This window comes from Hyperolius riggenbachi, chromosome 8 (genome assembly GCF_040937935.1).
Source record: "Hyperolius riggenbachi isolate aHypRig1 chromosome 8, aHypRig1.pri, whole genome shotgun sequence".
NCBI lineage: Eukaryota > Metazoa > Chordata > Amphibia > Anura > Hyperoliidae > Hyperolius > Hyperolius riggenbachi.
In genome coordinates, this window is record NC_090653.1 from 251,018,014 (window position 1) to 251,945,513 (window position 927,500).

At 45.0% G+C, this 927,500-nt stretch overlaps 10 protein-coding genes and 1 pseudogene across 30 annotated transcripts in view; 4 read left to right on the top strand and 7 right to left on the bottom strand.

The window, feature by feature from the left end:
- Positions 1-15,535, top strand: part of TBC1D25 (TBC1 domain family member 25) — an 18,918-nt gene extending 3,383 nt beyond the window's left edge. The window contains exons 2-4 of the mRNA XM_068247968.1: positions 1,931-2,052; positions 7,260-7,448; positions 8,745-15,535. Of these exons, the coding sequence (XP_068104069.1) occupies positions 1,931-2,052; positions 7,260-7,448; positions 8,745-10,184 (1,751 nt within the window). The 3' untranslated portion in view covers positions 10,185-15,535. The remainder of the gene's footprint in view (positions 1-1,930; positions 2,053-7,259; positions 7,449-8,744) is intronic.
- Positions 15,536-74,011: 58,476 nt separating this feature from the next.
- LOC137528514 (myosin-1B-like) lies at positions 74,012-94,099 on the bottom strand. The gene is made up of 39 exons (XM_068249821.1): positions 93,899-94,099; positions 93,600-93,743; positions 89,762-89,918; positions 89,652-89,679; positions 89,450-89,564; positions 89,161-89,253; positions 89,016-89,079; positions 88,811-88,909; positions 88,442-88,545; positions 88,222-88,360; positions 87,976-88,094; positions 87,262-87,411; positions 87,012-87,182; positions 86,651-86,935; positions 86,463-86,558; positions 85,562-85,649; positions 85,363-85,480; positions 85,002-85,125; positions 84,791-84,927; positions 82,660-82,915; positions 82,338-82,580; positions 82,085-82,261; positions 81,849-81,994; positions 81,675-81,765; positions 81,203-81,592; positions 81,000-81,126; positions 80,695-80,813; positions 80,135-80,331; positions 79,869-80,052; positions 79,590-79,755; positions 79,342-79,466; positions 78,944-79,252; positions 78,616-78,819; positions 78,388-78,513; positions 78,116-78,286; positions 77,553-77,657; positions 77,315-77,410; positions 77,087-77,218; positions 74,012-74,070 (listed from the first exon to the last, which is right to left on the bottom strand). Exons 1-39 carry the CDS (start codon positions 94,097-94,099, stop codon positions 74,053-74,055), a joined length of 5,814 nt encoding a protein of 1,937 aa, XP_068105922.1. The 3' UTR covers positions 74,012-74,052.
- An 18,306-nt stretch (positions 94,100-112,405) lies between these two features.
- Positions 112,406-134,872, bottom strand: LOC137527453 (myosin-1B-like). Its single transcript, XM_068247969.1, has 40 exons — positions 134,838-134,872; positions 132,121-132,333; positions 129,742-129,885; positions 127,567-127,723; positions 127,457-127,484; positions 127,255-127,369; positions 126,984-127,076; positions 126,839-126,902; positions 126,635-126,733; positions 126,427-126,530; positions 126,207-126,345; positions 125,961-126,079; positions 125,268-125,417; positions 125,018-125,188; positions 124,635-124,941; positions 124,469-124,545; positions 123,580-123,667; positions 123,381-123,498; positions 123,020-123,143; positions 122,319-122,455; positions 121,782-122,037; positions 121,453-121,695; positions 121,201-121,377; positions 120,968-121,113; positions 120,794-120,884; positions 120,322-120,711; positions 120,119-120,245; positions 119,812-119,930; positions 119,252-119,448; positions 118,982-119,165; positions 118,711-118,876; positions 118,463-118,587; positions 118,065-118,373; positions 117,730-117,933; positions 117,512-117,637; positions 117,250-117,420; positions 117,065-117,169; positions 114,114-114,209; positions 113,871-114,002; positions 112,406-112,426 (listed from the first exon to the last, which is right to left on the bottom strand). Exons 2-40 carry the CDS (start codon positions 132,319-132,321, stop codon positions 112,406-112,408), a joined length of 5,820 nt encoding a protein of 1,939 aa, XP_068104070.1. The 5' UTR covers positions 132,322-132,333; positions 134,838-134,872.
- A 21,084-nt stretch (positions 134,873-155,956) lies between these two features.
- On the bottom strand, positions 155,957-170,991 carry LOC137527740 (myosin-1B-like). Its single transcript, XM_068248578.1, has 39 exons — positions 170,791-170,991; positions 170,508-170,651; positions 169,987-170,143; positions 169,874-169,901; positions 169,672-169,786; positions 169,426-169,518; positions 169,281-169,344; positions 169,094-169,192; positions 168,668-168,771; positions 168,448-168,586; positions 168,206-168,324; positions 167,974-168,123; positions 167,724-167,894; positions 167,341-167,644; positions 167,175-167,251; positions 166,969-167,056; positions 166,770-166,887; positions 166,394-166,517; positions 166,182-166,318; positions 165,626-165,881; positions 165,295-165,537; positions 165,034-165,210; positions 164,798-164,943; positions 164,624-164,714; positions 164,152-164,541; positions 163,943-164,069; positions 163,190-163,308; positions 162,594-162,790; positions 162,324-162,507; positions 162,053-162,218; positions 161,819-161,943; positions 160,305-160,613; positions 159,938-160,141; positions 159,725-159,850; positions 159,455-159,625; positions 159,269-159,373; positions 156,907-157,002; positions 156,677-156,808; positions 155,957-155,977 (listed from the first exon to the last, which is right to left on the bottom strand). Exons 1-39 carry the CDS (start codon positions 170,989-170,991, stop codon positions 155,957-155,959), a joined length of 5,817 nt encoding a protein of 1,938 aa, XP_068104679.1.
- A 22,160-nt stretch (positions 170,992-193,151) lies between these two features.
- LOC137528515 (myosin-4-like) lies at positions 193,152-254,349 on the bottom strand (annotated as a pseudogene).
- A 37,775-nt stretch (positions 254,350-292,124) lies between these two features.
- Positions 292,125-321,989, bottom strand: LOC137527741 (myosin-1B-like). The gene is made up of 40 exons (XM_068248579.1): positions 321,947-321,989; positions 317,725-317,937; positions 317,501-317,644; positions 316,450-316,606; positions 316,333-316,360; positions 315,258-315,372; positions 313,620-313,712; positions 313,475-313,538; positions 313,290-313,388; positions 308,291-308,394; positions 308,072-308,210; positions 307,733-307,851; positions 307,501-307,650; positions 307,235-307,405; positions 306,850-307,156; positions 306,693-306,763; positions 304,829-304,916; positions 303,616-303,733; positions 303,186-303,309; positions 302,968-303,104; positions 301,891-302,146; positions 301,559-301,801; positions 299,736-299,912; positions 299,505-299,650; positions 299,329-299,419; positions 298,866-299,255; positions 298,663-298,789; positions 298,366-298,484; positions 297,392-297,588; positions 297,129-297,312; positions 296,852-297,017; positions 296,624-296,748; positions 295,801-296,109; positions 295,405-295,608; positions 295,190-295,315; positions 294,916-295,086; positions 294,728-294,832; positions 294,538-294,633; positions 294,320-294,451; positions 292,125-292,263 (listed from the first exon to the last, which is right to left on the bottom strand). Exons 2-40 carry the CDS (start codon positions 317,923-317,925, stop codon positions 292,243-292,245), a joined length of 5,814 nt encoding a protein of 1,937 aa, XP_068104680.1. The 5' UTR covers positions 317,926-317,937; positions 321,947-321,989; the 3' UTR covers positions 292,125-292,242.
- Positions 321,990-362,206: 40,217 nt separating this feature from the next.
- On the bottom strand, positions 362,207-831,388 carry LOC137527742 (myosin-1B-like). 17 transcript variants are annotated; one of them, XM_068248583.1, is made up of 48 exons: positions 831,224-831,388; positions 808,012-808,052; positions 807,664-807,704; positions 758,296-758,386; positions 578,108-578,209; positions 571,906-571,988; positions 532,563-532,649; positions 522,144-522,332; positions 455,175-455,222; positions 446,056-446,271; positions 445,837-445,980; positions 442,965-443,121; positions 441,254-441,281; positions 437,291-437,405; positions 434,042-434,134; positions 431,497-431,560; positions 424,298-424,396; positions 424,093-424,196; positions 423,875-424,013; positions 413,806-413,924; positions 413,575-413,724; positions 413,314-413,484; positions 412,929-413,235; positions 412,767-412,840; positions 408,075-408,162; positions 399,466-399,583; positions 399,248-399,371; positions 399,027-399,163; positions 396,859-397,114; positions 393,922-394,164; positions 393,656-393,832; positions 393,418-393,563; positions 393,240-393,330; positions 383,452-383,841; positions 383,240-383,366; positions 382,995-383,113; positions 382,324-382,520; positions 382,050-382,233; positions 381,362-381,527; positions 373,651-373,775; positions 373,264-373,572; positions 372,908-373,111; positions 372,691-372,816; positions 372,417-372,587; positions 372,115-372,219; positions 369,918-370,013; positions 367,789-367,923; positions 362,207-362,342 (listed from the first exon to the last, which is right to left on the bottom strand). In XM_068248583.1, exons 10-48 carry the CDS (start codon positions 446,257-446,259, stop codon positions 362,325-362,327), a joined length of 5,820 nt encoding a protein of 1,939 aa, XP_068104684.1. In that variant the 5' UTR covers positions 446,260-446,271; positions 455,175-455,222; positions 522,144-522,332; positions 532,563-532,649; positions 571,906-571,988; positions 578,108-578,209; positions 758,296-758,386; positions 807,664-807,704; positions 808,012-808,052; positions 831,224-831,388; the 3' UTR covers positions 362,207-362,324. The 17 variants fall into 17 exon arrangements, with proteins under 17 accessions (XP_068104684.1, XP_068104685.1, XP_068104682.1 ...); XM_068248584.1 differs by having other exon boundaries at positions 522,144-522,309; positions 831,175-831,388; XM_068248581.1 differs by having other exon boundaries at positions 831,175-831,388.
- On the top strand, positions 577,829-730,673 carry SLC38A5 (solute carrier family 38 member 5). 3 transcript variants are annotated; one of them, XM_068248600.1, is made up of 17 exons: positions 577,829-577,920; positions 659,753-659,912; positions 676,659-676,835; positions 678,233-678,314; positions 686,286-686,401; positions 699,611-699,684; positions 701,152-701,244; positions 704,341-704,422; positions 704,531-704,613; positions 711,148-711,206; positions 715,136-715,267; positions 717,069-717,148; positions 718,899-718,999; positions 719,122-719,246; positions 720,210-720,354; positions 724,167-724,270; positions 729,543-730,673. In XM_068248600.1, exons 3-17 carry the CDS (start codon positions 676,738-676,740, stop codon positions 729,645-729,647), a joined length of 1,479 nt encoding a protein of 492 aa, XP_068104701.1. In that variant the 5' UTR covers positions 577,829-577,920; positions 659,753-659,912; positions 676,659-676,737; the 3' UTR covers positions 729,648-730,673. The 3 variants fall into 3 exon arrangements, with proteins under 3 accessions (XP_068104701.1, XP_068104702.1, XP_068104700.1); XM_068248601.1 differs by lacking the exon at positions 577,829-577,920 and adding an exon at positions 614,790-614,810; XM_068248599.1 differs by lacking the exon at positions 577,829-577,920 and adding an exon at positions 629,503-629,628.
- WAS (WASP actin nucleation promoting factor) lies at positions 743,357-796,177 on the top strand. The gene is made up of 12 exons (XM_068248602.1): positions 743,357-743,520; positions 762,041-762,175; positions 763,493-763,579; positions 769,559-769,655; positions 772,160-772,198; positions 772,279-772,329; positions 779,961-780,144; positions 785,973-786,015; positions 786,914-787,067; positions 789,870-790,270; positions 791,139-791,253; positions 796,017-796,177. Exons 1-12 carry the CDS (start codon positions 743,407-743,409, stop codon positions 796,070-796,072), a joined length of 1,476 nt encoding a protein of 491 aa, XP_068104703.1. The 5' UTR covers positions 743,357-743,406; the 3' UTR covers positions 796,073-796,177.
- An 86-nt stretch (positions 831,389-831,474) lies between the features above and the next one.
- SUV39H1 (SUV39H1 histone lysine methyltransferase) lies at positions 831,475-873,198 on the top strand. Its single transcript, XM_068248603.1, has 6 exons — positions 831,475-831,620; positions 844,317-844,462; positions 849,959-850,648; positions 857,241-857,387; positions 868,740-868,869; positions 871,289-873,198. The coding sequence occupies exons 1-6, from the start codon at positions 831,593-831,595 to the stop codon at positions 871,420-871,422; spliced, it is 1,275 nt and encodes a 424-aa protein (XP_068104704.1). The 5' UTR covers positions 831,475-831,592; the 3' UTR covers positions 871,423-873,198.
- Positions 873,199-898,721: 25,523 nt separating this feature from the next.
- Positions 898,722-927,500, bottom strand: part of WDR13 (WD repeat domain 13) — a 41,788-nt gene continuing 13,009 nt past the window's right edge. For all 3 annotated transcript variants that reach the window (XM_068248607.1, XM_068248606.1, XM_068248604.1), the window contains 9 exons: positions 921,340-921,426; positions 915,544-915,781; positions 913,234-913,343; positions 910,169-910,299; positions 909,052-909,359; positions 905,992-906,172; positions 905,735-905,876; positions 902,005-902,123; positions 898,722-899,020 (listed from right to left, as the gene is read on the bottom strand). In XM_068248607.1, the coding sequence (XP_068104708.1) occupies positions 898,836-899,020; positions 902,005-902,123; positions 905,735-905,876; positions 905,992-906,172; positions 909,052-909,359; positions 910,169-910,299; positions 913,234-913,343; positions 915,544-915,781; positions 921,340-921,380 (1,455 nt within the window). In that variant the 5' untranslated portion in view covers positions 921,381-921,426 and the 3' untranslated portion in view covers positions 898,722-898,835. The remainder of the gene's footprint in view (positions 899,021-902,004; positions 902,124-905,734; positions 905,877-905,991; positions 906,173-909,051; positions 909,360-910,168; positions 910,300-913,233; positions 913,344-915,543; positions 915,782-921,339; positions 921,427-927,500) is intronic.

The following is a 927,500-nucleotide window of genomic DNA, read 5'->3' on the forward strand; positions in this document are numbered from 1 at the left end:
CCCCAGTATATATCTCAGTCGCAGCGAGTTGTGCCCATCCGCGCTCCCGTCGTGGCGTGTGTTCTGCACGTGCGCAACTATTACTGCACATGCACAGAATGGCCCGGGCCATGGGAGCCCGACAGGCTCACGCATGCATCCATGGCGGGCTGCAACTGAGATATATACCAGGAGCCCAGGAGAACGGCGATGGGGCTGGAGGAAGCCACAAGTAAGTAAAAAAGCTGCTTATTTCAACATCTCTTTTTTCCTTTAACCCTTTCCACTCAGTTTTTTCCTAAAGGGAGTCGTTTCTGCTCAGAGTTTTTTTTACAGAAATGCACTCTCCCTCTTACTCTCTCTCCCATTTTAACATGGAACATAACATACTAACATGGTATATCTGATTTTAAAGAACACATTATAACGTTTAATTTAATACCTCATTTGGACAGTTTAGCATCTTCTATTGGCTGGTAGCAGAGAAGAAAGCCAAGGTATGGTAAATTTTACAGCAATTTCCTGGGTGTAATCCTGGCTTGCGTGACCAAGTTTTGCAATAATAGATGGTTTTCTGCCCGCCACCCGGTGTCTTCATGTCACTACACAAGATGTAATCTTTGGTATTTCGATTGGGAATTAGAGCAATGAAATGCTGGCTACTATTTAGACCAGGGTCCCCAAACTTTCAGTCAAGGGCCAGGTCAACATACTTCAGCCTTTCTCAACCTTTTTACCTTGGAGGAACCCTGTAAATAACTTTTGGATCTCAAGGAACCCCATGCAAACTATTTTTTGGTCTCGAGGAACCCCTACATTTATTTTTCAGGAGGCATGGTCTTTAAATAGGTTAGGCTGCTAATTTCACTATCTCCTATTACACTACCACTCATTATACTGTCTCCTGACCCCCCAATTTAATGCTTCTTGTTATAGTACCCCCTATTATAATGTGCTCTATTAAACTTCCCCCACGATGGGGTAAAATGCCAAGGAACCCCTGCAGAGTCCTCAGGGAACCCTGGTTGAGAAAGCCTGCTTCAGACTGTTGGGGGGCCGAAACATACAAAAAAAATTACATTGTATCTAGATATTGATTCCTCCCAATTATGCCTGGAGGAGAACTCCCAGCAGCAGCCATTCAGTCATTCGGCACCCGAAGAATGTCTTTGTGCACCAGACAGTGAAGCATACCCAGGTGACAACCTGCTGTCCAGTTGGACAGCAACGTCACCTGATGCAGAATTGGATTGGAAGCCAGCGAATGACTGCTCACTGGCTTCTACGGTATGTGGATTGGTGGGGCCAGCACTGCTATTCTATATGCGGGCCGCCGATATTTAAAGGTACAGTGGGCCACAACTATAAGATACATTTAGTGTTTAGGGGCCAGTGAAAAAGCCTCAGGGGGGCGCATTCGGCCCGCGGGCCTTAGTTTGAGGGCCACTGATTTAGACGCGCCTCCACGTCCATTGCATCAGATGCCAGTGCTCCTCTATGCAACTTTGCAAGCAATTTGCAAGAAATCTGCAATGGAATCTGCAGAAAGGAATCTGCAAAAAGGAATCAGCAAGTAAAATGCAAGGAAAATTCAATGCATTGGTCACTTCCTGGTAGCACTGCTCGCGCACTTCCGGTTTGGGGCAGTGGGGGTACCACCTGTGCGGGCATGTACTCTTACATGCCCACTATACAAGGGGAGAGAGATCGGACTTTGCGCCCCGCAGATGTACCTGCAAACCACTGCTGAAATTATGTCCCGCATTGCGGGACATACGAGTGCAACGGTAAATTCGTAGTGGAAAGGGTTAAACTTTACGAGCTTTGTGACAGTGGTCCTTAAAGCTCCATATCCAGGAGAGCGCCGCTGTACTGTCAGTCTATACAGATGAGTTATACCGGCTGCCATAAGCATGCACTTATCAGCTAATGGATCCTATCACTGTTACAGGTCCACTGCTGGAGGACTGGGACATCATCAGCCCCAAAGATGTCATCGGAACAGACTTATTCCTTGCAGACAAGCGGTCATTCACAGCAGCGCTTCCGTTCACTCAGTCTCTGCTGTCCCAGGTGAGAGACCGCATGCTAAACTCTGTGGGTGAATCCCAAGACTTTTCTACTGCCCTCCCCCACTGCACAAGGAAAACAGAGCACAGATAGGAAAAAAGAAAGCTATTCATTAATTGTTATTATTCTGTATTTATATAGCACTAACATCTTCTTCTGCAGCACTATACAGAGTACATAGTTATGTCACTGACTGTCCTCAGAAGAGTTAACAATCTAATCCCTACCATAGTTTAACCAGTTCACCCCCAAGGTTTTTTACCCTAACGGACCAGAGCAATTTTCACCTGTCAGTGCTCCTCCATTTATTCATTAAAAACTTTATTACTACTCATCACAAGAAAATGATCTATACCTCGTTTTTTTCACCACCAAGTAGGCATTCTGTGGGTAGTACATTTTGCTAAGAATTATTTTATTCTAAATGCGTTTTAATGGGAAAAATAAGAAAATAATGGTAAAAAATTCATTATTTCTCAGTTTTCGGCCATTATAGTTTTAAAATTAAACGTTCTACTGTGGATAAAACCAACACATTTTATTTGCCCAGGTGGCCCGATTATTAAACCATTTAAATTATGTCCCTATCATAATGTATGGTGACAATATATTATTTTGAAATATAGGTGTTATTTTTCTGGGTTTTTTTGTTTTTTTTTGTCCGGTCCATAATTACAAGCCCCTATGTAGTAAAGTAAAAGTAATTTTCCCTCATAAAATGTAGATTAAAAAAGCTGAGTCCCTAAGGCAACTATTTATGTATTTATTTTTTTTAAAGGGACTCCGAGCAGTGCAGAAACTATGGAAAGATGCATATAATTTTAAAGCTCTCTTTCTCCTCTTTCCGATGATATATAAACCGCTGCCCTACACCTTTTAGTTTTCGCTATTTTCGCGATTGAAATTGCCGCGGTCGCGATTTCAATCGCAAAAATAAAGAAAACTAAAAGGCGTAGGGCAACGATTTAGGTGTCGCCAGAAAGAGGAGAAAGAGAGCTTTAAAATGATATCCATCTTTCCATAGTTTCTGCACTACTCGGAGTCCCTTTAAACTTTTTTTTTTTTTTTTTACAAGTGTTTTTTTTTGGGGGGGGTGTGAGGGGGGGGGGGGTGGCTTTGGTAATGTAAGTTAGTAATTTTATTAGTATTGTGTAAGTACTGTATGTATGTGCCTGTATGTGTATTTTTACTTTTTGGCTACAAGATGGCGCTAGTGAACACTTTTCCCGCTGATCGCAGTCACATCCATTCATTCCAGGCATTGCGATTGGGTAGAGGACCACTCTGTCCTCTTCCCCAATCGATGAACACGGAAACCAGAGGGGAGCGGCACACACTCATGCTGGGCGGCGGGAACGCGCAACGTATTAAAACGTCATGTTGTTGTTAACAGGCTAAAACATGATGTTTTAATACACTAGCATGTCATTAACTGATATCCTACCATATTATTATTATTTATTCATATAGCACTGACCTCTTCTGAAGCCCATTGCAGAGTACATAGTCATGTCACTAACTGTCCTCAGAGGAGCTCACAATCTAATCCTTACCATAGTCATATCCTAAAGTCCTACCATATTATTGTTATTATGTATTCATATAGCACTGACCTCTTCTGCAGCCGATTACAGTGCACATGGTCATGTCACTGACTGGCCTTAGAGGAGCTCACTATCTAATCCCTTTCACAGTCATATGTCCATTATAGTGTAGGCCCTAGACTATAGGGCCAATTTTACGTGAAAGATGAATCTGTATGTTTTTGGGATGTGAGAGGAAACTGTAGAGCCTGGAGGAAATCCATACAGACACAGGGAGAAATCTCCCTGCGCATAGTGCCCTGGCTGGGATTTGAACTGGGGACCCAGTGCTGCCAGGCAAAATGTTCTATTTACTACACCACCAGGCACCGTGCTGTACAGTAGGGTCTCTGCTATCTGGCACAGGCAGAGATATGTGTAATTTCTGGTTGGTTGAGTGTTCATTCAGGTGACTCAATGTAGTACTAAACCCCTCCCACAGAGAGCAAATGCAGAGCAACGCACGGCGGAAATCGCTTAACAGAGTTTCAAGCACCAGTGCTCTTCACTTCCTGCAGCTACCGACTGCATTACAGAATCCTCTGCACGGCGCATTATGCATCAACTGACGCAATGTGGGTCATGTGACACGCAGCGTAAGCCTACAGAGGATGAAGTAGGCAGCTGAAAAAAATTAAGAGGTTCAGCGCCCGAAGCTGTAGAAAATGGTTTCTCATGCATCACGTTGAAAGATACCCGAGGCAATGTTTTGCAATCCAAAAAGATCTCATGCTGCAATTGATTGGGAAAGGGCTCCTGCTTTTTTTTTTTTTTTGTAAGCCAGGGGTGTCAGGCTCAATCACATAAGGGGCCAAAATCAAAAACGTAGTCTAAGTTGCAGGCCACATTGTTTATTAAAACTTAATAAACAATTTATAAACCATAAATGTTAAGACTTATGGCTCGTTTCCATTACAGCGCACAGCCTTGTGGCTGCACGTCACTCCCGGCTGAGGGAGGGGGGTGGGTCTTGCAGTCCCATTCATTGCTGAATGGGATTGTGGGCGGAAGCGCCCAGAAATGCAGGCAACTATGCGCAGCGATTTAGCGCTGAATCGCGGCACATGAATGGAAACAGCAGGCAGTGCAGTCTATGCACTGTCTGCAGTCCCTGTGATTGTGTTTCCATAAGCGCGCTATATGAAAATGAGCCCTTAACATTTATTGAACAGCCTCATACCAATGGATGTAACTATAGCAACAGTGGGGTGCCTTCTCCTCCCCCTTCTGCAGAGTAGCACAGTAGAGCAGTGTAATATTTGCCTGCTCCAGTGCTGTTTCGGGTCTCCTTTGATCTTCCCAGCAGCCACATGCTCTATGCTGCATGCCTCTGGCTCCTGAGACATGTCACGTGATCAGGAGAAGGAGGTATGGAAGCACAGAGCGTGTATCTGCTGGGAAGAATAGAAAAGACACAACGCATCGCTGGAGCATGTAAATATTACACTGGTTTGCAGTGTTACTCTATGTGGGGGAGGTGTAGGTGTGTGTTTTAGTAGCCACCAGGGGGGTTGAGGAGTTTGGACTGCAAAAGGTAGCTCCATACTAATTTCATTAAGGCTGGGGGTTGTCCCGTAGGTTATTGCTGTACCCTGGCTCAAATTGACAGTGTTTCAATCAGAAACACTCCCCTACGTGCTGCTCTGGACATGAAGGCAGTGTGCTAACCTTTTACTGCTTACAATGATCGGGATTTGAAGCTCATGAGGGCCACATAAAATGGCAAGGAGGGCCGCACTTGGCTCACGGGCCTTGAGTTTGACACCTGTGCTGCAAGCCCAAAGGATTTATCAAAAGCACACAGCGGCGTCGCTAGCTCAAAAGGTCCGAAGCACGTGTCACGGACCTTTTGTGGGGTGCCCCGAACGTCCTACGGAAAAATTGCACAGTTACTCCGTGCCCAGCCGCCTGGTTTCTGGAGCCTGCAGACATCTTCTCCTCCAGGCTTCTCCCCCTAGCGTCGGAGAATGAATCAGACACTGGGGGGAGGAGTCCAGAGGGGAAGATGACTGCAGGCTCAAAGTGTGGATGTAGGAGGAAAGTTTTAGAACAGGTGATGTCTCTCTCAGCTAGGTTGATTTAGAATCTGTGCGGGCACAGAGAGGGCAAAAGAGGAGTTTGACAGCCGCTGCCTGTGAGTTACGTTGTGCAGTCTATGTGACAGATACTGTCTGCCTTAGCCAGAGAGGGAGAGATCTGGACTGTGTCTGGAGCCAGGACAGCGTAAAGGGATTGCCAGACCACTGTGCTACTGTGCAATGGCTGGGGAGCCATCAAACATCAAACGTCACTCACTGTGACTGCACACGGAGGAGACAGTGAAAGGTACTAAACACTTGGGCTGGAGTGCAGTCGAACAGGGGACCTGGGACCAGGCTGTCTGAAAAGAGCCTGACAAACTGTCAGTCAAGACACACACTATGATAATGTCCTGAGAGGAGCTCACAATCTAATCCTACCTACTGATAGTCTAATGTCTAATAGTCTAATGTCCTATCGTCTTGATATGTCAGGATTTAGCACTAACATTTTCTGCAGCACATTACATAATATATAGTTATGTTGCTGACTGTCCTCAGAGGAGCTCACAATCTAATCCTACTGTAGTCATAGTGTAATGTCCTACCATATTATTATTATTATGTATTTATATAGCACTGACCTCTTCTGCAGCACATGACAGAGTACATAGTCATGTCACTTACTGTCATCAGAGGAGCTCACAATCTAATCCTACTGTAGTCATAGTCCAATATCCTACCATATTATTATTATGTATTTATATAGCACTGACACCTTCTTCAGCACTTTACAGAGTACTGTCATGTCATTGACTGTCCTCAGAGGAGCTCACAATCTAATCTTACCATAGTCATAGTCTAATGTCCTACCATATTATTATTATGTATTTATATAGCACTGACATCTTCTGCAGCACTTTACAGAGTGCATAGTTATTGGGGTCGCTGTTCATGTAAATTTGGCTCCACCCATGACCACACCCATTTTTCCGTGCACTGCGTACAACGTGCCACTGGAGTGCCCATAAGTGCCCCTGATGTTTTAGGAACCTAGCAACGTCCCTGCTTCTGAGCATTATATAAAGGAAAAAAAGACACATACCAGTGTTAGGATCAGAATTTCAGAATATAACGAAAATCTTTTCTTATAATAGGCTGCTGGATTTTTGAGTATGGCGATCCCTTTCATTTATTTCAAGCCACAGAGAAAGGACAAAATTCCCTTATACTTTCTAAGGCTAGAAATAAGTGAAGAGCAAGAATATCTCAAATTCAGCCAAGTAGCCCCACCTAGGAGGAAAAAGTTAGTACTAGCAAATTGCCGTTTACAGCAGTTGATCCAGTTAACTATGACTGTTCAGTGATTTGCCAGCTTTGACTTCCAAGCTAAAAGCAGAGGTGTGGCTAGGGGGTAGTGACACTACTAGTAGGGGCGTGGCTTTGTGAGCTCGGTTTTGTAGATGCAGTGACTGTACGTACTTGTCGTTCATGAGCATTTAGCCTTTCAATGCCTAAATCAGTGCCTAGATTTTTCTCGTGTTGTTTATAAGCACTTGCTGTGCACAGGAGGAAGGTTTGCTTATACCATCTGTTTATTGTGGTGCAGGTGGGTCGCACTATTTCTCGGATGCAGCAGGCATTAAGCTGGACGTACGGTGAGGACGTGAAGCCTTTCAAGCCTCCGTTGAGCGACGTGGAGTTCCACACCTACCTGACCCATGAGGGGCAGCTGAACCGCCCTGAAGAACTTCGCCTGCGCATATACCATGGAGGTGTAGAGCCTTCACTTAGAAAGGTAATGATTGAGACCCTTGGGGCTATTTATTACTGAAAGTTTTGATCAAATTTCGTGAACGGCATACTTTTATCCAAAGGCCACAATGTACACATCCAAAGGCAAGGTGAAATGTACACATCCAAAGGTAAGGCCACAATGTACACATCCAAAGGCAAGGCCGCAAAGTACACATCCAAAGGCAAGGCAACAATGTGCACAGCCAGAGGCAAGGCCACAATGTACACATCCAAAGGCAAGGTTGCAAAGTACACATCCAAAAGGCAAGACCACAGTTTGCACATCCAAAGGCAAGACCACAGTTTGCACATCCAAAGGCAAGACCACAGTTTGCACATCCAAAGGCAAGACCACAGTTTGCACATCCAAAGGCAAGGCCCCAATGTGCACATCCAAAGGCAAGGCCCCAATGTGCACATCCAAAGGCAAGGCCCCAATGTGCACATCCAAAGGCAAGGCCCCAATGTGCACATCCAAAGGCAAGGCCCCAATGTGCACATCCAAAGGCAAGGCCCCAATGTGCACATCCAAAGGCAAGGCCCCAATGTGCACATCCAAAGGCAAGGCCCCAATGTGCACATCCAAAGGCAAGGCCCCAATGTGCACATCCAAAGGCAAGGCCCCAATGTGCACATCCAAAGGCAAGGCCCCAATGTGCACATCCAAAGGCAAGGCCCCAATGTGCACATCCAAAGGCAAGGCCCCAATGTGCACATCCAAAGGCAAGGCCGCAATGTGCACATCCAAAGGCAAGGCCGCAATGTGCACATCCAAAGGCAAGGCCGCAATGTAAGGTAAAATTCAATTCAAGCACTTTATTGCCATTGTGTAACACAACAAAATTACTTTTCATGAAAACCCAGCTGTGCATATAGGGAACATAGTGATAGTAACAAAGGTAGAAAGAGAAGAAATTATGCAAGTATGCCAGGTATTACAGATAGTTAAACAATTTATACAAAGTGTTAACTATTAAAGGTCCATAAGATGCCCCTGCACCATAGACGCACCTAGGTTTAGTTATATATTTTTTCCTGATTTTTGTACTCAAAACTTGGATGCGTGTTATGATCCAAAGAATTGCAAAAGTAGCTAGGCCTAACAAGATTGTAGCCCTGCCAAGCCTTGACTGATAAGAGCTTCCGAATGTATCGCAATTGCACTGTTTTCTTTTTTTGTTCTTTGAAGCTGAATAATCTTTTTTTCCTTTCTTTTTCTTGTGTTTTCCCACACCTTCATTTAGATCTAAAGTTTCCTCACCCTGCTGTCCCTGTGTTTTCTGTCCTCTCTCTGCAGGTGGTGTGGCGCTACCTATTGAATGTGTATCCGGATGGACTGACGGGTCAGGAACGCATGGATTACATGAAGTGTAAAACACGGGAGTATTATCAGCTGAAGAGCGAGTGGAGGGACAGGTGCAGCCAGGAGGACCTGGAGTTCATCCAGGGTAACGTCATGAAAGATGTTTTGCGTACAGATCGCACTCATCCATATTATTCCGGCTCTGAGGACAACCCTCACTTACAGGCCCTGCATGATTTGCTGACCACCTATGCTGTTACACACCCCCAAGTTTCCTACTGCCAGGGCATGAGTGATATAGCGTCACCCATCTTAGCTGTGATGGACAACGAGGCGCACGCCTTCATCTGTTTCTGCGGCATCATGAAGAGGCTTGAGGGCAATTTCCGTATGGATGGCGAGTGCATGTCCGTCAAGTTCTCCCACCTCAAACTTCTCTTGCGTTACTCTGACCCAGAGTTTAACACTTACCTGATGTCTCGCGGAGCCGATGACCTCTTCTTCTGTTACCGTTGGCTGCTACTGGAGCTCAAGAGGGAGTTTGCTTTTGAAGATGCCTTGAGAATGCTGGAAATCATGTGGAGCTCTTTACCTCCAGATCCTCCTGAGAAGGAGGTGGAGTTGGTGGGACCACCTTGCCCCCCAGGTGAATGTAGGAAGAATACACGGAAAAGGCACATGATGCGGCCGGACCGCGGCCTGAGCCCAGAGGAGGAGGCAAGGGAAGTAGTGGAGAAAGAAGAAACGGAAGTGAAATTGGAAAGTGAAGAATCCTCTGCCCCACAAGTACCAGCAGTGTTGAGATGTCCCTTACCGAAAGACGCTAGTTTTGGTGAATTCAAGTGTTACGGGGAGAGTGAAACTGGGACTAGTTTTGAGAGTGATGACCTATCAGCGTGTCTTGCCCTGAAAGTCAGACACTCCACAGAAGAGGACGAAGATGAAGAACAGCTTTGGGAAGAAGAGCCCCTTATTAAACCCCCTGATTCCTTAAGCATCACCAAATCTCTATCTGCTCCTTCCTTAACCTCTTGCTCCCCCACTTCACAAAGCCCAACCTCGTTCAGTGCTGAAGACCAAGCTGACCAGATCTTGGCTGCTAAGGCTGAAGGAGAGGATGTGCTGGAGGCCGAACAGACTGCGGCCTCTTCTCCAGCCCCCATCAGCCTGCCCCCACCCCAGGAGTTTGGCCGTGGCAATCCTTTCATGCTGTTCTTATGCCTTTCCATCCTGCTGGAGCACCGCGAGCAGATCATGAAACAAAACATGGGTTACGATGAACTGGCCATGCATTTTAACCGACTGGTCAGGAGGCACAACCTGAACCGGGTGCTGCACCGCGCCAAGGCACTCTTTGCTGACTACCTACAGTCTAAGGTGTGGGATTCCGAGGAGGGAGATGAAGCGGCAGCTGAATCTCCTTCCACTTCCTGACCCTCGCCTCAGTCATCTCTCAGCCGTGTTGGCATCTATTTTTTCCAGGCTGGAAACGGTATACCAAGTGGGCAACCATTACAAGAGCTGGGCAGAGTGACCTATAGCAATGAAATTCTAGGCCGTATACCTTGACCATACTCCAAATAATAAAACTTAGCAGGGAAATATTTTGTTCTTTAGGGTTAAAAGGGAGAAGAAGTACCGTATATAACATTTATGTGGAAGCTTAAACTCTTGTTTCCCTTAGTTAAAATGTAACCTTGTAATGTGCTTTAGCTCCTTTGGCCTGATGGAGCCACTATCTGAAAATACTTTGCTCTTTTCCCAAGTTACGTTTTTAGGCTAAGTAAGAGCGGTGCTAAAAAGACATAACCTCAACTATACTCGTTAGCCCTTTGCAATCTCGCAGTCATGCACACAATACCTTTTTATCTCAAAGATGGCAATAAAAGCTACTAATGTTCACAGCTGGAATTTATACAAAAATAAACTGCTACACTTAGCTTTAGCTGGTCAACCACAACAAGGTGTACCCTGCTTTCTGATTCCTACACTTACTTATCACATTGTTCATTAAAGAGTACCTCCGGTAAAAAAGACAGAGCCTGTCTTACCACCCTGGCGTTCTATTGATTGCGCCAGGGTGGCGGCGCAGCAGTATTTTTTGAATTTTTCTTTTTTAAATCATGTAGCTAGCCTAGCGCTAGCTACATGATTCCCCCTCCCTGCGGCATCCCTCCCACCCCTCCGATCGCCGCCGGCAATTAAGCCCATCCGGAAATCCCGTTCTGAACGGGATTTCCTTTAGGGCTTCCCCCGTCACCATGGCGACGAACGGTATGACGTCATCGACATTGTGACATCACAGGGAGTCCCGATCCACCCCTCAGCACTGCCTGGCTCTGATTGGCCAGGCTGCGCACGGGGGGCTGTTACGTGGCGGGTGGCGGCGATCATCCCTAACACGCAGCTAGCAAAAGTGCTAGCTGCGTGTTTTAAAAAAAAATATGAAAATCGTCCCACTAGGGCCTGAGCGGTGCTCTGCGGTGGTTATGGACAAGCTGAGCTCGTCCATACCGCCAAGGAGGTTAAAGGAATTCTGAGAGAAAAAAATTAAAAGCATTTACTGGTATACATACCTGGGGCTTCCTTCAGCCCCCTCTAGACCATTGCCGTCCTCCCGGGCCCCTTTAATCCCCTGCTGGCAGGCCCGGTAAATCCTTCAGTTATGCTCATGCCACCGTGATTGTACTGCGGCTGCGCGGTAGTGCTGTGCAGGTGCAGAACACTCCTGGCGACTGGAGAATAGGGATGAAGTGGTCCAGGAGGACGGCGAGTGAGTTCACGGCCTAAAGCGGGCTGGAGGAAGCCTCAGGTACATTTTAAATACTTTTTTTTTTCTCACGGGTACACATTAATGATGGTGGTTTGGGGGGGTGTCATGGTTAAATACCTGTTCTGACATCATCAGTCCTGGCAGGTAATTGCTCTGCCCCCTCCATATTGCAGCCATGGTGAGTTTTTGGTGAGTTTTATAGTTTTATTCTATAGTGGCCTAATTGGTGGCTGGCGAGCTGGGGGCAGGCTGCTGCAATGCTGGCAAAGGTTTCCAAAGAGCTTCAGCAGACTTTGGAAACATGACTGCTACTGTTTTTCCAAGGAAGGGGGCGGAGCATCACACAGGACCTGATGAATTTGGATCACGTACAAGTAGTTAAAGTAAACCAGAGATGTAAAAGGCTAAAGATTTGATACTTCAAATATTTGATGCTTCATTCAGCCCCATAAGCGCGAACCTCCTGCGCATGCGTCCAGACTGGACCCGACTTTGCAAGTTACCGGGGCGGATCGCGGCTGAACGGCAAACTGAGGGAGGTCAGCGTAGGACTCCGACATGCTTATGGGGCTACAGGAAGCCCCGGGTAAGTATCAATTCTTTAGCCTTTCACGTCTCTAGTACACTTTAAAGTGAACCTCCGGACTAAAAATCTACTCGGCAGCACTGAAAAAGCTTGGTGTTTCTTTAACAGTTTCACAGCTTCAGAACTTTGTTTTTCTTACCTAAGCCTCATTTTTATCTGCACAGAAGAAATCTGCCTGTGCATTTTCCCCTGATGCTGTGCAAAGCATGATGGGATTTCTGATGTTGTTGTTCTCGTTCTGCTGTTTTGGTGCAATTTTTTTTTTTATTTATTTGAGATTTGAAGCCTAGCGCATGCAGCTATGGGCAGCATGGTGGCGTAGTGGTTAGCTCTCTCGCCTTGCAGCGCTGGGTCCCTGGTTCGAATCCCAGCCAGGGCACTATCTGCAAAGAGTTTGTATGTTCTCTCCGTGTCTGCGTGGGTTTCCTCCGGGCACTCCGGTTTCCTCCCACATTCCAAAAACATACGGATAAGTTAATTGGCTCCCTCTAAAATTGGCCCTAGACTACAGTACTTACACTACATAATATAGACATATGGCAATGGTAGGGATTAGATTGTGAGCTCCTTTGACAGTTAGTGACAAGACAATATATATATATATATACACTGTACAGCGCTGCGTAATATGTCGGCGCTATATAAATACTAAATAATAATAATTATGCAGCTGGGAGGAGTTATCAGCACACAGGACAGTTGGAACTGTGTCTCATGCTTCCTGTCATCTCCTTTCAACCAAAAAGATGGCTGCCCCCATGAACAAGATGTCTGCCCCCATGAAATCACAAATACGCCTGTTCTTTTAAAATAGGTTGGGTAAGAGATTATCACTAATTTTAATTAACATAACTACTGTAACTTAATGACAGTATGTTTTGTTTAGGCTGAAGTTCCCCTTTAAGCCTGAGACTCAGCCCCTCCCCCCTTCATCGTCATGGCAGGCTCTGTCTTTTTTACTGGAGGTACTCTAAGATTTTGCTCTTTTAACCAGCCTTAGTAGCACTTCTATTGCTGTCTGTTAGAAAAAAATGTTGTCTAGTGTATGAATTTCAGAGTGCACGGGGTTTAGTACGAGTGTATTTTTTTCAGCCAGTGATATGAATATCCTCTATTTCATTTTCTTATTGGTCAACATCCCAAAAAAAACAGTTGACCTGTTTGAAAGTGTATCATGCAGCCAAGTTTGGCGTGAGATCTGTTTACCTTATTTATGATGTTGTTCATGAGATCTTGCCATGATCAAGCTAATGCAAGAATATTGTTACCTTTACTTTTGTAATTGTGCTAGCCTAATTGTATCAATTTAATATTTTGTTGATAACGCAGCTTTTACACTTATCCCTGCGATTTTTGGCCAACCATTTTCCTACTTGCAATTTTTTTTTCTTTTCCGGTTCTGAATCTTCCTTTGCGCGCGCGTTGCATGCAAATTTTCAGAATGCAAGTTTATCATGCAAACCAATGAAGGTAATTTACATGAAAACACATCTGATTGACTTGCAAATTTGCATGCGTTTTTCGCATTGCTAATGCAAAAATCGGCAATTCCCATTGGCATGCATTGATATGCGAATGGCATGTACATTGCAAAACAAAAAAAGCATACTTTCTAGCTAATTTCTTTCTGCAGAAAAGTTGCATCTCAAAAAGTACAGAACACCAATGACTTTAGGTTTCCTAGCTAGCTGTGATGAAACGGTCAGAAAACTCAAAAGTCAGGCCCTAGCTGTCATTTTTAGGCACTTTTGGCTTCCATGTTTCAGGGATTTTGAAGCCATCACATTGGGTCGGCACAATTAAAATACAAGTGAATATTCCTGTTCTTACATAAGCTCAGTTGTAACTGGATCGCTATAAAAAGCTGCTCAAGTTCACCAATGTTGTCTGCAGGTGGCAGCATTGGCCTCCGGCACAACCTAACCCACAGTGAGAAATGGTATACTCACCTTGGACCCTGAGGCTCTTCCTTGGCCTCGATTTCATAAAAAGCAGTGCGATAAAAAAATCTTGTCAGGAAAATACCGCACTCAGTATTTTCCCGGTCTGTGTGCTAATTCATAAAGATTTCCCCAGCTGCCCTTGGAGGTCGGTAAATTACCGCAGCCCATTGAGCAGTAGAGTAGAGCAGTGTCTCGATTCTCTCTTTGCCCTGCAGAAATGACTCGCACAGACGGCTCTCTCTGGCTCTCTCCACTGATGACTCAGACAGATGAGTCACACAGTCTTTCCCTGCCTGCTCAATTGACTCACACAGACCGCTCTTACCGCTTGTTGAAGGCTTTATGAATTGGCATTTGCTGACAATTTACTGAGGTGTTGGCCGTAACTACAGCCAAGTCGGTAATTTATCTCCCTGGTCGGTAATGTCAGCTTCTCATGCGGTAACAGCCTTTACGAATTGACACTTTGCTAAGTGGTCGGGTAATGCTTTATGAATCGAGGCCTTTGTCCCCATACTGAAGATCATTCTGCTACTCCTCTTCCGCCTCCTCTTTTTGAATAGATTGTGCAACGAGCAGCTTTGTAAAAAGAACGCATAGTTTTAACAAAATAACAAAGAAATGTACACCTTACATCAGTTAAAATTCCTTACTTGTCCTCGTCAGCCCACTATCGCTTGTTCACACCCAATTTGAAGACGAGCCTACCTGCTGACTGATAGCCCATCATGAAAGTCAGTTTCTAGGGGGGAGGGGTGGTGAGCAGGAAATAGGAGGCAGCTAAGGTAGAAATGAGAATCTGTGAATTGGAGTAACAGGTGTTTCCTTTTTCTAAATATTTTTTTTCAAAAAGTGCAATTTTTTTCCCAGAACATTTTTCTGTGCCTGAACTGGGATTGGTGAATCTACCTTTTTGTTACCTGTAGGTTGTGTTTTGCTTTTTAATGTTGACACAGTGCTTTGCCTTCTGCCTTATGGAGAACCCAGTGCTCCTACCAAGGCACCTGACCTCTTTATCTGGGGCTCCAGTAGCCAGTGACACCTGGACTTACTAAGGCAAAGAGCAGTGTGCATACTTCAGTAATCCATTGAAACCAATCACACTTAACGTTTACTTGATCTCCGGGCACCTAATTGTTTATTATTGCTTAGTGAAGTTACCCAAGTTTGGTATGAGGCTTTAGCATTATGTGGCAGACTGATCGCTCTTTCTAGGTTTAAAATACACTGAAATATCTTGGGAGCAGTTTGATAGATGGACACTAGGTGGAGCTGTTGTATAAGATATTAGTTTGGCTTCATAAAGCTCTATGTTAAGCAATGCTTCACCTAATACTATAGTATTTTAATGCATTAAAAAAAGGTTGTGTAACGAAAAAAAATGCAATTTTTGCAAGCTATCTCCTTCAGTAATTTATAGATCCCCAGCAACTATGAAATGCCTGCTCACTCTCGTAACTGGTGCTGCCATAATTTTCTTTGCCCCCCCCCCTCGCCCCCCCCCCCCCCCCCCCCCCCTTTAGTTTACTATCTGTACATTATAAAAAATCCAAGGAATGGGGACCATGATGATTTTTGTCCAGAGTATATATAAAGATAATATATCTTTATATACCGTAAATATTGGAAACTAAACAATAAAATATTTCCAAAACTTGCAGCTAGAGTAATCAAATATATGTTTACTGAGGATTAAAACCAATAAAAAAACAACACTATAGCATGGGGGGGGGGGGGGGGGTGTCAAATCGGCATTATAACACATCACAGTACAAGGGTCATGACTCAGTGTACAAATAAGTAATAAGCCAATATAAAAGCACTCCTGCTTTATAAGCATGTTAAATAAATATCATAAATTTAGCCCCTGGCAATCTATGTCAGTAAATAAGACCTCCTGTATAATTGAGTAATGTCCCTTTATGACTTGCCAAGCCAGCGTATAAATCAAGCAATGGAGTGAAAAAGCACTATTACCTGTAAATAGTTGATAATAATAATAATAATGGCAGTATTTGTATAGCGCCTTTCTCCTGTCGGACTCAAAGCGCTTGCGAGGCAGCCACTAGAGCGCACTCAGTAGGCAGTAGCAGTGTTAGGGAGTCTTGCCCAATGAACTCCTTACTGAATTACTGGCTTACTGAACAGGCAGAGCTGAGATTCGAACCCAGGTCTCCCATGTCAGAGGCAGAGCCCTTAACCAGTACACCATCCAGCCACTGCTGGACCAGGAGACCCCCCGGCCGTGCCGCTCTACGTGTATCGCGGTTACCCGCTTTGTCGAAAGATTTTTGCCCCGAGATCATTTGCACTTAAAACAATCGGCTCAACAATTACCCACTTTCTGCCCAATCATCGTGAAACTATGCCTCATAGTAGCCTATCAGCCAGCAGGGAGGCATGGTCTCTGCTCATGTGACTAAAGGGGGAGTGTGTAAGACTAAGTGGGAGTGAACAGACAGTATGTAGGATAAAATAATTAGCGCAGGAGGTGTTTTTCTTTTTTAAAACCTAGGGGGGAACAAACCTCTGGGTTTAAAAGGCCACTGTAGCTTTTAATTGTCCCAATTGACACTCGCACTTAGCTTTATACTTTGACTGAACCGTCCTGTGGGTGAATCTGTAGTATTAAAAAGGGACAATTCTCAGGGGTTTTTTTATTTGTTTTTGTTTTTTTATTATTATTATATAGGAAATTTGAGAACATAAAAGTATGGAATAACATTTTTGCTTTGCTGGTCTTTTAATTCACTGCTTGCAGACATGCATCTAAATCGATTTCCCCTCCCCCTTTCCTTTCTTGTGTCTTACCAGTCTGCCTTAGCATTTACTTGGCCTGAACCGGTGATTCAGTGACTGCTTTCCCTGCCTGGTTTCTGCACAAGTTTCCCTGCCTATAAAGGAAGGGGCGTGGCCGCGGGCACATAGTTTGTAATTGGAACAAGGGACCGGGCTCATTTTGTTCTCCTGTTGCAACAAAAAATAACCGGTTGTGTTTAAGAACCTTGAACAGATCATTGTAGAAAACCATATCCTGGCTTTTCTTGCTAGACCATAGACATCACCAATAATCTGTAGCCTAATACTTATGGTTTATGGGGAATGCGGGGGGTATATTACCGTATACTAGAATGTATTGGGGCGGTATACAAGGTGCCTCATTGGCCTGAAAATGTGATTTTTCTAGCGTAGACGAGAGGGTGACAAATTATTAGTAGGTAGTGTGAACTGCATACGGTTAATGTATAGATTTTATAATATTGTTCAATACACACATTATTTATAGCGTATGTATCATGAAAGCGTATCGGACCTGAGTATAATAAGCACATAGAACAAATAGCGCTGGCGATTTTTGCTCCCAATTCTGTGCGTTTGGGTGCAGATGTCACCCCCTGCTGTGGACTTCCACGGGGGTAAACATATATAATACAGAACAAATATTTAATGTATGCCTCCATTGTGGACAAGGGTGGGAAAAACTTTGGCGGTATCGTCCTTGAATGAAAGTGGCTACGGCCTACTCTGCATGCTTAGAGCGGCCATTTTGTGCGTGGAACCAATGTTTAGTCTAGGGATTCATGGCTTGTTAACCCTTTAGCAGCTGCTATAGAGTTCTCCAATTTGAGATAAGTGCCCTGCTTTTGACCTCAGTCGGCAGAACTCGTCGTGCTGTAAATTCCTGGAATGCTTTGATGTCTCTCAACTAGCAGAAAATATAGGTACTGAAAGCAGTCCTTTGTTATGGTCTCACACTGCCCCCTAGTGACAAGCGGCTATAAATATGCATTACAGTAGTACTAATTAGAAGCAAGGAAATATTACAAGTAAGAAATAAGACATAAAACAAATGTGCTAAAATAAATAGGCCTGGAGCACTTGCATGCCTGTAAATACATTTTCTGCTGAAGGGATAACATGTTTTACTGTCATCTGAAATTGAAGAGACCCAGTCATAATTATATCTTAGTAATCACTCAAATCTCTATTATGAAATTAAAGGACCATTATCACAAAAAAATGACAGTACATGTGTACACTTATACCAGATTCAAATGCACTACAAATTACTTACAGTGAGCAGAAAAAATCTGACTAGTCCATCCCCTCATGGGGGATTCTCTGGGTTTTCTTCATTTTCCACAGTACTTACTGAACGACAGTTGCTCAATTGTGTAAATGAGTAGGCAGGCTGGCCGGCCTCTTTGCATAGATCCTTTCAAGAGATTGCTTTTGTAAAGAAGAAAGGAGAATCCCCCATAGGGATATGGACCAGTCCAAGATATGTCAGATTTTCATTGGTTTCGGTCAAGGTGGCTACTCTCCCTAGTGAGGCTGATCCGATAAATGCGATCAGTCAAGTCCACTAACTATAAGGGAACACGTACCCAAACGGATTGATTCCATTTTCCAAAGCACTTAGTGAATGTCAGTTGCTCGGGCAATGGCTATCATTCGTAAAGCATTCCCGCATGCGGAAATGCTGAAAACATCCGACTTTACCGAGCACATAGCAAAATGTGTATTCATAAAGGCTGTTTCCGCATGAAAAGCTGACATTCCCGAGCAGAGCGATAAATCACTGCCTTGTGCGGTGACTATCGTAACAAATTTAACAATGTTAATTCATAAAGATTTACGCAAGCGGTATGAGGACGGGAAATACTGCTCCCTTGGATGTGGCGAGAAACATGCTGAGTTAATGGAGACACAGACCTCCCAGGCAGCTGCAGTAGAGTGGAACACGGAGAAATGTATCAACTCGGCAGCTTACTGTGCTTCCGCAAGCCTACCGCCAACCTAGAGCCAGCCTAGTTCGGGAAATCCTCGCACCTGTACACTTTTTTATGAATGACCACACAGAAGTGTAAAATACCGAAAGCAGTGTTTTCCCGCACTGATTTTCATTACCGACCACACTTTTATGAATGATAGCCTAACTGCCAGAAATCTGTGCAAAAAGATGGAGAGCGGCCTGAATCTTTGTATGGATCCTTTCCAGGAAGTATTCTTTCCAGGGAGTGCTTTTGTAAAGCATAAATTAAATTCTGAGAATCTTCCATGAAGAGTTGGACTAGTCAAAAACCTGCCAGTTCTGTCAGATTTCAATTAGCGTTTGTAATTGACAGCAACTTAGGAGAAAAGTCATTTATATATCATTTTACTCTGGTAGAAGTGTACTGTTTATTTGTATGTGTGTACATGTACTTTACATTTTACAATTTTTCGCGATAGTGGTCCTTCAACTGACAACATTGTAGGAGAAAAGTAATAATATATATTAAATGTTAAATTTGGTTCTGAGCACAAAATGGCTGTTCTGGTCGTCATGGAGAGAGGCACACTTGAATAAAGAATTAATCAATACTTGAGAATGGCAGCAACAACAAAGAGGGAATTCAGAGACAGCCATTTGCCTTTCCAGCGCTCGTCACATTTGTGTACGTAAATAAGTTGTCCTTTGTGTTTTCTACATTCATTTACACAAATGTTAAAGCTCTAGGCATAAATGTACAATTGCCTGTAGGTAGAAACGCACCTGCTTGGCTCCCCAGGATCGCTCACTGGTTATGGATCTGCTTCTCTTATTCCACAGGTTTCTACCCGTTCCTTAGCAGAGTGTGGCCTTCACCATGCCTGGTCAGTCTTCATGGAGGTCCACACACCAGTGTGTCTGATCACTGGGACTGTATGGAAGAAAACTGGGTAACAAACCTGTCCATGATAGTTGTTCCACTTACCTTCCCGTAGTGCCGATTACCGGAAGGGGACGTGATGTAGCGTTCATCTTGGAAGACACAGATGGAGGATCGTCATTGCTGCCACAGTTGCACCCCGGGGAGAAAGAAGTTGAGAATCGAGGACCAGTGGGTGTGATCCTGGGAAGCGGGTTGCGTTCGTTCTCTCTACAAGCCAATTTTAGTTCAATGCCCAGTGATTCGGTACATGGTACACCTGTCATTTCATAGCTATGGAGGTTGCCATCTTCATCCCATAGTTGCCTGACTGTTATACTGATCCTCTGAAAGTAATAATACTGTCTAAACCACCTTCCCTGGAGCAAGTATAGAGATTTCCACTTTGTTGGACTCTCCAGATCGCTACTGCTGTATGTGTTTTAGAAGCGGTACCTAGCCATATAGGCGGAACATCAGTATGGTCCAGGAGCTAGCATTCCCCAAAAAGGATGTCAAGATGGCGGCCTCCTCAGTGCTGACAGGGGTGTGCCGGGCTAAGTGTATGGATATTTGAATGACCCATTTCTCTAACAGATTTGGCCATGTCTGGATGTCCAAATCTGAAGAATCCTGTTGCTCAGCACCCTTGCTAAGAACCCTGTATGATATGTTAGGTAGGCAGAGAAATGGCTACTTAAAGGGAATTCGAGGTGAGAGTGATATTATCCAATCATGATCAAAATTAAACTTTCAACCAGATTGAAGGATAATTCACTGGCAATCAAGACTGATTTGATCAATAGTGGGAAGCTACAACCAACCAATCTGTCCCTGTTCACTACTCGTGGGACTAGATATCACTTTAAAGGACAACTGAAGTGAGGGGTATATAGTGGTTGCCATGTTTGTTTCTTTTAAGCAATACCAGTTTCCTGGCAGTCCTGTTCATCCCCTGTCTCTTATACTTTCAGCCTAGATGCTGAACAAGCATGCAGCAGATTGGGTGTTTCTGACATTCTTGTCAGATCTGACAAGATTAGCTACATGCTTTCTGGTGTGATTCAGGCACTACAGCAGCCAAATAGACCAGCAAAGCTGCCAGGCAACTTGTATTGCTTATATAAAAAAAATATGGCAGCCTCCATATATTTTGCTTCAGTTGTCCTTTACAAATCGTACTCCTGCTAAACTAGTGCAGTGCCACTGGTGACCACTAGAGTGGGGAATTCACAAAAGAAACACTAAGCTGATAGTGGTTCCAGTCTGCTGGTTGCACCTGACTGTACTTCTCCTTACTTTTATCTATAGTTATGTTACATGAAATAAGTCCTATGCTTGTGGAAAGACAGTATTCCCTAATATGGCATTTCGGAGGTGTGAGTATTCACTGCTCCGATCTCCTTTCATTTCATTCCAGGCTTTGATTTTGCACACAGGCAATGTGCCTTTTATTTATTTGAACTTTATTCAGTTTTTTTTTCTGTACACTGCTATGTTTATGTATATTGTTGATTTTTATTATGTTTTGTTGGTTTATGCCAAAGAAGTGTTTATAAAGGCATCTAATAATATTTGGGGCAAGACTGCACAATTTAAAACTGTGTTCCAGGAAGATACCTTAGTGGACAGATGAAGTCCAACATCTATAAAATGTCTCAACTTCTAAAAATAGATCTCTAATTCTGCCCAGTCAGTCCTTTGATTTAGCTAGCCCGACATCCAGAGCAGCTTAGCATATCCTTGTGTGAGTCTTCTATTCAGCTGCGGAGCTCCACCCCTCAACTTGGTGATAGGACAGGGCAGGTCAGCTGATAACCAGTGAGTGATTGGAGATGAGAATTTTTGCTGGAGGTTAGTTTCGTACTGGTGTCTAATGTCCGTGTTTCCTGTTGCTAGGTGAGCGATGGGAAACTGTGGCAAAAATGCAGACATGGGAGTTCAGTGGCAGTGTTCACACTAGCTTTTGATGCTGTCACATTCTGCAGATGCCACATGCAGCATCTTTTGATCATGTCACAGTCGTCTCATGGTAATTTCACAATCGGAAATTGCTGTGAAAAGCAAGTAACAGTTATTGCTCCCTTCAAACCTTTACAGCTTTGCTAAATTTACTACGATCATGCATTTATTCCACAGAAAAAAGGGGCACTCCCTTCACAGTAGCAACTGACAGCGATGCTAGGCAGCTTTCCCAGTCAAGCACATGGAGGGGTCCAGAGGGGAGATAAGAGACACTGATATTACAGTGTGAGCATCTAAACTATAAGATAAAATGAAGATATTTTATATTAATGACAACAGGCAATTGGATTTGGACAATACTGTGACTGAAGGTATATTATAGTTGTTTGATTAGGGAAGGTTCAACAATTAAGCAGCTCTTTAAAAGAAAAAAAATCCTGGACAACAGTTTTGAATCTTGACAACACTGCAATGTCAGTGACATAATGATGTGCAGAGTGTTTTATCCTCTAACAGCCAATCAAAATTCCTCACTCAAACAGGTTTGAAGAGAAGCAGAATCTGATTGGCTGTCAGTTGCACAACAACACTAGTGATGGTCAATGAGATGCCTATATTTTAGTCTTGCTTGAAATATATACAATTTAATGCAAATTCTACTCACCTTGAAATCTGGCCAATCAAAATCTGCAGGAAGAGCATTTTGATTGGCTTCCTCCTGAACTGAATACGATTTGCATTACAAGCTGGAATTATTTGCATCTCATTAATCATCTCTGTTTACAATGGCTTATTAAACAAGCCTGTGTTTATATATATATATATATATATATATATATATATATATATATATATATATATATATATCGTTGCTTACATTGCTCAGACATCTGTATGATCTTGAATATTATTATCCAGTTAGCTGCTGAGGGCTTCTGTGCAATCAGAGCACGACTGGAGGAGAGAAGGGAGGATTTGATTGGTTCCTGCAAACTGAAACCTTTGACCAATCAGGCTTTGTGGGACAGTTCGTTGACTGTAGTTTGCAGCTGCTATACATTTTTTTATTATTATTTAAGGTCAAACGGTGCCGGATTTTCTATAAGGCACTGAATGCAGGTGCCTACAGGCGCTGTATGTGGGAAAGAACACCCCTCTTCCTCAGATCACTGACCGCAGGGGGTTACAGTCTAATCCCTGTCTCATATCACTGACTTTAGGAACTTACACCCTTATCCTTGTCTCATGTCACAAAGGATGATATTAGAAAGTGATTAGAATGTTAGATTCTAAGGACAGTTAGTGACTTAAGGCAGGTATTAGAGTTCAGAATATTTTTACTTGTGGGTGTGGCCTTTGTTCAGGGCGTTAGAACGCCTGTGCCTACAGACCTCTGGTTTGTAAATCCGGCACTGACCAATAGCCCCCTGTAGCCCTTCTGGTCACTCACTGTCGATCCAATCCGGATCATTCAACAGCTGTCCCCTCCGAAAGCTGTATGTGCAGCCACCTCGATTATGCTTCCGTGGCCAGGAGCATTCTGTGCTTTTTCACAGTGTCGGACTGAGAGTTGGTAAAGCTGAGGGAATCCAATTGCTGGCCAAGCAGCAGTAATCGGGTGTTTATGCTCACAGTGAAGACTTGCTGCAGGTTTCTATTGGGAGTGATAACACAGGGTTACTGCTGCTTGACCAGTAGGTGGATTTCCTCAGTTTTTCCACCTCCCAGTCTGACACTGCTTGTTCAGGCCATTAAGATTGCAACTGCACATGTGCTGACCGCTCCCAGCTCCACAGAGTTTGTGCTCTCCCAGTAGCCCGCAACTGGCTCAGCCAGCCAACTTTCAGAGAGGCACAGCTGCTGAGTGGATCGGGGCCGATCAAAATCAGCAGTCAGTGCATTTGGCTGGAATAATTTCAAACTGCTTACAAGTTTCTATGATACTTGTGGTAAATCCAAGGTGCCTACCTGAGTGGCTGGATAGTGTACTGGTCAGGGGCACTGCCTTTGACATGGGAGACCAGGATTCGAATCCTGGCCAGGGTCAGTACCTATTCAGTAAGGAGTTCAAGGCAAGGCTTCCTAAAACTGCGGGGTATCCTCTGAAGCGCTTTGAGTCTGACAGGAGAAAAGTGCTGTACAAATGTTTGGATTATTATTATTGTGGTACTAATTTGCAAATGCAAACTTTCCTTTAAATCTAACACTGGACATCCCAAATGCAAGATAGGAATATGATTTATGGCCGCAGTGACCTGTGAACTTTAACATGATGGACTTGGGTGTGGCTAGGTCTAACCTTCCTATGGAAAGTTGTATTTGCAAACTTAGAGCACGTGTGCTTCCGGCCACTCTAGACGGAAGTGATGCGTGCAGGTACATTGATGTGACTAGATGGAAAAAAAAAATGTCATGTATGCAAACGACTGTTAGCCAATCAAATTCCCCTACTGGTTAGCTCAGTATCCAGAGCGTGAGCAGGATGTTTACAGAGATTTTGCTAAGGCTGGAAATAAGTAGCAACTATGAATGGACTGTGAGAACGATAGGTATTGTTTAGCTTATTCAAGGAAATGATACAATTACCCTTTTGCAGCTTGTACTGGAAAGAATCAGAGATGGCCGCTGGTTGCTATTGGGAGATACAACCTCTTACCTTCTTAAAATTCAGCCTTGCTGTTCACTTGCAAAAGCCTCAAATACCCTCAGAGGTATCTGAATACAGACAGTAGTTTTTTGGTTGAGAAAGGTCAGGCATTCCCAGTGTGCAATGAGTCTCTACTTTGTCAGTGCGTAGGGGATATCTACATACTAAGTATTGGGAGACACTGTGGGAAATCTTTACCTCTGAATAATCAAAATGGATTGCCCTGTGCATTTAATAGGGAGATGCACATGGATGGTAAGCTCTGTTTTTTTTCTGATCTTATAATGTAAATAAATTTATTGAAAAATACTGTGTTGCAGTGTCATCTATTACTACAGATTCTCACCTGCTTCATTTGTATAGATAGTGTGGTGGACTGTGCTGTGTGTATGTGTGCCCCCCGCCTGCATTTATACTTTACTTGCCCGCTGTTGGCCACCGTGACCAGAATTGCGTTCCATCCACTACTCTGAAAGTGCCTGCTGCTGCTTGATTGGTTGTGGAGGAGTAACTGGCCACACGTCATTGGAGCAGCATGTCCCGATGACATGTGGGACCAGCTGCTCCCCCGCAACCAATCAGGCGCTGGCAGGCACTTTCAATTGGAGTAGCGGGCAGTACACTACTACATAAGTTCTATATATTGCCGTGTTCACTCTCCATCCCCTGACGACAGCGCTTGCCAACACCTGGTTGAGTGTGGAGACATGGGCAAGCTATTGAGATCTTACTACGCTAAGCACTTTATGTGCATGTTTGTCAATGTGATCCTGTGCCATCTGAGTCTTGTCTGCACGGATCCACAATGTAAGTATCAATTTGTAACGATTGTGATACTGATTATTGAAGATGAGTAAACATGGTGTTATTTTTGTGATTTGATCCACTGCACGTGTTTTATCTAGTGGTGGTCACCAGTCACATTTTAGCCTGAAATTGGTCGCATTGTCGATTGGGCATGATTTCATCCGATCCGTTTATAATAATTTAATCAGATGGTTGATTGGCTGCAAAGTCGCCTGATGTATCGCTATCTTAAGGCCTCTTCCACGGACAGTTGATAGGCAGTGAAATGCCTCTCAAACTCACACAACTGCTTGCTGCTGCCTGATAACTGCTCACTGCAGCCTGGCAACTGCTTGCTGAGCACACAGTTCAACAGTCCGTTGAAAAGAGGCCTAAGGGCCCTTACACATGGGCAGTAAATAGGCAATGAAATGCCCGTGATCCTCTTACAACAGCTTGCTGCTGCGTAGTAAATGTTAGCTGCGTCCTGGCAAGTGCTTGCTGAGCACACAGGTCAACTGCCCGTGTGAAAGGGCCCTAAGGCCTCTTTTCCATGCACTGTTGATAGGCAGTGAAATGCCTCTCAAACTCTCACAGCTGCTAACTGCTCACTGTTGCCTGGTAACTGCTTGCTGAGCACACAGCTCAACAGTTTGTGGAAAAGAGGCTTAAAAGTATTAGGCCTCTTTTCCACGGAGAGTTGAACTGTGTGCTCAGCAGCAGTTGCCAGGCAGCAGCAAGCAGTTGTAAGAGTTTAAATACTTTAGGGCGCTCCTGTGCCGCTGCTGTTAGCCCGGAGATCATTGAATGGGAACGCAGTTCCCATTCATTGATCTAAGTCCCCGTTAGACAGATGGCTTCTATTAGAAGCCGCAATCTTTCTAAAGAAAAAAAAAGTTTCACATCCTCCTATCACTTCCTGTAAGTGAGAGTGCTGGCTTACAGGAAGAAAAAAAAATGACTGAGGCCATCTTTTGGCCAAATAGTAAAACTACATCTACAAAAAAAATAAATTTAAATACACACAATAATTTACATTTAAAATTAACTGTTTACGTCCCACACTCCCCAAAATACTGAAATAAAATTTTTGACTATAAAAAAATAAATTACAATTAAAAAACAAAACAAATAGTTACCTAAGGGTCTGAACTTTTTTTTTTAATATGCATGTCAAGAGGGTATATTACTATTATTTTTAAATTATAAGCTTGTAAATAGTGATGTACACAAAACTGAAAAAATGCACTTTTATTTCCAAATAAAATATTGGCGCCATACATACAATTTAAATGGTGTAATACCCGGGACAAGTGGGCAAATAAAATACACTGGTTTTAATTATGGTAACATGTATTGTTCTAAAGCTATAATGGCCGAAAACTGAGAAATAATGATTTTTTTTTTCTCAATATTCCTGTTAAAATGCATTTAGAAAAAAATAATTCTTACCAAAATGTACTACCTAAAGAAAGCCTAATTGGTGACGGAAAAAACAAGATATAGATCAATTAATTGTGAAAAGTAGTGATAAAGTTATTGGTGAATGAGTGGGAGGTGAAAATTGCTCGAATGCATAAGGTGAAAAAACGACAAGGCTGAACTGGTTAATGTGCCCATACATGGTACAATTTTTTTTCATCCAATCTTACCATTTCTATGGAGTATAACGGTAAATTAAGTGAATATACTGAAAGGATAATTTAGGCAGTTCCCTTATATTACATAGAAATGGTAAGACTGAATTATTATTTATTTATTTTTTACAATGTATGGGCGCCATAAGAGGCATTTCACTGCCTATCAACTGCCTGTGGAAAAGAGGCCTCAGGGCCCTTTCACACGAGCAGTTGAAAGGCAGTGAAAAGCCTGTCGAACTCACAACTGCTTGCTGCTGCCTAGTAACTGTTTGGTGAGCACACAGTGCAACTGCCCATGTGAAAGGGCTCTTAGAGGCAGAGGATCAGCAGGACAGCCAGACAATGAATCTGCTTTGTTTAAAAGGAAATACATATGTCAACCTCCATATCACTCTCACGTCAGTTGTCCTTTAAAAAAACTCCATCCTAAGTTTAGGAAATCCACGTCTAAGGCCTCTTTTCCACAGACAGTTCATAGGCAGTGAAATGCCTCTCAAACTCTCACAACTGCTCACTTCTGCCTGGTAACTGCTTGCTGCTGCCTGGTAACTGCTCGCTACTGCCTGGCAACTGCTTGCTGAGCACAAAGTTCAACTGTCCGTGGAAAAGAGGCCTTGGCAAATTATTATTGCGGTATATAGGAACATCCTCTTCCATAGCACAGCTCAGTTACGATCAGGCTTATAGTCTTTCTCAGAAGGATGTACATTTAAGCAAGATAAGTACATTTGCAGGTGGAGAGAGACAGCCAAACATAACCTAGACCAGCAGAGGATCGGCACATGGGGTGAAGCCATCAGAAGCAGGCTGAAGTGACAGGCTGTGGGGCAGAGGTCAGCCTTGCTAGCTTTGCATGGATCTTATTCCTCCCGACTGTTTTTCTGTTTTTTCAGCACCAGGGTGGCAGCCGCAGTGTGATGATATCTCCGGCACACACAATGACAAATGGCCATCACTGTTTACCTTGTGGACAGAAAAGGGCACCAAAGTGATTAAAAGGACAACTAAAGTGAGAAGACCATGGCGTTTGCCATATTTATTTCCTTTTAAACCATACCAGTTGCCTAGCAGCCCTGCTAATCTCTTTGGCTGCAGCAGTGTCTGAATAACACTAGAAACAAGCATGCAGCTAATCTTGTCAGATCTGACAATGTCAGAAACACTGGATATGTTGCATGCTTGTTCTGGGTCTATGGCTAAAAGTATTATAGGTAGAGGTTCAGCAGGATAGCCAGGCAACTGGTATTGCTTAAAAGGAATAAATATGGCAGCCTCCATATCCCTCTCACTTCAGTTGCCCTTTAAAGGACAACTGTAACAAGAGGAATATGGAGGCTGCCATATTTATTTGATTTTAAACAATGCACATTGCCTGGCTATCTTGCTGTTCCTCTGCCTCTAATACTTTTAGCCATAGACCCTGAACAAGCATGCAACAGGTCAGATGACATTATTGTCAGATCTGACAAGATTAGCTGCATGCTATACAATATATTATTTGGAAATGAAGGTGTATTTTTCAGGGTTTTTTGTGTGTGCTATCAAATGTAAGCCCTTATTTACTAAGATTAAAATACTTAAACAACTTCCAAGGCCCTCTTCCCCAGTTACCAAGCAAACAATTTAAAATAAAAAACAAAGCAATAAAACAACAACAACAACAAAATCCATTAATAGTTGCTTTAGGGACTTATCTTTTTATAATATGTATGTCATGAGGGTATTTACTGTTCGTTTTTTTCTTTTTTTTTTTTATACAAAATCTGTGCAGGGTAATTTCAATTTTCGCCACTAGATGGCGATAAACAATCCTTGGTTTACAAGGCAGTGTTTTAATGAAGTTTAAAAAAAACGTAACATTCCTATGAATGGACATGGCTTCTGATCAGGGTCATGTCCTTTTATCACAGGCATTGTGATTGGTTCAGAGAAGCTTTCTTTCTCTTCCACAATTGCCGACATGGAAAACCGCCGGGGTTTTTCATGTCGGCAATTGTGATGTCTTTTCAAGTCCAGTCTTCTGTGATGTCTTTTCAAGCCCAAGCCTGCCCCCTTGTGGCTCTGCTTTCCTGCTATGTATCCTCTTAGCAGGAAAGCAGAGCCAGGAGGGGGCAGGCTTGGGCTTGAAAAGACATCACAGAAGACATACTCAGCTATAATCATTCCGGGACAAAGCTACACTGAATGCTCAGCCTGGGATTCTTATCAGGGCTTATAACAAGCAGGCTATGCAGTGAAAAATGAAACAAAGAGCAGAGTAGGTGTTTACTGTCATGTTCCCATGGATATCTATGGTAAAATACAGGAGGTTCTTTTGTCTCTGCTTCTCTTTAGGTGGTTAAATACGTAAAGGGTGTTTTTCTTGTGTCCTGTACAAGAGTTCAGGTCCACTTTGACTAGTTACTGCACAGCATGCACCTTTATTTCCAAATAAAATATTGTCACCATGCTTTGTACTAAGGAAATATTTTAAATGTAATAACCGGGACAAATGGGTAAATAAAATGCGTGGGTTTTATCCACAGTAGGCCGTTATATTTTAAAACTGTAATGGCCGAAAACAGAAATAATGATTTTTTTTTCCATTGTTTTCTTATTATTCCCATTAAAATGCACTTGGTATAAAATAATTCTTAGCAAAATGTACCACTCAAAGAAAGCCTAATTGGTGGCGAAAAACAAGATATAGATCATTTAAACACGATATAGATCATTTTGTTGTGATAAGTAGTTATTAAGTTATTGGCAAATGAAAGGGAGGAGCACTAAAAGGTGAAAATTGCTCTAGTCCTTAAAGGAAAAAACCCATAGAGGTTAAAGTGGACCCAAATTAAAAATACAAGATTTCAGAAATAAAACCTATTTTCTAAATTATAATAATAAATAGTAGCCTTTTTTTAGCTGCATGATGACAAATATAAAATATTTTACATTTATTGGAGGAACTCCTCCCTTCTTTTCAAATTGCCGGGATTTTTCCGGCAAACTGGTGGAGTAGATGGTGTCCAGCAATGGAGGAATTGCTAATGGCTGCCCCCAGTATAACCCTAGATATAAAAAGAGAAGGGTGAAAAGCAGGCACTGAAATGATCATAGGTTTGAAGGAGTGTTTATTTATCTTTGTATGTGTCAGAGTGGTGCAACTAAATATTTTTAATAAAAAAAAATGTTTGGTTTGGGTCCGCTTTAACTAGTTAATCTTGGCAGTGCATAGAGCTGAACTTTAACCACTTGAGGACCTACCCTTTACCCCCCCTTAAGGACCAGTGCTGTTTGATGGGATCTGTGCTGGGTGGGCTCTGCAGCCCCCAGCACAGATCAGCGGGCACACAGAGCGATCAGATCGCCCCCCTTTTTTCCCCCCTATGGGGATGATGTGCAGGGGGGGTCTGATCGCTCCTGCTGGTGGCATGTTGCGGGGGGGGGCACCTCAAAGCCCCCCTCCGCGGCGACATTCCCTCCCCCTCCCTCTCCTACCTGTCCCCCCAGTGATCCGGGCTGCACAGGACGCTATCCGTCCTGTGCAGCCAGTGACAGGACGTCCTCTGTCACATGGCGGCGATCCCCGGCCGCTGATTGGCCGGGGATCGCCGATCTGCCTTACAGCGCTGCTGCGCAGCAGCGCCGTACAATGTAAACAAAGCAGATTATTTCCGCTTGTGTTTACATTTAGCCTGCGAGCCGCCATCGGCGGCCCGCAGGCTATTCACGGAGCCCCCCGCCGTGAATTGACAGGAAGCAGCCGTTCGCGCGAGCAGCTGCTTCCTGATTAATCAGCCTGCAGCTGCCACTTTGCCGACGCACGGTATAAGCGTGCGGTCGGCAAGTGGTTAAGAATACCTGTGAGCAAAAGAAAAGTAAAAGTTATAAACTGACGTCAGTAGAGGGAAACCTCTGGATAATCCAGACATTTCCCCAACCCTCCTCAACCCCAACGATCTAGCATGTCGTATATGTTCTCGTGGCCACGTCCCCGTCTGTGCTTGCACAAATATGCTCCACGCCTGCGCAGCAGCATGAAACCACTTGCAGTTGCAGGCGGATTTTTCCTCCATGCACAAGCAGCTGTGTTGGTGCATGCACAGTATGGACATGAAGATGAAGAGAAGACCGGACTACAGCAGTAGGGTCTAGGAGGCCATGGGAAGCCTCTCTGTCATTCCCCGGCTTCCCACTAGGTAACTATCTAAATTATATGTATTTATTTTAATCATAGATTTGCTTTAAAGAGACTCTGTAACAAAATTTTCAGCCTTATTTCTTTTATCCTATAAGTTCCCATACCTGTTCTAATGTGCTCTGGATTACTGCAGCCTTTTCTAATTGCACTGTCTCTGTAATATATCTAATCTTCTTTTCTTTGTCAAGCTTTGTCGACCCAGAGAGGAATGCACTACCTCTGCTGTGATAGGGAGAAGTTATGCACGCCCCCTCCACGTCCCCTGCAGGCTCTGTGTGTGTGCTTTGTTTATTAGTCACAGACAGGTCTCTGCTCTCAATTTCAGCTTGTCTGAGGGGGAAGTGAGCTTACTCATGTCAAACAAGTTTGCTTTCTTAAAACAGAAAGTATTTGCGATAATTCAGGATGGAGTTAGTTCTGAGATGTCTCCCAGTGCTTCACTGCTGAAATATGCAACTCAACCGTTGTCATCCTTAGAAGCTAATCACACCTCCAGATCGGCTGGAATGCAATGATGTATCAGCTGTTAATTGTACAGAGCCACAATAATCCAACATGCATACAGACTGTTTCAGAGTGGTTGGTCTTCATCAGGGCATCGCATTGATAAGGACGACAATGGTTGATTTGGAATGTTTTAGGAAAGCAAACTTTTGTTTTCCATAGCATTTTAGTAAGGGGGCTTTTAGGACCATTGTAGCCCCTTACACACTCCTAGGAGTTCTGGTTCACCATGAGCTTGCTGATTAGTCTCTTACTCATGTCACGACCTATAGTCTATGCAATTCATTAGGCGTTCTATCGCAGCTACGCCCAGGCCCGGATTTCTGCAAAGGCCACAAAGGCCATGGCCTAGAGCGATAAAATCAGATAAGATCAGAAGGGCGGCAGGACTTGGAGAGAGAAGAGGTCATATGTCAAAGTAAATCATCTCTTCTGTTCCCACAGCGCAGCCAGCCAGCGCCCTGCTCTGTACTAATAGATGAATCCCAATCCCTGCACCTCTTACTTCCTGATGTGTTATAACAATCCGGATCAATCATAACTGTCACCTGATGATCCAATTATCTATATGATTGACATACAGTACAAGTGGCTGTGAGAAATACCAGGGATTTACATTGCAAAGCAGATAAAACTAAGTTCCGCTGAGTTCTAATGCAGGCATTCACAAACATTTCTGCTAGTTTCTTCGTCTTCTCTTTTACAGCTGTGACACTGACCCCAGCAGTTGTAAATTATACTTTCTTATTTAGGCCTAATTTATTGATTTTTTTTTCTTCCTAGCCAATGATCTCGTCTCTGCTTCACTTAACTCTTTCCTGACTCATTTTCTATCCTTCAGCTCCGACCATCTATGAGAACTGCTGCAGCCTGGAATAAAAATGCTGTATGCTTCCCTTTGATTGCTAAACTGTCACTGTCACCCGAGCTGTTGCTACCTCTATGCTGGTGTTTATGGTTTGGCATCCTTCTGCTTTCCTGTAGCAGTAGAACATTGTACCATCTTAGCCATCAGCAAAAGCAGAGAGTTTTGAATCAGGATGATACCATTTATTGGCTTAAAAGAAAAAGAGTAATCTTTCTGCTAATAAACCTTCTTCAGACTTTGTTTCTGTATACTGCCAATATGTTAGCGCACGACACCACCATATGTACATTCAGCATTCGAAAGAGATACGTAGATTTTTCAGCAAATATAAATAAATGTCATTCAGATGCTTTAACCACTTGCCGACCGCGCACTCATAACGCGCGTCGGCAAGGTGGCAGCTGCAGGACCAGCGACGCAGACTTGCGTCGCCGGCTGCAGCCTAATTAACGAGCGATCGCGCGGCTGTAGCCGCGCGATCGCTACGTCATACTATTCGGCCCCCATGTGACTTCAGCCCGCCGGCCAATCAGCAGCGCCGGCGGGCTGTAAAAATTCAAAACCACCAATAGAACGCGTATAATACAGTTTGTTTAGGTAACAAACTGTATTATACTGCCTGCCTCCCGCTGGTGGTCACACTTAGCGATCGACCACCAGCGAGGAGTGCAGGCATAGTATCAGCACACACACACACACATTAGGAGCCCCACAGACCCCCCGATCACCCGCAGCACCCATCAGACACCCCCCTGTACCCCCCTGCAGCACGCAGATCAGACCTAACCAACCCCCATATCACCCATCAATCAATCCCTGTCACCACCTGTCACTCCTATTGATCAGATCAGACCCCTAACTACCCCTTAGGGTTATCTGATCACCCCCCACCCCTTCAGATCTCCCCCCCGACCCCCCCCCCCCCCCCCCCTGTATACTGAACCTATCTATCTCCCCTGCATCTGTCTATCTCCCCAGTGATCAGCTGCCAATCACCTATCAGTCACCTGTCAATCATCCCTTGTCACCACCTGTCACTGCCCCCCATTAGATCAGACCCCCCAACTGCCCCTTAGGGGTATCTGATCACCCCCCACCCCTTCAGATCTCCCCCCCCCCCCCCGTATACTGCATCTATCTATCTTCCCTGTAATTGCCCGCTGATCAGCTGTCAATCACCTATCCGTCACCTGTCAATCATCCCTTGTCACCACCTGCCACTGCCCCCCATCAGATCAGACCCCCAACTGCCCATTAGGGGCTTCTGATCACCCACCCACCCTTTCAGATCCCTCCGAGACACCCCCCCTGATCACATCAGCAGTCCATTGTTTACATCTGTTTTTCCCTGTAAACACCCACTTATCACCTGTCAATAACCCATCTATCACCCCCTGTCACCACCTGTCACTCCTATCCATCAGATTAGACCCCCAACTACCCCTTAGGGGTATCTGATCACCCCCCACCCCTTCCGATCCTCCCCACACCGTCCTAGTTCATTGATTGCGTATATTCTCCCCCCTGCCATTGTGTATCTTATCTCCTGTCTGTAAGGCTTGATTGTGCTTTGTTTGGCTACAATTGTCTCAATTGCACTGTGATTGGCATCGATTGTCGTGTGATTGGCTTCGATTGTCACGTAATTGGGCTTCGATTGTCGCGTGATTGGCTTCAATTGCCCGTAATTGGTTTTGATTGTGCCAATTGCCCACTGATTGGCTGTTTTGCCCTGTGATTAGCATCGATTGTCGTGTGATTGGCTTCAATTGTCACGTAATTGGTTTTTGATTGTCACGTTATTGGATTCAATTGGTCCGTGATTGGCTTTGATTGCGCCGATTGCTGTAATTGTGTTGTAATTGTCTCGTGATTGTTTTTGATTATTTGTGATTGCTCTCTGATCCCCAACCCCCCCCCCCCCCCCATCACCATCACTATCACTATCCTAGTGATCTAAAAACTTTTTTAGTATCACTAGTGGTAACAAACAGTTAGGCCAGTTAGCTAAGCAAAAGGGTTGTTAGTGTCAGTTAGTGCTCAGCCCACTGCACCACAGTCACTAATTAGCGTCATCACTGTCGCTAATCAGCATTGGTACTATATAGTATCTGTAAGTGATTATTAGTGATCACAGTCAGATCTATATTAGGGTCTCTAGGATCCACAAAAAAACGCAGTGTTTGCCCGATCAGACCTGATCGTTCGCCTGCACTGCGTTCAGCCCGCCCCACCGCAGTGACAGAAATTTCTTTTTTCTGATCACTGCAAAAAACACTGTACACAAGCTGTGGCACTGTAAACATCAGTTTTGATTTTTTTTATCTAAACTCAGTGACCACAGCTTTCTACCTCTCAAGTACTCCCTTTCGCTAGGTAGGTGCTCTTTTCCTGGGTAGTCTCAGAGGAATACCTCCTAAATTTAGCAGGCCACCATGGCAAAAAAGAGGTTTTCCAATGAAGACATCTACAGGTACATGGACCAGTCGGATGAGGATGATTGGGTCGACTTATTCGACGAATCTTCGGGTTCAGAGTACGATCCTGTAGACAGCAGTGGCTCTCTGACCGATAGTTCCGATGACGAGGTTGAGGTCCCGGCTAGAGCCAGGCGTACCACACCCCATGTCACTGGACTGCAGGTGGCGGAAGATCAGTCTCAAGGGCAGCAGAGTGGCGTTGATCTGATTTTTCTTGGTGAGGCATGCACCAGCAGCGCAGCATCTCCTGGACCTATCAACACCAGTACTTCCGCAGAAGACCCTGATGAAGTGGCGGACACCATCCTGGAAGTAGAAACTGGTTCGGTGGTACGTGAATTAAGATCCGATCCGCAGCCACCAAGTAGACGGGCCCGTACTCCCATTGGTTTTCCAGAGGTGCTGGCAAACCCTGATTGGCATTCCCCTGATCCCGCCGCACCCATACTGCCCCCTTTCACCGCCCAGTCTGGAGTCCAGGTGGAGACAGTTGAACTAGGATCGGCCCTAGACTTTTTTGAACTGTTCCTCACCCAGGATCTCCTTGACTTAATTGTGGCTGAGACCAACCTATATGCCACACAATTTATAACCGCCCATCCGGAAAGCTGCCACGCCCAGCCTTTTCGGTGGAAACCACTCCAAGTTTCCGAACTTAAAATTTTTTTGGGCCTTCTCCTCAACATGGGTATTACTAAAAAAAATGTATTGCGCTCTTATTGGTCTACACGCCAAATACATAACATGCCCGTGTTCTCTGCTGCCATGTCCAGGACGCGATTTGAGATCATCCTGCGCTTCCTGCATTTCAATGACAACGACACCTGTCATGAAAGAGACCACCCAGCTTATGACCGGCTCCACAAAATTCGGCCCCTCATAGACCACCTGTCATCCACATTTGCAGATGCTTATACCCCTGAACAGAACATCTGTGTAGATGAGTCCCTCGTACATTTTACCGGGCGCCTTGGCATCAAACAGTACATCCCAAGCAAGCGCGCCCGGTATGGGGTGAAACTGTATAAGCTCTGTGATAGGGCCACAGGCTATACATCTCGTTTTAGGGTCTATGAGGGAAAAGACTCAAAATTGGAGCCGGTCGGATGTCCTGACTACCTGGGGAGCAGTGGAAAGATTGTGTGGGACTTGGTGTCACCCTTGTTCCAGAAGGGGTACCATCTTTATGTGGACAACTTTTACACAAGTGTGGCCCTCTTTCAGCACTTAAAGTTAGAAGGAATCCGATGCTGTGGCACCGTGCGGCCTAGTCGCCGGGGCTTCCCCCAACAGCTCGTTAACACCAGACTTCAACGGGGGGAGAGGGCCGCCTTGTGTACCGATGACTTGCTCTCGGTGAAATGGAAGGACAAGAGGGACGTTTACCTTCTGTCTACCATTCACACAGACACGACAGTACAAATTACACGGGCAACAGAGGTCATTGAAAAGCCCCTCGCCGTCCACAGCTATAATGCCAACATGGGAGGGGTGGACTTCAATGACCAGATGTTAGGGCCCTATTTAATTTCCCGGAAAACCAGACGCTGGTATAAGAAAGTGTCTGTGTATTTAATTCAATTGGCGATGTACAACAGCTTTGTTCTCTACAGTAAGGCTGGGAGAACTGGATCTTTCCTTCAATTCCAGGAAGACATTGTTTCGGCACTCCTCTATCCAGAAGGTGACAGAGCCCAACCCCCAAATGCAACTAGCCGGCTGCATGGAAGGCATTACGCCTACCCGATTCCCAGTACCCCAACTCAACGCAACCCCAGAAAAAGATGTCGTGTCTGCAGCAAGGCTGGAATAAGGCGTGACACCCCCGTTTACTGTCCCCGCTGTCCTGACCAGCCTGGCCTATGCCTAGGGGAGTGTTATGAGAGGTACCACGAGAAGGCACACTTTTAGAACCTAGGGAACTACAGACACAGCAGTAGGCACACAAGGGTCTCTCAGTGCTATTTCACACTGGCGCGATGCGTTAGGGCAAATTGCCTAGCAAAAGTCACACTTTGCGGTCCCCCCCTACGCCGGAAGTGCTTGACTTAACGCTAGTGCATGCCTACGTTACTGCGTGGCTTCTGCGGCAATTTGGGTCGGCCCGGAAGTCATGTTAGTCTACGGCGACGCAGTTAATTACTAGGCCGAATGCTACTCCCGTGGTATTCCCTGAAGATCTATTTTGGGCGAGACGGTGCGGCGGGCTCGACCGACCGGATAGGCCAGTATGCAGTGTGAACCCAAACATCAGGTTTTGAGAGATCCAAATACACTGGCCTGCCAGAAACCTCTCCTTTCACTTGGGACAGAATGCATAATGTACTTCGCCACATATCTGTGCGATTTGCACTTTGCACATTGACCCATGGGGGAGGAGAAGTTTATCCTCAGCTCGCAGGTAAAAAAAAAACAAAAAAAAAAAAACAGGTAAGCAAAAAAGTTAATATTTGGTTACCAATGTTATTGTTTGGTTTGAACATATTTAATAAAGTTTAAAAAGTTAATGTTATTGAAGTGCTTTGCTGCTTGCTTGCTTTTTTTTTTTTTTTTTTTTTTTTTTTTCTTCTTCTCTCTTTTTTTCCAACCGACCAATCAGCTGCAGCACTGATGATGCATCCTGACAGAAGCATTGCGCTTCTGTCAGGTTACACAAAATCGGTGCATGCAGCGCTGTAGGACGAGATTTCTCCTCCACAGTAAAAAAGATACGTTTGCCGAGGCATATGGGCCAAGGTGTGGTGTTGGGGATTCATATGCTTTGGCAAGCACTTTGTATCAAAAAAGAACTCAAGCAATGATTTCTCCATTCACATCGATCAATGTGGATGAATAAATCAGGATTGCCTGGGCATACGAGCTGGTGGGTTTGGATTTTTGGGGTGGCAGCTCCTATGTCCAGGCGGACGCCTTCCCCTCCTTTTTGTTTTTTTCGTTTTTCTTCTCTCTTTTTTCTATCCAGACCGACCGACCGACCGACCGACCAATCAGCTGCAGCACTGATGGTGCATCCTGACAGAAGCATTGCGCTTCTGTCAGGTTACACAAAATCATTGCATGCAGCGCTGTAGGACGAGATTTCTCCTCCACAGTAAAAAAGATACGTTTGCCGAGGCATATGGGCCAAGGTGTGGTGTTGGGGATTCATATGCTTTGGCAAGCACTTTGTATCAAAAAAGAACTCAAGCAATGATTTCTCCATTCACATCGATCAATGTGGATGAATAAATCAGGATTGCCTGGGCATACGAGCTGGTGGGTTTGGATTTTTGGGGTGGCAGCTCCTATGTCCAGGCGGACGCCTTCCCCTCCTTTTTGTTTTGTTTTTTTCGTTTTTCTTCTCTCTTTTTTCTATCCAGACCGACCGACCGACCAATCAGCTGCAGCACTGATGGTGCATCCTGACAGAAGCATTGCGCTTCTGTCAGGTTACACAAAATCAGTGCATGCAGCGCTGTAGGACGAGATTTCTCCTCCACAGTAAAAAAGATACGTTTGGGCCAAGGTGGGCCAAGGTGTGGTGTTGGGGATTCATATGCTTTGGCAAGCACTTTGTATCAAAAAAGAACTCAAGCAATGATTTCTCCATTCACATCGATCAATGTGGATGAATAAATCAGGATTGCCTGGGCATACGAGCTGGTGGGTTTGGATTTTTGGGGTGGCAGCTCCTATGTCCCTCTTTCTTTTCTTTTTGTTTCACATTTTTTGGCAGATATTTGTTCATCCACATTGATCGATGCGAATGAAGGGATGTTTGCCGTTCATTTTTCCTTTCAGCCCAGAATGCACTACCTGTATGCCCAATATAAGGAGTATAGCAGAAATACTGGCCATACATGTAATGATTGCAGAGGCCCTAAAATGCCAGGACAGACCCCACAAATGACCCCATTTTGGAAAGAGGACACCCCAAAGTATTCCGTGAGGTGCATGGTGAGTTCATAGAAGATTTAGTTTTTTGTCACAAGTTAGCATAAATTGTTGTTTTTTGTTTTTTTTCACAAAGTATCCTTTTCTGCTAACTTGTGACAAAAAAGAATTTTTTTTATAAACTCACCATGCCCCTCATGGAATACTTTGTGGTGTCTTATTTTTAAAATGGGGTCATTTGTGGGGTTTGTTAACTGTCCTGTCATGTGGGGGGGGGGCTAAATTGTGAGCACCCCTGTAAAGCCCAAAGGTAGTCATTGCACGTTGGGCCCCTTAGCGCAGTTAGGCTGCAAAAAAGTGCCACACGTGCTATCGCCGTACCCGGGAGAAGTAGACCAATGTGTTTTAGGGTGTATTTTTACACATACCCATGATGGGTAGAAGAAATCACTCTGTAAATGACAATTTTTTGATTTTTTTTACACACATTTGTCCATTTACAGAGATATTTCTCCCACCCAATATGGGTATGTGTAAAAATACACCCCAAAACACATTGTACTACTTCTCCCGAGTACGGCAATACCACATGTGTGGCACTTTTTTGCACCCTAACTGCGCTAAGGGGCCCAGAGTCCAATGAGTACCTTTAGCATTTCACAGGTCATTTTGAGAAATTTGGTTTCAAGACTACTCCTCACGGTTTAGGGCCCCTAAAATGCCAGAGCAGTATAGGAACCCCACAAATGACCCCATTTTAGAAAGAAGACACCCCAAGGTACTCAATTAGGAGTATGGTGAGTTCATAGAAGATTTTACTTTTTGTCACAATTTAGCGGAAAATGATTGTTATTGGGTTTTTTTACCAAGTGTCATTTTCCGCTAACTTGTGACAAAAAATAAAATCTTCTATGAACTCACCATACTCCTAACGGAATACCTTGGGATGTCCTCTTTGTAAAATGGGGTCATTTGTGGGGTTCCTATACTGCTCTGGCATTTTAGGGGCCCTAAACCGTGAGGAGTAGTCTTGAAACCAAATTTCTCAAAATGACCTGTGAAATGGTAACGGTACTCATTGGACTCTGGGCCCCTTAGCGCAGTTAGGGTGCAAAAAAGTGCCACATATGTGGTATCGCTGTACTCGGGAGAAGTAGTACAATGTGTTTTGGGGTGTATTTTTACACATACCCATATTGGGTGGGAGAAATATCTCTGTAAATGGACAATTGTGTGTAAAGAAATCAAAAAATTGTCATTTACAGAGATATTTCTCCCACCCAATATGGGTATGTGTAAAAATACACCCCAAAACACATTGTACTACTTCTCCCGAGTACGGCGATACCACATGTGTGGCCCTTTTTTGCACCCTAACTGCGCTAAGGGGCCCAGAGTCCAATGAGTACCTTTAGCATTTCACAGGTCATTTTGAAACATTTGGTTTCAAGACTACTCCTCACGGTTTAGGGCCCCTAAAATGCCAGAGCAGTATAGGAACCCCACAAATGACCCCATTTTAGAAAGAAGACACCCCAAGGTACTCAATTAGGAGTATGGTGAGTTCATAGAAGATTTAGCTTTTTGTCACAAGTTAGCGGAAAATGATTTTTATTGGTTTTTTTTTACCAAGTGTCATTTTCCACTAACTTGTGACAAAAAAAAAAAATCTTCTATGAACTCACCATACTCCTAACGGAATACCTTAGGATGTCCTCTTTGTAAAATGGGGTCATTTGTGGGGTTCCTATACCGTCCTGGCATTTTAGGGGCCCTAAACCGTGAGGAGTAGTCTTGAAACCAAATTTCTCAAAATGACCTGTGAAATGCTAACGGTACTCATTGGACTCTGGGCCCCTTAGCGCAGTTAGGGTGCAAAAAAGTGCCACACATGTGGTACCGCCGTACTCAGGAGAAGTAGTATTATGTGTTTTGGGGTGTATTTTTACACATACCCATATTGGGTGGGAGAAATATCTCTGTAAATTGACAATTGTGTGTAAAGAAATCAAAAAATTGTCATTTACAGAGATATTTCTCCCACCCAATATGGGTATGTGTAAAAATACACCCCAAAACACATTGTACTACTTCTCCCGAGTACGGCGATACCACATGTGTGGCCCTTTTTTGCACCCTAACTGCGCTAAGGGGCCCAGAGTCCAATGAGTACCTTTAGCATTTCACAGGTCATTTTGAAACATTTGGTTTCAAGACTACTCCTCACGGTTTAGGGCCCCTAAAATGCCAGAGCAGTATAGGAACCCCACAAATGACCCCATTTTAGAAAGAAGACACCCCAAGGTACTCAATTAGGAGTATGGTGAGTTCATAGAAGATTTAGCTTTTTGTCACAAGTTAGCGGAAAATGATTTTTATTGGTTTTTTTTTACCAAGTGTCATTTTCCACTAACTTGTGACAAAAAAAAAATCTTCTATGAACTCACCATACTCCTAACGGAATACCTTAGGATGTCCTCTTTGTAAAATGGGGTCATTTGTGGGGTTCCTATACTGTCCTGGCATTTTAGGGGCCCTAAACCGTGAGGAGTAGTCTTGAAACCAAATTTCTCAAAATGACCTGTGAAATGCTAACGGTACTCATTGGACTCTGGGCCCCTTAGCGCAGTTAGGATGCAAAAAAGTGCCACACATGTGGTACCGCCGTACTCAGGAGAAGTAGTATTATGTGTTTTGGGGTGTATTTTTACACATACCCATATTGGGTGGGAGAAATATCTCTGTAAATTGACAATTGTGTGTAAAGAAATCAAAAAATTGTCATTTACAGAGATATTTCTCCCACCCAATATGGGTATGTGTAAAAATACACCCCAAAACACATTGTACTACTTCTCCCGAGTACGGCGGTACCACATGTGTGGCACTTTTTTGCATCCTAACTGCGCTAAGGGGCCCAGAGTCCAATGAGTACCGTTAGCATTTCACAGGTCATTTTGAGAAATTTGGTTTCAAGACTACTCCTCACGGTTTAGGGCCCCTAAAATGCCAGAGCAGTATAGGAACCCCACAAATGACCCCATTTTACAAAGAGGACATCCCAAGGTATTCCGTTAGGAGTATGGTGAGTTCATAGAAGATTTTATTTTTTGTCACAAGTTAGCGGAAAATGACACTTGGTAAAAAAACCCAATAACAATCATTTTCCGCTAACTTGTGACAAAAAGTAAAATCTTCTATGAACTCACCATACTCCTAATTGAGTACCTTGGGGTGTCTTCTTTGTAAAATGGGGTCATTTGTGGGGTTCCTATACTGCCCTGGCATTTTAGGGGCCCTAAACCGTGAGGAGTAGTCTTGAAACCAAATTTCTCAAAATGACCTGTGAAATCCTAAAGGTACTCATTGGACTTTGGGCCCCTTAGCGCAGTTAGGGTGCAAAAAAGTGCCACACATGTGGTATCGCCGTACTCAGGAGAAGTAGTACAATGTGTTTTGGGGTGTATTTTTATACATACCCATGCTGAGTGGGAGAAATAACTCTGTAAATGGACAATTGTGTGTAAAAAAAATCAAAAAATTGTCATTTGCAGAGATATTTCTCCCACCCAGCATGGGTATGTGTAAAAATACACCCCAAAACACATTGTACTACTTCTCCCGAGTATGGCGATACCATATGTGTGACACTTTTTTGCAGCCAAACTGCGCTAAGAGGCCCACAGTGCAATGACTACTTTTAGGCTTTACAGGGGTGCTTACAATTCCGCACCCCCCAAAATGCCAGGACAGTAAACACACCCCATAAATTACCCCATTTTGAAAAATAGACACTTCAAGGTATTCATTGAGGGGCATGTTGAGTCCATGGCAGATTTCATTTTTTTTTGTTACAAGTTAGCAGAAATGGAAACCTTTTTTTTTTTTTTTTTTTTGTGACAAACTGTCATTTTCCGCTAACTTGTGACAAAAAATAAAATCTTCTATGAACTCACTATGCCTCTCAGTGAATACTTTGGGATGTCTTCTTTCCAAAATGGGGTTATTTGTGGGGTATTTATACTATCCTGGAATTTTAGCACCTCATGAAACATGACAGGTAGTCAGGAAAGTCAGAGATGCTTAAAAATGGGAAAATTCACTTTTTGCACCATAGTTTGTAAACGCTATAACTTTTACCCAAACCAATAAATATACACTGAATGGGTTTTTTTTCATCAAAAACATGTTTGTCCACATTTTTCGCGCTGCATGTATACAGAAATTTTACTTTATTTGAAAAATGTCAGCACAGAAAGTTAAAAAAATCATTTTTTTGCCAAAATTCATGTCTTTTTTGATGAATATAATAAAAAGTAAAACTCGCAGCAGCAATCAAATAGCATCAAAAGAAAGCTGTATTAGTGAGAAGAAAAGGAGCCAAAATTCATTTAGGTGGTAGGTTGTATGACCGAGCAGTAAACCGTTAAAGCTGCAGTGGTCTGAATGGAAAAAACAGCGCTGGTCCTTAAGGGGGGGTAAAGGCTGAGTCCTCAAGTGGTTAAAGTGGAGCTGAACTCTTGCACAGGACAGAGGGAAACATGCAGAGACATGCACCATTTATGTATTTAGAGAGCCTTTCGAATTCTTCCACATCTGTGTCTAATCACAAGTTGTAATTTGATATCTTCCCTGTGTCACCTGACTGCCACAGCATATAAGCTTATTTTAAAGCACAAGATGTTAACATATTTGCTTCCATGAAAGTAGGAATTAGACACACTGCCGATTTATTGCAGGATTTGTATCAGCTGTAACAACGAAATGTTTTTTTTTAAAGGTTATTATGTTGTTGAGTATCTTTTAGAGCAGAGAGGAAGTTCTGAGTTCAGGTCCGCTCTAATTACAACAGAGCATCCAAAGTGGGTCTTGACAGGATGTTTGCTACTTACCTGTTCTCTGTTTTGGATGGGCTTCTCTCCATTGTACTGCCCTGCCACCTGTTTGTGGCTCCGACTGCAGCCAGTCGCACAGAGGACAAGGAAGCAGTGCATGCTCTGTCCACTTGCGCTCCCTGTAATTTCCCGCTCCTGCCCAGATGTGCACAGCAACCGAGGCCGGTATAGTGTTATGCATTCTTGACAAGTACCGGTCATACATCAGCGTCATTTCTCAAGTATGCATGCCCAGAACACTATCGGCTGCTGTGCACATTCGGGCAGTAGCGCAAATTCCAGGAATCGTGAGAGGACAGAGCATCCACTGATTCTTTGTTCAACGAAGTGCACAGCAGCACAACTGAAATGAGCCCATTCACACCAGTGATCGCTAGTCAGATAGTTGGACAGAATGTTTTTTGGTGGTGGTGGTGATGGTGGCGGGGGGGGGGGGGGGGGGGGCGGCGCTTGGTGACAGCAGGCCTAGGGCACTGGTAAGTACAAATCCGGCCCTGGCTACGCCACTCCCATGCTTACTCCTTCGAACCCGGAAGGAGGAAGCATTGGAGTGACATGGATCGCGAGTGAACATGACGTGAAGCGCATCAGCTTTAGGCGGTGAGATGGGTAAGTTAACCCCCTGGGCCGCGGCCAGCAAGTCCTAATCGAAATTACGATTACGAACGACGAGGCTATTTCTCAGCCCATCACTATTAGCCACTTGTTTCGGGTGTGTGATTCAAACACTAATGATGCATGATACAGAGCTGGCCTTTGGGGGTGGCAAGTGGGGCAATCGCCCCAGGCCCCGTGCCTGAAGGGGCCCCGCACCCTCTGCAGCGATGGGGAGAGCGGGCATAGTAGTTAAAACTCACGTCTTCCTCCGATCCTCACAGCTACCATCTATTTCCTCTCCAAGCATCTGTGTATTGGTAACAGCGCCCCCTATGATGACGTGACCACAAGTCACCACAAGGGGAGCTGTTACCAATACACAGATGCTGGGAGAGGAAATAGATGGTAGCTCTGTGGATCGGAGGAAGACACGTGAGTTTTAACTACTCTCCCCACCGCTGCAGGCTGCAGCCATCTTCATATCTAACCTGTACTGCGGGGCACCTACCTATCTATACTGCAGGCACCTATCTAAGGCCACATACACACATCAGACCATAGTTTTTAGAAAATGAAAGATCACAGACCAATCTTACCACCCTTCATGTAGTATGAGAGCCATACCTACACAGTCTATTCTATGGAGCTGAACTCCACATCAGATAAAATCTTTGCAAGATGCTGCACACACAGATGCTGTACAGACACAAAAGATCAGTATCTGCAAAAGATCTGTTCCTGCCAAAAATCCATTCCTGCAAATTGCAATGATAGTTTATGAGATCTGCAGATCATCATACACACATGATTTAACTGACATTCATCTGCAGATCAGATCCACCAGGATGGATTTTCAGATCTGCAGATGATTGCTTGATCTGCAGATGAATGTCAGTTAAATCATATGTGTATGATGATCTGCAGATATCATAGCCTATCATTGCAATTTGCAGGAATGGATGTTTGGCAGGAACAGATCTTTTGCAGATACTGATCTTTTGTGTCTGTACAGCATCTGTGTGTGCAGCATCTTGCAAAGATTTTTTTCTGATGTGGAGTTCAGCTCCATAGAATAGACTGTGTAGGTATGGCTCTCATACTACATGGAAGGGGGTAAGATTGGTCTGTGATCTTTCATTTTCCAAAGACTATAGTCTGATGTGTGTATGAGCCTTAATCTATACTGCAGACACCTACCTATCTAATCTATACTGCAGACATCTACCTATCTAATCTATACTGCAGGCACCTTCCTATCTAATCTATACTGCAGGCTGGCACCTATCTAATCTATACTGCAGGCTGGCACCTATCTAATCTATACTGCAGGCTGGCACCTACCTATCTAATCTATACTGCAGACTGGCACCTACCTATCTAATCTATACTGCAGGCACCTTCCTCTCTAATCTATACTGCAGACTGGCACCTATCTAATCTATACTGCAGGCTGGCACCTATCTATCTAATTTATACTGCAGGCACCTATCTAATCTATACTGCAGGCACCTACCTATTGAATCTATACTGCAGCAACCTTCCTATCTAATCTATACTGCAGGCACCTATAATCTATACTGCAGGCACCTTCCTATCTAATCTATACTGCAGGCTGGCACCTATCTTATCTAATTTATACTGCAGGCACCTATCTAATCTATACTGCAGCCACCTTCCTATCTAATCTATACTGCAGGCACCTACCTATCTAATCTATGCTGCAGGCTGGCACCTATCTAATCTGTACTGCAGGGCACCTACCTATCTAATCTATAATGCAGGCACCTATCTAATATATACTGCGGGGTACCTACCTAACTAATCTATACTGCAGGCACCTATCTAATCTATACTGCAGGGTACCTACCTACCTATCTAATCTGTACTGCAGGGCACCTACCTGTCTAATCTATACTGCAGGGCACCTACCTACCTATCTAATCTATACTGCAGACACCTATCTAATCTATACTGCAGGGCACCTACCTACCTATCTAATCTATACTGCGGGCACCTACCTATCTAACCTATACTGGAGGCACCTACCTATCTAACCTACAGAGTGTGTGTGTGTGTGTGTGTGTGTGTGTCTGTGTGTCTATGTGTGTGTGTGTTCACAGCATATGTCTCTAGGCCCCGCATATGACACTCGCCCCAGGCCCCGCGTACTCTAAGGCAGGGCCGGATTACCGACCAGGCAACAAAAGCAGTCGCTTGGGGCCCCATTCAGAGTCAAAGGGGCCCCATTAGCACATAAACCAGCCCTTGCCATCCTGTCAGCGGTGGCTAGATGGTATAATGGTTAAAGGGACTCTGAGCAGTGCAGTAACTATGGAAAGATGCATATCATTTTAAAGCTCTCTTTCTCCTCTTTCCAATGATATCCAAACGGCTGCTCTATGCCTTTTAGTTTTCGATATTTTCGCGATTGAAATCGCGGCCACAGGACGACTTTTCTCCAAAGTCAGCGGTGGCTGGATGGTATAATGGTTAAAGGGACTCTGAGCAGTGCAGTAGCTATGGAAACATTCATATCATTTTAAAGCTCTCTTTCTCCTCTTTCCAATGATATATAAACAGCTGCTCTATGCCTTTTAGTTTTCGATATTTTCGCGATTGAAATCGCGGCCACAGGACGACTTTTCTCCAAAGTCAGCGGTGGCTGGATGGTATAATGGTTAAAGGGACTCTGAGCAGTGCAGTAACTATGGAAAGATTCATATCATTTTAAAGCTCTCTTTCTCCTCTTTCCAATGATATATAAACAGCTGCTCTATGCCTTTTAGATTTCGATATTTTCGCGATCGAAATCGCGGCCACAGGACGACTTTTCTCCAAAGTCAGCGGTGGCTGGAAGGTATAATGGTTAAAGGGACTCTGAGCAGTGCAGTAACTATGGAAAGATGCATATCATTTTAAAGCTCTTTTTCTCCTCTTTCCAATGATATATAAATGGCTGCTCTATGCCTTTTAGTTTTTGATATTTTCACGATCGAATTCACGGCCACAGGACGACTTTTCTCCAAAGTTGGCAGCTCGATTCAGCACAATGCAATGAAATATAAGGAACCCAGGGGGATATAATTACAAACATCATGCTGGTAGGTGTGAGGATGTAATGAATTAGTTGTGGGTATGCTTAAAGGCATACCCACAGGCACTGCTTGGAGTCCCTTTAACCACTTCCCGACCGCCCACTACACAGGGGCGGCGGGGAAGTGGAGCCCTTCAGGACGGCCTCACCCACAGAGGCGGCGGTCCATTTAAGGGCATGGGCGGAGCGATCGCGTCATCCGTGACGCGATCCTCCGCCGGCGCCTGTCACCGCTCGCTCGCCGCAACATCCCGCCGGCTATACGGAAGCGCCGGCGGGATGTTAACCCCGCGATCGCCGCATACAAAGTGTATAATACACTTTGTAATGTTTACAAAGTGTATTATACAGGCTGCCTCCTGCCCTGGTGGTCCCAGTGTCCGAGGGACCACCAGGGCAGGCTGCAGCCACCCTAGTCTGCACCCAAGCACACTGATTTCTCCCTCCCCTGCCCCAGATCGCCCACAGCACCCATCAGACCCCCCCCCTGCCCACCCCCCAGACCCCTGTTTGCACCCAATCACCCCCCTAATCACCCATCAATCACTCCCTGTCACTATCTGTCAACGCTATTTTTTTTTTATCCCCCCCCCCTGCTCCCTGCCCCCTCCTGATCACCCCCCACCCCTCAGATTCTCCCCAGACCCCCCCCCCCCCCAGACCACCCCCCCCTGTTTACTGTATGCATCTATCCCCCTGATCACCTGTCAATCACCTGTCAATCACCCGTCAATCACCCGTCAATCACCCGTCAATCACCCGTCAATCACCCCCTGTCACTGCCACCCATCAATCAGCCCCTAACCTGCCCCTTGCGGGCAATCTGATCACCCCCCCACACCAATAGATCGCCCACAGATCCGACATCAGATCACCTCCCAAATCCATTGTTTACATCTATTCTCTCCTCTAAACACCCACTAATTACCCATCAATCACCCATCAATCACCCCCTATCACCACCTGTCACTGTTACCCATCAGATCAGACCCTAATCTGCCCCTTGCGGGCACCCAATCGCCCGCCTACAATCTCAGATTGCCCTCAGACCCCCCCTTATCAATTCGCCAGTGCAATATTTACATCTGTTCTCCCCTGTAATAACCCACTGATTACCTGTCAATCACCTATCAATCACCCATCAATCACCCCCTGTCACTGACACCCATCAATCACCCGCTGTCACTGACACCCATCAATCAGCCCCTAACCTGCCCCTTGCGGGCAAACTGATCACCCACCCACACCAATAGATCGCCCGCAGATCCGACAACAGATCACCACCCAAGCGCAGTGTTTCCATCTATTCTCTACCCTAAACACCCACTAATTACCCATCAATCACCCCCTGTCACTGCTACCTATCAGATTAGACCCCTATCTGCCCCTAGGGCACTCAATCACCCGCCCACACCCTCAGAATGCCCTCAGACCCCAGCCCTGATCACCTCGCCAGTGCATTGCTTGCATCTATTCTCCCCTCTAATCACACCTTGAGACACCCATCAATCACCTCCTGTCACCCCCTAGCACACCTACCCATCAGATCAGGCCCCAATTTGCCCCGTGTGGGCTCCTGATCACTCGGCCAAACCCTCAGACCCCCTTCCGATCACCTCCCCAGTGCATTGATTGCATCTATTTTCCCCTCTAACCACCCCCTGAGACACTCATCAATCACCTCCTGTCACCCCCCTAGCACTCCTATCCATCAGATCAGGCCCAATACAACCTGTCATCTAAAAGGCCACCCTGCTTATGACCGGTTCCACAAAATTCACCCCCTCATAGACCACCTGTCATCAAAATTTGCAGATGCTTATACCCCTGAACAGTCATTTTGAGACATTTGGTTTCCAGACTACTCACGGTTTTGGGCCTGTAAAATGCCAGGGCGGTATAGGAACCCCACAAGTGACCCCATTTTAGAAAAAAAAGACACCCCAAGGTATTATGTTAGGTGTATGACGAGTTCATAGAAGATTTTATTTTTTGTCAAAAGTTAGCGGAAAATAATTTTTATTGGTTTTTTTTCACAAAGTGTCATTTTTCACTAACTTGTGACAAAAAATAAAATCTTCTATGAACTTGCCATACACCTAACGGAATACCTTGGGGTGTCTTCTTTCTAAAATGGGGTCACTTGTGGGGTTCCTATACTGCCCTGGCATTTTAGGGGCCCTAAACCGCGAGGAGTAGTCTAGAAAACAAATGCTTCAAAATGACCTGTGAATAGGACGTTGGGCCCCTTAGCGCACCTAGGCTGCAAAAAAGTGTCACACATGTGGTACCGCCGTACTCAGGAAAAGTAGTATAATGTGTTTTGGGGTGTATTTTTACACATACCCATGCTGGGTGGGAGAAATTTCTATGTAAATGGACAATTGTGTGTAAAAAAAATCAAACAATTGTCATTTACAGAGATATTTCTCCCACTTAGCATGGGTATGTGTAAAAATACACCCCAAAACGCATTATACTACTTCTCCTGAGTACAGCGGTACCACATGTGTGGCACTTTTTTACACCCTAAGTACGCTAAGGGGCCCAAAGTCCAATGAGTACCTTTAGGATTTCACAGGTCATTTTGCGACATTTGGTTTCAAGACTACTCCTCACGGTTTAGGGCCCCTAAAATGCCAGGGCAGTATAGGAACCCCACAAATGACCCCATTCTAGAAAGAAGACACCCAAAGGTATTCCGTACGGAGTATGGTGAGTTCATAGAAGATTTTATTTTTTGTCACAAGTTAGCGGAAAATGACACTTTGTGAAAAAAAACTATTAAAATCAATTTCCGCTAACTTGTGACAAAAAAATAAAAACTTCTATGAACTCACCATACTCCTAACGGAATACCTTGGGGTGTCTTCTTTCTAAAATGGGGTCATTAGTGGGGTTCCTATACTGCCCTGGCATTTTAGGGGCCCTAAACCGTGAGGAGTAGTCTTGAAACAAAAATGACCTGTGAAATCCTAAAGGTACTCATTGGACTTTATGCCCCTTAGTGCAGTTAGGGTGCAAAAAAGTGCCACACATGTGGTATCGCCGTACTCGGGAGAAGTAGTACAATGTGTTTTGGGGTGTATTTTTACACATACCCATGCTGGGTGGGAGAAATACCTCTGTAAATGACAATCTTTTGATTTTTTTACACACAATTGTCCATTTACAGAGGTATTTCTCCCACCCAGCATGGGTATGTGTAACCCTAACTGCGCTAAAGGGCCCAAAGTCCAATGAGTACCTTTAGGATTTCACAGGTCATTTTGAGAAATTTCGTTTCAAGACTACTCCTCACGGTTTAGGGCCCCTAAAATGCCAGGGCAGTATAGGAACCCCACAAATGACCCCATTTTAGAAAGAAGACACCCCAAGGTATTCCGTTAGGAGTATGGTGAGTTCATAGAAGTTTTTATTTTTTGTCAAAAGTTAGCGGAAATTGATTTTAATTGTGTTTTTTCACAAAGTGTCATTTTCCGCTAACTTGTGACAAAAAATAAAATCTTCTATGAACTCGCCATACTACTAACGGAATACCTTGGGGTGTCTTCTTTCTAAAATGGGGTCATTTGTGGGGTTCCTATACTGCCCTGGCATTTTAGGGGCCCTAAACCGTGAGGAGTAGTCTTGAAACGAAATTTCTCAAAATGACCTGTGAAATCCTAAAGGTACTCATTGGACTTTGGGCCCTTTAGCGCAGTTAGGGTGCAAAAAAGTGCCACACATGTGGTATCGCCGTACTCAGGAGAAGTAGTATAATGTGTTTTGTGGTGTATTTTTACACATACCCATGCTGAGTGGGAGAAATATCTCTGTAAATGGACAATTGTGTGTAAAAAAAATTAACAAATTGTCATTTACAGAGATATTTCTCCCACCCAGCATGGGTATGTGTAAAAATACACCCCAAAACACATTATACTACTTCTCCTGAGTATGGCAATACCACATGTGTGGCACTTTTTTGCAGCCTAACTGCGCTAAGGGGTCCAAAGTCCAATGAGCACCTTTAGGCTTTACAGGGGTGCTTACAATTTAGCACCCCCCAAAATGTCAGGACAGTAAACACACCCCACAAATGATCCCATTTTGGAAAGTAGACCCTTGAAGGTATTCAGAGAGGGGCATGGTGAGTCCGTGGCAGATTTCATTTTTTTTTGTCGCAAGTTAGAAGAAATGGAAACTTTTTTTTTTTTTTTTCTCACAAAGTGTCATTTTCCGCTTACTTGTGACAAAAAATAATATCTTCTATGAACTCACTATGCCTCTCAGTGAATACTTTGGGATGTCTTCTTTCCAAAATGGGGTCATTTGGGGGGTATTTATACTATCCTGGAATTCTAGCCCCTCATGAAACATGACAGGGGGTCAGAAAAGTCAGAGATGCTTGAAAATGGGAAAATTCACTTTTTGCACCATAGTTTGTAAACGCTATAACTTTTACCCAAACCAATAAATATACACTGAATGGTTTTTTTTTCATCAAAAACATGTTTGTCCACATTTTTCGCGCTGCATGTATACAGAAATTTTACTTTATTTGAAAAATGTCAGCACAGAAAGTTAAAAAAATCATTTTTTTGCCAAAATTCATGTCTTTTTTGATGAATATAATAAAAAGTAAAAATCGCAGGAGCAATCAAATAGCCCCAAAAGAAAGCTGTATTAGTGACAAGAAAAGGAGCCAAAATTCATTTAGGTGGTAGGTTGTATGAGCGAGCAATAAACCGTGAAAGCTGCAGTGGTCTGAATGGAAAAAAAGTGGCCGGTCCTTAAGGGGTAGAAAGCCCTAGGTCCTCAAGTGGTTAAGGGCTCTGCCGCTGACACAGGAGACCAGGGTTCGAATCTCAGCTCTGCCTGTTCAGTAAGCCAGCACCTATTCAGTAGGAGACCGTAGGCAAGTTTCTCTAACACTGCTACTGCCTATAGGGCGCGTCCTAGTGGCTGCAGCTCTGGCGCTTTGAGTCCACCAGGAGAAAAGCGCGATATAAATGTTATTTGTCTTGTCTTGTCAAATGATTCCGTGCGCTGCTGATTGTCTTCAGAGCCAGGCTCTCCTCCTAGGTCCCCCTCCTGCTACTGTGCGCTCTGCCACTGCCCACTCCTCCCTCCCTTCCCACAGAGAACCACATACTGCAGCAAGAATGATAGCAGCAGATGGCAAACGCTCACTCACCTATCCATGATCCAAGCGATACAGATCCCGTCATCTGAAACCCATCTGTCTCTTCTACAGTGCAGCCGCTCGCTCTGAACTTCCTGATTCTCAGATCAGACATGAAGTAGGAAGTAGTAATAGTAGTAGTAACAGAGCGGCAGCACTCTAGAGAAGACAGATGGGCTCCGGATGACGGGACCTCTATTGCTTGGATCGCAATAGGTGAATGTGATTCATCTGGTGCTGTCATTCTCCCCCACTGCGGCTGCCTTCTCTGCTGGACTATCGTATTCACTGGGATGGAGGCTGCATGGTGGCTGTCTAGTTTGGGAGGAAATTGGTTGTTCGGTGGTGGGAGTGGTTATGTAATTCTGTCTGGGGAACGGCTTCCGGTTTGGCGGTGTCCAGAGCTTTCTGCTATTGCCAGGCTGGAGATGCAGGGGGAAAGTGCTGCTGCTGTGATATCTGGCGCCCTCTTCACAGGGGTGCCCGCAGCCCCTGAGTGCAAATGTCCCAGCCATTCATCTCTCACTCTGCATTTTGCTGCTGCTATTCCCTGCATTGTGCACCCACAGAGGAAAGCGTGCTGTTGCCCATAGCAACCAGTAGCTCGGCTGCCCGGTGTGTGCGACATATTGCTGTGCATCTGCATCTTCTGATTCTATTACGACATGATGGGGGGCCCAAATCAGTTACTTTGCTTAGGGCCCTATTTAGCCTTAATCCGGCTCTGCTCTAAGGCCACCTCTGCATGATAGGTCAGCAGGACGGCCAGGCAACTGGAATTATTTAAAAGGAGATAAACATGGCAGCCTCCACATCCCTTTCACTTCAGGTGTCCTCTAAAGGCTTGTTCACACCTAGGGCGTTTTGCATTTTTTCAAAAACGACCTGAAATCTCTAGTGCAATGAATCCTTATGGGATAGTTTATATCAGCTCGTTGCGTCCGCTTTCCGGTCAGCAAGGCTCTGCATGTACCATTTTCAGGGTGATTTTGCTACAATGGAAGGTATAGGAAATGCGCAAAATGCAAAACAAATCGCTTTATCCGGCAGATGCATTTGCACTGTTATAAATTAAATACATTGTATTTATTCATTTCCGGGTGAAAGAGTTCTCTTCCTGATTGACGTGAGGAAGTGAAACAGAATTGCCCTGCAAAAACGCTTACAAAGCGCTTTGTACAATAGCATAGCGCGCAGTGGAGGGGGGGAAAAATTGTGCAAAATGCAGCTGTCAGCGATTTAGATTTTAGATGTGAACAAAGCCTAAGAGATCTCTTATTCAGGGCTGGTTCAAGTAACAATTGGGTCCTAGAGCAAAATTAGCCTGGGGCCCCCCCAACAGACCCCCCCCCCCAACCAAAAAGCATCATTAGAGGCCCTTTGTTGTAGCCAAATTTCCCTCCTGGACCCATGAGCTGGCTACTGACCCTCCCCCAGTCAACTCCCAACTTAACAGACTCTGCAGAGTGCCTGGAGAGCAACAGTTAAGATGGTAGAGGGTCACCTTGGGGGCCCCTACAGGCTCTGGGGCCCTGGGGCAGTTGCCCATTTTTTCCTATGGTAGCTCCGGCCCTGCTCTTATTTCATTATAAACATTGACATTCACATTAGGATCAGACCCAGCACCTCTTTGCACACTTAGTAATGCCCTCTGACACATTTACACCCTCACATGCGGTTTGGCAGGTACCTGGTGCTGCTGCGGCTTGACCGAGTTCAGCAGCTGAGAAGGAGCAGAGTGAAAATCCATTAGTGAGGCTGTGGAAAAGGGAGACACTTGTTAGTCAGAGGTTATTTATTTGCCCGCGAAATGTAGAGCTGCTATATTACACAGAGATTTACAGACTGCTCGGAACTCTACTTCTTCTGAAGTTCACACATCGGAGAAAAGTCCTTGTGTACAAACAATTCCTAACAAATGAACATCTGTGAAAAATGTGAGGCGCAATTATTCTGTGCACACTGACATGGCCTTTTGCAACACTGTACAGAGAGACGCAGACTGGGGGGGCATGCTGAGAAGTCTTGCATGTAAATTCAGTCTAGTATGAATGATAATCGCTCAATGAGATCTGATCTGGTAACTTATCCCTACTTTCTTGTTGCTCGCTTTTAATCCAATTTGGATGGCTATAGTTGTCCAGATAGAAGCCATGCTAGTCCGTATGTGCGTCCAGTGTAGTTGCGCCTGGTGCGCACGCTCCTGCCGCTCGTTCACGGCAGCACTTACCAATCGATTGGTGAAGGGGAACACGTGTTCCCAAGCTAACTGAAGCCCTTGTGAATGAATCAACATGCCTCAAATCACAAGGCATATTGATTCATAAAAGTGAAAGTACAACTGTAACAAAAAACAAACAAACAAACAAGGATCAAGCATTTCCTGCTAACTTCCAGGATAGTGTAAAGCGCCATCTAATGGCCAAAAAGTAAAATTAAAGTAACAAAAAAAAAACTTTATTAACCTTCCTGGCGATAACCCCGAACGTAGTTCGAGCTATGCCGTGCAGGAGGCTTTCTCAGGCCCTGCTGGTCCGATTTGCATAATTTTTTTTTGCAACACGCAGCTAGCATTTTGCTAGCTGCGTGTGCACTCTGATTGCCGCCGCAACTGGCCGATTGCCCGCCGCTCGCCGTGCCTTCCCCCACCCGGACCCCGTGTGCTGCCTGGCCAATCAGTGCCAGGCAGCGCTGAGGGGGGGATCGGGACTCCCAATGACGTCACGACGTAGGTGACGTCATCCCGCCCGTCGCCATGGCGACGTGGGAAGCCCTCCAGGAAATCCCGTTCTTTGAACGGGATTTCCTGATCGGAGATCGCCGGAGGCGTTCGAAGCGGGTGGGGGGATGCCGTTGCACAGCGGCTATTATGTAGCGAGCCCTGGGCTCGCTACATGATTTAAAAAAAAAAAACTGCTGCACTGCCCCCCTGGCGGTGTTTAATAGACCGCCAGGAGGGTTAACCCACTCCACCATAGCTACCAAACATAAATACATGTTTAAAAAGTGACTGTTTAAAAAACAATACATAAATAGCTACCTTAGGGTCTGAGCTTTTTTAATATGTACGTAATGAGGGTATGTTACTGTTATTTTGGTAAATAGGGGGCTTGTAATTATTTATAGGGTACAAACAGAAAAAGTCTTTTTTCATGTGTTTCCCTATAAAATGCAGAAAAAATAAAATAATTACTTAAAACAAATATCACCCCCCAAAAAGCCTAATTTGTGGCAAAAACAAAATATAGATCATTTAGGTCTGATAAGTAGTGATATTAAGTAGTGATATGAAGTTATTGGCAAATTAATGGGAGGAGTGCTACAGGGGAAAATGGTTTCCGTCCTTAAGGTGAAAACAACCCGCAGTCTGAATTGTTAAAAATCTTTTTGCAAATTGTCATATTTATAATTACTGTATAGTCTTTATTAGTACAAACACCTTTATGTAATAATAAAGACTACCATATTATTTAATATACCTCAGTGAGTGAAGCAGTATTGATTTGGAATCTCCTTTTACTTTTTTTGATTTTTGGTATCAATATTTGTGATCCTTTCTGCACATTCCCATACTTAAAGGATACCCGAGGTGACATGTGACATGATGAGATAGACATGTGTATGTACAGTGCCTAGCACACAAATAACTAAGCTGTGTTCCTTTTTCCTTTTTCTGCCTGAAATAGTTAAACATCAGGTATGTAAGTGGCAGTTCCTGTCTGAGTCAGGACTGGGTCAGACTACAGCATGACCCTCACTGATAAGAAATTACAACTATGAAACACTTTCCTAGCAGAAAATGGCTTCTGAGACTAGGAAAGAGATAAAAAGGGTCAATAGTTCATAGATTTTAGCTCTCACATACATCAATGAATGTGTCATTGAGCAAAAACAATAAAACATTAAAAACTTAAAAAGTAGATTTAAATATAAAATAAACTGTGGAATATCTTAAAAAGTCGTTTTTAGGAGAAGGAGGAAAGATACAATTGTTTGTTTCATTAGTGTATTTTCACCTTGAGTGTCCTTTAATATTTACATGTAATGGTCGTTTGATTGTGCTTGCCCTATCCCAGTGATGGCTAACCTTGGCACTCCAGCTGTGACAAAACTACAAATCCCATCATGCCTCATCCTCCCCGAGTTATGCTTAGAGCTGTCAGAGAATTGCAATGCCTCATGGGGCTTGTAGTTCCACCACAGCTAGAGTGCCAAGGTTAGCCATTACTGCCCTATTCCATTGGTATAATATATTTATAAATATAACACCATACTTATGGAAGGTCAAAGAGATTTCTTTCCCTAGAGGTCAGTGCTTTATATTGCTACACCATAATCACCATAAAGTGGTGACTGGAAGCTCCATTCACTTAAATAGAGTAAAATTTGCCAGTTAGTGACATAACTATGTACTCTGTAAAGTGCTGCAGAAGATGTCAGTGCTATATAAATACATAATAATAATATGGTAGGGCATTAAACTATGACTATGGTAGGAGCTAGGTTGTGAGCTCCTCTGAGGACAGTCGGTGACATGACTATGTACTATGCAAAGTGCTGCAGAACATGTCAGTGGCGCTATATAAATACATAATAATAATATGGTAGGGCATTAGACTATGACTATGGTAGGGATTAGGTTGTGAGCTCCTCTGAGGACAGTCGGTGACATGACTATGTACTATGCAAAGTGCTGCAGAATATGTCTATATGAATATACAATAATAAAAATTGATTTACTATTTTATTTTTACTATCTGCTTTATTGCTATTGGAATTTTCCTTGTCATCTCTTTTATTTGATCATGGTCATATATATTCTGCATATTAAATAACTTGTGCGATCTGTAGCTCTTGGCCGTGCTGAAGGTAATATTTAGGTTTTCTATATACACTTCATTCCTCAAAGCAGAGGCTGGTTGATGTGGACGTGGCTATTAATGTAGCTGTATGTTGAGGGTCGTAAGTCAGTGTTCTTGAAAAGGTTGGAATGGGATCTTGATGGATTGCGTATGTCGGTGAGCCATATAAGTCCCTTTGCTGAAGACACCGGGGATTCTATTTCCCTGACCAGAGAAGATTGCTCCAGCTTCGTTTAAGCTTTTCTCTTCAGAAGCGTTCCCCCAGCTGTCCTGAAACCTAAACCCTCCACTTAAAGCATAGCTCCTCAGACTCCAACCATATGCTTCCTTGCTTAGGCCTCTGTGGGGGGCCTGAGGAGACGTTACGTTATGGTTCCTATGCTAAAAGGGACTCTCCAGTGACAAGGAGGAAACAAACAGGTTCTATTTTGATTTACTGAAACACTGTCAAAGTTTGACAAATCCGAAAATATGTCAGCTTGTCTGAGCCTTCATCACACTGGGCCTTGTTTATCTAAGTGTCTGAGGGGGGAATGGTGTTCAGCAAGACTTGGTAGTAGCCAATCATCCGGGGGAGGAAGATATTGCTTGCTTAGCAGTTGGAAAAATCAGTTATTTCCCACAATGAAACAAGGTTACACAGTAAACTGTCAGGACAATGGTCATGACATCATACTGTGGGGTTTCACCACAATATCAGCCATACATACAGGAAGAGATGCCAGCACTAGGAGAGAGCTAGCACTGAGAAGAGGTGGGACGGTGGGACCTCACTGCGGTGGTGTAGGAGGTGAGTTAATGGCACGCGCGGCTTCCGCTGCAAAACTCTCCATTCGTCCGGCAGCAGGAGGTCTCTGGTGTCACCCCCCTGCCATGGTGACACTCGGAGCGGATCGATCCTGCCGCCAGGGCTTCTGTACTCCACTGGCCACCACTATTCCAGCAGCAGTAACAGTCACTGATAAGCATTTGCCACTGTGCTAGCAGCTGTAACAGCCGCCAAATTAGCAGCCACCACTGTGCCAGTAGCAGTAACAGCCACTGATTTGCAGCTGTCACTGTGCCAGCATCAGTAACAGCTACTAATTAGCAGCCACCACTGTGCCAGCAGCAGTAACAGTCACTGATTAGCAGCCACCACTATGCCAGCAGCAGTAACAGCCACTGATTATAACAGACACTGATTAGCAGCCACCCAGGGCCGGGCCGAGGCATAGGCTGGAGAGGCTCCAGCCTCAGGGCGCAGTGTAGGAGGGGGCGCAAAATTCATTCAGTTGTCATTCCTAATTGTGTATGAAGCAGAAAGAAATAAGAAAAGGGGATACATAGCAGTGACTGCAAGCCAGATAACTAGATATTGAGGTGTTGGGGAGGTTGTGGGCCCTGTGGCCCTCTTAGTCTATTAGCAATCAGTGTGTGACGACTGGGGTGGGAGGGATGGAGGGGCGCACTTTTGTGTCTCAGCCTTGGGTGCTGGAGGACCTTGTCCCAGCTCTGCAGCCACCACTATGCCAGCAGCAGTAAAAGCCACTGATTATCAGCCACTACTGTGCCAGCACCAGTAACATCCACTGATAAGCAGCCACCACTGTGCCAGCAGCAGTAACAGCCACTGTTTAGCAGCCACCACTATGCCAGCAGCAGTAACAGCCACTGATTAGCAGCTGCTACTGTGCCAGCAGCAGTAACAGCCACTGATTAGCAGCCGCCACTACGCCAGCAGCAGTAACAGCCACTGATTAGCAGCCACCACTGTGCCAGCAGCAGTAGCAGCCACTTATTAGCAGCCGCCACTGTGCCAGCAGCAGTAACAGCCACTGATTAGCAGCTGCCACTGTGCCAGTAGCAGTTACAGCCACTGATTAGCAGCCACCACTGTGCCAGCAGCAGTAGCAGCCACTGATTAGCAGCCGCCACTGTGCCAGTAGCAGTTACAGCCACTGATTAGCAGCCACCACTATGCCAGCAACAGTAACAGCCACTGATAAGCAGCTGCCGCTATGCCAGCAGCAGTAAGGCCTCTTTTCCACGAACTGTTGAGCTGTGTGTTCGGCAAGCAGCTACCAGGCAGCAGTGAGCAGTTAACAGTCAGCAACAAGCAGATACCAGGCAGCAGTGAGCAGTTGTGAGAGTTTGAGAGGCATTTCACCGCCTATCAACAGTTCGTGGAAAAGAGGCCTAACAGCCACTGATTAGCAGCTGCCATTGTGCTAACTGCACACACAACAGCCGCCACTGTGCCAGCAGCAGTAACAGCCACTGATTAGCAGCCGTCACTGTGCCAGCAGCAGTAACAGCCACTGATTAGCAGCCACCACTGTGCCAGCAGCAGTGAAAGCCACTGATTAGCAGCCGCCACTGTGCCAGCAGCAGTAACAGCCACTAATTAGCAGCTGCTACTGTGGCAGCAGCATTAACAGCCACTGATTAGCAGCCGCCACTACGCCAGCAGCAGTAACAGCCACTGATTAGCAGCCACCACTGTGCCAGCAGCAGTAGCAGCCACTTATTAGCAGCCGCCACTGTGCCAGCAGCAGTAACAGCCACTGATTAGCAGCTGCCACTGTGCTAACTGCACACGGTGTTTGGGTTATTTCCAGTGGAAATATTTTATTTGATAAAGTGTCACAGGTATAGTGTACCTAATGGCAATCAGCAAAAATGTTGTTTAACAGCCCCCTAGCAGTCTCAAAAACGACGATATAGCCCTTTGTCTAAAAAGTTTAGACAGCCGTGCTTTAAGGCACCCTGTAAGCCTCTCATTCATGTAAATAGTATTACAATGCTAAAAAACTGAAGTTGCACCGCTGACAAAAAAACAAAACTAGGAGACTTGCAGGAGAGCTCCCACCCCTGCCAACAAAGCTAAAACAATATAAAACCAGCCTCCTATGCTGTACACACACTAACATATACGTGTAAAAGACAATAATGATAGGACTACTACTTAAATAAAGCAAACCAGAAGGGAAAATAAAGTATGATATAATGAATTATATGTGTAGTACGGAGAACAAATAGAACATCAGTAGCAAAGAAAATATTTTTATTTTCAGTTACATACAGTAGGTTTTTTTTTTTTACACTGCATCATTCTGTTATATTTGCAGTTTATAAACCACACTCTGTCTTTTAAGCTATAAAACAGAGCTGAGCTAATGACCCTTTGAACTTTCCTGCAGTAAAACCTTATCTCAAGCTGTCTCTCACTGTTTCTTGGCTGTGTAAGTGTTTCAGAATACTGGACTGTATTCCACACAGTCGCCCATATGCAATTCAAAAATTGAAAAAAAAAAAGTTTTCTACTCCCAGGTGGAATACATATTTAACCACCAACAAGCAAGGAAATACTCAAAATCATTTTAAGAGTACTTTTTCACCTACTTTTTGATTCTTTTTTCAATTCCAAAGTACTGAAAAATTATTTTAAATACAAAATGAAAAATTGTCTCCTAGGAGAAAACTCAGCAAAAAAAGGTTAATTGCATATGGCCCCGTGGGTTTAATAGCTCAGAGAAGCTCTTTTTCATAGACAACAACTGAAGTTTTTTAACTCTTCCTGTACTGGAAAACAACATGAGACCTTTTTCTTTGCTACTAATGTTTTATATCATAGCTGTACTACACATACAATTCCTAGAAGTTTATTTTCCCTTCAGGCTTGCTTTTAGGTTTGCTTTAATGTGAACCTTAACCGAAGTAATGGAAAAGAGGTTCACTTACCTGGGGCTTCCACCAGCCCCCCGCAACTGTCCTGTTCCCACCCTTAACGATCCTTTGTTCCCCCACCTGCGTGGCCCTGGCCGCCCGCATCCCGTCACTTTCTCCTTCTGGCTTTAACGAGGAAGTGACGGCAGTGAGGCTTGGAACGCTACTATTAAGACGCATGGACCTATACGGAGCGCGGGGAGGACGTAGATTTATGGGTAAATACCCTTCCAATCCCCACCGCTCAGCTGCTGTAATTATTCCTCATTTGAATCACGAGTAATCACTCATGATTAAGCTCGGAGATCATCCCTGGGTAGAAGCCCCAGATAAGTGAATCTCTTTTTCATTACTTCTGTTAGGATTCACTTTAAAACGACCAGCTAACGCCCATAGGCGTTGGCAGGTCTTAAGTGGTTTCCCATGGAAACGGCCACTCGATCGAGCGGCCTTTCCATGTCAGTTCACGGAGGGTGTCTCCGTGAACAGGCGGAGAGCCGCCGATCGCAGCTCGCCGGCAAAATGTAAACACGCGGGGAGGAAATCCCCGCTGTTTACATCAGACGGCGCTGCTGCGCAGCAGTGCCGTAAGGCAGATCGGCGATCCCCGGCCTCTGATTGGCCGGGGATCGCCGGCATATGATAGGCCGAAGCCTATCCTTCAATGCGCAGGACGGATATCCGTCCTGCGCAGCCCATGGAGGGAGAGGGAGGGACAGGAAGGCAGGGAGCGCCGAAAACGCTGCGGAGGGGGGCTTTGAAGAGCCCCCTCCGCCAAGCGCAGCAAGCCGGCGGCGATCAGACCCCCCCAGCAGGACATCCCCCTAGTGGGGAAAAAAGGGGGTAAGTCTGATCGCCCTGGCTAAATCCTGATCTGTGCTGCGGGCTGGAGAGCCCACGCAGCACAGATCCTGCAAAACACCCCTGGTCCTTAAGTGGTTTTTAAAGTGATCCTCCAGACTAAAAATCTACTCAGCAGCACAGAAAAGGCTTGGTGTTTCTTTAACAGTTTCACAGCATCAGAACTTTGTTTTTCTTACCCAAGCCTCATTTTTAGCTGCACAGAAGAAACCTGCCCGGCATTTTTCCCTGGATGCTGTGCAAAGCATGATGGGATTTCTGATGTTGTTGTTCTCGTTCTGCTGTTTTGGTGCAAATTCGTTTTTTTTTTTTCATTTTGAATTTGAGTTTGAAGCCTAGCGCACACAGCTGGGAGGGGTAATCAGGACACAGGACAGTTGAAACTGTGTCTCATGCTTCCTGTCATCTCCTTTCAACCAAAAACGAGATGGCTGACCGCATGAAAAAGATGGCTGCCCCTATGAAATCACAAACATTTGCCTGTTTAAAACAGGGTGGGTAAGAGATTATATTACCTATCTATTTTAATTAACGAAACTAATGTAACTTAATGACAATATGTTTGTTCAGGCTGTAGTTCCCCTTTAAGGGCAGTAGTCCTACTTGTATTGTATTTTACACTTATATGTTAGGCCCAGTGCACACCAAAAACCGCTAGCAGATACGCAAACCGCTAGAGGTTTTTGAAGCAGATTTCAGAGTGATTCTAGGCATGTTTAGAGACGTATTCTAAACATGCCTAGCTTTTTTTTGAGTGTTTTTGTGTAGCAGATGTCATATATTGTGAAAGTAAAGCTGTTACTGAACAGCTACTGTAACAAAAACGCCTGGAAAACCGCTCTGATCTACTGTTTTTCAGAGCGGTTTTCCACTTTCCTATACTGTAACATTGAGGCAGAAACGGCTTAGACATCTAAAAAATGCTGCAGCCCCCGAGTTTGCGTTTGTGGAAAAAACGAGCCGCTCCGGCTCTGTGCACCAGCCCATTCACTTTCATTAGCCAAGCGGTTTTCCCCCTGCAAGCGTTTGAAAAAACGCTCCATAACCGCTCCGGTGTGCACCAGCCCATAGTATATGTACAGAGCAGGAGTTTGGTTTTATATAGTATAGTATTATAATACTTCTGCACTGCAGCACTGTATATCCTGGGTCTATTTCAGCACAGGAGAAACCTGCTTACGGAGAGGCACTTTATTGGTATCTTGAATCCGGCAAGTAGGTAATTTAATCTACATTTTGACAGAAAGAGTACATATGGCAGAAGCTGTCTCCTATTTCTGTCCATCTTTGGTTTATTAGAGGGCTTTATTGGAGGATTTCAGCTGCCTATATAATAACGAGGCATTCCTTCCATCCCAGATATTCGTGTCGCCCTCTCTCTCCAGTGACTGGATTGAGCAGCAGGTCGAGTTTGGCATTTGGGAGGAATGCTAATGGCCCTGCCTGGTGGCTTAGCTGTGACTCTCTGCGATGCAGCACTTTTATGCAGCCAGCATATAAGAATGTTAGTTAATACTTACAGCCATATTAATAAGGTGCTTTACATTTTTATCATGGATGCTCTTGTGTTTGGAGGGGCTCTTTAGGATTCAGGCTTTCAGCACACACAGGGCTTTTGCACAAAAAAAGCAGACCTGAACTCAGAACTTCCTCTCTGCTCTAAAAGATATGCAACAGCACAACAGTCTTTAAAGAAAAATATTTCTTTGTTACAGCTGATACAAATCCTCCAGTAAATCTGCAGTGTGTCTGTTTCCTGCTTTCATGGAAGCAGATATATTGTTAACGTCCTGTGCTTTTCAATTAGCCTCTGTGCCGATGCAGTCAGCTAACACAACTAAGGTTGTGATTAGTCATGAGGGGGAATTAGACAGGTTAAACTCTCGAAATACATACAGGGTGCATTTTTTATTGCTTTCCTTTTGTCCTGTGCAGGAGTTCAGGTCCACTTTCAGAAGAAATGAGGCCTTATTTTTTGCCACATACGTGAAAATAGAAAGGCACCTGGAAAAATGCGCAGGTGATTGCTGCTAGTAGAATATCGCTGATATTAGTGATATTTCACTGCTGGATTCTGTTAGTAAAATATCGGTAATGTTTACTGATATTTTACTATGGCTAAACCTAACCCTAACCCTCTCACACTGAACCTTCCCTCAACCGATGCCTAACCCTAAGACCCCCATGGTGGTGCCTAATCCTAAAACTCCCCCCAGGTGTTGCCTATCCTGCCTAACCCTAAGCCCCCTTGTTGCCTAACCCTAACCCCCCTGTGTTGCCTAACCCCCAGGTGGTGCCTAGCCCTACCCCCCACACATTTTAACCCATCCACCGCAAAGCTGTAATAATCGACAAAGAAGGTACATTTCGGGCGCCCGTAGGGGCTGACTAGAGGTAAACAAGGTACATTTCGGCACCTGGAGGTGCCCGATAGAATCGCGCTGGGGGCTTGCAGATATGCCGATTGCGGCCATTATAAAAGCCACGACTTGCAGCAAAGAAGGTCAGTTTTGGTGCCCGAAAGTGGGCATTGCAGGCCCAAACTTCCATTCTTTGCCATGAATCGTGGCTTTTATAATAGGCGCCTATGGCGGCACTGTTTTTTCCAGAAGGGCTCCTGCTGCCTTTTTCTCAATTTATTTTTTTTCCACCACTGAGGATCACCTGGCTTTTTTGTTTTATTAAGATTGGGTAGGGGTTAGCATCCACCACATCCCTAGACTCTCTCCAAACCCTAGGCAACTGCCTAGGTTTGCCTTGTGGATAATTGGCTCTGCTCTTGCCAACCTGCTGCCATGAAACGCAAGTACGGAAACTGTGTTTGTATAGTGTGAACGAGCCCAAAGCAAGTTTAATTTAAAAGGGGGTATGCATATGTTTAAAGAGAATCTGTATTGTTAAAATCGCACAAAAGTAAACATACCAGTGCGTTAGGGGACATCTCCTATTACCCTCTGTCACAATTTCGCCGCTCCTCGCCGCATTAAAAGTGGTTAAGAACAGTTTTAAAAAGTTTGTTTATAAACAAACAAAATGGCCACCAAAACAGGAAGTAGGTTGATGTACAGTATGGCCACACATAGAAAATACATCCATACACAAGCAGGCTGTATACAGCCTTCCTTTTGAATCTCGAGAGATCATTTGTGTGTTTCTTTCCCCCTTCTGCTCTCATGCACTGAAGTTTCAGGCCGCTCGTTTCTTCCTGCAAACAACTTTGCCCTTGTCTGTAATTCCTCAGTATGTGAAAGCCCAGCCAGCTCAGAGGACAATTTATCCAGCTTGTAAAAGATAAGAGAGAAGCTGCTCTAATCTAAATAATACACAGGCAGTGTGCATAGAGGGGCCTGGAGGGGGGAGTTCATAGCAGAACCACAACACTGAAGAACTTGGCAGCCTTCCAGACACAGGCCGACAAGTCTGACAGGGGAAAGATACATTGATTTATTACAGAGACAGTGATAGTAGAAAGTGCTGCAGTAAGCCAGAACACATTAGAATAGCTTTTGGAACTTGTAGGATGATAAAAAAACAGGATGCAATTTTTGTTACGGAGTCTCTTTAATCATGTTACACACTTTCAATTATAATGTGCCAATCACTGACCAATTCTACCACCTTCATGTAGTATGAGGTTCAACATATATTGAATACTATGAGCAGATTGTGTAGCTAAACTCTCATACTACATGGAAATGGTAAAAATAGTCAGTGATTGGCCAATCATAATTGAAAGTGTGTACTAGGCTTAAAGGGGTTCTGTGGATCATAAAAAACAAAATCTGACATTTACCTGGTGCTTCTATCGGCCCTCTGCAGCTGTCATGTCCTGCGCCATTCTCCTACGATTCTCCGTTCCCTGCTGCCGACAATTATACGTCTAATTAGACAAATAGTGCTCGCTCCCGCTCGCATCTCTGGGTGCTTACTAGGGAGGTGCAGTATGAGGTTTTCTTGTACTGTGCCTGCGCAGTAAGCTCCTGAAGAAGCAAGTGGGAGCGAGCACATGCATGGCCACGACCCGCGCAGTCGCAGTTATGTCAGAGGAATAATTGGACCGGCGACGAGGAACGGAGGATTGTAGGAGGACGGCGCACCACGTGACAGCTGCAGGGGGCCGATAGAAACCCCAAGTAAGTTTCAGTTTTTGTTTTTTTTAATGATCCACAGAACCCCTTTAAGTGTGTGGACATCCTGTGTATGTGAGATAAGGGTGAGGGATGGAATAGGGAACACCCCTCTTAGTCAGTTTGAGTAAAGCCTGGTAGGCTGGTACACACTTTAAATTAGGATTGGCCAATCACTGACCAATTTTACCACCTCCATGTACTGTAGAGTGTAACTGTCGGGCATACAATCAAAAATCAATGCTTTATTTTTATCTGGTAAACAAGTAATAAGGATGCTAACCAGGCAATCCAAAAGTTAAAATATCTATTACTTTTCTTGTGTATAAATGATCATTTCCCAGTTTACCTGACTCTTATTTGGTACGTTGCCGCACAAAGGAAGTTGCAGGGCATGCTGGGTTGTCTTTTTTTTGCTTCTGTACATTAGTTAAGTCTGAGGGGAAATAAAGAAGCCAAAAAAGACAACCCAGCATGCCCTGCAACTTCCTTTTTGCGGCAACGTACCAAATAAGAGTCAGGTAAACTGGGAAATGATCATTTATCAGCAAGAAAAGTAATAGTGATTTTAGCTTTTGGATTGCCTGGTTAGCATCCTTATTACTTGTTTACCAGATAAAAATAAAGCATTGATTTTTGATTTTATGCCAGACAGTTACACTTTAATACTATGATCAGATAGTGTAGGTAAGCACTCATAATTGGTCAGTGATAAGCCAGACATAATTGAAAGTGTGTACCAGGCTTTAGGGTAATAAGCACATGCAATTTTGATTGGCCGATCCCTGTCCAATTTTACCACCCTCATGCAGTATGAGAGCCAACAAATCTTACATTCTATGAACAGATTGTGGAGGTAAGCTCTCATACTAAAGCCCAATACACGCTAATCAATTTTACCACCTCAAGGTAGTATCAGGATTTACCTACACAATCTGCTCATAGTATTCAATGGCCTTGATTCACTAACCGGCACTAAGCCGGTTAGTGTGCCTTATCACTTAGTGGGCACAAACTACAGCGCTAACCTTATCTGAGGTTAGTGTGCCTTATCTGAACTTATTGAATAAATCTCGCTTCAGAGCTCAAAGTTAGCAGGGGCACGTGTGCCCCTGCTAAACCGCCGCTATCGCGCCGCACAAAGAGGGTCCCTTCACCAGTGGTGCTCACCGCCAGGTCGTGATCACGCTTACGCGTGGATTCACGACCATTTTGACGCATTCCGCCTCGGACACGCTAAGCCGTGAATAGATTTTCAACCACGAAAATCTGCTTTGGCTTCGCGTGAATGCGGACAGAAATCCGCATTCACGCTCGTGAAACCCGGCGCTGAAGTCGTGGTTAGCGGAAATGCGTCAAACTATGCGGAAGTGACACATTGCAGGCCAATCAGAGAGCCCCAGCCAGGCCCTAGCAACCAATCACAGGAGGGGAGCTATGCCCTCCCCTCCTGAATATAAAGCGGCGGCCATGATGGAAAAGCTCTGTCCTTGCTAGACTGTGGTGCTGAGAGGATTATCTCCAGGCCATTGTTGTTTGAGCAAGTGCATTTATTGTGTTAAAAACAAAGCGTTTTTTTTGCTAACACTGCTCTTATACTGTACACAGTTAGCTAGTCAGTGAGTGATTGCTGTAGTTAGTTGTAGTCAGTGTAGTGTAGTGGGAGTGTGGGAGTCTAGTGATTATTTAACTGTGTGTAGTGCAGGCAGGTTCAGTGCTGCAGTGTAGTCAGTGTAGTGGGAGTGGGGATTATCTGTGTGTAGTGCAGGCAGACAGGTTAGTGCAGCTGCAGTGTTCACTTGTATATTCCAGTGACAGTTATACACTTGTACTATTTGCAGGCAGCCAGTCACATCACCGGCGCCGCCACTCTCTGTCAGCGCTGTTCATTCATTCTGTCAGTGACCTTGTGCCGTGCCCAGTGCCCACTGCTCGCTCGCTGGCATATAAGCATCTCATTACACACTTGTATATTATTTTAGTGACAGTTATACACTTCACTTGTACTATTTGCAGGCAGCCAGTCACACCGCCGGCACCGCCACTCTCTGCCAGCGCTGTTCATTCATTCTGTCAGTGACCTTGTGCCGTGCCCAGTGCCCACTGCTCGCTGGCATATAAGCATCTCATTACACAGTGTGACATCCTTGTGTGCCCACTGCATCCTTCAGTGACCTAGTTGTATATCCAGTGCCCACTGCTGTGCCCACTGCATCCTTCAGTGACCTTGTACTGTGCCCACTGCATCCTTCAGTGACCTAGTTGTATATCCAGTGCCCACTGCTGTGCCCACTGCATCCTTTAGTGACCTTGTACTGTGCCCACTGCATCCTTCAGTGACCTAGTTGTATATCCAGTGCCCACTGCTGTGCCCACTGCATCTTCAGTGACCTTGTACTGTGCCCACTGCATCCTTCAGTGACCTAGTTGTATATCCAGTGCCCACTGCTGTGCCCACTGCATCCTTCAGTGACCTTGTACTGTGCCCACTGCATCCTTCAGTGACCTAGTTGTATATCCAGTGCCCACTGCTGTGCCCACTGCATCCTTCAGTGACCTTGTACTGTGCCCACTGCATCCTTCAGTGACCTAGTTGTATATCCAGTGCCCACTGCTGTGCCCACTGCATCCTTCAGTGACCTTGTACTGTGCCCACTGCATCCTTCAGTGCCGTTGTACTGTGCCTGGTGCATCCTTCAGTGACCTTGTACTGTGCCCACTGCATCCAGCACAATTAACAAACTGTCACATCATTGCATTGTGTTTAGGTTACAGGGACAATAAAGGATGATTTGCATATTCAGCAGTGATGCATTGTGGGAGACATCATATGCTCACCCCAATCTGAATAATTGCAAATACCTTCTGTTTTAAAGGGAACCCGAGGTGAGAAGGATATGGAGGCTGCCATATGTACTTCCTTGTAAATAATGCCAGTTGCCTAGCAGTCCTCCTGATCCTGTGTCTCTAATACTTTTAGCCATAGACCCTGAACACGGATCAGTGAATAATGGCGCACAGCGCCTATGCATAAAAATGGCACCGCATTAAAAAGATATGCTTATCGCTATTTATCGTTAGTACTGCATAATAGTGGCACACAGGGGAAAAAGAAGAAAAACGGCACACAGTAACGTTATTTATCAATAGCGCCGTTCATATGCCAAACAGCAGATGTTATTGCGCACAGTAACCTTATTTATCAATAGCGCCCTACATAAGCCAAATTGCAGAAGTTATTTAACTGCAAAACGGTGAATGGATTTAATGTAACACTGTCAAGGTTAGTTAGGCACCACCAGGGGGGTCTTAGGGTTAGGCACCACCAGGGGGGTGTTTAGGGTTAGGCACCACCAGGGGGGTGTTTTTGGGGTTAGGCACCACCAGGGGGGTGGTTAGGGTTAAGCACCACCAGGGGGGGGTTAGGGGTTAGGCACCACCAGGGGGGTCTTAGGGTTAGGCACCACCAGGGGGGTCTTAGGGTTAGGCACCACCAGGGGGGTGTTTAGGGTTAGGCACCACCAGGGGGGTGTTTAGGGTTAGGCACCACCAGGGGGGTGGTTAGGGTTAGGCACCACCAGGGGGGATTTAGGGGTTAGGGATAAGTACAGAGAGGGTTCTGTGTGTTAACGCTAAATAACGATAAGGCTTTAACGCTAAATAACAATAAGGCTTTAACGCTAAATAACGATAAGGCTTTAACGCTAAATAACGATAAGGCATTAACGTTAAATAGCGATAAGCGACAAACGGCTTAGCGGCAACACCGTGTGCCATTATACGCAGGCGCCATTTTCAGATGAATCCCCTGAACAAGCATGCAGCAGATCAGGTACTCTGACTGAGCTTACTCAGGTTTTACTGGATTAGCCATATGCTTGTTCCCGGGTTTTTACTCAACTACTTAAGCCAGAAGATCAACGGGGCTACCAGGCAACTGCCATTGTTTACAAGGTAGTAGATATGGCAGCCTCCATTTCCCTCTCACCTTGGGTTTCCTTTAAGAAGGCAAACTTTTTTTTACAAACATCTTGTCATAGTCCAGTCTCTGTCATAATCTAGCGTCCTTATCATAGAATAAGGTTAAGGCCTCTTGTCATTTGTCAATGCCGGTGGCCATAGCAATGCACATTTATAGTGAAGGTAATCATACTGCATTTGATAGCCTGCATTGTGTAACTGTGCTAAAGCTCAGTGCATAATTGGAAACATCAGATAGAGCAGTCTAGTCTATGCACTTCTTGCATGTTCTTGCATATCGCACACACTTAAAGGGGGCTACCTTAAAGTAAACCTAAAGCCGAGAAAAAAAAGAGATTAACTCACCTGGGACTTCCCTCAGCCCCTGCAGCCGATCGGTGCCCTCCTAGCCCCGCTCCGATGGTCCAGGCCTTGGCCGCAATAGCAGCATAGGGGGCGATATACAGGCTGGGAACGCGAACAATCACTCGCGTTCCCATGCCTGTCGGCCGGAAGTGTTCGCCGGCGGGTCCTGGACCATCGGAGCAGGGCTGCGAGGGCACCAATCGGCTGCAGGGGGCTGAGGGAAGTCCCAGGTGAGTTAATCTCATTTTTTTTTTCTTGGCTTTAGGTTCACTTTAAAGTGGACCCAAATTAGAAAAACAAGATTTCGGAAATAAAATCTATTTTCTAAATTATAATAATAAATAGCAGCTTTTTTCCAGCTGTGTGATGACAAATATAAAATATTTTACATTTATTGGAGGAATCCCTCCCTTCCTTTCATATTGTCAGTGTAGTGACAGAATAGGCAGCCCCGCAGATAGTGCAGCCCCACATGCGCAGTAGGAGCCTGCCTCCCATTAAATTGTGCAGCCACGTAAAACATCCTAAATATCTCCGCTTCCGCACCACGTACACTCCCAAAATTTTCAGGGTAGGGAGAGGACCCCCCGATCTAGCTCTGTGCCGAATTGTAGCCTCGAGCGTGGCTAGTTCCCGCGATAGGTTTGCTGTAATCAGTCTTGGGAACCAGCGGGGCTCGGTGGGCTGTAATTCGGCACAGAGCTAGATCTGGGGGTCCCCTCCCTACCCTGAAAATTTCGGGAGTGTAGGAGGTGTGGAAGCAGAGATATTTCAGGAAAATAATATCTAACTTCCCACTGAGCATGCGTGATACTCAGTGAGGAAGGGAGCTTCCGGGCTGATATTACACCGGGACAGAATCCAGACTGGTGGAGGAGATAAAAAACAAAAACAAAACACAGGCTGCTACTGATGATGTCACAGGGGAGGTGATCTCAGCTTGTGTGAGATATCACATAGACAACGCCTTTGTGAGGGAGGGTAGCTGATGACAAACACACTCAGAATCTAAAACCTCCTACTAAGCCCAGAAGTAATGGCTGCCACCTGTATAATCCTAGTTATGAAAAGAGAAGGGTGAAAAGCATCCACTGAAATGCTCATAGGCTTGAAGGAGTGTTTATTTATTCTTGTATGTGTCAGAGTGGTGCAACTAAATATTTCGAATAAAAAAATGTTTGTTTTGGGTCTGCTTTAAAGCGACCTGAGCTGTGTTTTTTTTTCTTTTTAAAAAACAAACCTCCCAAAAAGGGAGGTTTGTAACCAGGGGCATAACTAGAAATCACCGCCCCCCCCTGCAAAAAAAATCACCGCCCCCCCCCCCCACCCCGAGGCTCGCTCAGGGCTGTTTTGGGGTGCAGGAGGGGTGGCAACATGAGGGGAAAGCATGGCCGCACATTGGGGGGAGGGGGACACTCCCCCCCTCCCTCACTTTGGGCTCTCCTCTCAACACATTCTCTTCTTGCAACTATCAGTGGCAGCGGGCAGCGGCAAGAACACATACCTCCTTCCACCGTGGAGGTCCATGTCTAAGTGCCTCATGCTACTTCCTTTTTAAACAGGAAGTACAGGAAGTAGCGTCAGACACTTAGAGATCGGAACCTTCCGGCGGGTGAAATGCATGGTGGTACATGTTCCTGCCGCCCCACGCTGCCACTGATAATTGCAGGAGGGGAGCGCGCTGGGGGGAGAGCCTGAGGTGAGGGGGGACTGTCCCAGGGCCCCCCCACAGATGCAGGGTCTGCAGCCCCTATTGTTACGCCCCTGTTTGTAAGGGTTTGTTCTGTTGGGGCTGCTCCTGGACTACATCTCCCAGCATGCATCAAGGTGTGCATGCGTGACCCCATTGGGAATTACAATTGCCAGAACAAGCTGGCAACCCATAGGCAAGTAATGGTATCTCCCCTTATGGGGAGGTTCACTTCTTAAAAAGAAAAAAAAACAACACTGCTTATGTCGCTTTAAGTCACCAGTATGGTTTGAGATGTGGGAGAAAAAGAGGGTGCTTAGAGGAAACTCACACAAACACGGGGAGAACATCCAGCTAATAGTGTCGCAGGGCAAGGGCAATAAAGATACAGTACTATGGTATACTTTATGTGCTTGAGTATGACCATTTCTGATATAGTAAACCTCTGGTAAACCACTTTGCCTGGTCCCTTGGAGTTTACTATAATAGCATTCTAGTGTATATACAAAAGGGAAGCTGGTATAGAATGTAGGACGTCTAATAGATAAGTCAAGGAACTTGATTGTGGATGAACAAACTAAGGTTGAGATATTAAATGAATGCTGAATGCTGTGCTTCTACCTTCTCCAAGGAGATATCCTTGTCTCATAATACGGGTGTGGGTTGTTCCCACTCTACATCGTTCATCTTGAATCTCCTAATGCAGGAAGGTGTGCAGGCACATTTAAATAAAATCCAAATACATGAGGCACCTGGCCTAGGTGACATCCACCTCTAGATGTACCTATTACATAGCTGCTGGGAGATTTCGCGACAGGGAAAAGACAATAAATGGCTTACCTTGCTCTTGCACAAGTGCCAGCGGCGTTGATTACTATTCCCCCCTCCAGATCACCATGGATAGTGGGGGAAATACTACTGCTATTGCTTTTTCTGGAGGCCAGAATTAGTGTTTTTGCAGTGATTTGTGCTCCATCTTCTGATGGTGCCCAAATCAATCATGGAGTGCTACTATAACCGTAATTCCTATTACGGCCTATGGTGGCGCCGCCTGCGTCCAAATTTCCTGCGCTATTTTACAGCGCTCCTCCTCTAGGTGTTAAAGGAGTTGAGTTCAATTATCTATAGGCCATGTTACCTTATTTTCTTAGAATAACTTTCAAGTAGGTCAGTTTCTTATAATTAATGTACATGTATATTTTCCTCTTCTTCAAAAAAAGAAAAAAGTCTTTGCTATTAGGTGCCTGCAAAATGAATTCATGCAGGCTACAGTTTCCTGGCTGGACAGGCTGGAAAGTTTTGGTGGCTGGATAGTGTAATGGTTAAGGGTTCTGCCTCTGAGACAGGAGACGTGGGTTCAAATCTCGGCTCTGCCTGTTCAGTAAGCCAGCACCTATTCAGTAGGAGACCTTGGGCTAGTCTCCCTAACACTGCTACTGCCGTCCTAGTGGCCGCAGCTCTGTTGCTTTGAGTCCAACAGGAGAAAAGCATGATATACATATTCAGTGTTTGTTTGTTCCTTATTCACAAGATTGAGGGAAAGGGGCAAAAGGTGCCTAGCCTAGGGGGCCAAAATGGGCAGAAACCGCCCTGAATTCAGTGTTATGAAAATGTTACAGTGAAATAAAGTTTATACAGAAGAGAAAAATAACTTTTTCCAATGGACAAAACAGCTCATGGGAACCAACAGTCATTCCCACGTTCACCGTGAGTGCAAATTCAGAGATACACATTTCCTGTGACCAGACACAAAGGGCAGATATTTCAAACATGAATCTAACAGTGTACATATCTTAAAAAGTAATATTACAAAATTAATTCAGTCTCATCATCATCACTCCGTAACAAATGGACTCAGGTTCGGTAAAATACTTTACTCATGGCTCACGTACTTAATGGCAATGCTAGAAACGAGAGGAAAAATGCACAGACACAATTACTGCAAGTTGAAAACGGGTTTATTTATACAGGAGGGGTTAAGACGGTTTGGGGGTTACAGAAGAAAGAAATTCACATTCTGCAAACTTCATTTTCTGCTGGTGGGGAACACAATATTCATTCTTCAGAGTCTTTCTGTGAAAACAAAAAGTTTTAGAATATAGTCAGACAAATTATTCCCAGAGAGCTAAGGCTTTGATATGTTTGTTAGGGCTTATTATCGAGTCATACTGATTCAGTTATAAACAGTTTTTTAGTATTTATTACTAAACAATATATATATATATATATATACAGTGGTGTGAAAAACTATTTCCCCCCTTCCTGATTTCATATTCTTTTGCATGTTTGTCACACTTAAATGTTTCTGCACATCAAAAACCGTTAACTATTAGTCAAAGATAACATAACTGAACACAAAATGCAGTTTTAAATGATGGTTTTTATTATTTAGTGAGAAAAAAAACTCAAAACCTACATGGCCCTGTGTGAAAAAGAAATTGCCCCCTGAACCTAATAACTAGTTGGGCCACCCTTAATCAAGCGTTTGCGATAACTTGCAACAAGTCTTTTACAGCGCTCTGGAGGAATTTTGGCCCACGCATCTTTGCAGAATTGTTGTAATTCAGCTTTATTTGAGGGTTTTCTAGCATGAACCGCCTTTTTAAGGTCATGCCACACCATCTCAATCGGATTCAGGTCAGGACTTTGACTAGGCCACTTTAACCTCCTTAGCGGTAACCCCGTGTGTGACACGGGGTAAGCCGCCGGAGGGTGCCGCTCAGGCCCTGCTGGGCCGATTTAAATAATTTTTTTTTTGCTGGACGCAGCTAGCACTTTGCTAGCTGCGCCAGCACCCCGATCGCCGCCGCTGCGCGCCCGATCGCCGCTATTCGTTACAGCGCACGCCCCCCCCCCAGACCCCGTGCGCTGCCTGGCCAATCAGTGCCAGGCAGCGCCGAGGGGTGGATCTGGAGTCCCATGGCGACGGGGGAAGCCCTCCAGGAAATCCTGTTCTTTGAACGGGATTTCCTGATCGGAGATCGCCGAAGGTCCCTGGGCTCGCTACATGATTTAAAAAAAAAATTTTTTAAAAAAACTGCTGCGCTGCCCCCTGGCGGAATGTTTCATACTGCCAAGGGGGTTAAAGTCTTTATTTTGTTTTTCTTCAGCCATTCAGAGGTGGATTTGCTGGTGTGTTTTCGGTCATTGTCCTGCTGCAGCACCCAAGACCGCTTCAGCTTGAGTTGACGAACAGATGGCCAGACATTCTCCTTCAGGATTTTTTGGTAGACAGTAGAATTCATGGTTCCATCTATCACAGCAAGCATTCCAGGTCCTGAAGCAGCAAAACAACCCCAGACCATCACACTACCACCACCATATTTTACTGTTGGTATGATGTTCTTTTGCTGAAATGCTGTGTTACTTCTACGCCAGATGTAACGGGGACGCGTACCTTCCAAAAAGTTCAACTTTTGTCTCGTCGGTCCACAAGGTATTTTGCCAAAAGTCTTGGCAATCACTGAGATGTTTTTTTAGCAAAATTGAGACGAGCCTTAATGTTCTTTTTGCTTAAAAGGTGTTTGCGCCTTGGATATCTGCCATGCAGGCTGTTTTTGCCCAGTCTCTTTCTTATGGTGGAGTCGTGAACACTGACCTCAATTGAGGCAAGTGAGGCCTGCAGTTCTTTAGATGTTGTCCTGGGGTCTTTTGTGGCCTCTCGGATGAGTTTTCTCTGCGCTCTTGGAGTAACTTTGGTCGGCCGGCCACTCCTGGGAAGGTTCATCACTGTTCCATGTTTTTGCCATTTGTGGATAATGGCTCTCACTGTGGTTCGCTGGAGTCCCAAAGCTTTAGAAATGGCTTTATAACCTTTACCAGACTGATAGATCTCAATTACAGTACTTTTGTCCTCATTTGTTCCTGAATTTCTTTGGATCTTGGCATGATGTCTAGCTTTTGAGGTGCTTTTGGTCTACTTCTCTGTGTCAGATAGCTCCTATTTAAGTGATTTCTTGATTGAAACAGGTGTGGCAGTAATCAGGCCTGGGGGTGACTACAGAAATTGAACTCAGGTGTGATAAACCACAGTTAAGTTATTTTTTAACAAGGGGGGGCAATTACTTTTTCACACAGGGCCATGTAGATTTGGAGTTTTTTTTTCTCACTAAATAATAAAAACCATCATTTAAAACTGCATTTTGTGTTCAATTATGTTATCTTTGACTAATAGTTAACGGTTTTTGATGAGCAGAGACATTTAATTGTGACAAACATGCAAAAAAATAAGAAATCAGGAAGGGGGCAAATAGTTTTTCACACCACTGTATATATATATATATAATAGAAGTGTTTTTAAAGTTTGGTGCTCAACTCACTAAGACCTCTTCTGATAAATATTAATAGGCTGGTTGGAAAAATATCACATTCAGTATTTTAGCCTTTTTTTCCGAATTTACTAAGATTTTCACACTTCCGGAAATAGTTTGGTAAAATACCCAAAACATGGCTTCAATTCACTAAGACCTGTGCGGTAAAAAATAGACATCTGGCCAGCTGTGGAGTAGCTCTCACCAGCAAGCTGTGTTCTGCTATGGTGATGTTCTTCCACTTCTGGCTAATTGAGATGATTCTTCAGATGATCTGCCTAAAACATGAACCTTCCTTTGCAAGAGCTGCTTGTGAAAGGCTTCCCCAGTGTCCCTTTAGATCTGCATGCATACTACTAGAGGGCCTCTCTTTGTGTATCAGTCTTTTCCTGTGCATATCTAAAGGAATACAGAAAAACCTCTATGAATGTGTCCTGCTCCTGTGTCTCTCTCTTTTTTTTACATTCTAATATCCCATCCGGCAGTACATCGTTACCAATGGAGTAAGGAGTAGAAACGGAGTGGCTCCTCCTATTGGCTGTCGTCTTTGTCCATTTTACCGAATGGCTGATATTTAGTTACCGACAGCTCCAGGCTGGAGGTAAAATATGGAACATCCCATTTGTTTTACTGAATGTTCTAATCTTTGCGAGTTGACATTTATTGAGGATTTGACTGCACAATTCAGCAATTTACCTCACTAGTTGGTCATTTTACTTTTCCATGTGGTAACTCCAACTCTAAAAAATATGTACATATTTTCTAGTGTTCTATAATACCTTGCCAACATCGCGGCTCTTTGCTCTGAGCTTGTTCACTTGGGACTCAGCAATATCAGCTCTCTCCTCGGCTTCCTCCAGCTCATGCTGGACTTTTCTAAAGCGAGACAGGTGGGTATTGGCCTGCTCCTCCTGTAGATGAACATAGGACAACAAAGGTCACGATCTCCGTATTTGAGAGAAGTTTTATCACGCTTTGAAAGTTAATAAATTCTGCTATTAACTTACAGATTCCTCAGCCTGCCTCTTGTAGGCTTTCACTTTCAGCTGCAGTTTGTCCACCAGATCCTGGAGTCTCAGGACGTTCTTTCTGTCCTCCTCAGTCTACAAGAAATCAAAGTTTCAATTTTATTAATTTTCTTTTTATTAGTTTTGAAACAATATGACTAAAATATTTTATCAAACCCCACAGAATGGTCTAAACTTTCTATTAATTCAACACAAAATAAACAAATGACAATCTTACCTGGTAGGTCAGTTCCTTCACTCTTCTCTCATATTTGCGGACTCCCTTGATTGCATCTGCTCCACGCTTCTGTTCATTATCCAGCTCATTCTCTAGTTCACGCACCTGTAAACACAATTTCAATGTGCTTTATAACTATCTTAGAATACTAACAGGGGCGTAACTAAGCCCCACCGGTCCCCCCTGCAGAATTTCAGAACGGGCCCCCCCCCCCACTTCCGGAAGTGACGTAGGCCGCTAGAGCGAGAAGGCTGCAATGGAACGCAAGGAAGAAGTTATGTATCTTGCCGCCTCAGCTGCTGCCCACACACGGTAACTAGCTGAAGGGGAGCGCAGAGGGGAGAGCCCCGAAGTGAGGGAGAGGGGGGGAACTTCCCCTCTCCCCGCCGACTGTGGGCAAGGCTTTCCCCTCATGCTGCCACCCCTCCAGCCCCCACAAAACGGCCCCGAGCGGGCCCCAGGGGGGTGGCCGGGCCCCCCCGCGGGTGCAGGGGCTGCAGGGCTTATTGTTACGCCCCTGAATACTAAGAAGTAAATGTTAACATGTAGATTAGATTGCTCACTCTAGACTCCAGTTTCTGGAGTTGCTTCTTGCCACCCTTCAAGGCCAACTGTTCAGCTTCATCCAAGCGATGCTGCAGGTCCTTCACTGTTTGCTCAAGGTTCTTCTTCATTCTTTCCAAATGAGCGCTGGTGTCCTGCTCCTTCTTCAGTTCTTCTGACATCAGTGCAGCCTGAAGAGGATAGAGAATGATTGAACAAAAGTCAAAGTCAAATTTTCTTACTGAAAAAAGATTGCTGCTAATATTTGAAGTTAAAAAAACTGAATACACACATCAGTGATGGCCTTCTTTGCTTTCTCTTCAGCATTTCTGGCCTCCTGTATTGCTTCCTCAACTTCAGTTTGAAGTTGGCTGATATCATTCTCTAACTTTTTCTTAGAGTTTATGAGGCTTGTGTTCTATGTAAGAAACAGAAATAAAAACAGCCAATTGATTTTTGCCTTTCCAGATTGTTTCAAAAGTTTTGAGCCTGGGTAACATTTCTAAATACACAGTGATACCTGACTGTGCAGAAGCTGGACACGCTCACTTGCATCCAGTAGTTCTTGCTCAGCCACCTTACGAGTTCTCTCTGTCTGTTCCAGAGCTGCCCGGATCTCCTCAATCTCAGCCTGCTGAAGGTTATTCCTGCGTTCTACCACTGCCACCTGTTCCTTCAGGTCTTCCTGGCTTCTCACGGCATCATCAAGATGAAGCTGGGCATCCTTCAGTACAGACAGTAAAACTAGTGTTATAATGCTGAATGCTGTTTTTGGAAAGGCATTGGATAAAAGATTTTAATAAGTGCACTATCTATATTAATCATTTTATAGATGAGCAAAGGAGTACCTTGAATTGTGCTTGCACGTTCCTCAGCTGTTTCTGGGACTCAGCAGCTTGGCGGTTGGCATGGCTCAGCTGGATCTCCAGCTCATTCAGGTCTCCTTCCATCTTCTTCTTCAGTCTCAGGGCATCGTTCCTGCTCCTGATTTCAGAATCTAGGGTGCTCTGCATGGTGTCCACAACTCTCTGGGTATTTCTCTTCAACTGCTCAATCTCCTCATCCTTCTCTGCAATCTTTCTGTCCACTTCAGATTTGACTTGGTTTAGCTCAAGCTGGACACGGAGGATCTTGGCTTCTTCATGCTCCAGAGTTCCCTGTTTTTCAAATAAACACATGAACGAGACTTATAACATTGAAGAGAAAAGAGCGATCACACTTTAAATGTTGGTACATACAACAGTACCTCAGCTTCCTCCAAAGCAGTTTGCAGGTCACTCTTCTCCTGCTCTACATGTTTCCTGCTTTTCTCAAGTTCATTGATGGATTTAGAAGTCTCCCCAATCTGTTCTGTGAGGTCTGAAATCTCCTCTGCAATCAAAATAATGACATTTCATAATCAATTTAAATTCAATATAAATTGCAAATCATTTAAATGTTTTACAGTTATATTTTATTTGTACAACTAAACTAGGGCTTGATGTGAACTCTTACGTTGCAGGTTCTTGTTTTCACGTTTCAGGGTCTCCACTTGTTCTAGAGCTTCCTCGTAAGCATTCTTCATCTTGAAGATCTCAGTGCTCAGTCCCCGAGCTTCCTTCTGGGCTGCCTCCAGCTCTGCCTGGCCCTCTTCATGTTTCTGTTTCCACTCAACGAGGACCTGACCAAAAGCACAGAGAGAATTGTTACAAATTGATATTTTTTAAAACGTGTAATTATATTATTCATTCATGTGAACTATTGTTGATTACATATTTAAACCAACAACAATACCTTATCAAAGTTCCTCTGCTTCTTATCCAGAGATGAGGCTGCACTGTTTGCTCTTTCTACATCAACCATCAAGTCTTCTACTTCAGACTGCAGCCTCTGTTTGGTCTTCTCAAGGGAGGCACATTTGGAGTTCACAGCCTCAACCTGTTCCTCAGCATCCTGGAGACGCTGGGCAAGCTTCTTCCTGTATGGTGAAAATCCCACAGATGTTAAGATACTTCACACACCTCTCTATTGTGCATTTACTTAGTTTTACACAAGCGTACTTTGCCTCTTCAAGTTCCTCTGTGCGCTGGATGGCATCAGTTTCATACTTGGTTCTCCACTGGGCAACCTCACCATTTGCCTTGGACAGTGACCTCTGAAGTTCAGCCTTTGCCTCTTGTTCCTCTTCATATTGCTCACGGAGCAAATCACAGTCATGACGAGCTGATTGCAGGCCATGAGCCAGAGCATTCTTGGCCTGTAAATGAAGGGATGGTTTAGTCTTACCCATTAAAAAAAGAAAAAAAATCAGTATGTGCCAATAAGTAAGAGCTAATATAGTATCCTTTATTAGTGTAGCTGTAGAGCCACAGGCCACACTGTGAGAGAGGTGTAAGCATGGGGTTGTGACAGATGGTTAATGATTACCACCATTAAAAACACTTGTAAAAGTGATTATCAAGTCTAAACTAATGCTCTGGCGATGAAAAAACCCCACATGGATCTTCTGGGGCAGGGGCTCAGGGTGGATTGAAACCTCTATGTCCACTATTGTTACACCACTGATAATATTATTTTGTTGTCAACATCCAAACTACCTTCTGCTGTGTGTTTAACTTACCTTGACTTCCTCTTCAAGCTGCCTCTTAAGTTCCTCAACTTGCTGGGTGAAGCCTTGTTTTCCTCTTGTCAGTTGGGAAATCAGAGATTCCTTTTCCTCTAGTTGTCTAGAGGATTCACCTGTTATGAGTTTACAAAGAAAATCCTGATATGAGGGACAGATTGAATCTCATTTACTATGTTTAAATGCAATACAATGTGTAGGAGATACCATTTAAACATCGACAGAATCCTTTCATAACCTTGCATGATTATTAATAAGATTAAAGGGATGTTTCATGATTCCTGACTGATATGTATAATTACCATTCTCAGTCTGTAAACGGGCTCTTTGAGCTGAGAGGTCATTGATAACACGCAGGTGTTCATCATCTTTGGATTTGGTTTCACTGAGTTGATCCTCCAAAACACGGTTCACTTTCTCAAGGTTTGCCTTGAAAAAGAAATATTTCCAATTTTAAACCTCATACAGTTATTACCTAAAGACTTTCCTTTAGAATTTTAGTTACCTTTGCTTTAGAGACATTCTCCAAATTGCTGGCAAGGTCATCGATTTCCATCTTGAACTCGCTCTTCTCCTTCTCCAGTTTCTGTTTAACTCTCTGGAGATTGTCGATCTGTTCTCCAAGTTCAGCAACACTGTCAGCATGCTTCTTGCGGAGAGCAGAAGCAGTGGCTTCATGCTGAAGGGTGGCTTCTTCTAAGTCACGTCTCACTTTCTGGAACTCAGCTTCACGCTTCTTGCTTAGCTCAATTTGAGCAGAGGTGGCACCACCAGCTTCTTCAAGCCTCTCACTGATCTCCTCAAGTTCTCTGGAGAGGTCAGCTCTCTGCTTCTCAACCTTGGCACGAGCAGCACGCTCAGCTTCTATCTCTTCCTCAAGTTCTTCAATGCGAGCCTAGAAAGTTAAATTCATCTGTTACAGGGTACCACTTTATAGACTGCCTGAATTATGTTTTCTTTAACCTTTAAGGTAGTACCTGAAGTTCCTTGATTTTTTTCTGCAACTGAGACCCCAGGGACTGCTCATCCTCAATCTTTGATTGTAGCTGGCTAATTTCAAATTCTTTCCTGTTATGTAAAGTAGGTAGTTGTTAGGAAGTTATTTTTCAAAACATACAATTTTAACTGTGCTTTAAATAGTCAACACTAACTTTTTGAGTTTTTCTTCAGCTTGCTGTTTCTCATTTTCAAGATCCATGACTGATTCCTGAGACAGCTTCAAGTCACCTTCAAGCTTCCTCTTGGCTCTTTCAAGGTCAAGGCGAAGTTTCTTCTCTTGCTCCAGAGAACCTTCCAGCTGATAGTGTGAATGATCATCATCAGTTAAAAGAATATATTTGCAGATGAGTTATTCTGGACAAATGAAACCAAAAATGAAAGTACTCACATCATCCACTTGTTGTTCCAGCTTAGTTTTAGCTTTAGTGAGGCTGCTGACTTTGTCTTCTTCTGCTTGCAGATCATCAAGAGTTTGCTGATGAGATTCTTGGAGAGCTTTCTTTTCCTTGGTGAGTTTGGAGACATTCTCATCAAATGCAGCAAGTTCTTCTGTAAGATTTTTAACCTGGGGACAAAAGAAGAATGCTAAATATATATTCTATGTGTCTGTACCATTCAAGCAATTCTGTTACATTCCCTACCTTATTTTCTGTGGCATGTTTTTCTTTTTCAACTTTAGCCAGTGTAAGCTCTAAGTCATCAATGTCTTTCTTAAGCTCAGAGCACTCATCTTCCAGTTTTCTTTTCTTGGCTGTCAACTCAGCATTGCTCTCCTCTTCATCCTCAAGCCTTTCATTCAGTTCCTTGAGTTTGGACTCCAGTTGAATCTTGTTTTTAATGAGCCCTTCACACCTCTCCTCTGCATCTGCCAAGCCCTCGCCTTCCTACATGATAATGCAAGTCAAGAATTAAACACTAGGTAAATAATATTTCAAAACAGTGGTTTACTTTTAACCTTCTTACCGACTGCACTTGAAGCAGGAGGTCATTCTTCTCCTGCAGTATGGCAACCATTTTCTCCTCAAGTTCTTTCCTTCTTGCCTCTGACTTAGCCAGGGCTTCTTTGGTCTTCTCAAATTCTTCCTTCATGTTTGCCATCTCCTTCTCAGTTTCAGCACTCTGTAGGAGAGGCTTAATTTTGAAGTATAGCTTCATCCATGGCCAGTGCTTGACATTCATGAATGACCTGATGTTGTACTGGAGGGTAAAGACTGACTCCCTGTAGAAAAGAACACATAAAAATGATAGTACTATACTCCTGTGTCCAGGGTCGGACTGGGCCACAGTAGTACAGTTTTTTCCCTCGGTGGGCCCCCCCCTCCAGGTCTCTGGTGGGCCCCCCTCCTTGTCTGACAGAGCTCCAATTGCTGCCTGCAGCACAAAAATGATCTTCTCAGTTCTGTAATCACTCATGCTGAGAGCAGTGGCGTAGCTAAGGAGCTGTAGGCCTCGATGCAAATTTTACAATGGGGCCCCCCAAGCACTCTATACATACCATTGATACACCAAAACCTGCCAATGGCAACTACAGTGTCAGAGGTGCAAGAAGGGGATGGGAAATAGCTTGTTAATGATTACCACTGTTCAAAGTATCTATTAAAGTGATTATTATGAGAAAAGGTCCAATAGAGAGGTAATACTGTAGTTGAGGGAGGGCCCTTCGGGGCCCCTTTGGCCCAAGGACCCCGATGCGGTCGCAACCTCTGCGGTCGCAACCTCTGCAAAGTAGGACATTACTTTATATTGAAGGAGGGAACTCTATGGAAAGTTGTGCTGGGCAGCAGTGTCTCTGAATTACAATGCTGCTAAGATCATGTACATTTGGCCCTCTCCATAATACATCATGACCACGCCCACCTTCTGGTGCATGGCCACGCCTTTTTTTCACCGCAATCATGGGATGTGTGGGCCCCAGGTTGAAATTTCTTTGGTGGGCCCCCAGTGTCCCATTCCGACCCTGCCTGTGTCAATAGTCTACTTTTGATTTCTATTTTATATTGAAATACATTATTGACCCGAGGCACGTCATTGTGTTGCACACTCTTCCCCGTGCTGCAACTGACCATAGACATAATATTATTATTTCTAAGGCTGCGCAGCAGTGTAATTCTCTGTAGAAAAAAACATAAAAATTATACACTCCTGTGTCAATATTTCATTTAGTCTACTTTTAATTTCTATTTTATATTGAAATGTAATTTTGACCAAGGCTGGTCATTTAATTGCGCGCTCTTACCTGCGCTGCGCCTGGCCTGGTCAACGCCTTAGACATAATGTTATTATGTCTATGGCCATGCAGAAGTGAAATTTGGCTGCCAACGATCGATGGACCCTGAATTACTTCTTTCGCAGAGTTTCAACGACTCTGAAAAGAAATAGTAATTAAAGCCACTGGGTCATTCAGTGGAAGCAGGATGAGCCGTCATTCGGCTCACCCTGTGCCAAAGTGACCAGGCAGCGGAATGCCATGTACACATTTGTGACAATGGGCGATGAAATTTTATATGTTTTCCTCGAGTTTTAAAATGTATTCATGACACACCTGTAATTGTTTGTGTAACTGCACTTGACTATCTTGAAGCTATATCTGCCCAGTTATTTCCAGAACATTTAATCAAATTGAAGTTTTTAAAGGGACCCTGAGCAATAACTTAAATTCAAAAATTTTCCATTACTGGCGACTACCGGGCTGGGTGTCGGGCGACTCTTCCCGGATCCTATTGGATCCTGACGCTCATCGCCCTCACGCCGGCCGCTACGTATCATCATCGTGGCCAGCGTGACAGGCCTGCGCAAGCTCGGTTTTCTAACTCTAAACCACGCATGTGCAGGCCTGTCACGCCGGCCGCAGTGATGAAGAGTAGCGGCCAGCATGATGATGACGAGCAGCAGGATCCAGGAAGAGTCACCGGCGGGAAACGGAGAGGAGCCAGGGGGATGCCGGTGGACCTCGCGGCCTACGGTGGGCCGGAGGAAGCCCCAGGTAAGTGAAATGTTTGAATTTAAGTTACTGCTTAGGGTCCCTTTAAATAAAGCTACTGAAGTCAATTTCCTGGAAGAGACAGCTCTGTATATCTATGTCTGTCATAAGTACCTCCTTTCCATCATCCTCTTGAATTCCACTCTCATCAAGAAGCCTCTGCATAGAGCCTGAGTACGAGTGATCAGCTGGGCAAGCTTCTCATCTCTCATTTCTTCCAGGGTACCCAGGAGACCTGCTTTGAAGAACACCTGTGGGAAATGACATGATGTAAACCCGTCATTAACAACTAGCAGTCTTCTCCTTACAAAAAGTAATGTCTTACCTTAGTGTGCCCAAATTTGTACTGAGTATGATCCACATCAATTGACCCAAGAAGCTTCTCAGCAGCCTTCTTGCTGTCAATAAACTGTCCATCTGGGATTGCGCTGGCATTGAGGACCTTGTATCTGAAAGTACCCATGCAAAATTAAAGCATTAGTTTAATATATGAATTTTATTGACGACTAGAGAAAGTGTATTTCATAATAGATATTGCTGAGTTCATTTTAGATTAAAAAAAATATATCAAATGTTCTAATTACAAACATATACAAAACTTGGGCTTAGGACATAGTATTAGGCTATCTAATGTTCTCTACAAATATAACTGGTTATAATTGTATAAAACAAATAGGAATACATACCGCTGCTTGAAGTCGGCATAGAGGATTCTGCTGGGGAAGCCCTTTCTGCAGATTCTGATACCCTCCAGCACACCGTTACATCTCAGCTGGTGGATAATCAGATGATTCTCCATGATACCTGGTAAGGAATGGTACATTATTAGAATAAATAATTACACATCCAATGTAAGCTTGTAGAATGGTTTTGTAATTATCTTACCAGGAGTCTTTGTCTCGTTGGGGATCAGACAACGCACAAAGTGGGGATGAGTGCTTCTCAAGTTGGTCATTAGCTTGTTCAGATTTTCCTGTAAAGGAAATGCATTTAATCATGGTAGTCTTAAGGTAGCCATACACTGGTTGATAGTCACTGGATCGACCAACAGATAAATCCTCCCTGATCAAATCTGATCAGAGAGGGATCTATTAGCTGCCCAAATACTGCACACAGATTTAGAATCAATTTCAGCATGAAATCGATTCAAAACCTGTGGAGTTACCAGTTGCCTCACCGCCCCCAGGCCACCCCCCCATTTGGGCTCCTGCAGCCAGCAGCAATAAGCTCACCTGTCTGCCAGTGCAGGTCCCCGAGATCCATGCTGTCCCTTCTTCTGGCGTCCTCTTCCATGACTTCTTAACTTCCTGTCCCGTCCTGTGGCACGCCGAAGTTCAAACAGTAGAGGGTGCTCTATTGTTTGAACATTGGCTTGTCACAGGACAAGAAGTGAAGTGAGGGAGTGGAGAAGAAAGCCAGCCGGAAGAAGTGACAGCACGGACCCAGGGGACCTGCGCCAGTCAGACAGGTGACATTATTGCTGCTGCTATGCTGCATTGCTCATCGCCGAATCGAACACTGCTGGTGACGTACTCTGGACCTGTAGGCGATCGAGTGAAATTTTCACAGTGTCAGATGGAAGTTCCAGTGTCAGATGAAAATCGGTCGATTAGTCAACATTTGCGTTAACAGTTTCACAGCAGATTCTATCACAGTGATCGAATCTGTGTATATCAACAGGAATTCAAGCTTCTGTATGGCTACCTTCAAAATGCACCCAGGCTACTGCTGCACAAAAGATCTTTACAAACAAAGTAATGTAATTATGTCCATGTAATTAACTTACTCTGAACAGAGCAGACACAGTCTGGAAAGAGGAACCCTTCTTCTTCTTTCCACCCTTTCCACCACCAGAGTCTCCACCTGACAGGAAGATATTACTCTTAAATAAATTGGATTAAATATATGTGAAATCACAAAAATCAATTTGGTGATAAACTTATCAGAAACCTCACCATCTCCGCCAAGAGTGGCATAGAGGAAGGACAAAAGCTTCACAGAAGACTTCTGGTAAAGGCCAAGAACAGTCTCATTCAGTGGGTCCTTGTTCTTGTCCAGCCAGCCAGAGATGTTGTAATCCACGGTACCAGCATAATGCACCAGAGAGAAGTGGGCTTCAGCTTTGCCTTTGCCAGGTTTGGGCTTCTCAAAGTTTTTGCACTTGCCCAAATGTTGGTCATAGAGCTTGTTCTTGAAGGAAGTGTCAGTAGCCTTGGGGAACATGCACTCCTCTTCCAGGATGGAGAAGATACCCATTGGCTGTGTAGAAGAAATATACAGGTTGCACAACTCAGATCATAATTTTGGCCAAAGAATACCTAGGAAAAGTACCCACCTTCTCAATAAGCTCAATGCAGGCAGCCAGATCCATACCAAAGTCAATAAACTCCCAATCGATTCCTTCTTTCTTATACTCCTCTTGCTCCAGGACGAACATGTGGTGGTTGAAGAATTGTTGCAGCTTCTCATTGGTGAAGTTAATACAAAGCTGCTCCAAACTGTTGTACTATAGACGGTATCATCAATTAATATCTAGTAACTTTCACATAGATAAGACAGATTTTGCTAAAATATTATCCTCTTACATCAAAGATTTCAAATCCAGCGATATCCAGCACACCAATGAAGAACTGTCTTGGTTGTTTGGTGTCCAGCTGTTGGTTGATACGGACAACCATCCACAAGAAGAGCTTCTCATACACAGACTTGGTCAAGGCACCAACAGCATTGTAAACCTAGAGATAATGTTATGCAGTTAATATACACAGGGTCTGTTCTCTCAAGAAGCAAGGTGACACATTTGCATGCAGCGCAGAAATTACAGGGGCAGCATGTTTCTACTGTGTTTACAATTACAGCATGAAGTTAGAGTAGGAGGAGAAGCGAGAGGAGAGCGAGCGAGGTGAAGAGGTCATCATTGGGAAAAGCAGCTTGTTATGCTGTGTGAGGAGTCTAATAGTGAGGAGAAGGGAGGCAGGAGAGCAGCAATGTTTCATTTGACTTGCACAGTGAAAGGGATGAGGTGGCACTGCTTTCCTGACTGAGGAGGAATGGAGTAGCTGAGGGTAAGCAGTTTGTTTGTCCCAGACTCACAGCCAGACAGTGTGCTATAGTGTTGAGCTGCAGCATGTCATGTGAGAACATTAAATGATGCAGAGTAAATTGTGCTGTGCAATCATTCCAAATTAGAAAGGGGGGGGGGCGCATCCTCCCAAGTTTGCCATTTGCCTCAGACAGCAAAAAGTCTTGAACCAGCCCTGAATTTACAGACCATGAGACTTTGCATAGAGGAATACTACCTGCTGGACAGTCTGTCCCTTGGTGACATATTCATTGCCGACTTTGACCCTGGGGTAGCACAGAGCCTTCAGCAGGTCAGCAGAATTCAGACCCATCAAGTAGGCAATTTTATCAGCAACTGCAAAAATAATGTGTAAGTTTTGTTTATGAATGAAGCACTTGTTTAGAGCAATTGCAACATGTCTTCTTTTAGTTCTATGCTTAGTGAGTTATATAAGGATGAATGAACAAGGCTTATTGCTGACCTTCAGTGCCATCAGGCTCAGCCTGCTCCTCTCTCTGTTTCTGCTTGAACTTCATGTTGCCATGGTGCATGGTGGCACCAGTCAGCTTGTAGATGCCAATCTTCTCATCTGGTGAGAAGCCCAGGATGTCAATGGCAGTCTGCAAAGATATACATATGTATTAGACTTCAGCATATCCCTCTCAAATAATCACTAAAGAACATAAAGGCATGTGACATACATCTGTAGCTATCAACTCCTCCACATCATCGATGCTCTTGACTGTAATCTCACCCTGGCTGATGTATTGGTAGTCATATGGGTTTGTGGTGACCAGAAGCATTTCTGAAGAGAAAGATTATGGGTTAATAGACATCTGAAACAAGTCCAAGGCTCAACACACACCATACAATTTGGGTTGTTCAATCTTACCACTTTCATGTAGTATAAGAGCTTATCCAATCAATCATTCAAGGTATTTTCAATCTGTTGGCCCTTATACTACATAGATTTAGTAAATCTGTGCAACCAAGATTGTATGGTGTGTGTTGAGCTACATTATATATTTCAAAGCCAATATCTACCATTTTATAATTTGATTTGAACTTACCAACAACCTCTGGCTTATGGTTGGTCAGGATCTGGTAAAAAATATGGTAGCTCCTTTCAGCTGAAAGTTGGAATGTGACTCTGGATTTCTCCAGCAGGTCTGTAAAGAAGAATTGTTATCTGTTACAGGAGAAACTAATCAAGTTTCAAAAAAAGGTGTTTTGGGTTGTGAGTTATGGGGGTTTGAGTTATGTGAAATATCTTACAAGTCTCAATATCTGCGGAAGACAGTTTTCCTGTGGTTCCAAAGTGGATTCTGATGAATTTACCCTGGAGGTTGTGGAGAAACATGGTCATTGTCAAGTGTAATTTTTATACCTCTAACATGAGCTTCACAGTGAAGTTACTTACAAAACGGGAGGAGTTGTCATTTCTCACAGTTTTGGCATTACCAAAGGCTTCCAGCAGAGGGTTAGCCTGGATGATTTGATCTTCCAGTGTGCCCTGCAAATGTTCAAAGTCAATATTTTACAGAGGTTCTTAGTAGGGACAACATAAGACAGAAAACTTTGAGCTGAAGGCAGTCTGTAGCAACCTTATACTAGTTTCAGCTACACAGATATCTTTGAACCTTTCTTTTCAGTAAGAAGCTCTATAGTCCAATGTGTCCCGCCGCTTATTAAAGGTTCTCAAGGCTCACCTTCAAGCTGTTGGATGGTTCCTTTTTCTTTCCTGAATCACCAATGGCTGCAATTGTTGCAAAGTACTGGATGACACGCTTGGTGTTCACAGTCTTTCCTGCACCAGATTCTCCACTGGTTACCAAAAGAGAAATATCAGCAAAGGGGACAACACAAAAACAAACAAACTTGGTACCGAACACAATGTCAAGTTTTACTTACGTAATCAGGACAGACTGGTTCTCACGATCTGAAGGAAAAAGAGTATTTGTAACAGGAGCTACATAAAGGAACTGGCGGTTGTACTGTCGTACTAATAAAAACTACATTACCAGTTAACATGAACTGATAGGCGTTATCAGAGATGGAGAAGATGTGGGGCGGAGCTTCCATACGCTTCTTCCCTCTGTAGCCGGCAACAACTTCAGGGTTGTACACTGGCAGCCACTTGTAGGGGTTCACAGTGACGCAGAACAGGCCAGAGTAGGTCTGAAAGTTGACAGTGACATTAAATGTTTAGACAACACTAGCAGGCTCTGTTTCACATAGAGCTTTCTCTTTGAGGTCGATTCAGAAAACCTTTCTTGTGAATTACCGTATATACTCGCATACAAGCCGACCAGCATATAAGCTGAGGTATTCACTTTTCCATTGAAAAAATGGAAAAAGTAATTGACTCGTATATAAGCCCCCCTCCCCCAGTATAGCCCCCTCCACGATATAAATAGAAAGGAAGTTCTGAGTTCAGTACCAGTTCAAGCCTTCATATGTTAAAAATGAGGGTCTGGCTAGCAGGATAGGGATAAGGACAACACATCTGGACTGGCAGGCTGGCATGACAGGGACATGGAACACAAGTTCAGACTGGAATGGCAGGCTGAAAGGTTAGGGAGGACAACACATGGACTAGCAGACTGGACTGGTAGGTTGGTATGGCAGGGACAACAATAACAAGAGTGGACTGGAGTTTCTGGCTAGCAGGATAAGAGATAAGGAACAACACATGTCGACTGGACTGACTGACTGACAGGCCAGGACAAGGGGACTGACTTGTGTAAGGGATCGTGCAATGACCCCACACTCATTTGCTGCTCCCCATCTCCCTTATGTCCTTGAACCCCCACAGCAACATAGAGAGTGTAATCCAGCATTACAACTGACCTGTGTGCCCTGGGTTGTAGCAGAGAGAGTGACTTCATCACTGCTCCACTGATGCACAGTTTAAAACAGAGTTTCCATTTCCTCCCGGTATCCCCTCTGTGTTCATGTCCGTGGTGTTAGTCAGAAGCAGTGCATGTATCAGAGTCACGTGCAGCTCTGGGGATTCCCTTGCCTCTCTGTCCCGTTTGCTGCGTCTCATATGACGCCATCTAGTGGCGCCCTGAGAAACAGCGAGCGGGACAGAGAGACAAGGGAATCCCCAGAGCTGCACGTGACTCTGATACACGCACTGCTTCTGACTAACACCACGGAAATGGACACAGCAGGAGCCCTGGAGGAAGTGGCGAATCTGTTTTAAACTGTGCGTCCGTGGAGTAGTGACAAGTCTCTCCCTCTGCTACAACCCAGGGCACACAGGTCAGTTGTAATGCTGGATTACACTCTATGTTGCCGCGGACGGGCAGGGACATACAATGCAGCCGGGGATGCAGCGCATGAGTGTGGGATCATTGCACAATCCATTACACTCCACAGTGACTAATCAGGAGGGCACCTGGGGGACATTGACTCGTATGTAAGCCGAAGGGGGACTTTTGAGCACATTTTCCGTGCTCAAAAATTCGGCATATATGCGAGTATATACGGTACCTTGCTTTGTCTATTTTTTCCCTCATCTACAGAAAACCTTTTAAGCATCAATCACGCAAAAAAAAAGTACTACAAATAAGGTGTGAAAAGTAATAATAAGGGAGGTCAATCAATAACAACTTAATGCACACCTGAACGGAAAGGGATATAGAGGGTGACACATGTATTTCCTTTAAACAATGCAGACTGCCTGGCTATCCTGTTATACCTCTTCCCCCTAAAACGTTTAGCCATAGGCCCTGAACAAGCGTGCAGATTAGGTGTTTCTGACTGGAGTCTGACTGGACTAGCTGCATGGTTGTTTTAGGTATGTGATTAAAGTGAACCAGAGATGAAAATAAACTAATGAGATAAGCAATTGGATCTGTCCTTCTATTCCTTAAGCCCCCTCTACACCCTAGGTTCTCAACGTGTGGTACGCATACCCCAGGGGGTACTTCTGATGGTTCTAGGGGGTGCTCAGGCTTGATATTCTTGACCAAGAAGAACAAATTCAGAGTTTTAGAAAATTATAAATCTTATTTAAACAACACCAAATTAGTATTTTAACTAATTAAAAGTAATAGTCGATAGTCAATGCTTGGAAAATTGTTTAGAACTAATTATCATGTACTACGATTCAATATATATTTGTCAAGAGGTACTTGCGATAATGTTTACTATGCTAGGGGGTGCTTGATGAGTACAGGGTTGTAAAAGGGGTAAATAAAATGTACCAATAAAATGTTGAGAAACACTGCTCTACACCATTAAATACCAGGCGTGATCGATCGACTTCGATTGGATCAAATTCAATTAGATCAATTAAATCCGACATGTCCAATCGGGATTCGATCGATTTTGGCTAGTTTTTAATGAAAATTGATCACACGATCGATCGAATCCTGATCGGACATGTCGGATTTAATCGATCTAATCGAATTCGATCCAATTGAATTTGATTGATCGCGCCTGGAATTGAATGGTGTAGAGGGGGCTTAAGAAATACTCTTATAGATACCTCAAGGTTTTATTTTATGTATAAACATTTACAAAGCAGATGTATTGTTTTTATAGTCTCTGCTCAATTGCAGTATCTCAAGAGTCCCAGAGTGAAAATACATGAACTGTTGACCTTTTCCTATTTTCCCCTCACAATAAAAAGCCCAGGTGAGTCCTGACTTGAGAAAAACTGTAAGTTCCATAGCTAATTATAAACTCTTTCAGGCAAGGAAAAAAGAAAAGGAGAACAGTGTTCTTGCCACTGTATATTGTATATATATGTCTATTTCATCATGTCACATGTCATCTCTGGTACACTTTAAGACACTACTGATGCATGAATGATCAGCAGAACAGCCAGGTAACTGGTATTGTATAAAAGAAAATAAATATGGCATGTTCAATATCCCTTTCCGCTCAGGTGTACTATAAGAAGAGTTGTTTCTTTCTTGAGGAGTGCAGAAGAGATATTTCATAGATAAGGGCCCATATGCAATTCCCTTTCTCCTAAGTTTTCTCCTAGGAGATATATTTTGATCTTCTGTTTAAAATAATGTTTTATCACTCTGCAATGGAAAAAGAACCAAAAAGTAGATGAAAAAAGCACGTCCAAAATTATTCTTACTATTTTCTTGCTTGCTGGTTACTTAAAAAACTCAGGAGAAAAAGCTAATTTCATATTGGCCAAGGGTTCTTATTCCATTCACTTTTTCAGTTTCTCCTTTCTCCCTAGTGCCTCCTCCGCCATCTATACTTTTGTGTCCCTGGTGGCGTGTGGGATGTAAGGCACAAGACAGACACTAGGGGCATTGTGACCACTAGAGGACCCCAGTGTTTATCCCCTGCATTACATGCACAGGTGCCCGGGGAAATGGAAGTGAAGGAGACGGCAAAGCCGGCGGGGAGAAGCAAAGACCGGGCCATTTCGGGGACAGGTGAGAGTACCTTTGTCGGATCAAACGCCTTCTTGACTTGTCACTTCCTAAGACCACATTTACAAAGTAAAACTGTGTAGTTTTCTGTGCATCAAATGTTTGTACTTAAGAGCCTAAAAGAAATTGCTGACATTCTTTTTAATTCCCGCCCATTTGTTTTTTAATAAAAATCCGTAACTGAGCCATGTAGCATGGAGGATAATATCTTAAAATACACATTCATTTGAACTTGTGTATTTTTTATGTTAATATAGATTCCACTCTTTGGTTGTGGAGGGGGGGGGGGTAACAGTGGGTGTCTTGCAGGATCTTCAGTAAGACCATGAATGGTCTTGCTGCTCCGTGCTTTAGTCTATGTGAGGGTAATAAAGCTTTAGTTGTCTTTGAACATCCTAGAATGCTTACATCAGTATAAGTGTGGAAACAAGAGATAAATCAATCTTACGTAGATCATCCAGGCTGCGTAACGTTCTTTGAGGTTATACAGCACAGAGGCCTCGTTCAGGTGGGTCATCATCGCCATGTCCTCAATCTTATCGTACTTGGGAGGATTCTGGGGGTACACTTGGCTGTCTTTGACAGTCACTTCCTGCAAACAACACAAAACTTGGTTGAATGGTAGAAGTAATGACTTTGTTAATTTAGTAAATTAAATACTACATCTTCGGCTTTCCATCACGTGGTAGCTGATTTTTGCATGAAATATTGGCATTGCTAATATAGGAATGAAAGAAGACAGCTCACCCTTCCGTCGTCGGTCTTGACAGTGACTTTGTCTCCATCGCGAGCGGTGACTAAGCCTTTCACGTACAGCTCTTTGGCATCATCCACAAAGCAGGTGTTCTTGGCATCGAATGGTTTATTCTGAGCCTCCAGTCGTTCCTTATCTGACTTCCTCAAAAATTGAGCGGCTGCTCCAAACACCGCCATTTCCCCATCCCCCATGGCTGAGGCTGTCTGTGTAGCAGAGAGAAAAGCAGTGTTAGTTTTCTGAAGTATCTTTTTTATCTAGATACGGTAAGTGATGTCCAACTTCATAGGCAAGGCGTGTGTCTAGCACCGGAATTTTTTGGCTGTAGGGAACAGAGCACCAATGTCCTGGCTCCAGAAAGTGGAACCAAGCACAAACAAAAGGGGGGCCTGACACAAAAAATAGTCTGGGTATGTGAGTGCTGCCCACGGGCCACCAGTTGGACAGCCCTGACCTAGATCGTTCAAAGTACATTTTTAAATGGAGAAGAGACTGGAGATTATGGCAAAAAACAGCAAAAGAATGGGAAAATATTTTGATCTCAAAGTGCTAAGGAGATTGCGTAAATATAATGGGGAAAATCTCAGTAAAATCCAATTGCTATACTATGTACAGAATAACAAATACTTGTCTCCTATACATTGAATAATACAAATGTATATTTTTTTCCTTCCTCCAGTACCCTAACCGAGTAGTAGAGTGACAGGGAGAGACTGGGCGCTTTTTTAACACCATGCACCTAAACACTTTTGTTTGTCTTACCCTAATAGAGTTGATAAGATAAAGCAGGAAAGGTTATTTTTGGAATGGTGAAGAGGCTAATGAAATTTGTGTAGCTGCCAAAATGCAGCATATGTTTTTTGTTGTTGTTTGGGTTTTTCTTTTGGGGTGGGGGGGGGGGGCAGGGAACCTTCAGAAATATGACTTGTTTCAGAAATCAGAAATTGATTTAGGGAAAGGCCGAGGGTCATTTTAAGATGCATCCTTTCACTTGTGAATAGTAGGACCTCCAGTCAACTATGTGTATATGTAATCTAACAGCCTAGTATACTTGGGACCATTGTAGCTCAAAATCGTGGTTCATTTAAGCTTGGTTCACATGCCCAGAGTCAGCCTTGATAAAAGTGTTGACAGAGGGTCCTGTAGGTGGCGCTGCTACCGCTGCATCTTTATACTGCTCAGACTGCAGGAGGGTGGGGCTCAGACATAGATACTTGAAAAACTTGCAGCTGAAAGCTCTGGAGGTCTATGCTGCAGGAAATGGCTGGAGAGGGGGCTCCTGATCAAGAACTTTGTTATTGTACTCTGTAGAGATATGTGTCTTCCAGATCTTACTATCTGTAGCTTTCAGCAAGTGTGCTGGCCGGCTACATCACAACATTCCCTGTATAAAGATGGTTTTCTGATTTGGAGACTCACCTTCTAGTGCTGGTCCTGATGAAGAAATCTTTGGCACACCTGTGATAAAATGCAGAGAGGTAGAGTTAGAGGTGAGTATAGCGGAGTGACACCTTATCTCTGCCAGGCAGTGTGGGGCAGAGCAGCCGGGAGCAGCAGAGGAGGACAACACTCACCAGGAAGCTACAAGGGAGGGATGGGCTGCACCTCTTATATAGAGACCACTCTGCTTTCTCAGCAATACTGCTCTCCCGCTAAGGAATGACAGGATTACCCTAACTGTCCATAGAAACCCAACACTTTCACTTCTTAAAAATAACTGCACAATTCTGCAGCAATAAACTGCCTTCCCGTGTAATCTATTCCAGCAGGACGATTTTACTGTCACTGCGTTCTCATTCTCTGCATGACATGGTCACAGGACAGGTGCCTGCTGGGTCTATACGGAAAGCAATGGGTGTCCTCTTCTTCTTGATAAACTGTATGTGAAATCCCATCTATAGCTATCTCTCTATCTGTTTTTTTTTCTATCTATCAATAGTTTTTGTTATTTATCTATCTCTGTCTTTCTATTCATTCATCCATCCATCCATTATCTATCTATCTATCTATCTATCTATCTATCTATGTTATCTATTTTGTTCTATCTCTCTATACATCTGTCATTTGTGTATCTATCTATTCACCTATCATCTATCAATCGTCTATAGCTCTCTATCAATCTATCATCTATTGATCCATCTAGTATCTGTCTTTCTATCCATCCATCTCTCCATTAATCAATAATCTATCTATCTATCTATCTGTTTGTTTTTCTATCCTTCACTCTGTCTATCAGTCTGTCATCTATCCATCCATCCATCCATTATGTGTCTATGTTTTTTTCTACCTATCTATTCATCAATTCATCATCTATTTATCTTTATGTCTATCTATTATTTGTCTGTCTTCCCATCTGTCTGTCTATTATCCATCCATCCATCCATATTTTATTTATCTATCTATCTATCTATCTATCTATCTATCTATCTATCCATCCACCTAGTTTCTGTCTTTTGATTCATCAATCCATCTCTCTCTTCATCAATCATCTATGTATCCGCCTGTCTTTCTATCTTTGTATCTGTCTTTCAGACAGTCTGTCATATCTCTATCTATCTATCTATCTATCTATCTATCTATCTATCTATCCATCTATATATCTATCCATTATCTCTCTAGGTTTTACCTACCTATCTATTCATCAATCCATCATCTATTTATCTTTATGTCTATTATTTGTCTGTCTGCCCATCTGTCTGTCTATTATCTATCTATCTATCTATCTATCTATCTATCTATCTATCTTTACATCAATTTAGTATCTGTCTTTTTATCCATCTATCTCTCTCTACCTCTCTATAAATCATCTATCTGCCCATCTGTCTATCTATCTGTCTGTTGGTCTGTCATTCAACTTTCCATCCATCCATCTATTATCTGTCTTTTTATTAATCCGTCATCTATCTGTCTATGTTGTTATCTACCTATGTACTCATGAATCAGTCATATTTATTTTTATGTCTAGCCATCCATCATTTATCTATCAGTTTATTTATCTACCTATCTATTCATCCATTATCTAGACTATCTATCTATCTATCTATCTATCTATCTATCTATCTATCTATCTATCTATCTATCCATCCATATGTTATCCATGGGCCTGATACATTTCAATTTTTCTCCTAGGTGATATATTTACATCTTATCAATAAAATATCCTTTAAGCCAGGGCTTTTCAACCTGTGGTGCACGCACCACCAGTGGTACTCTGCTGTTGGCCAGGTGGTACGCAACAGGTTTGCCTGCCACTTGTCCTGGTCCCATCTCCCCAAAGTTTGCTCTTCTTTACTTGCTCCTTTGTGTGCTGCCCTGAATACTTGAGACCTCAGATCAGCCAGGTGAACGGTGCACATTGATGGCACATATACTTCAAACACAGGACGTGACATCCAGGGCCGGCCCGCTCATGAGGCGGGGTGAAACTTTTGCCTCAGGTGGCAAATTTCCAGGGGCGGCACCCGCCCGTCCGTGGGTGCGGCGAGCCGGCCCGTCGAGCTGGAGGGGTAGCTGGCAGGACGGGGGTATTGGGCCAGCGGCGGGGAGGGGGGTCGGACCCCCCCCTCCCTCGCCTGGGTCCCCCGTCCTCCGCTCCCCTCCAGCCTAAATAGAAGCAGCCGTATGTGTAAGAGGCACGGGCGGGGAGACACTCACCTCCTCCTCGCTCCAGCGTGCGCTCCACTGACATCACTTCCTGCAGGACGCTGCAGGAAGTGACGTCAGTGGAGCGCACGCTGGGAAGAGGTGAGTGTCCTCCCCGCCCGTGCCTCTTACACATACGGCTGCTTCTATTTAGGCTGGAGGGGAGCGGAGGACGGGGGACCCAGGCGAGGGAGGGGGGGTCCGACCCCCCTCCCCGCCGCTGGCCCAATACCCCCGTCCTGCCAGCTACCCCTCCAGCTCGGCGGCCCCCCGGGGGGGAGGGGCGGCGGTGACAATTTTTTAAAAATTTGCCTCAGGCAGCAAAAAGTCTATGGCCGGCCCTGGTGACATCACTGCTCACTTGTATTTGAAGTATACGCGCCATCACTGTGCACAGTTCCCCTGGCTGTCTCTTCACTGCTGCCAGGTTACCGCTGATCTAAGTGTACCTCAGATCAGCGGTAACCCGGCAGCTGTACCTGTAAGAAAAGCTGTAAGTGTACCTGTAAATTAAAAAAAAAAAAAAACACGCCCTTGGGGGTTATTTAGCTCTGGAGGGGGAAGCCTCTGGATCCTCAAGAGGCTTTCACCTTCCTTCTTAGTAGAGGGAATCCAGTGCTAGGATCCCCAAAAAATCTCCTTGTCAGGGCTTGTAGGCATTGGCGCATGCGCAGTAGCAGCTCTCTGCTCGGGCTCCGGCAGATGCAACCGAGCCAGATCGGGTTCACTCAACTGCGCAGGCACACTGGTGGTACTTGAAAATTTTCAGGGGAAAGAAGTGGTACAATTAGTGAAACGGTTGAAAAGCCCTGCTTTAAGCCACCCAGGGCCGGCGCTACCATAGCGGCAAAGGAGGCAGCTGCCCCAGGGCCCCAGAGCTTGTAGGGGCCCCCAGTGGCTACAAGAGGAAAAAAAATTTCAAATCGGCCTTATAGTTTTTGAGAAAATCGATTTTAAAGTTTCAAAGGGAAAAAAAAACATTTAAAAACCTGCCGACTTTAATGGTTAATAGCAAATCCACCTTAAATTCTAGAAACCCTAAATTTGCAGGATATGTTAAGGAGATCATTAGGAATAAGAGGAAAAAACAATTTTTCAAAAAGACCTTATAGTTTTTGAGAAAATCGATTTTAAAGTTTTGAAGGGAAAAAAGTATACTTTTAAATGCGGTAAATGTCACTTTTTTAGCAAACCTAACGGTAGTGTAATGTTACATGCATCAAATGAAAGCGCAATACATTTCCTGACTGGGTTTCCAGGGGTCCATACGCAGCTGCAGCGCTTTAGCCAGGGATCGCTATACAGCCGCAATATGGCTGTATGAAGATCCCTGGCATTTTTTCCTATTTTCCCAATATTTTTTTTTTTATGTTTAGAGTGTGGGAATTTTTTTTTTTTTTTTAATTATGTGGGGTCCTCCCTCCTGAAACTTTTTAACCCCTTGTCCCCCATGCAGGCTGGGATAGCCAGAATGTGGAGCTCTGACCGATTGGGACTTCACATCCTGACTATACCAGCCGCAAAAAAGATCCCCTAATGCCGATTTTTTTTCCGGGGTATATGTTGGGGGGGGGCCCCCAGGTTTATATTGCCCTGGGGCCCAATTGTTGCTTAAACCGGCCCTGAAGCCACCAGCAAGCAAGACAATACTCTGAGAAATTTTGGCAGTACTTTCTCACCTGCTTTTCGGTACTTTTTCAACTGCAGAGTGCTGAAAAGTTATTTTAAATAGAAGATGAAAAATGATCTCCTAGGAGAAAACTTAATGTTCAGGGCCCATGTCTCTCTATCCAACACTCACATTCTTCTCATCTCTGCTATTTCATCACATCTCTCTGTGTTTAAACCAGCCAATTAAACAATTGCAGTGAAGGAGGAGCACTCATGTAACATCAAAGGTAGTGTGCCACGACCCCTACACCAGTATCACAAGGGGCACCCTCAAGCTTGGTGTAACAATCAGGTCGGCACCACTCAGAAATGTAATAAGGAAGTTCTTTTATTGATCCAGAAGAACAGCAGCACTGCCGTTGCTTCAAGTTATAAAACCCTTTTTCAAATTGCATTCGTTTTAATACAACAAGCACACTAAACATTGAACTGTGGCCTCCCCTAAGTGCCAAACCAGTCGGCACCATCATGGGCAGAGTTTACAGCAGACCTAATGGGGAGCTACTAAGATAACGTTAAAGAGACACTGAAGCGAAAAAAAAATTATGATATAATGAATTGGTTGTGTAGTATGGATAATTACTAGAAGATTAGTAGCAAAGAAAATATTCTCATATTTTTATTTTCAGTTATATAGTGTTTTTTGTTTATAACATTGCATCGTTCTTTAATATTTGCAGTTTACACACTACTCAGCATTGTAAATGATTTTACAGAGCAGCCCAGTGAACTACTGACCTGTCCTCTGGAGAGAAAAAGAAAATGCAGTGACTGACAGTTGAGATAACAAGCTTCAGAAGACAGAGCTCTCTGCGACTTTGAAAGAGGTGGAGCTCAGTGTCTCTTTTGCATAGATAGCAACTGGAGTTTCTTAACTCTTCCTGTACTGGAAACAATATTAGATGAATGTATCTGCTCCTAATGTTTTATTTCTTAGCTGTACTACACATACAAATCATTATATCTTATTTAATTTTTTTTGCGTCAGTGTCTCTTTAATCATGCTCTTTATATGCAAACAAGAAAACACCTAAAAAATAAACACACTAATTTCGGGGGAGTGTTTTCCTGCTTGCTTATTAACCTTCCTGGCGGTAAGCCCGAGGCTATGCCGCACAGGAGGATTTCTCAGGCCGATTTGCAAAATTGTTTTTTTATTACACGCAGCTAGCACTTTGCTAGCTGCATGTACTGGCCGATCGCCGCCGCTCTGTGCCGATTCGCCGCTACCCGCCGCGCCACCCCCCCAGGCCCCATGCGCAGCCTGGCCAATCAGTGCCAGGCAGCGCTGAGGGGTGGATCGGGACTCCCTTTGACGTCACAACGTCGATGACATCGGTGATGTCATCCCTCCCGTCGCCATGGCGAAGGGGGAAGCCCTAATGGAAATCCCGTTCAGAACGGGATTTCCGGACGGGCTTGATCGCCGGAGGCGATCGAAGAGGGTAGGAGGATGCCGCTGCACAGCGGCTGTCATGTAGCTAGCGCTAGGCTAGCTACTTGATTGAAAAAAAAATAGTGCTGCGCTGCCCCCTGGCGGTTTTAATTGACCGTCAGAAGGGTTAAGAGCTTGATTAACATATTATCTTAGAATTTCCCTATAAGGTCCACCGTAAACTCTGCCCACGTTGGTACCAACTGGTTTGGCACTTAGTGGAGGGCACATTTAAAGTTTTCTTTTGTTATTGTTGCCTTAGAGCTAATGCAATTTGAAAAAGGGTTTGATAAGCCAAAGCAGCGGTCTACCACTACTGGCATTTTATGGATCAATAAAAGAGCTGCTTTATTATTACACCTCTGAATGGTGCTGACCCGATAGTTTGACCAAACCGGTCAAATAAACTACATCAATAAGCCACTTCTTAACCCAACTAGTTTCCCTTACATATGTAAGGGAAACCAGTTGGGGTGAGAGCGGGCATACCTACCTACTGTAAACCAACTTTGTGCCACCGCGAGTAGTATTTCACTTTTTGGGTCTTTGAGTTTAGGACCCTAAACATGAATACCAGGAGTCTTATGGTTTATGTGGACTTTTTTTATTAAATAAATTGGATATTGCCATTGATCTGTCTTTGTTTCATTTTACACTCCTTGGAGTGTTGAACAGCAGGTGAAGAGGACACAGGATATCGAGGCAATTGATTGTGGAGGTGACCAGGAGTGAACCAGTGCTACTGATTTATGCAAAGTAGCTGGAAAACATGGCCTGTTGGTGGAAACTGAGGACAACCCTGATAAATACCTTCTCTAAGAGTCTATCTAAAATGAGTTAAAGCACATTTGTCAAACTAGCATCCACTTATCAACTTAAAGAGGAACTTTAACCTAAACAAACATATCAGGGGCGTAACTAGACATCACTGGGCCCCCCTGAAAAACTTTGGATGGGGCCCCTCCCCCCTTGCTTTCTGCACAGGTAAACCAGTAAACTGAGAATCAATGTTCTTCAATAGGCTACAGACAACAGTGGAGCACTGCTTGTATTCTCTCTATCAATTACAGTAGCTTCTGTGATAAAGCATGTATGTTTTCACACATACAGATACACATGGTGTGCAGAAAACGCATACAGAAAAACGCAGGCAGAAAACTGACTGTCCAGTGTGCTCCCAGTCCCAGCTTCTTATTTCACTCACTCTGTCCTCCTCTGATGGAGCAGAACTGGCTCTGCAGACTCCTCCAGCATCACTACAGTACACAGCACTTGGGGAGGGTGTGGAGAGGTTGGGGGCGGGGCACTGTACACAAGACCCTTCTGCACACTGAATAGGGACTGTCTACAAATCTTTGTCTGCAAAACTTTGATTCCTTATCAGTGGCTGAGCAGATGCTATCATTAGAACAATTGTGCAGAGAGCAGAAAGCTTTTTCTTTCTGTGTCCTTAGTTGTCAGTCTTTCAGGACAGGGAAAATAATCTATTCCCTCCATGGGGCCCCCTGCTGCTTCTGGGCCCCCCTGCAGCTGCATCCCTTACAGGGTCTATTGTTACGGCCCTGTTGTCATTAAGTTACATTAGTTATGTTAATTAAAATAGATAGGTAATATAATCTCTTACCCACCCTGTTTTAAAAGTACAGGCAAATGTTTGATTTCATGAGTGCAGCCATCTTTTTGGTTGAAAGGAGGTGACAGGGAGCATGATACACAGTTCCAACTGTCCTGTGTGCTGATCACCCAGCTTTTGTGCAGCTGAAAATAAGACTTAGGTAAGAAAAACAAAGTTCTGATGCTGTGAAACTATTAAAGAAACACCAAGCCTTTTCAGTGCTGTTAAGTAGATTTTAGTCTGGAGGTTCACTTTAACCACAAGCACTCTTCTTATAGAACCTTCGGGTGTATGCTACAGAGGATTTTACCTATAGATTTGCCTACAGTGAATTTCTAAACGTAGACTTGAGGAAAAGAGACGACCGAGACATAATAAAAAGCAGTCCATATATTCAGCCTCTCGCAGATTCAGTATAGATAAATAGGCAAAGGGAGTTATTTTTGACACCCTACCAATTTAGAATATAAAAAATGCTCCCCCCCCAACCACTCTCGCCAGGGGACTACCCGTCGCTCCTTCCTTGCCCTCTGTGAGCACACACCACACATCTTTTTCTACCATAGACGGTTCTCTGGCACTATACTATTCAGGGAGTCCTAACAAAGCATCTTGGAGCATCCCCTTGGGGCCCCTCATTGGTCCACGGTTTGAACCAATTAGAACCCTCTCTGAGGAGGATTTTAATTGGTCCGTTTAGTGGACTAATAAAAATCCTCTTTTGGTAGGATTCTCATTGGTTTAAAGCCTAGACCAATAGGGAGCCCTTGCAGAAGGCTCAAAAATACCTTGTTGGGGCTCCCTCAATAGTATAGCACAAGAGAGCTGGAAAAAAGAAGCGGTCCAGCATGTGCTTCTGGCAGGTAGCGTTAGAGTGAAGGTTGGTCACAAGAGTGGCATTAGTGATTGACATTGGCGGGGCTTGGTGGTGGGGAGAACTCTGCAATTAATGTTGAAAAGAGAAAGAAGGTAATGAAAAACAAAACAATACAGAAGGTTTCTTTTATTACTAAATAAAGTAAAAATTGTTTAAAGAGGAACTCCAGTGAAAATAATGTAATAAAAAAAGTGCTTCATTTTTACAATAATTATGTATACATGATTTAGTCAGTGTTTGCTCATTGTAAAATCTTTCCTCTCCCAGATTCACATTCTGACTTGTATTACATGGTGACATTGTTACTGTGGGCAGATTATGGAGCTGTTTCTAGCTGGTCTGGCTTTAACAGACAGCTATTTCCTGTCTGAACATTGTTACATTGTGACAGTTTGCCCAGAGTACCGTACGGTACCAGAGCCTCTTGTGGGAGGGGTTTCAGCACAAAATCAGTCATACAGCGCCCCCTGATGGTCTGTTTGTGAAAATCATTATTTTTCTCATGTAAAAGTGGGTATCAGCTACTGATTGGGATAAAGTTCAATTCTTGGTCGGAGTTTCTCTTTAAGACTAAATAAGTGTAGGGTTAAAATTGAACTTCTTTACCAAGGGTTCCCCAACCCCTGCTGGGGTGTAGGCCGTGCTGAGCAGGGTCACTCAACTCTGCAGGATGCCAGAGAGAAGCAGAGTGATCTGCAGCCATTCTTACTGCTGCCACCTAGTGTCTGTACTTTGTAAACAGCATGCTTTCTGTCTCTATGGACACCAGGTGGCAGCAGTGAGGATAACTGGGATGCTTTGGTCTCTGGCCAGCTACAAAGTTTCATCTCTGCACGGAGGTAAGGTGAGACTTGTGGTATAAGGATAGCTGTGAGCATACAGATGAATCCAATTACCAGTGAAAGCTGGTCAACTGTTAACCTAACTATACGGGATTTACATTGACACATAAGTAATGTAAGTGGCGTAACGTCCCATAAATTACATAAAAAATTTAAACCTGTTACATGTTTACTGCACTTCCCCTTACCTCATTTCCTGTTTTGTTTTGTTTTCTAATGCTAGGTACACACCATTCAATTTTCTGGCAGTTTTACCTGCCAAATTGATTATTTCCAACATGTCCGATCTGAATTTCGATTTTCCAATCCTTTTTCCGATCTATTTTCTGAACGATTTCCACAGAATTGAGCGGAAATCATTTGAAAAATCGATCGGAAAAATGTAAAATCGATCGAAATTCAGATCGGTCATGTTGGGAATAATCAATCTGGCAGGTAAATCTGTCAGATAATGGTATGGTGTGTACCTAGCATAAGGCTGGGTACACACCATACAATTATCATGTCAGATCAGCTGGTCTGCTTCCAATTGGGAAAGAGATCGATATTGAGATCAGTACTACACAAAATTGATCCCTTTCTTGATCAGAAGAAAATCGGTCATGCTGGAAATGATCAAATGGCAAGAAATTTCCTGTCGATCTTGCAGGAAAATTGCATGGCGTGTACCAAGCATAATATATGTCTTCCACAAAAAAAGAGGTTTGCCCCCCCCCCCCATTAGCCCTGCCCCTTTGACTCCCCTTCACATCCGATCGCTACAGGCGGTAGTTGTTAAAAGTTTATAAACAGGTCTAGGTATTATGGGGGTTAGCAATGGGTTAATAGGCTAGACTGGGGCTAAATATTAACTGGGGATTAAAAAAAACAAAAAACACTTTTTATTTTATTGGGACCATGTCACTTTTTTTCAAACTTTTTTTTTTGCCTAACTTTATTGAATGATTATTGCTATTTGCTAGCAGCAATCATTCACAGGACCGTGCACGTGTGGCAGCGAGCAGTGGGTTTTAATGCAGGACGTAGATTCTGCATCTTAAAACCTACAGCTGCCTTAATTAGGACGCAGAATATATGTCCTGAAACAATAAGTAGTTAAATACAGGAGCTGCGCCCCCATAGCTCCTGCCCCCCCCCCCCCCTGCAACAGCAGGGGTGATGAGGGCCATTGTTACACCCCTTGTCCAGCCTATTATATGTCTGTATTGGGATAGTGAGGCAGACTGAAGATTAATATTCACAATTTACCGTATCTGTATGTATCTCCTTTTTGCTATAATCCTTTAAAGCAGGGGTCCCCAACCTTTTCCGGCCCGGGGACTACTTTCTGACCAAAGTTTTTCCCAGGGACCGCGGGGGGCGGGGGGGGGGGGGTATGGGAAGGGGGGCAGGGGGGGTCGATCAGGGGACGCGTCCTAGTGGACAGTGTCATGCGCAGCAGGTTACGGGGGAGGGGGGTTAAGTGCGGCGGCATAGCTGGCATAGTTGTCCCAGTATGGCTAGTATAGTTACCCCAGTATAGCTAGCATAGTGCCCCAGTATAGCTAGTATAGTGTCCCAGTATAGCTAGCATAGTGGCCAGTATAGCTAGAATAGTCCCAGTATGGGTAGGTAGTGCCCCAGTATAGCTAATATAGTGCCCAGTATGGGTAGGTAGCGCCCCAATATAGCTAGTAAAGTGCCCAGTATGGCTAGTATAGTGCCCAGTATTGGTATTTGGCTAGTATAGTGCCCAGTATAGTTAGTGTAGTGCCCAGTATGGCTAGTATAGTGCCTAGTATGGATAGTATAGTGCCCAGTATGGGTAGTGTAGTGCCCAGTATGGCTAGTATAGTGCCCAGTACAGCTAGTATAGCCCCAGTATAGCTAGTCTAGTGCCCAGTATAACTAGTATAGTGCCCAGTATGGCTAGTATAGTGCCCAGTATAGCCAGTATAGTGCCCAGTATAGCTAGTATAGCGGCCAGTATAGCTAGTATAGTGCCCAGTATAGCGCCCTAGTATGGTTAGTACAGTGCACCCCCCCCCCCCCCCCCGCGCGCAGTCGCCGCTGCTGTTACCTTAGCCGGCGGCTGCTTGTATTCCCCTCTCATGCCGTGTAGTGATTCCCAGCAGCGCACAACGCGGCTGCTGTGTGATGTGGCAGGAAGCAGGGCAGCGGCTTCCTGTAGTGCCCATGTGTATCGCCGTTACTATGGGAACCGCTCTCCTGCTTCTTTCCAGCTAAGGTAACAGAAGCGGCGGCCACGGGAGGGGGGGGGGGTCAAGAGGACAGTCCCGCGGGGACCCCTGCTTTAAAGGATACCCGAGGTGACATGTGACATGATGAGATAGACATGGGTATGTACAGTGCCTAGCACACAAATAACTAGGCTGTGTTCCTTTTTTTTCTGTCTGATAGAGTTAAACATCAGGTATGTAAGTGGCAGTTTCTGTCTGAGTCAGGACTGGGTCAGACTACAGTGTGACCCTCACTAATAAGAAATTAAAACCATAAAACACCTTCCTAGCAGAAAATGGCTTCCAAGAGCAGGAAAGAGATAAAAAGGGTCAATAGTTCATAGATTTTAGCTCTGGCATACTTCAATGAATGTGGCATTGAGCAAAAACAATAATACAGTAAAAACTTAAAAAGTAGATATAAAATAAAACTGGAATATCTGAAAAGTCGTTTTTAGGTGAAGGAGGATAGATAGATAGAGAGAGAGAGAGAGAGAGAGAGAGAGAGAGAATGAGAGAGAGAGAGAGATATTTTTGTGTTTTCCGGAAAATTTCCACGGAATTCCGTTTGAGAGGTGTAGCAATTCCGTTCCGACTGCCGGAATTGGAATTGACCTAATTCCGTCCGGAATCACGGAATTAACAAAAATCCAGCGAGCATCAAACCAATCAAGGACAACCACAGGGTCAGAGGTACAAGAGGGGGATGGGAAACTGTGTGTTAATGATGATCATTACTATTCAAATCAACCATAGAAGTAAATATTATCAGTACAGGACCAATAAAGAGCTAATACTATGTTTGAGGGGTGGGCCCCTTGGGGCCCCTCTAGCCCAAGGGCCCAGATGCTACGCCACTGAATGCATATTCCCTGTCTGTCCTGCTGATCCTCTGCCTCTAATATCTATAGCCATAGGCTCTAAACAAGCATGCAGATCAGATGCTCTGACTGAAGTCTGACTGGATTTGCCAGATGCGTGTTTCAGGTGTGAGATACAGACACTATTGATTCATGAAAGGTCAGCAGGACAGCCAAGCAATCTGCATTGTTTAAAGGAAAACAAATATAGCAGCCACCTTACCCCTCTCAGTTCAGGTGTGCATTAAGGCACCTCCGAGCAACTAGTGCATACATTTCCTGCATTCGGAACACATCACACCACCCTTACCCCCCTTACAATTAGGGCACACACAACCCACCGAAAATGAGGGCACATATTACACTTCCACAATGAAGGTACATATTCAACTTCAAATGAGAAGATGATCAGCAAAGATTTTTGTCTGTAAGTAGGCATGTAGAAGAGGGTTAGAGGAATGGCCTCTAGGTCTGTCTTTGGCCGGATTTTGAATCTACGATTAAAGGACCCCCGGGGTCCAAGGTATGTAAGCTGGCTTTTGAAAAACTGCAATTCCCTACAAGAGGTTGGATGGAGGAGAGAGAGAGAGAGATTTTTAAAATTTCCAACGGAATCCGGAATTCAGCGGAATTTAATACAAATCCGGCGGAATTTTCATAGCGACGGAATTTAACACTGATGGAATCCGTGAATTCCGGCGGAACGGAATTTGCTGGTTCCGATCATCCCTAGCGTGTTGTAGCAATGGTTATCTATAGCAGTGCTGTCCAACTTCATGGGCATGGAGGGCCATTTTTTTTTCTGACCCCATGGTGGAGGGCCGAAGGTTCTTGCTGGAGCCGCAGCCCCCCCCCCCGCAGTAATAAAAATGCAATTAAAGGACAATTAGATTGGCAGCACTTTCCACAAAATGCAATGCAATTGGAAGCAGATCCCCACAAAATGCAATTCAAGAGGTCATTGAAGTTGCACGCGCTGAAAAACAAGGGTTCCGTTCTGCGTAGAGCGGCGCGCATAGCCGAAAAATGGGTGTGGCCATGGACCAGAATGTGGGTGTGGCCATGGGTGGAGACAAATTTACATGAAGTTAGCAATGTGGGTCATTAGATTAGGACAGTGGTGGTGAACCTTTTGGAGGCAGAGTGCCCAAACTGCAACCCAAAAGTCACTTTATCGCAAAGTGGCAACAGCAATTTAAACTACATACAAACATTTTAACTCATACATGAACATTATGGAAAATCCAAGTTGAAAATAAACTGTGAAGATAAACAATTTCATCCATCCTACTCCTGAAAAAATGTATTTTTTTTTTAGAACCTCCCAGTTTTATTTTCCATTTTAAAAAGCTAAAAAAGTAGGTTAAATGCTATTGTCTCATATGATGATGATTCAGCTTTTCCCATAGTCTCGCAGTTAGCAATCATGAGGCCCCCAACAAATCATGAGGACCCCAACAAGATACATTCAGCAATCATGATGCCCCCAACAAGACAAATTTAGCAATCATGAGGCCCCCAACAAATCATGAGGCTCCCAACAAGACACATTCAGCAATCTTGAGGCCCCCAACAAGACAAATTAAGCAATCATGATGCCCCCAACAAATCATGAGGCACCCAAGAAGACAAATTCAGCAATCATGAGGCACATAAATAGACAGCATTTCACATAAATAGGCAGAATGCCCCCTTAATATGGTTGACACCTCTCACCTGGCTTTTAAATTCTCCTCTACTGGCTGCTGTGCCTGGCTATACTGTTTTTGGCTGGATTGGGGATGATGTGTGGGCTGAAAGGCCTTGCGGTGATGCTGTGGCCGGGCTGGCGGTGATGCTGTGGTGTGGCCAGCTGAGGTAGTGACAGGTGCCCCCCGGTTAGATAGTGACAGGTGTCCCGCCAGCTGAGGTAGTGACAGGTGCCTCCCAGTTAGATAGTGACAGGTGTCCCCCCAGCTGAGGTAGTGACAGGTGCCCCCCAGTTAGATAGTGACAGGTACCCCCCAAGTTAGAGACAGGTGCCCCCCAAGTTAGATAGTGACAGGTGCCCCCCAGCTAGATAGTGACATATGCCCCCCAAGTTAGATAGTGACAGGTGCCCCCCAGCTAGATAGTGACATGTGCCCCCCAAGTTAGATAGTGACATGTGACCCCAAGTTAGAGACATGTGCCCCCCATGTTAGATAGAGACAGGTGCCCCCCAAGTTAGATAGTGACAGGTGCCCCCCAAGTTAGATAGTGACAGGTGCCCCCCAGATAGTGACATGTGCCCCCCAAGTTAGATAGTGACATGTGCCCCCAAGTTAGAGACATGTGCCCCCCATGTTAGATAGAGACAGGTGCCCCCCAAGTTAGATAGTGACAGGTGCCCCCCAAGTTAGATAGTGACAGGTGCCTCCCAGCTAGATAGTGACATGTGCCCCCAAGTTAGATAGTGACATGTGCCCCCCATGTTAGATAGAGACAGGTGCCCCCCAAGTTAGATAACGAGGTGTCCAGTCCCCGTTACCTTTTATCAGCGCTGTCCTCTCCCGTGTCCCCGCTGGCCTGCATCAGCGCTGTCCTCTCCCGTGTCCCCGCTGGCCTGCATCAGCGCTGTCCTCTCCCGTGTCCCCGCTGGCCTACATCAGCGCTGTCCTCTCCCGTGTCCCCGCTGGCCTGCATCAGCGCTGTCCTCTCCCGTGTCCCCGCTGGCCTGCATCAGTCGTGTCCTCTCCCGTGTCCCCGCTGGCCTGCATCAGCGCTGTCCTCTCCGTGTCCCCGCTGGCCTGCATCAGCGCTGTCCTCTCCGTGTCCCCGCTGGTGCTGCCTCAGCTCAGACCTCACAGATCGCGGCGACTGAAGAGAGCAGAGTGCGCATAGCACCCGCGCGGAGGAACTTCACATGCGGAAGTGACTAATGATGTCACGTCCGCATGTGAAGTACTCCGTGTATGCGGGTACTACACATGCGCACTCTGCTCTCTTCAGTCGCCGCGATCTGTGAGGTCTGAGCTAAGGCAGCGCCAGCGGGGACACAGGAAAGTGCGCGGTTTGAGATTGCAGGCATGGCGCCTATAGCGGAAGCCATGCCTGCAACTCAGGGAGACGAGCGGGCCGCAGCTGGAGGCCTGGCGGGCCGGATGCGGCCCGCGGGCCGCCAGTTGGACAGCACTGATCTATAGCATGCTTGGGGGGACTCCAATGCTAAACTTGCACTGGGGCCCATGACTTCTTAGCTAAACCACTGTATGCATTGTTTAAAATGATATCCCTCTCAGTTCAGGTATGCTTTAATTGCGTTGAGCAGTGAACTCTGAACCTCCTTGGTGGTAACTCCGAGTCAGGTTTGGGGTCGGCAAGAGAAGCCAGGTACAGAAATCCCGAGCCGGACTCAGGGTAGCCCCCAGGAGGTATGCAGAGACAGTGTCAGTGTGGCGGCGTTTCAGCTCACCTGCCCCGGGATCCAGATGCTGGCAGACATTTTTCATTCGGACCTCAGAGGCTCTGGATCCCTCGGGAGAGATTGCTGCTTGTCGTCATGGTGACCGATGACTATCTCCAGTGGCGTAGCAATAGGGGATGCAGAGTTTGCGACTACCCCAGGGCTCTTCAGTCAGAGGGGCCTACCTTCATCTTATTACCTTTTTATTGTTGCTATGCCTCTATATGTGCATTGTATATTGGTAAGCCTTAACATGTTGTTTATTCTGATTACACCTTTCTGACACTGCAGCTGTCCTTGGTATGATTTGGGGCCCCATATCAGTGGAGTGCTTGGGGCCTGAGGAACAACTAGGACAGTGCCACCCGGTGGACAGAGGGAGAATTGCTGCGCTAGATCCAGGGGAGGTGAGTCTGTGCAGGGGCTGCCGCACATCTCACTGCATTATGATGTTTGCTGCTTTTAGGGTATAAAAGCTCATTAAAAAAATGCACTGCTTTTGGACCCTAAAATCCAGAAATAGTCATACTGCCAGGGAGGTTAATTGCCATGCCTAAATTGCAGGATACTAACTAAACTTGACATGTGACCTGATTGAGGGAGTGGGGAAGTATTGACTATGAGGCTTGGATTGGGGAACTACATACATGGAGGTAGTGTAACATTACTACTAGGGATAACAGACCATTTGCTACATTGACAATAGAAGATAACTAGTACAAAAGAATACACAATGAGAATTTCAGGGGTAAAGAAACACTGGATACAGAGGGCAATTCAGTTATTCGACTAAGGAGCACTGAGTAGTAGTACGTGGTAGAGAGAAGACCTGGGTGTTGGGGCCGTATTTTAAAAAGTGGAAGGAAGTTGAAGAGGTGGCTGAAGGAAAGGCAATTGATGTATATCGTTACATAGTTATTACTGGGTGAAAATTGCAAACCCTAAACACCATGTAGATAATGTTTTCCAGGTGAGGGTTCAAGGCCCTTAGCATCTAGTAGATTAGGTTTCCCCCAGTGAGGATTGCAAAGCCTTACCACCTTGTAGAGAATGTTTTCCCAGGTGAGGAGTGCAGACCCTTACCACCTAGTAGTTGTTATCCTGGATGAGGAGTGCTGCAGACCACATAGTAGATGTTTTCCCAGGTGAGGAGTGCAGACCCTTACCACCTAGTAGACGTTCTTCTGGCTGAGGACAGCAGACCACATAGTAGATGTTTTCCCAGGTGAGGAGTGCAGACCCTTACCACCTAGTAGACGTTATCCTGGATGAGGAGTGCAGACCACATAGTAGATGTTTTCCCAGGTGAGGAGTGCAGACCCTTACCACCTAGTAGTTGTTATCCTGGATGAGGAGTGCAGACCACATAGTAGATGTTTTCCCAGGTGAGTAGTGCAGACCCTTACCACCTAGTAGATGTTCTTCTGGCTGAGGACAGAAGACCACATAGTAGATGTTTTCCCAGGTGAGGAGTGCAGACCCTTACCACCTAGTAGACGTTATCCTGGATGAGGAATGCAGACCAGGAGTGCATAATGTTTTCCCTGGTGAGGGTTGCACCTCTTGATAACGTTTTTTTGAGTGAGAAATGCAGAAGTTTACCAGCTTTTAGAATAGGTAATGTATTCACAAGTGGGTAGTGCAGACCTTCACCACCTAGTAGATCATGTTTTCCTGAGAGAGTATTGCAGAACCTTACCACCTTGTAGGTAATGTTTAATAATTTCAGGCTAATTCTAATGTTTACTTAAAAAAATCCAATAAAGATAGAACAAGAATACACTGGAAAACACAGTTGTTACTAGCTGAAAAGGGGTTTATTTGTGCACATAGAGGGAAGACGATGAATTAAGAGAAGAAAGAAATTCACATTCTGCAAACTCCCTAATCTTCTGTTGGTGGTGGCGAGAGTCATTTACTCTTCGCTATCTTTTTTCTGAAACAAAAAAAACAGAGTTTCGAATATTATCAGAGAAAGTCCATCACTCTACAAAATGAAATAGGTCACTGTTGCTATCTTATGAGTTAAAATACAATCATGGAGAAGTTTATTTTTACTGTTTCCAATCAGCCATTTAATAAATGTTAGATCATATAGCCAAAGAACGCAGAGTCACTGGAAAGCTGTCTTTAAAGCACTTCTCAAAACAAGTTCATAAGTCAAATCCTCCTACCTAATAAAATCTGCGTCCACCTGCACCCGTGTGTGCCACCTGCCATACTGCTCATGGGGGCCATGGACATGTGGGCACACGGGGAGATGTGCGTGCATGGGGCCAAATCAAACCTAGCGCCCGTTAATTAACAACTTCGCATTAAGTCGTTTTCACTTTATGCATCCGAGCAATTTTCACCCTCCATTCATTAGCCTATAACTTTATCACTGCTTATCACAATGAACTGATCTATATCTTGTTTTTTCCACCACCAATTAGGCTTTCTTTGGGGGGTACATTTTGCTAAGAGCCACTTTACTGTAAACGCATTTTAACAGGAAGAATGAGAAAAAAACAGAAAAAATGTATTATTTCTCAGTTTTCGGCCATTATAGTTTTAAAATAATACATGCCTCCATAATTAAAACCCATGTATTGTATTTGTCTATTTGTCCCGGTTATTACACCGTTTAAATTATGTCCCTATCACAATGTATGGCGACAATATTTTATTTGGAAATAAAAGTGCATTTTCTTCCATTCGAATTAGCTGACAATTAATGCTACAACTATTCGCATAACATTACATCTGTCCGACACGGGCGCCTCCTACCCTACCCTATTTTTTTCCATTTTGCATTTATCCCTATTTACAAGCTTATAATTTAAAAAAAAAAAGATTTCATCTTTACATTGATATTTAAAAAGTTTAGACCCTTAGGTAAATATTTACGTGTTTTTTTTTTATTGTATTATTTTTTTTTTTTTAATTAAACATTTCATGTGGGTATTTTTGTGAGGGTGGGATGTAAATTGTCGTTTTTAAATGTAACTATATGATTATTTTTAATTTTTTTTTACTTTTAGGTGTAGTTTTACTTTTTGGCCACAGGATAGCAGCCATGAGTTTGTTTACGTGACGTCACTCTAAGGTAACGTACGCTTAGAGGGACGCTAGAGCAAGAAAAAGCGAAGCTTCCGAGAGAAGCTGTCGCTTTTTCTGCAGGGGAGAGGAATCAGTGATCGGGCACCATAGCCCGATTCACTGATTGCCTGGCTAACAAACAGCGGGCCGGGAGCACGTGTGCACGCGCGCGATCGGCTGCGGGAGCTTGCGGGAGCGCACATGGCCTCCTGGACGTAACTTTTACATCCAGGAAGGTTAATTGGATAACAAACGGGCCTAATGGCTAGTCATAAATATTTAGTAACATTTTATTGTACCTTGCCAAGATCACGGCTCTTTGTTCTGAGCTTGTTGACTTGAGACTCTGCAATATCAGCTCTTTCCTCAGCTTCCTCCAATTCATGCTGGGCCTTTCTGAAGCGGGATAGATGGCCATTGGCCTGCTCTTCCTGTAAAAGAAATTAAGTCAATTATAAGTCACAATATTTCTTTATAAAGCCCGTTTTAAAACTTTTGATAAAAAATTTGAAAAAGAGCTTCACTGAAGTCATATTACTTACAGATTCCTCGGCCTGTCTCTTGTAGGCTTTCACCTTCAGCTGCAGTTTGTCCACCAGATCCTGGAGTCTCAGGACATTCTTCTTGTCCTCCTCAGTCTAGAAGAATCAAAGTTCTTATTAGAATTTGTCCATGTCTATTTGCCATGCCCAAACAGAAGAGCTAGCCTACTAAGCTCTCTACAACATCTTCTCCAGAGGTCAGGAGGCTGATTCACAAAGCTGTACTGTTGAATTATCTCGCCACACTTATTAACCTTACTAGCAGTAACCCCGAGCCACGCAGGAGGTATTCTCAGGCCCTGCTGGGCCGAATTGCACAATTTTTTTTTGCTGCACGCAGCTAGCACTGTGAGCACACCGATCGCTGCCGCCCCGCACCGATTTGCCGCTATCCGCCACGCCGTGCCCCCCCCCCTAGACCCCTTGCGCAGCCTGGCCTATCAGCGCCAGGCAGCGCTGAGGGGTGGATCGGGACTCCCGATGACGTCATGACGTCATCCCGCCCCGTCGCCATGGCAACGGGGGAAGCTCTCCAGGAAATCCCGTTCTTTGAACGGGATTTCCTGATCGCCGATTGCCGGAGGCGATCGAAGAGGGTAGGGGTGTAACGATTGCGGAATTATCTCCGTGGTCAGCGCACAAGATGTGCACTGACACTGCAGGAATTCCTCCACAAACATCTGAATAACAGAACCCAGCTTTGGTGCAAGGCACCTGTAGAGGGGAATTCCCACCGGCAGATGGAGCTGTGGAGTGCAGAGGAATAAACCCTCTGCACTGCCACAGATGCCAAATAGGAATTGTACGGGGGGAAGCAATACAGGGCAAGATAGCCCCTAGTGAGAGAGAGTGAGCACAGAGACAAAATATATGTATGTCCACCAATCTAGTCGCCACTCGGCGACGGTGAACACACACCAGTGAAGACCAAGTGGGAAAGCAATCGCACGAATGGCGACACAAGACTGAGTAAAGACAGAGCATAGGTGTAGTAAGAAAGACACAGCAAACCATAACCATCAGAACGCCAAGGAAAATAACAAACGCACTAGCTAAACGCGGTCGCCGCACGAGAAGCGACAGCGACAAAACACGTTAATAGCACGGTCTCCGCACGAGAAGCGCAACAGAGACAAAACACGCCAACCCTGACTAACAATAGAACCTAACAAAGACGACAGACAAATAACGCGAACGCTTGCTAATCGGTTGTCTCCCACCAGACAACAGCAAGCGTTAGTGCTGGACAAGACAGACTAAAGGAGTAACCAGTAGCAACCACAGCTAAGGTTATACTCCAAGACAGACAAAGGAGATCCACCGCCACTAACGCCAGGGCGAATGAGATCTAGGAACGGGACCAAACAATTTACTGCCAACCGCCGCAGGCGACAGTACAATCGCAGGGGCCAGACAAAAACAGCACAGGAATAAACAGTACAAATAACACAAAGCCTGACTGCGCTATAGAGAGTGCAAGACGCACTCCCCAATAATAAACTACACTAGAATCTTTGCCAACAATCAGCAGAGGGGCTGAAACTTCAGGAAAGTTAGCAGGAACAAACCTTCATGACCAGCAGGGAATTCTGGGAGGAAATGGTATTTATACTGCAAGCCATCAAAGGAAGCAGCTAAGCAATTCGCATGACACGTGGATGCAAATTCCTCACCAGCAGAGCAACTCTGAAACTTGCAGAGTGAAGACAGGTCTCTTTTCCAGGGACCTGCAGCACTCAGACCTAAAAAATGGTCAAAAAGCTGTCTGCCTATGCAGACAGCAGAGCAGATCATTACAAGGGGGATGCCGCTGCACAGCGGCTATCATGTAGTGAGCCCTAGGCTCGCTACATGATTTTAAAAAAAAATTACAAAAAAATGGCTGCGCTGCCCCCTGGCGGTTTTTAATAGACCGCCAGGGAGGTTAACTCACAATTTATTTCTCCTTAAATGACTTAACTCATGAATTATCTCTCATTATTTAATTATCTCATGCATTAGCGCTCCTTACAGTTCAGGAGAACCACAAGTAAGCTTTGTGAAGCAACCCCCTTTTCACTATTTCCATAAGTTCCAGATACTTATGCCAGTTGTTCAGTGCACACTTCAATTAGCATAACATGCATTATGCTAAAAACACATGTGTTACCTAGATAAAGCAGGTTGCACTATTTGTGCAATGTGTGCTGCATAACAAGCGTAAGTAATGTTAAAATTGCCAGGTGCTATCCGGTCTATTTGCCACTGCCAGTTTGACATTTGTGTTTTTTACCTCCTGTGTCTTATTCATATATTTTTACTTACAGCTCCACACACAGCATATAATGATGCTATTTCAATCAATACCTCTCCTCCCGCTCCTCTGAGGCAGCCCCTCTCTGCCAATCTTTCCATTAGTTACCAATTACCCAAAGGACCCAGTTTAAACCACTCAGGAGACCCTTCTGTCCTATAGCTTTGTCACCTCCTCTAACTCCCACATCCAGGACTTCTCAAGAGTATCTCCTCTCCTTTGGAATTCTCTCCCACAAACCTATCCATCATGCTCTGAGCCTGGAAACCTTAAAACCTACTTTCAAAACACACCTTTCAAGCCTATAATTTACTGTAGGGAGCAATGGAGACTCACTGTCCACTAACTCCCACTACCCTCTGGATTGTAGACTAGCAAGGGCAGGTTACCTCCTCCTATTGTTTTTAATTTTTCTGTAATTTGACATATGAGTGTTTACCAATTTTAGCAATGTCAACTATGTATATACTGTGTATTGTACTTGTATTGTCCTGATTGTACAGTGTTTTGGATCTTTCATGTATCTATGATTCCCAATATTTGTTTTGTACTATGTACAAAAAAAAGATGTTGGTGCTATATAAATTAATAATAATAATAATAATAATAATAATAATATGTTACAATAGCAATGCAGGCAATGCAAAAGCTACTTCACCTGGTAGCTCAGTTCCTTCACTCTCCTCTCGTATTTGCGGACACCTTTGATTGCATCTGATCCACGTTTCTGCTCATTGTCAAGCTCGTTTTCCAGTTCCCGCACCTATAAACACCCTTTCAATTAAATGTAAAATAATTTTTTAACACAACTGAAAAATATAGTGTAAAGATCATTTTACCCACCCTAGACTCCAGTTTCTGGAGCTGCTTCTTGCCACCCTTCAAGGCCAACTGCTCAGCTTCATCCAAGCGAAGTTGAAGGTCCTTTACTGTTTGCTCAAGGTTCTTCTTCATTCTTTCCAAGTGAGCGCTGGTGTCCTGCTCCTTCTTCAACTCTTCTGCCATCAGTGCAGCCTTTGGATATAAGATAAAATAATAACATCTGATTGCTTCATAAAAAAACAGATCGTAGCTCGCATCCAATTAGATAAAGCTTAATACATACATCAGTGATGGCCTTCTTGGCTTTTTCTTCAGCATTTCTGGCCTCCTGAACTGCTTCCTCAACCTCAGTTTGAAGTTGACTGATGTCATTTTCTAACTTCTTTTTGGAGTTAAGGAGGCTTGTGTTCTGCAAAAAAAAAATGTCTATTATTGCTTTTTGTTTTTTTCTAGAAAATTGCATGTTTTTTCTGGGTTACATTTCTTAATACACAGTGGTACCTGAGTGTGCAGGAGCTGAACACGCTCGCTTGCATCCAGAAGTTCTTGCTCAGCCACCTTACGAGTTCTCTCTGTCTGTTCCAGAGCTGCCCGGATCTCCTCAATCTCAGCCTGCTGTAGGTTATTTCTACGTTCCACCACAGCCACCTGTTCCTTCAGGTCTTCCTGGCTTCTCACAGCATCATCAAGATGAAGCTGGGCATCCTTCAGTACAAACAGACAGTAAAACCTATGTTAAAATGCTAAATGCTGTTTTTGGAAAGGCTTAGGTAGGACAAAAGTTTTTATTGGAAAGACCGTTATTTTAATGATTTTATAGATGAGCAAAGGAGTACCTTGAATTGTGCTTGCACGTTCCTCAGTTGTTTCTGGGACTCAGCAGCTTGGCGGTTGGCATGGCTCAGCTGGATCTCCAGCTCATTCAGGTCTCCTTCCATCTTCTTCTTCAGTCTCAGGGCATCATTCCTGCTCCTGATTTCAGAATCTAGGGTGCTCTGCATGGTGTCTACAACTCTCTGGCTGTTCCTCTTCAACTGCTCAATCTCCTCATCCTTCTCTGCAATCTTCCTGTCCACCTCAGATTTTACCTGGTTCAGCTCAAGTTGGACACGAAGGATTTTGGCTTCTTCGTGCTCCAGAGTTCCCTGTTTTTCAAATAAAGACATGAGAGAGACTTATCAAGTTAAAGACAAAAGAAAGATCCCACTTAAAATGTTGGTACATGTAACAGTACCTCAGCTTCCTCCAAAGCACTTTGCAGGTCACTCTTCTCCTGCTCTACATGTTTCCTGCTTTTCTCAAGCTCATTGATGGATTTAGATGTCTCGCCAATCTGTTCTGTGAGGTCTGAAATCTCCTCTGTAGTCAAAATAATGACATTTCATTATCAATTTAAATTCAATATAACTGTCATATCACTTGTATGTTTTACACTTATATTTTATTTGTACAACTACACAAGGGCTTGATGGGAACTCTTACGTTGCAGGTTCTTGTTTTCACGTTTCAGGGTCTCCACTTGTTCTAGAGCTTCCTCATAAGCATTCTTCATCTTGAAGATCTCAGTGCTCAGTCCCCGAGCTTCCTTCTGGGCTGCTTCCAGCTCTGCCTGGCCCTCTTCATGTTTCTGTTTCCACTCAACGAGGACCTGATGAAAAGCACAGAGAGAACTGTTATAAATTGATATTTCTTAAAATGTGTTATTATTTGCACATGCGAAGCATTGTGGATTATATATGTAAGCTGAAAATACCTTATCAAAGTTCCTTTGCTTCTTATCCAGAGATGCAGCTGCACTGTTTGCTCTTTCTACATCAACCATCAGGTCTTCTACTTCAGACTGCAGCCTCTGTTTGGTCTTCTCAAGAGAGGCACATTTGGAGTTCACAGCCTCAACTTGTTCCTCAGCTTCCTGGAGACGCTGGGCAAGCTTCTTCCTATACAATCAAAATCACACCGATTTTTAGATATGTCACCTACGTCTCTACCATGTATTTACTTAGTTAGTTTTGCACAAGCATACTTGGCCTCTTCAAGTTCCTCTGTGCGCTGGATGGCGTCAGTTTCATACTTGGTTCTCCACTGGGCAACCTCACCATTTGCCTTGGACAGTGACCTCTGAAGTTCAGCCTTTGCCTCTTGTTCCTCTTCATATTGCTCGCGGAGCAAATCACAGTCATGACGAGCTGATTGCAGGCCATGAGCCAGGGCATTCTTGGCCTGTAAATGATAGTGATGGCTAAGTCACACATTATAAAAAGAAGAAAACCAGTGTGTGCCAATAAATAAGAGCACATTTTAGTATTGTTCATTAGTGTAGCTGTAGATCCTCAGGCCACACAGTGAGAGAGGTGTAAGCATGGGGTTGTGACAGATGGTTCATGATTACCACCATTAAAAACACTTGTAAATGTGATTATCAAGTCTAAACTAATGCTCTGACGATGAAAAAAAAAACACATGGATCTTCTGGGGCAGGGGCCCGGGGGGGATTGAAACCTCTCTGTCCACTATTGTTACACCACTGATAATATTGTTTTGTTGTCAAAATACAAACTACCTTCTGCTGTGTGTTTAACTTACCTTGACTTCCTCTTCAAGCTGCCTCTTAAGTTCCTCAACTTGCTGGGTGAAGCCTTGTTTTCCTCTGGTCAGTTGGGAAACCAGAGATTCCTTTTCCTCTAGTTGTCTAGAGGATTCACCTGTTATGAGTTTACAAAGAAAGTCCTGATATGAAGGACAGCTTAAATAACTAATTTACTATGTTTAAATGCAATACGATGTGTAGGAGATACCATTTAAACATCAAGAGAATCCTTTCATAACCTTGCATGATTATTATTAAGATTAAAGGAATGTGTTATAATTCCTGACTGAGAAGTATAATTACCATTCTCAGTCTGTAGACGGGCTCTTTGAGCTGAGAGGTCATTGATAACACGCAGGTGTTCATCATCTTTGGATTTGGTTTCACTGAGTTGGTCCTCCAAAACACGGTTCACTTTCTCAAGGTTTGCCTTGAAAAAGAAATATTTCCAATTTTAAACCTTATACAGTTATTACCTAAAGACTTTCCTTTAGAATTTTAGTTACCTTTGCTTTAGAGACATTCTCCAAATTGCTGGCAAGGTCATCGATTTCCATCTTGAACTCGCTCTTCTCCTTCTCCAGTTTCTGTTTAACTCTCTGGAGATTGTCGATCTGTTCTCCAAGTTCAGCAACACTGTCAGCATGCTTCTTGCGGAGTGCAGAAGCAGTGGATTCATGCTGAAGGGTGGCTTCTTCCAGGTCACGTCTCACTTTCTGGAACTCAGCTTCACGCTTCTTGTTAAGCTCAATCTGAGCAGAGGTGGCACCACCAGCTTCTTCAAGCCTCTCACTGATCTCCTCAAGTTCTCTGGAGAGGTCAGCTCTCTGCTTCTCAACCTTGGCACGAGCAGCACGCTCAGCTTCTATCTCTTCCTCAAGTTCTTCAATGCGAGCCTAGAAAGGAACATTCATCTGTTACAGGGTACCACTTTATGGACTGCCTGAATTATGTTTTCTTTAACCTTTACGGTAGTACCTGAAGTTCCTTGATTTTTTTCTGCAACTGAGACCCCAGGGACTGCTCATCCTCAATCTTTGATTGTAGCTGGCTAATTTCAAATTCTTTCCTGTTATGTAAAGTAGGTAGTTGTTAGGAATTTATTTTTCAAAACATGCAATCTTAACTGTGCTTCAAATGGCCAACACTAACTTCTTGAGTTTTTCATCAGCTTGCTGTTTCTCATTTTCAAGATCCATGACTGATTCCTGAGACAACTTTAAGTCACCTTCAAGCTTTCTCTTGGCTCTCTCAAGGTCAAGACGAAGTTTCTTCTCTTGCTCTAGAGAGCCTTCCAGCTGATTGGGTAAATGATCATCAGTTAAAATACTATATTTGCAGATGAGTTATTGTGGACAAAGGAAACCAAAAATGAAAGTACTCACATCATCCACTTGTTGTTCCAGCTTAGTTTTAGCTTTAGTGAGGCTGCTGACTTTGTCTTCTTCTGCTTGCAAATCATCAAGAGTTTGCTGATGAGATTCTTGGAGAGCTTTCTTTTCCTTGGTGAGCTTGGAGACGTTCTCATCAAATGCAGCAAGTTCTTCTGTAAGATTTTTAACCTAGGGACAAAAAAGAATGTTAAACATATCTTCAGTATGTCTGTAGCATTCAAGAAATTCTATTACAATCCCTACCTTATTTTCTGTGGCATGTTTTTCTTTTTCAACTTTAGCCAGTGTTAGCTCTAAGTCATCAATGTCTTTCTTAAGCTCAGAGCACTCATCTTCCAGTTTTCTTTTCTTGGCTGTCAACTCAGCGTTGCTCTCCTCTTCATCCTCAAGCCTTTCATTCAGTTCCTTGAGTTTGGATTCCAGTTGAATCTTGTTCTTAATGAGGCCTTCACATCTCTCTTCTGCATCTGCCAAGCCCTCGCTTTCCTACGTGATAATGCAAGTCAAGACTTCAACACTAGTTAAATAATGGTAAATATTTCAAAACAGTGGTTTACTTTTAACCTACTTACCGACTGCACTTGAAGCAGGAGGTCATTCTTCTCTTGCAGTATGGCAACCATTTTCTCCTCAAGTTCTTTCCTTCTTGCCTCTGACTTAGCCAGGGCTTCTTTGGTCTTCTCAAATTCTTCCTTCATGTTTGCCATCTCCTTCTCAGTCTCAGCACTCTGTAGGAGAGGCTTAATCTTGAAATATAGCTTCATCCATGGCCAGTGCTTGACATTCATGAATGACCTGATGTTGTACTGGAGGGTAAAGACTGACTCTCTGTAGAAAAGAACATAAAATGATAGTCCTATACTCCTGCGTCAATATTTTATTGAGTCTACTTTTGATTTCTATTTTATATTGAAATACATTTTTCCTCAAGTTTTAAAATGTATTCATGAGACACCTGTAATTGTTTGTGTAACTGCACTTGACTATCTTGAAGCTATATCTTCCCAGTTATTTCCAGAACATTTAATCAAATGGAAGTTTTAAATAAAGCTACTAAAGTTGATTTACTGGAAGAGGTGGCTCCGAATATCTATATCTGTCATAAGTACCTCCTTTCCGTCATCCTCTTGAATTCCACTCTCATCAAGAAGCCTCTGCATAGAGCCTGAGTACGAGTGATCAGCTGGGCAAGCTTCTCATCTCTCATTTCTTCCAGGGTACCCAGAAGACCAGCTTTGAAGAACACCTGTGGAAAAGGATACGTTATAAGACTGTCATTGACAACCAGCAGTTACATAGTTACATAATTATTTAGGTTGAAAAAAGACATATGTCCATCGAGTTCATCCAGTACAAAGTACAACACCAGCCTGCTCCCTCACATATCCCTGTTGATCAAGAGGAAGGCGAAAAAACCCTTACAAGGCATGGTCCAATTAGCCCCAAAAGGGAAAAAAAATCCTTCCTGACTCCAGATGGCAATCAGATAAAATCCCTGGATCAACATCATTAGGCATTACCTAGTAATTGTAGCCATGGATGTTTTCAACGTAAGGAAAGCATCTAAGCCCCCTTTACCCCGCGACTTATCAGTCACCAGAACAAATGGTATCATGTTGTGATCACTATTTCTCAAATTTTCTTGAACCTGCACATTTGATACATTATCTGGTCTATTAGAAATGATCAGATCCAGTAACACATTCCCCCTAGTTGGTTCCATTACCATTTGAGTCAAGTAATTGTCCTGTAGTGATAGTAATTGTCCTGTAGTGAAGCAGTTATCTTCTTACAAAAGGTAATGTCCTACCTTAGTGTGCCCAAATTTGTACTGAGTATGATCCACATCAATTGACCCAAGAAGCTTCTCAGCAGCCTTCTTGCTGTCAATAAACTGCCCATCTGGGATTGCGCTGGCATTGAGGACCTTGTATCTGAAATTACCCATGCAGGTATAGTTTAGTATATTAATTTTAATGACGACCAGAGAAAGTTTATTTCATAATACATATTGCTGAGTTCATTTTAGATTTTAAAAAATCGTATAACAAGTTCTAATTATGAACATATACAAAACTTGATTTAGAATATAGTATTAGGCTATCTAATGTTCTCTACAAATATAACTGGTTATAATATTAGAATCATATAAAACAAATAGGAATATATACCGCTGCTTGAAGTCGGCGTAGAGGATTCTGCTTGGGAAGCCCTTTCTGCAGATTCTGATACCCTCCAGCACACCGTTACATCTCAGCTGGTGGATAATCAGATGATTCTCCATGATACCTGGTGAGGAGTGGTACATTATTAGAATAAATAATCACACATTAAATGTAAAATTGTAGAATGGTTTTGTAATTATCTTACCAGGAGTCTTTGTCTCGTTGGGGATCAGACAACGCACAAAGTGGGGATGAGTGCTTCTCAAGTTGGTCATTAGCTTGTTCAGATTTTCCTGTAGAGGAAAAGCATTTAATCAGGGCAGTTTTAAGGTCAATAACACCGGTCAATAGCTAGCAGATTGACCAACAGATAGATTCTCTCTGATCGAATCTGATCAGAGAGGGATCTATTGGCTGCCAACATACTGCACTCAAACTTTGAATCAATTTCAGCATGAAATCAATTCAATACCTGTGGAGTCACTGTTTGCCTCACCGCCCCCAGGCCTCACCCCCATTTGGGCTCCTGTGGCCAGCAGCAATTATCTCACCTGTCTGCCAGTGCAGGTCCCCGAGATCCATGCTGTCACTTCTTCTGGCGTCCTCTTCCATGTCTTCTTAACTTCCTGTCCTATCCTGTGGCAAGCCGAAGTTCATACAGTAGAGGTCGCTCTATTTTTGAACATCGACTTGTCACAGGACAGGTACTGAAGAGGAAATGGAGAAGAAATCCAGCTAGAAGAAGTGACAGCACGGACCTCGGGGACCTGTGCCAGTCGGACAGGTGACATTATTGCTGCTGCTATGCTGCATTTGTCATCGCCAAATCGAACACTGCTTGCGATGCACTCTGCACCTGTCGGCAATAGAGTGAAATTTTCACAGTGTCAGATGGAAGTTCCAGTGTCAGATGGAAATCGGTCAACATTTGCGTTAACAATTTCACAACAGATTCTATCACAGTGATCAAATCTGTGTATATCGACAGAAAATCAAGCTACTGTATGGCTACCTTAAGAAAGCATCCAGGCTACTGCTGCACAAAAGATCTTTACACACAAAGTAATGTAATTATGTCCATGTAATTGACTTACTCTGAACAGAGCAGACACAGTCTGGAAAGAGGAACCTTTCTTCTTCTTTCCACCCTTTCCACCACCAGAGTCTCCACCTGACAGAAAGATATTACTCTTAATTAAATTGGATTAAATATATTTGAAATCACAAAAAATGTGGTGATAAACTTATCAAAAACCTCACCATCTCCTCCAGCAACAGTGGCGTAGAGGAAGGACAAAAGCTTCACAGAAGACTTCCCGTAAAGGCCAAGCACAGTCTCATTCAGTGGGTCCTTGTTCTTGTCCAGCCAGCCAGAGATGTTGTAATCCACGGTACCAGCATAATGCACCAGAGAGAAGTGGGCTTCAGCCTTGCCTTTGCCAGGTTTGGGCTTCTCAAAGTTTTTGCACTTGCCCAAATGTTGGTCATAGAGTTTGTTCTTGAAGGAAGTGTCAGTAGCCTTGGGGAACATGCACTCCTCTTCTAGGATGGAGAAGATACCCATTGGCTGTGTAGGAAAAATATACAGGTTGTACAACTCAGATCATAATTTTGGCCAAACAATAACTAGGAAAAGTACCCACCTTCTCAATAAGCTCAATGCAGGCAGCCAGATCCATACCAAAGTCAATAAACTCCCAATCGATTCCTTCTTTCTTATACTCCTCTTGCTCAAGGACAAACATGTGGTGGTTGAAGAATTGTTGCAGCTTCTCATTGGTGAAGTTAATGCAAAGCTGCTCCAAACTGTTAAACTATAGAAGGTATCATCAATTAGTATCTAGTAACTTTCACATAAATAAGAAATATTTTGGTAAAATATTATCCTCTTACATCAAAGATTTCAAATCCAGCGATATCCAGTACACCAATGAAGAACTGTCTTGGTTGTTTGGTGTCCAGCTGTTGGTTGATACGGACAACCATCCACAAGAAAAGCTTCTCATACACAGACTTGGTCAAGGCACCAACAGCATTGTAAACCTAGAGATAATGGTTTGAAGTTAATTTACTCAGGGTCGGTTCTTTCATGAAGCAAGGTGAAACATTTGCATGCAGCGCAGAGATTACAGGGGCGGCATGTTTCTACTGTGCTTACACCAACAGCATGCAGTCAGAGTAGGAGAAGAAGCGAGAGGAGAACGAGGTGAAGAGGTCATCATTGGGAAAAGCAGCTTGTTGTGCTGTGTGAGGAGTCTGACACTGAGAAGATGGGAAGAGGTGGCACTGCTTTCCTGACTGAGGAGGAATGGAGTAGCTGAGGGTAAGCAGTTTGTTTGTCCCAGACTCACAGCCAGCAATAGTGTTGAGTTGCAGCATGTCATGTGAGAACATTAAATGTAGCAGAGTAAATTGTGCTGTGCAATCATTCCAAATAGGAAAATTCCAAATTGGAAAGGGGGGGGGGGGGGGGGGGGCATCCTCACAAGTTTGCCTCAGGCAGCAAAATGTCTAGAACCGGTCCTGAATTTACACCCAATTAACATTTACTAACAGTCTGTGAGACTTTGCATTTAGGAATACTACCTGCTGGACAGTCTGTCCCTTGGTGACATATTCATTGCCGACTTTGACCCTGGGGTAGCACAGAGCCTTCAGCAGGTCAGCAGAATTCAGACCCATCAAGTAGGCAATTTTATCAGCAACTGCAAAAATAATGTGTAACTTTTTTTTATGAATGAAGCACTTGTTTAGACCAATTGCAACATGTCTTCTTTTAGTTCTATGCTTAGTGAGTTATATAAGGATGAATGAACAAGGCTTATTACTGACCTTCAGTGCCATCAGGCTCAGCCTGCTCCTCTCTCTGTTTCTGCTTGAACTTCATGTTGCCATGGTGCATGGTGGCACCAGTCAGCTTGTAGATGCCAATCTTTTCATCTGGTGAGAAGCCCAGGATGTCAATGGCAGTCTGCAAAGATATATATATGAATTAGACTTCAGCAAATCCCACTCAAATAAACACTAAAGAACATAAAGGCATGTGACCTACATCTGTAGCTATCAACTCTTCCACATCATCGATGCTCTTGACTGTAATCTCACCCTGGCTGATGTATTGGTAGTCATATGGGTTTGTGGTGACCAGAAGCATTTCTGAAGAGAAAGATTATGGGTTAATAGACATCTGAAACAAGTCCTTCTCACATTATATATTTCAAAGCCAATATCTACACTTTTATAATCTGATTTGAACTTACCAACAACCTCTGGCTTATGGTTGGTCAGGATCTGGTAAAAAATATGGTAACTCCTCTCAGCTGAAAGTTGGAATGTGACTCTGGATTTTTCCAGCAGGTCTGTAAAGGAGAAGTGTTATCTGTTACAGGAGAAACTAATCAAGTTTTAAAATAGGTATTTTGGGTTGTGAGTTATGGGGGTTTGAGTTATGAGAAAAATCTTACAAGTCTCAATATCTGCGGAAGACAGTTTTCCTGTGGTTCCAAAGTGGATTCTGATGAATTTACCCTGGAGGTTGTGGAGAAACATGGTCATTGTCAAGTGTAATTTTTATACCTCTAACATGAGCTTCACAGTGAAGTTACTTACAAAACGGGAGGAGTTGTCATTCCTCACGGTTTTGGCATTACCAAAGGCTTCCAGCAAAGGGTTAGCCTGGATGATTTGATCTTCCAGTGTGCCCTGCAAATGTTCAAAGTCAATATTTTACAGAGGTTATTAGTAGGAACAACATCAGACAGAAAACTTTGAGCTGAAGGCAGTCTGTAGCAACCTTATACAATTTTTGAACCTTTCTTTTCAGTAAGAAGGTCTATAGTCCAATGTGTCCCACTGCTTATTAAAAGTTCTCAAGGCTCACCTTCAAGCTGTTGGATGGCTCCTTCTTCTTTCCTGAATCACCAATGGCTGCAATTGTTGCAAAGTACTGGATGACACGCTTGGTGTTCACAGTCTTTCCTGCACCAGATTCTCCACTGGTTACCAACAGAGAAATATCAGCAAAGGGATCAACACAGAAACAAACAAACGTGGTACCGAACACAATGTCAGGTTTTACTTACGTAATCAGGACAGACTGGTTCTCACGATCTGAAGGAAAAAGAGTATTTGTAAGAGGAGCTACAGAAAGGAACTGGTGGTTGTACTGTCGTACTAATAAAAGCTACTTTACCAGTTAACATGAACTGATAGGCGTTATCAGAGATGGAGAAGATGTGGGGCGGAGCTTCCATACGCTTCTTCCCTCTGTAGCCGGCAACAACCTCAGGGTTGTACACTGGCAGCCACTTGTAGGGGTTCACAGTGACGCAGAACAGGCCAGAGTAGGTCTGAAAGTTGACAGTGACATTAAATGTTTAGACGACGCTAGCAGGCTCCCTCTGTTTCACATAGAGCTTTCTCTATGAGGTCAATTCAGAAAACGTTTCTTTTGAATTACATTGCTTTGTCTATTTTTTCCCTCATCTACAGAAACCTTTTAAGCATTAATCACGCAAAAAAAGTATTACAAATAAGTTGTTAAAAGTAATAATAAGGGAAGTTATTCAATAACAACTTAATGCACACGTGAACTGAAAGGGATATGGAGGGTGACACATGTATTTCCTTTAAACAATGCAGACTGCCTGGCTATCCTGTTTTGCCTCTACCCCTAAAACTTTCAGCCATAGGCCCTGAACAAGCGTGTAGATTAGGTGTTTCTGACTGGAGTCTGACTGGAGTAGCTGCATGGTTGTTTTAGGTGTGTGATTAAAGTGAATCAGAGATGAAACTATTACTATTACTACTAATGAGATAAACAATTGGATCTGTCCTTCTACTCCTAAAGCCCCCTCTACACACCATTCAATTCCAGGCGCGATCGATCAAATTCGATTGGATCGAATTCGATTAGATCGATTAAATCCGACATGTCCGATCAGGATTCTATCAATCCTGTGATCGATTTTGGCTAGTTTTCAATGCAAATTGATCACACGATCGATCGCATCCTGACCGGACATGTTGGATTTAATCGATCTAATCGAATTCGATCCTATTGAATTCGATTGATCGCGCCTGGAATTGAATGGTGTAGAGGGGGCTTAAAAAATACTCTTTTGGATACCTCAAGGTTTTATTTTATGTGTAAACATTTACAAAGCAGATGTAATGTTTTATAGTCTCTGCTCAATTTCAGTGTCTCAAGAGTCCCAGAGTGAAAATACATGAACTGTTGACCTTTTTATATTTTCCCCTCACAGTAAAAATCCCAGATATCTGCTTTGGAAAGTGTTTTATAGCTGTAATTTGTTATCAGTGAGCCGACTACACTTTCATGTATCAGTGAGACACTACTGATGCATGAAAGATCAGCAGGACAGCCAGGTAACTGGTATTGTATAAAAGAAAATAAATATGGCAGGTTCAATATCCCTTTCCGCTCAGGTGTACTATAAGAAGCGTTGTTTTTCTTTCTTGAGGAGTGCAGAAGAGATATTTCATAGATAAGGGCCCATATGCAATTCCCTTTCTCCTAAGTATTCTTCTAGGAGATATATTTTAATCTTCTGTTTAAAATAATATTTTATCACTCTGCAATTGAAAAAGTACCAAAAAGTAGATTAAAAAGTACTTCCAAAATTCAGGAAAAAACGGTAATTTCATATTGGCCAAGGGCTCTCTTATTCCATGCACTTTTTCAGTTTCTCCTTTCTCCCCAGTGGCTCCTCCATCTTCTACACTTTCGTGTCCTTGTGGGATGTGATGCAGAAGACAGACACTAGGGGCACTGTGTCCACTAGAGCCTTCTAGTATCTATCCCCTGCATTATGTTACACAGGCACATGGGGACCCGGAAGTGAAGAAGACGGAGCAACCAGCGGGGAGAAGCAAAGCCCGGGCAATTCGGGGACAGGTGCGAGTACCTTTGTCGGATCAAACGCCACTAGCGACCTGATGTATGACCTTCTTGACTTGTCACTTCCAAAGACCACATTTACAAAGTAAAACTGTGTAGTTTTCTGTGCATCAAATGTTTGTACTTAAGAGCCTATAAGGAACTGCTAACATACTTTTCGATACCCGCCCATTTGTTTTCTGATAAAGATCAGTAACTGAGCAGCGTAGCATGGAGAATAATATCATTTGACATAGCGTATTGTTATGGTAATATAGATGCCACTCCTTGATAAGGTGGGGAGGGGTTGACAGTGGGAGTCTTGCAATGATCTTCAATACGACCATGAATGGTCTTGCTGATCAGTTCTTAAGTGTATGTGGGGGTAATAAAGCTTTAGTTGTCTTTGAACATCCTAGAATGCTTACATCAGTATAAGTGTGGAAACAAGAGATAAACCAATCTTACGTAGATCATCCAGGCTGCGTAACGTTCTTTGAGGTTATACAGCACAGAGGCCTCGTTCAGGTGGGTCATCATCGCCATGTCTTCAATCTTATCGTACTTGGGAGGATTCTGGGGGTACACTTGGCTGTCTTTGACAGTCACTTCCTGCAAACAACACAAAGCATGGTTGAATGGTAGAAGTCAATTAAATACTACATCTCCGGCTTCTATCATAGTTACATAGTTACATAGTTATTTGGGTTGAAAAAAGACATACGTCCATCAAGTTCAACCAGAAAACAAAGTACAACACCAGCTTGCTCCCTCACATATCCCTGTTGATCCAGAGGAAGGGGAAAAACCCTTACAAGGCATGGTCCAATTAGCCCCTAAAGGGAAAAATTCCTTCCCGACTGCAGATGGCAATCAGATAAAATCCCTGAATCAACACCACTGGGCATTACCTAGTAATTGTAGCCATGGATTTCTTTCAACGCAAGGAAAGCATCTAAGCCCCCTTTAAATGCAGATATAGAATTTGCCATAACTACTTCCTGTGGCAATGCATTCCACATCTTATTTACTCTTACTGTAAAGAACCCTTTCCTAAATAAATGGCTAAAACGTTTTTCCTCCAAGCACAGATAATGTCCTCTAGTCCTTTGTGAAGGCCTAGGGACAAAAAGCTCATCCGCCAACCTTTTATTTTGCCCTCTGATATATTTATACAGTTTAACCACTTCCCAACTGAGGGGTTTTACCCCTTGACCACCAGAGCAATTTTCACCTTTCAGCGCTCCTTCCATTCATTCGTCTATAATTTTATCATTACTTATCGCAATGAAATGAACTATATCTTGTTTTTTTCGCCACCAATTAGGCTTTCTTTAGGTGTGACATTATGCCAAGAATAATTTTATTCTAAATGTGTTTAATGGGAAAATAGGAAAAAATGTGGGAAAAAATGTATTATTTTTCAGTTTTCGCCCTTTATAGTTTTTAAATAATGCATGCTACTGTAATTAAAACCCATTAAATGTATATGCCTATTTATCCCGGTTATAAAACCGTTTAAATTATGTCCCTATCACAATGTTTGCCGCCAATATTTTAGTTGGAAATAAAGGTGCATTTTTTTCAGTTTTGCGTCCATCCCTAATTATAAGCCCATAGTTTATAAAGTAACAGTGTTATACCCTCTTGACATAAATATTTAAAAAGTTCAGTCCCTAAGGTAACTATTTATGTTGTTTTTTTTATTGTAAATTTTTTATTTTTTTTTTAATTACAAAAAAAAAAATAATTGGGGAGTGTGGGAGGTAAGGAGTTAATTTCTTGTGTAAAACAAGTTTATTTGTGTGTAGAAAATGGTTAGGGTGTAGTTTTACTATTTGGCCACAAGATGGCAACATTACCAATTTGTTTCATGCTACCTGCAAGCGTCCTTCTGGACTCTTGCAGGAAGTGGAAAGAGGCTGGGACTTTGTTATTTTTTCACAATGATCGCGCTGCTCAGCCGAGCGGCAGCAGGTCATTGCGGGGCTGAGATCAACGAACGGGAATGGATTTTCCCGTTCATTGATCTCTGGGCGAGCGGGCGGCGGCGTGTTTACTAGCGGCGGGCGGCGTGTTTACGAGCGGGAACGCGGACAGCGGCGGGAGTGCGCAAAGTACGGATTTCTCCGTCCCTGGGGGTGAAAGGATGGAAAAAGGGGCGGAGAAATCCGTACGCGCGGGGGTAAAGTGGTTAATTAGATCCCCTAAGGCGTAATTTCTCTATACTAAATAAACCCAGTTTATCTAACCGGATCAAGGTAATTGAGACCTCCATCCTTCGTATCAATTTTGTAGCTCGTCTCTGCACCTGCTCTAAAACTGAAATATCTTTCCTGTAATGTGGTGCCCAGAACTGAATTCCATATTCCAGATGTGGTGGCCTTACTGAGAGTTAAACAGGGGCAATATTATGCTAGCATCTTAAATTATTTATTTTCCTTTCAATGCATCCTAAAATTTTATAAGCTTTAGCTGCAGCGGCTTGGCATTGAGTGCGATTATTTAACTAAGTCCTTCTCCAAGTTTGATGTCCCCAACTGTATCCCATTTATTTTGTATGGTGCTAAACCATTAGTACGTCCAAAATGCATGACTTTACATTTTTTAACATTGAATTTCATCTGCCATTTATGTGCCCATATAGCCATCCTATCCAGATCCTGTTGCAATATGTCACTATCTTCCTGAGAGTTGATGATTCTGCACAATTTTGTATCATCTGCAAAAATAGCAACATTGCTTTCTACTGCATCTACTAGGTCATTAATAAATAAATCACGTGGTGTCTGATTCTAGCAGGAAATATTGGCATAGTTAATATATGAATGAAAGAAGACAGCTTACCCTTCCATCATCGGTCTTGACGGTGATTTTGTCTCCATCGCGAGCGGTTACTAAGCCTTTCACGTACAGCTCTTTGGCGTCATCTACAAAGCAGGTGTTCTTGGCATCGAATGGTTTGTTCTGAGCCTCCAGTCGTTCCTTATCTGACTTCCTCAAAAATTGAGCGGCTGTTCCAAACACGGCCATTTCCCCGTCCCCCATGGCTGAGGCTGTCTGTGTAGCAGAAAGAAAAGCGGTGTTCGTTTTCTGAATTATCATTGTTATCTAGATCATTTTAGGTACATTTTTAAATGGGCAAGAGAGTTGAGATTATGGAAAAGAACAGCAGAAGAACTTAAAAATTTGGTCTTACAATATGCTAAGAAGATTGCTTAAATATAATGTGGAAAATCGCCTTTAAATTTATTGCTATACTATATACAGAATAGCCAACATCTGTCTCCTGTACAGGATACACGAGGTGACATGTGACATGATGAGATGTCAGGCACACAAATAACTATGTTGTGTTCGTTTTTTCTTTCTCTGCCTGAAAGAGTTAAACATCAGGTATACAAATGACAGTTTATGTCCAAGTTGGGACTGGGTCAGACTATAGTGTAACCCGCACTAATAAGGAATTACAGTCATAAAACACTTTCCTGGCAGTAAATGGCTTCTGAGAATAGGAAAGAGATAAAAAGGGTCAACAGTCCATAGATTTTTAGCTCTGGCATACTTCGATGAATTTGTGCAATGGAATGAGCAGAGACAATGAAACAGTAAGAACTTTTAAAGTAGACTTAAATATAAAATAAAACTTTGGGATATCTTAAAAAATGTCATTTTTAGGAGCAAGAGGATAGATACAATTATTTACCTCATCAGTTTATTTCCACCTCGTGTTTCCTTTATAAAATAAAAATGTATCTTTGCTCTCTTTATCCAATATCCTAATAAACGGAGTAACAGAGTGACAGCCAGAGACTGGATGATTTCTTGACTCTGGGCACCTGAACACTTTTGTTTGCCTTACCTTAATAGCGTTAACAAGAAAAACAAGGATGTATTTATTTATTTATTTTTTGGGGGGGATGGTTAAGAAGCTAATAAAATTTGTGTAGCTGTCAAAATGCAGCATAGTTGTTTTTGTTGTTGTTGTTGTTGTTGTTGTTGTTTTTTTAGGGGGGGGGGGGGGCAGGAAGCCTACGGAAATATGCCTTGTTGGTATTGTCGCCATAAAAATCAAATTTCAACAGCAACTGGTCTGAGTGTATTAAGTGATAAAGATGCTAATCCTGCATTCAAAGCTTTGAAAACTTTTTTCTGCTGTTATGCTTTGTAGTTATCAAATACTTTAGGAGCACTGGCCCTAGTGCCAAACAGTGCCAAAGAGTTGAATGCTGGGAGTTCTTTTTATCTATAATATATTCCTCCTCTTCCATTTATTTCCCTTCCTAGCTGCTTATCACAAACACCCTCTGATTACTTGTGTTTACAAGCAAGGCTGAGGTGAATCAGCGATTGGAGGATGAGAAAGTGTAGTTCCTAGTATACACCTCAGTGGGAGTGTCTGAAGACTCTGGGAGGAGGGCAGCTAATGAATACACAATGAGCAAGAGAAGGGAGGGGGGAAAACAAGAGTCAGGGAGGATATGATGTCAGCATTAGCTTGGCAAGAGGGCCACTGCCTAGAAAAGGATTTTCTGCTTTTCCTTTATAGAATTCACAGAAATCATTACGTGGATAGCACAATACATCTGTTATGTAAGTAGAAGTATACTTATACATGTGTTTTTTTATTTCTAGGCTAGCATGGGTGTCGCTTGTTCTTTAAGAATTCAGAATTTGATTTAGGGGAAGGTCCAGGGTCATGACTTGATGACGGTGTTGACAGCAGGTCCAGTAGGTGGCGCTGCTGCTGCATCTTTATACTGCTCAGACTAAGGGGGGGGGGGGGGGGGGGGAGGCACAGACACAGCTACTTCAAAAATGTGCAGCTGGCAGCTCTGAAGGTCTATGCTGCAGGAAATGGCTGGTGAAGGGGCTCTTAACCAGCCTGGCATTCTATTAAGATCACCAGGCTGGCGACCGGACGTTTTTTTTTTAATTAAAAGAAAACTATTGGCTGCATGAAAGCCCACTAGAGGGCGCTCCTAATGCGTACTTCTGATCGCCTCCGGGGATCAGAAGTAACAAGAAAGGCCACGATGAGCGGCCCTTCTTGTTTTGCTTTCCTGACGTCAGCTGATGTCAGCTGACGTCAGCTGCCTCCGATCCAGCCCTTAGCGCTAGCCGGAACTGTTTGGTCCGGCTGCACTGGGCTCGGGCGGCTGGGGGGACCCTCTTTCGCCGCTGCACGCGGCGCATCGCCGCGCTGAGGTGGCAATCAGGTAGCACACGCGGCTGGCAAAGTGCCGGCTGCGTGTGCTCCTTTTTATTTGAAGAGAATCGGCCCAGCAGGGCCTGAGCGGCAGCCTCCGGCGGTAATGGATGAGCTGAGCTCATCCATACCGCCAGGCTGGTTAATCAAGCACTTTTAAATGATTTGTTTTGAGCGCTGCACAAGACTAGGAGAGAAATTTTGCCTGGAGTTTGTTGAATTTTCTCGGTTGGTTATTGTACTCTGTAGAGATGTGTCTTCCAGATCTTACTATCTGTAGCTTTCAGCAAGTGTGCTGGCCGGCTACATCACAACATTCCCTGTATAAAGATGATTTTCTGATTTGGAGACTCACCTTCTAGTGCTGGTCCTGATGAAGAAATCTTTGGCACACCTGTGATAAAATGCAGAGAGGTAGAGTTAGAGGTGAGTATAGCGGAGTGACACCTTATCTCTGCCAGGCAGTGTGGGGCAGAGCAGCCGGGAGCAGCAGAGGAGGACAACACTCACCAGGAAGCTACAAGGGAGGGATGGGCTGCACCTCTTATATAGAGACCACTCTGCTTTCTCAGCAATACTGCTCTCCCGCTAAGGAATGACAGGATTACCCTGTCCTTAGAAACCCAACACTTTCACTTCTTAAAAATAACTGCACAATTCTGCAGCAATAAACTGCCTTCCCGTGTAATCCATTCCAGCAGGACGATTTTACTGTCACTGCGTTCTCATTCTCTGCATGACATGGTCACAGGACAGGTGGCTGCTGGGTCTATACGGAAAGCAATGGGTGTCCTCTTCTTCAAACTGTATGTGATTGACCAAATGCCACCTATCTTTTTCTATCTCTCTATACATCTGTCATCTATCTGTCTATCTATGTATCCATCCATCAACTATCAATCTGTCATCTGTCTATCTATCTATCATCATATATCTGTCTATGTATGTATCTGCCTATCTATTTATCAATCCATCATCTATTTATCTTTATGTCTATTATTTGTCTGTCTAGTGTCTACTATCTATCTATCTATCTATCTATCTATCTATCTATCTACCTACCTACCTAGACTATCTATAAGTCTATTATCTATCTATATTTACATCCATCTAGTATCTGTCTTTCTATCCATCCATCTATCTATCTGCCTCTCAATCATTCATCTATCTGCCCATCTCACTATCTATCTTTCTGTCTGTTGGTCTGCCATCCATATTTCCACCTATTATCTGTCTTTCTATCCATCCTTCTATTATCTGTCTTTCTAATAATCCATTATCTATCTATCTATCTATCTATCTATCTATCTATCTATCTATCTATCTATCTATCTATCTATCTATCTATCTATTTATGTTTTTATCTACATCAATCAGTCATTTATTTATCTTCATGTCTATCCATCCATCTATTATCTGTCTATCAGTCTATCTACCTATCTTTTCATCAATTATCTATCTATCTATCTATCTATCTATCTATCTATCTATCTTCCCATCCATATGTTATCTATGGGTCTGATCTATTTCACTTTTTCTCTCGGGTGATATTTGCATATCATAACCTTTAAGCCACCAAAAAGCAAGAAAATACTTTGCATACGAAATACTTTTGGCAGTACTTTCTCCACTACTTTTTGGTACTTGTTTCAATTGCAGAGTGCTGAAAAGTAATTTTAAACAGAAGATGAAAAATGATCTCCTAGGAGAAAACTTGAACTGGATCAGGACCCATGTCTCTCTATCCAACACTCTGTTCTTCTCATCTCAGCTGTTTCTTCACATTTCTCTGTGTTTTGGAAATTTCCTTCAGAATCCACACTTTCTTTGCTGATGAAGCAGATAGGAGCTGTGGATGTGATAAGACTTTCCTTCTACAAGGCCTGTAAAACATCACTTTTTGCACGAGCCACCACTAATATAATATATATGTAACAGAGCAAAATTCACCAGATTTATAAACCAATACTGACTTTCAACAACACAATGACTGCTTCCAGATGGTTTAACCAGTTCACCTCCAAGGGTTTTTCCCTTTAACCTTTCAGCGCTCCTTCCATTCATTCACCTATAACTTTATTACTACTTATCGCAACAAAACCATCTATACATTGGGTTTTTTTTGCCACCAATGAAGCTTTCTTTGGTTGGTACTTTTTGCTAAGAATTATTTTATTCTAGCTGCATTTTAACCACTTCACCACTGAGGGGTTTTACCCCTTGAACACCAGAGCAATTTTCACCTTTCAGCGTTCCTTCCATTCATTTGTTTATAACTTTATTATTACTTATCGCAATGAAATGAACTATATCTTGTTTTTTTCGCCACCGATTAGGCTTTCTTTAGGTGGGACATTATGCCAAGAATTATTTTATTCTAGATGTGTTTTAATGGGAAAATAGGAAAAAATGTGGGAAAAAATTATTATTTTTCAGTTTTCGGCCATTATAGTTTTTGAATAATGCATGCTACTGTAATTAAAACCCATGAAATGGATTTGCCCATTTGCCACTGTTATAAAACCGTTTAAATGATGTCCCTATCACAATGTTTGGCGCCAATATTTTATTTGGAAATAAAGGTGCATTTTTTTCAGTTTTGCATCCATCCCTAATTACAAGCCCGTAGTTTATAAAGTAACAGTGTTATACCCTCTTGACATAAATATTTAAAAAGTTCAGTCCCTAAGGTAACTATTTATCGTTTTTTTATATTGTATTTTTTTTTTAAATTACAAAAAAAAAAAATTGGGGAGTGTGGGAGGTAATGAGTTAATTTATTGTGTAAAACTAATGTATTTGTATATGTAAAATGCTTTAGGGTGTAGTTTTACTATTTGAGTTTGTTGTCATGTGACCTGTAAGCATCCGGAAGGACGCTTACAGGAAACAGTAAGAGGCTGGGAAAATCACAATGATCGCGCTGTTTCTAATAGAAGCAGCAGATCATTGCGGGTGCTTAGATCAATGAACAGGAATGGATTTTCCCGTTTATTGATCTCCGGGCGAGCGGGCAGCAGCATGCACGAGCGGCGGGAGCGCGCGCACGAGCGGCGGGAGCGCGGACAGCGGTGGGAGCGCGGGAGGTACAGATTTCACCATCCCTTGGTTTTTTAGGGGGGGGAAAGGGACGGAGAAATTCGTACCGCGGGGGGTAAAGTGGATAATGGGAATAATAAGAAAAAATGGAAAAAATCATTATTTCTCAGTTTTCGGCCATAAAAGTTTTAAAATAAAAAGTTTTAGTTTGGATAAAACCCACATATTTTATTTGCCCATTTGTCCCGGTTATTGCAACATTTAAAATATTTTCCTAGTACAATGTATGGCACTAATATTTGTTTTTGGAAATAAAGGTGCATTTTTTTTAGTTTTGCGTCCATCACTAATTACAAGCCCATAATTTAAAAAGTAACATTATTACACCCTCTTGAGATACATATTTAAAAAAAATTTGGTCCCTAAAGGTAACTATTTATGTATTTATTTTTATTGTCTTTTTTATGCAAAAAATGTGTTACTACGTACTATGGGAGAGTGTGGGAGGGAAATAGTTAATTTTATATGTAAGTGTGAGTCTTTTTATTAAAATAAATGTATGTAGGTGTAATTTTACTATTTGGCCACAAGATTTCCTTGCACAGTTCCCATTCATTCTAATCCTTGTGTCAATTATCACCAGCATCAATCAGATGCCCGCATTCATTTTAACTACCGAAGTAACACAACCACGCATTACCTCCTATTCGCATACTTATAGTACGCAAATAGGAAGTAATGTGTGGCTGTGTTACTTTTGGTAGTTACAATGAATGCAGGCATCTCGTTGATGCTGGTGATAATTGACACAAGGACTTAGATGAATGAATGGGAACTGTGTTCCCATTCAATTATCTCCCATCTAGTGAACGGTGGCCAGAATGAGCACAGGAGCGTGTGCAGGAGTGAGCAGGAGCATGCAGCGGCAAGGGACAAGTATCTACATACCTGCAAGGTAAAGTGGTGTATTGCAGGGACGTAGTTACTCACCCTGGGGGAGGGGAAGTCATTAAGCCAGTCAAATGAAAAATTGCAATGATGGAGGAGTGCTTGTGCAGTTTGTTAAAATCGGTTTAGGACCATAAACGTGAGTACCAGGATTCTTATGGTTTATGCGGACCATTTGTATTAACGGGGTTCTTTCGCGAAAAAAGTAGGCAGTTAAAAAATGTGACAGATGACAGGTTTTGGGCCAGTCCATCTTTTTAAGGGGGATTCTCAGGGCTTTCTTTGTTTTCAACAGCATTTCCTGAACAACAGTTGCAAAATCTAACTGACATAATAGTGTGCAAGTGATTGTGGAGGCCGGCTGGTACATTGCTATTTTGGCAGTTAAACTGCTGTTCAGGAAATGCTGTTGAAAACAAAGAAAGCCCTCAGAATCCCCCTTAAAAAGATGGACTGGCCCAAAACCTGTCATCTGTCACATTTTTAACTGCCTACTTTTTTCGCGAAAGAACCCCTTTAAAGAGGAACTCCAGTGAAAATAATGTAATAAAAAAAGTGCTTCATTTTTACCATAATTGTGTATAAATGATTTAGTCAGTGTTTGCTCATTGTAAAATCTTTCCTCTCCCAGATTCACATTCTGACATGTATTACATGGTGACATTGTTACTGTGGGCAGGTTATGTAGCTGCTTCTAGCTGTTCTGGCTAGAGACAGCAGCCATTTCCTGTCTGTGAACATTGTTACATTGTGGCAGTTTGCCCAGAGTACCGCGGTATTCAGAGCCTCTAGTGGGAGTGGTTTCAGCACAAAATCAGTCACACAGCGCCCCCTGATGGTCTGTTTGTGAAAATCATTCTATTTCTCATGTAAAAGGGGGTATCAGCTACTGATTGGGATAAAGTTCAATTCTAGATTGGAGTTTCTCTTTAAATAAATTGGATATTGCCATTGACTTGTCCTTATTTCATGTTACACTCCTTGGAGTGTTGAACAGCAGGTGAAGAGGACACAGGATATCGAGGCAATTGATTGAGGATGTGACCAGAAGTGAACCAGTGCTACTGATTTATGCAAAGTAGCTGGAAAACCTGGCCTGTTTAAGGAGACTGAGGAGAGCACTAATAAATACCTTCTCACTGAGTCTATATTTACATAGCAGATGAGCATGCACATTTGTCAAGCTAGTCCAGCAGTACAGCAAAGTACATTGTACTGTATAAAATATGCTTTACTTCAAATAAAAGTGTTTCAAGCCTTCTTAGACCATCCATGCTTTTCAATCCAGGAATCCTTCTTCAACATTTTAACCAGTTTTCATCACCAGCATCCACTAATCCACTTAACCACAAACTTTCTTCTTATAGAGCCTTCTGGTATATGCTACAGAGGATTTTACCTAAAGAGCTGTCCGCAGTGAATTTCTGGGGTGTAGGATGTGCAACTGTGGATTTGAGGAAAAAAGCCAATCATAACTTAATATTAAATGGCAGGGAGAGCTTCCCCAAGTCCAAGTGGTGTTCACCACTGGCGTAACAATAGGGGGATGCGACCCCTGCCGCCATGTAGGGCCCACTCAGGGACTTTTGTGGGGCAGGAGAGGTCGCAGCATAAGAGGAGAGCGTGGCCGCAGATCGGTGGGGAGGGGGGACATTCCCCCCCCCCTCACCTCGGGCTCTCCTCTCAGCACTTTCCCTCCTGTAATCATTGGTGGCAGCGGGCGGCAGCAGGCAGGCTGAGCACATACCTCATTCTCGCCGGAGATCTTCCGATCCCTAAGAGCTTCATGCTACTTCCTGCTTACACAGAAAGTTACATGAAGCACTTAGTAATCGGAAGACCTCCAGCGAGAAGGAGGTATGTGCTCAGCCTGCCTGCCGCCGCCCGCTGCCACCAATGATTGCAGGAGGAGAGCGCTGAGAGGAGAGCCCGAGGCGAGGGAGGGAGGGGAATGTCCCCCCTCCCCGCTGATGTGTGGCCACACTCTCCTCTTATGCTGCGACCTCTCCTGCCCCACAAAAGTCCCTGAGCGGGCCCTTGGGAGGTGGGGGGGTGGGTGGGGTGGGGGATGTGGGCCCGGATTTTTTTTTTTGCAGGGGGGCCCGGGGGATTTCTAGGTACGCCCCTGGTGTTCAGTCTTATGATGGCTGGAGTACTCACTACTTTATGAATATTCACAGATTTGTGTCCATTGGTGGCCCCGACCCACAAATAACTTGACGCTTGGGGTCACAAAAACCTGAGCAGCACCCCTGCCTACCAATTCACAGTAAAAAAGTGAAAACAAAAAAAACAAAAACAAAAAAAAATCTCTCTCACCACCATCTGCCGGGACCACCCGTCGCTCCATCTTTTCCCACCATGAGCACACATCTTTTTATAGCCGGTTCCCAGCACAATACTATTCAGGAAATCCAAGCAAAACATCTTGAAGCCTCCTGTTGGGGCTCCTCATTGGTCAAGGATTTTAAACAATGAAAAACCTCTCTGAGAAGGATTATAATTGGTCAGTTTATTGGACCAATAAAAATCCTCCTCAAGTAGGATTCTCATTGGTTTAAAGCCCGGACCAATGGGGAGCCGGGCTGCAGGCTTTGCTAAGCAGAGTCACGCACTAATACTCCACAGTGCTGCACATGCTGAGAGTAGCATCACTCAACACTGCTGGATGCAGGAGACAAGCAGAGCCATCTGCGGCCATTCTTACTCCTGCCACCTACCTAGTGTCTTTCTGTCTGCCCCCTTCCCCCCCCCCCCCCTCCGGGAATCACTGTGCCCTCCCTGGTCAGTAACATACAGTCAATTGTTTCCAGGCTCCTGCAGCGTACAGTGAACAGGATAGGGTCTGTAAAAAAACTCTCCATGTCAGCCTGAGGTCAGGTCAGGTAGTAATGATTGTAATCAGCTAATTAAGATTACGCAAAATTTCGCTTAAGTTTTCGCAATTACACCTATACGTAATTATAATTTGTAAATTCAAGTGATTTCATATACACATTCATAATCTTGCATAAAATGTTCCTGTCATTTTGTGCCAAATTTAGCAGTGGATTGCAAAGTCCCCATACATGCTATTGAAATAAGAATTACTACGTAAGTTAGAAGAAAACTGGGAACAAGTAAAAAAAAAAAAAAGAATTTTTCAAAAAGACCTTGTAATTTTTGAGAAAATCAATTTGAAAAATGCAAGGAAAAATGGTTTTTAAACTCAGAAAAAGGACAGTTTAAAAACCATGTTTCCTTTGTATTTTTAAAATCGATTTTCTCAAAAACTGCAAGGTCTTTTTGAAAAAAAAAAGTTTTTGACTTGTTCCCAGTATTCCCCTTAACATACACAGCAATTGTGGTGATGGTAGCATGTATGGGGGCTTTGCTATTAGCTGGCAAGAAATGACACAAAATTATGGATGGATAACATTAACATTTATTATACATTTTCCCAAACTTTCGCATTAAAATTTTGCTTCATAATTGTGAATTACAAACAATTGCAAAATTATGACCATGAGAAATTTGTGCTCAGCACTGTATGCAGGGTCTTATCTATTTGCCATAAATACATCACAATCCTCACAAGATCTCTTGTTATTAAAGCGGAATATAACCCTGCATTTCAACTTTGCTCTAAAACATTATTTACAGCATATTATATGCAACCAGCATTTTTTTTCACTAGACCAGCATTGGAAGAGTTACACACAGAGTTTTAAAGTTCCGTGGATAGAAATGCAGATAGATGCATCCGAAGTTTAGATAGATAGATTTAAGTAAACACAATGTAACAAGTGTGGAATGTGACTCACTCTCTCTGACTGTGCAGGAGCTGGAGGACAGCCAGAGTGTGTGTAACATTCACCACTTGTTACATTGTGTTTACTTAAATGTATCTATCTAAACTTCGGCTGCTGCAGCATTTCTCTCCATGGAACTTTAAAGCTCTGTGTGTAACTCTTCCAATGCTGGTCTAGTAAAAAAAAATCCTGGTTGCATATAATATGCTGTAAATAATGTTTTAGAGCAAAGTTGAAATGCAGGGTTATATTCCGCTTTAATGTATCCGGATGACACTTAGAAATAACAGGAATACAGTCAGAAAAAAGGCTTACAAGCTGAAAGTTTACTGTTTTTCTCTTAAATTAGCCAATAAACTAGGGCTTATATTTTATAGATAGGAAGTCTTCAGTCAGAATAATAATCCTGATTCAAAAATTCTTGTCTGTATGTTTAAATTGGTTTCCTATCATTACTGAACTAGTTAGCCTTAATTTTATCACCTGAGTTGGGCAAAAAATATCCAAACCCGCCATACAAACATCGATTTTGAACACCCATAAGGGACCCACCAGACAGTCATCATGTCCCCTTTGTGGCCCCTCTACAGACACCGGGTGCCAGCAGTGAGGATGATTAGGATGCTCAGGTCTCTTGCCAGCCATACAGATGAATCCAATTATCAGTGAAAGCTGGTCAACTGTTTACCTAACTATGTGGGATTTACTTACACATGAGCAATATAAGTGACATAACTTTGCCCATTCTATACAGTACATAAAAATGTGTAAAACCTGTTATATGCTTACCTCACTTCCCAAAACCTCAAACCATGTTTTCTTTAAAGAGACTATGTATCGAAAAAAAGGGCCTCTGGGAGTACTCACCTTGGGGGGGAGGGTAAGCCTCTGAATACAATTGAGACTTCCCCCATCCACCTCCGTCCCACGGTGGTCTCGCTGGGCCCCTCCAAAACCACAGCCAACAATTTGCCAGGCAGTAGCGCCTGCAATATTTATCTTCCCCCTCTCCAGCGCAGGCGCAGTAGCAGCTGACTGTCAACTCAGATCAGGGGAAATAGCCGATCCCAGTCGGGTCCAATCTACTGCACAGGTGCCAGAGCTGGGAAGGTAAAGATTTACATAGCCGCTGTTCATAGCGGCCCAACGATACCACTGTGGGACAGAGGAGGATGGGGGAGCCTCAATCGGATCCAGAGGCTTCCCCCTCCTGAGGTAAGTACTCCACAGGGGCCATTTTTCGATACAGGTTTTCTTTAACGATTCATTTGCCAATAACTTTATCACTACATATCACAATTCATTGATCTATATCTTGTTTTTTTTCCACCACCAATTAGGCTTTCTTTGGGTGGTACATTTTGCTAAGAATTATTTTTTCCTAAATGCATTCTAACAGGAATATTAAGAAAAAAATTGAAAATATTCATTACTTCTCAGTTTTAGGCCATTATAGCTTTAAAATAATACATGCTACCATAATTAAAACCCACACATTGTATTTGCTCATTTGTACCAGTTATCACACCATTTAAATTATGTCCCTATCACAATGTATGGTGCCAAAATTTTATTTGGAAATAAAGGTGCATTTTTTTCAGTTTTGCGTCCATCACTATTTACAAGCTTAAAATTTAAAAAATATTAGTAATGTACCCTCTTGACATGCATATTTAAAAAGTTCAGACCCTTAGGTAACTATGTTTTTTTTTATTGTATTTTTTTTTTTTATTTAAAAATGTTATTTGGGTATTTTTTGGGCGTCTGAGGTAAACAGTTAATTTTAAATGTAATTTATTGTGTTATCTGTGAAAAAAAATGTATGTGCATGTAGTTTTACTATTTGGGCACAAGATGGCCACAGTGATCTTTTTGTTTTTCTATCCTGTGAGCAAGCACGCTCGCTTACAGGAACTACAAGGAGGACGGGATTTTTTTTTTCAGAAAGACTGCGGCCTCTGAAAAGAAGGCGTCGGTTTTTCTACCGGGGGCTCAGATCAATGTATGGGAACAATGTTCCCATTCACTGATCTCCTGGCTACCGAAGGGTGCGGCATGGGAGCGCACCGGCAATTGCACAATCGCACGTGGGAGCGCGCAGACACGAGCAGCAGCCTTTTGGACGTGAAAGTCATATCCAAAAGGCGAAAACAAAATTCAAAAAGAAGAAAAAAGTAGCCCTGAATTTTTTATTTTTTCTTCTTTTTTCTTCTTTTTGAATTCTGTTAGTTTATGCGTTCCCTGCACACCTAGCGTGTTTAAATTATTTTTAATTATTCAGTGGTGCTAGTTCCAATCCTTTTTTCATCAAAAGGCGAAAATGGTTAAGGCTGGGTATACACCATACAATTTTCATGTCAGATCGACTGGAAATTTCCCATCGTTCCATTAATTCCAGAATGTCCAATTGCTTCTGAGTGAGAAAGGGATCAATTTTGAGATCAGTACTGCACAAAATTGATCCACGACAAGAGCATCTTCAGGGCTCCTGCCTTGGCTCCCCATTGATCCAATAGAATCTGGACCAATGAAAATATTCCTGATTCTTATTGAACTAATGAGAATCAAGATGACTGTCATTTCGAACACTCCCTTGGGGAGATACACAGATTGCAACTTTTACACCAGAGCTCGCTGCTGGATGCAGACTTAGCTGCACTCACCGCTGAACGAGAAAAACTTAAAGCGCTACTGTTCTTTAAAGCACGTTATGCAGCCTCTAGATGTCAGCGTCATTACTATGAGTTTGGCAATAAGTGTGGGCGTCTCCTGGCGCGTGCGCTCCGCATCCAGCAGGCGACGAATTATATACCGCATATTAATGATGCTAGTTCAAGGAAGAATCATAAATCCCAATCAATAGCGCGAATATTTAAATGCTTCTATGAAAAACTATATGACATCCATGACCGCGCCCATAAACAAGCAGATTCCTCCTTACCTCAGCGCATACGGGAATATATTCGCAAATCGGGGATGCCCACTATCCCTGAGACTGAATTAGAGGAGCTGGGGGAGCCCATTTCCCTGACTGAACTACAGTTGGCTTTCTCACAGATCCCCTCAGGAAAGGCCCCAGGGCCCGACGGTTATGCGCTGGAATATTATAAGTTGTATTTGCCCATACTACAATCCCCCTACTAAAAGCATTGAACTCCCTAACTGACCCGGACATCCCCACAACATTCCCAGATGATATGCTGTTCTCACACATAACAGTAATCCACAAAACCGGTAAGGACCCCGCCTCTTGCGCAAATTATAGGCCCATCTCGCTGCTGAACATCGATCTTAAGGTTTATGCTAAGGTTCTAGCGAACCATTTGTCCCCCTTTATATCCCAATTGGTGCACTATGACCAAGTGGGATTTATTCCAACGAGATAAGCTAGGGATAATACCCTGAGGACCATGTCGGCAATCCATTGGGCACGATCGAGGGCCTCACCAATGATGCTACTGTCTACAAATGCAGAGAAGGCCTTCGATCGTGTCCGATGGGAGTTCATAGAGGGAACTTTGAGCCATATTTGACTCCCACAGTGCATGATAACACACATTGGCCTGAATTCACTAAGCTTATCTCCTGTCTTTAATAACTCTTCTAAAGTTGTTACCATGGTGATGAGGCATGTAGTATTCAGGAAACATTTTACCTCAGGCAAACCTAAAGTTAACTCTTCTGTCTTTAAGTTAACTCTTCAGTCCTCCAGAGTTGAAGACAGGCTGTTTATTAACTGCATGTGAAAATAACTACAGAGGAGGTAAAATAACTACAGAGGAGGTAACTTAAGGAATGAAGAGATAAGATAACTCTCTCTTATGTGGAGGTAAGTTTTCTCTTGCCTTATTATCTCCAGCATGATCTTAGTGAATTGAGGCCATTATGGCCCTATATAAGGTCCCATCTGCTAGGATAAAGCTATCAGAACCCTTACGTATTTATAATGGAACGTGACAGGGGTGCCCCCTGTCCCCTTTTATTTTCACCCTCTCCCTGGAACCATTACTCTGCACCATTCGAGCTAATCCTGATATCACAGGCCTACAGTTCCCCACTTACAATGAAAGAAGTAGTACAGTGTGGCACTCCCGTTATTCCATTGAAATGTACCTGTGGGTAGATACTGCTTACGAGTCAATAAACACTCACCGCTGCCAAAGCCTTGTTGAAGAGGTGTAAAGGAATCCCTGGACATGTGCTCCGCATAAAGATTTGTGAAGGAAGCAAAAACAACAAGTATAAGGATAAGAAGAAGCATACTTGTTGTTTTTTGCTTCCTACAGTTCCCCACTTCCCAGCATAAGGTGGCAGCATATGCCGACGACCTTCTCTTTTTCATCACCAACCCCCATATCACTGTCCCCAACCTGGTCCAGGAATTCTCAGTATACAGCAACCTGGCAAACCTCAGGATTAACTATGAAAAATGTGAAGCGTTAAACGTAGGTCTCAGCCCCCTTCAACAATCACAATTAGAGAATAACTTTGCCTTCAAATGGGCCCCTAAGGCTATCACATATTTAGGCACCGAAATTTCAAACAACCCCTCTGAACTTTTCTCTCTCAATTACACCCCCTTACTAACTAAAATCAAACTAGACCTTAAGAGATGGGACGTGGACAAATTTACCTGGTTTGACAGGGCAAATATTATTAAGATGAATGTGCTCCCCCAGCTCCTCTATATCTTTCAGACATTGCCAGTTCAGACTCCTTCTTCCTTTTTTAAGGAAATCAGAAGGTTTATCTGGCGAGGCAAACCACCTAGGCTCAAGCACGCACTGGTTACACAACCAAAGAGCATGGGTGGCATGGCAGTGCCGGATATGGAACTCTATTACGCTGCTGCGGTCCTTTTACGCTTAGTCGATTTGCACCGACATGGCTCATTTAAGAGATGGGTCGAGATGGAGAGAGACATAGCGGGGTCACAATTACAACACTTGCCATGGACAGGAAAAACTGTCCCCACTTTGAGAGCTTCTTACCCACTAATAAATTACACAGTGAGACTCTTCCACAGGCTTAATGGCTCCCTCCATCTCTCCCCATGGCCTTCCCCTATGATCCCACTACTGGATAACCCTGTATTCCCCCTGGGCACACTCAATAAAGCGTACAGACATTGGAGGGAGCTCCCCCGACTACGGGTACACCATTTACTGGACAATGGTGAGTGGTTGGACATCTCCAGCTTACACACCCGTCTGCATGCCCCATCACTCGACCACTGGTCATACCTTTAATTCAAGCATTATCTTCTTGGCCTGGCCCCCAGAAGATCTTTAGCTCGGAACCTCACTCAGTTTGAAAAACTATGCAATGGCGAGGGCTTTGTAAGCGGGGGGATATCACAGTTATACTCCCTACTTGTTACTAAACCAGGCTTAGCCAATACCTTGAGGCTGAGATGGGAACAGGCGTTAAGTAAAACTTTCTCTGATGACCAGTGGCGTAAAATACTTATCCTTTCGCAGAAATCATCTATCTCAGCCAAATTGCAGGAATCTGGTTACAAGCTACTGACACACTGGTACTATACGCCTGATAGGTTGCAAAGAATGTTTCCCTCTTCAAGCCCTCAATGCTGGCATTGCCTGACACATAGGGGTACTATACTCCACATCTTCTGAGATTGCCCAAAATTGATCCCGTTTTGGGATATGGTAAAATCAATTATCTCAAAGGTCACGGGGGTAGACTCCTCTGATGATCCCTCATACTATTTGCTGCATAATACTCCAAGACGGCTTGGTAAATAAAAAAACTCTCTCTAAACACATGATAAATGCGGCAAGATTGATTATCGCTCGTCATTGGAAATCGACACAGACCCCTCCAGTGACGGAGTGGATCAGAGTGATCCAACACATCAAGCTAATGGAAAACCTTATGCAAACAATGCACAAACGCGACGAGCAATTTAGTCGTACTTGGGCACCCTGGCATGAGTATGAGGAATCTGATGAATTCAAACACTTAATGGCCTAGACCCCCTCATTTGAACTATGTAAGGATCTTCCCCTCTGATGGGAGTGTTAAAAAGGCATAACAAATAGCACCATGGGGGAGACTTCTGTCCCCCCCATGCATTGGTAGTTCTCATGTCCACCCTCCTTCTTTTGAACACCGTTCTCTAGACTACTACTCCTTTCCTGTTCTCTTTCTCTACTCTCTCTTTTCTTCTAACTATGTTCCTCTTTCCTACTCTCTATACCCCCTCTGGGTATAGGTTTCTATCTGAGGTATCTAGGGTGCCTATGGTGTCTCGGACCTACCACAGATGTAGGACGGTACGTATGCCATTAGACTGTATCATAGAAACTTCACAGGGTCATGACTCAGGGAAATGATCCCACCGGGCCCTGAGTCCCCCCTCTCATCATTATTGTTAAGATCTTCAGTCTGGCCATTAGCAAAATGGCTCAAGAATTTATATGTTCAATACAATAGCCTTCCATGCTTACCTAACCTGATGCAAAAAAAAACCTTTCCATGGCCATTGCCATGGAAAAACTCATAGTCTTGGTGGCCCAGGGACACCGTTCGCCTTCCCTCTAATATTTGGCTTCCGTCTTCCAACAGCACTGGTCGGCCGTGTAAATTGTGCTACCTCTTGGCTTCTACATAAGACGTTTGTATTGTATTCTATAGATACTGTGTATAGCTGTGATTTTCTGTTACTCTTTCAAAAATTGTTATAAAAATAAAGAATCTTTAAAAAAAAAGATGACTGTCATTGGTTCACCTGGTGGACAGATGATGATCACCGGTGGAATCTATGAATATGCTTTATTCAGTGTCAGCAGAAGGAGCAGAGAGCAATGGCAGCAGTCTCAACTGGTCAATTGGGTCAATGCAGAGTGATGTGGTGCAATGGTGCCAGGAGAGCCTGGCATGCAGTGGCTGGCTCTAGCACTAGATTACAGGTGACAGCAACAGGTGCATGCACATCTCCCGGAGGAGTGAGGTAGCAATGTCATGGTACGCGCATCTCCTGGAGGAGTGAGGTAGCAGTGCCATGGTGCGCGCATCTATCAGAGGAGTAAGGTAGCAGTGTCATGGTGCGCACATCTCCCAGAGGAATGAAATAGCAGTAACATGGGGTGTGCATCTCCCATATGAGTGAGGTAGCAGTGTTATGGTGCGCACATCTCCCAGAGGAGTGAAGTAGCAGTACCATGGTGTGTGCATCTCCCGGAAAAGTGAGGTAGCAGTGCCATGGTGTGCGCATCTATCAGAGGAGTAAGGTAGCAGTGCCATGGTGCGAACATCTCCCGGAGGAGTGAAGTAGCAGTACCATGGTGTGTGCATCTCCCGTACGAGTGAGGTAGCAGTGCCATGGTGCACACATCTCCCTGAGGGGTGAAGTAGCAGTACTATGGTGTGTGCATCTCCCGGAAAAGTGAGGTAGCAGTTCCGTGGGGCCTGCATCTCCCAGAGGAGTGAAGTAGCAGTACCATAGTGTGTGCATCTCCCGGAAAAGTGAGGTAGCAGTGCCATGGTGCAGGCATCTCCCGGAAAAGTGAGGTAGCAGTGCTGTGGGGCCTGCATCTCCTGGAGGAGTGAGGTAGCAGTGCCATGATGTGCACATCTCCCGGAGGAGTGAAGTAGCAGTGCCATGGTGCATGCAACTCCCAGAGGAGTAAGGTAGCAGTGCTATGGTGCGCGCATCTCCCGGAGAAGTGAGGTAGCAGTGCAGTGGTGCCTGTATCTCCCGGAGAAGTGAGGTAGCAGTGCCATGGTGCATGCATCTCTCGGAGGAGTAAGGTAGCAGTGCTATGGTGCTGAAGGACAGATCCACAGCACAAATATCTCACTCTTAGGGCCATTTCTAGCCTTTTTGTGACTCCAGGCAATTCCTGTGTCACCCTTCCCCCCCCCCCCCCCCCCCCCCCCCAAGAAAACAACATGCACACAATAAAGAATATATGAGCCATGTGGTGTAATATCCCGACAGCCAATGACCTGACCTCTAGCCAAGAATTAATTTATAACGTACAGGAATACATTAATAGTACCCCACTCCACGTCTTGGGCCAGGGCTCCTCAAAACAGCCTAGATACTCAGTTCACTGAGGAAGAACGAATCAATGTAATCAAATCTATGCCTAATGGAACGGTTATACGGTCCAGTTTTATAAAAAAATTCTTAATGAGTTTGGCGCCCTTTTACCTGAAGGTCTGTAATTCCATCTCACCCACATGTTAATTCCGGAAACAATCCCTGGATGCCCATATCTCAGTCATTTATAAGAAGGGGAAGGAATCGGAATTGACCAATGGCCAATTTCTCTGATCAATGTGGACATTAAGACTTTTTCGAAGATGTTATCAAACAGGCTCAGAATCCACATGCCCGACCCGATTCATGGAGATCAGGTCGGTTTTATACCGCACAGGGAAGCCAAGATCAATACCAACAGGACAATTAATCTCATTGCCTACAGTCACAGAAAACATATCCCATTATGCCTTTTGTCCTGTGATGCCAAAAAGGCATTTGGCAGAGTGGACTGGACCTTCCTGCGTCTGTCCCTCCTTCAAATCAGCCTTGGTCCTAACTTTGTGTCCAAAGTAATGGCCCTGTACTCAGACCCATTAGCTCGGGTCAGAGTGAATGGCCTACTATCAGATCCCTTTACTATATGAAACGGCACTCGCCAAGGCTGTCCGCTGTCCCCCCTTCTCTACACCCTGGTCATGGAACACTTGGCGATTGCGCTCTTCAATAAACCTTTAATTACCGTTATACAGACCATCTTCACAAATCACAAACTCACATTTTACGTGGATAATTTGCTCTTATATATCACTAATCCAATGGTAACAATCCCACAGGTTCTAAAGGAATGTAACTCCTATGGAGCTGTGAGCAACTTTAAACTCAATATCAGTAAGACTGAGGGGCTCATTATATCGCTCTCTCAAAAGGAGGATGGTGTGAATCAAAACTCTTTCCCGTTCAAGTGGCAAATATCCTCTATAACCTACCTAATAATCGCTATCCCTAGAGATCTTACAAAACTATTCTCATGAAACCACTTGACCCTGTTAGGTAAAATCCCACACAATTTACATAACTGACTAAAACTTCCACCTACATGGCTGGGACGGGTGAATTTTCTTAAGTTGGTTGTGCTTTCCAAGATACTATACATTTTTCAGACTGTTCCAATCGAAGTGCTTTTTTCATTTTTGCATAAGCTCAGATCCTCAATAACATCCTTTATTTGGAAACATAGCCACCCTAGAATCAGATATACTACTCTAACCCGTGACAGAGAGAAGGGAGGACTAGGTGCCTCAGGCTTCTGGCTTTACCACAGAGCAGCACTCCTCTCCAGAATGGTTGACAATATGTACTATAACCCCCTCATAACAGAGACTTATCATGATGACTCCAACTCACCCATTAGTTGTAGAGGCCCACCTCCTCCTGAATGACAACAAACAATTCCCCCCAGGTATAGACAACAATGTTTTTCTTTTCTGGAAAAAGGAGAACTGGCCAGAATTTCGTAATCTCTTCCTTTCTGTTACCAGAGTGCATGACTTTCTCGGGTGGGAATTGGTTATTGAGGTATCAAGCCCTTGCATTGTTACGCAATATCCAAAATTAAAGAGACTGTGCAAGAAAAACTCCTTTTGAGGAATATTGTATCCTACCCCACAAACATGATCATTTAATTTCGTCCCTATATGGTCTGCTTAAAGATCTACTCCATTGTGGTAGAGCCTCATTCTGTACCACATGGGAATAGGCAGCCATTGTTTACAGACTAAAAATCGGCAAAAGCTTTCACGCTCTTCCATAAACTCTCTATCTCCCCGTGGTTACAGGGGAGGAATTATAAAATTATTTTTTATTGGTATCTATGCCCGGCGACATTGGCAAAAATATATTCAGATGCCTCTAATCTCAGTTGGAGGTGCGGAGCTGCCCCAGGGAATCAGGAATACATCTGGTGGGGTTGTGAAGACCTTCAACCCTTTTGGAAAAACATTACATATTGTTATCGGAGAATGTCTCTCTCTTCATATGAGATCACTCCCGAAGCTGCCCTCCTCTCAATGCTTCCTGGCCCAATTTCTAAGATCATGAAGTCCCTGTTACGACACGTTATCGCTGCGGCACGTATGGCCATAGCCAGGCTATGGAAATCTAGCACGTCACCACAAATCTCCAACTGGACGATAGCCCTTAACAAAATTATGCATATGGAGCAGCTGATCGCTTCTGATAACAATACATTTGATGATTTTACAACCACTTGGGTGATTTGGACAGACTTTAGAGAGTCGGACACATTTCTAGAGTTTAAAAACTAGCACTGATAAACCTGAAAATTGCATCTCAACTTTGCTTTTGACAGATGTCTTTGAATCAAAGTCGAAGCATATAGATTTTATATCCAGTAGAGGCAAAATACCCCATTTTATATATATATGACAATTGCAGAACTACACTATGCTAAACTTTCTGGGATCCATAACGTTAATGGCACCTTTACCTCCTTCTTTCCATTATCGATACTGGAAATCTTGGGGAAAACAGGCCCTTGATTTTTAATATGGTTATTTATTTTTTCTTTTCTTTGTATGTTCATTTGCTGGTTGCTAAAGGTTAGTATGTAAGGCATGTCATGGCTCAACGAAAATGTCCCACCAAATCATTATATGTTCACTTTACATCCTTTCCTCGTTTCTACCATGGAAATCAGACGGAGAGCATTCCACTCTCCTTTCTCCTTCAAAACTAATCTCATCTACTTGTAATCCATCATAACCTACCCTAAGCACCTGGCTCGCTGCTCTTTGTCATAGTTGGACATTTAAGGATGCTAAGCTCAATGACTACCTGACCATACATCTGAGGTATACTGTTTTGTTTCTCCTCATACTACTACATGCCCACAGCAAAATTACCTACATATTTTTTGTTTGATACTTTTCTAGTTTATCACTTCTGTTACCTGTATCTGTAACTTGTTACTTTTTTCAATTTTTTTGATCAATAAACTTGATTAAACAAGACCCATGTGGCGTATCAGGTGGATGCTTAATACAGGGTGTCCCTGAGATGCAAACAACCCACCGATCCTTGTCTTTTTTTTTTTTGCACACACCCTTCCTGCATTCCCTCAGCTTAGTGGGTAAATGCAGAGTATAGCACAGCAGAAGCTGTGCGCTCAACCAGTGCTGTGCTTACGCCTGGAACAGAAGGAGCCTAAGCACAGTGGGACAAAGGGATGCACAGGGGCGCAGAGGTTGCACAAGGGGATAGCAGGAGACACAAGATTGAAAGAAGAACATAGGGCCAGAAAGAGTCACACAGGGGGACAGAAGGGGACACACAGGGGGACAGAAGGAGACCGAAGGGGACAGAAGGAGGCACAGGGAGACAGAAGGAGGCACAAAGGGGGACAGAAGGAGGCATAGGGGGAGAGAAGGAGGCACAGGGGGACTGAAGGATGCACAGGGAGATAGAATGAGGCAGAGGGGGACAGAAGGAGGCACAGAGGGACAGAAGCAGGCAAAGGGAGACAGAAACAGGCACAAAAGAGGACAGAAGGATGCACAGGGAGATGGAAGGAGGCAGATGGGGACTGAAGGAGACAGAGGGAGACAGAAGAAGGCATAAAGGGGGACAAAAGGCAGCACAAAGGTGGACAGAAGGAGGCAGAGGGGGACAGAATGAGGTACAAAGGGGCACAGAAGAAGGCATAGGGGGACAGAGGGTGGCACAGGGGAACTGAAAGGAGGCATATTGAGATAGAAGGATGCACGGGGGACAGAAGGAGGCACATGGAAACAGAAGGAGGCACATGGGGCAGAGGTATGAAGGGGGTAGAAGGAGGCACAAATGGGGACAGAAGGATGCTCTCCAGAGATCAGTGTTGCTACTGCTACTCAGGAAACAGAACTTCCTGCTGCTGCACACCCGTTGGGGTGGGGCTTGGTCCAAGGGAAGGACTTAATCCAGGTGCATGGCACCACCTAGGACCATGGCCTGGAATGCCTATGTCTAAAAAATGCCCCTGTTCAGGTCCCATTGCCTGGCACACAGGAGCATCACTCAGGTGAAGAGTTATGCTCTTCTTCATAAGTAGAAAGAAGTTGAACTGGTGGCTGAAGGGAAGTCAATGGATGTACAAACCAGCCCCTTTTAAATGAATGTATAGAATTTGACATAAGTACTTCCTGTGGTAAGATATTCCACACAAGATGCTATTATTTAAATGGTAATACAGCAACCTTTTCTGCAATCCTCTTTACTGTATGATATAGCCTCGGCAAGAGTTGCAAACATCTGTCATATAACCTTAACAAATCACTCATGTTCTCCAACTTTCTGCAGCTTCCAAACCACGGAACCCAAGCCAGGCTTGCTTTGCTTTAGTCAAATATTTTTCCACTGTGGGCTTTTAAACACAGTTGCAATCGCACAACTTCTAATTCACTACCCCCATACTAGGGGCTGACCTTACGAAGCAGGTTAGGAGTGCAGACCCATACCACCTTGTAGATAATGTTTTCCCAGGTGAGGGTTGCAAGCCCTTACCACTTTTTAGAAAATGTTTTCCCAGGTGAGGAGAGCAGACCCTTACCACCTAGTAGATAATCTGTTCCTGAGAGGGTATTGCAGAACCTTACCACCTAGTAGATAATGTGTTCCTGAGAGGGTATTGCAGACCCTTACCACCTAGTAGATAATATGTTCCTGAGAGGGTATTGCAGACCATTACCACCTAGTAGATAATCTGTTCCTGAGAGGGTATTTCAGACCATTACCACCTAGTAGATAATATGTTCCTGAGAGGGTATTGCAGACCCTTACCACCTAGTAGATAATATGTTCCTGAGAGGGTATTGCAGACCCTTATAACCTAGTAGATAATATGTTCCTGAGAGGGTATTGCAGACCCTTACCACCTAGTAGATAATATGTTCCTGAGAGGGTATTGCAGACCCTTACCACCTAGTAGATAATATGTTCCTGAGAGGGTATTGCAGAACCTTACCACCTAGTAGATAATATGTTCCTGAGAGGGTATTGCAGACCCTTACCACCTAGTAGATAATATGTTCCTTAGAGGGTATTGCAGACCCTTACCACCTAGTAGATAATATGTTCCTGAGAGGGTATTGCAGACCCTTACCACCTAGTAGATAATGCTTAATTATTCTAGGCCAATTCTAATGTTTACTTAAAGTGAATCTTAAGCCTGCAATTAAAATCCAGCAGCCTTCCTGTAAAAGACAGTTATACATACCTGCGCTGCCTTCTCCCTCTAAGCCATCGCGAAGACCCCAAATCACCCGACTTCAGGTGCGTGGCCCCGCCAAGATGTTTAGTAAACATCTTGCCATTTTTCTCCAGGTAGGGTGAGGAGGTGAGGCCACACACCAGAAGTTGGGTTATTCGGGGTCTTCAGGGCAGCTTCGAGGGGGAAGGCAACGCAGGTAAGTATAACTTAATTTTACAGGAAGGCTGCTGGTTTTTAATTGAAGGCTGAAGATCTGCTTTCATAAGACCTAATAAAGAACAAGAATACACTGGAAAACACAGTTGTTACAAGCTGAAAAGGGGTTTATTTGTGCACATAAAGGTAAGACGATGAATTTAGAGAAGAAAGAAATTCACATTCTGCAAACTTCCTAATCTTCTGTTGGTGGTTGTAAGAATTATTTACTCTTCGCTATCTCCTTTCTGAAACAAAAAACAGAGTTTACAATATTATCAACTCTACAAAATGAAAGGTCGCTGTTACTATCTTATGAGTAAAAATACAATCATGGAGAAGTTTGTTTTTACTGTGTCCAATCAGCCATTTACTAAATGTTAGATCATATAGCCAAAGAATATAGGGCCTCAACTCAATTCACCTTTTCTCCTAAATTTTATCCTAGGAGATAATTTTTTATCTTCTGTTTAAAATAACTTTTCAACACTGTAATGAAAAAAAGTACCAATAAGTACTGGTAGGTGTAAAGTACTGTTAAATTATTCTCAGTATTTTCTTGCTTGCTGGTGGCTTAAAAGGCATTTTATTGATAAGGTGTAAAAATATCACTTAGGAGAAAACTTAGAAGAAAAAGTGAATTGGATCAGGCCCATAAAGTCACTGGAAAGCTGTATTTTTAATACTTCTTAAAATAAGATCATAAGTCAGATAATCCTACCTCATACAATTGCAGGTGTCTGCATCCACCTGCATCAGTATGTGTCGCCGCCGCCGGCCGTACTACGCAGACACCAGGCTGCGCACCATGCATGTGGGGGCCATGGGCATGTGAGCATATTCACAGCTCCATGCACATGCGTGGGGCTGCGACCCAACATAGCACCTGTTAATTAACAAACAGGCCTAATGCCTAGTCATAAATATTTAGTAACATTCTATTGTACCTTGCCAAGGTCACGACTTTTTGATCTGAGCTTGTTGACTTGAGACTCTGCAATATCAGCTCTTTCCTCGGCTTCTTCCAACTCATGCTGGACCTTTCTGAAGCGGGACAGATGGGCATTAGCCTGCTCCTCCTGTGAAAAAAATTAAGTCAATCAAAAGTCACAATCTTTCTTTATAAGAAGTGTTTTAATTTGTATCGAGCTTCACTGAAGTCGTATTATTAACTTACAGATTCCTCAGCCTGCCTCTTGTAGGCTTTCACCTTCAGCTGCAGTTTGTCCACCAGATCCTGAAGTCTCAGGACATTCTTCTTGTCCTCCTCAGTCTAGAAGAATCAAAGTTCTTATTAGAATGTGTCCATACTGCCATGCACAAACCGAAGAGCTAGCCTACTAAGTTCTCTACAACATCTTCTCTAGAGGTAGGTCAGGAGGCTGATTCACAAAGCTGACTTGTCTCACCACACTTATTAACTTACAATGTATATCTCCTTAAATGACTTAACTCATGAATTATCTCTCCTCATTTAATTATCTCATGCATTAGTTCTCCTTACAGTTAAGGCGAACAATAAGTACTGTATTTTTTGGACTATAAGACTCACTTTTTCTCCCCCAAAAGCGGGGGGAAAAAGTTACTGCGTCTTATAGTCCAAATGCAGGGAGTACCTGACTTTTGAACGCCTGCCAATACGAACCTCCAACCCTCCACAATGTTGGGGACTCCGTGTACTGTGCCCATGCAAAGAAGGACACAGAGGTACACATAGGAGCATAGAGGAGGACAGAGGTGGACATATTGGGGGACAGAGGAGGCTACAGGGAGACACAAGAGGTACAAGGGGGCATAATCCACAAGATGCCCCTTCACCATGGATGCACCAGGTTTAGTATATATTTTTCCCCTGGTTCTTGTCCTCTAAACCTAGGTGTGTCTTATGATCAGGAGCGTCTTATAGTTCGAAAAATATGGTAAGCTTTGTGTATCAACCCCCCTCACTAGTTCCAGATATTGGCCTAATCTCAACATCTCACCCTTCACTCTACACACAACCATCTTCTTTCCTTCACTAAATTCACATTCACATATACAGGACTTCATATGAGCATCTCCCCTCCTCTGGAATTCCCCAAACAGTTTTTTTTAGTCACTGTGGCCCTTATGCTATAAACTTTATCTCCTAAGATATAAATCTTCATCTTCTACTTAAGATAACTTTTCATCATTCTGTAATTGAATACGTGCTAAAAAGTAGTTGCAAAGGTACTATCAAAATTATTTTGAGCATTTTCTTGCTTGTTGTTAGTTTTAGGGGCATTTTGTTTGAAAAGTTTGACCATATGGAAAACTGATGAAAAAAAGGGTATCAATAAAATTCCTTTGAAACCCAAGCAAGCAAAAAAAATTCAAAATAATTTTGATAGTACTTTTGCACCTAGTTGTTGATACTTTTTCAACTGCAAATTGCTGAAAAGTCATTTTAAAGAGAAGATGAAAAACGATCTCCTAGGAGAAAAAAGTGAATAAGGGCCATTCTGTGTAGTCACTGAGGGGCACATTCATTTAACAGCATTAACATTACCATGCTCAGGTTTCACACTGCAATTTTACAGTTACTTATGATGTGTTACTAACAGATGTGTTAACTAGATAATGCAGGTTGCACTATTTGTACAACAAGTGCAACATAAGTGGTGCATGTAATGTTAAAATTTTCATGTGCTGTGTGCTATTTACTGAATTTGCTAGTATGACATTTGTTTTTTTACCACCTGTGCATTATTCATACTTTTTTTTTGTTTCTTACAGCTCCACAGAATATAATGATGCTATGTCAACCAATACCTCGCCTCCCGCTCCTCCGATGCAGCCGCTCTCTGCTAATATCTTCTCCACTGGTTTCCAATTACCCCAAAGATCCAGTTTACACTCCTCACACTATCATATAAAGCTCTACATAAGTTGTCACCTACTTATATTTCCTCATTAACCTCCAGAAACTGTCCCACCCAGAACCTTCTCTCCTCTAAGGAGACCCCCTGTCCTCTAACTTGGTCACCTCCTGTCACTCCCACATCCAGGACTTCTCAAGAGCATCCCCTCTCCTTAGGAATTCTCTCCCACAGCCTGCCTGGCATCGTCTGAGCCTGGAAACCTTCAAACCTTCAAACTTACTTTTAAAAATAAGCCAATCATTTACTGTTGATTGCAGTGGAGGCTCACTGTCTCATCTGCTAACTCCTGTGTTTTCTTCCCTATTGTTTCTACCCCACTACCCTCTAGATTGCAAGCTTGCAAGGGCAGTGACCTGTTCCTATTTTTTTTCTTTTTGATGTAATAAATTATCGTATGAACCTTTATCAATTTTAGCGATGTCTCAAACCACACATCAACTACGTATATATTTGTATTTGTATTTGTATTGCTGGATGTTCTGATTGTACACTGTTTTAGACTTCTCATGTATCTATGCTCCACAATATTTGTTTTCTACTATTTTCAAAAAGGATGTTGACACTATATTAATTAGAAATAATAATAATCAATAATATGTTATAATAGCATTTCCGACAATGTAAAAGCTACTTTACCTGGTAGCTCAGTTCCTTCACTCTCCTCTCGTATTTGCGGACACCCTTGACTGCATCTGCTCCACGTTTCTGCTCATTGTCAAGCTCGTTTTCCAGTTCCCGCACCTGTAAACACCATTTTAATTCAGATTAAAATCATTTTTGAATGAAATTAAAAAATAAAAGTGTAAAGATCATTTTGCATACCCTAGACTCCAGTTTCTGGAGCTGTTTCTTGCCACCCTTCAAGGCCAACTGTTCAGCTTCATCCAGGCGATGTTGAAGGTCCTTCACTGTTTGTTCAAGGTTCTTCTTCATTCTTTCCAAGTGAGCGCTGGTGTCCTGCTCCTTCTTCAACTCTTCTGCCATCAGTGCAGCCTTTGAATAGAAGATGAAATAATACAATCTGATTTCTATTTTCTACATAAAAGAAAGAGATCGTAGCTCACATCTGAATAGATAAAGCTTAATACATACATCAGTGATGGCCTTCTTGGCTTTTTCTTCAGCATTTCTGGCCTCCTGAACAGCTTCCTCAACTTCAGTTTGAATTTGGCTGATATCATTCTCTAACTTCTTTTTGGAGTTTAGGAGGCTTGTGTTCTGCAAAAATTAGCCTATTATTGCTTTTTGTTTTTCCAGAAAAGTTCATGTTATTTCTGGGTTACATTTCTTAATACACAGTGGTACCTGAGTGTGCAGAAGCTGAACACGCTCACTTGCATCCAGAAGTTCTTGCTCAGCCACCTTACGCGTTCTCTCTGTCTGTTCCAGAGCTGCCCGGATCTCCTCAATCTCAGCCTGCTGTAGGTTATTTCTACGCTCCACCACAGCCACCTGTTCCTTCAGGTCTTCCTGGCTTCTCAAGGCATCATCAAGATGAAGCTGGGAATCCTTCAGTACAGACAGTGAAACTTGTGTTATAATGCTGAATGCTTTTTTTGGAAAAGCATAGATAAAATAATTCAATGAATGAAAGAGGAAATGCATAGATAAAATAATTTAATGAATGAAAGAAATTTTATTTTAATCATTTTATAAATGAGCAAAGGAGTACCTTGAGTTGTGCTTGCACGTTCCTCAGTTGTTTCTGGGACTCAGCAGCTTGGCGGTTGGCATGGCTCAGCTGGATCTCCAGCTCATTCAGGTCTCCTTCCATCTTCTTCTTCAGTCTGAGGGCATCATTCCTGCTCCTGATTTCGGAATCTAGGGTGCTCTGCATGGTGTCAATAACCCTCTGGCTGTTCCTCTTCAACTGCTCAATCTCTTCGTCCTTCTCTGCAATCTTTCTGTCCACCTCAGATTTTACCTGGTTTAGCTCAAGTTGGACACGGAGGATCTTGGCTTCTTCATGCTCCAGAGATCCCTGATTTGTAAAGAAACACATGAGAAAAACTTTTCAATGTATTTATTTTTTTCATATTTAAGGTTTTATTAGAAACAATATCAATACAAGTACAAGTATAAACATGGCACTTTAGCAGATAAATCAGTTGCATAGTAACAGTGTTATAGCAAACACTGGTATATTGTTAAGACATTAAATCATATAAATCATATAATTGTTGAAACATAATAACATTCTGTAGGCTTAAAGGGAATCCAAGGTGAAAATAAACTTATGATATAATCATGTGTATGTGTAGCACAGCTAAGAACTGATTTTGTGTGATCCATTCATAATTTTGCAACATTTTCGCATCATTTTTGTATAATTTCTTGCAGAATTTAGAGGTTAACTGCAAAGCCCTCATACATGCTATTGTCACCAACATTGTTATGCATATTAAGAAGGGTGAAAACAAAGAAAAATAATAATTTTTCAAAAAGACCTTATAGTTTTTTGGTTTTGTTTAGAAAATCTTATTTATAAATGCAAAGGAAAAATGTTTTTTTAAACTCCAAAAATGACAGTTTAAAAAACATTTTTCCTTTGCATTTTTAAAAGCAATTTTCTCAAAAACTACAAGGTCTTTTTAAGAAATGCTTTCTTTTTTTGGCCTTGTTCCCACTATTCTTCTTAACAAACATAGCTATTTTGGTGATGATAGCATATATGGGGGCTTTGCTATTAACCACTAAAGTTGGCAAGAAATTACACCAAAAATATGTGTAATCATGAAATTACAGTTCCTGATTACTTTTGCAAATTAAATTAATTAAATTTTTACCCGAAATTTTGCATTACCGTTGCACATCATCATTGCGAATTACAATGCAAAATTACGATTATGCGAAATTTGTGATCATCACTATTTGTTAACTCTGGCCCAACATTGGGTGATAGTCGGTGGGTCTGGCTGCCTCCACAAAAAGGGGATCGTAGCCCTTGCAGCATTCACCAAGTGCACCAATATGGATTTCTTATAGACTTCCACAAAAAAGAGGTACACAATGCAAAAGGAAACATGTAGGTAGCAAGGCAACCTTTATATTCAAAATGTTCTCCATCCCGTCATGTACATACATCCAGAACTCACTCAGCCATGGACAGTGCCCAAAAATATGCAGAGACTTATTACGTTGAAGGGAAAAAAATCACGGTTTAAATGTAGAAACATACAACAGTACCTCAGCTTCCTCCAAAGCAGCTTGCAGGTCGCTCTTCTCCTGCTCTACAAGTTTCCTGCTTTTTTCAAGCTCATTGATGGATTTAGAAGTCTCACCAATCTGTTCAGAGAGGTCTGAAATCTCCTCTGTAATTAAAATCATGAGATTTCATTTAATACCGAAATAAACAGCATTTTACTTACATGACACTTATATTTTAGTATATGTGCACAAGAACTTGATGTGAACTCTTACGTTGCAGGTTCTTGTTTTCACGTTTCAGGGTCTCCACTTGTTCTAGAGCTTCCTCATAAGCATTCTTCATCTTGAAGATCTCAGTGCTCAGTCCCCGAGCTTCCTTCTGGGCTGCCTCCAGCTCTGCCTGGCCCTCTTCATGTTTCTGTTTCCACTCAACAAGGACCTGACCAAAATCACAGAGAGGATTGTTACAAATTGACATTTCTTAAAATGTGTTATTATTTACACATGTGAACTATTGTTTATTACATATTCAAGCTGACAATACCTTATCAAAGTTCCTCTGCTTCTTATCCAGAGATGCAGCTGCACTGTTTGCTCTTTCTACATCAACCATCAGGTCTTCTACTTCAGACTGCAGCCTCTGTTTGGTCTTCTCAAGGGAGCCACATTTGGAGTTCACAGCCTCAACTTGTTCCTCAGCTTCCTGGAGACGCTGGGCAAGCTTCTTCCTGTATGGTAAAAATCACACAGATTTTTAGATACTTTACACACCTCTCTACCATGTATTTACTTAGTTAATTTTGCACAAGCGTACTTGGCCTCTTCAAGTTCCTCTGTGCGCTGGATGGCATCAGTTTCGTACTTGGTTCTCCACTGGGCAACCTCACCATTTGCCTTGGACAGTGACCTCTGAAGTTCAGCCTTTGCCTCTTGTTCCTCTTCATATTGCTCACGAAGCAAATCACAGTCATGGCGGGATGATTGAAGGCCATGAGCCAGGGCATTCTTGGCCTGTAAATGATAGTGATGGATGTCTTATTCATAAAAAGAAGAAAACCAGCATGTGCCAATACATAAGTGCTAATATAGTAATGTTCATTAGTATAGCTGCAGAAGCAAAGGCCACAATGTGAGAGAGGTGTAAGTATGGGGTTGCGAACAGATGGTTAATGATTACCAACAATCATAACACAGGTGGAAGTGATCATTAAGTCTATAGATGCAGTGAAAAGCTAATGTGGGCCCCACATGGATCTTCTGCTGCAGGGGCCTAGATGAAATTGAAACCTCTGTGTCCCTATTGTTATGCCATTGATAATAATGAATATATGTGCCTGCTTAGATTACAATTCTGATTTCCTTTGTTTGCTGTCAACATCCAAACTACCTTCTGCTGTGTGTTTAACTTACCTTGACTTCCTCTTCAAGCTGCCTCTTAAGTTCCTCAACTTGCTGGGTGAAGCCTTGTTTTCCTCTGGTCAGCTGGGAAATCAGAGATTCCTTTTCCTCTAGTTGTCTAGAGAATTCACCTGTTATGAGTTTACAAAAAAAAAAGCCTGATATGAAGGACAGCTTGTCTATTTACTGTGTTTAAATGCAATCCCAAGCGAAGGAGATCAAAGCAGGTCCAGGGCCCTGTTAACAATGGCGCCGATATACACGGCAATGCTAAAATATGCAATTAGCAGCTAGAAATGGTAATTTGGGATCCTGGAGGTGTCTGGTAAAATAGCGGGTGTTAGCCAATAGATGCTATTTACCGTTTATAGCTGTTGATCCGGGTTAAACATATTGTTGGAGTGGGGTTAAGAGACAGGGCATTTAGTGTTAGGAGTGTGTGTGTGGAGGGGGGTGTTCTTAGGGGTTAAGGTTAGGCACAGTGGGGAAGGGTGGGTGGGTGGGGGTGGAGGAGTTAGGTTAGGTCACACTAAAATATGGGTAAAGAATACAGGTATTTTATTATAGGAATTAAGTAGAATAGCTGTAAATTCAACCAGTATGCTACCAGCAGCTATCTTCAATGCCCTTTTCAAAGGGCACATTTTTACATGTACACTGGAGATAACATTTAAACACCCAGAGAACCTTTCATAACTTAGCATGATCCTGTTTGATTGCAATTTAAGGAACGTTTCATGATTCCCGAATGATAAGCATAATTACCATTCTCAGTCTGTAAGCGGGCTCTTTGAGCTGAGAGGTCATTAATAACACGCAGGTGTTCATCATCTTTGGTTTTGGTTTCACTGAGTTGGTCCTCCAAAATACGGTTCACTTTCTCAAGGTTGGCCTGAAAGAAGAAATATTTCCAACTTTTAACCTCATATACAGTAGTTATTACCTAAAAAACTTTTCTTCAGAATTTCACTTACCTTTGCTTTAGAGACATTCTCCAAATTGCTGGCAAGGTCATCGATTTCCATCTTGAGTTCGCTCTTCTCCTTCTCCAGTTTCTGCTTGACTCTTTGGAGATTGTCAATCTGTTCTCCAAGTTCAGCAACGCTGTCAGCATGCTTCTTGCGGAGAGCAGAAGCAGTGGCTTCATGCTGTAGGGTGGCTTCTTCCAAATCACGTCTCACTTTCTGAAACTCAGCTTCACGCTTCTTGTTTAGCTCAATCTGAGCAGAGGTGGCACCACCAGCTTCTTCAAGCCTCTCGCTGATCTCCTCAAGTTCTCTGGAGAGATCAGCTCTCTGTTTCTCAACCTTAGCACGAGCAGCACGCTCAGCTTCTATCTCCTCTTCAACTTCTTCAATGCGAGCCTAGAAAGGAACATTCATCTGTTACAAGGTACAACTTTATGGACTGCCGGAATTAGTTTTTCTTTAACCTCTGAGGTAGTACCTGGAGTTCCTTGATTTTTTTCTGCAACTGAGACCCCAGGGACTGCTCATCCTCAATCTTTGCTTGCAGCTGGCTAATTTCAAAGTCTTTCCTGTGTTTGTAAAAAAGGTAGATATTAGCAAAATATTTTATCAAAATACAATTTTAACTGTGCTTTAAATGGTCAACACTAACTTCTTGAGTTTTTCTTCAGCTTGCTGTTTCTCATTTTCAAGATCCATGACTGATTCCTGAGACAGCTTCAAGTCCCCTTCAAGCTTCCTCTTGGCTCTTTCAAGGTCAAGGCGAAGTTTCTTCTCTTGCTCCAGAGAGCCTTCCAGCTGATTGTGTGAATGATTATCATCAGTTAAAATAATATATTTGCAGGTCAGTTATTCTAGACAAATGAAACAAAAAATGAGAGTACTCACATCATCCACTTGTTGTTCAAGCTTAGTTTTAGCTTTAGTGAGGCTGCTGACTTTGTCTTCTTCTGCTTGTAGATCATCAAGAGTTTGCTGGTGAGCCTCTTGGAGAGCTTTCTTTTCCTTGGTGAGCTTGGAGACGTTCTCATCCAGTCCAGCCAATTCTTCTGTAAGGTTTTTAACCTGTGAAGAGGAGATAAAGGATAAATGTCTTGTATTTTGCAACTTACAAAGATGTCACTAAAGAAATATTGCAGTATGGCCAACCTTATTTTCTGTGGCGTGCTTCTCCTTCTCAACTTTGGCCAGCGTCAGCTCCAAGTCATCAATGTCTTTTTTGAGTTCAGAACACTCATCTTCTAGTTTTCTTTTCTTGGCTGTCAACTCAGCATTGCTCTCCTCTTCATCCTCAAGCCTTTCATTCAGTTCTTTAAGTTTGGACTCCAGCTGAATCTTGTTCTTAATGAGGCCTTCACACCTCTCCTCTGCATCTGCCAAGCCCTCGCTTTCCTACGTGATAGTGCAAGTCAAGAATTCAACAGAAGCTTAATAATGGTAAAGAATAATTAAAATAATTGTTAACTTTTAACCTTCTTACCGACTGCACTTGAAGCAGGAGGTCATTTTTGTCCTGCAGTATGGCAACCATTTTCTCCTCAAGTTCTTTCCTCCTTGCCTCTGACTTAGCCAGGGCTTCTTTGGTCTTCTCAAATTCTTCCTTCATGTTTGCCATCTCCTTCTCAGTCTCAGCACTCTGTAGGAGAGGCTTAATCTTGAAGTACAGCTTCATCCATGGCCAGTGCTTGACATTCATGAATGATCTGATGTTGTACTGGAGGATAAAGACTGCCTCCCTGTAGAAAAATCATACTCCTTTTTCAATATTTCATTGAGTCTACTTTGATTTCTATTTTATATTGAAATATTGAAATACATTTGTAACTATGGGCAATAAAATACTACACATTCCGCTAAAGTTTTAAAAGTTATTCATGGGACACTTGTAATTCTTTGTGTAACTGCACATGACTATCTTTGTCTATATTTGCCCAGTTATATCCAACATATTCAATCAGATGGACGTTTTAATTAAAGCTACCCAGGTTGGTTTACTGGAAGACTTGGCTTTGTATGTCTGTATCGGCCATAAGTACCTCCTTTCCATCATTTTCTTGAATTCCACTCTCATCAAGAAGCCTCTGCATAGAGCCTGAGTACGAGTGATCAGCTGGGCAAGCTTGTCATCTCTCATTTCTTCCAGGGTACCCAGAAGACCAGCTTTGAAGAACACCTGTAAAAAAATGACATGATGTAAGACTGTCATTAACAACTAGCAGTCTTCAGCTTACAAAAGGTAATGTCTTACCTTAGTGTGCCCAAATTTGTACTGAGTATGATCCACATCAATTGACCCAAGAAGTTTCTCAGCAGCCTTCTTGCTGTCAATAAACTGCCCATCTGGGATTGCGCTGGCATTGAGGACCTTGTATCTGAAAGTACCCATGCAAGTTTAAAACAATAGTTTAGTATAGTCATTTTTAGTGACAACCAGAGAAAGTGTATTTGAAAATGGATACTGCCGAGTTCATTTTAGATGAAAAAAAAAAAAAAAGTATAAAAAGTTCTAATTATGAACATATACAAAACTTGGGCTTAGGACATAGTATTAGGCTATCTAATGTTCTCTACAAATATTACTGGTTATAATATTAGAATCATATAAAACAAATAGGAATATATACCGCTGCTTGAAGTCGGCGTAGAGGATTCTGCTGGGGAAGCCCTTTCTGCAGATTCTGATACCCTCCAGCACACCGTTACATCTCAGCTGGTGGATAATCAGATGATTCTCCATGATACCTGGTAAGGAATGGTACATTATTGGAATAAATATTCACACATTTAATCTAAGCTTGCAGTGTAGTTTTTGAATTATCTTACCAGGAGTCTTTGTCTCATTGGGGATCAGGCAACGCACAAAGTGGGGATGAGTGCTTCTCAAGTTGGTCATTAGCTTGTTCAGATTTTCCTGTAGGGGAGAAGCATTTAATCAGTGTAGTGTTAGAATGACTCCAGTCTTAGTCTACTGCTGTACAAAACATCTTCACAAACAATGTAATGTAGTTATATTTATATCATTGACTTACTCTGAACAGAGCAGACACAGTCTGGAAAGAGGCGCCCTTCTTCTTCTTTCCACCCTTTCCACCACCAGAGTCTCCACCTGACAGGAAGATATTACTATTCAATAAATTGGATGAAATTGATGGAAATCACACAAAAATTCAGTGATAAACTTATTATAAACCTCACCGTCTCCAGAATAACTGGAGTAGAGGAAGGACAAAAGCTTCACAGAAGACTTCTGGTACAGACCGACAACAGTCTCATTCAGTGGGTCCTTGTTTTTGTCCAGCCAGCCAGAGATGTTGTAATCCACGGTACCAGCATAATGCACCAAAGAGAAATGGGCTTCAGCCTTGCCTTTGCCGGGTTTGGGCTTCTCAAAGTTTTTACACTTGCCCAGATGTTGGTCATAGAGTTTGTTCTTGAAGGATGTGTCAGTAGCCTTAGGGAACATACACTCCTCTTCCAGGATGGAGAAGATACCCATTGGCTGTGTAGAAAAAATTTACAGGTTGCACAAATCAGATCTTAATAATTATGGTCAAAAAATAGCTAAGAACTGCACCGACCTTCTCAATAAGCTCAATGCAGGCAGCCAGATCCATACCAAAGTCAATAAACTCCCAATCGATTCCTTCTTTCTTATACTCCTCTTGCTCAAGGACAAACATGTGGTGGTTGAAGAATTGTTGCAGCTTCTCATTGGTGAAGTTAATGCAAAGCTGCTCCAAGCTGTTGTACTATAGAAGGTATCATCAATTAGTATTTAGTAACTGTTACATAAATAAGACACATTTTGCTAAAATATTATTCTCTTACATCAAAGATTTCAAATCCAGCGATATCCAGCACACCAATGAAGAACTGTCTTGGTTGTTTGGTGTCCAGCTGTTGGTTGATACGGACAACCATCCACAAGAAGAGCTTCTCATACACAGACTTGGTCAAGGCACCAACAGAATTGTAAACCTAGAGATAATGGGATGCTGTTAGATTACATCCTATTAAAATTTACTAACAGACCGTAGGACTTTGCATTTAGGAATTCTACCTGCTGGACAGTCTGTCCCTTGGTGACATATTCATTGCCGACTTTGACCCTGGGGTAGCACAGAGCCTTCAGCAAGTCAGCAGAATTCAGACCCATCAAGTAGGCTATTTTATCAGCAACTGCAAAAATAACGTGTAACCTTTTTTATGACTGAAGAACTTGCTTCGAGCATTTAAACAATGTATTGTTTTGTTCTATGCTTAGTGAGTTGTAAGACTGAATGAACAAGGCTTATTACTGACCTTCAGTGCCATCAGGCTCAGCCTGCTCCTCTCTCTGTTTCTGCTTGAACTTCATGTTGCCATGGTGCATGACAGCACCAGTCAGTTTGTAGATGCCAATCTTTTCATCTGGTGAGAAGCCCAGGATGTCAATGGCAGTCTGCAAAGATATACATATGTATTAGACTTCAGCATATCCCTCTCAAATAATCACTAAAGAGCATAAAGGCATGTGACATACATCTGTAGCTATCAACTCCTCCACATCATCGATGCTCTTGACTGTAATCTCACCCTGGCTAATGTAGTGGTAGTCATATGGGTTTGTGGTGACCAGAAGCATTTCTGAAGAGAAAGATTATGGGTTAATAGAAATCTGAAACAAGTCCTCCTTGTGGTGCTCATACATGGTACAATAAACATGTTTTATTTTCCCATTTAGTTGACCAAAATGATTTTGATTTAAAAAAAATGATTATCCGGGTTTTTTTTTTATTAAAAAAGCGATCAGACACATTGGAAAAATCTTTATATTTGATCTAATGAAATAATAATCAAATAAAATTATCTAATAAAAAAAATGAAAAAATGGTACCATATACTGGCACCATTACACTATGTATTTTAAAGCCAATATCCACCGTGTTATAATCTGATTTGAACTTACCAACAACGTCTGGCTTATGGTTGGTCAGGATCTGGTAGAAAATGTGGTAGCTCCTTTCAGCTGAAAGTTGGAATGTGACTCTAGATTTCTCCAGCAGGTCTGTAGAGGACAAGTGTTATCTGTTACACGAGAAACTAATTAAGTTTCAAAAAAGGTGTTTTGGGTGGAGTAACGAGATCAATCTTACAAGTCTCAATATCTGCTGAAGACAGTTTTCCTGTGGTACCAAAGTGGATTCTGATGAATTTACCCTGGAGGTTGTGGAGAAACATGGTCATTGTCAATTATCATTTTTAAACCTCGAACACGAGCTTCGCAGTGAAGTTACTTACAAAACGGGAGGAGTTGTCATTCCTCACGGTTTTGGCATTACCAAAGGCTTCCAGCAGAGGGTTAGCCTGGATGATTTGATCTTCCAGTGTGCCCTGCAAATGTTCAAAGTCAATATTTTATAGGAACAACAGTTCAAGGCAGTGTGCATTAACCTTATACTAGTTTCAGCTACACAGTTATTTCTGATCCTAAGACACTCTATAGTCCAATGTGTCCCACCATTATTAAAGGTTCTCAAGGCTCACCTTCAAGCTGTTGGATGGCTCCTTCTTTTTTCCTGAATCACCGATGGCTGCAATTGTTGCAAAGTACTGGATGACACGCTTGGTGTTCACAGTCTTTCCTGCACCAGATTCTCCACTGGTTACCAACAGAGAAATATCAGCAAAGAGGACAACACAAAAACAAACAAACTTGGTACCGAACACAATGTCAAGTTTTACTTACGTAATCAGGACAGACTGGTTCTCACGATCTGAAGGAAAAAGAGTATTTGTAAGAGGAGCTACAGAAAAGAATCAGTGGTTGTACTGTTTTTGTACTTATGAAAACTACATTACCAGTTAACATGGCCTGATAGGCGTTATCAGAGATGGAGAAGATGTGGGGTGGGGCTTCCATACGCTTCTTCCCTCTGTAGCCAGCAACAACTTCGGGGTTGTACACTGGCAGCCACTTGTAGGGGTTCACAGTGACACAGAACAGGCCAGAGTAGGTCTGAAAATGTATGGTGACAAATTCAATGGTTAGCCAACTGCATGGAAATAAAAAATCAAGCTAAAAAACAATCACTGAGAAATCTGTAGTTTGTCAGTGTAGCTTAGTGTAGCTTAGTGAAGTTTATGTTGAAACATGTTTTAACTGGAGATTGTTTGCGTTTGATTTCTTATGGCAATGTAGATGGCAATATTTCATAATGGGGGTAACAGTGGGCGTCGTGCTTGAATTTCCCATATGGCCATAAATCACCTTCCTGCTCAGTTCTTTAAATCTAGGTGTGGCTTATAAGATTCAGTTGGCATTGAAATCCTAGAATTCTTACATCACTATTAGAGGGGAACACGAGATAAACCAAGCTTACATAGATCATCCAGGCTGCGTAACGTTCTTTGAGGTTATACAGCACAGAGGCCTCATTCAGGTGGGTCATCATCGCCATGTCCTCAATTTTATCAAACTTGGGAGGATTCTGGGGGTACACCTGGCTGGTTTTGACAGTCACATCCTGTAAACAATATAAGACATGCTTGAAGTAATGAAATGCAGTGAAATGCACAATTCATCTAATCCTTCTATCACGTGCTGGCTGATTTTTGCAGGAAATGTTGGTATTGTTAATTTATGAATGAAAGATGACAGCTTACCCTTCCATCATCGGTCTTGACGGTGACTTTGTCCCCATCGCGAGCGGTGATTATGCCTTTCACGTACAGCTCTTTGGCATCATCCACAAAGCAGGTGTTCTTGGCATCGAATGGCTTGTTCTGAGCCTCCAGTCGCTCCTTCTCTGACTTTCTCAAAAATTGAGCGGCGTCTCCAAACACCGCCATTTCTCCGTCCCCCATGGCTGAGGCTGTCTGTAAGAAAGTAAAGCTTTGTTGTTGTTTTTTTTCTGAATAATCGTTTTCATCTAGATCACTCTAGGTACATTGCTTGACTTCTGTGGTCTTGCCCATATATATATATATATAAGTAAAATGTACCTTTTTTATATACTTGTTGCATCAATAAATTAGATTATTTTTTTGTTCTTAAAAAAACAAAACTGTTGCTATGGAAATAGCTTTTTTTTCATATACTTTTATTGAAGAAAAGATAATGCCTTCATGTACAAAAAATCTACAATTCCCACCATAGCACACATTACTCCTCCCCCCTTTCTTCCATATTTTAACGTAAAAAAGAAAACACAAAAACAAACACTAAGACACTCCCCTCCTTCCTCTCCCTCCAGACCCATAAATCCAGATCCTCATAAAAAAGAAAAACAAACCAGACCACAAAAGAACTACCTGTCCTACAAATTACAATGTATTCCTAATCCCAATAACACATCACAATTCCCACCTCAAGAGACTCCTTCTCTACATCTCCACCATGTTCTCATATTCTACTGAATCCTGAAACTCCGACCATTACTCCCACTTATCATTAAAGGCCCCAACAGTGGTGTAGCTAAGAAGCCATGGGCCCCAGTGCAAGTTTAGCTTTGCCCCCCCCCCCCCATCCCCAAGCATGCTATAGATAACAATTGATACAACACACTAAAACCAATCAAGGACAACCACAGTGTCAGAGGTGCAAGCAGGGGATGGGGAACAGTGTGTTAATGATCACTACTATTCAAAACAACTATAGAGGTGAATATTATCAGCACAGGACCAATAAAGAGATAATACTGTGTTTGAGGGGTGGGCCCCTCAGGGCCCAATAGCCCAAGGGCCCCGATGCGGTTGCTACTTCTGCACCCCCTATTGCTATGCCACTGGTGCCAACTTTTCCTGCTGAAGAGCAATCTGATTCTCAACATCCTTCAATACATTAACTTTATCAATCCTCTCTCTAAGGGTACTAGGAGGATCCTGACATCTCCACTTAACTGGAATCTGGAAACTTTTAGCAGCTATCAACAATTGGGGAAATTGATCTCTTATAACTACTAATATACTTCAACATATCATGCAGCAACAATTGGGATGGTTCCCAATTGATTAACTCCCCCTTAACCTGCCAGTACAATCTAATACATATTCCCAAAGCCTTGAAATTACAGGACACTCCCACACCAAATGTATTAAAGTGCCTTTCGCCCCACAACCTCTCCAACATCTATCACTTACCTCTCAGACTTCATATCTCAAACAAATGTGCCATTTCTGAGATTTAGAGTCATGTCCTGATATAACTTTATGGACATATGGGTAGCATATTAACATGGATGGATAGCACTCTTGCTGTATCTTGGTTCACATGTTGGTTATTAACGGCATACTATGGCAATCCAATCAATTCCTTCCCGATTACAAATCCAGCCTCAATGCACACTCAAGTGAGGGGTTTGGATGTGGCACAGCTCCCCAGGTAGCTGGGTGCATAACCAGGGTGTCAAGCATCACCCATCCAATAAGGCAAGTTCTAAATTGGTTTGCTTAGTAGGTTGTAAGTTTAGTAGACGTTTACTGCTTCATTTCATAAGTAAACACGAGAATATTGACAACTGTTTTGTGGCCATGGCTGGATCCCTTCATTACAGCAAATGCCTTCGAATGCAGGTCTGTTCTGCACTTTTTTCTGATGAAGGGGACCCACCGTGGCCACGAAATGACACATTAGGCTATCTATCATGTTGTTTTTATTGTTCACTGTCACATTTAGGAAAAATGTGGTATGAAAAAAAGAAAATAGTATTTCTGCTGGTTTTCATCTTTACTGTTCCTCTGTGATGCCAACATCACTGTGTAAACTCTTCAAAAAAGGGGAGGGAATCCAATTGCCCTCTGTTTGTAGTGTTCTTTTATCTTATCCGATATAGGAAGCTTTCTATTATTTGCATGCTGATATAAGCTTCTTTCTGCAGCTTAAAATAAAAAAAATGTCCATAATTCCACTGGCACTGCACAGTTCTGTAGTTAGGCAAAAGCACCCGGACCAGGTAAAAAGAAGAAGAAAAAATGGGAGCCACACAGACATACAAAAAAGAGTTTACAAAATTTTGGGGGCACTAACAATTTTTTGCCAATTTTTTTATTTTTCGGTGTTACAACCCCCTTTAAGAGATCAGGGAACTTTCATAAGGTTAAAAGCAAATGCTGCACAGGACTAGGAGACTATTTCTGTTCCAATTTGTTTGGACTTTTGCAGTTTGGTTTCTATGCTCTGTACAGTTTACATTTGGCTTGGGGTAAAATTTAGATTAACTATGTTTTTTTTGTTTGTCTTCTAAATCTTACTATCTGTCGCTTTCATCAAGTGTGCTGGTCGGCTACATCACAATGGGCTCTATTTACAATGAGTATGAGGTAATTTAAGTAGTGATAAATATTGACCAAAATATCTCCCTTTTGAAATTCACCATTTTTTTCTCCCTAAATTACCTCATGCGGTAAAAGTGAGGTAAAAGTGTGGTAATTACCTCACAATTTATCTCCAATTTGAGATTCTCAATTGAATAGTTGGTGTTAAATAAGGATTTTTTTTTATCACCTACAAATGGTAGGTGATAATTTTCACTTCTCTGCTGTTGGCCTTCAGGATGGAGCCTTTTGAGCTTTGTTTGCTCGAGTTTATGTCAATTTTACACAGAAGACAGAGAAGACAGACCTCGTACAGTCTTTTAGATGATTTAATAGATGCCGAGGAGGAAATTTCTCTCTGCTCTAAAAGATAAGCAACGGCATAATAACTTTTAAACAAAAACATTTCTTTGTTACAGCTGAAACAAATCCAGCAAAAAAAAAAAAATCTCCAGTGTATGTACTTCCTGCTTTCATGGAAGCAGACATAGGGTTAACATCCTGTGTTTACAAATTAACTGCTCTGCTGAGGCAGCCAGCTGGCACAGCTGAGAGCTCAAATTACAGTTGTAATTATTCACAGATGAGGGGGAATTAGACAGGCTAAATTATATACATACAGGGTGCATTTCTATGTTTTTCTTCTGTTCTGTGCAAGAGTTTAGGGCCCGCTGTAAATGTGACAGGCTTTCCTGGGTCGTATCTGTGTAATGGGTGGTAAGTATATGGGCTGCCCTACAGTGGTCAAAAAAAGCTTTATTTCCGTACATATTACTGACTGGTTTATCACCTGTTTTACCGCACTTTTATCAAACATTTATCACACTTGGTACATTTTTAGTGAATACTCAAAAAAATCGGTAATTATCACTGGAGGTCATTTTTCACCCAAAAAAGAGTTACCACACATGTTATTGTGAATAGAGCCCAATGTCCCCCGTATAAAGATGGTTTTCTGATTTGGAGACTCACCTTCTAGTGCTGGTCCTGATGAAGAAATCTTTGGCACACCTGTGATAAAATGCAGAGAGGTAGAGTTAGAGGTGAGTATAGCGGAGTGACACCTTATCTCTGCCAGGCCAGTGTGGGGCAGAGCAGCCGGGAGCAGCAGAGGAGGACAACACTCACCAGGAAGCTACAAGGGAGGGATGGGCTGCACCTCTTATATAGAGACCACTCTGCTTTCTCAGCAATACTGCTCTCCCGCTAAGGAATGACATGATTACCCTGTCCTTAGAAACCCAACACTTCCAATTCTATAGCAAGTAAAAATAACTGCACAATTCTGTGGCATTATCCTGCCCACCAGTGTCATGTATTCCAGCGGGACAATTTTACTGTCTCTGCATTCTCTCTCATTCTTTGCATGACAGTAAAAGGACAAGTGGCTGCTGGGTCTATACGGGAAGCAATGGGTTTCCTCTTGTAAAACTGTATGTCATTCTCTGATCTATCTATCTATCTATCTATCTATCTATCTATCTATCTATCTAACCTTCTTATTCTCCAATTCTCTTACTTTCTCTATTCTCTCCCTTCCTACACCCTCTCATCTGTCCATCCATCCATACATCCATTCATGGATCAAACTATCTATCTGATATCTATCTATCTATCTATCTATCTATCTATCTATCTATCTATCCATCTATCCATCTGATATATATCTACCTATTTATTTCTATCTTCTATCATCTATCTATCTATGTATCTAGTGTATCTATACACTATCTATATGTTTAGCTATCTATCCATCTGATGTATATCTACCAATCTATCTACTTATCTTTCTATCTCTATCTTCTATCTATCTATCTATCTATCTATCTAGTGTATATATATACATATGCTATCTATCCATCTGATGTCTATTTATCCATCCATCCATCCAGAGTTGTATAACCCCATATCTATCTATCTATCTATCTATCTATCTATCTACCTATATATCTATCTATCTATCTGCCTATCCATCCATCCTGAGTTTTCTAATTCTCTATCTATCTATCTATCTATCTATCTATCTATCTATCTATCCATCCATCTGATGCCTATATATCTCTTATCTTTATCATCTATCCTTCTTCTATGTACCTATCTTCTATCTATACACTATCTATCTATCTATCTATCTGTCTATCTATCTATCTATCTATCTATCTATCCATCCATCCATCCATCCATCCATCCATCCAGCTATCTATCTATCTATCTATCTATCTATCTATCTATCTATCTATCTATCTATCTATCTATTTATTTGTAATCATTATCATCTATCCATCTTCTATGTATGTATATTCTACCTATCTATCTATCTATCTATCTATCTATCTATCTATCTATCTATCTATCTATCTATCTATCTATCTATCTATCTATCTATCTATCTATCTATCTATCTATCTATCTATCCATCCATCCATCCATCCATCCATCCATCCAGCTATCTATCTATCTATCTATCTATCTATCTATCTATCTATCTATCTATTTATTTGTAATCATTATCATCTATCCATCTTCTATGTATGTATATTCTACCTATCTATCTATCTATCTATCTATCTATCTATCTATCTATCTATCTATCTATCTATTTGTAATCATTATCATCTATCCATCTTCTATGTATGTATATTCTACCTATATACTATCTATCTATCTATCTATCTATCTATCTATCTATCTATCTATCTATCTATCTATCTATCCATCCATCTGATGCCTATATATCTCTTATCTTTATCATCTATCCTTCTTCTATCTATGTACCTATCTTCTATCTATACACTATCTATCTATCTATCTATCTATCTATCTATCTATCTATCTATCTATCTATCTATCTATCTATCTATCCATCCATCCATCCATCCATCCATCCATCCATCCATCCATCCATCCAGCTATCTATCTATCTATCTATCTATCTATCTATCTATCTATCTATCTATCTATCTATTTGTAATCATTATCATCTATCCATCTTCTATGTATGTATATTCTACCTATATACTATCTATCTATCTATCTATCTGTCTGTAATCTGTATCATCTATCCATCTTCTATGTATGTATGTATGTATCTATCTATCTATCTATCTGTCTATCTATCTATCCATCTATCTATCTATCTATCTATCTATCTATCTATCTATCTATCTATCTATCTATACATCTGATGTCTATCTTCTATCTATCTACCTATCCTGAGTATTCTAAAATCAGATGTTTTACACCTTATCATTAATGCCCTCAGCAAGCACAACAAATACTCAAAATGCATACTTTTCAACTCACATTGTAGTACTATTTCAGTTGCTTGGTACTGAAAAGTAATTTTGTAGATAAGATGAAAAATTATCTCAGGAGTAATGTTAATTGAATAAGGACCACTCTATCTATCTATCTATCTATCTATCTATCTATCTATCTATCTATCTACCTACTTCCATCTCTTTTTCAATGCATCTCTCTGTTTTTTCTATTTATCGCCTCTGTTTCTGCCTTTTAGACTCTACTTAAAAGGAACCTGGAGTGTGAGACCTATGGAAGCTGCCATGTTTATTTCCTTTTAAACAATACCAGTTGCCTGGCAGCCCTGCTGATCTTTCTGGTCAATAGGGTCTAAATCACACACCTGAAACAAGCATGTAGCCAATCTCGCCAGATTTGTCATAGACATCTGATCTGCATGCTTGTTCAGGGTCTATGTCTAAACGTATTCGAGGCAGAGGATCAGCATGACAGCCAGTCAATGTGCATTGATTAAAAGGAAATAAACATGCCAACCTCCATACCCCTCTCTATCTTTTGGTTCCCTTTTAGGTAGCCACACATTTATAAATTTTCCTGACAGATTTAATCATGCTGCAACATGTCAGATCAATTACTTTTTCTATCTTTTTTTTTTTTTTTTACTGAAAATCAATCACACCAGACTGGGGAGGTGGCAGGAGTAGCGAAAGATTGACAGCCCATAGTGTTGCATAGCCATTTCATTCTAAAATCTATTGAAAATCTATATGCAATGAAAAGAATCGATCCCTCTGTGATCGGATTGCAACCAGAGAGGGATCTATCTTTTTTTGTTACATCAGGTGGCAGTCAGATAGTGTGTGGCTACCCACTACCTGTTATCCATCTAATTTTCTCTCTGGCCACACAGATTTCCAAACTCACTTTTACAGTGAGATCTTTGGAGTGAGATCAGTACCGTTTCATGGTAAATAATACAAGCTTTTCTCCAAAGTTTTCAGCTTTTTTGGCATCCCACCTGGTTTTATATTCCGTTGCTACAGACTTTGAAAAGATTGCTTGTAGCGGGCGCTATGATCAGTGATTGGAAGGGATGGGATATCCCACCTAATCAGTGATCACTATTATTATTTAGTATTTATAGAGTGCCAACATATTACGCAGCGCTGTACAGTATATTGTCTTGTCACTAACTGTCCCTCGGAGGATCTCACACTCTAATCCCCACCATAGTCATGTATCTATGTATATATCATGTAGTATATGTATTGTAGTCTAGGGCCAATCTGGGGAGAAGCCAATTAAAGAGACTCTGAAGTCTCCAAAAATACAGCTTTTTATTGCAAAAAGCTGTTCAACATTATTGCCCTAACTAAAACGCAGCATCCCCGCGGCTGAAATCTAACTAAATCCCCCCAAACTTCCCGGGGCACACTGCAGGGAGCGCATCTGTGAGAGGCAGAGCTTTCAGCTGCAGCTCTGCCTCTCCACGCGTCTATCAGCACGTATCTCCGCCTGAGTTTTCCTTCACTGAGAGGGGCGGGCGGAGGCGGAGATACGCGCTGATAGACGCGTGGAGAGGCAGAGCTGCAGCTGAAAGCTCTGCCTCTCATGGAAGCACTCCCTGCAGTGTGCCCTGGGGAGTTTGGGGGGATTTAATTAGATTTCAGCCGCGGGGATGCTGCGTTTTAGTTAGGGCAATAATGTTGAACAGCTTTTTGCAATAAAAAGCTGTATTTTATGAGACTTCAGTGTTTCTTTAACTTATCTGTATGTCTTGGGATGTAGGAGGAAACTGGAGTGCCCGGAGGAAACCCACACAGACACGGGTAGAACATACAAACTCTGTCCAGATAGTTTCCCAGCTGGGGTTCGAACCAGGAACCAGTGCTGCAAGGCAAGGGTGCTATCTACTACGCCAGTGATAGGCAAACTTGGCTCTCCAGCTGTTAAGGACCTGCAAGTCCCACAATGCATTTGCCTTTGACTGTGGCTGTCAGACTCCTGCAATGCATTGTGGGATTTTTAGTTCCTTAACAGCTGGAGAGCCAAGTTTGCCTATCACTGCACTATGCCACCGTGCTGCCCATACCCCACCTTGCTGCCCATATCTGCTCTTGCCAGTTCTGATAGTTTTTCATTCTTTTCTCGCACGTTGGTTGGTGCACTTTTCAGCTGTTTTGACAGAATGAACAAACATGATTGTTCTGAAAACCTCTTTTATATATTTATTTATTGTTTTAATGCCAATAAAAGATCACTCTGATAAAGTAGTGGCATCACTAGGTCAGTTGGTTCGCTGCCATGCCCCAAACCAGTGCTGGTATGCCCCTGACCTCTGCTTCTGCCCTTGCTCATCACAGTCTTCAACCAGCTGCTATTTGGAGGCTGCCTGCCCATCTGTGTGGCGAGCAGAGAGAACGGAGCAGTGATGGACACATAACTCACTTCAGCAATCCATCAGAGGGTCTCATAAATACACAAGTTTTTTCAGCTGCTGAGAGTGGAGGTGTCCTGGCTGCCGGCAGACTGCTTGTATAAGGAGCTGGTCACACTTCATGCACGTTGTACAGGACTGCAATGTTTTTACGTGGCATTGCATCTGACCTGTGTTTTTCTTACTTTACATGCGTTGTTGATTTTTTTCAGCATTTTTAAATGGTATATTCCAAATTCTCAGCGCTGGCAATCTCCAACTAGAAACTCCAAGTCTATGGCAGCAAACAAAAAGAAAACTCAAAGGCTTACCAGCTGATGACAACCCCACATTATTAGGTTGTTGTGTATTGGGCGTATGTGTTGGCATCTGCAGCAAATCTCCAGTTCCCCTCTTGTAGATTGCGATAAGAATCACTTTCTCTGTAGGCTTACAGGGTTAACCCCTGAGGATGCCAAAGTGTGAAACAGGTAGGGTAGGAGTTTGCATGGTACCCTGAGATACACCATCTGGGATATTTTTTTGAAAAGCACTTTCTTAAACCGAGGTACCCTGTGATTTGCGTCCTCGTCTGTAAGTTGATTTTAACTGATTTTTATGAATCTTCCTTGTACAGCTACTATTTGAATAAACATCTACACTTAGATTGTTTTATTCCCTTATTTGCCACACTTTTATCACCCTTGCTGCTGAGGATATGCTGTATTCAAGCCTACAGAAGAGTGGGATTCTTATCGCATTCTACAAGATTTGGATTGGAGATTTGCCGCAGATGCCAACACATACGCCCAATACACAACCTTATAAGGTGGGGTTGTCATCAGCTGGTAAGCCTTTGAATTTTCTTTTTGTCTGCTGCCATAGACTTGGAGATTCCGGTTGGAGATTGCCAGCGCTGAGAATTTGGAATACACTTTGCTACGGACATTTGGGATTTTTCAGCTGTGTCTTTTTTATATACTTTTAGATTACTATCATTATTGATTTATAAAGCGCCAACATATTCCGTGTTGCTGTACAAACTAAGAAACAAACATGGGGTACATAATAATACAGACAATGATGTACACCAATATAAAAGTTACATAATTAGAGACAAAATACAAAAAATATACAAGACACAGAATACAAAATATAGAATTGGTAATTACAGTGATAAAAGTAACATGATCAATAAAATGTATAATGATTTTCAAGACACAAAAGGGGGAGAGAGCCCTGCCCTTATAATAGTTTAGACTGTGGCGCTGATTTATAACATCTGTTTTTAAATCATGCTGGTTTTCTACTTGTACAATGTGCAATTTGTATTTAATGTAAGTCAGTGGAACGCAGAAAAAATTGCATTTGTTTTGTGAAAACAGCATTCCATTTTGAAATTAATTTGATACATCTAGATTGAAATGATTTTGTTACATATAGATTGTAAGCATGCAAGGACAGGGACCTCCTCCTGTTGTTTCTTATTTTGCTGTAATTTACCATATGAACGTGTACCAATTTCAGTGATATCTCAATGCACACATTAAGGCTACTTACACACCAGGACGTTACAGGCGCACGTTAGTGCAGCCTGTAACGCAGCCCACCGCAGAGCACTACAAAGTCAATGAGGCTGTTCACACTGCCCACGTTGCGTTACACAGTAACGCTGCACGTTCGGGCAAAGTGCAGCGTACTGTGCGTTCTGAGCGGCTTAAGCCGCGTTAGACTGTTTGCACATGCTCAGTGTGGGGCAAGAGGAGGCGGGGAGATGCCGCTACAGTAGCCGTGCACATGGCTATTTAATATGCACTGCACTGGTGGCTGCTGATTGGTCGGCGGGACCACGTGATGCGGAGTGTCTCACTCCGCATCACGAGGTCCCACCGGCCAATCAGCGCCACTCTGGTAGACCTTATGCGGATAGAGCCGCCTAACGCGGCTCACTCTAACGTCCCCTCCCGCACCACCATACGTTGCGTTAGGTGCACGTTATGCAACCTTAACGTAGCACCTAACGCAACGTCTTAGTGTGTAAGTAGCCTAACTATTTATGTACTTGTACTTGTATTGCTGGATGTTTTGACTGTTCAGTGTCTTGAATTTCTCATGTATATATGCTCCCCAATTTATTTATTTAAACATTTATATAGTGCTGACATATTACACAGCGCTGTACAGAGTATATTGTCTTGTCACTAACTGTCCATCAGAGGAGCTCACAATCTAGTCCCTACCATAGTCATATGTCTATGTATGTATCATGTAGTGTGTGTATCGTACTCTAGGGCCAATTTAGGGGGAAGCCAATTAACTTATCTGTATGTTTTTGGGATGTGGGAGGAAACAGGACTGCCCAGAGGAAACTCAAACAGAACCGGGGACCCAGCACTGCAAGGCGAGAGCACTAACCACTACGCCACCGTGCTGCCCAATATATGTTTTGTATTATGTGCAGTACTATGGAAGATGTTGACACTATATAAATAGATAATAATAATACATACTCATGTAAATAAAGTTCAAAGAACTGCAATCTGGAAGATCACATAAAAAAGTGAAATCGCAGAGGACAGAACCAAAGGACAAAACTGAAAAAAAGTGCAAGCCTCACAATCGGAGGTGCGGGAAAAATGCAGGAAATCGCACGTGGAATTTGCATGTATAGGTGGAAGCGTAAAGCTGAATACCCACCACAAGACCGCGGAAGATGGATCGGGGATACGCGGCGAAGAAAGAGGCAACAAACGAAAATTCCATCTTCTGTAATCGCACAGCGTGGGAGCTAACGACGGGCATGAATGCGACATTGAACGATCATGGTAATTAGCAAAGGGGTCAATGGGGATCAGTATGACCGTCCACGACGGGATTCATCATGACAGTCGTTCAGCGTGAACGAATATCGCGTGTAATCTGTGGCCATTGAACATTGTTTAACAAACTTTCATTAAACGCTGTCACGCTTTCGTCGTTAACGATCCAACGCGGAAATCTTCTATTGGGTATGAGCCTTTATGGACAGGCAGAAAGGGTAGAGAGCCTTTGATCTGATCTCTTAAGGAGCCGCAGAGAATATCCCTCTGACCAGCTGTGGCCTCCGGAGCCACATTAACCACTTGAAAACCAGTGAATTTCTGTCTGATCTGTGCTGCGTGGGCTCTCCAGCCCGCAGCACAGATCAGGATTTAGCCAGGGCGATCAGACTTACCCCCTTTTTTCCCCACTAGGGGGATGTCCTGCTGGGTGGGTTTGATCGCCGCCGGCTCTCTGCGCTTTGCGGGGGGCTCTTCAAAGCCCCCCTCCGCAGCGTTTTCAGCGCTCCGTCCCTCTCCCTCCCTCTCCCTTCCCCTCTGAGCTGCGCAGGACGGATATCCGTCCTGCGCATTGTAGGATAGGCTTCAGCCTATCAAATGACTGCGATCCCCGGCCAATCAGAGACCGGGGATCGCCGATCTGCCTTACGGTGCTGCTGCACAGCAGCGCCGTATGATGTAAACAGTGGGGATTTCTTCCCCGCGTGTGTACATTTTGCCGGCGAGCCGCGATCAGCGTCTCTCCGGCTGTTCACGGAGACAGCCTCCGTGAACGGACATGGAAAGGCCGCTCCCATGGAAACTTGCAGACGACCAGTTTACGCCAATCGGCGTTAGCTGGTCGTCAAGAGGTTAAACATAAGTCATCTCTCCTCCTGCCATTTATCTTCTTCTTCTTTCCTTCTCTTTTAACCCTTAAGAGGCATACACTAGCTGAGCCTCTTTAAACACAGAGGGACAGTCAGGAAGTCCTCTCAGAGCTTGCTGAGACTTGCAGTTCCCCAAAGTACAGCAGAGCCGAGATAAGGTCCTCCAGCACCCAGGGCTGAGACACCAAAGTGCGCCCCTTCATCCCTCCCACCCCAGCCGTCACACACTGATTGCCATTAGACTAAGAGGGGACCTAGGGCCCCAAACACTTTAATCTCTAGTTATATGGCTTGCAGTCATTGCCATGTATCCCCTTTTCTTATTTCTCTCTGCCTCAAACACAAAAGTGAGTTGTGCGCCCTGAGGCTGGAGCCTCTCAAGCCTCTGCCTTGCCCTGAAGAACAGTTTATATTAAAAATTAAATGAGCTGCAGTTCGTCAGGATGATCTGACAGGACATCCTGGGTCTTGTGATTCCACTGAAACTACCACTGAAATGATTAACCTGTGTTATTTACTGTAGAAAGCAAGGTAAGGCTCTCAGCAATGCTAAATTGATGCCTATCTCTAACCTCCCACTAAATCAATTTCCTGATACCTAACTGCTATGGAAAACAAAAGTGTGCCTTCTTAAAACAGAAGGTATTTGCGATAATTCAGGTTGGAGTGAGGACATGATGTCTAGGGTTGAGCTCAGGATGAAATCTGAATGAGTTTCATTCGGATTTCATCCTCCTATTTAGTGCAGCTGAGGGTGTGTGTGCGGGGGAATTAAACTTACCCAGCAGCCTTCTTCTTTAACTCGACCCACAGCCCCTCCCAATCTGCATTCCAAGCCGTGGCCACGTGGCTACAAACACTTCCTCCTTCTGGGTTGAAGGAGGAAGAGTGGTAGTCATGTGACGCGGCTTGGAACACACCATGGGACACGCTGTGGGACGAGTTGAAGACGAAGGCTGCTGGGTAAGTTTAACCCCCCTGCACACACACCCTCAGCTGCACTAAGTAGGAGGATGAAATCTCAATGAAACTCGTTCGAATTTCATCCGAATTTGATCCGGAGATCATCACTAATGATGTCTCCCACAAAGCATCACTGCTAAATATGCAAATCATCCCACCGAACCACATTAACCCATGCCATGCACTGATGGGGATCAACCAATCCGAAACAGTTTGTATGCGTGTTGGATTAGTTTGGCTCTGTAATATTGACAAGCTGACACATCATTGCATTCCAGCCAGGGCCGGATTTACCATAAGGCACTGTAGGCAGTTGCCTACAGGCGCCTGATGATGGAAAGGCAGCAAACGCCCCTCCCCAAGTGCCTCTCTCCCTCCTTCTCTATGCGGAGTCCTGATGAGAGTGTAAATGGAAGGGTTACTCAACCTGCTCTTGGCATTCCACTGAGTAGATCTTCCTTCAGTCAGGGGCACCTCTAGCTACTTATTAATGAGGTTCTTCTAGCTACCTAATACTGGGGTCACCTTTAGCCACCTATGACAGGCAAGGGAAGTAAGGGAGGAGTGACAGCTGGGACAGCCAGCACACTTGTGGTGCGGTTCGGTGGGGGTTTATAGGTTTGTGGAGGGTGAAGTCTTGTGTGCCAGGACATCTACGCCTATAGGCTCCTGTGAGGTAAATCCGGACCTGATTCCAGCAGTTCTGGAGGTGTGGCTAGCCTACAGGGACAACAAGGGATAATTTGCATATTTCAGCAGTGATGCACTGGTAGACATCATATGCTCACTCCAACCTGAATTATCTGAATTACCTTAATTAAGGCAAACTTTTGTTTTCCATAGCATTTTAGCAGGATGTTTTTTTTGGCCCATTGTAGCCCCTTACATACGCCAATGAGTTCTGGTTCACCATGAGCTTGCTGGGTAGTTTGTAACTCTGATACTTCACCATAACCTACTCCACAAAGCTGACCCACCTCTCTGATAGGGATGGTCGGAAACAGTGGCGTACCTAAGCCATTTGACACCCGGTGCTCATTATTTATAGACACCCCCCACCCCACCCAAAAAAACCCAATATTTGTTGACGGTTTGGGTGTGCCAAGCGTGTCGCTGAAAATTTTGGGATTTTTGGTGAAAAGGAGTCATCAAGATGTGGACAGAGCTATCCATTATGAAAGTCTGTACTCTATACAGTGGTGCAGAAGATGTCAGTGCGATATAAATACATAATAATAATATGGTAGGACATTAGACTATGACTATGGTACAATTGGATTGTGAGCTCCTATGATGACACTCAGAAAAGGGGGACATACGAAAGAGGGTGGTGCATAGGAGTGGGGGGGGGATAAAGAGGTAGAGGCACAAGACAGAGAGCCTGGTGGGAGAGGAGAAATGGCAGGAAGGCCTCTCACCAGGACTGCAGACATCACCAATGCTGTATGGCAGGGACATGCTGTTACAAGAAGCCACTAAAATCTGAAAATAGGAAAGGGTCATGGGGAAGACAACAGGATGGGAGGGGGAGCTGGAAAAAGAGATAAGATTACCTGCAATCAAGCTAATCTAAATTGCCTGCTCACTACAGAAGTTGGCTCTAAGCACCTGTATCACTATCTTCTGCAAAAGAAGACTCCCCTGCATTATTGATTAATTACTCTGATCAAGATAAATAATCAATAATCCAGGACACTCTTGTATTACTGCAGCCAGTGTACATGGCTACTAATGACAGGCAACTTCTGAAGCACTATCCTACCAGCTCTCCCTGCTAATGTCCCATCTGTAGCACAGCAAACATTCTCTCTACTCACCCTGCTGCTCTGTACATTCACTCACTGCAGGCTGTGTGTAGCTAGCAAGGAGACACATTGCCCATGGGACAGGAAGGGGGAGGGGTGCTACATCTAGTGCAGAAAATAGTACAGTCCCCTGCACTGCCTGCTGCTATTTTCCCAAAAGTCGCCCAAACCATGAAAAAAAGGTCCCAGGTGGAAGAACACAGTGACTGAGCACCACAGCGGCACCCTTAGCCATGGCTACACCCAGTGCTGTGAACACCTGCAGCCCTATGGTAGGTACGCCACTGGTCAGAAATGCCTTATTTCCGATTCTGCAGAAATTCTGATTTCTGCTTATGTCAAATTCCATTTTTACGATTTCAAATTTTTCGTTTCTACGATTTCTCTTTTTTCCAATTTTCATTTTCCCGATCTCCAATTTTCCATTTTTTATTTCGGATTTTCCAACCTTAGCACAAATCCGGCCCAGTGTGTCATGCCAGGGCAGGTCTGGGCAAGCTTTGCATGGCCCGGGTTGCCTGCTGTGGACCGCGGATCGCATTCCTAAAGTTCTTCCCCTTCTCCTCCTTCCCCGCAGAGGGAGGGAGCAGAAGACTCCAGCCCACCGGGCTGTAGTTTGCCCAGCACTGTGTTAGGCCATGGAAAGGGGGTGCGATATAGGCGGAGGTCACCTTGACATGGGTGGAACCTGTACCTTCTAAGAGTGATGGTCTCTACAAGCCCACAATGCCATTTAAACCAGCTTATTATATACTGGCTACCCTAGGACTAGAGGAGCGCAACATCGTTTACAACATTTATTATATACTGGCCTTCATTATTATTATTATTATTAAGTATTTATATAGCGCCGACATATTACGCAGCGCTGTACAGTGTATATATATATATCTTGTCACTAACTGTCCCTCAAAGGAGCTCACAATCTAATCCCTACCATTGCCATATGTGTATATTATGTAGTGTAAGTACTGTAGTGTAGGGCCAATTTTTAGGGGGAGCCAATTAACTTATCCGTATGTTTTTGGAATGTGGGAGGAAACCGGAGTGCCCGGAGGAAACCCACGCAGACACGGAGAGAACATACAAACTCTTTGCAGATAGTGCCCTGGCTGGGATTCGAACCAGGGACCCAGCGCTGCAAGGCGAGAGAGCTAACCACTACGCCACCGTGCTGCCCTTCATGGAGTCAGAAGGTGCATTGATACAATGAACCTGGTAATCTAGGGAAGTACCAGACACTGCCCCATGGTGACTTCCAGCATGCAGTGATAAGTGAACTGATAAGGTATCCAGTTAGCCATTTACATTTTCACTGAGCCAATTGCACACAAGGAAGGATTCACACCCAGCTATAGGAATGATCAATGAGTTACAAATACTTACAAAATTATGCAAATTTTTATGCAAATATATGCAGCTTGAGGCTGGGTGCACACATAGCAAAAACGCTAGCGTTGCGTAAAACACTGCGTTTTTGCTGCTAATGGAAGTCTATGGGCCGCTGGAAAAACGCATATCAAAAACATATATGAGTTTTCTATGCGTTTTCAAACCTGTGTTTTTAAAAATGCTGGTTTGGTTGCATATTATGCAGGAAAGCTGCCAAAACGCACATAATTAAAGTCAATGGGAACGCAATGGTATGAGTTTTTCATGCTTTTTCCATGCGTTTTTATATGCGTTTTGTTGTTTTTTGGTTCACCATAAGCTTGCTGGTTAGTCTGTACCTCTCGGTGTTACAAGCCCTACTCCATAGAGCCAAATTAATCCATGCCATGCACTGATGAGGATCAAACAATCAGAAACAGTCTGTATGCATGTTGGATTATTATGGCTCTGTACAAATGAACAAGCTGACACATCATTGCATTCCAGCGGTTCTGGAGGTGTGTTTAGCTTCTCAGGGTAACAATGGTTAATTTGCATATATTCAGCAGTGATGCACTGGGAGACATCTCGAGCTCACTCTAACCTGAATTATCGCAAATACTTTCTGTTTTAAGAAAGCAAACTTTTGTTTTTCTTAGCATTTTAGTAAGGGGGCTTTTAGGACCATTGTAGCCCCTCACACACTCCAATGAGTTCTGGTTCACCATGAGCTAACTGGTTAGTCTGTACCTCACAGACTTTCTGACAAGTGGAAACAGGCCCATTGATTTATATTGGTTATGCGAATCTGCATGCAGAAAACACATACAGATTCGCTCTAGTGGAAATGGGCTCTTACTGAATAGGTGCAGCTTACTGAACAGGAAGAACTGAGATTCGAACCCCTGTGTTATGCCGGGAATACACGGTGCGTTACCGCGGCTCGATCAAGCCATTAGATGGCTCGATTGATAATTTCCGACGTGTCCGATCACCCGCCGGATCGATTCTGTGCTCGATATGGCGGGCGGGACAATAGAAAAAGATAAGGAAAATGAGCAGAAGATAAGAGAATCACCCGCGGGGACGAGCGGGAATCGATCCGGCGGAATAATTGAGCCACGGAAACGTCCCGTGTATTCCCAGCATTAGAGGCAGAGCCGTTAATGATTACACTACCCAGCCACATGTAAAGCAGTCACTGTACGACTTGTATAGCAGTGTAAATTTGCCGTCCCATCAAAATAACTCAATACACAGCCATTCATGTCTAAAACTACTGGCAACAAAAGTGAGTACACCCCTAATTAAAGAATATCAAAATTCTGCCCAATTTTCCCTCCCCGTGGTCATGTTACTTGGTAATGCTACCAGGTCTCAGGTGTGAAGTGGAGCAGGTTTGTTAACTTTGTTAACTTTGGTGTTATCACTTTCACATTCTCTCATACTGGTCAATGGATATTAACCACTTCAGGATTCGGCGTACGCTTAACTACGCCCCTGAATCCTGAAGTGGATTGCATGGAAACGGCCGCTCGTATGAGCGGCCGTTCCATGTCAGTTCACGGAGGGTGTCTCCGTGAACACCCTGCGAGCCTCCGATTGTGGCTCGCAGGGTAAATGTAAACACACGGGGAAGATCTTCCCCGGTGTTTACATGTATACGGTGCTGCTGCGCAGCAGCGCCGTGGCGGAGATCGGCGATCCCCGGCCTCTGATTGGCCGGGGACCCCCCCGCAAGCGCAAGCAGCCGGCGGCGATCAGACCCCCCCAGCAGGACATCCCCCTAGTGGGGAAAAAAGGGGGGAAGTCTGATCGGCCTGGCTGCTAGCTGATCGGTGCTGCGGGCTGGAGAGCCCACGCAGCACCGATCAGCAAAACCCCCCGGTATCCGGAAGTGGTTAAACATGGCTCCTCATGGCAGAGAACTCTTTTAGGATCTGAGCCACTTCAGCTGCCTGGGTTTTTCCCCCTTAAGGTTCCTAACAATTTTGGCATATCAACTGTCACTTTTGATAAAGCAATAACTTATTACCTATTCCATCGAAGTGATACATTTTTTTTTTCAGGACAAACTAAGCTTTCTTTGGGTAATATTTTTTTTCAAGTATTACTTCATTTCACAGGCAATTAATTATTATTATTATTTATTGTATTTATAAAGCACCAACATATTACGCAGCGCTGCACAATAGATAAAAGGGTTAACATACAAGGTACGACATACAGGAAACTCACAAAAAAAACAAGATCATGCAAATGATTTGATAATACAGTGTCATAGGTCAAAATAGAGATTGTTCTAGTCCACAAAAGGGGTGATTGTCAGTAAGATTGCATAATCAAGCTGGAAACACTATGGGAGAGGGCCCTGCCAGAGGCTTACAATCTAAAGGGTGGGGTGGAGACAATAAGTGTATCTGTTGAGAGGGTGTCTAACAGAACATATTATGGTGCTTAATCAAGGAAAATTAGGTGTAAATGCAAAAATTACAGATTTGTTCATGTTTTCCCCTTCCCAACTTAAGTGCCACAGTTTTAAAACACCTCAAAATAATTATTTTGCTTATCCCTGGTTAAAACCATACCATATATTTTATCACTAGTTGGACATGTAGCTTACCATTATCACCAGCCTGTGCGTCTGAAGCAATTGCATGTGTCCATATATTAATCCCCCCAAATTTTTTGCTGAACTAAACTCCTTAATATCTACATTTATATGGGGTAAGGGCAGGGCCAGGGTCCAACTTCAGTCCCTAAAAGCGCCTAAACAGTCTGCAGGTTTAGCACTTCTAAATGTCTACCTCTACTACTTAGCAGGACAACTTCGTTACTTAAACACTTGGGTATATGGGCATCTTGAACGTCCCATTTCTGAACAATTTTTAACTAAATATGTTAAAGCAGTAGGATCATCCATACTATGCCAGGGAAAAAAAACACATATATAAGTAGATAAATACTTGATCTACTTACATAACACATGTATTATACTGTCCACGTTTTGATTTCAGTGAATGTTATATAGTAAATGACGAGAATTCTTTTAGTGGTGGGGGCCAAGTCTTTTGCCCACAGTTAAGGCTAACTCGTGATGTAATTTCTGCCCTTTACTTTTTTTCTTGTCTCCTCCAATCGCTGAGTCGCCTCAGCCTTGCTTGTAAACACAAGTGAGTAGGGGATTAGGTTTCAGATAAGCAGCTGGCAGGGAAATAAAGGAAAGAGGAGGAATACATTATAGATAAAAAGAACCCCCAGCATGCAATTCTTTGGCACGACTACTAAAGGGTCAGTGCTCCTTAAAGTGAACCTCCGGACTAAAAATTGACTCAGCAGCACTGAAAAGGCTTTGTGTTTCTTTAACAGTTTCACAGCATCAGAACTTTGTTTCTCTTATACAAGCCTCATTTTTAGCGGCACAGAAGAAAACTGCCCGGGCTTTTTTCCCCTGATGCTGTGCAAAGCATGATGGGATTTCTGATTTTGTTGTTCTCGTTCTGCTGTTTTGGTGCAATTTTTTTTTTTTTACATTTTGAATTTGACATTTGAAGCCTAGCATGTGCAGCTGGGAGGGGTAATCAGGACACAGGATAGTTGGAACTATGTCTCCTGCTCCTTGTCACCTCCTTTCAACCAAAAAGATGGTTGCCCCCATGACAAAGATGGCAGCCCCCATGAATCACAAACATTTGCCTGTTCTTTTAAAAAAGGGTGGGTAAAAGATTATATTACCTATCTATTTTAATTAACATAACTAATGTAACTTAATGACAGTATGTTTGTTTAGGCTGAAGTTCCCCTTTAAGTATGTGATAACTCCAAATCATAACAGCAGAAAAAGTTTTGAAAGTTTTGAATGCAGGATTAGCATCTTTATCACTTAATACACTCAGACCAGTTGCTGTTGAAATTTGATTTTTATGGTGACGATACCGCTTTAAGGGTGGCAATCTGATGGCATATTTAGAGGCTCCTAAAACTCAACTAATTGGTCATGGTACTTCAATCCATAGGTTGGCGGTCAAGGTTTGGTCTGAAGCCAAACGTATCCATGGTATAGTTAATCTGCTTGACGATACCCCTCTATGGTTTCATACTAAGTTCCCCCATTTAGATTCATTTCATGGTGCCTTGGAATGGCAGCAGGTTGGTGTCACTCTATTTAAGCATGTAGTAGATCAAGGTATTTTTAGATCATTTGATCAACTTAAAACTACTCACAATCTTACAAACACCTTTTTCAATAAATATTTGCAATTGCACCATTGTTGGCATTCCCTATTTGGCAACACCACCATCACATTTTCAGAATTCCCCATAATAGGTATCCTCCGCACACAAGGGATGGGTGGCCTTATTTCTATGTTATACACTTCCCTTATTGCAGCAATGACAGACAAGGATACTGACACGCTCAGATCTAAGTGGGACTGCTTCCTCACTGATGTGGATGATGAGGAATGGGAGGATATTCTTGAGTCACATGTTCATGCCTCTATATCCGCAAATGGCAAACTAATTCAGTTCTACCCTATTAGTCAAGCCTATCTTACTCCCATGAGATTATCTAAAATCAAAGCCCAACTATTCCCCGACAAGGCCCCAAGTGTATATCTCCATCAGCTAATCTTTGGCATATGATATCGGAATGACCCTCATATGTGTAAATTACACAGCAGGGTGCTGCTTTCTTACAGCACATGGGTTGAGTCCATCCATATATGGTGCAGAAGAATTAGGATGCTTCTGGGAACTGTCTGTTACCTGGCTATGTGCAATTTGGGCACGAAGATGTTCATTTGACATGTCAGCTCTGCTTTTTGGATAGGAGTGCACTCCTGGTGGAACTGTGGGGTTCCCTATTAGATCCATGGCCAGGATCTTTATTTGTGTTTAAAGGGAACCTGTACTGAGTAAAATTATTTAAAATAAACACATAAGGTAATTTCAAATGAACATTACATAGTTACCTTGCCATCAGTTCCTCTCAGAAGCTCACCATTTTCTGCTGACAGTGATCCCTTTCAGTTCTGACAACATTTTGTCAGAACTGAAATATATCGGTTGCTGTCAGTTATATATCAGTTGCTGTCAGTTACAGCTGAGAGGAGAACTGATGTGTCCATGTTTCCCTATGGCTCAAGTGGGCGATGTTACAGTTTAACTGTGTGCTGACCAGAAAGCTGTTATGGTGTAATGGCCATTTTCAAAATGGAGGACGGAGAATTCCATTGTTCACAGTGGTCAAACAGGACGCAGGAGAGGAAAAATAGATTGAAGAGTAGACTACATGGGAGGTAAGTGTGACTTGTGTATGTTTATTTTGACTTTGTATTTTCAATTCAGGTTTTCTTCAAGGGGGATTGTATGATTGTGTGATCACTTGTTGTAGCTTTTTCTAAATACATTTTGTATTAATTTTTATACAGTTACTTGCTGAAATATTAGAAAAACAGATAACCCTTTTGCCCCAAGATTTGCCTTTTTGGTATACTCCCACAACACCAATATACTAAGGATGTTGGATCTCTACACAAGTGCCTTCAATCACTGAATTGGTTATTCAAGTTAATAAAATCTTACCTTACATTAAACTAGTGTATCAACATAGGAATTGCCCTGGCAAATTTGTGCACGTGTGGGGTAAATGGACCTTGTCACCACTTACGGTCACCATGTAAATGATCTGATTATGTTGCAGTTTATTTAGGTACGCCGTTTCTATATATTTGTCCTTATATAATGTCAGCCTAGTTATATATAAGTTTATATGTCATGTTGACATATGTTGTTATTTTATGCTGGCTACTCATTTGGCAAAGGTACTAATAATCCTCAGTCATCCTGATATGCTATCTTTCTCCTGTATTTGCAACCGGCTTTGTACTTTTTACATTTGCTACCTTGTTATTTTTGATATGTACATTTTGCAAGTTTTCTTAATAAAACTGTGTTTAAAAAAAATAGAGCATGAGTACCCCTCTCCTATATCGTAAAGGACCACTATAGCTAAAAATGTTAATCATTAAAATGCACATGAAGCTGTTCACCACTATCTCTATAAGGGAAGCAACAAATGCACAAGTAGAGTTTTTTAATGCTGAACACAATTTATTTATAAACAGAAAGGTAAGACGGGCATTACAGAAGAAGGGAATTTACATTCTGCAATTTCCAAATCCTCTGATGATGGGGTGAGATGTCTTCACTCTTCACTGTCTCCTTTCTGTAAAGAAAAAGTCAAGTTTTACAATCTGTTTACATAAAGTCCATTATGCTACAAACATATGTAGCATTTTTGTTTCAAAATTTATATCAGAGGGTCAAGGAAGATGAAATGTAAAGTCATGCACCTTGGACATACCAGTGGTAGATCATCATATAAAATAAATGGCATACAGTTGGAAACTTCAGACTTGAAGAAGGACTTAAAAATACTGATTGATAACAAATTGGGGAATTGCATACAATGCCAAAAAGCAGTAGCTAAAGCTAATAACATTCTGGGATGCATAAAACAGGAAATAATATCTCGAGATGCTAGTATAGTGCCCCCTCTGTAATAAATCACTTGTGAGACCACATCTGGAGTATGGGATACAGTTTGGGGCACCACACTATAGAAAGGACATTCACCTTCTAAAATGGGCACGATAATGGGCAACTAAACATCTTACTTACCAGGAAAGGTTGCACAAACTGGGCTTATTGCGAATGGAAAAAAGGTGAGTGAGAGGTGACCGGAATAAGATGGATAAATACATCAGAGGGCAATATAAAAGCTTGGCAGATGAGCTTTCTGTCCCTAGGGTTGTACAACGGACAAGGAGTCATGATCTTCGTATTAAGCAAAAATGTTTTTGCCATCTATTTAGAAAGGGGTCCTTCACAGTGAGAGTGCCTTCCTTGCATTGAAGGGCATACAGCTATAATTGCTAGGTAATTCCTGTGAGAATTATTCCAGGGGTTTACCTGACTGCCATCTGGAGTCAGGAAAGAATTTTTCCCTTTTAAGACTATTGGCCCAGGCCTTGTAAGGTTTTTCACATTCTCATGGATCAAGCGGGATATGATTGGGTTCAGGATGGTGTTTTTTTCTGGTTGAACTTGATGGATGGATGTCTTTTTTCAACCAAACTAACTATGTAACTATGAAAACATATGTAAAAAGTGTCCATCTCAAAACCATGTATATGTTTCTACTAGTGTTCTATAATACCTTGCCAATATCACGGCTCTTTGCTCGGAGCTTGTTGACTTGGGACTCTGCAATATCAGCTCTTTCCTCAGCTTCCTCCAACTCATGCTGGGCCTTTCTGAAGCGGGACAAGTGGGTATTGGCCTGCTCCTCCTGTAGACAATAACAAGCCAATTGTAAATCAAGATATTCATTCATGAAACATCCTTAACCCATGTGCTGAACATTTGTGATGTTCAATTATCAACTTACAGATTCCTCAGCCTGCCTCTTGTAGGCCTTCACCTTCAGTTGCAGTTTGTCCACAAGATCTTGAAGTCTCAGAACGTTCTTCCTGTCCTCCTCAGTCTAAACAGATTTTAAAAAAAATCAAAGTCCTTATTAGATTTCACCCAGGTTAACAGGCACAAACAGATGTTGACAATAGGAGGGCTACTTCACCTGGTAGGTCAGTTCCTTTACTCTCCTCTCGTATTTGCGGACACCCTTAATTGCATCTGCTCCACGCTTCTGCTCATTGTCCAGTTCATTCTCCAATTCACGCACCTATAAACATCATATTGTCATATTTAACAAAACTGTTCTCAGGACATTCATTTGGAAAATGTAAGTTAATGGATTAAATTGCTCACCCTAGATTCCAGTTTCTGGATCTGCTTCTTACCGCCCTTTAGGGCCAACTGCTCTGCTTCATCCAAGCGATGCTGCAGGTCCTTCACTGTCTGTTCAATGTTCTTCTTCATTCTTTCCAAGTGGGCACTGGTGTCTTGCTCCTTCTTCAGCTCTTCTGCCATGAGTGCAGCCTTTGGATAGAAAAGTATAAAGATCTGCTTCCTGTAGGGTTTCCTTGGGTTTTCATAGCTTCAGTTTAAGCCCGTCTTGCTGTCGCTTCAGCCCCCGATTGTGTTTCTTGTTCTAAAGATACTTTGCTGGTTTTGCATCATATATTGGTTCATTGCCAATATATATGCATACCAGCACGTTTATTATTTTCCTTGTATTCGTGTTACGTTGATACATCAGTGTCGCTGATATATACGTACACGAACTGTTTATTTCCTGTGTTCAGTTACTCAGTTTTCCAGCACGTTTTGGTAGTTTGCGCGTACCGTGAGCACCCGTGCTGAGCTAGTTATCCTGTTCCTGGTCCTGTTTGTGGATTGCGTTCATCTCTGCGAAGAGATAACGAATCCTCAGAGCCGGGACAAGGTCCTCCAGCACCCAAGGCTGAGACACCAAAGTGCGCCCCCCATCCCTCCCACCCCAGCCATCACACACTGATTGCTATTAGACTAAGAGGCGCCACAGGGCCCACAACCTCCCCAACACCTTAATATCTAGTTATCTGGCTTGCAGTCACTGCCATGTATCCCCTTTTCTTATTTCTTTCTGCTTCAAACACAATTAGGAATGACAGCTGAATGAATTCTGCGCCCCCACCTACACTGCGCCCTGAAGCTGGAGCCTCTCCAGCCTATGCCTCGGCCCGGCCCTGCGAATCCTTCTGAATCCTGTTCTGTTACTGTTTGTGGATTGCGTTCATCTCTGCGAAGAGATAGCGAATCCTTCTGAGTCCTGTTCCCTGTATTACTCCAGTCCTGGTCAGCGTTCCTGCTTATGTCATATATCGGTTCATTGCCGATATATACATATGTTAGTCAGACGTTACAAATAGTTTCATTGATAGCTGTAATTGTAATACGCTAGGAAAACATACTTATTGTATATTTATCTGTGTTACGTTCATCTATCTCGATCCTGCTATTTCCTGACTATCCTGTCCTGTCTTTGTGAGGCACGCCATCACCGCAACGCATTGGCTGCCTCATTCCAGTCTGTCTGGTTTTGGACGCTTGCTGTCGCTAAGTAGCCGCTAGCTAGCAAGCGTTCATTCTGTCTACCTGTCCTGATCTCCTCAGTTCTGGTTTGTGCGCTCAGCGCTACTTTGCGCTGAGACGTTATAACGAAAGCATTGTTTGTGGCTGTCAGATCTGCACCGGCTCTGTGCGCCACAATCTCCTATTGGAATCAGTCCTCCCCTCCACTATACTAGGGATAGCCTGTTTCTTTGTGCTAGTGTGTGTACCTCCTCCACGTCAGCTCATGCGTTGCATGCTGACTGTGGAGAATACACCACCAAGCCTTACATTATGAAAACCCCATTACCAATCCCTATTGTGGGGGGAATTTCCAGAAATTATGACACTGTTTGTCAGGGGTCCTGCTCCTTTAAAAAATTTGAAAAGCTTGGTCCTGAAGTTACAGACAAATTTATATCAGAATTGGTTAAAGTTCTGGCCAATCCCGACTTTCGGGCTTCTGCAATTTCTACCTGGTCTGATTGGATCGTTTGTGCTCTTTTTAAGGGCAAACTTTTTGATTGGGCAATCGATGTCTTAGATCACACTCAGTTTAGACAAAGTCCTTTGCAATTTATAGCTTTTGTAATTCACAATTGGTTGCGCATAGATCCATTGCCTTTTCCTCTTAATGAACTCCTGGCAGCAGGCCAATCAGCTGCTCCTTCAATTGCTTGCAAGAATGAGCAGCAAGCAGAAAGTGTTACTGATAATTTTCCTGCAGCTTTGAATAAATCATCAAAAACAGCAAGGTCAAAGGCAAAACGCAAACGTTCTAAGAAACGTGTCCAAACTGCAGAGTCGTTATCCTTAGCGACTGAGACCTATAATGAGATTCTGCCATTAACAGATAATGAAATGCAATTGTCTTTCAGGAGAGTTAAATGGACTTATGAAACTACTAATGAACTTTCATCACTGGCTAGGGAAAATAAAGATTTTTGTTTAAAAGAATTATCTGAGTATGATTATGAGGAGATATTACAGAGTATTGAACAAATCAACTTATTTGTGAAGCAAGGAAAGTTTGCATACACTACAGTTAAACACTTGCTACAGGTATTGGAGATTCTTAAGAATAAGGAATCTGCCAATCACCTGCTAATTAACCCAATATATGTCCCTGCCACAATCATATCTGCAAACTGTGATCTGCCTGTTAAGTATGCTTGGAATCCTCCATTTGAGAAAGGAGAGATGGAAGCTCTGGTCAATGAATGGAAGAATGATTCAAGTTCATTTTGTCAATTTTACAGTGCAAAAAGTGAATTAGTATTGAATGCATGCATTAAGTCTGCCTATAACCTAATAAAAACTGGTGTGTGTGGGTATGACTTTGTGGCTCCATTGATCGATGTGTGGAAAATGATTTTGGATGATTTTTATGTGATTCAATCAGTTGATACCAGGGAAGACACACTGTCAATTGGAGACTGTCCCACTTCTCCAGTTACTGAGTCCCTGCCATGTCTTGTGAATGTTCCTGTAACTCCACCCTGTACCATGGATAACTCAGTGTTACTTCCCAGTAAAACAGAAGCCACTGATACTTTCTTAACTTTGCCCTGCACAAATTTCTCAGCAGAGAATCCAGAGGTCCTGCTGACTTCTGAGTCCAGCCTAGCCAGTACTCATGAGTCTTTGTTCAGTGAAAGACACCAGAAAAATCTTGCCTGTCTCTGCAAACACTTCTGCAGAAATTACCCGTGTTAATAAAGTTCAACTCCTGTCTGATCCAGCAGATGCCAATAGATGCACTACATCAGTTTCCGAGTCCCAGCAATCCTGTCCAGAAACCTCAGAACCCCAGCATCTGAATTTTCCAATTTTACAATTGAATGGTGATTCAGATGCCCAAACATTGTGTCTTGATCTTCCTGTTTCTACACCTCGCTCTAGTTTCGTGAATAGCTCAGAGCATCTGCTCTGTGAACCTGAAATCGCAGAATTATTACCTTGTTCAGAAAATGTTCCAATAAATTTGCCCTGTACCATGAATTGTGCAGTAGATCTCTCCAATGAAACTCAGGTCACAGAATCATTATGCTGTCCAGCAGGTGCTTCCATGGTTTTGCCCTGCAATATGGACTGTTCAGTGATCCTGTCCAGTGAAGCTGTGGTCGCAGAGTCTTATGCTTCACCCAGTACTTTGGATATTTCAAACCCTCTAGCAGAAGGGTCTGAGGCACTGCTTACCTCAGTTGGTGTTGCAGTAATATTCACTTGTCTAGCAGCTGTTTTGGAATTACAGTCTGCTCTAATAAAACTTGGTGAATTTCTGCCCAGCAAAGCAGAAGCCATTGAAATATTGTCCTCGTCAGCAATTGTGTTAGATACCTTGCCCTGTACACAGTTTGATTTAACCAATGTTGAGTCCCTCTCCAGTGTTGTAACAGCCGAGGGACTCCAGCCCTGTCCTCTGAATGTTTCAGAAGTCTTGCCCTGTAACATGGATAATTCTGATTCTCTGGTCAAAATAATAGAAATCTCAGAATTTCAGTCCGGTCTGATGAGTGTTCCTGAAACCCAGCCCTGTATCCTGAAAGATTCTGGTTCTCTGGCCGCTGTGGCAGAGGTTCCAGAGTCCCCTTCCTGTCCAGGGAATTCCTCAGTTTTGCCTAGTCCAGTGGGGGCTGCTGCAATACTGACTTGTTATGCAGCGCCTCATGAGCTCCAATCCAGTGAGTCTCTGTCCAGTCCAGAGGTAGTTGTGGAGTCCCTATCTGGTTCAGTGCATACATCAGAAGATTTGTCCTGTCTTGTTAGTGCCCCTGAATCTGATTTGTTACTGACTTTGCTGGAATCAGCGACATCTAAGTCTGATCCAGCATTCTCGTGTAAAAGTCCAGTAGTTGCGAAGTTTAGTCATGATGATTTTTTTTTGGCCAGTCCTGGTTTTGGTCCTGTCTTGGCTGACCCTGAGGCTCACAGTTCCTTGACATGCCCAGAGGTTTCTCTTGTGCCGGTGTGCCCAGATGTTCTTTGTGTGCCAGAATGCCCAAGTGTGTCTAAGGTGTTAGCGTGCTCTGATGCTTCCTTAGTGGGAACACGTTCTGATGTTGCCAGTCTGCCTGCATGCCCAGAGATGGTTCTGGTCCCTGAAAGCCCTGATATTGATGTTTGTCCTTGTGGCCCTGACTCGGGAATTGCCCTAGGTTCCATAGGGGTTCTTGATAGTTCTCCATGTGAGCCTAAGGGGCATTCTGACCTATGGGGATCTCTTTGGAGCTTCAAGGTGTTCTGGGAGGTCTCTGAGAAAACTTGTCCTGGTGCCTTGGACTGGTTCAACAGTGGGTTTTGTGTTGGTAAAGACAGTACCGGTGGGCATTGCAAAGGCTTTGGCGTTTCTGAACGGTTCCTGGAAGGCGGTGGGTATCGCTCAGGGAATTTCGGAGGGCTTTCTTCTGGAAATCATGGTTCTGATGGGTGTCACATTGGGGCTTGTAGTACTGATGGGCATGGTTCTGTAGGTTCTGGTTCTGATGGGTCCAGTCTTGTGGGGACTGATTCTGGAATTCGGTCTTGCCGGGCTGTCCCGGTCATCATGAATTATCAGTCGGACTGTTTTGTTGGGAATTTCAGTTTTGAAAAGCGTCTGGAATCCGCTTTTAAGGGCGGGGGTACTGTGATGATCGCTGCTGCAGCAGCTGTTGCTGGAAGTAGTAGTGCTGCAGCTCAGGCAGTTCTGATCTATTTCCATGCAAACTGCATAGCTTTGTCTGTCTTTCCCTGCTGTCAGCTTGTGACTGATTATCATTCACCTGTGTGGGAATCTGCATGTCTGCTCCCATTGGATGACCTCAGTATAAAGATCTGCTTCCTGTAGGGTTTCCTTGGGTTTTCATAGCTTCAGTTTAAGCCCGTCTTGCTGTCGCTTCAGCCCCCGATCGTGTTTCTTGTTCTAAAGATACTTTGCTGGTTTTGCATCATATATTGGTTCATTGCCAATATATATGCATACCAGCACGTTTATTATTTTCCTTGTATTCGTGTTACGTTGATACATCAGTGTCGCTGATATATACGTACACGAACTGTTTATTTCCTGTGTTCAGTTAGTCAGTTTTCCAGCACGTTTTGGTAGTTTGCGCGTACCGTGAGCACCCGTGCTGAGCTAGTTATCCTGTTCCTGGTCCTGTTTGTGGATTGCGTTCATCTCTGCGAAGAGATAACGAATCCTTCTGAATCCTGTTCTGTTACTGTTTGTGGATTGCGTTCATCTCTGCGAAGAGATAGCGAATCCTTCTGAGTCCTGTTCCCTGTATTACTCCAGTCCTAGTCAGCGTTCCTGCTTATGTCATATATCGGTTCATTGCCGATATATACATATGTTAGTCAGACGTTACAAATAGTTTCATTGATAGCTGTAATTGTAATACGCTAGGAAAACATACTTATTGTATATTTATCTGTGTTACGTTCATCTATCTCGATCCTGCTATTTCCTTACTATCCTGTCCTGTCTTTGTGAGGCACGCCATCACCGCAACGCATTGGCTGCCTCATTCCAGTCTGTCTGGTTTTGGACGCTTGCTGTCGCTAAGTAGCCGCTAGCTAGCAAGCGTTCATTCTGTCTACCTGTCCTGATCTCCTCAGTTCTGGTTTATGCGCTCAGCGCTACTTTGCGCTGAGACGTTATAACGAAAGCATTGTTTGTGGCTGTCAGATCTGCACCTGCTCTGTGCGCCACAATCTCCTATTGGAATCAGTCCTCCCCTCCACTATACTAGGGATAGCCTGTTTCTTTGTGCTAGTGTGTGTACCTCCTCCACGTCAGCTCATGCATTGCATGCTGACTGTGGAGAATACACCACCAAGCCTTACAACCCCACTCACATTTCCGCAATAAAGTAAAATGCTGCTAAGATTTGCATGGCATTGGTTGGATACATACATCAGTGATGGCTTTCTTGGCTTTCTCCTCAGCATTCCTGGCTTCCTGTACAGCTTCCTCAACTTCACTTTGGAGCTGGGTGATGTCACTCTCTAACTTATTCTTGGAATTGAGAAGACTTGTGTTCTAAAGAGAAAATGTGCATGTGATAGTTCTTTGTGTTTCTACAAGATTTTGTTAAGTGGATGTCACTCTTGCAAATAGAATGTAGTTACCTGGGAGTGCAGAAGCTGAACACGCTCACTTGCATCTAGAAGTTCCTGCTCAGCCACCTTACGAGTTCTCTCTGTTTGTTCCAGTGCTGTACGGATCTCCTCAATCTCAGCCTGCTGTAGGTTATTCCTGCGTTCTATTACAGCCACCTGTTCCTTTAGGTCTTCCTTGCTCCTCACAGCATCATCAAGGTGAAGCTGGGCATCCTGAAAGATAGTTGGTTGGTGGAATCTCTTAAAGTATGTAAACATTTGAATTGCTATAGAGCAAAACATAATAGCTAACACAATAAAGCTACCATAAATATAAACTGATGATATGCAATTACAAATCTTAAAATCTGATGAAGTGTTACTAGTAAGGAAAGAAGTACCTTGAGTTGTGCTTGCACATTCCTTAGCTGTTTCTGGGACTCAGCAGCTTGGCGGTTGGCGTGGCTCAGCTGGATCTCCATTTCATTTAGGTCTCCTTCCATCTTCTTCTTCAGTCTCAAGGCATCATTCCTGCTCCTGATTTCAGAATCTAGGGTGCTCTACATGGTCTCAATAACCCTTTGACTGTTTCTCTTCAGTTGTTCAATTTCCTCATCCTTCTCTGCAATCTTCCTGTCTATTTCAGATTTCACCTGGTTCAACTCGAGTTGGACACGGAGGATTTTGGCTTCTTCATGCTCCAGAGATCCCTGTTTAACAATGAAAAATAGTATGGGGCTTGTAAAGTAAAAAAAAAAAAAAAAAAAAAAAGTTCTTTACATGTTTAAGATCGAAAACTGCTACCGTACCTCAGCCTCCTCCAAAGCAGACTGCAGGTCACTCTTCTCTTGTTCTACTTGTTTCCTGGCCTTCTCAAGCTCATTTATGGATTTAGAAGTCTCCCCAATCTGTTCTGTGAGGTCTGAAATCTCCTCTGCAATTAGAATTTATAGATTGGTAATAATCGTTTTTAGAAAAAGGTCAGTAATGGCAGTCCCTCTCATTGCATGTTTTTATTCAGTTAAAGAACTTACGTTGCAGGTTCTTGTTTTCACGTTTCAGGGTCTCCACTTGTTCTAGAGCTTCCTCGTAAGCATTCTTCATCTTGAAGATCTCAGTGCTCAGTCCCCGAGCTTCCTTCTGGGCTGCCTCCAGCTCTGCCTGGCCCTCTTCATATTTCTGCTTCCACTCAACAAGTACCTGACCATAAGGAAAAAGGAAAGTATTACAAAGCCATACTTGATAACCAAGTGGACAGTTTTAATAATACCATTGTATTGTTTTTTTGTATATTTATGCTGACTTACTTTGTCAAAGTTCCTCTGCTTCTTATCCAGTGCTGCAGCTGCACTGTTTGCTCTCTCCACATCAACCATCAGATGTCGGGCGTTTTGTCAATGTTTGTATAACTTGTTTAAAAATAAATATAAAATCAAAAATGTAAATGTAATGCTCCTGGGAAAATAGGAGGAGCTAAAATACAAACATACGCCTAACTGTGTGAGCTTGTTTTCCGAGGTTTTACAGTACTGGTTTAAACATGCAAATAAATGTGGACCAATTTATAAAAATATCAATTTAATATCGAATAAATATTACAATATCAAAACAATATAATATTGCGCTTTTGATATAAAACAAAACTCATAAGGTCATTCTTATAATAAGCAATGAGCTGGATAATAATTTCAGTAAAACATCAAAATGTTATTATACTTATTCACCAATACAAAAGGCTTAAACCAATTAGCAGTCAACTCAAATACAGTGCAGAGATATGACTCATCAAATGTGGCCGTCGGCCCTGTTACTCAATTTACCACAGGGTCTCTGGAGACAAAATGGATGAATTGAACGACAACAAAATGGCTGTTATCAAAATCAAAATGGCTGCTATCAAAAACAAAATGGTGGCTATCAAAAACAAAATGGTGGCTATCAAAAATCAAAATTGCGCAGTCCAAAATCAAAAATGCGCTATCCAAAATAAACTGGCTGATGTCAGCTATACCATTCAATATAACAAATTTAGGATGACTCAGTGGATCTGACGACTGGGCGTTGCCCCACAATTTCTATGCAATCAACTATAAATGACAGGAATTTTCCCACTGTCTATACTTTAACCTCCGCTGGCCTGTGATACTACACAGAGCAAGCGGGTAAAATACATATAATTTTGGAATAAGATATCTATTGAGTCGTCCTAAATTTGGCTAGGTGTGGCTTGCACATGCTGCGGCAAAGTATCAAAATATCTAGAGGAGGTATCTTAAAGTATCTAGCGCTTTTATCCAAAACTGAGTTAAACAGCCAGTTATCAATGAACATATGGTAGAACTTAGGTGAGTTGTTTCCAACTTGCAACTTTGGAAAAGCTCACCCCTTTTTAAAATATCAACCAATGAAATTCAATCAATACATCATATGTTCAGATATTCTGCGCTGTAATAAGCCGTCTAACTAACAAGAAAATCAGAACTGGGTTCAAGTATAGTCACCAAGATGGCCTCTGGGCGTGTTCCTCTTAGGCGTGGCTGTGTTCAGATGGCATGAATCCTCTATGTCCTGGTCTGCTCAGATCTCCTGATGGTCTGATCCTCTCATTGAATGACCCCTCTCATCTTATTCCCCTCACTCCCTATGGTCCTGCCCAGGAGATTAAATCTTCTAGCCTATCACTGGGCAGTGGGAGTGACCAATGGGAGCTTTCTGTGACTAATCTTTAACCCAAGTGTAATACTGGCTTTCACCCTTTGTAGGTGCTGTTGGCTAACTAATCACAGACTTACTGGGATATTTGGCAAACTAAAAACAAAAATCATGTTTTATTATAACCCAACAGTGAATAAATCAATGTTATAATTCCTCTATGGATAGCTGACTTTGCTGGAATCACTGGTTATTATTCAGGATACAGTGACCTTTTTCTACCATATTTCGGATAGATTGGATTTGATCCAAAATCATAGTGACATATTGAAAACCACCATGGACCTCTCCTTTATAACATATTGTGCTTGTTAGCAGAGTTTTATACCATTAACATTATTGTTTAACATGCAACACTGGTAAACATATAGCATATCCATATTATTATTGAATTGATTGTAACTAATGTATAAGACTTAATCATATAGTATCTGTATTACTCTTTGTATGATACATTTCTACTCATAAGGTATACATATGAGTGAGTCATGTGTTATTCTCTGAGTCGTGTCCTTAGATGGGGAATTGTTTAACTCAGCCTGTGTTTGCTATGTCACCAAGTTTCTTGGCTTGCAACAATGGTTAATTTCTAAAATATACAAGCCTTAGAGATTGTATTCAGAGGTTCCTCTATTCAGCAAATATATTTGCCTCTTGAGAGGTCTCTTCCATTGTTACTCAACTTCTCTTGTTTGGCAATTGTTTGGCCAAGCAAGGTAACTATGTTAACTATTAGTCATACTGTGGTCTCCTTTCTATTCACAAACACTCCTGAATGGCTAACTACTTGCTAACTAGCATCTGATCTTCCTTGAGACACACAGACTGGACAATTCAGCATCGCTTGGCAATATTAAAATATGCTATACATGTCTATATAATCAATGCACCTATATTAACCTATAATCCCCGTATATTAAAAAGTCTTTGTCTTCTGTACCTTAGGGGAAGGAAATTAATTAGGTTTTATTTGTATTTGATCATGTACAGTTCAGTTTATCGGAAAAACGATATTCCGCCATATGGAAATCTCGACACATCCCCCTTTTCTTTTGGAATGTTCCAGTGTGTGATCATTTCAAAAGAACAACAAGGATTATTAAACGTTTTTCGTTGCTTCATTCCCGTGGGAACGCGTTGTGAATAACCTTTGTTTTGTATTGGTAATCCAAGTATGAAAGGGAAAAATGGACTTTAACCACTTAACGACCGCCCCCAGCCGATGGGCGGCGGCAAAGACCGGTCCCAAACGACCGCAATACGCCCATCGGCGGGGGCGGCTGCGGGAGTGGCTATGCGGCGATCGCGTCATTCGTGACGCGATCAGCCGCCGGGGACTGGCTCCGCCCCCCGTTCGCCGTAACCCGCCGGCCGTTCGGAAGCGCCGGCGGGTTACTGGCATCCGGATCGCCGCTGCAACAGTGTATAATAGGCTTTGTAATGTATACAAAGCCTATTATACTGGCTGCCTCCTGCCCTGGTGGTCCCAGTGTCCGAGGGACCACCAGGGCAGGCTGCAGCCACCCTAGTCTGCACCCAAGCACACTGATTTCCCCCCCCCCTGCCCCCTGATCGCCCACAGCACCCCTCAGACCCCCCCCTGCCCACCCCCCAGACCACTGTTTGCACCCAGTCACCCCCCTAATCACCCATCAATCACTCCCTGTCACTATCTGTCAACGCTATTTTTTTTTTAAGTCCCTAATCTGCCCCCTACTCCCTCCTGATCACCCCCCCACCCCTCAGATTCTCCCCAGCCCCCCCCCAGACCCCCCCCCGTGTACTGTATGCATCTATCCCCCCTGATCACCTGTCAATCACCTGTCAATCACCTGTCAATCACCTGTCAATCACCCGTCAATCACCCCCTGTCACTGCCACCCATCAATCAGCCCCTGATCTGCCCCTTGCGGGCAATCTGATCACCCCCCCACACCAATAGATCGCCCGCAGATCCGACATCAGATCACCTCCCAAATCCATTGTTTACATCTATTCTCTCCTCTAAACACCCACTAATTACCCATCAATCACCCCCTATCACCACCTGTCACTGTTACCCATCAGATTAGACCCTAATCTGCCCCTTGCGGGCACCCAATCACCTGCCCACACGCTCAGATTGCCCTCAGACCCCCCCCCCTTATCAATTCGCCCGTGCAATATTTACATCTGTTCTCCCCTGTAATAACCCACTGATTACCTGTCAATCACCCATCAATCACCCCCTGTCACTGCCACCCATCAATCACCCCCTGTCACTGCCACCCATCAATCAGCCCCTAACCTGCCCCTTGCGGGCAATCTGATCACCCACCCACACCAATAGATCGCCCGCAGATCCGACATCAGATCACCTCCCAAATCCATTGTTTACATCTATTCTCTCCTCTAAACACCCACTAATTACCCATCAATCACCCCCTATCACCACCTGTCACTGTTACCCATCAGATTAGACCCTAATCTGCCCCTTGCGGGCACCCAATCACCCGCCCACACCTCAGAACGCCCTCAGACCCCAGCCCTGATCACCTCGCCAGTGCATTGCTTGCATCTATTTCCCCCCTCTAATCACACCTTGAGACACCCATCAATCACCTCCTGTCACCCCCTAGCACACCTACCCATCAGATCAGGCCCTAATTTGCCCCGTGTGGGCTCCTGATCACTCGGCCAAACCCTCAGATCCCCCTCAGACCCCCTTCCGATCACCTCCCCAGTGCATTGATTGCATCTATTTTCCCCTCTAACCGCCCCCTGAGACACCCATCAATCACCTCCTGTCACCCCCCTAGCACTCCTATCCATCAGATCAGGCCCAATACATCCTGTCATCTAAGAGGCCACCCTGCTTATGACCGATTCCACAAAATTTGCCCCCTCATAGACCACCTGTCATCAAAATTTGCAGATGCTTATACCCCTGAACAGTCATTTTGAGAAATTTGGTTTCCAGACTACTCACAGTTTTGGGCCCGTAAAATGCCAGGGCAGTATAGGAACCCCACAAGTGACCCCATTTTAGAAAGAAGACACCCCAAGGTATTCTGTTAGGTGTATGATGAGTTCATAGAATATTTTATTTTTTGTCAAAAGTTAGCGGAAATTGGATTGTTATTGTTTTTTTCACAAAGTGTCATTTTTCACTAACTTGTGAGAAAAAATAAAATCTTCTATGAACTCACCATACCCCTAACGGAATACCTTGGGGTGTCTTCTTTCTAAAATGGGGTCACTTGTGGGGTTCCTATACTGCCCTGGCATTTTAGGGGCCCTAAACCGTGAGGAGTAGTCTAGAAAACAAATGCCTCAAAATGACCTGTGAATAGGACGTTGGGCCCCTTAGCGCACCTAGGCTGCAAAAAAGTGTCACACATGTGGTATCGCCATACTCAGGAGAAGTAGTATAATGTGTTTTGTGGTGTATTTTTACACATACCCATGCTGGGTGGGAGAAATCTCTCTGTAAATGGACAATTGTGTGTAAAACAAATAAAAAAATGTGTCATTTACAGAGATATTTCTCCCACCCAGCATGGTTATATGTAAAAATACACCACAAAACACATTATACTACTTCTTCTGAGTACGGCGATACCACATGTGTGACACTTTTTTGCAGCCTAACTGTGCTAAGGGGCCCAAAGTCCAATGAGTACCTTTAGGATTTCACAGGTCATTTTGAGACATTTGGGTTCAAGACTACTCCTCACGGTTTAGGGCCCCTAAAATGCCAGGGCAGTATAGGAACCCCACAAGTGACCCCATTTTAGAAAGAAGACACCCCAAGGTATTCTTTTAGGTGTATGATGAGTTCATAGAAGATTTTATTTTTTGTCACAAGTTAGCGGAAATTGATATGTATTGTTTTTTTTTTCACAAAGTGTCATTTTCCGCTAACTTGTGACAAAAAAAAAATCTTCTATGAACTCACCATACTCCTAACAGAATACCTTGGGGTGTCTTCTTTCTAAAATGGGGTCACTTGTGGGGTTCCTATACTGCCCTGGCATTTTAGGGGCCCTAAACCGTGAGGAGTAGTCTAGAATCCAAATGCCTCAAAATGACCTGTGAATAGGACGTTAGGCCCCTTAGCGCACCTAGGTTGCAAAAAAGTGTCACACATGTGGTATCGCCGTACTCAGAAGAAGTAGTATAATGTGTTTTGGGGTGTATTTTTATACATACCCATGCTGGGTGGGAGAAATCTCTCTGTAAATGGACAATTGTGTGTAAAAAAAATCAAATAATTGTCATTTACAGAGATATTTCTCCCACCCAGCATGGGTATGTGTAAAAATACACCCCAAAACACATTATACTACTTCTCCTGAGTACGGCGGTACCACATGTGTGGCACTTTTTTGCACCCTAAGTGCGCTAAGGGGCCCAAAGTCCAATGAGTACCTTTAGGATTTCACAGGTCATTTTGCTACATTTGGTTTCAAGACTACTCCTCACGGTTTAGGGCCCCTAAAATGCCAGGGCAGTATAGGAACCCCACAAATGACTCCATTTTAGAAAGAAGACACCCCAAGGTATTCCGTTAGGAGAATGGCGAGTTCATAGAAGATTTTATTTTTTGTCACAAGTTAGCGGAAAATGACACTTTGTGAAAAAAAACAATTAAAATCAATTTCCGCTAACTTGTGACAAAAAAAAAAAATCTTCTATGAACTCACCATACATCTAACGGAATACCTTGGGGTGTCTTCTTTCTAAAATGGGGTAATTTGTGGGGTTCCTATACTGTCCTGGCATTTTAGGGGCCCTAAACCGTGAGGAGTAGTCTTGAAACGAAATTTCTCAAAATGACCTGTGAAATCCTAAAGGTACTCATTGGACTTTGGGCCCCTTAGCGCAGTTAGGGTGCAAAAAAGTGCCACACATGTGGTATCGCCGTACTCAGGAGAAGTAGTATAATGTGTTTTGGGGTGTATTTTTCCACATACCCATGCTGAGTGGGAGAAATATCTCTATAAATAGACAATTGTGTGTAAAAAAAATAAAAAAATTGTCATTTACGGAGATATTTCTCCCACCCAGCATGTGTATGTGTAAAAATACACCCCAAAACACATTATACTACTTTTCCTGAGTACGGCAATACCACATGTGTGGCACTTTTTTGCGGCCTAACTGCGCTAAGGGGCCCAAAGTCCAATGAGCATCTTTAGGCTTTACAGGGGTGCTTACAATTAGGCACCCCCCAAATGCCAGGACAGTAAACACACCCCACAAATGACCCCATTCTGGAAAGTAGACACTTCAAGGTATTCAGAGAGGAGCATAGTGAGTCCGTGGCAGATTTCATTTTTTTTTGTCGCAAGTTAGAAGAAATGGAAACTTTTTTTTTTTTTTTTTTTTTGTCACAAACTGTCATTTTCCGCTAACTTGTGACAAAAAATAAAATCTTCTATGAACTCACCATGCCTCTCACTGAATACTTTGGGATGTCTTCTTTCCAAAATGGGGTCATTTGGGGGGTATTTGTACTATCCTGGAATTTTAGCCCCTCATGAAACATGACAGGTGCGCAGAAAAGTCAGAGATGCTTGAAAATGGGAAAATTCACTTTTGGCACCATAGTTTGTAAACGCTATAACTTTTACCCAATCCAATAAATATACACTGAATGTTTTTTTTTTTATCAAAGACATGTAGCAGAATAACTTTCGCGCTCAAATGTATAGGAAATTTTACTTTATTTGAAAAATGTCAGCACAGAAAGTTAAAAAAGTCATTTTTTTGACAAAATTCATGTCTTTTTTGATGAATATAATAAAAAGTAAAACTCGCAGCAGCAATCAAATAGCATCAAAAGAAAGCTGTATTAGTGACAAGAAAAGGAGGTAAAATTCATTTAGGTGGTAGGTTGTATGACCGAGCAATAAACCGTGAAAGCTGCAGTGGTCTGAATGGAGAAAAAGGCTCTGGTCCTTAAGGGGCGAAAAGACTGTGGTCCCGAAGTGGTTAAAACATCGTCTTCATCACATTGAAGTTCATGTTTCACGCTTCAAGAAAAATAAACTTGGCAAATGATACTCCGGATGTAAACAAACAGGTTTCCTCTTGCTGCAAAGGTAGCAAACAGCAACTGTAACAGCGATGAACTGCTTTGGCCTTTGGTTCAAATAAAAGGATTTTCCGGATCTGCTTCAAGATTTGAATAACTCACTCCTGTGAGTATCTGGTGTGGAACAGGTATCAGACTTGCATCTCCATCAAATGGACCTCGGATACATCAGCTCGTCATTTAACGACACATCGCGGGTTTAGGCTCATCTGGACCCTCTAGGATAGGAACATCTATTTGGTCATGATGAACTCCGCGGTATCCGGTAACATCACGGATGCTGAATCTGGCATCACTCGTGGCTCGGCACTCTTCCCCAAAGATTAGGACTGCGTGAAGGATGGCAATCGTCAGGTGGGGCATCTTTGCGCCGGATTGGAATCTTTGTGTCCATATGGATTCTAGTAGAGATTAACACATCATTAGGTATACCTGTCAGGAGAAAAATAATTTGTTAGCACACATTTCCAGATTGCTCAATTCTCCGCAACTGTGAGCTAGGGTGACAAATACGCAGTTGATTAATATGTACCCATTTTTCAACAAAGTCATCCCCCTTAGGGATTTTAACCTTATAAACCACAGGAGACAATTTATCAGTGATTGGATATGGACCTTTCCATGAAGGGAGGAATTTCTTTTCCTTTACCTGGTCTCTGGCAAAATTATACAGATAAACCTTATCGTCAACCTGATACTCCTTTTGCGTAGTTTTGAGGTCATAGTACATTTTCGTACTGACTGCGGCTTTTTCGATGTTTCTTTGAGCAAATGCAAAGGCATGCTGGAGGTGCTTTCGTAAGTTCTCCACATATTGATGTGCAGTAGTTGCATTCATCAAGTTATGATCTGAGGTTTTGTAAAGCAAATGCTGGGGTAACACCATCTTTCTACCAGTGAGCATCTCAAATGGGGAAAGTTTGGTTGCTGCGCTTGGAGTAGCTCTAATAGCCATAAGAACTAGTGGCAGCTTGACATCCCAGTCTTTACCTGATTCGCTAACAAATTTTTTCAGGATATTTACAATAGATTGATTGTAACGCTCCACTCCACCACTAGAGGCTGGTCGGTAAGCTATGTGTAGCTTCCGTTTTACCCCTAGGATTTCCCACATTTTGGTCATTACTTCACTGGTGAAGTGACTTCCGCGATCGGATTCGATGCGCTGTGGAAGACCAAATCGGGAAAATATGTGGTTAATGAGCAGTGATGCGCACACACTGGAACTGCATGTTTTACTTGGTAGACATTCTACCCATTTAGTGAACAGGCATGTTACGGTTAACATGTATCGATTTCCCTTTGAGGACGTTGTTACTGGTCCAATGAAATCGATCTGGATGTCTGACCATGGCATAGCTATGCCTCTTTTCATCAGCGGTGCCCTGTGAATGGGACCTTGTGGCTGGAATTGAGGGCATACCAAGCACCCTTGACAATATGTCCTGACATCCTGTAACATGTGTGGCCAGTAAGCGTAGTCTCTTAATAACTCATACGTTATTTTCTCTCCTCGATGACCAGCTGTCGGGGCATCATGAGCATGTTGCAACATCAAACCCCGATATGCTGCGGGTACTACCCACTGCGTAATACCATTTTTCGAGGTTCGTATCAGCAATCCATCCTGTAATGAAAATTGTGACACACCTTTCATCAGAATACGTAATTCTTCGTTGTCACTGCAGTCTTCCACGGTGATGGGATAATCATGTGGACTTCCAATATGTTTATAAAACAAACCAATAATGGGATCCCCCTTTTGGCTCGCAATGAGATCCTCATTAGGAGAATCTTGACTCCACATTGCTACACTGGGTTGAGACTCCTTTTGGGCCTGCCCCCTAGTGGTGACATTTACTTCGATAGTTCCCATGAGGTCATTGATATCGAAGATTTCACCATCAATGGCTGCTTTCTTAGCGAGGGAATCTGCTAGATCGTTCCCATCTTTATCAGCGCCAGGGTGTTTCGAATGACCCCTTACCTTTTTCCAATAAATGGTAAGGTCGTGGGTATTAACCAGTTCATCAATTTTACAAAACAATTTACCATGTTTGACTGGCTTTTTGTTACTCCTTGTCATGCTAGTCCTTTTCCAACTGGGAAAATATTCCACAAAACTGTTCCGAACATACTCAGAATCTGTTATCAAAACAAATTCCTTAAGGTCATGTTCGATAGCCATTTGTATAGCTTTATACACGGCAGCGAGTTCTGCGACCTGGCTACTTTTGGGACCAATTTTGTATCCCGCAGATATCTCTGGAAATATGTTATTCCATACGATACCGATACCTGCAACCAGCATCTTTTCATCTCCTTCTGTGTGAAAAGAACAGCCGTCAACATATGCACATGGTAGTGATTTGCAGTACTCCTCTTCATAGGATTTATATGGAGATAGAGATTGCTCTTCCAGAAAATCGTTTTCTGGTGGCTCATCTTTATGTTCCACATGAGAGCAATCATGGAGTTCAGCTAATCCTTGAGCAACTGGATTTTTAGTATCCTGTTTATATTTGATTTCCAGTGGCCATCCCATTAGGGACATTGTCCATGCCGTTATCCTACTGTTTGACAGGTTACCTTCTTTTATTTGGTTACTTTGCAAATATTGTAGTGATTGGTGTGCAGTTTCTACAATGATCTTTTCCCCTTGAATAAAACTTCTGAAATATTGCAAAGCCCACACAGTTGCTAATAATGCCTTCTTACAATTATTAAATTTGATTTCAACTGGTGATAGTGATTTACTGGCATAAGCAATTATTTTATTCAGTCTTTCTTGCTTTTGGAAAAGAACTGCACTTACACTCTTGTCGGTAAAACCTGTTTCAACATAGAAGGGTTTACCACCTTCTGGATAAGCAAGGCATGGGGCCTGTATGAGTTTTGTTTTAAGCTCAGATACAGCTTGTTCATGGCACTCATTCCATTCCCATTGTACTCCTTTCTTTAGCAGCTGCAATAGCGGCTTTGTAATCTCAGCATAGTTATCTATGAACTTGCGAGAATAATTCATCATCCCCAGGAATGATCTCAGTTCCTTGAGATTTGTGGGGGACTTCGTATTTTTGATTGCTTCCACTTTCTTTTTCTGTGGATTAATTCCTTCTGCAGTAATTTCATGTCCTAGGAAATTTACTTTAGATCGGCACCATTGAGCTTTCTGTAGGGAAAGTTTAACACCTGCTTCTCTTAGTTGATTCAATACATATCTCAACTCTGAAATATGTTCCTCAAAGATTGTACTTTTGATAAGGATATCATCGACATAAGTTAGGGTACCTCGTTCAGCTGCATCAGGCATTGCTTTGTGCATGAACACAGCAAATTCGTGGCCTGCGTTGATGTATCCGAAAGGCGTACGGGTCCACGCAAATTGTCTGTTACCGAATGTGAAGGCTAGTTTGTATTGATCCCTTTCATCCACTTTAATTGTCCAATATCCTTGTGCGCAGTCAAGGGCTGTGAATATTTTAGACCCTTGGATTTGCGCCAAGCATTGGTCAATGTATGGTACAGGCCAACCCGACATGTAGACACGTTTGTTTAACTGTCTCAAGTCTGAGCATAGACGGAACTGACCATTCGGTTTGAGGACTCCGAGTACTGGATGATTGAAGGAACTGTGTACTGGTCGGATAATACCTTTCTTTTCCAGGTTCTTAACTATTTCCGATAGTGACTCGTAGGCTGCTAGCGGAAGTCGATATTGTTTGATAAACACAGGGGGTGCATCTGGATCAGTCAGGATTCTCGTAACATGCAGGTTAGTCTCCCCACAGTCATAAGAGTCCTTGGCAAACATCTCCTGGAAATCCCAGAATAGTTGCCTTAGCTGCTGTCGTTCTGATTCATTAGAACATCCATCAGCTATAGAGAGTTGTTCTTCTACCCGTTCCTGAAATTCTGGGAAAATTTCAGGTTGACCTACCTCATAAGCTTCTTCAAGCCTATTAGTTAGGTCGTTTGGGGTGTAACATGCTTGATCCTTACCCTGCTGGAGTGTTTGATACTCACTTTCATTGATCTCATGGTTAAAAATCAATGATGTTCCCTCGACATGACATGTACCTTCCTCAGGACTGAAAGGATAAACAGAGTGTATGCTGAACAATCCTTCAGGTGTTGAGAAATATTGTTGGTCCACTATTTGTTCTTCTGTCAAATATTCATCAGGTATTAATCCAATGACTTCATTTTGGAATCCAAAAGTGTAATATTCTGAGTCAATGGCTAAGCCAATCATTGTATCCTCCTGTAGCGTGATACTATGAGGGCTCATGTTTTGCATGACCATGTATAATGGTTCCTGATGAATATTTATTAGGGGAATTGGTTTTACCTTCAATCCCAATCGTTGCATCCGATTGGATAAACAAATCAATGCATCTGCATTTCTCATCTTTTGCCCCTTCCTTACTCGAATGGGTAAGAGAAATGATTTGCAACCTTCAGGGATTTTTACTTTTTCAGCGACAATGATATCCACTGCATATGGTATCCGCTGTCCCCATCTCAGTGCTTGTTCTCTATCCTGGAATTCCTCTGGGTTTCCGGATAATTTGGACCACAGAACATCATTAACCAGATCAACCTGTATGGCAAATCGGTGAATAATGTTGTTTCCTAAGTACATTTGGTACTGTGGTTCCTTTAACACACTGAAGACATGTTTTGCAGATTTGTTTCCTAGAGACACAGATAAAATGCATTTTGCAATTACATTATGACTCTGGTTATCGTTATCCAGATCGTGGATCCATTCCTGTGTAGAGATAAATTTGATTACCTGAGGGTCGGTAACCTGCTTCAACAGTCCTAGGCTTATGTAGCTGGCCTCAGATTTGAGGTCCAACTTGGCATATTTTACCCGAGCAATATCATCTACCTGCACGGGAACCAGCACAGTATCATTGATTTTCTCGATTTCAACCAATGCCTGTGTATGCTTGGTTATGCCTGCCACTTCCTGGTTTCCCCCTTTAAAGGAAATAGTTAACACATCCTCTTCAAGGACTATCTTTTCAATCTTATCCTTTCGGATATTTATGATGTGAAAAGCAGTGTTAGCATTTTCCTCGGGTTTACCGTTTTTCAGGATCGTGACTTCTGGTATCTGACTGTTCCGGAAATGGATTTCAACAGAGTTAGGCCTTTCCTCAATCGTATGGCAGCTGCGTTGCGATTGTGCATTGCTGGAGCGCTCAAAAGCAATTGGAGCATTGACTTGAGCCCATATTGCTTCATTTATGAAGTCAATTATGGAATTTAGTCGTTTGAGTAAATCGATTCCAATGATCAATCTATCATATGGAAGATCAACAATCAAAGTTGGATGTTTAATGATCTTTTTACCGATCTTATATGTCAGCCAGGATGTGCCTTTTACTTGTAAACTATTACCACCAACGCTTATTAGCGCACCGTCAAAGGCTTTTAATCTTGGCTTCCTTTGTGATGAATCCAAGATCTGCTGGTAATAGTTAAAAGACAGAATAGTAACCTGGGAACCGGTATCCAGTAAACCTGGGATCGGTCCGATACATCCATCTTGTAGATGGGTATCGATAAAATACCGGCCATCTACCTGTTCAAGATTGCAAAGAAAATTGGAATGTTTTTCCATTTGTTGCTTCAGAGAATGATCTCTCTGTAGCGTCAGGGTATTAGGAACTTGTTCCTCCTGATTCTGCCTGCAAGGCATTTGGGTTCCCATGGATTCTACCAATGGGACAATCTGAACAGAGGGTACTTCACGCTCTGGCTCAAATGACATAATATCACCCATTTGTGGTGAAATATCAAGAACATTAGACTTCCCTTCCTCGACCTGGGGTAGGTCGGTACATTGCACATCATTTTCATTAACCGTATTGAGTACTGCCATATCCATCTCCGTGCAGTGATTTATCTCGGTTTCCTTTAGTTGGCAGAGCTGGGCCCTGCCTTCCCAGCTAAAAAATCCTCATGCTGTCTTGCTACAGATCCCTGAGCCAACTTACCCATCATGTCACTGAGTTTGTTCACTTGATCGACAAGCTGATCAAACCTATTAGGTCGGCGAGGGTTCTGGTTCCGGGGATCATATCTGTTCCCTGCGGGTGATCCACTCCTAGGTGAGTTAGGTGGTGATCTACCCCTAGGTGAATTAGGTGGGTGCTGTCTCCTTTCCCACTGCTGCCTGGGTCGGTTATCCCATTGTCTATATCTTTGGGGACGTCTGTACCCCTGGGGTTCTCTATATCCCTGGTAACCTCTATACCTTTGACTACCCTGGTTTCCTTGGTAACCCTGGTATCCTTGATACCTGCGATTGAACCGAGGACGGTAGACCTGGTTCTCAGAACCTGAGCTATCCCTATCTGACCCTTTAGGATTTTGTGGTCTGTTTTGATTAGGGTTTTGTTGCTGTCTTTGGCCCTGCTGGATAGGTACTTTTGCAGGAGGTATTTTCTTCTGCTGGGATTCAAGGTTTAGGTCCGCTTTTACTTTGGTTTCTTCTACTCTGCGCTCTGGGTACTTTTTGTTGTTTCTCCCACTTACATTGGAACTCCCACTGATGTTGAACAGCAGTGTCGCTGAGGTAACCATTTTCTCTAGGGAGTTTCCGAAGTCTAACTCATTGGCCATGCTTAACTTTATTTGGGTAGGCAATGCATCGTAATATGCCTGTTTAAAATCAAGAGACTCCCAGTTAGGATTCCGATATGCTAAACTGTAAGAGTTTTTTAGCACGGAAAGGAATTCTCGGGGGCTCTGATCGGGTCGACAAGTAAGTCGATACACATCTCGTTTTGCTTCTGAGATAGTGCGATACGGCCCAAACTCAAGCTTCACTTCGTGTGAAACTGCTTGCCATCTAATGATACCCCGCTCCTTAAATGAAGTGAAATAGTGGCGGTATCTGTCATCAAAAACCCATGGGAGAAATCTGATTTTGTCTGCTTCAGACAGATTTAAAGAATCCATAGTGGATTCATATAACTCCAAGTGGGATGCGATTTGTGCTGAACCCTTTTTAGTGAATTTTGGCACAGCGGTGTTTAAGAATTTTATGATGCTGGCCGAGCTCTGCTTTTCCTGGGAGTACTGATTATTTCCCCTGCTTGAAACCCCTTTATACGTACCTTTCCCCCTTCTTGGGATAGGGCTGGATTTCCGCTTTCTTTCATCAGCCTCAAATTCATCTGAATCGATATCAGCAAGGGAGTCGTGACCTTTATGGGAATCATCATACCTAGGGGCCCTCATTTGCATATCTCTCTCTGGAGAGGAATCCAAATGTTGATCTTTAGGGACCCTTGTACTGTCATCGATTATGGTATTCATAGTCTTACATACCGTCTCCATACGATCCAACATGCCTTGCCATTTTAGGTCATATGGAGTGAGTACTGGCGGGCAAGGGCTGGATGATCTATCGAGTCTACCTGCCTGTTGGATTTTGAAGTACTGCTGTTGTAGTTCTTCAAAATCCTGTTTAAGTCTGCGATGCGCTTCACGATTCCGTTCGGCGTCTCTTTCCAGACTTTTGATCGCTACCTCCCTGTCTGAAATATCAATCATTAATTGGTCTCTATCAGCCCTTATAATTTGAAGATCTGATTCCACATCCCGTAACTGGGAGTTCAATGATTGGACGTTTCCCTCTGTTCCTTGCAATTGGGATCTCAACTGTACAATCTCTTTTTTCCTAGATTGTGCAAGAATATCTACCTCTAATAACCCATATAACACAGAGGGTAGGGCGCCTAACAACCTCTTCTTCAGTTCGGAATCCGAGGTTATTGTGATCATACATGAAAGATAGTGATCCACCATACCTTTAGATTGAAATATACAATCAGCTTCCTGTTTTACACTTTTCCTCATTCTGCCTATCCATTCATCTACTTCCTCATTATATTTTAGTTGTATAAATATAAATTCCACAATTTTTCGGAACGTCTGTTCCAAATGCAGTTCTGAATCACTACCTGTAGCACTCATGATTCAATAGCCAATGCAATAAAACCAGCTCAATAAAACGTTTTTACACTGTTTAAACCAGTAATGGAAAGTAAACGGATCTCGCTGGGGCCTCCAATCTTATGTCGGGCGTTTTGTCAATGTTTGTATAACTTGTTTAAAAATAAATATAAAATCAAAAATGTAAATGTAATGCTCCTGGGAAAATAGGAGGAGCTAAAATACAAACATACGCCTAACTGTGTGAGCTTGTTTTCCGAGGTTTTACAGTACTGGTTTAAACATGCAAATAAATGTGGACCAATTTATAAAAATATCAATTTAATATCGAATAAATATTACAATATCAAAACAATATAATATTGCGCTTTTGATATAAAACAAAACTCATAAGGTCATTCTTATAATAAGCAATGAGCTGGATAATAATTTCAGTAAAACATCAAAATGTTATTATACTTATTCACCAATACAAAAGGCTTAAACCAATTAGCAGTCAACTCAAATACAGTGCAGAGATATGACTCATCAAATGTGGCCGTCGGCCCTGTTACTCAATTTACCACAGGGTCTCTGGAGACAAAATGGATGAATTGAACGACAACAAAATGGCTGTTATCAAAATCAAAATGGCTGCTATCAAAAACAAAATGGTGGCTATCAAAAACAAAATGGTGGCTATCAAAAATCAAAATTGCGCAGTCCAAAATCAAAAATGCGCTATCCAAAATAAACTGGCTGATGTCAGCTATACCATTCAATATAACAAATTTAGGATGACTCAGTGGATCTGACGACTGGGCGTTGCCCCACAATTTCTATGCAATCAACTATAAATGACAGGAATTTTCCCACTGTCTATACTTTAACCTCCGCTGGCCTGTGATACTACACAGAGCAAGCGGGTAAAATACATATAATTTTGGAATAAGATATCTATTGAGTCGTCCTAAATTTGGCTAGGTGTGGCTTGCACATGCTGCGGCAAAGTATCAAAATATCTAGAGGAGGTAGCTTAAAGTATCTAGCGCTTTTATCCAAAACTGAGTTAAACAGCCAGTTATCAATGAACATATGGTAGAACTTAGGTGAGTTGTTTCCAACTTGCAACTTTGGAAAAGCTCACCCCTTTTTAAAATATCAACCAATGAAATTCAATCAATACATCATATGTTCAGATATTCTGCGCTGTAATAAGCCGTCTAACTAACAAGAAAATCAGAACTGGGTTCAAGTATAGTCACCAAGATGGCCTCTGGGCGTGTTCCTCTTAGGCGTGGCTGTGTTCAGATGGCATGAATCCTCTATGTCCTGGTCTGCTCAGATCTCCTGATGGTCTGATCCTCTCATTGAATGACCCCTCTCATCTTATTCCCCTCACTCCCTATGGTCCTGCCCAGGAGATTAAATCTTCTAGCCTATCACTGGGCAGTGGGAGTGACCAATGGGAGCTTTCTGTGACTAATCTTTAACCCAAGTGTAATACTGGCTTTCACCCTTTGTAGGTGCTGTTGGCTAACTAATCACAGACTTACTGGGATATTTGGCAAACTAAAAACAAAAATCATGTTTTATTATAACCCAACAGTGAATAAATCAATGTTATAATTCCTCTATGGATAGCTGACTTTGCTGGAATCACTGGTTATTATTCAGGATACAGTGACCTTTTTCTACCATATTTCGGATAGATTGGATTTGATCCAAAATCATAGTGACATATTGAAAACCACCATGGACCTCTCCTTTATAACATATTGTGCTTGTTAGCAGAGTTTTATACCATTAACATTATTGTTTAACATGCAACACTGGTAAACATATAGCATATCCATATTATTATTGAATTGATTGTAACTAATGTATAAGACTTAATCATATAGTATCTGTATTACTCTTTGTATGATACATTTCTACTCATAAGGTATACATATGAGTGAGTCATGTGTTATTCTCTGAGTCGTGTCCTTAGATGGGGAATTGTTTAACTCAGCCTGTGTTTGCTATGTCACCAAGTTTCTTGGCTTGCAACAATGGTTAATTTCTAAAATATACAAGCCTTAGAGATTGTATTCAGAGGTTCCTCTACTCAGCAAATATATTTGCCTCTTGAGAGGTCTCTTCCATTGTTACTCAACTTCTCTTGTTTGGCAATTGTTTGGCCAAGCAAGGTAACTATGTTAACTATTAGTCATACTGTGGTCTCCTTTCTATTCACAAACACTCCTGAATGGCTAACTACTTGCTAACTAGCATCTGATCTTCCTTGAGACACACAGACTGGACAATTCAGCATCGCTTGGCAATATTAAAATATGCTATACATGTCTATATAATCAATGCACCTATATTAACCTATAATCCCCGTATATTAAAAAGTCTTTGTCTTCTGTACCTTAGGGGAAGGAAATTAATTAGGTTTTATTTGTATTTGATCATGTACAGTTCAGTTTATCGGAAAAACGATATTCCGCCATATGGAAATCTCGACAATCAGATCTTCTACTTCAGACTGAAGTCTCTGTTTGGTCTTTTCTAGGGAGGCACATTTGGAGTTCACTGCTTCCACTTGTTCCTCAGCATCCTGGAGACGCTGGGCAAGTTTCTTCCTGTTTGGTAAGAATCACAAAGCTTGTTAGATATTCCATACACATCCCTACTTGGCGTATAATAAGTATATCTTGCACAAGCATACTTTGCCTCTTCCAGTTCTTCTGTGCGCTGGATGGCATCAGTTTCATATTTGGTTCTCCACTGGGCAACTTCACCATTAGCCTTGGACAATGATCTCTGAAGCTCGGCCTTTGCCTCCTGTTCCTCTTCATATTGCTCACGAAGTAAGTCACAGTCATGGCGAGCTGACTGCAAGCCATGAGCAAGGGCATTCTTAGCCTGTAAAGAAATAATGAGCAACAATACTTTAAGGTAAACATTATAAGATTAAAAAATCTTAGATAATAAAATCATTTACTAAGACAGGATGGTGCTGCTTGGATAGCATCAGTGATTTCATTTTTATGTCACCCACGCTGCACCTTTCTCTGTCTTTTACAAATTTCACAAACCTTCACTTCCTCTTCAAGCTGTCTCTTCAACTCCTCCACTTGTTGAGTGAAACCTTGCTTCCCTCTGGTCAGTTGAGAAATGAGTGAATCTTTTTCCTCTAATTGACGGGAGAATTCCCCTAATATGAGATATCATGCACTTATTGTATGTTATGTATTAGCATAGTTGGAAGTTTATTTTTGCACTTTCTACTGTCAACATAAAACAAGTATTTCCTAAAACATCAAAGCAAACTTTCACCAGAAAGTTACATCATTGTATTTTTTACTGTTTAATACAGTATATTAAAAGGTTTTAAGACTCATGACCCATAAATAAATGTACCATTTTCAGTCTGGAAACGGGCTCTTTGAGCTGAGAGGTCATTGATAATAGTGGTGCTCAAATACCCCTTTTTAAAATTCGAGTTTGGTCGAATTCGAATAGTAAATTATTCGAGGTCAGTCGAATATTCGAGTCGAATAAATTTTACTATTCGATTCGACCTCGGACTTCGAGCTCACTATTCGAGTCGGTATTCGAGCTCATTATTCGAGCTGACTATTCGAATTGGCCTTAAATAGCTTCCCAACACTTGTTTTGAGGGTTAATGATGCAAGAAACATATTTTTTTCCAAGTGACAACAGCAAGTGATTATGTGGGGATGTTCCTTTAAAAAAAAAAAAAGGTGAAAAGAGAAGTTGTGTCCAGAATTTTGTTCAGTACTGTATATACTTCTTCTTCTTCTTCTTCTTTATCTTCTATATCTTCTTCTTCTTCTTCTATATCTTCTTCTTCTTCTTCATCTTCTTCTTCTTCTTCTTCATCTTCTTCATCTTCATCTTCTTCATCTTCATCTTCTTCATCTTCTTCATCTTCATCTTCTTCATCTTCTTCTTCATCTTCTTCATCTTCTTCATCTTCTTCATCTTCATCTTCTTCATCTTCTTCTTCATCTTCTTCATCTTCATCTTCTTCATCTTCTTCTTCTTCTTCTTCTTCTTCATCTTCTTCTTCATCTTCTTCATCTTCTTCTTCATCTTCTTCATCTTCATCTTCTTCATCTTCTTCTTCATCTTCTTCATCTTCTTCTTCTTCTTCTTATTCATCTTCTTCATCTTCTTCTTCTTCTTCTTCATCTTCTTCATCTTCATCTTCTTCTATATCGTCTTCTTCGTCACTTATTTCTCTTTTCATTTTTTTTTTTTTAAAGAAATGCAGCTATTTTTGAGCGTAACAACAAATAGCTGGTGGCGCACGCATGTTGGAAGCGCCATTGTATGTGCTCCCTGGCAGTGGAAACACACAGACAGCAGGAGGTAAATTTAGCAGCAGGAGGAGGAGGAGGAGTGTGTGGCAGCATGCAGTCAATGAGGCAGGCAGCGTGACATAATAGCCCTGGTACCTAGCGGTGATACCATGGCTGTAAATAAACACAACAGGAGGTCCCAGACAGCGGTCGTGCAGCCCACATTGTGTCCAATACACAACTGGGACAACACAGTTTTCAACCCGGGCACCTCAGAAAAATTAAACCTTTTTTTGTAATGGTTTTGTAGTTTTGGTTTTACAACCAATTACACAGATATATAGCTATTTTTTGACGTAATAGCTGGTGGCAGAGTGGCAGCAGAAGGTAAATCTGTGTACCCTGGCGGTGGGAAACACAGACAGACAGCAGCAGCAGCAGGAGGAGGAATGGAGGAGAGTAATTATGTGAGCAGCTATTGTTTGACGTAATAGCTGGTGGCAGTGTGGCAGCAGAAGGTAATTCTGTGTACCCTGGCAGTGGGAAACACAGACAGACAGCAGCAGCAGGAGGAATGGAGGAGTAGTGTGAGTGTGGCAGCAGGTAGGCAGCGTGACATAATAGCCCTGGTACCTAGCGGTGATACCAGGGCCGTAAATAAACACAACAGGAGGTCCCAGACAGCGGTCGTGCAGCCCACATTGTGTCCAATACACAACTGGGACAACACAGTTTTCAACCCGGGCACCTCAGAAAAATTAAACCTTTTTTTGTAATGGTTTTGTAGTTTTGGTTTTACAACCAATTACACAGATATATAGCTATTTTTTGACGTAATAGCTGGTGGCAGAGTGGCAGCAGAAGGTAAATCTGTGTACCCTGGCGGTGGGAAACACAGACAGACAGCAGCAGCAGCAGGAGGAGGAATGGAGGAGAGTAATTATGTGAGCAGCTATTGTTTGACGTAATAGCTGGTGGCAGTGTGGCAGCAGAAGGTAATTCTGTGTACCCTGGCAGTGGGAAACACAGACAGACAGCAGCAGCAGGAGGAATGGAGGAGTAGTGTGAGTGTGGCAGCAGGTAGGCAGCGTGACATAATAGCCCTGGTACCTAGCGGTGATACCAGGGCCGTAAATAAACACAACAGGAGGTCCCAGACAGCGGTCGTGCAGCCCACATTGTGTCCAATACACAACTGGGACAACACAGTTTTCAACCCGGGCACCTCAGAAAAATTAAACCTTTTTTTGTAATGGTTTTGTAGTTTTGGTTTTACAACCAATTACACAGATATATAGCTATTTTTTGACGTAATAGCTGGTGGCAGAGTGGCAGCAGAAGGTAAATCTGTGTACCCTGGCGGTGGGAAACACAGACAGACAGCAGCAGCAGCAGGAGGAGGAATGGAGGAGAGTAATTATGTGAGCAGCTATTGTTTGACGTAATAGCTGGTGGCAGTGTGGCAGCAGAAGGTAATTCTGTGTACCCTGGCAGTGGGAAACACAGACAGACAGCAGCAGCAGGAGGAATGGAGGAGTAGTGTGAGTGTGGCAGCAGGTAGGCAGCGTGACATAATAGCCCTGGTACCTAGCGGTGATACCAGGGCCGTAAATAAACACAACAGGAGGTCCCAGACAGCGGTCGTGCAGCCCACATTGTGTCCAATACACAACTGGAACAACACAGTTTTCAACCCGGGCACCTCAGAAAAATTAAACCTTTTTTTTTTTTTAATGGTTTGTTTGGTTTCGGTTTTGCAACCAATATAGCTATTGTTTGACGTAATAGCTGGTGGCAGAGTGGCAGCAGAAGAAGGTCATTCTGTGTACCCTGGCAGTGGGAAACACAGACAGACAGCAGAAGGGCAGTACACAGCAGCCCACTGTAGGTGTAAAATGTGTGGCTGCAGGCGACGTAATAGTCAAAGTGAACCAGGCTGGCTTAGTGAGCAGGAGCCAGGAGGTGGTAAAGGGTGGTAAGGCACATTAACGATGGTTCCGGCAGCCAGTTCATGTCCCCCTCTCGCCGACAACAGGGGCCAGGAACTCGCCTTCCACCCACGCCTGGTTCATCTTGAGAAACGTCAGTCTGTCCACAGACTTGTGAGACAGACGTGAGCGTTTCTCGGTGACCACGCCACCAGCTGCACTGAAGCAGCGCTCGGACAGCACGCTGGAAGGGGGGCAGGACAGCACTTCCAGGGCGTACTGCGCTAGCTCGCTCCAGATCTCCATGCGCTTGACCCAATACTCCATGGGATCAACAGGGGCATCGCTGTCAAGCCCGCTGTACGACCCCATGTAGTCAGCCACCATGCGGGTCAGGCGCTGGCTGTGACCGGAGGAGGATGCTGCTGCATGCATCTCCTCTCTAGTCACTGCTGCCGGAGCCTCTACAGTCCTGTAGAGCTCGTGGCTGAGAGACAGCAGGTCTGTGGGGCGCTTGCTGCTGCTGGATGCAGGCACCTGCTGCTGCCTCTGTGCTGGCTGCTGGACAGTGGGGGTGGAAGGCTGGGGGAAGGCTTCCTCCAAGCGCTCAACAAGGGCCTGCTGCAAGCTCCTTATTTGTTGCGCTGGGTCTCCTCCTGCAGGCGGCAGGAACTGGCTCAACTTCCCCTTGAGGCGTGGGTCCAACATCATGCTGATCCAGATGTCCTCCCTCTGCTTCATCTGGATCACCCTGGGGTCCCTGCGCAGGCACGCCAGCATGTGCGCTGCCATTGGGAAGAGGCGGGCCACGTCTGCTGGCACATCGACGTCAGTGCTGTCCTCATCCTCCTCCTCTGCCGCCTCATCCTCTCTCCACCCCCGCACCAACTCAGCTGCGCTGTGCTGATCCCCCTCATCAGCAGCCAGGTCAGGGACCTCCACCAAGTCCTCCTCCTCCTCCCCCTCAGAGGTGGACTGCGCAGCTGGTTGCCGCTCCTGCTGGTCCAAGGCTGCCGCTCCCTGTTCCAGCAAACCATCGAGGGCCCTGTTCAGCAGAGAAACCAGGGGCACCCACTCGCAGACCATAGCATGGTCCCTGCTCACCATGCTTGTGGCCTGCAGGAAGGGAGCCAGCACAAAGCACACCTGCTGCATGTGCCTCCAGTCATCATCGGGGACGATGGACGGGATGTTGCTGGTCTTGTCCCTTCTCCGAGCTGCGGAAACAGTGGCCAGGGCAAGGTACTGGTTGACAGCGTGCCTCTGTTCAACCAGACGCTCCAACATCGCCAGGGTGGAGTTCCAGCGAGTCGGAACGTCAATGATCAGCCGATGGCGTGGCAGATCCAGCTCCTTTTGCACGTCTTCCAGGCTCGCACAGGCTGCAGCCGAGCGCCGGAAGTGACGCACAACATTCCTTGCCGTTTCCAGCAGTTCGCCCATCCCCTGGTAGGTGCGCAGGAACTTCTGCACCACCAGGTTCAGCACGTGGGCAAGACAGAGGATGTGGGTCAGGTTTCCCCTGTCTATGGCAGCAACCAGATTGGCCCCATTGTCGGACACCACCTCTCCGACTCTGAGGCCTCTGGGGGTCAGCCAAATCCTCTCCTGCTCCTGGAGTTTGGCCAACACGTGGGCTGCCGTCAGCTTGGTCTTGCCAAGGCTGACCAAGTGCAGCAGCGCTTGGCAGTGGCGGGCCTTCACGCTGCTGCTGAGGCGGGGGGTTTGGCCAGGTGTGGCGGAGGATGGCAGAGGATCGGAGGAACCCGCTGCAGTTCCCCTGACCCTGCGGGGTGGCACCACCCACTGTGTTGCTGCTGCTGCTGCTGCTGTGCCCGCTGCTGCTCTCCCATCCTCACCCCCTTCCACCAAGCTGACCCAGTGGACAGTGAAGGACAGGTAGCGGCCTGTCCCGAAGCGGCTGCTCCAGGAGTCCATGGTGACGTGGACCCTTTCACCAACCGCGTGCTCCAGCCCTCGCTCCACATTGGCCATCACAAAGCGGTGCAGTGCTGGAATGGCCTTGCGGGAGAAAAAGTGTCTGCTGGGGAGCTGCCAGTCTGGGGCTGCACAAGCAAGCAGCGCCCGCATGTCGCTCCCCTCCTGCACGAGCGTGTACGGCAGGAGTTGGGAGCACATGGCCCGTGCCAGCAAGCCGTTCAGCTGCCGCACGCGACGGCTGCTGGGAGGCAGAGCCCTAACCACCCCCTGGAAGGACTCGCTCAAAAGGCTCTGGCGTGGCCTTTTGCTGACACGGGAATCACCAGACACAGCGGAGGAGGCCACTGAGGACTGGCTGCCAGAACAGGCCTCAGTGTCGGCGGCAGGAGTTGCAGAGGGGGGAGGAGCAGTGCGTTTCCGCACTCCTGCTGGTGCTGCTGGAGGAGCAGGAGGGCGGGTGGCTGCTGTTGCTGCTGCTGAAGGCTGTGCAGTGATGGGTGTGGTGCCACTGCCAGCACCAGATGCCTTCAGCCTCTGGAACTCCTCATGCTGGTGGAAATGTTTAGCCGCAAGGTGGTTGATCAGCGAGCTGGTGCTGAACTTTAAGGGGTCTGCACCTCTGCTCAACTTCCGCTGACAGTGGTTGCAAGTGGCGTACTTGCTGTACACAGTGGGCATGGTGAAAAAGCGCCAGATTGGTGACAGAAACATCCCCCTACGGCATGGAAGCGCTGCTGCCTGTCTCCCTGTGGTGGTTGGGGGGGGGGCTTGGGTGCGGCTGGTGGTGGTACTGGCTGATGCTGCTGCTGCTGCTGCTGAGCCTGAGACACCAGCAGGCTGTGGGTCGCTGCCAATGCTTGCAATGATGCGCCTCCTTGCAAGGCCCACAAGCGCATCCTCCTCCTCCTCCGAGCTGCTGAGGACGACATCCCCTGGAGGTGGTGGCACCCAGTCTCTGTCTGTCACCGGGTCATCAACATCATCCTCCCCCTCCTGAAACATGTCCTGCTGGGATGATGACCCCCCAAACTCCTCTCCTGATGCATGGATGGGCTGCTTGACTGTCGCCACAGTCTTGCTGTCCAATCCCTCATCCCCCAAAGTGCCCATCAGCATCTCCTCCTCAAAATCGCCAACAACAGCAGACAATTGACTCATCATGCCTGGGGTCAAAAGAGTGCTGAATGAGAGGTCGGCGACTGACGGTGAACTGGCCTCCTCCCCAGACCCTGCTGGGCGGCTGCTGCGAACAGGGGTGGTGGTGGTGGTGGTGGTGAGGGTGGAGGCCTCGGATGCAGAGCTGATGGCGGGCTGCTCATCCTCCGTCATGAGTTGCACCACAGTGTCTGCATCCTTTTCCTCAATGGGACGTTTCCGACCCGGCTGGAGGAAAATCGGAGCAGGTGCTACACGCTGCTGCTGCTGTGTCTCTGCAGCGTGAGTTGCAGATGCTCCTGCTGGGCGGCGCCCAAGGCGTCCACGGCCAGTGGCTATGGGAGGAATGTTAGCCACTGACGCTGCTGCTGCGGAACTGTGCATGGTGGCGCGCTCGCGGCCGCGGCTTGCCACAATGCTGCTCCCTCTCCTCCTGATTCCCTTGCTGCCCTTCCCCTTGCCCAAACCGCGCTGGCTGCCACTTCCAGACATCTTCAATGTTTTGGGCATATAGACAAAAGTTTTTTAAAAGGGCGGGTGAAAAGTGGGGTACTTTAATGGAGTGGGTTGGTTGGTGAGGTGACTGAGTGAGTGTCCCCTAGTACAGTAAGTAAGTAGTAACAGTCAGGAAGTACAACTAGCAGTTACAATAATCAGTAGTAATCACAAGTAAATTTAGTGTGTGTACACTCAGACAGTGAGTGCACGCAGGCAGGAGCTAGTAGCCTATGAACACAGTGACTGAGTGTCCTAGACTCCTAGTACAGTAAGAGTAAGTAGTAGCAGTAAGAAGAACTAACTAATTACAATAATCAATCAGCGATCAGAAGGAAATGGAGTGTGGGTGTGTGTACACTCAGACACTGAGTGCACGCACGCAGGAGCTAGTAGCCTATGAACACAGTGACTGAGTGTCCTAGACTCCTAGTACAGTAAGAGTAAGTAATAACAGTAAGTAGAACTAACTAATTACAATAATCAATCAGCGATCAGAAGGAAATGGAGTGTGGGTGTGTGTACACTCAGACAGTGAGTGCACGCACGCAGGAGCTAGTAGCCTATGAACACAGTGACTGAGTGTCCTAGACTCCTAGTACAGTAAGAGTAAGTAGTAACAGTAAGAAGAACTAACTAATTACAATAATCAATCAGCGATCAGAAGGAAATGGAGTGTGGGTGTGTGTACACTCAGACACTGAGTGCACGCACGCAGGAGCTAGTAGCCTATGAACACAGTGACTGAGTGTCCTAGACTCCTAGTACAGTAAGAGTAAGTAATAACAGTAAGTAGAACTAACTAATTACAATAATCAATCAGCGATCAGAAGGAAATGGAGTGTGGGTGTGTGTACACTCAGACAGTGAGTGCACGCACGCAGGAGCTAGTAGCCTATGAACACAGTGACTGAGTGTCCTAGACTCCTAGTACAGTAAGAGTAAGTAATAACAGTAAGTAGAACTAACTAATTACAATAATCAATCAGCGATCAGAAGGAAATGGAGTGTGGGTGTGTGTACACTCAGACAGTGAGTGCACGCACGCAGGAGCTAGTAGCCTATGAACACAGTGACTGAGTGTCCTAGACTCCTAGTACAGTAGGAGTAAGTAATAACAGTAAGTAGAACTAAATAATTACAATAATCAATCAGCGATCAGAAGGAAATGGAGTGTGGGTGTGTGTACACTCAGACAGTGAGTGCACGCACGCAGGAGCTAGTAGCCTATGAACACAGTGACTGAGTGTCCTAGACTCCTAGTACAGTAAGAGTAAGTAATAACAGTAAGTAGAACTAACTAATTACAATAATCAATCAGCGATCAGAAGGAAATGGAGTGTGGGTGTGTGTACACTCAGACAGTGAGTGCACGCACGCAGGAGCTAGTAGCCTATGAACACAGTGACTGAGTGTCCTAGACTCCTAGTACAGTAAGAGTAAGTAATAACAGTAAGTAGAACTAAATAATTACAATAATCAATCAGCGATCAGAAGGAAATGGAGTGTGGGTGTGTGTACACTCAGACAGTGAGTGCACGCACGCAGGAGCTAGTAGCCTATGAACACAGTGACTGAGTGTCCTAGACTCCTAGTACAGTAAGAGTAAGTAGTAACAGTAAGAAGAACTAACTAATTACAATAATCAATTAGCGATCAGAAGGAAATGGAGTGTGGGTGTGTGTACACTCAGACAGTGAGTGCACGCACGCAGCAGCTAGTAGCCTATGAACACAGTGACTGAGTGTCCTAGACTCCTAGTACAGTAAGAGTAAGTAATAACAGTAAGTAGAACTAACTAATTACAATAATCAATCAGCGATCAGAAGGAAATGGAGTGTGGGTGTGTGTACACTCAGACAGTGAGTGCACGCACGCAGGAGCTAGTAGCCTATGAACACAGTGACTGAGTGTCCTAGACTCCTAGTACAGTAAGAGTAAGTAGTAACAGTAAGAAGAACTAACTAATTACAATAATCAATCAGCGATCAGAAGGAAATGGAGTGTGGGTGTGTGAACACTCAGACAGTGAGTGCACGCAGGCAGGAGCTAGTAGCCTATGAACACAGTGACTGAGTGTCCTAGACTCCTAGTACAGTAAGAGTAAGTAGTAACACCAGTAAGTAGAACTAACTAATTACAATAATCAATCAGCGATCAGAAGGAAATGGAGTGTGGGTGTGTGTACACTCAGACAGTGAGTGCACGCAGGCAGGAGCTAGTAGCCTATGAACACAGTGACTCAGTGTCCTAGACTCCTAGTACAGTAAGAGTGAGTAAGTACAAGTAGTAACAGTAAGTAGAACTAACTAATTACAATAATCAATCAGCGATCAGAAGGAAATAGAGTGTGTGTTGTGTGTGTACACTCAGACAGTGAGTGCGCACACGCAGGAGGTAGTAGTAGCCTATATGAACAGTGACAGTGAGTGTCCCTACGGGTACAGTAAGAGTAAGTAGTAAGTAAGTACAACTAACAATAATCAAACAGTAATGAGAAGGAAATAGAGTGTGTGTACACACAGACAGTGAGTGAGTGCACACACGCAGGAGCTAGCTAGTAGCCTATAAACAGTGACAGTCAGTGAGTGTCCTACTCCTAGTACAGTATAACTACAATACTATTAGTAAAGGACAGCAGAAATACTGGTATAGAATATGAGAGAAATAAACAGAGGACAGCTGCCCACAGAGGCAAGGCCCCCCTGAGGCCTAAACCTGTAAGCTTGCAGCAGCTGCCTGTCTCTAATGTAACACACAAGCTACTAACTAAAATACAATGTCTATCTAACTAACAACAATATAGGTGTATATGGCAGGTGTAGGTGAGCAAAAACGCTAGGTAAATGACCACAATAGAGCACTTGCTAAGCCAAAGCACAAAGGAGCAACTCTCTCTCTGTACAAGTCTCAGGCAAGCATGGAGAAACGGAACATGGCGGCCGCTATTTATAGGGTAGGGGCTGGCCAGGGTCCCCCTCTGTGATTGGCTGCCGTCAGAGGGCCTGGGAGCCCTCTGATTGGCTCTAAGGACATCAATCTGGGCTATGACGCTATTCGAGCTCGGTACCGAGCTCGAATAGCGCCGGGTGGCTCGAATAGCTCGAATAGTGAATGGGCTATTCGAGTGTACTCGGATAGCCCATTCGAATAGCTCCAGCTATTCGGAGCTCGAATACCGAGCTCGAATAGCTGAAAAAGAGCTCGAATATTCGAACTACTCGAATATTCGAGCTCTGCTGAGCACCACTGATTGATAACACGCAAATGTTCATCATCCTTAGACTTGATTTCACTGAGCTGATCCTCAAGTACACGGTTTACTTTTTCAAGGTTGGCCTGAAATACAGAATCAATACTCATAATTTTGAGTCATTTACAACTGTCCCAATGCTTTTCCCTCTTCTTGATTTTAACTTACCTTTGCTTTAGAGACGTTCTCTAGGTTACTGGCAAGGTCATCAATTTCCATTTTAAATTCACTCTTCTCCTTCTCCAATTTCTGCTTAACTCTCTGGAGATTGTCGATCTGCTCTCCGAGTTCAGCAACACTGTCAGCATGCTTCTTGCGAAGTGCGGAAGCAGTGGCTTCATGCTGAAGAGTGGCTTCTTCCAGGTCACGTCTCAGTTTCTGGAACTCAGCTTCACGCTTCTTATTTAGCTCAATCTGAGCAGAGGTGGCACCTCCAGCTTCTTCAAGCCTCTCACTGATCTCCTCAAGTTCTCTGGAGAGGTCAGCCCTCTGTTTCTCAACCTTGGCACGAGCAGCACGCTCGGCTTCTATCTCTTCCTCAAGTTCTTCAATGCGAGCCTAGAAAGGAATATTCAGTTTTTAGAGGGTACAACTTAATGGATCACTTAAACTGATTTTTCTTTTATCTGTGGATTTTTACCTGGAGTTCCTTGATCTTTTTCTGCAACTGAGATCCCAAAGATTGCTCATCTTCAATCTTACTTTGCAGCTGGCTTATTTCAAACTCTTTCCTGTGTTTGAAAAATATGTCGTTTTCAGTAAATATTTTTTTTTTTTAATTTAATATTGCTTTATATGTTCAACACTAACTTCTTGAGTCTTTCTTCAGTTTGTTGTTTCTCATTTTCAAGATTCATGACTGATTCCTGAGACAACTTCAAGTCACCCTCAAGCTTCCTCTTGGATCTTTCAAGATCAAGACGAAGCTTCTTCTCTTGCTCCAGGGAGCCTTCCAGCTAATTGGGTGGATAGTCATAAACAGATTAAATAAATTGTATGTTGGTTAGGTAATCCATAAGCATGAAACAATGAGAATACTCACATCATCCACTTGTTGTTCAAGCTTAGTTTTGGCTTTAGTGAGGCTGCTGACTTTGTCTTCCTCTGCTTGAAGATCATCAAGAGTTTGCTGGTGAGCCTCTTGGAGAGCTTTCTTTTCTTTGGCGAGTTTAGAGACATTCTCATCCAGTCCAGCCAATTCTTCTGTAAGGTTTTTAACCTAAGAAGAGGAGACAAAAGCTAAATGACTTGTATTTTGCAACTTACAAATATGTCACTGAATAAGCATTGCTCTATGTCCAACCTTATTTTCCGTAGCGTGCTTCTCCTTCTCAACTTTGGCCAGTGTGAGCTCCAAGTCATCAATGTCTTTCTTCAGCTCAGTGCACTCATCTTCCAGTTTTCTCTTTTTGGCCGTCAACTCAGCATTGCTCTCCTCTTCATCCTCGAGCCTTTCATTCAGTTCTTTGAGTTTGGACTCCAGCTGAATCTTGCTCTTAATGAGGCCTTCACATCTCTCCTCTGCATCTGCCAGACTCTCACTTTCCTACGTAATAATGAAAGTCAGTGGTCACTGAATAGCTGGAAATTATATTTTTGTATAACTGTTTTTCTTTGAACCATCTTACCGACTGCACTTGAAGCAGAAGGTCATTCTTCTCCTGCAGCATGGCAACCATTTTCTCCTCAAGTTCTTTCCTTCTTGCCTCTGACTTAGCCAAAGCTTCTTTAAGCTTCCCAAACTCCTCCTTCATGTTTGCCATCTCCTTCTCAGTCTCAGCACTCTTCAGTAGAGGCTTAATCTTGAAGTACAGCTTCATCCATGGCCAGTGCTTGACATTCATGAATGACCTGATGTTGTAATGGAGGGTATAGATAGACTCCCTGTAAAAAAAAGCATATAAATTATAATCCAGTGTCGATATTTCAATGAGACTATTTTTGATTTACAGTTAATATTGAAATACAGATGTGACAATGGGCATTTAAGTATCTCTTCAGATTTTCTCTGTCTATGGAGTAAGTTTAGTATTCTCTTTTGTACATGTAAATTTGTGTATAGGTGAAGACGGATATCGTTAAAGGGACTCTGAGCTCTAAATAAAAACAAAATTGCTACTCACCTGGGGCTTTCTGCAGCCCAGTGTAGGTCGGGAGGTCCCACGGCGATGTCCTGGCCCTTCTCCTAGGCCCCGCTCAGAAATGGCTGCCCGGCGGCTCCCAGCGACACTGGGCCCGAGTGTCGGGCTTTCTTCCTCATACATCACGGCTTTTGTCACCATGCCGGCTGCCTCGCGTCATTACGGCGGCCGGCGTGACAGTGTGGCGCATGCGCGATTGAAACGCGCATGCACAGTACTGTCACGCCGGCCGGCGTGATGACGAGAGGTGGCCGGTGTGGTGATGACACCCGTAACGTATGAGGAAGAAAGCCCAACACTCGGGCCCAGTGTCGCCAGGAGCCGCCGGTCAGCTATTTCTGAGTGGGGCCTAGGAGCAGAGCCGGATTAAGGCTAAATGGGGCCCTAAGCAAAGTAACTGATTTGGGCCCCCTATCATGTCATAATAGAATCAGAAGATGCAGCTGCACAGCAACATGCCGCACACACCGGGGCAGCCAAGCTATTGGTTGCTATGGGCAACAGCCCGCTTTCCTCTGTGGGTGCACAATGCAGGGAATAGCAGCGGCAAAATGCAGAGTTAGAGATGAATGGATGGGACATTTGCACTCAGGGTCAGGGGCACCCCTGTGAAGAGGGCGCCAGATATCACAGCAGCAGCACTTTCCCCCTGCATCTCCAGCCTGGCAATAGCAGAAAGCTCTGGACACCGCCAAACCGGAAGCCATTCCCCAGACAGAATTACATAACCACCCCCACCACCGAACAACCGATTTCCTCCCAAACTAGACAGCCACCATGCAGCCTCCATCCCAGTGAATACGATAGTCCAGCAGAGAAGGCAGCCGCAGCGGGGGAGAATGTCAGCACCAGATGAGTCACATTCACCTATTGCGATCCAAGCAATAGAGGTCCCGTCATCCGGAGCCCATCTGTCTCCTCTAGAGTGCTGCCACTCTGTTTCTACTGCTATTACTACTTCCTACTTCCTGTCTGATCTGAGAATCAGGAAGTTCAGAGCGAGCGGCTGCACTGTAGAAGAGACAGATGGGTTTCAGATGACGGGATCTCTATCGCTTGGATCATGGTTGGTGAGTGAGCGTTTGCCATCTGCTGCTATCATTCTTGCAGCAGCTGTGGTTCTCTGTGGGAAGGGAGGGAGGAGTGGGCAGTGGCAGAGCGCACAGTAGCAGGAGGGGGACCTAGGAGGAGAGCCTGGCTCTGAAGACAATCAGCAGCGCACGGCATCATTTGACAAGACAAGACAAATAACATTTATATTGCACTTTTCTCCTGGCGGACTCAAAGCGCCAGAGCTGCAGCCACTAGGACGCGCCCTATAGGCAGTAGCAGTGTTAGAGAGACTTGCCTAAGGTCTCCTACTGAATAGGTGCTGGCTTACTGAACAGGCAGAGCCGAGATTCAAACCCTGGTCTCCTGTGTCAGAGGCAGAGCCCTTAAAGGGACTCCGAGCAATGCCTGTGGGTATGCTTTTAAGCATACCCACAACTAATTAATTACATCCTCACACCTACCAGCATGATGTTTGTAATTATATCTCCCTGGGTTCCTTATATTTCATTGTATTGTGCTGAATCGAGCTGCCAAGCTGGACATGCACAATGACTTTTAGTACGCCAATGCAGCGGATCTCTCTTCCTTCCTACAGTATTCATGGGGCTTGGCTGCCCATGGTCCTGCTCCTGGTCGGTTTAGTGGGGTGGTGAGCAGTGCTCATCTTTCTCTACAATATTTGATTGAAAGAAGTTGAAAATAAAATTGTGGTTTAATTCTTTGACAAGAGAGTCAATGTTCTGTTAACATCAAATTATATTGTAAATACCTTCTTTCCATCATCCTTGTGAACTCCACTCTCATCAAGAAGCCTCTGCATAGAGCCTGAGTACGAGTGATCAGCTGGGCAAGCTTCTCATCTCTCATTTCTTCCAGGGTACCCAGGAGACCTGCTTTGAAGAACACCTATGGGAAATAAAGATAAGTAAAAGTGCCTGCAAAGTCACCAGTCTTTGAACCTAATTAGGAGTGGAATATACATACCTTAGTATGTCCAAACTTGTACTGGGTGTGATCCACATCAATTGACCCAAGGAGTTTCTCACAAGCCTTCTTGCTGTCAATGAATTGTCCATCAGGGATTGCACTAGCATTGAGGATCTTGTATCTGGAGTGTACCAGGAAAAATTAAAACGTTACTTTAAAATACACCTTTGCATAAGGAAGAAAATAAATCAGAGGGTATTTCAGCTTAATTTGTGAAAGAACCCTGCTTTTTGTTAGAACAGACTGGTACAGACGTAGGAGAATGTATTAAATGCTTTAGGCTCCTTCATACAGGAAGCAGTATTTCTCCACTAAGCCCTGCTTCCTTGTCTTAATGGCACACCACCTGGGATTTCAAGGCTCAGCACCCATTTGTACCATGAAGGAGATGTAAGTATCAACTGTAGAAGTTGAAAATAACACCCATTCATATAGACCCTGATATATTTCACTCTTACGTTTCAATTGCACCACCATGGACTTCCTAAAAATCTGATTGTCCTGGTGGATCCAGCTGATCGTCAGACTGTGATATGTTTGAACCACTCATCTGATAAAGTTTTTTAACCTTTTTGAAACACTCCTAATCTGCATATGTGTTTCAGATGAATAAATGAGAAAGTCTATTTGCCAGAGGGACAGAATTCTAGCAGGCAACTAGCATTTCAAATACAATTACCGTAGGTCAGCAAAAGGCTGCCTTGATGCTTCTTTGCTGGGCTGTCAGCTCACTGACAGGTACACTTCAATATGTATGGAGTTTGGGTTCAAATGATGTACTTAAGCAGTGTTTTCTCAATAACATTATATCATGTACCCCCTTATTAACCTATTTTGGTTTCTGGACGTAGAAACTACGTCCAGAAACCATGTGCGCTACCGCGCGCCCCCGCGGCCGATCGCGCGCGTGCATGCGCACTCCCGGCCGCGGATTCGGTAGTCAGGGAATCAATGTATCGGACTATAAAGTCCGATCACTGATTCCTCTCCCCCGCTGAAAAAGCGACAGCTTCTCTCGGAAGCTGCGCCTTTTCTGGCCATTCACTGCCTGACGCGCCACTCTAAGCGTGTGTTACGCTTAGAGTGACGTCATGTAAACAAACTCATGGCCGCCATCTTGTGGCCAAAAAGTAATACTACACCTGAAAATAAAAATGAATTAAAATCAACACACATTTACATTATAAATCTATTGTTTACCCCCCACCCTCCCAAAACTACCCAAATAAAATGTTTACTATAAATAAAAAAAAACATTACAATAAAAAAAAAAAAAACATGTAAATATTTACCTAAGGGTCTAAACTTTTTAAATATCAATGTAAAGATGAAATATTTCTATATTTTTTTTTATTTTAAACTTGTTAATAGTGATGGATGCAAAATGGAAAAAATGCACCTTTATTTCCAAATAAAATATTGTCGCCATACATTGTGATAGGGACATAATTTTAACGGTGTAATAACCGGGACATATGGGCATATACAATACGTGAGTTTTAATTATGGAGGCATGTATTATTTTAAAACTATAATGGCTGAAAACTGAGAAATAATGAATTTTTCCATGTTTTTCTTATTCTTCCTGTTAAAATGCGTTTACAGTAAAGTGGCTCTTAGCAAAATGTACCCCCCAAAGAAAGCCTAATTGGTGGCGGAAAAAACAAGATATAGATCAGTTCATTGTGATAAGTAGTGATAAAGTTATAGGCTAATGAATGGGAGGTGAACATTTCTCTCGTGAAAACCACGGAACCTGAATGGGTTAATAACTGTGTAATTCAAGTTCACCTTACGTTGGGTAACATCATCTCAGATTCTCCATTGATGCATATAAACTAAGGAGTACTCTACAATAAAGTATGTTTATATATGATTTACCAAAATGTTAATTTTATAACTAAGTACAATGGATTGACTATGATAATTGTAAGTATCCCCTGCCCTGAGCCCTATTATAGTACCCACTTGTGGAACATGATTCTTGTGTTAAGAAAATAGGCACTAAAGAGGGATAATAAATAAAGTTTAAGCAATATATTTGCAAATAACTAGAATGCTTTCAGATAAAATGAAATACTGTTAGTGGTGGGCCGAAATTTCGCATGTGCGAAATTTTGCATCGAAATTCACAATTATGCATCGTAATTGTAATGCGAAATTTCAGAGATTCATTTTGTATGTAAAAGTAGTATTCGCGTCATTTTTCACGTAATTTTTGTGAAATTTTGCATAATTTTGTGCCGACTTTAGTGGTTAATAGCTAAGCCTCCATACTTGCTATTGCTACCAAAATTGCTACATGTGTTAAGCAGAATAGAGGGTATAAGTAACAAAAATAATTTATGAAAAAAAGAGCTTGTAGTTTTTGAGAAACTCGATTTTAAAAATGCCAAGAAAAATGGTTTTTAAACTAATTTTTCTACCTTTAAAAACCATTTTTTACTTCCATTTTTAAAATCGAGTTTCTCAAAAAGTACAAGGTCTTTTTGCAAAATTATTTTTGTGACTTGTACCCACTTGTATCCTTAACATATGTAGCAATTTTGTTGTCAATAGCAGGTATGGGGGCTTTGCTATTCACTGCTAAAGTCGCCAAGAAATTACGCAAAATTTCACTACATTTTATGCGAAATTACGCATGACTACATAAAATCAATTGAATTTGCACATCGTAATTGCATATAAATGTAATTGTCAAAATGTACGTGAAGTTTAGCGAAATCATAATTTGTTGATTACGACCATCACTAAATACTGTATCAGGCATCTAAACACAAATTATGGCCCCAGTAAAAGGTTTATGATACACTATCATGTTCATCGCTATAGTAACCCCAACGACCAAGGGACCACACTGCCACGAATCATATAAAAAGAGTGGCCACTATGACTCTTCCACCTATAAGAATAGCATCTGCTCTGGAGGAGGCTCTCTGTATTATGAGGAGGGTGGGTAAGAGGTTTGGGCCCAACATCCCTGGGTCCCTCTGTAACTGCAGGCAGAACAGGATTATCCACCTGGCAACCTAGGCAGGTGCCTGGGGCCTAGTGAGTGTCAAGGGGCCCACTTCCCACCTTCTCTGACCTCTTAAAAAAAGGACCACAAGGCAACGTTGAGTCTACTACCTTGCCTAGGGCCCCATTACATCTTAAAGGAATACTATTGATACCCAAGTGTTCTAAAATGACAATGTACAAATAATGTCTAAGTAGCTATGTAAACATTTTCCTACTTTTCATGTTAAATATCAGAAGCAAAAACTGTAATTTATTAAGAGGTAGGATTTAGCTATATTGGGACAAATCAATTGCAGAAGGGGTGTTTGCTTCAATGCACAGCCAGAGTTGCATATCAGACTACAGAAAGCAAATATCAAACATATCAAACTCTGAAAACAAAAACAGTATGAAAAGCTGTGAGAATTAGTTACATTTCCTCTGCTCTCTTCAGACACGTCAGTCAGAAACACAGGACACAGGATCTGCAGCTGTTGGGAGCTCACTTCTCTGTCGCACACAGAGCTACACATAGAGTTAACTGATCAAGTGTGAGGGGAGTTTCCCCTCTCCTCATGGCTCAGTCAGCCGTCAGTTTTGGCGTCAGTAAAGTTTGAAAGTATTTTGCTAACAGTAAACAAAGAAATTGCTACTAAAATGTATACACCAGTACTTAGCAGCACTTCTCAAACAATTCCTGTGTCAATTGAAAAAAAATATGTGAATCGATAGTATTCCTTTAATCCATCTCTGAGTGCAGGGGAAGCCCTCTCTATGGTTACACTTCTGCTGGGTGGGGAATATTTGTATTCTCTAAATAACATCTTGGGAGAGTAGATAATGGAACAAATAAAATGAACAAAATATATACCGCTGTTTGAAGTCACCATAGAGGATTCTGCTAGGGAAGCCCTTTCTGCAGATTCTGATACCCTCCAGCACACCGTTACATCTCAGCTGGTGGATGATCAGATGATTCTCCATGATACCTGGGAAAGAGTGATGCATATTGTTGGGGAAAAAATTATTTAAAGCATATGAAAAAAAACTAGATACTTACCTAAAAGGAAGGAAGCCTCTGGATTCTACAGATGCTTCCCACATCCTCTTGGCCCCCACCACTGCCACACAGATCCCCCCCAAAAAAATCTAACAAGAGCTTGTCAGATTTTGGATCACTACCGCACTCATCTTCATGCATGTGCTACTGTGCGTACTCGCCGGGTGCAGCACGGCCACTTTCCTACATGAAGAGTAGCACACTCACAATCTTCAGGAGGGTCCTTGACAGTGGTGATAAGGGCAAGGAGGACATAGAACCCTCTGGAGAGTATTCCCTCTACCTAGGTTTCTGTTTTTTTTTACCAAAGTATGGCTTACTTTAAGCCTAGTTTGTTAGTAAGTCTAGAATATGCTTACCAGGAGTCTTTGTCTCATTGGGGATCAGACAACGCACAAAGTGGGGATGAGTGCTTCTCAGGTTAGTCATTAGCTTGTTCAGATTTTCCTGTAGGGTAGAAGCATTTAGTCAGGGTAGTGTAAAAGTGCCTTCGGGCTACTGCTGTACAAAACGTGTTGTCTATATGGTCTTATAATTTACTTACTCTGAACAGAGCAGACACAGTCTGGAAAGAGGCACCCTTCTTCTTCTTTCCACCCTTTCCACCACCAGAGTCTCCACCTGACCGGAAGATATTACTCTACAATAAATTGAATGCAATTTATAGAAATAACAAAAAAAATTCAATGATAAATGTATCAGAAACCTCACCGTCTCCAGAATAACTAGAGTAGAGGAAGGACAGAAGCTTCACAGAAGACTTCTGGTAAAGGCCGACAACAGTCTCATTCAGTGGGTCCTTGTTCTTGTCCAGCCAGCCGGAGATGTTGTAATCCACAGTACCAGCATAATGCACCAGAGAGAAGTGGGCCTCAGCTTTGCCTTTGCCGGGTTTGGGCTTCTCAAAGTTCTTGCACTTGCCCAGATGCTGGTCATAGAGCTTGTTCTTGAAGGAAGTGTCAGTAGCCTTGGGGAACATGCACTCCTCTTCCAGGATGGAGAAGATACCCATTGGCTGTGTAGGAAAAGTACACAGGTTGCACAACTCAGATCTTTATCATTTTGCCCAAACGATATCTAAGACCAGCACCCACCTTCTCAATAAGCTCAATGCAGGCAGCCAGATCCATACCAAAGTCAATAAACTCCCAATCGATTCCTTCTTTTTTATACTCCTCTTGCTCAAGGACAAACATGTGGTGGTTGAAGAACTGTTGCAGCTTCTCATTAGTGAAGTTAATGCAAAGTTGCTCCAAGCTGTTGAACTAGAGAAGGTGCCAAAGATGCCATAAGTATTGAGATACTGATTCATCTTGCAAAGATATCAAAATATTTATAAAGAAATGTTATCTTTCTGCTTACATCAAAGATTTCAAATCCAGCGATATCCAGCACACCAATGAAGAATTGTCTTGGCTGTTTGGTGTCCAGCTGTTGGTTAATACGGATGACCATCCACAAGAAGAGTTTCTCATACACAGACTTGGTCAGAGCACCAACGGAATTGTGAACCTACAGATAATGGCAAGTGGTTAGATTAACACCATCAAAATTTGTCAAAAGGGTCTTCAAATTTTACATCTAGCCATATTACCTGTTGGACAGTCTGTCCTTTGGTGACAAATTCATTGCCAACTTTAACCCTGGGGTAGCACAGAGCCTTCAGCAGGTCCGCAGAGTTCAGACCCATCAAGTAGGCTATTTTATCAGCAACTGCAAAATTAATGTGCAACTTTATTTTTTGACTGAAGAACACATCTAGAACATTTAAAACTGTTATTTCATTTTCTGTTCTTACGGGAATTTTCAAATTTCTTAAGACAAAGCGGATTACTGACCTTCAGTACCATCAGGTTCTGCCTGCTCCTCTCTTTGTTTTTGCTTAAACTTCATGTTGCCATGGTGCATGACAGCACCAGTCAGCTTGTAGATGCCAGCCTTTTCTTCTGGTATAAAGCCCAAGATGTCAATGGCAGTCTGAAAAGGTACATATATTACAACTCAGCAGTTCCACTTAAATAATCTCTAAAGAACACAAAGATATGTGACATACATCTGTAGCTATCAACTCTTCCACATCATCGATGCTCTTGACTGAAATCTCACCCTGGCTGATATAAGGGTAGTCATATGGGTTTGTAGTGACCAGAAGCATTTCTGAAGAGAAAGATTGCAGATGAATAGACATATGAAAAAAGATCTCCTCACAGCATATATTTAAAAGCCAAAATCGGTTATGAACTTACCAACAAGCTCTGGCTTATGGTTGGTCAGGATCTGATAGAAGATGTGGTAGCTCCTCTCAGCTGAAAGCTGGAATGTTACTCTGGATTTCTCCAGCAGGTCTATAAAAGAGAAGAGTAAGCTGTTACAGGAGGAACCATATGGAGCTTCAAAAGTTATTGATGTCATTCAAATCTTACAGGTCTCAATATCTGCTGAAGACAGTTTTCCTGTGGTTCCAAAGTGGATTCTGATGAATTTGCCCTGGGGAGTTTGAAAAAACATGCTCAATACCTGGCAAGTATTTCACAAAGAGCATTAGGAACACTGTCAGAAAATCACTTACAAAACGAGAGGAGTTGTCATTCCTCACGGTTTTGGCATTGCCAAAGGCTTCCAGCAGAGGGTTAGCCTGGATGATTTGATCCTCCAATTGATAAGACAAAACATATAACAGTTACGTCATGCTTTTCTCATGGTGGACTTGAAGCACTTCAGACTAGAGACTTCAGCATATAGTTGTAGACAATTAGCGCACTTCACTTCACGAGTGACCAGGAGCATTAGAAAGCCTTGCCAAAGACTACTTACTGCTTTATGAACTGGCTTGAGCTAGGATTCAAATCCTGGTCAAAGCCTTCTGTTCTTTTTACCACTGTATGTTGCTGTATGCTATTGTACCACCACCGACCCTGTAGTGCCAAAACCAATTCTGAGTACAACCCCAGTTGTACTTGGCAAAATCAATTTTGATTCTTATTCTGCATCAAAGGCAACACCCTTAACCAGTACGCTATTCAGCTGGTAGAAGTAACTATTGCATTTTGCAATGACATCAGAGAAAACATTTCAAAAGACAAAAAGATTTTCTTTTATTTCCCTACAAACACAATTAGTACTAGACACTTCTCATCAGCAGGCATGGGCTCGCGAGTAGTTACGAGTCCCTAAGGACTCAAATTCATGATTTAAATGAGGCTTAATTGCCTCAGGTGTGTGGCTGAATGAGAAGGGGTTAGTTACCCATAATCCTATTGGATGCGTTGCAAGCCTCTCCGCCGCGCACTTCCTCCTTCCGGCTTGAAGGAGGAGATGCGCATAGAGAGGCTTGCAATGCGTCCAACAGAATGCATGCATGCTGTTTGAAGTGCAGGAAGGATGACGGACTTATGGGTAACTAACCCCTTCTCATCCAGCTGCAGGACCTGAGGCAATTAAGCCTCATTTAAATCACGAATTCAAGTCCTTAGGGACTCATAACTTCTCGTGAGCCCATGCCTGCTCATCAGTAGAGTGGTCTATTCATCTGGTTCCTTTAAGTTATAAAAAGCCCATCTGCCTCACCTTCAAGCTATTGGATGGTTCCTTCTTCTTTCCTGCGTCACCGATGGCTGCAATTGTTGCAAAGTACTGGATGACACGCTTGGTGTTCACAGTCTTTCCTGCACCAGATTCTCCACTGGTTGCCAACAAAGCAAAGTCAGCAAGAAAACAAAGAGAAGAAAACTATTGCTACTACAATGATTAAGGGCAATCTCCCGTTTTACTTACGTAATCAGGACAGACTGGTTCTCACGATCTGAAAGAAGGAAATAGTCATGTAAAATATGCTTCAGAGGTTTCAACAGCTGGATTAATAAGACAAGATTAAATTGTGGAAAAAATACATTACCAGTTAACATGAACTGATAGGCGTTATCAGAGATTGAGAAGATGTGGGGCGGGGCTTCCATACGCTTCTTCCCTCTGTAGCCGGCAACAACTTCGGGGTTGTACACTGGCAGCCACTTATAGGGGTTCACAGTGACGCAGAACAGGCCGGAGTAGGTCTGAAAGTTTTCAGGGAATGGGAAGAATATAAAGCTACAGCAGATTGATTGATAGCATGCTTTTTTTTTAAATTCGGTTTCACAATATCTAATGTAGAAGTTAAAGCTCTAGTTCAGGCTTGTGATTTTCTTTATTATTTTGCGGCGTATGCCATAATTTGCAATCTGCAGAGCTGTATTCATTGCACTTAGCCTATTTTTGCTTCATTTGTTTTTAACCGCTTGCCGACCGCGTCACGCCAATGGGCGTGGCCGCGGCGGCAGCCCCAGGACCGGCTAACGCCGATTGGCGTACAGTCCTGGGGCAGCAGTTTGCAGGAGATCGCGCGCAGGATGCGCGTGCATCTCCCGCTTGGTGGGCGGAGCTCCAGTCTCCGAGCGGCGATCGCCGCTCGGAAGACTGTTACACAGTGAATCCGCCGTGTATTTACATGTACAGCGCTGCGATCAGCAGCAGCGCTGTACTGGGGACAGCCGTGTGACATGGCTGTCCCCCTGGGAGACAAGAGACCGATCGGCTCTCATAGGCAGAAGCCTATGACAGCCGATCGCCATGATTGGCCGGCCGGGGGGAGGGAGGGAGGGGGAGGGGGCCGGAATTTAAAGGAGCAGGTATTTTTATTACAAAAAAATAACAAAAATATTTGTAGAAAAAAAAATAAACATGGGGGGAGTGATCAGACCCCACCAACAAAGAGCTCTGTTGGTGGGGGGAAAAGGGAGGGGGATCATTTGTGTGCTGTGTTATGCGGCCCTGCAGCTTGACCTTAAAGCTGCAGTGGCCTATTTTACTGAAAATGGCCTGGTCACTAGGGGGTTTAGCACTGCGGTCCTCAAGAGGTTATAGACCTGGGTGGCTGGGTTTATAATGCTGACTTCCTATATACAATCAGATTTTGCTTTGCTGGACTGAACAGCAGTCTATAAACTGTCCAAACTCCTCCCTAGCGTAATCAGCAAAATTATGATTTCGCTAAATTTCATGTACATTTTCACAATTATGCCTATACGTAATTACAATTTGCAACCTAAATTGATTTCATAGTCATTCATAATTTCGCATAAAAATTCACGTAGTTTTCGCAAAATTTCACTTAATTTTGTTCCAACTTTGGAGGTTAATAGCAAAGCCCTCATACATGCTATTGACACCAAAATTGCTACCTATGTTAAAGGGAATAGTGGGTACAAGGGAAATCATTTTTGTTTCAAAAAGACCATATAGTTTTTGAGAAAATCAATTTTAAAAATGCAAAGAAAAATGTTTTTTTTGGAAAATGGCAATTTAAAAATCATTGTTCTTTGCATGTTTAAAATTGATTTTCTCAAAAAATACAATGTCTTTTTGAAAAATTATTTTTCTGCCTTGTACCTAATATTCTCCTTAACATACAGTGATGTGAAAAACTATTTGCCCCTTCCTGATTTCTTATTATTTTGCATGTTTGTCACACTTAAATGTTTCTGCTCATCAAAAACCGTTAACTATTAGTCAAAGATAACATAATTGAACACAAAATGCAGTTTTAAATGATGGTTTTTATTATTTAGTGAGAAAAATAACTCAAAACCTACATGGCCCTTTGTGAAAAAGTGATTGCCCCCCTTGTTAAAAAATAACTTAACTGTGGTTTATCACACCTGAGTTCAATTTCTGTAGTCACCCCCAGGCCTGATTACTGCCACACCTGTTTCAATCAAGAAATCAGTTAAATAGGAGCTATCTGACACAAAAAAGTAGACCAAAAGCTAGACATCATGCCAAGATCCAAAGAAATTCAGGAACAAATGAGAACAAAAGTACTGTAATTGAGATCTATCAGTCTGGTAAAGGTTATAAAGCCATTTCTAAAGCTTTGGGACTCCAGTGAATCACAGTGAGAGCCATTATCCACAAATTGCAAAAACATGGAACAGTGATGAACCTTTCCAGGAGTGGCCGGCTGACCAAAATTACCCCAAGAGCGCCGAGAAAACTTATCGGAGAGGCCACAAAAGACCCCAGGACAACATCTAAAGAACTGCAGGCCTCACTTGCCTCAATTAAGGTCAGTGTTCACAACTCCACCATAAGAAAGAGACTGGGCAAAAACAGCCTGCATGGCAGATATCCAAGGCGCAAACCACTTTTAAGCAAAAAGAACATTAAGGCTCATCTCAATTTTGCTAAAAAACATCTCAATGATTGCCAAGACTTTTGGGAAAATACCGTGTGGACCGACGAGACACAAGTTGAACTTTTTGGAAGGTGCGTGTCCCGTTACATCTGGCATAGAAGTAACACAGCATTTTAGCAAAAGAACATCATACCAACAGTAAAATATGGTAGTGGTAGTGTGATGGTCTGGGGTTGTTTTTCTGCTTCAGGACCTGGAAGGCTTGCTGTGATAGATGGAACCATGAATTCTACTGTCTACCAAAAAATCCTGAAGGAGAATGTCCAGCCATCTGTTCGTCAACTCAAGCTGAAGTGATCTTGGGTGCTGCAGCAGGACAATGACCCAAAACACACCAGCAAATCCACCTGTGAATGGCTGAAGAAAAACAAAAAGAAGACTTTGGAGTGGCCTAGTCAAAGTCCTGACCTGGATCTTATTGAGATGTTGTGGCATGACCTTAAAAAGGCGGTTCATGCTAGAAAACCCTCAAATAAAGCTGAATTACAACAATTCTGCAAAGATGAGTGGGCCAAAATTCCTCCAGAGCGCTGTAAAAGACTTGCTGCAAGTTATCGCAAACGCTTGATTGCAGTTATTGCTGCTAAGGGTGGCCCAACCAGTTATCAGGTTCAGGGGGAAATTTCTTTTTCACACAGGGCCATGTAGGTTTTGAGTTTTTTTCTCACTTATTAATAAAAACCATTATTTAACACTGCATTTTGTGTTCAATTATGTTATCTTTGACTAATAGTTAACAGTTTTTGATGAGCAGAAACATTTAAGTGTGACAAACATGCAAAAGAATAAGAAATCAGGAAGGGGGCAAATAGTTTTTCACACCACTGTATGTACTAATTTTGGTAGCAATAGCATGTATGGGGGCTTTGCTATTAACCGCTAAATTTGGCACAAAATTTCGCAAAATTGTGCAAAAATTATGCAAAAAATTATGTGAAATGATGAAATACTACTATTACATACGAAACCAATTATGACTTTCCCTGAAATTTTGCATTACGATTATGATGCGTCCTCCCCCTTTACCATCATCACTGATAGGAGGTAGTCGGGGAAGAGTCGGAAGAGGGCACCAGCAGGGCTGGGTTTAGGTGAAAAAAAGGCCCTCAGCAAAAATTAACATTGGATTCCTACATGATACATGATGACACTATTATCGGTAGGTGGTCCTTGTGCCCACTCCTCCATCCTCTAGATAGATGTATCTTATGTTTGCACAGTGGGAGACATGGCAGCGCTTTCAAACAACCTCATACCTGAAGGATTTAACTGCAATGGTGAGCAGAGCTCCAGAAACTGGACTAAATTACACACCCAGCATACACTGCAGGCAAAGAGAGGGAGGGGGAATTAGTGATTAAGCTGCATCAGTGGGCAGAGCTCCAGAGACTGGACTATATTACACACCCTGCATCACTATAGACCAAGGGGGGGTGTTAGCTTCAGTGATAATTAGTGCACAAATTATTACCTAATAGACTTCCCCACGGCGGTGACGTACCCCCTTGGGGAAGACCTACCTCTAACCTAGCAATAAAAACATAATTCCTCGTGCTGCTATACCTACCTCTAACCTAGCAATAAAAACATAATTCCTCGTGCTGCTATTCATAAATGGTATACACATTTCATAAGACAAACAAAACAGACAAATGATAAGCGCTCAAGGATGCACCTGAATTGTAAGCCATCAGCGGCAATGCAGAGCCCCCTAGGGCTGAATACATGCCTCTAATGCAAAACAGATGCAAAATTATGTGCTAACTCTAATCTAAAAATTTGAGAGTGAATTTAAAACAGTGAAGGCAGCTAGCCAATAGTATACTTACATTTAAGTTTGCACAGTGGGAGACATGGCAGCGCTTTCAAACAACCTCATACCTGAAGGATTTAACTGCAATGGTGAGCAGAGCTCCAGAAACTGGACTAAATTACACACCCAGCATACACTGCAGGCAAAGAGAGGGAGGGGGAATTAGTGATTAAGCTGCATCAGTGGGCAGAGCTCCAGAGACTGGACTATATTACACACCCTGCATCACTATAGACCAAGGGGGGGTGTTAGCTTCAGTGATAATTAGTGCACAAATTATGACCTAATAGACTTCCCCACGGCGGTGACGTACCCCCTTGGGGAAGACCTACCTCTAACCTAGCAATAAAAACATAATTCCTCGTGCTGCTATACCTACCTCTAACCTAGCAATAAAAACATAATTCCTCGTGCTGCTATTCATAAATGGTATACACATTTCATAAGACAAACAAAACAGACAAATGATAAGCGCTCAAGGATGCACCTGAATTGTAAGCCATCAGCGGCAATGCAGAGCCCCCTAGGGCTGAATACATGCCTCTAATGCAAAACAGATGCAAAATTATGTGCTAACTCTAATCTAAAAATTTGAGAGTGAATTTAAAACAGTGAAGGCAGCTAGCCAATAGTATACTTACATTTAAGTTTGCACAGTGGGAGACATGGCAGCGCTTTCAAACAACCTCATACCTGAAGGATTTAACTGCAATGGTGAGCAGAGCTCCAGAAACTGGACTAAATTACACACCCAGCATACACTGCAGGCAAAGAGAGGGAGGGGGAATTAGTGATTAAGCTGCATCAGTGGGCAGAGCTCCAGAGACTGGACTATATTACACACCCTGCATCACTATAGACCAAGGGGGGGTGTTAGCTTCAGTGATAATTAGTGCACAAATTATGACCTAATAGACTTCCCCACGGCGGTGACGTACCCCCTTGGGGAAGACCTACCTCTAACCTAGCAATAAAAACATAATTCCTCGTGCTGCTATACCTACCTCTAACCTAGCAATAAAAACATAATTCCTCGTGCTGCTATTCATAAATGGTATACACATTTCATAAGACAAACAAAACAGACAAATGATAAGCGCTCAAGGATGCACCTGAATTGTAAGCCATCAGCGGCAATGCAGAGCCCCCTAGGGCTGAATACATGCCTCTAATGCAAAACAGATGCAAAATTATGTGCTAACTCTAATCTAAAAATTTGAGAGTGAATTTAAAACAGTGAAGGCAGCTAGCCAATAGTATACTTACATTTAAGTTTGCACAGTGGGAGACATGGCAGCGCTTTCAAACAACCTCATACCTGAAGGATTTAACTGCAATGGTGAGCAGAGCTCCAGAAACTGGACTAAATTACACACCCAGCATACACTGCAGGCAAAGAGAGGGAGGGGGAATTAGTGATTAAGCTGCATCAGTGGGCAGAGCTCCAGAGACTGGACTATATTACACACCCTGCATCACTATAGACCAAGGGGGGGTGTTAGCTTCAGTGATAATTAGTGCACAAATTATGACCTAATAGACTTCCCCACGGCGGTGACGTACCCCCTTGGGGAAGACCTACCTCTAACCTAGCAATAAAAACATAATTCCTCGTGCTGCTATACCTACCTCTAACCTAGCAATAAAAACATAATTCCTCGTGCTGCTATTCATAAATGGTATACACATTTCATAAGACAAACAAAACAGACAAATGAGGTTGTTTGAAAGCGCTGCCATGTCTCCCACTGTGCAAACTTAAATGTAAGTATACTATTGGCTAGCTGCCTTCACTGTTTTAAATTCACTCTCAAATTTTTAGATTAGAGTTAGCACATAATTTTGCATCTGTTTTGCATTAGAGGCATGTATTCAGCCCTAGGGGGCTCTGCATTGCCGCTGATGGCTTACAATTCAGGTGCATCCTTGAGCGCTTATCATTTGTCTGTTTTGTTTGTCTTATGAAATGTGTATACCATTTATGAATAGCAGCACGAGGAATTATGTTTTTATTGCTAGGTTAGAGGTAGGTATAGCAGCACGAGGAATTATGTTTTTATTGCTAGGTTAGAGGTAGGTCTTCCCCAAGGGGGTACGTCACCGCCGTGGGGAAGTCTATTAGGTCATAATTTGTGCACTAATTATCACTGAAGCTAACACCCCCCCTTGGTCTATAGTGATGCAGGGTGTGTAATATAGTCCAGTCTCTGGAGCTCTGCCCACTGATGCAGCTTAATCACTAATTCCCCCTCCCTCTCTTTGCCTGCAGTGTATGCTGGGTGTGTAATTTAGTCCAGTTTCTGGAGCTCTGCTCACCATTGCAGTTAAATCCTTCAGGTATGAGGTTGTTTGAAAGCGCTGCCATGTCTCCCACTGTGCAAACTTAAATGTAAGTATACTATTGGCTAGCTGCCTTCACTGTTTTAAATTCACTCTCAAATTTTTAGATTAGAGTTAGCACATAATTTTGCATCTGTTTTGCATTAGAGGCATGTATTCAGCCCTAGGGGGCTCTGCATTGCCGCTGATGGCTTACAATTCAGGTGCATCCTTGAGCGCTTATCATTTGTCTGTTTTGTTTGTCTTATGAAATGTGTATACCATTTATGAATAGCAGCACGAGGAATTATGTTTTTATTGCTAGGTTAGAGGTAGGTATAGCAGCACGAGGAATTATGTTTTTATTGCTAGGTTAGAGGTAGGTCTTCCCCAAGGGGGTACGTCACCGCCGTGGGGAAGTCTATTAGGTCATAATTTGTGCACTAATTATCACTGAAGCTAACACCCCCCCTTGGTCTATAGTGATGCAGGGTGTGTAATATAGTCCAGTCTCTGGAGCTCTGCCCACTGATGCAGCTTAATCACTAATTCCCCCTCCCTCTCTTTGCCTGCAGTGTATGCTGGGTGTGTAATTTAGTCCAGTTTCTGGAGCTCTGCTCACCATTGCAGTTAAATCCTTCAGGTATGAGGTTGTTTGAAAGCGCTGCCATGTCTCCCACTGTGCAAACTTAAATGTAAGTATACTATTGGCTAGCTGCCTTCACTGTTTTAAATTCACTCTCAAATTTTTAGATTAGAGTTAGCACATAATTTTGCATCTGTTTTGCATTAGAGGCATGTATTCAGCCCTAGGGGGCTCTGCATTGCCGCTGATGGCTTACAATTCAGGTGCATCCTTGAGCGCTTATCATTTGTCTGTTTTGTTTGTCTTATGAAATGTGTATACCATTTATGAATAGCAGCACGAGGAATTATGTTTTTATTGCTAGGTTAGAGGTAGGTATAGTAGCACGAGGAATTATGTTTTTATTGCTAGGTTAGAGGTAGGTCTTCCCCAAGGGGGTACGTCACCGCCGTGGGGAAGTCTATTAGGTCATAATTTGTGCACTAATTATCACTGAAGCTAACACCCCCCCTTGGTCTATAGTGATGCAGGGTGTGTAATATAGTCCAGTCTCTGGAGCTCTGCCCACTGATGCAGCTTAATCACTAATTCCCCCTCCCTCTCTTTGCCTGCAGTGTATGCTGGGTGTGTAATTTAGTCCAGTTTCTGGAGCTCTGCTCACCATTGCAGTTAAATCCTTCAGGTATGAGGTTGTTTGAAAGCGCTGCCATGTCTCCCACTGTGCAAACTTAAATGTAAGTATACTATTGGCTAGCTGCCTTCACTGTTTTAAATTCACTCTCAAATTTTTAGATTAGAGTTAGCACATAATTTTGCATCTGTTTTGCATTAGAGGCATGTATTCAGCCCTAGGGGGTTCTGCATTGCCGCTGATGGCTTACAATTCAGGTGCATCCTTGAGCGCTTATCATTTGTCTGTTTTGTTTGTCTTATGAAATGTGTATACCATTTATGAATAGCAGCACGAGGAATTATGTTTTTATTGCTAGGTTAGAGGTAGGTATAGCAGCACGAGGAATTATGTTTTTATTGCTAGGTTAGAGGTAGGTCTTCCCCAAGGGGGTACGTCACCGCCGTGGGGAAGTCTATTAGGTCATAATTTGTGCACTAATTATCACTGAAGCTAACACCCCCCCTTGGTCTATAGTGATGCAGGGTGTGTAATATAGTCCAGTCTCTGGAGCTCTGCCCACTGATGCAGCTTAATCACTAATTCCCCCTCCCTCTCTTTGCCTGCAGTGTATGCTGGGTGTGTAATTTAGTCCAGTTTCTGGAGCTCTGCTCACCATTGCAGTTAAATCCTTCAGGTATGAGGTTGTTTGAAAGCGCTGCCATGTCTCCCACTGTGCAAACTTAAATGTAAGTATACTATTGGCTAGCTGCCTTCACTGTTTTAAATTCACTCTCAAATTTTTAGATTAGAGTTAGCACATAATTTTGCATCTGTTTTGCATTAGAGGCATGTATTCAGCCCTAGGGGGCTCTGCATTGCCGCTGATGGCTTACAATTCAGGTGCATCCTTGAGCGCTTATCATTTGTCTGTTTTGTTTGTCTTATGAAATGTGTATACCATTTATGAATAGCAGCACGAGGAATTATGTTTTTATTGCTAGGTTGGAGGTAGGTATAGCAGCACGAGGAATTATGTTTTTATTGCTAGGTTAGAGGTAGGTCTTCCCCAAGGGGGTACGTCACCGCCGTGGGGAAGTCTATTAGGTCATAATTTGTGCACTAATTATCACTGAAGCTAACACCCCCCCTTGGTCTATAGTGATGCAGGGTGTGTAATATAGTCCAGTCTCTGGAGCTCTGCCCACTGATGCAGCTTAATCACTAATTCCCCCTCCCTCTCTTTGCCTGCAGTGTATGCTGGGTGTGTAATTTAGTCCAGTTTCTGGAGCTCTGCTCACCATTGCAGTTAAATCCTTCAGGTATGAGGTTGTTTGAAAGCGCTGCCATGTCTCCCACTGTGCAAACTTAAATGTAAGTATACTATTGGCTAGCTGCCTTCACTGTTTTAAATTCACTCTCAAATTTTTAGATTAGAGTTAGCACATAATTTTGCATCTGTTTTGCATTAGAGGCATGTATTCAGCCCTAGGGGGCTCTGCATTGCCGCTGATGGCTTACAATTCAGGTGCATCCTTGAGCGCTTATCATTTGTCTGTTTTGTTTGTCTTATGAAATGTGTATACCATTTATGAATAGCAGCACGAGGAATTATGTTTTTATTGCTAGGTTGGAGGTAGGTATAGCAGCACGAGGAATTATGTTTTTATTGCTAGGTTAGAGGTAGGTCTTCCCCAAGGGGGTACGTCACCGCCGTGGGGAAGTCTATTAGGTCATAATTTGTGCACTAATTATCACTGAAGCTAACACCCCCCCTTGGTCTATAGTGATGCAGGGTGTGTAATATAGTCCAGTCTCTGGAGCTCTGCCCACTGATGCAGCTTAATCACTAATTCCCCCTCCCTCTCTTTGCCTGCAGTGTATGCTGGGTGTGTAATTTAGTCCAGTTTCTGGAGCTCTGCTCACCATTGCAGTTAAATCCTTCAGGTATGAGGTTGTTTGAAAGCGCTGCCATGTCTCCCACTGTGCAAACTTAAATGTAAGTATACTATTGGCTAGCTGCCTTCACTGTTTTAAATTCACTCTCAAATTTTTAGATTAGAGTTAGCACATAATTTTGCATCTGTTTTGCATTAGAGGCATGTATTCAGCCCTAGGGGGCTCTGCATTGCCGCTGATGGCTTACAATTCAGGTGCATCCTTGAGCGCTTATCATTTGTCTGTTTTTTTTTTTTTTTGTTTTTTTTTTTTGTTTTTTTTTTTAGATGTATCTTATGCCCATTGCCGCCCCCCCCCCCTCCCACCCCCCTTCATCCCCAGATAGTAATATTAGGTGGCCTTTGCCTCACCTCCAAAAATCCAGAGATAGCAGAGCATAATATCTCACCTGGCCTGTTACGGCCAGGCAGGTTAGATAGTACTGCACCACCACCATAGTGACGCTGAAAATTGGAAGCCTTGGGGGCCCTATGGGTTCTGGGGCCCTGGGAAATAACCCAGATTGTCATAATGGAAGAATCATCCCTGGGCACCAGCCAGCCTTTTCATATGAACACAGAGGTGTTCCCACCCACCTCTTCCCTGTACTGCTCAGGAAGGAGCAGTTGAAGGAGGTGGGTGGAGTCAGGTGATGGTTGCGTGCGGAGGAAGCAATTCCCATTCTCCAGCCAGCTTCATGATTTGTGCACAGATCTCTGGATCATGTGACTTGTGGGTCCAGAGGTAATCTCTCAGGAATAGCTAATCTCTCAGGAATAGCTGCATGAAATATGAAATTCGTATGTTGGTCCCTATGTTCACCTGTGCGAACAATGATAAATCTGGGTGGCTCAACCAGGGCTTCAATGACTAGCTTGTTTTGGCTTTCTGTAAATGAGAAACCAATCTTACGTAGATCATCCAGGCCGCGTAACGCTCTTTGAGGTTATACAGCACAGAGGCCTCATTCAGGTGGGTCATCATCGCCATGTCTTCAATCTTATCGTACTTGGGGGGATTCTGGGGGTACACTTGGCTGTCTTTGACAGTCACTTCCTGCAAACAACACAAAGCTTGGTTGAGGTAATGATAATGATTATTCTCTTACAAATGGTACAGCTCATTCAACCACCATTGATCTTGGTTGTGACAAGCCTTGCTTGAGGCCAGTGGCGTAGCTAAGGAGCTATGGGCCCCAGTGCAAGTTTGACGTTGGCCACCACCGAAGCATTCTACACATAACAATTGACACGGCACACCAAGACCTGACAAGGACATCAACAGTGTCAGAGCAAGAAGGAGATGGGGAACAGTTTGTTAATAATTACTACTATCCAAAGCATTTATAGAAGTGATCATTACCAGAACTGGACCAATAAAGGGCTAATACTGCAGTTAAGGGACTAATCCTAGTCAAGTCACACCCTCTGTACCCCCATAGCTACGCCACTGCTTGAGGCATTAAAAATGCTGATTTACGAATAGTACGGCTTACCCTTCCGTCATCGGTTTTGACAGTGACTTTGTCCCCATCGCGAGCGGTGACTAAGCCTTTCACGTACAGCTCTTTGGCATCATCCACAAAGCAGGTGTTCTTGGCATCGAACGGTTTGTTCTGAGCCTCCAGTCGTTCCTTCTCTGACTTCCTCAGAAAGGGCGCAGCAGCTCCAAAAATCGACATTTCCCCGTCCCCCATGGCTGAGGCGGTCTGCATAAGACAGAATGAAGCAGATTTGCATTTAGCCTCCTAGAATCCATTACACGTATATCTGTTATCTCTCTATCCTATACTAAGGTGATAATGATAGGTATTTTTTTTATATGTGCCTGTATATTATAGCGTACTGTACAATAAATATCCCTGCCCAATCCCAATTGCAATCTATTATTCTGTCAATCTACATTCACTATAAGGTCTGCATACCATGAGCAGTTGCGTTCTTAAAGTTTTTATTTTATCATAAAAATGCAGTGTTTCAGAGAGGAAAAAAAATGAATCAAGGCTCAACTAATCTAATTCAGGATGATAAACCCAAATGTAGAAGGTACCATAAAGGAATGTGTCTGTCTATCTATAGATGTCTACCTATTAATGAAATTTTTTTTTATTTATTTTTCTATCTCTGTCCATAAGCTATCTATCTATCTATCTATCTATCTATCTATCTATCTATCTATCTATCTATCTATCTACTACATGACAAATGCGCCCTCCTGCTAACCGTATAGAGAGAGCAATAGGTCATATGGCTGGTCTATCCATCCATCTCTTATTCATTTACCTGTCTACCAATCTATCTATCTGCATACCCTATATCACCACCTAAAAATGGGCCAAATGCTGTGCCCAGCTGATAAGCCTACACCCCACTGTGGCACCCTAACCCCATGTGCAGGTGGAAGCATACATAGCTCTGCTTTCTCTGGCTTGCTTCCTCACATCATGCCGCGTGACTGCAGTGAGCATGGGGATTTACAGAAAGTGCACAATAATTGTTAAAATAAAAGTAGGCAGGTGTATAAATTTGGGCACTGTTGTCATTTTATTGATTACACAACCTTTATAACTGATTATTGGAAATTGGCTTGGTAAGCGCAGTGACCCCTGATCTACATACACAGGTGAATCCAATTATGAGAAAGAGTATTTAAGGGGGTCAATTGTAAATTTCCCTCCTCTTTTAATTTTTGCTCTGAAGAGTAGCAACAGGGGGTCTCAAAATAACTCTTAAATTACCTGAAGACAAAGATTTTTCACATCATGGTTTAGGGGAAGGATACAGAAAGCTGTCTCAGAGATTTCAGCTGTCTGTTTCCACAGTTAGGAACATATTGAGGAAATGGGAGACCACAGGCTCAGTTCAAGTTAAGGCCTGAAAGTGGCAGACCAAGAAAAATCTCAGATAGACAGAAGCAACGAATGGTGAGAACAGTCAGAGTCAACCCACAGACCAGCCCAAAAGACCTACATCATCATCTTGCTGCAGATGGAGTCACTGTGCATCGTCCAACCATTCGCGCACACTTTACACAAGGAGATGCTATATGCGAGAGTGATGGGAGGAAGCCTTTTCTGCACCGTGGCCCCCACAGGAGGTTAAGGGGCTGGGTCCTGGGGTGAACTGTGAACTGTGTTGTCTTCACTTCCTCTCGCACGTCTAGGTGATTGGCTGCATAGTGGCTACACTGAAGAGGACCTGTCCACCGCTGGAACGAGATACAGTATTAAGCTCCGCTGCCACACTACTCTTCAAAATCTTGGGGGAGGGGGGGGGGGATTTCATGGGGTAGTACACACAAAATTCCATGATGGGGGGAGCTAGCCTGACGAAATTTGCAAGGGGCCGGGTTAGTCATGTTATGCCCCTTTAAAGGAAACCCAAGGTGAAGTAAGCTGATGAGATAAACAATTGTTTATATCCTTCTAATCCTAAAAAGGACTATTCGAGGTATCCCACAGTTTTATTTTATTTATTTTTACTGTTTCATTGTTTCTGCTGAATGACATATTCTTTGATGTATGCCAGAGGGAAAATCCATGAACCATTGACCCTTTTTATCTCTATCCTGCTCTCAAAAGCCATTTTCTGGTAGGAAAGTGTTTTATGGTTGTAATTCCCTATCAGTGAGGGTTTTATTATAGTCTGACCAGTTTCCTACCAGGTCTCAACCCAGGACAGAAACTGTTTTTTTTTTAACTCTTTCAGGCCGAGAAATAAAAAAAGGATCATAGCCTGGTTATTTTTGTGCTTGGCACTGTACATACACATGTTGATCTTATCATGTCACATGTATCCTTCAAGCACCACCTCCTCAGTTCTAATGAGTTAAGGTAATACAATAAACAAGGTCGGTATTCGTACAGGAAAAATGAATCATGCAACACGGGAGTCAAGATCTGACTCAAGGTTCCTAAAAATGTACTCGAGTGGTGTCGTAGTTCACGCCACCTTGTTGTCACAGGTCTACTGAAAGACCACTACATCCTTTATTTACAATACTCATAGGTTTTAAAATATATGTTGGTGCATAGATTGCAGACCAAAGCGGGTGTCTTTGCCTATCCCCCCACAGTGCACTGTCAGATTGTGCGAACAGTTAACTGGTCTGAGCGCACAAGCTGTGGGGTGTGGCTAGCCCTGAAGACTTTGGTTGCACAGCACTATTATTTCTTTGATATAATCAAGACAGTATTGTGTGGGGTGTGCAGTAGGACTACCCTGCCACAGCTTATACAAGTGCAATAGATATGCAATAAAGCTGTCCAGAATGCTCAAATATGGCAGCTCTTTGCATCTAAAGAGTCGCTGCAGGTCTCCCTCACACAATTACTGAAAACAAGCCAGGGGAATAGTACAAGGATTAGGGAGTGCAATACATATATACAGTGCTAACAGTGCTCGACATGTTTCATCTTAAACAGATTTTGTCAGGAACAAGATAAAGTGCAAAAATAATAAATAGAGAACCCCCAACCACCACCACAGTATCCCCCAGCATCAAACGGCTCTGACTTGAAATCTGCACTTGTATAAGCCGCTGCAGGGTAGTCCAATTGCACACCCCACACAATACTGTCTTGATTTTATCAAAGAAATAATAGTGCTGTGCAACCAAAGTCTTTCAGGGCTAACCACACCCCACAACTTGTGCACTCAGACCAGCTAACTGTTCGCACAATCTGACAGTGCACTGTGGGGGGATAGGCAAAGACAACCTCTTTGGTCTGCAATCTATGCACCAACATATATTTAAAACCTATAAGTATTGTAAATAAAGCACTGGCGTATTCAGACGGGGGTTCTGGATGTATGGAATCCCCCTGAGTTTCCTGTACCTTTAAAAAAAAAATCCCTGAAATCGCTGAAGCGGGCAAGCTGGTAAATATACAAAGGCTTGCCTCCTGCAGGGTCTGTGTGAAAAACTCAGCTCTCTCACTGAGAACATAGTAGCTATGTCCCTGCAAGGGGAAGAGGGAATTTGCAGGGCTGTAGTTACTCGCCCCGGGGCAGGGGAAGTGGGTAAAAAGGACCTGGAATCTTGCACAGGACAGAAGAAAAACAGAGAAAAATGCATCCTACATGTATTTAGAGAGTTTTGCCCGACTAATTCCCCTTCATCTGTGGCTAATCACAACTGTAATTTGAGTTCTCAGCTGTGCCAGCTGGCTGCCTCAGCAGAGGAGCTAATTTGTAAACACAGGATGTTAACCCTATGTCTGCTTCCATGAAAGCAGGAAATAGATACACTGCAGATTTATTGCAGGATTTGTATCGGCTGTAACAAAGAAATATTTGTTTTCTTTAAAAGTTATTATGCTGTTACTTATCTTTTAGAGCAGAGAGGAAGTTCTGAGTTGAGGTCCACTTTAATATTTGGTGGTCTGCAGTGAAAAATCATGATTATTATTTCCTTTCTGGTATAACTTTGTAATCTTTTACCCTGTTATGTAGAAGGATTGCTCACAATCGTTTTGGAGAGACTTCATATACACAGGACCGGTTGTCGTCTTTTTGCTACCTGAGGCAAACTTGTGAGGATGCGATCACCGGAAATGATCACAAACAAACTATAGCAAGGATAGATAGCTTTACTGCACAGCAAAAACCTACACAGAATTGCAAAGCTATGTATCCATACAAGATTTTGTGCGTGATCATTTTGGGTGATAATCTACTACATGTACAGGTGGTATTGGCAGGTTCCTCTTCACAGGACAAGATAAATAATATTTATACTGCGCTTTTCTCCTGGCAGACTCAAAGCAGCAGAGCTGCAGCCACTAGGGTGCACTCTGTAGGCAGTAGCAGAGTTTGGGAGACTTGCCCAAGGTGTCCTGCTGAGTTGGAAAATCCTTGATGGACCTTATTATTATTATTATTATTATTTAGTATTTATATAGCGCCGACATATTACGCATCGCTGTACAGTGTATATATATATATTGTCTTGTCACTAACTGTCCCTCAGAGGAGCTCACAATCTAATCCCTACCATTGCCATATGTCTATATTATGTAGTGTAAGTACTGTAGTCTAGGGCCAATTTTTAGGGGGAGCCAATTAACTTATCTGTATGTTTTTGGACCTTAAAGGAATACTATCGATATCCAAGTGTTCTAAAATGACAGTGTGCAAATAATGTCTAAGTAGCTGTGTAAACATTTTCCTACTTTTCATGTTAAATATCAGAGGCAAAAACTGTAATTTATTGAGGGTAGGATTTAGCTATATTGGGACAAATCAATTGCAGAAGGGGTGTCTGCTTCAATGCACAGCCAGAGTTGCATATCAGACTACAGAAAGCAAATATCAAACATATCAAACTCTGAAAGCAAAAACAGTATGAAAAGCTGTGACAATTAGTTACATTTCCTCTGCTCTCTTCAGACACCTCAGTCAGAAACACAGGACACAGGAACTGCAGCTGTTGGGAGCTCTCTCTCTGTCACACACAGAGTTACACATATAGAGTTAACTGATCAAGTGTGAGGGGAATTTCCCCTCTCCTCATGGCTCAGTCAGCCGTCAGTTTTGGCATCAGTAAAGTTTGAAAGTATTTTGCTAACAGTAAACAAAGAAGTTGCTACTAAAATGTATACACCAGTACTTAGCACTTCCCAAACAATTCCTGTGTCAATTAAAAAAAATATGTGAAGTATAGTATTCCTTTAACTGTAGTTAGTGTAACGCCAGATGCACTGCTTGATCTCCCTCTTTCCTCTCTATAGGACAGAACACGTGAGGACCAAACTACTGCACTGCAGAAGAAGGTAACTCTGGCCCAACTGGCTTCCACTTTAAGGGTGCCCATACACTACTCATATTGCGGCATCAATTGCCTGCAGATTCGATCATAATGATCGAATATGGCAGAGACCGATGCAACAACATGGCCGCCCCGATCAATCATTTCAGTTACTGGCTAGTTCGATTAAAAAAACATTGATCCAGCATGCTGGAAAGATCTTACTCGAAAGGGCTTGGGTGCAAGGTGGTGATGAAGTGCAATATTTCGATTATGAGCCTCCTCTATCTTTTTGTCTACATTGCCACCTGGGCACCTTTACCCCATGACCCTGTCTCATGTACCGACATCACATACATAAGATGGGTTCCCAGGGTACAGGTGCCCCCGGCAATGGAGAGAAGACACTACAGGAGGTGTGCCATGCATAGGGGAGCTGCTTCCACGCTCACCATGGGCCTGAGAGGGGGGGCACATTATATGGGGGGGTGGCAGGCAGAGTTGGTGGCACTAGCAGGGGCGTTACTAGAGGGGAGCAGCCCCTATGATCGCAGGAGGGCCCAGAGCTGTGGGGGGCCCGACTACTGACCTTTCCTTCCTCCGATACAGGAGACTATACTTCAGATCAGGTGTTTTGTGGCTGCACTTGTTATGGGTGTGAAGATCCTGATGGCCACTCTTGCTTTATGACCCTTGTGAGATGGGACTCAAGGCTGTGAAGGGCACCAAGGGGAGGAAAGGGAAAGGGTGTGGAGATTGGGGGGCCACACCAAACTTTCTCTGTGGCTCCCCATGAATTGTAGTTACACCACTGGGCACTAGGTAGATTCCATGCTAAAATGTACTGGAAATCATTGTGCAGTGTGGGGGCACGCAGTAGACCCCTCTCTGATCAGATTTGACCAGAGAGGGATCTATCAGATGTTCAGTCTGGATAGCATGGAGTAATGTATGGTCAGCTTAAGGACTAATGTAAGAGTGTTCAACAAGAAAAATGCCTTTCCAAAAATATCACTGCTTGAAGCAAAGTAAGGCAAGCCTCTCAGTACATCATCCGTCTTTTCAGCCCTTTGTGGATATACTTGAGATTCCTACTGCTTCTGTCTTCCCAACACATCTCCGAACTGGAGATCAACAGAGACAAAAATCATGCTGAAAAACAACCCAGAGCTAATTTTAAAATGAACTTTAAAGCAAACCAATGATCAAAAATATGACCATTCCCTAAAAATTGGGCACCTTGGCCCATATGCAATTAACTTTTTCTCCTAAGTTTTCTCCTTGGGGATATTTTTTACAACTTATCAATACAAATCCCTTTAAGCCACCAGCAAACAAGAAATAATTTTGCAACAAAAAGAAAGAATGACTAGCACATCAGCATTCTATGAATGACCCGGGTAATCAGCAAAATCCATTGGTAAACATACACCGTGCAGCCTGCCAAAGCACAACATTTCATCCAAGGAACAAGAAAGAGGGCGGGCACTGGTGCTCGTATCACCATAAAAGCATTTATTGGCGGCAGATGGTAAAACCAGAGGAGGCCCCCGATGGAGAGCGCTCCCCCCTACCTAGGTCTCCATTGGGGGCCTCCTCTGGTTTTACCATCTGCCGCCAATAAATGCTTTTATGGTGATACGAGCACCAGTTCCCGCCCTCTTTCTTGTTCCTTGGAAGAAATTATTTTGTTGGTACTTTTCACCTACTTTTGGGTAGCGTGCTGAAAATGTATTATAGACAGAAGCTGAAAAATTATCTCCTAGGAGATAACTTAAGAGAAAAAGTGAATTGAATAAGGTTACTTGGCCCATATAAATAAATGCAATAAACTTTTTTTTTCCTGAATTCTCTAGGAGATAATTTTTCAGCTTCTCTTTATAATACTTCCACAAACAATGACAACTGCCGTCTCTACATGTGCAAATGTAAATAAATTTATTTTTATAGTTGTTCAGGGTTGTTTATTGTTGTTCAGGGTACTAAAGTCTCTCCTCTTTTGAGTGGTGCATGTAATTAAGCGTTGGCCATCAGATCAATTATTGGTTTTGTTGTCTCTTTATAATACCTTTTGCAATTGAAAAAAGTATCAAAAAGTAGGTGAAAAAATGCTATCAAAATCACAAGTATTGTCTTGCTTTCTGATGGTTTAAAATCAATTCAGAATCAGAATCGGAATCAGGTCTATTATTTCGCCAAGTACAGTGGGATAGTAAATAGAATTTTTTTGGACACAGATGGTTCTGGAGGTGTGGATAGCTTACAGGTGTGGATAACACAGGATGATTTGCATATACAGCAGTGATGCATCTTGGGAGACTTCATATGCTCACTCCAATCTGAATAATCGCAAATACCTTCTAAGAAGGCAAACTTCTGTTTTGCATAACATTTTAGTAAGAGGGCTTTTTGGTCCTTTGTAGCCCCTTACACACTCAATCAGTTCTGGTTCACCATGAGCTCGCTGGGTAATCTGTAACAGTACAAGATGAAGACATACAGTTGTAATATAAAAGGAGACAGTAATAGTGAAAAAGGTCAAAGGCGGCGTATACAGTGAATGGCGTAATGGGCGCCAATGTAGGAGGTGGCACTAGATTGGTAGTTTTTTTTATTGATAAAGTGTGAAAAAATCACCTAGTAGAAAACTCAGGAGAAAAAGTTAATTGCATACGGGCCCTTTAGGCCTCTTTCTCAGTGGGACATTGCGTTTGATGTGATGTTAAAGTCGCACAACGTGCCCCTAACGCAGCGCATGTAGGTTATGAAATTGGACGTTATTTTGCACTATGTTATGTGTCTCTTGGTGCGCCGTTTTTGTTGCATACTGATGGTACGAAAACGGCGCATGCGTTACATTTTTTTTTTAAAAAGATGACTGAGCATGTGCAACACACAACGCAGGAGATACCTTGCTAAACGCACAGCATGCAGCACATGTTAATAACACTACACGTTACACATTAACGCAACGTGTGCACTGTGAATGTCGCACAGACTTTATATTGCTGTGCGTTACTCTGCGTTTAAGTATTTTATAACGTGCGACTTTAACGTCGCACTGTGAAAGAGGCCTAAGTCTTAGATCACACACTGCTGGATTTGTAGCGCATCCATACAGTGTGCATATGTTGTACCACTCAGGTGGTCCATGTCGGTGTCTGCCCACTGCAAGATCCCCAGCCGAGAGTCCCATAAAGGAACAGGCTCCCCGATTTGCCCATTTTTAACATTTGGCAGTTTATATGATCTATTCTCGGCCACAGTAAAAAGACTTCAGCTGTGTTTGTGGCAATCAGGGAGATGGAATTTCCAGAGGGGCCGCCTTCTCTGTCTGCTATTACTTCAAAGTACAATTCTACCCACAATAGATCTGGAGATCAGGTGTGTTGAGACCCTCCTTCTAAAGTTATATTCTAAAAGGAAAGAAAATTATATTATGTATCACTGCTGCACAAGTCATTTGGCATTGATGTTGTTAAAGCTCTAGATCAGTCTTTCCATTTAAATATTGTGACGGATTGCGGAGAAACCGCCGCGCCTTCTGACAGTGAGGCGGCGGGGTCCGCGCGCAGAGCGGTGGTTTCCCCACAGCAACATGCGTCTAGTTTGGCTGGACCCAGTAGTGCACACAGATGGAGAGCTACGCGCGCGCGCGCCGCAAGACAGGCTCTTTATACCAATAGGAGAAGGGTCATCTGATCGGAGCGGTCAGCTGATCCCAGCTCAGTTGTTGATTGGTTAATGGGAGCTGGGTGGCGCTGGAGAGCGCTTCACTATATATATCTCTTGCTGTTCAGTTGCTGGTTGTCTGGCGTTGCGAATGCCTAAGTGTTAGCACTCAGACCTAGTCAGATCTTTCAGTGTGGTGGAAACAGGTGGACCTGGGAATCCACACTTAGCCAGTTTACTGTGTATCTTCTGTGTTATTCCTTAGACCAGTTCCAGGGTGTAGAGACCACGGACCTCACACCCCAGACTAGGAATACTGTGTATCATCTGTGTTATTCCTTAGACCAGTTCCAGGGTGTAGAGACCACGGACCTCACACCCAGACTAGGGAACTTGTGTTATCATTCTGTTATACATCAGACTAGTTCCAGGGTGTAGAGACCACGGACCTCACACCCAGACTAGGGAACTTGTGTTATCATTCTGTTATACATCAGACTAGTTCCAGGGTGTAGAGACCACGGACCTCACACCTAGACTAGGCATTGTTTGATATCTTTTATGACTTATTGCTTTCCTGACCACTCCTCTGATCTCTGATTCGGTACCTTGCACTTCTGATATTCCGTTGCCAAACCCTGCTTGCCTTGGATACCGAATCAGCTTCCTGTTTTTGTACCTTATCTGTCAGTGTGTTGCCGACCCGGCCTGCCCGACCTTTCTGGCTGTCACCCACTCCTTGGGTGCTCAGTCCTCCTGCAGGGGCCCTCCGCCTTCCAGAGGGGGCACTGCTGCAAAACCAGTCAGGGTCTCCTTCTCCTGGAGTCCTTGACTGCAGTAGAGTCTGTCTCTACTTATTGGACCACCTGCTACACCGGTGGTCCAATTCTCACTGTTACACCAAACACTTACACGCTTCAGGTGTCTAGAGGTTAGCAATATATCTGTATTATCGGTGATTCTGCAGATCATCAATAATCAGGTATACAGTATATCTGTATTTTTGGTGATACTGCAGATCACCAATAATCAGATACTCTCTGCGTGCTGACACCAATCGTTACAGAACGCCAGACCAAACCAATATGGACGCACTTAGCAGTCGTCTTGACACACTCACCACCTCGGTGGAAAATCTCATCAGAGTGATGGACGGTCAGCAGGCCCAGATCTCTGCTATATCTGGGTCACTACAAGTCCTTCAGACGACTGTAAATTCAGTGCGATCCCCTCCGGTTACAGACTTGAGAATGTCTGTACCAGAAAAGTTTTCTGGCCATAGATCTGACTTTCAGAATTTTAAGAATCGTGTGATGTCATATTTTGAACTGAGGCCTAACTTGTCAGGAACAGAGGCACAGAGAATTGTATTTATTAAAACCTTACTCTCAGGAGATGCTCAAACCTGGGCGTATAACTTAGAGTCAGGGCATGAAGCACTCAGGTCAGTTGAGGAGTTTTTTAAGTCCATGGCCATAATCTATGATGATCTAGACATTTCCTCTACCGCGGAGCGGAAGTTGAAAACCTTACGCCAGGGCAAGGATCATGTGGAGGTTTATGCAGCAGAGTTCAGGAAGTGGTCGGTATCGGCCAGGTGGGGGGCTTTTGCATTGCTGGATTGATTCCTGTCAGGGTTATCAGACGCAGTCTCTGGTTTGATGTTGGGATATCCTGAACCTAATACCATTGAGGAAGCAATCTCTTTGGCAGTGCGGGTTGATCATAGGTTACGATATCAAAGACAAACCCGTGGTAAGGACCGAATCAGATATGTCTCCCATACCACTTCTCCACCAGCCTCACCGCCACCTGAGCCAATGCAAATTGGTCAGTCCAAATTAACGCGGGCAGAGCGCAATCACAGAAAAACGGAGCAGCTTTGTTTGTACTGTGCAGAGGAGGGTCATAGAGTGCAGAATTGCCCCAGGAAGTCGGGAAACGCTGCCGCCTAGGAGTAGTCAGGGGTAATACCCTAGGCGTGCAGTCTTTACCTCTACATGACAATCGTCTGCTACTTCCCTGTTCTGTCACATGGGAGGGTCAGACTGTTTCCACTGAAGCTTTCATTGATTCCAGTTCAGCGGCTAATTTTATTGATTACGATTTTGCTAAAAAATTGAGAATACCCATGCTCCCTTTGGATCAACCGATCCGGGTCACTGCTGTGGATGACTCTCCTCTGCAGAGAAGGCACCCTTTATCTCGTACTCCAAGTTTGCAACTCACGGTGGGGGTTTTACATGGGGAAAGTCTGCAATTTATGGTTCTGCATATGGCAACCTCTACCATCATTCTTGTCATGCCCTGGTTACAAATTCACTCGCCTCAGATCGACTGGGTTTCAGGTCAGCTAACGAGCTGGTCATCCCATTGTTATCATCATTGTTTAGCGAAAGTAACCATGGGTAATACCAACATTCAGGTTGAAGGTGTGCCAAAACAATACGCAGAATTTGCCGACGTCTTCTGTCCTAAGTCAGCGGACAAACTTCCCCCCCCACCGTACCTTCGATTGTCCCATTGATCTGAGATCTGGTTGTATGCCGCCCAGGGGTCATCTTTATAACCTATCTGGGCCAGAGAAGCTAGCTATGCAGGAATACATCAGGGAAAACTTGGCGAAAGGGTTCATCCGTCCCTCTCGCTCACCAGCAGGGGCAGGTTTCTTTTTTGTAAAGAAAAAAGACGGAGGCCTCCGTCCTTGTATTGATTATCAACGCCTGAATAAGATCACAGTGAAAAACCGCTACCCTTTGCCATTGATTGACGATTTGTTCACGCGGGTGACCAATGCCAAGATTTTTTTCAAGCTAGATCTCAGGGGCGCATACAATCTAGTCCGTATCAGAGATGGTGACGAATGGAAGACGGCCTTCAACATGCCCAACGGGCATTACGAGTACTTGGTGATGCCCTTCAGGTTGTGCAACGCACCGGCCATCTTCCAGGAGTTAATCAATGAGGTGTTCAGGGAGGTGTTGAGGAAGTTTGTTCTGGTTTACTTGGACGATATACTGATCTTTTTGTCCAGTCTCTCTGAACATCGCCAGCATGTCAGATGGGTTTTGAAGAAGTTAAGACAGAATCGACTTTATGCCAAACTGGAGAAATGCCTCTTCGAGGTAGAGTCAGTAGCCTTCTTGGGGTACATTATCTCCACTTCTGGTCTCTCGATGGACCCAGGGAAAGTTTCTGCTGTTCTGGAGTGGCCTCAGCCTGTGGGGCTGAAGGCACTTCAGAGATTCCTGGAGTTTGCTAATTACTACAGAAGGTTGATTAAGGGATACTCAACCATCATCTCCCCTCTCACCAGTCTCACCAGGAAAGGGGCTGACACTAACCACTGGTCACCAGAAGCTCATGTGGCCTTTTCGACTCTAAAGAAACTGTTTTGTTCTGCCCCGATACTGAGGCATGTTGATGTCGCCTTTCCTTTCATTGTAGAGGTTGATGCCTCAGAGGTGGGGGTGGGAGTTGTGTTGTCTCAGAGGTCAGGGTTGCCGGGCAAGTTGCACCCATGTGCCTACTTTTTTCGCAGATTTTCACCCGTCGAGAAAAACTATGACATCGGCAACCGGGAGCTCCTGGCCATCAAATTGGCGTTTGAGGAATGGCGACACTGGTTAGAGGGTGCAGAACATATTATCACAGTTTATACAGATCACAAGAATTTGGAGTATATTGAGGGAGCTAAGAGACTTAGCCCTCGCCAGGCCCGATGGTCCCTGTTTTTTGCCAGATTCAGATTTGTAATCGCGTATACTCCCGGAAGCAAGCATGTTAAGGCTGATGCTCTTTCCAGGTGTTTTGAGCCCGAGTCAGTGCAGCCCGCAGCCCCTGAAACCATCCTACCCTCAAAGGTAGTTCTGGCAGCCACTGAGACATGGACAGATTGGACAGCCACTTTGAGTCCCTACCAACAGGATGTTCCAGAGGGAAAACCTGAGGGGGTCATGTTTGTGCCACTGCCTTTCCGCTTACAAATCCTGCAATTATTTCATTCTCACAAGAATGCTGGTCATCCTGGAGCCACCAGAACCCAGGATCTAGTAGCTAGATGTGCCTGGTGGCCTACCTTGGTTACAGATTGCAAGGAATTTGTAAGAGAGTGTGCGGTATGTGTGAAGAGCAAACCCTCTCGTCAGGCCCCCGTTGGCACTTTACAGTCCTTGCTAGTTCCCAATGAACCCTGGACACATATTTCCATGGATTTTGTGGGTGAACTCCCTCGGTCTGAAGGCAAGTCAGTCATTTGGGTGGTAGTGGACCGTTTTAGTAAGATGGCACACTTTGTCCCTCTGAAAGGACTCCCCTCGGCCCAGGAATTGGCTGATCTCTTCATCCTGCACATCTTCCGGCTGCATGGCATTCCGGAAAATGTAGTGTCAGATCGGGGAGTCCAATTTGTTTCAAAATTTTGGAGGGCCTTTTGCCATCAATTAGACATGGAGCTCGCATTCTCATCAGGCTATCACCCACAGACCAATGGTCAGACCGAGAGAGTTAACCAATCGCTGGAACAATTCCTCAGGTGTTATGTTGCTGATGCGCAGCCGCAAACTGATTGGGTAAAGTTTTTGCCATTCGCAGAGTTTGCGCACAACAACCTGAAGAGCTCTTCTTCTGGGTTCTCTCCATTCCAGGTGGTGTCAGGGAGGTCACCTAAGTTTACTCCTTTGCCGGTCGCATCTACTCCTTTCCCAGCTTTGGAGGACTGGCAAAGGGCTCTGAAGGAAATTTGGGGAATGGTTAAGAGGAATCTAGGGAAAGCTTTCCAAACCCAGAAGAAGCAGAGTGGCGATTCTCCCCCTAGGAGATTTGGTGTGGGTGTCCACTCGTCACTTGGCCTTAAAGCAATTGTCACCCAAGCTGGGTCCTAAGTTTATAGGACCTTTTCCAGTGGCCAAGAAAATCAATAAAGTCACGTATGCCAATGATCTTCCACCCAGTATGAAAGGTGTGAGATCATTCCATGTGTCTCTGTTGAAGCCAGCAGTACAGGTGGACTCCTCTACCCCCCCCCCCCCCCCCTGTGTTGGTGGATGACCAACCAGAGTATGAGATTGAAAAGATTCTGGATTCTCGCCTGGTGCAGAATTCTGTGCAGTATCTGGTCCACTGGAAGGGATATGGCATAGAGGAGAGATCTTGGGTGCCAGATTGCCGCATGCATGCGGAAGAATTAAAGAAAGAGTTCCATGACTTACATCCTGGGAAGCCTGGTAGAAAGTGTCCGAAGTCCACTCCTCGGGGGGGGGGGTACTGTGACGGATTGTGGAGAAACCGCCGCGCCGTCTGACAGTGAGGCGGCGGTGTCCGCACACAGAGCGGCGGTTTCCCCGCAGCAACATGTGTCTAGTTTGGCTGGACCCAGTAGTGCACACAGATGGAGAGCTACGCGCGCGCACGCCGCAAGACAGGCTCTTTATACCAATAGGAGAAGGGTCAGCTGATCGGAGCGGTTAGCTGATCCCAGCTCAGTTGTTGATTGGTTAATGGGAGCTGGGTGGCACTGGAGAGCGCTTCACTTTATATATCTATTGCTGTTCAGTTGCTGGTTGTCTGGCGTTGCGAATGCCTATGTGTTAGCACTCAGACCTAGTCAGATCTTTCAGTGTGGTGGAAACAGGTGGACCTGGGAATCCACACTTAGCCAGTTTACTGTGTATCTTCTGTGTTATTCCTTAGACCAGTTCCAGGGTGTAGAGACCACGGACCTCACACCCCAGACTAGGAATACTGTGTATCATCTGTGTTATTCCTTAGACCAGTTCCAGGGTGTAGAGACCACGGACCTTACACCCAGACTAGGGAACTTGTGTTATCATTCTGTTATACATCAGACTAGTTCCAGGGTGTAGAGACCACGGACCTCACACCCAGACTAGGGAACTTGTGTTATCATTCTGTTATACATCAGACTAGTTCCAGGGTGTAGAGACCACGGACCTCACACCTAGACTAGGCATTGTTTGATATCTGTTATGACGTATTGCTTTCCTGACCACTCCTCTGATCTCTGATTCGGTACCTTGCACTTCTGATATTCCGTTGCCAAACCCTGCTTGCCTTGGATACCGAATCAGCTTCCTGTTTTTGTACCTTATCTGTCAGTGTGTTGCCGACCCGGCCTGCCCGACCTTTCTGGCTGTCACCCACTCCTTGGGTGCTCAGTCCTCCTGCAGGGGCCCTCCGCCTTCCAGAGGGGGCACTGCTGCAAAACCAGTCAGGGTCTCCTTCTCCTGGAGTCCTTGACTGCAGTAGAGTCTGTCTCTACTTATTGGACCACCTGCTACCCCGGTGGTCCAATTCTCACTGTTACACCAAACACATGCCTTGGTGATTCTGCAGATCATCAATAATCAGGTATATATCTGTATTTTTGGTGATACTGCAGAACACCAATAATCAGATACTGTCTGCGTGCTGACATCAATCGTTACAAATATATAAGAAAGACAATTTAACCCTCTGGGCGATAATCCAGAGCTGAGCTCGGGGTAAGCCGTCGCAGAGGATTTCTCAGGCCCAGGTGGGCCGATTTGCATTTTTTTTTGTTGCACGCAGCTAGCACTTTGCCCACTAGAGGGCGCTCCTGATGCATACTTCTGATCACCTCCGGCGATCAGAATTAACAAGAAAGGCCGCGACGAGCGGCCTTTCTTGTTTCGCTGGCGACGAGCGGAGTGACGTCATGGACGTCAGCCGACGTCCTGACGTCAGCCTGACGTCAGCCGCCTCCGATCCAGCCCTTAGCGCTGGCCGGAACTGTTTGGTCCGGCTGCGCTGGGCTCGGGCGGCTGGGGGGACCCTCTTGCACCGCTGCATGCTGCGGATCGCCGCGCTGCGGCGGCGATTAGGTAGCACACGCGGCTGGCAAAGTGCCGGCTGCGTGTGCTCCTTTTTATTTGACGAAAATCGGCCCAGCAGGGCCTGAGCGGCAGCCTTCGGCGGTAATGGACGAGCTGAGCTCGTTCATACCACCAGGCTGGTTAATCATCATCTTACCACTAGAGGACGTCTCCTCTACAAGAGCTCATTCTTTACTGCCACTTTGCTCCACCCCTATCCTGACTTCTTCAAAAATATACTGTACATATTATTATTTTTACTTACAGCAAATCCTCCAGCCCTTCCCACTCACTCTCCTGCTTTCTTTCCCACATGGGCCTCGTTTATCCAGTAGGCTGAAGGCCTGACAGCTACTGTGCATTGGCTGGGCATCTGGGCACAGACAGTTAAGAGATGCATCTGTGAGGGGCCGCAGCTGTGCTCAGATACAACATGCTAAGATTTTTTTTCTGCCGGATAACCGCACCTTGTGTCAACTGCTGACACGCCTGGTGTTACAAATGCTGCCATTTGGGTGTGTTACAGAATACCTTAGCATTTAAAATATCTGGAAAATGATGCCTACTGTGTGTGTGGGGAGTTGTGCAGGTGCTCACCGCACCTCCCGTGACCTGGTGTCACCCTACGTTTTCCGGTAATTGGTCCCAATTTTTACATGCTGGTTGGCATGGTCAGTGCCCTCTGACCCAGACATACTACGCTGCGCATGTGCAACGTGTGTTCTTGGGCTCTTTGTGGCCACACTTCCCTACGACCTCATGTGATGTACAGGCTCACTCCCATCAGAACAAGCAGACATACTGCGCATGCGCAATGTAGTATGTCTGAGTCACAGGGCACTGAGGGCACTGATCACACTGAGCAGGATGTGAAGAACAGGACCAATTACCAGAGAATGGAAGGTGACACCGGGGCATGGGAGGTGTGGTAAGCATCTGCACAACTCCCCACTAGAGTTGCTTACATACCCCTGATCACGAATACAAGTGATCACAAGCAAGACTCCGCCCACTTCCGAATTGACTCTTGAAAGGGATAGCCGACTTGAGTGCGGTTTGAGTTGAACAACCGCATGTATCCACGAGTCGGTATTCGTGATTTAAAACCCGCCAACTATAGTGGTTAATAGCAAAGCCCCCTTACATGCTAGAAACACCACATTTGCAGAGTATCTTAACCACTTCGGGACCACAGTGCTAAACCTCCCTAAAGACCAGGCTATGTTTTGTTTAATTGGCCACTGCAGCTTTAAGGCCAAGCTGCAGGGCCGCACAACACAGCACACAAGTCACCAAACCCTCCTTTTCTCCCCACCAACAGAGCTCTCTGTTGGTGGGGTCTGATGCCCCCCACCCCTCCCTGTGTTTATTAATTCTTTTATAAATATTTATGTTCGTTTTTTTTTTTTTATTAAAATTACCTATTTATGTTGTGTCCCTTTTACCTCCCTCCCTCCCTCCCTGCAGGCAGCCAATCCTGACGATCGACTGACATAGGCTTCTGCCTATGAGAGCCAATCACTCTCTTGTCGGGACAGCGTGTCACAGGATCGGCTGATCGCAGCGCTGTACTACATGTAAAGATGTCTAACAGTCTACCGAGTGGCGATTGTACTACATGTTTCACCGTCTAATAGTCTACCGAGCAGCGATTGACGCTCGGAGACTGAAGTCGGGGCGGAGCTCCGCCCCCCCCCCCCCCCCCCCCCGAGCAGGAGATGTCAGTGCGCGATCTCCTGCAAAATGCAGCCCCAGGACTTGGGGCTGCCGCCGCGGCCACGCCCACCGCCATGGAGCGGTTTTGAGGTATTTAAAGAGACACTGAAGCGAAAAAAAATTCTGATATAATGAATTGGTTGTGTAGTACGGATAATTACTAGAACATTAGTAGCAAAAAAAAAAATATTATATTTTTATTTTCAGTTATACAGCTTTTTTTTATAACATTGCATCATTCTCTAATATTTGCAGTTTACACACTACTCAGCATTCTAAATAAATATTTGCAGTTTACACATTACTCGGCATTCTAAATGTTTTTCACAGAACAGGCAGTGAACTTTTGACCTGACCTGAACTGTTTTCTGCAAAAGAAAAAAACAATAGTTAAGATAACAGCCTTCAGAACACAGAGCTCTCTATGACTTTGAAAGTGGCAGAGCTCAATGGCAATTTGCATAGATAACAACTGGAGTTTCTTAACTCTTCCTGTACTGGAAACAAATATTAAGCCCCATCTACACAATACGATTCTTTGTGCGATTAGATTATGATTCAATTTACGATCCGATTAAATCTGACATGTCCGATCGGGATTTGAATCTATTCAATTCGATTTGCCATTGTTTTGCAATGGCAAATCGAATTTAATCGAATCCCGATCGGACATGTCGTATTTAATCGGATCGTAAATAGAATCGTAATCGAATCGCACAAAGAATCATATCGTGTAGATTGGGCTTAAGACTTATGTCTCTGCTCCAAATGCTTTATTTCTTAGCTGTATTACACATACAAATCATTATATCATAATTTTTTTTTCCGCTTCAGTGTCTCTTTAAAGGAGTTATCAGGCAATATGAAGAAAATAAGTGCTACTTACCCAGGGCTTCGTCCAGCCCCAAGCTCCCAGCATGTCCCTCGCCGCAGCTCTGCCCACAGCCGTTCGCAGCCTCTTCTTTCCGGTCCACGGTGATGACATCAGGCCGACCTAGAGGTCAGCTTGTACTGCGCCTGCGCGAGCGGCGCTGTCAATTACCACAACGTGGACCGTAGCGTACTGCGCAGGTGCAGTAGTTCTGTGATTGACAGCGCCGCTAGCGCAGGTGCAGTACAGGCCGACCTCTACGTCGGCCTGACGTCATCACCGCGGACTGGGATGCAGAGACGGCGAACGGCTGCGGGCAGAGCTGTGGTGAGGGACATGCTGGGAGCTTGGGGCTGGATGAAGCCCCGGGTAAGTAGCACTTATTTTCTTCACATTGCCTGATAACTCCTTTAAGAAGAACCGTGGGAGCAAGAGGAACATTTTTCAAAAAGACCTTAAAGTTTTTGAGAAGATCGATTTTAAAGTTTCAAAGCAAAAAAGTAAACATTTAAATGCGGTAGATAACAGTTAATGTAGCAAACGTAACAGTAGTGTAAACTTACATATATATAAAAAAAGAGCAAAGAATTTCATGACGGGGTTTCCAGGGGGTCCGGAAACCCCGGACCCCCTGGAAAGCTGTGCAGGTCCCCGCGCAGCTCTAGCTATATTAAGTATAGCTAGAGCCCAAGCATCTTTGAATTTCCGTCCAAGGTTCCCCATTGGTGTATTAACAGACCAATGGGGAGCCTTGGAGCCAAATTCAAAGATGCTTTAGCTCTGCTATATTAAGTATAGCTAGAGCTCTCTGTCCTCCCAACTCCCGCCTCCGCTCTCCTCCCCGCCCACCACATCTATAGCGCCCACCTATGCTGTCACACTGGAGCACCCATAGCACGCCGTGTGTGGCGGCGGTTGCACGTGTCATCTTCAATCAAGGTCGCAAGATAGAGGATATTGGCGTGGAACATTAATTTACCGAGGATATTGGCATGGAACATTAATTTACCGAGGATACTGTCGTGGAAATTTTTTTTAAAGGTACAAATAAGTATTTCTGGTTAATTTAAAACAATAAATGACTTTTCTCGTCGTCGTGTTTTTATTTCATTTAACCCTTTATGGAAATGGGTAAGGGGTACCCCTATACTTATTTCTTCTGGGAGGGGGGTGGGCATCTGGGGGTCCCATTCTTAAAGGGGACCCCCAGATACCACCATGAACCCCCCCCCCCCCTTGGAGTTAGCAACCCCCACCTCCTCCTGGGGCACCAGAGGTGGGGAAGAGCCCCTTGTCCATGGATTGGACAAAAGTGTTGCTGCTCTGGAGAGGTTTCCAGGGGGTCCATATGCACACTGTACGGACCCCCTGGAAACACCAGCATAAACCATTTACCTACTGTACCTTTGGGGGGCTGCTTTCTAGCCCCCTGTCTATATGCTGGCCTCCCTCTTCCTTTCTTTGTGCAGAAGATGAAGCAGCTCAAATTGGTCACAGTGATGTTTTGTGTCTCCAGCCACTGCAATGCATGGCAGGAAATGTAGTCCTTCATCATATCACACAACCTTCAATCAATTTCACTCTAGAGCCAATCAACCCTCATCACAGGGAATATAAGGATAAACCTCACTTCCTTTCTGCTCGAGCAGGAAGCAGGAAGTGAAGGCACAACACTGAGGTGGCGAGCTGTAGTCCGCGGTACAGCCACAAACCCGGACAGTGTTGAATGCCAGTCTTTGTACTAATAAAGGACTTGCTTTTACATGTGTGCACTTAAAGCCTGCATATGAGTATCACCAGAGCCAGATTAACAGTAAAGCACTGAAGGCGCGGGCCTACAAGAGTCTTATGATGGAAATGGCGGCTCACTCCCCTCCCCAAGTGCCTCCCTCCTGCTTTACCTATGCAGAGTCCAGAGCAGAGTGTAAATGAGAGGTTGCTTACCCTGGTTCTGGCCTTCCACTGACCTGATCTCCCTTCAGTCGGAGGCACCTCTAGTTCCTTAATACTGAGGATAGCTCTGGCTACTTAATACTAGGGGGCACCTGTAGGTACATATGGCGGGCATGGGAAGTAAGGGAGAAGTGACAGCTGGGACGGCCAGCGCACTTGCGGTCAGGGCTGGCCTTAGGGTTCACTGTACCCTGAGCGAAACCGGATTTTGGTGCCCCCCCATCCTCTTTGCGCACGTACACACATACGCATGCACACACACAGGCCCATATATAGCACCAACAATTTGCAACGCCCATTATAGCTGTGGTGCGTCCCTCCCCAGTATAGGTAGTATAGTTGCCCTACTATAGGTAGCTAGTATAGTTGCCCCCAGTGTAAGTAGCATAGTTGTCTCCATATAGGTAGCATAGTTGCCCCCAGTGTAGGTAGTATAGTTGCCCCAGTGTAGGTAGTATGCCCCCAGCGTAGGTAGTATGCCCCTAGCGTAGTAGCATAGCTGCCCCCAGTGTAGGTAGTATGCCCCCAGTGTTAGTAGTATGCCCTCAGTGTAGTAGCATAGCTGCCCCCAGTGTAGTAGCATAGCTGCTCCCAGTGTAATAGCATAGCTGCCCCCAGTGTAGGTAGTATGCCCCCTGTGTAGTAGCATAGCTGCCCCAGTGTAGTAGCATAGCTGCCCCAGTGTAGTAGCATAGCTGCCCCCAGTGTAGGTAATATGCCCCAGTGTAGGTGGTATGCCCCCAGTGTAGGTGGTATGCCCCTAGTGTAGGTGGTATGCCCCCAGTGTAGGTAGTATGCCCCAGTGTAGATGGTATGCTCCAGGGGCGTAACTAGGCCCCGCCATTTCATTGCGCCCCCCCCCCCTCCCTGGGGCCCGCTCGGGGCCATTTTGTGGGGGCTGGAGGGGTGGCAGCATGAGAGGAAAGCCTTGGCCACAGTCGGCGGGGAGAGGGGAAGTTACCCCCCTCTCCCTCACCTCGGGGCTCTACCCTCTGCGCTCCCCTCCAGCTAGTTACAGTTTGGGCAGTGGGCAGCGGGCAGCGGCGGCAAGATACATACCTTCTTCTGTGCGATCCACCGCATACTCCTCGCTCTAGCGGCTGACGTCACTTCCGGGAGTGATGTCACTTTCGGAAGTGATGTCAGCCACTAGAGCGAGGAGTATGCGGTGGAACGCAAGGAAGAAGGTATGTATCTTGCCGCCGCTGCCCGCTGCCCACTGCCCAAACTGTAACTAGCTGGAGGGGAGCGCAGAGGGTAGAGCCCCGAGGTGAGGGAGAGGGGGGGAACTTCCCCTCTCCCCGCCGACTGTGGCCAAGGCTTTCCCCTCATGCTGCCACCCCGCAGGAGCAAGGGCTGCAGGGCCTATTGTTACGCCCATGGTATGCCCCAATGTAGGTAGTATGCCCCAGTGTAGGTAGTCATCGGCGACCATGTTCTTGTAGTCCTGCTCTAATTACAGACAGAGAGGACGCAGGGAGAGACAGCGGGGCGGCAAGGGGCGACAGGGCGCATGCGCCCTTGAGAGCTGGCACCCTGAGCAACCACTCCGGTCACTCATATCAAAGGCTGGCCCTTCTTGCGGTGCGGTTCAGAAGAGGTTTATAGGCTCATGGAGGGCGAAGTCTAGGGTGCCAGGACTTCTGTGCCTATAGGATCCTGTGATGTAAATCTGGGCCTGAGTATTACAAAGGAGCTAGGATCCGGGAAGAATGATGCCAGAGGGCTTTGTGCATATGCGATATTGCAAACAGCCTTTTGGTGAGTCAATCCACAAAGAGGGGAGAGCTTGTTGCGATTCCCTGGGGGCTGGCACATCCTGGTGAATGATTGAATGCTGTGTGCAGTATTACTTGTACAGACAATACTTAGCACTATGTCTGATTTTTATTTTGGTTTCATGGTTTATGCTCATATATACAGTGGGTTGCAAAAGTATTCGGCCCCCTTGAAGTTTTCCACATTTTGTCATATTACTGCCACAAACATGAATCAATGTTAATGGAATTCCACGTGAAAGACCAATACAAAGTGGTGTACACGTGAGAAAAGGAACGAAAATCATACATGATTCCAAACATGTGTGGTGTGTGCGTAATTATTCGGCTGCCTTTGATCTGAGTGCAGTCAGTTGCCTATAGACATTGTCTGATGAGTGCTAATGACTGAATAGAGTGCACCTGTATGTAATCTAATGTCAGTACAAATACAGCTGCTCTGTGAGGGCCTCAGAGGTTGTCTAAGAGAATATTGGGAGCAACAACATCGTGAAGTCCAAAGAACACACAAGACAGGTCCAAGACAGGTCAGGGATTAGAGTTGGGCCGAACGGTTTGCCTGCGAACGGTTCCATGCGAACTTCCGTGGTTCGCGTTCGCGTCCCGCAGGCGAACGTTTGCGGAAGTTCGGTTCGCCCCATAATGCACCATGGAGGGTCAACTTTGACCCTCTACATCACAGTCAGCAGGCCCAGTGTAGCCAATTAGGCTACACTAGCCCCTGGAGCCCCACCCCCCTTATATAAGGCAGGCAGCGGCAGCCATTACGGTCACTCGTGTGCCTGCATTAGTGAGAGTAGGGCGAGCTGCTGCAGACTGTCTCTCATAGGGAAAGATTAGTTAGGCTTGGCTTGTTCCTGGCTGCATACCTGTTCTGTTCAGTGAGCCCACTGCATACCTGTTCAGTGAACCTGCCACTGCATACCTGTTCTGTGAACCCACCACTGCATACCTGTACTGTGAACCCACCACTGCATACCTGTTCAGTGAACCCACCACTGCATACCTGTTCAGTGAACCCACCACTGCATACCTGTTCAGTGAACCTGCCACTGCATACCTGTTCTGTGAACCCACCACTGCATACCTGTTCTGTGAACCCACCACTGCATACCTGTTCTGTGAACCCACCACTGCATACCTGTTGTGTTCAGTGAACCCGCCACTGCATACCTGTTCTGTTCAGTGGACCCGCCACTGTATACCTGTTCAGTGAACCCGCCACTGCATACCTGTTGTGTTCAGTGAACCCGCCACTGTATACCTGTTCTGTTCAGTGAACCCGCCACTGCATACCTGTTGTGTTCAGTGAACCCGCCACTGTATACCTGTTCTGTTCAGTGAACCCGCCACTGTATACCTGTTCAGTGAACCCGCCACTGCATACCTGTTGTGTTCAGTGAACCCGCCACTGTATACCTGTTTTGTTCAGTGAACCCGCCACTGCATACCTGTTGTGTTCAGTGAACCCGCCACTGTATACCTGTACTGTTCAGTGAACCCGCCACTGCATACCTGTTCTGTTCAGTGAACCTGCCACTGTATACCTGTTCTGTTCAGTGAACCCGCCACTGTATACCTGTTCAGTGAACCCGCCACTGCATACCTGTTGTGTTCAGTGAACCTGCCACTGTATACCTGTTCTGCTCAGTGAACCCGCCACTGTATACCTGTTCAGTGAACCCGCCACTGCATACCTGTTGTGTTCAGTGAACCCGCCACTGTATACCTGTTCTGTTCAGTGAACCCGCCACTGTATACCTGTTCAGTGAACCCGCCACTGCATACCTGTTGTGTTCAGTGAACCCGCCACTGTATACCTGTACTGTTCAGTGAACCCGCCACTGCATACCTGTTCTGTTCAGTGAACCTGCCACTGTATACCTGTTCTGTTCAGTGAACCCGCCACTGTATACCTGTTCAGTGAACCCGCCACTGCATACCTGTTGTGTTCAGTGAACCCGCCACTGTATACCTGTTCTGTTCAGTGAACCCGCCACTGTATACCTGTTCAGTGAACCCGCCACTGCATACCTGTTGTGTTCAGTGAACCCGCCACTGTATACCTGTTCTGTTCAGTGAACCCGCCACTGCATACCTGTTGTGTTCAGTGAACCCGCCACTGTTTACCTGTACTGTTCAGTGAACCCGCCACTGCATACCTGTTCTGTTCAGTGAACCCACCGCATCAGTGCGCATACCTGTGCAGTTAAGTGAACCCACCTACCTACGTGAGTGCACGCAGTGTGATATACCACTCCGTGCATACCCGATATGGACAAAACAGGTAGAGGAAGAGGTAGTGCCAGAGCCAGAGCCAGAGGAAGGCCACCCGGCAGGTCTGCGCGAGGTCGTGTAAATGTAATTTCGTGTGGACCTGGCCCACAGTACAGTGCTCGGAAGAAGGCACGTCCCATCACCTCCCAAGATTGTCAGGACGTGGTTGAGTATTTAGCGACACAGAACACCTCATCTTGCTCAGCCACCAGCGCTACTACTAGCACCACTTCCGCTGCATTTGACACTTTGCAAGAATTATTTAGTGTTGAAATCACTGATGCACAGCCATTGTTGTTACAGCCAGATGAATTTTCACCAGCTCATATGTCTGAGTTACGCGGCAACACTATGGATGTAACGTGTAAGGAGGATGAAGGACCTACTGATGGTGCATGTTTGGATTTTTCTGAGGCAAGCGAAGCTGGGCAGGATGATTACGATGATGACGATGATAGGGATCCTCTGTATGTTCCCAATAGAGGAGATGAAGAGAGGGACAGTTCAGAGGGGGAGTCAGAGAGTAGTAGGAGGAGAGAAGTTGCTGAAAGAAGCTGGGGCAGCTCTTCGTCAGAAACAGCTGGTGGCAGTGTCCGGCACCATGTATCGCCACCTATGTACAGCCAGCCAACATGCCCTTCAGCATCAGCTGCTGAGGTCCCCATAGTGCCCACATCCCAGGGTGGCTCAGCGGTGTGGAAATTTTTTAATGTGTGTGCCTCAGATCGGAGCAAAGCCATCTGTTCGCTCTGCCAACAAAAATTGAGCCGTGGAAAGGCCAACACTCACGTAGGGACAAGTGCCTTATGAAGGCACCTGGAGAAAAGGCACAAACAGCAATGGGATGGCCACCTGAGCAAAAGCAGCAGCAGCACACAAAAGAAAAGTCACCCTCCTTCTCCTCTTCCTCCTTCAGGTGCATCATCTGCTTCTGCCGCTTTCTCCCTTCCACCTTCACAGGCACCCTCCTCCACTCTGCCTCTGCCTTTGAGCGCTTCCTGCTCCTCTGCCCACAGCAGCAGTCAGGTGTCCGTGAAGGAAATGTTTGAGCGGAAGAAGCCAATTTCGGCCAGTCACCCCCTTGCCCGGCGTCTGACAGCTGGCGTGGCGGAACTGTTAGCTCGCCAGCTGTTACCATACCGGCTGGTGGACTCTGAGGCCTTCCGTAAATTTGTGGCCATCGGAACACCGCAGTGGAAGATGCCAGGCCGCACTTATTTTTTGAGAAAGGCCATACCCCAACTGCACCGTGAAGTTGAGAGGCAAGTGGTGTCATCTCTTGCGAAGAGCGTTGGGTCAAGGGTCCACCTGACCACGGATGCCTGGTCTGCCAAGCACGGGCAGGGCCGCTACATTATGTACACAGCCCATTGGGTCAACCTGGTGGTGAACGATGGCAAGCAGGGCGCAGCGGACCAAATTGTGACACCTCCACGGCTTGCAGGCAGGCCTCCTGCCACCTCCTCTCCTCCTGCTACATGCTCTTCGCTGTCCTCCTCCTCCTTGGCTGAGTGGCAGTTCTCCTCTCCAGCTACACAGCCCCAGCTCCGCAGGGCCTATGCTGCATGCCAGGTACGACGGTGTCACGCCATCTTAGACATGTCTTGTCTCAAAGCGGAGAGTCACACTGGAGCAGCTCTCCTGGCTGCTCTTAAGAAACAGGTGGATGAGTGGCTGACCCCGCACCACCTGGAGATAGGCAACGTGGTGTGCGACAACGGCAGCAATCTGCTTGCCGCTTTGCATATGGGGAAGCTGACACACATACCCTGCATGGCACATGTCATGAATCTAGTTGTTCAAAGATTTGTGGCAAAGTACCCTGGCTTAGCGGCTGTCCAGGAAGTTCTGTGGGCATTTGAGGCGGTCTTACACAGCCATGGCACGCTTTGCGGAAATTCAGCGGAAAAACAACATGCCGGTGAGACGCCTGATTTGCGATAGCCTGACTCGCTGGAATTCGACCCTGCTCATGTTCTCCCGCCTGCTAGAACAGAAGAAAGCCGTCACCCACTACCTCTACAACTACAGTAGAATGAAACAGTCTGGGAAGATGGGGATGTTCTGGCCCGACAACTGGACACTGATGAAAAATGCATGCAGGCTCATGCGGCCATTTGAGGAGGTGACGAACCTGGTGAGCTGCAGTGAAGGCACCATCAGCAACTTAATTCCCTACGCTTACTTCTTGGAGCGTGCTGTGCGTAGAGTGGCGGATGAAGCTGGGAATGAGCGTGACCAGGAACCGTTACGGCAGGAACAGGCATGGGACCGATTTTCATCAGACCCAGCTGTTTCCTCAACACCTGCGGCAGCACAGAGGGGGGAGGAGGAGGAAGAAGAGAAGTCGTGTGCAGAAGACGAGTCAGACTCAGAGGATGATGAGCAAGGTGTTTCTTTGGGGGAGGAGGAGGAGGAGGGGACGGCGGCAGGAGAACAACCGCAGCAGGCGTCGCAGGGGGCTTGAGCTGCTCAACCTTCCCGTGGTATTGTTTGCGGCTGGGGGGAGGAGGTTGACTTACGTGACGTCACTGAGGAAGAGCTAGAGGAGATGGAGGGTACTGGATCCGACTTTGTGCAGATGTCGTCTTTTATGCTGTCCTGCCTGTTGAGGGACCCCCGTATAAAAAACCTCAAGGGGAATGAGCTGTACTGGGTGGCCACACTACTAGACCCTCAGTACAGGCACAAAGTGGCGGACCTGTTACCAACTCACCGGAAGGTGGAAAGGATGCAGCACATGCAGAACCAGCTGTCAACTATGCTTTACAATGCCTTTAAGGGTGATGTGACAGCACAACGCCAGCAAGGTACCACTGCCACTAATCCTCCTCTCGTGTCCATGCAGTCAAAGACAGGACGCTCCAGCGATCTCATGGTGATGTCGGACATGCAGACGTTCTTTAGTCCAACGCCTCGCCGTAGCCCTTCCGGATCCACCCTCCACCAATGCCTGGAACGGCAGGTAGCCGACTACCTGGCCTTAAGTGTGGATGTAGACACTGCTGTGAACAGCGATGAGGAACCCTTGAACTACTGGGTGCGCAGGCTTGACCTGTGGCCAGAGCTGTCCCAATTTGCCATCCAACTTCTCTCCTGCCCTGCCGCAAGTGTCCTGTCAGAAAGGACCTTCAGCGCAGCTGGAGGCATTGTCACTGAGAAGAGAAGTCGCCTAAGTCACAAAAGTGTTAAGTACCTCACCTTTATCAAAATGAATGAGGCATGGATCCCGGAGGGCTGCTGCCCGCCCCAAGACTAAGTCAGTCCCCGCACACACAGCATCTCTGCCTGCACGCCGTGTGACTGGCTGCCTGGCCTGCCCCAAGAAGACTAAGTTGCTTCCAGTCCCTCCACACAGCATGTCTGCCTGCAGGCCGCTTGACTACCTTCTCCGCCACCACCAACAGGGTCCGGGACTCCAGGCGGATTGCTGAATTTTTTAGGCTGTAATAATTTTTCTGGTGCGTGTACATGACTGCCTAATTTTTCTGGCTGCACTGCGGGCAGCTGCAACAACAAAAGAAAAGGCATGTACATGCGCCCATTCCCCTTCGTGATCATTACCTTGCCGTGGTGAAGGGGCTTGCGTATCACAATGAAGCAATGACCGGCGCCTAGATGAGTGTCTCGGGGGGCATACAAAAGATAATAAGGTCGTTGCTTCATTGTGGTCAGACCAAATTTGATCAGCTGGACAGTCACTGTTCTGTCATTCAGCTACATCAGCCAGGCGACCATATGGGCTCTAAAGCCACCAAAACCTGCACTCTCGCCATGGTGCGCACCAGTCCAGCACGGCCGTCACTACACAAACAGCTGTTTGTGGTGCGTTACACGGTGAGTTTGGTGTGTGAGTGTGAAGCAGTACCTTAATTACACTACCTGATTGATGTATACACATGCAAGATGTTTTAAAGCACTTTAGGCCTGTCATTTAGCATTCAATGTGATTTCTGCCCTTAAAACGCTGCTTTGCGTCAAATCCAGATTTTTCCCGGGGACTTTTGGCGTGTATCCCACTCCGCCATGCCCCCCTCCAGGTGTTAGACCCCTTGAAACATCTTTTCCATCACTTTTGTGGCCAGCAGATTTTTTTTTCCAAAGTTCGCCTCCCCATTGAAGTCTATTGCGGTTCGCGAACTTTTCCGTGAACCGAACGTTTCGCGGAAGTTCGCGAACCCGGTTCGCGAACCTAAAATCAGAGGTTCGGCCCAACTCTATCAGGGATCAAGTTACTGAGAAATTTAAAGCAGGCTTAGGCTACAAAAGCCTTTCCAAAGCCTTGAACATCCCAAGGAGCACTGTTCAAGCGATCATTCAGAAATGGAAGGAGTATGGCACAACTGTAAACCTACCAAGACAAGGCCATCCACCTAAACTCACAGGCCGAACAAGGAGAGCGTTGATCAGAAATGCAGTCAAGAGGCCCATGGTGACTCTGGACGAGCTGCAGAGATCTACAGCTCAGGTAGGAGACTCTGTCCATAGGACAACTATTAGTTATGCACTGTACAAAGTTGGCCTTTATGGAAGAGTGGCAAGAAGAAAGGCATTCTTAACAGAAAGCATAAGAAGTCGCGTTTGCAGTTTGCCACAAGCCATGTAGGGGACACAGCAAACATGTGGAAGAAGGTGCTCTGGTCAGGTGAGACCAAAATGGAACTTTTTGGCCAAAATGGAAAACGCTATGTGTGGCAGAAAACTAACACTGCACACCACTCTGAACACACCATCACCACTGTCAAATATGGTGGTGGCAGCATCTTGCTCGGGGGTGCTTCTCTTCAGCAGGGACAGGGAAGCTGGTCAGAGTTGATGGGAAGATGGATGGAGCCAAATACAGGGCAAACTTGGAAGAAAACCTCTTGGAGCCTGCAAAAGACTTGAGACTGGGGCGGAGGTTCACCTTCCAGCAGGACAATGACCCTAAACATAAAGCCAGGGCAACAATGGAATGGTTTAAAACAAAACATATCCATGTGTTAGAATGGCCCAGTCAAAGTCCAGATCTAAATCCAATTGAGAATCTGTGGCAAGATCTGAAAACTGCTGTTCACAAACGCTGTCCATCTAATCTGACTGAGCTGGAGCTGTTTTGCACAGAACAATGGGCAAGGATTTCAGTCTCTAGATGTGCAAAGCTGGTAGAGACATACCCTAAAAGACTGGCAGCTGTAATTGCAGCAAAAGGTGGTTCTACAAAGTATTAACTCAGGGGGCCAAATTATTATGCACACCCCACTTTGCAGTTATTGATTTGTAAAAAATGTTTGGAATGATGTATGATTTTCAATCCACTTCTCACATGTACACCACTTTGTGTTGGTCTTTCATGTGGAATTCCAATAAAATTGATGCATGTTTGTGGCAGTAATGAGACAAAATGTGTAAAACTTCAAGGGGGCCGAATACTTTTGCAACCCACTGAATTCCTCTGTGATGCGGTTGATTGGAACTAGAGTGCAGCTGATTGAAGGTTGTCGGTTATAAATGGAAGTAAGGATTGGATGACTTTGCCAGACACTGCGAACACCTTTGTATATATATAAATGTTTTATAATTTTCATATATTTTTTATATACTTTATTGAGTGTTTTATTTTGGATCTAATGGTGCACAGTGTTTATTTTTGATCTACTGGAGCACAGACTCTTGATTTCAATATGAGTACATCTCCCGTAGGGGAGCTGGAGGCTTGCACATAGACCGGGGAGTAGGGAACAGCCCCCCGAACATAAGTAAACGCTCACTGCTGCCCCCCCCCCCCCCCCCCCGAACATAAGTAAATGCTCACTGCTGCCCGCTGCCCCCCCCCCTTTCCCAAAAGCTTACATGATTTACAAACCTCTCTTAAAGGGAAGTGAAAATAAATTTATGAGATAGTGATATGTATGTGTAGTACAGCTAAGAAATAGAACATTTGTAGCACAGGTATGAGTCTGATATTGATTCCAGTACAGGAAGAGCTAAGAAACTGCATTTGTTATCTATACAAAAGAGCTTCTCTGAGCTCTCCGACCAAACTTCATTGGCTACAGTGCTGTTTTCTGAAGCACTTATCTCAACCTGTCTCTCACTGTTTCTTGTTTGTTTAAGGTTTTTCTACCAGGAAGTTCAAAGGGTTATTAGCTCTGTTCTGCTTCATAGTTTAAAATACAGAGTGTAGTTTGTAAACGGCAAATATTATTGAATGCTATAAAAAAAAACTAAAACTGAAAATAAAAATATGAGACTCTTTTCTTTGCTTCTAATATTCTATGAATTATCGGTACTACACATACAGTTCATTATATCGTGTTTTTTTTCCGCTTCAGTGTCACTTGCTGCAGAGAATGGGCTTACCATCTTTTAGGTGGTGAATGCTAATTATGTTTATGGGGCCATGCGGATGCCTAGGAACGCAAGCCTCTCCTACTTAGGGGGCTGACCTTCAGTCAACCCCTGGCTGTCTTTTCCTTCTGGGATGTTTATAAATAGTTACTAAGTATTACTTACTTATTATCTGTGACGCGAATCCCATATCTGTGATCGGCTATTTTGCATTCCAAGACGGATCTAATCATAGACGGGAAGTATGTTAATTGCAGGGAGCGCTGTTCAGGCTGATGAGCAGAGGTCACAGATATGGGATTTACTGTATAGCATAGAACGATAGGGGCCCTCACTCAACCACAGTATTAGCTCTTTATTGGTCCTGTGCTGGTAATGATCACTTCTATAGATGGGTTGAATAGTAGTAATCATTAATAAACTACTCCCCATCCCCTGCTTGCACCTCTGACACTGTACTTGTCCTTGGCAGGTTTTGGTGCGCCAAATCAATTGTTATGTATAGAGTGCATGGGGGGGGCAGTGTAAATCTTTCACTGCGGCCCATAGCTCCTTAGCTATGCCACTGGCTATTCAGTGCTGTTAACAAAAGGAAGCCAGGAGGTCCTCTAGTTTTTTCATAAGTAGACACTTTAGGGTTTATTCTGCTTAACCTCCTTGGTGCCACCAGTGGCAGCATGGTGGCATAGTGGTTAGCGCTCTCACCTTGTATCGTTGGGTATCCGGTTCGAATCCCGGCTAGGTCTCCCCTTGTCTGTGTGTGTTTCCTCCGGGCACTCCGGTTTCCTCCCACATCCCAAAAACATACAGATAAGTGAATAAGCTTCCCCTTAAAAATTGTCCCTAGACTACATACACTACACAATACATACATAGACATATGACTATGGAAGGGACTAGATTGTGAGCTCCTCCGAGGGACAGTTAGTGACAAGACTATATGTACTCTGTACAGCGATGCGGAAGATGTCTGCGCTATATAAATACTAATAATAATCCCAAGCCTGACTCTGGGTAGCCGCCGGGAAGTATTCAGAGAAAACACAGCGTGGTGGCATTTCAACTCACCTCTTCAGGGATCCAGATGCTGGCAGCCATTCTTCTTCTGGTCCTCAGAGGCTCTGGATTCCTCCGATAAGATTGCCATTTGTCGTCGTGATGATAAATGGCAATCTCACTATAGGGTTACAGTGCCACCCAGGGATGGAGGGAGAATTGCAGCGCTAGATCCAGGGGAGGTGAGTAATGTGCATTGCTGCTGTGTGATTTTTTTCCTGGTTTGAGGGTCTAAAAGCTTGTGAATCAATTACACCACTTTAGACCCTAAAATCTGGAAATAATCATACTGCCTGGGGAGTTAAGTATATTTTTGGTTAACTTCTCTACTAAACATTTGTTGTGACTAACTTCCATCCCACAATGCCCAACATGACCCTGAAGTCAGCTGGCCAGTTGCATTCTTGAATCTGCATCTCCCAGTCCCAACAAGAACACAGGTTTGCGACTGCGGTCACTGCGGTTAACTCCATCTCTATTGCACTAAATGTAGTTATTCACTTATCCTTCTACAGGTGCCCACTAAGGATACAATCTTTGTTGTACAATCTTACTAAATTTGTATAGTAGAAGGGTAAACAGAGTGAATATACTTTATATGGATACTTTAGGTAGTCCCTCATATCTTAGTAGTAAGGTTGCACCTTAAGGGACATTAATATGATAAAAGGTGTCCATTAATGATGCAATCTTGATTGTACAATTTTACCAAATCTATAAAGTAGAAGGGTAACATGTGTAAATATACTGTGAATAGATACTGTAGATAGTCCCTCTTGTTACATAGAACTGGTAAGATTGTACAATCAATATTAAATAATTAGTGGGCACCTTACAATGCCCATTAGAAGGACTGGACAACTTTATACCTTGATTGCTATAGCCCATAGTTCCCCAACCCTGTCCTCAAGGCCCACTAACAGTGCATGTTTTGGGGAAATCCACAGATGTGATTAATCAGCTATGCTGAGACACTAACCACTTCAGCCCACAGTGTTGTTCACCTTACGCATCTGAGCAACTTTCACCTCCCATTCATTCGCCAATAACTTTATCACTACTTATCACACTGAAATGATCTATATCTTGTTTTTTCCACCACCATTCTTTGGGTGGTACATTTTGCTAAGAATTATTTTATCCTAAAACCATTTTAACAGGAAGATTAAGAAATAAATGGCAAAAAATAATTATTTCTAATTTTTTTTGGCCATTATAGTTTGAAATTAATACATGCTACCATAATTAAAACCCATGTATTTTATTTTCCCATTTGTCCCGGTTATTACACCATTTAAATTATGTCCCTATCACAATTTATGGCGCCAATATTATATTTGGAACTAAAGGAGCATTTTTTCAATTTGCTTCCATCATTATTTACAAGCTTATAATTTAAAAAATGTAACAAGTGTTCACAATATATCTGATAAGAGGCCGTCGGTTTTTCTGCCGGGCTCATAGATCAATGAATGGGAACTATATTCCCATCTGTTGTTCTCGGGGCTAAGAGCAGGCGACGGGAGCGCTCGCACGGCACCGCTGCAGCAGCACAGTCTATCTGGACGAATATATCCGTCCAGATAGGATTAAGTGGTTAATTACCTCACCTGTGAATGTTTGTGGTTTCCTGCAAAACATGTACTGTTGGTGGGCCTTAAGGATAGGGTTGGGGAACTCTGAAACAGCCCATTAGCATCTTTCAAATTATTCATTTGAAAGCTGCTGGTGCACTGTAAACCTCTGTCGGCAAATCTCGTTTGACTGTCTAGTGCAGCCAAACGAGTGGGTGGCAGGGATCGGTTATATTTACCTGTTTCGGTCGGCTTCTTCTCTTCCTTCACGGGCAGCTCTGAACTTCCGACATGTCTTCTGGATCCTGATCACATGATACAACATGTGATCTGGGATCCAGGAGACCATGTTAGCATTACAGTGCCACCCGGTGGTGGAAGAGGGGTGATGTAAGAGATGGAAGCGTTTCCTCCATCTACCCTCTTCCACCACCGGGTGGCGCTGTAATGCTGACATTGTCTCCTGGATCCGATCACGTCATATCATGTGATCAGAACACAGAAAACATGTCGGGGTTATATCGCGGCTGCAGTGGATGAAGAAGAAGCCGATCCAGCCTCTGGACAAGTATATATGAAATCTCCCTGCCGTCCGCTCTGCATACCCAGCCAGGCTGGGAAAGGCACACTTCTCCAGCAGCAGAAACGTTTGAGGCTGCAGTCAAATAAAGTTTTACTTTATTTGGCTGCTAAAGGGTTAAAGGGAATTGCCAATTTGCATTTAAAATTGACTTGAGGATAGAGTGGCATCCTTGTAATGTAATACTGCTAAATATTACTTTTCCTTTTCTAATCGCGGCCAGCTGTGAAAATCCAATGAGAGCCTGAGTTGGGCTCATAAAATAAAAAATAAAAAGTAGGCTACCTGATCTGGGGGGGGGGGGGGCTGAGCAGATCAGATAGCCACAAAAACAGCCGCTCCCCGCCGCTCCTGTGGGCCGCACTGGCCCCTTTTCACTTTCGTGGCCTCTGGGTCACAACGCTTTAATGATAGTCTGTCCCTCATTTACAGCATGCAGGGTGGCGGGGGAGTGGCAGGGGGCATGGCCAGGGAGAGAGAGCTGCCCAATGACAGCCTGCACCCGGCAGGAACACCCCTGGTCGGCGTTTTGAACAGGGAATCCCTTCTCCCTGTGTTTACCTCCGAGATGGCAACAAATAATGTCGCCAATCTCGAGGGACTATAGTGCAATGGTGGGGAGGGCAGAGAGTGGCGGTGTGGGGACACAGAGGCATGTCATGAGGCAGAGAACATGCCTCTGTGTCCCATCTGCCCCCCCAAGAACCACCTCGGGTTCTCTTTAAAGGTGGCCACTAACAACACAACTTGGCAAAAGATCGTTTACCAATGATTATTCATATGAACAATCGGAAATTATCATTTGGGACCACTAATGGACTGAAATCTCCTAACCAATTTGATCAGATTAAAGAAATGGATCCGATTTGCAGATTGATTAAATGACTTAGGAGATGTTTGTCCGTTAATGGTCGCAATTGATTATTTCCGATCATTCCTACTAATAATCGTTCGTAAACAATCTTTCTGCAAATTGTATTGTTAGTGGCCACCTCTACTTGAATTTCTTAGCAACCAAGGTGGCATTACTCTGTTTGCAGTACAGATTTCCCATAAATTCCTACCTTGCTGTATGAATAGGAGCCACTGAGAGCAAAGTGACATTATTATTTTTAATCTCAAGACAGGTATAACAGAGTCGCCAAACAAGAGTAAAATAATTAAAATCCATTTAAAAAGGGGGAAATTGGTGGACTCAAATATACTACTAAAATAGCAGTGACAATTTATTAGGAAGCATACTTGGAGCTTCCTAATAAATTGTTACTGCTATTTTAGTAACGGCCCTTTGTCTGGTTTTCTCTACCTGAGGGAGGTGAGTCCACCAAATTCCCCCTTTTTAAACAGATTTTAATTAATTTACTCTTGTTTGGAGCCTCTGTTATACCTGTCTTGAGGTTTATCTAGTCCACCCTAAGTGGAGGGGTGTACCCCTGTTTTTTTGTCTACAGAGAGCAATTTTTTATCACCTGAGTGGGGTCAGGTTAGAATTCTCCCCACTTGCCTTTCCAGTGGTTGCCTTTGCAGTGACCTATGCTTGTGAGTATAATACCACACTTTCTTACATTGCACCAACAACTGAAATACTACACCATATTTGGCTCTCAGTTTCTCCTCTGTCTTTTTCAAGCCTTTATTATTTTCCAGTTTGGAGAGCAGAACTTAATATACTGTATTTTGTGTTGATTTTTTTTTTTAAAGGCCAGGTTCAGGCATAGTTTTATCAATGCATTTAAACACAATGTTAAATTAATTATGCATAAAAAGTATAGTAGGAATATGGTACTTTGTGCTAAATAGAGAGGAACATTCCTGCGTCACTAGTCAATAGATCTTCAGGGAATGAAAGCTGCCTGTTTACAACTAGCTAGTCTGAAACACTCCACCTTTAGTCACATGTGCATGTAGGAGAAGATTGATTTGCTCTGTAAGTGAAGCCACGCCTCCCAGTTGACTGATAGCCAGTTAAGACTGTCAGGCACTAGTAGGGAGGCGTGGCTTCAAAATGGCCGGCTGACCAAGCAACAGGTAGCTTCTGAGAAGAGGATGAGTATCTATGAACTGATGAACTGATGCTCAGGTTTCTTCCTCTTTTTTTATTTTGCAAAACCTATTTATGCATAATAATTTAAAATACTGCTATATTAAATGTAAAAAACAAAACAAAACAAAAACTAGCCTGAACTTGGGCTGCAGCATATAAGAGAATATAGACCATATGCAATTAACTTTTTCTTCTAAGTTACCGTATATACTCGAGTAAGTCTAGAAATGTAGGTCTGATTCACTTTAAAAAATATATATGGGTCGATTTATACACGAGTCATTGGCAACACTGAGAACACTGGGTAATGTATGTACTAACAGTGACATTCCCATTTGCAGCAATTTACCCTGTGGTAAGTGATACTTTGAGGACAAGAAATGCCAGGAAAACACAGGTCTGAAAGTCCTGGCCACAATTAACAAGGAAAGGGGCAGGGGGGGGGGGGGGAATACTGGGCTGCATAAAGGAGAGTGAATAATTGCAGCACTTGGGGTCCTGGAGGAGGTATTGGCTGCTTTTAAGGGACAGGAGGGGTTAATGGCTGCAATACTGTATGCAGTGCAGTCATTAACCCCTCCTGAGCCCAAAGTGCAACCATTAACTTTGCTGGGTAGACTTATACTTGAGTCAATAAAAAAATCCAGCTTAAGAGGATTGAATATTAGAGTCAATTTATACATGAGGTCGACTTGCATGGTGTCTCCTAGGAGATCATTTTTTAAAGAGAATCTGTATTGTTAAAATCGCACAAAAGTAAACATACCAGTGCGTTAGGGGACATCTCCTATTCCCCTCTGTCACAATTTTGCCACTCCCCACCACATTAAAAGTAGTCAAAAAGTGTTTTAAGAAGTTTGTTTATAAACAAACAAAATGGCCACCAAAACAGAAAGTAGGTTGATGTACAGTATGTCCACACATAGAAAATACATCCATACACAAGCAGGCTGTATACAGCTTTCCTTTTGAATCTCAAGAGATCATTTGTGTGTTTCTTTCCCCCTGCAGCTCTCACCCACTGAAGAGTTACAGGCTGATTGTTTCTTCCTGCAGAAAGCTCTGCCCGTGTCTGTAATTCCTCAGCATGTGACTCCTTTCACAACAGAGGATTTATCCAGCTTGTAAAAGATAAGAGAGCAGAGAAAAGCTGGCTAATGTAAATAACACACACACAGGGAAGTGTGCATAGAGGGGTCTGGAGGGGGCGTGCATAGCAGATCAACACTGAAGAGTTGGCAGCCTTTCAGACACAGGGCGACAAGTCCGACAGGGGAAAGATACATTGATTTATTACAGAGACGGTGATAGTAGAAAGTGCTGCAGTAAGCCAGAGCACATTAGAATAGATTTAGGAACTTGTAGGATGGTAGAAAACAGGATGACATTTTTGTTACAGAGTCTCTTTAATCTTCTTTTTAAACTGACTTTTCCGTACTTTGCAATTAAGAAAGTACCAAAAAGTAGGTGAAAAAGTACTATAAGAATTATTTTGAATATGTTCATGTTTGCTGGTGGCTTAAAAGTCATTGTATTAACAAGCTGTGAAAATATTACCTAGAAGACAATGCAGGAGGAAAAAATAAATTGCATATGGGTATATGTCTGCGTTGGTTTCCTCTGGTCACCCCAACTTCCTCCCACATCCCAAAAACATACAGATAAGTTAATTGGCACCCTAAATTAGTCCTAGACTATGATGTATACACTACATGATACACACATAGACATATGACTATGGTAGGGATTAGATTGTGAGCCCCTCTGAGGGACAGTCAAGTACAGCGCTGCAGAAGATAATAATAATAATAATAACGATAATAATAATGCTCAAAGTAATTTTGATACTACTTTTTTCAAATACTTTTTGATACTTATTCAATTGCAGTCCTGAAAAGTTATTTTAAAGAGAAGATGAAAAATCATCTCCTAGGAGAAAACAAGGGAGAAAAGGTTAATTGCATAAGGGCACTATGATTTACATACTAAAAGGCAAAGGGAAGAATTCACAAACACAGATTTTAGAAGTTGCAAAAAGGGTTTATTTATACACAGGGAGGAAAGACGAGGGGTTTGCAGAAGAAAGAAATTCACATTTTGCAAATTTCAAAATCTTCTGTTGGTTGGTGCAGGACTTTCACTCTTCAGTGTCTCCTTTCTGTAAATAAAAGAATAGTTAAAAACAGAGTTGAAGAAGTCTAACACTCTACAGAACTTAAGTCAATTTAAATATCTCAAACAATCTCAAATCAACAGGATCTAATAACTTGACCACCCTCAGAGCTCATCTCAAAACCTTTGGAGCTAGAGCCTTCTGTCATGTCTCCCCTACCCTTTGGAACGCCTTGACACACCTGATTAAGATAGCTCAAACCCTGAAGGTGTTTAAAGAGACTCTGAAGCGTTGCTAAAATCATGTTTTTATTTTAAATACCTCTTTAGCATGATTGCAGCACATAAAACACCGCATCCCTGTGGCTGAAAACTCAATTAATCACCCCAAGCTCCCTGGGGCACATTGTAGTGAGCGCTTCCGTGAAGAAGCAGAGCTTTGGGATGTAGCATTGCCTCTACACGCATCCATCTGTGCGGATCTCCGCCTCTCCCCACCCCTCTGAGTCTTCTTTCACTGAGAGGGGCGGCAGAGAGGCGGAGATACGCGCAGATTGACAAACATGGAGGCAGAGCTACAGCCCAAAGCTCTGCCTTCCTGGGCAGCAAAATCCACGACCAAGAAAGTGGAGTGATTAATTTAGTTTTCAGCCACGGGATGCAGCGTTTTAGGTGGTGCAAACATGCTTAAGAGGTTTTTAAAATAAAAATATGATTTTAGCGAGGCTTCAGAGTCTCTTTAAATCAAAGCAGAAAGGAATTTTCTAGAGAGTGGAAGCCTTTTGAAAAGATGTGTCTTGGGGTGGGACAAGATAGAGGTTCCATTTCAGAAATTTACAACCTTTTGAACACGGGGACGGACTTAACAGGGAAGTGGCGGGAGAAGTGGCAGAGGGACATACAAAAGGAGTATACAGATATTGAATGGAAGAAGATATTATATTTCGCCCATAAAAGTTCGATGTCCACAAGAATTCAGGAATCAGGAGTCAAAATAGTAAGTAGGTGGTATCTTACTCCGGATAGATTAAATAAGATATTTGGAGGAGTAGACGCAGGCTGCTGGAGATGCCGGACTAAAAGGGGGACGTTATTCCATTTATTTTGGGAGTGCCGGGAGATCCAGCTGTTTTGGGCAGAGATTAAAAAATACTTAGGGAAGATTACTGGGTTAGTTCCTCCGGAGGACCCAGATTTCTACCTCTTACACGCAAATTCCTTCAGTGTTAAAGAATATAAGAACTCCATTGTGAAACACCTAATAAATGCAGCAAGAATACTTATAGCTAGATACTGGAAATTGGTGGATATTCCATCAGTAGGGGAATGGTTGAGGGAGGTGACTTATATCTCCCAGATGGAGAAATTGGTACAGGAAAACAGGGAAGGAGAACAACTAACAGAGAGGATTTGGGAAAGATGGAACGTATTTGTGGATACTGAGGAATATGCTTCTTTGATGAGTAGGGAATGAGAGAAACTGGAGATGGGCATTCACTAGGGGTAAGGAAAGGAAAAAGAGAGAAATGTTTTGGCTCCCTGCAGTTTCGGGGGCTCTTCTCTCCCCCCCCCTCCCCCTTTGTCTCCCCGTGGGTGTTTTTGGTTGGAAGCTGACTGACTGAAGGGATGTGATGTCTGTAGGAGTGAAGGATTGGTGGAATGTTAGTGGTAAGTAGAAAGTATGAGGGATTTTCAGTGAGAGGGATGGAGGTGAATTGGCAACACAATAAGGTGACTTAAGGCTAACCCCTCCTTATTAATAAGATGCCCACTAGAAGTATCAATTTTTGGTAGAAAGGTGCCCCTATGAAAAGGGGACCAGAATGATGCAACTGGTGGACACCAAGATATATGATTTGTATTGATATGTATTATTGATGGTTTTTGTAAAAAAAATTTTGATATAAATAAAGATTCTAAAAAAAAAAAAAACAAAGCTGAAAGGCCACCTGTTTAGATTGGCAGTGATGACCACACAACTTTTTCCCCTGTGATACATTACAAACTACAACTATGTACTGATCTGAGATAAGCCTATGTGCTTTGGAGTGAAAGATGGTTTATAAATGTTCTGGTAAATAAGGAATAACATTTTATAATACCTTGCCAATATCACGGCTCTTTGCCCTGAGCTTATTCACTTGGGACTCTGCAATATCAGCTCTCTCCTCAGCTTCCTCCAGCTCATGCTGGACCTTTCTGAAGCGGGACAGGTGGACATTGGCCTGCTCCTCCTGTAGAAGAAAATAAGTCACTTGTAAGTCAAGACCATATCATATGGGACATCCTGGTAATCAGCAAGGTTCTGCTATTCACTTACAGATTCCTCAGCCTGCCTCTTGTAGGCTTTCACTTTCATCTGCAGTTTGTCCACCAGATCTTGAAGTCTCACAACGTTCTTCCTGTCCTCCTCAGTCTAGAAGAAGTTAAAGAACATTTTTTTTCATTCATTAGCATTTACTGGAATGATAGAAGACAAGCCGATGTAGACAATATGATGGCTACTTCACCTGGTAGCTCAGTTCCTTCACTCTCCTCTCATATTTGCGGACACCCTTGATTGCATCTGCTCCACGCTTCTGTTCATTGTCCAGCTCGTTTTCCAACTCACGCACCTGTAATCACCATTTATACTTAATGAATAACTATTTCTGCAACACAATAATAGAGGTGAAAGCTTAAAGATTAATTGACTCACCCTAGCCTCCAGTTTCTGGAGCTGCTTCTTGCCACCTTTTAGTGCCAGCTGCTCGGCTTCATCCAAGCGATGCTGCAGGTCCTTCACTGTCTGTTCAAGGTTCTTCTTCATTCTTTCCAAGTGGGCGCTGGTGTCCTGCTCCTTCTTCAGTTCTTCTGCCATTAGTGCAGCCTTTGTGTATTAGATAGAACACCGGTCACCGTTTTTCAATAAAATGGAAAGCTGCTAACATTTACAAAGCAAATGTTAGAATTATTATTATTAATATACGTACATCAGTGATGGCTTTCTTGGCTTTTTCCTCAGCATTTCTGGCTTCCTGTACAGCTTCCTCAACTTCATTCTGAAGTTGGTTGACATCATTTTCTAGCTTCTTCTTTGTATTGATGAGACTTGTGTTCTACAAACAAAGTAATGCATTAGAACTTTGTCTTCCTCAGAGGAACTCATAGTGTACTCATGATATGTTTCCAACTGATGCAATGTTACCTGGGTGTGCAGAAGCTGAACACGCTCACTTGCATCCAGAAGTTCCTGCTCAGCCACCTTACGGGTTCTCTCTGTCTGTTCCAGAGCTGCCCGGATCTCCTCAATCTCAGCCTGCTGAAGGTTATTCCTGCGTTCCACCACAGCCACCTGTTCCTTCAGGTCTTCCTGGCTCCTCACAGCATCATCAAGGTGGAGCTGAGTTTCCTTTAAGGCAGAGAGACAGAAGATTATATCACATAAAACAAATTAAACCATTGTTGTGGTGCCTAACATTTTCATAATAAAGATATGATAACCTCGTTGACATAAACATTTTTGCGCTTAGAGGTATGGTGAAATAAGAAAAAAGAAATATCAATACATCCACATACAGTTTTATCAAGACAACAAGAGTACCTTGAGTTGTGCTTGCACATTCCTCAGCTGTTTCTGGGCCTCAGTGGCTTGGCGGTTGGCATGGCTCAGCTGGATCTCCAGCTCATTTAGATCTCCTTCCATCTTCTTCTTCAGTCTCAGGGCATCGTTCCTGCTCCTGATTTCAGAATCCAGCGTGCTCTGCATGGTGTCAATAACCCTCTGGCTGTTCCTTTTCAATTGTTCAATTTCCTCGTCCTTCTCTGCAATCTTCCTGTCTACTTCAGATTTCAACTGGTTCAACTCAAGCTGGACACGGAGGATTTTGGCTTCTTCATGCTCCAGAGATCCCTGTTTCGCAAAACAAAAAAAGGGTGTTTATTGCAGTTTGTTACTTTGAACAAAGGTAATTTTCCTACTTTCGACCATAAAAAATGCAACAGTATAACAGTACCTCTAGCACAGTTAAGTATATAAATGAGTGCATTGCACATGTTCAGAGAGTTCGTTTGGTAGCTAGGTGAAGGGTGAGGTGTTTTTAATTTCCTTTTTTTCCATCTAGTTGACATTTGAGGGTTTTTGGTTTAGTTCCCACTAGACTGCTTATAAAAACTGGCATTTTGCATGGTAGAGTAGGACTCACCAGATTGGGGACACTTTGGCGCAGTTGGTGAGCTTAAGCGCGTTAAAGCGTAACCAAGAGCCCCTGTCACTGTTTTCCTGTTGTGTGCTGCAGCCCCTCTGTACTTATATATTTCTTATGGAGTCTGGGGACCTCCAGCGCTGCGTGCATGCTTTGCATAGAGTTGCATAAAAAAAATTGGTTTGTGCTGCTCACCCCTTGGTAATTTATTTATAACAGTACCTCAGCTTCTTCCAACGCAGCCTGTAGGTCAGTCTTCTCCTGTTCCACTTGTTTTCTAGACTTCTCAAGCTCATTGATTGATTTAGCTGACTCTCCAATTTGTTCAGTGAGGTCTGAAATCTCCTCTGTAGTGATATAAACAGATTATAACATCATATAATTTCAAAATTATTTGGAATATCTATTTATCGTTGTATGTCAATGTTAAATATTAACTGCATTCCTTACGTTGCAGGTTCTTGTTTTCCCGTTTCAGGGTCTCCACTTGTTCTAGAGCTTCCTCATAAGCATTCTTCATCTTGAAGATCTCAGTGCTCAGTCCCCGAGCTTCCTTCTGGGCTGCCTCCAGCTCTGCCTGGCCCTCTTCATATTTCTGCTTCCATTCAACAAGGACCTGACCAAGAAAAAAAAAAAAAAATATTAATAAATCCACCTGGAATGAAAATGTTAGGAAAACATTGGTTTAATTTAGTTTTTGATTATAAAATATCGAAGTTCACATTACCTTATCGAAGTTCCTCTGCTTCTTATCCAGAGCTGCAGCTGCACTGTTTGCTCTCTCCACATCAACCATCAGGTCTTCTACTTCAGCCTGCAACCTCTGTTTGGTCTTCTCTAGGGAGCCACATTTGGAATTAACAGCCTCAACTTGTTCCTCAGCTTCCTGGAGACGCTGGGCAAGCTTCTTCCTATAAAGTAATAAAAGGTTGTTAGATATTCGCAGCTTCTCGACTTTATGTAAACTTTGTCTCTTTGACAAGAGCATACTTGGCCTCTTCCAGTTCTTCTGTGCGTTGAATGGCATCAGTTTCATATTTGGTTCTCCACTGGGCAACTTCACCATTTGCTTTGGAGAGTGATCTTTGAAGCTCAGCCTTTGCCTCCTGTTCCTCTTCATATTGCTCACGGAGCAAGTCACAGTCATGGCGAGATGATTGGAGGCCATGGGCCAGGGCATTCTTGGCCTGCAAGTAATAACAAAAACACTCAGGCCTGGTTCACATTAGCGTTGTTTTATGGAACCATACATACGGATCAGGCCAGCTGGATCCGGTGAAAACGCTCCGTTTTACAGCCAGTGTGTTGTAAAACGTCCGTTTTCATTGGTTCCTATATGCTGCAAAACCTTCCGGTTCCGTTCCACTGAGCGAAACGCTCCGGAAAATTGGATTCTGCAGCATTTTTTTGTCCATTCAGCGGAATGGACCACGGATCCGTACGGCCGGTTCCGTTGGCATACGCTAATGTGAACCGGGCCTCACAGGGTACCCTAATTGACATGTGGCATGATTAGATGAACGTGATTGTACAGTACCAAGCCTACATAGAACTAAGCTGTTTTTCTTTTTCTCTCACACTATGGGTTAAAAGTTCAAGTATGTAAATTACACTTACTCTGCAGGTGGTCTTGAGTTGGACTGTACCATAATTCTCACTTATAACTAATTAATAGCCAGAAAACTCTTGCACTGCAGTGAAACACTTCTGAGTGCAGGGACTATATAAAAAGGTGAATAGTTTAAGGCATGAGCTGTAAAACAGTCAGTCAAAGACTGTGTCATTCAGCTGAGACAGTAAAAATATAAATGTATGGTTTTATCCTTAAACTCAAAATAAGACTATGGGTTTCTAGGGAAATCCTATTTAGGAGTGGGGCTATAGATACAATTTTTTTTTAATCTCATCAGTTTTTTCATGTTATTATGTTATTAATGATTCCACATTGCGTTTTACTTCTATACCTTAACTTCCTCATCAAGCTGCCTCTTAAGCTCTTCAACTTGTTGGGTGAAGCCCTGTTTTCCTCTGGTCAGTTGAGATACGAGGGACTCTTTTTCCTCCAGCTGGCGAGCAAATTCACCTAAGATGAAAGGTTATATAGTTAGTACAAACTATACAAGGAGCAACACGAGCCTTTTGCTCCTTAATTTAAACCATCAAACCAAAGTATCACTGGAATATCCAAAGAACCTTTTCATCAGTACTTTAAATGATAGTACTTTAAATTCGGAAAATTTTCATAAGATGAAGTAGCTTACCGTTCTCAGTCTGTAGGCGGGCTTTTTGAGTAGAAAGTTCATTGATAACACGCAGGTGTTCATCATCTTTAGTCTTGATTTCACTGAGCTGATCCTCAAGGACACGGTTCACTTTCTCAAGATTGGCCTAAAAAAACAAAATATTATGAATTTCCAATTGTTAATAGCTTCAATCTTTTTTTTCTTCTTGATATCTATTTTACCTTTGATTTTGAGACATTCTCCAGGTTGCTGGCAAGGTCATCGATTTCCATCTTGAGCTCACTCTTCTCCTTCTCCAGTTTCTGTTTAACCCTCTGGAGATTGTCAATTTGTTCTCCAAGTTCAGCAACACTGTCAGCATGCTTCTTGCGCAGGGCAGCCGCGGTGGCTTCATGCTGAAGGGTGGCCTCTTCTAGGTCGCGTCTCAGTTTCTGGAACTCGGCCTCACGCTTCTTGTTCAGCTCAATCTGGGCTGAGGTGGCACCACCAGCTTCTTCAAGCCTCTCACTGATCTCCTCAAGTTCTCTGGAGAGGTCAGCCCTCTGTTTCTCAATCCTGGCACGAGCAGTGCGCTCAGCTTCTATCTCCTCTTCAACTTCTTCAATACGGGCCTAGTATAGACAATAAGTCACTACAACCTGTCATTTGCCAATCATAAAAGATAATGAATCATGATAAGTTTACCTGGAGCTCCTTGATCTTTTTCTGCAGCTGAGCTCCCAAGGATTGTTCATCTTCAACCTTTGCTTGTAGCTGGCTGAATTCAAATTCTTTCCTGTGTTTGTAAAGTTGATATTTGTTACGGAATGCTTTTACAAATACAACAATAATAGCTATATTGTTACTGAATTATCACTAACTTCTTGATTTTTTCCTCAGATTGCTGCTTCTCATTTTCAAGATCCATGACTGTTTCCTGAGACAGTTTCAAATCACCCTCAAGCTTCCTCTTGGCCCTTTCAAGGTCAAGACGAAGTTTCTTTTCTTGCTCCAAGGAACCTTCCAGCTGATTGGGTATATAATCATGATCAGTTGATGGAATAAGCCTGCTTGTCATTTATTCTATGAAATGTAAAGATGGAAGTACTCACATCATCCACTTGTTGTTCAAGCTTAGCTTTGGCTTTAGTGAGGCTGCTGACTTTGTCCTCCTCGGCTTGCAGATCATCAAGAGTTTGCTGGTGAGCCTCTTGGAGGGCTTTCTTCTCTTTTGTAAGCTTAGAAATGGTCTCATCCAGTGCAGCTAGTTCTTCAGTAAGATTTTTAACCTAAAGGCAGATGAAGCATACTAAAGATCTTCCACACTGTACATCAGAAATTAGCACTGAATTCATGCTGTAAAGCAAGGCCGTTTTTTTGGCATAGGCAAAAGAGGCAGATCCCTATGATGACATCTTCAGGAGGGGGCACCACAAAGCTATTCTTAGGACAGTGGATATTGAAATTATTATACACAAATGCTAGTTTCATTAAGAAAGGGGAGAATGATAATTTAAACACCTACCTGAGCACTGGTGGCAAGCATAACAAAGGAGGGCTAAATAGCATAACAATGGTATGGCAGTGCAAATAATGTACTAATTAAGTTGTAATTGTATTAGATTTGGTCTGTATTGATTGTTGCAAATCTTCTGGATTTCCACACAAAAAAATCCAACCTGTTAAGACCCAGGCTATACTTAAACAGTATCCACACACTATAGATGCCTGGAGAGCGCGTCCAACAGGTCAGACAAACCTGTAACTAAAGCCGGTGCCTTGTCCCAGCCGGATTAAACAGTATACCTGTCTACACACCACCTCAAAAAAAAAAAACTTATAACAAGAGTTTGTTAAAGTGAACCTCCGGACTAAAAATCGACTCAGCAGAACTGAAAAGGCTTGGTGTTTCTTTAACCTTCCTGGCGGTAAGCCACGCAGGAGGTTTTCTCAGGCCCTGCTGGGCCGATTTGCACAATTTTTTTGTTTGCTGCACGCAGCTAGCACTTTGCTAGCTGCGTGAGCACACCGATCGCCGTCGCCCCGTGCCGATTTGCCCCCCCCCCCCTCTAGACCCCTTGCGCAGCCTGGCCTATCAGCGCCAGGCAGCGCTGAAGGCTGGATCGGGACTCCAGATGACGTCAATGACGTCGGTGACCTCCAGGAAATCCCGTTGTTTGAACGGGATTTCCTGATCGCCGGAGGCGATCGAAGAGGCTAGGAGGATGCCGCTGCACATTTAAAAAAAAAATTACAAAAAACCCGCTGCGCTGCCCCCTGGCAGTTTTTAATAGACCGCCAGGAGGGTTAACAGTTTCACAGCATCAGAACTTTGTTTTTCTTACCAAAGCATCATTTTTAGCTGCATTTTTAGCTAAGCTCCACCCATCAAAAAAAAACTGCCCGGGCTTTTTTCCCCTGATTCTGTGCAAAGCATGATGGGATTTCCTATGTTGTTATTCACGTTGCCTAGCAACTGGAAGGGGTGATCAGGACACAGGACAGTTGGAACTGTGTCTCATGCTCCCTGTCACCTCCTTTCAACCAAAAAGATGGCTGCCCCCATGAAATCAAACATTTGCCTGTTTTTTTAAAACAGGGTGGGTAAGAGAGATTATATTACCTATCTATTTTAATTAACATAACTAATGTAACTTAATGACAGTATGTTTGTTTAGGCTGAAGTTCCTCTTTAAATGGGCTCAGTGAGTTTGGGCCAGTGATGCATATCTGTCTTGTTAATAATATGTGTATCCTGTATTGACTTATTTTGAGAAATAGCATAATTTCTGTTTACTTATTAATGTGTTATTTGTGTTGGCAAAACTAGTTAATGCAGGCTATGGTCTTCATATTCACATGATTGGGGAGTCAAAAGGTTGCTTGCTTGGGGCACCAAAAGGACCAGAAACTGCCTTTTTGTAAATTGTTTCACCTTGTTTTCTGTTGCATGTTTCTCCTTTTCAACCTTGGCCAGTGTCAGCTCTAAGTCATCAATGTCTTTCTTCAGCTCAGAGCATTCATCTTCCAGTTTCCTCTTCTTGGCCGTCAGTTCAGCATTGCTCTCCTCTTCATCCTCGAGCCTTTCATTCAGTTCCTTAAGCTTAGCTTCCAGCTGTATCTTGCTCTTAATGAGACCTTCACATCTCTCCTCTGCATCGGCCAAATTTTCACCTTCCTATTTGAAAGTCAAATGTTAAGCAATAGTAATAGTACTGGAAAAATAAAATCTTCAGGTTTTCAGTTGTTAAACGTGCACTATCTTACCGACTGCACTTGAAGCTGGAGGTCATTTTTCTCCTGCAGCATGCTGACCATTTTCTCCTCAAGTTCTTTCCTTCTTGCTTCTGACTTAGTCAGGGATTCTTTGGTCTTTTCAAACTCCTCCTTCATGTTTGCCATCTCCTTCTCAGTCTCAGCACTCTTCAGTAGAGGCTTAATCTTGAAGTACAGCTTCATCCATGGCCAGTGCTTGACATTCATGAATGACCTGATGTTGTACTGGAGGGTAAAGAGTGCGTCCCTGTAACAAAGAAACCATAAATAGTCGACATGTGCAGAAGGTTTAGTCAACATGCCTTTAAGTTCTAAACTCCCCAAAACAAAAACAATAGAAGATAATAATGTATCTGTCCATGTGTGACCTGACATCAGAATTAGTGATAAGCTTTTGATTTCCACAGAATTCCAGTTTCCGAGTTTCCAATCAAAAATTGGCTTTCCGTGGCGGATATCGTAGTTACGTGGAAATACCACATTAGTGAGACTCGGAAATTTTATCACAAGACTTAGAAGTATTGTGGCCAATTAGAGAATTAGTATTGTGCCACGGAAATCAGATTAATGTGTAATTTTTAAGCCTTGGTAGTCTTGGAAGTATAAGCCACTCAGAGAATGCAGAAGTTTACCGTGGTTGTGATCAGAAATGTGGATTACACATAATAGCATACTTCCACAAGAAATAGCAGATTCCACAAAAAATATTTTTGTTTCTTTACAATTAACTTTATCTTTATTTACAAAAATAACAAAAAACTCAGCAGAAATCAGAAAGTCGGAAATAAGAAATTCATTTTTTTCCACACATTTCTGGAGAATTCCATGGACATTGGAAAGACACTTGTCGGAATGCGGAATTCCTTCAGGATCAGAAATCGTTATTTTCAACCATCACTAATCATAATAAAGTAGGTAAATATTATACATGTGGATGAACATTGCTGAATGACCACACATGTACTTCTACCTTTTTTTCTAGTTTAGCACATAGGTAGATGTATTATAATTTAGGGTTGAAGAACTCTTTGAAAGTCTAGCTGGAGTGGTTTGGTCTTTCAGAAATACCTTCTTTCCACCATCTTCTGGAACTCCACTCTCATCAAGAAACCTCTGCAAAGAGCCTGAGTGCGAGTAATGAGTTGGGCCAATTTATCATCTCTCATTTCTTCCAGGGTACCCAGGAGACCAGCTTTGAAGAACACCTTTGGAAAAATGAAACCTTGTAAACCTACGTATATTATCAATTGTACCTGAACATTTTTCGGAGCAGGGTATTCATATACCTTAGTGTGCCCAAACTTGTACTGCGTGTGATCCACGTCAATCGAACCAAGAAGCTTTTCAGAAGCCTTCTTGCTGTCAATGAATTGTCCCTCAGGAATGGCACTAGCATTGAGGACCTTGTAACTGAAATTATAAAGGGAATTTTAAAATATTAGTTTGGCCAATACTTTTGAATGACAACACAGAGAAATTGAGAGTGATCAGTTTAACATTCGGAATTTGTAGATGTGTTTGCCTCGTGAGGTTGAGTTAATTTTAATCTTCAAAATATAGCATGAAAATTGCAAATGTCTTACATAAAACAAATATGGGTTCACAGAAAACTGCTGTGTATTGCTTACTTTACAAAATGTTTGGAATGAATTTCATGGGTAAATTGTAGTAAACAGGGAAAGTTAAAGGCTAAGGAAAATAAGTTTTTATAGGTACCGCTGCTTGAAGTCACCATAGAGGATTCTGCTGGGGAAGCCCTTTCTGCAGATTCTGATACCCTCCAGCACACCGTTACATCTCAGCTGGTGGATAATCAGATGATTCTCCATGGTACCTGGGGAAAAGTAATACTCACTGTTAAAGATAATATTTGTTATTTTAGTGTTCCAAATATACTTTACTGATAGAAAAGAGATCATCAATTGGGTATTTGGACATACAATGGAAAAAGAACATATGTCTAAGGCATAGACGTTACAGTCAACAGCAAATGAAAGGCATGGGGGTAATCATATATATAAGACAGTCGTACAAAGCATTTATACAGTAGAGTATTGTTCATAGCCATCTATTGAACAATTGGTAGTAAGGCAAACATGCGAGGTTGGTTGTTGATGGCCTAGTCCCAGGCAAAACAAATACGGTGATATCAGTTTGGTGCTTATAGCCATTTAGGATATCAAACATTGATGCACCCCCTTTGTAGTCTATCCAGGGCCTCCACACCCTTTCATAGTAATGCACGGTGTCCATGACCCTTGTGTTAATATGCTCATATGTCATCTTTTAACCAATTCTGTAAGTACATAATCATAATGTAGATCTTTTTGCTTCCACTGAGAGGCAATGTATACTTTGGTGGAGGAGAAAATGTGCTGAATCAATTTGTGGGTGGCATGCTTCACGGAGTCAGGCTTATTTCATTGTTTTATTTCTTTTATTTACTTCAGGCCCAGTAGCATGATGGGATCCTTGGTAAAAGGACCAAGGGTAACATTGGCTATTAGGGTGGCCCTGGTCCATAGTCTAAAAACCTTTGGGTGTTCCCACCATATATAGTATAACAAGCCTGCTGCAGAGCAGCCCCAGAAGCAATCTGGTGAGAGTGAGGGGTACATTTTTGCTAGTTTAAGTGGAACTAGATAGGTCCGATGGAGGAGTCAGGTAGGGAGGGACCTCCATGGCCATGGCCTGCATGCTTTGGTGAGTATCTCAAAGGACTGCTGCTATGCCTCAGCACCCAGTGAGGCTCCATTATCTGCCTCTCAATTTTTCAAGAGGAGAATTAGGTCTCCCCTGATGGTACTTTGAGGGCAGAATATACAAAATAACCCAACCCTTTTTGGATATGGTCAGTTTGACAATATAACTCAAAAGTGATATTTGTTATTTTAGATCACGTTTCCTGTATAGCTTAGATTTTGCTTACCTGGGGTTTTTGTCTCATTGGGGATCAGGCAGCGCACAAAGTGAGGGTGAGTGCTCCTCAGGTTAGTCATTAGCTTGTTCAAATTTTCCTACGGAAGAGGACATTTAACAGTTACGAGTCTAAACACATGTACACCTTCAATGGAAAAAGTATTTCTAAATGGCATAATGTACAGCAGCATTCAAGGCTATTTGTAGGTCCCATGCTTGCACTACCTCCCCCATAACAGTGTCCCCAAGACCCCCTTATCCCCCCCCCCAACCAGTGACAGTATCCCTCCTTTGCAGACTAGCTGAAAGTGCTCCACACTTAAAGAGAACCTGAACCAAGAAGTATATGGAGGCTGACATATTTATTTCCTTTTAAACAATACCAGTTTCCTGGTAGCCCTGCTGGTGTTTTTGGCTGTGGTTGCATCTGAATAACACCAGAAACAAGCATGCAGCTAATCTTGTCAGAATTGACAAAAATTTCAGAAACACCTGACCTGCTGCATGCTTGTTCAGGGTCTCTGGCTAACAGTATTAGAGTCAGAGGATCAGCAGCACAGCCAGGCAACTGGTATTGCTTTAAAGAAAATAAATATCATAGCCTCCATATCCCTCGCACGTCAGCTGTCTTTTAACCATCCTGGCGGTAAGCCCGAGCTGAGCTCGGGCTATGCCGCGCAGGAGGATTTCTCAGGCCCTGCTGGGCCGATTTGCATAATTTTTTTTGGTACACGCAGCTAGCACTTTGCTAGCTGCGTGTACTGCCCGATCGCCGCCGCCACCCGCCGATTAGCCGCCGATCGCCGCGCCGCACCGCCCCCCCCAGACCAGGCAGCGCTGAGGGGGGAAGCCCTTCAGGAAATCCCGTTCTTTGAACGGGATTTCCTGATCAAAGATCGCTGGAGGCGATCGAAGCGGGCGGGGGGGGGGGGGGGGGGATGCCGCTGTACAGCGGCTATCATGTAGCGAGCCCTAGGCTCTCTACATGATTTAAAAATAAATAAATTAAAAAACAGTGCTGCGCTGCCCCCTGGCAGATTCCAATAGACTGCCATGAGGGTTAAAACAAGAAAGGACCGGGAGATATATGTGTGGCAAGAGCACAGGAGAAACTCCCAGTGGCACAAGCAGGTAATTATATTTGATCCTGTGTGATCTCTACACTACTCTGCATGAAGGACATCCAGTACATCACTTATTAAAAGGGGTGGGGCATCAAGGTTTCAAATAGATATAAATACAGCAATGTCCCCAGTATCTGGCAGTGGCAGGAATCGCCTGATGCCAGGTACATGTGCTTGCTGGTTGCTTGAGCGGCAACCAGCTGAAAACCCACAAATCTGTCAATCCCCCACCGCCACACACACACACAGCATAAAATACTTACCGAGCTTCCAGCGCCATCTTCTAAACTTCCTGTAGCTCCTAGTGGCTATCCAGTGTCCTCCGTGCACGGCTGCCAGCATGTCACCTGATCCATGTCGGGTCAAGTGACACACTCGAAGCTGTGCATAAATGCCAGAAAACCCCGAAAGCACAGTCCCCGTTGTCCCCTCTGGTTTTCTGAGTTTCGTATAACGGGGCTTTGCTGTATATGTTGATGGAGGACAGCATTTTTTATGCATGTGGTATGATGGCTGAACAATATGAGATGCACATGAGGCTGTGATTGTTTTATGGGGTGCATGTGGCTCCACTTGTTCTATGTGGCACAAGGTTGCACTTACTCTATTCTGAAAAGGGGCTGCATGGCATTGCATTTATTACCTAACGTACATGAAGGTCCACTTTTTATAGGGGTTATGATGCGACAAGCAAGGTTTGAGGGAGGCATATTTTATGGGATCACATGACTTTTCACTTAAATCACTTACTCTGAACAGGGCAGACACAGTCTGGAAGGAGGAACCCTTCTTTTTCTTTCCACCCTTTCCACCATCACCAGCTAAAAAGGTACATGTGAGAATGATTGACATCATAATGTAAAAGTCACAAATGGTTGTCTTACAGATTTAGCAGAGTAATACTTACCGTCAGATCCAGAATAACTGGAGTAGAGGAAGGACAGTAACTTCACAGGAGACTTTTGGTAAAGGCCAACAACCGTTTCGTTCAGTGGGTCCTTGTTCTTGTCCAGCCAGCCAGTGATGTTGTAATCCACGGTACCAGCATAATGCACCAGAGCGAAGTGGGCTTCAGCCTTGCCTTTGCCAGGTTTGGGCTTCTCAAAGTTCTTGCACTTGCCCAGATGTTGGTCATAGAGCTTGTTCTTGAAGGAAGTGTCTGTAGCCTTGGGGAACATACACTCCTCTTCCAGGATGGAGAAGATACCCATTGGCTGTATACAGAAGTCAATTACTAAAACTCAAGGCTTTATAAGATTTTGATCATGGAATTGAGTAATTTCGACACCCACCTTCTCAATAAGCTCAATGCAGGCAGCCAAGTCCATACCGAAATCAATGAACTCCCAATCAATTCCCTCCTTCTTGTACTCCTCCTGCTCCAGGACGAACATGTGGTGGTTGAAGAACTGTTGCAGCTTCTCATTGGTGAAGTTAATACAAAGTTGCTCCAAGCTGTTGTACTAGAAAAAAAGGCACAGATTACTACCGTATTTACATGATGGCATTCACAGTACAGTTATCATGGCCTTTGCTAAAAATGTATCTTTCTACATACGTCAAAGATCTCAAATCCAGCGATATCCAGCACACCAATGAAGAACTGCCTTGGCAACTTGGTGTCCAGCTGTTGGTTAATACGGATGACCATCCACAAGAAGAGCTTCTCATAGACAGACTTGGTCAGAGCACCAACGGAATTGTAGACCTACAGATAATGGCAAGTGGTTAGATTAACACCATCAAAATTTCTCAAAACGGTCTTAGAATTTTACATTTAGCTACATTACCTGTTGGACAGTCTGTCCCTTGGTGACATATTCATTACCGACTTTGACCCTGGGGTAGCACAGAGCCTTCAGCAGGTCAGCAGAATTCAGACCCATCAAGTAGGCAACTTTATCAGCAACTGCAGAGTGCATGTAAGACGGGGATTAGCACTTTTTGAGGATAGACTTTAGGCGTATTTGCTACATATTTCATTCTTGTCTTGTTTGACATTCTAACACGGACGTCCATCTACAATAAAATCTTCTCAAAGGCACTTACCTGGACCCCCAGATTTTTTTCTTTTGCATATTTCCATTCTATAATTTCCGAACAGTCCACAGTTGGAACTTAATACTCACCTTCAGTACCGTCAGGCTCAGCCTGCTCCTCTCTCTGCTTCTGCTTAAACCTCATGTTGCCATGGTGCATGCCAGCACCAGTCAGCTTGTAGATGCCAACCTTTTCTTCTTGTATAAAGCCCAAGATGTCAATGGCAGTCTGCAGTTAAAAGTAGATCTGTTAGGTTGTGAGACAATAGGCTACTTCATATCAAAACAGCATTAAGTCGGGTTACGTACATCTGTGGCTATCAGCTCTTCCTCATCATCAATACTCTTGACAGATATCTCACCCTGACTGATGGCAGGGTAGTCATATGGGTTGGTGGTGAGCAGAAGCATTTCTGTAGACAGAAAAATTATTAATAAAACCACATCTAAAAAAAAAATATGACTGCCGTTGCCAAATAAACCTATATAGTTTAGAAGACACCTTATATAAGCATGTACTTAAAGTGGACCTGAACTCTTGTACTGGACAGAAGAAAACATAGAGAAATGCACCCTGTATGTATTTAGAGAGCTTAGCCTGTCTAATTCGCCCTCATCTGTGACTAATCACCAGTGTAATTTGATGTCTCAGCTCAACCACAACTCATTGGAGTGTGCAAGGGGCTACAATGGACCAAAAAGCCCACTGGGCCAAATGAGGTCTGGTTCACCATGAGCTTGCTGAGTAGTCTGTAACTCTCGGTGTTGCAAGTCCTGCTCCATAGAGCCACATTAATCCATGCCATGCACTGATGAGGATCAGTCAAACCTGAAACAGTCTGTATGCATGTTGGATTAGTGTGGCTCTGTAATATTAACAGTATTAGTATCTGACACATCCTTGCATTTCAGCAGATCTGGAGGTGTGGCTAGCTCGCAGGGACAACAATGGGTAATTTGCATATTTCAGCAGTGATGCACTGGGGGAATCTCGGAGTTAACTCCAACCTGTTTTATTTCAAATTTTTTAAAGCAAATTTTTGTTTTCCTGAACTTGGTGAACATACCTGTTTTCAACCTGGATACCTATATAACTATGAGCTGATAAACAAAACTTCTTTACTGCTTTTAACACCTGTTTAATCACACCTAATACTGATAGTAGAATATCAGTAATTATACCAATATTCTACTATCCCTGATAGCAAATTATCTGTATAATTACCAATATTCCGCTATCACCCTCAGTACCCTAATTTAACATTAACCCTCCTTTATGCATAACATTAATCTCCCCCTACCTACATCTAACATTTACACTAAGTCCAGTAATTACTATATTTTTCGGACTATAAGACGCTCCTGACCATAAGATGCACTTAGATTTAGAGTACAAAAACCAGGTGAAAAAATGTATACTAAGCCTGGTGCATCCGTGACATCTTGTGGATTATGCCTCCTTGTACCTCTTGTGTCTTCCGGTGTCCTCCTCTGCCCCCCTTGTGTCCTCCTATGTGCCCCCATGTGTCCGCCTATGTCCTCCTTGTGTCCTCCTCTGTGCCCCTTTGTGTCCCCCTTGTGTCCTCCTCTATGCCCCTTTGTGTCTCGCTGTGTCCTCCTCTATGTCCCTTTGTGTTCCCCTGTGTCCTACATTTGTCCCCCTGTGTCCTCCTCTGCATGGACACAGTACAGACAGTCCCCGACATTGTGGCAGGTTGGAGGTTAGTATTTGCAGGCGTTTACAATTCAGGAACACCCTGCATTTGGATTGTAAGACGAAGTGACTTTTTTCCACCACCTTTGGGGTAAAAAGAGTCTTATAGTCTAAAAAAATACAGTAATTCTCCTGCGGCCAGCCTAATGATTAAAGAGCCCAGTGCACCCAAATTTTCCGGTGGACTACTGCTCCTAGCGAGCAGCTATATAGCAACTCGAAACCACACAACCGCCGCCATCCCTGGAGAGTTCCGCTACACAATATATAGCGTGGAAGAACCTTCCTTGCTTAAACTATACAAGCCCACCTCCCAGACATAGAGGGTGGTACTAAGTAAAGGCAAGAGAGAAAGACACACAAGCATACTGGTTTCTCTCAATCCTTAGTTATCAGTGACCCTATGTGTGTCAGGAGGGGCAGGTTGCCATGCAAAGAAGTGGGAAATTCCCTACACCACAGAGAAGGTGGGCCTAAAAGCCCCTTAGACAACTCCAGGCCCAATGGGTTGTCTGTAGTAGTGTAGACGTTGTGGCTTATTAACGTGGGTGGGGTTATCTAAATTTTCTAGCATCAAGGCAGCTGGGGACAGCAAGCAGGATGGCAAGATACTTCAAGCAAAGAAGAAGACTGCCAGCAACTACAGAAGACTTCTAACAACATTGAGGTGGATGATCAAGAGGGCGACTTGGAAGAAGAATACTAATGATGTCTGTCTAGGCATGTTACTACAGGGAAGCAGCCCCTGCAACTGCAAGGGGGAGGGGGAGCAGAGCTGTAAGGGGTCCAACTTCTACTTCACTCTCTCTGATAAAGGGGTCCATCCTTCAGAACAGGTGTTTTTGTGGCTATACTTGTTATGGGTATAAAGATTATGATGGCCACACTTGTTTTATGACCCTTGTAAGGTGGACCCTAAGCAGGGGGAGCAACAATAGACCCTGTAAGGGATGCAGCTGCAGGGGGGCCCAGAAGCCCCAAGGGGCCCCGTGGGAGGAGAAGTTTCTTTTTTCCTGTCCTGAGAGACTGACAAATAAGGGCACTGAGATAAAAAAAACGTTCCGCTCGCTGAGGCTGGGGTGCTTGTCTGTCGGTTTTCTGTATGTATTTTCTGCCCACCGTGTGTGTCTATATGTGTGAAAAAATGCACATTTTATCACAGAAGCTAATGTAATTGATAGAGAAAATGCCTGCACAGTGCTTCACTGCTTTCTGGTTTTATCTGCATGGGGAAAACACATTCAAGTGTGCACAAGCTAAATGAATAACATTGCTTCTCAGTTTACCTGTGCAGAAATTGAGGGGAGGGGCAGGGACCCCATCCAAAGTTTTGCAGGGGGGCCCAGTGAATTCTAGTTAAGCCCCTGGCCCCAAGGGTGTGAGGGTCACCGAGGGGTGGCAAAAAAGGGTGTGATTATTGGGGGGGGGGGGCTAATCAAAGATTTGCTGGAGACCCCATGATTCGTAGTTATGCCCGTCTCTAAAAAAAATCCTTTTTATACATGAATGAGTAAGGGATCTACTGCCAGACTCCTGAACTCATTAGACAAGACGGGGAAGGGTGGTTTATATGTTGTTGTTTGTTTGTTTGTTTGTTTGTCTTTCGTGAACATGTTCAGTACCCAGCAGGGCCGGATTTACCATAAGGCACTGTAGGCACGTGCCTACAGGCGCCTGATGATGGAAAGGCGGCTCATTCCCCTCTACTACTACCTCCCGATCTCTTTCCCTATGCAGATTCCCGAGCAGAGCATAAATGAAAGGTTACATTCCACTGACAAGATCTCCCTTTAGCCCCACTAGATACCGAGGGTACCTCTAGCTGCCTAATGCTAAGTGGCACCTGTAGCTACCTATGACGGGCAAAGGAAATAAGGGAAAAGTGACAGCTGGGCCAGCCAGCACACTTGTGGTGCAGTTCGGTGAAAGTTTGTTGGTTCATGGAGGGTGAAGTCTAGGGCGCCAGGGCATCTGTGCCTATAGGCTCCTCTGATGTAAATCCGGGCCTGGTACCCAGGAAAATTCCACATAAAATTGGGCCAAAGGGCTCAGACAGCCCTGAGCGGTCTTATGTGTTATCGCACCATCTTTCACATGAAATAAATCCCAGGTTAACATAGTCCGGCATTCAGTAAAATGCAATAGCCTAAAGTTGATTATGCTCTATTAACCACCCTGGCGTTCTATTGATTGCGGCGCAGCAGTATATTTTGAATTTTTTTTTAAAATCATGTAGCTAGCCTAGCGCTAGCTGCATGATTCCCCCCTCCCACCCCTCCGATCGCCGCCGGCGATCAAGCCCATCCGGAAATCCCGTTCGGAACGGGATTTCCTTTAGGGCTTCCCCCGTCGCCATGGCGATGAACGGAATGAGGTCATCAATGTCATCGACGTCACAGGGAGTCCCGATTCACCCCTCAGCGCTGCCTGGCACTGATTGGCCAGGCTGTGCAGTGGGTCTCGGGGGGGGGGGGGCTGTTACGCGGCGGCAATCGCGTACAACACGCAGCTAGCAAAGTGCTAGCTGCGTGTTTTAAAAAAAAATTGTGCAAATTGGCCCAGTAGGGCCGGAGCAGTGCACAGCGGCGGTCAAGGGGCGAGCTGAGCTCGTCCATACCGCCAAGAAGGTTAATAGCAACCTTGCTGAACGTAAGGCCCCTTTCACACTGCCACATTTTCATTGCGTTGCACTACCTACTTTTACCGCAGGGTGACGCTAAAGCAATGAAAGTCTATGGGGCATTTCATATCTGATGCGATGTGCCAGAAGTAGCCGATTTAACGTTAGGGCAACAGCCTGTTATGAGCCAGCATTTGCGGTGATGAACGAAAGTCATGTAAGTCAATGGTAACGCAAATAATTTAAACTGTTTTGCGTTAGCGTTGTGGTGCGCATGCATGGCTGCCAATTTTTTTCAGGACACTTGCTTGCAATACGTATTTCCACCACAGAAAGTGAGCAGTAGAGAGCCTCATTTATGGTGTGTTTTGGAGCCAGGAATTACATTAACTCTAAGGAACGCTTAAGCCAGGAATAAAAAAATCTGTTTTACTTTACTGGGGCTTCTACCAGTCCCCTCCAGCCATCCCGTGCCCTCGCCGTCACTCATGGAGCCTCCGGTTCCCCACCACAAGCTAGTTTTGTTTTTGCTCACAGGCCTGGCCATGTGTATTTTTCTTCGCATTCCCATTCTCAATAGCATCCTGCGCCTGTCTAGGACGCTACTGAGGACGGCTACATGAAGAAGGATATGCGTAGCTAGGCTTGCGCAGGCGCAGAAAGCCCGCCTACTCCCTGTCAGTGAAAGCGAAACTAGCCGGGCGCGGGGGACAGGAGGCTCCGTGAGTGACTGCGAAGGGCACGGGACGGCTGGAGGGGGCTGGTAAAAGCTTCCCTTTAACGCAGGTGTCTACAAAGCTTGTTTTTAGCCGTGCGCTGCGATGCGATCATCTGATTGCACAGCAATGAAAACGCTGGTTGCGAACGTGAAACCGGCCTAAATGTCATTTCACTAGTTGTCTATTATTTTGAAGGCAGCAGCTATCAGTATCTTTAGCTTCCAGATGATTTTTTTGATGTTCGTTTAAACCTACCGACAACCTCTGGCTTCTTGTTGGTCAGGATCTGGTAGAAGATGTGGTAGCTCCTCTCAGCTGAAAGCTGGAATGTGACTCTGGATTTCTCCAGCAGGTCTGTCGAGGAGAAAGAGTTATTGGTTCTGGTGGAATAAAAAGGAGCAGGATAAAACCTACATACGAAGTTGCTAAACAAATCTTACAGGTCTCAATATCTGCTGAAGACAGTTTTCCTGTGGTCCCGAAGTGGATCCTGATGAATTTGCCCTGGAGATGTTCAACAGTCATGGTCAACCTCAAGTATCTTGTTTGCAATGCTCATATGGACATATTAGGAAGCTTACTTACAAAACGGGAAGAGTTGTCATTCCTCACGGTTTTGGCGTTACCGAAGGCCTCCAACAGAGGGTTAGCCTGGATAATTTGATCCTCCAGTGTGCCCTATTAACAATTAGAAGTAATGAATTAGAGGGAGTGTATTTGCATTGGCAACAGATGGAACAGTTTTGTGAATTTGGAGCTGTGTACATGGATAAGTCAGTCCTGCTCATAATGATCGTGGCTCGATCATTAGTGCTATGCTGCTGCCGCTAGCGTGTGCACAAAGTTTTAAGGAGCAAACACACATACAATGGTTATCCCCAAAAGGAATTGGGACTTGATCCCTCAGGTGATCCCTCAGGTCAAGTTCAAGGGCCTACGTTCAACAAGGGCACCCAAGGATTTGGGTGCTGGGTAATGCTGATAGAAGAATATCTGTAATTGTTATTCTACTGTTATCTTTACTAACCTAATTCTCCCAATAAGCTTTCCCTTACCTAATCCTAACACTTACTTACCCTAACCTACTTCTAACACAAACCTACCCCCTACCTACTCCTAACACAAACCTCCTCCCTACCTAACAATAACTTACATTGAAGTGGGGTTTAGCTACATAATAGCAGTGGTGTTAGCAGTAGTGTTTGAAAGAAGGCGCCTGGCTGTACTGACACAAAATAGTCAAATCCGGGGCAACTGGTAACTTACCCATACCGCTGCCTCAACTGATATTTTCGGTGCCTAAATTAAGCACCTGGCTCTTGGCTACAGTATAGCGGATTGCTCATTTCCGTAAATCTGCTGCTAAGACCGCCATTACCATAGCCAGAGCTCTGCTATACAATAGCTAAATTCCGGCTTAAGCCAGTGCCATATTCCCCACCACTAGTTTTAGTTTGCCTATGTAAAAGCTGAACTCTGGCTGAACTCTAGCCCTTTAGCAGCCAATGTATTTAGATGCTTGCAAGTGCTCCAAGCCAATTTATTTAAGCACATTTTTGTGCTTCTTATTTTTTACAAAGTGGATGGTGTGTGTGAGCAGTGCACCCTGGAGCAAAATATACACATAAATACTCACTATTTATGTGTAACTATTTAGGAGTCTCGATTGTTGTGTTTATAGGCACTTTTATTGGCCCGAAGAAGCAGGCTCAGACCCGTGAAATGCGTTGCCTGTGCTTTGCTATTAAAAATTCTTTGTCTAAGAATTTTGTCTCTGAGGTAAGCCACCTCACTTGTTCCTTTTTTGTTGTTTTAAAGTATTTTATACTACTAGGGCACCTCTTTATCCCCTATATGTTCTTATTTGTTACATTTCCTTGCTAATAAATAATACTGTTGTAAGGTGTATTTTTGGCCACTTGTCAATAAAGGGCAGCGTGAGACAATAACAGAGGACTTCTACTTTCAGTTTCTATATTTTCTGCTGGCAGAGAGACATCAAAGCATTCGAAGAATTTACTGCACAAGTAGTTCTGCTGACTGAGGTCAAAAACAGTACACTCTCTCAAACAAGATAATTCCTTTGAAGCTGCTAATGGGTTAAATATCCAGCACTCAGGGCTGACAGCCAACTGTATGCATTTTTAGTATTTAGCCACTCTCAGCACTTACTCAGTTGTGTACTTTGAGCTCCATCAGCTAAAGCAGTTCCACCTGTCTCACCTTGTTGCTGGCAGCTGCTTCCTTCTTCTTTCCTGAGTCACCGATGGCTGCAATTGTTGCAAAGTACTGGATGACACGCTTGGTGTTCACAGTCTTTCCAGCACCAGATTCTCCACTGGTTATAAACAGAGTTATATAAGTTAAATGAAATAGAAAATAAACAGTTTGGTGACCCATCTTAGGGAAAGGACTATCAAACAACAAAGTGGAAACTCAGTCCCTGAGCTTGTGAGAAGAAAGACACAGAATCCAAGCTCATTTCCTCAAGTAACTAAGGACACTTACGTAAGTTAAAATGGAGGTGCTAAAGTGGATGTGGCTAATCAAACAGCAAAATTAATCAACCCGTTGCACACACTCGTGCAACAGCTCACCATCCAGAAACCACTGTTTTCACTATAACAGTAGGGAAAGCAGTTGTTTCGTTAGGGTCTGGTCTGATTTTGCTGTTTGATTGGCCGAACTCCCTTTAGCACCTCCATTTTACCTTAGTTAAGTGTTCTCACTTGAGGAGGACACTTGTAAATTAAAAAGCCTGGGGCTAGGCTTAAATCCAATGATCAAGGTGGTATCAACACTACGACCTACAGAAAATCTACTGCAAAAAAATGCATCATTACATTGGTCGAGCCACCATCCCATAGCCTTACATTCTGGTATTCCTATTGGACAATTTCTCAGGGATCAAGAAATTGTTACAAAAATAAGGCAAGAGAGTACTAAAAATAAATTTTCCCTCCATATAATTAATTGAACAAGCACATAATGGTGCAAAATTGTCACCACTAGAGAGACTATTGAATGAAAACAGAGAGACCGATCAGAAGAAAAGAGAAGTGATTGATTGGCACATGTACGACCTATTTACACGCCTTACTTAGGATCTTGGGCAAATGTTATATGTTGGAGGCCCATAACTTTAGAATTAGGTGGTTGTAGATTATACATTTCCAGGTTGATCATTATTATCCATATTATTATATACATATACTGTATATTTATGTAGATAAAATGCATCAAACAAGAAGAAGATGTTATACTGCAATGACAGAGTGTAATCTCATATTGTACTTACGTAATCAGGATAGACTGATTTTCACGGTCTGAAAAACAAAATAACACATCAGAGATGTTCCAGGAAACTAATTACAACTTGGAGAAAGAAGAGAGCTATTTCTGAAAGGCCCATTACCAGTTAACATGGACTGATAGGCGTTATCAGAGATGGAGAAGATGTGAGGTGGTGCCTCCTGACGCTTCTTCCCTCTGTAGCCGGCAACAACTTCGGGATTGTACACTGGCAGCCACTTGTAGGGGTTCACAGTGACGCAGAACAGGCCGGAGTAGGTCTGAAAGTTTTCAGTGACATTAAATGTTTAGACAGCTTCTAGAAATCTTTTAAGATGACCATAGCAAAGTGAGGTTGAGTCATCAAGATGATGCTAAGGAGATTGGAACAAATCCAAACAACTGCTTAGAGCATACATGTAAAACTCAGGCCCACAGAGCCATCAACCTTGGCCCATAAGTGGTTTCCCCACAGTGCATTATGTTTGGCCCCCTCTAGGCAACCACGGAGGCAATATTGGAGGCAAAGCCCTCAATCTCCAGCGAAGCTATATGAGGTAGGAAGGGGAAAGCACTAGACACCAGGAACTGTGTAGGGTAAGGGGATCACTAGACACAAGAGAATTGTTGAGAATTGTTTAGGGGTGGTAGGAGGACCACTATACACCAGGGAACTGTATACTAGACTCCAAAGAACTGTATAGGTGAGAAAGTGAGCCCCCCTGGACACCAGGGATATGTATTTGGGAAGGGGGGGTCGCTAGACACAAGGGACCTGGTTAGGGGAGAGAATGAGGCCACTGGACACAAGGGAACTGTATAGAGGGGACCACTAGACAGTAGACACCAGGGAATGGTATAGGGGAGGGAGGGAGCCACTAGACACGAAGGAACTCTATAGGGGAGTTTAAACCCCCTCACTTACTTTACCAATCATATTATAAGACATAAGACAAGGACAATGATTGGTCATTCTACATATATTGTTTTTATTTTATTTTTTTGCTTAGGTCCTGATAAACCAGCCCTAGAGAGTTAATGGTTTTTTGTTTGTTTGTTTGTTTGTTTGTTTTTTTCTAAAATTTGTTTAAATCACTGGATTTAGTGATAGTACTAACAAGGTCTGGAAAAATCTGACTTTCTTATGATTGTGTGTTAAAAAAAAAATCACTTACGTAGATCATCCAGGCTGCGTAACGCTCTTTGAGGTTATACAGCACAGAAGCCTCGTTCAGGTGGGTCATCATCGCCATGTCCTCAATCTTATCAAACTTGGGAGGATTCTGGGGGTACACCTGGCTGTCTTTGACAGTCACATCCTGTAAACATTACCAGACTCATTGGAATTGTTTGGTAATAATTGACATTGTTAACTTTTAAAATCAATCTCACAGCTTACCCTTCCATCATCGGTCTTGACGGTGACCTTGCCAGCGTCACGAGCAGTGATTAGGCCTTTCACGTACAGCTCTTTGACATCATCCACAAAGCAGGTGTTCTTGGCATCGAATGGTTTGTTCTGAGCCTCCAGTCGCTCCTTCTCTGACTTCCTCAAAAATTGAGCGGCGTCTCCAAACACCGCCATTTCTCCGTCCCCCATGGCTGAGGCTGTCTGTATATATATATGGAGCAAATACTATCATTATTTCCTGGACTGCTTAATTTTCCATCCATCCCTCCATCTGATTCATTAACCACTTCCCCTCCCCGGTACGAGTAACTACATCCCTGCAAATTCCCTCTTCGTAGCTACTATGCCCCTTGCCGTTGTGCACTCCTGCTCGCCCCGCGTGCTCCCACGCTTGTTATTGCTGATTCTTATTCAATTAATCTCTGTCCTCGTATGAATGGTTGCAGGCATCAAAGAGATGCCGCGATCATTTGTTTACTTCCAAGGGAACACGTCGACGTATTACTTCTTATTACTACTACATACTATATATACGCAAAAGGAAGTAATGCATGAGGACATCTGGATAAAAGAGATGTTTTACTATCTGCACTGCACATGCTGTATTGGGGGCATAATATTTGCACATGCTGTATTGGGGGCATAATATTTGCAAATGCTGTGTTGGGGGCATAATATCTGCTTTGGTTAAATGGGAACAAAAGGGCTGCACGTGTTAACAGGTAATAGTTTACACTGCCAAGGTTCAATGTATTGTTTTCTACATCATATTATGTATACTCCAACGCCCCATTAGTTTGAAGTATGTTGACCCGGCCCTTGACCAAAAACGTTTGGGCACCCTGACCTAGACAATAGGCTCAGGACTGGTTCACATAGGCAGTAACAGCAGTGGCTGGAGAGTGTACTGGTTAAGGGCCCATTCGCACTAGAGCGATTAGCGGGTGATTCCTGCTAATCTCTGAAGCACTGGCACAATATTAACCCTATGGCAGTGATCTCACTGCCGCCAATGTCGGCATTTTGCTGCGATTGAGTAGCGATCGCAATACAGTGTTTAACAAAGAGCTGATTGTGGCTGGATAGTGTAATGGTTAAGGGCTCTGCTCTGATATGGGAGACCTGGGTTCGAATCTCGGCTCTGCCTGTTCAGTAAGCCAGCACCTATTCAGCAGGAGACCTTAGGCAAGTCTCCCTAACCCTGTTACTGCCTATAGAGCGCGTCCTAGTGGCTGCAGCTCTGGCGCTTTGAGTCCGCCAGGAGAAAAGCGCTATATAAGTGTTTGTCTTTGTCTTTTGTCTTTTGATCATGATCACTCAATGAACGTGAATTTGTACAATTATTTTACTGTGATAATCGCGGTAAAATCATCCACTCGAATCGCTAGTGCTAAGCGCTAGTGTTTTGCTTCTTCAAGTGTGAATGGGCCCTAAAGGCTCTGCCTCTGACACAGGAGACTGGGGTTCAAATCTCCGCTCTTCCTGTTCAGTAAGCCAGCACCTATTCAGTAGGAGACCTTGGGCAACACTCCCTAACACTGCTGCTGCCTATAGAACGCGCCCTAGTGGCTGCAGCTCTGGCGCTTTGAGTAAGTCAGGATAAAGCATGATATAAATGTTCTGTGTCTTGTCTTGTTAATAATTTGTGAAAGCAGCATTTTAAGTGTGATCATCCCCTGTTCCATGGAATAGAAGTGGTCTTTAAATGACAGCGATGACAATCCGCATCGTTCGTGTAAACTTTGCGGTAGATCCCGCTGTCTCCCGTTGTTCTGGACATTACATGGAGCATCCAGTGTTGGCTGTGTTCGCATGGTTCCATGTCCCCTTCTGGGCTCCAAACGTGAGGTCGAAATGCCGGGAACCGATGCAAAACGCTTTTCTGTTTGGTAGCAGAAAATAGTTTAGCATTGGCTAAAAAAGCCACCACCGGTTTCTGCAGATGCCCATCTGAACAAGCCCTTACTGTAGGGAGATGGGTCATCAGGCTATCTATACAGAAGAAGGTCACATTGCTTCTTATACTAGAGGGAAGGGGGGAGGGGTCATCAGACTACTTTTACTGGAGGGAAAGAGGGGGGGGGGGTTATCAGGCTATCTAAACTGGAGGTAGGGGGTTTATCTGGCTACCAATACTGGAGGTGGGGAGAGGGTCATCAGGCTACCTATACTAGAGGGGGGCAGCTGCTGACAGTGGCCTTGGGTAGTAAAGAATACAAATCCGGCCCTACCTTCTGGCCATAGTGTCCTTATCTTATCTGAAATAGGAAGCTGTTGTTTGCATACTGAGATAAGCTTGCTACTGGAACTGCACAGTTCCTGCAGTTAGGCATAGCCAGCCAGACCAAGTAACAAGAAAAAAAATGGGGAACATATAGGGTTACAGATATTTTCTGGGCACTAACTATTGTTTGCCATTTTTTTATTTTTGTATTATAAGGTGTTTAAATGCATCTTGAGATACCTAAATGCCGCTAGGTCACAATTTATAATTATCTTAGTGAGAAATTTTAAAAACCATTACGTTTTTGGGTCATGTGGACCCTGGTTGCCACTTCCTGTATAGATTTAGCTGCTGTGTAGTTGGTGCTCAGGGATAAGTTGGTACAGTAAGTGGGCGGGTCAGAAACCCAGATTATTGCACCCTAACTGTGCAGTTCACATGTGGGGTTCCCAAACAGGAAGTAAAGGATAAAATAGCCCATTACCAGCCACAGGTTTCCTAATTTAGAAAAGTCGTGGTGGTCTAAAAAAACACCTCCTGGACTAAAACATGTGTAAAACTTGTACAGGAGAGATGTTTTAATGTTTGTTTGTTTTTGTTTTTTAAAGAGAACCTGTGAGGGAAAAAAGGCCTTTTATGTACTTACCTGGGTAGAGGGAAGCCTCTGGATCCACAAGCATCCCCTGTCCCTCTTCACCTCACTGTTCCAGCTCTGGGACCCCCCAAAGCTTGTGGTCGCGCTCCCATACAAGTATGAGCACCAGCGATGAGCAAAAATGCTAATATTCTTTTCGCATTAATTTTCCCGAAAATATTGTTAACTACCTGAAGACTGCTCCACGCCCGTGGGCATGGCTGCAGCGGCAGCCCCAGGACTGGCTAACGCCAATTGGCCTCAAGTCCTGGGGCTGCAGTTTGCAGGAGATTGCGCGCAGGCTGCACCCGCATCTCCTGCTTGGGAGGCGGAGCTCCGCCCCGCCTTGTCTCCGAGCGGTGCTGTAATGGGGACAGCCGTGTGACACGGCTTTCCCCCTGAGGCACAAGTGAGCGATCGGCAGTGATAGGCTGGCTGGGGAGGGAGGGAGGTAGGGAAATAGAGAAAAAAACACCTTTATTTATTTAAAAAAAAAAAGACAATATATATTTGTTAAAAAAAATAAACAACTGGGGGGCAATCAGACCCCACCAACAGAGAGCTCTGTTGGTGGGGAGAAAAGGGGGGGAATCACTTGTGTGATGTGCTGTGCGTCTCTGCCGCTTGTCCTTAAAGCTGCAGTGGCCAATTAAACATAAAAAAGCCTGGTCTTTAGGAGGGTTTAGCACTGTGGTCCTGAAGTGGTTAAATTCGATTTTCGAGCGAAAATGCCACAGAAAATAAGTTGTGCTATTTTTGTTGCTTTTTTTCGCAAATTTTCATGGTAAAAATAGATTTTCTTTTTTGCGGTTACATTTTTCGCAGTAAAATATCATTTGTCTGTTTTTTTGCGCTTTTCACAGTAAAATAAAGATTTTGTTTTGCATTTTCGTGAATAACCTGAAAATCCAAAAATGCAAGTTAGTTTTGTGACCATTTTCTCAAAATTGAAAATAGCATTTTCGCTGTGAAAATGACGTTTGCGAAAATTTGCAAGCAACACTAATGAGCACGGTCACACTGCTCAAGTCAAAGGCATGCCTCACACCTGCGCAGTAGCCAGGAGCCACTGCTTGGTCTTGGCGGGAAACACTAAGCCCGTTTGACTCTGTGCTAGTGCATAGGCGCGAGGCGTCTGCGCCTGGGCGAGGGTTTCAGCACTGGTATGGTGAGGAGGGGGAAGACAAGGAAAGCTTCTAGATAACTCAGACGGCTTCCTGTTACCTAGGTAAGTATCCATTTGGGGCATTTTTTTTTCACTAGAGGTTTCCTTTAAAAAAATAAGTTCTAAAAGTGCTTTATGCTAATGGACTAATCTAGCAAAAAATGTTTATTATTATTTGAAAACTCACCTTCTAGTGCTGTTCTTGATGGAAAAATAAAGATCTTCTTTACTCCTTTAGTAAAAAGAAAAGAGAGTAGAGTAAGAGGTGAACGTTGTCCAGCTGTGCAATCCCAGTCCTGGCAATCACAAGATCAAACTTACCAAGAGGCTACGAAGGAGGGATAGAGAGATCACATCTTATATAGAAGACCAATCTGCCCGTCAGCAGAAGGGCTTGCCAATTAAGGAAAGACTTTAATTCCTTCACTGTCTGAAGAAACCCAACCCTTACTGTTCTTTGCAAGTAAAAATAACTGAACAATCATGTGTCATTAATGTGACCTTCTGCGTTTTCTGGGGCTGACAGGTTTAGCTGCCAGTGTCTTCCCAAGAATACCAGACCAAAAGAACAAGTGGCTGCTGAGTTTATAGAGGACACAGCTGGCTCCTTGGCTGTACGTATCTATCTATCTATCTATCTATCTATCTATCTATCTATCTATCTATCTATCTATTTATGTGATATCTATCCAATCCATTTGATATCTATCTAACTACTCATCTATCTGTCTACCTGTCCATCAATCTGATAACAATCTATTTATCTATCCATCCATCCATCCATCTGATGTCTATCTAACTACTTATCTATCTGGCTATCTGTCCACCAGTCTGATATCAGTCTATCTATCCATCCATCTAATATCTCTCTAACTACTCATCTGTCTACCTGTCCACCATTCTGATATAAATCTATCTATCTATCTATCCATCCATCCATCTGATATCTATCTAACTACTCATATATCTGTCTACCTGTCCACCAATGTGATATCAATCTATCTATCTATCCGTCCATTCATCTTATATCTCTCTAACTACTTATCTGTCTACCTGTCCACCATTCTGATATAAATCTATCTATCTATCTATCTATCTATCTATCTATCTATCTATCCATCCATCAATCTGATATCTATCTAACTACTCATATATCTGTCTACCTGTCCACCAATCTGATATCAATCTATCTATTTATCTATCCATCCATCCATCTGATATCTATCTAACTAGTTATCTATCTATCTATCTATCTATCTATCTATCTATCTATCTATCTACCTGTCCACCAATCTGATATCAATCTATTTATTTATCTATCCATCCACCTGATATCTATCTTTCTATCTATCTATCTATCTATCTATCTATCTATCTATCTATCTATCTATCTATCTACCTGTCCACCATTCTGATATTAATCTATTTATTTATTTATCTATCCATTAATCTGATATCTATCTACTTTGTATCTAACTACCTGTCCATCCACCTGATATCAGTCTATCTATTTATCTATCAATCCATCCATCTATCTGATATCTATGCATTTATTCAATATCTATCTTTCCATTCATCTATATATAGGTTACCAATTATGGTACAAGTTTTCCTTCAGATTTGATATTTCAACACGATTTTTACGATCGAGTTGCATAGAAAACTGCGCCGTGTGTGTTGCAAAGAGATGTGAAATGCTTGTTTGGTTGATTGGAAAAGGAAGAAATATGAATCCAAAAGTTGGAGTTTATGATCGAATCGGAATGGTAAATCTTCTTAAATGATTCCGTTCATGGGAACGATCAATAATCGCCTTCCAATTAATTTCGATCATTCAAATCGCTCTTAAAGAATGTGAAGGAAAATTTGTACTATTAATGTGCACCTTATCAAATATCTGTCTCTACTTATCTATATATCCATCCATTTGATATATATCTATCCATTTATCTATCTACCTGATAACTATCTGTTTGTTTATCCATTCATTCATTTATTTGATATCTATCTGTCTATCCATCTTTCTACCAGTCTTTCTATCTATAGATCATACTACATATCTGATATCTATTTACTTATCTATCTGCCTACCTATCTACTGTCTATTTATCCATCCATCTGATATTTATTTATCCATCCAGCTATATATCTAATATCTATCCATCCATCCAGCCTTCAATCTGATATTTATCTATCCATCCATCTTTATATCTGATATCTAGCTATAAAGCTATCCATTAATTCATATTCTATATACCAGATATCTGCTTATCTATTTGTTTAGCTAACCATCCATCTGATATCTATGTATCTATCTATCCATCCACCTATTTATTTGATATCTATCCATGCATCTATATATCTGATTTCTATTTATTTACCCATTATCTGATATCTATCCTTCTGATATATATCCATTAATTTATCCACCCATCCATTTGATCTATCTATCTATCTATCTATCTATCTATCTATCTATCTATCTATCTATCTATCTATCTATCTATCTATACTATATAATACTATTGTTATTATTTAGTATTTATATAGCTCTGACATCTTCAGCAGCGCTGTACAGAGTATATTGTCTTGTCACCAACTTTCCCTCAGAGAGGCTCAAAATCTAATCCCTACCTAAATGTTACGTAAATACCATACTTTGTATAATCACGCTACACTATACAGTATATGCTAACTACACACCTACTGTATATGCTAATATATATATATATATATATATATATATATATATATATATATATATATATATATATATATATATATATATATAGAGTGTAATTGCCTTCTTAAAACAGAAGGAAAAAAATTTGCAATAATTCAGTTATAAGTGAACATTTGTGGTTACCCACAATGCACCACCACTAAATATGCAAATTATTAATTTGCATATTTAGTGGTGGTGCATTGTGGGTAACCACAAATGTTTACTTATAACTGAATTATTGCAAAATTCCTTCTGTTTTAAGAAGGCAATTACACCAAGCTTTGCTTTTTTAGTAGGAGGGCTTTTTGGTTCCTTTTATCCCCCTATACATTCCTAGTAGTTTGGGTCACCCTGAGCTGCTTGGTTACTCTGATATATATGTAATATATTATATACTACCTACAAACTATGTATAATACGTGTGTAAGTACCGTTATATACTATATATAAACACTAGTTGACCTAAGCCCGTTTAAAAACGGGCTCTAGGTCTTTTCACGCCACCGCCTCCGTGCATGGAAGCTGGTGTGTCACCTGACCCGCGTGGGATCCAATCGTGGACGGTTCTGATCGCCATTGACCCCCACATTAATTACCATGTTTTGTTCAACGATGTGTTCACACTCATCGTTTGTTCCTATGTTCCCGATTGCAGAGGATGTCGGATCGTTCATCGCCGCGTATCTCCTGATCCATCTTCCGTGGTGAATATGTAGCTCTACAGAGAAATCCTATTGCAATTTTCTACTAGGAAAGATAAAAGTCAATTACTGCTGCTTGACCACAGGTGGCTACAGGGATTGCTGGCAAACAGCCAGGCCTGGGTTCACATCACAGGATTCCAGGCCGCCCATGAGGCATTATGAGGCAGGTTCCTCAGGCGGCGGAAGTGTGGGGGGGCGTCACCCACCTGGCCGTGGCTGGAGGGTGTAGCAGCCAGGAAGGGGGAGAAGCGGACTCCCCAAATGCGCTTTCCCTCCAGCTATTTTGCCCGCATTTAAGTAATCAACGCAGTGAGCAGGCCGGGAAAGGGTTCCACCGCTCGCGTCACTTCTGGCAATGCCGCCCACTGACTAGTGGATGGAATTGCAGGAATTGACAAGTGGAATGCAACGCTGGAACAGAAGAAGGAAGGTGTGTCATCGCTTCCCCGGCGCGCTCGCTGCGCTGATTGCTTCAATGCAGGCAAAGTAGCTGGAGGGGGAGCGCGGTTGGGGGGGCCTCTGGTGAGGGGGGGGGTGTGCCCGCTGCTCCCCCTTCCTGGCTGCTACCCCCTCCAGGCTACCTGTACTGGGTCACTGTTACTATCTATGGGGGGGGGGGGGGGCGGCATCCTCTCAAGTTTGCCTCAGGTGGCAAAAAGTCTAGAACTGGCCCTGCAGGAGCCTATTGGCACAGATGCACTGGCGTCCTAGATTTTGCCATCCACGAACCCAAAAACCCCTCCCGAACTGCACTGCAAGTGTGCTGGCTGGCCCAGCTGTCACCTCCTACTTCACTGTATTTTTATATATTAGGAGACCAAAAACATATCTTTAATGGTGCACCACTACACCAACAAATCGCCAGTATGGCGGACCAGGGCAGGATGCCTGTGTGCGGGGTTGTTTTTACATTGAAAGTGGCGATTCCTGGCATGGTTGTTGTCTAGATGTTGCTCAATCTGTTGCTTCCTATATAGTGCAGATGTACACAATTGTTTGTGAAGGTCTGAAGAAGGGTCTACCCGAAACAAGTCGACGTTGTCACCTTATTAAACAATTGATCTTGTGTGATTTTTTTGCACCTATTTTATAGGATGTTTCTAAAGATGAATCTCTTTGAAGATCTGTGAACCAATTTTTGCACATTCTTGATATATTACATATTTAAGCTTACCTTTACAAAACAAATGTTGTTGTCTCTTCAAATGATTTATTTATGCCAATATCCTTGTATCCATACTGACCTCCCCCAACTTCCCCTGGTAGCACAAGTGCCCTTAGAATGCCAGAGGAACCCTCAATATTAAAGTGAATGTTTACCGGTCCTAATGAGCCTTCCCTCTCCTCTCCCGGTGCCCGGTCCCGCGCAGGATCCCCCGTGGCAGTATTCGACCAGTTCGGTCAAATACTGCCACTTCCGCAGGGAGCTTTCGGAAGCCTTCGGGAGCACTCGGGATCCCGAGGACGCGGCCACTCCATACTACGCATGCGCGAGCGCCCTCTATGACGCGCTCGCGCCTACATAGTATGGAGCGGCCCGTCTTTGGAAGCCCGAGTGCTCCCGAAGACCTCCGAAGTCCCTGTGGCGGCGGACGCGAACGGGGGAGCCAGCGCAGCACCGAGGGCACCGGGACCGAGCCTTCCCTCTCCTTAGGTGAGTATCTGACTTTTTTTTTTATTAGCGGTACCCATTGGCTTTAAGTAGCTACAGGTGTCCCCAAGTATTAGGTAGCTAAAGGAACCTCATTATTAAGTAACTACAGGTACCCCTTAGTATTAGGTAGCTAGAGGAACCTCAGTATTAAGTAGCTAGTGGTGCCCCCAAGCATTGGGTAGCTAGAGGTGCCTCCAGGCTGAAGGGAGATGTTGTCAGTGGCATGCCAAGAGTTGGGTGAGTAATTGCTCATTTTCACTCTGCTTGAGACTTTACATAGGGAAGAAGGGAGGGAGGCACTTGGGTAGGGTAGTGACCCGCCTTTCCATCATCAGGCGCCTGTAGGCATGTGCCTGCAGTGCCTTATGGAAAATCCGTCCTTGCAAACAGCTATTTGTAACGCTTCTGAAACCTGGACTTCGCAAGGGAAAATGTTTATAAATTGCCCCTGCAACTTCAAAAAGTGTCATATTGTTTTTAAATATTTGTTTTTATCCCCAAAATTAGGTGTACTTTTGAGGTAAACCAGGTTCAAATTTCGTAGTGCCTTTTGTAGTCCTTGTTACTGTATCCAATTCCATCCCACACGATGTTCAGAGCCAAAATTACCAAAAGGTAAAGGAGTTTGGTCCTGGACACCATTTTTGGACATGGGTCACTTTGTGCCTAATTTACTCTGACCCCGGTGGTGAAAACTTGAGAAACCGCTAAAAACGTAACTTTGTAAGTTGGACCATTCTCTGTGTTGGGCTTTCCGGGAGTATAGTTTGAGGTTCTCTAAAATCTCCAAAGCAGTTTGGGTAATGTTTTGGGTATTTCCAGTAAATATTTTCAGAGAAATACTGAACCCAAAGGGAAGAAACTTTGGAAACTGCGGGGTAAATCAGAAAACCTACTTTTATGTTGTGTTCATCGGCTTCCTGATTTTTTTGTTTGTTTGTTTAACCACTTCAGTACCAGCAGTCTCTGGCCCCTTAAAGTGACACTTAAGTAAAAAAAAAATGACTTTTACTCACCTGGGGCTTCCACTAGCCCCCTGCAGCTGTCCGGTGCCCTCGCCGTGTCCCTCCGATCCTCGTGTCCCCGCCGGCAGCCACTTCTGGTTTCGCCGTCAGGAGCCGACAAGCTGGGAACGCGAGTGATTCTTTGCGTTCCCAACCACAATATCTCCCCCTATGCTGCTATTGCAGCAAGGAAGGCCACAATAGCAGCATAGGGGGAGTTATTGTGGCTCAGAATGCGAAGGATCACTCGCGTTCCCAGCCTGTTGGCTCCTGACGGCAAAACCAGAAGTGGCTGCTGGCGGGGACACGAGGATCGGAGGGACACGGCGAGGGCACCGGACAGCTGCAGGGGTCTATTGGAAGCCCCAGGTGAGTAAAAGTGTCTTTTTTTTTTTTACTTAAGGTTACCTTTAGGGACCAGAGACCGCTAGCACCAAAAACCCCTCCCTTTCATTTAGCATAGGTAGATATGTGCTGTCCTCTGGACCCCCTTTAGTTTAGGAAGCCATGTGCCACCCTACCTTTAGAATAGGTAGCCATGTGCCATCCCCCCTTCCCCTTTAGTATAGGTAGTCATGTACTGTTCTTCTGCCCCCCTCCTTTAGTGTAGGTAGCCATGCACAGCCCCCCCTTTAGTATATGTAGCCATGCGCTGTCTCCTCCCTTAGTATAGGCAGCTATGTGCCACCGCCCCAGTATAGGTAGCTATGTGCCATCCCCCTTAGTATAAGTAGCTCTAGTTGCCCCAACCCCTTTAGTATAGGTAGCCATGCCCCCCCCCCCCACACACACACACACCACCACCTTACCATGCTGCAGTTAGCTAGATGCCTTCCTATGTATGGAGAATTCCGCATAGCTAATCAGCCTTGGCTGTGACAATGCTGGAAGGGTGGGGCTACATACCAGCATACAGCAATGTATATATAAAAATATAAAATGTATTATAGGAAACTTACTATAAAAGTGGGTATCCTGAATAATTTACTACATGTCATTACAGGGCCTCTTTAATGGAAAAGGTTGAAATGTGAGGAATTTATCTAGGCCAGGTTTTAAGGATAACTCATGCTCTCCAGAGACAGAGGTGCCGAGTGTTGTTTGTTTTGCTAGATGCTGTAACTCCTTTTTCTATTGCCTGAGGAAGCGGGCACTGACCCGTGAAACGCGTTGCTTTGTTTTATCTGGAGTTCGTTAATAAATAGACTGAATGTACAGTCGTGTTGTGTCTGCTTGGAGGAGGTAAGTCCACCACTGCCTCCTCTAATTACCAAATATTTGGCTTTTAAGCTCCTTTAAAACCCCTTTTATCCTTTTGGCGCCTCTGTTCTCTCCTATATAACATTCTACTATATGTCACTACAGGGCCACTTTAATGGAAAAGGTTGAAATGTGAGGAATGTATCTAGGCCAGGTTTTAAGGATAACTCATGCTCTCCAGTGAGGGAATAGCTTAGTCAATTAAAGACCCACAACTTCAAACAACTTTCACACGACCTGCGACCAGCAGCCGCAGTAACAAGAGTCAAAGCTCTGCTCCACTTGTGACATTACCATCTGCTCTCAGTCACTGGAAACCAGCGTGTAATTGTAGCTAAAACAGCCCCTGAGACGGCTAAGTAAACCTGTCATGAAAGAATTATGGATGCCATTACCGCTGACCTCCCAAGACAAACTGTCACAGCATTCTAAGGCAAACAGTAAAAACAAAATATTTTCACTTTCTTGTGATGATTAGAGGAGTACAAACATCATCCTGGAAGAAAAGGAAGTTCAATTTCCCAACTGTCATTCTGATGCCCTGAATGGATCTCTGATATGCTCACCTAAACCAAGTATGCAAGTCAGGTGCTTTGTCTCTCCTGATCTTTCTGTTGATAGTGTTGGTCCAATAGCTCTGTGTTCGATTCGCTGGCTATTCCATCAAATAAATCAAGATTTTTCAATGATCACATTGCACTGAAGTCATGGGGCTGACATTTGCGGTTAAAGGATACATCCAGGCTTTAAGAAAAAAAAAAAAAAGATCTACTTACCTGGGGCTTCCTCCATCCCGTGGCAACCGTCCTGTGCCATCGCCGCAGCTCCGGTGGCTCCCGGTCTTCAAGATGACAGATGACAGTCATTTTTTTTAACTAGATTTCATTACCACACATCTTATTGTGAATGTAGGCCAAACTGTTCACAGTATCCAATATCTGTTGACCGTCATACCACATGGAGGTGATAAAATTGGGCAAAAAGTGGTCAATCAAAATTGGATGTGTGTCTACACAAGGCAGGAGTCACAGTTAGCTAAATCGCATTCAAAAACATCAATACCTGTAATAGATTTCTGTGGGCCTTTCTGCAATTTCAGGAAGCATCTGTAATTCATTCAGCAATGTAATATTTTTTTTTAGTATTGTAAAACCGACAACAGGCACTACTTTCTCACATGCTGGATGTGATTTTTCATTGACAAGGATGGCTACTTTAAAAAAATGGCTGCATTTATAATGTAGACAAACATACTATAGATTGAAAAATCGCAAGTAAGATATTGTTTGCATTTCCTGATGACACAAGTGTGGTCCCTCCGTAACACTCTGTGTGATGCTGGGAACACACTTGTCTGTTTTTTGCATGTTTTCTGCATAGGAATATGTATGTTTTAGCATGCAGGAAAAAAAACTGTACAGTATTGAGGGCTTGTTCACACTATGAGCTTTTTTTTTTTTTAAATCGCTAGCGTTTTTAAAAGCGCTCGAACGGCGCTTGTGTAACGAAATCCCATGGGAGTGTTCTCACATGAGCGACAAGCTTTCTTTCCAATCGCAAACGTATGTCCAGCACCATTTTCTGAGCATTCTGCATCAATACAAGGTATAAGAAAATTGCATTAAAAGCACTTGGAACAGCGATTTTGTGAGCGTTTTTAAAGAAAGATTTCCAATTTTTTTCCACAACTATAAGGTTATTATGAGAAAAAAAGGTCTTCTTGTTCCCACTGGCCTCCTTAACATACTCTGCAAATTTGGCGTTTCTAGCGCATTCCGGGGCTTTAATATTAACCTCTAAAGTCGACGGCTGTTCGCCTGCCATTTAAGTCTATGGAGCCTGCTGCAAACAGCGGGTTTGCGAACATTTGCGGTAAATTTGCTTTCGTGAACACAAAATTTGCTGTTCGCTACATCATTACTTGTTAGTGATGGACGCAAAACGTATATTATATTATAATATATAATAAACGTATATAAATATAGAAAAGGTGGTCACTGTAGGGATACCACGGTCTCTCCTGTATGACAAGGAGCCAAATGGTGCAGTATTGTGGTGGGGTATTAGATGTTAGATTGTAGTACAAGAGTATTTATACTCACAAAGGTGGGTTGTAGTCCCTGCAACCACTGTATATCGCCAACGGGGAAATAACCGTCCCCGCTCGGTATATTCCAGGTCTTATTGGAACTAGATGGTCGTACTTCTGGTTGGTTCTTCTTGGTTGTAGAAAACACCACACCCGTAAGGTGAGCACCTCTAAAGGAGATGTAATGTATAGTACTGGGGGGGGGGTTGGAGGCGCCCAAAGATAGGTATTGTAATGAAACAAAAATATGGTGGAGGGAGGGTGTCTTTACCACTCAAGATGGAAGAACTCAAACCACGGATTCAATTATTTATTCAGCACGATTAAAAGGACAATGCGTTTCACTGGTCTCAGCCCGCTTTTTAAAGTCAATACAAGTGCCTTTCAAATATAGTCACAAGCATGGATGCCAGAAATCTGTATATACACCTTATTTCCAAATAAAATATTGTGACCATATATTGTGCTAGGGACATATTTTAACTGCAATTTTTTTCAATTTTTTACTTATTTTTCCTGTTAAAAAGCATTTAGAATAAAATAATTCTTAGCGAAATGTACCACACAAAGAAAGTCTAATTGGTTGTAAAATAAACAAGATATACAGTAGATCGTTTTTCTGTGATAAGTAGTGATAAAGTTACAGGCGAATGAATGGGAGGAGCGGTGACAGGTGAAAATTGCTCCGGTCCATAAGGGGAAAAACCACTCAGTAGTGAAGTGGTTAAAGGAAGCCTGAAGTTTAGTGATGGCCTGAACAGTTCGCCGGTGCATTTCCATCTTCTCCTGATCGATAAAAGGATCGATTTTGTGCAGTAGTGATGGAAAAATCAATCCTCTTATCGATGAAAAGCAGATTGGACGTGAAGAATTATCTTTTCGGTCCATCAATCTGATGGGAATTTGTATTGTGTGTACCTAGCATAATACACTGGATACAATTTTGACATCAGACTGATCTATCAATCATTTCCAGCATGTGCAATTAGCTTCTGATGGAGAAAGATACATTTTGAGCAATTTTGTGCAGTACTGATCTTAAAATCAATCTTTCTTGATTTGAAGCAGATGACAATTGCGGAAATTATTGATGTATAAGTTGATCTGATGTTAAAATTGCATTATATGTGTAAGCCTTTTATTAGTGTCAGACACAATACAGTAAAAAAAAAAAAAAAAAAACCTGAGGCTCAAGCTGGGACTTTAGATCTCCTTTTCGAATGGCTTTAGCCCGTTTAAGGTTTACTTAAAGGGAACTCAAAGTGAGAGGTATATGGAAGCTGCCATATTTATTTCCTTTTAAGAAATACCAGTTGCCTGGCTGTCCTGCTGATCCTCACCTCTAATACTTTTGGCCATAGACTCTGAACAAGCATGCAGCAGATCAGGTGTTTCTGGCATTATTGTCAGATTGACAAGATTAGCTGAATGCTTGTTTCTGGTGTGATTCACACACTACTGAAGCCAAATAGATCAGCAGGACAGCCAGGCAACTAGTATTGCTTAAAGGGATACTGTAGGGGGGTCGGGGGAAAATGAGCTGAACTTACCCGGGGCTTCTAATGGTCCTCCGCAGACATCCTGTGTTGGCGCAGCCACTTCCCAATGCTCCGGCCCCGCCTCCAGTTCACTTCTGGAATTTCTGACTTTAAAGTCAGAAAACCACTGCACCTGCGTTGCCGTGTCCTCGCTTCCGCTGATGTCACCAGGAGTGTACTGTGCAGACACAGACCATACTGGGCCTGCGCTGTGCGCTTTTGATGACATCAGCGGGATCGAGGACACTGCAACGCAGGCGCAGTGGTTTTCTGACTTTAAAGTCAGAAATTCCAGAAGTGAACCGGAGGCGGGGCCGGAGCATCGGTGAGCGGCTGCGCGGGCACAGGATGTCTGCGGGGGACCATTAGAAGCCCCGGGTAAGTTCAGCTCATTTTCCCCCGACCCCCCTACAGTATCCCTTTAAAAGAAAATAAATATGGTAGCCTCCATGTACTTCTTGCTTCAGGTTCCCTTTAAAGGGGTTCTGTGGAGGGTTGTAAAAATAAAAAAATGACACTTACTTGGGGTTTCTATCGGCCCCCTGTAGCTGTCAAGTCCCGTGCTGTCCTCCTACGACCATCCATCCCCGCCGCCGGTCCCGGTCTAGTTAATCATCTAATACTACTGCGGCCGGGGCTAGTTAGATGAATAATTAGACCGGGACCGGCAGCGGAGAACGAAGAATCGTAGGAGGATGGCGCGGGACATGACAGCTGCAAGGGGCCGCTAGAAGCATCAGGAAAGTGTCAGTTTTTTGTTTTTACAATCCTCCACAGAACCTCTTTAAGCCAGAGGAACTCGGACGGACGTCGTGGGCACAGGATGAATCCAAGGGGCTGCAAAAAGCCCCAACTGATTTTTTTTAATTTTCTCTTCCTTTAGGAAGATTTCCTTTAGGCCTCTTGCACACTACATGTGATTCTGATTTCAATTTTTAATTGATTTTCACATCGGAATCGCAAATCGGAATTGCAAATTGCAGTGTGCAGGGAGCCTGAATGCGTATACCATCAGATTTCCCATTAAATTGGCTGTTGTATTGAAATTCCACCCTGTGGGTATCTGATTGGTCCATGTTCAAGCTGCATATATTTTCAGCCTGTGGTCTTATGGGCAGCAAGTTTACTTTCAGCCCAGTATGTAGTGAAAGTGCAGTTCCAACTATGCCAGCAGCTGTCAAAGTGTAATCACTTTGGTTCCTGTCCAGCAAAGGGTCAAAGTGCAGCCAGCACATGACAGTGGTCAAAGCACAATGATTGCATTCCCAGCCCAGCAAGTGGTCAAAGAGCAGCTCCAAACAAGCCATTGGTCGGAATGCACCCTGTGTGGTCCCAGCCCAGAAAGTAAAGTCTAAATAGTAGTCATTTTGTGACATGTCTAATAAGTGGTCAAAAGCATGGTTTTATCCTGCCTCAAGCCAAAGTGTTGTAATTGCAGGGCCAGCCATGCCAGTGGTTGAATGCAGACACTGTGGTCCCGGCCCAAAAAGTGTCCAGAGTGATGCTAGAGCCCTACCAGTAGTCAACATTTGTGTCCATTACCCTGCCCCTGGTCAGAGTGTAGCCACAGTGCCATCTCTATCAGTGGTTACAGTGTTTTCACTCTCTATCAGTGGTCACAGTGCTTCCAGTCTCTATCAGTGGTCACAGTTCAGTCAGAATCTCTGACAGTAGCCATTGTCGAGTCCCATTTTCTGTCACTTTTATGCTCCCATGGCTGCAGCAGGTGTGCTAGAAGAGGAACTTGAGTGTCCACGAGTGGCAACGGGGGAATGGAGGGCAGTGAGGGAAGCCTTATTTGGATCCAGAGGCCTCCCTCACCATAGCTAAATATCTGTTTCTAAACCCAAGCTTTGGCTAGGGTTCTCTTATTAAAGGACTTGAGAAATCTAGTTTTACTTACCCGGAGCTTCTTCCAGCCCCTAGAAGTCATTTGGGTCCCTCGCCACAGCTCCAGTTTTCTTCGGGGTCCTGCTGACAGCTTTTAAGGATCCTCGACCCCGATGGGTCAGCGACTTCTAAGCAAGCACCTAAAACCAAGCAAAAACGCACCCATGTACGCTCCCTGAGGGAGTGACCACATTTGCTCACATGCACAGAAAATGTCAACCCATCAGGGGCCGGCAATACTTAGAGGTTGCCAATGGAACACTGGAGAAGAACGGAGCTGTGGCGAGGGACCTAAATGATTTCTAGGGGCTAGAAGAAGCTCCAGGTAAGTAAAACTAGATTTACTTTCTCGCCGCAGAAGAAGTTCTTTAAAGAACACATGTTGGTTGGAGTGTACTCGCAAATTCCTTATTGGGCACTACTAATCCGTCTAATCCTATCTAGTGATATCAAGCACTATGAAGCCTAATAGTGCATACACACAGGGCACAACTGTCGCCACAAACACGTGGCACGCGCATGTTGCCGCGACAGGTCCCCCGTGTGTATGACGCGTGCACCACGAACCGTCGCTAGTCAGAGCTGTCGCCAGGCGATTGGCGTGGCCAATCGCTGGCAACAGCTGTCGCCGCAACTGTCGCTAGTCCGCCCCGCATACTGCGTGTGTATGCGGACTATCGACAGCAGCCTATACACAATGCACGGAGCTTCCGGCGAGGGGAGGAACCTTCAGCGACAGCTTCTGCCGCATCTCTGTCCCCCTGTGCGCCGTGTGTATGGCTGCTGCACAGAGGGACCTGGCGACGAGCTGTCGCTGCTTTTTTTTTTTTTTTTTGTCTGTTGCCAGACTTCTGTGCCTCGTGTGTATGAGGCTTAAGTGTAAAGTCAAATGACAACGTCCCTCAGGGTGTCTGAGCTCTCAACACTTGTACATCATGTTGACACTGCTCTTGACTCGAAAGCTCCTCTTACAAATTGGGTGTCAAAGTTCTGGTGAGAGTCATTTTTCTTCTAGTTTCTTTACATAGTCTCACCATGCTAAGTGCCCTACGCAGAGGCTGCTGGAAAGGAGGTTATATTAGACCCACAAGAAGAAACATCAGCGGCCTGAACTCTGAACGCTCTAAGAAACCACAGTGCAATATGTGGCTAGATTCCACAAATCTGGAGCATTGGGAGGGGGGGTGGGATGCTTCCTATGAATGATTTTGAAAAAAGTTGTACGGCATTCTGTCTGGGGAACTGTGAAACCTGTCCCTGGACAAAAAGACCTCAGACCTTACATTTTCCAGCTCCTTGTTAGGCCGGCTATCAGCACAATTAGGGCTGGTTCACACTTGTTTTAAAAACGTATCAATGGGATACGTTTTTAAAGCTCCACAGAAACGCTGGAAGCAGATCCTATGTTGAAAATAGGATCTGCTCCCATTCCTGCAAAAACGCAGATCGCACACGGATCCGTGTTGAGCGGTAAGAAAACGCCACGGAGAGTCCGGATTTGACACTTTTTCCCGGCATGGACAGGAAAATGTGTCCAATGCAAGCCTATGAGAAGGGACACTGTCCACTCTAACTAGTCTAGTCGTCACATCCGCGTCGCCCGTTTCGCCTGGATCCTGTCACCATTGTGACGTCATACTCACAAGTCCCGCCGTCCATCACTACTGACCCTCATTGTCTCCAGGAGGCAGGTGGAGAAAATGAACCCGAACTCCATTCGTAGTGTCCCAAGCTGGTACTGGTTGCAGTCGCTCTTCTTTGAAAAAACACACTACCGACTACAATGTAATCCATTTTTTTTTTAATCATGTAGCGAGCCCAAGGCTCGCTACATGATAGCCGCTGAGCGGCGGCATCCCCCCACCCACTCCGATCGCCTTCGGCGATCAGAGTAAGCAGGAAATCCCGTTCAGAACGGGATTTCCTGCAGGGCTTCCCCGGTCGACCATGGCGACGGGGCGGGATGACGTCACCGACGTCATGGACGTCACAGGGAATCCCGATCCGCCCCTCAGCGCTGCCTGGTACTGATTGGCCAGGCTGCGCAGGGGACTGGGGCGGGGGTGGGGGGCGGCTCAGCGCAGCGGGTAGCGGCGAATCGGCGTCGACGATCGCGTACTACACGCAGCTAGCAAAGTGCTAGCTGCGTGTAGGAAAAAAAAATGCAAATCGGCCCAGCAGGGCCTGAGAAATCCTCCTGCGCAGGTTACTCCGAGCTGAGCTCGGGATAACCGGCAAGGAGGTTAAGTTCAGCAGCAGCCGCCGCTATTAGTAAGAGGCAGTGGGCGGGGATGACTCACCTCTTCTGCGCTCCAGTGTGCGTTCCACTGTCGTCACTTCCTGCAATGCTGTCCACTTACAATACAGTGGGCTGCATTGCAGGAAGTGAGGACAATGGAACGCACGCTGGAGCGCGGAAGAGGTGAGTCATCCCCGCCCGCTGCCTCTTACTAATAGCGGCGGCGGCTGCTGCTGAGCTTAAGCTGGGGGGGGGGGGGGGGCGCAGATGGGGGACCCAAGTGAGGGAAGGGGGTCTGACCCCCCTCCCCGCCGCTGTGCCGAAGAGGTGAGTCATCCCCGCCTGCTGCCTCTTACTAATAGCGGTGGTGGCTGCTGCAGAACTTAAGTAGAGTTGGGCCGAACCTCCGATTTTAGGTTCGCGAACCGGGTTCGCGAACTTTCGCGGAAGGTTCGGTTCGCGTTAAAGTTCGCGAACCGCAATAGACTTCAATGGGGATGCGAACTTTGAAAAAAAAAAAAAATTATGCTGGCCACAAAAGTGATGGAAAAGATGTTTCAAGGGGTCTAACACCTGGAGGGGGGCATAGCGGAGTGGGATAGATGCCAAAAGTCCCCGGGAAAAATCTGGATTTGATGCAAAGCAGCGTTTTAAGGGCAGAAATCACATTGAATGCTAAATGACAGGCCTAAACTGCTTTAAAACATCTTGCATGTGTATACATCAATCAGGTAGTGTAATTAAGGTACTGCTTCACACTGACACACCAAACTGTTCACTGAACAGAACAGGTATGCAGTGGCGGGTTCACTGAACAGGTATGCAGTGGCAGGATCAATGAACAGGTATGCAGTGGCAGGATCACTGAACAGGTACGCAGTGGCAGGATCACTGAACAGGTATGCAGTGGCAGGATCACTGAACAGGTATGCAGTGGCAGGATCAATGAACAGGTATGCAGTGGCAGGATCAATGAACAGGTATGCAGTGGCAGGATCAATGAACAGGTATGCACTGGCAGGATCACTGAACAGGTATGCAGTGGCAGGATCAATGAACAGGTATGCAGTGGCAGGATCAATGAACAGGTATGCACTGGCAGGATCACTGAACAGGTATGCAGTGGCTGGATCAATGAACAGGTATGCAGTGGCAGGATCACAGTACAGGTATGCAGTGGGCTGAGGGCTCACTGAACAGAACAGGTGTGCAGCCAGGAAGAAGTTAAGCCTAACTAATCTTTCCCTATGAGAGACTGCAGCAGCTCGCCCTACTCTCACTAATGCAGGCACACGAGTGGCCATAACGGCCGCCGCTGCCTGCCTTATATAAGGGGGGGTGGGGCTCCAGGGGCTAGTGTAGCCTAATTGGCTACACTGGGCCTGCTGACTGTGATGTAGAGGGTCAAAGTTGACCCTCAGGTGCATTATGGGGCGAACCGATTTTTTGCGAACTTTTGCCGCAAAACGTTCGCGTGCGACACCCGCACGCGAACCACCTAAGTTCGCGCGAACCACGTTCGCCGGCGAACCGTTCGGCCCAACTCTAAACTTAAGCTGGAGGGGGAGCGCAGATGGGGGACCATACAAAATGCCTTGATATCATAGGGCAGTGATCTGCAAACTTGGCTCTCGAGCTGTTAAGGAACTACAAGTCCCACAATTCATTTGCCTTTATGAACCATGACTGTGGCTGTCAGACTCCTAAAATGCATTGTGGGACTTGTAGTTCCTTAAGAGAGCCAAGTTTGCAGATCACTGCCCTATGCTATCAAGGCATTTTGTATGGACCTGAGGAAGCAGGCCATGACCCGTGAAACGTGTTGTCAGATTGCTTTTTGCATAAAAACTTTTTTCCAGTTGAACTGGTATCTATATCTTCTGGAGAGATAAGCAATTACCTCTCTTTTTATTTTATAACTTTTTATTTGTATTTCAAAATACTAAAATAGAACGCACATTGGGCGCCTCCATCCTACCCACTACCTGCATATGCTTGTTCAGGGTCTATGGCTAAAAGTATGAGAGGCAGAGGATCAGCAGGACAGCCACGCAATTGGTATTGCTTAAAAGGAAATAAATATGGCAGCCTCCATAGCCCTCTCGCTTCAGTTGTCCTTTAAGAGCTCAGCCACACTATCAGTGCTTTTCTGAGCGCTTTGTGATTGATAATCGCTTTCTGAGTGCTTTTTAAAAATTGCTCCCATTCACTTTCATTAAAATCGCAGTAAAATTCACAGCGATTGCGTAAGTGAAAAATTGCAGCGATTTTTACATGATCTTACCACAATTTTATTAAGAGTGAATGGAAGAGTGAAGTGCTCAGAAAGCGCTAATCAATCACAAGCGCTCAGAAAAGCGCTTATAGTGTAGCTGAGCCCTAAGGCTACTTTCCCACCAGGACGTTGCGTTTAGGGGACGTTATAGGGCGCATAACGTGCCCCTAATCCAACACCTGGTGGTATTGGAGCAGGACGCTACCAAGAGCCATGTTAAAAGAAGCTCTTGGTGCGCCTGCTCTGTCGGATGCGCTGCGGAGACCACGTGAGCAGAGCTCTCCGCATCACGTGGTCCCGCCAGCCAATCAGCGGCCGCTGCTGGAAGTAAACACTGCAAAGGCAGTGAATATAAAGTAGCCATGTGCCTGGCTCTCCCCGCCTCCTCTCCGCCCACAAAATAAAAAAAACACCCATACTGAGCATGTGCAAACAGTTAGAAGGCACAGTATGCTGTACTTCAAATGAACGTGCAGCGTTACTATGTAACGCAACGTGGGCACTGTGATCAGCCCATTGATTTTTCATTGCTGTGCGCCTGTAACGTCCCACTGTGAAAGCAGCCTTAGTGTTACTTGTTTAATCTTAGTTTAATAAGCTCTAATTCCTCTAACCCTGGTCCACCTAAAGGTGGCCACATACTATACAATAAAATGATCCAATCTTATGGCAATTTTATAAAAACGATCAGTTGTACAGTAAAATGGAAAGCTTTTTATTTTTTAACTTGTTCCTGAAATCTGATCGAATTGGCCGTCTTTTTCAATATAATTTGAATGGGAGCGGTGGATTTTTCTGATACATTTTTATAAATATTGAACGGTGTAGGGTAGATTAACAATTTCTTAATGTACAGATTCAAGCAATTTTTTTCAGTTTTCAATCATTTTTTTTCATAATTGGGGAAACAGTGCATACACGGGTGTGTGTGGTACATTGGTCAGATTTTTCAAATGTTACAATCAATCACAAAACTTGATTTTAATTCTTGAATTGAAAAGGAATTTTTAAAAAAAATTGTACAGTGTATGGCCACCTTTACCCTAATTATTCTAATCTTCCTTAAAGGGCCACTAGAAGAATAAACCGTTTAGACCCAATTCAACTGCTGTGATTCCCATCTGCTGATTTTCCGCATGCAAATTTGGATGCAATATTTTATGCTATTGAAGTCAAATTCACATGTGGGGAAAAATTTCAGCCAATTGAAGTCAAATTTACATGTGGGGAAAAAATGGACTGCACACAGCATAAAATCATCTGAAACTCATAGCCGTACATGGCAAGGATAGTGGGATTCTAATGCGATCTCGCATCACAGCAAGTACCCGCATCGCATCTCGCAAGACCAAGAGTGCCCTAGTTTTTAACAGATTCTCCTACTGCTCATGCTGATCCTAATTCTTCTATTCCCCATTCTCCTGACCCCTAAAATTTTAATTGTCCCCATTTACCTAACCCTCTTTTTCCAGTTCCTTGCTTTCTTAATTGTAACCTTAAACACTTTATTCAAATGTGTGTATATATGTCCAGTGTAGTTGTGGCTGGTGCACCACCAGTTTGTTATTAAATGAGGCACATGTCCCTACATCTGCTTCTAGATTGTAAGCCTTTGGGCAGGGTCCTCCTCCTTGTGTCTCCTACCTGATCATGCTCCTCCATTACTGTGCACCTATGCTATGCATTTGAGTGAAATCAACTTGCCTAATCTCCATGCTTCCATCCAGTGACAGACTAAGCATTACCTTGTACTCATACTGTGCTGCGTGATCTGTTTTTTTCTTGTTTTCCTGTATTGTCGTATTGCGGTATGTCCCCCTATATATTTTCTGTAGCCTTAACTAATGTCCAGCGCTGCGTAATATGTTGGCACTTTATAAATACAATAAATAAATAAATAATAAATCTTAACCGTGACAAGTTGTAGGATTCATTTTGGTGTGTTTTAAAGCTCGGACCCACGTCACATGAAAAATAGGTAGGGACAAACTCAATACAATAAAAAAAAACCTCAAACTCAACAGCGATGCGTAAGATGTCAGTGCTCTATAAATACTAAATAATAATAATATTACAACACAAAAAGTCATTTTCAAAGTTATGATAAAACTTGGAACTACACAAGACATTTGTGGTAATATTTTAACCATGGTAAGTAGTAGAATAGATTTTAGAGTGTTTTAGGGTTGAGGCCTATGTCTTGTGTATTCTTTTTATTGACAAACTAAACCAAAAGCAGTACAATTTTTGTATATTCCTTACCAAAATAAAAGATTTGTGTAATGATCGGTGTCAGCACACAGAGAGAATCTGATTATTAGTGATCTGCAGTATCACCAAGAATACAGATATACCTGATTATTGATGATCTGCAGAATCACCAATAATACAGATATAGTACTAACCTCTGGACACCTGTATATAACGTGAGTGTTTGGTGCAACTGTATGTACTTTGAGTAATCCACCTGATGAGCAGGTGGTCCTTGACAGTATGGACAATACTGCTCTTTAGAGAAGCACGAGAACCCTCCAGCAGCCTGAGATCTCCCAAGGGGTGGAGTCTCCGGCTGAGGTAGGAAGGGCCAGAGACTGAGTGACACCTGAAGGTGGATGTCACTAACTGATCTGGAGACTATCTCCTAAAGAGGAGAGATAGCTCTCGAGGTCGGGAAAGCCGGGTCGGCAACACACGGACAAATAAAGTACAAAGACAGAAGGCTGGTTCGGTATCCAAGACAGGCAGGGTTGGCAACAGATAATCAGATATGCGTGGTACCGAATCAGCGAGCGTAGGGATAGTCAGGAAAGCAATAGGTCATAACAGATATCAAACAATGCCTAGTCTTAGGTGTGAGGTCCGTGGTCTCTACACCCTGGAACTAGTCTGATGAATAACAGAATGATAACACAAGTTCCCGAATCTTGGGTGTGAGGTCCGTGGTCTCTACACCCTGGAACTAGTCTGAAGTATAACAGAATGATAACACAAGTTCCCTAGTCTTGGGTGTGAGGTCTGTGGTCTCTACACCCTGGAACTAGTCTGAAGTATAACAGAATGATAACACAAGTTCCCTAGTCTTGGATGTGAGGTCCGTGGTCTCTACACCTTGGAACTAGTCTGAATAATTATACAGTAGTAATCTGGCTCAGTGTGAATTCCCAGGTCCTCCTGGTTCAAACACACTGTTGGATCTGACTAAGGTCTGAGTGCTTACATGCAGTGTTCGCAACGGCAGACAACTTGTAAGTGTCCAGCCGTAACTATATATAGAGTAGCGCTCTCTGGTGCCACCCCTATGTGATAGACCAATAGCCACTAGCTCTGAGGTCAGCTGACCAGCCTGGTCAGCTGATCCCCCCTTGGCCATCATAAAAGTTCAGCCTCTCAGCGCGCGCGCGCGTATTCCTGAATCTGTGTGAATTAACAGACCCAGCCACACCAGCCGCATGCTGCTGTGTGCAAACTGCCGCACTGGACGCGGAACCAGCCGCCCCGCTATCAGTACACACGGCGGCTTTTCCGCGTTTTCTCACAATTTGTAAAATGAAAACAAAGTGACAGAATATGAAAAAAAATTACATACATTATTATCTTAGGAACTTGGCTTTTAAAATATGTATGCCATGAGGGTATATTACTTTTATTTTTGAAAATAAGGTCTTGTAATCCTCGATAGTGTACAATGAGAACGCAAAAAAACAGGAATCCAATCTAAATGTTGTAATAACCAGGATGGATAAGCAAATAACATTTGTGGGTTTAACTTATAGTTAGCACTGTTTATTATTAAGCTATAATGGATATAAATGGAGAAATGTGGTGTTTTTTCAAAAATTTTTCTTATTTTCCCTTAAAAATGCATAGAAAATAAGGTAATTACTAAACAAAAATACCACCCACTAAAAGCCTAATTTGTCCAGAAAAAAAATATATAGAGATCATTTAGGTGTGATAAGTAGTAATAAAGTTATTGGCAAATGAGAGGGAGCAGCACTGAAATGTGAAAATTGCTCGGTGGCACATGCATAAATTTTTCCTGTTGATTAATTGCAGATTTGATCACTCTGCTTGACTCTGCTGGAAATCTATTGTATGACGGGTATCACAGATATTTGCTGAAAATTATTGATTGGACCGGACTGAGGCTATCGATCAGGGGTGCAGGAGCACCAAATCAAAGGCCCATAGCGTTGAACTGCATCGAACAGTGCACAGCTGTGGTTCTACAGATATTCAATAAATGTCATGCCTCTTTGTTCAAATTTAGATCAGGGAGGGATCGATCTGTTTGCACCATTGGGTGGCAATTTATGTACTGTATGTATAGGCACTTTTAGGAGCTACGGAAGTCAACAGATCAATATGACAGAAAGGCATGAGGCCAGCAATCCTAGCTTTCATTATACATAGCCACTTCTGGAACCAAGTGGTATAAGAAGTCAGCTGTGGCACTGATAGGCTTAAGGCATACACGTCAAACGGCCAAATATGGCCATCAGAGTAATTAAATTTGGCCCTCAAGTGGTTTCCCCACTTTGCATTATGTTTGGCCCAATCTAGACAACCAGGGAAGCTATATTGGAGGTGAAGCTCTAGAACAGTGTTCCTCAACATTTTATTGGTATGTACCCCTTTTAAAGCCCAGTACTTTCCAAGTACCCCCTGGCATAGTAAACATTATCACAAGTACCCCTTGACAAATATATATTTAATTGTAGTACTTGATAATTGGTTCTAAACTATTTCCAAGCATTTACTATTGCTTTTAATCAGCTAAAATACTAATTTGGTGTTGTTTAAATAAGATTTATCATTTTCTAACACTCTAAAGATGTTATTCTCGGTTAAGTATATGAAGCCCGAGTACCCCCTGGAACCATCAGAAGTACCCCCTGGGGTACGCGTACCACACGTTGAGAACCTAGGCTCTAGAACACTAGGGAAGCCATATAGGAAGGTAGGGGGAAAGCACTAAAAACAGGGAACTGTATTGGGGCGGGTGGGGGCCTCTAGACACCTGGGAACTTTATAGGGAAGGGAGGAGGACAACTAGACACCAGGGTACTGTATATGGGTTGAAAGGGGGGCCATTAGACACCTGGAAACTTTATAAGGGAGGAAGGTGGCCAGTAGACATTGAGGGCAGCCCGGGACTTGGTCCCAGTGCACAATTTCGGCCCACTTTGTATTTGAGTTTGACATCCCTGCCTTAAAGTACTTACGAGGCGAAAATCCCCCAAAAAGTTAAATACCTATTATTTTTTTCTATCCTTAGGGGACGCCATCTGTGCCCCTTCCCCCGTTCATTCCATCGTGTCTCTATTGTGCAGTTCTCATAGCGTAGCTCTATGTCCTCCTCCAGCTCTGATCTCGTTCCCGGCTGTCTCGCGTGCTTTATGTACATGAGACAGCCGGGAACGAGGTCAGAGTTGGAGGAGGACTTAGAGCTGCGCAGCTATGAGAACTGCGCAGCCGCGGCAGGACCCAGCGGCCATCTTAATTGGGGCTGCTGAAGACTACCTGAGGGATCGGGTCAGGACTCCGCAGGAGCCTGGGACTTACAATAAAGACATGGTGGAATGAACGGGGGGGGGGGGGGGGTGGAAGGTATTTAACTTTTTGGGGGAATTTTTGCCTCATAAGTCCTTTAAGGGGACCACACTTGTGTACTATTTGCATCTGATTTCCCCCCATTTCCCCACCATGCCGAGTTTGAAAGCAAAGAATAATGAATAGTGAGTCTAGTATATTTACCTGCTCTTTGTCCTCCCTGGAGCTTCAGTTGTCACCTTTGTCTTATCTTGGCATTCGTCATGTGACATTACTTGACAATCACCAAGAGCGTAATGGACGAGGGCTGAAGTGCAGAAGAGGACCCACTGAAACAGTAGGTAAGTATACCTTATTCACTACACTTCACTTTTTTTTTTTTTTTTATAGGGAGGACCTCACCATGCTTGTTTGGGGGGGGGGGGGGGGGGCTGTATTTGTTATCCAGAGACATGGTTGCACATGCTTGTATTGTAGACCTGGCTATACATCTTATAGTGGGGTCAAAGTGGCTTGGGGGAGGAGGGGGTTGGCATGTCAATTTCCCTCATTATAGAGGAGTCACAATGATGGCTTTTGTTAAGGGGGGGGGGGGGCATGGTGGCTCTTGTTATGGTATGTGGACATTATGGCTGTAAAAAACCAACACTTGTATCCTGCGCTCTACTACACTGCATTGGCTGTGCATACGGCATTTTCTCCTTGGCACTGCTCCACAAACTGGGTGGTGCCAGTATACTGTGTAAAACAAAAAGAAGAGAAAGGAGCGCTACAATGGTGTGTTACCCTTTTAATAAATACATTTTGCACATTAAGTTGCACTTACATCAATTGTAGTTTAAAAAGGTCCCGATGAAAGCGTGGTTAACACCGAAACATGTAGTGATGTCAGACGGCCCGCAGGTGACCAGGCTCTGCCCACCGCTGGTCCCTCCACGTGAATGTCACTCCTAGTGCTCTGGCCAAGCTCAGGAGCAGAGAGAGGACCCGCTGGCGGCTTGATACGCGCTTTTAAACTACAGTTGATGTAAGTGCAAGTTTTCTCTTCTTGACATTATGGCTGTACCTGTTACATGGGGGCATAGCTGCGCTTGGTATTGTGGGACATAACAAAGACATTGTTGCTCCTGTTATAATGGGGAAAGGAGGAGGTGCATGGCATCTTATGTTACTGGGATGACATAATGAATAAAATTGTTGAAGGGGGGACATGACAGAGGTATGGCAGTTCTAGTCATGGGGGGGACATCATGACTCTGCTTGTTATGGGAGGGGTAATATGGCTGCAATTGCAATTGTGGGGAGGGTAGCATATATCAAACAGATATTTTCCGGCGAGCTCCACACCTTAACACTACAACCTCTAAAAATCTGTGGGTATGCTGCAAAGTCACAACATGTAAAAATATTGAATTTGAAAAGACCTTGCGCTGCCTCACAGTCCACTACTATAGAGTTCCCAACTATGCAACCTGCGAGGTCCACTCTGCTTCAATCTTCACATCCGGCGAACCTCAGAGGGGAGACAAAACAGAGAAAACGATCCTCATCGCATAGACTGTAAAATGAGTTCGTCTTTCACCAACTCTAGCCCGTGTAGTTTCCTATTCAGTATCACCACTTTGTTGTGCTCCACCACCTATAGGGACTGCTCTCACCTTTTTCAATTGCTGCCTTGACCCCACAGACAGCTTATATTGCATAAGGTTCTAAACAACAGCTTCTCCAATCCTCTGTATTCTCCAGTATTGCTCACAGTAGAAACCAATCAGTTTAAAAAGACAAAAAATGAATAAAAAATCATTGCACAGGCTGCTACTTCTCTGTGTGTGTGTGTGTGGGGGGGGGGGGGGGCACTGCCAAGGAATATCACCGTGCTTTATTGTAGGGGTCACCCAAAAACACACAAATGTCCCCAAACACCTATCAGGACCGTGCTCACCTGAAATCACGGCTGCCCAAATCACAGATAGCTCCAAAGCATATGATTGCACAATCCCTTCACTTCCCTTGTATTAGCGTTTCCTCCACACCCCACACAGCACAGCCCACTGCAACTAAGAAGGCTAATATAGTGTAAAAAAACTTGAATTAAGATCATAAACGTCGCTACTCACAAACATAAAATCATCTCAAGCATATCAGATAAGAACGAAGGACGTCTCCCTCAAGCACTGCTGCCATCCTGCCCGATAAGCCACGCTTTCTACTGTGAGCAATACTGGAGAATACAGAGGATTGGAGAAGCTGTTGTTTTGAATCTTATGCAATATAAGCTGTCTGTGGGGTCAAGGCAGCAATTGAAAAAGGTGAGAGCAGTCTCTATAGGTGGTGGAGCACAACAAAGTGGTGATACTGAATAGGAAACTACACGGGCTAGAGTTGGTGATAGACAAACTCATTTTACAGTCTATGCGATGAGGATCGTTTTCTCTGTTTTGTCTCCTCTCTGAGGTTCGCTGGATGTGAAGATTGAAGCAGAGTGGACCTCGCAGGTTGCATAGTTGGGAACTCTATAGTAGTGGACTGTGAGGCAGCGCAAGGTCATTTCAAATTCATTTGTGGGGAGGGGCCATGATGGCTACATTTGCTACATGGGGCACATGTTATCGGGAGGGTATGATGGCAGCAAATGCACATTGCTTTGGTAATATTACTGCACCTGAAAAATGACAGGTAAGTGGTAGGAAGCAGCAGGGAGGGGACTGCGGGTTTCTTGCTTGTGTCAGTTTAGAGTGAAGTTGTTGCCAGTGCCTTGGAGTCAATCACCTGACCTCAAGATCAGTTTTAGTCAATACCCATAAATAGCTTTTTCCTTGAAGAAGATGGGTGAGGCCTGAGCTGTGTCTACTTTCAGGAGATCCATTTATTAATAAGTGGTGACAGCTGTGTGAAGAGGAGAGGCCCGTCAGGCCCATTATATGCTGGGAGGGGGGGGGGTGTGACTGAGTGTGGTGTCAACAGGCCGGGCAGTAACCTCCTTCTCATATAGCCGGGGAGGTGGGACGCTGGGCCCCATCCTGTCAGTAGTGGTGAAATATTTCTTGCCGGGGAATGCAGCTGTTTTTTTAGTTATGTTTTGTTTAGTTTTTTTTCTCCCAGAAGGAGATGTGAAATGTACATTCTTGGTAAACGGACATGAAACCGTAGAATTCATCCGTTAGGCCTCGTTCAGGCTATACACGCTGCCGTGCGCATTTTGGCAGCGCGTATAGTGTGCGACGCGCAAGAACGGTAGAAGGGCATAGACAGCCCTTCTACCGTTCCCATCATATGCGCTGCGTGGCATTTTTGGCAATCGCAGCGCAGGTCCCATTCATTGTAATGAATGGGATCTGCAGCGCAGCGCATAGTAGCGCAGATGGCGTGCGATCGGACGCGTTGCGTTCCGATCGCACATCCACCTGTGCTAAATGATGTGAACGAGGCCTTAAACAGTTATGAGTTTGACTGAGGAAGAGAACAGCGGTTACATGATGAAGCTGTTTATGTAAGAAAGACATTGTGCTGAACAATTTATAAGATCGGGTGATTCGGTAGTGCACCTCTTATAATACAATCTCACAATGCACAATCAATGAAAATAGGTACACAGTCCGTGCTTTAAGGACCACTATCGTGAAAATCTTGACATTTAAAATATGTAACTAAGTATGCAGTGACTCCCCTTTCTTGTGCAGTAGCACCCCTCCCATTCCATGTGCAGCCCCCTCTTCCATGTGTATCATCCATGCACAGCAGCCCCTCCCATTCCATGTGCAGCCCCCTCTTTCATGTGTATCATCCATGTACAGCAGCCCCTCCCATTCCATGTGTAGCCCCCTCTTCCATGTGTATCATCCAGGTACAGCAGCCTCTCCCATTCCATGTGCAGCCCCTTCTTCTATGTGTATTATTTATGTACAGCAGCCCCTCCCATTCCATGTGCAGCCTCCTCTTCCATGTGTATTATCCATGTACAGCAGCCTCTCCCATTCCATGTGCCGCCCCCTCTTCCATGTGTATCATCCAGGTACAGCAGCCCCTCCCATTCCATGCGTAGCCCCCTCTTCCATGTGTATCATCCAGGTACAGCAGCCCCTCCCATTCCATGTGCAGCCCCCTTTTCCATGTGTATTATTTATGTACAGCAGCCCCTCCCATTCCATGTGCAACCCCCTCTTCCATGTGTATTATTTCTGTACAGCAGCCCCTCCCATTCCATGTGCAGCCTCCTCTTCAATGTGTATTATCCATGTACAGCAGCCCCTCCCATTCCATGTGCAGCCCTCTCTTCCATGCGTATCATCCATGCACAGCAGCCCCTCCCATTCCATGTGCAGCCCCCTCTTCCATGTGTATCATCCCTGTGCACCAGCCCCTCCCATTTCATGTACAGCCTCCTCTTCCAAGTGTATCATTCCTGTGCAGTGCACCAGCCCCTCCCATTCCATGTGCAGCCCCCTCTTCCATGTGTATCATCCAGGTACAGCAGCCCCCTCCCATTCCATGTGCAGCCCCCTCTACTATGTGTATCCTGCATGTACTGCAGCCCCTCCGATTCCATGTGCCGCCCCCTCTTCCATGTGTATCATCCATGTACATCAGCCCCTCCCATTCCATGTGCAGCCCTCTCTTCCATGTGTATCATCCAGGTACAGCAGCCCCCTCCCATTCCATGTGCAGCCCCCTCTTCTATGTGTATCCTGCATGTACTGCAGCCCCTCCAATTCCATGTGCAGCCCCCTCTTCCATGTGTATCATCCATGTACAGCAGCCCCTCCCATTCCATGTGCAGCCCCCTCTTCCATGTGTATCATCCATGTACAGCAGCCCCTCCCATTCCATGTGCAGCCCCCTCTTCCATGTGTATCATCCATGTACAACAGTCCCTTTTTCTTTTTACTTTCAAAAGTTTTTATTGTTATTAATTTTCCATATAAACGTTTGTACAGTATATAGTATTAAAGTTATAATCAAGCGTGTGACAAACTAAACATCATACATTCCCTTTAGATGGTACAGGAAATAGGTATTAGCATAGGGTATCTAATGTACAGATTATTTTCTTTTAGACAGATCTAATAAGAAGGAGAAATAGACATAAGACATAGAGCTTGGGATATCAGCAGGTTAGGATACTCTTTTAAGATAACATAATTTGCATAAATTGCATATATTGCTTGAAGGATACACAAGGGGAAGTAGGAGAAAAGTCTGCAGAGCGATAGTCCGACCGCTTACGAGTTGTAATGTTCCGGTTCTTTATTTAGCGCTTCTTTACGCTGTTGGAGTCCCCATAAAGTCCTTCTACAATTAGTGTTGGTTCAGTGTACCTTTAATGTGGGTTCCATAAGGTGATGACAACCAAGAAGACCAAATGGAAGAAAACTTTGAAGTGTCCTCGTTTGTTAGAGCCATTATATATTCGTTCAAACAGATATAATTTACTTTTTGTACTACCTTTTCCCAACTCAGATCCTTAGAGAGCCACATTTGTGCTATATGTGATCTAGTGGCTACTAGTATCTTTGTGAATAGAGTGTTTTCTGGACGAGATAAATTAGGTAAACCTGTATTCAGCAAGGCTGGCAAGGGGTTTAAGGTGGAAGGTTTGCCCCAGAATTTTTTTGTTAAGTAGAAGATCTTGGACCAGAGTGCCTGTACTACTGGGCAGCTCCACCAGGTGTGGAAGAGATCTCCCAAGGCCTGGCAGCCTCTGAAACATGTATTAGGCCTCTGTGTGTTATATTTGTTTATCCTTGACGGAGTTAGGTAAGTACGAAATAAAAGCCTAATAGACGTTTCAGCTAGGGAAATATTATTTGAGCATTTAGCAGTATTCTTCCATATTGATGTCCACTGTGCTTCTGTAATTTCGTAGCCCAAATCTTTTTCCCAGTGTTTTTGGTATGGGTTCTTCTGATTGTTCAGTGGTGTAATAAGTATTTAGTATATTAATGAGATTGAAATAGGCAAGTCTTTCTCCTTGCTTATTATTCCTTCTATTAAGGTTAGTGGTGGGACATGATTGCCCCTCCAATGTTGAGATATATAGTGTTGTAATTGTAGGGAGTGGAATACCTCGGATACAGGGGGGGATATTGTGTCACGGATACTACCTTCCCCCTCCTTGAGTATGTCATAAAAGGTCCAGAAGTTATTTGAGGACCACCAGTGGAAGTTTTTGGGATCCAGGCCGGGGGGAAATTCAGGGTTTCTAATTATAGGAGCCATAGGGGAGACCTCAGACAGTAGTCTGTATTTAAATCTCAGAATGTTCCATAGTTTGAAGGAGAATGCAATAAAGGGATTTTTTGAGTTTAGTATGTCTTTAGGAATGTCCTTTACCCAGATCATATCTTGTATTCGGTATGGTGAGGTAACACAATTTTCAATATCTCTCCATTGTGAGGTATGGTTTTTGGGGCAAGTGCTCAGTAATTGAGAGGTTCTGGCGGCATAAAAGAATTTTGTTATGTCTGGGACTCCCAGTCCTCCCTCCATTCTGTGTCTAATCATAATAGATGATGCTATTCGGGATTTTCTTTTGCCCCAGATAAATCGAAATATTTCTTTTGGGAATTTTTTGAGTTGTGTTAGAGGGATTTCTATAGGGAGGGATCTAAAGAGATAGAGTAGTTTGGGTAAGATAATCATTTTTGTAGAAGTGATTCTGCCTATCCAGGAAAGGTTCAGTCTGCTCCAAAAGTTTAGTTTAAGAGAAAGGGCTTTAAACAAGGGTGGATAATTTTGTTCATAAAGGGTTTTGGAGGAACTGGAAATTTGAATGCCCAGGTGCTTTAAGCTTTTGTCTTTCCATATAAATTGGAAATTTTCCCTGATTTGTGTCTCAATTTTGGTAGGGAAATTTATACAGAGGGCTTCAGTTTTTTCTTGGTTCCCTTTTAGGCCTGAGGCTAAGCCAAAGGCTTTTAAGATTTTAAGAGTGTTGGGTAATGAAACGATTGGTTCTGTGATTGTCAATAAGAGGTCATCAGCGAATGCATTACATTTGTATGACTTTGACCCCACTTGGAAGCCTTTTATGGAAATGTTTGATCTTATGGCTTCTAATAGGGTTTCAAATGCTAGAATGAATAGTGCCGGGGAAAGGGGGCATCCCTGCCTGGTTCCTCTTTTGATAAAAAAGGAATCTGAGAAGCTTCCCGCGGATAATATAGAGGCGGAGGGATTAGAGTATAAAGTTTTAAGAATTTGAATGAAGGGGCCGTTAAATCCAAACTTATTTAAGACTGCATAGAGGAATTCCCAGTTCAGTGAGTCAAAGGCCTTCTCTATGTCAACTGCCAGCAGTAACATAGGAAGGCCTTTGTGGTTGGCTAGGTGAATTAGGTTGCAGATCTTTCTTATATTGTCCGTACCCTGTCTAGATTTGACGAATCCAACCTGGTCGGAATTTACTAGTTGAGGTATATAGGTGTTTAGTCTATCTGCTAAGAGCTGTGTGTTTAAATTTTGTGATCAATATTTATAAGCGAGATAGGTCTGTAATTCTTGCAGAGTGTGTTATCTCTGCCTTCTTTTGGTATTACTGTGATTGTTGCATTATTTGATGATTGGGAAATAGGGTGTCCATCTCTGATTGCCGATAGGTATGATAGTAAGTGGGGGGCTATAATTTCTTGGAAGGTTTTATAATATTGGCCTGTTAGGCCGTCAGGGCCTGGGGCTTTTGAAATTTTTAGTTTTTTGATGATTTGATGGATTTCCGTTAAGGAAAAGGGTTGATTAATGCAGTCCATTTGTTGTTGAGTTAATTGGGGAAGATTAATCTGGCTCAGAAAATCCCGTGTAGCATCTGGTGTAGAGGACTTATTGTTTGTATATAGTTTTTCATAGAATTCTCTAAATAATTCTGTTATTTTATCTGGGTTATGTGTTACCCCCCCTCTAGGTAGTTTGATTGGGGAAAATCTGGAAGCCCTCTTTATACCCGCCAATCTTTTAGCTAGTTTCGAGTTAGCTTTGTTGGCTAAGTGGTAGTTTTTGCTGCCCAACCAGCGGAATGATTTCGCTACCTCTTCTGTGCGGATTGTATCCAGCTGTTCTTTTACTATATTGATTTGTTTTAAGAGAGATATTGATTTAGAAGTGTGGTACCTGTCCCACAGAATCTGTAGTTCCTTTTCCAGGGCCATCTTATTAGCCTCTCTGTCTTTTTTTGCAGATGTCGTAAGGCTGATAAGATGGCCCCTTATGAAGGCCTTGTGGGCGTCCCACCAATTACTAACGTTTGTATCTTCCAGTTTGTTAAATTGAAAATACTCTCTCAATAGTTGTGAGAGTCTATCTACCCATTTAGGGTTGTTTAATATGAAGGGTGGAGTTCTCCACTTTCGTGAATTAGTAGATGTGCCTTGGGAAGTGAAAGTTGTACATATAATTGAGTGATCTGACAGAGATGTGTGTATAATTGTTGAGCTTTTTATCCTGGTAGTGTATATCTTGGAGGTAAAAATATAATCTAGTCTCGAGGAGCTATGGTGAGGGTTGGAGAAGAAGGAGAAATCTATTTTTTTGGGATGTGTTTCTCTCCATGTATCTGTTAGGTTATATTCCTTCAGTATTTTTATAAATGATTTAGGAGGAGTCGGTCTGTTAGAGGAGTGGAAAGTGGCTTGGTGATCTAGCTTAGGGTTGATAACTAGATTCATGTCTTCCCCTATGATCATATGGGTTGTAGTACATTTTTGGATGGTCTCTATTAAATCTGCAAAAAAAGCTCCATTTTTGATTGAGGGTGCATATACATTGATGAATAGAGTTGGGGTTCCTGATAGTTCCCCTTCTAGAATTATGTAGCGACCTTCTCTGTCGGTTATTTTCGTTTTAAGTGTAAAAGGAGTATTTTTATGGAAAAGGATAGCAACTCCGCCTCTTTTATCCGTGGTGTGGCTGGAAAGATAGAAATCAGGATAGTTCTTGTGGAAGAACTTTGGGTATGAAGTCTTGGTAAAATGGGTTTCTTGAAGCATAATTATTGAGGGGTTCCTGGAGACATAGTCACGCAAACATTTTGCTCTTTTAATTGGGCTGTTAATGCCCTGAACATTATGGGATATTATTTTCATGTATTAAGGTAACTGAGGGGTACGGTTGCTATACTTTCCCATTTATGAGAGCTTTGGAGCAGTTCCTGAATATATATAATTATATAATACTGACTGGTCTCTTGGTTTATTATTTTTGGTTTTAGAGAGTGCGAACCTTCAGGCCAATCAAGCATTCCTTTCTGCTGTTTAGAATGGGCATCTATTAGATGAAAGCTAATATGTCTGTTTAGATGTAGGTAACCTATGCTAATCAGTAACAGTGAAATCTCACATATATAGTTAAATACTTGCGAACACATTCTTAGTAAACCGGGAAATTTTGGAGCTACACTTAACATAGCAGGACCTATAACGTAGATTTATTAAAACATTCTATACTACCTAACCACAGACTACAACAGGCAGTTCTTAAAGAATTTACGGAAAGCTATAGGGACAGATCTCCTGCTTACCACTTGGGTCTCCATTTAACGTTTCTTGTTAGACAATAGTGAGAGAGACCCTTTGGATCTTTTATGTCCCCTCAGTCGTTATCATTGCTGGATCTAGGTGCTCTCGGTATCTTGGAGGGAGTCAGGTGTCTATCTTTACTTCTTTTGTATTTTGATTGCTGGACCTCACTCCAATCTCTGGTAAGCCTTTTGGTTTTGCCGGAGGAATCCATGGGTGTCTCGGCTGCTACCTCTTGTACTCCATTTTCTTTAAGGGCTCTCAGGTCTTCTTCAAGGGAGTGAACCTGGTACTTCTTCGGGCCAAAGTTGAATGCCAGTGCGAAGGGGAATCTCCACCTGTATTGGACTGCTCTCTGCTGTAAAGCTGAAGTTATTGGTTTTAGGGCTTTACGCTTTGCCAGGGTTATTGGTGACAGATCCGGGTAAATCTGCACTTTATGTTCTCCAATTCCTCCTGGTCCCATGTCTCGAGCGGCTCTTATAATATCCTCCTTAGTTTCGGAATAGTGCATTTTTAAGATAATGTCCCTTGGCCAGTCCGGATTTTTTGGTGCTTTCAGAGCCCTATGGATTCTATCGAATCTAAACATTTCATCCGGGTGGTTTGGTAGAAGGGCCTTGAATAGGGCAGTAACATAGCTTTTAAAATCTTCCACAGACTCAGGTACTGATCGGATTCTCAGATTTTCCCTCCTACCTCTATTATCTAGGTCCTCTAGCTTGTTTTCCGTGCTGAGCTGTCTGTCCTCCTGGGCTGCATTCTGGTTCTGAAGGCCTGTGATGATGTCGGCTGTTTCATCCATCTTGTATTCCAGCCTGCTGGTTCTGTCTCCCAAGTCCTCCAGCTGAGCGGATAGTGTGGAGACCGCGGCTCTTATTTCATTAGTGAAGGAAGCTTTGAGATCTGATAAGAGATCTGTAATGTCTTTTAGGGTGAAATCAGTCCGGTGCACTGATTCACCTTCCCTACCAGTGAGAGCGCGAGTCTCCTGTGTTTTCTCGGCGGCCATCTTGGCTGCTGTTGCCCCGCGCGGCTTGAAGAAATCCAGCGATCTGGGAGCTAATTCCTTAGCTTTGCTCTGGGAAGAAGGCATACGATATACGGTGCAGGTTGTCCGCTATAGCTCTATACCGGTGCTGTCTAGTTTGGGTCCGTAGATCACGAGTTATGCCATTTGAGGTCCTTGCTATGGTCGGAGCTCACGGAGTTAGCATCCTTCTCTCTCCGCGCCGCGCATGCGCCCCAACAGTCCCTTTTTCTATAAACAGCTCTCTTGAGCATTACTTTCACCTTTTCATGTGTTGCTCCCCATTTTCACCCTCCTCTTTCATATATAGCAGCCCCTATTTCATGTCCAGGTGCCCCCCTAGGCTGCAACCATCCAAGGCCCGGGCCTTCGGGGCCTTTCCAGAAACACCTACAAATAACTTTCTTCCAGAGCCATACATTACTTTTATTCTATGTTGCTGTCACCTACAGGAAGTAGTAGAAATCTGACAGAACCAACAGGTTTAGAACTAGCCCATCTCATCATGAGGGGTTCTCAGGGTTTTCTTCATTTTCAAAAGCACTTAGTGTATGGCTGTTGCTCCGTCCAACTGCCAAAGAAGTGTGCAGTGAAGAAGGAGGCTGGCCAGCATTTTTGTATACATCCTTTTCAGGGAGAGTCTTTATAGAGAATAAAGGCCATGCTGAGAATCCCCCGTAAAGAGATGGACTAGTCCAAAACCTGTCAGTAATGTGAGAATTCTACTACCTACCTTAAGTGACAGCAACACAGGGGAAAAGTAATTTGTAGCTTATTTTACTCTGGAAGAAACTTACTTATTTGTATATGTTTACCGTATATCCTCGCCTATAAGTCGAGAAATTTAGGACTGACTCAAAGTATAAAAGTGGGGGGAGGGGTCGCCTTATACTTGAGTAATCCTAAACTTCAAAACTTATAGCCGGGAATTGGGGGATGCCTCTTTCACTCTCTCCTTCCCCAGTGCTTTAAGCAGGTAGCTTTCCACAAAGCCTCCCTCCCTCCCACCACCACACAAAGGGGGGATGCTTCTCGCTCTCTCCCCCCTGTGTCATCTAATGCGGCAGCACCAGCGCTGAAGCGGAAGCCATAACTCACTGATTACACAGCGCGACATCCTCCCTTGCCCCTCTGCTCACGCTGGTCTGTTTATAATTCCACAGCTACGGCTCCGATGTCACATGACACATGAAGTCACATGACATCGGAGCCGTAGTGGTGGTATTGTAAACAGACCAGCGTGAGCAGAGGGGCAAGGGAGGATGTCGCGCTGTGTAATCAGTGAGTTACGGTTTCTGCTTCAGCGCTGATGGTGCATTAGATCAGGGCTTTTCAACCTTTTCAGAAATTGTACCACTTTTATCGCATGAAAATTTTCAAGTACCACCAGTGATTTTGTAAGATGTCAACAACTCAATAAGTGAAAAAAAGGATAAAGTATGTACTATTATTATTAATTATTATTATTTATTGTATTTTTAAGGCGCCAACATATTACGCAGGGCTGGCCAATAATTAAGGATACATACAGTGTTAACCAATATTACATTTGTGCCCGTGCTTACTGATAGAATCAAGTCAGAATACATCTGAAGACAGTTCCTTTCTTTAGTTTTTATACATGTCAATGAAGAAAATGCCTTCTCACACAAGTATGTGGAACCAAATGGCAGTAAAGCTACAATAGCTCCCCCCCCCCCCCCCCCCCCACACACACACACTTCCGGGTGCAGATCTCTCTCTAATCAGATTCGATTAGAGATAAATTTCTCTTTGGCGAATCTGCCCATAATCTTCTGATGTATGGCTACCTTAAGAAGTTCACCATTCAGTGAATATCTAAATAGAGCTGCCCGCCCCCAGCATAATGTTCAAAGCAGGACACAGGGCAGAGGCAGAGCGCTTCTAATCTTGTTGCTTGCTGTGCAGAGCAGTCGCCCATCAGTGACTCTACTCCTAGCACTGCATATGTAAGATCTGAATGAGGGAGGGCTGGTGCACACCAAGAGTGCTTCTGAGCGTCTTTCAAATCGCCAGTGATTTGAAAAGCGCTTGGCTAATATCACCGTATGAGGATGTTCCAACAGCAGAGTTGTGATTTATTTCAATATCGCAAACACGCTGCATGTAGCATTTTTTTGAGAGATTCATAAAAAAAAAATCGCTCTGAAAATCACTTCACAAAATTGCATTCCCAAATTGCTTTGGGATTTTGCCGTGCACTAGCCCAGAGAGAGGAGGAGTGGAGTGAGACTGAGAATAGCCCGAGATGGAGCAGAGAGCTTATCTGTATTGCAGTCCCACATCAGACAGGCTACATGCCTGTAATAGGACTCCTGTCCCTGCCAGTCTCACACAATTCAGAAAGCAGCCCCCCTGGAGTCTAGGGACTGTCAAAAACTTTTCAACCTGTTCAACACCTTATCCACACATGCAGTCATTATAACAATAGAGAGAGACCAGCCAGATTTTTTCCTATGGACCCTCCAGGCAAGCTCTGCATCATGCTGTGTGTATATTTACCAGCTTGCCCACCCTCTAATTGCTCTGTAATTGTGCTTTTATCAGCTAGCCTAGTGCTTCACATTGTTATACATAAACAAACCTGAAAACACCAGGCACTGGACCAGCCCTAAATCACTTTTCCCTTTGATCTCCCTGCAGCCCACAGACACTTCCTTTTCATCTCCCCAGAGCATACCACCTGGCCAGAGTTATGGCCTGTACTCACGGGCTGCAGAAGTGGCCTGTCGCCAGCACACGTGAGCGTGTGGGCGACAGGCCGGCGACAGCTCCTCGTCAGGTCCCTCTGCGTACACACGCGGAAGAGGGACCAGCGGCGAGACGGAAGCTGTCGCCGACGTTCCTCCTCCCCCCGCCGGAAGCTCCATTTACCACAATGGAGGTTGCTGTCGCTAGTCCGCGTACTCACGCGGACTAGCGACAGGTGCGGCGGCGACTGTCGCCATGCGATTGAAACTTTCAATCGCATGGCGACATGAGCGACGGGCGACAGTTCGGGGTGCGCGCGCGTGACGGCCCATACTCACGGGCGACCTGTCGCCGCAACACGCGCGCGCCGCGTGTTGAGGCGACAAAAGTCCCTCGTGAGTATGGGCCATAAAAGTACCATTGATGGTACGCATACCATGGGTTGAAAAGCACTGCATTAGATGACACCGATAGGGGAAAGAGTGAGAAGCATCCCCCCTTTGCGTGGTGGTGGGAGGGAGACTTTGCTGAAAGCTGTGGGGAGGGGGAGGCCCTTTTCCATGGTGGGGGTAGGGAGGGGGTCATTTTGGCAACCTGCTGGGGAGAGGGAGGGAGGACAGGGCCCTTTCCAAGGTGGTGGGAGGGAGGGGGGCATTGCAGCAAGCTTCATGCTGTAGCACTGTCTGGAAGGGGAGACAGATGCTGGCTGCTGCAGCTCATACTTCCAATGTGACACAGGGGACACATAGCCAAGGGGACACAGTAGCCACACAGCTAGAGGGGCCACACAGCAAGGGGGACATGGGCCACACAGGCAGCTAGAGGGGCCACACAGCCAGGGGGACATGGGCCACACAGCTAGAGGGGTCATACAGCCAGAGGGACACAGGGACACACAGCTAGAGGGGCTACACAGCCAGGGGGACACAGGGGGCACATAGCCAAGGGGACACAGTAGCCACAAAGTTAGAGGGGCCACACAGCAAGGGGTACATGGGCCACACAGCTAGAGGGGCCACACAGCCAGGGGGACATGGGCCACACAGCTAGAGGGGTCATACAGCCAGAGGGACACAGGGCCACACAGCTAGAGGGGCTACACAGCCAGGGGGACACAGGGGGCACATAGCCAAGGGGACACAGGGGGCACATAGCTAGAGGGGCCACACAGCAAGGGAGACATGGGCCACACAGCTAGAGGGGCCACACAGCCAGGGGGACATGGGCCACACAGCTAGAGGGGTCATACAGCCAGAGGGACACACGGCCACACAGCTAGAGGGGCTACACAGCCAGGGGGACACAGGGGACACACAGCTAGAGGGGCCACAGTGACCACACTGCAAGGTGACATCCTGGTCCCCAAGTGCAGTCCTTAACTTTCCTAGGTAGACTTATACCTGAGACAATAAAAAATTCCAGCTTAAGAGGGTCAAATATTAGGGTCGACTTATACACGAGGTCGACTTGTATCCGAGTATATATGGTACATATATTTTAACAATGTCAAATTTTTATAGACAAATGTATACAACTGCCTATTTGGCTGTACTGTTTATTTTCTTTTTAAAAAAAAAACAATAAAAACTATTTAAACATACATATATTTTAAATGTTATGATTTTTCATGCTCGTGTTCCTTTAATAACGAGACCAGGTGTATAGTGCATACTTCCTCTACACCATGCAGTACAAGTCCCACTGTAAACACTTCATACACCTTGGTGAACACACAGAGGCTTCCAGGCAGTGGATCTCTTCGACTTGTAATAAAACCTCCACCACACCCTTTCCATGGAGACCTCACCATTAGTTGGTGACCTTAAAGAGAAACCGTAACCAAGAATTGAACTTCATCCCAATCAGTAGCTGATACCCCCTTTCCTATGAGAAATCTTTTCCCTTTCACAAACGGATCATCAGGGGGGTCTGTATGGCTGATATTGTGGTGAAACCCCTCCCACAGGAAACTGTGAGGACCATGGTCCTGGCTGTTTCCTGTCTGTGAACTTCGTTGCATTGTGGGAAATAGCTGTTAACAGCTGTTTCCAACTGTCAAAAAAGCAAGCAGTAGCTACTTCTAGTGACATCACCTGCAAGCGGGTAAAAATGTCACCATGTGATAAATGTCAGAATGTAAATCAGGGAGAGGAAAGATTTTACAATGGGCAAACACTGACTAAATCATTTATACATAATTAATGTAAGAATGAAGCTCTTTTTTTATTACATTATTTTCACTGCAGTTCCTCTTTAAAGTTTAAATGGGTCTGAAGCATTTTAGGCCTTCCCTTTGCCTTACACGGACTCTCTGGATTACCTCCTCCATCTCGCAGAAATTATAGCAGCGGCCAATCCCCTCAAGGATTAGCTCCGTGCGGCGAAACCGACTAGCTCATTGGATCTTTAAGATCTCCGACGACTCAGCACAAAGTACCGCACTCGTCTGACTTCCCGTTCGCCCCCCTGCCGTGTGACATTGCTCAAACCCGCCAGCAGGAAGATGGATTGGGAAATGGTCAACGAGGGAAGTCGCTGGATCCATCTTCCTGCATCACTATGGTAAGTATTCAGCTTAAAGGACACCCAAGGTGAAAATAAACTATTGAAATAAACAATTGAATCTATCTTCCTTCTTGTAAAAATGACTTTTTAAGAAGTTTTATTTTATGTTTAAATCTACTTTTAAGTTTTAACTGTTTTACTGTGTTTGCTCAATGACACATTCTTTGAAGTATGCAAGAGCTAAAATCTATGAACTATTGCCCCTTTTTATATCTTTCCTGCTCTCAGAAGCCATTTTCTGCTAGTAAAGTGTGTTTTATAGTTGGAATATCTTATCAGTGAGGGTCACACTAGTCACTTCCTGACTGATTCAGGACTGAGTCAGCCACTTACATACCTGATATTTAACTCTGTCAGGCAGAGAAAGAAAAAAAACGAACACAGCAGTTATTTGTGTGCTTGGCACTGTACATACCCATGTCTATCTCATCATGTTACATGACACCTCGGGTGTCCTTTAAGTGTATAAGCATGACACCTGACCCCCCCTCCCCCCAGTGTTTAAGCTTCACCTCTCTGCCGTCACAACTCCAGGCTTCCTCCGGTGTTCAGCATCACTGTGAGCGCCTGTACCATGTGACTCGGCACATGTTGACATGTGGAACAAGTGATTGCGGTGATGCTGAATGTCAGCTGAGAAGGGTGGCTTTAACACTGCACATGGGCACTGGGGGGATGCTTATTCACTTGGGGGGACACCAGCAGGGGCTCCGTCCACATCCGTGCCTGTCATCACTCTGATTACAGAGTGGCTATTACAGGGCAGTCAGGTGTGCTACAGAGGAGGCGGACATGGGAGATTAGTTCAGTGCGGGCTGCGGGCGGAGCAACAAAAGAGTAAGTTGGCAGGTACACAGGCACAAAACAATATGTGGCAGGCGGGCGGCAATGAGAGCATACAGTAACGCGCCCTCACGTGGCTGCGCTCAGAGGCTGCAGCCTGTCCAGTCTCTGTCTCGGCCCGCCCCTGGCTGTCTGTTGTTGCGATTTTGAACGCCGTTCCTGCTGTGCACCCGAATTGAGCCCTTGCCTTACCAGCATTCCCGATTGATCCTTTCGAAAGATCGATCAGACAGCCATTTTGTGGCACTGATTCTCCCCCAATTCGATAAAATTATGGAATCAGAAGGTCGATCGGTCTGTAAAAAATGAGTGATGTGTAGGCACCATTAACCTCCCTGGCGGTACGCAGTTTCAGTGGCTGCGTCCGCGGGAGGAATTTTTTTAATTAAATGTTTTTTTTGTAAGTTAGCTAGCGCTAGGCTAGCTAACTATGTGGCCCAAGTCCCCCGACACCTCTCTGGCACCATCACCCAAACCCCCTTCAACCCCCCCCCCCCCGATTGCCGCCGGCTATATTTATTCGTCCGCGATCCCGCAAGACGTCATGCGCAGTTCCGATCTTCCCCATAGCGAAGTCGGGTGCTGATTGGGAGGCTGCGCCATCGCGGGATCCCTGGGGGGTACATATACCGGGGGCGATCTGAGGGACTTGGGCTACATAGTTAGCTAACCAAGCTTAACAATATGTAACAAATTTTATTTTAAAAATACTGTGTCGAGCTTAGCGCCAGGGAGGTCAAGGGAAGGTCATAAACTTCAATGCAATGTAGATTATTGTTATTCCACATTAGCACTACTATTTGTGCCATCATTTAACATACAAATGAGACCTGCGGAATCACAGAGATAGGCAAGGAGCGTTTTCATTTTACGTATGCAGTTTATTCTTACACAGACAGACACTGACAGGTTGATGGCGTGCGCAGGAAGGAACTTGCATTTTGCGTCTCTCCCGAACACTGGAGTCTTAGGATGGAATCACTCACTTTCTCCGCTCTGTAAGGAAACATTTGATTACTTTTACCCATGATAAAGTGATGAATAAAATAGCACACAGGCAGACGCTGCAGGATACAGACCAGGACCAGACAAATCTCAAAACATCAGAAAAATTGATCAGGACTGGACCAATAAAATACAAATTTTTCTGACTGGCATGCAAATTGAATGCAGATTGTATGCTGTCTGCAACTGGCAGGCCCAAATTTAGGTCACAGGAGCCTATAGGCCCAGATGTCCTGGCACCCTACACTTCCTCCTCCATAAACCTGCAAACCCCCTCCAGTATGCTGGCGGACCCAGCTGTGACTTCTCCCTAACCAGTAGGGTACATAGGTAGTTACAGGTGTAGCTTAACATTAGGTAGCCAGCTAGTGGTGCACCGACTGAAGGGAGATCTGGTCAGTAGAATGCTGAGAGCCAAGTGACTAAACTCTCATTTAAGCTCTGCTCAGGATTCTGCATAGGGAAGGAGGGAGGTGCTAGCGGAGGGGAGTGAGCCGCCCCTCCATCATCAGGAGCCTGTAGGCGCATGCCTACAGTGCCTTATGGTAAATCCGGCCTTGGCAGCTGGTCAAATCAAGATCACTTCCTGCCCATTTAAATGGGTCCAATCCCAAGCTGCATACAATTTTCATTCAATTTGCATGCATTTCAGAAAAAATAGCATCTCATTGACCATTTCTGGGAGGAGAGGGGCAGAGGAGGAGAACCAGTAGGTAAGTAACATCACATTCTATTATTAACCTCCGTTATGGGGAGGTTGATTTTATATATTTTCATATTTAAGAATTGAGTTGCCTTCAAAGAGGAACTGTAACAAAGGATTGCATTTTATCCCAATTAGTAGCTGACACCTCATTTCCCATGAGAAATCTTTACTTGGGTCTTGTGTGGCTGATATTGTGTTGAAACCCCTCCCACAGTGTGATCTCGTGACCTAGGTCCTGATAGTTTCATGTCTGTAAACCACGTTGCATTGTGGGAAATAACTGCTGTTTCCAACTGCCAAGCAACCAGTATCTCCCTCTGTGCATATGTATATCGTTAAAGTGGATCCGAGATAAACTTTTACCCATTGCATAATTGTGTTCCTCTCATATAGTTTATAGGGCATTCCTCAAGCCAAATACTTTTTTGTTTTAATACTCTAATTCCCTATAAACTAAACAAGCCTCGCCCACAGCTTTTCAGAGTGCCTTGGCATTTTCAGACAGTAGCAAGGGCTTATGGGAGCTCTGTCTGGGCAGGAGGAGGGGGAGGTGTTACTTACTAGCCAGAGATTTCAGAGGCAGAGGGGAGGAGGGAGGGAGGAGCGGGAATTAGGCTTTTACAGGCTGAGGACTGGAGATGCAGATCAGATTGCCTCTGTGTAATGTTTACAAAAAGAACATGGCCGCTGTCATTGTATCACAGGAAAAAATAATCATAAACTGCTGAAACTGTTTGTAGCTAGATTTGCTGTGTAAACTGTCTAAACTTTAGATAAGATATATAGACAAGTTACTTGTTATAGATAGTTTTTCATCTCGGATCCGCTTCATGCTAACTGGACATACATATATGTCCAGTGTAGTTGTGGAGAGTACAACACCAGTTTGTTACTAAATGAGGCACATGTGGTATATAAGTTGTAGAAAATATTTGGTGTGTCTTAGGCCTAGTTCACATTATATATTGCGCTTTTGTGAGCACTTTTCAAAGTTATTTTCCAGGCGATTTTTAAGCGATTAGCGATTCTCTTAAAGGGACACTGAGGTCAACTTAAAAATGAAAATAATACTCACCCGGGGCTTTCTCCAGCCCAGTGCTGGTCGGGAGGTCTCACGACGGTGTCCTGGCTCCTCTCCTAGTCCCCGCCCCGGAATGGCTGACCGGCGGCAGCCCGGCGACACTCGGCCGAGTGTCGGGCTCCTTCTTCCGCGTATGACGCGGCTGACGTCACCACGCCGGCCGCCTCGCGTCATCACGGCGGCCGGCGTGAAAGAAGAAGGAGCCGACACTTGGCCGAGTGTCGCCAGGCTACCGCCGGGCAGCCATTCCGGAGAAAGCCCGGCGGTAGCCATTTTCCTTTTTAAGTTGACCTCGGAGTCCCTTTAAGCGCTTTTGTAAGCGCTTTTGTTTGGATATTAGCATTTTTCCCTGCAGCCAATCAGGAAGTGAACTCTTTGACCTGGAACTGAATCTATTTAATGTTATTTTTTTCAAAGGCACTCACAAAATCACTTTTTCAAGTGCTTAGCAATTTTCCTATACCTTGCATTAAAGCGCAAACACTCAGGAAATGGTGCAGGACCCGCGTTTGCGATTGGAAAGAAAGCGCATTGGTCATGTGACAACACTCACATTTACAATCATTGCACAAACGCAGAAAACCCTGAGAACCCCCCATGAGAAGATGAGCTAGTCCAAAATCTGTCTGTAATGTCAGATTTCTATGTAAGATTTCTACTACTTACTGTAAGTTACAGCAACATAGGAGAAAAGTAATTTATGGCTCATTTAACTCTGGAAGTAACGTACTTCTTGTTTGTATATGTTTACATGTATTTTAAATCTTAAGATTTTCTTGACAGAGGTCCTTTAACTCATTGTTTAGCTCTCCTTATCTAACTTAACTCTCGATTTAGTTCTCCTGAAAGATAAACTATTAGCAAAAATATGCCCCCCCCCCCCAAAAAAAAGAAACCCCACATATATAAGTAAATAAATACTTGCTCTACTTACATAACAGATGTACTGTAGTGTACAGGTTTTGCTCAGGGGCCATCTTGTGTTCTCCGGCTGGATTCCCCCCCCCTGCACCCCCCTCCTCCCCGCACTGATTATGTGCACAGTGGGGAGGAATAAATGCAGCAGGCACAGACTCACCTAATATTGAATCCAAGCGCTGCTGTTCCCATCTATTCTCTGCACTACCACCGGAGGCAGTGCAGAGAGAATAGAAGGGAACTGCAGAGCCTGGAACCAATATTAGGTGAGACTGTGTGCGCCACTTTTATCCTTCCCCAATCTGCAGCACGGGAAAGAGGGGGAATGCGGTGACGGCAGATGATCGGAGACAGGAGGACATGACACTGGAGGAGGGGGGCCGAGGCCAGTGACAGGAGAAAGCCGCAGGGCCCCCCTCCCTGCGCCCTAGCTGCCACTGCGATCACACAGATGAGGTGAGAACAGGCGGCCAATGAGAGAGAAGAGAGGTGAGCGACAGAGGCTGATCCAGCATACATGTCACTTCTCTTTTGCGTCCTGCGTACGCTGTTAGAGCCTGGGGGCATGGGGAGAGAAAAGCTCATGTGGATAAAAAGTAAGATTGGTTTCAAACTTTTGAATTGCCTGGTTAGCATCCTTTTTATTAATTTAATAGCCTGCAGTAGAGAATTAATTTAGTATTTTATGCCTAACAATTACTCTTTAACCTCCTTGCCGGTTATCCTGAGCTCAGCTCGGGGTAACCTGCGCAGGAGGATTTCTCAGGCCCCGCTGGGCCAATTTGCATAATTTTATTTTTATTGCACGCAGCTAGCACTTTGCTAGCAGCGTGCATATTTTGATTGCCGCCGCTCGCCGCCGGTTCGCCGCCACCCGCTGCGCCACGCCGCCCCCCCCCCCTCCAGATCCCTTGCGCAGCCTGGCCAATTAGTGCCAGGCAGCGCTGAGGGGTGGATCGGGATTCCCTCTGACGTCCCGACATCCATGACGTCTGTGACGTCATCCCACCCCGTCGCCATGGCGGGGGAAGCCCAGCAGGAAATCCCGTTCTGAACGGGATTTCCTGCTTTCAGAGAGCGCCGGCGGCGATCGGTTTAGGTAGGGGGATGCCGCTTGTCAGCAGCTATCATGTAGCTAGCGCTAGGCTAGCTACAGGAGTTAAAAAAAAAAAATTGAAAAAAAAGTGCTGCGCCACCCCCTTGCCGACACAATTGGAACGGCAAGGGGGTTAACTGTCTTAACATATGGTTTAGCTCTCTATAACTGACTTAACAAATCATTGTTCAGCGTTCCTTATCTATTCATCTCATTAATTATCTCTCCATGTTTGTTTATCTCATGCATTAGCACTCCTTACAGTTAAAGTGAACCTCCGGACTAAAAATCGACTCAGCAGCACTGAAGAGGCTTGGTGTTTCTTTAACAGTTTCACAGCATCAGAACTTTGTTTGTCTTATACAAGTCTCATTTGTAGCTGCACAGAAGGAAACTGCCCGGGCTTTTTTCCCCTGATGCTGTGCAAAGCATGATGGGATTTCTGATTTTGTTCTCGTTCGGCTGTTTTGGTGCAATTTTTTTTTTTTTTTACATTTTGAATTTGACATTTGAAGCCTAGCGTGTGCAGCTGGGAGGGGTTATCAGGACACAGGATAGTTGGAACTGTGTCTCCTGCTCCTTGTCAACTCCTTTCCACCAAAAAGATGGCAGCCCCCATGAATCACAAACATTTGCCTGTTCTTTTAAAACGGGGTGGGTAAGAGATTATATTACCTATCTATTCTAATTAACATAACTAATGTAACTTAATGACAGTATGTTTGTTTAGGCTGACGTTCCCCTTTAAGGTGAAAAATAAGTAACCTTTGTGGATCAACCCCATATATTTTATTAGGAACATAATGTAAATGTTGTAATAACCAGGATGGATAAGCATATAAAATGTGTGGGTTTATTTATAGTTAGCCCTGCTAATTGTAAAGCTATAATGGATGTAAATGGAGAAAATGTGTTTTTTCTATATTTTTCATTATTTTCCCTTTAAAATGCATAGAAATTAAGGTAATTACTAAACAAAAATATCACCCGCTAGAAGCCTAATTTGTCCTAAATCAATATACAGTAAAGATCATTTAGGTGTGATAAGAAGTGATTAAATTATTGGTGAATGAATGGGAGCAGCACTGATATGTGAAAATTGCTTTCGATTGAAGTGTTAAAAAGCAACCTTTTAGGGCCTGAGCCCACTGACGCAGTTGTGTCTGCTTTTCAAATACACTTCAATGTTAGAGATGCTTAAAAGCGGATAGAAACGGATACAACTGCATCAGTGGGCTCAGGCCCTTATGCTGCATACACACGGTGCGTTCCCGCACTCGATGCGCCGCTCGGTTCCTGGCCGCTCGACTATTACCGAGCATTTCTGAGCGCATTTTGATGATTGTTAGGTCGATTCTCATGTAAAGTATGCCAAATCGACCTAACGATCCATCGAAACGCAAATAAGACATGTCGTCTGCTTCTCATTTTGCAATGTATGGATTTATTTTCTTCCTCTTTTCACTGCAGTTCCTCTTAAAATATAAATGTGGCTTTTAAAACTGAAGGTATTTCCAATTATTCACCTTTATTTGGGCAACAAAGAACTCCTATAATGCACCACTTCTGCTCAATGAGTTAATATGCAAATCACATCTATAACTCTGGAAAACGTGCTGCTACAAAGAGATCTTACCTTTCCAGCTATGTCACGGCCCTTTGCTCTGAGCTTATTGACTTGGGACTCTGCAACATCAGCTCTCTCCGCGGCTTCTTCCAGCTCATGCTGGGCCTTTCTGTAGCGGGACAGGTGGGTATTGGCCTGCTCCTCCTTCAAATAGTTAAAAGAGGTTAAAGATACATAACATTTACAGTGATACTCCCATACATCTCCTTTTTAGGCTCTAGATACCAACCCAACTGTAATCTCCACTCTGCAAATTAACTTTTTCTGTCATCCTCTGGAATCATCTCCTTACATTCAAAGATACAAGATTTCTCACGAGCCTCACCCTTCCTCTGGAATCTCCTTCCAAAACACATCTGTCACTTTGCAACCTTTGAAAACCTTAGGCGCTTCCTCAAAACTCACTTTTTCTGACAAGGCTTTGCTCTAATTTTAGCCATTCCCCGTCAACATCTGGCTAAGTTGTATTCCTTACCAAATACAACCGAAAAACACACTGCATCTAAGTATATTGTATACTACCCCCACCTCTTGCTTCCTCCCTCTTCTTTTACATTGTAAGCTGACAAGTGTAGGGCTCTCACCCTTGTGTCTTTAGAATTTGCAATGCATTTGGATCATCATGTTACATTTGTCACTGTAATTAACCATTTAAGCCGCCTGGACGTGATTGTCATGTCCAGGCGGCTGCTTTTGCACTGCTGCACGTTCCCGCGCACGCCCGCGTGCGCACGTGTTGCCCTCCTGTTAGTCCATAGATGTATGAATGGGAACATAGTTCCCATTTATTGATCCAAGTCCCCGGTAGAAAGACCTACGGCTTCTTATCAGAAGCCGCCGTCTTTCTGATACAAAGTTTCCCGTCCTCCTTATGCTTCGTGGAAGTGAAAGTGCTCGCTTCCAGGACTAAAAAAAATATTTTTGACTGTAGCCATCTTCTGGCCGAATAGTAAAACTACATCTACATACATTTCTAATGAAATAAACACACATTATTACATTTAAAATTAACTGTTTAACTCCCACACCAAAAATTATCCAAATAACATTTTTAATCAAAAAAAAAATACTATTAAAAAAAACGTAGTTACCTAAGGGTCTGAACTTTTTTAATATGCATGTGAAGAGGGTATATTACGAAAAAAAATTAAATTATAAGCTTGTAAATAGTGATGGACGCAAAACTGAAAAAAATGCACCTTTATTTCCAAATAAAATATTGGCGCCATACATTGTGATAAAGACATAATATAAATTGTGTATTAACTGGGACAAATGGGCAAATAAAATACATAGGTTTTAATCATGGTAGCATGTACTATTTTAAAGTTATAACGGCTGAAACCTGAGAAAAAATGATTTTTTTCAATTTTTTCTTAATATTCCAGTGAAAATGCATTTAGAAAAAAATAATTCTTAGCAAAATGTACCACCCAAAGAAAGCCTAATTGGTGGCGACAAAAACAAACTATAGATCAATTCATTGTGATAATTAGTGATAAAGTTATTGGCAAATGAATGGGAGGTGAAAATTTCTCGGATGAATAATGTGAAAAATACCCGGCTAGTATGTCTACTCATTCTGTATTATGTACCAATGTCGATATTTTGTACATACCATTGTCTGTATTGTTATGTACCCCATGTTTGTTTGTTTCTCTATACAGCGCCACAGAATATGTTGGCACTTTATAAATCAATAATAATTCCCAGTTTGTATGCAGCACTTACATATACTGCAACACGTTATTCACTGACCCTCTGATGCCTGTACTACAGTCTATGGACAATTATAGGGAAACCAATTATATTGTCTACAGTACATGCTCTAGGGACATAGAAGGAATTCCACACAAATACAGGGAGCATATACAGTATAAACTCAAGAATGCTAACCATTTTGCCATTATGGTGCCTCTAACAGAACTTTTGTTTTTTGCTACATGACTCTTGAATGCCATTTCTAGGCATTCAGGACATATTCAGAGATATGGATGTTCTGTATTTTCCAAAATTAAAATCATTAAGTTGGAAAGTACTGGATGCCTTGGAGAGTCTAATGCCACATGTGCCAAACACTTGTCATAAGGCATTCCAAAGAATGCAAGCGACAGATGATTGCCGCCTGATCAACTTACAGATTCCTCAGACTGCCTCTTGTAGGCTTTGACCTTCAGCTGCAGTTTATCCACCAGATCCTGAAGTCTCACATTGTTCTTCCTATCTTCTTCAGTCTAAGGAAATAATTACAAGAATGTTGTTTTATGGGCGTTCTTCCACATTAGGCTATACATATATCTCATAGAGGTCTGCCTTTACAGAAATTAACTTTTAGACCATACATGTCAAACTCTGGCCCGCAGGTCAAATCTGGCCTGCAGAGTCATCAAATTTGGCCCACTCTAGACCACCAGGGAAGCTATATTGGAGGTGAAGCCCTAGATCCCCAGGGAAGCAATATGGGGGAGGGGTGGGTTAAAGCACTACACACCAGGGGCGTAACAATAGACCCTGCAAGGGATGCCTCCGCAGGGGGGCCCAGAAGCCACAGGGGGCCCCGTGGGGGAAAAAATTTGAAAGACTGACTACTAAGGGCATGGAGAGCAAACCTATTCTACTCTCATACCATTGTTATGTTGACTGCATGTGTCTACCAGACAGATACGGCATCATACACACTTTGGAATTTGTACACTGTCCCTGCTCCCTAGGGTTCGTAAAAAACATCTGTCTCACACTGCAGCAGAGTTCTTATGACTTCATGTACAACTTTACAAACAAAGCAGTCACAGTTGAAAAACAGTTGTAGACCTTCCCTCAGAAGAGATTCCTAGATTCTTATCACACACACATGCTAGTGTCTTTATGGTGTCTGATTACTGGACAAAGTGGAATGGGTAAGATTGATGTCTGACTGTCACTGCCTCATTAAGAGCTTGTGCCTCATACTGAGTCCAAGATCCCGTAATATGAGTATCAATCAGTGACATGTTTTGCCAAAGTTACAGTGAATACTATATCTTATGTTCAGCATGTCTTTATTGTTCCTCCATGTAGCATGTGCTCTCATGTAGTAAAATAATACGGCTGTGTGTGTATGTATGTACTGGGAGCAGAGCTGCAACGAGGGACTTGTCGGCTGCAAGGGGCTGGAGGAAGCCCCGGGTAAGTAGATCTGGGGGTAGCATAGATTGCCTGACGTTTCCTTTAAGTCTAAGTGTATTTATCTGCATGGGGAAAACACATTGGTTCTCAGTTTTCCTGTGCAGAAAGCGAGGGGGGTGGGGGGCCCTTCTAAAGTTTCACAGGGGGGCCCAGTGATGTCTAGTTACGCCCCTACTACACACCAGCAAACTGTATAGTGGAGAGAGGGGGTCACTAAACACCAAGGAATTGTTTAGGGATGGTGGTGCACTAGACACGGGGTAACCGTCAGAGATGTGGCGAACGTTTCCCGAACCGTTCGCCGGCGAACATCTCCAAATCCCTGGGGCTCTTACTACTTCCGGGTCGCACTGACCCGGAGTAGTACGCCTGCGCTGCCCGGCGGAACGCGTCCTAGATCGCGCTCCTGTTGCCGGGCACTTTCTGCGCGTGTGCGTGACGTCATGAATGACGTCACGCTCACGCGCAGAGAGTGCCCGGCAACAGGAGCGCGATCTAGGACGCGCTCAGCCGGGCAGCGCAGGCGTACTACTCCGGTTCAGTGCGACCCGGAAGTAGTAAGAGCTCCAGAGATGTTCGCCGGGCGAACAGTTCGCCACATCTCTAGTAACCGTTTAGGGGTGTAAGGGGGCCACTAGATACCAGGGAACTGTATAGGGGATGACAGGGGGACACTAAACAACAGGGAACTGTATAGGGGAGGGGGGGGGCACTAGAAAACAGGAAACTGTATTGAGGAGGGGGGTCACTAGACAAAAGGGAACTGTAGGGGCGGGGACTAGATACCTCTAGAACTTTAGAACTTTATAAAGGTGGTAGGTGGCCAGTAGACATTGAGGTTGTATTTGAGTTTGACACCCCTGTTTTAGACCATCCAAATGCTTTTTTGTTGACATAACAAATGTTTCCAAGATTCAGTGCACCTCCCAGCTTTATTATGGATCTCTGGTTTATCTAGTGGTCTGTGTCTCTCTCACCCCCTACCAATAAAGTTGACCATTTTAAAAAAAAATTCTGTACATTTCCTCTTCCAGGTGAAGGTCTGATTGCAGCTGTTCATGATCCATAAAAAAATATATTGTCAGACAACATTATACAATGATCTTTTCTCACACACCGCCAACTCTAAACCTCCAGATAAAGCTAGGTCCCGCAAAACTGGAACGATACCTGATAAGATAACTCCTTCACTCTTCTCTCGTACTTGCGAACTCCCTTGATGGCTTCTGATCCACGTTTCTGCTCAGCCTCCAGCTCATTCTCCAGCTCACGCACCTATCAAATACAGAATATTCATCTAGATCTTATAAATAATCCAGTACAGATTTAGAGAATCACCAATAAACTGGAGTACTGCTGCTACACCCATGAAGAACTGGATTTATATCTTGAAAATTTTATGCAAATACTGTAAAATGGATTTCATGGTTTGTGGTTCTGTTTTGAAGTTGTAATATTTGGTGTCTACTCACCCTAGTCTCCAGTTTCATGAGCTGCTTCTTGCCACCCTTCAGGGCCAACTGCTCTGCTTCGTCCAAGCGATGCTGCAGGTCCTTCACTGTCTGTTCAAGGTTCTTCTTCATTCTTTCCAAGTGGGCGCTGGTGTCCTGCTCCTTCTTCAGTTCTTCTGCCATCATAGCAGCCTTAGGTACACATTCGTAAATTAACATTCATACATCTACCAGAGGTGTTAATATAATGAATGAAAGAATACAAGAGTTAACATGGAGAGATTCCAGGACTTACATCAGTGATGGCCTTCTTGGCTTTCTCATCAGCATTCCTGGCCTCTAGCACAGCTTCCTCAACTTCACTCTGAAGTTGGCTTAAATCATTCTCCAACTTTTTTTTCGTGTTAATGAGACTAGTGTTCTAGGCAGCAAGAGTAATGGTCAGTATTCAGTAGTTCTGCGTCTGAACTGAATGTTTCATATGGGCAACATTTTTTATAAAACATTCTTACCTGACTGTGTAAAAGCTGAACGCGTTCACTTGTATCTATAAGTTCCTGTTCAGCCACTTTGCGAGATCTGTCTGTTTGTTCCAGGGCAGACCTGATCTCCTCCATTTCGGTCTGCTGCAGGTTGCTCCTGCGTTCCACCACAGCCAGTTGCTCTTTCAGGTCTTCCTGGCTTCTCAGGGAGTCATCTAGCTGCACCTGGCTGTCCTAGAATTTACAATGTGAAAGCCTTGTAAGTAATATGCGCCTAGGGCTGAAATTCATCAGATTTGTTTACACTATACTGATATATTGGAAAGTATAACAACGTAATTAAATGATTCAAATTTCTAGAATTATTTGGCCATATTGATTCTTACCTTAACTTGAGCTTGCACGTTTCTCAGCTGTTTCAGGGCCTCAGAGGCTTGGCGGTTGGCATGGCCCAGCTGGATCTCCAGCTCATTCAGGTCCCCTTCCATTTTTTTCTTTAGTCTCAGGGCATCGTTCCTGCTCCTGATTTCAGAGTCCAGCGTGCTCTGCATGGTGTCAATAGACCTCTGGCTGTTCCTTTTCAACTGGTCAATCTCCTCATCTTTCTCTGCAATCTTCCTGTCTATCTCAGATTTGATTTGGTTTAGTTCAAGTTGGATACGAAGAATCTTGGATTCTTCATGCTCCAGAGATCCCTATGGAAGCATAGTGTGTAAAAAATAATATCAAAGACCATGGATTATGGTTGCTTGCTCTGTAGCATGCCTCCATACCTCAGCTTCTTCCAAAGCTGTTTGCAAATCGTTCTTCTCTTGTTCTACCACCTTCTTGGCCTTTTCTAACTCATGTATGGTTTTCCCAGTCTCTCCGATCTGTTCTGTAAGTTCTGAGATCTCTTCTGTTCAAGAATAAATAATGCTTTTAATTTCAACAGGTTTCATTATCTAGAACCACACTTGTATAGAAATGCTCATTTTACAATCCTTTTCGTCAATGTTTCAACTCCAAATTTCAAAAAGCCAAGTTTCAGGTGCCGTAGGTTAGGGAAAGTAGGTTTCTGCATCACCTTGTTCTTACATAATATTTTTGAGAAGAGACACTTGCCCAAATAGTTTATGGCCCTATTTATACTTACTGGGGTTGAGTTGCGTTGCATTGCATTCCATTTGGGAGGCATTCGTAACACAACTCAACGCATTAAGTGTAAATAAGGCCTTAATGGGACACTATGGCGGAAAAACTGTAACATATTCATGTAGTACATTTGTCCCAGGGTAAATGCGCAATAAATGTTATACTTCCTTGCAGTTGCCATTTACAGTCGGTATTATAGTCTACCAAGTCTGACCCTTTTACCAACAGGTTTTGGACTAGTTTATCTCCTCTAGTGGCAATCTCATTATTTTTTTGTTTTTAATTTTCAAAGACACTCCTTGAATGACCATAGCACAGTCCAGCTGCCAGAATAGTGGCACACAAGTAGGCAGGCTGGGTGACATGTTTGTATACATCCTTTTCAGGATTTTTTTTTTTAAAGGACAATTGAGAAGTATATGGAGGCTGCCATATTTGTTTCCTTTTAAAGAGATTCTGTAACGAAAAAAAGTTCCCCTGGGGGGTACTCACCTCAGGTGGGGGAAGCCTCCGGATCCTAATGAGGCTTCCCCCGTCCTCCTGTGTCCCACGGTGGCGGCGATAAAGCTCCCCGAACAGCGGGGATGTAAATATTTACCTTCCCGGGTCCAGTGCAGGCGCAGTATCGGCTCTCCGCTCGGAGATAGGCGGAAATAGCTGATCGATGTCGGGCCGCTCTACTGCGCAGGCGCAAGTCTCCTGCACCTGCGCAGTAGAACGGACCCGACGGAGATTGGTTATTTTCGCCTATCTCCTTGGGAAGAGCCGCAACAGCGCCACCCGCTGGAGCCTAGAAAGGTAAATACTGAACAGGCTGTCGGATTTGTCGCCTGTGCGTTCCGTGGGCTGCAGCGAGACCGCCTTGGGACACAGGAGGACAAGGGAAGCCTCAATAGGGTCCAGAGGCTTCCCCCTACTGAGGTGAGTACCCCACAAAGGAACTTTTTTCCGTTACAGAATCTCTTTAAGCAATACCAGTTGCCTGGCAGACCTGCTGTTCTGTTTGGCTGCAGTATTGTGTGAATCTAACCAGAAACAAGCATGCAGCTAATTTTGTCAGATCTGACAATAATGCCAGAAGCACCTGATCTGCTGCATGCTTGTTCAGGGTCTATGGCTAAAAGTATTAGGACAGAGAATCGGCAGGATAGCCAGGCAGATGGTATTGCTTAAAAGGAAATAAATATGGCAGCCTCCATATCCCTCTCACTACAGTTGCCCTTTAAAATATAAATAGACTTTGAGAATCCCCCATGACAAGATGGTCTAGTCCAAAATCTGTGTGTAAGAGGTTTAACATTGAAAGATTATAATACCTATTGTAAATGACACCTCTACAGGAAGTACAAAAATGTATGGGGCACTTACTATAGGATAAGTGTTTGTACAGTATGTGTGCATTTTTTTTTTCATTTTCCAGTTTTTCTGCCATAATGCCCCTTTCATCCTCAAAAAACCCAATTTACTCAGAGGAATACAAAAACAGCTCCAAATGGTGATCAAATACCTTCATAAATCCACATGGCAATCAGATAAATTCCCAATATTTGTTAGCTATTAGAAATAATGACAGCCCCTTATAGTCTGTTCTTTTAAGAATGCATATTACTAACCCTTTTTAAAGGGAATCTGAACTGAAAATAAACTTATGAGATAGTGATTTGTATATGTAGTAGAGCTAAGAAATAGAACTTTAGTAGCACAGATATGAGTCTCATATTGTTTCCAGTACAGGAAGAGTTAAGAAACGTCAGTTGTTATGTGTACAAAATAGCTTCTCTGAGCTCTCCAACTAACTTAGTCAGAGAGCAATGCTAATTTCTGTAGTTCTTATCTCAACCTGTCTCTCACTGTTTCTTGTTTAAAGAGGAACTAAACTCAGAATATGAAAACAGAGCATTGCAATCCATGTTAAAAATTGTAGGCAAAAACAGTACACTATATGTACAAAAATATGTGAATAAACTATAATATACAATTATATTGATAAGCCACACCCTCTGTGACTTGCTCTGCTGTGGCAAGGCTCCCAGAGATCAATGGGAGACTTTCTCCTGCTTATGCAAATCCCCTGCAGCTTTGTTTGTTGACACAGTGAGTCATCAGGAGGCACTGTGAAAAGAGAATCCTGACAGCCAGCTTAGGGACTGTAGAAACTTAACTTTGTTGTAAGGCAATGGCTGATAAAAGTGCAATTAGAGGGCAGCATGATGCAGAGTTGTGCATGGAGGGTCCATGGGCAAAAATCTGTCTGGTCTCTCCCCATTGTTATAATGACTGCATGTTTGGATAAGGTGTTAAACAAATTGAAAAGTTTTTGACAGTCCCTAGACTCCAGGAGGGCTGCTTTCTGACTTGTATGAGAGACTGGCAGAGACAGGAATCCTATTACAGGCAAGTAGCCTCTGTGTGATGTGGGTCTGCAATACAGATAAGATCTCTGCTCCATCTCAGGCTATTCTCAATGTCTCCCTATACCTCTTCTTTCTGGACTAGAGCACGCCAAAATCACAATAGCAATCGCTAGCAATTTGTGAGTGCGATTTTTAGAGCGATTTTGAATGAATTGCTCCAAAAAATGCTACATGCAGTGTGTTTGCGTTTTTGAAAAAATCACTACACTGCTGTGAGAACACAGTCATAGGGTAACATTAGCCAAGCGCTTTTCAAATCACTGTCGATTTGAAAAACGCTCAGAAGTACTCTTGGTTTAAAAACGGGCTCTAGGTCTGTTTTTCGCTGCGCGTGTCCGCCGCCCGCTTACCTGGCCACGCGCGTCTGTCGCCCGCTCACACGGCTGCCCGCTCACCCGCCGCACATCCGGCCGGCCGCTCGGCTCCCTGGCCCTGCCCTTCTGTCTCTGTGAGGCTGCGTCCGTGCTGCGCACATGCGCAGTAGCAAAAAGCACGGACCCAGCTGCACAGAGACAACTGTCCCTGCTGTACGCAGGGACAGTTGCCTATTATTATATAAGATTTATATAGCGCCATCTTTCGCAGTGCTGTACAGAGCATATTGTCTTGTCACTTAACTATCTTTTTCCTTCTCTTTCAGCTTTCTCTCCTCACCATTTCTCCCCTTCTCTGCATAAGGGTTCAGACACACTATAAGCGCTTTTCTGAGCGATTTTACTGCGATCGCGATTTTAATGTAAGTCAATGGGAGCCTTGATGGCTAAAAAGTGCTCATAAAAGCGCTTATAGTGCTTCACAGTGTAAAAAGGACTGAACAAGTTTTTTCCTGAAAAAACATGAATATATATATATGCTTCACTGTTAATGCTTCACTCTGTATAAAACTAAACAAATGTCTACTAAAAACATATAACAGTCCTTCTTACACTGTGAAGCACCAAACCTCTCTTAGTATGTATGTGAACTGATAACGAGAGGGGGACATTGGGCTTGATTCACAAAGCCATGCTAAACAGTTAGCACGTGAAGTGCTGCAATCGCGGACATTTGCGTGCGATAACGCGGACTTTTGCACGTGCAAAAGTCCACGTTATCGTGTGCAAATGTCTACGGTCGCACGATCGGGGCACTTTGCACACGCAAAATCCGCGAGCGGCACTTTACGTGCTAACTGTTTAGCACGCCCGTGCTAAACAGTTAGCACGGCTTTGTGAATCAAGCCTATTGTGTATCTAAAAGGGTTGCTTTTTGGCAAAAAAAAGTTTTTTTCTGAAATTAGCAAGAGTGAAGTAATATCAGTGAAGCGCTTCACAGTGTAAAAAGGACTGAACAAGTTTTTCCCAGAAAAAACATGAATGAATATATATGCTTCACTGTTAATGCTTCACGCTATATAAAAATAAACAAATATCCAATAAAAAAATATAACAGTCCTTTTTACACTGTGAAGCGCCAAACCTCTATTAGTGTGTATGTGAACTGATAGCAAGAGGGGGAGATTGTGGGTTGCTTTTTGGCAAAAAAATAAAACTTATTTTCCTGAAATTAACAAGAGTGAAGTAATAAAGGGGAGAGCTGCATGACTACAGGACATGATATGGGCTCTGGCACAAAACGAATGGGGAGAGGTACAGGATGACAAGCAGACGATCTCACACTGCAGGAGGCATAGTTAGAGAAAAAAATAATACTTTATCAAGGCATGTGCCAGTACAGTGCAGGGCAGCAGCAGAAGCCACAGCTGTCACTTTCCTGTAACAGGGCGACTGATGATGACCTCATGACACTGGGCTGCAAATCTCATTCTGTGGGCGTGAATGGGCATGTCTAACTCCAACTGTAACACCGCCCACAGAATCAGACTCTGCACCTCCCATGGAGTGAGAGCTGCAAAATGGAGGGAGAGCGTTGCAAGACGGAGCCTGCCATTCTCTTTTATTCATAGTTGTATTGCACAAATATGTCTACTTTTATATTGCCCTTCTCAAGTGTTTTGTGTCTAATCATTCATTTCAAAGGGACGAGGAGGCTCAATTTAGTGACTTTTTTTGGGTTCAGTTCCTCTTTAAGGTTTTTCTACTAGGAGGTTCAAAGGGTTATTGGCTGTGCTCTGTTTCCCATTTTAAAATACAGTGTGGTTTGTAAATTGCAAATATTAGAGAATTATGCAATGTTATAGAAAAACAGCTATATAACTTTGTTTTGCTTTGGCAATGCGAAATGTATTTGGTCCTGCCAATAAAGCTTTTTTTTTTTATTGGATTGGATTGGATATAACTGAAAATAAAAATATAAGATTTTTTTTTTTTTGCCACTAATGCTCTATTAATTATCAGTAATACACATACAATTCATTATATCATGAGTTTTTTTTTTTTTTACCGATTCAGTGTCACTTAAGGCTGCTTTCACAGTGCGGCGTTACAGGCTCACGTTAGAGCAGCCTGTAACGCACCCCAACGCACAGCAATGAAAAATCAATGGGCTGTTCACAGTGCCCACGTTGCGTTACGTTGCGTTACATTGTAACGCAGCACGTCTACATAACGTACTGCATGCAGTACTTTAGGTTTTTTTTTTCATTTTATGGGCGGAGAGGAGGCGGGGAGAGGGCGCTACGTAGCCAGGCACATGGCTACTTATTATTCAATGCACTTGCAGTGTTTACATCCTGGAGCGGCCGCGGATTGGCTGGCGGGACCACGTGATGCGGAGAGCTCCGCTCACGTGGTCTCCGCAGTGCCTCCGACAGAGCAGGCGCACCAAGAGCTGCTTGTAACGCGGCTCTTGGTAGCGTCCTGCTCCAACACCACCAGGCGTTGCGTTAGGGGCACGTTATGCGACCATAACGTCCCCTAAAACGCAACGTCCCACTGTGAAACCAGCCTTAAAGTTGTACAGTGTGTAGGATAGTACCAGTTTTGATGGAAGACTATTCCGCATTATCTTAGCCTTCAAAGTGAGCCCTGCAAATTATTAGTTTTTCCTTAACCACTTCAGCCTACAGTGTCGAAAATGGTATGCATCCGAGCAAAGTTCACCTCCAATTCATTCGCCAATAACTTTATTGCTACTGATCACAATTAATTGATCTATATCTTGTTTTTTCCGCCACTAATTAAGCTTTCTTTGGGTGGTACATTTTGCTAAGAATTATTTTTTTCTAAATCCATTTTAACAGGAAGATTAAGAAAGAAGTTGAAAAAAATCATTATTTCTCAGTTTTTGGCCATAATAGTTTAAAATTAATACATGTTACCGTAATTAAAACTGATGTATTTTATTTGCCCATTGGTCCTGGTTATTACACCGTTTAAATTATGTCCCTATCACAATTTATGGCACCGATATTTTATTTAGAAATAAAGGTGCATTTTTTTCAATTTGCGTCCATCACTATTTACAAGTTTATAATTTTAAAAAATATAATAAGATACTCTCTTGACATGTATATTTAAAAAGTTCAGACCCTTAGGTAACTATTTATGTTGTTGTTGTTTTTTTATTGTAATTTTTTTTTTTTATTAAAAAATGTATTTGGGTAATTTTTGGTGTGGGAGGGAAACAGATAATTTTTAATGTAAAATAATGTATTGTAATGTAAAAAATGTATGTGGGTGTAGTTTACTATTTGGCCACAAGATGGCCACAGTCAAAAATGTCCTGGAGCGTACGATCACGCTACCAGGAACTATAAGGAGGCTGTAATTTATTTATTTATTGCAGAAATACAGCACTCTCTGATTAGAAAGCGTCAGTTTTTCTGCGGGGAACTTAGATCAGTGAATGGGAATTAAATTCCCATTCACTGATCAGGGGGGTAACGGCAGACAGCTGGAGCGCGCACGGGAGCAGTGGCAGCTGCACAGTCTATCTGAATGGATATATCCGTCCAGATAGACTTAAGGGGTGAAAGTAAGTAACTTTTCTGTGATGTGTGGGTCATTTACATATGAAATCAAGATGATTAAAGTAATGTATATCCTGTACTCTTTCTTTGTAACTGTAGTTCTCCATGCTTTTTACTAGCTTTGCGAGTTCTTCCACACCCATAAACATAATTGTATTTTCAAGGTGTGGTTCTATACATGCTTTCTCCAAAGGCAAAATTATCTCTCCCTTGTACCTAGGTTTCTCAGTAAACTTGCTAGCTTTAGGAGCTGCATATTGGCATTGCATGCTGTCATTGAAGCTACAATCAAACAGACTTCCAGATCCTTTCGACCATAGAAATTTTGGTTCTAGAAGGATATTTGGCCACCTCCAAACCTGATGAATAACCAAATTTCCTATGGGCGCCTATAGAAGAAACCCCAAAAGTTTTATTTTTTTGCAGCAAATTAAATTTTTGTTTTTTGCTGCTGATCTTAAGGTTAGGCATGGGGGAGTGGTTTAAGGTTAGGTGTGTGTGTGTGTGTGTGGGGGGGGGGGGGGGTTGGTTTAAGGCTAGGCATCAAGAAGCAGGGTTTTAAGGTTAGGCATTAGGGGTTTATTTAAAGTTAGGCATCAGGCTGTTGGGTTTTATGGTGTGGTGTGAGGGAGGGTTATAGGGTTGATTATCGGCAGGGGGTTGGTTAGGGTTAAGTATAGGCGGGGGAATGGTTAGGGTAAGGCATTAGAGAGTGGAGGATTCTGTGTGAGAGTAGGGTAAGTTTTGGCTGTAGTAAAATTATGGTAACATTTCCTGTTCTTTTACTATCAAAATTACCTCTGTAAAATGGTAGAATATCTGTAAATGTTACTGATATTATACTATCGCCTATTCCTGGGCACCCAAATTTTATGGCGTATGCCCGCATTACATGCAGCATGGCTTGACATTTATCTTGGCTGTATCCCATTTACATTGCAGTCACAGTTTGCCTGTTTTGTGTATCACTGCGCATTAGCTTTTGTGGTACAAAGTAGAGAAAGCTGTAATTTTTACAGTTCTTACGTTGTAAGTTTTTGTTCTCTCGTTTCAGAGTTTCAAGGTGGTCTAGAGCTTCCTCATAAGTGTTCTTCATCTTAAAGATCTCCGTGCTCAGCGTGCGGGCATCCTTCTGAGCTGATTCCAACTCAGATTGGCCTTCTGTATATTTCTGTTTCCACTCTGCCAACACCTGTTGAAGAGAAACCATAACCAAGAATTGAACTTCATCCCAATCAGTAGCTGATATCCCCTTTCCCATGAAAAAGTTTTTCCTTTTCACAAACGGATCATCAGGGGGCTCTATGTGGCTGATATTGTGGTGAACTCCCTCCCACAGTGTAATGTGAGGACCATGGTTTTGACATCACACTGTGGGAGCCTTGTTGCATTGTGGGAAATAATGACAGCTGTTTACAGCTGTTTCCAACTGCCAAAAAAGCAAGCAGCATCTCCTTCCACTGACATCATCACTTGCCAGCAGTAAAAATGTCACCATGTGGTAAATGTCAGAATGTAAATTAGGGAGAGGAAATATTTTACAATGGGCAAACACTGACTAAATCATTTATACATAATTATTGTAAAAATGAAGCACTTTTTTATTACATTATTTTTTACTGGAGTTCCTCTTTAAGATGCAGATCCATATTTAGAAAGAATATGAAGGTTATGTACAAATATAAAATCTATCCTACTTTATATTCTTTTTTACCTTATCGAAGTTCCTCTGCTTCTTATCCAGAGTGGCAGCTGCACTATTTGCTCTCTCTATATCAATCATCAGATCCTCTACTTCAGCCTGCAACCTCTGTTTGGTCTTTTCTAGGGAGGAACATTTGGAGTTCACAGCCTCAACTTGTTCTTCAGCTTCCTGGAGACGCTGTGCAAGCTTCTTCCTGTATGCGCAAAGTCAGAAAGTGTGTTTAGTTTCCCTCCCCCCATGTATTCATTTATGTTTGAAGTGACTCAATTTGACAACAGCATACTTGGCCTCCTCCAGTTCTTCTGTGCGCTGGATGGCATCAGTCTCATACTTGGTTCTCCACTGGGCAACCTCACCATTTGCCTTGGACAGAGCTCTTTGAAGCTCAGCCTTTGCCTCTTGTTCCTCTTCATATTGCTCACGGAGCAAGTCACAGTCATGGCGGGATGATTGCAGGGCATGGGCAAGAGCATTTTTGGCCTGGAAATACAGTAGAAACCCAGTTATCCAGAACTTAAATAACCAGCAAACAACTAGCACAAATCGCCGGCAGTACTCACAGTGGTGAAGACCAAATTCTTAGGCTGTTTGCGGGTTCTACTGTGCTTCAAAACTGGGTTCCACGGCTCTCCCAAGGTTAATATGCTATCAATTCTGTATTTTAACATTCAATACAGAGTACATGGTATGTATATATAGAGTGGGGTATAATAATGTATTAGCTAAGCTTATTTTTAACATTGAGACTTGTGCAACCAGAAAGCACACTTATCAAGCATCAGCCGATAGTCATCGGTGCCTCATAACTGAGACTCTACTGCATAATCAATATTAATACAATTCTGAAATGATTTCTTTTTTTTCAGTTTCAGGTATGAAATATTAAGAACAACATGGAGATTCTTATTTAATAAATTTATGAAACCACTTTCAAGTACTTCATCTTTGCCCTACCTTGGTTTCCTCCTCCAGTTGTCTCCTTAGTTCTTCAGTTTGCTGGGTGAAATTTTGCTTCCCTCTGCTTAGTTGGGAGATCAGAGATTCCTTCTCTTCAAGCTGACGGGACAATTCACCTGAAAGAATACATCATAACTTCGGTCTTTTTTTCATCTGTATACTTTTACCTTTATTATATGTACTATACATTTATCTGCAATGAGCAGTTTTAGTAGCTGATAATGTAAATTAGCACTTTGTACCCGTTTCAGTCTGCAGACGGGTCCTTTGAGTTGAGAGGTCACTGATGCTACGTTGGTGCTGATCTTCTTTGGCCTTAATTTCACTCAGCTGATCTTCAAGTACACGGCTTACCTTTTCAAGGTTGGCCTTTGGGGTAAAAGACATATTAGAAATGCTAATGAATGAATAAATTAGAAAATCACCCTTGCTTTTTCTTTGACCGTCATCACACCTTTGCTTTGGAGATATTCTCCAGGTTGCTGGCAAGGTCATCGATTTCCATCTTGAGCTCACTCTTCTCCTTCTCCAGCTTCTGCTTGACTCTCTGGAGATTGTCAATCTGTTCTCCAAGTTCAGCAACACTGTCAGCATGCTTCTTGCGCAGGGCAGCCGCGGTGGCTTCATGCTGAAGTGTGGCCTCTTCCAGGTCGCGTCTCAGTTTCTGGAACTCGGCCTCACGCTTCTTGTTCAGCTCAATCTGAGCTGAGCTGGCACCACCAGCTTCTTCAAGCCTCTCACTGATCTCCTCAAGTTCTCTGGAGAGGTCAGCCCTCTGCTTCTCAATCCTGGCACGAGCAGTGCGCTCAGCTTCTATCTCCTCTTCAACTTCTTCAATACGGGCCTATATAGGAACATGCAGGGATTACAGGTTGTTATTATTTGCTGATTAATAGAAATACTGGATCTGTTTGGCTCATCAAGATTTGAGAATAGTTGTGAACCTAAGTTATGCAGCAAACCTGGGTGGCTTAGATTTATTATTAATTCTATGTTTTTAGGTGGAAAACATTGGCATCCCTCAACTGGGTCATATAACGCCATAAATAAGTTACTGGAATAGCAGCCATACAATTGTATTCCTGTACACACACCAGCAGAGAGAATGTTTTATTATAAATCTAAATCATCCTAGATGTATTAATTCTCAATTCAGGTCCATAAGGCTGCAAAAACACTTCATTTTCCCTAACTTTTGAATGACCCTAGCTACTGTCTACTATTACTCAGGCAATATTGCAAGCAGTTGCAAGCCTTTTTAACCAAACAGTGGACACTTATCAATAAATCTAACCCAGGTTAGCTAGATTTCCCCTACAGGGCCATTTTTAGGCATAGACAAACCAGGCAGATGCCTAAGGTGACAGCTGCTTTAGGGGACACCAGGTAGTTATTCTTTGCAGACTATGGTTTATGGAATTATTATATGCATCTGATAGTTCCATTAAGACGCAGATTACATTGTAATTTTAAGACCTAAATGGGCACTACAGATTAACATAACAAAGGTTGCCTTGAAAGCATAAGAATAAATGGCAGGTACTGTACATTGAGTTAATTAAGCTGTAATTGTTTTGATTTCTTCTGTAATGATTGCTGCAACTATTCTGGATTTCCAGTACAATATTCCAGCCTTTAAAGGGAACCTGAAGCGAGCAAAATTATTTAAAATAAACACATGTCGTAGCTGCAAATGAATATTACATACTTACCTTACCGTCAGTTCCTCTCAGAAGCTCACCATCTTCTTCTTACAGTGATCTCTTCCAGTTCTGACAATATTTTGTCAGAACTGAAATATACCAGTTGCTGTCAGTTATATATCAGCAGCTGTCAGTTACAACTGAATGTGCAAGGTAACATCCATGTTTCCCTATGGGTCAATTGGATGATATTACAGTGTGCTGACCAGGACGCTGTCATTTTTAAAATGGAGGACAGAGAATTCTATTGATCACAGTGGACAAATGGGACGCAAGAGAGGAGAAAGAAATTGAGGAGTAGACTACACAGGAGGTAAGTATGACCTGTGTATGGTTATTTTGACTTTTTATTTTCAGTTCAGGTTCTCTTTAAGAACCGAGGCTCCACACAAACAGTATTTTTTTCAGGGGCCTTGCTAGCCCCAAAGATCAGTGGCACGTGCCCCAGATGTCAGCTGGCGGACATGCTTGGAGCTGTGGTGCATCAATCGGGGGTGTGCTTGGTGCTTCTATGTGGGCATACTGGGCGCTGTGACGCCTTTATGGGGGCATGCAAGGAGCTGTGGTTATTCTATGGGGGCATGCTGGGAGTTGTGGTGCTTCAATGAGAGGTCCATGGGAGCATGGGAGGGGGTCCACTAGAAGGTCAGGGAATGCTATGGGGGAACTGCCAGATAACCTGGCAGCAGGCCAGCCCACCCAGAGGAAAGCCAGACCAGCCAGCACAGAAGCCAGGTATCTCTGCCCTTTAAAGTGACTCTGTAACAAAAATTACAACGTTTTTTTCTACCATCCTACAAGTTCCTAAACCTATTCTAATGTGTTCTGGCTTACTGCAGCTCTTTCTACTATAACCATCTCTGTAATAAATCAATGTATCTTTCCCCTGTCAGACTTGTCGGCCTGTGTCTGGAAGGCTGCCAAGTTCTTCAGTGTTGAACTGTTCCTCTATGCACACCCCAGTGTGTGTTTTATTTACATAAGCCAGCATCTTCTCTGCTATCTTATCAGTGATAGAAGAGAGCTGGATAAAAATCCTCCTCTGGAGGCTGTGAAAGGAGCTGGTCTGTTACATACTGAGGAATTAACGACATAGGCAGAGCTGTCTGCAGGAAGCCTGTAATGTTCAGTGCATGAGAGAAGCTGGGGACAGAAGGTAAACACACACAAGTGATCTCTTGAGATTCAGAAGTAAGGCTGTATACAGCCTGCTTGTGTATGGATGTATTTTCTATGTGTGGACATGCTGTACATCAACCTACTTCCTGTTTTGGTGGCCATTTTGTTTGTTTATAAACAAACTTTTTAAAACTGTTTTTGACTACTTTTAATGCGGCGGGGAGCGGTGAAATTGTGACAGAGGGTAATAGGAGATGTCCCCTAACACACTGGTATGTTTACTTTTGTGCGATTTTAACAATACAGAATCTCTTTAATGATTAACCACTTGAGGACCTAGGGCTTTCTACCCCTTAAGGACCGGCCACTTTTTTTCCATTCAGACCACTGCAGCTTTCACGGTTTATTGCTCGCTCATACAACCTACCACCTAAATGAATTTTGGCTCCTTTTCTTGTCACTAATAAAGCTTTCTTTTGGTGCTATTTGATTGCTCCTGCGATTTTTACTTTTTATTATATTCATCAAAAAAGACATGAATTTTGGCAAAAAAATTATTTTTTTAACTTTCTGTGCTGACATTTTTCAAATAAAGTAAAATTTCTGTATACATGCAGCGCGAAAAATGTGGACAAACATGTTTTTGATAAAAAAAAAACCCATTCAGTGTATATTTATTGGTTTGGGTAAAAGTTATAGCGTTTACAAACTATGGTGCAAAAAGTGAATTTTCCCATTTTTTTTCTGACCCCCTGTCATGTTTCATGAGGGGCTAGAATTCCAGGATAGTATAAATACCCCCCAAATGACCCCATTTTGGAAAGAAGACATCCCAAAGTATTCACTGAGAGGCATAGTGAGTTCATAGAAGATATTATTTTTTGTCACAAGTAAGCGGAAAATGACACTTTGTGAGAAAAAAAAAAAAAATTTCCATTTCTTCTAACTTGCGACAAAAAAAAATGAAATCTGCCACGGACTCACCATGCCCCTCTCTGAATACCTTGAAGGGTCTACTTTCCAAAATGGGGTCATTTGTGGGGTGTGTTTACTGTCCTGACATTTTGGGGGGTGCTAAATTGTAAGCACCCCTGTAAAGCCTAAAGGTGCTCATTGGACTTTGGACCCCTTAGCGCAGTTAGGCTGCAAAAAAGTGCCACACATGTGGTATTGCCGTACTCAGGAGAAGTAGTATAATGTGTTTTGGGGTGTATTTTTACACATACCCATGCTGGGTGGGAGAAATATCTCTGTAAATGACAATTTGTTAATTTTTTTTACACACAATTGTCCATTTACAGAGATCTTTCTCCCACTCAGCATGGGTATGTGTAAAAATACACCACAAAACACATTATACTACTTCTCCTGAGTACGGCGATACCATATGTGTGGCACTTTTTTGCACCCTAACTGCGCTAAAGGGCCCAAAGTCCAATGAGTACCTTTAGGATTTCACAGGTCATTTTGAGAAATTTCGTTTCAAGACTACTCCTCACGGTTTAGGGCCCCTAAAATGCCAGGGCAGTATAGGAACCCCACAAATGACCCCATTTTAGAAAGAAGACACCCCAAGGTATTCCGTTAGGAGTATGGTGAGTTCATAGAAGATTTTATTTTTTGTCAAAAGTTAGTGGAAAATGACACTTTGTGAAAAAACACAATTAAAATCAATTTCCGCTAACTTGTGACAAAAAATAAAATCTTCTATGAACTCGCCATACTACTAACGGAATACCTTGGGGTGTCTTCTTTCTAAAATGGGGTCATTTGTGGGGTTCCTATACTGCCCTGGCATTTAAGGGGCCCTAAACCGTGAGGAGTAGTCTTGAAACGAAATTTCTCAAAATGACCTGTGAAATCCTAAAGGTACTCATTGGACTTTGGGCCCTTTAGCACAGTTAGGGTGCAAAAAAGTGCCACATATGTGGTATCGCCGTACTCGGGAGAAGTAGTACAATGTGTTTTGGGGTGTATTTTTACACATACCCATGCTGGGTGGGAGAAATAACTCTGTAAATGGACAATTGTGTGTAAAAAAATCAAAAGATTGTCATTTACAGAGGTATTTCTCCCACCCAGCATGGGTATGTGTAAAAATACACCCCAAAACACATTATACTACTTCTCCCGAGTAGGGCAATACCACATGTGTGGCACTTTTTTGCACCCTAACTGCGCTAAAGGGCCCAAAGTCCAATGAGTACCTTTAGGATTTCACAGGTCATTTTTGTTTCAAGACTACTCCTCACGGTTTAGGGCCCCTAAAATGCCAGGGCAGTATAGGAACCCCACTAATGACCCCATTTTACAAAGAAGACACCCCAAGGTATTCCGTTAGGAGTATGGTGAGTTCATAGAAGATTTTATTTTTTGCCACAAGTTAGCGGAAATTGATTTGAATTGTTTTTCTTCACAAAGTGTCATATTCCGCTAACTTGTGACAAAAAATAAAATCTTCTATGAACTCACCATACTCCTAACGGAATACCTTTGGGTGTCTCCTTTCTAGAATGGGGTCATTTGTGGGGTTCCTATACTGCCCTGGCATTTTAGGGGCCCTAAACCGCAAAGAGTAGTCTTGAAACTAAATGTCGCAAAATGACCTGTGAAATCCTAAAGGTACTCATTGGACTTTGGGCCCCTTAGCGCACTTAGGGTGTAAAAAAGTGCCACACATGTGGTACCGCCGTACTCAGGAGAAGTAGTATAATGTGTTTTGTGGTGTATTTTTACACATACCCATGCTGGGTGGTAGAAATATCTCTGTACATGACAATTGTTTGATTTTTTTTACACACAATTGTCCATTTACAGAGAGATTTCTCCCACCCAGCATGGGTATGTGTAAAAATACACCCCAAAATACATTATACTACTTCTCCTGAGTACGGCGATACCACATGTGTGACACTTTTTTTGCAGCCTAACTGCGCTAAAGGGCCCAAAGTCCAATGAGTACCTTTAGGATTTCACAGGTCATTTTTGTTTCAAGACTACTCCTCGCGGTTTAGGGCCCCTAAAATGCCAGGGCAGTATAGGAACCCCACTAATGACCCCATTTTACAAAGAAGACACCCCAAGGTATTCCGTTAGGAGTATGGTGAGTTCATAGAAGATTTTATTTTTTGCCACAAGTTAGCGGAAATTGATTTGAATTGTTTTTCTTCACAAAGTGTCATATTCCGCTAACTTGTGACAAAAAATAAAATCTTCTATGAACTCACCATACTCCTAACGGAATACCTTTGGGTGTCTCCTTTCTAGAATGGGGTCATTTGTGGGGTTCCTATACTGCCCTGGCATTTTAGGGGCCCTAAACCGCAAAGAGTAGTCTTGAAACTAAATGTCGCAAAATGACCTGTGAAATCCTAAAGGTACTCATTGGACTTTGGGCCCCTTAGCGCACTTAGGGTGTAAAAAAGTGCCACACATGTGGTACCGCCGTACTCAGGAGAAGTAGTATAATGTGTTTTGTGGTGTATTTTTACACATACCCATGCTGGGTGGTAGAAATATCTCTGTACATGACAATTGTTTGATTTTTTTTACACACAATTGTCCATTTACAGAGAGATTTCTCCCACCCAGCATGGGTATGTGTAAAAATACACCCCAAAATACATTATACTACTTCTCCTGAGTACGGCGATACCACATGTGTGACACTTTTTTTGCAGCCTAGGTGCGCTAAGGGGCCCAATGTCCTATTCACAGGTCATTTTGAGGCATTTGTTTTCTAGACTACTCCTCACGGTTTAGGGCCCCTAAAATGCCAGGGCAGTATAGGAACCCCACAAGTGACCCCATTTTAGAAAGAAGACACCCCAAGGTATTCCGTTAGGTGTATGGCGAGGTCATCGAAGATTTTATTTTTAGTCACAAGTTAGTGAAAAATGACACTTTGTGAAAAAAACCCAATAAAAATCAATTTACGCTAACTTTTGACAAAAAATAAAATCTTCTATGAACTCGTCATACACCTAACAGAATACCTTGGGGTGTCTTTTTTCTAAAATGGGGTCACTTGTGGGGTTCCTATACCGCCCTGGCATTTTACGGGCCCAAAACCGTGAGTAGTCTGGAAACCAAATGTCTCAAAATGACTGTTCAGGGGTATAAGCATCTGCAAATTTTGATGACAGGTGGTCTATGAGGGGCCGAGTTTTGTGGAACCGGTCATAAGCAGGGTGGCCTTTTAGATGACAGGTTGTATTGGGCCTGATCTGATGGATAGGAGTGCTAGGGGGGTGACAGGAGGTGATTGATGGGTGTCTCAGGGGGTGATTAGAGGGGAAAATAGATGCACTCAATGCACTGGGGAGGTGATCAGAAGGGGGTCTGAGGGGGATCTGAGGGTTTGGCCGAGTGATCAGGAGCCCACACGGGGCAAATTAGGGCCTGATCTGATGGGTAGGTGTGCTAGGGGGTGACAGGTAGTGACAGGAGGTGATTGATGGGTGTCTCAAGGTGTGATTAGTGGGGGGAATAGATGCAAGTAATGCAATGGCGAGGTGATCAGGGCTGGGGTCTGAGGGTGTGGGCGGGTGATTGGGTGCCCTAGGGGCAGATGGGGGTCTAATCTGATGGGTAGCAGTGACAGGGGGTGATTGATGGGTAATTAGTGGGTGTTTAGAGGAGAGAACAGATGCAATGCACTTGGGAGGTGATCTGACTGCGGGTCTGCAGGCGATCGGATGGTGTGGGTGGGTGATCAGATTGCCCGCAAGGGGCAGGTTAGGGGCTGATTGATGGGTGGCAGTGACAGGGGGTGACAGGGGGTGATTGATGGGTGATAGGTGATTGGCAGGTGATTGACAGGTGATCAGTGGGTTATTACAGGGAAGAACAGATGTAATTAATGCACTGGCAAATTGATAAGGGGGGGTCAGAGGGCAATCTGAGCGTGTTGGCGGGTGATTGGGTGCCCGCAAGGGGCAGATTAGGGTCTGATCTGATAGGTAAAAGTGACAGGTGGTGATAGGGGGTGATTGATGGGTAATTAGTGGGTGTTTAGAGGAGAGAATAGATGTAAACAATGGATTTGGGAGGTGATCTGATGTCGGATCTGCGGGCGATCTATTGGTGTGGGTGGGTGATCAAATTGCCCGCAAGGGGCAGGTTAGGGGCTGATTGATGGGTGGCAGTGACAGGGGGTGACAGGGGGTGATTGATGGGTGATAGGTGATTGGCAGGTGATTGACAGGTGATCAGTGGATTATTACAGGGAAGACCAGATGTAATTAATGCACTGGCGAATTGATAAGGGGGGAGGGGGGGTCTGAGGGCAATCTGAGCGTGTGGGCGGGTGATTGGGTGCCCGCAAGGGGCAGATTAGGGTCTGATCTGATAGGTAACAGTGACAGGTGGTGATAGGGGGTGATTGATGGGTAATTAGTGGGTGTTTAGAGGAGAGAATAGATGTAAACAATGGATTTGGGAGGTGATCTGATGTCGGATCTGCGGGCGATCTATTGGTGTGGGTGGGTGATCAGATTGCCCGCAAGGGGCAGGTTAGGGGCTGATTGATGGGTGGCAGTGACAGGGGGTGACAGGGGGTGATTGATGGGTGATAAGTGATTGGCAGGTGATTGACAGGTGATCAGTGGGTTATTACAGGGAAGAACAGATGTAATTAATGCACTGGCGAATTGATAAGGGGGGGTCAGAGGGCAATCTGAGCGTGTTGGCGGGTGATTGGGTGCCCGCAAGGGGCAGATTAGGGTCTGATCTGATAGGTAAAAGTGACAGGTGGTGATAGGGGGTGATTGATGGGTAATTAGTGGGTGTTTAGAGGAGAGAATAGATGTAAACAATGGATTTGGGAGGTGATCTGATGTCGGATCTGCGGGCGATCTATTGGTGTGGGTGGGTGATCAGATTGCCCGCAAGGGGCAGGTTAGGGGCTGATTGTTGGGTGGCAGTGACAGGGGGTGATTGATGGGTGATTGATGGGTGATTGACAGGTTATCAGGGGGGATAGATGCATACAGTACACAAGGGGGGGGTGTCGGGGGGGGGGGGGTCCTGGGGAGAATCTGAGGGGTGGAGGGGTGATCAGGAGGGGGCAGGGGGCAGGGGGGGAGATAAAAAAAAAAATAGCGTTGATAGTGACAGGGAGTGATTGATGGGTTATTAGGGGGGTGATTGGGTGCAAACAGGGGTCTGGGGGGTGGGCAGGGGGGGGTCTGAGGGGTGCTGTGGGCGATCAGTGGGCGGGGGGGGCAGATCAGTGTGTTTGGGTGCAGACTAGGGTGGCTGCAGCCTGCCCTGGTGGTCCCTCCGACACTGGGACCACCAGGGCAGGAGGCAGCCTGTATAATACACTTTGTATACATTACAAAGTGTATTATACACTTTGTAGCGGCGATCGCGGGGTTAACATCCCGCCGGCGCTTCCGTATGGCCGGCGGGATGTTACGGCGGGTGGGCGGAGCCAGTTGCCGGGGGAAGCGCGCGTCATCAATGACGCGATCGCTCCCCCGGCATAGGAAAAGGACGCAACGCCCTAAGGCGTATTGCGGTCCTTAAGGCATCCACTTTGCCGCCGCCCATGGGCTGTGGGCGGTCGGCAAGTGGTTAAGTGACTCTGCCTATTTATGTCATATGCTGCATTTTTGTTGTTGTATTAATGGAGACGGGGCTTCATCCCACATTTTGCTGAGCAGGCCTACTTAGACCGCTGCTAAGTTCATGTAAATTTGCCTCCACCCATGACCACACCCACATTCGGGTGCGTGGCCACAACCATTTTACAGCTGGAGTGTCCAAGAGTGCCCCGGGTCTCTTAGGAACCTAGCAACACCCCTGATTTTTTTGTTTTCATAAAGTAACTACGGAGCTCACTTAATATTTATAGGAAGGATTTGTTATGTAGGTTGAGTGAGTTTGAGCCAGTGAGGTGTATCTTGCCAGGTTATAATATGTATGTCCTTTTACACACTTTTGAGAAGCAACATTTTTGGATCTAACCTATCAATTCATCATTGCTGTCTGCAAAGCCAACTAATGTAGGCTACAGACTTCCTATTCATAAGGTTAGATGATGTGGGGAAGGCAAAAGCTGCCTTGCCTTGGGCATCAAAATGGACCGAAATGACCCTACTCCACAGTTCTCTAGAAACTAAATAATGTTACTATATCAGACACATTGGGCCATTATCCAATTATTTATCTCTCCTTAATTTTCTCCTAGGAGATATTTTTTTTATCTTATCAAACAATAACTTTTCAGTACTTAGCGGTGGAAAATGTATTAAAAAATAGGTCAATATATATCAAACTTATCTGGAGTATTTTATTACATAGTGGAAGCATTCAAGTTATTTTATTGTCACAGTTTAAAAATATCTCCTTGGAGAAAACTCAGGAGAAAAGTTAGTCAGATATAAGCCATTATATTTTACCACTTAAAATTTACCTGAAGTTCCTTGATCTTTTTCTGCAGTTGTGATCCCAGAGACTGTTCGTCTTCAATCTTTCCTAGCAGTTGGCTTAATTCAAAGTCCTTCCTGTATTTAGGTAACATTATTAACAAAGTGATAGTTTACACAAACAACACAAGTGAAAAAAAAATGAAAAAAAGTAAGAACACCAACTTCTTTATTCTTTCATCGGCTTGCTGTTTCTCATTTTCAAGATCCATGACTGTTTCCTGAGACAGCTTCAAGTCACCCTCAAGCTTTCTCTTGGCTCTTTCAAGGTCAAGACGCATTTTCTTCTCTTGCTCCAGGGAACCTTCCAGCTGAATGGATTGAATATAAGGTGCCAATGAGCAAAAGGGTTATATCATTTATTTACCACGATTTAAAAGATGTACTCTTTAAATGCACTCACATCATCCACTTGTTGTTCAAGCTTAGTTTTAGCTTTAGTGAGGCTACTGACTTTGTCCTCCTCTGCCTGCAGATCATCAAGAGTTTGCTGATGAGCCTCTTGGAGAGCTTTCTTCTCCTTTGAAATCTTTACAATGTTTTCTTCCAGGGCAGCCATTTCCTCAGTAAGGTTTTTGACCTAGACAACAACAAAAAGATGGCGAACTAAGTACATTGTCTGAATTACGGTTTTGGTCAGGAAGTATTTGCATTTCTCCTTTCTCCTACCTTATTTTCTGTGGCATGCTTCTCCTTCTCAACTTTGGCCAGTGTCAGCTCTAAGTCATCCATGTCTTTCTTGAGTTCAGAGCACTCATCTTCCAGTTTCCTCTTCTTGGCCGTCAGCTCAGCATTGCTCTCCTCTTCATCTTCCAGTCTTTCATTCAGTTCTTTGATCTTGGCCTCTAATTGTATCTTGCTCTTAATGAGGCCATCACATCTCTCCTCTGCATCCGCCGAGCTCTCAAGTTCCTACAGGACAATGAAAGTGAAGTATTATTTTGAATAAGATTGTAAGAAGTTGCTAGGTTTTTGCAATGCAAAGCCCATAGCCGGTTTCGCACTGCAGATTAGTGGCACTGCACCGCCAAAAACAGGCCTTCGGGGATTACGGCGTTAGTACGCGGTAATCCCCATCTCGCAGCCGTCAGAGCAGGAAGTGATCATGTGCACAGAAGCGTATTGCTAAAAATATGCTTCTGCGCATGTGCTGTGGCTGGTTTTCACACTCACACGCATCGCCATAGACTTACATGACTTCCAGTCTGCCGCACGTCGCCGCAGGTTGCTGCAGAACCGCACAGTTACATAGATCGACTTTGCGTTGGGGATGCGGTGAAAACATCACTTCCGTCGCATCACACCACACCGTGTCGGTATGAACGGCCCCACAGACTTTCATTGGGCTGTGGTGGAGTTCGTTAAAATTACTTCACCCCACCACCCCAGTGTGAAAGCACCCTTAGTTACTTAAAGAACCACTGTTTCAGCAGAAGACTATATTCAGAGTTCTCCCTTAAAACATGGAGAAACATAGAGTAAACTAGACTACTACTAGAGAAACATAATTCTGATCATTTTATTGGTACATCATGCTTTGTGGAAGGCCATTAAGTTTTATCTGTTCAAATTTACAGAGAGCCAGGCACTGTCAGGGACTAGAAGGGTAAACAATCATAGCATGAAAATCAGAATCAGAATCAATTTTATTTCGCCAAGCATGACTGGGTCAGGCCCGGAATTGGGTTTGGCACAATGGAGCAGTACATAGAAAGAAAGGCAGGAAAAGGGTTAGAATGATACAATCATACTAAAATATAAGCATACACGAATATACAATTCAACAATTAGATATACACAGCCGAAGTCTGCCGCTCCTATGCGGGTGGTAGGTCGCTGATAGGGGATGGTAGCATGTTAAGGGAGTTCAGGAGGCTAACGGCCATTGGGAAGAAAGAGTTCTTGTGTCTGGTGGTCTTGGTGGGGATGGCCCGAAGTCTCCGACCCAGTGGAAGTGGGGTGAAAAAACAATGGCCTGGGTGAGAGAGGTCACTTGCAATCCTCAGTGCCCTGGCTCGCAGTCTAGTGTTATACAGGTGGTCTAGTGGGGGCAGAGGTCTCCCAATGATCCTCTCCGCCGACCTAATGATCCTCTGTAACTTGTGCCTGTCACTGGCGGTGGCTCCCGAATGCCAGACCAAGATGGCGGAGCAGAGGATCGATTCAATGGTGGCAGTGTAAAAGCATGTTAGAATCTCCTGAGCCATGCCGAACTTTCGCAATTGGCGGAGGAAAAAGAGTCGCTGCTGGGCTTTCCGTTGGGTTGACGTGATATTGACTCTCCAGCTGAGATCGCTGGAGATGGTGGTGCCCAGCAGGCGAGCGCAGGGCACTCTGGTCACCTCGGTGCCATCGATGTAGATGGGAGGTGGGGTAGGTGCCGACTTCCTAAAGTCAATTATAAGTTCGACGGTTTGGGCCGTGTTGAGCACCAGGCTGTTCTCCTTACACCAGTGGCATAGTCTTTCCACCTGCTGCTGGTACTCCCGGATGTTGTCCTTGGTGACGAGGCCAACAATGGTGGTGTCATCCGCAAATTTAATGACTTTGACGGAGTCTGCCGTGGATCTGCACTCATTTGTGTAAAGGGAGAAGAGCAGCGGGGACAGGACGCAGCCCTGGGGTGCCCCTGTGTTTGTTAATGCTTCTCGTGAGTAGATGTCCCCCAGCCTGACAACTTGGGATCTGTTAGAGAGAAAGTCAGTGATCCATAGCCGTAGGGTGGAGTGGACCCCGAGTGTGGTCAGGACATTCTGGAGGGTGCGTGGGCATATAGTGTTAAATGCAGAGCTGAAGTCTAGTAGCAGTACTCTGGCATATGCATCCCTCCTGTCTAGATGGTTGTAGATGTATTCCAAACAGATGTTTAGAGCGTCGTCAGTGGACCTATTTGCCCTATAGGCGAACTGGAGTGGGTCTAGTAGGGGCAAGGTGGATAGCTTTAGCGTGGATAAGACCACTTTCTCTAGGGACTTCATGACGACGGACGTCAGGGCTACAGGCCTGTAGTTGTTGAGGTCAGAGATGCCTTGTTTCTTAGGAACAGGAATGAAGTGTCCCCGAAATCCGGAAGAACAAAATTATGGCTCAGAGTTCATGGACCTGTGGAGTGGGAATGCTGTTCATCACATTCTTATGGAAGCCAATAGAAAGCTACTAGTGTGATGAAAAGCTGGCCCACAGGCCACCTATAGTAGGGTGTGCGTACTTAACATTTGTTAAGCTGGAGTTTTCTATGTATAGGATGTAGCGTAGTTTATATGTAGGAAATGGTATTCACTTGACTTCGCTTTTTAGAGCTTATGTACATTCTGCGTTTTCCTGATACTCCCAATCAAGACTGCAGTATCCTTGCTGCTTTTGTAACCAAGGCTGAACATCGTGTATGGCAGTCTCATGCAAGAAACCTTTAATTGACTGGGAGCATCTGTGATCTGTGTAACAAGCTGCAGCTGTGCGTGTCAAGCTGTCTGATACAACACTAAGTGCAGTCAGTGGATTGCTGGTGCCGAACGGTGGTTATCAAGGGCAACCACTAAATCAGATATTAACAAAGATTATATCTCTAAATTGTATTCTTGCATTTGTTCTTATTAACTCTCTTACCGACTGCACTTGAAGCAGCAGGTCATTTTTTTCCTGTAAGAGGGTAACCATCTTCTCCTCAACTTGTTTTCTTCTAGCTTCTGACTTAGTCAGGGCTTCTTTGGTCTTTTCAAACTCCTCCTTCATGTTTGCCATCTCCTTCTCAGTTTCAGCGCTCTTCAGCAGAGGTTTGATCTTGAAGTACAGCTTCATCCATGGCCAGTGCTTGACATTCATGAATGACCTGGTGTTGTACTGGATAACGATTATAGCATCTCTGTTTTAATGAAAAATGGGACACAGACATATTACAATTTAATGTATCAGGATTTTGCTGAACAGTATAAGGACACCAAGATTTTCAGGACAAGAGGAAACAGAAAGTTAATGCATAACCAATGTCATGCACGAATACCATTAAACTATGTCCAGAGCAGTTTATTTTATGGGTATGGTTTACTTAAAGTGAACCTAAAGTGAAAATAAAACCTTAAGTGAAAGTAAACTGATGAAATAAATAATTGTATATATCCCCCTACTCCACTGGCGTAACAATAGGCCCTGCAGCCCCTGCTCCCGCTCGGGGCCGTTTTGTGGGGGCTGGAGGGGTAGCAGCATGAGGGGAAAGCCTTGGCCACAGTCAGCGGGAAGAGGGGAAGTTCCCAGTTTCTCTCCCTCACCTCGGGGCTTTCCCCTCTGCGCTCCCCTCCAGCTTAAGTTACACTGTGGGCAGTGGCGAGCAGATACATACCTTCCGTGCGTTCCACCGCATACTTCTCGCTCTAGCGTCCGTTGTCACTTCCGGAAGTGATGTCAGCCGCTAGAGAAAGGAGTATGCGGTGGAACGCACGGAAGGTATGTATCTGCCCGCCGCTGCCCACACTGTAACTAGTTGGAGGGGAGCGCAGAGGGGAGAGCCCCGGGGTGAGGGAGAGGGGGGGAACTTCCCCCCCTCCCCGCTGACTGTGGCCAAGGCTTTCCCCTCATGCTGCCACCCCTCCAGCCCCCACAAAACGGCACCGAGCGGGCCCCAGGGGGGGGGGGGGCCGCTCTGCAATTCTGCAGGGGGGCCCGGTGGGGACTAGTTATGCCCCTGCCCTACTCCTAAAAATAACTATCCTACTATTGACCTTTTTTTATCTATCCTCTGCTCTCAGAAGCCCAGTTTTCTCTCATGAAAGTGTTTTATGGCTGAAATTCCTTATCGGTGATGGACTATATTCTGGCTGAGTCGCGACTGGAGAGAAACTGTCATTTGCATAGCTAAATTTTAAAGTGGACCCAAACCAAACTTTTTTTTAATTCAAAATATTTAGTTGCACCACTCTGACACATACAAAGATCAATAAACACCCCTTCAAGCCTATGAACATTTCAGTGCATGCTTTTCCCCTTCTCTTTTCATAACTTGGGTTATACAGGTGGCAGCCATTAGCAATTCCTCCTTTGCCGGACACCTCCTACTCCACCAGTTTGCCGGATTCTGTCCCAGCAATATGAAAGGAAGGGAGGGGTTCCTCCAATAATTGTAAAATATTTTATATTTGTCATCATGCAGCTGAAAAAGGCTGCTATTTATTATTAAAATTTAGAAAATAGATTTAATTTCTGAAATCTTGTATTTTTAATTTGGGTCCACTTTAACTCTTTCAGACAGAGAAAGAAGAAAAAGAACACAGTATAGGTATTTGTATGCTTGGGACTATACATACACATGTCTATCTCATCATGTCACTTTATGTTCCCTTTAAGGATACAGGAAAAAAAAAGCAGAAGCAGATTGGATCTACTACAAATAAGAATATAGGTGGAAAAAGAAGCAGAGAATTAAAAATACAGTGAATTAAAAAACAGGACATGGGAAAACCAACAATATTTTCTATAGCGCTTTTCTCCCATAGGACTCAAAGCGCTTAGGCTCTCTCAGGTTCAGTAATTGGTAGTAGGATGAAGTGTTAACACAACAAAATTATACTTCTGCAAATGCCAAACTGAACAGGTGGGTTTTTAGTCTGGATTTAAAAACGTCCAGAGATGGAGCTGTCCTGATCTGCTGAGGTAAGGAGTTCCATAATGTAGGAGCGGCATGACAGAAGGCTCTGAGACCAAACCAGGTAGCATATACAAGTTGGGTGCAATACTATCATTTTTTTTTTTGTCTACTAAAAACCTTTTGCCATCACTCTTACCTCCTTTCTACCATCTTCTTGAATTCTAGTCTCATCAGGAAGCCTCTGCACAAAGCCTGCGTACTTGTTATAATCGCGGCCAGCTTATCGTCTCTCATTTCTTCCAGAGTTCCTAAAAGACCCGCTTTGAAAAACACCTACATGGATGTAAAATTCACCATTTTAATTACTCTTCGGGGCACCAGGGTCCTCCATCCACATGCAGCAACTACTATACTTACCTTTGTGTGGCCAAATCTGTACTGGGTGTGGTCAACATCAATGGAGCCCAAAAGCATTTCAGAGGCCTTCTTGCTGTCAATGAATTCCTTACCAGGGATGGCACTGGCATTCAGGATCTTGTAACTGTATCGAGAAAGAAGAATCCAACAACTAATGTCATCTTCATTTCTATTTCAAAAGTCCTTTTAGCTTGCAGGGCAGTTAAGCAACTACATACCGTTGCTTGAAGTCAGCATAGAGGATTCTGCTGGGGAAGCCCTTTCTGCAGATTCTGATACCCTCCAGCACACCGTTACATCTCAACTGGTGGATAATCAGATGATTCTCCATGATTCCTAGTAAAAACCATGATAACCATAAACCATTAATCCCAGTCTTTGCATAATTTGCCAAAGTTAGGTCAGACCATGTCTGTATTAAAGAGGAACAGTAAGGAGAAAAAAATGTTTTTTTATAATGTGAGAGATTTATGTGTAATTGAATCATAAATAAGAAGTGAAAATAAATCTACTTACTCTGACAGCGAGGTGCTGTACAATTGTCAAATGCAGAATGGGTGGATTCATTTTTACTACTGGCGCAAATAGCAAGTTTTTTTTCCCTTTATTCCGGCAGTTGAAAACACGCCCACAGAGTGTAGGTTGTAACGGACTCTTTCCCCTTATCTCTCTAACTGACGCCATTTGAAGAAGCCAAGGAAGTGAAATAAGCATGTGTATAGAGATAATACACATTCGCTTTTGTACACAAGTAATATCGTCTGTGTACAGTTTATCAGCTGCCATTGTACTGTTTTCATCTACATATCTGCCATCTAATATACATATATATATATATATATATATATATATATATATATATATATATATATATATATATATATATATAATGTGTGTATGTGCCGGGATCACGCAAAAATGCCTTGACCGATTTGAACGAAACTTGGTACACAGATCCCTTACTACCTGGGATTATATGTTCTGGGGGTCTTGTGTCCCCCCCTGCACACCTGGGCGGAGCTACAAACAGCAAATCAGATTCCACCCATTCAAGTCAATGGAAAAAATGTAAAAGGCTGCCATTCTCACAGTAATCAAGCCAGAGTCCCCACACTTGGCACAGTTGGTCACTTGGTGACCAAGGTTACAAATCCAGGAAAAGTGGGCGGAGCATAGAACAGCCAATCAAATTTCAGCTATTAATTTTAGATGGGAAAATGTAAACTGCAGCCATTCTTAGACTGTTAATCGCAGGGTTCTCAAACTTGGCACACTTGGTCACTGGGTGAATAAGATTAAGATTCAGGAAAGTGGGTGGAGCAAACAGCCAATCAAAATTCACCTATTGATTTTCAAGGGGAATATTTAACCTCCCTGGCAGTCTGATTCCCACGGCCGCAGGTAGGGTTCTTTTTTTGCAATTTTTTTATCCTATCATGTAGCTAGCCTAGCGCTAGCTCCATGATGCCCCCCTCCATGCGGCGTCCCTCCCACCCCTCCGATCGCCGCCGGCCCGCTTGCCCATAAGGAAATCCCGTTCTGAACGGGATTTCCTTTAGGGCTTCCCCCGTTGCCATGGCGACGATCGCGATGACGTCACTGACGTCCTCGACGTCGTGACATCAGAGGGAGTCCCGATCCACCCCTCAGCGCTGCCTGCCACTGATTGGCCAGGCTGCGCACGGGGTCTGCTGGGGCTCTAACGCGGCGGGTATCGGCGAATCGGTGGCGATCGCGGAATACGCGCAGCTAGCAAAGTGCTAGCTGCGTGTAATATAAAAAAACTACGCAAATCGGCCCAGCAGGGCCTGAGAAATCGTCCTGCGCAGCATAGCCCGTGCTCAGCTCGGGCTTACCGCCAGGAAGGTTACACTGCTGCCATTCTTACACTGTTAATGGCAGAGGCTTTAAACTTGGTACAGTCGGTCATTACGTGACTGGGGTTCAGATTCACTTAAGGGGGTGGAGCCACAAATGGCCAATCAGATCACTTTGATGGATAAACTGCTTACATTCCCGCAATTTTTGTATACAGTGTGTGTATAGTGTTTGTACAATGTGTATAGTGTGTGTGTATAGTGTGTGTGTACAGTGTGTATAGTGTGTGTGTACAGTGTGTATAGTGTGTGGGTATACAGTGTGTGCGTGTGTGTGTATAGTGTTTGTACAGTGTGTGTATAGTGATTGTACAGTGTGTGTGTATAGTGTTTGTACAGTGTGTGTGTATACAGTGTGTATAGTGTGTGCATAGTGTTTGTACAGTGTGTGTGTATACAGTGTGTATAGTGTGTGTGTATAGTGTTTGTACAGTGTGTGTGTGTGTGTGTGTGTGTGTGTGTGTGTGTGTGTGTGTGTGTGTGTGTGTGTGTGTGTGTGTGTAGTGTGTATATATTGTGTGCATGTGTGTATAGTGTTTGTACAGTGTGTGTGTGTATACAGTCATTATAGTGTGTGTATAGTGTTTGTACAGTGTGTGTGTATACAGTGTGTATAGTGTGTGTGTATAGTGTTTGTACAGTGTGTGTGTGTGTGTGTGTGTGTATGTGTTTATATACAGTGTGTGTGTGTGTGTGTGTGTGTGTGTGTGTGTGTGTGTGTGTGTGTGTGTGTGTGTGTGTATATACAGAGTGTGTGTGTATACAGTGTGTGTGTGTGTGTGTATAGTGTGTGCGTGTGTATACAGTGTGTATAGTGTGTGTGTGTGTATGTGTTTATATACAGTGTGTGTATATACAGTGTGTGTGTGTGCATGTGTGTATAGTGTTTGTACAGTGTGTGTGTGTGTTTACAGTGTGTATAGTGTGTGTGAATACAGTGTGTGTGTGTATGTGTGTATATACAGTGTGTGTATATGTACAGTGTATGTTGATCCAAAGTTTCAAGTTGCCAGTGTGCAGTGGTTGTGAAAATCCTGGCTGTAAACTCACGGATGTAAAAATGAGCTGCGAGTGCTTTACTGTTTTCGGTCTGAGCTTTAGCAGGGCAGTTCAGATACCAGTTACTAACCCGTGGAAGGCTGAAAAATATGAGAAGCCGAGCCGAGGCATAGGCTGGAGAGGCTCCAGCCTCAGGGTGCAGTGTAGGAGGGGCGCACAATTCATTCAGCTGTCATTCCTAATTGTGTTTGAAGCACAAAGAAATAAGAAAAGGAGATACATGGAAGTGACTACAAGCCAGATAACTAGAGATTAAGGTGTTGGGGGCCCTGGGGTGCCTCTTAGTCTAATAGCAATCAGTATGTGACGGCTGGGGTGGGAGGGTCTCACTTTGGTGTCTCAGCCTTGGGTGCTGGAGGACCTTGTCCCGGCTCTGATGAGAGGTCTTCCTGCGACCTTTAAGGCTCATACACACGGGGTACGGCCGTCAACGCAACCACGTGGCACGCGCGTGTTGCGGCGACGGTTCGCCCGTGTGTATGACGCGCGCGCCCCGAACCGTCGCCCGTCGGAGCTGTCGCCAGGCGATTGACATGTTCAATCGCCGGCTACAGCCGTCGCCGCAACCTCGCCGGAACTGTCGCTAGCCCCGCATGTGTATGCGGGCTAGCGACAGCTACCCACACACAGTACACGGAGCATCCGGCGGGGGGGAGGAACCTCGGCGACAGCTTCCGCCGCATCGCTAATCCCTCTGCTGCCGTGTGTATGCAGAGGGACTTGGCGACGAGCTGTCGCCGAACTGTCGCGCACACGCTCCCGTGTGCAGCGACAGCTACAATTGTCCCCCCGTGAGTACTTAGCTTTACACTCCATCAGCAGATAGCAGCTAAGCCTCGTGAAGGCAATCGTCTAATGAATGAGCAGCATTGAAGAGGGGAAAGGGATGGAGCTGGCCACAACTAGATGACATAAAAAAAGCTTTAATTTATAGCACTGTGTACTCCTCTGCTAACGCAGTGCTACCGAGTCCCGACAGCTTCTCCTCACAGCGTCTCTGAATACAGACAGACAGCTCAGCTGCCTTGGTAACAGGGAGAGACGCAGCTTTTCATTTTTTTAACTGCAAAGAGAGCTTCTTGTGACGTTTTTGCATGTTACCCAGAAGGCTGCGCAGCAGGATAATTACTATACACCCGCGGACCTACCCGTGAAGTGGGCGGGGCTTCCACCTTAAAGCTGAAAAAGCAGCAAAATTATGGATTTAATATATGAAATTACCAGGTTTTCCCCTATAAACTGGACACAGGCTATCTGCTGGCAGTGAGTAATGTTTCAGCTTACAGTTCCTCTTTAAGTCTGGACACTGCTCAAAAGGAATTCTTCAAATTTAGAAGAACGTCTGGACAGAGACTTCCAAAGGGAATACTACAGGAGTAAAATATGGTCAAACTATAACCTGGTAGCTGTCATGTGATAAAGAAAATCCTTGTAAGAATATACTCACTTGCCTGACAGCTATCTAGCCACTGGAATGAGCATTGTGACATAGATATCAGGATGTGTAAGCTACTCTGGGTTGTAGTGGCCATTTTGGAAAATACCATATTTATAAAAACTTCTCAATCGGACTTCCATCGCCAGAAGCGCTCTGCACATGTTCAGTTCATATCATAAAGCTTGCAACTGCACATGCACACAACAAGCCTGGCCAAAGGACAATCATAGTTACATAGTTATTTGGGTTGAAAAAAGACATACGTCCATCGAGTTCAAACAGAAAATAAAGTACACCACCAGCCTGCTCCCTCCCATATCCCTGTTGATCCTGAGGAAGGTGAAAAACCCCTACAAGGCATGGTCCAACCAGCCCCCAAAGGGAAAAAAATCCCATCCCGACTCCAGATGGCAATCAGATAAAATCCCTGGAACAACATCATTAGGCATGTCCTCTAGTCCTTTGTGAAAGCCTACGGACAAAAAGCTCATCTTCCAAGCTTCTATATTGCCCTCTGACGTATTTATACATGTTAAATACATGTTAAATAAACACAGTTTATCTAACCTTTCTTGGTAAGTAGAGACCTTTCTTCCCTCATATCAATTTTGTTGCTTGTCTCCGCACCTGCTCTAAAACGGCAATATCTTTCCTGTAATGTGGTGCCCAGAGCTGAATTCCATATTCCAGATGTGGCCTTACTAGAGAGTTAAAAAGGGGCAATATTATGCTAGTAATTCGAGTTTTTATTTCCCTTTTAATGCATCCCAACATTTTATTAGCTTTAGCTGCAGTAGCTTGGCATTGAATACAATAATTTAACTTGTTGTCGATGAGTACTCCTAAGTCCTTCTCCAAGTTCAAGGAGGCATGTGGCCGAGGCATGCATGCTCACTTTTGTTGAAGGGACAGAGGCACAACAAAAGACCCCAGGAGGACATGGATGGACTTCAGATACTACTGGGGCTGAGTAAAACTCAGCTTTTTTGCCTCACTTAAGCTCTCCGACTAAGTTAGTCGTGGAGAGGGCTGTTATCTGACTTTTATTATCTCAACTGTAATTGAACTGTTTACTTTTCCTCTGCCAGAGGAGAGTTCATTACTTCACAGACTGCTCTGAAAGACTCATTTTGAATGCTGAGTGTTGTGTAATCTGCACATATTATAGAATGATGCAATGTTAGAAAAAACACTATATACCTGAAAATAAAAGTATGAGAATATTTTCTTTGCTGCTAATCTTCTAGTAATTATTCATAGTACACAACCAATTCATTATATCATATATTTTTTTTCGCTTCAGTGTCTCTTTAACAGTCATGTTAAGCATGAAGCAGGGAAAATGCAGTTATTAGGTGAAGATGGTGGCTCTGAGTAGAGATGGCCCAAAACTCGAACTTCCACAAAAGGTTCGGTTCGCGCGAACTTCCGCGAACCGCAATAGACTTCAATGGGGAATTGGGGATGCGAACTTTGAAAAATAGACACATTTATGCTGGCCACAAAAGTGATGGAAAAGATGTTTCAAGAGGTGTAACACCTGGAGGCATAGGTAGGAGTCCCAGTATAGGTAGGTAGGCATAGGTAGGTGTTCCAGTATAGGTAGATAGGCATAGGTAGGTGCCCCAGTAGTTAGCTAGGCATAGGTAGGAGTCCCAGCATAGGTAGGTGTCCCAGTATAGGTAGATAGGCATAGGTAGGTGCCCCAGTAGTTAGCTAGGCATAGGTAGGAGTCACAGTATAGGTAGGTAGGCATAGGTAGGTGCCCTAGTATAGGTAGGTAGGCATAGGTAGGTGCCCCAGTAGTTAGCTAGGCATAGGCAGGAGTCCCAGTATAGGTAGGTAGGCTTAGGTAGGTGTCCCAGTATAGGTAGATAGGCATAGGTAGGTGCCCCAGTAGTTAGCTAGGCATAGGTAGGAGACCCAGTATAGGTAGGTAGGCATAGGTAGGTGTCCCCGTATAGGTAAGTAGGTGCCCCCGTAGTTAGGTAGGCATAGGTAGGTGTCCTAGTATAGATAGTTAGGCAGGGCCTGGCTGGCACAGTAATAGCAATTACCAAAATCCAGCTGCAACAGATAGGGCTGTATAATGTCAGTGTCAGTGGGCAACACAAAAAAAAACACATCAGGAGAACATTAGCTCTCAAAAGAGCTGTTGAGGGGTGCTATTTTAGCAATCACCTTGGACTCTTGGACTTTAGCAGTCACCTTGGACTCTGACCTCTCCTTCATCCCACACATCCAAAACATCACCAGAGCCTGCAATTTCCACCTCCGTAATATCTCCAAGATCCGCCCCTTCTTAACCCCAGACACGACCAAACTGCATATCCATGCCCTAATCATCTCCCGCCTTGATTACTGTAACTCCCTCCTTTCTGGCCTCCCCCTGAAACGCACTGCCCCCCTTCAATCAGTGATGAACGCGGCTGCAAGACTCATCCATTCCTCGCACCGCTCCGCATCCTCATCTCCCCTTTGTGAATCCCTGCACTAGCTCCCTATCCGTTTCAGGATAACTTTCAAGATTCTATGCCTGGCGTATAAATCTGTGCACAAAACCTGCCCTACCTACATCTCGGAGCTTGTTCACAGGTATACACCAGGTCGCCCCCTCCGATCCTCCAACGACCTTCGCCTCACCACCCCACGCATTTCACACTCCCATGCCCGCCTGCAGGATTTCTCAAGGGCTGCCCCCACCCTCTGGAATGCCCTTCCACCACCCATCAGACTTGCTCCCTCTTTCAACACATTCAAGCAAGCCCTTAAAACCTACCTCTTTAGGATGGCCTACCCACCTCCTACCGCACAGTAACTCTCTAATGAGTATTTAACAGCCCCACCTAGTGTTTCCACCCCACCCTTTAGATTGTAAGCCTCTGGCAGAGTCCTCCACTCCCTAGTGTAATCTACAGGATTGTGTGCTCCTGTCCTATGACAGCCTGTACTTGTATTACTGGGCCTACCTAACCAGCCCATATCACACGATCATGTATTTTGAACAATTTGCATGTTTAACTTTGTTCTATGTTGTATAACCTTATGTCTGTCATCCTTCTATCATTGTATATATTTATTGTCCAGCGCTGCGTAATATGTTGGCGCTTTATAAATTCAATAAATAATAATAATAATAACAATCAGCCAGGAGCAAGCTAACAAGCCTACAAGAGCCTAACTAATCTTTCCCTATGAGAGTCTGCCAGCAGCTGTCCCTTCACTAAGTAATGCAAGCACACGAGTGAGTGTAAAGCCCGGTGCTGCCTGCCTTTTATAAGGGGGGAGTGGCTCCAGGAGAGAGTGTAGCCTAATTGGCTACAATGTGCCTGCTGACTGTGATGTAGAGGGTCAAAGATGACCCTAATGGCTTACTATGGGGGGCGAATCGAACTTCCGCAAAGTTCGCGTGGAACCGTTCGCATGCAAACCATTCAGGCCATCTCTAGCTCTGAGTTCCAGGAAAACTAACGCTACTTTTCCCGAGCTGAGTGCAGCTAAAACACTTTTGGAGTTGGATCTATGGCTGGCCACCAGATTCCTATAACTTTTAATGGAACCCTAGGATGAGCGTGCTGAAACGACCTTGGCAATGCAACTAAAGCAAAAATACACCATGCTTGTTCGATTGGTGCCTTGGTGATCTCTGTGGTGGAGATTTTTAAGTTGGACTTCTTCATTAGGTGAGTATTTTGGAGCTGTATTACTTGTGGGGTTGGTGTGATTGAGGAGGCACCAGCGTAACTATAGCTGGATGGGGGGGGGGGCTAGGTAGCTGTGTGGGGGGGGGGTGATCTGGTCCCGTACCTATCTAATGCAGAGTGGTGGAGCATTATACATACCTGCTCCAGATGCGATACAGGTCTCCTCCACTTCCTGGTGAATCTGCAAGTGCTGTGCAGCCAGCAAATCACCATGTGGCCTCAGTCCCCGCATGATGGTTGGATGACTGCACGGCAGTTCTAAAATCAACAGGAAGCGGAGAGGACCTGCATCACACCAAGAGCAGGCATGTATAACGTCCCTTTGCCGCTCTGCATTAGATAGGTTCAGGAACGGGCCCCCCTTCCTGGCTTCCGGCCCATCCCTCGCCCCCCCCCCCCCCCCCCCCATAGGTCAAGCTGATGTTTTATCAAACATTTATAGAATACTTTTATAAAATCAATCGGTAATCCATTGAACAAAAGAAAAGGCTCATTCATGTGTTCTACACTATTTCTTTATGTTGCGGGAATGAATGAAAGCCTTTGCTGACATCAATACTGCACTGCAGCTCAGCAGAAACTAATGTCACTGAGTTGTTACAGCCAAATCTACAGGTGCACAATGCACAAGCTGTCATGAACATCTAGTGCCTGGCGGGCGATTCATAACATACTTGTTACCTTATAACTAAAGTTTGGATAACAATGACTTAATTTACACAATCTCATGTTTAAAGCTATATCTTTACCCGGAGTCTTTGTCTCGTTGGGGATCAGGCAGCGCACAAAATGAGGGTGAGTGCTCCTCAAGTTGGTCATCAGCTTACCCAGATTTTCCTGTAAGGTACCATACAAAACAAAGTATTTTTATTGTCAGCTTCAGCGCACCTCCAACAAACAAATCCTCATTTCTGGACAGCAGAATTAGACAGAGCCACGCAATTCACTCCTTTACTCCTGTACTCCAAACTGTCCATTCAGAGCTGCTGGTATTGAAAACAAATACAGCCTTAGGGCTGGTTCACACCATGGGCTTGATTCACTAAACCGTGATAAGACAAATATCACACCTTATCAAAGTTATCACACGTTATCACAAATTATCCAAGTTATCACACGTTATCACACGTTATCAAAAGTTATCACACATTATCCAAGTTATCATACGTTATCAAAAGTTATCACACATTATCCAAGTTATCACACGTTATCAAACGTTATCACACGTTATCAAAAGTTATCACACATTATCCAAGTTATCACACGTTATCAAAAGTTATCACACATTATCCAAGTTATCACACGTTATCAAACGTTATCAAAAGTTATCACACATTATCCAAGTTATCACACGTTATCAAACGTTATCACACGTTATCAAAAGTTATAACACATTATCCAAGTTATCACACGTTATCAAAAGTTATCACACATTATCCAAGTTATCACACATTATCAAACGTTATCAAAAGTTATCACACATTATCCAAGTTATCATACGTTATCACACATTATCAAAAGTTATCACACATTATCCAAGTTATCACAGGTTATCAAAAGTTATCACACATTATCAAACGTTATCAAAGTTATCACACGTTATCAAAAGTTATCACACGTTATCTAAGTTATCACACGTTATCAAAAGTTATCACACGTCATCAAGGTGAACACACCTTATCAGAGCAGCATAGTGAGCGCTACAAACCCGCAGGGGCTCAGGGCAGGATGCGTGCCATTGCCAATTAGCAGGCACACATTCGTATCGCTCGCTATGCTACTCTGATAAGGCATGTTAACTTTGATAACGTGTGATAACTTTTGACAACTTGTGATATCTTTGATAACGTGTGATAACTTTTGATAGCGTGTGATAACTTTGATAACGTGTGATATCTTTGATAACATGTGATAACTTTGATAACATGTGATATCTTTTGATAACGTGTGATTTCTTTGATAAGGTGTGATAACTTTTGATAATGTGTGATAACTTTGATAACGTGTGATATCTTTGATAACGTGTGATAACTTTTGATAACATGTGATAACTTTGATAACATGTGATATCTTTATAACATGTGATAACTTTTGATAATGTGTGATAACTTTGATAACGTGTGATAACTTTTGATAACGTTTGATAACTTTGATAACAAGTGATAACTTTTGATAACGTTTGATAACTTTTGATAACATGTGATAACTTTTGACAACATGTGATATCGTTGATAAGGTGTGATAACTTTTGATAATGTGTGATATCTTTGATAACGTGTGATAACTTTTGATAACGTTTGATAACTTTGATAACAAGTGATAACTTTTGATAACATGTGATATCTTTGATAAGGTGTGATATTTATCTTATCACGGTTTAGTGAATCAAGCCCAATAAGCATTTTGAGTCTTTTTTAATCGCTAGCATTTCTAAAAGCTCTATAAAAGCACTTGTGTAATGAAATCCTATGTGAGTGTTTTCATACGAGCTACAAGCTTTCTTCCCAATTGCAAATGCAGGTCCTGCACCATTTTCTGGGTTATTGCAATGCAAGGTATAGGAAAAATTGCACATCGCTTTAAAAGCGCTTTGAACATAAATTTTGTGAGTGTTTTCAAGCAAATTTGCTTTAAAATACATTCAGTTCGGGGTCAGAGTGTACATCCTGTTTGTCTGCACACACATAATTGCAAAATGAAAACGCATACAAAATTGCTTGCACAAAAAATGGAAATCGCTCTAAAAACGCCACACAAAAGCACTTAGCGCTTGAGATAGCGCTTGCAAATTCTAGTGTGAACTAGGCCTTAAAGAGGCACTTAAGTAAAAAAAAAATGAGTTTTACTCAAGGGAGGCCGCAATAGCAGTATAGGTGGCGATATTGTGGTTGGGAACGCAGAGAATCACTCGCGTTCCCAGCCTGTCGGGTCCTGACGGCGAAACCGGAAGTAGCCGCCAATGGGGATGGGAGGATCGGAGAGACACGGCGAGGGCACCGATCAGCTGCAGGGGGCTGAGGGAAGCCCCAGGTGAGTAAAACTCATTTTTTTAAGACTTAAGGTTCACTTTAAATAGTACAGATATAGTATAAACAATATGCTTGGATAGCTAGTCTGCACCTCAGCAGACTTACCCTCTTCCCCCCAAATTCCCTAAGGGCCCACTTCCACTTGTGCGGTGCAAATTCGTCACGGAAATTTTACCGCAAATTCGCTTATGTTTTCGTATATGTTAGTAAGTATGCAAATTTAACCATTTCAGTGCATGTGTGTTTACATTGATTTTATGCAAAAACATACGCAAATTTGCGGTAAAATTCGCATAGCAAATTTCCTATTAAATACATTGTATGTGAATCACACACCAGCTTGCGGTGCACAAATTCTGATGGCTCTGCCGTGCGGATTTTTCCTGCACACAAAACCGCACAGAAATTCTGACAAGTGGAAACAGGCCCATCCACTTGTATTGGTTATACGAATCTGCATGCAGAAAACGCATGCAAATTCGCGATAGTGGAAACGGCCCATAGACGATAACCAGGGACAGCACGGAAAACAATGAATCTGTGCACAAGACCCGCCCAGACGCCCTTCCAGCCACACCCCCACCACACCTCTGTTAATGCATACATTTTTTATTTTTTAAATCAGTAATCCCCTGCTCTATCCCTAATAATAACAGTCAAAAAAAAAGGACAGTACTTCAAGGGAACCTAAATTGAAAGGGTTAAGGATGTTTCCTTTTAAACAATACCAGTTGCCTGGCAGTCTTGCTGATCTCTTTGGCTGCAGTAGTGGATGAATCACTGTGGCTGAAAGCATTAGAGTCACAGGATCAGCAGGAGAGGCAGGCAACCGGTATTTTCTTTTAAAAGGAAAAATCCATATCCTTCTCAATTTAGGTTCCCTTTCAGAGCTTCCACGTAAAGTTCTGCACAATATAAAGCTCAAAAGACCAAGTTGGGCGCTATATAAAGGATAACACTAGGAGGCGCCCAATGTATAATGAAATGGTTAAAGTCTGTATAAGACAAGACAAGACAAATAACATTTATATTGCGCTTTTCTCCTTGCGGACTCAAAGCGCCAGAGCAGAGCAGCAGACACTAGGGCGCGCTCTATTGGCAATAGCAGTGTAAGGGAGACTTGCCAAAGGTCTCCTACTGAGTTAGTGCTGGCTTACTGAACAGGCAGAGCCGAGATTCGAACCCTGGTCTCCTGTGTCAGAGGCAGAGCCCTTAACCGTTACACCATCAGCCAACTGCTGATAAGAACAGCATCAATAGGAATAAAGCTGTCAAGATGGAACAGAAACCTGAAGCTCCCTGGAAGGGCAAGGGGGGCAACCCTGATGTCCCACAACATCAACCAGTGTGGAAAATGTGCAATGGGGAAGCATGGTATGGTAAAAACTTCAGGTAGTGCTATAGGGCCTATGAGTACAGGAGGCCTGATTGATGTTCCCACATCCTGTGGCCACAAGACACAAAACTTAAACTGTATGGTGGTTGGGGGGGAGGATTACTATATGGATATACCGGAGCTGATCAAGGCAGTACTAATATTTTTAGAGTCTATGAAAATCTTATGTTAATTATTGTTATGCTTCAAAAGGTCCCAGCGCTGGAATGGCAAAGTGAAGGGGGACAGGGAAAGCCTTTGGAGGATCCACAGGCATCCCGATACCGAGGTAAGGACCCATTTTTCTTTTTTTCAGGTACACTTTAAGAGGACCGGCGTGATGACGCAGAGCGTCACCGTTCAGGAAGCGTTGGGCCGACACTCGGCCTGGGTGTCGCCGGTAATGAAGTCACCAGCGGGACCAGCAGAGGAGCCAGGAGGACGCCGGGGGACCACGCGGCCACGGTGGGCTGGAGGAAGCACCGGGTAAGTACCGATTTCATTATTATCTATTGCTCAGGGCCCCTTTAAAGGGCAAGCAGTAATAATCGAGATAGAAGGGGAGAAAATCAAGGCCACACCACTAAGCAGACATTACAAACAGACAGGGGGCGGACCAATGTGATGATGTAAACAGTGTGCTCATTTTATGCAACCTGAAAACAAATCAAATGTTGCACTGCCTGCATTCAATTGGTCAATTTTCAATCTGCATACATTTGCATAAAATTTGCATCAGCTTTGAATTGTTTGCATCATGTTGTCCATCCCGTCAAATGGAATGAGCTCCAATGGGTAGGTAAACACTCACATGAAAATGGAAGGACCTAGAATAACCAGCCCAAGTCAATAGCTTCACCTCCCTCCTTCCCCAAATTGATAGCCCAAGGTGAGGACCACCCAAAGTGGAGATTAACTGAACCCACTGCTCAGTGACGCAGAATCTTTGTCAAAATAAAGTAAAAAAAAATCCTAGTCAGACTGTTCTGGACCTACATGAGAGTAGGGCAGGTTTCCTCCACAATAAGAACACTTACTCTAAACAGGGCAGACACTGTCTGGAAAGACGAGCCCTTCTTCTTCTTCCCCCCACCCTTTCCAGCGTCAGGAGCTGAAATGATAATAGTATCATGTTAGATGGTCTTTCAGGATTTTGAGAATTCCAGCGAAGCTGCATCCACTGTTTTTGGAAGACTTACCGTCAGTTCCAGAATAACTGGAGTAGAGCATGGACAGTAACTTTACAGAAGACTTTTGGTAAAGGCCGATAACCGTTTCGTTCAGTGGGTCCTTGTTCTTGTCCAGCCAGCCAGTGATGTTGTATTCCACGGTACCAGCATAATGCACCAGAGCGAAGTGGGCTTCAGCTTTGCCTTTGCTGGGTTTGGGCTTCTCAAAGTTTTTGCACTTGCCCAAATGTTGGTCATAGAGCTTGCTCTTGAAGGAAGTGTCTGTAGCCTTGGGGAACATGCACTCCTCTTCCAGGATGGAGAAGATACCCATTGGCTGTATACAGAAGTCAATTACTAAAACTCAGGGCTTTATAAGATTTTGATCATGGAATTGAGTAATTTCGACACCCACCTTCTCAATAAGCTCAATGCAGGCAGCCAAGTCCATACCGAAATCAATGAATTCCCAATCAATTCCCTCCTTCTTGTACTCCTCCTGCTCCAGGACGAACATGTGGTGGTTGAAGAACTGTTGCAGCTTCTCATTGGTGAAGTTAATACAAAGTTGCTCCAAGCTGTTGTACTAGAGAAGAAGTCACAGATTACTATTTACATGTTGGCATTCACAGTACAGTTATCATGGCCTTTGCTAGCATTTTATCTTTCTACATACATCAAAGATCTCAAATCCAGCGATATCCAGCACACCAATGAAGAACTGCCTTGGTAATTTGGTGTCCAGCTGTTGGTTAATACGGATGACCATCCACAAGAAGAGCTTCTCATAGACAGATTTGGTGATAGCGCCAACGGCATTGTAAACCTATGGATGATCCCAGTAAGTCACTTCTTCTAAACATTACATTGTAACAAACCAAAACTTTTCAACACCTAGCCATATTACCTGCTGGACAGTCTGTCCCTTGGTGACATATTCATTGCCGACTTTGACCCTGGGGTAGCACAGAGCCTTCAGCAGGTCAGCAGAGTTCAGACCCATCAAATAGGAGATTTTATCAGCAACTGCAGAGTTAGAATAGAATAGAAAATCAGAGTTCACACAAAACAGGGTTTATGGCTTTTTGAGAAGACACTTTAGACATATTTGCAATGTATTTAATTCCCAAATTCGTACATAATGTGTATGATTTCATTGACTCACAGTCAAGGTTTGTGTGTGCTGTTGTATTATACTGTAACATATGGCCAGGTCTGGGCCAAGGCACAGGCAAGAGAGGCAGCAACCTAGAATACAGTGGGGAGGGATGTTGGCAAGGTTGCTCAAGGCATGCACGTAATTAAGGCGCCAGGAAATTTGGGCACTGGGCAAAGCCAAAAAAAACCTCCATGCCACTGTGGACTTAGGGTGAAGACGTAATTTGGCTGCCAGCTATTGCTGGTGGCCGAATTACGCTGTTTTATAGTAATTTGGGCTCCATCTTTTGACGGCAGCCATATTACTGTCTGAGAATTAATATAGCCGTAATTCACATTGGCCTCAATTTGGGTGCCGTCAGACTGTCCCTAGACTACCCCTATAGGGCCGGCATGTACAAGGCCTGAGGAAGCGGCTTACCCCGAGAAACGCGTTGTCATTGTGCACTATATGTTTTTGTTTTAAATAAATTGGAAATCTATTTTTTACTAATACTAACTCTGTTGAGTTATTTTATGCAAATTTACCAATCTATCACAAATTTCGGGGCGCCTCCTGTATCAGTCTACCTCTAGCACATCAATTCATAAAGGGCTGTGCGATAAAAAAAATCAGGTCATTGAAATACCACATTCTGTATTTTAGACTTTTGTTTGGTAATTCATAAAAATGTTTACAGATGCGGTAGAAGTTTGGTAACTTACCAAAAAAGTGGGCTTCTATTGAAAAAAACCTGTTCGGTGACAGCAGAGCAGTGTGGAGTTGTCTCCGTTTTGTTACATGCTGTTCCGTGCAGTGATGGCATTACAATAGTAAAAGGCATCCCCGACATCCCTCTGGAATATACATGTTTGTTATACTGCCTCTGCTCCCTCTGAATCTGTCCATAAGTCTTTCTTCACATTTTATTTTATTGTCAGAGCTTACATAAACGCCAAGAAACTTTAAACATGCCATGCTTAAGAGATTTCCCCACTGGCTCCTCCCCATCTTCAAACATGAACCTAAAGGTTTAAATGTCTGAAGGCTTACAGGGGAAACTTCTTTTGTTCCACTCTCTCTTCTCCCCCCCCCCCCCCCGAGAAGGCATCGCATCCTATTAACATCTGATCAGCAAGACTTGCAGGAGACAGGGGCTGTTTCTATTGGCTTTTTGCTCCTGTCTGTCATGGTTTATACCTCTCTGCTTCTGTGAGTCACGGCTCCGCACAGTCTCCATACTGTTTCCATACTGTTTCTGACACACCTGAGCTGCCGGTAATGTGTCTGGGCTTTACCGCATGCTCTAGTCTTTATGAATTGACATTTACTGACATTTTGAGGTATTTATCGCACAAGTCGGTTTGCGTGAACTTTCGCGAACCGCAAAAAGTGATGGCCTCAAAAGTGATGGAAAAGATGTTTCAAGGGGTCTAACACCTGGAGGGGGCATGGCGGAGTGGGATACATGCCAAAAGTCCCGGGGAAAATTCTGGATGTGACGCAAAGCAGCGGTTTATAGGCAGAAATCACATTGAATGCTAAATTGCAGGCCTCTTGCATGTGTATACATCAATCAGGGAGTGTAATTAGAGTACTGCTTCACACTGACACACCAAACTCACTGTGTAACGCACCGCAAACAGCTGTTTGTGTATTGACGGCCGTGCTGGACTACTGCGCGCACCATGGCCAGAGTGCAGGTGATGGTGGCTTTCCAGCCCATATGGTCGCCGGGCTGAGTTAGCTGAATGACAGAACTGTGACTATCCAGCTGATCAAATTTGGTCTGACCACAATGAAGCAACGACCTTATTATCTTTGGTGTGCCAACCCCCGAGACACTCATATAGCTGGCGGTCATTGCTTCATTGTGATACGCAAGCTCCTTCACCACGGCAAGGTAATGATCATAAAGGGGAATTTGGCACATGTACATGCCTTTTGTTTTGTTGTTGCAGCTGCAGTGCAGGCAGAAAAATGAGGCAGGCATGTACACGCACCAGAAAAATTAGTATAGCGGACGCTGCTAGCAGCTGCCTTAAAAATTCAGGAATCCACCTGGAGTCCTGGACCCTGTTGGTGGTGGCGAAGAAGGCAGTGAAGTGGCCTGCGGGCAGAGATGCTGTGTGGGGAGCGACTTAGTCTTGGGGCAGGCAGTCAGTCACACGGCCTGCAGGCAGAGATGCTGTGTGTGGGGACTGACTTAGTCTTGGGGCGAGCAGTAGCCCTCCGGGATCCATGCCTCATTCATTTTGATAAAGGTGAGGTACTGAACACTTTTGTGACTTAGGCGACGTCTCTTCTCAGTGACAATGCCTCCAGCTGCGCTGAAGGTCCTTTCTGACAGGACGCTTGCGGCAGGGCAAGACAGAAGTTGGATGGCAAATTGGGACAGCTCTGGCCACAGGTCAAGCCTGCACACCCAGTAGTCCAAGGGTTCATCGCTGCTCACAGTGTCTACATCCACACTCAAGGCCAGGTAGTTGGCTACCTGCCGGTCCAGGTGTTGGTGGAGGGTGGATCCAGAATGGCTAAGGCAAGGCGTTGTATTAAAGAATGTCGGCATGTCCGACATCACCATGAGATCGCTGGAACGTCCTGTCCTTGCCTGCGTGGACATGGGAGGAGGATTACTGGCAGTTGTACCTTTGCGTTGTGGTGTGATATCACCCTTAAACACATTGTAAAGCATAGTTGCCAGCTTGTTCTGCATGTGCTGCATCCTTTCTGCCTTCTGGTGAGTTGGTAACATGTCCGCCACTTTGTGCCTATACCGAGGATCTAGTATCGTGGCCACCCAGTACAGCTCATTCCCCTTGAGTTTTTTTATACGGGGGTCCCTCAACAGGCTGGACAGCATGAAAGACACCATCTGCACAAAGTTGGATCCAGACGTACTATCCATCTCCTCTTGCTCTTCCTCAGTGACGTCATGTAAGTCCTCTTCCTCCCCCCAGCCACGAACAATACCACGGGATATAATAGCACAAGCCCCCTGCGATGCCTGCTGCGGTTGTTCTTTTGCCGCCGCCTCTTCCTCCTCCACAGAAACACCTTCCTCATCATCCGAGTCTGACTCCTCTTCTTCCCCACAAGACTCTTCTTCCTCCTCCTCCCCCCTCTGTGCTGCCACAGGTGTTGAGGAAACATCTGGTTCTGATGTGAATTGATCCCACAATGCTTCCTGCCGTAACTGTTCCTCTTCACGCTCCTCCACAGCTTGATCCACCACTCTATGCACGGCACGCTCCAGGAAGTAAGCGTAGGGGATCAAGTCGCTGATGGTGCCTTCACTGCGACTCACCAGGTTGGTCCCCTCCTCAAAAGGTTGCATGAGCCTGCATGCATTTCGCACCAGTGTCCAGTTCGGTGGCCAGAACATCTCCATCTCCCTAGATTGTGTCCATCTACTGTAAATGTACAGGTACTGGGTGACGGATTTCTCCTGTTCCAGCAGGCGAGAGAACATGAGCAGGGTCGAATTCCAGTGAGTTGGGCTATCACATATCAAGCATCTCACCGGCAAGTTGGTTCTCCGCTGAATGTCCGCAAAGCGTGCCATGGCCGTGTAAGACCGCCTGAAATGCCCACACAACTTCCTGGCCTGCTTCAGGACATCTGCTAAGCCAGGGTACTTTGACACAAATCTTTGAATGACTAGATTCAGCACATGTGCCATGCAGGGTACATGTGTCAGTTTTCCCAAATTCAAAGCGGAAAGGAGATTGCTGCCGTTGTCACACACCACGTTGCCGAACTACACCTGGTGCGGGGTCAGCCACTGATCCACCTGTTTGTTAAGAGCAGCCATTAGAGCTGCTCCAGTGTGACTCTCCGCTTTGAGGCAAGACATGCCTAAGATGGCGTCACACCGTCGTACCTGGCATGCAGCATAGGCTCTGGGGAGATGGGGCTGTGTAGCTGGAGAGGAGATCGCAGCACCAGTAGAGTTGAACTGCCACTCAGCCAAGGAGGAGGAGGAGGATGACAGCGAAGAGGATGTAGCGGAAGGAGAGGAGGTGGCAGGAGGCCTGCCTGCAAACCGTGGAGGTGTCACAAGGTGGTCCGCTGCACAGCCACCTACTCCCTGCTTGCCATCGATTACCAGGTTGACCCAATGGGCTGTGTAAGTAATGTAGCGGCCCTGACCGTGCTTGGTAGACCAGGCATCTGTGGTCAGGTGGACCGCGGACCCAACGCTGTGTGCCAGAGATGACACCACTTGCCTCTCTACTTCACGGTACAGTTTGGGTATCGCCTTTTTAGAGAAATAATTGCGGCCTGGCATCTTCCACTGTGGTGTCCCAATGGCCACAGATTTACAGAAAACCTCAGAGTCCACAAGCTTTTATGGTAACAGCTGGCGAGCTAACAGTTCCGCCGCAGTAGCTGTCAGACGCCGGGCAAGGGGGTGACTGGCAGAAATTGGCTTCTTCCGCTCAAAGATTTCCTTCACGGACACCTGGCTGCTGTGGGCAGAGGAGCAGGAACCGCTAAAAGGCAGAGGCGGAGTGGAGGAGGGTGGCTGTGAAGATGCAAGGGAGAAAGCGGCTGAAGATGCTGCACCTGAAGGAGGAAGAGGAGAAGGAGGGTGGCTTTTCTTTTGTGCGCTGCTTTTGCTCAAGTGCTCTTCCCATTGCAGTTTGTGCCTTTTCTCCATGTGCCTTCGTAAGGCACTTGTCCCTACGTGAATGTTGGCCTTTCCACGGCTCAATTTTTGGAGACAGAGAGAACAGATGGCTTTACTCCGATCTAAGGCAAACACATCAAAAACTTTCCACACCACTGAGCCACCCTGGGGTGTGGGCACTATGGTGGCCTCAGCAGCTGATGTTGAAGGGCGTGTTGGCTGGCTGCCCATAGGTGGCGATACATGGCGCCGGACACTGCCACCAGCTGTTTCTGACAACGAGCTCCCCCTGCTTCTTTCAGCAACTTGTCTCCTCCTACTCCTCTCTGACTGTCCCCTTGGTCATCTTGTCTCTTAGGAACCCATGTGAGATCCGTATCATCATAATCATCCTTCCCAGCTTCGCTTGCCTCAGACAACTCCAAAACTGTACCAACAGCAGGCACTTCATCATCCTCCTTCTCACACGTTAAGTCCATAGTGTCGCCACCTAACTCAGACATACATATTGTAGCAGTAGTGGCTGTGAATCTGTGGTTTCACCACCAAATAACTCCCGCGAATTGTCAAATGCAGTGGATGTGGTACTTGTAGTAGCGCTGGTGGCTGCGGAAGATGAGGTGTTCTGTGTTAAATAGTCAACCACGTCCTGACAATCTTGGGAGGTGATGGGAGGTGCCTTCTTCTGAGCACTGTACTTTGGGCCAGGTCCGCATGAAATCACATCAACACTACCTCACACAGACCTGCTGGTGTCGGGTGGCCTTCCTCTGGGTCTGCCTCTACCTCTTCCGCTACCTGTTTTGTGCATTTCCATATCGGGAGGGGGGGGGGGGGGATGAAGTGAAAGGTATGCACTGATTTGACTAATATAAAGTGCAGTCACACAGGTGCAGCAGTTAACAGGTATGCACGGAGTGGTATATCACATTGCGTGCACTCACGAAGGTAGGTGGGTTCACTGAACACAGCAGCTAGGTATATGCAGTGATGAGGTGGGTTCACTCAACACAACAGCTAGGTATATGCAGTGATGAGGTGGGTTCACTTAACACAAAAGCTAGGTAGCTAGGTATATGCAGTGATGAGGTGGGTTCACTTAACACAAAAGCTAGGTAGCTAGGTATATGCAGTGATGAGGTGGGTTCACTCAACAAAACAGCTAGGTATATGCAGTGATGAGGTGGGTTCACTCAACACAAAAGGTAGGTATATGTAGTGATGAGGTGGGTTCACTCACCACAAAAGGTAGGTATATGCAGTGATGAGGTGGATTCACTTAACACAACAGCTAGGTATATGCTGTGATGAGGTGGATTAACTTAACACAAAAGCTAGGTATATGCAGTGATGAGATGGGTTCACTCAACAAAACAGCTAGGTATATGCAGTGATGGGGTGGGTTCACTCAACACAAAAGGTAGGTATATGCATTGATGAGGTGGGTTCACTCAACACAAAAGGTAGGTAAGTATACGCAGTGTTGAGGTGGGTTCACCGAACACAACAGCTTGGTATATGCAGTTATGGGTATTACAATGTGCAGCTGCCTATCACACACACAGGTAGTCACTGAATGTGCTGGACCTGGCTGGCAGTCTCACACACACAGTATAAATTACAAAAGCTGTCTATGCAACACAAGTGTTAGATCAGTGGGACACACAGAAAAAAAATAGATCATAAGAACAAGATTAGCTCTCAAAAGAGCTGTTGTGGGGTGCTATTATAGCAATAAGAATCAGCCAGGAGCAAGCTAACAAGCCAAGAGCCTAACTAATCTTTCCCTAGGTGAAACAGTCTGCAGCAGCTTTCCCTTCTCTCACTATAGCAGGCACACGAGTGAGTGTAATGGCTGGCGGAGCCTGCCTTATATAAGGGGGGAGTGGCTCCAGGAGTTAGTGCAGCCTGATTGGCCGGCGAGGGTGAACCACCCAAAGTTTGCCTGGAACCGTTCGGGCCATGTCTAGTAACAACCTTTATGAATTGACATTTTGCTAAGTGCTCGGTAAAGTCTGCTGTTTACTGCATTACCTCGTTCAGTAATGCTGTAAGAATCAAGGCCATTATGGCCGGAAGCTGGAAGTGCACGGTAGTGAGTCTTGCAACGCGTCCCAAAGGACGCGTGCAAGACACTTGGAACGCAGAGAAGACAACGGACTTATGGGTAACTAACCCCCTCTCTACCAGCCGCACAGCTGAGGCAATTAAGCCTCATTTGAATCACAAATTCGAGTTGCTAGACACCTGCATACTTACCTGCAATAAATCTACTTTCTGCATAGGTACTGCCTCCTTCTCTTCTTATAGCTGCTACAACTGAAATAACCAGACCAGGAGTCAGGGCCGGATTTGTACTCTCCAGTGCCCTAGGCCTGCTGTCACCAACCCCCCTCCCCCTCCCGACCACCACCACCAATAAACATTCTGTCCAACACTGACTAGCGATCACTGGTTTGAATGGGCTCATTTCAGTTGTGCTGCTCTGCCCCCATTCAACAAATAATTCCTGTAATTTGCGCTCCTGCCAGAATATGCACAGCAGCCGATAGTGTTCTGGGCATGCATACTTGAGAAATGACGCTGATGTATGACCGGTACTTGTCAAGAATGCATAACACTGTACGAGCCTCGGTTGCTATGCACATCTGGGCAGGAGTGAGAAATTACAGGGAGCGCAAGTGGCCAGAGCATGTGCTGCTTCTTTGTCCTCTGTGTGCAACTGGCTGCAGTCAGAGCCACAAACAGGTGGCAGGGCAGTGCAATAGAGAGAAGCCCATCCAAAACAGAGAACAGAGAACAGGTAAGTAACAAACATCCTGTCAAGACCTACTTTGGATGTTCTGTTGTAAGCAGAGTGGACCTGAAGTCAAAACTTCCTCTCTGCTCTAAAAGATATGCAACAACATAATCTTTAAAGAAAAACATTTCTTTGTTACAGCTGATACAAATCCTTCAATAAATCTGCAGTGTGTCTACTTCCTGCTTTCATGGAAGCAGACATATTGTTAACATCCTGTGCTTTCAAATGAGCTTAGATGTTGTAGCAGTCAGGTGACACAGGGTAGAGATCAAATTACAACTTGTGATTAGACACAGATGAAGGGGAATTAGACAGGCTCTCTAAATCTCCTGCTAGCCCCATAGACAGCCGTTCATGCCAATTGGCGTGGAGCTGTCCAGGGGCTGCCGCACTGCTCACGCCAATTGGCGTGGAGCAGTCGGGAAATAGTTAAAGCATCTGAATGATGCTGAAAAATCTATGTATCTCTTTTGAGTGTTGAATGTACATATGGTGGTATGCTCTTACATATTGACAGTATACAGGAACAAAGTCTGAAGAAGGCTTTTCTTTTAAACCAATAAATGGCATCATCCTGATTCAAAACTATCTGCTTTTACTGATGGCTAAGATGGTACAATGCTCTACTGCCAAACCATACACACTAGCATAGAGGTAGTAACAGCTCAGGTGTCCTTTAAAGTGACAGTTTAGCAATGAAAGGGAAGCAAACAGCATTTTTATTCTTGCAGTTATCATAGATGGTAGGAGCTGAAGGACAGAAAATGAGTCAGGAAAGAGTTAACTGAAGCAGACAATAGATCAGTGCTGGCTAGGAAGAAAAAAACAAAAGACAAACAGTCATAAATTAAGCTTACTAAAGAGTGTAATTAACAGCTGCTAGGGTCAGTGTCACGGCTGTAAAATAGAGAAGGGAAAGAAACTAGCAGAGCTCACTGATGTCTGTGAATGCCTGTATTAAAACTTAGCAGAACTTAGTTCTATCTGCTTTGTAATGTAAATCCCTGGTATTTCTCACATCAACTTGAATGTCCATCATACAGAGGAATGGATCATCAGGTGACAGCGGATGTGGATTGTCATAACACATCAGGAAGTGAGAGAGAGAGAGAGAGAGAGAGAGATGCAGGGATTGTGGAACTCTAATAGTGCAGAGTAGGGCACTGCTGTCTGGCTGCGCTGCGGGACCAGAAGAGATGATTTACTTTGACATATGACCTCTTCTCTTTCTCCAAGTCCTGCCGCCCTTCTGATCTTATTTGATTTTATCGCCCTAGGCCTTTGTGGCATTCCCAGAAATCCGGCCCTGCCAGGAGTGCCACTTGGCCCATTGACTCCCCTATGTGACTGTACTTCAGGACCATCTCTTGCTCCCATGTGACTTTGGCCATATGCTCTATATTGGAGCAGAAGCACAGACAGAAATGGCTAACAGCCATTCCCCTTTGTGCCACATATGATGATGTCAACAAAGCTGTGCACTCACTTACACAGGAGATATACCGGGTTTGTGGGGTGGCCAAATTGAGGGGTCTATTTAAATACTCAACTAGCAAATTTGGCTTTCACAGCTTTGTTCAGTTTATATTTATGGCAAGCTGTCAGTGTATCAACAACAAGCTATGACCTCCATTCATCCGAATGGGGTGTTCCTGAGACGGAAATAACGAGGCAATTGGGTTCTCAAGATGAGCTTCTACCCTTAGACCGCTAACCCGGTAGTAGAAGCAAGGGAGAACAGTATGGCTGCCCAGATGCAGTAGAGTATGTTTTGCGACTCTATCGCATGAGTTGTAATTTAGATTACCAATATTTTACTTTGCACTACACCCGTTCTTACTTTAACCCTCTGCTGTAGCTGCCTAACCCGCCACCTAATGCCTAACCCTAGCTTCCCTGCGGGTGCCGAACCCTGACTCCCCCACCTAATGCTTAACCCACCCTGACCCCCCCCCCCCCCCCAAGTGCCTAAAACTATCCTCATAATGTCCGCACCCAAAAAAATGACATGTGCAGCCAATTGGCTATCATTAGTTTCAAAGATAAATTACTATATAGTAGCTAATCGGCTACTAGCCACATAAGGCGGCCAAATCAATGCTTGGGTGATCGATTACCAATAAATAACACAGGCGTGTATTAGATGCCTACCGATTGTGGTGCCCAATTGACCGGATTCACACCTCCTTACTGTACCCACAGGAAGCCACGCCGTCATGCACCATGCCGTCAACCATGCCTCTTCTAACGAAAAGTTCATGCCGCTTAGATATACCCAAGCGGCGTGTCTGTACAGTGCTCAGTCCCCATAGTGTTGGCCGCAGGGTTGAGCTCGATCCGCACTACCGACATTAATTATACATGTCTATACATAGCTAAGTAAAGTGTAAAATGCCAATCACCTTCTGTGCCATCTGGCTCAGCCTGTTCCTCTCTTTGCTTCTGCTTGAATTTCATGTTGCCCTTGTGCATGACGGCACCAGTCATTTTGTAGATGCCATTTTTTTCGTCTGGCGTGAAGCCCAAAATGTCAATGGCGCCCTGCAAAACCCACAAACACGTTACTACTGCATGTTTAATCTCACAGCAGGTCCTAAGACAAGCTATCGGCATTACGTACGTCGGTAGCCATCAGCTCCTCCTCGTCATCGATACTCTTTACGGTAATCTCTCCTTGGCTGATGGAGGCATAATCATACGGGTTTGTTGTCAAGAGCAGCATTTCTGCAGACAGAAGCCATGTTTGTTAGAAGGTTGAGCTCCCTGCAGCACAGTCAGTCACCGAGAATGTTGCATTTGATGTGTATATGGTTAAATTAACTTACCGACAACCTCTGGCCTCTTGTTGGTCAGGATCTGGTAAAAGATGTGGTAGCTCCTTTCGGCGGAGAGCTGGAATGTGACTCTAGATTTCTCCAGCAGGTCTAAAGTGGAAGATCAGATAACAAAGAAAAAATGAAAAATGTGTTACATAGTTACATATAGTTATTTGAGTTGAAAAAAAGACATACGTCCATCGAGTTCAACCAGAGAACAAAGTACAACACCAGCCTGCTCCCTCACATATCCCTGTTGATCCAGAGGAAGGCTAAAAACCCTTACAAGGCTTGGTCCAATTAGCCCCAAAAGGGAACAAATACCTTCCCGACTCCAGATGGCAATCAGATAAAATCCCTGGATCAACACTGTTGGGCAATACCTAGTAATTATAGCCTTGGATGTCTTTCAACGCAAGGAAAGGTAGGGTGAGCTAAGGGTTTAAAGAAAACCTGAGGTGGATTGTAACATAAAAAATAGATAATTATAATAATAATAATAATAATATTCCGGCGTATAAGGGACTGGGTGTATAAGACGACCCCCCACCACCACCACCACCTTTTCCAGTTAAAATATAGAGTTTGGGATATACTCGCCGTATAAGACACAGACACGCACACCAAATAAAAATGTTAAAAATCATATACTAGTGCTATATATGAACAGATACTGGTGCTGTACTGTATGTGGTACCCAATATTTAACACTGTACAGGGAATTAACTGGTTGGATTGGTAAACTCTCCCTCTCCCTAAGTGGATTGGTAAGCTCTCCCTGTTTATCAGAGCGGTATGGAAGAATAGATCATGCTGTGCCCATAAAACACGCCTCTTTCACCAGTCTGGCCCGCCCTCATATCCTATTTACCTCCTTCTCTGCTTCTCAGATCTCGCACATGTGCGCCTGTGCTGCTTCACTACAGTCCTCAGCAGTGAGATCTAAGATAGGGCATATCACCCGGCATCAATGACACCCAGCGTATAAGACGACCCCTGACTTTTCAGAAGATTTTCAAGGGTTAAAAAGTAGTCTTATACCTAGGAAGAGAGAAACCTCTGGATCCTCAAGAGACTTCACATGTCTTCCTCCAGACCCCCACTGCCTTGGACTCTATTGAAGTTTGCGTCAGTGCTCCTCTTTATGCAGAATCACGGCCATGCTGCACTTGCAAAGGACCGCCCCAGCACAGTAGCACAGAACCGCGCATGGCCATACCCAAGCAAGTGCAGTACAGCCATGCTTGTACACAGCAGGGAGCGCCACAACGAAAACATATCAGATTTGTTTCAGGGGTCATCGCTTGGCAACGGTGAGGACAAGGACGACAGGAGAAGGCTCTGGGGGATCTAGAGGCTTTCCTCTTGGTAGGTAAGTATCTGTTTTTTTGGGTCACAATCCGCCTCAAATACACTTTAGCCAAGGATTGAAATTCTTTCTAGTCAGTAGATTACATCGCCTTTCCCACAAGAAATCTTTACATTTTCTCTAATAGTGCATCAGGGGGTCTGTGTGGCCAATAATGTGCTGAAACCCCTCCCACAATGTGATGCCATGGCTCTGACAGTTCCCTCTCTGTGATCGTCATTGCATTGTGGGAAGTAATGTCTGTTTCCAACTGCCACGCAGTCTTTCGGGGCATAAATCTCTATAAACAAAGATCTTTTAGCCTATCACATTCTTAGTGTGTGTAGTTATAGATAACGACAGTTGGTGTTGTATAGTTTTTTTTCCTTGTCTGCCAGTAGTAAAGATGCTGTCCTGCAAGCTCATTGTGGACCAAAAAACATGAACAAATTACATGGCTAATATCAATCATTTCTTGTTCTCTCTTCTGTTTTTTAACTTCTCACTTTGCAGTGTATTGATTTACTTTTTCCCCATACTACTATTTTTCAGTAAAGTTCCTGTTTAACAAACATGGCTATAGGGTTAGCTTTTGGAAGTCCTCCCATGGATGAATCATATGAACCAGTGATACATGATTAAAAAACATGAACCTCCGAATGAAAAGAAGCCATTCTACCAGGAACTCCGTAGGAAAGAATGTCACAGTGGTGAAGGCCATGAAGATATTTAACAGGGTTTTAAAACCTCCCTGGCATTATGATTATTTCCAGATTTATTGTCTAAAAGCCGTGCAATTTTTGCACAAGCTTTTAGACCCTAAAATCAAGAAAAAAAAAACATACCACCGAGTGATCTGCAGCAGCTCCTGCATATAACTCACTGAGGCACAGGATTACCGCTCTGAGCTGCGGATTTCTGTCCCGAGCCTGACTCGGGATTACCGCTAAAGAGATGAAAAAAAAACACAGAACAATAGTGAGTCGATGTTTCCGTTGATTAGGTTTATCTTTCTAAAATTACGTTTTGAAATATATATTTTTTGATTGGGAAAAATGATGGCTGACACTGGCAGGGGTGTAACTAGCCTTAATAGGGCCCCCCTGCAAAATGATAGCATGGGGCCCCCTTTGTCCTCAAACCCCACGGGATTGGGAGCCAGCGAATGGCAACAGAGAGTGTTCTGCTGTGAAGCTGTCTTTGGAAGCAGCAAAAAAAATGACACACGTTCCTGCACATGGTTTTCGTGAGTGAATGGGGGGGGGGGGTTGCCAATTGTCTGCACTTGAGTACGGGAGAGGGAGGTGGAATGGCCCCCAAAGCGTCTGGGCCCCCCTGCCATGGCAAGGGTCGCAGGGGTGATTGCTACGCCCATGGCTGACAGTACAGCAACATTTTTTCTCTCTGGTCTTTTATAGTGTGTCTATGCAGATTCATTCTCTCCAGTAGTTTCAGCAAGGTTTCTCCAGTGTATCCTCCCATATGTCACATGTTACAATGTATGATATACTCTTTCCCCCTCCATAGGGGCGAGCCACACATCTGTACAGCACTCAGTCCCAAACTGTGTCTGGCGGCACAGAATCACGATCCCTGCAGAAGACAGTAATTGTCCGTCTCTACGCACCCTTATATAGTTGATGTGGGAAAGAAGTAAGATTAGATCATTCAAGAAAAAAGCTTTATTAACCACTTGCCGACCGCGCACTCATACCGCGCGTCGGCAAAGTGGCAGCTGCAGGACCAGCGACGCAGTATTGCGTCGCCAGCTGCAGGCTGATTAATCAGGAAGCAGCCGCTCGCGCGAGCGGCTGCTTCCTGTCAATTCACGGCGGGGGGCTCCGTGAATAGCCTGCGGGCCGCCGATGGGGCTCGCAGGCTAAATGTAAACACAAGCGGAAATAATCCGCTTTGTTTACATTGTATGCCGCTGCTGCGCAGCAGCGCCGTAAGGCAGATCGGCGATCATCCCCCTAGTGGGGAAAAAAGGGGGGTGATCTGATCTCTCTGCCTGCTACATGATCTGTGCTGGGGGCTGCAGAGCCCACCCAGCACAGATCACTCAACACAGCGCTGGTCCTTAAGGGGGGGGTAAAGGGTGGGTCCTCAAGTGGTTAATCAACTCCTATGCTTCCATTGCAATTTGCAGTCAGCTACGAATTTCTAAAACTGACAGCACGTTCAACCACTCCCAGATTCCACGGCAAAATCTTTGGATCCCGAGCCTTCTGTCATGCTGCCCCTACCCTCTGCAACACATTGCCACACCCAATCAAGACAGCTCTAACCCTGGAGGCTTTTAAATAAAAAATGAAAAGCCACCTGTTTCCTTTGGCATTATGATAATATATTTTTTCCCTTATAACACATTTAACCACTTGACACCTGAGGCATTTTTCCTCTTGTGGACCAGAGCAATTTTCACCTGTCAGCGCTCCTCCCTTTCTTTTTCCAATAACTTAATCACTACTAATCACAGCGTAATGATCTATATCTTGTTTTTCTTGCCACCAATTAGGCTTTCTTTGGGAAGTACAGTATGCCAAGAATTATTTTATCCTAAATGCATTTTAACATGAATAATAAGAAAAAAAAATTATAAAATGCATTATTTTTCAGTTTTTGACCATTATAGTGTTAAAATAAAACACTCTACTGTGGATAAAAGCCACACATTTTATGTGCCCCTTTGTCCCGGTTATTGCAACGTTCAAAAAATGTCCCTAGTACAATGTATGGCGCCAATATTTAATTTGGAAATAAAGGTGCATTTTTTCAGTTTTGCGTCCATCACTAATTACAAGCCCATAAATTAAAAATTAATAGTAATATACCGCCTTGACATACATTTTTAAAAAGTTCAGTCCCTAAGGTAACTACTTATATATATTTTTTTTATGTAATTTTTTACCCCCTTTTATAAATAAAAAAAAAGTTTGGGTATTATGGGAGGGTGTGGGAGGGAAATAGTTAATTATATCAGTCAGTGTGGGGATTTTTATTAAATAAAAAGCAATTTTGGTGCAATATACTATTTGGCCACAAGATGTCCTCAGTCGTCATTTCCGATTCACGTACGTAAGCACGTGAATCGGAAGTAATCCGTGGCTGTGTAACACAGGAAGATACAATGAATGCCGGCGTCTCGTAGACGCTGGTTTTCATTGAATCGGGGACTTAGATTTATGAATGGGACCTGCGGTCCCATTCATTAACTTCCCCTCTAAGCGGCGGTAACGGCGGTGCGCGAGCACGCGCGAACGGGAGCGAGCGGCGGCTGCATGCCGCTGCAGACTTGTTTTCACGGCCCTGCTGCATCCTGTCTTTTTCCCAGGGCCGTGAATATACTGCACGGCATGCAGCAAGTAGTTGGCCACCTCCCTCCCTTATAAAGTTCCCAGATGTCTAGTGGGCCCCCTCCCTCCCCTATGCAGTTCCCTGGTGTTTAGAGGCCCCCACCCTCCTCAATACAGTTCCCTGGTGTTTAGTGCTTACTCCCTACCTCCCTCATATGGCTTATCCTGGTGATCTAGGGCTTCACCTCCAATATATGTTCCCTGGAGGTCGAGAGTGGGCCAAACCTAATACAAAGTGGGGAAACCACTTAAGTGTCAAACTTAATGGCTCTGAGGGCCAGATTTGACCAGTGGCTGGAGTTTGATATGCATGACTTGGATATTTAAGGTCTTACTGGACAAGGCCCAAAAATGTACAGTTTAAAGCATGGTAACTTTATTAGTAAAAACAATATCCATTAGATACAATGGTAATCATTCTACAGTAACACACGGTATGGGTAGACCAGTTGTCGATGAGGCCCAGAGGGGGTTCTTGTTTATCGCCCACAACTACTGAGCAGATGCCCAGTGTGTGGTGTAACCATCCCACCAGGTCACTACACACTGTTGCTGACACGCTGTGGTTGTAAATACTTTATAGCAGGGGCATAACTAGAAATCAATGGGCCCCCCCCTGCAAAAATTTAGATGCCCCCCCCCCCGGGGGCCTGCTCAGGGCCGTTTTGGGGGAGCAGGAGAGGACGCAGCATAAGGGGAGAGCATTGGCCCCCACATCAGCGGGGAGAGGGGCCACTCCCCCCTCCCTCACCTCAGCGCTCCCCCTCCTGCAATCAATAGGTGGCAGCAGCAGCAGTAGGAACTCAGGCATACCTCTGTGTTCCACCGCTGAGGTCCGATTTCTAAGCCTCTGATGCTACTTCCTGTTTAAACAGGAAGTAGCATGTGGCACTAAGAGATCGGCCCCCCTCCCCGCCGATGTGGAGGCCAATGCTCTCCCCTCATGCAGCAACCCCTCCTGCCCCCCCCCCAAAACGGCCCGTGGGTGCAGTGGCTGCAGCCCCCATTGTTACACCACTGCTTTGGAGGGAATAAATGGTGTAGCTTCAGCAAATAAATGGGTAGAAAAGCTGAGCTGAACCACCCGTAAGCGCCCTCACAGTTCACCATAAGAGTGTCAACAAACTGGAGTTGCCAGTGTGATCTGGAAGATTAAGGAGTGCTCATATTGTATACAGTGTCACAATCACCCCAGTGCTCAGAGTTGTGTTACTGCAGAACATTCTGCAACTACCATTGAATGTACTGGATATTGCTTTTACTAAAAAAGTTACCATACTTTTAAAGAGGAGCTGTCAGCCATGCTATTTCAGAAAAAAAAAAAACACATATATATATATAAGTAGATAAATACTTGCTCTACTTACATAACATATGTATGGCATTGTCCACGTTTTGATTTTAGTGATTTTTCTACAGTAAAAAAAGAGAAAATCCTTCTTAGCTTTTTCCATTTTAACTGTGGCTATTTTGAAGCCAATCCTGGTGTCATTTCCTTCCTTACTCTCCTCTGCCTGATTTGCCCGCCCTTCACTATAGAAAGTGCATTGTCTCAGCATGAGAAATATTGGCCAATCAGAGAGGAACAGAGGTGTGGGAGGGGAAAACAGGAGGGAAAGAGGCTTCAACCAATCAGGCTGCATTAGTTAGGTCTGAGGGGGAAGTAGATAAGCAAAAAAGGACAACCCAGCATGCCCTGCAACTTCCTTTTTGCATACCAAATTTTGTGTGTACCAAATAAAGAGTCAGGTAAACTGGGAAATGATTGTTTATCAACAAGAAAAGTAATAGTTATTTTAACTTTTGGATTGCCCGGTTAACATCCTCATTACTTGTTTACCAGATAAAAATAAAGAAATGATTTTTGATTTTATGCCTGACAGTTACACTTTAAATGTACATTTTGCGCCTTGTCTATTAAAACCTTTAGTATTTAGTATTGTTGATTCCCCAGTACCCTATTCGAAAGATTGCAGTCAACATCTACACTAACCCAGTAGCTCTCAGAAAACATTATTGTCACTCCTGGCTATCGCTTCTGTGCAATGCCTGTGCTCTATTTGCACACAAAGCAAAGTAAGCAAGCTGGAATATCTCTGTTAGTGAATAACTGCAAAGCACACAGGCCTGAACAAAATGAATTTCCCTTTAAAGGGACTCCGAGCAGTGCCTGTGGGTATGCCTTTAAGTATACCCACAACTAATTAATCATATCCTCACACCTACCAGCATGATGTTTGTCATTTTATCCCCCTGGGTTCCCTGTATTTCATTGCATTGTGCTGAATGGAGCTGCCGACACTGGGGAAAGTGTTGTCGTGTGTAATACAAACGAAAGCGAAAACTAAAAGGCATAGGGCAGCGGTGTATATATCATTGGAAAGAGGAGAAAGAGAGCTTCAAAATGATATGCATCTTTCCATAGTTACTGCACTGCTCGGAGACCCTTTAAACATTTCCGATTGCATCTAAAACAATAACAAATGGCATTAAACAATTCTCACAGGTCTCGATATCAGCAGAAGATAGTTTTCCCGTCGTCCCGAAATGGATTCTGATGAATTTACCCTGGAGGTTGAAGGAAATTATGGTCAGAAGAAAACAGGCAATGATATCACCTCTTTCTCAGAATAATCAGAGTACATTTTCCAAAAGTCCTTAATTTTATTCAAGGCATCTCTTGGGATCCCTGAGTATCCCCAGCAGTCCTGAACTGGGTTCATTAAAACCTGTAGGCTGCTGAGTGGGTAGGCTTTACCACCCTTTCTTGAGTCATATCAGATCACAGTCATGATCTAATCCTACCATGTTCATAGCCTAGTGTCCTACCATATTATTATGATGTTTTTATATAGGCCTGAGTCTTCTGCAGTACTTTACAAAGTACACAGTCGTGTCACTGACTGTCCTCAGAGGAGCTCACAATCTAATCCCTGCCATAGTGATAGCCTAATGTCCTACCATATTATTATTATGTATTTATATACATAATAATTGGTTGAAAGGGGTTGAAACTGAATGCTAACAAAACTGAGGTCATTGTTGTCCAAAGCCAGCGCTTGCCATCAAAACGGCTCTATCCTAAATCAACACCAATCAGGTTTGGGCATTCAGACATAAACAGCTCCGACCTTGAGCACAGCCTTGGTGTGCTAATTGATGGGGAATTGAGCTTCAGAAACCAAATCTTGGCTGTAGTCAAATCTTCCTACTTTCATCTGAAGAACATTGCAAAAACGAAACATCTCATTCCCCCAGAGGATCCCTCAACCCTAGTTCACGCCTTCATCACATCATGGCTGGACTACTGCCATGCCCTCTACGCAGGCCTCCCAAACAAGGAACTGTACCGCCTGCAATTAGTACAGAACGCTGCTGCCAGACTGCTAACAAACCAGCCTCCTCACTGTCACATTACATCCAGGGGAGTAACTAGAAGTCTACGGGCCCTCCTGCAAGAATTTGAGCCCCGGGCCGCTCATGGCCGTTTTAGGGGGGCAGGAGGGGTCGCAGCATGAGCGGAGAGCTTGGTAGCACGTCGGCGGGGCAGTCCCCCCCCCCCCCCCCCTCACCTAAGGCTCTCCCCTCTGCGCTCCCCTCCTGCCTCTATGTAATCGTCAGCAGCAGCAGCTATAATTACCTCCATTCAACACCGGAGGTCGCCGATCTGCAAGGGCTTCACATTACTTCCTGTTTTAACAGGAAGCAATGTGAAGCCCTTGCAGATCAGCAACCTCTGTGGTGGATGGAGGTAATTATAGCTGCCGCCGCTGCTGCTGACGATTACATAGAGTCAGGAGGGTAGCGCAGAGGGGAGAGCCCGAGGTGAGGGGGGAGGACGTGCTACCAAGCTCTCCCCTCATGCTGCGACCCCTCCTGCCCCCCCAAAACAACCATGAGCCCCCCCCCCCCCCCCCACGGGGGCAGGGGCTGCTTCCCCTATTGTTACGCCAGTGATTACACCGATTCCATGATCACTGCACTGGCTACCAGTAAAATGGAGAATACTCTTCAAGATTGGACTGTTGACATTCAAATCCCTACACAGCATGGGCCCTGGATACATGAAGGACTTGCTGAAACTGCATCACACCTCTCACACCCTCAGATCAGCAAGTTCTATAAACTTGGTCACTCCCACAGTGCACCTCAAAAGCTTTCTGTCATGCTTCCCCTACCCTTTGGAACTCCCTGCCACACCCAGTAAGACATCCCCTTCCCTGGAGTTATTCAAATCCAGACCGGCACGCCACCTGTTTAGCTTGGCATTTCCGGACTAGAGTTCATCCTCTGTAGCACAATTTACCAATCAACCAATTACTGGTCTGAGCCATTCTTATGCACTTTGAGTGCTATGGGAGAAAAGCACTTTACAAATGTTATTTGTTGTTGCTAAATAGCGCTGACATCTTCTGAAGCACTATACAGAGCAGTGCATAGTCATGTCACTGACTCCTCAGAGAAGCTCACAATCCAGTTCTACTATAGTCATGGTCTAATGTCCTAACATATTATTATTATGTATTTATATAGCACTGACATCTTCTGCAGCACTTTACAGAGTACATAGTCATGTCACTGGCTGCCCTCCTAGGAGCTCACACTCTAATCCTACCATAGTCATAGTCTAATGTCCTACCATATTATTATGTATTTATATAGCACTGACATCTTCTGCAGCACTTTACAGAGTACATAGTCATGTCACTGGCTACCCTCCTAGGAGCTCACAATCTAATACTACCATAGTCATAGTCTAATGTCCTACCATATTATGATTATGATGTATTTATATAGCGCTGGCAACTCCATGTAGATGGTGTCTTGGCCCACATTTGAATTGGGGACCCAGTGCTGCAAGGTAAGGTCAGTGTATTAATGGCTGTGTTCCATTATGACCCAGCCCAGGGTTCCAGTCTTTTACTCTCCAATTGCAGACAGTTTGCAAAAAAACTAGAGTCCAAGGACTGCTGGATGTGAAAAAAATCACTATTGGTTCTCAGAAATCCCTGTGGAGGAATGAATCAGTCAGATACAGTAACTACTTACAAAGCGGGAGGAGTTGTCATTCCTCAAGGTTTTGGCGTTGCCAAAGGCTTCCAGCAGAGGATTAGCCTGGATGATTTGATCCTCCAGTGTGCCCTGCCATCGAGAAAACACAAGTTCTAGCTTCTATATCAAATCAAGTCAAAGATAGCTTTATTGGCATGACCAAGATTCATACAGGCATTGCCAAAGCACAGGGAAAAGGGGGACATGGGAGGGGGTCACAACAGCAGATTCATCAACCATTAGATTTTAAAGTGGAGCTGAACTCTTGCACAGGACAGAAGGAAAACATAGAGAAATGCACCCTGTATGTATTTAGAGAGTTTAGCCTGTCTAATTCTCCCTCATCTGTGACTAATCACCACCTTAATTTGATCTCTCAGTTGTGTCAGCTCACGAATCTCCTCTGCCTCAGCAGAACAGCAAATTTGTGAACGCAGGATGTTAACCCTATGTCTGCTTGCATGAAAGCAAGAAGTAGATATACTGCAGATGTATTGCAGGATTTGCATCAGCTGTAACAAAGAAATGCTTTTTCTCTAAAGGTTATTATGCTGTTGTGTATCTTTTAGAGCAGAGAGGAAGTTCTAAGTTGAGGTCCACTTTAACCTTCTTGGCGGTAACCCCGAACGTAGTCCGGGGTAAGTCGCGCAGGAGGTTTTCTCAGGCCCTGCTGGGCCGATTTGCTTAATTTTTTTTCGCTACACGCAGCTAGCACTTTGCTAGCTGCGTCAGCACACCGACCGCCGCCGCCCAGCGCTCGATCACCGCTATCCGTCGCGACGCGATGCCCCCCCCCCCCTCGCAGACCCCGTGCGCTGCCTGGCCAATCAGTGCCAGGCAGCACTGAGGGGTGGATCGGGACTCCCAATGACGTCTGTGACATCATCTCGCCCCGTCGCCATGGCGACGGGGGAAGCCCATCCCGTTCTTTGAACGGGATTTCCTAATCAGAGATCGCCGAAGGCGATCGAAGCGGGCGGGGGGATGCCCTGGGCTCGCTACATGATTTAAAGAAAAAAAAACAAAAACTGCTGCGCTGCCTCCTGGCAGAATTTATTAGACCGCCAGGAGGGTTAATGCAAATATCAACTGTTAAAAAATCGTTGATCGCCAGAAAAATCACTGTGAAAATCGTGTAGTGGGTATGGATCTTAAAGTAAACCAGAGATGAAAATAAACAAATGAGGTAAACAATTGGATCTGTCCTTCTACTCCTAAAATGACTCTTTTAGATATCTCAAGGTTCAATTTTATGTATAAACATTTACAAAGCAGATTTAATGTTTCCTCGTCCCTGCTCAATTGCAGTGTCTCAAGATTCCCAGAGTGAAAATACATGAACTGTTGACTTTTTTATCTTTTCCTCTCACAGTAAAAAGCCCAGGTATCTGCTTAGGAAAGTATTTTATAGCTGTAATTTGCTGTCAGTGAGCCGACTGGAGAAAAACTGTCAGTTCCATAACACAGCATAAGTGTCTGTATGCTTGCCACTGTTTATTGTATATGCACCTGTCTGTCTCAATATGTCACATGTCATCTCTGGTACACTTTAAGGGTGAGAGGAAGTGATGTTTATACGGGAGGAAGGGGAATTATGTTGGCCACACATGCTATTGGGGAAGGGGAATGGTGGTGGCATGTGCTGTAGGTGAGGAAGGAGGGGGTGGGGTAGAGAAAAGGGGGGGGGGGGGGTGTCCACTATTCACATTTCCCTGGGCTCAACAGCCACCATTTTCACTGGCGACTGCCTGGATGGTTGTCCTCTATTTGTTGGGGGCCTCCTATCAATATTGATTAGCCTTTACATTTGAATTTGGAGGGTGGGTCAGAGGCCTGATGAAGAGACGTTGACAAGAAACAAGTTGGCGGAATTGCCTACAAATAATTGCAGCTCATCACGCTACTCATGGCCTTCTATTTGTCTTGCCATTTTTAGGCCTTCTATAGAAACACATACAATCCTTTTAATGATTTTTTTGGGTAGAGCTTTGCAAGCGATATTGGCAGCGATTTCCCTGCTCCTATAGATCACATTAGAATGGAAACGCTGCCAAAATGCTGCATGTCCTGCCTAATCGCAATCGCTCTAGTGGAATCTCTCCCATTTATTTACATTGACAAAGTGTTTAGGGAAATCGCTAACAATTTAAAGACTCTGTATTCAAAAAAAAGTCCCCTGGGGAGTACTTACCTCTGGAGGCGGAAGCTTTAGGGTCCCAATGAGGTCTCCCCCATCCCTGTAGCTGCAGGCAATACAGCGCTGGCTCCCCCGAAATCTTCCCTCGACAAGCCTGACAAGGCTTGATATATTTACCATCCCTGGCTCCAGCGGGGGCGCTGTTGCGGCTCTCAGCACGGAGATAGGCGGAAATAGCCGATCTCAGTCGGGCCCACTCTACTATGCAAGTGCAGGAGACTTGTGCCTGCGCAGTAGTGCAAACCAACAGCGATCGGCTATTTCCGCCTATCTCAGAACGGAGAGCCGATACTGCGCCTGCGCTGGAGCCGGGAAGGGAAATATTTACATCCCTGCTGTTCAGAGGGGCACAGCGAGACCGCCGTGGGACGCGGGTGGACGGGGGAAGCCTCGATAGGATCCGGAGGCTTCCCCCACCCGTGGTGAGTACCCCCTAGGGCAGGCATGGGCAAACTTGGCCCTCCAGCTGTTAAGGAACTACAAGTCCCACAATGCATTGCAGGAGTCTGACAGCCATAGTCATGACTCCTAAAGGCAAATGCATTGTGGGACTTGTAGTTCTGTAACAGCTGGAGGGCCGAGTTTGCCCATGCCAGCCCTAGGGGAACTTCTTTTAGTTACAGGTTTTCTTTAATGCAATCCCTAAATGCTCAAAATCACTGCAAAACCAATTTTGCAGTCCGTTCAGCAGAATGGAGTAAACAGAGCAATGTAAACCGATCCTTTTGATTAACATAGGATCCATTCACCTCTGTTAGGCCTCTTGCACACTACATGCGATTACGATTTTCTATACGTCCGATTTTTGATTCGGATTAAAAAAAGTCCTGCATGCTGCTACGATTTTTAATCGGAATCATAAAATCGGATGTATAAAAAAATTTAGCCTTAGGGTCCGTTCCATTCTGTTAAACGGACCGTTTTCGTTTTTTTTTGTCCAGTGTGAACCGGGTCTTATAGTTACACTGCCACTGGATTTGACTACTGGGTCCCTACAAGGTGCACAGGGTACTTGCCCATTACTGGCTGAGCTTGTAGAATCTTTTTACCTGCAGTTTGTTACTTGACTCTTTTTTCTTCTGTGGGTCTCCAACAGCTGCAATTGTTGCAAAGTACTGGATGACACGCTTGGTGTTCACAGTCTTTCCTGCACCAGATTCTCCGCTAGTCAGAAGGAGAGAAACAAAAAATCAAGTAGAAAGAGTTGTAGTCTACTGTTCATGTCTGTAGATTGGGCCTTAAAGGGAACCTGATGTGACAGGTTCATGGAGGCTGCCATATTTATTTCCTTTTAAGAAATACCAGTTGCCTGGCTATCCTGCTGATCCTCCACCTCTAATACTTTTAACCCCTACATTACGTACATATTGTACATGCGCCAGGGAGTTGGGCGCAGGGCAGTTCTCACCGGCAGCGTTAAATACTATTCCCCTCCCAGTTGTAGCAACTCGGAGAGAGATGTAATTCTGTGTCTGGCAGGGCCGCCGGCAGGGCATCACAGGGGGGACTGCAGTATGGGGCCCTAGTGAATCTGGGGCCCAGCATACAGGCGTACGGGAGAGGAATCGACGCGGGAGACTTGGGCGCAGGATACAGCCGGTATATGGCTGATCCTGCTGCTGCACAAGTCCCGACCGTGTTCATTACTATTCCCCCTCCAGGCTGGTGGAGAATGAAATAACTCGGCTTCCAGCAATTGCTGGAGGCCGAATGATTGTGTTTTAAAAGTAACTTCAGCTCCGTCTTCTGACGGCGACGAAGTTACTCCCTGTGCGCCCAAGTCTCCTGCGCTGGATTCACTGTGTTCGGCATACAGTTCAACACATGGGCTGCCCATTAATGTGATGAGAGGTGCCAGGAGGCTCATCCTCAAATTACCTTAGTCAGTTAGTGATTAAAATAAACCTGCGAATGGGAGAAAAGGATTTTTACTTAGCTGGGGCTCCTTCCAGCCCCTGTAGCCCATCAGCTCTCTCAGTACCCTTCTGGTCTATTCCGTTGTGCTCTTATGATGTCCACACAATCCAGCTAGGTTGCGGGGCACTGCACATGCACTGTTACAGGTCGCGTGCCTCTTCCATCGTGCTCACATAGCTGGGAGCGCTTTGTGCAAGCGCAGTCACAGTCTTAATGAACTGAGTATATGCAGAACCCTCCCAGGCATGGGAGCCCATGGAAAGCAGACACATGGATGTTAGAGTGTTCAGGCTTTCAAAGATTGGTATTTGCCATGTGGGGGAAGAGGGGAGTGAGGGGGGCCCAGTAGGTTTGTCCAGTATGGGGCCCAAAAAGTTCTGATGGCGGCCCTGGGGTGTGCTATTTGCTGGAGCCCCAAACTACTCTTGTGTGGGGCGCACATCATAGCACCAGTGCTCTGACAGCACTCAGCTTCACTGCTCGGCGCTGAGCACCGTGCGCCAAAGTAACCTGCTTCGCTGAGAGCTCCCCCCAATCCATCCAACCTCGTTGAGGTAGAGACTGTTATTACAGGCTATGTCATTTCTTACCTTAGGTAGTCTTTCACCACTAGCCACGCCCGCAGCAGTATATCTACACCCCGCTGGAAGACTGTTCTCGTCCCCATCCCAAAGGCATAGATATATATCTCCTGCTGCCGCTCACTACCGCGCAATCTCGCTACTGATCAGAGGGGAGATGAATGAATGGGAATGCAGTTCCCATTCCCATTCATTGATCTAAGTCCCTGTGTCAATGATCACCAGCATCAATGAGATGCCTGCTGTCATTGTAACAAAATTAATTACACAGGCACACATTACTTCCTTTTCTCATACTATTACTACACGGCAGGAAGAAAATGGGCTTGATTCACAAAGCGGTGCTAACTGTTAGTACGCTTGTGAAAAGCCCCTTATCATGCCTAAAGAAACTTGGCACGCGCTAATTAGCGCTCACGCGCAAAGTACCGCGAGGCGCGCAAAACGTTGCACCGGGTGCGACGAAAACTAAGGTCACATTGGATGCGCCCTAAACGTCGCATGGGTGCAACATTTAGGGCGCATCCAATGCGACCTTATAGGCGCATAGGGTCCGCTGTTTTCGTTTCACGCGCACCGGCTTTGTGTGCGCAAAGATTTGCGTGTGGTACTTTGCACGCGATCTTATTCAGCTTGGTGCGTGCTAACTACTTAGCCCCCTAGTTAGCACGCCCAAAGCCTTTAGACGTGCTAACTAGGTTATCACCAAATAGTGAATCAGGCCCATATTGTGAGTAGTAGTAACAGTAAAATTACACATACAGTGCTGCTCATAATTATTCATAATTATTCATACCCCTGGCAATTTTTCACTTAAAGCTACTTTTATTCAACCAGCAAGTAATTTTTTGATGGGAAATGACATAGGCCTCTCCCAAAAGATAATAAGACGATGTACAAGATCTACAAATGTACAAAAGTATCCAGTCCTAAATGATTCATATCCTTCTCAATAATCAATAGAAAAGCCTTTATTGGCTATTACAGTAATCAAACGCTTCCTACAATTGCAGACCGGCTTTTTGCATGTCTCCACAGGTATTTTTGCCTATTCATCTTTAGCAATGAGCCCCAAATCTTTCAGGAGGGAGGGTCTTCTTGCCATCGCCCAGATCTTTAGCCTCCTCCAAAGATTCTCAATTGGATTCAAGTGAGGACTCTGACTGGGCCACTCCAAAACCTTAATGTTGTTGTCTGTGATATATGGTAAAATACACGAGGGTCGTCTCTGGTTCACTTTAAAGTTAAAATTTGCCAGGGGTATGAATAATTATGGGCAGCACTGTACATACAATTGTTTCAATAAACAGACCTACACAAAATATAAAATTAACTCCTTACCTCCCACACTCTCCAATAAACACCCAAATAAAAGTTTTGCATTACATTTTTTTTTAAATCACAATTTAAAAAAATACATACGGTAAATAGATACCTTAGGGACTGAACTTTTTTAAAATGTATGCCAAAAGGGTATATTACTGTTATTCTTGAAAATATGGGTTGTAAATAGTGGAGGCAGAGTAACCAAGCTGCTCAGGGTGACCCAAACCACTAGGAATGTATAGGGGGATAAAAGAGACCGAAAAGCCCTCCTATTAATAAGCCCTATCCCATACAGCCATATCAATCCCTGCCATGTACTGATGTGTGTCAAAAGCCCAAAACAGTCTACATGTGGGGTTGGTGTGGCTGTGTAATATTTGAAAGCTATAGGCTAAAGCCAGCGGTTCTGGATGCTTGCCTTGCTTACAAGGGCGAAAAGGGATCATTTGCATATTCAGTAGTGGTGTATTGTGGGTAACCACAAATGTTCACTTGTAGCTGAATTATTGCAAATTTCCTTCTGTTTTAAGAAGGCAATTTTCACCAAATAGTGGAGGCAAAGCTGAATAAAATGTACCTTTATTTCCAAATAAAATAGTGGCGCCATACATTGTGATAGGGACATAATTTAAACAGTGTAATAACCGGGATCAATGGGCAAATAAAATATGTGAGTTTAAATTATGGTAGCACGTATTATTTTAAAACTATAATGGCCTGAAGACGGAGAAATAATGATTTTTTTCCATTTTTTTTTCTTATTATTCCCAGTAAAATGCATTTAGAATAAAATAATTCTTAGCAAAATGTACCACCCAAACAAGATATAGATCATTTTGCTGTGATGAGTAGTGATAAAGTTATTGGCATATGAATGGAAGGAGCGGTGAAAGGTGAAAATTGCTCTGGTCCATAAGGGGAAAACCCCCTCAGTGGTTAAGTTACTCTGTTTAAATACTTGCATGGTGCAGCAGATCTGGTGAAAGATTTTTGGAAATGGAGGGAAATGGAGGGCAATGGGGCAGTAGATCTCTGTCCCTAGACAGGTGAGGGTTGCTGCCTTCTTAGTAGAGGATATCAATAAATCCAGTCTCGGTTTGTAGAGCATTCATGTTCTCTAATAATGTCCACCCACAGGGAAAGTTACTAAATCGGCTCAAATATCTCATGTAAATATCCAGTACTCACGTAATCAGGACAGACTGGTTCTCCCGATCTGAAAGGAAACAGAAGTTGCTATGAGGGATTCTGCACTGGGAGGGCAAAACAGATCATATTTTGCCAGAAAAGGATTACAATGAAATGGGCCCTAGGCAAGATAGCAGTTTGTGCCCACTGCTGATGGTCACCTAGCTTTTTAGCAAGATTTGAATGGGGGCCACATGAGCTGTGTACTCGTTGCATTGAAGATGGGGAAACTATGTATGGAAGAGGAGTTTACAAATGGAAGAGTTCCAGAGGGTTTGTGCTACTCGATGAACATGGATGGGGGCCTGGGAGTAATCTTTGACTTTAATGCTGGAGATTGTTCAGATGGTCCCAGCACAGAAGCGGAGGGGCTTAGACAGACCGGGAAGCCTCTGGACTATTCAGAGGCTTTACCCTACTAAGGTCTAAATTAAAAAAAAAAATTTACAAGTATGCTTTAAGTATTTTCAATTGTCATTACGATCTATATTACGATCAAAACCATGAACAGCAATGTTGTCGTTTAGTGAGTTGATTGTAATGTTGATCATAATTTTTCTCCCCTGATGACGCAAGACTGTGAAACCAGTCGGGAAGGTAACAGGCGGCACGATTGTCTATTGATCTATGATTGACCATTACATGCGCGCTAATCTTCCAGGGTTCCCTGTTTATGGGCCCCGTATGTGAGTTATTGTTTTTATATCTACTGTCTTTTAAAGAAATTTTATCGAAATAAACGGGTTACGCTTACATATTGCCGTTTTTGTTTTCCTATATAAGTTCCTGAAACTTTACCTCCATACGGACGTCCACTGGATCTTCACGACGTCTGATGTTCCCTGGACGTTATCTGTGACCTGAGACATTTTACAACCTTATAATGTGGGTTGTTGGGAGCTGGTAAGCCTTTTCTAGGTTTGATGTTTGGCAGATACCTACCTGTGAGAATTTGATATATTGTGGTGAAGAATTTATCATTCCCTACATACAATGACTTTCTAAACCTGCGCTGACCTTTGATGTAATGTTGTTGTTTAGTGAGTTGATCGTAATGTTGTTCATAATATCGATCATAATTACAATCGTCATTATGAACAAAAAGCTGAATTTTATAGTGAATGGCCAGCTTTACACTTGTAGGATGGCTACACAGTGGTGGGAAAAGGGCTGCTTCCAGGGGAGTAATTAAAAGGGAACAGCCCTCACATTCACATGGGGGCCCAGAGCTGTGGGGGCCCAAAACTAATAACCTTCCCTTCCGCCAATGCAGGGGACTCTACTTCACATCAGGTATTTTTGGGGCTACACTTGTTATGGGCGTGAAGATCCTAATGGCCACACTTGTTTATGACCCTTGTGAGTTGGGCCCCCGGGCCATGAAGGGTACCAGTGGGAGGCAACGGAAGGGGTGCGAACATTGGGGGGGCACACCAATGTTTTGCTGGGGGCACCATGAGTTGTTAGTTACACCACTGGCTGGTTCAGACAAAAGGGGCATCGGATGCCGTACATATGGAAGGGAGACTGAACATGGAAGGGGTGAGCACAAGAACGTCTAGAAAAATGAGAAATCTGGCTTGGAACTTGGAAAAGCTGCATTTGGAATTAAAGCTGGGAGGGGCAAGGTAGAAGACATCTACCCTATGAGGACAATAAGAATAAATCAAACCTAATAGGAAGTTGATCAGAAACACATACAAGAACTTACCAGTTAACATAAACTGATAGGCGTTATCAGAGATGGAGAAGATGTGGGGCGGGGCTTCCATACGCTTCTTCCCTCTGTAGCCGTTGACAACGATGGGATCGTACACTGGCAGCCACTTGTAGGGGTTGACAGTGACACAAAACAGGCCCGAGTAGGTCTGGAATACAGATTTGGATTAAAAATATTGACATTCAGTCAGGGCCGGATTTGGGGGCTGGCCCCATAGGCTGAGGACTAGGGCGGAGCCTAGGGAGGGGTGGGTTAACAGTGTCCTAACAGCCGCCCATGAGATCCCCCACAATAATGGCCACGTTTGTCGGCAGCTGCCCCTCGCGTATCTCTGCACACAGAAGCATGTCTGTGTGTGCAGCAGCAGCGGAGCCGACAAACCAGGACAGAGCGGGCAGCTTTCCCAACGTGCCAGGAGCAGTGTCTGCATCCTTGCAGCCCTGCCTGCTGTCACTTAAAAGTTCCTACCGAAATGTGACCAGTAGCAATAGTACTTTGTATCCCCGCCCTCCTCCTTGCTCCTGTCAAATCGGAAATTTGGAGGGGCGGGGATACAGGAGATGGTTCAAGCACTGTTTTAGCCTCCGGAGCTGGTGAGAAATGAAAGTAGGAAAGAAGTATGCACTGTCTTTGTAGATGCACATTCTCCTCTTGTAACGTATTGCTGTACTCCCTGGCTGCTTCTGTGTGTAATCATGCTGTCTCTCTCCTCCCGTTAACACTGGCATGTGCTGCTGTAACATAGCTCCCAACTGTCCCTCTTTTGGAGGAACAGTCCCACTTTGGGAGCCTTGTCCCTCTTTCCTCCTCATTTGTCCCTCTTTCAGGACTTTGGAGTGCCATAATGGCTAGAAACGCCCCTGAAAATATATAAACTCTTTTGGTTTGGGTAGGAGGGGAGAATGATAGGACAGCACAGTGCTTGTAAGAAGTTTTGTGGCTGTCATAAGCTTTAGTAAAAGTGTTCCCAAGCCTGTCTTTTACATATAAAAAAAATGTTTACTCCACACTAGTCCCTCATCACTACTAAATAACGTTACACTGCCCAGGTTTTTTTCAGTGTCATTCTGAACCATACACATAAATACCTCCCAACTTTTTGAGATAAGAAAGAGGGACACTTAAGGTCCACCTCTGCCACACCCCTAATCACCCCCTGACACACCCCTAGTCACGCATACCATAAAGATTTCACAAGAAAAATATGTTGTTTTGTAATTCAAACCACTCTGGTCTTTTCTATCCTGGGTCATTTTCCTTCATATTAACATGTGAAAATAACAAATATATCCATTTAAAGGATGGAAATAAAGTTTTGAGTCAATGAAACACGTTTTTCAGTAGATAATATACATATATTTACATAAATCTGTACATGAGTCCTGAAAGAGGACAAATGAGGGAGAAAGAGGGACAGAGGCACAGGGTCCCCAAAAGAGGGACTGTCCCTCCAAAAGAGGGACAGTTGGGAGCTATGCACATAACATGCACCTGGTGCAAATGCGTTTGCAAACCAGCATGTGACACCCTCCATAGTCCACCACTGACACCCTCTCCCTAGATTTAGTGTGTAGCACAGTGGAGCACGGAATTCTATTTACTCCAGTGGCAGGTCATATCTGAAGTCCTATTCTGCATTGCAGCAAGGCACTTTATGCTGCATACTTCTGTACAGCTTCTAGATGTTCTTCCATGTCATGTGACGTGTCAGGTGCCATATAGAGATATGCTGCAGCAGAGCACCCCACTGCAGTGAAGGGGATTGTAAACCTGACCCACCTCTCAATAACATGTTCTGCTGTGCTGCTCTGCTATTTTATCTACGGGGCTGCACTGAAGGAGGGCCCCTTGGGATGTGGGAGAAAGGTGCCCCCCTTCCTCACAGAGGCTATGCCCTGTGATCTACCCAAAAGTTGGACGGAGCAGAAGGAAGTTGTGCAAAACAGGTAAAATGTAGCTATAGACAATAGTGATGAAGACTTATCTATATATTTGGCTGGAGCCCACTACAAAAAGTAAGTTGGGGGGGGGGGGGGGTGGTTAGGGACGGATCGGGTTACTCTGCTGGCGTAATACCGGTAGCGTTGCTGTACACACCTTAAAAATTGACAAAATTTGGCAGCTGCTGTATTTGTATAAAATCAGAATAACATTCACATTAACTCAGAATTACTGGCATCTTAATGACTGTCCCTAGTTTTATCATTTAAAACCTGTTTCTCCTGTGTCTGGCATGCATTACTGCCATACTCTATGGTACAAATAAGCATACATGAACAATGGCGCCTGGAAAAAAGGGAATAGGGGATTGCTGCTGGTAAGATACCGCTACAATTAGCGATATTTTAATACTGCATTTGGATAGTAAAATATTGGTAATATTTACCAATATTTTACTGTGGCTAAACCTAACCTTACTCTCAGACAGAACCCCTCCCTGTTGGTACCTAACCCCTACCCCCCCCCCCCCCCCACGGTGCCTAACACTAAGACCACCCCTGGTGATGCCTAAGACCTCCCCCAGCTGTGCCTAAACCCAATCCCCCCCCCCCCCCCCCCTGTGACGCTTAACCCTAAATCCCCCTCCTAAAGCCGCGATATGAGACTATGAAGGTAAATTTTCACGCTCGATTAGCAGCAAGAGGGGGCAATTTAGGCGGACAGGCTTGCAGGGAAAAAAAAATTGGTTTGCGGATAACTAAATTGCAGCATTGCATAGCGGGCTCTCCCTGCTAGCATCCAAATTTCCCTATCATGCCGCAAAATGCACCTTTAATTATAGGGGCCATTTTTTCCGCATGGGCTCCTGCACCCTTTTTTTACTCCTTCAACAAATACTTAGTTTGAAGAAATGCTGACTTACGTAGATCATCCAGGCTGCGTAACGCTCTTTGAGGTTATACAGCACAGACGCCTCGTTTAGGTGGGTCATCATCGCCATGTCCTCAATCTTATCGTACTTGGGAGGGTTTTGTGGAGAGACCTGATCTTCTTTAACTGTTACAGTCTGAAAAGAGAATATAGAGTATTCAGTGTTTCTGTTTGCTGTTTTATAGCCAATAAGCGTACTTGAAGCTCTTACCTTGCCGTCATCGGTGTCGACGGTGACTTTGCCTCCATCACGTCCTGTGATAAACCCCTTCACGTAAAGCTCCATGGAGTCTTCCACAAAGCATGCATTTTTGGAATCAAAGGGCTTGTTCTGAGCCTCCAGTCTTTCCTTCTCTGATTTTCGCAGGAATTGGGCGGCCGGCCCAAAGATCGACATTTCACCGTCCGAAGCCATGATGGCAGGTCACTTATGGGAACAACAGCAGAAGAGTTTATTCATCAAGACAACTGCTGATAGCGCAGGTAAGGTTTAGCGTGAGCTACACAAGTTGCGTAACGTGCGTTGGGCAAATGGCACAATCGCGTTCTGCTTATGACGTTTGTGCTGCCCATATTGGCCTCTATTCAATTACGTTTTTCTCCTGAGTTTTCTCTTAGGTGATATTTCCACATCTTTCAATAATATGCGTTTTAAGCCACCAGCAAACAAGAAAATAATTTTCACCAACAGTATATTATGTTAATTGAATAGTGCAGAAAAGTTGTTCTGAATAGTAGAGGAAAAATTATTTCCAAGGAGAAAACTCAGGAGAAAAAGATAAAGCGGATCAGAGATGAAAAACTAACTATAACAAGTAACTTGTCTATATATCTTATGCAAACAGCTTCAATAGAATATGTGTAATGATCTGCTCAGCTGTCTGCACGGGCAGACAGCTGCTTGTCCATTCTTTAGGTCTGAGTGCTACAGGTTTTTGGAAAAGAGACCTGTCTTCGCTTTGCAAGTTTCAGAGTTGCTCTGCTGGTGAGGAATTTGCATATACTTGTCATGCAAATTGCTTAGCTGCTTCTTCTGATGGCTTGCAGTATAAAAGCCATTTCTTCCCAGAATTCCTTGCTGGTCATGATGGTTTGTTCCTGCTAACTCTCCTGGAAGTATCATCCTTGCTATTCTTTGCTAAGATTATCATAGAGTAATTCCTTGGGACTGCACTAGGCATCCCTTCTAGTGCAGTCAGGTTGTATTATCTGTTTTGCCTTGTACTGTCTCTCTGTTGCAATTGTCTTGTCACCAGCGGCGGTCGACAGGAAATCGTTGTCTGTCTGGCAGTGTAGGCCAGAGCTGCGGTTGCTACTGGCTGCTCCGTCTGTCTGTCTGTCTGGATCGCATCCGCTCTAGCGTTAGCAGCGGTGGTTCCTTCTGTGCTCTGTCTGGGAGTGTAGGCCAGAGCTTCTGATGCTGCTGGCTACTCCTTCTCTTTGTCTTGACTGTTACGAACGCTTGCTGTAGGCTCGCTGAGGTAACCGTTTAGCAAGCGTTCGCGTTCTCTTTTCATGTTTGTGTTGCTTGGGTAGTTAGGGTGGCACGCTTATCACTGGGCGCCTATTGCGCAGTGATCGTGTCTTAAACGCGTTAGCTGTTGTGAATAAGTGTGGGGTTCGTGTTTAGTTAGCGTATGTTATTTTCCTTGATGTTCTCGTTGTTATTTGCTCTGTCTTTCTTGCTACACTTGTGCTCCGTCTGATTCAGTCTTGTGTCACTATTGGCAATCGCCACTCTTGCGATTGCGTTCCCACTTCCTTTCCGCTGTTGTGTGTTCACCGTCGCTGGGTGGCGACTAGATTGGTGGACACACATACATTGGCAATCGCCACTCTTGCGATTGCGTTCCCACTTCGTTTCCGCTGTTGTGTGTTCACCGTCGCTGGGTGGCGACTAGATTGGTGGACACACATAAATTCTGTCTCTGTGCTCTCTCTCTTTAAGGGCTATCTTGCCCTGCATTGCTTCAACTCGTACAATTCCCATCTGGCATCTGTGGCAGTGCAGAGGCTGTGTTCCTCTGCACTCCACAGCTCCATCTGCCGGTGGGAATCTCCCTCTACAGGTGCATTGCACCCAAGCTGGGTTCTATCAAATTATACGCTTGTGGAGGATTTCCGCAGTGTCAGCCCGCATCTTGGGCGCTGACCACGGGAATAATCCTGCATTCGTTACAATATGATTATTTCTTCCTGTGATACAATGACAGCAGCCATGTTGCTTGTAAACTCAGCCTGTGCACTCAGCCTGTGAAAAAAACCTAATCCCCCTCCTCCTCCCCTCTGCTTCTTAAATCTCTGGCTAGTAATACCTCCCCCTCCTCCTGCCCAGACTGAGGTCCCATGAGCCCTTGCTACTGTCTGAAAATGCCTTGGCTCTCTGAAAACCTGTGGGCGAGGCTTGTTTAGTTTATAGGGAATAAGAGTATTAAAACAAAAACAAAAAAGTATTTGGCTTGAGGAATGCCCTATAAACAATAGGAAATGAACACAATTATGCAATGAGTAAAAGTTCATCTCGGATCCACTTTAACTAACCACTTTGAATCCAGACCTGGTTTCCCACTTATGGACCAGAGCAGTTTTGACAGTTTAGCTATGTCCTTATTTAATCAGAAACAACTTTATCCCTACTTATGACACAGAAATGAAATATATATATTGGTTTTTTTTCAAGACAAACTAGGTTTTCATTGTATGCCATTTTTTCCCTCCAACAATTTTGTTTCCTATGAATTTTAATGGGAAAACAAGGAAAAAAAAGAGAAAAAACACATTATTTCTCAGTTTTACTAATTCCAGTTTAAAAATAAAAAGTGCTACTGTAGATAAAAAAACACACATTTTGTTTGGCTATTCTTACAGCGTATCAAAAAACTTAGAGTATGTTCCTGTCACAATTTATGGTTAAGATATTTGATTCTGAAATAATGCTACACAGTGTATTTTTCACTATGAACCGAGAAAATAAAAGTATTTTTAATGGTAAACATCAATCTCATTAGCTCAGGAAACATATATTCCCATTCACCAATTAGAGCTGCATCAGATAGTGCCAGAAATGTGCACAGGAGCAAGCCCAATCCTGCACAGCACTACTTCTGCTACAAGACTTATATCTACTGACTCGTGGCTTAGATGAAGTCACAGAGGACGTAGACATACTGCAGTGGTGTGTAAAGCGGTTAAATAGAGGTCCATAGTGTGCCACGCAAAATTTTGCAAATCAACCCCAATGTGTCGTTATCCAATCCCAAGGACTGTGACAGGTTAATGTTAATGAGTTGAGCGACTGGAACAAGAAAGGGTGAAATCCAATAGCCTAATATTGAAAAAAAATTCAAAAAATTGTAATCCTCATAGTGCTGAGAAAGTGTTCTCTCTCTACCGCGTGACTGACACCAATTTGTCACATAGTTACATAGTTAGTTTGGTTGAAAAAAGACATCTGTCCATCAAGTCCAACCAGAAAGTAAGAAAAAAAAAGAAAACAACAACCTGAACCTGCACATATCCCTGTTGATCCAGGGGAAAACAAAAAACGTTACAAGACCTCGGCCAATTAGCCCTAAAGAGAATCTGTATTGTTAAAATCGCACAAAAGTAAACATACCAGTGCGTTAGGGGACATCTCCTCTTACCCTCTGTCACAATTTCGCCGCTCCTCGCCGCATTAAAAGTGGTTAAAAACAGTTTTAAAAAGTTTGTTTATAAACAAACAAAATGGCCACCAAAACAGGAAGTAGGTTGATGTACAGTATGTCCACACATAGAAAATACATCCATACACAAGCAGGCTGTATACACCCTTCCTTTTGAATCTCAAGAGATCATTTGTGTGTTTCTTTACCCCTGCAGCTATCTTCCACTGAAGTGTCAGGCTGTTTCTTCCTGCAGAGTGCAGACAGCTCTGCCTTTATGTAATTCCTCAGTATGTGAAAGCCCAGCCAGCTCAGAGGAGGATTTATCCAGCTTGTAAAAGATAAGAGAGAAGAGAGAAGCTGCCCTAATCTAAATAATACACAGGCAGTGTGCAGAGAGGGGCCTGGAGGGGGGAGATGCATCACAGAACCACAACACTGAAGAACTTGGCAGCCTTCCAGACACAGGCTGACAAGTCTGACGAGAGAGATAAGTTGATTTATTACAGAGATGGTGATAGTAGAACCTGCTGCAGTAAGCCAGAACACATTAGAATAGCTTTTGGAACTTGTAGGATGATAAAAAACAGAATGCAATTTTTGCTACGGAGTCTCTTTAAAAGAGAAAAATTCCTTCCCAACTCCAGATGGCAGTCAGATAAATCCCTTGATCAACTCTCCTGGGTACTACTTAGTAATTATAGCCGTGGATGCCCCTTAATGCAAGGAAAGCATCCAAGCCCTCTTTAAAGGGAACCTAAACTGAGAAGAAAATGGATTTTTCCTTTTAAAATAATACCAGTTGCCTGACTCTCCTGCTGAACATCTGTCTCTAATACTTTCCGCCACAGCCCCTCAACAAGCATGCAGATTTCACCTGTGAAACCGCTTGTCTAATGTATTTCTATGAGATGGTGCACACCAGCGGTTTGAGGTTTTTCGCAAACCACAAACGTGCCTCCTGCTGCACGTTTGCGGTTTGTAGAAGCGTTTCTGCCTCAATGTAAAGTATAGGAAAAACGCAAACTGCTCTGGCTACATCAGAGCGGTTTTCCAGGCGTTTTTGTTATGGAAGCTGTTCAGTAACAGCTTTTACTGTAACAATATTTGTAATCTGCTACACAAAAACGCTCCCAAAAACGCTAGGCTTGTTTAGAAAACGTCTCTAAACATGCCTAAAATCGCTCTAAAAATTTGCTCCAAAAACCTCTAGCGTTTTGCAGATCTGCTAGAGGTTTTGGTGTGCACTGGGCCATAGAGTTTGCCATAACTACTTCCTGAGGTAAGATATTCCAGATATTAAACACTCTCACTGTGAAGCCTTGTTCACATTGCGTTTGGCTCGCGTGTCCGTGTGCGGTGGCCTTTTATTTTGAGGCTTTTTTTTTTTATTCCCGGCGCTTGCGTGGGTCGATTTTTTTGGGGGGGGTTAACGGTTTCCAAAGCGTTTTTCCCGAGCGTTTTGGTAATTCACTCCCTGACGCAAGTCAGGAAGTGAACTTTTTGATCCGGAAAAGAATAAATACAATATATTTATTCTTAAAAACAAAGCGGTTTTGTGAGCGTTTTGCGTTTTTCATATACCTCCCATTATAGCAAAAATGCCCTAAAATGGCTCAAGCACCGCTTTTGAAAACTGACAGCGCACTGAACGCTCTAGTCTGAACTACACCATAGCACAACATGGTGTAAGCTCTTTCAGAGCGTTTTCGAAAAAACATCCACGCTTAGATTTTCCCAAAAACGCCTCTAATGTGAAGAAGGCCTCAAGGACCTCTTTCTAAATAGATGGCAAAAACTTTTTTCCTCCACACACAAATCATGTCCCCTTGTCCGTCATACAACCCTAGGGACAAAAAGCTCATCTGCCAAGCTTTTGTATTGCCCTCTGATGTATTTATACATGTATAAATATTATAAATAAGCCCAGTTTGTCAAACTTTCTTGGTAAATGAGATCTTCCATCCCTCTGATTAATTTAGTGGCCAGTCTTTGTACCTGTTCCAAAAGGTCAATGTCCTTTCTATATTGTGGTGCATAAAACTGTTACTAGATTTTTTTAACTATGTCATGTCATCTACTGACCCCTTATAAGGGGTTGACTCCACGCATAAAGGTCCCCTGGTAAAATTGGCGCAGATCACAGGTAACTTTTTTTTTTTTTAACAATAAATATTTTATTTAAAGTGTTCTGAAAATCTACATTTCTACTTTGCTCTAAAAGATTCCTCACAGCTTTAGGGCTGGTGCACACCAAAACCCGCTAGCAGATCCGCAAAACGCTAGCAGATTTTTAAACGCTTTTTTTTATTTTTATGAGGCGTTTTGCTAGCGTTTTGCGGATTGCTGCTGCGGTTTTCAGTATAGTAGATTTCATATATTGTTACAGTAAAGCTGTTACTGAACACCTTCTGTAACAAAAACGCCTGCAAAACCGCTCTGAACAGGCGTTTTTCAGAGCGGTTTGCGTTTTTCCTATACTTAACATTGAGGCAGAAACGCATCCGAAATCCAAAAAATGCCTCACCCAGGCATTTTTCGTTTCTGCAAAACGTCTGCCGCTCTGGTGTGCACCAACCCATTGAGATACATTGACCAAGCAGATCCGCAGCCGCAAGCGGATCTGAAAACGCCCAAAAAGCCGCTCGGTGTGCACCAGCCCTGTAAGCTACTATCCCAGACATTTTTTCTAGCAGAACATCACTGAAATGGTTAAACAAAACACTTTGTCCTGCTATTCAGCTTCAAATCCGCATCCAAACTGGAGATAACAGTATCTTTGTTTGCATTCTAATGTTGATACATTTGTCTGTAACAAGTAAAAAACACTCTCTGAGAAGCTGTCTCTGCTTCAGGCACACAGACAGTTCAGAACAACTCATTAGAAGATTTTAATATATAATAAAAAGCAGTTGAAATAAAATGCAATGACAGCTTTCAGGGCAAGAAGAACTACACTTTTGGAAACTTGTAATTTGTAGACAGACAATATTACTTGTGCACAAAAGCAAATATTATAACTGTATGAATATTACAAAGTATTAAAACACATTTTTATTGAATGTTATGTCAAAGTTTCAGACCAGTTTAAGGTACTGTATTTCTTGGACTATAACAATCTCTTTTTCTCCCCCAAAAGCGGGGGGGGGGGGGGGGGGGGGGCTGATCAATGCATCTTATAGTCCAAATGCAGGGAGTTACTGACTTGTGAATGCCTGCCAATACGAACCTCCAACTCGCCGCAATGTCGGGGAATCCTTGTACTGTGCCCATGCAGAGGAGGACACGGGGACAAACGGTGGACCCAGGGGGAAGCAAGGGTGCATAGAGATGGACACAAAGGAGGAGGACAGAAGGAGAACAGAGGTGGACACAAGGAAGACACAAGAGATACAAGGGGGCATGTGGTACGAAGGGGGCATAATCCACAAATGCCCCTTTACCATGGATGCACCAGGTTTAGTATATATTTTTCCCCCTGGTTTTTGTCTTCTAAACCTAGGTGCGTCTTATGGTCAGGGGCATCTTATAGTCCGAAAAATATGGTATTACCTGAAACAACATTTGTTGGTTAGATGTCGACATGTCTGTGGATTTTGATGAGTGCAGAAAGAGGGTATAAACCTTTTTTGTTTTAATGCTGTCTATATCAACAACTGTGAAATGGTTCTCCACTTATTGACCGTGGGTCCTTCATGAGCATCCGTGCCTAACCCTAACCCCCCTCCCCCCACCTCCCGGCGGTGCCTAACACTAAAGAGTCCCCTGGGTGCTGCCTAACTCTAAAATCAGATGATGCTGCCTACCGTTACACCCCCCCCCCCCCACCCTAAAAAACCCCAAAAACTTAGATTCCCCACCTGCCAGTACCTAAGACACTCCCCCAACCCTTCCCATCGATATTTTCAGGGACAATGTTAATAGTTGTGTTTAGTTATTAATGGTAATTTTGACGTCGAACTTCCAACCAAGATGGATAAGAAAAGGGATCTGTTTCAAACCAATATCTTATCTAGAAAGGGCTAAGGGAAAAAATGGCTTTCTAAAAATATTTGAATGGAAAACAACACACTTTTCTTTTAAATTGCTTTTTTTTTTTTTAAATCATTCATATGTCCTGGCATTGAGCCTCGTCACTCACGTCAAAAAGCCAGGCCTGAAATTCTTAATCTGCGGTCTTCTACTTTAAAAGCCATGGCTCATAATTATTATTGTTATTAAATAAAACTTTATTTATAAAACATAAAATATTATGCAGCACTCTCACTGACAAATAACAGAAGCCCTGGTGGGTGGCAATTTCAAAGAAGGTGCTGAGGTCCCTCCTTAGTCTCTAGACCAGGCATGGGCAAACTCGGCCCTCCAGCTGTTACAGAACTACAAGTCCCACAATGCATTTGCCATTATGAGACATGACTGTGGCTGTCAGACTCCTGCATTGCATTGTGGGACTTGTAGTTTCTTAACAGCTGGAGGGCCAAGTTTGCCCATGCCTGCTCTAGACTGATGGTGATCCCCAGCAGGAAATTAACACATGGCAGCGGTGGGTTCCCATAATTAGTGGTGGGAGTGTAATGAGAATAGACCAGGCAATCAGAAGAACAAATATTAAAGTGGGCCAAAACTCCGACATAACATTCAATAAAAATGTGTTTTCCTACTTTTTATTACTCATACAGTTATCATGTTTACTTTTGTGCATAAGTAATATTGTCTGTTTACAAATTACAAGTTTCCAAAGTGTAGTTTATCTTGCCCTGAAACCTGCCATTGCATTTTATTCAAACTGCTTTTTATTATATATTAACATCTTCTAATTGGCTGCTCTGAGCTGTTTGTGTGCTTGAAGCACAGAGAGCTTCACAGAGAGCCCCCTTTCCCTTGTTACACTGTGTTTACACACATGCATCAACATTGGAATGCAAACAAATATACTGTTATCTCTAGTTTGGATGCAGATTTGAAGCTGAATAGCAGGACAAAGTGCTTTGTTTAACCATTTCAGTGATGTTCTGCTAAAAAAAATTTGGGGGATAGTAGAAATGCTGACTTTCAAACCAATTTAAGAAGAGAAATATAAATATTAACCGATTCAGGGTCGCAGTAAGTAGAATCTACTCTGCATCTGTGGCTCTCTAACTCTTATGCTGAGGAGTTTTCAGTGCCGCAGTTTACCATGGCCCGAGCCGGTAGCTGCTCCCTGGAGGAAGTGAACTCGGCTATCATGTGACAGACAAGCTTCTTCCTATTGGTCAGGAGCCGTTTTCAATGGCTCCTGACCTCCTGATCACTGTGAGCCAATTACAGTGATCGGGAAGTGAAAGCATGAAAAAAAAGCCTCTGGTTCTTAAAGGGACCAGAGGCACCCATCCCAAAGGAGTTAACAATCTGAAAAACGGTTCAGAATCAGACCACAAAATGCTGCCAGTGGAAAGGGGCCCTAAGGGTGCCTTTGCTCATCGGTTTTAGGGCTGTCCTAACTTTTATAAACATGATGAAAATGGAAGCAAAGAATTTACTGACATAAATGATTACCTTCGAACCGGAAGGAGAATTTGTCGCCTTATAAGTAATGCCGCTAATACTATGTTAACTAATAGAAATAATATTTTCTCAACAGGGTCAATTTTCACATCCCGAATAGGAGGATGATCACAGCAAGTTAGTGATACAGCTGGTGTTGTACCTGGTTACGATGGTCTCACTCTTCAGCCAATGGAGTTCCAGGAAGAAGCTAGGAGAAAATAGCAGAAAGTCAAACTTCCGGGTATACTTTGTACATGTAGAACTGAAGTGTGTGTGTGTGTGTGTGTGTGTCGCTGATCGCCGCTGGGAGGCTGATGACGTCATTAAAGCGAGGATGCGCTGCTGCAATCTCCGCCCCCAGGACTTTACCACTGAGCGGTCCTGGGGCTGCCGCCACGTTCATGCCAATTGGCGTGGAGCGGTCGGCAAGAAGTTAAACAATGCTGATTGCTTGGCTACCCTGCGGATCCTCTTCCTCTAATAGGTTTAGCCATAGCCCCTAAACAAGCATGCCACTCCATTGTTTGACAAAAATTTGACTGGATTAGCTGCATGCTTGTTCCGGGTCCGATTTCAGACATTACTGATGCATGAAAGATTAGCAGCATAGCCAGGCAACTGGTATCGTTTAAAAGGAAATAAATATGGCAGCCACCACATCCCTCAGTTCAGGTCGGCTTTGAAGTTAGTATTTGGCATATTTTTTTTGCTTTAGTATCTTAGCGCCAAAGCACAGCCTACGGATTCCTTTTAGGACTGGTTCACACGGACGGTTGTAAATCGCTCTCACCAACCAGCAACGTAAGCACCGGTTGCGAAAGTTAAATCCACTATGGCGATTCACAAATGATTTTGGGCAGATCAAAAACACCTAATGGAGCAGCGTTTGTTAGGCTATCAATCTGTTACATTTAAAAAAAAAGAACATTCTACAACCCCCCATGATAACCAACCCTTACCGACACGCAGCGTGTTCGTTCCGATGGGCAGCGATTGAAGTATAATAACATCTGCAGTGCAGCGCATCTGCTGAGAACTGACCCTGAGAATGAATGTATCAGCTTTCCCTCCTCGAGAAATCATTTTCAATCTAGGTAATAATCCCAGAAAAGCTGCACAGCAGATCCGCCATGCGAAAGGACTTACCCAGAGATGGACCACCGTGCAGGGTGTCCTGAGAAGGCAGCCTCTTTTTATATATAATCCCGGCTGGTCCCCCTGGCAGGTGTTCTGCTATGTAAGGGAAGACTAGGCGGACGGTGGCGCATTAGGATACCAGCAGAACGTTATTCTTCATTAATATGATTGCTATTAATACCCTGACTCTTCTTTATTGGTGTGACCAATAAATCGGGACAGCTCAGGCAGGTTCTTGGCAGAGCCGGTGCGTCCGTCTTGGATGGCTGGAGTAATTTATGGGCATCTGAAGAAGATCTGGCGACATGACATGACCCCAAGGCTGCCCGGGCCACATACGCTTGAAGATACACCACATTTGTATGAAATGTGCCGCAACATAAACACAGGTGAGGAATACAGCGGCCAAAGGTTCTGTAATTTCCCTGCATGCATTAAAGGGATCCTGAGGTGAGAGACATATGGAGGCTGACATATTTGCTTCCTTTTAAACAATGCAGATTGCCTGGCCGTGCTGCTGATCCTCTGCCTCTAAAGGTGCATACACATACAATCCAATCTGGACTCGACTCTTCTGTAGTAGGTTTCAATTTTTTATTTGCTTTTCAACAGCGGTTATACAGCAACAAGAAAGCACAGCGATTCGGGCTCCCTGCCCTTTCTCAAGTGCTCACTAGTCTGAACACCAAGTCCTACTCATATAGATAATATCTGCCTCTAAAGGTGGCCATACGCCCCTGGAGCAGTTCATAATAAATCTCACCTATCCAGCTGCCGCAACTCCCGGTCTTCTCCACTATCTCCCCGGAGCACCACCAGGTGTGTGTTTGACGTCCTACAGGCTCACGTGGTATACACGTCACCGCATGATGGCGCTTGGTGTGACGGCGGTGCTCGGGGAAAACAGTGGCACAGTGGAAGCGACCAGGAGGACATCAACCTGCACGTGATTATGACGTGCAGGCGGCTGCTGTTGCGCGCACCCCAGTGTTGCCCCCCGTTAGCCCGGAGATCAATGAATGGAAACATAATTTCCCCACATTGATCTAAGTCCCCGGTAGAAAGACCGACGGCTTCTTATCAGAAGCTGCCATCTTTCTGATTAAAAAAAAAGTTTCCCGTCCGCCTTCCAGGACTAAAAATGTTTTTATGACTGTGGCCATCTTGTGCCAAATAGTAAAACTACATCTACATACATTTTTTTATGAAATAAACACATATTATTACATTTAAAATTAACTGTTTACCTACCACACCAAAAATTACCCAAATAAATTTTTTCATGAAAAATAAAAATTACAATAAAAAAAAACCCTACATAGTTACCTAAGGGTCTGAACTTTTTTAATGTGCACGTGAAGCTGGTATATTACAAACAGTTTTTAAATTATAAGCATGTAAGTAGTGCAGAAGTGCACCGGAGGCGGGGCCAGAGCATCGGTGAGTGGCTGCACGGGCACAGGATGTCTGCGTGGGGCCATTAGAAGCCCAAGGTAAGTTTAACTCTTTTTCCCCTACCCCCCTACAGTACTCCTTTAAAGAGAACCCGAGGTGTGTTTAAAGAATGTTATCTGCATACAGAGGCTGGATTTGCCTATACAGCCCAGCCTCTGTTGCTATCCCAAACCCCACTAAGGTCCCGCTGCACTCTGCAATCCCTCATAAATCACAGCCATGTTGTGAGGCTGTGTTTACATCTGTAGTGTCAGTCTCAGCTGCTCCCCCACCTCCTGCATAGCTCCGGTCCCTGCCCCCGTCCCTTCCCTCCAATCAGCAGGGAGGGAAGGGATGCAGGCGGGAACTGGAGTTCTGCAGGAGGCGGGGAGAGCAGCAGACTGACACTATAGAGATAAACACAGCCAGCTCTGACAAGCTGTTTGTCAGCAGCGTGGCTGTGATTTATGAGGGATTGCAGAGTGCAAGGGGACCTTAGGGGGGTTTGGGATAGCAACCAAGGCTGGGCTGTATAGGCAGATCCAGCCTCTGTATGCAGATAATATTCTTCAAACCCACCTCAGGTTCTCTTTAAAGAAAACCTGTAACAAAAAAAAAGTTCCCCTGGGGGGTACTCACCTCGGGTGGGGGAAGCCTCCGGATCCTAATGAGGCTTCCCCCGTCCTCCTCGGTCCCACGGCGGTCTTGCTGTGCCCCTCCAAACAGCGGGGATGTAAATATTTACCTTCCTGGCTCCAGCGCAGTATCATCTCTCCGCTCAGAGAATGGCGGAAATAGCCGATCGCTGCCGGCCCGCTCTACTGTGCACAAGTCTCCCGCGCCTGCATAGTAGAGCGGACCGACAGAGATCGGCTATTTCTGAGCAGAAAGCCGCAAGAGCGCCCCCGCTAAAGCCAGGAGTGGTAAATATTGCACAGCCTGACAAATTGTCGGCTGTGCGTTCCGTGGGCTGCAGCGAGACCCCCGTGGGACACAGGAGGACGGGGGAAGCCTCATTAGGATCCGGAAGCTTCCCCCACCCGAGGTGAGTACCCCCCGGGGGAACTTTTTTTTGGTTACAGAGTCTCTTTAAGCGATCAGATAAATGCATTGGAATTAGCAGAAAATAAACCTTGTTGATGTCCCAAATCGAGTCTAAAGTTTAGGGTTTGACGACATTTTAGTTTATCAGAAAAATGTTTTGTTTTAGATCAGTTGTTATGGATAGGAAATACATATTGATGGTGAAATAATCAATATACAGTATTATGGCATTTTATTTCTGATCACATTTACCTGATCAATAGGTCGATTCCTTGCTGAAAAATGTGCTGTTAGTGATCACCTTAAATTTGTACATATCCACAGAAGATGCTATGTACTATAAATCAATAATAATGACAATAACAGATGTTTTTCTTGTTTTTATTTCTTCCCCTTCTTGGATCTTGCAGCTACCATCAGTGTATTTGACTTCTTTTTTCCAAAGCAAATAAAATGTGCTTATTAAAATCTACCTTGCGTTGTGTCTTTTATGTCCCTTTTAGGGTTGGGGCTCACAATGGGAGCTTTGCGTTATCGTAAATCATCCACAATTTTCTAACTTGTTGAATTGCCACAATTTCCCAGAGCATTCCCAATTTGGCTACTGTAGCCACTGTTGCCATTGCTTCAGGATTGCTCACAAAATGCTGCAAGCAGCGTTTTGGGATTGTTCTGTGATCACGGAGCTGCTAGTGGGACCACCCTCATAGGGACCCACTGGCGCAGTACTTTGCTAATCTCCAACAATGTGCAAGCGCTGCCAAAGCAGTCTTAAAGGGTCCCAGCCCCCCACTGTAGCTGTTGCTTTCAGCTATAACTGAAAGGACAACTGATGTGCATCCCAGGTGAAGGTAATGTCCATGTTTCCCTATGGCCTCTTTCACACTGTACACTGAAAAACTGAAAGCTTTTTCACAGTGCACCGCTATGGAACAATTAATCGGTTTAAACACACCTGGGTACAGTGTAAAAAAGGCCTTAGGGGCGTACACACATCCAATTTTGATTGGTCAGTGACTGTCCAATTTTACCACTTTCATGTAGTACAAGAGATTTGCCATTATTTTTTATCACCGGTAAAGTAATTTCCGTGATGTTTGTTTGTGGGGACTTTTGTACACCGTGTGTATGGACCTTTAGCCCCCACTAACAGTCTAGCTATTTGTTTTAATTGTAATTAGTCATTCAAGGTTGATACGTCACTTAGCACTCCGTGTATCAGAGGTAAAAAAGCTTTATTGTGAAGGCTTTCATTCAATCAATAAAATGCAGTCAGTTGTCAATAGCATACATGTATAGCACGTAGACATACCTTTCCTGGCTCGAGGGGCGGCCTGGTAGAGGATCGTTTCGTTTGTTAAAGCGTCTTCAGAGGCAGTGTAGCAAAACGATCGCAGCGCCTCCCATTCCATGTGCAGCCCCCTCTTCCATGTGTATCATCCATATACAGCAGCCCCTCCCATTCCATGTGCAGCCCCTCTTCCATGTGTATCATCCATGTACAGCAGCCCCTCCCATTCCATGTGCTGCCTCCTCTTCCATGTGTATCATCCAAGTACAGCAGCGCCTCCCATTCCATGTGCAGCCCCTCTCTTCCATGTGTATCATCCATGTACAGCAGCCCCCCTCCCATTCCATGTGCAGCCCCCTCTTCCATGTGTATCATTCATCTACTGCAGCCCCTTCCATTCCATGTGCAGCCCCCTCTTCCATGTGTTTCATCCATGTACAGCAGGTCCTCCCCTTCCATGTGCAGCCCCCCCTTTCTATGTGTATCATCCATGTACAGCAGCCCCTCCCATTCCATGTGCAGCCCCCTCTTCCATGTGTATCATCCATGTACAGCAGCCCCTCCTATTCCATGTGAAGCCTCCTCTTCCATGTGTATCATCCAAGTACAGCAGCGCCTCCCATTCCATGTGCAGCCTCCTCTTCCATGTGTATCATCCAAGTACAGCAGCGCCTCCCATTCCATGTGTAGCCCCCTCTTCCATGTGTATCATCCATGTACAGAAGCTCCTCCCAGTCCATGTGCAGCCTCCTCTTCCATGTGTATCATCCAAGTACAGCAGCACTCTCCCATTCCATGTGCAGCCCCCTCTTCCATGTGCATCATCCAAGTACAGCAGCGCCTCCCATTCCATGTGCAGCCCCCTCTTCCATGTGCATTATCCATGTAAAGCAGCCCCCCCTCCCATTCCATGTGCAGTCTCCTCTTCCATGTGCATCATCCAAGTACAGCAGCCCTCTCCCATTCCATGTGCAGCCCCCTCTTCCATGTGTATCATTCATGTACAGCAGCGCCTCCCATTCCATGTGCAGCCCCCTCTTCCATGTGTATCATCCATGTACAGCAGCGCCTCCCATTCCATGTGTAGCCCCCTCTTCCATGTGTATCATCCATGTACAGAAGCTCCTCCCAGTCCATGTGCAGCCTCCTCTTCTATGTGTATGATCCAAGTACAGCAGCCCTCTCCCATTCCATGTGCAGCCCCCTCTTCCATGTGCATCATCCATGTACAGCAGCCCCTCCCATTCCATGTGCAGCCCCCTCTTGCATGTGTATCATCCATGTACAGCAGCTCCTCCCATTCTATGTGCAGCCCCCTCTTCCATGTGCGATATCCATGTACAGCAGCCCCACCCATTCCATGTGCAGCCTCCTCTTCCATGTATATCATCCATGTACAGCAGCCCCTCCCATTCCATGTGCAGCCCCCTCTTTCATGTATATCATCCATGCAAAGCAGCCCCTCCCATTCCATGTGCCGCCCCCTCTTCCATGTATATCATCCATGTACAGCAGCCCATCCCATGTGCAGCCCCCTCTTCCATGTATATCATCCATGTAAAACAGCCCCTCCCATTCCATGTGCCTCCCCCTCTTCCATGTGCATCATCCATGTACAGAAGCTCCTCCCATTCCATGTGCAGCCCCCTCTTCCTTGTATATATATATGCATATACTTTATGTATCCCCTCTTTCATGAGCAGCTCCCTCGAGCATGAGTTTCCTTTTTTTCATTTGCTGCTCCCCATTTTCATTTCATCTGTAGCAACCTCACTTTTATGTCCGATGCCCCCTTGAGCTGCAGCATCCCAAGGCCTGGGCCTCTGTGGCCTTTCCAGAAATCCGGCCCTGACTATCACCTGGGTGAATGTGAACCGTCACAGAGGACCGCAGTGCGGTGGAAAGCAGGTGAAGCACTGCAGGTGGAAAGCACGTTCTTTACCATCAGCTTTCCATTGTGTTTGGAACTGCCCATCCACATCACTGCAGCTCTGCCTCTTACAGCGCAAGAAAAACCGACAGAAGCGCTGGATTTCATAATGCTGGGTACACACCATTCAAATTTCCGGCACATCGATGAGTCGATAAGATTCATTCTGACCAATGTAAAATTACAGTAGCTCCTCATTGATAACAGGATCGATTTTGTGCAGTAGTTATCAAAAATTGATTCTGTTATTGGTCGGGTTCTGATTGGAAGTGTCAGAAATAATCGTTTTGACTCAATCTGCCAGGAAATTGAATGGTGTATGTCTAGCATAAGGATTCAAGTTAAAGCATCACTGCCACTTAAATAGGAACTTAAAGGAGTCATCAGGGCATCAGGGCCCACGTGGCCGTGATTGACAGCGCCGATCGCGCAGGCGCAGTACTCCTCCAGGTCGCTCTGACGTCATCGCTGGGGACCGGGTCGGAGCTCCGGCGAACGGCTGCGGGCAGAGCTGTGGCGAGGGAGGTCCTGGGAGCTTGGGGCTGGAGGAAGCCCCCGGTAAGTACCACTCATTTTACTATATTTGCCCTGATGACTCCTTTAAGCCAAAAGGGGGAAAAATCAATACTGTACATTGCAAAGTGAGAAGTAAAAAAAATAGAAGAGAGATCAAGAAATGATTGATACTCGCCATGCAATTTGTTCATGTTGTTTGATTTATAGTGAGCCTCCAGGTCACCATCTTTACTACTGGCAGACATGACAGCACCAACTGCCATTATCTATAACCACACCCCCTAACAATGCAATAAGCCAAAAGGTGTTTTTTTTCTTTATAGATATACAAATGCAGAGAGGAAGATACTGGTTGCTTGGCAGTTGGAAACAGCTGTTATTTCCCACAATGCAAAAAGGTTCCTAGACAGTAAACTGTCAGGACCATGGCCGTGGTGACATTACACTGTGGGGGGTGTTTCAGCATAATATCAGCTATACAGACCCCTTGATGATCTGTAAAAGAGGCGCACTAAAAGCAAATAAAATGGAAAAAAGTGAGGTGGCTTACCTCAATAACGAGAACTTTGTGAACACTTTGTGGACACAAAGGATATTTATTAAGCACAGACAACGCGTTCCTCAGGCCTATAGCGCCAATAGAATCAAAGCTGTCCAATATAGGGAGCCTCCTTGTGCTTAGTATACCCCCCAACAAAGGCTGTTGGAGTGGTCAAGACAGACCTCTAGAGGTCTTTGCCCCACTAGTCGTCTGTCACTGTTTTCAAGGAGAGCGACCGCATTCAAGGTCCAGTTGGGCCACCCTGAGTGAGGTCGGGTTCATGGTCTCCACCGCTTCTTGTGGTTGGTTGCTCCTCTGCAACCTACTTTTCTGAGTAGAAAATCTATTTACATTAAACCCTGCATCTTTACATATTGCACTATTGGGCTCTTGTGTTTGCTTCCTCTATTTTCCTTAATGCTAGGTACGCACCAAACAATTTTCTGTTAGATTTTCTGTTAGATTTACCTGCCAGATACATTTTTTCCAACATGTTGAAAAAAAAAATCTACCTGGCAGGAAAGTCTAACAGAAAATTGTATGATGTGTACCTAGCAGCCTTTGATGAATTGATGCCACATTATACAAATTTCTGTTAGATTTACCTGCCAGATAGATTTTTTTCCAACATGTTGGAAAAAATCTATCTGGCAGGTAAATCTAACAGAAAATTGTATGGTGTGTACCTAGCATTAGGGTGTCTAGACACCCCTACTACTCTACCCTTGATGATCTATTCCAGAAAAGGTTAAGATTTCTCGTGGGAAAGGGGGTATCGGCTATTGATTGGACTGAAGTTCAATCCTTGGTTACAGTCCCTCTTTAAGATTTAGGAATGACATTTTATGGCAAAGGATTTGGTTAGGCAGACAAAGAGAGGCTGATATACTGAATGATTAGTACAGGATTTTATTGATACCCTACATAATAGTTTTTTCTCACATCAACTTTACCAGAATACTTAATCCTACGTTCCCCTGAAGTTTGCTGTGTAAGAGGCCTTGGTTGATGGATTCCGGTGACAGTTACATTATATAGCAGCCATCGATCTAGTCCCAGCTATCTGTCCCCGTCTTCAGACAAGAGCATGCCGTTCTGAATTCCATTACCCAGTGATGCCTGTACCGGGTTCTTCCTGTACTCAGTTCCCACTGTACCAAGTATTCATCACAGGTGGCTCCAACTGGCAGGGGGGACAGATTTCAGAGCGGTACATTGTGCTCTGCAGCGAGTATGTCTGAGGCAGGGTCTGTGACCGGTACATTGATAAAGATTTTCTTCCTGCTGTCCTATGAAGTCTGGTTCCTTTAAAGGGAAGAGACTGCCTTATTTATTTCCTTTAAAACAATACCAGTTGCCTGGCCGCCCTGCTGATCTATTGGCTGCAGTAGTGTCCGAATAACACCAGAAACATGCATGCAGCTAATCCTGCGCACATAATACATGCCACGTCACCCCTGCCTCTTCCTTCACCACGCACATTCACGCGACACCAGTCTCTCCCACCCGCTCCCGCCCACTTTATTCCCATTGGTCACAGACGTCCAGCTGCCCTATCACCGCCCCCCGCTGACGTCACTTACCTCCTCCCCTCGTTCTTTCTTATACTCCGCACTCCAATACAGCCGGCACAGAGGTGCCAAGCAACTCATCGAGTACATGTTGGTAAGTGACTTCTCCGCATTTTGCGCCCCTGGTTCACCTTTTTGCCTCTTATTTACCTGCACCCCCATTGATTAGTCCCAGGCACTATCAATACCACCCTGCCTCTTATCTTTATATCACTCCTTCTCACACCCTTATGTGAAATCAGACTGTTACATTGTTTACATAGAGTAACCTCCACAGGTGCTGATTCCCATAGGGACACTAGGTCCATTTTAAATTGGTACTGTCTACTACATTGTACAATAGAATACCCTTATTTTGATATGGGATATCCACATGTGAATTATCTTTAAGCACATTATGTGATACAACTACAACACACCTAGTATTCTGATGGTTGTCAATTGTCTCTGTCGTTTTTTCAGTGTATTGCTCCTGTCTTTTATTGCCTGAAGAAGCGGGTTCTCGCCCGTGAAACGCGTTGCGACTGTCATTAGGAGCAAACGAATAAATTGTATATTATTGATATTATTACAAGTACATGTGCCTATCTTTGGTTGGCTAGTCCACCACCACAACCGAAGCAATTTTAAACTTTTTATTGACTTTTATCCTACCGGCGCCTCTGTACACCTCCGCGCAGCTAATCCTGTCAGATGTGACAATAATGTCAGAAACACCTGATCTGCTGCATGCTATGGCCAAACAAATTAAAGGCAGAGGATCAGCAGGACCGTTACAGTAAAAAAAGGGTGCATGCGTCAAGTGGACTATTTGGGCTCCGCCATATGCACCAATGTTAAATATCTATATTTCTGCATCCCCCTTCACTTTAAATCCCCAGACTAGAAAGGGGGGGCACCTATACCTGGCTAACCTATACTGGGGCACCGATACCTAGCTATCCTATACTGGGGTACCTATGCCTAGCTATCTGGGGCACCTGTACTTGGCTAACCTTTACTGGGGCAGCTATACCTGGCTAACCTATACTGGGGGCACCTATACTTTGCTACCTATACTGGGGGCACCAATACCTGGATACCTATACTGGAGACTCTTCTACCTGGCTATCTATACTGGGGATACTTATACCTGGCTACCTATACCTGACTACCTACATTGGGGGCATCCATCCCTAGCTATTTATACTGGGGGCACCAATACCTGGCAACCTATACTGGGGCTGCCTATACGTCGCTACCTATATTGAGGGCACCTATACCTGGATACCTATACTGGGGGGGGGGGGGGGGCTAAATGCCACATCGCAAATAACATTCTTGAGCCTACATGGGAGGGGGAACACAATTTTTACACCCTTGTCCTGGGAGCAATTTACCCTAGAAACTATCCTATACCTATACAGAGAGAAGGCACATCCGCTATCTATACTCAGGGGGCTACCTAATAATGGAGTGCTGGGGGCACATCTGGCTACCAATACTGTAGGGTTACATAATTTTGCAGGCACATCTGGCTACGTTTACTGGGAAGGCCTGCCTAGTACCAACTTTTTGAGATAAGAAAGAGGGACATTTAAGCCAAGCCCCTCCTATACCCCTTTCTATCCTGGTTAATTTTCCTTCATACAGTATTAACATTTAAAAATAAGAAATATATAAATTAAAAGGATTGGAATAAAATTTAGAGTCGATTAACCATTTCAGCATGCAGGTATTTTTCACCTTATGGAAGAGAGGAATTTTCACCTGTCAGCGCTTCTCCCTTTCATTCCCCAATAACTTTATCAGTACTTATCACAACAAAATGATCTATACCTTGTTTTTTTGCCACTAATTAGGCTTTCTTTGGGTGGTACATTATGCTAAGAATTATTTTATTCTAAATGCATTATAAAGGGAATAATAAGAAAAAAATGAAGAAAATCATAATTTTTCAGTTTTCAGCCATTACAGTTTTAAAATAATTCATGCTACCATAATTAAAATCTACACATTTTATTTGGCCATTTGTCCCGGTTATTGCAATGTTAAGACAAGACAAGACAAATAACATTTATATTGCGCTTTTCTCCTGGCGGACTCAAAGTGCCAGAGCTGCAGCCACTAGGGCGTGCTCTATAGGCAGTAGCAGTGTTAAGGAAACTTGCCTAAGGTCTCCTACTGAATAAGTGCTGGCTTACTGAACAGGCAGAGCCAAGATTCGAACCCTGGTCGCCTGCGTCAGAGGCAGAGCCCTTAAACATTACACCTCCAGCCACACCAGTACGCTAAATAGGATACAATGTATTGCTACATTGTAAGAGGGAAGTGACGTAGGCTTCCATTGGAAGCCTGCGATCACAGTGCGAGCGGGGAGATTCCTATTCATAAATTTAACGATCGGGCAGCGGAAACCGGCAAAAATCAGCTCCATTTACAGAATAAACACTGTTTTTGAACAAAAACAGTGTTTATTCTAGGCAGACATGTATGGATTTGGCACAGGGGACTTTTGTCCCCTGCAGCCAATCCCCTCTGCCAGCGGCAGCAGCGCGATCGTGGGCATCTGCCGGCAGGATCGCCCGCAGGCCACCCAAACTGCAGGAATGTGACTAGCGCGTGACTAGAGGCTCACGTCCGGGTGGCCAAAACACATTTTTCAGTAGATAACATAAATATATTTACACAGATCTTTACATGAGTCCTGAAAGTGGAACAAATGATGAAGAAAGCGGGACAGAATGATTTGGTTCCCAAATTGGAATGTCTCTCCAAAAGACGAACAGTTGGGAGAACACCTGACTATCTAAAGCTGGCCACTAATGGTCCAATTTCTAGCGAAAAATCGTTTGAGCGATCAGAAATTCTGATCAGAAGTGAAATATTGTAATACATCGTTCACTACACCATCAACGAACCAATCTTTGCTTCCTATCTATTACAACTAACAAGAAAATCCAAATTTTGGTTCGCCGAAAATTCATTCGGACGACATTTTTTTCACTCGTTCATAATCGTTCATAAACCAATGGAGATTATTTACAACCAATACGATTAGAATTTCTGATCGCTCTAACGATTTTTCGCTACAAATTGGACCGTTAGTGGCCACCTTAAAGGTGGCCACTAACGGTCTAACTTCTAGTGCAAAATCGTTCGAGCCACCAGAAATTCTGATTGGAAGAAAAATAGTTCATTATACCATCAACGAACCAATCTTTGCTTCCTATCTATCACAACCATCAAGAAAATCCAAATTTTGGTTTGACAAAAATCTAATCAACTGAGATTATTTTCAACCCATCCGATCAGAATTTCTGATCACTCGAATAATTTTTCGCTAGAAATTGGACTGTTAGTGGCCACCTTAACACTTGCCACTGCCAAGAGCGCAGTGTTCTTGATAGCAGCATTTCGATTTTTGTGGGCAAAGGATAGTTGAAATCTGTGGGAGGTGAAAGGGGGGCACAAAAACCTAGTTGCCCTCAGGGCTTTGTGAAACTTAAAGAGAAACTCTGACCAAAACTTAACTTTATCCTAATCAGTAGCTGATACCCCCTTTTACATAAGAAATCTATTCCTTTTCACATACAGACCATCAGGGGGCACTGTATGGCTGATATTAACCTCCCTGGCGTTCTGGGTAATGCGTACATAAGTACGCATTACTGTTTTTATAAAAAAAAAAATTCCTCGCTGTAGCTAGCGTATTGCTAGCTACAGCAGTATGCCATGCCGTCCGCGTACGCATCCACCCTCCCAATCCTCGCCGGCCATACTTACGCATCCGAGATCCCGCAAGAAGCGTGACTTCCTATCGTCACTTCTCCTGTCGCCATGGTGATGATCGGACATGACGTCATGACATCATGGGGAGCTCCGATCCTTCCCATTGCGCAGCCTGGCGGTGATTTGCCAGGCTGCGCTTGGCGTTTCGGGGGGGGGGACACAGCCCCTTTCAGCGGGGCATCGCGGCAGATCGGCGGGTAGCGTCGGCGATTGGACAGAACATGTAGCTAGCAAAGTAAAAATACCCTCCAGGGGCTGAGCCAGGGGCGTAGCAATAGGGGGTGCAGAGGTAGCGACTGCATCGGGGCCCTTGGGCCAGAGTTAGCTCTCTATTGGTCCTATGCTCATAATAATGACTTCTGTAGATACTTTGAATAGTAATAATCATTAACACACTGTTCCCCATCCCCTTCTTGCACCGCTGACACTGTAGTTGCCATTGGCAGATTTTGGTGCACCGTATAAATTGTTATGTATAGAGTGCTTGGGGGGCCCCATTGTAAAACTTGCATCGGGGCCCACAGCTCCTTAGCTACGCCACTGGGCTGAGCAATCCTCCTTGGCGTACATGGACGAGCTGAGCTCGTCCATACCGCCAATGAGGTTAAGGTGAAACCCCTCCCACAAAGAAATTCTGAGTATGTACTCTTGGCAGTTTCCTGTCTGTGAACCTTGTTGCATTGTGGGAAATAGCTGTTTACAGCTGTTTCCAATTTCAATAATTTTTATTGGAATTTTGTTTACAGCTGTTTCCAACTGCCAAAACAGCAAGCAGCAGCTATATCACTTGCCAGCAGTAAAAATGGCACCATGTGATAAATGGCAGAATATAAATCATTGATTTAAAATATTTTACAATGGGCAAACACTGACTAAATCGTTTATACATAATTATTGTAAAAATGATGCACCTTTTTTATTACATTATTTTCACTGGAGTTCCTCTTTAAAGCCAGCTCTGCACACCTGAAAAGAAAAGAGGGATAAGGGAAGAAGAGGTGGTGCTCCCAGCGTAGAAGCATCATTTTGCTTTTACCAGGGGTTGCCTCTAGCCATTTTATCACTTCAGGCAAGAAAACCTGTGCTTCTAACCCCCAACCTGGTGGTGTTCCCCATGAAAATAATTGTAATGCGCCAGTGTTTCACCAGAAAATAATCGTAATGCGGCAATGTTTCACCAGAAAATAATCGTAATGTGTGTAGCATTTCACCAGAAAATAATCGTAATGTGTGCAGCATTTCACCAGAAATCAATCGTGATGTGTGCAGCGTTTAACCAGAAAATAATCGTGATGTGTGCAGCATTTCACCAGAAAATAATCGCAATGTGTGCAGCATTTCACCAGAAAATAATCACGTGTGCAGCATTTCACCAGAAAATAATCGTAATGCAGCAATATTTCACCAGAAAATAATCGTAATACAGAAATGTTTCACCAGAAAATAATCCTAATGCAGCAATGTTTCACCTCACCAGAAAATAAGCATAATGCAGCAATGTTTCACCAGAAAATAATCCTAATGCGGCAATGCTTCACCAGAAAATAAACCTAATTCAGCAATGTTTTACCAGAAAATAATCCTAATGCAGCAATGTTTCACCAGAAAATAATCCTAATACAGCAATGTTGCACCAGAAAATAAAACTAATGCGGCAATATTTCACCAGTAAATAATCATAATGCGACAATGTTTCACCAGAAAATAATTGTAATGCAGCAATCTTTGACCAGAAAATAAACGTAATGCGGCACTGTTAGCCAGAAAATAATCATAATGCAGCAATGTCTAACCAGAAAATAATCGTAACGCAGCAATGTTTAACTAGAAAATAATTGTAATGCAGCAGTTTCACTGGAAAATAATCGTAATGTGTGCAGTCAGTGTTTCACCAGAAAATATTACTAAAAACAATTACTCATCTGCAGATGACTCCTCTCCTGGCGCGCAGCTCCCCTGATCTTCATAACTCCCATGCTGACACTACAGAGCAGGGCTATGTGAACATGGCGCCGGAAGCCCTGTACTGGAGACACAAATAGTCTCCACTGCAGGGCATCGAACTCCATCTTCCTGTAGCCGTGTGTAATGTGTGCAGCGTTTCACCAGAAAATAATCATAATGCAGCAATGTTTCACCAGAAAATAGTCGTAACGCAGCAATGTTTCACTAGAAAATAATTGTAATGCAGCAGTTTCACTGGAAAATAATCGTAATGTGTACAGCGTTTCACAAGAAAATATTACTCCAAAAAATTACTCATCTGCAGAAGACTCCTCTCCTGGCGCGCAGCTCCCCAGATCTTCTTCATAACTCCCACGCTGACACTACAGAGCAAGGATGTGTGAAGATGGCACCTGATGCCCTGTCCTGGAGACACAAATAGTCTCCACTGCAGGGCTTCGGACGCCATCTTACTGTAGCCATGTGTAAATGTGTGCAGTATTTTACCAGAAAATAATCATAATGCAGCAATTTTTCACCAGAAAATAATCGTAATGCGGCAATGTTTCACCAGAAAATGAGCGTAATGTAGCAATGTTTCACCAGAAAAGAATCATAATGCAGCAATGTTTCACCAGAAAATAATCATAATGCAGCAATTTTTCACCAGAAAATAATAGTAATGTGGCAATGTTTCACCAAAAAATAATCATAATGCAGCAATGTTTCACCAGAAAATAATCGTAATGCGGCAATGTTTCACCAGAAAAGAATCCTAATGCGGCAATGTTTCACCAGAAAATAATCATAATGCGGCAATGTTTCACCAGAAAAGAATCATGATGCAGCAATCTATCACCAGAAAATAATCGTAATGCAACAGCGTTTCACCAGAAAATAATCATAATGTAGCAATGTTTCACCAGAAAATAATCGTAATTTGTGCAGCGTTTCACCAGAAAATAATCGTAGTGCAGAAATGTTTCACCAGAAAACTATCGTAATACAGAAATGTTTCACCAGAAAATAATCGTAATGCAGCAATGTTTCACCAGAAAATAGTCGTAATGCGGCAATGTTTCACTAGAAAATAATCCTATTGCAGCAATGTTTCCCCAGAAAATAAGCGTAATTCGGCAATGTTTCACCAGAAAATAATGCTAATGCAGCAATGTTTCACCAGAAAATGAGCGTAATGTAGCAATGTTTCACCAGAAAATAATCCTAATGCAGCAATGTTTCACTAGAAAATAATCATAATGCGGCAATGTTTCACCAGAAAATAATCATAATGCGACAATGTTTCACCAGAAAAGAATCGTCATACAGCAATGTTTACCAGAAAAAAATCCTAATGCAGCAATCTTTCACCAGAAAATAATCGTAATGCAGCAATGTTTCAGCAGAAAATAATCGTAATGCAACAATGTTTCAGCAGAAAATAAACGTAATGCAGCAATGTTTCACCAGAAAATAACCGTAATGCGGCAATGTTTCACTAGAAAATAATCCTAATGCAGCAATGTTTCCCCAGAAAATAAGAGTAATGCGGCAATGTTTCACCAGAAAATAATCCTAATGCAACAATGTTTCACCGGAAAATAATCTTAATGCAATTTTTCTCGCCATCCTCCGCCGCCTCCTGAATCTTCCGCAATCAGGCATGGTAAGTCATTCAGTCGAGGCCAGCGCAGCACGCCCCAGATGGGAGGACTTACCAGGGCTGATTGTGTAAGATCCAGGAGGCGGCGAAGGTCGGCGAGGGAGCGATCAACTTGCAGGGGGCTGGAGGAAACCCCAGGTATGTACACATTTTTTCTCCTGCTCCATCTCAGGTTTCCTTTAACTTTTCGCTTGAGTTTTCTCCTAGGTGATATTTCAAACTTGTCAATAAAAGCCTTTTAAACCCCCAGCAAGCAAGAACATACTAAAACTTTTGCTAGTACATTTTCACCTACTTTTTGCTACTATTTTTGCAATTGCAAAGAGCTTAAAGTGAACTTCATGACTGAAAATCTACTCAGCAGCGCTGAAAAGGCTTGGTGTTTCTTTAAGGGCCCGTTTCCATTAGAGCGAATCTGCATGCGTTTTCTGCATGCAGATTCGCATACCAATACAAGTGGATGGGGCTGTTTCCACTTGTCAGGAATTCTGTGCGGTCTGCTGTGCAGAAAATATCTGCACGGCAGAGCCGTCAGAATTTGCATGCTGCACACCCGCACGTGAATCGCCGGTAATGTAATTAATAGGAAAACCGCAAGCGTTTTCGTCTTGCGGTTTTCCATGCATTTTCGCGTGCGTTATCGCTTAAAAACCCATGTCAATGCCTCCCGTATTGAAAATCGCATAGCGCAAACCGCGAGCGATTCTGTGTGAAAATCCGCATGGAGACGCAAACGAATCTGCACCCACATGCGGATTTGTTGACGCGTTTTCCGCAACAGATTCCCAACACACAAGTGGAAACGGGCTCTAACAATTTCACAGCATCAGAAATTTGTTTTTCTTACCCAAGCCTCATTTTTAGTTGCAAAAAAGCTAAGCTCCGCCCCTTCAAAGAAATCTGCCCGGGCATTTTTCCCTTGATGCTGTGCAAAGCATGATGGGATTTCTGATGTTGTTGTTCTCATTGCCTAGCGCGCACAGCTGGGAGGAGTGATCAGGACACAGGACAGTTGGAACTGTGGCTCATGCTCCCTGTCACCTCCTTTCAACTAAAAAGATGGCTGCCCCCATGAATTCACAAAATGTGCCTGTTCTTTTAAAACAGGGTGGGTAAGAGATTAAATTATCTGTTTTAATTAACATAACTAATGTAACTTAATGACAATATGTTTGTTTAGGCTGAAGTTCCTATTTAAAAGGTATTATAAAGAGAAGTTGATAAATTATCTCCTAGTAGAAAACTCAGGATAAAAGGTGAATTGCATATGGGCCCAGAGGATCAACAGGACTGCCAGGCAACCTGCATTTTTTTAAATTAAATAAATATGTCAGCCCCTATATCCCTCTCACTTCAGGGTCCCAGCATCTCAATGAGCATCTGTGAGATGGATTATTGTTGAACAATGGGAATGCATTGTGTGTGGCTGGCAATGATCAGGTGTCATCTGCATCTTTGTGGATGGATTTACAGCAATGTCTTTCTGCTGTATCCAGCCAGCTGCAAGGACCATGTAGATACATCTGAGAGATGCCAGGCAGAAATAAGAGCACCTGCGCTCTGTGCAAGTTCAGAGTGGCAGAAGTTACATTGAATCCCACAGTTCAGGCAAAACTTTTATATCCATTTAGCACAGTAACTTATTTTAAATCGAGTAACCTATTTTAAACTGATTATGCATTACCTCTTTTTTCTCTTAAAGAAAACCTGAACTGAAAATTAAAAGTCAAAATAACCATACACAAGTCATACTTACTTCTCATACATACACTGTTAAACTGTAACATCGCCCACTTGAGCCATAGGGAAACCTGGACTTTACCTGGTACATCAGTTTTCCTCTCAGCTATAACTGACAGCAACAGCAACTGATATATTTCAGAACTGGAAGGGATCATTGTCAGAAGAAAATGGTGAGCTTCTGAGAGGAACTGATAGCAAGGTAACTATGTAATGTTCATTTGAAGTTACCTCATGTGTTTATTTTAAATAATTTTACTCAATACAGGTTCCCTTTAAAGTGTTGATTAAAAAACAGGAAATTACCGAACCTGCTCCTCCAGTTCATAGATCCAGTGGCATAGCTAGAGATTATGGGGCCACATAGCGAAACTTTCATGGGGCCCTCAGATGTAGTAACTCTTCAGCAATGCCACCTGCCCCTACCCTGTGGATATGAGTTTATTGGCAATTTACATTTTCGTGCAATCTACACTGCATATAGTCCATGGGCACTGAGAGGGTAGAGGAACACAAAAAAATTAATAGTGAATACATCAAGTACCACCTGGGCCCCTCTGCTCCAGTGGCCCATAGCAGTTGCTGTGGCTGCTATAGCTATTGCTACGCCCCTGCATAGATCCTTAGCAAGTAAAAGCTGCCTCAACACACCAAGAACCAAGCTCATTTTTTTTCCTGGGGGTCGGGGGGGGGGGGGGGGGGGAGGAGTCTAGAAAGAGGTGTATTACTGTAGCTCATAGCCTGGACTACAATAGAGGTCAACCAGGGCCGGGCCGAGGCAGAGGCAAGAGAGGCTCCAGCCTCAGGGCGCAGTGTAGGAGGGGCGCACAACTCACTCACCTATCATTCTCCTATTGTTTGAAGCAGAGAGAAATAATAAAAAGGGATACATGGCAGTGACTGCAAGCCAGATAACTGGAAATTAAGGTGTTGGGGGCCCTGGGGCGCCTCTTAGTCTCACAGCAATCAGTGTGTGATGACTGGGGTGGGAGGGGTGGAGGGGCACAATTTAGTGTCTCAGCCTTGGGTGCTGGAGGACCTTGTCCCGGTTCTGAGGTCAATAGATCACTTAAAGAGGAACTGTCATCAGAATAACATATTAAATAAAATATCTTTTTTTTTTTTACAATATTCATTTATAAATGATTCAGTCCCATTTTAAAATCTTTACTCTCCCTGATTTACTTTTCTTTTGGCAGATGATCTCTGCATAATGTTCATTTACTGAAAGTTCTAAAGCCAGTAGAAAAGATCTTGGGTCTCCCAGAATGCTCTGGGAGGAAGAATTCCGCATATTAAACAGCCAAGGCTAAGGCCACATACACACATCAGACCATAGTCTTTTGAAAATGAAAGATCACAGACCAATCTTACCACCCTTCATGTAGTATGAGAGCCATACCTTCCCAGTCTATTCTATGGAGCTGAACTCCCCATCAGACAGAAATCTTTGCAAGATGCTGCACACAAAGATGCTGTACACATGCAACAGATCAGTATCTGCAAAAGATCTGTTCCTGCCAAAGATCCGTTCCTGCAAAATGCATTCATAGTCTATGAGATCTGCAGATCATCATACACACCTTGTTTAACTGACATTCATCTGCAGATCAGACAATCATCTGCAGATCTGAAAATCCCAGTGGTGCTCAGCAGAGCTCGAATATTCGAGTAGCTCGAATATTCGAGCTCTTTTTCAGCTATTCGAGCTCGGTATTCGAGCTCCGAATAGCTGCAGCTATTCGAATGGGCTATTCGAGTAAACGCGAATAGCCCATTCACTATTCGAGCTATTCGAGCAAACGGCGCTATTCGAGCTCGAATACCGAGCTCGAATAGCGTCATAGCCCAGATTGATGTCCTTAGAGCCAATCAGAGGGCTCCAAGGCCCTCTGACAGCAGCCAATCACAGAGGGGGACCCTGGCCAGCCCCTACCCTATAAATAGCGGCCGCCATGTTCCGTTTCTCCGTCCTTGCCTGAGACTTGCATAGAGAGAGAGTTGCTCCTTTGTGCTTTGGCTTAGCAAGAGCTCTATTGTGGTCATTTACCTAGCGTTTTTGCTCACATACACCTCCTATACACACCTATATTGTTGTTAGTTAGATAGACATTGTATTTTAGTCAGTAGCTTTTGTGTTACATAGAGAGAGACTCAGACAGCTGCTGCAGGCTTACAGCTTTAGGCCTCAGGGCCTTGCCTGTGTGGGCAGCTGTCCTCCTGTCCTCTGTTAGTTTATTTCTCATTAGTATTTAGACAGTATTAGACAGTATTTCTGCTGTCCTTTACTACTTAGTGATTGTATTTTGTATTGTAGTTATATACTGTAACTGTACTAGGACACTCACTGACTGTCACTGTTCATAGGCTAGCTCCTGCGTGTGCTTGCACTCACTGTCTGTGTACACACACTCTATTTCCTTCTGAATAGTTATATACTGTAACTGTACTAGGACACTCACTGTCACTGTTCATAGGCTACTAGCTCCTGCGTGTGTGTGTGCACTCACTGTCTGTGTACTGTACACACACTCTATTTCCTTCTGAATAGTTATATACTGTAACTGTACTAGGACACTCACTGACTGTCACTGTTCATAGGCTAGCTCCTGCGTGTGCTTGCACTCACTGTCTGTGTACACACACTCTATTTCCTTCTGAATAGTTATATACTGTAACTGTACTAGGACACTCACTGTCACTGTTCATAGGCTACTAGCTCCTGCGTGTGTGTGTGCACTCACTGTCTGTGTACTGTACACACACTCTATTTCCTTCTGAATAGTTATATACTGTAACTGTACTAGGACACTCACTGACTGTCACTGTTCATAGGCTAGCTCCTGCGTGTGCTTGCACTCACTGTCTGTGTACACACACTCTATTTCCTTCTGAATAGTTATATACTGTAACTGTACTAGGACACTCACTGACTGTCACTGTTCATAGGCTAGCTCCTGCGTGTGCTTGCACTCACTGTCTGTGTACACACACTCTATTTCCTTCTGAATAGTTATATACTGTAACTGTACTAGGACACTCACTGTCACTGTTCATAGGCTACTAGCTCCTGCGTGTGTGTGTGCACTCACTGTCTGTGTACTGTACACACACTCTATTTCCTTCTGAATAGTTATATACTGTAACTGTACTAGGACACTCACTGACTGTCACTGTTCATAGGCTAGCTTCTGCGTGTGCGTGCACTCACTGTCTGTGTACTGTACACACACTCTATTTCCTTCTGAATAGTTATATACTGTAACTGTACTAGGACACTCACTGTCACTGTTCATAGGCTACTAGCTCCTGCGTGTGTGTGTGCACTCACTGTCTGTGTACTGTACACACACTCTATTTCCTTCTGATTACTGATTAATTATTGTAAATTCTACTTCCTGACAGTTACTACTTACTTACTGTAGTAGGGACACTCACTCAGTCACTGTTCATAGGCTAGCTCCTGCACGTGTGTGCGCGTGCGTGCACTCACTGTCTGTAGTGTACACACACTCTATTTCCTTGTGATTACTACTGATTATTGTAACTTCTAGTTGTACTTCCTGACTGTTACTACTTACTTACTGTACTAGGGACACTCACTCACTCTCTGTTCATAGGCCAGCTCCTGCGCGTGTTTGCGCGTGCGTGCACTCACTGTCTGTAGTGTACACACACTCTATTTCATTGTGATTACTACTGATTATTGTAACTGCTAGTTGTACTTCCTGACTGTTACTACTTACTTACTGTACTAGGGAGTCGGGACACTCACTCAGTCACCTCACCCACCAACCCACTCCATTAAAGTACCCCACTTTTCACCCGCCCTTTTCAAAAACGTTTGTGTTTATGCCCAAAACATCGAAGATGTCTGGAAGTGGCAGCCAGCGCGGTTTGGGCAAGGGGAAGGGCAGCAAGGGAATCAGGAGGAGAGGGAGCAGCATTGTGGCAAGCCGCGGGCGCGGCCGCGCCACCATGCACAGTTCCGCAGCAGCAGCAGCAGCGTCAGTGGCTAACATTCCTCCCATAGCCACTGGCCGTGGACGCCTTGGGCGCCGCCCAGCAGGAGCATCTGCAACTCACGCTGCAGAGACACAGCAGCAGCAGCAGCGTGTAGCACCTGCTCCGATTTTCCTCCAGCCGGGTCGGAAACGTCCCATTGAGGAAAAGGATGCAGACACTGTGGTGCAACTGATGATGGAGGATGAGCAGCCCGCCATCAGCTCTGCATCCGAGGCCTCCACCCTCACCACCACCACCACCACCCCTGTTCGCAGCAGCCGCCCAGCAGGGCCTGGGGAGGAGGCCAGTTCACCGTCAGTCGCCGACCTGTCACTCAGCACTCTTTTGAGCCCAGGCATGATGCGTCAATTGTCTGCTGTTGTTGGCGATTTGGAGGAGGAGATGCTGATGGGCACTTTGGGGGATGAGGGATTGGACAGCAAGACTGTGGCGACAGTCAAGCAGCCCATCCATGCATCAGGAGAGGAGTTTGGGGGGTCATCATCCCAGCAGGACATGTTTCAGGAGGGGGAGGCTGATGATGACACGGTGACAGACAGAGACTGGGTGCCACCACCTCCAGGGGATGTCGTCCTCAGCAGCTCTGAGGAGGAGGAGGAGGATGCGCTTGTGGGCCTTGCAAGGAGGCGCATCATTGCAAGCATTGGCAGCAGTAGGCAGGTCCCACAGCCTGCTGGTGTCTCAGGCTCAGCAGCAGCAGCAGTAGCATCTGCCAGTACCACCACCAGCCGCACCCAAGCCCCCCCCCCCCCAGCCACCACAGGGAGACAGGCAGCAGCGGTTCCATGCCGTAGGGGGTCGTTTTTGTCACCAATCTGGCGTTTTTTCACCATGCCCACAGTGTACAGCAAGTACGCCACTTGCAACCACTGTCAGCGGAAGTTGAGCAGAGGTGCAGACCCCTTAAAGTTCAGCACCAGCTCGCTCATCAACCACCTTGCTGCGAAACATTTCCACCAGCATGAGGAGTTCCAGAGGCTGAAGGCATCTGGTGCTGGCAGTGGCACCACACCCATCACTGCACAGCCTTCAGCAGCAGCAGCAGCAGCAACAGCAGCCACCCGCCCTCCTGCTCCTCCAGCAGCACCAGCAGGAGTGCGGAAACGCACTGCTCCTCCCCCCTCTGCAACTCCTGCCGCTGACACTGAGGCCTGTTCTGGCAGCCAGTCCTCAGTGGCCTCCTCTGCTGTGTCTGCTGATTCCCGTGCCAGCAAAAGGCCACGCCAGAGCCTTTTGAGCGAGTCCTTCCAGGGGGTGGTTAGGGCTCTGCCTCCCAGCAGCCGTCGCGTGCAGCAGCTGAACGGCTTGCTGGCACGGGCCATGTGCTCCCAACTCCTGCCGTACACGCTTGTGCAGGAGGGGAGCGACATGCGTGCGCTGCTTGCTTGCGCAGCCCCAGACTGGCAGCTCCCCAGCAGACACTTCTTCGCCCGCAAGGCCATTCCTGCACTGCACCGCTTTGTGATGGCCAATGTGGAGCGAGGGCTGGAGCACGCGGTTGGTGAAAGGGTCCACGTCACCATGGACTCCTGGAGCAGCCGCTTCGGGACAGGCCGCTACCTGTCTTTCACTGTCCACTGGGTCAGCTTGGTGGAAGGGGGTGAGGATGGGAGAGCAGCAGCGGGCACAGCAGCAGCAACACAGTGGGTGGTGCCCCCCCGCAGGGTCAGGGGAACTGCAGCAGGTTCCTCCGATCCTCTGCCATCCTCCGGCACACCTGGCCAAACCCCCCGCCTCAGCAGCAGCGTGAAGGCCCGCCACTGCCAAGCGCTGCTGCACTTGGTCAGCCTTGGGAAGACCAAGCTGACGGCAACCCATGTGTTGGCCAAACTCCAGGAGCAGGAGAGGATTTGGCTGACCCCCAGAGGCCTCAGAGTCGGAGAGGTGGTGGCCGACAATGGGGCCAATCTGGTTGCCGCAATAGACAGGGGAAACCTGACCCACATCCCCTGTCTTGCCCACGTGCTGAACCTGGTGGTGCAAAAGTTCTTGCGCACCTACCAGGGGATGGGCGAACTGCTGGTAACGGCAAGGAACGTTGTGCGTCACTTCCGGCGCTCGGCTGCAGCCTGTGCGAGCCTGAAAGACGTGCAAAAGGAGCTGGAGCTGCCACGCCATCGGCTGATCCTTGACGTTCCGACTCGCTGGAACTCCACCCTGGCGATGTTGGAGCGTCTGGTTGAACAGAAGCACGCTGTCAACCAGTACCTTGCCCTGGCCACTGTTTCCGCCGCTCGGAGAAGGGACAAGACCAGCAACATCCCGTCCATCGTCCCCGATGATGACTGGAGGCACATGCAGCAGGTGTGCTTAGTGCTGGCTCCCTTTCTGCAGGCCACTAACATGGTGAGCAGGGACCATGCTATGGTCTGCGAGTGGGTGCCCCTGGTTTGTCTGCTGAACAGGGCCCTCGATGCTTTGCTGGAACAGGGAGCGGCAGCCTTGGACCAGCAGGAGCGGCAAGCAGCTGCACAGTCCACCTCTGAGGGGGAGGAGGAGGAGGACTTGGTGGAGGTCCCTGACCTTGCTGCTGATGAGGGGGATCAGCACAGCGCAGCTGAGTTGGTGCGGGGGTGGAGAGAGGATGAGGCGGCAGAGGAGGAGGATGAGGAGGACAGCACTGCCGTCGATGTGCCAGCACACGTGGCCCGCCTCTTCCCAATGGCAGCGCACATGCTGGCGTGCCTGCGCAAGGACCCCAGGGTGATCCAGATGAAGCAGAGGGAGGACATCTGGATCAGCATGATGTTGGACCCACGCCTCAAGGGGAAGTTGAGCCAGTTCCTGCCGCCTGCAGGAGGAGACCCAGCGCAACAAATAAGGAGCTTGCAGCAGGCCCTTGTTGAGCGCTTGGAGGAAGCCTTCCCCCAGCCTTCCACCCCCACTGTCCAGCAGCCAGCACAGAGGCAGCAGCAGGTGCCTGCATCCAGCAGCAAGCGCCCCACAGACCTGCTGTCTCTCAGCCACGAGCTCTACAGGACTGTAGAGGCTCCGGCAGCAGTGACTAGAGAGGAGGTGCATGATGCAGCAGCATCCTCCTCCGGTCACAGCCAGCGCCTGACCCGCATGGTGGCTGACTACATGGGGTCCTACAGCGGGCTTGACAGCGATGTCCCTGTTGATCCCATGGAGTATTGGGTCAAGCGCCTGGAGATCTGGAGCGAGCTGGCGCAGTACGCCCTGGAAGTGCTGTCCTGCCCCCCTTCCAGCGTGCTGTCCGAGCGCTGCTTCAGTGCAGCTGGTGGCGTGGTCACCGAGAAACGCTCACGGCTGTCTCACAAGTCTGTGGACAGACTGACGTTTCTCAAGATGAACCAGGCGTGGGTGGAAGGCGAGTTCCTGGCCCCTGTTGTCGGCGAGAGGGGGACATGAACTGGCTAAGAACCATCGTTAATGTGCCTTACCACCCTTTACCACCTCCTGGCTCCTGCTCACTAAGCCAGCCTGGTTCAGTTTGACTATTACGTCGCCTGCAGCCACACATTTTACACCTACAGTGGGCTGCTGTGTACTGCCCTTCTGCTGTCTGTCTGTGTTTCCCACTGCCAGGGTACACAGAATTACATTCTGCTGCCACTCTGCCACCAGCTATTACGTCAAACAATAGCTATATATCTGTGTAATTGGTTGTACAAACAAAACCAAAAAACCATTAAAAAAAAAAAAAGGTTTAATTTTTCTGAGGTGCCCGGGTTGAAAACTGTGTTGCCCCAGTTGTGTATTGGACACGATGTGGGCTGCACGACCGCTGTCTGGGACCTCCTGTTGTGTTTATTTACAGCCCTGGTATCACCGCTAGGTACCAGGGCTATTATGTCACGCTGCCTGCCTGCTGCCACACTCACACTACTCCTCCATTGCTCCTGCTGCTGCTGTCTGTCTGTGTTTCCCACTGCCAGGGTACACAGAATTACCTTCTGCTGCCACACTGCCACCAGCTATTACGTCAAACAATAGCTGCTCACATTACTCCTCCATTCCTCCTGCTGCTGCTGCTGCTGTCTGTCTGTGTTTCCCACTGCCAGGGTACACAGAATTACATTCTGCTGCCACTCTGCCACCAGCTATTACGTCAAACAATAGCTATATATCTGTGTAATTGGTTGTACAAACAAAACCAACAAACCATTAAAAAAAAAAAAAAAGGTTTAATTTTTCTGAGGTGCCCGGGTTGAAAACTGTGTTGTCCCAGTTGTGTATTGGACACGATGTGGGCTGCACGACCGCTGTCTGGGACCTCCTGCCTGCTGTGTTTATTTACAGCCCTGTTATCACCGCTAGGTACCAGGGCTATTATGTCACGCTGCCTGCCTGCTGCCACACTCACACTACTCCTCCATTCCTCCTGCTGCTGCTGTCTGTCTGTGTTTCCCACTGCCAGGGTACACAGAATTACCTTCTGCTGCCACACTGCCACCAGCTATTACGTCAAACAATAGCTGCTCACATTACTCCTCCATTCCTCCTGCTGCTGCTGCTGTCTGTCTGTGTTTCCCACTGCCAGGGTACACAGAATTACATTCTGCTGCCACTCTGCCACCAGCTATTACGTCAAACAATAGCTATATATCTGTGTAATTGGTTGTACAAACAAAACCAAAAAACCATTAAAAAAAAAAAAAAAAAGGTTTAATTTTTCTGAGGTGCCCGGGTTGAAAACTGTGTTGTCCCAGCTGTGTATTGGACACGATGTGGGCTGCACGACCGCTGTCTGGGACCTCCTGTTGTGTTTATTTACAGCCCTGGTATCACCGCTAGGTACCAGGGCTATTATGTCACGCTGCCTGCCTGCTGCCACACTCACACTACTCCTCCATTCCTCCTGCTGCTGCTGTCTGTCTGTGTTTCCCACTGCCAGGGTACACAGAATTACCTTCTGCTGCCACACTGCCACCAGCTATTACGTCAAACAATAGCTGCTCACATTACTCCTCCATTCCTCCTGCTACTGCTGCTGTCGGTCTGTGTTTCCCACTGCCAGGGTACACAGAATTACATTCTGCTGCCACTCTGCCACCAGCTATTATGTCAAACAATAGCTCTATATCTGTGTAATTGGTTGTACAAACAAAACCAAAAAACCATTAAAAAAAAAAAAAAAAAGGTTTAATTTTTCTGAGGTGCCCGGGTTGAAAACTGTGTTGTCCCAGCTGTGTATTGGACACGATGTGGGCTGCACGACCGCTGTCTGGGACCTCCTGTTGTGTTTATTTACAGCCCTGGTATCACCGCTAGGTACCAGGGCTATTATGTCACGCTGCCTGCCTGCTGCCACACTCACACTACTCCTTCATTCCTCCTGCTGCTGCTGTCTGTCTGTGTTTCCCACTGCCAGGGTACACAGAATTACCTTCTGCTGCCACACTGCCACCAGCTATTACGTCAAACAATAGCTGCTCACATTACTCCTCCATTCCTCCTGCTACTGCTGCTGTCGGTCTGTGTTTCCCACTGCCAGGGTACACAGAATTACATTCTGCTGCCACTCTGCCACCAGCTATTATGTCAAACAATAGCTCTATATCTGTGTAATTGGTTGTACAAACAAAACCAAAAAACCATTAAAAAAAAAAAAGGTTTAATTTTTCTGAGGTGCCCGGGTTGAAAACTGTGTTGTCCCAGTTGTGTATTGGACACGATGTGGGCTGCACGACCGCTGTCTGGGACCTCCTGTTGTGTTTATTTACAGCCCTGGTATCACCGCTAGGTACCAGGGCTATTATGTCACGCTGCCTGCCTGCTGCCACACTCACACTACTCCTCCATTCCTCCTGCTGCTGCTGTCTGTCTGTGTTTCCCACTGCCAGGGTACACAGAAATACCTTCTGCTGCCACACTGCCACCAGCTATTACGTCAAACAATAGCTGCTCACATTACTCCTCCATTCCTCCTGCTACTGCTGCTGTCGGTCTGTGTTTCCCACTGCCAGGGTACACAGAATTACATTCTGCTGCCACTCTGCCACCAGCTATTACGTCAAACAATAGCTATATATCTGTGTAATTGGTTGTACAAACAAAACCAAAAAACCATTAAAAAAAAAAAAAAAAGGTTTAATTTTTCTGAGGTGCCCGGTTTGAAAACTGTGTTGTCCCAGTTGTGTATTGGACACGATGTGGGCTGCACGACCGCTGTCTGGGACCTCCTGCCTGCTGTGTTTATTTACAGCCCTGGTATCACCGCTAGGTACCAGGGCTATTATGTCACGCTGCCTGCCTCATTGACTGCCTGCTGCCACACACTCATCCTCCTCCTCCTGCTGCTGAATTTACCTCCTGCTGTCTGTGTGTTTCCACTGCCAGGGAGCACATACAATGGCGCTTCCAACATGCGTGCGCCACCAGCTATTTGTTACGCTCAAAAATAGCTGCATTTCTTTAAAAAAAAAATTGAAAAGAGAAATAAGTGAAGAAGAAGACGATATAGAAGAAGATGAAGAAGATGAAGAAGAAGAAGATGAAGAAGAAGAAGATGAAGAAGAAGAAGAAAATGAAGAAGAAGATGAAGAAGATGAAGAAGAAGAAGAAGAAGGAGAAGAAGAAGAAGATGAAGAAGAAGAAGAAGAAGATGAAGAAGATGAAGAAGGAGAAGAAGAAGAAGAAGAAGATGAAGAAGATGAAGAAGAAGAAGAAGATGAAGAAGAAGAAGATGAAGAAGAAGATGAAGAAGAAGAAGATGAAGAAGATGAAGAAGAAGAAGATGAAGAAGAAGAAGAAGAAGAAGAAGAAGAAGAAGAAGAAGAAGAAGATGATGATGAAGAAGATGAAGAAGATGAAGAAGATGAAGAAGAAGAAGAAGACAATATAGAAGAAGAAGAAGATATAGAAGAAGATATAGAAGAAGAAGATATAGAAGAAGAAGATATAGAAGAAGAAGAAGATAGAAGATAAAGAAGAAGAAGAAGAAGTATATACAGTACTGAACAAAATTCTGGACACAACTTCTCTTTTCACCTTTTTTTTTTTTAAAGGAACATCCCCACAATATCACTTGCTGTTGTTACTTGGAAAAAAAGATGTTTCTTGCATCATTCACCCTCAAAACAAGTGTTGGAAGCTATTTAAGGCCAATTCGAATAGTCAGCTCGAATAATGAGCTCGAATACCGACTCGAATAGTGAGCTCGAAGTCCGAGGTCGAATCGAATAGTAAAAATTATTCAACTCGAATATTCGACTGACCTCGAATAATTTACTATTCGAATTCGACCAAACTCGAATTTTAAAAAGGGGTATTTGAGCACCACTGGAAAATCCATCCTGGTGGATCTGATCTGCAGATGAATGTCTGTTAAACAAGGTGTGTATGATGACCAGCAGATCTCAGACTATGAATGCAATTTGCAGGAACGGATCTTTGGCAGGAACGGATCTTTTGCAGATACTGAGCTTCTGTGTCTGTACAGCATCTTTGCAAAGATTTCTGTCTGATGGGGAGTTCAGCTCCATAGAATAGACTGTGAAGGTATGGCTCTCATACTACATGGAAGGGGGTAAAATTGGTCTGTGATCTTTCATTTTCCAAATACTTTTTTCTCAAGTGTGTATGTAGCATAAGTCTCAGTGGGAGGGCCGGGCTACATGCCAATAAACAGCAATACATATAGTTCTGATGCGGAAACCAGGAAAAATACCGTAAAAGTGGGCATCCTGAATAATTTACCGCTTTCTACTATATGTCACTACAGGGTCTCTTTAGGTGGAAAGGTGCCAATGCAATTTCTAATGAACGATCATATTTTTGATCAGATTGTATTGTATGTAGAGAGAGAAGCTGGTGGGCCCAATCGATCCTGAATAATCACATTATACATTTTTTTCCTTCAAGAGAAGGGCCAAGCTTTTTTGAAAAAAAGAAACCTACCTGGGGTTTCCTCCAGCCCCTAGTGCAAATATGTTGTTTTATAATTCAAATCACACTGGTCCTCTTTTCTTTCCTGGTTAATTTTCCTTCATATTAACATGTGAAATTAAAAAATATATATAAATTTAACTGGTTCCGGACCGACACAGACGGCAGAGCTCTGTAAGCAGGTCAGGAGCTGCTTTCCTTGGCTCCTGACCACGTGATCACGGAGAGCCAATCACATTGGCTCCCATTGATAGACAGCGTCAGGAGCCAATGAAAGCAGCTCCTGACCGGCCGTTAGCACTCTGCCCTCTCAATGAGAGGAGCCAGCGGTGATGGGGCAGTGTAGTGACTGGCGAGAGCAGCGGGTATGTACGGTGATTCGTCAGGCGGCGTTTTACCGTGCCAGCAGTCTCTGGTCCGTAAGGGGGCAGAGACTGCTGGCACGGAAGTGGTTAAAGGGTGGGAGAAAAGTTTAGAATGAATTAAACACATTTTCAGTAGAAAAACATATATATTTACAGAGATCTGTACATCAGTCCTGAAAGAGGGACAAATGAGGAAGAAAGAGGGACAAAAGGACTAGGTTCCCAAAAAGGAAGTGTCGGGACCTATCCCCCCCCCCCCTTCCTAAGGATCCAACTCCTTGACATTCTGATTAGTTCTGCTCCTTTCACTCTCCTGACCCTGGCAGTGTCTGCGAGTTTCTACACAGCTTGTTTTCTCATTACGGGGTCAGAGACAGAGACACTGGTGCTTGTACTCTGTCAACACTCTGCCATCAGAGCTCGTGGGAAACCCTGCAGTAAGGCAAGCTCATTACCCCCCTCTTCTTCTTCTTCTGAGTGTCAGACGCCAATTCCGCTTATGTTAACAAAATCCCAATCTACGCAGCTCAGTTCTACACATTGCAAGGGCTAAGGGTTAGTTCCGACGAGCATCTGGACCAGCAGCGTGGCGTTTCTCTCACATACTTTCTGCAAGTGAGCAGAAAAGCAATTGGCAACTTTCAATGGCCCTTCCTGTCGTTTGATCGATGTGTTTTCGAAAACAAAGAACACACTGAGAATCCCCCATGAGGAGATGGACTACTCCAAAACCTGTCGGCTCTGTCAGATTTTAACTGCTTACTTTTTTTGCTGGAGTAGTCCATTAACCACGTTGCCGCCTCTTGCACGCTGTGCACTGTCCCTCCGACTTCCGGCTGCAAAGGCAGATGATGGAGAGCAGAGTGCATTGAAGCGGTGACAGGCAGCAACATGGGAAGTTAAGCCTGGGCTGCAGCTGAAAGGGTTATCGAACGCTACATATAATTTCACATTTCACTGAACTTTAGGCATATAAACCATCTGCACTGCAGTCCCATAAAAATGGCAGCTCCTGCTGTGCGCAACGAATTAGTTATGCAGTCCGTCCTGTCTGCACGTCAAACATCGGAGTAAATTCATTTAAAGTGACACTGAAGCGGAAAAAAAAACTCATGATACAATGAATTGGTTGTGTAATACGGATAATTAATAGAACATTAGTAGCAAAGAAAATAGTGTCATATTTTTATTTTGAGGTATATGGCTTTTTTTATAATATTGGATCATTCTCTTATAATTGCAGTTTCCACAGTACACTCAGCATTTTAAATGATTTCACCGAGCAGGCTAATGACCCTTTGAACATTTCTCTGCAGAAAAAAAAACATAAACAAAGAAGAAACAATGAGAATAATTGTTGAGATAAGTGAGAGAAATAGTTGAGATAAGTGCTTCAAATGACAGTGCTGTCAACCACTTTATAAAGTCGCAGAGCTCACAGAAGCTCCTTTGCATAGATAACAACTGAAGTTTAACTCTTCATGTACTGGAAACAATATTAGACTCTTATCTCTGCTGCTAATGTTTTATTTCTTAGCAGTACTACACATACAAATCATTATATCATAAGTTTATTTTCACTTCAGATTCCCTTTAAGAGCAATAATCCCAACGCGCTGCTTCCTCCAATCTCGGCTGTCTTTTTGAATTTCCCCCACGTGGCCCTGTACCACATCTGGCAGTGCCATGGAGCTCTTCCAAAAGATGCCGGACATCGTAGGAAGTTAGGAGTTGTGCCAGCGTGGCAGGTGAGCCTGCAACACTCACCTCAGGTCCATTGGATATATGTTCTCTTGGGGGGATCGTACGGGAACCGAACACCAATGTCGCCACGCACCCAATTCAACCCTTACGACCAACATTTTTCCAGCTTACTGGATGGATCATATCAATTAATTTGATCAGAAATTGATCGCAACGATCAATAAAGCATCACACACTACCAGATTCGATCATTATGATCAAATCTGCCGGTTACCAATACCAAAAAAGCTGTGTTTTTCTATGTTTAGAATTGTTAGGCGAACTTGGTGCAGTGTTGCTGATAGAGCGAACTGTTGGACACATTCCTGACTCAAACCCGGGTTTGCCACACTGAACCATGTTGCTGGCTGTCAAACTGGTCTTTCCCCATATCCCGACTTACTATCTGGTCGACACGTCTTCCTGCACTGTGCTAACGTCCCCGAACCATAGAGAGAGGGATTGGTGGCGGGCTGGATCGGCAGTCCCATTTAGTTCGCCATCCAGATTTCTATTGTCCGGGACCTATGCCATCACTGCAGCACCGTAAGAGATGATGGTGGATTAGTCGGTGGAAACGGGGACATACAGAATGGTAAACCAGAGGAAGAGGTGACCTTAGGGAATCGTGATGTTGAATGGCGGGAACATCATGCAGTATGGTTAGGTGGACAAACCTAACCATACTGCATGATGATAAACAAACCTATTGTTTTGTTCACTATGTAAACTATGATGTAAGCACTGGCCCAGGGACCAGGAGATTTGCTATGAAGTCATGCTTTCCAAGCCCTGGGTAATGCATGTTGACCAATACATGCTGACTGATGTTTGCAATAAAAAAACCTGAAAATGTGCACTGCGATAATTGAATCAAACTGCTGCCAGTGAAAAAGGGCCCTGACAGTAGGTTCTGCCTGGTTGCACCCACTACACCTCTTAGCCAGAAGCCATGTGATCTTTTGCCGAGGTAGCAGGTTATATAAGGGAAGTTGAATGAGGCAGCTTCAGTTCATTGAAGACAGTTACTACAACATTAGGTGAGGTGTGAGGTGTACAAGTGTAAATAAAAAGGTGTGTAATTGGTGTTAGCATTTTTTTATTTATGTTGATTTTATATAGCACTAACATATTCCACAGCACTTTGCAGAGTACATAGCCATGTCACTGAGTGTCCTCAGAGGAGCTCACAATCTAGTCCCTACCATAGTCATAGTCTAATGTCCTTCCATATTATTATTATTATTATTATGTATTTATATAGTGCTGACATCTGCAGCACATTACAGAGTACCTAGTCAAGTCACTGACTGTCCTCAGAGAAGCTCACAGTCTAATCTCTACCATAGTCCTAGTCTAATGTCCTACCACATTATTAAGCATTTATATAGCAGTCAGTGTTGCTCGGATACCTCATTATCCTATTCGAGTTTGGTCGAATTCGGATAGTAAACTATCCGAATTCACTCGAAGTTCAATATCCGATTTAATCGAATATCCGATTCGACCTCGGATATCCGACGTCACTATCCGAGTCTGTATTCGAGTAAAATATTCGAGCTGGCCTTAAATAGCTTGTAAAACTTGTATTGGAGGTCAATGATGCATGAAACCACCTTTTTTTATGAAGAAAAACATCAAGTGATTATGTGGTGATGTAGTAGTTATAAAAAAGGTATCAAAAAAAGTAAATTAACTTCATGAAAAGTGTTTGCATGAGAAGGTGTGACCAAAATGGTTGTAAGTTGTAAGTCTTCATTTACGTCGTCTTCATCTTCTTCTTCTATATCTTCTTCTTCTATATCTTCTTCTACTCGAATCTTCTTCATCTTCTACTTCTTGTATGGTCTTCAATTATCTTTTTCTTCTTCTATATCTTCTTCTTCTTCCTCTTCTTCTATATCTTCTTCTTCTTCTATATCTTCTTCTATATCTTCTTCTTCTATATCTTCTTCTTCTTCGTCTTCTATATCTTCTTCTTCTTCGTCTTCTTCTTCTATATCTTCTTCATCTTCTTCTTCTATATCTTCTTCTTCTATAACTTCTTCTTCTTCTCTATAATTATATTATGTGTCTTGGTTTTCCTTTCTTTTGTAATATTTTTTTTTACTTCATTTGTGGAAATATTTTATTTTAATAACAACACCATAGTTATATCTGTGTTGATGGCATAATAGGTAGTGGCACATTGCAAGCCACAGCGCCTTTTTCTGTGTACCTTGGCGGTGGTAAAACACAGACATCAGCAGGAGGAGGAAGTAGTTGCAAGTTGTAGTGTGGTAAATTTAATAGCTGGTAGGAGAGTGGGTGGCAGCAGAAAAAATAGTTCTTCTTCTGTTCTCCCTGGCAGTGGTAGCAGCACACAGACAGCAGAAGCTCAATGCAGCTACAGGAGGAGGAGTAGTGTGTGTCAGGCAGTGTGATGTGACTGACATAATAGGCCCTGGTTCCGAGCGCTGGTATAAGGGCCGTAAATAAACAGCATGAGGTTCCAGACAGCGGTCGTGAAGCCCACATTGTGTCCAATGCACAATTGGGACAGCACAGTTTTCAACCCGGAAACCCCTAAATGAATTACAATTTTTTTTTTCAAATTGATGCAGCTATTTTTGAGCGTAATAGCTGGTGGCGAATGGGCAGCAGCACCTTGTAATGTGTTCCCTGGCAGTGGAGACACAGACAGCAGGAGGAAATACAACAACAGGCAGCGTGAGGTTGAGTGTGTGGCAGACTGGCAGCAGGCAGGAGGGCAGGCAGCGAGACATAATAGGCCCTGGTTCCTAGCGGTGGTTCCAGGGCCGTAAATAAACAGCATGAGGTTCCAGACAGCAGTCGTGAAGCCCACATTGTGTCCAATACACAATTGGGACAGCACAGTTTTCAACCCGGACACCTCTAAAATAATTTAAATTTGTTTTTTCCAAAATAAATAATGCAGGGCAGGCAGTTATTTTTGAGCGTAATAGCTGGTGGCGCATGGGCAGCAGCACCTTGTAATGTGTTCCCTGGCAGTGGAGACACAGACAGCAGGAAGAAATACAGCAGCAGGTGTAATGTGTGTGCGCACCTTCATGTCCCCCTCTCGCCGACAACAGGGGCCAGGAATTCGCCTTCCACCCAACCCTGGTTCATTTTGAGAAATGTCAGTCTGTCCACAGACTTGTGAGACAGACGAGATCGCTTCTCAGTGACGACTCCACCGGCTGCACTGAAGCAACGCTCTGACAGTACGCTGGAAGGGGGGCAGGAGAGCACTTCCAGGGCGTACTGCGCAAGCTCGCTCCAGATCGGCAGGTGCTTGACCCAATACTCCATGGGATCAACAGAGGCCACACTGTCAAGCCCGCTGAAGGACCCCATGTAGTCAGCCACCATGCTGGTCAAGCGCTGCCTTTGACTGGAGAAGGATGCTGCTGCAGGCACCTCCTGTCTAGTCATTGGCAGCTCTACACTCATGTAGAGCTCGTTGGTCAGAGACACCAGGTCTGTGGTGCGCGTGCGCTTGCTGCTGGTGGATGCAGGCACCTGCTGCTGCCTCTGTGCTGGCTGGACAGTGGGAGTGGATGGCTGAGGGAAGGCTTCCTCCAAGCGCTCAACAAGGGACAGCTGCAAATCCCTCATTTGTTGCACACGGTCTCCTACTGCAGGCAGGAACTGGCTAAGCTTCCCCTTCAGACGTGGGTCCAGCATCATGCAGATCCAGATGTCCTCCCTCTGCTTCATCTGGATCACCCTTGGGTCCTTGCGCAGGCACCTCAGCATGTGCGCTGCCATTGGGAAGAGTCTGGCCACGTCTGCTGGTACATCATCGGCAGCCCCAGAGCCGACAGTGCTGTCCTCCTCTTCCTCTACCTCCTCCACCTCATCCTCTCTCCACCCCCGCCCCAGTCCAGCTGCGCTCTGCTGCTCCCCCTCATCAGCAGCAAGGTCAGGGACCTCCACCAACTCCAAGCCCTCCTCCTCAGAGGTGGCCTGTGAAGCTGCCTGCAGCTCCTGCTGGTCCAAGGCTGCCGATCCCTCTTCCAACAGTGCATACAGGGCCCTGTCCAGCACACACACCAAGGGGACCCACTCGCACACCATTGCATGGTCCCTGCTTACCATGTTGGTGGCCTGCAGGAAGGGTGCCAGGACTGAGCACACCTGCTGCATGTGCCCCCAGTCCTCCGTGGAGATGATGGACGGGAGGTTGGTGGCGGCACACCCAGTTGCAGTGATGGAGGCAACTGTTTCTCGTGCAAGGTACTGGCTGACAGCCTGCCTCTTTAACCAGACGCTCCAACATCGCCAGGGTGGAGTTCCAGCGAGTTGGAACATTGATCATGAGCCGCTGCTGTGGCAGGTGCAGCTCCTTCTGCACCTCTTCCAGGCTCGCTACGGCTGCAGGCGAGCGCCGGAAATGACGCACAACCTTCCTTGCCGCCTCAAGGAGTCGGTCCATCCCCTGGTAGGTCCGCAGGAACTTTTGGACTACCAGGTTCAGGACGTGCGCCAGGCAGGGGATGTGGGTCAGGTCTCCCCTGCTGATTGCAGCAACCAGGTTTGCCCCATTGTCGGACACCACCTCTTCGACTCTGAGGGTCAGCCAATTCCTCTCCTGCTCTCGGAGTTTGGCCAGGACATGGTTCGCCAGCAGTTTGGTCTTCCCCAGGCTGACCAATTCCAGTAGCGCTTGGCAGTGGCGGGGCTTCACGCTGCTGCTGAGGCGGGGGGTTTGGGCTGGTGTGCCGGAGGATGGAAGCGGATCAGAGCAACCTGCTGCAATTCCGCTGACCCTGCATGGTGGCACCACCCACTGCGTTGTTGGTGCTGCTGCTGCTCTGACAGTGCCCAATGCTGCTCCCCCATCCTCACCCCCTTCCACCAAGCTGACCCAATGCGCGGTGAAGGACAGATAGCGGCCTGTCCCAAACCGGCTGCTCCACGAGTCCATGGTGACGTGGACCCGTTGACCCACCGCCTGCTCCAGCCCTCTCCTGACATTGGCCATCACAGAGCGGTGAAGTGCAGTGATGGCCGTGCGTGCGAAATAATGTCGGCTGGGGATTGGCCAATCGGGGGCTGCACACATCAGGAGCGCACGCATGTTGCTCCCCTCCAGCACAAGGGAATAAGGCAGGAGTTGGGAGCACATGGCACGTGCCAGCAAGCCGTTCAGCTGACGCACGCGACGGCTGCTGGGAGGCAGAACCCTGACCACCCCCTGGAAGGTGTCGCTGAGCAGGGTCTGGCGACGCCTTTTGCTGGCACGGGAATCAGTGGAGGGAGCAGAGGAGGCCACTGAGGACTGGCTGTCAGAACAGGCCTCAGTGTCGGCGGCAGGAGTTGCAGAGGGAGAAGGAGCAGTGCGTTTCTGACGCACTTCTGCTGGTGCTGCTGGAGGAGGGCGGGTGGCTGCTGCCGGCGGCTTCGCAGTGGTGGCGGGTCTGCCACTGCCACTGCCAGCTTCCTTCAACTTCATGAACTCCTCATGCTCATGAAAGTGTTTCCCTGCAAGATGGTTGACCAGAGAGGTGGTGCCAAACGCAGAGGGCTCCTTCCCTCTGCTGAGCTGCTGGCGGCACTGGTTGCAGGTGGCATACTTGCACTCCACATATGGCAGGGTGAAAAAATTCCAAATTGGGGAGGTGAAGTTGCCCCTTCGGCTGGAAGGTGCTGCTGCCGCTGGTCTCCCTGTGGTGGTTGGAGGGGGGGGGGGGGGGGGGGTTCTTAGTGCGGCTGGTGGTGGCACTGGCAGAACTCGTCTCCGGATCAGCACGCTGTGTGGCCTGCATACCACGCCCACTTGTGATCCTGCCCATGCCTGCGATGCTGATCCTTCTAGCAAGGCCCACAGACGCATCCTCCTCCTCAGAGCTGATGACATCCCCACTCCCAGGACCTGGCACCCAGTCTCTGTCCTTCACCCTGTCATCATCATCCTCCCCCTCCGCAAACATGTCCTGCTGGGATCCCACAAACTCCCCTTCTGCATGCATGGGCGGATGGACAGTCACCACTGTCTGACTGTCCAAAGCATCATCCCCAAAGTGCCCATGAGCATTCCTTCCTCCTTCAATTCTGCCGCAACAGCACTCCATAACCCCGCTGTGCTTGGGGATAAGAAGGTGCTGAGTGACAGGGTGCTGGTGTCGCCCGCTGGGGCTGGAGAACTGCACTCCTCCTCCTCCTCCCCAGGAGTGGTGGCGGGGGTGGAGGACTCGGTTCCAGAGCTACTGGTGGCCTGCTCATCCACCATCAGTTCCACCACAGAGTCTGCGTCCTTCTCCTCAATAGGACGGCTACGACCTGGCGGTGGGAGGAGCATCTGCGCCACACGCTGCTGCTGTGTCTCTGCAGCGTGACTCCCAGCTGTTGGGCGGCCAAGGCGTCCACGGCCAGTGGCTAATGGCGGAATAGCCACTGGTGCAGACGCAGAACTGCGCATGGTGGTGGTGGTGGCGCGGCTGCCACGCCCACGACCTCCTCTCTTGGCGATGCCCTTGCTGCCCCTGCCCAAACCGCGGCTGCCAGTGCCAGACATCATATATTTTTAATATCATACAAATGAAAAAAAAAAAACGTATGTATGTAAAGGCGGTTGGGACAAGTGGGGTACTTTAATGGGGTGGGACTGGTGGTGGTGGGTGTGTGAGGTGACGGACAGGTGTACTCTACAGCAGAGATCGGTGTAGCGCTAACGAGAGAGTGCGCAGTGTGCACACAAAGACCCTAGCTGATGCTGACTGACGGTGTCCCTAATTACAGACTACAGTACAATTCAGCGAATACACAATACAAGCAATATAAACAATAGGACGGGTGTAGCACTAATGAGAGGGTGCGGACAGCGCAGACCTGCACTGCGCACACAAAGACCCTAGGTAACGCGGTGACGGACGGTCCCTATACACAGACTAGAGTACACTACAGTACTACTAACTAAACAATAGAAGAATCTAGCTAAATAATAGAACAGGTGTGACTAGATTACAGAAAGCAGATACAGGACAGGTATAGCAGTAAAGCTGGGCCTTGCTAACTACAAAATAGTACAAATCTATCTAACACAGAAGTAGTAGTACAGTAGAGAGCACAGGTAACTAGAGACTAGAGCACAGAGCAGGGCAGGCTTCCTTGCCTAGGCCCAGGGCCTAGCTGCTGGCTGCAGCTGCAGCAGTAACAGTCTCCCTCCCTAGTCCCTAATCACACAAACTAAACTGCCTAAAATACAATCTATCTACAATACAAAGCAATACAGTTGAATTTCAAGTGTTGGAGTGTAAAAACGCTTGGTTTAGAACAATATAAATGCACTTGCACACAGACAAAAAGCACTGGAGCAATCTCTCAGTACAATCAGTCAGTAAGTCGCAAGCAGGACGAGTGAGGCAAGATGGTGTCTGCTATTTATAGAGGGGGGCTTGGCCAGGCTCCCCCTCTGTGATTGGCTTCAGTCAGAGGGCTGGGAGCCCTCTGATTCGCTTGTGAGGACTCGAGGTGACGTCAGACGTGACGCTATCCGAGCTGGTGACGCTATCCGAGCTCGGATAGCAAGGATATCTCCGGATAGCTGCTTGCTATCCGAGTGCGCTCGGATAGCACAGCCCGGATAGCTAATACTATTCGAGCTTGGTATTCGAGCTCGAATAGTGAAAAAAGAGCTAGGATATCCGAGTATCTCGGATATCCTAGCTCTGATGAGCACCACTGATAGCAGTGACATCTCCTTCAGCACTTTATAGAGTACATGGTCATGTCACCTACTGTCCTCCTAGGAGCTCACAATCTCATCTTACCATGGTCATAATATAATGTCCTACCATATCATTATTATGTATTTATATACCACTGCCATCTTCTGTAGCACTTTACAGAGTACATAGGGGAAGAGGCCGAGAGCCCAGTATAGTTTAGTATGTACTGTAAATTGGGTATGGAAGGTAAGTATAGGTAGGTTATAGTCACAAATAAGGCTTACCGTCCAGGCAACCACTATGCAGGCAGGTGAGGAGATTAGACCTGTCCCCACTCAGGATTAAGAAGTCGCTCTCTGTTGATCGGGAAAAAGGAAGAATTCCCCTCCACCAGGGGTGGAAACAACTGCAATAGTAGTACAGAGGCGCCAACAGGGTAAAAACAGTATTTCTTTAACCACTTCGCCATATCTGGACGCATATATCCGTCCAGATAGGCAGTGGTGCTGCAGCTGTGTGGTGCGCGCGATCGGGCGCGCGCCCGCGCCCGCTGCCTCCCCGATCAGTGAATGGGAATATAATTCCCATTCACCGATCTAAATCCCCGGCAGAAATACCGACGCTTTCTCATCAGAGAGCGTGGTATTTCTGCCCCCAGGAAACTTCTTCTCTTCTTTTTAGTTCCTAGATGCGACATCGTTCGCATCTAGGAATTTTTTGAATGTGGCCATCTTGTGGCCAAATAGTAAACTGCACCCACATACCTGTACTGAATAAAAAAATACATTACATTACATCTAAAATTGGCTATTTACCTCCCAAACTAAAATTACCCAAATACAGTTTTGTATTAAAAAAAAAAATAAAAAAAATTACAATTAAAAAAAAAAAAAAACTACATAAATAGTTACCTAAGGGTCTGAACTTTTTAAATATACATGTCAAGAGAGTATCTTATTAATTTTTTTAAAATTATAAGCTTGTAAATAGTGATGGACGCAAATTGAAAAAATGCACCTTTATTTCTAAATAAAATATCGGCGCCATAAATTGTGATAGGGACGTAATTTAAATGGTGTAATAAGCGGGACAAATGGGCACATAAAATGCATGGGTTTTAATTACTGTAGCATGTATTAATTTTAAACTATAATGGCCAAAAACTGAGAAATAATGATTTTTTTCCATTTCTATCTTAATCTTCCTGTTAAAATGTATTTACAGTAAAGTGGCTCTTAGCAAAATGTACTACCTAAAGAAAGCCTAATTAGTGGCGGAAAAAACGAGATATAGATCAATTAATTTTGATAAGTAGCGATAAAGTTATTAGCGAATGAATGGGAGGTGAACATTGCTCGGATGCATAAGATTTTCGAAGCTGTAGGCTGAAGTGGTTAAAATGGATAAAATGAGTAGGTAGCGGTGGACTTACCCCTCCAAAACAGACACACAAAATTGCTGTTTTAAGCAAAAATTAGTTTATTTACATACTCCGAACAAGGTGCAATGCGTCTCGCGGGTATATCCCACTTCCTCAGGCAATAAATAGGAGCATATCACCAATGCGGTCCGGTACGTAGCCTGGCGCCTCTGTTATGCTCCTATTTGTTGCCTGAGGAAGTGGGATATACCCGCTGTTATGACTTCAGGGTAGATCTTCAGTCTCTGTTGACCTTTCCATGAAGGAAGAGGTGTTGCCCACTAGTGGAGTCTAAGTGACCACGGGTCTTCACCCACACCCCCTTGAGGGGAGTGCAGGACCACACCCCCTTGAGGGGGGTGCAGAACTTCGCTGCCTACTGCCCACCAGGTCACTACTGGGATTGCTTCAGCAAGTGGTCAGGAGAACAGTGACACTAGTTGTGGAGTAGACTTGGTCAGACGGTAGCCAAAGGTCCAGGGCAGGCGGCGTTCTACGGAAGTCGGGGTCACAAGCCAGAGGTCAGGCCAGGCGGCAATCAATGGTAGTCCAGGAAACAGAGCCAAAGGTCGGGGCAGGTGGAGATCAGCGGTAGTCGGGGTCACAGGCCAAGGTCACAACAGGAGATCAAATCAGAATTTCAACAGGACAGGAATAACGGTTCACCAAACAGGTTAACCAAGCTGTCAGAACGAGCAGCACTGCAGTTGAGGGCAGTGCTGCTTTTATACTGAGCATTGGCGCAGAAATTAGCGCTTTGTGCACGGGCAGAGCACGCGTAACACTTTGCGCAGGTGCGCTTAACACTTTACGTGCGCATGCGTAGCCATATGCCGAGCCGGAAGTGAGCAGAGAAGACCCAGAAAGCCCCCGCGTGTGCGCACAAGAAAGTGCGCCCGGAAACCCCGTGGGAGACCAATGCGGTAAGTCAGGGAATCTTTGGTGAAACTGTCTGACCAGTCTAGGAGCGTGTACATTACAGGCAGGTTCCCAGGAATTTTCTTCCACTCCAAACCCTTTCCATTTAATTAGATACTGGAGAGACCTTCTAATTCTCCTACTGTCCAGAATCTTTTCCACCTCAATCTCTTCCAGGCCCTCAATAAGAACTGGTTGAGGGGGATCAGAAGAACGGCCAGGGAAGTTGTTTGGAATCACTTTCTTCAGACAAGAGATATGGAAAACGGGATGAACACAGAGGGAAGCAGGAAGAGACAATTTAAATGCCACTGGATTGATCTGTTTCAATTCAGGAAAAGTGCCAATAAATCTGGGAGCAAGATTTTTGGAAGGACAGTGAAGCTTGAGATTAGAAGTGAAAAGCCCATCGAGATCTCCTGGAGTTAAAACTGGACTCTCCTTTCGGAGCCTGTCTGCAAACTTTTTTCCCCTTTCATGAGCTTGCTTTAAAGCGCTATGAACAGTATTGAAGTTGTTCTTCATGGCTGAAATTCTCTCCTGCACTCCAGGACAGACGGAGGAGAAGTCGAAACCAGGTAAAAATGAAGGATGAAAACCATAATTAATGAAAAAAGGATATTGCTGAGTAGAATTGTTGTAGGCAAACTCTGCGGTAGCCAACAGAGTATACCAGTCGTTTTGAGAGGCCGAGGTAAAAGATCTAATATATTGCTCCAGAGTCTGATTCATTCTCTCTGTTTGTCCATTAGAATGGGGATGGTATCCGGAAGAGAGAGATACTTTAATTCCAAGGCCCCTACAGAGTTCCTGCCAGAACCTAGAAGTGAACTGAATTCCACGGTCGGACACAATATAGGAAGGTAATCCGTGAGGTCGGACAATCTCCTGGATAAAGGTTTGAGCAGTCTCTGCTGCAGAAGGAATGCGCTTGAAAGGCATGAAATGGGCCATCTTGGAAAATCGGTCTACAATTACCAGGATGGTAGTGAACCCTTCAGAGGGAGACAAGTTCACCACAAAGTCCATAGCGATATCTTTACATGGTTGAGTTGGAACAGGGAGAGTATTCAGAAGACCCCAAGATCGGGCATGAACATTCTTAGAATGGGCACAAGTCTCACATGAGGCCACATAAGATCTACAGTCCTTGGACAACTCTGGCCACCAGAAGTTCCTCTGCACTAGTTCCCGAGTCTTGTTAACCCCAAAGTGTCCAGCCAGTCTACTGTCATAGCAGGCTTGAAGTACCGATAGGTGAGTCTCTGTGGGAGCAAAGATTTTATCTTGAAAGTAATAAAAACCTTCCTTGACTGGCAGATTGGGGAGCTTACTCAGACTAGATGAAGCTTGTTCAACCAATTCAAGAAGACTTGACTGCAAGAGCAGGAAGTGTTGAGAAGACAAGATGTTCTCTGAGGCTGGATCAGAAATGGATTCTGACTGGAACATATGGGATAAAGCGTCCAGTTTGGTGTTCTTAGATCCAGGACGATAGGTCAGATGAAAATTAAAACTGGAAAAGAAGACCACCAAGCCTGGTGTAGCCTCAACCTCTTGGCAGTTAGGAGATACTCTCAGTTCTTATGGTCAGTGAGTATCAGTATAGGTTGTTCAGCGCCTTCTAGTAGGTAGCGCCACTCCTCAAGAGCCACCTTAATAGCCAGAAGCTCCCAATCAGCCACGTCATAGTTTCTCTCTGAGGTGTTTAGTTTTCTACAAAAGAAGGCAACCGGGGGAAGAATGGCTTTAGGACTAAAGCGCTGAGAAAGGATTGCTCCAATAGCTACTTCAGAAGCATCTACCTCTAGGACAAATGCTTGAGATGGATCAGGATGCTTCAGGATGGGTGCAGAGGTAAAACAGGATTTAAGATTTTCAAAAGCTGACTGAGCTTCAGGAGTCTAATGGAAAGACTGATGAGTACTAGCCAATTGGGTAATGGGAGCCACAATTTGCAAAAAGTTCTTCAAGAATTTTCTGTAGAAATTAGCGAAGCCAATGAAGCGCTGTATTGCTTTTCGGTCAACCGGTACTGGCCAATCAAGAATAGCCGAGACCTTCTGAGGGTCCATCTCCACACCTCCAGGGGAAATCTTCAAGCCTAAAAAATTGTATCTTATCGAATACACATTTTTCGGGCTTAGAGTATAGTCCGTGGATACGGAGGCGGGCCAGGACCTTTTTTACATGATTACGATGTTCCTCTTGAGAAGAAGAGAAAATAAGTATGTCGTCAAGGTAGACTACAATGAAGTTATCAATGTAGTCTCTAAAGCTGTCATTGACGAAGTGTTGGAACGTAGCCGGGGCGTTACATAAGCCGAAGGGCATCACCAGGTACTTGAAGTGCCCAAAACGGGAATGGAAAACCATCTTCCACTCATCCCCTTGCAAATTCTGATCAGGTTGTAAGCTCCTCTCAGGTCGAGCTTAGAAAAGATACGGGCAGAACGGAGTCTCTGGAATAAATCAGGCATGAGAGGTAGTGGATAACGATTTTTGATGGTAATTTTATTGAGATCCCGATAATCAATGCAGGGACAAAGAGAACCATCCTTCTTCTCTACAAAGAAGATCCCTGCTCCAGCAGGAGACATGAAAGGCCAAATGAATCCTTTATTGAGATTCTCCTCTATGTATTCCTTAAGGATCTGAGTCTCAGGTTCCGAGAGAGTGTAGGTCCTTCCAAAAGGGATGGGAGCTCCTGGTTGGAGGTCGATAGGACAGTCGTATGGACCATGAGGTGGTAGAACGTCCACCTTGGATTTGTCAAAGACATCCAGGAAGTCATGATAGGCCACCGGAATCATGTCCTTCTTTGGTGAGTTCAGACAGAACAAGGACCCCGCTCCTGGGAAGCAGGAGCGTAGACAATAGTTCAAATTAAAGTATACCTCTCGAGAGACCCAACTGATGACAGGATTATGAGTCCTCAACCATGGCATTCCCAAGATGACAGGAAACAACGGGGAAGGCAGTAGATCAAAGCTTAAGTATAGGGAGCAGAAGTTGTGCTAACTGGACATCCAAGAAACAAGAACAGGCTCCCGAATCCACGATGGCCTCAATCGTGACGGTCCTTCCGTGCAGCCCCTGTAACAAGAGGGTGAGCGGAACATGGCAAGCGGTAAAACAGGTGAACCACTTGCACACACCACAAACTCAGGCTCACCGGAAGGTCTGACTGGGCAGTTGTTACGGAAGTGTCCAGAGGCCCCGCAGTACATACATAAGTAGAACGATCTCCAGCGTTGTCTCTCTTCTTGTAAGATAGTTGGTCGGGCAAGACCTATTTGCATAGGATCAGGTTCATCTAACACTGAGGGAGCAGGAGATACAGGAACAGACAAAGGTTTTGAGTTGGGCAGATTCCAGGCCGGTCTAGCAGATCCGGATCTTTCAGAACGTCTCTCACTCAGTTGCCTGTCAATCTGTATGGAGAGGCGGATAAGATCCTTTAGAAAATATGGAACCCCAACCCTGGCCAGTTCATCCATGAGAGTTTCAGAGAGGCCCTGGTGGAATTGGAAACTCAAAGCAGAATCATTCCAGGTGACATCCGCCTCCCAGCGGCAAAACTTCATCACATAGTCCTCTACGAGTCTCCTTCCTTGTCGAAGGGACTGGAGAGCGTTTTCAGCAGATGCCGCCCTTCCAGGGTCATCGAAGACCTCTGCCATGGTTTTGAAGAAGGTAATAAGATCTCGTAGGGTCAGATGGCATTGTTCCACTAAGCAAAAGGACCATGCCTGGGGTTCCCCTTGCAGAAGAGAGATGACTGCTCCCACCTTAATCTCTTCATTTGCATAAGTCCGAGGCAGTAAAGAAAAGTGGAGACGGCAGGCACTTTGAAATCATCGGAACTTAGATAGATCTCCTGAGAATCGCTCTGGCAATGGCAATCTGGGCTCAGGTGGAAGGTAAGTAGCTCCCTCTAGATGAGCTGGAACTGGCTCGTCATTGGTCAGAGAGGAAGCCAGGGGAGCGGAGGCTGAAGCAGGAGCAGGATTCCCAACAGGTGTAGAAATAGGGCCACGGAGCTTGTCCCGAATCTCTTGATAGCCCCTCTGGACTTCGTCCACAGAAACCTGCAGTTGAGTAACCAGATTGTAGAGAATCTCCATCAGAGAATGCGCTCCACTAGCGTCCATCCTGGCTGCTCGTTACTGTTATGACTTCAGGGTAGACCTTCAGTCTCTATTGACCTTTCCACGAAGGAAGAGGTGTTGCCCAGTAGTGGAGTCTAAGTGACCACGAGTCTTCACCCACACCCCCTTGAGGGGAGTGCAGGACCACACCCCCTTGAGGGGGGTGCAGAACTTCGCTGCCTAGTGCCCACCAGGTCACTACTTGTATTACCTCAGCAAGTGGTCAGGAGAACAGTGACACTAGTTGTGGAGTAGACTTGGTCAGACGGTAGCCAAAGGACCAGGGCAGGCGAGTTCTACGGAAGTCAGGGTCACAAACCAGAGGTCGGGGCAGGCGGCAATCAACGGTAGTCCAGGAAACAGAGTCAAAGGTCGGGGCAGGCGGAGATCAGCGGTAGTCGGGGTCACAGGCCAAGGTCACAACAGGAGATCAAATCAGAATTTCAACAGGAAAGAAACAACGGTTCACCAAACAGGTAAGCCAAGCTGTCAGAACGAGCAGCACTGCACTTGAGGGCAGTGCTGCTTTTATACTGAACATTGGCGCAGAAATTAGCGCTCTGCGCACGGGCAGAGCGCGCATAACACTTTGCGCGTGCACGCATAATACTTTGCGCACGCGTACGCATAGCGCCTTGCGCGCGTTACCACTTGTGCGCGTAACAGTCTGCACGCATGCGCATCGCGCAATGCACCTTGTTCGGAGAAATGCAATGCACCTTGTTCGGAGTGTGTAAATAAACTGATTTTTGCTTTAACCCTCCTGGCGGTATGAAAAATTCAGGAGGCAGCGCGGCAGTTTTTTTTTTGTTTTTGTTAAATCATGTAGCGAGCCCAGGGCTCGCTACATGATAGCCGCTGCTCAGTGGCATCCCCCCGCCCGCTTCGATCAGGAAATCCCGTTCTTTGAACGGGATTTCCTGATCGGAGAGCGATCTCCGATCAGGAAATCCCGTTCTTTGAACGGGATTTCCTGATCGAAGCGGGCGGAGCCCTGGGCTCGCTACATGATTTAACAAAAAAAAAAAAAAAAAAAACCTGCCGCGCTGCCTCCTGGCGGAATTTTTCATACCGCCAGGAGGAAAATCAGTTTATTTACACACTCCGAACAAGGTGCATTGCATTTCGAGGGTGTCACACTTACCACGTCGGTCTCCCGCGGGGTTCCCGGGTGCGCTCTCTTGTGCACACGTGCGGGGGCTCTCTGGGTCTTCTCTGCGCACTTCCAGCTCGGTGTATGGCGTAATGCGCGATGCGCGTGCGTGCAGACTGTTACGCGCACAAGTGGTAACGCGCACAAAGCGCTATGTGTACGCGTGCGCAAAGTGTTATGCGTGCATGCGCAAAGTGTTATGCGCGCTCTGCCCATGCGCAGAGCGCTGATTTCTGGCTTCCCCCGTCGCCATGACGGGGCGGGATGACGTCACCGACGTCAGCGACATCGTGACGTCATTGGGAGTCCCGATCCACCCCTCGGCGCTGCCTGCCACTGATTGGCCAGGCAGCGCTCGGGGTCTTGGGGGGGGGGCGGAGAAAACCTCCTGCGCGGCTTACCCCGAACTACGTTCGGGGTTACCGCCAGGTAGGTTAAACAGCAATTTTTTGTGTCTGTTTTGGTGGGGTAAGTCCACCGCTACCTACTTCCTTTTATCCATTTTAAAGAAATATTGTTTTTAGCATGTTGGCACCTCTGTACTACTATTATAGTCATGTCACTGACTGTTCTCAGATGAGCTCACTCATATAGCCAATTTTGCAGGAAGCTAATTAACTTATACATACATTTTTGGAATGTGGAAGGAAACCCTCGCAAACACGAGGAGAACATACAAACTATCACTGCAACCCGAAAGTGCTATCCACTCCACCGCCACGTTAGCTATGCCCAGAAAATCAGCAATTGATTCCCTGGCGTCCAGAACCACCGTAATGGTGTTTCTAAGCACTGCTCGCCTATCGCTGTCTACCCACGTCAGTCACGGTAAATGCTCAGAGCTTTGCTGTGATTAAATGTTTAACAACCCTACCAGTCTCATCATTAACTGGTATTTGTCAAGTCGTATTCCGCCAATCCCTGGGAACGTGGCAGTTCTGGAAAGCCGCCATGCTGTGTGTGTTCCCGCCTCCGGGCAGCACGGCTCCACTTAATAACGTGATGATGAGCACATGAGTGGCCAATCCGGCTCTTCTCAGGAGGCTAAACACATCCTGCTATGATGACTTTGCCCTTGTACTTGAAGGCGACTACACCAGTTTTAGCTCTCCTTGAAATTCAGTATGGAACGTGCGGTTTCTCCCCCTTCTCCCTGCCGTGATCCTAAGTAAATGCAAACAATCTTGAGCAGACATCCGATACTTCGCCGCCCACCAGTGACATCTGGCCGCTATTCCTGGCCTGGCATGCCTCGGTTAGCATGGAGGAAAAAATGTAGCAGCAATCTATCCCCTTCTGATTTTATTAAGCACCATCTTAAAATTAATCACATGTGAAATTAATGGTGTTACTTTATATGTGGCGAGAGCTCCCGGAACAGATCGGAACCTTCTCTAGTTCTCTTCTTCTCTGTTGACAGCCTCCTGAGATACAGGCAACATCTACTACGTTCAGTGGGCCAGATCAGACAATTTATTGCAGCTAATTTGGGCTTCAAGCAAACGTGAAACAGAAAAAAACCCTTATGATATAATGAATTGTATGTGTAGTATGGATAATGAATAGAATATTAGTAGCAAAGAGATATATAGCTTTTTTTTAACAAAAAATAAATAAATTGCATAATTCTATTGTATTTGCAGTTAAGAAAGCACACTCTGTCTTATCAGTTATAAAGCAAAGCAGTTATAAAGCAAAGCAGAAACAATGACTTTTAACTTATAAAGCAGTTACAAAGCAAAGCAGTTATAAAGCAAAGCAGAAACAATGACTTTTAACTTTCCTGCTGTAAAACATTATCTCAAGCTGGCTATCACAGTTTCTTGGCTTTTTAAGTGCTTCAGAAAACAGGACTGTATTTGACCCAGTGGGTTGAATAGCTCAGAGAAGCTCTTTTGCATAGATAACAACTGAAGTTTTTTTTTAACTCTTCCTGTACTGGAAATCAATTTGAGACATTTTTGTTGCTACTAATGTTCTATTTCTTAGCTGTGCTACACATACAATTCATTATCTCATAAGTTTATTGTCACTTCAGGTTTGCTTTCACCTTTTCAGCCTACAGGGTTGAGAATTTTTTACATCTGAGCAACTTTCACCTCCCAATTATTAGCCTATAACTTTATCACTATTCATCACAATGAATTGATCTATATCTTGTTTTTTCCGCCACCAATTAGGGTTTCTTGGGTGGTACATTTTGCTAAGAGCCACTTTACTGTAAATCCATTTTAACAGGAAGAATAAGAAAAAAAACTGAAGAAATTGATTATTTCTCAGTTTTCAGCCATTATAGTTTTAAAATAATGCATGCCTCCATAATTAAAATTCACGTATTGTATTTGCCCTATGTCCCGGTTATTACACCGTTAAAATTATGTCCCTATCACAATGTATGGCGACAATATTTTATTTGGAAATAAAGGTGCATTTTTTCAATTTGCGTCCATCACTATTTAGAAGCCCATAATTTAGTAAATCATTTTGATATACTCCTTTGACATGAATAGTTAAAACGTTTAGACCCTTAGGTAACTATTTATGTTTTGTTTGTTTTTTTATTATTGTAATTTTTTTTATTTTATTTTTTATTAAAACTTGTATGTGGGTATTTTCTGGTGTGGGAGGTAAACGGGATTTTACATGGGCAAAAATGTATTTATTGAATGTAAAGTGATTTTTGGTGTAGTTTGCTATTTGGCCACAAGATGGCTACAGTCAAAAAGTCCTGGGAGCGATCGATCTCGCTCCCAGGAAGAAGATAGAAGCAGGGGAACTTTTTGATCTCAGAAAAGCCGCAGTGTCTGAAGAGACGCTGTCGGCTTTTCTCCGGGGGGGGGGGGGGGGGGGGGGGGGGGTCCGATCAGTGAAAGGGATTTATAATCCCTTTCATTGATCGCTGGGCTAACGGCCCCCAGCGGGAGTGCACACGGGGGGGCCCGCGGGAAAATTTTCGTCCAGTTAGGCTGAAGTGGTTAAAGGAACACTATCGTGAAAAATTTTAAAAATTTATTAAAATACATGTGTATGCATTTAATAAAATGTACATTTCTCCCAGAGTAAAATGCACCACAAATCACCGGTGTCCTATATTGCTGTCACCTACATTAGGTAGTAAAATAATTGACAGATCTAACAGATTTTGGACTAGTCCATATCCTTAGGGGGGATTCTCAGGGTTTTTCTGTTTTCAAGAGCACTTACCGAATGGCAGTTGCTTAGTTCAACTGCCAAAATAATGTGCAGGCGACCAGGGAGTGCATTTGTAAAGAATAAAGGAGATACAGATAATCCCCCATGAGGTGATGGAGCAATCCAAAACCTGTCAGATCGCTCAGTATTTTAAATACTACACTATATAGGACACTGGGATCTCCTGTGCTTTTGTTTTTCTTGTTTTTCTGGAAAGGCCTGGGGACTTCTCCAGGCACCTCTCTAAACTTTTTTAACCTCCTTAGCGGTGTGATTCTTTCCAGATTTTAGTTTCTAAAAGTGGTACGTTTTCTCCGGAAATAATCAGACCGCTATGTATAAGCAGACAGAGAGCCCCCCAGTTTAGGCAGCCAGAGAGTGACCCCCTGGTGTAGGTAGCCAGAGTGTACCCCCCTAGTTTACATAGCCAGAGTGTGACTCCGCTATAGGTAGCCAGAATGTGCCCCCTCCCCAGTACAGATAGCCAGAGAGGTCCCCAAAAGTAGGTAGGCAGACAGTGTAGCTTCAGGTGGGTTTTAAAAAGGTTAATTACATTTTCAGCAACCACCAGTCCGCCACTGTGATCTGATTTGGCCCAGGTAAGGGTTGCAAATGTCTGCCACTTACAGGCAAGGTTTAATGAATCCAAGCCGTGCTTGTACTCCGAGGATAGCAAATCAGGCCTATTGTCTACATGGGGGATATGTAGAGAGTCTAACAATGCCTTGAGACTCCTCTCTGCCATCCTGCAGAGATTTTACCAGGAAGCACAGCTGGACAGAGAAGCATGCTGCAGTGAGGACAGGTCAGCCGGTCACACAGTCACTATATTGTTTACATCACACATTTCCTCTTCCGATTTGTCCCGCCCTCATAACATCACAATTTCAAAGCAGTTGAGAGAAGTGAAGTTTTTTTTTTTCTCCAAGAATGCCAGGAATGCCAGATAATGTAAAGGTTTCCAGTATCCCATTTTGGAGGGACAATGACTATTTTGGAAACAAATCCACCTCGGTCCTCAATTCCTCCTTACTCATCCCTTTCTTAGCTTCTGTATATACTGTGCATCTGTATAAATACATGTGCTATTTAAAGTGTCAAAACTATGTTTCTTTCCTTTTCTAGAAATGTCTGCTCATTAAAAACCGGGCGCTAGGGCTCCGCTCAGTGTTTGCCCATTATAATCTTTCCTCACTCTGATTTGAATTTGTAAATTTATCACAAGTAGTGATATCTCTACTGCTGGCAGGGCGCATCACTGCGAAATATTTGTTATGCATTCCGAAGTGAGCAGAAACAACACCTGGTCTCTCAGATTGTGCTGCGGTAAAAGCCTGTATGACATCATAGCCTAGGCTAAACTTCATTGGGAGGTAGGGTTTACATACCAATATACAGTAATATATAGATATAGGAATTCTGAAACCAGGATACTAAATGTACAGTACAGACCAAGGTTTGGACACACCTTCTCATTCAAAGAGTTTTCTTTATTTTCATGACTATGATCATTATAGATTCACACTGAAGGCATTCAAACTATGAATTAACACATGTAGAAGTATAGTACATAACCAAAAAGTGTGAAACAACTGAAAATATGTCATATTCCAGGTTCTTCAAAGTAGCCACCTTTTGCTTTTGATTACTGCTTTGCACACTCTTGGCATTCTCTTGATGAGCTTCAAGAGGTAGTCACCTGAAATGGTCTTCCAACCAGGGCCGGATTTCTGGCAAGGCCACAGAGGCCATGGCCTAGGGCGGCAGAAATTAAGCTCTTCTTGGGGTGGCTGAGTGGCAGATAAGTGTGTGCAGGCAGTCAGGGAGTGTTGACATTGGTGGCCGTCCGCTTCTATTTATTTATACCCGCCCGCGGCACTCCTGGACGCGAGTTTCAGCCTGCTCTCTCTCCCTGATTACTGTCTGCTCCACTGAGTCACCTTTCCCCCCTCCCTCCTCATACACGCACTTCGGGCAAAGTCTGTTCCGTCCGCGGCCGCCCTGCATTAACATAAGGTATTAGCTAGCAGCAGGCGGCCGCGGGCAGGTACCTGGCTAATCTTATGTCCCCGACTATTACACTGCAGCAGCTCTCCTCCGGCATCGCAAGTGGCAGAGAAGAGCAGAGCAGCCAATCCGCTGTGCTCAGATGCTGAGAGGTGCCCAGGCAACCAATAGCGCGGCTCGGGGGGAGTGGCTTGGGCAGCACTATGATTTTCATTGGCCGGTGGTGGCTAGTGACTTACGGCGGCAAGAGGGAAACTTTGTTGTGTTTACAAGCATGATGCCGGCTAGGTGGGCTGAGGAGGGGGGAGACCACCGTGCACAGAGAGGCCAGACTCAGGCGCAGCTTATCAGTGATCATTGCTGGTAAGCAAATAACATTGAATAGAACCCGGGTGCCCATTGTTCAGTGTCAGGGAGCTGTGTGAGGTTTCACACATTATGCTGAGACAAGTAAACGAACAGCTGCAACACACAGTACATATCTCACTTGGAAGCTGCAGCTGAATGCTTTTATCTCAGCCTGGCTGATTTATTGCCTATTCCTGGTCACTGTCACCTTTCCTCCTCCACTTTTCTTTACACTCTGCCTCTATCTTGTGCTCTCTGTCTCATTTCCTTCCTCTTAATCTCTATTATGTCCTTCTCTTTTTGCTCTTCTTCATTCCTTCCTCTGTCTCTCCTTTCTCATTTTTTTCTTTGGGGTAGAAAGAAAAATTGAAGCAAAGGCTGGGAAACTGGACTGATATCTTCTTCCACTCTGTCTTTCGCCCCCACCACCTTGTCTCTACCACTCTCTATCCCTCTCTCTCTCCTCATTCTTTCCCTCTCTCACTCTCCCTCCCTTTGCTACCATATTTTTCACTATGGTTGTCCCCTCTCTGGTACTTTTCCTAATCCTCCTTTCTCTGGTTCTCTCATCCCTGTCTTCCCCTATATCGCCCTTGACCACATGTTCTCCACTCTTTGGTTCTCCTCTTATCTCTCCTCACTCCTGTCTTACCCACTTCCTCTCTCTAAATTATTTAGAGCAAACTTATGTGGCTTGCGTGGAGCACATTTGGATACTTTCATCTTAAAGAGGCTTACCTTGTCCTCCATTGCCAGGCCACTCCAGCGCTGAGACCCTCGAAGTGCAGCCCCAGTGCGTCTGCGCAGTACCAAAACCACTCAGACAGCGGCAGAAAAACATGAGCCTGACCGTGTTTATGCTACTGCACAGGTGCAGACAGCTCGCACTGACATGTAATATAGAATAATGCCATTGACTCTATTCAGAGGAGATCACAATCTAATCCTTTCATAGTCTAATGCCCTACCATATTATTATGTATTTATATAGCACTGACATCTCCTGCAGCACATTACAGAGTACATAGTCATGTCACTGACTGTCCTCAGAGGAGATCACACTCTAATCCTACCATAGTCATAGTCTAATGCCCTCCCATATTATTATTATGTATTTATATAGCACTGACATATTCTGCAGCACTTTACAGAGTACATAGCCATGTCACTGACTGTCCTCAGAGGAGCTCACAATCTAATCCTACCATAGTCATAGTCTAATATTAATAATAATAATCTGAACATTTATATAGCGCTTTTCTCCTGTCGGACTCAAAGCGCTCACGAGCTGCAGCCACTGGGACGCGCCCAGGAGGCCACCCTGCAGTGTTTGGAAGTCTTGCCTTGAACTACTTACTGAATAGGTACTGACCCTAGCCAGGATTCAAACCCTGGTCTCCCATGTCAAAGGCAGAGCCCTTAACCAGTACTCCATTCAGCCACTGCTAATGTCCTACCATATTATTATTATGTATTTATATAGCACTGACATCTTCTGCAGCACATTACAGAGTACATAGTCCTGTCACTGACTGTCCTCAGAGGAGCTCACAATCTAATCCTACCATATTCATAGTGTAATGTCCTACCATATTATTATTATGTATTTATATAGCACTGACATCTTCTGCAGCACTTTACAGAGTACATAGTCATGTCACTGACTGTCCTCAGAGGAGCTCACAGTCCAATACTTATCGCAGTCTGATGGCTGGTTCACAGGATGCAACTCTCCATCAGATCGATGGGTTGAATCCATTATTTCTGATACAATCTGCTTCCTATTGATAACCGGATCGATTTTGTGCAGTAATTATCTGAAAATGTATTGCAATATCAATCTGGAGCAGATCAGATGTGTTGGAAATTATCAGTTTCTACCCATCGATCTGATGGGAAGTTGCATTGTATGTACCAGCCATAATGTCCTACCATATTAGCAGATTGACTTGTTTGGGGTGCCATACAATCTGAAGTGGGCTTGCCAGCAGGCAGCAGCCGTGCAGTTTGAAGCCCACCCTGCTGTCACTCCAAAAGGTTAACTCTTTCCCCCCATGCTCCTCATGCAGAGTGGGAGGACCTGTCTGAAAGCCAGGAGAGATCCAAATATGCCAGATTACCATCACAGGCCTGGGCAGCAAGTATGGGCTTATAATATTTTGCGTGCATATGTAGGGCGGGGGGAAGGGGGGGGGGTTGGGGCGGTTATTGACTGTTGGCCTAGGGCACTAAAAGATACAAATCCGGCCCTGCTTCCAACAGTCTTGAAGGAGTTCCCAGAGATGCTTAGCACTTGTTGGCCCTTTTGCCTTCACTCTTCGGTCCAGCTCACCCCAAACCATCTCGATTGGGTTCAGGTCTGGTGACTGTGGAGGCCAGGTCATCTGGCGCAGCACCCCATCACTCTCCTTCCTGGTCAAATAGCCCTTACACAGCCTGGAGGTGTGTTTGGGGTTATTGTCCTGTTGAAAAATCAATGATGGTCCAACTAAACGCAAACCGGATGGAACAGCATGCCGCTGCAAGATGCTGTGGTAGCCATGCTGGTTCAGTATGCCTACAGTGGCGGGTGAGCGGTGTACCACTATTCCCAGCAGACACAGAGTGGCAGTAAACAGAATGCTATATAGTGTGGCTGAGCGAGGTACACAGAGTGGCAGTAAACAGAATGCTATATAGTGTGGCTGAGCGAGCGGTGTACTACTATTCCCAGCAGACACAGAACAGTAAACAGAATGCTATATAGTGTGGCTGAGCGGTGTACCACTATTCCCAGCAGCGACACAGAGCACAATGCTATACAGTGGCGGGTGAGCGGTGTACCACTATTCCCAGCAGCGACACAGAGCACAATGCTATACAGTGGCGGGTGAGCGGTGTACCACTATTCCCAGCAGACACAGAGTGGCAGTAAACAGAATGCTATATAGTGTGGCTGAGCGAGGTACACAGAGTGGCAGTAAACAGAATGCTATATAGTGTGGCTGAGCGAGCGGTGTACTACTATTCCCAGCAGACACAGAACAGTAAACAGAATGCTATATAGTGTGGCTGAGCGGTGTACCACTATTCCCAGCAGCGACACAGAGCACAATGCTATACAGTGGCGGGTGAGCGGTGTACCACTATTCCCAGCAGCGACACAGAGCACAATGCTATACAGTGGCGGGTGATCGGTGTACTACTATTCCCAGCAGACACAGAGTGGCAGTAAACAGAATGCTATATAGTGTGGCTGAGCGAGGTACACAGAGTGGCAGTAAACAGAATGCTATATATTGTGGCTGAGCGAGCGGTGTACTACTATTCCCAGCAGACACAGAGTGGCAGTAAACAGAATGCTATATAGTGTGGCTGAGCGAGGTACACAGAGTGGCAGTAAACAGAATGCTATATAGTGTGGCTGAGCGAGCGGTGTACTACTATTCCCAGCAGCGACACAATGACTGGGGGGACCCTGGCTAGCGTGGCTGGAGCGCGAACTACCCTGCCTGCCTACCCAAAGCTAAACCCACAGACAAATGGCGGAGATATGACGTAGTTCGGGTATTTATTTACCCGAACCACGTGACAGTTCGGCCAATCAGAGCGCGTTCGAGTCCGAACCACGTGACCCGTTCGGCCAATCACAGCGCTAGCCGGACGTTCGGGGAACGTACGGCCATGCGCTCTTAGTTCGGCCATGTGGCCGAACGGTTTGGCCGAACACCATCAGGTGTTCGGCCGAACTCGAACATCACCCGAACAGGGTGATGTTCTGCATAACCCGAACAGTGGCGAACACTGTTCGCCCAACACTACCCCACACCATCACACCTCCTCCATGTTTCACGGTGGAAACCAGGCATGTAGAGTCCATCCGTTCACCTTTTCTGCGTCGCACAAAGACACGGTGGTTGGAACCAAAGTTCCTGTGCTCTCTGTGTTTCTTTTGTCTTTCTGGAAGGGCCTTCAGAATACTCTAGCCATCCTCCTAGTGGGTCCATCTAAAAATGGCGCAGGGAAAAAAATGGCGCACCGTTCTGCCGATAAATGTATCATAAAATGTTTTTTACCGTTTTAATGTAAATACATTAAAACGGTAAATAGCGTTTTATGATACATTTATTACGGAACGGTGCGCCATTAAAAAATGCAGGGGGCTAGTATAGGCAGCAGGGGTTGGGGGGAGAGAGACAGCGGGACACTGGAGGGAATAGGCATAGGTGGAGGATATGTGCAATATGCATATATTACCTTGTCCCGGCCGGCAATCGCTCCTTCCCTCCGCTCCCTCACTTCTCCCATTAGTTTGCTTGTAGTCCTGCAGCCAGCCAATCACCATGCAGGGACTGAAACCCACATGGTGATTGGCTGGCTGGCTGCAGGACTACAGCAAACTAACTGAAGGAGTGAAGGAGCGGAGGGAAGGAGCGATCGCCGGCCCGGGACAAGGTAATGTAGGCATATTCCACACAATCACCACCTATGCCTGTTCCCTCCAGTGTCCCGCTGCCTCTCTCCCCCCCCCCCCCCAACCCCCACTGCCTACACTAGCCCCCTGCATTTTTTAAGACTTATAACGCTATTTAGCGTTATAAGTGTAAGGCTCATTGCCTGTGCCTTTTTTTAACACTTATAACTCTAAATGGCGTTATATAATTAAAGTCAATCCGGTGCCATTTTCATTCCCATGGCGCTGTGTGCCATTTTTATCTGTCACACTCCTAGTAGCCTAAACACCAGGGGCGTAGCAATAGCCATAGCAGATGCTATGGGGCCCTGGAGTAGAGGGGACCCAGGTGGTACATGATGTATTCACTATTAAAAGATACCCGAACTGACATGTGACATGATGAGATAGACATGGGTATGTACAGTGCCTAGCACACAAATAACTATGCTGTGTTCCTTTTTTTCTTTTTCTGTCTCAAAGAGTTAAATATCAGGTATGTAAGTGGCTGGCTCAGTCCTGACTCAGACAGGAAGTGACTACAGTGTGACCCTCACTGATAAGAAATTCCAACTATAAAACACTTTCCTAGCAGAAAATGGCTTCTGAGAGCAAGAAAGAGATAAAAAGGGAAATTTCTTATCAGTGAGGGTCACACTGTAGTCACTTCCTGTCTGAGTCAGGACTGAGTCAGCCACTTACATAACTGATATTTTACTCTTTCAGGCAAAGAAAGAAAAAAAGGAACACAGCATAGTTATTTGTGTGCTAGGCACTGTACATACACATGTCTATCTCATCATGTCACATGTCACCTCGGGTATCCTTTAACTTTCTAGTGTTCCTCCACCATCTGTCGGTGCCCATAGACTTTATACAGTAAAATTGCATGAGAATGTAAATTGCCAATTAACTCATAGTGGGGGCAGAGGACATAGCTAAAAAGTGCCTACACCTAAGAGGCCCACGAAAGTTTTGCTATGGGGACTAATAATCTCGAGCTACGCCACTGCTATACACACTTGCAAACAGTGCCCAAATTGATCTCAAACAATCTAATTTTGGAAAACCTCAATTTCAAGTGTGTATGGAACTAATATTCCACCAAAAATAAATTGAAAAAGCTCAAATGCTTAGGTAGATACATTTATCCAAATGCATTGTTGGAATTCTTGTTCTTCCCGTCCTGGGAGATCACTCTCTACTACACAACCACTTTGGATGTCACCATTATGCTGGGAATACACGATTCGTTTCTGCCACAGATAGATGGTTTGACATGTCCAATCTCCCGTTCGATCATTTTGCCACTCGATTTCTGATAGAGGTGAATGGAAAAAGATAAGAAGAACAAGCGGAAGATAAGAGAATTGAGTGCAGAATTGAGCGGCAAAAACGATCGAACGGGGAATCGAGCGGCAGAAGCGCATTGTGTATTCCTAGCATAATGCACCTATACCGATCAAGCTATTGGAAATAGATTGGGGTCTCTGGAAGGGTTTTTGGCATGTGTTCTTTCACTCAAGAGCTAAAAGTTTCCTGAAGAAGTAAAGGGTGTTTCCCAAAGTCTACAGGAATGGCAGGGCGGCTGCTGGGGTCACATGTCTCACAAGCAAGTCTCCAAGTTCTGTGACAGATTTCACATTCTGTTTTCTTAAGTTCTTGACTGGTGGAGAAAGGGTCAGGACAACAGGCGTCTACATCTGAGGAATCCCATGCTAGATTCAACCTCACAGGCCAAGTTTTTCTTAATGTGTAGGGAGTGCGTAGCAAGCAGCAGGTCGTGAGTTATGGCCGACTTTCCTGACAGATCTCACCATGCATTATTTCTTACTACAGACCAAATTTTCTGAACCAGTGCTGGCCACTCACATAAACATATGGTAGGCTGATAGATTTATCTTTTTTGAACTAAAATAATGGTATATTTAAAGGACACCTTTCTTGAGGCAAAGATACGTAAGATAAGCAAAGAGGTATGTTCATGAACAGTGTCGAAGGCCTTTGCAAAGTCCAAGTATATCACATCTACAGCATTCCCAATATCCATATTAGCATTCACTACCTCATAAAAGCTGAGCATGTTAGTCAAACAGGACCTGTCTTTAGTAAACCCATGTTAATGCTGAGAAATAAGATTATTTTCTACTATGAAGTCATGTATAGTATCTCTTAGTAACCCCTCAAATAGTTTGCATACAACTGATGTTAAGCTTACAGGTCTATAATTTCCTGGATCTGATTTTTTGCCCTTCTTAAATAATGGGAAAATGTGGGCTGTACACCAATCCACTGGGACTCTGCCAGTTGAAAGAGAGTCACAAAAAGGTAAGATAAAGGGGTTTATCTATAACTGAACTTAATTCCCTTAGGACCCGAGGATGCATGCCATCTGGGCCAGGTGCCTTGTCTATTTTTAATTTATTTAGTCTTGCCTTCACTTCTTCCTGCGTTAAGTATTTAATATTACAGTTAGAAGATTGAGACTCTTCTGCCTCTGTAATTTGCAACAGTGCTGTTTCCTTTGTGAAGACAGAAGCAAAGAAAGCATTTAATTCCCACCCTCATCCTTTAGGAGTCCTATACAGTCAACCTTTCTTTTTTTAGAGTTGATGTACTTGTAAAACTTTTTGGGGTTAGATTTGATATCCCTAGCGATTTGATTTTCAGCTTCTATCTTTGCGATATAGGGGAATGATGAGGCAGAGAAGAGGAGGGAATGGTAGGTTGATGGGAGGGAACATCATGGCAAGCCTGCCTCTTCCTATCTGCAAATTTTACTTTAGCCAAAAGTCAAATTTTTCAAGGAGGGTAGAAGAGTGGGATGTCTTGACACTCTGAGGAATAAAGACACAGAGACAATGGAAACTCAAAAATCAAAGTTAGTAGGTAATGGATAGTGTATAAAATAAAAAACAATCTACTCACAAAGGTTGGTTGCAATTGGGGAAACCAACCACTTGAGGCAGGTGGAGACATTCTCCACTCGGGGTGTCACAACGGGACTAAATACGGTCACTCTTTTAGGTCAAAAACAACTGGTTGTCACAATGGCATCCACTTTGCAGGGCCTGGCAGAGGCAAGAGAGGCTCCAGCCTCAGGGTGCAGTGTAGGAGGGGGCGCACAACTCACTTAGCTATCATTCTCTATTGCGTTTGAAGCAGAGAGAAATAAGAAAAGAGGATACATGGCAGTGACTGCAAGCCAGATAACTAGAGATTAAGGTGGTGGTGGTGGTGTGTGTGTGTGTGGGGGGGGGGGGAGGGGTTAGGGCACCTGTTAGTCTAATAGCAATCAGTGTGTGACGGCTGGGGTGGGAGGGATGGAGGGGCACACTTTGCCATCTCAGCCTTGGGTGCTGGAGAACCTTGTCCCAGCTCTGCCACCATGATGTAATACCCCCCCCCTCCCCCCCCATTTTTTTTTTTTCAAGGAACATTTGTGTACATGTTTGCAATCTTTTATATGCGCTCATGCATGTGTCATTTCGCATAGCAACTTTTCCGCGAATACCGTGAAGTTCATTTGCGTGAAAATCCACGTCAAAATGGTATGCAAATTTTCATGTAAAAATGTGCAAATTTTCTATTGACTTGCATTAACATTAACACAGATCTATTGTCTGGATTTTAAATGTAGAAAATTTACAAACGTAATTTTGTACAGACTTGCTAGTGCAATACAAGCGTTGGGATGCAAGACACCTTACAGCAAGCGTGTTTTCGCAGCCCTGCAAATCACATGCGAATATTAATGAGTGTAACCCCTGCCTTAATCATTTTGATTAAAGTTGGTAGTAAGCTATCGACCAACAAAACTGTTTTGTAAGCATCAGTTGGATTTTGGATAGTTTAGGGCAGAGATGGTCATCCACCAATCCATGCATCTGGACCATCCAGGGTTGCATGGCACTTATCAGTAAACAAGACTTTGAAAATAATTTGTGTAGTTCTGGGTCCACAGCAGCCGTTTCTGCTTTGTGAGCATTGGTTAGGGATGGCTGAATAACTGCAATGCTCTGGAGGATCCAGCACCTTGAAGTTCACAGGACTCCGGAGGTACCAGCAGCTTCAAATGCCTGTTTGCTGCTTTGTAATGGCATTTTAGCAGCTGCTCTCTTAATCGAATGAATTGGTCTGGCAGAAAACCGTCTTAATTTTGCCTTTATCTGTGTATGTGCTGAGTCAAACACAAATATTTTAACAGTACGATTATGCTTAAAGAGAACCAGAGATGAAGCAACCTCATGTATTTTACCTTATAAATCAGTGGGAACATGACAGTAAACACCTAATCTGCTCTTTGTTACATTGTTCTCTGTTTAATTTGCCTGTTATCACCTCTAAGATAAGAATCCCGACTAAGCAGTCGGTCTGGCTTTGCTACAGAATAATTATAGCTGAGACTGTGTTCTTTGCTGTCTTCAAGTCCAAGCCTGCCCCCTGCTGGCTTTGCTCAGGAATCATTATAGCTGAGTCATTATAGCAAAGCCAGAATCAATGCTCAGTCCGGGATTCTTATCTCAGCTAGATAACAGACACTTTTAGCAGTGAGGATGGAACAGAGAGCATGGTAAATGTTTTCTCTAATGTTCCCACTGATTTCTATGGTAAAATACACAAGGGTGCTTCGTCTCTGGTTCACTTTAAGTTTTCATGAAATATCTAAGGCATTCAACTATTTCACACTTTTTTCTGCAGCAGAGAGATCCTTTTGTCTTTCCCAAATTTCTTGAAAATGGTGGTCTGCTTTATAATTTGGAATGTTTTCTTAAAGAGACTCTGAAGTTTCCCAAAATTTCACTAGCACTTAAGCAGTATAACCCAAGCTAAAACGCTTCATCCCCGCGGCAGATCGCTGTGTTTAACCCCCCAAATACCGGGGGAAAAATTCACGACTTTCAAAGCGTGGATTTTGCTTCCTGGGGAGGCAGAGCTTTGAGCTGCAACTCTGCCACCATGCGCATCAATCCGCGTGTATCTCCGCCCCTCCCCCACCCCTCTCAGTGAAAGAACACTGAAAGGGGCAAGGAGAGGCAGCGATCAGTGGGATTGACATGCATGGAGGCAAAGCTCTGCCTCTATCAGGAAGCCCCCCCCCCCCCCCGATTTCAGCCCCAGGGATTTTGAGGGTATAAGACCCTTGTTCTGCTGCTGGGATGCGGTGTTTTAGCTTGGGTTATACTGTTTAAGAGAATTCTGAGTCCCTTTAAGTAGTTTTTCCTTTAATTTGGTTTCCCTGGCAAACTAATTATCAGAGGTGTCCGAGATTGATTTCGGTGAGCAAATGAGCCCTGAGACACAATACCATCCATGAGTTTAACTGAATAACAAAACACTAAGGGCTCATTCTCAATTAAAAGCGCAAAACTCTATCGATTTGCACGGTAAAATCACTGTACACTCTCACGATTTTTGAGCGATCGCAATTATCGCTTTTTAACCACTGTACCGCGATTGCTCTAAAATCACAGAAAAAAGCCGCAGGCACCCCAGTTTTGCAATTGCCGCTAATTGTGAATCTCCCGCCGCAGCAATCGCGTCAGTGAAATCACTGCCATTAGTTAGTATTGCACTAGCGCTTTAAAAAGCGCTGGTGCTTCGGTGATTAGCAGGAATCACCCACTAATTGTCTCAGCGAGAACGGGCCCTTAGGCCTTGTTCACATTAGGCAACACAGATGGCCGTCCATTTGGAAAGCAAGCGCACACGATCGCACGCCATCTGCGTTGCTGGGCGTTGTGCTGCTGATCCCATTCATTTAAATCTTCGGGATCCCGAGTGTGCCTGAAGACAGAACACTCCGTACTGCGCATGGGCAGTATGGAGCGGCCAATCTTTGGGAGCACTCGGGATCCTGAAGACTTCCGAAGCCTCCAGCAGTGGCAGAGAGCAATCTCTAACCCATCGGTTGGAGACGGCTAACAGGGAGCCAGCACTGGAATGAGAGGACCAGGAGAGAAGAGGGAAGGATCTATAGGACCCAGAGCCTTCCCTCTTTTTAGGTGAGTATCTGTTTAACTACTTACAGTGGCTTGCAAAAGTATTCGGCCCCCTTGAAGTTTTCCACATTTTGTCACATTGCTGCCACAAACATGAATCAATTTTATTGGAATTTGACATGAAAGACCAATACAAAGCGGTGTACACATGAGAAGTGGAACGAAAATCATACATGATTCCAAACATTTTTTACAAATCAATAACTGCAAAGTGGGGTGTGCATAATTATTCATCCCCCTTTGGTCTGAGTGCAGTCAGTTGCCCATAGACATTGCCTGATGAGTGCTAATGACTAAATAGAGTGCACCTGTGTGTAATCTAATGTCAGTACAAATACAGCTGCTCTGTGACGGCCTCAGAGGTTGTCTAAGAGAATATTGGGAGCAACAACACCATGAAGTCCAAAGAACACACCAGACAGGTCAGGGATAAAGTTATTGAGAAATTTAAAGCAGGCTTAGGCTACAAAAATATTTCCAAAGCCTTGAACATCCCACGGAGCACTGTTCAAGCGATCATTCAGAAATGAAAGGCATATGGCACAACTGTAAACCTATCAAGACAAGGCCATCCACCTAAACTCACAGGCCTAACAAGGAGAGCGCTGATCAGAAATGCAGTCAAGAGGCCCATGGTGACTCTGGATGAGCTGCAGATATCTACAGCTCAGGTGGGGGAATCTGTCCATAAGACAACTATTAGTTGTGCACTGCACAAAGTTGGCCTTTATGGAAGAGTGGCAAGAAGAAAGCCATTGCTAACCGAAAAGCATAAGAAGTCCCGTTTGCAGTTTGCCACAAGCCATGTGGGGGACACAATAAACATGTGGAAGAAGGTGCTCTGGTCAGATGAGTCCAAAATGGAACTTTTTGGCCAAAATGCAAAACGCTATGTGTGGTGGAAAATTAACACTGCACATCACTCTGAACACACCATCCCCACTGTCAAATATGGTGGTGCCAGCATCATGCTCTGGGGTGCTTCTCTTCAGCAGGGACAGGGAAGCTGGTCAGAGTTGATGGGAAAATGGATGGAGCCAAATACAGGGCAAACTTGGAAGAAAACCTCTTGGAGCCTGCAAAAGACTTGAGACTGGGGCGGAGGTTCACCTTCCAGCAGGACAACGACCCTAAACATAAAGCCAGGGCAACAATGGAATGGTTTACAACAAAACATATCCATGTGTTAGAATGGCCCAGAATATAAATCCAATCGAGAATCTGTGGCAAGATCTGAAAACTGCTGTTCACAAACGCTGTCCATCTAATCTGACTGAGCTGGAGCTGTTTTGCAGCGAAGAATGGGCAGGGATTTTAGTCTCTAGATGTGCAAAGCTGGTATAGACATGCCCTAAAAGACTAGCAGCTGTAATTGCAGCAAAAGGTGGTTCTACAAAGTATTGACTCAGGGGGCCAAATAATTACGCACACCCCACTTTGCAGTTATTGATTTGTAAAAAATGTTTGGAATCATGTATGATTTTCGTTCCACTTCTCCCATGTACACCACTTTGTATTGGTCTTTCATGTGGCATTCCAATAAAATTGATTCATGTTTGTGGCAGTAATGTGACAAAATGTGGAAAACTTCAAGGGGGCCGAATACAAGCAACTGTACGTACTAGTGGCCTCTGCCCCCTTAAAGGGGTTCTTCCGCGAATGAGGAAAAAAAATCAAAATGGTTTATGCATAATCTATTAAAAATCCTTCTAAAATAGTGTGAAAAGTTTTTTTAAAAAATGAATGGTTTCACCAATACAACATGTAATGTATACAGTGACGGCTGAGGTGACTGTGAGGCTAATCCATTTGTTAGGGGTGGTTTTTTTGTTACTGTCATTTCACAAGCTGCTCCCTACCTAGTTTTCATTGCTGTAATGCAGGGCTATGATGAAGTGCTGTGCAATGGCAGTTACAGCTGAATAACGGCTGTGCTGCTCTGTAGTTTCTGCTTGTACTTCCTTACAGAGCTGACCCCCCTCCCCCCCCTCTCTGTACTGTACTGTACTGAACTGTAGCTCAGGCAGCTAACTTGCCGTGCAATGGATAGGAAGTCCTCTGCACAGACGCTGAAGTCTGGTTGCCCGGCAACGAGGTAAACACGTGATTTGCTCCGAAGAGCTGCCCGACCTCTGCCTACAGGGAGAGGCGGGGGGAGGGGGGTCAGCTCTGTGAGGAAGTACAAGCAGAAACTACAGAGCAGCACAGCCGTTATTTTAATAGCTGTAACTGCCATTGCACAGCACTTCATCATAGCCCTGCATTACAGCAATGAAAACTAGGTAGGGAGCAGCTTATGAAGTGAAAGTAACAAAAAAAACACCCCTAACAAATGGATTAGCCTCACAGTCCCGTCAGCCGTCACTGTATACATTACATGTTGTATTGGTGAAACCATTCATTTTTTTGAAAAAATTTTCACACTATTTTAGAAGGATTTTTAATAGAACATGCATAAACCATTTTGATTTTTTTTCCTCATTCGCGGAAGAACCCCTTTAAGGACCAAAGACCGCTGGCACAGAAGCGGTGGAATCCCGTCGAATTGCCGCCCATATCCGTCACAACCGCCATTACCTCCGCACGTCGGGATCCTGGGCCACACACTCTGCCTGTCTCTATGACGGCAGAGTTCCTGTGAGCCGGTAAGGAGCCGCTTTCATTGGCTCCTGACCCTGTCTTTCAATGTAAGCCAATGGGAGTGGCTTACATTGAAAGACAGGGCCAGGAGCCAATGAAATCAGCTCCTGACCCGCTCACAGGGCTCTGCCATCATAGAGACAGGCAGAGCCAGTGAGCTGCGGCAACAGACGGCGGGGATTAAGCAACAAGATAGGCGGGAGCGACGGAAACGGCAGATGCGTGCAGCAGCGGCTAATTGAAGTCTACGCCCTGCCAGCCAGATGACCACCAAAACAGGAAGTAGATTTCAATTAGCTCAGTCCTTAAGTAGTTAAAAAAGAAAAAAAATTGCTTCATACTCCCTTTAAACACAATCTGCATAATAATTTGGGGCGCAGCGTAAAGACACTATTCCTATACAATGCCCAATCCAATGAAAGTTCAAAGAGCTCATTTGCATTGCTCTCTTTTATACATATACCTACAATAAAGACAGAAAGAAGGCTGGAATGCCGCTTTGAAGGCCACCTGCCACTGACAGATATATGTGTGTGTGTGTATACAGTATATATAGGTCAGTGTGTGTTTGTGTGGGCATGTCAATCTGCGATGAGTTATAACAGTTGCTTCTCATTACACACCATTCCTCAGCCAGTCCCCAAACTGGCCACCTTCGTAGAGACACGGTGTCACATACTGCCAGCCCAGCCTGACCCGGAAGACACAACGTTGACCCCTAGGGGAGGCAGGCTGTAAATACGTTTGCCAGATGTCTGCAGTGATTTCTAGGGATTCTGCAAGTGTTTCCTGAAGGTAGACACAAAGAGGACCTGTCGTGAAAACAAAAATAAGCAAACAAAATAGCTTTTTTTTTTATAATAGTCTGTGTTTGCCCATTGTGAAATCTTTCCTCACCCTGATTTACAATCTGAAATTAATCACAGGTGGCAACATCTTTAGTCCTGTCAGGCGCAGTTCTGGGGAATGTTTGTTTCTGAGAATTTCAAAGCCAGTAAAAAAAATGTCTGGTCTCCCAGAATGCCCTGGGAGGAGAATACACATACCGTATCTAATTGGCCAAGACTAAGCATCCCCGGGAGGGCGGGTTGCATACCAATAAACAGCAATTTCTAGATACAGTAAGTGTTTCTGATGCTGAAACCAAGATAATTACCATAAAAGTGAGTATACTGAATAATTTACTGTAGTCTACTCTATATCACTACAGGGCCTCTTTAACCACTTCAGCCTTTAGTGTTTTTTCACCTCATGCATCCGAGCAATTTTCACCTCCCATTCATTTGCCAATAACTTTATCACTACTAATCACAATGAAATGATCTATATCTTGTTCTTTCCGCCACCAATCAGGCTTTCCTTGGGTGGTACATTTTTCTAAGATCTATTTTATTCTAAATGCATTTTAATGGGAATATTAAGAAAAAAATTAAAAAAATGCATTATTTGTCAGTTTTCGGCCATTATAGCCTTAAAATAATACCTGCTACCATGATTAAAACCCACGTATTTTATTTGCCCATTTGTCCCGGTTATTACACCATTTAAAGGGACTCCGAGCTCATAAAAAAATGAAAGTTGTACTCACGTGGGGCTTTCTCCAGCCCAGTGCTGGTCGGGAGGTCCCACGACGGCGTCCTGGCTCTTCTCCTTCTCCCCGCTCCAGAATGGCTGACAGGCCGCAGCCCGGGCGACACTCTACCGAGTGTCGGGCTGCTCCTTCCGCGTATGACGCGGATTACGTCACACGCCGGCCGCCTCGCGTCATCACGGCGGTCGGCGTGGCAGTACGGCGCATGCGCGCTTTAATGGCGCATGCGCAGTACTTTCACGCCGGCCGCCGTGATGACGCGAGGCGGCCGGCGTGTGACGTAATCCGCGTCATACGCGGAAGGAGCAGCCCGACACTCAGCAGAGTGTCGCCCGGGCTGCGGCCTGTCAGCCATTCCGGAGCGGGGAGAAGGAGAAGAGCCAGGACGCCGTCGTGGGACCTCCCGACCAGCACTGGGCTGGAGAAAGCCCCAGGTGAGTACAACTTTCATTTTTTTATGAGCTCGGAGTTCCTTTAAATTATGTCCCTATCACAATGTATGGCACAAATATTTTATTTGGAAATAAAGGTGCATTTTTTCAGTTTTGCGTCCATCACTATTTACAAGCTTATGAGTAAAAAAATATTAGTAATATAACCTCTTGACATGCATATTAAAAAAGTTCAGACCCTTAGGTAACTATTTATGTTTTTTTTTTAATTGTATTTTTTTTTATTAAAAATTGTATTGAAATATTTTTGGGTGTGTGAGAGGTAAACATTTAATTTTAAATGTAAAAATGTCTATTCATTTAAAAAAAAAGTATGTAGATGTAGTTTTACTATTTGGCCACAAGATGGCCACAGACAATTTTTTGTTTTGGGCTTCCTGTAAGCGTACTTACAGGAAGTGAAGAGGTGATTTGTAACAGAACGATCTTGGCTTCTCCACAGAAGCCAGCGATCGTTGTAACGGGGACTTAGATCAATGAATGGGATCTGCATTCCCATTCATTGATCTCTGGGCTAAAGGGCGGCCCGCGCACCCTGTCGGTTCCGGTCCTGCCAATCCCGCGGCTCCGTTTTTTCATGGACGTACCTCCTACATCCAGCATGCATATTTGGACCTAGGAGCTACGTCCTAAATGCTAAAGTGGTTAAGAACTAAAATCGGTCAAAAGATTCATCTGAAATGTTGGTCTTTAGTTGGGCCATTGTTAAATTGATGGTAATATCTTCATAATATCAAAATCAAGTGATAATTGGATCATGTATGGGCAGCTCAGGGGTGCGTACACACATCCAATTTTGATTAGGTAGATTGACTGGGGAAAGCTCATTCGTCGTGGGGCATCGCTGTGAGGTTCCCCAATCCATCTTCCGATGTCTTCAGGTGAGTATTCAGCATTAGACAAACACATCACCTGGCTACAGCCATGCAATGTGTACTGTTTCTATAGTGAGAGGGGAGGGGGGAAGACATGATAGAGCGGCTTCCTGTAGGCGAGTTAGAGAGGGAAACAATGTGCTCATTTGTCACTGTTAACGATCCACAGTTGGATCTTTAACATTACAGGGCAGCTATACACACGATAGAGTCTGGGCCAAGATGGCCTGAAACACGCAAATTCCTCCAGATGACATTCATTGTGTATTTGATAATTGCTAGGACAGGAAGAGGGAGGCTTGCCACAACATTCCCTCATTCACCCTCCCTATCCTAGCCCCTTTTACTCCCCTTAGGGGGGCGGGGAACAGCAGGGACTATCACGGCAATCTTGCCTATTCCTGTCTGAAAATATTTTTCAGTGAGGAGTGATTGTGGGGACCAAGGAGAGGAACAGACTCCGCACAAAGATATGTGGATCCACGCTCCGGAATATAAGACGCACCCAGGTTTAGAGGGCAAAAACTAGGGGGAAAAATATATACTAAACCTGGTGCGTCCATGTTCCAGGAGCCTCTTGTACATATTCTCCCCAAATGATGTCCTTCTGTGCCCCCCATGTGTCCTCCTGTGTCCCCATGCCTACGTACTCGTAGCTACCATCACTACTGAGCATGACTGCAGACGTGGGGTTTTCTTCTCCCAGGTAACAACACCAGTATCACACGATGACATGCATGGTGTTACAGACCCTGAATTGCACTCGTGGCTGGGAGGCCGGCAGGGTCCTATGTAAAGGGTGGCCTTAGTATGAAATCTATAGAGGGATCATCAAATGAATTTTAGAGAGTTCTCTCTAAGGGCTCATTCACACTACAAGAGCTTTTCTGAGAGCTTTGTGATTTGAAAAGCTCTTGCTAATGTAATGCTATGGGTGTGATCCCACTTGAGCGATGTGATTTTGTAAAAATCCCCCATAGCATTGCATTAGCAAGAGCTTTTATTATCTCTAGCGCTTAAAGAGAGTCTGAAGCTAAAATAAATCATACTTTTTACCTGCTATTTAGCTTAAAGGGATACTGTAGGGGGTCGGGGAAAATGAGTTGAACTTACCCGTGGCTTCTAATGGTCCCCCGCAGACATCCTGTGCCCGCACAGCCACTCACCGATGCTCCGGCCCCGCCTCCGGTTCACTTCTGGAATTTCAGACTTTAAAGTCTGAAAACCACTGCGCCTGCGTTGCTGTGTCCTCGCTCCCGCTGATGTCACCAGGAGTGTATTGTGCAGGCCCAGTATGGCCTGTGTCTGCGCAGTACGCTCCTGGTGACATCAGCGGGAGCGAGGACACAGCAACGCAGGCGCAGTAGTATTCCTTTAAGGAGTATGAGGAGAAGAGAAACACTGCATTCCCACGGCTAAACGTGGGCTTTATTACCCCCAAATCCCAGGGGCAAAATGCAGGGAGCGCTTCCTGTAAGAGGCAGAGATTTGCACTGTAGCTCTGTCTCTACTGGAGGCAATCTCCGCTGATCGCTGCCTCTCCCCGCCCCTCTCAGTCTTCCTTCACAGAGAGGGGTGGGGAGAGGCGGAGATCCACGCGCAGATTGACTTCAGTAGAGGCAGAGCTACAGCACTTAGCTCTGCCTCCCCGGGCAGCAAAATCCCCGACTTTGAAAGTCGTGGATGTTTGCTCTGGGATTTGGGGGTATAAAGCCCTCGTTTGGCCGCTGGAATGCAGCGTTTCACCTCTGCTCATATTCCTTAAAGGAAAACCAGAGATGATCGCTTTGGCACAAAATAAACATATCCCCCAATAGATTTGACAAAATAAATACTATACCTGGTATTTTAGCCACTCTGGTGCGCCATTTTTTGTGTTTTTTTTAACTAAAACTCCATGCAAAACTCAGTTCATCGTAAAAGCATATTATTTAGTGGGCTGTGTGCAAAATGAAATCACCATTTCTAAAAACCTCCTATGACTAACAAATTAAAAAAAAACGGTTTTCAATATACCCTAACATTAGCAGCTCCTCCCATCTCATCACAGCTTTCTGTGATGCTGCAAATATACAGAACAGGAAAGCAGAGCCAGAAGAGGGCAGGCTTGGGCTTGAAAAGACATCAGAGAAGACAGACTCGGCTATAATGATTCCTGAGCAAAGCCAGACTGAATGTTCGGTCGGGGATTTCAGGGCTGGTTAGAAGCAGGCTGAGCAGTGAATAATGAAACGGAGAGCAGGGTAGGTGTTTTCTCGAATGCTCCCACTGATATATATGGTAAAATACTTGAGGGTGCTTCGTCTCTGGTTCACTTTAAGCTAAATAGCAGGTAAAAAGAAGAATTTATATTCGCTTCAGACTCTCTTTAAAAAGCTTTTGTAGTGTGAACCAGCACTAAGTGCATGTAAACATCAGACTTCAACTGTATATGAGGACTGCATTCCGCGATCTTAGACTGACATCAGTGGTGCGTTTTTCTACGAATTGGAGCGGCCCTGATTTCTGTATAATTAATTGCCCATTGTGAATGGAGGCCTTTATTGAAGTTTTCTCTTCCGAGTAAGCGCCATTTCCTGCCCTCGGAGATCCAGGGCCCAGGTGTGTAACCCCAGGTGGGGTCATAAAATCTAATTTTGGGCTCACCTCAGTGGCAGCTAGGCATCCTGTCGGAAGCAATCTCTTTTAAGCTTGCTGGAACAGTGGCACGGTGACAGCTGGGGTCCCCTCTCTGATAACGCAGCCTGCATTATGTGCTGAAGGGCCGCACACTGTGCACATCCAGGAGGCGGGAGGGGGGAAAAAACAATGGAAATACCGGGAAGCCGTGCTTTAAATCTGATTTTGTTTGCCTGCAGGACTCTGCTAAATATAGCGGCGTGTATATTGCCTGCTGGGGTCTGGCAGCAAGTTGGAAATAACAATCTATGTTCTTATCTGCAGGGCACACCTCGCAAGTCAGGAACATATTCCCTGCTAATGATAGCCGGCCTTTCATATCTCCCGAGACACAGGGAAAAGAATATTACATCTCATCCGCACAAACGCAATCTGCTAAATTGCTGCTTACAAGATTTCAGATCCTTAAAGAACAGCCAGAAGCATGTATATTATCTATACATTCTATCTATCTATCTATCTATCTATCTATCTATCAAGCATGAGTTGTTGTTATTATTATTTATATGGCGCCGTCATCTCCCGTAGTGATGTACAGAGTATATCGTCTTGTCATTAACTGTCCCTCAGAGGAGCTCAAAATCTAATCCTTACCATAGTCATAGGTGTGTGTATGTATCGTGTAGTGTAGGTATCGTCTAGGGCCAATTTAGAGGGAAGCCAATTAACTTATCTGTATGTTTTTTAGGCTATGGGAGGAAACCAGAGTACCCGGAGAAAACCCACACAGATACAGGGAGAATATACAAACTCTATGCAGATAGTACCCTGGCTGAGATTTGAACCAGGGACCCAGCGTTGCAAGGCGAGAGCGCTAACTGCTACGCCACTGTGCTTCTGTGTGCTCTCTCTCTCTCTCTCTCTATGGGCTTGATTCACAAAAGAGTGCTAACTGTTAGCACGGGCGTTTTCGCGCAAATTTTCGCATTGCACGCGATCGCGAAGTTTCGTGCGCAAACGTGAATTTTCCAGCAAAATCGATATCGTTTTCGCGCGCAAAATGTTATCGTTTCACACGAAAATTCGTGATCGTGTGCAATGCGAAAATTCGCGCGAAAACGCCCGTGCTAACAGTTAGCACTCTTTTATGAATCAAGCCCTATCTCTAAAAAAATTAACAATTTAAATATATGGCCCAAAAACCTGTTTCTGCTGCAGATCATAAACGCACTGCGTTGCGACTGATTTTTGCCAGTCCTAACTTACTTTTTTGTGCTTTTCTTTTTCCTGTGGGATATAAATTTGGCATTGCATTCACAATTTGATTGGCAGTAAAAAAAATTACATTAAATCTTAAAAAAAATCGCATAGCACTGTGACCACGTTTGGTATGCGCTCCCATTGAACATTACACAAACGTATATGCTCAAAAACTAAAGCAGGCAGTGCGTTTGTGTAGAAAAAACACATCAGTTTAGTAGAAACCCTGCACCACAACTGGCAACGCCGCAAAACAATTTATATTGTACTACTGGCGTTGTTGTGATCAGAAAACCGCACACATTCTGATAATCAAATGGAAACACACACAGTGGAAACAGGTCCTTGGACTAATGGTGAGCGCACGCCACATCCTGACTGAGGCAGTAGCTGTGGTACAGACATGCATGCCTGACTTGGCTGTGGGGAAGGAGACCCCCCATGGTGAAGGACTGCAATGACACCTAGCCGAAGAATATTCATCACAGCCGACTGCTATTCCCTGCAGATGAGCTGAGTGTAGCGTACCAGCAAACAGCACACAGACAAGAAATCATTGTCTGATTTGACCTCAAAGACCCCTTTCTACAAGCAGCTAAAGGTGGCTAGCGCTCGGCATGGTGGTCAGGTGGTCGCCCCCATAGAGTTTCATCTGAGGAAGGCGGTTATGTCCTCAGACACAGCGTGAGACGATTTGAATGCAACCGTGTGTCAAATGTGACATGCACAGCGCAAATGCTGTCATCTGATTGTTTAATTGCAGTTGAAAAGAGGCCTTAACCTCCTGAGCCATGGAAAAGAGGCCTTAACCTCCTGAGCGATAATCCCGAGCTGAGCTCGGGGTATATCGCGCAGGAGGATTTCTCAGGCCCTGGTGGGCCGATTTGCATAATTTTTTTTTTGTTACACGCAGCTAGCACTTTGCTAGCTGCGTGTAACTTCCGATCGCCGCCGCCCGCCGCCGCTCGCCGTGCAGTCCCCCCCCTCTCCGACCCCTTGCGCAGCCTGGCCAATCAGTGCCAGGCAGCGCTGAGGGGTGGATCTGGACTCCCTCCGACGTCACGACGTCCATGACGTCGGTGCCGTCATCCCGCCCCGTCGCCATGGCGACCGGGGAAGCCCAGCAGGAAATCCCATTCTGAACGGGATTTCCTGCTTACTCTGATTGCCGAAGGCGATCGGAGTGGGTGGGGGGATGCCGCTGCGCTGCGGCTATCATGTAGCGAGCCCTGGGCTCGCTACATGATTTAAAAAATAAAAAATTTAAAAAAATAGTGCTGCGCCACCTCCTGGGCGATATAATTGTATCGCTCAGAGGGTTAAGTTGTGTTTCCACAAGGATATGGAAGCTCACATGCATTTTTCAAAATGCAATTTTTTTAATGCAAATTTTCGCATAATTGACAATCATTATATGGGAAACTGATTTTTTTTTTTGGGATCGCAACGGACTACAGGACATGCATTCAATGGAAACTATTCCTTTAATTTGCATTGCTTCTAGTGCTGGAATAAAGTCTACGGACTTCTTGTTAACAAAAGTAAAATTACATCTATATACATTTAATTAAATATCACATTCGTTTTTAATCCCTTATCTACCCACCACCAGGTAACTTTTTATAACTATTTATACTTAAAAACATAAGGTATTTTTTTTTAATTTTGAGGGAATATTACTGTTATCTTTGCAAATAAGGGCTTGTAACTAGTGATATATAAAGAAGCACAAAACAAAACAACACACCTTTATTTCCAAATAAAGTATTGTCCCCATACATTGTACTAGAGATGTAATTTAAACTTTGTAATAATCGGGACAAATAAAATGCGTGGGTTTAATCTACAGTCCCACGTTTTATTTTAAATCTATAATGGCTGAAGACTGAAAAAAAATTAATTTTTCAATGTTCTTATTATTATTTTCATTGAAATGCATATAGAATAAAATAATTCTTAGCAAAAAGTACCACCCAAAGGAAGCCTAAACCCAATGTATAGATCATTTTGGTGTGATAAGCAGTGATAAAGTTATTGATGAATGAGTAGGAGGAGCTCTGAAATGTGAAAATTGCTCTGGTCCATAAGGGTAACACAACCTGCAGTGGTCAGGTGGTTTTAATTTGTTAACTTATTTAACCTCTAAAATATTCTGGTTATAAAGTCTTCCTTCACTCAATAAAGTAATATAATACTGTATAAGGATCATATAATAAAAATATATTTAAATGTCCAAGGCCTCTACACCATATAAAAACACTAGAAACTAGCTGATGGCCCGGCGTTGTCCAGGTATGTAATTGGCTGGTGTCGGCTCCGTCCACATTTTCTAACCCTAACACACAATTATTAATTTACTTAATGACTTAGTTTGTGAGTTTTGTGGTCTTTGGCATCAATAACTTGCATTCAAAAAAAACAAAATCTGATTGACTGTGGCTCCACCCCCTTTTCTGAATTTGAACCCCAGTCGCCCAATGACTAACTGTACCAGGATTGAGGCTTGTGCCATCAATAGAGCAATAATGGCAGCAATGAAATCTGCCCCTTGAAAATCAATAGATGAAATTTGATTGGCTTTTGTAAGCTCCACCCACTTTTCTGAAGAGTAATCCCAGTCACCCAGTGACCAACTGTGCAAAGTTTGAGAACCCTCCCATTAAAGAGAACCCGAGGTGTGTTTAAAGAATGTTATCTGCATACAGAGGCTGGATCTGCCTATACAGCCCAGCCTCTGTTGCTATCCCAAACCTCACTAAGGTCCCCCTGCACTCTGCAATCTCTCATAAATCACAGCTGTGCTGTGAGGCTGTGTTTACGTCTGTAGTGTCAGTCTCAGCTGCTCCCCCGCCTCCTGCATAGCTCCGGTCCCTGCCCCCATCCCTTCCCTCCAATCAGCAGGGAGGGAAGGGATGCAGGCGGGGACTGGAGTTCTGCAGGAGGCGGGGAGAGCAGCAGACTGACACTATAGAGATAAACACAGCCAGCTCTGACAAGCTGTTTGTCAGCAGCGTGGCTGTGATTTATGAGGGATTGCAGAGTGCAGGGGGACCTTAGGGGGGTTTGGGATAGCAACAGAGGCTGGGCTGTATAGGCAGATCCAGCCTCTGTATGCAGATAATATTCTTCAAACCCACCTCGGGTTCTCTTTAACAGTGTAAGAATGGCTGGAGTTTACATTTTCCCAGTAAAATTTGTATTTGTCTCCGCCCCCTTTTTGGTTATGGGGATAAAAAGTATCCTATACTTTATTCCAGGTAATGTACTATGTGTGTGCCAAATGTCATTCAAATCCGTTCAGCCATTGTTGCGTGGTTGAGTAACAAACATCCAAACTTTCGCATTTACAATATTAGTGAGATATATAAGTTACTCTAAATTGGGTATTTTCTTTATGTCATAGTTTTCCGAAAACAGGATTATTTGATAACCTTGATCTAACATGCCATTCTAAGGTCATATTATTTTTAGTTATGTTAATTAAGTCACTTAAAGGTGGAATTTCTTCAGATTTCCAATTAGAAGCGATAAGCTGTCTTGCGGCACATACAAGATGGGTTATAAAAGGTCTATAATTTAAAGGAAGAATGGCACCTTTGAGATTAAAGATGAAAGAGACTCCCAGAAGCAAGACAGTTTACGGAAGCTCAGATCTCCAAATCTAATTAAAGGGGAAAAACTGTAAAATGTAAAATATGTGCAAACATATACAAATAAGAAGTACATTTTTTCCAGAGTAAAATGAGCCATAAATTACTTTTCTCCTATGTTGCTGACACTTACAGTAGGCAGTAGAAATCTGACGGAAGTGACAGGGTTTGAACTAGTCCATCTCTTCATAGGGGATTCTCAGCAAGGCTTTTATTCTTTATAAAGATATTCCCGAAAAAGGATTTCAACAATGATGCTGGGCAGCTTCCCTGCTCGCTACACAGTTTTTTGGCAGTTGGACAGAGCAGCTGCCAATTACTAAGTGCTTTTGAAAATAAATATATCCCTGAGAATCCCCGATAAAGAGATGGACTAGTCCAAAACCTGTCACTTCTGTCAGATTTCTATTACCTACTGTAAGTGACAGCAACATAGGAGAAAAGTAATGTATTGCTAATTTTACTCTGGAAAAAAATGTACTTATTTGTATATGTTTGCACAAATTTTAAATTTTACAGTTTTTCGCTGTAGTGCCCCTTTAAGTCCAATAGGGCATTGGCAGTTCCAAACGACAATAGATTAGATGAAACTCACCAAGTTTATCAAATCCTAGTGGTTATAGACAGGCAGTGCAATAGGCAGATGAAGCTGTGTTAAAGAACAAGTTACACCCATGCTAACCTAGAAATAAAAACACATATATAAGTAGATAAATACTTGTTCTACTTACATAACAGATGTATTGCACTGTCCACATACATTATGATTCCTGTGAATTTTATAAAGGGAAAGCAGAGAATCCTATTCTAGGCACTTTCCATCTTGGTTACCTTTGACCTCCTGACATCATTTCCTCCCTCATTTTTTTTCCTCCTCTTGCTAATTGTGTATTCGTTACGCGCCCTCCTCCCAGAGTCTTCAGTCACTCCCACCGAGGTCTATACTTGGAAGTGCACTGTCTTATGTCATTAGAAGGAGGGGGAAATAAAGGGAAGATGAGGAATATATTATAGATAAAAAGACCCCCAGCATGCAACTGTTTGGCAATGGCGATTAAAGGGCCAGTGTTCCTAAGGTATGTGATAACTCCAAACCATAACAGCAGAAAAAGTTTTGAAAGTTTGAATGCAGGATTAGCATCTTTATCACTTAATACACTCAGACCAGTTGCTGTTGAAATTAGATTTTTATGGCGACAATCCCACAAACTCGACCCAAAGATCAAGTACAAAAATCATATACTTACCTAAGAAGAGGGAAGCCTCTGGATCCTAATGGGGCTTCCCACGCCATCCTTTGGTCTCCCATTGCCACTCACGGACCTTCCAAAGATTACCAACAAGGGTTTGTGAGTAATCTGATCAGGCCAGCACTTATCTTCAAGCTTGTGTGTGGCTGTATGGTGGAAGCCGCTCTTGTGTCAGAAGAGGAGCATGGCCTTAATCAGCTGGAGGGTCCTGAGCAGCATCGGATGACCAAAAGACAGTGTGGGAAGCCACTGAAGCAGGCGATCTCAACCAGGGCCCCTGGAACCCTTCAAGGTAAGTTGCCTCAGCTGGCAGGTTGAGAAAGTTTCAAAAGTACGTCCCTAGCTTCTCAATGTCCTCTTCACTCATTTTCTCCCCATCCTGAATTCTAGCTTCCCTATTTGTTCATCACTGGTGCAATGGCCATGTGACTGTTATGACACATTACATTGGTGATGAATAAACAAAAAGAATGCCAGAACTAATAATCGGAATCATTTATTGCGTCAAATACAAATGGGGCTGGAAATGGTTTTGGCTTATACAGGTTCTGGAAGGATGGGGGGATAATGTCCGAAGGTCAAGAGCCGAGGCTGCCATACTATGTCGCCACCAGTCGCACTTGGCAATCATCTGTCGAATAACTAAGGCTATGTATACAGCAGAGGAAGAGAAAGAGACAGAAAACTCTAACAGAGGGCGTCTATAATGGGGAGCGCAGTGATGGAGGGCATGAAAAGATGGGTATTCTAAAAAGGAGAAACGTGAAATGGGGACTTTTGCAACAGTAAAAAGTGGTAAGCCTCACTATCACCCATTTTTGAAGCAAAATCATACCAAAAAATAAATCCCTTCTCCTCCGCTAATGCAGGGCTTTCCAAATCCAAAAATTATTTGAAGGGTTCCTCCAGAGTAAAAAGGCTGCTCCGGAGGATCCATCGCCTTCCCTCTTCTTAGGTAAAGTATTTGTTTCCGATGCTTGGGTTCTCTTTAAAGCAAGTTTGAAGTGATAAGTAAAATAAAAAACAGGTACTTACCTAGGGAGACCTCACTGTGTCCTCATTCCCACACAGGCTCCTCCGTTTGAATGTTTCGCTGCGGGAGACTTTGGCAGTCTTCAGAAGCACTCTGGCTCCCGAAGACCGGTGGCGCTGTACTGCGCTCGCGTGTGCGCAGTACAGAGTGAGCGCAGTACAGAGTTGCCTGTCTACGAAAGCCAGAGTGCTTCTGAAGCCTCCCCAACCCGGAAGAGAGCAGTCTATGACCGAACGGTCATGGACTGCTAACGGGGGAGCATGCCAGGGAGCGCCAAGACCAGCAGGAGAACGGGAAGACTCTATAGGACCCAGAGCCTTCCCTCTCCTTAGGTGAGTATCTGTTTTTTATTTCCATTCTCACTTTAGACTCCCTTTAATTTAATTACTCAGCTACTACAGTATATACACGTTGTTGCAGAGCCCCTGTAGCTGTGAATTACGCTAGAACTCGCCTGTGCTCATTAACCCACCTCCCCCTAACTACACTAACCAAAAGGTCTGATCCCCCCAGCCCCCACCTGATCCCCTGCAATGAAGTCCTCCCCCATTGCTGCAATCAGGCAGCATGGAGGATTAGTCAATAAGGATCTCTCACCTGTCCTCATTTCCAATGGCAATTGGGCTCCCCTCCATATACTACTGCTGCCAGCCAATTGAATTGGGTCTCAGCTTGATGACATGATAATCAAATTAACTTATTAATATGAATTTGTCTTCATTGAGGTAAGCCACCTCATTTTATTCATCTTTTATTTTGTTTATAACTTAGTTTTTTCATACCCCTGGGCACCTCTTTTCCTCCCTTTGCCCTTAGATTGGCCAACAGAACATATTATCAGCTTCCTGTCCTAGTAGAACCCGAGTCCAGAGAGAGCTTTACACCAGGCCGGGATTTCAACACGGAATCTTCACACATTATCTTGCAATGAGCGGAATATCGGTCCCCCCACCTTTCTGCACATCTGACACCTCTCTAGCATCTTCTTAGCAAGTTCCCACCACAGATAGGAGCCTGTTACTTTTTATAACTATCTAGTAAAGTGGGACTGTCTATATTGAGGGAGAGTGAGGCAATGCTTGTGCAGCAGCATGGTTAAGGTCGTTATCGCCTGCTATGTCACTGGCAATAGTGAGGTCACATGCTCACTGTCCGCACAGGCATAACCACATCTATACAACAGGGTTGTCCAATTCCCCTATTATTCCTCGTCCATTCTTTACTCAAATAGCAACTGTAGTGAAAATACTGGAACATAATGAATACAATTTTTTATTTTTTTTTACACAATATTCATTTATTAATTATTTAGTCAGGGTTTGCCCAATGTAAAATCTTCCCTCCTGATTGATCACTGTAGGCGACATCTTGTTTCACAATGTTTGTTTACTTCAAATTACTAAGTCAGTACAAAATATACCTGGTCTCCCAGAATTCTCTGGGGATGAGAATTCCTCATAGCTAAACAGCCAAGGTTAAGCATCACTGGTGGGGCTTTATAGCAATATATAGCTCTAGGAAGGGTTTCTGATGGTGAAACCAGTAAAATTACGGCGGTGGGAGGACACCTGTCTACCTGTAGTGGGCATAGAGGGGGCAGCGGGAGGATATCTGACTACCTATACTGGGCTGGGGGGGATAGCATAGCAGGGGGAGGACATCTAACTACCTACACTGGGCGGGGGGCATCTGACTACCTATACTGGACTGGGGTGGTGGGGGAAGGACATCCGTCTACCTATACTGGGCTAGGGGGGTAGATGGGAGGACACCTGTCTACCTATACTAGGCTGGTAGGGGACATCTCTCTACCTGGGCTAAAGGGGGGGGGCAGGCGGGAGGACATCTGTCTACCTATACTGGGCTGGGAGGTGACATCTCTCTACCTATACGGTGCTGGTGGGTCGGGGGAGGACATCTTACTACCTACACTGGGCTGGGGGGAACATCTGACTACCTTATGCTGGGCTGGGGGCATCTGTCTACTATACTGGGCTGGTGGGTGGGGGGAAGACATCTGTCTAGCTACACTGGGCTGGGGGGGAACATCTGAATACCTATACTGGGCTGGGGGGGGGCATTTGTCTACCTATACTGGGCTGGGAAGGACACCTGTCTACCTATACTGGGCTGGGGGCATCTGTCTACCTATACTGGGCTGGTGGGTGGGGGAGGACATCTGTCTACCTATACTGGGCTGGGGGGGGGGGGACATCTGTCTACATATACTGGGCTGGGGAGGACATCTGTCTACCTATACTGGGCTGGGGGGGACATCTGTCTACCTATACTGGGCTGGGGAGGACATCTGTCTACCTATACTGGGCTGGGGAGGGGGGCATCTGTCTACATATACTGGGCTGGGGAGGACATCTGTCTACCTATACTGGGCTCGGGGGGGGGGGGGACATCTGTCTACCTATACTGGGCTGGTGGGTGGGGGGAGGACATCTGTCTACCTACTACCTATACTGGGCTGGTGGGTGGGGGGAGGACATCTGTCTACCTATACTGGGCTGGTGGGTGGGGGGAGGACATCTGTCTACCTACTACCTATACTGGGCTGGTGGGTGGGGGGAGGACTTCTGGCTACCTATACTGGGCTGGTGGGTGGGAGAGGACATCTGTCTACCTATACTGGGCTGGTGGGTGGGGGGAGGACATCTGTCTACCTATACTGGGCTGGTGGGTGGGGGAGGACATCTGTCTACCTATACTGGGCTGGGGACATCTGTCTACATATACTGGGCTGGGGAGGACATCTGTCTACCTATACTGGGCTGGGGCATCTGTCTACCTATACTGGGCTGGGGAGGACATCTGTCTACCTATACTGGGCTCGGGGGGGGGGGGGGGGACATCTGTCTACCTATACTGGGCTGGTGGGTGGGGGAGGACATCTGTCTACCTATACTGGGCTGGGGCATCTGTCTACCTATACTGGGCTGGGGAGGACATCTGTCTACCTATACTGGGCTGGGGCATCTGTCTACCTATACTGGGCTGGGGAGGACATCTGTCTACCTATACTGGGCTGGGGCATCTGTCTACCTATACTGGGCTGGGGAGGACATCTGTCTACCTATACTGGGCTGGGGGGGGGGGGGACATCTGTCTACCTATACTGGGATGGAGGGAGATCTCTGGCTACCTATACTGTGCTTGGGAAGGGAGGGGGGGGGGGGCAGGGAAATCTGACTACCTTTACTGGGCTAGGGGGAAACATCTGACTTCCTACACTGGGCTGGGGGGAGGACATCTGCTTACATATATTGAACTGTGGGCTCCCACATCATGCCATGGCTATGCCCATTGTTCACCTTGGGGGCACAAATTATGTGCCGCTTGCAAGGGCCACAATAACCTTAGCACAACACTCCTGCTAAGAAGACCCATAGCCACTTAGAACCAGCATCCCGGCCCACGCCTACCACTGGTGTCGGGGTCAACAGGGATTACCGAATAATTTATACGTCACAAATGCAAACTGTCCACATGAATACAGAAATTATTACATCTACATGGTAAATAGGAGCAGAGACATCAACAGACATATTTAGTGTGAATGTACATGGTACATAAGGAGGGCTATATAAAGAAGGAGCCCTTGGAGGACTGCAGGAAGGTCAGGAGTCTATGTTGAGCGCAGCTGTCTAGGTTTATGGGAACGCTTTGAGCAGATGACGACTGTGGCATGCCGAGACGTCTCAGAAAAGAATCTTAGTGCCCTTATCGCTCTTCATGTCACCTGTGTCCGGCGGAGCACATGACCATTAGACGAGAGCCGTGTATATCACTGGGGAAAACACTGCATATACATGGCAAGCTGCTAAAATTAGGGAGGACCCTGTGCTGCTAAACTCATTGGTGATGACAGACATAGAAGTATATCCATACAAAGGAAGGTTTTACAATGCCTGGCACTGGGCGGCTCAGGGGTGGCAGAGATACAGGTGGTGGGGCTTCAGTACAGGAGAAGCTGGCAGGGAGAGAGCAGCAATAGGCAGGCAGGTGACGATCTATACATCTTCCCTAATGACATCCTTCATCACTCCCTCTATGTAATCTATCTGCCATCTATCTATCTATCTATCTATCTATCTATCTATCTATCTATCTATCTATCTATCTATCTATCTATCAATCTGCCTTTTCTATGTATCTAGTCTATATATTATCCATTTGTGTAGATATATATCAGTTGTATATCTATTATCTATCTATCTGTCTTATTTCTATATATCTTTCTTATCTATATATCATCTATCTAGATATCTATCAACCGCATATCTATATATCATCAATTATCTATCTCTCTGTCTATCAATTTATTATCTCTCTAGATATCCACCAACATTATATCTACCTATCATCAATTATTTATCTATTTAATCTATAATCCTTAATTTAATCTATAATCCTTAATTGATTACATGTCTATCTATCAATCTATCTATCTACCTACCTTTCTTGTCTATATGTCATCTATCTACCTTCTATCTACTTATGTACCTAATATCTATCTACCATCTCTATACCTTACTATCTATCTACCCAATATTTATCTATACACTATCTTTATGGTCCTCTGCCTATCTATGTATCTATGTATGTATCTATGTATGTATGTATGTATGTATGTATGTATGTATGTATCTATCTATCTATTGAATCTATCTATCGAATCTATCTATCGAATCTATCTATCTATCTATCTATCTATCTATCTATCAAATATCGAATCTATCTATCTATCTATCTGTCTGTCTGTCTGTCTATCTATCTGCCTATCATCTATTTATTTATCTTTCCATCTTTCAGGGCCCTTTCACACCGGTGGCGTTCTGCTTGGTTTTTGAAAAGGCTTGCGATTTTCCAAACGCAAGTACAGTAAAGTTAGAATTGGAATTGTGGGAGTGCGTTCATACTGAATGCGTTTCCAATTTTCTAAAAAGGCAATCCGTTTCCTGCTGCATTTTTCCTGTGCTTTAAATGAGGCCAAGGTGAATATCGCAAAACGCTTTTGGGTTTTGCGATTGCATTTTGCGATTTTTGGTTTGAAAGAGCCCATAACCTATCGTACAATCAGTTTCTCTGTCTATCTATCTATCTATCTATCTATCTATCTATCTATCTATCTCTCTATCTTTGTTCCCACCCCCCTGTGGCTGAGATGGCAGCATGTATGGTGGGTAATATTCAGTGAAAACTTCCCCCTACATAATGTGGCACAGAGGGATTGACAAGAATATAAGTAAATCATGCAGAGAACACGTGGAATGGAATACAGTGTCACTATAGCCGGTGCTGAGCTGCTTCCAGCTGGCTGATGAGAATAGCGGCATGCTTTCTGGGGAGGGCAATGTCACACAGATGCATTGCTCTTCCCTACAATTGAATTGGCCCTGAAATGAGAGCAATATTTTATGTATGGAAATTAGAGCAGTAATTCTGCTTTGGCCCCCCGGGAACAGTCAGTACCTCCCTGCCTACAGAGGGAGGCCCATCGCTCAGATACCCCCCCCCCCCCCCCCCATAATCTCATTTCTCCAGCCGCTAATGTAATCAGGTGACACCAGTCCCCCCCCCCCCCCCCCACCACCACCAGGATTGCTGCAGTTCTGAATACATTATTTCAGGGATCAGGACTGTCTCTATACTCTGATCCGGGGGCGGCCCTGATAGCTGTGTCACCCTATATTACATTATAGTAGGATGATGAAAGGGAATCCGCTCTCTCTGTTATCATCTCTGCTTTGTAAGGCTTCTTTGTAAAAGCCACCTCTTCACCTGGGAATGCTGATGGATGTGAGGAAATCTGATTGCAAGTCTCTGCTGAAAGATGTCTTCTCTTCAGGCACAAAAGGAGAAAAGAGGTGCCCAAAAAACAAATAAATAATTTAAGAACTATAAAATAGATATAGTAGAGGTGGCTTACCTCAAGGAAGGCACTATGTGTGTTCATAACAGAAATACATTTGATTACACAATGGTTTTTAGTGACACGTTTCGTGGAGTGAAACCCACTTCATCAGGCCAAAATTGAGGTAAGCCACCTCTTCAATTTCTATTTTGCAGTTTTTTAATTATTTTATTCTTATTTTAGACATCTCTTTTCCCCATTTTGTTTCCCACTCTCCTTTGGAGGTAATCTGTCATGGCTCTAATACGGTTTCCATGTGGGTGGGGGCGGCAATACAAAAATTCTCAAAATGAAATGACTAAACAGTAAGAACTTTCTGGGGCCCCCGAGTGGAGGCCGGACTTCTCCACATGCCTAACGGCTGGTTGCTCTCATGGGCTTTTTTTTCCTTATAGGTTTTTTTTCCCTTATGGTTTTTTTTTTCCTTATAAGGTGCAGCATCACCTTATCCCTCCTAGTGACTACATTCTCTTCAAACAAGGCAATGCTGCACTAGTAAAACGCAATGGGCCTAATGTAATCCATTTCTCCCAGGCTGGAGAGCCAGAGGTTTTCTGTATCCTCGTAGAGCCCACTGTTCCAGCATCTTCTGGCCGTGCTCTCAGCCGTGGAAGAACGCATCCGGACTGGGCGAGTAAGGTCTGCACATGCTCAGAAGAATGAAGCCATCTGTGCATGGCTTTCATCCTCTGTGCACAAGTACTTCATTCTACTGGGCATACATGGGGGTTGATTCACTATAACAAATAGCGTGCCTTATCAGAGTTAATATGCCTTATCAGAGTTAACATGCCTTATCAGAGTAGCATAGCGAGCGCTACAAACTTATGCCTGCTAATTGGTAATGACAAGAGCTCCACTCGTCCTGCCCTGAGTCTCTCACTTTAAAGGACATTATCCCCGCACTTTGATTGGCCCAACAGGCAGCCTATTGGGCCAATCAAAGTGCAGGGATAATGTCCTTTAAAGTGATTGGACCAGCAGGGGCTCAGGGCAGGACGAGTGGAGCTCTCGCCATTGCCAATTAGCAGACATGTTTGTAGCGCTCGATATGCTACTTCTGATAAGGCACACTAACTCTGATAAGGCACATCAACGCAGATAATACGTGTTAACTCTGATAAGGCACACTATTTGTTATAGTGAATCAACCCCTTGGAGATTACTCACGCATCAGAATCGATTTAATCACTAAGTACGGCAGGGTCATGCCCCAAATTAGTTTTGACACACAAAGGGAACGTACAAGACTTAGGCCCGGTTCACATTTGCGCTTTCAGCCAAACGGATCCAGTGAGCGGATCCGGTCTCCGCTTCACCAGATCCGGATGGCTCGTCCGTGACCTTGTTCACATTACTGAAAACGGATCTGATCAATGATTGATCGGATCCTTTTCACTCGGCAATACATACCTTATCTTCATAGGCAGCCAGCGGTAGAGGCTTCCGTCTTCTTCCGCTGTGACTACACAGCGCATCATGTGACTAGTCACATGACGCGGAAGAAGACGGAAGCCTCTACCGCCGGCTGCCTATTAAGATAATGTATGTATTAAGCCTCCCTAGCCCACCCGCCCGGCTGCTGCACCCTCCCCTCACCCTCCTGTCGCTCAGGATCGCGTCGGCCCATGCCCCCATCCCCCATGGAACAGTCCGTTTCTTCACTACGGTGAAGAAATGTTCCGATTCCCATTGCCCCAATGCTGCAGTATTTTTGTCCGGACCCGTTCTGTCTGGAAAATTAGGGCCTGCAGCATTTTTTGGATCCGGGGGCCGGAGCGTACGGAACGTATCCGTACCAACGGATGCATGTGAATGGATCTATAGGTTAACATTGGATCCATTAACATCCGTTCCGTTTGTACACTATACGTTACAGTTATGTTCCGGAAAAAATGCTAATGTGAACCGGGCCTTAAAGTGAACCTGAACCAAGTAACATTTAAAATAAACACATGATGTACCTGCAAATGAATATTACATACTTACCTCTATTTGCCTCCATTTACCGCTTGCTTCAGTTGTCCTTTAAAGTGAAAATCCCCCTTTGTTGTAGCTGTACAAACCTATAGGATTTAGCTAAACGTTATATCGAACGGAGTATGCTGATAGGATACACGAGTGTATTCATATGTGCCTACTAATATTTACCAGCATGTCTGATCGGTTTCCAACCAAGAAAACCATTTTTTATCAGTCATTTCCAGTCAGTCTGCAACAGAATTCACTTCCAGAGAGCAGAAAATCTATACATTTTGATCATATTTATTCAGTTATGTATCAGGTGGGGATTATGCAGAGCATCAGCAGAAATAATGCCAGGTCTCCCAGAATGCCCCGGGAGGCGAATTCCGCAGAGTTAAACAGCCTAGGCTAAAAATCACTGGGAGGGCGGGGCTTCATACAAATATACACAAACACATATACACGCAGGAAATGTTCCTGATGCTGAATGCAGGATAATTACCATAAAAGTGGGTGTCCTGAATAATTTACTGCATTCTACTATATGTCATTACAGGGCCTCTTTGAGTGTACAGCACATGTGTAAGTGTACAACATGTAGGCAAGCATACTTTTGGGTTGCACGATGTGGGTGTACAGCACAAGGTTCTGTGCACAGCATGCGTGTATGGGTACAATACATATGTGTACATGGGTATGGGTACAATACATATGTGTACATGGGTATGGGTACAATACATATGTGTACATGGGTATGGGTACAATACATATTTGTACACTCGTATGTGTACAGCATGCGGGTATATGGGTTATGAGAGTACAGCATGCCGGTGTAATGTGAGTGAGTAAGTGTACAGCATGGTTAACTATGCAGCACCTTTGTACATGACAAAGTAAAGCAGGCTGGAAACTAGTGTTGTCCGGATCATGAACGATTCGGATCTTTGATCCGAATCTATTTTGTGAGTCGAATCATCCGAATCATCAAAATGAGTGATTCGGATCGCAAAAGGGGCGGGGCCAGGAGCGACACGCCCCCTCTCAGCGGGTAGCAGCGGGGTCCTGGAAGCAGAGCAGAGATGGATCGCTCTGTTGGAGGGGACTCAGGGGAGGCAGCCTTGCACAGGGACAGGTAGAGGGGACATGGGTGCCACTGCCACATATGTGTAGAGCACACATACTGGCTGCAATGTGCTGCCCATTATAGGCTGTCTGTTCTGTAGTGCTGCACAGTGATCACATGGGAAGCTTTTGGCTCAGCTCAGCATAGCTCAGTAACTTTGCAGGCACTGTGATTGCAGCAACGGCAATATGATCCTCCTGCACTCGGCACTAAACAGCTGCACTTATCTTTGGGGAATGCTTTCTTTCACTGTGCGACGTTTCCATTCAAGGTATACAGATGAACATGTAGGTGAAATATATGTAAAGCATATGATTGCAGCATGTGGGTATTGTGTGCAAGCAAACATTTCTGCTCTCTGCTCGTCCCTCCTCCCTTCTCTGTCCACTCCCTGCCCTCTGTCTATCTTCTCCCCTTCTCTGTGTGTCCTCCCCCCAACCCTTCTCCTGCCCTGCTAGTCATTTCAACCCCCGAATGCTTCGGTAGTAAAATGATCCGAGTTTCGGATCTAAGATCCGGATCTTTTCAATGATCCGATTCGAATCATCCGGATCATTGAAAAGATCCGAACTTCCCATCTCTACTGGTAACGGTACAAAAGATGCAGCATGACATGTGACCACTAGATGGCAATGTGGAAACACACAATGATAATAAAGTCTTCGCATTGTGCCAGGGTTGTGTTCTGAGTATTGTATTTTCCATAACTAAAGCGGAACTGAATACTGTTAAAAAAAAAGTGTTTCACTTACCTGTGGCTTCTGCCAGCCACTTGCAGCCTTCCTGTCCTCCAAGATCCTCCGTTCTCCCGCCGCCAGCTACTTTCGTTACTGTCACTGTGCCTGTGCGCCCCAAGCCACACGTATCTTTCTTCGCATTCCAGCCTGCAAAAGCGCCCTGCACTAATAGCACAGGACGCTATAGCTGGCAGGATTGTGATGAAAGATACGCATGGCCCGGGCGCTGTGTCGATGGTAGCGATAGTAGCTGGCGGCGGGAGAACCAAGGACGCAGAGAACCGGCGCAGGACAGGAAGGCTGCAAGGGGCAGCAGCCACAGGTAAGGCAGAATCAGAATCAAGTTTAATGGCCAAGTACAGGGGTTTGTACCTGGAATTATTTTTGGCACAGTCAGGCTCGAGTAGTACACTAGACAAATTATACAGATATACAGTATCGTAGACACAAGACAAATTATACGGATATACAGTATCATGGACAAGCAGGTATACAATAAGTAGTACAGGAGGGCAGTAGAGTAATTAAGTAGCTCTAGACTAGTTGGGGTGATGTAACATGGGTGGGCTACTACCCGGATATAAGCGCTGGGGCAAGGGAGTGCGACTGGGAGGGTGCGTTGAGGATATCAATGGCTTGGGGAAAGAAGGTGTTTCTGTGTCTAGTGGTCCTGGTGGGAAGGGACCTGTAGCGGCGGCCTAAGAGGAGAAGACTGAAATAGCCGTTGCCAGGGTGGGTGGGGTCTCCTGCTATCCTAGCGGCCCTTGAGCGCAGTCTGGACGAGTGAAACACTTTGTTTTTACAGTATTCAGTTCCGCTTTAGAGGATACTCCAGGTGAAATCGCCTGTAGAAATGTAGGCTCTGGGCGTGTATGGGCAAAGTCCTCATGCCATCCGCCCCTCCTGTTCATGGCCGTCCTCCTCCTTTCCTGTGTAAAAGGCTTCATTGTCAATACATGCACTGCTGCCAATACATGCCTGGGGCCTCAATTTGTACAGGCGAGTTCACCTCGGGTATCCTCTAAGCCTGGTACACACATGCAATTTTGATTGGCCATGTAGTATAAGAGCTTACCTACACAATCTTCTAGTACTCAAAGTGTGTTGGCCCTCATACTCATACTACGTGGAGTTGGTAAAATTGGTAATTGATTGGTCAATCAAAATTGGATGTGTGTATGCGCCTTTAGGCTATTGCACCATGTACACTCAATTAAGAATGATTGTGTCTGCCAAGTAGCCCCTATAGTGGCATTCCATTATCTCAGGTAGCCCTTATTTTTTGTATAAATGCTTTCCAAACATTCCTTTTTACTATACTGAAATGAAAAAAAAACGTAGGGCCCGTTTCCACTATCGCTAATCTGCATGCATTTTCTGCACGCAGATTCGCACAACCAATACAACTTAATTAGCCTGTTTCCACTTGTCAGGAAGATGGAACGTTTTTCTGTGCAGGAAAAATCTGCACAGCAGAGCCATCAGAATTCGCACACCGCCTCGCATACAATGTGATTAATAGGAAATTTGCATGCGTTTTTGCTATGCGAAATTTCCATGCAAATTCGCGTACGTTTTCGTCTAAAAAACAATTTAAAAACACACAGGCACTGACATGGTTAAATTCGCATACTTACAAAAACGTACGCGAATTTGCGGTAAAATTTGCATCCGCATGCGAATCCGTTTTCGCGTTTTCTGCAACGAATTCGCACCGCACAAGTGGAAACGGGCCCTTACTCAGGATTGTTTGTATAATTTATAATCTTTTTTTTATCCTCACAGCTTGATCAGGTAATGGTGATCGTTTAACAAACCTTGCACCAAGGAATTTCAATCAAGCTTGGAGAATCAATGAAGGAGAAATCCCTTCGGGAATTGATCTTCTGACTTCGTTCACTACCTACCGTATATACCAATATTTGCCATACACATTTTCCTGGCTGTCGACAGGGCCGGTTCTAGACTTTGCTGCCTGAGGCAATCTTGTAATGATGTGCCCAACCCGATTTGCAATGATCGCACAGCGCCCGACAATTTACTCTGCTTCATTTAATGCTCTCACATGACATGCTGCAGCTCAACACAATAGCACACTGGCTGGCTACAAGTCTGTGACAAACAAACTGCTCACCCTCAGCCACTCCATTCCTCCTCTGGAAGGTACACACAGTACATAAATGCTGCCCCTGAAATCTCTGCGCCTGATGCAAATGTTTCACCCTTCTTCATGAGAGAACCGGCCCTGGCGATCTCTTGGCAATGCTCTCATACAGGGGCACCGCCAAGGTAAAAGCAAGGCGAGCCCTGCTTGTGATTATGTAGATGTAATATAAGCGCAGTGTATTGATATAATCAATCAGCAGCCAGAGGTTTTCCAATCCACCAGGGAACAGAATGTCAAAGATAAGCAATAGTCCTCAGCACTCTCTAATGCACTCTCGCACACTGTGCAGCCTGCAGACACCTTGTGCTCAATATTCCACCACTGTCACCCAAAAAAAACATATGCAGGAGTCACAGAAGGGTACAATTTGTTACAACAACTCACAATCATTAAAAAAAATAATAATCCCAAACTCACATGGTGGGTCAATGCACACTGGACCCTTTTGCTTTAAAACGCATCAATACACTATTGCACAATAACCAGTAAAGTGCCAAGCACTGAGAAAGTCACCAGACTGTAGTTCAGAAAAATTGTGTTTGTTGCAGTTAGCATTCAGTTTAGAGGTGGTGGGGGTGAGTTCCCTGGAGGTGAGAGGTCCAGGGCTTGCCCACACTTCCCTCTAGGTATCGCATGGTGGTTTGGGGGACCCAGCCAGTGAGAGAGACCTGGGACCCCCGGCTGTCATGCGGACCAGTGTTTGTAGTTCAGAGAATGACCGTTCTCCTTCCTGACCAGGTTTCGGCCTTCTTCCATCATCAGACGAGCACAAGGTGTCTGCAGGTGTCATAGTTACATAGTTATTTTGGTTGAAAAAAGACATACGTCCATCGAGTTCAGCCAGAGAAAGTACAACACCAGCCTGCTCCCTCACATATCCCTGTTGATCCAGAGGAAGGCGAAAAAACCCTTACAAGGCATGGTCCAATTAGCGTACCTCTCATGACGTCAGAGGCGCCAGCCAGAGGTAGCCATGGTGACTGGAGCCATGTGAGCGCATGCGCAGTAGAGCCCGGAGGACGTCCGATGACGTCAGAGCGCCGGCGTGGGACGCAGAAGTTCCGGGCCTTGGAGCGCAGAAGAGCCCGACCTGGCAGCCGGCCTGGCCAGGTCGGGCGCGCCACCGGAGACCACCGGGAGCCTGCGGAGCGGCGGCGAGGGCACCTCCTGCCTGCCACGGGCTGGAGGAAGCCCCAGGTAAGTGGAATTTGATTTTTATTTTTTTCCCACCCTCCCTGAACCTTCCCTTTAACATACTGTTCCCCATCCCTTTCTTGCAACTCAGACACTGTGGTTGTCCTTGGCTGGTTTTGGTGCACCGTATCAATTGTTATGTATAGGGTGTTTGGGGGGGCCCCATGTAAAATTTGCACCGGGCCCATAGATCCTTAGCTACGCCACTGTATCCAAATCTAAAAAGGTAGCATCATTTAAACAACTTTTTTGATCACATATCCCTGGATGCTTCCAAGGGGTTTAGGGGGGGCCTTGTCGCAATTAATTAAGGTCCCACCCTGGGCCTTTAAATGGTTAACTATGCTACTGATTAGAGGGTGGGTGTAGGGTTGCAACCTCATCCCTCTAAATATCAGCACATATGAATAATACATGCCTTGTGGCTAGTTAGATGCAGTTCAGGCACTGATTATGTGTGTGTAGCCCCAGAACCTGTATAATTCATGTGCCGGTATTTAATGATGAGGGGCACACTGATTACCATGGGTGGCCAGTGCCCCAGCTGGCCTCAGTGTAGTACCGCCACTGAACACACCACCTGGTGGTCCGGCTCATAAACCCTTAACATGCTGCACAGCCATGGCGGGAGTAGGGGGGGAGGGGCGGCCACAGCGGTGGGAGTAGGGTGGGCTTGGGCAGGAAACCCCCCGATTGCCCAGTAAAGGGAGTATAGTTACCGCAGTATAGCTAGTATAGTTGCCCCAGTATAGGTAGTATAGTTACCCCAGTATAGCTAGTATATTTTCCCTAGAATAGGTAGGGTAGGTAGGTAGGTAGTAGTATAGTTGGCCCGGTATAGATACTTGTCCCTGTATAGTTAGCATAGGTGCCCCCAGTATAGCAAGTACAGTTGCCCCTGTATAGTTAGCATAGTTGCTCCCAGTATAGCTAGCATAGTTGCCCCTGCATAGTTAGCATGGTTGCCCCCAGTATAACTAGCATAGTTGCCCCCAGTATAGCTAGCATAGTTTCACCAGTATAGCTAGAATAGGTGTCCCCAGTATAGCTAGCATAGTTGACCCTGTATAGAAAGTATAGGTGCCCCCCAATATAGCTAGCATAGTTGCCCCTGTATAGAAAGTATAGGTGCCCCCAGTATAGCTAGCAGTTTCCCCTGTAAAGAACGTATAGGTGCCCCCCAGTGTAGCTAGCATAGTTGCCCCTGTACAGAAAGCATAGGTGCCCCCAGTATAGCTAGCATAGTTGCCCCTGTATAGAAAGCATATGTGCCCCCAGTATAGCTGCCCGTGTATAGAAAGTATAGGTGCCCCCCAGTATAGCTAGCATAGTTTCCCCTGTATATAAAGTATAGGTGCCCCCAGTATAGCTATCATAGTTGCCCATGTATAGAAAGTATAGGTACCCCCAGTATAGCTAGCATAGTTGCCCCTGTATAGAAAGTATAGGTGCCCCACAGTATTGCTAGCATAGTTGCCCCAATGCGTGCTCTCCCCTCCACCCCGCGGCCGCCCGTTCCTGTTACCATATGAGCTGACAGCCGCTTCCTCCATAGTTCCCGCCGCCCCTCTCCTCCGTGAGTCATAATCTCACAGCAGCGCATCTCGCAGCTGCTGTGTAGAGTTAGGAAGCAGGAGAGCGGCTCCCTGTAGCGGTGATGTATTTCACCGTTACCATGGGAACCGCTGCCCTGCTTTCTGACTCTACACAACAGCCGTGAGATGCACCCGCGCTGCTGTGAGAGGAGTTCTGCTCTGCCCAGCGTAAAACGTCTCGCAGCCCGGTATTGGGCCGCAGATCGGGGGTTGGGGACCCCTGGATTAAAGGACACCCGAGGTGAAAATAAACTGATAAGATAAACAATTGCATCTATCCTCCTCCTAGAAATGACTTTTTTTTTAGATATCCCACAGTTGTATTTTATATTTAAATCTACTTTTTAAGTTTTTATTGTTTCATTGTTTCTGCTCAATGACACCTTCATTGAAGTATGCCAGAGCTAGTGCTATATTAATACCCAATAATAATATGGTAAGACACTAGCCTATGACTATGGTAGGGATTAGTTTGTGAGCTCCTCTGAGGACAGTCAGTGACATGGCTATGTACTCTGTAATGTGCTGCAGAGGATGTCAGTGCTATATAAATCCATAATAATAATAATATTAATAATAATATGGTAGGACATTAGACTATGGTAGGATTAGATTGTGAGCTCCTCTGAGGGCAGTCAGTGACATGACTATGTACTCTGTAAAGTGCTGCAGAAGATTTCAGTTCTATATTAACCACTTAATGACCGCCTAACGCCGATAGGCGCCGGCTGGTCGTAAGTGGAATTACATGGAAACTTTCCATGTCAGTTCACGGAGGGTGTCTCCGTGAACAGCCTGCGATCGCGGCTCGCAGGCTAATTGTAAACACGCAAGGAAGAAATCCCTGGTGTTTACATCATACGGCGCTGCTGCGCAGCAGCGGCGTAAAGGAGATTGGCGATCCCCGGCCTCTGATTGGCCGGGGATCGCCGGCATCTGATAGGCTGCAGCCTATCAGAGGTCGGCGCAGGACGGATTTAGGTCCTGCGCCGCCCAGGGGAAGGAGGGGAAGGAGGGAGAGGGAGCGAGGCCTGAAATCGCTGCGGAGGGGGGCTTTGAGGAGCCCCCCGCTAAACGCAGGTAGCCGGGGGGCGATCAGACCCCCCCAGCAGGACATCCCCTAGTGGGGAAAAAAGGGGGGAAGTTTGGTCGCCCTGGCTATTACATGATCTGTGCTGTGGGCTGAACCCAGCACAGATCTTCCCAAAATAGCCTGGTCCTTAAGTGGTTAATCCATAATAATAATATGGTAACACATTAGACTATGGCTATAATATTATGGTAGGGCATTAGACTATGACTATGGTAGGGCTAGATGGGGAACGCCACTGAGGTCTGTCAGTGACATGACTATGTACTCTGTAAAGTGCTGCAGAAGATGTCAGTGCTATATAAATAAAAAATAAATAAATAACGATATGGATGATTTATATTCCCGTGTGCAGGGTTGGCCACCCAGGATGTCTGTACAGATATTAGATTGTTACTTGATCTGATCATAAACTGTTTTCTTTTTGGAAACAGCAGGCTTGTGTCTCTGCAAGCTTTTGGGACTTACAACACAATTTATGCTCATTGATTCACTTAGGTTAGAACACTTGTGACTCATCTGTCTGTGATGTGTAGCACACAAATGCGATCTGGAACATTGGGCGTGAATGGCTGACCTACATTCGCTGCAGACTATTTATAGACACCACTAGGTGGCAGTAAGACACTTGTACAGATTCTCCACGCACACACCACTGTGGAGGATGGGGATCCACCGCATAATTCCACCAGGTTTGGAATATAAGTATTAAAGCATACCTGATATGGAGGATGACATATTTATTTTCTTTTAAACAATGTACATTGCCTGGCTGTCCTACTGATCCTCTGCCTCTAATACTTTAAGCTATAGCCCCTGAACAAGCATACAGATCAGATGTGTGACTGAAGTCTGACTACTGGTAGATTAGCGGCATGCTTGTTCCAGGTGTGTGATTCAGACACTGCTGCTGACAGAAAGAATGGCAGGACCGAATCAGGGAAAAAAAAGGGCACCACCATAAGCGCCGATCATAAAAGCCATTATTTGCGGCAAAGAGGAAAAATTTGGCCGCACCGCGAGCCCGCTATCAGGTGCCTCCGATGCCGAAATTTACCCTTTGCCACAAGTCACAGCTTTTATAATGGATGCAATTTGCAGCAAAGAAGATACATTTCGGCACCTAGAGGCGCTTGATAGAATTGCAGGCACCAAGGCATGCAGAATTGCAAATTACACCCACTACGCAATTTGCATATCCGCATACCTCGGCACCTGTGAATCTATCAGGTGCCGAAATTTACCTTCTTTGCCGCCAATTGCAGCTTTGCCCTTCGGGCGCACTCATATTTCTTTTATTTGCCGCTCTACGGCGGCAAGGGGGGGGGGGGGGTAGAGGGGGTTAGGGTTAGGCACCACTGGTGACAGTACAGACACAGTACAGTCATGGTGGACTATCTCCAGTCATACCAACTGACCAGTAACAGGAAAAGGGTTGGTTTGTCAAAGCTATTGTTCATTCCTCAAAACGGACCTGAACTCAGAACGTCCTCTCTGCTCTAAAAGATACACAACAGCATGATAACCTTTAAACAAAAAACAATTCTTTGTTACAGCTGATACAAATACTGAAATACATTTGCACTGTTTCTACTTCCTGCTTTCACGGAAGCAGCCATATTGTTAAAGTAAACTAGAGACGTCGCTAGCTACAGATTTGAGACTTACCTCCAGTAGCATAAACACATGAGTCCCTCGCCGCCCTGCCGTGGTCTGCTGTTCAGCTGCGATCAGCCCCGGTAACTTGCTCAGTGGGGTCCAGTCTAGGTCCAGCACTAGACCCGGACTGACGCGACTGAGCAAGTTACCAGGGCTGATCGTGGCTCAACAGCAGACCGCGTGGGACTCAGACGTGTTTATGGGGTGGGAGGAAGCCCCGGGTAAGTATCAAATCTATAGCTAGCGACGTCTCTGGTACACTTTAACATCCTGTGCTTTCAAAATGAGCTTATCTGCCATCTCTGCCGTTGTGGTCAGGTGACACAGGGGAGAGATCAAATTAAAGTTGTAATTAACCTTTTCAGGACCACGTGCATTAGATCCTACGCCGCACTTGTGGCTGTTCTAGCCTGATGCGGCGTAGGATCTACACCGGCCCGCCGTTTCCGCTCCAGACACGATCGTGTGCCCCCCAGAGGGGGATATTAAGCTGTCATATGACAGCTGACATCTCCCCCGAGTGATCAGCAGCCATCGCATATGGCTGCTGATGCTGATCACGTGATCACTACGATCGCTGTCGGATCGTAGTGATCACTTTGACAGCGGCGGCGGCAGGGAGGAAAAGAAGAGGATCCACTCACCTCCCTGCTGTTCCAGCGCCGATCGGTGCCCCCCTCTGCTCTGGCCGGCATCTCCGCTTCTAATGCCGCTCATCTCCGGGTCCCGGCTTGATGACGTCATCAAGCCGCGACCCGGAACTGAGCGGCATTAGAAGCGGAGATGCCGATCGGAGAAGAGGGAGCTACTGCGGCTCATCGCTGGAGCCTGGAAGGTGAGTAATGGCTGCTGGCAAAAGGGGGGACACCTGCCACCATGGGGGGACACACTGCACAGCCAACCACAGGGGGGATCCGGCCGCCTGATCCCCCGAAACGCGCACCCTCCCTTCCCCACCGCCAAATGCCTGGTCCTTAAAGGAGGTTAGGCGTCCGGTCCCGAAAAGGTTAAAGAACAAGCGACACCCATGCTAACCTAGAAATAAAAAACATATATATATATAAGTAGATAAATACTACTTCTACTTACATAACAGATGTATTGTACTATCCATGTAATGATTCCTGTGAATTTTATAAAAGAAAAGCAGAAAATCCTATTCTAGGCAGTGGCCATCTTGCCAAGCTAATGCTGACATCATATCCTCCCTGACTCGTTTTCCCCCCTCCCTTCTCATGCTCATTGTGTATTCATTACCCGGCCTACTCCCAGAGTCTTTAGACACTCCCACTGAGGTGTATACAAACAACTGCACTGTCTTTTTTTTTAAATTTACACATCCAATCACTGAGTCACCTCAGCCTGGCTTGTAAATAAAAGTAATCAGAGGGTGTTTCTGATAAGGAGCTAGGCAGGGAAATAAATGGAAGAGGAGGAATATATTATAGATAAAAAGAACTCCCAGCATTCAACTCTGTTTGGAACTAGGGCCAGTGCTCCTAAAGTAGGTGATAACTACAAACCATAACAGCAGAAAACATTTTGCAAGTTTTTAATGCAGGATTAGCATTTTTATCACTTAACCTTCCTGGCGGTAACCCCGAACGTAGTTCGGGGTAAGCCGCGCAGGAGGTTTTCTCGGCCCTGCTCGGCCGATTTTCTTAATTTTTTTTTTGCTGGACGCAGCTAGCACTTTGCTAGCTGCGCCAGCACACTGATCGCCGCCGCCCCGCGCCCGATCGCCGCTATCAGTTGCGGCGCGCGGGCCCCCCTGCCCCAGACCCCGTGAGCTGCCTGGCCAATCAATGCCAGGCAGCGCCGAGGGGTGGATCGTGACTCCCAATGACGTCACGACGTCGGTGACGTCATCCCGCTCCGTCGCTATGGCAACGGGGGAAGCCTCCAGGAAATCCCGTTCTTTGAACGGGATTTCCTGATCGAAGCGGGCGGGGAGATGGCGCTGAGCAGCGGCTACATGATTTCAAAAAAAAAAACTGCCGCGCTGCCTCCTGGCGGAATTTTTCATACCGCCAGGAGGGTTAATACACTCAGACCAGTTGCTGTTGAAATTTGATTTTTATGGTGACAATACCGCTTTAAACATAGATGAGGGAGAGTTAGACAGGCTAAACTCTCTAAATACATACAGTGTGCATTTCTCTGTTTTCCTTCTGTCCTGTGTTAAAGTTCAGGTTCATTTTAAAGCTAATAGGAATCCATATTTAAATAAAAAAAAGTCAGATACTCACCTAAGGAGAGGGAAGGCTCGGTCCTAATGAGCCTTCTCTCTCCTCTTCCAATGCCCTCCGTGCTGCGCTGGCTCCCTCGTTCGCATCCGCCGCCGCGGGGACTTTGGAAGTCTTCCGGAGCCGAGTCCTCCGGAAGACAGGCGGCTCCATACTGCGCACGTGCGTGTGCGTTATAGAGGGCACTCGCACGTGCGCAGTGTAGAGCGGCCCGCCTTCGGGAGCACTCGGACTCCGGAAGCATTTCCAAAGCCTCCCTTCGGCGGGGAAATGGTCGAATACCGCTACGGGGGAGCCAGGACAACAGCGGGGACCGGGTGAGGAGAGGGGATGCTCTATGGCATGGGTCCCCAACCTGGGGGCCGCGGCCCCCTGGGGGTCCTTGGGCAGATTTCTGGGGGGCCGCGGCTTCTCCCCCTCCCCCGCGGCCGCCGCTCCTGTTACCTTATGAGCGGGCGGCCTCTTCCTTCCTTATATTCTCCAGCCGCGGCTCTCCTCTTCGCAGCATGTCGTATTACAGCAGCGCTTCCTGCGCGGCTGCTGTAAGGGGTAACTATACTACCTAACTAACTATACTGAGGCAACTATTGTCCTTGTACAGGGGCAACTGTGTTAGCTACTTATACTGGGGGCAATACCTACTTACCTATATACTACACTCAAAATCAGGGAAAAGAGGGGGGGCTGCCACCGCCACTAACCACGCCCCCCCCCCCCCCCGGGGGCCCCCAGAGAAAAGTTTGGTTGGGATAGTGGGCCCCGGGCTTAAAAAGGTTGGGGACCCCTGCTCTATGGGACCTAGAGCCTCCCTCTCCTTAGGTGAGTATCTGACTTTTTTTTATTTAAATTTCGGTTCCCATTAGCTTTAAAGGATAACTGAAGTGAGAGGTATAAAGAGGCCTTTTAAATAATACCAGTTGCCTGGCAGCCCTGCGGATCTATTTGGTTGCAGTAGTGTCTGAATAACACCAGAAACAAACATGCAGATAATCTTTTCAGATCTGACAATAAAGTCAGAAACACCTGCTCTGCTGCATGCTTGTTCAGGGTCTATTGCTAAAAGTATTAGAGGCAGAAGATTAGCAGAATAGCCAGGCAACTGTTATTGCTTAAAAGGAAATAAATATGGCAGCCTTCACATACCTCTCTTTACAGTTGCTCTTTGAAGCAAGCATGTGACCAGAGGGAGATTTGACCATTTTCACGTCATGGGGCTCCGTCTTGTGGCAAGGTGGAGAGCAGAGCAGCGGGAGCACCTTGCTTTACCACCATCCAGCGAAATGACATGTCCTCACTACTCTGAAGCCGCCATACAGCCTATTTCCTTGTGACTCTTGATGCAGGTCACGTGACATGCAGAGGTGGAAGCCGCAGGGAAATAGACTGTACAGTGACCACAGTGAAGAGAGGACTGAGAACCCGTCGCTATACTGGATGAGGGTAAAGTATGCCGCTGCACTGCTTTATAATACAGGGAGAGTGGACACACGTAAGCATCAGCCACAAGAGCACATTCAGCAAGTTCTAACCAAATATGATCACAAGGTCCCAGCGCTGGAACGGAGGGCTCGAGAATCAGGGGAAGCTATCGGAGACAACCTAGTGGGCTTCCTATTTATCAAGGTAAGTATCTCGTTTTTATTTTATACTACATGTACTCTACTTTTTTTACTTCATGTACTCTTTAAAGCATCCTTGTACCTAAAGAGACTGTTCAGTGTTAAATAACCGTTACATAGCCCCGCCCTGCATAGCCCCACCTCCTAAATGCTGTGGCACCTCCCTGGCACTCTCTATCTTGTCATAGTCATGGCACTCTTCTCATAGGAGGCGGGGCTATGTGGCGGCACACACAGGGCTCTGGAATGCGTTAGAGGAAACAGACCCGGCAAGTAATAATAACTTTCCCTGAGAAGAGATCGGTAGAAGGTTTATTTTACACTGATTAGTCTCTATAAGGTTTGGTTCACACATAAATCTGTACATTTCCGGTCCAATCCTGTCAGTTTTCCATTCGTTTTCTATCAGTTTTACCTGACAGGATTGGAACATTACACCTCTTCTGTGTTAAAGAGAAACTCCAACCAAGAATTGAACTTTATCCCAATCAGTAGCTGATACCCCCTTTTACATGAGAAATAGAATGCTTTTCACAAACAGACCATCAGGGGGCGCTGTGTGACTAATTTTGTGCTGAAACCCTTCCCACAAGAGGCTCTGAATACCGCGGTACTCTGGGCAAACTGCCACAATGTAACAATGTTCACAGACAGGAAATGGCTGTTTAAAGCTGTCTGTAACAGCCAGAGCAGCTAGAAACAGCTACATAACTTGCCCACAGTAACAATGTCACCATGTAATACATGTCAGAATGTGAATCTGGGAGAGGAAAGATTTTACAATGAGCAAACACTGACTAAATCATTTATACATAATTATTGTAAAAATCAAGCACTTTTTTTTACTACATTATTTTCACTGGAGTTCCTCTTTAACACACCCATAGAAACACATACAAACTGACAGGACTAAAACGGAAATGTAAAGATTCATGTGGGAACAAAGCCATAGAAAACTCATACAAAACTGATGCAAACTGTCAAAACCAGACAGGACAGAACGAGAATGGAACTTTACACCTTTTATGTGTGAACCAAGCCATAGAATATTGATGCAAACTGTCAAAAAGTGACAGGACTGGAACAGACCTGTACACCTTTTATGTGTTAAACCAACTTTAAGGTGGCCACTGATGGTCCAATATCTAGCAAAAAAATCATTCTGATTGAATTGGTTGTAAATAATCTCCATTGATGGGCACAATCTATTACGAACGATCATAAAAATAGTCGTCCGATTGGATTTTCGTCTAACCAAAATTTGGATTTTCTCGTGGGTTGTGATAGATAGGAAGCACAGATTGGTTGGTTGATGGTGTAGTGAACGATTTCACTTCCGATCAGAATTATCTGATTGCTCAAACGATCTTTCGCTAGAAATTGGATCTTTAGTGGCCAGCTTAAAAGAGCGTTTCCACCTTCAGTGGTAAAGTCAATTGCGTGGCCTACTGAGTACCAAAGAACCTGTCTAGGTACTCTGTACTTCTGAGTGTCTGTGCTGAGTTTACCATAGTGTGTCAGTACAGCCAAACCGCCCCCCCCCACGCACACACACACACAGATTTATACGCATACTCCCATCTGTATAGCTGAAGTGATCTTTTCGCAGGTCACCGGATACTCTGCACACTTTACAATTTAATCTATCTAAACACAGGCAAACGAGGTAAGCTTTTTTCAACCCTTCTACAGCATCAAAGGTGGAGATACCATTTAAAGAAAAATTCCAAACATTTCCACACCCATTTCTTGCCTCACTTGTAATCTGTGTAATATGCTTTGTAAAGATAACCTTCCCATGCGTTTTTACCTCTGAAAAGTTAGGCCTCTCAGGTGGGAGGCTGAAGGTGGTAATCCTATGTCTATCAGCTGCTCCAGTGCACTGGCACCATGCACTCAGCACGGGTAGTGGAGAGGCAGTCACTGCACTGCGATGCACTGAGACAATGCTTTCTTGTCTCTTGCCGGATAACCACACTGCATGTCAAACGCTGACACACATCGAACCTACAAACGCTGCCATTCGGCTGCATTAAAGAGGCACTATAGTGACACATAGTAGAAGCACCCCTGCTGACAGCCCCCGTTCCTTATTGGAGTGAGGCAGGCAGATGAAACCGGACTATTTTCCACTTGCCTCCGCATCGCGCATCGATCTGTCCGACAATTAAATTGCAGTTCTGGCAAAGGAAAAAGGACAGCAAGGGTGCTGGGACTTGACTCCGCCCCCTTCACATTGCCAGACGTGGCTCCGCCCCTTCATCCAATTTCATTTCTCTGCATACTCTGCCTGCTGTGGCTCAGCCCCCTACTCTGCGACAGTACTGTCAGCAGAGCACTGGAGCATAGCTTCCAACTGTCCCTCTTTTGGAGGGACAGTCCCGCTTTGGGAGCCCTGTCCCTCTTTCCTCCTCATTTGTCCCTCTTTCAGGACTTTGCCCCTCTTTCTATGTAAATATGTATATATTTATCTACTAAAAATGTGTTTGATTGACTCTAAACTTTATTCCCATCCTTTAAATTGATATATTACTAATTTTAAAATGTTACTATGAAGGAAAATGAACCGGGATAGAAAGGACCAGTGTGGTTTGATTTATAAAACATGGTTTACATGCCTCTTTCTCATCTCAAAAAGTTGGGAGGTATGCTGGAGGGGATACAGAGACAGAAGAAGCCCCGCCCATGGTATAGAAGCCCCGCCCTTGCCAACAGAAGCCCCGCCTCCACCTTACACCAGGAATCCTGAATGGGGCTAAGGTGAAGAAATGTGGGAGCAGGTAGGATAATGTCTCCCAACTTACTAGTAACAGTAGCACCCAATGAACACTCCCCAGTCCCCACCCTCCCTCAGGAGCCCCCAGGGACCTCTCCCCAGTCCCCTCTCTCCCTCTGGAGCCCCAACAGACTTCTCCCCAGTCCCTCCCCCCCCCCCCCCCTCAGCTCCAGTGACCTCTCCCAGTACCACCCTCCCTCAGGGTGGTAAAGGTAAAAGGTACTGCACCACTAGGCTCCTGGTTTCCCCTCATCTATAGGCACCAGGATTCCTAGTATAGGATTAATAGTGACCGCAACTCCATATACAGTAAATTATTCAAGATGGAGGTTTAGAAATGTTATTTATTTAGACAGCAAAGACTAGCAGAGTCGGTACAAAAATAATCCGACTCCAACTCCGACTTCTCAGTATTTGAAACCACTGACTCAGACTTTAACTTTGACTACAGGTACCCAAAATAGCTCTGACTCCTCGACTCCGACTCCATAGTCCAATACTTATCAGGGCTGTGGATTTGGTACAAAAATCATCCGACTCCAACTCCCAACTCCGACTCCTCAGTTTGTAAAAGCTCAGACTCCAACTCTGACTTCAGGTACCCAAAATTGCTCCGACTTAAAGGGATACTGTAGGGGGGTCAGGGGAAAATGAGCTGAACTTACCCGGGGCTTCTAATGGTTCCCCGCAGACATCCTGTGTTGGCGCAGCCACTCACCGATGCTCCGGCCCCGCCTCCAGTTCACTTCTGGAATTTCTGACTTTAAAGTCAGAAAACCACTGCGCCTGCACGCCCGTGTCCTCGCTCCCGCTGATGTCACCAGGAGTGTACTGCACAGACACAGACCATACTGGGCCTGCGCTGTGCGCTCTTGATGACATCAGCGGGATCGAGGACACGGCAACGCAGGCGCAGTGGTTTTCAGACTTTAAAGTCTGAAATTCCAGAAGTGAACCGGAGGCGGGGCCGGAGCATCGGTGAGTGGCTGCGCCAACACAGGATGTCTGCGGTTGACCGTTAGAAGCCCCGGGTAAGTTCAACTCATTTTCCCCTGACCCCCCTACAGTATCCCTTTAACGACTCCAACTCCAACTCCACAGCCCTGAAAACTAGTCACCTGTTTTTGGTGTCTAAATAAATGTTTGTGAACTTCCCTCTTGAGGTGAGAATGTTCATTATCATTGTACGACCACATGTACGTTCACGCATATTTTTGGGCCTCCTCCTCCCACCCAGTATAATACTGTTTGTATGATCTCTAGTTTTAAAGAGAACCCGAGGTGGGTTCTAAGAATACTAATAGCAGACAGAGGCTGGGTCTGCATATAATGCCCAGCCTCTGTTGCTATACAGCGTCCCTACAGGGGGGCCCCCCTGCGCTCTGCCCTGCCCCCCATAAATCACATGCTGCGGTTTACCTCTGCCTATCAATCTCGCCGCTCCCCCGCCTCCTCTAGGTCGCTGTTTCCCGCCCGCTTCCCTTCCTTCCAATCAGCGGCGAGGGAAGGGACGCAGGCGGGGAGCGGTGACCTACTGTAGAGGAGGCGGGGGAGCAGCGAGATTGATAGGCAGAGGTAAACAGCGGCATGTGATTTATGGGGGGCAGGGCAGAGCGCAGGGGGGCCCTGGAGGGACGCTGTATAGCAACAGAGGCTAGGCAGTATACGCAGACCCAGCCTCTGTCTGCTATTAGGATTCTTAGAACCCACCTCGGGTTCTCTTTAATTACACCGTGTTCCAAATTATCATGCAAATCATATTTTTCTCTGATTTCCCTAAATAGTGGATGCAAGTGGCAGTCAGCATAATTTTTAAGCCATCAGACTTTTGAGTATAATTCGAATTTTACTGAACAAATCTCCTAATATTAACTATGATTTTAAAAAATAAAAAAAACTTAAAATGCACTGTTCCAAATGATTACACACGACAGAGGTTCAAATCATTTTATTTGTTGAATTTGCAGCATTAGTAGGTCATATTTACTGAAATCAAACGCTATTTCAATTAAAAACATCTTAACAGGTCAAGTTACATATGAACATAGGACCCCTTATTTGATAGTAGCTTTACAATTCTTGCATCCATTGAACTTGTGAGTTTTGGGATAAATTTTGCTTGAATTTCTTTTCAGGATGTCAGATTAGCCTCCCAAAGCTGCTGTTTGGATATAAACTGCCTCCCAGTCTCATCAATCTTTTGCTTGAGGTTGCTCCAAAGGTTCTCAATAGGATTTAAATCAGGGGAGGATGGGGGCCACACCATTAGTTTCTCTCTTTTGATGCCAATAGCAACCAATGGCGCAAATGTAATCCTTGTAGCATGATATGGTGCATTGTCATGCATGAAGATAGTTTTATCATGGAAAAACAGTTCTTCTTTTTGTACCATGGCAGAAAGTGGTCAGTCAGAGACTCCACATACTTTTCAGAGGTCATTTTCACACCTTCAGGGACCCTAAATGGGCTCTGAACAGCTCTCTTCCCATGATTCCAGCCCAAAACATTACTCCACCACTTCCTTGCCGACATTGCAGCCTTGTTGGGATGTGGTGGCTGTTAACCAACCAACCACCAGTCCATCTATCTGGACCATGAAGAGAGGCACATGGCACTTATCAGTAAACAAGATGGTTTGAACATTAGGATCCACTGCAGCTGTTTCTGCTTGTGAGCTTAGAATAGGGGTGGGTGAATAGAAGGTTTATGCACTGAAATTCTCTGAAGAATCCTTCACTTGGCTGTTCGTGGGACTCCGGAGGCCCCAGAAGCTTCAAATATGTGTTTGCTGCTTTGTAATGGCATTTTAGCAGCTGTTCTCTTAATCTTATGTATTTGTTTGGCAGAACTCTTCCTCATTTTGCTTTTATCTGCACAAGACGGTGCGTGCTCTGAGTCACCCACAAATCTTTTAACAGTACGATGATCATGCGCAAAGGGAGTCTGAAGCCCCCCCACAAAAAAAAACTAAAAAAAAAACCAGATACTTACCTGAGAAGGGGGAAGGCTCTGGGTCCTATTGAGCCTTTCCATTCCTCTCATCTCGTCGTTCCTGGGCTGACCCGTTAGCAGTCTACGACCCATGAGTCAGAAACTGCTCTCTACCGCTGTGGGTGGGCTTCAGAAGTTTTCAGGGGTACTTGGGCTCTCGAATATAGGCCGCTCCAAACTGTGCATGTATGAGCGCCCTCTCTTGAGCACTCACAGTACAGAGTCGTCCGTCTTTGGGAGCATTTGAGCTCCAGAAAACAGCTGAAAGCCTCCCGCGGCGGGAAATTTAAACGGAGGCACCTGCGGGGGAACGAGGGGATGAGGAGAAGAGTAGGAAGGCTGTATAGGACCCAAAGCCTTCCCTCTCCTTAGGTAAGTATCTGCGGGAGGAGGACAGCGTGGCAAGAGATCCCGGACTGTGCAGCCGTCACACGCTGGGACAGGTGAGTAATTACTGCTGCTGCATTACACGCAAGGGATCCGGGAGCAGTGCGAGTAAGGGGAGCTCTTGCAGGGGTTGGGGGCCCTGGGGCAATTGCCACCTTTGCCTCTATGGCAGCGCTGGCCCTGCCTGAGTGAATTGGTGGTCTGCCCCTGCACTTCATGGGGGGGCAGATACTGGTTGCACTCCTATTACCTGAGGGGTGGGGAAGGGACAGATACTGGCCGCACTTATTACTGGTGGGGTGGGGAGATACTGGTCCCACTTTTAATCTTAGAAGCCCTTCTCTAAAAAGGGGGCACACATCCATTTTTCCTCGCTCTACAGATGCTGCAATGCTACCTCAGGAATGCTAGAGGAACACACTGCCTTACAGACAGCAATGCAGTGCTTCTGAGGCTGCATGTACAGTATAACCACGTGGCAATGTTAACCAATTAACGCCTATATAGAGAGATCTCTAGGCAAAACCTGAACACACCTCCCAACTTTTTGAGATGAGAAAGAGGGACACTTAAGCCACACCCCTGACCATGCCCCCTGTCACACCCCTAGTCACGCATACCATAAAGATTTCATAAGAAAAATATGGTGTTTTATAATTCAATCCACACTGGTCCTTTCTATACTGGTTCATTTTCCTTCAAGCTGGGTTCACAGTGGAACGTTACAGGCGCACGTTAGAGCAGCAATGAAAAATCAATGGGCTGTTCACAGTACCCACGTTGCGCTACGTTGTAACGCAGCACGTCTACATAACGTACTGCATACAGTACTTTACACGCGGCTAAGCCGCGTTAGACGGTTTGCACATGCTCAGTAGGGGTTGTTTTTTTCATTTTATAGGCGGAGAGGAGGCGGGGAGAGGCCGCTACGTAGCCAGGCACATGGCTACTTATTATTCACTGCACTTGCAGTGTTTACATCCTGGAGCGGCCGCGGATTGGCTGGCGGGACCACGTGATGCGGAGAGCTCCGCTCACGTGGTCTCCGCAGTGCCTCCGACAGAGCAGGCGCACCAAGAGCTGCTTGTAACGCGGCTCTTGGTAGCGTCCTGCTCCAACACCACCAGGCGTTGCGTTAGGAGCACGTTATGCGACCATAACGTCCCCTAAAACGCAACGTCCCACTGTGAAACCAGCCTCATAGTAACATTTTAAAATTAGTAATATATCAATTTAAAGGATCGGAATAAAGTTTACAGACAATTAAACACATTTTTAGTAGAGAAATATATATATTTACATAGAAAGAGGGACAAAGTCCTGAAAGAGGGACAAATGAGGGTGAAAGAGGGACAGAGGAACAGGGCTCCAAAAGAGGGACAGTTGGGAGCTATGCCTGAAAGCAGGAAAAATCAGGATCAAAGTGGAGCAAAACAGGGACGATTGGTGTAGCTGCAGTACACTATGATATACAGTACATGCATGCACCTCCACACATGTCACAAAGGTCCTCGGCATGCGGCATCCATCGCGTGCCTCCTCTGGCATTCCGTGTATTATATGAGATGACAGGAAGGGTACTCTTTGATTAACCTGAACTATACCGTAAGGAGCCTTCCTGGAAAGAATCAATGAAAGTTCAGAAATATCCCTGGAAATGCCGGTGCCGTGTAGAGCGGATGCACAATGGAAATGCCACAAGCTGCTGGGGACCCGTGTGACACTCACAGCAGATCTATATATAAAAGTACAAGGAGGGATGCTGAGATGTGACCCCAGCGAGGACACCTGACTGTACCGAGCATTGTTCCCAATCGCTTTACTCCGCTGCCAAGTCCTGAGATGGGAAGAGGCAGGACTGTGGGGGGTGTCGCCTCTACCCTGCAGGAGGGGGATAAGGAGCAGTGCTGTATTATATACAGCATGGCTAACGCGGTCTCCTCTTGTAATACAGGGAATGGCCAGCGCTCTGACACAATATTACACAGCCTGCAACATGGAGTAATATTATGTGACTGAATATGTGTAAGATGTGAACCCAGGGCCCATCCTGACCTCACCCAATAAACTGATGAGATAAATCACTTTAACTTTAGGAGTGATCCTATAAAGAACTTTCCTGAGGTCACATATTCTTATTTCAGATTTGAAGTGTAGCTGAGATGCAAAAGGTTTCAGGTTTGATACTTACCTGGGACTTCCTTAACCCTTTGGGGAACAGCTGTCCAACCCCCCGTAAGGACCAAGCTATTTTACATGCGGGGGGAGGGGGCATTTGGGGGGTCAGGCAGCCAGATCCCCAGTCTAGCTAGCTGGGCATGGTATCCTTCTTGTAGCCAGGTGTCCCCCGTATAGCCTGCAGCCTTTACTCACCTTCCAGGCTCTAGCAATGAGGAGCTGTGGACCCCTCCGCTCTGGCTGGCATCTCCGCTCGTACTGCCATTAAGTTCTGGGTCACAGCTTGATGACGTCATCAAGCCGGGACCCAACACTTAACGCAGAGCGAGCAGGTATGCCGGCCAGAGCAGAGGGGAGCACCGATCACCAGGGGAACGTCAGGAAGGTGAGTGGTAGGGATGCACGATTTTGGGTAAAAATTTAAATTGCGATTTTTCTGTCAAAAATTGTGATTTCGATTTTTTTTCACGATTTTTTCCAAAACAAGCTGTAGCACTAAATTCACAATGTACCCCTGAGCTTAAACAATAGTGTGTGGACTGTGGGGTCCGACAGGGGTCCCCAGGGGTGTCTCGGGGGGATGGGTGGCGTCCTAGTGTAGTGCACAGTGTCGTGCACAGCAGGTTTTTTTTTTTGGGGGGGGGCTTGGGTGTGGCGGCATAGCTAGCATAGTTGCCCCAGTATAGGAAATTTAGTTGCCCCAGTATGGCTAGTATAGTTACCCCAGTATAGCTAGTATAGTGCCCCAGTATAGCTAGCATGGTGCCCCAGTATAGCTAGTATAGTGTCCCAGTATAGCTAGTATAGTGCCCCAGTATAGCTAGCATGTTGCCCCAGTATAGCTAGCATGGTGCCCCAGTATAGCTAGTATAGTGTCCCACTATAGCTAGTATAGTGCCCCAGTATAGCTAGCATGGTGCCCCAGTATAGCTAGTATAGTGTCCCAGTATAGCTAGTATAGTGTCCCAGTATAGCTAGCATGGTGCCCCAGTATAGCTAGTATAGTGTCCCAGTATAGCTAGTATAGTGCCCCAGTATAGCTAGTATAGTGCCCCAGTATAACTAGTATAGTGCCCCAGTATAGTTAGTATAGTGCCCCAGTATAGCTAGTATAGTGCCCCAGTATAGCTAGTATAGTGTCCCAGTATAGCTAGTATAGTGCCCCAGTATAGCTGGTATAGTGCCCCAGTATAACTAGTATAGTGCCCCAGTATAGCTAGTATAGTGCCCCAGTATAGCTAGTATAGTGCCCCAGTATAGCTAGTATAGTGCCCCAGTATAGCTAGTATAGTGCCCCAGTATAGCTAGTATAGTGCCCCAGTATAGCTAGTATCGTGCCCAGTATAGCTAGTATCGTGCCCAGTATGGGTAGGTAGTGTCCCACTATAGTGCCCAGTATGGGTAGGTAGTGCCCCAGTATAGCTAGTAAAGTGCCCAGTATAGCTAGTATAGTGCCCAGTATGGGTAGGTAGTGCCCCAGTACAGCTAGTAAAGTGCCCAGTATAGCTAGTATAGTGCCCAGTATGAATAGGTAGTCCCCCAGTATAGCTAGTATAGTGCCCAGTATAGGTAGGTAGGTACGTCGTACGGGAATCGGGGGGGGGGGGGGGGGCGGATCCAGTGGCAGAAGCAGTGCATATTTATGATACTAATGAGCCAGGCAGCGGGGAGACGAGTCCAGTCCGGAGCGGCGCTTCACACACAGCTTCTCCAATCGCTGGATAGCAATGGTATGACGGAGGCGGTAGGCGGAGCTGTACTAGAGCGTACAGCTCCGCCTACCGCTTCCGTCATTCCATTGCTATCCAGCGATTGGAGAAGCTGTGTGTGAAGCGTCGCTCCGGACTGGACTCGCCTCCCCCGCTCATTAACATCTGAAAATATGCACGGCTTCTGTGGCTCGGCGCAGTAGTAGGCAGACCATGGCCATGCGGCCAAGCGTGGGCACTAAAAACCGAAAACCGCCGGATACATCCCCAGATAGTCTTCACAGGAACCACGGTTTCGGTTTAAAACCGAGAAATAGTGCAGCCCTAGTGAGTGGATCCTCTTCTTCCCCTCCTACCGCCGCTGCCTATAGTGATCACTACGATCCGCCGGCGATCATAGTGATTACGTGATCAGGAGTCAAGCGCGATGGCTCCTGATCACTGAGGGGAGATGTCAGCTGTCATATGACAGCTTAATCTCCATTCTCAGGTGCGCATGATCGCGTCGGCAGTGGAACCGCCAGGCGGCATAAATCCTACGCCGCATCAGGCTTAGACAACCACAAGTGCGGCGTATGATTTACCTACAGCGGTCCAGAAAAGTTTAAAGGGAATGTCCAGGCAAGCGGAAAAAAAAAAATCTGCTTACACGGGACTACCTTGCAGCCGACATATCCCACGCCGTAGCCCCGCTCTCAGCCACCTCGTGAGGCCGTCCTCTATTGCGCCTGCGCGAGTGCCGCTGTCAATCAAGTCCACATTGTCCGGTGTGTACTGCGCATGCGTTGTAAACTCCGGACAATGTGGACTTGATTGACAGCGGCACTCACGCAGGCGCAATAGAGGACGACCTCATGAGGAGGCTGTGGCATGGGATATGTCGGCTGCAAGGGGCTCTGTCATTTACACTACATGCATGCCACGATACAATGCGCTCTGTCGTTTACACTACATGCATTGCTCATAGACTTACATTACCCCGAGCACCGCGGGTTAAGCACTGTACTTGTGGTAATGTGCTGTTGCCCTTGTGTCGGCTCAGATACTTCCAGCAGCAGACTGAGGACGGGGGCGTGGCAGCGATCCGTGGCTATGGGGCTGGAGCCAGTGGCGTAGCTAAGGAGCTGTGGGCCCCGATGCAAGTTTTACAATGGGGCCCCCCCAAGCACTCTATACATAACAATTGATACGGTGCACCAAAACCTGCCAAGGACAACCACAGTGTCAGAGGAGCAAGAAGGGGATGGGGAACAGCTTGTTAGTGATCACTACTATTCAAAGTATCTATAGAAGTGATTATTACCAGCACAGGACCAATAGAGAGCTCATACTGTAGTTGGAGGGCCCTTCGGGGCCCCTCTGGCCCAAGGGCCCCGATGCGGTGGCTACCTCTGCACCCCCTATTGCTACGCCTCTGGCTGGAGGAAGCCCTAGGTGTGTATAAAAAGTTTTATTTAACGCAGCACTGATACACCTCCAGGCTGATCGGTCCTTTGCTGTCTTCCTGCTCTTTCTGGATCCTAAGCATTTTGCCTTGGAACGTCATCCAGTCGGCGCAGGCAAAGTCCAGCCGCGCACACTGCCGTCAAGCTCCCGTTGCTGCAGAACATTCCTGCCGACGGGAGCGTGACGGGGGCTGCCCCAGACCGGAGGACTTTCCAGTGCGAATTGTGGAGGATCCAAATGATTGCACAGCGCCCAACAATTTACCCTGCTATATTTAATGTTCTCACATGACATGCTGCAGCTCAACACAATAACACACTAGCCGGCTGTGAGTCTGTAACAAACAAACCGCTCACCCTCGGCCACTCCATTCCTCCTCAGTCAAGACAGCAGTGCCACCTCCTCCTCCCTGCTGTGCAATTCGAATGATCACTGCTGCTCTCCTGCCTCCCCCCTCCTCACTCACTGTCAGACTCCTCACACAGCACAACAAGCTACTTTTCCCCAATGATGACCTCTTCACCTTGCTCTCCTTTTGCTTTTCCTCCTATTCTGACTGCATTCTGTAAGGGCCTGTTTCAACTAGAAGCGGTGTGATGCGGCTACATAGCCGCATCGCACCGCGGGTGTGCTGAAACACATGCACAGCAATGGAAGAGTTTCCACTGCGTGCATGTTGTGCGGAGCGATCCGATAATCTGCAGCATGCTTCAGATTCGATTCTCGCATGTCCGCATCCGCCCGCAGCCGTGTCTTATCTCTGCAATTGACTTCCGCATCGGGAGATACGGAAGTGACGTGGGTGCTGGGGAAAGTGATGCGTAGCTGCATCACATCACTTTCGCCAATGGAAAAGGGCCCTAAGCGTAAACACATTACAAACATGCTGCCCCTGTAATCTCTGCGCCTGATGCAAATGTTTCACCTTGCTTCATGAGAGAACCGGCCCTGTGTGCAAGGATTACTTGTACGCACTTGGCTGTGTAACCTCAGCTTTTACCTTCCCAGCACAGGCCTATCTTCTGCTCAGCTGCTGAGATTGGTTGAAAGCTATCTAATAATGTGACTTTGCTGGGGGCGTCGCGAACTATAGTTACGCCCATGACACAGGATTGGAACTTGACTAATGATTATTTGGACTTCATTAGTCCAGTCTCTTGTTTAATTAGAAGTTATTTTCTTCCCTGAAGCAAAATAGCCAACACTTGCTTGTATGTCATAAATATAACTGAAGGGCCCATCCAGCAGTGTATGGTCCCTTTGCATTGCGCCTATAGGCCTGTTATTTTGTTGCTAATGTTCGCAGATAGACAGAGTTTCAAAATTTCCCTGGCAATCTTCAGTAGAGTTGTCTCAGTTCCTCCTGCAGGAGGATGGAGCTATTGGCCCGTCATGGCTGCTGCACTCTTTATTTGTGTGTTTCTGTACACAGCATGCTAGAGCTGGGCTGCCTCAAGTCACACGACCCCAGATGGCACCGCTGGACTCGGCACGGCATGCCCTCCACTGTGCCCGGCCGTCAGACATATGTCACAGCGTCCTAGTCAATCACGGCAGATCCTGTCAGCTTTGTCCGCAGAGCCTGCCTTGTCAGAGTCAATGTACTCCCAGCGTCACTCAGCAATGACAATCGGGCGAACAAACCGGTTTGCGGGGACAACTCCCTCCACAACGTACACAAAGGCGTGACTCGCTGACCCTCCACACAGCTGTCCTACGGCAAATCTATGGCAGCGCTCTAAACAGAATGTCTGAGTATATCCTGGCAGATTTGCCTGTTATAATAGAACATATAAAAAGTCTCATTCAGCTGTATTTCTAGATCTGTGTAGCACTCAGTGGAAGAGCTTGTCATTGTTTCCCTATAAGTCATGTTTGATGTTAAATAAATCACTTAAAATACCTGACCAGGAGCCCAGACTACCTGCACTAAGGACTGTTCTTGCTAACGACTGTAATCTGCTCACACAGATTTAGTCTGTGCCTTCCTCCTTGCAGCCTAAATAGTGTGGATGATGCAATCTGAGCAGCAGCAGAAGCCACACCTGCAGAGCCTGAAAACTGATTATACTCTCCTACTTCTGGTTATTATTTATACTTCTGGTCATGTGATCACCATTTGAAAACAGAATTTTTAGCTGCAGAAACCTCATTTACCATTAATATCTGAGGACTCTAAACACTTAAAGTGAATGTTTACCACTTTAAAAATCAAAAAGTCAGATACTCACCTAAGGAGAGGGAAGGCTTGGTCGTAATGAGCCTTCCCTCTCCTCTCCCGGTGCCCGGTCCCGTGCAGGACCCCCGTAGCAGTATTCGACCAGTTCGGTCAAATACTGCCACTTCCGCAGCCGAAGGGAGCTTTCGGAAGCCTTCGGAAACACTCGGGCTCCCGAAGACGGGCCGCTCCATACTACGCATGCGCGAGCATCCTCTATGACGCATTCGCGCGTGCGTAGTATGGAGCGGCCCGTCTTCGGAAGCCCGAGTGCTCCCTGCGGCGGCGGACGCGAACGGGGAAGCCAGCGCAGCACCGAGGGCATCGGGAGAGGAGAGGGAAGGCTCATTAGGACCAAGCCTTCCCTCTCCTTAGGTGAATATCTGACTTTTTGATTTTTAAAGTGGTAACCATTGACTTTAAAGAGGAATGCAGTATATTATTCAAGATGCCCACTTTTACATTAAATATCCAGGTTTCAGCAGCAGAAACACTTCCTATAGCTATATATTGCTGTATATTGGTAGGCAGCCCGCCCTCTCAGTGATGCTTAGCCTTGGCTGTTTATTATGCAGAGTTCTCCTTCCCTCCCTCCCAAAGCATTCTGGGAGACCAGTTATACTTTGTACTGGGTTTGGAGCTATCAGTAAACAAACATTCCACAGAGCTGCACCTGACAGGACTAAAGATTTCACCACCTGTGATAAATGAAACAATGTAAATCTGGGTGAGGAAAGATTTTACAATGGGCAAACACTGAGTACCGTAAATATCATTTATAGATGACTGAAAGGTGGCCACACATGTTACAATAAAATGATCCCATTTGATGGCTATTCCATAAAAACTATTGATTGTAAAGAACACTTAAAAGCTTTTTTTGTATTCATTCAAGAAATCTGATGGAATTTTACTTTTTTTTTTTTCCATAAAAGAAGATATAAAGTAGTAGATTCTTCTGATCATGTGACGGTGAAGGATAGATTGTCAATCACTTGATTTATAGAGCCAAACAATTTTTTCAGCGTGTGATAGTAGCAAAAAGTTTCTGAACCGTGTTAGCCAAACAAATTTTTTGTAAAAAACAATACCTTTTTAATGGCTAACTAATAGAGTTAAATGATGCAAGCTTTCAGGGATCTAGTCCCCTTCTTCAGGCATACTTCCAGATGTTAGCTGAAGTAAAACACTGATGCAGATAAATGGTAAACATGAAGATGACAGTTGTGCTGGTTACTGTTATTCAGCGTGTGATACGTTGGTCAAATTTTTGAAATATTTAGTTGGCCATTAACGATATAATCCTGCAAATTGTTTCGGTCGGTCATGCCCACTAATGGGCAAAACTCGCTAGCCAATCCAATCAGACTGATGGGATCAATCCAAAAAACTGATGGATTCCATTAATCTGATCTAACGGGTGTTCGGCCGATAGCGGGCACAACGGATCTCCGGTGATCGGCACAGTGCTAGTGCTGTGATCAGTAAAAGCACTGCATGTAGCATCTAGAGAACAACAGCGCTGTGATTCCCAGAATGAGAATCACAAACTCAATTACTGGAAAATTGACACACAAAATCATCAAAAATCATCTTTCATTGTGAAAAGGGCTCGTTTCCGCTGGCTGCACTCCGATTCCATTGTTGTAGTGCTCGCGCTTTGCTGATCGCAAGAACACCGTGTTTAACATGTTAATTGCACTGTCTCTTTTCCACTGGTGCATTTCTTTTTTTAATACCAGCCACAAATAACAGCTAAAAATAGAGCTACTTTTAAATGGAGAAAAATGTGATTGTGATGCTGATCATGATTTTCCATCCCGGCTTGTGGCTCCGTTATGGTACGACTTCGGCCTAAAGTCATCAGGCCCGCTTCGCGCTTTGCCGATCCGCGTCATCACGGCGGCTGGCTACGCGTCGTCACGCCAGCCGGTGTGGGAGTCCTGAGCATGCACGGATCTCTGATATTGAACTGCGCATGCGCAGGATTCTCACACCAGCCGGTGTGATGACGTGTAGCTGGCTGCCGAGGCGACACGGATCGGCAAAGCGGGAAGAAGGACTAATGACTTCATCCTGAAGTCATACCATAACGGAGCTGCCAGACCGGCAGAGGAGCCAGGAGGACCCCGGGGGGACCTTGCGGCCTACGGTGGGCTGGAGGAGGCCACAGGTAAGTTAAACTTTCATTTTTAATGAGTGCTCAGGGCCCCTTTAAGTCTTGTGCACACCAGATAGTTCTTGGCCGAGGTGACCAGTCAGGGATCCTGCCGGATCATCTCGGCTGAGGGCGGAGCAGTGCTTTTCAGCGCTGCTAGATTTGGGCGCAGCCGGCTCCTCCATAGACTTCAATAGGAATCACTCCCATTGAAGCGCTCAGTGAGTAACGTCGGCTCCATCAGAAGACGGAGCCGAGGTTGCTTAAAAACATAATAATTTGGCCTCCAGCAATCGCTGGAAGCCGAATTATTTCATTCCCCCACTATCCATGGCGGCCTGGAGGGGGAATAGTAATTAAATCGGTCCGGACTTGTGCAGAAGCAGGATCAGCTATATACCGCTGTATCCTGCGCCCAAATCTACCGGCGCCGATTTCAAATGTACTCGCTAAGGGTACTATTATCCTACTCACCACGTCCACTCCATCATGTTCCGCCTTCCCCCTTCTCCATAGCAACAGAATGTTTTGGTAGCTGTACAGCATCAGGCCGATCCCTGTGGGCAACAGAAATTGAATGTGTGTATGCACCTTTAGCTCATGTTGAGGAAGACAATGCAACTGAGTAACAGGACACTGAAAGTCAAAAAACTACAACTGCCTGCTGCTGACTCTGCTTCTCTCAAAGTATAAAGATTCATTTTTCCCTTGCCACATGGTCTCATATAAATGTTTGCTATCGGTCACACAAATGTCTTGTTTAATCGCGTAGATAAACCGTATCAGTGCCCTGTACGGGTGAACTTTGCAGAGCACACTATAAATTGATTACGGCTGACCTAAAAATGTAACCCAAAAAGTTAAAGGAGAAGTCTAAAAAGTTAAAAATAATAGTTGGGGGAGATAAAAGTTGTATCATTGCTCCTACCTCTGAAACTGGTTTACACTTTGTCTTTGTTTTGCGTTAAAGGCAATGTCCAAGCAAATTAAAAAAAAATCTACTTACCCAGGGCTTCCTCCTGCCCCAGCCGACATGTCCCATGCTGCAGCTCCACTCTCAGCCGCTGGCCCGGGGTCCCCTCCGCTGCAGAGGCCGACCTCGTAAGGCCGTTCTCTACTGCGCATGCGCGACCGGCGCTGTCAATCAAGTCCACGTTGTCCGGAGTGTACTGCGCAGGTGCAGAACTATTGTGCCTGAGCAGTACACTCCGGACAACGCGGACTTGATTGACAGCGGCGCTCGCACAGGCGCTCTGCACCGACGGGGACCCTGGGTCGGCGGCTGAGAGCGGAGCTGCGGCGTGGGACATGTCGGCTGCAAGTGGATGGAGGAAGCCCAAGGTAAGTACATTTTTTTTTTTTTATTTGCTCGGATATTTCCTTTAACCACTTCAGCCTTCAGTCGTTTTCTCACCTTATGAATCAGAGCAACGTTCACCTCCCATTCATTCGCCAATAACTTTATCACTAATTATCACAATTTATTGATCTATATCTTGTTTTTTTCGCCACCAATTAGGCTTTCTTTGGATGGTACATTTTGCTAAGAATTATTTTTTTCTAAATGCATTTTAACAGGAATATTAGGAAAAAAATGGAAAACATTCATTATTTCTAAGTTTTCGGCCATTATAGCTTTATAATAATAATGCTACCATAATTAAAACCCACACATTTCATTTGCCCATTGTCCTGGTTATTACACCATTTAAATTATGTCCCTATCACAATGTATGGTGCCAATATTTTATTTGGAAATAAATGTGCATTTTTTCAGTTTTGCGTCCATCACTATTTACAAGCTTATAATTTAATAAATATTAGTAATATACCCTCTTGACATGCATATCTAAAAAGTTCAGACCCTTAGGTAACTATTTATGGAGTTTTTTAATTGTAATTTTTTTTTCTAGTTAACATTTTTATTTGGGTATTTTTTGGGTGTGGGGGGTAAACAGTTAATTTTAAATGAAATTAATTGTGTTATGTGTGAAGAAAAATGTATGTGCATGTAGTTTTACTATGTGGCCACAAGATGGCCACATTGATTTTGTTTACTTCCCATCCTGTAAGCGAGAAGCACAAGGAGGATGTCATTTTTTGTTCAGAAAGACCACTGCCTCTGAAAAGAAGCCGTCGGTTTTTCTACCGGGGACTTAGATCAATGAATGGGGACGGGGGCGAGCATGGGAGCAGCAGCCCAGCAGCAGCCTTTTGGACATGAAAGTCATGTCCAAAAGGTGAAAATGGTTAAAGGGGTTCTGTGGGGGTTTCTAAAGAGAAAAACTGCCACTTACCTTGGGCTTCTATGAGCCCCATGCAGCGGTAATGTCCCACGACGCCCTGCTCCCATCCGCCGTTCCCCGCAGCCGGCACCGGGCTATTATTCGTCTGACATACAGACGAATAATGCGCGTTGCCGTGCCTCCGCTCGCGTCATCTGAGGCTTACTGCGCAGGCGCAGTACAACGGAGCATTGTACTGCGCTTGCGCAGTAAGCTTCCGATGACGCAGGCGGAAGCGAGCGGGTGCGAGGCCACTCTAGCGCAGCCGCAGTTGGATCCCATACCGCTTAGACCGGCGGCTGGCGGCGGAGAACCGCAGATGGGAGGAGGACGGCGTGGGACATTACCGCTGCACCGGGCTGATAGAAGCCCAAGGTAAGTGTCCGCTTTTCTCTTCCACAACCCCCCACAGAACCCCTTTAAAGAACACCTGAAGTGAGAGGGATATAGAGGCTGCCATATTTATTTCCTTTTGAACAATACCAGTTGCCTGGAAATCCTACTGATCTCTTTGCCACCAGAAGGGCCTGAATCACACACCTGATACAAGCATGGAACTAATCTAGTGAGAAACATCTGATCTGCAGTATGGTGGCGAAGTGGGATTGGGCAGCGGCCTTGCAGCGATGGGTCCCTGGTTCAAATCCCATCCAGGGCATTATCTGTAAGGAGTTTGTATGTTCTCCATGTGTTTGCATAAGTTTCCTCCAAGCACACCAGTTTCCTCCCACATCCCAAAAACATACAGATCAGTTAATTGGCTTCCCCATAAATTGGCCCTAGACTATGATATATACACTTCACGATACATACATAGATATATGACTATGGGTGGGACTAGATTGTGAGGCCCTCTGAGGGACAGTTAATGACAAGACAATATACTCTGTACAGCGCTGCAGAAGATGTCGGCGCTATATAAATACTAAATAATCTGCATTGTTCAGGGTCTATGACTAAAAGTATTAAAGGCGAAGCATCAATAGGACTACCAGGCAATTTACATAGTATAAAAGGAAATAAATAGGGCAGCCTTTAAATCCCTCTCAGTTCAGGTGTGATTTAACTGGTACAGCCCCGCTGTGTCCGGGATCTACGCCCCTGTAAACTTCACTACAGCAGCGAGGGCATAGATACACATATGGGGCTTGAGTCACTAAGAAAAATAGCATGCCTTGTTAAAGTTAACATGCCTTATCAGAGTAGCATAGCTAACTTATGCCTGCTAATTGGCAATGAAGAGAGCTCCACTCATCCTGCCCTGAGCCCCTGCAAGTTCGTAGCGCTCACTATGCTACTCTGATAAGGCGTGCTATTTGTCTTATTAAATCAAGTCCATGGTGTTGTCTGAACTTTGCACATTTCCCAGTATGAAGTGAAAGCCTCTAGATTGTAAGGGCAGGGACCTCCTCCTAGTGTTTCTCATACCGCTGTAATTTTAACATATGCACATGTACCAACTACACATCAACTATGTATGTATTTGTATTTATTCTATTAAATGTCATGACTGTACAGTGTCTTGTATTTCTTCTTATGTATATTTGTTCCCCATAATTTGTTTGTACAATGTACAGCGCTACGGAAGATGTTGGCGCTATATAAATAAAAAAAATAAAATAATAATAATAAAAAGCATATGAGTACAGAAGTGTCCGTTTTCACTAGGCTAGTTTCCGTGTCTGCTTCGTCCGATTCGATCACCACTGTGATGTATACTCATGTGACTCCATGCTGCCAACTCCTCCGCTCAGTCCCGGGACACAGATCGGGGCTGGGCAGAAGCATCAGGATCCCAATTGGGTTACAAAAGACCAATGGGAATTCTCAGCAACAGGGAGGATTCTCATTGGTTCATGGAGAACTAATGAAAATTCTTCCTGTTGCTAGTGAGAATTGGTCTCCTATGGGGAACCCCATGAACCTACCAGCCTCCGGGCTGTGTACTGAGGGACTGAGTGGTGGTGGCACACATGACTGGCCATGTATAAGGGTGGATGTGATTGACGCAGGACACGTGATCGAAGCGGATGGGGGGAGGTAGAGCAGACAGTGAAATTACTGCAAGCAGATGCAAAGTGGACGGAGCGCATACCGTGCCCGATTTGCATCTACTCTAGTGTGAACTGGCCATTTCTCAGTTCTCATTGTCACAAAGTTCTGTTTAAAGAAACGTAACAAATCCGAACAGATGTGAACGAATGCAAAGCAATAGGATCTGTTCACATCAGTCCGTTCGGTACGTATCTATTAGTTGCGCTCTAATGAATGGAATGCAAGTTTGGGTAGCCTGCGATGATTCTGGATTAAACGGACAAAGCGGATACCAACGGGTATACCGAGCGGGTGGCAAAGGGTTACGGAACGCATGGATGAAAAAAATGATACCCAAAACAACACACTGATCCTTTGAAATGGGAAACGGATCAGTTTTTACAGGATCATTGTTTGATCTGTGCTGTGTGAACCGAGCCTTAAAGGACAACTGTAAGGAGGCTGCTATGTTTTTTTTCCTTTTGTGCAATACCAGTTGCCTGGCAGCCCTGCTAATCCTCTGCCCCTAATACTTTCAGCCATAGACCCTGAACAAGCATGCAGCAGGTCAGGTGTTTCTCACATTCTTGTCAGATCTGACAAGATTAGTGCCTGCTTGTTTCTGGTGTTATTCAGACACTGCTGCATCCAAATGAATCAGCAGGGCTGCCAGGCAACTGGTATTGCCTAAAGGGATACTTAAGTAAAATACAAAAAATTAGTTTTACTCACCTGGGGCTTCCCTCAGCCCCCTGCAGCTGTCCGGTGCCCTCGCAGCATCGCTCCGATCCTCCTGTCCCCGCTGGCGGCTCCTTCCGGTTTCGGCGACAGCTGCCGACAGGCTGGGAACGCGAGTGATTCTGCGCATTCCCAGCCACAATAGCGCCCTCTATGCTGTTATTGCGGGCCGCAATAACAGCATAGAGGGCGCTATTGTGGCTGGGAACGAGAAGAATCACTCGCGTTCCCAGCCTGTTGGCGGCTGTCGCCGAAACCGGAAGGAGCCGCCAGCGGGGACAGGAGGATCGGAGCTATGCTGCGAGGGCACCGGACAGCTGCAGGGGGCTGAGGGAAGCCCCAGGTGAGTAAAACTATTTTTTTTTAATTTGACTTAAGTATCCCTTTAAGGGGGGATAAATATGGCAGCCTCTATATACCTCTCGCTACAGTTGTCCTTTAAGGTCTAAACCTACTACGTGATTTTTCCGATGGCCGGCGATTACTTGAGCAATAAGCGATCCTTTCTCTCAATGTGGGTACAGGTGTGCGATTACGCAAACAACACTAAAGCTGCTTACTCGCCACCCAACGTGTCCTGTGCCCTTGACGACGGTCAACAGTGATGCCTCTTCCTGCCGGTGGGTGTGCACGACATCGGGGATCTAAGCGATCTACCGTGACAGTCGTTGCTGCAGCACGGCACTAAGCGACGTTCGCGTGGTTGTGCGCCTGTACCCACATCGTGATATCGCGGAAATGACAGCTGGGCACTCAAAAAATCTTCAGTCATTGGAAAAACCGCATTGTGGGTGCATAGCTTTAGCGAAACGTGGCAATAATGACCTTCACAGCAGATTGGATCTTTTAAGATCCCTGACGACTCCCACACAAAGCACCGCAATCGCTTAAACTGTCGTTCATGCCCGTCGTGTACCATCACGTATACCTGCCGCCAGGAAGGTGGAGTGCTCGTCATCGTGGGACGTCACTTGGATCCATCTTCCTGAGTCGGGAGGTGAATATTTAGCTTTACACACCTTCTACATGCGTACATGTAAGCAAGCTGAAATATTGTGTGACACTACTCCCTACAAATGTACAGAGCTGAACTGGAGGGATTGCCTTTTTCTCAGCATCGGTTTGCTGGGGTCTTAGTTACCTGTCGAGCTCCCACAGGCACACATGGGACGGTAGCAACTGCGCTGGGCTACAGTCAATTTGTCTTCGCCCACTCCCACCAGCCATTCACAAGTCAGGAGAAAGCCCCTCCCAGCACTTTGTAAGGGCTGCAGGGTCCATCAGCAGACACATGTGAAAATTCAGAGGACTGTAATAATCCTGCCATACAGCAGCCACAGCTAAATACTTTCAGCTGCCTCTCTGGATATTGGCACTACCAGTATGAGAATTTCTCCCGGGATCTGAGACGACTGTGGGATACAAGCAGGAGGTATGCAGGGCACTTCCAAACTTTCTTTGTCTTCTATTCTCTATTCTTTTTTGGGTGAACTTTACCTTTCTGTGAAGTCATAGTATGCTGCACAGCTGTTGCTGATGCAGGAGTTCACATGTAGGGACAGATGACGTATCCTTGGGCATGCTTGGCTTTATAGTTCTACCCAAGCTACTATACTTACCGATTCTCTGAAGCATGTAATCTGATGATTGATAATTTGACTGTATTAAATGGGTTCTTTGAACTTTTTTGATGCGCTGACTAGGGCAGGCTTGATATAACCCTAATAAAAAAAAAGGAAATTGGTATTAAGGTTGATAGCTTTGATTGGCTAGCGAAATATATTTTTCGATGCAAGGTTTTAGGGATATACAGTTGCCTTCCTCAGGCATAATGCTATTGCACCAAATGTGTCCTTAAAAGCTTGAATTTGAATATATATAGTATCTAAAGCCTATTTAGTATCTATTTAGCATCTAAAGTCTGGTACACACTTTCAATTTTGATTGGCCAATCACTGACCAATTTCACCACCTTTATGTAGTATGAGTGATTATCTACACAATCTGCTCATAGTATTCAAAGTCTGTTGACATGGAGGTGATGAACTTGACTAATCATTGGCCAATCAAAGTTGAAGGTGTGTACCAAAGTTAACGGTATTGCATGGATCACCAACTGTTTCTATCTGTTCCAAAAGGAAGATATCACAGGCAAATCCCTTAATTGCAAGACTAAAGCCTGCTACACACATCCAATTTTGATTGACACGATTGGCCAATTTTACTACTTCCATGTAGTATGAGAGCTTACCTACACAATCTGTTCATAGTATTCAGTATCTGTTGACCCTAATACTCCATGGAGCTGGTAAAATTGGCCAATCATCAACCAATCAAAATTGGATGTGTGCATGCACCCTTAAGCCTGGTACACACTTTTAATTATAAACGATGAGGAGTGGGAAACCAGGCATTGGCACTGCTGTGTACTTGAAGAGGGTTGCAGTTCTACCACTCGGAGTGGGCTGGTCAGCCAAAAGACCAAGCTAGCGTGCGCGGACCACAAGATACAATGCAGTGGTGGAAGACAAGGCAATGGAGGTCGGCACTGCAAGCAATCCGGGTTATTTAATATATGAATAGACATGTAAAAGTGCTGTCCAGCGCAACAAGAAAAGTAAGGTGCACATACTGTTCCCGGTGGGCAGTCAGTGGAAGGTGGGTGCTGGGCACAGCTGCCTGACTGCCGTTTCGCACAAAAATGCACTTCTACGGAGGCTCCTTCCACTGACTGCCCACAGGGACCGGTATGTGCACCTTTTCTTGTTGCACTGGACAGCACTTTTATATGTCGCTGATTGCTACTTATACAGTATATTGAATAACCCGGATTGCTTGCAGGGCCGACCTCCATTGCCTTGTCTTCCACTACTACTACTACTTCCACTTAATTATGATTGGTCAATCACTGACCAATTTTACCACCTCCGTGCAGTATGAAAGCTTACCTACACAATCTGCTCCTAGCATTCAACATCTGTTGGCATTCACACTACATGGAGGTGGTAAAATTGATCATTATAATTGAAAGTGTGTAGCAGACCTATTTATAATGAGTAGCGCCTTTGTTTAATGTCACATTTGTAAAGGAGAGTGCAGGTTTTGTTGTTTTTTTTTTCAAATTTTTGCTGTGTATCACACATACCTTAAAGTGGAGGAAGGGCAGGGCCTGAACTTCCACAGGGGTATGCTGGGCAACTGCCTAGGGCTCCAGGCACCTAAGAGGCCATAGAGCCAGGGATAGAGGAGGTTACAACAATGGTCAAGAACTGAAACGTTCACTTTTGCCTAGGGTGCCATGTTACCTAAAACCATCCATTAGTAACAGAGCTCCACTGAAATGAATTGAAGATGTAAAGCGGTGAGAACATTTGGGAAGTATTGCTAAAGTGTGGCAATTTGATAAACATCTGGATTTGTTTATCTCTACTTTTCATAAGCTGATGATCAGTTCTCTTATGACGCCACATTTATAAGCGTGCTAACAGGTGTTCCTTCTTTGGAGACCTGCACTTGATCAGTGGAGAATTGCAGTACCCTGTATATCCTGAAGTGGGCATCACAAGCCACATTTACCAGCACTGGAAAAAAGAACTGTTGTATCATTAGCTCTGTATCGGTGTTCCGACTGGTTGTAAAGTTCCACATGTCACTCCTTTACTTCCCCTTCACACACTGTTATTTTATATGTGCCGATAAATGGTAAAAATGGCGTGTGGAGTCTAAAACTTGGGCCAGTGGTTTCAAGTATTTCCTATGGTGTTTGCCCCACCACAGTGGTAAATACAATGCAGTTTCTAGGCTAAATTGCCCCCAGAGTGAGGGTGTAAAAACTGCGCCCCCCCCCTCCCCCTGTGGACTCGCAAACCCTTACTCTTTAGGGACAGTCACACAGTCACAGGTCACAAGTAGATCTGCCTACTTACTAGTGACCAGCAACTCATCCAGGAGGAAACAGTACCGCTACAGGCCACCAGGTGTCATCACGCGGTGGTGACGTGAAGATGACTTGACGTCTGACGCAGGCAGCCCAGGAGGAGTCAAGGAAGGTGATTGCACTAGTGATCTTCTTTCTTCTTCCATTTGGCTGCACCGGGCATTACTGGCTCCCTACCGCCTAGCGGTTATGTTATGAAGACGTGTCTGACACTTACGCTGCCCGGAGGGTCAACTGTATACACATCCCCATAGCAATAGGGACGTGAGCCCTCTGCTGCGCATGCGCACTGTCCCAGTTTGCAACATATTGTACGGCTCTCACGGAATTACATTTTAAAATATGTGGCGTTTATGGCTCTCTTTGCGAAAAAGGTTCCTGACCCCTGCTCTGGATCCTAACGAGACTTCTCCCATCCTCCAGTGTTTCGGCAATCTCCTGCTGCAGCCCCCCGAAGTGTGGAGATGTAAATATTTACCTCCCGCGATCCTGCACAGGCACACTAGCCGCTCTTCTGTCGGGTTAAGGCGGAAATTGCCCAACCCGATTGATCTGCGCAGTAGAGCGGATACGATCGGGCTTGGCTATTTCCGCCTAGCACGAACAAAGAACCGCTACTGCGCCTGCACTGGATCCCGGAGAGGTAAATAAATCAAGCCTTGTCAAGCTTGTTGGGGGAGGATTTTGGGAGGATTCGGGGGGAGCCAGCGCTGGACTGCCTGCAGCTACAGTGACGGGGAAGCCTCATTGGGACCCTGAGGCTTCCCCCTCCCGAAGTACCCCCCCAGGAGAAATTTGTTTTTAATACAGAGTCTCTATAGTGGGTACAAGTTAATTTTATTTTTTTCAAAAAGACCTTATAGTTTTTGAGAAAATCGATTTTAAAAATGCAAAGGAAATGTTTTTTAAACTGTCATTTTTTTGGAGTTGAAGGCTACACAGTGGGACGTTGCGTTTGATGCGACGTTAAGGTCCTAATGCAACGCATTGAAAGACTATAACTTGGACGTTATAGTACATTCTTTAGCCCTGCGTTTGGTGCACCGTTTTCGTCGCAGAGTAATGGAAGGAAAACGGAGCATGCGTTACATTTAAAAAAAAAACAAAACCTTACTGAGCATGTGCAACACACACAACGCAGCAGATTTATTGCTAAACGCACAGCATGCAGCACTTTCTAAATATTGCTACACGTTACACACAACGCAATACGTGCACTGCGACTGTCGCACAGACTTTGTATTGCTGTGCGTTAGCCTGCGTTATAAAATTTTCTAACGTGTGACTTTAACGTCGCACTGTGAAAGAGGCGTTAAAACCATTTTTCTTTGCATTTTTAAAATCTATTTTTTTCAAAAAACTACAAGGTTTTTTTTTTAAAAAATGCACAAAATATGCAGCAACTTTGGTGGCAATAGCATGTATGCGGGGCTTTGCTATTCACAGCAGCATTAGTCAGAACATATTCCGGTGCAGCAGCAGAACATATTTCACAAGCTCTTGTTAAAGTTTACAGAGACGAAGACTCTTCAAAGTTTTATACATACCTGGGGCTTCCTCCAGCCCCATCCGCATGGATCGCTCCCACACTGCCATCCTCAGTCTTCTGTACTGGGTCCCATAAGTTTGGCCAGCCGCAGACAGTCTGAGCAAGCGCAGTGCACTCTCTCCATCTCTGCCGGAGAATAGTACTGTGGCTGGATAGTGTAGTGGTTAAAGGGAACCTAAACTGAGAAGGATATAGATTTTTTTCTTTCAAAATACTAGTTGCCTGACTCTCCTGCTGATCCTGTTTCTCTAATACTTTTAGCCACAGCCCCTCAACAAGCATGCAGATCAGGTGCTCTGACTCAAGTTAGACTGGATTAGCTGCATGCTTGTTTCAGGTGTGTGATTCAGCCACTACTGCAGCCAAATAGATCAGCAGGACTGCCAGGCAACTGGTATTGTTTAAAAGGAAACATCCATATCCCTCTCAGTTAAGGTTCCCTTTAAAGTGTACCTGTGGCGACATGTGACACGATGAGATAAACATGTGTATATACAGTACAAAACATAATAATAACCAGGCTGCTGTACATGTTGTATTTTGCTGTCTGAAAGCGTTAATCTCTAGGCATGGAAGTGACAGCTCCTGTCTTGTCTGTAGCTTGTCGGGAATATAGTAACCATCACTGATAAGCAGATTACAGGCATAAAAGTTTTCCTAGCAGAATACAACTTCTGAGGGCAGGGAGAGATAAAATACATGAACTATTTTCTAACTCTGGGACACTTAATAGGCTGCCACTGATTAGAGACAGTAAAACATTCAACCTACTTTGTAAATGTTTAAATATTAAAGGAAACCCTGGGGTACTTAAAAAAAGGTAATTTTTAGGAGGATAAATATAATTGTTCATCTCATTAGTTTATTTTCACCTCAGGTTCACTTTAAGAGAACTGCCTTTGACATGGGACACCAGGGTTCGAATCCTGGCTAGGGCCAGTACCTATTCAGTAAGGAGTTCAAGGCAAGACTCCCTAACACTGCAGGGTGGCCTCCTGAGCGCATCCCAGTGGCTGCAGCTCTTGGGTGCTTTGAGTCCGACAGGAGAAAAGCGCTATACAAATGTTCAGATTATTATTTTGAAAACTGCTGTATGATTTTCAAAAATGTATGTAAAACGCACAGTGCAGAAAAACGTGGTTTTCTGCATCACCTAGTTGCTTCCAGCCTTTAGCCACTTGAGCCCTCAGTCGTTTTCACTTTATGCATCCGTGCAATGTTCACCTCCCATTCATTAGCCTATAACTTTATCACTACTTATCACAATGAACTGATCTATATCTTGTTTTTTCCGCCACCAATTAGGCTTTCTTTGGGGGGTACATTTTGCTAAGAGCTACCTTACTGTAAATGCATTTTAAAAGTAAGAATAAGAAAAAAACAGAAAAAATTAATTATTTCTCAGTTTTCGGCCATAATAGTTTTAAAATAATACATGCCTCCATAATTAAAACCCACGTATTGTATTTGCCTATTTGTCCCGGTTATTACACCGTTTAAATGATGTCCCTATCACAATGTATGGCGACAATATTTTATTTGGAAATAAAAGAGCATTTTTTCCGTTTTGCATCCATCACTATTTACAAGCTTATAATAAATAAAATAAAAAAATATTTCATCTTTACATAGATATTTAAAAAGTTTAGACCCTTTGGTAAATATTTATGTGTTTTTTTTTATTGTAGTTTTTTTTGTTTTTTTATTATTAAACATTTTATTTGGGTATTTTTGGGAGGGTGGGATGTAAACAGTAATTTTTTTAACCTCCCTGGTGGTAAGCCCGAGCTGAGCTCGGGCTATGCCGCGCAGGGGGAGATCTCAGCCCCTGGTGGGGCGATTTGTGTCCTGTAAATTGCTGTGCGCGCAGCCAGCACTTTGCTAGCCGCGCGCACAGCTTGATCGCCGCCGCTCTGCGGCGATCGGCCGCATGCAGCGGCTGAAGAGGGCCCCCCCGCCAGAGCCCTGCGCTGCCCGGATCAATGAGTTCCGGGCAGCGCTATGGGCTGGATCGGGTGTGCCTGACGTCAGGACGTCGGCTGACGTCCATGACGTCATCCCGATCGTCGCCATGGCGACAGGAGAAGCCAAACAGGGGAACGCGTTATATACGCGTTCCCCTGTTTGCTATAGATGCCGGCGACGATCGGACTAGAGGGCCACATGCGCCCTCTAGTGGTGTTTCATGTAGCTACCACTCTGGTAGCTTTACATGAAACAAAAAAAAAAAAAAATTAACCGCCAAGGAGGTTAATGTAAATATATGTTTATATTTTTTTTTATGTAGATGTAGTTTTACTTTGTGGCCACAAGATGGCAACCTTAGGTTTGTTTACATGACGTCACTCTAAGCGTAACATGTACTAAGCGTAGTACGCTTAGAGGGACATAGGGGGGACGTAGGAGGCAGAAAAAGTTAGGCTTTCGAGAGAAGCTGTCGCTTTTTCTGTGGGGGAGAGGAATCAGTGATCGGGCATCATGGCCTGATTCATTGATTCCTGGGCTAACGATCCGCAGCCGGGTGCACGCGCGCGATCGGCCGCGGGTGCGCACATGGCCTCCTGGACATAGCTCTACGTCCAGGAGGAGAAAGTGGTTAGAGAGAAATACATAGAGGGCGCACTTCTCTCTCAGACTGGCCTCGACTGGCTGAAGTTGCAGGACCCTGTACCGGAGCAGGAGAAAGCTGAGGACGGCAGTGTGGGAGCGATCTGTGCTTATGGGGCTGGAGGAAGCCCCAGGTATATATACAACTTATGCTCTATGGTCTCAGGTACACTTTAAGCTCTAATATGTTTATGACATTTTTATAGGAAGGCTGTACTTTCTCTTTAGTTTTTTACTAGAGGTATGTGAATTTGTGCCAGAAAATGCATGTATTCACATGAATATGTGAATTTGCATGCACATATGTCCATTTTTTCATGCAAATTTGCATGCGTATTCACGTTTTTCAGTTTTCACTTTTTAGTTTTTCAAATGTAGTTTTTACACTCTCATCTCCATTGATGTTAATAGAAAACACACGTGAAAATGGACAACAAAACGCACACTTACAAGTCACAGGATTACCCATTGCCCTGCATGCAGTGCAGAAACTGACAACACTGCTGTGCAGATTTTTTCTGCATACAGATTCTGGATACAAATGTACATTTTTGTGCAGAAAATTTACACAAATTTGCATGTAGTGGAAACGGGCCCTTATAAGCTAAGGAGAGCTGGGACCACAGACTATCAATAATGACACATGAAGCTTTTATTAGGGCTGTCTGAGGCTACAGTCTAACCATTGGGTCAGATTCCTGAATTAACTTGTGCTGCCATATCTCGTTCTCTAGTTCCAAGTCTTCATATTCCCTGCTCAGAATCGTCTCCATGGCTGACATGGGACTACATATTAAAGAAGTACCATAAGGGGGGAGAGAAAAAGAGTTGAACTTACCTGGGGCCAGGCATGGGCTCACAAGTAGTTACGAGTCTCTAAGGACTCAAATTCATGATTTAAATGAGGCTTAAAGGATACCACAGTCGAAAAAAAAGTTTGCAGCAGTGTGTGGGGGGTTAAAATTACATACCGTTAGCCAGTCCTGCCCCCTCCGTCTGCCACCGTTATACTCCTATAAGTCCCGGTGTCCGGCGACTTGATTGACCCCCCACCCGGACATACTGCGCCCTGTGCACGCAGTATGTCCTCCCCTCTTCACTTCTGGCCGGCGCATAGCGATCGGCTCAGAAGCACGTTCATTCCTCTGCCTCCTCTGCGCTGCGTGTGCGCTCCATTACACTTAGCATTACATGCTAATCATGTGACGCTAAGTGTAATGGAGCGCACGCACATCGCAGGGGAGGCAGAGGAATGAACATGCTTCTGAGCCGATCGCTATGCGTCGGCCAGAAGTGAAAAGGGGAGGACATACTGCGTGCACAGGGCGCAGGATGTCCGGGTGGGGGGTCAATCAAATCGCAGGACACCGGGACTTATAAGAGACTAACGGCGGCAGACGGAGGGGGCAGGACTGGCTAACGGTATGTAAGTTTAACCCCCCACACACTGCTGCAAACTTTTTTTCGACTGTGGTATCCTTTAATTGCCTCAGATGTGCGGCTGGATGAGAAGGGGTTCATTACCCATAAGTCTGTCGTCCTCCCTGCGCTCCAAACAGCTTGCACACGTCCTATTGGATGTGTTGCAAGCCTCACCACCGCGCACTTCCTCCTTCCGGCTTGAAGGAGGAAGTGTGCGGTGGTGAGGCTTGCAATGCATCCAATAGGATGCGTGCAAGCTGTTTGGAAGGCAGAGAAAGGCTTGCAACGCATCCAATAGGACGCGTGCAAGCTGTTTGGAACGCAGGGAGGACGACGGACTTATGGGTAACTAACCCTTTCTCATCCAGCCGCACATCTGAAACAAAGTAAGCCTCATTTAAATCATGAATTTGAGTCCTTAGAGACTCGTAACTACTCGCAAGCCTATGCCTGCCTGGGGCTTCTAGAGGCCCACGCTGGGACAAAATGATCCTACGGTCCCTGCCGCGGCTCACTTCCTGTGTTTTTGAGATTTTAATGTCGCAGGCCACTGCACCTGCGCAGCCCTAGCCTTGCGCATCCTCGCTCCCGCTGACGTCACCGGGAGCTTCCTGTGCAGACGCAGTACATGCTCTAACTCACTGCATGCAGGCTTTGCATTAAAGTCTATGTCCAGTCTGCATTGCGGTTCACACTTAAGGTGCGTACACACATGCGACTATAGTCGTTTGTAACAATCGTTCCCCGATCTTTACCAACGACGATCGTTACAAAAAACTAACCACCGACTGTTAAGGCAAACGACGAACGAGCCAAATCGCTACAAAAGAAAGTTCTGTCTCGGCGGATTTTAACCAACGACGATCGTTTGCAAAAGTAGTACATCGTTGGAAACGGTCGTTCGTACTAGGCTTGACATGCGCATTTCACAATTTCTCCGTGAAACTTCTCATTTTTATGCGCAGGCGCAATAGTTGCTTTACGTGATGTAACGTTCGTTCTAACGATCAGATCATTACACACCTTTTAAAACTAACTTTACTTAGGTCGTTCTTTCATCAATTAAAAGTTCTTTCGTCGTTCTCAACGAACGATCGTTGTCGCATGTGTGTACGTAGCATTATAACGCATGCATTATACAACTGACCACAGTGAACCTAGCCTCAGTTCTATAGAGCAGGGCTTTTCACTCACTAATTGTACCACTTTTATCACCTGAAAATTTAGAAGTACCACCCGTGGGCCTGCGCAGTAGAGCGGACCCGATCAGGCTCGGCTGTTTCCACCAAAATCAAATCGGAGAGCTGCTACGGCGTATGCTGACAAGGAGATCTTTGGGCGTCCTTTTGCTGGATCCCCTCTACTGTGGAGGAAGGTGGAAGCCTCTTTAGCCCCCGAGGTCCTCGCTGTGCTGCCCTGCAGAATAGTTCAGACCTCAGATCAGCAGTAGCCCAACTGTCACTGTGCACCAATTGCCTGGCTGTCTCTTCACCACTGATCTGAGGTCTGAAGTATACTGCAGGGCAGCACAGCGGGGAGCTGAACTTTGTGGAGGCAAGATGGGAGGATGACAAGTGGCAGACAAAACCTGGCGTGTACCACCTGGCCAACAGCAAAGTACCACTGGTGGTATGCGTACCACAGGTTGAAAAGCCCTGCTATAGAGGGATGGAGATACTCAGGGCCTGATCCAATTCCCTTTTTCTCTTAAGTTTTCTCCTAGGAGATACTTTTCTTCATCTTCTATTAAAATAACTTTTCAGCACTCTTGAATCTGCAATTGAAAAAGTACCAAAAACTAGGTGAAGAAGTACTACCAAAATCATTCTGAGCATTTTCTTGCTTGCTGGTGGCTTCAAAGGTATTATATTGATAAAGTGTGAAAATATCACCTAGGAGAAAACTAGACACTTATAACTTCACTTATAATATCACTCACTTACTCCAGCATGGTTGACGGTGTGTATTGCCTTTACAGTGTCAAGATGCGGATGCTGAAACAGCATTATGGGCCCTTTTCCACCAGCGCGTTTGCGTTGGCTGAATCGCAAAGACGCAAACCGCTAGTGATTTTACAATCGCTACGGTTTGCTTTTTAACATTCGTTTTGCGGGAACGCGAACGCGCGGCGGAGCGATATTTGCCGCGATTTTGCTATGCAGTGCATAGCATAGCAAAATTGCGTCCGCAAACGTCGGGGAATCGCCGGTAATTGCGATTCAGCAATCACTAGCGTTCAGCGTGAACGCTAGCGACTGCTGGTGGAAAAGGTCCCTAAATGTTAAAGATAAATGGCATTGAAGGCTCCCCCTGTTGTTTAACCACTTCAGCCTTCAGCCGTTTTTCATCTTATGCATCCGAGCAATTTTCACCTCCCACTCATTTGTCAATAACTTTATCACTGCTTATCACAATGAATTGATCTATATCTTGTTTTTTTCTGCCACCAATTAGCCTTTCTTTAGGTGGTTCATTTTGCTAAGAATTATTTTTTTCTAAATGTATTTTAATGGGAATATTAAGAAAAAAATGGAAAAATAATTATTATTTCTCAGTTTTCGGCCATTATAGCTTTAAAATAATACATGCTACCATAATTAAAACTCGCACATTTTATTTGCCCATTAGTCCGGTTATTAAACCATTTAAATGATGTCCCTATCACAATGTATGGCGACAAAATTTTATTTGGAAATAAAGGTGCATTTTTTTTCAGTTTTGCATCCATCACGATTTACAAGCTTTTAATTTAATCTAGTAATATAATCTCTTGACATGCATATTAAAAAAGTTCAGACCCTTAGGTAACTATTTATGTTTGTTTTTTTTATTGTAAATTTTTTTTAAATTAAACATTTTATTTGGGTGTTTTTTTGGAGAGTATGGGAGGTAAACAGTTAACTTTAAATGTAATTGTATGTCTGTTTATGAAAAAATAATGTCTGTAGATGTATTTACTATTTGGCCACAAGATGGCCTCATGCATTTTTTTTATGTGTCCTGTAAGCATAACATGTACGCTTACAGGAAATGAAGAGGGAACATAGAACTTCTCACAGAAGCCATCTGTCTTTCTAACGGGGACTTAGATCAATGAACGGAAAATGTGATTGATCTCCGGGCTAACGGGCGGCACGGAAGCGCACGCTTGCAGCCGTGTGAGCGCACAGCAGCCTTTTGGACGTAGCAGCTATGTCCAAAAGGCTTAAAGGACTTCCGAGGCCAAATGTCAAAAAAAGTTAAATACCTGCATCACTTTTGTAGGCACGGAGGACGACGTCCGCGCCCTCCCGCTGTGTCCCCGCCGCTCAATAGCCCCCCGGGCCGGCTCCCGACCTCACGGCCCGGGCTCTCTTGCTTGTACTAACATGGCTGTATGAGCTGGCCGTGGCTGCGCAATCTGTATAGCCGCGAGTGCGGATGCGCAGTTCTAGGGCCTACCCCCCGATCCACGCTACAGGCTGTTTCCTGTTGCGTGGATCAGGGGGTTGCCCCTAGAGCTGCACAGCCACATTCGCGGCTATGCGGACTGTGCAGCCGCACTCGCGGGTATGCGGACCGCGCAGCCGCGGCCAGCTCATGCAGCCATGTTAGTGCAGGCAAGAGAGCCCGACCCGGGCAGTGAGGTCGGGAGCTGGCTCAGGGGGCTATTGAGTGGCGGGGACCCAGCGGAACGGCACAGAGGGCGTCCTCCTTGCCTACGAAAGTGATGCAGGTATTTAACTTTTTTTGAAATTTGGCCTCGGAAGTCCTTTAAATGGTTAAAGGACACATCCGGAGAGGAAAAAAAAAAGATCTACTTACCTGGGGCTTCCTCCAGTCCCTGAAAGCCTATCTGTCCTTCGCTGCAGCTCCGGTGTCCCCTCTGTTGCATGTGCCAACCTCACCAGGTCAACATGCTCTGCTCCTGTGCCTCTGAGTACTTCCAGGTCTCTGAGTACTTCCGAAGGCAAGTGGCTCCACACTGAACACACACAAGTCCGCATTTGTGCATGCGTGTTATGGAGCCGTTCGTCCTCGAGTACTTCCAAGGAAACCAGAAGCCTTCAACAATGAAGGGAACCTGAAGTGAGAGGGATCTGGAGGCTGACATATGTATTTCCTTTTGAACAATGCACAATCCCTCTCACTTCAAATGTCCTTTAACTCATTAGCGGCTTCAATAGAGTGAAGCCGCTCAGAACTCGTTGTGCTATAAATTCTTGGAATGCTTTGATGTCTCTCTGCTAGCAGAAAATATAGAAACTGTAAGCAGAAGTCCTCTGTTATTGTGTCACACTGCCCCCTAGTGACAAGTGGCCATAAATACACATGACAGCAGTACTAGTTAAGGAAATGTAACAAGTAAGAAATAAAAAAATGTGCTAAAATAAATTGGCCTGGAGCACTTGCATGCCTCTAAATAAATTGGCTGCTAAGTGGTTAAAGGCCAACTGACATGAGAGGGATATAGAAGCAGCCATATTTATTTCCTTTTAAACAATGCACATTGCCTGTCTGTCCTGCTGATCCTCTACCTCTAATACTTTCAGCTATAGAGCCTGAACAAGCAAGTCTGGATTATCTGTATGTTTGTTTCAAAGGTGTGATCCAGACACTACTGCAGCCAAAGAGATCAGCAGGGCTACCAGGCAACTGGCATTGTTTAAAAGGAAATAAATATGGCAGCCTCCATATTCCTCTCACTTTCAGGCTTCCCTTTAAAGTCAGAGATTTAAACGGAAGCCCGGAGGTGGAACAAGGGGGGAGCAGAGAGGAACGGGAAGGTTTTAAAAAATCCACAGCCTTCCTTCCTCTTAGGCCTCGTTCACATCTGCTGTGCTGAGAAACGTGTGAAAGCGCATGGTAAAAAACGCACGCGCTTGTGTGCACTTTAGTGCACGTTTCTGGGCGTTGCACTTCTTTAAAGCACGTTTTGCTTATTGTAGCAGCAGCAGTTGTCAAGAAAGCTTTGTTTTTATATGTAAAAGTATTTTTTTTCTAATTAGGGGTAAAAAAACGCACCCGTTCACATGCATTGATGTGCGCTTTACAGCTCTATGCACCGAAATGCATGCAACACTACGTTTTTGTAACTCAGCGCAGCGCATAGATATAAGCCAGTTATATTTAATTACAGGGGAAAATCAATACCTTGCTGAACGCACAGGACAAAGCGCTGTGAAAAGCGCACAGAAACGTCCCTGATGTGAACGAGGCCTACAGTGATGTGTTTTCTGTGACGTCACATTTATGATTCTTATCGTAAAGCTTGTCTAAAAATAAACATCAGTTCATTCATCTTAACATTCTTTTTGTTATAGTTGTACCATATGAAACTATTTCCTGTGTAGCATGTTACACCCTCTTTTTTTACTGGTGACGTCCTTATGTGACAAGTCAGGAATGTCAACTGTTACCCACCGTGCAAATAACGATGCATTCCTGGCTTTCTCTGTCACTTAGAGAGAATTCCCCACTTCCTGTGTCAGCAGGAAGTAATGGAAATTTTCACTGATTGGGAAACGACAACAATAAAAATCAGATTTAAAAAAATGGGATTATACAGTAGATCCCATTCATTGATCGAAGCCCCCCGCAGAAAAACCGACAGTCTCTTATCAGAGGCTGCGTTTTTTCTGAGTTGCAAAGTTTCCTGTCCTCCTAATGCTTCCTGGAAGCGTGAACGTACGCTTCCAGGACTCTTTGACTACACCCACATCCATTTTTTATAAAACTTTTTTATAAACATAAATAGTTACCTAAGGGTCTGAACTTTTTAAATATACATGTCAAAGGAGTATATTAACCCCTTCACCACTGAGGGGTTTTACCCCTTGAACACCAGAGCAATTTTCACCTTTCAACGCTCCATCCATTCATTCGTCTATAACTTTATTATTACTTATCGCAATAAAATGAACTATATCTTGTTTTTTTCGACACCAATTAGGCTTTCTTTAGGTGGGACATTATGCCAAGAATTATTTTATTCTAAATGTGTTTTAATGGGAAAATAGGAAAAAATGTAGAAAAAAAATATTATTTTTCAGTTTTCGGCCATTATAGTTTTTACATAATGCATGCTACTGTAATTAAAACCCATGAAATGTATTTGCCCATTTGTCCCGGTTATAAAACTGTTTAAATTATATCCCTATCACAATGTTTGGCGCCAATATTTTATTTGGAAATAAAGGTGCATTTTTTTCAGTTTTGCGTCCATCCCTAATTACAAGCCCATAGTTTATAAAGTAACAGTGTTATACCCTCTTGACATAAATATTTAAAAAGTTCAGTCCCTAAGGTAACTATTTATGTTTTTTTTTTATTGTATTTTTGTTTTGTTTTTTTAAATTACAAAAAAAAATAAATTGGGGAGTGTGGGAGGTAATAAGTTAATTTATTGTGTAATCCAAATTATTTGTATGTGTAAAATGCTTTTAGGGTGTAGTTTACTATTTGAGTCTGTTTACATGCAACCTGTAAGCGTCCAGAAGGACGCTTACAGGAAGCAGTAGGAGGCTGGGAGAATCACAATGATCGCGCTGTTTCTAATAGAAGCAGCGGATCATTGCGGGGCTTAGATCAACGAACGGGAATGGATTTTCCCGTTCATTGATCTCCGGGCGAGCGGGCGGCGGTGTGCACGAGCGGCGGTATCGTGGAAGGTACGGATTTCTCCGTCCCTGGGGGTGAAAGGATGGAAAAAGGGACGGAGAAATTCGTACCGCCGGGGGTAAAGTGGTTAATATAATTTTTTAAATTATGGGATTGTAGATAGTGATGGACGCAAATTGAAAAAATGCACCTTTATTTCCAAATAAAATATCGGCGCCATACATTGTGATAGGGACATTATTAAAAGAGAACCTAAACTGAGAGGACTATGGATGTTTCCTTTAAAACAATACCAGTTACCTGGCAGTCCTGCTGATCTCTTTGGCTGCAGTAATGGCTGAATCCCACACCTGAAACAAGCATACGGCTAATCCAGTCTGACTTCAGTCAGAGCACCTGATCTGCATGCTTGTTCAGGGGCTGTGGCTGAAAGTATTAGGCTATTTTCTCACCAAGACGTTGCGTTTTAGGGGACGTTATGGTCGCATAACGTGCACATGGTGGTGTTGAAGTTGGACGTCAGATTGAGCTGCGTTATGCAGCCACTTTAGGTTAGTGATAGGAAGCTCGGATCTTTTTAAAGATTCGGATCATTTGAATCGGATCATTGAAAACAATCCGGATCTTTGAACCGAATCATTTTACTAGGGAAGCAGACTGGGTGAAATGACTAGCAGGACAGGACTTTCCCTGCACTGTACATTCTGTATGTTCCTGTTTCTTCTAGACCGACATCCACTGTGAACCGAATCTTTCATTGTGATGATCCGGATGATTCGACTCACAAAAAAGATCTGGATCAAATGAACGATTCGTTCATGATCCGGACAACACTACAGTCCCACCACGAGTCACCCCAGTGCAGTGAATATTAATTAGCCATGTGGCTGGCCGCAGATACTATACGCAATAATACCAGTTGCCTGACTCTCCTGCTGATCCGGTGTCTCTAAGGCCTCTTGCACACTTCAAGCAATTCCGATTCAGATTCCGCTTTTTAATCAGTGTTTACATCCGATTCAGATTCCGATTTGCAGTGTGCAGGGATCTGAATCGGATGTAAAAACTGATTAAAAAGCGGAATCTGAATCGGAATCGCTTGCAGTGTGCAAGAGGCCTTAGGCTGGTTTCACAGTGGGACATTAAAGTCCCACGTTACAGCAGCCAGTAACGCAGCCTAACTCACAGCACTGTAAAATCAATGTGCTGTTCACAGTGCACACTTTGCGTTACATAGTAATGCAGCACGTTTAAACAAAGTGCTGCATGCTGTACTCTATACTGGGCTAAGTCACGTTACACTGTTTGCACATGCTCAGTAATGTTGGAGGAGGAGGTCTTCCTCCTCCAACATTACTGAGCATGTGCAAACAGTCTAACAGCCCACTTGTGAACAGCCCACTTGTGTTACATTGCTGTGCATTGGGGGAGCGTTACAGGCGCACTAACGTGCGCCTGTAACGTCTTAGTGTGTAAGCAGCCTTAATGTCCCACTGTGAAACCAGCCTTAGAGACACCGGATCAGCAGGAGAGTCAGGCAACTGGTATTATTTTAAAAGGAAAAATCCATATCCTTCTCAGTTTAGGTTCCCTTTAAATGGTGTAATAAGCGGGACAAATGGGCAAATAAAATACATGGGTTTTAATTACGGTAGCATGTATTCATTTCAAACTATAATGGGCCAAAAACTGAGAAATAATGATTTTTTTCCATTTCTTTCTTAATATTCCTGTTAAAATGGATTTAGAATAAATTAATTCTTAGCAAAATGTATCACCCAAAGAAAGCCTCATTGGTGGCGGAAAAAACAAGATATAGATCAATTCATTGTGATGAGTAGTGATAAAAGTTATTGGCAAATTAATGGGAGGTGAAAGTTGCTCAGGTGCAAAAAATGTTATCTGCACATTGTATCTGCCCATTTGTTCTGGTTATCGCAAGATTTTAATTATGTCCCTAGTACAAAGTATGGTGACAATATATTATTTGTAAATAAAGGTGTATTTTTTCTATGGTGTTTTTTTCCCCTCACTAATCTCACGCACACAGCAGCAGTAGCAGCAGCAGCACCGTTTGACTTATAAAAATGTCCTGGAGGCGTTAAGCTGGCCACTAACGGTCCAATTTCTAGCGAAAAATCGTTCGAGCGATCAGAAATTTTGATCGGACGAAAAATCGTTCACTACACCATCAACTAACCAATCTTTGCTTCCTATCTATCACGACCACCAAGAAAATCCAAATTTTCGTTCGACGAAAATTCATTCGGGCGACATTTTTTTCATTCGTTCTTAATCGATTGTGTCCACCAATGGAGATTATTTACAACCAATCCGATCAGAATTTCTGATCGCTCAAACGATTTTTCGCTAGAAATTGGACCGTTAGTGGCCAGCTTTAGGAGGCTCTAGCAGGACGTTGTTATAAGTCTGGTTGCCATTAAGTTATTAAATTGCAGTTTGCAGAAAAGTTGCATGCTGCAATTGAATAACTATCAAAAAGTAGATGAAAAATAACTGTCAAAATTATTCAGAGCATTTTTTTTGCTTGCTGATGCCTTGAAAGGCATTTAATTGATAAAGCGTGAAAATATCACCTAGGAAAAAACTTAGGAGAAAAAAATCCCGTTCCAATTCACTTTTTCTCCTAAGCTTTTTCCTAGGAGGTCATTTTTAATCTTCTGGCCCATATGCAATTTCCTTTCTTCTCTGGAGTTTTCTCCTCGGTGATACTTTCTCAACTTGTCAATAAAAATGCCTTTTAAGACACCAACAAGCAAGAAAATACTATCATTTTGACAGTACTTTTCCACCTACTTTTTGGTACTGAAAAACACAACAGGGGTAAGAGGCGCCTAGAAGGATATCAAATAGAGTTAAAACCAACACAAATAACAAAAAAAAGAGGTGGCTTACCTCAATACAACCTCACGCCAACTATAGTGCCACAAGAATCTGTTAGGCCTCGTTCACACTTCACGCGCTGTTGTGCGCTTTTCAACAACGCGTGGGGTATGCGTTTAGTAAAGGTACATAAAAATCAATGATTTTCTACGTGCCTCGTTCACATAGCTGCGTTTTAAACGTACGCGTTTGAAACGCATAGCTGCATGCATTTCTGTGCGTTGCGTGCACAAACGCATGCTAATGCAAGTCAATGTACGTGCAGTAAAAACGCATGACATGCGTTTTTCCTGCGTTTTGGGAATCGCGTTTCTCAACGGAAGTGTAGTGAATTTCCGGCGTGACAAAAGAAAAAACAAAAAGAAAAAAACAAAACAAACACCTTTATTAACAATCGGTCCAGGTATGGACAAAACGCATGAGGACCAAAAACGCACAGAAACGCATTACAGAAACGTGTACAAACGCATGCAAATGCATGCGTTTTTCATATGCGTTTTCTCCCTGCGTTCTATGCGTTTTCAACACAGGCGCACAATGTAAACGAGGCCTTAAGCCAAACAATGAGCGCCTCACTGAGTGATTAAAAGTTACTTTAAACAAAAGAAGAAAAATTCTCTTCTAGGAGAACATTTTGAAGAAAAAGAGAGTTGAACAAGGGTCTCTATTTCAGATACATTTTCAACACTCTGCAATTGAAAAAAAGTGGCAAAAAGAAGATGAAAGTACTGTCAAAATTATTATGTTTGCTTGCTGGTGACTTAAGGCTACTTACACACTAAGACGTTGCGTTAGGTGCTACATTAACCTTTTCGGGACCATGTGCATGAGATCCTACGCCGCACTTGTGGCTGTTCTAGCCTGATGCGGCGTAGGATCTACGCCGGCCCGAAATTTCCGCTCCCGACGCGATCGTGCGCACCCGGAGGGGGAGATCAAGCTGTCATATGACAGCCGACATCTCCCCCGAGTGATCAGCAGCCATCGCGTATGGCTGCTGATCACACGATCACTACGATCGCCGTCGGATCGTAGTGATCTGTTTGACAGCTGCGGCGGCAGGGGGGGAAAGAAGAGGATCCACTCACCTCCCTGCCGTTCCAGCGACGATCGGCGCCCCCCTCCGCTCTGGCCGGCATCTCCGCTTCATCTGACGTCAGCGCCGGGTCCCGGCTTGATGACGTCATCAAGCCGCGACCCGGAACTGCTCGTCAGATGAAGCGGAGATGCCGGCCGGAGAAGAGGGTCCCGTGCGGCTCATCGCTGGAGCCTGGAAGGTAAGTGAAGGCTGCTGGCAGAAGGGGGGGCCCAGGCCACCAAGGGGGGACACAATGCCCGGCAGCCACACACGGGATCCGGCCGCCTGACCCCCCCAAACGCGCGCACCCCCTTCCCGCCAAAAATGCCTGGTCCTTAAGGGGGGGTAGGTGGCCGGTCCCGAAAAGGTTAAAGAGAATCTGTATTGTTAAAATTGCACAAAAGTAAACCTACCAGTGCGTTAGGGGACATCTCCGATTCCCCTCTGTCACAATTTCGCCGCTCCTCGCCGCATTAAAAGTGGTTAAAAACAGTTTTTAAAAGTTTGTTTATAAACAAACAAAATGGCCACCAAAACAGGAAGTAGGTTGATGTACAGTATGTCCACACATAGAAAATACATCCATACACAAGCAGGCTGTATACACCGTTCCTTTTGAATCTCAAGAGATCATTTGTGTGTTTCTTTCCCCCTGCAGTTCTCATGCACTGAAGTTTCAGGCTGTTTCTTCCTGCAAACAGCTTTGCCCTTGTCTGTAATTCTTCAGTATGTGAAAGCCCAGCCAGCTCAGAGGACGATTTATCCAGCTTGTAAAAGATAAGAGAGAAGCTGCTCTAATCTAAATAATACACAGGCAGTGTGCATAGAGGGGCCTGGAAGGGGGAGTTCATAGCAGAACCACAACACTGAAGAACTTGGCAGCCTTCCAGACACAGGCCGACAAGTCTGACAGGGGAAAGATACATTGATTTATTACAGAGACTGTGATAGTAGAAAGTGCTGCAGTAAGCCAGAACACATTAGAATAGCTTTTGGAACTTGTAGGATGATAAAAAACAGGATGCAATTTTTGTTACGGAGTCTCTTTAAGGTCGCATAACGTGCACCTAACGGTGGTGGTGGCACCTAAAGCTGGTGGTAGCAGAGGACGTTAGCAAAGAGCCGTGTTAAGCGGCTTTTTTGATGCGTCCGTGATGCGTACTATAGTACGCATGCGCTGGTGGAGACCACGTGAGCGGAACACTCCGCATCTCGTGGTCCCGCCAGTGACGTCAGCACAGTGCAGTGAATATTAATTAGCCATGTGGCTAATCACTGCGCCTGTGCAAGCAGGCTAACGTGGCAAAGCCGCTCTAACGCCGTAGCAGTGACTTACCTGGGGCTTCCTTCAGCCCACCTTAGGCTGCAAGGTCCCCCGGCGTCCTCCTAGCTCCTCTTCCATTCCCGGCTTGTCGGCTCCGTTATGGGACGACTTCTGCATGAAGTCGTCAGGACTGCTTCCCGCTTCCCCAATTCGTGACATCACGCCGGCCGACTACGTGTCATCACGCCGACCAACGTGGGAGTCCTGCGCATGCACGGTCAGGTAGAGTTCGTCCCATAACGGAGCCGACATGCCGGGACCAGGAGAGGAGCCAGGAGGACTCTGGGGGACCTTGCGGCCTACAGTGGGTTGGAGGAAGCCCCAGGTAAGTCATTATTTCATTTTTAGTGAGTGCTCAGAGTCCCTTTAAGCTGTTCTTTATCTTTTAGAGCAGAGAGGAAGTTCTGAGTTCAGGTACGCTTTAAATAAGGGTCCATATGCAATTAACTTTTTCTCCTGCGTTTACTCCTAGGTGATATGTTCATGTCCTGTAAATAAAATGCCTTTTAAGACACCAGCAAGCAAGGAAAAGCTCACAATTATTTTTATATTACTTTTTCACATACATTTTGCTGCTTTTTAAATTACAAAGTGCTAAAAAAAAGTTTTAAAGCGAAAATGAAAAATTATCTCCTAGGGAAAGCTCGGGAGAAAAAAGTAATTGAATAAGGGCCCTGGAATGCTGCCCATGATTACAACTGACAATTTTACTACCACTGTAATAAAACCCAGAGGACTGATTAGTTTGGTCACTTAATAGTAGACATTGGCCCACATTCCATTAACTTTTTTTCCTGAGTTTTCCCCAGGGAGATATTTTTAAACCGTGCCAGTAAAATACCTTTAACCACTTCACCTCCAAGGATTTTTCCCCTTAAAAAACCAGAGTAATTTTCCCCTGTCAGCGTTCCTTCCATTCATTCGCCTATAACTTAATTACTACTTATCACAACAAAACAATCTATATCTTGTTTTTTTCGCCACCAACTAGGCTTTCTTTGGGGGTAATTTTTGCTACAAATTATTTTATTCTAACTGTGTCTTAACAGGAAAAATAAGAAAGAATTGAAAAAAAATCATTATTTCTCAATCTTAGGCCATTACAGTTTCCAAAATAATACACGCTACCTTAATTAAAACCCACACATTTTATTTTCCTATTTGTCCCGGTTATTGCAACGTTTAACATTTTTCTCTAGTACAATGTATGGCGCCAATATTTTATTAGGAAATAAAGGTGCATTTTTTCAGTTTTGGGTCCATCACTAATTACAAGCCCATAATTTACAAAGTAATAGTAATATTACCTTTTGACATACATATTAACCTTCCTGGCGGTAACCCTGAACGTAGTTCGGGGTGAGCCGCGCAGGAGGATTTCTCAGGCCCTGCTGGGCCGATTTGCATATTTTTTTTTAAAAACACGCAGCAAGCACTTTGCTTGCTGCGTGTTTTCTAACGATCGCCGCCGATGCGCTGCTACCCACCGCGTAACACCCCCCCCCCTCCGAGACCCCTGCGCAGCCTGGCCATACAGTGCCAGGCAGCTCTGAGGGGTGGATCGGGACTCCCGATGATGTCACGACGTCGATGACATCCCCCGCCTGGGGGAAGCCCTCCAGGAAATCCCGAAGCGGGTGGGGGGATGCCGCTACACAGCGGCTATCATGTAGCGAGCCCTAGGCTCGCTACATGATTTAAAATTTTTAAATTTTTTAAATTGTGTGTGTGTGTGTGTATATATATATATATATATATATATATATATATATATATATATATACCAAGCGAGGCAAAGTGCACATGTGCGGCAATGTCGCGCACCCCATCATGCTACTATCGCTGGAAGTGTTCTGCTCTTGCACAGTACTACTGCGCAGGCGCAGAATGCTCCCAGCCGAGGGACAGTGATGGGGCAACACGCATGGCCAGACTGCACCTGCACCGGCTTTCCCGACTGGGCGAATTACCGGGACCCATAGCGGACAATCCAGGTGGCGGAGGGAACGGAGAGGGGGTTGGAGGAAACCCCAGTTATGTATAATTTTTTTGATCCATCTCAGGTACACTTTAAAGCTCCCACCATGTAAAAAGATACTCATATTAAGTTTAACCACTTCCCTACTGAGGGTTTTTCCCCTACTGTACCACAGCAATTTTCACCTTTCAGCGCTTCTTCCATTCATTCACCTATAACTTTATCACTACATATCACAACAAGACAATCTGTATCTTGTTTCTTTCGTCACCACATAGGCTTTCTTTGGGGGGTACATTTTGCTAAGAAGTATTTTATACTAAATGCAATTTAATAGGAAAAATAAGAAAAAAATGAAAAAATGCTTATTTCTCAGTTTTTGCCCATTATAGCTTTAAAATAAAACGTTCTACTGTGAATAAGACCCACACATTCTATTTGTTCATTTGTCCCGGTTATTGCAACGTTTAAATTGTGTCCCTAGTACAATGTATGGCGATAAAATTTTATTTGGAAATAACGCTGTATTTTTTTCATATACAGTAGTGTTTTTTATACTATAACAATAATTACAAGCCTTTATTTACAAAAGCAACAGTAATATACCCTCATGACATATATACAATGGTTTGCAAAAGTATTCGGCCCCCTTGAAGTTTTCCACATTTTGTCATATTACTGCCACAAATATGAATCAATTTTATTGGAATTCCACGTGAAAGAACAATACAAAGTGTACAGATGAGAAGTGGAACAAAAATCATACATGATTCCAAACATTAAAAAAAAAATAACTGCAAAGTGGGGTGTGCGTAAGTATTCGGCCCCCTGAGTCAATACTTTGTAGAACCACTTTTTGCTGCAATTACAGCTGCCAGTCTTTTAGGGTATGTCTCTACCAGCTTTGCACATCTAGAGATTGAAATTCTTGCCCACTCTTCTTTGCAAAACAGCTCCAGCTCGGTCAGATTAGATAGACAGCATTTGTGAACGGCAGTTTTCAGATCTTGCCACATATTCTCGATTGGATTTAGATCTGGACTTTGATTGGGCCATTCTAACACATGGGTACGTTTTGTTTTAAACCATTCCATTGTTGCCCTGGCTTTATGTTTAGGGTCGTTGTCCTGCTGGAAGGTGAACCTCCGCCCCAGTCTCAATTCTTTTGCAGACTCCAAGAGGTTTTCTTCCAAGATTGCCCTGTATTTGGCTCCATCCATCTTCCCATCAACTCTGACCAGCTTCCCTGTCCCTGCTGAAGAGAAGCACCCCAAGAGCATGATGCTGCCACCACCATATTTGACAGTGGGGATGGTGTGTTCAGAGTGATGTGCAGTGTTAGTTTTCCGCCACACATAGCATTTTGCATTTTGGCCAAAAAGTTCCATTTTGGTCTCATCTGACCAGAGTGCCTTCTTCCACATGTTTGCTGTTTCCCCCCACATGGCTTGCGGCAAACTACAAACGGGACTTCTTATGCTTTTCTGTTAACAATGGCTTTCTTCTTGCCACTCTTCCATAAAGACCAACTTTGTGCAGTGCACGACTAATAGTTGTCCTATGGACAGATTCCCCCACCTGAGCTGTAGATCTCTGCACAGCTCATCCAGAGTCACCATGGGCCTCTTGACTGCATTGCTGATCAGCGCTCTCCTTGTTCGGCCTGAGTTTAGGTGGACGGCCTTGCCTTGGTATGTTTACAGTTGTGCCATACTCCTTCCATTTCTGAATGATTGCTTGAACAGCGCTCCATGGGATGTTCAAGGCTTTGGAAATCTTTTTGTAGCCTAAGCCTGCTTTAAATTTCTCAATAACTTTATCCCTGAGGTGTCTGGTGTGTTCTTTGGACTTCATGGTGTTGTTGCTCCCAATATTCTCTTAGACAACCTCTGAGGCCGTCACAGGGCAACTATATTTGTACTGACATTAGATTACACACAGGTGCACTCTATTTAGTCATTAGCACTCATCAGGCAATGTCTATGGGCAACTGACTGCACTCAGACCAAAGGGGGCTGAATAATTATGCACACCCCACTTTGCAGTTATTTATTTGTAAAAAATGTTTGGAATGTACGATTTTCGTTCCACTGCTCATGTGTACACCACTTTGTATTGGTCTTTCACATGGAATTCCAATAAAATTGATTCATGTTTGTGGCAGACAAAATGTGGAAAACTTCAAGGGGGGCGAATACTTTTGCAAACCACTGTATTAAAAAAAAGTCCCTAAGGTAACTTTGTATGTATTTTTTTTTTATGTTATAATTTTTTATTTAACAAGTGTTTTATTTTGGTAGCTATGGGGTTAGGGTGGAAAGAGTTAGAAAAATAACTAAAATGTATAATTTTTCCATGTAAAAGTGTATAATTTAATATTAGGGTGTATTTTTACTTTTTGGCCTAAAGATGGTGCTACACTAACTTCCATGTTCCATAAATAGAAGACAGAACCAAGTGTTTACATTGTGTTAACCTGAGGTTTTTTTTAAATATCAGAGCCAGCACTGCTGCTGGAGGCTCTGATTCATTACAAGCACGTGATCAGGGCTGGAAACAGCTGTTTACTACTCCCCGATCACAGAAGGGCAGGATTGCGGCAAATGTGAATGGGAGAGACGCGACGATCGTGAGTGGCAACGGTAAGTAAACAGACGCATATCTACGCCCCTGTGCCTGATGTGAAGTTCACAGGGACCTAGATATGCGTGGTAAGGGTACAGAAGTGGTTAAGATGACTTTTTACCTACTTTTTTTAACTTTTCAATTGCTACCGCATATAAGATGCTATAAGACGCACCCAACATGATCAGCAGAAGCCGACACTAGGAGATCAGTGCGGGAGAGGTGAGGTCTGTGATCGCCGCTGGAGCTGATGGATTAGGTGAGCTGTGCTGCCACTGCTCGTAACTAATACACGGGGAGTGGAGGGGACACAAGGGGGAGTGGATAAGGACATATGGGGATAATATTTGGAGTCCCCGACATTGCGGCGGGACGTATCGGCGTGCGTTCGTAAGTCTGGCACTCGCCACTCCCTGTATTTGGCATATAAGGGGTATTCTCTTCATGCAGACTAGGGCTGGATGCAGGAAAGTGTTAAGATATTCTATGACAGTCCAGGGCCATGATGAAGTGACACTGTGTAAAAATACATTTTTTTTTTTTTTATATGAAATCCTCTGGGCCCTGCATTTCCCGAAATACTGAGATATTAATAGCGGAGAGCTGGAGGTCAGGGTAGACTGCGCTCCCTGTGTACAATTCCGTACAAGTTACAGGGCTATTATTTCTGGCCACGCCACGCTGGCTCTGTGTGTTTTACTCTCATCGCCGACTCTTCAAACATTCATAAAAGGCTTTCTGTTCCCAGGTAACGCTGAAGAAGCTGCCTATATAACACTCCACTGACTACAGCCCGAGCCATAGACACGGCCAGAGACCAGGCCAGACCACCAGAGCTCATCAACTGGCCTGCACAGTCCAATCCAACTGATCACTTTATTAATACCATTACAAATTCAAAATGTATCTTTATCGACAATGAACAATCTGTTAAAGTGAATGTCAACTGACAATAGAAAAAAACAGATACTGACCTATGGAGACGGAAGGCTCTGGGTCCTATAGAGCCTTCCCATTCTTCTCACGGTCCATCGCTGTCACCCCCGTTAGAAGTATTCGACGGATTGGTCAAATACCGCTCTGTGCCGCTACGGGAGACATCAGACGTCTTCAGGAGCCAGAGTGCTCCCACAGACAGACGGCTCCATACTGCACCTGCGCACTCTCTCACGCACTAGCGCATGCGCAGTAATTAGCTGCCCATCTTCAGGAGCACTCGGGCTCCCGAAGCATCCTGGGGTGGCAGATTGGAATGCGACAGCGCTGGAATGCGGGACCGTGAGAGGAACGGGAAGGCTCTATAGGAACCAGAGCCTTCCCTCTCCTTAGGTGAAGCTCCACCAGGGTTCAATTCTCGGCTCTTCCTGTTCAGTTATCTAGCACCCTTCAGTAAGGAGTCCTTGGGTAAGACTTCCTAACTACTGAGCGCACCCTAGTGGAGCATTGGTGCTTTGAGTCTGCCAGGAGAAAAATGCAATATAAATGTTATTTGTCTTGTCTTATCTCGTTCAATTTATGCAACCTTGTGCAGTAAACTTTTCTTATTCCTATATGGCAGTTCAGGCATGCTGGGTGTTGTAGTTATTGGTTTCTTCCTGTACTGTATAGTGGTTCAGGCATGCTGGGTCTTGTAGTTATTGGTTTCTTCCTGTACTGTATAGTGGTTCAGGCATGCTGGGTGTTGTAGTTATTGGTTTCTTCCTGTACTGTATAGTGGTTCAGGCATGCTGGGTCTTGTAGTTATTGGTTTCTTCCTGTATAGAGGTTCAGGCATGCTGGGTCTTGTAGTTATTGGTTTCTTCCTGTATAGAGAGGTTCAGGCATGCTGAGTCTTGTAGTTATTGATTTCTTCCTGTATAGAGAGGTTCAGGCATGCTGGGTCTTGTAGTTATTGTTTTCTTCCTGTATAGAGTGGTTCAGGCATGCTGGGTCGTGTAGTTATTAGCGTCTCCTTGTATAGAGGTTCAGGCATGCTGGGTCTTGTAGTTTCTTGTCTCTTCCTGTATAGAGGTTCAGGCATGCTGGGTCGTGTAGTTATTAGCGTCTCCTTGTATAGAGGTTCAGGCATGCTGGGTCTTGTAGTTTTTGGTTTCTTCCAGTATAGCCGTTCAAGCATGCTGGGTCTTGTAGTTATTGATGTCTTCCTGTATAGAGGTTCAGGCATGCTGGGTCTTGTAGTTGCTTGTCTCTTCCTGTATAGAGGTTCAGGCATGCTGGGTCTTGTAGTTTCTTGTCTCTTCCTGTATAGAGGTTCAGGCATGCTGGGTCTTGTAGTTTCTTGTCTCTTCCTGTATAGAGAGGTTCAGGCATGCTGGGTCTTGTAGTTATTGGTTTCTTCCTGTATAGTGGTTCAGGCATGCTGGGTCGTGTAGTTATTGGTTTCTTCCTGTATAGAGTGGTTCAGGCATGCTGGGTCTTGTAGTTATTGGTTTCTTCCTGTATAGAGAGGTTCATGCATGCTGGGTCTTGTAGTTATTAGCTTCTTCCTGTATAGAGGTTCAGGCATGCTGGGTCTTGTAGTTATTGGTTTCTTCCTGTATAGAGTGGTTCAGGCATGCTGGGTCTTGTAGTTATTAGCTTCTTCCTGTATAGAGGCTCAGGCATGCTGGGTCTTGTAGTTGCTTGTTTCTTCCTGTATAAAGAGGTTCAGGCATGCTGGGTCTTGTAGTTATTGGTTTCTTCCTGTATAGAGAGGTTCAGGCATGCTGGGTCTTGTAGTTATTGGTTTCTTCCTGTATAGAGTGGTTCAGGCATGCTGGGTCTTGTAGTTATTAGCTTCTTCCTGTATAGAGAGGTTCAGGCATGCTGGGTCTTGTAGTTATTGGTTTCTTCCTGTATAGAGTGGTTCAGGCATGCTGGGTCGTGTAGTTATTAGCTTCTTCCTGTATAGAGATTTTCAGGCATGCTGGGTCTTGTAGTTATTGGTTTCTTCCTGTACTGTATAGTGGTTCAGGCATGCTGGGTCTTGTAGTTATTGGTTTCTTCCTGTATAGAGAGGTTCAGGCATGCTGGGTCTTGTAGTTATTGGTTTCTTCCTGTATAGAGTGGTTCAGGCATGCTGGGTCTTGTAGTTATTAGCTTCTTCCTGTATAGAGAGGTTCAGGCATGCTGGGTCTTGTAGTTATTGGTTTCTTCCTGTATAGAGTGGTTCAGGCATGCTGGGTCGTGTAGTTATTAGCTTCTTCCTGTATAGAGATTTTCAGGCATGCTGGGTCTTGTAGTTATTGGTTTCTTCCTGTACTGTATAGTGGTTCAGGCATGCTGGGTCTTGTAGTTATTGGTTTCTTCCTGTACTGTATAGTGGTTCAGGCATGCTGGGTCTTGTAGTTATTGGTTTCTTCCTGTATAGAGAGGTTCAGGCATGCTGGGTCTTGTAGTTATTGGTTTCTTCCTGTATAGAGTGGTTCAGGCATGCTGGGTCTTGTAGTTATTAGCTTCTTCCTGTATAGAGAGGTTCAGGCATGCTGGGTCTTGTAGTTATTGGTTTCTTCCTGTATAGAGTGGTTCAGGCATGCTGGGTCGTGTAGTTATTAGCTTCTTCCTGTATAGAGATTTTCAGGCATGCTGGGTCTTGTAGTTATTGGTTTCTTCCTGTACTGTATAGTGGTTCAGGCATGCTGGGTCGTGTAGTTATTGGTTTCTTCCTGTATAGAGAGGTTCAGGCATGCTGGGTCTTGTAGTTATTGGTTTCTTCCTGTATAGAGTGGTTCAGGCATGCTGGGTCTTGTAGTTATTAGCTTCTTCCTGTATAGAGAGGTTCAGGCATGCTGGGTCTTGTAGTTATTGGTTTCTTCCTGTATAGAGTGGTTCAGGCATGCTGGGTCGTGTAGTTATTAGCTTCTTCCTGTATAGAGATTTTCAGGCATGCTGGGTCTTGTAGTTATTGGTTTCTTCCTGTACTGTATAGTGGTTCAGGCATGCTGGGTCTTGTAGTTATTGGTTTCTTCCTGTACTGTATAGTGGTTCAGGCATGCTGGGTCTTGTAGTTATTGGTTTCTTCCTGTATAGTGGTTCAGGCATGCTGGGTCTTGTAGTTATTGGTTTCTTCCTGTATAGAGGTTCTGGCATGCTGGGTATTGTAGTTATTGGTTTCTTCCTGTATTGAAGGTCAGGCATGCTGGGTCTTGTAGTTATTGGTTTCTTACTGTATAGAGGTTCAGGCATGCTGGGTCGTGTAGTTATTAGCTTCTTCCTGTATAGAAATTTTCAGGCATGCTGGGTCTTGTCGTTATTGGTTTCTTCCTGTATGGAGGTTATAGTGTCTTGTAGTTGCTTGTCTCTTCCTGTATAGAGGTTCAGGCATGCTGGGTCTTGTGGTTTTCTGTTTCTTCCTGTATAGAGGTTCAGGCATGCTGGGTCTTGTAGTTATTGTTTTTTTCCTGTATAGAGGCTTAGGCATGCTGGGTCTTGTAGTTATTGGTTTCTTCCTGTATAGTGGTTCAGGCATGCTGGGTCTTGTAGTTATTGTTTTTTTTCCTGTATAGAGGCTTAGACATGCTGGGTCTTGTAGTTATTGGTTTCTTCCTGAATAGTGGTTTAGGCATGCTGGGCCTTGTAGACTAGTTGCTAGTTTTTTCCTGTATAGAGGTTCAGGCATGCTGGGTCTTGTAGTTGCTTGACGGCTGCAGGTGTGCTCAGTCCTCCCCAGCTGACATGCTTTGTCTTGACAGAAGTACACCGTCGCCACGGGCGTTAGATCCTCCAGTGACTCCCCCACATTGCCTGAGGCACTTCCTGCAGGCAGACCTATAGGAAAGCAACACGCCTTCCCTCAGATGGGGCTGCATTAATACTCTTATCACACAGACATTTCACTGATAAGAGTGACAAGGACGTTGCTGTTTGCAAGCAGAGAGCGGCAGCAGCAGCAGAGCGCACGCTTCCGCCAACTGCGGCTAAACCAAATATTGACCACTGTGAAAACTCCAAGATGTGTTTTGAAAAGTAACATTTCTCTGGCGGTAATGTGAGAGGACAGTGGCAGCCGGCGCTGGCAGGTTCTGAAAACTATTGTGACAACAAGCATTCTTGTTTCTGCTGAGTGTACTAACTGGAGCCCAGCTGCAGGCGCTGCTGTAAATCCATCATGCGACCATTTAAAGTAGGACTCTGACAGGTGTCATTGGGTTGGCCATTGTAATTTATACATTTTAACCTATTTCTATCCTTCAGATATTATCAACATACTCTCTCTAGCCAGCCGAGTCAGGACAAGACAAGACAAATAACATTTATATTGCGCTTTTCTCCTGGCGGTCCCAAAGTGCCAGAGCTGCAGCCACTAGGACGCGCCCTATAGGCAGTAGCAGTGTTAGGGAGACTGGCCCAAGGTCAGGGGATAAGAAGAGAAATGGTTTATCTGTCTCAGGCCCAGTGCACACCAAAACCGCTAGTAGATCCTCAAAGCACTAGAGTTTTTGAAGCAGATTTCAGAGCGATTCTAGGGCTAGGCATGTTTAGAGAGGGTTTCTAAACATGCCTAGTGTTTTTTGGAGTGTTTTTGTGTAGCAGATTACACATATTGTTACAGTAAAGCTGTTACTGAACAGCTATTGTAACAAAAACACATGGAAAATTACTCTGATGTAGCGTTTTTCCCAGCGGTTTGAGCTTTTCCTATACTTTACATTGAGGCAGAAACGCTTCCGCATACCTCAAAAATGCTGCAGGAGCCACGTTTGCTAAAAACCTCAAACCGCTGGTGTGCGCCAGCCCATTGAAATACATTAGCCAAGCTTTTTCACAGGCGGAAGCGGTTTTGGTTTGCGAAACGCTTCAAAAACCACGTGCACCAGGCCTTATAGCTTTAACTTCCCTGGCGGTCAATTGATTTGCGGCCGCGGACGGGTTTTTTTTTTGCCTATTTTTTTTTTTCCATGTAGCTAGCCTAGCGCTAGCTACATGATTCCCCCCTCCCTGCTCCTTCCCTCCCACCCTTCTGATCGCCGCCGGCGATCAAGCCCATCAGGAAATCCCGTTCTGAACGGGATTTGCTGTAGGGCTTTCCTCGTCGCCATGGCGACGATCGGGATGACGCCATCGACGTCATGATGTCAGGGGGAGTCCCGATCCACTCCATAGCGCAGCCTGGCAGTGATTGGCCATGCTGCGCAAGGGGTCTGCGGGGGGGCGCTTTTGCGGCGGGTAGCGCCGGATCGGCGGCGATCAGGTACTACACGCAGCTAGCAAAGTGCTAGATGCGTGTAGCAAAAAAAAAAAGAAAAGAAAATCGGCCGACCAGGGCCTGAGAAATCCTCCGCATCGGCTTACCCCGAGCTCAGCTTCGGATTACTGCCAAGGAGGTTAAAGTGGACATGAACGCTTGCACAGGACAGAAGGAAAACAGAGAAATGCACCCTGAATGTGTTTAGAGGGTTTAGCTGTCTAAGGCCTGGTGCACACCAGAGGAGTTTTTCTGAGCGTTTTGAGTTTTTAAATCTGCTGCTAATGTTATCCTATGTGTCTGTGCACACTGGAGCAATGAGGTTTTGTAAAAAAAAAAACCATAGCATTACATTAGGAAGAGCTTTTAGAGGTTTCAGAAGCTCTTCCCAATGTAATGCTATGGGTTTTTTTTACAAAACCTCATTGCTCCAGTGTGCACAGACACATAGGATAACATTAGCAGCAGATTTAAAAACTCAAAACGCTCAGAAAAACTCCTCTGGTGTGCACCAGGCCTAATTCCTCCTCATCTGCCACTAATCACAACTGTAATTTGATCTCTCAGCTGTGTCAGCTGGCTGCCTCGGCAATGCACCTAATTTGTAAACACGAGATGTTAACCCCTATGTCTGCTTCAATGAAAGCAGGAAGTAGATACTCTGAAGATTTATTGCAAGATTTGTATCAGCTATAACAAAGAAATTATTTTCTTTAACCATTTCAGCCCGCGGGGATTTTTCACCTTATGCATCAGAGCAATTTTCACCTCCCATTCATTCGCTAATAACTTTATCACTACTTATCACAATTTATTGATCTATATCTTGTTTTTTCCGCCACTAATTGGGCTTTCTTTGGGTGGTACATTTTGCTAAGAATTATTTATTTATCAATGCATTTTAACAGGATTAATAAGAAAAAAAATGGAAAAAATTCATTATTTCTCAGTTTTCTGCCATTATAGCTTTAAAATAATCCACGCTACCATACTTAAAACCTATTTATTTTATTTGCCCATATGTCTCGGTTATTATTCCATTTAAATTTTGTCCCTCTCACACTGTAAGGCGCCAATATTTTATTTGAAAATAAAGGTGTATTGTTTCCGTTTTGCGTCCATCACTATTTACAAGGTCACAATTTAAAAAATGTTTGTAGTATACCCCCTTCAAATGCAGGTAACTATTTATGGCTTTTTTTTTTATTGTATTTATTTATTTTTTTACCATTAAAAATTTTATTTGGGTAATATTTTGGTGTGGGACATAAAACAGTTAATTTTTAATGTTGTTAAATGTGTAGAGTGTAATGTAAAAAATATGTAGATGTAGTTTTACTATTTGGCCACAAGATGGCCACCTTCGTTTTTGTTTTCCCTCCTTGTACTTCTCGCTAAGCGGAAGTACAAGGGGGATGCAAAAAATTTTCCGGGCAGAAGAACTGAAGCCTCACGCGTGAGCGCATTGGTTTTTCTGCGGGGGGGGGGGGAAGGGATCGGTGATCGGGAACCATGTTTCCTTTCACTAATCCCAAGGCTAGCGGCGAGGGGGTGGTTGTGGGTGAGCAGCCGCCACGTCTGGGCGGCTGAAATAGTTAAAGGTAATTATGCTGTTGCTTATCATTTAGAGCAGAGAGAAGGTTCAGGAGTTCAGGTCCACAAGTCGAGGAGAGAAGCATGTAGAGGTTGCCACATTTTTTCCCTTTTAACCAATACCAGTTGCCTGGCAGTCTTGCTGATCTCTTTGGCCTGAGTAGTATCTGAATCACACACCAGAAACAAGCATGCAGCTTATCTTGTGAAATTTTTGTCATATATACAGTGGAGGAAATAATTATTTGACCCCTCACTGATTTTGTAAGTTTGTCCAATGACAAAGAAATGAAAAGTCTCAGAACAGTATCATTTCAATGGTAGGTTTATCTTAACAGTGGCAGATAGCACATCAAAAGGAAAATCGAAAAAATAACCTTAAATAAAAGATAGCAACTGATTTGCATTTCATTGAGTGAAATAAGTTTTTGAACCCTCTAACAATAAAATACTTAATACTTAGTGGAAAAACCCTTGTTTGCAAGCACAGAGGTCAAACGTTTCTTGTAATTGATGACCAAGTTTGCACACATTTTAGGAGGAATGTTGGTCCACTCCTCTTTGCAGATCATCTCTAAATCCCTAAGGTTTCGAGGCTGTCTCTGTGCAACTCTGAGCTTGAGCTCCCTCCATAGCTTTTCTATTGGATTAAGGTCCGGAGACTGACTAGGCCACTCCATGACCTTAATGTGCTTCTTCTTGAGCCACTCCTTTGTTGCCTTTGCTGTAGGTTTTGGGTCATTGTCGTGCTGGAACACCCATCCACGACCCATTTTCAGTTTCCTGGCAGAGGGAAGGAGGTTGTCGTTCAGGATTTCACGATACATGGCTCCGTCCATTTTCCCGTTAATGCAATTAAGTTGTCCTATGCCCTTAGCAGAAAAACACCCCCAAAGCAAAATGTTTCCACCCCCATGCTTGACGGTGGGGACGGTGTTTTGGGGGTCATAGGCAGCATTTTTCTTCCTCCAAACACAGCGAGTTGAGTTAATGCCAAAGAGCTCTATTTTGGTCTCATCAGACCACAGCACCTTCTCCCAGTCACTCACAGAATCATTCAGGTGTTCATTGGCGAACTTCAGACGGGCCTGCACATGTGCCTTCTTGAGCAGGGGGACCTTGCGAGCCCTGCAGGATTTTAATCCATTGCGGTGTAACGTGTTTCCAATGGTTTTCTTGGTGACTGTGGTCCCTGCTAATTTGAGGTCATTCACTAACTCCTCCCGTGTAGTTCTAGGATGCTTTTTCACCTTTCTCAGAACCATTGACACCCCACGAGGTGAGATCTTGAGTGGAGCCCCAGAGCGAGGACGATTGATGGTCATTTTGTGCTCCTTCCATTTTCGAACAATCGCACCAACAGTTGTCACCTTCTCTCCCAGCTTCTTGCTAATGGTTTTGTAGCCCATTCCAGCCTTGTGCAGGTCTACAATTTTGTCTTTGACATCCTTGGACAGCTCTTTGGTCTTTCCCATGTTGGAGAGTTTGGAGTCTGCTTGATTGATTGATTCTGTGGACAGGTGTCTTTTATACAGGTGACTAGTTAAGACAGGTGTCCTTAATGAGGGTGACTAATTAAGTAGAAGTGTCTAACCACTCTGTGGGAGCCAGAACTCTTAATGGTTGGTAGGGGTTCAAAAACTTATTTCACTCAATGAAATGCAAATCAGTTGCTATCTTTTATTTAAGGTTATTTTTTCAATTTTCCTTTTGATGTGCTATCTGCCACTGTTAAAATAAACCTACCATTGAAATTATACTGTTCTGAGACTTTTCATTTCTTTGTCATTGGACAAACTTACAAAATCAGTGAGGGGTCAAATAATTATTTCCTCCACTGTGTATATATATATATATATATATATATATATATATATATATATATATATATATATATATATATATATATATATTTCTTTCTTGTTGAATTTCTCTGCTTCTAATTAGTACTGTCGTGTTGTCTAGTTGTCACTAGGGGGCAGTGTGCGACCATAACATAGGCATTCTGCTTTCAGTTTCTTTACTTTCTGCTAGCAAAGAGGGAGAGCAAAGCATCCAAAGAATTTACAGAACGTGTTCTGCTGACTGAGGTCAAAAGCAGTGCACTTCTCTCGAACCAGCTAACTCTATTGAAGCTGCTACCAGATTAAAGGACACCTAAAGTGAGGCGGATATAGAGGCTGCCATATTTATTTCCTTTTCAACAATACCAGTCCTGCTGATCTTTGGCTGCAATAGTGTCAGAGACACACACCTTAAACAAGCATGCAGCTAATAGTCAGACTCCATCCAGACACACCGGATCTGCATGCTTGTTCAGGGTCTATGGCTGAAACTATAAGGCAACTTTTACACTTACTGTGTTGTGTTGCATCCACCTAGCACACCTCATTGTAATGGTCATAAAAGTCAATGAAATATGTTACACTTCCTGCGATGTGATGCACCATAAGTGCAGTGCGCTATAGCGCAGATTTTCAGATGAAGTGCTTCCTGTTTAGCAGTATACACGTGACTAAAGGATGAGACTTTTTGAAGGCAGGTTGCCTCAATTTCCCTGTCAATGCAGTCTGCCACCTATACTAAAGTGTGTCTAATGGTGCGGTGCGGCAGCCATTTTGCCACGCGCCAATCGCATCGCAGCAAGTGTAAAAGGACCCTTAGAGGCAGTGGATCAGCAGGAGAGCCACGCAACGTGCATTATTTAAAAGAAAATAAATGTCAGCTTCCATACCCCACTAAGATTCCCTTTTGGATGGTTTCACACTTGCAACCAGCGTTAATATAAAAATAATCTTTGGAGATTACTGCAGCAATGTGTGGTAATCTCACTTCTGGTGCAAGCCAAGCTACAAGTGAGGCTCTGCTCACTTCCTGTGGCGGAAATATGAAGTGCATGCAAGTGTATTGACAAAATACGCTTCATGCGAGATGCGAACGCCAGTTTAAAATATCTGTGGCACCAATGACTTTCACTCAGGTGTTTGGCGATAACATGCTGTTGTTGCTGCATCAAATCAGATACTTCTGGAGCATCGCACTGCAGCAGGTATGAAATGCCACATAAATTGTCATTGCTTTAGCATTACCCTGCAGTAAACAAGGGTAAAGCAACGCAATGAAACCATCCCCGTGTGAAAGGGGCCTTAAAGGACTTCCGAGGCAAGATATTAAAGGAGTTCTTTGGTGGTAAAAAAAAAAGACAATTACCTGGGACTTCTATCAGCCCCCTGCAGCTATCATGCTCGCACCGTCCTCCTACAATTCTCCGTTCCCCGCCTCCGGCACGATCTAAATAGGCGGCTGATTAGACTGCCGTAGCCGCATGCATGCTCGCTCCCGTGTCATCGGGAGCTTACTGCGCAGGCGCAGTACAAGAAAACTTCGTACTACGCCTGCGCAGTAAGCTCCTGATAACGCGCATGGGAGCGAACACTATTCTTCTACGTAGACGAATATTAGACCAGGACCGGGCAGCGGGGAACTGAGGAACCATAGGAGGACAGCGCGGGACATGACAGCTGCAGGGGGCTGATAGAAGCCCCAGGTAAGTGTTGGTATTTGTTTTTTTTACCACCAAAGAACCCCTTTAAATCCATTTTTACTTACCTTTTTTTCCAGCCTCTAAAAGTCATTTGGGTCTCTCTCCACAGCTCTGGTCTTCTCCAGGGTCCTGCTTACCACCTTTTAAATATTGCTGACCCCTGATGGGTCTGCATCTTCTGCACATGTGCGAGCGTGCGCCCGCCCCCCACCTATGCACACTTACAACCTAGGATGCCTACGTGAGGCGGCTTCCACCAAATGGTACAATATTAGAGTGAGGGTGAACTTATTTGTTACAATGACATTTTTGCAAAGTCAATTTTTTATTCAGTTATAGTTATTTTACGTACTGGCCGGATAAAAATAAAATACTGACCTGTCCTCATATGTTTTAAAAAATGACACGGTGTATATTTACCTTTTTTTTCAACTGTTTAGTCTTCATCTTTAACCTTGGGATATTTCTATTTTAAGAGGTTGTTGGGGAAATTTGTTGCCATTCTCTAGCATTCAATAAAAGCAGTTATCCTCACCGTAGGCCATTCAGAGTCTTATAATGGAATCCAGATGTCAGACCCCCCAAAGAATATAAATTCATTCTTCCAGAAGCATTTGTGCCGTAATAATCTGCTGAGAACCAGGCAGGGAATAATATCTCCCCTACAGAGGGTTAAAAGGACATCTCATGACACCGCAGAGACCTGTGAGCGGATAAAGGGGAAGAAAGGGCCTACAGGTACAGTTCTCTACTCTCAGGAGCAGAAATTCCAGAGTGAAGGTTGCAAGTAGAATCAGGGCGGCCTCCTGAATTCATTGTGTGATTTCCATAAGTTATGGTAATTGTGGGAAATGCTGCTGAACCGGACACGTCAGAGAGAGGAACAGGATGAAGCCGCCAAGCAGATGCAGCTGTTAAGGATACCATGAAGGTGCAGGAGTCTATTCATGAATCAGAGTTAGGAGAAGATGCTGGCAGGTCTGTGGTTGGATATCAGGGTAGGTTGTAGCTCTGCAGGTTGGGATAGTGACTACGGTCGGATTTATAGTTCCTCAGGAACTCTCGTCAGCTTATTGAGTATTGTAGAAGTTTTGGCTCTTCAGTTTTTGGAATCAGAACATTGGGTATGCTGGAATATGTAGTTTTCTAAAAGTTGGAGTTAGCATCATCAATAGCAGATGTCAAGGTGGCAACACTAAATATAGTAGGGGGAAGCGAGATCATGGTAGCCACATTTATTATATGACCCTGATAGATGGGCCTTTAAGCAATGGGGGTCACCATGGGGTTTGTGAATGTTAAGGGGACCCACTGACGGTTCATGGGAGGGCCTATGATCAGTATTTACATCCCTGGTTGTATACGTAGAGTACTTATGAATATCAGTTGAATGAATTTGCACTTGTTTTTAGGCGTCTGCCTGTTGAATTGACCTGAGGAATCAGGCAGAGACCTGCAAAATGCATTGTCTATGTATTAATCGTGCTTGAAAAAAAAAATATTTTTCCTACCCCGTGTTCATCCTTCTAAGGAGGTAAGACACCTCTTTTTTACCTGTAGAAGTATAATATATATATGAGATATCTATATTGGACGCCTCCTTACAGTACACTTCCCTGACAGGTGGTATTTCCTACCTCGTGTACTTTACCTACAGATAGGAAAGATCCAAGAAGAGCGACCACCCAGGTCTTGGAAGATCTGGGATGGTTATTTCCTTGTAGGTGCATATGGTTTTTGCGGGACCTGCAGCCCATCATTGTGAGTATATACACCCACATTTCTGTCCTACCGCATAACCTTATGGTACTCCACCAGCGGGCTCCTGGTCTCTACTTCATTTATAGGCACCAAGATTGCCAATCTGGGTATCTCAGTGACAGAAATTCCAGATATATTGGGGGCTACCTACACTGGAGGGCACATCTGGCTACCCATACTTGGGGCCACCCATATGGAGGTACTACTAGCTAACTATACCCTGGCTATACAGGGGGGCTACCTAATACTGGGGGGTACCTCTAGCTACCTATACTGGAGTCTAGCTGGGGCACAAAGATACCTTATAATTTATTTTTTTTTGGGGGGGGGGGGGGGGGGAGGGGGATTTAAAATTTTGCTATGGGCCCAATAAACTCTAGCTATGGCATGCTTCAATTATGTATTTGTACGTGTGTCGCTGGATGTCCTGATTGTACAGCGCGTTGAACTGACCTTGTATCTATGCTCCTTATAATTGTATGTTTTTATATTATGTACAGCACTGCAGAAGATGTAGGCTCTATATAAATACAAAATAATAATAAAGCTCAAGGGTAGCTGAATGATGGCTATACTGATCTTGTGGTTCATCCCCAACTGGAGAGAAGGCTGCTAGGAAGGCTGGGAGTTGTAGTTCCTCGGCCTATCGTCTGCTGCACGTAGCAAGGTCTTGTCCTTCCACACATGGAAGACTCATTGACTGAGGCCTCCTACTGCTCTGTTATGTGATGCCTCTAGCTGGTGACATCACCCTGAGGAAATTCCTGGCGCACGTCACCAGCGACTCTTTAGCATAACTGCTTTCTAAAACTCTCTAACAACATGCAGACGCTATAATCTACCCATCAGCATTCTGCTGCAATGTACAGTTCCCAGCAGTTATTTTAACCAGTCCTGCCTGAGTAGACAACCTACCACCTTGTCTATGCATCTAAATGACATCATAATTAAAAAAAAAAAGATTTGAAGGAGTGGGAGGAGCGGGAAATATTTTCCAACTGACTGACTTCGTTTCAAGTCATGACCCACAAGAAAAGAAAGGAGCAACTGTCATTTAACTACCTCCCTACCTATAAAGCCATGAGATTGACAGCAAATATGTTTATCTTACTGTTTCATATACGAATTCGCTTTTGACAGCTTGGCGTTATTGGTTTCAGTGCTCTGCACTCAATCCCTCGAGCGACAGTAAGGAACAGAGTTCTGTATAGACGTTTTACTAGCCTAAGGGTTAAAACAAATGTGTAGCAATTCTTAAAAAAAAGAAAAAAGGTCTATACTCACCTATGGAGAAGGAAGGCTCAGGATCCTATAGAGCAGGGGTCCCCAAACATCTTGGGTCGAGGGCCGGGTCAACATACTTCAGACTGCTGAGAGGCCGGAGTATACATTAAATGATGTAGAAGTCTTTGCGGCCAGACAGTGAAGCATACCCAGGTGACCACATGCAGTGCACAGCAGTGTCGCTTGATGTGGAATTTGATTGGAAACCAGCGAATTTCTGCTTTCTGGCTTCCATGTGGATGGGTGGTGCCAGCACTGTTATTCTATATGCAGCATCCAATATTTAAAGATGTAGCTGACCGCATCTATAAGTGATACAATTTGTGTGTGGGGGGCCGGTAAAAAAGTCTCAGGGGGCCACATTCGGCCCGCGGGCCTTAGTTTGAGGACCACTGCTATAGAGCCTTCCAAGTTCTTGGTGTCTTGGTTCCAGTGCTGCCCAGTTTTATATTTGCCACCTCTAGGAGCCCTTGGATGGCTTAGGAAACATTCATAACCACAAGTGCTTCTGAAGATGAGTAGCTTTGTACAGGTGTCTGTGGTCACACATGCACAGCACGGTGTTGCCCGTCTTCAGAAGCACTCGGGGTCACGAGTGCTTTCAAAGCCTTTTGAGGGTCTCAAAGGCGTATTCGACCAGTTGGTTGGATACCTGCAATGGGGGTGACAGCGTTGGAACGAGGGGACGCAGAGAGGCCTGCATAGGATACAGAGCCGTCCTTCTCCATAGGTATCAAACTTTTTTTTTTTTTTTTTTTTTTTAGAGAAAACCTGTAATGAGAAAAAGTTCCCCTGGGGGTACTCACCTCGGGTGGGGAAAGCCTCCGGATCCTATCGAGGATACCCCACCCTCCTCGGTCCCACAGCGGCGGCAAAAAAGCTCCCGGAACGGTGAGATGTAAATATTTACCTTCCCGGCTCCAGCGCAGGCGCAGTATCGGCTCTCCGCTCGGAGATAGGCGGAAATAGTCTCCTGCACCTGCATAGTAGAGCGGACCCGACTGAGATCGGCTATTTCCGCCTATCTCTGCGCTGAGTGTCTCAACAGTGCCTCTGCTGGAGCCAGGTAAATATAGTAAGCCTTGTCAGGCTTGTTGAGCCCGGATTTCAGGACATTTCGGGGGAGCCAGTGCTGGATTGCCTGCAGCTAGAGCGGAAGTTGGAAGCCTCATTGGGACCCTGAGGCTTCTCCCTTCCGAGGCGAGTACCCCCAAGGGGAGGTTTTTTTTGTTACAGGTTCTCTTTATAAACCGCTTGAAATTCACTTTAACGAAAGGCTGTGTTTCTAATAGGGCTGTGGAGTCGGTACAAAATCATTCCACTCCGACTCCTCAGTTTATGAAACCGCCAATTCTGACTCCAGGTACCCAAAATTGCTCCAACTTTGACTCCTTAGTCTAATACTTACCAGGGTTGTGGAGTTGGTACAAAAATCCTCTGACTCCAACTCCTCAGTTTATGAAACCAATGAGTCCGACTCTAGGTACCCAAAATTGCTCTGACTCCACAGCCTTGGGTGCTAAGGAGGGGTATGGCGTGATGCACAACAGAGTGGCCTTGAGTGGGAATGATAGGGTGGAGAACGATGGACTTGGCCGAGACAATCTGACGCCCTGGATCTCTTGGCACCGCCTCAGATCTGCTGTACACATGCTAGATTCTTCCCAGAGGCGGCCCTGACTACCCGTCTCAGCTGAGAACCCTCAAGTGTGTGTATGAAGTGTGTGTATGAAGTTTTTAAATGTCAGCAAAGGTCAACAATTAGATATGGCCTATGAGATGCTAATTTGTCTGACCTGCAGGCTAATTCTCTGCAGATTGTGTGTGGCTTGGAATTGGGCCAATTAGATTTGGCAGGAAGTGCATTTAATTGGCCCAGTTAGAAGCCGTATGGAGTTTGCAGTACTTTATGGATAGCACCCTCAGCTTCCGGTGTCAGATTTCCAGATTAGTTTTCTGGCTAGGACACAATCTTCATGGGTTTCCTACAGGCAAACCAGTTTCCATACACACTACAAAAAACATGCTGGTAAGTTAAATGGTCCCCCACTTCTCCTGAAGTGGTCTTACACTATGATAAAGGGATTAGTCTCTGACTGTGATAAGGTTTAAATTGTAAGCCCCTCTGAGGTACAGTTTAAAGGGACACCTAAAGTGAGAGGGATATGGCGGCTGCTATATTTATTTCCTTTTAGGCTACTTACACACCAAGACGTTGCATTTTAGGGGACGTTAGGATCGCATAATGTGCCCCTAACGCAACGTATGGTGGAGTTGAAGTTGGACGTCAGATTGAGCTGCGTTATGCAGCTCTCAAAGCAGCCTCTCCAGGTTAGTGATAGGAAGTCCGGATCTTTTTAAGGATTCGGATCATTTGAATCGGATCATTGAAAAGATCCGGATCTTTGAACCAAATCATTTGAATCATTTTACTAGAGAAGCAGACTGGATGAAATGACTAGATGGACAGGACTTTCCCTGCACTGTACATTCTGTATGTTCCTGTTTCTTCCAGACAGACATTCACTGTGAACCGAATCTTTCATTGTGATGATCCGGATGATTTGACTCACAAAAAAGATCCGGATCAAATGAACGATTCGTTCATGATCCGGACAACACTACAGTCCTACCAGGAGTCTCTGCAGTGCAGTGAATATTAATAAGCCATGTGGCTGGCAGCTGAGGAGGAGGGGATACCTCCTACTCCAACATTACTGAACATGTGCAAGCAGTCTAACGCTGCTTAGCCCAGTATAACGTAGAGCATGCAGAACTTTGTTTAAACGTGCTGCGTTACTATGTAACGCAACGTGGGCACTGTGAACAGCACAATTGATTTTACAGTGCTGTGAGTTAAGGTCCGTACACACGCCAGACTGGAGGCAACGACGGGTCCGTCGTCACCTCCCGCTGGGTGGGCGTTCCAACGACAGTCCGGCGTGTGTACGCACTGTCGGTGAACTGATACGGCTGTTTCTGAGCGATCCGCCCGGATCGCTCTGAAACAGCCGTATCAGTTCGCCGACAGTGCGTACACACGCCGGACTGTCGTTGGAACGCCCACCCAGCGGGAGGTGACGACGGACCCGTCGTTGCCTCCAGTCCGGCGTGTGTACGGACCTTTAGGCTGTGTTACTGGCTGCTGTAACGTGGGACTTTAACCTCCCACTGTGAAACCAGCCTTAAACAATATCAGTTGCACAGGAAACAAGCAGCTAATCCAGTCAGACTTCAGTCACAAACTTCTGATCTGCATGAGGGGAATCTACAATTTTTTTCTATTACCATTGTACTAGTGCACATACACCCTAGTAGTCTCTTTCACACTTCATTGTACTCTGTTAAGTAGATTTATAATGTCCTCTTCTACAGGCTGGTTTCCTTGTGTACCTGACTCCCTCTCCATTTGCAGCCTCTCATTCCATGTTTAGCAGCAGCCTCCTCTTGCATGTATAGTTACCCATATGCAGTACCCTCTCCCATTTCATGTGCAGCCCCCTCCATGTGTGGCCACCCTATCTTCCATTAAGAGCAGCCCATCTTTTTATTACTGTCCCCCTTGGAATTCCACTTTTTTTTCCCTACATTAACTCACCATAAAAATTAAATTTCAACAGCAACTGGTCTAAATGTATTAAGTGATACAGATGCTAATCCTGCATTCTAAACTTTCAAAACTTTTTCTGCTGTTATGGTTTGTAGTTATCACATACCTTAGGAGCACTGGCTCTTTAATTACCACCGGCTGGCAAAACAGTTGCATGCTGGGAGGTCTTTTTATCTATAATATATTCCTCCTTTTCCCTTTATTTCCCCCTCCTTCTAATGACATAAGACAGTGCACTTCCTAGTATAGACCTCAGTGGGAGTGTCTGAAGACTCTGGGAGGACGGCGGGTAACGAATACACAATTAGCAAGAGGAGAAAAAACAGTGAGGGAAGGAAATGATGTCAGGATTAGCTTCATTCAAAGGCAACCAAGATGGAAACTGTCTAGAATAGGATTCTCTGCTTTTCCTTTATAAAATTCACAGGATTCATAACATGGACAGTGCAATACATCTGTTTTGTAAATAGAACTAGTATTTATCTACTTATATATGTGTTTTTTACTTCTAGGTTAGCATGGGTGTCACTTGTTCTTTAACTACCCTGGGACCCCCCAAGTCCTGGTGCTGCAGTTTCCCAGGGAACGGCCGCACGCATGCGCGATCATTCCCTGCCGATCGCGGCTAGCAGGCTGTTTGTAAACGAAAGGGGAAAGAAATCCCCTTTGTTTATATCCATACAGCGCTGCAGTCCCCGGCAGTGCTGTACGAGATCGGTGATCCCCGGCCTCTGATTGGCCGGGGAGCGCCGTTCTCTCAAAGGCTGATGCCTATGAGAAGCGGAACAGGATGGATCGTCGTCCTGTTCCAATTCTGAGCACCGAGGGGATGAGGGAAGGGGATGGAGGAGGGAGGGAGGAGGAAGAAACAGCCTCAGAGGCTGAAAAAAAACAAAAAACACTGCCACAGCAATCTGACACCTCTGCCGGCATGTCGGCAAAAAAATGAGGTGAGTCCGATCACTGGGCTCCATAGCTGGGCTGTGCAGGAGGCTGAAAAGCCTGCACAGCCCAGCTTAGCAATGAACAGCCTGGTCGTTAGGAGGGGGGGTTTAATACTGCGGTCGTCAAGTGGTTAAAATATAATCTTCTGGCATATGATGTGTCCTAGGCAGGGCAGGTTTAGACTTCTTGCTGCCTGAAGAAAACTTGTGAGGATGCCCCCCGCCCCTCTCCCCCCATCCGAGGCACAATGGTGTGTGTGTGTGTGTGTGTAGTGTGTGTGTGTGTGTAGTGTGTGTGTGTGTGTGTGTGTGTGTGTGTGTGTGTGTGTGTGTGCGTGCGTGTGTGTAGTGTGTGTGTGTGCGTGCGTGCGTGTGTGTGTGTGTGTAGTGTGTGTGTGTGTGTGTGTGTGTGTGTGTGTGTGTGTGTAGTGTGTGTGTGTGTGCGTGCGTGTGTGTGTGTGTAGTGTGTGTGTGTGTGCGTGCGTGCGTGTGTGTGTGTGTGTAGTGTGTGTGTGTGTGTGTGTGTGTGCGTGCGTGCGTGTGTTTCCTGTCAAGCCAAGGATTTCACCATGCCCTGTGGAGACTGTAATGGTCCGTACCCAGTATGCGATTTTCCCAAAGATTTTTCCAATGACTGGTCATTTTTTGAGCGTGGCGAGATTGTTTCCGCGATCTTGCGACATGGTTAAAGGCGTGCAATCACACATACGACATTTAAGTGTGCAAAGCGATTACGACCGTCACATCGGATTGAATCTTTAAGATCCCCCACAACTCAGCGCATCAATTGACTTCCTGTTCGCGCCCGTCGTGTCCCGTCGCATGTACCCGCTGGCTGGAAAATGGATCGTAGAACGCTCGTTGTTAGGGGAACGTCGCCGGATCCATCTTCCTCCATCGGGCTGTGAGTAGAGCGGATGCAAAATGGACACGGTGAGCACATCTGCCAGGTGGATGTGCTCTATTCGTTTTGCATCCGCGCCACATCCGCCCGCAGTCTGAAGCGGTCGCTGCTCACCTATCCCACCGTTGATCGTCGCCACTCGGTCCATCTATGAAAATAGCCTGGAGGTCAGCAGAAGCATGGGGCTCTCCATAGGCTGCATTAGGCCAATTCTCCCTAGCATCAGGGAGGATTTTCATTGGTTCATCATGAACCATTGACAATTCTCACTGTTGCTGACGATTCCTATTGGTCTTTTGCAGCCCAATGGGGATCCCCATGCTTCTTTCCGGTATGCAAAGACTGAGCAGATTTGGTAGCCGGGGCAAATGCAGATGCATCCGCCTGTCCAGGATTATCGCGGACTGCACAGAAGTGTGGACCGCTTACTGCCATGGATGCCGCAGATCCGTTGCAACATAACAAGTGCGAATGGCTCCTATGTATAACATATTAGCTGTTCACTGTCCACTCTGCAATAAGCAGAGAATGGAGAAAAAAATCTCAGTTCTCCACTGTAGTGAAAACAGAGCCTCATACAGGTTGCATTTCACTGAAGCTCTCACCACCTCTGTGTGTTTAGTGTCCTGTAAGCCTGGCCTCCCTAATCAGGCAATTCAGAGGATCAGATAAGGAATGTATCTCCTGAGAGGAGAGTAGTGAGTCAAGGGACACTCAAAAACTTTTCAACCTCTGTATAATACCTTATCTAGCTGGGCACATGCAGTGATATTTTCTATGGACCCTGCAGGTAAGTCTCTGCTCTGCAGCATGCTGTGCACATTTGCCAGCTTGCCCACCATCTAATTGCTCTGTAATGGCCGCCTGAAGCATGTGGTTCACAATGCTGCATACAAGAACCAGCCCTGCTCCCAGTCTCTCTCTATACATGTATCTACAGTACATTTGCGTCCTTCTTGTATTGGTTCTCACAGGCCCTCCTGCCTCCTTTGTTTCCACCTCTCTCTGTAGATTGTAAGCTTGCAGGGGAAGGCCTCTCCCCCCTGCTGTTTCTTGTGTTTGATGTAGTGTTCCTGCCTTGATCTGTACCTGCATTGTTAGCTGTTGTTATTATCCTTTGCATTATTTATGCATCTATTTATATACTTGTACTTTAGGATGTCCCTACTGTAGCAGGTATAATAACGTGTTAAAGCCCAAGTTAATGCGTTTAATAAAACGTTGCTTTCTAGGAATTCTGCATATAAAAGCTCATTACAATTCAATATTGAACTTTTATTAATTCTGCTTCGTTACCAGTGACTCTATGGGAGGAAGTTATATCAGATATTATATTAATAAAGCGACACTGAGCACAGAGGAAATAATCACAGCCGTTAATTTCTGCCATCTAATGAATAAAAATTGTGTGTTACCCAGAGCAGTGCTGACTGTTCTCTATCACACACCCACACGTAGCGCTATATAAATGCACAACTACTCCCAAGGAACTACAACAGGCAGAAGAAAGCACAAAAACATACAGATAAGTTAATTGGCTTCCCCCTAAAATTGGCCCTAGACTACGATACATACACTACAGGATACATACATAATATGACTATGGCAGGGGTTAGATTGTGAACCCCTCTAAGGGATAGTTAGTGACAAGACAATTTACTCTGTACAGCCCTGCGGAAGATGTTGGTGCTCTATAAATACTAAATAATAATGATGTCACAGGCATGATTTGCTTTTAGTGATGTCACAGCCATGATTTGCTTTTGGTGGCATCACAGTCATTATTCGCTTTTGGTAATGTCACAGGTGTTAAAGGACAACTGAAGCGAGAAGACTATTGAGGCTGCCATGTTTATTTCCTGTTAAACAATACCAGTTACCTGGCAGCCCTGCTGGTCTGTTTGGCAGCAGAAGTGTCTAAATAACACCAGAAACAAACATGCAGCCAATCTGTCAGATCAGACAATAATGTCAGAAACACTTGATCTGCTGCATGCTTGTTCAAGGTCTGTAATGCGGTGATGCGGTGGGGGTCGATCCGGCGGCTAATCGAGCCGCCGGTCGACCCATGTATTAGAGGCAGAGGACCAGCAGGGCTGTCAGGCAACTGGTATTGCTTAAAAGGAAATAAACATGGCAGCCTCCATATCCCTCTTTCTTCAGTGTCCTTTAACTACCTGCGGACCGAGCGAGTATAAATCTACGGCGGGCAGGGGGCGCTGCGGTCCTGACCGGACGTAAGCTCTACGTCCCATTGACCGCGCCCCCGCCTGTCGCTCGGTCGGCTCTGCCCTCGCCGCAATGTGATGCCCTGCCGCCTCTATGACGGCAGAGCACTGTGAGCCGGGCAGGAGCTGTTTTTATTGGCTCCTGGCCCTGTCATTCATGTAAGCCATTCCCATTGGCTTACATGGAATGACAAGGTCAGGAGCCAATGAAAGCGGCTCCTGACCGGCGCACAGCGCTCTGCCGTCATAGCGACGGCAGAGAGAGCAGCCTGCGACGGGGACAGAGCGGCGTGTCCGGCGGGAGCGACGGTAACTTGCGGCGATTCGCTGGACCAGCACCCTCTGGTCCTTAAGGGGGCAGAGGGTGCTGGTCCAGAAAGGGTTAAACATGTATGAATGGTAGGAGAAGATATTATTGACATTATGAACTATTTTTGATGTTTGTGTCCAGTATAACATTAACATTTACTCTGGTGGCTGACTTGTTTCCACATAGTGTTATGATGGTTTAGGTATTGGTCACGGGAAAAACTGACACCCTACAGCATTAAATATTATTAATCGAAAGCAAAACTTTATCTGAAGTGGTTAAAGTGTAACTTAAGTCTTGAGACCTAAACAGCTGAGCAGATCTGAAAAGTTTGTTTTGCAGGAAAGGTAAACAGACTTACTTTGACTGTGGATCTATACTGTACATTCTCTGTGTACATGGCATGTATGGGAGTACAGTATTGGTACTGACTCTGTAAGGGGGCTGGGAAGGAAACAACAAACTTTTAATTTAAAAACACATACCTGCCAGAATCGCCTTCATTCCAGTTCATTTGGCTGTCCATGTGTCCCTATACCCCTGTTCCCTATCACTCGCTCACATTGACTGAGGGCCACCTGGCCCAGCCCATGTGATCACGCCACTTCCCTTGTATCTGGTAACTCGAGGCGCCCAGAAATATATATAAAATAATTAAAAACTGTTTAAAAAGGAAGATAGGAGTTGGCTTACCTTCAATGATATACCATATTTTACGGAATATAAGACACTCCAGACTATAAGACACACCTAGGTTTACAGGACAAAAATCAGTGAAATAAAAAATATACTAAACTTCGTGCGTCAATGGTGCAGGGGCATCTTGTGGATGATCTCTCCCTTATACTTCTTGTGTCCCTATTTTACTTATTGTGTCCCCCTGTGTCCTCCTCTGCCCCCCTTGTGTCATCCTGTGTCCCCTATTTGTCTGCCTCTGTCCCCCTTGTGTACTCCTCCATGCCTCTTTGTGCCTTTATTGTCCCCCTCATGTCCTTCTCCTTGCCCCTTTTTGTCCCCGTGTCCTCATTTGTCCCCCAGTGCCCTCTTTTTGTCCTCCTGTCTGTTCCCTGTGTTCTCCTTTCTGTCTTCCTGTGTCCTAGTTTGTCCCCCTGTGTCCTCCTTTTTGTCCCCCTGTGCCCTGGTTTGCCCCCATGTCCTCCTTTTTGGCCCTGTGATCTTGTTTGTCACCCTGTGCCCATGTTTTTTTGTCCCGGTGACCATGTTTTTTTTTTTGGGGGGGGGGGTCATTTTATGGGGAAGAGATGTGTTGAGATGTGGAGAAAAAATCAAAGTGATAAGACAAAACAAAAAAACCCGAGGAGAACATACAAACCCCATGCATATAGTGTCCTGGCATGGATTCAAACTGCATTACAAGGCAGCAGCCCTATATATTACACCTGTCGCAAATTTGTCCCTATTCATAAAACATACTTTCACGCAGGAGATATTTACTATTCAAAGACTTCATCAGAGACTAAAGGTGGCCACACACCATACAATTTTTTTATTTTCATTTGATTTGAGCATTCTGATCCAATTGACTATACTGTAGTAGTCAATGTAATGTAATGACTACAACCAGTTTTTCTGGTTGAATTCTCTGGATGTATGTGTTTTTTCAACCCAAATAACTATGTAATTTACTGATTGATCAGAATCTTCGAAGTACCACACACAATTTTCAAAATTGACGCAATTTTCGGGATAAAAGGTTGTAAACTCAAAGAGAAAAAGGTGAATAAATAAAGTTTGGTATGTACTGAATAGTTACATACATGTTAAATAAAATTTCACAATCAGACACCATACAATTCTTGATAAAATTGGTCTGAATTTTCCAACAATCTAAAAAAAAACCCCAAACAAACGAACAAAAAAAACAGGAAATTTTTATGTTTTCTCAAAAACAAAAGCTTTTGAGTTTTCGGGGCAACCGATGGTATTTATTGCTTTGGTGTAAAATTGGATCTTTTAATTGTATAGTGTGTGGCCACCTTAATTCACATTTAAGGTGGCCACACAGGATCAATCACTTTGATTCCAATTTACCAGTATTCTACTGACCCCTACAATATTCAGATTTATTATGGAGAGTTTATAGTCAAAGGCTTGATCAGTTGTGCCCTTAATTTTTCTCCATGTGTGGGGGAGGGGAGGGTAGCAAAGAATTGACATTACATTCCCAGCCATGGGCATTGAGCAGTACTAAACTAGCGGGTTGAGGAGTTCTGTTGATTTATAATCCGTTTTTTACTGAAATTTGGTTAAGATTGAGTGGTGCAAGGTTGTAAATCGACTGCTACTCCTCAAGCGATTTCAGATCACCATTCCTCCTGTCCATTAATTGATTTCTGATCAGGGAGTAAGCAATAGTTTTCCATATCAGGTCATGTATGTCTATGTTTAGCACCACAAATGTATTTCAGATCCATCTGATACCTTCAGTCTCTTCTTTACCAGTAATCCACCGATTCTTTCCAAGAATCAAAGCCCTCCCTCCACCGAGCTGCTGCACGCTCCCGTATTCGCCGCACATGACCGCCACGTGTGTGCGCACTCCTTCCCCTCTTCTTCACTGCGGCAAAGCAGCTTGTGCTTTACATAGCATGGACTCGCGCAGCTGTGTCCATCCTGTGCATTACAACTGCCAGGTTAGGTATCCTGTGCAGATGACTTGTGTCTTCTGGCTTTACTAATACAGACGTTTCCCTGGTTACAAACAGGTTCTGTTCCGGGAGTTTGTTTGTAAGTTGAATTTGTTTGTAAGTTGAGTCCTGTGTTGAACATGGTGAAACGTGGATAAATTATTTACTTTCTGATAACTCTGAATTTGGACATATAGTATAAACATGTTTTTTTTCTGATTATTTTCAACATGCTTTTAAAGTGGTTTAAAGAGAATCTGTAAGAAAGAAAAGTGCTCGTATGGGGAATTACCTTACCAGCGCTGTCATCCACCGAAAATCCGCCGACAAGCCTGCTGAGCTCCAGGATCATAACAATCCTGTGTGAGCCTCGCACAGGCGCAGTAGCGGCTTTGCTTTGCGCTCAGGCAAAAATAGCCGAGCCCAATCAGATCCGCTCTACTGCGCAGGCAAGGGCTTTCTGCCCCTGCGCAGTAGAGCGGATCTGATAGCGCTAGACTATTTCCGCCTGACGGCCGACAGCGCTGGGAACGGAGGAGGACAAGCCTCATTAGGATGCAGAGGCTTCCCCCTCCCTAGTTAAGTATCCCATAGGGGCACATATTTTTCTTACTGATTCTCTTTAACCAATTGGGGACTGGCATTAAAAAACCCCTTCAGGACCAGAGCAGTTTGCCTGGTTTAGGTGTCCCCAGTGTATATAGGCAGACATAGGTATTCCCGATATAGATAGTCAGGCATGGGTGTCCCCAATATAGATAGGTGCCCCGAGCCTGCATTACTCACCTCCCCAGCACCAGCGATGAGCAGCTCTCCCCGCTTCCTCTCTCACTGCCATCCAGCCTTGCACTGCCGCTAAGTCCCAGCTTGATGACATCATCAAGCCGGGACCTGACACTAGAGGCAGAACGAGTCTGGATGCCGGGGAGAGTGGATGGGGAACGACAATCACCGGAGAAACGTCAGAAGAGGCGAGTGGATCCTCTTCAGCCGCTGCTTCAGTGATCACTACAATCCGTGGCGATCGTAGTGATCACGTGATCAGGAGCCAATCGCCATGGCTCCTGATCAGTGATGGGAGATGTCAGCTGTCATATGACAGCTGAATCTTCCCTCTTGGGTGCGTACGATTGCATCGGGACTTGACAGTTATGTCCAATCAGCCACAGACAACCACAGAGAGGACGTAACCGTGACGTCTTTAGTCCAAAAGGGGTTAAACTACTTATAACAGTTCATACAATGCTGCAACATTTCACACCAAGAATATGTAATAAAAAAAACAGTTTTGAACATTTTGTACATGAATACAATTTTGTATCTCCGAATTGTTGTAAGTCAAGTTGTTTGTAAGCATTGGCTCTGTATTGGCGATACTACGGACCAAATGCAGAGGAGTCTAGACAGACAGACAGACAGTCTAGCTCTGCCTCTGACACAGGAGACCTGGGTTCAAATCTTGGCTCTGCCTGTTCAGTAAGCCAGCACCTATTCAGTAAGGAGTTTCTTGGGCAAGTTTCCTTAACACTGCTACTGCCTACTGAGTGCGCTCTAGTGGCTGCCTCGCAAGCGCTTTGAGTCCGACAGGAGAAAGGCGCTATACAAATACTGCTATTATTACCTGTTCCAATACATAATTAATCCAGCAGTAATGACCCCCAACACTTTAAATTTCTGCAGATTTCTGTCATCTCATCCCGCTCGATAGCAACGTGGTCTTGCTTCGCAGGCAACAAGAGTTGCTTTTCAAAATCCCAAATTTTTCCAAGAAAGTTTTGGTTCAGTTGGGGATTCTGTCACCTATCAATGAACAGTGTGAGCGAGAGTGGGTGTATGGGGGAAAGGAGTATAGTGTGTCCTTATTCGCTTGTCCCCACCCACCATGCACCAGAACTAGGAACGAGAAAAGCTGTGAGTAAGTGTCTCTGTCTGTATAAGTTTGCTGTGGCTGTAATGAGACATGGGGCGGGCTTTTCTAGCTTAGGAGGCTGTGATTGGCCAAGATCCTTTCTGTATTGTGTGTGCACGAGTGACAGTCTGGATTCTCTGTCCCCCTTCGTTCCCTGCTGCCAAAACTTAAAGGAACGAGCCCCCAGAAAGAAGCACCCCTTCCCTGAGATGTGTGGGGTGAGTGTTGGGGTGAGGAGGGGTGGGGATGAGGCGGGGCAGGGGGAGCTGTGGTGGGGAGGCTGCAGAAGGAGGCTGAAGCACACTTGGTGTAACTCCATGCTTCTGTTGCATCAGCTACAAGCTTCAGTTTCGAGTGGGGCACCTCCCCACTACCTATAGGAGTGGGGTGGGGGGAGGTGATAGGAAATGGGGTCCCTGGCAAACAGAGGAGTGAAGATTAGCTGGGAGGTGCTATTAGATATAAAGGCAGAAGTCTTTTTGTTCTGTGTGGTCAGTGCACCATGTGGCACCTAAATGCCCACAGACAGCTTGCTCTGGACTCTTCTGCTCGGATCTCAGCACGTTTCTCAGCACTCAGCACAAGCGACTGCTGCTGCGGAACTACAAGTTCTAGCAGGCAAAAGAGCATGCCTGTGCCTGTGGGACTCCAGATTACATTGGGCTACTCTATGATTAGCCATTCTCAAAGCTATAGAACTTGCAGAAATAAACTTTTTTCCATTTTTTTTCCATGCTTAAAACATTTTGTCCTTTTCTGCTGGTGAATATCCAGAAAGACTGCCACATCAGGAGACAGTGTAACATTTCTCTCACATTTTTTTTTGTAAAAAAAAGCTTACACTTTACTGTCAATTTTTTGCAGTTTACTGTCAAATTTTAATTATGATAACTTTCTTTTTTCAATCTTATCTTTTTTTCAAAGTTTTTATCAGTAAGACATACATAGCAGTGTATATTTATTATTTATAATTATTCATAATATTTTTTTCACCATACTTTTTAACTCTGTCAGCCAGAGAGTTTTTGTTTGGGGGGGGGGGGGGGGATGATTGTGTAAATTTTTATTTTTTTCTGTTATTATCATCATTACTGCATGCAGTGGCCAAGTCTTGGCAGTTGGGCTGTTTTATTGCAGTTTACAAAGATGGATGAAAGTATTTAGTGTGTTTTTGATTTGTATTGCTCTTGTTTGTCCACGAAACTTGTTTGCACAAAATAAATTACAAATATTTTTGGTTATTTTGCAAAATGATAGTCACGTAGCTTGACTTAAATTTAAATGTTAATAATATATAAAATTATATTATTATAAAATAAAAATGTAGAATTTCATATGTAGTAAAGAAAGAAAAATATTGATCACGTTTCGAAGTAATGGGAAATTAATCATAATTTAGATTTTTTTTTAAAGGATAATAAAAACAAAACCAACTCCGAATTTATTGAATAAAAATGGATGTAAAAGTTCATAAGAAAGGAAAGAATTATATTGATCAAATGGCAAAGCAGCGGGAAATTAATCGTAATTTTGATCAGTTAAAAAAAAAAAAAAACAAAAAAAGTGGAATTTGATAAGTCCGGTAAAAAAAAAAAATAAAAAAAAATTATATATATATATATATATATATATATATATATATATATATATATATATTTGTCTCCCATTAATTCAGCTGATTAAAAACAAAGTGAAGTAAAATTAATAAAACGACCAGCTGATACCCTCCTTTAGACAGCAAGCAGTAAGGGTATTTTTTTTTAAATGTCAAGATACTTTTATACTATGCCAACCACTTTTTGGTGCTGTTTATATACTGTATATCAGGGTGATCAATGACAAACTAATAAGGATAAGTTGATGTAAATTTTATGTAGAATTTATGCAGCTTGAAAATGGAAAAATGCAGTGGCTGCCTCAATAAGTTGTATAATTTTAGAGTTATATATTTCTGGTGCCTCCGTGGCAGCACACCTGGGTTGAGTTCTTAATTTTTTCAGTGCTCTATCTCTAAGCATCCAGATAAACCTCAGTTGGAGTATCCGGAGGCCCCTCCACTGGGAAGAGGGGTGATGTAAGAAACCAGTTAGTTATGAGGGGACATGGGAAGGTTAGTATTAGGTGTGGAGAGGGGAAGGTTAGTGTGAGGAGTGGAGAGGGAGGAGGTTAGTGTGAGGAGTGGAGAGGGGGAAGGTTAATGTGAAGAGTGTAGAGGGGAAGGTTAGTGTTAGTTGTGGAGAGGGGGAAGGTTAGTGTGAGGAGTGGAGATGGGGGAGGTTAGTGTGGGGAGTGAAGAGGGGGAAGGTTAATGTGAGGAGTAGAGAGGGAGGAGGTTAGTGTGAGGAGTGGAGAGGGAGGAGGTTAGTGTCAGGAGTGAAAAGGGGGAAGGTTAGTGTGAGGAGTGGAGAGGGGAAGGTTAGTGTGAGGAGTGGAGAGGGGAAGGAGGTTAGTGTGAGAAGTGAAAAGAGGGAAGGTTAGTGTGAGAAGTGGAAAGGGAGGAGGTTAATGTTAGGAGTGGAGAGGGGGAAGGTTAGTGTGAGGAGTGGAGTGGGGAAGGTTAGTGTGAGGAGTGGAGAGGGGAAGGTTAGTGTGAGGAGTGGAGAGGAAGGAGGTTAGTGTGAGGAGTGAAAAGGGGGAATGTTAATGTGAGGAGTGGAGAGGGGAAGGTTAGTGTGAGGAGTGGAGAGGGGAAGGTTAGTGTGAGGAGTGGAGAGGGGAAGGTTAGTGTAAGGAGTGGAGAGGGGAAGGTTAGTGTGAGGAGTGGAGAGGGGGAAGGTTAGTGTGAGGAGTGGAGAGGGGAAGGTTAGTGTGAGGAGTGGAGAGGGGAAGGTTAGTGTGAGGAGTGGAGAGGGGAAGGTTAGTGTGAGGAGTGGAGAGGGGAAGGTTAGTGTGAGGAGTGGAGAGGGGAAGGTTAGTGTGAGGAGTGGAGAGGGGAAGGTTAGTGTGAGGAGTGGAGAGGAAGGAGGTTATTGTGAGGAGTGAAAAGAGGGAAGGTTAGTGTGAGAAGTGGAGAGGGAGGAGGTTAATGTTAGGAGTGGAGAGGGGGAAGGTTAGTGTGAGGAGTGGACAGGGGTAGGTTAGTGTGAGGAGTGGAGAGGGGGAAGGTTAGTGTGAGGAGTGGAGAGGGGAAGGTTAGTGTAAGGAGTGGAGAGGGGAAGGTTAGTGTGAGGAGTGGAGAGGGGGAAGGTTAGTGTGAGGAGTGGACAGGGGTAGGTTAGTGTGAGGAGTGGAGAGGGGAAGGTTAGTGTAAGGAGTGGAGAGGGGAAGGTTAGTGTGAGGAGTGGAGAGGAAGGAGGTTAGTGTGAGGAGTGAAAAGGGGGAATGTTAGTGTGAGGAGTGGAGAGGGGAAGGTTAGTGTGAGGAGTGGAGAGGGGAAGGTTAGTGTGAGGAGTGGAGAGGGGAAGGTTAGTGTAAGGAGTGGAGAGGGGAAGGTTAGTGTGAGGAGTGGAGAGGGGGAAGGTTAGTGTGAGGAGTGGAGAGGGGAAGGTTAGTGTGAGGAGTGGAGAGGGGAAGGTTAGTGTGAGGAGTGGAGAGGGGAAGGTTAGTGTGAGGAGTGGAGAGGGGAAGGTTAGTGTGAGGAGTGGAGAGGGGAAGGTTAGTGTGAGGAGTGGAGAGGGGAAGGTTAGTGTGAGGAGTGGAGAGGGGAAGGTTAGTGTGAGGAGTGGAGAGGAAGGAGGTTATTGTGAGGAGTGAAAAGAGGGAAGGTTAGTGTGAGAAGTGGAGAGGGAGGAGGTTAATGTTAGGAGTGGAGAGGGGGAAGGTTAGTGTGAGGAGTGGACAGGGGTAGGTTAGTGTGAGGAGTGGAGAGGGGGAAGGTTAGTGTGAGGAGTGAAGAAGGGGAAGGTTAGTGTAAGGAGTGGAGAGGGGAAGGTTAGTGTTAGGTGTGAAGAGGGGGAAGGTTAGTGTTAGGTGTGGAGACGGGAAGGTTAGTGTTAGGCTTGGAGAGTAAGGTTAGTGTGGGGAGTGAAGAGGGGGAAGGTTAAAGAGACTCTGTAACAAAATTTTCAGCCTTAGTTCTTCTATCCTATAAGTTCCTTTGCCTGTTCTAATGTGCTCTGGCTTACTGCAGCCTTTACTAATTGCACAGTGGCTGTGTTATCTCTGTTATATGATCTAATCTGTTTTCTTCTGTCGGCACAGTCGGGCTAAGGCTGGAATGTGTGGAATGTGCAGGGCTGCTTGTGATTGGTAGAAGCTATACACACACCCTCCAGGCCCCCTGCAGGCTCTGTATGACTCACACACTCTGCTTATGTGAGCCTATCACAAGCTGGTTAGTTTGTTTGTAAACACTGCCTAAAACTGGCAATTACAAGCCAGGTTTGCAGCAGAGAGTGGCAGAAACAGCACAAAGGGGCCCAGGAGAACATAATGAATAGAATAGTATGCTTTTTGCTGGAAAAATTTTAGAGTACAGATTCTCTTTAATGTGAGGTGTGGAGATGGGAAGGTTAGTGTGAGGTGCGGAGATGGGAAGGTTAATGTGAGGTGTGGAGATGGGAAGGTTAGTGTGAGGAGTGGAGAGGGAGGAGGTTAGTGTGAGGAGTGAAGAGGGGGGAGGTTAGTGTGAGGAGTGGAGAGGGGAAGGTTAGTGTGAGGAGTGGAGAGGGGAAGGTTAGTGTGAGGAGTGGAGAGGGGAAGGTTAGTGTGAGGAGTGGAGAGGGGGAAGGCCAGTGTGAGGAGTGGAGAGGGGGAAGGTTAGTGTGAGGAGTAGAAAGGGGGAAGGTTAGTGTGAGGAATGGTGAGGGGAAGGTTAGTGTGAGGAGTGGAGAGGGGAAGGTTAGTATGAGGAGTGGAGAGGGGAAGGTTAGTGTGAAAAGTGGAGAGGGGGAAGGTTAGTGTGAGAAGTGGAAAGGGGGAAGGTTATTGTGAAGAATGGAGAGGGGAAGGTTACTGTTAGGCTTGTAGATTAAGGTTAGTCTTAGGCCTAGATGGGGGAGGTTAGTGTTAGAATAGGAGAGGGTAGTCATTGGAGCTAAAACCAATATTATGGGTAATATCATGAGCCAAAAATAATTGTAACAATAACAAAATGTAAGCCCCTCCCTCTCTTCAATACCAAATGGAGAGGGCATCCTCAATCTCTATCAGTGCATGTAGGGGGGGGGGGGGGGGGTGGCATTATGACATTGTTGGATTGCCACCGTGCAGTGGCGTAGCAATAGAGGTTGCAGAGGTAGCGACCGCATCGGGCCCTTGGGTCAGAGGGGCCCCTAGGAGCCCTCCCTCAAGCACATTATTAGCTCTCTATTGGCCCTGTGTTGGTATTAATCACTTCTGTAGATGCTTTAAATAGTAGTAATCGTTAACAAACTGTTTCCCATCCCCTTCTTGCACCTCTGACACTGTGGAAATCCTTGGCAGGTTTTGGTGCGCCGTAACAATTGTTATGTATACAGTGCTTGGGGGGGCCCACGTAAAACTTGCACCGGGGCCCACAGCTCCTTAGCTCCGCCACTGCCTTTTCTGATATGCATTACAGCAGTTGTGAGATGGGGTGGCATTACAATAACATAATAAGATCCAAAGTGGCCCCAGGAGGATTGTAGATTTTAGGGTTACATATGTTGCCCCCAGAGTTGAGAATCCCCACCATGATAAATGAAGGGAGTTTTGAAGAGGCTGAGTATGTATTGTGAGGTTATGTAAAAGGTGAGAGATAGCTACGGTAGGTTAGATTAAAACAAATGTGAATTGGGGCTTTCAAATCCCCAGGAACATGTGCATATGACCCTTGGAACACTGATGTAAAGACATGTATGTAGCTATTTGCTTTGAATTTAAAAAGTAAATAGGCCTAAAATTTACATAATGTGACTATATTTACTAATGTCCTTAAAGGCTCTTTGCGAGCTTGAACTTCACACCAAAGCCAGCAATTGTCTATCAGCTACAGGCCTGCGAGAAAGATTACAGGCAGTTTCTTAATATGACTATTAGAAAGAATGTTTTTCACTGAAGAAGATCAGCGTAGGCATCTGTAAGGGCACGTACCCATAACGCGTTTTTCCCATGACCAGCGTGTATTTTTTTTTGCGAGAGATTGTTTCAGCAATTTTGCGACATGTGTACATGTGCGTGATTAAACAATGTTTTGCAGCAATTATGGCTGTCATGGTGGATTGGATCTTTAAGATCCCCAACGACCCCCACGGTTGAACTCTCGTTTGCGCCCATAGTGTGCTGTGGCGTTTTCCTGCGGTAGGAAGATGGGTCGAAGAAGGCTCGTATGTTGGGTTGCATTGCCGTAGGCTCCCCGATCCATCTTCCGGTGACTATGTTTGTCTGCTGCTCACATCACAGTACGTTCAGCCGCTGACAAAGCGGGTAATTATGGAGCAAGGGGTATTCGGAAGATGCTGTGCCACTACACATCACAATGAAACTTATGGCTATAGCTGTCCATAGTGAGTCATTTTGGAATCAAGGAGGGCAGGGATGGCCAAGCTTCAGCTTACCGGCTGCTTTAAATTGGGCCCCAGGTTCGAACAATCCAAACACTGGACAGCAGAGGGGGTCACTAAGCAGTGTCAAGGGCCTGTTCTCTCATGAAGTAGGGTGAAACATTTGCCTCAGGCGCAGAGATTTCAGGGGCAGTATTTATGTACTGTGTGTACCTTCCTGAGGAGGAATGGAATGGCTGAGAGTGAGCAGTTTGTTTGTCACAGACTCACAACGAGCCAGTGTGCTATTGTGTTCAGCTGCAGCTTGTCATCTGAGAACATTCCATCATCATTCGGGGGAGGAGTGGGGGGGGGCACGGGCCTCAGGCAGCAAAAAGTCCAGAACCGGCCCTGAGCAGTGTATCAGTGTATGAAATTTGGCTACTGCATTGCTGAATTTCAGATAATGGTAGAGAGCTGTGACGGGGGTCACTAAACTTCAGATAGCACCAGAGATTGAGGCAAATATGCCCCCCCCCCCTACCCAGCAAAATATTGAAGGGGGCCCCCTTAATGTTCACAACCCTTCCCTACTTCTCCTTGGTGACCCTCAGACCATCTGGGTTTATCATATAAGGGTCATAAGACAAGTGTGGCCATCAGGATCTTCAGACCCATAACAAGTGTAGCCACAAAAACACGTGATCTGGAGTAGCGGAGAAAGGGAAGGTTAGTAGCCTCCTCCACCCCCTCCCCCCCACAGCTCTGGGCCTCCCTGCAGTCACAGAGGCTGCTCCCCCTTAGGTACACCCTTAGGGTGAGTAAGCAGCATTCAATTGGCTATGATGCGCCGTTGGTGTTAGGAGGAACAAAATAGGAGTTTAGTGGGTGATGGAGGGGTTACTGCTAGGCGGAGGGAGAAGAGAGGATAGAGGTAGCCATGGAGGGAGGAGTTAGTGTTAGGGACATTTTACACTATAAATGTCCTCATTGGTTTAGTTGACTGACTCTTTGTGACTATATGTACTTTTGCACACCAGATTTTTCTGTCAATCACAGCTTCTTTCAGCTGTTGCATGGGCATGTTCATAGCTTCACATAGGCTGTCTATCCGTCTTAATCTCTGCCGTCCTCATCTTCTTTTGCCCTCAATTTTTCCAAGAATTCTCCAATGATCTTGCCACATATCCTCGATTGGATTTAGATCTGGACTTTGACTGGGCCATTCTAACACATGGATATATTTTGTTTTAAACCATTCCATTGTTGCCCTGGCTTTATGTTTAGGGTTGTTGTGCTGCTGGAAGGTAAACCTCCTGCCCCAGTCTCAAATCTTTTGCAGACTCCAAGAGGTTTTCTTCCAAGTTTGCCCTGTATTTGGCTCCATCCATCTTCCCATCAACTCTGACCAGCTTCCCTGTCCCTGCTGAAGAGAAGCACGCCCAGAGCATGATGCTGCCACCACCATATTTGACAGTGGGGATGGTGTGTTTAGAGTGGTGTATAGTGTTAGTTTTCCACCACACATCGCGTTTTGCATTTTGGCCAAAAAGTTCCATTTTGGTCTCATCTGACCAGAGCACCTTCTTCCACATGTTTACTGTGTCCCCCACATGGCTTGTGGCAAACTGCAAATGGGACTTCTTGCTTTTCCGTTAACAATGGCTTTCTTCTTGCCACTCTTCCATAAAGGCCAACTTTGTGCAGTGCACGACTAATAGTTGTCCTATGGACAGATTCCCCCACCTGAGCTGTAGATCTCTGCAGCTCGTCCAGAGTCACCATGGGCCTCTTGACTGCATTTCTGATCTGCGCTCTTGTTTGGCCTGTGAGTTTAGGTGGATGGCCTTGTCTTGGTAGGTTTACAGTTGTGCCATACTCCTTCCATTTCTGAATGATCGTTTGAACAGTGCTCCGTGGGATGTTCAAGGCTTTGGAAATCTTTTTGTAGCCTAAGCCTGCTTTCAATTTCTCAATAACTTTATCCCTGACCTGTCTGGTGTGTTCTTTGGACTTCATGGTGTTGTTGCTCCCAGTCCCAATATTCTCTTAGACAACCTCTGAGGCCCTCACAGAGCAGCTGTATTTGTACTGACATTAGATTACACACAGGTGCACTCTATTTAGTCATTAGCACTCATCAGGCAATGTCTATGGGCAACTGACTGCACTCAGACGAAAGGGGGCTGAATAATTATGCACACCCCACTTTGCAGTTATTGATTTGTAAAAAATGTTTGGAATCACGTATGATTTTCGTTCCACTTCTCACGTGTACACCACTTTGTATTGGTCTTTCACGTGGAATTCCAATAAAATTGATTCATGTTTGTGGCAGTAATGTGACAAAATTTGGAAAACTTCAAAGGGGCCGAATACTTTTGCAAACCACTGTATAAACAAAAAAACAACCTGTTAGCCTATTGCAATGTTGGGGGGGGGGGGGGGGGGTTATAAGTAATGGCAGTTGGAGCTTAGTAAATATGATGACGTGCAGGCTTATGTGGAGCAAACAACATGAACAAATTACATGACAAATACCGTATCAATCTTTTCTTGATCTCTCTTCTATTTTTTAACTTCTCACTTTGCAATGTATTATTTTTTTACCTTTTTTTGCTAAATTTCCTCTTTAACATGCTTAAAATAATTTTCTTGAGAAAGTCTACTGTGATAAGGATAACTTTATGATTATTGTACACAATGATCTCACTTCCTTGAAATGGAACCATATAGAATTGCAAAATAGGGCATGTGTAGAAATAGTCAAGCTAGGCAGTTGCCCCACATGCTGGAAATGGCAGGAATAAGTCACGCCCACTTATGGCTGTCATGTTGAAAGGGGTGGGGTAGAACTGTGGGGTATGTATGGGAGATGTGTACCCGGTAAGCTATGGCAGTGTTTCTCAACATTTTATTGGTATGTACCCCTTTTAAAACCCTGTACTCACCAAGTACCCCCTAGCATAGTAAACATTATCACACGTACCCCTTGACAAATATATATTTAATCGTAGTACATTATAATTGGTTCTAAACCATTTCCAAGCATTAACTATTGCTTTTAATTAGCTAAAATACTCATTTGGTGCTGTTTAAATTAGATTTATCATTTTCTAAAACTCTAAATTTGTTAATTTTGGTTAAGTATAATCAAGCCCGAGTACCCCCTAGAACCCTCAGAAGTACCCCCTGGGGTACGCGTACCACACGTTGAGAACCTATGTGCTATGGCATCTAGCTAGTTCAGTAATGAGTTAATACCTAAACTCAGATTCTTGATGATCATAAAATTATTCTAATGGGCTACATAGCTTCACCCAAGTGGTGGAAGCTGGTATTGGGTATACTAGGCTATTGGTGCCCCCAGTATAGGTTAGTCAGGTATGTGCCTCCAGTACTGGTAGCCAGTATAGTTGCCCCCAGGATAGGCTAGGAAGGTATGTGCCTCCAGTACTGGTAGCCAGTATAGTTGCCCCCAGGATAGGCTAGGAAGGTAGGTGCCTCCAGTATAGGTAGCCAGTATAGTTTCCCCCAGGATAGGCTAGGAAGGTAGGTGCCTCCAGTATAGGTAGCCAGTATAGTTGCCCCTAGTATAGTTATAGGTTCCCCCAGAATAGGTATATGTGCCTGCAGTGTAGGTAGCTAGTATAGTTACCTCCATTATAGGTATAAATCAGAATCAGAATCAATTTTATTTTGCCAAGTAAGTTTGCACCTACAAGGAATTTGTCTTGGCAGTTGCTTAACAAACACAAACAAAAACAATACAAGGACAGACAGTGTGTATATTACAAGTCAAGGACATTATGCAAGTATAGTGGCAGTAAGCAATGTGAGAATGGTTCATTTACAGTTCTGTGCTGATTACTATCAAGTCCTAGCAGCTCTAACGTGGTTCAGCATTAAGTATGGCTACCGCCTGAGGAAAAAAGCTGTTCCTGTGTCTAGAGGTTTTAGTTGCGATTGACTGGAATCTAACTCCTGAAGGCATGCGCTGGAAGATGGAGTGAGCTGGGTGAGAGGGGTCAGAGGCAATTTTGGTTGCTCTCTTTCTGCACCTGCTAGTGTAAAGATCCTGCAGGGAAGGTAAGCTACAGCCAATTATCCTTTCCGCTGTTCGGAGGATGCGCTGCAGCCTCCCCTTTTCTAATGCTGAGCAGGAGCTGAACCATACAGTCATAGATGATGTTATGGTGGATTCAATAATTGCAGTGTAGAACTGCACCATTAGATTTTGAGGTAGGCCAAACTTTTTCAGCTGCCGTAGATGGTACATCCTCTGTTGCGATTTCTTGACAATAGTGGCAGTGTTGTTGTCCCATTTTAGGTTGTGTGAGATCGTGGACCCAAGAAACTTGAATGACTCTACCTGGGTTATTGTGGATCCATTTATGGTTGAGGGGAGGTGCTGGGGGGGGGGGGGGAGATCTCCTAAAGTCTATTATCATCTCCATGGTTTTGAGAGCATTTAAGTGCCTGCAGTGTAGGTAGTTAGTATAGTTGCCCCCAGTATAGGTATAGGTGCCTTCAGTGTAGGTAGCTGGTATAGTTAACCCAGTATAAGCATAGGTGCCTCCAGTGTAGGTAGCTAGTATAGTTGCCTACAGTGCAGCGGCAGGGAAAAACAGGCAGAACCTACTCACCTTCCATCAGCCAGCCACACGCAGCGTCTATCTTGTTTCTCCCATTTAATAACAGCGCCTCCCCACCTGTTATGACCTGCGGCTACGTCATCACTGGGGTGCTGTTACCAACGCGACAACGCCTGGAAGGAAGTAGATTGTAGCCGCAGAAAGGTGAGTAGTTTCTGCCTGCTCTCCCCATCGATGCACCCGTTCTTCTCCCGTCGATGCCGCCATTCTCCCCCAGCCGATGCGCCGCTCTCGCCCCGCAAAACTGGTAAACCGGGATTGTGCATGGTATGATTACCATGCACAATGAAACCGTGGTATTCCACCATACCGCGGCAACTCTACTTGTATCACTAGATTCGAATCTAGGCCAATACACTATCTGCATGGCATTTGTATGTTTTCCCCATGTTTGTGGGGGAGAACATAAAAATGTAATTTTTCCCACAACTTTTTCTCTTTCACACCAAAAATTGAAAACCGCGACCGCAAAACGCGTTTTGCAATCTAAGTTGTGCAGTGGACTCCCGGCCGCGGATGCGTGATGTAGGATGCGCCCAGCCACGTCAGCACCTGCGCACTACTGCCCGACCTGGAAGAGGGTACGGGGGGGGGGGGGGCATTAAGGTAGGAAAGGAGGGGGTCAGAGAAGAACGGGGGTAATGGTGGGCAGCAGTACAGCTTCCCATACTTGCCTGCTCCCTCTGTTTCTCCCACTATCTTCAGCTCTGGTATCCTTTGAAAGGCATTTTATTAATAAGGTGTGAAAATATCACCTAGGAGACAAGTCAATTGAATAAGGGCCGGCCGTAATGTTTTGCAAACTTTTGCTTAATAGCCTAGAATAAATCCTGCTTAAGCAGAACTGAAGATTGTAAAAAAAAAAAAAAAAAAAAACAGTTTTACTTTCTCCCTGCAGCTGCCCTGTGTCCGCGCCATTTCCAAGCGTACTTCCGTCCCCCGCAGCTCACTTTTCTTCATGCCGTGGAAACCGACTTCTAAGTTGACGTCCACTGTGCCTCCACAGGCCCTGGCTGTGCATATCCTCGTCCGCCTTCCCGTGGCCAGGAGCATCTTGCGCAGACACAGTACGAGAAAATCTCTACTGCACCTGCACAGTATGCTCCCGGCAACAGGAACGGGAATGAGAAAGCATGCGGACAGGGCCGCGCAGGCGTAGTGGACACAGACTGCAAGAAGTGAAAGTGAGCCGCAGCAGGGGAACGGAGGATCGTTTGGTAACTTAGCAGGCACAGGGCGGCTGCAGGGGGCAGGCAGAAGCCCCAGGTAAGTGAAACTTTTTTTTTTTCCCCAATCTTCAATTCCGCTTTAAAGTGGACCTGAATTCTTGCACAGGACAGAAGGAAACATAAAGACATGCACCCTGTATGTATGTAAAGAGTTTAGCCAGTCTAATCCCCCCCTCATCTGTGACTAAGCACAAGTTTTAATTTGATCTCTCAACTGTGTCAGCTGACTGCCACGGCAGAGTGCTAATTGGTAAACACAGGATGTTAACAATATGTCTGCATCCATGAAAGCAGGAAGTAGACACACTGCAGATTTATTGCAGAATTTCTAATCAGCTGTAACAAAGACATTTTTTCTTTAAGCGTTTTTATGATGCTGCTTATCTTTTAGAGCAAGGAGAGGAATTTGGGAGTTCAAGTCCGCTTTAACCTTCTATCCCTGCCCATTAGTTTTATGACAAATGGTAATTTAGAAAGGACAAGCACATTATTATTTTTTACGAGCGTACATAGCAGTAATTGTTTTTGGGGAAGGGGAGGGATGGTGAGAGTAGGTATCTCGCCCAGGGCAACAAAATGGCAGGTGTAAATATTATTGTGACAAACCCTCAAATCTTCAGTGTAAACGTAACTGCTGACACTGAGCTGTAGGTGAGAGAACCTGTGCGACCTGTATGTGTGGTTATACCGGATGATATCCTGGAAGCTGAACTCCTTTGTGAAGGGAGCCACCTTTGTCTCCAGTTGGCACAGCGCTGAGCGCGCTGCACTGACTCTGTTGTTGTGAATGGAGGCACGTGCTGTCTGTCTAAAGAGAGCCTGTCATTAAGATATCTCCACAACAGAAGGCAGAGCAAGTTGTCACTTGTCAGTACATAACTGTAACTTAAAAAAGTAAAAAAAACTTCACTTAAAAAAGGACCTGAACTCTTGCACAGGACACAGGGAAAACACCCTTGTATGTATTTAGAGAGTTTAGGCTGTCTGTAATTTTGCCAGCTCAGGAATCTCAGCAGTCCTCGTCAAAGCAGCTAATTTGTAAGCACAGGATGTTAACCCTATGTCTGCTTCCACGAAAGCAGGAAGTAGACACACTGCATATTTGCTTATCTTATCTTTTAGAGCAGACAGGAGGTTTGGCTAGAAACACACTTAGCCGGAATGCCAGCTTAGCGGAAAATGCTGCGTTTTTGCCTGCAATGGTAGTGAATAGGTTGCATCAAAAAACGCATATGCGTTTTGTATGCGTTTTTAAATGTTGTTGTTGCATCATTTTCAAAAACGCATCAGAAACGCACATAATGAAAGTCAATGGTAACACAATGTAATGAGTTTTGTAGACGTTTTTCATGCGTCTTTATATGCGGGGGGGGGGGGGGGGTTATTGTTCTCTGATGTATTTCCGCTTCCTGTTCTTCCTGTATCTTCATAGTGATTTGCATAAAACGCAATAGAAAACCGCATGTATATTGTATATGCATATGCATGTTTTAATGCGCAGTTTTCCATTTTGTGTGCATTTTAAATGATAGCATTAAAATACAATTGTTTTTGAGATGCTTGCCACGTGTGGAAAAAAGCAGTTTTTATCCTAGAACACAAACGTGAAAAGGGAAATGAACACAAGAAAATCTGCCCTGCGAGCGGCCCATAGGTATACACCGTAGGCGCTCTGAGTATGACGCTAGAGGGCTAAATGGCTGCTATGTGCCGTAGTGTTTGCCCAGCAGATTATATTGTTATTGGTGGCGTTTTAAATAAATCCCAATGGTTGTCTTTATTACTTGTTAATCTGTGTATATAGTCAGCAGTTTTACAATGTTTGTTTACATTTTTTCTGGAGTAAAGTTAAATGTACCAATCCTCGTACTTCCCACTTGATCCACTGCCTTCTGGTGCTTATGCCATTGAGAATGACTGAGCTTAGCTGATGTACATACTGCAGGAAACACATTGCCATACAGGGTATACACCGCCTCCTTATGTGTTTTTTTACAGAGAATATGAAGACTAACTATATTGTTTGGTCTGATATATGGCCTAATTATGTTGTTTGGTGTGACATGCTGTCTAATTATGTTGTTTGGTGGGACATGCTGTCTAATTATGTTGTTTGGTGGGACATGCTGTCTAATTATGATGTTTGGGAGAATATTCTTCCTCACCATGTTGTCTGATCGGACATGTCTAATTACGTGTTTTCAGAGCTGTGCTGCCCAAATATGTTGTTTGGTAGGGGCACATTGTCTAACTATGTTGTTTGGTGGGAAACGTTGACTAATTAAGTTGTTTTGTGGGCTATGCCTTCTTAAATATGACAGAAAATATTAGAAGTGGCTATGGTAGAAACAGCGCATAGACTACCAATTTTATTAGGTTTCATATGGCATTTGTATAGCAGTTAAAGTGTACCAGAGATCAAAATAACTAAAGATTTGATACTTACCCGGGGCTTCCTCCAGCCCCATAAGCTCATCTGAGTCCCGCAGCGTCCTCCCGCAGACTGCTGTTCAGCCGCGAGTAGCCCTGGTAACAGCTCAGTTGCGTCCAGTCTGGTTCTTCTGCGCATGCGCGGATCTTCCACACATGCTCAGAAGACCCAGAATGGACGCGACTGAGCTGATAGCGAGGCTGATCAGCAGACCGCAGGAGGACGGCACGGGACGAGCTTATGGGGCTGGAGGAAGACCGAGTAAGTATCATATCTTTACTTCTTTTGATCTCTGGTACACTTTAAGGTCTCGTTTTGTATCTTAGGAGAGGGGTATTTGTCCATAGCTTTCTTGCAGGAAGGGGGCTGCCACACATTTTTAGCAACACTCATGATTCTCATACATCATTTGGCTGCAATCACACATTTTCTTGACAGCACTCTTTTTTGCTGCGACACTCATTGCTTCTACACTGGCACTGAGAGATGTCCCAGATCTTTGCAGGGAGGGGTCCAATCCATTTTAGTTACGCCTCTGGTGATGTAAGCCTCTTTTCACTCTCCAGTTATTTCAGATCAGATGGCTTTTCTTTACTTTTGTTGTACAAGGAACTCCCCATTTATGGGTTAATTGACCACTAGGGATAGTGATGTTTAGGAGAACTCATGGAGAAGCATGTGATCAGTTTGATCAGCTGATAGATTTGTGATGTTCTGATTTCCTGTAATGACTTCCTCGTTTAACTCATTATCATGACCAGTAAATCAGAGCATTGCCATCCCAACTGACTGCACAGTAGTCACTGATGTAATTATGAGCAAAAAAATTATCCTAACATCACCATGCTGAACCAGGAAGGGGATTACATTTAGCCAATGAAAGCCAGTAGCTGCTGATAGTAGATGAATATGGAGTGGGATGATTCGGGAACTGGGATAAACTTTCAACTACACCATCATCTTAGGTAATGTGGCAGTAGTTCCAGTGCCAGCATTCGGGAGTGATCGGTGACTAAGGTCATAATAGGCAATGAAAAGTGAATATTGGTTATAGATAGACAAGATAAGACAGAGAACATTTATATCGCGCTTTTCTCCTGGTGGACTCAAAGCGCCAGAGCTGCAGCCCCTAGGGTGCGCTCTGTAGGCAGTAGCAGAGTTAGGGAATCCTGCCAAAGGTCTCTTTACTGAATAGGTGCTAGCTTACTGAACAGGAAGAGCCGAAATTCACATCTGCTGCAATATTATACCACAACAGCATAGAGCCACCTGTTGGGCAGGCAGTGGAAGTCCCTAGAGCCATCTGCTAGGAAATATCAGAAGTCCAGCACAGTCCAAGTCCATGTTGCCACAAGCAGGCAGGAAGTGGTGCCTAACAATATCTATGGTGTTATGGCAATACATTCAATTTTCTTTTTCCAGTTCATCATATAGCTGAACTCTGGATACCAGTGGAAATGACAATGGGGTAAATAAGCAGTGCTTGAGGCTCCTTAGGTTTGGCTATTATGTAGTTGAACCCTGGATTAGCTGCGTTGCGACACTACTTACAGTGGTATTTAATTACAATAATCTACATTTTTAAAACCATTGTAATGTATTTACTAAACTTACATTTATACGACCCTGCTTTAAAATACTCTTATTTATAGGAATACAAGTAGTATAAGTTATATACTATACCTCGGTCCCATGGCTCTTAATCTTGCCATTGCTGGCAACAGAGCAAGAAGCTGACAGTTGCTGGTGTGAGGTAGCTGATAAGATAAGCGGCTGCTGCTGAAACCTGTATCTGTATAGCTTAGAAATGCCTGTTCCCAAACACAGCTTGCCTGTGCAGGGATCTCATTGAGAGTGTCTGTGAACTGTGGGAGGAGGGCAGGCAAATGTACACAAATGTTGATATTGAGGAGCAAAAAGAGTAATGGCCCGTACACAGGTGAGATTGATGTCGCCTGACGGGAATAAGGAGCTGATCCCAGCTGACGACACGTTCTGTTGTAATGCAGGGAGGCAGAAGGCCAACAAAGTGGTGCAGACATGACATCACATTTGGGGGCCGGGTGAGAGGCGGAGGGCTAACAGGGCAGTGCAGACATGACATCACGTGGTGGGTCAGGCGAGAGGCAGAGAGCCAACAGAGTGGTGCACACATGACGTCACGTGGTGGGCTGGGCGAGAGGCTGAGGGCCAACAGAGCGGTGCAGACATGACGTCACGTAGTGGGCCAGGCAAGAGGCAGAGGGCCAACAGAGCGGTGCAGACATGACGTCACGTGGTGGGCAGTGCGAGAGGCAGAGGGCCAACAGAGCGGTGCAGGCATGACGTCACATGGTGGGCCAGGCGAGTGGCAGAGGGCCAACAGAGCAGTGCAAGCATGACGTCACATGGTGAGCTGGGTGAGAGGCAGAGGGCCAACAGAGCAGTGCAGGCATGAAGTCACATGGTGGGCCAGGCGAGAGGCAGAGGGCCAACAGAGCGGTGCAAGCATGATGTCACGTGGTGGGCCGGGTGAGAGGCAGAGGGCCAACAGAGCGGTGCAGACATGACGTCGCGTGGTGGGCAGTGGGAGAGGCAGAGGGCCAACAGAGCGGTGCAGACAAGACGTCACGTGATGGGCCGGGTGAGAGGCAGAGGGCCAACAGAGCGGTGCAGACAAGACGTCACGTGATGGGCCAGGTGAGAGGCAGAGGGCCAACAGAGCGGTGCAGACATGACGTCACGTGGTGGGCAGTGCGAGAGGCAGAGGGCCAACAGAGCGGTGCAGGCATAACGTCACATGGTGGGCCAGACGAGAGGCAGAGGGCCAACAGAGCGGTGCAGACAAGACGTCGCATGGTGGGCCGGGCGAGAGGCAGAGGGCCAAGAGAGCGGTGCAAGCATGATATCACGTGGTGGGCCAGGCGAGAGGCAGAGGGCCAACAGAGCGGTGCAGACATGACGTCACGTGGTGGGCTGGGCGAGAGGCTGAGGGTCAACAGAGCGGTGCAGACAAGACGTCAGGTGATGGGCCGGGTGAGAGGCAGAGGGCCAACAGAGCAGTGCAGACATGACGTCACGTGGTGGGCAGTGCGAGAGGCAGAGGGCCAACAGAGCAGTGCAGACAAGATGTCACGTGATGGGCCGGGTGAGAGGCAGAGGGCCAACAGAGCAGTGCAGACATGACATCACGTGGTGGGCAGTGCGAGAGGCAGAGGGCCAACAGAGCGGTGCAGACAAGACATCACGTGATGGGCCGGGTGAGGAACAGAGGGCCAACAAAGCGGTGCAGACATGACGTCACATGATGGGCCGGGTGAGAGGCAGAGGGCCAACAGAGAGGTGCAAACATGACGTCACGTGGTGGGCAGTGCGAGAGGCAGAGGGCCAACAGAGAGGTGCAGACATGACGTCACATGGTGGGCCAGGCGAGTGGCAGAGGGCCAACAGAGCGGTGCAAGCATGACGTCACATGGTGAGCTGGGTGAGAGGCTGAGGGCCAACAGAGCAGTGCAGACAAGATGTCACGTGGTGGGCAGTGCGAGAGGCAGAGGGCCAACAGAGCAGTGCAGACAAGATGTCACGTGGTGGGCCGGGCGAGAGATAGAGGGCCAACAGAGCGATGCAGACAAGACGTCACATGATGAGCCGGGTGAGAAACAGAGGGCCAACAGAGCGGTGCAGACATGACGTCACGTGGTGAGCTGGGTGAGAGGCAGAGGGCCAACAGAGCGGTGCAGGCATGACGTCACATGGTGGGCCAGGCTAGAGGCAGAGGGCCAACAGAGCGGTGTAGACAAGACGTCACAAGGTGGGCCGGGCGAGAGGCAGAGGGCCAACAGAGCGGTGCAAGCATGACGTCACGTGGTGGGCCAGGCGAGAGGCGGAGGGCCCACAGAGCGGTGCAGGCATGACGTCACATGATGGGCCAGGCGAGTGGCAGAGGGCCAACAGAGCAGTGCAAGCATGACGTCACGTGGTGGGCCGGGCGAGAGGCAGAGGGCCAACAGAGCGGTGCAGACAAGATGTCACATAATGGGCCGGGCGAGAGGCAGAGGGCCAACAGAGCGGTGCAAGCATGACGTCACGTGGTGGGTCGGGCGAGAGGCAGAGGGCCAACAGAGCGGTGCAGGCATGACGTCACATGGTGGGCCAGGCAAGTGGCAGAGGGCCAACAGAGCGGTGCAAGCATGACGTCACGTGGTGGGCTGGGCGAGAGGCAGAGGGCCAACAGAGCAGTGCAGACAAGACGTCACATGGTGGGCCGGGCGAGAGGCAGAGGGCCAAGAGAGCGGTGCAAGCATGATATCACGTGGTGGGCCAGGCGAGAGGCTGAGGGTCAACAGAGCGGTGCAGACATGACGTCACGTGATGGGCCGGGTGAGAGGCAGAGGGCCAACAGAGCAGTGCAGACATGACGTCACGTGGTGGGCAGTGCGAGAGGCAGAGGGCCAACAGAGCAGTGCAGACAAGATGTCACGTGGTGGGCAGTGCGAGAGGCAGAGGGCCAACAGAGCGGTGCAGACAAGACATCACGTGATGGGCCGGGTGAGGAACAGAGGGCCAACAAAGCGGTGCAGACATGACATCACATGATGGGCCGGGTGAGAGGCAGAGGGCCAACAGAGCGGTGCAAACATGACGTCACGTGGTGGGCAGTGCGAGAGGCAGAGGGCCAACAGAGAGGTGCAGACATGACGTCACATGGTGGGCCAGGCGAGTGGCAGAGGGCCAACAGAGCGGTGCAAGCATGACGTCACATGGTGAGCTGGGTGAGAGGCTGAGGGCCAACAGAGCAGTGCAGACAAGATGTCACGTGGTGGGCAGTGCGAGAGGCAGAGGGCCAACAGCGCAGTGCAGACAAGATGTCACGTGGTGGGCCGGGCGAGAGATAGAGGGCCAACAGAGCGTTGCAGACAAGACGTCACATGATGGGCCGGGTGAGAAACAGAGGGCCAACAGAGCGGTGCAGACATGACGTCACGTGGTGAGCTGGGTGAGAGGCAGAGGGCCAACAGAGCGGTGCAGGCATGACGTCACATGGTGGGCCAGGCTAGAGGCAGAGGGCCAACAGAGCGGTGTAGACAAGACGTCACATGGTGGGCCGGGCGAGAGGCAGAGGGCCAAGAGAGCGGTGCAAGCATGATATCACGTGGTGGGCCAGGCGAGAGGCAGAGGGCCAACAGAGCGGTGCAGACATGACGTCACGTGGTGGGCTGGGCGAGAGGCTGAGGGTCAACAGAGCGGTGCAGACAAGACGTCAGGTGATGGGCCGGGTGAGAGGCAGAGGGCCAACAGAGCAGTGCAGACATGACGTCACGTGGTGGGCAGTGCGAGAGGCAGAGGGCCAACAGAGCAGTGCAGACAAGATGTCACGTGGTGGGCAGTGCGAGAGGCAGAGGGCCAACAGAGCGGTGCAGACAAGACATCACGTGATGGGCCGGGTGAGGAACAGAGGGCCAACAAAGCGGTGCAGACATGACGTCACATGATGGGCCGGGTGAGAGGCAGAGGGCCAACAGAGCGGTGCAAACATGACGTCACGTGGTGGGCAGTGCGAGAGGCAGAGGGCCAACAGAGAGGTGCAGACATGACGTCACATGGTGGGCCAGGCGAGTGGCAGAGGGCCAACAGAGCGGTGCAAGCATGACGTCACATGGTGAGCTGGGTGAGAGGCTGAGGGCCAACAGAGCAGTGCAGACAAGATGTCACGTGGTGGGCAGTGCGAGAGGCAGAGGGCCAACAGCGCAGTGCAGACAAGATGTCACGTGGTGGGCCGGGCGAGAGATAGAGGGCCAACAGAGCGTTGCAGACAAGACGTCACATGATGGGCCGGGTGAGAAACAGAGGGCCAACAGAGCGGTGCAGACATGACGTCACGTGGTGAGCTGGGTGAGAGGCAGAGGGCCAACAGAGCGGTGCAGGCATGACGTCACATGGTGGGCCAGGCTAGAGGCAGAGGGCCAACAGAGCGGTGTAGACAAGACGTCACATGGTGGGCCGGGCGAGAGGCAGAGGGCCAACAGAGCGGTGCAGGCATGACGTCACATGATGGGCCAGGCGAGTGGCAGAGGGCCAACAGAGCAGTGCAAGCATGACGTCACGTGGTGGGCCGGGCGAGAGGCAGAGGGCCAACAGAGCGGTGCAGACAAGACGTCACATAATGGGCCGGGCGAGAGGCAGAGGGCCAACAGAGCGGTGCAAGCATGACGTCACGTGGTGCGTCGGGCGAGAGGCAGAGGGCCAACAGAGCGGTGCAGGCATGACGTCACATGGTGGGCCAGGCAAGTGGCAGAGGGCCAACAGAGCGGTGCAAGCATGACGTCACGTGGTGGGCTGGGCGAGAGGCAGAGGGCCAACAGAGCAGTGCAGACAAGACGTCACATGGTGGGCCGGGTTAAAGGCAGAGGGCCAACAGAGCGGTGCAGGCATGACGTCACATGGTGGGCCAGGCGAGAGGCAGAGGGCCAACAGAGCAGTGCAGACAAGATGTTACGTGGTAGGCCAGGTTAAAGGCAGAGGGCCAACAGAGCAGTGCAGACAAGACGTCACATGGTGGGCCGGGTTAAAGGCAGAGGGCCAACAGAGCAGTGTAGACATAACATCACATGGTGAGCGGAGAGTTTACGGTTAGGCATAGGTGGGGGGGGGGGTAGTGTTAGGTGTAAGTTGTGGGGAGGCTAGTTCTAGGCATAGGTAAAAAAGGCTTAGTGTGAAGTATAGGTTACAGGAGCCGATTGTAGAATATCGGTAACATTATTGATATTCTGACAACGTGGTAGTAGGAGGCATCTGGAATACTTAATAAATCAGTAGTCATTGGTTAGAAAAAAGGAATATTTAGTGCCTACTATAGATGATCTCCAGTCTCGGGCACGATAATACACCAGATTGGGCACCCGATATCCTTTTGTTTCTTTTTGTCTTCTCTACAAGCTTCATTATTGATATTCTGGCTATTGATAGTCTGACTATCTGCAATAGTTAACTGCTGGATCCAGTGCCCAAATCACCAGCTGCCCCCTTTCCATGTAGGCACTGCAGCGAGGCGGTAAATAATCAATATCAGACAGACATCAAGCGTTTACCCCGTCTAGCTGGTGTATGCCTAGCAAAAGTCAATTTCCAGAGGTGGAAGAGATCTCATGCCTGCGAGTACAAGCTGTGCTCTCTGCCTGACAGCACAGCTAGGGAAAGGAATACAAAGACGCTAAGTAAATAGCAAAACAAATGCTGAGGAGTTGACAGTGTTCCTTCCGCTACAATAATAGAGGATTAAAGGGCTCACAATAGCACACAGGGACTTTTTAACAGTTACTGTCGGCACTGCCCGAAACCACAGCGAGAAGTCAATTCCTGCAGCAAGACTAAAATAAAAACAACTGGTGGCTTCTGGTTCCTGTTTATAGCCTCACTATGTGCCCATAAACCTGCCTGAATCCCACTGCTGCCACCACCAATGCCAAGTTACAAGAGAAATGACACAATGCAGCAGACTGCTGGCCTATTGCAAGAGACTGGTGAGGACCACAGACATATTACAAAAGACTGCGGAGGACTGCTACCCTATTACAAAAGACCGGAGTCACAATACAGATGATTACTGGGGGGCTGCAGACCTTTAACGAGACTGCAGAGGACTGCTGATATATTACACAATACTGCAGACACAATACAAGAGACTGCAAAGGACTGTTGATATATTACAAAAGACTGTAGACACAATACAGAAGATTACTCGGGACTGCATGCTTATAACGAGACTGCAGAGGACTGCTGAAATATTACAGAACACTGCAGACACACTACAAGAGACTGCAGAGGACTGCTAATATATTACACAAGGCTGCAGACACACTACAAGAGACTGTAGAGGACTGATATTATATTACACAAGACTGCATACACACTACAAGAGACTGTAGAGGGCTGCTAATATTGTATATTACACAAGACTGCAGACACACAACAAGAGACTACAGAGGACTGCTGATATATTACACGAGACTGCAGACACACTACAAGAGACTGCAGAAGACTGCAGACACATTACAAAAGATTAAAGACACAATACAAGAGACTGCAAAGGACTGTTTATATATTACAAGACTGCAGACACAATGCAGAAGATTACTCGGGACTGCAGGCTTATAACGAGACTGCAGAGGACTGCTGAAATATTACACAACACTGCATACACACTACAAGAGACTGTAGAGGACTGCTGATATATTACACGTGACTGCAGACACACTACAAGAGACTGCAGAAGACTGCTGATATATTATACAATACTGCAGACACACTACAAGAGACTGTAGAGGACTGCTGATATATTACACGTGACTGCAGACACACTACAAGAGACTGCAGAAGACTGCTGATATATTATACAATACTGCAGACACACTACAAGAGACTGCAGAGGACTGCTGATATATTACACAAGAGTGCAGACATACTACACGAGACTGCAGATGACTGCTGATATATTACACAAGACTGCAGATACACTACAAGAGCCTTTTGAAGACTGCAGACACATTACAAAATATTAGAGACACAATACAAGAAACTCCTATTGCTCTGCACACACGCATCATCGATCACCATCGTTGTAAAACAAGCGATTCCTGGCAGATTGCGACAAACAAACAACCACATCATACCTTTGAATTTGGATTGTTAGCAGAAGCGCTGAGGACTTGGAAGTGTGTAACTAGCCACACATCAGTTTTTTTTTAATGGAACAATTGTTTGATATGGACGAATAGCACCAATGACTGTTTAAACCGATCTGCCAGGACGGATCGGTCTATGTGGACGATAATCTCTGTCCTTTACCGAAGTAGTACCATTTTTTGTAAGCGATTCAAGGCCGTCCCGTCAATCTGCAATCGTTTTGGCCAACAGCGGTTGAAAGTGTCTACAGAGCATTAACCACTTAAGTCTATCTGGACAGATATATCCATCCAGATAGCTTGCCCTGTTGCCGCTGAGCCGGACGCGCGATCCCGCCGCCTTCGGGGGGAAGGCTATATCAATGAATGGGAACACAGTTCCTATTCATTGATCTAAGTCCCCATATGAAAGACCGACACTGTCAGCGAGACGGCTCCATCTTTCATAAATCCCCTTCTGCCCCATCCACGCTTTACTTCGGCTTGCGTAGTAATACTACGCATGCAGAAGGGAAGCTCAGAGGGCATCTTTTGGCCAAATAGTAAAATTCCATCTGGAAATAAAAATTTCCAGATAATTACATATTTTTTACTGTTAAAATTAGTCCCTTACCTCCCACACTCCCCAAAAGCTACACAAAATTTTTTTTGTAAAAAAAAATAAAATACAATAAAAAAAATACAATAAATCGTTACCTTAAGGACTAATCTTTTCTAATATGTATGTAGTAAGGTAAATTACTGTTATTTTTAAAATTGTAATAAGTGATGGATGCAAAACTGAAAAAAAAAAATGCACCTTTATTTCCAGATAAAATATCGGTGCCATACATTGTGATAGGGACATAATTGAAACGGTGTAATAACCAGGACATATAAAATACATGGGATTTAATTATGGTAACATGTATTAATTTCAAACTATAATGGCCAAAAACTGAGAAATAATGATTTTTTTTCCACTTCTTTCTTAATCTTCCTGTTAAAATGGATTTAGAATAAAATAATTTTTAGCAAAATGTACCACCTAAAGAAAACCTAAATGGTGGCGGAAAAAAACAAGCAATAGATCATTTCAGTGTGATAATGTGATGATCCGCTCGGCTGCCTGCGCAGGCAGGCAGCCTTTTGACCACTGTTCAGGTCTGCATGCTGGAGGTTTCTGGAAAAGAGACCTTTTGTCAGTTTTGCAGCTTGCTGCTGCTGGGGAATTTGCATACGTTGGTCATGCAAATTTCCTAGCCACATCCTCTGGAGGTTTGTACTATAAATACCATGTGATATCACAGACTTTGGCTGGTCATAACGGTTTGTCCTGTGAAACACTCCTGGAAACACTCCCGGAGTGTCAGCCATGCTTATTGTTAGAAGATTAGCTTAGAGTAATTCCTGGGACTGCACTAGGCATCCTTGCTAGAGAAGTCAGGATTGTATTATTTGTATTGCCTGTTCTGTCTGTCTGTCGTGCTTGGATCACACTAGCCTCTAGCAGTAGCGGCTGTGGATCCTTCTGATCTACAACTCTCTTGCTGTACTTGGATCGCACTTGCTCTGGCGGAAAGAGCAGTGGATCCAGCTCGCTGTTTCTATACTTGGATCACACTCGCTCTGGCGGAAAGAGCAGTGGATCCTGCTAAGCTCTCTTGCTATACTGGGATCGCACTTGCTCTGACGGAAAGAGCAGTGGATCCTGCTAGCCCTGTTGCCTTACTTGGATCGCACTTGCTCTGGCGGAAAGAGCAGTGGATCCAGCTCGCTCTGTTTCTATACTTGGATCGCACTTGCTCTGACGGAAAAAGCAGTGGATCCTGCTAGCCCTGTTCCCTTACTTGGGTCGCACTCGCTCTGGCGGAAAGAGCAGTGGATCGTATCTCTCACTTATTCCTGTTTTCGTGTATCTGTCTTGTCTGATACGAACGCTTGCTGGAGGCTCGGTGAGGTAACTGTTAAGCAAGCGCTCACTTCCTCTGTTTCATGTTTGTCTGTCGGTGGTTAGTTAGGCGTGCTTGTCTCTGTTGTGCTTAACACGTGGAGACCGCGCAGTAAATGCGTTCGCTGTTGCGAATGAGTGCGGTGTTCGCGTTTAGTTAGCGTTTGTTATTTTCCTTATCTTCTCATTGTATGATTACTGTGCCTTTGCTACTCTCATGCCCTGTCTTGCTTAAGCCTTGTGTCATCTCTGGCAATCACCGCTCTCGCGATTGCGTTTCTACTTCGTTTCTGCTGTTGTGTGTGCACCATCGCGGGTTGGCGACTAGATTGGGGCACATACATACATTCTGTCCCTGTGCTAATTCTCTTTCGCAATCGCTTCTCTTGCAATTGCGTTTTCACTTGGTTTCCTTTGTTGTGTGTCCACTGTCGCAGGTTGGCGGCTAGATTGGTGGACATACATATATTCCTCATCTGTGCTTATTCGGTCTTGTGTCGCTGTTAGCAATCGCCATCTCTGGCGATTGCCTTCTCACCTGGTCTTCATGGTTGTGTGTTCATCGTCGCAGGGTGGCGACTAGATTGGTGGACACACATACCCTCTGTCGCTTTGATCTCTCTCTTTCAGGGCTATCTTGCCCTGCGTTTCTTCCCTTCGTACAATTCCTGTCTGGCGTCTGTGGCAGGGCAGAGGAGCTGTTCCTCTGCACTCCACAGCTCCACCTGCCGACAGGAATTTCCCTCTACAGGTGCGTTGCACCTTTTGCTGGGTTCCCTCAAATGATACGCTTGTGGAGGATTTCCGCAGTGTCAGCGCACGTCCTGTGCGCTGATCACGGAGAGAATTCCATGATCGTTACAGATAAGTAGTGATAAAGTTATTGGCAAATGGCTAGGAGGTGAAAGTTGCTCGGATGCATAAGGTGAAACAACACTGTAGGCTGAAGTGGTTAAAAGTGTTAGACATTTTTCTGACTTTGTATAAGAGACTAGAGCCACAATACAAGAGGGTTGCAGACATGTTACAGGACATTTCTGAAGACTGCTAAAATATTTCAAGAGACTGCAAAGTCCCTGCAAAAGACTTTTGAGAACACAGACGTTACATGAGGCTGCAGACACATTGCCAGAGACTGCTGAAGACTTGTGCTCTAACATACTACATGAGGCTGCAGACACATTGCCAGAGACTGCTGAAGACTTGTGCTCAACTGTTCATCTCCTATCTATTACTTTTGTTTATGCTGTATATGTGCCAAACCCAAATCCGGGCATGACCCAGTTGTGCTTGGCAAATAGTATTATTCCGATTCTGATAAGGGCATAGCCTATTGCTTCCTTTACTTAACCAATTTCCACAATAATGGATAAACAAAAAACAGAAGACACAGGACTGCTTGTTAGCGTTGGAAATAAAAGGCCAAAGCAGCCCTTCTTCTTTATTTAACCAAATATAATTTAACAATTACAGTACAAATCTTTCAAAAGGGGGAACAGATTCAGAGGCATAAACACAGAAATTCAGCATGTAGCCAATGAACCCACCTCCAGTCGCGGCCCAGGGAAAGCTGCATGCCACCAACACATTCACTTTACTCCTTGAAGACTGTTGACTTTCATTCGAGGTATTAGCACCCAGGCGAAACCTCACCACCCATATATTGAACACCTCTGGATACCTTACCCCTCCGCACTAAGCAGGTAAGACACTTCAAGCTCATTAGGCTCACCATAACATCAGGGCCCTCTGTATCCCCTCACTTGGTGCCAAGTCCATAGATCTGTCCCTATGACATTCAAATGAACCCCATCCATCCTCAAAAACCATGCAGTGTCTACTTCCAAGTCCACATGATGCCCCCGTTCCTCACCACAAAGCGAGACAACTCCCTGTTGAGATTCTTTCTGGCTCTATTCACCCTCTCAACTGATCTAGCTTGCCTCCAGCACAATCTATACCACCACTTCGGACCACTCAAATATGTGCGGGAAGCTTGCAAAAAAATCAAATTTGACATCTCTCACAATCTGCCTCATAGGACGGAGTGGCCACATGCATGTAAGACCAGGACATCGGGAATGCGATCCAACCACACAAAGCGGTTGACCTCGGCTACCACTCGCACCCATTAGATACCCAGCACCCCGATCGCATGCAGGCCTGTGCCCTCGACAGGCTCAGCTGCCGGCCCTCAGGCCGCACTCTTGTTCGCTGACCACCCCAGACAACGTACGAATGACGAGGATCCATACCAGGCAGAGACAATTGTCTAAAATACACAATGAACAACAAGATAAAAACAATATAACTACCAAACCATAACCAACCCTATGCTGAACTACCTGCAAGTCTTTAACAAATGAGGTCTGACGTAGGACAGAAACCGGGAAGATTCCCACCAACCAATTCGCTTCAGGAATTACTAAGTCCCCACCTAGTGGCTTCCATGGCCGTCCCCGATCTGGAAGGAATGGTAAGCAAAGCTCATGGGGGCATAACTCAACAACTCAATCACCATTCTGAAAACGGTGACAAACTGGAATATGATCTTTAAGATCCCCGACAATTTCCATGCAAAGAACCGCAATCGCTTGAAGACTTGTTCGCACCCAATGTGTAACTTCGGCAGAACGAGGTGCCGCTGAACGTCCGTCGTCAAGGGGACGTCGTTCGACCCGTCGGGTGGCGAATACGGAGCTTTACTGCTGCATGCTCAGCCACTCTCTGTACATCAGCCCAACTTATTACACCTTGTGACTCAATAAAGCCTCCGCTGTGTTTTACTTTCCACTCGCTGACCAATAACTTGTGTTTTTCTCATTCCGCGAACTACTGTTAAACAAATACTGCTTAACTACTTCATGCCACAGAGTGTTTTACCCTTACTGCTAAGAGTAATTATCCTCTTTCAGCGCTGCTCCCAATCATATGGCAATAACTTTATCACTATCCGAGACAAAACAAAACAAAACAGGCGCACTCCCTGTGCAGGTGAGTGAGATATGCAACAAAGTATTCAGGAATAATCCTCACCGGATCTGGCAGCTCATAGAGTCATAAGACTCCAGAACAGCTTACGGGATCGGTTGAAAAGGGCGCCCGAGCTGCCTGTATGAAAAGGGCGCCGCCATAGACATCAATGTTATTTCTGGAAATATGGGCTACAAGGTGTAGAAAAGGGCGCCCGAGTTTTGATATAGGCTACAAGCGGGCTCCCCTTTGTAGCCCATGTTTTTTCGGCTACAAGGTTTTCGGCTACAAGCGGGCTCCCCTTTGTAGCCCATATTTTTTCGGCTACAAGGTTTTCAGCTACAAGCGGGCTCCCCCTTTGTAGTCCGTATTTTTTTCGGCTACAGTAGGGCGCCCCTTTGTAGCCCATATTATTGCATTTTTTGTAGCCTATGTTTTTATATGGGCTACAAGCACTGTAAGCCGAATTATTTCATTCCCCCACTATCCATGGCGGCCTGGAGGGGGAATAGTAATTTACACATCCTGGAGTTGTTTTGTAGCCGAAGTTTATATGGGCTACACCAGGCGCCTTTTTTGTAGCCGAAGTTTTTATATGGGCTACACCAGGTGCCTTTTTTGTAGCCGAAGTTTATATGGGCTACACCAGGCGCCTTTTTTGTAGCCGAAGTTAGTATATATATGGGCTCCACCAGGCGCCCTTTTTTACCGGCGCCCTTTTCATGTAGACCCCAGCTTACAAGGCTTCAGACCGATTTGTCTATGTGGATAGATCCCCATTGACCTCGGCTGGTGCTAGGCGGCTAGATAATCGGAGGTCAGAGGTCAATCCCCATGGTTGTCTGCGTATACCCAAAAGATTAAATAGATGTAGTGGCAGACAGTGGCGTAACTACAATTCACGGGCCCCCCAGCAAAACTTTGATGGAACCCCCCCAATGTTTACACCTCTTTCCTTGCCTTCCCTTGATGCCCTTCACGGCCTTAGGGCCCATCTCACAAGGGTCATAAAGCAAGTGTGGCCATCATGATCTTCACACCCATAACCACTGTTGTGTGCAGCCACAAAAACGCCAGATCTGAAGTATAGTCCCCTGTATCGGAGGAAGGGAAGGTTAGTAGTTGCTCCCCCCCCCCAGCTCTAGGCCCTCCTGTGATGGCAGGGGCTACTCCCCTCAAGCTACTCTCCTTGTGGCAGAAGACTGCTGGGTTAAAAGAACAATAAATCTTGTCCACATAGAAACGGTCAATAAATATAAAATGTTTTTTTATTTATTAAACTAATAAGTTACACTTGTATATACCTCATGCTGGGCGTGGTGAGGGTAACAATCCCCACTTAGATCTTGGAAGAAAAGGGCTTGTGATGGAATCTGGGAGTCTCTTTTAATAAAAAGGGGAACCCCCAAATGTCTGTCCCAATTTCCAATGAAGTAGGTAAAGGGGGTGATTTTGACCACCCATCCATTAAGAAGAAAGTAGTCAAATGTAAACTTTATTAACTATTGTCGTAGGTAATTACTTTTGTATTTCAATTCAACATGACTGATTTCCAAGTTAGAATCCAGAATTGCGTGAAATCTGTGTACCATCATTCCTACTCTTTATATCTGCTAGAACAAGTTCTGATGGTTCTTGTGGGCGGTTCTTGGGGATGGTGGATTGTCCCACACTTTCCAAGCCCTCACAGAGAAGAACTCTTCCCTCAGGAAAATACTGCAGGCATAAAACGCTATAAAAGCAGGCTTGGATCTCCCACAGGAACGGATAGGAATTCACAAACAGATGAGCTGTAACATGGACATCGTTGGCAGGAGTCTGCTGCGAGCACAGAGTGAGGAGATGGAATTCTGGGCAAGCAGCGGCAGACAAAGGGCGATTGATGCGTTGCTCTGCTCTCCACGAGGCTCCCAGTGCATACCATGAAATCTAATATGTCCATGACACCCAGAGTCAGGGGGTGACCGGCAGCCATGTGACATTGGTGTGTTATATGTGCAAACATTCAGGCTGAGGATGAGGATTTTGGATGTAAAGTGCTAATGGCGGAGTCACCCATTTCTTTTCTTTGTGTCTTGCAGGTTAAGATGGACAGAGTCTCCAGCTGCTGCACCGGATTCTAACAACTGGCTTCCCATCCAGGCCACCAATCATCCCATCCAGGCCTCCAATCATCCCATCCAGGCCACCAAATCATCCCATCCAGGCCACCAAATCATCCCATCCAGGCCACCAAATCAGGTGATTTACTGACTGCATGTTTGTAGATGGGAATGCTTTTCCTGAAAACTTTCCTTATAGAAGAGCACTAGTGCCTAAAACCATTATAACAAGAATACTGCAGTTGCCAAAACAATTGTATTAAGAACAGCAACATTTTCCCAACCTTTTATAATTGGTATTGGCAACTACTATTGTGCCTTTAATATTGTTATTATTATTTATATATAGCACTGACATTTTCTGCAGTACTTTACACAGTCATGTCACAGAGGAGCTCACAATCTAATGCCTACCATAGTCATAGTCTAATGTCCTACCATATAATATGCATTTATATAGCAGTGCCCATACCTCCCAACTTGTTGAGATGAGAAAGAGGGACACTTAAGCCATGCCCCTGCCACACCCCGTATCACGCCCTGGCATACCCCTAGTCAGGCATACCATAAATATTTCATAAGAAAAATATGTTTTATTATAATTTAACCACTTGTGGACCACAGTCTTTCTACCCCTTAAGGACCAGAGCCTTTTTTTCCCATTCAGACCACTGCAGCTTTCACGGTTTATTGCTCGGTCATACAACCTACCACCTAAATGAATTTTACCTCCTTTTCTTGTCACTAATACAGCTTTCTTTTGGTGCTATTTGATTGCTGCTGCAAGTTTTACTTTTTACTATATTCATGAAAAAAGACATGAATTTTGTCAAAAAAATGATTTTTTTAACTTTCTGTGCTGACATTTTTCAAATAAAGTAAAATTGCTGTATACATTTTTGTCCAAATTTATTGTGCTACATGTCTTAGATAAAAAAAACCAACAACATTCAGTGTATATTTATTGGTTTGGGTAAAAGTTATAGCGTTTACAAACTATGGTGCCAAAAGTGAATTTTCCCATTTTGAAGCATCTCCGACTTTTCTGACTACCTGTCATGTTTCATGAGGTGCTAAAATTCCAGGATAGTATAAATACCCCCCAAATGACCTCATTTTAGAGAGAAGACATCCCAAAGTATTCACTGAGAGGCATGGTGAGTTCATAGAAGATTTTATTTTTTGTCACAAGTTAGCGGAAAATGACACTTTGAGACAAAAAAAAAATTTCCATTTCTGCTAACTTGTGACAAAAAAAAAAATGAAATCTGCCACGGGCTCACCATGCCCCTCTCTGAATACCTTGAAGTGTCTACTTTCCAAAATGGGGTCATTTGTGGGGTGTGTTTACTGTCCTGGCATTTTGGGGGGTGCTAAATTGTAAGCACCCCTGTAAAGCCTAAAAGTGCTCATTGGACTTTGGGCCCCTTAGCGCACCTAGGCTGCAAAAAAGTGTCACACATGTGGTATTGCCGTACTCAGGAGAAGTAGTATAATGTGTTTTGGGGTGTATTTGTACACATACCCATGCTGGGTGGGAGAAATATCTCTGTAAATGACAATGTTTTGATTTTTTTTACACACAATTGTTCATTTACAGAGAGATTTCTCCCACCCAGCATGGGTATGTGTAAACATACACCCCAAAACACATTATACTACTTCTCCTGAGTACAGCGATACCACATGTGTGGCACTTTTTTGCACCCTAACTGCGCTAAGGGGTCCAAAGTCCAATGAGTACCTTTAGGATTTCACAGGTCGTTTTGAGACATTTGGTTTCAAGACTACGCCTCACGGTTTAGGGCATCTAAAATGCCAGGGCAGTTTAGGAACCCCACAAGTGACCCCATTTTAGAAAGACAACACCACAAGGTATTCTGTTAGGAGTATGGTGAGTTCATAGAAGATGATTTTTTTTGTCACAAGTTAGCGAAAATTGACACTTTGTGAAAAATGACCAATAAAAATCAATTTCCGCTAACTTGTGACAAAAAATAAAATCTTCTATGAACTCACTATACCCCTAATGGAATACCTTGGGGTGTCTTCTTTCTAAACTGGGGTCACTTGTGGGGTTCCTATACTGCCCTGGCATTTTAGGGGCCCTAAACCGCGAGGAGTAGTCTTGAAACCAAATTTCTCAAAATGACCTGTGAAATCCTAAAGGTACTCATTGGACTTTGGGCCCCTTAGCGCAGTTAGGGTGCAAAAAAGTGCCACACATGTGGTACCGCCGTACTCAGGAGAAGTAGTAGAATGTGTTTTGTGGTGTATTTTTACATATACCCATGCTGGGTGGGAGAAATATCTCTGTAAATGACAATTTTTTGATTTTTACACACACAATTGTCTATTTACAGAGATATTTCTCCCACTCAGCATGGGTATGTGTAAAAATACACCCCAAAACACATTATCCTACTTCTCCTGAGTACGGCGATACCATGTGTGACACTTTTTTGCAGCCTAGGTGCGCTAACGGGCCCAACGTCCTATTCACGGGTCATTTTGAGGCATTTGGTTTCTAGACTACTCACGGTTTAGGGCCCCTAAAATGCCAGGGCAGTATAGGAACTCCACAAGTGACCCCATTTTAGAAAGCAGACACCCCAAGGTATTCCGTTAGGTGTATGGTGAGTTCATAGAAGATTTTATGTTTTGTCACAAGTTAGTGGAAAATGACACTTTGTGAAAAAAACAATAAAAATCAATTTCCGCTAACTTTTGACAAAAAATAAAATCTTCTATGAACTCATCATACACCTAACAGAATACCTTGGGGTGTCTTTTTTTTTCTAAAATGGGGTCACTTGTGGGGTTCCTATACTGCCCTGGCATTTTAGGGGCCCAAAAACCGTGAGGAGTAGTCTGGAAACCAAATGCCTCAAAATGACTGTTCAGGGGTATAAGCATCTGCAAATTTTGATGACAGGTGGTCTATGAAGGGGCAAATTTTGTGGAACTGGTCATAAGCAGGGTGGCCTCTTAGATGACAGGTTGTATTGGGCCTGATCTGATGGATAGGAGTGTTAGGGGGGTGACAGGAGGTGATTTATGGGTGTCTCAGGGGGTGATTAGAGGGGAAAATAGATGCAATCAATGCACTGGGGAGGTGATCGGAAGGGGGTCTGAGGGGGATCTGAGTGTTTGGTCGAGTGATCATGAGCCCACACGGGGCAAATTAGGGCTTGATCTGATGAGTAGGTGTGCTAGGGGGTGATAGGTGGTGACAGGAGGTGATTGATGGGTGTCTCAGGGTGTGATTAGAGGGGGGAATAGATGCAAGCAATTCACTGGCAAGGTGATCAGGGCTTGGGTCTGAGGGCGTTCTGAGGGTAGGGGCGAGTTTTTGGGTGCCCTAGGGGCAGATAGGGGTCTGATCTGATGGGTAGCAGTGACAGGTGGTGACAGGGGGTGATTGATGGGTAATTAGTGGGTGTTTAGAGGAGAGGACAGATGTAAACAATGCACTTGGGAGGTGATCTGAAGGCGGGTTTGCGGGCGATCTGATGGTGTGGGTGGGTGATCAGATTGCCCGCAAGGGGCAGGTTAGGGGCTGATTGATTGATGGGTGGCAGTGACAGGGGGTGATTGATGGGTGATTGACAGGTGGTCAGCGGGTTATTACAGGGAAGAACAGATGTAAATGCACTGGTGAATTGATAAGGGGGGGGGGGGGGGGTCTGTGGGCAATCTGAGCATGTAGGCGGTTGATTGGGTGCCCGCAAGGGGCAGATTAGATGATTGCAGAGAGTGCAGAGAGCCTCTGAGGACGCTCAGTGAGCGAAACGGTCGCCAGGCCCCACACCGCTCCCACTATACCCCACAGCGCTTAAAGGAACTGGTAGGAACTTTTTTTACATGATATTTATTTGTGCACATGTTTAAGAGAAATTCTGAAGCCGCAAGAATAAAGCTTTTTTAAGTGGAATGCAAGTGCCAAACTGCTCCTTCCTTTTTTCTTTTTTGTAAGGGGCAGATTAGGGTCTAATTTGATGGGTAACAGTGACAGGTGGTGATAGGGGGTGATTGATGGGTAATTAGTGGGTGTTTAGAGGAGAGAACAGATGTAAACAATGCACTTGGGAGGTGATCTGACGGCAGGTTTGCGGGCGATCTGATGGTGTGGGTGGGTGATCAGACTGCCCGCTAGGGGCAGGTTAGGGGCTGATTGATGGGTGGCAGTGACAGGGGGTGATTGATGGATGATTGACAGGTGATCAGTGGGTTATTACAGGGGGGATAGATACATACAGTACACAGGGGGCGGGTCTGGGGGAGGGGGGTCTGGGGAGAATCTGAGGGGTGTGGGGGTGATCAGGAGTCCCCAGGGGGCAGTTAGGACCTAAAATAGAAAAATAGTGTTGACAGATAGTGACAGGGAGTGATTGATTGGTGATTAGGGGAGTGATTGGGTGCAAACAGTGGTCTGAGGGAGGGGGGCAGGGGGAGTCTGAAAGGTGCTGTGGGCGATCAGAGGGAAGCAGGATCAGTGTGTTTGGTGCAGACTAGGGTGGCTGCAGCCTGCCCTGGTGGTCCCTCGGACACTGGGACCACCAGGGCAGGAGGCAGCCTGTATAATACACTTTTTATGCGGTGATCGTGGGGTTAACAACCCGCCGGCGCTTCCGAACGGCCGGCGGGATGTTGTCGCGGGTGGGCGGAGCCAGTTGCCAGGGGAAGTGCGCGTCACTAGTGACGCGATCGCTCCCCGGGCATGCCGAAAGGACGCAACGCCCAAGGGTGTATTGCGGTCCTTTCGGCGTCCACTTTGCTGCCGCCCATCGGCTGTGGGCGGTCGTCAAGTGGTTAAACCACACTGGTCCTTTCTATCATGGGTCATTTTCCTTCATATTAACATTTTAAAACTAGTAATATATCAATTTAAGGGATGGGAATAAAGTTTAGAGTCAATCAAACATAATTGTAGTAGAGAAATATATATATTTACATAGAAAGAGGGTCAAAGTCCTGAAAGAGGGACAAATGAGGAGGAAAGGGGGACAGAGGGACATGGCTCCCAAAGAGGGACTGTCCTTCTTTTGGCAGTGACATCTTCTGCAGCACTTTACAAAGTACATAGTCATATATAATATGATAGGGCTGGAGCTATGCAGTGCACAGTCCACCTCCCCCAGCAGGAGTATCTACATCCCTGTATTCACACAAATATAAACAAATAATAAACACTTGGTTCTGTTTTTAGAACACACTAACTCTGTATCTCTTGTGGCCAAAATGTAAAACCACATCCAAATACCCTATTATACACCTTCCCATCGAAAAATGAAATACATTTTCATTATTTTTAAAAACCCTTCGAGGTGAAGTGGTTAAAAGATGGCAAAGAGTCCCAATCTTTATCTGGATAGTCCTGATGCACTCAAGTGATCTCCACACCACAGCAACCAGAGGGAAATACCACCACCACCTCCAATGTGGTTCCCTACTCTCAATTCCACATCTACACTCCTCCGTGGGCTCACGATCTAACCCCTTCTGCTCCTCAATCGGCTAGTTGACTCAAGACTCTTCATGATCATATATACATTTGGACACCAGAGGTGTCCGTCAATCACTGCTTATTTCAGTTGTTGCATAGGCATGTTCATAGCTTCACATATGCTGTCTATCCATCTTAGTCTTTGTTGTCCGTCCTCTTCCTCTTTTGCCCTCAATTTATCCAAGCGTCAAGGATTTCTTCAAAGAATACAAATTTCTCGTTATGTGAGCAAAGTATCTGAGTTTTCATAGTAGTATTGTATAGTAGTAGAGTCAGCACTCTGGCCTTATTTATCTAAGTATTGACTCATTAGATCTTCTAGCAGAATCTAATCCCTACCGTAGTCGTACTGTGACTATGACGTTGAAACAGAGGCGTCAATCAGGATAAAACAATGTTAAAATGAATAAAAATAGGGGAAGTAGTATTCACATTGCCTTGCTCCAATCTTTAACCTTTTTCGGGACCGCTTGTAGTAAATCGTACGCGGCACTTGTGGCTGCCTAAGCCTGATGCAGCGTAGAATTTACGCCACCTGCCAATTCCGCTCCCGACGCAATCGTGCGCACCCGAGAGGAGAGATTAAGCTGTCATATGACAGCTAACAACTCCCCTCAGTGATCAGGAGCCAACGCGATTGGCTCCTGATCACGTGATCACTACGATCGCCGGCGGTTCGAAGTGATCATTGTCGGCAGCGGCGGTCTGAGGGGAAGAAGAGGATGGGAACTCACCTTCCTCACGTTCCCCTGGCAATCGTCGCCCCCCTGTTTTTGTTAAAATCGCTTTTCTAAGCACTTTTCTAGAGCAGTTTTTAAATTCACTCCCTGGCATAAGTCAGGAAGTGAACTCTTTGACCCGGCAAAGAATAAATACAATGTATTTATTCTTAAAAATGCGAAACGCAATCATTGTATAAAGCAATTTTGTGAGCATTTTGCATTTTTCCTATACCTTCCATTGAGGCAAAATCACCTCAAAAATGGTACAGGCAGCGCTTTGCTAAGCGGATCGGAAAACGAACCGCTCAGATGTGAACTCTCTCATAGGGAATCATTGCACAAGCGCTTTTAGGGCGATTTTGAAAATCTCCTGCGCTTGAAAAAAGGGCAAAAATGCCCCTAGTGTGAACGAGCCCTGAAAGCAAGAAGTTTTGAATCAGGTATTGGAAAACTCCTAGGTGGATGCATCAATGTACCACAGTGATGCGCCTGTGAAGAGGATAAGTCCATCAAAACGTGGGTGACCCGATGATCCAGATGGTCGCTCTCCAGAGAAATAGAAAACACGACCAAATAGATACTATAGAACTAGTTGATATGGTACTGTCCCCTCGTGGAGGTAGGAGCGTAGAGGGGAGGGATTACGATAAAGAAAAAAAAATCTTATCACTCCTGCTCTGGTGTCAGGCGTCTGAGAACACCTGTACATAGGAAGAGACCTCAACGAAGTAAACCAACAACAACAAGGCTAAAAATAACATTATCTTTAGCCTTTTTGCTGTTGGTTTACTTGAAACGAGCAACCGTTGCCAATTTAAAGGTGAACTGAAGAGAGAGGTTTATGGAGGCTGCCATGTTTATTTCCTTTTAAGCAATGCCAGTTGCCTGGCAGCCCTGCTGATCCTCTGCCTAATACTCTTAGCCATAGCCCCTGAACAAGCATGCAGCAGATCAGGTGTTTCAGACTTTAAAGTCAGATCTGACAAGACTAGCTGCATGCTTGTTTCTGGTGTTATTCAGATACTACTGCAGAGAAATAGACCAGCAGGGCTGCCAGGCAACTGGTATTGATTAAAAGGAAATAAATATGGCAGCCTCCGTATACCACTTACTTCATTTCCCCTTTAAACTGTTTTTAGAATTATTTTTTTTTTGTATAATCGGGGGAGGGGGGACGACTTCCCACCACCGCTCTAAAGGTGGCCACTAACGGTCCAATTTCTAGCGAAAAATAGTTAAAAAACATATCCGTATAAAAACAGTCGTCCAATTAGATTTCTTGTTGGTTGTAATAGATAGGAAGCAAAGATTGGTTCGTTGATGGTGTAATGAACGATTTCACTTCCGATCAGAATTTCTGATCGCTCAAACGATTTTTTTGCTAGAAATTGGATTGTTAGTGGCCACCCTAAGTATGTATAGGTGTCCTCCAATGCCTGCAATAGGGCTTTAACTATCGTACGTGCTGGAAATTCATGCCCATTCGCCACTGTTATGTATTGCTGCGGGTGTCAGGAACTCATCCTGCCTTACCCCCGAGCTGAACATGTTGCTTAGCCAAGGGGAATTGCAGTATGCCTGGTACACTCTATACTATTTGCCATCAGATTGGTAGGTCGAATCAATAATTTCCAACAGGTCTGATCAGGTTTACGATCAATTTTGTACAGAGGTGATTTGGAAAATCGATCAGAAAAACAATCGTAAATCAGATGGAAGTGTCAGAAATTATCGTTTCAACCCATCTATCTGCCAGCAAATTGCATGGTGTGTACCAGGCATTACAGTTTGTCTACACAGTTATCGTTCCAACATGGCTGCCTGAATTAGTCGGTAAAGATTGCTTCAGGCGACAACAGTTTAAAGTGTACACACACAACGTTATCAAAGTTGCACTGTTGTTTGTGGGTTGAACTGAGTTATTTGAAAGACTGTTGTAATCGATCGTTTAGATGATCACTCAAACATTGTCACTTTCATCCAATGAGCTGAGCTCTGCAAGTAATCAATACTTTGTGCAAACAAACAGAGAAAACCAGCTTACAGCCTGGTAGCAGCTGCAATTCCCATAGATAGCATTGTGGACTGCGTGGGATTTCATGTCAGACGAATTACAAAGAGATGTCACAACACACACTGTGCTGGAATTAAACTATTTCTCTTTATTGAGACATCCAGAAGACAGCTAAAGAGCATTTCTGTCCAGCTCGGGTTCTTATTACCTATATGATGATTGAGGATTGATTGCAATGCTCAAGGCAAGCTAGACAGCAATTTTACATACACCACTTTTCTTTAAAGGACTGCTACAGCAAAAAAAAAATAAGCAGTTAAAATCTGACAGAACCGGCAGGCTTTGAACTAGTCCATCTCCTCAACTGCTGGTCAGGAAACGCTTTTGAAAACAAAGAAAACCCAGAGAATCCAACGTGAGGAGATGGCCTTGTCCAAAACCTTTCAGATTTTAACTGCTTATTGTTTTCGCTATAGTGATCCTTTAAAGAATGAACACCTGCCTCCCACATGTTACAGACCTGTGTCTAATAATTATGCACATTCTATTTAGCACTTGGCTACTGCATGAAAGAGCTGCTTCCCATGGCACGTTCCCATGGCTTCTCTACAGAGGTGTTGCCTGGCACTTCCAATGGTAGCCAGAGGTGCCCCCAGATAGCCCCTCCTCCAACTGTTAGGTAGGCAGAAGCCCCTCCCCCAATATTAGGTTGCCACAGGTGCCCCCAGGATAAGTTAAGCTAACTCTCCCAAGTACTGTGTAGCCAGAGGTGCCCCCCAATATTAGATAGCTCCCCCCCAGGTATTAGGTACCCAGAGGTGCCTCTAGTATTAGATCCCCCCTTACCCCAGTATTAGGTAGCCAGATGGATCTCACCAATTATGAGGTAGCCAAATGAGCCCACCACCTCCTCCCAGTATTAGACAGCCCCCTCCTCCCAGTATTAGACAGTCAGATGGGCCCCCTAGTATTTAGAAGGCAGATGAGCCCCAAGTATTAGGTAAGCAGATGTGTCACTGCAATAGGTAACCAAATACCTCCCAACGCCCCCCACACACAGAAAAGCACACTATACGGTAGCCCCTCCCACCTGTTATTTCATGGGGGACAGTTACCCTCCAGTGCCAGTGGTTATAAAACACCAGACCTCTGCCCATGTCAAGTGTGGCTCAACGATTCCTGCTCGTCAGAGCTGCCCACTGTACTGTAGATACAAAAAACACTGAGCCCCACTCCACCATGGCCGTGAACTCCCCACCCTGTGAGTGCGGTGACTGCCCCCCCCCCCAGTAGTTAAAGTACACCTGAACTGAGAGGGACATATGAACAGAGAGGCTGCCATATTTATTTTCTTTGAAACAATTCAGGACCACAGGCTTACACCCCTCTAGTGACCAGGCTATTGTTTACAATTTAGGCCACTGCAGCTTTAAGGCCAAGCTGCAGGGCCGCACAACTCAGCACACAAGTAATCCCCCCCCACTTTTCTGCCCACCAACAGAGCTTTTTGTTGGTGGGCTGTGATCACTGCTGGGATGTTTGTTTATTTTTTTCTTATTTCTTTATTTTTTTAAAATAAATTTGCCCTTTTTTCTTATTTTTATTCCCCTCCCTCCCCCCGCCAGTCAATCACAGCGATAGGCATGAGCCTATGTCAGCCGATCGCTCCTGAGCCTCCCAGGGGGACTGCTGTGTGCCGTAGATCGCAGCGCTGTACAATGTAAATAGACAGCAATTTCACCGTCTAACAGTCTCCTAGCGGCGATCGCTGCTAGGGGACTGATGACGGAGTGGAGCGCCATAATTTAAGCTGAGATGCGCGCGCAGTGGCGAACACGATCTCCTGCAAAACCCCGCTCCAGCACGCCAATTGCCGTTGAGCTGTCCTGGGGCTGCCGCCGCGTCCACGACAATCGGCGTGGAGCGGTCTTAAAGTGGTTACAGGACAACTAAAGCCAGAGGTATATGGAGGCTGCCATATTTATTTCCTTTTAAGCAATACCAGTTTCCTCTAATACTCTTAGCCATAGACCCTGAACAAGCATGCGGCAGATCAGATGTTTCTGACATTATTTATTATTTACAAGATTAGCTGCATGCTTGTTCTTGGTGTGAATCAGACAGGACTGCAGCCAAATAGATCAGCAGGGCTGCCAGGCAACTGGTATTGTTTAAAAGGAAATAAACATGGCAGCCTCCATATTCTTCTCACTACAGTTTTCCTTTAAACAATGCACATTGCCTGGCTGTCCTGCTGATCCTCTGCCTCTAATACTTTTAGCCATAGCCCCTAAACAAGCATATGCAGATCAGATGTTTCTGACTGACGTCTGATTGCATTAGCCACATCCTTGTTTCAGGTGTGTCATTCAGACACTTCTGCAGCCAAAGAGATCAGCAGGGCTGCCAGGCCATGCAACTGGTATTGTTTAAAAGCAAATACATATGGCAGCCTTCGTATCTCTCTCACTTCAGGTGTCCTCTAAGTTTCTGCCCTCACAGTAAATATACAGCAAGCTTACTTTGTAAGACAAATCGTGCAGTTTGTATTGGGCCTGTGTGTGAGTAATGTGAGGATAATTATACATGTAGCAGTGAGTTTCTCATGTCCGTACATGGGTGTGATCAGCACTTTTGCTTGCTCAACGACTTTCACATGGCAGGTAAGTATTTCTCCTCAGGTCCAACACACAGGTGTGTGACTCATCTGTCACGGCTGCTGTGCTGGGTTCTCAGGAATGGTGCGTGGTTTAGGGGTGGCTGCATAGCCTGCAGGAGGTACCGCCGCTCTCTCCAGCACTCTGCAGTGACTGGTGGGAAAGAATGCTAACAGACGAATGATTCAATGAGGAAACTATGTGAATGGGTCGTGGATCAGGGCTGTGATGGCTTTACAGGCATACAGGTTTCCCATCTGCAAACGGATGAGGATGAATTCTTAATTTTTTGCTCAACAGGAAGTGAGAATTAAATTTGTAGGGCCCGAAACGTTTCATGGAGCTAATCAGATTTGAAATGCTAGTGATTGATTATTTCACAGATGGTTAAAGGGGTACTTAAAGGACCACTCCAGCTAAAAAGGAAGCAGTTAAAGAAAAACCGTAACCAAGAATTGAACTTCATCCCAATCAGTAGCTGATACCCCCTTTCCCATAAGAAATCTATTCCTTTTTGCAAGCGGATCATCAGGGGGAGGTCTGTATGGCTGATTTTGTGGTGAAATCCCTCCCACAGTGTGATGACAGGACCATGGTCCTGACAGTTTCCTGTCTGTGAACCTTGTTGCATTGTGGGAAATAGCTGTTTACAGCTGTTTCCAACTGCCAAAAAAGCAAGCAGCATCTCCTTCCACTGACATCACGTGCCAGCAGTAAAAATGTCACCATGTGATGTCAGAACGTAAATCAGGGAGAGGAAAGATTTTACAACAGGCAAACACTTGTTCACACTACAATAGCTTTTTAAGCACTAGTGATTTTGAAAAGCTCTTGCTATTGCAATGCTATGGGGGGGATTTTTACAAAATCACATCATTACAGTGAGAACACTCACATAGGATAACATTAGCAGGAGCTTTTAAAATCACAAAGCGCTTAGAAAGGCTCTTGAAGTGTGAACAAGCCCTTAGGGAGGTTGGCTGGTATCTTACTATATTGGCAGTTAGACTTCGCAACTGCCGTTCAGGAAATGCATTTGAAATAAAATTTAAAAAAATATCCCATGAGGAGGTGGACTAGTCCAAAACCTGTCAGTTCTGTCAGATTTTAACTGCTTACTTTTTTCACTGGAGTGGTCCTTTAAGGCAAAACAAAAAAAACAGTTTAAAGGGAACCCAAGGTGAGAGGGATACAGAGGCTGCCATATTAATTTCCTTGTAAACAATGCCAGTTGCCTGGCAGCCCTGCTGATCTTTGGGCATAAGAAGTGTCTGCTGATTCAAAATCCTGGAACAAGCATATGGCTAATCTAGTAAAAGCTGAGTCAGAGTACCTGATCTGCTGCATGCTTGTTCAGGGTCTATGGCTAAAAGTATTAGAGACAGAAGATCAGCAGGGCTGCCAGGCAACTGGTATTGTTTAAAGAACAACTGAAGTGATAAAAATATGGAGGCTGCCATATGTATTTCCTTTTACACAATACCAGTTGCCTGGCAGCCATGCTGATCTGTTTGGCTGCAGTAGTGTCTGAATTACACCAGAAACAAGCATGCAGCTAATCTTGCTAGATCTGACAATAATGTCAGAAACACCTGATCTGCTGCATGCTTGTTCAGGGGCTATGGCTGAAAGTATTAGAGGCAGAAGACCAACAGGATAGCCAGGCAACGGGTATTGCTTAAAAGGAAATAAATATGGCAGCCTCCATATCCCTCTCACCTCGGGTTCCCTGAAGCTTCTTGCAGCCCCCCTGGAGACCCTCCACCGAGCAGTAGCGACCCCCTCAAAGCCATAGCGTTTGATTGGGCTAGTACCACACTACATACAATTCATATGAAATCTTCATGCAAGTCAGAAAAATTAGCATCTGATTAACCATCTATAGTACAAAATATGGTTCATTTAAGCAGGTGAGGGACCCATCACAAAGAAATGTCCTCTTATCATTCCCCCAGCCTCCCCCCCCCCTCCTCTACTCATGTCACTGCTTGGTGGTAATGTTTTGGAAGTTGCGGAGATGCATCCAGCCCGGTCTATATTTGTCTTCTCTTAGTACTCTCATTAGTGTTCCGCTTCCCGCAGGAATATGAACAGCGTCTCTTCTCTGTTCTGCTGAAATTGGGACATTTGCGAGATAAGGCCGTGGATCAGAAGTGGGTCTCCCTCCCCCCACAGTAACTTGTGACAGCTGAGCAGGAGGCAGACACACCACGCTTTCATTATTAAGAAAAATGGTGCATGTCAAATCGACTTGCCATGAGTGTTGATGACTTCCAGATCTCAGCTCAGCGTAGGAGAGCAAAGGTGGCCATAAGATTGTCAGTCTACATATACACTAGGATTTTGTATCCATTGTGTATTTATAAAGCACTGACATCTTCTTCAGCATACGTAGCTCTTACCTCGTCACCTGGCTCCGCATGTGTGGGCCAACGGGAATCTTAGTGACATACTTCCTGTCAGGGTGTACATCACTGAACGGGGGTGGGCCTATGCATATGACTATGTCAGCGCACTCTGCCACAGGGTCATTTAAATACTGATTTGTGCTGTGCAGTGATCCAATGGCAGGCTGCCGTGCCATGGGATCGAAGCACCATACAAGTGTGAAAGCAGCCTAATAGGAACCTGACGTGAGAGGGATATGGAGGCTGCCATATTTTTTTCTTGTTAAACAATACCAGTTGCCTGACTGTCCTGCTGATCCTCTGCCTCTAATACTTTTAGCCATAGACCCTGAACAAGCCTGCAGCAAATCGGGTGTTTCTGACATTCTTGTCAAATCAGACAAGATTAGCTGCATGCTTGTTTCTGGTGTTAGTCAGATACTACTGCAGCCACATAGATCAGCAGGGCAGCCAGGCAACTGGTATTGCTTGAAAGGAAATAAATATGGCAGCCTCCATATTCCTTTTCACTTCAATTGCCCTTTAATTATGGTGAAGAGCTCTGTCGCCGGTTGCTGTAAGACTGACACAGGAAGGTGCAATGCTATAAATCCTACCATAGGCCATTCCAGAGCCTCGAATCGTTTGCAGGCCCAGCGTGACGTCAAGCCCACATGAAATTTTTATAAAGTTGGGCTTAGAGGATTATGTGAATAGTTGTGACAGGTTTGCTTTGGGCGGTTGTGGCTCCATGCCTGGCCTTTCTGTGAAAACTGGGGCGGTGTGCGCAGAGACCTGCAGGGGAGGAAGAGAGGTTCGCTGTATGGGACGCGGCTAAAATTCTACCTCTACAACAGCCTTTCAGTATTTTCATCCAGTTGCTGTCAGCCGTTTGGTAGGAACAAGATGGTGAACTGCCCTGAGCACAAACCGTCACCCCTGCACTGTCCTATACATAGTACACAACAGCACAACACCTATTACAGGGTTTATAAATAGGGCTGTTACTCTACCGAACAATAATATGAAGCTTTCACCACAGCCTGTCAGCCGAATATATCTGTAAAGAATGGGGAGGGGGGATCGTACACTTGTTCTGACATTTCGTTGCTATTCCGGTGGTAGAAGGGGAGGGGGGTGGGAGAGAAACCCCTATAGCAACACAGCTCAGGCTTATTTTTAGCACTGAGTAACACAAGCCGGGTCCTCTGTGACACCTGAACACAATGTGCAGCACCCGCCAAATCTCAAAGGGAGTTTAGACAGAGAGACGCACACAGCGGCCCGGGGCCAAACTGTCACAATACTTAAAGCAGAACTACAATCCAAAACAAAAAGTGTCAAAAATTGTGTCAGAGCTGCAGTTCCAAAACAATTCAAAAAGCGCCCATTAAATTTAAATGCTAACGTTGCTGCATATAGTGGGGCCCTAATTATTTACCAATTCTGAGGACTTTGCTCTTTTGATGTTTAATACCCTTTGCCCTGTAATTGCATGGGCATGTTCACACCTCCCCACTGCAGGGCAATTTTATTCTATGGGGGTTACTGCGTCCTAACGCGGTGATCCCCGAAGGCCTGCTCTTGTTGGTGCGACTCCCAGGCCACACTGCAACGCTACCGCCAATCCGCAGTCTGAAACAGACCTCAAGGTGGCCATACATCAGACGATGTACGGGCAAATCGACCAAGAGTCAGATCTCTCTCTGATTGAATAAGAACGGAGAGAGATCTGTTGCGTAAACCACAGGCCTTGTGCGGCTAGCTTGAGATAGGTTCATGTCAGATCCAATCTGACAGAGATCTATGTGGTGATATATTGAGGTGCTGATGATATTAGGGAATACAGGAACATATTTCTGTCATTTTTCTGTCTGCTATATCTCACATGTGTATTCTGCTTTGAAGCGATGGTCATCTGGCTGTACTACATTTGCATCTAAAGGGACTTCAGTGAATAGAGCTGGGGTGTTAGCCTCCAGCAAAGACATTGGTTAATTAGACAATGGCAGAAGTGAAGGGTTTTGTTCTACCTTCTCTGGAGTGGAAGCTTGGAAGCCATTGACAACTGAAACATTTACCACTTCTGTTGATGAAGGCTGTTAAAGCATTGTGAAGAACTCTAGACTAGCCGAGAAGAGCCTCCTGTGTGTTAAACACTATTTCGTTGTGAGGAAATAAAATTATTGGTGGAGGTGCAAACTATATCCTTATCTTTGATCAGCTAGGAAATACTGTCAACAATGGGGTTGTCACCTGTAACTTGGACTAAGGAAGTCTTTTCATGTATGTACTAAAGTACACTTTCCACATGTGGATGTTAGATTCTGGAAATGGAATTGCTTTGAAATCTGTAAGTGTAAACAGGGTACTTGCTGTTCTCAGGATACAATCTTACCTGTGAAATCTGCAACCTTCAAAAAGCTGAAACAGGAACCCTTTGAAGTTCGCATATCACAGGAAGATTATGACAAGCGTTCGGTGATGTCACAAACGGGGAAATGGGATTAGTTCCTGGGGGCTGGGCATTAAATGCCCCAGGGGACACTTCAGACTATTTAAGCTGGTCCAGAACAGTCACAGGTATCTTCTCTCGAGAGTAGCTCATTGCTAGAGATGATCCCGAGGAAATCGGTAAATCCGCGTCTCTCCACGGTTGGGCATTTGCGATGGTAAAAGTTCACTTTAGTTTATTCCATTTTTATTTTCGGCAACTTGTCTTGTGTGTATTTTTTGTAACTTGTATCTTTGTAGACTCTTAATTTTGTAACTTTTTATTTTGTTTTTTTGTAATCTCTTGTATATATTCTGTTCTGCATTGTTCCACTTTTTTCCCTGGAATATTAAATTATTATTGAATAAGCTTGACTTCTGGTGTACTAAACTAACACTCATAGCCTAGAAGAGATTGAAGTGTGTATAAGTCCGTGCCTGATTGTATGATTGAGCGACACTACCGTATAAGATTGTAATTGTCTTGTGTGTGGGGCGTTTGTCATACGTTGGCCTAAAGCGCGCAGCTGACCCAACGTACGAAAACGCCAGTGCGAGTAGCTCAACAGCTGAGTGGCTAACAGTATCGTTCGGAACGACTGTCAGTGGTTTTGCTTCACTACAGTGTAAGATTGCAACTGTGTGTGTGTGTGGGTGCGTGGCGTTCCCGTATTCGGCCTAAGCGCAAAGCTGACCCGAATACGAAAACGCGGATGGCGCGCTGAGGACTCGACAGCAGAGTGGAAGTGTCTAGCGAACCGCTAGTGGTGGCAGTGAGAGGTGTTCTGAGGAGTCCCAGCCTTGTTTTAGCTCGAATAAGGCTGCTACCCGCTTGATCTGGTCAAGCCCGCAGTCGGGAACCGTATACGCAGGCGTGCCGCGGGTCGGTTCCTGACAATCTATCTGCTCTGTGCCACACACTAGAAACAGATTTTAATAGACTAAATAACTTATAAATGAATATTGTAAAAAGTAAGCAACTCTATTCATTGTTATTTTCACTACAGTTCCTCTTTAACGCTAAACACTATAAATGATAATAAATACACTGTAACAAAATGCAATGTACTCTCTTACGCTTACATGCTATTGAATCTCTTTTCCAGCTGTAACTCTGAATTACCCAACACAACCTGTTCTTCACCAACAAACAACCCACACATACAGCCGTGTCTGGTGCCCGTTATGGAGATGGACAACCTGGGAGATGCAGAAGAAGCCCATATGCTGAACGGGAGTGTGTCTGAGAGCCTGAACACTGACAGGGCCACCCTGGATGATGGGTGAGTGTGTGTGTGTGGGTGGGGATCTGATGAGATTAGCTGCAAGCTTGTTTCAGCTGTGTAATTTAGACCCTACTGACCAGAAAGATGCACAGGATAGCCAAAGAACTGGAATTGTTTAAAATAAATATGGAAATAAGTATGTCAGCTTCCATAGGTCTCACACTTCGGATTCCTTTTAAAGGTCATTGCAAAGTTCTCAGTGTAAACTGACCCTCAGCCAATTGGTCATTGGTGGAATAATATCACACTTTTACCCTGTAGGGGCCCTTTTGTGTGCCTGGAGTTACCCTTTATGCCAATGTCCCGTCTGGTTTTGGTAAAGACCGTCAGATGAGTCCAGCTATTACCTGGAGTACAGGGCGGTGTAACGGGATCCACACCTGGACAATGAATCTGTGGAGATGATAGTAGACTTCCCTCTAATCCTAAACTGATCCACAGTGACCCGAGTAGTCATTCACATTTCTTGGGTCCACAATCCCCAACAACTTAAAATCGAATAATCGGATGTAGCTTACCTTCCCTGCAGGACCTTAAGGGGTCGTTCCCACTTGAGTAGGAATCGCACGATTCCCGCTCAGCGCAAAATGCTAGCAGTTTTTAAAAACCACTAGCCCATGTAAGCCTATGGAAGTGTTCTCACTGCCGCGTTTGCGATTAGCGTTCACCACGTAAGCGTGACATTCAGCGTTTTGCCAGTGATTCGTGATTAGCAGTTGCGATTAGCAGTGCTATGCATGCTAATTGTGAATCGTAGCAAAACGCTGCATGTCACGTGTATGCGGTTAACACTAACCGCAAACGCGGCAGTGTAAACACCTCCATAGGCTTACAGGGGCTAAAAACGCTGCAGTGTCCAGTGATTTTTCCTCGTCAATGCGGAAAAATCACTCCCGAAATTACCGCCGGCGTTTTGTGGATTTAGGTGTGAATGGGTCCTTATGCTAGCAGGTGCAGAAAGAGAGCAGCTAAGATTGCCTCTGACTCCTCTCACTCTGCCCACTCCATCTTCCAGCTTATTCTCTCAGCTGTGAGATACTGGTCAGTCGCAACTAAAACTTCCAGGCACAGGAACAGATTCTTCCCTCAGGCGGTAGCCATACTTAATGCAGAACCACGCTAGATCTGCTAGTACTGGAAAGCATTACAGCACAGAACTGAAAATGAACATGTCTCACCCTGTTTACTACCGCTATAACTTACATATTGTCTTAGACTTGTAATATATGCTGACTGTCTTTGTATTGTTTTGTTTGGATCTGCTATCAACTGCAAGTCAAATTCCTTGTAATTGCAAACTTATTAGGCCATATAAAATTGATTCGGATTCCGATTAGGCACAGGGTGACACGTTTTGCAGGTGACACTGATCAACTGTCTGTTGTGTATTGCAGATATGAAGCAGAAGAGCCGGCCAGCCAGGAGCAGGAGGGGTTCCTGCAACACGTCTCCAGCCAGAAAACCCACTTCACTGACGTAAGCGACCCATTACCCCTGACCGCTGTACACTGGCTCAGCTATTCCCGCTGTGCATGGGCTCAGCTATTCCTGCTGCACACGGGCTTAGCTATTCCCGCTGTACACGGGCTCAGCTATTCCCGCTGTACACTGGCTCAGCTATTCCCGCTGTACACGGGCTCAGCTATTCCTGCTGCACACGGGCTCAGCTATTCCCGCTGTACACGGGCTCAGCTATTCCCGCTGTACACTGGCTCAGCTATTCCCGCTGTACACGGGCTCAGCTATTCCCGCTGTACACTGGCTCAGCTATTCCCGCTGTACACGGGCTGAGCTATTCCAGCTGTACACTGGCTCAGCTATTCCCGCTGTACACTGGCTCAGCTATCCCCGCTGTACACGGGCTTAGCTATTCCCGCTGTACACGGGCTCAGCTATCCCCGCTGTACACGGGCTTAGCTATTCCCGCTGTACACGGGCTCAGCTATTCCCGCTGTACACTGGCTCAGCTATTCCCGCTGTACACGGGCTGAGCTATTCCAGCTGTACACTGGCTCAGCTATTCCCGCTGTACACTGGCTCAGCTATTCCCGCTGTACACGGGCTCAGCTATTCCCGCTGTACACGGGCTCAGCTATTCCCGCTGTACACCGGCTCAGCTATTCCCGCTGTACACCGGCTCAGCTATTCCCGCTGTACACGGGCTCAGCTATTCCCGCTGTACACGGGCTCAGCTATTCCCGCTGTACACGGGCTCAGCTATTCCCGCTGTACACGGGCTCAGCTATTCCCGCTGTACACGGGCTCAGCTATTCCCGCTGTACACGGGCTCAGCTATTCCCGCTGTACACGGGCTCAGCTATTCCCGCTGTACACGGGCTCAGCTATTCCCGCTGTACACGGGCTCAGCTATTCCCGCTGTACACGGGCTCAGCTATTCCCGCGGTACACGGGCTCAGCTATTTCCGCTGTACACGGGCTCAGCTATTCCCGCTGTACACCGGCTCAGGTATTCCCGCTGTACACCGGCTCAGCTATTCCCGCTGTACACCGGCTCAGCTATTCCCGCTGTACACCGGCTCAGCTATTCCCGCTGTACACGGGCTCAGCTATTCCCGCTGTACACGGGCTCAGCTATTCCCGCTGTACACTGGCTCAGCTATTCCCGCTGTACACTGGCTCAGCTATTCCCGCTGTACACGGGCTCAGCTATTCCCGCTGTACACGGGCTCAGCTATTCCCGCTGTACACGGGGTCAGCTATTCCCGCTGTACACGGGCTCAGCTATTCCCGCTGTACACGGGCGCAGCTATTCCCGCTGTACACGGGCTCAGCTATTTCCGCTGTACACGGGCTCAGCTATTCCCGCTGTACACGGGCTCAGCTATTCCCGCTGTACACGGGCTCAGCTATTCCCGCTGTACACGGGCTCAGCTAGTCCCGCTGTACACGGGCTCAGCTATTCCCGCTGTACACGGGCTCAGCTATTTCCGCTGTACACGGGCTCAGCTATTCCCGCTGTACACTGGCTCAGCTATTCCCGCTGTACACGGGCTCAGCTATTCCTGCTGCACACGGGCTTAGCTATTCCCGCTGTACACGGGCTCAGCTATTCCCGCTGTACACTGGCTCAGCTATTCCCGCTGTACACGGGCTCAGCTATTCCCGCTGTACACTGGCTCAGCTATTCCCGCTGTACACGGGCTGAGCTATTCCAGCTGTACACTGGCTCAGCTATTCCCGCTGTACACTGGCTCAGCTATTCCCGCTGTACACGGGCTGAGCTATTCCAGCTGTACACTGGCTCAGCTATTCCCGCTGTACACTGGCTCAGCTATCCCCGCTGTACACGGGCTCAGCTATTCCCGCTGTACACGGGCTCAGCTATCCCCGCTGTACACGGGCTCAGCTATCCCCGCTGTACACGGGCTTAGCTATTCCCGCTGTACACGGGCTCAGCTATTCCCGCTGTACACTGGCTCAGCTATTCCCGCTGTACACGGGCTGAGCTATTCCAGCTGTACACTGGCTCAGCTATTCCCGCTGTACACTGGCTCAGCTATTCCCGCTGTACACGGGCTCAGCTATTCCCGCTGTACACCGGCTCAGCTATTCCCGCTGTACACCGGCTCAGCTATTCCCGCTGTACACCGGCTCAGCTATTCCCGCTGTACACCGGCTCAGCTATTCCCGCTGTACACGGGCTCAGCTATTCCCGCTGTACACGGGCTCAGCTATTCCCGCTGTACACGGGCTCAGCTATTCCCGCTGTACACGGGCTCAGCTATTCCCGCTGTACACGGGCTCAGCTATTCCCGCTGTACACGGGCTCAGCTATTCCCGCTGTACACGGGCTCAGCTATTCCCGCTGTACACGGGCTCAGCTATTCCCGCTGTACACGGGCTCAGCTATTCCCGCGGTACACGGGCTCAGCTATTTCCGCTGTACACGGGCTCAGCTATTCCCGCTGTACACCGGCTCAGTTATTCCCGCTGTACACCGGCTCAGCTATTCCCGCTGTACACCGGCTCAGCTATTCCCGCTGTACACGGGCTCAGCTATTCCCGCTGTACACGGGCTCAGCTATTCCCGCTGTACACGGGCTCAGCTATTCCCGCTGTACACTGGCTCAGCTATTCCCGCTGTACACTGGCTCAGCTATTCCCGCTGTACACGGGCTCAGCTATTCCCGCTGTACACGGGCTCAGCTATTCCCGCTGTACACGGGGTCAGCTATTCCCGCTGTACACGGGCTCAGCTATTCCCGCTGTACACGGGCGCAGCTATTCCCGCTGTACACGGGCTCAGCTATTTCCGCTGTACACGGGCTCAGCTATTCCCGCTGTACACGGGCTCAGCTATTCCCGCTGTACACGGGCTCAGCTAGTCCCGCTGTACACGGGCTCAGCTATTCCCGCTGTACACGGGCTCAGCTATTCCCGCTGTACACGGGCTTAGCTATTCCCGCTGTACACGGGCTTAGCTATTCCCGCTGTACACGGGCTCAGCTATTCCCGCTGTACACTGGCTCAGCTATTCCCGCTGTACACGGGCTCAGCTATTCCCGCTGTACACGGGCTCAGCTATTCCCGCTGTACACGGGCTCAGCTATTCCCGCTGTACACGGGCTCAGCTATTCCCGCTGTACACTGGCTCAGCTATTCCCGCTGTACATGGGCTCAGCTATTCCCGCTGTACACTGGCTCAGCTATTCCCGCTGTACATGGGCTCAGCTATTCCCGCTGTACATGGGCTCAGCTATTCCCGCTGTACATGGGCTCAGCTATTCTCGCTGCAGAAGTTTTTTTTAAACTGCAGGTTTAATTTAAAGACGAAGTTTAACCAAGAATTGAACTTCATTCCAATCAGTAACTGACAACCCCTTTCCCACAAGAAATCTTTACCTTTTTTCAAACAGATCATCAGGGGGGTCTGTATGGCTGATATTTTGGTGAAAACTCCTCCCACAGTGTGATGTCTTGACCATAGTCATGATAGTTTGCTGTCTGTGAACCTCTTTGCATTGTGGGAAATAACAGCTTTTTCCAACTGCCAACCAAGCACTATCTCCCTCTGTGCATAGAACTCTCAGTAACAAACATTCCGTATATATCACCTGACAGCACTAAAAATGTCACCACCAGTGATATATTTCACAATGTAAATCAGGGAGAGGAAAGATTTTACAATGGGCAAACACATTGTTATTTTCACTATAGTTCCTCTTTAACATAGGAAATAATGAAAGGAGCACAGGTAAGAGGAGGCGTCGCAGTGGAAACCTACCCAATACAATATGTACAAGACACCATACTGTCACCTTTTTTTGAGAAACTACGTCAGCTACAGAAAATGCAGCAACGAGATTATGCTGAACAACGGCCCCATTATACAGTATTTACAGCAGGTCTGTACAGAGAGGGGAGCGTGCACTACAGCGAAACAAGCAAGTAAATAAGTCTCAGCTACAAGAGCGGCCTTGTGCGCTACCAGCATTGCGCACGTACTGCAAATTAGACCTCAATTTCTTCTTCTCCCGCTGGGACTCTCAGCATGCCTCATTCTACCTCTGTAAGAACACAAACAGGTATTATATAACGTTGTTGTCGTTCCGCTCTGCCGGTCTCTGGGCAGCTGTGGAAAGAGCCATCGCTCTCCGCAGCCTTTTTCTGCTCTGCTGACCGCTTAGAGGTGACAGAAATAAACCAAGGTGACGCATGAAGGAGGAGGTACTGCGAGGCACATTTCCACAACATAAAGGCTTCAAGTGGCGCTTTTACACCTGTTTTTTCCATGTAAAGCTCATGTACACGCACTATAAGCCCATGTGTCACCCAGCATTCATGGCTGTTTAAGGTGGCCAACCATTCATCAAATGATAAGAGCTGGATACCAGGTCTGGCGCTGCAGGTGTAGGTACACTTGCTGTGACTTTAAAGCAAAGTTGAACTGAAAAGTCAAAATAAACATACACTGGTCATACTTACCTCCCATGTAGTCTACTCATCAATCTCTTTCCCCTCTCCTACATCATTTGTCCACTGTGATCAATGGAATTCTCTGTCCTATATTTTTAAAATGGCAATGACCCTAAAACAGCTTTCGGCCAGGTCAGCAGACTGTTAAACTGCATTATCGCCCACTTGAGCCATAGGGAAACATGGGCATTACCTTGCACATCAGTTGTCTTTTCAGTTATAACGACACCAACTGATATATTTCAGTTCTGACAAAATCTAGTCAGAACTGTAAAGAATCATTTTTAGAAGCAAATGGTGAGCTTCTGAAAGGAACTGACAGCGAGCTAAGTATGTAATATTCATTTGCAGGTACATCATGAGTTTATTTTAAATAAATTTACTTGGTACACCAAACTGATCTACGTTATGTCTTGAGTTTTACTTTACCACCAATTAGGCTTTCTTTGGGTGGTACTTTTTGCTAAGATTTATTTTATTCGGGAATAATACAAACAAAATGGAAAAAAAACATTTTTCCATTTTCAGCCATTTATGTTTTTAAATAAAGCATGCTACTGTGGATAAAACCCGCATATTTTATTTGCCCATTTGGCCCAGATATTGCAATACTTAAATTATGCCCCTAGTACAACGCATGGCAACAATATTTTATTTGGAAATAAAGGTGCATTTTTTCAGTTTTGTGCTCATTTATACTATATCAGTAATTACAAGCAAGTATTTGCCAAAATAACAGTAATATACCCTCATGATATATATATTTAAACAAAAGTTGAGTCCCTAAGATAAATATTTTTTTTTATTTGTTAGTTTAAATGTCACTGTCTAACAAGTGTTTTATTTGAGCAACTTTTTTTTTTTGGGGGGGGGGGGGGAAGTTGCGTGTGTGTGCAATGGCGTAGCTAAGGAATTCCGTATTTCTGAAATCCATATTTGCGATCTTAGAAGCAATGGACCAATCAGATAATGCAGAATAAACTCGGAAGTATTTGGCCAATCGAAAAATGATAAAAAATACTACTCGGAAATATGCGGAATCGGTAATCGTCATTGGCGGAAATCGGAATTAATGGGAGATTTTATTTATTTTTATTGAATTTAATGTAGGCAGGTGTATTTTTACTATTTGGCCACTAGATTTCCCCCCACTTTATTCCTGTGTATGCTGGTGATCACTGATAACAGACACTTTAATCGGCTTTGGGAACACCTGTTCCCATTCACAGATCATGTAGTGACATGAACGAATGCGGGAGCGTGCGCACGTGGCGGGCAATCGCAGCGGAGTATGTATATCTACGCCCCTGAGGCTAAGATGACATCTATGTAAAAAATAAATTAAAACAAGATGTCACCCACCGATATACTGCACTGTGAATGTTGCATGGGCGGTACATTGCAGTGCAGCAGGCCACGTTGCAGAGTGGCCATTGTGCCGCACCACTGTGAACATAGCCTTAAGCCCATTCGTGGAGGAGTGTTGCGGTGCGGGGGCTGCTCTGTGGTACAGCTTACCCCACTGCAATGCGCCACCTATTGGGACATAGCCTCAGACTCCACAGGGGCGTTGCGGTATAAAGGCATGTGGCATATCAGTGTTGGCCCTTGATTTGGTCTAAGTTTTTAATTTCGCCCCGGTCTATTTGGGTTTGACACCCCTGCACTAGAGCCAGATCTCTAGCAGACAGCAGGAGGGGACAGTGTCCCCTCGGATGGTCCTTTGTGGTCCAGTGGAGTGCGGAGCAGATGCATTTCCACCATAGGATTCTATGGGAAATGCATCTGCTGTCCATTAACTATCGCGCAGGTTCCAATTTTGCGTTCTACTTTAGGCAACGAATCCAATGAAACATCCGATGAAAACGTATGCAGGAAACCACTGCAATTAAGCTGCAGTGGAAACCTTCCACTAAAATGTGCCATTTCTGTGCCAGTCAGTATTTCTGAATTGTTTGGAAACAACATGATAGCAGAACTTCATGAAGAACTAGCAAGACAGTCCTTGGTGTTTAGCCTCCACCTTATCTCCTATCTTCTACCAGCAATTACCCTGAAAGCTCCTTATCAGCAGAGGTAATTACTACTTCCCATTCACAGCATGCAGTAGACAGATTCCACCAGCAGTATCTAGACAGCGGAGGTGTGGCCTTCTCTTGTCCAAGAATGCCACAGAAAACTGCTCTATCCATACCCTATTGTTGTTATTGTAATTATCTGACAATATTATACAGAGTTCTGGAGATAAAATAGCACATGCAGTCTACACCAGATACTGAGTAAAATGAGTAATATTTCAAGAGAATATCTGCAATCCAACGCCTGGCAACCCTCTAACTGTGGAAAATTCCTATAACCACATTCCATTGCTGCCTATCCACTCACTAGAGACCAGTGACATCACTGAGCATGCAGCCTATCCACTCACTAGAGACCAGTGACATCACTGAGCATGCAGCCTATCCACTCACTAGAGACCAGTGACATCACTGAGAATGCAGCCTATTCACTCACTACAGACCAGTGACTTCACTGAGCATGCAGCCTATCCACTCACTAGAGACCAGTGACATCACTGAGCATGCAGCCTATCCACTCACTAGAGACCAGTGACATCACTGAGCATGCAGCCTATCCACTCACTAGAGACCAGTGACATCACTGAGAATGCAGCCTATTCACTCACTACAGACCAGTGACTTCACTGAGCATGCAGCCTATCCACTCACTAGAGACCAGTGACATCACTGAGCATGCAGCCTATCCATTCACTAGAGACCAGTGACATCACTGAGCATGCAGCCTATCCACTCACTAGAGACCAGTGACATCACTGAGCATGCAGCCTATCCACTCACTAGAGACCAGTGGCATCACTGAGCATGCAGCCTATCCACTCACTAGAGACCAGTGACATCACTGAGCATGCAGCCTATCCATTCACTACAGACCAGTGACATCACTGAGCATGCAGCCTATCCATTCACTAGATACCACTGACATCACTGAGAATGCAGCCTATTCATTCACTAGATACCAGTGACATCACTGAGAATGCAGCCTATCCACTCACTAGAGACCAGTGACATCACTGAGAATGCAGCCTATCCACTCACTAGAGACCAGTGACATCACTGAGCATGCAGCCTATTCACTCACTAGAGACCAGTGACATCACTGAGAATGCAGCCTATCCACTCACTAGAGACCAGTGACATCACTGAGAATGCAGCCTATCCACTCACTAGAGACCAGTGACATCACTGAGCATGCAGCCTATCCACTCACTACAGACCAGTGACATCACTGAGAATGCAGCCTATCCACTCACTACGGACCAGTAACATCAAAAAAATGCAGCCTATCCATTCACTACAGACCAGTGACATCACTGAGAATGCACATTTTTTTCCACCTAATAGTCAATTTCAATAGATACTTTCCAAGTTTATAGTATAAGCCTGCCTATGTGTTTGTCTCTGGTTAACCCCTACGCTGTTCCTTCCACAGTTTGAAGGCAAGACGTCGTTCGGCATGTCGGTGTTTAACCTGAGCAACGCCATCATGGGCAGCGGGATCCTGGGCCTGGCCTATGCGATGTCTAACACAGGAATCATTCTGTTTGTGTGAGTATGGCGTCCCTCCCCTCTGCTCTTTCCTGGCACACTTCCAACTTCCTATCAGTTTGGGAAAGTCCTTTCCATGAACAGCTTCTGCAAGAGTAATAAAGTTAAACAGCTGCTGCTGGGGAGATTGCAGTCTCCGATTCCCACACTGGCTGCACACAGAGTCTCCACACAGTATACAGACACGGTATATATTATATACACACAGATACATAGCAGTGTTTAGGTTGCCCTACATCTACCGATTTTGCAGCTCAATTGAACATCCAATTAGATAATTATATCGAATTGGATGAAAATCTGTGCTGCAACAAGCATGTCCGATCGATGATTTGACCAATCTCAGTCTGATTCAGACCATCGGATTCAGTCCAAGTTGGATAGTTGATCAGGCCGCAAAATCGATATATGAATCGAGTATGCTGGAAAATATCAGGTTGACGTGGTCGATTAGGTGTGTGGTGGTCACGGCGTGTGATATCGCCACTAACACGACATAACCGCTGCCCCCCAATTGTAAATGTCCCCCCCCCCCCCACAGTAACTGTGGATTTGCATGTCACCTGCTCCAGCTGCCGCCACTGTCCAGCTGCTTCCGGTCTCATCCGCTGCTTCTCTGCCGCTAGTGTTTGACGCCACTAGCTTCATGTGCTACATGTGGCTAACACATGGTTGTTACATGTGCAGTGGTGGTCATAGGAAAGCAGAGGACAAGACCAGGAGCAGCTGAACAGTCTCGGTGGCTGGAGCAGGTGAGAGATTTGAATGCAAAGGCTGATGCTGATCTGGCAGCCTAGATCCAAGCACTGATGCATTGTGGGAGGAGGGGGGCACTGTACACATGCTAGATTCTCACCAGGGGCGGCATCAAAATATTAGAACCATCTAAGGTCAAAGACTGTATTGCTTTCCATTAAAGGGAGTCCTAAGGAAAGGGAAGGCTCTGGGTCCTATAGAGCCTCTCACGTCCCCCTTGTTCCAGCCCTGGCTACCCTGTTCAAATCTCTCAAAGGGAGGCTTCGGAAGTCTTCAGGAGCATGAGTGCGCCCGGTGACGGGCAGCTCCGTACTGCATATGCGAGAGAGAGCACGCTCGCGCAGTATGGATCGGCCTGTCTTCTGGAGCATTCGGTCTCCTGAAGACTTCCGAAGCCCCCCTGCAGAAGCAAAGAGCAGTCTCCAACCCATCGATGGGAGACTGCTAACACTGGAGACTGCCAACGGGGGAGCCAGCGCTAGAATGCGGGGACCTCTGTAGGACCAAGAGTGATCCCTCTCCATAGGTCAGTATCTGTTTTTTTAACTTTTAGCTTCAGAGTCACTTTAAAATGTACCCGAGGCGCTTCTGCACACAACAAATGGGACTGAGAGGCATGTTCCCAGCTAAAGGACGTGCCTCAGTGTCTCCTCTGCTCTGCTCTAGCACCCCCCCAAAAAAAATCTACCGACAAGCACCGAAACTCCCCTTCCCTGCCTCTCACCATCTCACTGGTTCTCCTCTGACCCCTTTCCCTCATCTCTTTGCTCTCGGAGACTGCTGGCACGGTAAAACGGAGCTTACCGACAAAACCGCAATTATCCATCACCGTCCCCGGTCGCGCCGTTCTGTTCCCACCGCAGGTCGCTCTCTCTGCCGTCCCTATGACAGTAGAACGCTGTGCGCCGGTCAGGAGCCGCTTTCATTGGCTCCTGACGCTGTCAATCAATGTAAGCCAATAGGATTGGCCTACAGTGATGACAGGGTCAGGAGCCAATGAAATTGGCTCCTGACTGGCTCACACAGTTCTGCCATCATATAGACAGCAAAGCGAGTGATCTGCGGCTGGGAGACAGCAGCAAGATTGGTGGGAGCAGCGGAACCGCACGGCGGCGATCGTTGAAATCTACGTCCTGCTGTCAGATCCGCGCAGCCACATGGAGGACATAGATTTCAACTGCGTCGGTCGGGAACCAGTTAAAGGTATCACCTAAACAACTTTTGTTGTTGTCTTCAGATTCTCTTCTTGACTAATGCCAGACCACACGCAACTAACTACTGATACAAAAGCCTACGCAAAGGCATTTCTCATTGCTCCACTTGTGACTGGGCTGAAATCAAACAGCCTATTAGTAATATTATTCTCATAAACTGTTTTCGTTCCGTCCTGAAATTTTGCTGCATATATTGCTGTAAGAATGACCTCATGCCCATTGCCTGACCCAGAATCTTGTTACTCCCAGCCTCCTTGCAGATTGTATCAGGAATTGATGTTAGATTTACCTCTTGTGCCTAATTGATGCTGTTTACTTCTTACCCTGTTTGAGATATCCTTATGTGCAATTAACTCATAAACAACGTGAAAGGAATAGTGAATTGGAGAGGGAGCTTCAGCAACTCCCAAAATCAGTTGAGCTTAGTTGTGTTGATAATTGGCTCACCTAACAGACTGGCCTGAGCTTGCTGGGTAATATGTAACTCTCAGTGTAACAAATCTTACCCCATAGAGCCACATAAATCCATGCCATGCACTGATGAGGATCAACCAATCTGAAACAGTCTGTATGCATGTTGGATTATTATGGCTCTGTACAATTAACAAGCTGACACATCATTGCGTTCCAGTAGTTCTGGAGGTGTGGCTAGCTTACAGGGACAATAAAGGATGATTTACATATTCAGCAGTAATGCATTGTGGGAGACATCATATTCTCACTACAATCTGAATAATTGTAAATTTCTTCTGTTTTAAAAGGGAAGGTCCGAGCACCATAAAAATAAAAAATCCACTTACCTTGGGCTTCCTCCAACACCCTGCATCCATCCTGTGCCCTCGCCGCAGCTCCGGTGCCTTCCGGTCCCCTCCGGTGCAGATATCGACCTCGCCAGTTCGGGGGTTGGCTTCTCCTGTGCTCCAGCATGCAGCTCACGTGGTCGTGCTGACGTCATCCAGGCTGCACTGCGCTGGCGCAGAACTACTGTGGCGGTGAGCGGAGCTTCGCAAGGGCACAGGAAGAATGGCAGGGGCTGGAGGAAGCTCCAGGTATTTGGATTTTTTTTATTTATAGCGCACTCTGATGTGTCCTTTAAGAAGGCGAACTTCTGTCTTGCATGGCATTTTAATAAGGAGGATTTTTGGTCCATTGTAGCCCCTTACACACTCCTAGGAGTTCTGGTTCACCATAAGCTTGCTGGGTAATTCTGGGTGTTTCAAGTCCAACCCCATAGAGCCACATTAATCCATGCCATGCACTGATGAGGATCAACCAATTCAAAACAGTCTGTATGCATGTTGGATTATTATGGCTCAGTAATATTAACTACCTGCGGACCGGCGTAGTTGAACTCTACGGCTGGTAGGGGGCGCTGCGGTTCTGACTGGACGTAAACTCTACGTCCCATTCACTGCGCGCCCCCGCCCGTCTGCCGGTCTGTCACCGCCGCATTCAGCTGCCCTGCCCCCTCTATGACGGCAGAGCACTGTGAGCCGGGCAGGAGTCGTTTTCATTGGCTCCTGGCCCTGTCATTCATGTAAGCCGTTCCCATTGGCTTACATGGAGTGACAGGGTCAGGAGCCAATGAAAGCGGCTCCTGACCGGCGCACAGCGCTCTGCCGTCATAGCGACGGCAGAGAGATCAGCCCGCGGCGGGGACAGAGCGAAGTGAGCGGCGGATTTTAGCGGCAAATCGTCAGGAAGCGGCGGTTTACTGTACCAGCACCCTCTGGTCCTTAAGGGGGCAGAGGGTGCTGGTACTCAAGTGGTTAACAAGTGCATTCCAGCGGATCTGGAGGTGTGGTTAGCTTACAAAGACAACACATGAGGATTTGCATATTCAGCGGTGATGCATTGTAGGAGATCATATGCTCACTCTAACCTGGATAATTTCAAATAGCTTCTGTTTTAACCACTTGCCGACCGCCTACTTCATATTGGCGGCGGCAAAGTGGCAGCCCCAGGACCACGTAACGCAGGATAGCGTCAGGTCCTGGGGCACTCTTTGGCCGGGGATCGCACGCTGGGATGCGCGCGCATCCGCCGGCAATAGGCTCCGCCCACCCGTGACGTCAACCCGCCGGCCAATCGGAAGCGCCGGTGGGTTGTTAACCCGACGATAGGAAGCGTATAATACGCTTTGTAATGTTTACAAAGTGTATTATACAGGCTGCCTCCTGCCCTGGTGGTCCCAGTGTCCGAGGGACCACCAGGGCAGGCTGCAGCCACCCTAGTCTGCACCCAAACACACTGATCTGCCCCCCCCTGCCCCCTGATCGCCCACAGTACCCCTCAGACCCCCCCCCCTGCCCACCCCCCAGACCACCGTTTGCACACAATCACCCCCCTAATCACCCATCAATCACTCCCTGTCACTATCTGTCAACGCTATTTTTTTTTTTAGTCCCTAAACTGCCCCCTGCTCCCTCCTGATCACCCCCCCACCCCTCAGATTCTCCCCAGACCCCCCCCCCCCCTGTGTACTGTATGCATCTATCCCCCCTGATCACCTGTCAATCACCTGTCAATCACCCGTCAATCACCCCTGTCACTGCCACCCATCAATCAGCCCCCAACCCGCCCCTTGCGGGCAATCTGATCACCCACCCACACCAATAGATCGCCCGCAGATCCGACATCAGATCACCTCCCAAATCCATCGTTTACATCTATTCTCTCCTCTAAACACCCACTAATTACCCATCAATCACCCATCAATCACCCCCTATCACCACCTGTCACTGTTACCCATCAGATGAGACCCTTGCGGGCACCCAATCACCCGCCCACACGCTCAGATTGCCCTCAAACCCCCCCTTATCGATTCGCCAGTGCATTATTTACATCCGTTCTTCCCTGTAATAACCCACTGATCACCTGTCAATCACCCCCTGTCACTGCCACCCATCAATCACCCCCTGTCACTGCCACCCATCAATCAGCCCCTAACCTGCCCCTTGCGGGCAATTTGATCACCCACCCACACCAATAGATCGCCCGCAGATCCGACATCAGATCACCTCCCAAGCGCAGTGTTTACATCTATTCTCTCCTCTAAACACCCACTAATTACCCATCAATCACCCCCTATCACCACCTGTCACTGTTACCCATCAGATTAGACCCTAATCTGCCCCTTGCGGGCACCCAATCACCCGCCCACACACTCAGATTGCCCTCAGACCCCCCCTTATCAATTCGCCAGTGCAATATTTACATCTGTTATTCCCTGTAATAACCCACTGATCACCTGTCAATCACCCATCAATCACCCCCTGTCACTGCCACCCATCAATCACCCCCTGTCACTGCCACCCATCAATCAGCCCCTAACCTGCCCCTTGCGGGCAATCTGATCACCCACCCACACCAATAGATCGCCCGCAGATCCGACATCAGATCACCTCCCAAGTGCAGTGTTTACATCTCTTCTCTCCTCTAAACACCCACTAATTACCCATCAATCACCCCCTATCACCACCTGTCACTGTTACCCATCAGATTAGACCCTAATCTGCCCCTTGCGGGCACCCAATCACCCGCCCACACCTCAGAACGCCCTCAGACCCCAGCCCTGATCACCTCGCTAGTGCATTGCTTGCATCTATTTCCCCCCTCTAATCACACCTTGAGACACCCATAAATCACCTCCTGTCACCCCCTAGCACACCTACCCATCAGTTCAGGCCCTAATTTGCCCCGTGTGGGCTCCTGATCACTCGGCCAAACCCTCAGATCCCCCTCAGACCCCCTTCCAATCACCTCCCCAGTGCATTGATTGCATCTATTTTCCCCTCTAACCGACCCCTGAGACACCCATCAATCACCTCCTGTCACCCCCCTAGCACTCCTATCCATCAGATCAGGCCCAATACATCCTGTCATCTAAGAGGCCACCCTGCTTATGACCGTTTCCACAAAATTTGCCCCCTCATAGACCACCTGTCATCAAAATTTGCAGATACTTATACCCCTGAACAGTCATTTTGAGAAATTTGGTTTCCAGACTACTCACAGTTTTGGGCCCGTAAAATGCCAGGGCAGTATAGGAACCCCACAAGTGACCCCATTTTAGAAAGAAGACACCCCAAGGTATTCTGTTAGGTGTATGATGAGTTCATAGAAGATTTTATTTTTTGTCAAAAGTTAGCGGAAATTGGATTTTTATTGTTTTTTTCACAAAGTGTCATTTTTCACTAACTTGTGACAAAAAATAAAATGTTCTATGAACTCATCATACCCCTAACGGAATACCTTGGGGTGTCTTCTTTCTAAAATGGGGTCACTTGTGGGGTTCCTATACTGCCCTGGCATTTTAGGGGCCCTAAACCGTGGGGAGTAGTCTAGAAAACAAATGCCTCAAAATGACCTGTGAATAGGACGTTGGGCCCCTTAGCGCACCTAGGCTGCAAAAAAGGGTCACACATGTAGTATCGCCATACTCAGGAGATGTAGTATAATGTGTTTTGTGGTGTATTTTTACACATACCCATGCTGGGTGGGAGAAATCTCTCTGTAAATGGACAATTGTGTGTAAAAAAAAATCAAAAATGTGTCATTTACAGAGATATTTCTCCCACCCAGCATGGTTATATGTAAAAATACACCACAAAACACATTATACTACTTCTTCTGAGTACGGCGATACCACATGTGTGACACTTTTTTGCAGCCTAACTGTGCTAAGGGGCCCAAAGTCCAATGAGTACCTTTAGGATTTCACAGGTCATTTTGAGACATTTGAGTTCAAGACTACTCCTCACGGTTTAGGGCCCCTAAAATGCCATGGCAGTATAGGAACCCCACAAGTGACCCCATTCTAGAAAGAAGACACCCCAAGGTATTCCGTTAGGAGTATGGTGAGTTCATAGAAGATTTTATTTTTTGTCACAAGTTAGCGGAAATTGATATGTATTGGTTTTTTTTTTCACAAAGTGTCATTTTCCGCTAACTTGTGACAAAAAAAAAATCTTCTATGAACTCACCATACTCCTAACGGAATACCTTGGGGTGTCTTCTTTCTAAAATGGGGTCACTTGTGGGGTTCCTATACTGCCCTGGCATTTTAGGGGCCCTAAACCGTGAGGAGTAGTCTAGAATCCAAATGCCTCAAAATGACCTGTGAATAGGACGTTAGGCCCCTTAGCGCACCTAGGTTGCAAAAAAGTGTCACACATGTGGTATCGCCGTACTCAGAAGAAGTAGTATAATGTGTTTTGTGGTGTATTTTTATACATACCCATGCTGGGTGGGAGAAATCTCTCTGTAAATGGACAATTGTGTGTAAAAAAAATCAATTGTCATTTACAGAGATATTTCTCCCACCTAGCATCTGTATGTGTAAAAATACACCCCAAAACACATTATACTACTTCTCCTGAGTACGGCGGTACCACATGTGTGGCACTTTTTTGCACCCTAAGTGCGCTAAGGGGCCCAAAGTCCAATGAGTACCTTTAGGATTTCACAGGTCATTTTGCGACATTTTGGTTTCAAGACTACTCCTCACGGTTTAGGGCCCCTAAAATGCCAGGGCAGTATAGGAACCCCACAAATGACCCCATTTTAGAAAGAAGACACCCCAAGGTATTCCGTTAGGAGTATGGTGAGTTCATAGAAGATTTTATTTTTGTCACAAGTTAGCGGAAAATGACACTTTGTGAAAAAAAACTATTAAAATCAATTTCCGCTAACTTGTGACAAAAAAAAAAAATCTTCTATGAACTCACCATACTCCTAACGGAATACCTTGGGGTGTCTTCTTTCTAAAATGGGGTAATTTGTGGGATTCCTATACTGTCCTGGCATTTTAGGGGCCCTAAACCGTGAGGAGCAGTCTTGAAACGAAATTTCTCAAAATGACCTGTGAAATCCTAAAGGTACTCATTGGACTTTGGGCCCCTTAGCGCAGTTAGGGTGCAAAAAAGTGCCACACATGTGGTATCGCCGTACTCAGGAGAAGTAGTATAATGTGTTTTGGGGTGTATTTTTCCACATACCCATGCTGAGTGGGAGAAATATCTCTATAAATTGACAATTGTGTGTAAAAAAAATAAAAAAATTGTCATTTACGGAGATATTTCTCCCACCCAGCATGGGTATGTGTAAAAATACACCCCAAAACACATTATACTACTTCTCCGGAGTACGGCAATACCACATGTGTGGCACTTTTTTGCAGCCTAACTGCGCTAAGGGGCCCAAAGTCCAATGAGCATCTTTAGGCTTTACAGGGGTGCTTACAATTAGGCACCCCCCAAAATGCTAGGACAGTGAACACACCCCACAAATGACCCCATTTTGGAAAGTAGACACTTCAAGGTATTCAGAGAGGAGCATAGTGAGTCCGTGGCAGATTTCATTTTTTTTTGTCGCAAGTTAGAAGAAATGGAAACTTTTTTTTTTTTTTTGTTTTGTTACAAAGTGTCATTTTCCGCTAACTTGTGACAAAAAATAAAATCTTCTATGAACTCACCATGCCTCTCACTGAATACTTTGGGATGTCTTCTTTCCAAAATGGGGTCATTTGGGGGGGTATTTGTACTATCCTGGAATTTTAGCCCCTCATGAAACCTGACAGGTGCGCAGAAAAGTCAGAGATGCTTGAAAATGGGAAAATTCACTTTTGGCACCATAGTTTGTAAACGCTATAACTTTTACCCAATCCAATAAATATACACTCAATGTTTTTTTTTTATCAAAGACATGTAGCAGAATAACTTTCGCGCTCAAATGTATAGGAAATTTTACTTTATTTGAAAAATGTCAGCACAGAAAGTTAAAAAGGTCATTTTTTTGACAAAATTCATGTCTTTTTTGATGAATATAATAAAAAGTAAAACTCGCAGCAGCAATCAAATAGCACCGAAAGAAAGCTGTATTAGTGACAAGAAAAGGAGGTAAAATTCATTTAGGTGGTAGGTTGTATGACTGAGCAATAAACCGTGAAAGCTGCAGTGGTCCGAATGGAAAAAAAGGCTCTGGTCCTTAAGGGGTTTTATGACTGCAGTCCTTAAGTGGTTAAGATGGTAAACTTTTGAAGTTCTTCACCAGGTATGAGAATGGAAAGGGATGGTCACTGCACATATAAATACACGAGGCATCAGCTAGTGAAGTAATCTCTTTGTTTTGTTTGATGAAATTATTAGTAAACATTTGCATATCTGTGTCACATTACAGGGAAAGGAAACATACCTGTGCACTCAGTGGGAAATCTATAATTTCCCTTTTATACCAACATGTAACAAAGCTCATTAAAGCTTAAAGGTCCGAGCTATTAAAAAAAATCTACTTACCCGGGACTTCCTCCAGCCCCTAGCAGCTGATCTGTCCCACGCCCCAGCTCCACTCTCAGCCGTTGTCTCCCGGTGCTGAGGACGACCTTGCGAGGTTGTCCTCTACTGCGCCTGCGCGAGTGCTTCTGTTAATCATATCCACGTGGTCGGGGTGTACTGCGCAGGCGTAGAGGATGGCCTGGCAAGGCGCTGTCGAGTCCAAGAGACAGTGGCAGAAAGTGAAGGTGCGGCGTGGGACAGATCAACTGCTTGGGGCTGGAGGAAGCCCCGGGGAAGTAGATTTCATTTTTTTTAATAGCTCGGATGTGTCCTTTAAGGTGGCCATACTCACCCATTTTTTCCCATCAATATCCTACCGTTTCAATCACCCCATTAAAATCTGCTAGAAATGTATGCTGTGGTTGGCGCTAGAACTAATTCAAATAGATTTCATGCTGAAAAATCTATTGGCAATCTTCCTGCAGTGTTTGGCCAGCAGTAGATCCCTCTCTGATCAGATTCGGTTAGGAGAGGAATCTATTTGATGGTTGATCTGGTCACCATTGACTAATGTATGTCCACCTTTATACTCCAAGCACATTTTTCGCTAAATGTAAGTATCACTTAGTGGCAGGACTTTGTTTTTGTCTGTGTAAAACTAGAAGCTGTTTGTTAAGCCAATTTAAAGTACCCAATCAGGACCACAGTGGCCACTTCCTTCACCGCAGACTATCACAGCAGTGGCGTCACTAGGGGGGTGCGGTAGGTGCAGACCACACCAGGTGTCACCAGCAGAGGGGTGACACTAAGCTCCAGGCTAAGGAAGAGTGCAGTAGGCTATGGAAATACAGACCAGAATAGTGCGTGATGCACTTCTCCCTCCTGCTCTTCTCCCTTCTGGCTGCTCCGTATTGAGCTGGTAACAGAGTTCAGAGGCCATCATCCTAACATCCCCCTATAACTAGCAACCTTACTACCTGTTGAGGTTGGAGGTTCATGGGGTAAGAGGGGGTGACCACATGAGTTCCGCACCAGGTGACACCAACCCTGGTGACACCTCTGTATTACAGTTATACGCTACATTCATCCCGGATAGCTCAGTCTGGGCCCGCCCACTTGCAGTCTGAATAGCAGGATGATGCCATCCAAGCAGTAGAAGCAACCAAAGATGGGCTTCCGAGTAATTCCGAGTAGCAAGCTACTCGGACTTAAAATGCTAATGAATCGCTGATTAATCAGCTGTGACTGCGGGTGACGGGGGGTTAACTTTCCCAGTCTGCACAATAGTCTGCACTCCACTCGCATCATAGGAGAACGGTGAGCCGCATTCCACGGCTCACTATCGCGCTGCCTCCTTCTGGCTTGAAGGGGGAAGCGAGTCATGCAACGCGACTCACTGTTCTCCTATGATGCGCAATGGAGCGCAGACTATCGCACAGACTTCTGGGAAAGTTAACACCCCCCCCCCCCCCTCGTTCACAGCTGATTAATCAGTGATTCATTACCATTTAAATTCTGAGTAATTTGCTACTCGAAATTACTCGGAAGCCCATCTCTTGAAGCAACATCTCCGGCAGGACCTGTTGTATATGTACTCCCTTAGCTCTGATGCTTCAGGCCATGTGATCAGATTTGTATGAGGGCTCTTTCACATCAGAGCTCGCGTTGGAAAACGCTCAAAGCATACGTTTTGTTGTATGCGTTTTAATGCGTTTTGATATGCATTGCACTGCAGTGAGTGTGCGTTTTTAATCCGTTTTCAATGCGTTACAGCACATAGGAAAACGCAGGTAATTTTTTTTTCTTTAGTTTTCAACTTTCTACATTGTTCCTCTGTTGCATTCTGGGACTGATTGCCTGCGTTAACGGATTAAAAACGCACATAGTGTGCGTTTTACATTGACTAACATTGTAACGCATAAAGCTAGCGTCGGCCGAAAAACTGCGCCTGGGTGCAGTGTAACGCAACGCACAAAAAGGCTGCGTTATATGTGAAAGCTAAAATGAAAGTCTATGGACTTTCATTTCACCTTGGGTAACGCAAACTTTACCCGTTGCGTTGAAACGCAAAAAATCTGCCCTAATGTGAAAGAGCCCTGAGAGGACTGTACTTGCAGAAGCAGCATTTTACAGTAAACATGATGAAGTCGCTGTGAGATGGTATGTAGAGATCTCTGCCTGGAGATTGTAGATTTTGTGTTTTCTCGTGTTGGAATAAAAGTGAAGTTTCACATTCCCACTGCGCGTAAGCATCAACTTCCTCTCCTTAAAATTAAATGGAATTTATTTTTAAAGAGAGTCTGAAGCCTTTCAAAATGCCTGTTTTTATGCTGCAGGCCTCTTCATCATTATAACCCAAGCTGATGCCCCACGAGGGATGTGGCAGAACAAGGTCTTAATCCCCCCAAAATCTCCAGGGCAAGATTAGCGGCTCCTTCCGGGTCGATGCAGAGCTTTGTGCAGTAGCTCTGCCTCTACTCGTGTCAATCTCCACTGATCTCCGCCTCTTCCCCGCCCCTCTCAGTCTTCTTTCACTGAGAGGGGCATGGAGAGGCGGCGATCGGTGCAGATTGACTGTACTGGAGGCAGAGCTACAGAGCAAAGCTCTGCCTCCCCCGGGCAGCAAAATCCATGACCTAGAAAGTCCTGGAATTATTTCCCGGGGATGAAGATCTCGTTCTTCTGCATCCCCGCAGCGAATCAGCTTGGGTTATAATGATGAAGAGGCCTGCAGCATAAAAACAGGTATTTTGAAAGACTTCAGTCTCTCTTTAAAACTAAAGGGGAATTCTAGGCCACTCCTATCAGTTCTGCAAAATATACTGGATACTAATCACCTTAAAGGTTACCTGACCCGAGGCAAAGCTACCTAAGATAAGCACAGAGATATGATCATGCTGGAGCCATATATCTCAGTGCAATATCCATTCCTCTCCTTGTTCCCGCAGTCTCCATAATCACTTTGTGAAAAATGTTACTTCAGGCCAGGGCCGGAGCTACCATAGGAAAAAATGGGCAATTGCCCCAGAGCCTGTAGGGGCCCCCAAGTTGTCCCTCCCCATCTTAACGGTTGCTCCCCAGGGACTCTGCAGAGTCTGTTAAGTTGGGAGGTGACTGGGGGAGGGTCAGCAGCCAGCTCAGGGGCCCAGGAGGGAAATAAATTTGGCTGCAACAAAGGGCCTCTAACGATGCTTTTTGGTTCGGGGGGGGGGGGTGTCTGTTGGGGGGCCCCCAGGCAAATTTTGCCCTAGGGCCCAATTGTTACTTGAACCAGCCCTGCTTCAGGCTAAAGCTAAATTATCAGACAGGAAGAGGCAGGCTTTCCGCATTGTTCCCTCCTACCACTCTTAAAGTGAACCTTAAAGAGAGGAAACTTACTTCAGGTTTGATACTTCCCTAAGGAGAGGGAAGGCTCTGTATACTATAGAGCCTTCCCGTTCCACTGTGCTGCCCGATGTTCCTGCACTGTGCTCAGCTACACCTTCACAATCAGCTAACCTCCGGTCAGCCTCTGAAAGACTAGATTATCCGTATCGCACACGTGTGAGTCCGGGCTCGCGCCTGCGCAGTACGGATGCACCGCCTGCGCAGTACGGATGCACTTATCCTCGGATGTACTCAGGACGTGAGTGTTTCCAAAGACTGCCCTAAAACTACGGAAGCGCTAGCTGATCTGAAAAAGGGGACGGTGGGATTAATTAGATAACATTTATTTATGGAGTTAGGTTTTTAAATCCCAAACAATCTGCATATATTTACCTCCCCACCATATAGCAGAATTTTTTTTTTATTTCCAGCTCAGGTTGGCTGAATCCCTAATGTTCCCCAGTGTATACATCCACATCTCCATGTTTTACGTTCACCACAAGCTGATTAGGGTATACTGGGACTTGTAGTTTCCCCGTGAGTGCAGGTTGCAAATGTCTTTTTTACACATTAAAGTGTGTCTTTGGTCTCCTCTGTAGGATCCTTTTAATATGCATTGCTCTCTTGTCTGCTTACTCCATCCACCTTCTCCTCAAGTGTTCAGGTGTTGTGGGTAAGTGTTCCAATAATTTATTTCTGTATATCTTCTGTACCCCTTCCACTCACTCACTCACACCTACCTCTACCTCTTCTCACGCTCATCACTGCTACAGCATGCTGACTGACACCGCTAAAGGTGGCCACTAACTGTCCAATTTCTAGTGACAAATCGTTTGAGCGATCAGAAATTCTGATCGGAAGTGAAATCGTTCACTACACCATCAACAAACCAATGTTTGCTTCCCATCTATCACAACCAACAAGAAAATCAAAATTTTGGTTTGATGAAAAATCCAATCAGACAACTATTTTTATAATGGTTTGTAAAAGATTGTGCCCATCAACAGAGATTATCTACAACCAATCCGATCAGAATTTCTGATCGCTCTAATGATTTTTCGCTAGAAATTAGATGTTTAGTGGCCACCTTAAGCCTCCACGGTGTCACAGGAAATTTTTTTTCCCCATTCAAAGTATGAGATTGACTCAAAACAAAATAAACAGTAATGCAGGTTACCCCTTCTGCATGTTAAAAAAAAGCAAGGCCCACAATGCATGACATCAGCATGGTAGGTGTGACCATGCAAATCATTAGCTCCACCCCCTATCACAAAGCAATCCATTATTTGTTCCAGTTTTGATAACCGGACTGGACGCTTTCTGCATGGGGTTTCTCCTTCTGTTTGCGTGGGTTTCCTCCAAGTGCACCAATTTCCTCTTACCTCTCAAAAACATACTCATAGATTAACGGGCTCACCCCAGAACGAGTGCACCATCCAGCAAGGAGTACGTCACGCATTGCGTGCGGTGCTATACATATGACCCTGTCAGTGCACACTGCTGCATTGTAATACAAATGCTTTCGGCGGGGTGGTGTGATGGGTGGGTGGAGCCTGAGAGGAAGGCTGGACTGCCCAGGGAGGGGGAACGGCATATGGAAGATACCATATTTTGGGGCATATAAGATGCTCCAGAATATAAGACGCTCTTAGGTTTAGAGGGCAAAAGCCAGGGGAAATAAATATATATACTAAATCTGGTGCGTTCATAGAAAAAGAGCATCTTGTAGATGTTCTCCCCCCAATTGTGTCCCCTTCTGTCCCCAGTGTGTCCCCTTCTGTTCCCAGTGCGTCCCCTTCTGTTCCCAGTGTGTCTCCTTCTGTCCCTGTTTGTCCTCCTCTCCCCCTTCCACCCGCTGTGTGTCTCCTTTATATGACGAAAAATACGGTAATTGGTGGAGGCGACATTTGCTGTTGAAAATGGTGGGCTGCACATGGATGGGGACAGCGCAAGAGGGTTGCTGTAGGGAGCATAAAGCACTGATCCAGCCCTTGATTTCTCTTCTGGCATGCATTCCCCTCCTAGAACCCTCCCTTGCTTCCTCTTGTCACCCCCTTTACTCTCTCTACTTTCTAGTTACACTCCCCCACTTTCTCACTCCAGCTGACCCTGTCTCCCTCTGTTCCTCTGTCCTGCTCAGGTATACGCGCCTACGAACAGCTTGGCATGAGAGCGTTTGGGCCGGCGGGGAAGATCCTGGCAGCGCTCATCATAACCATCCACAACGTGGGCGGTGAGCAATATTTTCCTTTCTCTGTGCCGAGTTATTCTGTTTAACTGCTTATTGTAAAAAGGTGTTTAGCTTTCACTGGCTCCTCCTCATTTGCAGAGTCTGGTAGGCCAGGGTGGAAAACGAAAAGTCATAAAAACCTGCGAAGCCAGTCAGTTCATCCTTTGATCTTGTTTTAAAGAGAACTAGTCACAAATGATGTACAGATTCCGTGAAAGCATTCCCCAAATAAAGCGGATATGTTAAAGGGATACTGTAGGGGGGTTGGGGGAAAATGAGTTGAACTTACCCGGGGCTTCTAACGGTCCCCCGCAGACATCCTGTGCCCGCACAGCCACTCCCCGATGCTCCGGCCCCGCCTCTGGTTCACTTCTGGAATTTCAGACTTTAAAGTCTGAAAACCACTGCGCCTGCATTGCATGTCCTCAATCCCACTGATGTCACCAGGAGTGTACTGCGCAGACACAGACCATACTGGGCCTGCGCAGTATGCTCCTGGTGACATCAGCGGGATTGAGGACACAGCGACGCAGGCGGAGTCGTTTTCAGACTTTAAAGTCTGAAATTCCAGAAGTGAACCGTAGGCGGTACCGGAACATCGGTGAGTGGCTGTGCGGGCACAGGATGTCTGCGGGGGGGCCATTAGAAGCCCCGGGTAAGTTCAACTCATTTTCCCCCGACCCCCCCCTACAGTATCCCTTTAAGGCTAGAGATAGAGAACAGTGAGTGCAGAGGAATATCTAGAGGGGTGCAGGCATGGCTCCTGCCATGGGCGCCACAGCACCATAGGTGTCATGCCTGCTCCTCTGCCACACCTACATGCCTGCCCCATGACTTCCCGTCACTCAGACCTCAGATCAGATTAGTTCTGTGATCAAGGGACATGGCGACTTAATGTACAGTGTGCATGTAGGGCGCACTTGGCTTAGTGTTAGAAAAGAGGACAGAGAGGGAATAAGTAGAGATATTTTCAAAACAGTAACTTTGGCAATATCCCGAGCCAAAAAACACAGGCAACCACAACGTATGTGAGAAAGGATGCTGTTATAAAGGGGGGGGGGGTGGAAGAAGCAATTTCAGTATTTTCCATAGGCTCTATATTATCCAGATCCAAATGAAGGCATATCCATGGGGAGAGCAGCCTCTGTAATTGCAGGGGGTGGGGCTGATGGCTATGGGGTGGGTAGGGGTGGCGACCTTCTCCCTTCCACCCTCTGACGCATGGCGTGCCCCACCAGAGCAGGTGCACTGTTATGGGGATGAGTCAGGCCTCGTTCACATTGCGTTCTGCTAGAGTTGGCCGTTTTTGAAGGAGTTTTTTCTTCTCCTCCCGGCACTTGGGTGGTGATTCGTTTTTGTGCAAAGCGCATTTCTACGCACTTTTCCCGAGCGTTTTTTTTTATTCACTCCGACGCAAGTCAGGAAGTGAACTCTTTGACTCGGAAAAGAATAAATACAATGTATTTATGCTTAAAAACGCAAACGCAATCACTGCACAAAGCGATTTTGTGAGTATTTTACCTTTTTCCTATACCTTCCATTGAGGCGGAATCGCCCCGAAAATGGTCCGAACACCGCTTTGCTGTCCACTCAGTGGACGACCCGCACTGATCTGGACCTTATCATAAACATTCATTGCACAAGTATTCGGGGGGATTTTTAAAAAGGACCAGAGGGGGCTGGAGGGTGCTGGTCCCGTAAACCGCCGCTTCCCGACGAATCGCCGCTAAAATCCGCCGCTCCTGACGAACACGCCGCTCTGTCCCCGCCGCAGGCTGCTCTCTCTGCCGTCGGTATGACGGCAGAGCGCTGTGCGCCGGTCAGGAGCAGCTTTCATTGGCTCCTGACCCTGTCACTCCATGTAAGCCAATGGGAACGGCTCCTGCCCGGCTCACAGTGCTCTGCCGTCATAGAGGCGGCAGGGCAGCACATTTCCGCGCAGACCGAGCGGGGACAGCGGCTGAGACGGGCAGGGGCGCGCGGTCAATGGGACGTAAAGTTTACATCCGGTTAGAACTGCAGCGCCCCTGCCCGCCGTAGATCTGTACTGCGGCGATCCGCAATAGGTTAAGGCCTCTTTCACAGTGTGACGTTAAAGTCGCACGTTAGAAAATGTTCCAACGCAGACTAACGCACAGCAATGCAAAGCCTGTGCGACATTCACAGTGCACACGTTGCGTTGTGTGTAACGTGTAGCAATATTTAGAAAGCGCTGCATGCTGTGCGTTTAGCAATACGTTTGCTGCATTATGTGTGTTGCACATGCTCAGTAATGTTTTTTTTTAAATGTAACGCATGCGCTATTTTCGTTCCATCAGTATGCAACGAAAACGGCGCAACAAGAGACAACGCAGTGCAAAATAACGTCCAATTTCATAACCTACATGCGCTGCGTTAGGGGCATGCTGTGCGGCCTTAAAGTCGCATCAAACGCAACGTCTTAGTGTGAAAGAGCCCTAAAAGGAAACATCCATATCCTTCTCAGTTTAGGAGTTCCTGGGCAAGACTCCCTAATAATGCTACGGCCTACAGAATGTGTTCTAGTGGCTGCCTTACAAGCACTATGAGTCAGACAGGAGAAAAGCGCTATAAAAATATAGGAAGAATTATTATTATTTAGACAAAGACAAGCTGTAAGAGATGCGAATGGCTCCAATGTTACACAATGGATCCGTTCACATTGGTCCGTTTGAACAGATCTTATCCGCACGATTCGCTGGACAGACAGCAAGTTTGGTGCTGAAGCAATTTTTCCGGACCGCGGAGCCCAGTGGAACAGATGCTGAAGCCCTGCTTTAGGGGCCGTGAGAAACGGATCCTGTGGTACACACTGGCTATAAAATGGACCGTTATAGCCAGCAAAATCTACTCTGGTGATGGGGGTCTGGGGAGGAGATGGGGAAACGGAACTGAACCAACTGAAGGGAACGTAAACTGCTCCATTTGAACGGAAATCGGTTAGCAGATAAGTGCCTGTGTGAACCGGTCCCAACAGCGGTGTGTATCTCACTCTCTCCAGCATTAGAGATCAGAAGTCAGTCTATTGTCATCTCTAGAATGACAGATGATCATATAACTCTTCTGTGCCTTCTGTTCCAGCCATGTCCAGCTATTTATACATCATCAAATATGAGTTGCCGCTTGTCATCCAGACGTTCCTGGGCCTGACCGAGAAAACCGGGTAAGATTACCAGGGGCCCGTGTGCCTGCTGTGTGAAGTGTGTTCACCCACATACAAAGCAACACGCCATTGCACGTTCCCAGTGCCTGAGTGTCTTCTCCTCCACAGGGATTGGTATTTAAACGGTAACGTGCTCATCATCATAGTCACAATCCTCATCATCCTGCCCCTCGCTCTCATGAAACATCTGGGTAAGACCCCCGATCCAATGACTGCATCCAGACTTGTGTAATAATAACGCAATCACAGCCAGTCAACAACGGGCCTTGTTTATCAGACTGATGGAAGGACGCACGAGGCCGGTAGTCTCCAGGGTCCGTAGGCAATTCACTTTTTCTCCTGAGTTTTCTCCTAGGTGATATTTCCACAACGTGTCAATAAAATGCCTTTTCCATCTACTTTTTTTTTAAACAATTCTTTATTGAAGGGCAAAAGCTTTACAGCATCTTGGTTATCACAATCCACAACAGAATATACATATTCAATGCTAAAAAAAAAGGTTGTATCCTCATGACATTCTTATCGCAAAGTCAATAGCCAATGTATCTTTATGACAACCACTATCAGAGTCAGTGAGAACAGCCCAACTCATTTTTCCCAAACCTTCCCCCCACCCCTAAAGAACAATCCCCCAATTCCCCTTTAAACGTCAGTGGATAGGCAGCAAGGAGATAAGATTCCCTATTTAGGCAATAACAATTGAAAGTATTCATCCTATCTTCACCAGCCATATTTTGAGATGACAAAGAACTGTCCCCCACACCAGTTTTCAGTTAAGTAGGAGAACATTCCAATTTCCCCAACGTGCCACGCAGCTGCTCCCAGGCCAGGATTTACATCACAGGAGCCTATAGGCACAGATGTCCTGGCACCCTACACCTCACCCTCCAGAAACCCCCACTGAACCGCACCACAAGTGTGCTGGCTGACCCAGCTTTGACTTCTCCCTAGCTATTGATGTCCCTTAGCATTAGGTAGCCAGCTAGTGGTGCCCCTACTGAAGAAGAGAGATCTGGTCAGTGGAATGCCGAGAGTAGGGTGACTAACCTCTCATTTATGCTCTGCTCCGGACTCTGCATAGGGAAGGCACAAGGGAGGCACTAGGGGAGGAGAGTGAGCCACCCCTCTATCATCAGGCGCCTGTAGGCGTGTGCCTACAGTGCTTTATGGTAAATCTGGCCCTGGCTGCTCCACACAGTACCACTCCGTGTATATAAACGGTTCCATGATTATATCAATCTCCTGTTTGGTGTAGTAATATGTAATGCATTTCCTCCATCTAGAGAAAAAGCGCCTAGTAAATTTGGTTTTATGTGCCAATGTTGCAAATTTTTCTCTCTCAAAAAGAAATCTCAGTTCTTTCTTCAATTCACCAGTTTGTGGAATTGTTGGATAAATCCACCTATTAAATTATTTTCCACATATTCCTTTTGGGACTTTTTCTATTGCAGAGTGCTGAAAAGTTATTCAAAATAGAACATGAAAAATGATCTCCTAGGAGAAAACTCAGGAGAAAAAAGTGAATTGCACATGCGCCCAGGTGTCATTATTCTGGAACAGATGACTGAATTGTAAAAAATGATTCTTATTGGTTCTAGTGGCTGGAGAGTGTACTGGTTAAAGTGAACCAGAGGTGAAAATAAGCTGATAGGATAAACAATTATAAATTACCTATTCCAGGCAGCAAAATAAAACAAGTACAACAGCCTGGTTATTAATATGTTTTGTACTGTACATACATGTTTATCTCATGTTACATATCACCCCCGGGTACACTTTAAAGAGACACTGAAGTGGATTTTTTTTTATATATATAATGAATTGGTTGTGTAGTACGGATAATTACTAGAACATTAGTAGCAAAGAAAATATTCTCATACTTTTATTTTCAGTTATATAGTGTGTTTTTATAACATTGCATCCTTCTCTAATATTTGCAGTTTACACAACACTCACCATTCTAAATGCTTTTACAGAACATTGTCCTCTGGAGTGAAAAAGAAAATATAGTGACTGACAGTTGAGGAAGAGTTAAGAAACTCCAGTTGTTATCTATGAAAAAGAGCCATTGAGCTCCACAACTTTCAAAGTGGCAGAGAGCTCTGTCTTCTGAAGCTTGTTATAAGCTTCAGAAGACAGAGCTCTCTGCCACTTTGAAAGTTGTGGAGCTCAATGGCTCTTTTTTATAGATAACAACTGGAGTTTCTTAACTCTTCCTGTACTGGAAGCAATATTAGACTTATGTCTCTGCTGCTAATGTTTTACTTCTTATCTGTACTACACATATACATCATTATACAGTGGCTTGCAAAAGTATTCGGCCTTCTTGAAGTTTTCCACATTTTGTCACATTACTGCTACAAACATGCATCAATTTTATTGGAATTCCACGTGAAAGACCAATACAAAGTGGTGTACACATGAGAAGTGGAACGAAAATCATACATGATTCCAAACATTTTTTACAAATAAATAACTGCAAAGTGGTGTGTGCGTAATTATTCAGCCCCCTGAGTCAATACTTTGTAGAACCACCTTTTGCTGCAATTACAGCTGCCAGTCTTTTAGGGTATGTCTCTACCAGCTTTGCACATCTAGAGACTGAACTCCTTGCCCATTCTTCTTTGCAAAACAGCTCCAGCTCAGTCAGATTAGATGGACAGCGTTTGTGAACAGCAGTTTTCAGATCTTGACACAGATTCTCGATTGGATTTAGATCTGGACTTTGACTGGGCCATTCTAACACATAGATATGTTTTGTTTTAAACCATTCCATTGTTGCCCTGGCTTTATGTTTAGGAACATTGTCCTTCTGGAAGGTGAAACTCTGCCCCAGTCTCAAGTCTTTTGCAGTCTCCAAGAGGTTTTCTTCCAAGTTTGCCCTGTATTTGGCTCCATCCATCTTCCCATCAACTCTGACCAGCTTCCCTGTCCCTGCTGAAGAGATGCACCCCCGGAGCATGCTGCCACCACCACCATATTTGACAGTGGGGATGGTGTGTTCAGAGTGATGTGCAGTGTTAGTTTTACGCCACACATAGCGTTTTGCATTTTGGTCTCATCTGACCATAGCACCTTCTTCCACATGTTTGCTGTGTCCCCCACATGGCTTTTGGCAAACTGCAAACGGGACTTCGTATGCTTTCTGTTAACAATGCCTTTCTTCTTGCCACTCTTCCATAAAGGCCAACTTTGTACAGTGCATGACTAATAGTTGTCCTATGGACAGAGTCTCCCACCTGAGCTGTAGATCTCTGCAGCTCGTCCAGAGTCACCATGGGCCTCTTGACTGCATTTCTGATCAGCGCTCTCCTTGTTCGGCCTGTGAGTTTAGGTGGATGGCCTCGTCTTGGTAGGTTTACAGTTGTGCCATACTCCTTCCTTTTCTGAATGATCGCTTGAACAGTGCTCCGTGGGATGTTCAAGGCTTTGGAAATCTTTTTTGTAGCCTAAGCCTGCTTTAAATTTCTCAATAACTTTATCCCTGACCTGTCTTGTGTGTTCTTTGGACTTCACAGTGTTGTTGCTCCCAATATTCTCTTAGACAACCTCTGAGGCCCTCACAGAGCAGCTGTATTTGTACTGACATTAGATTACACACAGGTGCACTCTATTTAGTCATTAGCACTCATCAGACAATGTCTATAGGCAAGTGACTGCACTCAGATCAAAGGGGGCCGAATAATTATGCACACCCCACTTTGCAGTTATTTATTTGTAAAAAATGTTTGGAATCATGTATGATTTTTGTTCCACTTCTCACGTGTACACCACTTTGTGTTGGTCTTTCATGTGAAATTCCAATAAAATTGATTCATGTTTGTGGCAGTAATATGACAAAATGTGGAAAACTTCAAGGGGGCCGAATACTTTTGCAAGCCACTGTATCATATTTTTTTTTTTTCGCTTCAGTGTCTCTTTAAGGGCTCTGCCTCTGACACAGGAGACCAGGGTTGGAATCTCTGCTCTTCCTGTAAAGGAAGCCATCACCTATTCAGTAGGAGACCTTAGGCAAGACTTCCTAACACCGCTACTGCCTATAGAGCACGTCCAAGTGGCTGCAGCGCTGGCGCTTTGAGCGCACCAGGAGAGAAGTGCAGTATACCATAAATGTTCTGTGTCTTGTGTAGAGTGATGAGTCACAGCAAGTTCTTCCTTCAAGAACCTTTATAAACAAGGCCCTGTGTTTCCATGCTGTGTGTAAATATGCTGCTGATCGTTAGCCTGTATATTATTTTAATATATATTGGTTATATCCTGGGGAGTCTGTCCTGTGTGTTGTATCTGGTGTATAGTCTGTGAGTGCGAATGTGGTGTTCCTGACTCCAGCCTGTAGGTGTCACTGTTACATTTTTAACATTGTATACAAATCTTTTTAGTCTTGTCTTGTTGTTCATCCTGCTAATGGCTGCCTGTGCAACCTTGACTAAACCACTGTTGGTAACTTGGCTTTCTAACTACAAGACACAAGCTATATCTGGTGCACAGGGTGTGCTCGGTGCTATTTCTGGTGCACAGCCTGTGCTATATGTAAATCTGGTGTTCTTGGCTCCAGCCTGTAGGTGTCACTGTGACATTTTGTACTATGCACTGTATCCGGATCTTTTTAGTTTTGTTTTGTTGTTCATCCTAGTGTCATCTGCAAATGGCTGCTTGCTAATCCTTGTCCGATAACCACTGTTCACAACTTGGCTTCCTAACTACAATACACAAGCTATGTGGACTTTTTTAGGTGTACAGTTTTTTGTGCTTTACTTAGTGTACAATCTGTGATTAGTGTTATATAACTCGTCCTCACTTGAGTCATATCAGACCTTAGCATTGGTAGCATGGTTACTGAAGGGTTAGTGAATACATGATTGCACAGCAAAAACGTAAAAAAATAAATAAATTGTAAAAATATCCTTGCCATTTAAAGTGTACTTGAGATGAATGGGAGGAAAGGACTTTAAGTGGCTGGATAGTGTACTGCTTAAAGAGACCCCCCCCCCCCCCAATAAACATAGGGGAAAGGAATTCCTTGTTTAACCACTTAAGGACCGGGCTCACTTTCAGCTTTCTGTGCTGAGTGGACTCTACAGCCCACAGCACAGATCGTAATTGAGCCAGGGCGACCAGACTTCCCCCCTTTTTTCCCCACTAGGGGGATGTCCTGCAGGGGGGGTCTGATCTCCGCCGGCTATTATGGTTCAGCGGGGGGGGGGGGGGGGCTCCTCAAAGCCCCCCTCCGCAGCGATTTCCGCCCTCCCTCTACTTCCCTACCTCTCCCGTGGCTTGTGGGCTGCGCAGGACGGATATCCGTCCTGCGCCGTGTAGTATAGGCTTCAGCCTATCAGAATGCGGCGATCCCCGGCCAATCAGAGGCCGGGGATCGCCGACCTCCTTTACGGCGCTGCTGCGCAGCAGCGCCGTATGATGTAAACAGCGGGGATTTCTTCCCCGCGTGTTTACATTACGCGTGCGAGCCGCGATCGGCGGCTCGCACACTGTTCACGGAGACACCCTCCGTGAACTAGCATGGAAAGGCCGCTCCATCGAGCGGCCGTTTCCATGGGAAACCACTAACGACCCGCCGACGCCTATCGGCGTTAGGCGGTCGTTAAGTGGTTAAAGCACCCACCAAGGACGTTCCTACAGGATTCCCTGAGCTGCCGTTGGGTCACGCAAGTGAAAGTGGGCCATTGCGGCCCACAGGAGTGGTGGGGAGCTGCGTTTTTGCGGCTACCTGATCCGTTCAGCCCTGCGGAACAGGTAGCCTACTTTTTTTTTTTGAGCCCACCTCGGGCTCTCTTTAAGGCCTCTGCCTCTGACACAGGAGGCCAGGGTTTGAATCTCGGCTTTTCCTGTAAAGTAAGCCAGCATCTATTCTGTGAGGAGACCTTGGGCAAGACTCCATAACACTACTGCTGCCACCTACTGAATGCGCCCTAGTGGCTGCAGCACTTTGAGTCCACCAGTAGAAAAGCGTGATGTAAATGTTATGTGTCTTGTCTACGTACCTGGGGCTTCCTCCAGCCCCCTGTGGTTTGTTAGCTCCCACGCTGACCCACCCGGTCCCCTCGGTTTTGGTGCTGCTGTCACCCCGTGAAGTCTGTGACTTAGTTGCATCATGGAGTACTGAGCATGTGCGGTCCCAGCTGTGTGCTATTCACCCCTCCCCCAGATTGCACTCTGCAGCTGGGAGAGTTCCATGCACTGTCTATGTTGTAACTGAGCTTACACAGACCACTCACTGCTATGGGAGCGCAGTAAGGGAGGCACAGAAGGGTGCATGTGCAGTGGCCGGCAACCCAGCTGGATCGTGGACTTTACAGGGGCACAACGGAGGGGACCATAAGGACATTGAGGGAGCAGATGCACTGCAGGGGGGCTGGAGGAAGCCAAAGGTAAGTAAAACTCCTTTGCTTCAATTTATCTCAGGTGTACTTTAAAAAAAAGTATTTATTACTACTTGTGTGTGCACAACTAATATCACACAACTGACAATTAACTGACCTTTTACTAATCCTTCCTATGGTCTAATATGATCCAGGTGCCAGTAACAACTTTTTGCAACCTAATAAGAATTTCTGTTGAATCCAGGCTGGATTTGTTTGGTCCCTTCTGTACTTCAATGACCTGAAACTTTGGTAAACCACATTGGATGAGGCTGTTTGTGTTTGAAGAAAGGGGACTGTAGGGAGAGAAGTCAGATGTTGATATAACTCCTTTTCTTTTATTATCAGGTTATCTGGGTTATACGAGTGGCTTTTCCCTCACCTGCATGGTTTTCTTCTTATGTGCGGTAAGCTGAAACCTTTCATCGTGATCACACTGCAACTTATTGCTTCATTGCAATGTGTGCCTGGTATTTTTAGAGTTGGTTTACAACCCCAAGCCAATGAAGTTAGCACACTTTATATCTGCTGCATCTCTTTATAGCCATTACCTCTCCTGCCCTTCCTCTGTAGAATTCAGGAGCCAGTCAGGCCAATCTAGGTTGCAGCTGACACTTTTACTTTCATTTAAAAAAAAAAAAAATGGGTTCACACTCATCATTTTTAGTGACCCTGTAAGGCTGTGGTGGTTAATGCTGCCAGGTCTTCTGCAGGAGCAGGGTGAGACTTTTTTTGCTTTGCCCTAGGCCCAAATTTCCTGGCACCTTAATTACATGTATGCCTCTAGTGCTACCCACTGACATCACCAGAAGGTCTCTTATTATACGTCTATCTGCCTACTAGCTGTCCTAAATGTGTGATCTAGTCAAGATTCTTGCAACCTCCAATAAGTAGCACCTTCATTATTTACAGGCTTTAAGCCCCTAGGTTTGCACTGCTCTGGTCATTGTTTAGAGCCCTAGTTCAGCCATTTTTTTTAATACTCATTGGCAGTAAATTTGTGTTGATTAACCACTTCACCACTGAGGGGGTTTTCCTCTTATGGACCAGAGCAACTGTCACATTTCATCGCTCCTCCTTTTCATTCCCAAATAACTTTATCACTACACAACAAACTGATCTACCGGTATATCTTGTTTTTTTTTTAGCCACCGATTAGGCTTTCTTTGGGTGGTACATTTTTTTTAAGAATTATTTTATTCTAAATGCATTTTAAGGGGAGTAATAAGAGAAAAAAAAATTACAAAAATTCATTATTTCTCAATTTTCGGCCATTTTAGTTTTAAAAAAAAAATGTGCTGTTGTGGATAAAACCCATGCATTTTACTTTCACATTTGTCCCGATTATTACAACGTTTAAACTACGTCCCTAGTACAATGTATCTTATTTGGAAATAAAGGTGTATTTTTACCGTTTTGCATCCATCACAAAGTACAAGCCCTTATTTTCAAAAATAACAGTAAAATATCCTCATGAAATACCTATTAAAAAAGTTGAATCCCTAAGGTAATTTTTTTGCTTCAAATGTCACTTAAAAAAAAAAAATCTATACAAGTGTTTTAATTAGGTATCTATGGGAGGGGTGATAAGGGGTTAATTTATGGAGTATTTGATGTATTTTTATTAAATGTTATGTATTACGGTGTATTTTTACTATTTAGCCACTAGATGCCCCCCCCACTTTATCTTCCTGTGCGTACTGTTAGCAATGCGTGTATGTATTTAAATAATGTGTGTATTTTTTCTTTCATTTTGTCAATGACCACGGCATCTCATTGATGCCGGTGATCATTAATCACAGGCACTTAGATCGGAGAATGGGAACTGAGTTCCTTTTCACTGATCTGTCTACTAACGGGTGGCATGAGAACCTGCGCAGGAGCAAGCAGGAGCTCGCACAGCGGAGGGAGACATATATATCTATATATATACATCTACGTCCCTGGAGTGGGAACAGATATACTGTCGATTTTTATATAAGTGGTTAACAATGCACTTTTTTCTTTGTATTGCACATCTATAGATTTGGTAGTAAACATATTTAAAATACTTGATGGCTGGCTCATGAAGTTACTTCTCGCCAGCAGAGTGGGAGTTCTTTCTCCAGCACAGAACAGATCGTGTGACCTTGCCTACTTCCTCCCTCTGCTGAAAGAAATTAACGCTCTGTGACTAGGGATGATCGCTGGATTGCGCGGAATTCTAAATTCCGCGAGTCCGGCCAGAATTGGGCCAATTCTGATTCCGGCGGTCGGAACGGAATTGCTATAGCTCTAAAACGGAATTCCGCAGAATTTTAGGGAATTCAAATTTATTTCCTCACCTATTTTCTCCCTTCCTCCCTCCCTCCCTCCTCCGTTTCTCCCTATTCCCTCCACCCAGAGGGAGGAGGGTCTCATCTTCCAGGGATTGTAGTATTTCAAAAGCCAGCTTACATACTGTGGCTGGGAATTGAACCCAGGCTGGGCTGGGAATTGAACCCAGGTCTCAGTGTGTGGTAGGTAACCACTATACCACCAACACTACATGCTGAAGCCAGCCTAGCATGTACCATTATGATCAATCCAAGAGAAAAATTAGCTTGCTTAAGGATTTGTAGCATGTCAAAAGCCAACTCACATTGGCTGGGAATTGAACCCAGGCTGGGCTGGGAATTTAACCCAGGTCTCAGTGTGTGGTAGGTAACTCACTTAACCACTATACCATCAACACTACATGCTGAAGCCAGCCTAGCATGTACCATTATGATCAATCCAAGGGAGGAAGGGAGGAGGGGCGGAAGGGAGGAGGGGAGGAATGAGAAAAGGACTAAGGGAATAGTTAATAGGGACTATGGACCACCATATAGGATAAACAAGGTTACTTTAGTGAGTTTTTTCAATTTTTCCAACTGAATCCAGAATTCCACGGAATTTCGTACAAATCCGGCGGAATTTTGATAGCGACGGAACTTAACATTGACGGAATCCATGATTTCCGGCGGAACGGAATTTGCTCTTTCCGATCATCCCTATCTGTGACCAGCACTGCAGCTGTCATTCCTCCCTGTTCAGTGTGTAATATAGAATGTAACCCTTCCCATCCCTTCTCCACTGAGCTTATAAAAGCTACCAGTACCTCTCCTTATCTTGATTTCACTGCTATAAGAAATCAGTTTTCTCTGATTTTCATTTGACTCTTTTATAAGATGCTGGGGGAGGGTGCTAGCTGCCGGAGAGGATCACATTGCCCCGGGAGGATTGTTTTTAATAAAATGTGACTTCAACGCTTAAGCTAGCACTTGGCGAGCTAACTATGCCCCCAAGTCCCTCCGCTCTCCCCCAATCCCCCCCCCCCGATCGTCCGCCTTAATACGTACCCCCCAGGGATGCCGCGATGGCACAGCCTCTCAATCAGCTCCCAGCTTCGCTATGGGGAGGATCGGGACTGCGCATGACGTTGATGACGTCAGACGTCATGTCCGATCGTCGCCGAGTGAAGCTGAATGGAGAAGCTGCGGCTCTCTCGGGATCGCGGAGGGGTAAATATTGCCGACGGTGATCGGGGGGATCAGAGAGGTGCGGCAGGGCTTGGGGCACATTGTTAGCTAGCGCAGTGCTAGCTAAAGCATATAAATTACATTTTATTTTAAAAAATCCTCCCGCGGACGCAGCCTCTGAAACTGCATAACGCCAGGGAGGTTGAGGAAGGATTCTGATGACATTCAGTTATTAGGGCTGGAACCCACAGGAGCGCTTTTGGCAGCGTTTTGGCAGCACTGCGATACGCTAGCAGTTTGCCAAAACGCTGGGCTAATGTTAATGGATGGGGCAACTTCCACAGGAGCGTTTGCGTTTCCCAGAAACGCAAACGCAGGACCTGCAGCATTTTGGGAGCGTTAGCGCTTCAATGTAAAGTATTGAAACGCTAGCAGAAACGCTCAGCAAAACCTAAACTGAGCGGTTTTGCTAGCGTTTTGCGGTTCAGCACACTGTAACAAAATAAAAAATAATTCACAGGACCAATCAGGATAAAAACGCAAAACGCAAAACGCTACGCACCCGCTGGGCAAAAAAATACAATGTTGCAAAACACGACCAAAAACGCGCATGAATCCGCTTGCAAACCGCTCAGACAAAACGCTAGCGGTTGCGTTTTGCGTTTGCTGATTTCAGTGGGTTCCAGGCCTTACAGCTGGAGCTGAACACAAAGTACGAAAATAATCAGCACTAAATAAGTTGTTGTATTTAGTATACAGCTCTGCTCTGTGTCCCTTCTAGCTGGCTATAGACCTGCCTGAGCACAGCGAGCAGCTTTCTTTCTGCTTAATACTGAACATTATTATCTACTCTGCAGGTTATTTACAAGAAGTCTGTGATCCCCTGTCCCCTGAACAACTCGACCAGCACAGAGCATTTCACGTACACCAACGGCTACAACGCCACAGAGGAGCAGTGTAAGCCTAAGCTCTTCACTGTCAACACTGAGGTGTGTCTCCACTCTCCTATATTTAATGTTCCACTGCTGTTTTCCACTGCTACCTCATACTGAACACATACAGGCTCATAATAAACCACTTCAGAGAGCCTTGGTAGTTTACCCACTGTGGTGACGCTCAGCAACCAACCGGATTTCAGGGTACTGCGGTCACACCTCTCAAAAGAGGAACTGTGATTGGTGCGTTTGAGTTTATTGCACCGTGTACATTATGACTAAAGCGTATGGGCAGTTTTCAATGTCATAACCCACCCCCACATGCATAAGTCAGGTGACCAAGACCCTTTTTGTAAGTTGGTTGATGGTAAAATGCTGGTCACATGGCCTGTGGATCAGGTTCCAAACGTCCCTTAGATCAACTCACTGGAAATATCCTTTATGCTAAGTACGCACCCCCCTTTTCGTTAGATAGATGGGTCGATAGATAATTTCCGACATGTCCGATATTATTTTCCATCGTTTTTCTGGTCAATTTCTCATAGAAGTGAATGGAAACAGATAAGAAAAGATAAGAGAATCGAGCAGGAAATTGAATTAAAAGTCGATTGAACGGAAAATCGACCGAAAAAACGCATCGTGTGTACCTAGCATAAAGGGTGCCTGAAGCAAAAGGGGTATGGCGGCTGCCATATTTACTTCCTTTTAAACAATGCACATTGCCTGGCTGTCCTGCTGATCATCTGCCTCTGATACTTTTAGCCACAGACCCTGAACAAGCATGCAGCAGATCAGATTTTTCTGCCTGAAGTCTTACTATATTAGCTGCATTCTTGTTTCCAGTGTTATTCAGACACTACTGAGACCAAAGAAACAGACCGGTATACAAGACAATGGGTATTTTTTTAAAGGAATTAAACATGGCAGCCTCCATATCCCTCTCACTTTAGGTGTTCTTTAAATCCAAACTAAACCCATTCTTATAACAATTAGGGTCAATTATTAATATTACCTTTGTTTTCTCACCTCCCTCCTCTCTAGCCTGGCTCTGTACCTTCCCCCCCAATACTCAACTCTGAAGCTGAATACTCACAACCTGATGGGGCCACAGCAACATTTTCTTGTGGTCAAGCATTCAGCAGCACCATCCCCCCCCCCCCCCCCCCCCCCCCCCTGGTTTCAGCGTCAGAATAACTCCCTTTTATAACGAATATTTATTGCTGTATGTTGGCATGTAGCCCCGCCCTCCCAGCGATGATTACCCTTGGCAGATATGTGGAACCCCCCCCCCCCCTGAAAAAGTAAATAGCATTCTGGGAGACCAGGTATAATTTGTACTGGCTTTTGAGCTCTCAGAAAGAAACATTCCCTAGAGCTGCACCTGCCACTAAAGATGTTGTCACCTGTAAAAAAATTCCACAAAGTAGATCGGGGAGATGAAAGCTTTTTGAAAGGTTTTAGTATGGGCAAACACTGACTAAATTTATAAATGAATATTGTAAAAACAAACAAAAAAAAGGAAATTTTATTCATTTATTTTTACTACAGTCCCTCTTTAAAGTGTACCTGAGACATTGTAATAGAAGCATTTATACTTCCGTAAGGCTTCCTCCAGCCGCTGACTGGCTCAGTGAGTTTGCTAGTCGTCCCCAGTTGCAATTAGCTGCGCATGTGTAGCCCGGCCAAAGCAACTGTTGATTTCACCGGGCTACCCAGGGGAGGAGCGGGGAGGCAAAGGAGACCACGGCGTACATGGGGCTGGGGGAAGCCCCATGTAAGTACCGTATAAATGCTTCCAATTAAAATGTCTCAGGTTTCCTTTAAATAAGCCTATTTGTCTATGTTTTCTTTACAGTCGGCCTATTCCATCCCCATCGTGGCTTTTGCTTTCGTGTGCCACCCAGAGGTGCTGCCTATCTACACTGAGCTGCGCAGGTAGGAATGTGTAATCAGTAGGAAATCACTGTGATGTGACATGCACGGTGCAATATGTCACGCTCCTGTAGCGCCCCTTCACACTAAGGCAATGCGCCTGTACTTGGAAAGAGATCTATGAGAATGTGCTGACTTTACCTTCACAAATACGGGTGTTTTTTTTTTTTCTATTCACAAAAGTGTAGCCGCGTGATGTCACTCCTGTGCCTGCACTAGGTCTCTTCCATGCATCACAGCTGCACACTCTCTGCTGCCTTTCTCTGGCTCCTGATCACATGACCAATGCAAGTCATGTGATCACGTGACCAATTTGAGGCATGTGATCATGTGACCACTGCAAGTCGTGATCGGGAGCCGGCAAATAGCAGCAGAGAGTGTGGAGCTGTGATACATGAAAGAGCCCCCCAGTGCTAGGGCAGGTAAACATTACTCCACTCCCAGCGCTGTGTGTGGGGGGAGAAAGGGGGGGGGGAGTAAGCAGGGAAGACTCTGGATCCAAGGGGGTCCCATGGCAATTTCCCCTGGGTTGTTCCTGTCCATAATTCAGCATGTGTATATAATTTTGTGCTAATAGTCTCTGGTTAAAAGTTATAAATATCCTTAGTGCCCTCTGCTGGACAGTGTCCTTATAACTGATGCAGTAGCATGATTTGCAGTTGAGCTGAGAGAATTTGAAGATCATTCAGGATACCTTTTCCAGGTGAGTATAGGTGTCCTCTGATAGCCACTGACTGCTCACTGGTGACCAGGCAAGCTGGAAAAACATGCCCAGTCGCCTGCTGATACATAACGCAGGAAGCACCAGCTTGTGCTCATTCTTACTCCTCCCCTCATCATAGAGCAAAAAAGCAGGCAGTGAAATTTTAATTGTACGAGGAAAGGGAATTTCAAATAATAAAGAACAATTGTTTTGGCTAGGAGTGCACTGTGCATGACATCACAACTACATGTAGAGCGCTCCCAGCTGCAGGCGCACCGCAGGATGCGTGCAGCAGGCCGGTGCCTGCGAACTAATGCCCAACTCCGGCAAGCAGAAAGAGGCTGCAGAGGGGCATTTTGTTAGGAACGGAGGAGCAGAGAGGAGAACGGGGGGAGCAGTGGGCATCAGCCTGCTGCCAGTACATGCCTGCCCCCCCCCCCCCCCCAATTTGGCTCTGGTATCCTTTAAACACATTTTCAGCATTTTGCAACTGAAAAGGTACCACAAAATATGTAGAGAAAATACTATCAACATTTCTTTGAGCATTTCCTGCTTGCTGGTGGTTTTAAAGATAGTTATGTGGGTTATAAGACACAGAGGCATGTTCTCTGCCCAATGACATGCATCTGTGTCCTTCTGGTGCCGCTAGCCTGCTTTTCCACCTTCCAGCCATCAATCACCTGCTCCCCCGCCTCCTCCATTGCCTCCGTCACCTCGCTACCCGCCTTTGCTGGCATCCTCCAATCAGCAAACAAAGCCGTGACCCAGGAAGTACTTCTGGCTCACGGCCATCTTGGATTTCCTCCTCCGGTCATAGGACATTACAACGGCTCTGGAGGATCGGGGCCACAGAGAGCAGCGTGGAGCGGCGCAGATGCATCCGGTAGGCAGCGTGGAGCAGGTAGTATGTTTATCTTTTTTCATGTTGCCTCAGGTTCTCTTTAAAGGCATTTAAGGTGTGAAAATATCTCTTAGGAGAAATGTTAATTGTATACAGGCCTAGATCCTAATATACACATGTCCCTGTGCTTCTTCCTTATGCTGATCAAGAGCCACCAAGCAGCGGATGCAGAATGTGGCCAACCTGTCCATCCTCGCCATGTTCATCATGTACCTGCTAACCGCAATATTTGGCTATTTAACCTTCTATGGTAAGTCCCCGGTGTGTGTGTGTATGATTATATATATTCCTGTTGGTTGTTATTGGTTGCCTACAATTTGCATGAAATTAGCATGCAAGCCAGAATTATCTGCATTTAATTTCCTCTGTTAGGGCGCGTGGAGTCGGAGATGTTACACACGTACATGCTGGTGGACCCTCTGGATACGCTGATGCTGTGTGTTCGCCTTGCTGTTCTGGTGGCCGTAACCCTCACCGTACCTGTTGTCTTGTTCCCGGTAAGAACATTTTCCACTCTGTATGCCTGTCGTCCACATTAAAGGACACCCGAGGTGAAAATAAACTAATGAAATAAACAATTGTATCTATCCTCCTCCTCCGAAAAATGACTTTTTAGCTGATATTCCACAGTTTTATTTTATACTTAAATCTACTTTTTAAGTTTTTACTGTTTTATTGTTTTATTGTTTTTGCTCAATGACACATTTATTGAAGTATGCCAGAGCTAAAATCTATGAACTATGTGTTTTATTATTGTAATTGCTTATCAGTGACGATCACACCGTAGTCTGACCCAGTCCTGACAGGAACTGCCACTTACATACCTGATATTTAACTCTTTCAGGCAAGAAAGAAAAAAAGGAACACAGCCTAGTTATTTGTGTGCCTGGCACTGTACATACACAAGTCTATCTCATCATGTCACATGTCCCCTCGGGTATCCAGTAAGCTGCAGGAATGGCTAAATTCTGCCCCCAATCTATACTCGATGAAACATACAAATTCAGGGGGTCACAACAACTGGTGCATCTCACTGCGTCTTGTATTCAGAGTGTAATCCCAACACAGATCTTACTGCAATCTATCAAATCCAGCCCCGTTCCCTCCATCTGCTCTATGACATTTTTTTATGTTTGTACAACAACAACAAAACATTTGTAAAGCGCTTTTCTCCCTGAGGACCCAAAGCGCAGAAGCTTGTCTCAGATCAGTACAAACTGTGTACAGGTGGAAAAGTTATGTGATCATAAACACCAGACTAAACAGTTGGCTTTTCAGTTTTGATTTAAACGTGTCCAGAGTTGGAGCTTTTTGGCAAGGTATTCCACAGGGTAAGTGCAGCATGACAGAATGTTTGTATGCAGGCTTACCTTCATTTTCCACGAATCGATTGAGAATATGGTATATATAGTCACTTATATTTATGCTGTCCCTCTCCCCCCCCCCCCCCCCACTCTTAGATCCGCAGAGCCATCCAGCAGCTTCTCTGCCCAGGACAGGACTTCCGCTGGTGGCGACACATCCTTATCGCCATTTGTCTGCTTTTTGCGGTTAATCTACTGGTCATCTTTATCCCAAACATCAAGGATATTTTTGGCGTCATCGGTAAGAAAGACTCACTCGTTCTACATGGGCCTGTTTATAGACTACTGCTGCAGACATTTGTGTAACACACAGTGTGACTACAAGCAGAAATCTACATAATTTTTCGTTCCTGGACACAGAGGGAATGGCAAATTGTGCAAGTATTAATCCAGCCATCATAACCAGAAGAAAACTTTGGTGCAAAGTGGCAAACAGAATGCAGTAGTGTACAGCGAGCACGTCACACTATCTTGCTGTTTACATCACAAGAGGATTATGGGAATTGAGGCTGAATGAGCAGCTGTGATGTTTCATCTGCTTTGTCTAGTCGTAGAACTGAACTACAGTATAGCAACATCTTCACGTTTACAATAAGAGGGGGTTATGGAAAGGCAGAAGGTGGCAGCCATAATGGTATAGGCAGGGCCAGACCAAGATTCTCCAGCACCAGAGGCGGAGATTCCAAAGTGTGCCCCTCCCCTTCCTGAATTGCGCCCGCCCCTAGTGTAGGTATTAGATGTGGTCCCAGTACTAAGTAGGTTGCCTCCCAGTATACAGTAGATAGCCAGATGCACCCCCATTATTAGTTAGGTACACAAACCCAGTTTAGGTAGCCATAGCGGTATCTTTGTAGACTGTTGAGGCAATAAATCTGTAAAGCTAGTAGCTTTAGAAACTCTGATGGTGTGCTGACCTGCCTTTCTACTACTTTTGCAGTTTAGGTAGCCAGATGCGCCCCAGTTTTAGGCCTGGAACCCACTAGGAGCAATTTTCTGAGCACTTTGTGATTTGAAAAGCTCTTGCTAATGTAATGCTATGGGTGTGATCCCACTTGAGTCATGTGATTTTATGAAAATCACCCATAGCATTGCATTAGCAGAGCTTTTTCTAATCACTAGCGCTCAGAAAAGGCTGCTAGTGGGTTCGAGCCCTTAGGTAGGTTACCCCCTTGTATAGGTAGCCAAATGTGCCCTCAGTGTTAGGTGGCCCCCTCCCCAAGTAACATAGCCAGATGACCACCCCCATATTCCTAGATTACAAGGCCAAACTGTTACTCTTCCACACTGCCCTCTCCGAGGCTAAACAAAGGTACTTTGCAGCACTGATTGTAACCCAAGCTTCCAACCCTCGACAGCTTTTTGCTACCTTCAATTCCCTCCTCAACCCCACTCCTCCCCCTCCCAGCTCCTCCCTCTCAGCCAATGACCTTGCCAACCACTTCACCACTAAAATTGCAACAATACGCAATGAAATTTCCCTCCTCCATCCCTCCCTTACCAATGCGTCTCAGGTTGTCCCCTTGCCTTCCCTCCCAGCGGCTCCCTTGTCTCATCCACCCCTCGCCTCTTTTGCTCCTGCCACCATTGATGAAGTCAGCCTGCTGCTAGTGGCTTCCCCCCCCACATCCTCTCCCTGTGATCCGGTACCCGCGAATACTCTTCGTCCCCACTTCTCTGATCTGGCCCCAGTCCTCACCTCCTTGTTCAATCTCTCCCTTTCCACAGGCATCTTCCCCAAAGCATTCAAACAGGCCACTGTGCTTCCCCTGCTGAAAAAACCCTCACTTGACCCATCCCTACCCTCAAACTACCGCCCAATCTCCCTCCTTCCCTATGCTTCTAAACTCCTCGAACGCCTAGTCCACCAGCGCATTACCCAATACATCAACACCAATGCCCTACTTGACCCCCTACAGTCTGGATTCCGACCTGCGCACTCAACTGAAACAGCCCTCGCCAAGGTGGTCAACGACCTTACCCTTGCCAAGGCCAAAGGCAGTTATTCCATCCTGCTCCTCCTTGACCTCTCTGCAGCATTTGACACTGTTGACCACTCCCTCCTCCTCCAATCACTACAGTCCATGGGCATCCATGGGCTTGCCTTGGCCTGGATCTCCTCCTACCTATCCAATCGCTCCTTCACCACTTCCTTCAATGGCTCCTCCTCAACTCCTGCCCCCCTTTCAGTTGGGGTCCCCCAGGGCTCTGTTCTAGGCCCCCTTCTTTTCTCCATATACACTTCCTCAATTGGCAAGCTTATCTCCTCCCTGGGCTTCAATTACCACCTTTATGCAGATGACACTCAGATTTACCTCCATACCCCCGATCTCTCAGCCACCACCATAAACAAGGTCTCCTCGTGTCTCTCAGCAATTTCCTCCTGGATGTCAGCTAGGTTCCTAAAGCTTAACCTAGACAAAACTGAGCTCCTGATCCTTCCACCCCATGCTGCTGCACCCATCGCAGGTTTCCACCTCACAATCGACAACACAACCATTCTCCCTACCTCCCAGGCCCGCTGCCTGGGTGTCACCTTGGACTCTGACCTCTCCTTCATCCCACACATCCAAAACATCACAAGAGCCTGCAATTTCCACCTCCGTAATATCTCCAAGATCCGCCCATTCTTAACCCCGGACACGACCAAACTGCTCATCCATGCCCTCATCATCTCCCGCCTTGATTACTGTAACTCATTCCTTTCTGGCCTCCCCCTGAAACGCACTGCCCCCCTTCAATCAGTGATGAACGCGGCTGCAAGACTCATCCATTCTTCGCGCCGCTCTGCATCCACATCTCCCCTTTGTGAATCCCTGCACTGGCTCCCTATCCGTCTCAGGATAAGTTTCAAGATTCTATGCCTGGCGTATAAATCTGTGCACAAAACATGCCCTACCTACATCTCGCATCTTGTTCACGAGTATACACCAGGTCGCCCCCTCCGTTCCTCCAACGACCTTCGCCTCACCACCCCGCGCATTTCACACTCCCATGCCCGCCTGCAGGATTTCTCAAGAGCTGCCCCCACCCTCTGGAATGCCCTTCCACCACCCATCAGACTTGCTCCCTCTTTCAACACATTCAAGCAAGCCCTCAAAACCCACCTCTTTATGATGGCCTACCCACCTCCTACCACACAGTAACTCTCTAAGGAATATTTAACATCCCCCCCCCTAGTGTTTCCACCCCTCCCTTTAGATTGTAAGCCTCTGGCAGGGTCCTCCACTCCCTGGTGTAATCTACAGGATCATGTGCTCCTGTCCTATGACAGCCTGTACTTGTATTACTGGGCCTACCTAACCAGCCCATATTGCATGATCATGTATTTTGTACAATTTGTATGTATAACTTTGTTCTATGTGTATAACCCTATGTATGTCATCCTTGTATCATTGTATATATTTATTGTCCAGCGCTGCGTAATATGTTGGCGCTTTATAAATACAATAAATAATAATAATAATAATAATATTAGGCAGCCCCCTCCCCAAGTAACACAGCCAGATGAGCCCCCAGTATTAGGCAGCACCCTCCCCAAGTAAAATAACCAAATGAGCCCCCAGTGTTAGGTGCCCCCCTCCCCAAGTAACATAGCCAGATGACCACCCCCATATTAGGCAGCCCCCTCCCCAAGTAACACAGCCAGATGAGCCCCCAGTATTAGACAGCCCCTGCCCAAGTAACATAGCTAGATGACCCCCAGTATTAGACAGCCCCTCCCCAAGTAACATAACCAGATGAGCCCCCAGTGTTAGGTGGCCCCTCCCCAAGTAACATAACCAGATGAGCCCCCAGTGTTAGCTGGCCCCCTCCCCAAGTAACATAGCCAGATGAGCCCCCAGTATTACGCAGCCCCCTCCCCAAGTAACATAGCCAGATGAGCCTCCAGTTTTAAGTAGCCCCCTTCTCATTTGTTACAGATTTTCTTTAACCTAATTGAAGACAATTTTTAATAAATCTGATCTAAGATTGCAGGATACGTTTGCCATAGAGGAGCTACAATTTACAATCTATGTATTGCGGTGTAACTTATGCTGCCTTTCCTTACTGCAGGAGCCACTTCAGCCCCAAGCCTGATATTCATTCTCCCGAGCATTTTCTACTTACGAATTGTTCCTACAGAGAAGGAGCCTCTGTTTTCTCGTCCAAAGATCCAGGTCTGTATAGTCATGTGATGTGTCTGCCCTGATCTGTACGCTTTCCTTCTCAATTACCTGACCAAGCCCCTCCCCCCCACTTTTAGCGGTCACAAAAACCAGGGCTGTGGCATCGGAGTTGGAGTCGGGCAATTTTGGGCACCCGGAGTCAAAGTTGGAGTCGGAGTCGTTGATTTCATAAACTGAGGAGTCGGAGTCGGATAATTTTTGTACAAAATCCACAGCCCTGTTAAGTATTAGACTAAGGAGTCAGAGTCAAGGAGTCGGAGCCATTTTGGGTACCCGGAGTCGGAGTTGGAGTCGTGGTTTCATAAACCGAGGAGTCGGAGTCAGAGTCGGAAGATTTTTGGACCGACTCCACAGCCCTGACAAAAACATCCATTCTAGAGATACTTTTTCCAACTTGCAGCCACTGCCTCTATGATTGGTCCATTTTCAAGCAGTGCGAATTTGCCTAAAATCACAATTAAATCTTCATCAACTTGAATGATTTGCATCTCACTGATAATCTGTAATTAGCAGTAAACTCTGGGAGCCCTATGTGCTAGTTTGTGTTAATAACACTGTGGAATGACTGTGTTTTTTTTTTTTGCATGCACCTGACAGCAAAGTAAGGCTCTTCAACTTTGAACCCCAAGTGGGCATTTTTGTCTCCCCCAAAAGGCAACCTCATGGGGGGGGGGGGGGGGGGGGGGTATGTAGCCGAATCAGGTAGCCATAATTCCTGTCGCTCCTGTGGCTAGATATCAGCCATTTTCACGTTTACTGACCCCTGGGTCATGATGATGCAAGCTCTGCCCAATGACAGCAGGGGAAGGGGCATTAGGAACGCTTCCAGTGGGCATTTTGCAGGCGAGCCTCTCCTGCACGGGACGCTCCTTCCCCTGGACACTGCTGCCAAGCTATGTTGGCAATTTTGGGGGGTGACAGTGGGGCAGAGAGCAGTGCATAGGGTACACAACACCCCCTCCACCTCAGGTACACTTTAAAGGGGCACTGTAGTAACATATAGTAGAATGCAGTAAATTATTCAGCATACCCACTTTTACTCTAATTTTTCTGGTTTCAGCTTCAGAAACACTTCACAAAAACACAGAAGAAACACACCAGGCAGCGCTAAGGGGTGGATCGGGACTCCCTCCGACGCCATGACGTGGATGACGTCATCCCATCGTCGACATGGCGAACAGGAAATCCCATTCTGAACAGGATTTCCTGTTTGCTCTGATTGCCGGAGGCGATTGGAAGGGGAGGGGGGATGCCGCTGCACAGCGACTATCATGTAGCTAGCGCTAGGCTAGCTACATGATTTAAAAAAAAATTAAAGTGCTGCGCTGCCCCCTGGCGGTTTTAATAGACCGCCAGGGAGGTTAACCACATCGCATCCAGACCTTGTTTCTCCCTTATGGACCAGAGCAGTTTTGACATTTCAGCTATGTCCCTATATATTCAGCAATAACTTTATCCCTACTTATAAAACCTAAATTATACATTTATTGTTTTTCCCTCAAACAATTCTGTTTTCTATGCATTTCAATAGGAAATAGATTTTAAAAAAGGCTACAATGTGTATTTTTCACTATGAACTAAGAGAAAAAAAAGTATTTATAATGGTAAAAATCGATCTTATTGGCTCAGGGAACATATATTCCCATTCGCAATTAGTACTGCATCAGATAGTGCCGGAAGTGTACACAGAAGCAATACCTAATCGTATATATCTACGTCCTCGTGGCTTAGATGAAGTCACAGAGGACGTAGGTACAGTAGTTTCAAGAGTTTTCTTTATTGTCATGACTATGAACATTGTAGATTCACACTGAAGGCATCCAAACTATGAATTAACTTCCTTAGCGGTATGGACGAGCTCAGCTCGTCCATTATCGCCGGAGGGTGCCGCTCAGGCCCTGCTGGGCCGATTTAGACCAAATAAAAAGGAGCACACGCAGCCGGCACTTTGCCAGCCGCGTGTGCTACCTGATCGCCGCTGCAGCACGGCGATCCGCCGCGTGCAGTGGCGAAAGAGGGTCCCCCCAGCCGCCCGAGCCCAGCGTAGCCGGAACAAACAGTTCTGGCCAGCGCTAAGGGCTGGATCGGAGACGGCTGACGTCCATGACGTCACTCCGCTCGTCGCTATGGCGATGAGGTAAGCAAAACAAGGAAGGCCGCTCATTGCGGCCTTCCTTGTTAATTCTGATCGCCGGAGGCGATCAGAGTTACGCTTTCGGAGTGCCCTCTAGTGGGCTTTCATGCAGCCAACTTTGAGTTGGCTGCATGGACTAGTTTTTTTTTTATTTAAAAAAAACCCTCCCGCAGCCCCCCTGGCAATCTTAATAGAACGCCAGGGTGGTTAACACATGTGGAAGTATAGTACATAACAAAAAAGTGTGAAACACCTGAAAATATGTCATATTCTAGGTTGTACTCCACAACGCAACTGATGGTCCCAACCCCATTTATAAGGCAAGAAATCCCACTTATTAAACCTGACAGGGCACGGCTGTAAAGTGAAAACCATTTCAGGTGACTACCTCTTGAAGCTCATCAAGAGAATGCCAAGAGTGTGCAAAGCAGTAATCAAAAGCAAAAGGTGGCTACTTTGAAGAACCTAGAATATGACATATTTTCAGTTGTTTCACACATTTTGGTTATGTACTATACTTCCACATGTGTTAATTCATAGTTTGGATGCGCTCAGTGTGAATCTACAATGTTGATAGTCATGCAAATAAAGAAAACTCTTTGAATGAGAAGGTGTGTCCACACTTTTGGTCTGTACTGTATACTGTAGTGGTGGATAAAGTGGCTAATGCTATAGTAGTGCTGGGAAGTAAACGCTGTAATTCAGGTTCAAGCAATACCGGACCCCGAATTACGCCAGCAGGCGGGAGGCTAGGCTATCAGTAGGAGAATACATTTGTTATATTCTCCTACTTTGCCGATAACAGGGAGAACTATCTCTCAGCTTCTCCCCGCGCCCAGATCAATGATGCGGAGATACTTTTCTGGGAGACTATGAGCTTGATTCACTAAGACAAATAGCATGCCTTATCAAAGATAACACGCCTTATCAGAGTGGCATATAGAGTGCTACGAACCTGCAGGGGCTCAGGGCAGGATGAGTGGAGCTCTCGTCATTGCCAATTAGCAAGCATAAGTTCGTAGTGCTCGTTATTATACTCTGATAAGTCGTGTTATCTCTGATAAGTCGTGTTAACTTGGACAAGGCATGCTATTTATCTTAGAGAATCACGCCCTAGGTGTTGTTTTCTGCTCACTTCAGAATACACATTAAGCCTGGAACCCACTAGGAGCGCTTTCCTGAGCGCTTTGTGATCTGAAAAGCTCTTGCTAATGTAATGCTATAGGTGTGATCCCACTTGAGCGATATGATTTTATAAAAATCCCCCATAGCATTGCATCAGCAAGAGCTTTTCAAATCACTAGCGCTTAGAAAAGGCTTCTAGTGGGTTTGAGCCCTTAAACAAATATTCCACAGAGAAGCACCTGCCGGCAGTAAAGATGTCGCCACCTGTGATACATTCAAGCATGTAAATCGGGGAAAGGAAAGATTTTACAATAGGAAAACATTTACTGAATAATTTATAGTGTAATATACCGTATTATTCGGTATATAAGACGCACTTTTCTCCCAAAAAAAGACAGGGAGCCCCTGACTTACGATCGCCCGCCGATGCAAACCGCCAACCCTTCGCATCATTGGGGACACCCTGTATCGGCCCCCTGTGTAGTCCTCCGGGCCCCCCGCTGGTCTCCTCCACTCCCCGTGTGTGAAAACAATTAGCAGCAGTGGCGATTGCAGACCTCCTCTCTCCTGCAGGACTCCCCCTAGTGATGGCTTCTGCTGATGACGCGATCAGCTGAAACCGGCACTAGAGGAGCAGCGCCGAAGATGTATGCACTCGCCGTGGGAGCCACTGAATGAGGTGAGACATGCTGCCACTAATTGTTTTTACACACAGGGAGTGGAGTAGACCAGCGGGGGGACCGGAGGACCACACGGGGACAGGAGGGGAACACACAGTGGGACCAGAGCACAACACAGGGCAACAGAAGGGGACACAGGGGGACCAAAGGACAACACAGGGGAACAGAAAAGGACTTAAGGGGACACACAGGGGAACCAGAAGACAACACAGGGGAGCAGAAAGGGACACAGGGGGACACACAGGGGATCACACAAGGGGAAGAGAAGGGGACATATGGAGCACAGGAGTACACAGGGGGACATAAGGGGGCAAAGGAGGACACAGTGAGACACACAGGAGGACACAAGGAGCAAAGGAGGACACAGTGAGACACACAGGGGGACAGAAGGAGACAGACAGGTGGCAAAGGAGGACACAGTGAGGATGACACGGGGATAGAAGGAGACACACAGGGGGAGCGAAAGGGACACATGGTAGACTGAAGGGGACACAGGAGGACAATGACTGGGGGAGAACATGCACAAGACGCGCCTGGAACATGGTTTAGTATTTATATATTTTTTTTATTTTTTTTCCCTGGTCTTGCCATCTAAACCTTGGTGTGTCTTATATTTTGGAGCGTCTTATATGCACAAAAAAAATAAGGTAGTTCAAAATAAGCAATTTTATTCAGTAAAGTTCCTCTTTAAAATAATGGTTCTCAATAATCCTTGCAAAGTACAGAGCTGAGTTTTTCTAAACAGAAATGGAATTCCACTTTAAATGAAGCAAAGGTTCTAATTGGGTGATCCGCCTGTAGTTTTCCTTGAGGGCTCTTTCACACTGGCACAGTGCGTCCCAGCAATTTACCGCACTGCTACCGCAGGGCAATGAAAGTCTATGGGTGCTTTCATATTACCCGCGGTGCACCCGAAGTGCTCAATCTGACGCGCTTCTAAAACTATGTTAGCGCACGTATCTGCGTCGACCTGCGGTGGACTGAACTCATGTAAGTCTATGGCGACGCAGGGTTTTTTCAAATGTTGGTGGCGACGGTGCAGCAACGTTGCGATGTGAATCCGCGGAAGCGTATGTTTACGTTTCCGTGCACTTCCGTATTTTCAAAACAGAAAGTGATCGCAAGCAAGCATCACTTCCTGTTTGGCCGGATGCCAGAAGGGGAATACCGCATAGTAACGTAGTATTCCCTGAAGGCTTGTTTTTGGCAGTGTGGCGGGCGAGCCGCACTGCTAACACCAATCCGCAGTGTAAAGCCGGCCTGAGTCATTCTTTGTAAGCCACGCCCCAGGATATCAGGTGACTTTGTTGTGTTCTTTCCGCAGGCTGCCATCTTTGCCTCCCTGGGCTTCGTCTTCATGATCATGAGTCTGAGTTTCATCATTGTGGACTGGGTGACGATAGGGAAAAGTAACGTCGGAGGACACTAACCCCGTCTTGGCCCCCTCTCCCACTGGATAAGGACATTAGGCCGGTTCTCCTGAGACCTGTTTAGACACGCCGGACAGGTCCGCTAACCACATCCAAGCTACAACGATTGCTCAACAATGCAAGTGGATGACGACTCAGGAGACGCCGCCTGACGGGAGAGAGGGGCTTCCAATTACTTCCGGACAAGACAATCTAAGCCAAATGTGCCCCCAAACCAAAAACCACCTGCCAGCTGCTGCACGAGGTCACTACAAAACCTGTTTGTGTTGCTTCCTTCTTGTTTTGTGTGTCGGTTATTTCACAACCTTCGATGTTTGTTTATTGACCAACAAGGAACACAAGTTTCCCCTGAGAATCCATGCATGCCAGGTCTTTCATCCCCTGAACTCTAACAAAACCAATGAATCACAGAGTATCTACCTCACGAGCCCTGTGAATCAGGGGTGTCTGTATCCGTCGCACTCAAGGGGTGGGATCATCTCGCTAAGAGAGGCCACAACCCAAGCAGAGCATTAATCCATGCTACACAGCATCGCTTAGCGATAGAGAGTATTTCCTTGAGTCCAAAAAACTGCCTTCATCGTCGTCCTTCACAGTTGTACAACCCGAAGCCGAATCACTACATTGCCCCTTCATGGGCTGTGAAATTTCTCCTTGAATTTATGGTTCCGGATGCCATATGCTGTAGGTTTTTGTTTTGTTTGTTTTGTTCAAGTGCCATGATCATGTGAAGGACGCGACGCCATCGTCAAAGCTTTGGTTGCAATATTTTTTGCCCGTTCCTAATGCAGCTCTTCTCATCTGTAAGAAGAATGGTGCTCTCTTGCTTGACAATCATCACGCCCTCCGTCTTGATCACTGTGAATACCTTCGGGACGGTTCTCCTGCGTAACACACTCCGGAACAGTTAAGTGTTACGAGAGCAGCTTTGGTTTACAGCATGGAGTGGAAAAGAGTATTTTAATAAAGTTTGGTTTACAACATGGATTGGAAAAAAGAGTATTTTAATAAAGATTAAACATGTGCTTGGTGGCTCTTTGTATGTTACTTGAAATGATGAATGGGTGCTTTTGGGCAAGGTTACCAGTGTCGGTTTTGTTATGATACCCTTAGGCCCGGTTAACACTGGCATCAAAAAACGGTTTATTCGCGGATCAGAAAGGAATGGATTCAATGTTAACCTATGGATCTGTTCACATCTGTCCTTTCGAACGGATCTGTTCCGCACGATACGCTGAACGGACCGCAACTTTCCTTCTGTAGCAATTTTTCCAGATCGCTGAGCCCAGCGGAACGGAGAATAAAGCTGAAGCCCTGCATTGGGGGCAATGAGAAAATGGAATGTTTCTTCACACAAGTGAAGAAACGGACCGTTCTAAACAGAAAGATATACTTTGGGGGTGAGGGTCCGGGGGGGGATGTGGGAAACAGAACAGAAGCAGCTGAACGGCAACGGAGTGATAACGGATCCGATCGACCGATGATCAGATCCGTTTTCACTGATCCGTTTGCCACATAATTGTGTGAACCAGGCCTTTCTACCCTCTCGTGTACCTTGTTTGGTGGTGATTTGGAGTTGAAAGTACTCACCAGACAGACTAGAGTTGGCCAGTTAAGCCGCAGGTAAAGGTCCGTACACACGCTAGGTAAAAGTTGGCACGCCCAATCAAGCAACATTCCTGGCATAAAGAAACTACAAGTAGTTTAAACAAAGTTGTCCACACATCGATATATCTCACATGACATGCGCATGCTCGGGAACAATGTCCTTCAAATGACTTTACGCACACCAGCTGACTTCACGATATCTGGCCAACAGTCTTCTGAGTTGGACCGGGCAGAATACCTGATATCGGTCGCTCATTGTTGTATAGTTGATTTTTTAACACGATTGTGGTCTGTTATGACAAAATCTGTTTGTCATAATTTTCAAATGACTTTTGTATGGCAAGTGTACAAGTCTTAAAGTGTACCTGTAACAAAAAAAATGCCCCTATGGGTACTCGTCTTTGAAGTGGGAAGCTTCTGGACCCTAAAGAGGCTTCCCCATCCTCCTCCGACCCAGTACTGGGACCACTAAAATTCCAATTATCAGCGCCTTGGGCAGGCGCAGTAGCTCCATCCCGCTTGGCTTTCTTTAGAAAAAGCCGGTCTGGATCCGGTCTGCACCACTGCTCAGGTGCGAGCCGTCTGTGCATACGCAGTAGCACAGACCCGATCGGGCTCGGCTATTTCCGCCACAGCCTGAGTGGGATGGAGCTAGCGGAGGGAGGTCGCACGTCAGGGTTCCCAGAGCAGAATCAAGAGGATGAAGAGGACGGAGGAAGCATCTTTAGGGTCCAGAGGCTTCCAGCTCCCGAGGTTAAGTACCCACTAAAGGAGATTTTTTGTTTTTACAGGTTAACTTTATTTCTCATTTACACACAGCTTGGAATTGGGCAGTCAAACTTCTTGTCAATTTTGACTTGGCCGTTTCCGAGACATGTAAATTTTACACTGAATTTGCATGCGAGCCGGAAATGATTAGCATCCCAATGACCCTGTTAGATTACACTAAACAAGAGCAATTCTATGATGTCACAGCACAGTATACTATGCAAATTACAATGCTATGATCAAACAATGGTGAAGAGGCACCCAGGATAAATAAAACTGCATTAAGAACACAATAAAAAAAAAGAAAAAAAAAGGGAGGTGCCTTACCTCTCCAATGACGCTAACAAGGACAAACAACAATAAAGATTTTTATTTTGCACAGGAAACGGGTTTCGTAGGGGCTCACCCACTTCCTCAGGCCCGTGAAAGTGCCTAAAAAAGTGAGAGGCTCTCAGACAATCACTCCACCCCCTGCATGCTCATGTGACCAAAGAGAGATTAATTTACACAGACAGTATATAAACAGGCAGTAGGTGGTTGGTGTGGACCCATGTGCTAATAAAACAGGTAGTTTAATGCTAAACTAATAGTGTTCTTTTAAATGCATGTACAAAGTACATTGGAGCAAGGGCTTTAGACTCCAAGCAAAGATAAATATAAAGATATAGCTCCCAGCTGTCCCTCTTTTGGCGAGACAGTCCCTCTTTGGGAACCAAATCCCTCTGTCCCTCTTTCCTCCCTTTGTCCCTCTTTCAGCACTAATACAGATCAGTACAGATCGACATATGTAAATATATGTGTTTGACTATAAACTTTATTCCCATCAATTAACCACTTGCCGACCGCCTTAAGCTGATGGGCGGCGGCAAGGGCTGGGCCCAAACGACCGCAATACGCCCATCGGTGGCGGGCGTGGTTATGCGGCGATCGCGTCATTCGAGACGCGATCAGCCGCAGGCGACAGGCTCTGTCCCCCTCGCGCAGTAACCCGCCGGCCATTCGGAAGCGCCGGCGTGTTACTAGCTACCGGATCGCCGCCATACAAGCGTATAATACGCTTTGTAATGTATACAAAGCGTATTATACTGGCTGCCTCCTGCCCTGGTGGTCCCAGTGATCGAGGGACCACCAGGGCAGACTGCAGCCACGCAGGTAAGCACCCAAGCACACAAGCACACTGATCTCCCCCCCCCCCCTTCCCTCTGATCGCCCACGGCATCCTCAGACCCCCCCCCCCCCCCGCCCACCCCTCAGACCCCTGTTTGCACCCAATCACCCCCCTAATCACCCATCAATCACTCCCTGTCACTATCTGTCAGCGCTATTTTTTTAACTAGTCCCTAAACTGCCCCCTGGGGGCTCCTGATCACCCCCCCCCCCACACACACTCTCAGATCCTCCCCAGACCCCCCCTCCTGTGTACTGTATACATCTATCCTCCCCTGTAATCACCTGTCAATCACCTGTCATTCTCCCGTCAATCACCCGTCAATCACCACCTGTCACTGCCACTTATCAGATCAGACCCTAACCTGCCTCTTACGGGCATCTGATCACCCTCCCACACCATCAGATCGCCCGCAGACCTACCCTCAGATCACCTCCAAAGTGCATTGTTTACATCTGTTCTGCCATCTAATCACCCACTGATCACCCATCAATCACCCCCTGTCACTGCTACCCATCAGATCAGACCCCTATCTGCCCCTAGGGCACCCAATCACCCGCCCACACCCTCAGAACGACCTCAGACCCCCCCCCCCAGAACTCCCCACCCCTGTGTACTGTATACATATATTCTCCCCTGTAATCACCTGTCAATCACCCGCCAATCACCCCGTCACCGCCTGTCACTGCCTCCCATCAGATCAGAACCTAACCTGCCGCTTACGGGCATTTGATCACCCTCCCACACCATCAGATCACCCGCATACCTACCCTCAGATCACCTCCAAAGTGCATTGTTTACATCTGTTCTGCCATCTAATCACCCACTGATCACCCATAAATCATCCCCTGTCACTGCTACCCATCAGATCAGACCCTAATCTGCCCCTTGGGCACCCAATCACCCGCCCACACCCTGAGATCGCCCTCAGCCCTGATCACCCGCTAGTGCATTGCTTGCATTTATTCCCCCCTCTAATCACACCTTGAGACACCCATCAATCATCTCCTGTCACCCCCTAGCACACCTACCCATCAGATCAGGCCCAAATTTGCCCCGTGTGGGCTCCTGATCACTCGGCCAAACCCTCAGATCCCCCTCAGACCCAATTCCTATCACCTCCCCAGTGCATTGATTGCATCTATTTTCCTCTCTAGCCACCCCCAGAGACACCCATCAATCACCTCCTGTCACCCCCCCCCCCCCAGCACTCCTATCCATCAGATCAGGCCCAATACAACCTGTCATCTACGAGGCCACCCTGCTTATGACCGGTTCCACAAAATTCACCCCCTCATAGACCACCTGTCATCAAAATTTGCAGATGCTTATACCCCTGAACAGTCATTTTGAGACATTTGGTTTCCAGACTACTCACGGTTTTGGGCCGTAAAATGTCAGGGCAGTATAGGAACCGCACAAGTACCCCATTTTAGAAAAAAGACACCCCAAGGTATTCCGTTAGGTGTATGGTGAGTTCATAGAAGATTTTATTTTTTGTATCAGTTAGCAGAAATTGATTTTTATTGTTTTTTTTTCACAAAGTGTCATTCTCCGCTAACTTGTGACAAAAAATAAAATCTTCTATGAACTCACCATACTCCTAACGGAATACCTTGGGGTGTCTTCTTTCTAAAATGGGGTCATTTGTGGGGTTCCTATACTGCCCTGGCATTTTAGGGACCCTAAACCATGAGGAGTAGTCTTGAAACCAAATGTCTCAAAATGATCTGTGAAATCCTAAAGGTACTCATTGGACTTTGGGCCCCTTAGCGCAGTTAGGGTGCAAAAAAGTGCCACACGTGGTATCGCTGTACTCAGGAGAAGTAGAATAATGTGTTTTGGGGTATATTTTTACACATACCCATGCTGTGGACTATGGACAAAACATACCAATAGACAATTGTGTGTAAAAAAAAATCAAAACATTGTCATTTACAGAGATATTTCTCCCACCCAGCATGGGTATGTGTAAAAATACACCCCAAAACACATTATACTACTTCTCCTGAGTACGGCAATACCACACGTGTGGCACTTTTTTGCAGCCTAACTGCGCTAAGGGGCCCAAAGTCCAATGAGCACCTTTAGGCTTACAATTTAGCACCCCCCTAAATGCCAGGACAGTAAACAAACCCCACAAATGACCCCATTTTGGAAAGTAGACACTTCAAGGTATTCAGAGAGGGGCATGGTGAGTCCGTGGCAGATTTCATTTTTTTTTTGTCACAAGTTAGCAGAAATGGAAACTTTTTTTTTTGTCTCAAAGTGTCATTTTCCGCTAACTTGTGGCAAAAAATATAATCTTCTATGAACTCACCATGCCTCTCAGTGAATACTTTGGGATGTCTTCTTTCCAAAATGGGGTCATTTGGGGGGTCTTTATACTATTCTGGAATTTTAGCACCTCATGAAACCTGACAGGTGCTCAGAAAAGTCAGAGATGCTTCAAAATGGGAAAATTCACTTTTGGCACCATAGTTTGTAAACGCTATAACTTTTACCCAAACCAATAAATATACACTGAATGGATTTTTTTTATGAAAGACATGTAGCACAATACATTTGGACAAAAATGTATACAGAAATTTTACTTTATTTGAAAAATGTCAGCACAGAAAGTAAAAAAAAAATCATTTTTTTGACAAAATTCATGTCTTTTTTGATGAATATAATAAAAACAAAAACTCGCAGCAGCAATCAAATAGTACCAAAAGAAAGCTGTATTAGTGACAAGAAAAGGAGGTAAAATTCATTTAGATAGTAGGTTGTATGACCGGGCAATAAACCGTGAAAGCTGCAGTGGTCTGAATGGAGAAAAAGAGAACCAGAGATGAAGCACCCTCTTGTATTTTACCTTAGGGCTCTTTCACATTAGGGCAGACTTTGTGCGTTAACGCAAACGGAAGCCGTTTGCGTTAACCAAGGTAAGATAAAAGTCCATAGACTTTCATTTTACCTTTCACACTCGACGCTGCGTTTCGATGCGTTGCGGTTCCGACGCACCCGGCCGCAGTTTTTCCTCCAACGCACCCGCGAGCCGGCGTTTTCCATCGGGTTTAATTACCAGCTACCGCTGCTGATTGCGTCGCACCGCAGATACCTGACAACACGCCGCAGGCAGACAACGCGTGCAGGAGAACGGCTCCTGTTCGCGTTGTCTGATGTGAAAGAGCCCTTATAAATCAGTGGGAACATGACAGTAAATACCTAATCTGCTCTTTTTTTCATTGTTCTCTGTTTAATCTGACTGTTATCACCTCTGATAAGAATCCCAGACTGAGCACTCAGTCTAGCTTTGCTACGGAAACATTATAGCTGAGTCTGTCTTCTCTGGTGTCTTTTCAAGCCCAAGCCTGCCCCCTTGTGGCTCTGCTATAATGACTCAGGTAAAATTATTCCCTGCAAAGCCAGACTGAATGCTCAGTCCAGGATTCTTATTACAGCTGATAACAGACACTTTTAGCAGTGAGAATAAAACAGAGAGCATGGTAAGTGTTTTCTCTAATGTTCTTACTGATATATATGGTAAAATACACAAGGGTGCTTCGTCTCTGGTTCCCTTTAAGGGGCGAAAAGTCTGGGGTCCTGAGGTGGTTACATTTACTGTATTTTTTGTACTATAAGACACCATGGATATACAAAACCCGATGCGTCTATGGTCCAGGGGAATCTTGTAGATGTTCTCCCCCAATTATTGTGACCTTCTCCTGTCCCCCAATTATTGTGACCTCCTCCTGTCACCCTCCGTATCTGCCTCTTGTCCCCCTCGTTGTCCGCCTCCTTCGTGTCCCCGTTGTCCTGCACTCCTCCTGTGTAATAGTAGTGGGTAGTGGGTGTGAAGACACCTTCTAAAAAGAGACACAGGAGACAAAAAACGGGAGCCCAATGGTGTAGTATGTAGAAACAGGTTGGTAGATGTATAAGAAAAATGTCTACTCACAAAGGTGGGTTGCAGAAGGGCAACCGACCACAGGAAGCAGGTGGAGACAATTAACCCGACTCCACTCGGGGTGGTCACTGGGGACCTGGTGTGGTCGCACTCCTTAGGAAAAGAAAAGGGGACAGATATCCACCGCGGTGTTTAACCGCGTGTGTTCTGTCACCACCCCTCACACAGGGAATGTGTAGGGGTTGAGATGCACTATATGGTTGAAAGAGGCGCCCAGGTTGTAGATAAAAGCGTTTAAAAGCAGTTTAAAACCGGAAAAAGGTTTGAGGTTGCTTACCTCAATGATGACAAATCTTTGCATAAAGATTTGTCATCATTGGCTCCCTTAGCTCACTATCCTATTTGGCTTGGCACTGCTATAGGCCTGAGGAAGCGGGCTTAGACCCGCGAAACGCGTCACCAACTGTGCTACCAATAAAATCTTTTGTTTATGCAAAGATTTCTCATCATTGCAACCTCAAACCTTTTTCCAGTTTTAAACTGCTTTTAAACGCTTTTATCTACAACCTGGGCGCCTCTTTCAACCATATAGTGCCTCCTTTGTAATGTAATTAGCGGCGGTAGCCACAGGTATCACTCACCTCATCCTGGGTGCACGCGGCGATCAGCTGCTGTCCCCCTCCATGTCCCTGGTGTCATCCTCCATGGCCTCGGACTCCTGCTCCGCTCCCACTCTGCAAATGTAATTAGTGGCAGGAGTTGCGGGCATCACTCACCTCATTCTGTGAGCCTGCGTTGATCGGCTGCTTCTCACTCCTCCCCCCCTAGTGTCGACACTTCCTGGTCGCGTCATGACACACGCAACTGGCACTGGAGGAAGGAGTGACATCCAGAAGCAGCTGATCACAGCATAACACTAACCTTAACCCCCTTACACCCAGGGCCGGTTCAAGTAACAATTGGGCCCTAGGGCAAAATTAGCCTGGGGGCCCCCCCAACAGACACCCCCGACCAAAAAGCGTCACTAAGGGCCCTTTGTTGCAGCCAAATTTCCCTCCTGGGCCTCTGAGCTGGCTGCTGACCCTCCCCCAATCACCTCCTAACTTAACTGTGCTCCCTAGGACCTCTGCAGTGTCTATGTCAGTGTAGTGTCTCACCTGCCCGCCAGCACAGATGAAACGCTACTCTGCCAAAGACTCTGCAGAGTCCCTGGGGAGCAGTGGTTACGTTGGGGGAGGGACACCTTGGGGGCCCCTACAGGCTCTGGGGCCCTGGGGCAATTGCCCATTTTTTCCTTTGGTAGCTCCGGCCCTGCTTACACCTAACCCTTAACTCTATCGCAACGCCTAACTCTTTAAGTGTACCTGAGACAAAAAGCGCCTCAGGTACCATACATACCTGGGGCTTCCTTAAAGTGAACCTAAAGTGAACCAAAAAAAATGAGATCAACTCACCTCGGGCTTCCCTCAGCCCCCTGCAGACGATCGGTGCCCTCGCAGCCCCGCTCAGATGCTTCTGCACCCGCTGGCGACGACTTCCGGTTTCGCCGTCACCGGCCGCTCAGATGCTATTGCACCCGCCGGCAAACACTTCCGGTTTGGCCGTCACCGGCCGACAGGCATGGGAACGCGAGTGATTGTTCGCGTTCCCAGCCTGTATAGCGCCCCCTATGCTGCTATTGCGACCTCCTGGCCACAATAGCAGCATAGGGGGCGATATACAGGCTGGGAACGCGAAGAATCACTCGCGTTCCCATGCCTGTCGGCCGGTGACGGCCAAACCGGAAGTGTTTGCCGGCGGGTGCAATAGCATCTGAGCGGGGCTGCGAGGGCACCGATCGTCTGCAGGGGGCTGAGGGAAGCCCCAGGTGAGTTAATCTCATTTTTTTTTGGTTCACTTTAGGTTCACTTTAAGCCCCCTTGAGGCCACTTGTCCCTCACTGGCTTCCCGGACGGCTCCTGTCCCCCACAATTCGGCCCGAAAACTTGGCTCGAGTTGTCCATCGTGCATGCGCAGCTCGGCCACAGAAGCACACTAGTCACGCTTGCATGTCCGTGAGCATTCTGCATATGTGCAGTACTACTGCGCAAGTGCAGAACACTCCCAGCCACGGGGGCAGGATGGGGGAGCGCATGCGTGGTGAAGCAGGACTCGGTCAAGCTTTCGGGCTGAATTACGGGGTCAGGAGCTACCCGGAGAGACGGCGAGGGACTGAGCGGCATCAAGGGGGCTTAAGGAAGCCCCAGGTAAGTATGTAACCTGAGACGCTTCTCATCTCAGGATCTCTTTAAGGCCCCCACACGCCTAACCCTCAAAACTCCCACACACCTAACCCTTAAAGAGACACTGTAACGAGTAATTTAACGGAGGTAAATTTTTACATCGCCGCCGCTCCGGGAGAGTTTTCGCCGCCACCGTGGGACCGAGGAGGATGGGGGAAGCCTCAATAGGATCTGGAGGCTTCCCCCACCCGAGGTGAGTACCCTCCAGGGGACGTTTTTTCGTTACAGATTTTCTTTAAGTCCCCCGACACACACACCTAACCTTTGAGATTCCCGCCCACGCCTAACCCAAGACTCCCTCCCCGCACACCTAAACCTTAAAATGCCCCCACACACACACATACCTAACCCTTAAGAAACCCCCCAAGTCTTACGCAGTGAGGAGTAAGCACCCGCTATCTGTCAGGCACCTACATTTCCCCCTCAATGCCGATATTTTAATGGCTGCGTGCTCATATCCGGTGCACTGCGTCCAAATGTAACCGTATGCGCCACCATGCTAAATTACATTAGCGGCATACCAGTGCTCAAATTTTATCGCAACTTAATTGCCGTGACCAGCTGGATCCACATACCCGTGCGTTGTCCATACCATTCCTCATTCCCCCTCAGATCTCCATAATCACGCCTTGGAAATGTTGGGCTAAAGACCATATTTCAAAAGTTCCTTTGGAGGTCTGATCGGTGGCCATTATTGTTTCCTAATTCCAAACTATCTGAACATTGAAAGTATCACAACCAAGACATACAAAATGACTACAATGAAACATACAAATATCCCTTCATTGAGTCCCTACTGTCTTGTCCTCTCTTATATAAGATGCACTATTTATAACAAAAAATTTAAAAACAACGTAAAATAAGTACGTACCAGTTATACTCGACTACAAAGCCCCTGTTGGGCAATGCCAATTTCCTACCCCACCTTTTTCCTTGTTATCCCTGTTCTTAAATTTAATTAGTATTTATCAGACTCATATGTTTATAGATTTGGGTTATTTCAAGAATCCCCTAAGTTATCTATACATAATAAACATGCCAAGAAGTAAACTACTGAATAGCTCTACATATATAGCTTTATAGTTGTGTTTTTTTGTTTTTGTTTTTTTCAGTGAGTTAGTTCTATACATTAGTATTGTATTTTGGATGTGAATGCTGGGTACTTAGCAGGGCGTCCCCCAGTATCCCAGCAGGTCCTGCTCCACACTCAACATAACAATTGAACCAACTAACTCTGATCCTTATGTTAAAATACAACAGCTATTGGGTATTTACTTAACAAATATGTACAATTGCAACTGATTATATCAATATTCATGAGAAGATGTAATATGTCTGTAATATTTCTGTTATTATTCTTGTAGACCTATTGTTACATAGACCTGTCTAAATCTGTCATAAAATGTAATAATTTATGATACATGCTGATGATGCCTTATGTTGGCAATGTTATTTTTGTTGAAAAATCCAATAAAAATTACCTTGACTAAAGACCATATTTCAGACAGGAAGAGGCGGTCTTGCTGCAATGTTTCCTCCCATCACCATCCCATTTCCCTCCTCTTTACAGCCCCATTCACTCCCCTTAGGACTTCCAAAGGCTCCCAGGGCTGGATCGGTGGTCCTCAAGAAGGACGGGAAGCATCTGGAGGATCCAGAGCCTTCCCTTTACCAAGGTTAGTATCTGACTTTTTTTAAACTTACAGGTTTACGTTAAAGGACAACTGAAGTGAGAGGGCTATGAAGGCTGTCCTATTTTTGTCCTTTTAAAGAGAGCATGTGGTGGGCTCATAAAATGTATGCTACCTGATCCGATGGGCTGAGCGGATCAGGTAGCCACCAAAACCGCTGCTCTACGCTGCTCCTGTGGCGTGACCTTTCATAACCTCTGGGTCACGACGCTGAAAGGAGAGATTGATTCTCTCTCACAGCATGAGGGGAGGTGGGGGAGCGGCAAGGGGCACGGCCAGGGAGAGAAAGCTGCCCAATGGCAGCTCTGGAAACCCTGCAGGAACGCCCCTAGGCTCCCAGGGCTGGATCGGTGGTCCTCAAGAAGGACGGGAAGCATCTGGAGGATCCAGAGCCTTCCCTTTACCAAGGTTAGTATCTGACTTTTTTTAAACTTACAGGTTTACGTTAAAGGACAACTGAAGTGAGAGGGCTATGAAGGCTGTCCTATTTTTGTCCTTTTAAAGAGAGCATGTGGTGGGCTCATAAAATGTATGCTACCTGATCCGATGGGCTGAGCGGATCAGGTAGCCACCAAAACCGCTGCTCTACGCTGCTCCTGTGGCGTGACCTTTCATAACCTCTGGGTCACGACGCTGAAAGGAGAGATTGATTCTCTCTCACAGCATGAGGGGAGGTGGGGGAGCGGCAAGGGGCACGGCCAGGGAGAGAAAGCTGCCCAATGGCAGCTCTGGAAACCCTGCAGGAACGCCCCTAGGCTCCCAGGGCTGGATCGGTGGTCCTCAAGAAGGACGGGAAGCATCTGGAGGATCCAGAGCCTTCCCTTTACCAAGGTTAGTATCTGACTTTTTTTAAACTTACAGGTTTACGTTAAAGGACAACTGAAGTGAGAGGGCTATGAAGGCTGTCCTATTTTTGTCCTTTTAAAGAGAGCATGTGGTGGGCTCATAAAATGTATGCTACCTGATCCGATGGGCTGAGCGGATCAGGTAGCCACCAAAACCGCTGCTCTACGCTGCTCCTGTGGCGTGACCTTTCATAACCTCTGGGTCACGACGCTGAAAGGAGAGATTGATTCTCTCTCACAGCATGAGGGGAGGTGAGGGAGCGGCAAGGGGCACGGCCAGGGAGAGAAAGCTGCCCAATGGCAGCTCTGGAAACCCTGCAGGAACGCCCCTAGCGGGTATTTTGAACAGGGAATTCCTCTCCTCTGTTTACCTCCGAGATATCGACAAATATTGTCGCTAATTTCGGGGGGCTATAGCACGGCAGTGGGGGGGGGGGGGAGGCAGGGAGCAGTGGTGTGGGGATACAGAGGCATGTCATGAGGCAGAGAACATGCCTCTGTGTCCCATCTGCCCCCCAAGGTACCGCCACGGGTTCTCTTTAACCCTCCTGGCGGTCTATTAAAAACCGCCAGAGGGCAGCGCAGCAGTTTTTTTTTTTTTAATCATGTAGCGAGCCTAGGGCCTGTGCAGCGGCATCCCCCCACCCGCTTCGATCGCCTCCGGCGATCTGCGATCAGGAAATACCGTTCAAAGAACGGGATTTACTGGAGGGCTTTCCCCATCATCATCGACGTCATGACATCATCGGGAGTCTGATAGGCGAGGCTGCGCAAGGGGTCTGGGGTCTGGGCGCGGCGGATAGCGGCGAATCAGCGCGGAGCGGCGGCAATCGGTGTGCTCACGCAGCTAGCTAAGTGCTAGCTGCATGCAGCAAAAAATAAAATTATGCAAATTGGCCCAGCAGGGCCTGAGAAATCCTCCTGCGCGGCTTACCCCAAACGTACCGCCAGGAAGGTTAAGCAATATCAGTTGCCTGGCAGCCCTGCTGATCCTCTGCCTCTAATACTTTTATCCATTGACCCTGAACAAGCATGCAGCAGATCAGGTGCTTTTGACATTATTGTCACATCTGACAAGATTAGCTGCATGCTTATTTCTGGTGTGATTCAGACACTACTGCAGCCAAATAGACCAGCAGGGCTGCCAGGCAACTGGTATTGTTTAAAAGAAAATAAATATGGCAGCCACCATATGCCACTCACGTCAATTGTCCTTTAAGCAAAGATTGGTCTATATTCACTACCAAATATCACTGCTGGTACTGTGCTATGTAAGAGCCTCCAATGTTGCAGGATTGGGGTATTGCACATAGCAGATCCCGCAACACATAGGTGGGCATATAAAAAGTAAATACAGGAGTACAAGTTCCCTCCCCTCCCCCAACACAGTCTTCGTACTCTGGACTGCTGGTGGTTTTCAGCTTCCGTTCTGCTTCTATCTGTTCTATGAGGAAGTTCTCTTTTTCTGACTTTGCACTTACAGCAAGAGACACAGAGCTCAGCCATGAGCAGAGGGGCAGCCAAGGCTGCAGGCCGCACCCAGGACAATGTCCCCTCCGTGCTTCTCCTGCCACCGGAGAACCAGAAGGTGTTCCAGCTGCTGGGGAGGAAGTGTACGGTAAGATGCGCGGCGGGTGGCTGAGCGTTCCAAGCTGGCAGACTGGCAGTGCTATAGACAAACTAATAAGAGGAAGGTGTCCAATCAGGCCTAGTCAACAACAGATGCAACTAAAGACCTCCGAGCAGCTCCTGCGGGGACATCATAAGTGGCCCAACAAACCTGGACCCCTATGCAATTCACTTTTTCTCCTGAGTTTCCTCCAAGGAGATCATTTTTCATCTTCTCTTTAAAATAACCTTTCAGCTCTTTGAATAATGTTGATAGTATTTTTTTAACTACTTTTTAGTACTTTTTCAGTTGCAGAGTATTTTCTTGCTTGCTGGTGGCTTAACTACTTAACGTCCGCTCCACGCCGACTGGCGTGAGCGGAGTGGCAGCCCCAGGACCACTCCACGGCAATTGGCATGGAGTCCTAGGGGCGGGGATTGCAGGCGATCGCACTCCGTCATCAGCCTCCTGCCGCTAGGAGACTGTTAGACGGCGAAATCGTCTATTTACGTGGTACAGTGCTGCGATCTACGGCGGCGCTATACTGGGGACAGCTGTGTGAAGCTGAAACCTATGACAGCAAATCGTGCTGGGGAGGGAGAGAGGGAGGGAGAGAGGGATTAAAAAAAGATAGGCAAATTTATTTAAAAAATAAAGAAATAAATATTTATTTAAAAAAAAAATAAACATCCTGGAAGCAATCATAACCCACCAACAGAAAGCTCTGTTGGTGGGCAGAAAAGGGGGAGGGGGGAATCACTTGTGTGCTTAGTTGTGCAGCCCTGCAGCGAGCCCTTAAAACTGCAGTGGCCTAATTGTAAAAAATAGCATGGTCACTAGGGGGAGAGGGGTGGGGGGTTAAGACCATGGTCCTTAACCACCCTGGCGTTCTATTAAGATCGCCAGGGCGGCTGCGGGAGGGTTTTTTTTAAATAAAAAAAAAACGATTTCATGCAGCCAACTGAAAGTTGGCTGCATGAAAGCCCACTAGAGGGCGCTCCGGAGGCGTTCTTCCGATTGCCTCCGGCAGCCAGAAGTAACACGGAAGGCCGCAATGAGCGGCCTTCCGTGTTTTGCTTACTTCGTCGCCATGGCGACGAGCGGAGTGACGTCATGGACGTCAGCCGACGTCCTGACGTCAGCCGCCTCCGATCCAGCCCTTAGCGCTGGCCGGAACTATTTGTTCCGGCTGCGCAGGGCTCAGGCGGCTGGGGGGACCCTCTTTCGCCGCTGCTCGCGGCGGATCGCCGCAGAGCGGCGGCGATCGGGCAGCACACGCGGCTGGCAAAGTGCCAGCTGCGTGTGCTGCTTTTTATTTGAACAAAATCGGCCCAGCAGGGCCTGAGCGGCAGCCATCGGCGGTGATGGACGAGCTGAGCTCGTCCATACCGCTAAGATGGTTAAAGAGACTTTGAAGTCTACTAAAATCTCACTTTTATCCAACATTTATCTTCAACACTATCAGCCCTGCTAAAACGCTGCATCCGCGTGGCAGAAAGCCGTTTACAAACCCCCCAAATCCCTGTGGGAAAATGCGGGGAGTGCTTCCTCATAGAGGCAGAGCTTAGGGCTGTAGCTCTGCCTCCATGCGTGTCAATCCCCGCCTCTCCCCACCCCTCTCAGTCTTCTTTCACTGAGAGGGGTGGGGGAGAGGACTCAGAGATCCGCGAGGATTGACACTTAAAGAGGCAGAGCTGCAGCTCAAAGCTCTGCCTCCCCAGGGAGCAAAATCCACGACCAAGAAAGTCGTGGATATTAGCCCCGGCATTTGGGGGTTTTGTAAACAGCTTTCTGCCGCTGGGATGCGGTGTTTTAGCAGGGCTGATAGTGTTGAAGATAAATGTTGAATAAAAAGTGGGATTTGAAGAGGCTTCAGTGTCTCTTTAAGTGGCATTTTACTGACAAGCTGTAAAAATACTGCTACCACCTAGGAGAAAACTCAGGAGGAAAAGTGAAAAGCACATCGGCCCTGGGCCTATATTTCATTAACTTTTTCTCCTGAGTTTTCTCCTAGTTGAGAATTTGTAATCTTCTCTTTAAAGTGGATCCAAGATGAATAACTAACTATAACAAGTAACTTGTCTATATATCTTATCTAGAGTTTAGATAGTTTGCACAGCATATCTAGCTGCAAACAGCTTCAACAGTTTATTTATTTCTGTGATACAATGAGGGCAGCCATGTTCTGTTTGTCACATTACACAGGCAAGCTGAGCTGTATCTCCTGCCCTCAGCCTGTGAAAACTTCACTCCCCTCTCCTCCTCCTCTCTGCCTCTGAAATCTCTGGCTAGTAACCTCCTCCTGCTGCCCAGACCGAGCTCCCATAAGCCCTTGCTACTAAGGCTGAGAGTGCCAAGGCTCTCTGGAGAAGCTTTGGGCGAGACTTGTTTAGTATATAGGGAATAAGAGTATTAAAACAAAACAAAAAAAAGTACCGTATTTGGCTTGAAGAATGTCCTATAAACTATATGAAAGGAACACAATTATGCAATGAGTAAAAGTTTATTCTCGGATCCACTTTAAAATAACTTTTCAGCCCTTTGCAACTGAAAAAGTACTAAAAAGTAGGTGAAAAAGTACTGACAAAATGATTTTCAGTTTTGTCTTGCTTGCTGATGATTTTATTGGCAAGTTGTGAAAATGTCACCCAGGGGAAAACTCAGGAGAAAAAGTTAAATTGCAAATGGGACACGGTCTCAACTATTAGCAGGTAAAGGATTGCTGCACTCCTCTGGGTCATATAATAAAATAGTGCAGGTGGCTTGAATGACAGTAAATTACCAGCTGTGTGATTGCAGACTCATGCAGGTGTCGCAGTGAAGACTTTACTATACATCCTAGATTTATTTATTTTTTCAAACCTCTTGGCGTGGAAACTGCATGGAACGGCAATCGCATGCCCACTAATTCACATAGATTTCAGAGGCCATCACTATGATCTGATATGATCCAGGCAAGGGGTGCAAATCCTCAGTGTTTAATTGCAGATCATCAGACTCAGAATCAATTTATTTGGCCAAGTAAGTTTAACGTGTTTAACGTGTACCTGAGACATTGCTATCAGAGGAATGTATACTTACCTGTGGCTTCCTCCAGCCCCCTGTAGTCCTTGGGCTCCCTCTGTGTCCGCCCGTTCTACATATATCCAGGCACATCGCCTCTAGTTAGGACATTAAATAAGTTATTAAGGAAAGGGAGGTGCTGAAGGGGGTGTGGCCAGAAAACAGCAAAAATCTATTAACCCTTCGCACTCTCGCATGCAAATGTTCAAACAAATGCATTCACAGATTCACTCATCCGGGCACCACTGTTATCCCTACAGCTAAGTTAAAAGCCGGGGTCTTAGTTCACAGAAGAATGCATTCTTATACCGCTGACAGCCCCGGAAACATTCCCATCAAATCTTTAAGCACCACTATAGTGAAAAAAGTAAGTAGTTACAATCTGACAGGTTTTGGACTAGTTCATCTCATCATGGGGGGTTCTCAGTATTTATTTTTTTCTTTTCAAAAGCATTCCCTGAACGGCAGTTGCTAAGTCTAAATGCCAAAATAATATGCAAGCGAGTAAGGAGGCTGGCTGATCTCAACAGCAACTGCTGTTAAGGAAATGCTTTTGAAAACAAATAAAACCCTGAGAATCTCCCGTGAGGAGATGGACGCGTCCAAAACCTGTCGTTTCTGTCAGATTTTAACTGCTTACTTTTTTCGCTACAGTGGTCCTTTTACTAACTGAGCAGGTGCAGAACACTCCGAGACACGAGGGCGTGAGAGGCAGTGTGAGCGTGAGAAGCACAGATTGAGCAGCAGGTAAGTATAAATCCTTTTAATTGCGGTGTTTAAGGTTTATTTTAATCAACTCAATCCAGGTTTGTTGAATCATTTATGATCTGGTGATATTTGGAGATCTTGTGATAACAATCGTTCGTAAACACCAATTAACGATTGCTCGTCCGACAATTGCATAAAGTTCTTTCTGTCGCGATCAGAAGCGATCGTTAAGGAGAGCGAGGAAAGTGCAATCATTGCACGAACGAACAAGTTGGATCCTATCGTGCAGCAATCAGCAATCGTGCGAGAACGATCGTTACAGAATGTAGTGCGCATTTGTGCATATAGCTGGAACCTACGAATTTCCGGTGAATTGTGTTTGGTAACGATCGTTCTGTGAGAATTTTGAAAAAAAAACACAAAAAACATCAATCTTGCTGTTAATCCAAATGTTTTGTAAAACATTAATTACATCATATCCGTGTGCGCACGCAACCATTCTTCACTGATCGTTCGTTTCTGCAATAACAATCGCTGCGCTACATTCTCAGTTGCCTAATTTGCATTTACTGCTCTGCTCGTCCAACTATGGTTCGTCGCTGAACTATCGTTCCTAACGAATGATCGTTATCGCAGGTGTGTACGTACCATTAAAAAAGAATGCCCTTAAACTACGTAGAGCCAATGCTCAATTTGTAAAGTAGTAGCAGTAGGGTATTGTACCGTGTTGGCCATCAGTAAAAGCAAGACGTTTTGAATCAGGATGATACCATTTATTGGCTAACTTAAAAGAATAAGAATAAGCAAGCTTGTCTTTGTAAAGTAGGCATCACTTTCTGAAGGCCAGTGTTCAGCAAACATGTGCAGTAAGGGTCTGAGCATACCTGTGCATTTCTGAGCATTTTGCAGCAATCAGTATCAGTCTGAAACATTAACCACTTCACAACTGAGGGGTTTTACCCCTTCAGCATCCGAGCAATTTTCACCTTTTAGCTCTTCTTCCATTCATTTGGCAATAACTTTATCTCTACTTATCACAATGAAATGAACTTTATCTTGTTTTTTTCATCACTAATTAGGCTTTCTTTGTGTGGTACATTATGCCCTGAATTACCGTATTTTTCAGAATATAAGACGCACCTAGATTTAAAGGGCAAAAATCAGGAAAAAATAAATAAACTAAACCTAGGTGCGTCTATGGTGCAGGGGCTTCTTATGGACCTCTAACTCCCCCAAAACTGTCTTTATCTAAGCTACACTGCCCATCTATACTAACACCTGCTACACTACACTTCCCTTACCCCTGCTGCCCCCACCAACTACACATTACTTCACTAGCCCCTACTACAACTACACTACACTACACTACACTACAGTATACTACACTTCCCTCACTAATACCTGCAGCCAACCCAAACTACACTACACTTCACTAACTAACCCCTCCAGCCAACCCAAACTACACTACACTTCACTAAGTAACCCCTCCAGCCAACCCAAACTACACTACACTACACCCCTGTTGCATCTCACCTGATCCTGTCGCCACAATCCTCCCCTCCTCCATCTGCCTGCCATCACCCGAGAGTCGCAGCAGCCGTCATCTGAGGGTCCCATTAGGTGTCATCAGAGGGTCCCATCTAGTATCCCTGCTCTTTAAGTGTCCAGGTTGCCGGCTCCTCTTCGCTGCAGTCATGCTTGTATGCAGCCTCGTGGTGATCACGCGGTGATTACGCGCTGCCGGGGCCGACTTCCTCCATAGTTACTAAATGCAGAAGGGAAGCAGCACCGATATGCCAACAGTTGGAGCGTGCCTGGTCCAAAAGCACCCCAGTGCCTCCTGGGGAGTACTCAGTATGTTCACAAGAAGGAGGACCGGCACCGCTCAAATGTATTATGCTCTTTATTGAAAGATAAAAGGCAGCAGGACAGACTGCTGTTTCGGGATAAACCCTTCTTCAACTGCTAAGTGCCATATAAACATGTGATCCCATACACCCTTAAATAGCCCGGAGACGGACCTGATGGAAAACTACTAGTCTAATATGCAAAACAGACGTGAGGTAAAATACACAGACTCACCATATTAATGCAAAAAGACACGCTCCATGTGTATCAAACAAAGCACGTATCCTCACCCGGAAGTCACCCCATCCACACCCGCAGCCAATCTCCAAGTGTCAGGAAGTGACGTCACCAATGGCGTCACCGCGTCACTTCCTCCACATGAGCCGTCAACAAGCGGCGATAAAGACGCCGCAGAGATATGCAAGCGTAATCAAACGGGTACAAAAACGCCAAGAAAAAGTCCAAACGCCTGCAACACAAACGTACAAGCGTAAACTCACGCGTGAAAACCGCGGCAAAAACAGACGTACAGGCGTAAACCAACGCGTGAAAACCGCCGCAAAAAGGTCGTCCAAACGCCTACATGGACAACACGAGGAGGAAGATTGACGCGTGACACACGCCACATAAACGCCACAAAATGACGTTCAAGGCGTATTGGATGTCTATCTTCCATATGGTAATGCTACCGCCGCCTGACGCATATCCGACGTCACAAAAACGTGACAAAAATGTAAACATGAAAATAAAGATGCCAGCATCGCCATAAACATATGGCGAGGCTGCATATACCATAACGCCGGTAAGGTGTGTTGTGCAACATGTTCACATGTCGATGCCAACTCACCTGCCCAAATCCAGAGAAAATGACATATGAGATCAGCTGAAGGGTGATGACAGAATCTCCCCCGATGGGAATCACCATGTGCTCCATGAAGCAAGGTAAAGTCTGCAAAAAAACATAGAAGAATGAAAGAAAAGTACAGGCAAAAGTGTATCCATCAGATCCCTCCCTAGGTAAACATTAAAAGTATACATATAAAAGAGACATATGAATTTATATGAAAATACAACATGTTACACTCCAGATCCCTGGCCAAAACTCAGATACAAAAACTAAGATCATAATCTCTGTTCAACCCTCCAGCTCCCAAAGTCCCCAACCTTCTGATCCAAAAGGCCTCCTTCCAAGTTCCAGTCAGCCCGCATTCCCTTTGTTTCCACTTATAGTGCATATAGTGATTCCATCTCACGATCCATTCGTAGACATTGGCACATATTGAGAAATGGCCTTCCATCAGTTCCTGAGTTCCGTTACCCCCCCCCCCCCTCATGTCCTTCAAGAGGGCACCCACCATTAGAGATAAAATTAGTGGGGGGAGGAGGGTCACGCATGAGGATAGGGGATGTGGCATGTTTCCTTGCCTCTCCTGCCACATGTGTGGCCATGTGATTAAGGGCAGTACCTTTTTTCATCCATCATTGGGGACACCGTTTAAAATTAGAGGGAGATTTAGCTGTGACTCTAAGTTTGTTGTTTATATGCTTAAATGCCCTTGTGGCTTGGCGTATATTGGTAAGACCACACAAAAACTTAAGGATAGGTTTTCCTCCCATAAATCTAATATACGTAATCCCAATTGTGAGTTGACAGTAGCTGACCATTTCCATAAATGTAGGCATTCTGTGTCTCAGTTAAGGGTGACTGCCATCGATGGGGTACCAGTGACGTGGAGGGGGGGCAGTAGAGATCAGGCCCTCTCTCGGAAGGAGGCCTTTTGGATCAGAAGGTTGGGGACTTTGGGAGCTGGAGGGTTGAACAGAGATTATGATCTTAGTTTTTGTATCTGAGTTTTGGCCAGGGATCTGGAGTGTAACATGTTGTATTTTCATATAAATTCATATGTCTCTTTTATATGTATACTTTTAATGTTTACCTAGGGAGGGATCTGATGGATACACTTTTGCCTGTACTTTTCTTTCATTCTTCTATGTTTTTTTGCAGACTTTACCTTGCTTCATGGAGCACATGGTGATTCCCATCGGGGGAGATTCTGTCATCACCCTTCAGCTGATCTCATATGTCATTTTCTCTGGATTTGGGCAGGTGAGTTGGCATCGACATGTGAACATGTTGCACAACACACCTTACCGGCGTTATGGTATATGCAGCCTCGCCATATGTTTATGGCGATGCTGGCATCTTTATTTTCATGTTTACATTTTTGTCACGTTTTTGTGACGTCGGATATGCGTCAGGCGGCGGTAGCATTACCATATGGAAGATAGACATCCAATACGCCTTGAACGTCATTTTGTGGCGTTTATGTGGCGTGTGTCACGCGTCAATCTTCCTCCTCGTGTTGTCCATGTAGGCGTTTGGACGACCTTTTTGCGGCGGTTTTCACGCGTTGGTTTACGCCTGTACGTCTGTTTTTGCCGCGGTTTTCACGCGTGAGTTTACGCTTGTACGTTTGTGTTGCAGGCGTTTGGACTTTTTCTTGGCGTTTTTGTACCCGTTTGATTACGCTTGCATATCTCTGCGGCGTCTTTATCGCCGCTTGTTGACGGCTCATGTGGAGGAAGTGACGCGGTGACGCCATTGGTGACGTCACTTCCTGACACTTGGAGATTGGCTGCGGGTGTGGATGGGGTGACTTCCGGGTGAGGATACGTGCTTTGTTTGATACACATGGAGCGTGTCTTTTTGCATTAATATGGTGAGTCTGTGTATTTTACCTCACGTCTGTTTTGCATATTAGACTAGTAGTTTTCCATCAGGTCCGTCTCCGGGCTATTTAAGGGTGTATGGGATCACATGTTTATATGGCACTTAGCAGTTGAAGAAGGGTTTATCCCGAAACAGCAGTCTGTCCTGCTGCCTTTTATCTTTCAATAAAGAGCATAATACATTTGAGCGGTGCCGGTCCTCCTTCTTGTGAACATTCCTCCATAGTTACGGCGTCCTCTTCTTAGTTACAGTGCCCCCCTTCTGCGTGACGAGCGGCGCACGTGCGCCTGACGTCATGCGTGACCCCGGCGCACATGCGCCGCTCGTCACACAGAAGAGGGCACTGTATCTAAGAAGAGGACGCCGTAACTATGGAGGAAGGTGGCCCCGGCAGCGCGTAATCACTGCGTGATCACAGCGAGCCTGCATACAAGCATGACTGCAGTGAAGAGGAGCCGGCGACTTGGACAATTCCAGCTCACGGCAAACCGCTAGCGGTTCTGCAAGAACCGCTACACAATGTAGCGAGTGGCAGTGTTCTCACTGCTGCGGTTGCGGTTAGCGATAACCGCAACCGCGCTGCATGCAGCGGTTTGCCGGCGACGAGCGTTCCGCGATTTGCGATCGTGATTAGCGTGCATAGCACGCTAATCGCGATCGCTCCAAACCCGCCGCAGTGTCCAGTGATTTTCCCGCGCTGATCACGGGAAAATCACTCTCGCAGAACGCCGGCAGTAATCGCCGGCGTTCTGTGGTTTGAAGTGTGAACGGGCCCTTAAAGAGCGGGGATACTGGATGGGATTGCTGGACCCTCTGATGACGGCTGCTGCGACATTGGATGACGGCGGACAGACAAAGGAGGCGAGGATCGCGGAGGCAGGATCCGGTAAGTATGTTATGGGGCGAAAATACCGTACCTTTGGAATATAAGACGCACCCACTTTTTCCCCCCAGTTTTGGGGAAGAAAAAGTGCGTCTTATATTCCGAAAAATACGGTATTTTATTCTAAATGTTTTTTAATAGGAAAAAAAGAAAAAAATTGGAAAAAAATCCTTATTATTCAGTTTTTAGCCATTATAGTTTTTAAATAATGCATGCTACGGTCATTAAAATCCACGTAATTTATTTGCCTATTTGTACTGGTTATTACACCGTTTAAATTATGTCCCACAATGTCTGACGCCAATATTTTATTTGGAAATAAAGATGCATTTTTTTTTCAGTTTTGCGTCCATCACGAATAACAAGCCCATCATTTATAAAGTAACAGTAATATACCCTCTTGACATACATATTAAAAAAGTTCAGTCCCTAAGAAAACTATTTATGTATTTTATTTTTTTTAATTGTAATTTTTTTTATTTTTTTTTTTTTTTTTACAAAAAACAAACGTTGGTAACTATTGGGGAGTGTGGGAGGTAAGGGGACTAATTTGAAATGTAAAAATAGGTCTTTTCGTTAAAAAAATGCTTTTAGATGTAGTTTTACTATTTGGCCACAGGATGGCCTTAGTCATTTTTTTAATGGGTCCTGTGGGCGAAATATGTACGCTTACAGGAAGTGTACTGAGGATGAGAAACTTTTACTTATCAAAATGATTGCGCAGCTCCTCATAGAAGCCGACGATCATTGCTACGGGGACTTAAGATTAATGAATGGGAATTGCTTTCCCATTCATTGATCTCCTGGCAAGCGGACGGCACTGCGAACGAGCACACAAGTGAGCGGGAGCGTGGACAGCGGTGGTGGCAGCGGGGGTACGTATATTTACTCCCCTGGGCGTTTAAATGAAGTCTAAAGGAGAGTAGATATACTGTACAGAAGCTGTGAAGTGGTTTTAATGTGCTGCTGAGAATGGTGTACTCAGGCCCTTCGTCAATAAGGCTGGCTTTACACTTGGCCTATGCGTTTGGAGCGTTATGTTACACCCCCATTGCACCGCAATGCACAAAACGACATTCATATGACCCTGTGGCAGAGTGCATGCATGCCGCACCACTGCCACCAACATATTTAAAATTTCTGTGTCACCCATTGACTTCCGTTACTTTCACTGCCGCTGCGTCGCCACAGAAGTCTGACGGTAACGTGCTGTTGACTTTGCGTGGGCTTGGCAGCCGATCGGGCATTTCCAGTGCAATGTGTAGTGGTAAGTGCATTAGGCCCCATTTTCTTGCATTGTCAAGCGGTAAAATACAGTAACGCAGTGCATACTTGCAAGGCAAGTGTAAAAGCGGCCTTAAAGAAAATCTGTAGTGAAAAAACCTCCCCTGGGAGGTACTCACCTCAGGTGGGGGAAGCCTCCGGATACTATTGAGGCTTCCCCTGTCCTCCTCGGTCCCACGTCGGCGGAGAAAATCCTCCTGGAGCAGCGGCATTGTAAATATTTACCTTTTGGCTCCAGCGCAGGCACAGTATCCGCTCTTCCCACGGAGATAGGCGAAAATAGCCAATCTCCATCGGGCCGCTCTACTGTGCAGGCGCAAGTCGCCTGCGCAGTAGAGCGGACCCGACGGAGATCGGCTAATTTTGCCTATCTCCGTCAGAAGAGCCACAACAGCGCCCCCGCTGGAGCCCTAAAAGGTAAATATTGCACAGGCTGTCAGATTTGTCGCCTGTGCGTTCCGGGGGCTGCAGCGAGACCGCCATGAGACACAGGTGGACAGGGGAAGCCTTGATAGGGTCCAGAAGCTTCCCCCTACTGAGGTGAATACCCCCCAGGTGAACTTTTTTCAGTACAGGTTTTCTTTAAACGTATGAACAACATCCTTTCATGCTTTGACATCCACAACTAATGACATCTCACAAACATCCTGTGTATGTTTCTATGTATGATTATTAGTAATAAGGGCTTGTTTCCACTACAAACTTACTGCGATTGTAATTCTTGCCAATTTTAACTTGCTGGGGTTTTTTGGCAAATTTTTATGATTGATTTTTTTTCTGAATTCTTCTATTTCAGGGAAACTATCAGTCAGGAGATGCCAATGTCTCTTGAATATTATACCTATCTGATCACTTTCGATGTTGTATCGGGTGACTTAAAACAGTTTTAAACTCTAACAAAATAGTCAACAAAAATGTGTTTTCCTACTTTTTATACCCCATACAATTATCATATTTGCTTTTGTGCACAAGTATTATTATTAATTTAGAAATTATAAGTTCCCAAAGTTCAGTTTAATTACTTTGAAAGCTGCTGGTGCATTTTATTCATAACTGTTGTATTTCTATTGTAAATGCACCCAGTAATGATTTCTGAGCAGTGTTTCAGTTCAGGATTCATTAGCAGAAGTTTCTGCACAGTCAGAGAATGTTTACTTAATTGTATCAAGTGAAGAATGTAAACACAAGATAAGGTTATCACCAGTTCGGATGTGGCAGCCCCTGCGGGAGAAAAAGTCAGTCCTGTGATTTAACCCTTTAAATGCTGTTTTACAAAAAAAATGTACTGGGTTTCATTCCACTTTAAAGAACAACTATAAAAGAAACTGTTTTTCTGTAAATCCCGCATACCTATAAAGCTTTTAGCCAGCAATACTAGAAAGCTTTTCTGAGGTCTCTCATCACAGTGTGTGTGAACAAAATAGCTTTGTTTATCAGCTGTTTTGTAACCTATTAGAACATAAGGTGACATGTAACAAAGGTTTATCTGAGGTGCCGCATGGCTTGAGAAAGGAGTACTTCACTCTGAAATGTTGCTTTACGTGCTGTACTTGTTATAATATGAAATAAAAGAGCTTTGAAATTACTTCACTGGATGGTGCCGATAGCTATCTATACATCAAATACTGATTCCTACTCATTTACTTTAAGACAATGACCATTGCCTGGCTGTCCTGCTGATCCTCTGTCTCTAATACTTTTAGCCATAGATCCTGAACAAGCATGCAGATCAGGAGTTTCTGACAAAAATCTGACAAGATTAGCTGTGCGATTCAGACACTACTGCATCCAGAATTATCAGCAGGACAGCCAGGCAACTGAAATTGTTTAAGGCTGGATTCACAGTGGCCAGTTGCATAATGCACCTGTTATAATGTGGGCGAATTGAAATGGAGACTAGACATAGACTTTAATACAAAGCCTGTATGCAGCGTGTTAGAATAATGTGTACTGTAAACAGCCCTTACTGAATTGTATGGGCAGTGAGTTGACATGCAGAATTATTTTGCAACGCAACTGAGCACTGTGAAAACCTTAAAGGGGCACTATGGCGAAAAATTGTATTTTAAATTGTATTGTATTTTAAATATGTGCAAACATATACAAATAAGAAGTACATTTTTCCAGAGTAAAATGAGCCATAAATGACATTTCTCCTATGTTGCTGTCACTTACAGTAGGTAGTAGAAATCTGATAGAAACGACAGGTTTCGGTCTAGTTCATCTCTTCATAGGGGATTCTCAGGGATTTATTTTTTATTTTCAAAAGCACTTAGTGAATGGCAGTTGTTCTGTCCAACTGCCAAAAAACTGTGTAGCGAGCAGGGAATCTGGCCAGCATCATTGTTTAAAGAGGAACTCCAGTAAAAATAATGTAATAAAAAAATTGCTTCATTTTTACAATAATTATGTATAAATGATTTAGTCAGCGTTTGCCCATTGTAAAATCTTTCAAATCCCTGATTTACATTCTGACATTTATTACATGGTGACATTTTTACTGTTGGCAGGTGATGTAGCTGCTGCATGCTTTTTTAGCAGTTGGAAACAGCTGTAAACAGCTATTTCCCACAATGTAACAAGGTTTACAGGCAGGAAACTGCCAGGAGTACCACGGTCCTCAGAGTTTCTTGTGGGAGGGGTTTCACCACAATATCAGTCATACAGCGCCCCCTGATGGTCTGTTTGTGAAAAGAAATAGATTTCTCATGTAAAAGGGGGTATCAGCTACTGATGGGATAAAGTTCAATTCTTGGTCGGAGTTTCTCTTTAAAGAGACTCTGAAGCGAATAAAACTCGCTTTTTCCCTTATATTCAGCAGGGGTATGTTTGCCCCTGCTAAAACGCCTCTATCCCGCGGCAGAACGGGGGTTCTTTACCCCCCAAATCCCCCCTGCAAAATCCACGACTAACTTGGTCGTAGATTTTGCTGCTCATGGAGGCAGAGCTATGAGCTGTAGCTCTGCCCCATGCACGTCTATCAGCGGTGGATCTCCGCCTCCTCCCCGCCCCTCTCAGTGAAGAAAGACTGAGAGGGGCGGGCAGAGGAGGCGATCAGCGCTGATAGACGCGCTGAGAGGCAGGGCCGCTAGCCCTGCCTCAAGCCAGAAGCACTCCCCGCACAACACGGAGGGGATTTGGGGGGTAAAGGACCCCCATTCTGCAGTGGGATAGCTGCGTTTTAGCAGGGGCAAACATGCCCCTGCTGAATATAAGGGAAAAAGTGAGTTTTATTGCCGCTTCAGACTCTCTTTAAATCTTTTTAGGGAATATCTTTGTAAAGAATAAAAGCCCTGCTGAGAATCCCCTTTGAAGAGATGGACTAGTCCAAAACCTGTCGTTTCTGTCAGATTTCTACTACCTACTGTAAGTGACAGCAACATAGGAGAAAAGTCATTTATGGCTCATTTTACTCTGGAAAAAAATATACTTCTTATTTGTATATGTTTGCACATATTTTAAATTTAAAGTGCCCCTTTAAAGGAAATAAATATGGCAGCCTCAATATGTCTCTCACCTTGGGTTCCTTTTAACGACAATTCATGCTGGCTTTCTTGCTGGACAGATTTCCAGAGTGGGCAGCAGCAGACTAAAGGTGACCATACATCAGACGATGTATGGGCAGATCGACCAAGAGACAGGTCTCTCTCTGATCAAATCTGATTGGAGAGAGTTGTTGTCTGTCCATATACCGCAGGCCAAGTGACGTTGCGTCTGGGTCCCCGTGCTGTCCCACCTGTAAAATGTGCCCCCCGGTGTTCCGTGCAGTACACTTTACGTGTTGGCGTCAGCTGCTAGCTCCATGCTCTGTCCACATATTTGCACCTCATGTGGTCACACAGGCACCAATGTCAATGTATACGCTGGCAAATAAGTGGGGCACATGTATGTGGACGGAGGACAAAGCATGGAGCTAGCGGCTGACAACAACACGTAAAGTATACTACACGGGGCACGTTTTACACTAAGACGGACAGCGCCGGGGGTTTCGTTGCTCTTCCCAATATCGCACGCCTGATTGAGCATGTCAACCCTACATCTTGCAGCATATCCAATATATACATGCAACCAATTTTGGCACAATATTGGTTGTATCGTTGATCGGGGATTCTCTTGGCTGCACCGATTTTTATCCGATCGAATCAAGAATCAGATGTTGATTGGCTGCCAAGTTGCCGGATGTATAGAAGGTAATAGTGATAACAAGAGGCGTCCTAGTGGTGTGGGTGCTTATAATGTGCTTGTTAAAAATCAGGAGGTCACTTACTTTCAAACCAAAGGATGGAACAAATAAGGGAAAGGTGTTGAAGACTTTATCAGGTTTTGACAGACAACCGAAGGCTTCATTAGATAAAACTCTGCAAAGTAGGAACATTCGTGTTTTATAAAACAACGTCGATCAGAGAAGTTTGTACAATGATACAATTTCACAGAAATCAAAATATTCAATATTAATGTCAATATAAAAACAGCTGACATATATAGTACTGTATAACACTAGCAGCTTTGGCTTTAGTTGGACTATTTAATTGAACTATTTAGCTGTACCGTCATGTGGTCTAATTTCCCAACAAAAGGTGATTTTGCTAAGATAAAAAAATGGAATTGTCCATTTCCTTTATTCAGTACAACAAAGCATGTACAGTATATGCTTTGGTCCACTTTAAGGCGTCAATAAGCCCACTTTGGGCTCTATTCACAAAACTTTTCATAAATGACTTATTTATCACCCAATTGATAAAAATAACCTATCAGCACATTTACAAGCAAAATAATCACTCAAAGTACCGTAAGTTGTTCCTGATTAACCTCATTTCAATATTACTTTTCTTACCTTAATCATATTATATTTTTGCTCTTCGGGAGCTTAAAAATGTAACATAAATAAGGAGAAAACAGAGGAAAACCGGTAAAAAAGCTTTGTGAGGAAAACCGGTGAAAAAGCTTTGTGAATGGGCCTTCATTAACCAATTCAGGACTGCGCGAGGTGAAATCTACAGTATGTCTGACAGGACGTGGATTTAATTTCTTTGCATCAGTACTCTCCTGCTGTGCGCCAGTCAGGAGCCAATTTCATGGGCTTCCAATCCTGTGATCACTGTGAGCCACTCACTGTGATCAAAAAGTAAAAATAGAAAAAAAAAGGCTTTACGGGAACCCGAGGTGAGAGGAATATGGAGGCTTCAATATATATTTCCTTTTGAAGAGACTCTGTAACAAAATTTTCAGCCTTATTTCTTCTATCCTATAAGTTCCTATACCTGTTCTAATGTGGTCTGGCTTACTGCAGCCTTTTCTTTTTGCACTGTCTCTGTAATATATCTAATCTTTTCTTATCAAGCTTTGCCGACCCAGGGAGGAAGGGGCTGCCTCTGCTGTGATAGGGAGAAGTTATGCACGGCCCCTGCATGCCCCCTTCAGGTTGTGTGCTTTGTTTACTCCTCACAGACAGCGCTCTCTGTGGGGGAAGGAAGCTGCCTGTCACATGCTGAGAACTGTGAGAAATCCAGACTGGAGTACAGATAATTCACTATGTAATAAAAACTTGTAGTATACTATAACATGATATATATATATACTACTGTCTATACACTATATATATATATATATATATATATGTATATATAAAATGTAAAAACAAAAAAAAGGATGCTAAATATAGATATATATACAGATTTCAGCTTTAGTCACACCAAAAGAAGAGCTATACATTCTCAGTCCTGTGGATCGAAATATATTTTAACACCAGCTGTAGCCGCCTGATGGATGCACATCATATCTATGAGTGCGAAGAGGGGCAGAAAGTCCCCACCTAACCTTCAAGGTTTACCCTGAAGTGGCAGACAGATTGTTGCCTAGAGCAACGTGTGCCTTTATAAATGGGCCTTGCAAGACTCCGAAACCTTGGCTTATTTGTAAGAAAACAATAAAGATAATTCTTGGATGTGCTAGCTTCTTCATATACAGTGATGTGAAAAACTATTTGCCCCCTTCCTTATTTCTTATTCTTTTGCATGTTTGTCACACTTAAATGTTTCTGCTCATCTAAAACCGTTAACTATTAGTCAAAAATAACATAAATGAACACAAAATGCAGTTTTAAATGATGGTTTTTATTATTTAGTAAAAACTCAAAACCTACATGGCCCTGAACCTAATAAATGGTTGGGCCACCCTTAGCAGCAATAACTGCAATCAAGCGTTTGCGATAACTTGCAACGAGTCTTTTAAGCGCTCTGGAGGAATTTTGGCCCACTCATCTTTGCAGAATTGTTGTAATTCAGCTTTATTTGAGGATTTTCTAGCATGAACCGCCTTTTTAAGGTCATGCCACAACATCTCAATAGGATTCAGGTCAGGACTTTGACTAGCCCACTCCAAAACAAAGTCTTCATTTTGTTTTTCTTCAGCCATTCAGAGGTGGATTTGCTGGTGTGTTTTGGGTCATTGTCCTGCTGCAGCACCCAAGATCGCTTCAGCTTGAGTTGACAAACAGATGGCCGGACATTCTCCTTCAGGATTTTTTGGTAGACAGTAGAATTCATGGTTCCATCTATCACAGCAAGTCTTCCAGGTCCTGAAGCAGCAAAACAACCCCAGACCATCACACTACCACCACCATATTTTACTGGTGGTATGATGTTCTTTTGCTGAAATGCTGTGTTACTTCTACACCAGATGTAACGGGACACACACCTTCCAAAAGGTTCAACTTTTGTCTCGTCGGTCCACAAGGTATTTTCTCAAAAGTCTTGGAAATCATTGAGATGTTTTTTAGCAAAATTGAGACGAGCCTTAATGTTCTTTTTGCTTAAAAGTGGTTTGCACCTTGGATATCTGCCATGCAGGCCGTTTTTGCCCAGTCTCTTTCTTTTGGTGGAGTCGTGAACAATGACCTTAATTGAGGCAAGTGAGGCCTGCAGTTCTTTAGATGTGGTCCTGGGGTCTTTTGTAGCCTCTCGGATGAGTTTTCTCTGCGCTCTTGGGGTCATTTTAGTCGGCCGGCCACTCCTGGGAAGGTTCATCACTGTTCCATGTTTTTGCCATTTGTGGATAATGGCTCTCACTGTGGTTCGCTGGAGTCCCAAAGCTTTAGAAATGTCTTTATATCCTTTACCAGACTAATAGATCTCAATTACAGTACTTTGTTCTCATTTGTTCCTGAATTTCTTTGTATCTTGGCATGAGGTCTAGCTTTTGAGGTGCTTTTTAGTCTACTTCTCTGTGTCAGATAGCTCCTATTTAAGTGATTTCTTGATAATAAAAAACATCATTTAAAACTGCATTTTGTGTTCAATTATGTTATCTTTCACTAATAGTTAACGGTTTTTGATGAGCAGAAACATTTAAGTGTGACAAACATGCAAAAGAATAAGAAATCAGGAATGGGGGCAAATAGTTTTTCACATCACTGTACATATGTTCAACAAGGGCATCATCCCCTTTTTCAGCTTCAGCTCTCCCTGTATGAACTTAAAGGGGTTCTGTTGACGTTTTCAAAAACAAAAACTGACACTTACCTGGGGCTTCTATCGGCCCCCTGCAGCTGGAATGTCCCGCACCGTCCTCTTCCAATGCGCTGTTCCCTGCCGCCGGCATCGCTGTAATTATTTGTCTAACTAGACGAATAGAAGTGCGGCTGCGCGGCCGTGCACACGTCATCGGGGGCTTACTGCGCAGGCGCAGTACAGGACAACTTCGTACTGCGTGTGCGCAGTTAGCTCCAGCTGACGCGCACGGAAGCAAGCATGCACGCGGCCATGGCCGCACAGCCGCTCTTCTATTCGTATAGTTAAACTAATAATTACACAGATGCCAGCGGCAAGGAACGGCGCATTGGAAGAGGATGGCGCGGGACATTCCAGCTGCAGGGGGCCGATAGAAGCCCCAGGTAAGTGGCAGTTTTTGTTTTTGAAAACGTCAACAGAACCCCTTTGAGTGGAATCCTTTAGTGTTTGCGAGACAAAAACTTTGTATATTGTATATTTTAACACCAATATGTTTTCTCCTAGACACTTGCAACGACTGTGGTGCAACTGCTGCAGGCCCCAAACAGCGACCACTGGGTGAAGAAATGCTGCGGAGTTGTGTGTCTGGTGAAGGACAACCCAAAACGTTCCTACTTCATCCGGCTGTACGATATCACGGTATGTTATTATGAAACTTTATATAAAGCACTAACATATTACGTAGCGCTGTACAACAGATAGCAGAGGCATTACAACAATAAACCATGTTAGCCAGGGGCATTACAACCATAAACAACGGCAAGCAAAATAGTGATGTAACGAGAGGCCACTGTCGAGTAATATTGCAGACTATGTTCTATCCACACACAAAAGCAAGCCTTTACAGCTCTTGTAGCCAATGCTCGTAAAATAAGGGTATTGAAGTGGAATCAAGGATCGCCACCTAGGAAAAACGACTGAGTAGCCTATGTTCACAAGGAACTGGCTTTAAAGTGTACCTGAGATGAATGTAAAGCAAAAATGTATACATACCTGGGGCTTCCTCCAGCCTCCTTTGGCCTGATTGCTCCTACGCCGACCTCTGCCGCCTCTTCCTGGTTCGTCCACAATCCTCAAAGTAACTTTGGCCAGTCAGGGCCAGTCAGCACAGGTGCAGTGCGCCCGTGTGTGCTCTCCCTTCGCTCTCCCGCAGCCAGGTGCATTTTACAAATAAATATATAAAAAAAAAAAAATTGTAAAGTAACAGTAAACAATTGTACATAGATTGCAATGTAGGGATAAATAAAGCAAAGCAGACGAGATACTAAGTCCATATGGTGGCAGAGAAGAGCACATGGGGAAGAGGTCCCTGCCAAATAGGCTTACAATATAAGGGGTGGGGTGGGAAGGGGGGGTTAAGTCAAAGGGGGCCGAGGACAGAGCACTGGAAGATGCAAACAGTGGGGGGGAGGGGGCCGTTAAAAAGGTCTGGAAGCAAAGGTCAAAGAGGTAGAAAGAGAGCCAGGTCAGGGCTGAGTCATGGATACCAATACTGAAGTGTAGGGTTTGGAGGAGGGGGTCACTGATGAAGTCAAAGGCAGAGGAGAATTCCAGGAGAAGAACGATGTTGTTTGATTTGGCCAGGATGAGGTCGCTGGTGACCTTAGTAATCTGATAATAATAATAATTGAAACATTTATATAGCGCTTTTCCCCTGACGGACTCAAAGCGCTCAAGAGCTGCAGCCACTGGGACGCTCTCAGGAAGCCACCCTGCAGTGTTAGAGAGTCTTGCCTTGAACTCCTTACTGAATAGGTACTATCCCTAGCCCGGATTCGAACCCTGGTCTCCCATGTCACTGGCAGAGCCCTTAACCAGTACTCTATTCAGCCACTGCAAGTAAGTGGCAGAATCCAGATTGAAGGTCGAATAAGGCGTTTGAGATGTTACAGTGTTATATTTCCTACACAGTGTACTGAGGCTACTACTGGTGACATTATCTTTTATTCTTTTCAGGAAGAGAAGCTGGTTTGGGAACAGGAACTCTACCAGCAGCTCATGTACCACGCTCCCTGTCCGTATTTTCACACCTTCCCTGCAGATGTGAGTGTTGTGGCATTTTCTGTAACCAATCTGTGTCTAGTGTGAATCTGTGGGATGTAAGGGAGGGTCGGTGTACAATCTGGTGTTTAAGCATTTATGATCATACCTACCAACATTTGAAAATGAGAGAAAAAGAGCAAATATGGAGACAAGAGGTGAGCGTACAGTAGAGTGGTTAAAAGTGAGTGCAGCAAAGAACACAAAAATACTACTTCCTACAACCGGCAATAGCAAAGCATTTAAAGAGAAACTCAAGTGAAATATAGAACTACAGTGGTATGTAAAAGTATTCGGCCCCCTTGAAGTTTTCCGCATTTTGTCACATTACTGCCACAAACATGAATCAATTTTATTGGAATTCCACATGAAAGACCAAGACACAGTGGTGTAAACGTGAGAAGTGGAACGAAAATCATACATGATTCCAAACATTTTTTACAAATAATTAACTGCAAAGTGGGGTGTGCGTAATTATTCAGCCCCCTGAGTCAATACTTTGTAGAATCACCTTTTGCTGCAATTACAGCTGCCAGTCTTTTAGGGTATGTCTCTACCAGCCTTGCACATCTAGAGACTGAATTCCTTGCCCATTCTTCTTTGCAAAACAGCTCCAGCTCAGGCAGATTAGATGGACAGCGTTTGTGAACAGCAGTTTTTAGATCTTGCCACAGATTCTCGATTAGATTTAGATCTGGACTTTGACTGGGTCATTCTAACACATGGATATGTTTTATTTTAAACCATTCCATTGTTGCCCTGGCTTTATGTTTAGGGTTGTTGTCCTGCTGGAAGATGAACCTCTGCCCCAGTCTCAAGTCTTTTGCAGACTCCAAGAGGTTTTCTTCCAAGATTGCCCTGTATTTGGCTCCATCCATCTTCCCATCAACTCTGACCAGCTTCCATGTCCCTGCTGAAGAGAAGCACCCCCAGAGCATGATGCTGCCACCACCATATTTGACAGTGGGCATGGTGTGTTCAGAGTGATGTGCAGTATTAGTTTTCCACCACACATAGCGTTTTGCATTTTGGCCAAAAAGTTCAATTTTGGTCTCATCTGACCAGAGAGCCTTCTTCCACATGTTTGCTGTGTCCCCCACATGGCTTGTGGCAAACTGCAAACGGGACTTCTTATGCTTTTCTGTTAACAATGGCTTTCTTCTTGCCACTCTTCCATAAGAGCCAACTTTGTGCAGTGCACAACTAATAGTTGTCCTATGGACAGATTCCCCCACCTAAGCTGTAGATCTCTGCAGCTCGTCCAGAGTCACCATGGGCCTCTTGACTGCATTTCTGATCAGCGCTCTCCTTGTTTGGCCTGTGAGTTTAGGTGGACGGCCTTGTCTTGGTAGGTTTACAGTTGTGCCATACTCCTTCCATTTCTGAACGATCGCTTGAACAGTGCTCCGTGGGATGTTCAAGGCTTTGGAAATCTTTATGTAGCCTAAGCCTGCTTTAAATTTCTCAATAACTTTCTCCCTGACCTGTCTGGTGTGTTCTTTGGACTTCATGGTGTTGTTGCTCCCAATATTCTCTTAGACAACCTCTGAGGCCCTCACAGAGCAGCTGTATTTGTACTGACATTGATTACACACAGGTGCACTCTATTTAGTCATTAGCACTCATCAGGCAATGTCTATGGGCAACTGACAGTACTCAGACCAAAGGGGGCTGAATAATTACGCACACCCCACTTTGCAGTTATTGATTTGTAAAAAAATGCTTGGAATCATGTATGATTTTCGTTCCACTTCTCATGTGTACACCACTTTGTGTTGGTCTTTCATGTGGAATTCCAATAAAATTAATTCATGTTTGTGGCAGTAATGTGACAAAATGTGGAAAACTTCAAGGGGGCCGAATACCTCTGCAAGCTACTGTAGTTGACCCAAGCCCATTTAAAAACGGGCTCTAGGTCTGTTATTGCGTAGTGCGCGTGCACCCACTGCTCTTGTGCGCACCGGTCCACGCACATGCCGCCCCGGCTCCCTGGCCCCGTTCTGTCTCAACAGCTGTCTTAGTCCGTGCTGCGCACATGCGCAGTGGCAAGAAGCACGGACCCAGCTACACAGAGACAGCACACGCAGGGACACAGGGATTTTATTATAGGGGATGCAGTAAGTTATTCATGATTCCCACTTTTATGTTAGTGTTCCGGGTCTCAGCATCAGAAGCTCTTCCTGTATCTCTATATTGTATGTAGCCCTGCCTTTCCACTGATGTTTAGCCTAGGCTGTTTATTATGCAGACTTCTCCTACCAGAGCATTCTAGGAGACCAAGTGTTATTTCTGCTTACTTTAAAACCTGCTACAAATATTCCACAGAGTTGCACCTGCCAGCATTAAAGAGGTCGCTGCCCCCCCCCCCCCCCCTGAGACCTCTATGTGATGGATCGGGACTCCCTCCGACGCCATGACGTCGCCATGGCTACAGGGGAAGCCAAACAGGAAATCCCGTTCTGATCGGGATTTCCTGCTTGCTCTGATCGCTGGAGGCTTGGAATCGGAAGGGGTGGGGGGATGCCGCTGCACAGCGGCTATCATGTAGCTAGCGCTAGGATAGCTACTGGATTTAAAAAAAAAAATGATAAAAAAAGTGCGGAGCCGCCACCCTGGCGATTTTAATAGAACGCCAGGGTGATTTTAATGATGTATAAATGAAAATTGTAAAATATAAGCAATTTTTATTAATTACGTTATAAGTTCCTCTTTGATCCCTGTACAATCTGTGTACCCCATACTAGTTATAAAGCCTCCCCCCCCATTGTGATGGCCCTCAACACTGCCTGCCTAATTAGAATGTCGCTGTTTAATGCACCCTTATTATAATGCTCCTTGTTACTGTCTACCCCATTATATTGCCCCTTATAATTCTCCAATCATTATTATGTCCCTCATTATTATTATGTCCCTCGTTACTGCTCCCCATGCTATACTGCCCCTCGTTAATGCCCCTCTCATTATTATACCTTCATTAGAGCTCCCTTGATTGCAGGGCCCCTATTACTGTCCCCCTCATTGTAATGTCACTGACTAATGATCCCTCTCGTTATAATGTCCCTTATTAATGTCCCAATACTAAGAAAGAAAAGACTATCCACTAATAAAAGTCAAAATCGTAATTATAAATCCCAAAGTTTATTTAAGGGATATGCCCCACAACAAAATAAAACCCATGCAAGTGAGGGGGGCAGCGGGGACTGTTAATTAATTTATTTTTTTTTAATACAAATACATATACGAATATACCGTATATGTACAGTAAATATTTGGTAAGGTATGCAAGTGTTCCACAGTCAAGTCACTATGGATACCATAAAGTTAGGTGAACAATCAATTTAAATTATCTTATAAACGGCAAGTGCTATTGTGCTGAGTCTGTCCCTTTAACATGAAACCTAATCACCTAAAAATCGAATAAAATGTGAAAATGTGGAGACTATGGAGTGGCTCACCAAATCATGGAAGTAAAGTAACCACCGTGGGCCTGAGAGGAGCTGTAATGAACAGCCATGCAGAAATGAACAAGCAACATCCCTTCACCTAATTGGTATTGCGGCCCCTGCTGCTTCGCCGGAGGCCTTATTAATGTCCCCTCTTATTTTAGCATTTGTTATTACCCCCCTCGTTACAGTAGCCCCGTCATAGTGCCCCTGTCGCTATAGTGACCCTGAATGGTCCCACCTCATTATAGTACTTATAGTCATTATAATGACTCCTAGTGCTGCCTTATGTTAGTGCTTCTTGTCAGTTCCCCACATTATGGCCCCCCATCAGTGTCCTTTCATCATAAGGATCCTCTGTGGTTACCCATACGTACCCAACATAGAAGTACCCTGTGACAAGGCCCTTTATTGATCCTTATTGAAACACTCTTTGGCCCATATGCAATTAACTTTTTCTCTTGAATTATCTCCTAGGGGATAATTGTCATCTTCTCTTTAAACTAAACATTTTACAGTTGAGAAAGTACCCAAAAGTTGGTAAAAAAGTACTATCAAATTTATTTTGAGTATTTTCTTGCTTGCTGTTGGCTTAAAGTGACCCAGAGACGAAGCACCCTCATGTATTTTACCATATATATCAGTGGGAACATTAGAAAAGACACCTACCCTGCTCTCTGTTTTATCCTTCACTGCTCAGCCTGCTAGTTATCAGCCTAGATAAAATCCCAGACTGAGCATTCAGTCTGGCTTTATTCAGGAATCTTTATAGCGGAGTCTGTCTTCTGTGCTGTCTTTTCAAGTCCAAGCCTGCCCCCTTGTGGCTCTGCTCAGGAATCATTATAGCTGAGTCATTATAGCAAAGTTAGACTGAATGCTCAGTCTGGGATTTTATCAGGGCTGGTAACAAGCAGGCTGAGCATTGAAGAATGAAACAGAGAGCAGGGTAGGTGTTTTCTGTAATGTTCCCACTGATCTATATGGTAAAATACATGAGGGTGCTTCGTCTCTGGTTCACTTTAAAAGGCATTTTATGACAAATTATAGGAGAAAACAAAGGAGAAAATGTAAATTGCATATGGGCCTTTGTCAGTTTTCCCTTATTATGCCCCATCAGGGCACCCTCATTAAAAGGCTCCCTGTGATTGCCCATTATTACCCTGTATAATAGTACTCTAGCAGTAGCAATCCTCCACCCTCTAAGGCAGGGGCACCCTCATTATAAGGCCCCCTGTGATTGCCCATTATGCCCCGTTATGCAGATGACACACAACTGTATCTGTCCTTCAAGCCTGGCACAAAAGACCCATCAGCATCCATAAGTGCATGTCTAGTGGATTTACAAAATTGCATGAACACCAGCTGGCTGAGGCTGAACTGAGCTGGAGACCTACCTGCCCTGGTTCATGCATTTGTATCCTCCCGCCTAGACTACTGCAACGCCCTGTTAATCGGATCTACAGATAAGGTTCTGCGCCCCTTACAGCTGGTACAGAATGCTGCAGCCAGACTCCTAGCCAATGCCCCCCGCAGCTCACACATCACCCCAGTACTGCAAACTCTTCACTGGTTGCCAGTAAAATGGAGAATCAATTTTAAGATCTGCCTGCTGATATTCAAGGATCTACACCACATGGGTCCCAAATACATAGCAGATCTATTGGAACTTTATGCCCCTCCACGCACCCTCCGCTCTGCCAACAAGATGAAGCTGGTTATTCCCAGGATACACTCAACATTTGGTGCACGGGCCTTTTCCTATGCAGCCCCTACTCTATGGAACTCACTTCCACAATCAGTACGAGAGGCTCCTTCTCTGGACAGCTTTAAAAAAAAGGCTAAAAACTCACCTCTTTTCCCGAGCCTTTGAGACTGCATAATGCAGGGTCACAGCGCTTTGAGTCCCCAGGGAGAAAAGCGCTATATAAATATTATTGTTATTATTACCCTGTATAATAGTACTCCAGCAGTAGCAATCCTCCACCCTTTAAGGCAGAGGTCCCCAACCCCCGGTCCGCGGCCCACTGCCGGTCAGTGGGCTGTCCCTCCTAGGCCGCGGGTCTGGCTTCTCGTTAAGGGAGAAGTGAAGGCTGGCACATTGCCTTTGGTCACATTTCATCTTGATCCTTTTCTGCCAAAGCAGCACTGGAGCAGGTAAATCTTAAACTGCTCCACTGCGCTACTCTGCAGGAGGGGGAGGAGCTGGCCCCCATGTTTGCTATGGTTACACCACTTAGTTTCAGACTGTTCAATAAATGTTACATCTTAATAAACAGTTTGGCCCGTGACTTAGACTATGATTTCGATTTTGGCCCCTTTAGTCATTGAGTTTGACACCCCTGGTCTAGAAGGAGATTACCTTATGAAGACGAGGAAGCTGCAGTACATGAGTGAGCTGGAAGCTTAGCATTTTATCTATTTATTTTTCATCTGAATGTCAGTGATTTGGGGGTTGCATACCATGCTAGTGTGTAGAGTGGACATGGGAAAGTTTGCTTCACTTCTTACTGGACCGACCATATATCATCTGTGTCACCAGGACTGCCAGGCTGGTCTGAACTTTGCAAATGAAGAAGAAGCTGAGGCCTTTCATTCCATCGTGGAAGAGAAGCTTCTAAAAAAGCAGCACAGACAAGGTACGGAGTCACACAAGCCACCTGTAAAGAGGCTAACTGGCCAATGAGCATTTCTTTACTACAGTTGCTATGTGTGGAGCAGGACCTCATGAGGAAGCATGTGATCATTCTGATCAGGTGATAGTTTTGCAAGCCTATGACTTGCTGAGATCCCTTCTTGTTTTATGCTGGTAACACACGGGTCGATTCTGGCGCTTGATTCTGCGCCCGATCGTTTTGCCTGCTCGATTTTCTTATCTTCTGCTCCTTTTTCTTATCTTTCTTCAATTCGCTTCAATGAGAAATCAAGCAGCAAAACGATCGAACGGTGATCAGACCAGAGATTATCTATCGGCCAATCTTATCAGCTAACAACCGTGTATTCCCAGCATTAGACTACACAGAAAACAGAAGTGATGCATTATTGTGGCCAGCAAGTCAGAAACTTACTAATCTATCACCTGATCAAACTGATCACATGATTGTCCATGAGTTCTGCTATCTGTGAGCAGTATCAGGGATGTAACTACAGGGGAGCAGCCCTTGCAACTTCAGTGGGGCCCAGAGCTGTAAAGGGGCCCCAACTATTACTTCATACCTCCAATAAAGGGTTCCATCCTTCAGATACGGTGCTTTTTTATGGTTACGATTGTTATGGGTGTGAAGATTATGATGTACACACTTGTCATATGACCCTTGCAAGATGGACCCCCAGGCTGTGAGGGTCTCCAGGGGTAGGCAAGGGAAGCGGTGTAAACATTGGGGGGGGGGGGGGGGACATCAAAGTTTATGCTTCCTGTCTATGCTTAAAGGACTCTTAACTGAGTCGGATACGGAAGCTGCTATATTTATTTCCTTTAAAACAATACCAGTTGTCTGGCTCTCCTGCTGATATCTTTGGCTGCAGTAGTGCCCGAATCGCACACCTGAAACAAGCATGCAGCTAATCTAATCAGACTTCAATCAGAGGACCTCATCTGTATGCTTGTTCCGGGTCTATGGCTAAAAATATTAGACTAGGTTCTCACTTACAGCCAGACCAAAAATGACCAGCGGGAGCAGTCAGTGTAGTGTCTGCTCCAATAAGTTGTTTTGGTGTGGCTGAAGCCGGGGCGGATGCATTTCAACCATTGGCTATATGAGAAAAGCATCCATCAGCCCGGGAAAATCACATACAGAACTGAAGTGAGGTCCCCTTACTGCATCTGAACAGATCTATTGCAGACTGACAAGCGATGCAGTAAAACGCACAAAAAATTCAGTATTCTGCTCAAGTGGTTATACAGCCTGAGAGGCAGAGGATCAGCAGGGCAGCCGGAGGAGATAAATATGGCAGCCTCCTTATCTCTCTCACTTCAGGTGTTCTTTAAAGCTTTGTAACCATGCACAATAACTGTCACCTATAGACATCTAGATCTGTATTGTTAGGGCAACAGTTTGAGGCAGTCTATGCCAAGTTTAAAGGGATACTGTAGGGGGGGTCAGGGGAAAATGAGCTGAACTTACCCGGGCTTCTAATGGTCCCCCGCAGACATCCTGTGTTGGCGCAGCCACTCACCGATGCTCCGGCCCCGCCTCCGGTTCACTTCTGGAATTTCAGACTTTAAAGTCTGAAAACCACTGCGCCTGCGTTGCTGTGTCCTCGATCCTGCTGATGTCATCAAGAGCGCACAGCGCAGGCCCAGTATGGTCTGTGTCTGCGCAGTACACTCCTGGTGACATCAGCGGGAGCGAGGACACGGGCGTGCAGGCGCAGTGGTTTTCTGACTTTAAAGTCAGAAATTCCAGAAGTGAACTGGAGGCGGGGCCGGAGCATCGGTGAGTGGCTGCGCCAACACAGGATGTCTGTGGGGGACCATTAGAAGCCCCGGGTAAGTTCAGCTCATTTTCCCCCGACCCCCCTACAGTATCCCTTTAATCTACTGTAGTGTATAAATGTGGCTTAAAAGGAACTTTAACCCTGGATTGAACTTCATCCCAGTCAGTAGCGGATATCCCCTTTCCCACAAGAAATCTTTACCTTTTCTCAAATAGATCATTAGGGGGTATTGTGGTGAAACCCCTCCCACAGTGTGATGTCATGACCATGGTCCTGACAGTTCCTGTCTGTGAACCTCATTGCATTGTGGGAAATAACGACTGCCTCCCAACTGCCAAGCAAGCAGAATCTCCCTTTGCGGAATGTTCATTTGCTGAGTGTTCCATGCAGACATCACCTGTCAGAATTACAAATGTCACCACCAGTGATACATTTCAGCATGTAAATCAGGGAGAGGAAAGATTTTACAGTGAGCAAACACTGACTTAATAATATATTTAAAAAATTGTAAAAAAAAATAAGCAACTGTATTCATTACGTTATTTTCACTACAGTTCCTCTTAAATCAAACCTGATATATGGATTGCTGATAACGGTAAAAAAAAGCAATTGTATCAGTTTCAGCATAAGAAGAGTTCATGTGAATGTGACATCAAACTATGGCGAGACTCTGGATAAATGATCATGCTGCCCCTTCTCTTTGCAGACAGGCATCATACTCTGCCACCCCCTCCTCCAGCAGATGGTAAGTTTACGCATTGCTATTTGTCTGTTGGACCCAAAAGTTTGGATCGCAACTTGGTTACTCCTGTCTGTTGTTACTAGAGAGAAGAAGCACGTTACCTCTACCACCAACCCCGGGACTGATGTCTAATGGTATGTGCCCTACACACCCACACACAATACACTAACTGAGCTAAGTATATCATGATTACATGGCCATGCAGTATTCATTCTCCCTGCATTGCACACCAACTAATGACCCCAATTCCCCAACTATGGGCAGCTCAGTGGGGTAGTGGTTAGCGCTCGCGCTTTACAGTGCTGGGTCCCTAGGTTCAAATCTCAGCCAGGGCACTATCTGCATGGAGTTTGTATGTTCTGCCCATATCTGTGTGGGTTTCCTCCGGGCGCTCCGGTTCCCTACAACACCATTAATATATACAGATAAGTTAATTGGCTTCCCCCTAATATTGGCAGTAGACTACAATACATTCTATGACTATGGTAGGGATTAGATTGTGAGCCCCTGTGAGGGACAGTTAAGTGACAAAAGTGAGTGCTATATACATTTTAAGTAATAATAATAAATAACTAATGCCTGTCAACCCCCAATCATACTGAAGCGAAAAAAAACTTATGATATAATGAACTGTATGTGTGGTATGGATAATTAATAGTACATTAGCAGCACAGAAAAGAGACTCGTATTCTTATTTTCAGTTATGGCTTTTTTATAACATGCATCATTCTTTAATATTTGCAGTTTATAAATTACACTCTGTATTTTAAATGATGAAACAGAGCAGAGCTAATGACCCTTTGAACTTCCTGTCAGTAAAACCCTAAACAAACAAGAAACAGCGAGAGACAGGTTGAGATAAGTCCTTCAGAAAACAGCACTATAGCTGACCAAGCTTGGTTGGAGAGCTTGGAGAAGCTCTATTGCATAGATAACAAGTGCTGTATAGTGGCTACAGTTCACGGTTTCAATGCTTGCAGTTGCTCTACATCACTATGATGCACTTGTTGGAGTTTTCTGTGTGGGATATTTAAATTGTGTCATTCCAACATAAGATTATAGTTGTCACCTGTTAATTCATACACCGTTCACCTGATTTGGATGTAAATACTCTCAAATTAAAGCTGGTGGTCTGCAGTTAAACCAAATTGTGTTTGTTTCCTTTCAAATCCATTTTGGTTGTGTATAAAGCCAAAAATGTTAGAATTTTGTCGATGTCCCAATATTTATGGACCGGACTATATGGTTTTAGACAGATTATCTACATCCTGCAGGACTTCAGTTCACCTTCCCAGGGACGTAGATAATGGTCTATTGCAGCGGACAGCCGCCACCCGTTAGAGGGGAGATCAATGAATAGAAACGCGGTTCCCATTCATTATACTAAGTCCCTGTTTCATTGATCGCCAACATCAATGAGATGCCTGTGGTCATTGTAACTAAGGAAATAACACATCCACACATTATTTCCTGTTTGCGTACTGATAGTACACTAACAGGAAGTAATGCGCAAGGACATCTTGTGGGCAAATATTAAAATGACACCTATATACAGTTTTTAAATATAAATAGACAAATATACCATTAAAATTAACCCCTTACCCCCCCCCCCCACACTCTCCCATAATTACCCCCAAAAAACTGCATTAAAAAATGACAATTAAAAAAAAACATAAATTGTTACCTTAGGGACTGAACTTTTTTTTAAAGAGACTCTGTAAAGAAAAAAAACCCTCTGGGGGATACTTACCTCAGGAGGGGGAAGCCTCAGGGTCCCAATGAGGCTTCCCAGACCTCTGAAGACAGCAGGAATCCTGCGATGGCTCCCCTGAATCCTCCCCCGTCAAGCTTGATAAGCAACGATTTATTTACCTCTCGGCGATCCTGCGCAGGCGCAGTAGCGGCTCTTCGTTCGGGCTAGGCGGAAATAGCGGAGCCCGATCGCATCCGCTCTACTGCACAGTCACAAAGGACTCGTGCATTAGAGCAGATAGGTCAGGTTCAGCTATTTCCGCCTAGCCTGAACGAAGAGCCGCTACTGCGCCTGTGCAAGATCGTGGTAGGTAAATATTTACCTCGCCGCACTTTGGGGGACACAGCGCTGGATTGCCAGGACACTGGAGGACAGGGGAAGCCTCATTAGGATCCAGAGGCTTCCCCCTACAGAGGTAAGTATCTTCCAGAGGTTTTTTTTTTCATTACAGATCCTCTTTAACCACTTCAGCCTACAGCTTCGAAAATCTTATGCATCCGAGCAATGTTCACCTCCCATTCATTCGCTAATAACTTTATCGCTACTTATCAAAATTAATTGATCTATATCTCGTTTTTTCCGCCACTAATTAGGCTTTCTTTAGGTAGTACATTTTGCTAAGAGCCACTTTACTGTAAATACATTTTAACAGGAAGATTAAGATAGAAATGGAAAAAAATCATTATTTCTCAGTTTTTGGCCATTATAGTTTAAAATTAATACATGCTACAGTAATTAAAACCCATGCATTTTATGTGCCCATTTGTCCCGCTTATTACACCATTTAAATTACATCCCTATCACAATTTATGGCGCCGATATTTTATTTAGAAATAAAGGTGCATTTTTTTCAATTTGCGTCCATCACTATTTACAAGCTTATAATTTTAAAAAAAATTTAATAAGATACTCTCTTGACATGTATATTTAAAAAGTTCAGACCCTTAGGTAACTATTTATGTAGTTTTTTTTTTTTAATTGTAATTTTTTTTATTTTTTTTTTAATACAAAACTGTATTTGGGTAATTTTAGTTTGGGAGGTAAATAGCCAATTTTAGATGTAATGTAATGTATTTTTTTATTCAGTACAGGTATGTGGGTGCAGTTTACTATTTGGCCACATGATGGCCACATTCAAAAAATTCCTAGATGCGAACGATGTCGCATCTAGGAACTAAAAAGAAGAGAAGAAGTTTCCTGGGGGCAGAAATACCACGCTCTCTGATGAGAAAGCGTCGGTATTTCTGCCGGGGATTTAGATCGGTGAATGGGAATTATATTCCCATTCACTGATCGGGGGGGCAGCGGGTGGCAGCGGGAGCACGCGCGGGCGCGCGCCCGATCGCGCGCACCACACGGCTGCAGCACCACTGCCTATCTGGACGGATATATGCGTCCAGATATGGCGAAGTGGTTAATATGTATGTCAAGAGGGTATATTACAGTTAATTTTGAAAATATGGGCTTCTAATTAGTGAAGGACGCTAAACTGTTAAACTGCACCTTCATTTCCAAATAAAATATTGTCACCATACATTGTACTAAAGAAATATTTTAAACGTTTCAATAACCGGGACAAATGGGCAAACAAAATGTGTGGGTTTTAATTATGGTGGCATGTATTATTTTAAAACTATAATGACCGAAAACTGAGAAATAATGATTTTCCATTTATTTTTTATTTTTCCCATTAGAATGCATTTAGAATAAAATAATTCTTAGAAAAATGTACTACCCAAAGAAAGCCCAATTGGTGGCAAAAAAACAACCACCAAGAAATAGATCGTTTCATTGTGATAAGTAGTAATAAAGTTGTAGATGAATGAATGGGAGGAGTACTGAAAGGTAAAAATTGCTCTGGTACAGAAGGGGAAAAAACACTCAGTAGTGAAGTGGTTAAACTTTAACCCAGGCTTTCTCAACCAGGGTTCCTTGGACCCTGGGGTTCCTTGAGCACTCTGCACGGATTCCTTGGCATTTTCCCCCATCGTGGGGGAAGTATAATAGAGCACATTATAATACAGGGTACTGTAAAAAGAAGCACTGACCCTGCGGCAAGCTGTGGCGACCCCCGCAATTCTGGCTGGTTGCCGCCGCTTGGCGGCACTGGGCATGTGTGGCCCTGAGCCGCATGCTCCCTGATCGCGCTCCTGCTGCTTCGCAGAACGCTCCTGGCGTTGAGAGCGTAGGGAGGAGGCACATGGCTAGCCATCTTTGCGGGGGGGGCGCTGCTGGCCAGAAGGACTCGGACAGACGTCGTGGGCACAGGATGACTCCGGGGGCTGCAAGAAGCCCATAGGTAAGTTAAACTGATTTTTTTTATTTCACTTTAGATTTCCTATGAGATAAAAGTGTGGGGAAAATAGGAAAATCAAAGTAGACAGTCTGTCACTAGAAACAGAAAGTATTCTGGTGACAGACAAGGATAAATGCACAGGTATGCAATTATGGGAGGAGCAGGACCACTGCATAGTATAAATATGGAAACGTAGATTCAGGTGGGGCTGCTAAATGCAGAAAATCAAATGAGAGAGATAGAAGATCAGAGGGGCTAGTAATGTACTAATATATTTTTATTAATGTCATTTTGACAACCAATACTTTTCTAATGTACCTCAATATTTTTATTTGAATGTTGATTATAAGCCTTGTCCTTGCAATTTTTGTATATTCTGCGTATGTAACTACAGGAATGTATTTTTACATAAAAAGGATTCTGGTCTAAGTGTTATTTCAATGAGGGGGTAACCGTTACAAATCTATATAGTGGCCAACAGTGGTCTTGTTACCTGCAAGCTCTGGTGGATGCAACGCTTAGTTAGTTATCTTATATTGTATAGGAGCTATCACAACCAATATACAACAATTGCAATTTATTCCTTAGGATATTTACTTTTCACACTACCATGTGAAAATGTTCCGATTCACTGAATGGACCATAATGGACATGTCGTCACTCAGACCCTAAGTTAAGCAAAGGATCCGTTCAGACATGTCCATTCCAGTGAATATGCCATGATAAACACTTAAGTCATCTACAAAATTTTAGTGCTGCTATTAAAGGGAAGGTTCAGGGAGGGTGGGTAAAAAATAAAAATCAATTTCCACTTACCTGGGGCTTCCTCCAGCCCGTGGGACGGCGTGGGACGCAGAAGTTCCGGGCCTTGGAGCGCAGAAGAGCCCGACCTGGCAGCCGGCTTGGCCAGGTCGGGTCGGCCACCGGAGACCACCGGGAGCCTGCGGAGCGGCGGCGAGGGCACCTCCTGCCTGCCACGGGCTGGAGGAAGCCCCAGGTAAGTGGAAATTGATTTTTATTTTTTACCCACCCTCCCTGAACCTTCCCTTTAATGTAATAAGCGCATCTTTAGTACACTGTAGTATGAAATAAATCTGCACTAAGTGGCATAAAGTGCATAGATAGAACTTACATACCTGGGGCTTCCTCCAGCCCCCTTAAGCCTAATGGGTCCCTTGCCGCCCTCCTTCACCTCCTGGATCTTCCGCTACAGGTCCTGGTGGAGGAAGCCCCCAGTATGTATATTTTTTCTTTATCTCAGGTTTACCTTAAAGCAAGGTACTGATAACAAGCATACGCTTTTTTTAAAATAAATAATAGTTTTAGTTTCATACTGTAAGCACTTTTCAGAGATTTTCTGAAGAAAAAGTGCTTTAACTATTTAATCCTGAAGTTTTGAATCAGGATGATACCATTTATTGGCTAACTTAGAGATGGATAAACAGTGAGCTTTCGACTTATAAAAAGCCTTCGTCGGACTGGTTCCTGACCAAAACTGAAAAACACAGCTTATATACACTGACATACAGAGGAGAAACATTCTTTAGCAAACATAAATGTAATTAGATGCCTTAACTGTTACTGAGGAGGCTTTCCCAGGCATCCTATCTAAACTGATAAGATCAATAGAATCCTCAACATGACATAAAGCAGACTCTAGTGATGAAGAGACATCGTAAATTCCAAATTCAAATGGTAACTGGGATGGTTACATGCACCATTAATTCTAAGCTTAAAGCCCCATCTACACGATACGATTCTTTGTACGATTCAATTACGATTCTATTTACGATCCGATTAAATCCGATATGTCCGATCATGATTCGATTCAATTCGCCATTGTTTTGCAAAGGCAAATCGAATTGAATCGAATAGAATCATGATCAGACATGTCGGATTTAATCGGATCGTAAATAGAATCGTAATTGAATCATACAAAGAATCGTATCGTGTAGATGGGGCTTAGGGCTCGTTTCCACTAGTGCGGTGCGGAATCGCCTGCATTCCACCGTGAACGAAATCGCATGCGGGTGCGATTCCGCATGCGTTTTTGCCGCGATTTCGCATGCGATTCCGCATAGGTAAGGTATATGCGAATTTAACCATGTCACTGCCTGTGTAAATTAACATCAATACCTATGCGAAATCGCATGCGATTTCGCGGCAAAAAACGCATGGTCACCCCGCATGCGATTTCCCTATTAGATACATTAGCGGCGATTCGCGCACATTCCTTCTGCACGCGAAATCTGACGGCTCTGCCGCCCCAAAAAACGCTCCCGCAGCCGCACAAGTGGAAACGGCCCCATCCACTTACATTGCCTATGCGAATTCGCGTGCAGTGCCCGCATGCGGATTCGCTATAGTGGAAACGAGCCCTTAAAGAGAACCAGAGATGAAGCACCCTCATGTATTTTATTACATTTATCAGTGGGAACATGACAGTAAACACCTACCCTGCTTTTAGTTTCATTGTTATCTGCTTAATTAGTCTATTAGCAACTGTGATAAGAATCCACCGACTATTCAGTCGAGGTTTGACCTGGAATCATTATAGCTGAGTCACTCTTCTGTGGAGTCCTTTCAAGCCCAAGCCTTCCCCCTCCTGGCTTAGATCTTCTGCTTTGCATACTGAGAGCTGTTATGACTGGGAGGGGCTGCTGCTCCTGAGAGAGAAGCTCTGTGGCTGTAATATGATCCCTGTGTGCTCTGTGTGCACTAGATTCTCATAGGAATGAAACTGCAGTTATTATCAGTGACAGTTCCTACAGGCAGATCATACCAATATGAAAGCACATAGATGAAAGTCTGCATTTAGCCTAGATAGCAGCCTAGTCTCATATAGCCAAGACAGCACATCCAGAACAACTCATATAACCCGGAAGGAGAAGGGATATGAGCCGGCGGCCATATTTGATTTTTCCTGGAGTAATAATGGATAAAAAAACACTAAAAAAGGCACACCAGAGCGGCAAAATTATCAGGTAGAGCATTTATTCTTTACAAGCTATCAACTGATATGTTTATTTTGTGTGAAACGTTCATCTCTGGTTCCCTTTAAGAGAATTGTGGCATTTAAAGCCAGCACCTGAAAGCAATTAAAATGAATAGTGACAGTGAATTCCATCTTACACAGCATATGGCACAAAAATGAATGAAAAGATAGAAAAATTTAAATTAAAAGAATTGTGGCATTTAAAACCCATCGTACCAGCACAAGAAGTTAGAGTCCTTGTTTAAACCATCTTCTACAGTTTTGAACCAATGTATAAACTTAGTTTCTTGTGTTAGTCTCATGTTTCCCGATTTGAAGCCACCCATTAATACAGTGATGCGAAAACTATTTAATCCTATAAGAGTTTTCACACTGGAGCAATTTGTTTTTCTCTCCATTGCAAGAGCACTGCAAGTACTGCAAGTTTTTACAGGAATTGCATTAAAATATAGAAACCCTGGAAGAGCAAAATCACTAACTATAAAAATTGCTTATCGATTGTGATTTTCAGTGTGATTTGTAGTTATGCCCCTGGATGGTAAGGAATTTTGTGCAGAAGGGGACAGGTAGTGTTAGGCAATTTAAGGGGTACTAAGTGACTTGACATATTAGTGCTCTGCTGTAGCTAATATTCAGCGCATAACATTTGTTTCCTGGACTTCTAATGTGTGGGCATCTTTACACTTTTCACATCACTACGATATGTCCCTGTTCACTGCAGGTCCTCCCAGCCCACAGCACCAGATCCCTTCTCCTAGCCTCAGCATGCCTGCAGTCAGCATCCAAAATCCAGACATCACATCGGCCAGGTATCGAGCCTTACCCACACCCAGCGACAAGTCCAAGAGCAAGAAGGGAAAGAAGAAATTCTCTAAAGCCGATATTGGAGCACCCAGTGGTTTCAAGTAAGCAAACATGAGGCAGCTGGGCAAACATGAGGCAGCTGGGGTTAATTTTACAGGGAGGTCTTCCACTGTCTCAGAATAGGACATACCGTAAACATGAAGACTAACGATGGTAAATAATATGTTAATAATTCCAAACTGATGCAAAATGCTATTCAAATGCTGTATTTCATTGATCCATATGCAAGTTGAATATATTTACAGGAAGTTTGTATCAACTCAGAATTAGTAGCATCTCATTCAGGGCCGTGGAGTCGGTACAAAAATCATCCAACCATGACTCCACAGTTTATGAAACCTCCAACTCCAGGTACCCAAAACTGTTCTGATTTCGAAACTCCGGCTCCTTAACCATTTCAGCCGCATGGACGTGAGAATCAGGGAGGTGAGCCGCAGGGAGATGAGACTTATCTCCGTGGACTTTGTGGGGCTGCGCGCGATTGTGCAGGCGGAAGCGCATGTTTGTGATGGTAACAGAGATAGAGGGGATTGGTGGCAGGGGACAGAAGTCCTCTGAGCCAATCCATGCTTGTGCAGTGAGAATGATCACTGTTTTTGTTCACAAACAGTAATCATTCTCAGTAGAAGGAGCGATGCCTGCCTGAGATGCCTGTGTCACTTCCGAAATAACACGTCCATGCATTACTTCCTATTTGCGTATTTATAGTACGCTAATAGAAAATAATGTGCAAGGACATCTTGTGGCCAAATAGTAAAATTACATCTACATACATTAGGGACTAAACTTTTTTAATATGTATGTCAAGGGGGTATATTACTGTTATTTTTTAAATTATGGGCTTGTAATTAGTGATGGGTGTAAAACTGAAAAAATGCACCTTTATTTCCAAATAAAATATTGGTGCCATACATTGTACTAGGGATATAATTTAAACATTGCAATAACTGGGACAAATGGGCAAATTAAATGTGTGGCTTTTAGCCGTGGTAGAACGTTTTATTTTGAAACTATAATGGCCGCAAAACTGAGAAATAATGCATTTTTTCCATTTTGCTTTCCTAGTTTTTCTATTACAATGCATTTAGGATAAAATAATTATTAGCAAAAAGGACCACCCCAAAAAAGCCAAAAAAACAAGGTATAGCTCATTTAGTTGTGAGAAGTAGTGATAAAGTTATTGGGGAATGAAAGGGAGATGCGCTGAAATGTGAAAATTCCTCTCGTCCATAGGGTGAAAACAACTTGCGGGCTGAAATGGTTAATACTTATCAGGACTCCAATCCACAGAAAAAGTTGCGATCACAATCCTGACCACTCAGCGTGGTATAGGATTTCCCTGTAAAAACATCAGAATATAGTGCAATATTGCTTGTCATGAACCACCCAGTGATTCACTTCATACAGTTGTGTTAGAGATAGCCTCCACCCAGATACAGAGGAAACATGGGGGGATACTGTTCACCCCCTTAGTGAGTCTCACTCACCAGATTGCTTCTTGTATTTCAAGCATATAAGCCCTCCATCCTGGGCAACAACAGTTCAGGACCTTCAAATATAAAAGCGGGACTCGCATAGCATAAAAAACTTTTTTCATTTATTGCTAAAACACTGCATAAAACATGCGTACCGGATTTCAATTCATAAGCGCTTATCTGTGTGTATCAGCACCGCCGCAGTCGGATCTCCGCTGCACGCCACAGTCCCCGCTTAGATTGCTTCCTCCTTCCGTCCCACATGACTCCTTAGCTCCGCCCTACGCGTTTCGTCATTTTGTATATACATAGATTCTTATCAAGTGCTGTGGAGCGCAGTCCTTTCTTGCCTCTTGGGGCATTATTCATTCCATTACTTATCAGGACTGTGGAGTTCATCCGACTCCTCAGTTTAAGAAACCTCTGGCTCCGACTCCAGGTACCCAAAATTGCCCCGACTCCATAACCTTGATCTCATTGACCATCCCTAGTGGCGATCTTTTCAGCTGAACACCACTTTTATAAATGTAGAAAATGATAAAAACTAACAGCACTTCTTTTTTTCTATCCTTCATTTATCAAGTGGTAACATATTGCCCAGTGCTGAGCAATACAAAGAGGTGCAAATAACCAAACTAGCATGCAGGAGGCAGGAGAATACAGGTGAAGTTTGAAAAATTAGAATATCGTGCAAAAGTTCATTTATTTCAGCAATTCAACTTAAATGGTGAAACTAATATATGAAATAGACTCCTTACATGCAAAGCAATATATTTCAAGCCTTTATTTGTTATAATTTTGATAATTATGGCTTACAGCTTGTGAGTAGGGTTACAACGGTATGAAATTCCACGGTATGATAACCGTATAAATAAATACCACGGTATGACGTTATCACGATATATGGTTTTAACCTGCTTAGCGGTAACCCCAAGCTGAGCTCAGGGTAAGCCGCCACGGAGGATAGGCAAAGGCCTGGATCGGATGCGTCTGATGTCAGGATGTCGGCTGGCGTCATTCCGATCGTAGCCATGGCCACTCAGGTAGCTACATGAAACAAAACAAAATTTTTTTTTAAAAAAGTGCAATGCAGCCTCCTTGGCAGAAAATATGAACCGCCAAGGAGGTTAAACAATTATGTGGACCCGGGCCCCCCACTTACATTAAATAATGTGCCCCCCCCCACCCCAGTGTGGGTTGCCCCACTTCCTAAAAAGGCTCACCCTGCTCCTGCAAAAGTCCTGGTGGCGTTAAGGATAGGTGTAGCCAGTAATAGGTGGCCGCAGCATAAGTAGGCAGGACGGGTGCAGCCAGTAATAGGTGGCCGCAGCATAGGTATCCAAGATGGGAACAGCCAGTAATAGGTGGCCAGGGATAGGCATAGCCAGTAATAGGTGGCCACAGCATAGGTAGCCAGGGATAGGTGTAGCCAGTAATAGGTGGCCACAGCATAGGTAGCTAGTGATAGGTGTAGCCAGTAATAGGTGGCCACAGCATAGGTATCCAGGATAGGTGCAGCCAGTAATAGGTGGCCAGGGATAGGTGTAGCCAGTAATAGGTGGCCGCAGCATAGGTAGCCAGGGATAGGTGTAGCCAGTAATAGGTGGCCACAGCATAGGTATCCAGGATAGGTGCAGCCAGTAATAGGTGGCCAGGGATAGGTGTAGCCAGTAATAGGTGGCCGCAGCATAGGTAGCCAGGGATAGGTGTAGCCAGTAATAGGTGGCCGCAGCATAGGTATCCAGGATGGGTGCAGCCAGTAATAGGTGGCCGCAGCATAGGTATCCAGGATGGGTGCAGCCAGTAATAGGTGGCCAGGGATAGTTGTAGCCAGTAATAGGTGGCCACAGCATAGGTATCCAGAATGGGTGCAGCCAGTAATAGGTGGCCAGGGATAGGTGTAGCCAGTAATAGGTGGCCACAGCATAGGTAGCTAGTGATAGGTGTAGCCAGTAATAGGTGGCCACAGCATAGGTATCCAGGATAGGTGCAGCCAGTAATAGGTGGCCAGGGATAGGTGTAGCCAGTAATAGGTGGCCGCAGCATAGGTAGCCAGGGATAGGTGTAGCCAGTAATAGGTGGCCACAGCATAGGTATCCAGAATGGGTGCAGCCAGTAATAGGTGGCCAGGGATAGGTGTAGCCAGTAATAGGTGGCCACAGCATAGGTAGCTAGGGATAGGTGAAGCCAGTAATAGGTGGCCACAGCATACAGTAGGTAGCCAGGGATAGGTGTAGCCAGTAATAGGTGGCCGCAGTATAGGTAGCCAGGGATAGGTGTAGCCAGTAGTAGGTGGCCAGAGCATAGGTAGCCAGGGATAGGTGTAGCCAGTAGTAGGTGGCCAGAGCATAGGTAGCCAGGGATAGGTGTAGCCAGTAATAGGTGGCCGCAGCATAGGTAGCCAGGGATAGGTGTAGCCAGTAATGGGTGGTCGCAGTATAGGTAGCCAGGGATAAGTGTAGCTAGGATAGGTGGCCACAGCATAGGTAGCTAGGGATAGGTGTAGGCGGGTTAGGTGTAAGCAGGATAGGTGGCCGCAGCATAGGTAGCCAGAGATAGGTGTAGGCAAGATAGATGCCCGCAGTATAGAGAGTCGGGGGGGAGGGAGGGGGGAACGCAGCGGCAGGGGTACAAATACTCACTTGCCGGCGGATCCTGCAAGCTGTACTGGCTTCATTCTTCTTCCTATTCTTGCGTTCCATCCCCTTGTAACAGCGCATAGGGGGCGCTGTTACAGGAAGGTGGGGCGCAAGAACAGGAAGGAGAAAGAAGCCAGTATACGCATGCAGGACCCTGCAGTAAGTATTTATTTATCTACGTCATTGTTCGTGCGCCCACCGCTGCATCGCATCCCCGCCGCTATGTCGCCCCGCCCCCGAAAACCGGTAAAACGTGACTGTGCATGGTATGATTACCATGCACAATCAAACCATGGTATACCGTCATACCGGTATACCACGGCAACCCTACTTATGAGAACACCCGAAAGCACTATCTCAGACCATTAGAATGTTGTGAAAATGTTCAATATTCTAGGCTCACAGGTCCAGATTTATCAAAGCATTACTGACAGTTTTTCTTCTAAAACTGTTATAACCAGCAGAGGAGCTGCTCTGCATGATAGTAAGAAACGTCTCAAATCCTACGTAATAGCGGCAGTTTAGCATGGATTTCTAGAGCTGCACTACAGTTAAAGGGAACCAGAGGCCCCAGAAAAAAGATTTTATACATGCCTGGGGCTTCCTCCAGCCCCATACGCACGGATCGCTCCCACGCCGCCGTCCTCTGCTGCCTGGATCCGCCGGTACCGGGTCCCGTCATGGCCGCCAGTCGGCCGGCTAACGCGGCCAATAGTCCGCATCACACCGAGCTCCCTCCATGTATGTACGCGTGAGGCTGCCTACTGCGCAGCCTCATGCGTACGGGTAAGGAGGGAGCCGCTGTAATGCGGACAATTGGCCGCATCCGCCGGAAGTGACGGGACCCGGTACCGCCGATCCAGGAAGCGGAGGATGGTGGCGTGGGAGCGATCCAGGCTTATGGTGCTGGCAGAAGCCCCAGGTATGTATAAAAGCTTCTTCTTTTTTTTTTTATCACGTTCCTCTCTGGTTCCCTTTAAAAAAAGTGCAAATCCATCTTTAAACTGCTGCAGATTAAGAAGTGCTTCATAGCAGTTCTCCAGGTAGTGCAGCAGTGCAGGTTCGGCATGATTTGTGAATGGCTCCTCCCTCCTCACTCAGAGCCTGCTGACAGCAGATATATTAGTTACCTCAGCAACAGCAATTCCCTTCACACACTGCACTGCTCGAGAGACCTTCCTAGCTCCTTCTATTCCTAACAGTTTAAGAAGGAATCTGCACTATCTAGTGATTTCTTAGGATGTCTGAGACAATTCTGCATGGATTTCTAAAAACCTACTAATATTTTGTCTTAGACACTCTTGATAAATGCCCCCAAAGTGTCAAGGTAGGAACACACTAAGCAGAATTGCATATGCGTTTTCCCTAGCACATAGTGGAAAACGCGTATGCGATATGCCTAGTATGTTCCTACCCTCAGACCCCAATCAGCTATTTAATCTGAAACACCTGCAAAGGGTTCCTATTTCATATATTAGTTTCACCTTTTAAGTTGATTTACTAAAATAATTGGACTTTGCACAATATTCAAATGTTTTGAGTTTTACCTGTAAGAGGATTCTGGCCATTTAGGCTCACTGTCTCAGATGAAGGAGAACATAGCATACAATAGTAAGGGGAAATAAAACTGTGGGTAAGCAGAGATATTTAGGTGATAGAAGAAGACGGGTAGAAGAGTTTGAAGAGGTGAATTTTAAGGGGTTATTATTCGCGTGTGTCTTGGGCATATCACCTGAATCTGGTTGTCATTCACAGGCACGTGGGCCACATCGGCTGGGATCCCAACAGCGGCTTTGATGTAAGTAAATAGCGTAATACAGACTAGTCCAGTTATAAATACAGTTGTGTCATTTTTCTTCTTTGTGGGGGTTGGGGGGAGTTAAAATATTTTGGGAGGGCACCAGAACACCTGCAAGAAGCCACTACCAACTATGAAGCACATATGGACTTCCATGTAGATAATGGTCTGCTTGGTATTTTTACCCGCAGTAATGTAGAAATCCTCAGTGCTACAAACACCAGATCTGCAATACCAGGGAGTCAACCACGAAGCAGGTGGTTTCAGTGCTCAGCGCCGAAGCTGGACGCCACCATAGCAGTAATGTTATACTGTACGGGGCACGTAAGGGTAATTCGGGGTAATTACTTCTCCCTACAAGTTGAGACGACTTGGAGGGTGAATAGTATTTAACGCTGCCGGGATTTGAGCCGTCATTTGGCTCACCCTGCGCCCAGCTCACCGGCGGCGTACTAATACGTATGCGTCAACCAGCCCACACCAGGATCCACCAAAGGGTCTCCACCTGGATTTGGGCCCAGTTTATTCAGTGAGTGCTACAGTGAAAAGCACAACATTTTGGTATATTCGACCGTTATCAACTGCAATTGATGAAGGCCAAACAGACTGAAACATTTTGCTTTTCACTGTTACACTCTCTGAATAAATTGGCCTAATCAGGCCCAAATCCAGGTAGAGACCCAGTGGCATCTTTTGTTTACTATTTGATCCTATAATTCCAGAGCTGAAAGTCATGAGTGCTAACCACTGCGTCTCCACAATAAAACATATCAGTTGGCATACAATTGTCCCATTTCTCTGTGCAAATCTATCTCTTTTTCCAATAGTGCCCCTTAGGAAGCCCACAGCTCTGAGGCCCTGCCCATGAGGTGCTATAAACATTTCTCCTTCTAATCAGGTGAACGCTTTGGACCCGGAACTGCGCAATCTCTTCTCTAAAGCAGGCATCAGTGATGCACAGCTGAAGGATGCCGAGACGTCCAAACTCATCTATGACTTCATAGAGCAGCATGGAGGAGTCGAAGCTGTGAAACAGGAAATGAGGATGGGAGGTGAGAAATAAATGCCTTTTGCTGGCAGGAAGTGGCACAGAGGTAAGGAGAGGGCACTGTGACTTCTCTCAGCCTCATCCTGCACTGAGACGTCTGAGCTCACTGGGCAATAATCTAAGCACCAGGAGGAGGATGGTAACCATCACTTAACAGTAAGGGGACCCACACATTACTCAATTTTCGGCATCGATATCCGGCGGATTAAATCATAATGATGGAATCTGCCAGAGATCGATGCCGCAACATGACCATCCAATCGATCATTTGGATTAATTTCAGTCCAAAACGTGTTCTAAAGGGGCGCATGGTGGTAAAGGCGCTATATTTTCCGGCCGGTATCCTCCCAAGTGTATGTGAACTCCCCCAACACATGGTGAGTGTTGCAGGGTTACCAGTCGCACTGGCGCGCCTCCTCATGTGATCGGAGTCTTTTTGAATTGCCACCAGCAGTACAACATGATCCCACAGCATGTACTGACATCACAACATGTGGTGGGGTCACATGCTACAGGGGCTCGCGGAGGCAATTCAAAGATGCCGGACACGGGAGGAGGCATGGATGTGCGCCCGTGTGACTACCTGCAACACTCACCGGGGGCCCTTGGGGGGGGCGGGGTGACAATACATTACCTGGGGGAGCGGCCCAATAGGTAAAGACGCTAGGGTGATATCCATTAGAATTCATGCAGAAATCAACTGAAAATCTGTCTGCAGTGTGTGGACAGGCAACAGATTCCTCTCTGATCAGATTTGATCAGAGAGGGATCTAGCTGTTGGCAGATCATGAGATGTATGTGTTTTAGTGAAACCAAGTACAGTTTAGTGAAACCAAGTACAGTTCTAGGAGTCACTGCTGCGATTCTGAGTTCAGTTATTTCTATTTAGCGCACTCAGAGGTTCACCATAATACTTTGTATATACAGTGGGTTGCAAAAGTATTTGGCCCCCTTGAAGTTTTCCACATTTTGTCACATTACTGCCACAAACATGCATCAATTTTATTGGAATTCCATGTGAAAGACCAATACAAAGTGGTGTAAACGTTAGAAGTGGATCGAAAATCATACGATTCCAAACATTTTTTACAAATAAATAACTGCAAAGTGGGGTGTGCGTAATTTTTCGGCACCCTGAGTCAATACTTTGTAGAACCACCTTTTGCTGCAATTACAGCTGACAGTCTTTTAGGGTATGTCTCTATCAGCTTTGCACATCTAGAGACTGAAATCCTTGCCCATTCTTCTTTGCAAAACAGCTCCAGTTCAGTCAGATTAGATGGACAGCGTTTGTGAACAGCATTTTTCAGATCTTGCCACAGATTCTCGATTGGATTTAGATCTGGACTTTGAATGGGCCATTCTAACACATAGATATGTTTTGTTTTAAACCATTCCATTGTTGCCCTGGCTTTATCTTTAGGGTCGTTGTCCTGCTGGAAGGTGAACTTCCGCCCCAGTCTCAAGTCTTTTGCAGTCACCAAGAGGTTTTCTTCCAAGTTTGCCCTGTATTTGGCTCCATCCATCTTCCGATCAACTCTGACCAGCTTCCCTGTCCCTGCTAAAGAGATGCATCTACCGAGCATGATGCTGCCACCACCATATTGGACAGTGGAGATGGTGTGTTCAGAGTGATGTGCAGTATTAGTTTTCTGCCACACATAGCGTTTTGCATTTTGGCCTTCTTCCACATGGTTGCTGTGTCCCCCACAGCACCTTCTTCCACATGGTTGCTGTGTCCCCCACATGGCTTGTGACAAACGGGACTTCTTATGCTTTCTGTTAACAATGCCTTTCTTCTTGCCACTCTTCCATAAAGGCCAACTTTGTACAGTGCATGACTAGTAGTTGTCCTATGGGCAGAGACTCCCACCTGAGCTGTAGATCTCTGCAGCTCGTCCAGAGTCACCATGGGCCTCTTGACTGCATTTCTGATCAGCGCTCTCCTTGTTCGGCCTGTCAGTTTAGGTGGATGGCCTTGTCTTGGTAGGTTTACAGTTGTGCTATACTCCTTCCATTTCTGAATGATCGCTTGAACAGTGCTCCTTGGGATGTTCAAGGCTTTGGAAATCTTTTTGTAGCATAAGCCTGCTTTAAATTTCTCAATAACTTGATCCCTGACCTGTCTTGGACCTATCTTATGTGTTCTTTGGACTTCACGGTATTGTTGCTCCCAATATTCTCTGAGACAACCTCTGAGGCCCTCACAGAGCAGCTGTATTTGTACTGACATTAGATTACACACAGGTGCACTCTATTTAGTCATTAGCACTCATCAGGCAATGTCTATAGGCAACTGACTGCACTCAGATCAAAGGGGGCCGAATAATTATGCACGCCCCACTTTGCAGTTATTTATTTGTACAAAATGTTTGGAATCATGTATGATTTTCGTTCCACTTCTCATGTGTACAGCACTTTGTGTTGGTCTTTCATGTGGAATTCCAATAAAATTGATTCATGTTTGTGGCAGTAATACGACAAAATGTGGAAAACTTTAAGGGGGCCGAATTCTTTTGCAACCCACTGTAGCACTAAATAATAATGGTCACTTCGCTGGCCGTCGGGTCACTGGACATTTGCATGCTATGATATCTTTGTTTAGCCATAATGTTGATGATCCTTATAAATGGAAAGGGTAGCAGAGACAATAATTCTTTTAACTAGTGAAAGATAGAAAGCTAGAAAGAATTTTCATACTTTAATCCTGTCAATGCTGAGTAAAGAATTGATAAACAATTGTGTATATATACAGGTTTTACAACAAATAGCAGAACATTTATGACCACATTTTTTCTCTATACAGATTCCTTTCCCCCGCCTCCTCCCCCCTCCCGCAGTGCCCCGCTGCCACCTCCGCCATCTCAAGGAAGGGGTAGAAGTGGACCATTACCTCCTCCACCAGGCAGAGGCTCTAGTGGTCCTCCACCTCCTCCTCCATCACGTACTACACCTCCTCCTCCCCCTCCATCTGGAGGTCCACCACGAACACCTCCACCACCAAGGGGAGGCGGCGGTGGTGGTCCACCTCCTCCCCCACCTCCTCCTCCACCTGCTCCAATGCCACCCCCACCAATTGGACCATCTGGTGGAGGTCCTCCACCTCCTCCACCACCTGGCATAGGAAGCCCTGTTACACAGCCTTCTGCTCCCTCTGGACGAGGAGCTCTTCTTGACCAGATAAGACAAGGGATGAAGCTTAATAAGGTAAGTCAAGATTTCCAACTCATCTCCAACTAAAAAAAAAAAACTATACTGACCAATGGACATTATAAAAAAAATGATGTTCCAATTTATACATAGAAAAGCACACCGCTACATGACCTGACCATTGATATATTTATACAATTGTTACTCTGTGTACATAAAAGTATTGCAACTATAACAGCCACCAAACCTCTGGACATGATTGTTCTACGATTTTTTTAAAGTGAACCCGAGCCGAACCTTCGGTCAAAAAGGAAATACTTACCTAAGAAGAGGGAAGATTCTAGATCCTGTAGAGCAACCCTGTCCTCATGGCCCACCAACAGTACGTTTTGCAGAAAACCACAAAAATGCACAGGTGAGGTAATTAGTGTCTCAGCAGAGCTGATTAACTACCTCTGTGGATTTCCACAAAACATGCACTGTTGGTGGGCCTTGAGGACAGGGTTGGTGAACACTGCAGAGGCTTCCCAGGTCCTCCTCACTCCTTTCACAACTCGCTGCGACCAGCGATTGGGCTCATGCTCCTCTTTAATGCAAACCTAAATTGAAAAAAAAATGCCCATTTACTTACCTGTATAGGTACAGGAGAAGACTAAACTAAACCCTTTGACCTGATGTCAGTCAGTTCTATACATAGAGCACTACACCTCTACGTGACCCGTCCAGTGCACATGACCAAAGTCCAGTGCACAAAGTGGTGTGACCCACTACACGTAGAACACACGACTTGACCAATGAACACGACCACAGTAAAATCCATTTTCACTCTTCACATAAACATTTTTTTAAACTAGCGTTTTCTTTCAAATGCTGCTCTATAGTTTGATAAAACAGGTCTTCTCTAAATTATCCTGTACACACCCAGGTGACGGAACCAATGGAAGCACCATCCTCTCCACTCGCACAACCAAGTTCTGAGGGTCTAGTTGGGGCTCTTATGCACGTCATGCAGAAAAGGAGCAAAGCCATTCATTCCTCAGGTGAGTTTTGGACATACCATAAAAGCCCTTCTCTGTGGACTATTGTGGCAGCTATTTTGTTGAAGAGGTATTCATGAGAATGGAACTGAGGACCCTCTCAGGTAACCTATCAATCTCTTTCGTGTGAGGTACATTGCGAATTTGCTAAGGTTAGGTGGAACTGTGAAGAAATGAACAAGTTTACAATACAATACAATACAATAACATTTGTAAAGCGCTTTTCTCCCATAGGACTCAAAGCGCATAGCTGTGTCTCAGATTAATACAGGGTTTCAGGCTGGGTTGTGTTACAGAGGAGATAGTCAGATGTTCATGAATGCCAGACTGAAAAGGTAGGTTTTCAGTTTAGACTTAAATGCTTCCAGGGATGGGGCTGTCCTGATTGGGTGTGGCAGGGAGTTCCAAAGTGTAGGGGCAGCATGACAAAAGGCTCTGTCTCCAAAGGTTTTGAGGTGGACTCTGGGGGTGACCAAGGTGTTACGTCCTTTTGATCTAAGATTGTGGGGGGTGTGATGTAGTTGCAACAAGTCCTTCAGGTATCCAGGGCCCAGATTGTGCAAGGATTTGAATGTCAGTAAGCCAATCTTAAACAGAATTCTCCATTTTATCGGTAGCCAGTGGAGTGAGCTCAGGGTTGGTGTTATGTGGCAATGGCGGGGTTGGCTCGTTAACAGCCTTGCGGCGGTATTCTGTACTAATTGCAGGCGGCGTAAGTCTTTCTTATGCAGGCCTATGTAGAGGACGTTGCAGTAGTCTAACCTTGATGTGACGAAGGCATGAACTAGGGTTGGAAGATCCTCTGAAGGAATTAGGTGTTTAATCCTTGCAATATTCCTTAGGTGAAAGAAGGAATGTTTCACAACAGCTGAGATTTGATTCCTGAAGCTTAATTTCCCATCAATCAGTACTCCCAGGCTGCGCACACAGTCTGAGTTGTTCAGGTCTGAGCTCCCTATCCTTAGCGGTGTTGGTTGAGACTGGAGCTGCTTTGCTGTTGAGCCCTGGCCCTCGATAACAAGAACCTCAGTTTTGTCAGCATTAAGTTTTAGCCAATTATTATTCATCCACTCCTGAAGCTCAGCTAAGCATGCGTTTATTTGTGGAGTAGGGTCTGTGACATCAGGTTTGAATGACAAATATAGCTGGGTGTCATCAGCATAGCAATGATATGTCAGGCCATGTTTTTGTATGATTTCTCCAAGTGGCAGCATGTATATGGTGAACAGTAAAGGGGAAAGTTTAGGTAGAACTGTAGAGAAATGTAAACACTTGTGAGGTTCCACAAGATCTAGTTTATAAAAATAAGTTGAGGCTGCATGACCTGGTGCCACGAGTGCAGAGCTCTTGAGGCAGGGCTGGTTTTGATCTATTTGGTGCATAACAACCTGTCATTACCCCCCCCCCCCTACACATTCTATGAAGAAGGAAGGGGAACAGATGAGTGGGTACCAGCCAAGCACCGCTAAAGTTGGAATACACTGTGCTATGTACTGTTCACTGCCTCAGATTTTCTTGAATATAAAGTGTGCAGTATTGTACCTTGCACACTAGAGGGCATGCTATGCCATTGCCTTGACAGTCTATGCTTAGAAACAGCCATGCCTGAAGGTAAAAGAAGCCAGAGGGTCGCAACTACGATTTGCCATGCTAGTCTGGGAAAAAAATAGCTGTTGCTATTACACATCTTTAGAAATGTTCTGTAGCTTTCATGTGATAAGAAAAAAAATAAAGTTGTATAATCACTTATACTGCGTCCTATTTCCTCAGTTTTTATTTTTCTCAAGAATTTTAGAGAATAAAGGCAAATATTTCACAAAGCAAAGTATCTTCTGTGATTGTTGCAATGATGGGAAGGGTCTGTGTGCCAGAAATTGACCTTTGAGAGGCTCATTCTTCAACAAGTACTTAAAGTGAACCTGAAGTGAAAATAAAGCAAAGGGATAAATATCTAGTCTAATAATAATAATCTAGAGTCCTAATCCTAAACAAGACTTTCCTGGAATCCAATAGCCCTATTTTGCATTTAAAAAGTTAAAATCTACCTTTAAACTTTTGGCTGTTTTGGGTGAATGAGGTTTCTGACCGCAGGTTTCCATGGTTTTTGTTTTTCTTGAAATTAGTGATTCTGCTTTTTGCAATTTTTAGGTTCCCAATACTCTTTTTTTTGTGCGTATTTTGAATTAAATTTTCCACGCATACCAAAGAAGTTAATGTACATGAAACCACATGCGATTTTTCGCATTTTGAATGCAATTTTGTGTTCCATTGCCTTACAATACAGTACATGCGATTTATGCATGATACGGAAAAAATGCAGCCCTGCCGGCAGTTTTTAAAATGCAGAAAAATTGCAAAATGCAAATAAGAAAAAAACGCAAATGTGATGTCACAGAAATACATTAGATGTGCGGCAACTGTTTAAAAAAAAAATATCCTGCATAGTGCACGCAAATTCTGTGAGACAAGAGCTTGGCAGTGAAAAAAAAAAAAAAAAAAGAATTAAAAACCAGCCTAGTTCTATGCAGGATTGGAACTTAAAGTGGAAAAAAACCCAGAAATGCATCTCTGTTCTAAACGATTTCCCATGGCATTAAAACCGTAATGGGGGAGGAAAAAAAAATCTTCATTACAATTTATGGAAATCCTAAAAATACCTGTATGTTTAACTTGATTTCACTTTTGCAGGCAACATTCAAAGGGTTAAGCCTCAGTGTTTAGGGCCCATTCTCACTGGGGTGATTACGGCTAATCGTTGGCGAACGCTAGCGCTTTTCAAAGTGCTATCGCAATATTAAGTATATGGCAATGATCTCAATGCCGCGATTGCCACCGCCGATCTGCAATCAGCGGCAATGGCAAAACGCATTACATGCAGCATCTTTCTGCGATTTTAGAGTGATAGCAATTAGAATGCTACAACGCGCTAATCGCAATAGCTTAAAAAGCGGGAGGGGGTACAGTGATTTTACCGCGTTAATCGCAGTTAAATCACCAGCGCAAAATGCTATCATTTTGCAATTACAAATGAGAACGGGACCTTACTGTGTGAGGAGACAGTTGTGGCAGAGCTCTCCTGCAGTCTGTCCACAGTTGCTAATGAGAACAACTGATTAGACACTCTGATCTGGCTAAACACAGAACACAGAGCAGTGAATTTCTTCACTGTGTGATGTGCAAGAGTTTGGGTTCGCTTTAACATATACATTTATCTTATCATGTCGCATGCAACTTCAGGTACTCTTTAAAGGAAACCTGCAGGGAAAGCAAGTGCCCAATTTGGGTACTTACCTCAATAGAGGGAAGCCTCTGGACCTTCAGAAGCTTCCCCTAGCCCCTACACTTGGCCATTCTAGCACTGTACCCCCCGAAAGACGGTCAACAAGGTGTTGTCAATGGCTTGCTCACGTGCAGTAGCACAGACCCGATCGGGCTCAAGGAGTATACACTCACCTAAAGGATTATTAGGAGTACCATACCAATACGGTGTTTGACCCCCTTTCGCCTTCAGAACTGCCTTAATTCTACGTGGCATTGATTCAACAAGGTGTTGAAAGCATTATTTAGAAATGTTGGCCCATATTGATAGGATAGCATCTTGCAGTTGATGGAGATTTGAGAGATACACATCCAGGGCATAAAGCTCCCGTTCCATCACATCCCAAAGATGCTCTATTGGGTTGAGATCTGGCGACTGTGGGGGCCATTTTAGTACAGCGAACTCATTGTCATGTTCAAGAAACCAATTTGAAATGATTCAAGCTTTGTGACATGGTGCATTATCCTGCTGGAAGTGGCCATCAGAGGATAGGTACATGGTGGTCATAAAGGGATGGACATGGTCAGAAAAAATGCTCAGGTAGGCCCTGGTACTTAAACGATGCCCAATTGGCACTAAGGGCCTAAAAGAAAACATCCCCCACACCATTACAACACCACCACCAGCCTGCACAGTAGTAACAAGGCATGATGGATCCATGTTCTCATTCTGTTTACGCCAAATTCTAACTCTATCGAGACTCATCAGACCAGGCAGCATTTTTTCCAGTCTTCAACTGTCCAATTTTGGTGAGCTTGTGCAAATTGTAGCCTCTTATTCCTATTTGTAGAGGAGATGAGTGGTACCCGGTGGGGTCTTCTGCTGTTATAGCCTATCCACCTCAAGGTTGTGCGTGTTGTGGCTTCACAAATGCTTTGCTGCATTCCTCGGTTGTAACAAGTGGTTATTTCAGTCAACGTTACTCTTCTATCAGATTGAATCAGTCGGCCCATTCTCCTCTGACCTCTAGCATCAACAAGGCACTTTCACCCACAGGACTGCCGCATACTGGGTGTTTTTCCCTTTTCACACCATTCTTTGTAAACCCTAGAAATGGTTGTGCGTGAAAATCTCAGTAGCTGAGCAGATTGTGAAATACTCAGACCGACCCATCTGGCACCAACAACCATGCCACGCTCAGAATTGCTTAAATCATCTTTCTTTCCCATTCTGACATTCAGTTTGGAGTTCAGGAGATTGACTTGGCCAGGACCACACCCCTAAATGCATTGAAGCAACTGCCATGTGATTGGTTGATTAGATAATTGCATTAATGAGAAATTAAACAGGTGTTCCTAATAATCCTTTAGGTGAGTGTATAGACAGAAAGAATCTCTGCAACTGACTCCTGCACAGGAACAGAAAATCATGTGTCAGCATTTGTGTTTTTCTTTCTGTTTTAATCTGTCCTGTGTCACAATGCTCACTTTCCTCTCTGTGTCTGCAGATGACGAGGATGAGGAGGGTGGAGATGATGACGACGATGATGAATGGGACGATTAAGCCGGAGTTATCCCTTCAAGAACCTGGCTGTGTTATATCAATGCTGCAATGCTCCACATCGAGTCCAGAATCTCTTCTTTATATGGCAATAAATATTCATATTAAGTGTTGGCGTTCCGTGGAGTCATTCACTTCTACTCATGCCGATGAATCAGGAGGAAATTCAATTATTTGTTTTGTAGAGATGTTTTATGTTGTCTAACAGAAGGTCTTATGTATCAATATGTACCATACTCACTAAGCGCTTTATTAGGGACATTATTGTTAGTATTGATTTATAAAGCATCAGCATATTCCGTGGCGCTGTACTGAGTAAGAAACGAGCATGGGGTACATAATTATGTAGACAATGGTGTACACAAAATATAGACATTAGTACATAATATAGAATTAGAAGACAGAGCTAATATATGAGATAAATAAGAAAAGACAATTGGTGAGATAAACAGATAAGGGGGTTGATTTACAAAAGGCGGGTAACATTGCACTCCGGGCGGCAATGTTACCGGGCTGTACTGACAATAATAATGCTCATGATGGGATGCATTTTGGCTTCCTTATAAGGGCACTCTGGCTACCTTACATTGAGGGCACTCTGGCTACTGCATTGCAATAGTGTGCATGAATCTACAGCAGGCGGGAGGCGGGGGGGGGGGGGGGGGTGCAATTTATACACCCTTGCCCTGTGAGCTCTGTAGCCTTAGCCTAGAAACTGTCCCAGGGTTCACCAAGTGGGAAGGTGTGAACGCAGAGAAGGCAAATCGAAGTTTAACTGGGAAGCCCCAAGATTTTTGCTTACTACGTTTAAAGGTGTAGGGACTCTATCTGCCCTCAGGACAGCCTCTGTCCCTTGTGGCACAGGTTCCACAAGCTGTTGGAAATATTCCTTCGAGATTCTGCTCTATGCTGACATGGTGACATTTCACAAATTCTGCACATTTTTTCAGCTGCAAATTAATGCTACGAATCTCCTGCTCTACCACCTCAAGCTTGGAACGCTGACACACCACAGGATTCCATAAATTCATGCTGCTGTCTAGCCTGTTTTATGCACTGCACTGATGCCATATGATCGGCTGATTAGATAAGTACACAAATAATCAGGTGTACAGAGGTACTTAACCACTTAAGGATCAGGCTGTTAGCTGATCTGTGCTGCGTGGGCTCTCCAGCTCACAGCACAGATCAGCAGTGTGGCAGGGCAATCAGACTTCCCCCACCCCCTTTTTCTCCCCATTAGGGGAGATGACCTGCTGGGGGGGTCTGATCGCTGCCGCTCCATGTGGCCGAGTGGGGGGGCTCCTCAAACCCCCCCTCCGCAGCGCGATTCCTCCCTCCCTCTCCTTCCCTCCCCCCTTCACTCCATGGGCGGCACAGGACGGCGATCCGTCCTGTACCGCCTCCAATAGGCTTTAGCCTATCACACGGCGGTGATCCCCGGCCAATCAGATGCAGCAGCGCCGTATTGATGTATGTGGATTTCGACCCCGCGTGTTTACAATTAGCCTGCGAGCCATGATCGGAGGCTGGCAGGCTGTTCACGGAGACACCTTCCGTGAACTGACATGGACCGGCCTCTCGAACGAGCGGCCGTTTCCATGTAAAACCACAAACGACCAGCCACCGCCTATCGGCGTTAGGCGGTCGTTATGTGGTTAAAGGACCTCTGTCGCGAAAATCTTAAAGAGACTCTGTAACAAAAATTTCATCTTTTTTCTACTATCCTACAAGTTTCTAAACTTATTTTAATGTGCTCTGGCTTACTGCAGCACTTTCTACTATCACCATCTCTGTAACAAATCAACTTATCTTTCCCCTGTGGGATTTGTTGCCCTGTGTCTGGAAGGCTGCCAACTTTTCAGTGTTGTTGATCTGTTATCCACGCCCCCCTCCAGGCCCCCTCTATGCACACTCCCGTGTGTGTTATTTAGATTAGGCAGCCTCTCTGCTCTAGTCAGTGAGAGAAGAGAGCTTTACAAGCTGGATAAATCATCCTCTGTTAGGCTGTGAAAGGAGCTAGGCTGTCACATGCTGAGGAATTACAGACATAGAACTGTCTGCAGGAAGACACAATCAGCCTGTCACTCTTCAGTGGATGATAGCTGCAGGGAGAAGAAAGTAAACACACAAATGATCTCTTGAGATTCAGAAGTAAGGCTGTATACAGCCTGCTTGTGTATGGATGTATTTTCTATGTGTGGACATACTGTACATCAACCTACTTCCTGTTTTGGTGGCCATTTTGTTTGTTTATAAACAAACTTTTGTTTTTAGACTACTTTTAATGCGCTGGGGAGCGGCAAAATTGTGACAGAGGGGAATAGGAGATGTCCCCTAACGCACTGGTATGTTTACTTTTGTGCGATTTTAACAATACAGATTCTCTTTAAAATGTAAAATATATGTAAACATATACAATTAAGAAGTAGGTTTCTTCCAGAGTAAAATGAGCCATAAATTACTTTTCTCCTATGTTGCTGTCACTTACAGTAGGTAGTAGAAATCTGAAAGAACCGACACGTTTTGGACTAGCCCATCTCCTTATGGGGGGTTCACAGGGATTTCTTTATTTTCAAAATGTACTTAGTGAATGGCAGTTGCTCCGTCCAACTGCCAAAAAAGTGTACGGTGAGCAGGGAGGCTGGCCAGCATCTTTCTATAAATCTTTTTCAGGCATTTTCTTTATAAAGAATAAAGGCCATGCTGAGAATCCCCTATGAAGAGATGGACTAGCCCAAAACCTGTCAGTAATGTCAGATTTCTACTACCTGCTGTAAATGCCAGCAACATAGGAGAGAAGTAATTTATGGCTCATTTTACTCAGAAAGAAACGTACTTCTTATTTGTATGAGCTTTAAATTTTAAGATTTTCATGACAGTTCCTCTTTAACTACTTTCGGACCGAGCTAATTGAAATCTATACCCTGTTTTGATGAGCTCCTGGCTGGCAATGTGTAGATTTGAATTAGCCTCCGCTGCGCACATCCGCCGTTTCCGTCGCTTCCCAGCAATCAAATCTGACGTCTCTCGCCACAGCTCACTGGCTCTGCCTGTCTCTATGACGGCAGAACCATGTGAGTCATTCAGGAGCCGATTTCATTGGCTCCTGGCCCTCTCTTTCAATGTATGCCGCTCCCATTGGCTTACATTGATAGGCAGGGTCAGGAGGCAATGAAAGCAGCTCCTAACCGGCTCACAGGAAATCTGCCATCAAAGAGACGGCAGAGTGCGTGGCCCAGGTTCCCGACATGCGTCATGTACTGCGATTGCGGTGGTAAGTGCGGTGATTCGTCAGTATTTCTCGGGTTTCCGCCGTTGCTGGTACCAGCGGTCTCTGGTTCTTAAAGGGAGAGAGACCACTGGTACTTAAAGGAGTTATCAGGCTAAATTTAGTAAAATGAGCTTTCCTCACCTGGGGCCTGCGCAGTTTGTCGCGGCCCACGTGGCCATGATTGACAGCGATGCTTAGCGCAGCCGCAGTAAGGCCGACCCCGCGGTCGGCCTGAATACCAATCACGGAACCCGGGAGAGTGGCGGGGAGTGGAGCGGTTGGTGTGGGACAGTCGGTTGCAAAGGGCTGGAGAAAGCCCCAGGTGAGTAAAGCAAGTGGTTAATAAAGCATGCAGCAAGTAAATTCAAAGAAATGGTATAGGGTACCCAAAAACATGACATGCTACCCAATCTTTTGGCTTTAATCTGAACTAGGTGATAACCTTATGTCTGTGGGCTCTCAGAATACGTTACCAGGTACATCAAGTTGGGGAAGTGGATGGCAATATAAGTTGGAGTAGGGGATCAAAAATGTCTATAGTTTTGCTCTCAACAATGCACAGCATCTATGGTTTGTTGCAAGGGTCATGAGATGCAATGCGCCAATAAAAAGCATCTAGTGTAAACAAAGCGTTAAAAAGGAACTCCAGTGAAAATAACGTAATGAAAAAAAAGTGCTTAATTTTTACAATAATTATGTATAAATGATTTAGTCAGTGTTTGCCTATTGTAAAATATTTCCTCTCCCTGATTTACATTCGGACATTGAACACATGGTGACATTTTTACTGCTGGCAGGTGATGTCAGTGGAAGAAGATGCTGCTTGCTTTTTTGGCAGTTGGAAACAGCTGTTATTTCCCACAATGCAATCAGGCTCCCACAGTGTGATGTCAGCACCATGGTCCTGACACCACACTGTGGGAGGGGTTTCACCAGCCATACAGAGCCCTCTGATGATCCGTTTGAGAAAAGGTAAAGATTTCTCATGGGAAAGGGGGTATCAGCTACTGATTGGGATGAAGTTCAATCCTTGGTCATGATTTTCTTTAAGGCCTGAATACCTGCTTGACTGATGTCACCCGATGGGGATCAGAACCTGATCCCTCGGTTAATATCGTTGGACCGAGGCTGTACAGAAGCAGAGTCAGCTGTAGAGTTTACAACATGTTCTGTTGCATTGCAGAGGGCCGATGGTGCAGTGCCAATATGATGTCACATTGTGGGCGGGGCAAGCGACACCAATAAAAGTATGGGCCATTGATCAGTTGAGTTGATTCACCTGGCCAATAGCTGGCTGAGCGGTGGTTGCTGGTTGGGGGCTGCTGTACACATGCCGGATTATTGGCAGAGGCGGTAGTTATCAGCCGCCTCAGCTGACTGTAATCTAGTGTGTGTACTGAGGTAAGATAGCAGCCTGATTCTACAAACAACAAATTACTCACTGATTGGAAATCTATTGGGGAATTGCTGATCAATGTACCATATTTCACCATTTGGTTTTAGAAAAGATTATAACAGAAATAATCAAAAATGAAAAAAGAAAAAAAAAAAAAAAAGGAGTAAAAACCACCATGGCAGCAAACATCTTTTTCCTTGTTGTATGTACCACATACAGTGGGATGCGAAAGTTTGGGCAACCTTGTTAATCGTCATGATTTTCCTGTATAAATCGTTGGTTGTTACGATAAAAAATGTCAGTTAAATATATCATATAGGAGACTCGCACAGTGATATTTGAGAAGTGAAATGAAGTTTATTGGATTTACAGAAAGTGTGCAATAATTGTTTAAACAAAATTAGGCAGGTGCATACATTCGGGCACAACAAAAAAGAAATTAAATCAATATTTAGCAGATCCTCCTTTTGCAGAAATTACAGCCTCTAAATGCTTCCTGTAGGTTCTAATGAGAGTCTGGATTCTGGTTGAAGGTATTTTGGGCCATTCCTCTTTAAAGAGAACCCGAGGTGTGTTTAAAGAATGTTATCTGCATACAGAGGCTGGTTCTGCCTATACAGCCCAGCCTCTGTTGCTATCCCAAACCCCTCTAAGGTCCCCCTGCACTCTGCAATCCTCCATAAATCACAGCCGTGCTGTGAGGCTGTGTTTACATCTGTAGTGTCAGTCTCGGCTGCTCCCCCGCCTCCTGCATAGCTCCGGTCCCTGCCCCCGTCCCTTCCCTCCAATCAGCAGGGAGGGAAGGGATGCAGGCGGGGACTGGAGTTCTGCAGGAGGCGGGGAGAGCAGCAGACTGACACTATAGAGATAAACACAGCCAGCTCTGACAAGCTGTTTGTCAGCAGCGTGGCTGTGATTTATGAGGGATTGCAGGGTGCAGGGGGACCTTAGGGGGGTTTGGGATAGCAACAGAGGCTGGGCTGTATAGGCAGATCCAGCCTCTGTATGCAGATAATATTCTTCAAACCCACCTCGGTTTCTCTTTAAGAAAACATCTCTAGTTCATTCAGGTTTGATGGCCTCTGAGCATGGACAGCTCTCTTTAACTGACACCACAGATTTTCAATTACATCCAGGTCTGGGGACTGAGATGGCCATTCCAGAACGTTGTACTTGTTCCTCTGCATGTATGCCTTAGTGGATTTTGAGCAATGTTTAGGGTTGTTGTCTTGTTGAAAGTTCCAGCTGTGCCGCAGCTTCATCTTTGTCACTGATTCCTGGACATTAGTCTCCAGAATCTGCTGATATTGAGTAGAATCCATGCGTCCCTCAACTTTGACAAGATTCCCAGTCCCTGCACTGGCCACACAGCTCCACAGCATCATGGAACCACCACCATATTTTACTGCAGGTAGTAGGTGTTTTTCTTGAAATGCTGTGTTGTTTTTCCTCCATGCATAACGCCCCTTGTTATGCCCAAATAGCTCATTAGTCCACAGCACCTTATTCCAAAATGAAGCTGGCTTGTCCAAATGTGCTTTAGCATACCTCAAGAAGCTCTGTTTGTGCTGTGGGCGGAGAAAAGGCTTCCTCTGCATCACTCTTGCATACAGCATCTCCTTGTGTTAGGGCTCGTTTCCACAAGTGCGGTGCGAATCACCGGGATTCCACCGCTGACGAAATCGCACGCGGATGCGATTCCGCGTGCGTTTTTTGCCGCGATTTCACATGCGATTTCGCATAGGCAGGGTATATGCGAATTTAACCATGTCACTGCCTGGTTCAATTTAGATTACTTTTGGTGCGAATTTGCACGCGAAATCGCGGCAAAAAACGCATGTGCGATTTCCCCTAATATATTGCCTGCGAATCGCCTGCATTCCACACGCAGACGAATTCTGCAGGCTCTACCGTGCAGAAAAATCCTGCACAGAAAACGCACCAAAAAACTGACGAGTGGAAACATGGCCATCCACTTGTATTGGTTATGCGAATCAGCATGCAGACAAAGCATGCGGATTCGCTCTAGTGGAAACGGGCCCTAAAGTGCGCCGAATGGTTAAACAATGCACAGCGACTCCATCTGCAGCAAGATGATGTTGTAGGTCTTTGGTGCTAGTCTGTGGGTTGACTCTGACTGTTCTCAACATTCGTCGCTTCTGTTTATCCGAGATTTTTCTTGGTCTGCCACTTCGAACCTTAACTTGAACTGAGCCTGTGGTCTTCCAGTTCCTCAATATGTTCCTAACTGTAGAAACAGACAGCTGAGACAGCTTTCTGTATCCATCCCCTAAACCAGGATGTTGAACAATCTTTGTCTTCAGGTCATTTGAGAATTGTTTTGAGACCCCCATGTTGCTACTCTTCAGTGAAATTTAAGAGAGGAGGGAAACTTACAAATTGACCCCCTTAAATACTCTTTATTACCGTATATCTGGAATCCCCGTGTATGTAAGTCAGGGGTCACTGAGCTTACCAAGCCAATTTGAGTTCCAATAATTAGTTCTAAAAGTTTTGGAATCAATAAAATGACAAATTTATGTAAATAGTGTGCAAATTTATGCACCTGCCTAGTTTTATTTAAACAATTATTGCGCACTTTCTGTAAATCCTATAAACTTAATTTCACTTCTCAAATATCACTGTGTGTGTCTACTATATGATATATTTACCTGACATTTTTATTGTAACAACCAATGATTTATACAGGAAAATCATGACGATTAACAACGTTGCCCAAACTTTCGCATCCCACTGTAGATTAGTTGATTAGCTAACATTCTACCACCAAAAATATTGGATACTTCTTTTACTTTTTTCCAATGATGTATTGGAAGCATGTGTGGGGTTGCAGAGTCTGTGTGGGAAGTATGCCTGTAAGTTATAGCTACCTCTCTGGGACCAGTAGCTGTCCTTGAAAGTTACCTGTACAGACAGTCAGGCAGAACATTTATATTGCGCTTTTCTCCTGGTGGACTGAAAGTGCCAGAGGCTGCCATTAGGATGCGATCTATAGGCAGTAGCAGTGTTAGGGAGTCTTGCCCAAGATCTCCTACTGAATAGGTGCTGGTTTACTGAACAGGAAGAGACGAGATTTGAACCCAGGTCTCCTGTGTCAGAGGCAGAGCCCTTAACCTGTACACTATCCAGCCACTCCTATAGCTTCCGATGCGCTCTGGGACCATAACTGTGGGAATGTGACTGTGTGTCCAGAAGCCCATTGGGTATCAGATGCTGGAGGACAGCTTTCGGGACCCAAAAGAGGTAGCAATGACTTACAGCTACACTGTGAGGCCTGTCAGGATTCCCACCCTTGTATCAGTTTCAATGCCCCAATCTGACACCGCAGTCTTCACTTTATGTGGCGCGTCCCGCTTGAATGGGAGACTGGAAACGTCAGCCCGACTTCGGTTTCACCCAGGTCTTATTTCGCAAGGTATGGAGACTGATAGGTGAAGGCAGTAAAACCAACAGTAAATACCCACTAAAGATAAATATGGGGCAATACACAGCAGATCTGACAAAGGGGCAACCCAAATCATAGTCAAAACAAGCAAGGGGTTGGGCCAGACAGCAAAGCCTGTTGGTCAGTAAACAGGCAAAAGGTCCATCCAGGCAGCAAACACGGTTGGTGAGTAACAGGGAAAAGGTCAGTTCATGCAGCAAAACACAGTTGGTCAGTAACAGGGAAAAGGTCGGTCCAGGCAGCAAACAAGACAAGACAAGACAAATAACATTTATATTGCGCTTTTCTCCTTGCGGACTCAAAGCGCCAGAGCAGAGCAGCAGCCACTAGGGCGCGCTCTATTGGCAGTAGCAGTGTAAGGGAGACTTGCCAAAGGTCTCCTACTGAATTAGTGCTGGCTTACTGAACAGGCAGAGCCGAGATTCGAACCCTGGTCTCCTGTGTCAGAGGCAGAGCCCTTAACCATTACATCATCAGCCAACTGCTACACAAGGGTAATCCAGGTACAGGCAAAAGGTCAAATCCAAGCAATCAGTCCACAGGAATAACACTACTGACGAGCACCCAGCAACTAGCCAAACACTATCACGGCAATGAACAAGTGCACAACCCAGACTTAAATATGATGGAGCAACCAATCAGTTGCCAGCCACACAATCACATCAACCTGCCTGAGTGTCAGCTGGCTAATCTGACAGCTGACACCAACAATAGCTAATCCTACCTATGTGTCAGCTGACACTAACTCAGTAAGCCTACCCAAGTGTCAGCTGACTAGGGATGTCAGCTAACACTACCTAAGTTGCCGTCTGAGAGAGTACGGTGGGTGAGAGGAGCGATGCGTCCGCCCCCCTTTGGCTGTCACGCGCACGTTGGAGAGAACGGCTGCCGCCACCCGGAAGTGCGGGGAAGATCGACTGGATGAATACTCTCATGTGTTAGGTGAATGGATAGGAGCATCTCCCTCACTTGTTTGTATTGACATCAATACATGGGGAAGGATGATTAGTGGATATATAGAATTAGTAAAAGTCCACTTTTACAGTTTTTTAGAGAATAGACATGAGTAAGTCTGTTTTTTATTCTTTTATTTTTCTAGTTTTGAACTGTGACCTATGACCCCAGTAAGATGGTGGGCGGAATAAATGAGGAATATATATATATGTAAGGAGTATGCACAATACAGGCTCCAGATAACCTCAAGCAAATTCTCCTGAAGAAGGCCCACGCTATTGGGCTGAAACGCGTTGAGACGCAAGGGTTAATTGTAAAAGAAAGGCAGAGATCGCGGACTCAAGGTGGATCGCTGTAGCGCGCAACGGCAGCCTGCAAACGAAGGTCACCCATAGCCGAGTGTGAACAGCCAGCTGGGCGGAAGTGCGGCGAGCGGACCCGTGCATCTGACATACGGAAGTGACGTATGTCGCATTGAACCACTAGCGTGTACAGCAACGCCGAGACTGTTTTCTACCAGATATTCTACGGTGGTAAGAACTATCATATCAGCGGAGCTGTGAGCTCTTTCAAGACGGACCTGTAAGTGCATATATATACCCCTGTTTTCCTTTGAGACACATTCCAAGTTTTAAAATTACGAAACAGATGACAGTAAAGCTATCATTTAATCAGGGGACGTAACGGAAACGCTTCCTGGCAGATCTAAATGAACTTTATACCTCAAATTGGAATTGTTGGAATTTTTTATCCATTTTTTACTTTTTTCTGTGCACATCTTTATAATCAAAGTATAGACGGGCCCTTCTATTGTAGGTGTGTGTGAAGGACTGTGAGAGTGATTGATTGGACCAAGAGTGTGACCTCATTTGATTGGTTTATCTGACCTTTTAATCCTTTAATAAAAGTACTATTGAGCTTTTAGCGCGTGTTGGGTCAATTTATCGATCTTTTATTACCTAAGTTGCCGTCTGAGAGTGTACATGTAACGATCGGTGTCAGCACACAGAGAGAATCTGATTATTGGTGATCTGCAGTATCACCAAGAATACAGATATATACCTGATTATTGATGATCTGCAGAATCACCAATAATACAGATATAGTACTAACCTCTGGACACCTGTATAGAACGTGAGTGTTTGGTGCAACTGTATGTACTTTGAGTAATCCACCTGATGAGCAGGTGGTCCTTGACAGTATGGACAATACTGCTCTTTAGAGAAGCACGAAAACCCTCCAGCAGCCTGAGATCTCCCAAGGGATGTAGTCTCTGGCTGAAGTAGGAAGGGCCAGAGAGTGAGCGACACCTGAAGGTGGATGTCACTAACTGATCTGGAGACTATCTCCTAAAGAGGAGAGATAGCTCTCGAGGTCGGGCAAGCCGGGTCGGCAACACATGGACAAATAAAGTACAAAGACAGAAGGCTGGTTCGGTATCCAAGACAGGCAGGGTTGGTAACAGATAATCAGATATGCGTGGTACCGAATCAGCGAGCGTAGGGATAGTCAGGAAAGCAATAGGTCATAACAGATATAAAACAATGCCTAGTCTTAGGTGTGAGGTCCGTGGTCTCTACACCCTGGAACTAGTCTGATGAATAACAGAATGATAACACAAGTTCCCTAGTCTTGGGTGTGAGGTCCGTGGTCTCTACACCCTGGAACTAGTCTGAAGTATAACACAATAATACAGTAGTCATCTGGCTCAGTGTGAATTCCCAGGTCCTCCTGGTTCAAACAAACTGTCGGACCTGACTAAGGTCTGAGTGCTTCCACGTAGTGTTCGCAACGGCAGACAACTTGTGAGTGTCCAGCCGTAACTATATATAGAGTAGCGCTCTCTGGCGCCACCCCTCAGTGATAGACCAATAGCCACTAGCTCTGAGGTCAGCAGACCAGCCTGGTCAGCTGATCCCCCCTTGGCCATCATAAAAGTTCTGCCTCTCAGCGCGCGCGAGTATTCCTGAATCTGTGTGAACTAACAGACCCAGCCACACCAGCCGCATGCTGCTGCGTGCAAACCGCCGCACTGGACGCGGAACCAGCCGCCCCGCTTTCAGTACATGCGGCGGCTTTTCCGCGTTCACTCCCAGTACCAGACGCATGCCTCTGTGTGCAAACCGTCGCGCTGGACACGGAATTAGCCGCCTTGCTGTCAGCACACGCGGCGGCTTTTCCGCGTTTTCTCACAGTACGGTGGGTGAGAGGAGCGATGCGTCCGCCCCCCTTTGGCGGTCACGTGCACGTTGGAGAGAACGGCTGCCGCCACCCGGAAGTACGGGGAAGATCGGGGGCACAGACGGAAGGTGAGTTCATCACATACAAGTATAACATTGAAATCATCAAACACAAAAAACTGTTAAAAATCACCAAAAAGCACCTATGAAAAAAAATATACCAACAAAAACCATAGATACTGTAACGCTTATAGTAATGGTTTAAGTACCTAAGGTTATTATCATCATTTTTGCTTTGGGACTTCCGAGTCAATGGTTCCTTACCTGGTTGCACAGTGACATCCATAACTGCAGCAATAAGACACCTGGAAGAGAGATGGGTTTGGTCAGATAAGAATAACATTTTTATATAACAATTTCCCCATAAAGAGTACCCGAGGCGGATTAAATGGAGATTATAGTCTGGTGCTGCTGCCGGTCCCCCCGAGCTCTGCTGCCCCCCACCTAAACTAGCAACAGGCTAGCGACAATCTAATACCTCCAAAAAGCACCTATGAAAAAAAATATACCAACAAAAACCATAGATACTGTAACGCTTATAGTAATGGTTTAAATACCTAAGGTTATTATCATCATTTTTGCTTTGGGACTTCCGAGTCAATGGTTCCTTACCTGGTTGCACAGTGACATCCATAACTGCAGCAATAAGACACCTGGAAGAGAGATGGGTTTGGTCAGATAAGAATAACATTTTTATATAACAATTTCCCCATAAAGAGTACCCGAGGCGGATTAAATGGAGATTATAGTCTGGTGCTGCTGCCGGTCCCCCCGAGCTCTGCTGCCCCCCACCTAAACTAGCAACAGGCTAGCGACAATCTAATAGTCGCTAGCCTCCTTTTCCCCCTTCCAGCCATCAATCACCTGCTCCCCCACCTCCTCCCTGCCTCTGCAGGCTTCCTCCAATCGACATCTAAGCCATGACCCAGGAAGTACTTCTGGGTCACGGCCATCTTGGATTTCCTTCGCCGGTGAATGGAGGATGAATAGGGCAATCGAGTGCGGCGTGGAACGGCGCAGATGGATCCGGGAGGTGGCATGGAGCAGATAGTATGTTTTTTTTTTCTTTTTCTAAGCCGCCCCAGGCTCTCTTTAAGGTACCCATACATCTAGCGATTGTGGCGGGTGATCGACCAATAGATTGATCTCTGATGAAAACTGACTGGAGAGAGATCTGTTGGCCGCCATAAGCCGTAGGCCGATTCTTGACCAATTTCAGCATGAAAGTGCCGACTGCTTACCTGGTAGCAGTGTTCCGGCGAGTCCTCCAGGACGGCCCTAATGAGATTGTGTAAGTCTCCCCTCCCAAGTCGGAAACACCTGACAAGAATTAAAATAATAATTAGTATAAATCCCACCTCCCCACAATCTCCTCCAGTTTAATGAAGAGAACCGAGTCCACCAACCGCTATCATACCAATAATAATATAATATAATAGGGCCGGGAACTTAGGCGGCCGTCCTGGAGGACTCGCCGGAACGCTGCTACCAGGTAAGCAGCCGGCACTTCCTCCCTACGCCCTCCAGGATGGGCCTCCTGAGATTTAGCGAGAAATTTACCTTAGGGTGGGATAACCGCTTGAAGAACCTTGCGGCCAAAGGCCTGGTCCTGACTGGAAAGCACTTCCACTCTGTAATGCTTGATGAATGTCGAGTGGCTGGACCACGTTGCGGCTCGGCATATCTGATCCAGGGAGGCTCCCGACCTCTCTGCCCAGGACGTTGAAAGTGATCTGGTAGAGTGTGCTGTAATGTGGTCAGGTACCTGCAACTGAGCCTCTGAGTAAGCAAGGGATATCAGCTGTCTAATCTATCTAGATACTGTCATCCTAGACAACTGAGATCCCCTCTTTGACCCCCCAAATGCAACTAATAGATTAGTGGAAGTCCTCCACTCCCTAGTTCTATCTAAATAAATCAAAACCGCTCTCCTGACATCCAGAGTGCCTAACCTCCTTTCCTTATCGTTCTGCGGAGTAGCCAAGAAAGAGGGAAGTATAATATCCTGGGTCCTATGAAAGGATGTAGATACCTTAGGTAAATAAGAGGGATCAAGTCTAAAGACGATCCTATCAGCATGAACTACCATGTATGGATCTTTTATTGACAGGGCCTGGATATCCCCCACTCTGCGAGCCGAGGTAATAGCCACTAAGAAAGCCACCTTCAGTGTAAGAAATTTTAATGGAACTGAGTCCAATGGTTCAAACTTGTCAGAGGTTAAAAATCCAGCACCAATGACAAATCCCAAGGAGGGATCAATTTTTGAGGAATCGGTTGAGAACATTCCACCGATCTCAAGAAATTCTTAACATAAACATCCGCGGATAACCGCCTGGAAAGAAAAATGGAGAGAGCTGACACCTGCGCTCTAAGGGTACTAACAGTCAATCCTAACCGAACCCCCTCCTGCAAAAATTCCAAAACTGAAGATATATTATCCGACCTGGAAACATTCTTCTGTTTCCAAGCCGAGAAAGTGTACCAAACCTTATTGTATTTCTTTCTAGTAGCTGGTTTTCTACAGGCTAACAGTGTCCTAACTACATCCCTGGAGAATCCTTGACTCCTCAACATCTGCTCCTCAGGATCCATGCAGTGAGGTTCAGGAACCTTGGATTCGGATGGACCTGCCCGTTCTGCAACAATATGTCCGGTCTGTACTGAAGATGCCAAGGACCCCGGAATATTAAGGACTGAAGGAGAGGGAACCAGGCTCTCCTTGGCCACCAAGGAGCCACCAGTATTACCTCTGCCTTTTCTGACTGGATCTTCCTGAGGACTCTCGGTATCAACTTGAATGGAGGAAACGCGTAAAGCAGACCCTCCGGCCAAGGAATCGACAGGCCGTCTATTCTGCTTGTTGAAGCAGAAGGATCCAGGGTACAGAAATCTTCCACCTTTGCATTCTCTGGGTTTGCAAACAGGTCGCGAGTCGGAACCCCCCAACGCTCTGTGATCTCTCGGAATGTATCTGGATTGAGTTCCCATTCCGAATCTTCCACTAGGTGCCTGCTTAGGGAATCTGCACGTCTGTTGTGGACACCGCGAATGTGGACTGCCGATAAGGACTCCAGATTCTTTTCTGACCACGACATTATTTGAGATGTCAGATCCTGAAGGTCCGGCACCCTCGTGCCCCCTTGCTTCCTGACATAGCAAACCGAGACGAAATTGTCCGAGAATATCAGAACCTCCGTGTTGGAGATTATTGGAAGAAGGGCCTGTAACCCTAATAGAATCGCCTTGAGTTCTCTGTAATTTGATGAGATGTGGGACATCTGCTGGTCCCACAACCCCTGGGCCTGGTGACCTAGGCAGTGAGCCCCCCAGCCCCAAGCACTGGCATCCGTGTATAACTTTAACGGAACCTCCTGGGTCCATCTGCGACCCTGATTCAAATTGGCCAGGTGACTCCACCAGAGAAGGGAATCTGTTACCTCTTCTGGCACCCTCACCGTCACGTCCAGTGATCGATGATCCCTGTCCCAGTTTGTCAATACCCAGGTCTGAAGTCTCCGAGAATGGCCCTGGGCCCATTCCACTGCCGGAATGGCAGATGACATCAGACCTAGGATCGAAACCAATTTGCGCAGGGAAACCTGAGGATTCAACCTCAATTCCCGAGCTTCTGACATCAACCTGTCTACCTTCGGTTCTGGCAGAAAGACACGTCTGACCGTCGTGTCCCATCTGAGACCTAAAAAAATTAGACTTTGAACCGGATTCAAGTGAGACTTCTCCGAGCTCACTATCCATCCCAGTTTTCGTAAGAGCTGCAGAGAAAAACCTAGCTCCTTCTGCAAGGCTTCTCGCGTCTGCCATAAAAAGAAAGTCGTCTAAATAAGGAAGAACCCTTACATTGTGGAGATGTAGATAGCCCATTACCTCCGCCACCACCTTCGTAAATATCCTTGGGGCCGACGATATCCCGAATGGGAGAGCCCGATATTGAAAATGGCATATCGACTCTCCCATCCGAATCGCGAACCTCAAAAACTTCTGAAAGAGAGGGTGAATGGGGATGTGGAGGTAAGCATCCTCCAGATCTACCGTAGCAAGAAAGGCTCCTGGAGACATAAGGTTGCGGACCGATGCAATGCTCTCCATCCTGAATCTCTTCTCCACAATGTAAGGGTTCAGGGGTTTCAAATTCAAAATCATTCGGAACTTCCCCGACTGCTTTTGAATTAAAAATACTGTTGAGTAGAAACCCCTCCCCCGATCTAATATCGGTACTGGCTGAATAACGTTCTTCTGAAGAAGAGAAGAGACGGACTCCATCAGAGCTGCCGCTCTGATCTGATCCCTGGGGATCGACGTGATTACAAACCGGGAGGGAGGAGGAGATACAAACTCTATCCTGTATCCCTGCTGAATTAAGTTCAGAATAAACTCGCTCTTTGAAACTTCTCGCCAAGCCGGCGCAAAGTAGCGAAGTCTCCTCCCCACCGGAATCTGTCCGTCCTTTTGCGGATTTTGCAGCGGCGGAGGCTGGTTGAGGCCTATTAAACAAGAATGGCCTGCCTCTGCCTGCGTTATAGGTCCATCTTCTATTCTGTCTCTGCCCTTCTGACCGCCTATGTTCCTGCCTGAAGAAGGGCTTCTTGTTTTGAAAGGGCCGCTTCTCCCTCTTCTTCTTTTTTTCCGGAAACTTCCTGGCCCTGTTGGAGGATCTTTCTAAGACAGAATCTAAATCACTTCCAAATAACAGGTTACCGTGAAACGCCATTCCACAAAGTTTCTGCTTGGAAGTAACATCCCCCTCCCAAGTATTTAACCAAACGGCTCTGCGAGCCGAGTTGATTAATGCCGCCGTCTTAGCTGCTGCCCTGAGACTCTCAGTGGCCGCATCTGCTAAGAATGCTACTGATTAAATTATAACTGGTAAACTTTCCAAAATCGTTGCATGAGGTGTGCCATCCTCCAAACGTTCCTGAAGTCCCCGAATCCATTTATCAAGATTACGGGCCACACACACGGAGAAAATGGCAGGCTTGAAGGAGAAAGATGTTGCGTCCCATGCCCTCTTGAGAAGGGCCTCTGCCTTTCTGTCCATCGGGTCCTTCAAGGCTCCCATATCCTCAAAAGATAAATCCGTATCTTTTGAGCACTGGGAGAGAGGAGCATCCAATCGTGGACATTTAAACAATGATTCATGCTCCTCTACATTGAAAGGAAATCGTCGTTTGAAGGACCTCGGCACAAACAGCCTTCCCTCAGGATCCTTCCACTGGGCAGAAATAACACTTTTAATTGCTCTATGAACTGGGAAAACAAGACACCCCCCCCCCCCCCCCCCCCCCCCCCCGATCCTCTAAACCTCTATAAATGTCATTCTGAGGAGTAGAGGTCGACCTAGGCTCTTCAATCTGCTCGGAATCATATACTGCCTTAAGAAGCTCTGAAGTGTCCTCCGCCTCAAATAGATACCTAGGTATCTTGGTCCCCTCCAGGACCCCCGAATGGTCTGACTCGACCAGCTCCCCTTCCTCAGACTCATCAGATATCTCCTCCAAAGACAAGGAAGAGGAATCTCTGACCCTTCCCGTCTGTGAAGCTCCCACCCCGACTGGAATCTCCGGAAGTACAGGTAAAGGAGGAGTCTGAACTATGGGGATGGAACTAGTCTGGGGAACCTGTGCCTGAGAAGTAACCACCGTTGGCTGAGCAGTGGGCACTGGAGGCAAAGCAGCAGGTGTTTGTGAAAACGGAATCATCTGTACCGGGCAAGGAGGCAGAGCAGCTCTAAATGCTGAAAACGTAGTAGCTAGCTCCTGCTTCATTGATTTCATTAAGTCTAATAATGCCACAGTAGTGCTCTCAGGCCTAGGGGTATGAGATTTTGATTTACTGTAACATTCTGCACACAGAGCTTTGGTAGTCCCCTCAGGTAGTCTGCAACCACATTTAGCACACTTAATTGACTTTGCTGAACTCTTAAGTGGTTTCTGCAAAACAAAATAGACAAACAAGGGACCCACAAAGGGTACTTAGCTACCGAGCCAACAGGAGTACATATCAAAACCTGCAAGTACTGTTATTGCATCTTACCGGCTGCTGTCCCGCCTCCCCCGTGACAGCCGAAGATGTCTGCTGCGCCTCTGGGGCGGGCTCTGCTGACTGCTCCATAGCCCCAGCAGAGTGACACTGCCTCCGTGCAGTGTTTCAGGCGTGCTGGGTGGTCTGTTGCGTCCGCCGCAGTCGGTGTCAGATTATGCCGGCGTGGTCCCTCCTGCTCAGCGTGCCTGAGCTGAGCCAAGTCGGAAAGGAAAAAGCCGATACGCGCACTCGGGGACCGCCCCTAAATACACACGACCAAACTTCCACCTGACGGCATGCGTCGCGTCATCTCCGCGTCACTTCCAGCATCCTCTCCAATCCCAATTTCCGGAATTTCAGACGCGGAAGAGCCGTCCAGCGTCCACCCAGCCGCCATTGAATAGAACGAGCGGTGGCCATGAAAAAATCCTCCGATTTCCTCACTCCAACAAGTGAATAGAGGTATGGCTGCCCCTTCATCCACCAGCTAGATCGCGCCCAGCGCTGACCTAAACCGCTCCTCCATTCCATAGTCATTGTTCATAAGCCTGGCTTCACAAGTAGGTGCCAACAGGCTCCCCTACCACCAGGAACAACTTCATAGGTGCTTCCGTGACGAGTCCAGGAAACAAACAAAAAACTGGAGGAGATTGTGGGGAGGTGGGATTTATACTAATTATTATTTTAATTCTTGTCAGGTGTTTCCGACTTGGGAGGGGAGACTTACACAATCTCAGGAGGGCCGTCCTGGAGGACGTAGGGAGGAAGCTTTTGGCAATCAGACTTGTCATGCCACCTTGTCACCCCCCTAGTGTACATGTACCCCCTGGTGCCCCTGCATTAATATCCGGACTCCTCTTCTATGTCTGCACTGCACAAGTTTGCCGGCACATTGTACGCGGGGCATGTGACATCACACACGTACCTCTTATGCAATGCACCGGAAACTACATGAGGCACGAACCCAAAAAAGGAGTCCGGACACAGAACACAGCAGTGGCAGACAGGTAAAGTATTAATGCAGGGCATGGGGGGGGAGGGGGTTTAGACAGAGGTCGGGCGTTTCCATTGCGTTCGGCCCGAATTGGTCGCATCGCCAATCGGGCATGCTTTTGGCGGCTCCGATTTTAATCTGACTCAATGATAATTATAGAATTGAATGGTCAAACAGCCACCAAATCTACAGATGTATGGCCACGTTTTGTGTCAGGCACATTACTGAGGACTTTTAAAAAGTGATCAATAAACAAAACACTAATTAGTCTGCTCTCAAGTGCCTGGAATCTTAACCACTTCAGCCTACAGTTTTGCTTCACCTTATGCATCCGAGCAACTTTCACCTCCCATTCATTCGCCAATAACTTTATCACTACTTACTGTGATGCCGTCGATATGACATATCGAATGCGTCATGGAGTCACAAACGCAAGTTTCTTTGCAAACCAACCAAAATGACATTTGTTGGCTTAAAATCACTTTGTTTCTCTCCTTCCTGGCTCTTCTAGCAAGCCCTGGCAGTTTTGTGTGAAATTTGTCACCTAGCGTTTCTGGGAAGTTATATAGCCCCATCCATCACAGATAAGCCTGGCATAAATCGTAAAGCCCAAGTTTCTGGGAGAATGGTGTCTCTAGCTTTCACACCTTCACAAAGAACTAGCAAATGCCCAGATCTTATCAGTTTCTCTCTGGAAGCAGCTGACCTACTGTGACCTCAGAAATCCCAATATCCATATTTCCTTCACATTTTCTTCATAATTCGTGGCATAGCAAATCTCTATGCCCATCAAATCTGCACAGGTTGTGGGATTCCGCAGGACGCTGGCTCTGAGAGGTTTACGGACCAATCGGACTCCCAGATCTAGCGTAAGACTGTTTTAAAATAACCCTCTAATACACCAGGGGTCTGATCCCCCAAGTTTGGTATCAACGTTTTTGATAAATTCTGACAAACCTAAAAATGTTACTAGATTTTACATAACCTTATGGTTTACAGATTAGCACACCTATCATGATTCAGGTATATTCCTGTGTCCATGAGAGGGGCGGGCATATCTCCTGTTCCAAAAAGGTGTGTGATCCACGTCCCCTAACCCCACCTGCTGGAGTGGGGGCTATAACTAGGCTATAACTACAGAGAGCCCAGAAAGCTCTGGGTCCAAGTCCATCATCTGGAATCTTTGTCTATAACATCTGACAAGCCAGCTGGACACTGGCAAAATCTCCATCTTGGATTATTCCTATCACGGCCTCTGGCCACATGGCAATCGCCATCTTGGACTTTTCAACAAAGACTTGCGATTGCCGCATGGACTACCAATAACGGTATTTGAACTGTATATTAAGACATTCTGTTTCTTTTCATCGCTACTCTCTTTCTATCAAACCAAACTGTTCTAAAGTAAGCTCTGTGTGTATGTAGTTTTAGAATAAAACTAACGATTTTTATTGTTCAGTCTTGTGCCTGTTCTGGTCATCTGATTGCTGCTATAACGAATCTGTCCTCTGAAGAGTCAGTCATACTACCACATTGTTTTATTATTTGCTTATAAATTGTTGATTTGCTAGCTAGGTTGTAAATAACCGTTTCTTCCTTCTTCTTAGCTAGTACCCCGATTTCCTGTGCGAAAACAATAACTTTAGTTTCTCGGTGGGATACAATCGAGATTGCATCATATATGGACCCAGCAACCTTTCTTTAACATCACATTGCTCACAGTCTTTAAGCCATCGGAAGTGACTATACCCGAATGGTGACTGGAGCATGTTGAACGTGATTGGGCTGGCTACCGTATTATGCTAGCGAGAGTCTCTTTCCCCCTACTGAACTGGAAGAGTGGTGGCAGTGTATTTACCCGATTTCCAGCGCGAAATCGATATTTTTAGTTTATCGATTGTATATACAATCAGGATTGTACATGTATGGGCACCTCCAACCAATCTTAACCGTTTACTACACACGCAGTGAATTTGCCTCCAGCAGTCTCTAGTGCATGAGACCTGCATGGCAACAGTGGCCTAGTAATATGGGATTGGTGAATGCTTGTCCCATTACATATTGTCGGCAGCTGCGTGATCAATCCTCATTGTCAGTCTGTTCACCGTACTTCCTGCGTATGCTAACGGGAGCAGATTAGACGGGATTGGCACGCTCTGTCGCATTAATCTTTCTCCCTCTGACGATCCAGCAACCGGTCTTCGTTGTCCGTCTGTACCCGTACTTCCTGCGTACGCTAACGGGAGCAGATCTCGACGGGATCGCGGGGCTGGATTGTCACTACTTACCACACTGAAATTAACTATATCTTGTTTTTTTCCGCCACCATTTAGGCTTTCTTTGGGTGGTACATTTTGCTAAGAATTTATTTTATTCTAAATCCATTTTAGCAGGAAGATTAAGAAAGAAATGGAAAAAAATCATTATTTCTCAGTTTTTGGCCATTATAGTTTGAAATTAATACATGCTACCGTGATTAAAACCCATGTATTTTATTTGCCCATTTGGCGCAGTTATTACACCGTTTAAATTATGTCCCTATCATAACGTATGGCACTGATATTTTATTTGGAAATAAAGGTGCATTTTTTCAGTTTTGCATCCATCACTTATTACAAGCCCATAATTTAAAAAATAACAATAATATACCTTACTACATACATATTAGAAAAGTTTAGTCCCTAAGGTAACTATTTATGTATTTTTTTTTTATTTACTTTTTTTTTTTAATTGTGTAGCTATTGGGGAGTGTGGGAGGTAAGGGACTAATTTTAATAGTTAAAAAAATGTCATTATCTGGAATTTTTTATTTCCAGATGTAATTTTACTATTTGGCCAAAATATGCCCTTGGAGCTTACATCCTGCATGCGTAGTATTAGTACGCAACCGAAAGTAAAGCGTAGATGGGGCAGAAGGAGATTTATGAAAGACTGAGCCGTCTCGCTGACGGTGTCAGTCTTTCATACGGGGACTTAGATCAATAAATGGGAACTGTGTTTCCATTCATTGATCCCTGGGATAACAGAAGGCACCAGGAGCATGCGCAATCGTGGCAGCAGGGCAGGTTATCTGGATGGTCCAGATAGACCTAAGTGGTTAAAGGTAGCCATACGTCAGGCCACTTGGTGCCCGATCGACCATCCGATTTGATTATTATAATCAAATCAGATGAATATTGGTGCCGTCCAGTGTTTGCCCCACCAACAATGCAACCCAATTTGGGCCGAAATTGTGTATCGGTAGCAGAAAGATCTCTCTCTAATCAGATATGATTAGAGAGAGATTTGTCTCTTGGTCTAATCTGCCCATCATTTCTAGATGTATGGCTACCCTAAAGGTGCCCATAGACCTGACGATTATGAGCAGATTCGACAAAGAGACAAATTTATCTCTAATCGAATCTGATTAGATATAAAGTTGTCTCTTCTTAAAGCTGCCCATATACTACAGGCCGACTTCCATCTGATTTCAGCATGAAATCTTCAGGGAATCGGATGAGCCCGCCGCGTCCACACCGTCGCTGCCCACAATGTATAAATGTGCGCCCCCAGTGTGTGCACTTATACATTACCTGTCCTGTAGTAGCATCCACGCGGTGTCCATCTATCTCACCGGGTTCTAAGAGCTGCATACACCCTAGCGGCGCATAGCGACTGACATTAGACGCTATGCGCTGCTAGCGTGCATACGTAATCCGGCGAGATGGACGGACACCGCGTGGAGGGTGACACCGGACAGGTAATGTATAGATGCACACGGGAGGGCACATTTATACATTTCGGGGCGGCTCGTTCCGAAATCGTCAGCCGCACAGCCGACCAACTTCGGCCCAACATCTTGCAGCATGCGCAATTGACCATGCAACCAATTTCCGTCCCAAAATTGGTTGCTTTATCTGTCTGGCATGCACTCGGCGGCACAGATTTTCATCCAATTTGATTATAATAATGGTCGATCAGCCACCAAGTCGCCTGATGTATGGCCACCTTAACGCTCTCAAGGATGAAATCAAACAATGCGCTAAACTTTCCCAGTATTTTGCAGTATAAAAGAGTACAGGTGCCTTCACACTTATCCCTAATGCATTTACACAGATTGTTATATTCATTTGGACTGCATATACATGTGATCACATGCATTTGTACAATGAAAGACTCCAAAAGTGGTGTGTGTGTGTGTGTGGGGGGGTGGGGATACACAAGCAGGGCAGGAAATACGTCACTGGGATTCCCATTAGTCCTCGTATGCGCGTCACGTTGCACCGTGTTCTGTTGTGCACACTTAGGGCTCAGCCACACTATGGGCTCAGCTGATTGCGCAATTTTTACCATTTGAGGACCGCAGTGTTAAACCCCCTTAAAGACCATGCCATTTTTCTGTTAATAGGCCACTGCAGCTTTAAGGCCTCGCTGCAGGGCCGCACAACTAGGCACATAAGTGATTACACCCCCCGCCTCTTTTCTCTAAAACAGAGCTCTCTGTTGGTGGGCTTTGATCGCTCCCCCAATGTTTGTTTGTTTTTTTTTTAAATATATTTCAGTGTATTTTTGTAATAAATTTCTTTCTTTTATTTACAAATCCCTCCCTCCCCTAGCCAGCCTATGACAGCGATCGGCTGTCATAGGCTTCAGCCAATGAGAGCTGATTGGTCTCTTGTCACCCAGGATTGCTCTCTTGCCTCCCCAGTACAGCGCTGCTTTAGATCGCAGCGCTGCACAGCCTAATTAGAGGGCGGTGTCACCGCCTAACAGTCTCCGAGCGGAGATGCGGGTGCATCAGCGCGGGTGATCTCCTGCTAACCCGATAGAAGGCCGTTCATGCCAAATGGCATGGAGCGGTAGGCTAGAGGTTAATGAAAGTGAATGGGAGCGATTTTTAAAAAGCGCTCAGAAAGCGCTAATCAATCACAAGTGCTCAAAAAAAGCAGTTAGAGGGTGGCTAAACCCCATGGGAGTCGGAGCTTGCGCATGTGCAGTATGGATCAGGGCTGTGGAGTCGGTACAAAAATCCACCGACTCTGACTCCTCAGTTCAGGATTCCATCGACTCCGACTCCTCTAATTTGCATATTACAATCTTGTTGATTGAAAGTATGTAACATGAAATGCATCTCTTAACTGCTAACGCTTAGGAATATTAAAATACAACTGAACTGAGAAGGATATGTAGACTGCCATACTTATTCCCTTTAGTCATAGATTAAAACTAGTCCTTGGTAAGAGCACTTGTAAAAAGGTACAGGCCGGAACAAAGAACATCTATCAGGCCCTAGGCAATGTAACTGTGGGTACATGTAAGAGTGATGTGCAGGTACTCTGCAGGGGAATGAGAGTATTCTTCCTCCATTACACATTCTTCATGTACAATCTGAACCAGGTTTATGGGTGACAGACAACACCTCTGTGTTCAATGAATTTTTGCTTCAGATACATATTTTTGCTTCAATAAAGTTTGGAGTCAAACACATTTTTTCAGTAGAAAAGTACATAAACTGTATTTACATTAGCCGTGAAAGAAGGACAAATGAGGGAGAAAGAGGGACAGAGAGATTTGGTTCCCAAAGAGGGACTGTCCCTCCGAAAAAAGGGACAGTTGGAAGCTATGACAGGTTTATTACAAATAGAATTTACAGTATTGCAATTGTATAGGAATCAATTTGTGTACAAAATACAGCTTCCAAGCAAATGATCGGATGCTGCGTGCTTAAGGTGGCCATAAATTTAACGATTTGGCAGCCGACCGACCATCCAATTCGACATTATGAAATCAGTTGAAAACAAGCATGCCCAATGAATGATTCGACCAAATTCGGGCCAATATTTGTGAAATGTATCGATCGGATATGCTGGGAAATCTTGGGCCAGCACGGCTGATCACATGTACGGCAGTAAAGGGGTTCAAAATCACAAGAAACAAACCCCCTAGCCGATGTCCTTAAATGTTAAATGTAACCACTCCCCCCCCCCCCATTGCCCATGCATTAGAGCGTACCCGAACTCTGTTGGTCTCTCGTAACCCCTGGGTGAGCTCTCCCTCCTTCAGCAACCCTCCCAGAGCAGCTCCTCCTCACCTCTCGTACATTACTCCTCTCATGCCGACCCTGCCCTCCTCCACTCCTCCTGCACCCCTTCTCCCCCCAGCTCATGCCGACCCTGCCCTCCTCCCGCACTCTGCACCCCCTCTCGCCCCAGCCCTCCTCCCGCACTCCGCACCCCCTCTCCCCCCAGCTCATGCCGACCCTGCCCTCCTCCCGCACCCCCTCTCGCCCCAGCCCTCCTCCACTCCTCCCGCACTCTGCACCCCTCTCGCCCCAGCCCTCCTCCACTCCACCCGCACTCTGCACCCCCTCTCCCCACACACAGCCCTTTCCGGGACACTCACCACACACTGCATTTAAATTCTCCGCCATGTTGCGCGGGCCAGTTTCAGCGCTCCCGCAAGCAGTCTTTATTCTGCCTGGTTAGAGTTCCCCAGCACGGGGAGCATGGCTGGCCGCTGATTGGTTGCTAGTGGCGCATCGTCGCCAGGGAAGTGGGAGCCACAGCTCGGGTATAAAATTAGATACTTACCTAAAGAGAGGGTGTGGTCATGCAACAGAATGTGTTATACACGATTTAGTAGAGAATATTAGGCCCCGTTCACACTGCACGCGTTTGTGTCCGTTTTTAAGGTACGCGTTTTGTGTGCGTTTTGCGAGGGCCAGAAAAATCAATGCAAAGGTATGGCCCTCGTTCACATATACGCGTGGCAAACGTATGCGTGGCAGAAACGCATAGTTGGATGCATTTCTGTGCGTCGCGCACAGAAACGCATTATAATGAAAGTCAATGGGCGCGCACTAAAAACGCATGGCATGTGTTTTTGTATGCGTATTCGGAGGTGCGTTTCTCGTCGGAAGTGTAGCTGACTCTTCCAGGTATGATCAAAAACGCATAAGGAAAAAACGCATACAAACGCATTACAAAAACGCGTACAAACGCGTACAAACGCATGCGTTTTTCCAGTGCGTTTACTACATGCGTTCTGCACGTTTTCCACACGCACATAATATGAACAGGGCCTTAGTGTTGTCCGGATCATGAACAATTCGGATCTTTGATCCAAATCTCTTTTGTGAGTCGAATCATCCGGATCATCAAAATGAACAGATTCGGATCAAAAGGGGTGGAGCCAGGAGCAGCACGCCCCCTCTCTCAGCGGGCACCGGGGTCCTGGAAGCAGAGCGGAGATGGATCGCTCAGTTGGAGGGGAGCCAGCCAGCCTTGCAGGGACAGGTAGTTGGGAGAGGGGACATGGGTGCCACTGCCAGATATGTGTGGAGCACACTACTGGCTGCAATGTGCTGCTGATTATAGGCTGGCTGTTGTAGTTGTGAAAAAATGGGAAACTTTTGGCTGAGAAGCACAGCTCAGTAACTCTGCAGACAGCTTGGAACACAGGCACTGTGATTGCTGTGCAATATGATCCTCCTGCACTCTGCTCTAAACAGCTGCCCTTATCTTCTCCCTAAATGTATGATGTGTTGGAGGTGAGAAAAGGGGAATGCTTTCTTTCACTGTGAGACGTTTGCATTCAGAGTATACAGATGAACATATAGGTGAAATATATGTAAAGCATATGATTGCAATTGGGTATTGTGTGCAAAAAAACATTTCTGCTCTCTGCTCACCCCTCTTCGTTCACCTCCTCCCTTCTGTTCACTCCCTGCCCGTCTCTGTCCACCCCCCTCCCCTTCTCTGTCCGTCCGTCCATCCTCACCTTCTCTGTCTGTCCACCCCCCTCCCCTTCTCTGTCTGTCCACTGCAGGGAAAGTCCTGTCCTGCTAGTCATTTCCAGTATATGTAGGCAGGGGTATATGTGCCCAGTATATGTAGGCAGGTGTATATGTCCCCAGTATATGTAGGCAGGTGTATATGTCCCCAGAATAGGTAGCCAGGTGTGTCCCCAGCAGGAAGGAAACAGCGCAGAGAAGAGGGAGAGTTGTGGGATCAGCGGGGAAGGGGGCCATCTCCTCCAGTATATGTAGGCAGGGGTATATGTCCCCAGTATATGTAGCCAGGGGTATATGTCCCCAGTATATTTAGTCAGGGCTATATGTGCCCAGTATATGTAGACAGGGGTATATGTGCCTGTATATGTAGCCAGGGGTATATGTGCCTGTATATGTAGCCAGGGGTATATGTCCACAGTATATGTAGCCGGGGGTATATGTGCCCAGTATATGTAGTCGGGGGTATATGTGCCCAGTATATGTAGTCGAGGGTATATGTGCCCAGTATATGTAGTCGGGGGTATATGTCCCCAGTATATGTAGGCAGGGGTATATGTCCCCAGTATATGTAGGCAGGGGTATATGTGCCCAGTATATGTAGGCAGGGGTATATGTGCCCAGTATATGTAGGCAGGGGTATATGTGCCCAGTATATGTAGGCAGGTGTATATGTCCCCAGAATAGGTAGCCAGGTGTATATGTAGGCAGGTGTATATGTCCCCAGAATAGGTAGCCAGGTGTGCCCCCAGCAGGAGGGAAGCAGCGCAGAGAAGAGGGAGAGTTGTGGGATCAGCGGGGAAAGTCCTGTCCTGCTAGTCATTTCAAACCCCCCCCCCCCAAAGCCTTCCCTAGTAAAATGATCCGAGATTCGGATCAAAGATCCGGATCTTTTCAATGATCCGATTTGAATCATTGAAAAGATCCGAACTTCGCATCTCTAGTGAATATACATGATTTTAGTAGTGCTGTAAAAGGTCTGCTGGGGAAGTTTGAGCTCCGCCATAGTTTCCCCCCCTTCCCCCAAAATACATGTAATCTTACAGCATTTCACCAAAAATTCACGTAAAAATACAGATAATATGGCAGTGGTTCCCTAAAAATACATGTAATCAGGCAGCATTGATTCCCCCAAAATATGCATAATCTGGCAGTAGTTCCCCAAAATACACTTAATCTGACAGCAGTGGTTCCCCAAAAATAGGTAGCCCCAGGTCTATAGGTGTCCCCAGAAGAGGTGGCCAGAGGTACAGATGTCCCCAGAACAGGTAGCCAGGGGTAGTGATAGCCCCAGAACAGGTAGCCAGTGGTATATGTCCCCAGTATATGTAGGCAGGGGTATATGTGCCCAGTATATGTAGGCAGCTGTATATGTGCCCAGTATATGTAGGCAGGGGTATATGTGCCCAGTATATGTAGGCAGGGGTATATGTGCCCAGTATATGTAGGCAGGGGTATATGTGCCCAGTATATGTAGGCAGGGGTATATGTCCCCAGTATATGTAGGCAGGGGTATATCTGCCCAGTATATGTAGGCAGGTGTATATGTCCCCAGTATATGTAGGCAGGGGTGTATGTGCCCAGTATATGTAGGCAGGGGTGTATGTGCCCAGTATATGTAGCCAAGGGTATATGTGCCCAGTATATGTAGCCAGGGGTATATGTGCCCAGTATATGTAGCCAGGGGTATATGTGCCCAGTATATGTAGCCAGGGGTACATGTGCCCAGTATATGTAGTCGGGGGTATATGTCCCCAGTATATGTAGGCAGGGGTATATGTCCCCAGTATATGTAGGCAGGGGTATATGTCCCAAGTATATGTATGCAGGGGTATATGTGCCCAGTATATGTAGCCAGAGGTATATGTCCCCAGTATATGTATGCAGGGGTATATGTCCCCAGTATATGTAGGCAGGGGTATATGTCCCCAGTATATGTAGGCAGGGGTATATGTGCCCAGTATATGTAGGCAGGGGTATATGTGCCCAGTATATGAGGCAGGGGTATATGTCCCCAGTATATGTAGGCAAGGGTATATGTGCCCAGTATATGTAGGCAGGGGTATATGTGCCCAGTATATGTAGGCAGGGGTATATGTGCCCAGTATATGAGGCAGGGGTATATGTCCCCAGTATATGTAGGCAGGGGTATATGTGCCCAGTATATGTAGGCAGGGGTATATGTGCCCAGTATATGTAGGCAGGGGTATATGTCCCCAGTATATGTAGGCAGGTGTATATGTCCCCAGAATAGGTAGCCAGGTGTGCCCCCAGCAGGAAGGAAGCAGCGCAGAGAAGAGGGAGAGTTGTGGGATCAGCGGGGAAGGGGGCCATCTCCTCCAGTATATGTAGGCAGGGGTATATGTCCCCAGTATATGTAGCCAGGGGTATATGTGCCCAGTATATGTAGCCAGGGGTATATGTGCCCAGTATATGTAGCCAGGGGTATATGTGCCCGTATATGTAGCCGGGGGTATATGTCCCCAGTATATGTAGTCGGGGGTATATGTCCCCAGTATATGTAGGCAGGGGTATATGTCCCCAGTATATGTAGGCAGGGGTATATGTGCCCAGTATATGTAGGCAGGGGTATATGTGCCCAGTATATGTAGGCAGGGGTATATGTGCCCAGTATATGTAGGCAGGGGTATATGTGCCCAGTATATGTAGGCAGGTGTATATGTCCCCAGAATAGGTAGCCAGGTGTATATGTAGGCAGGTGTATATGTCCCCAGAATAGGTAGCCAGGTGTGCCCCCAGCAGGAGGGAAGCAGCGCAGAGAAGAGGGAGAGTTGTGGGATCAGCGGGGAAAGTCCTGTCCTGCTAGTCATTTCAAACACCCCCCCCCCCCCCCCCAAAGCCTTCCTTAGTAAAATGATCCGAGATTCGGATCAAAGATCCGGATCTTTTCAATGATCCGATTTGAATCATTGAAAAGATCCGAACTTCGCATCTCTAGTGAATATACATGATTTTAGTAGTGCTGTAAAAGGTCTGCTGGGGAAGTTTGAGCTCCGCCATAGTTTCCCCCCCTTCCCCCAAAATACATGTAATCTTACAGCATTTCACCAAAAATTCACGTAAAAATACAGATAATATGGCAGTGGTTCCCTAAAAATACATGTAATCAGGCAGCATTGATTCCCCCAAAATATGCATAATCTGGCAGTAGTTCCCCAAAATACACTTAATCTGACAGCAGTGGTTCCCCAAAAATAGGTAGCCCCAGGTCTATAGGTGTCCCCAGAAGAGGTGGCCAGAGGTACAGATGTCCCCAGAACAGGTAGCCAGGGGTAGTGATAGCCCCAGAACAGGTAGCCAGTGGTATATGTCCCCAGTATATGTAGGCAGGGGTATATGTGCCCAGTATATGTAGGCAGCTGTATATGTGCCCAGTATATGTAGGCAGGGGTATATGTGCCCAGTATATGTAGGCAGGGGTATATGTGTCCAGTATATGTAGGCAGGGGTATATGTCCCCAGTATATGTAGGCAGGGGTATATCTGCCCAGTATATGTAGGCAGGTGTATATGTCCCCAGTATATGTAGGCAGGGGTGTATGTGCCCAGTATATGTAGGCAGGGGTGTATGTGCCCAGTATATGTAGCCAAGGGTATATGTGCCCAGTATATGTAGCCAGGGGTATATGTGCCCAGTATATGTAGCCAGGGGTATATGTGCCCAGTATATGTAGCCAGGGGTACATGTGCCCAGTATATGTAGTCGGGGGTATATGTCCCCAGTATATGTAGGCAGGGGTATATGTCCCCAGTATATGTAGGCAGGGGTATATGTCCCCAGTATATGTATGCAGGGGTATAGGTGCCCAGTATATGTAGCCAGAGGTATATGTCCCCAGTATATGTATGCAGGGGTATATGTCCCCAGTATATGTAGGCAGGGGTATATGTCCCCAGTATATGTAGGCAGGGGTATATGTGCCCAGTATATGTAGGCAGGGGTATATGTGCCCAGTATATGAGGCAGGGGTATATGTCCCCAGTATATGTAGGCAAGGGTATATGTGCCCAGTATATGTAGGCAGGGGTATATGTGCCCAGTATATGTAGGCAGGGGTATATGTGCCCAGTATATGTAGGCAGGGGTATATGTGCCCAGTATATGAGGCAGGGGTATATGTCCCCAGTATATGTAGGCAGGGGTATATGTGCCCAGTATATGTAGGCAGGGGTATATGTGCCCAGTATATGTAGGCAGGGGTATATGTCCCCAGTATATGTAGGCAGGTGTATATGTCCCCAGAATAGGTAGCCAGGTGTGCCCCCAGCAGGAAGGAAGCAGCGCAGAGAAGAGGGAGAGTTGTGGGATCAGCGGGGAAGGGGGCCATCTCCTCCAGTATATGTAGGCAGGGGTATATGTCCCCAGTATATGTAGCCAGGGGTATATGTGCCCAGTATATGTAGCCAGGGGTATATGTGCCCAGTATATGTAGCCAGGGGTATATGTGCCCGTATATGTAGCCAGGGGTATATGTCCCCAGTATATGTAGTCGGGGGTATATGTCCCCAGTATATGTAGGCAGGGGTATATGTCCCCAGTATATGTAGGCAGGGGTATATGTGCCCAGTATATGTAGGCAGGGGTATATGTGCCCAGTATATGTAGGCAGGGGTATATGTGCCCAGTATACGTAGGCAGGGGTATATGTGCCCAGTATATGTAGGCAGGTGTATATGTCCCCAGTATATGTAGGCAGGTGTATATGTCCCCAGTATATGTAGGCAGGTGTATATGTCCGCAGTATATGTAGGCAGGTGTATATGTCCCCAGAATAGGTAGCCAGGTGTGCCCTTCAGCAGGAGGGAAGCAGCGCAGAGAAGAGGGAGAGTTGTGGGATCAGCGGGGAAGGGGGCCATCTCCCCCCCCCCTTCCCTCACCTTAGGGCTCTCCCTCCCTCGCTCGCTTTCCCCTCCAGAAAGAAGTGTGGTGCGGCGGCTGGCAGAACTTACCTCCGTCTCGTTGCAGGCGCGGGATGGATTTGCTGCTAGTCTGCGGCACCAGAACTTCCGGCGCTTGGAGCGAGACGAAGGTAAGTCTTACTTCTGGAGGGGAGAGCGAGGTAGGGGGAGCCCTAAGGTGAGGGAAGAGGGGGGGGGGATGGCCCCCCTTCCCTGCTGATCCCACAGCTCTCCGTCTTCTCTGCTGGAACCCACTACAAATCGCTATCGTAATCACTAGCATTTTGTATGAGCGGTTTGTAAGCGATTTCATGAGCGATTGCGGTAGCGTTTTTAAAAAGTGTCAGCTTTTTACCAGCAATTGTGTAGCGATTTTAATTCTGATTGGTCCTTTCAATTCATTTAAATTTTTTTACAGTGTGTAGTAATGTCAAAACACTAGCAAAATCGCTCTGTGTAGGTTTTGACGAGCGATTATGCCAGCGTTTATATACTTTACATTGAAGAAAAGCTAATCGCTAAAAATGCTGCATGTCCTGCGTTTGCGATTATGGTAATCTCAGTCGCTCCAGTGGAATTTGGCCCATTCATTAACATTAGCTGAGCGTTTAGGGCAGCCTTTCTCAACCCTTCTACTCTGGAGGAACCCTGCAAATAGCTTTTGGATCTCAAGAAACCCCTGCAAACAATTTTTGGATCTCGAGGAACTCCTCCATTTATTTTGCTGGAAGCATGGTCTTTAAAAGTATGTGTGGCTGTTTATTTCACTACCCCTATTACACTGCCACTCATTATCAGGGCTGTGGAGTCGGTCCAAAAATCCACCGACTCCGACTCCTCAGTTTAGGATTCCACCGACTCCGACTCCTCTTAATTTGCATATTACAATTTTGTTGATTAAAAGTATGTAACATGAAATTCGTCTCTTAACTGCCAACGCTTAGGAATTTTACAAGACAACTGAAGTGAGAAGGATATGTAGACTACTATATTTATTCCCTTTAGACTAAAACTAGTCCTTGGTAAGAGTACTTGTAAAAGGTACAAACCGGAACAAAGAACATCTATCAGGCCCTAGGCAATGTAAGTGTGGGTACATGTAAGAATGATGTGCAGGTGCTCTGCAGGGGAATAAGGGGATTCTTCCTCTATTACACTTCATGTACAATCTGAACAAGGTTTATGGGTGACAGACAACACCTCTGTGTTCAATGTGCACAGCATTCTCAGTGGATTCCCTGCAGCTCTGTGGGGAGAGCATATGTATAGTGCTAATGTGTAACAAAGTAAACCTGAGACAGATGAAATTAAAGTTTTATACAGACCTGGGGCTTCCTCCAGCCGCCTTCAGGATAATCAGTCCCTCATTGTCCTCCTCCACCACCTGGAATCTTCTGCTATGAGTCCAGGTACTTGAGCCAGTCGGGCGTAGTGCGCATGCACACACTCCGCCGCCAGGTACATACTACACCTGTGCAGCACTATTGCGCAGGTGCAGAATGTTCCTGGCTGTGGGAGCGGCATGCGACCGGACAGCGCTGACTGGCTGAATTACCAGGACTCATAGCAGAAGATCCGGGTGGTGGAGGACAGCGAGGGACTGATTAGTCTGAAGGGGGCTGGAGGAAGCCCCAGGTATGTATAAAACTTTACTTTTCATCCTTCTCAGTTACCCTTTAATTTGTAGTTACCAAACCAAATTTTAATAACATATCAAATTATTTGATTTCATCAGCAAAGGGAGTGCATACATTTGCATAAATCAGCATCAATGCAGAATTATTTCCATCTCGTTGACCATCTCTATTAGTGACACAGCTACACATCAGGCTTTATTCTTACAGCATAGATGTTATTTAGTATATATAAGAGATTCCTGTGTACACATCATATATACAGTCACAATCAGATATGTATATCTGACCTTAAAAATACGGGGACTGCTTTATTGAAGCAGCACAAGTAACTAATTTTGATTGGTTTATTTCATTTTTGTGGACTAAGCACAGCTATTACTGTATATATACATTATTTTTAATGACTATTATCTGAGAAATTGAACATTTTATCATATTTTCTATTTTAATTACAGTTACAAATTCAGTAGGAGTCGGAGTCGGTGCATTTTTTCCCGACTCCGACTCCAGGCACCCAAAATTGCCCGACTCCGCGACTCCGACTCCACAGCCCTGCTCATTATACTGTCTCCTGACCCCCCCCCCCCCCAATTTAGTGCTTCTTGTTACAGTACCACCTATTATAGTGAGCTCCATTATACATCCCCACGATGGGGGAAAATGCCAAGGAACCCCTGCAGAGTACTCAAGGAACCCTGGGGTTCCAGGGAACCCTGGTTGAGAAAGCCTGGTTTAGGGAAATCGCTAGCGATTTGAATCGCTCCCTAAACGCTCACAAAATTGATCTAGTGGGCTCTAGCTCTCTCTATGATCAGCGAGAGATCTGTCTCTTTGTTGATTCTGCTAGAGCAGGGACAAGGTTCTTAAAGTGAACCTAAAGTCCCCAAAAAAAAACGAGATGAACTCACCTGGGGCTTCCCTCAGCCCCCAGCAGACGATCGGTGCCCTCGCAGCTCCGCTCCGATGCCTCTGGACCCGCCGGCGAGCACTTCCGGTTTGGCCGTCACCGGCCGACAGGCATGGGAACGCGAGTGATTGTTCGCGTTCCCAGCCTGTATATCGCCCCCTATGCTGCTATTGCGACCTCCTGGCCGCAATAGCAGCATAGGGGGCGATATACAGGCTGGGAACGCGAACAATCACTCGCGTTCCCATGCCTGTCGGCCGGTGACGGCCAAACCGGAAGTGCTCGCCGGCGGGTCCAGAGGCATCGGAGCGGAGCTGCGAGGGCACCGATCGTCTGCTGGGGGCTGAGGGAAGCCCCAGGTGAGTTCATCTCGTTTTTTTTTTGGGGACTTTAGGTTCACTTTAAGCACCCAAGGCTGAGGCACCAAAGTGAGTCCTTCATCCCTCCCAACCACCCCAGCCTTCACACACTGATTGCTATTAGAGTAAGAGGCACCCCAGGAAACCCCTCCCCAACACTTTAATCTCTAGTTAACTGGCTTGCAATCACAGTAATTTATCCCGTTTTCTTATTTCTCACTGCTTCAAACACGGGAATGATAGCTGAGTGAGTTGTGCACCCCCCTCCTACACTGCGCCCTAAAGGGGCGTACACGCGCACTACAAATGGCAACAACGACAGCAGCGCGTGTGTCGGCTAAAAGACTGCGCGTGTCAACTAAAAGCAGATCATTCAGAAACAGCCTTATCAGTCTGCCGACAGCGCGTACACACGCGCTACTGTTGGCTAAAAGACCGCTCAGCGGGAGGGTCCGACGGACCCGTCGTTGCCTTTTGTAGTATGTGTCTACGCACCATAAGGCTGGAGGCTCTCTCACCTCTGCTTCAGCCCTGGATTCTGCATAGATGCATGGGCACCTTTAGATGTGCTAAGTAATGCCAAATTCTGACTACTAAATGTAGGCCCCTTTTACACAAGTGGCTGAGCTGTGCAGTCAGGGAGCAGTCACCAAGCAGCAGTGAGCAGTTACCATGCAGCAGTGATCAGTTACCAAGCAGCAGTCAGCAGTTACCAAGCAGCAGCGATCAGTTACAAAGCAGCAGTGGGCAGTTACCAAGCAGCAGTGGGCAGTTACCAAGCAGCAGTGGGCAGTTACCAGGCAGCAGCAGTAAGCAGTTACCAGACAGCAGCAGTGAGCAGTTACCAAGCAGCAGTGGGCAGTTACCAAGCAGCAGTGGGCAGTTACCAAGCAGCAGTGGCCAGTTGCCAAGCAGCAGTGGCCAGTTGCCAAGCAGCAGTAAGCATTTACCAGGCAGCAGCAGTGAGCAGTTACCAGGCAGCAGTGGCCAGTTGCCAAGCAGCAGTAAGCAGTTACCAGGCAGCAGCAGTGAGCAGTTGTGAAGGTATGAGAGTTCGACAGTTTTTTCGGTGTCTATCAACTCCTTGTAAAAAGGCCCCTTAGAAAACTAATTTCTCACTATTGACATCAGGTAATAATAATACACACCTATCACGCCTAACAGCAGCAAAACATTTGTCAGAGCTCTCTGCTTCACCTTTCCGAAAGTAGCGGTACTCATATAAGAATGTGTCCCCGGAGTTTGAAGCGGCCGCCATGATGTCGGAGCGCAAGCGGCATTCTGTGGGGTGGAGCTGGCTCAGGCTATATGGCCGCCATAGCGGAGACAAGAATGCGCCTCGGCCTCTCGCGGCCGCCTGCCTCAGAGCCCCGCCGTGAGTGACAGCTCAGTCCCCGCCCCTTTCTCGCGCTGTGTGAAATGGCGCCCAATTTCAAGCTACCGCCTCCCTGGCGACGTCGCGCCACTAGCAACCAATCACCGGCCAGCCATGCTCCCCGCGCCGGGGAACTCTAACCAGTCAGAATAAAGACTGCTCGCGGGAGCGCTGAGACTGTCCCGCGCAACATGGCGGAGAATTTAAACGCAGTGCGTGGTGAGTGTCCCGGAGAGGGCTGTGCGGGGAGAGGGGGTGCAGAGTGCGGGAGGAGTAGAGGAGGGCAGGGTCGGCATGAGAGGAATAATGTACCAGGGATGAGGAGTAGCTGCTCTGGGAGGGTTACTGAAGGAGGGAGAGCTCGCCCAGGGCTATGAGGGACCACCGGAGCTGAGGAAGGGGAAGCTCGGCTCGCTTAGTGGTTGTTATTAGGGCTTGTTATTAGGGGTATGGAGTTGAGGGTTGGAGAGATTCTTTAGGCTTGCTTATTGGATGCTGATAATGGAAGAGTTCGTAAAGAGATTATCATGGGAGGTCTGAGACTGAGCTCAGGGAGGAGAGAAAGCACCCATTGGGCTTATTAAGGGGAGAGTTCCTTATTGGGGTATTTAACTGGGGGGAGATGGGGGCATAAGGAACTGAGGGAGGGGAGTTCCTTATGGGGGCTTACGGAACTGAGGGAGGGGGAGAGTTCCTTATGGGGGCATAAGGAACTGAGGGAGGGGGAGAGTTCCTTATGGGGGCATAAGGAACTGAGGGAGGGGGAGAGTTCCTTATGGGGGCATAAGGAACTGAGGGAGGGGGAGAGTTCCTTATGGGGGCATAAGGAACTGAGGGAGGGGGAGAGTTCCTTATGGGGGCATAAGGAACTGAGGGAGGGGGAGAGTTCCTTATGGGGGCATAAGGAACTGAGGGAGGGGGAGAGTTCCTTATGGGGGCATAAGGAACTGAGGGAGGGGGAGAGTTCCTTATGGGGGCATAAGGAACTGAGGGAGGGGGAGAGTTCCTTATGGGGGCATAAGGAACTGAGGGAGGGGGAGAGTTCCTTATGGGGGCATAAGGAACTGAGGGAGGGGGAGAGTTCCTTATGGGGGCATATGGAACTGAGGGAGGGGGAGAGTTCCTTATGGGGGCATATGGAACTGGGGGGGGGGTCCTTATGGGGGCATATGGAACTGGGGGGGTTCCTTATGGGGGCATATGGAACTGGGGAGGGAGAGTTCCTTATGGGGGCATGTGGAACTGGGGGGGGAGGGAGAGTTCCTTATGGGGGCATGTGGAACTGGGGGGGAGGGAGAGTTCCTTATGGGGGCATGTGGAACTGGGGGGGAGGGAGAGTTCCTTATGGGGGCATGTGGAACTGGGGGGGAGGGAGAGTTCCTTATGGGGGCATGTGGAACTGGGGGGGAGGGAGAGTTCCTTATGGGGGCATGTGGAACTGGGGGGGAGGGAGAGTTCCTTATGGGGGCATGTGGAACTGGGGGGGAGGGAGAGTTCCTTATGGGGGCATGTGGAACTGGGGGGGAGGGAGAGTTCCTTATGGGGGCATGTGGAACTGGGGGGGAGGGGAGAGTTCCTTATGGGGGCATGTGGAACTGGGGGGGGAGGGAGAGTTCCTTATGGGGGCATGTGGAACTGGGGGGGGAGGGAGAGTTCCTTATGGGGGCATGTGGAACTGGGGGGGGAGGGAGAGTTCCTTATGGGGGCATGTGGAACTGGGGGGGGAGGGAGAGTTCCTTATGGGGGCATGTGGAACTGGGGGGGGGAGGGAGAGTTCCTTATGGGGGCATGTGGAACTGGGTGGAGAGCTGCTTACTGGGCGTGTGGAACTGGGTGGAGAGCTGCTTACTGGGCGTGTGGAACTGGGGGGAGAGCTGCTTACTGGGCGTGTGGAACTGGGGGGAGAGCTGCTTACTGGGCGTGTGGAACTGGGGGGAGAGCTGCTTACTGGGCGTGTGGAACTGGGGGGAGAGCTGCTTACTGGGCGTGTGGAACTGGGGGGAGAGCTGCTTACTGGGCGTGTGGAACTGGGGGGAGAGCTGCTTACTGGGCGTGTGGAACTGGGGGGAGAGCTGCTTACTGGGCGTGTGGAACTGGGGGGAGAGCTGCTTACTGGGCGTGTGGAACTGGGGGGAGAGCTGCTTACTGGGCGTGTGGAACTGAGATGGGAAGAACTTTGGGGGGGGAGGAAGAGTTGGGGCTGAGGGAGAGCTCCTTATGGGAGTATGGGGCCGTGGGAGAGCTCCCTGTGGGTGTATGAGAAGCTGAGGGAGAGATTGCTTTGGGCTTATGGAGGTCTGGAACTGATGGGGGTGTGCTCTTTATGGTGCTCAGAAAGGGAGAGCTCCCTCTGAGATAATGGAGGAAGGGATTTTCTGGGGACGGGAAAGGAGTTTATCTAGAGGCTTGTGTGGCGATATAAGGGCTAAACTAAGAAGTATTTTTGTTTTTGGGGGGTGCTGAATGGAATTGGTTCGCTCAGTGCTTTAAATGGGGATCCAGGAATCTAACCTGATTAGGGTATCTTTTTTTTTTTTTTTTTTTTTTTCCTTTCTGAAGAGGTGTCTAACCTTAAAGGTGGCCATACAGTTCTAGATATGCAGCAGATTTGACCATCAGATTTCTGTCAAATTGAATCTGACAGGAATCTATCTTATGGTGGCCATACATGATACAATTTTTTCATCCAATCTTACCATTTCTATGTAATATAAGGGAACTGCCTAAATTATCATTTCAATGTATTCACTTGGCTTACCCTTATACTACATAGAAATGGTAAGATTGGATGAAAAAATTGTACCATGTATGGCCACCATTATGTGTGCCAAACACTAGGAACAGATTTCTGAAATCTATTGGAATTCGATCAAAATGTATTATTGGACCATTAGATCCAATGCAACTCTATGCGCCATCGATCTGCTTCCAGCAGCAGATCGATCTAGATTTTCCATCCTGTCAGATGAAATCACCCGCAGATCGATAGATTTGATAGAATCTCTTTCCAATCGATTCCATTGAATCGATCGATGGCTGAAATCGACCAGTGTATGGGCCTCTTTGCACTCTTCGTGGTGACTAACCCTAATCTTCCTATCTTATATCTAATCTAACGTTAACCTTGTCTCCCTTTGTGGTAGCCAGCATTTACCTTTCTGTAACATATGGGTAAGAGAACAGGGTGGTTGAGTTGGCTTCTCTGATGTGGGGATCAATTCTTGCAGATGTCTGTCAGGAAATAAAATGAGCAAACAAGATTATAACGTACTAAAATGAAAGCTTTCTCATTGGAAAAGCCACTATTCATGTGTGTATTATGTAATAAAATTTAACTATTTAACTTCGCATGTTGCCTTGTTTGTGTGCTGTGACCTTTGTATGAATTAAAAAAGACTAATGTACACTAACCACAGTTCCGATGACCTTCTCTGAGCCTCCAATTAAACTTCTTGCTCTCCCTGGATCTTTCCCTTGTTTAACCACCCTAATATTATAATTTATATAGCGTTGTCCTCTTACAGTGCTTTACAGAATATGTAGTCATGTCGCCAACTACCTCAGAGGACCTCACATAGCTACATTAGTCATTTGTCCCTACCATAGTCTTAAGCCCCATCTACACCATACAATTTTTGTTTGTGCGCTTCGATTCATTGTGATTCAATCCGACATGTCCGATCGGGATTCAATCGGTAGTGTGATCGATTTGCCATTGTTTTGCAATGACAATCGACCACACAATCGAATCCTGATCCGACATTTTGGATTGAATTGAATCAAATCGCACAAAAAAATTGTATGGTGTAGATGGGGCTTTAAGGCAAATTATGGAGAGGACCAATTAACTTTTTTTTTTTTTTTTTATTGTGTATGGAAATTCAATAGAGTGCCTAGAGGAGACCCACACAAACACATTCCCATATGTGCAGTGATGTGGGTAATATTTGAAATTTTATTTTGTAGCACTGGAAGGTGACAGTGCTATACTTTGTGCTACCTCCCTATTTTACACCAGGATCTACACAGTTTTCATGGTACAGCTTTCTATTCATCTGTTGTATTTTGACCATTTGTGTTTAGCTTTCATTCACTTAGGTTACTCCTCCTACCATTTTGCTTCCTGTTGGTGTTCCCCTTACACTTCCCTGGGCAAATGTATTTCCTCTCACCCCCTAAAGTTCTTTATGCAAATGCATCCTTGTAAGTTGGTCTCTTATTACCTGTCTACTAGTCAATCATGGATTTCCCATAAGTGCCATAAAACTTGGCTAAACCCCGAAATCTGAACTTATCCCAATCACATGATTGATGGATCTTCTTTGTTTTGTTCTGTTTTTGTTTTTTCTTTTGACATTGCTTTTTTTTTAATATTATTATTATTATTAACCACTTCATCCTACAGGGTTGAGATTTTTTTTTTTTTACATCTGAGCAACTTTCACCTCCCATTCATTTGCCAATAACTTTATCACTACTCATCACAATGAATTGATCTATATCTTGTTTTTTCCGCCACCAATTAGGCTTTCTGTGGTTGATACACTTTGCTGAGAATTTATTCTAAATTAAAACCCATGAAATGTATTTGCCCATTTGTCCCGGTTATAAAACCATTTAAATTGTGTCCCTATCACAATGTTTGGCGCCAATATTTTATTTGGAAATAAAGGTGCATCTTTTTCAGTTTTGAGTCCATCCCTAATTACAAGCCCGTAGTTTATAAAGTAAGTGTTATACCCTCTTGACATAAATATTTGAGAAGTTCAGTCCCTAAGGTAAGTTTTTTTTTTTTTTTTTTTTTTTTTTTTTTTTATTACAAAAAAAAAAAAAAATTGGGGAGGATGGGAGGTAGTGAGTTAATTTATTGTATAAAATGCTTTAGGGTGTAGTCTACTATTTGGACACAAAATGACCACAGTAAGTCTGTTTAAGCAGTAGGAAGCTGGGAGAATCACAATGATCGCGCTGTTTCTCAAAGAAGCAGCAGAGCATTGCGGGGGCTTAGATCAACGAACGGGAATGGATTTTCCTTTCATTGATCTCCGGGCGACGGCGCGCACGAGCGGAGGGAGCGCGGAAGGTACAGATTTATTCGTCCCTGTCTTTTTTTAGGGGGGAAAAAAGGGACAGAGAAATTCGTACCGCCGGGGGTAAAGTGATTAAATTATGTCCCTATCACAATGTAAGGCGCCGATATTTAATTTGGAGATAAAGGTGCATTTTTTTTCAATTTGCATCCATCACTATTTAGAAGCCCATAATTTAATAAATCATATTGATATACTCCTTTGACATGAATATTTAAAAAGTTCAGACCCTTAGGTAAATTATTATTTTTTTGTTTTAATTAAAACTTTTATGTGGGTATTTTTTGGTGTGGGAGGTAAACGGGATTTTAAATGTTTAAACATGTATTTATTTAATAAAATGTGGTTTGGGGTGTAGGTTACTATTTGGCCACAGTCAAAAAGTTCTGGGAGCGATCAATCTCGCTCCCAGGAAGAAGAAAGAAGGCCAGGAACTTTTTTTAGCTCAGAAAAGTCGCAGCGTCTGAAGAGACGCTGTCGGCTTTTCTCCAGGGGGGTCCGATCAATGAAAGGCATCTATAATCCCTTTACTTGATCGCTGGGCTAACGGCCGGTGGCGGGAGCGCGCACGGGGGAGGGGGGTCTGCGGGAGCCTGCGCAGCCTAACTGGACAAAAATTTTTGTCCAGATAGGCTCAAGTGGTTAAAGACCCAGTTCAGGCTTGTGTTTTTTTTTATCCATATTGTGGGAAAATATACTGTAACTTGCAATTCAGAATGTTTTGTGCATTGCACATAAACCATTTTTTTATTATTTTATTTAAATATAGTACCTGGCTGGGTTTGCAGTGCTATCTTGCTGATATCATGACCGATACTGCTCGGGTTGGCTGAATAGCAGTCAGTAAGCAGTCCATAATTCTTCAAACGGACAAGTAGTAAATCTGCGGTAACAGATCCATAGCACAATGAATGCTGCTGAATAAAGACCTGTCCCATGAGTAACAGATCGGGATAAAGATCTGTCAGGATATTCTTCATACATTTTGAGTTTCTAATCTGAATGGTGACCAACACCAAATACAGAGAAATGGGGAAGCTTACCAGCCCATAAGAACTTGCGTCATAAGGTTGTAATGAAGCGGGATATTGTAATGAATAGCGAATGCCACGCTGGCTCCAGTCCCAGAACAGGATGTGCAGCTGATGTCAAAGATGAATCCCCAACACTCGATGATTCAAGATGACAGGTAACCATTACCCAGCCAATCCTACCCAAGATTTGGCGAAGAGGATATCATGGATGCGTAAATAAGCAAGGGGATCTAGGTTCAGACTGTTAACTATGCCAACAGGGCAGAACTCTGAGTATAATAAGATAAATTACTCATGGGGTCCCATATGATCGGGTACCCCATGATAACAACGCGCTCCATGTAAAATCTCCAAAGGGGAAAAGATGCCACTTGTCTCCAACCCGACCAGTTTCACACACTGCCCCCTTTATTTATTTATGCATATATGATGAAATATCCCCTTCTCTGGATCTTGGTGTAGTCAGTTGGGAGAACGTTACTTGTGTTGGGCATTAGTCTTTGATATCTGTTGCACATCCCATTCCTGGAGTGTAGTTTGCTACTCGTTTGGATATCATACTTTATTACAGCATAATGTGGGTTGTTATGGGCTGGTAAGTCTTGCCTTTCCTTTGTATTTTATGTTGGTCACCGTTGACACTGAGGTGATTTGTATGAAGAATATCCTGACAGATCTGCGTTGAATCTTTTTATTCTGATCAGTCCATAATTTTACCCATCCCATCATCTTCACCCAGAGGAGGAGCTTAGGAGTAGCCAAAAACCAGTCTTTTTTTTTTTTTTTTTTTTTTTTTTTTTTTTCTATGACCACCGAGCTCCAACCCACAGGAGGGATTAGAGAGGGATGCTGACAGCCAGGTGCTGGCTTTGTGCTCAAGAATCGTTCGGTCTCAACCCTTCCAATTTGCCTGATTTTTGCATTTACACTTCAGTGCTTTAGAATTTATCTTGATTGAAATGTGAAGTGATATAAAATTAGCTTTTTTAGAAATGGTTCCCAGTGTGTGACTGTTCTAAAAAGTTCTTACTTGTTCATGTATGTATTTTAATACAGAGTTTGTTGTAATAAAATGCTAATATTTGTGTGGCACCTTTACCCCAATGGACATAAGGGTAGTTTTAACAAAAGCAAACCAGCTCTCCTGTCAAACGTCCACTTATATTCTAGACACAATATAAAACCAGGGAAGATGTATACAGAGGTTGTGGGGCAGCTGAGATGGTGCAGAAACTCTCAAACAAAAATGGCACCTCTGAGGGGGTGATACTTTATTAAAAAGATATGCTTGAACCAGAAGAGAAAAGGTAGAGTAGTTGCACTTCCATTATTGCTGCTGGCCATATTGTGCTGTTTGATTCCCGAGAGGGCTTATTTCCAGTTGGGTGCCACGGGTCTCTTCCGATTCAGCTGCCGCTCCCATTCTGCTGCATAGCCGCATCCCGAATCACAGTCATGCCATACGCGGCTATGGGGATTCGGTTGCGTTCTTCTGTCCAGATATGCATAGAGTTGTGATCTGGTCAGCAAGCCACTGAAAAGATTGGCAGTGTTTCCCTCTGCAGCTCACCGCTACCACCAATCTCTCCCTCGTTACAGGCCCTCCGCTCTGCCGTACCTATGACTGCTGAGCTCTGTAAGCCAGTCAGGAGCTGATTTAATTGGCTTCTGACCCTGGGATCACTGAGTTAATCTGTTCTCCCAAGGCTCTTTTAGCCGGATGCTTCACCCGGCTAGTTTTGATGAAAACCCAGCTGTCATCGGCTCACCTCCTAACCTGTAAGCAGTTGTGCAGAGAAGTGACGGCCTTGCATTCTCTCATCTTTTCCCACCCGGCTCCTTTTTCATGCCACCTAGCTAGAAAAAAATTCTAGGGAGAACACTGCAATCTCATTGGCTCCTGACCCGGTCCATCAGTGTAAGCAAATGAGATTTGCTCACAGGATCAGGAGCCAATGAGATTGGCTCTCAGTGATCACAATCTCATTGGCTTCTGACCCTGTGGTCACTGTGAGCCAATCCCATTTGGTTGGGAGCCAGTGAAAGCGATCCTGACTGTCTCTCAGAGCTCTGCCGTTGTAGTACAGCGGTGGGTATGTGCAGCAGACAAATCACAAATGTTATCTGCATGCGACTTTGGATGCATAATCGCAGCCTATTGAAATAGATGGGCTTCATCTGAATCGCATGTAACAAAACAAGTGTCGGCTGCAGTATAGACCTTATCCGAATACCAATAGCCATCCATGGCAAGGATATAGCGGTTTCTGATCAATTTTATACAAAATAGATTAGAAAAATGGTTGGAAATCGATCATGGTTGGATTCGACCATCAATCTGACGGAAAATTGGTATGTGTGTGCCAGGCATAATGCTGGGAATACACCATGAGATCTTTAGATAGATGATTCGATCCGATTTTCGATCGTTTTTCTGATTGATTTCTCATAGAAGTGAATGGAAATCGATCAGAAAAGCAATTGGACAGTAAATCTGCTGAAAAATATCTCTGTGTATTCCTAGCATAAGAGGAAGCGTTATAAAGCCTGTATTAGCACGGGCTGTGCAAGTATCTGTCCTGCTGCTAAACTGCTTCTGTGGTGACAGCCAGCTAGCTGTCACTGATGACACACTGGATTATCTACTCAGCTGAAATCTGCTTGTTTACATTAGTACTATTCTCAGCACTGATAGAAAAGTCCTGATGATTGACAAGTACTAATGTGAGTGAACAAACCAGCCCAGTGAGGCAATGAGGATTCTGGTCTCTTATCTAATATGACTTTGAACCTGCACCTGATGAGGGAAAACAAATTATCAGTTAAAATCTTCATAGAAATTATATATTCCTAAAGGATGTTTAAAACTATGCAATTCACTTTTTCACCTAAGTTTTTTTTTCTCCTAGAAGATTATTTTTAATCTTGAATTTAAAATAACTTTTTAGCACTTTCCAACGGAAAAAAGTACCAAAAAGTAGGTAAAACGTTGCTGTAAAAATATTGTGAGTATTTGTTTGCCGGCTGGTGGCTTAACCTGCCTGGCGTTCTATTAACCACTTCAGGATCACAGGTTTTCTTCCCTTAAAACCAAAACAACTTTTACATTTCAGCGCTCCTCCCATTCATTCACTGATAACTTTATTGCTATTCATCACATGTGAATGATCTATAGCTTGTTTTTTTCGCCACAAATTAGGCTTTTCAAGGGTGATATTTTATTTTAGTAATAATGTTATTCTCTATGCATTTTAAAAAGAAAAAAGAGAAAAAAATGAAAAGATACACTATTTCTATATTTCCAACCATAAAAAAAAAGCAAGGGAGGCTAGGATTAGATCAGGGTTGATCAGGGTTGATCAGGGTTGATCAGGGGTATATAGTCCTGGTATATTTATTTATCAGTCCTGGTATATTTATAAAATCCTCTAGGTGGCAGTCAGAATACAAGAAAAGAAGATCCAGTTACCTTGTAATCCTCTCAGGAGTGATTACAAGGTAACTGTATCTTCTCAAGTGCTGGCAACATTGTTTGTAAACCTCACAAATGAATGAGCACTGCTATTGGCTTATAGCAGTGCTCATTCATGGTTACAGGCATCTGATTGGTGATGGGAGTAATTACTCCCATTCATCAATCCCACCCAGAAATAAATGAAGCTGGTGCACGTGCACGTGCACGCACGGGGGCGCGCACCCGCGGGCGGGAGCGGGGGCGCGCGGGAGCGCGCGCGTGCACGCGCGCGATCGCGCCCGCACAGCACAATAGCGGCAGGGGCGTTTATAAACGCCCCTGATCCGCTAATTAAGTCAATAGGGGCGTAGTTAAGCGTCTGGGAAATCCGAAAGTGGTTAAGATCGCCAGGGAGGCTGCGGGAGGGTTTTTTTTTTTTTTAATAAAAAAAATAACTATTTCATGCCAACTGAAAGTTGGCTGCATGAAAGCCCACTAGAGGGCGCTCCGGAGGCGTTCTTCCGATCGCCTCCGGCGCCCAGAATAAACAAGGAAGGCCGCAATGAGCAGCCTTCCTTGTTTTGCTTACATCGTCGCCATAGCGACGAGCGGAGTGACGTCATCGACGTCAGCCGCCTCCGATCCAGCCCTTAGCGCTGGCCGGAACTTTGTTCCGGCTACGCTGGGCTCAGGCGGCTGGGGGGACCCTCTTTCGCCGCTGCTCGCGGCGGCGATCAGGCAGCACACGCGGCTGGCAAAGTGCCGGCTGCGTGTGCTGCTTTTTATTTGAGCCAAATCGGCCCAGCAGGGCCTGAGCGGCAGGCTCCGGCGGTACTGGACGAGCTGAGCTCGTCCAGACCGCCCAGCAGGTTAAAAAGCATTTTATTTAAAGTTGTAAAAAATATCACCTTGGAGAAAACAGAGGTGAAAAAGTGAATAGCATATGGCCCCATGTTTCCACTTGAGCTGAGAAGGGATATTTTATTCATACAGTATTTTATATATAGGAGCCGTTCACATTTGTCACTCTGCAATGGATCAGTTGCAGTAAGCGGATTGCACTTGCCTCCTTCCCCCCCCCCCCCCCCCCCCCCAAAAAAAAATTAGCCTATGGTGGTAACGCATCCGCCTCGGGCTCCAGCTAGACCACAGTGGACACGCAAAGTGGACACTATACTGGACACACGTGATCTCGTGCAAGTGGGAACCAAGCATTACGCTAGTTTCACTCATGGTGCAGTGTGATTTGCGGGTGGCAGGAAGCAGTAGATGCCTGGAAGCAGTAGATTTGGGCGCACAAGTGGACAAAAAGGGCGCCCCATTCACTCCCATTATAAATATCGTGTAATGGGCGCCGAACAGGGAAAAAAAGGCGCTGGAGATTAACGTTTTAACAAACGGCGCCCGGAGATTTTTAAGGATTTATAACGTTTATAAAGATACTAAATCACTATTTCTAAAACCTTTCTAAAACATTATTATCCACCCAAAACAATTATTTACATTTTTTTATTTACCTTTTTTTTATTAATGTCTGTAAAACATTATTATCCATAAGGGGGTCTTAGGTTTAGGCACCACCAGGGGGGTCTTAGGTTTAGGCACCAACTGGGGGGGGGGGGGTCTTAGGTTTAGGCACCAACTGGGGGGTCTTAGGTTTAGGCACCAACTGGGGGGTCTTAGGTTTAGGCACCAACTGGGGGGTCTTAGGTTTAGGCACCAACTGGGGGGTCTTAGGTTTAGGCACCAACTGGGGGGTCTTAGGTTTAGGCACCAACTGGGGGGTCTTAGGTTTAGGCCCCAATAGGGGGGTCTTAGGTTTAGGCCCCAATAGGGGGGTCTTAGGTTTAGGCACCAACTGGGGGGTCTTAGGTTTAGGCACCAACAGGGGGTCTAAGGGTTAGGGATAGGTACAGGGAGGGTTTTTAACAAACGTAAATATAAGTTTCAGTTTACAAACAGGGAAGATTAACGTTTTAAGAATTGCCGATCTCATACACATTATTTAGTGATTTATAAATTCTTAAAACACTATTTGTAAACGAAATTCTACACAATATTTCTATAAACGATAATACTGTTTATCGTTTACACCACTTGCCCTTTTTTCCCGACGCCCTTTTTGATGTACGCGGAGAGCCTACAGCATGCAATGGCGCCTGCCACAGGGAATGTGTATGCAAGTGACGTCAGATGTCACACCTGTCCCCTAAGTCCTAGGTTCTCAACGTGTGGTATGCGTACCCCAGGGGGTACCTCTGATGGTTCTAGTTCTCAGGCTTGATATACTTAACCAAGAATAACAAATTTAGAGTTTTAGAAAATGATAAATCTTATTTAACAGGAAATTAGTATTTTAGCTAATTAACAGCAATAGTAAATGCTTGGGTATTGTTTAGAACCAATTATCATGAACTACGATTAAATATATATTTGTCAAGGTGTACTTGTAGTAATGTTTACTATGCTAGGGGGTACTTGGTGAGTACCGGGTTTTAAAAGGGGTACATGCAAATAAAATGTTGAGAAACACTGCCCTAAGTCACGTACACACAGGAAGTGCATGACGTGACTTCGCTGGTATGGGTATAGATTGTTGCGGGGCTGTTGACTACAGTGCAGTGGTGCGCTGAGTGGCAACGCTCTGCATTTTGCATCACCAGAAGCATTTCTGTTGCGTTGCACTGGGGCATGTCACATTGACTTTAATGGCCACTGCGTTGGGGGAGAGTACCGGAAAGCCCTAGTGTGAAAGGAGCCTCGGTGGCCACACACCCCATACAATTATTTTTTTTCTGATTGATTAGAATTTAAAAGAATCTGATCAATGTATCACACGTGTGCACTTTTCCCTCAATTGTGAAAAAAAATGGTTTAAATTGACTGTTTCTTGGTTTCTAGAACCAAGCAATTTTTCTACCCTACACTATTCAATTTCAATAAAAATTGATCAAAAAAATCCTGCAATCCTTATATCAAAAGGGGGTGGGGGGGAGGGGAATTTTAGGCTATATTGATGATGCTATTCTACATGTAAGAATTTGCTAAATTACACTTTTTTCACATAATTATTTTGTTTTGGATTTGACTTGGTACTGTGAATGCAGTGGTGATAAATTTCCCTTCCCCTTTTAGGCCTCTTTTTCCATGGACTGTTGGAGCTGTGTGCTCAGCAAGCAGTTGCCAGGCTGCAGTGAGCAGTTGTGAGAGTTTGATAGGCATTTGACTGCCTATCAACCGTCCATGGAAAAGAGGCCTCAGGTTGTCCAATTGAGTTGGTTTTGGTTTTGACCTGGTATCATGAATGTAGTACTGATATATTTCCTTTCACATTTAGGTTGTTCGGTTGAGTGCCTGTCCACAGAGTCTCACCTGCAGGAATTGTGTCGACTCAAGTATGTAACTTGCTCCCCTCTTGGAGTGAATAAAAAAAATATCTCCAATTTCGAGGTGGAATATTTGTGTGACTATAAAAGGGTTCAGGTAAGTATCCTATGATGCCCTTTGGGTTTCTTTATTGATGTGGTCTTGTCTTGTTTAGATGGTAGTTTATTTATTCCCCCCCCCCCCCACCTCCGAAAGATAAAAATGATGAATATTAGGGTTGATCAATGAGATACAAATATATTTCCAAGTTAATGCAGGATTATGCAAATCTGGATGCAAATTTATGGATATTAAAAATGGACCAATCAATTCAAACCTTGGTGGGACTTGACTGGACCATATTCATGCTGCATAAATTTGCATAATCCTGCATCCACTCAGAATTATTTGATCCTATTGATCATCCCTGCTGAATTTGCAGAGGCTTTGTTCACATTGCACTCCATCCGCGTTGGCCGGTTTTTGAAGTATTTATTTTTTTTCGGTTTCTCTGCGTTGGACGGTTTTCTTAAGCGCTTTTCTAAGCGTTTTTGCAAAGCTATTGCGTTTTTTCACTTCCTGACATTAGTCATGAAGTGAACGCTTTCAGCCGGAAATTTATTTATTCTTAAAGAGAACCCGAGGTCGGTTTGAAGAATGTGATCTGCATACAGAGGCTCGATCTGCCTATACAGCCCAGCCTCTGTTGCTATCCCAAACCCTCCTAAGGTCCCCCTGCACTCTGCAATCCCTCTTAAATCACAGCCTCGCTGTCGACACACAGCGTGTGGCAGCGGGCTGTGTTTTTCTCTATAGTGTCAGTCTGCTGCTCTCCCCACCTCCTGCAGAACTCTGGTCCCCTCCTGCCTCCCTTCCCTCCCCGCTGATTAGTGGGAAGGGAGGCAGGGACCGGAGCTCTGCAGGAGGCGGGGGGAGCAGCCGAGACACTGACGCTACAGATGCAAACACAGCCAGCACAGCACGGCTGTGATTTATGTCTGATTGCAGAGTGCAGGGGGACCTTAGGGGGGTTTGGGAGACCAACAGAGGCTGGGCTGTATAGGCAGATCCAGCCTCAGTATGCAGATAACATTCTTCAAACCCACCTCGGGTTCTCTTTAAAGAAAATCTGTAATGAAAAAACTCCCCTGGGGGGTACTCACCTCGGGTGGTGGAAGCCTCTGGATCCTATTGAGGCTTCCCCCGTCGTCCTCGGTTCCACGGTGGTGGAGAAAATCCTCCCGGAGCGGCGGCGATGTAAATATTTACCTTCTTGGCTCCGGCGCAGTATCCGCTCTTCCCACGGAGATAGGCGAAAAAAGCCGATCTTAGTCGGGCCGCTCTGCTGCGCCTGCCCAGTAGAGCGGACCCGACGGAGATCGGCTATTTACGTCTATCTCTGTGGGAAGAGCTGCAACAGCGCCACCCGCTGGAGCCTGGAAAGGTAAATATTGCACAGGCTGTCGGATTTGTCGCCTGTGCGTTCCGTGGGCTGCAGCGAGACCGCCATGGGACACAGGAGGACGGGGGAAGCCTCAATAGGGTCCAGAGGCTTCCCCCTACTGAGGTGAGTACCCCCCAGGGGAACTTTTTTCAGTACCGGTTTTCTTTAAAAACGCAATCGCTGCACAAAGCTAATTTGTGAGCGTTTTTGAGTTTTCCTACACCTTCCATTGAGGCAGAATCGCTTCAAAAATGGCCCAAGCACCGCTTATCTGAGCGGATCGGAAACTAATCGCTCAGATGTGAATTCTCTCATAGGGAATCATGGCACAAGCGCTTTCAGGGTGATTTTGAAAATCGCCTGTGCTTACAAATTGGCAAAAGCGCCCCTAGTGTGAACGAGCCCTCAAAGCATGTTCTGCAATTTTTGTTATTCTTCATATTTGTCTGCACAGGTTGGTGAATAAATGAATATGGCCACACTTTCTTTATTGGGACGCAATGGTGTGTGTATACAGCTGCATTAAGCAGAATCGCGTTCACACTGCATTGCGTCCTACTCTACTCATTGTGTGTAAGAGTTTTGGCACGTACAGGTGAAACTCGAAAAAATCTGAATATTGTACAAAAGTTCATTTATTTCAGTAATTCAACTTAAAAGGTGAAACTAATATATGAAATAGGAACCCTTTGCAGGTGTTTTGGATGAATTAGCTGATTAGTCTGACACTTTGAGCCTAGAATATTGAACATTTTCACAATATTCTAATGGGCTGGGATTTTGGGGTTTTCATAAACTGTAAACAAAGGCTTGAAATATCTCGCTTTGCATGTAATGAGTATTTCCTATATTAGTTTCACCTTTTTATTATGCTTATCACAATTCATTGCATACACCCCAGTGGGACATGTATTTATTCTAGTAATTCCACTTTCACCCAATAGCAGAAATGCAGAAACCAGCCATTGGCAATTTATATTGTTAGCTGGGCATTAGCAGTCACCACTAGAGATCATGGGAAATGTAGTTTTGTGAACAGTTGGCACAGAAGATAGCATTAACGCCTATGGATGGCTAGTGCAGTGGGGCTAGAATGATCTCGTCAGGATATTTAGAACTATTGGAAGCTATCTGCAAGCTTTCTTTTTTAAAGTAAACCTTAAAACGAGCCCGAAGTTAATGAGGTGGAGGCTGCCATGTTTGCTTGACCCCTTTGGCTGCAGTAGTGTCTGAAGTACGCCAGAAACAAGCATGTGGCTAATCTTGGCAGTTCTGACAATGTCAAACACATGATCTGCTGCATGCTTGTTCAGGGTCTATGGCTAAAAGCATTAGAGGCAGAGGATCAGCAGGATAACCCGGCAACTGGTATTGCTTAAAAGGAAATAAATGTGACAGCCTTTATATAACTCTTACTTTGGTTTCACTTTAACCGCTTGCCGCCCGCGTCACGCCAGTAGGCGTGGCCGCGGCGGCAGCCCCAGGACCAGCTAACGCCAATTGGCGGAAAGTCCTGGGGCAGCAGTTTACAGGAGATCGCGCGCATCTCCCGCTTGGTGGGCGGAGCTGAGCTCCGCCTTCAGTCTCCGAGCGGCGATTGCCGCTCGGGAGACTGTTACACGGCGAAACAGCCGTGTATTTACATGTGCAGCGCTGCGATCAGCAGCAGCGCTGCACTGGGGACAGCCGTGTGACACGGCTGTCCCCATGGGGGACAAGAGAGCGATCGGCTCTCATAGGCAGAAGCCTATGACAGCCGATCGCCGTGATTGGCCGGCTGGGGGGAGGGAGGGGATTTAGAAAAAAAAAAAAGAAAATGTCAAAAAATATTAAAAAAACAAACATTTATAAAAAAAAATAAACACGGGGGGGCGATCAGACCTCACCAACAGAGAGCTCTGTTGGTGGGGAGAAAAGGGGGGGGAGATCACTTGTGTGCAGAGGTATACGGTAGGCCTGAACGATTTTAGGAAAAAATTGAATTGAGTGATTTCTGTTTGAAATTGCGATTTCAATTTGATTTACGATTTCCTTCAAATCAAGCTTTGTTCCCCCTCTGTGCCTGTTTGTTACCCCTCTGTCCCCCATCTCTCTTTGTGCCCCCTTTGCCTCTTTATGCCTCCTCTGCGTCTCCCTCTTTCCCCCTTTGTGTCTCTGTGCCCGCTCTATTTCTCTCTGTGTGTCTCTTTGTGCCCGCTCTGTCTCTGTGTCTCTCTGTGCCTCCTCTGTCCCCCAAGCTGCATCACTTCTGGACATAGCTACAAGCACGAGTCCAGCGATGGCCGTCTATCCACTTCGCGTCCTGTAGGCTCTAATGCACGGAATACTTCCTGTGTGTCATGTGACATACAGGAACCCAGAGTTTTGCCAAGCAGAAGAGCCAGCAGATGGCGATAGAGGACGGACAGCATTGGACTCATGCGGAAGGTATGTCCAACGCTGCGGGCCGCACGCTCCGGGAAGTTTAAAATACTTCTTCAAATTTCCCCCATGTGAAAATGACGTTATCGCGATAATTGCCGTTTTGACGATTCCGAAATTGTGATCTTGGTGATCACGATTTCGGGTTTAAATTCGATTTATCTTTCAGGCCTAGTATACGGCCCTGCAGCTTCGCCTTAAAGCTGCAGTGGCCAATTAATGTAAAATTAGGCTGGTCACTAGGGGGGTTTACCACCATGGTCCTCAAGAGGTTAAGGTTGGATTAAACTCTGATACAATATTTAATAAAACGTGTTTTCTTACTTTTTATTGTACAGTTATAATTTTGATTTTGTGCACAAGTATTATTGTCCATTTGCATATTACAGGTCCCCAAGAACAGTTTACCTGCTCTGAAAGCTGTCATTGCATTTCATTGCACAGCTGCTGTATTTAGATAATTTAAAGAGACACTGTAACATCAAAAAGATCCCCTGGGGGGTACTCACCTCGGGTGAGGGAAGCCTCGGGATCCCAATGAGGCTTCCCCCGCCGTCCTCTGTCCCACGGGGGTCTCGCTGCAGCCCTCCGAACAGCCGGCGACAGACCCGACTGTCCTATTCAATATTTAGCTTTGCTGGCTCCAGCGGGGGTGCTGTGGCTGCTTTCTGCTCCGAACTACACGGAAATACCCGATCTCAGTCGGGTCCGCTCTACTGCGCAGGCGCCGGAAACTTGTGCCTGCGCAGTAGAGCAGACCCGACGGCGATCGGGTATTTCTGCCTACTTCAGAGCCACCAGCAGCCACAGCGCCTGCGCAGGAGCTGGGAAGGTAAATATTTACGTCGCCGCTGTACGGAGGGCTGCAGCGAGACCCCCGAAGGATGGAGGACGGCGTGGGAAGCCTCATTAGGATACGGAGGCTTCCCCCACCCGAGGTGAGTACCCCCCAGGGGACATTTTGATGTTACAGATTCTCTTTAAAGTAAACCTGTAATGAAAAAAGTGCCCCTGGGGTAGTTGCCGCAGGAGGGGGAAGCCTCTGGATCCTAATGAGGCTTATATTTGCCATTTTCAGCTGTTCAAAGCAGCCAGCGCTGGATCGGTGCTGCACAGGAGGAAGGGGGAAGCCTCATTAGGACCCCAGGGGGCACGTTTCTTTCTCACAGGCTCTCTTTAAATGCTTTAGGGTAGGAACACACTAGGCATAATGCGGTTTCCAAAGCACATAGTGGAAAACGCATATACGATTCTGCCTAGTGTGTTCCTGCCTTTATAGTTACCCTAATCAGAGCTGTGTGTGTGTACATATACATTCTGGGGATTTTCTTCTGAGTCTTCTATTCCACTTGCTGCATGTTTCCACATACTCTGTGTTTGTTAGACTGAAAATGTTTTTGACTTAAAGGGAACCTAAACTGAGAAGTATATATTTTTTTCTTTTTAAAATAATACCAGTTGCCTGACTCCTCTGCTGATCCTGTGTTTCCAATGCTTTCAGCCACAGCCCATCAACAGGCATGCAGATCAGTTGCTCTGACTGGAGTCAGACTGGATTAGCTGCATGCTTGTTTCAGGTGTGTGATTCAGCCATTACTTTAGCCAAAGAGATCAGGACTGCCAGGCAACTGGTATTGATTAAAAGGAAACATCCATAACACTGTAATTTTAGGTTCCCTTTAACAGATTAGGTAGTGTGCTCTCTGGATGTTTGGTTCACACCTCAGTCTGCTGTTTTTGTTGTACAGGAAGAGGAGCTGTACCTCGTGAAGTGGAAAGGCTACCCAGACACCGACTGTTCATGGGAACCGCGCCGCAACCTCAGATGCTTCAACCTCCTACGGCAGTTTCACCGGGACCTGGAGAGAGAGCTGTTACGACGGGCAAGGGGTGCTGGGAATTCTACCAACAGAAAGGTGGTGGTCCGCTGCCCCCGCAGACTTGACTCCAGCCTATCACACTACGTGGTTCTCAAGGCAAAGCAGAGGCAGCGGCTTCGTCTATGGGAGCAGCAGCTGAACTCCAAACGGGCCCACCCCGGCATTATATCTGTGGAAAACGAGGTGGATCTGGAAGGTCCTCCCAAGGACTTTGTGTACATCAATGAGTACAAGGTGGGTGAAGGGGTAACAATCACTCATTCAGCTGTTGGGTGCAAATGCCGGGACTGTTTCTCAAATGAGCATGGCTGCTGCCCTGGTGGTTTCCAGCACAAGTTTGCTTACAATGAAGAAGGACAAGTGAAGATCAAGCCGGGATTTCCAATTTACGAATGCAATTCTCTCTGCCGATGTGGACCGTCCTGTCTAAATCGAGTGGTGCAGAATGGAATACAGTACAAACTGTGTATTTTTAGGACCGCTGATGGAAGGGGATGGGGTGTCCGGACACTGGAGAAGATCCGCAAAAACAGTTTTGTGATGGAGTACGTTGGAGAGGTAAGATGGTGCCCTTTTACCCTCTTGTACAGTCTCTTTCTTGACCCCTTTACCCCTGTAAAACCTTTTTTAAAGTTAATGGGAACACCCTCCAAAAAAAAAAAGTGACACTTAAGGCAACCTAAAAAAATAGTTTTACTCACCTGGGGCTTCTACCAGCCCCCTGCAGCTGTCCGGTGCCCAAGCAGTCTCGTTCCGATGCTCCTGTTCCCCGCCGGCAGCCCTTTTCGGCGACAGGCCTGGGAAGACGAGTGATTCTTCGCATTCCTGGCCGCAATAGCAGTATAGAGGGCGCTATTGCGGCCAGGAACGCTAAAAATCATTTGTTTCTTAGGCCTGTCGACGAAAACGGAAGTGGCTGCCTGCTAGGCCAAGAGGATCCGAGCGACACTGCGTGGGCATCGGACAGCTGAAGGGGGCTGGTAGAAGCCCCAGGTGAATAAAACAATTTTTTTTTAGGTTGCCTTAAGTGTCCCTTTTTAAGTAGAGGGAAGGCTTTGGGTCCTATAGAGTCTTCCCCGCTCCTCTCTCTGTTCCAGGGCTGGCTCCCCGGTAGCAGTATTCGACCAATTGGTCAAATACTGCTCTCTCCGCCAGGAAGGGGGCTTTGGAAGTCTTCAGGAACCACAGTGCTCCTGAAGTTGGGCAGCTCCATACTGCGCACACACAAGCGCCCTCTCTCGCGTACTCACATGTGCGCAGTACAGAGCCGCCCTTCTTTGGGAGCACTCAGGCTTCCGACGTCTTTTGCGGAGGACTCGAAGGCAACCGTGAGAGGAGCGGGAAGGCTCTATAGCACCCAGAGCCTTCCCTCTCCTTAGATAAGTATCTGTTTTTTATTTTATTTTTTTATGATTCCCATTAGCTTTACATTATTGGTTTTAGGCATCACATGTTCTATCCTACTCCAATGGGTAGGAAAAATTCACAAAATATTGGTGGCCATGCGAGTAATGATTTTGTTCATCTATATCCATCCTATTTGATCTTTTGGGGATGTGATGGGGAGACCTGGCAGGTGCATACAGGTTTCAAAGATTTCATCTGAGTCCAGCAGATAGGTCCCTCTCTGATCAAATGATTGCAGAGGGATCTATCTGTTGGCCATATTGACCAGTGTATGGTCACATTAAGCTTAGTTAGCCCAGCATAGAAGCTGCAACATTTACCCTGTATGACTAGATGTTTATGCTTATTTACCATTGCCGACTATACTTGGATTTTCTCCCAGCATGCATCTTGATTGCTAGCTTCCTGTTGGCATAATAATGTGTCAGCAGCCAAGGGAAAGGCTTTTTAGTTTCAAAACAAAAATAACTTTTGCAATGCTTTGTGTTTTCTGCTCCATCAAATACAGGTTTCTCATTTCAGTCACAGTATGTGGCGATTATTGTTCTGCTGTAAAAGTGCTTTTATATAAAAATAGCACACATAGAAACTTGTCAGACCTTCGTTTATTTGCATAAACTTTGAAATGAAAAGGCATAAATTCTATTCTGCAATCAGTTTCTAAATGAGTTGCTGTGCAGGTCAATAAAACTAATAAAAGTTTTATTCTGCTTTGTTTGCTAACCTCCTTGGTTTGCAATAAATGTATAAATGTAATGTCTTTGTTTGGATTCTGTGTCTCCTGAAGTGGGAAGCAATTCACAAGTTTGTTTTTTTTTTTTTGGCCGGTTTTACACCTGGCCATTGCATTTGTCGTGCGATGCCCCGCCCCATCTCACCACAACATATAAAATGTTGTTTACGGTATATGATGCTGCAGAAGTGTTTGCCAACATGCTCACATGCATAGCGCTGCTCCTCACCGCTTCAGGTACTTCCTGCTGGCCAGGAAGTAAGTCGCTGGGATCTTAAATATGCCTTGTCAACATATTTAAAATTTCGGTGGCACCCATTGACTTTCGTTACCTCTGTTGCGTCGCTGCGCAAGTCCGATGGTAACGCACTGTTGACTTTGCAGCAGCTCATCGGGCACTTCCGATGCAATGCGGTAAGTGTACCCCATTGCCTTTGTTGTTGTGTTCCCCTATGATAAAATAGGGTAATGCAATACAAGTGTAAAAGGGTCCTAAATATTTTTAATTATTTCAAATGAGTTTGATGTCCAGAGGCTCATGTTGACAATGTAAATGATAAAGAGCCTATTATTCATCCTATGTAATAAATGTGGAATGTAATCTTATGCCTAAACCAGCTCTACTTTTAAATATACTATACGTATAGTGCTTTCTGTGATTATGACGCTTACAGCACAGCCAGACACCAGTTGTAGCAGATAATCTCCCTCTGTTGCACCACTGCCTCACGCCCCCCCATGATTTCACTGTGCAAATATTGAAACTTCAAGTGCAGCTGTAACATAAAAAGGGGGGGTATATACCAGGGCAGTGGAGTCTACAAAAATCCTCAGTTTATGAAACCTCCGACTCTAGGTACCCAAAATGACTTTGACTCCTTGGTCTAAGAGTAGGTTTACACTTGTTATAAAAACTTCCCTGTGGCCAGGGCTGTGGAGTCGGTACAAAAATCTTCCAACTCCGACGACTCAGTTTATGAAACCACGACTCCGGGTGCCCAAAATTGCTCCGACGACTCGACTCCACAGCCCTGCCCAGGGCTGTGGAGTCGGAGTCGTGGAGTCAGGCAATTTTGGGTGCCTGGAGTCGAGTCGGGAAAAAATGCACCGACTCCGACTCCTAATGCATTTGTAACTGTAATTAAAATAGAAAATATGATAAAATGTTCTATTTCTCAGATAAGTCATTAAAAATAATGTATATATACAGTAATAGCTCTGCTTTGTCCACAAAAATGAAATAAACCAATCAAAATTAGTTACTTGTGCTGCTTCAATAAAGCAGTCCCCGTATTTTTAAGGTCAGATATACATATCTGATTGTGACTGTATATATGATGTGTACACAGGAATCTCTTATATATACTAAATAACATCTATGCTGTAAGAATAAAGCCTGATGTGTAGCTGTGTCACTAATAGAGATGGTCAACGAGATGGAAATAATTCCGCATTGATGCTGATTTATGCAAATGTATGCACTCCCTTTGCTGATGAAATCAAATAATTTGATATGTTATTAAAATTTGGTTTGGTGACTACAAATTAAAGGGTAACTGAGATGGATGAAAAGTAAAGTTTTATTCATACCTGGGGCTTCCTCCAGCCCCCTTCAGACTAATCAGTCCCTCGCTGTCCTCCACCCGAATCTTCTGCTATGAGTCCTGGTAATTCAGCCAGTCAGCGCAGTCCGGCCGCATGCCGCTCCCACAGCCAGGAACATTCTGCACCTGCGCAATAGTGCTGCACAGGTGTAGTATGCTCCTGGCGGCGGAGTGTGTGCATGCGCACTACGCCCGACTGGCTCAAGTACCTGGACTCATAGCAGAAGATCCAGGTGGTGGAGGAGTACAACGAGGGACTGATTATCCTGAAGGCGGCTGGAGGAAGCCCCAGGTGTGTATAAAACTTTAATTTCATCTGTCTCAGGTTTACTTTGTTACACAGTAGTACTATACTCTACATATGCACTCCCCACAGAGCTGCAGGGAATCCACTGAGAATGTTGTGCACATTGAACACAGAGGTGTTGTCTATCGCCCATAAACCTTGTTCAGATTGTGCATGAAGAATGTGTAATGGAGGAAGAATCTCCTCATTCCCCTGCAGAGTACCTGCACATCATTCTTACATGTACCCACACTTACATTGCCTAGGTCCTGATAGATGTTCTTTGTTCCAGTCTGTACCTTTCACAAGTACTCTTACCAAGGACTAGTTTTAGTCTAAAGGGAATAAATATAGTAGTCTACATATCCTTCTCACTTCAGTTGCCTTGTAAAATTCCTAAGCGTTGGCAGTTAAGAGACGAATTTCATGTTACATACTTTTAATCAACAAAATTGTAATATGCAAATTAGAGGAGTCGGAGTCGTGGAGTCGGTGGAATCCTAAACTGAGGAGTCGGAGTCGGTGGATTTTTGGACCGACTCCACAGCCCTGGCCCTGCCCGTGGCGTTTTTTTTTTTTTTTTTTTTGGCCCGGGTCAAAAACAGATACCAAGGTTAGAAATAGCAGCCATCTTCACTTAAAAACAAATCTGTCTGCGTTCAGGGGATCCGTTTTGAAAACCTGAATGGGCAGTCCGAATTTGCAGCATTTTCCTGAACCGTGATCGGAGCCACATACACTGAGGGGTAGTGAAGGGCAATGTAAAAAAACGTATCCCCTCTACACAGGCAGTTTTGGACACAAACGGAACAATTTTTGTGTCTCAGCCTGTGGGTGGGGAGAGGGCCGCCATGCTGGAGGGGAAGCAGCCAGGGTGGGGGTGACAGCGGTCGGCGGGGAGGGGGGTGCTCCCCCTCCAGCTATTTGTGCAAAATTTGTTAAAATGTAAAGTATGCAGGGAGCTTACCTGCTCTCCACTTCCCCACCCCCCAAGCAGGAGATGCGCGCATAGCCTGCGTGCGATCTCCTGCAAACTGCAGCCCAAGTACTTGACGCCAATTGGCGTTAGGCAGTCCTGGGGCTTCTGCCACGTGGTGAGGTCTTCAGGTAGTTAAAGGAGCAGTGGGCCACATCTATAAATTATACATTTTGTGTTTGGAGGCTAGTGAAAAAGCCTCAGGGGGCCGCATTCGGCCCACGGGTGTAGTTTGAGGACCACTGATCTAGAGGCTACTCCCCAAGTATCTGACTTTTTTTTTTTTTTTTCTTAAAGCTACAGGTGTTTTTTTTTTAAATGAGACCGTAAGCCTGTCTGACACAATACAAGCTATTATGTGAAATAATGAGAGCTTAACCATCCACTAAGCTGAGCACCTAACCTGTCTATTTAATCCACTAGGAGCCGTGGCTGTTTCCGATTTGGTTGTGGCTCCCGTTGTGCTGCAAAGACGCAGCCTGAATCGCTAAGCCGTGGCAAGCAGGGCTATAGGGACTGGGCTACATGCTGCATAAATCCACAGTGCGATCTGGGCTGCAAAGCCATTGACAAGATAGGCACCGGTTTCCTGTCTTTCTTGCCTGTGAGGAAACGCTGCAGATTCGTGCCAAATTCAACCCTAATGGAAACAGGCCCAAATAGTAACTCTGAGTTCAGTGGACTTCCTCTTTAACTACTAGCCGACCATGTCACGCCGATGGGCGGGAATTTTTAGGCGATCCCGCTTGGATGACGGAGCTCTGCTCCATCATCAGGCGATCGCCGCTAGGAGAGACTGTTAGACGTCATTTACTGTGTACAGCAATGCGATCTACGGCAGCACTGTACAGGAGTCAGCCATGTGACACGTCTGTCCCCAGGCGGCAGGGAAGCGATCTGCTGATATAGGCTGAAGCCTGACAGCCGATCGCACTGATTGGCTAGCAGGTAGGGTAAAAAAAAAAATACACATTTATTATAAAAATAATGAAATATTTACTAAACAAACAAACATCCTGGGAGCGATCCTCGGCCATCCACAATAAAGCTCTGCTGAGTTGTACAGCCCTGCAGCGAAGCCTTAAAACTGCAGTGGCCTATTTGGTAAAAAATGGCCTGGCCACTAGGGGCGTTTAAGCCCGTGGTCCTTAGGTGGTTAAAAAGCCCAGCCAAAATCTGCAGTTTCTGGCAACTCACTGCTGTGAGGAAAGATCTTTCCTTATCAAAATTTACATAAAAATTCTAACTAAACACCTGGTCCACCGGGTTGGATTCTTTCAGGGGAGCGTTAAATATTCATGGCACCCTGCCAATTGAAAGTATACCATTTAAAACAAGGGGCTGTTTGAACAGATATTGGCCCTTATTCAATCTACTTTTTCTCCTGAGTTTTTTCACCTAGGTGATATCTTCACACCTGATCCATAAAATGCCTTTTATCTTTTATGCCACCAGCAAGCAAGGAAATACTCAAAATAATTTTTTCATTTTTATGTACTCCTCTTTTTTTTTTTTTTTTTTTTTTTTTTTTTTGTACTTTTTTAATTGCAGAGCACTGAAAAGTTATTTCACAGAATAGATGAAAATCGATGTAAGTTGCAGGATTTATGGAAGAGTCCACTGATGATAAACTGCATATAGCTGCTTGCTGGCTAAACTTTCAGGGCTGCTTCACACTTGAGCGCTTTTCAGCACTTTGCTGATCGGCAGCGATGAGCAAAGCGCTGCTGCTAATGTATCCCTATGGGATCATTCTCACTGCAGCGTTTGCGATTTGTATAAATATCAAACGTGCTTCATACAGTGCTTTGGGAGCGATTGCGTTTGTGAATCTAGCAAATCGGGGCAAAATCAGTTTATATTGGGATTTGCATATTGAGTGTGAACCGGCCCTCAGGCCTATTGCTGTGAACCTTCCAGACCCTGTCCGCTTGTTTGGTGCTGAACAGAGGCATTCGGGAGTATTTAGGTGTTGCGATTCTGCTATGCTAAACTTGAAACACCACCACTACTGATCAGACCCGTTTTACGATGCAGGATTTGCTCAAGCATGCTCAGCATTGCCCAAGTTTTATGTCTTGTTTTCGAATGCACTGCAGTGATGACTGTTCTGGTGCAGATGTCTCATAGTGTCACTTTTTCAGATCATCACATCGGACGAGGCAGAACGCCGAGGACAGATCTACGACAGACAAGGAGCTACTTACCTGTTCGATCTGGATTATGTGGAAGATGTTTACACTGTAGATGCTGCTCATCATGGGAATATATCGCACTTTGTCAACCACAGTGTAAGTATGCAGGACAGAGACAGCCAGCAGAGTTCAGAGTACAGGAAGGGCTTGCTCTACGAAAGGAGATTGAAATAACTCTGTATTGCGTGCAAATTGTTTGCAGCTTGGAATTGGGGCAAGTGCATTCGATTTGTCCCATTTCCAAGACAGAATTATTTGTGTCTCATTGACCATGCCTAGAAATCACCTATGGATACCCACTTTTGTGATCACTGCAGTGTTCCTTTTAAAGTGGACCTGAACTCAGAACTACCTCTCTGCTCTAAATGATAAACAGCATAATACACTTTAAAAAACTGAAGTGAGAGGTATATAGAGGCTGCCATATTTATTTCCTTTTAAAGAGAACCCGAGGTGTGTTTAAAGAATGTTATCTGCATACAGAGGCTGAATCTGCCTATACAGCCCAGCCTCTGTTGCTATCCCAAACCCCACTAAGGTCCCCCTGCACCCTGCAATCCCTCATAAATCACAGCCGTGCTGTGAGGCTGTGTTTACATCTGTAGTGTCAGTCTCAGCTGCTCCCCTGCCTCCTGCATAGCTCCGGTCCCTGCCCCCGTCCCTTCCCTCCAATCAGCAGGGAGGGAAGGGATGCAGGCGGGGACCGGAGTTCTGCAGGAGGCGGGGAGAGCAGCAGACTGACACTATAGAGATAAACACAGCCAGCTCTGACAAGCTGTTTGTCAGCAGCTTGGCTGTGATTTATGAGGGATTGCAGAGTGCAGGAGGACCTTAGGGGGGTTTGGGATAGCAGCAGAGGCTGGGCTGTATAGGCCGATCCAGCCTCTGTATCCAGATAATAATCTTCAAACCCACCTTGGGTTCTCTTTAAGCAATACCAGTTGCCTGGAAGCCCTGCTGATCTATTTGGCTGCAGGACTGTCTGAATTGCACCAGAAACAAGCATGCAGCTAATGTCAGATATGACAATGTCAGAAACTCCTGATCTGCTGCATGCTTGTTCAGGGGCTATGGCTAAAAGCATTAGAGGCAGAAGATCAGCAGGGCAGCCAGGCAACACAGTTCCCATTTATTGATCTAAGTCCCCGTGTGAATGATTGCCAGCATCCATGAAATGCCACGTCATTCACAAAAGCCAATACTTACACGTCCACGCATTACTTCCTGTTAGCTTACTAATAGTACACACAGGGAAATAATGCGTAAGGAAATCTTGTGGCCAAATAGTAAAATAACACCTACAAACAGACTTGTATTTACGTTTAAGATTAACCTCCCACACTCCCCAATAGTTTCCCAAATAACATTTTTGTAAAATATCAGGGCTGTGGAGTCAGTACAAAAATCTTCAGACTCAGACTCCTCAGTTTATGAAATCTCTGAGGCTCCCTGCACACTGCATGCGATTCCACTTTTTTAATCGTTTTTTACATCCGATTCCAATTTTTAATCTTTACTGCATGCTGCATTTTTTTGATCCATTTTTCTGTTGAATGTATTCAGGGAAAATCGGAATTGAAAATCTGATTCGGAAAACTGATTTGCAGTGTACAGGGAGCCTCACTCCAGGTACCCAAAATGGCTCAGACTCCGACCCTCCGACTCCTTAGTCTAAGGCCGGGAATACACTGGTCGACCGGCGGCTCGATCCCAGGCCCGGACCCCGCGGATCGATTTCCCGCTCGCCCCCGCCGGCGCTTCCTTATCACCGCTCGATTCCCTGCCATTGTCCGCAGGCGGGAATCGAGCAGACGGGGGTCGAGCGGCTTGATTGACGTTTGAGAACCCTGCCATTAACAGTGTAAGAAAAGCTGCAGTTTACATTTCCCCATGTAAAAAGTTTAGTTGTTTTTGGCTCCGCCCACTATTTCTAATCTTGACATACAGTCACTTAATGACCAAGTTTATGAGCTTTGGGGTCCTTGGCATCAATAAGTTGCATTTTACCATTGAAATTAAACAAATCTGAATGGCTGTTTTTGGCCCGCTGCCTTCAGAATTTAGAGTCTGAAGCGATAATAAATCTCGCTTCAGACCTCATAGTTAGCAGGGGCATGTGTGCCCCTGCTAAAACGCCGCTATCCCGCGGCTTAACTGGGTCCCTTCACCCCCAAATCCCCTCCGTACATCGCGGAATCTCTTCTGCATTGGGGCAGGGCTAACCGCCGCAGCCCTGCCTCCTGCGCGTCTATCAGGCGCGTACCTCCGCCTCTCCCCCGCCCCTCTCAGTCTTCACTTACTGAGAGGGGAGAGGCAGCGATGCGCATCTGATAGACGCGCTGAGAGGCAGGGCTGCAGCCGTTAGCCCTGCCTCCAGGAAGAGCAAAATTTACGACCAATTTGGTCGTTGATTTTGCAGTGGGGGGGGGAAGTTGGGGGAGAAGGGACCCCCGTTTAGCCGCGGGATAGCTGCGTTTTAGCAGGGGCACATGTGCCCCTGCTAACTATGAGCTCTGAAGCGAGAATTATTCTCGCTTCAATGTCTCTTTAAACCCCAGTGACTGACTGTACCAGATTTGAGGCCTCTGCCATTAAGAGTGTGAGAATGGCAGCAATGTAAATATTCCCCTTGAAAATCAAAAGGTGAATTTTGAATGGCTGCTGTAGGCTCCACCCACTTTTCTGAATATTAGTCCCAGTGGCCAACTGTGTCACGTTTGAAAACCCTGCCAATAACAGAATAGCTGAAATCAAGCTAACAAATCTGATTGGCTGTTTGTGGCTCCACCCCTTTAGTGAATTTGGACCCCAGTCACCCAATGACTGACTGTATCAGGCAAAAAGGAGGATGAAGGCACTGAGCTGCAAAAGATATATCTTTAATCCACGGTGGGAAGACACATCAGGGTATACAGTGGGGGTGAGGGAGAACCCTGCCATTAACGGTGTAAGAATGGCTGCAGTTTATATTTTCCCAGTAAAAGTTGTAACCTTGACACACAGTCACTCAATGACCAAGTTTGTGAGCTTTCAGGTTCCTGGCATAAAAAAGTGTGAATGGAAGCAGTTTATCCACCAAGGAAATCTGATTGGCTGTATGTGCCCCCGCCCCTTTAGTGAATTTGGAGCCCAGTCACCCAATGACCGACTGTAGCAAGTTTGAAGCCTCTGCCATTAACAGTGTAAGAATAGCAGCAGTTTAAATATTCCCCTTGAAAATCAATAGGTGAATTTTTGATTGGCTGTTGTAGGCTCCACCCATTTTCTTGAATCTTAATCGCATTCACCCAGTGACCAAGTGTGGCAAGTTTGAGACCCCTGCGATTAACCACCTTGGCGTTCTATTAAGATCGCCAGGGCGGCTGCGGGAGGGTTTTTTTTAAATAAAAAAAAAAACTATTTCATGCAGCCAACTGAAAGTTGGCTGCATGAAAGCCCACTAGAGGGCGCTCCGGAGGCGTTCTTCCGATCGCCTCCGGCGCCCAGAATAAACCAGAAAGGCCGCAATGAGCGGCCTTCCTTGTTTTGCTTACATCGTCGCCATAGCGACGAGCGGAGTGACGTCATGGACGTCAGCCGACGTCCTGACGTCAACCGCCTCCGATCCAGCCCTTAGCGCTGGCCGGAACTTTTTGTTCCGGCTACGCTGGGCTCAGGCGGCTGGGGGGACCCTCTTTCGCCGCTGCTCGCGGCGGATCGCCGCAGAGCGGCGGCGATCAGGCAGCACACGCGGCTGGCAAAGTGCCGGCTGCGTGTGCTGCTCTTTATTTGAAGAAAATCGGCGCAGCAGGGCCTGAGCGGCAGCCTCCGGCGGTGATGGACGAGCTGAGCTCGTCCATACCGCCCAGCTGGTTAACAGTCTAAAGGGGCATACAGACATGCGACTAAAGTCGTTGGTAACGAACGACTAACGATCGTTTATAACGACGATCGTTACAAAATAACCGCTAACGATCGTTAAGGGTAACGATCAGCGACTGAAGTCGTTGCAAACTGGAAATCCGTCCTGGCGGATTTTTTGTAACGACGATCGTTAGCAAAAGTACGTGTGTATGCTGATCGTTACAAAAACGATCGTTCGTTAAGTACCGTACATGCGCAGACAGAGAGAGAGAGACAGAGAGATGTATATAGAGATATATATATATATATAGATATATAGATATATAGATATATATATATATATATATATATAGATAGATAGATAGATAGATAGATAGATAGATAGATAGATAGATAGATAGATAGATAGATAGATAGATAGATAGATAGATAGATAGATAGATAGATAGATAGATAGATAGATAGATAGATAGATAGATAGATAGATAGATAGATAGATATATAGATATATAGATATATAGATATATAGATATATATAGATATATAGAGATATATAGATATAGAGATATAGATATATAGATATGTAGATATAGATGTAGATATAGATGTAGATATAGATGTAGATATAGATGTAGATATAGATGTAGATATAGATGTAGATATAGATGTAGATATAGATGTAGATATAGATGTAGATATAGATGTAGATATAGATGTAGATATAGATGTAGATATAGATGTAGATATAGATGTAGATATAGATGTAGATATAGATGTAGATATAGATGTAGATATAGATGTAGATGTAGATGTAGATGTAGATGTAGATGTAGATGTAGATGTAGATGTAGATGTAGATGTAGATGTAGATGTAGATGTAGATGTAGATGTAGATGTAGATGTAGATGTAGATGTAGATGTAGATGTAGATGTAGATATATGTTGACATAGATAGAGATATATCTATCTATATCTCTCTCTCCCTGTGTGTGTATATATATATATATATATATATATATAATATATGTACGCAACTTCCTCTTTCCTACTGGCCATTAACAATGACGTTCGTTCCGGGTTCATTGATCTGAATAACGTTTAGCATACTAGATGCGCTGTATCATACGTTCGTCACTTCCGCATCGTTCGTTCGGAAACGATCTGATCGTTTCCCACTTTCAACACCTCTTTACTAACGACCTTTTCATTTCTCTCCTTAATTGATCGTTCGTCGTTGCTTACGAACGATCGTTATCGCATGTCTGTACGTAGCTTTAGAATGGCTGCAGTTTAAATTTTCACATTTTAAAATGAACGGCTGAAATTTGATTAGCTTTTTTATGCTCCGCCCACTTTTCCTGGATTTGTAACCTCGGTCACCCTGCACACCTGGGCGGAGCTACAAACAGCCAATCAGATTTCACCCATTCATGTCAATGGAAAAAATGTAAAGGGCTGCCATTCTCACAGTAATCAAGCCAGAGTCCCCACACTTAGCATAGTTGATCACTTGGTGACTGAGGTTACAAATCCAGGAAAAGTGGGCAGAGCATAAAACAGCAAATCAAATTTCAGGCATTCATTTTTAATGGGAAAATTTAAACTGCAGCCATTCTTAGACTGTTAATCGCAGGGTTCTCAAACTTGCCACAGTTGGTCACTGGGTGAATGCGATTAAGATTCAGGAAAGTGGGTGGAGCCTACAACAGCCAATCAAAATTTACCTATAGATTGCTACCATTCTTACACTGTTAGTGGCAGAGGAAGTCAGTCATTGGGTGACTGGGGTCTAAATTCACTGAAGGGGGTGGGGCCACAAACAGCCAGTGAGATTTGTTAGATTGATTTCAGCCATTCTGTTATTGGCAGGGTTTTCAAACTTGTTACAGTTGGTCACTGACCTGACTGGGATTAATATTCAGGAAAGTGGGTGGAGTCTACAACAGCCAATCAATATTCACCTATTGATTTTCAAGGGGAATCTTTACATTGCTACCATTCTTACACTCTTAATGGCAAATGCCTCAAATCTGGTACAGTCAGTCACTGGGAGACTGGGCCAGGGCTGTGGAGTTGGAGTCAGAGCAATTTTAGGTGCCTGGAGTCGGAGTCAGGGAAAAAATGCACTGACTCAGACTCCTAATGAATTTAAACTAATTAAAATAGAAAATATGATAAAATGTTCTATTTCTCAGATTATAGTCATCATCAATATATACAGAGCTGTGCTCATTCCACAAAAATGAAATAAACCAATCAAAATGAGTTACTTGTGTTGCTTTAATAAAGCAGTCCCCGTATTTTTAAAGTCAGATATACTCATCTGATTGTGACTGTATATATGATGTGTACACAGGAATCTCTTATATATACTAAATAATATCTATGCTGTAAGAGTAAAGCCTGATGTGTAGCCGTGTCACTAATAGAGATGGTCAATGAGATGGAAATAATTCTGCGTTGATGCTGATTTATGCAAATGTATGCACTCTCTTTGCTCATGAAATCAAATCATTTAATATGTTAAAATTTGATTTGGTGACTATGGATGAAATTAAAGTTTTATACATACCTGTTGCTTCCTCCAGCTCCCTTCAGGCCAATCAGTCTCTCGCTGTCCTCCTCTGCCACCTGGATCTTCTGCTACGAGTCCTGGTAATTCAGCCAGTCAGCGCAATCTGGCCGCGTGCTGCTCCTACAGCCAGAAGCATTCTGCACCTGCGCAATAGTGCTGCGCAGGTGTAGTACCTCCCGGCGGCAGAGTGTGTGCATGCGCACTACGCCAGACTGGCTCAAGTACCTGGACTCATAGCAGAAGATCCAGGTGGTGGAGGAGGACAGCGAGGGACTGATTAGCCTGAAAGGGGCTGGAGGAAGCCCCATGTACGTATAAAACTTTATTTCACCTGTCTCAGGTTTATTTTGTTACACAGTAGTACTATATTCTACATATGCACTCCCCACAGAGATGCAGAGAATCCACTGAGAATGTTGTGCACATTGAACACAGAGGTGTTGTCCATCACCCATAAACCTGGTTCAGATTGTACATGTCGAATGTGTAATAGAGAGAGAATCTCCTCACTCCCCTGCAGAGTACCTGCACATCATTCTTACTTGTATCCACAGTTACATTGCCTAGGGCCTGATGGATGTTCTTTGTTCCGGTCTGTACCTTTTTCAAGTACTCTTACCAAGGACTAGTTTTAGTCCGACCAAAGGGAATAAATATGGCGGTCTCCATATCCTCCTCACTTCAGTTGTCTTTTTAAAATTCCTAAGCTTGGCAGTTAAAGAGAACCCGAGCTGTTGAGGAAAAAAATGTTATACATACCTGGGGCTTTTTCCTGCCCCATAAGCCTGGATCGCTCCCACGCCGCCATCCTCCGCTTCCTCTATCCGCCGGTACCAAGTCCCGTACTTTCGTCCAGTCGGGCCAGTCGACGTAAGCGTAGTGCGTCACTGCCGGCGGACGCGGCCAATTTTCCACATCACAGGGGCTCCCTCCATATACTTGCGCATGCGCCTCTATACTACGCAGCCGCATGCGTAAGGGTATGGAGGGAGCCCCTGCTAATGCGGAAAATTGGCCGCGTCTGCCGGAAGTGACGGGGACCCAGTACCAGCGAGTGAGGCAGCGGAGGACGGCGGCGTAGGAGCGATCCAGGCTTATGGGGCTGGAGGAAGCCCCAGGTATGTATAAAAGCTTATCCTTTTTTTTTTCAATGTAGTTCGTCTCTGGTTCCCTTTAAGAGACGAATTTCATGTTACATACTTTCAATCAACAAGATTGTAATATGCAAATTAGAGGAGTCTGAGTCGGTGGATTTTTGTACCGACTCCACAGGCCTGGTTTCAATTCTGAAAAGGGGGCTGGCTACAAACAGCCAATCAGATTTGTTTAATTTCAATGGAAAAATGCGACTTATTAATGCCAAGGACGCCAAAGCTCATAAAATTGCTCTTTGAGTGATTGTATGTCAAGGTTAGAAACAGTGGGTGGAGCCAAAAACTAACTTTTTAAATGGGAAAATGTAAACTGCAGTCATTCTTACACTGTTAATGGCAGGGTTCTCAAACTTGACACAGTTGGTCACTGGGTGCATTGTGCATGGGGTTAATATTCAGAAAAGTAGGTGGAGCTACAACTGCCAATCAAAATGCACCTATTGATTTTCATGAGGAATATGGAAACTGCTGCCATTCTTACACTGTTAATGGCAGAGGCCTCAAACCTGCTACAGTCGGTCATTAAGTGACTGGGGTTTAAGTTCACTAAAGGGGCAGAGGCACAAACAGCCAATCAGATTTGCTGGATAAACCGCTTCCATTCACACAATTTTGATGCCAGGAACCCAAAAGCTCACTAACTTGGTCATTGAGTGACTGTGTGTCAAGGTTACAAACACTGGGTGGAGTCAAAAACCGATTTCCCTGGGAAAATGTAAACTGCAGCCCTTCTTCACTGTTAATGGCAGGGTTCTCAAACTTTGTACAGTTGGTGACTGGGATGAATATTCAGAAAAGTGGGTGGAGCTGAGAAAAGCCAATCAATATTCACCTGTTGATTTTCAAGGTAATATTAAAATTGCTGCCATTCTTGCACTGTTAATGGCACAAGCCTCAAACCTGGTAGTTGGTCATTGGGTCACTGAGGTTCAAATTAATAAAAGGAGTGGAGCCACAAACAGCCAATCAGATTTGTTTTTATTGAAGCCAATGACCTGAAAGCTCACAAACTTGGTCATTGTCCAGGTTAGAAAAAGTGGGCAGAGCCAAATCCAAATTTCACTGGAAAAATATAAACTGCAGGCCTTCTTACACTGGCAGGGTTCTCAAACTTTGCCCAAATAGTCACTGGGTGACTGGGATTAGTATTCACAAAGTGGGTGGGGCCTATAATTGCCAATCAAAATTCACCTGTTGATTTTCAAGGGGAATATTTAAATTGCTGCCACTATTAATAGAAGATGCCTTGAATAATGCTGCAGTTAGCCATTGGGTGCCTTGGGTTCAAATGCTGGAGAGAGGTGGAGTCACAAACAGCCAATCTAATTTGCTAATTTGTTTAATTTCTATGGGAATATACAAATTATTGATGCCAAAGCTCACAAACTTGGTCATTCAAGCTGGTTTGTTACAGCAGCCAATAATCAGCCTAACTCACAGCACTGTAAAATCAATATGCTGTTCACAGTGCACACGTTGCGTTACACAGTAACGCAGCACGTTTAAACAAAGTGCTGCATGCTGTACGTTATACTCGGCTAAGTCACGTTAGACTGTTTGCACATGCTCCGTAATGTTGGAGGAGGAGGTCCCCCCCCCTCCGCGGCCAGCCACATGGCTAATTAATATTCACTGCACTGTGGTGACTCCTGGTAGGACTGTAGTGTTGTCCGGATCATGAACGAATCGTTCATTTGATCCCGGATCTTTTTTGTGAGTCGAATCTTCCGGATCATCACAATGAAAGATTCTGTTCACAGTGGATGTCTGTCTAAAAGAAACTGGAACATACAGAATGTACAGTGCAGGGAAAGTCCTGTCCTGCTAGTCATTTCGCCCAGTCTGCTTCCCTAGTAAAATGATTCAAACGATTCGGTTCAAAGATCCGGATCTTTTCAATTATCCGATTCAAATGATCCGAAATCCTTAAAAAGATCCGGACTTCCTATCACTAACCTGGAGCGGCTACTTTGAGAGCTGCATAACGCAGCTCAATCTGACGTCCAACTTCAACACCACCATGAGTTGCGACCATAACGTCCCCTAAAACGCAATGTCCTGGTGGGAAAGTAGCCTAAGTGTTTAGGTGTTAGGGTTAGAAAAAGTGGGTGGAGCCGACGTGTGTGCGCGTGCACACTCGGCTCCACCCACTTTTTCTAACCCTAACACATAAACATTAAATTACCAAGTTTGTGAGCTTTGGCATCAATAATTTGTATATTCCCATAGAAATTAAACAAATTGGCAAATTATAGGAAAGGAGGGGGGAAATGCTGCGCATCCCTAAACACATGTTGCAATTGAATGGTTAATCGCACAGGCATACACCGCCTCTGCCAGACTGAAAAAATGCATGCCCTGCATCCAAGACAAATGCTAACATTTATTAAACTAGGAGGAACTTTAGTATAATATACTTTGCATGCAAACCATATTGGAAGCTAGACACTTGCGCCACGGTGAGGCAAACCTCTGGGCAAGTGACCTAACCTAAATTTAAAACCTTGGGAGCAGCTAAGCAAAAAAATGTGTAACTTACATTTTTGGTTGAACAGCGAGGAGAACGCCAGCGCATACCACTAAGGCTACATCTAAAATACCCACCAGCTCAGTGTGCAGCACCTAAATAGATTTCCTGCACACTTCGCATTCAATTCAGATGCAAATCTGGCTGTTCAACCAAATGTAAGTTACACATTTTTTTTGCTTAGCTGCTCCCAAGGGTTTAAATTTAGGTTAGGTCACTTGCTCCTAGAGAGACTGAACTTTTTTTAATATGTAGTTAGAGGGTATATTTCAGTTTTTTAAATTATGGGCCTGTAATTAGTGATGGACGCAAAACTGAAAAAATGCTCAATGTCCAAATAAAATATTGGCACCATACATTGTACTAAGAAAATATTTTAAACGTTGCAAAAACCGGGACAAATTTTTTTTACCTTAATTCTATTATATTTTTGTGCTTTAGGAGCTTAAAAAAGTAACCTAGATAAAGTGAAAACGGGGGGAAAAGCTTTTGTGAATCATGCCCAATGTGTTCAGAATGGATCCGATGGGTTTGTTCTGATACGTGGAACACAACTTTGGGTCCTGCATGACTTATGATGATGATGATGATGATGATGATGATAATAATCATAATCATAATAATAATCATAATAATCATCATCATCACATTTGTATAGCGCTTTTCTCCTGTCGGACTCAAAGCGCTCAAGCGCTGCAGCCACTGGGACACGCTCAAGAGGCCACCCTGCAGTGTTAGAGAGTCTTGCCTTGAACTCCTTACTGAATAGGTACTTGTCTTAGCCAGGATTCGAACCCTGGTCTCCCATGGCAAAGGCAGAGCCCTTAACCATTACACTTTCCAGCCACTGATTGATGAAGGCCAATGAATCGGTGCTAGCCTATTATTCAGTTGCTCGATCTGTATGTTTCGCAAAATAATTGCCTGCTGCAGTCCAAGTCCTTGCACGGTAGAAATGCTGGTCTACCGATCCAAGAGCCCCATCAGAAGAATAAGGCTACAAGTGGTTTGCAATAGACCAATAGGATTCGTCCTTCCCCCAGGGAGGATTTCTCATTGGTTCACTGAGTAGTGGAGATCAATGAAAATTCTCCCTGTTGCTGAAGGAGGATTGCCATTGGTCTTTTGCAAGACAGTGGAGCCTGATGGGGCTCTGGGATTGGTATACCGGCATTTCTAGCATGCATGGCGGAAGTAGGCCATGCACAAAAATAAGATATAGTCATGCAAATGTTCTACATGTATACGGTATCCTTTTTAATTTGGGGGGAGTTTTACCAGCATGGTGGGTTGTGATAAGTGTGTATGCACTGTACTTCAGATTCTTATGCATTCTCCCTTTCCTTCAGTGTAAACCAAACCTTCAAGTGTATAACGTCTTTATTGATAATCAAGACGAGCGGCTCCCCCGGATTGCATTTTTTTCTACACGCACCATCCGGACTGGAGAAGAACTGACCTTTGACTACAGAATGCAAGGTGAGTTGCTGATATATAGATATAGAGAGATAGATATAGATATATATATATATATATATATATATATATATATATATATATATATATATATATATATATATATATATATATATATATATATATATATATATATATATATATATATATATATATATATATATATATATATATATATATATATATATATATATATATATATATATATATATATATATATATATATATTATATTATAGTGTGTGTGTGTATACACACGCCCACACCCCCCACACCCAAGAGTCAACTAAATGGGGAAGAAAGGTAATTAAAAACACCTTACCTTTCACTAGCTACTAAATGAACTCTCTGAACATGTGCAATGCACTTATTTATATGCTTTACTGTGCTAGAGGTGCATGCATGAGGTGCATGCATGCATGCATGCATGCATGCATACATACATACATACATACATACATACATACATACATACATACATACATACATACATACATACATACATGTAGATAAAAAAACACAAATTTTGTTTGGCTATCTCTACCGTTTGTCACAAAACTTAGATTATGTTCCTGTCACAATTTATGGTGAAGATATTGGATTCTGAAACCATGCTACAGTGTATATTTTTCACTAGGAACTGGTAAAACAAGTGTTTTTAATGGTCAAAATCAGTCTTATTGGTTCGGGCAACATATATTCCCTTTCGCCAATTAGTGTGGCATCAGATAGTGCCAGAAGTGTGCATAGGAACAAGCCCAATCCCGCACAGCACTGATTCTGCTACAAGACTTGTATCTACGTCCTTATGGCTTAGATGAAGTCACAGAGGATATATATATATATATATATATATATATATATATATATATATATATATATATATATATATATATATATATATATATATATATATATATATATATATATATATATATATATATATTATATACTCTGTAGTGGTGGAGAAAGTGGTTAATAGCATGAAAATGACCCAGTGGTGAGAGGAAAAAATAGACTGACGTTTTTACCATTTTAGGCTCGGTTCACATTTGAGCGGATGCAGAACGGAATTGGAACGTGCATCAGGCAGCAAATTCCCCGCTGTACAACGTCACGTTGCAGATGTGATGACTAGCCTAGTGAGAACAGACAGTGTCTGTTCTGATAGACTTTCATTGGACATGTTTTCTTATCAAATCTGGACTCTGCGTTCCGCAACACATGGATTGCACACGGATCCGTGTATGTATTAAGTGGAAGCGGATCCTATTTAAAAAAAAAAATAAATAAAAATTCATAGAATGCGTTTCCTGTGTTTTCACGGAACTTTAAAAACGTATCTCACGAAATGCTTTTTTAAAGGGACTCCGAGGAGTGCCCGAATTTAAAAGCATACACTTACCTGGGGCTTCTTCCAGCTCAACGTAGGCGACAAAGTCCTGCGGCGTCGTCCTGGCTCTTCTCGTTCAACCTCCGCCGGCCCCCTGTTATCCGCGTCACCCGGGCCTGGTGTCGGACGGCTCTTCCTGGTTATTGACGCAATGCGTCATCACGGTGGCCAGCGTGACAGGTCTGCGCATGTGTGAGTTTTCTGCCCATGCGCAGACCTGTCGTGCCGGCCGCCGTGATGACGCATTGCGTCAATAACCAGGAAGAGCCGGCCGACACCAGGCCTGGGTGTCGCCAGGTGACGTGGATAACGGGGGGCCGGTGGAGGCTGAACGAGAAGAGCCAGGAGGACGCCGCGGGACCTCATTGCCTACGGTGAGCTGGAAGAAGCCCCAGGTAAGTGTATTCTTTTAAATTCGGGCACTCCTCGGAGTCACTTTAAGTGTGAACCGTCCCTAACCTTTACAGCTAATCTATTAAGAGGCTTGCAAGTGCTGCAAGCCAATGCTCCTGCTGGCGTCCGGCCGTGAATGAGCGACGGTTATTAGCGGAAGAACTGAAGGAGCACGTGAGTGGCAGATGGAGGCAAAATGGACGGAGCTACCGTGCCTGTTTTGCATCTGCACAAATGGGAACCGGCCCTAAGCTTTCGGCTAATAAGACTTCTTCGGACTCTTTCTGTATACTGACAAGATGGTAGAACACACAGCTTATATACTGTGCATTTTGAACATAAGAAAGCAGAGTGTTCTAACTTATCAACCGAAAGCTTACACTTTACTTTAGAGCGTTTGCTTCCCATTGTCCTCCTGCGGGGAATCGAGCGCTTCGCTGGTCGGACCTGTTGCAAATTATCATAAACTATCTTACCGTGTTTTCCCAGCATAACAATGTGTTATAACGATTTGCCTTTAAAAGATGTGATCCTTTCCTTTGTGCCTGGAAATTGTGAGTGGCTTTGTGCTTAGTTAAGTGCCATGAGGATGTCAAAATGTGGAGATAAAGGGCCTTTTTTTTGTCTTGTTTTACAGTTGACCCAGTGGATGTGGAAAGTACGAAGATGGATACTAACTTTGGCTTAGCTCTACTTGCCGGTTCTCCAAAAAAGCGCATACGGGTGGAATGCAAGTGTGGGGTGGAGAGCTGCCGCAAATACCTCTTTTAAAAGCAAAAAACCGTTATCTGCGGACAGGAACTCAGGACTGCTTCCCCCCTCTCTCATCACTCCGTGAGATCGGTTACTTGTGAAACGTTGGGAGTTTACAACCCCTGCGGGGCCTCTTCACTTTCTCTATCTTCTCTCTGATACGTTGGTGCTAAAGATCCTGCGTCTTTCTTCGAGGCAGATCGTCTCATAGGGTCCCTTGTGCCCTTTGGTGAGACTCTTGAAATAACCAGAGACTTTGGGCCTAATTTGCTGAAATAGGGACACTGAAGAACAGTGACTCATGTAGGTGATCCAGCAAGCCTAGACTGCATCTTTTTTATTTTTTTATTTCTCCAGACAAAAATGTGGGCTTGCCCACCTGGGACATATCGGACCACAGTGAGGATTGTTAATAGATTAGTGAGTTGTCTGATTTACAGTGGGCTTACACCGAACTGCAGTGAGAATATTTCTGTAATCTGTTCAGCAACACCCAGCATTTATTGGAAATGATTTGCAGTGAGGGGATGATTTCACTCACTCGTTGGCAACCCTCAGGGAAGCAGTTTAATTTTGGCACAATTCTTAACTTCTTGCGGAATGGACGGCTCTGGCCGCTTTAAGACCAGAGCCGTCCGTGCCCTTTTAAGCGGTGTGATTGCTGCGATTGGCTCACAGCAATCACAGGTTCTGCTGTCAGCGTGACAGCAGAGCAAATGGGTGAACAGCGGCAGGGCTGATTGAAATCTACGCCCGGGCAGGAATAACCGCTCCCAACCAGGACATGGACTTCAATCGCAAAGGTCCGAAAGTGGTTAAATGAGATGCCATTTGGTACAGGCATTGGCATGAATTTTAATATGGTGTTGCGAGGGTTAGGTTTCAAGGAAAGGGGAAGGGAGAGAATAGTTTTATTGGAATTTTATTGCATGTTTTAGATTAGGCCCTATATGAAGGGTTAGGTTATTGAGGGGAGGAGATGTTGGCGCTATATAAACACTAAAAAATAACCTCAAAGCCAAAGAGGTCTTGTGCCAGAATTGCATTCACTATGGTCCGGTTTGACCCATGAGGGGGTTGCCGCCTAATGGTTAAAGGGTACTTGTAACCATTTTTAATAAAAAAAAAAAATTTACTTACCTCAGTAGGGAGAAGCCTCTGGATGGTCCAGAGGCTTCCCTGGTCTCCCTACGCCTCTCCTGTGCTGGGACATTCTCAACAATCTTCGACTTCAAAGCTTACGGCTGCAATCCCCTCCGTATACAAGCGCAGCTGCTAAGTACCGCCCACGTCTGCACAGTAGCACTTGTCGCTCATGCACGGTTTTGTTCTCTGTGCACGAGCGGCTCCGTGCTACTATGCAGGCGTGAACCCCCTGGCGCCTGCCCAGTGGAAGATAAGGATCCTGGCAGCAAAGGGGGCGCAGAGGATCGGACGTAAGTTTATAAAACTTTACAGATTTACTTTTTAAAACAATATGTCTAGGTCAGGTTTGCAGGTTCTCTTAGGTTCCTCTCCATGATCCATCATGGTAAATCAGACCTCTATCTTCAGAGCTATTATACTTTTTTTATGTATTTTACTTGAATTTTGCCATTTGGCCTTTTAACATCTCTTTCGGATGGGCTGCAATCACGCACCACCGGGCTCTAGTATTATGAACTGAAGCCAGATTAGCAGCGTTCCTGTCCTATCTTAACGAACAATTGAAATGAATTTTAATAGATGTACTATTGTATGAAATTTTACATATTAACGTTTTTTTCAGTCTGACCGTTTTATTGTTAATACAACACTGAGTAATCTGAAGATGTTGCTACTCCTGGTTTTATCTTTGCGTAACGTGTGCTCCTATTTGATGAATGATCCTAGTAGGTCACATTGCATCTTCTCTTTGGCTTGCCAGCTCTTCAGTTTTGGCTCCTCTTCTAAAATTAGCCACCCTGGCGTTCTATTTCCCCAGGATTTCCGTGCAAAAAGTGGTTCAATTAATTTCCCATAATTTTCAACCAATTTTTTTTTGCAATCTTTTTTTTTGTATTGAATTCAATACAGGTTATTGTATTGAATTAAATTTAAAAAAAAAAGTGTTTGCTGCGAGATTTTGATGATGCTGTGTGACACTGGTTCCATCAACGCCGATCGACGGGGGACATGTGATCTCCAAGGGAGAAGCAAAATCCGCCAAGGGACATGGAAGAAGGCACCGGGGAAGCTATCAGAGGTACGCGACGAGGGATCAGCATGCCAATGGTGAGTATAAGACCCAGATGTATAGCCAGATGTATAGCCAGATGTATAGCCAGATGTATAGCCAGATGTATAGCCAGATGTATAGCCAGATGTATAGCCAGATGTATAGTTAGCCAGATGTGCAGCCAGGTGTAGTTAGCCAGATGTATAGCCAGGTATAGTTAGCCAGATGTATAGTTAGCCAGATGTGCAGCCAGGTGTAGTTAGCCAGATGTATTAGCCAGGAATAGTTTAGCCAGATGTTTTGCCAGGTATATAGGGAGACAGATGTGCAGCCAGGTGTATAGGAGACAGATGTGCAGCCAGGTGTATAGGAGACAGATGTGCAGCCAGGTGTATAGGAGACAGATGTGCAGCCAGGTGTAGGGAGTCATATGTATAGGGAGCCAGGTTTGCGGGTGCCTCTGCCCCCCCCCCCCCCCCATTGCCCCCGATGCCCCCTGACTCTGGCCGGGTGTCCCTTCTGTGGGGGGGCTCCCCTTCTGTGCTGGCTGGTAGTGGCCGGTGGGGATCCCCTCTGTGGGGGGGGGGATCCCCATACTGTGCGTGCAGGTGGCTGGGTGGCCCTTCTGTGTGTGTGGGGGATATCCCCTTCTATGGGGGCTAGTCATGGTCTGTCGGGGACACCCCCTTCTGTTGTGGGGGGAGGTGGGTGTCCCCATCTATGAGGGCTGTGGGTGGCCTCTCCCTCCTCTTCCCCCCCCATCCCTTCCGATCCCCCGTGCCCCCCCCCCCCCCCCCAATCCCGTGTCTCCCCCGTCAGAAGCCCTGATCTACTCACCTGAGGGCTTGCTCCTGCGGCGGAAGCGGCGCACTTCCTCCTCCATCGCGAAGTCTCGTGTTCTCTGTAATTACTGTACGCGGCTTGGTGACGTCACCAAGCCGCGTACTGTAATTACAGAGACCGGGACTTCGGCGATGGAGATGGAGGGTGTGCATCTCGGCCAGCGCAGGAGAAAGCCCTCAGGTGAGTAAAGCAGGGCTTTTGACTGACGGGGGAGACACGGGATGGGGGGGGACACAGGATCGGGGGTGAGGAGGGCACGGGGGACAGAGAGGGAGGAGGGAAAGGCCACCCACAGCTCTCATAGAAGGGGACACCCACCTCCCCCCCCCCCCCCCCGCACAGAAGGGGGTGTCCCCGACCGGCCAAGACTCGCCCCATAGGGGGGATACCCGCCCCCCCACACACACACACTACAGGGTCACCCGCACGCACATTACGGGGATGCCCCCTCCCCCCCCCCCCTCCCCACAGAGAGGATCCCCGCCGGTACCGGCCACTACCAGCCAGCACAGAAGGGGACACCCGATCCCCGCACCAGCCACCCGCAGCACAGCAGGGGACACCCCCCGCCCCCCCCCCCCCCCACAGAGGGGATCCCCGCACCAGCCACCCGCAGCACAGAAGGGGAATCCCGCATGCTGCTGAGCACATTTTCTGCTCCGATGGCTGCACAGGGATTCCCCAGGGTGGCTGGATGCTAGTTCTGCACGCTGTGGGTAGCACAGATCGCTACCCACAGCGTGCTGACAGGCATCCAGCCATCCTGTGGAATCCCTCTGATGAGGGAAAAGTGCAGCCGGCGGGGCAGAGAAACAATAAATCTCCCTGGCAGTATTGACGAGCTCAGCTCGTCAATACCGCTTTCAGCAAGTTTTTCCTGGACGAGCTGAGCTTGTCAATACCATCAGGGTGGTTAAAGAAGGGGTTCAGTGGTTCTTGTAGAGGGACCAAGAGCACCTAAACAAGAAGTAGAGCCCGGGAGCCCAATGGTGTAGTATTGTTGGGTATAGGGGGACAAAAAGATATGACTATATACTCAACGGAGGGTTGCAGGTCCTGCGGGGAATTCACCATCCCCGCTCGGTGCTCCAGTTCCTACCGGATACTGGACAGTCGCTCTTCTGTCGGTCAATACACTTTCCTGAAAACTGTAAGGTCGCATTCACAGTGGCACGTTGCGGAGCTGCGTTACAAAGTCTTATAATGCAGCTTACCGCACTGCAGTGATAATCCTATGGGCCGTTCAAAGTGCGACGTTAACGTCGCGTTGAAAAACTGTTGCATTGTGGTAACTCACTGCTTGCCTCTAAACGCAGACACGTTATAAATTTATACGTCGCATAAAAACTCCCACTGTGAATATGCCCTAAAGCTATTATCTCCAGGGGAGGTCTGACTGAAGAGTGGGGTGGAGGCACCCAAAATATATGGGGGTTAAAACTTAAAAACATAATGTGTAAATCCATGGTAATCACTTTACCTCTCCAGAATATACTGGAAAAATATTTTTTTTTTTAAAATTGGCAGCGCGTTTTGAGGGTCATGGCCCGCTTCCTAATACAAAAAAATGCCTTACCAGCTTAAAGCAGAATATAACCCTGCATTTCAACTTTGCTCTAAAACATTATTTACAGCATATTATATGCAACCAGCATTTTTTTTTTTTACTAGACCAGCATTGGAAGGGTTACACACAGAGGTTTAAAGTTCTGTGGAGAGATATGCAGACGCATCAGAAGTTCAGATAGATACATTTAACTAAATAGAATGTAACAAGTGAGAAATGTTACACACTCTTTGGCTGTCCTCCAGCTCCTGCACAGTCAGAGAGAGTGAGTCACATTCCACACTTAGATACATTTAAGTAAACAAAATGTATCTATGTAAGCTTCAGATGCGTCTGCATTTCTCTCCAGGAACTTTAAAGCTTTGTGTGTAACCCTTCCAATGCTGGTCTAGTAAAAAAAAAAATGCTGGTTGCATATAATATACTGTAAATAATGTTTTAGAGCAAAGTTGAAATGCAGGGTTATATTCCGCTTTTACGGAGTAGAATGTAGGCACCTCTATTCTATACCAGCATCTACACTCTACTCCTTATGCTGCTAAGGCATTTTGACCTGAGGAAGCAGGCCATGACCTTTGAAACAGGTTGCCAATTTTTTTTTTCCAGTTGAACTTGTGTCTATCTTCTGGAGAGGTAAGCAATTACCTCACATTTACACGTTTTAAAATTTTACACCCATATATTTTAGGCGCCTCCACCCCCACCCTTCTATTTGCTAAATTGACTTTGTATTCTCCATGAGATGCCTGCAACCCAAACTTGGTGATCCTGTAACAGGTCATTGTGGACTTGTCTGGTAGTACAGCTACACGCTGTGTAGCCACAGTGCATCAACCGCGCTGGGTGTGGTTATGTCGCAAACTGCATTTGTTCCTGAGCACTGGTGACTTTCTACAGATGGAGCGGCAGAATTTCGACCATTTCCAAATCGTGCCTTCCCTATTGACCAATGCATTCCACCTGCATTGTGCTGCTAATTCCCTTCTGTACATTTTACTAATGATGGTGAATTAGATGGTCGGGTAGGGAGAGAGTTGGGAAACAAGTTGTGCTTTGATGCAAAAATTTGCAACGTTGATATTGACATAGTCCGATGCAACAGCTGCATTCACATCAAGTTGCAATAGACTTAACACAACCCTTGATGTTGCCTTTTGTGTGCTGCCCTACATGGTGTGTTTCATCTCTCAATACTTCCTCCTTCACAGAAGGAAGGAGGAAGTAACTGGAACACACACCATGGAGTGCAGCGCACAGAGGCGGTGTTGTGGGTGAGAGCTTGAAATATGTGTTCTGTTTCGAATCAGTCAGAACTGTACAGCAGCCTTGCCACTAGTGTTTGAATTCGGCATAATGAATTCAGAAGACCTGAATACTGTCGGACACCACAGTACAGTACTGAACAATCGGATGGGTTAAGGGAAGTTCACTGCTTGTGCTTCACATGGCTCTGATGCTGCCTTCTTTCGGCTTTAGAGTGCAGGTAGTGAACTCTCCCTAACCTGGTCTGCTTGTTTGGTACTGAAATGGTACTTGCAGGCTGACTGGTAGATGAGCTGGATTTGGCCTCAGGCTTTGTGTTTTGATACCTGTGCTTTACTACATGGCATAAAAAATATCAAATAATCCCATTTTCTGCCATAATGAAAGTGGGTAATGGGTGTCAGGACACCTTCTGGAGAAAGACACAGGGGACAAAAACGGGGAGCCCAATGGGCAGTACGTCAATAATTGGATAATTGTAGAAAATAAAAATCTACTCAAAGGTGAGCTGCAGGGGGGGCAACTGACAGTAGAAAGCAGGTGGAGACAATGAACCCGACTCTACTCGGGGAGGTCACAAAGGACCTGGATGCGGTCTCTCTCCTTGGGAAAAGAAAGGGGACAGATGTCCACCGTGGTGTATACCACGTGTGGTCTGTCTCCACCCCTCAAACGGGAAACGTGTGGGGGGTACAAAATGCACTAGACGATTGTGCCTGGTGGTTGATGAAAGCATTTAAAACAGTTTAAAATCAATCCTTTTGTCAATTTTAAACTGTTTTTAAATGCGTTTATCAACCACCAGGGTGCCTCTTTACAATAGTCTTCTGCCATAACGAATACTAGAAGAAAGAAGCAGCTAAAGCACCAGTGGCCAAAGTTGCTGGTGATTTGACATGTATCATGATGTATGTTAAAGATATAAATGAGAAACACAGAGAGCCCAATATAGTGCAGTATGTATTGGAAACAGTTGAATAATAGTGTGAGATGAAGATACTAACATACATGGGTTACCTCTCAGGCAACCACTGTAAATTCAGGTGAGGAGATTAAACCTGCCCTAACTCAGGATTAAGATGTTGCTCTCTGTAGATCATAAAGGTAGGGGTGGTGTCATAGACTGCACGGGCTGGTCCTTGATCGGGTCAATCGCTCAGTCAGAAACTCGCTGGATTTGCAATCTATGAACCGACTAGCTGAGAGGAGCGTCCTGACTCCAAAGGATTCACCACGCACGCACAATTCAAATGCTTGCCACCACATGTGAGTCAGCACATGACTGACTAAATATATTAGCACACTGTGAACACTGTAAGTTAACTCTTACCTGTATGCAAGGATCGGCGCCAGATCGGTCTATCTGTGCCTGATTCAAGCATATGGGTTGTAAATACAAGATGCCATGGAAAAAGGATCCGCAAACCAGACTTGGCTTAGTGAAAAAATGTCTGTTCTTTATTAGAAAAATCCACATGACAAAAAGTGGTGCAATAAAATCACAGGATCGACGAACGCGTGTCGGGCCTACAATCTGCCCTTAGTCCTAGTCAGCTGACTGCTTCTAGTAGTAGTGTTTGGCAGGAGTAGTGTACCTGCCTGGCGGAACAGGCATGGCTCTCCTGTTACATGACTGCGTTTTCCGCATACGTAGCACTGTTAAATACCACCCATGCTATGAGCTATACCAATTACCAATATTACTCATAGCGAAATATGTCGATTTAATTTTTTGATTAAGATTTGTATTTTACTGATGTTTAAAAGAAAACATCCATAGCCCTCTTAGCTGAGGTTCCCTTTAAACAATACCAGTTGCTTGGCAGTGGCAGTCCTGCTAATTTCTGGCTGCAGTAGTGGCTGAATCACACACCTGAAAGAGAACCCGAGGCAGGGGTTCTTCCATCGCAATCCATATACAGAGGCTGGGTCTGCCTATAGAGCCCAGCCTCTGTTGCTAGTTAGTTTCATTCAAAGCCCCCCCCCCCCCCCCCCCCTCGCTCTGTCAGACCCCATAAAACAGCCACGCTGGCGACACGCAGTGTGTCGCAGCCGGCTGTGTTTATCTCACTAATGTCAGTCTCGCTGCTCCCCCGCCTCCTGAATTGCTCTGGTCCCCACCCACGTCCCTTCCCTCGCTGCTGATTGGAGGGAAGGGATGCGGGCAGGGACCGGAGCGATTTCAGGAGGCGGGGGAGCAGCCGAGACTGACAGTAGTGAGGTAAACACAGCCGCGTAGCGCGGCTGTGTTTTATGGGATCTGACAGTGTGCAGGGGGGGGGGGGGGGGGGCCTTTGGAGGGAACTAACTAGCAACAGAGGCCAGGCTCTATAGACAGACCCAGCCTCTGTATATGGATTGGGATGGAAGAACCCTGCCTCGGGTTCTCTTGAAACAAGCATGCAGCTATTCCAGTCTGATTTCAGTCAGGGCACCTGATCTGCATGCTTGTTGAGGGGCTGTAGCTAAAATTATTAGAGATGCAGGATCAGCAGGCGAGTTGGGCAACATTCGCCTTGCAGTGCTGGCTTCCTGGTTTGAATCCCAGCCAGGTCAACATCTGCAAGGAAAGAAATGTACATAAGTGCTCACAGGAGATGGAAATTGCAAAGTAAAAACACCAAATCAGTCTTAAGAGCCTTATTAACACCAATCCAGAAACGGTGGAGCGCTGCCTAACTATTTGTGAGATAGCTTTTTAAAATAAAAGTGAAAAATGGATAAGCGCTCAAAAGGAAAGTCTCTGCTGTAGTCTTTAAGTGTATTCAATGAATGCTGTCATCAATAACACATGCCTAGGACACGCCTATTTTGTTACTGAACAGCGGGGATCGTAGGTTTACGAGGTGGGGAGACGCCGGGTCGGCCGAGGATCTAGCGTTATCAGCTGTTGCTGTCCCCCACTCCTGCGCAGCCGCTAGTTTAACATTGTACAGGCTGTGCCTGTTGCTGGTTTTAACTTTTTACCAATAAAACTGGGACAATTCCCTTTAGCACTTTTACGCTATGTGAGGTTTCTCTTTTTGCATGGAGGTGGTAACAACCTAACTTGCCAAGCGAGGTGGAAGCGGAGAGTGCTGCAATCCGGTGGTTGCCAGAGAGGCTGAGGGGTGGCCTATACCCCTGAGGCGATATCAGGCCCATTGAGGCCATAAAGTCTGGTGAGTCTCTTCACGCTGGGGGGGGGGGGAATATGTCCCTATGATGTGTTATTGATGACAGCATTCATTGAATACACAGACTACAGCAGAGACTTTCGTTTTGAGCGCTTATCCATTTTTCTCTTGTATTTTAAAAAACATCTGCAAGGAGTTTGTATATTCTACCCGTGTCTGGGTGGATTTATTCCGGGCACTCCGGTTTCCTCCCACATCCCAAGAACGTACAGATAAGTCAATTGGTTTCCCCTAAATTGGCCCTAGACTACGATACCTACTGTACACTACACAATACATACATAGACATATATGACTATGGTAGGGATTAGTTTGTGAGTCTTCCTGAGGGACAGTTATTGAAAAAGACAGTATACTCTGTACAGTGCTGCTTAATATGTCGGCACTATAAATAGATAGAGACTTGGTTGTAAGCTTAGAGTTATAGAAGTAGACTCTCCCAGGCTTGATGTCAGGGAAGGGGGGGGGCGCTTCTAAAACTCAAAATTAAGTCTTTTAAATGTGAGTGCAATTTTTGAATATATACAGTATGTGTTTTATTGGATGTATGAGCAGTATTAATAATCTGAGGAAAAACTGGCACAGCTGAATACCAGGGGGCTTGCTTGTCTTAGTTTTCTGCACACCATGTGTTTGTAAGCACGGACAATGTGCAGCAGTATCCTGCAAGGTATTAGTTTTTTCTGCGCATGTGAAAAATGCATTAAAGAAACTCTAACAAAAAACAGTTCCCCTGAGGCGTACTCCCCTCGGGAGGGGAAGCCTCAGGGCCCCAATGAGGCTTCCCTCTCCGCTGTAGCTGCAGGCAGTCCCTGGCTCTCTCGAAGTGTCCCGGAATCTTATCTCGACAAGCCTGACATAAGCGCCGATTTATTTACCTTCCCTGGCTCCAGCGGGAGCGCTGTTGCGGCTCTCAGCACGGAGATAGGCAGAAATAGCCGATCTCTGTCAAGTCCGCTCTACTATCCTCGATAGGATCCAGAGGCTTCCCCCACCCGAGGTAAATATTCCCCAGGGGAACTTTTTTTTTTTTACTTACAGGATTTCTTTAAGTGTCAACTAGCCCATTGATTAACATGAGTTTATCTGTGCATAAAAATACTCAAGTGTGTCCCCTGCCTGAAGAAGACCGCACACAGGAGAGGTTGCTAGGGTGAGGGGAGCCATTAATTTCTCACATGTCTATTGGGCTACTGCGACCCTTAGTCCACCTGGCCTAGTGAGTTGTCTTCCATCTGGTGTTTTTGGTGAAGGAATAGCCAGAGATTTTAAGGAAAAGGATTTCTTGAACTATTTAACTCACTCTAATCACATTGCATCCACAGCTGAACTGGGGCCAATTGCATTTGCAACTTATTTACATGTTTGTCCAACATTGTTACCAAAATCAGTTTATTATACATTGCTGCGTATAGTTGATGCACTGTAATCTTATAGTGTTGTGTGCTTTTAATAGCATGGGAGCTGCCATGTTGCTGGTGATATCAGAAATCTGCACAAAACTAGGAGAGTTCACAGCATTGTTCTCAAAGTGCTGAATGTCACCTCTGCTTGTCATCTGAAAGCATGAAACGCCCAATTAGAAATGGTTATGTACTGGCAGTTGTGCACGGCAAGGTTTTCTTGTAATGATCTGTTGTAGTGTAAACATGAAGTGGTCATAAATCTTGACTGGTGCAGTGGCTTCCCGGATCCTTGTAGAGCACATTATTTCAGTGCAGGGGGACCTCTTTATCTTCTGTCTCCAGTCCCAGCTGTGGATGAGTGCAATCCGGACTGGGCATGTGTAAGGTCTGTGTATGCCTGATAACACATAGTTGCTTGTGCCAGCCTAGTTCTATCAGCTGGGGTTAGGCACTACATTAGAATGGGCTCTTTCCATAGGAAGACTGAAGAAGTGCCTCTTTCATCCAAGATAGTGGTAGCTAATCCAGGAACAACAATTGTAGCGTTTTGCTGGTAAGTCACTATTGAGAGTTTTGAATCAAGATGATACTTTCTATTGGTTAAGTAGTGCTGAATCAAATATAAAAAAAAAAGTTTGATACCTGTGGAGAGGAAATTCTCTGGATACTATAGAGCAAGGTCGAACTCGATTATGTAAGGGGCTGAAATCTAAAACTTCAGGCTAAATTGTTTAAAGAGAACCTGAACTGAATATAAAAAGTCAAAATAACCAAACACAGGTCATGCTTACCTCCTGTGTAGTCTACTCCTCAATCTCTTTCTCCTCTCCTGCGCCCAGGGCCGGATTTGTACTTCTTACCGCCCAAGGCCGACTATTACAGCCGCCCCAATCGAAACCGTATCCTACCACCTCTCTCCACACACACACCCAAACATTTTTGGGCCGCTGGTGTCCTCTATTGCGGCTAGTGCCGAGGTCTCCATGGCAATATGAAGTGTATCAATCACGTCTCACGGGGAACTGGTTAATCAAGCGATCTACAGGTGATGGGCGTGGTGGGAGCCACCCACCACACACACATTGTCAAAAGTGGCTCACAATTGGACATTGGGTGGGGTCAGCAACACGTAAAAGTGAGTCCTGTACCCACTGCTGTTTTCAGGGTAACAGCGCTGGCCAATCAATAATTAAGAAATGGGTACTGTGAGAGGCTGCCTTCTGTATTCTGTAATATTTGCTGGTGCTGCCCTTGGTCCTTTCATCCCCCACGCCAAGTGCGTGAGGACCCGGCCTTCTGTAACTGCCTGCAGCTGCTGCTATGTCATTGGACAAGGCCTGGCTTTTTGCTAGTCACACACTGTTCACAAACGTTTGGTTAACGGAGCGCAGCTGCTTGTAGCACAGCACAGGCAGATGCCAGCTGGTACTAATAGTGCAGTTATCCTGACCCCTTTCATTTGTTTGGACACTTGCAAATAATGCCCTGCAAATAATGCCTACTGTCTGCAGGCCGCCCCTTGTTTATCTGGTGCCCTAGGCCATGGCCTATGTGGCCTTGCCAGAAATCTGGCCATGCCTGCGCCCCATTTGTCCACTGATCAATGGAATTCTCTGTCCTCCATTTTAAAAATGGCCATTGCCCCATAGCAGCTTCCTGGTCAGCACACTATTAAACTGTAACCGCCCACTTGAGTCATAGGGAAACATGGACATTACCTTGCACATTCATTTGTAACTGACAGCTGTTGATATATTACTGACAGCAACTGGTATGTTTCAGTTCTGACAAAATATTGTCAGAATTGGAAGGGATCACTGTGAGAAGAAAATGGTGAGCTTCTGAGAGCAACTAACGGTAAAGTTAGTAAGTTATATTTATTTGCAGCGTACATCATGTGTTAATTTTAAATAATTTTACTCATCTTCAGGTTCCCTTTAAGAATTAACATTTCTTGACTCAAACTAAGTGACTTCTAGCGCCTGCATGGGGCTGGCTCCTCCCCCTTCTGCAGAGTAGCAGTTTAACCACTTGATGACCCACCCTTTACCCCCCCCTTAAGGACCAGCGTGGTTATTAGTGATCTGTGCTGGGTGGGCTCTACAGCCCCACAGCACAGATCAGGGTGCAGGCAGAGAGATCAGATTGCCCCCCTTTTTTCCCCCCTATGGGGATGATGTGCAGGGGGGGTCTGATCTCTTCTGCCTGCGTGTGGCTGGCGGGGGGGGGGGGCACCTCAAAGCCCCCCCTCTGCGGCGAAATTCCCCCCTCCCTCTCCTACCTGTCCCCTCCCCGGTGATCCGGGCTGCACAGGACGCTATCCGTACTGTGCAGCCAGTGACAGGACGTCCCCTGTCACATGGCGGCGATCCCCGGCGCTGATTGGCCGGGGATCGCCGATCTGCCTTACGGCGCTGCTGCGCAGCAGCGCCGTACAAATGTAAACAAAGCGGATTATTTCCGCTTGTGTTTACATTTAGCCTGCGAGCCGCCATCGGCGGCCCGCAGGCTATTCACGGAGCCCCCCGCCGTGATTTGACAGGAAGCAGCCGCTCGCGCGAGCGGCTGCCTCCTGATTAATCAGCCTGCAGCTGGCGACGCAGTACTGCGTCGCTGGTCCTGCAGCTGCCACTTTTGCCGACGCACGGTATAAGCGTGCGGGTCGGCAAGTGGTTAAAGAAAACCTGAACTGAAAATTAAAAGTCAAAATAAGCATACACAAGTCATACTTGCCTTCCATATAGTCTACTTCTCAGTGTCTTTCTCTTTTCCCGTGTCCTGTTTGTCCACTATGATCAATGGAATTCTCCATCCTCCATTTTGAAAATGGCCATTACCCCATAACAGCTTTCTGGTCAGCACACTGTTAAACTGTAACATAGCCCACTTGAGCCATAGGGAAACATGGACATTACCTGGCACATCAGTTTTCCTCTCCGCTATAACTGACAGCAACTGATAGATTTCAGTTCTGACAAAATGTTGTGAGAACTAGAAGGGATCATTGTCAGACGAAAATGGTGAGCTTCTGATAGGAACAGATGGCAAGGTAACATTGGCCTCAATTCACTAAGCTTATCTCCTGTCTTTAATAACGTTTCTAGAGTTGTTACCATGGTGATAAGGCGTGTAGTATTCAGGAAACATTTTACCTCAGGCAAGCCTAATGTTAACTCTTCTGTAAGTTAACTCTCCAATCCTTAACCACTTGCCGACCGCGCACTCATAACGCGCGTCGGCAAGGTGGCAGCTGCAGGACCAGCGACGCAGACTTGCGTCGCCGGCTGCAGCCTAATTAACGAGCGATCGCGCGGCTGTAGCCGCGCGATCGCTACGTCATACTATTCGGCCCCCATGTGACTTCAGCCCGCCGGCCAATCAGCAGCGCCGGCGGGCTGTAAAAATTCAAAACCACCAATAGAACGCGTATAATACAGTTTGTTTAGGTAACAAACTGTATTATACTGCCTGCCTCCCGCTGGTGGTCACACTTAGCGATCGACCACCAGCGAGGAGTGCAGGCATAGTATCAGCACACACACACACACACATTAGGAGCCCCACAGACCCCCCGATCACCCGCAGCACCCATCAGACACCCCCCTGTACCCCCCTGCAGCACGCAGATCAGACCTAACCAACCCCCCATATCACCCATCAATCAATCCCTGTCACACACTGTCACTCCTATTGATCAGATCAGACCCCTAACTACCCCTTAGGGTTATCTGATCACCCCCCCACCCCTTCAGATCTCCCCCCCCGACCCCCCCCCCACCCTGTATACTGAACCTACCTATCTCCCCTGCATCTGTCTATCTCCCCAGTGATCAGCTGCCAATCACCTATCAGTCACCTGTCAATCATCCCTTGTCACCACCTGTCACTGCCCCCCATTAGATCAGACCCCCCAACTGCCCCTTAGGGGTATCTGATCTCACCCCCACCCCCTTCAGATCTCCCCCCCCCCCCCCCGTATACTGCATCTATCTATCTTCCCTGTAATTGCCCGCTGATCAGCTGTCAATCACCTATCCGTCACCTGTCAATCATCCCTTGTCACCACCTGCCACTGCCCCCCATCAGATCAGACCCCCCAACTGCCCATTAGGGGCTTCTGATCACCCACCCACCCTTTCAGATCCCTCCGAGACACCCCCCTGATCACATCAGCAGTCCATTGTTTACATCTGTTTTTCTCCCTGTAAACACCCACTTATCACCTGTCAATAACACCATCTATCACCCCCTGTCACCACTGTCACTCCTATCCATCAGATTAGACCCCCAACTACCCCTTAGGGGTATCTGATCACCCCCCCACCCCTTCTCGATCCTCCCCACCACCGTCCTAGTTCATTGATTGCGTATATTCTCCCCCCTGCCATTGTGAATCTTATCTCCTGTCTGTAAGGCTTGATTGTGCTTTGTTTGGCTACAATTGTCTCAATTGCACTGTGATTGGCATCGATTGTCGTGTGATTGGCTTCGATTGTCACGTAAATTGGGCTTCGATTGTCGCGTGATTGGCTTCAATTGCCCGTAATTGGTTTTGATTGTGCCAATTGCCCACTGATTGGCTGTTTTGCCCTGTGATTAGCATCGATTGTCGTGTGATCTGGCTTCAATTGTCACGTAATTGGTTTTTGATTGTCACGTTATTGGATTAAATTGGTCCGTGATTGGCTTTGATTGCGCCGATTGCTGTAATTGTGTTGTAATTGTCTCGTGATTGTTTTTGATTATTTGTGATTGCTCTCTGATCCCCAACCCCCCCCCCCACCCCCCCCCTCACCATCACTATCACTATCCTAGTGATCTAAAAACTTTTTTTAGTATCACTAGTGGTAACAAACAGTTAGGCCAGTTAGCTAAGCAAAAGGGTTGTTAGTGTCAGTTAGTGCTCAGCCCACTGCACCACAGTCACTAATTAGCGTCATCACTGTCGCTAATCAGCATTGGGTACTATATAGTATCTGTATGTGATTATTAGTGATCACAGTCAGATCTATATTAGGGTCTCTAGGATCCACAAAAAAACGCAGTGTTTGCCCGATCAGACCTGATCGTTCGCCTGCACTGCGTTCAAGCCCGCACCCACCGCAGTGACAGAAATTTCTTTTTTCTGATTCACTGCAAAAAACACTGTACACAAGCTGTGGCACTGTAAACATCAGTTTTGATTTTTTTTTATCTAAACTCAGTGACCACAGCTTTCTACCTCTCAAGTACTCCCTTTCGCTAGGTAGGTGCTCTTTTCCTGGGTAGTCTCAGAGGAATACCTCTAAATTTAGCAGGCCACCATGGCAAAAGAGGTTTTCCAATGAAGACATTTACAGGTACATGGATCAGTCGGATGAGGATGATTGGGTCGACTTATTAGACGAATCTTCGGGTTCAGAGTACGATCTGTAGACAGCAGTGGCTCTCTGACCGATAGTTCGATGACGAGGTTGAGGTCCCGGCTAGAGCCAGGCGTACCACACCCCATGTCACTGGACTGCAGGTGGCGGACAGATCAGTCTCAATGGGCAGCAGAGTGGCGTTGATCTGATTTTTCTTGGTGAGGCATGCACCAGCAGCGCAGCCATCTCCTGACCTATCAAACACAGTACTTCCGCAGAAGACCCTGATGAAGTGGCGGACACCATCCTGGAAGTAGAAACTGGTTCGGTGGTACGTGAATTAAGACTCCGATCCGCAGCCACCAAGTAGACGGGCCCCGTACTCCATTGGTTTTCCAGAGGTGCTGGCAAACCCTGATTGGCATTCCCCTGATCCCGCCGCACCCATACTGCCCCCTTTCACGCCCAGTCTGGAGTCAGGTGGAGACAGTTGAACTAGGATCGGCCCTAGACTTTTTTGAACTGTTCCTCACCCAGGATCTCACTTGACTTAATTGTGGCTGAGACCAACCTATATGCCACACAATTTATAACCGCCATCCGGAAAGCTGCCACGCCCACAGCCTTTTCGGTGGAAAACCACTCCAAGTTTTCGAACTTAAATTTTTTTGGGCCTTCTCCTCAACATGGGTATTACTAAAAAAATGTATTGCGCTCTTATTGGTCTACACGCCAAATACATAACATGCCCGTGTTCTCTGCTGCCATGTCCAGGACGCGATTTGAGATCATCCTGCGCTTCCTGCATTTCAATGACACACGACACCTGTCATGAAAGAGACCACCAGCTTATGACCGGCTCCACAAAATTCGGCCCCTCATAGACCACCTGTCATCCACATTTGCAGATGCTTATACCCCTGAACAGAACATCTGTGTAGATGAGTCCCTCGTACATTTTTACGGGCGCCTTGGCATCAAACAGTACATCCCAAGCAAGCGCGCCCGGTATGGGGTGAAACTGTATAAGCTCTGTGATAGGGCCACAGGCTATACATCTCGTTTTTAGGGTCTATGAGGGAAAAGACTCAAATTGGAGCCGGTCGGATGTCCTGACTACCTGGGGAGCAGTGGAAAGATTGTGTGGGACTTGGTGTCACCCTTGTTCCAGAAGGGGTACCATCTTTATGTGGACAACTTTTACACAAGTGTGGCCCTCTTTCAGCACTTAAAGTTAGAAGGAATCCGATGCTGTGGCACCGTGCGGCCTAGTCGCCGGGGCTTCCCCCAACAGCTCGTTAACACCAGACTTCAACGGGGGGAGAGGGCCGCCTTGTGTACCGATGACTTGCTCTCGGTGAAATGGAAGGACAAGAGGGACGTTTACCTTCTGTCTACCATTCACACAGACACGACAGTACAAATTACACGGGCAACAGAGGTCATTGAAAAGCCCCTCGCCGTCCACAGCTATAATGCCAACATGGGAGGGGTGGACTTCAATGACCAGATGTTAGGGCCCTATTTAATTTCCCGGAAAACCAGACGCTGGTATAAGAAAGTGTCTGTGTATTTAATTCAATTGGCGATGTACAACAGCTTTGTTCTCTACAGTAAGGCTGGGAGAACTGGATCTTTCCTTCAATTCCAGGAAGACATTGTTTCGGCACTCCTCTATCCAGAAGGTGACAGAGCCCAACCCCCAAATGCAACTAGCCGGCTGCATGGAAGGCATTACGCCTACCCGATTCCCAGTACCCCAACTCAACGCAACCCCAGAAAAAGATGTCGTGTCTGCAGCAAGGCTGGAATAAGGCGTGACACCCCCGTTTACTGTCCCCGCTGTCCTGACCAGCCTGGCCTATGCCTAGGGGAGTGTTATGAGAGGTACCACGAGAAGGCACACTTTTAGAACCTAGGGAACTACAGACACAGCAGTAGGCACACAAGGGTCTCTCAGTGCTATTTCACACTGGCGCGATGCGTTAGGGCAAATTGCCTAGCAAAAGTCACACTTTGCGGTCCCCCCCTACGCCGGAAGTGCTTGACTTAACGCTAGTGCATGCCTACGTTACTGCGTGGCTTCTGCGGCAATTTGGGTCGGCCCGGAAGTCATGTTAGTCTACGGCGACGCAGTTAATTACTAGGCCGAATGCTACTCTTGTGGTATTCCCTGAAGATCTATTTTGGGCGAGACGGTGCGGCGGGCTCGACCGACCGGATAGGCCAGTATGCAGTGTGAACCCAAACATCAGGTTTTGAGAGATCCAAATACACTGGCCTGCCAGAAACCTCTCCTTTCACTTGGGACAGAATGCATAATGTACTTCGCCACATATCTGTGCGATTTGCACTTTGCACATTGACCCATGGGGGAGGAGAAGTTTATCCTCAGCTCGCAGGTAAAAAAAAAAAAAAAACAGGTAAGCAAAAAAGTTAATATTTGGTTACCAATGTTATTGTTTGGTTTGAACATATTTAATAAAGTTTAAAAAGTTAATGTTATTGAAGTGCTTTGCTGCTTGCTTGCTTTTTTTTTTTTTTTCTTTCTTCTCTCTTTTTTTCCAACCGACCAATCAGCTGCAGCACTGATGATGCATCCTGACAGAAGCATTGCGCTTCTGTCAGGTTACACAAAATCGGTGCATGCAGCGCTGTAGGACGAGATTTCTCCTCCACAGTAAAAAAGATACGTTTGCCGAGGCATATGGGCCAAGGTGTGGTGTTGGGGATTCATATGCTTTGGCAAGCACTTTGTATCAAAAAAGAACTCAAGCAATGATTTCTCCATTCACATCGATCAATGTGGATGAATAAATCAGGATTGCCTGGGCATACGAGCTGGTGGGTTTGGATTTTTGGGGTGGCAGCTCCTATGTCCAGGCGGACGCCTTCCCCTCCTTTTTTCTTCTCTCTTTTTTCTATCCAGACCGACCGACCGACCGACCGACCAATCAGCTGCAGCACTGATGGTGCATCCTGACAGAAGCATTGCGCTTCTGTCAGGTTACACAAAATCAGTGCATGCAGCGCTGTAGGACGAGATTTCTCCTCCACAGTAAAAAAGATACGTTTGCCGAGGCATATGGGCCAAGGTGTGGTGTTGGGGATTCATATGCTTTGGCAAGCACTTTGTATCAAAAAAGAACTCAAGCAATGATTTCTCCATTCACATCGATCAATGTGGATGAATAAATCATGATTGCCTGGGCATACGAGCTGGTGGGTTTGGATTTTTGGGGTGGCAGCTCCTATGTCCAGGCGGACGCCTTCCCCTCCTTTTTGTTTTTTTCGTTTTTCTTCTCTCTTTTTTCTATCCAGACCGACCGACCGACCAATCAGCTGCAGCACTGATGGTGCATCCTGACAGAAGCATTGCGCTTCTGTCAGGTTACACAAAATCAGTGCATGCAGCGCTGTAGGACGAGATTTCTCCTCCACAGTAAAAAAGATACGTTTGCCGAGGCATATGGGCCAAGGTGTGGTGTTGGGGATTCATATGCTTTGGCAAGCACTTTGTATCAAAAAAGAACTCAAGCAATGATTTCTCCATTCACATCGATCAATGTGGATGAATAAATCAGGATTGCCTGGGCATACGAGCTGGTGGGTTTGGATTTTTGGGGTGGCAGCTCCTATGTCCAGGCGGACGCCTTCCCCTCCTTTTTGTTTTGTTTTTTTCGTTTTTCTTCTCTCTTTTTTCTATCCAGACCGACCGACCGACCGACCAATCAGCTGCAGCACTGATGGTGCATCCTGACAGAAGCATTGCGCTTCTGTCAGGTTACACAAAATCAGTGCATGCAGCGCTGTAGGACGAGATTTCTCCTCCACAGTAAAAAAGATACGTTTGCCGAGGCATATGGGCCAAGGTGTGGTGTTGGGGATTCATATGCTTTGGCAAGCACTTTGTATCAAAAAAGAACTCAAGCAATGATTTCTCCATTCACATCGATCAATGTGGATGAATAAATCAGGATTGCCTGGGCATACGAGCTGGTGGGTTTGGATTTTTGGGGTGGCAGCTCCTATGTCCCTCTTTCTTTTCTTTTTGTTTCACATTTTTTGGCAGATATTTGTTCATCCACATTGATCGATGCGAATGAAGGGATGTTTGCCGTTCATTTTTCCTTTCAGCCCAGAATGCACTACCTGTATGCCCAATATAAGGAGTATAGCAGAAATACTGGCCATACATGTAATGATTGCAGAGGCCCTAAAATGCCAGGACAGACCCCACAAATGACCCCATTTTGGAAAGAGGACACCCCAAAGTATTCCGTGAGGTGCATGGTGAGTTCATAGAAGATTTAGTTTTTTGTCACAAGTTAGCATAAATTGTTGTTTTTTGTTTTTTTTCACAAAGTATCCTTTTCTGCTAACTTGTGACAAAAAAGAATTTTTTTTATAAACTCACCATGCCCCTCATGGAATACTTTGTGGTGTCTTATTTTTAAAATGGGGTCATTTGTGGGGTTTGTTAACTGTCCTGTCATGTGGGGGGGGGGGGCTAAATTGTGAGCACCCCTGTAAAGCCCAAAGGTAGTCATTGCACGTTGGGCCCCTTAGCGCAGTTAGGCTGCAAAAAAAGTGCCACACGTGCTATCGCCGTACCCGGGAGAAGTAGACCAATGTGTTTTAGGGTGTATTTTTACACATACCCATGATGGGTAGAAGAAATCACTCTGTAAATGACAATTTTTTGATTTTTTTTACACACATTTGTCCATTTACAGAGATATTTCTCCCACCCAATATGGGTATGTGTAAAAATACACCCCAAAACACATTGTACTACTTCTCCCGAGTACGGCGATACCACATGTGTGGCACTTTTTTGCACCCTAACTGCGCTAAGGGGCCCAGAGTCCAATGAGTACCTTTAGCATTTCACAGGTCATTTTGAAACATTTGGTTTCAAGACTACTCCTCACGGTTTAGGGCCCCTAAAATGCCAGAGCAGTATAGGAACCCCACAAATGACCCCATTTTAGAAAGAAGACACCCCAAGGTACTCAATTAGGAGTATGGTGAGTTCATAGAAGATTTTACTTTTTGTCACAAGTTAGCGGAAAATGATTGTTATTGGGTTTTTTCACCAAGTGTCATTTTCCGCTAACTTGTGACAAAAAATAAAATCTTCTATGAACTCACCATACTCCTAACGGAATACCTTGGGATGTCCTCTTTGTAAAATGGGGTCATTTGTGGGGTTCCTATACTGCTCTGGCATTTTAGGGGCCCTAAACCATGAGGAGTAGTCTTGAAACCAAATTTCTCAAAATGACCTGTGAAATGGTAACGGTACTCATTGGACTCTGGGCCCCTTAGCGCAGTTAGGGTGCAAAAAAGTGCCACATATGTGGTATCGCTGTACTCGGGAGAAGTAGTACAATGTGTTTTGGGGTGTATTTTTACACATACCCATATTGGGTGGGAGAAATATCTCTGTAAATGGACAATTGTGTGTAAAGAAATCAAAAAATTGTCATTTACAGAGATATTTCTCCCACCCAATATGGGTATGTGTAAAAATACACCCCAAAACACATTGTACTACTTCTCCCGAGTACGGCGATACCACATGTGTGGCCCTTTTTTGCACCCTAACTGCGCTAAGGGGCCCAGAGTCCAATGAGTACCTTTAGCATTTCACAGGTCATTTTGAAACATTTGGTTTCAAGACTACTCCTCACGGTTTAGGGCCCCTAAAATGCCAGAGCAGTATAGGAACCCCACAAATGACCCCATTTTAGAAAGAAGACACCCCAAGGTACTCAATTAGGAGTATGGTGAGTTCATAGAAGATTTAGCTTTTTGTCACAAGTTAGCGGAAAATGATTTTTATTGGGTTTTTTTTACCAAGTGTCATTTTCCACTAACTTGTGACAAAAAAAAAATCTTCTATGAACTCACCATACTCCTAATGGAATACCTTAGGATGTCCTCTTTGTAAAATGGGGTCATTTGTGGGGTTCCTATACTGTCCTGGCATTTTAGGGGCCCTAAACCGTGAGGAGTAGTCTTGAAACCAAATTTCTCAAAATGACCTGTGAAATGCTAACGGTACTCATTGGACTCTGGGCCCCTTAGCGCAGTTAGGATGCAAAAAAGTGCCACACATGTGGTACCGCCGTACTCAGGAGAAGTAGTATTATGTGTTTTGGGGTGTATTTTTACACATACCCATATTGGGTGGGAGAAATATCTCTGTAAATTGACAATTGTGTGTAAAGAAATCAAAAAATTGTCATTTACAGAGATATTTCTCCCACCCAATATGGGTATGTGTAAAAATACACCCCAAAACACATTGTACTACTTCTCCCGAGTACGGCGATACCACATGTGTGGCCCTTTTTTGCACCCTAACTGCGCGAAGGGGCCCAGAGTCCAATGAGTACCTTTAGCATTTCACAGGTCATTTTGAAACATTTGGTTTCAAGACTACTCCTCACGGTTTAGGGCCCCTAAAATGCCAGAGCAGTATAGGAACCCCACAAATGACCCCATTTTAGAAAGAAGACACCCCAAGGTACTCAATTAGGAGTATGGTGAGTTCATAGAAGATTTAGCTTTTTGTCACAAGTTAGCGGAAAATGATTTTTATTGGGTTTTTTTTACCAAGTGTCATTTTCCACTAACTTGTGACAAAAAAAAAATCTTCTATGAACTCACCATACTCCTAACGGAATACCTTAGGATGTCCTCTTTGTAAAATGGGGTCATTTGTGGGGTTCCTATACTGTCCTGGCATTTTAGGGGCCCTAAACCGTGAGGAGTAGTCTTGAAACCAAATTTCTCAAAATGACCTGTGAAATGCTAACAGTACTCATTGGACTCTGGGCCCCTTAGCGCAGTTAGGATGCAAAAAAGTGCCACACATGTGGTACCGCCGTACTCAGGAGAAGTAGTATTATGTGTTTTGGGGTGTATTTTTACACATACCCATATTGGGTGGGAGAAATATCTCTGTAAATTGACAATTGTGTGTAAAGAAATCAAAAAATTGTCATTTACAGAGATATTTCTCCCACCCAATATGGGTATGTGTAAAAATACACCCCAAAACACATTGTACTACTTCTCCCGAGTACGGCGATACCACATGTGTGGCACTTTTTTGCACCCTAACTGCGCTAAGGGGCCCAGAGTCCAATGAGTACCGTTAGCATTTCACAGGTCATTTTGAGAAATTTGGTTTCAAGACTACTCCTCACGGTTTAGGGCCCCTAAAATGCCAGAGCAGTATAGGAACCCCACAAATGACCCCATTTTACAAAGAGGACATCCCAAGGTATTCCGTTAGGAGTATGGTGAGTTCATAGAAGATTTTATTTTTTGTCACAAGTTAGCGGAAAATGACACTTGGTAAAAAAAACCCAATAACAATCATTTTCCGCTAACTTGTGACAAAAAGTAAAATCTTCTATGAACTCACCATACTCCTAATTGAGTACCTTGGGGTGTCTTCTTTGTAAAATGGGGTCATTTGTGGGGTTCCTATACTGCCCTGGCATTTTAGGGGCCCTAAACCGTGAGGAGTAGTCTTGAAACGAAATTTCTCAAAATGACCTGTGAAATCCTAAAGGTACTCATTGGACTTTGGGCCCCATAGCGCAGTTAGGGTGCAAAAAAGTGCCACACATGTGGTATCGCCGTACTCAGGAGAAGTAGTACAATGTGTTTTGGGGTGTATTTTTATACATACCCATGCTGAGTGGGAGAAATAACTCTGTAAATGGACAATTGTGTGTAAAAAAAATCAAAAAATTGTCATTTGCAGAGATATTTCTCCCACCCAGCATGGGTATGTGTAAAAATACACCCCAAAACACATTGTACTACTTCTCCCGAGTATGGCGATACCATATGTGTGACACTTTTTTGCAGCCAAACTGCGCTAAGAGGCCCACAGTGCAATGACTACTTTTAGGCTTTACAGGGGTGCTTACAATTCCGCACCCCCCAAAATGCCAGGACAGTAAACACACCCCATAAATGACCCCATTTTGAAAAATAGACACTTCAAGGTATTCATTGAGGGGCATGTTGAGTCCATGGCAGATTTCATTTTTTTTTGTTACAAGTTAGCAGAAATGGAAACCTTTTTTTTTTTTTTTTTTTGTGACAAACTGTCATTTTCCGCTAACTTGTGACAAAAAATAAAATCTTCTATGAACTCGCTATGCCTCTCAGTGAATACTTTGGGATGTCTTCTTTCCAAAATGGGGTTATTTGTGGGGTATTTATACTATCCTGGAATTTTAGCACCTCATGAAACATGACAGGTAGTCAGGAAAGTCAGAGATGCTTAAAAATGGGAAAATTCACTTTTTGCACCATAGTTTGTAAACGCTATAACTTTTACCCAAACCAATAAATATACACTGAATGGGTTTTTTTTCATCAAAAACATGTTTGTCCACATTTTTCGCGCTGCATGTATACAGAAATTTTACTTTATTTGAAAAATGTCAGCACAGAAAGTTAAAAAAATCATTTTTTTGCCAAAATTCATGTCTTTTTTGATGAATATAATAAAAAGTAAAACTCGCAGCAGCAATCAAATAGCATCAAAAGAAAGCTGTATTAGTGAGAAGAAAAGGAGCCAAAATTCATTTAGGTGGTAGGTTGTATGACCGAGCAGTAAACCGTTAAAGCTGCAGTGGTCTGAATGGAAAAAACAGCGCTGGTCCTTAAGGGGGGGTAAAGGCTGAGTCCTCAAGTGGTTAAAATAACTCCAGAGTTAAAGATAGGCTGTAAATTAACTGCGTGTGAAAATAACTACAGAGGAGGTAACTTAAAGAAAACCTGAACTGAAAATTAAAAGTCAAAATAAGCATACACAAGTCATACTTACCTTCCATGTAATCTACTCCTCAGTGTCTTTCTCCTGTCCCGCGTGCTGTTTGTTCACTGTGATCAAGGGAATTTTCCGTCCTCCATTTTGAAAATGGCCATTACCCCATAGCAGCTTTCTGGTCAGCACACAGTTAAACTGTAACATTGCCCACTTGAGCCATAGGGAAACATGGACATTACCTGGTACATCAGTTTTCCTCTCAGCTATAACTGACAGCAACTGATATTTTACTGACAGCAACTGATATTTCAGATCTGACAAAATATTGTCAGAACTGGAAGGGATTATTGTCAGAAGAAAATGGTGAGCTTCCGAGAGGAACTGATGACAAGGTAACTATGTAATGTTCATTTGAAGTTACCTCATGTGTTTATTTTAATTATTTTTACTCAGTACAGGTTCTCTTTAAGGAATGAAGAGATAAGATAACTCTCACTGTGTGGAGGTAAGTTTTCTCTTGCCTTATCTCCAGCATAATCTTTTTTGAATTGAGGCCTATATAATGTTCATTTGACCTCCTGGAAATCCCGTTCAGAACAGGATTTCTGGACGGGTGATTGCGCCGGCAGCGATCGGAGGGGTGGGAGGGACGCTGCAGGGAGGGGGGAATCATGTAGCTAGTGCTAGGCTAGCTACATGATAAATTTAAAAACATTTTTGCAATAAACGTTCCCGTGGCAGTAGGGCCGCGGGAATCAGAACGCCAGGCAGGTTAATATTTACTTGCTCCAGGGCTGCTTTGGGACTTCTCTGATCATCCTGACAGCCACACGTTCTATGCTGCATGCCTTTATCTGTGGCATAAAATGAATAGTATTGCAACCTGCCGTAATAGTCCCAGGACTCTGGTCACATAATCATGCCTCCAGAAAATGCAGGCTGAGTGTGCTTGTCTAATACTGGATATCTTTCCCAGCATGCATTGGAGTTAGCCGCTTCCAGTACGCATAATCAGGTGATCAGTGTTCAGGTAAGAGAAATGAGAAATACATTCTCTGCTCTACTGCATGCACCGTTTATTTTGACAATAATAATTATTCACTTCGATCAGTGGTATTATCTTCAATATTTTTGGTCCCTACGTGATGCTGACTCTGGATATAGTAAAAAGTGGCCGGTGCGTGCATCATGTCAGTGTGAAACCCTTCGGCTGCTCTCTTCAGGCTGGTGCTTCAAGACCCGACCACGCCACTCGCAGGAAGCTATGCAGTGATGGCTGCAATTTTTAAGGAGCCCTGGATACTGAACCAGCAATTTGTCCAGCCTGGCTTTGCAGCCTTACGGTATACTTAAAGAGAACCCAAGGTGGGTTTGAAGAATGCAATTAGGACACAGACGCTAGTTCTGCATACCATCACCAGCCTCTGTGTCTGTACCGTCTGCACCTACATACGGTAGGTGGAATGTCCTATGGTGGGAGGAGTCACCACGTGGGCAGGAATGAGCAGCAGAGGCGCAGCAGTCTGCAGATGAGTCGGTGGAGTCAAGTTAAAGCACAGCTGAACTGAGAGTGATGGAGAGGCTGCCATATTGATTCCCTGTTAAACAATGCCAGTTACCTGGCTGTCCTGCTGATCCTCTGCCTCTAAAGCTGGGTCTAGACGTAGCGATCCGGCGGCTCGATTAACCGCCGGATCGCCTCTTCCGCGTCTCCGTTCGCTCGCGCGTCGGATTCGAACCCCCCTCGTCCCCGCCGGCCAAAGAGATCAGTAGGATGCCAGGCAACTGGTATTGTTTAAAAGGAAATAAACATTGCAGCCTCCATATACCTCTTACTGCAGGTTTCCATTTGATGGTATAAATATTACTTAATTGTAGGGCTATTTCTTGCATATCTAGTGCTCCAAGCACAAACTCTAACCCCACCACACACACTAAAGGGGGGGGGGGGGGAGTGTAAGGATAAGAAAGCTATCAGCAGCCACATATTACACTGTAGGAGGTACTGCAAAACTGGAATTTACTGTTCTGTGCACCACAAACTGACAAACAGAATTTATACAAAGGGTGCAGTACTACACCTTGTACACAAGAGGGTGCTTAGGCATTTGCCTGGATGTCCTGTGCCTAGAAACGACCCTGTCCCGCATTTCCACCTCAGTGCCCTGTTCTAGAATGAAACCTTCAGTGTGAGCCACACTTGTTCAATTCCACTTCCAGCAGAATTATAAAGTGAAATTGCTTAAAGCGGACTATCCTCATGTATTTTACCATATATATCAGTGGGAACATTAGAGAAAACACCTACCCTGCTCTCTGTTTCATCCTTCACTGCTCAGCCTGCTTGTTATCAGCTCTGATAAAATCCAGACAGCATTCAGTCTGGCTTTGCTATAATGACTCAGCTATAATAATTCCTGAGCAGAGCCAGCAGGGGGCAGGCTTGGGCTTGAAAAGACATGAGAGAACACAGACTGAGCTATAAAAATTCCTGAACCAAAGCCAGACTGAATGCTGTCGGGATTTTATCAGGGCTGCTAAGAAGCAATCTGATTCTGAACAGTAAATAATGAAACAGAGAGCAAAGTAGGCGTTTTCTCTAATGTTCTCACTGATATATATGGTAAAATACATGAGTGCTTCGTCTCTGGTTCCCTTTAAGCGACATTCCATAGTTGGCTAGCATATAGAGTGATCTGTATTCCAGGCATAACTGGGGATTTAGGAGTTTATTTGCATGAATAAATAAAAAGTTGATAAAAGGAAGGAATGGGAGGAAGGGAAGTGGAAAACCGATGTAACAACATTCTGTAGGCTGTAGGGGTTTATTACTTCTGCTCCCGTCTCCAGATAATCACCATCCCCTTAGCATCACTGGAGGCCAGCAGGCTCTCGTCACAGTTGAAGCTGACCCCCAGCACGGCTGCGCTGTGTCCCTGAAGTTTATTTACAATGGCCTTGGTTGCTCGTTCCACATCGAAGAAATACACACACATATCTTCACTGCCAGTGACTGGAGAGAAGGAGAAACAGGGAGGGGGGGTAGAGTCAGATGTTCACAGGTAATTCCATCCTCTACAAATGTATAACTAGCCTTCATTTTTTTATTTTACAGTTTGTGAACTGGTACTATTGCTAATCTATGCAGCTCTGAACTGGATCGACTGGAAAAACCAGAAAAGATGATTGGAGTGAGATTGGAGACCATTAAAGAGTACCTAAAGTGATAATAGACATAGCCTGTAATGAAAGGCTCTGTCTGCATAATGGAGTATTGGGGGGCGAAATACTCACATGTCCTGATGTCATCCATCCAGGCAGGTTATTGTTCCGCCTCCTAGTGGGAACGGCCCAAGGCAATTCTTTTTTTGAAATCACTGGCTGTGCTATGTGCACGCCCACCTGCATGTCCAGACACCAATCAGGACACGGCAGCCGTATCCTGATTGGGGCTGGGGGCGCGCCACGCAGGCGGAGGTTTTTGAAGACCTTCGGCAGTCTTCAGAAACATGGCTGCCGTATTTCCGAGGAGAGGGGTGGAGCAGCTCTCTCTGCCTGCAGACTTCAGGACATGTAACATATACAGGATCTTTTCAAAAAATTTGCATATTGTGATAAAGTTCATTATTTTCTGTAATGTACTGATAAACATTAGACTTTCATATATTTTAGATTCATTACACACAACTGAAGTAGTTCAAGCCTTTTATTGTTTTAATATTAATGATTTTGGCATACAGCTCATGAAAACCCAAATTTCCTCTCTCAAAAAATTAGCATATTTCATCCGAGTCAAGTCTTTTTAAGACAAAAAAAGTCAACCTTCAAATAATTATGTTCAGTTATGCACTCAATACTTAGTCTGAAATCCTTTTGCAGAAATGACTACTTCAATGCGGCGTGGCATGGAGGCAATCAGCCTGTGGCACTGCTCAGGTATTGTGGAGGCCCAGGATGCTTCGATAGCGGCCTTAAGCTCATCCAGAGTGTTGGGTATTGAGTCTTTTAACTTTCTCTTCACAATATCCCACAGATTCTCTATGGGGTTCAGGTCAGGAGAGTTGGCAGGCCAATTGAGCACAGTAATACCATGGTCAGTAAACCATTTACCAGTGGTTTTGGCACTGTGAGCAGGTGCCAGGTCGTGCTGAAAAATGAAATCTTCATCTCCATAAAGCTTTTCAGCAGATGGAAGCATGAAGTTCTCCAAAATCTCCTGATAGCTAGCTGCATTGACCCTGCCCTTAATAAAACACAGTGGACCAACACAAGCAGCTGACATGACACCCCAGACCATCACTGACTGTGGGTACTTGACACTGGACTTCAGGCATTTTAGCATTTCCCTCTCCCCAGTCTTCCTCCAGACTCTGGCACCTTGATTTCCGAATAACATGTAAAAGTTGTTTTCATCCGAAAAAAGTACTTTCGACCACTGAGCATCAGTCCAGTGCTGCTTCTCTGTAGCCCAGGTCAGGCGCTTCTGCCGCTGTTTCTGGTTCAAAAGTGGGTTCATGCTTCCATCTGCTGAAATTCTTTATGGAGATGAAGATTTCATTTTTCAGCACGACCTGGCACCTGCTCACAGTGCCAAAACCACTGGTAAATGGTTTACTGACCATGGTATTACTGTGCTCAATTGGCCTGCCAACTCTCCTGACCTGAACCCCATAGAGAATCTGTGGGATATTGTGAAGAGAAAGTTGAGAGACGCAAGACCCAACACTCTGGATGAGCTTAAGGCCGCTATCGAAGCATCCTGGGCCTCCATAACACCTGAGCAGTGCCACAGGCTGATTGCCTCCATGCCACGCCGCACTGAAGCAGTCATTTCTGAAAAAGGATTCCTGACCAATTATTGAGTGCATAACTGAACATAATTATTTGAAGGTTGACTTTTTTTTTGTTTTAAAAACACTTTTCTTTTATTGGTCGGAAGAAATATGCTAATTTTTTGAGATAGGAAATTTGGGTTTTCATGAGCTGTATGCCAAACTCATCAATAAGAAATACAATAAAAGGCTTGAACTACTTCAGTTGTGTGTAATGAATCTAAAATATATGAAAGTCTAATGTTTATCAGTACATTACAGAAAATAATGAACTTTATCACAATATGCTAATTTTTTGAGAAGATCCTGTATATCCTCTGTCCTGAAGTGGAAGTACTCTTTAATAAACAGCAGCTGTTGTATTTCACCAGTCCATTTTCAAGTTCCATACAATTAAAGAGACTATATACGGTGTACACGAAACATTGCACAGATCCTATACCAAGAGAAAGTTATATTTACCACAGTTTCCTGTAACTCACTCGAGTCCCCATGTGCATCGGCTACCAGCGATTAGCCTCACCCCCTTTCAGATGCGTGCCAAGGCGCTGTCTATACAAGATAAAGCGCCGAAACATCTCTTTGAAAGGGGGCAGGGCTAAGCTCCATAAACCGGCACATACTGGGACTCAAAGAATGAGTGAGTAAACGGACACGGGAAGCATTTATAACTTTCTCTGGGAAGAGGATCTGTACAATGTTTAGATTACAACGTATAGCCTCTTTAACTCCTTCAGTACCAGCAGTCTCTGTCCCCTTAAGGTCCAAAACCACCGCATACCGCCAAATCGCCGTTACCTCCATCCACGCCACACACCTGCTCTGCCGTCTCTATGACAGCAGAGCTCTATGAGCCGGTGAGGAGTCGCTTTCATTGGCTCCTGACCCTGTGATCAATGTAAGCCAATGGGATTTGATCACAAAGTTCTGCTGTCATACCGACAGCAGGGCGAGTGAGCTGCAGAGAGCGACGCGATTGGCGGGAGCGATAAGAGCGTACGCGGTGACGGTGAAATCTATGCCATGGCAGTAATAACAGTCTCTAAACAGGGCGTAGATTTCAATCACCGCTGTATGGAAGCGGTTAATATAAAAGTAAACTGATTTATTAGCATGTGGTTGACCAGTCCCTGACAGATGGAGATGTGGCCTATAAGGTACATACCAACACAGGCACCTTGTCTGAAGGACATGAGAGGGCAGAAGATACTCCTGATGGCGTTACTGGTCTGTTGTATCTGGAAGGTCCGCTTTAACTGTAGTGTTCCCTCATTATCCACGACCCTGGAGGAAGACACAACAAATCCAGCTTGTACCATGTTCTTTATACAAAACACATCTTCCACCTTGTAAGGTATTCACAATGAGTCGCAGGCAAAACGGCCCATTCGGAGTGTACAGTGCAGTGTCTACTCAGATTGATTTTCAGGTCTGGTTCATTTTTTTTATTAGGTAGGATAAACGGAGTAACGCTATGTAAGGGTTTTTGAGCCTAGTGATTGAGAACTGCTTCCTGTGAGAAGACAGAGGAGAGACATCTGATCCAGACATCTATGGCTGATCTGTGGTCGGTCTGCCAGTTTATCTGGTGAGCGGTTCATTTGTATATTGGTGATTGGGATCACAAGTGGTGTATAGTAGTTTTCCCCCATAGGTCTACGCATCTGGAAATATACAGCAGGTCAGAACCTGCGTTGCAGTCCAATTTCTTTTTCGAATAACCATGTGAATGGATCCTTTTAATAACTGGATCTTTGTACCGTCCGTTTTCGCGTGCCGCTGTGATCTGGCAAAACAGGCTGTTTTTCCTTGCAGTGTGAACCAAGTTTTATAGATTTCCCTTATAAACAATTGATACAGTTCAGTTCCTTGTTATGACATAAACCCTTCAAAAGTTACAAGTCGCTTACTACAACTATCATACTCACCAGTCCAGGGGTCCGGTTGCGGTGGAGCGTAAGCGTTCCAAGGAGCACAAGTGCACCTCTTCCACTCAATTGTTGGTGGGACTACAGAACTGGCGTGAAGGCCAGGTATTTAAACCCTGGCCAATCGCCACTTCGTGCTGTTCCATCTGAGCAGCCCTAGTCACTTCAGCCGAAAAGGAGGTGGGCAGAGTGAAGATACATGCCTCAGACAGCTTCAGCTGGCAATGATTACATTTGATAATCAGCAAGCTTCCACTTTGTGCATTGAAAAAAAAAAAAGTTTTTTATCCCCACAGGGAATGCTTTCAAATGTTCTTTTACGTAACTAAGTTTAGTTACTGAAATGTTAGTTTTGGGAGTGTAATCCCACTTTAACTACCGAATGACTGCGTCATGCCGATAGGCTTGAACGCGGCGGCTCCCCCAAGACCGTGTAACGCCAATTGGCATTAAGTCCTGGGGGCGTGGTTTGCAGGGTATCATGCACGCATCCCTGCTTGAATCTCCGCTCCGCTATCAGTCTACCAGTTGCGATCGCCGCTAGCAGCCTATTTACATTGTACAGCACTGCGATCTACGGAAGTGCTGTACTGGGACCCCTGTCCCATTCTCATCCCCCCCCCATCCTCTTTGCACGCGATCACACATATGCACGCACACACACGGGCCCATATATAGCACCAACAATTTGCAACGCTCGTTATAGCTGTGGTGCGTCCCTCCCCAAAAAATGGCCTCAGACTCAGCATAGGTAGGTAGCCAGGCATAGGTACCCTCAGAATAGGATCTCATGTGTAGGTACCCTCAGTGTAGGTAGCCAAGCATAGGCAGTATAGTTGCCCTCAGTATAGGTAGTATAGTTGCCCCAGTATAGGTAGCTAGTATAGTTGCCCCCAATGTAAGTAGCATAGTTGTCCCCATATAGGTAGTATAGTTGCCCCATATAGGTAGCATAGCTGCCCCCAGTGTAGGTAGTATAGTTGCCCCCAGTGTAGTAGCATAGCTGCCCACAGCGTAGGTAGCGTGCCCCCAGTCATTCCCCCCCCCCCCCCCCCCCCCCACCTTCTGTGGCAGCGCGCCGGGCCAGGCAGAGACTGACTCACCTGACTTCCACGCTCCAGCGAAGACGTTTCTCTTCTCTCCCCGCCTCCGCTCCATCTGTAGTTAGAGCAAGTCTACAAGAAAATGGCCGCCGATTGTCCGCATTTGCGGACATCGACGACCATGTTCTTGTAGTCCTGCTCTAATTACACACGGAGAGGATGCAGGGAGAGACAGCGGGGCGGCAAGTGGCGACAGACCGCTCCAGTCGCTCATAGCAAAGGCCGGCCCTGTGTTGGAAACATTCATATCCCTCTGAGTTAAGGTTCCCTTTAAAGCTGCAGCAGCATGAATTGTAACAAATAGCCTGGTCACTAGGGGGGTGTAAGCCCACGGTCTTCAAGTGGTTAAAGTAATCATGTAAGGGAAAAAGTGCCCCTGGAGGGTACTTGTCTTGGAAGGAGGAAGCCTCTGGATCCTAATGAGGCTTCCCCCATGCTCTTCAGCCAGGGGAACCAGTGCTGGCAGCCCCCCGAACAGCGTGCAGCAATATTTACCAAGCCTCGCTCCTGCACAGGCGCGGTGTGCACGCTTCTCAGTAGAGCAGACCGGATGGGGCTCGGCCATGTCCGCTGGTGCCCGAGGGGAAGCTTGTAGAGTTGGTAAGTATTGCCGTCCGATTTTCAGGGGCTGCGAGCACTGGATCCCCGAGGCTAAAGAGGACAGGGGAAGTCTCATTAGGATCCAGAGGCTTCCCCCTCTCGAGGCAAGTGCCCCCGAGGAGCTCTTTTTTCCTTACATGTTTACTTTAAGATATTTTAAGCAAACATCAGCTAAATCTACATACAGACCTGCTACCTGCGCCGGTGGGTTCTAAGAATCCAATTAGCATACAGAGGCTGGTTCTGCATACAATGACCAGCCTCTGTTGCTATACTGTTTCCCCCCAGGCACCCCTCTGTGCTCTTCTGTCCCCATAAATCAATCGCCATGCTGGCGACACACAGCGTGTCGCCAGCCGGCTGTTCACGTGTGAAGTGTCAGTCTGCTGCTCCCCCACCTCCTCCATATCGCCGGTCCTCACCCTCGTCCCTTCTCTCCAATCAGCGGAGAGGGAAGGGATGCGGGCGGGGAGCGGCAGACTGACACTTCACATGTAAACAGCACGGCAATTGATTTATGGGGCATAGCAAAGCGCAGGGGGGGGGAGACGTTATAGCAACAGAGGCTGGGTATTCTATGCAGACCCAGCCTCTGTATGCTAATTGGATTCTTAGAACCCACCTCGGGTTGTCTTTAAAACATCCGCCGATCTCCTCATGATCTCAACTGCTTGTCCTGAGGGACGGAGCGTGTAGGGCGGAGCTTAGGACGGAGTGTGCAGGACACTGGCAGCCACCCGGGAACTTTGTTTTTACATGCGCATGTGATCTTATTGAATGTGAGTGCACTTTTATAATGTTTTATATTGACTTTAGCACGTTTAAAAACGACCTAGGTCTGTCACCGCTCATCCACCGCGCACGCACGCCGCCCCTCCTGACCCCCACCACGTCATTCCCCCAGCTCTCCTCAGTGTCTCTGCGTCCCTCCCTGCACATGCGCACAACAAAAACACACACACAGGGACATGGGACGCAGAGACACTTGCGCTTTATTAGGTAGGATAAACCGAGTAACACTATGTAAGGGTTTTTGAGCCTAGGGATTGAGAACTGATTCCTGTGAGAAGACAGAGGAGAGACATCTGATCCAGACATCTATTGCTGATCTGTGGTCGGTCAGCCAGTTTATTGTGTAACATTAGGAAGCAGCACAATTATACTGAATACATAAATCTACATATACACTTGTATTACACATACCATCTTATCTTAGTCTGTTCAGAGGTTGGTCATTAGTGGCAGTCATGTCCCGCTGACTCACCTGTAGAGCAGCAGTTTGTTGATGCACGCATTGACCAGCAGGGAAGGGTCCCGGGCCTCACGGCTGATCCAAGATCGCGCAGAAATGCTGCTGATGGCACTGCCTTCCGAAACCACCAGGCGTTTAGCTTTAGTCAATTTACCTGCAAAGTACGAGAACGATGGAACATCTGATGTTTTGCAGCAAGCTAAATTATAGACAGGCGACGACGGTTGAGGGGAGGTAAACACTCTGCTAGCCCTTAGGCTGCCACTCACCTGTGGCCATGTCAAACAGGAAGGAGTATATACTTCCACGGTCGTCGCCTGCCCATAGGATCCGCCCCGCAGAGTCAAAGGACAGAGACAGAACTCGGCCGGTCAGCTTACTGCTTCCTCCTTTCACCTTCTTACCGGTGGATATGTTCACGACATGGACGTTGTGTTTCCCGTTCCCTACCTGAGAGGGAAGACAGGAGGTTTATCAATGTCTCCACTGTATTACACACAAACTTCTAGGAGGATTTTTTTACTGGGCATTTAGTATTGTGATCCAAAGATCTGTGATGGATTACTAAGGGAAGGGTGCATACACACATGCAATTTTGATTGGCCAAAATTAAACACTGGGTTCAATGTCTAGTAGCTACCTACCTCCCTTATAAAAGTCTCCTAGTGGCTAGTGACCCCCTTCCTTCCCCCTATACAGTTCAGAGGTATCTAGTGCCCCGATCCCCTCCCTCTCCTATACAGTTTCCTGCTGTCTAGTGGCCCCACTCCCTCTCCTACACAGTTTCCTGCTGTCTAGTGGCCCCACTCCCTCTCCTATACAGTTTCCTGCTGTCTAGTGGCCCCACTCCCTCTCCTATACAGTTTCCTGCTGTCTAGTGGCCCCACTCCCTCTCCTATACAGTTTCCTGCTGTCTAGTGGCCCCACTCCCTCTCCTATACAGTTTCCTGCTGTCTAGTGGCCCCACTCCCTCTCCTATACAGTTTCCTGCTGTCTAGTGGCCCCACTCCCTCTCCTATACAGTTTCCTGCTGTCTAGTGGCCCCACTCCCTCTCCTATACAGTTTCCTGCTGTCTAGTGGCCCCACTCCCTCTCCTATACAGTTTCCTGCTGTCTAGTGGCCCCACTCCCTCTCCTATACAGTTTCCTGCTGTCTAGTGTCCTCTACCTCCTTTACACTGTTCCCTGGTCTGTAGTGTTCCCCCTTTGCACCCCTAAAAAGTTCCCTGGTGTCCAGTGATCCCCTCCTTTCCCTATACAGTTCCCTGGTGTCTAGTGCTTTCCTCCTCCTTCTCCCATATGGCTTTCCTCGTGATCTAGGGCATTACCTCCAATATAGCTTACCTGGGAGTCTACAGTGGGCCAAACATAATGCAAAGTGGGGACACCACTTGAGGGTCAAATTTGATGGCTCTGTGGACCAGATTTGGCCCGCAGGCCAGCGTTTTACATCTATAAAATAGGGTCTTGAGAGGATGTTAGCTGATTTATGACAAATAGATAAGACCCTTTGTTTACTCACTCTTCACATAACTGAGACTGGTGTGGAGGCATTGTAAATTCCCATTCAAGAATTAGCTACAAGCAGAATGGATGCAATATTTGTCTAGGCTAAAAAATAATTATGGCAAGTTAGCCAATAAGTGGCATCATCCTGATTTAAAACTTGTTGCTTGTACTGATGGCTTACATGGTACAACACTCTACAGCTACTACTGAGCCCAGGAGATGTTTCCATAGAGCTATGATGTACAAATCTTTCCTGGTAGTGCTATGCACACTGCAGGGTTATTGGATGACCTGAGCAGAGCTGAATAGTCTTGGTGAGGCTGTTTACCTTTAGGCCTCATTCACACTAGAAACTGAATTACTACACATTTTTGCTTTCACACAGGTTTTACGGACGGTGGTTTCAAATGCTAACAATGCATTTTTATAGGAAAGGCAACCAAAAAAGTGCAGAATGTAAAGCATGCAGGATTGTATCCATGCAGGAACGCAATGATCATGTGACTAGATCAATACAGGTTATGTAGCATGCCTTATTAACACCTGAAATATGTGGCAGTAGATTCAGGGCTTGTTAAGCTGCAGAGAAAACTTTGTCTTACTTGTGTACACTTAAAGAAGCGCTTTCAGCCATACTACTTCAGAAAAAACACATATATAAGTAGATAAATACTTGCTCTACTTACATAAAATATGTATTGCACTGTCCACGTTTTGATTTTTGTGATTTTTCTACAGTATAAAAAGAGAAAATCCTTCTTAGCATGTCCCATTTTAACTGTGGCTATTTAGAAGCCAATTCTGATGTCATTTCCTCCCTTAATCTCCTCTGCTTGATTTGCTTGCCCTTCACTATAGACAGTGCATTGTCTCAGCATGAGAAATATTGGCCAATCAGAGAGGAACAGAGGTGTGGGAGGGGAAAACAGGAGGAAAAGAGGCTTCCGCCAATCAGGCTGCATTAGTTAAGTCTGAGGGGGAGTACAGAAGCAAAAAAGGACAACCCAGCATGCCTTGCAACTTCCTTTTTGTGTGCCAAGTTTTGTGTGTACCAAATAAGTCAGGTAAACTGGGGAATGATCATTTATCAACAAGTAATAGTGATTTTAACTTTTGGATTGCCTGGTTAGCATCCTTATTACTTGTTTACTAGATAAAAATATTGATTTTTGATTTTATGCCCGACAGTTACTCTTTAAGGTGCCCATACATCTCTCGACTTGGAGGCCGATCGACCATGCGATTTCTATTATTATTATTGAATGAAAATCAGTGCCGTGACAAATATCGATCGAACATGTTGCAAGATGTCAGGCCATCAAGGACGATCGGGTGTGCGCCGATCGAAAAACCCCAGCACTGTTCTCCATGTGTATAAATGTAACCCCCTCCCGTGTGTGCATTTATACATTACCTATCCTGTGACATAACACATACATCGCGTGCTTTGCGCCTGCGGCGTGTATACCGCTAATGGAAGAGGGGTTCTGAAGATAGATAGGCACCGCGCAGTGGGCGACACAGAACAGGTAATGTATTAATGCACACACAATGCATCTATACACTGGGGGGGGGGGGGGGGGGGGCACGGCAGAAGCGGCCAATTCCAGAGAGATTTCATGCTGAAATTGAGCAGGAATCGGCCTGCAGTGTATGAGCAGCTGACAGATCTCTCTCTAATCAGATTCCATAAGAGAGCGATTTGTTTCTTGGTTGAATCTGCCCATCATTGCTAGATGTATGGCTACCTCAAGAGTTTAAATTATTTCTTTCTCTTTGTACACATAAAAAGAGGAGCTGGAAAGAGACCTTCTACTCACCACTGTGAGGTTATTGTTGATTGGTTGGAAGGTGCAGCAGAGCATCTGTGCCGAATCTGGGTCGGGGATCTCCCGGATGCAGCGTCCATCTTGAGTGTTCCAGATGCGCATGGTGGTGTCCAGAGAGGTGGACACGATGATGTCATTGGAGAGAGACCAGGCGAAGTCACTAACGGCTGCGGTGTGTCCTCGCAGGGTCTGCAGCACTGCGGGGGGCGTCGGCACTAGCTGGCACACAGATATTGTGCCATCCAGAGAGCAGCAGGCCAGGAGGTGCTTGTCGTCATTGGCAAACTGAACCTTAGGGACTAAAAATGCAAATAAGACATTACAACTTAAAGTGAACCTCCAGACTAAAAAAATCTACTCAGCAGCACTGAAAAGGTTTGGTGTTCTTTAACAGTTTCACAGCAACAGAACTTTGTTTTTCTTACCCAAGCCTCATTTTTAGCTGCACAGAAGCTAAGCTCCGCCCCAGCAAAGAAATCTGCCCAGGCATTTTTCCTTTGATGCTGTGCAAAGCATGATGGGATTACTGATGATGATGTTCTCAGCTGGGAGGGGTGATCAGGGCACAGGACAGAACTATGTCTCATGCTTCCTGACCCTGTCACCTCCTTTCAACCAAAAAGATGGCTGCCCTCATGAAAACAGCCTCAGAACTTTGTTTTTCTTACCAAAGCTGCATTTTAAGCTGAACAGAAGCTAAGCTCCACCCCATCAAAGAAAACTGCCTTGGCATTTCCACCCTGATGCTGTGCAAAGCACGATGGGATTTCTGATGATGTTGTTCTTGTTGCTTAGCAACTGGGAGGGGTGATCAGGACACAGGACAGTTGGAACTGTGTCTCATGCTCCCTGTCACCTCCTTTCAACCAAAAAGATGGCTGCCCACATGAAAAAGATGGCAGCCCCCATAAAAACACAAACATTTGCCTGTTCTTTTAAAACTGGATGGGTAAGAGATTAGATTACCTATATATTTTAATTAACACAACTAATGTAATTTAATGACAGTATGCTTGTTTAGGCTGAAGTTCCTCTTTAAGCAGTCTTCAAGCTGTGCTCCTGGATGCATTAGTAACCAACCTATAAAATCGCTCCTAGAACTACTAACCTGCCTGGTCCACGTGTTGGTCGAATATGTGGTACATGCCAGCAAAGGCGTAATTCTCGCTCAGGGTGGTGTCTCCAGCCATGGCCCTGCTTGCCTCAGCCAGAGGTGTGGGCACCAGGCTGCCGGGAGTCCTGGGGAGGCAGAAGAGGCATAGGATGAGGAACAGTCAATACAGGGGTTCCCTTAGCACAAAAAAACGGACCTGGAAGTAGCCCAGAGCTGGATCTGACCATGGCATTAACTTTAATGGAGCAATGCAGACAGCTTTATTGCAACAAACTCGTTCCTGTTTGATGATATTAATTGTCAGATTAAATCTGTCAGACAGAGGCGCTTGGCCACGTTACAGACCTGTTACTGCTATCTCCAATTTATTGCCTGAGGAAGCGGGATTGTTACCTGTGAAACGCATTGCACATTTGGAGTTTCTAATAAATGTAAATAAATTCTAGTAACGTCTCACAGTCTTTTTTTTTCTACAAGGGAGGTGAGTCCACCAAACTATCCCCTTTTAAACGGTTTTTAGATGGTTTTATTCTTATTGTCGCCTCTGTTCACATATCTGCAAATAGATAAATACTTGTTCTACTTAAATAACATATGTATTGTATTGATTTCAGTGAATTTTATATAGTAAATAAAGAGAAAACTGTTCCAGGCATTTTCCATCTTTACTGCCTCTGACTGAAGCCAATCCTGATGTCATTTCCTCTTTTACTCTTTCTTTTTCTCCTGCCTGAAATGGTGTATACATTGCCAGCCCTCCTCCCCACTGAGCTCTGTAGGAACTGCACTGTCATATCTAGCTTGCTTTGTAAACGCATGTGAGCTCAGCATAGATCGTACTTCAGCGGCTTCTTCAGATGGGTGAGGTGTATTTCCGTTCTCATCCTTGTGTCACACTGAACTGCCCTCAGCCAATCAGTGAGGAGCAGGAACGTGGGAGGGGAAATAACAAGCTTCCCACTGCCCCACAACGTATCAGAATAGACCCAGGCTGATTGAGATAAGATTAATTACAGCAGACACATTTATGATTATGTTGGGATGCTTGCAATGCAGACTGTATGTAGACTACATAATAAACATGAATCAGTGGGTAAATTGTCATTTTATTTTATGGCTGACATTCCTTTAGGTGGATGTTTGAAAGTGTCAGGAACAGAGCAGTACCAGTGTGTGCCTGGATTGTGGTGGACTTATGCTGCCCACTGACAGGTGGCCTTTTGCAGCCTATGAAGAGACGTCTAACTCCCTGTGTCACCTGTGGGTGGTATCAGGAGCACAAATTACCTGGAACTCCACCAGCAGTTGTTCCTTATTAGATTGTGCAATTAATTATTCAGAACGCCAGTGGACGGTGTATGTACATATGCATGTTTGTGCAAACATGAAGAGGAACAGTAACAGCAGTAGTAGTAGTAGCAGTAGTAGTAGTAAAACTAAAGGGGCCCATACACTTAGCCGATTTTCTGGCCGACTGATCAAAATCAATCGATCAATTGCAAATCGGTTGGCCAATCAACCGATCGACGGCCGATTTCGATGGATTTCCATCGAACTGGCAGGGTGGAAAATCTAGGTCGATCTGATGAGATTGCTTATCATTTTGCATTGGCCCTAATGGAAATCTGATGGCAAAAAAATGCCATCAGATTTCAAACTGAAATCTATTGGAATTCTATCCTAGTGAAAAATGTTCTAAAAACACATCAGATAGATAAGAAATTCATCTGATGATCTATCTGCTGCTAATCTGACGAGTGTATGGGCACCTTAATTGTAGGTTCTTCCTAAAGCCTCATACACACGAGGCACCGTTGTAGCTATTGCTAGCACACAGGAGACGTGTGCGCAACAGCTCGGCGAGGCAATAGGCAGAGACGCGGCGGAAGCTGTCGCCGAAAGTTTCGTCCCCCCGCCGGAAGCTCCTTTCTGGCTGTGGGTAGCCGTCGCTAGTCCGCACATACACACGCAGTACGCATGGTGGACTAGCGATGGTTGCTGCGACAGCTATAGCCGGCGATCGGCCAAGTCAATCGCCTGGCGACAGCTCTGAGTAGCGACAGTTCGTGGCGCGCGCCCCATACACACGGAGGACCTTACCCCGCAACATGCGCTTGTCACGTGTTTGTGGTGACAGTTGTAGCCCATGTGTATGAGCCTTAAGAATACACTACATTCGCTTCAATTCACCAAGACACGTTTGGTAAAAAAAAAAAAAAAAAAAAGGGTCGGTAATGACCCTCTGTCATAGACATCTGCTTTGCTGAATGCTTGTTCAGGGTCTATGGCTATAAATATAAGAGGCAAAAGTCAGCAGGGTTGCCAGGCAATGTGCATTGTTTAAAAGGAAATACACATGTCAGCCTCCATATTTCTCTCACCTCGGGTTCCCTTTAAGGTGCCAATACATCTAGCGACGATGGGCAGATCTACCAAGAGACAGATCAAATCTGATCAGAGAGGGATCTGTTCGACCCATACACTGCAGACTGATTCCTGACTGATTTCAGCATTCTTGTCTTGTGTACTGGCCTTGTGACGCTTATGCCACCTGCCACTGTCCCCCAAATGTAAATGTGAATTGAAGCCATTGAGCTGACAGCTTCTCTGCTGAACAGTGAAGCCACAATGGTATACAGAAGAAACAGAGGCACCAATCAGATTCAAATATCTTTTATTGTGTACTCTAAAAATTGTGACGTGTTTCGTGAAACTATGCCTACTTCCTCAGGCAATAAAACAGGAGCAGCTGCTGTGCAATCGTAGCAAGCCACAACTACAGCGCGCCCTCAGGACCCCTCCCCGCCTGCTGCTGCACCAATTACCAGTCTTCATTTTAGCTGTACATATTTTTAGCTCAAAGACACTGTCTAAAATGGCTACCGGGGTGCAGAACATAAAACAAAACCTCTCGCCACAAGTAGGATTATATCAAATAATCTGATACGGGTTGTTGGTATTTATTTTCCCGAACATCACATCCATATTCTTTGCTGAATCTTTTGTTTTTATCTGTAGTTATCCTATAATAATTCTCTATCTCCGTTGTTGCGTCTCACCTTTCCTCTTGAGCCACTCGATTCATCTGTGCCTGCAGCTGGTAGGATCCGCGGCTGACCGACCGTCTGTGACCTCTTGACCCCTGAGACCTGGGGTCTTCCTCCAGATCCTGGAAGGGACACAGAGATCAACAGGCTCACAATCAAAAGTACAGGCACTCAAAGGCTTAAAGTGAAACAATTGTATCTATCATTCTACTCCTAAAAATGACTTTTAGATATTCCACAGCTTTATGTTATGCTTAAAGTGAACCCGAGGTGAGATAAACAATTATATTTATCCTCCTACTCCTAAAAATGACATTTTTAAGTACCCCAGGGTTTTCTCTTATATTTAAACATTTACAAAGTAGGCTAAATGTTTTACTGTCTTTAATCATAGGCAGCCTATTAAGAGTTAGAAAAAGGTCAATAGTTCATGTATTTTATATCTCCCTGCCTTTAGAAGTTGTATTCTTCCAGGAAAACTTTTATGCCTGTAATTTGCTTATCAGTGATGTTTACTATATTGCCAACAAGCTACCGACAAGACAGAAGCTGTCACTTCCATGCCTAGACATTAACTCTTTTAAACTTAATGGGAACCTGAAATTAAGTTAAAAAAAAAAAAAAGTTTCACTTACCTGGGGGCTGCAAGTCGACGGCCACTGCGCCTGTGCTGCCCTGACCGTGCTCATCCTCGTTTGTGCTCCCGCTCCCAGGAGCGTCCTGCGCAGGCGCAGTATGAGAAACTCTCTACTGCGCCTGCGCATGGCGCTCACAGCCGCGGGAGCACAAACAAGGATGCACATGGCAAGGGCCACGCATACGCAGTGGCCATCGACTACTAGAACCAAAAGTGAGCCACGCCGGGAAACCAGAGGATCCTTCAATACTGCACAGGGCTGCTGCAGGGGGCTGGCAGAAGCCCCAGGTAAGTGAAACTTTTTTTTTTTTTTTTTATTATTTCAGGTTCCCTGAAAAAAGTTAATTTATTATATTGTCTCAGCTCAATGAAACGTCCTGTGTCTTATGCTGGGCATACACGGATGCAATTATGCGTCTGATCGAGCCGCTGGCTTGATGCCGGCGCTTCCCCCGCTCGTCTGCGCGGATCGATTCCCGATCGTCCCCGCCGGCGCTCCATATCAGCTGCTCGATTCCACGCGGGATCGAGCGGGGAATCTATCCAGCAGGTCATCGGACCTGTCGGATATTATCAATCGAGCCATCAGCGGCTCGATTGATAAGGAAACTCCGTGTATGCCCAGCATCAGAGCGCTAAACTATTTACACATAACACCCATACATGTAATTCTGTGCGGCAGAAAGGGTAAGCACCGTCTTCCTTGCATCACTTTTGAGTCGTTGTAACTGAGCAAGACTGGCAACTGCAGACTCGTCTCGCTGTTTGGGTCTATGAGGTTCCTCTGCAGGTCGGTCTCCTGCTGTTTTTAGGTAGATTCCAATAAAAATGATTACTAAAATTACAACCTCCCAACAAAAGGTGTAAGAAAAATACTTGAGGGTGGAGGTGCACAAAATTTATAAAATCATAAAAAGAAAAATGGAGAAGTGTGCTTGGCTTACCTCTCCTAGAGTTGTGAAAATGACTTGATATTCTTTTAAAGATTTAAAAAGAACCAGAGGTGGGTTTTAAAAATCCTATTAGCACACAGAGGCTGGGTCTGCATATAATGCCCAGCCTCTGTTGCTATACTGTCTCCCCCCAGGCCCCCTGCGCTCTACTGTCCCCCATAAATCAAACCGCCGTGCTAGTGACATGCAGAGCAGTCGATAGCAGGCTATTTACATGTTAACTGTCACTCTCTGCCGCTCCCCCGCCTCCTCCATATTGCCGCTACCCACCTGCATCCCTTCCCTCCCTGCTGATTGGAGGGAAGGGACGCAGGCGGGGAGCGGCGACATAGAGGAGGCGGCGGAGCAGCAGAGAGTGACAGTGGCCATGTAAACAGCCTGCTATCGACATGCTGTGTGTCACTAGCACGACAGTTTGATTTATGGGGGCAAGCAGAGTGCGGGGGGGGGGGGGGTCTGGGGGAGAACAATATTGCAACAGAAGCTGGGCATTATATGCAGACCCAGCCTCTGTGTGCAATTAGGATTTTTAAAACCCACCTCGGGTTCTCTTTAATGCACACAGTAGGGGCTTCAACAACGTGTTTTGTGGATTTCACCCCTTCTTTAGGTCAAATAGCAGCCACCAAAATGTGCCAAAAACAGCCAGAGAGAAGTCTGACACCAGTGCCTCGAGTACTAAGTACTGCAAGGAGTATAAGTCATTTTAAAGGGCCCCAGGGTCCAGCTTACCTCCATGCGGTCCAGGGTGGTACGAGAGCTGCGGATGCTGTTGCTGTGTGCCCGGAAGCTGCTCTGCTCAGACAGGGGGCCGTAGCGTTGTGCCAGGAGCTGGCTGCGCAGTTTCAGGTACTGGCGACGCAGCAGCGGGTCATAACCTGCCTTCGCATTCTCTCGGAGGAGCTGGCTGCGTCTCCGGATGTACTGGGTGCGGAACTGCGGGTGTGCTGGGGTGCGATATGCGTTGTACCTGGCGGGGTAAAGAGGGGATGTAATTATCACACTAATACAGACACAATTAACATTTTCAGTCCTTCCATAAAGCAAACTTATAATGTATTAGTCATAAATCAGTCCGGGGTGAAACAATAAGTTAAAAAATAAAAAAGGTTAATCTGCTGTTGTCTACATTGTCTAATCAAATTCAAAATAATAAGTTTCATCCAAGTTCCTCTAATGTCAAACCTCCAGACTTCCAGACCTGGCACCAGTAATTAAAGCAAAGCTGAGCTGTTTAAAGCAGACCTGAACTCTTGCACAGGAGTGGCTTAAAAAAAACACAAAGAACCGAGAGCCCAATATGGTGTAGTATTTCAATAAGTAGTGGTATAATATAAGAAACACAATGGGTATACTCACAAACACGGGTTGCTGCAAAAGCAACCACTGCAATGGCAGGTGGGGAGAATTATGACCTGACCCCACTCAGGTATTAAGAAGTCGCTCTCTGTAGACGGGAAGAAAATGGGGATACACCCCTCCACCCAGGGTTGACTACAGGTCCTTCTCAAAAAATTAGCACTCTGGGAACCGCCTATTCATTCAGAAATTTCTTTCTGTGTCTTACCCTCTTGCTTGAGGGTGTCAATGATGGCCTTCTGGACAGCAGTCAGGTCGGCAGTCTTACCCATGATTGCGGTTTTGAGTAATGAACCAGGCTGGAAGTTTTTAAAAGCCTCAGGAATCTTTTGCAGGTGTTTAGAGTTAATTAGTTGATTCAGATGATTAGGTTAATAGCTCGTTTAGAGAACCTTTTCATGATATGCTAATTTTTTGAGATAGGAATTTTGGGTTTTCATGAGCTGTATGCCAAAATCATCAATATTAAAACAATAAAAGGCTTGAACTACTTCAGTTGTGTGTAATGAATCTAAAATATATGAAAGTCTAATGTTTATCAGTACATTACAGAAAATAATGAACTTTATCACAATATGCAAATTTTTTGAGAAGGACTTGTAGATAATTTGCAGATTTGTAAAACAGAGGCACCAACAAGAATAAAATAGTTAAAATCCGTTTAAAAGGGGGAAGTTGGTGGACTCACCTCCCTCGTAGAAAGAAGAACCAGACTATGAGACGTTACTATACATCACAGTAACATTTATTTATAAACTCCAAAAATGCAACGCGTTTCACGGGTCACTATCCCGCTGCATTAGGCAATAGGTTGGAGGATACAATGTCAGGTCTGTAGCGTGGCAGTCCACCAACTTCCCCCTTTTAAACAGATTTTAACTATTTTATACTAGATGGCGCCTCTGTTTTACAAATCTGTAAAAAATCTTGCACAGGAGTGAAGAAGGAGAACACAGAAACATCCACCCTGCATTGGTTTATGAAGCACAGCCTGTCCAATTGTTCCTTCTCAGCAAGTAATGAGCCAGTGTATTTTGAGCTCCCAGCTGTCTGCGGACTTGAGTTGTGAGTTAATATGTAAATAAAGGAGGTTAACCCTTTCTGTGCTCCCAGCAAACCAGTATGTAACTACACTGTTGCATCTCTGAAGGAGCTCTATAAGTTGTAACAAGAAAATGTTTTTTCTGTAAAAGGTTATTCTGCTGTTGCTTCTCTTTTAGAGCAACGAGGAAGTTTTGAGTTCAGGTCCGCTTTAAAAAGAAAAAAACGTTAGATACTTACTGGAAGAGAGACTGAAGCCTTTCAAAATACCTGTTTTTATCCTGTAGGCTTCTTCATCATTATAATCCAAGCTGATTCGCCGCAGGGGCGCAGCAGAACGAGGTCTAATCCCCATGAAATCCTGGGGCAAAATTCCACGACTTTCCAGGTCATGGATTTTGCTGCCTGGGGAGGCAGAGCCAAGTGCTGTAGCTCTGCCTCCAGTAGTCAATCCCTGCCGATCGCCACGTCTCCCCGCCCCTCAGTGAAAGAAGACTGAGAGGGGCGGGGAGAGGCAGAGATCAGCGGAGATTGACACGAGTAGAGGCAGAGCTACTGCCCAAAGCTCTGCCTCTACCCGGAAGGAGCCCCAAATCTTGCCCCGGGGATTTGGGGGGATTAAGACCTCGTTCTCAGCTTGGATTATAAAAATGAAGAAGCCTAAAGCATAAAAAGAAGTATTTTGCAAGGCTTCAGACTCGCTTTAAAGCCTTAGTCCAGGAAGAAACAATAAGTAAAAAAAATAAAAAGGTTCATCTGCTGTTGTCTACATTGTTAACGTGTCTTTATTGTCTAATCAAATTCAAAATAATACATTTCATCCAAGTTCCTCTAATGTCAAACCTCCAGACTTCTGGCACCAGTAATTAAAGCAAACCCTATCGGTTTAAAGCGGATCTGAACTCTTGCACAGGGGTGAAGGAGAACACAGAGCTATCCACCCTGCATTTGTTTATAGAGAACAGCCTGTCAAATTGTCCCTGCTTGGAAAGTAATGAGCCAGTGTATTTTGAGCTCCCAGCTGTCTGCAGACTCGAGATGTGAGCTTATAAGTAAATAAAGGAGGTTAACCCTTTCTGTTCTCCCACCAAACCAAGAAATAACTACACTGTTGCATCTCTGAATGAGCTGTATAAGCTGCAAAAAGGAAAGGTTTTGTTTCTTTTCTGTAAAGGTTATTATGCTCTCTTTTAGAGCAGAGAGGAAGTTTTGAGTTCAGGTCCGCTTTAAAAAGAAAAAGTTAGATACTTAAAGGACAACTGTAGACATATGGAGGCTGCCATATTTATTTCCTTTTAAGCAATACCAGTTTCCTAGCAGCCCTGCTGGTCTATTAGGATGCAGTAGTGTTTGAGTCACACCAGAAACAAGCATGCAGCTAATCTTGTCAGATCTGACAAAAATGTCTGAAACAGCTGATCTGCTGCATGCTTGTTCAGGGGCTATGACTAAAAGTATTAGAGGCAGAGGATCAGCAGGGCTGCCAGGCAACTGGTATTGCTTAAAAGGCAATACATATGGCAGCCTTCATTTACCTCTTACAACAAAACTGAGCTTCTGGATGTTTCAGAGGCTTCCAGGGTCCTCTTCAACCCTCTTCTAATTTGTGGGCACGCTCCACTTAGTGTACAAGCCAGGGCTGTGGAGTCGGTCCAAAAATCCACTGACTCCAACTCCTCAGTTTAGGATTCCACCGACTCCGACTCCTCTAATTTGCATATTACAATTTTGTTGACTAAAAGTATGTAACGTGAAATTCGTCTCTTAACTGCCAACGCTTAGGAATTTTACATGACAACTGAAGTGAGAAGGTTATGTAGACCACTATATTTATTCCCTTTAGACTAAAACTAGTCCTTGGTAAGAGTACTTGTAAAATGTACAGACCGGAACAAAGAACATTTATCAGGCCCTAGGCAACGTGACTGTGGGTACATGTAAGAGTGATGTGCAGGTACTCTGCAGGGGAATGAGGAGATTCTTCCTCTATTACACATTCTTCATGCACAATCTGAACCAGGTTTATGGGTGACAGACAGCACCTCTCTGTTCAATGTGCGCAACATTCTCAGTGGATTCCCTGCAGCTATAGTACTGCTGTGTAACAAAGTAAACCTGAGACAGATGAAATTAAAGTTTTATACATACTTGGGGCTTCCTCCAGCCCCCTTCAGGCTAATCAGTCCTTGTTGTCCTCCTCCACCACCTGCATCTTCTGCTATGAGTCCAGGTACTTGAGCCAGTCTGGCATAGTGCGCATGCACACACTCCGCCGCCGGAAGCGTACTACACCTGCGCAGCACTATTGCGCAGGTTCAGAATGTTCCTGGCTGTGGGAGCGGCACGTGGCTGGACTGCGCTGACTGGCTGAATCACCAGGACTCATAGCAGAAGATCCAGGTGGCGGAGGAGGACAGCGAGGGTCTGATTGGCCTGAAGGGGGCTGGAGGAAGCCCCAGGTATGTATAAAAAAAAATATTTACTTTTCATCCGTCTCAGGTACCCTTTAATTTGTAGTCACCAAACCAAATTTTAACAATATATCAAAGTATTTGATTTCATGAGCAAAGAGAGTTCGGACATTTACATAAATCAGCATCAACGCAAAATTATTTCCATCTCATTGACCATCTCTATTAGTGACACGGCTACACATCAGGCTTTGTACTTACAGCATAGATGTTATTTAGTATATATGTTACGGCCAGAACCCGAAGTTTGGCCAGAACTAGAAGTGGCCGGCCACTTCGGGTTCTGGCCGGCCAATGCGCGAACTGGCCGCTGCGCTGCGGCCAATGTGAGAAATGAAACAATTCCTGTAAGGTTTAATGTGATGTTGTGGCCGCAGCGCAGCGGGGCAAAATGTATCACACATCTTTACTTTATTCAATGGCATTAAGCCGCCCGGCTTTTTCCTCTGCCTCTCTCTCCTCCCCCCCCCCGCCTCTCTCTCTCCTTCTCTTTATGGGCACAGCCGGGCGGGGACACGCGTGTCCCTCCGGAGTCGTTCGTCGCGGCAGGGGAATCCTGCCGTTCTTGCAGAGCGGGTGCTGGCAGAAGCAATGTCTGCAGCCTCCCCGCTCTGCTCTCCTGCCGCGAGGAACGACTCTCCTGGACACGCGTGTCCCCGCCCGGCTGTGCCCATAAGAGAAGGGGAGAGAGAGGCGGGGGGGGGGAGGAGAGAGAGGCAGAGGAAAAAGCCGGGCGGCTTAATGCCATTGAATAAAGTAAAGATGTGATACATTTGCCCGCTGCGCTGCGGTCACAACATCACATTAAACCTTACAGGAATTGTTTCATTTCTCACATTGGCCGCAGCGCAGCGGCCAGTTCGCGCATTGGCCGGCCAGAACCCGAAGTGGCCGGCCACTTCTAGTTCTGGCCAAACTTCGGGTTCTGGCCGTAACATATATAAGAGATTCCTGTGTACATATCATATATACAGTCACAATCAGATATGTATATTTGACTTTAAAAATACAGGGACTGCTTTATTGAAGCAGCACAAGTAACTAATTTTGATTGGTTTATTTCATTTTTGTGGACTGAGCACAGCTATTACTGTATATATACTGTATATATACATTATTTTTAATGACTATTATCTGAGAAATGGAACATTTTATCATATTTTCTATTTTAATTACAGTTACAAATTCATTAGGAGTCGGAGTCGGTGCATTTTTTCCCGACTCCGACTCCAGGCACCCAAAATTGCTCCGACTCCACGACTCCGACTCCACAGCCCTGGTACAAGCACGGCTATACTTATACTAAAATATGTGATATCTAAAAAAAAAGTCCTTTTTGGGAGTAGGAGGATAAAATAAATATAATTATTTATCTCATCAGGTTATTTTCACCTTGGGTTCACTTTAAGAAGAGGCAATGGAAGGGTGATAGGAAGAAACATTGCGGCGAGCCCGCCTCTTCCTGTCGAAATATTTGACTTTAGCCAAAAGTCAAATTTTTCAAGGAGTGATGATGGAGAGAGGAACGGAAAACGCACAGAGGTATGCAGATCCAGAATGTATATAGCCTTGGGTCAGGTGTAATTTAAAGCACTGAGTCTTGCAATTCAAATCCCACCAGAAGATGATGACATGAGTTGGAGGGAGGGTTACATACCGTGCATCCACTGCCAGGACCTGCTGCCAAACTGCAGCCATTCCACGGAAAATACAGCTTTCTTCAGCTGGACAGGACGGAGAAATCCTAGAGGAAATGGATATGTTATAACTCTGCCTGCAGTTCTACAGCAACCTAGAGGGACCAAATTTAATAACTGGAAATAAGAAGAGGGTACAAACAGGTGGTGGGGCTTAAAGGATAACTCCACTTCCATACAAAATAAATCCAGCATATGGGCATTGAGCATTTTATTAGGAACATGAGATGATAGAATCAGCCAGTGTGGCATAATATCACATAGATGCAGGTAGTGCATTTTTTTCGACTAGAAGACTCACTTTTTCTCCCCCAAAAGTGGGGGGAAAAGTCACTGCGTCTTATAGTCCAAATGCAGGGAGTTCCTGACTTGTGAGCACCTGCAAATACTAACCTCTGACCCGCCGCAATGTCGGGGACACTCTGTACTGTGCCCATGCAGAGGGGGACATGGGGGGACACAAAGGGGCATAAAGGAGGACACAGGGGGGACAGAGGAGGACACAAAGAGACACAAGAGGCACAAGGGGGCACAATCCACAAGATGCCCCTTCACCATGTTTAGTATTTATATTTTTTCGACTGTTTTTGTCCTCTAAATCTAGGTGCGTCTTATGGTCAGGAGCGTCTTGGTAACTTCAGTTAATGTTTATGTCATGGCAATAATTTTGATCATGAGATGATTGCTGGTTGCAAAGGGACTGGACTGAGTATTTCTGTCACTGCTGATTTCCTGAGAATGTCATGCTTAACAGTCACCAGAGTTTACTCAGAACAGTGCAAACCCCCCAACACATTCAGCGAGGTGCAGTTGTGCAGACAGAAACACCATCAGGGCTACTAAAAGGGCAGCACAGGTGCAGGTATTACAATATGAAACTGAACTGAAAACTCACCTCTTCAGGCAAGCATGCTATCTCTCTTAGGACACCTTGGCAACTGATGGCCATTTTACCATCCCATACACGGCTTCCTTTACCTACTGTCCTATTGCTTAAAGCGGACCCAAACCAAACATTTTTTTAAATTAAAAATATGTAGTTGCACCACTCTGACACATACAAAGATAAATAAACACTCCTTCAAACCTATGATCATTTCAGTGCATGCTTTTCACCCTTCTCTTTTTATATCTAGGGTTATACTGGGGGCAGCCATTAGCAATTCCTCCATTGCTGGACACCATCTACTCCACCAGTTTGCCGGAAAAATCCCGGCAATTTGAAAGGAAGGGAGGGGTTCCTCCAATAAATGTAAAATATTTAATATTTGTCATCATGCAGCTGAAAAAAGGCTGCTATTTATTATTATAATTTAGAAAATAGATTTTATTTCTGAAATCTTGCATTTTTAATTTGGGTCCACTTTAACCCTTTACACTGTAAGACCAATTCATATTATTGATAATAAATTGCCAGTCCAGTAAAGAGAACAAATTTGAAGCTGAAGTACATTTTCCAAGGGACCCCTGGTGTGAGCAAGCGTTACAGCTCCACTGTAGTCAGGGGCCGGGTGGTGGTGGCACTAGTAAAAAAAAAAAAAAAAGACAATTTACATGACTGATATTTTACTATATACCACCCGGCACCCATTCCCACTCGAACCATCCCCTTCTAGTGCCTAAACCCAACACCCCCACCTACTGCCTAACACTAACCCCACCTCCTAGTGCCCAACACTAACTCCTCCTTCCTAGTGCCACTAATCCCCTTTCCTGATTCCTAAACCTAACTCCTCCTCCCTTGTTCCTAAACCTCCCCCCTCCCCCCTAAAGCCTAACACTAATCCCCTCCCCCGAAGTGCCTAAATCTAAAACCCTGACACACACACACTCACACACACACACACCTAAAACTAACCTCCCCCTCCTAATCCCTAGCACTAGCCCCAGCACCCAAACAACCACTAGTAGTATCTGATCATCTACAACCATTATTTGCTGTGTAGTGGCCAATCGCCTACCCCCTCCCCCCCCCCCCATGCCTAACCCTAACCCACCTTCCTAGTGCCCAAAACTAACTTCTCCTTCCTAGATTCTTAACACTAACCCCCCTCCCTAGTGCCTGAAACTAGCCTCCTTCTTAGTGCCTAACACTAACTCCTCCTTCCTAGTGCCTGAAACTAGCCTCCTTCCTAGTGCCCAACACTAACTCCTCCTTCCTAGTGCCCAAAACTAACTCCTCCTTCCTAGTGCCCAACACTAACTCCTCCTTCCTAGTGCCCAACACTAACTCCTCCTTCCTAGTTTCCTAAACATCCCCCCCCCCCCCCCCCGTCCTAGAGCCTAACACTAATCCCCCCATCCAAGTCCCTAAAATCAACCCTCCCGCCCCAGTGCATAAAACTAACCTCCCCCTTCATATTCCTAGTACTAACCCCAGCGCCCAAGCAACCACTAGTAGTAGCCAATCGTCTACAACCGTTATTTCCTTTGTGGTAGCCAATCATCTATTATCCGAATCGTCAAGTTGGGCGCCTGATTAACATGGGTGTCTCTTAGACACCTACTGATCCATGCGCTCCTAATGACATGATCCGCACTGATGCACCTTCATCAAGGCATCAATAATCACTAAGGGATATGCAGGGCAGTGCACTCGCGGCTGCTAATTCATGGCTTATATGGCATATACCATGGAGTGTGCAGAGCATTATATCACTCTAGCTTTAAAAAGTCTAAGGCTAGGTTCCCAGTGGTCCGTTGCATAACTCACACGTTATAATGACTGTGACCTGCAATGGAGACTGGACATAGACTTTAATGCAAAGCCTGCATGCAGCGAGTTAGAATAACGTTATCAGTTACAACGCACTACTGTGAACAGCCCCATAGTAGTGTATGGGCAGGGAGTTGACATGCAGAATTATTCTGCAACTCAACTGAGCACTGTGATCTAGGCCTTAATTTGCCATTTCTAATATAAAGAACCAACAGTGCAAAACACAGTGCATGATTGATAAGAATAAAGAACAGGTAATAGAACACAAAGCAAAAACTGACATCATGGGACAAGAGGTGATTGGGAATTATGGTAATTGTATAACAGCTGTGTAGATGGGGGTCTATTCAAGCAGAACTATGCCAATGCTTCTGCAGGTTTCTCCTTCATCAGACTGTACAGAAAAGATATAGGACATCACAAGGACTGCTCTGCCCATTTATTTTCCCAGCTGAGGCCTCCCAGCCAATAGTAAGCTGCCTTACAGAAAAAGGGGATGCAGGGATGTGTCCTTTGACAAGTGAAAGCAGATATTAAAGGAAATCTATGATTAAAAAAAGAGAACATTCTAACTTACCTGGTGCTTCTTGCAGCCCCCCACAGTCACCTTGTGTCCACACCGTCCTACGGAGACCCTGCGGCCGGCAGCGGTGACCCCCTGAAAGCTGACCGGCCACGCGCCTCCTTGTTGTGTCCCCATATACACAATATGAATAAATTGCTACAGTGCGGACCGCTCCAAGCAACGGAATTGCAATAAGGGTGTGTGCGGCTCAGGGGCTGCACATGCACAGTTGTCTCCGACTGACCACAACCCGCCAGCTTTCAGGGGGGTCTCTGCTGCTTACTGGAAGGTCATGGAGGGACAGCGTGGGCACAGGATGACTGCGGAAAGCTGCAAGATGCCCCAGCTAAGTTAAATTGTTTTGTTTTTGTTTTTTAGGCTTAAAAGGACCTCTTTCACAAACCTCTTAAAATGTAAAATACAGGTAAACCTATAAAAATAAAAAGTATGTTTCTTCCAGAATAAAATGAGCCATAAATTACTTTTCTCCTATGTTGCTGTCACTTACAGTATGTAATAGAAATCTGACATTACCGACTAGCCCAACTTCTAATGGGGGGGGGGTCTCAGGGTTTTTTTTATTTTTAAAAGCACTGAGTGAATGGCAGTTGCCATTTATACAATGATGCTGGCCAGCCTGCCTGCTCACCTTAGACTTCTATGGCAGTTGGACCTGGACGGAGGTCCAACTGCCATAGAAGTCTAAGGTGAGCAGGCAGGCTGGCCAGCATCACTGTATAAATCTTTTTCAGGGAATGTCTTTATAAAGAATAAGAGAGAGAGAGAGAGAGAGAGAGAGAGAGAGAGAGAGAGAGAGAGAGAGAGATAGATAGATAGATAGATATAGATATAGATACCTAATAACTGGTTGGGCCACCCTTAGCAGCAATAACTGCAGTCAAGAGTTTGCGATAACTTGCAACGAGTCTGTTACAGCGCTCTGGAGGAATTTTGGCCCACTCATCTTTGCAGAATTGTTGTAATTCAGCTTTATTTGAGGGTTTTCTAGCATGAACCGCCTTTTTAAGGTCATGCCACAACATCTCAATAGGATTCAGGTCAGGACTTTGACTAGGCCACTCCAAAGTCTTCATTTTGTTTTTCTTCAGCCATTCAGAGGTGGATTTGCTGGTGTGTTTTAGGTCATTGTCCTGCTGCAGCACCTAAGATCGCTTCAGCTTGAGTTGTCGAACAGATGGCCGGACATTCTCCTTCAGGATTTTTTGGTAGACAGTAGAATTCATGGTTCCATCTATCACAGCAAGCCTTCCAGGTCCTGAAGCAGCAAAACAACCCCAGACCATCACACTACCACCACCATATTTTACTGTTGGTATGATGTTCTTTTGCTAAAATGCTGTGTTACTTCTACGCCAGATGTAACGGGATACGCACCTTCCAAAAAGTTCAACTTTTGTCTTAGCGGTCCACAAGGTATTTTCCCAAAAGTCTTGGCAATCATTGAGATGTTTTTTTAGCAAAATTGAGACGAGCCTTAATGTTCTTTTTGCTTAAAAGTGTTTTGCGCCTTGGATATCTGCCATGCAGGCCGTTTTTGCCCAGTCTCTTTCTCATGATGGAGTCGTGAACACTGGCCTTAATTGAGGCAAGTTAGGCCTGCAGTTCTTTAGATGTTGTCCTGGGGTCTTTTGTGGCCTCTCGGATGAGTTTTCTCTGCGCTCTTGGGGTAATTTTGGTCGGCCGGCCACTCCTGGGAAGGTTCATCACTGTTCCATGTTTTTGCCATCTGTGGATAATGGCTCTCACTGTGGTTTGCTGGAGTCCCAAAGCTTTAGAAATGGCTTTATAACCTTTACCAGACTGATAGATCTCAATTACTTTTGTTCTCATTTGTTCCTGAATTTCTTTGGATCTTGGCATGATGTCTAGCTTTTTGAGGTGCTTTTGGTCTATTTCTCTGTGTCAGATAGCTCCTATTTAACTGATTTCTTGATTGAAACAGGTGTGGCAGTAATCAGGCCTGGGGGTGACTACAGAAATTGAACTCAGGTGTGATAAACCACAGTTAAAAAATAACTTAACAAGGAGGCAATTACTTTTTCACACAGGGCCATGTAGATTTGGAGTTTTTTTTCCTCACTAAATAATAAAAACATAGATGAATGAAGAGAACGGACTCCGGCACTCCAAAGCAAGAGTAAAGGTCCGTACACACGCCGGACTTTAGGCAACGACGGGTCCGTCGTTGCCTCCCGCTGGGTGGGCGTGCCAGCGACAGTCCGGCGTGTGTACGCTCTGTCGTCAGACTGATACGGCTGTTTCTGAGCGATCCGCCCGGCGCGGTTACATAAGCAACGAGTTGCAAGCTGCCTGCGTCACCAGCTGTTTCGCGTGTAGTCACGCCTCCTCAGGACACCATCACTTAGAACTGCATTTTGTGTTCAATTATGTTATCTTTGACTAATAGTTAATGGTTTTTGATGAGCAGAAATTTTTCACACCACTGTATATTATATATATATATATATATATATATATATATATATATATATATATATATATACAGTGGAGGAAATAATTATTTGACCCCTCACTGATTTTGTAAGTTTGTCCAATGACAAAGAAATGAAAAGTCTCAGAACAGTATCATTTCAATGGTAGGTTTATTTTAACAGTGGGAGATAGCACATCAAAAGGAAAATCGAAAAAATAACCTTAAATAAAAGATAGCAACTGATTTGCATTTCATTGAGTGAAATAAGTTTTTGAACTCCTACCAACCATTAAGAGTTCTGGCTCCCACAGAGTGGTTAGACACTTCTACTCAATTAGTCACCCTCATTAAGGACACCTGTCTTAACTAGTCACCTGTATGA

Bases quoted from the DNA above. Each gene is read 5' to 3' on its own strand.
- SLC38A5 (XM_068248600.1), top strand. From the start codon at position 676,738: ATGGAGATGGACAACCTGGGAGATGCAGAAGAAGCCCATATGCTGAAC. The intron at 704,423-704,530 runs GTAAGATTACCA...TCTCCTCCACAG, and splicing joins GGCCTGACCGAGAAAACCGG to GGATTGGTATTTAAACGGTA. The intron at 719,000-719,121 runs GTAAGTCCCCGG...TTCCTCTGTTAG, and splicing joins TGGCTATTTAACCTTCTATG to GGCGCGTGGAGTCGGAGATG.
- LOC137527742 (XM_068248583.1), bottom strand. From the start codon at position 446,259: ATGGCTTCGGACGGTGAAATGTCGATCTTTGGGCCGGCCGCCCAATTC. The intron at 443,122-445,836 runs GTAAGTCAGCAT...TCTGTATTCCAG, and splicing joins ACGCAGCCTGGATGATCTAC to ACCTACTCGGGCCTGTTTTG. The intron at 383,367-383,451 runs GTGTGATGACGG...TTTACCCCAAAG, and splicing joins AGAATATCTCCAAAGCAAAG to GCCAACCTTGAAAAGGTAAG.
- LOC137528514 (XM_068249821.1), bottom strand. From the start codon at position 94,099: ATGGGGGATGGGGAAATGGCGGTGTTTGGAGCAGCCGCTCAATTTTTG. The intron at 88,546-88,810 runs GTAAGTTCAAAT...CTTTCTCTTCAG, and splicing joins CCATAAGCCAGAGGTTGTTG to AAATGCTTCTGGTCACCACA. The intron at 80,332-80,694 runs GTAAGTTAAACA...CTTCATTTACAG, and splicing joins AGCTTGAAGAGGAAGTCAAG to GCCAAGAATGCTCTGGCTCA.
- LOC137527740 (XM_068248578.1), bottom strand. From the start codon at position 170,991: ATGGGGGACGGAGAAATGGCGGTGTTTGGAGACGCCGCTCAATTTTTG. The intron at 165,211-165,294 runs GTTGGCCATACT...TCCTCTTCACAG, and splicing joins AGCACGCCACAGAAAATAAG to GTTAAAAACCTTACAGAAGA. The intron at 162,791-163,189 runs GTAAGTTAAACA...TATCATTTACAG, and splicing joins AGCTTGAAGAGGAAGTCAAG to GCCAAGAATGCCCTGGCTCA.
- SUV39H1 (XM_068248603.1), top strand. From the start codon at position 831,593: ATGGCGGAGAATTTAAACGCAGTGCGTG. The intron at 831,621-844,316 runs GTGAGTGTCCCG...TTTCACATTTAG, and splicing joins GAATTTAAACGCAGTGCGTG to GTTGTTCGGTTGAGTGCCTG. The intron at 850,649-857,240 runs GTAAGATGGTGC...TCACTTTTTCAG, and splicing joins TGATGGAGTACGTTGGAGAG to ATCATCACATCGGACGAGGC.
- LOC137527453 (XM_068247969.1), bottom strand. From the start codon at position 132,321: ATGGGGGACGGGGAAATGGCCGTGTTTGGAACAGCCGCTCAATTTTTG. The intron at 119,931-120,118 runs GTAATTATACTT...AACTCATAACAG, and splicing joins CCGTCTACAGACTGAGAATG to GTGAATCCTCTAGACAACTA. The intron at 118,877-118,981 runs GTATTTTCAGCT...GCTTTTCATCAG, and splicing joins AGCAAAGGAACTTTGATAAG to GTCCTCGTTGAGTGGAAACA.
- WAS (XM_068248602.1), top strand. From the start codon at position 743,407: ATGAGCAGAGGGGCAGCCAAGGCTGCAGGCCGCACCCAGGACAATGTC. The intron at 762,176-763,492 runs GTATGTTATTAT...TATTCTTTTCAG, and splicing joins TCCGGCTGTACGATATCACG to GAAGAGAAGCTGGTTTGGGA. The intron at 780,145-785,972 runs GTAAGCAAACAT...TGTCATTCACAG, and splicing joins GGAGCACCCAGTGGTTTCAA to GCACGTGGGCCACATCGGCT.
- LOC137527741 (XM_068248579.1), bottom strand. From the start codon at position 317,925: ATGGGGGACGGAGAAATGGCGGTGTTTGGAGACGCCGCTCAATTTTTG. The intron at 307,157-307,234 runs GTGGGTGTCGAA...TTCTGTATACAG, and splicing joins GCATTGAGCTTATTGAGAAG to CCAATGGGTATCTTCTCCAT. The intron at 294,452-294,537 runs GTAAGTGAATAG...TTTCTTCTACAG, and splicing joins AGAGGCAGGCTGAGGAATCT to GAGGAGCAGGCCAATGTCCA.